Here is a 1000000-nt window from a genome sequence, read left to right on the forward strand (position 1 = left end):
ATTCAGAAGTTATGCGCAAAAATAGCCTTTTTTACTATCTCATGACCCATAGGTGGCGCTGTCACCAAATTTGGCATGGACCCCCAGGTCATGGTCGACATGAAGCGTACCAAATTTCATCTCGATTGATCAAAGAATGACCGAGATACAGCTTCAGAACCAATTTTGCGTCAATCTCGTTAAGTTCGCGCATTAATAACTTTTGAATAAAAAAAAATATCAAAATTCTGTTCAGTCATTTCTATGCGGCTCACTCCAAAGATCACATTTGCCAAATCTCATAAGAATTGAACCAAATTTGAAGGAGGAGTAGCGAAAAAACGAAATACTGTACATTTCAAAATGGCCGCTACTGTAATGGGTGGAGTCTTACTGTAAGGTATTAAAAACAATAAGCATGAGGAGAGCAATCACGTGTACTAAGTAGAATTTTCATAGAGCAAATGGATCATGAGTTATAACCATTTGAACATTGAATTTTTGAGATGATGGTGGCGCTATAGAGTTACTGCTAGAGACCCCATTTTTGGCCAAATGACTATTTATGACCACCACTACAACTGTGCCAAATTTCATCATTTTCCTATATACGGTTCATAGGGCTGCCATAGACTCCCATTGGGGAAGATTAAGAAGAATAATAATACTAACAGAAACAATAGGTGCCACAGCACCATAGGTGCTTGGCCCCTAAATATAGCTGCAAGCAGCGATTCGGGGCCAAGCAGATTTAGCGAAATGAGCACCCAAAGCACAGCAAACAACATAGAAGGTATCAATCACCCAATGCGCATTGAGCACCCAATCAAAAACACAAGGCGCAGCAAGTACCCAAAACGTAGCAATCACAGATCAGAACCACTGCAGTGCAGAGCAGCAACAGAAAACATGACAAAAATAGAACATATGTGAACTACAGACAGGTCAGGAAGAATAGGTGGGAAAGAACAAAACTTTAATAGAAGAAATTAACACCTGCCTCAGGCTGGATTCGAACCCATGAACTCAGGATCTCTATGCATACGACTTAACAGATGCGCCACTCAGTAGACACAGCTCAAGGGTCAGCAGAAAAGAGCTTACATGCCAAAGAATTCAGAAGTTATAAGCAATTCGATAAGAACTGTTATAGTTTATAACCCCTAGGTGGCGCTGTACTCTGATTTCCTCAGGACATCATGCCGAAGCTCCCTACCGATGTTTGCGCCGATATATCCGATACTTCAAAAGTTATAGCAAATTATCACAAATTTCAAAATGGCGGACAGACGGTTCGGTCAATCCCGGCATAATACACATCGACAGATGCGGCATGAGCCAAGGAATCCGTAGACACCAAGATCATAATTTTCTGACAAACGATTCAGAAGTTATGCGCAAAAATAGCCTTTTTTCCTATCTCATGACCCATAGGTGGCGCTGTCACCAAATTTGGCATGGACCCCCATTTCATGGTCGACATGAAGCGTACCAAATTTCATCTCGATTGATCAAAGAATGACCGAGATACAGCTTCAGAACCAATTTTGCGTCGATCTCGTTAAGTTCACGCATTAATTACTTTTAAATAAAGAAAAATATCAAAATTCTGTTCAGTCATTTCTATGCGGCTCACTCCAAAGATCACATGTGCCAAATCTCATGAGAATTGAACCAAATTTGAAGGAGGAGTAGCGAAAAAACAAAATACTGTACATTTCAAAATGGCCGCTACTGTAATGGGTGGAGTCTTACTGTAAGGTATTAAAAACAACAAGCATGAGGAGAGCAATCACGTGTACTAAGTAGAATTTTCATAGAGCAAATGGATCATGAGTTATAACCATTTGAACATTGAATTTTTGAGATGATGGTGGCGCTATAGAGTTACTGCTAGAGACCCCATTTTTGGCCAAATGACTATTTATGACCACCACTACAACTGTGCCAAATTTCATCATTTTCCTATATACGGTTCATAGGGCTGCCATAGACTCCCATTGGGGAAGATTAAGAAGAATAATAATACTAACAGAAACAATAGGTGCCACAGCACCATAGGTGCTTGGCCCCTAATAATACTAACAATTACAATAGGTGTCTCAGCACCTTCGGTGCTTGACCCCTAATAATACTAACAATTGCAATAGGTGTCTCAGCACCTTCGGTGCTTGACCCCTAAATATAGCTGCAAGCAGCGATTCGGGGCCAAGCATCTTTAGCGCAATGAGCACCCAAAGCACAGCAAGCAACATAGAAGGTATCAATAACCCAATGCTCACTGACCACCCAAGAGGCATCAAGAACACAAAGCGCAGCAAGTACCCAAAGCGTTGCAATGACAGAGCAGAACCACCGCAGTGCAGAGCAGCAACAGAAAACATGGCAAAAATAGAACATATGTGAACTACAGACAGGTCAAGAAGAATAGGTGGGAAAGAACAAAACTTTAATAGAAGAAATTAACACCTGCCTCAGGTGGGATTCAAACCCATAAACTCAGGATCTCTATGCATACGACTTAGGGGATGCGCCACTCAGCAGACACAGCTCGAGTGGCAGCAGGAAAGAGATTACAGAAATGCAAGCATTGACATATGCCAATCACCAAAGATGTAGAAATGACACCGCAGAGCAGAAATCACAGAAATACAATGTATATGAGAATCAAAAAGCTCAAGTGAGATTGAAGACAAGAAGAACATTCCGTAGAGTAACGCTATAAAATGTAATATAAAGTAATTAACTATGACAAATAGACAACATCACAGGGACGATCAACTTTACAGAGGTTTTTCTCAAAAAAATTCCTAGGTGCAAGAAAAATCTGTTCAGTCATTTCTGTGCGGATTGCTCCAAACATTATACGAGCAGAACCTGGCATAAAATAAACAAAATTTGTAAAAGGAGTAGCGAAAAAATCATTTACCATATGCCTTACAATAACACATGAACAGAATGATGGAAAATGACAAACGAGGTATCGTTGCAATCGGCATAAACCAGTGAATACAATTTCACAAAGAAAATTAATATCCGACAAAGTATTCAGAAGTTATGAGCAGTTCTATAAGAACTGTTATAGTTTATAACCCCTAGGTGGCGCTGTATTCTGACTTCCCAGATACAATCAGGACATCATGCCGAAGCTTCCTACCGATTTTTGCGCCAATATATCCAATACTTCAAAAGTTATAACAATTTATGACAAATTTCAAAATGGCGGACAGGCGGTTCGGTCAAACCCGGCATAATACACATCGACAGATGCGGCATGAGGTAAGGAATCCGTAGACACCAAGATCATAATTTTCTGACAAACGATTCAGAAGTTATGCGCAAAAATAGCCTTTTTTCCTATCTCATGACCCATAGGTGGCGCTGTCAACAAATTTGGCATGGACCCCCATTTCATGGTCGACATGAAGCGTACCAAATTTCATCTCAATTGATCAAAGAATGACCGAGATACAGCTTCAGAACCAATTTTGCGTCAATCTCGTTAAGTTCACGCATTAATTACTTTTAAATAAAGAAAAATATCAAAATTCTGTTCAGTCATTTCTATGCGGCTCACTCCAAAGATCACATGTGCCAAATCTCATAAGAATTGAACCAAATTTGAAGGAGGAGTAGCGAAAAAACGAAATACTGTACATTTCAAAATGGCCGCTACTGTAATGGGTGGAGTCTTACTGTAAGGTATCAAAAACAATAAGCATGAGGAGAGCAATCACGTGTACTAAGTAGAATTTTCATAGAGCAAATGGATCATGAGTTATAACCATTTGAACATTGAATTTTTGAGATGATGGTGGCGCTATAGAGTTACTGCTAGAGACCCCATTTTTGGCCACATGACTATTTATGACCACCACTACAACTGTGCCAAATTTCATCATTTTCCTACATACGGTTCATAGGGCTGCCATAGACACCAATGGCTAAGAAGAAGAAAAAAGTACAATTCCAATAGGTGTCTCAGCACCTTCGGTGCTTGACCCCTAATAATACTAACAATTACAATAGGTGTCTCAGCACCTTCGGTGCTTGACCCCTAAATATAGCTGCAAGCAGCAACACGGGGTCAAGCACCTTCGGCGCAATGCACACACAGCACAGCAAGCACACAAAGCACAGCAAGCTCACAATGCACAGCAAGCACACAAAGCACAGCAAGCTCACAATGCACAGCAAGCACACAAAGCACAGCAATTACACAAATCACAGCAGGCACACAAAGAACCGCAAGCTCACAAAGCACAGCAGACACACAAAGCACAGCAAGCTCACAAAGCACAGCAAGCTCACAAAGCACAGCAAGCACACAAAGCACAGCAAGCACACAAAGCACAGCAAGCTCACAAAGCATAGCAAGCTCACAAAGCACAGCAAGCACACAAAGCACAGCAAGCACACAAAGCACAGCAAGCACACAAAGCACAGCAAGCACACAAAGCACAGCAAGCACACAAAGCACAGCAAACACACAAAGCACAGCAAGCTCACAATGCACAGCAAGCACACAAAGCACAGCAGGCACACAAAGCACAGCAAGCACACAAAGCACATCAATTACACAAATCACAGCAGGCACACAAAGCACAGCAAGCTCACAAAGCACAGCAAGCACACAAAGCACAGCAGGCACACAAAGCATAGGAAGCACACAAAGCACAGCAATTACACAAATCACAGCAGGCACACAAAGCACAGCAAGCTCACAAAGCACAGCAAGCACAAAAAGCACAGCAAGCTCACAAAGCATAGCAAGCTCACAAAGCACAGCAAGCACACAAAGCACAGCAAGCACACAAAGCACAGCAAGCACACAAAGCACAGCAAGCACACAAAGCAAAGCAAGCTCACAATGCACAGCAAGCACACAAAGCACAGCAGGCACACAAAGCACAGAAATCACACAAAGTACATCAATTACACAAATCACAGCAGGCACACAAAGCACAGCAAGCACACAAAGTACAGCAATTACACAAATCACAGCAAGCACACAAAGCACAGCAAGCACACAAAGCACAGCAAGCTCACAATGCACACCAAGCACACAAAGCACAGCAATTACACAAACACAGCAGGCACACAAAGCACAGCAAGTTCACAAAGCACAGCAAGCACACAAAGCACAGCAAGCTCACAAAGCACAACAAGCACACAAAGCACAGCAAGCACACAAAGCACAGCAAGCACACAAAGCACAGCAAGTACATAAAGCATAGCAAGCTCACAAAGCACAGCAAGCACACAAAGCACAGCAAGCTCACAAAGCACAGCAAGCTCACAAAGCACAGCAAGCACACAAAGCACAGCAAGCTCACAAAGCACAGCAATCACACAAAGCACAGTAAGCTCACAAAGCACAGCAAGCTCACAAAGCACAGCAAGCACACAAAGCACAGCAAGCTCACAAAGCACAGCAAGCACCATAAATTGCATAAAAAACGCAAGGCTCAGGAATCATAGAGCAGAACCACCACAATGCAGAGCAACAACAGCAAACATGGAAAAATAGAACACATGTGAACTACAGACAGGTTGAGAAGAATTGATGAGGAAGAACAAAATACCTGACTCAGGTGGGATTCGAACCCAGGATCTCAGAATCTCAATGCATACGATTAACTAGATGCGCCACTCAGTTGACACGGTTCATTGGGCAGCAGAAAGGAGATAACAGTATAATATCAATAAGAATTGTAATAGTTTATAACCCCTAGGTGGCGCTGTACTCTGACTTCCCAGGTACCTTCAGGACATCATGTCAAAGCTCCTTACCATTTTTTGCGCGGATATGTCCAATAGTTCAAAAAATATAACAATTTATGTGAAATTTCAAAATGGCGGACAGGCGGTTCGGTCAAACCCGTCATAATTCACATCAACAGATGCGGCATGAGGTAAGCAATCCATAGACATCAAGATCATAATTTTCTGACAAACAGTTCAGAAGTTATGGGCAAATATAGCTTATTTTATTATCTCATGACCCATAGGTGGCGCTGTCACCAAATTTGGCATGGACCCCAAGTTCATGGTCCACATGAAGTGTACCAAATTTCATTTCAATTGATCAAAGAATGACTGAGCTACCGCTTCAGAACCATTTTTTCGTCAACCTCGTTAAGTTTGCGCATTTTTTACTTTTGAACAAAGATAAATATCAAAATTCTGTTCGGTCATTTCTATGCGGCTCACTCCAAAGATCATCTGTGCCAAATCTCATAAGAATTGAACCACGTTTGAAGAAGGAGTAGCGAAAAAACGAAATACTGTACATTTCAAAATGGCCGCTACTGTAATGGGTGGAGTCTTACTGTAAAGTATCAAATTCAATAAGCGGGATGAGAGCAATCACGTGTACTAAGTAGAATTTTCATAGATCAAATGGTTCACCAGTTATAACAGTTTGAACATTGAATTTTTGGACTACTGGTGGCGCTATAGAGTTACTGCTAAAGACCCCATTTTTGGTCACATGACTATTTATGACCACCTCTACAACTGTGCCAAATTTCATCATTTTCCTATGTACGGTTCATAGGGCTGCCATAGACTCCCATTGGGGAAAAATAATAATAATAATAATAATAATAATACTAACAATTACAATAGGTGTCTCAGCACCTTCGGTGCTTGACCACTAATAATAATACTAACAATTACAATAGGTGTCTCAGCACCTTCGGTGCTTGACCCCTAATAATAATACTAACAATTACAATAGGTGTCTCAGCACCTTCGGTGCTTGACCCCTAATAATAATAATAATAATAATACTAACAATTACAATAGGTGTCTCAGCACCTTCGGTGCTTGACCCCTAAATATAGCTGCAAGCAGCAACACGGGGTCAAGCACCTTCGGCGCAATGCACACACAGCACAGCAAGCACACAAAGCACAGCAAGTTCACAATGCACAGCAAGCACACAAAGCACAGCAATTACACAAATCACAGCAGGCACACAAAGCACAGCAAGCTCACAAAGCACAGCAAGCACAAAAAGCACAGCAAGCACACAAAGCACAGCAAGCACACAAAGCACAGCAAGCTCACAATGCACAGCAAGCACACAAAGCACAGCAAGCTCACAATGCACAGCAAGCACACAAAGCACAGCAATTACACAAAGCACAGCAAGCTCACAAAGCACAGCAAGCACACAAAGCACAGCAAGCACGCAAAGCACAGCAAGCAAACAAAGCACAGTAATCTCACAAAGCACAGCAAACTCACAAAGCACAGCAAGCACACAAAGCACAGCAAGCTCACAAAGCACAGCAAGCTCACAAAGCACAGCAAACTCACAAAGTGCAGCAAGCACACAAAGCACAGCAAGCTCACAAAGCACAGCAAGCTCACAAAGCACAGCAAACTCACAAAGCACAGCAAGCTCACAAAGCACAGCAAGCACACAAAGCACAGTAAGCACACAAAGCACAGCAAGCACACAAAGCATAGCAACAAAAAAAGCACTGCAAGCACACAAAGCACAGCAAGCACAGCAAGCTCACAAAGCACAGCAAGCTCACAAAGCACAACCAGCACACAAAGCACAGCAAACTCCCAAAGCACAGCAAGCACACAAAGCACAGAAAGCACAGAAAGCACAGCAAGAACCACCACAATGCAGAGCAACAACAGCAAACATGGAAAAATAGAACACATTTGAACTACAGACAGGTTGAGAAGAACTGATGAGGAAGAACAAAATACCTGACTCAGGTGGGATTCAAACCCAGGAACTCAGAATCTCAATACATATGATTAACTTGATGCGCCACTCAGATGACACAGCTCATGAGGCAGCAGAAAAGAGATTAGAAAGCTACAAGGATTAACATATGTCAAATTAGTTTATAAACCCTAGGTGGCGCTGTACTCTGACTTCTCAGGTACCTTCAGGATATCATGTCAAAGCTCCTTATCAATTTTTGCACAGATATGTCCAATAGTTCAAAAAATATAACAATTTATGTCAAATTTCAAAATGGCGGACAGGCGGTTCAGTCAAACCTGGCATAATTCACATCGACAGATGCGGCATGAGGTAAGCAATCCATAGACATCAAGATCATAATTTTCTGACAAACAGTTCAGAAGTTATGGGCAAAAATAGCCTATTTTATTATCTCATAACCCATAGGTGGCGCTGTCACCAAATTTGGCATGGACCCCAAGTTCATGGTCGACATGAAGTATACCAAATTTCATTTCAATTGATCAAAGAATGACCGAGCTACAGCTTCAGAACCATTTTTGCGTCAACCTTGTTAAGTTTGCGCATTTATTACTTTTGAACAAAGATAAATATCAAAATTCTGTTCGGTCATTTCTATGCGGCTCACTCCAAAGATCATCTGTGCCAAATCTCATAAGAATTGAACCGCATTTGAAGGAGGAGTAGCGAAAAAACGAAATACTGTACATTTCAAAATGGCTGCTACTGTAATGGGTGGAGTCTTACTGTAAAGTATCAAATTCAATAAGCGGGATGAGAGCAATCACGTGTACTAAGTAGAATTTTCATAGATCAAATGGTTCACCAGTTATAACAGTTTGAACATTGAATTTTTGGACTACTGGTGGCGCTATAGAGTTACTGCTAAAGACCCCATTTTTGGTCACATGACTATTTATGACCACCTCTACAACTGTGCCAAATTTCATCATTTTCCTATGTACGGTTCATAGGGCTGCCATAGATGCCTATGGCTAAGAAACGGCAGAATAATAATAATAATAAATATAGCTGCAAGCAGCGATTCGGGGCCAAGCACCTTTAGCGCAATGATCACACAAAGCACAGCAAGCGACATAGAAGGTATCAATCACCCAATGCTCACTGACCACCCAAGGTGCATCAAGAACACAAAGCGCAGCAAGTACCCAAAGCGTTGCAATGACAGAGCAGAACCACCGCAGTGCAGAGCAGCAACAGAAAACATGGCAAAAATAGAACATATGTGAACTACAGACAGGTCAAGAAGAATAGGTGGGAAAGAACAAAACTTTAATAGAAGAAATTAACACCTGCCTCAGGTGGGATTCGAACCCATGAACTCAGGATCTCTATGCATACGACTTAGTGGATGCGCCACTCAGCAGACACAGCTCAAGGGGCAGCAGGAAAGAGATTACAGAAATGCAAGCATTGAAATATGCCAATCACCAAAGATGTAGAAATGACACCGCAGAGCAGAAATCACAGAAATACAATGTATATGAGAATCAAAAAGCTCAAGTGAGATTGAAGACAAGAAGAACATTCCGTAGAGTAACGCTATAAAATGTAATATAAAGTAATTAACTATGACAAATAGACAACATCACAGGGACGATCAACTTTACAGAGGTTTTTCTCAAAAAAATTCCTAGGTGCAAGAAAAATCTGTTCAGTCATTTCTGTGCGGATTGCTCCAAACATTATACGAGCAGAACCTGGCATAAAATAAACAAAATTTGTAAAAGGAGTAGCGAAAAAATCATTTACCATATGCCTTACAATAACACATGAACAGAATGATGGAAAATGACAAACGAGGTATCGTTGCAATCGGCATAAACCAGTGAATACAATTTCACAAAGAAAATTAATATCCGACAAAGTATTCAGAAGTTATGAGCAGTTCTATAAGAACTGTTATAGTTTATAACCCCTAGGTGGCGCTGTATTCTGACTTCCCAGATACAATCAGGACATCATGCCAAAGCTTCCTACCGATTTTTGCGCCAATATATCCAATACTTCAAAAGTTATAACAATTTATGACAAATTTCAAAATGGCGGACAGGCGGTTCGGTCAAACCCGGCATAATACACATCGACAGATGCGGCATGAGGTAAGGAATCCGTAGACACCAATATCATAATTTTCTGACAAACGATTCAGAAGTTATGCGCAAAAATAGCCTTTTTTACTATCTCATGACCCATAGGTGGCGCTGTCACCAAATTTGGCATGGACCCCCAGTTCATGGTCGACATGAAGCGTACCAAATTTCATCTTGATTGATCAAAGAATGACCGAGATACAGCTTCAGAACCAATTTTGCGTCAATCTCGTTAAGTTCACGCATTAATTACTTTTAAATAAAGAAAAAAATCAAAATTCTGTTCAGTCATTTCTATGCGGCTCACTCCAAAGATCACATGTGCCAAATCTCATAAGAATTGAACCAAATTTGAAGGAGGAGTAGCGAAAAAACGAAATACTGTACATTTCAAAATGGCCGCTACTGTAATGGGTGGAGTCTTACTGTAAGGTATTAAAAACAATAAGCATGAGGAGAGCAATCACGTGTACTAAGTAGAATTTTCATAGAGCAAATGGATCATGAGTTATAACCATTTGAACATTGAATTTTTGAGATGATGGTGGCGCTATAGAGTTACTGCTAGAGACCCCATTTTTGGCCACATGACTATTTATGACCACCACTACAACTGTGCCAAATTTCATCATTTTCCTACATACGGTTCATAGGGCTGCCATAGACACCAATGGCTAAGAAGAAGAAAAAAGTACAATTCCAATAGGTGTCTCAGCACCTTCGGTGCTTGACCCCTAAATATAGCTGCAAGCAGCGATACGGGGCCAAGCACAATCAGCGCAATGAGCTCCCAAAGCACAGCAAGAAAGATACAACTTATCAATCACTCAGGGCGCATTGAGCACCCAAGGTGCATCAAGAACACAAGGCTCAGCAAAGAACCCAAAGCGTAGCAATCACAGATCAGAACCACCGCAGTGCAGAGCAGCAACAGAAAACATGGCAAAAATAGAACATATGTGAACTACAGACAGGTCAAAAAGAATAGGTGAGAAAGAACAAAACTATAATAGAAGAAATTAACACCTGGCTCAGATGGGATTCGAACCCATGAACTCAGGATCTCTATGCAAACGACTTAACAAATGCGCCACTCAGTAGACACAGCTCAAGGGTCAGCAGAAAAGAGCTTACATGCCAAAGAATTCAGAAGTTATAAGCAATTCAATAAGAACTGTTATAGTTTATAACCCCTAGGTGGCGCTGTACTCTGATTTCCTCAGGACATCATGCCGAAGCTCCCTACCGATGTTTGCGCCGATATATCCGATAATTCAAAAGATATAGCAATTTATCACAGATTTCAAAATGGCGGACAGGCGGTTCGGTCAATCCCGGCATAATACATATCGGCAGATGCGGCATGAGGTAAGGAATCCGTAGACACCAAGATCATTATTTTCTGACAAACGATTCAGAAGTTATGCGCAAAAATAGCCTTTTTTACTATCTCATGACCCATAGGTGGCGTTGTCACCAAATTTGGCATGGACCCCCATTTCATGGTCGACATGAAGCGTACCAAATTTCATCTCGATTGATCAAAGAATGACCGAGATACAGCTTCAGAACCAATTTTGCGTCAATCTCGTTAAGTTTACGCATTAATTACTTTTAAATAAAGAAAAATATCAAAATTCTGTTCAGTCATTTCTATGCGGCTCACTCCAAAGATCACATGTGCCAAATCTCATAAGAATTGAACCAAATTTGAAGGAGGAGTAGCGAAAAAACGAAATACTGTACATTTCAAAATGGCCGCTACTGTAATGGGTGGAGTCTTACTGTAAGGTATTAAAAACAATAAGCATGAGGAGAGCAATCACGTGTACTAAGTAGAATTTTCATAGAGCAAATGGATCACGAGTTATAACCATTTGAACATTGAATTTTTGAGATGATGGTGGCGCTATAGAGTTACTGCTAGAGACCCCATTTTTGGCCAAATGACTATTTATGACCACCACTACAACTGTGCCAAATTTCATCATTTTCCTACATACGGTTCATAGGGCTGCCATAGACTCCCATTGGGGAAGCGGAAAAATAATAATAATAATACTAACAGAAACAATAGGTGCCACAGCACCATAGGTGCTTGGCCCCTAATAATAAATATAGCTGCAAGCAGCGATACGGGGCCAAGCACAATCAGCGCAATGAGCTCCCAAAGCACAGCAAGAAAGATACAACTTATCAATCACTCAGGGCGCATTGAGCACCCAAGGTGCATCAAGAACACAAGGCTCAGCAAAGAACCCAAAGCGTAGCAATGACAGAGCAGAACCACCGCAGTGCAGAGCAGCAACAGATAACATGGCAAAAATAGAACATATGTGAACTACAGACAGGTCAAAAAGAATAGGTGAGAAAGAACAAAACTATAATAGAAGAAATTAACACCTGGCTCAGGTGGGATTCGAACCCACGAACTCAGGATCTCAATGCATACGACTTAACAGATGCGCCACTCAGTAGACACAGCTCAAGGGTCAGCAGAAAAGAGCTTACATGCCAAAGAATTCAGAAGTTATAAGCAATTCGATAAGAACTGTTATAGTTTATAACCCCTAGGTGGCGCTGTACTCTGATTTCCTCAGGACATCATGCCGAAGCTCCCTACCGATGTTTGCGCCGATATATCCGATACTTCAAAAGTTATAGCAAATTATCACAAATTTCAAAATGGCGGACAGACGGTTCGGTCAAACCCGGCATAATACACATCGACAGATGCGGCATGAGGTAAGGAATCCGTAGACACCAAGATCATAATTTTCTGACAAACGATTCAGAAGTTATGCGCAAAAATAGCCTTTTTTCCTATCTCATGACCCATAGGTGGCGCTGTCACCAAATTTGGCATGGACCCCCATTTCATGGTCGACATGAAGCGTACCAAATTTCATCTCGATTGATCAAAGAATGACCGAGATACAGCTTCAGAACCAATTTTGCGTCAATCTCGTTAAGTTCACGCATTAATTACTTTTAAATAAAGAAAAATATCAAAATTCTGTTCAGTCATTTCTATGCGGCTCACTCCAAAGATCACATGTGCCAAATCTCATAAGAATTGAACCAAATTTGAAGGAGGAGTAGCGAAAAAACGAAATACTGTACATTTCAAAATGGCCGCTACTGTAATGGGTGGAGTCTTACTGTAAGGTATTAAAAACAATAAGCATGAGGAGAGCAATCACGTGTACTAAGTAGAATTTTCATAGAGCAAATGGATCATGAGTTATAACCATTTGAACATTGAATTTTTGAGATGATGGTGGCGCTATAGAGTTACTGCTAGAGACCCCATTTTTGGCCACATGACTATTTATGACCACCACTACAACTATGCCAAATTTCATCATTTTCCTACATACGGTTCATAGGGCTGCCATAGACTCCCATTGGGGAAGATTAAGATTAAGATTAAGAAGAAATATAGCTGCAAGCAGCGATTCGGGGCCAAGCACCTTTAGCGCAATGAGCACCCAAAGCACAGCAAGCAACATAGAAGGTATCAATAACCCAATGCTCACTGACCACCCAAGGTGCATCAAGAACACAAAGCGCAGCAAGTACCCAAAGCGTTGCAATGACAGAGCAGAACCACCGCAGTGCCGAGCAGCAACAGAAAACATGGCAAAAATAGAACATATGTGAACTACAGACAGGTCAAGAAGAACAGGTGGGAAAGAACAAAACTTTAATAGAAGAAACTAACACCTGCCTCAGGCTGGATTCAAACCCATGAACTCAGGATCTCTATGCATACGACTTAGACAGATGTGCCACTCAGTAGACACAGCTCAAGGAACAGCAGAAAAGAGCTTACATGCCATACAAAGAATTCAGAAGTTATAAGCAGTTCTATAAGAACTGTTATAGTTTATAACCCCTAGGTGGCGCTATTCTCTGATTTCCTCAGGACATCATGTCGAAGCTCCCTACCGATTTTTGCGCCGATATATCCGATACTTCAAAAGTTATATAATACACATCGACAGATGCGGCATGAGCCAAGGAATCCGTAGACACCAATATCATAATTTTCTGACAAACGATTCAGAAGTTATGCGCAAAAAGAGCCTTTTTTCCTATCTCATTACCCATAGGTGGCGCTGTCACCAAATTTGGCATGGACCCCCATTTCATGGTCGACATGAAGCGTACCAAATTTCATCTCGATTGATCAAAGAATGACCGAGATACAGCTTCAGAACCAATTTTGCGTCAATCTCGTTAAGTTCACGCATTAATTACTCTTGAATAAAGACAAATATCAAAATTCTGTTCAGTCATTTCTATGCGGCTCACTCCAAAGATCACATGTGCCAAATCTCATAAGAATTGAACCAAATTTGAAGGAGGAGTAGCGAAAAAACGAAATACTGTACATTTCAAAATGGCCGATACTGTAATGGGAGGAGTCTTACTGTAAAGTATCAAATTCAATAAGCGGGATGAGAGCAATCACATGCACTAAGTAGAATTCTCATAGATCTAATGGATCATGAGTTATAACCATTTGAATATTGAATTTTTGAGATAATGGTGGCGCTATAGAGTTACTGCTAGAGACCCCATTTTTGGCCACATGACTATTTATGACCACCACTACAACTATGCCAAATTTCATCATTTTCCTACATACGCTTCATAGGGCTGCCATAGACTCCCATTGGGGAAGAAGAAAAATTTACTAACAGAAACAATGACCAATATAGCTGCAAGCAGCAATTGCGGGGTCAAGCACCTTCAGCGCAATGAGCACCCAAAGCACAGCAAAAACCACACGACGCAGCAAATGCGCAAAGCGCAGAAAGCGCGCAATACAGAGCCCGAACCCGAAGCAAAGCAAATGCAGAGCAGAACCACTGCAGTGCGGAGCAACAACAGTAAAGATGGCAAAAATATAACACGTGTGGAAAACCAGACAGGTCGAGAAGAACGTGTTAAAGGGAACACAAAAGGAAATCTCAATAAGTGAAAGTAAGAGCTGGGATTCGAACCCATGACCTCAGGTTCCCAAAGCAACGCACTGACCGCATGCGCCACTAAGTAAACGATTAAACCACCGAGTTGGTGTGCCCAAGCTATAGAATAGAGATTTAGAGCTGTAAACATTGATATCCAGCAATTACCAAACGTGCAGAAATGACAACAGAGAGCACAAATAACTGAAATACAATGTATTGTATGAAAATCACAAAACTTAAGTGAGAAAAAAAGTTAAGACAAAAACCACTGCACATGGGATTCGAACCCATGAACTCGGGTTCCCAAAGCACAGCATTTACCGCATGCGCCACTGAGTAAACGATTAAACCACTGAGTTGGTGTGTCCAAGCTATAGAATAGAGATTTAGAGCTGTAAACATTGATATCCAGCAATTACCAAACGTGCAGAAATGACAACAGAGAGCACAAATAACTGAAATACAATGTATAGTATGATAATCACAAAACTTAAGTGAGAAAAAAGTTACGACAAAATATCACAGCCCATGGGATTCAAACCCATGACCTCAGAATCTCATTGCGTGCGGTTAACCAGATGCGCAACTCAGTTAACACAGCTCAAAAGGCAGCAAAAAACAGCTTAGGTGCTGCAAGGATTGACATATGCCAATCAACACAGATGCAGAACTGACAGTGCAGAGCAGAACTAACAGAAATACAATGTATATGAGGATCAAAAAGCTCAAGTGAGATTGAAGACAAGAAGATCATTCTGTATAGTAATGCTATACAATGTAATATACAGTCACATTAATTTACTATGACAAATAGACAACGTCACAGGCACGGTCAACTTTGGAGTGGTATTTCTAAGAAAAAGAAAACAGAATATCAAAAATCTGTTCAGTCATTTCTGTGCGGATTGCTCCAAACATTATACGAGCAGTACCTGGCATAAAATAAACAAAATTTTTAAAAAGAGTAGCGAAAAAATCATCTACCATATGCTTTACAATAACACATGAACAGAATGTTGGAAAATGACAAACGAGGTATCGTTGCAATCGGCATAAACCAGTGAATACAATTTCACAAAGAAATTAATATCAGACAAAGTATTCAGAAGTTATAAGCAGTTCCATAAGAACTGTTATAGTTTATAACCCCTAGGTGGCGCTATACTCTGACTTCCAAGGTACCTTCAAGACATCATGCTGAATCTCCCTACTGATTTTTGCACGTATATGTCCAATAGTTCAAAAGATATAACAATTTATGACAAATTTCAAAATGTCGGACAGATGTGTGTGGTCAAACCCGAACCTGGATGTTTCTGACAAACAGTTCAGAAGTTATGGGCAAAAATAGCCTATTTTATTATCTCATGACCCATAGGTGGCGCTGTCACCAAATTTGGCATGGACCCCAAGTTCATGGTCCACATGAAGTGTACCAAATTTCATTTCAATTGATCAAAGAATGACTGAGCTACAGCTTCAGAACCATTTTTGCGTCAACCTCGTTAAGTTTGCGCATTTATTACTTTTGAACAAAGATAAATATCAAAATTCTGTTCAGTCACTTCTATGCGGCTTACTCCAAAGATCATCTGTGCCAAATCTCATAAGAATTGAACAACATTTGAAGGAGGAGTAGCGAAAAAATGGAATACTGTACATTTCAAAATGGCCGCTACTGTAATGGGTGGAGTTTTACTGTAAGGTATTAAAAGCAACAAGCATGAGGAGTGCAATCACGTGTACTAAGTAGAATTTTCATAGATCAAGCGGATCAGAAGTTATAACCCTTTGAACATTGAATTTTTGCACTGCTGGTGGCGCTATAGAGTTAGTACTAGAGACCCCATTTTTGGTCACATGACTTTTTAAGACCACCACTACAACGGTGCCAAATTTCATCATTTTCCTATGTACGGTTCATAGGGCTGCCATAGACACCTATGGCTAAGAAGAAGAAGAAGCAGAATAATAATAATAATAATAATACTAACAATTACAATAGGTGTCTCAGCACCTTCGGTGCTTGACCCCTAAATATAGCTGCAAGCAGCGATTCGGGGCCAAGCACCTTTAGCGCAATGAGCACCCAAAGCACAGCAAGCAACATAGAAGGTATCAATCACCCAATGCTCACTGACCACCCAAGGTGCATCAAGAACACAAAGCGCAGCAAGTACCCCAAAGCGTTGCAATGACAGAGCAGAACCACCGCAGTGCAGAGCAGCAACAGAAAACATGGCAAAAATAGAACATATGTGAACTACAGACAGGTCAAGAAGAATAGGTGGGAAAGAACAAAACTTTAATAGATGAAATTAACACCTGCCTCAGGTGGGATTCGAACCCATGAACTCAGGATCTCTATGCATACGACTTAGTGGATGCGCCACTCAGCAGACACAGCTCAAGGGGCAGCAGGAAAGAGATTACAGAAATGCAAGCATTGACATATGCCAATCACCAAAGATGTAGAAATGACACCGCAGAGTAGAAATCACAGAAATACAATGTATATGAGAATCAAAAAGCTCAAGTGAGATTGAAGACAAGAAGAACATTCCGTAGAGTAACGCTATAAAATGTAATATAAAGTAATTAACTATGACAAATAGACAACATCACAGGGACGATCAACTTTACAGAGGTTTTTCTCAAAAAAATTCCTAGGTGCAAGAAAAATCTGTTCAGTCATTTCTGTGCGGATTGCTCCAAACATTATACGAGCAGAACCTGGCATAAAATAAACAAAATTTGTAAAAGGAGTAGCGAAAAAATCATTTACCATATGCCTTACAATAACACATGAACAGAATGATGGAAAATGACAAACGAGGTATCGTTGCAATCGGCATAAACCAGTGAATACAATTTCACAAAGAAAATTAATATCCGACAAAGTATTCAGAAGTTATGAGCAGTTCTATAAGAACTGTTATAGTTTATAACCCCTAGGTGGCGCTGTATTCTGACTTCCCAGATACAATCAGGACATCATGCCAAAGCTTCCTACCGATTTTTGCGCCAATATATCCAATACTTCAAAAGTTATAACAATTTATGACAAATTTCAAAATGGCGGACAGGCAGTTCGGTCAAACCCGGCATAATACACATCGACAGATGCGGCATGAGGTAAGAAATCCGTAGACACCAATATCATAATTTTCCGACAAACGATTCAGAAGTTATGCGCAAAAATTGCCTTTTTTACTATCTCATGACCCATAGGTGGCGCTGTCACCAAATTTGGCATGGACCCCCAGTTCATGGTCGACATGAAGCGTACCAAATTTCATCTCGATTGATCAAAGAATGACCGAGATACAGCTTCAGAACCAATTTTGCGTCAATCTCGTTAAGTTCACGCATTAATTACTTTTAAATAAAGAAAAATATCAAAATTCTGTTCAGTCATTTCTATGCGGCTCACTCCAAAGATCACATGTGCCAAATCTCATAAGAATTGAACCAAATTTGAAGGAGGAGTAGCGAAAAAACGAAATACTGTACATTTCAAAATGGCCGCTACTGTAATGGGTGGAGTCTTACTGTAAGGTATTAAAAACAATAAGCATGAGGAGAGCAATCACGTGTACTAAGTAGAATTTTCATAGAGCAAATGGATCATGAGTTATAACCATTTGAACATTGAATTTTTGAGATGATGGTGGCGCTATAGAGTTACTGCTAGAGACCCCATTTTTGGCCACATGACTATTTATGACCACCACTACAACTGTGCCAAATTTCATCATTTTCCTACATACGGTTCATAGGGCTGCCATAGACACCAATGGCTAAGAAGAAGAAAAAAGTACAATTCCAATAGGTGTCTCAGCACCTTCGGTGCTTGACCCCTAAATATAGCTGCAAGCAGCAACACGGGGTCAAGCACCTTCGGCGCAATGCACACAAAGCACAGCAAGCACACAAAGCACAGCAAGCTTACAAAGCACAGCAAGCACACAAAGCACAGTAAGCTCACAAATCACAGCAGGCACACAAGGCACAGAAAGCTCACAAAGCACAGCAAGCACACAAAGCTCACAAAGCACAGCAAGATCACAAAGCACACCAAGCTCACAAAGCACAGCAAGCACACAAATGCACAGTAAGCTCACAAAGCACAGCAAGCTCACAAAGCACAGCAAGCACAGTAAGCTCACAAAGCACAGCAAGCTCACAAAGCACAGCAAGCACACAAAGCACAGTAAGCTCACAAAGCACAGCAAGCACACAAAGCATAGCAAGGACAGAAAGCACAGCAAGCTCACAAAGCACAGCAAGCTCACAAAGCACAGCAAGCTCACAAAGCACAGCAAGCACACAAAGCACAGTAAGCTCACAAAGCACAGCAAGCTCACAAAGCACAGCAAGCACACAAAGCACAGCAAGCTCACAAAGCACAGCAAGCACCATAAAGCGCATCAAACACGCAAGGCTCAGGAATCATAGAGCAGAACCACCACAATGCAGAGCAACAACAGCAAACATGGAAAAATAGAACACATGAGAACTACAGACAGGTTGAGAAGAATTGATGAGGAAGAACAAAATACCTGACTCAGGTGGGATTCGGACCCAGGATCTCTAATCTCAATGCATATGATTAACTAGATGCGCCACTCAGATGACACAGTTCATTGGGCAGCAGAGAAGAGATAACAGTATAATATCAATAAGAATTGTAATAGTTTATAACCCCTAGGTGGCGCTGTACTCTGACTTCCCAGGTAACTTCAGGACATCATGTCAAAGCTCCTTACCAATTTTTGCGCGGATATGTCAAATAGTTCAAAAAATATAACAATTTATGTGAAATTTCAAATTGGCAGACAGGTGGTTCGGTCAAACCCGGCATAATACACGAGGTAAGCAATCCATAGACATCAAGATCATAATTTTCTGACAAGCAGTTCAGAAGTTATGGGCAAGAATAGCCTATTTTATTATCTGATGACCCATAGGTGGCGCTCTCACCAAATTTGGCATGGACCCCAAGTTCATGGTCCACATGAAGTGTACCAAATTTCATTTCAATTGATAAAAGAATGACTGAGCTACAGCTTCAGAACCATTTTTGCATCAACCTTGTTAAGTTTGTGCATTTATTACTTTTGAACAAAGATAAATATCAAAATTCTGTTCAGTCATTTCTATGCGGCTCACTCCAAAGATCATCTGTGCCAAATCTCATAAGAATTGAACCACATTTGAAGGAGGAGTAGCGAAAAAACGAAATACTGTAAATTTCAAAATGGCCGCTACTGTAATGGGTGGAGTCTCACTGTAAAGTATCAAATTCAATAAGCGGGATGAGAGCAATCACGTGTACTAAGTAGAATTTTCATAGATCTAATGGATCACGAGTTATAACCATTTGAACATTGAATTTTTGAGCTGATGGTGGCGCTATAGAGTTACGGCTAGAGACCCCATTTTTGGCCAGATGACTATTTATGACCACCACTACAACTGTGCCAAATTTCATCATTTTCCTACATACGGTTCATAGGGCTGCCATAGACTCCCATTGGGGAAGAAGAAAAATTTACTAACAGAAACAATGACCAATATAGCTGCAAGCAGCAACACGGGGTCAAGCACCTTCGGCGCAATGCACACACAGCACAGCAAGCACACAAAGCACGGCAAGCTCACAAAGCAAAGCAAGGACACAAAGCACAGCAAGCACACAAAGCACAGCAAGCTCACAATGCACAGCAGGCACACAAAGCACAGCAATTACACAAATCACAGCAGGCACACAAAGCACAGCAAGCTCACAAAGCACAGCAAGCACACAAAGCACAGCAAGCACACAAAGCACAGCAAGCCCACAAAGCATAGCAAGCTCACAAAGCACAGCAAGCACACAAAGCACAGCAAGCTCACAAAGCACAGCAAGCTCACAAAGCACATCAAGCACACAAAGCACAGCAAGCACACAAACCACAGCAAGCAAACAAAGCATAGCAAGCTCACAAAGCACAGCAAGCACACAAAGCACATCAATTACACAAATCACAGCAGGCACACAAAGCACAGCATGCTCACAAAGCACAGCAAGCACACAAAGCACAGCAGGCACACAAAGCACAGCAAGCACACAAAGCACAGCAATTACACAAATCACAGCAGGCACACAATGCACAGCAAGCCCACAAAGCACAGCAAGCAAACAAAGCACAGCAAGCACACAAAGTACAGCAAGCTCACAATGCACACCAAGCACACAAAGCACAGCAATTACACAAAGCACAGCAGGCACACAAAGCACAGCAAGCTCACAAAGCACAGCAAGCACATAAAGCACAGCAAGCTCACAAAGCACAGCAAGCACACAAAGCATAGCAAGCACACAAAGCACAGCAAGCACACAAAGCACATCAATTACACAAATCACAGCAGGCACACAAAGCACAGCAAGCTCACAAAGCACAGCAAGCACACAAAGCACAGCAGGCACATAAAGCACAGCAAGCACACAAAGCACAGCAATTACACAAATCACAGCGGGCACACAATGCACAGCAAGCTCACAAAGCACAGCAAGCAAACAAAGCACAGCAAGCACACAAAGTACAGCAAGCTCACAATGCACACCAAGCACACAAAGCACAGCAATTACACAAAGCACAGCAGGCACACAAAGCACAGCAAGCTCACAAAGCACAGCCAGCACATAAAGCACAGCAAGCTCACAAAGCACAGCAAGCACACAAAGCACATTAATTACACAAATCACAGCAGGCACACAAAGCACAGCAAGCTCACAAAGCACAGCAAGCACACAAAGCACAGCAAGCACACAAAGCACAGCAAGTACACAAAGCATAGCAAGCTCACAAAGCACAGCAAGCACACAAAGCACAGCAAGCTCACAAAGCACAGCAAGCTCACAAAGCACAGCAAGCACACAAAGCACAGCAAGCTCACAAAGCACAGCAAGCACACAAAGCACAGTAAGCTCACAAAGCACAGCAAGCTCACAAAGCACAGCAAGCACACAAAGCACAGCAAGCTCACAAAGCACAGCAAGCACCATAAATTGCATCAAAAACGCAAGGCTCAGGAATCATAGAGCAGAACCACCACAATGCAGAGCAACAACAGCAAACATGGAAAAATAGAACACATGTGAACTACAGACAGGTTTAGAAGAATTGATGAGGAAGAACAAAATACCTAACTCAGGTGGGATTCGAACCCAGGATCTCAGAATCTCAATGCATACGATTAACTAGAAGCGCCACTCAGTTGACACGGTTCATTGGGCAGCAGAAAGAGATAACAGTATAATATCAATAAGAATTGTAATAGTTTATAACCCCTAGGCGGCGCTGTACTCTGATTTCCCAGGTAACTTCAGGACATCATGTCAAAGCTCCTTACCAATTTTTGTGCGGATATGTCAAATAGTTCAAAAAATATAACAATTTATGTTAAATTTCAAAATGGCAGACAGGTGGTTCGGTCAAACCCGGCATAATACACATCGACAGATGCGGCATGAGGTAAGCAATCCATAGACATCAAGATCATAATTTTCTGACAAGCAGTTCAGAAGTTATGGGCAAAAATTGCCTATTTTATTATCTCATGACCCATAGGTGGCGCTGTCACCAAATTTGGCATGGACCCCAAGATCATGGTCCACATGAAGTGTACCAAATTTCATTTCAATTGATCAAAGAATGACTGAGCTACAGCTTCAGAACCATTTTTGCGTCAACCTCGTTAAGTTTGCGCATTTATTACTTTTGAACAAAGATAAATTTCAAAATTCTGTTCAGTCATTTCTATGCGGCTCACTCCAAAGATCATCTGTGCCAAATTTCATAAGAATTGAACCACATTTGAAGGAAGAGTAGCGAAAAAACGAAATACTGTACATTTCAAAATGGCCGCTACTGTAATGGGTGGAGTCTTACTGTAAAGTATCAAATTAAATAAGCGGGATGAGAGCAATCACGTGTACTAAGTAGAATTTTCATAGATCAAATGGTTCACCAATTATAACAGTTTGAACATTGAATTTTTGGACTACTGGTGGCGCTATAGAGTTACTGCTAAAGACCCCATTTTTGGTCACATGACTATTTATGACAACCTCTACAACTGTGCCAAATTTCATCATTTTCCTATGTACGGTTCATAGGGCTGCCATAGACTCCCATTGGGGAAAAATAATAATAAATATAGCTGCAAGCAGCAACACGGGGTCAAGCACCTTCGGCGCAATGCACACACAGCACAGCAAGCACACAAAGCACAGCAAGTTCACAATGCACAGCAAGCACACAAAGCACAGCAATTACACAAATCACAGCAGGCACACAAAGCACAGCAAGCTCACAAAGCACAGCAAGCACAAAAAGCACAGCAAGCACACAAAGCACAGCAAGCACACAAAGCACAGCAAGCTCACAATGCACAGCAAGCACACAAAGCACAGCAAGCTCACAATGCACAGCAAGCACACAAAGCACAGCAATTACACAAAGCACAGCTAGCTCACAAAGCACAGCAAGCACACAAAGCACAGCAAGCACGCAAAGCACAGCAAGCACACAAAGCACAGTAATCTCACAAAGCAGAGCAAACTCACAAAGCACAGCAAGCACACAAAGCACAGCAAGCTCACAAAGCACAGCAAGCTCACAAAGCACAACCAGCACACAAAGCACAGCAAACTCCCAAAGTACAGCATGCACACAAAGCACACAAAGCACAGAAAGCACAGCAAGAACCACCACAATGCAGAGCAACAACAGCAAACATGGAAAAATAAAACACATTTGAACTACAGACAGGTTGAGAAGAACTGATGAGGAAGAACAAAATACCTGACTCAGGTGGGATTCAAACCCAGGAACTCAGAATCTCAATACATATGATTAACTTGATGCGCCACTCAGATGACACAGCTCATGAGGCAGCAGAAAAGAGATTAGAAAGCTACAAGGATTAACATATGTCAAATTAGTTTATAAACCCTAGGTGGCGCTGTACTCTGACTTCTCAGGTACCTTCAGGATATCATGTCAAAGCTCCTTATCAATTTTTGCACAGATATGTCCAATAGTTCAAAAAATATAACAATTTATGTCAAATTTCAAAATGGCGGACAGGCGGTTCAGTCAAACCTGGCATAATTCACATCGACAGATGCGGCATAAGGTAAGCAATCCATAGACATCAAGATCATAATTTTCTGACAAACAGTTCAGAAGTTATGGGCAAAAATAGCCTATTTTATTATCTCATAACCCATAGGTGGCGCTGTCACCAAATTTGGCATGGACCCCAAGATCATGGTCCACATGAAGTGTACCAAATTTCATTTCAATTGATCAAAGAATGACTGAGCTACAGCTTCAGAACCATTTTTGCGTCAACCTCGTTAAGTTTGCGCATTTATTACTTTTGAACAAAGATAAATATCAAAATTCTGTTCGGTCATTTCTATGCGGCTCACTCCAAAGATCATCTGTGCCAAATTTCATAAGAATTGAACCACATTTGAAGGAGGAGTAGCGAAAAAACGAAATACTGTACATTTCAAAATGGCCGCTACTGTAATGGGTGGAGTCTTACTGTAAAGTATCAAATTCAATAAGCGGGATGAGAGCAATCACGTGTACTAAGCAGAATTTTCATAGATCAAATGGTTCACCAATTATAACAGTTTGAACATTGAATTTTTGGACTACTGGTGGCGCTATAGAGTTACTGCTAAAGACCCCATTTTTGGTCACATGACTATTTATGACCACCTCTACATCTGTGCCAAATTTCATCATTTTCCTATGTACGGTTCATAGGGCTGCCATAGACTCCCATTGGGGAAAAATAATAATAATAATAATAAATATAGCTGCAAGCAGCAACGCGGGGTCAAGCAGCTTCAGCGCAATGAGCACCCAAAGCACAGCAAAAACCACACGACGCAGAAAATGCGCAAAGCGCAGAAAGCGCGCAATACAGAGCCCGAACCCGAAGCAAAGCAAATGCAGAGCAGAACCACTGCAGTGCGGAGCAACAACAGTAAAGATGGCAAAAATATAACACGTGTGGAAAACCAGACAGGTCGAGAAGAACGTGTTAAAGGGAACACAAAAGGAAATCTCAATAAGTGAAAGTAAGAGCTGGGATTCGAACCCATGACCTCAGGTTCCCAAAGCAACGCACTAACCGCATGCGCCACTGAGTAAACGATTAAACCACTGAGTTGGTGTGTCCAAGCTATAGAATAGAGATTTAGAGCTGTAAACATTGATATCCAGCAATTACCAAACGTGCAGAAATAACAACAGAGAGCACAAATAACTGAAATACAATGTATTGTATGAAAATCAATAAACTTAAGTGAGAAAAAAGTTAAGACAAAATATTACTGTACATGGGGTTTGAACCCATGACCTCAGGATCTCATGGCATCTGGTTAACCAGATGCGCAACTCAGTTAACACAGCCCAAAGGGCAGCAAAAAACAGCTTAGGTGCTGCAAGGATTGACATATGCCAATCAACACAGATGCAGAACTGACAGTGCAGAGGAGAACTAACAGAAATACAATGTATATGAGAATCAAAAAGATCAAGTGAGATTGAAGACAAGAAGATCATTCTGTATAGTAATGCTATACAATGTAATATACAGTCACATTAATTTACTATGACAAATAGACAACGGCACAGGCACAGTCAACTTTGGAGTGGTATTTCTAAGAAAGAGAACAGAATATCAAAAATCTGTTCGGTCATTTCTGTGCGGATTGCTCCAAACATTATACGAGCAGCACCTGGCATAAGATAAACAAAATTTGTAAAAGGAGTAGCGAAAAAATCATGTTCCAAATGCTTTACAATAACACATGAACAGAATGTTGGAAAATGACAAACGAGGTATCGTTGCAATCGGCATAAACCAGTGAATACAATTTCACAAAGAAATTAATATCAGACAAAGTATTCAGAAGTTATAAGCAGTTCCATAAAAACTGTTATAGTTTATAACCCCTAGGTGGCGCTGTACTCTGACTTCCCAGGTACCTTCAGGACATCATGTCGAAGCTCCTTACTAATTTTTGCGCGGATATGTCCAATAGTTAAAAAAATATAACAAATTATGTGAAATTTCAAAATGGCGGACAGGCGGTTCGGTCAAACCCGGCATAATACACATCGACAGATGCGGCATGAGGTAAGCAATCCATAGACATCAAGATCATAATTTTCTGACAAACAGTTCAGAAGTTATGGGCAAAAATAGCCTATTTTATTATCTCATGACCCATAGGTGGCGCTGTCACCAAATTTGGCATGGACCCCAAGTTCATGGTCCACATGAAGTGTACCAAATTTCATTTCAATTGATCAAAGAATGACTGAGCTACAGCTTCAGAACCATTTTTGCGTCAACCTTGTTAAGTTTGCGCATTTATTACTTTTGAACAAAGATAAATATCAAAATTCTGTTCAGTCATTTCTATGCGGCTTACTCCAAAGATCATCTGTGCCAAATCTCATAAGAATTGAACAACATTTGAAGGAGGAGTAGCGAAAAAATGGAATACTGTACATTTCAAAATGGCCGCTACTGTAATGGGTGGAGTTTTACTGTAAGGTATTAAAATCAACAAGCATGAGGAGAGCAATCACGTGTACTAAGTAGAATTTTCATAGATCAAGCGGATCAGAAGTTATAACCCTTTGAACATTGAATTTTTGAACTGCTGGTGGCGCTATAGAGTTAGTACTAGAGACCCCATTTTTGGTCACATGACTTTTTAAGACCACCACTACAACTGTGCCAAATTTCATCATTTTCCTATGTACGGTTCATAGGGCTGCCATAGACGCCTATGGCTAAGAAGAAGAAGAAGAAGCAGAATAATAATAATAATAATACTAACAATTACAATAGGTGTCTCAGCACCTTCGGTGCTTGACCCCTAAATATAGCTGCAAGCAGCGATTCGGGGCCAAGCACCTTTAGCGCAATGAGCACCCAAAGCACAGCAAGCAAAATAGAAGGTATCAATAACCCAATGCTCACTGACCACCCAAGGTGCATCAAGAACACAAAGCGCAGCAAGTACCCAAAGCGTTGCAATGACAGAGCAGAACCACCGCAGTGCAGAGCAGCAACAGAAAACATGGCAAAAATAGAACATATGTGAACTACAGACAGGTCAAGAAGAATAGGTGGGAAAGAACAAAACTTTAATAGAAGAAATTAACACCTGCCTCAGGTGGGATTCAAACCCATGAACTCAGGATCTCTATGCATACGACTTAGTGGATGCGCCACTCAGCAGACACAGCTCAAGGGGCAGCAGGAAAGAGATTACAGAAATGCAAGCATTGACATATGCCAATCACCAAAGATGTAGAAATGACACCGCAGAGCAGAAATCACAGAAATACAATGTATATGAGAATCAAAAAGCTCAAGTGAGATTGAAGACAAGAAGAACATTCCGTAGAGTAACGCTATAAAATGTAATATAAAGTAATTAACTATGACAAATAGACAACATCACAGGGACGATCAACTTTACAGAGGTTTTTCTCAAAAAAATTCCTAGGTGCAAGAAAAATCTGTTCAGTCATTTCTGTGCGGATTGCTCCAAACATTATACGAGCAGCACCTGGCATAAAATAAACAAAATTTGTAAAAAGAGTAGCGAAAAAATCATCTACCATATGCTTTACAATAACACATGAACAGAATGTTGGAAAATGACAAACGAGGTATCGTTGCAATCGGCATAAACCAGTGAATACAATTTCACAAAGAAATTAATATCAGACAAAGTATTCAGAAGTTATAAGCAGTTCCATAAGAACTGTTATAGTTTATAACCCCAAGGTGGCGCTGTACTCTGACTTCCCAGGTACCTTCAGGACATCATGTCGAAGCTCCTTACTAACTTTTGCGCGGATATGTCCAATAGTTCAAAAATATAACAAATTATGTGAAATTTCAAAATGGCGGACAGGCGGTTCGGTCAAACCCGGCATAATACACATCGACAGATGCGGCATGAGGTAAGCAATCCATAGACATCAAGATCATAATTTTCTGACAAACAGTTCAGAAGTTATGGGCAAAAATAGCCTATTTTATTATCTCATGACCCATAGGTGGCGCTGTCACCAAATTTGGCATGGACCCCAAGTTCATGGTCCACATGAAGTGTACCAAATTTCATTTCAATTGATCAAAGAATGACTGAGCTACAGCTTCAGAACCATTTTTGCGTCAACCTCGTTAAGTTTGCGCATTTAGTACTTTTGAACAAAGATAAATATCAAAATTCTGTTCAGTCATTTCTATGCGGCTTACTCCAAAGATCATCTGTGCCAAATCTCATAAAAATTGAGCAACATTTGAAGGAGGAGTAGCGAAAAAATGGAATACTGTACATTTCAAAATGGCCGCTACTGTAATGGGTGGAGTTTTACTGTAAGGTATTAAAAGCAACAAGCATGAGGAGAGCAATCACGTGTACTAAGTAGAATTTTCATAGATCAAGCGGATCAGAAGTTATAACCCTTTGAACATTGAATTTTTGCACTGCTGGTGGCGCTATAGAGTTAGTACTAGAGACCCCATTTTTGGTCACATGACTTTTTAAGACCACCACTACAACTGTGCCAAATTTCATCATTTTCCTATGTACGGTTCATAGGGCTGCCATAGACGCCTATGGCTAAGAAGAAGAAGAAGAAGCAGAATAATAATAATAAATATAGCTGCAAGCAGCAACACGGGGTCAAGCACCTTCGGCGCAATGCACACACAGCACAGCAAGCACACAAAGCACGGCAAGCTCACAAAGCAGAGCAATTACACAAATCACAGCAGGCACACAAAGCACAGCAAGCTCACAAAGCACAGCAAGCTCACAAAGCACAGCAAGCACACAAAGCACAGCAAGCACACAAAGCACAGCAAGCTCACAATGCACAGCAAGCACACAAGCACAGCAATTACACAAATCACAGCAGGCACACAAAGCACAGCAAGCTCACAAAGCACAGCAAGCACACAAAGCACAGCAAGCACACAAAGCACAGCAAGCCCACAAAGCACAGCAAGCTCACAAAGCACAGCAAGCACACAAAGCACAGCAAGCTCACAAAGCACAGCAAGCTCACAAAGCACATCAAGCACACAAAGCACAGCAAGCACACAAAGCACAGCAAGCAAACAAAGCATAGCAAGCTCACAAAGCACAGCAAGCACACAAAGCACATCAATTACACAAATCACAACAGGCATACAAAGCACAGCAAGCTCACAAAGCACAGCAAGCACACAAAGCACAGCAGGCACACAAAGCACAGCAAGCACACAAAGCACAGCAATTACACAAATCACAGCAGGCACACAATGCACAGCAAGCTCACAAAGCACAGCAAGCACACAAAGCACAGCAAGCACACAAAGCACAGCAAGCTCACAATGCACACCAAGCACACAAAGCACAGCAATTACACAAATCACAGCAGGCACACAAAGCACAGTAAGCTCACAAAGCACAGCAAGCACACAAAGCACAGCAAGCTCACAAAGCACAGCAAGCACACAAAGCACAGCAAGCACACAAAGCACAGCAAGCACACAAAGCATAGCAAGCTCACAAAGCACAGCAAGCACACAAAGCACATTAATTACACAAATCACAGCAGGCACTCAAAGCACAGCAAGCTCACAAAGCACAGCAAGCACACAAAGCACAGCAAGCACACAAAGCACAGCAAGCACACAAAGCACAGCAAGTACACAAAGCATAGCAAGCTCACAAAGCACAGCAAGCACACAAAGCACAGCAAGCTCACAAAGCACAGCAAGCTCACAAAGCACAGGAAGCACACAAAGCACAGCAAGCTCACAAAGCACAGCAAGCACACAAAGCACAGTAAGCTCACAAAGCACAGCAAGCTCACAAAGCACAGCAAGCACACAAAGCACAGCAAGCACACAAAGCACAGCAAGCACCATAAATTGCATCAAAAACGCAAGGCTCAGGAATCATAGAGCAGAACCACCACAATGCAGAGCAACAACAGCAAACATGGAAAAATAGAACACATGTGAACTACAGACAGGTTTAGAAGAATTGATGAGGAAGAACAAAATACCTGACTCAGGTGGGATTCGAACCCAGGATCTCAGAATCTCAATGCATACGATTAACTAGGTGCGCCACTCAGTTGACACGGTTCATTGGGCAGCAGAAAGAGATAACAGTATAATATCAATAAGAATTGTAATAGTTTATAACCCCTAGGTGGCGCTGTACTCTGACTTCCCAGGTAACTTCAGGACATCATTTCAAAGCTCCTTACCATTTTTTGTGCGGATATGTCAAATAGTTCAAAAAATATAACAATTTATGTTAAATTTCAAAATGGCAGACAGGTGGTTAGGTCAAACCCGGCATAATACACATTGACAGATGCGGCATGAGGTAAGCAATCCATAGACATCAAGATCATAATTTTCTGACAAGCAGTTCAGAAGTTATGGGCAAAAATAGCCTATTTTATTATCTCATGACCCATAGGTGGCGCTGTCACCAAATTTGGCATGGACCCCAAGATCATGGTCCACATGAAGTGTACCAAATTTCATTTCAATTGATCAAAGAATGACTGAGCTACAGCTTCAGAACCATTTTTGCGTCAACCTCGTTAAGTTTGCGCATTTATTACTTTTGAACAAAGATAAATATCAAAATTCTGTTCGGTCATTTCTATGCGGCTCACTCCAAAGATCATCTGTGCCAAATTTCATAAGAATTGAACCACATTTGAAGGAGGAGTAGCGAAAAAACGAAATACTGTACATTTCAAAATGGCCGCTACTGTAATGGGTGGAGTCTTACTGTAAAGTATCAAATTCAATAAGCGGGATGAGAGCAATCACGTGTACTAAGCAGAATTTTCATAGATCAAATGGTTCACCAATTATAACAGTTTGAACATTGAATTTTTGGACTACTGGTGGCGCTATAGAGTTACTGCTAAAGACCCCATTTTTGGTCACATGACTATTTATGACCACCTCTACATCTGTGCCAAATTTCATCATTTTCCTATGTACGGTTCATAGGGCTGCCATAGACTCCCATTGGGGAAAAATAATAATAATAATAATAATAATAATAATAATACTAACAATTACAATAGGTGTCTCAGCACCTTCGGTGCTTGACCCCTAATAAATATAGCTGCAAGCAGCAACACGGGGTCAAGCACCTTCGGCGCAATGCACACACAGCACAGCAAGCACACAAAGCACAGCAAGTTCACAATGCACAGCAAGCACACAAAGCACAGCAATTACACAAATCACAGCAGGCACACAAAGCACAGCAAGCTCACAAAGCACAGCAAGCACAAAAAGCACAGCAAGCACACAAAGCACAGCAAGCACACAAAGCACAGCAAGCTCACAATGCACAGCAAGCACACAAAGCACAGCAAGCTCACAATGCACAGCAAGCACACAAAGCACAGCAATTACACAAAGCACAGCAAGCTCACAAAGCACAGCAAGCACACAAAGCACAGCAAGCACGCAAAGCACAGCAAGCACACAAAGCACAGTAATCTCACAAAGCACAGCAAACTCACAAAGCACAGCAAGCACACAAAGCACAGCAAGCTCACAAAGCACAGCAAGCTCACAAAGCACAGCAAACTCACAAAGCGCAGCAAGCACACAAAGCACAGCAAGCTCACAAAGCACAGCAAACTCACAAAGCACAGCAAGCTCACAAAGCACAGCAAGCACACAAAGCACAGCAAGCACACAAAGCATAGCAACAAAAAAAGCACTGCAAGCACACAAAGCACAGCAAGCACAGCAAGCTCACAAAGCACAGCAAGCTCACAAAGCACAACCAGCACACAAAGCACAGCAAACTCCCAAAGCACAGCAAGCACACAAAGCACACAAAGCACAGAAAGCACAGCAAGAACCACCACAATGCAGAGCAACAACAGCAAACATGGAAAAATAGAACACATTTGAACTACAGACAGGTTGAGAAGAACTGATGAGGAAGAACAAAATACCTGACTCAGGTGGGATTCAAACCCAGGAACTCAGAATCTCAAAACATATGATTAACTTGATGCGCCACTCAGATGACACAGCTCATGAGGCAGCAGAAAAGAGATTAGAAAGCTACAAGGATTAACATATGTCAAATTAGTTTATAAACCCTAGGTGGCGCTGTACTCTGACTTCTCAGGTACCTTCAGGATATCATGTCAAAGCTCCTTATCAATTTTTGCACAGATATGTCCAATAGTTCAAAAAATATAACAATTTATGTCAAATTTCAAAATGGCGGACAGGCGGTTCAGTCAAACCTGGCATAATTCACATCGACAGATGCGGCATGAGGTAAGCAATCCATAGACATCAAGATCATAATTTTCTGACAAACAGTTCAGAAGTTATGGGCAAAAATAGCCTATTTTATTATCTCATAACCCATAGGTGGCGCTGTCACCAAATTTGGCATGGACCCCAAGTTCATGGTCGACATGAAGTGTACCAAATTTCATTTCAATTGATCAAAGAATGACCGAGCTACAGCTTCAGAACCATTTTTGCGTCAACCTTGTTAAGTTTGCGCATTTATTACTTTTGAACAAAGATAAATATCAAAATTCTGTTCCGTCATTTCTATGCGGCTCACTCCAAAGATCATCTGTGCCAAATCTCATAAGAATTGAACCGCATTTGAAGGAGGAGTAGCGAAAAAACGAAATACTGTACATTTCAAAATGGCCGCTACTGTAATGGGTGGAGTCTTACTGTAAAGTATCAAATTCAATAAGCGGGATGAGAGCAATCACGTGTACTAAGTAGAATTTTCATAGATCAAATGGTTCACTATTTATAACAGTTTGAACATTGATTTTTTGCACTGCTGGTGGCGCTATAGAGTTACTGCTAGACACCCCATTTTTGGTCACATGACTATTTATGATCACCACTACAACTGTGCCAAATTTCATCATTTTCCTATGTACGGTTCATAGGGCTGCCATAGATGCCTATGGCTAAGAAACGGCAGAATAATAATAATAATAAATATAGCTGCAAGCAGCAACACGGGGTCAAGCACCTTCGGCGCAATGCACACACAGCACAGCAAGCACACAAAGCACAGCAAATTCACAATGCACAGCAAGCACACAAAGCACAGCAATTACACAAATCACAGCAGGCACACAAAGCACAGCAAGCTCACAAAGCACAGCAAGCACACAAAGCAAAGCAAGCACACAAAGCACAGCAAGCTCACAATGCACAGCAAGCACACAAAGCACAGCAAGCTCACAATGCACAGCAAGCACACAAAGCACAGCAATTACACAAAGCACAGCAAGCTCGCAAAGCACAGCAAGCACACAAAGCACAGCAAGCACGCAAAGCACAGCAAGCACACAAAGCACAGTAATCTCACAAAGCATAGCAAACTCACAAAGCACAGCAAGCACACAAAGCACAGCAAGCTCACAAAGCACAGCAAGCTCACAAAGCACAGCAAGCTCACAAAGCACAGCAAGTACACAAAGCATAGCAAGCTCACAAAGCACAGCAAGCACACAAAGCACAGCAAGCTCACAAAGCACAGCAAGCTCACAAAGCACAGCAAGCACACAAAGCACAGCAAGCTCACAAAGCACAGCAAGCACACAAAGCACAGTAAGCTTACAAAGCACAGCAAGCTCACAAAGCACAGCAAGCACACAAAGCACAGCAAGCACCATAAATTGCATCAAAAACGCAAGGCTCAGGAATCATAGAGCAGAACCACCACAATGCAGAGCAACAACAGCAAACATGGAAAAATAGAACACATGTGAACTACAGACAGGTTTAGAAGAATTGATGAGGAAGAACAAAATACCTGACTCAGGTGGGATTCGAACCCAGGATCTCAGAATCTCAATGCATACGATTAACTAGGTGCGCCACTCAGTTGACACGGTTCACTGGGCAGCAGAAAGAGATAACAGTATAATATCAATAAGAATTGTAATAGTTTATAACCCCTAGGTGGCGCTGTACTCTGACTTCCCAGGTAACTTCAGGACATCATGTCAAAGCTCCTTACCAATTTTTGTGCGGATATGTCAAATAGTTCAAAAAATATAACAATTTATGTTAAATTTCAAAATGGAAGACAGGTGGTTCGGTCAAACCCGGCATAATACACATTGACAGATGCGGCATGAGGTAAGCAATCCATAGACATCAAGATCATAATTTTCTGACAAGCAGTTCAGAAGTTATGGGCAAAAATAGCCTATTTTATTATCTCATGACCCATAGGTGGCGCTGTCACCAAATTTGGCATGGACCCCAAGATCATGGTCCACATGAAGTGTACCAAATTTCATTTCAATTGATCAAAGAATGACTGAGCTACAGCTTCAGAACCATTTTTGCGTCAACCTCGTTAAGTTTGCGCATTTATTACTTTTGAACAAAGATAAATATCAAAATTCTGTTCGGTCATTTCTATGCGGCTCACTCCAAAGATCATCTGTGCCAAATTTCATAAGAATTGAACCACATTTGAAGGAGGAGTAGCGAAAAAACGAAATACTGTACATTTCAAAATGGCCGCTACTGTAATGGGTGGAGTCTTACTGTAAAGTATCAAATTCAATAAGCGGGATGAGAGCAATCACGTGTACTAAGCAGAATTTTCATAGATCAAATGGTTCACCAATTATAACAGTTTGAACATTGAATTTTTGGACTACTGGTGGCGCTATAGAGTTAGGACTAGAGACCCCATTTTTGGTCACATGACTTTTTAAGACCACCACTACAACTGTGCCAAATTTCATCATTTTCCTATGTACGGTTCATAGGGCTGCCATAGACTCCCATTGGGGAAGAAGAAGAATAATAATACTGACAGTTCCAATAGGTGCCTCAGCACCTAATATAGCTGCAAGCAGCGATTCGGGGCCAAGCACCTTTAGCGCAATGAGCACCCAAAGCACAGCAAGCAACATAGAAGGTATCAATCACCCAATGCTCACTGACCACCCAAGGTGCATCAAGAACACAAAGCGCAGCAAGTACCCAAAGCGTTGCAATGACAGAGCAGAACCACCGCAGTGCAGAGCAGCAACAGAAAACATGGCAAAAATAGAACATATGTGATCTACAGACAGGTCAAGAAGAATAGGTGGGAAAGAACAAAACTTTAATAGAAGAAATTAACACCTGCCTCAGGTGGGATTCGAACCCATGAACTCAGGATCTCTATGCATACGACTTAGTGGATGCGCCACTCAGCAGACACAGCTCAAGGGGCAGCAGGAAAGAGATTACAGAAATGCAAGCATTGACATATGCCAATCACCAAAGATGTAGAAATGACACCGCAGAGCAGAAATCACAGAAATACAATGTATATGAGAATCAAAAAGCTCAAGTGAGATTAAAGACAAGAAGAACATTCCGTAGAGTAACGCTATAAAATGTAATATAAAGTAATTAACTATGACAAATAGACAACATCACAGGGACGATCAACTTTACAGAGGTTTTTCTCAAAAAAATTCCTAGGTGCAAGAAAAATCTGTTCAGTCATTTCTGTGCGGATTGCTCCAAACATTATACGAGCAGAACCTGGCATAAAATAAACAAAATTTGTAAAAGGAGTAGCGAAAAAATCATTTACCATATGCCATACAATAACACATGAACAGAATGATGGAAAATGACAAACGAGGTATCGTTGCAATCGGCATAAACCAGTGAATACAATTTCACAAAGAAAATGAATATCCGACAAAGTATTCAGAAGTTATGAGCAGTTCTATAAGAACTGTTATAGTTTATAACCCCTAGGTGGCGCTGTATTCTGACTTCCAGATACAATCAGGACATCATGCCAAAGCTTCCTACCGATTTTTGCGCCAATATATCCAACACTTCAAAAGTTATAACAATTTATGACAAATTTCAAAATGGCGGACAGGCGGTTCGGTCAAACCCGGCATAATACACATCGACAGATGCGGCATGAGGTAAGGAATCCGTAGACACCAATATCATAATTTTCTGACAAACGATTCAGAAGTTATGCGCAAAAATAGCCTTTTTTACTATCTCATGACCCATAGGTGGCGCTGTCACCAAATTTGGCATGGACCCCCAGTTCATGGTCGACATGAAGCGTACCAAATTTCATCTCGATTGATCAAAGAATGACCGAGATACAGCTTCAGAACCAATTTTGCGTCAATCTCGTTAAGTTCACGCATTAATTACTTTTAAATAAAGAAAAATATCAAAATTCTGTTCAGTCATTTGTATGCGGCTCACTCCAAAGATCACATGTGCCAAATCTCATAAGAATTGAACCAAATTTGAAGGAGGAGTAGCGAAAAAACGAAATACTGTACATTTCAAAATGGCCACTACTGTAATGGGTGGAGTCTTACTGTAAGGTATTAAAAACAATAAGCATGAGGAGAGCAATCACGTGTACTAAGTAGAATTTTCATAGAGCAAATGGATCATGAGTTATAACCATTTGAACATTGAATTTTTGAGATGATGGTGGCGCTATAGAGTTACTGCTAGAGACCCCATTTTTGGCCACATGACTTTTTATGACCACCACTACAACTGTGCCAAATTTCATCATTTTCCTACATACGGTTCATAGGGCTGCCATAGACACCAATGGCTAAGAAGAAGAAAAAAGTACAATTCCAATAGGTGTCTCAGCACCTTCGGTGCTTGACCCCTAATAATAATAAATATAGCTGCAAGCAGCGATTCGGGGCCAAGCACCTTTAGCGCAATGAGCACCCAAAGCACAGCAAGCAACATAGAAGGTATCAATCACCCAATGCTCACTGACCACCCAAGGTGCATCAAGAACACAAAGCGCAGCAAGTACCCAAAGCGTTGCAATGACAGAGCAGAACCACCGCAGTGCAGAGCAGCAACAGAAAACATGGCAAAAATAGAACATATGTGAACTACAGACAGGTCAAGAAGAATAGGTGGGAAAGAACAAAACTTTAATAGAAGAAATTAACACCTGCCTCAGGTGGGATTCGAACCCATGAATTCAGGATCTCTATGCATACGACTTAGTGGATGCGCCACTCAGCAGACACAGCTCAAGGGGCAGCAGGAAAGAGATTACAGAAATGCAAGCATTGACATATGCCAATCACCAAAGATGTAGAAATGACACCGCAGAGCAGAAATCACAGAAATACAATGTATATGAGAATCAAAAAGCTCAAGTGAGATTGAAGACAAGAAGAACATTCCGTAGAGTAACGCTATAAAATGTAATATAAAGTAATTAACTATGACAAATAGACAACATCACAGGGACGATCAACTTTACAGAGGTTTTTCTCAAAAAAATTCCTAGGTGCAAGAAAAATCTGTTCAGTCATTTCTGTGCGGATTGCTCCAAACATTATACGAGCAGAACCTGGCATAAAATAAACAAAATTTGTAAAAGGAGTAGCGAAAAAATCATTTACCATATGCCTTACAATAACACATGAACAGAATGATGGAAAATGACAAACGAGGTATCGTTGCAATCGGCATAAACCAGTGAATACAATTTCACAAAGAAAATTAATATCCGACAAAGTATTCAGAAGTTATGAGCAGTTCTATAAGAACTGTTATAGTTTATAACCCCTAGGTGGCGCTGTATTCTGACTTCCCAGATACAATCAGGACATCATGCCGAAGCTTCCTAACGATTTTTGCGCCAATATATCCAATACTTCAAAAGTTATAACAATTTATGACAAATTTCAAAATGGCGGACAGGCGGTTCGGTCAAACCCGGCATAATACACATCGACAGATGCGGCATGAGGTAAGGAATCCGTAGACACCAATATCATAATTTTCTGACAAACGATTCAGAAGTTATGCGCAAAAATAGCCTTTTTTACTATCTCATGACCCATAGGTGGCGCTGTCACCAAATTTGGCATGGACCCCCAGTTCATGGTCGACATGAAGCGTACCAAATTTCATCTCGATTGATCAAAGAATGACCGAGATACAGCTTCAGAACCAATTTTGCGTCAATCTCGTTAAGTTCACGCATTAATTACTTTTAAATAAAGAAAAATATCAAAATTCTGTTCAGTCATTTCTATGCGGCTCACTCCAAAGATCACATGTGCCAAATCTCATAAGAATTGAACCAAATTTGAAGGAGGAGTAGCGAAAAAACGAAATACTGTACATTTCAAAATGGCCGCTACTGTAATGGGTGGAGTCTTACTGTAAGGTATTAAAAACAATAAGCATGAGGAGAGCAATCACGTGTACTAAGTAGAATTTTCATAGAGCAAATGGATCATGAGTTATAACCATTTGAACATTGAATTTTTGAGATGATGGTGGCGCTATAGAGTTACTGCTAGAGACCCCATTTTTGGCCACATGACTATTTATGACCACCACTACAACTGTGCCAAATTTCATCATTTTCCTACATACGGTTCATAGGGCTGCCATAGACACCAATGGCTAAGAAGAAGAAAAAAGTACAATTCCAATAGGTGTCTCAGCACCTTCGGTGCTTGACCCCTAAATATAGCTGCAAGCAGCAACACGGGGTCAAGCACCTTCGGCGCAATGCACACACAGCACAGCAAGCACACAAAGCACAGCAAGCTCACAATGCACAGCAAGCACACAAAGCACAGCAATTACACAAATCACAGCAGGCACACAAAGCACAGCAAGCTCACAAAGCACAGCAAGCACACAAAGCACAGCAAGCACACAAAGCACAGCAAGCTCACAATGCACAGCAAGCACACAAAGCACAGCAATTACACAAATCACAGCAGGCACACAAAGCACAGCAAGCTCACAAAGCACAGCAAGCACACAAAGCACAGCAAGCTCACAAAGCACAGCAATAACCACCATAATGCAGAGCAACAACAGCAGACATGGAAAAATAGAACACATGTGAACTACAGACAGGTTGAGAAAAATTAATGAGGAAGAACAAAACGTCATGACTCAGGTGGGATTCGAACCCAGGAACTCAGAATCTCGATGCATGTGGTTTAACTAGATGCGCCACTCAGTTGACACAGTTCATGAGGCAGCAGACAAGAGATTAGAGAGCTGAAAGGATTAACATATGTCAATCACCAAAGATGCAGGAAACACACAGCAGAAGCATCATAATGCAGAGCAACAACAGCAAACATGGAAAAATAGAACACATGTGAACTACAGACAGGTTGAGAAGAATTGATGAGGAAGAACAAAACATCATGATTCAGACAAATAGACAACGTCACAGGCACGGTAAACTTTAGAGTGGTATTTCTAAGAAAGAGAACAGAATATCAAAAATCTGTTCGGTCACATCTGTGCGGATTGCTCCAAACATTATACGAGCAGAACCTGACATAAAATACACAAAATTTGTAAAAGGAGTAGCGAAAAAATCATTTACCATATGCCTTACAATAACACATGAACATAATGTTAGAAAATGACAAACAAGGTACCGTTGCGATCGGCATAAAACAGTGAATACAATTTCACAAAGAATATGTATATCAGACAAAGTATTCAGAAGTTATAAGCAGTTCAATAAGAACTGTTATAGTTTATAACCCCTAGGTGGCGCTGTACTCTGACTTCCCAGGTACCTTCAGGACATCATGTCGAAGCTCCTTACCATTTTTTGCGCGGATATGTCCAATAGTTCAAAAAATATAACAATTTATGTGAAATTTCAAAATGGCGGACAGGCGGTTTGGTCAAACCCGGCATAATTTACATCGACAGATGCGGCATGAGGTAAGCAATCCATAGACATCAAGATCATAATTTTCTGACAAACAGTTCAGAAGTTATGGGCAATAATAGCCTATTTTTCTATCTCATGACCCATAGGTGGCGCTGTCACCAAATTTGGCATGGACCCCAAGTTCATGGTCCACATGAAGTGTACCAAATTTCATTTCAATTGATCAAAGAATGACTGAGCTACAGCTTCAGAACCATTTTTGCGTCAACCTCGTTAAGTTTGCGCATTTATTACTTTTGAACAAAGATAAATATCAAAATTCTGTTCAGTCATTTCTATGCGGCTTACTCCAAAGATCATCTGTGCCAAATCTCATAAGAATTGAACAACATTTGAAAGAGGAGTAGCGAAAAAATGGAATACTGTACATTTCAAAATGGCCGCTACTGTAATGGGTGGAGTTTTACTGTAAGGTATTAAAAGCAACAAGCATGAGGAGAGCAATCACGTGTACTAAGTAGAATTTTCATAGATCAAGCGGATCAGAAGTTATAACCCTTTGAACATTGAATTTTTGCACTGCTGGTGGCGCTATAGAGTTAGTACTAGAGACCCCATTTTTGGTCACATGACTTTTTAAGACCACCACTACAACTGTGCCAAATTTCATCATTTTCCTATGTACGGTTCATAGGGCTGCCATAGACACCAATGGCTAAGAAGAAGAAGAAGCAGAATAATAATAATAAATATAGCTGCAAGCAGCAACACGGGGTCAAGCACCTTCGGCGCAATGCACACACAGCACAGCAAGCACACAAAGCACAGCAAGCTCACAATGCACAGCAAGCACACAAAGCACAGCAATTACACAAATCACAGCAGGCACACAAAGCACAGCAAGCTCACAAAGCACAGCAAGCTCACAAAGCACAGCAAGAACCACCACAATGCAGAGCAACAACAGCAAACATGGAAAAATAGAACACATGTGAACTACAGACAGGTTGAGAAGAATTGATGAGGAAGAACAAAACGTCATGACTCAGGTGGGATTCGAACCCAGGAACTCAGAATCTCAATGCATACGATTAACTAGATGCGCCACTCAGTTGACACAGTTCATGAGGCAGCAGACAAGAGATTAGAGAGCTGAAAGGATTAACATATGTCAATCACCAAAGATGCAGGAAAGACACAGCTGAAGCAGAAATAACAGAAATAAAATGTAGATGAGCTCAAGTGAGATTGAAGACAAGCAGATCATTCTGTATAGTGATGCTATACAATGTAATATACAGTCACATTAATTTACTATGACAAATAGACAACGTCACAGGCACGGTCAACTTTGGAGTGGTATTTCTAAGAAAAAAACAGAATATCAAAAATCTGTTCAGTCATTTCTGTGCGGATTGCTCCAAACATTATACGAGCAGTACCTGGCATAAAATAAACAAAATTTGTAAAAGGAGTAGCGAAAAAATCATCTACCATATGCTTTACAATAACACATGAACAAAATGTTGGAAAATGACAAACGAGGTATCGTTGCAATCGGCATAAACCAGTGAATACAATTTCACAAAGAAAAAATTAATATCAGACAAAGTATTCAGAAGTTATAAGCAGTTCCATAAGAACTGTTATAGTTTATAACCCCTAGGTGGCGCTGTACTCTGACTTCCCAGGTACCTTCAGGACATCATGTCGAAGCTCCTTACTAATTTTTGCGCGGATATGTCCAATAGTTCAAAAAATATAACAAATTATGTGAAATTTCAAAATGGCGGACAGGCGGTTCAGTCAAACCCGGCATAATACACATCGACAGATGCGGCATGAGGTAAGCAATCCATAGACATCAAGATCATAATTTTCTGACAAACAGTTCAGAAGTTATGGGCAAAAATAGCCTATTTTCATATCTCATGACCCATAGGTGGCGCTGTCACCAAATTTGGCATGGACCCCCAGTTCATGGTCGACATGAAGTGTACCAAATTTCATTTCAATTGATCAAAGAATGACTGAGCTACAGCTTCAGAACCATTTTTGCGTCAACCTCGTTAAGTTTGCGCATTTATTACTTTTGAACAAAGATAAATATCAAAATTCTGTTCAGTCATTTCTATGCGGCTTACTCCAAAGATCATCTGTGCCAAATCTCATAAGAATTGAACAACATTTGAAGGAGGAGTAGCGAAAAAATGGAATACTGTACATTTCAAAATGGCCGCTACTGTAATGGGTGGAGTTTTACTGTAAGGTATTAAAAACAACAAGCATGAGGAGAGCAATCACGTGTACTAAGTAGAATTTTCATAGATCAAGCGGATCAGAAGTTATAACCCTTTGAACATTGAATTTTTGCACTGCTGGTGGCGCTATAGAGTTAGTACTAGAGACCCCATTTTTGGTCACATGACTTTTTAAGACCACCACTACAACTGTGCCAAATTTCATCATTTTCCTATGTACGGTTCATAGGGCTGCCATAGACGCCTATGGCTAAGAAGAAGAAGAAGAAGCAGAATAATAATAATACTAACAATTCCAATAGGTGTCACAGCACCTTCGGTGCTTGACCCCTAAATATAGCTGCAAGCAGCAACACGGGGTCAAGCACCTACGGCGCAATGCACACACAGCACAGCAAGCACACAAAGCACAGCAAGTTCACAATGCACAGCAAGCACACAAAGCACAGCAAGCACACAAATCACAGTAGGCACACAAAGCACAGCAAGCTCACAATGCACAGCAAGCACACAAAGCACAGCAAGCTCACAATGCACAGCAAGCACACAAAGCACAGCAAGCACACAAATCACAGCAGGCACACAAAGCACAGCAAGCTCACAATGCACAGCAAGCACACAAAGCACAGCAAGCTCACAATGCACAGCAAGCACACAAAGCACAGCAATTACACAAAGCACAGCAAGCTCACAAAGCACAGCAAGCACACAAAGCACAGCAAGCAAGCACGCAAAGCACAGCAAGCAAGCACACAAAGCACAGTAATCTCACAAAGCACAGCAAACTCACAAAGCACAGCAAGCACACAAAGCACAGCAAGCTCACAAAGCACAGCAAGCTCACAAAGCACAGCAAGCTCACAAAGCACAGCAAACTCACAAAGCAAAGCAAACACACAAAACACAGCAAGCTCACAAAGCACAGCAAGCACCCAAGGCACAGTAAGCACACAAAGAACAGCAAACTCACAAAGCACAGCAAGCACACAAAGCACAGCAAGCTCACAAAGCACAGCAATCTCACAAAGCACAGCAAGCTCACAAAGCACAGCAAGCTCACAAAGCACAGCAAGCACACAAAGCACAGTAAGCACACAAAGCACAGCAAGCACACAAAGCATAGCAACAAAAAAAGCACTGCAAGCACACAAAGCACAGCAAGCACAGCAAACTCACAAAGCACAGCAAGCTCACAAAGCACAACCAGCACACAAAGCACAGCAAACTCCCAAAGCACAGCAAGCACACAAAGCACACAAAGCACAGAAAGCACAGCAAGAACCACCACAATGCAGAGCAACAACAGCAAACATGGAAAAATAGAACACATTTGAACTACAGACAGGTTGAGAAGAACTAATGAGGAAGAACAAAATACCTGACGCAGGTGGGATTCAAACCCAGGAACTCAGAATCTCAATACATATGATTAACTTGATGCGCCACTCAGATAACACAGCTCATGCGGCAGCAGAAAAGAGATTAGAAAGCTACAAGGATTAACATATGTGAAATTAGTTTATAAACCCTAGGTGGCGCTGTACTCTGACTTCTAAGGGTACCTTCAGGATATCATGTCAAAGCTCCTTATCAATTTTTGCGCAGATATGTCCAATAGTTCAAAAAATATAACAATTTATGTCAAATTTCAAAATGGCGGACAGGCGGTTCAGTCAAACCTGGCATAATACACATTGACAGATGCGGCATGAGGCAAGGTATCCATAGACAGCAAGTTAATAATTTCCTGACAAACAGTTCAGTAGTTATGGGCAAAAATATCATTTTTTTAAATCTCATGACCCATAGGTGGCGCTGTCACCAAATTTGGCATGGACCCCAGATTCATGGTCAACATTAAGTGTACCAAATTTTATTTCAATTGATCAAAGAATGACCGAGCTACAGCTTCAGAACCATTTTTGCGTCAACCTTGTTAAGTTTGCGCATTTATTACTTTTGAACAAAAATAATTATAAAAATTCTGTTCGGTCATTTCTGTGCGGATCACTCCAAAGATCATCTGTGCCAAATCTCATAAGAATTGAACCACGTTTGAAGAAGGAGTAGCGAAAAAACGAAATACTGTACATTTCAAAATGGCCGCTACTGTAATGGGTGGAGTTTTACTGTAAAGTATCAAATTCAATAAGCGGGATGAGAGCAATCACGTGTACTAAGTAGAATTTCATAGATCAAATGGTTCACCAGTTATAACAGTTTGAACATTGAATTTTTGGACTACTGGTGGCGCTATAGAGTTACTGCTAAAGACCCCATTTTTGGTCACATGACTATTTATGACCACCTCTATAACTGTGCCAAATTTCATCATTTTCCTATGTACGGTTCATAGGGCTGCCATAGACTCCCATTGGGGAAAAATAATAATAATAAATATAGCTGCAAGCAGCAACACGGGGTCAAGCACCTTCGGCGCAATGCACACACAGCACAGCAAGCACACAAAGCACAGCAAGCTCACAATGCACAGCAAGCACACAAAGCACAGCAATTACACAAATCACAGCAGGCACACAAAGCACAGCAAGCTCACAAAGCACAGCAAGCACACAAAGCACAGCAAGCACACAAAGCACAGCAAGCTCACAATGCACAGCAAGCACACAAAGCACAGCAATTACACAAATCACAGCAGGCACACAAAGCACAGCAAGCTCACAAAGCACAGCAAGCACACAAAGCACAGCAAGCTCACAAAGCACAGCAATAACCACCATAATGCAGAGCAACAACAGCAGACATGGAAAAATAGAACACATGTGAACTACAGACAGGTTGAGAAAAATTAATGAGGAAGAACAAAACGTCATGACTCAGGTGGGATTCGAACCCAGGAACTCAGAATCTCAATGCATGTGGTTTAACTAGATGCGCCACTCAGTTGACACAGTTCATGAGGCAGCAGACAAGAGATTAGAGAGCTGAAAGGATTAACATATGTCAATCACCAAAGATGCAGGAAAGACACAGCAGAAGCATCATAATGCAGAGCAACAACAGCAAACATGGAAAAATAGAACACATGTGAACTACAGACAGGTTGAGAAGAATTGATGAGGAAGAACAAAACATCATGATTCAGACAAATAGACAACGTCACAGGCACGGTAAACTTTAGAGTGGTATTTCTAAGAAAGAGAACAGAATATCAAAAATCTGTTCGGTCACATCTGTGCGGATTGCTCCAAACATTATACGAGCAGAACCTGACATAAAATACACAAAATTTGTAAAAGGAGTAGCGAAAAAATCATTTACCATATGCCTTACAATAACACATGAACAGAATGATGGAAAATGACAAACGAGGTATCGTTGCAATCGGCATAAACCAGTGAATACAATTTCACAAAGAAAATTAATATCCGACAAAGTATTCAGAAGTTATGAGCAGTTCTATAAGAACTGTTATAGTTTATAACCCCTAGGTGGCGCTGTATTCTGACTTCCCAGATACAATCAGGACATCATGCCAAAGCTTCCTACCGATTTTTGCGCCAATATATCCAATACTTCAAAAGTTATAACAATTTATGACAAATTTCAAAATGGCGGACAGGCGGTTCGGTCAAACCCGGCATAATACACATCGACAGATGCGGCATGAGGTAAGGAATCCGTAGACACCAAGATCATAATTTTCTGACAAACGATTCAGAAGTTATGCGCAAAAGTAGCCTTTTTTACTATCTCATGACCCATAGGTGGCGCTGTCACCGAATTTGGCATGGACCCCCATTTCATGGTCGACATGAAGCGTACCAAATTTCATCTCGATTGATCAAAGAATGACCGAGATACAGCTTCAGAACCAATTTTGCGTCAATCTCGTTAAGTTCACGCATGAATTACTTTTAAATAAAGAAAAATATCAAAATTCTGTTCAGTCATTTCTATGCGGCTCACTCCAAAGATCACATGTGCCAAATCTCATAAGAATTGAACCAAATTTGAAGGAGGAGTAGCGAAAAAACGAAATACTGTACATTTCAAAATGGCCGCTACTGTAATGGGTGGAGTCTTACTGTAAAGTATCAAATTCAATAAGCGGGATGAGAGCAATCACGTGTACTAAGTAGAATTTTCATAGATCAAATGGTTCACCAATTATAACAGTTTGAACATTGAATTTTTGCACTGCTGGTGGCGCTATAGAGTTACTGCTAGAGACCCCATTTTTGGTCACATGACTTTTTAGGACCACCACTACAACTGTGCCAAATTTCATCACTCTACTACTTACGGTTCATAGGGCTGCCATAGACTCCCATTGGACAAGAGTAAGAATAAATATAGCTGCAAGCAGCAATTGCGGGGTCAAGCACCTTCAGCGCAATGAGCACGCAAAGCACAGCAAAAACCACACGACGCAGCAAATGCGCAAAGCGCAGAAAGCGCGCAATACAGAGCCCGAACCCGAAGCAAAGCAAATGCAGAGCAGAACCACTGCAGTGCGGAGCAACAACAGTAAAGATGGCAAAAATATAACACGTGTGGAAAACCAGACAGGTCGAGAAGAACGTGTTAAAGGGAACACAAAAGGAAATCTCAATAAGTGAAAGTAAGAGCTTGGATTCGAACCCATGACCTCAGGTTCCCAAAGCAACGCACTAACCGCATGCGCCACTGAGTAAACGATTAAACCACTGAGTTGGTGTGTCCAAGCTATAGAATAGAGATTTAGAGCTGTAAACATTGATATCCAGCAATTACCAAACGTGCAGAAATAACAACAGAGAGCACAAATAACTGAAATACAATGTATTGTATGAAAATCACAAAACTTAAGTGAGAAAAAAGTTAAGACAAAATATCACTGCACATGGGGTTTGAACCCATGACCTCAGAATCTCATGGCATGTGGTTAACCAGATGCGCAACTCAGCTAACACAGCTCAAAGGGCAGCAAAAAACAGCTTAGGTGCTTCAAGGATTGACGTGTGCCAATCAACACAGATGCAGAACTGACAGTGCAGAGCAGAACTATCAGAAATACAATGTATATGGGAATCAAAAAGCTCAAATGAGATTGAAGACAAGAACATCATTCTGTATAGTAATGCTATACAATGTAATATACAGTCACATTAATTTACTATGACAAATAGACAACGTCACAGGCACGGTCAACTTTGGAGTGGTATTTCTAAGAAAGAGAACAGAATATCAAAAATCTGTTCGGTCATTTCTGTGCGGATTGCTCCAAACATTATACGAGCAGTACCTGGCATAAAATAAACAACATTTGTAAAAGGAGTAGCGAAAAAATAATCTACCATATGCTTTACAATAACACATGAACAGAATGTTGGAAAATGACAAACGAGGCATCGTTGCAATCGGCATAAACCAGTGAATACAATTTCACAAAGAAATTAATATCAGACAAAGTATTCAGAAGTTATAAGCAGTTCCATGAGAACTGTTATAGTTTATAACCCCTAGGTGGCGCTGTACTCTGACTTCCCAGGTACCTTCAGGACATCATGTCGAAGCTCCTTACTAATTTTTGCGCGGATATGTCCAATAGTTCAAAAAATATAACAAATTATGTGAAATTTCAAAATGGCGGACAGGCGGTTCGGTCAAACCCGGCATAATACACATCGACAGATGCGGCATGAGGTAAGCAATCCATAGACATCAAGATCATAATTTTCTGACAAACAGTTCAGAAGTTATGGGCAAAAATAGCCTATTTTATTATCTCATGACCCATAGGTGGCGCTGTCACCAAATTTGGCATGGACCCCAAGTTCATGGTCCACATGAAGTGTACCAAATTTCATTTCAATTGATCAAAGAATGACTGAGCTACAGCTTCAGAACCATTTTTGCGTCAACCTCGTTAAGTTTGCGCATTTATTACTTTTGAACAAAGATAAATATCAAAATTCTGTTCAGTCATTTCTATGCGGCTTACTCCAAAGATCATCTGTGCCAAATCTCAAAAGAATTGAACAACATTTGAAGGAGGAGTAGCGAAAAAATGGAATACTGTACATTTCAAAATGGCCGCTACTGTAATGGGTGGAGTTTTACTGTAAGGTATTAAAATCAACAAGCATGAGGAGAGCAATCACGTGTACTAAGTAGAATTTTCATAGATCAAGCGGATCAGAAGTTATAACCCTTTGAACATTGAATTTTTGAACTGCTGGTGGCGCTATAGAGTTAGTACTAGAGACCCCATTTTTGGTCACATGACTTTTTAAGACCACCACTACAACTGTGCCAAATTTCATCATTTTCCTATGTACGGTTCATAGGGCTGCCATAGACGCCTATGGCTAAGAAGAAGAAGAAGCAGAATAATAATAATAATAAATATAGCTGCAAGCAGCAACACGGGGTCAAGCACCTTCGGCGCAATGCACACAAAGCACAGCAAGCACACAAAGCACAGCAAGCTCACAATGCACAGCAAGCACACAAAGCACAGCAAGCACACAAAGCACAGCAAGCACACAAATCACAGCAGGCACACAAAGCACAGCAAGCTCACAAAGCACAGCAAGCACACAAAGCACAGCAAGCACACAAAGCATAGCAAGCTCACAAAGCACACAAAGCACAGCAAGCTCACAAAGCACAACCAGCACACGAAGCACAGCAAGCTCACAAAGCACAGCAAGCACACAAAGCACAGCAAGAAACAGCACAATGCAGAGCAACAACAGCAAACATGGAAAAATAGAAAACATGTGAACTACAGACAGGTTGAGAAGAATTGATGAGGAAGAACAAAACGTCATGATTCAGGTGGGATTCGAACCCAGGAACTCAGAATCTCAATGCATGTGGTTTAACTAGATGCACCACTCAGTTGACACAGTTCATGAGGCAGCAGACAAGAGATTAGAGAGCTGAAAGGATTAACATATGTCAATCACCAAAGATGCAGGAAAGACACAGCAGAAGCACCACAATGCAGAGCAACAACAGCAAACATGGAAAAATAGAACACATGTGAACTACAGACAGGTTGAGAAGAATTGATGAGGAAGAACAAAACATCATGACTCAGGTGGGATTCGAACCCAGGAACTCAGAATCTCAATGCATGTGGTTTAACTAGATGCGCCACTCAGTTGACACAGTTTATGAGGCAGCAGACAAGAGATTAGAGAGCTGAAAGGATTAACATATGTCAATCACCAAAGATGCAGGAAAGACACAGCAGAAGCACCACAATGCAGAGCAACAACAGCAAACATGGAAAAATAGAACACATGTGAACTACAGACAGGTTGAGAAGAATTGATGAGGAAGAACAAAACGTCATGACTCAGGTGGGATTCAAACCCAGGAACTCAGAATCTCAATGCATGTGGTTTAACTAGATGCGCCACTCAGTTGACACAGTTCATGAGGCAGCAGACAAGAGATTAGAGAGCTGAAAGGATTAACATGTCAATCACCAAAGATGCAGAATTGACACAGCAGAAGTAGAAATAACAGAAATACAATGTACATGAGTTCAAGTGAAATTGAAGACAAGCAGACCATTATGTATAGTGATGCTATACAATGTAATATACAGTCACATTAATTTATTACTATGACAAATAGACAACGTCACAGGCACGGTAAACTTTAGAGTGGTATTTCTAAGAAAGAGAACAGAATATCAAAAATCTGTTCGGTCACATCTGTGCGGATTGCTCCAAACATTATACGAGCAGAACCTGACATAAAATACACAAAATTTGTAAAAGGAGTAGCGAAAAAATCATTTACCATATGCCTTACAATAACACCTGAACATAATGTTGGAAAATGACAAACAAGGTATCGTTGCGATCAGCATAAAACAGTGAATACAATTTCACAAAGAAAATGTATATCAGACAATGTATTCAGAAGTTATAAGCAGTTCAATAAGAACTGTTATAGTTTATAACCCCTAGGTGGCGCTGTACTCTGACTTCCCAGGTACCTTCAGGATATCATGTCGAAGGTCCTTACCATTTTTTGCGCGGATATGTCCAATAGTTCAAAAAATATAACAATTTATTTGAAATTTCAAAATGGCGGACAGGCGGTTTGGTCAAACACGGCATAATTCACATCGACAGATGTGGCATGAAGTGAGCAATCCATAGACATCAAGATCATAATTTTCTGACAAACAGTTCAGAAGTTATGGGCAAAAATAGCCTATTTTATTATCTCATGACCCATAGGTGGCGCTGTCACCAAATTTGGCATGGACCCCAAGTTCATGGTCCACATGAAGTGTTCCAAATTTCATTGCAATTGATCAAAGAATGACTGAGCTACAGCTTCAGAACCATTTTTGCGTCAACCTCGTTAAGTTTGCGCATTTATTACTTTTGAACAAAGATAAAAATCAAAATTCTGTTCGGTCATTTCTATGCGGCTCACTCCAAAGATCATCTGTGCCAAATCTCATAAGAATTGAACCACATTTGAAGGAGGAGTAGCGAAAAAACGAAATACTGTACATTTCAAAATGGCCGCTACTGTAATGGGTGGAGTCTTACTGTAAAGTATCAAATTCAATAAGCGGGATGAGAGCAATCACGTGTACTAAGTAGAATTTTCATAGATCAAATAGTTCACCAATTATAACAGTTTGAACATTGAATTTTTGGACTACTGGTGGCGCTATAGAGTTACTGCTAAAGACCCCATTTTTGGTCACATGACTATTTATGACCATCTCTACAACTGTGCCAAATTTCATCATTTTCCTATGTACGGTTCATAGGGCTGCCATAGACTCCCATTGGGGAAAAATAATAATAAATATAGCTGCAAGCAGCGATTCGGGGCCAAGCACCTTTAGCGCAATGAGCACCCAAAGCACAGCAAAAACCACACGACGCAGCAAATGCGCAAAGCGCAGAAAGCGCACAATACAGAGCCCGAAGCAAAGCAAATGCTGAGCAGAACCACTGCAGTGCGGAGCAACAACAGAAAAGATTTCAAAAATATAACACGTGTGGAAAACCAGACAGGTCGAGAAGAACGTGTTAAAGGGAACACAAAAGGAAATCTCAATAAGTGAAAGTAAGAGCTGGGATTCGAACCCATGACCTCAGGTTCCCAAAGCAACGCACTAACCGCATGCGCCACTGAGTAAACGATTAAACCACTGAGTTGGTGTGTCCAAGCTATAGAATAGAGATTTAGAGCTGTAAACATTGATATCCAGCAATTACCAAACGTGCAGAAATGACAACAGAGAGCACAAATAACTGAAATACAATGTATTGTATGAAAATCACAAAACTTAAGTGAGAAAAAAGTTAAGACAAAAACCACTGCACATGGGATTTAAACCCATGAACTCAGGTTCCCAAAGCACAACAGTTACCGCATGCGCCACTGAGTAAACGATTAAACCACTGAGTTGGTGTGTCCAAGCTATAGAATAGAGATTTAGAGCTGTAAACATTGATATCCAGCAATTACCAAACGTGCAGAAATGACAACAGAGAGCACAAATAACTGAAATACAATGTATTGTATGAAAATCACAAAACTTAAGTGAGAAAAAAGTTAAGACAAATTATCACTGCACATGGGATTTGAACCCATGACCTCAGAATCTCATGGCATGTGGTTAACCAGATGCGCAACTCAGCTAACACAGCTCAAAGGGCAGCAAAAAACAGCTTAGGTGCTTCAAGGATTGACATGTGCCAATCAACACAGATGCAGAACTGACAGTGCAGAGCAGAACTATCAGAAATACAATGTATATGGGAATCAAAAAGCTCAAATGAGATTGAAGACAAGAACATCATTCTGTATAGTAATGCTATACAATGTAATATACAGTCACATTAATTTACTATGACAAATAGACAACGTCACAGGCACGGTCAACTTTGGAGTGGTATTTCTAAGAAAGAGAACAGAATATCAAAAATCTGTTCGGTCATTTCTGTGCGGATTGCTCCAAACATTATACGAGCAGTACCTGGCATAAAATAAACAACATTTGTAAAAGGAGTAGCGAAAAAATAATCTACCATATGCTTTACAATAACACATGAACAGAATGTTGGAAAATGACAAACGAGGCATCGTTGCAATCGGCATAAACCAGTGAATACAATTTCACAAAGAAATTAATATCAGACAAAGTATTCAGAAGTTATAAGCAGTTCCATGAGAACTGTTATAGTTTATAACCCCTAGGTGGCGCTGTACTCTGACTTCCCAGGTACCTTCAGGACATCATGTCGAAGCTCCTTACTAATTTTTGCGCGGATATGTCCAATAGTTCAAAAAAAATAACAAATTATGTGAAATTTCAAAATGGCGGACAGGCGGTTCGGTCAAACCCGGCATAATACACATCGACAGATGCGGCATGAGGTAAGCAATCCATAGACATCAAGATCATAATTTTCTGACAAACAGTTCAGAAGTTATGGGCAAAAATAGCCTATTTTATTATCTCATGACCCATAGGTGGCGCTGTCACCAAATTTGGCATGGACCCCAAGTTCATGGTCCACATGAAGTGTACCAAATTTCATTTCAATTGATCAAAGAATGACTGAGCTACAGCTTCAGAACCATTTTTGCGTCAACCTCGTTAAGTTTGCGCATTTATTACTTTTGAACAAAGATAAATATCAAAATTCTGTTCAGTCATTTCTATGCGGCTTACTCCAAAGATCATCTGTGCCAAATCTCATAAGAATTGAACAACATTTGAAGGAGGAGTAGCGAAAAAATGGAATACTGTACATTTCAAAATGGCCGCTACTGTAATGGGTGGAGTTTTACTGTAAGGTATTAAAATCAACAAGCATGAGGAGAGCAATCACGTGTACTAAGTAGAATTTTCATAGATCAAGCGGATCAGAAGTTATAACCCTTTGAACATTGAATTTTTGAACTGCTGGTGGCGCTATAGAGTTAGTACTAGAGACCCCATTTTTGGTCACATGACTTTTTAAGACCACCACTACAACTGTGCCAAATTTCATCATTTTCCTATGTACGGTTCATAGGGCTGCCATAGACGCCTATGGCTAAGAAGAAGAAGAAGCAGAATAATAATAATAATAAATATAGCTGCAAGCAGCAATTGCGGGGTCAAGCACCTTCAGCGCAATGAGCACCCAAAGCACAGCAAAAACCACACGACGCAGCAAATGCGCAAAGCGCAGAAAGCGCGCAATACAGAGCCCGAACCCGAAGCAAAGCAAATGCAGAGCAGAACCACTGCAGTGCGGAGCAACAACAGTAAAGATGGCAAAAATATAACACGTGTGGAAAACCAGACAGGTCGAGAAGAACGTGTTAAAGGGAACACAAAAGGAAATCTCAATAAGTGAAAGTAAGAGCTGGGATTCGAACCCATGACCTCAGGTTCCCAAAGCAACGCACTAACCGCATGCGCCACTGAGTAAACGATTAAACCACTGAGTTGGTGTGTCCAAGCTATAGAATAGAGATTTAGAGCTGTAAACATTGATATCCAGCAATTACCAAACGTGCAGAAATAACAACAGAGAGCACCAATAACTGAAATACAATGTATTGTATGAAAATCACAAAACTTAAGTGAGAAAAAAGTTAAGACAAAATATCACTGCACATGGGGTTTGAACCCATGACCTCAGAATCTCATGGCATGTGGTTAACCAGATGCGCAACTCAGCTAACACAGCTCAAAGGGCAGCAAAAAACAGCTTAGGTGCTTCAAGGATTGACGTGTGCCAATCAACACAGATGCAGAACTGACAGTGCAGAGCAGAACTATCAGAAATACAATGTATATGGGAATCAAAAAGCTCAAATGAGATTGAAGACAAGAACATCATTCTGTATAGTAATGCTATACAATGTAATATACAGTCACATTAATTTACTATGACAAATAGACAACGTCACAGGCACGGTCAACTTTGGAGTGGTATTTCTAAGAAAGAGAACAGAATATCAAAAATCTGTTCGGTCATTTCTGTGCGGATTGCTCCAAACATTATACGAGCAGTACCTGGCATAAAATAAACAACATTTGCAAAAGGAGTAGCGAAAAAATAATCTACCATATGCTTTACAATAACACATGAACAGAATGTTGGAAAATGACAAACGAGGCATCGTTGCAATCGGCATAAACCAGTGAATACAATTTCACAAAGAAATTAATATCAGACAAAGTATTCAGAAGTTATAAGCAGTTCCATGAGAACTGTTATAGTTTATAACCCCTAGGTGGCGCTGTACTCTGACTTCCCAGGTACCTTCAGGACATCATGTCGAAGCTCCTTACTAATTTTTGCGCGGATATGTCCAATAGTTCAAAAAATATAACAAATTATGTGAAATTTCAAAATGGCGGACAGGCGGTTTGGTCAAACCCGGCATAATACACATCGACAGATGCGGCATGAGGTAAGCAATCCATAGACATCAAGATCATAATTTTCTGACAAACAGTTCAGAAGTTATGGGCAAAAATAGCCTATTTTATTATCTCATGACCCATAGGTGGCGCTGTCACCAAATTTGGCATGGACCCCAAGTTCATGGTCCACATTTAGTGTACCAAATTTCATTTCAATTGATCAAAGAATGACTGAGCTACAGCTTCAGAACCATTTTTGCGTCAACCTTGTTAAGTTTGCGCATTTATTACTTTTGAACAAAGATAAATATCAAAATTCTGTTCAGTCATTTCTATGCGGCTTACTCCAAAGATCATCTGTGCCAAATCTCATAAGAATTGAACAACATTTGAAGGAGGAGTAGCGAAAAAATGGAATACTGTACATTTCAAAATGGCCGCTACTGTAATGGGTGGAGTTTTACTGTAAGGTATTAAAAGCAACAAGCATGAGGAGAGCAATCACGTGTACTAAGTAGAATTTTCATAGATCAAGCGGATCAGAAGTTATAACCCTTTGAACATTGAATTTTTGAACTGCTGGTGGCGCTATAGAGTTAGTACTAGAGACCCCATTTTTGGTCACATGACTTTTTAAGACCACCACTACAACTGTGCCAAATTTCATCATTTTCCTATGTACGGTTCATAGGGCTGCCATAGACGCCTATGGCTAAGAAGAAGAAGAAGAAGCAGAATAATAATAATAATAATACTAACAATTACAATAGGTGTCTCAGCACCTTCGGTGCTTGACCCCTAATAATACTAACAATTACAATAGGTGTCTCAGCACCTTCGGTGCTTGACCCCTAATAATACTAACAAATATAGCTGCAAGCAGCGATTCGGGGCCAAGCACCTTCAGCGCAATGAGCACCCAAAGCACAGCAAGCAACATAGAAGGTATCAATGACCCAATGCGCATTGAACACCCAAGGTGAATCAAGAACACAAGTACCCAAAGCGTAGCAATCACCGATCAGAACCACCGCAGTGCAGAGCAGCAACAGAAAACATGACGAAAATAGAACATATGTGAACTACAGACAGGTCGAGAAGAATAGGTGAGAAAGAACAAAACTTTAATAGAACAAATTAAAACTTGCCCCAGGCGGGATTTGAACCCAGAACTCAGAATCTCTTTGCATGTGACTAACACGATACGCCATTTAGTTGACACAGTTCATGAGGCAGCAGAATAGAGTGTACAGAGATGAAAGCATTGACAAATGCCAATCACCACAGAAGCAGAAATGACACAGCAGAGCAGATATAACAGAAATATAATGTATATAAGAATCAACAAGCTCAAGTGAGGTTGATGACAAGAAGAACATTCTGTACAGAAACGCTATGAAATGTAATATACGTAATTAACTATGACAAATAGACAACATCACAGGCACGGTCAACTTTGGAGCAATATTTCTAAGAAAGAGAACAGAATATAAAAAATCTGTTCGGTCATTTCTGTGCGGATTGCTCCAAACATTATACGAGCAGAACCTGGCATAAAATAAACAAAATTTGTAAAAGGAGTAGCGAAAAGATCATTTACCATATGCCTTACAATAACACATGAAAAGAATGTTGGAAAATGACAAACGAGGTATCGTTGCGATCGGCATAAACCAGTGAAACTAATTCCACAAAGAATATATATATCAGACAAACAGTGCAGAAGTTATGGGCAAAAATAGCCTACTTTCATATCTCATGACCCATAGGTGGCGCTGTCATCACATTTTGCATGGACCACCAGTTCATGGTCCATATGAAGCGTACCAAATTTCATTTCAATTGATCAAAGATTGACCGAGCTACAGCTTCAGAACCATTTTTGTGTCAACCTCGTTAAGTTTGTGCCTTTATTACTTTTGAACAAAGATAAATATCAAAATTCTGTTCGGTCATTTCTGTGCGGCTAACTCCAAAGATCACCTGTGTCAAATTTCATAACAATTGAACCAAATTTGAAGGAGGAGTAGCGAAAAAACGAAATACTGTACATTTCAAAATGGCCACTACTGTAATGGGTGGAGTTTTACTGTAAGGCATTAAAAACAACAAGCATGAGGAGAGCAATCACGTGTACTAAGTAGAATTTTCATAGATCAAGCGGATCAGCAGTTATAACCATTTGAACATTGAATTTTTGCACTGCTGGTGGCGCTATAGAGTTAGTGCTAGAGACCCCATTTTTGGGCACATGACTATTTATGACCACCACTACAACTGTGCCAAATTTCATCATTTTCCTATGTACGGTTCATAGGGCTGCCATAGACTCCCATTGGGGAAGAAGAAAAATTTACTAACAGAAACAATGACCAATATAGCTGCAAGCAGCGATTCGGGGCCAAGCACCTTTAGCGCAATGAGCACCCAAAGCACAGCAAGCAACATAGAAGGTATCAATCACCCAATGCTCACTGACCACCCAAGGTGCATCAAGAACACAAAGCGCAGCAAGTACCCAAAGCGTTGCAATGACAGAGCAGAACCACCGCAGTGCAGAGCAGCAACAGAAAACATGGCAAAAATAGAACATATGTGAACTACAGACAGGTCAAGAAGAATAGGTGGGAAAGAACAAAACTTTAATAGAAGAAATTAACACCTGCCTCAGGTGGGATTCGAACCCATGAACTCAGGATCTCTATGCATACGACTTAGTGGATGCGCCACTCAACAGACACAGCTCAAGGGGCAGCAGGAAAGAGATTACAGAAATGCAAGCATTGACATATGCCAATCACCAAAGATGTAGAAATGACACCGCAGAGCAGAAATCACAGAAATACAATGTATATGAGAATCAAAAAGCTCAAGTGAGATTGAAGACAAGAAGAACATTCCGTAGAGTAACGCTATAAAATGTAATATAAAGTAATTAACTATGACAAATAGACAACATCACAGGGACGATCAACTTTACAGAGGTTTTTCTCAAAAAATTCCTAGGTGCAAGAAAAATCTGTTCAGTCATTTCTGTGCGGATTGCTCCAAACATTATACGAGCAGAACCTGGCATAAAATAAACAAAATTTGTAAAAGGAGTAGCGAAAAAATCATTTACCATATGCCTTACAATAACACATGAACAGAATGATGGAAAATGACAAACGAGGTATCGTTGCAATCGGCATAAACCAGTGAATACAATTTCACAAAGAAAATTAATATCCGACAAAGTATTCAGAAGTTATGAGCAGTTCTATAAGAACTGTTATAGTTTATAACCCCTAGGTGGCGCTGTATTCTGACTTCCCAGATACAATCAGGACATCATGCCAAAGCTTCCTACCGATTTTTGCGCCAATATATCCAATACTTCAAAATTTATAACAATTTATGACAATTTTCAAAATGGCGGACAGGCGGTTCGGTCAAACCCGGCATAATACACATCGACAGATGCGGCATGAGGTAAGGAATCCGTAGACACCAAGATCATAATTTTCTGACAAACGATTCAGAAGTTATGCGCAAAAATAGCCTTTTTTACTATCTCATGACCCATAGGTGGCGCTGCCACCAAATTTGGCATGGACCCCCATTTCATGGTCGACATGAAGTGTACCAAATTTCATTTCAATTGATCAAAGATTGACCGAGCTACAGCTTCAGAACCATTTTTGCGTCAACCTCGTTAAGTTTGCGCATTTATTACTATTGAACAAAGATAAATATCAAAATTCTGTTCAGTCATTTCTATGCGGCTCACTCCAAAGATCACATGTGCCAAATCTCATAAGAATTGAACCAAATTTGAAGGAGGAGTAGCGAAAAAAAGAAATACTGTACATTTCAAAATGGCCGCTACTGTAATGGGTGGAGTCTTACTGTAAAGTATCAAATTCAATAAGTGGGATGAGAGCAATCACGTGTACTAAGTAGAATTTTCATAGATCAAATGGTTCACCAATTATAACAGTTTGAACATTGAATTTTTGCACTGCTGGTGGCGCTATAGAGTTACTGCTAGAGACCCCATTTTTGGTCACATGACTTTTTAGGACCACCACTACAACTGTGCCAAATTTCATCACTCTACTACTTACGGTTCATAGGGCTGCCATAGACTCCCATTGGACAAGAGTAAGAATAATAATAATAATACTAACAATTGCAATAGGTGTCTCAGCACCTTCGGTGCTTGACCCCTAATAATAATACTAACAATTACAATAGGTGTCTCAGCACCTTCGGTGCTTGACCCCTAAATATAGCTGCAAGCAGCAACACGGGGTCAAGCACCTTCGGCGCAATGCACACACAGCACAGCAAGCACACAAAGCACGGCAAGCTCACAAAGCAGAGCAATTACACAAATCACAGCAGGCACACAAAGCACAGCAAGCTCACAAAGCACAGCAAGCTCACAAAGCACAGCAAGCACACAAAGCACAGCAAGCACACAAAGCACAGCAAGCTCACAATGCACAGCAAGCACACAAGCACAGCAATTACACAAATCACAGCAGGCACACAAAGCACAGCAAGCTCACAAAGCACAGCAAGCACACAAAGCACAGCAGGCACACAAAGCACAGCAAGCACACAAAGCACAGCAATTACACAAATCACAGCAGGCACACAAAGCACAGTAAGCTCACAAAGCACAGCAAGCACACAAAGCACAGCAAGCTCACAAAGCACAGCAAGCACACAAAGCACAGCAAGCACACAAAGCACAGCAAGCACACAAAGCATAGCAAGCTCACAAAGCACAGCAAGCACACAAAGCACATTAATTACACAAATCACAGCAGGCACTCAAAGCACAGCAAGCTCACAAAGCACAGCAAGCACACAAAGCACAGCAAGCACACAAAGCACAGCAATCACACAAAGCACAGCAAGTACACAAAGCATAGCAAGCTCACAAAGCACAGCAAGCACACAAAGCACAGCAAGCTCACAAAGCACAGCAAGCTCACAAAGCACAGCAAGCACACAAAGCACAGCAAGCTCACAAAGCACAGCAAGCACACAAAGCACAGTAAGCTCACAAAGCACAGCAAGCTCACAAAGCACAGCAAGCACACAAAGCACAGCAAGCACCATAAATTGCATCAAAAACGCAAGGCTCAGGAATCATAGAGCAGAACCACCACAATGCAGAGCAACAACAGCAAACATGGAAAAATAGAACACATGTGAACTACAGACAGGTTTAGAAGAATTGATGAGGAAGAACAAAATACCTGACTCAGGTGCGATTCGAACCCAGGATCTCAGAATCTCAATGCATACGATTAACTAGGTGCGCCACTCAGTTGACACGGTTCATTGGGCAGCAGAAAGAGATAACAGTATAGTATCAATAAGAATTGTAATAGTTTAAAACCCCTAGGTGGCGCTGTACTCTGACTTCCCAGGTAACTTCAGGACATCATGTCAAAGCTCCTTACCAATTTTTGCACAGATATGTCCAATAGTTCAAAAAATATAACAATTTATGTTAAATTTCAAAATGGCAGACAGGTGGTTCGGTCAAACCCGGCATAATACACATCGACAGATGCGGCATGAGGTAAGCAATCCATAGACATCAAGACCATAATTTTCTGACAAGCAGTTCAGAAGTTATGGGCAAAAATAGCCTATTTTATTATCTCATGACCCATAGATGGCGCTGTCACCAAATTTGGCATGGACCCCAAGATCATGGTCCACATGAAGTGTACCAAATTTCATTTCAATTGATCAAAGAATGACTGAGCTACAGCTTCAGAACCATTTTTGCGTCAACCTCGTTAAGTTTGCGCATTTATTACTTTTGAACAAAGATAAATATCAAAATTCTGTTCGGTCATTTCTATGCGGCTCACTCCAAAGATCATCTGTGCCAAATTTCATAAGAATTGAACCACATTTGAAGGAGGAGTAGCGAAAAAACGAAATACTGTACATTTCAAAATGGCCGCTACTGTAATGGGTGGAGTCTTACTGTAAAGTATCAAATTCAATAAGCGGGATGAGAGCAATCACGTGTACTAAGCAGAATTTTCATAGATCAAATGGTTCACCAATTATAACAGTTTGAACATTGAATTTTTGGACTACTGGTGGCGCTATAGAGTTACTGCTAAAGACCCCATTTTTGGTCACATGACTATTTATGACCACTTCTACATCTGTGCCAAATTTCATCATTTTCCTATGTACGGTTCATAGGGCTGCCATAGACTCCCATTGGGGAAAAATAATAATAATAATAATAAATATAGCTGCAAGCAGCAACACGGGGTCAAGCACCTTCGGCGCAATGCACAGCAAGCACACAAAGCACAGCAAGCTCACAATGCACAGCAAGCACACAAAGCACAGCAAGCACACAAAGCACAGCAAGCTCACAATGCACAGCAAGCACACAAAGCACAGCAAGCTCACAAAGCACAGCAAGGACACAAAGCACAGCAAGCACACAAAGCACAGCAAGCACACAAAGCACAGCAAGCTCACAATGCACAGCAAGCACACAAAGCACAGCAAGCACACAAAGCACAGCAAGCTCACATTGCACAGCAAGACACAAAGCACAGCAAGCACACAAAGCACAGCAATTACACAAATCACAGCAGGCACACAAAGCACAGCAAGCTCACAAAGCACAGCAAACACACAAAGCACAGCAAGCACACAAAGCACAGCAAGCTCAGAAAGCATAGCAAGCTCACAAAGCACAGCAAGCTCACAAAGCACAGCAATTACACAAAGCACAGCAAGCACACAAAGCACAGCAAGCTCACAATGCACACAAAGCATAGCAAGCTCACAAAGCACAGCAAGCACACAAAGCACAGCAAGCACACAAAGCACAGCAATTACACAAATCACAGCAGGCACACAAAGCACAGCAAGCTCACAAAGCACAGCAAGCTCACAAAGCACAGCAAGCACACAAAGCACAGCAAGCTGACAAAGCACAGCAAGCTGAAAATGCACAGCAAGCTCACCAAGCACACAAATCACAGCAAGACACAAAGCACAGCAAGCTCACAATGCACAGCAAGCTCACAAAGCACAGCATACACACAAAGCACAGCAAGCTCACAAAGCACAGCAAGCACACTAAGCATAGCAAGAACACAAAGAACAGCAAGCACACAAAGCACAACAAGCACACAAAGCACAGCAAGCACACAAACACAGCAAGCAACACAAAGCACAGCAAGCTCACAAAACACAGCAAGCACACAAAGCACAGCAAGCTCACAAAGCACAGCAAGCACCATAAAGCGCATCAAACACGCAAGGCTCAGGAATCATAGAGCAGAACCACCACAATGCAGAGCAACAACAGCAAACATGGAAAAATATAACATATGTGAACTACAGACAGGTTGAGAAGAATTGATGAGGAAGAACAAAACATTAATAGAAAAACCTAATACATGACTCGGGTGGGATTCGAACCCAAGAACTCAGAACCTCAATGCATGTGATTTCCTGGATGCGCCACTCAGTTGACACAGTTCATGGGGCAGCAGAAAAAGATTAGATATCTGCAAGGATTGACATATGTCAATCACCAAAGATGCAGAATTGACACAGCAGAAGTAGAAATAACAGAAATACAATGTACATGAGTTCAAGTGAAATTGAAGACAAGCAGATCATTATGTATAGTAATGCTATACAACGTAATATACAGTCATATTAATTTACTATGACAAATAGACAACGTCACAGGCACGGTCAACTTTGGAGTGGTATTTCTAAGAAAAATAACATAATATAAAAAATCTGTTCAGTCATTTCTGTGCGGATTGCTCCAAACATTATACGAGCAGAACCTGGCAAAAAATAAATAAAAAATTTGTAAAAGGAGTAGCGGAAAAATCATCTACCAAATGCTTTAAAATAATACATGAACAGAATGTTGGAAAATGACAAATGAGGTATTGTTGCAACCGGAATAAACCAGTGAATACAATTTCAGAAAGAAATTGATATCAGACAAAGTATTCCGAAGTTATAAGCAGTTCCCTAAGAACTGTTATAGTTTATTACCCCAAGGTGGCGCTGTACTCTGACTTCCCAGGTACCTTCAGTACATCATGTCAAAGCTCCTTACCACTTTCTGCACGGATATGTCCAACAGTTCAAAAAATATAACAATTTATGTGAAATTTCAAAATGGCGGACAAGCGGTTAGGTCAAACCCGGCATAATACACATCGACAGATGCGGCATGATGTAAGCAATCCATAGACATCAAGATAATAATTTTCTGACAAACAGTTCAGAAGTTATGGGCAAAAATAGCCTATTTTCATATCTCATGACCCATAGGTGGCGCTGTCACCAAATTTGATATGGACCCCCAGTTCATGGTCAACATGAAGTGTACCAAATTTCATTTCAATTGATCAAAGAATGACCAGGGTACAGCTTCAGAACCATTATTGCATCAACCTCGTTAAGTTCACGCATTTATTACTTTTGCATAAAGATAAATATCAAAAATCTGTTCGGTCATTTCTATGCAGCTCACTACAAAGATCATCTGTGACAAACTTCATAACAATTGAACCAATTTTGAATGAGGAGTAGCGAAAAAACAAGCAACTGTACATTTCAAAATGGCCACTACTGTAATGGGAGGAGTCTTACTGTAAGGTATTAAAATCAATTAATGTGAGAAGGGCAATCACGTGTACTAAGTAGAATTTTCATAGTTCAAATGTATCATTAGTTATAACAGTTCGAACATTGAATTTTTGATCTGCTGGTGGCGCTATAGAGTTACTGCTAGAGACCCAATTATTGGTCACATGACTATTTAGGACCACCACTACAATTGTGCCAAATTTCATCATTCTACTACTTATGGTTCATAGGGCTGCCATAGACTCCCATTGGACAAGAGTAAGAATAATAATAATAATACTAACAATTGCAATAGGTGTCTCAGCACCTTCGGTGCTTGACCCCTAAATATAGCTGCAAGCAGCGATTCGGGGCCAAGCACCTTTAGCGCAATGAGCACCCAAAGCACAGCAAGCAACATAGAAGGTATCAATAAGCCAATGCTCACTGACCACCCAAGGTGCATCAAGAACACAAAGCGCAGCAAGTACCCAAAGCGTTGCAATGACAGAGCAGAACCACCGCAGTGCAGAGCAGCAACAGAAAACATGGCAAAAATAGAACATATGTGAACTACAGACAGGTCAAGAAGAATAGGTGGGAAAGAACAAAACTTTAATAGAAGAAACTAACACCTGCCTCAGGCTGGATTCAAACCCATGAACTCAGGATCTCTATGCATACGACTTAGACAGATGTGCCACTCAGCAGACACAGCTCAATGAGCAGCAGAAAAGAGCTTACATGCCATACAAAGAATTCAGAAGTTATAAGCAGTTCTATAAGAACTGTTTTGTTTATAACCCCTAGGTGGCGCTATTCTCTGATTTCCTCAGGACATCATGCCGAAGCTCCCTACCGATTTTTGCCCCGATATATCCGATACTTCAAAAGTTATAGCAAATTATCACAAATTTCAAAATGGCGGACAGGCGATTCGGTCAAAGCCGGCATAATACATATCGACAGATGCGGCATGAGCCAAGGAATCCGTAGACACCACGATCATAATTTTCTGACAAACGATTCAGTAGATATGGGCAAAAATAGCCTTTTTTCATATCTCATGACCCATAGGTGGCGCTGTCACCAAATTTGGCATGGACCCACAGTTCATGGTCGACATGAAGTGTACCAAATTTCATCTCGATTGATCAAAGAATGACCGAGCTACAGCTTCAGAACCATTTTTCCGTCAATCTCGTTAAGTTCACGCATAAATAACTTTTGAATAAAAAAAAATATCAAAATTCTGTTCAGTCATTTCTATGCGGCTGACTCCAAAGATCACCTGTGCCAAATCTCATAAGAATTGAACCACATTTGAAGGAGGAGTAGCGAAAAAACGAAATACTGTACATTTCAAAATGGCCGCTACTGTAATGGGTGGAGTCTTAATGTAAAGTATCAAATTCAATAAGCGGGATGAGAGCAATCACATGCACTAAGTAGAATTTTCATAGATCTAATGGATCATGAGTTATAACCATTTGAATATTGAATTTTTGAGATAATGGTGGCGCTATAGAGTTACTGCTAGAGACCCCATTTTTGGCCACATGACTATTTATGACCACCACTACAACTATGCCAAATTTCATCATTTTCCTACATACGCTTCATAGGGCTGCCATAGACTCCCATTGGGGAAGAAGAAAAATTTACTAACAGAAACAATGACCAATATAGCTGCAAGCAGCAACACGGGGTCAAGCACCTTCGGCGCAATGCACACACAGCACAGCAAGCACACAAAGCACAGCAAGTTCACAATGCACAGCAAGCACACAAAGCACAGCAATTACACAAATCACAGCAGGCACACAAAGCACAGCAAGCTCACAAAGCACAGCAAGCACACAAAGCACAGCAAGCACACAAAGCACAGCAAGCACACAAAGCACAGCAAGCTCACAAAGCACAGCAAACTCACAAAGCACAGCAAGCTCACAAAGCACAGCAAGCACACAAAGCACAGTAAGCACACAAAGCACAGCAAGCACACAAAGCATAGCAACAAAAAAAGCACTGCAAGCACACAAAGCACAGCAAGCACAGCAAGCTCACAAAGCACAGCAAGCTCACAAAGCACAACCAGCACACAAAGCACAGCAAACTCCCAAAGCACAGCAAGCACACAAAGCACACAAAGCACAGAAAGCACAGCAAGAACCACCACAATGCAGAGCAACAACAGCAAACATGGAAAAATAGAACACATTTGAACTACAGACAGGTTGAGAAGAACTGATGAGGAAGAACAAAATACCTGACTCAGGTGGGATTCAAACCCAGGAACTCAGAATCTCAATACATATGATTAACTTGATGCGCCACTCAGATGACACAGCTCATGAGGCAGCAGAAAAGAGATTAGAAAGCTACAAGGATTAACATATGTCAAATTAGTTTATAAACCCTAGGTGGCGCTGTACTCTGACTTCTCAGGTACCTTCAGGATATCATGTCAAAGCTCCTTATCAATTTTTGCACAGATATGTCCAATAGTTCAAAAAATATAACAATTTATGTCAAATTTCAAAATGGCGGACAGGCGGTTCAGTCAAACCTGGCATAATTCACATCGACAGATGCGGCATGAGGTAAGCAATCCATAGACATCAAGATCATAATTTTCTGACAAACAGTTCAGAAGTTATGGGCAAAAATAGCCTATTTTATTATCTCATAACCCATAGGTGGCGCTGTCACCAAATTTGGCATGGACCCCAAGTTCATGGTCCACATGAAGTGTACCAAATTTCATTTCAATTGATCAAAGAATGACCGAGCTACAGCTTCAGAACCATTTTTGCGTCAACCTTGTTAAGTTTGCGCATTTATTACTTTTGAACAAAGATAAATATCAAAATTCTGTTCGGTCATTTCTATGCGGCTCACTCCAAAGATCATCTGTGCCAAATCTCATAAGAATTGAACCGCATTTGAAGGAGGAGTAGCGAAAAAACGAAATACTGTACATTTCAAAATGGTTGTTACTGTAATGGGTGGAGTCTTACTGTAAAGTATCAAATTCAATAAGCGGGATGAGAGCAATCACGTGTACTAAGTAGAATTTTCATAGATCAAATGGTTCACCAGTTATAACAGTTTGAACATTGAATTTTTGGACTACTGGTGGCGCTATAGAGTTACTGCTAAAGACCCCATTTTTGGTCACATGACTATTTATGACCACCTCTACATCTGTGCCAAATTTCATCATTTTCCTATGTACGGTTCATAGGGCTGCCATAGACTCCCATTGGGGAAAAATAATAATAATAATAATAATAATAATAATACTAACAATTACAATAGGTGTCTCAGCACCTTCGGTGCTTGACCCCTAATAATAATAATAATAATACTAACAATTACAATAGGTGTCTCAGCACCTTCGGTGCTTGACCCCTAAATATAGCTGCAAGCAGCGATTCGGGGCCAAGCACCTTTAGCGCAATGAGCACCCAAAGCACAGCAAGCAACATAGAAGGTATCAATCACCCAATGCTCACTGACCACCCAAGGTGCATCAAGAACACAAAGCGCAGCAAGTACCCAAAGCATTGCAATGACAGAGCAGAACCACCGCAGTGCAGAGCAGCAACAGAAAACATGGCAAAAATAGAACATATGTGAACTACAGACAGGTCAAGAAGAATAGGTGGGAAAGAACAAAACTTTAATAGAAGAAATTAACACCTGCCTCAGGTGGGATTCGAACCCATGAACTCAGGATCTCTATGCATACGACTTAGTGGATGCACCACTCAGCAGACACAGTTCAAGGGGCAGCAGGAAAGAGATTACAGAAATGCAAGCATTGACATATGCCAATCACCAAAGATGTAGAAATGACACCGCAGAGCAGAAATCACAGAAATACAATGTATATGAGAATCAAAAAGCTCAAGTGAGATTGAAGACAAGAAGAACATTCCGTAGAGTAACGCTATAAAATGTTATATAAAGTAATTAACTATGACAAATAGACAACATCACAGGGACGATCAACTTTACAGAGGTTTTTCTCAAAAAAATTCCTAGGTGCAAGAAAAATCTGTTCAGTCATTTCTGTGCGGATTGCTCCAAACATTATACGAGCAGAACCTGGCATAAAATAAACAAAATTTGTAAAAGGAGTAGCGAAAAAATCATTTACCATATGCCTTACAATAACCCATGAACAGAATGATGGAAAATGACAAACGAGGTATCGTTGCAATCGGCATAAACCAGTGAATACAATTTCACAAAGAAAATTAATATCCGACAAAGTATTCAGAAGTTATGAGCAGTTCTATAAGAACTGTTATAGTTTATAACCCCTAGGTGGCGCTGTATTCTGACTTCCCAGATACATTCAGGACATCATGCCAAAGCTTCCTACCGATTTTTGCGCCAATATATCCAATACTTCAAAAGTTATAACAATTTATGACAAATTTCAAAATGGCGGACAGGCGGTTCGGTCAAACCCGGCATAATACACATCGACAGATGCGGCATGAGGTAAGGAATCCGTAGACACCAATATCATAATTTTCTGACAAACGATTCAGAAGTTATGCGCAAAAATAGCCTTTTTTACTATCTCATGACCCATAGGTGGCGCTGTCACCAAATTTGGCATGGACCCCCAGTTCATGGTCGACATGAAGCGTACCAAATTTCATCTCGATTGATCAAAGAATGACCGAGATACAGCTTCAGAACCAATTTTGCGTCAATCTCGTTAAGTTCACGCATTAATTACTTTTAAATAAAGAAAAATATCAAAATTCTGTTCAGTCATTTCTATGCGGCTCACTCCAAAGATCACATGTGCCAAATCTCATAAGAATTGAACCAAATTTGAAGGAGGAGTAGCGAAAAAACGAAATACTGTACATTTCAAAATGGCCGCTACTGTAATGGGTGGAGTCTTACTGTAAGGTATTAAAAACAATAAGCATGAGGAGAGCAATCACGTGTACTAAGTAGAATTTTCATAGAGCAAATGGATCATGAGTTATAACCATTTGAACATTGAATTTTTGAGATGATGGTGGCGCTATAGAGTTACTGCTAGAGACCCCATTTTTGGCCACATGACTATTTATGACCACCACTACAACTGTGCCAAATTTCATCATTTTCCTACATACGGTTCATAGGGCTGCCATAGACACCAATGGCTAAGAAGAAGAAAAAAGTACAATTCCAATAGGTGTCTCAGCACCTTCGGTGCTTGACCCCTAATAATACTAACAATTACAATAGGTGTCTCAGCACCTTCGGTGCTTGACCCCTAAATATAGCTGCAAGCAGCGATTCGGGGCCAAGCACCTTTAGCGCAATGAGCACCCAAAGCACAGCAAGCAACATAGAAGGTATCAATCACCCAATGCTCACTGACCACCCAAGGTGCATCAAGAACACAAAGCGCAGCAAGTACCCAAAGCGTTGCAATGACAGAGCAGAACCACCGCAGTGCAGAGCAGCAACAGAAAACATGGCAAAAATAGAACATATGTGAACTACAGACAGGTCAAGAAGAATAGGTGGGAAAGAACAAAACTTTAATAGAAGAAATTAACACCTGCCTCAGGTGGGATTCGAACCCATGAACTCAGGATCTCTATGCATACGACTTAGTGGATGCGCCACTCAGCAGACACAGCTCAAGGGGCAGCAGGAAAGAGATTACAGAAATGCAAGCATTGACATATGCCAATCACCAAAGATGTAGAAATGACACCGCAGAGCAGAAATCACAGAAATACAATGTATATGAGAATCAAAAAGCTCAAGTGAGATTGAAGACAAGAAAAACATTCCGTAGAGTAACGCTATAAAATGTAATATAAAGTAATTAACTATGACAAATAGACAACATCACAGGGACGATCAACTTTACAGAGGTTTTTCTCAAAAAAATTCCTAGGTGCAAGAAAAATCTGTTCAGTCATTTCTGTGCGGATTGCTCCAAACATTAAACGAGCAGAACCTGGCATAAAATAAACAAAATTTGTAAAAGGAGTAGCGAAAAAATCATTTACCATATGCCTTACAATAACACATGAACAAAATGATGGAAAATGACAAACGAGGTATCGTTGCAATCGGCATAAACCAGTGAATACAATTTCACAAAGAAAATTAATATACGACAAAGTATTCAGAAGTTATGAGCAGTTCTATAAGAACTGTTATAGTTTATAACCCCTAGGTGGCGCTGTATTCTGACTTCCCAGATACAATCAGGACATCATGCCAAAGCTTCCTACCGATTTTTGCGCCAATATATCCAATACTTCAAAAGTTATAACAATTTATGACAAATTTCAAAATGGCGGACAGGCGGTTCGGTCAAACCCGGCATAATACACATCGACAGATGCGGCATGAGGTAAGGAATCCGTAGACACCAAGATCATAATTTTCTGACAAACGATTCAGAAGTTATGCGCAAAAATAGCCTTTTTTAATATCTCATGACCCATAGGTGGCGCTGTCACCAAATTTGGCATGGACCCCCAGATCATGGTCGACATGAAGCGTACCAAATTTCATCTCGATTGATCAAAGAATGACCGAGATACAGCTTCAGAACCAATTTTGCGTCAATCTCGTTAAGTTCACGCATTAATTACTTTTAAATAAAGAAAAATATCAAAATTCTGTTCAGTCATTTCTATGCGGCTCACTCCAAAGATCACATGTGCCAAATCTCATAAGAATTGAACCAAATTTGAAGGAGGAGTAGCGAAAAAACGAAATACTGTACATTTCAAAATGGCCGCTACTGTAATGGGTGGAGTCTTACTGTAAGGTATTAAAAACAATAAGCATGAGGAGAGCAATCACGTGTACTAAGTAGAATTTTCATAGAGCAAATGGATCATGAGTTATAACCATTTGAACATTGAATTTTTGAGATGATGGTGGCGCTATAGAGTTACTGCTAGAGACCCCATTTTTGTCCAAATGACTATTTATGACCACCACTACAACTGTGCCAAATTTCATCATTTTCCTACATACGGTTCATAGGGCTGCCATAGACACCAATGGCTAAGAAGAAGAAAAAAGTACAATTCCAATAGGTGTCTCAGCACCTTCGGTGCTTGACCCCTAATAAATATAGCTGCAAGCAGCAATTGCGGGGTCAAGCACCTTCAGCGCAATGAGCACCCAAAGCACAGCAAAAACCACAAGACGCAGCAAATGCGCAAAGCGCAGAAAGCGCGCAATACAGAGCCCGAACCCGAAGCAAAGCAAATGCAGAGCAGAACCACTGCAGTGCGGAGCAACAACAGTAAAGATGGCAAAAATATAACACGTGTGGAAAACCAGACAGGTCGAGAAGAACGTGTTAAAGGGAACACAAAAGGAAATCTCAATAAGTGAAAGTAAGAGCTGGGATTCGAACCCATGACCTCAGGTTCCCAAAGCAACGCACTAACCGCATGCGCCACTGAGTAAACGATTAAACCACTGAGTTGGTGTGTCCAAGCTATAGAATAGAGATTTAGAGCTGTAAACATTGATATCCAGCAATTACCAAACGTGCAGAAATAACAACAGAGAGCACAAATAACTGAAATACAATGTATTGTATGAAAATCACAAAACTTAAGTGAGAAAAAAGTTAAGACAAAATATCACTGCACATGGGGTTTGAACCCATGACCTCAGAATCTCATGGCATGTGGTTAACCAGATGCGCAACTCAGCTAACACAGCTCAAAGGGCAGCAAAAAACAGCTTAGGTGCTTCAAGGATTGACGTGTGCCAATCAACACAGATGCAGAACTGACAGTGCAGAGCAGAACTATCAGAAATACAATGTATATGGGAATCAAAAAGCTCAAATGAGATTGAAGACAAGAACATCATTCTGTATAGTAATGCTATACAATGTAATATACAGTCACATTAATTTACTATGACAAATAGACAACGTCACAGGCACGGTCAACTTTGGAGTGGTATTTCTAAGAAAGAGAACAGAATATCAAAAATCTGTTCGGTCATTTCTGTGCGGATTGCTCCAAACATTATACGAGCAGTACCTGGCATAAAATAAACAACATTTGTAAAAGGAGTAGCGAAAAAATAATCTACCATATGCTTTACAATAACACATGAACAGAATGTTGGAAAATGACAAACGAGGCATCGTTGCAATCGGCATAAACCAGTGAATACAATTTCACAAAGAAATTAATATCAGACAAAGTATTCAGAAGTTATAAGCAGTTCCATGAGAACTGTTATAGTTTATAACCCCTAGGTGGCGCTGTACTCTGACTTCCCAGGTACCTTCAGGACATCATGTCGAAGCTCCTTACTAGTTTTTGCGCGGATATGTCCAATAGTTCCAAAAATATAACAAATTATGTGAAATTTCAAAATGGCGGACAGGCGGTTCGGTCAAACCCGGCATAATACACATCGACAGATGCGGCATGAGGTAAGCAATCCATAGACATCAAGATCATAATTTTCTGACAAACAGTTCAGAAGTTATGGGCAAAAATAGCCTATTTTATTATCTCATGACCCATAGGTGGCGCTGTCACCAAATTTGGCATGGACCCCAAGTTCATGGTCCACATGAAGTGTACCAAATTTCATTTCAATTGATCAAAGAATGACTGAGCTACAGCTTCAGAACCATTTTTGCGTCAACCTCGTTAAGTTTGCGCATTTATTACTTTTGAACAAAGATAAATATCAAAATTCTGTTCAGTCATTTCTATGCGGCTTACTCCAAAGATCATCTGTGCCAAATCTCATAAGAATTGAACAACATTTGAAGGAGGAGTAGCGAAAAAATGGAATACTGTACATTTCAAAATGGCCGCTACTGTAATGGGTGGAGTTTTACTGTAAGGTATTAAAATCAACAAGCATGAGGAGAGCAATCACGTGTACTAAGTAGAATTTTCATAGATCAAGCGGATCAGAAGTTATAACCCTTTGAACATTGAATTTTTGAACTGCTGGTGGCGCTATAGAGTTAGTACTAGAGACCCCATTTTTGGTCACATGACTTTTTAAGACCACCACTACAACTGTGCCAAATTTCATCATTTTCCTATGTACGGTTCATAGGGCTGCCATAGACGCCTATGGCTAAGAAGAAGAAGAAGAAGCAGAATAATAATAATAATAATAATAATACTAACAATTACAATAGGTGTCTCAGCACCTTCGGTGCTTGACCCCTAAATATAGCTGCAAGCAGCGATTCGGGGCCAAGCACCTTTAGCGCAATGAGCACCCAAAGCACAGCAAGCAACATAGAAGGTATCAATAACCCAATGCTCACTGACCACCCAAGGTGCATCAAGAACACAAAGCGCAGCAAGTACCCAAAGCGTTGCAATGACAGAGCAGAACCACCGCAGTGCAGAGCAGCAACAGAAAACATGGCAAAAATAGAACATATGTGAACTACAGACAGGTCAAGAAGAATAGGTGGGAAAGAACAAAACTTTAATAGAAGAAACTAACACCTGCCTCAGGCTGGATTCAAACCCATGAACTCAGGATCTCTATGCATACAACTTAGACAGATGTGCCACTCAGTAGACACAGCTCAAGGAGCAGCAGAAAAGAGCTTACATGCCATACAAAGAATTCAGAAGTCATAAGCAGTTCTATAAGAACTGTTATAGTTTATAACCCCTAGGTGGCGCTATTCTCTGATTTCCTCAGGACATCATGCCGAAGCTCCCTACCGATTTTTGCCCCGATATATCCGATACTTCAAAAGTTATAGCAAATTATCACAAATTTCAAAATGGCGGACAGGCGATTCGGTCAAAGCCGGCATAATACATATCGACAGATGCGGCATGACCCAAGGAATCCGTAGACACCACGATCATAATTTTCTGACAAACGATTCAGTAGATATGGGCAAAAATAGCTTTTTTTTCATATCTCATGACCCATAGGTGGCGCTGTGACCAAATTTGGCATGGACCCACAGTTCATGGTCGACATGAAGTGTACCAAATTTCATCTTGATTGATCAAAGAATTACCGAACTACAGCTTCAGAACCATTTTTGCGTCAATCTCGTTAAGTTCACGCATTAATAACTTTTGAATTAAAAAAAAAATCAAAATTCTGTTCAGTCATTTCTATGCGGCTGACTCCAAAGATCACCTGTGCCAAATCTCATAAGAATTGAACCACATTTGAAGGAGGAGTAGCGAAAAAACAAAATACTGTACATTTCAAAATGGCCGCTACTGTAATGGGTGGAGTCTTAATGTAAAGTATCAAATTCAATAAGCGGGATGAGAGCAATAACATGCACTAAGTAGAATTTTCATAGATCTAATGGATCATGAGTTATAATTATTTTAATATTTAATTTTTGAGATAATGGTGGCGCTATAGAGTTACTGCTAGAGACCCCATTTTTGGCCACATGACTATTTATGACCACCACTACAACTATGCCAAATTTTATCATTTTCCTACATACGCTTCATAGGGCTGCCATAGACTCCCATTGGGGAAGAAGAAAAATTTACTAACAGAAACAATGACCAATATAGCTGCAAGCAGCGATTCGGGGCCAAGCACCTTTAGCGCAATGAGCACCCAAAGCACAGCAAGCAACATAGAAGGTATCAATAACCCAATGCTCACTGACCACCCAAGGTGCATCAAGAACACAAAGCGCAGCAAGTACCCAAAGCGTTGCAATGACAGAGCAGAACCACCGCAGTGCAGAGCAGCAACAGAAACATGGCAAAAATAGAACATATGTGAACTACAGACAGGTCAAGAAGAAAAGGTGGGAAAGAACAAAACTTTCAGAAGCATTTTTGCGTCAACCTCGTTAAGTTTGCGCATTTATTACTTTTGAACAAAGATAAATATCAAAATTCTGTTCAGTCATTTCTATGCGGCTTACTCCAAAGATCATCTGTGCCAAATCTCATAAGAATTGAACAACATTTGAAGGAGGAGTAGCGAAAAAATGGAATACTGTACATTTCAAAATGGCCGCTACTGTAATGGGTGGAGTTTTACTGTAAGGTATTAAAAGCAACAAGCATGAGGAGAGCAATCACGTGTACTAAGTAGAATTTTCATAGATCAAGCGGATCAGAAGTTATAACCCTTTGAACATTGAATTTTTGCACTGCTGGTGGCGCTATAGAGTTAGTACTAGAGACCCCATTTTTGGTCACATGACTTTTTAAGACCACCCCTACAACTGTGCCAAATTTCATCATTTTCCTATGTACGGTTCATAGGGCTGCCATAGACGCCTATGGCTAAGAAGAAGAAGAAGCAGAATAATAATAATAATACTAACAATTACAATAGGTGTCTCAGCACCTTCGGTGCTTGACCCCTAAATATAGCTGCAAGCAGCAATTGCGGGGTCAAGCACCTTCAGCGCAATGAGCACCCAAAGCAAAGCAAAAACCACACGACGCAGCAAATGTGCAAAGCGCAGAAAGCGCGCAATACAGAGCCCGAACCCGAAGCAAAGCAAATGCAGAGCAGAACCACTGCAGTGCGGAGCAACAACAGTAAAGATGGCAAAAATATAACACGTGTGGAAAACCAGACAGGTCGAGAAGAACGTGTTAAAGGGAACAAAAAAGGAAATCTCAATAAGTGAAAGTAAGAGCTGGGATTCGAACCCATGACCTCAGGTTCCCAAAGCAACGCACTAACCGCATGCGCCACTGAGTAAACGATTAAACCACTGAGTTGGTGTGTCCAAGCTATAGAATAGAGATTTAGAACTGTAAACATTGATATCCAGCAATTACTAAAAGTGCAGAAATGACAACAGAGGGCACAAATAACTGAAATACAATGTATAGTATGAAAATCACAAAACTTAAGTGAGAAAAAAGTTAAGACAAAAACCACTGCACATGGGATTCAAACCCATGAACTCAGGTTCCCAAAGCACAACAGTTACCGCATGCGCCACTGAGTAAACGATTAAACCACTGAGTTGGTATGTCCAAGCTATAGAATAGAGATTTAGAGCTGTAAACATTGATATCCAGCAATTACCAAACGTGCAGAAATGACAACAGAGAGCACAAATAACTGAAATACAATGTATTGTATGAAAATCACAAAACTTAAGTGAGAAAAAAAGTTAAGACAAAAACCACTGCACATGGGATTCAAACCCATGACCTCAGAATCTCATGGCATGTGGTTAACCAGATGCGCAACTCAGTCAACACAGCTCAAAGGGCAGCAATAAACAGCTTAGGTGCTGCAAGGATTGACATATGCCAATCACCAAAGATGCAGAACTGACAGTGCAGAGCAGAACTAACAGAAATACAATGTATATGAGAATCAAAAAGCTCAAGTGAGATTGAAGACAAGAAGATCATTCTGTATAGTAATGCTATACAATGTAATATACAGTCACATTAATTTACTATGACAAATAGAGAACGTCACAGGCACGGTCAACTTTGGAGTGGTATTTCTAAGAAAAAGAAAACAGAATATCAAAAATCTGTTAAGTCATTTCTGTGCGGATTGCTCCAAACATTATACGAGCAGTACCTGGCATAAAATAAACAAAATTTGTAAAAAGAGTAGCGAAAAAATCATCTACCATATGCTTTACAATAACACATGAACAGAATGTTGGAAAATGACAAACGAGGTATCGTTGCAATCGGCATAAACCAGTGAATACAATTTCACAAAGAAATTAATATCAGACAAAGTATTCAGAAGTTATAAGCAGTTCCATAAGAACTGTTATAGTTTATAACCCATAGGTGGCGCTATACTCTGACTTCCAAGGTACCTTCAAGACATCATGCTGAATCTCCCTACTGATTTTTGCACGGATATGTCCAATAGTTCAAAAGATATAACAATTTATGACAAATTTCAAAATGTCGGACAGATGTGTGTGGTCAAACCCGGCATAATACACATCGACAGATGCGGCATGAGGTAAGCAATCCATAGACATCAAGATCATAATTTTCTGACAAACAGTTCAGAAGTTATGGGCAAAAATAGCCTATTTTATTATCTCATGACCCATAGGTGGCGCTGTCACCAAATTTGGCATGGACCCCAAGTTCATGGTCCACATGAAGTGTACCAAATTTCATTTCAATTGATCAAAGAATGACTGAGCTACAGCTTCAGAACCATTTTTGCGTCAACCTCGTTAAGTTTGCGCATTTATTACTTTTGAACAAAGATAAATATCAAAATTCTGTTCAGTCATTTCTATGCGGCTTACTCCAAAGATCATCTGTGCCAAATCTCATAAGAATTGAACAACATTTGAAGGAGGAGTAGCGAAAAAATGGAATACTGTACATTTCAAAATGGCCGCTACTGTAATGGGTGGAGTTTTACTGTAAGGTATTAAAAGCAACAAGCATGAGGAGAGCAATCACGTGTACTAAGTAGAATTTTCATAGATCAAGCGGATCAGAAGTTATAACCCTTTGAACATTGAATTTTTGCACTGCTGGTGGCGCTATAGAGTTAGTACTAGAGACCCCATTTTTGGTCACATGACTTTTTAAGACCACCACTACAACTGTGCCAAATTTCATCATTTTCCTATGTACGGTTCATAGGGCTGCCATAGACACCTATGGCTAAGAAGAAGAAGAAGCAGAATAATAATAATAATACTAACAATTCCAATAGGTGTCACAGCACCTTCGGTGCTTGACCCCTAATAATAATAATACTAACAAAAACAATAGGTGTCTCAGCACCTTCGGTGCTTGACCCCTAAATATAGCTGCAAGCAGCGACACGGGGTCAAGCACCTTCGGCGCAATGCACACACAGCACAGCAAGCACACAAAGCACGGCAAGCTCACAAAGCAGAGCAATTACACAAATCACAGCAGGCACACAAAGCACAGCAAGCTCACAAAGCACAGCAAGCACACAAAGCACAGCAAGCACACAAAGCACAGCAAGCTCACAATGCACAGCAAGCACACAAGCACAGCAAGCACACAAAGCACAGCAAGCTCACAATGCACAGCAAGCACACAAGCACAGCAATTACACAAATCACAGCAGGCACACAAAGCACAGCAAGCTCACAAAGCACAGCAAGCACACAAACCACAGCAAGCACACAAAGCACAGCAAGCCCACAAAGCACAGCAAGCTCACAAAGCACAGCAAGCACACAAAGCACAGCAAGCTCACAAAGCACAGCAAGCTCACAAAGCACATCAAGCACACAAAGCACAGCAAGCACACAAAGCACAGCAAGCAAACAAAGCATAGCAAGCTCACAAAGCACAGCAAGCACACAAAGCACATCAATTACACAAATCACAACAGGCATACAAAGCACAGCAAGCTCACAAAGCACAGCAAGCACACAAAGCACAGCAGGCACACAAAGCACAGCAAGCACACAAAGCACAGCAATTACACAAATCACAGCAGGCACACAATGCACAGCAAGCTCACAAAGCACAGCAAGCACACAAAGCACAGCAAGCACACAAAGCACAGCAAGCTCACAATGCACACCAAGCACACAAAACACAGCAATTACACAAATCACAGCAGGCACACAAAGCACAGTAAGCTCACAAAGCACAGCAAGCACACAAAGCACAGCAAGCTCACAAAGCACAGCAAGCACACAAAGCACAGCAAGCACACAAAGCACAGCAAGCACACAAAGCATAGCAAGCTCACAAAGCACAGCAAGCACACAAAGCACATTAATTACACAAATCAAAGCAGGCACTCAAAGCACAGCAAGCTCACAAAGCACAGCAAGCACACAAAGCACAGCAAGCACAGAAAGCACAGCAAGCACACAAAGCACAGCAAGTACACAAAGCACAGCAATCACACAAAGCACAGCAAGCACACAAAGCACAGCAAGCTCACAATGCACAGCAAGCACACAAGCACAGCAATTACACAAATCACAGCAGGCACACAAAGCACAGCAAGCTCACAAAGCACAGCAAGCACACAAACCACAGCAAGCACACAAAGCACAGCAAGCACACAAAGCACAGCAAGCTCACAAAGCACAGCAAGCACACAAAGCACAGCAAGCACACAAAGCACAGCAAGCACACAATGCACAGCAATTACACAAATCACAGCAGGCACAGCAAGCTCACAAAGCACAGCAAGCACACAAAGCACAGCAAGCACAGCAAGCACACAAAGCACAGCAAGCTCACAATGCACACCAAGCACACAAAGCACAGCAATTACACAAATCACAGCAGGCACACAAAGCACAGTAAGCTCACAAAGCACAGCAAGCACACAAAGCACAGCAAGCTCACAAAGCACAGCAAGCACACAAAGCACAGCAAGCACACAAAGCACAGCAAGCACACAAAGCATAGCAAGCTCACAAAGCACAGCAAGCACACAAAGCACATTAATTACACAAATCACAGCAGGCACTCAAAGCACAGCAAGCTCACAAAGCACAGCAAGCACACAAAGCACAGCAAGCACACAAAGCACAGCAAGCACACAAAGCACAGCAAGTACACAAAGCATAGCAAGCTCACAAAGCACAGCAAGCACACAAAGCACAGCAAGCTCACAAAGCACAGCAAGCTCACAAAGCACAGCAAGCACACAAAGCACAGCAAGCTCACAAAGCACAGCAAGCACACAAGCACAGCAATTACACAAATCACAGCAGGCACACAAAGCACAGCAAGCTCACAAAGCACAGCAAGCACACAAACCACAGCAAGCACACAAAGCACAGCAAGCACACAAAGCACAGCAAGCTCACAAAGCACAGCAAGCACACAAAGCACAGCAAGCACACAAAGCACAGCAAGCACACAAAGCACAGCAATTACACAAATCACAGCAGGCACAGCAAGCTCACAAAGCACAGCAAGCACACAAAGCACAGCAAGCACAGCAAGCACACAAAGCACAGCAAGCTCACAATGCACACCAAGCACACAAAGCACAGCAATTACACAAATCACAGCAGGCACACAAAGCACAGTAAGCTCACAAAGCACAGCAAGCACACAAAGCACAGCAAGCTCACAAAGCACAGCAAGCACACAAAGCACAGCAAGCACACAAAGCACAGCAAGCACACAAAGCATAGCAAGCTCACAAAGCACAGCAAGCACACAAAGCACATTAATTACACAAATCACAGCAGGCACTCAAAGCACAGCAAGCTCACAAAGCACAGCAAGCACACAAAGCACAGCAAGCACACAAAGCACAGCAAGCACACAAAGCACAGCAAGTACACAAAGCATAGCAAGCTCACAAAGCACAGCAAGCACACAAAGCACAGCAAGCTCACAAAGCACAGCAAGCTCACAAAGCACAGCAAGCACACAAAGCACAGCAAGCTCACAAAGCACAGCAAGCACACAAAGCACAGTAAGCTCACAAAGCACAGCAAGCTCACAAAGCACAGCAAGCACACAAAGCACAGCAAGCACACAAAGCACAGCAAGCACCATAAATTTCATCAAAAACGCAAGGCTCAGGAATCATAGAGCAGAACCACCACAATGCAGAGCAACAACAGCAAACATGGAAAAATAGAACACATGTGAACTACAGACAGGTTTAGAAGAATTGATGAGGAAGAACAAAATACCTGACTCAGGTGGGATTCGAACCCAGGATCTCAGAATCTCAATGCATACGATTAACTAGGTGCGCCACTCAGTTGACACGGTTCATTGGGCAGCAGAAAAGAGATAACAGTATAATATCAATAAGAATTGTTATAGTTTATAACCCATAGGTGGCGCTGTACTCTGACTTCCCAGGTAACTTCAGGACATCATGTCAAAGTTTCTTACCAATTTTTGCGCGGATATCTCGAATAGTTCAAATAATATAACAATTTATGTGAAATTTCAAAATGGCGGACAGGCGGTTCGGTCAAACCCGGCATAATACACATCGACAGATGCGGCATGAGGTAAGGAATCCGTAGACACCAAGATCATAATTTTCTGACAAACGATTCAGAAGTTATGCGCAAAAATAGCCTTTTTTACTATCTCATGACCCATAGGTGGCGCTGCCACCAAATTTGGCATGGACCCCCATTTCATGGTCGACATGAAGTGTACCAAATTTCATTTCAATTGATCAAAGATTGACCGAGCTACAGCTTCAGAACCATTTTTGCGTCAACCTCGTTAAGTTTGCGCATTTATTACTATTGAACAAAGATAAATATCAAAATTCTGTTCAGTCATTTCTATGCGGCTCACTCCAAAGATCACATGTGCCAAATCTCATAAGAATTGAACCAAATTTGAAGGAGGAGTAGCGAAAAAAAGAAATACTGTACATTTCAAAATGGCCGCTACTGTAATGGGTGGAGTCTTACTGTAAAGTATCAAATTCAATAAGTGGGATGAGAGCAATCACGTGTACTAAGTAGAATTTTCATAGATCAAATGGTTCACCAATTATAACAGTTTGAACATTGAATTTTTGCACTGCTGGTGGCGCTATAGAGTTACTGCTAGAGACCCCATTTTTGGTCACATGACTTTTTAGGACCACCACTACAACTGTGCCAAATTTCATCACTCTACTACTTACGGTTCATAGGGCTGCCATAGACTCCCATTGGACAAGAGTAAGAATAAATATAGCTGCAAGCAGCAATTGCGGGGTCAAGCACCTTCAGCGCAATGAGCACCCAAAGCACAGCAAAAACCACACGACGCAGCAAATGCGCAAAGCGCAGAAAGCGCGCAATACAGAGCCCGAACCCGAAGCAAAGCAAATGCAGAGCAGAACCACTGCAGTGCGGAGCAACAACAGTAAAGATGGCAAAAATATAACACGTGTGGAAAACCAGACAGGTTGAGAAGAACGTGTTAAAGGGAACACAAAAGGAAATCTCAATAAGTGAAAGTAAGAGCTGGGATTCGAACCCATGACCTCAGGTTCCCAAAGCAACGCACTAACCGCATGCGCCACTGAGTAAACGATTAAACCACTGAGTTGGTGTGTCCAAGCTATAGAATAGAGATTTAGAGCTGTAAACATTGATATCCAGCAATTACCAAACGTGCAGAAATGACAACAGAGAGCACAAATAACTGAAATACAATGTATTGTATGAAAATCACAAAACTTAAGTGAGAAAAAAAGTTAAGACAAAAACCACTGCACATGGGATTCGAACCCATGAACTCGGGTTCCCAAAGCACAGCAGTTACCGCATGCGCCACTGAGTAAACGATTAAACCCCTGAGTTGGTGTGTCCAAGCTATAGAATAGAGATTTAGAGCTGTAAACATTGATATCCAGCAATTACCAAACGTGCAGAAATGACAACAGAGAGCACAAATAACTGAAATACAATGTATAGTATGAAAATCACAAAACTTAAGTGAGAAAAAAGTTAAGACAAAATATCACAGCCCATGGGATTCAAACCCATGACCTCAGAATCTCATTGCGTGTGGTTAACCAGATGCGCAACTCAGTTAACACAGCTCAAAGGGCAGCAAAAAACAGCTTAGGTGCTGCAAGGATTGACATATGCCAATCAACACAGATGCAGAACTGACAGTGCAGAGCAGAACTAACAGAAATACAATGTATATGAGAATCAAAAAGCTCAAGTGAGATTGAAGACAAGAAGATCATTCTGTATAGTAATGCTATACAATGTAATATACAGTCACATTAATTTACTATGACAAATAGACAACGTCACAGGCACGGTCAACTTTGGAGTGGTATTTCTAAGAAAAAGAAAACAGAATATCAAAAATCTGTTCAGTCATTTCTGTGCGGATTGCTCCAAACATTATACGAGCAGTACCTGGCATAAAATAAACAAAATTTGTAAAAAGAGTAGCGAAAAAATCATCTACCATATGCTTTACAATAACACATGAACAGAATGTTGGAAAATGACAAACGAGGTATCGTTGCAATCGGCATAAACCAGTGAATACAATTTCACAAAGAAATTAATATCAGACAAAGTATTCAGAAGTTATAAGCAGTTCCATAAGAACTGTTATAGTTTATAACCCCTAGGTGGCGCTATACTCTGACTTCCAAGGTACCTTCAAGACATCATGCTGAATCTCCCAACTGATTGTTGCACGGATATGTCCAATAGTTCAAAAGATATAACAATTTATGACAAATTTCAAAATGTCGGACAGATGTGTGTGGTCAAACCCGGCATAATACACATCGACAGATGCGGCATAAGGTAAGCAATCAATAGACATCAAGATCATAATTTTCTGACAAACAGTTCAGAAGTTATGGGCAAAAATAGCCTATTTTATTATCTCATGACCCATAGGTGGCGCTGTCACCAAATTTGGCATGGACCCCAAGTTCATGGTCCACATGAAGTGTACCAAATTTCATTTCAATTGATCAAAGAATGACTGAGCTACAGCTTCAGAACCATTTTTGCGTCAACCTCGTTAAGTTTGCGCATTTATTACTTTTGAACAAAGATAAATATCAAAATTCTGTTCAGTCATTTCTATGCGGCTTACTCCAAAGATCATCTGTGCCAAATCTCATAAGAATTGAACAACATTTGAAGGAGGAGTAGCGAAAAAATGGAATACTGTACATTTCAAAATGGCCGCTACTGTAATGGGTGGAGTTTTACTGTAAGGTATTAAAAGCAACAAGCATGAGAAGTGCAATCACGTGTACTAAGTAGAATTTTCATAGATCAAGCGGATCAGAAGTTATAACCCTTTGAACATTGAATTTTTGCACTGCTGGTGGCGCTATAGAGTTAGTACTAGAGACCCCATTTTTGGTCACATGACTTTATAAGACCACCACTACAACGGTGCCAAATTTCATCATTTTCCTTTGTACGGTTCATAGGGCTGCCATAGACACCTATGGCTAAGAAGAAGAAGAAGAAGCAGAATAATAATAATAATAATAATAATAATACTAACAATTACAATAGGTGTCTCAGCACCTTCGGTGCTTGACCCCTAATAATAATACTAACAATTACAATAGGTGTCTCAGCACCTTCGGTGCTTGACCCCTAATAAATATAGCTGCAAGCAGCGATTTGGGGCCAAGCACCTTTAGCGCAATGAGCACCCAAAGCACAGCAAGCAACATAGAAGGTATCAATCACCCAATGCTCACTGACCACCCAAGGTGCATCAAGAACACAAAGCGCAGCAAGTACCCAAAGCGTTGCAATGACAGAGCAGAACCACCGCAGTGCAGAGCAGCAACAGAAAACATGGCAAAAATAGAACATATGTGAACTACAGACAGGTCAAGAAGAATAGGTGGGAAAGAACAAAACTTTAATAGAAGAAATTAACACCTGCCTCAGGTGGGATTCGAACCCATGAATTCAGGATCTCTATGCATACGACTTAGTGGATGCGCCACTCAGCAGACACAGCTCAAGGGGCAGCAGGAAAGAGATTACAGAAATGCAAGCATTGACATATGCCAATCACCAAAGATGTAGAAATGACACCGCAGATCAGAAATCACAGAAATACAATGTATATGAGAATCAAAAAGCTCAAGTGAGATTGAAGACAAGAAGAACATTCCGTAGAGTAACGCTATAAAATGTAATATAAAGTAATTAACTATGACAAATAGACAACATCACAGGGACGATCAACTTTACAGAGGTTTTTCTCAAAAAAATTCCTAGGTGCAAGAAAAATCTGTTCAGTCATTTCTGTGCGGATTGCTCCAAACATTATACGAGCAGAACCTGGCATAAAATAAACAAAATTTGTAAAAGGAGTAGCGAAAAAATCATTTACCATATGCCTTACAATAACACATGAACAGAATGATGGAAAATGACAAACGAGGTATCGTTGCAATCGGCATAAACCAGTGAATACAATTTCACAAAGAAAATTAATATCCGACAAAGTATTCAGAAGTTATGAGCAGTTCTATAAGAACTGTTATAGTTTATAACCCCTAGGTGGCGCTGTATTCTGACTTCCCAGATACAATCAGGACATCATGCCAAAGCTTCCTACCGATTTTTGCGCCAATATATCCAATACTTCAAAAGTTATAACAATTTATGACAAATTTCAAAATGGCGGACAGGCGGTTCGGTCAAACCCGGCATAATACACATCGACAGATGCGGCATGAGGTAAGGAATCCGTAGACACCAATATCATAATTTTCTGACAAACGATTCAGAAGTTATGCGCAAAAATAGCCTTTTTTACTATCTCATGACCCATAGGTGGCGCTGTCACCAAATTTGGCATGGACCCCCAGTTCATGGTCGACATGAAGCGTACCAAATTTCATCTCGATTGATCAAAGAATGACCGAGATACAGCTTCAGAACCAATTTTGCGTCAATCTCGTTAAGTTCACGCATTAATTACTTTTAAATAAAGAAAAATATCAAAATTCTGTTCAGTCATTTCTATGCGGCTCACTCCAAAGATCACATGTGCCAAATCTCATAAGAATTGAACCAAATTTGAAGGAGGAGTAGCGAAAAAACGAAATACTGTACATTTCAAAATGGCCGCTACTGTAATGGGTGGAGTCTTACTGTAAGGTATTAAAAACAATAAGCATGAGGAGAGCAATCACGTGTACTAAGTAGAATTTTCATAGAGCAAATGGATCATGAGTTATAACCATTTGAACATTGAATTTTTGAGATGATGGTGGCGCTATAGCGTTACTGCTAGAGACCCCATTTTTGGCCACATGACTATTTATGACCACCACTACAACTGTGCCAAATTTCATCATTTTCCTACATACGGTTCATAGGGCTGCCATAGACACCAATGGCTAAGAAGAAGAAAAAAGTACAATTCCAATAGGTGTCTCAGCACCTTCGGTGCTTGACCCCTAATAATAATAATAATACTAACAATTGCAATAGGTGTCTCAGCACCTTCGGTGCTTGACCCCTAAATATAGCTGCAAGCAGCGATTCGGGGCCAAGCACCTTTAGCGCAATGAGCACCCAAAGCACAGCAAGCAACATAGAAGGTATCAATAACCCAATGCTCACTGACCACCCAAGGTGCATCAAGAACACAAAGCGCAGCAAGTACCCAAAGCGTTGCAATGACAGAGCAGAACCACCGCAGTGCAGAGCAGCAACAGAAAACATGGCAAAAATAGAACATATGTGAACTTCAGACATGTCAAGAAGAATAGGTGGGAAAGAACAAAACATTAATAGAAGAAACTAACACCTGCCTCAGGCTGGATTCAAACCCATGAACTCAGGATCTCTATGCATACGACTTAGACAGATGTGCCACTCAGTAGACACAGCTCAAGGAGCAGCAGAAAAGAGCTTACATGCCATACAAAGAATTCAGAAGTTATAAGCAGTTCTATAAGAACTGTTATAGATTATAACCCCTAGGTGGCGCTATTCTCTGATTTCCTCAGGACATCATGCCGAAGCTCCCTACCGATTTTTGCCCCGATATATCCGATACTTCAAAAGTTATAGCAAATTATCACAAATTTCAAAATGGCGGACAGGCGATTCGGTCAAAGCCGGCATAATACACATCGACAGATGCGGCATGAGCCAAGGAATCCGTAGACACCACGATCATAATTTTCTGACAAACGATTCAGTAGATATGGGCAAAAATAGCCTTTTTTCATATCTCATGACCCATAGGTGGCGCTGTCACCAAATTTGGCATGGACCCACAGTTCATGGTCGACATGAAGTCTACCAAATTTCATCTCGACTGATCAAAGAATGACCGAGCTACAGCTTCAGAACCATTTTTGCGTCAATCTCGTTAAGTTCACGCATTAATAACTTTTGAATAAAAAAAAATATCAAAATTCTGTTCGGTCATTTCTATGCGGCTCACTCCAAAGATCACCTGTGCCAAATCTCATAAGAATTGAACAAAATTTGAAGGAGGAGTAGCGAATAAACAAAATACTGTACATTTCAAAATGGTCGCTACTGTAATGGGTGGAGTCTTACTGTAAGGTATTAAAAACAATAAGCGTGATTAGAGCAATCACGTGTACTAAGTAGAATTTTCATAGATCAAACTGTTCTGCAGTTATAACAATTTGAACATTGAATTTTTGCACTGCTGGTGGCGCTGTAGAGTTACTGCTAGAGACCCCATTTTTGGCCACATGACTATTTATGACCACCACTACAACTGTGCCAAAATTCATCATTTTCCTACATACGGTTCATAGGGCTGCCATAGACACCAATGGCTAAGAAGAAGAAAAAAGTACAATTCCAATAGGTGTCTCAGCACCTTCGGTGCTTGACCCCTAAATATAGCTGCAAGCAGCAACACGGGGTCAAGCACCTTCGGCGCAATGCACACACAGCACAGCAAGCTCACAAAGCACAGCAATCACACAAAGCACAGCAAGCACACAAAGCATAGCAAGCTCACAAAGCACAGCAAGCACACAAAGCACAGCAAGCTCACAAAGCACAGCAAGCTCACAAAGCACAGCAAGCTCACAAAGCACAGCAAGCACACAAAGCACAGCAAGCACACAAAGCACAGCAAGCTCACAAAGCATAGCAAGCTCACAAAGCACAGCAAGCACACAAAGCACAGCAAGCACACAAAGCACAGCAAGCACACAAAGCACAGCAAGCACACAAAGCACAGCAAGCACACAAAGCACATCAATTACACAAATCACAGCAGGCACACAAAGCACAGCAAGCTCACAAAGCACAGCAAGCACACAAAGCACAGCAGGCACACAAAGCACAGGAAGCACACAAAGCACAGCAATTACACAAATCACAGCAGGCACACAAAGCACAGCAAGCTCACAAAGCACAGCAAGCACACAAAGCACAGCAAGCTCACAAAGCATAGCAAGCTCACAAAGCACAGCAAGCACACAAAGCACAGCAAGCACACAAAGCACAGCAAGCACACAAAGCAAAGCAAGCTCACAATGCACAGCAAGCACACAAAGCACCGTAAGCTCACAAAGCACAGCAAGCTCACAAAGCACAGCAATCACACAAAGCACAGCATGCTCACAAAGCACAGCAAGCACCATAAATTGCATCAAAAACGCAAGGCTCAGGAATCATAGAGCAGAACCACCACAATGCAGAGCAACAACAGCAAACATGGAAAAATAGAACACATGTGAACTACAGACAGGTTGAGAAGAATTGATGAGGAAGAACAAAATACCTGACTCAGGTGGGATTCGAACCCAGGATCTCAGAATCTCAATGCATACGATTAACTAGATGCGCCACTCAGTTGACACGGTTCATTGGGCAGCAGAAAGGAGATAACAGTATAATATCAATAAGAATTGTAATAGTTTATAACCCCTAGGTGGCGCTGTACTCTAAATTCCCAGGTAACTTCAGCACATCATGTCAAAGCTCCTTACCAATTTTTGCACGGATATGTCAAATAGTTCAAAAAATATAACAATTTATGTTAAATTTCAAAATGGCAGACAGATGGTTCGGTCAAACCCGGCATAATACACATCGACAGATGCGGCATGAGGTAAGCAATCCATAGACATCAAGATCATAATTTTCTGACAAGCAGTTCAGAAGTTATGGGCAAAATAGCCTATTTTATTATCTCATGACCCATAGGTGGCGCTGTCACCAAATTTGGCATGGACCCCAAGATCATGGTCCACATGAAGTGTACCAAATTTCATTTCAATTGATCAAAGAATGACTGAGCTACAGCTTCAGAACCATTTTTGCGTCAACCTCGTTAAGTTTGCGCATTTATTACTTTTGAACAAAGATAAATATCAAAATTCTGTTCGGTCATTTCTATGCGGCTCACTCCAAAGATCATCTGTGCCAAATCTCATAAGAATTGAACCGCATTTGAAGGAGGAGTAGCGAAAAAACGAAATACTGTACATTTCAAAATGGCCGCTACTGTAATGGGTGGAGTCTTACTGTAAAGTATCAAATTCAATAAGCGGATGAGAGCAATCACGTGAACTAAGTAGAATTTTCATAGATCAAATGGTTCACCAATTATAACAGTTTGAACATTGAATTTTTGGACTACTGGTGGCGCTATAGAGTTACTGCTAAAGACCCCATTTTTGGTCACATGACTATTTATGACAACCTCTACAACTGTGCCAAATTTCATCATTTTCCTATGTACAGTTCATAGGGCTGCCATAGACTCCCATTGGGGAAAAATAATAATAATAATAAATATAGCTGCAAGCAGCGATTCGGGGCCAAGCACCATCAGCGCAATGAGCACCCGAAGCACAGCAAGAACCATACAACCTATCAATCAACCAGGGCGAATTGACCACCCAAGGTGCATCAAGAACACAAAGCGCAGCAAGTACCCAAAGCGTTGCAATGACAGAGCAGAACCACCGCAGTGCAGAGCAGCAACAGAAAACATGGCAAGAATAGAACATATGTGAACTACAGACAGGTCAAGAAGAATAGGTGGGAAAGAACAAAACTTTAATAGAAGAAATTAACACCTGCCTCAGGTGGGATTCGAACCCAAGAACTCAAGATCTCTATGCATACGACTTAACGGATGCGCCACTCAGTAGACACAGCTCAAGGGGCAGCAGAAAAGAGCTTACATGCCAAAGAATTCAGAAGTTATAAGCAATTCGATAAGAACTGTTATAGTTTATAACCCCTTGGTGGCGCTGTACTCTGGTTTCCCAGGTACCCTCAGTACATCACCCCGAAGCTCCCTACCGATTTTTGCGCCGATATATCCGATACTTCAAAAGTTATAGCAATTTATCACAAATTTCAAATTGGCAGACAGACGGTTAGGTCAATCACGGCATAATACACATCGACAGATGCGGCATGAGGCGAGGAATCCGTAGACACCAAGATCATAATTTTCTGACAAACGATTCAGAAGTTATGCGCAAAAATAGCCTTTTTTCCTATCTCATGACCCATAGGTGGCGCTGTCACCAAATTTGGCATGGACCCCCAGTTCATGGTCGACATGAAGCGTACCAAATTTCATCTCGATTGATCAAAGAATGACCGAGATACAGCTTCAGAACCAATTTTGCGTCAATCTCGTTAAGTTCACGCATTAATTACTTTTAAATAAAGAAAAATATCAAAATTCTGTTCAGTCATTTCTATGCGGCTCACTCCAAAGATCACATGTGCCAAATCTCATAAGAATTGAACCAAATTTGAAGGAGGAGTAGCGAAAAAAAGAAATACTGTACATTTCAAAATGGCCGCTACTGTAATGGGTGGAGTCTTACTGTAAGGTATTAAAAACAATAAGCATGAGGAGAGCAATCACGTGTACTAAGTAGAATTTTCATAGAGCAAATGGATCATGAGTTATAACCATTTGAACATTGAATTTTTGAGATGATGGTGGCGCTATAGAGTTACTGCTAGAGACCCCATTTTTGGCCAAATGACTATTTATGACCACCACTACAACTGTGCCAAATTTCATCATTTTCCTATATACGGTTCATAGGGCTGCCATAGACTCCCATTGGGGAAGATTAAGATTAAGATTAAGATTAAGAAGAATAATAATACTAACAGAAACAATAGGTGCCACAGCACCATAGGTGCTTGGCCCCTAATAATAATAATAATACTAACAATTACAATAGGTGTCTCAGCACCTTCGGTGCTTGACCCCTAAATATAGCTGCAAGCAGCGATACGGGGCCAAGCACCATCAGCGCAATGAGCACCCGAAGCACAGCAAGAAACATACAACGTATCAATCACCCAGGGCGCATTGAGCACCCAAGGTGCATCAAGAACACAAGGTGCCGCAAAGAACCCAAAGCGTAGCAATGACAGAGCAGATCCACCGCAGTGCAGAGCAGCAACAGAAAACATGGCATAAATAGAACATATGTGAACTACAGACAGGTCAAGAAGAATAGGTGGAAAAGAACAAAACTTTTAAAGAAGAAATTAACACCTGCCTCAGGCAGGATTCGAACCCATGAACTCAGGATCACTATACAATCGACTTAGCAGATGCGCCACTCAGTAGACACAGCTCAAAGGGCAGCAAAAAACAGCTTAGGTGCTGCAAGGATTGACATATGCCAATCAACACAGATGCAGAACTGACAATGCAGAGCAGAACTAACAGAAATACAATGTATATGAGAATCAAAAAGCTCAAGTGAGATTGAAGACAAGAAGATCATTCTGTATAGTAATGCTATACAATGTAATATAAAGTCACATTAATTTACTATGACAAATAGACAACGTCACAGGCACGGTCAACTTTGGAGTGGTATTTCTAAGAAAGAGAACAGAATATCAAAAATCTGTTCAGTCATTTCTGTGCGGATTGCTCCAAACATTATACGAGCAGTACCTGGCATAAAATAAACAAAATTTGTAAAAAGAGTAGCGAAAAAATCATCTACCATATGCTTTACAATAACACATGAACAGAATGTTGGAAAATGACAAACGAGGTATCGTTGCAATCGGCATAAACCAGTGAATACAATTTCACAAAGAAATTAATATCAGACAAAGTATTCAGAAGTTATGGGCAAAAATAGCCTATTTTCATATCTCAAGACCCATACGTGGCGCTGTCACCAAATTTGGCATGAACCCCAAGTTCATGGTCCACATGAAGTGTACCAAATTTCATTTCAATTGATCAAAGAATGACGAGCTACAGCTTCAGAACCGTTTTTGCGTCAACCTCGTTAAGTTTGCGCATTTATTACTTTTGAACAAAGATAAATATCAAAATTCTGTTCAGTCATTTCTATGCGGCTGACTCCAAATATCACCTGTGCCAAATTTCATAAAAATTGATCCAAATTTGAAGGAGGAGTAGCGAATAAACGGAATACTGTACAATTCAAAATGGCCACTACTGTAATGGGTGGAGTTTTACTGTAAGGCATTAAAAACAACAAGCATGAGGAGAGCAATCACGTGTACTAAGTAGAATTTTCATAGATCAAGCGGATCACCAGTTATAACCATTTGAACATTGAATTTTTGCACTGCTGGTGGCGCTATAGAGTTACTGCTAGAGACCCCTTCTTTGGCCACATGACTATTTATGACCACCACTACAACTGTGCCAAATTTCATCATTTTCCTACATACGGTTCATAGGGCTGCCATAGACTCCCATTGGGGAAGAAGAAAAATTTACTAACAGAAACAATGACCAATATAGCTGCAAGCAGCAATTGCGGGGTCAAGCACCTTCAGCGCAATGAGCACCCAAAGCACAGCAAAAACCACACGACGCAGCAAATGCGCAAAGCGCAGAAAGCGCGCAATACAGAGCCCGAACCCGAAGCAAAGCAAATGCAGAGCAGAACCACTGCAGTGCGGAGCAACAACAGTAAAGATGGCAAAAATATAACACGTGTGGAAAACCAGACAGGTCGAGAAGAACGTGTTAAAGGGAACACAAAAGGAAATCTCAATAAGTGAAAGTAAGAGCTGGGATTCGAACCCATGACCTCAGGTTCCCAAAGCAACGCACTAACCGCATGCGCCACTGAGTAAACGATTAAACCACTGAGTTGGTGTGTCCAAGCTATAGAATAGAGATTTAGAGCTGTAAACATTGATATCCAGCAATTACCAAACGTGCAGAAATAACAACAGAGAGCACAAATAACTGAAATACAATGTATTGTATGAAAATCACAAAACTTAAGTGAGAAAAAAGTTAAGACAAAATATCACTGCACATGGGGTTTGAACCCATGACCTCAGAATCTCATGGCATGTGGTTAACCAGATGCGCAACTCAGCTAACACAGCTCAAAGGGCAGCAAAAAACAGCTTAGGTGCTTCAAGGATTGACGTGTGCCAATCAACACAGATGCAGAACTGACAGTGCAGAGCAGAACTATCAGAAATACAATGTATATGGGAATCAAAAAGCTCAAATGAGATTGAAGACAAGAACATCATTCTGTATAGTAATGCTATACAATGTAATATACAGTCACATTAATTTACTATGACAAATAGACAACGTCACAGGCACGGTCAACTTTGGAGTGGTATTTCTAAGAAAGAGAACAGAATATCAAAAATCTGTTCGGTCATTTCTGTGCGGATTGCTCCAAACATTATACGAGCAGTACCTGGCATAAAATAAACAACATTTGTAAAAGGAGTAGCGAAAAAATAATCTACCATATGCTTTACAATAACACATGAACAGAATGTTGGAAAATGACAAACGAGGCATCGTTGCAATCGGCATAAACCAGTGAATACAATTTCACAAAGAAATTAATATCAGACAAAGTATTCAGAAGTTATAAGCAGTTCCATGAGAACTGTTATAGTTTATAACCCCTAGGTGGCGCTGTACTCTGACTTCCCAGGTACCTTCAGGACATCATGTCGAAGCTCCTTACTATTTTTTGCGCGGATATGTCCAATAGTTCAAAAAATATAACAAATTATGTGAAATTTCAAAATGGCGGACAGGCGGTTCGGTCAAACCCGGCATAATACACATCGACAGATGCGGCATGAGGTAAGCAATCCATAGACATCAAGATCATAATTTTCTGACAAACAGTTCAGAAGTTATGGGCAAAAAGAGCCTATTTTATTATCTCATGACCCATAGGTGGCGCTGTCACCAAATTTGGCATGGACCCCAAGTTCATGGTCCACATGAAGTGTACCAAATTTCATTTCAATTGATCAAAGAATGACTGAGCTACAGCTTCAGAACCATTTTTGCGTCAACCTCGTTAAGTTTGCGCATTTATTACTTTTGAACAAAGATAAATATCAAAATTCTGTTCAGTCATTTCTATGCAGCTTACTCCAAAGATCATCTGTGCCAAATCTCATAAGAATTGAACAACATTTGAAGGAGGAGTAGCGAAAAAATGGAATACTGTACATTTCAAAATGGCCGCTACTGTAATGGGTGGAGTTTTACTGTAAGGTATTAAAATCAACAAGCATGAGGAGAGCAATCACGTGTACTAAGTAGAATTTTCATAGATCAAGCGGATCAGAAGTTATAACCCTTTGAACATTGAATTTTTGAACTGCTGGTGGCGCTATAGAGTTAGTACTAGAGACCCCATTTTTGGTCACATGACTTTTTAAGACCACCACTACAACTGTGCCAAATTTCATCATTTTCCTATGTACGGTTCATAGGGCTGCCATAGACGCCTATGGCTAAGAAGAAGAAGAAGAAGCAGAATAATAATAATAATAATACTAACAATTACAATAGGTGTCTCAGCACCTTCGGTGCTTGACCCCTAAATATAGCTGCAAGCAGCGATACGGGGTCAAGCACCTTCAGCGCAATGAGCACCCAAAGCACAGCAAAAACGGCACGACGCAGCAAATGCGCAAAGCGCAGAAAGCGCGCAATACAGAGCCCGAACCCGAAGCAAAGCAAATGCAGAGCAGAACCACTGCAGTGCGGAGCAACAACAGTAAAGATGGCAAAAATATAATATCAGACAAAGTAATCAGAAGTTATAAGCAGTTCCATAAGAACTGTTATAGTTTATAACCCCTAGGTGGCGCTGTACTCTGACTTCCCAGGTACCTTCAGGACATCATGTCGAAGCTCCTTATTAATTTTTGCGCGGATATGTCCAATATTTCCAAAAATATAACAAATTATGTGAAATTTCAAAATGGCGGACAGGCGGTTCGGTCAAACCCGGCATAATACACATCGACAGATGCGGCATGAGGTAAGCAATCCATAGACATCAAGATCATAATTTTCTGACAAACAGTTCAGAAGTTATGGGCAAAAATAGCCTATTTTATATCTCATGACCCATAGGTGGCGCTGTCACCAAATTTGGCATGGACCCCAAGTTCATGGTCCACATGAAGTCTACCAAATTTCATTTCAATTGATCAAAGAATGACTGAGCTACAGCTTCAGAACCATTTTTGCGTCAACCTCGTTAAGTTTGCGCATTTATTACTTTTGAACAAAGATAAATATCAAAATTCTGTTCAGTCATTTCTATGCGGCTTACTCCAAAGATCATCTGTGCCAAATCTCATAAGAATTGAACAACATTTGAAGGAGGAGTAGCGAAAAAATGGAATACTGTACATTTCAAAATGGCCGCTACTGTAATGGGTGGAGTTTTACTGTAAGGTATTAAAATCAACAAGCATGAGGAGAGCAATCACGTGTACTAAGTAGAATTTTCATAGATCAAGCGGATCAGAAGTTATAACCCTTTGAACATTGAATTTTTGAACTGCTGGTGGCGCTATAGAGTTAGTACTAGAGACCCCATTTTTGGTCACATGACTTTTTAAGACCACCACTACAACTGTGCCAAATTTCATCATTTTCCTATGTACGGTTCATAGGGCTGCCATAGACGCCTATGGCTAAGAAGAAGAAGAAGAAGCAGAATAATAATAATAATTATAATACTAACAATTACAATAGGTGTCTCAGCACCTTCGGTGCTTGACCCCTAAATATAGCTGCAAGCAGCAACACGGGGTCAAGCACCTTCGGCGCAATGCACACACAGCACAGCAAGCACACAAAGCACAGCAAGCTCACAATGCACAGCAAGCACACAAAGCACAGCAAGCTCACAATGCACAGCAAGCACACAAAGCACAGCAATTACACAAATCACAGCAGGCACACAAAGCACAGCAAGCTCACAAAGCACAGCAATCACACAAAGCACAGCAAGCACACAAAGCATAGCAAACTCACAAAGCACAGCAAGCACACAAAGTACAGCAAGCTCACAAAGCACAGCAAGCTCACAAAGCACAGCAAGCACACAAAGCACAGCAAGCACACAAAGCACAGCAAGCTCACAAAGCATAGCAAGCACACAAAGCACAGCAAGCACACAAAGCACAGCAAGCACACAAAGCACAGCAAGCACACAAAGCACAGCAAGCACACAAAGCACAGCAAACACACAAAGCACAGCAAGCTCACAATGCACAGCAAGCACACAAAGCACAGCAGGCACACAAAGCACAGCAAGCACACAAAGCACATCAATTACACAAATCACAGCAGGCACACAAAGCACAGCAAACTCACAAAGCACAGCAAGCACACAAAGCACAGCAGGCACACAAAGCACAGCAAGCACACAAAGTACATCAATTACACAAATCACAGCAGGCACACAAAGCACAGCAAGCACACAAAGTACAGCAATTACACAAATCACAGCAAGCTCACAAAGCACAGCAAGCACACAAAGCACAGCAAGCACACAAAGCACAGCAAGCTCACAATGCACACCAAGCACACAAAGCACAGCAATTACACAAACACAGCAGGCACACAAAGCACAGCAAGTTCACAAAGCACAGCAAGCACACAAAGCACAGCAAGCTCACAAAGCACAGCAAGCACACAAAGCACAGCAAGCACACAAAGCACAGCAAGCACACAAAGCACAGCAAGTACATAAAGCATAGCAAGCTCACAAAGCACAGCAAGCACACAAAGCACAGCAAGCTCACAAAGCACAGCAAGCTCACAAAGCACAGCAAGCACACAAAGCACAGCAAGCTCACAAAGCACAGCAATCACACAAAGCACAGTAAGCTCACAAAGCACAGCAAGCTCACAAAGCACAGCAAGCACACAAAGCACAGCAAGCTCACAAAGCACAGCAAGCACCATAAATTGCATCAAAAACGCAAGGCTCAGGAATCATAGAGCAGAACCACCACAATGCAGAGCAACAACAGCAAACATGGAAAAATAGAACACATGTGAACTACAGACAGGTTGAGAAGAATTGATGAGGAAGAACAAAATACCTGACTCAGGTGGGATTCGAACCCAGGATCTCAGAATCTCAATGCATACGATTAACTAGATGCGCCACTCAGTTTACACGGTTCATTGGGCAGCAGAAAGGAGATAACAGTATAATATCAATAAGAATTGTAATAGTTTATAACCCCTAGGTGGCGCTGTACTCTGACTTCCCAGGTACCTTCAGGACATCATGTCAAAGCTCCTTACCATTTTTTGCGCGGATATGTCCAATAGTTCAAAAAATATAACAATTTATGTGGAATTTCAAAATGGCGGATAGGCGGTTCGGTCAAACCCGGCATAATTCACATCAACAGATGCGGCATGAGGTAAGCAATCCATAGACATCAAGATCATAATTTTCTGACAAACAGTTCAGAAGTTATGGGCAAAAATAGCCTATTTTATTATCTCATGACCCATAGGTGGCGCTGTCACCAAATTTGGCATGGACCCCAAGTTCATGGTCAACATGAAGTGTACCAAATTTCATTTCAATTGATCAAAGAATGACTGAGCTACCGCTTCAGAACCATTTTTTCGTCAACCTCGTTAAGTTTGCGCATTTTTTACTTTTGAAGAAAGATAAATATCAAAATTCTGTTCGGTCATTTCTATGCGGCTCACTCCAAAGATCATCTGTGCCAAATCTCATAAGAATTGAACCACGTTTGAAGAAGGAGTAGCGAAAAAACGAAATACTGTACATTTCAAAATGGCCGCTACTGTAATGGGTGGAGTCTTACTGTAAAGTATCAAATTCAATAAGCGGGATGAGAGCAATCACGTGTACTAAGTAGAATTTTCATAGATCAAATGGTTCACCAGTTATAACAGTTTGAACATTGAATTTTTGGACTACTGGTGGCGCTATAGAGTTACTGCTAAAGACCCCATTTTTGGTCACATGACTATTTATGACCACCTCTAAAACTGTGCCAAATTTCATCATTTTCCTATGTACGGTTCATAGGGCTGCCATAGACTCCCATTGGGGAAAAATAATAATAATAATAATACTAACAAAAAAAAATATAGCTGTAGACAGCGATACGGGGCCAAGCAACAATGGTCCTGCAACACGCAACGAAGCTGAAAGGACATGCAATTGAAGAATGCAATGTAGCAGATATGTATGGGAACTATCAGCACACAGGACTCAGAGATGAGAATGAACATAATGAAAAAATAAAAATTTTGAAGTATAATATTTATGTGCATGTGGAAAGAAGGACCGATTAGTCCAATGCTGACCTAGAAAACAATTGAACCACTAAAGCATCATACATGTTACACATGAGACTTAAACCAAAAGAGCACAAACGAAATAATACCTGTTAAAATAATAAAGTAAAATACAAATAATGAATTGAAGCTTTTGACTCTAAAGTAAGAGACTTCAATTGCTGCCCTAGCCAGGATTTGAACCCATGATCTCCAGGTGTCATGCCTGTCACTCATCTGGTTGAGCTACAGGGGAGACATACATACAGACAGCTGCTTAAGTTAGATTGCTGAAGTGACAATGTGTATGTTCAGGTGTGGAGAGATTTTTCTCAAGAAGAGAATATTTTTTAAAACCCCTGTAGGTAGTCAAACCTGTTCGAACATTTGACTCTACATGACACAAATTTGTCAACCATTTTGATTGCCGCCGTATGGTGGATTTGAACCCGCAACCTCTGGATTTCATGCCCATCACGCATTTGGTTGAGCTACTGGGAAGGCAAAGATTACCCCATCAAATATTCTCCATAGAAGTTTAGTTGATTAAATGGTTTAAAAGTTATTCCTGTTGACAAATGTATTACTTTTGAACAAAGATAAATATCAAAATTATGTTTGGTCATTTCTATGTGGCTCGGTCCAAAGATAATCTGAGCCAAATTGTGTAACAATTCAACAAACACTGCAAAAGTAGTAGCAAAAAAACTGAATACTGTACTTTTCAAAATGGCCGCTACTGCATATTTGAACTGGTGATGATGCTTGGCCACCAAATTACTGCAAGCCGTGCAGAACATGGAAAACAGACTGGTTGAGAATAATAGGTGAGAATAAACTCAAAACAAATATTAATAGAAAAACATAACACATGCATCAGACGGGATTCGAACCCTCAACCTCTGAGTTTTGATGCATGCGTTTAGTAGACTGCGCTACACAGGCAGTGTAGCTAGCCAAGGTTTTCAGAGCTGCAAACATTCAAATGGCCCAATCAAGGACGGTGCAGACATGACATTGGAGAGCAGAAATAACAAAATTACAATTTATATGAGAATCAGATAGTTTAAGTGAGAACAGTTAAAGTTTAAGTCAAGAAAAACATGTTGTATAGGAATGCACAACATGTTATAATACAGTCATAATAATTTTAATGAGACAATGTCACAGGGACAGTCAACTTTGGACAGGTATTTCTCGGGAATGGCAGAGAATATCAAAAATGTGTTTGGTCATTTCTGTGCGGATTGCTCCAAAGTTTATGTGAGCAGAGCCTGGCATAAAATAGACTTAATTTGCAAAAGTAGTAGCGAAAAAACTACTTCACATATGCTATGAAATAAGACATGAACAGAATGTTGAAAACTGACAAATGAGATATCGTTGCAATCGACATAAACCAGTGAATAAAAATTCACAAAGAAAATGAATATCAGACAAAGTTTTCAGAAGTTATGGGCTGTTTTATATAGTTTATGAACCCTAGGTGGCGCTGTCTTCAGATTTCCCAGGTACCTTCAGGACATCATACCAATGCTTCCTACCGATTTTTGTGCCGATACATTATATAGAATAATAGTTATCCCAATTTAAAACAAAATTCAAAATAGTGTACAGGCGGTTTGGTAATTTCTGGCATAATATATATCGACAGATTTGTCATGAGCCAAGGAATCCATAGACACCAAGATCATAATTTTCTATCAAAGATTTCAATAGTTATGGGCAAAAATAGCCATTTTTCATATCTCATGACCCATAGGTGGCGCTGTCCTCAAATTTGGCATGGTACCCCAGTTCATGGTCCTTATGAAGGGTACCAAGTTTCATTTCAATTGATCAAAGAATGACCGAGATAATGACTCAGAACGAATTTTGGGTCGACATCGTTAAATGTACGCATTTATAACTTTTGAACAAAGATAAAAATCAAAATTCTGTTCGGTCATTTCTCTGCGGCTCCGTCCACAGAAAATTTGAGCCAAATTGTGTAACAATTCAAGAAACACTGCAAAAGTAGTAGCAAAAAAACTGAATACTGTACTTTTCAAAATGGCTGCTACTGCATTTTTGAAATGGTGGTGGCGATTGGCAACCAAATTATGACAAGCAGTGCAGAACATGGAAAACAGACTGGTTAAGAATAATAGGTGAGAATTAACTCCAAACAAAATCTTATTAGTAAAACATAACACATGCATCAGGTGGGATTCGAACCCTCAACCTCTGAGTTTTGATGCATGCGTTTAGTAGACTGCGCTACACAGGCAGTGTAGCTAGCCAAGGTTTTCAGAGCTGCAAACATTCAAATGGCACAATCAAGGAAGATGCAAACATGACATTGCAGAGCAGAAATAACAAAATTACAATTTATATGAGAATCAGATAGTTTAAGTGAGAACAGTTAAAGTTTAAGTCAAGAAAAACATGTTGTATAGGAATGTACAACATGTTATAATACGGTCATAATAATTTAATATGACAAAGAGACAATGTCACAGGGACAGTCAACTTTGGAGAGGTATTTCTCGGGAATGGCAGAGAATATAAAAAATGTGTTTGGTCATTTCTATGCGGATTGCTCTAAAGTTTATGTGAGCAGAGCCCGGCATAAAATAGACTTAATTTGCAAAAGTAGTAGCGAAAAAACTACTTCACATATGCTATGTAATAAAATATTAACAGAATGTTGGAAACTGACAAATGAGATATCGTTGCAATCGACAGAAACCAGTGAATAAAAATTCACAAAGAAAATGAATATCGGACAAAGTTTTTAGAAGTTATAGGCTGTTTTATATAGTTTATAAACCCTAGGTGGCGCTGTTTTCAGATTTCCCAGGTACCTTCAGGACATCATACCAATGCTCCCTACCGATTTTTGTGCCGATACATTATATCGAATAATAGTTATCACAATATATGACAAAATTCAAAATGGTGGACAGGCGGTTTGGTAATTTCTGGCATAATATATATCGACAGATTTGTCATGAGCCAAGGAATCCATAGACACCAAGAGCATAATTTTCTATCAAACATTTCAAAAGTTATGGGCAAAAATAGCCATTTTTCATATCTCATGACCCATAGGTGGCGCTGTCCTCAAATTTGACATGGTACCCCAGTTCATGGTCCTTATGAAGGGTACCAAGTTTTATTTCAATTGATCAAAGAATGACCGAGATAATGACTCAGAACGAATTTTGGGTCGACATCGATAAATGTACGCATTTATAACTTTTGAACAAAGATAAAAATCAAAATTCTGTTCGGTCATTTCTATGCACCTCGGTCCAAAGATTATCTGTGCCAAATTGCGTAACAATGCAATGAACGCTGCAAAAGTAGTAGCGAAAAAACAAAATACTGTACTTTTCAAAATGGCCGCTACTGTAATGGGTGGAGTCTTAATGTAAGGTGTTCATTGTAATGAGCGTGAGGAGAGCAATCAGATGTACTAAGTAGAATTTTTGTTGATCAAATTATTCTAGAGTTATAACCATTTGAATATTGAATTTTTGAAGTGTTGGTGGCGCTATAGAGTTAATGCTAGAGACCCCATATTTGGTCACATAACTATTTAGGACCACCACTACAAGTGTGGCAAATTTTTTTCATTTTCCTATGTACGGTTCATAGGGCTGCCATAGACTCCCATTGGGGAAGAAGAAATATAATAATAAATATAGCTGTAGACAGCGATACGGGGCCAAGCAACAATGGTCCTGCAACACGCAACGAAGCTGAAAGGACATGCAATTGAAGAATGCAATGTAGCAGATATGTATGGGAACTATCAGCACACAGGACTCAGAGATGAGAATGAACATAATGAAAAAATAAAAATTTTGAAGTATAATATTTATGTGCATGTTGAAAGAAGGACCGATTAGTCCAATGCTGACCTAGAAAACAATTGAACCACTAAAGCATCATACATGTTACACATGAGACTTAAACCAAAAGAGCACAAACGAAATAATACCTGTTAAAATAATAAAGTAAAATACAAATAATGAATTGAAGCTTTTGACTCTAAAGTGAGAGACTTCAATTGCTGCCCTAGCCAGGATTTGAACCCATGATCTCCAGGTGTCATGCCTGTCACTCATCTGGTTGAGCTACAGGGGAGACATACATACAGACAGCTGCTTAAGTTAGATTGCTGAAGTGACAATGTGTATGTTCAAGTTTGGAGAGATTTTTCTCAAGAAGAGAATATTTTTTAAAACCCCTGTAGGTAGTCAAACCTGTTCGAACATTTGACTCTACATGACACAAATTTGTCAACCATTTTGATTGCCGCCGTATGGTGGATTTGAACCCGCAACCTCTGGATTTCATGCCCATCACGCATTTGGTTGAGCTACTGGGAAGGCATAGATTACCCCATCAAATATTCTCAATAGAAGTTTAGTTGATTAAATGGTTTAAAAGTTATTCCTGTTGACAAATGTATTACTTTTGAACAAAGATAAATATCAAAATGATGTTTGGTCATTTCTATGTGGCTCAGTCCAAAGATAATCTGAGCCAAATTGTGTAACAATTCAACAAACACTGCAAAAGTAGTAGCAAAAAAACTGAATACTGTACTTTTCAAAATGGCCGCTACTGCATATTTGAACTGGTGATAATGCTTGGCCACCAAATTACTGCAAGCCGTGCAGAACATGGAAAACAGACTGGTTGAGAATAATAGGTGAGAATAAACTCAAAACAAATATTAATAGAAAAAAATAACACATGCATCAGACGGGATTCGAACCCTCAACCTCTGAATTTTGATGCATGCATTTAGTAGACTGCGCTACACAGGTAGTGTAGCTATCCAGGGTTTTCAGAGCTGCAAACATTCAAATGGCCCAATCAAGGAAGGTGCAGACATGACATTGCAGAGCAGAAATAACAAAATTACAATTTATATGAGAATCAGATAGTTTAAGTGAGAACAGTTAAAGTTTAAGTCAAGAAAAACATGTTGTATAGGAATGCACAACATGTTATAATACAGTCATAATAATTTTAATGAGACAATGTCACAGGGACAGTCAACTTTGGACAGGTATTTCTCGGGAATGGCAGAGAATATCAAAAATGTGTTTGGTCATTTCTGTGCGGATTGCTCCAAAGTTTATGTGAGCAGAGCCTGGCATAAAAAAGACTTAATTTGCAAAAGTAGTAGTGAAAAAACTACTTCACATATGCTATGAAATAAGACATGAACAGAATGTTGAAAACTGACAAATGAGATATCGTTGCAATCGACATAAACCAGTGAATAAAAATTCACAAAGAAAATGAATATCAGACAAAGTTTTCAGAAGTTATGGGCTGTTTTATATAGTTTATGAACCCTAGGTGGCGCTGTCTTCAGATTTCCCAGGTACCTTTAGGACATCATACCAATGCTTCCTACCGATTTTTGTGCCGATACATTATATAGAATAATAGTTATCCCAATTTAAAACAAAATTCAAAATAGTGTACAGGGGGTTTGGTAATTTCTGGCATAATATATATCGACAGATTTGTCATGAGCCAAGGAATCCATAGACACCAAGATCATAATTTTCTATCAAACATTTCAATAGTTATGGGCAAAAATAGCCATTTTTCATATCTCATGACCCATAGGTGGCGCTGTCCTCAAATTTGGCATGGTACCCCAGTTCATGGTCCTTATGAAGGGTACCAAGTTTCATTTCAATTGATCAAAGAATGACCGAGATAATGACTCAGAACGAATTTTGGGTCGACATCGATAAATGTACGCATTTATAACTTTTGAACAAAGATAAAAATCAAAATTCTGTTCGGTCATTTCTCTGCGGCTCCGTCCAAAGAAAATTTGAGCCAAATTGTGTAACAATTCAAGAAACACTGCAAAAGAAGTAGCAAAAAAACTGAATACTGTACTTTTCAAAATGGCTGCTACTGCATTTTTGAAATGGTGGTGGCGATTGGCAACCAAATTATGACAAGCAGTGCAGAACATGGAAAACAGACTGGTTAAGAATAATAGGTGAGAATTAACTCAAAACAAAATCTTATTAGTAAAACATAACACATGCATCAGGTGGGATTCGAACCCTCAACCTCTGAGTTTTGATGCATGCGTTTAGTAGACTGCGCTACACAGGCAGTGTAGTTAGCCAAGGTCTTCAGAGCTGCAAACATTCAAATGGCACAATCAAGGAAGATGCAGACATGACATTGCAGAGCAGAGATAACAAAATTACAATTTATATGAGAATCAGATAGTTTAAGTGAGAACAGTTAAAGTTTAAGTCAAGAAAAACATGTTGTATAGGAATGTACAACATGTTATAATACAGTCATAATAATTTAATATGACAAAGAGACAATGTCACAGGGACAGTCAACTTTGGAGAGGTATTTCTCGGGAATGGCAGAGAATATAAAAAATGTGTTTGGTCATTTCTATGCGGATTGCTCTAAAGTTTATGTGAGCAGAGCCCGGCATAAAATAGACTTAATTTGCAAAAGTAGTAGCGAAAAAACTACTTCACATATGCTATGTAATAAAATATTAACAGAATGTTGGAAACTGACAAATGAGATATCGTTGCAATCGACAGAAACCAGTGAATAAAAATTCACAAAGAAAATGAATATCGGACAAAGTTTTTAGAAGTTATAGGCTGTTTTATATAGTTTATAAACCCTAGGTGGCGCTGTTTTCAGATTTCCCAGGTACCTTCAGGACATCATACCGATGCTCCCTACCGATTTTTGTGCCGATACATTATATCGAATAATAGTTATCACAATATATGACAAAATTCAAAATGGTGGACAGGCGGTTTGGTAATTTCTGGCATAATATATATCGACAGATTTGTCATGAGCCAAGGAATCCATAGACACCAAGAGCATAATTTTCTATCAAACATTTCAAAAGTTATGGGCAAAAATAGCCATTTTTCATATCTCATGACCCATAGGTGGCGCTGTCCTCAAATTTGACATGGTACCCCAGTTCATGGTCCTTATGAAGGGTACCAAGTTTTATTTCAATTGATCAAAGAATGACCGAGATAATGACTCAGAACGAATTTTGGGTCGACATCGATAAATGTACGCATTTATAACTTTTGAACAAAGATAAAAATCAAAATTCTGTTCGGTCATTTCTATGCACCTCGGTCCAAAGATTATCTGTGCCAAATTGCTTAACAATGCAATGAACGCTGCAAAAGTAGTAGCGAAAAAACAAAATACTGTACTTTTCAAAATGGCCGCTACTGTAATGGGTGGAGTCTTAATGTAAGGTGTTTATTGTAATGAGCGTGAGGAGAGCAATCAGATGTACTAAGTAGAATTTTTGTTGATCAAATTATTCTAGAGTTATAACCATTTGAATATTGAATTTTTGAAGTGTTGGTGGCGCTATAGAGTTAATGCTAGAGACCCCATATTTGGTCACATAACTATTTAGGACCACCACTACAAGTGTGGCAAATTTTTTTCATTTTCCTATGTACGGTTCATAGGGCTGCCATTGACTCCCATTGGGGAAGAAGAAATATAATAATAAATATAGCTGCAAGCAGCAACACGGGGTCAAGCACCTTCGGCGCAATGCACACACAGCACAGCAAGCACACAAAGCACAGCAAGTTCACAATGCACAGCAAGCACACAAAGCACAGCAATTACACAAATCACAGCAGGCACACAAAGCACAGCAAGCTCACAAAGCACAGCAAGCACACAAAGCACAGCAAGCACACAAAGCACAGCAAGCACACAAAGCACAGCAAGCTCACAATGCACAGCAAGCACACAAAGCACAGCAAGCTCACAATGCACAGCAAGCACACAAAGCACAGCAACTACACAAAGCACAGCAAGCTCACAAAGCACAGCAAGCACACAAAGCACAGCAAGCACGCAAAGCACAGCAAGCACACAAAGCACAGTAATCTCACAAAGCACAGCAAACTCACAAAGCACAGCAAGCACACAAAGCACAGCAAGCTCACAAAGCACAGCAAGCTCACAAAGCGCAGCAAACTCACAAAGCGCAGCAAGCACACAAAGCACAGCAAGCTCACAAAGCACAGCAAGCTCACAAAGCACAGCAAACTCACAAAGCACAGCAAGCTCACAAAGCACAGCAAGCTCACAAAGCACAGCAAGCACACAAAGCACAGTAAGCACACAAAGCACAGCAAGCACACAAAGCATAGCAACAAAAAAAGCACTGCAAGCACACAAAGCACAGCAAGCACAGCAAGCTCACAAAGCACAGCAAGCTCACAAAGCACAACCAGCACACAAAGCACAGCAAACTCCCAAAGCACAGCAAGCACACAAAGCACACAAAGCACAGAAAGCACAGCAAGAACCACCACAATGCAGAGCAACAACAGCAAACATGGAAAAATAGAACACATTTGAACTACAGACAGGTTGAGAAGAACTGATGAGGAAGAACAAAATACCTGACTCAGGTGGGATTCAAACCCAGGAACTCAGAATCTCAATACATATGATTAACTTGATGCGCCACTCAGATGACACAGCTCATGAGGCAGCAGAAAAGAGATTAGAAAGCTACAAGGATTAACATATGTCAAATTAGTTTATAAACCCTAGGTGGCGCTGTATTCTGACTTCTCAGGTACCTTCAGGATATCATGTCAAAGCTCCTTATCAATTTTTGCGCAGATATGTCCAATAGTTCAAAAAATATAACAATTTATGTCAAATTTCAAAATGGCGGACAGGCGGTTCAGTCAAACCTGGCATAATACACATTGACAGATGCGGCATGAGGCAAGGTATCCATAGACAGCAAGTTCATAATTTTCTGACAAACAGTTCAGTAGTTATGGGCAAAAATATCATTTTTTTAAATCTCATGACCCATAGGTGGCGCTGTCACCAAATTTGGCATGGACCCCAGGTTCATGGTCAACATTAAGTGTACCAAATTTTATTTCAATTGATCAAAGAATGACCGAGCTACAGCTTCAGAACCATTTTTGCGTCAACCTTGTTAAGTTTGCGCATTTATTACTTTTGAACAAAAATAATTATAAAAATTCTGTTCGGTCATTTCTGTGCGGATCACTCCAAAGATCATCTGTGCCAAATCTCATAAGAATTGAACCACGTTTGAAGAAGGAGTAGCGAAAAAACGAAATACTGTACATTTCAAAATGGCCGCTACTGTAATGGGTGGAGTCTTACTGTAAAGTATCAAATTCAATAAGCGGGATGAGAGCAATCACGTGTACTAAGTAGAATTTTCATAGATCAAATGGTTCACCAGTTATAACAGTTTGAACATTGAATTTTTGGACTACTGGTGGCGCTATAGAGTTACTGCTAAAGACCCCATTTTTGGTCACATGACTATTTATGACCACCTCTACAACTGTGCCAAATTTCATCATTTTCCTATGTACGGTTCATATGGCTGCCATAGACTCCCATTGGGGAAAAATAATAATAATAATAATAATACTAATAACAATAACAATAGGTGTCTCAGCACCTTCGGTGCTTGACCCCTAAATATAGCTGCAAGCAGCGATACGGGGTCAAGCACCTTCAGCGCAATGAGCACCCAAAGCACAGCAAAAACGGCACGACGCAGCAAATGCGCAAAGCGCAGAAAGCGCGCAATACAGAGCCCGAACCCGAAGCAAAGCAAATGCAGAGCAGAACCACTGCAGTGCGGAGCAACAACAGTAAAGATGGCAAAAATATAATATCAGACAAAGTATTCAGAAGTTATAAGCAGTTCCATAAGAACTGTTATAGTTTATAACCCCTAGGTGGCGCTGTACTCTGACTTCCCAGGTACCTTCAGGACATCATGTCGAAGCTCCTTACTAATTTTTGCGCGGATATGTCCAATATTTCCAAAAATATAACAAGTTATGTGAAATTTCAAAATGGCGGACAGGCGGTTTGGTCAAACCCGGCATAATACACATCGACAGATGCGGCATGAGGTAAGCAATCCATAGACATCAAGATCATAATTTTCTGACAAACAGTTCAGAAGTTATGGGCAAAAATAGCCTATTTTATTATCTCATGACCCATAGGTGGCGCTGTCACCAAATTTGGCATGGACCCCAAGTTCATGGTCCACATGAAGTGTACCAAATTTCATTTCAATTGATCAAAGAATGACTGAGCTACAGCTTCAGAACCATTTTTGCGTCAACCTCGTTAAGTTTGCGCATTTATTACTTTTGAACAAAGATAAATATCAAAATTCTGTTCAGTCATTTCTATGCAGCTTACTCCAAAGATCATCTGTGCCAAATCTCATAAGAATTGAACAACATTTGAAGGAGGAGTAGCGAAAAAATGGAATACTGTACATTTCAAAATGGCCGCTACTGTAATGGGTGGAGTTTTACTGTAAGGTATTAAAAGCAACAAGCATGAGGAGAGCAATCACGTGTACTAAGTAGAATTTTCATAGATCAAGCGGATCAGAAGTTATAACCCTTTGAACATTGAATTTTTGCACTGCTGGTGGCGCTATAGAGTTAGTACTAGAGACCCCATTTTTGGTCACATGACTATTTATGACCACCACTACAAACAGTGCCAAATTTCATCATTTTCCTATATACGGTTCATAGGGCTGCCATAGACTCCCATTGGGGAAGAAGAAAAATTTGCTAACAGAAACAATGACCAATATAGCTGCAAGCAGCAATTGCGGGGTCAAGCACCTTCAGCGCAATGAGCACCCAAAGCACAGCAAAAACCACACGACGCAGCAAATGCGCAAAGCGCAGAAAGCGCGCAATACAGAGCCCGAACCCGAAGCAAAGCAAATGCAGAGCAGAACCACTGCAGTGCGGAGCAACAACAGTAAAGATGGCAAAAATATAACACGTGTGGAAAACCAGACAGGTCGAGAAGAACGTGTTAAAGGGAACACAAAAGGAAATCTCAATAAGTGAAAGTAAGAGCTGGGATTCGAACCCATGACCTCAGGTTCCCAAAGCAACGCACTAACCGCATGCGCCACTGAGTAAACGATTAAACCACTGAGTTGGTGTGTCCAAGCTATAGAATAGAGATTTAGAGCTGTAAACATTGATATCCAGCAATTACCAAACGTGCAGAAATAACAACAGAGAGCACAAATAACTGAAATACAATGTATTGTATGAAAATCACAAAACTTAAGTGAGAAAAAAGTTAAGACAAAATATCACTGCACATGGGGTTTGAACCCATGACCTCAGAATCTCATGGCATGTGGTTAACCAGATGCGCAACTCAGCTAACACAGCTCAAAGGGCAGCAAAAAACAGCTTAGGTGCTTCAAGGATTGACGTGTGCCAATCAACACAGATGCAGAACTGACAGTGCAGAGCAGAACTATCAGAAATACAATGTATATGGGAATCAAAAAGCTCAAATGAGATTGAAGACAAGAACATCATTCTGTATAGTAATGCTATACAATGTAATATACAGTCACATTAATTTACTATGACAAATAGACAACGTCACAGGCACGGTCAACTTTGGAGTGGTATTTCTAAGAAAGAGAACAGAATATCAAAAATCTGTTCGGTCATTTCTGTGCGGATTGCTCCAAACATTATACGAGCAGTACCTGGCATAAAATAAACAACATTTGTAAAAGGAGTAGCGAAAAAATAATCTACCATATGCTTTACAATAACACATGAACAGAATGTTGGAAAATGACAAACGAGGCATCGTTGCAATCGGCATAAACCAGTGAATACAATTTCACAAAGAAATTAATATCAGACAAAGTATTCAGAAGTTATAAGCAGTTTCATGAGAACTGTTATAGTTTATAACCCCTAGGTGGCGCTGTACTCTGACTTCCCAGGTACCTTCAGGACATCATGTCGAAGCTCCTTACTAATTTTTGCGCGGATATGTCCAATAGTTCAAAAAATATAACAAATTATGTGAAATTTCAAAATGGCGGACAGGCGGTTCGGTCAAACCCGGCATAATACACATCGACAGATGCGGCATGAGGTAAGCAATCCATAGACATCAAGATCATAATTTTCTGACAAACAGTTCAGAAGTTATGGGCAAAAATAGCCTATTTTATTATCTCATGACCCATAGGTGGCGCTGTCACCAAATTTGGCATGGACCCCAAGTTCATGGTCCACATGAAGTGTACCAAATTTCATTTCAATTGATCAAAGAATGACTGAGCTACAGCTTCAGAACCATTTTTGCGTCAACCTCGTTAAGTTTGCGCATTTATTACTTTTGAACAAAGATAAATATCAAAATTCTGTTCAGTCATTTCTATGCGGCTTACTCCAAAGATCATCTGTGCCAAATCTCATAAGAATTGAACAACATTTGAAGGAGGAGTAGCGAAAAAATGGAATACTGTACATTTCAAAATGGCCGCTACTGTAATGGGTGGAGTTTTACTGTAAGGTATTAAAATCAACAAGCATGAGGAGAGCAATCACGTGTACTAAGTAGAATTTTCATAGATCAAGCGGATCAGAAGTTATAACCCTTTGAACATTGAATTTTTGAACTGCTGGTGGCGCTATAGAGTTAGTACTTGAGACCCCATTTTTGGTCACATGACTTTTTAAGACCACCACTACAACTGTGCCAAATTTCATCATTTTCCTATGTACGGTTCATAGGGCTGCCATAGACGCCTATGGCTAAGAAGAAGAAGAAGAAGCAGAAATATAGCTGCAAGCAGCGATTCGGGGCCAAGCAGCTTTAGCGAAATGAGCACCCAAAGCACAGCAAACAACATAGAAGGTATCAATCACCCAATGCGCATTGAGCACCCAATCAAAAACACAAGGCGCAGCAAGTACCCAAAACGTAGCAATCACAGATCAGAACCACTGCAGTGCAGAGCAGCAACAGAAAACTTGACGAAAATAGAAAATATGTGAACTACAGACAGGTCAGGAAGAATAGGTGGGAAAGAACAAAACTTTAATAGAAGAAATTAACACCTGCCTCAGGCTGGATTCGAACCCATGAACTCAGGATCTCTATGCATACAACTTAACAGATGCGCAATTCAGTAGACACAGCTCAAGGGTCAGCAGAAAAGAGCTTACATGCCAAAGAATTCAGAAGTTATAAGCAATTCGATAAGAACTGTTATAGTTTATAACCCCTAGGTGGCGCTGTATTCTGACTTCCCAGATACAATCAGGACATCATGCCGAAGCTCCCTACCGATTTTTGCGCCAATATATCCAATACTTCAAAAGTTATAACAATTTATGACTAATTTCAAAATGGCGGACAGGCGGTTCGGTCAAACCCGGCATAATACACATCGACAGATGCGGCATGAGGTAAGGAATCCGTAGACACCAAGATCATAATTTTCTGACAAACGATTCAGAAGTTATGCGCAAAAATAGCCTTTTTTACTATCTCATGACCCATAGGTGGCGCTGTCACCAAATTTGGCATGGACCCCCAGGTCATGGTCGACATGAAGCGTACCAAATTTCATCTCGATTGATCAAAGAATGACCGAGATACAGCTTCAGAACCAATTTTGCGTCAATCTCGTTAAGTTCGCGCATTAATAACTTTTGAATAAAAAAAAATATCAAAATTCTGTTCAGTCATTTCTATGCGGCTCACTCCAAAGATCACATTTGCCAAATCTCATAAGAATTGAACCAAATTTGAAGGAGGAGTAGCGAAAAAACGAAATACTGTACATTTCAAAATGGCCGCTACTGTAATGGGTGGAGTCTTACTGTAAGGTATTAAAAACAATAAGCATGAGGAGAGCAATCACGTGTACTAAGTAGAATTTTCATAGAGCAAATGGATCATGAGTTATAACCATTTGAACATTGAATTTTTGAGATGATGGTGGCGCTATAGAGTTACTGCTAGAGACCCCATTTTTGGCCAAATGACTATTTATGACCACCACTACAACTGTGCCAAATTTCATCATTTTCCTATATACGGTTCATAGGGCTGCCATAGACTCCCATTGGGGAAGATTAAGAAGAATAATAATACTAACAGAAACAATAGGTGCCACAGCACCATAGGTGCTTGGCCCCTAAATATAGCTGCAAGCAGCAATTGCGGGGTCAAGCACCTTCAGCGCAATGAGCACCCAAAGCACAGCAAAAACCACACGACGCAGCAAATGCGCAAAGCGCAGAAAGCGCGCAATACAGAGCCCGAACCCGAAGCAAAGCAAATGCAGAGCAGAACCACTGCAGTGCGGAGCAACAACAGTAAAGATGGCAAAAATATAACACGTGTGGAAAACCAGACAGGTCGAGAAGAACGTGTTAAAGGGAACACAAAAGGAAATCTCAATAAGTGAAAGTAAGAGCTGGGTTTGAACCCATGACCTCAGGTTCCCAAAGCAACGCACTAACCGCATGCGCCACTGAGTAAACGATTAAACCACTGAGTTGGTGTGTCCAAGCTATAGAATAGAGATTTAGAGCTGTAAACATTGATATCCAGCAATTACCAAACGTGCAGAAATAACAACAGAGAGCACAAATAACTGAAATACAATGTATTGTATGAAAATCACAAAACTTAAGTGAGAAAAAAGTTAAGACAAAATATCACTGCACATGGGGTTTGAACCCATGACCTCAGAATCTCATGGCATGTGGTTAACCAGATGCGCAACTCAGCTAACACAGCTCAAAGGGCAGCAAAAAACAGCTTAGGTGCTTCAAGGATTGACGTGTGCCAATCAACACAGATGCAGAACTGACAGTGCAGAGCAGAACTATCAGAAATACAATGTATATGGGAATCAAAAAGCTCAAATGAGATTGAAGACAAGAACATCATTCTGTATAGTAATGCTATACAATGTAATATACAGTCACATTAATTTACTATGACAAATAGACAACGTCACAGGCACGGTCAACTTTGGAGTGGTATTTCTAAGAAAGAGAACAGAATATCAAAAATCTGTTCGGTCATTTCTGTGCGGATTGCTCCAAACATTATACGAGCAGTACCTGGCATAAAATAAACAACATTTGTAAAAGGAGTAGCGAAAAAATAATCTACCATATGCTTTACAATAACACATGAACAGAATGTTGGAAAATGACAAACGAGGCATCGTTGCAATCGGCATAAACCATTGAATACAATTTCACAAAGAAATTAATATCAGACAAAGTATTCAGAAGTTATAAGCAGTTCCATGAGAACTGTTATAGTTTATAACCCCTAGGTGGCGCTGTACTCTGACTTCCCAGGTACCTTCAGGACATCATGTCGAAGCTCCTTACTAATTTTTGCGCGGATATGTCCAATAGTTCAAAAAATATAACAAATTATGTGAAATTTCAAAATGGCGGACAGGCGGTTCGGTCAAACCCGGCATAATACACATCGACAGATGCGGCATGAGGTAAGCAATCCATAGACATCAAGATCATAATTTTCTGACAAACAGTTCAGAAGTTATGGGCAAAAATAGCCTATTTTATTATCTCATGACCCATAGGTGGCGCTGTCACCAAATTTGGCATGGACCCCAAGATCATGGTCCACATGAAGTGTACCAAATTTCATTTCAATTGATCAAAGAATGACTGAGCTACAGCTTCAGAACCATTTTTGCGTCAACCTCGTTAAGTTTGCGCATTTATTACTTTTGAACAAAGATAAATCTCAAAATTCTGTTCAGTCATTTCTATGCGGCTTACTCCAAAGATCATCTGTGCCAAATCTCATAAGAATTGAACAACATTTGAAGGAGGAGTAGCGAAAAAATGGAATACTGTACATTTCAAAATGGCCGCTACTGTAATGGGTGGAGTTTTACTGTAAGGTATTAAAATCAACAAGCATGAGGAGAGCAATCACGTGTACTAAGTAGAATTTTCATAGATCAAGCGGATCAGAAGTTATAACCCTTTGAACATTGAATTGTTGAACTGCTGGTGGCGCTATAGAGTTAGTACTAGAGACCCCATTTTTGGTCACATGACTTTTTAAGACCACCACTACAACTGTGCCAAATTTCATCATTTTCCTATGTACGGTTCATAGGGCTGCCATAGACGTTTATGGCTAAGAAGAAGAAGAAGAAGCAGAATAATAATAATAATAATAATAATACTAACAATTACAATAGGTGTCTCAGCACCTTCGGTGCTTGACCCCTAATAATAATAATAATAATAATAATACTAACAATTACAATAGGTGTCTCAGCACCTTCGGTGCTTGACCCCTAAATATAGCTGCAAGCAGCGATTCGGGGCCAAGCACCTTTAGCGCAATGAGCACCCAAAGCACAGCAAGCAACATAGAAGGTATCAATCACCCAATGCTCACTGACCACCCAAGGTGCATCAAGAACACAAAGCGCAGCAAGTACCCAAAGCGTTGCAATGACAGAGCAGAACCACCGCAGTGCAGAGCAGCAACAGAAAACATGGCAAAAATAGAACATATGTGAACTACAGACAGGTCAAGAAGAATAGGTGGGAAAGAACAAAACTTTAATAGAAGAAATTAACACCTGCCTCAGGTGGGATTCGAACCCATGAACTCAGGATCTCTATGCATACAACTTAGTGGATGCGCCACTCAGCAGACACAGCTCAAGGGGCAGCAGGAAAGAGATTACAAAAATGCAAGCATTGACATATGCCAATCACCAAAGATGTAGAAATGACACCGCAGAGCAGAAATCACAGAAATACAATGTATATGAGAATCAAAAAGCTCAAGTGAGATTGAAGACAAGAAGAACATTCCGTAGAGTAACGCTATAAAATGTAATATAAAGTAATTAACTATGACAAATAGACAACATCACAGGGACGATCAACTTTACAGAGGTTTTTCTCAAAAAAATTCCTAGGTGCAAGAAAAATCTGTTCAGTCATTTCTGTGCGGATTGCTCCAAACATTATACGAGCAGAACCTGGCATAAAATAAACAAAATTTGTAAAAGGAGTAGCGAAAAAATCATTTACCATATGCCTTACAATAACACATGAACAGAATGATGGAAAATGACAAACGAGGTATCGTTGCAATCGGCATAAACCAGTGAATACAATTTCACAAAGAAAATTAATATCCGACAAAGTATTCAGAAGTTATGAGCAGTTCTATAAGAACTGTTATAGTTTATAACCCCTAGGTGGCGCTGTATTCTGACTTCCCAGATACAATCAGGACATCATGCCAAAGCTTCCTACCGATTTTTGCGCCAATATATCCAATACTTCAAAAGTTATAACAATTTATGACAAATTTCAAAATGGCGGACAGGCGGTTCGGTCAAACCCGGCATAATACACATCGACAGATGCGGCATGAGGTAAGGAATCCGTAGACACCAATATCATAATTTTCTGACAAACGATTCAGAAGTTATGCGCAAAAATAGCCTTTTTTACTATCTCATGACCCATAGGTGGCGCTGTCACCAAATTTGGCATGGACCCCCAGTTCATGGTCGACATGAAGCGTACCAAATTTCATCTCGATTGATCAAAGAATGACCGAGATACAGCTTCAGAACCAATTTTGCGTCAATCTCGTTAAGTTCACGCATTAATTACTTTTAAATAAAGAAAAATATCAAAATTCTGTTCAGTCATTTCTATGCGGCTCACTCCAAAGATCACATGTGCCAAATCTCATAAGAATTGAACCAAATTTGAAGGAGGAGTAGCGAAAAAACGAAATACTGTACATTTCAAAATGGCCGCTACTGTAATGGGTGGAGTCTTACTGTAAGGTATTAAAAACAATAAGCATGAGGAGAGCAATCACGTGTACTAAGTAGAATTTTCATAGAGCAAATGGATCATGAGTTATAACCATTTGAACATTGAATTTTTGAGATGATGGTGGCGCTATAGAGTTACTGCTAGAGACCCCATTTTTGGCCACATGACTATTTATGACCACCACTACAACTGTGCCAAATTTCATCATTTTCCTACATACGGTTCATAGGGCTGCCATAGACACCAATGGCTAAGAAGAAGAAAAAAGTACAATTCCAATAGGTGTCTCAGCACCTTCGGTGCTTGACCCCTAAATATAGCTGCAAGCAGCAATTGCGGGGTCAAGCACCTTCAGCGCAATGAGCACCCAAAGCACAGCAAAAACCACACGACGCAGCAAATGCGCAAAGCGCAGAAAGCGCGCAATACAGAGCCCGAACCCGAAGCAAAGCAAATGCAGAGCAGAACCACTGCAGTGCGGAGCAACAACAGTAAAGATGGCAAAAATATAACACGTGTGGAAAACCAGACAGGTTGAGAAGAACGTGTTAAAGGGAACACAAAAGGAAATCTCAATAAGTGAAAGTAAGAGCTGGGATTCGAACCCATGACCTCAGGTTCCCAAAGCAACGCACTAACCGCATGCGCCACTGAGTAAACGATTAAACCACTGAGTTGGTGTGTCCAAGCTATAGAATAGAGATTTAGAGCTGTAAACATTGATATCCAGCAATTACCAAACGTGCAGAAATGACAACAGAGAGCACAAATAACTGAAATACAATGTATTGTATGAAAATCACAAAACTTAAGTGAGAAAAAAAGTTAAGACAAAAACCACTGCACATGGGATTCAAACCCATGAACTCGGGTTCCCAAAGCACAGCAGTTACCGCATGCGCCACTGAGTAAACGATTAAACCACTGAGTTGGTGTGTCCAAGCTATAGAATAGAGATTTAGAGCTGTAAACATTGATATCCAGCAATTACCAAACGTGCAGAAATGACAACAGAGAGCACAAATAACTGAAATACAATGTATAGTATGAAAATCACAAAACTTAAGTGAGAAAAAAGTTAAGACAAAATATCACAGCCCATGGGAATCAAACCCATGACCTTAGAATCTCATTGCGTGTGGTTAACCAGATGCGCAACTCAGTTAACACAGCTCAAAGGGCAGCAAAAAACAGCTTAGGTGCTGCAAGGATTGACATATGCCAATCAACACAGATGCAGAACTGACAGTGCAGAGCAGAACTAACAGAAATACAATGTATATGAGAATCAAAAAGCTCAAGTGAGATTGAAGACAAGAAGATCATTCTGTATAGTAATGCTATACAATGTAATATACAGTCACATTAATTTACTATGACAAATAGACAACGTCACAGGCACGGTCAACTTTGGAGTGGTATTTCTAAGAAAAAGAAAACAGAATATCAAAACTCTGTTCAGTCATTTCTGTGCGGATTGCTCCAAACATTATACGAGCAGTACCTGGCATAAAATAAACAAAATTTGTAAAAAGAGTAGCGAAAAAATCATCTACCATATGCTTTACAATAACACATGAACAGAATGTTGGAAAATGACAAACGAGGTATCGTTGCAATCGGCATAAACCAGTGAATACAATTTCACAAAGAAATTAATATCAGACAAAGTATTCAGAAGTTATAAGCAGTTCCATAAGAACTGTTATAGTTTATAACCCCTAGGTGGCGCTATACTCTGACTTCCAAGGTACCTTCAAGACATCATGCTGAATCTCCCTACTGATTGTTGCACGGATATGTCCGATAGTTCAAAAGATAAAACAATTTATGACAAATTTCAAAATGTCGGACAGATGTGTGTGGTCAAACCCGGCATAATACACATCGACAGATGCGGCATAAGGTAAGCAATCAATAGACATCAAGATCATAATTTTCTGACAAACAGTTCAGAAGTTATGGGCAAAAATAGCCTATTTTATTATCTCATGACCCATAGGTGGCGCTGTCACCAAATTTGGCATGGACCCCAAGTTCATGGTCCACATGAAGTGTACCAAATTTCATTTCAATTGATCAAAGAATGACCGAGCTACAGCTTCAGAACCATTTTTGCGTCAACCTCGTTAAGTTTGCGCATTTATTACTTTTGAACAAAGATAAATATCAAAATTCTGTTCAGTCATTTCTATGCGGCTTACTCCAAAGATCACCTGTGCCAAATCTCATAAGAATTGAACAACATTTGAAGGAGGAGTAGCGAAAAAACGGAATACTGTACATTTCAAAATGGCCGCTACTGTAATGGGTGGAGTTTTACTGTAAGGTATTAAAAGCAACAAGCATGAGGAGTGCAATCACGTGTACTAAGTAGAATTTTCATAGATCAAGCGGATCAGAAGTTATAACCCTTTGAACATTGAATTTTTGCACTGCTGGTGGCGCTATAGAGTTAGTACTAGAGACCCCATTTTTGGTCACATGACTTTATAAGACCACCACTACAACGGTGCCAAATTTCATCATTTTCCTTTGTACGGTTCATAGGGCTGCCATAGACACCTATGGCTAAGAAGAAGAAGAAGAAGCAGAATAATAATAATAATAATAATAATAATACTAACAAATATAGCTGCAAGCAGCAATTGCGGGGTCAAGCACCTTCAGCGCAATGAGCACCCAAAGCACAGCAAAAACCACACGTCGCAGCAAATGCGCAAAGCGCAGAAAGCGCGCAATATAGAGCCCGAACCTGAAGCAAAGCAAATGCAGGGCAGAACCACTTAAGTGCGGAGCAACAACAGTAAAGATGGCAAAAATATAACACGTGTGGAAAACCAGACAGGTCGAGAAGAGCGTGTTAAAAGGAACACAAAAGGAAATCTCAATAAGTGAAAGTAAGAGCTGGAATTCGAACCCATGACCTCAGGTTCCCAAAGCAAGGCACTAACCGCATGCACCACTGAGTAAACGGTTAAACCACTGAGTTGGTGTGTCCAAGCTATAGAATAGAGATTTAGAACTGTAAACATTGATATCCAGCAATTACTAAAAGTGCAGAAATGACAACAGAGAGCACAAATAACTGAAATACAATGTATAGTATGAAAATCACAAAACTTAAGTGAGAAAAAAGTTAAGACAAAAACCACTGCACATGGGATTCAAACCCATGAACTCAGGTTCCCAAAGCACAGCAGTTACCGCATGCGCCACTGAGTAAACGATTAAACCACTGAGTTGGTGTGTCCAAGCTATAGAATAGAGATTTAGAGCTTTAAACATTGATATCCAGCAATTACCAAACGTGCAGAAATGACAACAGAGAGCACAAATAACTGAAATACAATGTATAGTATGAAAATCACAAAACTTAAGTGAGAAAAAAGTTAAGACAAAATATCACAGCCCATGGGATTCAAACCCATGACCTCAGAATCTCATGGCATGTGGTCAACCAGATGCGCAACTCAGTTAACACAGCTCAAAGGGCAGCAAAAAACAGCTTAGGTGCTGCAAGGATTGACATATGCCAATCAACACAGATGCAGAACTGACAGTGCAGAGCAGAACTAACAGAAATACAATGTATATGAGAATCAAAAAGCTCAAGTGAGATTGAAGACAAGAAGATCATTCTGTATAGTAATGCTATACAATGTAATATACAGTCACATTAATTTACTATGACAAATAGACAACATCACAGGCACGATCAACTTTGGAGTGGTATTTCTAAGAAAGAGAACAGAATATCAAAAATCTGTTCAGTCATTTCTGTGCGGATTGCTTCAAACATTATACGAGCAGTACCTGGCATAAAATAAACAAAATTTGTAAAAAGAGTAGCGAAAAAATCATCTACCATATGCTTTACAATAACACATGAACAGAATGTTGGAAAATGACAAACGAGATATCGTTGCAATCGGCATAAACCAGTGAATACAATTTCACAAAGAAATTAATATCAGATAAAGTATTCAGAAGTTATAAGCAGTTCCATAAGAACTGTTATAGTTTATAACCCCTAGGTGGCGCTATACTCTGACTTCCAAGGTACCATCAAGACATCATGCTGAATCTCCCTACTGATTTTTGCACGGATATGTCCAATAGTTAAAAAAAGATATAACAATTTATGACAAATTTCAAAATGTCGGACAGATGTGTGTGGTCAAACCCGGCATAATACACATCGACAGATGCAGCATGAGGTAAGCAATCCATAGACATCAAGATCATAATTTTCTGACAAACAGTTCAGAAGTTATGGGCAAAAATAGCCTATTTTCATATCTCATGACCCATAGGTGGCGCTATCACCAAATTTGGCATGGACCCCAAGTTCATGGTCCACATGAAGTGTACCAAATTTCATTTCAATTGATCAAAGAATGACCGAGCTACAGCTTCAGAACCAATTTTGCGTCAATCTCGTTAAGTTCACACATTTATTACTTTTGAACAAAGAAAAATATAAAAATTCTGTTCAGTCATTTCTATGCGGCTCACTCCAAAGATCACCTGTGCCAAATCTCATAAGATTTGAACCAAATTTGAAGGAGGAGTAGCGAAAAATCGAAATACTGTACATTTCAAAATGGACGCTACTGTAATGGGTGGAGTCTTACTGTAAAATATCAAATTTAATAAGCGAGATGAGAGCAATCACATGTACTAAATAGAATTTTCATAGATCTAATGGATCACGAGTTATAACCATTTGAATATTGAATTTTTGAGATGATGGTGGCGCTATAGAGTTACTGCTAGAGACCCCATTTTTGGCCAAATGACTATTTATGATCACCACTACAACTGTGCCAAATTTTATCATTTTCCTACATACGGTTCATAGGGCTGCCATAGACTCCCATTGGGGAAGAAGAAAAATTTAATAACAGAAACAATGACCAATATAGCTGCAAGCAGCGATTCGGGGCCAAGCACCATCAGCGCAATGAGCACCCGAAGCACAGCAAGAAACATACAACCTATCAATCAACCAGGGCGAATTGACCACCCAAGGTGCATCAAGAACACAAAGCGCAGCAAGTACCCAAAGCGTTGCAATTACAGAGCAGAACCACCGCAGTGCAGAGCAGCAACAGAAAACATGGCAAGAATAGAACATATGTGAACTACAGACAGGTCAAGAAGAATAGGTGGGAAAGAACAAAACTTTAATAGAAGAAATTAACACCTGCCTCAGGTGGGATTTGAACCCAAGAACTCAAGATCTCTATGCATACGACTCAACAGAAGCGCCACTCAGTAGACACAGCTCAAGGGGCAGCAGAAAAGAGCTTACATGCCAAAGAATTCAGAAGTTATAAGCAATTCGATAAGAACTGTTATAGTTTATAACCCGTGGTGGCGCTGTACTCTAGTTTCCCAGGTACCCTCAGTACATCACCCCGAAGCTCCCTACCGATTTTTGCGCCGATATATCCGATACTTCAAAAGTTATAGCAATTTATCACAAATTTCAAATTGGCAGACAGACGGTTAGGTCAATCACGGCATAATACACATCGACAGATGCGGCATGAGGCGAGGAATCCGTAGACACCAAGATCATAATTTTCTGACAAACGATTCAGAAGTTATGCGCAAAAATAGCCTTTTTTACTATCTCATGACCCATAGGTGGCGCTGTCACCAAATTTGGCATGGACCCCCAGTTCATGGTCGACATGAAGCGTACCAAATTTCATCTCGATTGATCAAAGAATGACCGAGATACAGCCTCAGAACCAATTTTGCGTCAATCTCGTTAAGTTCACGCATTAATTACTTTTGAATAAAGAAAAATATCAAAATTCTGTTCAGTCATTTCTATGCGGCTCACTCCAAAGATCACATGTGCCAAATCTCATAAGAATTGAACCAAATTTGAAGGAGGAGTAGCGAAAAAACGAAATACTGTACATTTCAAAATGGCCGATACTGTAATGGGTGGAGTCTTACTGTAAGGTATTAAAAACAATAAGCATGAGGAGAGCAATCACGTGTACTAAGTAGAATTTTCATAGAGCAAATGGATCATGAGTTATAACCATTTGAACATTGAATTTTTGAGATGATGGTGGCGCTATAGAGTTACTGCTAGAGACCCCATTTTTGGCCAAATGACTATTTATGACCACCACTACAACTGTGCCAAATTTCATCATTTTCCTATGTACGGTTCATAGGGCTGCCATAGACTCCCATTGGGGAAGATTAAGAAGAATAATAATACTAACAGAAACAATAGGTGCCACAGCACCATAGGTGCTTGGCCCCTAAATATAGCTGCAAGCAGCAATTGCGGGGTCAAGCACCTTCAGCGCAATGAGCACCCAAAGCACAGCAAAAACCAGACGACGCAGCAAATGCGCAAAGCACAGAAAGCGTGCAATACAGAGCTCGAACCCGAAGCAAAGCAAATGCAGAGCAGAACCACTGCAGTGCGGAGCAACAACAGAAAAGATTTCAAAAATATAACACGTGTGGAAAACCAGACAGGTCGAGAAGAACGTGTTAAAGGGAACACAAAAGGAAATCTCAGTAAGTGAAAGCAAGAGCTGGGATTCGAACCCATGACCTCATGTTCCCAAAGCACAGCACTAACCGCATGCGCCACTGAGTAAACGATTAAACCACTGAGTTGGTGTGTCCAAGCTATAGAATACAGCTTTACAGCTATAAACATTGATATCCAGCAATTACCAAAAGTGTAGAAATGATAACAGAGAGCACAAATAACTGAAATACAATGTATAGTATGAAAATCACAAAACTTAAGTGAGAAAAAAAGTTAAGACAAAAAACCACTGCACATGGGATTTGAACCCATGAACTCAGGTTCTCAAAGCACAGCACTAACTGCATGCGCCACTGAGGAATCATGGGTTGTAAGGCTGTGGAAAAGAGGCTTCAAAACTGCAAACATTGACATGCCAATCACTGAAAGGGCAGAAATAACACAACAAAGCAAAAATAAACAGAAATACAAAGTGTAGGGCAATCAGATAACTTAAATGGCACTGAATTCGTGAAGAACATTTTGTACAATAATGAACAACATGGGCAAATTTTGTCAGATTCTTTTTAATATGACAAAGGGACAGCATGACAGGCACGGTCCGCTTTACAGAGGTATTTCTCAAAAATTTGACACTCAGCAGAAAAATCTGTTCAGTCACGTCTGTGCGGATTGCTCCAAACATTATACAAGCAGAACCTGGCATAAAATAAACAAAATTTGTAAAAGGAGTAGCGAAAAAATCATTTACCATATGCCTTACAATAACACATGAACAGAATGATGGAGAAAGACAAACAAGGTATTGTTGCGATCGGAAAAAAACAGTAAATAAAATTTCACAAAGAAAATGTATATCAGACAAAGTATTCTGAAGATATAAGCAGTTCTATAAGAACTGTTATAGTTTATAACCCCTAGGTGGCGCTGTACTCTGACTTCCCAGGTACCTTCAGGACATCATGCCGAAACTCCCTGACTATTTTTGCACGAATATGTCCAATAGTTCAAAAGATATAACAATTTATGATCAATTTCAAAATGGCAGACAGGTGGTGTGGTCAAACCCGACATAATACATATCGACAGATTCGGCATGAGCCAAGGAATCCGTAAACACCAACATCATAATTTTCTGACAAACAATTCAGTAGTTATGGGCAAAAAAAGCCATTTTTCATATCTCATGACCCATAGGTGGCGCTGTCACCAAATTTTGCATGAACCCCAAGTTCATGGTCCACATGAAGTGTACCAAATTTCATTTCAATTGATAAAAGAATGACCGAGATACAGCTTCAGAACCATTTTTGCGTCAACCTCGTTAAGTTTGCTTATTTATTACTTTTGAACAAAGATAAATATCAAAATTCTGTTCGGTCATTTCTGTGCGGCTCACTCCAAAGTTCACCTGTGCCAAATTTCATAACAATTTAACCAAATTTGAAGGAGGAGTAGCGAATAAACGGAATACTGTACATTTCAAAATGGCCGCTACTGTAATGGGTGGAGTTTTCATGTAAGGTATTAAAAACAATAAGCATGAGGAGAGCAATCACGTGTACTAAGTAGAATTTTCATGGATCAAGCGGATCAGCAGTTATAACCATTTGAACATTGAATTTTTGCACTGCTGGTGGCGCTATAGAGTAAGTACTAGAGACCCCATTTTTGGTCACGTGACTTTTTAAGACCACCACTACAACTGTGCCAAATTTCATCATTTTCCTATGTACGGTTCATAGGGCTGCCATAGACGCCTATGGCTAAGAAGAAGAAGAAACAGCAGAATAATAATAATACTGACAATTCCAATAGGTGTCTCAGCACCTTCGGTGCTTGACCCCTAATTACAATAGGTGTCTCAGCACCTTCGGTGCTTGACCCCTAATAATAATAATAATAATAATAATAAGAAGAAAACCATCAATTGCAATAGTGGCCTACCGCCCTGCGGGCTTGGCCCCTAATTACAATAGGTGTCTCAGCACCTTCGGTGCTTGACCCCTAATAATAATAATAATAATACTAACAATTACAATAGGTGTCTCAGCACCTTCGGTGCTTGACCCCTAAATATAGCTGCAAGCAGCAACTCGGGGCCAAGCACCTTCAGCGCAATAATGAGCACCCAAAGCAAGCACAGCAAGCACACAAAACACAGCAAGCTCACAAATCACAGCAAGCTCACAAAGCACAGCAAGCACACAAAGCACAGCCGGCACACAAAGCACAGCAGGCACACAAAGCACAGCAAGCTCACAAAGCACAGCAAGCTCACAAAGCACAGTAAGCATACAAAGCACAGCAAGCACACAAAGCACAGCAAGCTCACAAAGCACAGCAAGCTCACAAAGCATAGCAAGCACACAAAGCACAGTAAGCTCACAAAACACAGCAAGCACACAAAGCACATCAAACACACAAAGCACAGAAAGCTCAACAAGCACAGCAAGCACACCAAGCATAGCAAGCACACCAAGCACAGCAAGCTGACAAAGCACAGCAAGCTCAAAATGCACAGCAAGCTCAGAAAGCACAGCAAGCACACAAAGCACAGCAAGCTCAGAAAGCACAGCAAGCTCACAAAGCACAGCAAGCACACAAAGCACATTAAGCTCACAAAGCACTGCATGCTCACAAAGCACAGCAAGCTCACAAAGCACAGCAAGCTCACAAAGCACAGCAAGCACACAAAGACAGCAAACTCACAAAGTACAGCAAGCACACAAATACAGCAAACTCACAAAGCACAACAAGCACACAAAGCACAGCAAGCTCACAAAACACAGCAAGCACCATAAAGCGCATCAAACACGCAAGGCTCAGGAATCATAGAGCAGAACCACCACAATGCAGAGCAACAACAGCAAACATGGAAAAATATAACATATGTGAACTACAGACAGGTTGAGAAGAATTGATGAGAAAGAACAAAACATTAATAGAAAAACCTAATATACGGCTCAGGTGGGATTCGAACCCAAGAACTCAGAATCTCAATGCATGTGCTTTCCTGGATGCACCACTCAGTTGACACAGTTCATGGGGCAGCAGAAAAAGATTAGATATCTGCAAGGATTGATATATGTCAATCACCAAAGATGCAGAATTGACACAGCAGAAGTAGAAATAACATAAAAACAATGTACATGAGTTCAAGTGAAATTGAAGACAAGCAGATCATTATGTATAGTAATGCTATACAATGTAATATACAGTCATATTAATTTACTATGGCAAATAGACAACGTCACAGGCACGGTCAACTTTGGAGTGGTATTTCTAAGAAAGAGAACAGAATATCAAAAATCTGTTCAGTCATTTCTGTGCGGATTGCTCCAAACATTATACGAGCAGAACCTGGCAAAAAATAAACAAAATTTGTAAAAGGAGTAGCGGAAAAATAATCTACCACATGCTTTACAATAATACATGAACAGAATGTTGGAAAATGACAAATGAGGTATCGTTGCAACCGGCATAAACCAGTGAATACAATTTCAGAAAGAAATTGATATCAGACAAAGTATTCCAAAGTTATAAAGGGTTCCATAAGAACTGTTATAGTTTATTACCCCTAGGTGGCGCTGTACTCTGACTTCCCAGGTACCTTCAGGACATCATGTCAAAGCTCCTTACCACTTTTTGCGCGGATATGTCCAATAGTTCAAAAAATATAACAATTTATCTGAAATTTCAAAATGGCGGACAGGCGGTTTGGTCAAACCCGGCATAATACACATCGACAGATGCGGCATGATGTAAGCAATCCATAGACATCAAGATCATATTTTTCTGACAAACAGTTCAGAAGTTATGGGCAAAAATAGCCTATTTTCATATCTCATGACCCATAGGTGGCGCTGTCACCAAAATTGATATGGACCCCCAATTCATGGTCAACATGAAGTGTACCAAATTTCATTTCAATTGATCAAAGAATGATCGAGGTACAGCTTCAGAACCATTATTGCATCAACCTCGTTAAGTTCACGCATTTATTACTTTTGCATAAAGATAAATATCAAAATTCTGTTCGGTCATTTCTATGCAGCTCACTACAAAGATCATCTGTGACAAACTTCATAACAATTGAACCAAATTTGAATGAGGAGTAGCGAAAAAACAAACAACTGTACATTTCAAAATGACCACTACTGTAATGGGAGGAGTCTTACTGTAAGGTATTAAAATCAATTAATGTGAGAAGGGCAATCACGTGTACTAAGTAGAATTTTCATAGTTCAAATGTATCATTAGTTATAACAGTTCGAACATTGAATTTTTGATCTGCTGGTGGCGCTATAGAGTTACTGCTAGAGACCCCATTATTGGTCACATGACTATTTAGGACCACCACTACAATTGTGCCAAATTTCATCATTCTACTACTTATGGTTCATAGGGCTGCCATAGACTCCCATTGGACAAGAGTAAGAATAATAATAATAATAAATATAGCTGCAAGCAGCAACACGGGGTCAAGCACCTTCGGCGCAATGCACACACAGCACAGCAAGCACACAAAGCACAGCAAGTTCACAATGCACAGCAAGCACACAAAGCACAGCAAACTCCCAAATCACAGCAGGCACACAAAGCACAGCAAGCTCACAAAGCACAGCAAGAACCACCACAATGCAGAGCAACAACAGCAAACATGGAAAAATAGAACACATTTGAACTACAGACAGGTTGAGAAGAACTGATGAGGAAGAACAAAATACCTGACTCAGGTGGGATTCAAACCCAGGAACTCAGAATCTCAATACATATGATTAACTTGATGCGCCACTCAGATGACACAGCTCATGAGGCAGCAGAAAAGAGATTAGAAAGCTACAAGGATTAACATATGTCAAATTAGTTTATAAACCCTAGGTGGCGCTGTATTCTGACTTCTCAGGTACCTTCAGGATATCATGTCAAAGCTCCTTATCAATTTTTGCGCAGATATGTCCAATAGTTCAAAAAATATAACAATTTATGTCAAATTTCAAAATGGCGGACAGGCGGTTTGGTCAAACCCGGCATAATACACATCGACAGATGCGGCATGAGGTAAGCAATCCATAGACATCAAGATCATAATTTTCTGACAAACAGTTCAGAAGTTATGGGCAAAAATAGCCTATTTTCCTATCTCATTACCCATAGGTGGCGCTGTCACCAAATTTGGCATGGACCCCAAGTTCATGGTCGACATGAAGTGTACCAAATTTCATTTCAATTGATCAAAGAATGACCGAGCTACAGCTTCAGAACCATTTTTGCGTCAACCTCGTTAAGTTTGCGCATTTATTACTTTTGAACAAAGATAAATATCAAAATTCTGTTCAGTCATTTTTATGCGGCTCACTCCAAAGATCACCTGTGCCAAATCTCATCAGAATTGAACCACATTTGAAGGAGGAGTAGCGAAAAAACTAAATACTGTACATTTCAAAATGGCCGTTACTGTAATGGGTGGAGTCTTACTGTAAAGTATCAAATTCAATAAGCGGGATGAGAGCAATCACGTGTACTAAGTAGAATTTTCATAGATCAAATGGTTCACTATTTATGACAGTTTGAACATTGATTTTTTGCACTGCTGGTGGCGCTATAGAGTTACTGCTAGACACCCCATTTTTGGTCACATGACTATTTATGATCACCTCTACAACTGTGCCAAATTTCATCATTTTCCTATGTACGGTTCATAGGGCTGCCATAGACGCCTATGACTAAGAAACGGCAGAATAATAATAATAATACTAACAATTCCAATAGGTGTCTCAGCACCTTCGGTGCTTGACCCCTAATAATACTAACAATTGCAATAGGTGTCTCAGCACCTTCGGTGCTTGACCCCTAAATATAGCTGCAAGCAGCAACACGGGGTCAAGCACCTTCGGCGCAATGCACACACAGCACAGCAAGCACACAAAGCACAGCAAGCTCACAATGCACAGCAAGCACACAAAGCACAGCAATTACACAAATCACAGCAGGCACACAAAGCACAGCAAGCTCACAAAGCATAGCAAGCTCACAAAGCACAGCAAGAACCACCACAATGCAGAGCAACAACAGCAAAAATGGGAAAATAGAACAAATGTGAACTACAGACAGGTTGAGAAGAATTGATGAGGAAGAACAAAACGTCATGACTCAGGTGGGATTCAAACCCAGGAACTCAGAATCTCAATGCATACGATTAACTAGATGCGCCACTCAGTTGACACAGTTCATGAGGCAGCAGACAAGAGATTAGAGAGCTGAAAGGATTAACATATGTCAATCACCAAAGATGCAGGAAAGACACAGCTGAAGCAGAAATAACAGAAATAAAATGTACATGAGCTCAAGTGAGATTGAAGACAAGCAGATTATTCTGTATAGTGATGCTATACAATGTAAAATACAGTCACATTAATTTATTACTATGACAAATAGACAACGTCACAGGCAAGGTAAACTTTAGAGTGGTATTTCTAAGAAAGAGAACAGAATATCAAAAATCTGTTCGGTCACATCTGTGCGGATTGCTCCAAACATTATACGAGCAGAACCTGACATAAAATACACAAAATTTGTAAAAGGAGTAGCGAAAAAATCATTTACCATATGCCTTACAATAACACATGAACATAATGTTGGAAAATGACAAACGAGGTATCGTTGCGATCGGCATGAAACAGTGAATCCAATTTCACAAAGAAAATGTATATCAGACAAAGTATTCAGAAGTAATAAGCAGTTCAATAAGAACTGTTATAGTTTATAACCCCTAGGTGGCGCTGTACTCTGACTTCCCAGGTACCTTCAGGACATCATGTCAAAGCTCCTTACCATTTTTTGCGCAGATATGTCCAATAGTTCAAAAAATATAACAATTTATGTGAAATTTCAAAATGGCGGACAGGCGGTTCGGTCAAACCCGGCATAATTCACATCAACAGATGCGGCATGAGGTAAGCAATCCATAGACATCAAGATCATAATTTTCTGACAAACAGTTCAGATGTTATGGGCAAAAATAGCCTATTTTATTATCTCATGACCCATAGGTGGCGCTGTCACCAAATTTGGCATGGACCCCAAGTTCATGGTCCACATGAAGTGTACCAAATTTCATTTCAATTGATCAAAGAATGACTGAGCTACCGCTTCAGAACCATTTTTGCCTAAACCTCCTTAAGTTTGCGCATTTATTACTTTTCAACAAAGATAAATATCAAAATTCTGTTCGGTCATTTCTATGCGGCTCACTCCAAAGATTATCTGTGCCAAATCTCATAAGAATTGAACCACGTTTGAAGAAGGAGTAGCGAAAAAACGAAATACTGTACATTTCAAAATGGCCGCTACTGTAATGGGTGGAGTCTTACTGTAAAGTATCAAATTCAATAAGCGGGATGAGAGCAATCATGTGTACTAAGTAGAATTTTCATAGATCAAATGGTTCACCCGTTATAACAGTTTGAACATTGAATTTTTGGACTACTGGTGGCGCTATAGAGTTACTGCTAAAGACCCCATTTTTGGTCACATGACTATTTATGACCACCTCTACAACTGTGCCAAATTTCATCATTTTCCTATGTACGGTTCATAGGGCTGCCATAGACTCCCATTGGGGAAAAATAATAATAAATATAGCTGCAAGCAGCGATTCGGGGCCAAGCACCTTTAGCGCAACGAGCACCCAAAGCACAGCAAGCAACATAGAAGGTATCAATCACCCAATGCTCACTGACCACCCAAGGTGCATCAAGAACACAAAGCGCAGCAAGTACCCAAAGCGTTGCAATGACAGAGCAGAACCACCGCAGTGCAGAGCAGCAACAGAAAACATGGCAAAAATAGAACATATGTGAACTACAGACAGGTCAAGAAGAATAGGTGGGAAAGAACAAAACTTTAATAGAAAAATTAACACCTGCCTCAGGTGGGATTCGAACCCATGAACTCAGGATCTCTATGCATACGACTTAGTGGATGCGCCACTCAGCAGACACAGCTCAAAGGGCAGCAGGAAAGAGATTACAGAAATGCAAGCATTGACATATTCCAATCACCAAAGATGTAGAAATGACACCGCAGAGCAGAAATCACAGAAATACAATGTATATGAGAATCAAAAAGCTCAAGTGAGATTGAAGACAAGAAGAACATTCCGTAGAGTAACGCTATAAAATGTAATATAAAGTAATTAACTATGACAAATAGACAACATCACAGGGACGATCAACTTTACAGAGGTTTTTCTCAAAAAAATTCCTAGGTGCAAGAAAAATCTGTTCAGTCATTTCTGTGCGGATTGCTCCAAACATTATACGAGCAGAACCTGGCATAAAATAAACAAAATTTGTAAAAGGAGTAGCGAAAAAATCATTTACCATATGCATTACAATAACACATGAACAGAATGATGGAAAATGACAAACGAGGTATCGTTGCAATCGGCATAAACCAGTGAATACAATTTCACAAAGAAAATTAATATCCGACAAAGTATTCAGAAGTTATGAGCAGTTCTATAAGAACTGTTATAGTTTATAACCCCTAGGTGGCGCTGTATTCTGACTTCCCAGATACAATCAGGACATCATGCCAAAGCTTCCTACCGATTTTTGCGCCAATATATCCAATACTTCAAAAGTTATAACAATTTATGACAAATTTCAAAATGGCGGACAGGCGGTTCGGTCAAACCCGGCATAATACACATCGACAGATGCGGCATGAGGTAAGGAATCCGTAGACACCAATATCATAATTTTCTGACAAACGATTCAGAAGTTATGCGCAAAAATAGCCTTTTTTACTATCTCATGACCCATAGGTGGCGCTGTCACCAAATTTGGCATGGACCCCCAGTTCATGGTCGACATGAAGCGTACCAAATTTCATCTCGATTGATCAAAGAATGACCGAGATACAGCTTCAGAACCAATTTTGCGTCAATCTCGTTAAGTTCACGCATTAATTACTTTTAAATAAAGAAAAATATCAAAATTCTGTTCAGTCATTTCTATGCGGCTCACTCTAAAGATCACATGTGCCAAATCTCATAAGAATTGAACCAAATTTGAAGGAGGAGTAGCGAAAAAACGAAATACTGTACATTTCAAAATGGCCGCTACTGTAATGGGTGGAGTCTTACTGTAAGGTATTAAAAACAATAAGCATGAGGAGAGCAATCACGTGTGCTAAGTAGAATTTTCATAGAGCAAATGGATCATGAGTTATAACCATTTGAACATTGAATTTTTGAGATGATGGTGGCGCTATAGAGTTACTGCTAGAGACCCCATTTTTGGCCACATGACTATTTATGACCACCACTACAACTGTGCCAAATTTCATCATTTTCCTACATACGGTTCATAGGGCTGCCATAGACACCAATGGCTAAGAAGAAGAAAAAAGTACAATTCCAATAGGTGTCTCAGCACCTTCGGTGCTTGACCCCTAATAATACTAACAAATATAGCTGCAAGCAGCAACACGGGGTCAAGCACCTTCGGCGCAATGCACACACAGCACAGCAAGCACACAAAGCACAGCAAGTTCACAATGCACAGCAAGCACACAAAGCACAGCAATTACACAAATCACAGCAGGCACACAAAGCACAGCAAGCTCACAAAGCACAGCAAGCACAAAAAGCACAGCAAGCACACAAAGCACAGCAAGCACACAAAGCACAGCAAGCTCACAATGCACAGCAAGCACACAAAGCACAGCAAGCTCACAATGCACAGCAAGCACACAAAGCACAGCAATTACACAAAGCACAGCAAGCTCACAAAGCACAGCAAGCACACAAAGCACAGCAAGCACGCAAAGCACAGCAAGCACACAAAGCACAGTAATCTCACAAAGCACAGCAAACTCACAAAGCACAGCAAGCACACAAAGCACAGCAAGCACACAAAGCACAGCAAGCTCACAAAGCACAGCAAACTCACAAAGCGCAGCAAGCACACAAAGCACAGCAAGCTCACAAAGCACAGCAAGCTCACAAAGCACAGCAAACTCACAAAGCACAGCAAGCTCACAAAGCACAGCAAGCACACAAAGCACAGTAAGCACACAAAGCACAGCAAGCACACAAAGCATAACAACAAAAAAAGCACTGCAAGCACACAAAGCACAGCAAGCACAGCAAACTCACAAAGCACAGCAAGCTCACAAAGCACAACCAGCACACAAAGCACAGCAAACTCCCAAAGCACAGCAAGCACACAAAGCACACAAAGCACAGAAAGCACAGCAAGAACCCCCACAATGCAGAGCAACAACAGCAAACATGGAAAAATAGAACACATTTGAACTACAGACAGGTTGAGAAGAACTGATGAGGAAGAACAAAATACCTGACTCAGGTGGGTTTCGAACCCAGGAACTCAGAATCTCAATACATATGATTAACTTGATGCGCCACTCAGATGACACAGCTCATGAGGCAGCAGAAAAGAGATTAGAAAGCTACAAGGATTAACATATGTCAAATTAGTTTATAAACCCTAGGTGGCGCTGTACTCTGACTTCTCAGGTACCTTCAGGATATCATGTCAAAGCTCCTTATCAATTTTTGCGCAGATATGTCCAATAGTTCAAAAAATATAACAATTTATGTGAAATTTCAAAATGGCGGACAGGCGGTTCAGTCAAACCCGGCATAATTCACATCGGCAGATGCGGCATGAGGTAAGCAATCCATAGACATCAAGATCATAATTTTCTGACAAACAGTTCAGAAGTTATGGGCAAAAATAGCCTATTTTCATATCTCATGACCCATAGGTGGCGCTGTCACCAAATTTGGCATGGACCCCAAGTTCATGGTCCACATGAAGTGTACCAAATTTCATTTCAATTGATCAAAGTATGACTGAGCTACAGCTTCAGAACCAATTTTGCGTCAACCTCGTTAAGTTCACGCATTTATTACTTTTGAACAAAGATAAATATCAAAATTCTGTTCAGTCATTTCTATGCGGCTCACTCCAAAGATCACCTGTGCCAAATCTCATAAGAATTGAACCACATTTGAAGGAGGAGTAGCGAAAAAACGAAATACTGTACATTTCAAAATGACCACTACTGTAATGGGTGGAGTCTTACTGTAAAGTATCAAATTCAATAAGCGGGATGAGAGCAATCACGTGTACTAAGTAGAATTTTCATAGATCAAATGGTTCACTATTTATAACAGTTTGAACATTGATTTTTTGCACTGCTGGTGGCGCTATAGAGTTACTGCTAAAGACCCCATTTTTGGTCACATGACTATTTATGATCACCACTACAACTGTGCCAAATTTCATCATTTTCCTATGTACGGTTCATAGGGCTGCCATAGATGCCTATGGCTAAGAAACGGCAGAATAATAATAATAATAATAATACTAACAAATATAGCTGCAAGCAGCAACACGGGGTCAAGCACCTTCGGCGCAATGCACACACAGCACAGCAAGCACACAAAGCACGGCAAGCTCACAAAGCAGAGCAATTACACAAATCACAGCAGGCACACAAAGCACAGCAAGCTCACAAAGCACAGCAAGCTCACAAAGCACAGCAAGCACACAAAGCACAGCAAGCACACAAAGCACAGCAAGCTCACAATGCACAGCAAGCACACAAGCACAGCAATTACACAAATCACAGCAGGCACACAAAGCACAGCAAGCTCACAAAGCACAGCAAGCACACAAAGCACAGCAAGCACACAAAGCACAGCAAGCCCACAAAGCACAGCAAGCTCACAAAGCACAGCAAGCACACAAAGCACAGCAAGCTCACAAAGCACAGCAAGCTCACAAAGCACATCAAGCACACAAAGCACAGCAAGCACACAAAGCACAGCAAGCAAACAAAGCATAGCAAGCTCACAAAGCACAGCAAGCACACAAAGCACATCAATTACACAAATCACAACAGGCATACAAAGCACAGCAAGCTCACAAAGCACAGCAAGCACACAAAGCACAGCAGGCACACAAAGCACAGCAAGCACACAAAGCACAGCAATTACACAAATCACAGCAGGCACACAATGCACAGCAAGCTCACAAAGCACAGCAAGCACACAAAGCACAGCAAGCACACAAAGCACAGCAAGCTCACAATGCACACCAAGCACACAAAGCACAGCAATTACACAAATCACAGCAGGCACACAAAGCACAGTAAGCTCACAAAGCACAGCAAGCACACAAAGCACAGCAAGCTCACAAAGCACAGCAAGCACACAAAGCACAGCAAGCACACAAAGCACAGCAAGCACACAATGCATAGCAAGCTCACAAAGCACAGCAAGCACACAAAGCACATTAATTACACAAATCACAACAGGCACTCAAAGCACAGCAAGCTCACAAAGCACAGCAAGCACACAAAGCACAGCAAGCACACAAAGCACAGCAAGCACACAAAGCACAGCAAGTACACAAAGCATAGCAAGCACACAAAGCACAGCAAGCACACAAAGCACAGCAAGCACCATAAATTGCATCAAAAACGCAAGGCTCAGGAATCATAGAGCAGAACCACCACAATGCAGAGCAACAACAGCAAACATGGAAAAATAGAACACATGTGAACTACAGACAGGTTTAGAAGAATTGATGAGGAAGAACAAAATACCTGACTCAGGTGGGATTCGAACCCAGGATCTCAGAATCTCAATGCATACGATTAACTAGGTGCGCCACTCAGTTGACACGGTTCATTGGGCAGCAGAAAGAGATAACAGTATAATATCAATAAGAATTGTAATAGTTTATAACCCCTAGGTGGCGCTGTACTCTGACTTCCCAGGTAACTTCAGGACATCATGTCAAAGCTCCTTACCAATTTTTGTGCGGATATGTCAAATAGTTCAAAAAATATAACAATTTATGTTAAATTTCAAAATGGCAGACAGGTGGTTCGGTCAAACCCGGCATAATACACATTGACAGATGCGGCATGAGGTAAGCAATCCATAGACATCAAGATCATAATTTTCTGACAAGCAGTTCAGAAGTTATGGGCAAAAATAGCCTATTTTATTATCTCATGACCCATAGGTGGCGCTGTCACCAAATTTGGCATGGACCCCAAGATCATGGTCCACATGAAGTGTACCAAATTTCATTTAAATTGATCAAAGAATGACCGAGCTACAGCTTCAGAACCATTTTTGCGTCAACCTCGTTAAGTTTGCGCATTTATTACTTTTGAACAAAGATAAATATCAAAATTCTGTTCGGTCATTTCTATGCGGCTCACTCCAAAGATCATCTGTGCCAAATTTCATAAGAATTGAACCACATTTGAAGGAGGAGTAGCGAAAAAACGAAATACTGTACATTTCAAAATGGCCGCTACTGTAATGGGTGGAGTCTTACTGTAAAGTATCAAATTCAATAAGCGGGATGAGAGCAATCACGTGTACTAAGCAGAATTTTCATAGATCAAATGGTTCACCAATTATAACAGTTTGAACATTGAATTTTTGGACTACTGGTGGCGCTATAGAGTTACTGCTAAAGACCCCATTTTTGGTCACATGACTATTTATGACCACCTCTACATCTGTGCCAAATTTCATCATTTTCCTATGTACGGTTCATAGGGCTGCCATAGACTCCCATTGGGGAAAAATAATAATAATAATAATAAATATAGCTGCAAGCAGCAATTGCGGGGCCAAGCACCTTCAGCGCAATGAGCACCCAAAGCACAGCAAAAACCACACGACGCAGCAAATGCGCAAAGCGCAGAAAGCGCGCAATACAGAGGCCGAACCCGAAGCAAAGCAAATGCAGAGCAGAACCACTGCAGTGCGGAGCAACAACAGTAAAGATGGCAAAAATATAACACGTGTGGAAAACCAGACAGGTCGAGAAGAACGTGTTAAAGTGAACACAAAAGGAAATCTCAATAAGTGAAAGTAAGAGCTGGGATTCAAACCCATGACCTCAGGTTCCCAAAGCACAGCAGTTACCGCATGCGCCACTGAGTGAACGATTAAACCGCTGAGTTGGTGTGTCCAAGCTATAGAATAGAGATTTAGAGCTGTAAACATTGATATCCAGCAATTACCAAAAGTGCAGAAATTACAACAGAGAGCACAAATAACTGAAATACAATGTATAGTATGAGATTCACAAAACTTAAGTGAGAAAAAAGTTAAGACAAAATATCACTGCACATGGGATTCGAACCCATGACCTCAGAATCTCATGGCATGTGGTTAACCAGATGCACAACTTAGTTAACACAGCTCAAAGGGCAGCAAAAAAACAGCTTAGGTGCTGCAAGGATTGATATGTGCCAATCAACACAGATGCAGAACTGACAGTGCAGAGCAGAACTAACAGAAATACAATGTATATGAGAATCAAAAAGCTCAAGTGAGATTGAAGACAAGAAGATCATTCTGTATAGTAATGCTATACAATGTAATATACAGTCACATTAATTTACTATGACAAATAGACAATGTCACAGGCACGGTCAACTTTGGAGTGGTATTTCTAAGAAAGAGAGCAGAATATCAAAAATCTGTTCGGTCATTTCTGTGTGGATTGCTCCAAACATTATACGAGCAGTACCTGGCATAAAATAAACAAAATTTGTAAAAGGAGTAGCGAAAAAATCATCTACCATATGCTTTACAATAACACATGAACAGAATGTTGGAAAATGACAAACGAGGTATCGTTGCAATCGGCATAAACCAGTGAATACAATTTCACAAAGAAATTAATATCAGACAAAGTATTCAGAAGTTATAAGCAGTTCCATAAGAACTGTTATAGTTTATAACCCCTAGGTGGCGCTGTACTCTGACTTCCCAGGTACCTTCAGGACATCATGTCGAAGCTCCTTACTAATTTTTGCGCGGATATGTCCAATAGTTCAAAAAATATAACAAATTATGTGAAATTTCAAAATGGCGGACAGGCGGTTCGGTCAAACCCGGCATAATACACATCGACAGATGCGGCATGAGGTAAGCAATCCATAGACATCAAGATCATAATTTTCTGACAAACAGTTCAGAAGTTATGGGCAAAAATAGCCTATTTTCATATCTCATGACCCATAGGTGGCGCTGTCACCAAATTTGGCATGAACTCCAAGTTCATGGTCCACATGAAGTGTACCAAATTTCATTTCAATTGATCAAAGAATGGCCGAGCTACAGCTTCAGAACCATTTTTGCGTCAACCTCGTTAAGTTTGCGCATTTATTACTTTTGAAAAAAGATAAATATCAAAATTCTGTTCGGTCATTTCTGTGCGGCTCACTCCAAAGTTCACCTGTGCCAAATTTCATAACAATTGAACCAAATTTGAAGGAGGAGTAGCGAATAAACGGAATACTGTACATTTCAAAATGGCCGCTACTGTAATGGGTGGAGTTTTACTTTAAGGTATTAAAAACAACAAGCATGAGGAGAGCAATCACGTGTACTAAGTAGAATTTTCATAGATCAAGCGGATCAGCAGTTATAACCATTTGAACATTGAATTTTTGCACTGCTGGTGGCGCTATAGAGTTAGGACTAGAGACCCCATTTTTGGTCACATGACTTTTTAAGACCACCACTACAACTGTGCCAAATTTCATCATTTTCCTACGTACGGTTCATAGGGCTGCCATAGACTCCCATTGGGGAAGATGAAGAATAATAATACTGACAGTTCCAATAGGTGCCTCAGCACCTTCGGTGCTTGGCCCCTAATAATAATAATAATAATACTAACAATTACAATAGGTGTCTCAGCACCTTCGGTGCTTGACCCCTAAATATAGCTGCAAGCAGCAACACGGGGTCAAGCACCTTCGGCGCAATGCACACAAAGCACAGCAAGCACACAAAGCACAGTAATCTCACAAAGCACAGCAAGCTCACATAGCACAGCAAGCACACAAAGCACAGTAAGCTCACAAAGCACAGCAAACACACAAAGCATAGCAAGCACACAAAGCACAGCAAGCTCACAAAGCACAGCAAGCTCACAAAGCACAGCAAGCACACAAAGCACAGCAAGCTCACAAAGCATAGCAAGCACACAAAGCACAGCAAGCTCACAAAGCACAGCAAGCACACAAAGCACTCAAGCTCACAAAGCAAAGCAAGCACACAAAGCACAGCAAGCACACAAAGCACAGCAAGCTCACAATGCACAGCAAGCACACAAAGCAGAGCAATTACACAAAGCACAGCAGGCACACAAAGCACAGCAAGCTCACAAAGCACAGCAAGCACACAAAGCACAGCAAGCTCACAATGCACACCAAGCACACAAAGCACAGCAATTACACAAATCACAGCAGGCACACAAAGCACAGCAAGCTCACAAAGCACAGCAAGCACACAAAGCACAGCAAGCTCACAAAGCACAGCAAGCACACAAAGCACAGCAAGCACACAAAGCACAGCAAGCACACAAAGCATAGCAAGCTCACAAAGCACAGCAAGCACACAAAGCACATTAATTACACAAATCACAGCAGGCACTCAAAGCACAGCAAGCTCACAAAGCACAGCAAGCACACAAAGCACAGCAAGCACACAAAGCACAGCAAGCACACAAAGCACAGCAAGTACACAAAGCATAGCAAGCTCACAAAGCACAGCAAGCACACAAAGCACAGCAAGCTCACAAAGCAAAGCAAGCTCACAAAGCACAGCAAGCACACAAAGCACAGCAAGCTCAAAAAGCACAGCAAGCACACAAAGCACAGTAAGCTCACAATGCACAGCAAGCTCACAAGGCACAGCAAGCACACAAAGCACAGCAAGCTCACAAAGCACAGCAAGCACCATTAATTGCATTAAAAACGCAAGGCTCAGGAATCATAGAGCAGAACCACCACAATGCAGAGCAACAACAGCAAACATGGAAAAATAGAACACATGTGAACTACAGACAGGTTTAGAAGAATTGATGAGGAAGAACAAAATACCTGACTCAGGTGGGATTCGAACCCAGGATCTCAGAATCTAAATGCATACGATTAACTAGATCCGCCACTCAGTTGACACGGTTCATTGGGCAGCAGAAAGAGATAACAGTATAATATCAATAAGAATTGTAATAGTTTATAACCCCTAGGTGGCGCTGTACTCTGACTTCCCAGGTAACTTCAGGACATCATGTCAAAGCTCCTTACCAATTTTTGTGCGGATATGTCAAATAGTTCAAAAAATATAACAATTTATGTTAAATTTCAAAATGGCAGACAGGTGGTTCGGTCAAACCCGGCATAATACACATCGACAGATGCGGCATGAGGTAAGCAATCCATAGACATCAAGATAATAATTTTCTGACAAGCAGTTCAGAAGTTATGGGCAAAAATAGCCTATTTTATTATCTCATGACCCATAGGTGGCGCTGTCACCAAATTTGGCAAGGACCCCAAGATCATGGTCCACATGAAGTGTACCAAATTTCATTTCAATTGATCAAAGAATGACTGAGCTACAGCTTCAGAACCATTTTTGCGTCAACCTCGTTAAGTTTGCGCATTTATTACTTTTGAACAAAGATAAATATCAAAATTCTGTTCAGTCATTTCTATGCGGCTCACTCCAAAGATCATCTGTGCCAAATCTCATAAGAATTGAACCACATTTGAAGGAGGAGTAGCGAAAAAACAAAATACTGTACATTTCAAAATGGCCGCTACTGTAATGGGTGGAGTCTTACTGTAAAGTATCAAATTCAATAAGCGGGATGAGAGCAATCACGTGTACTAAGTAGAATTTTCATAGATCAAATGGTTCACTATTTATAACAGTTTGAACATTGATTTTTTGCACTGCTGGTGGCGCTATAGAGTTACTGCTAAAGACCCCATTTTTGGTCACATGACTATTTATGACCACCTCTACAACTGTGCCAAATTTCATCATTTTCCTATGTACCGTTCATAGGGCTGCCATAGATGCCTATGGCTAAGAAACGGCAGAATAATAATAATAATAATAAATATAGCTGCAAGCAGCAATTGCGGGGCCAAGCACCTTCAGCGCAAAGCACAGCAAGCAACATAGAAGGTATCAATCACCCAATGCTCACTGACCACCCAAGGTGCATCAAGAACACAAAGCGCAGCAAGTACCCAAAGCGTTGCAATGACAGAGCAGAACCACCGCAGTGCAGAGCAGCAACAGAAAACATGGCAAAAATAGAACATATGTGAACTACAGACAGGTCAAGAAGAATAGGTGGGAAAGAACAAAACTTTAATAGAAGAAATTAACACCTGCCTCAGGTGGGATTCGAACCCATGAACTCAGGATCTCTATGCATACGACTTAGTGGATGCGCCACTCAGCAGACACAGCTCAAGGGGCAGCAGGAAAGAGATTACAGAAATGCAAGCATTGACATATGCCAATCACCAAAGATGTAGAAATGACACCGCAGAGCAGAAATCACAGAAATACAATGTATATGAGAATCAAAAAGCTCAAGTGAGATTGAAGACAAGAAGAACATTCCGTAGAGTAACGCTATAAAATGTTATATAAAGTAATTAACTATGACAAATAGACAACATCACAGGGACGATCAACTTTACAGAGGTTTTTCTCAAAAAAATTCCTAGGTGCAAGAAAAATCTGTTCAGTCATTTCTGTGCGGATTGCTCCAAACATTATACGAGCAGAACCTGGCATAAAATAAACAAAATTTGTAAAAGGAGTAGCGAAAAAATCATTTACCATATGCCTTACAATAACCCATGAACAGAATGATGGAAAATGACAAACGAGGTATCGTTGCAATCGGCATAAACCAGTGAATACAATTTCACAAAGAAAATTAATATCCGACAAAGTATTCAGAAGTTATGAGCAGTTCTATAAGAACTGTTATAGTTTATAACCCCTAGGTGGCGCTGTATTCTGACTTCCCAGATACATTCAGGACATCATGCCAAAGCTTCCTACCGATTTTTGCGCCAATATATCCAATACTTCAAAAGTTATAACAATTTATGACAAATTTCAAAATGGCGGACAGGCGGTTCGGTCAAACCCGGCATAATACACATCGACAGATGCGGCATGAGGTAAGGAATCCGTAGACACCAATATCATAATTTTCTGACAAACGATTCAGAAGTTATGCGCAAAAATAGCCTTTTTTACTATCTCATGACCCATAGGTGGCGCTGTCACCAAATTTGGCATGGACCCCCAGTTCATGGTCGACATGAAGCGTACCAAATTTCATCTCGATTGATCAAAGAATGACCGAGATACAGCTTCAGAACCAATTTTGCGTCAATCTCGTTAAGTTCACGCATTAATTACTTTTAAATAAAGAAAAATATCAAAATTCTGTTCAGTCATTTCTATGCGGCTCACTCCAAAGATCACATGTGCCAAATCTCATAAGAATTGAACCAAATTTGAAGGAGGAGTAGCGAAAAAACGAAATACTGTACATTTCAAAATGGCCGCTACTGTAATGGGTGGAGTCTTACTGTAAGGTATTAAAAACAACAAGCATGAGGAGAGTAATCACGTGTACTAAGTAGAATTTTCATAGATCAAGCGGATCAGCAGTTATAACCATTTGAACATTGAATTTTTGCACTGGTGGTGGCGCTATAGAGTTAGGACTAGAGACCCCATTTTTGGTCACATGACTTTTTAAGACCACCACTACAACTGTGCCAAATTTCATCATTTTCCTACGTACGGTTCATAGGGCTGCCATAGACTCCCATTGGGGAAGATGAAGAATAATAATACTGACAGTTCCAATAGGTGCCTCAGCACCTTCGGTGCTTGGCCCCTAATAATAATAATACTAACAATTACAATAGGTGTCTCAGCACCTTCGGTGCTTGACCCCTAAATATAGCTGCAAGCAGCAACACGGGGTCAAGCACCTTCGGCACAATGCACACAAAGTACAGCAAGCACACAAAGCACAGCAAGCACACAAAGCACAGCAAGCACACAAAGCACAGCAAGCACACAAAGCACAGCAAGCTCACAATGCACAGCAAGCTCACAAAGCACATCAAGCACACAAAGCACAGCAAGCAAACAAATCACAGCAGACACACAAAGCACAGCAAGCTGACAAAGCACAGCAAGCACACAAAGCACATCAATTACACAAATCACAACAGGCATACAAAGCACAGCAAGCTCACAAAGCACAGCAAGCACACAAAGCACAGCAAGCTCACAAAGCACAGCAAGCACACAAAGCACAGCAATTACACAAATCACAGCAGGCACACAATGCACAGCAAGCTCACAAAGCACAGCAAGCTCACAAAGCACAACCAGCACACAAAGCACAGCAAGCTCACAATGCACACCAAGCACACAAAGCACAGCAATTACACAAATCACAGCAGGCACACAAAGCACAGTAAGCTCACAAAGCACAGCAAGCACACAAAGCACAGCAAGCTCACAAAGCACAGCAAGCACACAAAGCACAGCAAGCACACAAAGCACAGCAAGCACACAAAGCATAGCAAGCTCACAAAGCACAGCAAGCACACAAAGCACATTAATTACACAAATCACAGCAGGCACTCAAAGCACAGCAAGCTCACAAAGCACAGCAAGCACACAAAGCACAGCAAGCACACAAAGCACAGCAAGCACACAAAGCACAGCAAGTACACAAAGCATAGCAAGCTCACAAAGCACAGCAAGCACACAAAGCACAGCAAGCTCACAAAGCACAGCAAGCTCACAAAGCACAGCAAGCACACAAAGCACAGCAAGCTCACAAAGCACAGCAAGCACACAAAGCACAGTAAGCTCACAAAGCACAGCAAGCTCACAAAGCACAGCAAGCACACAAAGCACAGCAAGCACACAAAGCACAGCAAGCACCATAAATTGCATCAAAAACGCAAGGCTCAGGAATCATAGAGCAGAACCACCACAATGCAGAGCAACAACAGCAAACATGGAAAAATAGAACACATGTGAACTACAGACAGGTTTAGAAGAATTGATGAGGAAGAACAAAATACCTGACTCAGGTGGGATTCGAACCCAGGATCTCAGAATCTCAATGCATACGATTAACTAGGTGCGCCACTCAGTTGACACGGTTCATTGGGCAGCAGAAAGAGATAACAGTATAATATCAATAAGAATTGTAATAGTTTATAACCCCTAGGTGGCGCTGTACTCTGACTTCCCAGGTAACTTCAGGACATCATGTCAAAGCTCCTTACCAATTTTTGTGCGGATATGTCAAATAGTTCAAAAAATATAACAATTTATGTTAAATTTCAAAATGGCAGACAGGTGGTTCGGTCAAACCCGGCATAATACACATTGACAGATGCGGCATGAGGTAAGCAATCCATAGACATCAAGATCATAATTTTCTGACAAGCAGTTCAGAAGTTATGGGCAAAAATAGCCTATTTTATTATCTCATGACCCATAGGTGGCGCTGTCACCAAATTTGGCATGGACCCCAAGATCATGGTCCACATGAAGTGTACCAAATTTCATTTCAATTGATCAAAGAATGACTGAGCTACAGCTTCAGAACCATTTTTGCGTCAACCTCGTTAAGTTTGCGCATTTATTATTGGGTGGAGTCTTACTGTAAAGTATCAAATTCAATAAGCGGGATGAGAGCAATCACGTGTACTAAGCAGAATTTTCATAGATCAAATGGTTCACCAATTATAACAGTTTGAACATTGAATTTTTGGACTACTGGTGGCGCTATAGAGTTACTGCTAAAGACCCCATTTTTGGTCACATGACTATTTATGACCACCTCTACATCTGTGCCAAATTTCATCATTTTCCTATGTACGGTTCATAGGGCTGCCATAGACTCCCATTGGGGAAAAATAATAATAATAATAATAATAATAATAATACTAACAATTACAATAGGTGTCTCAGCACCTTCGGTGCTTGACCCCTAATAATACTAACAATAACAATAGGTGTCTCAGCACCTTCGGTGCTTGACCCCTAATTACAATAGGTGTCTCAGCACCTTCGGTGCTTGACCCCTAATAATAATAATACTAACAATTACAATAGGTGTCTCAGCACCTTCGGTGCTTGACCCCTAATAATAATAATACTAACAATTACAATAGGTGTCTCAGCACCTTCGGTGCTTGACCCCTAATTACAATAGGTGTCTCAGCACCTTCAGTGCTTGACCCCTAATTACAATAGGTGTCTCAGCACCTTCGGTGCTTGACCCCTAATAATAATACTAACAGAAGCAATAGGTGCCACAGCACCATAGGTGCTTGGCCCGTAATTCCAATAGGTGTCTCAGCACCTTCGGTGCTTGACCCCTAAATATAGCTGCAAGCAGCAATTGCGGGGTCAAGCACCTTCAGCGCAATGAGCACCCAAAGCACAGCAAAAACTACACGATGCAGCAAATGCGCAAAGCCCAGAAAGCGCACAATACAGAGCCCGAAGCAAAGCAAATGCAGAGCAGAACCACTGCAGTGCGGAGCGACAACAGTAAAGATGGCAAAAATATAACACGTGTGGAAAACCAGACAGGTCTAGAAGAACGTGTTAAAGGGAACACAAAAGGAAATCTCAATAAGTGAAAGTAAGATCTGGGATTCAAACCCATGACCTCAGGTTCCCTAAGCATGGAGCTTACCGTATGCGCCACTGAGTAAACAATTAAACCACTGAGTTGGATTTGTCCAAGCTATAGAAACGAGCTTTAGAGCTATAAACATTGATATCCAGCAATTACCAAAAGTGCAGAAATGACAAGAGAGAGCACAAATAACTGAAATACAATGTATAGTATGAACATCACAAAACTTAAGTGAGAAAAAAAGTTAAGACAAAAAATCACTGAACATTGGATTCGAACTATGAACTCAGGTTCCCAAAGCACGGCACTAATCGCATGCACCACTGAGTAAATGATTAAACCACTGAGTTGGTGTGTCAAAGCTATAGAATTGAGATTTAGAGCTGTAAACATTGATATCCAGCAATTACCAAAGTGCAGAAATGACAACAGAGAGCACAAATAACTGAAATACAATGTATAGTATGAAAATCACAAAACTTAAGTGAGAAAAAAAGTTAAGACAAAAAATCACTGCACATGGGATTCGAACCCATGAACTCAGGTCCCCGAAGCACGGCACTAACCGCATGCACCACTGAATGCGGCCACAGAAATACAATGTATATGAGAATCAAAAAGCTCAAGTGAGATTGAAGACAAGAAGATCATTCTGTATAGTAATGCTATACAATGTAATATACAGTCACATTAAATTACTATGACAAATAGACAACGTCACAGGCACGGTCAACTTTGGAGTGGTATTTCTAAGTAAGGGAATAGTCCCGTTACCCTGGACATTCAGGGCGAGTAAGTTACCACATAGGTATGAGATGACTTACGGTCCCGGGGGAGTAGTGAGAATAATAGATAAGAACCAACAATGGAAGTTATTCCACGGACCAGTGCGTATCGGGGATAACAGTAGATTGAGGTATAATTTCACTTATGGGGGAGAAGCAGGAATAGTGCCTAACTTAGATGCGTTCGCTATCGACGATTTAAGTGACACCATAGAAAGGAAAAACTGGAAGGTAAATTGGTGTATGGGAAAAGATGAAACTTACTATTTGGGCCTAGGATGGATGAGAAATATAACCTTTAATACAAGTATTGAACTAAAAGGAGATAATGAAGGGGGGCCCAGATGGTATAATGAACCTGTGAAGTTCCTCGAGCATGGGGTAAAGCATGTCAAAAAAGCTGCCATAGCGGTTTGAAATTTCATTACTAAAGACATATGGCATGGATTAGTAAATTTTTTCATTAATGTAGGATGGTACGTTCTATATGGGGCCCTAACGGTACTAGGACTAGTACTATTGTTTATCACAATCAAATGTCTGTGCAGAGAGGCAGGAAGGCGGATTTGTTCAAAGAGAGAAGAACCAGCAGACGAATTGAGCCTGATAGAAAAGATAATAGATGTGCAAGAAAAGGGGCATAAACGCTATAGAAACAGGAAGGGACAGAACGCCAATGAGAGACCATTGTTAAAAAATTTACGATAAAAAGGTGTCCGAGTAGGTGGAGCTATGGAAGGCAGGAGTGCCTAAACCAAAAAGATATGAGATAAAGAAGGCCGTTTCAGACTGAAAAGCACACAAAGAATTAATGGGGAGAATTAACAAGCAAGAAAATTGATTGGAAAAAAAAGACAACAACAGTAACCAATTGTTCCGGATAAGACCAACAGAGGTCCAAAAGAAATAGTGATAAGGAATAGAATGTCATCCATCGTGGAAACCAATGATACAGATGCTAATACGACCACGGCTGATGCCGGAGGTTCTGGGATTGAAATAATCAATTCCGAACAGGTCAGTGAAATTGGGGTTTTTATTATTTGGATGATGATTCAGTTTTTTACAAAAAACCTCTGTTGGCACCTGTTTTTTGGATTTGTTCAAATTGTAAGAGTATTGATTATTGGAAAAATAAGCAAAACGATATTAGTATGTAGTATAATGATCGTGTCTGATGGATGGAGCAATATACTGGGAACTGGAGGCAAAATGGTTTTTGGTTTGTGTAAATTTGCTATAGATGTAACATGGAAAATATTCAAGGTTGAGGATATAATGTACTGGTGTGAAGTGGCATTAATGATAATTGAGACACTAAGTCTCACAGGGGTGATGATATCAAGATACAAAGAATATGCAAGCCTCTGGATCGTTATAGGAATTATGACTATGGGAATTTTCGTGTTAGGATTTTTTATGAACAACGGAAACATTGTTCTATTAGCAATTTTGATATTAATGAGCAGATGGGATCGATTTAAGAAGAAAACTAAAGAATGTAAACCAGGCTGTTATAATTAATCAAGAAGTGAACAAATTTTTGTTTTTTTCATTTTGTTTATTTGTATGTATTTTGGGACAATCAGTCATAAGAACATGAATGTTTAAATCGATGAAGGCATATGTATGTATGATTTTGGAAAAATTAAATATGACTAAAACAGACCAATATAAGAGGTTGGGGAAAAGTGAATAATACCCAATTAAGCTGCTAGTGTTAAGCCAAAGCGAATAACAAAATGTACTACTGAAAATACGTTTGTTTTCCAAAGAATGATGAAATTGTGTAGGAACAAGAATATAATTTGGAACAATGAGTATAAGAAAAGAAAAAACGGCTAAAGGTACAAGATATTATGAGAATGGCAACCATTGAGAGTTCGGGTATGTGTGACAAATGGTCACGGGAATCGGAAGGCGCTGACAACCCAGTCGGAAAAACACTCAGACGGTTTCTCGGTTGGCCTAAACTCCACCTAGAAGAGATCGAAAAAGTGTTAGCTTTTCTGAGACTGATAAAGATCTTTGTAGCCATGGATCGAACCAGAGTTTGCCATAACCCATGAATATCATAGAAATGAAAGCTCAATGGGGCCAATTAAAGCAAGGAAGTACCAGGAACCATACTGGTAAAGAACAAGTGAAACGTATTTGATGTGTGCATTGATGAAAATATAAAAGAGTATGAAAGAATAAATTGAAATAGAACTGAAGGGGTTGATAGTATGATTGCAAGAGAGGGTGTTGTGTCAGATGTGCCATATGACCCAAAGGGATTAGGTGCAATCTACTAGTCAACCGAAATTTCACAGGTTTTGCAAAAGATAGCATTTGCAAGAGATAGCGTGAGACCACATGTTGGGAAAAGAGGAAGTGGAAGTACAAGCTTGGGTCAAAAAGGTTGTGTCAGAGGGGCCATATGACCAGAGAGATGAAATGCAATATACACGCCTCAGTGAATTAAAGTTAATCCCAATGATTTAATTAATCAAGGTTTACAGAAAGAAAAAGGCAAAGAGAAGAAGGAGGAGCAAAAGAGAAGACGGAAGTAACGCTCGCATAAGCAAAGAAGAGTTCATCAGAACTACCACAGTAATGATTGAAATGATTAAGGATCAAGAACGGACGAATAAGATGTTAATAAAATTAATACGGGAAATGGAAAGGGCCGCAACCGAATCCGATAAAAGGACAAATTTAAGAAATATGATGGACGAGGTTGAATCTTTAATAATTTAAGGATTCAGCGCCGTCCAACTATATGTGTGATTTTTTATGTGTTTAGTAACCTGTGTCACGCAGGACTCGCGTGCATGCAGAAAGAGGTACCAGGTGGTTTTGCAACACCGTGCCTGAGCAACTTGTGATTTTTCTTTCTTTGTTAATATATAGAGAAATGAAGGCCACCAATTCTATAGGGTGGCCATAGATATAAGTATATGTTTTCCTTGTTAAAGAGAAAAGGTAACAAATCTGTTCTAAAAGGAATGAAGTTGATTTTTCTTTTTATGTGATAGTATGTTTTTGGGTTGCTTCATGTCACGAACGTTTTACTTGCTTAAGAAAGGAAGTCTGTGCATGATTAAAAGAAGAAGTGAACGGATTTGTGTCCAGATAAGGAAAGAGGCTGAAAGTCCCCTGGTGTCATCATGGGGGGTTTGAGCACTATAAATGTGGGAGGCACAGTTAGATCTGCGCCGTTCCTCGTGGTGAAGACTACTCGTATTTTATTTCTGTAGCTGATATTGTTTGTTATGAAAAACTTTGTTCATTAAACCGAAGCCATCTGTCTATGGCGATTCGTAAACTTTCTTTTAAATAAGTCTCTGAGTGAGTTTATTTGTTGAAACGAGATAGTTTGCTTTTGGACAAATCATAGACCAGCGCCCTAGAGCCGGATCCAGCTGAGCCCGGCCCGGACACCGCCCAAGGTTACTAAATACCTAACAACGCACTCAATTGAGAGGTGAGATAAAGTCAATCATTTTGCAGTGTTGGTTTGGTTTATCTGAATGTACATTTGTAGAGTGATGCGGATGATGAATTGCTGAATTCTATTGAGGTGGGGTATTTTAGGGAATACAGGCGGGATATCAAATACAACAGTAGATCTGCAGGCGTTGTCTGCATTAGATCAGCTGAAGGTGAGAGACTTGTTGAGTAAATATGCTTCTGTCTTTTCAGCACATGAGAGTGACCTGGGATGTACAGATCCTATAATGCATGAAATTCCCTTAGTCGATGATGTGCCTGTTCGGCAGAGGTACAGACGTATACCTCCATCTGATTATGATACTGTTAAGGCCCATATAAACCAGCTTTTAGAGGCCCAGGTGATTCGGGAGAGCTGCAGTCCTTATGCATCCCCTATAGTTCTTGTTAAAAAGAAAGACAGAAGCCTGCGGATGTGTGTGGACTATAGACAGCTAAACAGTAAGACTCGTCGAGATGCCTTTCCATTACCACGCATTGAAGAATCCCTGGATGCACTTTCTGGAGCTAAATGGTTCTCTACCTTAGATTTGGCCAGTGGATACAACCAGGTGCCCGTGGCTGAGAAGGATAAGAGGAAGACTGCATTCTGCACGCCATTTAGACTTTTTGAATTCAATCGTATGCCCTTTGGCCTCTGCAATGCACCTAGCACATTCCTGAGACGCATGGAAAGGCACAACATTTTCAGTCTTTACTGTTGTACCTGGATGACGTTATTGTGTTTTCGTCTACCGTAGATCAGTACCTTGCCTGGTTGGAGTCTGTGCTGTCTAGACTACAGAAGGAGGGACTAAAAGTTAAGCTGGAAAAATGCTGCTTCTTTCAGACAGAAGTGAAGTATCTTGGCCATGTGATCACTGAAGAGGGTGTTTCCACCGACCCTGAAAAGGTAGCGACTGTGTCAACTTGGGGTCATCCCACCACAGTGTCTGAGCTGAGATCATTCCTTGGATTCGCCAGTTATTATAGACGTTTTGTGTAGGGTTTCTCCAAATTAGCATCACCATTGCATCATCTGGTTGCTACGCTTACTGGCAAACACCATAGGACGGGTGCAAGGCACCCAATAGGAACTGCATGGACTAAGAAGTGTGAAGAGAGTTTTAATAACTTAAAAGTCTCCCTGACCACTGCCCCGGTGTTGGCTTATGCAGACTTTTCTCTTCCTTTTATTTTAGAGATTGATGCCAGTCATAGTGGCTTGGGAGCTGTGCTGTCTCAAGATCAGGATGGGCGAATAAGGCCAGTTGCCTATGCCAGCAGAGCTTTATCCCCCTCTGAAAGAAATATGTCCAATTACAGCTCTATGAAGCTTGAGTTTTTGGCCTTGAAGTGGGCAATGACAGAAAAGTTTCGTGAGTATCTTTTGGGACATAAGTGTGTTGTGTGGACTGACAACAATCCACTCAGTTATTTGAATACATCAAAATTGGGAGCGACTGAACAGAGGTGGGCAGCCCAGTTATCTGACTTTGATTTTACAATCCGTTACCGCTCAGGAAGAACAAATTTTAATGCAGACTCTCTTTCAAGGCAACCCCATTCTGTTGACATATCATCAGGGTTAGAACCTCTTCTTCCAGGGACTTCCCTTCCAGAAAGTTTGCAGTTACATCCTGACTTAATACCTACTTTGGTAACACAACTGGCAATTTCTGTGCTCCCAAGTCATGACATTAATCACTTGATCACTCTTCAGCAACAGGATCCAGTTATAGGCCCTTTTCTTAATTTTTGGCATCAGAAAAGAAGCCCTGATCTGTTGGAACGGAAAAGACTTTCTAGGTCTGTTCAAGAACTGGTACGGCAGTGGGTTCGTTTGTTTGATCAAGAGGGGCTCCTGTATCATAGATTCCACCGGCCCGATGGTGGTGAAAAACAATACCAGTTGATCCTACCTGAAGCCTTGAGGGAAGAAGTATTGCAGCAGTTGCATCAGGGTCACGGGCACCAGGGCATCGAGAGGACAATGGAGTTGGTGCGGCAGAGATGCTATTGTCCAGGGATGTATGAACATATAAAACAGTGGTGCCAGCGCTGTCAACGATGTGCTATGGCAAAACCCCTTCCATCCATAACTCGTACTCCAATGGGGCATCTGTTGGCCTCTAGACCAAATCAGATCTTGGCCATAGATTTCACCCTTCTCGATTGCTCAAGGGAAGAGAGCATGTCTTAATTATGACTGATGTCTTCTCTAAGTTTACCCAGGCAGTTTCTACGAGAGATCAACGGGCCCCTACAGTGGCAAGAGTACTTGTTCAAGAGTGGTTCTATAAGTTTGGGGTGCCTGCTCGTATCCACTCCGACCAAGGTCGAAATTTTGAAAGTGCTCTAATTCAGCAGTTGTGTGAACTCTATGGAATCCAGAAGACCCGCACTTCTCCTTATCATCCCCAAGGAAATGGACAGTGCGAACGATTTAATAGGACGTTGCATGGCCTTCTGAGAACTCTTCAGCCAGATCAGAAGCATGATTGGCCCCTTTATCTCCCCCAGATAATTTTTTCATATAACACCACTATTCATCAATTTACAGGGGAGTCCCCTTATTTTTTAATGTTTGGTCAAGAACCTCATTTGCCTGTTGACTTTCTTTTGGGTAGAGTTAAGGAGCCCGTAACAGGATCTGTGAGTGAGTGGGTGCAAGAGCAGCGCCAACGTCTGCAAATAGCTTTTGATACAGCTAAGGAACGGCTGAAAGCTGCAGCAGTCCTTCGGAAGGAGCGTCATGACCAGCAGGTGACTTCTGTGGGTTTCAGGGAAGGTGAGCTGGTCTATCTTCGAGCTAATGATATTCGAGGAAGAGCAAAAATCCAAGATGTTTGGGGGCCTACAGCTTATAGAATAATTAAAGCCCCCAAGGACGGTGGGGCTGTCTATTCCATCTTGCCCCTTCATGGAAGTGGTAATGTCAAACATGTGCATTGTGTCCATCTTCGAGCTGCACCTGTTAACTTGCCACCTGCATCCCCGGTTCCATCAACAGATAATGGTTCATCAGATGATTATGAAGAGCTGGAGGGAGATTGGTGGATTGCTCCTCAGTCTGTAGAAGAGGCCCCAATTTTGGATCTTGTTGAACGTACCTTGAGTTAAGAAGTGGGTGTCCCAGTCGTTGATGATGTAAATCACACGGACGAAAGTTGGGATTCTGTTCCTAGTACTAGTGGATTTCAGCCCAGACGGAGTACCAGAGAGACTGCAGGAAGACATTCCAATCCTCATCATTTGCCAGTAGCTATAAGTAGAGTTGATAGGGCTGCAGCCTCTCAAGTCCCTGGGTCTAGTAATATGACATTGGCTGTTTTTAGGCCATGGGTTTAGTTTTTCTCTTATCGTCGGGGCGCCGATAACAAAAGGGGGGTAGATTGTAGTGAGGTCCTTTTATGGGGCCTTTTATCTTAAAATGTACCTTTTTCTAAAAGCATAAACGTAGCCCCTTTAAGGGGTAGGCCCCAGTGAGTGCATTGCCCCTTTAAGAGGAAGTGTCCCGATTAGCGTGAGCAAATGAACAAACGCTTCGGATTCCGTACTCTTATAAAGTGTCTGAGCAGCTGTAAGGAATGGTTGCTGCTTGATTGTCTGTTTGCTTCATCGTTAGATTTCTTCTCTAATAAGGTGAGCAATCGATGTTGTTTTCTTTTGTGTTCAGTTAGAAAGAAGTATTGTTTTATGGGGTTTTTCTCTTCCATAGGCTGTGTTTATCCTTCATGTGCAAGTGTTGTGCATTTAATAAGAGGTAAGGGAGGATAATTTTCCCGTGTGGTGTTTGATTGTTATCCTGCTTTTTAATCTGTAATAGTTTGGTTTTAGGGTGATCAGATTTGCTCTTTGGCAGCGTACTGTGGATGTGCTGTTTGTTTGCCATTTGAGTATGGTATTGTGCAGGCCTGGTTAAACGTAGGGGTTCGTAGGGTTTTTTTAAATAAATAATGCTAAACATGTGTTTTTTTTAGTTATATGATGTGATTATGCAGTTCTAATGTTTTATTTTGTTTTTTTAGGAACTGCATTTTGTCACTGCTGTCCTTCTTTACCCTTTATTTTTGGGTTTTGTGATTTAATGTTTGTTTGTTTTTCTTTATTTAAGGCACCCATCACGTTGTATGGATGCTGTGTTTAGTTGATTGTTAAAAAGACTATGGGGATTGTTTGCAGATATTTTACTGTATGATAACCAACTGATTTTGTGTATCTGTTCCTTTCCAGTGGATCATCTGGGAGCACTGGTTGGATTGTGGGTGTTGGTCCTTTGATGGTGGAATCTGTGCTACGGTCTACACTGCATGCTGTGTGCATTTTGTGAATTTACGGTGTGTGGCACTTTGCGTGTGTGTGTGTGTGTGTGTGTGTGTGTGTGTGTGTGTGTGTGTGTGTCTGTGTGTGCACGCGTGTGTGTGTGTTGATGTGTTTTCCTTTACAGGCACCATTTTGGGTGAACCTTTTGGGGTTAAAGTGGGCCTGCACCCAGGGGCGTCATGCACCATTTTTTTTAAGGGGGCACAGTGTCAACAGCTCACAGAAATTTGTGCATACACAGACATCAAACGAAATATTAGAGCTTTCAGTCTTTTCCATGGCACATACATTTCTAACAATCTGAAAACCCCTGCTTTCATGCAAAAACCTCCAAAATAAGAGTGATGACTAACTTTAATATCAAATACTATTCAATCGGAATAATGACACATTTGCGTCATATTTACATCTGAAACGGCATGTTTTATTTAAGTCTTAATGGCTTGTTTAATTGTGTCATTAATGCATTTTGCACAACAACTACATTATCATATAAAATTAATGTAATTTTAAACCCATAAAGTATATAAACAACGAAAATGACATAAGCTATAGCTTATATAGCTTATAGCTTATATAGCTTATATAGCTTATGATTGATTTTAATGTTCAATAATGATTTTAAAAAATATGTTTAGATAAAATTATTAGAGGAACGGAATACATTTTTGCATTAATTTTTACCTCATGTAAGCATGTGAGATTCCGCGCCCGCGTGAACTCTGGCGAACTTTGGCGTTGTGCCAAGAAGATGAATCTCTACTAATATAACGTTGAAACTGTCACATTTAAAACCATACATTTCCTACACAGAGGAGGTTAACCGCACATTACCGTACTGGGGTTTGGAAATGTTGTGAGCATTTCTAACACGTTTTAATTCCTCAGATAGCCAAATGCAGCAGCAAGCCAGCAACAGGATAGAGCTCGTGAGCGCGCCCAGACGCTGATGACGTCTGCGACTGCTCTGACTGCAGCCGCCAGAATAAAAGTAATGTAACATGATCAGAACACTATCAAAACGGCGAAAATCTCCGAAAAGTGACAAGGATGCAGCACAGAATGTATAATATTGTGCATATTAAACAGATTAAAAGTCAAATAACAGATTAATGGACGCTTATTTGATTGTGAGGTTGGATGCAAAATCCATTGGCTCAAAAAAACCAAGGGGGCAGGTGCCCCCTCGGTTTGAATGGGCATGACGCCTCTGCCTGCACCCGTGGTCTATCAGCCTTATTTTGTATCCACTGGAATGTTTGGTGTTAATTGGTAATTGTAACAGTTGGTATCCTTTTAATATGATTCATGTTACAGTTTTAAATAAAATAAGGTATCAATAATAAAGGTTTATATTTTAATCTATTTTGGATGTGTTGAGGAGGTTAATAAAATTCAACACTAAAATAAGAAATCTGTCTCTGTTTCTTTTTATTTGGTACACACTGAACCTGTTTAATGTAAATTAGTATTTCCCATGGGTAGATCCCAGGGTGGCGTAGTCGAGTAACAAGTACATATTGGGGTCTTTTGAGCCCCTCACGCTACATATGCACATTGTCTTTTGTACATACCCATGTATTTTAATATTTAAGACTACAGTGTACCTTCATGCACATTATTTTCCATTAATTATTTAATTCTACAGTATACATCTTTATCTCTTTATATTTTTTTTCTCTCATATTTTTATTGTTTACTTGCATTCCATTCCTTTTATAGCCATATTTATGTATATTGTTCAACTGTGTTGTTTACTTTAATAATTGCACTGTCCATGGAGCGGACCTGACTCACATTTCACTGCTGATTATATTACATATGCTCTATATAATTGTGTATGTGACAAATAAAAATCTTGAATCTTGAAAAACAATAGACCCATTTGTAATATCCACACTACTTATTCTGAGTTAGAGAAACATTTATTGAAAGCGGCATGATCAAAATAATAGCAGTGTGAAGTTTAATTGGAAAATGAGTTCATTCTGTGAAAAAAACATCTCCTTTTTGTCCTTTATTAGGGAAGAGTGGAAGCAAATGTTTCACCTATTGTTAAAAAATATATCTGCAGTGGAATTTCTGAGTAAAATGGACCATTCCATCATTGCTCAGAGGAACAGCGCAATTACGGGACATACAAGTAATTGTAACGACACGGTATATGTCAAAATATGATTTATTACCCCTTTTGACAGGTGGGCGGGACTATCAATCAAACGGTGTACATGCTGTCTAGTTTTGACAATCCTATTTAATGGGGGTTTTAGACATCGGCTGTCCGGACTGTGATCGTTTTACGACGTGTCAATCAACATGATGTTTTTTCCTGCGTGTGTGTTTTTTGTCAAGAGTGTGCTTTCATGTTTATTGCTGTCAAAAAAGTTTTATTGTTTTAGACTGTCCAGTTTTCTGTCAGGTGTCACGAGCGGTCTCCGTCCTGTGTGCTCGTTCACCCCTCACTTCTAGTCCCAGCGCTTCTCAAACCCGTAGCCACCAGAGTGTCTCACAGCGGGGGCCGATGTTCAACGGTCCTGTCTGTTTCTTTAGACGAAAGCCTGTGTATTTTAAACTAAATAAAATTTTAAACGGTTCACGAGCTCCGTTAATCTTTTCATAACCTGCTCTCTAGGTTCATGCGTATTAAAGATCACTCTCTGGCGGAGCCTGAGAACGCACCGGGTGTGCGGTCATATCTGTTAAAATAAACGTAATAAATGTAATTCTGTCCGCTATGGCAAAATAAGAGTTTCATTTAGATTTAGGGGATCCTTTAACCAAGTCTCTGATTAAGACATGTGTATACACGCACCGATGGTGACAGAGAACTTATATCTGACGTTAATCCCTTGTCAAAAAATCCTATTAGAATTTCATAGAATCTTGTAGGATTCTAAAGGATTCTTAAAATCCTATTGGACGTTCAGATATATTTTAGTGGATTTTAACTTTGTCTTGTAGGATTCTAAAGGATTCTCAAAATCCTATTGGACATTCAGATATATTTTAGTGGATTTTAACTTTGTCTTGTAGGATTCTAAAGGATTCTTAAAATCCTATTGGACATTCAGATATATTTTAGTGGATTTTAACTTTGTCTTGTAGGATTCTAAAGGATTCTTAAAATCCTATTGGGCATTCAGCTTTATTTTAATGGATTTTAATTTGTCCTGTATGATTCTAAAGGATTATACAATCCTATTGGAAATTCAGATTTATTTTAGTGGATTTTCAGTGTATCCTTTAGAATTGTATTTGATTTTACAAATCCTGTTTGACATTGTTATACACCCTTTAAAAATTTCATTTTCACCTAGAGGATCATATTTGACTTATTAGATTTCTATTATATAAGAAATCACACATGTAGTTAACTGCAAAGAGCACCAGTAATAAATAATAATAATAACAACAACAACAACAGCAACAATAAATTGTGTCTTTCTCAAGTAATCATAATAAAATACAAATAAAATAATTTGTATATTTATACATAAAATGACTACACTTCCCTATCACACTTTGTAGTCATTAACATTGGGCATAGGCATCCTTTGGCCTGTTCAAAAACTTCAGCAGTTTGAGGGTTCTGGCTAGATGAAGTACAGCTACGACCAAATCTCGCGAGATGTTGGGTTTAGCTGAAAACAGCGCTCGTTCGGCGAGAGCTCACGAGATTTTGGACACAGCTGAAAGCCGGCTAGTATCCCTTCTAGCCACAACTCAGTTCGTCTGAATGGAAACTCTGAGGAGCACAAACAACTGGTAAGTGGCTAAGTTTGACTATTTTTTCAATATTTTGCACAGTCTAGAAATGTAAGCGTGTGTAAAATATAATTTCTCATTATAAGCTACTGTTGTTGTTCCCGTTACCCAGCAACATTCTTAACCGTTATGAATGAAGTGAGAGAGTGAGTATCCGTGCAAAATACGCAAATCCATGTAATAAAACGACAAAACTGGATAGGCATTAAATGTTTGTTGTAACTAATGATAAGTTATCGACCTTTTTTGTTGATGTTAGTTCATAACAGTTTTGCTGCACGTCAAAGAGCTTGCGTCACTTTTCTCAAACTGAACTCGCCTTTTTAACCAGAATAGAGGTAACTACAAACAAAGTTTTACAATTGTTATATTATTATTATAAGAGAGAACCATGGTAAACTATTATGGACACCGCAGTTATGTCTAATGTTACTGTCTTTTCTCCGTGCATGGGAAAGAAAAGTCATACTTTATGTGAACACATGAATGAACAAACACCAGTCAGCGCGTGGCTCAGCACGTCAGCTTGTTGTAATGTAAATCTAGTGTATAAAGTACTTATGGTGTAAATGTGGTAACTTTAAATCTTCAGTTGATAAGAATAACAGTTAACACTTCATTTTAACAACACTGACACTTCATGCGATCTGCTCACTACATTGTAAGAGAGTTTTCTTGGTTATTTCATGCAATTCAAACAATCAGCCATTAAAGGTCTCAAATTGTGTAGAAACCAACCTACTTAAAGTATATTACTATGTATGTCCACAGATCTGTTTTTTCTAAAACAATTCTACTTTCTCAAATCTCTAAATTTAGACTATGAACAGAATTTACAACTAATGACATTATTTATTAATTTTGGTTTGTTAAAATATGTTTTCTATTTTTTTATTTTATAGGCTACCTCAAAAATGAATTCCATATGGAACTTAGTGGAAGACCATCTCCCAGAAATGTGCAGATGAATGTAAGATGTCAAAAAGGCACCACAGTCATTGTTTGTGAAAATTACTGCTTTGCATTAAAAGATATTTCACGTTAATGTAATATAGATTTTTTTTACCTTTTGAAAGTAACAAATATAATATGATTACAGTATGTAATAAAATAATTACAGTTATAAGCATTTGTCACTGTGTCTGTTATGTTTTACCTGTTATCAGTGCGTAAACAAATGGTCTCTAATACTCTATTCAAAAAAGGTAAGAAATAGTTTTGTTCAAACACAGCATAATTACAAAGTATGGTTTTGCTGGGTTTTAATTGTTTTCTTATTAACACAAAAAACAACATGACTACCCTTTCTGCTTCTAGAGCCTTAGAGCTGTTCATGTATAACTCCGTGGTAGAGCATTGCGTTTGCAATGCAAAAGGTCATCGTGGGTTTGAACCCAGGGAACACAAATACTGATACAAATAATAAGCAGCTTGTAATGCACTTTAAGTTGCTTTGGGTAAAAGCGTCTCCAAATGCATAAATATTATATATACACATGATGTAACCCCAGGTGGACCACCCAGGTGGAAACATGTATGCTTTAGGTGGACGGCTTTATCCAAAGCATATACTTTTTATTAGTATGTGTGCTCCTTGGTTATTTAGCCCATAACCTCTTATCTCAGCCTTGTTTGTTTTATTTTTGATGTATATACACTGTAAAACCTAACAGTGTAAGTCACTAAACGAAATGAGTTTTTTAAACTTATTATTTTTTAAAGTTAATTTCACTTAATAAAAACTGTGATATGAACTCAAAAACTGCAAATGATTAACCATAACTTAAACCAAATAAGTAAGCAACAGCCAGGATACAGATATGAAGAGCTAACAGGTAAGCACTGCAAACTCTTTCAACCTTTTTAAAGGACAAGTTCGGTATTTTAGACTTAAAGCCCTGTTTTCAGATTGTTTATGGTGAAATAGAATGGTTTTGACTGAAATTTCGACATTTGCGGCTGCCCTGAGAATTTTCGCGGGTTTGTGTTTCAGCTCAGACCTCTACAATGGGTTTAACCCCCAATTTCCACCGACTGCGGAACGGCTGCGGATCCGTTGCGGAACGGCGGCGGAGTCAATCGGTTTCCATTCAAGTCAATGTGTGTATTTCCACTGACTGCGCTCCGAATCCGTCACAGCTCCGGCCATCCGCAGCCCTCCGGCACAAATACGCAGAGCTTCTATTTTTGACGGATGCCGGACAGCTCCGCAGGGCGGAGCCATGACTTTATCGCGTGATCATACCTGAATTCGCGAGATCTCGTGTTTTTTTTCTTTATTAAATCTTTGCAATACAAACATTAAAAAGTCATTAATATAGAAATAACAAATAATAGACAAGAACAGAGACAGGGGGAGTTAAATGGTAAAGTATATGGAATAATAAATACATTAAAGATAGAGCATAAATAAATGGTTTTAGCAGCTTTCTTATTTTTTGAATTTTGGATGGATTTGATGTACTGCTCTTTCTACGCGAGATCTCGTGTTGTGATCTGGGCTGGTTTGTAAAAACGTCATAATTCAAGTCATAATTGGCGGAGACAGAACTAGGTATCGCGTGATCATCACGTGAATTTGCGAGACCTCATATGTCCTCGTCACTTCAGCACGCAGCCGCTCTGCAACCAATACGGAACTGGTGGGTATTGGCGGACGGCGGAGTGCGGAGCCGTTACGCAGCGGAGCAGATCTGCAGCCGCTCCGCAGTCGGTGGAAATCCGGCGTAATGGTGCACTGGAACAATCGTTCCTAAAATGCATTAAACTTTCGTTTACAAAGACGTGAAACTCACCGAGTGGTCCGGGGTGTTCACTGACATGCTCACACAAAAATCGCTGCAAAAGATGCTTTCCAACAGCTGTTTTAGCATTCGTTGTTAACTTGTGGACCTATTTTTCCAAACGCCTCACACCCGTACATTCTTCCGCTTAGAGCTTGAATAATAGACACTCCAGCCCAGGTGGTGGCGCTAATCCGCCTTTGCCAATTGCAAGAATAGAAACAAAGTTCCCGGCGCGGAGTAATATGTACCTCACAGCACATCTAATACAAGTCAATGGAGTTGGCAAAAACTACGATAAAACCTGTTGGAATGCGTCTTTTGGAGCGATTTTTGTGTGAGCATACCAGTGAACACCCCTGACCACTCGGTGAGTTTCACGTCTTTGTAAACGAAAGTTTAATGCATTTTAGGAAGGATTGTTCCAGTGCACCATTAAACCCATTGTAGAGGTCTGAGCTGAAACACAAACACGCGAAAATTCCCAGGGCAGCCGCAAATGTTGAAATTTCAGTCAAAACCATTCTATTTCACCATAAACAAGCTGAAAACAGGGCTTTAAGTCTAAAATACCAAACTTGTCCTTTAAAGCATCTTTAAACTTTAAAAACATGTTGTTTGTCGTGACTCTACATTGTAATACTCACCCGGTTACAGTAATTTGTGTAATGTTGGACATACGATGAAACAACACGACATTGATACAGCAATTTGACCTCAGACTCATTTTTATCAGCAGATTAGTGTGCTTTGAGTACACCACAGTTCTGTAAGTGAAAAATGTATTCATATTTATGTGTGTTTCTTTCTCAGTAAGGACTAACTTTAACTGACTTTCTGTCTGTCTGTCTGTTCTCAACCAAACGGTCATTCAAGACCTTTTAAAGGTAACGTTACCACATTTATTCATTTTTTTTATTATGTTTTGAGTACACCACAGTTGTGAAAAATGTATTCATATTTATGTGTTTCTTACTGTTTAGCAAAAACATTTCCCGTGCAAGTTTGAATCTCTCTCAGTAAGGACTTATTGACTGGCTGTCTGTTCTCGACCAAACGGTCATTCTTACTCATAAAAAACTTTTAAAGGTAATGTTACCCCATTTATTTGTTCTTTTAATATTGGGTAGTACACCACAGTTCTTTCAATTGAAAATTAATTCATATTTGTGTGTGTTTTCTTACTGTTTAGCACAAGTGTGTCCCGCGCAAGTTTGAATTTCTCTCAGTAAGGACTGACGGACGGTCATTCACTCATAAAACCTTTTAAAGGTAACATTACCACATTTGTTATGTTTAGTACACAACAGTTTTTTCATTGGGAAATTAATTCATACTTGTGTGTGTTTTCCTACTGTTTAGCACAAGTGTTTCCTGCGCAAATTAGAATTTCTCTCAGTAAGGACTGACGGATGGCCATTCACTCATAAAACCTTTTAAAGGTAACGTTACCACATTTATTATGTTGTGAGTATACTACAGTTCTGTATAGGGATGGGCACGAGTACTCGAACGTGGCATCGATGATCAATCACAAAAACGATGATCATGCGGCTTTATTTATTTATTTATTGTGGATATGACGGCATTGGATGTCTGGTTAGCATTACAAGCGCATGTGGTAGTAAAGGCTGGGTCTGGAGATGCGTGTTTGACGTCGTGTTGAGCTATGCAGACCGGCGTATGACATCTGTAACATTACCATGCATGATTCAAAAACAAACAGATAATTCCGCCCACCCGCCGTGCACGCGGCAACCCCTCGATCCGCGCAATGCGCGGCAACTCGCCGATCCCGTGAAGCCGGTCACACCTCACATCACTGAGGCATTATTGTTTAAAAAGATGCCCTGTTTTTCAGAAATACAGTCAGTCAGGTGAAAAAGTACAGCGCCGTCAAAGTTCAATGGGTTATCATCTCATATTTAAAAATCAATGTTAAAAGATACCAGAGAGCCATACGAGCATTAACATTACATCTTGACTGAGAACAGGTAAGGGGACGGTTATCATCTCATATTTAAACATCAATGTAAAAAGATACCAGAGAGCCATACGAGCATTAACATTAAATCTTGACTGAGAACAGGTAAGGGGATGACACGCCACAGCTAATCGCTAAATAATAGCAAAAGACTTAAAGCTGCTTAATGTTATGAAGCTTGTGCTTTGACTGGACGTGTTTAAAAGGGCGCTGTTTATGGTGCACATCCACAATGGGAGTTAAACTTTCTGTACATAACTTAGCTGAAAACTTAGTTGAAGTCTAGCATTTTATGCAAATAGATGCACAATGTACATTTATGTTGTATAAAGGCTTACTATATTTATAGTGCGTCATATAGAAAGCGGTTTGTGCTTATTAACCCTTTAGATTCACTTCATCACGCAGCTATTCCTATTAGAGGTTTCTGTTAAAACCATTTAATTCATTAATAATCTAGTATGTGTTCATTGTTCTGTCGTAGTTTCTTCAAAATTACGTTTTATTTCAGTGTTTTTAATAAAAATATTTTCATTTTCACCATGACGTGTACGCCCCTTTGATTGCCCCGCCCCAGTTAATCGAGTACTCGTTCTTCAGACCTATGGATTAATCGAAATGAAAAAATGACATAAATGCACATCCCTAGTTCTGTAAGTGGAAAAGTAATTCATATTTGTGTGTTTTCTCCCAGGTTAGCACGAATGCATCCAGCATAATTTTGGATCTTTACCATTGAGGAGACTGGCTGACTGTTCTCAACCAACCATCATTCACACGCAAAAACTTTAAAGGTACCACATTTATTTAAGTTGTTAGTATACCACAGTTCTGTTAGTGAAACATTTATTCATACTTTTGTGTTTTCTCACAGGTAAGTATGAACGTGTCTAGAGCAGTTTTGGATCTTTACCATTGAGGAGGTTGACTGACTTTCATCTACCAACTGTCATTAACACAACAAAAACTAAAGAAATGTTACTACAAGTGGACCTATTCAGTTACTTATTATGCTGTGAGTACACCACAATTTTATCAGTGAAACAATAATGTTTGTTTTTTCTCAATGCTTGGCATAGACAAATGTGACCCTGTGTAATTTGGAAATTTCATGGGAAATGTGTACGTCTTAAAAATGTTTAAATGTCGTTTGAGTTAAGGAACAGTACACTGATTTATTAAAAGTGTGCAATACACTGAGTCTATTAAAGTCATAAAGGAATACTTGATATATTTCATAAAGGAATGTGTAAATCTAATATTAGTTTTAATGTGAATTTGGACAGAAAAGCAAAAAAATGTTTGTAAAATAAACAATTGTTTAATAAACTGTAATAATTTTACCCTTTTCTGTCATCATTTTTTATACTAATGTTTGGTTTAAGGCCATCGGTTTCCTCAAACGGTTTAAGTTGAGTTAACTTTTCGGGTTTTACAGTGTAACAACAATGTACAAAATCAAAAAGAGGAAAGCATATTTTAAGAAACAAAAAATTTAATTGGATCCCATTAAAATCCTCTACAAATTATCCTAAAGGATATTTTTGTCGTGTCTTAAAATCCTTTAGAAATATCCTCTAATAGAATCCTATAGGATTTTTTCTAATGGAATCCCATAGATGTTTTGTAATGTAATCCTTTAGGATTTTTCTAATGGAATCCTATAAGATTTTTCTAATGGAATCCTATAAGATTTTTCTAATGGAATCCTGTAGAATTTTCTAATGGAATCCCATAAGATTTTTCTAATGGAATCCTATAAGATTTTTCTAGTGGAATCCTATAAGATTTTTCTAATGGAATCCTATAGGATTTTTCTAATGGAACGGTTCCAAAATATGATAGAAATTCTAATTGGATTCCTGTACAGGATTCTTATTAAAAATCCTATAGGATTTTTTGACAAGGGATAAACTTTTAAATGTTTTTAAGACGTCTTCATCCCATCTTAGGGGTTTATTTTTAATTAAATGCTTCTTAAAACCAGGTGTGAATATGTGTATATTATACAACAAGTCTTATATTATCTGCTCTGACAAAAATAAAGTATTATTTTAGATCGTAGGTGAAGTAGCAGCGTGTATGACAAATACATCTTGATATAAACGTTTGTTTTTGTCAAGAGACTTCTTTAAAGTCACGGAAGAATCAAATATTTTAGTTGTAACTGGTCAAACTTAAATCTGATATTTTCTATTGAACTAGGCTATTTTTTCTGAGCAGTCACAAGCTTGCACAAGCTGCTCTGTGTGTGTGTGTGTGTGTGTGTGTGTGTGTGTGTGTGTGTGTGTGTGTGTGTGATGATTACCTTGATTAGTTCATTACTGATAATAAACCCACATTATACTCAGATTTACAGATTCATAGTACATTTATTTCATGCATTAGTTGACTTCAACAGTAACATTTTCAGCATTTTAGCTAAGGAATGATATTCATCACCTGATAAACAGCTAATTACAGTCCTGCATTACTACAGTTAAAGTTTGATTTTAAGTTTGTTTGCCAAAGTTAATAAAGAAAACGTCAAGTTATTTTTGTTGTTGTTATTAAGTTAAGTTAATCTATTGTTCCTTAGCATTGCTGGTAAAATGACAGGAACCCTACACCCACAGGAAACCGAACCGAATCGGACCGAACCGTGGCTCCAAAACCGTAAACCGATCCGAACCGTGCAATTGGTGTATCGTTACACCCCTAGTGAATGTGATAAGAAATTCTGATACCCCACCCACAGCTCAGCTGCCTGCCTCACAAGCTGGGCAATCTACAACCTGTGGTAAGTAGTCTATGTCTTATGTGAATGTTCACACTTGTATTGACATGTAATCTGAACCATTGAGAAGTGAGCTTTTTTTCTTTTTATAATTATAGGTGACCTTTGGCACCTGCTGGACACCACAGTGGATAACAGCAGACAGAGCTCCAGTGTGACCGCAGATGCAACAATTGAAGTTGATCGTTATTTGTCAGAGACAAATCTGGCAAGGACTGAGGATCCATTGGGATATTGGAACAAACAGAAGCTCCAATATCCCAATTTAAATAAGCTGGCACTAACCTTCCTGTGTTGTCCAGCATCATCGGTGCCCTATGAAAGGGTGTTTTCTAAGGCTGGAGAGGTGCTTTCTAAAAAGAGAAACCGCCTCAATCCAAATATTGTTTGGAGTTTAAAGTTGTGTATGTGTGAGTTGTGTGTACATAGGTTAACACAAGCAGAGTAAAATACTTTATTTACTGTAATACACAGGCAATAGAAAAAGCCCACACCATGACAATTTGGTTGCTCAGGATGAATAGATTTGTGTGGGATACATTGCTTTGCACAGCAGGTGTCACTAGAGAGCACACTGTTTCATGAGGCTTCGGGTAAATGAACCTTTTGGCGAACCAATGGGCTGGAAAGCCTCAGTGGTTCAGGAAGCCTCATTTGTCCATCACTAATAATAATAATAATAATAACAATTCCAATAGGTGTCTCAGCACCTTCGGTGCTTGACCCCTAATAATACAAAAATAAAGAAATACCAATTCTCATTTATGTTTGTTTTTATATTTCTCTACAATTTTTTTGTATTATTTTATATATATACATTCTTTGTACATTTATTTTTGAATTTATTTATTAAGAATTTTTGGAAACATAACCCATTCTTGCTGCTCAAAAAGGATTTAAACATTGCTCTTTTATATGTCAATGGCATTAATTAGGCATGGTATACAATTTAGAGATATGAAATTGTTCAGCTGTGCAAAATTTCAAGATCATTTGAGATTTTATACATTTTACACCTGAAAGTGAATCGTGTGTACGTTTGTTCTATGAATCACATGTACATACACTCTAATAGAACCATGGGGTTCTATACTTGGCCAATAGAACCTTTTACCAAAAAAAGGGTTCCATATAGAACCCTTGGAGGGCAAAGAACCATTTTTATTAAAATGGTTCTATAATTCACGTTTTGTGACTGAAGTGTAAACTAAAGATTACACAATAATTACAGACATACACAACTCATTTACAAACCTACACAACTCATTCACAAATCTTTTTTTGTCAATAGGCTGTGGTCAAATAAAGAGAGAGTCAACAAATAGACTATTCAAATTTATTGTATGATTTGTTTCCTGTGGGCTTTTTTTATCCAAGTTTGTACATTAGCATGAAACTTACAGTTTGCGTTTTTGGTGAATAACCAGGTGTTTTCTTTATTTTTTACATTCTATACTGTCAATGTTTAATTTAACCTGAAGGGGCATTACAAACAAATAATCGCAATAGTGCCCTCTGGTGGCGTATATATGTGTTGCACATAAGCGAAGATGAACCTCGAGACGTGACAGTTCGGACTCCGGACCGGCATTTCTGCTTGTTGGTACCCTGAGGTAAGTAAACTTTCTACATTTTTGAAACGATATTACTGAAATATTTAGTATAATTAGTTAATATTTATTTTGTTAGAGTAGGTCTTGTGCTAAATTGTGATACTAAAAGCTACATTTATAATATTTACCTCAGTTAAAAAAACTGCTGGTAACGTTTAAGCACTGGCGAGCTTCGTCAACCGTCAGTTATAAAAGCTCTGTTAAATAAATTTTGTTCCGGGTTTTAATGAATTACGTTACAGTCCTGCTTTATTTCTTTATCATTTTAAATTAAATTGCCAATCACAATAAAACAGCTGTGTTGTAAGGAGACGAAATTCGAGACAGGTGTGTCATTTCAATGAAGCACATGGTCAAGGGAACCGGGTGGAAGACGGAAGGGAAATGATATGTAAATGTTTGTCGCAGTTTTACACATATTCCGTGAGTATTTTTCGCTTGTTCACGAGTGTTTTATCAGGGTTGGAGCTAAATTCTGAAGGAAAGTAAACTTCTGGCCACATTTAAGAACTTTCCGCCAGTCTGTATTATAAATGCACGATTGCAGTGCAGCGTTCGTATCCGCAACAAGTCTAGATATGCATGTTTTCTGTGATGCACACAATGAATTAACTCTTTCACCGCCATTGACGAGATATCTCGTCAATTAAGAGAAAACGCTTCCCCGCCAATGACGAGATTTTCCGTCTTTCCGCAATATCGCTATTATCCACCAGGTGGCGCCCATCCGCAACTTTTTAAACCCGGAAGTATTGCCCTATGGCAAGTGGCTGCATGTCCGTTTCTGTTTTTAAAGATCGCTCTGAATGGGATCTCTATGAAAAGTCCGTCACAAAAATGGAATTATCTCTGCTTTTTGCTCAAAATGTGGTGTTTTTGCAGCAACCTACCCATTTTCAAAAGCTGATTACAAAAGAACCACTGAAGGTAGGATGAAACGGTTTTTTTTTGTTTGAAAGCAGAGGGTCTGCTCTTTCAATTGGTATATTGTATATTTATATATTTAAAGAATAACATTTTCTGGAAGGCATTAAAATTTGGTGAAAATCATGAAAAACGCTGGCGCTGGCTGGCAACTTTTTTTTTAAAACCCTGGCGGTGAAAGAGTTAATGTGATGGTAGCTGTTAAGACACTTACATTTAACATTCAAATGTTTTAAAACCCAAACGTGTTCAGGTTTTTATGCGTATTTGGTTTGTGAAGTGTAATTCACAGATAACCATGGTTAATAAATGGTCAGTAGATGACACGTCACTGGCTTTAAAATATAAACCCCATTGATGCAAAAAGGTAAGGTGCTTAAAGGGACCCCGTAAACCTGACTTCTGTCACTAATGTTCATCAAAGAGCAAAATAAAAGAAATCTGTGTTTTGTAGTTTTAATGATAATTCTTATGTATTTCATTTAGAATTTAGCATTAAAGACTGTAAAGTGTTTGAGGACTTAATTTAAATTCTGTATATTTCACACCATTTTTTTATTGAACATTGTGTTTTGAAAAATACATCACTAGTCAATTGCAACCTCAAGTTAATGTAGACTTTAAGGAACTTGTTTGTCTGAAAGAGGACATATAAAGATTTTGTGTTTTAAGATGCTGCATGGAATGACAATGAGGTTTGGAACAGACTTGGTGAAGAACATGGAAACATCTCTAAATAAAATGGCCCCAAACATCATCAGGAGTGCAAAAGAAGGAAGTAAAAAACATCTCTACGCCAATCTCATTGGAACAGCAGAGGAAAGCACAGAAGATAACTACATCATATGCTTGTTCTTTGCCCCGTGTAAAGTAGCCTTATTTGCATTGTCAATGTAAAGGTTCTAGCACCTATAAATTGTATAAGTGAAAATATTAAAATAATGTTAGTATTAACTTTTTCCTTGCCATTGAAGAGTTAACTTGTTAATTAAGAGACGCTGGCTGAGAAAGAGTTAAAGTTTACCCACAAATGAAAATTGTTGTCACTTTCTTCAGCATAACACAAAAAAAGATATTTTGAAAAAGTATGGTAATCGAACAACAATGGTGCCCATTGACCTGCATTAAATCCATTAAATTGCAACCAGCGTTGTTCGGTTTGACATTCTTCAAAAAAAAAATTTTGTGTTTTGCTGAAGAAAGAAAGCAGTGAACTTTTGAAATAACGAGTGATTGAATGAGTTTTCTTTTTTTGAGTAAAATGTCCCTGTAATTGATTTCTGTACCTAATGTACAATAATTTGTATCTTTGTAGGTCTGGTGAGGAATGCTGCACTTATGTTATTGCAAGCATTATTTCAAGAAAATCCCAGCTTCCTTTACTGTGTAAATAGTGTAAGTATAGTCTTCTGTAATTTCATTAGCATTTGAGGCACTTCATTTAAAGTAACATTCAATGCAAATATAAAAATATTACTCTGTTTACCCTTAAATAGCATACAAACCCAACATCAATTATTATGAGTCTTGTTGGTTCTTGAGTGTCGCTTGCCTAGTTGTCATACTTTATTTGTGTTATTATGGGGTAATTTTAAGTCTATTTGATGGCTTCTGTTAATTGGTAAAAAGCACTTAAAAGGTGAAATGTTTGTTTTACAGGAACCCAAAGGTCCCACACCAACCATAGTGTTCAACGGCTCTCCTGATCCTCTCAAAGCTGAAAGTATCAACTTTATAATGGACAATGTGAACATAATATGTGGACGACATTGACATCTGTGGAATGACTGTTTGCGTTTTTTTTTCTCCTCAATGTTCAATACCCTTTTGCTATTAGGCACACAGTGACTTTAATTTATAAAATATATGCTTAAATTTAAATACTTGTACAAAACAAATGTACAATCAACTTGTGTAAATTGTCGTTCTATTTAATAGATTGTTCATGAATTGTCTTTAAATGCATTGTGATTTCTTTTCATCATTTCAGACACATAACAAAAGTTACTAAAAATTAGTACTGCATATACTGTGCAGTATCTTTGTTTATAAAAACAGAAAATGCGGAAAAAGGGAAATAATTTGAACAAAATTTTTGAATGTATAGTGTAATTAAGAGTTTAGCTGTTTAATACAGAGATGTATTTTAATATATATATATATATATATATATATATATATATATATATATATATATATATATATATATATATATAACCATTTCTGGTTCGATATAGAACCATTTTTTTAAAGAGTGTACTTGTCAGGACCCCAGTGTGATCAGGGGCCCGTTTCAGAAAGGTGGTTAAGTGAAAACTCTGAGTTTGTTAACCCTGAAATAAGGGAAACTCTGAGTTTTCCGTTTCAAAAAGGGAGGTAGGTTAAACCTGAGATGGTGGGGTAAGTCAAGCCTGTTTCAGAAGGAGAGGTAACTTATACTCAGAGTCTGTTTCCGGATTAACATACTCTCTGAACCTAACCTGGTCGGGAGCAGGTTTTATCCTGTAAACTCTGAGTTTCTTGTGGTCTCCTCCCCATTTTTAAAGGAGTAGCGGTGTTTAATCTTGTTAGTTGCTTTAGTACATTCATTCATTGTGCACATTTTTATCATGTACACTGTAAAATATTTTTTAGCTGTCTTTAAGTTATAATTAAATTGCCAGTGCAAACCATTTTAACTTACGACTTTATATTTTTATATATTACACTAAACTTTCAACTAAAAAAATTAAAACAGTAAATTGAAATGACTTGTAAAGCTAATATGATATACTTAGGTGCATAGATCGTCTTAGTGACTAAAATGTCATGTACTTTTATAGAGAATCCTGTAGATGATGATGTTGCATTCATTTGTAGGAAGTTAAATTTATGTCGCGAGTGGATTTTGAGACCCCGAGTGGTTTCTTATCATATCCACTGACATTTATGTGAGCAAAATTATTATTTTTTTGCAGTCATTTTAGATATCTAAATATCCTTATATGACTAATATCAGTCTTTGTGGTGCTCTTACATCTAAAAAGTTGTCCTGGCATTTCTTATGTATCCACCTGTCATTATCGCTGGTCTAGTGGGTTGTGCTGTGCGCAGTGGGCAGGGCAGTTGTACTGTCGGCGATCGGAGTTCGAATCCCGTCTCGGCGAATTTCTGTTTTATTCATGACAAACATTTGTAAAGTTCGTAGCCTTTAATGACAAAGTATTATGCTTAATTTCATTTTTAGCGGAGCTGCTGTCATATTTTTGTACATGGGATTGCATCTGCATGTAAATTAATATAATAAATTACAGTCCTCAGTTTATTTAGTTCGGATATTTTAACTGTGATGAAAAATTAAATGTACGCATTTACTAGAGTAGCAATTTCCAAAAACAACTCTTTTCTTTAAAATATATGCTCGTAGTTGCTGTACACTTGCAGTAACACTTTCAGTTTTAGTATTAAGAAGGATTAAGACCTCTTTGTCACGTGCTGTTGCCATGGTAAATCGTAATATCTGAGCTCCATTGATGATGGCTTTTCATTGTGGCTGTGCACGCACTTAACTCAGAGTCATTCTACTCAGAGTTGATTGAACTAACTCAGATCAGCTGCTTTGAAACCGAAAACTCAGTGTTTCCAATCTCAGGGTTAATCAACTCAGAGTTAAGTTTAAACTCAGAGTTGGTTGAACCTCCTTATTGAAACGGGCCCCAGTTGCTCTCTTTGTTTGTTTACCTTTTGTGTCTCATATGTGCACTCTCGGTCTCCTCCCTTCTCGTTATCCCTGATTGTTTTCCAGCTGATGTGTGTTTGTTCTCCTCTATTTTAGGTCCGGGGTTGCTGTGTCCTGTGCGCGTTCGTTGAGTTACTTCCGGGTGATCGCTGTCATGTTTTGCTAGACTCTCGTTGGTCTTTTGATCGTGTTTTTGTTCTCTTTGTGGTTTTTTGCCTCCAGGACTCGGCAGAGATTGGTGTCGCTCTGTACTCGCTCTCACCTCCGGTATGGATTACTGTTTTGAATCTTGTGGACTTTCGGTGGCCGTATTCAACTAAGCCTCATTTAGGCTGGGAGAGTTTCTTCATTTGCCCGGTACTGTACATATCTGTGAACTTTTTGTGTCCCGTTTCTCTGCTCATTGGTGTGTCTCGTTTTTAGGCTAGATCCGATTGAGCGTGGTGGTGTTTTTCACCGTCTGTACTGCCTATTTACCGGTCTCTGAGAACTGTGGATTATTTTCCCTGCCGCGTTTGAGGATTGTGCATTTCCCCGCTGATTTCTTCTGAGACTGTGGATTTACTACTACACGGAGAACTATCATGGATTGTGTTGTTGGCTGCTGATTTGCTAAGACCCTTGTGGATTATATTTTTTCCTCTCCTCTACTCTGTTTATTCTAATAAACTTTACTTGCATAAGATTCCCCGTCTCATCCTTTACAGTACTTTTGAGAAATGATTGTGAGATCAAATTTAGGCAGGTTTCTACGCAGAATTTTATTTATCCATCCATCTTACTTTGCCTTGTTGTCAAACATTTTACTGACTTTAGATATCTTTGGAACTACACTAAACTATAGCTCTATAAACTATAGTCACAAAATTAATCCGATTTCTATATATAAATATTTAATCTGACCTCATACATATGAATAGTTTGGTTCCAATACGCCATAAACGCTATTTAAAAAATTCTGTCAGAGAGATAAATATTCCCCCGTGAGAGCAGGCAACATGACATAAAGCAAATGCCACATTATACGACAGGAGGAGCAGGGTAGGTGGCGGGCAGCTGAAGCGAGCAGCAAGCATGTAGGTGCAAACTGAATGTGCTTAAATAGGATGCCTGTTTTAGCTTTGGCCATTAGGCAGTGAGGAAAATTAACCTGCTAATGCAGCTCAGCTGGAGCAGATCAGCTGATGAGACAGTGTTGTTAGCAAAATAGTGTTGGCAGCGTCTTGACTACCTGGCCTGCCAGAACTGACGCTGACGCTCAATTTCTGTCAGGTCCATTAAGTCAAGAACTTACAGACAAAAAAATCTTTATTCAATAGATGCAAGCAGATGAAATTTGGCGTTATGGCTCTGTTCAGGGATCCTCTGACTTTTCATGAGCACCATGAAATAGCAGAGAGTCAGAAGACAGCAGCAGCAGCATCAGGGAACGCTCACGCAGTTTAGGACTGTGAGAGATTAATACCCCCCCCCAAACAATACCACCTGGCAATCTTCTGTGATAATAGAGGATGAATTTGACAACTTATATGCTTGAAAATCTACAATGAAGCGATTTATTGCAATATGTTATAATCAGATGACTCCCCTGACCATTCATGAGCACTAAGAATTTGCAGTAAGAGGGGATCCAGCAGCAGCATAGGGGCGCTCACGTGATTTCAAGTAGGTTAGCTATTCCCCCCCAAACAGAACATTGAGGGGTGGTTTCCCGGACAGGGATTAGCTTAAGCCAGGACTAGACCTTAGTTTAATTAGGAAATATAACTAGTTTTAACAAACATGCCTTACTAAAAACATTACTTGTGTGCATTTTGTGGCAAAACAAAGGGCACTGATGTATTTTAAGATATGTCAGGTCAAACTGTTTTCAGTTTGGACAGCTCTTACATTTATTTTAGTCTAGGACTAGTCTAATCCCTGTCCGGGAAACTGCCCCCTGAGTGTCCTGAAACGGTGTTGTCTAAGCCGCTGTAATTTAGGGATTATATTGTATGGTGAATATCACTAACTTGGCTGTAATTACTTATTCAACCACAATAGCTAAAACACACTGTTCCTTAGAATTATCCGTCTCTGAACTGCTTAAACAATCTGCAATGTAGTGCTATGAAAAGATGCCTGCCACCTTCTGAGAAACGAGCTAGATTAAGGAATTAAACATCTAGTATCACATTCAGAAGCTTTATACTAGAACAGAAGCACTAGCAATTGAATTAGCTGATGTGTTTATTAGCAAAACAAATCAGAAACTTGAGCTCATAGCTTTCTGAGCGTCAAGAATAGCCCGAACAGCGGGGTGGAGGAATTGTTCGTAAGCAGCAGAAGACCATCTTCTCATAGCTTTAAGGGTTAAAACCGGAGCGGATGCTGCCACTGTTGTTGCTGTGCCGATGCACAGAGAATGAGCTGTATAATGGTCCGAGGGCAGTCCACAGAATTGGCAAAAGAAGGCTTGGTGAGAAAAAAAAACAGGCTCTGGACATTGTTTTTCCCGCCTGCATGACGAACAACGACTCCTGCGGATCAGCACTGGCGTGGCACCTCAGATAGGACAGCATAGAAATCAGAGGACAGAAAACAGTGTTAGATTCAGAGATGTACCAGTTACGCCTTGACAATTTTATTAGTTTTGGAGTGTTTTAAAAATAATGTAAAATATTGATCATAAGTTAGATTGAATGTTAGATTGAGTTTTGGGCCAAATGAACAAGTGTGTGAAGAAATTTCACCACCCCTTAGAATACCAAAAAAAGTTGTGAGAATGACAAAAGGGAAAAGGAAGGATTTTCCAAAATACTGGAGGCAGATGGGTTCAGGCACTGCCTTCATAAGGAATTGAATGCCTGTGACCATACTTTTGATGGAAGAAGGCTGCAGTTTTCAATCCTCGAAGCAGTGGACTATAAAAGCACTAATATATGATAAATTGACAGGCAGAGGAGCTACAGATAAGGAAGCACAAAAACTTATGAAATAAGATCATGCAGAGTCATACGATTTATTACAGAGCTAGCCAAACCCCTGCGTGTTCTGCGCAGTGGAATGTACATAAGATTGAAGAGTGTTATTCAATCTAGAATGGTTTGGCTGACTGAAAGGCAGGCATTCTAAGCTTGATAAGGCTGCAGCTGGACACAGGAGATGAAATTTAAGAAAATTAAAACGAGACAGAGAATCGGCCACTTGATTATTTAAACCGGGAATATGTTCTGCATGAAATAGTTCCTAAACGGAATAGTTCCCCAAAACTGACAGTCATGTAAGATGTCTCATGAACCTGTTGATAAATGGACTCTTATTAATTTTATCAACCACATCTTTGTTGTTGCAGAAAAACAAACTTTGTTTCCTAGCCCAGTGTTTACCCCACAGAATGCATGCTACGACGATCGAATACAATTCTAATAGGGCTGTTGAGGAATCACCGGCAGCTAAGAAACGCAATTCTTCTGGCCAGGCAGACGCAAACCATTTGTTTTCAAAAATTCTCCCAAACCCTATTGAAGGTGCTGCATCAGTATATAGATTAAGAGCTAAAGAAGATTCCATTAAATTGTTGAGAAAAAAGAAAATGCCATTCCACTTATCTAGAAGCAGAGATCAAAATTTAAGCTCAGATCTACATCCTGAGTCTAAGGTAACTATATCACTGAGAGCTTTTGCAGATTTAGAAAGGTCAAGAAGCCTGGAAATAAATGACCTGCCTTAAGGAATATCTCTTATCGCGAAATTAAGGTGCCCCAAAAGAGAGAGCAAGTCCCTTTTTGAAAAAGACCTTGAATTTTTTGACTTTGTCTTATTTGGGATAATTTTTCAAGGGGGAGTGAAGCTTGCATGTGATTTGAATCCAGAGAAATGCCTAAAAATTCAATTACTTTGACTGAACCCACAATTTTTTCCTCCAAGAGAGGAAGCCCAATTCAGAAAAAGTGTGTTTGAGAGCTAATATAGAAAACTCTGATTTTGTGGAAGGAAAATCTACCAGGAGAAAATCATCTAAAAGACGAAGGACGAATGATAACTTTTCGTTATTAAGAAGAATCCATCTCAAAGCCTCAGACAAGGTATCGAATATTTTTGGACTGCTACGACAGCCAAAAGCGAGTCTAACCACGAAATAATTTTTTAATTTTTAAATAACTTTTAAAACATCTTAAAATATATGCACTGTTAAAAAATTCCGTAGAAATTACAATGTTATTGCAGCTGAGTTGCCGGTAATTTACCGTAGATTTAAAGTTATGCTATTTACTGGCAAGAGTTTGTTCAAAGTTAAATACATTTTTAATATTAACAAGTCTTTATCTTTACAGAATAAAACTATACAATAACAGGCTTATGCAAAGCATTCTGGGAACCTGGAATCATCATCAACCTTTTTCTGTTTTTTGCTTCAGATTTTGTTTCCCAGAATGTTTTGCTTGATGCTGTTTTTTAGTTTTACTCTGTAAAGACAAAGACTTGTAAATGTTTAATGTTCATTTATCTTTGAACAAAATGTTGCCAGTAAACAACATAAATTTAAATCTACGGTAATTTACCGGCAACCCAGCTGCAATTTCTACGGAATTTTTTTACAGTGTGCCTTTGCAAGCCAAGCTCCACATCCAGCCTTTTTAATGAAGTTAATGGCATTATCGACAGTGTTGTAAAACAGAGAAAATGGGACTAAAGAAATAAGGCTATTAATGCTGTCAGCCAAACTATTGTGGGGAGCAGAAAGGTCGCTAATTAAACGTTACCCAAGTATTTCCAAGTGGTGGACAATAGGTTATTGCAACGAAATGATACAGCAGGAAAATTCAGCAGGCCAGCAAAGAAACCATGAATGAGACCAGTCAATAAATAATCCACAAAACAGCAATCAGGATGCTTTCTCAATGCCCCTCCCAGTTGATGGTTTTATTTATTTCACTCTATTTTCATGAAGCAGTTTCTCCTCAGGCACACAGACTTTGGGTGGGTGTTCCCACAGTAGCTACAAACATGAAGATATTTACAATTATGCATCCTACAAATATTTTTATTGAAATTAAAGCAAATTGTATGGGGGTAATTTGATGCCAATATTATTGAAAATGGACAGAGTAAAAGTCACAAATAGATATTACAACTTGTAAACACAAAACGCAATCTACAAATAGATTAAAAATCCACAAACACAGTCCTCGTGATCCGCAAATGTAAAACAAGATCTACGAATCGTCTTTGTGATCCACAAATATAAAGCATGATTTACAAAAAGAAATCAGTGACTTGTACTTGAAAACCAGAATTTGAATGAATGTAAAGTGACTTCTTTGCAGATGAATATCATTTTCTATTTGTAGATTGTGTCACATTTGTTTTCAGAATTCCGACACTATTGTTTCGCTTTGGTGACAAAACAATGCCATAATCGTTGAAAATGAAGAGACTACAATTTGTAAACACAAAACAAATCTGCAAATAGGTTCTAAATCTGCAAACAAACTCCTCATGATCCGCAAATGTAAAACGAGATCTACAAATATATAAAAATCCACGAACAGACTCTTCATGACATACAAATATAAAATGCGATTTACAAATAGATTTAAAATCCGCAAACCAACTCTTTATGATTCACAAATAGAAATCATCGACTTGTACTTGACAAACAGAATTTAAATGAATGCAAAGTGATTTGTCTGCGCATGAGGGTCATTATTTGTTTGTAGATTGTGTTGCATTTGTTTTCAGAATTTTGGCACAACTGTTTCGCTGTTTTCCATTAAAAAAATCTACAAATGCCCTCCTCACAATTTGCAAACAAACACAGTCTAACTTATATTTTCCAACCATTGTAAAAAGACATTCTTACACATTCTGTGCAAAGTTCAGCATGCAAGTGTTGAATCTGTGTTTGCAAATCACAGGGCATTCACGAATCCTTCTGCACAAGTCTACAGATCTTTTTGGCACTATCTTTCCGCAGAGTTTGTCACTACGATCCACGCGTGTAGTCAATTATTGCCCCCTCAATAAGCTCTTTTCAAAATAAAAGCTGGGCTCACTGCCATTTACCGTTGCCGGTGTTACAGCGCTGAAAGGCGGCCAGACCGCGTTATCGATATTATATTAATGATATTAAAGCATTTATGTATAGCATGGCAAATATGTAACATTAACGTGAACTAGAACAACCCCTCGTTTAAGTTATTATCAGTGCCTGACAATTCAGCCGAGGTCATTAAATCGTTAAAAACACTGCATGAAGCGGTTTTATCCTTAAAACATCAGTGTCTCTTCAACGAACATTTGCCGAGCGTCAGCGAGCCAGCTGGATGGAGTGGAGCTGCTAATGTGACGCAGCTAAAATAAAGCAAGCGGGTGCAACGATAATATTGGATGTAACTTGCCGTAATTAACAAAAACATGAGCCTTATTTGACAGCAGCACTAATTGAACTATTTGACCATATGCATTTGATATACACACCGTGACCGGAATGCACTTACAAATCGCGCTTAGAAACATTTAACTGTTTCCAGACTGAGCATGGAGACAAACAAGTACAAGCCGTTTATAGAAGCAGCTGCCTGTCAGCGTGTACGGAATGAAGTCAAAACGGTCTCGGTTTTTAGACCGGAAGCCTGCCTGTGCCATTCCACCCTAATCCGGACTGCAAATTACATGTTAATATTATATCCACCATTTACAATCCTTCCTTTAAGGTCTGTTCTGCTTTTAACAGCTCAAAGCTATTACTCTCTGTAGCTTTCGAGTCCGTTGTAGGCTACAGGTAAATTTTGCAGTTGTTTTAGTTAACTTTGCAGAGCATTTTATTGTCGGAAATGGTCCTGGGCTGGGTTTTCCTATAACGATTGAACTTAGCACTCAAGAGCGCTTTCTACAAGGTAAAACGATCGCTCGCAGCTGGGTTTTAAGTGCTACTAACGAGTCGCTATCCCTTTGTCAAGTGCTGAAATGTCACTTACTGAATGACTCGTAATTGTAGCAGAAGCTTGTTTAGGCTAATGATCTTCAGCCGATGTGCACTAATATTTTTAAAAATATTATCAATTATTTTTTTATGACTTATTAAATGTTTTAACAATTTGTGCATCATGAAATATTCTTTTTTCATATTTAGTTAGGACTCGTCCCACTGCGCAATGCCTTCTGCATTTTATAATATAGTTTAGATTTTTCTTTTTATTTGTTGTTTATTATCTATGTTTATTTATTATTAAGGATTATTGCATTACCCAGTTGCGAGCGATCGTTATACGTGCATCTTTGGGAAACGCACGTAAATGAACAACGAATGTTCGTTAAGTAGCTCGTAGAAAGCGCTCATAAGTGCTAAGTTTAATCGTTATCGGGAAACCCAGCCCTGTTCGTTTGGAATGTGACTGGCACACAGCTCTAGACTGATTAGGCTATCCATTTATCAAGTATTGATTAATAATTTTTACTTAATCCCTTTTGCATTTTACAAAAAGTAGAATAGGCAGGCATATTCTGAATTTAATCAAAATTATGACTGTGGCGTTGAAGGAACCTTCCTTTAGTGATAAATAATAAGTTATTTTGCTATTATTATCTAGCAAATATGACAGTTTTAAACAAACTAAGTAGCCTATTTATTTATTTATTTATTGGCAAATGCAGAACAACAAGGAACATGTAGAACATAGGCGACACGCCTCTACCTTGTGATGATAAGATTAATCATGGGGAACATAAGCTAAATGTAATTTTAAAATGTATTTAATTTAAAAACAAATTTAAACCGAAAGCGGACTGTTTATGCTTGTCAAATTTATGCTGGCTCGGTCACAAAATTTCGTCAGGCAGTATTTGATATATGTATTTGTGTTCATGGAAAACAATATAGGCTATAGAAATTCGTGCTGAGTGACAGGAAAAAGACAATCGTGCTAATTGGCACAAGAAAAAAAGGGTCAATGAATACGAACAAATAAATCGAAAAAAAAATTAAGATATTGTTGATTCTGCATTTATCCAGCCAGCATAAATTTGACAAGCATGTGCTTTCGTTTTAAAAATGACATTTAAGCCTTTAATCATATAAGGGAGAAAGGCGTGTAGCCTACCTTTGCTTTCTCCTCATTGTTCTGCATTTGCCAATGAATAAGTCAGTAATATTTGTTATAAAAAAATCAATGTATGCTACATAATAATAGAACTTGTTAATTTTTTACCAAAATAAGAAAAAGAAAGTCCGTAACAATGTGCACCCAGCTAGACACTCAAAATGAGGGCCGGAGTGGGACTCGCTGACTATTAAAATAATATAATTAAATCCTCAGTAGCCATATCTGCTATACTGTTCTCTGCAGCCTTGAAAATTCATTGTATTTTTCTAATATATCATTTCCAATTCAGTGCAAATACAGTAGCCTAAACAATTATGATTTTGCCATAATTGTGCAGCCCTATATTTTAATATTATTTAAGTAAACTTGTTAAAAAACTACTAAAAGGGAACAAATGTGTTATCCCCTATATTTCTATAAAAAAATGTAGGTCTTGTAAATACGTATGGGGTTGCAATAGTTTGGAACCTACTGATATACAAAACTGGCTAATATGTCCTGACTGGAGCTGTGCGCGTCTACGAAAAAAAAAAAAAAAACGAAATAGGCGTCAGCTCATTTAATGTAATTGTGCTTTCAGTTAACCTGTTTAGAACTAGAAGTGTGCGCCCTGCCCTCGACTTTAGGCGGTGCGTTCAAGTTCATATACAGCTTGCAGACAGCGTGCCCGAGCGCGAGGGGGAAAAGTCCGCGGGAGAAACTCAACAGCTTTAATGTACAAAAACCTTACGACAAACGAGAAACGTTCTAACGGAAGCCTTCAGTCAAGCAGGATTAAAAAGAGGATGAGAAACGTGCAAAATATACAATGTACAGTATATACAGTTATGTCATTAATAACTACTGCTTTTAAAAGGACTTTTAAGTTATTGTTTTTGTTTCATTTTTAAAGTTTGATACATTGTGCATAATGACATACTAGGAAAAAGGGATAATTCAACAATAATTTATAATTGTATATCTTTTATTAATTTTATGAAATACATTCAACTATATTTTAATGCATATTTAGGCCCTGAACAAAAAACAACTCGCGAGGGGAGGACTAGGGATTAACCCTTAATTAACTTTAAGGAATTAACTTTAGTGTTTAGAATTCAGTTAAAAACCAAAAAAAGAATTCTGTGTGCTTTTTGTTTTAAGTGCTTGTTTTTATTTAATGTATTTATTTATTCACTGGTGGTAGGGTTGGGGGACAATGAAGGGGAGGGGGGGGGGGTTCGGCACATATGCTTGAACCACTACTGATTTGATGTAACTGGTGGAATAATTTTAACATGTCACCTGCAGTCCGGGTTAGGGTGGATTGCAGACTGCGGGTCTAAAAGCCAAGACTGTTTTGACTCGATTTGAGTGCCTAGCTCGATTTGAGTGTCTAGCTGGGTATGCGGTTTTACCTACTTCGTTTTTCTTATTTTACAATGTAAAAAATGTTTTGTGGCTTAGTAAATTTAACTAAATAAAATTAGTCAATTATATAAAAAAATAGGTTAAAACAAAAACTATTTTTGAGTACAAATAATGCAAAAATGTGAGTAATTCTAGATTAACACATTATTTAGTTAATTCCTAAATTTTATCATGTAAAATTTGTGAGAAGGAAATTAAATAATTATAAAAAAAATAATAGGCTGTATTAACTTTAAAAAGTGGATGCAAAAATGATGCACTATATTTTTAAGTAAATTTTACATGGAATTTTTAGTAGGCCTAATTGCTTCTCCATGTAAAACTTACTTAAACATTGCAATTGCTTAAATTGCAAAGGCTTAAATTCAATGTAAAACTTACTTTAAAAAAGTGTATGTAAAAATGATGCACTGTATTTTTTTTTTTTTAGTAAATCCAGCGTATAATTTTTTTATATTATTTTTATCAGTGTACTTAGTTTGTTTAAAACGGTCATATGTGTTATTAAAAATCATCAATATATGCTACGTAATAGTAGCAAAATAACTTATTTATTTTTCACTAAAATAGGAAAGTTTCTTCATGCCACAGTCATAATTTTGGCTAAATGCAGAATATGCGTGCCTATTCTACTTTTTGTAAAAAGCAAAAAGGATTAAGTGAAAATAATGAATCGATACTTGATAAATGGGTGACTTGTTCATTATTGTAATATAAAGAAATGCATTATATTTTTTAAAAACAAAGCCCGCCTTTTAATCTTTCTGACTAGAGCTGTGCGCCAGGCAAATTCCAAACGAGCAGGGCCGGGTTTCCCAAAAGCATCGCTAAGTAGATCGTAAAAACAATCTTAAAATTCATCTTAGAATTATGGGCCGTTTCCCAAAAGCTTTGTAGCTTAAGTAGCACTCGAAAATCATCGTAGATCTACGAGTGCTCTGGAGTAATCGTTAATTTATAAGTGCATCGTAAGACAGCAGTGTTACAAGGTCACCTGCAGGACAACCAGCAAATTGCACTCCTGCAATAACGATAATGTAATGTTTTAAATGTAGGCTATATTTATTTATTGGGGGTTTTTTTTATTTGTTTATTTGTTTAAATTACTTTAATATAATATATTTAAAATTCAAACGAGAAATGAAATTTAAATGACTAAACATAAATTAATTAAGAAGGAAAACGTATTTGGTACAATTTTGGTAAAAGTTGGTACTAGCAAATTGATAAATGGTTCCTACCAATTGCTGCTATAATTCATCTAGGCTACAGTAAAAAAATATTTTTTTGAAGGGTATGGCATCTGATTAAAGAAACCAAATAAATATTTACGGTACAATGCAATAATCCTTAATAATAAATAAACATAGATAATAAACAACAAATAAAAAGAAAAATCTAAACTATATTATAAAATGCAGAAGGCATTGCGCAGTGGGACGAGTCCTAACTAAATATGAAAAAAGAATATTTCAAGATGCACAAATTATTAAAACATTTAATAAGTCATTGAAAAATAATTAATAATATTTTAAAAAATATTAGTGCACATCGGCTGAAGATCATTAGCCTAAACAAGCTTCTGCTACAATTACGAGTCATTCAGTAAGTGACATTTCAGCACTTGACAAAGGGATAGCGACTCGTTAGTAGCACTTAAAACCCAGCTGCGAGCGATCGTTTTACCTTGTAGAAAGCGCTCTTGAGTGCTAAGTTCAATCGTTATAGGAAAACCCAGCCCAGGACCATTTCCGACAATAAAATGCTCTGCAAAGTTAACTAAAACAACTGCAAAATTTACCTGTAGCCTACAACGGACTTGAAAGCTACAGAGAGTAATAGCTTTGAGCTGTTAAAAGCAGAACAGACCTTAAAGGAAGGATTGTAAATGGTGGATATAATATTAACATGTAATTTGCAGTCCGGATTAGGGTGGAATGACACAGGCAGACTGCCGGTCTAAAAACCGAGACCGTTTTGACTTCATTCCGTACACGCTGACAGGCAGCTGCTTCTATAAACGGCTTGTACTTGTTTGTCTCCATGCTCAGTCTGGAAACAGTTAAATGTTTCTAATAACAGCGCGATTTGTAAGTGCATTCCGGTCACGGTGTGTATATCAAATGCATATGGTCAAATAGTTCAATTAGTGCTGCTGTCAAATAAGACTCATGTTTTTGTTAATTACGGCAAGTTACATCCAATATTATCGTTGCACCCGCTTGCTTTATTTTAGCTGCGTCACATTAGCAGCTCCACTCCATCCAGCTGGCTCGCTGACGCTCGGCAAATGTTCGTTGAAGAGACACTGATGTTTTAAGGATAAAACCGCTTCATGCAGTGTTTTAACGATTTAATGACCTCGGCTGAATTGTCAGGCACTGATAATAACTTAAACGAGGGGTTGTTCTAGTTCACGTTAATGCTACATATTTGCCATGCTATACATAAATGCTTTAATATCATTAATATAATATCGATAACGCGGTCTGGCCGCCTTTCAGCGCTGTAACACCGGCAACGGTAAATGGCAGTGAGCCCAGCTTTTATTTTGAAAAGAGCTTATTGAGGGGGCGTGGCATTACTTTGAAGCAATACCCCTGATTGGCTGACTACACGCGTGGATCGTAGTGACAAACTCTGCGGAAAAATAGTGCCAAAAAGATCTGTAGACTTGGGCAGAAGGCTTCGTGAATGCCCTGTGATTTGCAAACACAGATTCAACACTTGCATGCTGAACTTTGCACAGAATGTGTAAGAATGTCTTTTTACAATGGTTGGAAAATACAAGTTAGACTGTGTTTGTTTGCAAATTGTGAGGAGGGCATTTGTAGATTTTTAATGGAAAACAGCGAAACAGTTGTGCCAAAATTCTGAAAACAAATGCAACACAATCTACAAACAAATAATGACCCTCATGCGCAGACAAATCACTTTGCATTCATTTAAATTCTGTTTGTCAAGTACAAGTCGATGATTTCTATTTGTGAATCATAAAGAGTTGGTTTGCGGATTTTAAATCTATTTGTAAATCGCATTTTATATTTGTATGTCATGAAGAGTCTGTTCGTGGATTTTTATATATTTGTAGATCTCGTTTTACATTTGCGGATCATGAGGAGTTTGTTTGCAGATTTGGAACCTATTTGCAGATTTGTTTTGTGTTTACAAATTGTAGTCTCTTCATTTTCAACGATTATGGCATTGTTTTGTCACCAAAGCGAAACAATAGTGTCAGAATTCTGAAAAAAAATGTGACACAATCTACAAATAGAAAATGATATTCATCTGCAAAGAAGTCACTTTACATTCATTCAAATTCTGGTTTTCAAGTACAAGTCACTGATTTCTTTTTGTAAATCATGCTTTACAAAAGACGATTCGTAGATCTTGTTTTACATTTGCGGATCACGAGGACTGTGTTTGTGGATTTTTAATCTATTTGTAGATTGCGTTTTGCGTTTACAAGTTTTAATATCTATTTGTGACTTTTACTCTGTCCATTTTCAATAATATTGGTATCAAATTACCCCCATAAAATTGGAGTACTAAAGTTATTCACATGGCGGCCAGATTTATGGCTCGGGCCAGGATTAGACATGGAGAATAAAAGGCTTATTTAGAGAATAAATTAGTAGAATGCGAGAGAGAGAGAGAGAGAGAGAGAGAGAGAGAGATGCAAATGGAGCAGGACAGGATTTGATGTCCTGTGAAATGTCTACATATGAGTGCGAGATCTACCACGGACCAGTCTAGTCTCTGATGAATGCGTTGAATGAGCATAGCTGATTTTGCCGAAAAAGACTTCTGATACTCGTAGAACAAAACCCCGCTGTAAGGAAGAGCTAGGTCAGAAATAATGGCCATATAGTTATCTAGTTCGGCTCTGCGCGCTGGTTGGACAAAATCTGACTCCTCAGCTGATGATGAGTGGTGGTGATGCAAGTCGGAGACAGCAGTGGTGGTCAAAACCGAGGTGGATGTGATTGAGCAGAGACGGGGTCGAGAAAGGTAAGGAAAAGGAGCCTTCTTCCAGTATTGATATCCTAGCGGATATGTCAAGAAGAGAAGACTGGATATCAGAAAGCGCCATAAGCACTGGATTAACTGCAGAAAAAGTGCTTGGTTCCGGACGAACATAGCCGCTTGTCCGTTTTTGTGCTTCGACTTTGCCGGCTGTATTTAAGTTTTTGCGCTTCGAGGTGTGCTTTTTTCTAGAGGACTGGGGAGGAGGCCCCAGTGGAGATTCAACAGCTGGGATAATCAAAAATTCGCAGAGGAAGCCAAATAGGTCCAATAGGCCAATTGCCGATGCAGGGTTGGAATGAGGATTTACTTGCTAACCACTCAGAGCTCCTACGGACGGTAAAGTTTTCTTCTGACAGGCATCTTGCCCCTGGACCGATTGTAATGGTGATGGTCGGGTTTCCTCAGAGGGGTCTATTTTCCATTCTTCCTCGACAGCGATGGAAGTCATGGCCGGCAACAAAGAGAGTAGAATCAGTACTTTTGTGCTTAACAACAACATGAGTGTTTTACCAGTGTACAGAACAGCTGAAGCGAGCAGCAAGCATGTAGTAGCAACTAAATGTGCTTAAATGTGCACCTGTTTGAGCTTTGGCCATTAGGCAGCGAAGGAAGTTAACCTGCTAATGCAGATCAGCTGGAGCAGATCAGCTGAAGAGACAGTGTTGTTAGCAAAATAGCGTTAGCAACGTCTTGACTACCTGGCCTGCCAGAACTGACGCTGATTCTCAATTTCTTAATTTTACGCAAAAACAATATCCACCGTGTTATTTTGTCACTTTTTCTCCTTTTTTTCCCAAATGCCAGTCATGCAATAAATCCGCTTAACCAATCACAGTTCACCATTTCACGCATTGTAACAAAAATGGGGGTGCTTTGAATACACACAGAATCCTAGTTTTCCTAGTAATCTACTTTTTACTACGTGATCAACAAACAAACAAAATAATAATTTTGATGGTATTGATAAACATGTGGTGGTTTTATATTTTAAAGCTGATCGCTGTCAGAAAAGTTCAGCAATGACGTCCCAAGGATGAGAGCAGCAATGACAGGATGAGAGCAGCAATGTTCCTAATATGACAAAGTAGTGTTTTGATTAATGCCATTACTGTTTTTTTAATCAGTGTATACCACTAGTCAACTAACATGGCAAAGATAAATGCACATTTATATATTGATTTAATAGCATTTTGAAAAAAAATTACTTGTCATGGATTTATTGCATTTTGCAGGAAAAAAGAATCAGTTTTTATAATAAATATTTGAAAATCGAATTATGGATTTGAATTTTTAATGTTATTATAATCTAAAGATGCTATGTGAAAGTTTGTAACAGAAAATAGTGGTTTTTGTCTTGTCACTTTCTTGGTATAGAAAACACATTTTTACCCAAATTAGTCAAAATGGATTTATTGCTTTTTGGAACCAAACTCTTCATATATTCATAGATATATTCAGTACTCAAGTGTAGTATTCAAGTACTGTAGCTCTGACAGAGATGGTTTTATGCCCTTCTACAAGTTCCCCAAAAGCTAATGAATGAATTGCAAAAACAAATGTCACAAAACTACTTATTCAATGTACAATAAACAGATAAGAATGTTACTGAATTGTAAACAAAAATGTAATTCAAATTTTTTCTTGACTGTGATGCGCATCATATCGTGGCTTTGTATCACGATACGCATCTTATCAGTGGAGAAATTGTTGGCGATACACATCCCTAATACTAATACTCTGTTGAGAGTTAGTTGACATGTACTTGCACTTAGAATGTCTAAAGTAGGAAATCGAAATAAAGTAACCTAATATTTTAACACTTTTACTTATTTATATACTACTTATTATAATACTTTAAATTGCAGCTATTGAAGAAATTCTCTAATTTAACAGTGCCTGCAAATGATTTTGGGGTAGATTTTCAAAGTAGAGAAAATATGAAAAAAAAGACAAATACTGAGCAGTAAACTTTAATTCAACCACATCAAGTGAATATATTACATTTTACAGTTAATATAGTTCATTTTATTTATAGCTTTTAGTTACAAAATGTCTTTTTTTTATTTCTAGTATAACACTGCAAAATCAGTAATAATTTCCATTACTCAATACCATATTGTTTGTCAGAGTTGTATATCAAGCCATAATAAGAATCAGCGATTGTAGAACTGAGAAGAGACCCAGGCCAGACCCCATTTAAGGTTAGTAAGCATGAACTTGAGGGCTTTGGTCCACTGTTCCTCCGAGTTAAACTGAGTCTTTATAGAGTAAGATCCTCCACTGCCACCTGTGTCCTCAATCTTGCCTTTGTCCACATCCATTCTGAACACAAAAGAAAAACACAATAGTAGTTATAGCGGGCCACCATTCGTCAAACTAATGATTTATGACCCCCTTGACAGGTCATGTTCTGGGGCGGGACTATCAATCAAAAATTGATATCAATCAAAAAGTCTAGTTTTGACAGCGAGTGTCCGGACTGTGATCGTTTTACGACGTAATTTAGCGGGTTGTTTTTCCTGTGTGTGTTTTATGTCAAGCGTATGCTGTCATGTTTATTGCTGTCAAAAAAAGTTTTGTTTTAGACTGTTCAGGTTCTGGACTGACAGTTGTCACAAGCGATCCATCCTCCCCCTTCCTTCTCACAAGCCCTGCATTCTTTCACTGCGGGGTGTCCATTGTAAACGAGTAAAGATTTCTAAAACTCAATGTTGGTAAAATAATTCACCATTACGGTGACAAAAAGTAAATGTTTATTTTAGATTTAGACAAATCATGAACAAGGCTCTGATTAAAACTTTTGGTTGTAACATCACAAGTTATTTAATTAAATATTCCGTATACGTGTATAGTTTAAGCAATGACCTAAGCCATAACCTTCGGCGCCGTCAATACTACAATCTTTAGACGAAAGTTTAAACTAAAAAAATTTTTAATTGTTCATGAGTTCCGTGAATCTTTTCATGACCTGCTCTATAGTTTCACGCGTATTAAAGATCACTCTCCGGCGGTGCCTGACAAAGCGCCGGGTGAGCGTACATATCTGCCGTTTTAAAATAAACTTAATAAATGTAATTCTGTCCACTATGGCAAAATAGGGGTTTATTTTAGATTTAGGGGATTCTTTAACCAAGTCTCGGATTAAGACATGCACCGATGGTGACAGAGAACTTATATCTGACGTTAATAAACTTTTAAATGTTTTTAAGACGTCTTCATCCCATTTTAGGAGTTTATTTTTAATTAAAGGCTTCTTAAAACACGTGTGAATATGTGTATATTATACAAAGAGTCTTATATTGTCTGCTCTGACAAAAATAAAGTATTATTTTAGATTTTAGGTGAATTGACTGCGTGTATCTTATAAATACAACTTGATAATACGGTTGTTTTGTCAAGAGACTTCTTTAAAGTCACGCAAGAATAAAATATTTTAGTTGTAACTGGTTAAACTTAAATCTGCTATTATCTATTTAACTATAAGCTATATTTTTCTGATCAGCCTCAAACAGAAGCTGCTCTGTGAGCGTCTGGGTGTTTGAGATAATTCACAGCAGGGGGATGATTGTAAACTAGTGTCTTTTAAAACCGCTGTGGTAATGTGTAATATGGTCACTCTGTCAAAATAATGCATTTGCTTGTAACAAATTATTTAATGAAATATTCAGTATGGCTATAGCAATGAACTGTGGCAAAACCACCGGGGGCCGCCAATAACACATTCTTTAGACTAAAGTCTATTTATTTTAAATTATTTGAATCTTTTCAGGCATAGTATTCTGATCACGTCATTAGATCGCGCTCCTGCGTTTACAATAGAGAACATACGCGGATGCATGTTCATATCTACCGTTAAGAAACTTTTAAACGATTAAAAACATTTTCATATCATCTTCTGGGGTTTTGTTTTAAATTAATGACATCTTAAAACCAACTGTGAATATGTGTTTATTACACAATAAATGTAATTCTGACCGCTCTGACAATATAAGGGTTAATTTTAGATTAGGGATTTCTTTAATCAAGTCTCTGATTAAAACATGTGAATGCACGAACCACCGTTGCCAGAGAACGTACGATGATGCGCTCTTATGGCGTTAAGAACCTTTTTAATTCATTAATGTCATCTAATATCCAAGTGTGTACATGTGTATTTACGATAAATGTAACACGGTACGCATTGTCAAAATAAAATGTTTCTTGAACATGGTATTCCATTGTGTGTTTCTTGTCTTGCGAGTGTTCGTCATATTTATTGATGTGAAAAAAAGTTTGTTGTTTTGTGCGGTCGGTTTCTGGACGGACAGTTTTTATGAGTCTCTCCTCAACATATACGTTATCACGTTATGCTTACTTATGTATTTTCTTAAACAAACATTTTGCAATTCAAACTAAGGCAGTCTTCATACGTTTGTCTTTTCATACGTTGTTCATAGTTTTTATTCGTTAGTGTCAACTTATGTCTGAGATTTTGTAAATCCGTCAGACGTTCTCAGGTGTCTTTTCATAATTGTTCACAGTTTCTTCGCTAGTGACAACTTATGTCTGAGATTTTTTTGTAAATTCATCAGATGTGCTTACTTGTGTATTTTCTTAAACAAACATTTTGCTTTTCAAACTTAGGCAGTCTTCACACGTTTGTCTCTTCATACACTTGTTCAAAGTTTTTTCATCGCTAGCGTCAACTAATGTCTGAGATTTTGTAAATTCATCAGATGGTCTTACGTGTGTATTTTCTTAAACAAACATTTTGCTTTTCAAAATTAGGCAGTCTTCATACGTTTGTCTTTTCATAAGTTGTTCATAGTTTTTATTTGTTAGTGTCAACTTATGTCTGAGATTTTGTAAATTCATAAGATGTTTCTTACTTGTGTATTTTTTTAAACAAACATTTTGCTTTTCAAACTTAGTTAGTCTTCACACTTTTGTCTCTTCATACACTTGTTCAAAGTTTTTCCTTCGCTAGTGTCAACTAATGTCTGAGATTTTGTAAATTCATCAGATGTTTCTTACATGTGTATTTTCTTAAACAAACATTTGCTTTTCAAACTTAGGTAGTCTTCACACTTTTGTCTCTTCATACACTTGTTCAAAATTTTTCTTCGCTAGTGTCAACTAATGACTGAGATTTTGTAAACTCATCAGATGTTCTTAGTTGTATCTGCTCAGACAATATTATTCTTATATCATTCGTCTTGTTTTCTTTTGTAAGTGACAACATATATCTGTGATTGTTTTTATGAACACAGTTGGTTTCATTTCTGTAGTTTATGTAACACTTTGTCAAACTCTTAAAGGTAGTACTAGCTGTTTAAAACAACAATGCAAAGTGTGTTTTAGATTTACTTGCTAAATCTTTTACATCAAAACAAACTAGGATAGCAATATGTTTGAATCTGTAACTGGTAATACCACCAATAGCTCGTTGTACATAACAAAGTCTGCAAAATAATAAAGATTGATTAGGTTTTTATTTAGTAAACCTTTTAACATAAAGTGAAGAGTCTGTTGTATGTAACAACAAAGATGCGATGAAACAACGCAAAACAAGAGAGGCTACGTTTGTTAAACCACATATAAATTAAGATGCAAACATCTACAAATGGGCAATGTTTGAAATAGTTTGGGCGTATAGCCTTTAAATTCGGGACCAATAGATTAAAAACATCGCCCATTTGTAGTTTAATCATGTGTTTTGTCCTTTACGAGCCAACTTCAAATAACATATAAATCCACTTCTATACAGGGTCGCGCTCCCTCTCTTTCTTTGTCTCTCTCTCTCTACCAGCGCATCGGCGATCACATTGCTGTCAATAGAGTTCAAGCATACAGTACTTCTAAAACACAATCGATCAAAGAATTGCAAAGGTATGACTTTATGAATAAATGAAGACGTTCATTTGATATCGCAAATGAAACTAATTGCAGGCTTCTGAAAAACTTAAAAATTACCCTTAAACTCTACTTAAACTCTTTTACTGCAGTAATAATATTTTAACAGATACACTTTTAATGTAGGTTTGAAAGGAACCTAAACAGTCATGTGTCAAACATCAAAAAGCATAAATGCGAGTCCCGTGCCTCCGTTCCCAACCGCAATTCTTCTGGCATCTCTCCTCCTCATCTCCTCCTTCACTGCACATTGTTTTCCTTCTGTTCTGTTACTTGAACTTGGGGCTCGAGCCAGATCAAGATTTGAGCTGCCTTCGAGAACAGCAAGCCAAGTTCGTTTACCGTTATTTATTAAGACTAAATGGGCAGGCAAACTCGTGAAAAAATGAAAGTAAAGAACAGTGGTGGATGCAAAACGTGACATATGGGTGGGCATGGATTAAGTCCGGGTGGGGCTGAATCTATGGGTGTCACTTTTGTATAAGAAACTATAACAAGTCTATTAAATTCGTCAAAACTTCAGGAATCACAAGCGTATTGGTGAGAACACTAATTTAAACAGCATACACACACACCCGAACTGCACGTCACATTTTTGACATTATTGATATACTTTAAGTTGTAATGCAACATGACATTAATTAAGCCTTTTTGGTAAAAAAAAAATATTGGGCTGTCATAGCCTACAAAAAAGAACCTGCACACAGTGACAAGAAATATAAATGAACAAAAAAAAACTAATACTTTTTAAAATAGCATATTAAAACTGTTTAAATAAATTAAGCTACTAAATGCTTAAAATGAAGCTTCTAACATCATATTCTCTTCATGCAAATCACTAAAAATATATTTTCGTTCTCACATATTTAAGTTAACTTACTAAATAAAGAAAGAAAAAGGGAATTGCTAGAATAATGTTAGACTCTGAAGTTAAACGAAATGACAAATAAATAAACATTTAATATACTTTTTGATGAGCATAAGAGCAAGCGGGTAGCCTACTCATGAAGAGCGACCCGAGGAGCGCGCATATCAGACGTGAACACGAAAGGAGTAATGGGTTGATTATGCTTTCACTTCATTTCCTGACAGTTTCACTTGTTAGTGGGGATAGTAATGACTAACAAGATGACACTGAATTACATACAATATAATTACCTAACTAAATCGGAGAGAATGCAAACACATTACAATATTTTTTCCTCCGCCCGACGGGCAGGGTGCAGATACATTTTTGTAGCCCGACAGGAATTCGCCATAGCCCCGGGACTTCGGGGTAGCGATTTTGCGAGCCCTGCATAGGTTTGTTTTGTAGAAATACTTTCTTTAAAGTGAATTTCGTTTTGTAGAAATTGTATCTTAATATTAATCAATGTTTAATCAAACAATTGCCTCGATTTAATAAATAAGAAGCAAACCAAGAACGTCTTTGGTGTGGATTGAAGTGAACCCACTATATTTCCGCAGCCTACGTCTTTCTGCTTTTAATACATTTCTTAAATTAATATCTCAATTACACAGTAGGCTTATAGGTTGTTATGAGGCTATTTGTTGCTTAAAAGCAATAGGCTATATTGTATAAAGTGTAGCAATAAACGTGGCGTGACATATAGTGCTGATTTAGAGAGCTGGTAGGCTATATCAAACAACATCACTGTGATCAGATGCTTTCTTTCTATTTTTTACCCCGCTGTCATATTTGTTGTGTGTTCATGTTATTGAGAAGAAAGCGCGCAGCACATATTTATAACGTGTTGTTATTCAAAATACATTTTCCACTTGCTTGCAAAAAAAGTTCTCGGGAATATTTTTCTCATTATAGAACCATAATGTAACGCAACATTCATCTTCTTTATAATAGTTTTTAAATAGTTATCAGGCTTATAATTTTACTGTTTTTAACATAAATGCAATAGATAAAATACACCATATGAAGTAGTATCCATGTCTAACTATACAGAGTAGTATTTTTTACATTTCTGATTGGACGGGCCAGCTGTCAATGTAAATAACTTTCCAGTTAGGAAAGTACAAGCTTAACACGGTATTAACTTCATTAATTCCTGAAAGCATGAATAAAAGCATGGAAGCAATTTCTAAAATGAGGGTGGGGCTACAAATCCGTTAGTGCAGGGGTCCCCAACCTTAAAAAAAATTCGCAACCCGGGGGGGTGGGGGTGTTGTTTGGTGGGTCGCTAAGTTGCTGTTAGAAGTTCTGAAAACCCTCCTTTGCGAAATGTGTAACAAAGTAAAGAACAAACAACCATGCTTTTGGGAACATTAATAATTGGTTTATTTATAGTATATTTTCTATAGATGTGTAAAACCATATTTTGGCGGATTGTGTTTCTTTACTTTCATTTTTTTACGAGTTTGCCTGCCCATTTAGTCTTAATAAATAACGGTAAACGAACTTGGCTTGCTGTTTTCGAAGGCAGCTCGAATCTTGGTCTGGCTCGAGCCCCAAGTTCAAGTAACAGAACAGAAGGAAAACAATGTGCAGTGAAGGAGGAGAGATGCCAGAAGAATTGCGGTTGGGCGCGGAGGCACGGGACTCGGGTTTATGCATTTTGATGTTTGACACACAGTGGCGGTTTTACACGGAGGCCAAGGGTGGCCCGTGCCTCTGTAGACATGTCCCTGGCCACCCCTGTGGCCACCCCGTGCTGACCAAATAAAAAAGTATACATTTATTTTGATTTTACACGAGAGCGCCAAAAGCGAACTAATGCAACGCAACGTTCTACACGGGCAAATTAGAGCGGCGCACCCAACCACTGAAGCTGGCTGCAGGTGTCATGACACAGGTGCTGCTCAGCGAGTCTCAATTCGTTCCAGAGCCGGCGCCAGACCATAACTAACAGGGGGGCATTTGGCTTCCAACAGGGGGGGCACGCAATAGCAACAATAACTTGCAAAAACAAGACATTAAACAACAAATACAGTGCAAGCACACACTCATACAACTGGTACAGACTGTCAGCTAATTTCCTGTATAAAGTGCAAAGACCACAAACTATTGAACTTCGACCGCGGGGTGAGCGCAAGCTGAGCTCTACTGCGCTCGCGCTTTGCTCTACGCAACAAAAAACCGCCCTCGCGCGGCGCAAGCCATTGAAATGAATGGGTTTTATAGCGCAACGCATAGCGCAGCGCACACCGCGTCCTGGCTTGAAAAAAGCCGCTTTACCATAATCACGTCGTAATGCTGTTAACAGTCTATAGCCACACTTCACATTTAAGCTTACGTAATTTAAAACAACGCTAACTTTACTTTTAAAATAGCTGAAAACGGCGTGTACGAACATAAACTTCCTTAAAACAGTGTCCTGTAGATTTGTAAATTCCACCTCGACCTCTAATCTCTGAGTTTGAGCAAGTCTGTGTTTGCATGAAGTCATGAAGCAGGGCAGGCGGTGCTGATTCGTTATAAATGTTCTAATATCCATATTTTACACGATCCATAAAATGCCGCGAAAAAACACGTTGCTAGTATCAAGTCACAAATATGCTAAAGACGTAAGACGGGTGAGACGCGGCAATACATCCAATTAGAGAAACTGGTCTATTTTAATTAAAGAAAACATATATCAACTATATTTTCCTCATTTGATTACATTACAAGTCACGAAACATTCAATGTTTAATTTATTTTAATTATTCTTGATATATATTAAATTAACCCTCGTGTGGTGTTCATATTTCTGTTACTTAGAAAATGTTTGTGGGTCTAGTGGACCCGCTGTATTATTCGTATCTTTAAACCAATGCAGTCATACAAATTTATGTAATATTGTTTACAGATGATTACTTTAGCCTTATTGCAAGTAATATAGACAGAATTTTTGGTTAATGTTTGTCATTTACCACTGGTAGAGGACTATTTATAGATTAAAGTGCTATTCGTTTTTGGGATAATATGAAATAAGAGAAGAAAATTCTATTCTCCTCCAGATGTTTTTCTAAAATAAGTATTTTCAGCACTTTTTCATCTCAAATAAGTTTTTCATCACTTTTATGTTTAATTCTTTGAACTTAGTTTGAAATTGTACACATTTGTGTCCGTCTACACAGCACAGGCCCCATCTGAAAAGATGCGGTATCATAACACATCATCCACACTGAACACATAATCTGTTCATGACAGCCTGCACAACACATAAGAAGCAGATTTTTACTGTGTAGCTGTGTTGCATGTGCATTTCTTGTGTTTTATAGACGTATACTGTGTCTTCCTGTCCATGTTATGTCCACACACACACTGCAGTACAATGTGTTGCTATTGGCTACAACCTAAAATTATGAAAATGCTTGGATATGAAATTTTACTTTCTCTATTTCTCACTCTCTCTCTCTCACACACACACACACACACACACACACACACACACACACACACACACACACACACACACACACACACACACACACACACACACACACACACACACACACACACACACACACACACACAAATGGTAATCAATACACCAATTTACCATGATTACTACACTTTTACTATAATACAACCATGGTTATTTTTTGTAAGGGATATAATGGTAAAATGTAGAATGGTTCCTGTTACAAAAGGTAAAGTTTTTGGGACAGTGGGGGCAGACAAGTGTTCATGCTTGATATATAACATGTTGTATCCTTGCGCTGTTACAGCAAGTGCAGAAGGACAAAACTCTGACATGCATCCATCACATATGTACAGATATATATACAAACACACTCATGCACTCACAGGAGTCCCAGATAAGAGAAAAACAGAGTAAAGTTACATAGCACATTCAATTTTTACAGTCTTATTACCCCCGGGTCCAGTGGACCCGAACACCACATATGTAATATAAATGTGTAGGGGGTTGTACGGTGTTCAGTCATTATAAAGTTGATTATTTTTATGTTCTTTATAGAAGATGAGCCAAGGCCAATGAATCTGAGGTTGAAACAACAATTAATTGCATAATTTTTCTTTTGGTAAACATTAAAAACGGGTCCCACAGACCCGAACACCACACAAGGGTTAATAAAAAACTTTTTAGGGGGGCACAACAACCTGTTTGGGGGGGGCACTGCCCGCGAATGCCCCCCCTTGACGCCGGCCCTGATTCGTTCTCAATGGCTCGATGTTGAGAATGTGTATGCAGGTTTGGGCACTGGTAAGGACTCTAGCTCACTTCACATTGGGACACTGTTAACTTGTTCTCCTGTGACGTGGCTGCTTAAGCGCGGTGATCATTCACAGCTGTTACTCATCAACAACCGGCAAAATCAACATCTCGCTAACCTTTTTAAAGTTTACACATTGTAAAAAGCGCTGTAATTATGCTCTTACATATACGTGCATACAATTGGAGGAATATAATTAAATGTATAATTAAATTTAAAATAAATATTCGAATGATTTTCGGATGGGGGGCTTTAGAAAAGAGCCCAGCTCCCCTTTTGCACCTGCACTCACTCTTTTATTAAATAAATATGTATATGATTGTAAAGTAAAATAAAGTTTACGGGGCAGTTTAGTCCTAGACTAAAATAAATGTAAGAGCTGTCCAAACGGAAAACAACCCTGCAATGCCATATCTATAAACCCTGCTGAAAAAAAACAGCATCAAACCAGCATGGACCAGCATGGGAATTATGCTGGTCTTTGCTGGTTTGATGCTGGTTTAGCTGGTGTTCATTAGCAAACCAGCACCAAAACACAACATAGGGCTGGTCTTACTGTTTTTTTCAGCAGGGAATACACCAGTGCCCTTGGTTTTGCTTCAAAATGCACACAAGTAATGTATTTAGTAAGGCATGTTTGTTAAAACTAGTTATATTTCCTAATTAAACTAAGGCCTAGTCCTGTCTTAAACTATTTCCTGTAACCACCCCTATAATCTTTAAATATAATTTCTTGCCATTTTTGATGTGCCCCTCTGGTAAAACACTGGCCCCTCCTTGGCCCCCCTAGTGAAATTTAGCTAGAACCGCCACTGTTGACACATGACCAGACCGAATATATTCCTCTCAAACCTACATTAAAAGTGTATCCGTTAAAATATTATTACTGCAGTAAAAGAGTTTAAGTAGAGTTTAAGGGTAATTTTTAAGTTTTTCAGAAGCCTGCAATTAGTTTCATTTGCGATATCAAATGAACGTCTTCATTTATTCATAAAGTCATACCTTTGCAATTCTTTGATCGATTGTGTTTTAGAAGTACTGTATGCTTGAACTCTAATGACAGCAATGTGATCGCCGATGCGCTGGTAGAGAGAGAGAGAGAGAGACAAAGAAAGAGAGGGAGCGCGACCCTGTATAGAAGTGGATTGATATGTTATTTGAAGTTGGCTCGTAAAGGACAAAACACCTGATTAAACTATAACGTAGCTATTATACACATTTTTTCAGGATGTTCTTGCGACCGGTGGCAACTTGTCCACGACCCGGTGGTTGGGGACCTCTACGTTAGTGGACTCAGTTTGCAAAACCATTGCGAAAGCGTGTGCACGGTTTATTTTGTTTATGAATTTGTGGATACGGATTGCAAATCTGAGAGCACTGGTTGTGTAATTGTGCGTATGGTTTATTAATCCGCACGCACGATTTGTAAATTGAACAGTTTAATAATCTGAGTATGGTTTATAAACTGAGGTGAGGAATTACAAAACTGTGTTCGTTTCTCGTAGGCATAAGAAGAAGGTAGATTGCCACCAATAAAATCTACAATCAACTTAGCTTTTGAGAAACGAAGCCAATAGCAGGCCCTATTTTATTTATATGGCATTTAAAAACCGTTTAGTATCCTGTCAATAACATAACCAAACAATACACTCTCTGTATGAGTGTATTACAGTTGTTTTACTAAAACTGAACATAAAAGCCAACATTCATCACTGCTGCAGTGGATAAATCATCTTACATGTACAAAGTCTTGGCGAACACGTGCACCACCTGCTGGTCAGATCGATTAACAGCAGATGAGATTATACTCGGTACTCTACTGCTTTTCCTGCAGTTCCCGGATGTTAAATGTTGAAATCTGTACGACTGAATTTTTGGACTTGAATTTTTGGACGCAAATTTAAATGGACTGAAAATTGCCCGCTGAATATTTTACGTTGTATTTTTAAACAGACCGAATATTTTAAAGTGAAATCTAAAAGGTGAATGTGGACTATTTAATTTTTAATACAGAAAATATACACGCATGTTGAATTTCAGCCCTTAAAAATGCAAAACCTAAAAATACAATGCATTAAAATTCAAGCACGGTTAATACAATGCATTTTTTTCAGGTAGTACAATTCAACAGGCTGTTTTAATTCAAAAACTAAAAATACAATGCATTAAAATTCAAGTATGGTTAATACAATGCATTTTTTTTCAGATAGTACAATTCAACAGGCTATTTTAATTCAAAAACTTTTGTCATTATTTTTCTTCCATATTGTAACCTCTGTGCAGGCTGGTGGTGGTGTAATGGTGTGGGGGATGTTTTCTTGGCACACTTTAGGCCCCTTAGGCATTGTTTAAATGCCACGGCCTACCTGAGCATTGTTTCTGACCATGTCCATCCCTTTATGACCACCATGTACCCATCCTCTGATGGCTACTTCCAGAAGGATAATGCACCATGTCACAAAGCTCAAATAATTTCAAATTGGTTTCTTGAACATGACAATGAGTTCACTGTACTAAAATAACTAAAAATGTGGTGGAACGGGAGCTTTGTGCCCTGGATGTGCATCCCACAAATCTCCATCAACTGCAAGATGCTATTCTATCAATATGGGCCAACATTTTTAAAGAATGCTTTCAGCACCTTGTAAATCAATGCCACGTAGAATTAAGGCAGTTCTGAAGGCGAAAGGGGGGTCAAACACAGTATTAGTATGGTGTTCCTAATAATCCTTTAGGTGATTGTGTGTGTGTGTGTGTGTGTGTGTGTACCTGGTAATTATCACGTTGTGGGGAGCAATTGTCCCCATAAAGATAGGAATACCAGTGTTTTTGTGACCTTGTGGGGACATTTTGATGTCCCCATGAGGAAACATGCTTATAAATCAAACAGAATGATGTTTATTGAGAATGTGAAGTATCAGAAAGTTTTGTGTGATGGTTGGGGTTAGGGAATGGGGTTGGTAAGGGGAATAGAATACACAGTTTGTGTGGTATAAAATACATTACGTCTATGGAATGTCCCCACAAAACATGGAAACCAGAATGTGTGTGTGTGTGTGTGTGTGTGTGTGTGTGTGTGTGTGTGTGTGTGTGTGTGTGTGTGTGTGTGTGTGTGTGTGTGTATATGTATATGTATATGTATATGTGTGTATATATATATATATATATATATATATATATATATATATATATATATATATATATATATATATATACACATATATAGGCTGTCAATAGATTAAAATATTTAATCTAGATTAATCGCATGATTATCATTAGTTAAAGCTCACATAACACACGCCGTTTCTGCATTTCTGATGTTAATCTAAAGTATCTATAGAGTAGTATTATATATATCTCAGAAGAGTCTTAAGTTTAATTAGATTTATAAAAGAAAGATTAGCTTTACCAAATCTTTCCGATAACGTACGAAAAATTGAAGAAGGGAGTTACCACGAGGGAGGAGCGAGAACGAGTCATACAACACTATACAAAACTGTTTAAATTATGATTCACCACATGTTCGTGTCATTTATATAATATCCACGCGCCCATTTCCAACATAAGACAGAAGTCTTACTTACTGCATGCAACTCATGACCCGGTTGGGACTTTTCAATTACATCCAGCACATCAAACACACACGCAAAACACAACTGCTATCTCAGATAATAAACTATATCCATTGTTTCCATAAGGCTGGGTTTCTTCTCCTTACATACAACACACTTCTTCTTTCGTGCCATTGTTGAGTTTTGAAATGAAACAAAGCTGTGTCTTATGATGTGATGTTTGTAAGTTCCATTGAACCACCCCTTTAAGTCGCGATTAATCGCAAATTAACCACACATTTTTATCTGTTCTAAATTTACTTTAACACTTTTCAAGTTTTTAAAACTACAACTAACATGGGTGTGGACTTTACACAAATGTATGTTTACACCAGCCTGTTTACATTTGCGACAGAAGCATCAGCCATTGTTTTGTATATGAATTGTCCTTTCAGAAGACCCTTTTCTTTCCACCTTTTTCTGTTTGCTGCTGCATCATTTGAGACCCGTGCAGAAGTGTCTAAAATACACCTAATAAGGAGTTGTTTTGATCGAATAGCATGGGGGGTGGTACAAACAAATGTCAGTATATAATGAAAGAAGGATTTGAGATTCTTCACTTCTTCGCATATCGTTTAACTGTCGGTATGCGTTGAGTCCTTGTACAAGTAAATAAATCATCTCTGATGGACAGATCCTGGTATTAGTATTATTTTTCCACGACAATTTGGCGACGAGGATGGCGATCCCAATAACCCGAGGACAAGGTCAACAGTTTGATCAACTCACCATAGATAGGAGAGGTGACCTAAACCCCCAGCTTAAGGGACGTGGGCGTTGACTCTGATCCGAAGGTGACGGGATCCAGACGAACCAGTGGAGATAATACGGTAAATAAATAATAAGAATAACAATAAAATAAAAAATATGTTATCTAGAAAGGGGTCTGAGTGATATTGTAATCACTGGAAAGCTGGACTTTCCTGAACTTACTGGAGGAATTGTACCCGCCTGTAGATAACGAAAAAAAAAAGAATTATTTAGAAAGGGGTCTGGGTGATATGGTAATCACTGGAAAGTTGTGTTTTCCTAAACTTACTGGGAGGAATTGTACCCGCCTGTAGGGGATACGAACCTCTAGAAAGGGGTCTGGGTGATAGTAGTCACTGGAAAACACTTTCTTAAACTTACTGGGAGGAATTGTACCCGCCTGTAGATAATGGAAAACAAGGGAAGTAGCGCTCCCCGTCCGAAATGGGACACGGAAAGTGGATTGTCTGTCAGAGATGAAACCGGTTTAATAAGAACTTACGGGAGAGGATGGATAAAAACCATACCTCTGATACAAAAATATGGGGAAATAAGTTTTGGTGTATCTAAAAATAGAGAGCTCAGAGACAAAATAATACAGAAAGATCATTCTAAGTATAAAGGTAGATTGTTAACAGTAATGGATATGTTCATTAGAGATTCTGAAGTAAGATTGAATAAGCAGTATTTTAAAGTAATGCCTTATAGTGACTCTTCTTCTTCTTCCTCCTGTGATGTATGTGACCTGAGTGGACCTGGCAATGTGGGTCGCACTTCCAGTCTCCTGTACACCCAAACCCTCCCCGAAAAGGATCAATTACCTCCGAAGCCGGCACCCCCCCATACGATGAACAACAAAATGGAGCAGTCGGAGGAGCCCCGTGCTGCCAACTACACCAATACCCCCTGCCGATCTCTATGACGATGCTGTGGCTGCACTGGACTTCTACGTGCAAACAACAAGACGGAGAGACAGTGAGTAATTTCCTGGCAAGATTAGAAAAAGACTTTGAGAGACACTCCGGCATAACTGCAAAAATGTCCAATGATGAACCCCACCCAGCGTACAGTATGCACTTACCAATGTACTTCATGAGAAATCTAGATACTGAACTATCTGAACCTATCAAAGCTACATTTAACGGCTGGAGAATGGCCACATTGGAGGAAGTGGTGAGACATGCAGAACACCACGAGAAGAGACTTAAACAAGAACGCCTCAAAAAGAACAGGGAGGCACAAGATATGAATCTCACCATGATGCAATGCACCCTTAACTATCGACAACAACAGGATCGTAACTCCGGTTTTCCAACACTTAACCCGCAGGGGAGAGGCGGCCACAGAGGAAGGGGCAGGGGTAGAGGCAGAGGACGGGGACGAGGGCACGGCCGGTGGAATCAACGCGGATGTTTCAACTGTGATTCAATGGACCACTGGAAAGACCAATGCCTCAAACCAAGAGTTCAAAAACCTCATACAGACTGAAATGTATTAAATAGCGGGGAGGGGGCCGGTGGAGAGGAGACTGAAGTAGGTTCTTTTATGCTCTGTCGCAATGAAGAATGCTTGGCCGATGTAAGAAGTATTTTTCATACTTTATTCTGAGATACTGAATAATCTTTTGCAAGAAAACCATTTGAAAGGTTACAATATGTTTTATTGTCTATCTCAAGCAAAAAGATTCTTTTTATTGTAGATTCAGGGGCCCCCAATTCAATATTACATGCTGATTATATGCCCAAATCTGTACAGATGATAAAAAAAAAACTTTCCTTAAGTGCCACAGGGCATTTTGTTAAAGAAACTTTTTCTCAACCGGTTGATGGTATATATGTGAACATCCTAAAACTTCATTTTTTTACCTCTTTTCTAATTAGCAGAACTTGCCCATATAACTTGCTGGGTAGAGATATCATGTGTAAACTGCACATGACGGTATGGTGTGATGAAGTGACTGGGTTGAATGTGACTCTGTGTAAGGAAGTGTGCCTCAGTGTGTATGTGGGGGAGAGGCCTGAGAGTGATGCTGGTTTGAAAACACACTAATGTACACGCCCATCCTTAGATTTTATGTCACCAGAAGATTTGCACTGCACAGCTCATGTCGCCTGGGAAATCGAAGCAGATTACCAAGCGGCATGGTCACAGCAGTCTGGTGATCAGTTGACCACGAATTGGTTGTACTGGAATGGGGCCTGGGCTGCATTGAGTGTGATGCTTTCTGAATGTGCTTCTATGTTGTATGATGTTGCAAAGGCTGGTCCTTACATGTCACTGGCCAAAGCTACTGATATGGAAGGAAATACTTGGGCCCTATAGTAAGTGCATGCACAAATGCCACAGATTGGCATATGTAAAATTATGACATGTCTTATTCTCCATCCTTAGGTGTGTGGAGAACCGCACACCAGAGCTATTCTCAGCGGAAGCGCTGGGAATAGCAGCGCAGCGACAGTTGGCAGCACACATGGGGTGGACCTGTCCACGGTGCCACTCCATCTGTGGGCCACAGATAAGTATAATGTGGGTCTCATTAATTCATGTGCGCCCGTACGGATCACAACAAAGAGTGATTTTCGACTGCGAAAACCACAATATCCTCTCAAAAAAAAGAAAAAAAAAGTAGAGGACGGTATTAAACCAGTTTTTGATTTGTTGTTCGCAAAAGGAATTATTATTCCTTGCCCGTCGTCACCGGTAAATACCTCAATATTTCCGGTAAAGAAAATTAGAGAAAAAGGTGACCCCAATGAGTGGAGATTTGTACAGGATCTACAGGCAGTAAATGCGGCTGTAGAATAGCATGGGCTCCGAACGTGCCCAACCCATACACCATCCTGTCACAAATACCACAGAATACGGCTTTCTATACGACCGTGGACATTTCCAATGCGTTTTATTCAGTGCTAGTACATCCGGACAGCCAGTTTTGGTTTGCGTTTATGTTCGCCAGCCACAGATTCATGTTCACTCACCTTTGCCGGGGCTATCGTGAGTCCTCTGATTTACAAAAAGCCTGTCCACCCTAATCCTCCCAGATGGGTTGGCTTTGCTACAATATGTTGGTAAAAGTAAAGCTCAGAACACACTCTGTAAAATCAAATAGTATACCTTACTATAAAAATGCTAGTATGTTTACTTATTTTTAATTAAAATGTTGAGTTTACTTAAAATTGCTAATTGTTGTTTAAAGGTTAAAATGTAAACTTCACACAACTGAACCAATTTAAGTAAAATGACACAAAATATCCAAAACGTTCTATTGAGCATGTGCATTCGAGTGCAATTCCCCTCCTCCACACCTGTTTCTAATTTTTGATTTCAATTAGTTTTTTTTCTGGAGGGCGTGGTACTGTTGTAATATGTAGATGATCCTTTCACTTCCATGTTAAAAAAGTGGTTTGGTAAATGGAGTGGGTTGATTTCATCTATGTTGTAGTCAATAGGTGTGATGATCGCTATTTTGGGATTTGTGTGGAAGTTGTTGCATACCATGTATAAGGGGTCTCATCGAGAAAATAATTGATAAAGGTATGACTAAATGGTAGGATGTACCAACGGGTCAAACAGGAGAAAATTGAGAATAAAATTGAGGAGCCAAATGAGGATGATTGGTATGTGTGAGCGGGCCCTACAAATGAGGAGGTGCTAGTGGAACCTCGCCCCTCACAAGACCCTCTACGGCTAAAGGGGGCTGCCTGGGTTGAAGAGGATCTGCATGTTTACACAACTTTACACATACACATATAGGAATATAATTAACTATGTTTAGCTCACTAGTGATTTGCATAACATATTCACAGTGAGATTACACAAATGCTGATTCATGATACAGAAATGTTTTTACTGGCCAGCCTGTAAGCTTGATGTTTTAATTTTTTATTTTATCTTTATGGATGTGTTTTTTTTTAATCTATGTTTTTTATGTGTGGTTTTTCACTTTTAATAGATAAGAGTAATGCAAGAATGCAGGGGCCTGTGTCCTATTTATTGGAGACACAGGAGTTAGTTGCTTGCAAACATGATTGTATTATTGCATTAATAATGTGTTGAAAACCTAAGGCAAGCTGTATAAATTGGTGAATCAAAAATGTTGTTTTAAAGTGTATTAACAATATAATAACAACCAAGGTGATCCTTTTCATGGTAATTATGACCATGAATTAGAGAAAGAGGATCAAATGGGAAACTGATGATTTTGAACTGGCTGAACAAATTGGTTTCTAAAAGTAAGGTGTGATATAAGGTTTTGAATGTAATTAATGAAGGGCTGTCTGGAAGCAGCGTAAAAGCCAGCAGGGCAGTTTGGATAAAAATGTCATTTGGACATTGGGGTGGAAGTGTAATGGAAATTTATATCTTTACATCTTCAATGAAATATATGTTATGGATTGTAATAGAAATGTATTCTTTATGCATTTATTGTTTTTGTATTTGTATTCTTTATGCTTAAAGTAGTGACCTTATGATTTCTCTGTTATGTCTGGCATGATATTTTTATTTGCTAAAACAGGAAACAGGATGTCTGTGGGCCAGCTAGAGCTAGATCTGTTTTTATTATAGGTGTGATGATGTACTTAGCAAACTAATGTTTGATCTGCTTAGATACAGCAGACAAGTAAAATAATTTGTAAACACCCAGAAGTGTCTAAACTACACCTAATAAGGAGTTGTTTTGATCGAATAGCATGGGGGGGTGGTACAAACAAATGTCCGTATATAATGAAGGAAGGATTTGAGATTCTTCACTTCTTCGCATATCGTTTCACTGTCGGTATGCGTTGAGTCCTTGTACAAGTAAATAAATCATCTCTGATGGACAGATCCTGGTATTAGTATTATTTTTCCACGACAATATATATACACACACGGTGAGTGTATGTATGTATATATATATATATATATATATATATATATATATATATATATATATACACACACACACTCACCGGCCCACTTTATTAGGTACACCTTACTAGTACCGCGTTGGACCCCCTTTTGCCTTCAGAACTGCCTCAATCCTTCGTGGCACAGATTCAACAACATATTGACATGATAACATCACGCAGTTGCTGCAGATTTGTCGGTTGCACATCCATGATGCAAATCTCCCATTCCACCACATCCCAAAGATGCTCTATTGGATTGAGATCTGGTGACTGTGGAGGCCATTTGAGTACAGTAAACAACGAACATTGTCATATTCAAGAAACCAGTCTGAGATAATTTGCGCTTTATGACATGGCGCGTTATCCTGCTGGAAGTAGCCATCAGAGGATGGGTACACTGTGGTCATAAATGGATGAACATGGTCAGAAACAATACACGATGCTCAATTGGTACTAATGGGCCCAAAGTGTGCCAAGAAAATATCCCCCACATCATTACACCACCACCACCAACCTGAACCGTTGATACAAGGCAGGATGGATCCATGCTTTCATGTTGTTGACGCCAAATTCCGACTCTACCATCTGAATGTCGCAGCAAAAAAATCAAGACTCATCAGACCAGGCAACGTTTTTTTCAATCTTCTATTGTCCAATTTTGGTGAGCCTGTGTGAATTGTAGCCTTAGATTCCTGTTCTAATAAATATATAAAAGACATGTGTGTGTGACCCTGGACCAAAAAAACTGTTGTAAGCCACATGTAGGCAAAGACTACACTGCATGGGTCAAAATTACATTTTTCTTTTTAGCCAACAATTTATATTTTACAAAAAGATTATGTAAAAGCTTACAATTTCCCCCATTCAGTCCACAAGGTCATTACGGTGGTAAACCAGTAGAGAGCACTAAAACAAACCTTTTCATTAGTAATATGCATTGCTGTATACAGACTTAATTTGGACTCTGATCTTTAAATGTGTTTTTCTCAATATTTCTTACATTCCAGATTTTCAAATTGTTGCATCTCGGCCAAATATTGTCCTGTCATATCCTAACAATACAAACATACATTAACAGAAAGCTTATTTATTTAGCTTTTGGGTGATGTATAATTTTCAATTTTAGAATATTGACCCTTACGACTGGTTTTGTGGTCCAGGGTCACACATACACACACACATACACACACGTATGTTGGCATATGTGGTTTATGAGACCAATTTTCAGGTTTACACACCAGCATTACAAGACCAGTCGGTTTGTGAGACCATTTTTTGCGGTCTCGTAATTCTGGAAATTTGACTAATAATAATTCTAAAAACTATTAATGCCTGTATGTTTACTACATTAATACTTTTATTAAGTATTGTCACTTTTTTACTGTTATGACACTACCTACCTTTTTTATAACGTTTATAAACATGGTCCTCTTAAACCTTTAAGTGTCTGTGTGAACTCGAAACAGTGCCCCTGTAGGTGGGAATTGGTACTGCGTGGTATACACATTCGCACCATATTACACACATATTCGCACCAGATTACACACATATTCGCGCCAGATTACACACATATTCGCGCCAGATTACACACATATTCGCGCCAAGTGCCATTGACGGAACTGTCAAGAAGATTTGCAGCAGAACAAACGCAGCAGCTGGATCTGTGGGGGAAGTAAGTAATATTTTTTTTTTTACAAATAGTTGAAAATCGTCAAATGTTCATTTCAGGTTATTTAATAACTTAAAACTCTAGTAATGGCGTGTAAGAGGAGCACTGTAATGTAGAAACAGCTCTGAGATGCAAAGATGATGTAGATCTCAACGAATGTGGTACACATTACACACACAAACACAAATTGTTTTTAATTGTTTTTACCTGTATGGCAGACAGAACCCTGTGTCCCCTTTTTCCACCTCCTCTTTGAACTGCTGCACACAGTCGAGGAAGGCCACCATAGCGTGGTCAAATTTATTATCCCAGAAAAAGCGCAAACCACCTGAACAATACAAGGGTAACTCCTGCAAAAATACATGCTTAAATTAGGTAATTATAACTGAGAATATTATTTTTCAATAGCAGGGTATGTTTTTCTGACCGTTTATTTTCTCTATGCATTGTCACATAGTCTTGTGAAAAGAGAATTTGACAATAACTGAAAACATTATCATTTGTATGTTGCTGCATCCACAACTACGCTGCCCTCCAACGGTAAAGTGCAGTAACTTCACAAACAATGAAACTGAGAAAAATGCCCTAAAGTTTTTACACAAGCAAGTTAAAAATGACCCCTTTAACTCAATTTGGACCAAATGTGTAGTTACTGTGCTTTGCCTTGGTGGGTAGTCTAGTGTAAGGCCACTTTCAGGTTTACCAGAAAGAAAAGTAAAAATGAACTCCAAAATAATCATACATTAGTAATATAAGCTTGTTCACAGCAATCTACATTTCAGCATTAATCAAAGTATAAATGTTGCACCTACCTTGGACTTATCCGTGAGAGATTCCAGATAAGAATGATTTCCATAAGGAACAAGTCGATATCTACAAAAAAAAAAAACAGCTGGAAAGGGTTTATTCATAACTCACAGTGATTAAAGGGCACCTATTTCAATGCTAAAAAACAACGTGTTCTGCTCCAAGTTTACTTGTCACTTTTATTGTATGTATAGTTATGTAGTTTTGGTGCCCCCTAGTGGCAGTTCTCCAGATAAAATAAGTGATCACATTTCTCATGCAGTCAGCTCCTCAATCTTCAGATGCCATCCTTTATTTTGCGTTTGTAAAAGCATCATCTGTAAGTTAATTCTTCTTTACATAATACTTAATGATACATATTTTCATATATTTGTGATAAGTTTATTCAGAGCTTTGATTTAATGTCATATTTGTAATTACAGCCTTTAGCTATTAGCCTAGCCTTTGTTTGACAGCATTCAATGCGTTAATCTCAATCTATTTTGATAAAATAACTTCTGTATGAGTCAATATTTGTATTTGTTGTCAATTTCTTGGTCATCTGATAATCCCATTTAAGTAAATTGATGACATTGATTTAATTTGGGCTATTTTTAGACATAATTATGCGGGAGTGTTAAGGCAAGCCTCCAACACATTTTTACAGGATGCAGAATGGCACTGACTCAGGGACGCTTCAGGTGGCGCCATGACCAGGTCCTGATGAAACTGGCTGAGATCCTGGAGAGCCGTAGGGTAGCAGTAAATCGCTTACCTGCAACAAGAGAGCATGCCCTGGCAGGGTTTGTAAAGCCTGGCAGTATACACTGTGGGATTTGATTTTGTTTTACTAATCGTGCTGTTTATAATCTTAATTCATGTGTATTGCTACAACAATGATTTCTGTGCTGAGTACAAGAAAGTTCTCATCTGGGGGAGGAGAATTCTGAAGAAAGAACGGCGATAAATACTCATGTTTTTTGTTCTGAGCTGGGAGTTCATCGAATCCTGCTGTAGGACTTGAGATGACCCAGCATGCTGTAACTTTTTCAAATCTGATCAATAAATATTCAATTTAGATATTTGTGCCTTTCTCCATTGATGAACATGCTTTGGACGCCTTAAAGTCCAACAATTGGTGATCCCCGACGTTGTTGGAGGGAAAGGAGATTGAGAGAAGTTTCGAATTGCCTAAGATCGAGTAAGGGAGGACTCCTGTTCAACACAAAAGACCGGTCTTTTAAAAAAAAGGTAAGCAGAAACCTGTTTTATCAAATTCTGCTATTGGACATATACCAAATTAATTGTGTTGATAAGGAGATCCAAACTGAAAGTAATAAATAACTGAATACAAGATCAGATTGAAAAACTTGAGATAGAATGAGAGTAATAACTTTGGGTTAGAGGCCCTCGGGTTAAAGTCCCGTAAATGTAAGATTGGGTTAGAGGCCCTTTAATGTACTAGACATTATAAAGTAATAAGTTTGGGTTTGAGGCCCTCGGGTTAAAGTCCCGTAAATGTAATGTATGGTTGGAGTCCATTAATGTATTAGACATTATAAAGTACCAAGTGGGTTAAAATCCCTAGGATGGAAGTTCCGTAAATAGTGAATTGGTGTGTCCGGATATTTTTTAATCGCTTTCAAATTTCGCTAAAAGACGGGTCAGTAGTCGCGCGGGTGAAATCCTCGAAAACTACTGGTGTATAATAGACTATTGTGTGCTTTCAAATTTCGCTAAAAAGACGGGTCAGTAGTCGTGCGGGTGAAACCCCTGAAAACTACTGGTGTATATATCCTTTTGCTAGATAAGAGTGACGTTTTGTGCTTTTTTGAAATTCTGAATGCTTGTATATTGTGTGAAAATGGCTAAATTTCAGAAAGAATGTGATGAGTATGTGTGTCCACCAGTGTATGTGTAATAGCAAAAGATTGTGAGGCTTAGGATGGTCCGAACAGATCCAAATGCTTTTGTATATAAAGAAAAGACAAAAAGAGGTTGAGATAGGCTGGCAAAAATTGAGAGATGAGATTTGCTGGGAGGTTGAAGAAAAGAAAAAGATTCCTTTAGCCCCGATCATTTTGGCTATGGAACAGAAAGTCGTGCACAAAGTAAAAAGAGTTAGTGAAGAGGGAAAAGGCGAGTGGTTTGGAAAGGGACCTAATGTAAAAGACTTAGAAAAAGATTTGAGAATGTGGACGAGAATCGCTTTGGCAGCTGAAGTGGAGACGATTAGAAAGAAAAAGGGGAAGTTGACAGTTGTGCTGTGAGCAAGCAAAAGGAAGTAGAACAAGGAAGCACTGAGCCATTACCCTCAGCCCCACCCATGGCTCCTCCTCAAGTGAAGTCACTATACCCCTCACTGCACACACCTCCTCCTTATGAGGAAAAGTCTGTCTTGATTTCAAAGCAACAGCCGGTGTTAACAGTAAACAGTGGTGAACTAGATGTTGAATTTGATGAAATAGAGGCCCTGAGAAGAAAAATGGAAAGATTAGAACAAACAATTGTGACACAGGGAGAGATAATCACAACCCTATTAAGATTACAGAGAAATGTACATGACAACCACATGGGAAAGAGATCTCGTGTATTACACAGACAGGGCCATAGACAAATCAGACAAAAAGAGCTTGTAGAGGTAGATAAGATTAAGAATGAGCTTTTGAAACTGCAGCTAGAACAGACCAAACAGGCCAACACAGAAAAGAAACAAATGCCCCAGCAGGCCCAACCAACACCAGTAGCAATGACAACTAATGTCCCAGATAACGCCCAATAACCCAATCATCCCATAGATCCATACATAAGCCCAACCTATAGAGGGAACCCATGGGAGGGATATAACCAACAGAATAGGGGAGGCCCAAGAGGCAGAGGGGGATATGGAGGCATTGGAGGTAATACATGTTTTCTGTGTGGACAGGAAGGTCATTGGGCGTGAACATGCCCTAGTAGCGGCCCACAGCCTCATTATTCCGGTGTAAGACATCCATTTAACGGACCAAATGCAAGGGGATGGGGTCCCAACAGAGGAGGTGGCGGACGTGGAAATGGTGGTTTTGGCAGGGGACCATCAGCGTCACACAACCCATCACTGCCTGATTGGATGGCGCCTGTGCACCCAACATGGGGCCAGGGTAGTGGTGCGGAGGAATGACGGGGCACACAGGAACCCACCATGAAAGGAATAGCTGGGCCTCTCATGGAGATAGTGGTGAACCACACCACTAAGAGCCCTAGTGGATACTGGGCCTAAATAGTCCACCGTAAAAAAAAAAAAAAAAAAAAAAAAAAAACTTTTTTACAACGGTGGGGATAATGGGTTCCTGGTAAAATTGAAAAGTGACTATCAACAAATCACTACCCTATAAGGTAGCAAACCAGTCTAGTTCGCACGCATTTCTGTATTCCTCCAACGCACCAGTTAATATTAGATAGGGACCTAGAAATTGTAGTGACCTGTCAATATTGTAATGTGCTCCCGGACGGGCAAAAATGAATGGCTAATTAAACTATGCAGAGACAGAGCATTATGTATGACCAATGACCAGAGACTGTGAAAGACATGTTGTAATTTTTGGGCCTTATAAACTTCAGCAAACAATAGATAGCAAGGTACTTACCAATATATAAAAACGGTGTCCTAGAGAAAGCTTACCAAAAAATCCTGGCCAGCCAAACCTGAAATTGTATCCATGAGGGTGTAAACATGACTGACCTGATCACTGAGGGGATGCCACATGATAGTAAAAAAAAAAAAAAAACCCAAAAAAGGGCCCAACAAAATCAGACATAAGTTGTTTACAACACCACTGCCAACTACCCGCTACTCATTACGATATTTACAGATGGCTTTGTTTTAGAGCATCAGATGGTACGCTAAAGGCAGGCTTTGCTGTGGTTGAGCAAGTTGAGGGTGATTTTGTAACAAGACTGAGTGGTAGGTTGAAAGGTAAACAGTCAGCACAGAGAGCTGAAATGATAGCTGTTGTCAAAGCCTTGCACTACGCTGGTGAAGAGAGGGTGATTGTTTATAGTGACTCTGCATATGTGATTGGTGCAGTATATATGGAACTGCCATATGGCAGAGATGTGGATTTGTTACAACAACAGGCCGGCCTATAACACATGCTAGCGAAGCCTGACACATACTACAGGCTGTGAAGGTACCTAATGAAGTGGCTGTTGTCAACTACCTAATACACCACTTATATCCCCAACCATGGTTTCCCAAGACAAAGTTAGATCTGACAAAATTGACAAACACGCACTGGAATTGACATATAGTTTCGGGGCTGCTTGTCACCCCAATGCCAGAGCAAAGCTGAAATACTGAACCTGATTTTGACATTAAAACTTGACAAAAATATCATGCCTTGACGCATTACCAATTGCATTGATGTCTATTCGCTCTTCTGTTAACAGGATTTCTGGTTTTACACCATTTGAATTGCTTACAGGTCGACAGTTTCCAGGCCTACGGAACGCCTTGGTGCAGGATCCAATCCTGCCACTTACTCATGCTGTCTATTTTGACAAACTAACTGCTGTGATCAAACATTTTTCCTGCCAGGCTACCACACAATGACATTGTTACAACGACCCAGCTGTTAAAAATGCTGATTGGGTCTCTAACAGACACAGGTGTCGACCTGAGGACTCAGGTCCAAGAGAGGGAGGGTGGTGAACAGACAGAACCAGATACACCAACACCGACACTGCATCATCAACAGAACCAACAACCAGGTTGTAAGATTGTACATAAAAAGGTGACATTTTTTTTCCCAGCCCAGCAACAGAACCTTTAGCACACTGCATAAGTGCAGACTGTGCCTACGGAGCAGGTGTAGTGGAAGATTTTTTTATTTTCATTTTAATTATAGTTTATGAACTTATAATTGTTAAATGCAAAATCCTGTTTCTTCTGTTCTAGTGAAAGATTTCTGTTCTTTCCATCTGTTCAGTAGTAAAATGTCCAAAGACTAGAACATTATGCAAAGTCCTACCAGATAAGATAAAGGGGGGCTAGTGAATGACATAAGTAACAAATGATGTTTGTGGAAAAACTCAGTAAACGGTAGAGTTTCACTGAGAACAAAATAATTTCTTCTATTTGACCAGATGTGCTTCAACTGATATGTTTCTTAGTCATTGATAAATTGAAGGTTTATTTTCTAAGTGACGTTGGAACTAAGATGAAATCTTTGGATCATGGGCGGAGATGGGATGACTGTGTTTTTCAGTATCTTACTATAAATATGTGCTCAACCTTGTAAACGGGGCTCTTAGGTTTTTAAACTTCTAGCACCACGGGGGTGAGAGCCTATTCTGCAGAATATATTAAATTCAGACAAAGAAAATTCTGTCGACAGTGTGTCTGTGTGATCCTTGACTTTCACTCTTAGTGAGTATTATTTGATGCGGCTAAAATTCCATGACAATAATGGCGACGAGGATGCGGATTCCACAGCTGAAGACTCCAGAAGGTTTGGGAGAGACTGACTGATCACCCCTGAGACAAGAGGTCTCGGGCTCCGTACCCCAGGCCTAAGGGAAGGGAGAGTCTCAACCATTTCTGGAGTCAAAGCTGACGGAATCCTGAAAAGAACCGTTGTGGTGGCATCTGAATAGATAATACGGTAAGCGTTATTTCGTTCATGACCATGGGTCAGGGTAATTCGAAAGGGAGTACAAAGTCAATGGATCTGGAAAATGGCGTGTATGCTCGAGTGATCAAATCAAAGGGCACGGGGGCGTTGGAAAGCGTAAAATCTGGGAGAAAAGGTATGATTTTCCTCCTAAAGGAACACTGAGTGTAAAAGCACTCACTTTATTAAGGGAAAAAATCATTGCGGATGGCAGAGAAATGAGAGCACAGAGTAAGATAAAGACCAAGGACGAACTGACTCAGACTAAGTCAGAGCTAAACATTAAGCATAATGTTTTCCTACATCAGATTCATTACATGATGAACCTAACTTTCTGTTTTTTTCCTCCTCCATATGCACCTGCACGTACCCCACCTGGGGTACATTTCTCTTATACAAAGGTACCTCTTCTAGACGATGATCTCCAACCCCCTCCAAGAAGACTCCCACAACCACCCGCACAAGAAGCATTACCAAAAATACCAACTGCACCCCCGCCACCGCCAGCACAAGAACTATCACCTGGGCTACACCCACCAATCCTCCTCGACAGCATCTTGGAAGAGGAAGAGGAGGAAGTCCAGATAAAAACATCAACACAGGAGAGGTAACATCCTGGGAATCCTACCTAAAGCAAATGTTCCTCGGGGGACTTCAACCTAAAATTCCAACGAAGGTGAAGCAAACCTGCATCGGACGGGAATCAGGAAAGCTGAGTGAGGTCATTACACATTCTCTACATGCTGAATGCCTGCATGACGAAGAAAAACGAAAGAAGCAGAGAAAGGCCGATCAACAACTATCTTCAGCTTTTGTCAAGATAGGCGAATGGGGCCAGCAACGGCGTTATCAGCACAGTTTCCTTTCACAAGGACAACGTTTTCCAGGAGAACTGGCAGCAGAAAGAACGAGAGAAGAGGATTGCAAAGCAGTGGCAAAAAAATCCAAAATAAAAAGTTTGCTGGTGTTGCGGACAGAAAGAACACTTGAAAAACCAATGTTTTCATTTCCTGAATTCTCAAGAGCAACCAGAATCCCAGGCGGATGTGGGAAACTTTGCGGGGTGTAAAGAAAAAGGGGACTGAAGCCAGGAGGGGGAAAGAGAGAATCGGACGGAAGGGGGTAAGTCCAATCTTGTTTTTTCTGCGGTTCAAATGCCATATTATCTGCTTGCTAATTCTGTTTTTTCTGATGTGTGTGAAAGGGAAAGAAATGCTCTATGCAATGAAGAACTTGCTTTGCTTGATGTTGAACGAGAGGCAACATCTCTAAACTGCCTCTCGAAGAAATAATGGTTGAGGGACAGGCATTGTTGTTTATGGTAGACTCTGGTGCAACCAACTCTGTCATACGCAAAGATGAAATCGCATTTGTCACCTTGAGTGGGCAGTTTAACTCATCTATGAGTGCTTCGGGGCATATAGTGAGGGAAGAATTTACTGCTCCACTCTGTTGTATGCATGACGGTAATGAGTTTATGCATATGTTCCTTGTATCTGACGCGTGTCCGGTAAACCTCATGGGGATGGATTTGATGTGTAAAATGAATGCTAGCATCTTATGTTACAACCAAGGCCTGAATATTTCTTGTTGGGATCCCAGAATGCTGTCTATGTGTGTGTCTCTGTTATATGTGTATGAATGGGCCTTTCTGAATGAAGAGTTGCATGCTGAAGGGAAGATAAGATTGCCACAAGCCAGCGAGGTCATTCCAGCTGAAAGCATGGATTGCACGCTCATGTTGTTGAAATAACAGAGAGAGAGTGGCAAGAGAGATGGTTTTCTGTAAAGACAGAGGGTTTTGACTTTAACCCATATATGCTGGAATGACTCGTGGTGTGTGGCACTCGTTCAGTTGACAGGAAAGCAGGAACAAATTTTTGATTTTGACAATTCAGTACCCCACAACTCCATTGCAAAAAATACTAGTCAGCCGTTAGAAAAAGCAGGTGAATTTGCAAAGGCCTGCAGCGAGGCTGTTGATTGGGAACCATTGGCAGATAGCATACAGTTCTCAGAGCAGTTATCAGCACACAGAAGAGATTATGCTGCTTTTTCATGGCTGAGAGAGAGAGAGAGTTGTAATACAGAAAGCTGTTTCTGCAGATTTCAACTCACAAAGCAGTTTGTCAGTACACATGACGTGTGCTAGTATTGATTTACCCCAAAAAGTTCTTGACAATGTACCTGATTACCTGTGGGCTAAAGACAAGTATGATGTGGGTTTGATTAAAGGGTGTGAACCAGTAACTATCACCCCAAAGAGTGATTATAGACCATGTAAACCCCAATATCCTCTAAAGGGAGGCGCTTGAGGGAATAAGGCCAGTATTTCAGGCCTTATTGGAAAAAGGGATAATTATTCCCTGCCCACACTCACCTGTGAGAACACCCATTTTTCCTGTACAAAAGGTCAGGGATGCAGGTCAGCCCACAGAGTGGAGGTTTGTTCAAGATCTCCAAGCAGGAAATGCTGCAGTACAAGCAAGGGCACCTCACGTGCCAAACCCTTACACAATTCTCTCACAGATACCAGCTGACGGCCAGTGGTTTTCTGTAGTGGATATTTCAAGTGCATTCTTCAGAGTTCCTGTCCATTCTGATAGCCAGTTCTGGTTTGATTTTACATTTAAGGGGTACAGCGAGAGCCACACTATTTACAAACTCTGCATTGCATTGTTCATTACAGAAACTTGTGTTGGCTGATGATGTTGCTTTATTGCAGTACGTGGATGACCTCTCGGTGCCAGCACCGACTCAGCAATCGTGCACAGACAACACCATACGGCTGCTTACTCATCTAGCTAAGGAAGGTCATAAGGTAAACCCTAATAAAGTCCAGTGCTCAGTTCAGAAAGTAACCTTTCTAGGATATGAAATTACACCAATGGGTAAGCTTCTCTCTCCAAAGAGAATAGAGGCAATAGCTAATATACCAAGGCCCATTACAAAGAAACAAGTCATTTTTGGGTATGACATCATATTGCAGGACTTTTATTGCTAACTATTCTGAGATGCAACAACCATTGCATGATATGCTTTATGAGAAACCTTTGGCACCATCAGAGAAGGTAGAATGGACAGAGAAGGCTGAAAGGGCATTTGTGGAACTGAAACAGACATTACAGCAGGCACCCACTTTAGGTTTGCCAGACCCGAAAAAGCCTTTTATTCAAACTGTGGATAAAAGAAATGGCTGTATGACCTCTGTTTTGTTACAAGAACATGGTGACAAGTTGAGACCAGTTGCATATTTTTCAAGACGCCTTGATGCGGTGGCCAGGGGCCTACCAGGATGTCTCAGGGCAGTGGCAGCTGCAGAGAAAGCTGTGCAAGCGAGCAGTGAGTTTGTGGGGTATGCACAGCTACGTCTGCTGGTCCCTCAATCTGTGTCTCACATACTGCTCGAACAGCGCACATCTCACTTGTCTGCAGCAAGGTGGCTGCGTTATTCCTGTGCATTGTTACAAATGTCTAATGTCACAGTTGAAAGATGTACAGTGCTAAACCCGGCGACATTGTTACCTACACCTGATGAAGGTACACCACATTGCTGTTTGTCTGCCCTACGGGAAGTATGTACACCAAGGCCAGACCTTACTGACACACCCATACCTAATTGCACCCTGACATATTATGTGGATGGGTCCTCTTCCAGAGACGACAGAGGTATAAACAGGGTGGGGTGGGCAGTTGTGTCTGACTTTGAAGTAGTGAAATCCGGATGCTTACCACCTCACAAATCTGCAAAGGTGGCTGAATTGCATGCACTAACACAAGCTTGTCAACTTTCTACTAATCAATCTATAACCATTTACATTGACTGCTAATTTTACTGACAGTTTCTCTCCTATAACAAATTTTACTCCTTTCTCAAATAGCTGTGTGGAAATGCAAAGCACACACCAAGGAACAGGACGTGATCTCCAGAGGAAATGCACACGCGGATGCGGAAGCATCTCTCATTTCTACTAACAAAAACTTTTCTCTTACGCAGATTTCCCAGGAAAATGAAGCTGAAACAGCACATGAGTCATTAATAAGCATGCAAACATTTTCTCTTCCAACAGAAATAGCTCTATGGAAATCGTGTGGAGCAACCAAAACTCCTGAAGGGATTTGGATGGGTCCAAATCAAAAACCTTGCTTACCTAAACATTTTTATTCCCATTTTCCTAGGTTGACACATGGGGACCACGGTGACAGGCGATACTCTTCAAAATGAAAATGACATGTTGCAGTATTGTATTTCTATGTCCTCTGTATTTCAAAATATCTCCAAAGCAGGTTAAAGCAGCCCTACCCCGTCCAGTAGAAGAACCATTACACAACATCAAACCAGGGGATTACGTGGTGGTAAAGAACCTAAGGAGGAAATCCTGGAAAGCCTGATGGTGGGATGGGCCCTATCAGGTTCTGCTGACAACTCATACTGCCGTAAAGATCGCAGAGCGAGCCACATGGGTGCACGCTGCCCATTGCTGAAGGGTTGGTGCTGGAATCCAAGGGGTGATCCAAAGGGAGGATGACTAACCGACTGCGTGGTGTGGTGCTACCATACCCGAATCTACAGAGGGAATTAATCATCAAGGGCACACGACCCCAACTATAACTGTGCTCAACCTCTTCACCACAAATCCAAAGGAATCATCAAGGGCACACGACCCCAACTCTAACTGTGCTCAACATCTTCACTACAATTAAAAAAGACCCTATGTAACGATGAGAATCATGAAGTTATGAATAAATCATAAAAAGGGAGGAGTGTAGTGGAAGATTTTTTTATTTTCATTTTAATTATAGTTTATGAACTTATAATTGTTAAATGCAAAATCCTGTTTCTTCTGTTCTAGTGAAAGATTTCTGTTCTTTCCATCTGTTCAGTAGTAATATGTCCAAAGACTAGAACATTATGCAAAGTCCTACCAGATAAGATAAAGGGGGGCTAGTGAATGACATAAGTAACAAATGATGTTTGTGGAAAAACTCAGTAAACGGTAGAGTTTCACTGAGAACAAAATAATTTCTTCTATTTGACCAGATGTGCTTCAACTGATATGTTTCTTAGTCATTGATAAATTGAAGGTTTATTTTCTAAGTGACGCTGGAACTAAGATGAAATCTTTGGATCATGGGCAGAGATGGGATGACTGTGTTTTTCAGTATCTTACTATAAATATGTGCTCAACCTTGTAAACGGGGCTCTTAGGTTTTTAAACTTCTAGCACCACGAGGGTGAGAGCCTATTCTGCAGAATATATTAAATTCAGACAAAGAAAATTCTGTCGACAGTGTGTCTGTGTGATCCTTGACTTTCACTCTTAGTGAGTATTATTTGATGCGGCTAAAATTCCACAACACAGGTATAGCCGTACAATTCAAGGCCAAGTACGGAATACAAAAGGTTGTAAGTCAAAACAAACACACAGGTGAATGTGCAGTTACTCATGAGGACGACGGCAGACTGATTTTTCATTTAATAACCAAACAAAACTGTACTGATTTACCAACATATGGGAATTTTACCAACAGCCTCAGATGCATGAAAGATTGGTGTGAGAAAAAAGGAATAACAGGTGTATCCACTCCCCGGCTAAGGTGTGGTCTAGATAAATTGGATTTCCATAGGGTGGTGGAAATCCTGATAGAAGTGTTCAGGGACCTGAACATCACAATTACAGTTTATTCAGTGTAAACGTCATATAAGTTTATTTTTTCTTTTCCATCGTTTTAGTTCTTTTGCTATACTCTTACCTGTTATTAAGTTTCAATTTAAGAGTGTTTTTTGAATTTAGCCAATAGGCATAAGTGTATTTTTCCACAGAGATGAAGCTGTGTGGGAATTGGAAGCTTCTGTGGGCCCTAGGGGTTATAACTGCAATTGTAATTACCATAATATTTAGCATAAACAATGGAGGTAATCTGAAAATTGACAAAAGGTCCAAGACAACACCAAGATCAGTGCTTAAAGAGATATGGGGGAATTGAATTGAATTACACAAAAAATTCAACGACATCATACACCTTTGATTTATGCAGTGTGATAGACTGTGGAGGGCAATAGTAACCTCTATAGTAGTGTCCATTGGTGTATTTGTGGCTATCCTGGTGACCTGTGGATGTTGTTTCATTCCCTGTCTTAGATCCCTATGCAACAGACTGATAGTGTCTGCAATAGAGACAAAAGAGAACAATCCACCCCCATATAGCATGCCCCTATTAGGCTTACAGAACCTGGATGAGGATGAAGAAGAAAATGTGTGACCTCTTTCAGAGGTCAAGAGAGGGAATTGTGGGATTTGATTTTGTTTTACTAATCGTGCTGTTTATAATCTTAATTCATGTGTATTGTTACAACAATGATTTCTGTGCTGAGTACAAGAAAGTTGTGTGTGTGTGTGTGTGTGTGTGTGTGTGTGTGTGTGTGTGTGTGTGTGTGTGTGTGTGTGTGTGTGTGTGTGTGTGTGTGTGTGTGTGTGTGTGTGTGTGTGTGTGTGTGTGTGTGTGTGTGTGTGTGTGTGTGTAAAAGCTGAGAGGCTGTTTCAGTTGTGGGTAGAAACAAAGCCCTGAAGAGAAAACGGTAACACTTTATTTTACGACCCGCAAAGTACCGCGTAATTAAACCGAATTTACAGCCTACCTATTTGTAACAACAGGGTAGGTAACCTGTAGGTATAAGGGAATAATATTTTAAGTTTGGGGTAATAAGGGGGTAAGAATATGAAGAATTATAAATTATTTATACTCTAAGTATTTTATAACAACAGGGTACCTATTGTAATATTACGTGGTATGTATGACTCAGTCAAGTCTATGGGGAAATGTTTTATTTATTTTTTATTGTGAATTTTTCATATTGACTACTGAATGTTGTATAATCAATGTCTACGAGCCACATCGGCAAATAAATATAACAGCATATCACTTTTATTTTAGTAGCCTATATTACTTGCTTTTAATAACAAAAGTCCAGCTAATTTAATGTGGTTATCTTTTTTTAAGGTAAGTACAATAAAAATAGCAACTTATTCCCTATTTACCAGGAAACTCCTACATTTGCGCACATATTTGAAGTGGTGCTTTGCTATTTATTTACTGTAAACACAAGTATTTTAGCCAAATATAATTTATGCAATGGCAAACCAGAATGAAACAACAGCAGATATCAGCTCCTGCTAAAGCAAAAGACGACTACATGCGTAGGTAGGCTACTGCGCAGGTGTAGAACGCGCGGCCGTCTGCAGGAGGTTTGCTGGAACGCGATCCTGAGGTGAAATTTCTTTAAAAGGTTTTAAAAACGTTCTACACTGTGGAGTACGGCTGCGAGTGATGTTAGCAGGATCCGCATGCTGGATAAGGTGACTGGTTTTGTTAATACATGACTCACGCATTTCAAACAATGTTTTTCAAGAAAGTTGCTAGCTAACGGTAGCAGGTTAGCTAGCACATAAGTAAGCCTAAAGTTATTAACGTAACTGGCTCAGAAAACTCTGTTTCTGTCAAGGCACAGTGAAGAAACATTTACTGAAGGCTTTCATTTATGTTTTTTATATGTAATGCAGAACAGCATTTGTGAGACGACATCAACTCATCATCCGAGTGGACAAGAACACCAACAGAGGAAGCCAAGCCGCAAAAACAATGAAAAATTGTCATGACTTTTTATTTTAAATAAAAGTTATGTGATAATAAACATTAAGTGTTGGCTTAATTATAGTGTTTTAAAGATGTTTTGAAATAAGTTGTTTTAAAATAAAAATAACAATATTCTGTATGTTTATGGTATTTACCCTATAACATTTATAACAAGAGGTGAACAAAGCACAACTTTAGTTTACAACCCGCAAATAAGAGAGTTACCTGGTACATACACAGAACAATCGGGGAATAAGCCCCACTTTAGTTTACAGCCCGCAGATATGTGAGTTACCTGGTACATAGACAGAACAATCGGGGAATAAGCCCCACTTCAATTTACAGCCCGCAAATATAAGAGTTACCTGGTAACTCCTGTATACATATACAGATCAAAGAGGTACAAGTTGCTATTAATTTTATTGTGTGTTATATTTTCTTTGCCGAAGTGGCTTGTAGACATCAACTGTAGGCTATACAAAACACTTCATCAGGTAAGTAGCAAATATGAAAAAAAAAAACATATTACACATAGACGTAAGTCATACATACCACGTAATATTACAATAGGTACCCTGTAGTTATGAAATACTTAAAGAATAATTTTCCATATATTTACCCCCTTATTACCCCAAACTTAAAATATTGTTCCCTTATAACTACAAGTACGACCTGTAGAGGTACTCTGTTGTTACAAATAGGTACGCTGTAAATTCGGTTTAATTACGCAGTACTTTGCGGGTCGTAAAATAAAGTGTTACCGAGAAAACACACAGAACAGATGGTTTCAACAAACAAGTTGTTTGCTTTATAACTATGTTACATTTAGAGAAAGTGAAAATTAGTATGTTTAACTAATGAATGCATTTAACCAATTTATGAACAATGGAGTATTGTAGTGTTGTTGAATAATTATGTTTTACATATTTACTGCCTACATTTCATGATGATTGCCAAAAGTGTTAAAGTTACAAAGATGTCCAAATAAGGACATAATGCCTTAGGGAACAGAATGGTCTGTGTATGTCTCTCTGTCTGTGTGTGTGTGATATGCAACCCCCACAGGTATGTGGTGATGGAATCAGATAAGGAAAACAGCCATCTGGGGGAGGAGAATTCTGAAGAAAGAACGGCGATAAATACTCATGTTTTTTGTTCTGAGCTGGGAGTTCATCGAATCCTGCTGTAGGACTTGAGATGACCCAGCATGCTGTAACTTTTTCAAATCTGATCAATAAATATTCAATTTAGATATTTGTGTCTTTCTCCATTGATGAACATGCTTTGGACGCCTTAAAGTCCAACAACACCAACCTTCTGCCCAGAAGAAAAACAGCATGATTGCTCCTGGAAAAGAGTGGCAGATGTTGGCAGACCTCTGGAAGCAGCTAGTCTTTCCAAGAGAAATTATGACCACCACTCTCCGGCCAGATATAGTCATGTGGTCCGCAATGGCAAAACAAGTTCTCCTCATCGAGCTTACCATCCCCTGGGAGCAGAACATGACTGTAGCCCACGAAAGGAAGCAGCTGAAGTACACCGAGCTGGCATCGGAGTGCCAAGATGCTGGCTGGAAAGCAACTGTTCATCCTGCGGAGGTCGGCTGCTGGGGCTTTGTGGGCAAAGCAGCAGTCCAACTACTACACCGAATGGGCGTATCAGGATCAAGCATGAAGGGAGCCACAAAGGAGCTGGGAGAGGAAGCGGAGAGAGGGAGCTATTGGCTTTGGTTAAGAAGGAAAGATATTGGGTGGGAAATAACACCTCAGTTAAGGCAACAGTCTGATAAGATAAGTTCTGTATGAGTCAATATTTGTATTTGTTGTCAATTTCTTGGTCATCTGATAATCCTACTTAAGTAAATTGATAACACTGATTTAATTTGGGCTATTTTCAGACATACTTACATGAATGTTCTTTAGTCATTGGTACATTTTTCTGATTGTTGTTTATTTGCTGTTTTTTGCAGTTTTACTCTTAATTCATAATGTACCTGGCATCTTATTAAACCTCAAAGACTATGATGAATCTTGACTCGTCTGTACTTTATGGATGGAGTTTGGCTGGCTGTTAAATGCATTGGTAGTTGCAATGAGAACAATATACTAAAATGACGTTAATCCTACAAGGAAATCAAGTTACATGGCAGAAGATTGCAGTCACCTTTGTACCATGAACCACGACAAGAAGCCTACAGCCTCTGCAGAGGAAAACACAGAGGAAACCATGAGCACAGTAGACCGGCTTCTGAGGCGGGCTCAAAACGCTCCCATTCATTACGATCATCACGATCATCACAATTCTCACGATCATCATGGTCATCAAGAATGTCAGCTAGCATGGCAGCAGCCACTGCACGGGCTCAAGCAGTAGCGGCACGAACTCGTGTATCATTTGAAAAGAAAGAAAATGCAATCAAACTGGACAAGATTAAATTAGAAATGTCCCACAACCTGGACAAAGCCAAAATGGAGGCAGATTTGGAGGTGCTCCAACATGAAAAAATACAAGCTGCTGCTCTGGCCCAGGCAGAAGTGTTAGAAGCAGCTGTAGCAGCAATTGAGGATAGTATTTCAAGTGCTAGCTTCTCTGTGTCTTCACATAGCAAAGACTATGTTAAAATGCAAAGTGGGGTGGAACTAAATAAGCAAAAAGAAACAGACATTCCGAATTCAAATTACAGCAACAAACTGTATCCTGAGACCTCAGACCCCAACTGTTCTGATCATAATCTAATTAAAATGAATTGTGAACAGGATGCCTTCACTGAACTGTAATAAGTGTTAACAAAGGAGATACCAATACGGGGAGCCCTAACATTTGTATGTACTCGAGTGACTGTATGATAGCACGAGAGAGTAAGAGTTTATGTGACGTTGTTAATAAACACAGCTAGATGAAACTAGCACAAGTTTAATTCATGATGTTTTATTCAGATATATAAATAAGAACATTACATGGTACCAGGAGTCGGGTCAAGAACAAAAAGCTACACAACATGATGGATGCAATGAAACCACCAAGTCCGCTGAAGCTGACTGGAAACGTAGATGCAAGTTGGAGGTCTTTCAAACAGCAGTTTCTGTTGTATATTGCGGCTGTCGGAGTGGATCGACGGGCAGATGAAAGAAAAATTGCTATGCTGCTAACCATCGCCGGCACAGAAGCAATAGAGGTCTTCAACACATTTGTGTATGCTCAACCAGAGGACAAAGACAAATTTGATGAAGTCTTGACAAAATTTGATGAACACTGTCTAACAAAACAAAATGAAACGTACGAGAGATACGTCTTTCGCTCACGCCTACAGCACCAGGGTGAGTCTTTTGATACTTTTCTGACCGACCTAAAGATTAAAGCTCAGACATGTAATTTTGGTGCTCTCAGAGACTCCTTGATCAGAGACCAAATAGTGTTTGGAACTAATGAAAAGAAGCTCCGGGAGAAATTATTTAGAGAAACAGAGCTCACGTTGGACAGTGCTATAAAAATATGTCAAGCCAATGAGCTAGCACGACAACATGTACTAAATTTCAGAGAGTCTGCACATGGAGCAGCGCGTGAAGATGACGTAGCAGTAAACGTGGTTGCAACGAAAGGAAAACCACGGAGCAAATTTAAAGACAAGGACAACAGAGTTAAAAACAGTGAAAAAGAAATGTTCACTTGCAAAAGATGTGGTGAAAAACACAGACCAAGACAATGTCCTGCATATGGAAAAACATGTGCAAAATGCAAAGGACAAAATCATTATGCAAGAATCTGTCTCTCTAAGAAGAAAAGACAGGGTGTACACACAGTGCAGGAAGACACAGATGACAGTGATAACATGAGTGACAGATTTTTCATTAAAATGGTATCACAGGATAAAGACATCACTTGTCAGTCTGCAGAAAAAAACAATACAGGTCAAACTGTAAGTACAGTCACAGAAGATAAATGGATTGCTTCGTTATTAGTCAATGGGACAATTATTATATTTAAAATTGACACAGGGGCCAAAGCTAACTTGATTAGTGAGAAAGATTTCAAAAAATTGACGGAAGAGCCTAAAAGATACACAGAAAAAGTCACACCTCTGAAGGCTTATAATAATCAGCCAATACAAACAAAAGGTGTATGCAGACTTAAAGTGACGTCATAAGGCAAACGGCATAACATGTTGCTCGTCATTGTTCCTGATGGCCATGAGTCACTCTTAGGAGACAAAGCATCTGAGGACCTGGGACTAGTAAAAAGGATCTATCAGATAAACACTAACAACATGACAATGGTCACACAAGGCAAACAAAAGGAACAGCATCAGTGTGAGGGAAGTTCAGACATTGTCAATAAATTCCCTTCGATTTTCACAGGACATGGGACATTACCTTACACGTACAAAATACAGCTCAAGGGCCTGCACCACTCAGGACTGCTTTAAAAAAAGAGCTTGAAAGAGTGACTCAAATGGGGTCATAGAGTGTGTGGAAGAACCCACCGACTGGGTAAACTCCATTACATGTGTCAAGAAAAAGAACACAGGTGCTCTAAGAGTCTGCCTTGATCCTAAGGATCTAAATGAAAATATCAAAAGAGCACATTACCAGATTCCCAAAAGAGAAGAGTTTTGAGTGAAATGGCTGGTGCTAAGTTTTTTTTTAGCAAACTGGATGCTTCACATGGGTTTTGGCAGCTGAGGCTGGACCCAGAAAGCAGCAAATACACCACCTTCAACACACCCTTTGGTCGTTACTGTTTCTTACGGCTCCCGTTCGGCATTAAATCAGCACCAGAGATCTTTCACAGAGCTATGGAGTCCATAATAGAAGGTCTGAAAGGCACCAGAGTGTATATAGATGACCTGGTGGTCTGGGGAAAGACAAAACAACAACACGATGAAAGACTGGAGAAACTCTTACGGAGAGTCAAAAAGAATGGACTAAAACTTAATAGAGACAAGTGCCTTGTTGGTGTAACAAAAATGACATTCTTGGGAGACAAAATCACAAGTGAAGGGGTGGAACCTGATCAGTCAAAAGTGCAAGCCATATTGGACATGCCTGCCCCCTCGGACAAAAAAGGTGTCTTGAGAGCCATGGGAATGATTAATTTCCTGGGAAAATTCATTCCTAACCTTTCCTCCAAAACAGCATGTCTCAGAGAATTGCTACAACACAACACAACACAGTGTTTAAGTGACTGCTCGACATGAGAAAGAATGGAGACAATTAAAGGACACTGTAACTAGTGAACCAGTCCTCATATTCTTTGACCCATCAAAACCAACAAAAATCTCCAAAGATGCCTCAAAAGATGGCTTAGGAGCCGTACTGCTCCAACTGAATGGAGACAAATGGCAACCTGTAGCATATGCGTCTAGATCGATGACGGAGACCAAGCAACGCTATGCTCAGATAGAAAAAGAGACTTTGGGTCTTGTGTTTGGCTGTGGAAAGTTTCACAGTTGTGTGTATGGATTACCAACCTTCACGACAGAGACAGATCACAAACCGCTCATTTCAATCAGAAAAAAGAATCTTAACGACATGTCACCCAGGATCCAGCGAATGATGATGGCGTTACAACGATATGACTTTGAACTGATTCACACGCCAGGAAAATACATCGTGCTGGCAGATGCTTTATCACGAGCACCAGCACCAAGCAGTGACATGTTGGTCAGCCCTACAACTGAGGATGCTGAAAAACACATAAATATGGTGACTGCTTCACTCCCAACATCAGATGTCATGTTGCAAAGAATCGTACAAGAGACAGCGAAAGACCCTTTGCTGCAGAAAGTTTCCCACCACATCCAAAATGACTGGCCAAGATAAGTCTGTCCAAGGTACTACTCGATGCGTGCAGATTTACGTATGGCTAATGGGCTGCTGCTAAGACAAAACCGAATTGTCATCCCCCAATCTTTGCACCAAGATATGCTTCACCGTATCCACGAGGGACATCTAGGTGTGGAAAAATGCAAGAGGAGAGCAAGAGAGACAGTTTACTGGCCTGGCATAATATTGAGGAGATGATACAGAAATGTGAAACATGTCTCAAACATCACTACAAACAAACAAAGGAGCCGATGCTGATAACAGACCTACCCACTGCACAATTGCAAAAGGTAGGCACGGATTTATTTCATTTGCATGGCAAAGACTACCTTCTAGTGATTGACTACTATTCTAACTATCCGGAGGTTGCACAGCTGTCCAGCACATCAGCTCAATCTGTCATCACACACATGAAAGGTTTTTTCGCCAGACATGGGATTCCACAATGTGTCATCAGTGATAATGGTCCACAGTATGATTGTGGTGAATTTAGAGACTCTGCAATGCAATATGGATTTCAACATATCCCCTTTAGTCCCTTGTATCCACAAGCCAATGGACAGGCTGAAAAGGGGTGCAAATCATAAAGAGACTGTTGAAAAAAGCTAGAGACAGTAAGGCTGATCCTTATCTGGCCTTACTAAGCTACAGAGCTGCAACTTTAGAGTGCGGAGCATCTCCTGCTGAGCTACTAATGCGTCGCAAGCTGCGTACTACACTTCCACACATTCCACAAAACAATGATAACAAACACAACTACAAGCTGAATGACAAAAGGATGAGACTCAAACACAGACAGAAAATGAACTATGACAAAACAACAAGGTGTCTGGAACCTCTTCAGGAAAGGGATGTTGTGAAAATTGAGGGTCCTGACAGCCAGAGGTGTAAAAAGTACTCAAAAATGTTACTCAAGTGAAAGTACAAGTACTGAGTGTAAATTTTACTCAATTAAAAGTAAAAGTATCTGGCCAGAATCATACTTGAGTAAAAGTAAAAAAGTACCACATTAAAATTGTACTTGAGTATTAAAAAAGTAAAAGTATCAGGAAGAATGAAAACTAGATATTCTTGTTAGCTTTTAATCTCTAAAAAAATGAAGTGAATGAAACACATACAAGGTTTTATCCTGCTTTACAACAGTTTGTATTTAATTATATTTATTTATACCACAGTCTGTTGAATGCTTGATTCTGATTGGCTGATAAATGTTCCATGGGTGTTGATTATTTTTTGATAACCGCACACCTAACATTTAAAATGTCTTAAAAATAGGCACCAAAGCAATGTTTGTGATAACCGTGGTGTAAGCGGAATAAATGACTCCAGTCCTTTGAATTATTCGAAAATAATGCACACCCACGGGGTAACGGCACTCCGCTTTGCGTTGTTTACCACCTAGGGTGTGCATTATTATCTTATAATTCAGCTGGCCGTCTTCAATTATTCCTTACTTATCAAACTACAGTATAAGACTACCTAATTTCAGTATGCAACATGCTACTCAAAGTTGTAAAACCTCGAATTTAACCTAAGCAGAAGCTAATTTTCAAAATTCAAGCTCTATCAAGACTCTCACAGGCAGCTAATGCAGTGTATTAGACCTTGTTCACACTGTCACTCCAAATCCGATTTCGGTGCATATCTGATAGGATCACATTTAGAATGTGTGAACGGCCAAAAACCACACAAAATCCGTTTTTTATAATCCGTTTCAGGCTACATCCAGTGGTAGTTTGAAATGGTTTTTCCAAATCGCATTTCCAGAAATCCATTTCAGTCTGACCGCCCTGATCACATTTGTGTAGCTTTTCAGTTATGTCATGCTGTTGTGTCATGTAAACACGTCAGAAGTCGAGGCAGATTGCCGTGCCAGAGCAAAGTCATTGCCATAGAAACAGTGCAGATAATTCGGAAAATGGCAGAACGCTACAGGACGCACAGATCAGATCTGAACAGTTGTGATACACAATATGGATAGTGAATCTGTCAAATTGGATATGCAGCAAAATCAGATTTGGACTGACAGTGTGAACAAGGTCTTAGTCTTGATAGAGAAGCTGCAAATGGCAGGGAACGTGTCACACAGGAACACACTTCATGTGTTATGGGTTTCAAAGAAGCGAAAAAATCTTCATTATCAGATGAACTGTTGGCCAATTCCTTAGAATGGTCCAAAGGATCCAGAATGAAATACATTGAAGTTAAACTGGCCATCAGCACAATTCAGTTGTTTTTGTAAGAGCAAGGGAAAATAGAATTAATTGATCTCTAAAAAATAAGTACTTTTTGACTGTAAACAAAATTGTAAGGAGTAAAAAGTACTTTATTTTCTTAAAAAATTTTATTAAGTAAAAGTACAAGTAATGGTTTTTAACTGTACTCAAGTAAAGTAAAAATCCCCAAAAATAATACTTAAGTACAGTAATCAAGTAAAATTACTCAAGTACTTTACACCTCAGCTGACAGCTGGGACAGGAAAGCAACAGTTCTCAGTGAAGTAGGTCCCAGGTCATTTGTTGTTCAGACAGTGAATGGACAATTGTTCAGGAGAAACAGAAGGAGTCTGTTAAAGGCTCAAGGCATTGAACATCAAGCTGAGGTGACTGGATCGGAACAACAAGAAAGTGTTACACAAGAGTTATAATGTGTTTTCGACTGTTTGACAAAGTAAAAAAAAAGCTAAATGCCAAGGAATGTAGTTTGATGCTCTAATTTTGACATATTGAATGTTACTTAGACTGACAGTCATTTAAGAGTTATATTTAAAATCATACCTGTTTGGAAGGGGGATGTAATGATAAGTGTTAACAAAGGAGATACCAATAGGGGGAGCCCTAACATTTGTATGTACTCTAGTGACTGTATGATAGCACGAGAGAGTAAGAGTTCATGTGACGTTGTTAATAAACACAGCTAGATGAAACTAGCACAAGTTGAATTCATGATGTTTTATTCAGATATATAAATAAGAACATTACATGAACTGCCATCTCAGCCGCTTGATCAGTCATTTAGAGATGAAGTTAAACAGGAAACATATAATCCTCATGCATCATATTTCTCTCAGAGGACACCTTTCCCAGCATGGTCACATTCAGTTCCATTTCACCAGCCAGAATCCTCAGGTATGCTAGACTTAGCAAAATATTTAGCACGTTGTGAGCTTGTAAATACAAGTCTCGTCAAGTTTGATGACAGACCTGAGAGTTTTAGAGCATGGAAATCAGCCTTTGTTGGAGCCACAGAGGGTTTGGGCCTGACAGCCAGTGAAGAGCTGGACATGCTTAGTAGATAGCTCGGCAAAGAATCATCTGACCATGTGAAATGGTTACGGTCAGTTTATGTCAGTGATCCCAAGGTAGGGCTACACGATGCCTGGGAAAGATTAACAGAATGCTACGGTGCACCTGAGATAATTTAAAATACACTTCTGCAAAGGCTGGGAAATTTTCAAAGAGTTCTTAATAAAGACTTTATCAAGTTGAGAGAGTTAGGCGATCTCCTGACTGAACTATAGGCGGCCAAGCAAGATGGCTATCTGCCTGGCCTTACCTATCTGTATACTGCTAGAGGAATAAATCCCATAGTGGAAAAGCTATCATACTTCCTTCAAGAGAAATGGCTCTCTCACAGCATGAAATATAAAGAACGGTATAATGCCACCTTTCCTCCTCTCTGGTATTTTGTTAACTTCGTCTGTTACGAGGCAAAGGCCAGAAATGATCCAAGCTTCATGACTGCTGGTCTTCCTAAAAGTAAGAAATTCTTGAGCAAACAAGCACAGAGGATGCCTATTTCTGTTCATAAAATTGACGTCTCATAAAAGCAAGGCTTTGAACCGGTTCACGGAATGAAAACGAAAACCAGAAACTTTTGATGTTTTGCAAGGAACAAAAATGAAACCAGAAACTTTGGAAAAATAAATGTGGTTAATAACGTTATTTTTTTCGTTCTTTGACAAGATTTCTGTGTAATACTCGATGAAGTTCACTTCCAGCTGTCGTTGACTCATCGGAGAAATGAGAAGCTTGCCACCAGCAAGTAGCCTACTCAAATCCAAGTCTCTAATGCTCAATCAAAAGAGGTAAATATTGTAGGCTACTCACTATCTCAAGATGTTTGTTTTTTACTAATTAGTGGTGTAGCGGATCGCAGTTGATCTGTGATCTGTACAGATCACGACCCACGGTTCGGCTCGCATGCGATTTGCGGATCATTGCGCTATTTTAAATAGGGTGAAAGTTGATAATTTGCACATGTTTTAAAGGCTTGTAAATATTAACACGTAAGGATTTTAAACCATTGAACCGCTTAAAAAAGCTAAAGTGAGCAATTTTCTGAACGCACATGCGGTTGAATGTGTCCGGTCCAACTCCGCCCTTCAAAGATCAGAACTTTTGATGTATAAACTTGAGAGAGAGTTGCGCTACTGTGTCTCATACTGTTGTCCATTAAAATACATTTGGTGAATAAAGCACTAAAAAACAACGTAATTTTCACTTTATGTGCGACTGTTTATGCTGCATCTTCTTCCTAAAGCGCCATTTGGAATTCGTCCTCCATCTGTGTGTGTGCCCATGTTTAAGTGCACTCAACAAATGTAGGCATGTCAGAATTACAGTTATGCCCCCTACATTATGTAGCCTTTTTAATGATTGATGACAAGATAGAGACTTAAGGAAAATTATGTAGACTAATAATTTAAGTTTAATGTCCTAATGATCAGCCTACTTATTTATAAGTCCCACAGCTGACATGGAACATTATTAACTGGTTCGGGAACTTTATTTTTTGTTCTAACCGGTTCAGAACATCAATTTTAGGGTTAAACCGAAAACCGTAAACGTTTCTGTTCGTAACGAACCAATTGGGAAAAAATTCTGGTTCAAAGCCCTGCTCAAAAGGCCTACCCCAGTAAGGACTCGAGCACCAGTGATGAAAACCCCATGATCTGCCCAATACATAATAAACCACATCCACTGAAAAAGTGTTGTGGTTTTCGAATGAAGCCAATGGAGGAACGAAAGGCCTATTTGCATCTTCTTCCCACATCGCTCGCATTGTAAAGTTGTAGTGAAGTGTATGGAATGTGACAGCAGTGTTGTTTTCGTCAACGTTGACGACAACGAAATTATTTCGTTGACGCCCCCTTTTTTATGACGATAACGCAACGATGACTATCTAAAAATGTCTCTAAGGTGACGAAAACTTGACGAGACGCTTTCGAGTTTTCGTTGACGAGACGGAACAAAAATGATAGAAGTCTGACATTCAACTTCACAATGCATGTCATTTCTGCCTAATTTGTGTGAAATCAGCAATGCTGCCGCCCGCTTCCTATCCTCTTTTTAGGTACGCCCACCACCCGGCTGCCGCCTTGCTGCGGACGTGCACCAGATACCACAGAACAACAAAACACCTGCGGCTGCGTGACTGCATTTGTGCGCGCTCGCGAGGACGTTTTCCCGCGCGTATATTGTTCTGCACGCTCGCTCGCGCGTGGTTTTTGTGCACGCGACTTTTGTGTCTGATTAAACGCCATAGCACACCACCAACCATAAGCGGCACCTGAAGGCTCATCAGGTTGATATTTTTTCAATGATAACTAAAAAGTCACGCTGTTAACATATCATAAACATTCAATTTTACTCGAAAGTCAGCTTGTGACACATTTTATGCCTTTTTTGAGTAAAACAGTGATTCTGCTGTTACCACTTTACCTGTGTGTAATGTTGTAGTAGCTTAAAAGTTGTTTGCTGTTTAAACTTTAAACCATTCCTTTATTACTGTGATTACTGGTGAAAAAAAACAATGTGATGAAATTTTAGAAAAGCATCAATTCATGGAAAAAAATATAACTTGCCAATGCGACAATGAAGTGCAGCTCGGAAGCACTACATCTCCATCAATGAGAAAGTCTTTTTTATTATGGAAAGACTGTTATTTTATGAATTGGAACACTTGCTACAACCTATCAAACCTAAGCTCATTTCCAATACTTTTTAACCTAAATTAATTTGTTAAAAACTTTTTTTTACTAAAATTATCTTAAACTTAACCAAAATCTTTTTGCATTTTTGTCGACTATAACTAGACTAAAACCTTTTTGTGTTTTCGTCGACTAAAACTTGACTAAAACTATCAATTTTATAAGTGACTAAAATGTGACTAAAATTAAAAAGCATTTTCGTCCAAAAGACTAAGACTAAAACTAAAAGGGCTGCCAAAAACAACACTGTGTGACAGTGAAGACCACAACACTGCTCTCCACCCAGGACCCGCACCATGGGTCTCCAAAAGCTCAGTCATCTCTTCAGATCATGGTCTGTACTAAAGTCTGTGGGGAAGGATTGCCAGCTAAATCTTGTTCTAAGATATGCTTAGTTAGAGTGTATCCTAAAGGCAGTTCAGAAACCGCTGTCATAATGTATGCAATGCTCGATGACCAGAGCAACAGGTCACTAGTAAGATCAGAGTTTTTCTATTGAAGCTACTGGACGGAGAGCCGATGGATTTCAGATAGAGCCTGTTAGTGGTAATATTAGCCTGACACTACCTACTCTAATCACGTGCAACAATATTCCAGATAACAGAGCAGAAATTCCTACTCCAGAGGTTGCTCAAAAATCATCCTCATCTTAAAAGAATAGCTTCTGAGCAGTGTTGTATAAAGTACTAGAAAGCAATACTTGAGTAAAAGTACAAGCATTGTACTAGAAAAAGACTTTGGTAGAAGTGAAAGTTGTCTTTTAAAATATTACTCAAGTAAAAGTCTTAAAGTATCTGATATACAGTATACTGTACTTAAGTATCAAAAGTAATTTTCTGATATTTAATGTACTTAAGTATTTGAAGTAAAAGTAAAAAGTATTTTTTTTAAGCAAGCGGTTAACTTTGATTGTGAACTTTATTGTTGCTTTCTTATAGTAAAGCATATTAAGGGTTCCCATTATCTTCTTAATCTCAATCATCAAGTAAAAATCTGTCTTTTCCAGGACTTTTCAGGCACAATTCTCTTAAGTTCAAAGAGCAAACAGCATATTTTTAGAGCTGACATCAAATAAAAAAGCAGAAATGTCGCTTTTGTATGAACTTCAGGTAAAAATGAAAAATAAATAATAACTTCTTTCTTTCAAAACATGAGCATATTTTTAAAAAAGTGGAGTATCCCTTTAAGTTAGCTGCTCTACTAAGAAAAAATGCCAACTCGTTGTGTGGCAATGAAAGCACTGTGATTTGATCAACAATGCAAGTGTACATTCACAATATATAACATTAGCACAACATTATCCTATAACCACTGAGTTTTGAGTTAATTAACATAAAAGGAAATCTCAAGTTTGACAAAACGTATGATGCTTTTAAAGACGTGAATACAGTCACTTTCTTTCTAACCTGCCACTGATTAACATAGCAGTTTTTAAAAAATATTTCTCAATCTAACATTAGCCTACCAGAGGTAATATTCGGCCGGCAGTTATGCTATAATGTTACCATAAACAGTTAAGCGTGTTTCAGTTGATAGTTCTCTGTGAATTAAATAAATCCATGGGAAAATCAGTGGTGTAACGTTAACGTTGACGTTTATTAAACATGTGCGCCTGGCCATCACATTAGACAGATAATTATCTAATACGGCTTATGATAACTAATGTTGAATCACACTGACATTGTGGCTTTACTTAATAACTATTATTTTAACGTACCTTGATGTAATTCTTCAGGTTGGACGGGGAGTTTTTAAATTACAAAATGTAAGTGATTTTCAAGAGGCAAAAGAGGCACTTTATTCGGTATTCGGGAATCTTTAATTCCAATGTAGAAAAACATTTCTTACAAATACGGCCACGGGTGTATAACGTTAGCTTTCCCACCCTGTTCATCATCGGGGTGGTCGATTACGATAACGGGAGGTCCTCCAGTAGGTGCTTTCATTGCAGTTACAGTTGTGCCTTCTCATCCTTTGGCAACACTACGCTAAAATAGAGTGTGATTGAAATAGTGTGTGGAGCGTGCGTAATGCAATCTAGAAGCACTGATTCACCAAAACCTCACTTATTGAGGTCGCACACATTTCTTCTGATTTTATTTTGTAGTAACGAGTAACGAATATGCTCAGTGGAAATATATCGGAGCAGTGGCGTGCACAGGGGAGGGGCCGCAGGGGCTCAAGCCCCTGCCCCTTTTGTTTCAAAATGTAATGTGCCCCTCTACAGTAATAGTAAATAATAATGATTATTATTATAAATATTATTATGAATAACAATACGCGTCTATATACAACTGCCACTAACATTAATAATACAAAAAATAATATAATGTTTTATCCTTTGGCGGAGGTGGGGCGGTAGGCGGAGTTTCCTTTGCAGCACACACTACGTAGCAGTAGCCGCGAGTCTTCAAAAATAGCAACACGAGCGTCACGAGCAGCAGGGCAGCAGGTCAGCAGATAAGCTAATAGGGAAAATAGACATATCCTACATGCTGCTACTGTAAGGTTTGCGACAGCATGTGAGTTATGCTTAACTAATTCGTAAAACTAGATTTCAGCTGCTTTCTGAAAATGTTCTCATACTTTCTGTAATGTTTTCATCGAAGGCCAATGTTACGTTACATTCTCGTGTTATTAGTTTGGAGAAATTCATCTAGTGCAATGAAATCTAAGACCCTGTCCATCTCTAAATTGTAAGGATGGAACTTATCATGCTTTTTTTTCATGCTTTACACGAGGTTCATGTTAACATGTAGTTAAAAGCTCTTACTGATCAAATATCATCGCGAGCGCAGCCTGATTCTTGTTGTTTACTTATTTAATGTAAAAGATTGTACTTAACACAACAAACAATACATCATTAGAAAGGTCTAAGGCTCAAGCGTTTGTATTTGACCTTTATATTATTAAAAAAAAATTAGAGACAGTAATGTCTTAATTTGTGTCACAAGTTATGAAAATGAAAATCAGACTCCATACCTGTAAAATGAAATATGACCCGCGGTCGTCATGAAAGCACTTCACAAAACAACATTTCTCGGGGCTTCTGGTTCAAAGGCATGCATGTTTGGAAACATATTGATTTATTTTATATGTTTACTTCTAATTTCTAAAGAAAAGAGTAATATTTATTCCATTTTTATTCCAAACGTGGTGATATGGGCCACTGTTGAACTGACCTTTACACGAGTATGTTCATTCATACGTGACGCCTGAGGGCGCCCTCGTGCACCATCGCGCAGAGACACTTTAGAATTGACACATGAAGAACGCTGCGGTCCGATTCAGAAGCCGTTTCTCAATGTCAAGGATTCTTCCTTGGCAGGACTAGTCCTTACAAGTCACTTCCTTCAGAGGCTAGGTGAGGCTCCTTTTAAGCATTCGGAGAACACGTTAAATGGAACAGGCTAACAAGTGCACGTCATTACGTCATTGCGTGCTTGAAAGCTGTGCTTTCGGTGCTGCGCGGATAGGATTGTGGGTGATTTCAGTGCGTGAAGAGCGCGAAGGATACAAATATGCATCCTTTCCTGTATATGCGATATTTCTCGAATGAAGGACTCAGTCCTTGGCTGAAATTTCGAGGATCCTCGACATTGGAACAGTCCTTCGACAGACGTCGATGACGTAGCATCCTCGAAATTCTAGCTTCCGAGGATCATTCCTTGACATTGAGAAACGGCTAGTATTTACACTTTTAAGGGCATTTATCTACCCTGCTGCCAATAACATGCAACTAAAGATGTTCTGATGGATAAAACAAGAAGACAATAAACTTAATTAGGATTATATATGGTATATCTGTGTTGTTCCGGTCATGTTGGGTATTTTCATAATGCAGTATATTTATTTATTATAATGCAACACTTTAGCACTGTGCAGAATACCAAAAAGAAAGAGTGTATTATCTGTTTCATTTTGCGATCTGAAGCCACATCAGCTCAAAACACTTGACCTGCTATAAAGTTAGTTTGGAGCAAAAATATTAATCCCACTATTTGTCGTGTTTTTATGTTGTGCTAAACTAACAAAGTGGTGTGTTTTAGCTATGAAAAATAGGTTTTAGGAATAATTTCAAATGGTTAAGCTTATTGTTTCTTTTTTTGTAAGTGAGACATTTAATCAAAGAAATAAGCAATTAAAACACTGTGATAGACCGGTTAACTTGCTGATTTAATGATAGCTAACACTTTTATACATATACACATATAAAATTTACAACATGAAAATGAAGTCCTCAAAACTTCATTCTCGCTGTTTTGTTTGCGAAAGTAAATAATATTTTCCTAACTCCCTATTTTAGTTTGATGTGTTATTCATTTGTTACAACATTATTTAAATAATGCCAAGGAAAGAAAGAATAAAAACACCAAAGTAATGAATACATTTGATTGTTATTTAACGTAAAAAAAAATAATGCCCTTTTAAGTCCTTCAGCCCCTGCCCCTGAGGAGGTCTATGCACACCACTGTATCGGAGTAAAAGTATACATTTTATCTAGAAAATGTAGTGGAGTAAAAGTGAAAGTTGACATAAATTTAAATAGCGAAGTAAAGTACAGATACGTGAAATTTCTACTTAAGTACAGTCACAAAGTATTTTTACTTTGTTACATTACAACACTGCTTCTGAGATTCCAGAAATGGATGATAGTGCCTAGATCCTCATGCTGTTGGGTTGTGACGGTCTGAGAGTCCACAAGGTGAGACGCCAGATAAATGGGCCTCACAATGCTTCCTTTAAAACGGATTTAGGCTGGCTTATAATTGGAGATGTATGCTTAGGTAATTCTCACAAGCCAAGTGTGTTAAGTTGCAAGACACATATGCTGGACAATGGTAGAACCTTGTACTTTCCCCTATGTCAAAGTCACATCAATTTGAAGGACAGCTTATGTCTCACAGTTGAAGCACAAGGTATCCCTCATATCTACAAGGGTGTATGTGCAAGCAGAGAAAATCTCCTTGGCTGTTTGGTGTTCAAACGCACAAGGGATGACGACAAACCTGCTCTGTCTGTTGAGGATCATATCTTCCTGGAGATCATGGACAATGAGTTTTTTAGAGACAGTGACAATAGCTGGGTGGGTCCTCTTCCCTTCAGACACCCTAGACCTCTTCTTCCCAATAACAGAGAGCATGCTCTTATTTATCTCTACTCTCTTCGTCGGACTTTGCTGAAAAGACCAGAGATGAATCAGCAGTTCATGCAAAGGTTGTTCGAAAACAATCATGCAGAGTATGCTGCTCCCCTTAGCATTGACCAGGAACACTGGTATTTATTGTTAAGTCAAGGATCTTGTTGCTGTGACTGCCGATATACAGCAAATGTTCCACTGTTTCACAGTGAGAGAAGATCACAGAGATTATTTGAGGTTCCCATGGTTCCGTGATCATGATCTCGAAAAGGATGTGATTGAATGTAGGATGAAAGTCCATGTGTTCGGAAATAGCCCCTCCCCAGCAGTGGCGATTTACGGACTTCATCGGGCTGCTAAAGAAGGAGGGAAATCTAAACTGACACCTCCAGATGAACCTACAATTCCTAGATTAGAACTTTGCACAGCTGTATTAGCTGTTGAGATATCAGCTAATAAGATTGATAACAAGATTAATTTCGAACCAGACTCTGTAAAGTTCTTCTGTGACAACAAAGTCGAATTGGGTTACATACAGAATGAAAGTAGGAGGTTCTATGTGTATGTGCACAATCGTGTTCAAAGAATCAGGCAATAATCAAAGGCTGAGCAATGGCATTATATGCCTACCGAGCACAATCTAGCCGACTGTGCGTCCAGGTCTGTTCCAGCTTCTCTTCTTCCAGACTCCATGTGGTTGACAGGACCAGACTTTCTTTATAGACCTTTGGAAAGTGAGCTAACCTTGCAAGAGACCTTTAAGCTGGTGAATCCAGAGACCGATTCAGAGGTTCGTCCTTTACCTCAAGCGAGCAGTGCCGCCACTAGTGTAACTGAGAAATCACTTAACCCAGAACGCTTTGAACGCTTTGAACTCCTTTCACTTCGAGTCTAAAGGACAGACATGTACACATATATGAGTTAGCCCAAGCTAAAAAGGTCATTCTTCTATCTGTCCAAAAGTCTTTTTTTCCTGAAAGGTACAGTGCTCTTAAGCAGGGCTTTGAACCAGAATTTTTTCCCAATTGGTTCGTTCCCAACAGAAACAGTATTTTAACGTTTCTGGTTTTTAGTTCAACCCTAAAATTTATGTTCCTGAACCGGTTAGAACAAAAAAATAAAGTTCCAGAACCGGTTAATAATGTTCCATGTCAGCTGTGGGACTTACAAATAAGTAGGCTGATCATTAGGACATTAAACTTAAATTATTAGTCTACATAATTTTCCTTAAGTCTCTATCTTGTCATCAATCATTAAAAAGACTACATAATTTAAGGGGCATAACTGTAATTCTGACATGCTTACATTTGTTGAGTGCACTTAAACATGCGCACACACACAGATGGAGGACGAATTCCAAATGGCGCTTTGGGAAGAAGATGCAGCATAAACAGTCGCACATAAAGTGAAAATTACGTTGTTTTTCAGTGCTTTATTCACCAAATGTATTTTAATGGACAACAGTATGAGACACAGTAGCACAACTCTCTCTCAAGTTTATACATCAAGAGTTCTGATCTTTGAAGGGCGGAGTTGGACCAGACACATTCAACCGCATGTGCGTACAGAAAATTGCTCACTTTAGCTTCTTTTAGCTGCTCAATGGTTTAAAATCACTTAAGTGTTAACATTTGCAAGCCTTTAAAACACTTGCAAATTATCAACTTTCACCCTATTTAAATTTGCGCAATAATCCGAGCCGAACCTTGGGTCGTGATCTGTACGGATCACGGATCAACTGTGATTCGTTACACCACGAATTAGTAAAAAACAAACATCTTGAGATACTGAGTAGCCTATAACGCTATTAACCGGTTACCATTATTTTAAATAAACGCGTCTGTTCCGGAACATTTATTTTTTGAAAGTTCCTGGTTTAGTTTCTGTTCCTTGCAAAACATCAAAAGTTTCTGGTTTTCGTTTCATTCCGTGAACCGGTTCAAAGCCTTGCTCTTAAGAGACATGATGAAATCTCTCAGAACAGTCCTCTGATCAAGTTGAATCCTGATTTGGGCGAAGATGGACTAATCAGAGTTTGGGGTCGTCTAACACATGCACCTGTGGTCAGTGATGAGGGAAACCCCATTGTATTATCTGGACATCATCATATCTCCACCTTACTAATTTGTCACTTCCACGATCAAGTGAAGCATCAGGGACGCCTTTTCACCGAAGGAGCTTTGCGCACTGGTAGATACTGGCTGACTAATGGAAAGAGATCTATTAGTAGTGTCATACATAAGTGTGTTGTATGCAGAAAGTTACATGGGAGTACAGAAATTCAAAAAATGGATGACCTTCCAGAGGAGAGTCTCAGTACATCCCCACCTTTCACTTATGTTGGCTTGGATGTGTTTGGTCCTTTTTTCAGTCTCAGCTCGTCTTACAAGAGGAGGTCATGCAGAGAGCAAGTGCTGGGCCATTCTCTTCACTTCTATGTCCGCACCTGCTGTTCACATAGAGATAATTGAATCCCTTGATACCTCCAGGTGTATAAACACACTACGGAGAGGGCCTGTGAAACAATTTCGGTCCGATTGTGGAACTAGTTTGTAGCTGCAAGCAAAGAACTGGGATTCTCCAAAATGATGAAGGACCCAAAGATCCAAGAATACCTCACAACCTGTTCTTGCTCATGGGAATTCAATACGCCCCATGCTTCACACAGCGTTTGGGAGCGTTTGATAGGTGTAGTAAAGAGGATTCTGGACTCAATATTGCTGCAGTACAAATCTCGTCCCCTTTCACATGAAGTCCAATGTACTTTCATGGTTGAAATGTCTGCAGTAATTAATGCAAGGCTCTGAGTTCCAATCTCCTCAGACCCTGACTCTCCTCTCATACTACAACCCCAGATCAGAAAAAGTTGGGACACTGTATGAATTGTGAGTAAAATGGAATAATTTACTAATCTCATAAACTTACATTTTATTTACAATAGAATATAAATAACATATCAAATGTTTGAAAGTGAGATATTTTGAAATGTCATGCCAAATATTGGCTCATTTTGGATTTCATGAGAGCTACACATTCCAAAAAAGTTGGGACAGGTAGCAATAAGAGGCCAGAAAATTTAAATGTACACATAAGGAAAAGCTTAAGGACTAATTTGCAACTTACAAGGTCAATTGGCAACATGATTGGGTGTAAAAAAGCCTGTCAGAGTAGCAGTGTAAGAGAGAATCACCAATTCCCCCAATGCTGCGGCGAAAAATAGTTTTATGAGTTTCTCAGAGAAAAATTGCAAAGAGTTTGAACTTATCATCATCTACAGTGCATAATATCATCCAAAGATTCAAAGAATCTGGAACAATCTCTGTGCGTAAGGGTCAAGGCCGGAAAACCATACTGTATGCACGTGATCTTCGGGCTCTTAGACGACACTGCATCACATACAGGAATGCTACTGTAATGGAAATCACAACATGGGCTCAGGAATACTTCCAGAAAACATTGTCGGTGAACACAATCCACCGTGTCATTCGCTGTTGCCAGCTAAAACTCTATAGGTCAAACAAGAAGCATTATCTAAACATGACCCAGAAGTGCAGGCGTTTTCTCTGGGCCAAGGCTCATTTAAAATGTACTTTGGCAAAGTGGATAACTGTTCAGTGGTCAGACAAATAAAAATTTGAAGGTCTTTTTGGAAAACTGGGAAGCCATTTCATCCAGACTAAAGAGGACAATGACAACCCAAGTTGTTATTAGCGCTCATTTCAGAAACCTGCGTCTCTCATGGTTTGGGGTTGCATGAGTGCGTGTGGCATGGGCAGCTTACACATCTGGAAAGGCACCATCAATGTTAAAAGGTTTATCCAAATTAAGTTTTAGAGCAACATATGCCCTCATTCAGACGTTCTCTCTTTCAGGGAAGACCTTGCATTTTCCAACATGACAATGCCAGACACCATACTGCATCAATTACAACATCTAGAAGAAGGATCTGAGTACTGAAATGGCCAGCCTACAGTCCAGATCTGTCACCCACAGAAAATATTTGGCACATCATAAAGAGGAAGATGCGACAAAGAAGACCTAAGACAGTTGAGCAACTAGAAGCCTGTTTTAGACAAGAATGGGACAACATTCCCATTCCTAAACATTGGTCCTCCTCCAGCTATTCCTTCATATGTACATTTAAATTTTCCGGCCTCTTATTGCTACCTGTCCCAACTTTTTTTGGAATGTGTAGCTCTCATGAAATCCAAAATGAGCCAATATTTGGCATGACATTTCAAAATGTCTCACTTTCTACATTTGATATATGTCAGTGATGGAGTACTCGAGTCCGACTCGAGTCACTATTCTTTGGACTCGAGTCCGACTCGAGAATCCATTCTCTGGACTTGTGACTCTACTTGGACTTGCGGATTGATAACTCGTACTTGGACTCGGACTCGAGGATATATACAATCGGACTTGAGCATTCATCACTTTGTTTTTGACTAAATATGTTACAAAAAAATTATATAAGGTGTTACACTTTTCCTGTTTCGTGCCCAAGACTGGTCGCGATCTCCCTTCACAGACACTGCTACCTCTCACTCTCTTTGCTTGACAACACACTCACTGACGTCACTCACTTTTACACTCGTGCAATGCATGATGCATGATTCGCGGGCTAAATGTTCACATTGTAAAATGCAGTAAGACGTGCCCCGGATCGTAAAGTTCGCCTACACGAATGCTGGAAAGAGCAGCACTAAATGTTGTGTGTGTAATCACACAATTGAGGAAAAGACTGGGACAACCTCAAACTTTAACAGACCCCTGTCACGGATGCACCCAGAAAAGTAAGTAAAATGCTTTCCATTGCCTAACGTTAGCTTTTTAAAAAATATATATATATATTGACTAATGCATATATAACAAACAGAAGAAGCTAGGGTTAATGTATGTCTGGTTCAGATTACAGCATTTTTTTGTCTGTTGATAACTTAAAAAGAGTAACTAAACCCTAATCCAAGTTTTTTTAGTTACTGATCTGTAAGAATGATGCTTTATTAGTGCTGTTCATTGATTTTGATGTACGTTTTTTGACATTTGGATAATGGATATAAAGTGTTTCAATACTACAATATATGGTGTAAAAACATCTGAGTGCTGCCCTCTTCAGGTTGAACGGTGGCTACTGCAGTTGAATTTTCCTATTGGATGTTGGGTCCAAAAAAATGACTCGTGATGTAAGCAGGTTCAAGCTTACCACGCCCTTGTTACGATCTCACCACACACTTGGTACGAGCTTAGGTCGTCCCCTCTATCTCCGTTGGGATCTGCCCACTTTTCTTGCATTTTTCAAATATTGCCAGTGGGTGGAGTCAGGCTCTGACCAGGGGTTTAGTTATGCTTTAAGTTATCAACAGACGTTACTAGTCACTGTGCCAAGGTCACCCACACAATCTCTCTCTCTCTCTCTCTCTCTCTCTCTCTCTCTCTCTCTCTGCATATTGTATTGATTTTTACGTTTTAAGTATTAAAAACAGTGTCCTGTAAAATGCAGAAAAATGGAAAATAAATTGTTTTTTTAAAGAAAATCATTTCAGGATGTTTTCTTAATATACTTCAATGCCAACTCAATTGTTTGTTCTTGTTTCCTCAAAAAACAAAATGCAGCATGATTAAACATGCAATTTGTACATTTTCTACGCTAGTTCTCAATCACAAGTTGGAAGTAAATAAACTCCCTTTGCAATCGTGACAGTGGTGTCATTTTTGTTTAATGTAGAACCTCTTTAATACATTTTATAATTTTTTTGAAGGTCCCAGAGTGGAGATATGTAGGCACTCTCAGACTCGAATACGGGACTCGAGACTCGACTCGGACTCGAACTCTGATAATGGTGACTCGACTTGGACTCGACTCGGACTCTTCTTTGGTGACTCGGACTTGGACTCGGACTCGAACACTGGGACTCGAGACTCGACTCGGACTCGACAGTTGGTGACTCGACTACAACACTGATATATGTTATCTATATTCTATTGTGAATAAAATATAAGTTTATGAAATTTGTAAATTATTCCATTCCTTTTTTACTCACAATTTCTACACTCAAAAAAATTATTCATTGGATTAAATCAACAAAATTGTGGGCAGGATTTCCATCCAATATGAATGTGTACCCCTAACTCATAAAAAATTGCTTTACACATAAAAAATATATTGAGTTAGTCCAACTCAATTTAAAGTAAATGGCAATACTCAATTAGTTGCCTCATCTCAATTTAGTGTAGTCTGAATAACTCAATTTAGCGTAGTTTGAATAACTCAATGTAGTGTAGTCTGAAGAACTCAATTCTGTTATTTTATATAAAAAATTGGCATCCCATAATGATTACACTCTGAGTCACTAGTCAAACAGTCCAACCCCCGTGTCTCTACGATGTTCTGGTGCGGAGATATAAGGCTTTGTTTACTCTGTTGCTAGGGTACTGTATTTGGTTGCTAGGGAAAAAATTGGCATCCCATAATGATTACACTCCGAGTCACGAGTCAAACAGTCCAACCCCCGTGTCTCTACAATGTTCTGATGCGGAGATATAAGGCTTTGTTTACTCTGTTGCTAGGGTACTGTATTTGGTTGCTAGGGAAAAAATTGGCATCCCATAATGATTACACTCTGAGTCACTAGTCAAACAGTCCAACCCCCTTGTCTCTACGATGTTCTGGTGCGGAGATATAAGGCTTTGTTTACTCTGTTGCTAGGGTACTGTATTTGGTTGCTAGGGAAAAAATTGGCATCCCATAATGATTACACTCCGAGTCACGAGTCAAACGGTCCAACCCCCGTGTCTCTATGATGTTCTGATGCAGAGATATAACTGTTTGAATCTTAAGTTGCTAGGGTGCTCAAAAGTGGTTGCTAGGGGCGTGGCTTAAAAGCTTTGGGAATATCCTGATAGACTGATTGGATGTCTGAGTAAAATGAGCCCACCCCCTTGTCTTTACGACATTGTAAAGCAAAGATATCCCATCTGGAACTTTTTTATTCCCTTATATGGGCATGTTTCCTGCCCCATTATAAGTCAATGGGAAAATTCGGGTGCCTTCTACACCCTCAGGGGTACAACTTACACCCCATTGTGATCCATGTTCTTACAGAGTCTAGCACCCTCTTCAAATTTAGTAACCCACATGTTTTTACAAAATCCTCGCTTGTACCTATGACCCGTCAAAGTTTTTGCAATGTTAAGTCTATGGGATTTTCCCCCATTGACTTTTCATTGGGGCACTTTTGGGCGCCTCTTACACCCCAGGGGTACAACTTACACCCCAATTTGATGTATGTTCTTACAGAGTCTACCACCCTCTTCAAATGTTGTAACCCACATGTTTCTACAAAATCCTCGAGCGGAGCTATGACTCGTCAAAGTTGGGCGCAATGTTAAGTCAATGGGATTTTTCGGGTGGTTTTTCGCCCCCCTTTCGGAAATCCTGCACCCGATCGCTTATAAAAGTCATAGCACACCTCTCCTCAATAAGCCGGTCGATTTGAGCCCTCTTTCATGGGTCTACGACAAACCGTGCGGGACGAGTTAGGTGCCGAAAAAACGTGCAGATGTAAGAATAAAATATAACTAGATAGGTACATTTCCTGAAGAAAATGTGAAGTGGTGCTTGTCGTGGCAAATTTCGGGGGACAATATATGATTATACTCCAAGCCAAAAGTAAAACAATTCAACCCACATGTCTCTACGATATTCTGATGCGAAGATATAAGCCTTTGTGTATTCGGTTGCTAGGGTACTGTATTTGGTTGCTAGGGAGAAAATTGGCATCCACTAGTGATTACACTCCGAGTCACGAGTCAAACGGTCCAACCCCCGTGTCTCTACGATGTTCTGATGCGGAGATATAAGGCTTTGTTTACTCTGTTGCTAGGGTACTGTATTTGGTTGCTAGGGAAAAAATTGGCATCCACTAGTGATTACACTCCGAGATACGAGTCAAACGGTCCAAACCCCGTGTCTCTACGATGTTCTGATGCGGAGACATAAGGCTTTGTTTACTCTGTTGCTAGGGTACTGTATTTGGTTGCTAAGGAAAAAAATGGCATCCACTAGTGATTACCCTCCGAGTCACGAGTCAAACGATCCAACCCCCGTGTCTCTACGATGTTCTGATGCGGAGATATAAGGCTTTGTTTACTCTGTTGCTAGGGTACTGTATTTGGTTGCTAGGGAAAAAATGGCATCCACTAGTGATTACCCTCCGAGTCACGAGTCAAACGGTCCAAACCCTGTGTCTCTACGATGTTCTGATGCGGAGATATAAGGCTTTGTTTACTCTGTTGCTAGGGTACTGTATTTGTTTGCTAGGGAAAAAAATTGCATCCACTAGTGATTACCCTCCGAGTCATGAGTCAAACGGTCCAACCCCCATGTCTCTACGATGTTCTGATGCGGAGATATAAGGCTTTGTTTACTCTGTTGCTAGGGTACTGTATTTGGTTGCTAGGGAAAAAAATGGCATCCACTAGTGATTACCCTCCGAGTCACAAGTCAAACGGTCCAAACCCCATGTCTCTTCGATGTTCTGATGCGGAGATATAAGGTTTTGTGTACTCTGTTGCTAGGGTACTGTATTTGGTTGCTAGGGAAAAAAATGGCATCCACTAGTGATTACCCTCCGAGTCATGAGTCAAACGGTCCAACCCCCATGTCTCTACGATGTTCTGATGTGGAGATATAAGGCTTTGTTTACTCTGTTGCTAGGGTACTGTATTTGGTTGCTAGGGGCGTGGCTTGGGAGTGGCCAATGATATGCCCAGTGATTACACTCCGAGTCACAAGTAAAACGGTCCAACCCCCGTGTCTCTACGATGTTCTGATGCGGAGATATAAGGCTTTGTTTACTCTGTTGCTAGGGTACTGTATTTGGTTGCTAGGGGCGTGGCTTGGGAGTGGCCAATTATGTGCCAAGTGATTACACTCCGAGTCACAAGTAAAACGGTCCAATCCCCGTGTCTCTACGATGTTCTGATGCGGAGATATAAGGCTTTGTTTACTCTGTTGCTAGGGTACTGTATTTGGTTGCTAGGGGCGTGGCTTGGGAGTGGCCAATGATGTGCCCAGTGATTACACTCCGAGTCACAAGTAAAACAGTCCAAACCCCGTGTCTCTACAATGTTCTGATGCGGAGATATAAGGCTTTGTTTATTCGGTTGCTAGGGTGCTCAAATTTGGTTGCTAGGGGCGTGGCTTGGGAGTGGCCAATGATGTGCCCAATTGTTACACCCCTAGTCACAAGTAAAACGGTCCAACCCCCGTGTCTCTACGATGTTCTGATGCCGAGATATAACTGTTTGTATTTTATGTTGCTAGGGTGCTCAAAAGTGGTTGCTAGGGGCGTGGCTTAGTAAGTCTGTAAGGATCCTGAGAGACTGATTGGATGCCTGAGTAAAATGAGCCCACCCCCATGTCTCTATGACACTGTGGTGCAAAGATATCCATTCGGGCATTTTATAATGGCAGTCTATTGTATAGGTTGCTAGGGTGCCCAAAATGGTTGCTATGGTAACCTTACACCCCATTGTGGGGGACGTCCTGACAGAGTCTAGCACCCTCTTCAAATTTAGTAACCCACATGTTTCTATGAAATCCTGGCTCGGACCTATGACCCGTCAAAATTTTTGCAATGGTAAGTCTATGGGATTTTGCCCCATTGACTTTTCATTGGGGCACTTTTGGGCACCTCTTACACCCCAGGGGTACAACTTACACCCCATTGTGATCCATGTTCTTACAGAGCCTACCACCCTCTTCAAATGTTGTAACCCACATGTTTCAACAAAATCCTCGAGAGGAGCTATGACTCGTCAAAGTTGGGCGCAATGTTAAGTCAATGGGATTTTTCGGGTGGTTTTTCGCCCCCCTTTCGGAAATCCTGCACCCGATCGATTATAAAAGTCATAGCACACCTCTCCTCAATAAACCGGTCGATTTGAGCCCTAATTTATGGGTCTACGACAAAGCGTGCGGGACGAGTTACGCGCCGAAAAAGTGTCCAGAAAAAGAAGAAGAATAACTAGATAGGTACATTTCCTGAAGAAAATGTGAGTGGTGCTTGCCGTGGCAAAATTCTGGGGACCATATATGATTATACTCCAAGCCAAAAGTTAAACGATCCAACTCCCGTGTCTGTACGATGTTCTGATGTGGAGATATAAGGCTGTGTTTATCCGGTTGCTAGGGTACTGTATTTGGTTGCTAGGGAAAAATTTGGCATCCCATAATGATTACACTCTGAGTCACGAGTCATACGGTCCAACCCCCGTGTCTCAACGATGTTCTGGTGCAGAGATATAAGGCTTTGTTTGTTCGGTTGCTAGGGTACTGTATTTGGTTGCTAGGGAAAATTTTGACACCCCATAATGATTACACTCTGAGTCACGAGTCAAACGGTCCAACCCCCATGTCTCTACGATGTTCTTATGCGGAGATATAAGGCTTTGTTTACTCTGTTGCTAGGCTACTGTATTTGGTTGCTAGGGAAAAAATTGGCATCTCATAGTGATTACCCGCCGAGTCACGAGTCAAACGGTCCAACCCCCATGTCTCTACGATGTTCTGATGCGGAGATATAAGGCTTTGTTTACTCTGTTGCTAGGGTACTGTATTTGGTTGCTAGGGAAAAAATTGGCATCCCATAATGATTACACTCTGAGTCACGAGTCAAACGGTCCAAACCCCATGTCTCTACGATGTTCTGATGCTAAGATATATGGCTTTGTTTACTCTGTTGCTAGGGTACTATATTTGGTTGCTAGGGAAAAAATTGGCATCCCATAATGATTACAATCTGAGTCACGAGTCAAACGGTCCAACCCCCATGTCTCTACGATGTTCTGATGCTGAGATATAAGGCTTTGTTTACTCTGTTGCTAGGGTACTATATTTGGTTGCTAGGGAAAAAATTGGCATCCCATAATGATTACACTCTGAGTCACGAGTCAAACGGTCCAACCCCCATATCTCTACGATGTTCTGATGCGGAGATATAAGGCTTTGTTTACTCTGTTGCTAGGGTACTGTATTTGGTTGCTAGGGAAAAAATTGGCATCTCATAGTGATTACCCGCCGAGTCACGAGTCAAACGGTCCAACCCCCGTGTCTCTACGATGTTCTGATGCGGAGATATAAGGCTTTGTTTACTCTGTTGCTAGGGTACTGTATTTGGTTGCTAGGGAAAAATTGGCATCCCATAATGATTACACTCTGAGTCACGAGTCAAACGGTCCAACCCCCATGTCTCTACGATGTTCTGATGCGGAGATATAAGGCTTTGTTTACTCTGTTGCTAGGGTACTGTATTTGGTTGCTAGGGGCGTGGCTTGGGAGTGGCCAATGATGTGCCCAGTGATTACACTCCGAGTCACAAGTAAAACGGTCCAACCCCCGTGTCTCTACGATGTTCTGATGCGGAGATATAAGGCTTTGTTTACTCTGTTGCTAGGGTACTGTATTTGGTTGCTAGGGGCGTGGCTTGGGAGTGGCCAATTATGTGCCCAGTGATTACACTCCGAGTCACAAGTAAAACGGTCCAACCCCCGTGTCTCTACGATGTTCTGATGCGGAGATATAAGGCTTTGTTTACTCTGTTGCTAGGGTACTGTGTTTGGTTGCTAGGGGCGTGGCTTGGGAGTGGCCAATGATGTGCCCAGTGATTACACCCCGAGTCACAAGTAAAACGGTCCAAACCCCGTGTCTCTACGATGTTCTGATGCGGAGATATAAGGCTTTGTTTATTCGGTTGCTAGGGTGCTCAAATTTGGTTGCTAGGGGCGTGGCTTGGGAGTGGCCAATGATGTGCCCAATTGTTACACCACTAGTCACAAGTAAAACGGTCCAACCCCCGTGTCTCTACGATGTTCTGATGCCGAGATATAACTGTTTGTATTTTATGTTGCTAGGGTGCTCAAAAGTGGTTGCTAGGGGCGTGGCTTAGTAAGTCTGTAAGGATCCTGAGAGACTGATTGGATGCCTGAGTAAAATGAGCCCACCCCCATGTCTCTATGACACTGTGGTGCAAAGATATCCATCCGGGCATTTTATAATGGCAGTCTATGGTATAGGTTGCTAGGGTGCCCAAAATGGTTGCTATGGTAACCTTACACCCCATTGTGGGGGACGTCCTGACAGAGTCTAGCACCCTCTTCAAATTTAGTAACCCACATGTTTCTATGAAATCCTGGCTCGTACCTATGACCCGTCAAAATTTTTGCAATGGTAAGTCTATGGGATTTTGCCCCATTGACTTTTCATTGGGGCACTTTTGGGCACCTCTTACACCCCAGGGGTACAACTTACACCCCATTGTGATCCATGTTCTTACAGAGCCTACCACCCTCTTCAAGTGTTGTAACCCACATGTTTCTACAAAATCCTCGAGCGGAGCTATGACTCGTCAAAGTTGGGCGCAATGTTAAGTCAATGTGATTTTTTGGGTGGTTTTTCGCCCCCCTTTCGGAAATCCTGCACCCGATCGCTTATAAAAGTCATAGCACACCTCTCCTCAATAAGCCGGTCGATTTGAGCCCTAATTTATGGGTCTACGACAAAGCGTGCGGGACGAGTTACGCGCCGAAAAAGTGTCCAGAAAAAGAATAATAATAATAACTAGATAGGTACATTTCCTGAAGAAAATGTGAGTGGTGCTTGCCGTGGCAAATTTCAGGGGACAATTTATGATTATACTCCAAGCCAAAAGTAAAATGGTCCAACCCCCGTGTCTCTACGATGTTCTGAAGCAGAGATATAAGGCTTTGTTTACTCTGTTGCTAGGGTACTGTATTTGGTTGCTAGGGGAAAAAATGGCATCCACTAGTGATTACCCTCCGAGTCACGAGTCAAACGGTCCAACCCCCATGTCTCTACGATGTTCTGATGTGGAGATATAAGGCTTTGTTTACTCTGTTGCTAGGGTACTGTATTTGGTTGCTAGGGGCGTGGCTTGGGAGTGGCCAATGATGTGCCCAGTGATTACACTCCGAGTCACAAGTAAAACGGTCCAACCCCCGTGTCTCTACGATGTTCTGATGCGGAGATATAAGGCTTTGTTTACTCTGTTGCTAGGGTACTGTATTTGGTTGCTAGGGGCGTGGCTTGGGAGTGGCCAATGATGTGCCCAGTGATTACACTCCGAGTCACAAGTAAAACGGTCCAAACCCCGTGTCTCTACGATGTTCTGATGCGGAGATATAAGGCTTTGTTTATTCGGTTGCTAGGGTGCTCAAATTTGGTTGCTAGGGGCGTGGCTTGGGAGTGGCCAATGATGTGCCCAATTGTTACACCCCTAGTCACAAGTAAAACGGTCCAACCCCCGTGTCTCTACGATGTTCTGATGCCGAGATATAACTGTTTGTATTTTATGTTGCTAGGGTGCTCAAAAGTGGTTGCTAGGGGCGTGGCTTAGTAAGTCTGTAAGGATCCTGAGAGACTGATTGGATGCCTGAGTAAAATGAGCCCACCCCCATGTCTCTATGACACTGTGGTGCAAAGATATCCATCCGGGCATTTTATAATGGCAGTCTATGGTATAGGTTGCTAGGGTGCCCAAAATGGTTGCTATGGTAACCTTACACCCCATTGTGGGGGACGTCCTGACAGAGTCTAGCACCCTCTTCAAATTTAGTAACCCACATGTTTCTATGAAATCCTGGCTCGGACCTATGACCCGTCAAAATTTTTGCAATGGTAAGTCTATGGGATTTTGCCCCATTGACTTTTCATTGGGGCACTTTTGGGCACCTCTTACACCCCAGGGGTACAACTTACACCCCATTGTGATCCATGTTCTTACAGAGCCTACCACCCTCTTCAAATGTTGTAACCCACAAGTTTCTACAAAATCCTCGAGCGGAGCTATGACTCGTCAAAGTTGGGCGCAATGTTAAGTCAATGGGATTTTTTGGGTGGTTTTTCGCCCCCCTTTCGGAAATCCTGCACCCGATCGCTTATAAAAGTCATAGCACACCTCTCCTCAATAAGCCGGTCGATTTGAGCCCTAATTTATGGGTCTACGACAAAGCGTGCGGGACGAGTTACGCGCCGAAAAAGTGTCCAGAAAAAGAATAATAATAACTAGATAGGTACATTTCCTGAAGAAAATGTGAGTGGTGCTTGCCGTGGCAAGTTTCGGGGGACAATTTATGATTATACTCCAAGCCAAAAGTAAAATGGTCCAACCCCCGTGTCTCTACGATGTTCTGATGCAGAGATATAAGGCTTTGTTTATTTGGTTGCTAGGGTACTGTATTTGGTTGCTAGGGAAAAAATTGGCATCCCATAGTGATTACACTCTGAGTCATGAGTCAAACGGTCCAACCCCCGTGTCTCTACGATGTTCTGATGCTGAGATATAAGGCTTTGTTTACTCTGTTGCTAGGGTACTGTATTTGGTTGCTAGGGGCGGGGCTTGGGAGTGGCCAATGATGTGACCAGTTGCTACACTCCGAGTCACAAGTAAAACGGTCCAACCCCCGTGTTTCTACGATGTTCTGATGCGAAGATATAAGGCTTTGTTTACTCTGTTGCTAGGGTACTGTATTTGGTTGCTAGGGGTGGGGCTTGGGAGTGGCCAATGATGTGACCAGTTGCTACACTCCGAGTCACAAGTAAAACGGTCCAACCCCCGTTTTTCTACGATGTTCTGATGCGAAGATATAAGGCTTTGTTTACTCTGTTGCTAGGGTGCTCACATTTGGTTGCTAGGGGCGTGGCTTGGGAGTGGCCAATGATGTGGCCAGTGATTACCCTCCGAGTCACGAGTAAAACGATCCAACCCCCGTTATTCTACGATGTTCTGATGCCTAGATAAAACTGTTTGAATTTTATGTTGCTAGGGTGCTTAAAAGTGGTTGCTAGGGGCGTGGCTTAATAGCTCTGGGACTATCCTGATAAATTGATTGGATGTCTGAGTAAAATGAGCCCACCCCCATGTCTCTACGACATTGTAAAGCGAAGATATTCCATCTGGAACTTTTTTATTCCCTTATATGGGCATGTTTCCTGCCCCATTATAAGTCAATGGGAAATTTCGGGTGCCTCTTACACCCCAGGGGTAAAACTAACACCCCAATGTGATGTATGTTCTTACAGAGCCTACCACCCTCTTCAAATGTTATAACCCACATGTTTCTACCAAATCCTCGAGCGGAGCTATGACCCGTCAAAGTTCGGCCCAATGTTAAGTCAATGGGATTTTTCGGGTGGTTTTTCGCCCCCCTTTCGGAAATCCTGCACCCGATCTCTTATAAAAGTCATAGCACACCTCTCCTCAATAATCCGGTCAATTTGAGCCCTCTTTCGTGTGTCTACGACAAACCGTGTGGGACGAGTTACGCGCCGAAAAAGTGTGCAGACATAAGAATAATAAGATATAATAATAATAATAAGTATGAGCAATAATAATAGTGATGCCTTGCATAAATGCAAGCACCACTAATAATAATAATAATAATAAGTATGCAAGATAGTAATAGTGATGCTTTGCATAAATGCAAGCACCACTAATAATAAGTATGCAAGATAGTAATAGTGATGCTTTGCATAAATGCAAGCACCACTAATAATAATAATAATAATAATAACTAGATAGGTACATTTCCTGAAGAAAATGTGAGTGGTGCTTGCCGTGGCAAAATTCTGGGGACCATATATGATTATACTCCAAGCCAAAAGTTAAACGATCCAACTCCCGTGTCTGTACGATGTTCTGATGTGGAGATATAAGGCTGTGTTTATCCGGTTGCTAGGGTACTGTATTTGGTTGCTAGGGAAAAATTTGGCATCCCATAATGATTACACTCCGAGTCACGAGTCAAACGGTCCAACCCCCGTGTCTCTACGATGTTCTGATGCGGAGATATAAGGCTTTGTTTACTCTGTTGCTAGGGTACTGTATTTGGTTGCTAGGGAAAAAATTGGCATCCCATAATGATTAAACTCTGAGTCACGAGTCAAACGGTCCAACCCCCGTGTCTCTACGATGTTCTGATGCGGAGATATAAGGCTTTGTTTACTCTGTTGCTAGGGTACTGTATTTGGTTGCTAGGGAAAAAATTGGCATCCCATAATGATTAAACTCTGAGTCACGAGTCAAACGGTCCAACCCCCGTGTCTCTACGATGTTCTGGTGCGGAGATATAAGGCTTTGTTTACTCTGTTGCTAGGGTACTGTATTTGGTTGCTAGGGAAAAAATGGCATCCCATAATGATTACACTCCGAGTCACGAGTCAAACGGTCCAACCCCCATGTCTCTACGATGTTCTGATGCGGAGATATAAGGCTTTGTTTACTCTGTTGCTAGGGTACTGTATTTGGTTGCTAGGGAAAAAATTGGCATCCCATAGTGATTACACTCTGAGTCACGAGTCAAACGGTCCAACCCCCGTGTCTCTACGATGTTCTGATGCTGAAATATAAGGCTTTGTTTACTCTGTTGCTAGGGTACTGTATTTGGATGCTAGGGAAAAAATTGGCATCCCATAATGATTACACTCTGAGTCACGAGTCAAACGGTCCAACCCCCGTGTCTCTACGATGTTCTGATGCTGAGATATAAGGCTTTGTTTACTCTGTTGCTAGGGTACTGTATTTGGTTGCTAGGGAAAAAAATGGCATCCCATAATGATTACACTCTGAGTCACGAGTCAAACGGTCCAACCCCCGTGTCTCTACGATGTTCTGATGCGGAGATATAAGGCTTTGTTTACTCTGTTGCTAGGGTACTGTATTTGGTTGCTAGGGAAAAAATTGGCATCCCATAATGATTACACTCTGAGTCACGAGTCAAACGGTCCAACCCCCGTGTCTCTACGATGTTCTGATGCGGAGATATAAGGCTTTGTTTACTCTGTTGCTAGGGTACTGTATTTGGTTGCTAGGGAAAAAAATGGCATCCACTAGTGATTACCCTCCGAGTCACGAGTCAAACGGTCCAAACCCCATGTCTCTACGATGTTCTGATGCGAAGATATAAGGCTTTGTTTACTCTGTTGCTAGGGTACTGTATTTGGTTGCTAGGGAAAAAAATGGCATCCACTAGTGATTACCCTCCGAGTCATGAGTCAAACGGTCCAACCCCCATGTCTCTACGATGTTCTGATGTGGAGATATAAGGCTTTGTTTACTCTGTTGCTAGGGTACTGTATTTGGTTGCTAGGGGCGTGGCTTGGGAGTGGCCAATGATGGGCCCATTGATTACACTCCGAGTCACAAGTAAAACGGTCCAACCCCCGTGTCTCTACGATGTTCTGATGCGGAGATATAAGGCTTTGTTTACTCTGTTGCTAGGGTACTGTATTTGGTTGCTAGGGGCGTGGCTTGGGAGTGGCCAATTATGTGCCCAGTGATTACACTCCGAGTCACAAGTAAAACGGTCCAACCCCCGTGTCTCTACGATGTTCTGATGCGGAGATATAAGGCTTTGTTTACTCTGTTGCTAGGGTACTGTGTTTGGTTGCTAGGGGCGTGGCTTGGGAGTGGCCAATGATGTGCCCAGTGATTACACCCCGAGTCACAAGTAAAACGGTCCAAACCCCGTGTCTCTACGATGTTCTGATGCGGAGATATAAGGCTTTGTTTATTCGGTTGCTAGGGTGCTCAAATTTGGTTGCTAGGGGCGTGGCTTGGGAGTGGCCAATGATGTGCCCAATTGTTACACCACTAGTCACAAGTAAAACGGTCCAACCCCCGTGTCTCTACGATGTTCTGATGCCGAGATATAACTGTTTGTATTTTATGTTGCTAGGGTGCTCAAAACTGGTTGCTAGGGGCGTGGCTTAGTAAGTCTGTAAGGATCCTGAGATACTGATTGGATGCCTGAGTAAAATGAGCCCACCCCCATGTCTCTATGACACTGTGGTGCAAAGATATCCATCCGGGCATTTTATAATGGCAGTCTATGGTATAGGTTGCTAGGGTGCCCAAAATGGTTGCTATGGTAACCTTACACCCCATTGTGGGGGACGTCCTGACAGAGTCTAGCACCCTCTTGAAATTTAGTAACCCACATGTTTCTATGAAATCCTGGCTCGGACCTATGACCCGTCAACATTTTTGCAATGGTAAGTCTATGGGATTTTGCCCCATTGACTTTTCATTGGGGCACTTTTGGGCACCTCTTACACCCCAGGGGTACAACTTACACCCCATTGTGATCCATGTTCTTACAGAGCCTACTACCCTCTTTAAATGTTGTAACCCACATGTTTCTACAAAATCCTCGAGCGGAGCTATGACTCGTCAAAGTTGGGCGCAATGTTAAGTCAATGGGATTTTTTGGGTGGTTTTTCGCCCCCCTTTCGGAAATCCTGCACCCGATCGCTTATAAAAGTCATAGCACACCTCTCCTCAATAAGCCGGTCGATTTGAGCCCTAATTTATGGGTCTACGACAAAGCGTGCGGGACGAGTTACGCGCCGAAAAAGTGTCCAGAAAAAGAAGAATAATAATAATAACTAGATAGGTACATTTCCTGAAGAAAATGTGAAGTGGTGCTTGCCGTGGCAAATTTCGGGGGACAATATAAGATTATACTCCAAGCCAAAAGTAAAACAATTCAACCCACATGTCTCTACGATATTCTGATGCGAAGATATAAGGCTTTGTTTATTCGGTTGCTAGGGTACTGTATTTGGTTGCTAGGGAGAAAATTGGCATCCACTAGTGATTACACTCCGAGTCACGAGTCAAACGGTCAAACCCCCGTGTCTCTACGATGTTCTGATGCGGAGATATAAGTCTTTGTTTACTCTGTTGCTAGGGTACTGTATTTGGTTGCTAGGGAAAAAATTGGCATCCACTAGTGATTACACTCCGAGATACGAGTCAAACGGTCCAACCCCCGTGTCTCTGCGATGTTCTGATGTGGAGATAAAAGGCTTTGTTTACTCTGTTGCTAGGGTAATGTATTTGGTTGCTAGGGAGAAAATTGGCATCCACTAGTGATTACACTCCGAGTCACGAGTCAAACGGTCCAAACCCCGTGTCTCTACGATGTTCTGATGCGGAGATATAAGGGTTTGTTTACTCTGTTGCTAGGGTACTGTATTTGGTTGCTAGGGAAAAAAATGGCATCCACTAGTGATTACCCTCCGAGTCACGAGTCAAACGTTCCAAACCCCATGTCTCTACGATGTTCTGATGCGGAGATATAAGGCTTTGTTTACTCTGTTGCTAGGGTACTGTATTTGGTTGCTAGGGAAAAAAATGGCATGCACTAGTGATTACCCTCCGAGTCATGAGTCAAACGGTCCAACCCCCATGTCTCTACGATGTTCTGATGTGGAGATATAAGGCTTTGTTTACTCTGTTGCTAGGGTACTGTATTTGGTTGCTAGGGGCGTGGCTTGGGAGTGGCCAATGATGTGCCCAGTGATTACACTCCGAGTCACAAGTAAAACGGTCCAACCCCCGTGTCTCTACGATGTTCTGATGCGGAGATATAAGGCTTTGTTTACTCTGTTGCTAGGGTACTGTATTTGGTTGCTAGGGGCGTGGCTTGGGAGTGGCCAATTATGTGCCCAGTGATTACACTCCGAGTCACAAGTAAAACGGTCCAACCCCCGTGTCTCTACGATGTTCTGATGCGGAGATATAAGGCTTTGTTTACTCTGTTGCTAGGGTACTGTATTTGGTTGTTAGGGGCGTGGCTTGGGAGTGGCCAATGATGTGCCCAGTGATTACACTCCGAGTCACAAGTAAAACGGTCCAACCCCCGTGTTTCTACGATGTTCTGATGCGGAGAAATAAGGATTTGTTTATTCGGTTGCTAGGGTGCTCCAATTTGGTTGCTAGGGGCGTGGCTTGGGAGTGGCCAATGATGCGGCCAGTGATTACCCTCCGAGTCACGAGTAAAACGGTCCAACCCCCGTGATTCTATGATGTTCTGATGCAGAGATATAAGGCTTTGTTTATTCGGTTGCTAGGGTGCTCATATTTGGTTGCTAGGGGCGTGGCTTGGGAGTGGCCAATGATGTCGCAAGTTATTACGCTCTGAGTCACAAGTAAAATGGTCCAACCCCACTGTCTCTACGATGTTCTGATGCGGAGAAATAAGGATTTGTTTATTCGGTTGCTAGGGTGCTCCAATTTGGTTGCTAGGGGCGTGGCTTGGGAGTGGCCATTGATGCGGCCAGTGATTACCCTCCGAGTCATGAGTAAAACGGTCCAACCCCCATGATTCCACGATGTTCTGATGTCGAGATATAACTTTTTGAATTTTATGTTGCTAGGGTGCTTAAAAGTGGTTGCTAGGGGCGTGGCTTAATAGCTCTGGGACTATCCTGATAAATTGATTGGATGGCTGAGTAAAATGAGCCCACCCCCATGTCTCTACGACATTGTAAAGCGAAGATATCCCATCTGGAACTTTTTTATTCCCTTATATGGGCATGTTTCCTGCCCCATTATAAGTCAATGGGAATTTTCGGGTGCCTCTTACACCCCAGGGGTGCAGCTTACACCCCAATGTGATGTATGTTCTTACAGAGTCTATCACCCTCTTCAAATGTTGTAACCTACATGTTTCTACAAAATCCTCAAACGGAGCTATGACACGTCAAAGTTCGGCCCAATGTTAAGTCAATGGGATTTTTCGGTTGGTTTATCGCCCCCCTTTCGAAAATCCTGCACCCGATCGCTTATAAAAGTCATAGCACACCTCTCCTTAATATTCCGGTCGATTTGAGCCCTCTTTCATGGGACTGTGGCAAACCGTGCGGGACGAGTTACGCGCCGAAAAAGTGTGCAGACATAAGAATAAGATATAATAATAATAACTAGATAGGTACATTTCCTGAAGAAAATGTGAGTGGTGCTTGCCGTGGCATGTTTCAAGGGACAATTTATGATTATACTCCAAGCCAAAAGTCAAACGATCCAACCCCCGTGTCTCTACGATGTTCTGATGCGGAGATATAAGGCTTTGTTTACTCTGTTGCTAGGGTACTGTATATGGTTGCTAGGGAAAAAATTGGCATCCACTAGTGATTACACTTCCAGTCACGAGTCAAACGGTCCAACCCCCATGTCTCTACGATGTTCTGATGCAGAGATATAAGGCTTTGTTTACTCTGTTGCTAGGGTACTGTATTTGGTTGCTAGGGAAAAAAATGGCATCCACTAGTGATTACCCTTTGAGTCACGAGTCAAACGGTCCAAACCCCGTGTCTCTACGATGTTCTGATGCGGAGATATAAGGCTTTGTTTACTCTGTTGCTAGGGTACTGTATTTGGTTGCTAGGGGAAACAATGGCATCCACTAGTGATTACCCTCCGAGTCACGAGTCAAACGGTCCAAACCCCGTGTCTCTACGATGTTCTGATGCGGAGATATAAGGCTTTGTTTACTCTGTTGCTAGGGTACTGTTTTTGGTTGCTAGGGAAAAAAATGGCATCCACTAGTGATTACCCTCCGAGTCACGAGTCAAACGGTCCAAACCCCGTGTCTCTACGATGTTCTGATGCGGAGATATAAGGCTTTGTTTACTCTGTTGCTAGGGTACTGTATTTGGTTGCTAGGGAAAAAAATGGCATCCACTAGTGATTACCCTCCGAGTCACGAGTCAAACGGTCCAACCCCCGTGTCTCTACGATGTTCTGATGCGGAGATATAAGGCTTTGTTTACTCTGTTGCTAGGGTACTGTATTTGGTTGCTAGGGAAAAAAATTGCATCCACTAGTGATTACCCTCCGAGTCATGAGTCAAACGGTCCAACCCCCGTGTCTCTACGATGTTCTGATGTGGAGATATAAGGCTTTGTTTACTCTGTTGCTAAGGTACTGTATTTGGTTGCTAGGGGCGTGGCTTGGGAGTGGCCAATGATGTGCCCAGTGATTACACTCCGAGTCACAAGTAAAACGGTCCAACCCCCGTGTCTCTACGATGTTCTGATGCGGAGATATAAGGCTTTGTTTACTCTGTTGCTAGGGTACTGTATTTGGTTGCTAGGGGCGTGGCTTGGGAGTGGCCAATTATGTGCCCAGTGATTACACTCCGAGTCACAAGTAAAACGGTCCAAACCCCGTGTCTCTACGATGTTCTGATGCGGAGATATAAGGCTTTGTTTATTCGGTTGCTAGGGTGCTCAAATTTGGTTGCTAGGGGCGTGGCTTGGGAGTGGCCAATGATGTGCCCAATTGTTACACCCCTAGTCACAAGTAAAACGGTCCAACCCCCGTGTCTCTACGATGTTCTGATGCCGAGATATAACTGTTTGTATTTTATGTTGCTAGGGTGCTCAAAAGTGGTTGCTAGGGGCGTGGCTTAGTAAGTCTGTAAGGATCCTGAGAGACTGATTGGATGCCTGAGTAAAATGAGCCCACCCCCATGTCTCTATGACACTGTGGTGCAAAGATATCCATCCGGGCATTTTATAATGGCAGTCTATGGTATAGGTTGCTAGGGTGCCCAAAATGGTTGCTATGGTAACCTTACACCCCATTGTGGGGGACGTCCTGACAGAGTCTAGCACCCTCTTCAAATTTAGTAACCCACATGTTTCTATGAAATCCTGGCTCGGACCTATGACCCGTCAAAATTTTTGCAATGTAAGTCTATGGGATTTTGCCCCATTGACTTTTCATTGGGGCACTTTTGGGCACCTCTTACACCCCAGGGGTACAACTTACACCCCATTGTGATCCATGTTCTTACAGAGCCTACCACCCTCTTCAAATGTTGTAACCCACATGTTTCTACAAAATCCTCGAGCGGAGCTATGACTCGTCAAAGTTGGGCGCAATGTTAAGTCAATGGGATTTTTTGGGTGGTTTTTCGCCCCCCTTTCGGAAATCCTGCACCCGATCGCTTATAAAAGTCATAGCACACCTCTCCTCAATAAGCCGGTCGATTTGAGCCCTAATTTATGGGTCTACGACAAAGCGTGCGGGACGAGTTACGCGCCGAAAAAGTGTCCAGAAAAAGAAGAATAATAATAATATCTTTGAGCAATAATAATAGTGATGCTTTGCATAAATGCAAGCACCACTAATAAGTATGAGCAATAATAATAGTGATGCCTTGCATAAATGCAAGCACCACTAATAATAATAATAAGTATGAGCAATAATAATAGTGATGCCTTGCATAAATGCAAGCACCACTAATAATATCCCTGAGCAATAGTAATAGTGATGCTTTGCATAAATGCAAGCACCACTAACTAGATAGGTACATTTCCTGAAGAAAATGTGAGTGGTGCTTGCCGTGGCAAGTTTCGTGGGACAATTTATGATTATACTCCAAGCCAAAAGTCAAACGATCCAACCCCCGTGTCTCTACGATGTTCTGATGCGGAGATATAAGGCTTTGTTTACTCTGTTGCTAGGGTACTGTATTTGGTTGCTAGGGAAAAAAATGGCATCCACTAGTGATTACCCTCCGAGTCACGAGTCAAACGGTCCAACCCCTGTGTCTCTACGTTGTTCTGATGCGGAGATATAAGGCTTTGTTTACTCTGTTGCTAGGGTACTGTATTTGGTTGCTAGGGAAAAAAATTGCATCCACTAGTGATTACCCTCCGAGTCATGAGTCAAACGGTCCAACCCCCGTGTCTCTACGATGTTCTGATGCGGAGATATAAGGCTTTGTTTACTCTGTTGCTAGGGTACTGTATTTGGTTGCTAGGGAAAAAAATGGGATCCACTAGTGATTACCCTCCGAGTCACGAGTCAAACGGTCCAAACCCCATGTCTCTAAGATGTTCTGATGCGGAGATATAAGGCTTTGTTTACTCTGTTGCTAGGGTACTGTATTTGGTTGCTAGGGGCGTGGCTTGGGAGTGGCCAATGATGAGCCCAGTGATTACACTCCGAGTCACAAGTAAAACGGTCCAACCCCCGTGTCTCTACGATGTTCTGATGCGGAGATATAAGGCTTTGTTTACTCTGTTGCTAGGGTACTGTATTTGGTTGCTAGGGGGGTGGCTTGGGAGTGGCCAATGATGTGCCCAGTGATTACACTCCGAGTCACAAGTAAAACGGTCCAAACCCCGTGTCTCTACGATGTTCTGATGCGGAGATATAAGGCTTTGTTTATTCGGTTGCTAGGGTGCTCAAATTTGGTTGCTAGGGGCGTGGCTTAGAAGTGGCCAATGATGTGCCCAATTGTTACACCCCTAGTCACAAGTAAAACGGTCCAACCCCCGTGTCTCTAAGATGTTCTGATGCCGAGATATAACTGTTTGTATTTTATGTTGCTAGGGTGCTCAAAAGTGGTTGCTAGGGGCGTGGCTTAGTAAGTCTGTAAGGATCCTGAGAGACTGATTGGATGCCTGAGTAAAATGAGCCCACCCCCATGTCTCCATGACACTGTGGTGCGAAGATATCCATCTAGGCATTTTATAATGGCAGTCAATGGTATAGGTTGCTAGGGTGCCCAAAATGGTTGCTATGGTAACCTTACACCCCATTGTGGGGTACGTCCTGACAGAGTCTAGCACCCTTTTCAAATTTAGTAACCCACATGTTTCTATGAAATCCTGGCTCGGACCTATGACCCGTCAAAATTTTTGCAATGGTAAGTCTATGGGATTTTGCCCCATTGACTTTTCATTGGGACACTTTTGGGCACCTCTTACACCCCAGGGGTACAACTTACACCCCATTGTGATCTATGTTTTTACAGAGCCTACCACCCTCTTCAAATGTTGTAACCCACATGTTTCTACAAAATCCTCGAGCGGAGCTATGACCCATCAAAGTTGGGCCCAATGTTAAGTCAATGGGATTTTGGGGGTGGTTTTACGCCCCCCTTTCGGAAATCCTGCACCCGATCCCTTATAAAAGTCATAGCACACCTCTCCTCAATAATCCGGTCGATTTGAGCCCTCTTTCATGGGTCTACAACAAAGCGTGCGGGACGAGTTAATCGCCGAAAAAAGTGTCCGGATGTAAGAATAAAATATAATAATAACTAGATAGGTACATTTCCTGAAGAAAATGTGAGTGGTGCTTGCCGTGGCAAAATTCTGGGGACCATATATGATTATACTCCAAGCCAAAAGTAAAACGATCCAACTCCCGTGTCTCTACGATGTTCTGATGCCGAGATATAAGGCTTTGTTTACTCTGTTGCTAGGGTACTGTATTTGGTTGCTAGGGAAAAAAATTGCATCCCATAGTGATTACACTCTGAGTCACGAGTCAAATGGTCCAACCCCCGTGTCTCTACGATGTTCTGATGCGGAGATATAAGGCTTTGTTTACTCTGTTGCTAGGGTACTGTATTTGGTTGCTAGGTAAAAATTGGCATCCCATAGTGATTACACGCCGAGTCATAAGTCAAACGGTCCAACCCCCGTGTCTCTACGATGTTCTGATGCCGAGATATAAGGCTTTGTTTACTCTTTTGCTAGGGTACTGTATTTGGTTGCTAGGGAAAAAATTGGCATCCCATAGTGATTACACTCTGAGTCACAAGTCAAATGGTCCAACCCCCGTGTCTCTACGATGTTCTGATGCGGAGATATAAGGCTTTGTTTACTCTGTTGCTAGGGTACTGTATTTGGTTGCTAGGGAAAAAATTGGCATCCCATAGTGATTACACTCTGAGTCACGAGTCAAACGGTCCAACCCCCGTGTCTCTACGATGTTCTGATGCGGAGATATAAGGCTTTGTTTACTCTGTTGCTAGGGTACTGTATTTGGTTGCTAGGGAAAAAATTGTCATCCCATAATGATTACACTCCGAGTCACGAGTCAAACGGTCCAACCCCCGTGTGTCTACGATGTTCTGATGCGGAGATATAAGGCTTTGTTTACTCTGTTGCTAGGGTACTGTATTTGGTTGCTAGGGAAAAAATTGGCAACCCATAATGATTACACTCCGAGTCACAAGTCAAACGGTCCAACCCCCGTGTCTCTACGATGTTCTGATGCGGAGATATAAGGCTTTGTTTACTCTGTTGCTAGGGTACTGTATTTGGTTGCTAGGGAAAAAAATTGGCATCCCATAATGATTACACTCCGAGTCACGAGTCAAACGGTCCAACCCCTGTGTCTCTACGATGTTCTGATGCGGAGATATAAGGCTTTGTTTACTCTGTTGCTAGGGTACTGTATTTGGTTGCTAGGGAAAAAATTGGCATCCCATAATGATTACACTCTGAGTCATGAGTCAAACGGTCCAACCCCCGTGTCTCTACGATGTTCAGATGCCGAGATATAACTGTTTGAATTTTGTGTTGCTAGGGTGCTCAAAAGTGGTTGCTAGGGGCGTGGCTTATACCTATGTAAGTATCCTGAGAGACTGATTGGATGCCTGAGTAAAATGAGCCCACCCCCATGTCTCTATGACACTGTGGTGCAAAGATATCCATCTGGGCATTTTATAATGGCAGTCTATGGGAGATGTTGCTAGGGTGCCCAAAATTGTTGCTAGGGGCGTGGCTTAATAGCTCTGGGATGATCCTGAGAGACTGATTGGATGCCCGAGTAAAATGAGCCCACCCACTTATCTCTACGACACTGTAAAGCAAAGATATCCCATCTGGAACTGTTTTATTCCCTTATATGGACATGTTTCCTGCCTCATTATAAGTCAATGGGAATTTTCGGGTGCCTCTTACACCCCATTGTGATGTATGTTCTTACAGAGTCTACCCCCCTCTTCAAATGTTATAACCCACATGTTTCTACAAAATCCTCCAGCGGAGCTATGACCCGTCAAAGTTGGGCGCAATGTTAAGTCAATGGGATTTTTCGGGTGGTTTTTCGCCCCCCTTTCGGAAATCCTGCACCCGATCGCTTATAAAAGTCATAGCAGACGTGTCCTCAACAAGCCGGTCGTTTTGAGCCCTGTTTCATTGGTCTACGACAAACCGTGCGGGACGAGTTACGCGCCGAAAAAGTGTCCAGATATAAGAATAAATAAATAAATAATAATAAGTATGAGCAATAGAGATGCGCGGTTGGCGGTTACAGCCGCGGACTCCGCGGATAAACCGCGGATCGGGCGGATGACGTGACGAAAAATAATATTTTAATTAGATTCGGGCGGGTGGCGGATCGACTGCTTGTTAGCTGTGTCCTTCTAAGCATGCAACCTTAAAAGGTGAGCACTCTGTCTTTCAGGGTGGCAGCCTCAGAAGTTCTCAAAGAGAACTGAAATGAGACGGTCTAGCCTTCTGAGGACTAGAGATGCGCGGTTGGCGGTTACAGCCGCGGACTCCGCGGATAAACCGCGGATCGGGCGGATGACGTGACGAAAAATAATATTTTAATTAGATTCGGGCGGGTGGCGGATCGACTGCTTGTTAGCTGTGTCCTTCTAAGCATGCAACCTTAAAAGGTGAGCACTCTGTCTTTCAGGGTGGCAGCCTCAGAAGTTCTCAAAGAGAACTGAAATGAGACGGTCTAGCCTTCTGAGGACCCATAATTTGCGTCACCTGTTGCACGCGCCCCCAGTAGCCCCCACCGCGCCTGTCAGCAGAAAACAGCGGAGACATTTCTGACTTATTAAAATAAATATGTAATCAAAAATATTAATTTATTTTAGAAAATATGACACATTGATGTAGATTAAACTATTCAACAGTATATCAAATAATCAACCTTATGTTGCAAATGTACGCAACATAAACAGAATAATATTAACACAAAACATAACTTATAATACTAAAACAGTGACAAGAAAAAGTTTTCTAATACACTTTTATTTAATAAAGGTTTTAATTGTTTGGGATAGCCTCGGCATGTTAAGAATCCATTCGTTCTATCATTAACAGCGCAGAGAAATGAGGACGCATTTTGACTAGCTCTTATCAACGCCTCAAAAAATGAGAATTAAAAACAAAGGAAATAGAAGGTCAGAAAAGGTTTGCCTGGAATAAGTTTTACAAAGTGGTAAATCAGGATGACACCAGTGCAGACTATGTAATTTGTGCGTTTAATTTAGGCATTACTTATTTATTTATTTTTGTCCCGTGTGCGCCGATCGGAGACTGAGTTCACTGCTGATATTCTAGAGCTTTCTAGTCTTGCATCGCCCAGTCAGCGGATGGCGGGCGGGTGCGGTTTTGAAAACTGGTCAGAAACGTTGGTGCGGATGGATGGCGGACGGATGATGAGTTTTGTGATGCGGTTGCGGATGAAATAATAGCCCATCCGCGCATCTCTACTGAGGACCCATAATTTGCGTCACCTGTTGCACGCGCCCCCAGTAGCCCCCACCGCGCCTGTCAGCAGAAAACAGCGGAGACATTTCTGACTTATTAAAATAAATATGTAATCAAAAATATTAATTTATTTTAGAAAATATGACACATTGATGTAGATTAAACTATTCAACAGTATATCAAATAATCAACCTTATGTTGCAAATGTACGCAACATAAACAGAATAATATTAACACAAAACATAACTTATAATACTAAAACAGTGACAAGAAAAAGTTTTCTAATACACTTTTATTTAATAAAGGTTTTAATTGTTTGGGATAGCCTCGGCATGTTAAGAATCCATTCGTTCTATCATTAACAGCGCAGAGAAATGAGGACGCATTTTGACTAGCTCTTATCAACGCCTCAAAAAATGAGAATTAAAAACAAAGGAAATAGAAGGTCAGAAAAGGTTTGCCTGGAATAAGTTTTACAAAGTGGTAAATCAGGATGACACCAGTGCAGACTATGTAATTTGTGCGTTTAATTTAGGCATTACTTATTTATTTATTTTTGTCCCGTGTGCGCCGATCGGAGACTGAGTTCACTGCTGATATTCTAGAGCTTTCTAGTCTTGCATCGCCCAGTCAGCGGATGGCGGGCGGGTGCGGTTTTGAAAACTGGTCAGAAACGTTGGTGCGGATGGATGGCGGACGGATGATGAGTTTTGTGATGCGGTTGCGGATGAAATAATAGCCCATCCGCGCATCTCTAATGAGCAATAATAATAGTGATGCCTTGCATAAATGCAAGCACCACTAATAATAATAATAAGTATGCAAGATAGTAATAGTGATGCTTTGCATAAATGCAAGCACCACTAACTAGATAGGTACATTTCCTGAAGAAAATGTGAAGTGGTGCTTGCCGTGGCAAATTTCGGGGGACAATATATGATTATACTCCAAGCCAAAAGTAAAACAATTCAACCCACATGTCTCTACGATATTCTGATGCGAAGATATAAGGCTTTGTTTATTCGGTTGCTAGGGTACTGTATTTGGTTGCTAGGGAGAAAATTGGCATCCACTAGTGATTACACTCCGAGTCACGAGTCAAACGGTCCAACCCCCATGTCTCTACGATGTTCTGATGCTGAGATATAAGGCTTTGTTTACTCTGTTGCTAGGGTTCTATTTTTGGTTGCTAGGGAAAAAATTGGCATCCCATAATGATTACAATCTGAGTCACGAGTCAAACGGTCCAACCCCCGTGTCTCTACGATGTTCTGATGCGGAGATATAAGGCTTTGTTTACTCTGTTGCTAGGGTACTGTATTTGGTTGCTAGGGAAAAAATTGGCATCTCATAATGATTACCCGCCGAGTCACGAGTCAAACGGTCCAACCCCCGTGTCTCTACGATGTTCTGATGCGGAGATATAAGGCTTTGTTTACTCTGTTGCTAGGGTACTGTATTTGGTTGCTAGGGAAAAATTGGCATCCCATAATGATTACACTCTGAGTCACGAGTCAAACGGTCCAACCCCCATGTCTCTACGATGTTCTGATGCGGAGATATAAGGCTTTGTTTACTCTGTTGCTAGGGTACTGTATTTGGTTGCTAGGGGCGTGGCTTGGGAGTGGCCAATGATGTGCCCAGTGATTACACTCCGAGTCACAAGTAAAACGGTCCAACCCCCGTGTCTCTACGATGTTCTGATGCGGAGATATAAGGCTTTGTTTACTCTGTTGCTAGGGTACTGTATTTGGTTGCTAGGGGCGTGGCTTGGGAGTGGCCAATGATGTGCCCAGTGATTACACTCCGAGTCACAAGTAAAACGGTCCAAACCCCGTGTCTCTACGATGTTCGGATGCGGAGATATAAGGCTTTGTTTATTCGGTTGCTAGGGTGCTCTAATTTGGTTGCTAGGGGCGTGGCTTGGGAGTGGCCAATGATGTGCCCAGTGATTACACTCCGAGTCACAAGTAAAACGGTCCAACCCCCGTGTCTCTACGATGTTCTGATGCCGAGATATAACTGTTTGTATTTTATGTTGCTAGGGTGCTCAAAAGTGGTTGCTAGGGGCGTGGCTTAGTAAGTCTGTAAGGATCCTGAGAGACTGATTGGATGCCTGAGTAAAATGAGCCCACCCCCATGTCTCTATGACACTGTGGTGCAAAGATATCCATCCGGGCATTTTATAATGGCAGTCTATGGTATAGGTTGCTAGGGTGCCCAAAATGGTTGCTATGGTAACCTTACACCCCATTGTGGGGGACGTCCTGACAGAGTCTAGCACCCTCTTCAAATTTAGTAACCCACATGTTTCTATGAAATCCTGGCTCGGACCTATGACCCGTCAAAATTTTTGCAATGGTAAGTCTATGGGATTTTGCCCCATTGACTTTTCATTGGGGCACTTTTGGGCACCTCTTACACCCCAGGGGTACAACTTACACCCCATTGTGATCCATGTTCTTACAGAGCCTACCACCCTCTTCAAATGTTGTAACCCACATGTTTCTACAAAATCCTCGAGCGGAGCTATGACTCGTCAAAGTTGGGCGCAATGTTAAGTCAATGGGATTTTTTGGGTGGTTTTTCGCCCCCCTTTCGGAAATCCTGCACCCGATCGCTTATAAAAGTCATAGCACACCTCTCCTCAATAAGCCGGTCGATTTGAGCCCTAATTTATGGGTCTACGACAAAGCGTGCGGGACGAGTTACGCGCCGAAAAAGTGTCCAGAAAAAGAATAATAATAATAATAATAACTAGATAGGTACATTTCCTGAAGAAAATGTGAGTGGTGCTTGCCGTGGCAAATTTCGGGGGACAATATATGATTATACTCCAAGCCAAAAGTAAAACAGTTCAACCCACATGTCTCTACGATATTCTGATGCGAAGATATAAGGCTTTGTTTATTCGGTTGCTAGGGTACTGTATTTGGTTGCTAGGGAGAAAATTGGCATCCACTAGTGATTACACTCCGAGTCACGATTCAAACGGTCAAACCCCCGTGTCTCTACGATGTTCTGATGCGGAGATATAAGGCTTTGTTTACTCTGTTGCTAGGGTACTGTATTTGGTTGCTAGGGAAAAAATTGGCATCCACTAGTGATTACACTCCGAGATACGAGTCAAACTGTCCAACCCCGGTGTCTCTGCGATGTTCTGATGTGGAGATAAAAGGCTTTGTTTACTCTGTTGCTAGGGTAATGTATTTGGTTGCTAGGGAGAAAATTGGCATCCACTAGTGATTACACTCCGAGTCACGAGTCAAACGGTCCAAACCCAGTGTCTCTACGATGTTCTGATGCGGAGATATAAGGGTTTGTTTACTCTGTTGCTAGGGTACTGTATTTGGTTGATAGGGAAAAAATGGCATCCACTAGTGATTACCCTCCGAGTCATGAGTCAAACGGTCCAACCCCCGTGTCTCTACGATGTTCTGATGCGGAGATATAAGGCTTTGTTTACTCTGTTGCTAGGGTACTGTATTTGGTTGCTAAGGAAAAAATGGCATCCACTAGTGATTACCCTCCGAGTCACGAGTCAAACGATCCAACCCCCGTGTCTCTACGATGTTCTGATGCGGAGATATAAGGCTTTGTTTACTCTGTTGCTAGGGTACTGTATTTGGTTGCTAGGGAAAAAAATGGCATCCACTAGTGATTACCCTCCGAGTCACGAGTCAAACGGTCCAACCCCCGTGTCTCTACGATGATCTGATGCGGAGATATAAGGCTTTGTTTACTCTGTTGCTAGGGTACTGTATTTGGTTGCTAGGGAAAAAAATTGCATCCACTAGTGATTACCCTCCGAGTCATGAGTCAAACGGTCCAACCCCTGTGTCTCTACGATGTTCTGATGCGGAGATATAAGGCTTTGTTTACTCTGTTGCTAGGGTACTGTATTTGGTTGCTAGGGAAAAAAATGGCATCCACTAGTGATTACCCTCCGAGTCATGAGTCAAACGGTCCAACCCCCATGTCTCTACGATGTTCTGATGTGGAGATATAAGGCTTTGTTTACTCTGTTGCTAGGGTACTGTATTTGGTTTCTAGGGGCGTGGCTTGGGAGTGGCCAATGATGTGCCCAGTGATTACACTCCGAGTCACAAGTAAAACGGTCCAACCCCCGTGTCTCTACGATGTTCTGATGCGGAGATATAAGGCTTTGTTTACTCTGTTGCTAGGGTACTGTATTTGGTTGCTAGGGGCGTGGCTTGGGAGTGGCCAATGATGTGCCCAGTGATTACACTCCGAGTCACAAGTAAAACGGTCCAACCCCCGTGTCTCTACGATGTTCTGATGCGGAGATATAAGGCTTTGTTTACTCTGTTGCTAGGGTACTGTATTTGGTTGCTAGGGGCGTGGCTTGGGAGTGGCCAATGATGTGCCCAGTGATTACACTCCGAGTCACAAGTAAAACGGTCCAAACCCCGTGTCTCTACGATGTTCTGATGCGGAGATATAAGGCTTTGTTTATTCGGTTGCTAGGGTGCTCAAATTTGGTTGCTAGGGGCGTGGCTTGGGAGTGGCCAATGATGTGCCCAATTGTTACACCCCTAGGCACAAGTAAAACGGTCCAACCCCCGTGTCTCTACGATGTTCTGATGCCGAGATATAACTGTTTGTATTTTATGTTGCTAGGGTGCTCAAAAGTGGTTGCTAGGGGCGTGGCTTAGTAAGTCTGTAAGGATCCTGAGAGACTGATTGGATGCCTGAGTAAAATGAGCCCACCCCCATGTCTCTATGACACTGTGGTGCAAAGATATCCATCCGGGCATTTTATAATGGCAGTCTATGGTATAGGTTGCTAGGGTGCCCAAAATGGTTGCTATGGTAACCTTACACCCCATTGTGGGGGACGTCCTGACAGAGTCTAGCACCCTCTTCAAATTTAGTAACCCACATGTTTCTATGAAATCCTGGCTCGGACCTATGACCCGTCAAAATTTTTGCAATGGTAAGTCTATGGGATTTTGCCCCATTGACTTTTCATTGGGGCACTTTTGGGCACCTCTTACACCCCAGGGGTACAACTTACACCCCATTATGATCCATGTTCTTACAGAGCCTACCACCCTCTTCAAATGTTGTAACCCACATGTTTCTACAAAATCCTCGAGCGGAGCTATGACTCGTCAAAGTTGGGCGCAATGTTAAGTCAATGGGATTTTTCGGGTGGTTTTTCGCCCCCCTTTCGGAAATCCTGCACCCGATCGCTTATAAAAGTCATAGCACACCTCTCCTCAATAAGCCGGTCGATTTGAGCCCTCTTTCATGGGTCTACGACAAACCGTGCGGGACGAGTTAGGTGCCGAAAAAACGTGCAGATGTAAGAATAAAATATAATAATATCCCTGAGGAATAGTAATAGTGATGCTTTGCATAAATGCAAGCACCACTAATAATAAGTATGCAAGATAGTAATAGTGATGCTTTGCATAAATGCAAGCACCACTAATAATAATAATAATAATAATAATAATAAGTATGCAAGATAGTAATAGTGATGCTTTGCATAAATGCAAGCACCACTAATAATAATAACTAGATAGGTACATTTCCTGAAGAAAATGTGAGTGGTGCTTGCCGTGGCAAAATTCTGGGGAACATATATGATTATACTCCAAGCCAAAAGTAAAACGATCCAACTCCTGTGTCTCTACGATGTTCTGATGCGAAGATATTAGGCTTTGTTTACTCTGTTGCTAGGGTACTGTATTTGGTTGCTAGGGAAAAAATTGGCATCCCATAGTGATTACACTCTGAGTCACGAGTCAAACGGTCCAACCCCCGTGTCTCTACGATGTTCTGATGCTGAAATATAAGGCTTTGTTTACTCTGTTGCTAGGGTACTGTATTTGGATGCTAGGGAAAAAATTGGCATCCCATAATGATTACACTCTGAGTCACGAGTCAAACGGTCCAACCCCCGTGTCTCTACGATGTTCTGATGCTGAGATATAAGGCTTTGTTTACTCTGTTGCTAGGGTACTGTATTTGGTTGCTAGGGAAAAAAATGGCATCCCATAATGATTACACTCTGAGTCACGAGTCAAACGGTCCAACCCCCGTGTCTCTACGATGTTCTGATGCGGAGATATAAGGCTTTGTTTACTCTGTTGCTAGGGTACTGTATTTGGTTGCTAGGGAAAAAATTGGCATCCCATAATGATTACACTCTGAGTCACGAGTCAAACGGTCCAACCCCCGTGTCTCTACGATGTTCTGATGCGGAGATATAAGGCTTTGTTTACTCTGTTGCTAGGGTACTGTATTTGGTTGCTAGGGAAAAAATTGGCATCCCATAATGATTACACTCTGAGTCATGAGTCAAACGGTCCAACCCCCGTGTCTCTACGATGTTCTGTTGCCGAGATATAAGGCTTTGTTTACTCTGTTGCTAGGGTACTGTATTTGGTTGCTAGGGAAAAAATTGGCATCCCATAATGATTACACTCTGAGTCACGAGTCAAACGGTCCAACCCCCGTGTCTCTACGATGTTCTGATGCCGAGATATAACTGTTTGAATTTTAAGTTGCTAGGGTGCTCAAAAGTGGTTGCTAGGGGCGTGGCTTAATACCTATGTAAGGATCCTGAGAGACTGATTGGGTGCCTGAGTAAAATGAGCCCACCCCCATGTCTCTGTGACAGTGTGATGCAAAGATATCCATCTGGGCATTTTATAATGGCAGTCTATGGGAGATGTTGCTAGGGTGCCCAAAATTGTTACTAGGGGCGTGGCTTAATAGCTCTGGGATGATCCTGAGAGACTGAATGGATGCCCGAGTGAAATGAGCCCACCCACTTATCTCTATGACACTGTAAAGCAAAGATATCCCATCTGGAACTGTTTTATTCCCTTATATGGGCATGTTTCCTGCCCCATTATAAGTCAATGGGAATTTTTGGGTGCCTCTTACACCCCAGGGGTACAACTTACACCCCATTGTGATCCATGTTCTTACAGAGCCTACCACCCTCTTCAAATGTTGTAACCCACATGTTTCTATAAAATCCTCTAGCGGAGCTATGACCTGTCAAAGTTGGGCGCAATGTTAAGTCAATGGGATTTTTCGGGTGGTTTTTTGCCCCCCTTTCAGAAATCCTGCACCCGATCCCTTATAAAAGTCATAGCACACCTCTCCTCAATAATCCGGTTGATTTGAGCCCTCGTTCGTGGGACTACGTTAAACCGTGCGGGACGAGTTACGCGCCGAAAAAGTGTCCAGAAAAAGAAGAATAATAATTATAAATAATAAGTATGAGCAATAGTAATAGTGATGCCTTGCATAAATGCAAGCACCACTAATAATAACTAGATAGGTACATTTCCTGAAGAAAATGTGAGTGGTGCTTGCCGTGGCAAAATTCTGGAGATCATATATGATTATACTCCAAGCCAAAAGTAAAACGATCCAACTCCCGTGTCTCTACGATGTTCTGATGCGGAGATATAAGGCTTTGTTTACTCTGTTGCTAGGGTACTGTATTTGGTTGCTAGGGAAAAAAATGGCATCCACTAGTGATTACCCTCCGAGTCACGAGTCAAACGGTCCAAACCCCGTGTCTCTACGATGTTCTGATGCGGAGATATAAGGCTTTGTTTACTCTGTTGCTAGGGTACTGTATTTGGTTGCTAGGGAAAAAATGGCATCCACTAGTGATTACCCTCCGAGTCACGAGTCAAACGGTCCAAACCCCGTGTCTCTACGATGTTCTGATGCGGAGATATAAGGCTTTGTTTACTCTGTTGCTAGGGCACTGTATTTGGTTGCTAGGGAAAAAAATGGCATCCACTAGTGATTACCCTCCGAGTCACAAGTCAAACGGTCCAACCCCCGTGTCTCTACGATGTTCTGATGCGGAGATATAAGGCTTTGTTTACTCTGTTGCTAGGGTACTGTATTTGGTTGCTAGGGAAAAAAATTGCATCCACTAGTGATTACCCTCCGAGTCACGAGTCAAACGGTCCAACCCCCGTGTCTCTACGATGTTCTGATGCGGAGATATAAGGCTTTGTTTACTCTGTTGCTAGGGTACTGTATTTGGTTGCTAGGGAAAAAAATGGCATCCACTAGTGATTACCCTCCGAGTCACGAGTCAAACGGTCCAAACCCCATGTCTCTACGATGTTCTGATGCGAAGATATAAGGCTTTGTTTACTCTGTTGCTAGGGTACTGTATTTGGTTGCTAGGGAAAAAAATGGCATCCACTAGTGATTACCCTCCGAGTCATGAGTCAAACGGTCCAACCCCCATGTCTCTACGATGTTCTGATGTGGAGATATAAGGCTTTGTTTACTCTGTTGCTAGGGTACTGTATTTGGTTGCTAGGGGCGTGGCTTGGGAGTGGCCAATGATGGGCCCATTGATTACACTCCGAGTCACAAGTAAAACGGTCCAACCCCCGTGTCTCTACGATGTTCTGATGCGGAGATATAAGGCTTTGTTTACTCTGTTGCTAGGGTACTGTATTTGGTTGCTAGGGGCGTGGCTTGGGAGTGGCCAATTATGTGCCCAGTGATTACACTCCGAGTCACAAGTAAAACGGTCCAACCCCCGTGTCTCTACGATGTTCTGATGCGGAGATATAAGGCTTTGTTTACTCTGTTGCTAGGGTACTGTGTTTGGTTGCTAGGGGCGTGGCTTGGGAGTGGCCAATGATGTGCCCAGTGATTACACCCCGAGTCACAAGTAAAACGGTCCAAACCCCGTGTCTCTACGATGTTCTGATGCGGAGATATAAGGCTTTGTTTATTCGGTTGCTAGGGTGCTCAAATTTGGTTGCTAGGGGCGTGGCTTGGGAGTGGCCAATGATGTGCCCAATTGTTACACCACTAGTCACAAGTAAAACGGTCCAACCCCCGTGTCTCTACGATGTTCTGATGCCGAGATATAACTGTTTGTATTTTATGTTGCTAGGGTGCTCAAAACTGGTTGCTAGGGGCGTGGCTTAGTAAGTCTGTAAGGATCCTGAGATACTGATTGGATGCCTGAGTAAAATGAGCCCACCCCCATGTCTCTATGACACTGTGGTGCAAAGATATCCATCCGGGCATTTTATAATGGCAGTCTATGGTATAGGTTGCTAGGGTGCCCAAAATGGTTGCTATGGTAACCTTACACCCCATTGTGGGGGACGTCCTGACAGAGTCTAGCACCCTCTTGAAATTTAGTAACCCACATGTTTCTATGAAATCCTGGCTCGGACCTATGACCCGTCAACATTTTTGCAATGGTAAGTCTATGGGATTTTGCCCCATTGACTTTTCATTGGGGCACTTTTGGGCACCTCTTACACCCCAGGGGTACAACTTACACCCCATTGTGATCCATGTTCTTACAGAGCCTACTACCCTCTTTAAATGTTGTAACCCACATGTTTCTACAAAATCCTCGAGCGGAGCTATGACTCGTCAAAGTTGGGCGCAATGTTAAGTCAATGGGATTTTTTGGGTGGTTTTTCGCCCCCCTTTCGGAAATCCTGCACCCGATCGCTTATAAAAGTCATAGCACACCTCTCCTCAATAAGCCGGTCGATTTGAGCCCTAATTTATGGGTCTACGACAAAGCGTGCGGGACGAGTTACGCGCCGAAAAAGTGTCCAGAAAAAGAAGAATAATAATAATAACTAGATAGGTACATTTCCTGAAGAAAATGTGAAGTGGTGCTTGCCGTGGCAAATTTCGGGGGACAATATATGATTATACTCCAAGCCAAAAGTAAAACAATTCAACCCACATGTCTCTACGATATTCTGATGCGAAGATATAAGGCTTTGTTTATTCGGTTGCTAGGGTACTGTATTTGGTTGCTAGGGAGAAAATTGGCATCCACTAGTGATTACACTCCGAGTCACGAGTCAGACGGTCGAACCCCCGTGTCTCTACGATGTTCTGATGCGGAGATATAAGGCTTTGTTTACTCTGTTGCTAGGGTACTATATTTGGTTGCTAAGGAAAAAAAATGGCATCCACTAGTGATTACCCTCCGAGTCACGAGTCAAACGATCCAACCCCCGTGTCTCTACGATGTTCTGATGCGGAGATATAAGGCTTTGTTTACTCTGTTGCTAGGGTACTGTATTTGGTTGCTAGGGAAAAAAATGGCATCCACTAGTGATTACCCTCCGAGTCACGAGTCAAACGGTCCAAACCCCGTGTCTCTACGATGTTCTGATGCGGAGATATAAGGCTTTGTTTACTCTGTTGCTAGGGTACTGTATTTGGTTGCTAGGGAAAAAAATTGCATCCACTAGTGATTACCCTCCGAGTCACGAGTCAAACGGTCCAACCCCCGTGTCTCTACGATGTTCTGATGCGGAGATATAAGGCTTTGTTTACTCTGTTGCTAGGGTACTGTATTTGGTTGCTAGGGAAAAAAATGGCATCCACTAGTGATTACCCTCCGAGTCACGAGTCAAACGGTCCAAACCCCATGTCTCTACGATGTTCTGATGTGGAGATATAAGGCTTTGTTTACTCTGTTGCTAGGGTACTGTATTTGGTTGCTAGGGGCGTGGCTTGGGAGTGGCCAATGATGTGCCCAGTGATAACACTCCGAGTCACAAGTAAAACGGTCCAACCCCCGTGTCTCTACGATGTTCTGATGCGGAGATATAAGGCTTTGTTTACTCTGTTGCTAGGGTACTGTGTTTGGTTGCTAGGGGCGTGGCTTGGGAGTGGCCAATGATGTGCCCAGTGATTACACTCCAAGTCACAAGTAAAACGGTCCAACCCCCGTGTCTCTACGATGTTCTGATGCGGAGATATAAGGCTTTGTTTACTCTGTTGCTAGGGTACTGTATTTGGTTGCTAGGGGCGTGGCTTGGGAGTGGCCAATTATGTGCCCAGTGATTACACTCCGAGTCACAAGTAAAACGGTCCAACCCCCGTGTCTCTACGATGTTCTGATGCGGAGATATAAGGCTTTGTTTACTCTGTTGCTAGGGTACTGTATTTGGTTGCTAGGGGCGTGGCTTGGGAGTGGCCAATGATGTGCCCAGTGATTACACTCCGAGTCACAAGTAAAACGGTCCAAACCCCATGTCTCTACTATGTTCTGATGCGGAGATATAAGGCTTTGTTTATTCGGTTGCTAGGGTGCTCAAATTTGGTTGCTAGGGGCGTGGCTTGGGAGTGGCCAATGATGTGCCCAATTGTTACACCCCTAGTCACAAGTAAAACGGTCCAACCCCCGTGTCTCTACGATGTTCTGATGCCGAGATATAACTGTTTGTATTTTATGTTGCTAGGGTGCTCAAAAGTGGTTGCTAGGGGCGTGGCTTAGTAAGTCTGTAAGGATCCTGAGAGACTGATTGGATGCCTGAGTAAAATGAGCCCACCCCCATGTCTCTATGACACTGTGGTGCAAAGATATCCATCCGGGCATTTTATAATGGCAGTCTATGGTATAGGTTGCTAGGGTGCCCAAAATGGTTGCTATGGTAACCTTACACCCCATTGTGGGGGACTTCCTGACAGAGTCTAGCACCCTCTTCAAATTTAGTAACCCACATGTTTCTATGAAATCCTGGCTCGGACCTATGACCCGTCAAAATTTTTGCAATGGTAAGTCTATGGGATTTTGCCCCATTGACTTTTCATTGGGGCACTTTTGGGCACCTCTTACACCCCAGGGGTACAACTTACACCCCATTGTGATCCATGTTCTTACAGAGCCTACCACCCTCTTCAAATGTTGTAACCCACATGTTTCTACAAAATCCTCGAGCGGAGCTATGACTCGTCAAAGTTGGGCGCAATGTTAAGTCAATGGGATTTTTTGGGTGGTTTTTCGCCCCCCTTTTGGAAATCCTGCACCCGATCGCTTATAAAAGTCATAGCACACCTCTCCTCAATAAGCCGGTCGATTTGAGCCCTAATTTATGGGTCTACGACAAAGCGTGCGGGACGAGTTACGCGCCGAAAAAGTGTCCAGAAAAAGAAGAATAATAATAATAATAACTAGATAGGTACATTTCCTGAAGAAAATGTGAAGTGGTGCTTGCCGTGTCAAAAATCCCGGGACAATATATGATTATACTCCAACCCAAAAGTAAAATGGTCCAACCCCCGTGTCTCTACGATGTTCTGATGCGGAGATATAAGGCTTTGTTTACTCTGTTGCTAGGGTACTGTATTTGGTTGCTAGGGAAAAAAATGGCATCCACTAGTGATTACCCTCCGAGTCATGAGTCAAACGGTCCAACCCCCTTGTCTCTACGATGTTCTGATGCGGAGATATAAGGCTTTGTTTACTCTGTTGCTAGGGTACTGTATTTGGTTGCTAGGGGCGTGGCTTGGGAGTGGCCAATTATGTGCCCAGTGATTACACTCCGAGTCACAAGTAAAACGGTCCAACCCCCGTGTCTCTACGATGTTCTGATGCGGAGATATAAGGCTTTGTTTATTCGGTTGCTAGGGTGCTCAAATTTGGTTGCTAGGGGCGTGGCTTGGGAGTGGCCAATGATGTGCCCAATTGTTACACCCCTAGTCACAAGTAAAACGGTCCAAACCCCGTGTCTCTACGATGTTCTGATGCGGAGATATAAGGCTTTGTTTATTCAGTTGCTAGGGTGCTCAAATTTGGTTGCTAGGGGCGTGGCTTGGGAGTGGCCAATGATGTGCCCAATTGTTACACCCCTAGTCACAAGTAAAACGGTCCAACCCCCGTGTCTCTACGATGTTCTGATGCCGAGATATAACTGTTTGTATTTTATGTTGCTAGGGTGCTCAAAAGTGGTTGCTAGGGGCGTGGCTTAGTAAGTCTTTAAGGATCCTGAGAAACTGATTGGATGCCTGAGTAAAATGAGCCCACCCCCATGTCTCTATGACACTCTGGTGCAAAGATATCCATCTGGGCATTTTATAATGGCAGTCTATGGGAGATGTTGCTAGGGTGCCCAAAATTGTTGCTAGGGGCGTGGCTTAATAGCTCTGAGATGATCCTGAGAGACTGATTGGATGCCCGAGTGAAATGAGCCCACCCACCTAAATTGGCATCCCTTAATGATTACACTCTGAGTCACGAGTCAAACGGTCCAACCCCCGTGTCTCTACGATGTTCTGATGCGGAGATATAAGGCTTTGTTTACTCTGTTGCTAGGGTACTGTATTTGGTTGCTAGGGAAAAAATTGGCATCCCATAATGATTACACTCCGAGTCACGAGTCACACGGTCCAACCCCCGTGTCTCTACGATGTTCTGATGCCGAGAAATAAGGCTTTGTTTACTCTGTTGCTAGGGTACTGTATTTGGTTGCTAGGGAAAAAATTGGCATCCCATAATGATTACACTCTGAGTCATGAGTCAAACGGTCCAACCCCCGTGTCTCTACGATGTTCTGTTGCCGAGATATAAGGCTTTGTTTACTCTGTTGCTAGGGTACTGTATTTGGTTGCTAGGTAAAAAATTGGCATCCCATAATGATTACACTCTGAGTCACGAGTCAAACGGTCCAACCCCCGTGTCTCTACGATGTTCTGATGCCGAGATATAACTGTTTGAATTTTAAGTTGCTAGGGTGCTCAAAAGTGGTTGCTAGGGGCGTGGCTTAATACCTATGTAAGGATCCTGAGAGACTGATTGGGTGCCTGAGTAAAATGAGCCCACCCCCATGTCTCTGTGACAGTGTGATGCAAAGATATCCATCTGGGCATTTTATAATGGCAGTCTATGGGAGATGTTGCTAGGGTGCCCAAAATTGTTGCTAGGGGCGTGGCTTAATAGCTCTGGGATGATCCTGAGAGACTGATTGGATGCCCGAGTGAAATGAGCCCACCCACTTATCTCTATGACACTGTAAAGCAAAGATATCCCATCTGGAACTGTTTTATTCCCTTATATGGGCATGTTTCCTGCCCCATTATAAGTCAATGGGAATTTTTGGGTGCCTCTTACACCCCAGGGGTACAACTTACACCCCATTGTGATCCATGTTCTTACAGAGCCTACCACCCTCTTCAAATGTTGTAACCCACATGTTTCTATAAAATCCTCTAGCGGAGCTATGACCTGTCAAAGTTGGGCGCAAAGTTAAGTCAATGGGATTTTTCGGGTGGTTTTTTGCCCCCCTTTCAGAAATCCTGCACCCAATCCCTTATAAAAGTCATAGCACACCTCTCCTCAATAATCCGGTCGATTTGAGCCCTCTTTCGTGGGACTACGTTAAACCGTGCGGGACGAGTTACGCGCCGAAAAAGTGTCCAGAAAAAGAAGAATAATAATTATAAATAATAAGTATGAGCAATAGTAATAGTGATGCCTTGCATAAATGCAAGCACCACTAATAATAATAATAATAAGTATGCAAGATAGTAATAGTGATGCTTTGCATAAATGCAAGCACCACTAACTAGATAGGTACATTTCCTGAAGAAAATGTGAAGTGGTGCTTGCCGTGGCAAATTTCGGGGGACAATATAAGATTATACTCCAAGCCAAAAGTAAAACAATTCAACCCACATGTCTCTACGATATTCTGATGCGAAGATATAAGGCTTTGTTTATTCGGTTGCTAGGGTACTGTATTTGGTTGCTAGGGAGAAAATTGGCATCCACTAGTGATTACACTCCGAGTCACGAGTCAAACGGTCAAACCCCCGTGTCTCTACGATGTTCTGATGCGGAGATATAAGTCTTTGTTTACTCTGTTGCTAGGGTACTGTATTTGGTTGCTAGGGAAAAAATTGGCATCCACTAGTGATTACACTCCGAGATACGAGTCAAACGGTCCAACCCCCGTGTCTCTGCGATGTTCTGATGTGGAGATAAAAGGCTTTGTTTACTCTGTTGCTAGGGTAATGTATTTGGTTGCTAGGGAGAAAATTGGCATCCACTAGTGATTACACTCCGAGTCACGAGTCAAACGGTCCAAACCCCGTGTCTCTACGATGTTCTGATGCGGAGATATAAGGGTTTGTTTACTCTGTTGCTAGGGTACTGTATTTGGTTGCTAGGGAAAAAAATGGCATCCACTAGTGATTACCCTCCGAGTCACGAGTCAAACGGTCCAAACCCCATGTCTCTACGATGTTCTGATGCGGAGATATAAGGCTTTGTTTACTCTGTTGCTAGGGTACTGTATTTGGTTGCTAGGGAAAAAAATGGCATGCACTAGTGATTACCCTCCGAGTCATGAGTCAAACGGTCCAACCCCCATGTCTCTACGATGTTCTGATGTGGAGATATAAGGCTTTGTTTACTCTGTTGCTAGGGTACTGTATTTGGTTGCTAGGGGCGTGGCTTGGGAGTGGCCAATGATGTGCCCAGTGATTACACTCCGAGTCACAAGTAAAACGGTCCAACCCCCGTGTCTCTACGATGTTCTGATGCGGAGATATAAGGCTTTGTTTACTCTGTTGCTAGGGTACTGTATTTGGTTGCTAGGGGCGTGGCTTGGGAGTGGCCAATTATGTGCCCAGTGATTACACTCCGAGTCACAAGTAAAACGGTCCAACCCCCGTGTCTCTACGATGTTCTGATGCGGAGATATAAGGCTTTGTTTACTCTGTTGCTAGGGTACTGTATTTGGTTGTTAGGGGCGTGGCTTGGGAGTGGCCAATGATGTGCCCAGTGATTACACTCCGAGTCACAAGTAAAACGGTCCAACCCCCGTGTTTCTACGATGTTCTGATGCGGAGAAATAAGGATTTGTTTATTCGGTTGCTAGGGTGCTCCAATTTGGTTGCTAGGGGCGTGGCTTGGGAGTGGCCAATGATGCGGCCAGTGATTACCCTCCGAGTCACGAGTAAAACGGTCCAACCCCCGTGATTCTATGATGTTCTGATGCAGAGATATAAGGCTTTGTTTATTCGGTTGCTAGGGTGCTCATATTTGGTTGCTAGGGGCGTGGCTTGGGAGTGGCCAATGATGTCGCAAGTTATTACGCTCTGAGTCACAAGTAAAATGGTCCAACCCCACTGTCTCTACGATGTTCTGATGCGGAGAAATAAGGATTTGTTTATTCGGTTGCTAGGGTGCTCCAATTTGGTTGCTAGGGGCGTGGCTTGGGAGTGGCCATTGATGCGGCCAGTGATTACCCTCCGAGTCATGAGTAAAACGGTCCAACCCCCATGATTCCACGATGTTCTGATGTCGAGATATAACTTTTTGAATTTTATGTTGCTAGGGTGCTTAAAAGTGGTTGCTAGGGGCGTGGCTTAATAGCTCTGGGACTATCCTGATAAATTGATTGGATGGCTGAGTAAAATGAGCCCACCCCCATGTCTCTACGACATTGTAAAGCGAAGATATCCCATCTGGAACTTTTTTATTCCCTTATATGGGCATGTTTCCTGCCCCATTATAAGTCAATGGGAATTTTCGGGTGCCTCTTACACCCCAGGGGTGCAGCTTACACCCCAATGTGATGTATGTTCTTACAGAGTCTATCACCCTCTTCAAATGTTGTAACCTACATGTTTCTACAAAATCCTCAAACGGAGCTATGACCCGTCAAAGTTCGGCCCAATGTTAAGTCAATGGGATTTTTCGGTTGGTTTTTCGCCCCCCTTTCGAAAATCCTGCACCCGATCGCTTATAAAAGTCATAGCACACCTCTCCTTAATAATCCGGTCGATTTGAGCCCTCTTTCATGGGACTGTGGCAAACCGTGCGGGACGAGTTACGCGCCGAAAAAGTGTGCAGACATAAGAATAAGATATAATAATAATAATAAGTATGAGCAATAATAATAGTGATGCCTTGCATAAATGCAAGCACCACTAATAATAATAATAAGTATGAGCAATAATAATAGTGATGCCTTGCATAAATGCAAGCACCACTAATAATATCCCTGAGCAATAGTAATAGTGATGCTTTGCATAAATGCAAGCACCACTAACTAGATAGGTACATTTCCTGAAGAAAATGTGAGTGGTGCTTGCCGTGGCAAGTTTCGTGGGACAATTTATGATTATACTCCAAGCCAAAAGTCAAACGATCCAACCCCCGTGTCTCTACGATGTTCTGATGCGGAGATATAAGGCTTTGTTTACTCTGTTGCTAGGGTACTGTATTTGGTTGCTAGGGAAAAAAATGGCATCCACTAGTGATTACCCTCCGAGTCACGAGTCAAACGGTCCAACCCCTGTGTCTCTACGTTGTTCTGATGCGGAGATATAAGGCTTTGTTTACTCTGTTGCTAGGGTACTGTATTTGGTTGCTAGGGAAAAAAATTGCATCCACTAGTGATTACCCTCCGAGTCATGAGTCAAACGGTCCAACCCCCGTGTCTCTACGATGTTCTGATGCGGAGATATAAGGCTTTGTTTACTCTGTTGCTAGGGTACTGTATTTGGTTGCTAGGGAAAAAAATGGGATCCACTAGTGATTACCCTCCGAGTCACGAGTCAAACGGTCCAAACCCCATGTCTCTAAGATGTTCTGATGCGGAGATATAAGGCTTTGTTTACTCTGTTGCTAGGGTACTGTATTTGGTTGCTAGGGGCGTGGCTTGGGAGTGGCCAATGATGAGCCCAGTGATTACACTCCGAGTCACAAGTAAAACGGTCCAACCCCCGTGTCTCTACGATGTTCTGATGCGGAGATATAAGGCTTTGTTTACTCTGTTGCTAGGGTACTGTATTTGGTTGCTAGGGGGGTGGCTTGGGAGTGGCCAATGATGTGCCCAGTGATTACACTCCGAGTCACAAGTAAAACGGTCCAAACCCCGTGTCTCTACGATGTTCTGATGCGGAGATATAAGGCTTTGTTTATTCGGTTGCTAGGGTGCTCAAATTTGGTTGCTAGGGGCGTGGCTTAGAAGTGGCCAATGATGTGCCCAATTGTTACACCCCTAGTCACAAGTAAAACGGTCCAACCCCCGTGTCTCTAAGATGTTCTGATGCCGAGATATAACTGTTTGTATTTTATGTTGCTAGGGTGCTCAAAAGTGGTTGCTAGGGGCGTGGCTTAGTAAGTCTGTAAGGATCCTGAGAGACTGATTGGATGCCTGAGTAAAATGAGCCCACCCCCATGTCTCCATGACACTGTGGTGCGAAGATATCCATCTAGGCATTTTATAATGGCAGTCAATGGTATAGGTTGCTAGGGTGCCCAAAATGGTTGCTATGGTAACCTTACACCCCATTGTGGGGTACGTCCTGACAGAGTCTAGCACCCTTTTCAAATTTAGTAACCCACATGTTTCTATGAAATCCTGGCTCGGACCTATGACCCGTCAAAATTTTTGCAATGGTAAGTCTATGGGATTTTGCCCCATTGACTTTTCATTGGGACACTTTTGGGCACCTCTTACACCCCAGGGGTACAACTTACACCCCATTGTGATCTATGTTTTTACAGAGCCTACCACCCTCTTCAAATGTTGTAACCCACATGTTTCTACAAAATCCTCGAGCGGAGCTATGACCCATCAAAGTTGGGCCCAATGTTAAGTCAATGGGATTTTGGGGGTGGTTTTACGCCCCCCTTTCGGAAATCCTGCACCCGATCCCTTATAAAAGTCATAGCACACCTCTCCTCAATAATCCGGTCGATTTGAGCCCTCTTTCATGGGTCTACAACAAAGCGTGCGGGACGAGTTAATCGCCGAAAAAAGTGTCCGGATGTAAGAATAAAATATAATAATAACTAGATAGGTACATTTCCTGAAGAAAATGTGAGTGGTGCTTGCCGTGGCAAAATTCTGGGGACCATATATGATTATACTCCAAGCCAAAAGTAAAACGATCCAACTCCCGTGTCTCTACGATGTTCTGATGCCGAGATATAAGGCTTTGTTTACTCTGTTGCTAGGGTACTGTATTTGGTTGCTAGGGAAAAAAATTGCATCCCATAGTGATTACACTCTGAGTCACGAGTCAAATGGTCCAACCCCCGTGTCTCTACGATGTTCTGATGCGGAGATATAAGGCTTTGTTTACTCTGTTGCTAGGGTACTGTATTTGGTTGCTAGGTAAAAATTGGCATCCCATAGTGATTACACGCCGAGTCATAAGTCAAACGGTCCAACCCCCGTGTCTCTACGATGTTCTGATGCCGAGATATAAGGCTTTGTTTACTCTGTTGCTAGGGTACTGTATTTGGTTGCTAGGGAAAAAATTGGCATCCCATAGTGATTACACTCTGAGTCACAAGTCAAATGGTCCAACCCCCGTGTCTCTACGATGTTCTGATGCGGAGATATAAGGCTTTGTTTACTCTGTTGCTAGGGTACTGTATTTGGTTGCTAGGGAAAAAAATGGCATCCCATAGTGATTACACTCTGAGTCACGAGTCAAACGGTCCAACCCCCGTGTCTCTACGATGTTCTGATGCGGAGATATAAGGCTTTGTTTACTCTGTTGCTAGGGTACTGTATTTGGTTGCTAGGGAAAAAATTGTCATCCCATAATGATTACACTCCGAGTCACGAGTCAAACGGTCCAACCCCCGTGTGTCTACGATGTTCTGATGCGGAGATATAAGGCTTTGTTTACTCTGTTGCTAGGGTACTGTATTTGGTTGCTAGGGAAAAAATTGGCAACCCATAATGATTACACTCCGAGTCACAAGTCAAACGGTCCAACCCCCGTGTCTCTACGATGTTCTGATGCGGAGATATAAGGCTTTGTTTACTCTGTTGCTAGGGTACTGTATTTGGTTGCTAGGGAAAAAAATTGGCATCCCATAATGATTACACTCCGAGTCACGAGTCAAACGGTCCAACCCCTGTGTCTCTACGATGTTCTGATGCGGAGATATAAGGCTTTGTTTACTTTGTTGCTAGGGTACTGTATTTGGTTGCTAGGGAAAAAATTGGCATCCCATAATGATTACACTCTGAGTCATGAGTCAAACGGTCCAACCCCCGTGTCTCTACGATGTTCAGATGCCGAGATATAACTGTTTGAATTTTGTGTTGCTAGGGTGCTCAAAAGTGGTTGCTAGGGGCGTGGCTTATACCTATGTAAGTATCCTGAGAGACTGATTGGATGCCTGAGTAAAATGAGCCCACCCCCATGTCTCTATGACACTGTGGTGCAAAGATATCCATCTGGGCATTTTATAATGGCAGTCTATGGGAGATGTTGCTAGGGTGCCCAAAATTGTTGCTAGGGGCGTGGCTTAATAGCTCTGGGATGATCCTGAGAGACTGATTGGATGCCCGAGTAAAATGAGCCCACCCACTTATCTCTACGACACTGTAAAGCAAAGATATCCCATCTGGAACTGTTTTATTCCCTTATATGGACATGTTTCCTGCCTCATTATAAGTCAATGGGAATTTTCGGGTGCCTCTTACACCCCAGGGGTACAACTTACACCCCATTGTGATGTATGTTCTTACAGAGTCTACCCCCCTCTTCAAATGTTATAACCCACATGTTTCTACAAAATCCTCCAGCGGAGCTATGACCCGTCAAAGTTGGGCGCAATGTTAAGTCAATGGGATTTTTCGGGTGGTTTTTCGCCCCCCTTTCGGAAATCCTGCACCCGATCGCTTATAAAAGTCATAGCAGACGTGTCCTCAACAAGCCGGTCGTTTTGAGCCCTGTTTCATTGGTCTACGACAAACCGTGCGGGACGAGTTACGCGCCGAAAAAGTGTCCAGATATAAGAATAAATAAATAAATAATAATAAGTATGAGCAATAATAATAGTGATGCCTTGCATAAATGCAAGCACCACTAATAATAATAATAAGTATGCAAGATAGTAATAGTGATGCTTTGCATAAATGCAAGCACCACTAACTAGATAGGTACATTTCCTGAAGAAAATGTGAAGTGGTGCTTGCCGTGGCAAATTTCGGGGGACAATATATGATTATACTCCAAGCCAAAAGTAAAACAATTCAACCCACATGTCTCTACGATATTCTGATGCGAAGATATAAGGCTTTGTTTATTCGGTTGCTAGGGTACTGTATTTGGTTGCTAGGGAGAAAATTGGCATCCACTAGTGATTACACTCCGAGTCACGAGTCAAACGGTCAAACCCCCGTGTCTCTACGATGTTCTGATGCGGAGATATAAGGCTTTGTTTACTCTGTTGCTAGGGTACTGTATTTGGTTGCTAGGGGAAAAAATGGCATCCACTAGTGATTACACTCCGAGTCACGAGTCAAACGGTCCAACCCCCGTGTCTCTACGATGTTCTGATGCGGAGATATAAGGCTTTGTTTACTCTGTTGCTAGGGTACTGTATTTGGTTGCTAGGAGCGTGGCTTGGGAGTGGCCAATGATGTGCCCAGTGATTACACTCCGAGTCACAAGTAAAACGGTCCAGCCCCCGTGACTCTACGATGTTCTGATGCGGAGATATAAGGCTTTGTTTACTCTGTTGCTAGGGTACTGTATTTGGTTGCTAGGGGCGTGGCTTGGGAGTGGCCAATTATGTGCCCAGTGATTACACTCCGAGTCACAAGTAAAACGGTCCAACCCCCGTGTCTCTGCGATGTTCTGATGCGGAGATATAAGGCTTTGTTTACTCTGTTGCTAGGGTACTGTATTTGGTTGCTAGGGGCGTGGCTTGGGAGTGGCCAATTATGTGCCCAGTGATTACACTCCGAGTCACAAGTAAAACGGTCCAACCCCCGTGTCTCTACGATGTTCTGATGCGGAGATATAAGGCTTTGTTTACTCTGTTGCTAGGGTACTGTATTTGGTTGCTAGGGGCGTGGCTTGGGAGTGGCCAATGATGTGACCAATTGTTACACCCCTAGTCACAAGTAAAACGGTCCAACCCCCGTGTCTCTACGATGTTCTGATGCCGAGATATAACTGTTTGTATTTTATGTTGCTAGGGTGCTCAAAAGTGGTTGCTAGGGGCGTGGCTTAGTAAGTCTGTAAGGATCCTGAGAGACTGATTGGATGCCTGAGTAAAATGAGCCCACCCCCATGTCTCTATGACACTGTGGTGCAAAGATATCCATCCGGGCATTTTATAATGGCAGTCTATGGTATAGGTTGCTAGGGTGCCCAAAATGGTTGCTATGGTAACCTTACACCCCATTGTGGGGGACGTCCTGACAGAGTCTAGCACCCTCTTCAAATGTAGTAACCCACATGTTTCTATGAAATCCTGGCTCGGACCTATGACCCGTCAAAATTTTTGCAATGGTAAGTCTATGGGATTTTGCCCCATTGACTTTTCATTGGGGCACTTTTGGGCACCTCTTACACCCCAGGGGTACAACTTACACCCCATTGTGATTCATGTTCTTACAGAGCCTACCACCCTCTTCAAATGTTGTAACCCACATGTTTCTACAAAATCCACAAGCGGAGCTATGACTCGTCAAAGTTGAGCGCAATGTTAGGTCAAAGGGATTTTTTGGGTGGTTTTTCGCCCCCCTTTCGGAAATCCTGCACCCGATCGCTTATAAAAGTCATAGCACACCTCTCCTCAATAAGCCGGTCGATTTAAGCCCTAATTTATGGGTCTACGACAAAGCGTGCGGGACGAGTTACGCGCCGAAAAAGTGTCCAGAAAAAGAAGAATAATAACTAGATAGGTACATTTCCTGAAGAAAATGTGAGTGGTGCTTGCCGTGGCAAAATTCAAGGGACAATTTATGATTATACTCCATGCCAAAAGTAAAACGGTCCAACCCCCGTGTCTCTACGATGTTCTGATGCAGAGATATAAGGCTTTGTTTACTCTGTTGCTAGGGTACTGTATTTGGTTGCTAGAGAAAAAAAATGGCATCCACTAGTGATTACCCTCCGAGTCACGAGTCAAACGGTCCAAACCCCGTGTCTCTACAATGTTCTGATGCGGAGATATAAGGCTTTGTTTAATCTGTTGCTAGGGTCCTGCATTTGGTTGCTAGGGAAAAAAATGGCATCCACTAGTGATTACCCTCCGAGTCACGAGTCAAACGGTCCAGCCCCCGTGTCTCTACGATGTTCTGATGCGGAGATATAAGGCTTTGTTTACTCTGTTGCTAGGGTACTATATTTGGTTGCTAGGGAAAAAAATGGCATCCACTAGTGATTACCCTCCGAGTCACGAGTCAAACGGTCCAAACCCCATGTCTCTACGATGTTCTGATGCGGAGATATAAGGCTTTGTTTACTCTGTTGCTATGGTACTGTATTTGGTTGCTAGGGAAAAAAATGGCATCCACTAGTGATTACCCTCCGAGTCATGAGTCAAACGGTCCAACCCCCATGTCTCTACGATGTTCTGATGTGGAGATATAAGGCTTTGTTTACTCTGTTGCTAGGGTACTGCATTTGGTTGCTAGGGGCGTGGCTTGGGAGTGGCCAATGATGTGCCCAGTGATTACACTCCGAGTCACAAGTAAAACGGTCCAACCCCCGTGTCTCTACGATGTTCTGATGCGGAGATATAAGGCTTTGTTTACTCTGTTGCTAGGGTACTGTATTTGGTTGCTAGGGGCGTGGCTTGGGAGTGGCCAATTATGTGCCCAGTGATTACACTCCGAGTCACAAGTAAAACGGTCCAACCCCCGTGTCTCTACGATGTTCTGATGCGGAGATATAAGGCTTTGTTTACTCTGTTGCTAGGGTACTGTATTTGGTTGCTAGGGAAAAAATGGCATCCACTAGTGATTACCCTCCGAGTCATGAGTCAAACGGTCCAACCCCCATGTCTCTACGATGTTCTGATGCGGAGATATAAGGCTTTGTTTACTCTGTTGCTAGGGTACTGTATTTGGTTGCTAGGGAAAAAAATGGCATCCACTAGTGATTACCCTCCGAGTCATGAGTCAAACGGTCCAACCCCCATGTCTCTACGATGTTCTGATGTGGAGATATAAGGCTTTGTTTACTCTGTTGCTAGGGTACTGTATTTGGTTGCTAGGGGCGTGGCTTGGGAGTGGCCAATGATGTGCCCAGTGATTACACTCCGAGTCACAAGTAAAACGGTCCAACCCCCGTGTCTCTACGATGTTCTGATGCGGAGATATAAGGCTTTGTTTACTCTGTTGCTAGGGTACTGTATTTGGTTGCTAGGGGCGTGGCTTGGGAGTGGCCAATTATGTGCCCAGTGATTACACTCCGAGTCACAAATAAAACGGTCCAACCCCCGTGTCTCTACGATGTTCTGATGCGGAGATATAAGGCTTTGTTTATTCGGTTGCTAGGGTGCTCAAATTTGGTTGCTAGGGGCGTGGCTTGGGAGTGGCCAATGATGTGCCCAATTGTTACACCCCTAGTCACAAGTAAAACGGTCCAACCCCCGTGTCTCTACGATGTTCTGATGCCGAGATATAACTGTTTGTATTTTATGTTGCTAGGGTGCTCAAAAGTGGTTGCTAGGGGCGTGGCTTAGTAAGTCTGTAAGGATCCTGAGAGACTGATTGGATGCCTGAGTAAAATGAGCCCACCCCCATGTCTCTATGACACTGTGGTGCGAAGATATCCATCTAGGCATTTTATAATGGCAGTCAATGGTATAGGTTGCTAGGGTGCCCAAAATGGTTGCTATGGTAACCTTACACCCCATTGTGGGGTACGTCCTGAAAGAGTCTAGCACCCTTTTCAAATTTAGTAACCCACATGTTTCTATGAAATCCTGGCTCGGACCTATGACCCGTCAAAATTTTTGCAATGGTAAGTCTATGGGATTTTGCCCCATTGACTTTTCATTGGGACACTTTTGGGCACCTCTTACACCCCAGGGGTACAACTTACACCCCATTGTGATCTATGTTTTTACAGAGCCTACCACCCTCTTCAAATGTTGTAACCCACATGTTTCTACAAAATCCATGAGCGGAGCTATGACCCATCAAAGTTGGGCCCAATGTTAAGTCAATGGAATTTTTGGGGTGGTTATACGCCCCCCTTTCGGAAATCCTGCACCCGATCCCTTATAAAAGTCATAGCACACCTCTCCTCAATAATCCGGTCGATTTGAGCCCTCTTTCATGGGTCTACAACAAAGCGTGCGGGACGAGTTAATCGCCGAAAAAAGTGTCCGGATGTAAGAATAAAATATAATAATAATAACTAGATAGGTACATTTCCTGAAGAAAATGTGAGTGGTGCTTGCCGTGGCAAGTTTCGTGGGACAATTTATGATTATACTCCAAGCCAAAAGTCAAACGATCCATCCCCCGTGTCTCTACGATGTTCTGATGCGGAGATATAAGGCTTTGTTTACTCTGTTGCTAGGGTACTGTATTTGGTTGCTAGGGAAAAAATGGCATCCACTAGTGATTACCCTCCGAGTCCGAGTCAAACGGTCCAACCCCCGTGTCTCTACGATGTTCTGATGCGGAGATATAAGGCTTTGTTTACTCTGTTGCTAGGGTACTGTATTTGGTTGCTAGGGAAAAAATTGCATCCACTAGTGATTACCCTCCGAGTCATGAGTCAAACGGTCCAACCCCCGTGTCTCTACGATGTTCTGATGCGGAGATATAAGGCTTTGTTTACTCTGTTGCTAGGGTACTGTATTTGGTTGCTAGGGAAAAAAATGGGATCCACTAGTGATTACCCTCCGAGTCACGAGTCAAACGGTCCAAACCCCATGTCTCTACGATGTTCTGATGTGGAGATATAAAGCTTTGTTTACTCTGTTGCTAGGGTACTGTATTTGGTTGCTAGGGGCGTGGCTTGGGAGTGGCCAATGATGAGCCCAGTGATTACACTCCGAGTCACAAGTAAAACGGTCCAACCTCCGTGTCTGTACGATGTTCTGATGCGGAGATATAAGGCATTGTTTACTCTGTTGCTAGGGTACTGTATTTGGTTGCTAGGGGCGTGGCTTGGGAGTGGCCAATGATGTGCCCAGTGATTACACTCCGAGTCACAAGTAAAACGGTCCAACCCCCGTGTCTCTACGATGTTCTGATGTGGAGATATAAGGCTTTGTTTACTCTGTTGCTAGGGTACTGTATTTGGTTGCTAGGGGCGTGGCCAATGATGTGCCCAGTGATTACACTCCGAGTCACAAGTAAAACGGTCCAAACCCCGTGTCTCTACGATGTTCTGATGCGGAGATATAAGGCTTTGTTTATTCGGTTGCTAGGGTGCTCAAATTTGGTTGCTAGGGGCGTGGCTTGGGAGTGGCCAATGATGTGCCCAATTGTTACACCCCTAGTCACAAGTAAAACGGTCCAACCCCCGTGTCTCTAAGATGTTCTGATGCCGAGATATAACTGTTTGTATTTTATGTTGCTAGGGTGCTCAAAAGTGGTTGCTAGGGGCGTGGCTTAGTAAGTCTGTAAGGATCCTGAGAGACTGATTGGATGCCTGAGTAAAATGAGCCCACCCCCATGTCTCTATGACACTGTGTTGCGAAGATATCCATCTAGGCATTTTATAATGGCAGTCAATGGTATAGGTTGCTAGGATGCCCAAAATGGTTGCTATGGTAACCTTACACCCCATTGTGGGGTACGTCCTGACAGAGTCTAGCACCCTTTTCAAATTTAGTAACCCACATGTTTCTATGAAATCCTGGCTCGGACCTATGACCCGTCAAAATTTTTGCAATGGTAAGTCTATGGGATTTTGCCCCATTGACTTTTCATTGGGACACTTTTGGGCACCTCTTACACCCCAGGGGTACAACTTACACCCCATTGTGATCTATGTTTTTACAGAGCCTACCACCCTCTTCAAATGTTGTAACCCACATGTTTCTACAAAATCCACGAGCGGAGCTATGACCCATCAAAGTTGGGCCCAATGTTAAGTCAATGGGATTTTTGGGGTGGTTTTACGCCCCCCTTTCGGAAATCCTGCACCCGATCCCTTATAAAAGTCATAGCACACCTCTCCTCAATAATCCGGTCGATTTGAGCCCTCTTTCATGGGTCTACAACAAAGCGTGCGGGACGAGTTAATCGCCGGAAAAAGTGTCCGGATGTAAGAATAAAATATAATAATAACTAGATAGGTACATTTCCTGAAGAAAATGTGAAGTGGTGCTTGCCGTGGCAAATTTCGGGGGACAATATATGATTATACTCCAAGCCAAAAGTAAAACAATTCAACCCACATGTCTCTACGATATTCTGATGCGAAGATATAAGGCTTTGTTTATTCGGTTGCTAGGGTACTGTATTTGGTTGCTAGGGAAAAAATTGGCATCCACTAGTGATTACACTCCGAGTCACGAGTCAAACGGTCAAACCCCCGTGTCTCTACGATGTTCTGATGCGGAGATATAAGGCTTTGTTTACTCTGTTGCTAGGGTACTGTATTTGGTTGCTAGGGAAAAAATTGGCATCCACTAGTGATTACACTCCAAGATACGAGTCAAACGGTCCAACCCCCGTGTCTCTGCGATGTTCTGATGTGGAGATAAAAGGCTTTGTTTACTCTGTTGCTAGGGTACTGTATTTGGTTGCTAGGGGAAAAAATGGCATCCACTAGTGATTACCCTCCGAGTTACGAGTCAAATGGTCCAACCCCCGTGTCTCTACGATGTTCTGATGCGGAGATATAAGGCTTTGTTTACTCTGTTGCTAGGGTACTGTATTTGGTTGCTAGGGAAAAAAATGGCATCCACTAGTGATTACCCTCCGAGTCATGAGTCAAACGGTCCAACCCCCGTGTCTCTACGATGTTCTGATGCGGAGATATAAGGCTTTGTTTACTCTGTTGCTAGGGTACTGTATTTGGTTGCTAGGGAAAAAAATGGCATCCACTAGTGATTACCCTCCGAGTCACGAGTCAAACGGTCCAAACCCCATGTCTCTACGATGTTCTGATGCGGAGATATAAGGCTTTGTTTACTCTGTTGCTAGGGTACTGTATTTGGTTGCTAGGGAAAAAAATGGCATCCACTAGTGATTACCCTCCGAGTCACGAGTCAAACGGTCCAACCCCCGTGTCTCTACGATGTTCTGATGCGGAGATATAAGGCTTTGTTTACTCTGTTGCTAGGGTACTGTATTTGGTTGCTAGGGGCATGGCTTGGGAGTGGCCAATGATGTGCCCAGTGATTACACTCCGAGTCACAAGTAAAACGGTCCAACCCCCGTGTCTCTACGATGTTCTGATGCGGAGATATAAGGCTTTGTTTACTCTGTTGCTAGGGTACTGTATTTGGTTGCTAGGGGCGTGGCTTGGGAGTGGCCAATTATGTGCCCAGTGATTACACTCCGAGTCACAAGTAAAACGGTCCAACCCCCGTGTCTCTACGATGTTCTGATGCGGATATATAAGGCTTTGTTTACTCTGTTGCTAGGGTACTGTATTTGGTTGCTAGGGGCGTGGCTTGGGAGTGGCCAATGATGTGCCCAGTGATTAAACTCCGAGTCACAAGTAAAACGGTCCAAACCCAGTGTCTCTACGATGTTCTGATGCGGAGATATAAGGCTTTGTTTATTCGGTTGCTAGGGTGCTCAAATTTGGTTGCTAGGGGCGTGGCTTGGGAGTGGCCAATGATGTGCCCAATTGTTACACCCCTAGTCACAAGTAAAACGGTCCAACCCCCGTGTCTCTACGATGTTCTGATGCCGAGATATAACTGTTTGTATTTTATGTTGCTAGGGTGCTCAAAAGTGGTTGCTAGGGGCGTGGCTTAGTAAGTCTGTAAGGATCCTGAGAGACTGATTGGATGCCTGAGTAAAATGAGCCCACCCCCATGTCTCTATGACACTGTGGTGCAAAGATATCCATCCGGGCATTTTATAATGGCAGTCTATGGTATAGGTTGCTAGGGTGCCCAAAATGGTTGCTATGGTAACCTTACACCCCATTGTGGGGGACGTCCTGACAGAGTCTAGCACCCTCTTCAAATTTAGTAACCCACATGTTTCTATGAAATCCTCGCTCGTACCTATGACCCGTCAAAGTTTTTGCAATGTTAAGTCTATGGGATTTTGCCCCATTGACTTTTCATTGGGGCACTTTTGGGCACCTCTTACACCCCAGGGGTACAACTTACACCCCATTGTGATCCATGTTCTTACAGAGCCTACCACCCTCTTCAAATGTTGTAACCCACATGTTTCTACAAAATCCTCGAGCGGAGCTATGACTCGTCAAAGTTGGGCGCAATGTTAAGTCAATGGGATTTTTTGGGTGGTTTTTCGCCCCCCTTTCGGAAATCCTGCACCCGATCGCTTATAAAAGTCATAGCACACCTCTCCTCAATAAGCCGGTCGATTTGAGCCCTAATTTATGGGTCTACGACAAACCGTGTGGGACGAGTTACGCGCCGAAAAAGTGTGCAGACATAAGAATAATAAGATATAATAATAATAATAATAATAAGTATGAGCAATAATAATAGTGATGCCTTGCATAAATGCAAGCACCACTAATAATAATATCCCTGAGCAATAGTAATAGTGATGCTTTGCATAAATGCAAGCACCACTAATAATATCCCTGAGCAATAGTAATAGTGATGCTTTGCATAAATGCAAGCACCACTAACTAGATAGGTACATTTCCTGAAGAAAATGTGAGTGGTGCTTGCCATGGCAAAATTCTGGGGAACATATATGATTATACTCCAAGCCAAAAGTAAAACGATCCAACTCCTGTGTCTCTACGATGTTCTGATGCTGAGATATAAGGCTTTGTTTACTCTGTTGCTAGGTTACTGTATTTGGTTGCTAGGGAAAAAATTGGCATCCCATAATGATTACACTCTGAGTCACGAGTCAAACGGTCCAACCCCCGTGTCTCTACGATGTTCTGATGCTGAGATATAAGGCTTTGTTTACTCTGTTGCTAGAGTACTGTATTTGGTTGCTAGGGAAAAAATTGGCATCCCATAATGATTACACTCTGAGTCACGAGTCAAACGGTCCAACCCCCGTGTCTCTACGATGTTCTGATGCTGAGATATAAGGCTTTGTTTACTCTGTTGCTAGGGTACTGTATTTGGTTGCTAGGGAAAAAATTGGCATCCCATAGTGATTACACTCTGAGTCACGAGTCAAACGGTCCAACCCCCGTGTCTCTACGATGTTCTGATGCGGAGATATAAGGCTTTGTTTAATCTGTTGCTAGGGTACTGTATTTGGTTGCTAGGGAAAATATTGGCATCCCATAATGATTACACTCCGAGTCACGAGTCAAACGGTCCAACCCCCGTGTCTCTACGATGTTCTGATGAGGAGATATAAGGCTTTGTTTACTCTGTTGCTAGGGTACTGTATTTGGTTGCTAGGGAAAAAATTGGCATCCCATAGTGATTACACTCCGAGTCACGAATCAAACGGTCCAACCCCCGTGTCTCTACAATGTTCGGATGCCGAGATATAACTGTTTGAATTTTATGTTGCTAGGGTGCTCAAAAGTGGTTGCTAGGGGCGTGGCTTAATACCTATGTAAGGATCCTGAGAGACTGATTGGATGCCTGAGTAAAATGAGCCCACCCCCATGTCTCTATGTCACTGTGGCGCAAAGATATCCATCTGGGCATTTTATAATGGCAGTCTATAGGAGATGTTGCTAGGGTGCCCAAAATTGTTGCTAGGGGCGTGGCCTAATAGCTCTGGGATGATCCTGAGAGACTGATTGGATGCCCGAGTAAAATGAGCCCACCCACTTATCTCTACGACACTGTAAAGCAAAGATATTCCATATGGAACTGTTTTATTCCCTTATATGGGCATGTTTCCTGCCCCATTATAAGTCAATGGGAATTTTCGGGCGCCTCTTACACCCCACGGGTACAACTTACACCCTAATGTGATGTATGTTCTTACAGAGCTTACCACCCTCTTCAAATGTTGTAACCCACACGTTTCTACAAAATCCTTGAGCGGAGCTATGACCCATCAAATTTGGCCGCAATGTTAAGTCAATGGGATTTTTTGGGTGGTTTTTCGCCCCCCTTTCGAAAATCTTGCACCCGATCGCTTATAAAAGTCATAGCAGACGTGTCCTCAATAAGCCGGTCGTTTTGAGCCCTGTTTCATTGGTCTACGACAAACCGTGCGGGACGAGTTACGCGCCGAAAAAGTGTCCAGATATAAGAATAAATAAATAATAATAAGTATGGGGAATAATAATAGTGATGCCTTGCATAAATGCAAGCACCACTAATAATAATTTTTGGAATAGTAATAGTGATGCCTTGCATAAATGCAAGCACCACTAATAATAAGTATGCAAGATAATAATAGTGATGCCTTGCATAAATGCAAGCACCACTAATAATAATAATAATAAAAAGTATGAGCAATAATAATAGTGATGCCTTGCATAAATGCAAGCACCACTAATAAGTATGCAAGATAGTAATAGTGATGCCTTGCATAAATGCAAGCACCACTAATAAGTATGGGGAATAATAATAGTGATGCCTTGCATAAATGCAAGCACCACTAATAATAAGTATGAGCAATAATAATAGTGATGCCTTGCATAAATGCAAGCACCACTAATAATAAGCTTAGATCGAAGAACAGTATGTTGGCTTTGTCAAGCCAACATAAAAATATCCCTGAGCAATAATAAAAGTGATGCTTTGCATAAATGCAAGCACCACTAATAAGTATGCAAGATAGTAATAGTGATGCCTTGCATAAATGCAAGCACCACTAATAATAATAAGCTTAGATCGAAGAACAGTATGTTGGCTTTGTCAAGCCAACATAATAAGTTTAAGTGCAACAACAGTATGTTGGCTTTCTCAAGCCAACATAATTATGTTATCAATAATTATGCGTCATTTCATGTTTTAATGATAATAACTGTTTTCGTTCACGTCCATTTCTAATCTTGAACTTACAAGACGAGCACACAAGTTAAAATGTGTTTATTTATTTGTTAAGAAGAAAACAGATGAACAGAGACAATGCAATTTCAAAACTCTTCACACAGTCAGCGAAACAGAAGTCAGTGCAGACCAAACTGTGAACCATTTTTCATTGCTTTCAGACAAAATGCATTCCGTGACCACACTTCTCAAAATTCAGGAACTCTTTTGCACTATATATTTCACTTTTTGGTAAGGTGTTAAAGTAGCTTTCTTCTCTGGCCAACTTTGAGGGGCAGCGCTGCCGCCACTGCACTGGACTGAAATCATAACAATAGGCTACATGCAGACATGATTATAAAAGGCTAAACTGAAGTGGTCTATTCATTTTTTCAGCGGACAGCTATTGTAGATGCCGCCTTCTTTTTAATGTGGCACAACGCGGATGTGCTGTTTGCGACCCTATTCACATGTTACTGCATCTGAATGAACATAAGTTCTATCTGAAGTGACGTGATTACGATGTTCATACACGAATGGGCTTTTAGATCATGCATCTTGAATGAGCGTTTTTAATTCATATAAATTCCTTAGAAAAATCTGATGCAAATATAACAAGATTTATAAAAATCATTTGTCCGTAGTCCACCACTGCCTACGCGGCCCACCAGATGGCGCTAGAGGGATCACTGGTTGAGAATCACTGTACTAATACACACTTACACACCAAATGAAATGTAAAAACGTGAATTGGACCACAGGTGCCCTTTAACAATTCTAAGGTGAGTATTTTTATTATCTCGGTACCTCTGAAAGTGCAGCCCCATCTTGCTTGCGAGAGCATGCAGCAGAAGTACAGTCTGACCCCAAGCAGCATTAATTTCATTCCACTCCACAGGGACACTGGGTAATCGCCCTAGTCGAAAGTGATTTATTGTTCCAAACTGCCCACTGTGCCTGGAAAAAAACTAATTTGTAAAAAATTGTAAAAAAATTTTTAGTTAATTCAATATGTGTGCAGGTCTGTTTCTATTTTGATGGTGTCAGACCAGAAAAAAATCTGATAATCTAATAATGATTTTTTCTTGCTATGCCAGTTTACTTTTTTACACAACCTTTTTCAATAACGCTAGTAAATTATTAATTATAAATGCATATATACATATTAGCACTCATATACAACATATACAATTGCAGGTTTTTGTGATTTATAAAATGAAACCAAGATGAATCATGTCAGAACCTATTCCACCTTTATTGTGATATTGCAACTTAAGTGAATAACAATAGGAATTATTAAGGGGAAAAATGAAAAACTAAACATTTGCACACCATTTACAATTATATTCAGACTTAAGTTAAATATGAATTAGTACATACCCATTGTAAGGTATGGCAGTGCCATAATAGCATATATGAAAAAAACACCTAACCCTAAAAAATTCTGACAAAAGTTTTCTCAGCTGTTTTTTGTAGTAAGGTGTCTCTGATAACATACTAAAAGTTTACCAAAGTTTGACCACTAGAAAGGTGTAATTTTCAAGATGGCGTCCAAGACAGGCAGGAAGCCCTTAAAATATCCTAACTCCTTCATTATTTGACCTAGCCAAGTAATCTTGGTGTCAGACCCCATGATTTATGGGTCTATGAATCCATTGGACTTGTCTAAATTGCACTGACATGATTACATACTTATGGAATACATAATTGTGTGAGATTACTGTAAGGTTTTATCTTTGTTTGGGGTAAACCAGAGATATAAACGATGTAGCCTATGCCATGTAACTCCTACTCAATAAGTGTATTTAGACACATACCCTTTTCTAGCTAAAACACAGACTTGACATTCAATGTAAATGTATTTCACCAAAAAAAAAAAAACTTAAATTGGAGTTGTGTAACTTTGATCATAAACAACTCTGAATTAGCCTAAACAGAGGTCTGTGTGTGAGCCCTCTAAAATGGTTATTCATTTCAATTTAAATAAGGTACAATTGTTAGCAATTAAGACCACCTTCAAATTCTGAGCTGATGTTAAAACGTAATGTGAAAGCACTGTAGATAACTGATTGGTCTGAGAGAATTGTCATTATCAGCGTCATCACTAAATGCAAGATTAGTTTTACAGTAGGAGCCGATGATGTAGTGGGCAGCGCTCCAAAGTTCGATTCCCGGCTTGTGGTCATTTGCCGATACGATACCCTCTCTCCTCCCTGTGTTTTCGTGTCCTCTCCTCTATCACTGTTTAAATAAAGGCAAAAAGGCCAAAAAATATATAACTTTAAAAAGTTATATTTTTAAATATAACTTGAACCTTTAAACTCCCCCAACCTTCATCTGACTTAATGGCTGAAGATTTTTCTTCTTTCTTTGTGAAGAAAACTAACACTATCAGCAGTCCGTTCTCTGCACTGCCACCTCTTGTACATGACCAAACTCCTGATGCATGCTCGCTCCCTTATTTCTCTCTTCTAGGGAACCAGATGTTTCCACAATCTTTGTTTCTAACCACCTGACTACCTGCCCACTAGATCCCATACCCACTCATATCCTTCAGGCCATTACTGCATTGGTTATCCCTGCTCTCACCAACAAGACCAATTCATCTCTTTCCACTTGTACATTCCCCACAGCTTTTTAAGAGCCCCGGATAACACCAATGCTGAAGAAACCACAATTAATCCTGCAATGTTAGAAAACTACAGACTGGTATCTCTCCTTGCCTTCATTGCCAAGACTCTTGAGCGTGTGGTTTTAGACCAGCTCTCCTCCTTCACACAAAATAACCTCCTAGACAGCAACCAGTCTGGTTTCAAGAGTGGTCACTACACTGAAACTGCGCTGCTCTCAGTCATGGAAGCTCTAAGGCAGACAATGGCAAATAATCTGTACTGCTCCTACTGGATCTATCTACCACTGTTGACATTGTCAATCCCCACATCCTCCTGTCAACCCACAAGGCTATGGTTGTCTCTGGTACCTCTCAGGTAGGTCATTTAGAGTATCCTAGAGAAGTTACGTCTCTGAACCCCAACATCTCAATACCGGGGTACCTCAAGGTTCAGTGCTTGGACCACTGTTATTTTCTATGACATTGACATGACATTTCTGGGTTCTATCATTCGGAAACATGGCTTTTCCTACCTCTGCTAGGCCAGTCAGGATGAAGGATTATCATCTCCAGCTGAATTTGACAAAGACAAAACTGCTTGTCATATCATCTGGCCCTAAGATTAATCACAATCTTTTCATTCCACTTGGTTCTTTGACCATTATGCCTTTCAGGACAGCCAGAAACCTGAGTTTGGTCATTGATGGTCAGCTTAGTTTCAGAGAGCATGTTGCCAGCACCGCCCACCCTTGTAGATTCATCCTTTACAATATTAGTAAAATTAGACCTTTTCTATCTGAGCATGCTACACAAGTTCTAGTCCCAGGCTCTTGTCCTGTCCAGACTAGACTACTGCCATGTGCTACTGGCTAATGGTAGTGGTTAACGATACTGAGCCTTCACATGGCAGCCATCTTTTGACTAATTTTACAGTACCACACAGATCTTATGAATTTATTTTTTATTGGAATCAAAGGAATGGTTATGAATTACAGAAACCACCAACACTAGGCAAAACAATATGAGAAAGGAGAAATATGCAATTACTTGTATTGTTATTTCCATAAATATGCCTGTAACCAATTTCTTTAATATATAATTGTACTTGTAATCACTCAAATATGCTTATTAGAATATTACATGGTTAAAATATGTATCCGGCACCAGAATTCCTGGTTTAGGGGGAATACATGAGAGTAATAGTCATTGACCTGACAGACGCCATTTTGAAAATGAGGCGTTTCTTGGAGTCAAACTTTGGTAAACTTTTAGTATGTTTTTAAATACATCTGATACTACTGTAAACCACAGAGAAACCTTTTGTTAGAATTTTTTGGGGTCAAACCATATTTGCAGCCATATTTCTGGATTTCAACATCAAAGAGGCTAGAGCCGGGCCCTAACAATCTCAGTTGGACATTTACGACCTTTGTTAAAGTTTCAAAGGAAGCTGATAAGTTGTGAAACGTTACAGCTGGCCCTAACAGAGACTTGAGATATTTGGTTTACTCAAAGAAACGCCATTGATGAAACCACAGCAAAAACTATCCTTTTCTATAAATACATGTATAGAATGTTTGCTGTATGTTGGCTCCCTTGCCTTTTTAAAATAACGCTCAACGTTTCTTAGAATTAATGTACAATTATGGGTATACTCGCTGGATGAATTAATCAAGTAATTGTTATTATTAATTCTGCATAATCAAGATTAAACCTACAAAAATATATAGTTACTGACGATTAATTGTATAGACCCTTTTACAGCCCACGTGATCAAATAGCCTGCGCGCGAATTTTGGCAACGGAAGTGGTGTTGTTCCCCAATGGTTCCAACATGTAAAAACTCAAAAAGTTTATTAAAACGGTTTCCCAGCAAAAAAATGTCTGGTTGTTGCGTTTGGTTAAACTAATATAATATACTTATATACGTATATATCAAGTTTATATAATTGTAATTGTAACAACAAAACTACAAAAGTACAACAAAATTAAAGTACACGGATCTGGTAGCTGTGCTGAAAAAGTTGATAAGTCAACTTTTTTAAATAACTTTGAATAGTGTTGCTTCACTGCTGATTCTTGCCATACTTCCGTTGGCAAACTGCGCGCACATACGTTGCCACGTCATCATTGTGTAAAGGGTCTATTTATTTGCCTTTATGCTATACACTATTGCTGTGTTCGAGATCGCTTGATATGTCCTGATTATAACATCTGTATCTAAACACGTATGTTTGACTATGTTATGTTTTTATTTACTAAAAACATTAAAGTCGCCATGAAACGGAAGTAGCGATTGCCTTATTTTCCCCGTGGTGACGTATATCCGAATGAAACGGCTTTTGAGATTAAATAAGGCAGGGCTGGATTTGAATTTGTCCATCGAGATCTGATTGGATCGTTTGAAGTTGGGTCGTGTTGCTAATTGCTAATAGCTGCGATCTTCTCCCTGACCCCGCCCACCTGCCATACTTTTGACCGGAAGTGAGAAGAGATCGTTTTGAGGAGGGGAGGAGATTTGCATTTTTGATTAAAGATTATGAGGACACACACATTTTTTAAAAATAATGAAGCTTACAAATAAGTCATTTGTTAATAATACCACAATATTAAAAATATATACATAGTTTTTCATTTCAATTTCATTGCGACTTTAAACAATTAATAAAGGTTCAACACTCAACAATACAACTGTAATATAACGATAGATATATACAAAGTTAGTTATAAGGACTTACCAGCCGCGGTTTAGATTACTGTGCTTACTGTGATGTATACGGTAATTTAGGCAAGTTGCATTTGAAAGGTTGCGATACTTTGTTTCATGCACAGCTTGTGCGTTTTTCAACGGCATTTTGTCAGTAGGAAGTCCTTATCAATCTAAATTCATTATGAGTCAGAGTTTAAAACGTGCATTTAAAAAAGCAACACTCGTTAAATAAAAATCATTCAAAATATTCTTTATTATCATGAAAATACCTGAAACAATTTGAAGAACAGCGTATAAATAATCCATGTAGACATTTCCTGGAATAGCGTTTTGTAATGCTACTACTTCTGTGGCACAAAAGGAGTTTCTGCATGAGAGCGCCTCCTGGCATTCAGATGTGCCGGGATTTCACCGTAATTCATTAAAATTCATTCATTTAGAAAACGTGCATTTCCACGGTTAATATGACCCCTACCCGTCATATTGGCCTTTAATCCATTACAACAACCTATACATGAAGTTTAAAATTACAGCCTATCTGTCATAACAAGCTAATTAAATTAATACAAAACATAAACATAAACAACATTACAACAATATTCAATTACAACAATACTCAAAACATAAATATAAAACAGACATGTTCTTAATTAGGATACATTTTAAAAACTATTTTATATAGCGTTTATAGTACAGGGTAGTAGGATATTTTTACTATAGTGTATTGCAGTGCTTTTCAATCCTGGTCCTCGAGCAACCCTCCCAAAAAAGTTTTAGATGTTTCCTTATTTAAAACACCTGATTCAACTTATCAGCCTCCTTCCAGAATGGTAAACACATCTCCCTAACAAGCTGATGAGTTAAATCAGGTGTGTTAAATAAGGAGACTAAAACTTTCTGGGAGTGGGTGCTCGAGGACCAGGATTGAGAAGCACTGCTATATTGGGTAAAAACTAAGTTTCAAACCTCCATTTAACTAAATAAAATCACTTTCACTTTGAAAATGATGCGCTGTCACATTAGAACCAGCTGTTCGTTTACATAAGACTCGTCTACGTTCATCTACACTGAAGCGCAACCGTAAACGCAGCAAAAGAAATGTGTTTTAAAATGTAAACACATTAACGTAAGCAGGCCTTAGAACGGAAGGCAAAATATAATTGTATAATATTGCGAAGTGAAGATGTGTGAAACTGATTGACACTTACTCATTTAAATTGCATGCTGTGATAAAATCTAAAGGTGCTTTAAGTAGGTTTTAGTTTAGGGATGTGCACTCTTATGCAACCTTGTTATCATACAATTTTTATTTGGCATTTTTTAAACCCAATATGATTCTTATTGTTATTCACTTGTATAGGTTGGAATTTCAGAAAAAGTTGGAACAGGTTCCAACATGGTTCCTCTTTGTTTTCATTTTTTTACATTACAAAACCCTGCAATTTTAACAGTATTTTACCATCACAACCGAGTTACTATTGAGTAAGTCTTGACTATATAATATGAAATATAATATATGAAAATATACTAACCAAATATGAAATGTGGCATTAAAAACATTGGTCTTCTTGTGTCTATCCAGCTGAATCTGGCAGTAACGCATCTGATTATCCACACTTTTAATATCATCATCCAACTCTAGTTGTTGCCGCTTAAACTCACAGTATTCCTTTTGATACCTATGACAAAGAAATATAAGAAAATATCATCATGGTGTTATATTATGAAATTTCTTTGAGTTGATATAGTTCTAGTTCTTTATTTATAAAGATTATCTTCAAACAGTCACAAGACAAAAGTACTATACAAAGCATGGTAAAAACAGTTAACATCTAAACACATTGAAAATACATACAAACAACAATAACAGAAAATTAGAAGTATGCAAAAGAGCACAGTTCAGATATTGTTAATTAAAATGGTTTTATACACATTTCTGCTGTGTTTAAATTGACAAGCATTTTATTCGCCACTGTCAACACGTTTTGTGATTGATTTACTGATTTATTACAGAAACTTGTCAGAAGCAAAGATATTGTACTAAGCATCTTTATATATATATATATATATATATATATATATATATATATATATATATATATATATATATATATATATAAAACGGCATTTAAACCCACGTGGAGCGAACAAGAAAACATATGCTTACATATTGTACAGTCGGCGTTTGATATATTTTTTATTTAGTTTTACATATTTATTCATTTAAATGATATATTATTATATGAATAGATATTTTTATGTAAAATGTATACTATTAAGGCATATACATCTAATCGAAAAGAGAAACTGCACCTTTTGCGGACAAAAACACCTCAGAAGTGTTGAGTTTATGAATATTTACACTTACAATATGTACTTTGTGAAATGTGTGTGTAAAATAATCAATTTCATAACATGTGACTGTTTAGACAAACACGCTGCATCGCCTTTCATGTACCTTCTCACATGTTCGCATTCAATACTTTTCAAAACTTATTTATATAAAATCTGATTTATAAATAAAAAAAAGTTTTAAGTTAAGACAATAATGAATGAATGGGATAAGTATGTGAGTTTGTTTTAGTCTTTAAGCAGTTTTTTTATAAATAAGACTTTACATTAAATTGTGTTAACAATAAAAAAATACTAGTAACTAATAATAATGTAATTTAGGCTTGGGGATCGAGTATTGATTGGAACCGGGACTAGCTTTGCAATTTTCCCGGAATCATTCAAAAGTTTACATTTCGATTCTAGTTTCGATTCACAGTCCGCCGACTGAAAAAACAAACAGCTGAACACCAACGAAGAAGTGTCTACCAGAAATGTATAACCTAGCAAGTCAAACATGGATAGCGTGCGTCGGCGGTCCAAAGTGCGATTTCACAAAATGCAGCATTTGTGGCAAAATTGTTTCGTGCATAGGAGGGTGCACGTTGAACATGATGACGCCCTGCGCTGACCGTCCTCCGCTGCCTCTTGCTCCGACCCCAAGCCTGGCACTGGAGTGACTGCACTGCAGTCCAAATCCGGCAAGTAAAACAATACATATACAATAAATAAATAATATGTCTTGCGCCAACATTGAGGCAGCTAACAAATTGGCCAACATATTTTTTCATAGACAATTTATGAACTGAGATTGCGAACGTTAGCTAGGCTGGTGACTCCACAACTCCGCAATGTGCTGAGCTAGCGTGTTATCTCCACAGCAGGAGATACTATCTGTCTAAAATGCTCAGGCATACTGCCTGAGAAGGCAGATATGATACTTTTTCTAAACAATAACTGTGTCTGATTTTATACTGTACCTGCTCCTAATCTGGACCGGGTTTGTTTTTTATTGTTTCTATTCTGCATCAGGTTAGCCCATCAGTGGAAGCACGGTAACATACCTGCAGCATCATACACTCCTGTGTAAATGTGTTTTCATGAGGTTTTTAAAAATAAAGCTTTCTTGCGGAAAGTGTACCCCTGTGAAAATATATTCATAATTTATAATATTTATATGCAAGTTCATAAATTTGATATTTATATTGTAGTTGAAAACAGCCCTGTGAGAAATTCATATTAAAGTTCACAAAATGTAAAAAGTTCATATTTAAATTGATGGAGAAAGTCAGACTATTTCCTTCAGAAAGACCATTGGTTAGCTAGCTCATTTAAAATATCAAACTTTTTTGACCCTGCCTCTTAAAAGAATCGGAATCGAGAATCGTTAGGAACCGGAATCGAAACAAGGAGTCGAAATCGGAACCAGAATCGTTCAAATTCAAACGATACCCAACCCTAGCAATGATGTGCTTGCTTTCGTTCCTAAAACGATGATGTATATTGCAATGCATCTTGGAAACAGTAGTCATTTAACATTAACAGCTTTCAATACACCTTGTAAAATGGACTGCCTTTCCCATAATGCCACCATTTGTGTACAAAACAACAAATCAGCATTTGTGAGAAACGATAACAGATAGCAAAGTGACTATTTTCTACTATTTTATCTTAGTAAAACAATGTTTTTCATATCCTTGGAAGGCATGTATTCAAGTTTTAGCTTAATATAGATGGTTTTACTTTGATGGATCTCTTCAGTCCTGGCCAGTGCTTGGTAGTTTTCAAGATTGTGTTGTTAAAAGACCAGAATTGTTTGCTTTTTTATTGTGTAACAAAACCAACCTTGTTTAAGAATACTCACATGCTTTTTTTAAAGGAATTTAACACCCAAGAGTAATACATTTTGCATTTAGTGTTTGTTTTAATCTTTTATTTTACCTTTATAGAGTTTAATTGTATTTTTGTTTTGTTTGCAGAAGCCATGTACCAAACTTTTTTAACAATGAATGTTGTTCCTGCAATCTGGGTAAAGAACGATGTTTAATACACTTCAATTAAAAACATAACCATTTCAATAGTAAACAAATGTGTATTTGATCGTATGTTTGACTTCTTTATTTAACAGATATTACTGCCTCTTGAAGAACAGCCAATTGACCATTCTCCAGACAAAGACATGAGAACATCCATTGCTTTTGTTAAAGAATTTCGTACCTCAGAGTCATACATTGTGTCTTCATTGTTTGTCTTAAATTTTTATTTTACCCATGTTTGCAGAAATCATGTACTACACAAGCAAAATCACCAGTGTTAAATGTACACTGCTGGTGTTTATAAGAGTACCACCAGACCACCGGATGCTTTGGACTTTTCCCAAAACCTGCGTGCAATATATCTGGGCCATAGACATCTGATTACTCCCTATTATGTATTATTGTTATTATTAGTATTATTATTAATAGTATTATGTTTTTGTATGCATGTGCACTTTAAATGAGAGACCTAATTACATTCTGTACAGTGACAATAACGACATTCTATTTTTTGGTTTATGATTCTATCAAAACTCTCAATTCTTGATTATCCCATTTAGGGAGTTAAACCAGCATTAAAGGGAAAATGATAGCAATGACTCTATAGATAAGTTTTATTTGTCTGGAGAAAAGGACAATTTGTTATTCAAAATAGTGTCCGAATATTTACTGTTCAACACAATACTTACTCTATCATTATACTCAAATAAGTACATGCACTGCTCCCAAAACAAACGTGATGTTTTTGGTGTTTGTTGTAATATGGAACTTCCGCACTTCGCACGTCACTGGATCGCACTTCAATCCAGGTTTTAATCATAATTTTTTAAAGAGGTTAAACATGTAGGCATTATAATCCATGCAAATCGTGCCATAAGCTATATTTCAGGTGTTGTGATCTGACTGTATACTGTGGGTTTGGCATGAAACAAACCTTAAATTTTGTATAAGCAAAAATCTTTCAGAGTTAATTTAACCAACCGTGGCTTACCTGAGCATTTGCCAGGTTCTGAAACACTCTTTTTTCAACTGTAAACCTGAGAAAATCGCTTTTAAAGTTTTTTTCCCATTTTTGTAGATATCCTTCAAAATCCATGCATTTTTAAAGGGATAAACTACAGATGTGGCTTTAAAAATGCATTCGGTTAGCCTGGTCCAACCAGACTCTCGTACATTCATTTCATTTGTACAGAGAGTCTGGCCACCCTCCTATTCAGCGTTACTTCCGTTAAGGAGGGTCCTCTGTTGAAGTTTAAAACTATTGGATCTGCGCAGAGTCACTCAGGTTCTGCCATACGCAGTCGCTAACGTGAGGTCGTGACGTATATCATGCGCTGAAACCGTCCGGAAACAGTACGAATAATCAGACCAACAAAACTTAGCAAACCTGGTTCTTGCTCCGGCTTTAACTTCTGTATACTCTGCAGCTTTGCAACAACGGACCGAATAGCTTTTCTCACTTCTTTCTCCGCTGCCATTACTGAACTACAACTCAATCTGATGCACAACCTCATCGTCATCATTTTTAGCCACCCCCCTCTGTTCGCTGATTGGACCTGCAGATTTTTGCAGGAGAAAACGAAACTCTAAATTAAGCGGAAGCACGTAGGAGGGCGGAGCCGGGCTGGGGGACGCAGGAAATACAAAAACCTGTAGAGGGCAGTCGTGATTCATGTAGGCCATACCAACGACAATTTGTGTGCTCGACTTCATGCTGAGCGTATACTGTATGATATTGAAGTAACATGACACGGATTATCGGTGTTTAGGTGATAGACATTGATGTCATACAAATGTACGCTTTTTGGCAAACATTTCGTTGGCTAAGTTTTCTTTAGCCAGTTACATAAACAGTCACATGTTTTTCATAAAATCCGACTTAAACGCAGATCATTTGTCTTATTTTTTTCCGTGTACTTACAGTAGAAGAGACGTGAGGTATGATAACGGAGTCTTATAACAAAATAATTTGCGAAGACCTTTGAAGAGACCAAGAGCATTTACGCAATATCATTAACTAGTTTATCTAATTTTACATTTAGTTCATTTTTGCATCTGAACATTTTAATAGCTTTAACATCGTTGTGATGCGCTTTTCTGCATTACTGTACAGTCGGCTACTTTTTATATTATCATATTTCCCTTTACATGGTATGAAACATGATAAAAAGTATGCAATGGTGTTGAATAAATTTCACTGAGAATTTGTATAATGTGTTATACTTTTGTAGTAAGGAAATAAAATCATATTGTGAGCGTAAATATTCATAAATTCGAGGATTTTCTGAGGTGTTTGTCAAAGGCAAAAGGCGCAGTTTCTTTGTTGCTGATTAAAAACCGTTGGCTATGGGATTTTTTTAATTAACATTTGTTCCACTTATTTTTAATTTATTTTGTGTCTACATATACTCAAAAAATATCAACGTCAAAATATAAGTAAATCATACTTCAAGTTAGGCGTAAAACGTACACATTTTTTGAGTTGATGTTAAATAGAAATAATATTAATTTGAAATATGCAATTACTACGGTTTTAAAAACTTAAATATATAACTCTGACCTTAAAAAATATATTGATTAAAATAATCGGTATATTTAATACTTATATTATTAAGGCGTATACGTCATATAAAATATGTACATTTTACAAAAAATATCTGTTCTATTTTAAGTAATTTATTTTGGTTTGTCTAACAAAAAAAATCACTGACATTAAGAGATTTTATTAAGTTACTTTAATCATTTATTTTAGAGATATTTACAAAGCCACTGAATCATTTTTTACAGTGTGTACATTATGATCTTATGGTAGCCTATTATTAAATGCATATAAATAAAAATATGTTAAACTAAAAAAAGAAGATATCATACATAGACTGTAAGCATACGTTTTCTTGTTCGGTCTAAAGAAGAATTTTTTTAATTTATTGGTGGTAGTTGAGAAGAATTCCTCTTTCCATATCTAAATCATTTTTTGCAATATAAATGTATCATATTGTTATTCGTATCATATAAGAATACGTATTTTTAAAACATTTTTATCATATAGAAAATATAAGTTAAGCGTGTTGTGTGTATTTTCTAATTATAAGCTTTTGATGAAATTGCACCAAAACTAAACGTGCAAAAAAAACATAAAAAAGTCATTTAAATAATCGAAAAATCTTTTTTATGAGCTCAAAAATTGTAATATAATGTGCTATTGCTGAAAATTGCCCATCTCTAAAGGAGAATATTCATCTTTAAAGTTGATGAAACAAAAAAGTAATGTGCTGATAAGCATGTCAAAAAAAGTACAGTTACATATTCTGCAAGCACTCATTTCTCCATAATGATGTAATTTATTTTTCAATAACATATTGTAGATGTCGGGCAAAGATAACCTCTTATAAGATAACCTATTATCTTGTTATTTTAATTACTTTCAGAAGTCAACTGTTAACTCTTTCACCGCCAGCGTTTTTTAAAAAAAGTTGCCAGCCAGCGCCAGCGTTTTTCATGATTTTCACAAAAGTTTAATGTCTTCCAGAAAATGTTCTTCTTCAAAAATATAAACATACAATATACCAAATGAAAGAACAGACCCTCTGCTTTAAAAAAAAAAAAAAAAAAAAAACGTTTCATCCTACCTTCAGTAGTTCTTTTGTAATCAGCTTTTGAATATGGGTAGGTTTCTGCAAAAACACCACATTTTGAGCAAAACGCAGAGATAATTCCATTTTTGTGACGGACTTTTCATAGAGTTCCCATTCAGAGCGTTCTTTAAAACAGACACGGACATGCAGCAGCTTGCCATAGGGTAATACTTCCGGGTCTAAAAAGTTGCGGGATAATAGCAGTATTGCAGAAAGACGGAAAAACTCATCATTGGCTGGGAAGCGTTTTCTCTTGATTGACGAGATCAATGGCGGGGAAAGAGTTAATCACCCTTCATATTAATTTTGTGAACATTAACAAATTGTCAAACTGGGATATTCGGGAACTAACGTGAAAAAATATGTATGCTTAATTCATTAAGACAGTTCAATTAACTCTTTCCCCGCCATTGACGAGATATCTCGTCAATTAAGAGAAAACGCTTCCCCGCCAATGACGAGATTTTCCGTCTTTCCGCAATACCGCTATTATCCACCAGGTGGCGCCCTTCCGCCACTTTTTAAACCTGGAAGTATTGCCCTATGGCAAGCTGCTGCATGTCAGTGTCTGTTTTAAAGATCGCTCTGAATGGGATCTCTATGAAAAGTCCGTCACAAAAATGAAATTATCTCTGCTTTTTGCTCAAAAAATTGTGTTTTTGCAAAAACCTACCCATATTCAAAAGCTGATCGCATAAGAACCACTAAAGGTAGGATGAAACGTTTTTTTTTGTTTAAAGGAGGGTCTGTTCTTTCATTTGGTATATTGTATGTTTATATATTTAAAGAAGAACATTTTCTGGAAGGCATTAAACTTTGGTGAAAATCATGAAAAACGCTGGCGCTGGCTGGCAACTTTTTTTAAAAACGCTGGCGGTGAAAGAGTTAATATATACAATTATTAGTAAATTGTGTAAGGGGAAACAGGTGCGCCCAGAATATAAACGCAACGAGTTTAATCTATAGATTAAATTACACATAAAATGATTTTAATCGGGCAAGCGCATTTAAAGGTAGGGTAACAGATTTGATCCTGAAACATTTTTAGTTATGCTGGTTAAAAGTCTCCTCACATTCTGATAGCAATCACTGTGTTAAGTTGTTTAAATGTATTTGTAAAAATTTATGTCATCTGTGAAAGGCGTAGGACCAAAAAATGTTCAGCAAATCATAGATTTCAGTCCGAACGGATGTTTCCTTTTATGTCCCTCATCCGTAAGCGTAATTTGAATTCCCACCGCGCAGTGAGTCCACGCAGACACCATACGTCATCGGCACGTTCACGTGCCCGCTGTCTGTAAACAGCGAGAACAGCAAACTTTTCTGCTGAATTGACAACCTACACAGGAGCAACAAAACTAAAGACATCTTCTATAACAACAACAGCAAAAACTGCCTGGATCAGCAAGAGCAAAAACCCAAATGAACATCGGTAACTTTACTGCTTTACCATGAGATGCAAACAGCTACAGGAGGCAAAGGGTCTGAAAGGGTCGTTGCACTGTTTATTTTGGTAAGGTAGGTACGTGATATGTTTGTATTGAGATGGATTCAGATATTCTACTTTGATGAAACGTTGTGTTGCTTATGAAATTTGTGTTCGTTTTCCGGATTAGCATAACGATATAGTTACTACGTCTACACAATCGAACGTGTGCTTAAACTAATTCTGATGTAAACCAGTTGTTTTTGTTGGTTATTTTGGAAGTGTTATTCACTTTGTACTGCAAAGTTTTCTCACTGGTGAATGAGACATGAAATGTGACCGTCTGATCTGTGCATGTTCATGTGTTTTGAAAGAGGCGTGACTTTGGATGGCGATTTGACTTAAGGGTGGGATCGGGATTTCATTACTAGGCGGCTACCGTTAGCATTTTTGGTTCATGTTCGTAAGGGAAGGGGTGACCAGGCGGGCTCCGTAGCTCTGCCCTTCGGTGTCTGATTGTCAAAAAATATTCCCTTTGGATATATCTAACTGGCATTTTTTGTCTCATCAATTTATTTATCTTTATTATGAAGTTTGTTATTTGTTATTTGCACACTTATTGTTCTTCTTAAGTTTTCTTATTCTTATTATGTGTGCTTGCAAAAGCACACTTATTGTTCTTCTTAAGTTTTATTCTTATTTTTCCCGGGTAGATTTTTTGTGATGTAAACTCTGGCCTACATTAAAGGTGCAGTGTGTAATTTTTAGAAGGATCTCTTGACAGAAATGCAAAATAATATACAAAACTATATTATCAGGGGTGTATAAAGACCTTTCATAATGAACCGTTATGTTTTTATTACTTTAGAATGAGACGCTTTTATCTACATACACCGAGGGTCCCCCTCCATGGAAGTCGCCATTTTGTGCCACCATGTTTCTACAGTCTTAACGGACAAACTTTTTTATTACGTTGTCTCCAATCATGACATGTTTGTCTGGTGGTGGCTACCGTAGCTTCTCTATGCATTTCAAAAGCAAAGGGTGAGCTGTGAACTGAGCACAACATGGATTCAGCCAGTTGAGCGACTCGACCGTATGTATTTTAAATAGCAGATTCTACACTTGCAAGAATACTTTGATTAGTGGGTGGAAGTAATTACAAATAAATGAGCACATACTTTTGAAAGAAAACATGGGTTTTTGCTAAGAATTAACTCAAAAAAGTACAAAGTGGAGCTTTAAGTACTAAAGAAGAATTTTTGGTATATTATTTACAAAACTAGTGTGTGAAAATAGAGCACTTTAAAGGGATTGTTCACCCAAAATTAAAATTATTTAAATTACAATTCTAATTTATTTTTATAAGAAAACACTGAACATGTGCAGCACAGCCATTATAATTGGTTCTAGGCTAGCTAGAGCAGGTGATGTAGGCTAGTGATCCCTGTATTTACATAAAATGGTCTGGGCTAAGCCCCGGATGTCCTTCAATGCTGGAAACACCCCTGGTTACAAGCCTGTGTACATTTGTGTGTGTGTGTGTGTGTGTGTGTGTGTGTGTGTGTGTGTGTGTGTGTGTGTGTGTGTGTGTGTGTGTGTGTGTGTGTGTGTGTGTGTGTGTGTCTCAGCAATGCTTTCACAATGCAAGGATTTGATTTCCAATACAAGGATGCACAAGATAAAAAAATATTCTAAAATTTTACATTTCACAAATCACGTTAGTGACCGCACCAGAGCAAGCACACTTTTGCAGTTCGTCCCGAAATGCATTTTCTAGTTAAGTGTGCTTGCAAAAGCACACTTATTGTTCTTCTTAAGTTTTATTATTATTAAGTGTGCTTGCAAAAGCACACTTATTGTTCTTCTTAAGTTTTATTATTATTATTATTATTATTATTATTATTAAGTGTGCTTGCAAAAGCACACTTATTGTTCTTCTTAAGTTTTATTATTATTATTATTATTATTATTCCCGGGTAGATTTTGTGTCAGCTCTAGCGACTAGACCGTTTGACACAGAGACACCGTTCAAACTTTAAAATGTTCGGGCAGTACCGGTGTAAGTTGCTTGAGAAGATGAAGTCACAGATCCATGTCGTTCGTCCGCCATATTGGATAGAACAGAAAACCTTAAAAAAGTTTCACAGGTCGCAAGCACACTTATTGTTCTTCTTAAGTTTTATTAAGTGTGCTTGCAAAAGCACACTTATTGTTCTTCTTAAGTTTTATTATCTTTTTTATTATTTTTCCCGGGTAGATTTTTTTGGCCAGCTCAAGCGACTAGACCGTTTGACACAGAGACACCGTTCAAACGTTAAAATGTTCGGGCAGTACCGGTGTAAGTTGCTTGAGAAGATGAAGTCACAGATCGGTGTCGTTCTTCCGCCATATTGGATAGAACACAAAACCTTAAAAAAGTTACTAGAAGGATTTTTGATTTTCGGAAGCGTTTGCGCGTCACAGCCCAAACTAAATGTGCGTCGACGTCGCCAAAACAGGAAGTAGTTTATATCTCAGGAACGCTTTCACGTATTGGAACCAAACTTTGAACATGAATTTAATTCTCCAATGTGAGGATGCACAACATCAAAAGAAAAAATTTTAGAAAAAAAAAATTACGCCGCCAAACAGGAAGTAGTTTATATCTCAGGAACGCTTTCATGAATTTGGGTCTCCAATGTGAGTATGCACAAAATCAAAAGAACATTTTTTTCACTAAAATTTTATGCCGCCAAACAGGAAGTAGTTTATATCTCAGGAACGCTTTAACGTATTGAAACCAAACTTTGTACATGAAATTGGCTCTCCAATGTGAGGATGCACAACATCAAAAGAACACATTTTTTTCTAGAATTTTACGCCGCCAAACAGGAAGTAGTTTATACCTCACGAACGCTTTAACGTATTGAGACCAAACTTTGTACATGAACTTGGGTCTCCAATGTGAGGATGCACAACATCAAAAGAAATTTTTTTTTCCAAAATTTTACGTCGCCAAACAGGAAGTAGTTTATATCTCAGGAACGCTTTTACGTATTGAAACCAAACTTTGTACATGAACTTGGGACTCCAATGTGAGGATGCACAAACTAAATCGGAGGCACCAGAGCAAGCACACTTTTGCAGTTCGTCCCGAAATGCATTTTCTAGTTATTATTATTATTATTCCCGGGTAGATTTTGTGTCAGCTCTAGCAACTAGACCGTTTGACACAGAGACACCGTTCAAACTTTAAAATGTTCGGGCAGTACCGGTGTAAGTTGCTTGAGAAGATGAAGTCACAGATCCATGTCGTTCGTCCGCCATATTGGATAGAACAGAAAACCTTAAAAAAGTTTCACAGGTCACAAATTTTGTCCAAACTTCACGAAACTCGACGTACACGATCCTTGGACCAAGCCTCACAAAAGTTACTAGAAGGATTTTTGATTTTCGGAAGCATTTGTCCGTCACAGCCCAAACTAAATGTGCGTTGACGCAGCCAAAACAGGAAGTAGTTTATATCTCAATATGTCTGTAACATTTCTTAACCAAATTTTTTATATGAACTGTGGACTCCAATGTGAAGATGCCCAAGATAAAAAAAAACATTGCAGTAACATGTCTATATTATGTTATTTCCACTTTAAAATGTCCAATTGAACCCTCTGTAAAAATAAAATTTCAATTAAATTTCAATGAGACTTTACCACTAGAGGGCAGCCTTTACGTTCAAAAGTGGTTTCACACAGAATGTAAAGATAGTGTGTCAGCCATCTTTAGAAGCTAAGCTAATAGGCTATTGCTCCGTGGAAAAGTTTGAATAACAATGGCGGAATGTAGTTTTAAGGTTAAAATGGATTTCGAAGAGCTGTTGAGAGAATCGGGTGTTCCTTTAAGAGCCACAATACAGCGAAGAGCTGAGGAAGAGAAAGCAGAGAAGCCCGGAGAAGAGGCGGCAGCCTTAGACTCTGCTGCGAGCCCATGGAGGACGCAGTAACCTCGGCTGCCACCCAAACTTCGTATCGTATATGGACAGCGGAGTCCTGGATACATATTTTTAGAATCGTAAACTTCATCTTATTCACTATACAGTATGCGGTTTCGGCCGCAGCCTGCCTGTGTGAACACGGTATTGAAAAAATATATATATTGAGCATTATTTCATACTAAATCCGATGGAATATTAATATTTCTCATATACGTTTGTGCACAAAACTGCAAATGGATTTTATATTCTGAATGCTTGAATCAACGCGAGCTCTCTGGAGAATGTGCATTTTCACATACAGGTAGGAATTATATGATTCAGACATATTTTAATCCCTTTCTTTTATTTCAGTGATATATGGCATGACAAGTTTAATTCCCTTTTTCATCAATGTAATACATTGTAAACGTATTAGTTTGTAAAGACGCGTACGATCCGCGCGCGTCAGTATGATCGCGTCCTCGCTCGCGTAGCAGTGATCGTTTGGCGTCGGCTCTAATACAGCTGCATGGTTAAAATGATTGTGAATTGACGCGAAAAAGTGTCACTTTTACCTTAAATCATGCATGTGATGCCAAGTGTATTTAAACAGTCATGAATTTGAGAAATATGACACATTTAAAAACACAGCTTTCCAGAAGACTGTGTATACCGTATGTCATTTACATAATCTTCGTGTAAGAAGATACATATATCTAAACCGTATGCTTAACTACTGTTGAAGGGGAACACGATTGATTGCATTATGCTGTCAATCACTGAGTTAAATATTTTCTTTTATCGTTAATTTCACAGTCTGGGTCGACAGAGGCGCCGCAAACTCTTTATTTTTCAATCACTCTGCAAAGAGACTTAGATAAATCTGCTGATTTTGGACTTACAGATATGATTTATACATCATTTAAAACCTTAAGGTGTCTAGTGTTTTTTCTGTCCACTCCCATGAAAAACAGAATGTTGTGCTTTTCGCAAAATTAAGAAAATAAACATGATGCGCGTTTGTTCTCTCACTTAGTGACGTCCTTTCAGAAACTTAACGAATACTTGTGATAGAAACAAAAGATAAATGTCTACATAATGCTTGGAATGTCTGCTTTTAAATGATTTAAGTGAAATCGAAAACAAATATTGTAATTCGTTGTTAACTGTAATAGAAGAGGAAGATGTACCGTCTCTCCTGTTACTGCATTATTTATAACGAGCCACGCCCGCTCCATTGAAGAGAAGAGCAGAGATCATCCATATTCATTAGTCAACGCCACAGTCAATAGACCTTTTGCGTGTTTGCAAACAGAGATGACATTTTTTGTGGGCGGAGCCCAACTGGTGGCAGAAAGTGAATCAATAGCTGTGTGAAGTGTTTTAGCGTTAAACTGTGATTTTTAAGCATCCGGTGTTCTATAGAAGTCTGTTTCCCCTATATTCTCTTAAGTGTAATGTTTCTTATAACGTTTTCACCAAGTTATGTTTATTTTTTAAATAAATTAAAAGTTTAAATAGCTTGGCTACTAATTGTGTGCATGTATGTAATGTATATGTGCTGTTCTTTATTGGTAAATCAATTATTTTTACAGTACGAATCGCTGAAGTACTTATAAGAGCAATACTATCATGTATTCTGTATAATATCATTTCTTAAATATTTCATCATTTCCTGTTTTCAATTTCTTCCTTATTTTAGCCTATGTGTTTGATCTAAAACTATAATGTTTACATACAAATTAATTTGTATAGGCCTGTTTATATATTATTAACACTTTACATCGTGTGTGTGTGTGTGTGTGTGTGTGCTATGTTTATATATTTATTAGTAAACATCATAATTTAGAACAAACAGGAAGGAGACATAGGCTAAGATATAAGGTAAAAAGAAGTAATAGAATACGAAAACTTTAATAAATGGTATTGATATTGGTCGCACATGCAACCTAATTTCTCAATGGTGTGACTTAAAAAAATATCAGGTCGCACTGGTGCGACCAGGCGTTCGAGGGAAAAAATATGGTCCAGATCTACGTGTGTGTACGTTTAAAAATGTGTGTGCACTCCAGTCAGAGAGAGAGAGAGAGAGAGAGAGAGAGAGAGGTGAGTAGCCTTGGTCCGTCAGATAAACAGAGTGGATGTAGCCGCGGATGATAAGAGAAGAGGAAAAGAACGATTGACAACTTTTTCGTTAAGAATGTTAAGTTAATGCCTCATCCATCCGAATATCATAACCAATGCTCTCTGACATCAACCTCCCGTCACATCAGCCCTGGTCCGAACCTGAAGACGGAATTAGGTAATGAGCCTCTTACAATCAAGTCAGAGCCAGAGCATAATTCTTTTGAAAAAAATTATTTGAACGTCACCCCGAACAGCAATGTCGCGTGCGCCCAATTTATAGAAAAAAGCCAGGAGTCAGGACCGCTGTTTTCTTCATAATCTTACTTCCAAATCTAATAAACTTTTCGGTGTTTGCTGTATCGCTATCACCGCCCTGCCAGACTGTCTTAAATGGAGAAATAAGTTAATTCCTTGATTTGCGTTGTTGATTCATTTATAAATAATTCCCCCCAAGGCTTTAGTTTATGCGCAAGTGTTCAAACACTGCTGACCGCTTAGCTGTCAATCTGCCGACCCTCACAAAGTTTCACATTAAATGTTAATATATTTGTCCAGTCATGGTGCTGTGCTTATTTATGTCAATGTTCTGCATGAAGATCTTTAAAGGTTTCTACTTACTTCACGATTTGCGGTGCGGCCGGTCGCAGTCTTTATGTCAAACGAGCGGGTATGAAATAAATCGATGCTGATGTCGGATAACGGGTCAAGTGTTATTTTAATCACGCGGATGCGGGTTATCAAACAGGACTGTGCATGACTCGTATAAGGAAAATGGAATGACAACATGAAAATTATAAAATAGCCTACATGTTTATATTCTGTATTAAACCACTATGGGCACTAAACTAGCGGTGTTAAAGGGACAGTTCACCCAAAAATGAAAATTCTGTCATCATTAACTCTCCCTCATTTTGTTACAAACCTGTATACATTTCTTTGTTCTGATAAACACAAAGCAAGATATTTTGAGGAATGTTAATAACCAAACCAAGCATGAGCCCCATTCACTTCTATAGTAGGAGAAATAATTCTATTGAAGTGAATGGGGCTCATGAATCGTTTGGTTACAAACATTCCTCAAAATATTTTCATTCATGTTCACCAGAACAAAGGCATTTATACAGGTTTGTAAGAACATGAGAGTGAGTAAATTATGACAGAATTTTCTTTTTTGGGTGAACTATAAATCTGATGCAGTCAAAAATTAGGGTGCACCTAACTTTTGTGCTGGTGCACCTATGAAAAAATCTTAGGGGCACCAGTGCAACCAGTGCAAAAAGTTAGTCTAGAGCCCTGTATTATGAACTAATTCAAATCTTTAATCTTTCTAAATAAATTATAAACGTAACGTGATGAAAACGCTATAAGAAATACATAGAGGGATCAGACTTCAAAAGAACACCGGATATCTTCTCTAATTATTTTCTATTCAAATTATGAAAAGATTTTCAGATGATTTCATCACTCCAGTCTGTCTGGTTGAGGGCTTTTATTGCAACCATAAACACCTAAGTTTATCTTCAAATGGTGTCTTCGACAACGGTATACTATAAAAATGAAGGTCATCTATTTTGGCATTCCTATTCTGACACTCAACAGCTCAACAAAACATTTTCTAGTGAGTTATATTGTTCGTTTCACTCTTGTCTCATTCATTTCCACAGTTTTTCTGCCACCACATAAGCGTGTTACGTAACTGTGATGTCGACACGCAAAAGGTCTATGAAGACTCCGTCTCTGCAGGCAATCAGTGTTGAGTTTTAATCTACTTGTTTACTCGGGACTGTAACTAAAGTTATCTCCAGACGCGAGTGTGTGTGCTTCATCAAACAGTGTGACACGATCAACGTCCAAACGCACACACAAACACACGATGCCTCAAATTTGACGCGCTTTGTGGTATCATTATAAAAGATGCGATTGCAAACATCACATACTTGTTTACTCTCACCTGTAAAATGGAGCAAAAACAATAGGGTCCTCACACCCCGGTGTGCTCGGGCCCTAATTAAAGCTGCAAGCAGCGATGGAAGGACCCTCGCACGCATGTGCACCGCCACCCTATGGCCTTAGTAAAGCATTGAACCAGGGGGATTTAAATTTAAGTGGGTAAATATAGGCGGATATTTAAAGGAACTTTGATGTACCACACCTCTTGTGTGCAGCAGGTGGCGCTGTGACTGTAACTAATTGTTGTTATATTGATGTGTTCAGGCCAGGACCCTTATCAAAAGTGTAAAGTATAGGGCAGATCGGACAATGTATGCCTGAATTGCAACAGATTCCTGTTTCATAGTGAAACATCACTCTTTGCGAGGCCGCCACGGACACGCCCTTCAACTAAAAGTCAAGATCTTCGCAATTTATCATCGCAAAGGGCTTAAGATCAGTCTCACCTGATATGATAATGATTTGATTAAATCTCTGAGAACAGTAAATCACAGCGTAAAACAAGGCATGTCCTGCTACCTCTAGGTGGCGCTAGGACTGAAGCTGAATATTGGCATTGAAACGTGTTCAGGCCAAGACTCTTATCAAACATGTGATGTGTGGGGCAGATTGGACATTGTATGCCTTAGTTATAACAACTTCCTGTTTCATGGCGAAAACACTGAATTTTGTCAGGCCGCCACGGACACACCCTCTAAAGAAAAGTCAAAAGCTCCGCAATTTAACATCGCAAAGGCCTTTAGATGAGATTGACCAAATATGATGACAATTTGACAAAATCTCTAGGAGGAGTTCGGCAAAGTACGAAGCCTGGAAATGACAAAATTTGCATAGAAATCAAAGCTAAAATTCAAAATGGCCGACATCCTGTGGGGATTAGAGCTTGGTTCAAAGAGACTTTTTTGTATGTCTTGGGGTGATACATGATCCTACCACATTTCGTATCCGTACGTTTAACGTAGCGGGGGGGCTGCTCTCTTGAATTTTTGTAGGTGGCGCTATAGAGCCATTTTTACACCCCCAGTTCTGAACCCTATACCACATGAATATTTTCACCACCTTTGACATGTGTGCAACGTTTCATGACTTTTTGAGCTCGTTTAGGCTGTCAAAAATACGATTCATTTAACAATATTTTGCGAGGCCGCCACGGACACGCCCTTTAACGAAAAGTCAAAGTCTTTGCTATTTATCATCATACAAGGTCTTGAGATTAGACTGATGAAATATGATGTTGATATGGTTAAATCTCTAAGAGCAGTAAGTCACACTGTAAAACGTGGTATTTCCTTCTGCCTCTAGGTGGCGCAATGACTGTTACTGAATTATGCCATGTTGATGTGTTCAGGCCGGGACCTTTATCAAACGTGTGAAGTGGGGGGCAGATCGGACCTTGTATGTCTAAATTACAACAGCTTCCTGTTTCATGGTGAAACATCACACTTTGGCATGCCGCCAAGGACACGCCCTTCAACGAAAAATCAAGATCTTTGCAATTTATTGCCGCAAAGGGCTTAACATCAGTCAGACCAAATATGATGATGATTTGATTAAATCTCTAAGAGCAGTAAATCACAGCGTAAAACATGGTATTTCCTCTTACCTCTAGGTGGCGCTATGAATGAAGTTGAATATTGGCATTGAAATGTGTTTCAGGCCAAGACCCTTATCAAACGTATGAAGCGTGTGGCAGATTGGACATTGTATGCCTGAGTTAGAGCCACTTCCTGCTTCATGGCGAAAATGCCGAAATTTGTCAGGCCGCCACGGACACACCCTCCAACGAAAAGTCAAGATCTCCGCAATTTAACATCGCAAAGGCCTTAAGATAAGACTGACCAAATATGATGATGATCGTCTTAAATCTGTAGGAGGAGTTCGTTGAAGTATGAAGCCTGGAAATTACCAAATTTGCACTAAAATCAAGGCAAAAATCCAAAATGGCCGACTTCCTGTGGGGTTTAGAGCTTCGCTCCAAGATAATTTTTTGTAAGTTTTGGGGTGATAGATGATCCTACCAAATTTCGTATCTGTACGTTTTTCGTAGTGGGGGGGCTGTTCTCTTGAAATTTTGCAGGTGGCGCTATAGAGCCATTTCTACACGCCCACTTCTGGCGCCTATGCCACATGTAAATTTTCGCCACTTCTGACATGTGTGCAAAATTTCATGAGTTTTCGAGCATGTTTCGCCCCTCAAAAATATGATTCACTTTGGAGAAGAAGAAGAATAAATAATAATTAAAACTGCAAGCAGTGATGGAAGGGCCCTCGCACGCATGTGCACCGCCACTCTATGGCCTTAGTAAAGCAATGAACCAGGGGGATTGAAATTTCAGTGGGTAAATATAGGCAGGTATTCAAAGGAACTTTGATGTGCCACACCTCCTTTGTGCAGCAGGTGGCGCTATATTGTAATTGATTGTTGTAACATTGATGTGTTGAGGCCAGGACCCTTGTCAAACGTATGATGTCTGTGACAGGTCGGACATTGCATGCCTGAGTTACAACAGCTTTCTCATGGCGAAACATCACTCTTTGCGAGGCCGCCACGGACACGCCCTTCAACGAAAAGTCAAGATCTTCGCAATTTATCATCGCAAAGGGCTTAAGATCAGTCTCACTTGATATGATAATGATTTGATTAAATCTCTGAGAACAGTGAATCACAGCGTAAAACAAGGCATTTCCTGCTACCTCTAGGTGGCGCTAGGACTGAAGCTGAATATTGGCATTGAAATGTGTTTAGGCCAAGACTCTTATCAAACATGTGAAGTGTGGGGCAGATTGGACATTGTATGCCTTAGTTATAACAACTTCCTGTTTCATGGCGAAAACGCTGAACTTTGTCAGGCCGCCACGGACACACCTTCCAACGAAAAGTCAAAAGCTCCGCAATTTAACATCGCAAAGGCCTTTAGATGAGATTGACCAAATATGATGACGATCTAACAAAATCTCTAGGAGGAGTTTGTTAAAGTACAAAGCCTGGAAATGACAAAATTTGCACAGAAATCACAGCAAAAATTCAAAATGGCTGACTTCCTGTGAGGTTTAGAGCTTCGCTCCAAGAGACTTTTTTGTAGGTCTTGGGGTGACATATGACCCTACCAAATTTCGTATCTGTAGGATTTTCGTAGCGGCGGGGCTGTTCTCTTGAAATTTTGCAGGTGGCGCTATCGAGCCATTTCTGCACGCCCACTTCTGGCGCCTATGCCACATGTAAATTTTTGCCACTTCTGACGTGTGTGCAACGTTTTATGACTTTTTGAGCTTGTTTAGCCTGTCAAAATGCGATTCATTTAGCGATACTTTGCCAGGCCGCCACGGACACGCCCTTTAATGAAAAGTCAAGGTCGTTGCTTTTTATCATCACACAAGGTCTTGAGATTACACTGGTGAAATATGATGTTGATATGGTTAAATACCTAAGAGCAGTAAGTCACAGCATCAAACATGGTATTTCCTGCTGCCTCTAGGTGGCGCTATGAGTGTTACTGAATTATGCCATGTTGATGTGTTCAGGCCTGGACCCTTATCAAACGTGTGAAGTCAGGGGCGGATCGGACAATGTATGCCTGAATTACATCAGCTTCCTGTTTCATGGCGAAACATTACACTTTGCCAGGCCGCCACGGACACGCCCTCCAATGAAAAGTCAAAAGCTCCGCAATTTAGCATCGCAAAGGCCTTTAGATGATACTGACCAAATATGATGATGATCGGATTAAATCTCTAGGAGGAGTTCGTTAAAGTACGACGCTTGGAAATGTCAAAAAATGACAGAGAAAATTCAAAATGGCTGACTTCCTGTGGGGTTTAGAGCTTAGCTCCGAGAGACTTTTTTGTAGGTCTTGGAGTAATAGATGACCCTACCAAATTTCGTGTCTGTACGTTTTTCGTAGTGGGGGGGCTGTTCTCTTGAAATTTTGCAGGTGGCGCTATTGAGCCATTTCTACACGCCCACTTCTGACGCCTATACTACATGTAAATTTTCGCCACTTCGGACGCGTGTGCAAATTTTCATGAGTTTTCGGGTATGTTTAGGCCCTCAAAAATGCGATCCATTTCGGAGAAGAAGAAGAAGAAGAAGAAGAAGAAGAAGAAGAAGAAGAATAATAAACGGAGCAAAAACAATAGGGTCCTCACACCCTGGTGTGCTCGGGCCCTAAATATAGCTGCAAGCAGCAATGGCGGGCCCTCGCACGTTTTTTTACCGCTACACGATGCGTCCGAGAAAATGATGCCCGGTGGGCAAGGGCATCAAGTGGGTAAACATCAGTGGGCTATTTTTAATGTTTTTACTGAGCCATTTGGGGACTGTAGGTAAAACAAAAACCCCACATTTTAGACAAACAGGGGCGCTAGTGAGCCACTTAAGAGACACGCCTATATTTGACCTTTTTGTGCACACTTAACAGCTGACAACTCTGATGTGTGTGCCAACTTTAAGGTTAATCTAATCACGCCAAGAGCCTTAAATATGCCTGAAATAAAAGTAGTTTGCGGCGTTGCCATGGGAACAGCGTTCGAGATATCAAAAATCCCTTCGCAATTTATCATCTACAATGTCTCGGCATCATGTTGACCACTTCTGGTGTTAATCGCATGAATATCCTAGAAGGAGTATTTAAAGGAACATCGGCGTCAACTGAAAGGCTTAAATATGCCTTTAAAATTAAAGTAAACTTTGACGCGTTGCCATGGGAACAGCGTTTGAGATATCAAAAATCCCTTCGCAATTTATCATCTACAATATCTCGGCTTCATGTTGAACACTTTTGGTGTCAATTGCATGATTATTCTAGAAGGAGTATTTAAAAGTTAACTGCATACAACTGTAAGGCTTAAATATGCCTTTAAAATGAAAGTAAAGTTTGACACGTTGCCATGGGAACAGCGTTTGAGATATCAAAAATCCCTTCGCAATTTATCATCTACAATGTCTCGGCATCATGTTGACCACTTCTGGCGTCAATCGCATGAATATTCTAGAAGGAGTATTTAAAAGAACATTGGCGTCAACTGAAAGGCTTAAATATGCCTTTAAAATGAAAGTAAAATCTGACGCGTTGCCATGGGAACAGCGTTCGAGATATCAAAAATCCCTTCGCAATTTATCATCTACAATGTCTCAGCATTATGTTGACCACTTCTGGAGTCAATCACATTATTTCTCCAGGAGGAGTATTTAAAAGTTTACCGCATGCAGCTGTAAGGTTTAAATATTCCTTAAAAATGAAAGTAAAGTTTGACAGGTTGCCATGGGAACAGCGTTCGAGATATCAAAAATCCCTTCGCAATTTATCATCTACAATGTCTTGGCATCATGTTGACCACTTTTGGTGTCAATCGCATAAACATTGTAGGAGGAGTATTTAAAAGAACATCGCATGGAACTGTAAAAAAAAATCCACCTTTGTGACTGACACACTTCCTGGCGCCTGGTGGTGGCGCTATACCCGGGAGTCACAATAGGCACATCGATGCGATCGGAATCTTCAGACGAACAAACACCCCGCGTGTCATCACAATAAGACATTTTTTGCCTTTGATATTAGACACTTCCTGTTTCTCTGATGTCGCCATAAATTTGTCGCCTCGCCATGGCAACACCGTTCGAGATATCAAAAATCCCTTCGCAATTTAGCAAGTCCAATGTCTCGACATCATGTTCACCACGTTTGGTGTCAATCGCATGCATCCTCTAGGAGGAGTATTTAAAAGTTCAACGCATGCATTTTTTAAACAATCCAAAATAGCCGACTTCCTGTTGGGCGGAGCTTAAATGTTAGAGGGCGAAAGTTGTTCGGGTCGATGAGATCTATATGCGTACCAACTCTCGTACATGTGCGTACATGTTTGCCCGAACTGCGCAACAATGTTTGTTTTTGCATTACAGGGGGCGCTACAGAGCCCCCGTGCCACGCCCGTGTTCCAGCCTTTGCCCGGTCGCAATGACGGACGACTTTGACGTGTGTGCCAAATTGCAAGAGTTTTCGAGTATGTTTAGGCACCCAAAATGGCCAAAAGTGTTAAAAAAAATAAAAAAAAAAAAAAAAAAAAAAAAAAAAAAAATAATAATCCGAGCAAAAACAATAGGGCTTCGCACCATTCGGTGCAGGCCATTCTGGCCTGCTCCTCGGTGCTCGGGCCCTAATTAAAACTGCAAGCAGTGATGGAAGGGCCCTCGCACGCATGTGCACCGCCACTCTATGGCCTTAGTAAAGCAATGAACCAGGGGGATTGAAATTTCAGTGGGTAAATATAGGCGGACATTCAAAGGAACTTTGAAGTGCCACACCTCCTTTGTGCAGCAGGTGGCGCTATGATTGTATTTGATTGTTGTAACATTGATGTGTTGAGGCCAGGACCCTTGTCAAACGTATGATGTCTGTGACAGGTCGGACATTGCATGCCTGAGTCACAACAGCTTTCTCATGGAGAAACATCACTCTTTGCGAGGCCGCCACGGACACGCCCTTCAACGAAAAGTCAAGATCTTCGCAATTTATCATCGCAAAGGGCTTAAGATCAGTCTCACCTGATATGATAATGACTTGATTAAATCTCTGAGAACAGTGAATCACAGCGTAAAACAAGGCATTTCCTGCTACCTCTAGGTGGCGCTAGGACTGAAGCTGAATATTGGCATTGAAATGTGTTCAGGCCAAGACTCTTATCAAACATGTGAAGTGTGGGGTAGATTGGACATTGTATGCCTTAGTTATAACAACTTCCGGTTTCATGGCGAAAACGCAGAACTTTGTCAGGCCGCCACGGACACACCTTCCAACGAAAAGTCAAAAGCTCCGCAATTTAACATCGCAAAGGCCTTTAGATGAGATTGACCAAATATGATGACGATCTGACAAAATCTCTAGGAGGAGTTCGTTAAAGTACGAAGCCTGGAAATGACAAAATTTGCACAGAAATCACAGCAAAAATTAAAAATGGCTGACTTCCTGTGAGGTTTAGAGCTTCGCTCCAAGAGACTTTTTTGTAGGTCTTGGGGTGATATATGACCCTACCAAATTTCGTTTCTGTAGGATTTTCGTAGCGGCGGGGCTGTTCTCTTGAAATTTTGCAGGTGGCGCTATCGAGCCATTTCTGCACGCCCACTTCTGGCGCCTATGCCACATGTAAATTTTTGCCACTTCTGACGTGTGTGCAACGTTTTATGACTTTTTGAGCTTGTTTAGCCTGTCAAAATGCGATTCATTTAGCGATACTTTGCCAGGCCGCCACGGACACGCCCTTTAATGAAAAGTCAAGGTCGTTGCTTTTTATCATCACACAAGGTCTTGAGATTACACTGGTGAAATATGATGTTGATATGGTTAAATACCTAGGAGCAGTAAGTCACAGCGTCAAACATGGTATTTCCTGCTGCCTCTAGGTGGCGCTATGACTGTTACTGAATTATGCCATGTTGATGTGTTCAGGCCTGGACCCTTATCAAACTTGTGAAGTCAGGGGCAGATTGGACAATGTATGCCTGAATTACATCAGCTTCCTGTTTCATGGCGAAACATTACACTTTGCCAGGCCGCCACGGACACGCCCTCCAATGAAAAGTCAAAAGCTCCGCAATTTAGCATCGCAAAGGCCTTTAGATGATACTGACCAAATATGATGATGATCGGATTAAATCTCTAGGAGGAGTTCGTTAAAGTACGACGCTTGGAAATGTCAAAAAATGACAGAGAAAATTCAAAATGGCTGACTTCCTGTGGGGTTTAGAGCTTAGCTCCAAGATACTTTTTTGTAGGTCTTGGAGTAATAGATGATCCTACCAAATTTCGTATCTGTAAGTTTTTCGTAGTGGGGGGGCTGTTCTCTTGAAATTTTGCAGGTGGCGCTATCGAGCCATTTTTACACGCCCACTTCTGACGCCTATACTACATGTAAATTTTCGCCACTTCTGACGCGTGTGCAAATTTTCATGAGTTTTCGGGTATGTTTAGGCCCTCAAAAATGCGATCCATTTCGGAGAAGAAGAAGAAGAAGAAGAAGAATAAACGGAGCAAAAACAATAGGGTCCTCACACCCTGGTGTGCTCGGGCCCTAATAAATTCGAGCAAAAACAATAGGGCTTCGCACCTTTCGGTGCAGGCCATTCTGGCCTGCTCCTCGGTGCTCGGGCCCTAATAATAAAAATAATAATCCGAGCAAAAACAATAGGGCTTTGCACCTACGGTGCAGGCCATTCTGGCCTGCTCCTCGGTGCTCGGGCCCTAATAATAATAATCCGAGCAAAAACAATAGGGCTTCGCACCATTCGGTGCAGGCCATTCTGGCCTGCTCCTCGGTGCTCGGGCCCTAATAATAAATATAGCTGCAAGCAGCAATGGCGGGCCCTCGCACGTTTTTTTACCGCTACACTATGCGTCCGAGAAAACGATGCACGGTGGGCAAGGGCATCAAGTGAGTAAATATCAGTGGGCTATTTAATGTTGTTACTAAGCCATTTGGGGACTGTAGGTAAAAGAAACCCCACATTTTAGACAAACAGGGGCACCAGTGAGCCACTTAAGAGACACGCCTATGTCTGACATTTTTGTGCAAACTTAACAGCCGACAACTCTGATGTGTGTGCCAACTTTAAGGTTAATCTAAGCACGTCAAGAGCCTTAAATATGCCTGAAATAAAAGTAAAGTTTGTGGCGTTTCCATGGGAACAGCGTTCGAGATAACAAAAATCCCTTCGCAATTTATCATCTACAATGTCTCGGCATCATGTTCACCACTTCTGGAGTCAATCGCATGAATATTCTAGAAGGAGTATTTAAAAGTTAACTGCATGCAACTGTAAGGCTTAAATATGCCTTTAAAATAAAAGTAAAGTTTGACGCATTGCCATGGAAACAACATTTGAGATATCAAAAATCCCTTCACAATTTATCATCCACAATGTCTCGGCATCATGTTTACCACTTCTGGAGTCAATCGCATGAATATGCTAGAAGGAGTATTTAAAGGAACATCGGCGTCAACTGAAAGGCTTAAATATGCCTTTAAAATGAAAGTAAAGTTTGACGCGTTGCCATGGGAACAGCGTTTAAGATATCAAAAATCCCTTCGCAATTTATCATCTACAATATCTCGGCTTCATGTTGACCACTTTTGGTGTTAATCGCATGAATATCCTAGAAGGAGTATTTAAAGGAACATCGGCGTCAACTGAAAGGCTTAAATATGCCTTTAAAATGAAAGTAAAGTTTGACGCGTTGCCATGGGAACAGCGTTTGAGATATCAAAAATCCCTTCGCAATTTATCATCTACAATGTCTCACCATCATGTTGACCACTTCTGGTGTTAATCGCATGAATATCCTAGAAGGAGTATTTAAAGGAACATCGGCGTCAACTGAAAGGCTTAAATATGCCTTTAAAATGAAAGTAAAGTTTGACGCGTTCCCATGGGAACATCGTTTGAGATATCAAAAATCCCTTCGCAATTTATCATCTACAATGTCTCGCCATCATGTTGACCACTTCTGGTGTTAATCGCATGAATATCCTAGAAGGAGTATTTAAAGGAACATCAGCGTCAACTGAAAGGCTTAAATATGCCTTTAAAATGAAAGTTAAGTTTGACGCATTGCCATGGGAACATCGTTTGAGATATCAAAAATCCCTTCACAAGTTATCATCTATAATGTCTCGGCTTCATGTTGACCACTTTTGGTGTTAATTGCATGAATATCCTAGAAGGAGTATTTAAAGGAACATCGGCGTCAACTGAAAGGCTTAAATATGCCTTTAAAATGAAAGTAAAGTTTGACGCATTGCCATGGGAACATCGTTTGAGATATCAAAAATCCCTTCACAATTTATCATCTATAATGTCTCGGCTTCATGTTGACCACTTTTGGTGTTAATCGCATGAATATCCTAGAAGGAGAATTTAAAGGAACATCGGCGTCAACTGAAAGGCTTAAATATGCCTTTAAAATGAAAGTAAAGTTTGACGCATTGCCATGGGAACATCGTTTGAGATATCAAAAATCCCTTCACAATTTATCATCTATATTGTCTCGGCATCATGTTGACCACTTTTGGTGTCAATCGCATAAACATTCTAGGAGGAGTATTTAAAAGAACATTGCATGGAACTGTCAAAAAAAATCCACATTTGTGACTGACACACTTCCTGGCGCCTGGTGGTGGCGCTATATCCGGGAGTCACAATAGGTACATCGATGCGATCGGAATCTTCGGACGAACAAACACCCCGCATGGCATCACCATAAGTTATTTTTTGCCTTAGATATTAGACACTTCCTGTTTCTCTGAATTCTTTTTCATATCATATTATTCAGTACACATAAACGAATAATCCAGGGTCTGTTCTGTTCACACAACAGCTTACAGTCACAGCTCTAATACAGTAACGTTATGTATGAATATAAACCCTGAACGAGCAACTCAAAAAAAACTTGTGTACAATTCGCACAGGATGCCTGTAATCATAGTGACAGTTGTACATTGATTGATTGTACCCTTTATCAACAAATTATTATTTTACAATAGAGGCAGAGCTGAGGTGCTATTTTATGTGCAATGTTATGCACTTAAAACAATGCATTGTGCGCAACGTGCGTATATTACACAAGAACAAAATTCAAGCTCACGGATAAACAGTCAGTGATGAAATAAGGATAATAAACAATAATGTATATATCTTAGTAAATTGATTTAGTCAAGAGCAGTGAGAGATTAAATGTTTGATAAACATTAGTGACAGATAAGCAAAAAAGGTAACTTTTTTCTGCTGTTTACTTTCTCCTAAGCCCTAAATGGTCGTGTTTGAGGATACTTCGTGTTTGAGGATACTTGCAAAGACGTGATTTTTTACGCATAACCTTATGTGTATTTAAGGACAATAAAGCGGCAAAAATACTCACAAGCTCAAAGAGAAGCGAATGCGCGACTTGCTTATTCCCCTCATACAGAAACAGCGCATTTAACACTGTTGTTATTGTTTCAATTTAAAATCACTTGTTTTTAAATGCGGATACATGTACAAACGTCAACATTTCTTGACCATGCGCACATGCAACTGCAAGAACTGGCAGGTGGATGACATCAAAGTACTGTGAGAGCATTTCGGAAGCAGTCTCGTCTAATGAGTTCTCGGTTCGCTCTCACGGGATTTTGATGTCATCTGACTGCCTCTTGATTCTTGTGGCGCCAAGTGAAGTTTACCCATGAGTTTAACAAACTCGTTGTATCAGCCACAGGTTAGATCAGCGTAGCAGTCAAAAACGATCACGTACGAGACAAATCAATTACCCCCAAAATACAGGACCCTAGGCTTACTGTGCAAAGACACGTAAATTACCTGGCTGTTTGATTTTCTTAGCCCACAAACTGAAAGGCTTGCCAATCTTCCTCATTTCGCTAAGTCAAGTTAATCTCCATTGGTCTTATACACCTTTATCGATGTCCAAAACATCGGATCCTTCCTGCATTCTCCTATGTCCATGCTAGCAGAAATAAAGTTTTACCTCAGTTTAACGTGAGATACAGCCAGAAAACCCGGAGTGGATCTGGTGCGTATGATTACAGAACGCTTACAGTGGAGAGAGGAACGTGATTTCGATCCACTCCAGGCTTTGATCACATTCCACTAAACAAGGCGATTACACGGCGTCTTTATGAAAAGTTAATTTAATAATTTTGCAACTGACGGAAATCCGTCGTAGACACGCTGCAATCGACGGAAATCTGTCGCTACGATGGAGAACTTTAATCCATTATATTGGCACTGAAATGTGTTCAGGCCAAGACCCTTATCAAACATGTGAAGTGTGGGGCAGATTGGACATTGTATGCCTTAGTTATAACAACTTCCTGTTTCATGGCGAAAACGCTGCATTTTGTCAGGCCGCCACGGACACACCTTCCAACGAAAAGTCAAAAGCTCCGCAATTTAACATCGCAAAGGCCTTTAGATGAGATTGACCAAATATGAAGACGATCTGACAAAATCTCTAGGAGGAGTTTGTTAAAGTACGAAGCCTGGAAATGACAAAGTTTGCACAGAAATCACAGCAAAAATTAAAAATGGCCGACTTCCTGTGGGGTTTAGAGCTTCGCTCCAAGAGACTTTTTTGTAGGTCTTGGGGTGATAGATGACCCTACCAAATTTCGTATCTGTAGGTTTTTCGTAGCGGCGGGGCTGTTCTCTTGAAATTTTGCAGGTGGCGCTATTGAGCCATTTCTACACGCCCACTTCTGGCGCCTATGCCACGTGTAAATTTTCGCCACTTCTGACGTGTGTGCAACGTTTTATGACTTTTTGAGCTTGTTTAGCCTGTCAAAAATGCGATTCATTTAGCGAAACTTTGCAAGGCCGCCACGGACACGCCCTTTAATGAAAAGTCAAGGTCGTTGCTCTTTATCATCACACAAGGTCTTGAGATTACACTGGTGAAATATGATGTTGATATGGTTAAATATCTAAGAGCAGTAAGACACAGCGTAAAACATGGTATTTCCTGCTGCCTCTAGGTGGCGCTATGAGTGTTACTGAATTATGCCATGTTGATGTGTTCAGGCCTGGACCCTTATCAAACGTGTGAAGTCAGAGGCAGATCGAACAATGTATGCCTGAATTACAACAGCTTCCTGTTTCATGGCGAAACATCACACTTTCCCAGGCCGCCAAGGACACGCCCTCCAACGAAAAGTCAAAAGCTCTGCAATTTAGCATCGCAAAGGCCTTTAGATGATACTGACCAAATATGATGATGATCAGATTAAATCTCTAGGAGGAGTTCGTTAAAGTACGACGCTTGGAAATGTCCAAAAATTACAGAGAAAATTAAAAATGGCCGACTTCCTGTAGGGTTTAGACGTTCGCTCCAAGAGACTTTTTTGTAGGTCTTGGAGTGATAGATGATTATACCAAATTTTGTGTCTGTACGTTTTTCGTAGTGGGGGGGGCTGTTCTCTTGAAATTTTGCAGGTGGCGCTATCGAGCCATTTTTACACGCCCACTTCTGACGCCTATACTACATGTAAATTTTCGCCACTTCTGACACGTGTGCAAATTTTCATGAGTTTTCGGGTATGTTTAGGCCCTCAAAAATGCAATCCATTTCAGAGAAGAAGAAGAAGAAGAAGAAGAAACGGAGCAAAAACAATAGGGTCCTCACACTCCGGTGTGCTCGGGCCCTAATTAAAACTGCAAGCAGTGATGGAAGGGCCCTCGCACGCATGTGCACTGCCACTCTATGGCCTTAGTAAAGCAATGAACCAGGGGGATTGAAATTTAAGTGGGTAAATATAGGTGGCTATTCAAAGGAACTTTGAAGTGCCACACCTCATTTGTCCAGCAGGTGGCGCTATGGTTGTAATTGATTGTTGTAACATTGATGTGTTGAGGCCAGGACCCTTGTCAAACGTATGATGTCTGTGACAGGTCGGACATTGCATGCCTGAGTTACAACAGCTTTCTCATGGCGAAACATCAAACTTTGCAAGGCCACCACGGACACGCCCCTTTAACGAAATGTCAAGATCTTCACAATTTATCATTGTGAAGTCCTTAAGTTCAGACTGACAAAATATGAAGATGATTTGAAAAAATTTCTATGAGCAGTAAATCTCAGCGTAAAACCTGACATTTCCTACTGCCAGCAGGTGGCGCTATAACTTTTACTGAATATTGCCATGTTGATGTGTTCAAGTCAGGACCCTAATCAAACTTGTGAAGCTTGGTTCAGATTGGACATTTTAAGCCTGAGTAAGAACAACTTCCTGTTTTATTGCGAAACAGAAATTTGCCAGGCCGCCACAGACACACCCTCCATTGAAATGTCAAGATCTCCGCAATTTAGCATTGCAAAGCCCTTTAGATGACACAGATCAAATATGATGATTATCTGATTAAATTTCTAGGAGGAGTTCGTTAAAATACAAAGGCCAGAAATGGCAAAATTTGCACTCAAATTACAGAGAAAAATCTAAATGGCTGACTTCCTATGGGGTTTAGAGCTTTGCTCCAAGAGACTTTTTTGTAGGTCTTGGGGTGATACATGATCCTACCACATTTCGTATCTGTACGATTAACGTAGCGGGGGGACTGCTCTATTGAATTTTTGTAGGTGGCGCTATAGAGCCATTTTAACACCCCAAGTTCTGAAGCCTATATCACATGAAAATTTTCGCCACCTTTGACACGTGTGCAACGTTTCATGACTTTTTGAGCTCGTTAAGGCTCTCAAAAATGCGATTCGTTTAGCTATACTTTGCGAGGCCGCTACAGACACGCCCTTTAACGAAAAGTCAAGGTCGTCGCTATTTATCATCACACAAGGTCTTGAGATTAGACTGATGAACTATGATGTTGATATGGTTAAATCTCTAAGAGCAGTAAGTCACAGTGTTAAACATGGCATTTCCTGCTGCCTCTAGGTGGCGCTATGACTGTTACTGAATAATGCCATGTTGATCTGTTCAGGCCGGGACCCTTATCAAATGTGTGAAGTCAGAGGCAGATCGAACAATGTATGCCTGAATTACAACAGCTTCCTGTTTCATGGCGAAACATCACACTTTGCCAGGCCACCACGGACACGCCCTTCAACGAAAAGTCAAGATCTTCACAATTTATCATCGCAATTTTTTTTTTTTTTATGAATTAGACCACTTCCTGTTTCATGGCGAAAACGCCAAAATTTGTCAGGATGCCACGGACACACCCTAATAAAAATAATAATCCGAGCAAAAACAATAGGGCTTTGCACCCACGGTGAAGGCCATTCTGGCCTGCTCCTCGGTGCTCGGGCCCTAATAATAATCCAAGCAAAAACAATAGGGCTTCGCACCTTTCGGTGCAGGCCGTTCTGGCCTGCTCCTCGGGTCCTAAATATGAAATATAAATGGGTGATTCTCACGAAACCATTGAAACACCATGGCACTAATGATTTTAGCTATAAAATGTGTAATATTGTAATATTAAAAAGCATCAGAATTAACACAATACTTTGTTCTACCTTGCACAATGTGTGATTTCAACATAAGAATTTATAATTTTCAATTTTATCTCATTTTCTGCTGAAATTCTCATTACTGCAATGCGTCCGGCTGTGTTTAACATGCGTTATGTTGTAATTTAAACAAATTAACACAAAAATATTTAGAAAAAAATAAATGGATGTTTTGCTAGACTACTTTAGATGATAGAAAAATAATTTCCTTTTTTATTATTATTCATGTAAAATAATAACACTGAAGAAAAATTAGGAAAATGATGTGTCCATACCTGATGTTCTCTTCCTCAGCAACACTTTTTGAGAACAGTTTAAGCACACATACATAATTTTAATAAAGTTTGATTTTGAGTGACCAAGCACATGGACCAGTTACTTCAAGATGGCTACCAGGTAAGATCAACTCTTTATATCTTTCCAGTTAAATTTAAAATATTCTCTTGTCAGAATGCTTACACGACATTTTGATTATCATTACCGAAACAGGTAGTTTTCTACATTTCGAAAAGTTTTTGATTTACAATTTTTTTATGAAAAGGTTCTTTATTAAAGTCTAATTATATGCACTGAATAAAAAATGAGCAAAGCCTTCAAGGCTTCTCTATTTTTAGCAAAACATACTGGGGTACCTCATCCTCCGCAACACCATTCTCATATACCGCAATTATTTAATAGCAGTTGTGGCAAAGATAACTTCTGTTTCGGAAATGTGAATTTAAGCATATTGTTTATTACTTTTAAATATCTCTAATGAATTTAATACAAATTTTAAATGTAATAACTGTTGATATTTTGCTTTATGATGCTTCATTGTAGACAGTCAGCAAGTGAGAAAAAAGCTTAAGCAAAGGCCAGGTTGACAAAGTTCAGGGAGAAACTTTACAGCAACCCAGAATTGCTCGAGGAGTACAGAAGGAAGGAGAGAGAGAGGTTAGGTTTGGAGATGTTACTAGCAGGTGTATTTAGCAAAAAACATACTACAGTGTTAGGAAATGTACATGACACACATACAGAACGCAACGCAACAAGTGTTTAATATATTATGATGTGTACATTAATTTTTTTCTTCCAATGTTGTGAGACATGCTAATTTAATGTTATGCTTTCTTTCCACTTTCAGGTATCAAAAACAACCTAGCGATGGCACGCCACGCGTCTAGGCGCTGCAACAGCAGTTGGATCACAAGATCCACAAAGTTGGATCCTATGTGTGCCAGCATCTCAGCTACCTGCGACCACACAACGCGCACTGTTTGCAGAGTCAGATTGCTGCCTGGGGGTGAGGGACAAAGGGAGACTACCTCCTTTCTGCGCAGTGCTTGAGTCACTTCCTACCTCACACAGGGTGGTGAGGTAGAAAGTGGCTCATAGCCTTAGAGCTCTTCACCGCTTCCGAGAAATACTCTGTGATTGTGCCCACCGTGTCCCCAAACAGGCCAGATAGAGAAACAGGCGTGACTGTGCATGACCACCATGAGAGGTCTTCGTGGCCCTTAGCGTGAAATCCGTAGCCATCCTCAGATCCCTGAAGGTATTTAGATCCGTGCTGCTCTCATCCAGAGCCTTAAGCACCTGCACCTAAATTATCTGTAGGACCGCCATAGTGTGCAATGCAGACAGAGCCTCTTCCTGCGCGGGTATGCTTTTTCGGACAGGTGTGCTGTCATGAGGCTTCATTACCCTCAAAGCTGTGCCACACCATCCAAGGAAGTGGACAAGGAACAGAGGTGAGCAGCCAAAGCGTCCTTGATGGGGGGAATACACAGGTAGCCTACCTAAGAAAAAAAATGTGGGGAGGGGTAGCCCACGCTTTGGTGACTTTCCTCCGAGCGGCAGCGGGGTGGCCCGAGTGAAGAAAACAAAAGTCAAGCCTGCTTCTCTGGGGTTCTTGTGGGGTGCTCCACTCAATCTCCAAGTCCTGCATGGCTTTGAAGAGATTGTGCACCAGTTCCTTGTAAAAGGAGGGCTGTGTTTCTGATGCACCACGTGGACCCTGGTCCCAGTCTCCATCTAACGCTGTCAGAGATATCTCATCTTCCTCCGCCGGAAACAGACCTGGCGGTTCCCGGTTCAGGACACAGGCTCTCGGCGACAAACTGAACTGGTGAGCGAGGGGAGGACAACCACCAGCGGGTCTTTCCCGGCAGTGGGACACTGCAGTAAGAAACATCCAAGGGCGATGTTGAGCCGGGTCCTGAGCACCTTCATCAGGAGATCCTCACAATAAGGGACACCCTGAGCCAGCAATTGCCGCCTTTGGGTGGAGTAGCCCCAAGCAGAGCACACAGAGCTCGTGGGGATTGGGTGGGTCCATCAGACCTCCGGACCACAAGCAGATTTGCGACATCCCGGAACAAAAAGAGGGCTGCTTACATTTCAACCTGAACTAAATTTTGCTGCCTATGAAGTCTGTCCTAAAACATTTCTCGGAGCTGCCATTATGCAGCCAAAGTCATTGTCTCATAAGGCAGCAAGGCAACAAGTCAGCTGTCTAAGCTTTCGGACACAGCCTCTCTCTCTCACGCATTAATCAAAACTGATACAGAATGGTTAAAGGTCAGAAGACCAAATCATATCCAGCAAGGAAATATTTTTCATCTTATTTACACAAATGTTTTGTGATATCCAGCTGATATTAGCTGGCCATTTCTCAATCCGATGGCTGCAGCCTTCAGAGCTCGCATTTGTAGGCAGCATATGTCATCAAGACCATCTTATTTCAGTATGTTAAATGCATAAATGGGCACTTAAATATATGACACAAAGAGATATTAATACAAGCCTTCCTGTTCTCATGTTTTTTCTTTTAAAAAAAATTCAAAGACTACACAATTAAACAGTTTTGAACTTGAACGCATGGTGCTGTAAATATTATCAGTTTTTTCTACTTTATAGTTTGTTTTTAACAAAATCTCAGGCTAGTATACGTATTCTCATTACCGAAATAATTAACCTCATTTCCGAAACCTATGTATCATTACCGCAACAGATACTTATTAAATGTTAATTTCATTAATAGAAGCATAATACTTTGATTTTAAATGCATGTGCAGAATCTCCAAATTATGTTCTTTCAGGTTTGTCATGTCATTTTGAAAATGTGTCAGGTTTCTTCAAAATATAAAAAAAATAGTTGCAAATTGTGGAAGGTGTTGCGGTATATGAGCTAAATAAAACCAAATAAAAAAAACGTTAAATTTAAAATAAATATGATTTCAGAATTTCAATTTACTGTGCATGACTATTAGTAATCCATTTTTAAAAATGTGAAAATATATTAGCTTTTCTAACAGTGTTGATGTTTTCTGACTGTTGCGGTAATGAGATTTTTTAAGGACTTATTTTTGAAATGATGTTACAAAAAGTGTTGAATGATAAGTAAAAGTTTTTAAATTAATGTTCCCATATACTCCAGACTTTGTTTTTAATGTTTGGTGGAAAAAAAGTAAATTTAAGCAATTTTTACATTTTCATGCTTGACATTTTTAAAACCAAGTTTTTGTGAGAATCACCCTAAAATGAAATTGGAATGTAAGGAAAAAAATATTCTAAATATACAGGAAATTTGTGGTGAGAAATGGAAATGCAGCAAGCCCTAATAGAGCATATGGGCAGAATTTGAATTTGCCCCTCTAGCTCATATGTTACATGAACATAGTTCTGGACAATGCAACATCCTTCCATGTAAGCAAAGTGAATATCAGTCTACGTGAGCGTGACAGCGTTAGTACAGTTGATACTTCAGGTTATGAGCATTGCAAGTGGTACAAATTAACCCGATTGTAATAGTGTAGAGTTTTATTACAGAATTTGTTTGAAAAATTGTCAGTTGATTAGAAAATGGACATTAAACTACTTTGCCCTGACAGCCAGATTTCAAAATTGTGCAACAGCCAAATGACCCTTTGGTAATTTGTTCAATAGGGCAAGTCATGGAATGACACTTTGAGTGACATTTTATGTTTTAAAGGTGGTATATAAATAAAGTTTTATCATCACCTTATAGTTAGTCACAAAGTTTGAAGAACCTGTTTGAAATTCTAACAGATATAGGAGAATAGTGCCACTTTCCCTATAACCATGCCACTTGACAGTGACCCAGCTGCCTCGCTGCATGGGCTCTATTGATGTAACCAGGCTTGTGCTCAATTCAGAATTGAATTAAGAATGACACCTAAATTCCAATTCAATTCTTGAATTTGAATTGAATTTGAATTAATGTCAAAAACAGTATCTAGAATTACAATTCGAATTTTAATTAAAGGAAGCAGAATTGCAATTCAATAGAAATCCAAAGAAATTCATATACATATTATACAGTAAGTGAAGTGTTAAAATGAAGCTTTCAGTATATGTCAGATATGATTGCATTACATATTATATAAATTATACTAGTTTGAACTACTTTAACCCTTAAGAGTTAGGGACATTTTGTGCCATTTTGATTTTTAAACCATCTTGACTGTGATGATTGAATATTGCCCAAACTTGCCAAAGGTTAATCATTTTTGATACATTTTAGAATTTTGGTTTCAGTTTTTTAAATTAGCTTAAAATGGCTAAGCTACGCAAAAACCGACTAATGTGTTCCTAAGGACAAAAACTGCCCCATTGAAAACCATTATAACTACCTTTTTTGACCCCCCATTTATCTTAACATAAACTAATACATACCTTTATGTCAATATATCATTTTAAACTACTGGCCTTGAAGTTTTAATTTTTATACTTGTCCACCAGGTGGCGCTACTTTTTACCATTTCATGTACTCATCAAAATGTCACAATTTTTGCTGTTTTCTGCGGACCGCATAGCTGCTGAAAAGATAAACCTTTAATGTTGAAAATTGGTGTGTGTGTAAAAAAAGTGTGTCTGAGGGGTAAGGGGGTGGTGGTGATGTCAGGGTGGAGTCGGTGTTGAGTGGGGCAGGGGGGCATATTCAACATATCCAAATTCTTCTCTCTTTAAAGGGCACATTCTGCGTTATAAACTAATTCGGTAATAAAAACGATGAGAGGCCAGAACCGAAACAAAATCAATGTTCATTTTGTTTCTCGCTCATGTTGTTTATACAAGTACACTGCTATAAGTATGAACAGTTTAGCAGAAGTAGTGAAAATGGCAAGGCATTACAGCACACATAAGTCTCCTGAAATAATCATGCACTTCAAGAGCGAGGATGGCTCCTCATCTTCCTCCGAGGATTCTGAGGTCGACACGGAGGCCTCAGAGGTGGAAGTAGACCAGTTGGAGTCTAATTCATTAGAGGGATCTTCAGAAGACTTGTCAGAAGGTGAGAGCGGAGAGGAGATGGATGAAGAGGCGGCAGGATGGATGTCAAATATTGAAAAATCTTCTGGTCTCCCACAAACATGGAGACGCTCCGCTACTTCCCAGCAGCCAGAGATTTGATCCCAGGGCTCACACATGCCACTGCCCGAATCAGAGCCCTGACTTGAAGCTTTTCATTGATGCTGATGCATGAAATCCTGCAGCATATTGGGGCCATGACAAACCTACATGATAGACAGTCATAGACTGGAGAGATCTTGAGACAGAGAAACTGCAGGCTTATGTGGGCCTGCTCATTCTGCCCGGTGTTTACAGATAAAAATGAATCAGCCCTCAGTCTCTGGAGTGACAAATCAGGACAGGACACTATCTGGGCTACGATGTCCCACAAAAGGTTTCACGACATCAGCGAACACTGTGGTTCGATTAATGTTAACTTATTGGCATTTAAAGGGTTAACCCTTTATATGCCTGTTTGTTTTCATTAGCCCATGTTTTTTTACAGAAAAAAAAAACTAAATATTTTCCAAAAAACACATTTGAACCACCATGTGATTATTATTATTATTATACCCTGAGATGGGTCAAAGATTGGTAGCAACATTGATTTTCATGCGTTGTTATTTTTTGAACAAGGTCAGATTTTATAAAAAAACTTCTTTAAGTGTTCCTAAGGCCACAAAATGACACCTTCCCAAAAATTGCTCTAAAAATATCATACGTCAATATTGTTGTTCATTTTAAACGATGCAGTCTTTTAGAACTACTTCTGCCTGAAACATAGATATCAAATATTAATTAAATTTGTGGAAATTTTAACCCTTTATATGCCTGTTTGCTAACATTAGCCCATGTTTTTTTTACAGAAAAAAAACAAAAAAACAAAATATTTTCCAAAAAACACATTTGAACCACCATGTGATTATTATTATTATTATTATACCCTAGGATGGGTCAAAGATTGGTAGAAACATTGATTTTCATGCGTTGTTATTTTTTGAACAAGGTCAGATTTTATAAAAAACTTCCTTAAGTGTTCCTAAGGCCACAAAATGACACCTTCCTAAAAATTGCTCTAAAAATATCATGTCAATATTTTTTTCCACTTTAAACGATTCAGTCTTTTAGAACTACTTCTGCCTGAAACATACATATGAAATATTAATTAAATTTGTGGAAATTTTTACCCTTTACATGCCAGTTTGTTTACATTAACCCATGTTTTTTAACAGAAAAAACAAATAAACTAAATATTCCCCCCCAAAAAACATTTGAACTACCATTTGATTATAATTATTATTAGACCCTAGGATGGGTCAAAGATTGGTAGCAACATTGATTTTGATGCATTGTTATTTTTTGAACAGGGTAAGATTTAAAAAAAAAAAACTCACACTTCCTAAGGCCAAAATGATCCTAAGGCCAAAATGACACCTTCCCCAAAACTGCTCTAAAAATATCATACATCAATAATTTTTTCCACTTTAAACTATTAAATGTTTTAACACTACTTCTTCCTGAAACATATATGTCAAATATTAATTAAATTTGTGGAAATTTTAAAATTTCCACAAATGTAATCAATATTTGATATCTATGTTTCAGGCAGAAGTAGTTCTAAAAGACTGCATCGTTTAAAATGAAAAAAAATATTGACGTATGATATTTTTAGAGCAGTTTTATGAAGGTGTCATTTTGTGGCCTTAGGAACACTTAAGGAAGTTTTTTAAAGGAACTCTTGAGGGTTAAATACAGATTAAATTAACAGGAAATATTTTCCCCAAGCAATTAATGTTAAAAACTCTAGTCACATAACAAATAATTAAGTTGGATTTTTTGTAATTGTAATTTTGTGGAACACGATGGAACATGACTTCATTTCCCAGAATGCTTTATTTTAACCAAGTATTTAAAGTGGTTGCCAAACAATTTTCCAAAGTAACTTTCCTAACACTGAATGTCTGTGAGATTCTTTCTGTTGTGTAACTGTGGAATTTCTTTGAATTGCCATGAATTTAATTCCACTTCCTGTCATTCCAATTCAAATTCAACTTCCTGTAGGGTGGAGTCAATTCAAATTCCAATTTATGAATTGAATGTAGGCAAATTCTGAAATTCTGATTTGTGCACAAGCCTGGATGTAACCAAACTGTGTATGGTTTTTAAGAGCTTATGTAACTAGGCACATCTGAAACAATAACTAATGTTTTGATATCCTCAATTTCAGTGACTAGCATTCAGAACTTAAAGACAAAGAAGTCAAGAATATACTAGATATAAGTTAAAATATAAATAACTACAAATAGCGTCGCTATTGTCAATTCATACGCACTGAAGTTCTTCAGTGTCCAGGTGTTGGCAGTGGATGCGCCCTTCAGCCAACTCTTTGGCCACAGCTTCACGCTGCACCTCGATGCTCTCTAGCTCCTGAACCATTGATTCTTCCTTCTGTTTTAGCTGCTGCAGCTCAGCCAGTAAACTGGCCTCCTCCTCTTCTTGCAGCTGAGATAGCAGGTCTAAACAATTCCTGACAATTCACAAAAAAACAACAGTGTCAAAAACCAACTGCAGTGAACTGCAGCTGCTATTTGTATGCTTGTATTTATTGCTTGATTGAAAGCAAGACAACAAACACAAGAATTGCAGGATAATAATTACTATTTTGCTGAAATTTTTAATCGTTATAAATAATCATTTAAGTAGTAGCACACTTTAAAGATGGGGCCCATTGACTTACCATAGTAGTTTTTTTCCTACTATAAAAAAGTCAATGAACCCCATTTTTAAAGTAGACTACTCCTTTAAATCTTAGAATATTTTAGATGAACAGATTCGCCACCCAAGTCACCAGAACTACTTATTTGTGGATAAAAAAACTTAGAATAAAAACATTGTCTGAGATTTTAACTGCATATGTATTGTTGTGAATTTTTTTTAAAAACATCCAAATAAAATATGAATAATATTTGTAATAGTCAGAGACATTTAATATGATAATATGGACTTAAAAATCTATTTACATGTGACTGCATCAGTGTAAAGTAGCGTGGACCATGAAGAAGATTGTATTAACTCTTTCCCCATCATTGACAAGGTTTTTCCATCAATCAGTATTTCCGCTATTATCCACCAGATGGCCCTCTTACCCAACCTATTCAACCTGTAAGCAACCCCTCACGTCAAACAGTTCAAACTCAGTGTATGCTTTGATCATTGCTCTAAATCGAATACAGAAGTTTTTCACAAAAACACAATGGGCTCTATCTTGCATCCGGCGCAATGCAGCGCAATGCGCGACGCAAATGTCTTTCGCTAGTTTCCACCCTAATTTTCACGTTTAGCGCCGCGTTGTTTAAATAGCAAATGCATTTGCGCCCCCTTTTGCGCCCATGGGCGTTCTGGTCTGAAAATGAGGTGTGTTCAGGCGCATTGTTGGCGCGTTGCTATTTTGAGGCAACTAAAATAGACTACGCCATTGACCAACAAAAACCTGGTCTAAAGTCTAAAGTCAATGGCGCAATGTGTTTTATGTTATTTAAAGAGCGCATTAGTATGCGCCTATAAACGGGAGGACAACGCGGGTTTGCTTATCACAAAGTACATGAATGCGCAGCAGCACAAAAATGCTTTTAAATATGAAAGATTAAAGGATTGAATGTAAAAGATTATTATTGAATCTCTTGGACATAAATGAGGACTAATTATGAGACGTTAGAAGGCGCAAAGAGTTGCTTCACCTGCAGCCTGGTAAGTAAATAAATGCAGTGCTTTAAACAAATGCATTTGTTTTTAAATGTTTTTTTAAATGCTACCTCACGGATTTATTATATGATGACTCTGTACCTGCGGATATGGTGAGATGAGAAACATTTTTAAGTCATGCTTAAAAAAAACTCTTTGCTAAAAAAACCGCTGTCCAAAGTGCTGAAACGCGCATAGAGCCGTTTGTAAATTCTTTATCTCCTGTATCCAATATTTTTTGATGATATTGGATAGCCATACATTTAAAGCAATTACAAGCCTGCATTTTTACTTACATGACTAAAAGAAAATGGGTTTTAAAGGTTTTAATAAAAAAATAACAATTTCAATCCAAGTGAAAAACAACACAATTATTTAACATTAATCTTAAACTGGGGATCTTCTTCCTCCGCTTAGTTTTTCAGTTTACAAAGTCCGTCATCTAAATAGGGATAAGACATAGCGCCAGCGCAACTTGCTTTTAAAGGGAATGAAAGCTGAGACTCTCATTGGTTTACTGCACGTTACGCCCAAAATACTCCCATTACAATAGGACCAACCCTTTTCGACCATGCGCTCGGCGCACAAACCGTTTTTCCCGTCGTTAAATTAGCAAAAGTGGATTCGGACACGCCCATTTACACGTTGCACTGTGCACTTTAGACAATGCGCTTAGATCGTTAAAATAGGGCCCAATATCTCAACCTACTTCAAAAACCTAATTCAAAGGACCAGAGACAATTATTCCGGTTTAGGGATGGGACGATTACCGGTTTCACGATTAACCATGATAAAAATGTCCTGACGGTTAGTATTATCATTTTAAAATGAATCATCATTACAACCGTGTTTGATTACCGTGATTTTGAAAACTCGCGGTAAATCCTGTCCAGCCAGAATCAGTTTGACGCAGATGCGCACATGCAACATAGTTTTTTGCACAAGGCGGGATAACATTTAAGGGATAATGCATTGTATTCATTCACTGTAAACTTATTAGACAGATTTATTTATTTTTTTTACCACAGAAATAACTTCAGGGACATTAAATATTAAATTGTGATTTTAAAAAATAAAACTTTTTTATGTTTTCAGTGTAGCTCTGGTAGTTATTTTAAGACATTTGATAAGTTAGGTGTACGGTTTACAGAAAAATAATCAACACCCATGGAACATTTTTCAACCAATCAAAATAAAGCATTCAACAGCCCCGTGGTATGAGTAAATATAACCATTTGTATGTACAAGTTATTTTTCCCATTATATTACTGTGGAGAGAGATACGACATCATACATCTGGTTTGGATATCTCAAAAGCCCCACTAAAAGAATGCCTAATATTAGGGATGTAACGGTATCAAATTTTCATGTTACAATAGAATTTCAGTATGATACTCTTGGTAGGGTTTTCACTGGACTGTTAACACGAAGGATAAAACAAATAAAAGACTTGGAAAAACTGCCATTAGTGTTTATTAAACAATAAATAAACATTACAATAATGTACAAATTAACCATGTCATATCCTGTCCTCGTTTCTTGATTCTTTAATCATAACTGTAGACATATGAGATGGGTCAAATTATGAAATATGAAAATTGCACCAGCTGGACCTTGACAAAGGTCACATTTCTTATTTTTCTAAAATTCTCTATGCTATTACTGTACCTACCTCATAGACAGGGCCAGATTAACCATACGGGCAACTGGGCAATTGCCCAGGGGCCCAAGACATCTACAGGGCCCAGGGCAGCAAGGGCATGAGCAAAATACTGTATCTGGTAATCTCCCGCTGGCTGCTTTATATTAAAAAAACTGTCAACACAGGCTTTTGCACTACCCAGAGAGATGCTGCACTGCCTATGACTTTGAACGTGAGTTGAGAGCGGTTTAGAGTCAGTCTCATGCGGACTGACCAATGAATTTAGGGCCTCAAGCTAAAAGCCTCTCCTCATTGGTCAGTCTGCATGTGGTGGATCTAACGTTACGCCAAGCGGGTTACTTGACGCAAGGTGTTGCTACAACAGAAGAAAGTGAGACATGGGTCCCGTACACACTGAATATTCATTCGGATGTCACTTCACCTTTTAATTCTTAATCCTGTTCTTAACACACACAGTTCAGTAATTTTACGGGACTGACAACCGCGTTCTAGAACCGAATTAACTCCCGCAAAATGCAGGTAGTGACAACCGCATTTACAGAAACTCTGCTTAGTGTGTACTTAACCGAACTGAACAACTAGTAGTTAATCAAGTGTTTAAACGTGCATCATAAACAGGACAGGTCTCTCTTCTGAAAAAATAAATGCTTAGAAGGGGAAAAGCTTTATATGCGCGGTTCAGAAAATGACAGAGGCACGAGCGTTTGCTGACTAGTGTTGCCAGATTTTGTACTGAAAAAGCAGCGAACAAGAAAAATCCAATAATAAACCGAAATAAATCTAAATGCTTTACCTCAAGGATCAAAATATTGGGACCGGCACCTTCACACTTGATCGTGTGGGTAGTCTGGGATTCAATTACGATGCGGGAACATTTGGCTCCCGTACGAATCGCGACCATTCAGCATACCATTCAGAGTCAGGCTAGGCCAGGATCTCACTGTAAAACAATATCAAAGGATATTAGGGCTCATGGCATCAGCATTGACTGTGATTCCTTTGGGGCTGTTGCATATGAGGCCGTTTCAGTTGTGACCCAGAGCCAGAGGGTTTCATCCAAGGGGCAATCCTCAAAGGCTAATAAAAGTGACGCGCCACAGGCAAGGTTTCTTGCCTTGGGTCCCACGCTATGGGCAACTTGTCATCGCAGACTGCTAATGACAGACGCCTCCCTGACGGGCTGGGGTGCGATCTTAGATGGTCGTCCAGCTCAAGGGGAGTGGGAGGGTCATCAGCTTGGTTGGCACATCAATTGCCTAGAGCTGACACCTGTATTTTTGGCCCTGAAATACTTTCTCCCCCGACTGAGAAGCTGTCATGTCCTAGTGCGGGTGGACAACACAGCGACAGTCTCATACATAAGTCTCCAGGGAGATCTGCGCTCTCGCAATTTGAACAGGATAGCGAGGCAGATTTTTATCTGGGCTCAGGACAAGTCCCTGTCACTCAGAGCAGTGTACACCCCTGCAGGTTCTAGCCAGAGTTCGCCAGCAAGGCTCTTGCCTCTTACTGATAGCACCGCGTTGGCTGAACAGATTATGGTTCTCAGAGATAATATCTCTCCTCAACGGCTCGCCATGGGCGAGTCCGGAGAGGAGGGACCTTCTGTCTCAGGCGGGGATTATGATAATTCATCCCAGGCCCGACCTGTGGAATCTCCATGTTTGGCCCCAGAAGGGTACCAACTGAGGGACACAGGGTTGTTGCCTGATGTTATTGAAACTATTTTGAGTGCTAGGGCATATGAATGCTTTAACGCTTTTGCGCTTTTGAATGCTTTTTTTTACACTTTTGCACATACATTCATAATATTTTATAGCTTGGATGCTAATTTCACTCCAGGATCTCATGTCCTTGAGTCAACATTGCTGGCGAACTCTGGCTAGAACCTGCAGGAGCAGTGGAACTGGAGGAAATGCATAGAAGCGCTTGTCCGGCCATGTGTGCGCCATTGCGTCCAGAGCCAGGGGGGCTGGGGGACTCAGAGAGAAGTAAAGGGGACATTGCATTATCTGAAAAGAGGCCAAGAGGTCCACTTCCGCTCTGTAAAATCTGGTCCATATCTGAGACACTATGTCTGGGTGGGGTTTCATTCCCCAGTCAATAATGTCTGCCTGGACAGTAAATCCGCTCCTACATACAGGTTCCCCGGGATGTACACTGCTCTGAGTGACATGGACTTGTCCTGAGCCCAGAGAAAAATCTGCCTCGCTATCCTGTTCAAATTGCGAGAGCGCAGATCTCCCTGGAGACTTATGTATGAGACTGTCGCTATGTTGTCCACCCGCACTAGGACATGACAGCTTCTCAGTTGGGGGAGAAATTATTTCAGGGCCAGAAATACAGCCGTCAGCTCTAGGCAATTGATGTGCCAACCAAGCTGATGACCCTCCCACTCCCCTTGAGCTGGACGACCATCTAAGATCGCACCCCAGCCCGTCAGGGAGGCGTCTGTCATTAGCAGTCTGAGATGACAAGTTGCCCATAGCGTGGGACCCAAGGCAAGAAACCACTTTTATTAGCCTTTGAGGATTGCCCCTTGGATGAAACCCTCTGGCTCTGGGTCACAACTGAAACGGCCTCATATGCAACAGCCCCAAAAGAATCACAGTCGATGCTGATGCCATGAGCCCTAATATCCTCTGATATTGTTTCACAGTGAGATCCTGGCCTAGCCTGACTCTGAATGGTATGCTGAATGGTCGCGATTTGTGCGGGAGACAAATGTGCCCGCATCGTAATCGAATCCCAGACTACCCACACGATCAAGTGTGAAGGTGCCGGTCCCAATATTTTGATCCTTGAGGTAAAGCATTTAGATTTATTTCGGTTTATTATTGGATTTTTCTTGTTCGCTGCTTTTTTAGTGCAAGATCTGGCAACACTAGTCAGCAAACGCTCGTGCCTCTGTCATTTTCTGAACCGCGCATACAGAAGCTTTTTTCCCCTTCTAAGCATTTATTTTTTCAGAAGAGAGACCTGTCCTGTTTATGATGCACGTTTAAACACTTGATTAACTACTAGTTGTTCAGTTCGGTTAAGTATACACTAAGCCTAATGTCCCTTTGTGACATTTAAAAGGTGAGGTGAGAGGACGCTGGCGTGTCTGCCGCTTCTCATGCTCACTTATGCTCACTTATGTCCAAAAAACTACTCTGTGATTCTACTTATGCTGCTTTACCAACTTGGCTTGGTTTAATTTTACACTATCAGCTGGATTAATGCTACAGGATCTGCTAAACTAGTGTTATGCTTCCAAACTGCTATGCTAACAACATTGGATTTATTTGGATGAATCCCAAATTGCCAACATTTGCCAACTGCTTTTAATTACCTCTGACAATGGCTCGATTCCCCACAGTGTACTCTGTTCAAGTTGGGACGAGATTCTCTGGTGATGTTCGGAGGCTCGTAAGCTAACGCTAGCGGCAAGCTAGCAGTCTCCTCTGACATCATGGCTGTCCTTAGATACTGCCCTTTGGAACTCAAAAATTTCAACTCGCACATCGTACCATGTAAAGCTGGGCTTGAGGCGATTAAATCTCTCCATCTCTTACGACGCCCCCGGTATGTGCACAGGGCTGCTCGACATAAGTTTGTTTACATGGCGACGTCTCAAACTACTTCTGTTCCGTCCAGAGCCGGCCCTAGACCTTTGGGGGCCCTAAGCAAAATTTAGTCGGGGGCCCTTTGACCGTTTTAAGTAAGGCCTAAACAAAAGCAATGACTACCTTATGACTATACTGCACATATGATATCTAATATGTTATTTTTTTAAATGTGTCTATTAAATTCTGTTTTAATTATTCTATGTATACTGTATGTTAATGATCTTTTTTGCTGGTCCTGAGTATGTATTTTGTTCTTATGTGGCAACATGAAGCCTACAGAATGACAATAAAAGACCTTGGGGTGGTCCCGGACAGGGAATATCTTTAGACAGGACTCAGCCTTAGTTTAATTAGAAAACATAACTAATTTTAACAAAAATGCCTTACTAAAAACATTATTTGTGTGGATTTTGAGGCAAAACAAAGGGCACTGGTGTATTTTAAGATATGTCAGTGCAAGCTTTTTTCAGTTTGGACAGCTCTTAGCCTACTTTTATTTTAGTCTAGGACTAGTTTAATTCCTTTCAGGGAAACTGCCCCCTTGAGTTCTTGATTTGAGTTCCATGTTTGATGTCTAACAGAAAAATATGATACCACTGACTCAACTGAATGGCAGTGCAGTGCAACAAACACACACTGATGAACTTGCTGAATAAAAAGACTGATAAAGTGATTTTCACTGACCATCAAAGAAACATTTTTAATTGACACCAGAGATTAAGAGGCACAAACAACAGCCTATATATAATTAAAATGAAATAGAGTAAATAGAATAGCATTTAATTAAAATATTATATAAAATAACAAATATAACACTTAAATGTTTAAATTTTTCAAATAAACAAAATTAACAATAATATCTAAAACCCAACAAACAAGGTTAATAGTACCTAACATTCTTGTTTGAGATGAGCTAAATCTGACACAAACATAGGTTTGTGGATAATAACAATTCACTTGCAAATAATATTAATAATTGAAGATTAACAATTAACATTGCATTCATAACATTAATCTAACAAAGCTGGCTACTGTATGTCATATGCATTGCTATAGTTTAAATATTAAACACCGAACAGTGACATTATACACTTTTGCAAAGGCTAGCAGGTGGTTTAACAACGGTGCGCTGTCTGGACATGTACCACGCATATGCGCATGAGTTTGTTTACTCTTACAAATAAAACACTCTAAATTCAGACGTTTAACAATACAATTACACTAATGACATAAATATGTAGAAATTACAATGGCATACGTGAAATATAAGCGTAACAGAATTAATTTACCACGTTAAACCGTTTAAATATGAATTATTAAGCTTAATAAACCAATTCACGTTATGATGGCAAGTATAAGAAAGAGAAGTCAAACAGAACACAGGTTTGGTCATTACCGAAGTCAAATAAGATCCACTTACTTCGCATTTACACGCATAACATTAAAGAAATTGTCCTTAAAGCAACAGCAAAAGTTTGCGTCTGTATCAGCGATCCGGCTCAACTCAACTTTGCGTTCTGTGGGCGGGATGCTCGCCTGCACATAGTCTCAGGCACTGATTGCCTGCTGCGCTGGATGCTGTGTGTCAATCAATCTTGGCAAGAAAGAGATCTTATTAGCGAACTTTCATAATAACTATAATAACAAGTAACAGCCTTTTTAACATTGCCATAATAATAAATAATGAATATTTATATTTATTTTATGTTACTTTTGATGAATGATTTTTTTCAACCACTAGCTAAGTGACTTTAGGGGGCTCTCTGCTGGCCACGAGGCCCTTTGCAGTTGCAAGTGTCGTTTAGTGGCTGGGCCGGCTCTGGTTCCGTCTATCGCTACCCAGCGAAGACGTCATCAGAACAAGCCGTGCCTACAACTATTTAACTTACGCCCCATAGAACGGGCTGTTGATGTCATTTCTCATGCAAATACTCCTGTTTTAAAGTCTGTCTCATTTATGCTGCTGAACACTCGCTCATTAAACAATAAAGCACCACTAATTCATGACATTTTAATTGACAGGAAAATTGATTTTCTATGTTTGACTGAAATTTGGCAGAACAAAATTTATTTTTTTTACTTAACCAAGCTACCCCCTAAAGGCTATAGTTACATTCAAAAGGCCCGTAGCTCTGGATGTGGTGGGGGACTAGCTGTCATACATCATGATGATTTCCAGATAAAAGAATTTCCAGTACATCCCACTTCATTTGAGTGTATACATTTTTCTCTGTTTGGACCTCTGAAGCTACAGGTGGTCCTTGATTAGCGCCCACCTAAGGCATCTGCTAGCTTTCTGCTTGAGCTCTCGGACCTACTTGCTCTGATCTGCCCTACCTCTCCAGCTACTATCTTACTTGGAGATTTTAACATCCATGTTGTCTCCAGTAATGTTTTTGCTGCTAAATTTTTGTCACTACTTGATTGCTTTAATTTTACACAAGATGTTAATGGCCCTACGCATGTTAAAGGGCACACTCTGGACTTGTTATGCTCTTCTGGCATTACCCCAAATCATCTACAAACTATTGACCTGGCTGTTTCGGATCACTTTGCCATCATGTTCTCTGTTTCTCTACACACACACAGGAAGTGTGAGAAGAGGATCATTGCATATCGAAACGTCAAACAAGTGTCCATACAAAAATGATCAAACACTCTAACGGACCATCTTATTAGCTATCCCCAAAACTGTCCAGTGGATGACCTGGTTAATCACTATAACCTGGCCTTGTCATGTAGTCTGGACTCTGTTGCCCCCCTCATTACGCAATATGTTTCCTTCTCGTGTCCTGCTCCCTGGTTCACTGCTGAACTTCGCCTCATGAAGGCCACAGGGCGGAGGCTGGAGAGGTACTATAAAAAAACCGGCCTCACTGTCCATCAGGTAGCCTACATTGACCATGTTAAGAGCTACAAAGATGCTCTGTTTAAGGTGAAAAACAGCTACTATTCAAAACTTATTGTTAACCAACAACATCAACCGTAACAGCTTTTTCCACTATCAACCGCCTACTCTGCCCACTTGACACTTCTCAACCTCCTGACGTTGTTGGCTTATGCTCCAGATTCCAGGATTTCTTCCAGAGAAAGGTAGAAACCATCCACCAACAACTTCAGCTGTCTAGCTCCTGTCACCCAACCACACTACCGCTGCTGGATACAAAGTCTCCAACTGCCTTCATGCCGGAGGACTGCCTCTCCTCTTTCTCCTTGCTCAAAACAGCTCAAGTTTTTGAGCTAGTATCAAAGGCAAAGTCTACGACCAGCAAACAGGATTCTTGGTTAAGGGATGTCTTCCAACTCTGGGTCCCACCCTGGTCAACATCATCAACACCTCCCTGTCTTCTGGGGTGGTCCCCATCAGCTTCAAAACTGCTGCAGTTATCCCTACACTTGAAAAACCTGGCATGCCTAAGGGCACCAAAAGTCAAAGGCGTACGCTAGCCAGTTACGGATATTGAGCGTGGACGCGACTTCGTGTACGCTGCGCGCCGCCCACCCAAAATTTTTGGCAACCCAACGGGCGATGCGGCACGTGACCCCGCCCCACCCCGAGTCGGTGAGCGGTCGATTTGCCCCCCTGGCCCCCCCCACGAGCCAAGCAAAGGGGGGGTCAAAGTTATTGGCTTTTTGGTGTGATACGCTACTTGGACTCAAGGGGGAACTGCACCCCCGTCCATGGACCCTCTATTTGTCCAATTGCCAATTATGCTCGTCATCGGTCCGGCCACACCCCCTGACCCCCCCCCCCAAAGTACACGGACCTGACACTTGCATGTAAATAGTCTGCCAATGGACAAATAATGGGTTTGTGTCATTGATTTCCTTTAGAGCCTCACTGATTTCGACCGCATTATTTATTTATTTATTTATTTATTTATTTTTTTTTTTTTTTTTTTTGCGCGACAAGGACAATGCCCGGATCGCGTCAAGGTTACTTTCGTGCACGTACGACATGTACACGAACCCACTATTTTTTTTTTTATGGAATCGATGACACGTGTCAGTGCCGTAGCTCCGCTCCGCAACAAGTCACCGCCCCGAGACCCGCGTTTCCGCGCACGGCCCGACCCCCTCTTCACGCGTAAGCAGGTGTGAACAAATCCGGGAACGTTTAAAATTTTGTTTAAAAAAATGACGTAAGGGGTACCCCTGTCATTCCCTGTCGCCGCACCCTTCAAAACGCACCCACTACCAAGTCTCTAGGACCTCCCCTTCCGGAGATATAAAACATGAGTTAATATATTCAAATGCCCCTAGCTCCGCCCTTGGACTCGTTGGAAAGGTCTAGTCCAGGGCTTTCCAACGATCCCACAAGCAAGTGTCTCCGACCTTGCTCGGCTGAGCAAAAGAGCACTAAACTTTAGCCTATTTCGCATGTTTTCAAACACAAAAAACACAGTCCAAATTTTTTTTACACATATTCAAATGAGCCGAGCTTCGCCCCTGAATGGGCTAGTTCGGGCCTTTCCAACGAACCCTCACACGAGTCTCCACGACCTTGCTAGGCAGAGTAAACGAGCTCTGAAAACAAGCCTTTTTCATAAATTTTCAAAAGTGGAAAATTATATCTCGGCGAGGGAACGTCGTAGAGACTCGAGGCTGGTGTCGTTCGAAAGGTCCCAAGGTCCCAAGGCCCTTCAAAACGCCCCCACCCCCAAGTCTCTAGGACCTTCCCTGCCGGAGATATAAAAAATGAGCTTTTACAATCAAAAGCCCGTTGCTCCGCCCCCTAGAAGGCCACACCCTCGAACCCCCGGGCTCCTTCGAAAGGTCTCATCGGGGGCTTTCCAACGAATCCTAAATGGAGTGTCTACGACCTTCTCGGGCCGAGAAACAGAGCCCTGAAAATCTGCATTTTTTACACATTTTCACATAGAAAAGAAATTGAGGCAAATCTTCAAGAAAGCATTTCACCCCCCCCCCAAAAAAATCTATCTCGGCTAAGGAATGTCGTAGAGACTTGGGGGTGGTGTCGTTTGAAAGGTCTCGACGCCCGGTCAGACACGCCCCCACCCCAAGTCTACGGCCCCGCCCCTTTCTGATATACCATTGTTTTCAAAACGTATTTTCAAAAGCACATAGCTCCGCCCCCGAGAGAGCCACGCGGACTCTTTCCTACTGCGGACCTTTCCAACGAACCCTCACTTGAATCTCTACGGCCTTGCCGGGCCGAGAAATAGAGCCCTAAACTTGAGCTTTTTCACACTTTTCTGATATTTAAATGCCCCTAGCTCTGCCCCTGAATGGGCTACACCCTCGAACTTGGAAATCCTTCTCACAAAAATTTTACCAGGTGAATCAGCATCGTCTGAAAGCCTAGAAAACTTGTTCCCTGGTGACAAATTTTCTCCTCCCATACAAAAAACGTGAAAAAATGAGGATTTTTGCAGTGTCACCGAAAGGCCCCGGAAGGGCATAGGTGCCCCAAATTCGGGGCCCTGGCTCACCGAGTGCCCCTCTACGACATATCCAAAGACGGGTGTCGTGGCCTGAAAGAAAACATGTGGCCTGCCGTCCAAAACATCAAATTCCCTCATTATAATTCGCATAGGCCTCAGGCCTTGCGTTTGCGTTGCTTTTTTATCTATTCTTTCAGGAATGCCGCAGCGGCCCGCACTTCGGGGGTCCGTCTCGAGAGAACTCCGACATCCGGCGTGCCGAATTTCGACCCGATCCGACTCCGGCACGAACCGACGGCTAATAGCGGGGAAATAGCGCAAGGTCGCGGAAATTGGCGCGCGGGCTGGCGGAGGGCTCACGCGCAACATATCCGAAAATGACCTCTGGGGAGCCCCCGATCGACATATCCGAATCTGGAGAACGTAGCTCAAAAATAAGACATAGTTGTCCAAAAGGTCTGAAAATCACTCATCAAGATCCTCTTGATGGCCCAGACCACTAGACCATGTTGTTTGCCATTTGAGCTCCGTTACGCCAACTTTTTTTCTGAAGGTCCCAAGGGTCTGTGCTTCAGGGGCCCAGCTGGAGCGACCCCCAAGTGCGCGTGTGCCGAATTTTGACCCGATCCGACCCCGTCCGCGAACCCGCAGATTTAGCAGGAAACTGTCAGGGCCCCCGCGAAGCCGGGAAAAGTAGTAGGCGCCCGAAATTCGGCGGCCGGCCCGGTGGGGGGCCCGCGCACAATGTCTCCGAAACCCACGCGCATTCGCTGTACGGCGTGCCCACAGCGCCCTCACTGGGCCTCCCAGTGCGATCGCAAAATGCCTAGGGTTAGGGTTGGCAAGAAGGGTTTATGAAAGGTTCTCGGCGGGCAGAGTGCCGGATTCCTTAGCGGGGCCATCTGCACTGCGATACCACGTACGTGTCGGGGCCCAGCGCCTTCGCGGGGCCGCGTGACAGCACTGACACACCTCCATTAAACCAATGTTATTTTTCGTACCTGATTCGTGTCACTTTCGTCCCCACGACCCCGAGATGTGCCGGATCTCGAAACAGACGAATGGCAAGCTTACATCCGGTGGAGGAGGAGGGGGTAGGGGTGGTTTGGTAAAGCTTATGTCCAAATTGAGCAAAAACGGACAGGGATGGCATTTTTGCTTCGAACTCTGCGCTACAGGGCACGTGACTGGACAAAAGCAGGGCCTGTGACGTCCGTTGGGGGTTTGGACGATTTCCCCAAAAAGTAGTCTGCAAATGTACAAATAGTGGGTCCGTGTCATTGGGGGGTCGAGGGGGGGCCAGGTGGGTCATCCCGCACAAATAATGGGCAAATGGACAAATAGTGGGTCCGTGTCATTGGGGGGGGTCGGGGGGGCCAGGTTGGGTCAGGGGGGTCATCCCGCACAAATAATGGGCAAATGGACAAATACCGGGTCCGTGTCATGGGGGGTGGTCAGGTGGGGTCAGGGGGTCATCCCACACAAATAATGGGCAAATGGTCAAATAGTGGGTCCGTGTCATGGGGGGGTCGGGGGGTGGTCAGGTGGGGTCGGGGGGTCATCCCGCACAAATAATGGGCAAATGGACAAATAACGGGTCCGTGGACTGGGGGGGCGTGTCTGGGGGCGTGCTGGAGCGTCGAAAGGGGTGGTACATGACATCCGGACAAAAAGTGGGCAAATGGACAAATAGTGGTCCCGTGGACGGGGGGGTCTCGGGGGGGTCGTGTGGGGGCACACCCGTGACTCAAGGGCACCCCTGCAGGTGTCCATATGGGCACGTCCCCCCTGACACCCATTACTGCCGGAAAAACAGGATCTTCCATTTGCCTGTTACCTAAAGGAGCTGGGGCGTCCAAAAAAGGCGTACGGACCCTCGCCCCCGTTATGTGTACAATGGCAAATTATTTGAATGGACTTTTTTTCCACAAACCCATTAAAAGTCCTTACCTAAACCAAGTTGATCCAAACCACTACCGCCCAATCTCCAACCTACCTTTCCTATCTAAGTTACTGGAAAGGGCTGTGGCTTCCCAACTTGACCATCATATGCTACAGCACAACCTCTATGAGCCATTTCAATCTGGTTTTTAGGATACAGCATAGCACTGAAACCGCTCTAATCAAAATCACAAATGACCTTCTCATGGCAGCTGACTCTGGGCTTGTCAGCATTTTAATACTTCTGGACCTATCTGCTGCATTTGATACAGTCTCTCATTCCATTCTTCTTACTCGCCTCTCTGAACTCATTGGCCTTACTGGTACTGCATATTGCTGGTTTGAATCCTATCTCACCAACAGGCAACAATACACCACCCTAAAAGGCATTTGCTCTGATCTGGTGCCAGTCTTACATGGCGTGCCACAGGGATCGGTGCTTGGCCCATTATTATTCAATATCTACATGTTACCTCTAGGGATGATCATCCGGAAACATGGATTACATTTTCACTGTTAAGCTGATGATACCCAGCTCTACATCAGTATTAAGCCTTCCACTTCTCTCCCACCATTGCCACTTATCAATTGCTTGAAGGACATAAAGCACTGGCTTGTCAATAACCATCTCAAACTCAATAATGACAAAACAGAACTCATGGTGTTTGCTCCCTCGTCACTCCTTAAAAAAGTTGATGACTTCACACTGGATGTGGATGGCTGCTCAATCTCAGCATCTTCGCAAGTACGTAACCTGGGCGTCATTATGGACTCTACTCTCTCTTATCAGCAACACATCAAAAAAATTACCAAAATTGCCTTTTACCATCTAAGGAACATCTCTAGACTCTGACAGTATATCTCCAACTCTGTCGCTGAGACCCTCATTCATTCTTTCATCACCTAACGACTTGATTATTGTAATGGCATCCTTTTAGGTCCACCTAGTAAGGCTACTGACAGACTCTGTACAGACATCTGCAGCTAGGATGCTTACACACACAAAACTTGGACTTCATATTACTCCAATGTTGAAGAAGCTTCACTGGTTGCCAGTTAAGTCCCGGATCATTTACAAAATCCTTCTTCTGACGTACAAATCTCTCCATGGACTTGCACCTCAGTACCTCATTGATCTACTACAACCATACAACCAAGCACGATCCCTGCGGTCCTCTGACAAGGACCTGCTCGCTGTCCCTAAGTCCAGGCTTAAGACGTTTGGTGATAGAGCTTTCTGTGTGGGTGCTCCATTACTCTAGAACAAGCTTCCTCATGCCATTCGCTCTGCCTCCTCTCTAACAACCTTCAAAAAGCATCTAAAAACATCTCTTCACTGAGGCCATTGGCCTTTAGCGCCCCCCCCTTCCCCTCTCCTTGTTTTGTTAAGTGTCCTTGGGTTTTTGAAAGGCGCTATACAAATTAAAGGTATTATTATTATTATTAAGCAGAGTTTCTGTAAATGCGGTTGTCACTACCTGCTTTTTGCGGGAGTTAATTCGGTTCTAGAATGCGGTTGTCAGTCCCGTAAATTATTGAACTGTGTGTGTAAAGAACAGGATTAAGCATTAAAAGGTGAAGTGACATCCGAATGAATATTCAGTGTGTACGGGACCCATGTTCTTCTGTTGTAGCAACGCCTTGCGTCACGTAACCTGCTCGGCGTAACCTTAGACCCACCACATGTGGACTGACCAATGAGGAGAGGGTCTTAACTTGAGGCCCTCTCTTCATTGGTCAGTCCGCATGAGACTGACTCTCAACCGCTCTCAACTAACGTTCAAAGTCATAGGCAATGCAGCATCTCTCTAGGCAGCGCAAAAGCCCGTGTTGACAGTTTGTTTAATATAAAGCAGCCAACGGGGGATTATCAGATTAGTATTAGTAAGAGGTGCCTGCTTATAGGTGTTTGTGAGGTGGCAGGAGCATCCTTTCCGCACACATCCACTATTTTTTGCTTAGATATTTATGTCTGAGATTTCCTTGCGGTCTTGTGCTCACACTTACACATCCATAAGGGGTCCAGACATCTCCAAGCACGGCAGCGTGGGTATTGTCGTTCCCCATAGTGCTTAGCAGCGCAGCATCGATAGAAGCTTTTGATAGGGAACAGAGGGGTTACTTGAGTGTAACCTTGTTCCCTGAAAAAGCGGAACGAGATGCTGCGCTGTCTTTCCTGTACAGTAGATGTCCCAGGACTGGTCTTCAAACAAAAGATCTGATGACACAGCTGGTGCTCATCTATTTTATTTTACCTCCAGGTCAATTCCATTGACGTGTTTACACACTATAATCAGCGGGTCAACAAATAAAGACGTTTTCCCCATAGGCCTTAGCAGTGCAGCATCTTGTTCCGGTTTTTCAGGGAACAAGGTTACACTCAAGTAAACCCTCTGTTACACTCCTTTAAGATAATTTAAATTATAGTGGGAAATAATCAGTTTTTACATTCTTCGCGCTATCTATCGTCGTTCGCCAGACATTCTACAACATTCTTTATCCATGTATGTCTGCTCTGCTATTAGCAGTGACTGATCACCTTGCACATTTTGACAATGTTGTTTTGCACTTGTATAGTTGTAGTTTGTATACTTTTTGTTAAAAATGGATTGCTATTAAGGCAAATTTTTTATGTTGTTTTGCACTTTCTTATTTATTATTATATATCATTAAAATTTTATATTTAGTGTAAAATAAATAATTTTTAAATTTAGTACAGAGTCTGTGGTCTATCTCACAAAGAAACTCCAACCCGCCCATCCCCCGTTTCTCAATCCAAATCAAGCCTGGTTTATTTAAGTTAACTGACCATTGACGTTACATTCGCAAGTCATAAGCATATTACAACAATTTACTATTAACTAAGAATAACAATCAACTTTAGAATTGTTAATATTCTGAAACAAGACATATGCAGCCTAGAAATCCGAGTTGCTGCAGTCTTAGCATTGAGACACAGACACTCAAGTAGAGTGTGCGGGGCAGTGGTCGTTCTCTCTCCTGCAATAATCAACATTATCACTATAATTACATTACATTATCAAAAAAGACTTTGGCAGGACAAAATTTTGTTTTGGTGGCTGCTAAAAAAAATTATGTAGTAATGTAGAAATAACCTGCAAAAAAGAAAACTTACAATAAAAAATAAAATAATTTGTAAGCTCTCGCAGGCCACATAATTAACATCATTTGTATGCTCTCGGACAGATAAAATGAGGGGGCAGGCCGGAGTTGGCCCGCGGCCCTTGAGTTTGACACCCCTGATTTAGGCGCATCAATACTGCACCCAGTATGTGCATAAAAGATCTGGTCAAGCACATAATTCCCAAAATACAGTGGATATAAAAACTCTACACACCCCTGTTTAAATTGCAGGTTTTAGTGATTTATAAAATTAAACCGAGATAAATCATGTCAGAATCTGTTCCATCTTTATTGTGAAATTGCAACCTAGTTATTAAAGTGAATAACAATAGGAATAATTTACATGATAAAATGAAATAAAAGAATGTACAATAACCTGATTGCATAAGTGTGCACAACCTTTTACAGTAGTGATTGTGGCAGTGTTCAGAAGCAACCAATCACATTTAGACTTAAGTTAAATATGAAGTAGTAATTACCTGTCATCAATTAAAATTACTTTTTAACTATTAATGAAGTGTGCCTGGTCCTAAAAGATTTTTTCTGAGTATCATCCAGCTGAAAAAAGCCATTGGCTGTATAGAGCTTACTCAGCAGGTACATGATCCCATTGTTTAAAAATATCAATCAACAGAGCGTAACAAGACATTTCCAAGACACTGAATATACCATGGAGTACTGTAAAAACAATAATCAACAAGTGGAGAAAATATGGCACAACACTGATATTACTAAGACCAGGGCATCCACCTAAAATTGATATGAAAACCAGGGGGAAAAAATGGTAACAGCAACATTAAAAGAATTGTAACAATATCTGGCAAGTACTGGTTGCTGCCTACATGTGACAAAAATCTCATGAATTCTTCATGTTTGGGCTATTATCATTTTTTTTTACCAAAAATATCATCAAGTCCATCTAAAGTTTCTAAAAACAAATATTTCTATATCCCAAATCCATGTGGAATAATGTATTATAGCCCATTGAGACCAAAGTATATATATTTGGTGCACTGGAGACACCCAAACAATTTGACAGCGTTAGAATGCTTTGCAAGGAAAAATGGCAAAATATTCCAAATTCAAGATGTGTGAAATTGATTAACACATAACCATTAAGACTGAATGTTGTGATAAAATCTAATGGTGCTTAAACTAAGTTTAGGTTTAAGGGTGTGCACACTCATGCAACCTGGTTATTGTACAACTGTACTTGCCATTTTTTCACCACAAAATTATTCTTATTGTTATTCACTTTAATATATAGGTTGGAAGTACGGAATTAAGTTGGAACATGTTCCGAAATGATTCATCTTGGTTTCATTTTTTTAAACACAAAAACCTGCAATTTTAACAGGGGTGTGTAGACTTTTTATATCCATTGTATTTAGTATACTTATTTGATCAAACATACCTATGTATATGTTCTCCAAACAACTGTCATGATTTATAATTAGGGGTCAAGGCCCGAAGGGGCGAAGACCCCTATTGTATTTGTTAGTTTTCCTATTATTATTATTATTAGGGGTCAAGCCCCGAAGGGGCGAAGACCCCTATTGTATCCGTTAGTTTTCTTTTTATAATAATAATTATTAGGGGTCAAGCCCAGAATGAGCGAAGACCCCTATTGTATCTGTTAGTTTTCTTATTATTAGGGGTCAAGCCCAGAATGGGCGAAGACGCCTATTGTATCCGTTAGTTTTCTTATTATTATTCTTCCCTTTTCTTTTTCTTTTTCTTCCACCATTGCGTCTATGGCAGCCCATAGCAGCTTACATAGGAAAGTTATGAAATTTTGCACACTGATAGAGGACTGTCCAAAAAGTCTCCACAACAAATTTGGAGTCTTAATCTCTGACCCGCTAGCGCCACCAACAGTCCAAAGTTGCACTTATGTTTTTGCTTATAACTTCTGATCCATAAGTCCTATAAACAAAATTCGATTTGAAAAAACGATTCGATTGGACCCTATGACGTCATTTTCCGTCATGAAAAATTTTCCGCCATTTTGATTTATTCATAAAACCTACTTTTGCGAACTTGTCCTAGAGCTTTTGCCCAATTTCCACGGAAAACGGTATGTAGCATCTGGAGACACTCGGGGCAAAAAGTTATTAAAAGAATTTTGATAAACCATCCCGTTTTCGTATAGCGCGTCAACAAATTTTACGTAGAGAGCAAAAAAACAGGTTTTAGTGTGTATCTTCGCCAATCTTATGTCTATTGATGCCACACTTGGTAGTTGTGATGCCAGTGAGGATCTGAGGGGGCATGCAGAGTTTCGTCACAGCGCCACCTAGTGGTCAGACTTATGCTTTACACACCAATAACTTTGGCTCCGATTGACGTATTTTCAGAGGACTTATTTCTTTAGAGTTCTGAATAGTTGCCGTGTACAACGATACCAAACATGCCAGAATTCGCCTTACGGTTAACCCTGCGCGGCAAAATAGCACTTAAAAAACATGTGCGAATATCTCCGCGAGCGTTATTCCGATCGACTTCGAAAATGCCATAGGAAGAACATTGCATTACCTTCTGAACAAAAAACTCTATTGGCGTTATTTTAAAATTTTCATCAGAAATGGCCGAAAATTGCAAAAAACGAAAAATTACCTTTACATTTTGTGTTTTTTACACATAAATGGTTATAACTTCGCCACGAAAAGAGATTTTTTTCACCAGATTTGATACGCTGATGTATGAGCAGAGTCTGAGGCCACACAAAAAAAATTGGTATGCCTGAACCACTAGGTGGCCCTATAATTGAACATAATCTTTCATATCAAGCAAGCCCTATGGTCATACAACTATTTCTTTACTGAACTAATGTGTATAGTCATGAAACTAGCTAGATGTAACCCAGTCATGACCTGAGGTTGCATGCACGATCCTGTCATAGTGCCACCTAGTGGTTTGGAGATAGAAAATAGCTATATTTGCCTAAAACTACTGCAACAACACATCTAAAACCATGAGTCATCATGGATTCTTCATTTCATATGGCTTGGACTATAATCACTGGTGGATGTGAATTTACTCTCTAGCAACCAATGAGAATACCTTATCAACCATTTTTGAAAGAGCTTTGTCTTGGCATCAGAACATGGTAGAGACATGGGGGTGGTCTCTTTTGACTGATTTAACTTGTTGTAACATGTTGTGACATGTTGTGTTTTATGCCACTGCAAACATCACTCACATGTCCTTCAGTGCTCTAATGTTCCATGATTGTCAATAACAGAAGGACGATTGCAGTAGACAAGAACATAGATTTTTTTTGTTGATTACTTTTGCGTTTTTTTTTTTTCATTTGACATCATGAGGTTTACATAGGTTCTTTAATATTCTTATCCAAACTCAACTTTACACCCTTCTGTGCCCTTTTCGGCTTGACCCCGGTATTGCTGCTTGCAGCTATATTTAGGGGTCAAGCCCCGAAGGGGCGAAGACCCCTATTGTATTTGTTAGTTTTCTTATTAGGGGTCAAGCCCAGAATGGGCAAAGACCCCTATTGTATCTGTTAGTTTTCTTTTTCTTTTTATTAGGGGTCAAGCCCCGAAGGGGCGAAGACCCCTATTGTATTTGTTAGTTTTCTTATTATTATAATTAGGGGTCAAGCCCCGAAGGGGCGTAGAACCCTATTGTTATTGTTAGTTTTCTTATTATTATTAGGGTTTCGAGCACGAAGTGCTGAAAACCTATTGTATTTGTCTGTTTTATTATTATTATTAGGGGTTCAAGCCCGAAGGGCTGAAACCCTATTGTATTTGTATGGATTTTTATTAGGGGTTCAAGCCCGTAGGGCTGAAACCCTATTGTATTTGTATGGATTTTTATTATTAGGGGTTCAAGCCCGTAGGGCTGAAACCCTATTGTATTTGTATGGATTTTTAGGGGTTCAAGCACGAAGTGCTGAAACCCTATTGTAATTGCCAAGGATTTTATTATTAGGGGTTCAAGCCCGTAGGGCTGAAACCCTATTGTAATTGCTCAGATTTTTAGGGGTTCAAGCCCGTAGGGCTGAAACCCTATTGTATTTGTATGGATTTTTATTATTATTAGGGGTTCAAGCCCGAAGGGCTGAAACCCTATTGTATTTGTACTGATTTTTATTATTAGGGGTTCAAGCCCGAAGGGCTGAAACCCTATTGTATTTGTATGGATTTTTATTATTATTATTAGGGGTTCAAGCCCGAAGGGCTGAAACCCTATTGTATTTGTATGGATTTTTATTATTAGGGGTTCAAGCCCGTAGGGCTGAAACCCTATTGTATTTGTATGGATTTTTATTATTATTAGGGGTTCAAGCCCGAAGGGCTGAAACCCTATTGTATTTGTACTGATTTTTATTATTATTATTATTATTATTATTATTATTTTTATTATTTTTCTTCTGCCGTAAAACGGATCGTGCAGACCAAACCGTAAGGCCTAGAGACTTGAGACTTGGCCAAATGGTAGGTCTCATTCGTGCGCGAAGATGACAGAGTGTCATCCCAATCGGCCTATGGGGGGCGCTACAGCGATGGCAAACGCGTTGATGCTCATAACTTCGACAATTCTTGTCCAAATGTCAAGTGTCTTATATTCCTGGATTCCTTGCGTCAAGACGAACAAAATGTATATCTCCGATTTCATTTCCGTCATAAAAAATTTTCCGCTATTTTTGATTTTGTCGAAAAAAATAAAAACGAACTAGTCCTAGGTTTTTCGCTCGATCGGAATCGTTTCGGTGCTAAAATGTTCCTTGGAGTTCGAATATCGATAATTATTGAAAAAAAGTTGAACTTTCGACTCACGGTCGACATGCCACGCCCAAACGTCTGAAGTGTGCGCAGCCACTAGGGATTTATTGGATATAACTGCGGACAGGAATGAAGTATTAACACGACACTTGGTACTTGTGATGACAGTCATGGCCTGAGGTGGCATGCGTCGTTTCGTCACAGCGCCACCTAGTGGTCAGACGAATCATTTAAACGCTTATAACTTAGGCTGAGTTTAACATATTTTCATGCAACTTTTTTCTTTGGAGTCCTGAATTGTTGCCGAGTCCAACGATACCAAGCATGCCAGGTTTTGCTTTACGGTTGGTTCTGCACAGGAAAATAGCGCTTAAAAAACACGCGCGAATAACTCCGCGAGGGTTATTCCGATCGACTCGAAACGACCATAGGAAGAACATTGTATTACCTTCTGAACAAAAAGTTCTATTGGCGTTATGTTAAAATTTTCATCAGAAATGGCCGAAAATTGCAAAAAACGAAAAATTACCTCAAAATTTTGTGTTTTTACACATAAATGGTTATAACTCCGCAACGAAATGATATTTTTTCACCAGATTTGATACGCTGATGTCTGAGCACAGTCTGAGGCAATACAAAAAAAAATGGTATGCCTGCACCACTAGTTGGCCTCATAATTTAACAAAACCTATGACATTGAGCAAACCCTATGGTCAAACAACTGTTTTTTCAATAAACTAAAGTGTACAGCCATGATACTAGCTAGATGTAACACAGTCATGACCTGAGATTCCATGCACGAGTTTGTCATAGCGCCACCTAGTGGTAATTTTTTATTTTCACTTAAAAATACTGTAACCTTACATTTAAAATCATGAGTCATCATGGATTATTCCTTTCATGGCTTTGAGTATAATCATTGATGGATTGCAAGTCACTCCCTAGCAACCAATGAGAATACCCTAGCAACCATTTAGCAAGAGCTGTATCTCTGTATCAGAACATCGTATCGACATGGGGTTAGGCTCTTTTGACTCATTAACCCTGTTTTAACATTTTGTGACCCGAGTTTTGCCAATGCAAGAACCACAAACATGTCCTTCAGTGTTCCATTTGTCAATGTTCTGTGAGAAGAGAGGGAGACATTTCACTGAACGATAGCACTTTTTTGCTGATAACTTTGAACACGTGTGTCTGGTATCTTATTTTTCATCATTTATTTTGTACAATGCAGCAAATCTACACAGCCATGCCCTTAAAGGTCTTAATGTCCCAAATCGCTTGAACCCCGGTAATCGCTGCTTGCAGCTATATTTCTATTTATTATTTTTCTTCTGCCGTAAAACGGAACGTGCAGACCAAACCGTAAGGCCTAGAGACTTGAGACTTGGCCAAATGGTAGGTCTCATTCGTGCGCGAAGTTGACAGAGTGTCACCACAATCGGCCTATGGGGGGCGCTATAGCGATGGCAAACGCGTTGATGCTCATAACTTCCACAATTCTTGTCCTAAAGTCAAGTGTCTTATATCCCTGGATTCCTTGCGTCAAGACGAACAAAATGTATATCTCCGATTTCATTTCCGTCATTAAAATTTTTCCGCTATTTTCGATTTTGTCGAAAAAAATAAAAATGAACTAGTCCTAGGTTTTTTGTCCGATCGGAACCGTTCCAGTGCTGTAATATTCCTTGGAGTGTGAATATAAAAAGTTATCAAAAAAAAGTTGAACTTTATACTCGTCGTCGTCAAGCCACGCCCAAACGCCCCCAATGGGCGGAGCTTCTTGGACTTAAATGACTATAACTTGGGACTGGAAAGAGGTATCGAAACCAAATTTGGTACACATATACAGCGGACTATTCTGGGGTCACGTGAAAAAAATTGCATCGCTTGACCACTAGTTGGCGCTATAACACCACCTCAACTTTGAAGGGCTGTAACCAGAGAAATATGGAACCGATCAACTTAAGATTTGGCACCGGTGCTCCTGGTCTAGGGTGCTATCTATGTCTCAAAGGAATTTCGCGTAGGTCAAAAAACATGGCCGCCATCGGCCAATCAAGAAAAAGCAGCTATTAGGCAGGGTTAACGGAGGCCGATCGAAACGAAACGCGGTGGGCCTGTTTGTCTCTTGGCCATGAAGGTCTGTGCAGAGTAAGAAAAAATTCGGCCTCCGGGGGGCGCTATGACGTTTTTTCAGTGTTTAAGTGATTGTGTATTATGCAGTGTTTCAGATATCAACAAGATCCTCATATCATTTAATAGAGGTACTTAAAATGAACAACATTGCCTCAAGAAGCACTTGTCTCAGTCGAATCGTTTGTGAGATATTCATAATTTTCTTTTAAACCTACTTTTGCGAACTAGTCCTAGGTTTTTTGACCGATCTGAACCAATCCAGTGCTGGAATATTCCTTAGACACTGAATATCAATAATTATCAAAAAAAAGTTGAACTTTGCACTCGTCGTCTCAACACCATGGTCAAAAGTACGAAGAGGCGGGGGCACAAATACTTAAATGGCTATCATTTATGATAGGAATGAGATATCAACACAAAACTTGGTACACATATGTATAGACCTAGGCCGAGGTCACATGCAAAAAATTGCAGAGATTGTCCACTAGGTGGCGCTATAAACTAAGAACAAAGAACGATGACTATAGCATATGTATACGACACATAAATATTTGTCTGACCTACTTGTTATTTTGCACATAACATATGCTTTCAGATTCTTATAATGGTCTATTAGGATAATTACATATCTTAGAAAACATGCCAACCAACAGCCAACCAGCATTTACCATGTACGAGTCAAGCGAAATGGTGTGAGATTACAACTAAACTGATGGGCCTGTTTGTTTTATGTTCTCAAGTCTCTGTGAGGATTTTTAGTTCATCTTTCTGAAAATCTTTGCGTCTAACACAATGTGTGCAAAGTAAACAGATCAGTGGTTCTCAACACACCTGCTTCAAATAATCAGCACAATAGTAGAGATTTCTATGAACTAAACTGATTGTGTCAGATGAGAGAAACATACAAAATGTGCAGAGCAGTGGTCCTCCAGAAACAGAGTAGAGAACCATTGCTCTAGATGTTCATGTTTATATGAAAAAAAAATATTTTGTGAACTAATACTTGGTTTTTCACTCAACAACAGTAAAGCCAATGCAGTACAATTTCCTGTAGTCTGTGAGCCAATATAAATGCCAAATTTTGATCACCAATTGTAAGTCTTATTCCTTTAGTTGTTTAAGTTTGAATTACAAAAACAATTTTTCAAAACTCATCCTAGGTTTTTCAGTCAACAAAAATAAAATCAGTGTAGTAAATTTTTTCTGTCCTCTGTGTGTATAGATTTATCAAGTACAAAATGTAATGAATTTGAATATCTGCTGTTGTATGCATAGATTTCATGTGATGTCACACAGTGGTGTAGGTGCCATTTGTACGATTGAATTGCAGCATGCATGTTTAAAGGAAATCATAAAGATATGGATTAAAGTTTTCCATTATCCCCAAAACTCTGAGCATAATCAGAAATGAATTGCTGCTATCAAGATGATATACAGTCTTGTTCAAAATAATAGCAGTACAATGTGACTAACCAGAATAATCAAGGTTTTTAGTATATTTTTTATTGTTACGTGGCAAACAAGTTACCAGTAGGTTCAGTAGATTCTCAGAAAACAAACAAGACCCAGCATTCATGATATGCACGCTCTTAAGGCTGTGCAATTGGGCAATTAGTTGAAAGGGGTGTGTTCAAAAAAATAGCAGTGTCTACCTTTGACTGTACAAACTCAAAACTATTTTGTACAAACATTTTTTTTTCTGGGATTTAGCAATCCTGTGAATCACTAAACTAATATTTAGTTGTATGACCACAGTTTTTTAAAACTGCTTGACATCTGTGTGGCATGGAGTCAACCAACTTGTGGCACCTCTCAGCTGTTATTCCACTCCATGATTCTTTAACAACATTCCACAATTCATTCACATTTCTTGGTTTTGCTTCAGAAACAGCATTTTTGATATCACCCCACAAGTTCTCAATTGGATTAAGGTCTGGAGATTGGGCTGGCCACTCCATAACATAAATTTTGTTGGTTTGGAACCAAGACTTTGCCCATTTACTAGTGTGTTTTGGGTCATTGTCTTGTTGAAACAACCATTTCAAGGGCATGTCCTCTTTAGCATAGGGCAACATGACCTCTTCAAGTATTTTAACATATGCAAACTGATCCATGATCCCTGGTATGCGATAAATAGGCCCAACACCATAGTAGGAGAAACATGCCCATATCATGATGCTTGCACCTCCATGCTTCACTGTCTTCACTGTGTACTGTGGCTTGAATTCAGAGTTTGGGGGTCGTCTCACAAACTGCCTGTGGCCCTTGGACCCAAAAAGAACAATTTTACTCTCATCAGTCCACAAAATGTTCCTCCATTTCTCTTTAGGCCAGTTGATGTGTTCCTTGGCAAATTGTAACCTCTTCTGCACATGCCTTTTTTTAACAGAGGGACTTTGCGGGGGATCCTTGAAAATAGATTAGCTTCACACAGACGTCTTCTAACTGTCACAGTACTTACAGGTAACTCCAGACTGTCTTTGATCATCCTGGAGGTGATCATTGGCTGAGCCTTTGTCATTCTGGTTATTCTTCTATCCATTTTGATGGTTGTCTTCCGTTTTCTTCCACGTCTCTCTGGTTTTTCTCTCCATTTTAAGGCATTGGAGATAATTTTAGCTGAACAGCCTATCATTTTTTGCACCTCTTTATAGGTTTTCCCCTCTCCAATCAACTTTTTAATCAAAGTACGCTGTTCTTCTGAACAATGTCTTGAACGACCCATTTTCCTCAGCTTTCAAATGCATGTTCAACAAGTGTTGGCTTCATCCTTAAATAGGGGCCACCTGATTCACACCTGTTTCTTCACAAAATTGATGACCTCAGTGATTGAATACCACACTGCTATTTTTTTGAACACACCCCTTTCAACTAATTCAACTAATTGCCCAATTGCACAGCCTTAAGAGCGTGCATATCATGAATGCTGGGTCTCATTTGTTTTCTGAGAATCTACTGAACCTACTGGTAACTTGTTTGCCACGTAGCAATAAAAAATAAACTAAAAACCTTGATTATTCTGGTTAGTCACATTGTACTGCTATTATTTTGAACAAGACTGTATGTCTGGCTGTATTTACATCAGTAGCATTAGGATTCTAGTCTACCTTCCATGACATAAACGTGTCATGACATGATGTATAATACAAAGTAGTTACATTTTTATACGTTCTTTTTAAAATATTGCAGCCCAAAACTTCACGTAATAATGCATTTGGATATTATTCACACAAATGACCTGCCAGAACCCAACTAAATGGCTGCACTTTATGAAAGTGACCACAGACAAATGCTCACCAGCAAATATGCTGCAAGTCTACTAAATGACATGACATTTGTTATTGACAGAATTTGATATTGAAAACATAGTTGGATCAGTTATGTATTGGCCCAGCCTATAATCACATAACAATGATTGCAGAGCTATACCACTATTTGACAATTTAACATGACAGAGCCTGAAAATGTTTTTATTAAAATATGTAACATTGCTTTATTGTTTCCAAATCCAAAATGTGTTCACAGGTTTCATCAATGGATACATGATTTATGAAGTCCCTATTATTATGTTAAAATAACATTTCATCAATCATTCTGTTGGTATCCGTTTTAACAGTCATGTGACAATCGGACAAGGGTTAAACATTTAAATAGGTTGATGGAATCTTCAAGGACACCAAGCATATGGAGATTGGTCATTTATTTCAAAGTATTATTTCCTAACCCTGCCATTTCTGCTTCTGTGTGTGTGTTAGCTTATTCTTCACCATTGCTGTGTTATAGGTTAGCCCTGTGAGACGTATATCTCTATATCAGAACATCGTAGAGAACTTGTGGTGGGCTGTTTTGTCTCTTGTTAACAATTTTTGAAACCTTTTGTGTGGCAAATCTTGCCCTTGCATGCACCACATCATATTCTCTACAGAAAATTGGTAACATGTTAGTATTCCAGATTCTAAGTAGCAGCAAATCTACACAGGCATGCCCTTAAAGGGGTCATATTATGAGATTTTATTAAGATGTAAAATAAATTGTTTGTGTCCCCAGAGTGTGTATGTGAAGTGTTACCTCAAAATACTCCACAGACCATTTATGATTGCATGTTAAAATTGACACTTTGTAGGGCGGAGCAAAAGTGTGCCGTTTTTGGCTGTTTCCTTTAAAATGCAAATGAGTGGATGAAATGCAAACACTAATCACAATGATGGTGGTTTGTTGTAATTGAATCTCAATTGTGAGGTCAATTATTTTTTTCCCTTCTTTCTCTCTGCACTAAATGGCAGTGCTGTGGTTGGATAGTGCAGATAAAGGGGGCAGTATTATTGTAATTCGCTTTGCTACCTACCTCACAAAACAGGTCAAATTTGAACTACGTAAATTTTCACATGCTTACAGAGAATGGTTTTCCCAAAGAAAGTTACTGGGTTGATCTGTTTTACGTTGTCTAGGTTGATAGAAGAACTGGGGACCCAATTATAGCACTTACACATGGAAAAGTGAGATTTTCACGCTATGACCCCTTTAAGGTCCCAGATCGCTTGAACCCCGCTAATCGCTGCTTGCAGCTATATTTAGGGGTTCAAGCCCGAAGGGCTGAAACCCTATTGTATTTGTACTGATTTTTATTATTATTTATTATTAGGGGTTCAAGCCCGAAGGGCTGAAACCCTATTGTATTTGTACTGATTTTTATTATTATTAGGGGTTCAAGCCCGTAGGGCTGAAACCCTATTGTATTTGTATGGATTTTTATTATTAGGGTTTCGAGCACGAAGTGCTGAAAACCTATTGTATTTGTCTGTTTTATTATTATTAGGGTTTCGAGCACGAAGTGCTGAAAACCTATTGTATTTGTCTGTTTTATTATTATTATTATTATTATTTTTCCGCCATAAAACGCGTCGCCCAGCACAAACCGTAAGTCGTAGAAACTTGCCACTTGGTCAACTGGTTGTATATTAGCAGGCTACTCAGATACAGTGAACCAGCCAAATCGGCCCATAGGTGGCGCTATAGCAATGCCCGACGCGTTTGGGCTCATAACTCCTAAACCGGCCATCATACACTCAAGTGTTTGATATCATTGTAATCCCTGGCTCCAAACTTAAAAAATGTATATCTCCGTTTTCATTTCCGTCATGAAAAATTTTCCGCTATTTTCGATTTTGTCGAAAAAAATAAAAACGAACTAGTCCTAGGTTTTTCGCCCGATCGGAATCATTCCAGTGCTAAAATGTTCCTTGGAGTTTGAATATCAATAATTATCAAAAAAAAGTTGAACTTTCGACTCACGGTCAACATGCCACGCCCACACGTCTGAATTGTGGGCAGGCACTAGAACATTATTGGCTATAACTGGGGACAGGAATGAAGTATCAACACGACACTTGGTACTTGTGATGAGAGTCATGGCCTGAGGTTTCATGCATCGTTTCGTCACAGCGCCACCTAGTGGTCATACGAATCGAATAATGCTTATAACTTCGGCTGAGTTTAACGTATTTTCATGCGACGTTTTTCCTTGGAGTCCTGAATTGTTGCCGAGTCCAATGATACCAAGCATGCCAGGTTTTGCTTTACGGTTGGTTCTGCACAGGAAAATAGCGCTTAAAAAACATGCGCGAATAACTCCGCGAGGGTTCCTCCGATCGACTCGAAACGACCATAGGAAGAATATTGTATTACCTTCTGAACAAAAAGTTCTATTGGCATTATGTTAAAATTTCCATCAGAAATGGCCGAAAATTGCAAAAAACGAAAAATTTACTCCAAATTTTGTGTTTTTTACACATAAATGGTTATAACTCCGCAACGAAATGATATTTTTTTACCAGATTTGATACGCTGATGTCTGAGCAGAGTCTGAGGCAATACAAAAAAAATGGTATGCCTGCACCACTAGTTGGCCTCATAATTGAACAAAACCTTTGACGTTGAGCTAGCACAATGGTCATACAACAGTTTTTTTCACTAAACTTAAGTGTATAGCCATGATACTAGCTAGATGTAACACATTCATGACGTTGCATGCACAAGTTTTTCATAGCGCCACCTAGTGGTTATTTGTTATTTTGACTTAAAAATACTGCAACCTTATATCTAAAATCATGAGTCATCGTGGATTATGCCTTTCATGACTTTGAGTATAATCATTGGTGGATTGCAATTCACTCCCTAGCAACCAATCAGAATACCCTAGCAACCATTTAGCAAGAGCTGTATCTTTGTATCAGAACATCGTAGAGATATGGGGGTTCGGCTCGTTTGACTTTTTTACACTATTTTAACATTTTGTGACCCAAGTTTTGCCACTGTAAGCACCACAAACATTTCCTTCAGTGTTCTATTTGTCAATGCTTCGTGAGAAGAGAGGGAGACATTTCACTGAATGATAGCACCTTTTTTGCTGATGACTTTGAACAGGTGTGTGAGGTAGCTTATTTTTTATAATTTATTTTGTACAATTCAGCAAAACTACACAGGCATGCCCTGAAAGGTCTTAAGGTCCCAAATCGCTTGAACCCGACTCAATGGCCTTGTAATTCAACTAAACACGGCCATTTCTGAATTGTATTTTACGGTATAAATCTGAAAAACTAATTCTCGTTAACAAATTATCAGAATGACTTAACATTAAGGATGTGACATGTTTGTCCTATAGGTGCACCTGTGTGTAAGCTACATAGTCTGTCTGAATCGTTTCTGACCATCTCTTACGTTTTTCTGGATGCGATGTGGTGTATCAGCCTGGTCGACGACATCTGACATGTTGTATGTGCTTTAATGCTCGAAACCCGGTAAACGCTGCTTGCAGCTTTAATTATTATTATTATTATTATTTTTCCGCCATAAAACGCGTCGCCCAGCACAAACCGTAAGTCGTAGAAACTTGCCACTTGGTCAACTGGTTGTATATTAGCAGGCTACTCAGATACAGTGAATCAGCCAAATCGGCCCATAGGTGGCGCTATAGCAATGCCCGACGCGTTGGGGCTCATAACTCCTAAACCGGACATCCTACACTCAAGTGTTTGGTATCATTGTAATCCCTGGCTCCAAACTTAAAAAATGTATATCTCCGATTTCATGTCCGTCATGAAAAATTTTCCGCTATTTTCGATTTTGTCGAAAAAAATAAAAACGAACTAGTCCTAGGTTTTTCGCCCGATCGGAATCATTCCAGTGCTAAAATGTTCCTTGGAGTTTGAATATCAATAATTATCAAAAAAAAGTTGAACTTTCGACTCACGGTCAACATGCCACGCCCACACGTCTGAATTGTGGGCAGGCACTAGAACATTATTGGCTATAACTGGGGACAGGAATGAAGTATCAACACGACACTTGGTACTTGTGATGAGAGTCATGGCCTGAGGTTTCATGCATCGTTTCGTCACAGCGCCACCTAGTGGTCATACGAATCGAATAATGCTTATAACTTAGGCTGAGTTTAACGTATTTTCATGCGACGTTTTTCCTTGGACTCCTGAATTGTTGCCGAGTCCAACGATACCAAGCATGCCAGGTTTTGCTTTACGGTTGGTTCTGCACAGGAAAATAGCACTTAAAAAACATGCGCGAATAACTCCGCGAGGGTTCATCCGATCGACTCGAAACAACCATAGGAAGAATATTGTATTACCTTCTGAACAAAAAGTTTTATTGGCATTATGTTAAAATTTCCATCAGAAATGGCCGAAAATTGCAAAAAACGAAAAATTTACTCCAAATTTTGTGTTTTTTACACATAAATGGTTATAACTCCGCAACGAAATGATATTTTTTTTACCAGATTTGATACGCTGATGTCTGAGCAGAGTCTGAGGCAATACAAAAAAAATGGTATGCCTGCACCACTAGTTGGCCTCATAATTGAACAAAACCTTTGACGTTGAGCTAGCACAATGGTCATACAACAGTTTTTTTCACTAAACTTAAGTGTATAGCCATGATACTAGCTAGATGTAACACATTCATGACGTTGCATGCACACGTTTTTCATAGCGCCACCTAGTGGTTATTTGTTATTTTGACTTAAAAATACTGCAACCTTATATCTAAAATCATGAGTCATCGTGGATTATGCCTTTCATGGCTTTGAGTATAATCATTGGTGGATTGCAATTCACTCCCAACCAATCAGAATACCCTAGCAACCATTTAGCAAGAGCTGTATCTTTGTATCAGAACATCGTAGAGATATGGGGTTCGGCTCGTTTGACTTTTTTACACTATTTTAACATTTTGTGACCCAAGTTTTGCCACTGTAAGCACCACAAACATTTCCTTCAGTGTTCTATTTGTCAATGCTTCGTGAGAAGAGAGGGAGACATTTCACTGAATGATAGCACCTTTTTTGCTGATGACTTTGAACAGGTGTGTGAGGTAGCTTATTTTTTATAATTCATTTTGTACAATTCAGCAAAACTACACAGGCATGCCCTTAAAGGTCTTAAGGTCCCAAATCGCTTGAACCCGACTCAATGGCCTTGTAATTCAACTAAACACGGCCATTTCTGAATTGTATTTTACGGTATAAATCTGAAAAACTAATTCTCGTTAACAAATTATCAGAATGACTTAACATTAAGGATGTGACATGTTTGTCCTATAGGTGCACCTGTGTGTAAGCTACATAGTCTGTCTGAACCGTTTCTGACCATCTCTTACGTTTTTCTGGATGCGATGTGGTGTATCAGCCTGGTCGACGACATCTGACATGTTGTATGTGCTTTAATGCTCGAAACCCGGTAAACGCTGCTTGCAGCTTTAATTCTAGTTATTATTTTTCTTCTGCCGTAGAACGGATCGTGCAGACCAAACCGTAAGGCCTAGAGACTTGAGACTTGGCCAAATGGTAGGACCCAATTTGGGGAGAGGTTGATAGAGTATCAACCCGATTGGCCTATAGGTGGCGCTATAGCGATAACAAACGCGTTGATGCTCATAACTCCCAGAATTCTTGTCCAAATGTCAAGTGTCTTATATCCCTGGATTCCTTGCGTCAAGACGAACAAAACGTATATCTCCGATTTCATTTCCGTCATGAAATTTTTTTCGCTATTTTCGATTTTGTCGAAAAAAATAAAAACGAACTAGTCCTAGGTTTTTTGTCCGATCGGAACCGTTCCAGTGCTGTAATATTCCTTGGAGTGTGAATATGAAAAGTTATCAAAAAAAAGTTGAACTTTATACTCGTCGTCGTCAAGCCACGCCCAAACGCCCCCAATGGGCGGAGCCTCTTGGACTTCAATGGCTGTAACTTGGGATTGGAAAGAGGTATCGAAACCAAATTTGGTACACATATACAGCGGACTATTCTGGGGTCACGTGCAAAAAATTGCATCGCTTGACCACTAGTTGGCGCTATAACACTACTTCAACTTTGAAGAGCTGTAACTAGAGAAATATGGGACCGATCAACTTGAGATTTGGCACGGGTGCTCTTGGTCTAGGGTACTATCTGTGTGGGAAAGGAATTTCGCGTAGCTCAAAAAACATGGCCGCCATCGGCCAATCAAGAAAAAGCAGCTATTGGGCAGGGTTAACGGAGGCCGATCGAAACGAAACGTGGTGGACCTGTTTGTCTCTTGGCCATGAAGGTCTGTGCAGAGTAAGAAAAAATTCGGCCTCCGGGAGGCGCTATCACGTTTTTTCAATGTTTAAGTGATTGTGTATTATGCAGTGTTTCAGATATCAACAAGATCTTTATATCATTTAATAGAGCTACATTTAATGAACAACTTTTCCTCAAAAAGCACTTGTCTCAGTCGAATCGTTTGTTAGATATTCATAATTTTCTCTTAAACCTACTTTTGCGAACTAGTCCTAGGTTTTTTGACCGATCTGAACCAATCCAGTGCTGGAATATTCCTTAGACACTGAATATCAATAATTATCAAAAAAAAGTTGAACTTTGCACTCGTCGTCGCAACACTACGGTCAAAAGTACGAAGAGGCGGGGCCACAAATACTTAAATTGCTATCATTTATGATAGGAATGAGATATCAACATGAAACTTGGTACACATATGTATAGACCCAAGCTGAGGTCACATGCAAAAAATTGCAGATATTGTCCATTAGGTGGCGCTATAACTTAAGAACAAATAACCATAACTATAGCATATGTATATGACACATAAATATTTGTCTGACCTACTTGTTATTTTGCACATTACATCTACTTTCAGGTTCTTATAATGGTCTATGAGGATAATTATTTATCTTTGAAAACATGCCACTCAACAGCCAACCAGTATTAACCATGTACGAGTCAAGCCTAATGGTGTGTGATTACAACTAAACTCATGGGACTGTTGGTCTTATGTTTCCAAGTGTCTGTGAGGATTTTTAGTTCATCTTTCTGAAAATCTTTGCATCTAACACAATGTGTGCAAAGTAAACAGTTCTCTAGATCAGTGGTTCTCAACACACCTGCTTCACATAATCAGCACAATAGTAGAGATCTCTATTAACTAAACTGATTGTGTCAGATGAGAGAAACATACAAAATGTGCAGAGCAGTGGTTCTCCAGAAACGGAGTAGAGAACCACTGCTCTATATGTTTATGTTTATATGAAAAAACTATTTTGTGAACTAATACTTGGTTTTTCACTCAACACCACTAAAGCCAATGCAATACAATTTCCTGTAGTCTGTGAGCAAATATGAATGCCAAATTGTTATCACCAATTGTACGTCTTATTCCTTTAGTTGTTTAGCTTTGAATTACAAAAACAACTTTTCAAAACTACTAGAATTTTTTCAGTCAACAACAATAAAATCAGCGCAGTACATTTTTCTGTCCTCTGTGTGTAAAGGTATATCAAATACAAAATGTAATGAATTTGAATACCTGCTTTTGTAAGCATAGATTTCATGTGATGTCACACATTGGTGTAGGTGCCATTTGTACGACTGAATTGCAGCATGTGTGTTTAAAGGAACTCATAAAGATATGGATTAAAGTTTTTCATTATCTCCATTTATTTACATCAGTAGCATTAGGATTCTATTCTACCTTCCATGACATAAACGTGTCCTGACATGATGTATAATACAAAGTTGTTACATTTTTATATGTTATTTTTCAAATATTGCACCAAAAACTTCATGTGATAATGCAATTGGTTATTATTCACATAAATGACCTGCTAGAACCCAACTAAAAAGCAGCACTTTATGAAAGTAACACAGACAAATGCTCACCAGCAAATCTGCTGCAAATCTACTAAATAACATGACATTTGTTATTGACATAATTTGATATTGAAAACATATCTGGATCAGTTATTTATTGGCCCAGCCTAAAATCACATGAAAATAATTGTAGAGCTATACCACTATTTGACAATTTAACATGACAGAGCCTAAAAATGTTTCTATTAAAATATGTAACTTTGCTTTATTGTTTCCAAATCCATAAATTAGTATTCTCTTACAATAACACAATAAAAGGATTATATGAAAAATATATACTCTCTGTGTGAAACACAGACCCTCATTAATATACTTAAGAGCATGCTTATCAGGATTTGAGTTAAAAATGTGTCTACCTTTATTTACTTTTAAATATTCAATACTAATTTTATGTTAAATTAATTGTAAAAGGAAAACAATAATTTTAGCCAACAGATGGCAGAAGGTCATCTTCTGCCATCTGCTGGCTAAAATTATTATTTAGTATTTAAAATGTATACTCAATGAAATTGTGTTCACAGGTTTCATCAATGGATGCATGATTTAACTTTATGAAGTCAGTATTATTATGTTAAAATAACATTTCGTCAATCATTCTGACGGTATCCGTTTTAACAGTCATGTGACATTCGAACATAGGATAAACATTTAAATAGGTTGATGAACTCTTAAAGGACACCAAGCATATGGAGATTGGTCATTTATTTCAAAGTCTTATTTCCTAACCCTGCCATTTCTGCTTCTGTGTGTAAATGCATGTATGTGTTTTAGCTTATTCTTCATCATTGCTGTGTTATAGATTAGCCATATGAGATCTATATCTCTATATCAGAACATCGTAGAGAAATTGTGGTGGGCTGTTTTGTCTCATGTTAACAATTTTTGAAACATTTTGTGTGACAAATCTTGCAACAGCATGCACCACATAATTTTCTCTTCAGAAAATTTACCTAATTGGTAACATGTTAGTATTTCATATTCTAAGTATATTTGATAACAATGCAGCAAATCTAAACAGGCATGCCCTTAAAGGTCTTAAAGGTTCATATAATGAGATTTTTTAAAGATGTTAAATAAATTGTTTGTGTACCCAGAGTGTGTATGTGAAGTGTTATCTCAAAATACTCCACAGATCATTTATTATAGCATGTTAAAATTGACACTTTGTAGGCCTGAGCAAAATTGTGCAGTTTTTGGGTGTTTCCTTTAAAATGCAAATGAGTGGATGAAATGCAAACACTGATCACAATGATGGTGGTTTGTTGTAATTGAAATTCAATTGTGCTCTCGATTATTTTATTTTTTATCTTTTTCATGTTTTCTAGGTTGATATAAGCACTGGGGACCCAATTATAGCACTTACACTTGGAAAAAGTCAGATTTTCACGCTATGACCCCTTTAAGGTCCCAGATCGCTTGAACCCCGCTAATCGCTGCTTGCAGCTATATTTATTATTAGGGGTTCAAGCCCGTAGGGCTGAAACCCTATTGTATTTGTATGGATTTTTATTATTCTAGTTATTATTTTTCTTCTGCCGTAGAACGGATCGTGCAGACCAAACCGTAAGGCCTAGAGACTTGAGACTTGGCCAAATGGTAGGACCCAATTTGGGGAGAGGTTGATAGAGTATCAACCCGATTGGCCTATAGGTGGCGCTATAGCGATAACAAACGCGTTGATGCTCATAACTCCCAGAATTCTTGTCCAAATGTCAAGTGTCTTATATCCCTGGATTCCTTGCGTCAAGACGAACAAAACGTATATCTCCGATTTCATTTCCGTCATGAAATTTTTTTCGCTATTTTCGATTTTGTCGAAAAAAATAAAAACGAACTAGTCCTAGGTTTTTTGTCCGATCGGAACCGTTCCAGTGCTGTAATATTCCTTGGAGTGTGAATATGAAAAGTTATTAAAAAAAAGTTGAACTTTATACTCGTCGTCGTCAAGCCACGCCCAAACGCCCCCAATGGGCGGAGCCTCTTGGACTTCAATGGCTGTAACTTGGGATTGGAAAGAGGTATCGAAACCAAATTTGGTACACATATACAGCGGACTATTCTGGGGTCACGTGCAAAAAATTGCATCGCTTGACCACTAGTTGGCGCTATAACACTACTTCAACTTTGAAGAGCTGTAACTAGAGAAATATGGGACCGATCAACTTGAGATTTGGCACGGGTGCTCTTGGTCTAGGGTACTATCTGTGTGGGAAAGGAATTTCGCGTAGCTCAAAAAACATGGCCGCCATCGGCCAATCAAGAAAAAGCAGCTATTGGGCAGGGTTAACGGAGGCCGATCGAAACGAAACGTGGTGGACCTGTTTGTCTCTTGGCCATGAAGGTCTGTGCAGAGTAAGAAAAAATTCGGCCTCCGGGAGGCGCTATCACGTTTTTTCAATGTTTAAGTGATTGTGTATTATGCAGTGTTTCAGATATCAACAAGATCTTTATATCATTTAATAGAGCTACATTTAATGAACAACTTTTCCTCAAGAAGCACTTGTCTCAGTCGAATCGTTTGTTAGATATTCATAATTTTCTCTTAAACCTACTTTTGCGAACTAGTCCTAGGTTTTTTGACCGATCTGAACCAATCCAGTGCTGGAATATTCCTTAGACACTGAATATCAATAATTATCAAAAAAAAGTTGAACTTTGCACTCGTCGTCGCAACACTACGGTCAAAAGTACGAAGAGGTGGGGCCACAAATACTTAAATTGCTATCATTTATGATAGGAATGAGATATCAACATGAAACTTGGTACACATATGTATAGACCCAAGCTGAGGTCACATGCAAAAAATTGCAGAGATTGTCCATTAGGTGGCGCTATAATTTAAGAACAAATAACCATAACTATAGCATATGTATATGACACATAAATATTTGTCTGACCTACTTGTTATTTTGCACATTACATCTACTTTCAGGTTCTTATAATGGTCTATGAGGATAATTATTTATCTTTGAAAACATGCCACTCAACAGCCAACCAGTATTAACCATGTACGAGTCAAGCCTAATGGTGTGTGATTACAACTAAACTCATGGGACTGTTGGTCTTATGTTTCCAAGTGTCTGTGAGGATTTTTAGTTCATCTTTCTGAAAATCTTTGCATCTAACACAATGTGTGCAAAGTAAACAGTTCTCTAGATCAGTGGTTCTCAACACACCTGCTTCACATAATCAGCACAATAGTAGAGATCTCTATTAACTAAACTGATTGTGTCAGATGAGAGAAACATACAAAATGTGCAGAGCAGTGGTTCTCCAGAAACAGAGTAGAGAACCACTGCTCTATATGTTTATGATTATATGAAAAAACTATTTTGTGAACTAATACTTGGTTTTTCACTCAACACCACTAAAGCCAATGCAATACAATTTCCTGTAGTCTGTGAGCAAATATGAATGCCAAATTGTTATCACCAATTGTACGTCTTATTCCTTTAGTTGTTTAGCTTTGAATTACAAAAACAACTTTTCAAAACTACTAGAATTTTTTCAGTCAACAACAATAAAATCAGCGCAGTACATTTTTCTGTCCTCTGTGTGTAAAGGTATATCAAATACAAAATGTAATGAATTTGAATACCTGCTTTTGTAAGCATAGATTTCATGTGATGTCACACATTGGTGTAGGTGCCATTTGTACGACTGAATTGCAGCATGTGTGTTTAAAGGAACTCATAAAGATATGGATTAAAGTTTTTCATTATCTCCATTTATTTACATCAGTAGCATTAGGATTCTATTCTACCTTCCATGACATAAACGTGTCCTGACATGATGTATAATACAAAGTTGTTACATTTTTATATGTTATTTTTCAAATATTGAACCAAAAACTTCATGTGATAATGCAATTGGTTATTATTCACATAAATGACCTGCTAGAACCCGACTAAAAAGCAGCACTTTATGAAAGTAACACAGACAAATGCTCACCAGCAAATCTGCTGCAAATCTACTAAATAACATGACATTTGTTATTGACATAATTTGATATTGAAAACATATCTGGATCAGTTATTTATTGGCCCAGCCTAAAATCACATGAAAATAATTGCAGAGCTATACCACTATTTGACAATTTAACATGACAGAGCCTAAAAATGTTTCTATTAAAATATGTAACTTTGCTTTATTGTTTCCAAATCCATAAATTAGTATTCTCTTACAATAACACAATAAAAGGATTATATGAAAAATATATACTCTCTGTGTGAAACACAGACCCTCATTAATATACTTAAGAGCATGCTTATCAGGATTTGAGTTAAAAATGTGTCTACCTTTATTTACTTTTAAATATTCAATACTAATTTTATGTTAAATTAATTGTAAAAGGAAAACAATAATTTTAGCCAACAGATGGCAGAAGGTCATCTTCTGCCATCTGCTGGCTAAAATTATTATTTATTATTTAAAATGTATACTCAATGAAATTGTGTTCACAGGTTTCATCAATGGATGCATGATTTAACTTTATGAAGTCAGTATTATTATGTTAAAATAACATTTCGTCAATCATTCTGACGGTATCCGTTTTAACAGTCATGTGACATTCGAACATAGGATAAACATTTAAATAGGTTGATGAACTCTTAAAGGACACCAAGCATATGGAGATTGGTCATTTATTTCAAAGTCTTATTTCCTAACCCTGCCATTTCTGCTTCTGTGTGTAAATGCATGTATGTGTTTTAGCTTATTCTTCATCATTGCTGTGTTATAGATTAGCCATATGAGACCTATATCTCTATATCAGAACATCGTAGAGAAATTGTGGTGGGCTGTTTTGTCTCATGTTAACAATTTTTGAAACATTTTGTGTGACAAATCTTGCAACAGCATGCACCACATAATTTTCTCTTCAGAAAATTTACCTAATTGGTAACATGTTAGTATTTCATATTCTAAGTATATTTGATAACAATGCAGCAAATCTAAACAGGCATGCCCTTAAAGGTCTTAAAGGGTCATATAATGAGATTTTTTAAAGATGTAAAATAAATTGTTTGTGTACCCAGAGTGTGTATGTGAAGTGTTATCTCAAAATACTCCACAGATCATTTATTATAGCATGTTAAAATTGACACTTTGTAGGCCTGAGCAAAATTGTGCAGTTTTTGGGTGTTTCCTTTAAAATGCAAATGAGTGGATGAAATGCAAACACTGATCACAATGATGGTGGTTTGTTGTAATTGAAATTCAATTGTGCTCTCGATTATTTTATTTTTTATCTTTTTCATGTTTTCTAGGTTGATATAAGCACTGGGGACCCAATTATAGCACTTACACTTGGAAAAAGTCAGATTTTCACGCTATGACCCCTTTAAGGTCCCAGATCGCTTGAACCCCGCTGATCGCTGCTTGCAGCTATATTTATTATTATTTTTATTATTTTTCTTCTGCCGTAAAACGGATCGTGCAGACCAAACCGTAAGGCCTAGAGACTTGAGACTTGGCCAAATGGTAGGTCTCATTCGTGCGCGAAGATGACAGAGTGTCATCCCAATCGGCCTATGGGGGGCGCTACAGCGATGGCAAACGCGTTGATGCTCATAACTTCGACAATTCTTGTCCAAATGTCAAGTGTCTTATATTCCTGGATTCCTTGCGTCAAGACGAACAAAATGTATATCTCCGATTTCATTTCCGTCATTAAAAATTTTCCGCTATTTTTGATTTTGTCGAAAAAAATAAAAACGAACTAGTCCTAGGTTTTTCGCTCGATCGGAATCGTTTCGGTGCTAAAATGTTCCTTGGAGTTCGAATATCAATAATTATTGAAAAAAAGTTGAACTTTCGACTCACGGTCGACATGCCACGCCCAAACGTCTGAAGTGTGCGCAGCCACTAGGGATTTATTGGATATAACTGCGGACAGGAATGAAGTATTAACACGACACTTGGTACTTGTGATGACAGTCATGGCCTGAGGTGGCATGCGTCGTTTCGTCACAGCGCCACCTAGTGGTCAGACGAATCATTTAAACGCTTATAACTTAGGCTGAGTTTAACATATTTTCATGCAACTTTTTTCTTTGGAGTCCTGAATTGTTGCCGAGTCCAACGATACCAAGCATGCCAGGTTTTGCTTTACGGTTGGTTCTGCACAGGAAAATAGCGCTTAAAAAACACGCGCGAATAACTCCGCGAGGGTTATTCCGATCGACTCGAAACGACCATAGGAAGAACATTGTATTACCTTCTGAACAAAAAGTTCTATTGGCGTTATGTTAAAATTTTCATCAGAAATGGCCGAAAATTGCAAAAAACGAAAAATTACCTCAAAATTTTGTGTTTTTACACATAAATGGTTATAACTCCGCAACGAAATGATATTTTTTCACCAGATTTGATACGCTGATGTCTGAGCACAGTCTGAGGCAATACAAAAAAAATGGTATGCCTGCACCACTAGTTGGCCTCATAATTTAACAAAACCTATGACATTGAGCAAACCCTATGGTCAAACAACTGTTTTTTCAATAAACTAAAGTGTACAGCCATGATACTAGCTAGATGTAACACAGTCATGACCTGAGACTCCATGCACGAGTTTGTCATAGCGCCACCTAGTGGTAATTTGTTATTTTCACTTAAAAATACTGTAACCTTACATTTAAAATCATGAGTCATCATGGATTATTCCTTTCATGGCTTTGAGTATAATCATTGATGGATTGCAAGTCACTCCCTAGCAACCAATGAGAATACCCTAGCAACCATTTAGCAAGCTGTATCTCTGTATCAGAACATCGTAGAGACGTGGGGTTCGGCTCTTTTGACTCATTAACCCTATTTTAACATTTTGTGACCCGAGTTTTGCCATTGCAAGCACCACAAACATTTCCTTCAGTGTTCTATTTGTCAATGTTCCGTGAGAAGAGAGGGAGACATTTCACTGAACGATAGCAATTTTTGCTAATAACTTTGAACACGTGTGTCTGGTATCTTATTTTTCATCATTTATTTTGTACAATGCAGCAAATCTACACAGCCATGCCCTTAATGGTCTTAATGTCCCAAATCGCTTGAACCCCGGTAATCGCTGCTTGCAGCTATATTTCTTTTTATTATTTTTCTTCTGCCGTAAAACGGATCGTGCAGACCAAACCGTAAGGCCTAGAGACTTGAGACTTGGCCAAGTGGTAGGTCTCATTCGTGCGCGAAGTTGACAGAGTGTCATCCCAATCGGCCTATGGGGGGCGCTACAGCGATGGCAAACGCGTTGATGCCCATAACTTCGACAATTCTTGTCCAAATGTCAAGTGTCTTATATTCCTGGATTCCTTGCGTCAAGACGAACAAAATGTATATCTCCGATTTTATTTCCGTCATTAAAAATGTTCCGCTATTTTCGATTTTGTTGAAAAAAATAAAAACGAACTAGTCCTAGGTTTTTCGCTCGATCGGAATCGTTTCGGTGTTAAAATGTTCCTTGGAGTTCGAATATCAATAATTATTGAAAAAAAGTTGAACTTTCGACTCACAGTCGACATGCCACGCCCAAACGTCTGAAGTGTGCACAGCCACTAGGGATTTATTGGCTATAACTGCGGACAGGAATGAAGTATCAACACGACACTTGGTACTTGTGATGACAGTCATGGCCTGAGGTGGCATGCGTCGTTTCGTCACAGCGCCACCTAGTGGTCAGATGAATCATTTAAACACTTATAACTTAGGCTGAGTTTAACGTATTTTCATGCAACTTTTTTCCTTGGAGTCCTGAATTGTTGCCGAGTCCAACGATACCAAGCATGCCAGGTTTTGCTTTACGGTTGGTTCTGCACAGGAAAATAGCGCTTAAAAAACACGCGCAAATAACTCCGCGAGGGTTATTCCGATCGACTCGAAACGACCATAGGAAGAACATTGTATTACCTTCTGAACAAAAAGTTATATTAGCGTTATTTAAAAATTTCCATCAGAAATGGCCGAAAATTACAAAAAACGAAAAATTACCTCAAAATTTTGTGTTTTTACACATAAATGGTTATAACTCCGCAACGAAATGATATTTTTTCACCAGATTTGATACGCTGATGTCTGAGCACAAGCTGAGGCAATACAAAAAAAATGGTATGCCTGCACCACTAGTTGGCCTCATAATTTAACAAAACCTATGACATTGAGCAAACCCAATGGTCATACAACTGTTTTTTCAATAAACTAAAGTGTACAGCCATGATACTAGCTAGATTTAACACAGTCATGACCTGAGATTCTATGCACGAGTTTGTCATAGCGCCACCTAGTGGTAATTTGTTATTTTCACTTAAAAATACTGTAACCTTACATTTAAAATCATGAGTCATCATGGATTATTCCTTTCATGGCTTTGAGTATAATCATTGATGGATTGCAAGTCACTCCCTAGCAACCAATGAGAATACCCTAGCAACCATTTAGCAAGAGCTGTATCTCTGTATCAGAACATCGTAGAGACATGGGGTTCGGCTCTTTTGACTCATTAACCCTATTTTAACATTTTGTGACCCGAGTTTTGCCAATGCAAGCACCACAAACATTTCCTTCAGTGTTCTATTTGTCAATGTTCCGTGAGAAGAGAGGGAGACATTTCACTGAAGGATTGCACTTTTTTGCTGATAACTTTGAACACGTCTGTCTGGTTTCTTATTTTTCATCATTTATTTGTTACATTGCAGCAAATCTAACACAGCCATGCCCTTAAAGGTCTCAATGTCCCAAATCGCTTGAACCCCGGTAATCGCTGCTTGCAGCTATATTTAGGGGTTCAAGCCCGTAGGGCTGAAACCCTATTGTAATAGTTAAGATTTTTATTTATTATTATTATTTTGCCGTAAAACGGAACGTGCAGACCAAACCGTAAGGCCTAGAGACTTGAAACTTGGTCAAATGGTAGGACCCAATTTGGGGAGAGGTTGATAGATTATCAACCCGATTGGCCTTTAGGTGGCGCTATAGCGATAACAAACGCGTTGATGATCATAACTCCCACAAATCTTGTCCAAATGTCAAGTGTCTTATATCACTGGAATCCTTGCGTCAAGACAAACAAAACGTATATCTCCGATTTCATTTCCGTCATGAAATTTTTTTCGCTATTTTCGATTTTGTCGAAAAAAATAAAAACGAACTAGTCCTAGGTTTTTTGTCCGATCGGAACCGTTCCAGTGCTGTAATATTCCTTGGAGTGTGAATATCAAAAGTTATCAAAACAAATTTGAACTTTCGACTCACCGTCGTAAAGCCACGCCCAAACGCCCCAATGGGCGGAGCCTCTTGGACTTAAATAGCTATAACTTGGGATTGGAAAGAGGTATCGACACCAAATTTGGTACACATATACAGGGGACTATTCTGGGGTCACCTGCAAAAAATTGCGCCGCTTGACCACTAGTTGGCGCTATAACACCACCTCAACTTTGAAGGTCTGTAACTATAGAAATATGCGACCGATCAACTTGACTTTTGGCACCGGTGCTCCTGGTCTAGGGTACTATCTATGTCTAAAAGGAATTTCGCGTAGCTCAAAAAACATGGCCGCCATCGGCCAATCAAGAAAAAGCAGGTATTAGACAGGGTTAACGGAGGCCGATCAAAACGAAACGCGTTGGGCCTGTTTGTCTCTTGGCCATGAAGGTCTGTGCAGAGTAAGAAAAAATTCGGCCTCCGGGAGGCGCTATCACGTTTTTTCAGTGTTTAAGTGATTGTGTATTATGCAGTGTTTCAGATATCAACAAGATCTTCATATCATTTAATAGAGGTACTTATAATGAACAACTTTCCCTCAAGAAGCACTTGTCTCAGTCGAATCGTTTGTTAGATATTCATAATTTTCTTATAAACCTACTTTTGCGAACTAGTCCTAGGTTTTTTGACCGATCTGAACCAATCAAGTGCTAGAATATTCCTTAGACACTGAATATCAATAATTATCAAAAAAAGTTGAACTTTGCACTCGTGGTCGCAACACCATGGTCAAAAGTACGAAGAGGCGGTGCCACAAATACTTAAATGGCTATCATTTATGATAGGAATGAGATATCAACACGAAATTTGGTACACATATGTATAGTCCTAGGCCGAGGTAACATGCAAAAAATTTCAGAGGTTGTCCACCAGGTGGCGCTATAACCAAAGAACAAAGAACGATGACTATAGCATATGTATACAACACATAAATATTTGTCTGACCTACTTGTTATTTTGCACATAACATCTGCTTTCAGATTCTTATAAGGGTCTATTAGGATAATTACATATCTTAGAAAACATGCCGACCAACAGCCAGCCAGCATTAAGCATGTACGAGTCCAGCGTAATGGTCTGCGATTACAACTAAACTGATGGGCCTGTTTGTATTATGTTCTCAATTGTCTGTGAGGATTTTTGGCTCATCATTCCGGAAATATTTGCATCTAGAACAACGGGTGTTACGTTAACTGTCCCCTAGATCAGTGGTTCTCAAAACTATTCCTGGATGCCCACTGCTCTGCACATATACAAAAGTCTTCTATTTTAAACAAATCCACTTTAATCATCAGTAGAGATTTGTATGAACTGAACTGATTGTGTCAGATGAGAGAATCATACAAAATGTGCCGAGCATTGGTCTCGAGAAACCACTGTGGTTCACTGAGTTGAAAGTACTGCTCTAGATGTTTATGTTTATATGAAAACCAATTTTGTGAATTTGCTGTACTATCTGGGCAAATATCAATATGAAACATAAAAAAAACTTTTGTATTCAAAGATTTGATGTGATGTCACATAGTGATGTGGGCACCATTTGTAACCTGTATTCGTTATTTAATTTTTAGATGCTGTTATGTTCCTTTTGTCCATGGGTTGCATCTGCATGAAAATTATTATAAGATTCAATGATTTGCAGTCATTTGCCTCATTAAAACTAAAAGACTTGAGGTAATCAATTCAAGCATTTTGAAATGTGGCATTTTCAAAATGGGCCAGACTAAGTATTTCTAACTAATGAACTAGTAATCTGGGCATAGCCAGTGGTTAAATATAAAAATATGCAGAGCTTTAGTGCTATTTTTAGGCCTACTATAATATGACAGAGGCTGTCATCTAAAATACTTGTACGTTTGCACATAATATCTATGTCAAAGAATATATATATGTTCTATAAAAACAATTACTTTTGTTAAAAAATAGTCTAATACATTTAAACAAGCAAACATTTAGTAAGACCTACAGAATAGATCTCTATGAACTAAAATGACTGTTTCAGATGAGAGAAACATACAAAATGTGCAGAGCATGTTTGTGTATATGTTCCTTTTGTCCATAAAAATATATACGGTTTAATAACTTGCATACCTCACTTTATTTACCTAATTAAAACAGAAAGCCTTCATGGTACTCGATTAAAGGACATGAACATGAATCTGCTAAATGAAATGATATTTGTTATTGACACGATTTAATAACACCATCCACCATTCAGATAACGTATCTGGTTGTTTTATTAAATGTTTCAGTTCTTACACTCAACAACATTAAAGCCAGTGCAGTACAATTTTCTCTACACTGTATAAATTAATTTATATATATTTATATATATCAAATACAAAAACAACTTTGAAAAAGTATAGCTATCACACAGTCATTTTGAAAATGGCCCTGACGAACGGCCCCTAAAGTTTATGACAAAGCATACAATGTATTATTGAGATCAGGCAATATACTCAATTTGTCCTTATTGTGGTTTTTAGGTGCAATTTTCCATTATGTCCACTAGATGGCAGAAGAGGATCAATCACTGGCTGACATTTGAACTCACAGAAAACACAGAAGATGATTACTCTTTAACTAATTCTACTATTAATAGAAATCTGTTCACATTTAAAGGTGCAGTGTGTAATTTTTAGAAGGATCTCTTGACAGAAATGCAAAATGATATACAAAACTATATTATCAGGGGTGTATAAAGACCTTTCATAATGAACCGGTATGTGTTTATTAGCTTAGAACGAGACCTTTTTATCTACATACACCAAGGTCCACTTACATGGAAGTCAACATTTTCTGGCGCCATTTTTCTACAGAAGCCCCTAACGGACAAAATTTTTACTAAGTTGTCTCCGACGATGACATGTTTGTCTGGTTGCGGCTACCGTAGCTTCTCTATGTGTTTCAAAAGCGAGGGGTGAGTAGTGGACTAAGCCATTGGTTGCAATTTGTGACCTCACCACTAGATGCCACTAAAATGTACACACTGCACCTTTAACTTCATGATTTTACTGTTATAATATTAAAATCAAATTTAGTGAAAGACTACCACTTCAATTGTTCTGAGTTGTCAGTTTTATCACTCATGTCACTTTATGATAGCTGTGAAACGTGAACATAATTTTGGAGGCACTTACACGACATTTGCAGTAAGAATTATATTTTTATGTTTTTTATTTAAAAAAAAACTACATACAAAATGAGTGTGTAACCATGTCAATATTAAGTCTTGTTCTTTAACAGTCTTGTTTCTCCTTTCTCAGGTAAACGTGTATGTGTATAATATACAATGCAGAATATCTATTTGGCCATGTCCTTAAACGTCTTGTGATCCCAAATAGCTTGAACCCCGCTAATCGCTGCTTGCAGCTATATTTAGGGTTTCGAGCACGAAGTGCTGAAAACCTATTGTATTTGTCTGTTTTATTATTATTATTATTATTATTTTTCCGCCATAAAACGCGTCGCCCAGCACAAACCGTAAGTCGTAGAAACTTGCCACTTGGTCAACTGGTTGTATATTAGCAGGCTACTCAGATACAGTGAACCAGCCAAATCGGCCCATAGGTGGCGCTATAGCAATGCCCGACGCGTTGGGGCTCATAACTCCTAAACCGGCCATCATACACTCAAGTGTTTGATATCATTGTAATCCCTGGCTCCAAACTTAAAAAATGTATATTTCCGTTTTCATTTCCGTCATGAAAAATTTTCCGCTATTTTCGATTTTGTCGAAAAAAATAAAAACGAACTAGTCCTAGGTTTTTCACCCGATCGGAATCATTCCAGTGCTAAAATGTTCCTTGGAGTTTGAATATCAATAATTATCAAAAAAAAGTTGAACTTTCGACTCACGGTCAACATGCCACGCCCACACGTCTGAATTGTGGGCAGGCACTAGAACATTATTGGCTATAACTGGGGACAGGAATGAAGTATCAACACGACACTTGGTACTTGTGATGAGAGTCATGGCCTGAGGTTTCATGCATCGTTTCGTCACAGCGCCACCTAGTGGTCATACGAATCGAATAATGCTTATAACTTCGGCTGAGTTTAACGTATTTTCATGCGACGTTTTTCCTTGGAGTCCTGAATTGTTGCCGAGTCCAATGATACCAAGCATGCCAGGTTTTGCTTTACGGTTGGTTCTGCACAGGAAAATAGCGCTTAAAAAACATGCGCGAATAACTCCGCGAGGGTTCCTCCGATCGACTCGAAACGACCATAGGAAGAATATTGTATTACCTTCTGAACAAAAAGTTCTATTGGCATTATGTTAAAATTTCCATCAGAAATGGCCGAAAATTGCAAAAAACGAAAAATTTACTCCAAATTTTGTGTTTTTTACACATAAATGGTTATAACTCCGCAACGAAATGATATTTTTTTTACCAGATTTGATACGCTGATGTCTGAGCAGAGTCTGAGGCAATACAAAAAAAATGGTATGCCTGCACCACTAGTTGGCCTCATAATTGAACAAAACCTTTGACGTTGAGCTAGCACAATGGTCATACAACAGTTTTTTTCACTAAACTTAAGTGTATAGCCATGATACTAGCTAGATGTAACACATTCATGACGTTGCATGCACAAGTTTTTCATAGCGCCACCTAGTGGTTATTTGTTATTTTGACTTAAAAATACTGCAACCTTATATCTAAAATCATGAGTCATCGTGGATTATGCCTTTCATGGCTTTGAGTATAATCATTGGTGGATTGCAATTCACTCCCTAGCAACCAATCAGAATACCCTAGCAACCATTTAGCAAGAGCTGTATCTTTGTATCAGAACATCGTAGAGATATGGGGTTCGGCTCGTTTGACTTTTTTACACTATTTTAACATTTTGTGACCCAAGTTTTGCCACTGTAAGCACCACAAACATTTCCTTCAGTGTTCTATTTGTCAATGCTTCGTGAGAAGAGAGGGAGACATTTCACTGAATGATAGCACCTTTTTTGCTGATGACTTTGAACAGGTGTGTGAGGTAGCTTATTTTTTATAATTTATTTTGTACAATTCAGCAAAACTACACAGGCATGCCCTGAAAGGTCTTAAGGTCCCAAATCGCTTGAACCCGACTCAATGGCCTTGTAATTCAACTAAACACGGCCATTTCTGAATTGTATTTTACGGTATAAATCTGAAAAACTAATTCTCGTTAACAAATTATCAGAATGACTTAACATTAAGGATGTGACATGTTTGTCCTATAGGTGCACCTGTGTGTAAGCTACATAGTCTGTCTGAACCGTTTCTGACCATCTCTTACGTTTTTCTGGATGCGATGTGGTGTATCAGCCTGGTCGACGACATCTGACATGTTGTATGTGCTTTAATGCTCGAAACCCGGTAAACGCTGCTTGCAGCTTTAATTATTATTATTATTATTATTTTTCCGCCATAAAACGCGTCGCCCAGCACAAACCGTAAGTCGTAGAAACTTGCCACTTGGTCAACTGGTTGTATATTAGCAGGCTACTCAGATACAGTGAATCAGCCAAATCGGCCCATAGGTGGCGCTATAGCAATGCCCGACGCGTTGGGGCTCATAACTCCTAAACCGGACATCCTACACTCAAGTGTTTGGTATCATTGTAATCCCTGGCTCCAAACTTAAAAAATGTATATCTCCGATTTCATTTCCGGTATGCAAATTTTTTCGCTAATTTGCATAATATGCATTTCAAGCCAAACTGAACTAGTCCTAGGTTTTTCGCCCGATCGGAATCGTTCCAATGCAGGAGAAATCTGTGGAGTGAGTAGGTAAATAATTATCGAACAGAATGTGTAATTTCGCTTCAGTGTCACTAAGGGGCGCCAAAATTCAATACCGGAAGTAGACTATCTCCAGGTAAATGGCTATAACTCGTGAACGGTTAGAGATATCTTAACGCGGTTTGGTACATATGTGTATCAGCTCACTCCGGGGTCACAGGAAATAATACGCGGATTTTGGCCAGTAGGTGGCGCTATAATAAGCTTGAGGGTCGAAAATGGCTATCACTACACAACCGTAAGCCCGATACACGTCATATTTGGTATGGTGTGTCTTTGTGCAATGTACCATGAGGGTCTAGAAGGACATTGGCGTATCTGCAAAAACATGGCCGTCATCGGCCAATGAAGTGTGAGGGCTGATTTGACAGGGTTAACGAAGGTCGATCGGAACGACACTCACTGTGCTTGTTCGTGTACTGCTCCATAAGGTCTGTAAGAATTATGGTGTCATTTGGCCACTAGGGGGCGTAATACCGTATTTCGGTGCCTGTATCACGTGACGTTTGACATACATACACAAACATGACATCATATGATAGATCGGTTCATGACGAAAAACTTTGCCTCTTGAAGCGTTGCTGTCAATCAAACGGTTCGTTAGTTATTGGCGATAACGTTCAAACCTACTTTTGCGAACTAGTCCTAGGTTTTTCATCCGATTTGAACCTAACGAAAGCTGATTGATTCTGTGGAGTGGGAATATGAATAATTATCGAAAAAAAGTTGAAATTTGTATTCAAACACGCAAGAAGTGGCCAAAAACCGAACTGGGCGGAGCTTAAAACATTTAAACCGCCATAACTCGAGAGGCGTTTGAGATATCATCATGGGGCTTGAATCATATGTGTAGGCCATCGGTCTAAGGTCGTGATATAAAAAGCTTGCTGATCGGACAATAGGTGGCGCTATACCGGGAAAGATGGCATTAAATACTGTGATTATCCAACGGTTACACTTTATAAGCCTATAACTCTATCTGTGATCAACGAATTTCCATGGGAGTTGCTTTTGTATGATCCTGAACTGTTTTCGAATCCTACGATACCAAGCATGCCAGGTTTCGAATTACGGTTCGATCAGAACTACGTTTTCCCACATAAAAAACAATCACTAATAGCTTTGTAACCGTAACTCCTATCGATTCGAAAACACCATAGGAAGAACAATGCAATAGCTTCTGAACAAAAAAGTATATTGGCGTTATATTAAAATTTCCATCAGAAATGGCCGAAAATTGTGAAAAACCAAAATAGTCCTATAGGTGCACGTGTGTTTAAGCATACATAGTCTGTATGAACCGTTTCTGACCATCTCTTTCGTTTTTGTGTGATGCTGGATCAGCCTTATCGACGACGTGTGACGTCTTTGACGTGCCTTAATGCTCGAAACCCGGTAAATGCTGCTTGCAGCTTTAATTAGGGTTTCGAGCACGAAGTGCTGAAAACCTATTGTATTTGTCTGTTTTATTATTATTATTATTATTATTTTTCCGCCATAAAACGCGTCGCCCAGCACAAACCGTAAGTCGTAGAAACTTGCCACTTGGTCAACTGGTTGTATATTAGCAGGCTACTCAGATACAGTGAACCAGCCAAATCGGCCCATAGGTGGCGCTATAGCAATGCCCGACGCGTTGGGGCTCATAACTCCTAAACCGGACATCCTACACTCAAGTGTTCGGTATCATTGTAATCCCTGGCTCCAAACTTAAAAAATGTATATCTCCGATTTCATTTCCGTCATGAAAAATTTTCCGGTATTTTCGATTTTGTCGAAAAAAATAAAAACGAACTAGTCCTAGGTTTTTCGCCCGATCGGAATCATTCCAGTGCTAAAATGTTCCTTGGAGTTTGAATATCAATAATTATCAAAAAAAAATTGAACTTTCGACTCACGGTCAACATGCCACGCCCACACGTCTGAATTGTGGGCAGGCACTAGAACATTATTGGCTATAACTGGGGACAGGAATGAAGTATCAACACGACACTTGGTACTTGTTATGAGAGTCATGGCCTGAGGTTTCATGCATCGTTTTGTCACAGCGCCACCTAGTGGTCATACGAATCGAATAATGCTTATAACTTAGGCTGAGTTTAACGTATTTTCATGCGACGTTTTTCCTTGGACTCCTGAATTGTTGCCGAGTCCAATGATACCAAGCATGCCAGGTTTTGCTTTACGGTTGGTTCTGCACAGGAAAATAGCACTTAAAAAACATGCGCGAATAACTCCGCGAGGGTTCATCCGATCGACTCGAAACAACCATAGGAAGAATATTGTATTACCTTCTGAACAAAAAGTTCTATTGGCATTATGTTAAAATTTCCATCAGAAATGGCCGAAAATTGCAAAAAACGAAAAATTTACTCCAAATTTTGTGTTTTTTACACATAAATGGTTATAACTCCGCAACGAAATGATATTTTTTTTACCAGATTTGATACGCTGATGTCTGAGCAGAGTCTGAGGCAATACAAAAAAAATGGTATGCCTGCACCACTAGTTGGCCTCATAATTGAACAAAACCTTTGACGTTGAGCTAGCACAATGGTCATACAACAGTTTTTTTCACTAAACTTAAGTGTATAGCCATGATACTAGCTAGATGTAACACATTCATGACGTTGCATGCACAAGTTTTTCATAGCGCCACCTAGTGGTTATTTGTTATTTTGACTTAAAAATACTGCAACCTTATATCTAAAATCATGAGTCATCGTGGATTATGCCTTTCATGGCTTTGAGTATAATCATTGGTGGATTGCAATTCACTCCCTAGCAACCAATCAGAATACTCTAGCAACCATTTAGCAAGAGCTGTATCTTTGTATCAGAACATCGTAGAGATATGGGGTTCAGCTCGTTTGACTTTTTTACACTATTTTAACATTTTGTGACCCAAGTTTTGCCACTGTAAGCACCACAAACATTTCCTTCAGTGTTCTATTTGTCAATGCTTCGTGAGAAGAGAGGGAGACATTTTACTGAATGATAGCACCTTTTTTGCTGATGACTTTGAACAGGTGTGTGAGGTAGCTTATTTTTTATAATTTATTTTGTACAATTCAGCAAAACTACACAGGCATGCCCTTAAAGGTCTTAAGGTCCCAAATCGCTTGAACCCGACTCAATGGCCTTGTAAACTCAACTAAACACGGCCATTTCTGAATTGTATTTTACGGTATAAATCTGAAAAACTAATTCTCGTTAACAAATTATCAGAATGACTTAACATTAAGGATGTGACATGTTTGTCCTATAGGTGCACCTGTGTGTAAGCTACATAGTCTGTCTGAACCGTTTCTGACCATCTCTTATGTTTTTCTGGATGCGATGTGGTGTATCAGCCTGGTCGACGACATCTGACATGTTGTATGTGCTTTAATGCTCGAAACCCGGTAAACGCTGCTTGCAGCTTTAATACCGTTTGTTTTTGTTAGGATATTTATTATTTTTCTGCCATAAAACGGATCGTGCAGACCAAACCATAAGGCCTAGAGACTTGAGACTTGACCAAATGATAGGTCTCATTCGTGCGCAAACTTGACAGAGTATGAACCCAATCGGCCTATGGGGGGCGCTACAGCGATGGCAAACGCGTTCAGGCTCATAACTCCCACAATTCTTGTCCAAATGTCAAGTGTCTCATATCCCTGGATTCCTTGCATCAAGACGAACAAAATGTATATCTCCGATTTTATTTCCGTCATGAATAATTTTCCGCTATTTTCGATTTTGTCGAAAAAAATAAAAACGAACTAGTCCTAGGTTTTTTGCTCGATCGGAATCGTTTCGGTGCTAAAATGTTCCTTGGAGTTCGAATATCAATAATTATTGAAAAAAAGTTGAACTTTCGACTCACGGTCGACATGCCACGCCCAAACGTCTGAAGTGTGCGCAGCCACTAGGGATTTATTGGCTATAGCTGCGGACAGGAATGAAGTATCAACACGACACTTGGCACTTGTGATGACAGTCATGGCCTGAGGTGGCATGCCTCGTTTCGTCACAGCGCCACCTAGTGGTCAGACGAATCATTTAAACGCTTATAGCTTAGGCTGAGTTTAACGTATTTTCATGCAACCTTTTTCTTTGGAGTCCTGAATTGTTGCCGAGTCCAACGATACCGAGCATGCCAGGTTTTGCTTTACGGTTGGTTCTGCACAGGAAAATAGCGCTTAAAAAACACGCGCGAATAACTCCGCAAGGGTTATTCCGATCGACTCGAAACGACCATAGGAAGAACATTGTATTACCTTCTGAACAAAAAGTTCTATTGGCGTTATGTTAAAATTTCCATCAGAAATGGCCGAAAATTGCAAAAAACGAAAAATTACCTCAAAATTTTGTGTTTTTACACATAAATGGTTATAACTCCGCGACGAAATGATATTTTTTCACCAGATTTGATACGCTGATGTCTGAGCACAGTCTGAGGCAATACAAAAAAATGGTATGCCTGCACCACTAGTTGGCCTCATAATTTAACAAAACCTATGACATTGAGCAAACCCTATGGTCATACAACTGTTTCTTCACTAAACTAAAGTGTATAGTCATAAAACTAGCTAGATGTAACACAGTTATGACCTGAAGTTGCATGCACGAATTTTGTCATTGCGCCACCTATTGGTTTTGAGATAGAATATGGCATTTTTTTGGCCTAATACTACTGCAACAACACATCTAAAACCATCATGGATTATTCCTTTCATGGCTTTGACTGTAATCACTAGTGGATGTCCATTTACTCTCTAGCAACCAATGAGAACACCTTATCAACTGTTTTTGCAAGAGCTTTTTCTCTGCATCAGAACATCGCAGAGACATGGGGATGGTCTCTTTTGACTCTTTTAACTTGTTGTAACATGTTGTGACCCATGTTTGCCCACTGTAAGCATCACATACATGTCCTTCAGTGCTCTTACGTTCCATGATTGTCAATAACCGAAGGACAGTTGCAGTAGACAAGAACATAGATTATTTTTGTTGATTACTTTGCATTTTTTCATCTGAAATCATTAGGTTTACCTAAGTTCTTCAGTCTGCTTATCCAAACGCAACTTTACATCTTTCTGTGCCCTTTTCGGCTTGACCCCGGTATTGCTGCTTGCAGCTATATTTAGGGGTCAAGCCCAGAATGGGCGAAGACCCCTATTGTATCCGTTAGTTTTCTTATTATTATTCTTCCCTTTTCTTTTTAGGGGTCAAGCCCCGAAGGGCGAAGACCCCTATTGTATCCGTTAGTTTTTAGGGGTCAAGCCCAGAATGGGCGAAGACCCCTATTGTATCTGTTAGTTTTTAGGGGTCAAGCCCCGAAGGGGCGAAGACCCCTATTGTATCCGTTAGTTTTCTTTTTAGGGGTCAAGCCCCGAAGGGGCGTAGAACCCTATTGTTATTGTTAGTTTTCTTATTATTATTATTATTATTATTATTATTATTATTATTATTTTTCTTCCTCGTTCTTCCGCCGAAAGTCAATGGCAGCCCATAGAATCGTACATAGGAAAGTTATGAATTTTGGCACACATGTAGAGGACAGTCTCAGAAGTTACTATAGCAACATTGGTGTGTCTGACTCAAACCCTCTAGCGCCACCAACAGTCCAAAAATCCACTTATGTTCATGCTCATAACTTCTGACCCATGAGGCCTAGAAACTAAATTCTTGTTTCTTCTGAATCCTTGGCTCATGATGATTCAAATGCACACTATGATGTCATTTGTGTCATGCACATCTTTCCGCCATTTTGAATTTTTCGTAAAACCTACTTTTTCGAACTCCTCCTAGACCGTTTGTCCGATTTGCATGTCCTTTGGTATGTAGCATCTAGAGACACCCAAGACAAAAAGTTATCAAAAGCTTTTTGATAGACCAATGCGGTCTCATATAAATTGACAACATATATGGCGGCGAGCACGCCAAAACGGACGTGAGGCCTTATCTTCGCAAAACTTTATTGTATCGACACGAAACTTGGTATATGTCATTACAGTCATTACATGAGGGTGCCTGCAACGTTTCGTCACAGCGCCACCTAGTGGTCACGAGATTCGAAAAATGCCTATTTTCGCTTATAACTACTTCAAACTTGAGTCTAAAATCATGAAATGGTCTTGTTAGATTCCTTGAGGCATGCCGAGTCAAACGATACCAAACGGTTTTCGGTCGGCCATTTTGGGTGTCGGCCATTTTGAATTTTCTCATTAAGTTCAGTATTTCACAAACAGAATGGCGTATCGCTACGAAATTTGGCATGGTTCATCAGTGACATGTTCTGAGCGCACCTATAAATCTTTAGGACGGCGCCACCTAGTGGTCAGGATATGTACATTTTTTTTTAAAATCTTTATGTCATTTGATTAAATTGCCACTATGACATAAGACTTCACTCTATTGATTCCTTGGCTCATGCTGAGTCCGACTGTACCAAATATGTCTGAGTCAAACCTACTTCCTGTCGGCCATTTTGAATTATATTAAACACCTACTTTTTTGAACTCCTCCTAGAGCGCTCGTGTGATTGGCTTGATTTTTGGTATGCATCATCTAGAGACACTCTAGACAAAAAGTTATCAAAAGATTTTCGTTAGACCTATCCGTTCTCGTAAAACGCATCAAAGAATGCGAGGGCGAGCACGCCAAAATGTGTTTGAGCCTGTATCTTCGCAAAACTTTTGCGTATTAATATGAGACTTGGTATATGTCATAACAGTGATGACCTGAGGGTGCATGCACCATTTCGTCACACTGCCCCCTACTGGTCACGAGATATAAAAAATGTCTATTTTTGCTTATAACTACTGCAAATTTGAATGTAAAATAATGAGACTGGTCTTGTTAGATTTCGTGAGGAATGGCGAGTCAAACGATACCAAATGTTTTTTGGTCGGCCATTTTGTGTGTCGGCCATTTTGAATTTTTCTTTAAGTTCAAGTATTTCAGAAACGCAATTGCATATTTTTATGAAACTTGGTATGGTTCATCAGCAACATGTTCTGGAAGGACTTGTAAACTTTCCGGTGCCCCCTAGTGGTCAAGAGATTTGAAGCTATATCTCTGCATCTCTTTATCGTATTTAAACCAAATTTGGTGGGTGTCATCACAATCAAGACCTGAGTCACAATTTATTTTTTGGTCAGTGCCCCCTAGTGGTCAAGTCATTTAAGGCTATATCTCTGCATCTCTTTATTGTATTTACACCAAATTTGGTGGGTGTCATCACAATCAAGACCTGAGTCACAATTTATTTTTTGGTCAGTGCCCCCTAGTGGTCAAGTCATTTAAGGCTATATCTCTGCATCTCTTTATTGTATTTACACCAAATTTGGTGGGTGTCATTACAATCAAGACCTGAGTCACAATTTATTTTTTGGTCAGTGCCCCCTAGTGGTCAAGTCATTTAAGGCTATATCTCCGTATCGCTTTATTGTTTTTACACTAAATTTGGTATGTGTCATCACAGTCATGACCTGAGGCACCATCTATTCTTTCGGCACAGTGCCACCTAGTGGTCTCAAGATACGAAACAATTGCTTTTTTTCATAAAACTAATGCAAACTTAGATCTTAAATCATGACAGTCATCACGTATGAATCATTTTTTGCCATGTTTGGCTTGACCCCGGTATCGCTGCTTGCAGCTATATTTATTAGGGGTCAAGCCCCGAAGGGGCGTAGAACCCTATTGTTATTGTTAGTTTTCTTATTATTATTATTATTATTTTTCTTCCTCGTTCTTCCGCCGAAAGTCAATGGCAGCCCATAGAACCGTACGTAGGAAAGTTATAAAATTTGGCACACTGATAGAGGACAGTCCAATGTGTCCCCACAGCAAATTTGGAGTCTCTATGTCTAACCCACTAGCGCCACCAACAGTCCAAAGTTGCACTTATGTTTTTGCTTATAACTTCTGATCCGTAAGCCCTAGAAACAAAATTCTTACTTCGTCTGATTCCTTGGCTCAAGACGATTCGATTGGCCCCTATGTCGTTGTTTTCCGTCATAAAAATTGTTCCGCCATTTTGAATTATTCGTAAAACCTACTTTTGCGAACTCGTCCTAGAGTTTTTACCCGATTGCCACGAAAATTGGTATGTATCATCTAGAGACCCTCACGGCAAAAAGTTATCAAAAGAATTTCGATAAACCAATCCGTTGTCGTATAGCGCGTCAACAAATTCTACGTAGAGCGCAAAAAAACAGATTTTAGGCTGTATCTTCGTCAAACTTAGGCCTATTCACACGACACTTGGTACTTGTGATGCCAGTCAGGAACTGAGTGTGCATGCACAGTTTCGTCGCAGCGCCACCTAGTGGCCAGACAGATGTTTTTTACACCTATAACTTTGGCTGTGATCAACGTATTTTGACGGGACTTGATTTTTAGGAGTCCTGAATAGTCGCCGAGTCCAACGATACCAAACATGCCAGATTTCGCCTTACGGTTAGCCCTGCGCAGCAAAACAGCACTTAAAAAACATGCGCGAATATCTCCGCGAGCGTAATTCTGATCGACTCGAAAACATCATAGGAAGAATATTGCATTACCTTCTGAACAAAAAGTTCTATTGGCGTTATATTAAAATTTTCATCAGAAATGGCCGAAAATTGCAAAAAACGAAAATTTAACTTTATAATTTGTGGTTTTTACACATAAATGGTTATAACTTCGCAACGAAAAGAGATTTTTTCACCAGATTTGATACGCTGATGTATGAGCAGAGTCTGAGGCCACACAAAAAAAATGGTATGCCTGAACCACTAGGTGGCCCTATAATTGAACAAAATATTTCATATCAAGCAAGCCCTATGGTCATACAACTATTTCTTTGCCGAACTAAAGTGTATAGTCATGAAACTAGCTAGATGTAACGCAGTCATGACCTGAGGTTGCATGCACGATTCTGTCATAGCGCCCCCTAGTGGTTTGGAGATAGAAAATAGCTATTTTTGCCTAAATCTACTGCAACAGCACATTTAAAACCATGAGTCATCATGGATTATTCCTTTCATGGCTTTGACTATAATCACTGGTGGTTGCCAATTCACTCCCTAGCAACCAATGAGAATACATTATCAACCGTTTTGCAAGAGGTATAACTCTGCATCAGAACATCGTAGAGACACGGGGGTTGGCTCTTTTGACTCATTAACAACACTGTAACATTTTGAGAGGTGAGTATTGCCACTGCAAGCACCACTCATTTTTACGTCAGTGTTCTAGTTATCAATGCTCGTCGAAAGAGAGGGAGAGATTTCACTAAATGAGAACACAGCTTTTTTGCTGATAACTGTTATATTGTTTTGTCTGAAATCAAGAGATTTTCTTAGGTACTTTAAACTGCTCATCCGAAGTCAACTTTACTTTCTGCTGTGCCCTTTTTGGCTTGACCCCGGTGATTGCTGCTTGCAGCTATATTGGCAATTGTTTCTGTTAGTAAATTTTTCTTCTTCCGCCATTGCGGTCTATGGCAGCCCATAGAACCGTATGTAGGAAAGTTATGAAATTTGGCACACTGATAAAGGACAGTCCAATGTGTCCCCACAGCAAATTTGGAGTCTCTATGTCTAACCCGCTAGCGCCACCAACAGTCCAAAGTTGCACTTATGTTTTTGCTTATAACTTCTGATCCGTAAGTCCTAGAAACAAAATTCTTGTTTCCTCTGATTCCTTGGCTCAAGACGATTCGACTGGACCCTATGACGTCATTTTCCGTCATGAAAGTTTTCCCGCCAATTTGAATTATTCGAAAAACCTACTTTTTCGAACTCGTCCTAGAGCTTTTGTCCGATTGCCACGAAAATTGGTATGTATCATCCAGAGACACTCATGGCAAAAAGTTATCAAAAGAATTTTGATACACCAATCAGTTGTCGTATACCGCCTTGACAAATGTTACGTAGAGCGCAAAAAAACAGATTTTAGGCTGTATCTTCGTCAAACTTAGGCCTATTGAAACGACACTTGGTTCTTGTGATGCCAGTCAGGAACTGAGGGTGCATGCACAGTTTCGTTGCAGCGCCACCTAGTGGCCAGACAAATGATTTATACACCTATAACTTTGGCTGCGATAAACGTATTTTGACGGGACTTGATTTTTAGGAGTCCTGAGTAGTCGCCGAGTCCAACGATACCAAACATGCCAGATTTTGCCTTACGGTTAGCCCTGAGCAGCAAAACAGCACTTAAAAAACATGTGTGAATATCTTCGCGAGCGTTATTCTGATCGACTTGAAAACACCATAGGAAGAACATTGCATTACCTTCTGAACAAAAAGTTCTATTAGCGTTATATTAAAATTTTCATCAGAAATGGCCGAAAATTACAAAAAACGAAAAATTACCTTTAGATTTTGTGGTTTTTACACATAAATGGTTATAACTTCGCAACGAAAAGAGATTTTTTCACCAGATTTGATACGCTGATATATGAGCAGAGTCTGAGGCCACACAAAAAAATTGGTATGCCTAATACACTAGGTGGCCCTATAATTGAACAAAATATTTCATATCAAGCAAGCCCTATGGTCATACAAATATTTCTTTGCCGATCTAAAGTGTATAGTCATGAAACTAGCTAGATGTAACGCAGTCATGACCTGAGGTTGCATGCACGATTCTGTCATAGCGCTCCCTAGTGGTTTGGAGATAGAAAATAGCTATTTTTGCCTAAAACTACTGCAACAACACATCTAAAACCATGAGTCATCATGGAATCTTCATTTCATGGCTTGGACTATAATCACTGGTGGATGTGAATTTACTCTCTAGCAACCAATGAGAATACCTTATCAACCGTTTTTGCAAGAGCTATATCACTGCGTCAGAACATCGTAGACACACGGGGGTGGGCTCTTTTGACTCATTAACACCACTGTAACATTTTGAGAGCTGAGTATTGCCACTGCAAGCACCACTCATTTTTACGTCAGTGTTCTAGTTATCAATGCTCGTCGAAAGAGAGGGAGAGATTTCACTAAATGAGAACACAGCTTTTTTGCTGATAACTGTTATAATGTTTTGTCTGAAATCAAGAGATTTTCTTAGGTACTTTAAACTGCTCATCCGAAGTCAACTTTACTTTCTGCTGTGCCCTTTTTGGCTTGACCCCGGTGATTGCTGCTTGCAGCTATATTTATTATTATTATTAGTTATTCTTCTTCCGCCATTGCGGTCTATGGCAGCCCATAGAACCGTACGTAGGAAAGTTATGAAATTTGGCACACTGATAAAGGACAGTCCAATGTGTCCCCACAGCAAATTTGGAGTCTCTATGTCTAACCCGCTAGCGCCACCAACAGTCCAAAGTTGCACTTATGTTTTTGCTTATAACTTCTGATCCGTAAGTCCCACAAACAAAATTCTTGCTTCCTCTGATTCCTTGGCTCAAGCCGATTCGATTGGACCCTATGACGTCATTTTCCGTCATGAAATTTTTTCCGCCATTTTGAATTATTCGTAAAACCTACTTTTGCGAACTCGTCCTAGAGTTTTTACCCGATTGCCGCGAAAATTGGTATGTAGCATCTAGAGACCCTCACGGCAAAAAGTTATCAAAAGAATTTCGATAAACCAATCCGTTGTCGTATAGCGCGTCAACAAAATTTTCGTAGAGTGCAAAAAAACAGATTTTAGGCTGTATCTTCGTCAAACTTAGGCCTATTGACACGACACTTGGTACTTGTGATGCCAGTCAGGAACTGAGTGTGCATGCACAGTTTCGTCGCAGCGCCACCTAGTGGCCAGACAGATGTTTTTTACACCTATAACTTTGGCTGTGATCAACGTATTTTGACGGGACTTGATTTTTAGGAGTCCTGAATAGTCGCCGAGTCCAACGATACCAAACATGCCAGATTTCGCCTTACGATTAGCCCTGAGCAGCAAAACAGCACTTAAAAAACACGCGCGAATATCTCCGCGAGCGTAATTCTGATCGACTCGAAAACATCATAGGAAGAATATTGCATTACCTTCTGAACAAAAAGTTCTATTGGCACTATATTAAAATTTTCATCAGAAATGGCCGAAAATGGCAAAAAACGAAAAATTACCTTTAAATTTTGTGTTTTTACACATAAATGGTTATAACTTCGTAACGCAAAGAGATTTTTTCACCATATTTGATACGCTGATGTACGACTACAGTCTGAGGCTACACAAAAAAAATTGTATGGTTGCACCACTAGTTGGCCTTAAAATTGAACAAAACCTTTGAAATCAAGCCACCCTATGGTCATACAACTATTTCTTCACTAAACTAAAGTGTATAGTCATAAAACTAGCTAGATGTAACACAGTTATGAACTGAGGTTGCATGCACAACTTTGTCATTGCGCCACCTACTGGTTTTGAGATAGAAATATGGTATTTTTGCCTAAAACTACTCCAACAGTACATCTAAAATCTTGGGTCATCATGTATTATTCTTTCATGGCTTGGAGATCATTGGTGCATGCCAATTAACTCCCTAGCAACCAATTAGGATACCTTATCAACCCTTTTTACAAGAGCTATATCTCTGCATCAGAACATCGTAGAGACATGGGGGTGGTCTCTTTTGACTCATTAACACCACTGTAACATTTTGTGAGCTGAGAATTGCCACTGCAAGCACCACTCACATTTTCTTCAGTGTTCTAGTTGTCAATGCTCCTCGAGAAGAGAGGGAGAGATGACACTGAATGAAAACACAGCTTTTTTGCTGATAACTGTTATATTATTTAGTCTGAAATCAAGAGATTTTCCCAGGTTCTTTAAACTGCTCATCCGAATTCAACTTTACTTTCTTATGTGCCCTTTTTGGCTTGACCCCGGCATTGCTGCTTGCAGCTATATTGTGGCAATTGTTTCTGTTAGTAAATTTTTCTTCTTCCGCCATTGCAGTCTATGGCAGCCCATAGAACCGTACGTAGGAAAGTTATGAAATTTGGCACACTGATAGAGGACAGTCCAAATAATATCCACAGCAAATTTGGAGTCTCTATCTCAAGCCCACTAGCGCCACCAACAGTCCAAAGTTGCACTTACGTTTTGTCTTATAACTTCTGAACCGTAAGTCCCAGAAATGAAATTCTTGTTTCCTCTGATTCCTTGGCTCAAGACGATTCGATAGGACCCTATGACGTCTTTTTCCGTCATGAAAATTTTTCCGCCATTTTGAATTATTCATTAACCCTACTTTTGCGAACTCGTCCTAGAGTTTTTGCCCGTTTGCCTCAAAAATCGGTATGCAGCATCTAGAGACACTCAAGGCAAAAAGTTATTAAAAGAATTTCGATAAACCAATCCGTTGTCGTATAGCGCGTCAACGAATTTTAGGTAGAGCGTACAATAACAGATTTTAGGCTGTATCTTCGCCAAACTTAGGCCTATTGACACGACACTTGGTACTTGAGATGCCAGTCAGGAACTGAGGGTGCATGCACAGTTTCGTTGCAGCGCCACCTAGTGGCCAGACGAATGTTCTATACGCCTATAACTTTGGCTGCGATAAAAGTATTTTCACGGGACTTGAATTTTTGGAGTCCTGAGTAGTGGTCGAGTCCAACGATACCAAACATGCCAGAATTCGCCTTACGGTTAACCCTGCGCGGCAAAATAGCACTTAAAAAACACGTGCGAATATCTCTGCGAGCGTTATTCCGATCGACTCGAAAACACCATAGGAAGAACATTGCATTACCTTCTGAACAAAAAGTTCTATTGGCGTTATATTAAAATTTTCATCAGAAATGGCCGAAAAATGCAAAAAACGAAAAATTACCTTTAAATTTTGCATTTTTTACACATAAATGGTTATAACTTCGCCACGAAAAGAGATTTTTACACCAGATTTGATACGCTGATGTATGAGCAGAGTCTGAGGCCACACAAAAAAATTGGTATGCTTGAACCACTAGGTGGCCCTATAATTGAACATAATTTTTCATATCAAACAAGCCCTATGGTCATACAACTATTTCTTTACTGAACTTAAGTGTATAGTCATGAAACTAGCTAGATGTAACGCAGTCATGACCTGAGATTGCATGCACAATTCTGTCATAGTGCCACCTAGTGGTTTGGAGATAGAAAATAGCTATATTTGCCTAAAACTACTGCAACAACACATCTAAAACCATGAGTCATCATGGATTCTTCATTTCATATGGCTTGGACTATAATCACTGGTGGATGTGAATTTACTCTCTAGCAACCAATGAGAATACCTTATCAACCATTTTTGAAAGAGCTTTGTCTTGGCATCAGAACATCGTAGAGACATGGGGATGGTCTCTTTTCCCTGATTTAACTTGTTGTAACATGTTGTGACATGTTGTGTATTATGCCACTGCAAACATCACTCACATGTCCTTCAGTGCTCTAATGTTCCATGATTGTCAATAACAGAAGGACGATTGCAGTAGACAAGAACATAGATTATTTTTGTTGATTACTTTTGCGTTTTTTTTTTTTCATTTGACATCATGAGGTTTACATAGGTTCTTTAATATTCTTATCCAAACTCAACTTTACACCCTTCTGTGCCCTTTACAGCTTGACCCCGGTATTGCTGCTTGCAGCTATATTTAGGGGTCAAGCCCCGAAGGGGCGTAGAACCCTATTGTTATTGTTAGTTTTCTTATTAGGGGTCAAGCCCCGAAGGGGCGAAGACCCCTATTGTATCCGTTAGTTTTCTTATAATTATTATTATTAGGGGTCAAGCCCAGAATGGGCGAAGACCCCTATTGTATCTGTTAGTTTTCTTTTTATTATTAGTTATTCTTCTTCCGCCATTGCGGTCTATGGCAGCCCATAGAACCGTACGTAGGAAATTTATGAAAATTGGCACACTGATAAAGGACAGTCCAATGTGTCCCCACAGCAAATTTTGGAGTCTCTATCTCTAACCCGCTAGCGCCACCAACAGTCCAAAGTTGAACTTATGTTTTTGCTTATAACTTCTGATCCGTACGTCCTAGAAATGAAATTCTTGTTTCCTCTGATTCCTTGGCCCAAGACGATTCGATTGGACCCTATGACGTCATTTTCCGTCATGAAATTTTTTCCGCCATTTTGAATTATTCGTAAAACCTACTTTTGCGAACTCGTCCTAGAGTTTTTACCCGATTGCCGCGAAAATTGGTATGTAGTATCTAGAGACCCTCACGGCAAAAAGTTATCAAAAGAATTTCGATAAACCAATCCGTTGTCGTATAGCGCGTCAACAAAATTTTCATAGAGCGCAAAAAAACAGATTTTAGGCTGTATCTTCGTCAAACTTAGGCCTATTGACACGACACTTGGTACTTGTGATGCCAGTCAGGAACTGAGTGTGCATGCACAGTTTCGTCGCAGCGCCACCTAGTGGCCAGACAGATGTTTTTTACACCTATAACTTTGGCTGTGATCAACGTATTTTGACGGGACTTGATTTTTAGGAGTCCTGAATAGTCGCCGAGTCCAACGATACCAAACATGCCAGATTTCGCCTTACGGTTAGCCCTGCGCAGCAAAACAGCACTTAAAAAACATGAGCGAATATCTCCGCGAGCGTTATTCCGATCGACTCGAAAACACCATAGGAAGAACATTGCATTACCTTCTGAACAAAAAGTTCTATTGGCGTTATATTAAAATTTTCATCAGAAATGGCCGAAAATTGCAAAAAACGAAAAATTACCTTTTACAATTTGTGTTTTTATACATAAATGGTTAAAACTTCGCAACGAAAAGAAATTATTTCACCAGATTTGATACGCTGATGTATGAGCAGAGTCTGAGACCACACAAAAAAATTGGTATGCCTGAACCACTAGGTGGCCCTATAATTGAACAAAATCTTTCATATCAAGCAAGCCCTATGGTCATACAACTATTTCTTCACTAAACTAAAGTGTATAGTTATAAAACTAGCTAGATGTAACACAGTTATGAACTGAGGTTGCATGCACAACTTTGTCATTGCGCCACCTAGTGGTTTTGAGATAGAAATATGGTATTTTTGCCTAAAAATACTCCAACAGTACATCTAAAATCTTGAGTCATCATGTATTATTCCATTCATGGCTTGGAGATCATTGGTGCATGCCAATTAATTCCTTAGCAACCAATTAGGATACCTTATCAATCCTTTTTACAAGAGCTATATCTCTGCATCAGAACATCGTAGAGACATGGGGGTGGTCTCTTTTGACTCATTAAAACCACTGTAACATTTTGTGAGCTGAGTATTGCCACTGCAAGCACCACTCACATTTTCTTCAGTGTTCTAGTTGTCAATGCTCCTCGAGAAGAGAGGGAGAGATTACACTGAATGAAAACAGAGTTTTTTTGCTGATAACTGTTATATTATTTAGTCTGAAATCAAGAGATTTTCCCAGGTTCTTTAAACTGATCATCCGAATTCAACTTTACTTTCTTCTGTGCCCTTTTTGGCTTGACCCCGGCATTGCTGCTTGCAGCTATATTTAGGGGTCAAGCCCCGAAGGGGCGTAGAACCCTATTGTTATTGTTAGTTTTCTTATTATTATTATTATTATTATTATTATTATTATTATTTTTCTTCCTCGTTCTTCCGCCGAAAGTCAATGGCAGCCCATAGAACCGTACATAGGAAAGTTATGAATTTTGGCACACATGTAGAGGACAGTCTCAGAAGTTACTATAGCAACATTGGTGTGTCTGACTCAAACCCTGTAGCGCCACCAACAGTCCAAAAATCCACTTATGTTCATGCTCATAACTTCTGACCCATGAGTCCTAGAAACAAAATTCTTGTTTCCTCTGAATCCTTGACTCATGGTGATTCAAATGCACACATTGATGTCATTTGTGTCATGCACATCTTTCCGCCATTTTGAATTTTTTGAAAAACCTACTTTTTCGAACTCCTCCTAGACCGTTTGTCCGATTTGCATGTCCTTTGGTATGTAGCATCTAGAGACACCCAAGACAAAAAGTTATCAAAAGCTTTTTGATAGACCAATGCGTTCTCATATAAATTGACAAAATATATGGCGGCGAGCACGCCAAAACGGACGTGAGGCCTTATCTTCGCAAAACTTTATTGTATCGACACGAAAATTGGTATATGTCATAACAGTCATGACCTGAGGGTGCCTGCAACGTTTCGTCACAGCGCCACCTAGTGGTTACGAGATTCGAAAAATGCTTATTTTCGCTTATAACTACTTCAAACTTGAGTCTAAAATCATGAAGGTGGTCTTGTTAGATTCCTTGAGGCATGCCGAGTCAAACGATACCAAACGGTTTTCGCTCGGCCATTTTGGGTGTCGGCCATTTTGAATTTTCTCATTAAGCTCAGTATTTCACAAACAGAATGGCGTATCGCTACGAAATTTGGCATGGTTCATCAGTGACATGTTCTGAGCGCACCTATAAATCTTTAGGACGGCGCCACCTAGTGGTCAGGATATGTAAAACAATTTTTTAAAATCTTTATATCATTTGATTAAATTGCCACTATGACATAAGACTTCACTCTATTGATTCCTTGGCTCATGCTGAGTCCGACTGTACCAAATATGTCTGAGTCAAACCTACTTCCTGTCGGCCATTTTGAATTATATTGAACAGCTACTTTTTCGAACTCCTTCTAGAGCGCTCGTGTGATTGGCTTGATTTTTGGTATGCATCGTCTATAGACACTCTATACAAAAAGTTATCAAAAGATTTTCGGTAGACCTATCCGTTGTCGTATAATGCATCAAAGAATGCGAGAGCGAGCACGTCAAAATGTGTTTGAGCCTGTATCTTCGCAAAACTTATGCGTATTAATATGAGACTTGGTAAATGTCATAACAGTGATGCCCTGAGGGTGCATGCACCATTTCGCCACACTGCCCCCTACTGGTCACGATATATAAAAAAATGTCTATTTTTGCTTATAACTACTGCAAATTTGAATGTAAAATTATGAGACTGGTCTTGTTAGATTTCATGAGGCATGCCGAGTCAAACGATACCAAATGGTTTTTGGTCGGCCATTTTGTGTGTCGGCCATTTTGAATTTTTCTTTAAGTTTAAGTATTTCAGAAACGCAATTGCGTATTGTTATGAAACTTGGTATGGTTCATCAGCAACATGTTCTGGGAGGACTTGTAAACTTTTCGGTGCCCCCTAGTGGTCAAGAGATTTGAAGCTATATCTCTGCATCTCTTTATCGTATTTACACCAAATTTGGTGGGTGTCATCACAAACAAGACCTGAGTCACAATTTATTTTTTGGTCAGTGCCCCCTAGTGGTCAAGTCATTTAAGGCTATATCTCTGCATCTCTTTATTGTATTCACACCAAATTTGGTGGGTGTCATCACAATCAAGACCTGAGTCACAATTTATTTTTGGGCAGTGCCCCCTAGTGGTCAAGTCATTTAAGGCTATATCTCCGTATCGCTTTATTGTATTTACACTAAATTTGGTTTGTGTCATCACAGTCATGACCTGAGGCACCATCTATTCTTTCAGCACAGTGCCACCTAGTGGTCTCAAGATACGAATAAATTGTTTTTTTCATAAAACTAATGCAAACTTAGATGTTAAATCATGGCAGTCATCACGTATGAATCATTTTTTGCCATGTTTGGCTTGACCCCGGTATCGCTGCTTGCAGCTATATTATATTATTCTTCTTCTTGTTCTTCCGCCATTGAAGTCAATGGCAGCCCATAGAACCGTACATAGGAAAGTTATGAAATTTGGCACACTGATAAAGGACAGTCCAATGTGTCCCCACAGCAAATTTGGAGTCTCTATCTCTAACCCGCTAGCGCCACCAACAGTCCAAAGTTGAACTTATGTTTTTGCTTATAACTTCTGATCCGTAAGTCCTAGAAACGAAATTCTTGTTTCCTCTGATTCCTTGGCTCAAGACGATTCGATTGGACCATATGACGTCATTTTCCGTCATGAAAATTTTTCCGCCATTTTGAATTATTCGTAAAACCTACTTTTGCGAACTCGTCCTAGAGTTTTTACCCGATTGCCGCGAAAATTGGTATGTAGCATCTAGAGACCCTCACGGCAAAAAGTTATCAAAAGAATTTCGATAAACCAATCCGTTGTCGTATAGCGCGTCAACAAAATTTTCGTAGAGCGCAAAAAAACAGATTTTAGGCTGTATCTTCGTCAAACTTAGGCCTATTGACACGACACTTGGTACTTGTGATGCCAGTCAGGAACTGAGTGTGCATGCACAGTTTCGTCGCAGCGCCACCTAGTGGCCAGACAGATGTTTTTTACACCTATAACTTTGGCTGTGATCAACGTATTTTGACGGGACTTGATTTTTAGGAGTCCTGAATAGTCGCCGAGTCCAACAATACCAAACATGCCAGATTTCGCCTTACGGTTAGCCCTGCGCAGCAAAACAGCACTTAAAAAACACGCGCGAATATCTCCGCGAGCGTAATTCTGATCGACTCGAAAACATCATAGGAAGAATATTGCATTACCTTCTGAACAAAAAGTTCTATTGGCACTATATTAAAATTTTCATCAGAAATGGCCGAAAATTGCAAAAAACGAAAAATTACCTTTAAATTTTGTGTTTTTACACATAAATGGTTATAACTTCGTAACGCAAAGAGATTTTTTCACCATATTTGATACGCTGATGTACGACCACAGTCTGAGGCTACACGAAAAAAATTGTATGGTTGCACCAGTAGTTGGCCTTATAATTGAACAAAACCTTTGAAATCAAGCCACCCTATGGTCATACAACTGTTTCTTCACTAAACTAAAGTGAAGTGTATAGTCATAAAACTAGCTAGATGTAACACATTTATGACCTGAGGTTGCATGCACGAATTTTGTCATTGCGCCACCTACTGGTTTTGAGATAGAATATGGCATTTTTTGCCTAAAACTACTGCAACAACACATCTAAAACCATGAGTCATCATGGATTATTCCTTTCATGGCTTTGACTATAATCACTAGAGGATGTCCATTTACTCTCTAGCAACCAATGAGAATACGTTATCAACTGTTTTTGCAAGAGCTTTTTCTCTGTATCAGAACATCACAGAGACATGGGGATGGTCTCTTTTGACTCTTTTAACTTGTTGTAACATGTTGTGACCCATGTTTGCCCACTGTAAGCATCACATACATGTCCTTCAGTGCTCTAATGTTCCATGATTGTCAATAACCGAAGGACAGTTGCAGTAGACAAGAATATAGATTATTTTTGTTGATTACCTTTGGATTTTTTCATCTGAAATCATTAGGTTTACCTAGGTTCTTCAGTCTGCTTATCCAAATGCAACTTTACATCCTTCTGTGCCCTTTTCGGCTTGACCCCGGTATTGCTGCTTGCAGCTATATTTATTATTATTATTCTTCTTCCGCCATTGCGGTCTATGGCAGCCCATAGAACCGTACGTAGGAAAGTTATGAAATTTGGCACACTGATAAAGGACAGTTCAATGTGTCCCCACAGCAAATTTGGAGTCTCTATCTCTAACCCGCTAGCGCCACCAACAGTCCAAAGTTGAACTTATGTTTTTGCTTATAACTTCTGATCCGTAAGTCCTAGAAACGAAATTCTTGTTTCCTCTGATTCCTTGGCTCAAGACGATTCGATTTGACCCTATGACGTCATTTTCCGTCATGGAAATTTTTCCGCCATTTTGAATTATTTGTAAAACCTACTTTTGCGAACTCGTCCTAGAGCTTTTGCCCAATTTTAACGAAAATCGGTATGTAGCATCTACAGACCCTCACGGCAAAAAGTTATCAAAAGAATTTCGATAAACCAATCCGTTGTCGTATAGCGCATCAACAAATTTTACGTAGAGCGCAAAAAAACAGATTTTAGGCTGTATCTTCGTCAAACTTTGGCCTATTGACACGACACTTGGTACTTGTGATGCCAGTCAGGAACTGAGTGTGCATGCACAGTTTCGTCGCAGCGCCACCTAGTGGCCAGACAGATGTTTTTTACACCTATAACTTTGGCTGTGATCAACGTATTTTGACGGGACTTGATTTTTAGGAGTCCTGATTAGTCGCCGAGTCCAACGATACCAAACATGCCAGATTTCGCCTTACGGTTAGCCCTGCGCAGCAAAACAGCACTTAAAAAACATGCGCGAATATCTCCGCGAGCGTTATTCCGATCGACTCGAAAACACCATAGGAAGAACATTGCATTACCTTCTGAACAAAAAGTTCTATTGGCGTTATATTAAAATTTTCATCAGAAATGGCCGAAAATTGCAAAAAACGAAAAATTACCTTTAGATTTTGTGTTTTTTACACATAAATGGTTATAACTTCGCAACGAAAAGAGATTTTTTCACCAGATTTGATACGCTGATGTATGAGCAGAGTCTGAGGCCACACAAAAAAATTGGTATGCCTGAACCACTAGGTGGCCCTATAATTGAACAAAATCTTTCATATCAAGCAAGCCCTATGGTCATACAACTATTTCTTCACTAAACTAAAGTGTATAGTCATAAAACTAGCTAGATGTAACACATTTATGACCTGAGGTTGCATGCACGAATTTTGTCATTGCGCCACCTACTGGTTTTGAGATAGAATATGGCATTTTTTGCCTAAAACTACTGCAACAACACATCTAAAACCATGAGTCATCATGGATTATTCCTTTCATGGCTTTGACTATAATCACTAGAGGATGTCCATTTACTCTCTAGCAACCAATGAGAATACGTTATCAACTGTTTTTGCAAGAGCTTTTTCTCTGTATCAGAACATCACAGAGACATGGGGATGGTCTCTTTTGACTCTTTTAACTTGTTGTAACATGTTGTGACCCATGTGCCCACTGTAAGCATCACATACATGTCCTTCAGTGCTCTAATGTTCCATGATTGTCAATAACCGAAGGACAGTTGCAGTAGACAAGAATATAGATTATTTTTGTTGATTACCTTTGCATTTTTTCATCTGAAATCATTAGGTTTACCTAGGTTCTTCAGTCTGCTTATCCAAACGCAACTTTACATCCTTCTGTGCCCTTTTCGGCTTGACCCCGGTATTGCTGCTTGCAGCTATATTTAGGGGTCAAGCCCCGAAGGGGCGAAGACCCCTATTGTATCCGTTAGTTTTCTTTTTAGGGGTCAAGCCCCGAAGGGGCGAAGACCCCTATTGTATCCGTTAGTTTTCTTTTTATTAGGGGTCAAGCCCCGAAGGGGCGAAGACCCCTATTGTATCCGTTAGTTTTCTTATAATTATTATTAGGGGTCAAGCCCAGAATGGGCGAAGACCCCTATTGTATCCGTTAGTTTTCTTTTTATTATTATTATTATAATAATTATTATTATTCCTCCGCCATTGCGGTCTATGGCAGCCCCTAGAACCGTACATAGGAAAGTTATGAAATTTGGCACACTGACAGAGGACAGTCCAAATAATATCCACAGCAAATTTGGAGTTTCTATCTCAAGCCCGCTAGCGCCACCAACAGTCCAAAGTTGCACTTACGTTTTTGCTTATAACTTCTGATCCGTAAGTCCTAGAAACGAAATTCTTGTCTCCTCTGATTCCTTGGCTCAAGCCGATTCGATTAGACCCTATGACGTCATTTTCCGTCATGAAAATTTTTCCGCCATTTTGAATTATTCGTAAAACCTACTTTTGCGAACTCGTCCTAGAGTTTTTGCCCGATTGCCACGAAAATCGGTATGCAGCATCTAGAGACACTCAAGGCAAAAAGTTATTAAAAGAATTTAGATAAACCAATCCGTTGTCGTATAGCGCGTCAACGAATTTTACGTAGAGCGCAAAATAACAGATTTTAGGCTGTATCTTCGTCAAACTTAGGCCTATTGACACGACACTTGGTACTTGAGATGACAGTGAGGAACTGAGTGTGCATGCACAATTTCGTGGCAGCGCCACCTAGTGGCCAGACTTATGTTTTAAACGCCTATAACTTTGGCTCAGATTGACGTATTTTCACGGGACTTGTTTCTTTGGAGTTCTGAATAGTTTCCGAGTCCAACGATACCAAACATGCCAGAATTCGCCTTACGGTTAACCCTGCGCAGCAAAATAGCGCTTAAAAAACACGCGTGAATATCTCCGCGAGCGTTTTTCCGATCGACTTGAAAACACCATAGGAAGAACATTGCGTTACCTTCTGAACAAAAAGTTCTATTGGCGTTACATTAAAATTTTTATCAGAAATTGCCGAAAAATGCAAAAAACGAAAAATTACCTTAAATTTTGCATTTTTTACACATAAATGGCTATAACTTCGCAACGAAAAGAGATTTTTTCACCAGATTTGATACGCTGATGTACGACCACAGTCTGAGGCTACACAAAAATAATTTTATGCTTGCACCACTAGTTGGCCTTATAATTGAACAAAACCTTTGAAATCAAGCCACCCTATGGTCATACAACTGTTTCTTCACTAAACTAAAGTGTATATTCATAAAACTAGCTAGATGTAACACAGTTATGACCTGAGGTTGCATGCACAATTTTGTCATTGCGCCACCTACTGGTTTTGAGATAGAAATATGGCATTTTTTGCCTAAAACTACTGCAACAACACATCTAAAACCATGAGTCATCATGGATTATTCCTTTCATGGCTTTGACTATAATCACTGGTGGTTGCCAATTCACTCCCTAGCAACCAATGAGAATACCTTATCAACTGTTTTTGCCAGAGCTTTTTCTCTGCATCAGAACATCGCAGAGACATGGGGGTGGGCTCTTTTGACTCGATAACACCACTGTAACATTTTGTGAGCTGAGTATTGCCACTAGAAGCACCACTCATTTTTACGTCAGTGTTCTAGTTATCAATGCTCGTCGAAAGAGAGGGAGAGATTTCACTAAATGAGAACAGCTTTTTTGCTGATAATTGTTATATTGTTTTGTCTGAAATCAAGAGATTTTCCTAGGTACTTTAAACTGCTCATCCGAAGTCAACTTTACTTTCTGCTGTGCCCTTTTTGGCTTGACCCCGGTGATTGCTGCTTGCAGCTATATTTATTATTATTATTAGGGGTCAAGCCACGAAGTGGCGTAGACACCTATTGTTATTGTTAGTTTTCTTATTATTAGGGGTCAAGCCCAGAATGGGCGAAGACCCCTATTGTATCTGTTAGTTTTCTTTTTATTATTATTATTAGTTATTCTTCTTCCGCCATTGCGGTCTATGGCAGCCCATAGAACCGTACGTAGGAAAGTTATGAAATTTGGCACACTGATAAAGGACAGTCTAATGTGTCCCCACAGCAAATTTGGAGTCTCTATCTCTAACCCGCTAGCGCCACCAACAGTCCAAAGATGAACTTATGTTTTTGCTTATAACTTCTGATCCGTACGTCCTAGAAACAAAATTCTTGTTTCCACTGATTCCTTGGCTCAAGACGATTCGATTTGACCCTATGACGTCATTTTCCGTAATGGAAATTTTTCCGCCATTTTGAATTATTCGTAAAACCTACTTTTGCGAACTCGTCCTAGAGCTTTCGCCCAATTTCCAAGAAAATCGGTATGTAGCATCTACAGACCTTCCCGGCAAAAAGTTATCAAAAGAATTTTGATAAACCAATCCGTTGTCGTATAGCGCGTCAACAAATTTTACGTAGAGCGCAAAAAAACAGATTTTAGGCTGTATCTTCGTCAAACTTTGGCCTATTGACACGACACTTGGTACTTGTGATGCCAGTCAGGAACTGAGTGTGCATGCACAGTTTCGTCGCAGCGCCACCTAGTGGCCAGACAGATGTTTTTTACACCTATAACTTTGGCTGTGATCAACGTATTTTGACGGGACTTGATTTTTAGGAGTCCTGAATAGTCGCCGAGTCCAACGATACCAAACATGCCAGATTTCGCCTTACGGTTAGCCCTGCGCAGCAAAACAGCACTTAAAAAACATGCGCGAATATCTCCGCGAGCGTTATTCCAATCGAGTCGAAAACACCATAGGAAGAACATTGCATTACCTTCTGAACAAAAAGTTCTATTGGCGTTATATTAAAATTTTCATCAGAAATGGCCGAAAATTGCAAAAAACGAAAAATTACCTTTTACAATTTGTGTTTTTATACATAAATGGTTATAACTTCACAACGAAAAGACATTTTTTCACCAGATTTGATACGCTGATGTATGAGCAGAGTCTGAGGCCACACAAAAAAATTGGTATGCCTGAACCCCTAGGTGGCCCTATAATTGAACAAAATCTTTCATATCAAGCAAGCCCTATGGTCATACAACTATTTCTTCACTAAACTAAAGTGTATAGTCATAAAACTAGCTAGATGTAACACAGTTATGAATTGAGGTTGCATGCACAACTTTGTCATTGCGCCACCTAGTGGTTTTGAGATAGAAATATGGTATTTTTGCCTAAAACTACTCCAACAGTACATCTAAAATCTTGGGTCATCATGTATTATTCTTTCATGGCTTGGAGATCATTGGTGCATGCAAATTAACTCCTTAGCAACCAATTAGGATACTCTATCAACCCTTTTTACAAGAGCTATATCTCTGCGTCAGAACATCGTAGAGACATGGGGGTGGTCTCTTATGACTCATTAACACGACTGTAACATTTTGTGAGCTGAGAATTGCCACTGCAAGCACCACTCACATTTTCTTCAGTGTTCTAGTTGTCAATGCTCCTCGAGACGAGAGGGAGAGATGACACTGAATGAAAACACAGCTTTTTTGCTGATAACTGTTATATTATTTAGTCTGATATCAAGAGATTTTCCCAGGTTCTTTAAACTGCTCATCCGAATTCAACTTTACTTTCTTCTGTGCCATTTTTGGCTTGACCCCGGCATTGCTGCTTGCAGCTATATTTATTATTATTATTATTATATATTATTCTTCTTCTTGTTCTTCCGCCATTGAAGTCAATGGCAGCCCATAGAACCGTACATAGGAAAGTTATGAAATTTGGCACACTGATAAAGGACAGTCCAATGTGTCCCCACAGCAAATTTGGAGTCTCTATCTCTAACCCGCTAGCGCCACCAACAGTCCAAAGTTGAACTTATGTTTTTGCTTATAACTTCTGATCCGTAAGTCCTAGAAACGAAATTCTTGTTTCCTCTGATTCCTTGGCTCAAGACGATTCGATTGGACCCTATGACGTCATTTTCCGTCATGAAAATTTTTCCGCCATTTTGAATTATTCGTAAAACCTACTTTTGCGAACTCGTCCTAGAGTTTTTACCCGATTGTCGCGAAATTTGGTATGTGGCATCTAGAGACCCTCACGGCAAAAAGTTATCAAAAGAATTTCGATAAACCAATCCGTTGTCGTATAGCGCGTCAACAAAATTTTCGTAGAGCGCAAAAAAACAGATTTTAGGCTGTATCTTCGTCAAACTTAGGCCTATTGACACGACACTTGGTACTTGTGATGCCAGTCAGGAACTGAGTGTGCATGCACAGTTTCGTCGCAGCGCCACCTAGTGGCCAGACAGATGTTTTTTACACCTATAACTTTGGCTGCGATCAACGTATTTTGACGGGACTTGATTTTTAGGAGTCCTGAATAGTCGCCGAGTCCAACGATACCAAACATGCCAGATTTCGCCTTACGGTTAGCCCTGCGCAGCAAAACAGCACTTAAAAAACACGCGCGAATATCTCCGCGAGCGTAATTCTGATCGACTCGAAAACATTATAGGAAGAATATTGCATTACCTTCTGAACAAAAAGTTCTATTGGCACTATATTAAAATTTTTATCAGAAATGGCCGAAAATTGCAAAAAACTAAAAATTACCTTTAAATTTTGTGTTTTTACACATAAATGGTTATAACTTCGTAACGCAAAGAGATTTATTCACCATATTTGATACGCTGATGTACGACCACAGTCTGAGGCTACACAAAAAAAATTGTATGGTTGCACCACTAGTTGGCCTTATAATTGAACAAAACCTTTGAAATCAAGCCACCCTATGGTCATACAACTGTTTCTTCACTAAACTAAAGTGTATAGTCATAAAACTAGCTAGATGTAACACATTTATGACCTGAGGTTGCATGCACGAATTTTGTCATTGCGCCACCTACTGGTTTTGAGATAGAATATGGCCTTTTTTGCCTAAAACTACTGCAACAACACATCTAAAACCATGAGTCATCATGGATTATTCCTTTCATGGCTTTGACTATAATCACTAGAGGATGTCCAATTACTCTCTAGCAACCAATGAGAATACGTTATCAACTGTTTTTGCAAGAGCTTTTTCTCTGTATCAGAACATCACAGAGACATGGGGATGGTCTCTTTTGACTCTTTTAACTTGTTGTAACATGTTGTGACCCATGTTTGCCCACTGTAAGCATCACATACATGTCCTTCAGTGCTCTAATGTTCCATGATTGTCAATAACCGAAGGACAGTTGCAGTAGACAAGAATATAGATTATTTTTGTTGATTACCTTTGCGTTTTTTCATCTGAAATCATTAGGTTTACCTAGGTTCTTCGGTCTGCTTATCCAAACGCAACTTTACATCCTTCTGTGCCCTTTTCGGCTTGACCCCGGTATTGCTGCTTGCAGCTATATTTAGGGGTCAAGCCCCGAAGGGGCGAAGACCCCTATTGTATCCGTTAGTTTTCTTTTTATTATTATTATTAGTTATTCTTCTTCCGCCATTGCGGTCTATGGCAGCCCATAGAACCGTACATAGGAAAGTTATGAAATTTGGCACACTGATAGAGGACAGTCCAATGTGTTCATACACCAAATTTGGAGTGTCAATCTCAAACCCGCTAGCGCCACCAACAGTCCAAAGTTGCACTTACGTTATTGCTTATAACTTCCGACCCGTAAGTCCGAGAAACGAAATTCTTGTTTCCTCTGATTCCTTGGCTCAAGACGATTCGACTGGACCCTATGACGTCATTTTCCGTCATGAAAATTTTTCCGCCATTTTGAATTATTCGTAAAACCTACTTTTGCGAACTCGTCCTAGAGATTTTGTCCGATTGCCACGAAAATTGGAATGTATCATCTAGAGACACTCATGGCAAAAAGTTATCAAAAGAATTTCGATACACCAATCCGTTGTCGTATACCGCCTTGACAAATGTTACGTAGAGCCCAAAAAAACAGATTTGAGGCTGTATCTTCGTCAAACTTAGGCCTATTGACACGACACTTGGTACTTGTGATGCCAGTCAGGAACTGAGTGTGCATGCACAGTTTCTTCGCAGCGCCACCTAGTGGCCAGACAGATGTTTTATACACCTATAACTTTGCCTGCGATCAACGTATTTTTACGGGACTTGATTTTTAGGAGTCCTGAGTAGTTGCGGAGTCCAACGATACCAAACATGCCAGATTTCGCCTTACGGTTAGCCCTGCGCAGCAAAACAGCACTTAAAAAACATGCGCGAATATCTCCGCGAGCGTTATTCCGATCGACTCGAAAACACCATAGGAAGAACATTGCATTACCTTCTGAACAAAAAGTTCTATTGGCGTTATATTAAAATTTTCATCAGAAATGGCCGAAAATTGCAAAAAACGAAAAATTACCTTTAAATTTTCAGTTTTGACACATAAATGGTTATAGCTTCGTAACGCAAAGAGATTTTTTCACCATATTTGATACGCTGATGTACGACCACAGTCTGAGGCTACACAAAAAAAATTGTATGCTTGCACCACTAGTTGGCCTTATAATTGAACAAAACCTTTGAAATCAAGCCACCCTATGGTCATACAACTGTTTCTTCACTAAACTAAAGTGTATAGTCATAAAACTAGCTAGATGTAACACAGTTATGACCTGAGGTTGCATGCACAACTTTGTCATTGCGCCACCTAGTGGTTTTGAGATAGAAATATTGTATTTTTGCCTAAAACTACTCCAACAGTACATCTAAAATCTTGGGTCATCATGTATTATTCCTTTCATGGCTTGGAGATCATTGGTGCATGCCAATTAACTCCTTAGCAACCAATTAGGATACCTTATCAACCGTTTTTGCAAGAGCTATATCTCTGCGTCAGAACATCGCAGACACATGGGGGTGGGCTCTTTTGACTCATTAACACCACTGTAACATTTTGTGAGCTGAGTATTGCCACTGCAAGCACCACTCACATTTTCTTCAGTGTTCTAGATGTCAATGCTCCTCTAGAAGAGAGGGAGAGATTACACTGAATGAAAACAGTTTTTTTTGCTGATAACTGTTATATTATTTAGTCTGAAATCAATATATTTTCCTAGGTTCTTTAAACTGCTCATCTGAATTCAACTTTACTTTCTTCTGTGCCCTTTTTGGCTTGACCCCGGCATTGCTGCTTGCAGCTATATTTATTAGTTATTCTTCTTCTTCTTCCGCCATTGCGGCCTATGGCAGCCCATAGAACCGTACGTAGGAAAGTTATGAAATTTGGCACACTGATAAAGGACAGTCCAATGTGTCCCCACAGCAAATTTGGAGTCTCTATCTCTAACCCGCTAGCGCCACCAACAGTCCAAAGTTGCACTTATGTTTTTGCTTATAACTTCTAATCCGTAAGTCCTAGAAACGAAATTCTTAATTCCTCTGATTCCTTGGCTCAAGACGATTCGATTGGACCCTATGACGTCATTTTCCGTCATGAAAATTTTTCCGCCATTTTGAATTATTCGTAAAACCTACTTTTGCGAACTCGTCCTAGAGTTTTTACCCGATTGCTGCGAAAATTGGTATGTAGCATCTAGAGACCCTCACGGCAAAAAGTTATCAAAAGAATTTCGATAAACCAATCCGTTGTCGTATAGCGCGTCAACAAATTTTACGTGGAGCGCAAAAAAACAGATTTTAGGCTGTATCTTCGTCAAACTTAGGCCTATTGACACGACACTTGGTACTTGTGATGCCAGTCAGGAACTGAGTGTGCATGCACAGTTTCGTCACAGCGCCACCTAGTGGCCAGACAGATGTTTTTTACACCTATAACTTTGGCTGCGATCAACGTATTTTGACGGGACTTGATTTTTAGGAGTCCTGAATAGTCGCCGAGTCCAACGATACCAAACATGCCAGATTTCGCCTTACGGTTAGCCCTGCGCAGCAAAACAGCACTTAAAAAACATGCGCGAATATCTCCGCGAGCGTAATTCTGATCGACTCGAAAACATCATAGGAAGAATATTGCATTACCTTCTGAACAAAAAGTTCTATTGGCACTATATTAAAATTTTCATCAGAAATGGCCGAAAATTGCAAAAAACGAAAAATTACCTTTAAATTTTGTGTTTTTACACATAAATGGTTATAACTTTGTAACGCAAAGAGATTTTTTCACCATATTTGATACGCTGATGTACGATCACAGTCTGAGGCTACACAAAAAAAATTGTATGCTTGCACCACTAGTTGGCCTTATAATTGAATAAAAACTTTGAAATCAAGCCACCCTATGGTCATACAACTGTTTCTTCACTAAACTAAAGTGTATAGTCATAAAACTAGCTAGATGTAACACAATAATGACCTGATGTTGCATGCACAATGTTGTCATTGCGCCACCTACTGGTTTTGAGATAGAATATGGTATTTTTGCCTAAAACTACTACAACAACACATCTAAAACCATGAGTCATCATGGATTATTCATTTCATGGCTTTGACTATAATCACTAGAGGATGTCCATTTACTCTCTAGCAACCAATGAGAATACGTTATCAACTGTTTTTGCAAGAGCTTTTTCTCTGTATCAGAACATCACAGAGACATGGGGATGGTCTCTTTTGACTCTTTTAACTTGTTGTAACATGTTGTGACCCATGTTTGCCCACTGTAAGCATCACATACATGTCCTTCAGTGCTCTAATGTTCCATGATTGTCAATAACCGAAGGACAGTTGCAGTAGACATGAATATAGATTATTTTTGTTGATTACCTTTGCATTTTTTCATCTGAAATCATTAGGTTTACCTAGGTTCTTCAGTCTGCTTATCCAAACGCAACTTTACACCCTTCTGTGCCCTTTTCGGCTTGACCCCGGTATTGCTGCTTGCAGCTATATTTAGGGGTCAAGCCCAGAATGGGCGAAGACCCCTATTGTATCCGTTAGTTTTCTTTTTATTATTATTATTATAATAATTATTATTATTCCTCCGCCATTGCGGTCTATGGCAGCCCCTAGAACCGTACATAGGAAAGTTATGAAATTTGGCACACTGACAGAGGACAGTCCAAATAATATCCACAGCAAATTTGGAGTTTCTATCTCAAGCCTGCTAGCGCCACCAACAGTCCAAAGTTGCACTTACGTTTTTGCTTATAACTTCTGATCCGTAAGTCCTAGAAACGAAATTCTTGTCTCCTCTGATTCCTTGGCTCAAGCCGATTCGATTAGACCCTATGACGTCATTTTCCGTCATGAAAATTTTTCCGCCATTTTGAATTATTCGTAAAACCTACTTTTGCGAACTCGTCCTAGAGTTTTTGCCCGATTGCCACGAAAATCGGTATGCAGCATCTAGAGACACTCAAGGCAAAAAGTTATTAAAAGAATTTAGATAAACCAATCCGTTGTCGTATAGCGCGTCAACGAATTTTACGTAGAGCGCAAAATAACAGATTTTAGGCTGTATCTTCGTCAAACTTAGGCCTATTGACACGACACTTGGTACTTGAGATGACAGTGAGGAACTGAGTGTGCATGCACAATTTCGTGGCAGCGCCACCTAGTGGCCAGACTTATGTTTTAAACGCCTATAACTTTGGCTCAGATTGACGTATTTTCACGGGACTTGTTTCTTTGGAGTTCTGAATAGTTGCCGAGTCCAACGATACCAAACATGCCAGAATTCGCCTTACGGCTAACCCTGCGCAGCAAAATAGCGCTTAAAAAACACGCGTGAATATCTCCGCGAGCGTTTTTCCGATCGACTTGAAAACACCATAGGAAGAACATTGCATTACCTTCTGAACAAAAAGTTCTATTGGCGTTACATTAAAATTTTTATCAGAAATTGCCGAAAAATGCAAAAAACGAAAAATTACCTTAAATTTTGCATTTTTTACACATAAATGGCTATAACTTCGCAACGAAAAGAGATTTTTTCACCAGATTTGATACGCTGATGTACGACCACAGTCTGAGGCTACACAAAAATAATTTTATGCTTGCACCACTAGTTGGCCTTATAATTGAACAAAACCTTTGAAATCAAGCCACCCTATGGTCATACAACTGTTTCTTCACTAAACTAAAGTGTATATTCATAAAACTAGCTAGATGTAACACAGTTATGACCTGAGGTTGCATGCACAATTTTGTCATTGCGCCACCTACTGGTTTTGAGATAGAAATATGGCATTTTTTGCCTAAAACTACTGCAACAACACATCTAAAACCATGAGTCATCATGGATTATTCCTTTCATGGCTTTGACTATAATCACTGGTGGTTGCCAATTCACTCCCTAGCAACCAATGAGAATACCTTATCAACCGTTTTTGCAAGAGCTATATCTCTGCGTCAGAACATCGTAGAGACACGGGGGTGGGCTCTTTTGACTCATTAACACCACTGTAACATTTTGTGAGCTGAGTATTGCCACTGCAAGCACCACTCATTTTTACGTCAGTGTTCTAGTTATCAATGCTCGTCGAAAGAGAGGGAGAGATTTCACTAAATGAGAACAGCTTTTTTGCTGATAACTGTTATATTGTTTTGTCTGAAATCAAGAGATTTTCCTAGGTACTTTAAACTGCTCATCCGAAGTCAACTTTACTTTCTGCTGTGCCCTTTTTGGCTTGACCCCGGTGATTGCTGCTTGCAGCTATATTTATTATTATTCTTCTTCCGCCATTGCGGTCTAGGGCAGCCCATAGAACCGTACGTAGGAAAGTTATGAAATTTGGCACACTGATAAAGGACAGTCCAATGTGTCCCCACAGCAAATTTGGAGTCTCTATCTCTAACCCGCTAGCGCCACCAACAGTCCAAAGTTGAACTTATGTTTTTGCTTATAATTTCTGAACCTTAGGTCCTAGAAACGAAATTCTTGTTTCCACTGATTCCCTGGCTCAAGACGATTCGATTGGACCCTATGACGTCATTTTCCGTCATGAAAATGTTTCCGCCATTTTGAATTATTCGTAAAACCTACTTTTGCGAACTCGTCCTAGAGTTTTTACCCGATTGCCGCGAAAATTGGTATGTAGCATCTAGAGACCCTCACGGCAAAAAGTTATCAAAAGAATTTCGATAAACCAATCCGTTGTTGTATAGCGCGTCAACAAATTTTACGTAGAGCGCGAAAAAACAGATTTTAGGCTGTATCTTCGTCAAACTTAGGCCTATTGACACGACACTTGATACTTGTGATGCCAGTCAGGAACTGAGTGTGCATGCACAGTTTCGTCGCAGCGCCACCTAGTGGCCAGACAGATGTTTCTTACACCTATAACTTTGGCTGTGATCAACGTATTTTGACGGGACTTGATTTTTAGGAGTTCTGAATAGTCGCCGAGTCCAACGATACCAAACATGCCAGATTTCGCCTTACGGTTAGCCCTGCGCAGCAAAACAGCACTTAAAAAACATGCGCGAATATCTCCGCGAGCGTTATTCCGATCGACTCGAAAACACCATAGGAAGAACATTGCATTACCTTCTGAACAAAAAGTTCTATTGGCGTTATATTAAAATTTTCATCAGAAATGGCCGAAAATTGCAAAAAACGAAAAATTACCTTTTACAATTTGTGTTTTTATACATAAATTGTTATAACTTCGCAACGAAAAGAAATTTTTTCACCAGATTTGATACACTGATGTATGAGCAGAGTCTGAAACCACACAAAAAAATTGGTATGCCTGAACCACTAGGTGGCCCTATAATTGAACAAAATCTTTCATATCAAGCAAGCCCTATGGTCATACAACTATTTCTTCACTAAACTAAAGTGTATAGTCATAAAACTAGCTAGATGTAACACAGTTATGAACTGAGGTTGCATGCACAACTTTGTCATTGCGCCACCTAGTGGTTTTGAGATAGAAATATGGTATTTTTGCCTAAAACTACTCCAACAGTACATCTAAAATCTTGGGTCATCATGTATTATTCCTTTCATGGCTTGGAGATCATTGGTGCATGCCAATTAACTCCTTAGCAACCAATTAGGATACCTTATCAATCCTTTTTACAAGAGCCATATCTCTGCATCAGAACATCGTAGAGACATGGGGGTGGTCTCTTTTGAATCATTAACACCACTGTAACATTTTTTGAGCTGAGAATTGCCACTGCAAGCACCACTCACATTTTCTTCAGTGTTCTAGTTGTCAATGCTCCTCGAGAAGAGAGGGAGAGATGAAACTGAATGAAAAAACAGCTTTTTTAGCTGATAACTGTTATATTATTTAGTCTGAAATCAAGAGATTTTCCCAGGTTCTTTAAACTGCTCATCCGAATTCAACTTTACTTTCTTATGTGCCCTTTTTGGCTTGACCCCGGCATTGCTGCTTGCAGCTATATTTATTAGGGGTCAAGCCACGAAGTGGCGTAGACACCTATTGTTATTGTTAGTTTTCTTATTATTATTCATCCTAGTTCTTCCGCCATTGAAGTCAATGGCAGCCCATAGAACCGTACGTAGGAAAGTTATGTAATTTGGCACACATGTAGAGGACAGTCTTAGAAGTTACTATAGCAACATTGGTGTGTCTAACTCAAACCCTCTAGCGCCACCAACAGTCCAAAAATCCACTTATGTTCATGCTCATAACTTCTGACCCGTGAGTCCTAGACAATAAATTCTTGTTTCCTCTGAATCCTTGGCTCATGATGATTCAATTGCACACATTGATGTCATTTGTGTCATGCACATCTTTCCGCCATTTTGAATTTTCCGTAAAACCTACTTTTTCGAACTCCTCCTAGAGCGTTTGTCCGATTTGCATGTCATTTGGTATGTAGCATCTAGAGACACCCCAGACAAAAAGTTATCAAAAGCTTTTTGATAGACCAATGCGTTCTCGTATACAGTGACAACATATAAGGCGGCGAGCACGCCAAAACGGACGTGAGGCCGTATCTTCGCAAAACTTTTGTGTATCGACACGAAACTTGGTATATGTCATTACAGTCATGACCTGAGGGTGCCTGCAACGTTTCGTCTCAGCGCCACCTAGTGGTCACGAGATTCGAAAAATGCTTATTTTTGCTTATAACTACTTCAAACTTGAGTCTAAAATCATGAAGGTGGTTTTGTTAGATTCCTTGAGGCATGCCGAGTCAAACGATAACAAACGGTTTTCGGTCGGCCATTTTAGGTGTCGGCCATTTTGAATTTTCTCATTAAGTTCAGTATTTCACAAACAAAATGGCGTATCGCTACGAAATTTGGCATGGTTCATCAGTGACATGTTCTGAGCGCACCTATAAATCTATAGGACGGCGCCACCTAGTGGTCAGGATATGTAAAACATTTTTTTGAAATCTTTATATCATTTGATTAAATTGCCACTATGACATAAGACTTCAATCTATTGATTTCTTGGCTCATGCTGAGTCCGACTGTACCAAATATGTCTGAGTCAAACCTACTTCCTGTCGGCCATTTTGAATTATATTGAACACCTACTTTTTCGAACTCCTCCTAGAGCGCTCGTGTGATTGGCTTGATTTTTGGTATGGATAAACTAGAGACACTCTAGACAAAAAGTTATCAAAAGATTTTCGGTAGACCTATCCGTTGTCGTATAACGCATCAAAGAATGCGAGGGCGAGCACGCCAAAATGTGTTTGAGCCTGTATCTTCGCAAAACTTTTGTGTATTAATATGATACTTGGTATATGTCATAACAGTGATGACCTGAGGGTGCATGCACCATTTCGTCACACTGCCCCCTACTGGTCACGAGATATAAAAAATGTCTATTTTCGCTTATAACTACTGCAAATTTGAATGTAAAATTATGAGACTGGTCTTGTTAGATTTCATGAGGCATGCCGAGTCAAACGATACCAAATGGTTTTTGGTCGGCCATTTTGTGTGTCGGCCATTTTGATTTTTCTTTAAGTTCAAGTATTTCAGAAACGCAATTGCGTATTGTTATGAAACTTGGTGTGGTTCTTCAGCAACATGTTCTGGGAGAACTTGTAAACTTTTAGGTGCCCCCTAGTGGTCAAGAGATTTGAAGCTATATCTCTGCATCTCTTTATCGTATTTACACCAAATTTGGTGGGTGTCATCACAATCAAGACCTGAGTCACAATTTATTTTTTGGTCAGTGCCCCCTAGTGGTCAAGTCATTTAAGGCTATATCTCTGCATCTCTTTATTGTATTCACACCAAATTTGGTGGGTGTCATCACAATCAAGACCTGAGTCACAATTTATTTTTTGGTCAGTGCCCCCTAGTGGGCAAGTCATTTAAGGCTATATCTCCGTATCGCTTTATTGTATTTACACTAAATTTGGTATGTGTCATCACAGTCATGACCTGAGGCACCATCTATTCTTTCGGCACAGTGCCACCTAGTGGTCTCAAGATACGAATAAATTGCTTTTTTTCATAAAACTAATGCAAACTTAGATGTTAAATCATGGCAGTCATCACGTATGAATCATTTTTTGCCATGTTTGGCTTGACCCCGGTATCGCTGCTTGCAGCTATATTTATTATTCTTCTTCTTCCGCCATTGCGGTCTATGGCAGCCCATAGAACCGTACGTAGGAAAGTTATGAAATTTGGCACACTGATAAAGGACAGTCCAATGTGTCCCCACAGCAAATTTGGAGTCTCTATCTCTAACCCGCTAGCGCCACCAACAGTCCAAAGTTGAACTTATGTTTTTGCTTATAATTTCTGAACCTTAGGTCCTAGAAACGAAATTCTTGTTTCCACTGATTCCCTGGCTCAAGACGATTCGATTGGACCCTATGACGTCATTTTCCGTCATGAAAATGTTTCCGCCATTTTGAATTATTCGTAAAACCTACTTTTGCGAACTCGTCCTAGAGTTTTTACCCGATTGCCGCGAAAATTGGTATGTAGCATCTAGAGACCCTCACGGCAAAAAGTTATAAAAATAATTTCGATAAACCAATCCGTTGTTGTATAGCGCGTCAACAAATTTTACGTAGAGCGCGAAAAAACAGATTTTAGGCTGTATCTTCGTCAAACTTAGGCCTATTGACACGACACTTGATACTTGTGATGCCAGTCAGGAACTGAGTGTGCATGCACAGTTTCGTCGCAGCGCCACCTAGTGGCCAGACAGATGTTTCTTACACCTATAACTTTGGCTGTGATCAACGTATTTTGACGGGACTTGATTTTTAGGAGTTCTGAATAGTCGCCGAGTCCAACGATACCAAACATGCCAGATTTCGCCTTACGGTTAGCCCTGCGCAGCAAAACAGCACTTAAAAAACATGCGCGAATATCTCCGCGAGCGTTATTCCGATCGACTCGAAAACACCATAGGAAGAACATTGCATTACCTTCTGAACAAAAAGTTCTATTGGCGTTATATTAAAATTTTCATCAGAAATGGCCGAAAATTGCAAAAAACGAAAAATTACCTTTTACAATTTGTGTTTTTATACATAAATTGTTATAACTTCGCAACGAAAAGAAATTTTTTCACCAGATTTGATACACTGATGTATGAGCAGAGTCTGAAACCACACAAAAAATTGGTATGCCTGAACCACTAGGTGGCCCTATAATTGAACAAAATCTTTCATATCAAGCAAGCCCTATGGTCATACAACTATTTCTTCACTAAACTAAAGTGTATAGTCATAAAACTAGCTAGATGTAACACAGTTATGAACTGAGGTTGCATGCACAACTTTGTCATTGCGCCACCTAGTGGTTTTGAGATAGAAATATGGTATTTTTGCCTAAAACTACTCCAACAGTACATCTAAAATCTTGGGTCATCATGTATTATTCCTTTCATGGCTTGGAGATCATTGGTGCATGCCAATTAACTCCTTAGCAACCAATTAGGATACCTTATCAATCCTTTTTACAAGAGCCATATCTCTGCATCAGAACATCGTAGAGACATGGGGGTGGTCTCTTTTGACTCATTAAACTTGCTGTAACATGATGTGACCTTTTTTTTTTACCACTGCAAACACCACTCACATGTCCTTCAGTGCTCTAATGTTCCATGATTGTCAATAACAGAAGGACGATCACAGTAGACAAGAACATAGATTTTTTTGTTGGTTACATTGTAGGTTTTTTATCTGTTATCATTAGGTTTACCTAGGTTCTTTAATCTGCTTATCCAAACTCAATTTTACATCCTTCTGTGCCCTTTTCGGCTTGACCCCGGCATTGCTGCTTGCCGCTATATTTACTAATGTTTTTGTAACTTGTAAATCAGTTTAAATTATTTTATTTTTTTAAGATTATACTAGAGGTAGCAGAAAACACTATACACATTAAAAATTTTGTGTGTGTGTGTGTGCGCAAATTTAAATTGTTCAAGAAAATTACAGTAGTATCGGATCGGCAGGTAAAGGCGATACTCAGAATGCGGGTATCGGAATCGGATCGGAAATGAAAAAAGGAGTATAGTGCATCCCTACTATGGAAGTGAATGGGGCTCATCAATGGTTTGGTTACAAACATTCCTCAAAATATCTTCAGTTGTGTTCATCAGAACAAAAAAAAATTATACAGGTTTGTAACACATGAGAGTGAGAGAATGATGATAGAATTTTAATTTTTGGGTGAACTTTAAATATGATGCAGTCAAAAATTTGGGTGCACCTATCTTTTGTGCTGGTGCACCTAAGAAAAAAGCGCACCAGTGTAACCAGTGCCAAAAGTAAGTCTAGAGCCCTGACATTGGTTAAAAACTGTAACATATACAACAGCTCACATACAAATTGAACTTGTTGATGTCAAGATAAAGGTCAGGGATAGCATGCAAGCGAGTCTTAAAAAGCCGGAGGAAAGGGAGAGACCTCTGTTGGTTCATAAAGGGATAGTTCACATTTAAATAAAAATTCTGTCATTATTTAATCATCTTCATGTTGTTCTAAACCTTTATGATTTTTTTGTGATGAATACAAAAGAAGTTATTTTGAGAAATTATGGTAAACACAGCAGATACTGACCATTGATATTATATTTTGGAAGTATTGTGATAAATAATGAAGAAAATATTTTGATAAATGATGGTAAGCACAAAGTTGACGGTACCCATTAAATTCCATCATATTTTTTATTCATACTATGGAAGTCAATGGTCACCATCTTCTGTGTGTTTACCATCATTTCTCAAAATATCTTCTTTTATGTTTATCAGAAAAAAGAAATTCATACAGGTTTAGAACAACATGAGGATGAGTAAATGATGACAGAATTTTCATTTTTAGGTGAACTATCCCTTGAAATGGTTTTGCAGAACTAGCTCGGCTTGTTGTCTGACAATGCAGTCTATCTTTTAAAAATGGAACTGCTTCAGCATTATTCTTAACCCTCTGGGGTCCCTGGGTCCCAGAGAAAAGCACCAACTCTTCGATACAGATTACCAACAGGAATAGTATTAGTAAAATAATAACAAATATAGCTGCAAGCAGAAAATACTGTATGTGGTCAAGCCCAACAAGGGAACAAATGAACAAAAATGTAAGTTTGGGACAAGGATATTATCATTAACTGAAGGTATATTTCCAAAATAAACTAAAACACTAAAATTTTACACAAAAAACTAGCTAAACTAAAACTAACAAGTAATCATGTAATATTATGTTTAATTTAATGAGATTTCGGGGAGGTGGTTTTATAAGACCTTAGGGTCTTCTCACTCTCTCCTGCACAGTATTTTTTTTGCTTTTTTTTCTGTTATTTCCTTTTATGGATTTATTAAAGTTGTATTTTAAATGTGCAAATAAACAAATCAAATCAAAATCAAATATCCAGAGGTGGGTAGTAACGAATTACATAATTTTTTTGGGTAACTAGTACTTTTAGAGTAAATTTAAGGATGCATACTTTTTACTCTTACTCAAGTACATTTTTAGTGAAAAAACTGTACTTTTACTTCGCTACATTCGACGGCGTTACTGTGCCTACGGTCAAATGGTAATAATAAATGATTATTTTTTTAAGTTTATAGGGTATGTTCGAAAGTTTCGCGAGACAGGCTGCGTCACCCTTTAGCGCGCAACCACGCGTATATGATAGGAGAAGCAGATGAGGGGGCGTGTGCGTTGAGTGGACAAACTTGTCTGCTTCTGCTGAAGTTTGGAAAGTGTAGGATCTCTCCACGTGTGTCAGTAAGGGTCGTGCTGGAAAGATGATTCTGTGCTTATGGATCCCCTTATCTCGCAGTTTCCTTCGCACGTTGTCGTATTCGCGTTGCATCTTATGAACACCAGCAGAGAGGTCTGGGTGAAAGCGGACTTTTTCATTATTGTAGAGAATATTCCCTTTGATTCTGGCCGCCTTTAATACTCGCTCCTTGTCTTTGAAATTCAAACAATTCTGTGAGCCCGCTCAATTACCAGGGTCTCCCGCGAGTCCATTCCTAGAGCATCTGGTATCCAGTTCTCCAGAAATTAAACTGTGTCCTGGCCCTCTGTTCTCTCCGGTAGACCCACCACTCTCACGTTGTTCCGCCGGCTTCTACATTCCAAGTCTTCAACTTTGTTTGAAAGAGTTTTAACGGTACTTTCCAACGTGCTCACTTTGGATATTAGTCCATTGACATTATCTTCTGCTCCAGAGATGCGTTGTTCCGCGTGTGCTATGCGCCCTGTGCATTCTTGTATCTCCTTTCGTATCTCCGTAATTGTTGTTTGCACACCATCAATTTTCTTATAAAGTCCACTTTTCAGGGACATTATAGCTTTCATGATGTCTTGGTTGTTATTTTCGCCCGAGATCGCCGCTTCTCCGTCACGCTCGTCAGGGCCCTCTTCCACAGCTGTCATAGCATTGCTGATTTCTTCGCCCTCAGAGCATTCATCATCATTTCATACTTTTTTCTTTTCTTTTTTGCCCCCTTTACATGACATTTTGATTTCCTGTAGCTTTATAATTGCATTATTACAATGTTTTCGTAATTACCTATACACACGTGTTATTTGGCTCACTTTACTGACATGGTTTTATATCTATACTTTTTGATACTTTGGGAACCTTTAGCCTCAGTCATGTCACACTGCTTCGTTTTTTTGACGCCTTTGTACGGTTTAAAATGTTCTGTTATTATGTGTTCATACTAGCATATCATATTTGGTAGATGATCCTCAGAATATAAAAAAAATCATCAAGTGGCAAAAAGTTGAGAACCCCTGATTTACAGGACATTTGCAAAATTCAAGATAGAGCAAGAAAAGTAGCGGATCCACCATCACAAACAAAGTGTAGAACAAACAACAAAAATGAACAACAGTTCATCTCTGTGTTCAGAATTAAACTAATCTTTTATTAATAGACCCTTTTACAGCGCACATGATCAAATAGCCTGTGCGAGCATTTTGGCAACAGAAGTGGTGTTATTCCCCAGTGGTTCTAACGTGTTAGCAACTCAAAAAGTTTATCAAAACGGTTTCTCAGCATCAAAATGTCTGGTTGTTTCGTTTGGTTGCACTAATATAATAAAGAATCTACGTATACTGTATATGTATCTGGCCACTTTATATTTTGGCATCTGCCAACGTCTTCTATCCACTCCACTATAGTACACGGATCTGGTAGCTGTGTTGAAAAAGTTGATAAAGTCATCTTTTTAAAATAACTTTCTCTGTCTATGTTGCTTCACTGCTATGTTGATTCTTGCCATACTTCTGTTGCCAAAATGCGCGCGCATACGCTGCCACTTCATCATTGTGTACAAACAGTAAAAGGGTCTATAGAATGCCAAAAATGTAAAATACTGCATGGGATGAATCCACAGTTATTATTAGAGGTAAGGAACAGGGCCACCCAGGGCTGGACTTGGACAAAAAAATCAGCCCTGGCATTCTGGCCCAGACCGGCCCCCTATATAGGATCACAAATACCACCAATCTTTGTGCAATCTTTACTACCAACTCCATATAATGATAAAGTAGAAAAGTATAAGAGCTGACACCTGACATTACAATAAATGCAAGCACTGTTTTAAAAATCTGCCAATTTTCTTAGCCAGTGTGCAATGTAAACTAATAAATACTTTTAAATCCAAAAACATCATTCTTGTAACTTAACAATACCTCTGATGTGACTTTGATACCGCTTTTAGATACTAACCAATACCGATCAGAAGTGAGTGATGAAGTGAGTGCGTGTAGCTCGATGTTGCTCACTTTTGTAGCTTATGTGACTGGGGGGTCAAGCCGGTGCAGTGTCGGATCTGCCATTTCATATTTGCTGGACTTTGTACCGGTAAAAAATTAATTATTTAGTATGATTCTCTTGAATGAGTCTCGACACTGGTGACAATGCCACAAGAGGCCAGCAACCACACCTGATGAAACCTGACCAGCCAAAAGTAGTTATTTCTGTGCAATGACGATAATGTAATGTTATTAAATGTATACTTATTTATTGGATGGTTCTTTGTTTATTGGTTTAATATAAAAAATAAACCATGTGCAAGGTTTTCAATCCGTGATAATGTTCACATGTGTCAAACTGCACTTCATCTATTCTATTAAATTTAGAAAGCAATACTTGAAGACAAAAAAAAGAGACATTGTATTTTTTAAGCTTAATTCATTCTCTGAGTGTGAGAATAATAATGACTAAAGGTTGTGCTTAATGTAATGTGTACAAAAACATTTTGTACATAGAAAGGCAAAACTAATAATAATAATAATAATAATATTAAAACTGCAAGCAGTGATGGAAGGGCCCTCGCACGCATGTGCACCGCCACTCTATGGCCTTAGTAAAGCAATGAACCAGGGGGATTGAAATTTCAGTGGGTAGATATAGGCGGATATTCAAAGGAACTTTGAAGTGCCACACCTCCTTTGTGCAGCAGATGGCGCTATGATTGTGATTGATTGTTGTAACATTGATGTGTTGAGGCCAGGACCCTTGTCAAACGTATGATGTCTGTGACAGGTCGGACATTGCATGCCTGAGTTACAACAGCTTTCTAATGGCGAAACATCACTTTTTGCGAGGCCGCCACGGACACGCCCTTCAACGAAAAGTCAAGATCTTCACAATTTATCATCGCAAAGGGCTTAAGATCAGTCTCACCTGATATTATAATGATTTGATAAAATCTCTGAGAACAGTGAATCACAGCGTAAAACAAGGCATTTCCTGCTACCTCTAGGTGGCGCTAGGACTGAAGCTGAATATTGGCATTAAAATGTGTTCAGGCCAAGACTCTTATCAAACGTGTTAAGTGTGGGGCAGATTGGACATTGTATGCCTTAGTTATAACAACTTCCTGTTTCATGGCGAAAACGCTGAACTTTGTCAGGCCGCCACGGACACACCTTCCAACGAAAAGTCAAAAGCTCCGCAATTTAACATCGCAAAGGCATTTAGATGAGATTGACCAAATATGATGACGATCTGACAAAATCTCTAGGAGGAGTTCGTTAAAGTACGAAGCCTGGAAATGACAAAATTTGCACAGAAATTACAGCAAAAATTAAAAATGGCTGACTTCCTGTGAGGTTTAGAGCTTCGCTCCAAGAGACTTTTTGTAGGTCTTGGGGTGATATATGACCCTACCAAATTTCCTTTCTGTAGGATTTTCGTAGCGGCGGGGCTGTTCTCTTGAAATTTTGCAGGTGGCGCTATCGAGCCATTTCTGCACGCCCACTTCTGGCGCCTATGCCACATGTAAATTTTTGCCACTTCTGACGTGTGTGCAACGTTTTATGACTTTTTGAGCTTGTTTAGCCTGTCAAAATGCGATTCATTTAGCGATACTTTGCCAGGCCGCCACGGACACGCCCTTTAATGAAAAGTCAAGGTCGTTGCTTTTTATCATCACACAAGGTCTTGAGATTACACTGGTGAAATATGATGTTGATATGGTTAAATACCTAAGAGCAGTAAGTCACAGCATCAAACATGGTATTTCCTGCTGCTTCTAGGTGGCGCTATGAGTGTTACTGAATTATGCCATGTTGATGTGTTCAGGCCTGGACCCTTATCAAACGTGTGAAGTCAGGGGCAGATCGGACAATGTATGCCTGAATTACATCAGCTTCCTGTTTCATGGCGAAACATTACACTTTGCCAGGCCGCCACGGACACGCCCTCCAATGAAAAGTCAAAAGCTCCGCAATTTAGCATCGCAAAGGCCTTTAGATGATACTGACCAAATATGATGATGATCGGATTAAATCTCTAGGAGGAGTTCGTTAAAGTACGACGCTTGGAAATGTCAAAAAATGACAGAGAAAATTCAAAATGGCTGACTTCCTGTGGGGTTTACAGCTTAGCTCCAAGAGACTTTTTTGTAGGTCTTGGAGTAATAGATGATCCTACCAAATTTCGTATCTGTAAGTTTTTCGTAGTGGGGGGGCTGTTCTCTTGAAATTTTGCAGGTGGCGCTATCGAGCCATTTTTACACGCCCACTTCTGACGCCTATACTACATGTAAATTTTCGCCACTTCTGACGCGTGTGCAAATTTTCATGAGTTTTCGGGTATGTTTAGGCCCTCAAAAATGCGATCCATTTCGGAGAAGAAGAAGAAGAAGAAGAAGAAGAAGAAGAATAATAATTAAAACTGCAAGCAGTGATGGAAGGGCCCTCGCACGCATGTGCACCGCCACTCTATGGCCTTAGTAAAGCAATGAACCAGGGGGATTGAAATTTCAGTGGGTAAATATAGGCGGATATTCAAAGGAACTTTGAAGTGCCACACCTCCTTTGTGCAGCAGGTGGCGCTATGATTGTATTTGATTGTTGTAACATTGATGTGTTGAGGCCAGGACCCTTGTCAAACGTATGATGTCTGTGACAGATCGGACATTGCATGCCTGAGTTACAACAGCTTTCTCATGGCGAAACATCACTCTTTGCGAGGCCGCCACGGACACGCCCTTCAACGAAAAGTCAAGATCTTCGCAATTTATCATCGCAAAGGGCTTAAGATCAGTCTCACCTGATATGATAATGATTTGATTAAATCTCTGAGAACAGTGAATCACAGCGTAAAACAAGGCATTTACTGCTACCTCTAGGTGGCGCTAGGACTGAAGCTGAATATTGGCATTGAAATGTGTTCAGGCCAAGACTCTTATCAAACATGTGAAGTGTGGGGTGGATTGGACATTGTATGCCTTAGTTATAACAACTTCCGGTTTCATGGCGAAAACGCTGAACTTTGTCAGGCCGCCACGGACACACCTTCCAACGAAAAGTCAAAAGCTCCGCAATTTAACATCGCAAAGGCCTTTAGATGAGATTGACCAAATATGATGACGATCTGACAAAATCTCTAGGAGGAGTTCGTTAAAGTACGAAGCCTGGAAATGACAAAATTTGCACAGAAATCACAGCAAAAATTAAAAATGGCTGACTTCCTGTGAGGTTTAGAGCTTCGCTCCAAGAGACTTTTTTGTAGGTCTTGGGGTGATATATGACCCTACCAAATTTCGTTTCTGTAGGATTTTCGTAGCGGCGGGGCTGTTCTCTTGAAATTTTGCAGGTGGCGCTATCGAGCCATTTCTGCACGCCCACTTCTGGCGCCTATGCCACATGTAAATTTTTGCCACTTCTGACGTGTGTGCAACGTTTTATGACTTTTTGAGCTTGTTTAGCCTGTCAAAATGCGATTCAATTAGCAATACTTTGCCAGACCGCCACGGACACGCCCTTTAATGAAAAGTCAAGGTCGTTGCTTTTTATCATCACACAAGGTCTTGAGATTACACTGGTGAAATATGATGTTGATATGGTTAAATACCTAAGAGCAGTAAGTCACAGTGTCAAACATGGTATTTCCTGCTGCCTCTAGGTGGCGCTATGATTGTTACTGAATTATGCCATGTTGATGTGTTCAGGCCTGGACCCTTATCAAACGTGTGAAGTCAGGGGCAGATCGGACAATGTATGCCTGAATTACATCAGCTTCCTGTTTCATGGCGAAACATTACACTTTGCCAGGCCGCCACGGACACGCCCTCCAATGAAAAGTCAAAAGCTCCGCAATTTAGCATCGAAAAGGCCTTTAGATGATACTGACCAAATATGATGATGATCGGATTAAATCTCTAGGAGGAGTTCGTTAAAGTACGACGCTTGGAAATGTCAAAAAATGACAGAGAAAATTCAAAATGGCTGACTTCCTGTGGGGTTTAGAGCTTAGCTCCAAGAGACTTTTTTGTAGGTCTTGGAGTAATAGATGATCCTACCAAATTTCGTATCTGTAAGTTTTTCGTAGTGGGGGGGCTGTTCTCTTGAAATTTTGCAGGTGGCGCTATCGAGCCATTTTTACACGCCCACTTCTGACGCCTATACTACATGTAAATTTTCGCCACTTCTGACGCGTGTGCAAATTTTCATGAGTTTTCGGGTATGTTTAGGCCCTCAAAAATGCGATCCATTTCGGAGAAGAAGAAGAAGAAGAAGAAGAAGAAGAAGAAGAATAATAATAATAAACGGAGCAAAAACAATAGGGTCCTCACACCCTGGTGTGCTCGGGCCCTAATAAACGGAGCAAAAACAATAGGGTCCTCACACCCTGGTGTGCTCGGGCCCTAATAAACTAATAATATAAACTGCAATGGGGTGAAAAAAAAATTCAAATGGCACAAATTAATAAAACTATTTATTTAGTCCTTGAACCATATAAAAAATATTTTTGTGCGCACAGTGGGTGAAGATCATTCTATAGGTGACATTTCACAATGTCTTGACAAACGGATAGCGACTCGTAAGTAGCACTTAAAGGCAGGAAAGGCAGGAATTGTCTAAAAAACTTTTTTCCAAATTTGTTCAAACTGTCTTTATATACCAATACACAAGTAAAATCTAAGTACTTTGAAAAAGAGTGTATGAAACTTAAGTGTCTGTAGACCTTTCACAATACAGGCAGGCAGGCACATACAGGTATTATTAAAGATGAGCTTGTTGGACCTTTTTGGGTTGAAAATGGAAATAAAAAACAACTCTCAGACCTACTGCCAATTTTTAGAAGACACTTTCTTCAAGCAGTGGTACAGGAAAAAGTTTTCATCTTTCAAGAAGACTTTTTTATGCAAGACAACGCTTCAGCACATGCATCAAAGTACTCCACTGAGTGGCTGGCCAGTAAAGGCCTTAAAGGTAAAAAACTAATGACATGGCCCCTTCTTCACCTGACCTAAACCTTATTGAGACCTTTTGATCTCTTCTTAACCAGGACATTTATAGTGAAGGTAAACAGTACACCTCTCTGAACAGTGTCTGGGAGGCAGTGGTTGCGTCTGCACAAAATGTTTGTTCAGACCAGATCAAGAAACTGACTGAATCCGTGAAAAGAAGGCTTGTGACTGTTATCGAAAAGAAGGGTGGCTATATTGGTCACTGAGTCTATATATTTTTAATTTTTTATTGTTTTATTATTTTCTTTTTGTAAATGTAGAGTTTGTTTATTATTTTCACTTTAACAGGTGAAAAAAACAAGTGAGATGGTAAAATCTTTGTTTTTCATTTAGTTGCCTAATAATTCTGCACACTAATAGTTGCCTAATAATGATGTACATATAAATATTCTCTTAAGAAAGCCAAAATTTCACTTTTACTACTTAAATGTTCAGGTTTGGGGGTTTGTCAACATTTTGAATTGACCAAGAGCACTGTAGTTGTACAATAACAAAAGTAATCCTCAAAAATACAACTTGCCTAATAATTCTGCACTTCCTATATAAAGACAGTTTAAACAAATTTGGAAAAAAGTGTTTTAGACTTTTTTTTAACTTAAACCTGTCTACTCTGCCTTTAAAGCAAGCTGCGTGCAATCGCATTTAATTGCATTTTCAGAAAACGCATTTGAAAGAATAACAAACTTTCGTTAAGTACCTCATGAAAGTGAAAGAATAATAAACACAATAGAGCCCGGCTTGCCATATCGATTGATTTTTATTTTATGTTATTCTCCATACATCAAAGTCATATTAAATTATGTTTATGTAAAATACACATTATTGAATGTATTGATTTGATGTGGGTGCATCATTTCTTCATTAATACGGGGAAATCCTTTAATGTAAGGGACGGTAGGGCTGGGCAGTATGAGCAAAAAGTATTATCCCAGTATATATATATATATATTTTTTTTTTTTAAGAATGGCAGCAGGGGCGATTCTAGGATTTTCATTTTAGGGGGGCTCAGCCCCCAGTAAGGGTATGATTAAAAAATATATATATTAACTATTAGGGTAGGGTTGTATACTACTAACCTTATTGCAATCGATTATTCCATTGTATTCCCTGTGTTTCATATATGGGGACTAGAACATTTTCGTTTGGGAATGGAGATTTTTTTTACAATGAAGACTTCCTGATTCATTTTTCACTGTGCAAATACACGACACACATTTCCTGTACAAACACATAATTTTACTGTTTTTACTGTTTTATTGTCATTTTATCTTATAGGTTAATATTATTAGTTGATATAGCCGTGTTAATCTGGGAACAAATTTATACAGATCTAAAATATAGAAAAGGAGACTGACCAACAAGTGATCTACCTTAATACTGAGTTGCAAGATGCAGTATGATGTGGTTTTCATGACAGGGTTTAGATTAAGCCAGAACTAGGCCTTAGTTATATTAGGATGTTTATGTAGTTTTTACAAGCATATTACAGGTGTGCATCTTGAAACAAAACAATGTGACTGATGTATTTTAAGATATGTTAGTGCAAGCTACTTTTAGTTAAGAACTAACACTCAAACGGGCATTTTAGTCTTGAACTAGACTTGAGCCCTATCTGGGAAACAGCCCCTATGTCTTTACTGTAGGTCAGGGGTTTCTCCAACCTTTTTATAAGCAAGGGCTACCACAATGTATAAAACAATCTGGAGGGCTACTTTTTGATATAGTTTAATCAAAACTTTTTTCTTTTACTTGTTTTTTAATTTAATTTTACTTGTTGATACGTTTTAGTATTGTTTAAAATGTTAAGATATGTAAACCAAGCCAAGCTATATTAAAAATATGTAATAAATAAATATTACAATTGAGACTATTAATAGAATGTGCTTTGGCCGCGGGCACCACGTTGAACCCTCAAAAACTTACACAATGTATACTACCATACCACAGACAAAAACACAGGTGGCTTACACTTTTTAAAAGGAAGGAGTTCAAATGTTGAAATATTAATATTTTAAATGAAATGAAACAATTAATAAGCTATACTTTACTAATATTATTAGATTAAAAAAAGTTATTTTACAGCAAATATAAGGTGAAATGGCCATAAAAAGCTTGATTTGCACATTTGATCCAGTTTTTAAAAAAAAAACAAGTTTTATAAAAAATAAACTTCACAATCACCCGGTGTTTTGCTGCATGAAATTATCTGCCTGATGCGTTCAGAGCAACAACTGTACATAAAGCAATGCATCACGGCAGCACCTGACTTTAAAACCTGTAATGTTAATTTCAATATATAGATGCATGCTTTTACTGACTGACCTGCTCCCTTCTTGGCGAATATTTCTGTGATTTTGCAGCATCTAGCTGCGTCTGTCTCTCTCTGTTTCTCCTTTGCGCTGCATATTTCTTAGATAAAGCCAAAAAGGCAGTGGGTTGCCGCCGTTAGGTCATGTGATGGCATTTTCGTCATTCATTCATATCATATTATTTCACATGTGATCCTGAACTGACTTCACGGCAGGTTAGAACAGCAGCCATGCAAAGGTGGCCAGTCCGCCTTGCACACACCTTGTACTACTGATGTTCGCTCTGCTCGGCCCCCCTGCAGATTCAGGGGAGGAGCCGAAACTTGACGCAGCATGTCGCCTTTTCTAAAGAGTTTTTAAAGGGGACTGAAATGATCACAAATTAATGAATAAAATTATTTTTTAGGGGGGCTGGGCAGAATTTTAGGGGGGCTTAAAAAGAGCCTAGTGACGCCCCTGAATGGCAGTATCCGATATATATCCGGTATTTTTTACAAAAAGGATAAAAATGTTACTTTGAAGTCAAAGCCTTTATTTAACCTTTATTTAAATAGTTTGCATAATCTTTGTGGTTGAAGTTATACCATAAATATACTATCTATTCCACTTCAAATAAAAATTGAAGTGCTATACCATGCAGTACCATAAAGAGCCTTTATCTTACCTGGAATGACTGTATACTCAAGCCATGATGGGTTTGGGTGGTAAATGTATGTCATACCAAAGTTGTTTATCTGGGTTTGGTTTACTTTATTGCAAACCATTGAAGATCTTAATAATTTCTTTTTTTAACCTTGCTTTGTGCACAAGTGCATTATTATGTAATATGATCTTTAATCTATAATATAATTATAGAAAAGTGTCCTGCCCATACTATTAAAATTATGTAATCCATAAAATTAGAAACACACAATTCTCATTAATATACTGAACTGACTGTAGCATTAAGATTTGTGTTCACAGAAATTACTAAAGTAGTCAAACCTCTTCATTAGAAGGGGGTGTCACAGTCCTTTTGTCCTTACAGGGTATTCCAGTCACAAAAATGGACAAACTTCAAAAACATATGATTCAAAATAATAAAGTTTATATATCAGTTGTGGTTCTCGAATTTGATTGGCTGAGTGCTACGTGCAAACTGAAACTATAACGCGCACACATTCAGCACGTTCAAACAGTTTCATTCACACACATCCTCCCTTATTATTTCTCAATAATAATCTCATTCACACTAATAGCTTCACTGAAGCAGCACAGTCTTTCTTTACTACTTCTAAAGTGACGTTTTAAAATTAAATAACGGAGACTTGTTTGTGACTGTTATACTGGGCTTTGAATCTGAGGAAAAAATTCCCCACAAAAGAGGATTTTAAAAACTCTAATCTGGGTTTTTGTTTCACCTACGCACTTGTACCGTCGAACTGATGTATAAACGCAATATCACTAACCTGATATTGCTGTAATAGTGATGAGAAATAACTGCAATAGCATATTAGATAAATAGATGTTGTCGTTGGGACGGATCAAAGCACACAGACGCAGCAATTATTACAATCCTCCAAGTGCAGCCGCAGTTTTTGAATGTCTACATTAATGTGGCGCATCCAAGCGTCACAAAGGGCCCTATTTTAACGATCTGAAACGCAAGTGCAAAGCGCAAAGCACAAGTGCCTTTGTGGGCAGATCTTGGGCCCTGTTGTTATTTTCCCGGTGGGAGAAATAACTCTTGCGCCAGGCGCAAATCAATAAGGGGTTGGTTCTGAAGTAGGTTCATTATTCATAGGTGTGGTTTGGGCGTAACGTCAAATAAACCAATCAGAACGCTATCCAACATTCCCTTTAAACGCAAGGGCGCAAGTTCCATGGCGGGTTGCTATTATTATGACGGATTTACCAGGCGCATGCCAGGAGCGGTTCACAGCCGAGGGGACCCACGTTCTTGTAAGAGCAGTCAAAGACAGAGAAGTTGTTTTGTATGGGGATGGGAGAAACCCGCCCAAATCAGCGTAGATTAAACAGGCGTGAGAGGAAATAGCCACAATTGTCTCATCAGCTGGCATTCCCATCGTTGCGCCAAGCGCTACAATGATGTCAGGAGACGGGGGAATTCCAAGCTTGCCAGCATAAATCGGGCATGCCGTGTAACGGGAGGTGGATCTGCCTCTACCCAGGACCTGACGCCAGCAGAGGACATCGCTGCGTCCACCCTCACCGCTGAAAGGGTTTGGGGGCTTTAAAATCGGACCCAAGAAACGCAAGCAAGGTCCAACCCCAAAGTACACTTACAAATCAAGTTCATATACATTAAGGTTACTTATGAAAACATTTTAATTATTATTTACATAAAATAAACGTAATACAGCCAACTTATGAAAATATTTTAATCGTTATTTGCATGAGAATTTTCGCAAGTTCATTCCCTAGTTTGCCGACATGCGTCTGTGGAGGGAAAAACCCGCTGTGCGCCGGTGCAAAATACAAATGATACATGCGTCACTGACAAAGTCAATTGCGCTGGGTGCAAGATAGGGCCCAAAGAGTTTCTGCCATGTCGCATACTTGCTGGGGCGGGCGGGCTCACGCAGAGTGCGTGTTTGCGCATGTGAGTCGCATCAAACCATATCGATATGAATGGTATTGGCTAATACCGCATTGCGTTAGGAACACATATCGATACAGTTAGGTCAATAAATATTGGTACAGAGGCACATTTTGTGTTATTTTAGCTGTTCACCAAAATGTATTCCAGTTAAAGTCATATAATGAATATTGGCTTAGAATGAACACTCTCAGCTTTATTTAGAGGGTATTCACGTTCAAATTGGCTGAAGGATTTAGGAATTACAGCTGTTTAATATGTAGCTTCTGTAGCGAATAAGCGGGAGGAAGAGAACGGCATTATTTACAACACCATAAACCTCCGACCGAAACACTACGGGAATTTAAGGGAATTTGGGGAAATTCCCATATTTAGCTCAAATGGAATAATAAGTACAATAAACTGTAATTACCTATACAAGTTTATCAGGTTTTACCTGGCGTAGCAGAACTAATAATAACAATTAATTAATATGTTCGTCCACCGAAGACATATATCCATAATCGTATATTAACGTCTAAGAAATGTTAATTTCATGGCCATTAAAATTAACCTTCTCACTGATATACAGTGCTACTCGCAGCTTGTAAAAGAAGGGCAATATCACTATAGACTTTACTTCTGCACAAATCATCAGAACTCTAAGAATCACCTTAATTAAAAGGGGCAATAACTTTTACAGCGAATGAACAAGCGATATTTGCGTTTGGCTTTTGTGAGGCACGTGTGTATGTCCATACGCATGCGAGGAAGAGAGTTCCTGAGTTTGTGGTCACGTGACGGAGTCCTGAGGTGTCCGCAGGAGTTTTTCCTTTTTGGGTTAATCCGTCGGTCTGGTTAATCTGTGGCAATAAATTTGTCCAGTTTGTTGAAGTTTGTCCAAGTGTCAGGGTGCCCGTGAAAACTATCCAAGAGAGGGACGCCGCGGCCTCGCTGTTGAGCAGCCGTGTGGCGTGCTGTGCGTGAGCTGTGTGCTGTGAGCCTCGATGAATTGGGGTGCAGGCCTCTTAACCTGAGCTTAGACCAACCCCTTGAAGTTCAGATGACCAATCCAAAAGGGTGTTGATAGAGTAGGAAAACTTTGTCTTTGTTTTATCAGACTCATTTGCATAGATGGGCTATGCTAAAGATTTTGTTAAATAATAATTTGGATTAATATTTAACAAGTTTGATATCAGTTATGGTAAGATGATGCACATCATTGATCAGGAAAGGAAAGGGGGATTATTAAGAGTGTAAACAAGGTTTGAAACACACATCAAATAGTAGTCTCATGAATGTGAATTATGAGACATGCTAAGATGAACAAAGCATCCCTATAGTGTTACAAGAAAGTGGTTCATTACAATAAACAATTTAAACCAATTTATTTTGGTCTTAGTGGACACATATCCTCTTTTCATTGGCAAAGACTTGTTAGATAGTTTTGAGCCTTTAACAGGCTTTAAAAAGTAAAAATTTGGGCTCAGGTGAGAGAACTTCTACCTTTTCTCTCAGAAAATCATCTGAAGTACATTGCCAAGTCACAAAGTTATGGATTACCCAGCAGCCAGTCGCGAGAACATAGTCTCAGACCAAAAGTTCAAGTTCACTGTTGTGGACATTACAAACAACCCACCCACTACCACAGTGCCCATCACACAGCCATTTACAATGGCTCCACATAGCTTAACAATGACATAGCTGCATCACATGACTCCGACACCACCATGCAAGCTATGTCAACAACCTCTCAGACCCCTCCACCTGCCCTTTCATGAACTCTGACCCCATTGCTACACCAGCCCTTAAATGTCTTAACGACATGGAACACCTGCTGCATATACAACACAACATCCTCTTATACGTCCCTGAGGACCGCACTACACCTAAGCTTGTGGTTCTTCATTGACATAGGGGGGTCCTACAGATGTATGCGCATGACACAGCATGTGCCAGACACCAAGTCGCAAGAGCCACGTACAAACCACTGAAACAGGTGGCATACTGGCCCTGGATGCAGCAGGACTTAGCAGAATGCATCAAAGGATGCCTGGGTTGCTGCCAACTACAATCAGCTAACCCAAACCACAGAGCACCACTACAAAGAACAGGTGCCAACTTTTGGTCAGACTTTAAGATAGACTGGGTAAACTGCTACCCAGGTCAACAAGGGTCAACAGGTGTTTCCTTATGGTCATCAGCCCATTCACACAGTGGGTCGAGCCTCCCAGCACCCAACGACACTCCTCAAAACACAGCACCTCTACACATGATCCACATCTTCGCCAGGTTTGAACTGCCACTGAGAGTCAACTCAGATAGAGGTACCCATTTCACCGCTGAAATTATTAAAGATGTGTGGAAACCCTCCTCATCGGACCAAGTGAAAGAACCAAGCAGACTGTGGCTAGCATGTTAAAGAAATGTGTCTCAGCAAATCAGATGGACTGGGATCGGACACTCCCCTTTAGTGTTTATGGCTATCAGATCAACCCCAAATTAATTTACTGGTGTGTCTCCCTTCAAACCATTGACGGGACGGCAGACGACACTGCCAGTACACCTGTTGTACCAACCTTGAGATTCCAATATCATCACGGCCAACACCACTCACCAGAATCCCAATGAACTTCACAGGCATCTGGAACCCTTCTATTCCGTGCGGGAACAGCTACAGAAGATGGCTGAGGGCTAGAAGGAATACTACGACTGTAAGTCATCATGAGAGGAACTGGACGTGGATGACGATGTTTGGTACAACAGCTTTGCACAGCCACTTCACACAACTCACCAGTGACTGTTGAATGAAGTTCTGCCACGCTGGACAGGACCCCATCAGATTGTGGACAAAATCTCTGCTGTTGCATACCAGACCAGGATGGACAGGGAGCAGAAAGAAACAATCTTCAGATGGGTCCATCATAACACAACCAACACACTAAACATTGAGGCATAACAGGAAAGTGGGGACTAGTTCCAACTAGACCAAACCGCCTCCTTACTGCCTCACCACCAAGCAAACAGCTGCATCTTGCATCAAACCCGCGCAGGTGCAGCCGCACTAAAGACATTCACTATCTCTGCCCAAGCATTCCTTTTAAAGGACAACACTGATGACATCTGTGGGCTGCAGCCCATGAATATCAACTCCCAGTGTTCTGCTCCGGTTAAACCACTGGCCAATGCCACTAACACTGGTAGGTGACTGATGGCTGTTCAACACCCCAGCCTACACAAACGCGTTAACCTACACCACCACCCACATCAGTCTGCACAACCAGACAAAGTGGATTCAAACTCCAAAGGATGGGATTCTCCACATCAATGACCTGGCACTTGATCACCTTCCCAGTGAGTAGTACCACATCAAACTGGAAATCTCAACTTTCTTCAGGGACCACCACTTCATCGTAAACCCTGAACTGGAAATGAGGATTGCGTAAGGGGGGACCCAAACTAATTGATGTCCCCTACGGGATATAATCCACATTCGAATCCAAAATGGCGGCTTGCATGTAGTGTGTGTAGTAGTCTCTCATTTTTTCTCTTGTTGTTTTGTTTTGTCCAGCATTTTATTTTTAATTCTATAACCTTAAGTCTGTTTTATGATTGCATAAGACTATTGTTAAAAATGAAGACGTACTCCTTACTCGCTTCCTTGCTCAACTGTTTGCTATTGTGGATTTTAATGGACTGCATGATTTCAAGCACCGAAGGGAGAGCTGGATATGAGCCATGTTTTTGGACTATTCCGAACACTGTGACTTCCTCGGAGTTGGTTGATGGACATTTTGACATGAGAACCTGGTTTCTCAAGTTTTCCCCTATTCACCGGGGGCTTCTCATTTTGAGAGGTAGGTCAAAAGGACTGCGATGTCTATGGGCCTATGGAAATGGGAAGCTATCTCCTTATGCGAAGTCCATCTGTAGTGATAGTTCGACCATCGGCACTGTGAAAAAAAACTGGTTTGTTATTCTTCTGCTTTTAATTTCGGGTAACATCCATCCAAATCCAGGCCCAGAACGGGTGCAGCTTCTAACTCCTGATGAGTTTAAATCTAGTGATGGTTTGCGTTTCTTCCATCTTAACGTTCGTAGTCTGGTAAACAAAATGGACTTCATAAGAATATGGGCTGAATCAACAAACTCTGACATTATGGTTCTCTCTGAGACATGGTTAAATAAATCCATTACAAATTCCATGATACACATCGAGGGATATAATGTCTTCAGATCAGATCGTACAAAAAAAGGTGGTGGAATTGCAATTTATGTTAAGTCAAAGTGGAATTGCACCTGTTTGTACTCTGTAAGTAAGCCCAATTTCTTTGAATTGGTGGCAATCAAACTACATTTTTTAAATGGTCCAGACATCACCGTCATTGGATGTTATCGTCCACCATCAGCATCAAGTGAAGCTATCACTTCACTTACCGATCTCCTTCATAACTGGACTAAATCCGAATTGATTATACTGGGGGACTTAAACTGGGACTGGTCTTCAAAATTGTCCGATCCATTCAAGGATATCTGTGACTCTCTTTGTCTGGAGCAATTGATAAACTTTCCAACACGGTTAAATCAAAAAGACCCAAACAAATCTTCATTAATTGATGTTATTTTAACAAATGCTCCTCATAGATTTTCTGCTTCTGGAGTTTTCTGTAATGATGTAAGTGACCACTGTGTTATAGTATGTGTGAGAAACTGCAGGATTCCAAAAAGTAAACCACGTTTTATTTCAAGACGTCATTTTAAACGTTTTAACGAACAAGCTTTTTTACAAGATATTTATGATAGTGATTTTCATGTGGTTTCCTTGATTCCTGATGTTGATTTAGCATGGGAGTATTTTAAATGTACTTTTTTAAGTGTATGTGATAAACATGCTCCTTTAAAAAAATTTAGAGTGAGAGGGAGAGATAACCCCTGGTTTACGGAATTAATTTCTTCGCGCATCAAGGATCGTGATGCTGCATGGGTTAAAGCAAAGAAAACAAATAACCATCTGGATTGGGTACATTACAGGACACTAAGAAATAATTGCACAAATTTGGTAAAAAAAGCTAAATGTGATTATTACTTAAATGCGATAAATGAAAATTTGAATGATCCCTCTAAATTTTGGAAGCTGTTTAAATCAGCTTCTGGTTCAAAACCTTCTATGAGTTTACCTGATTATTTAAAAGTAAAGGAAAAAATTATAAAAGGGAAAGAAAATATTGTTGAGTTTTTTAATAATTATTTCATTGCTGCGGGCTCAGCCCCGGATCCTCATGTAACGAACGGTATAAGAAAAGAGAATGTTGAAGCTGAAACATGCCATTCTATTCAGCCTTTTACATTTAATCCTATTTTAGTCCCACAAGTTCATAAAGCCTTACAAAATTTAGATTGTAAAAAGGCATCAGGGCCTGATAATATAGAACCTTATTTTTTAAAAATTGCGGCAGATCTTATAGCAGAACCTATCACTTCTATTTTTAACTTAAGCTTAAATTCAAATGTAATACCGTATGCATGGAAATCAGCCATGGTCCTTCCTTTGTTAAAAGGGGGGGACCCCTATGATTTAGATAACTATCGTCCTATTTCGAGGTTATCAGTTATGGCAAAAGTTTTTGAGTCCCTTGTAAATGATCAGATTAAGCATTTTCTAACAGAAAATAATATTTTAAATGAGTTTCAATCAGGTTTTAGGTCAGCCCATAGTACTGTAACAGCGGCAACACTCGTCACAAATGATATTATTACATCATTGGACAATAAAAATCAATGTGCTGCTTTATTTGTTGATCTCTCTAAAGCTTTCGATTCTGTAGATCACAATATTTTGTTGAACAGACTCAGCTGCTTAGGTTTTAGTAAAATGAGTATAAATTGGTTTTACAATTATTTATCTGAAAGAACGCAGTGTGTCTCAGTTGAAAATTTTACCTCAAAAAAACTTGAAATTAAGAAAGGTGTCCCTCAGGGATCAATTTTAGCACCAATTTTATTTTCAATTTATATAAATGATTTAGGTAATGAGATAACTACAGCTAAACTGCATTTATATGCTGATGACACAATTATTTATGCGGCAGCAAAGTCCATGGAAAAAGCCGTAGAGCTATTACAAGATTCCTTCCAGATATTGCAATCTTCATTGTTAAATTTAAAACTGGTTTTAAATATTAAGAAAACTAAATACATGCTCTTTACTCGCTCTCGTAACAAATTTTTGATTCCACCAATTTCAACTTTGGAAGGGTATTGTATAGAAAGAGTACATACCTATAAATATCTGGGCATATGGCTTGATGAAAGGTTAGGTTTTAATATTCATATCGAAAATCTTTCAAAAAAGCTCAGACCCAAATTGGGGTTTCTCTTTCGTTTAAAGAAATGTCTTCCATTTGAGGCAAAAAAGAGAATTATTCAAAGTTGTTTTCTTTCTGTGTTGGACTATGGTGATGTGATTTATATGCATGCTAATTTATCTTCACTAAAAAAATTAGATAGTATATACCATGCTGCAATACGATTTGTGACAAATGCTCCTACACGTACCCATCATTGTACTTTGTTTGACTTGGTTGGTTGGTTCTCCTTGTATCAGAGGAGAAAAATGCATATGTTGCAGTTTATTGTAAAAGCTTTAAAAGGTCATTTGCCTTTTTATATCTGTAGTCTCTTATCTTATTGTTCTGGTAATTATAACACTAGATCATCTTTTAAATTACTCTTAACTGTACCTAGATCTTACTAAGAGTTCGGCAAAACTGCCTTTTCTTCTTATGCACCTAGATTATGGAATGAAATGCAGAGTATTTTGATGCTGGATGTGCTCCCATCTTTAAATATTTTTAAAAACCTTTTGAACTCTTACCTGAAAGAATCATGTTCGTGTTTTACTTAACTTTTATATATTTTATTTTTAAGAATTGAAGCTCTGAGCGCTGGACTTTTCTTTCTTTTTTTGTTTGTATTGTCTGTCTGAAATACTTTTATGTAAAACTTTGTGTGCTGCCATTTTGGCCAGGACTCCCTGGCAGAAGAGATTTTTTATCTCAATGGGATTTTTCCTGGAAAAATAAAGGATAAATAAATAAAAAAATCTGTGGGCTGCAGCCCATGAATATCAACTCCCAGTGTTCTGCTCCGGTTAAACCACTGGCCAATGCCACTAACACTGGTAGGTGACTGATGGCTGTTCAACACCCCAGCCTACACAAACGCGTTAACCTACACCACCACCCACATCAGTCTGCACAACCAGACAAAGTGGATTCAAACTCCAAAGGATGGGATTCTCCACATTAATGACCTGGCACTTGATCACCTTCCCAGTGAGTAGTACCACATCAAACTGGAAATCTCAACTTTCTTCAGGGACCACCACTTCATCGTAAACCCTGAACTGGAAATGAGGATTGCGTAAGGGGGGACCCAAACTAATTGATGTCACAGACTTCGACACTGTCCTCCAGAGACTCGCTTAGATGCCCACTACGGACAGCCTTTGTGTTGTCTGATCTTGGACCGCCACTGACATGGTACTGTGCCCTTCCGCAGGAATAGGATACGTACTTACTCTCAGCCTAGCCTTCATCCCATAACGAAGAGTTAACGGGATGCAAGAGTTCAGTGAACAGGTGCACACCTGCCCTCCTGTCAGAAATTCAAATGGAACCGTGGAAGGCAGGACACCCAAGCAGAGCCAGAGCCCAATCTCATTCAAATCACCCTTTGCCTGTTTGACCGAATACTTCTGACAATTAAGAAACACCTGCCATCCAGACTTCATGACCTGCCTAATCATCGCCTGCCAAAGTCTTCCTGGACTTTAACGGTCGTGAAGGGGGGAATATGTAACATCTGGCTGGACGTCAACTGGAGGTCTCTTCAGTCTGGGTCGTTAACGGTTTCATGCTGTGACCCTAGATTGAGTTTTGTCACCAGGTCTGCTTGGACGCTTTCATCAGAAGATCCTAATCTCCTGATAACACACATTTCCAGACCTATCGACTCTCTCTGGCTGTGTTATTGTGCCAATCTAAGCAAATTAACACCTCAAAGCAAACTTCAAACCGTGGCCAGAGACGAAGCAGCCATGACACAAAAATGTGTCTGTCTAAGATCACAGCTGGTGAGATTTACACAGGGTGTAGAAGTCTCATAGGACTGATGGTCAGGTGGATGGAAAGCACCTGTTGCAGTTTGGCTCTGAGACTGCATATTCAGCATACACCTTTGTGGGTTGAGGGTCAGATCCTGTGCTTCATCTTTGTTCTGGAGTCTTGTGAAAAGCTGGAATGACATCAGCATTAGATCAGCTCCAGTGTTGGCGAGGGATTCCAATCTGACCTTGTGTTTCTCTCATTCAGGTTTCCCAGGGCCTTAGTACCAGGTTTTGTGTGGTAACTGGAAGGCAGTTAAGGCTGGTCTTCAGTGATTCTGTAGGGAAACAGATGTCTAACACAGCACTTTTCTGGTACGTGCTGAATCTGACTGGTTGATGTTTGAAATACAGTTTGTGTGCCAAAGTCTCGGGTTTTTGCGATAACTGGATCGATGGTAAGGTGATGAGTGGGAGAGATTTAAGTGTTGCTTGCAGGAGGGTTTTCTGGAAAGTTCTTGCTGTATTCCAGTGCTGCTGCTAGTGATAAATAGTTTGGTTCATCCTCGCGGTCCTCTTTGTGAGGCCTCCTTTGGATTTGACTCCTTCACTATTTTCAAAATCTCTGCTGACTCAGATGTGTATGCGTCGCTTTGCTTTTGTGACAGTTCAAACTTAGCTTTGTTCACTGTGTGTCGAGCCGGGTCCATCTGTTGACTGTTTGGACTTCTCATTCTGACAGGTGCAGGATGGTTTCCATGGATGCTGTCCTCTTGGCTGTCTGATGATCTTGGCTGTGAAGTCCTTCGACCCTCTTGGCTCTCTGCTGAAATGTCCTTCACTGTGGCGCTGTTGTTCGCCCTCCAGTGGCCGTTTTGGGGTAATTTTCAGAGAAAGAAAGGATGACAGTCTTTTCAGAGGTGGCTTTTGTTTACCGTAGGCTTTATGGACAAAGTCCTGCAGCTGTCAGGTGAGGGTAGGCCATAAATCCTAAATGTTGCATTACGGTAAAATAAAACTTTGCAGGGGGAGGATCTTAATGTTTCCTCCATTCTGTAGACTGAAAGTCAGTTGTAGTAGTAGGCCTGTGGAGTTTCATTTCTGCTTTGTTTTAAGTCCATTGCAGCGATTAGTCCTCATCGTGATTCTGGATCTGAAAACTCTACTATCAAGGCCATTTGCAGCTGCTTATAATCCAACATGATACTTTCTGACTGCCGGTCCAGGAAGCTCCTCACCTAACGGTTGGAAGTAATCCATAGCAGATACAGTTGGTCTCTCGTGGTTACATTCGGCAGCGTGTGCACATAAAAGTCAATGTTCTGCAGGTAAGCGTGGATGTCATGGCCACCTGCAGTGTTTGGACTAAATGTTGGACTGTTTTAGCCAGCTTGTCAAGGTCTTTGGTCCACGCCGTGTGTCTGTAGACATCTTTGGGAAAGGTGTTGGCCCCACCCCCCTTGTGTTCTTGTGAGAGGGTTGTGGACGCTGGCTGGCAAAGTTCTTAACAGTGGGCTCTCACCCCCCTCTTTTTCAGCAGGAAACTTTGATGGGGGAGTGCAGAGACACTGATTGGATGAGGGAGAATGATGCTTTCTCTCTCAATGGTTCAGCTTGCATTCTGAAACCATATAAAAGTTATTTTTGGACGGAATCACGTTCGTCCTTAGGTTGGTGATGTTGCTGAACAAGAACTTGAATTTCAGCTTGAGCAGCTTGCAGGTGGTTTTCGTAGGCCTTGGACTTGGCATCACATTCTTTCTGTTCTGCCTTGGCTCTTACCAGAAGACTTTTGGCCTGCAGGAGCTTTCCCAGCTCCTCTTTGGCGGTCTTTTCCTGCTGCTCTCTGTGCTCGGTGTCTGTGTGGAGTTGTGAGATGGCCTTGTGAAGTTGTCTTTATCCTCTTGTGTTCCTCCTCAATCAGCTGCTGCTGATCCTTGGATTCCTGTGTCAGCCGATCTAGACGAGTCTGCGCATCCTTCTGATTCCTCCAGGCTTCCTTTGCTTGGAGCTTTAGCGTTGCTGCATCCTGTTCCAGGTGGGCGACGTTCCTTTCGTCCTGCTTAAGCTGGATGATGAGGTTGTGAGCGATGGCACCTGTGATCCTTGCCATCTCCTTGTGGCTGTAGCTCTGTGTTGAATCACGGGCTATGATCTTGTCCAGGTCTCGGCGCTGCAGATCGTTGGCGACATTGGGCAGGAGGTCAGGTGTCGGATCATTGAGCCATGCATCCAGCTGGGCACAGTGGTTGGCAGGGCTGGGTGATCTGGACACGTTGGCGCACTGGTGGGTGACAAAACACAAAGAGCCAATACAAGTCTGCAGAATTTTAACGAGCTAAAATTAATAAAACAATATGGGCTATGTGGGTCTAACTGACGTGATCAGCTAGTGGCACAAATAAAACTATTATCGGGGCCTTGCTTCAGCGGCGCAGATAATTAGTGTGGGTAAAAAGAGAAAAAGTTTAGTGAATGGACGATGTGTTTTAACCTATTGGTCGCTTCATACATTTGGTTAATCGGTCGCATTACTAATACATTTTCTCATGGATTGTGCAGATATGGTCTTTCAGCCCAAAAATAAAAATAAGATCAAAATAATTAGAGTTAATTAATTATAATGATAAAAGAAAAAGAAAAGAAAAAGAAAATAAAGGATGAGAAAGATTAATTGCTGAAAATAAAACAAATAAAATAAAATGGATACAAATAAGAGAGATTCAAATAAAAATAAAACTGAAAATAAAATAAAATAAGACAGCCAAACAGACAAAGTCAGAAGGCTGAAAAATGAAAAGGATAAAAGATGAGAAGGGGTTCCCTGTTTCAACTTAGCAGGTTCACTACCCTAGATTTAATGACAGGGCCTTACAGGGGGGGGCCCTATGGAGTCATGTGAGCTAGGGGAGTGGCTTAGCTAGAGTGGCTGGGCTAGGCCCAACTTGAGAGGGATCTGGTGCCTCTAGTGGCTAAAGAGGGGAGAACTGCACCAGTTAAAAACATAAATGAATTCACTGAGGATGGGACTTATGGGGCTGGATTCTATTCACAGTAGAGAATTGATTCAATTAAAATTTAAAAATAAATCAAACTGCATTGAATTTAATTTTAAACATAATTAATATACAATCTCTACAGTAGAAAAAAGAATAAGAGGTAGTAAAAGAGAGAGAGAACAGCAAAAATGAGAAAAAAGAAATAAAAAAGAAATAAATAAATCAAAATTAAATAAAAATTAAATAAAGAAATAATAAATTAATAAAGCCATAGCAATATTAATTATTATTTATAATTTAAGACCATAACATTCAATATGTAGGAAACAGAACTACAAAGTAGTAAAATAACCTAGATATCGAAGTAAGGTCAGAAATCCAAGTTTGACTCCTGTCATACACTTCCCAAAAGAGTTTATGAGAGGACCAAACTAACTTTCCCCACCAGATGGCGATATTTCGCCCAACAAACAAAGAAAGCGGAAGTAAGGCGTAAAGTAAAGGATAAGGAGAAGTGTTAGACACTCAAGACTGACATCTAGTGTTAGAACTAGGTAGTACGCTTTAAACTGACCAAAGATTCGCTTCTATACAGTAATTACATCGGCGGCCACTGCGTTGCTAGACGACAGATGTAATTCGAGCTGTGTTCGTCCGGTGTCAGTTTTGGCTTACGTTACCGGGACACACAATAAATAAAAGTCTAACGGGCTTTCTTCTCCGTTGACATAAGTTACTTGATCAAGGTTTATCTCCTTTAAAATTGAAAAGTCTTACCCTCGGTGCTTACAATTTTAAAAATCCACGTACGTGAATAAAATGGAAAAATACAAAAGACAGCTTCTCTAATTGTAAATTATTTCCTGGAGATTTAACAAAAAGGCCTTATCAGATGGGAGTACTCACTCGACCACCGCTTCGCAATTCTAAATAAAGGAATTATCATCTTTATTAGGCGGAATCAGGCGGTAATACGCTGTATTAAAAGGGTTTTTTAATACGATTACCTTAAAGTGCCCATATTATGAAAAACTCACTTTTTCTGGGTTTTGGGGTGTTCCTTTGTGTCTCTGATGCTCCCACACGCATACAAACTTGGAAAAAAATCCATCCATGCTGTTTTGAGTGAGATCTGGTTTCTGAATGTCCTCTGCCTTGAGTCTCAGATTGCGCTAGTTAAAACTCAGCTCCGTTGTGACGTAACAAACCGTTTCGTCACATTCAGTTTGAATTTTCCCGCCCACCACCCCACTCGCAGGTCTCCACCCACCAGGTAGCTAGAGAGCACAGAGCAGTCACACCCTCTATGCTGTTATCATGTCTCACGGATATTATCAGAGCCATGGATTTGGCTCTGGATATTATGGATTATACTCCCGCCTACTTTTAAAAGCAAAGTTTTAACGCGTGGTTTTTGGAACCCGGAGTAATCTTATATACAGTGTGTTACCGAAATGTGATGTAAACAACAGACTATCACAGACGGTCACTATGTATCTATATTTCACGGATTATACACATTTGTGGACAAAAATGGTCATTGAATGTATTTTATTGGACTTTCATGGATCATTCACACATCTGAAACAGACTGGATTCGATTCGCGATCGTTGTATATCAACAAAAAAAGGTAAGAAGTCACGTTATATTTTGCATGTTGTCATCTTCGGTCACAAAATACAACATTAGAGCATCTATATCTCAAAACAGAGATCATACATTGATGCTAATCCTGTAAATTATACCTTTTAAATGTATAGTGATGTTAAAATTGTTTAAGTTAGGCTATATAGATATTTTTGCAGGCTAGATAGTTTGCAGCGTGGTTTCGAAAGTTAAAAAAAATATTTAATGGCTTTATTTTACAATTCTACAAGAACTAAGTAATTAGTTTTGCTTTGCCAAACTAAAAGTGTTTTGCCAAACTAACCGAGACCGGGCCTTACCGCCCCGGCTTTTCTGACGAGGCTAACCCCCGAGCATCTAATAACTGTTACGGTCCGGACCTCCCGCTAGCTTCTAGCAATTAGCACGCGGTCCGCACGCGGTCCACAAGCAGTATACATCCCCCGCCGGGTCTTAATTTCTGTAATTTGTGATAATAATGCGTTTGAAAATGTTTTATAACGGGAATATGTTAGCATTGTCCTGGGAAAACGAGTATATTCTTGAAACTGCTACATCACAATTTACGCTGGAATCTTTGTGTGTCATGATGAGTTTGACACACCGAGACCGGGCCTTACCCCCCCGGCTTTTCTGACGAGGCTAACCCCCGAGCCTCTTATAACTTTACGGTCCGGACCTCCCGCTAGCTTATAGCAATTAGCACACGGTCCAAAAGCAGTATACATCCCCCGCCGGGTCTTAATTTCTGTAATTTGCGAAAATAATGCGTTTGAAAATGTTTTATAATGGGAATATGTTAGCATTGTCCAGGGAAAACGAGTTTATTGTTGTGACTGCTAACGTAACATCACAATTTAATCTGGAATCATTGTGTGTCATGAGTTTCTTCTCCTGTAGTGTACTTATTAGTGATACTTTTCTGCATGATTTGTCTGTTGGCAACATAACCCTTAATAATAATAATATATAAAATAATAACACAGTATGGTCTGTACTGCTCACGATACCACTGAGCACGCGCACGGGCACATGACGTTAGTAGTGGGGCGTGATCAAAGGAGCAGCAGCTCATAAATATGTAAGACTAGCTCAAAACGGCACAATCTGAACTGCCCTGAAACACAAGCTATTTCGAGCAAACAACTTTTGAAACATGCTTTATGGAACTCATACACCTATTTAACTTGTGGAAAAGCTATTATAATATGGGCACTTTAAAGACTGCAGTTAACTATACATAACAGGGGCGCGAGTCTGTTACGTCCTGAAAATAATACAGAAAATTACATTTTCATTCATACAAATAAAGAACCAAATCAGTTATAGCTGATAGTTCTTTTTCATTCACACAATGCAAAACACATTTGACCTGTAACTGGTTTGCTCAGAAAATAATGTTTAAATCTGCCCTCGCGTTCTCCACCATTAATATGTAGCACATCAGCGGGGGGAGGAGAATAAGTTATTTAAAACACCATAAACCTCCGACCGAAACAATACGGGAATTTAAGGGAATTTGGGGAAATTCCCATATTTAGCTCAAATGGAATAATAAGTACAATTAAAACTGCAAGCAGTGATGGAAGGGCCCTCGCACACATGACACCACCACGCCGTGGCATAAGAATTAAAGGGAACAGTAGTAAATAGGCATTTAAGCATGTAAACATAGGTGAACTATTTAAAAGTGTAGTATAATGTGCCACATTTCATGTTGCTAATTACAAATTACAGTGAGGTAGCATCGTGTAAGATAGCATGAGAGAGGGAGAGAAAGAGAGAGAGACAGAGAGAGAGAGAGAGTGAGCGAGTGTGTGTGTGTGTGAGTATGAGTGACTACATGTAAATGTTGGCACATAGATGTGTTCAGTCCAGGACTCTTATTGATCATGTAAAATTTAGGGCAGATCTGACTTTGAATAATCAGTGTAAAACATGTTACTTCTTGTTGCCAGCAGGTGGCGCTATGGCCATAAGTGACTATTGGCATGTAGATGTGTTCAGTCCTGGACTCTTGTCAATTATGTAAAGTTTGGGACAGATCAGACATTGCATAATCATTGTAAACATGTCACTTCCTGTTGCCAGCTGGTGGCGCTATAACTATAAGTGACTATTGGCGTGTAGATGTGTTCAGTCCAGGACTCTTATCAATCATGTGGAGTTTGTGACTGATCAGACATTGCATAATTAGTGTAAACATGTCACTTCCTGTTGCCAGCTGGTGGCGCTATGACCATAAGTGACTATTGAGATGAAGATGTGTTCAGTTCAGGACTCTTATCACTCATGTGAAGTTTGGAACAAATCCGACATTGCATAATCATTGTAAACATGTCACTTCCTGTTGCCAGCTGGTGGCGCTTTAACTATAAGTGACTATTGACATGAAGATGTGTTCAGTTCAGGACTCTTAGCAATCATGTGAAGTTTGGGACAAATCCGACATTGCATTATCATTGTAAACATGTTACTTCCTGTTACCAGCTGGTGGCGCTATGACCATAACTGACTGTTGACATGTAGATGTGTTCAGTCCAGGACTCTTATTAATCATGTGAAGTTAGGGAAAGATCGGACATTGCATAATCAGTGTAAACATGTCACTTCCTGTTGCCAGCTGGTGGCACTATGACCATAAGTGACTATTGACATGTAGATGTGTTCACTCCAGGACTCTTATTAATCATGTGAAGTTTGGGACAGATCAGACATTGGATAATCATTGTAAACATGTCACTTCCTGTTGCCAGCTGGTGGCGCTATAACCATAAGTGACTAATGACATGTAGATGTGTTCAGTCCAGGGCTCTTATTAATCATGTGAAGTTTGGGACAGATCAGACATTGCATAATCAGTGTAAACATGTCACTTCCTGTTGCCAGCTGGTGGCGCTATAACCATAAGTGACTATTGACATGTAGATGTGTTATGTCCAGGACTCTTATTAATCATGTGAAGTTTGGGACAGATCAGACATTGGATAATCATTGTAAACATGTCACTTCCTGTTGCCAGCTGGTGGCGCTATAACCATAAGTGACTATTGACATGTAGATGTGTTCAGGTCATGACTCTTAGCAATCATGTGAAGTTTGGGACAGATCGGACACTGTATGCCTGAGTTCCAGCAACCTGTTTCATAGCGAAACATCAAAATTTGGCTGGCCGAAATAGAAACAAATTTTAATATAGAATCAAATCCTTCGCAATTTAGCATCACAAAGGCCTTAAGATGACACTCGCCAAATATGATGATGATTCGACGAAAACTGTAGGAGGAGTTAGTTAAAGTATGACTGCTGGAAATGAGAAAAACTGAGCCAAAATCTGAGAAATAATTCAAAATAGCTGACTTCCTGTTTGGTTTAGGGCGTTGCTCCAAGAGACTTTTTTGTAGGGCTTGTAATAATACATGAGCATACCGAAATTCGTACATGTAAGTTAAACACAGTCCAAGGGCTGCTTCATTCAATATTTGAAAGTGGCGCTAAAACATGTTCCTTCAGGTTGCCAGCTGGTGGCGCTATGGCTATAAATGAAAATTGTTATGTAGATGTGTTCAGGTCAGGACTCTTAGCAATCATGTGAAATTTGGGACAGATCGGACACTGTATGCATGAGTTCCAGCAACTTCCTGTTTCATTGGAAAACATCAAACTTTGTCGGGCCAGAACCGACACAAATTTTTACGTAGAGTCAAATCCTTCGCAATTTAGCATCACAAAGGCCTTAAGATGACACTCACCAAATATGAAGATGATCCGACGAAAACTGTAGGAGGAGTTAGTTAAAGTATGACGCCTGGAAATGACAAAAACTGCGCCCAAATCACAAAAATAACTCAGAATAGCTGACTTCCTGTTTGGTTTACGGCTTCGCTCCAAGAGACTTTTTTGTAGGTCTTGTCATGCTACAGACGCGTACCGAATTTCGGAATTGTACGTCAAACACAGTCCGAGGGCTGCTTCGTTGAAAATTTGTAGGTGGCGCTATAGAGCCATTTTCTCACGCCTAATTCTAAAGCATACACCACATGTAAATTTTCATCACTCTTGACATCTGTGCAAAATTTCATGAGTTTTTGAGTATGTTTAGGCCCTCTAAAGTCCCGCTGAAGTCGGAGAAAAAGAAAAAAAATAATAATTAAAACTGCAAGCAGTGATGGAAGGGCCCTCGCACGCATGTGCACCACCACTCTATGGCCTTAGTAAAGCAATGAACCAGGGGGATTAAAATTTCAGTGGGTAAATATAGGCGGATATTTAAAGGAACTTTGAAGTACCACACCTCCTTTGTGCAGCATGTGGCGCTATGATTGTAATTGATTGTTGTAACATTGATGTGTTGAGGCCAGGACCCTTGTCAAACGTATGATGTCTGTGACAGGTCGGACATTGCATGCCTAAGTTACAACAGCTTTCTCATGGCGAAACATCACTCTTTGCGAGGCCGCCACGGACACGCCCTTCAACGAAAAGTCAAGATCTTCGCAATTTATCATCGCAAAGGGCTTAAGATCAGTCTCACCTGATATGATAATGATCTGATTAAATCTATGAGAACAGTGAATCACAGCGTAAAACAAGGCATTTCCTGCTACCTCTAGGTGGCGCTAGGACTGAATCTGAATATTGGCATTGAAATGTGTTCAGGCCAAGACTCTTATCAAACATGTGAAGTGTGGGGCAGATTGGACATTGTATGCCTTAGTTATAACAACTTCCTGTTTCATGGCGAAAACGCTGAACTTTGTCAGGCCGCCACGGACACACCTTCCAACGAAAAGTCAAAAGCTCCGCAATTTAACATCGCAAAGGCCTTTAGATGAGATTGACCAAATATGACGACGATCTGACAAAATCTCTAGGAGGAGTTCGTTAAAGTACGAAGCCTGGAAATGACAAAATTTGCACAGAAATCACAGCAAAAATTCAAAATGGCTGACTTCCTGTGAGGTTTAGAGCTTCGCTCCAAGAGACTTTTTTGTAGGTCTTGGGGTGACATATGACCCTACCAAATTTCGTATCTGTAGGATTTTCGTAGCGGCGGGGCTGTTCTCTTGAAATTTTGCAGGTGGCGCTATCGAGCCATTTCTGCACGCCCACTTCTGGCGCCTATGCCACATGTACATTTTTGCCACTTCTGACGTGTGTGCAACGTTTTATGACTTTTTGAGCTTGTTTAGCCTGTCAAAATGCGATTCATTTAGCGATACTTTGCCAGATCGCCACGGACACGCCCTTTAATGAAAAGTCAAGGTCGTTGCTTTTTATCATCACACAAGGTCTTGAGATTACACTGGTGAAATATGATGTTGATATGGTTAAATACCTAAGAGCAGTAAGTCACAGCATCAAACATGGTATTTCCTGCTGCCTCTAGGTGGCGCTATGAGTGTTACTGAATTATGCCATGTTGATGTGTTCAGGCCTGGACCCTTATCAAACGTGTGAAGTCAGGGGCGGATCGGACAATGTATGCCTGAATTACATCAGCTTCCTGTTTCATGGCAAAACATTACACTTTGCCAGGCCGCCACGGACACGCCCTCCAATGAAAAGTCAAAAGCTCTGCAATTTAGCATCGCAAAGGCCTTTAGATGATACTGACCAAATATGATGATGATTGGATTAAATCTCTAGGAGGAGTTCGTTAAAGTACGACGCTTGGAAATGTCAAAAAATGACAGAGAAAATTCAAAATGGCTGACTTCCTGTGGGGTTTAGAGCTTAGCTCCGAGATACTTTTTTGTAGGTCTTGGAGTAATAGATGACCCTACCAAATTTCGTGTCTGTACGTTTTTCGTAGTAGGGGGGCTGTTCTCTTGAAATTTTGCAGGTGGCGCTATTGAGCCATTTCTACACGCCCACTTCTGACGCCTATACTACATGTAAATTTTCGCCACTTCGGACGCGTGTGCAAATTTTCATGAGTTTTCGGGTATGTTTAGGCCCTCAAAAATGCGATCCATTTCGGAGAAGAAGAAGAAGAAGAAGAAGAAGAAGAAGAAGAAGAAGAATAATTAAAACTGCAAGCAGTGATGGAAGGGCCCTCGCACGCATGTGCACCGCCACTCTATGGCCTTAGTAAAGCAATGAACCAGGGGGATTGAAATTTCAGTGGGTAAATATAGGCGGATATTCAAAGGAACTTTGAAGTGCCACACCTCCTTTGTGCAGCAGGTGGCGCTATGATTGTATTTGATTGTTGTAACATTGATGTGTTGAGGCCAGGACCCTTGTCAAACGTATGATGTCTGTGACAGGTCGGACATTGCATGCCTGAGTTACAACAGCTTTCTCATGGCGAAACATCACTCTGCGAGGCCGCCACGGACACGCCCTTCAACGAAAAGTCAAGATCTTCGCAATTTATCATCGCAAAGGGCTTAAGATCAGTCTCACCTGATATGATAATGATTTGATTAAATCTCTGAGAACAGTGAATCACAGCGTAAAACAAGGCATTTACTGCTACCTCTAGGTGGCGCTAGGACTGAAGCTGAATATTGGCATTGAAATGTGTTCAGGCCAAGACTCTTATCAAACATGTGAAGTGTGGGGCAGATTGGACATTGTATGCCTTAGTTATAACAACTTCCTGTTTCATGGCGAAAACGCTGAACTTTGTCAGGCCGCCACGGACACACCTTCCAACGAAAAGTCAAAAGCTCCGCAATTTAACATCGCAAAGGCCTTTAGATGAGATTGACCAAATATGATGACGATCTGACAAAATCTCTAGGAGGAGTTCGTTAAAGTACGAAGCCTGGAAATTACAAAATTTGCACAGAAATCACAGCAAAAATTCAAAATGGCCGACTTCCTGTGGGGTTTAGAGCTTCGCTCCAAGAGACTTTTTTATAGGTCTTGGGGTGATATATGACCCTACCAAATTTCGTATCTGTAGGATTTTCATAGCGGCGGGGCTGTTCTCTTGAAATTTTGCAGGTGGCGCTATCGAGCCATTTCTGCACGCCCACTTCTGGCGCCTATGCCACATGTAAATTTTTGCCACTTCTGACGTGTGTGCAACGTTTTATGACTTTTTGAGCTTGTTTAGCCTGTCAAAATGCGATTCAGATAGCGATACTTTGCCAGGCCGCCACGGACACGCCCTTTAATGAAAAGTCAAGGTCGTTGCTTTTTATCATCACACAAGGTCTTGAGATTACACTGGTGAAATATGATGTTGATATGGTTAAATACCTAAGAGCAGTAAGTCACAGCGTCAAACATGGTATTTCCTGCTGCCTCTAGGTGGCGCTATGAGTGTTACTGAATTATGCCATGTTGATGTGTTCAGGCCTGGACCCTTATCAAACGTGTGAAGTCAGGGGCAGATCGGACAATGTATGCCTCAATTACATCAGCTTCCTGTTTCATGGCGAAACATTACACTTTGCCAGGCCGCCACGGACACGCCCTCCAATGAAAAGTCAAAAGCTCCGCAATTTAGCATCGCAAAGGCCTTTAGATGATACTGACCAAATATGATGATGATCGGATTAAATCTCTAGGAGGAGTTCGTTAAAGTACGACGCTTGGAAATGTCAAAAAATGACAGAGAAAATTCAAAATGGCTGACTTCCTGTGGGGTTTAGAGCTTAGCTCCAAGAGACTTTTTTGTAGGTCTTGGAGTAATAGATGATCCTACCAAATTTCGTATCTGTAAGTTTTTCGTAGTGGGGGGGCTGTTCTCTTGAAATTTTGCAGGTGGCGCTATCGAGCCATTTTTACACGCCCACTTCTGACGCCTATACTACATGTAAATTTTCGCCACTTCTGACGCGTGTGCAAATTTTCATGAGTTTTCGGGTATGTTTAGGCATTCAAAAATGTGATCCATTTCGGAGAAGAAGAAGAAGAAGAAGAAGAAGAAGAAGAAAAAGAAGAATAATAATAATAAACGGAGCAAAAACAATAGGGTCCTCACACCCTGGTGTGCTCGGGCCCTAATTAAAACTGCAAGCAGTGATGGAAGGGCCCTCGCACGCATGTGCAACGCCACTCTATGGCCTTAGTAAAGCAATGAACCAGGGGGATTGAAATTTCAGTGGGTAGATATAGGCGGATATTCAAAGGAACTTTGAAGTGCCACACCTCCTTTGTGCAGCAGATGGCGCTATGATTGTGATTGATTGTTGTAACATTGATGTGTTGAGGCCAGGACCCTTGTCAAACGTATGATGTCTGTGACAGGTCGGACATTGCATGCCTGAGTAACAACAGATTTCTAATGGCGAAACATCACTTTTTGCGAGTCCGCCACGGACACGCCCTTCAACGAAAAGTCAAGATCTTCGCAATTTATCATCGCAAAGGGCTTAAGATCAGTCTCACCTGATATGATAATGATTTGATTAAATCTCTGAGAACAGTGAATCACAGCGTAAAACAAGGCATTTCCTGCTACCTCTAGGTGGCGCTAGGACTGAAGCTGAATATTGGCATTAAAATGTGTTCAGGCCAAGACTCTTATCAAACGTGTTAAGTGTGGGGCAGATTGGACATTGTATGCCTTAGTTATAACAACTTCCTGTTTCATGGCGAAAACGCTGAACTTTGTCAGGCCGCCACGGACACACCTTCCAACGAAAAGTCAAAAGCTCCGCAATTTAACATCGCAAAGGCCTTTAGATGAGATTGACCAAATATGATGACGATCTGACAAAATCTCTAGGAGGAGTTCGTTAAAGTACGAAGCCTGGAAATGACAAAATTTGCACAGAAATCACAGCAAAAATTAAAAATGGCTGACTTCCTGTGAGGTTTAGAGCTTCGCTCCAAGAGACTTTTTTGTAGGTCTTGGGGTGATATATGACCCTACCAAATTTCGTATCTGTATGTTTTTCGTAGTGGGGGGGCTGTTCTCTTGAAATTTTGCAGGTGGCGCTATCGAGCCATTTGTAGACGCCCACTTCTGACGCCTATACTACATGTAAATTTTCGCCACTTCGGACGCGTGTGCAAATTTTCATGAGTTTTCGAGTATGTTTAGCCCCTCAAAAATGCGATCCATTTCGGAGAAGAAGAATAAGAATAATAATTAAAACTGCAAGCAGTGATGGAAGGGCCCTCGCACGCATGTGCACCGCCACTCTATGGCCTTAGTAAAGCAATGAACCAGGGGGATTGAAATTTCAGTGGGTAAATATAGGCGGATATTCAAAGGAACTTTGAAGTGCCACACCTCCTTTGTGCAGCAGATGGCGCTATGATTGTGATTGATTGTTGTAACATTGATGTGTTGAGGCCAGGACCCTTGTCAAACGTATGATGTCTGTGACAGGTCGGACATTGCATGCCTGAGTTACAACAGCTTTCTAATGGCGAAACATCACTCTTTGCGAGGCCGCCACGGACACGCCCTTCAACGAAAAGTCAAGATCTTCGCAATTTATCATCTCAAAGGGCTTAAGATCAGTCTCACCTGATATGATTATGATTTGATTAAATCTCTGAGAACAGTGAATCACAGCGTAAAACAAGGCATTTCCTGCTACCTCTAGGTGGCGCTAGGACTGAAGCTGAATATTGGCATTAAAATGTGTTCAGGCCAAGACTCTTATCAAACATGTCAAGTGTGGGGCAGATTGGACATTGTATGCCTTAGTTATAACAACTTCCTGTTTCATGGCGAAAACGCTGAAATTTGTCAGGCCGCCACGGACACACCTTCCAACGAAAAGTCAAAAGCTCCGCAATTTAACATCTCAAAGGCCTTTAGATGAGATTGACCAAATATAATGACAATCTAACAAAATCTCTAGGAGGAGTTCGTTAAAGTACGAAGCCTGGAAATGACAAAATTTGCACAGAAATCACAGCAAAAATTCAAAATGGCTGACTTCCTGTGAGGTTTAGAGCTTCGCTCCAAGAGACTTTTTTGTAGGTCTTGGGGTGACATATGACCCTACCAAATTTCGTATCTGTAGGATTTTCGTAGCGGCGGGGCTGTTCTCTTGAAATTTTGCAGGTGGCGCTATCGAGCCATTTCTGCACGCCCACTTCTGGCGCCTATGCCACATGTAAATTTTTGCCACTTCTGACGTGTGTGCAACGTTTTATGACTTTTTGAGCTTGTTTAGCCTGTCAAAATGCGATTCATTTAGCGATACTTTGCCAGGCCGCCACGGACACGCCCTTTAATGAAAAGTCAAGGTCGTTGCTTTTTATCATCACACAAGGTCTTGAGATTACACTGGTGAAATATGATGTTGATATGGTTAAATACCTAAGAGCAGTAATTCACAGCGTCAAACATGGTATTTCCTGCTGCCTCTAGGTGGCGCTATGAGTGTAACTGAATTATGCCATGTTGATGTGTTCAGGCCTGGACCCTTATCAAACGTGTGAAGTCAGGGGCAGATCGGACAATGTATGCCTGAATTACATCAGCTTCCTGTTTCATGGCGAAACATTACACTTTGCCAGGCCGCCACGGACACGCCCTCCAATGAAAAGTCAAAAGCTCCGCAATTTAGCATCGCAAAGGCCTTAAGATGATACTGACCAAATATGATGATGATCGGATTAAATCTCTAGGAGGAGTTCGTTAAAGTACGACGCTTGGAAATGTCAAAAAATGACAGAGAAAATTCAAAATGGCTGACTTCCTGTGGGGTTTAGAGCTTAGCTCCAAGAGACTTTTTTGTAGGTCTTGGAGTAATAGATGATCCTACCAAATTTAGTATCTGTAAGTTTTTCGTAGTGGGGGGGCTGTTCTCTTGAAATTTTGCAGGTGGCGCTATCGAGCCATTTTTACACGCCCACTTCTGACGTCTATACTACATGTAAATTTTCGCCACTTCTGACGCGTGTGCAAATTTTCATGAGTTTTCGGGTATGTTTAGGCATTCAAAAATGTGATCCATTTCGGAGAAGAAGAAGAAGAAGAAGAAGAAGAAGAAGAAGAAAAAGAAGAATAATAATAATTAAAACTGCAAGCAGTGATGGAAGGGCCCTCGCACGCATGTGCACCGCCACTCTATGGCCTTAGTAAAGCAATGAACCAGGGGAATTGAAATTTCAGTGGGTAAATATAAGCGGATATTCAAAGGAACTTTGAAGTGCCACACCTCCTTTGTGCAGCAGGTGGCGCTATGATTGTATTTGATTGTTGTAACATTGATGTGTTGAGGCCAGGACCCTTGTCAAACGTATGATGTCTGTGACAGGTCGGACATTGCATGCCTGAGTTACAACAGCTTTCTCATGGAGAAACATCACTCTTTGCAAGGCCGCCACGGACACGCCCTTCAACGAAAAGTCAAGATCTTCGCAATTTATCATCGCAAAGGGCTTAAGTTCAGTCTCACCTGATATGATAATGATTTGATTAAATCTCTGAGAACAGTGAATCACAGCGTAAAACAAGGCATTTACTGCTACCTCTAGGTGGCGCTAGGACTGAAGCTGAATATTGGCATTGAAATGTGTTCAGGCCAAGACTCTTATCAAACATGTGAAGTGTGGGGGGAGATTGGACATTGTATGCCTTAGTTATAACAACTTCCGGTTTCATGGCGAAAATGCTGAACTTTGTCAGGCCGCCACGGACACACCTTCCAACGAAAAGTCAAAAGCTCCGCAATTTAACATCGCAAAGGCCTTTAGATGAGATTGACCAAATATGATGACGATCTGACAAAATTTCTAGGAGGAGTTTGTTAAAGTACGAAGCCTGGAAATGACAAAATTTGCACAGAAATCACAGCAAAAATTAAAAATGGCTGACTTCCTGTGAGGTTTAGAGCTTCGCTCCAAGAGACTTTTTTGTAGGTCTTGGGGTGATATATGACCCTACCAAATTTCGTTTCTGTAGGATTTTCGTAGCGGCGGGGCTGTTCTCTTGAAATTTTGCAGGTGGCGCTATCGAGCCATTTCTGCACGCCCACTTCTGGCGCCTATGCCACATGTAAATTTTTGCCACTTCTGACGTGTGTGCAACGTTTTATGACTTTTTGAGCTTGTTTAGCCTGTCAAAATGCGATTCAATTAGCGATACTTTGCCAGGCCGCCACGGACACGCCCTTTAATGAAAAGTCAAGGTCGTTGCTTTTTATCATCACACAAGGTCTTGAGATTACACTGGTGAAATATGATGTTGATATGGTTAAATACCTAAGAGCAGTAAGTCACAGCGTCAAACATGGTATTTCCTGCTGCCTCTAGGTGGCGCTATGAGTGTTACTGAATTATGCCATGTTGATGTGTTCAGGCCTGGACCCTTATCAAACGTGTGAAGTCAGGGGCGGATCGGACAATGTATGCCTGAATTACATCAGCTTCCTGTTTCATGGCGAAACATTACACTTTGCCAGGCCGCCACGGACACGCCCTCCAATGAAAAGTCAAAAGCTCCGCAATTTAGCATCGCAAAGGCCTTTAGATGATACTGACCAAATATGATGATGATCGGATTAAATCTCTAGGAGGAGTTCGTTAAAGTACGACGCTTGGAAATGTCAAAAAATGACAGAGAAAATTCAAAATGGCTGACTTCCTGTGGGGTTTACAGCTTAGCTCCAAGAGACTTTTTTGTAGGTCTTGGAGTAATAGATGATCCTACCAAATTTCGTATCTGTAAGTTTTTCGTAGTGGGGGGGCTGTTCTCTTGAAATTTTGCAGGTGGCGCTATCGAGCCATTTTTACACGCCCACTTCTGACGCCTATACTACATGTAAATTTTCGCCACTTCTGACGCGTGTGCAAATTTTCATGAGTTTTCGGGTATGTTTAGGCCCTCAAAAATGCGATCCATTTCGGAGAAGAAGAAGAAGAAGAAGAAGAAGAAGAAGAATAATAATAATAAACGGAGCAAAAACAATAGGGTCCTCACACCCTGGTGTGCTCGGGCCCTAATAAACGGAGCAAAAACAATAGGGTCCTCACACCCTGGTGTGCTCGGGCCCTAATTAAAACTGCAAGCAGTGATGGAAGGGCCCTCGCACGCATGTGCACCGCCACTCTATGGCCTTAGTAAAGCAATGAACCAGGGGGATTGAAATTTCAGTGGGTAAATATAGGCGGATATTCAAAGGAACTTTGAAGTGCCACACCTCCTTTGTGCAGCAGGTGGCGCTATGATTGTATTTGATTGTTGTAACATTGATGTGTTGAGGCCAGGACCCTTGTCAAACGTATGATGTCTGTGACAGGTCGGACATTGCATGCCTGAGTTACAACAGCTTTCTCATGGAGAAACATCACTCTTTGCGAGGCCGGCACGGACACGCCCTTCAACGAAAAGTCAAGATCTTCGCAATTTATCATCGCAAAGGGCTTAAGATCAGTCTCACCTGATATGATAATGATTTGATTAAATCTCTGAGAACAGTGAATCACAGCGTAAAACAAGGCATTTCCTGCTACCTCTAGGTGGCGCTAGGACTGAAGCTGAATATTGGCATTGAAATGTGTTCAGGCCAAGACTCTTATCAAACATGTGAAGTGTGGGGCAGATTGGACATTGTATGCCTTAGTTATAACAACTTCCTGTTTCATGGCGAAAACCCTGAAATTTCTCAGGCCGCCACGGACACACCTTCCAACGAAAAGTCAAAAGCTCCGCAATTTAACATCGCAAAGGCCTTTAGATGAGATTGACCAAATATGATGACGATCTGACAAAATCTCTATGAGGAGTTCGTTAAAGTACGAAGCCTGGAAATGACAAAATTTGCACAGAAATCACAGCAAAAATTCAAAATGGCTGACTTCCTGTGAGGTTTAGAGCTTCACTCCAAAAGACTTTTTTGTAGGTCTTGGGGTGATATATGACCCTACCAAATTTCGTTTCTGTAGGATTTTCGTAGCGGCGGGGCTGTTCTCTTGAAATTTTGCAGGTGGCGCTATCGAGCCATTTCTGCACGCCCACTTCTGGCGCCTATGCCACATGTAAACTTTGCCACTTCTGACGTGTGTGCAACGTTTTATGACTTTTTGAGGTTGTTTAGCCTGTCAAAATGTGATTCAATTAGCGATACTTTGCCAGGCCGCCACGGACACGCCCTTTAATGGAAAGTCAAGGTCGTTGCTTTTTATCATCACACAAGGTCTTGAGATTACACTGGTGAAATATGATGTTGATATGGTTAAATACCTAGGAGCAGTAAGTCACAGCGTCAAACATGGTATTTCCTGCTGCCTCTAGGTGGCGCTATGAGTGTTACTGAATTATGCCATGTTGATGTGTTCAGGCCTGGACCCTTATCAAACGTGTGAAGTCAGAGGCAGATCGGACAATGTATGCCTGAATTATATCAGCTTCCTGTTTCATGGCGAAACATTACACTTTGCCAGGCCGCCACGGACACGCCCTCCAATGAAAAGTCAAAAGCTCCGCAATTTAGCATCGCAAAGGCCTTTAGATGATACTGACCAAATATGATGATGATCGGATTAAATCTCTAGGAGGAGTTCGTTAAAGTACGACGCTTGGAAATGTCAAAAAATGACAGAGAAAATTCAAAATGGCTGACTTCCTGTGGGGTTTAGAGCTTAGCTCCGAGAGACTTTTTTGTAGGTCTTGGAGTAATAGATGATCCTACCAAATTTTGTATCTGTAAGTTTTTCGTAGTGGGGGGGCTGTTCTCTTGAAAAAGTGCAGGTGGCGCTATCGAGCCATTTTTACACGCCCACTTCTGACGCCTATACTACATGTAAATTTTCGCCACTTTTGACGCGTGTGCAAATTTTCATGAGTTTTCGGGTATGTTTAGGCCCTCAAAAATGCGATCCATTTCGGAGAAGAAGAAGAAGAAGAAGAAGAAGAAGAATAATAAACGGAGCAAAAACAATAGGGTCCTCACACCCTGGTGTGCTCGGGCCCTAATTAAAACTGCAAGCAGTGATGGAAGGGCCCTCGCACGCATGTGCACCGCCACTCTATGGCCTTAGTAAAGCAATGAACCAGGGGGATTGAAATTTCAGTGGGTAAATATAAGCGGATATTCAAAGGAACTTTGAAGTGCCACACCTCCTTTGTGCAGCAGGTGGCGCTATGATTGTATTTGATTGTTGTAACATTGATGTGTTGAGGCCAGGACCCTTGTCAAACGTATGATGTCTGTGACAGGTCGGACATTGCATGCCTGAGTTACAACAGCTTTCTCATGGAGAAACATCACTCTTTGCAAAGCCGCCACGGACACGCCCTTCAACGAAAAGTCAAGATCTTCGCAATTTATCATCGCAAAGGGCTTAAGATCAGTCTCACCTGATATGATAATGATTTGATTAAATCTCTGAGAACAGTGAATCACAGCGTAAAACAAGGCATTTACTGCTACCTCTAGGTGGCGCTAGGACTGAAGCTGAATATTGGCATTGAAATGTGTTCAGGCCAAGACTCTTATCAAACATGTGAAGTGTGGGGCAGATTGGACATTGTATGCCTTAGTTATAACAACTTCCGGTTTCATGGCGAAAACGCTGAACTTTGTCAGGCCGCCACGGACACACCTTCCAACGAAAAGTCAAAAGCTCCACAATTTAACATCGCAAAGGCCTTTAGATGAGATTGACCAAATATGATGACGATCTGACAAAATCTCTAGGAGGAGTTCGTTAAAGTACGAAGCCTGGAAATGACAAAATTTGCACAGAAATCACAGCAAAAATTAAAAATGGCTGACTTCCTGTGAGGTTTAGAGCTTCGCTCCAAGAGACTTTTTTGTAGGTCTTGGGGTGATATATGACACTGGTGAAATATGATGTTGATATGGTTAAATACCTAAGAGCAGTAAGTCACAGCGTCAAACATGGTATTTCCTGCTGCCTCTAGGTGGCGCTATGAGTGTTACTGAATCACGCCCACTTCTGACGCCTATACTACATGTAAATTTTCGCCACTTCTGACGCGTGTGCAAATTTTCATGAGTTTTCGGGTATGTTTAGGCCCTCAAAAATGCGATCCATTTCGGAGAAGAAGAAGAAGAAGAAGAAGAAGAAGAAGAAGAAGAAGAAGAATAAACGGAGCAAAAACAATAGGGTCCTCACACCCTGGTGTGCTCGGGCCCTAATAAACGGAGCAAAAACAATAGGGTCCTCACACCCTGGTGTGCTCGGGCCCTAATAAACGGAGCAAAAACAATAGGGTCCTCACACCCTGGTGTGCTCGGGCCTTAATAATAACTCCTTGAAGAACAATAGGGTCCTCACACCCCGGTGTGCTCGGGCCCTAATTAATATGTTCGTCCACCGAAGACATATATCCATAATCGTATATTAACGTCTAAGAAATGTTAATTTCATGGCCTTTAAAATTAACCTTCTCACTGATATACAGTGCTACTCGCAGCTTGTAGCTGGATCAAAAGGCAGAAATAGTGACTTTAATTTCATGAGCATTGAACACAGAAACAATTCAATTGTGAAATGCAAAACCGGTTTATTAAACTACGTTACACTACAAAAACACACTAGACTAACTATACATACAAACAACAAACAAGCAACATATATGAAAGAGAAAGAATGGAAAATTAAGAGAGAGAGAGAGAGAGAGAAAGAGAGTAAAAGAAGGGCAATATCACTATAGACTTAACTTCTGCACAAATCATCAGAACTCTAAGAATCACCTTAATTAAAAGGGGCAATAACTTTTACAGCGAATGAACAAGCGATACTTGCGTTTGGCTTTTGTGAGGCACGTGTATGTCCAGCTGTATGGGCGCGTATGCGAGGCAGAGAGTTCCTGAGTTTGTGGTCACGTGACGGAGTCCTGAGGTGTCCGTAGGAGTTTTTCCTTTTTGGGTTAATCCGTCGGTCTGGTTAATCTGTGGCGATTAATTTGTCCAGTTTGAAGAAGTTTGTCCAAGTGTCAGGGTGCCCGTGAAAACCATCCGAGAGAGGGACAGGTCTGTTGAGCCAAGTGGCGTGCGGTGCGTGAGCTGTGTGCTGTGAGCCTCGATGAATTTGGGTGCAGGCCTCTTAACCTGAGCTTAGACCAACCCCTTGAAGTTCAGATGACCAATCCAAAAGGGTGTTGATAGAGTAGGAAAACTTTGTCTTTGTTTTATCAGACTCATTTGCATAGATGGACTATGCTAAAGATTTTGTTAAATAATAATTTGGATTAATATTTAACAAGTTTGATATCAGTTATGGTAAGATGATGCACATCATTGATCAGGAAAGGAAAAGGGGATTATTAAGAGTGTAAACAAGGTTTGAAACACACATCAAATAGTAGTCTCATGAATGTGAATTATGAGACATGCTAAGATGAACAAAGCATCCTTATAGTGTTACAAGAAAGTGGTTCATTACAGTTACAAACATGCAATACAAGGATATATAATATAAACAATTTAAACCAATTTATTTTGGTCTTAGCTGTGATCTTAGACAGACACATTTTGTGTCATGGCTGCTTCGTCTCTGGCCACGGTTTGAAGTTTGCTTTCAGGTGTTAATTTGCTTAGATTGGCACAATAAAACAGCCAGAGAGAGTCGATAGGTCTGGAAATGTGTGTTATCAGGAGATTAGGATTTTCTGATGAAAGCATCCAAGCAGACCTGGTGACAAAACTCAATCTAGGGTCACAGCATGAAACTGTTAACGACCCAGACTGAAGAGACCTCCAGTTGACGTCCAGCCAGATGTTACACTTCAATATGACATTTATTTAATATGACATTTATTGTCCATTTTTATAATGATTTCCTCAAAAATGAAGCATGTTAAAGTTCTGGAGTTGATTGAAGTGTGGCATTTGCATTTGGAAGCTGTGGTTTTGAACCCACATCATGCGGTTCAGGGAGATCTCCATATACAAGTAATACAGACCTTATTTAGGTTTCAAAAACACCACAAATCCTTAAGAGATAGCAGGAACATTAAGAGTGGTCAAATCAACAGTTTGGTACATTCTGACTAAAGAAGAACACACTGGTGAGCTCAGCAACAAACAAATCTTGGACGTCGATACCAGATAACAGTGGTGGATGATCGCATTATCCTCTCCATGATAAAGAAAAAACTCCTTCACAATATCATGAGAAACAAAAAATGAATCTGGATGTTTCTGCCTTCTGTTACATCACCAAAAAACACCAGCGACACAGTGCCTTAGGAAACCATGCATGGAAATGCAATCCCACTGCCTGAACAATATATTACTGAAGATGTTGTCTGCTGAAATCATGAGATGTTCTTGGCCTTCTCCATCATTTTTATTTTCATTAGTCTTATACAGGTTGATATTAGTTTAATCTCTCCAAATAAAACTTTTTGAGAGCTTGTCTGACTTTTTTTGGAGTGTAAGCTCCCCTTCCTATTCTTGTGGCTTTTGTATCTTGTGGTGAACCCTCTGTATTTCTCATTGTAATATCTTCTCTTTATTGTTTTGATTGACAATGACATCTTTACCTCCTGTAGAGTGTTCTTCATTTGTCTGGAAATTGTAAAGGGGGTTTTCTTTATCATGGAGAGGATAATGCAATCATCCACCAATGTTATCCGTACAGTAGGTTATACATACAGGATTTTTATGTTGCTGAGCGTGATGGTTTTTTTAGTCAAGGTGTACCAAATTGTTGATCTGGCAACTCTTAATGTTCCTGCTATCTCTCTGATGGATTTGTTGTGTTTTTGAAACCTAAATATGGTCTGTATCACTGAACCAAATGATTTGGGTTCACAGCCACAGCTTTTAAATGCAATTACCACACTTAAAATCAACTTATAACCAGACCTTTAACATCTCCAGAAATTATTTAACAAATAGACAATACCTGTCCATAAAACAGCTTTTAAGTCAACTGTCCCATTACTTTTGATCCCTTTAAAAAGGGGGAGCTACATATTAAACGGCTGTAATTCCTAAATCCTTCACCCAATTTGGATGTTAATACCCTAAAAATAAAGCTGAGAGTGTGCACTGTAACCCAATATTCATAATATGACTGTAACTGGAATACATTTTGATAAAATAAAACATAAAACAATACATTTGCTATAATAAAACAAAATATGCCTCTGTCCCAATATTTATGGACCTCACTGTATATCCCGCCAAATCCTATATACCGCCCAGCCCTAAGGGATGGGTGTCAACCCTACAATTACATGCCAGTATTGAAGTTAATGTTAAAATCATATGTAACCCTGCACCTGGCAAGTAACACATCCCACTCACAAAATGTAAAAAAAACACAAAACTGTAGAACGTTTTGATCACTTACTTGTAATTTTGACACTCATTCTCTGTAAGGTTGAGTTGTGTGTCTAAATGGTCCAGGAGTGTGTCTGTACACTCTTCACACAGAGGGTGATCAACATCCGCTTGACCAGACATGATGTCAAACAGGTCGCTTGTCACCTACAGGACAAACACACAAATCCTTTAATTAGATTAAGGTTACCTAAACAAAAACATAAGTAATAAAGCAACTGACAAATATAATGCTACAGATGTGGTCAGATGTGGTATAATTATAAAAATATTCCATTTCAAAAGTGGACATGATAAAATACAGCTGTTTGAGTAAGAGAAACAACACTTTTTAGACAAAGCAGCAGTCTATAACTCATATTTATGAGCCTGAACAAACAATATACTGTAGCTGTAGATAAAAAAATAAAATAATCTTAAATGATTGTCTTTCTGTAAAAACAGCTAAAACAGAAAACAGCACTTTCATTTTTAGTAAAATTTAACATTTTGGATCAATAGGCTATTGCTGTGCACAATCGCATGATACATTTTTAGTTTATTATGACAAACTTCATCAAACACCATGTTCACATACACCCTCATAATGTGATTATGATGAGATTTTGGCAATACTGGGATCATACTTTACATCATGTAAACACAATACTTCAACCAAATAGTGTCATTAAACTCATAATCACAGCAAGCAGTGAAACATGGCATATGCTGATTTTACTCACAATAAAAAGGCATGTAATCACTTTTTTCGTAGCACTGCTTAGAGTTACAAATGACCTCCTTTTAACATCCGATCGTAGTGAATTTTCAATATTACTAGACCTTAGTGCACCCTACGACACAATAGATCACACAATCTTACTCAATTGACTAGAAAACTATGTTGGCATCAGTGGTCAGGCGTTAGCCTGGTTTAGATCGTATATAACCAACTGCTATCACTTTGTTTATGTAAACGAGGAAAAGTCATATCACTCTTCAGTTGAATACGGCGTACCACATGGATCAGTTATAGGCCCTATCCTGTTCTAGTAATATATGTTACCTCTAGGAGATATTATCAGGAAACACAAGTTTTAACTGCTATGCAGATGATACCCAGCTTTACATCTCCTCACATCGTAGGGAAACCCACCAGCTAACAGAATGCATTAGCAATATTAGTGACTGGATCTCAAATAACTTCCTTATGCTAAACTCCAATAAGATCCAGAGATACTTATTATTGAACCGAATCGCTTCAAACAAAATGTGTCAGATTAGAGTTCTCAACAGGCCTGAAAATTACAACCCGACCCGACCCGTAGCTTTGAAAGGGGACAGAGAATGAAAAACCATTTTTACCTTGTCTTTGTTGAATAATGGTAGTCTACCCACATTCACAAACATACTAAAAGTGCTAAACATGCTAAACATCTCAGTCTCATAGAAATTCCTCTTTTAGAAATGTCAGCCAGAAAACGGCCCAATCTGAAAAACTGATGCTTATGACATCACAGGCATCTAACTGCCCCTCCACTTTAAAATAATTGGCTACATTTTTTGAGTGGCAGCAAAGTCAGCCAATCAGTAATGAGATTGCAAGTTAAGCCAGTAAGGGGAGCCAAATAGGTGCAAATCCACTTGTTTAAAATCCACCCTAATAGAGCTATCTGAGAGGGGTTTTTAGGAAGCTTCTAAGGCATTACTGACCCAAACAAAAAAATTTTGTCTACATGTCACATCACAGAAAAAGGATAAATACTCCATTCAATCATTCAATGTCACCTTTAAAGCCCGGACCGGATGTAACCTGACACATAAACGTGAATTATCTGTCCGAACCCGACCCGTTGCCCGACGCCGCCGACCCCCCTTGCCTTTTTTTCCTCATACACATAGGCTATTATCATGACCAGCAGACGGGAATTCAAATCAAGCTTTAATGTTCACGCCTTTAACAATACAAACAACTGAAACAATAAACTTTAAATATAGGCTATATAAATATGCCTTAAATAAAAATCACACAATAATAAATAAAAAGAACTCAAACATGTACCCAGCCAGCAGCTTCTCTATGGTATCACTTTTGTGTCAATATAATTCAATCAAACATACAGTATTTGAGAGCAAAACTATAAAATTGTTGTAAAAAAAAAATTATTCGCATTTAAAAAATGTTATCTTAAAATTATTTTAGTTACACAATACAGTAATTGTTAACCCAATTTTTTTGTAATATGAATTTTTCTTTGAGTAGTTTCATTGCGTGTCCCTACATTTTGCTCTCTGCTACGCTGTTTTTGTTTGCGGATCAAAAATCTTTGCTTTTGAGTCAAAAAGTTTTGGATGCAAGTAACAAGCATCTCAGTGGGCAGGATCAACCTAGGTAAATGAAAGACACGTTTCTTTTGGCCACTACTGTCACCATTTCGCCACGCCCACCATGGAAGTCTGCCTGTAGAACGAGGAGAGCGGCATATTGTTTGTAAGGTACGAAAGATCATTTAATGTCATAAACTCTGTGGAATGTGTATAAAAATGAATAGCTTGTGTGTAACCATCCATATGTTTTAATCTCTCTTATCGAAATATTCAACGTTAGTTATAAGCATTAGCTTCCGGAGGCTATTGCGTCCAGAGGTTGCTTTATGAATCAACAAGCAAAATAGTTTAAGATAAAATGAATGAATATGAAAAAATGTGTAAATGTAAATAAATATATCGGTAACTAAACAAAATTAATTAATAAAATCCAGTATTTAAGAAATTTTGATACGAAGATCTTTTAAAAGTAGCAAGTAGACCAGACTTTAATGACAAACTGTGATTTGTGACATAAAAGTAATTTGTGCTTCTTGTGTTGCAGGAATGATTAGGAGGATTGTAATCAGAGAGGCCAAGAAAGATGTCAATATCACTTTGTAATGCAAGATCTGTTGTGGAGAGGATGAATTGTGTGGCATCCTCATCTCTGCTGTTGACTTCAAACAATTCAATTTTGTTCACATTTATTTGTATAGCGCTTTGAACAGTTTTGAAGTCCTCGTGATGGCCGATGTCATCTTTCCTTATGTGTAGGGTCATCTGGTAGAGACAGGATTCAGACTGGAGTTGGTGTAATCTGAAGTTTAAAAAAAAGCAAATAGAGAAAATTACCATAGCTGCTGTTTAGAGCTTTTTAGGTTAAGGATAATTTAAAAAAAGTTATTTATAAACTTATTGCAAAGTTACAGGATGAAATTATGTTTATGCACACTGAAGAGGTATATTTAGGCTAGATTTAAACTGGGAGGCAGTGTCTGAACAGTGTCAGTAAGGCTGTTCCACAGTTTCCATAGGTGGAAAAAAAACTTGCCCTGCTTTGGTAGATTTTGCTATCCTAGGAACTACTAAAAGTCTGGAGTTTTGAGAGATTAAGGAGCATGATTGTTTGTAGCATACTAGAAGTTCTGTCTGTAGGAGCTAAACCATTTGGGAGTTTATAAGTGAGTAGCAATATTTTGTAATCGATACAGAATTTAACTGGTAACTATTGTAGAGATGCTAAATTTGGGGTTATATGAACTTGCGTGACCTTGTAAAAACTCTAGCAGCTGGGATTTTGCACTAATTGTAGCCTATTAATTAAGGATGCAGGACAACCACCCAGTAATCTAATCTAGACGTCATAAATGCATGAACATCGGAGATGGTTGATGTGTTCTGCTGGAAGAAGGCTGCTTTTGTGATGTGAGATATGGGTTTCAAAAGAAAGATTTCTGTCTAATTAAAGTCATTTACTGTATTTACTGAGGTGACCAACATCCTTCTATTTGAAAATTGTACTCCAAAATTATTCTGCTTAAAGCTCTTTGGTCCCATGAGTAGTACAAGTATCTTCATGTAACTTTTTTTATCAGATCTTGGAATCCCCAGCCATCCTTCCTGTCATTGCCTGACTTCACTGTAACCTCTAGTGAAGAATCATCTGAGAAATAAATACAAATTACTGAGATACAAAATGATAAACAAGTGTTGTATATTTAGTGTCTTACTAAACATTACATGGGCCTTTGGACAAAACATTTTGGGGCGGTTTCCCGGACAGGGATTAGACTAGTCCTAGACTAAAATAAATGTAAGAGCTGTCAAAACTGAAAACAGCTTGCGCTGACATATCTAAAAATACATCAGTGCCCTTTGTTTTGCCTCAAAATGCACACAAGTAATGTTTTTAGTAAGGCATGTTTGGTAAACCTTGTTATATTTCCTAATTAAACTAAGGCCTAATCCTGGTTTAAGATAATCCCTGTCCAGGAAACCGCCCTTAAATGCTTTTTTCATTTGTAAATGGATTTGAATAAAGGCATCTGCTATGTGAATAAACATACATTCAAATTTCTTCAACTGGATATTGTTTGAATACATAAACATTTACATAAGTGCCATTACAGGATTAATTCTTCACGTATTGAGTAATATTTAAGCAATATCAACACTAAGAACTTCCAATGTAAAAATAACGTGGGGAAAATATAGTCGTGCAATTACATAATATGTAATATTAATATTTGTTTTTATGTCCGTATGCAGTAAGTGATTAACTTACTAATAAAAGCGTGGTATTAATATCTGTGTAAGACTTAACGTTAGCTGGATAAAGCAAACTCTGGACGCAATAGCCTCCGGAAGCTAATGCTAATAACTAACGTTGCATATTTAGATAAGAGAGATTAAAACATATGTATGGTTGCACACAAGCTATTCATTTTTATACACTTTCCACAGAGTTTATGACATTAAATGATCTTTCGTACCTTACAAACAATATGCCGCTCTCCTCGTTCTACAGGCAGACTTCCGTGGTGGGCGTGGCCAAATGGTGACAGTAGTGGCCAATAGAAACGTGTCTTTCATTCACCTAGGTTGATCCCGCCCACTGAGACGCTTGTAACTTGCATCCAAAACTTTTTGACTCAAAAGCAAAGATTTTTGATCCGCAAACAAAAACAGCGTAGCAGAGAGCAAAATGTAGGGACACGCAATGAAACTACTCAAAGAAAAATTCATATTGCAAAAAAATTGGTTAACAATTACTGTATTTTGTAACTAAAATAATTTTAAGATAACATTTTTTAAATGCGAATTAAATTTTTTTACAACAATTTAATAGTTTTGCTCTCAAATTCAGCCCATACTTCTCCTCCTGTAGTAGCAAGCAACGGTGAATTCACCTGCGGCAAGTTTACTTTTCTCCATCTCTTCTTCTCCAGGCAACAGGCATGCACACAGTGAAAGCATTAAGCTCTGGGGCGGATCCAAAACAGATCCGCTCTGATGCCGGCAGCTCCATTCTGGATCCGTTGCTGATCCGCTCTGAAGCTTATTGCTATCCCCCGCCCCTCTCTGTGATGCATGTTGCACGCAGCAGCCAGATCAGACTTTCTTTACGGTGAAGAGCAGTGATGATTAATAATTTTTTTCACGGAGCTTAAAAGATTAAGCCCGAGGTCCGAACCCGACTCATTTGCTTATATTTTTGACCCAAACCCGGCCCGACTTGTTGAGAACTCTATGTCAGATTTGTCAGATACAAGTTGCTCATAGATGGCTGCACTGTGGTGCCATCTTCCACAGTCAAGAACCTAGGTGTAATTCAATTCAATTCAATTTTAATTATATAGCGCTTTTCACAATTGTTAATTGTTTCAAAGCAGCTTTACATGAATAGATGTAGGGGAAAACACAGAATAATCGATAGATAATATAAGATGAAGAATACTGCGGCTAAGAATAAACCGTACAAGCGAGCGTAGTAATAATGTAATGTATACAGTAAAGGGCTAAGTTAAGCCAATGTTCGATAGCGATCTCTTTTTCAATATTTATATCTACACTGTAAAAACTATTACTATGATCTACTCAAAATTTTTGGTGAAGCATTTTTACACTTAAAAAAATTTAGTAAATTTGAAAGCTGTGAAATCGAATAGATTTCAATAATTACATTAATTTCTTATCACACATTAAATTGAGTAGATGGAATCAAAAATATTAAAGCAAATCAATAAAAAAATCCTAGTGAAGTCTACTAAAAAATTTAGTTGATATCATTAAAAATGTTACTTAGATGTAGATGAACATTTTGTGAATATTATTTCACTAAAATAAATTAGTTTTATTTACTTGATGTTATACATTTATTTCATACTCAACCATCAATTATTAATGATAAACAAAGCAATTTGTACAGTTATTTTATTGAAAATGGCAAACGTTGACATGTTACAAAAACAATCAGCTGAATAAACTCTGAGAGGTCTCTCAAATTCACAGCATGCAGAATCACTTCATGAACCCAGACAGGTGGACCACCAGCACTTGTACCTGCAACAAAGATAACTTTATTTAAATGGCTGTCCGCTGTGACTCTGGACGCTGCCACAGAGCGCCACTTAGTTTAACATTAAATAACACATTTGTCTCAAATCACGAATAACATAGGCTGCGAATGCATTTTTTACATCTGGAGGTAAACTTTGTCTGACTAACCTTGCGCTATTTAATGCGAACGTCGGGTGCGGTGTCAGAAACTGTTAGTTGTCTACACGAGACGAGGCGCTTCTCAACCGGTGTGCCACACCCTTAACACAAAAAAGGAAAATAAAGCATAGACATATGGAGTCCAGAGATAATTAATATAAACGTATATAAGCGTGTGAGCTCTGTAAAGCTCTGTTGTGTTCCGCTTCCATGTGAAAGGTCTAATAAGTCCGGGTGCGGGTGGAGCAAAACTGAGGACCAGATTTCGGATCGCCTGACCATCACCCATACAGATTTACACGTGTTTGTCTACACAACCACATTATGCAGTAATAAAACGATCAGAAATGATTATTTTACACACATTTCAAGTAGCACAGCTGTATTAACACTTTGGTCACCTGAATAAATACGTAAAATAAAAATATTCATGATTAATCTATCAGTATGTGCACAGAAAGCTGTTATTGTACCCAGTTTAGAGTATGGCTCCGAAAGTAATCAGATAAATACACCTTACGTTGTTTACGCAAGGACACATCAAATATTTCATAAAAACAAGTGTAAATATTAATAAACTCAACACTTACCAGGATTTTTGAGGAGTTTTGAGGTTGTTTGTCTTCCTGCAAGAGGCGCTGTTTCTTCTACTGCTGATTAAAAAACCGTTGGCTATGTGATTTTTAGGGCGTTTTCACATTAGCACTTTTGGTGCGCACCCGGGTTCGATTGACATCAGAGTTTGGTACATTTGGATGATGTGAACGTTTTCTTCCGAACTCGGGTGCGCACCCGCGAAACGTGAAAAGGGTGGTCTGGGGTCTGGTTCATGTGAACTCCAGATCGGTTTGCTGCTAATGTGAGCACAATCGCACCAAATCGCGGAAGTGAACCACTGTTAATTACGTATTATATGGAATGTCCCACCAAAACAGACGTGTGTGTTTGTGTGCGTACCCTTACCTTGACAACAAAATGCATAGAATGCTTGCTTGACTTTTAATCTTATTTTTTTAAACCTTTGGTTTTGTTTTCAAAGAAATAATACAGAAACGCACTTGCGTCTATCTGGCCCAAACATACTAAAGTCGTTTCGATGACAACGGTCTGTCCGCCGACGTCAATTTTTGCGGAAGCATTCAGGAATCATCTCTCTGCTTGGAGTTCGTCAATCACGCTTGTCGTACTCTCGTTTACAGTGGTTGCCAAGCAACATGAGGCTGCAGCTTGATGATGCAAGCGTACCGCGGTTCGGATGCAAAAATAATATGTGAACACAGTCCATGGGGGGCATGGGGAGGGGGAAGCAATCGAACTCGGGTTCGGACCAGGCAATCGCACCAAATGTGAAACCGTCCTTAAATTTACATCTGATTTAATACATTTTTTTGCCTACATTTACTCAAATAATACAATGTAATAAATGTTTCACCAAAAATATTGAGTAAATCATAGTTAAAGTTATGCATGAAACTTACAATTTTTTTTGTTGATGTTAAATACCTATGTTAACTTGAAATGAGCAATTATTACAGTTTTAAAAACTAAAATATATAAGTGTGACATTCTGAAATATATTGATTCAAATTTACAACAAATATTAAGGATATCTTTTAGAAATAATCTGTTAGTTAAATACTTATTTTATTTGATGTATACAACTAAATAATATCTTTACATTTTACACAAAAATATCTGTTTATTTTTTAGTCATTTATTTTGGTTTGTCCAACTCAAAAAAATCAACTTAGTGACATAAAGATATTTTATTAAGTTATTTTAATCATTTATTTTAGTGATATTTACAAAGCCACTGAATTATTTTTTACAGTGTACAACGTCTGCCACATATCATTCTTACATCTTAGAAATATCTCAAAAATATGCCATATGCATTAGATGCAGAAAAGCTTATCCACGCTTTTATGACCTCAAGAAAAGACTTTACATCACTGATTCTTGAAATTTGGCAAAAACATGTCCCACTAAGAAAAGTGCTAATTCTGTTGGAAAATAATAAAATTTTCATGAAGAAAAAGAATCAATGTTATAATCAGGGGGTCCTTTGCACATATGTAAGGTTCTTTTATAGGTTTATTTTTATTTTTATTAACTTAATGATTATATGCTGGCCCATTGCCTACAAAATCAGCTGTCCTTGGTTAAGAGATAATCATTTCAACTTCATTAAAAAAGCCAAAAGTAATAATTGAATTGAATAATATATTTACCACATGAAAGAGTACATTGTAATATGTATTAAAAACTACCAACAGTGAGTTTTGAACAATATTTACTATTATTTTGTGATGGCTCAAAATGTGTCCCACATATTCATTACCACCGTCAGATATTTATAAAAAGCAATAAAACTACAGGGTCAACTGCATTCCTGAGGACCCCATTTTCAAACCTTCAGCTCTACTGCATGCATCAAGATCACTCAAGCTCCTGTATGTTTGCTATTTTCTCTTAAACTTGTTCATATTTTCGGACACTGCTACTGTGACAACCATAACATGTCAACCCCATCATCTTTGTAAAAAAAATATTAGATTAGATTATGAAATAAATGCATCATTTTTAAGAAGAGGTCTGAAGTAGCTAGCAACAGAGAAAACAAGAAGGGAAACAAGATGGCTAATGTGAAAAACTCATCTATTTTTTTATCTATATTAGGTTTTTGTCAACACCGTCAGGTATCACCACCGTCAGGTTTTCTGTCTTTTCTGTCAGGTTTTCTGTATTTTAGGAAGTTATGATTTGATATTTGTTCATCACAGTGCTCAGGATTGTTATTTTTTGGACCAAATATTTACATAAATTTTAAGCAAGAAGCCATTGACTTGAGTGGTATACATTTTGGAATAATGAGGCCAATGTCACTACCGTCAGATTAGTGTCACCACCGTCAGTTTTATTTGTTTTAAATGAATATGCTTACAATATGTTTCTTCGGTGCTGTTGAGTTATTAAATTAATATTCACCTTTAATACAAAAATATGTTTATTAAATAATAAATCATTACTTTTTCTATTTAGGCTTAAAGAAAACTTTGTATGAGTAAAAACTGGAAAAACGCCTATTTTATGAAAAAAATACAAACAGGGGAGGTTGCACCGGTAAATTGCTGAACAGCCAAGACCTTGGTCTATAATAATAAACCTTCAGATTTTGTAATTTAACTAACTTTTTTTTTTATTTAAACCTGTTTTATCAAAATTACCAAGAATCACTGACTTGTTAATCGGGGGTGTCACGCAAATTAGGTAAACAAGCTTCACCAGGTTCAAAATACCGCTGCAAGAATGCTTACTCGATCTAAGAAGTATGACCACATTCACATACCAACGGTGGTCTCACCCATGCAAGGCGCCATCCAGCTCTTCGGGAGCAGCTGGGGTTAGGTGTCTTGCTTAAGGACACCTCGACAGTTGGTCAGGTGAAACCGGGGATTGAACCACCAACCTTACGATTTGTAGACAACCTACATGAACCACTGAACCACTGCCGCCCCAACTGAACCACTGCCGCTTTATTGGCCTTAAATACATATATCCATCAAAATTCCCATCTTTGCAAGTATCCTCATAAACACGACCATTAAGGGTTTAAGAGAAAATGAACAGCTAAAAGTGAAAACGCATGTGTAACATAGGGTCCGGACTTTGGTCTTAAAGGGAAAATTACCATTCATTTTTATGAAACAGCATTAGGAAAAAAATCTCTCACTGCTCTTGACTAAATCACTTTTCTACCTTAAATAAAATATATATATACATACATACATAATTATTTATATTCATTCCTTTATCAATGACTGTTCATCTTCTTCAGAGAGCTTAAGTTTTGTTAGTTTTTATTTTCTTTCTAAGCTTGTATAAGGTTTTTGTGAGAATTATGAATATTTCTATGGTATTAAAGATTTAATAACAGAAAAAACCTTATTAAAACATAAAAACTCTACTGTGATACACATCGCTATCATGATATAAAATGAATCCTATTGTGATAGAAGATTTTGGTCATATCGCCCACCCCTATTACCAGTTAAATATTGCATACAGTTATACTTCTAAACACCTAATGTATAAAGCCTTAAATGGCCTAGCGCCTTCGTATTTTCGAGAACTACTATCAGAATACAATCCAACACATACACTGCAGTCGCAAAATTCTGGTCACTTAATTATCCCTAGAATATTAAAAACATCTAAAGGTGGTAGATCATTTTACTACTTAGTCCCTAAGCTCTGAAATGATTTACCAAAAAATTTTTCAAGAATCAGACACAGTCGATCACTTTAAGTCTAAACTAAAGGCATTTCTCTTTAACAAAGCATTCACATAACTCATCTGTGTGATATACTTATGCCGCAATAGTTAGCCTGTCTGGAACGAGCTAATATTAAACCACAATACTGTATGACACTTGCAATACATGTGAATGGCCCCTAGGCTAATAGGACTCTGTTTCTCTTTCCCTGTCTCATCCTCGATCCCGAGGACAATGAGACTAACAGACCCAGGTCATCACACCACTGATCTACTGGCATTCCTGCGACGTGATGCCCAGCCAATGTCTGTATTGTACTTATTCGTGTGTATATATTTGCGTGCCGCTTTAATACATCTGGATTAATTCCATGTTAATACATAGTCATCCGGAGAAGGTACCCGTTTGCAAGGCGATCTTCATCAAAGTGTTTGGTAAGCACAACTTTTGTTTCAGAATTGGCTAGTTTAATAAAGTTTTGTTTCTCCTTCGCGATTAAGGTTTTTACTTTGAAGAAGCCTGCTAACGTAACATGAAAAGTACTGAATAGTTCAATAGCCTACTGATAGATAGACTGGTCTTTGATACATTGACCATGATAAGGTGCTATGGTAGATTGTGTGTAGTGCAAAAGTACAAAATGTGGCTAGTGAACAGTGCAGGGATAACTGCAAAGCTGTGCTTTTTGGATTGGACTAGTGCTGGGTGATAATTCGATAACAATAATTTTACCGATATAAACTTTTTCTATAAAACAATGAGGACAATGTTGCGCAAGCACTTCCGGATGCTGCACGAGCTCTTGGTTTACAATCAGAGTGTCAGATAGACTTGAAGGAGTGGAAGATGAGGTAAGTTTTTCATTTATTAGTAGAGCCCTATTTCGGGATGCGGATAACGCGGATGGAATCACGGAATCCAAATGCGTGGAAACATTTTCTTGTGTGTAATGTTGGACGCGTAAACAGGGTTCGTCAAACACAGCAGACAAAATAGGTACAGTATACTGTACATACTTTCAGCGTCCGCCTTGTGCACACACACATCCGCACAGCTTTAAAGTATATTTACAGGACATTAACAAATTCAGGAAACTGAGCAAAAACAGCAGATCCACCACTGCAGTGAATATACTGTATGAGTGTGTGCTCCCTCAGCAACGTGACGCTCTTAACATCCATTTATCAGGGTGTATAGCTCGTATATGTATAACACACGCGTGATCACTGAACTAAGTTTTCTTTTTTGTTTAAGTGAACATAAACAGCTGGATGTTACTCAGTATATTGAAACTTGTCTGTCTTGGGTCTTAAAGTGACAGTAGCCTGCTGCTTTCTGTGTCAGAAATGTGTTGATTTCATAACAAATATATTTACATTTTATACAGATGCCTGAACATAAAAACAAGATTTTAGTATTTGTATTTGTCATGTTCTGAATAAAAAGTAGTTTTATACCATTATTAACTGTCTGGTTTTTACAATTTTCATTCAGGAGCAAAAATCTGCTTTTAAATTTACAGGAATAAAGATTTGTTATTTATCATAATAATTATCGATATCAACTGATATGAAAAAAAATTCTCGATATTTTTTTGGGGTCATTTCGCCCAGCCCTAGATTGGACATTATGTGTGTGTTGTTACATTGTATGTCATTGCTATACTGCCCTACAAAGCCAAAGCGCAGTAACTACGCATTTGGTCAAAATTGAGTCAAGGGTTGAAATGGGCTTTGTGAGATCTGTTGTGTCTTGTGATAAAGTCTCCTGGTTCAATTTTGTCGGATTTCAGAGAAACGTGTGTGCCAAAATTGCAGTAACATGTTTGACTGGCTGGTGTAAAAAACTTTAAGGGCATTTTTCTCGGTTTCAGTGTTTGCGTAGTTACTGCACTTAGCCTTTGTAGGGCAGTATAGAGCAGGGCGATGGCAGAGAGAGAGAGAGAGAGAGAGAGAGAGAGAGAGAGAGAGAGAGAGAGAGAGAGAGAGAGAGAGAGAGAGAGAGAGAGAGAGAGAGAGAGAGAGAGAGAGAGAGAGAGAGAGAGAGAGAGAGAGAGAGAGAGAGAGAGAGAGAGAGAGAGGCTTGACAAAACTTTATTTACAAACAAAAAATGTTGGAAATTTAAAAACAGCTGTCCTTCATCAACAACACATAAAACATCATCAACACACCACAACTCACAACTAAAACCCATTTAATTTTTAACAAGGCTGTAATATGTAAATTCAATCTTCAGTCTACTAATTACCAATCTCTTAAACATCATTTCAGCATCAGTGGTGGACAAACATTAACCTTGATTTTTCCTGGTCTTCCAAATAGCCAGTTCCCAACAAATTATTCGAAAATTGGTACTTGACCCCTCCTGTAAAAAAAATTCGGAGCAATTTTCATTATACCTTCCAATCACTTACATCTAAGAAACAAGTGTTCTAAATCCTCATCTCTCCCACAAAACCAACATCCCCATTTAACTGCTGGATTTAGGTGTGCCACGTTTGTTTGTGGCTATTGCCTCGTGAATGATCCTCCATTGTAGATCTGCTGTTCGCTTCTCTACTGAAGGCTTACACTGGGTCCCCCACCTGTTCCTCACGAGAAAGTCTGATTCCAACATACCTGGCCACCTTGAAGCTTTTTGTTTTTTTTAAGAGTCTTTATGCATCACTTTAATCGTTACATTGTAGAATGCTTTCTTCAATGTTGTATCATATAAGTCCAATTCAAGAGTACCAAATTACAAAATTGATCCTTCCAAATCCTCTTCTAGTTCTTCACAAATCGATGCAGATACAGTGATGCTTGGGAAATCTGGTTCATTGTCCAACTGAAAACCTTTATTAATGTTCTTCTTATAGCTACTTTGTAATGCCACAAGGATCTTTTCCATCAATTTTTCTGTTAATCGTAGAGACTTTGAACCGGTTACTTCATTGAAGGTCTCCACAGGTATCCACCGGTCCCTTATTCAGGAGCTGACCCAGTTTCTTGATTCCAATTTTCTTCAAGCAAGTCTATATACTTAAAGATGACAACAACCTTGTCTGCAACAATGGATTACAGAACAATGGTTCTTCTTGCAGCCAGCTCCCAGGTTTATCAAAGACTCTTTCTACTTTGAAAACAGTTCTCCAAGCATGAATCATTGATCGATAAAATGATGTAAGTCCAGATAAGTTCATATTTTTCAAGTCCATTCAGAACAAATGTCTGTCATACCCAAGAACATCAACTTGCTGTAAAATCAGTTTTGCAGTTTGAACCCATGCCGCATCTTTATGATACAGAAGTCTCTGTATTGCTTGTAGTCTAAAACAGCAGATCCTGCTCTGAATGTCAACCAAACCCTGACCTCCCTCGCTCACAGGAAGGTACAGTACAGCAGCTCAAATCCAATGCTCTCCGCTCCAAAAAAAGTCCCCAAATGTCCTTTGTATTCTGGAGATTAATTCCTCTGGCGGTTCCATTACAGCAAACATGTGCCATAAAGTAGAGGCGGCCAGGTTGTTTATAACCAGAACTCTTCCTCTGTATGACATTAGTGGTAACAGCGATTTACATTTAAACAATCGGGCAGACCCCTTATCCAGCATCCCTTCCCAATTTTTCATTTGGAAATGTTTATTTCCTAAAAAGACTCCCAACATTTTTAACCCTTCTTTACCCCACAACAATCCACCTGGTAGTTTTGGGGGCCCTAATCCATCCCTCCAATTACCAATAATAAGCCCTTCGGTTTTACCCCAATTGACTCTTGCTGATGATGCTTTCTCATTTTTCAACACTTCTCTTTAAAACCTCTACATCCTCATTCCCCGTAATAAAAACAGTAACATCATCTGCATATGCTGACACAGATATTTTTCTAATTTCACTAGAAAATAAAATTCCATGGAGGTCTCTACATAACCTGCATAATAACGGTTCAATGGCAAGACTATATAATTGGCCAGACAATGGACAGCCTTGTCTTATCCCTTTCAAGACCGTTATTGGTGTACTTAACCCTCCACCAGCTTTAACAATTACAAACACTTTTGAATACAACCGTTGAATATATTATAATATAAAAATATAGCTGCAAAGCAGCGATGCCGGGGTCAAGCCAAAAAGGGCACAGAATGAAGTATCAATAATGACTGTCTTGATTTTAAATCTAAGTTTTCAGTAGATTAAGGCAAAAATTGCAATTTTTCAAATCTTCTTTATGTTGGTGGTGCTGCACTGAAACAATAGATGGTGCCGCGGGTCATGATTGTGATGACACCCACCAAATTTTATATACATATGATTAAGCAATGTTGAGATATAGCCTCAAATGACTTGACCACTGGGGGCACTGCACCAAAACAATAGATGGTGCCTCAGGTCATAATTGTGATGACACCCACCAAATATGGTGTACACACAATAAAGCGATCTGGAGATAAAGCCTCAAAACTCTTAACCACTAGGGGGCACTGAAAAGTTTACAAGGGCTTTCAAAAAAATGCTGATGAAATAGGTGGCTCTGTGACAAATTATTCCATGCACCCTCAGTTCATGACATTTACAAGTTGTGAAACATTCACCTATTCATACACTGTCAGCCATGCGAGAGCCATCCAGCTCATCAGGAGCAGTTGGGGTTCTCAATGATACCTCAACACTTGGTCAGGTGGAGCTGGGGTTTGAACCACCAACCTTCCGATTTGTAGACAACCTACACTAACCACTGAACCACTGGAAATACGCACATTAATATGCAAAACTTTTGCAAAGATATAGCCTCAAATCCATTCCGGCGTGCTCGCCATAATATTTGTTGATGCGCTATAAAATAACTGATTGGTCTATCAAAATCTTTTTATGACTTTTTGTCTAGAGTCTAGATTGTGTGTACCAAATCCAAGCCAATCAAATGAACGCTGTAGGAGGAGTTTGAAAAAGTTGGTATGCTTTGTAATTGAAAATGGCCATCCGAAAACATTTTGGTATCGTTTGACTCGGCATGCCTCAAGGAATCTAACAATAGCAATTTCATGATTCTAGACTCAATTTTGCAGCATAAAAACAAAAACAGTCACTTTTCAAATCTCGTGACCACTAGGTGGCCTTGTGACAAACCGCTCCATGCACCCTCTGTTCATGACTTTGATGACATATAACAGTTGGGGTTAGATGTCTCACTCATGGACACCTCAACACTTGGTCAGGTGGAGCTGGGCTTTGAACCACCAACCTTCCAATTTGTAGACAACCTTCACTAACCACTGAACCACTGGCAATGCACACATTAATGTGCAAAACTTTTGCGAAGATATAGCCACAAATCCATAATTTTAATATCAAGCTAGCATTAGATACAAGCAAAAATAGCAATTTTTCAAATCTCGTGAACACTATGTGGCACTGTGACGAAACTGTGCACGCACCCTCATGTCATGACTGCCATCAAAACTACTTTGGCAAAGATACAGCCTCAAATCCGTTTGTTCGCGCTCTACGTAAAATGTTATGACGCGGTATACGGAAACGGATCGGCGAATAGACACGAATTCCATAACTTTTTGCCATGAGTGTCTCTAGATGCTAAACACCCATTCTTTACCCAAATTGGACAAAAGCTCTAGGACGAGTTCGAAAAAGTAGGTTTTACAAACAATTCAAAATATCAAAATAATTAGCATAACGGAAATGACGTCATATGGTGCAATCGAATTGGCATGAGCCAAGGAATCAGATGAAACAAGAATTGCGTTTCTATGACGTATGGGTCAGCAGTTATAACCAAAAATGCAAGTGAAAATTTGGACTGTTGGTGGCGCTATAGGGTTTGACAAAGACACTCCAAATTTGGTGTGGGGACTATTTGGAATGACCTCTTTGAGTGTGCCAAATTTCATAACTTTCCGACAAAAAAAGTTAAAAATCAAAATGGCCGACCCCCAAAATGGCCGACTGAAAACCATTTGGTATCGTTTGACTCGGCATGCCTCAAGGAATCTAACAATAGCACTTGTATAATTTTAGACTCAAGTTTGCAGTAGTTATAAGCAAAAATAGCCATTTTTCAAATCTCGTGAACACTAGGTTTCGCTGTGATGAAACTGGGCACGAACCCTCAGGTCATGACTGCCATCAAAACTACCAAGTTTCGTGTGAATACGTTTAACTTTGGCGAAGATACAGCCTCAAATCCGTTTTTACGCACTCTACGTAAAATTCGTTGACGCGGTATACGGAAACGGATTGGCGAATCGACACGAATTCCATAACTTTTTGCCATGAGTGTCTCTAGATGCTACACACCCATTTTTTACGCAAATTGGACAAAAGCTCTAGGACGAGTTCGAAAAAGTAGGTTTTACAAACAATTCAAAATATCAAAATAAATAGCATAACCGAAATGACATCATATGGTGCAATCGAATCGGCATGAGCCAAGGAATCAGAAGAAACAAGAATTGCGTTTCTATGACGTACGGGTCAGCAGTTATAACCAAAAATGTAAGTGAAAATTTGGACTGTTGGTGGCGCTATTGGGTTTGACATAGACACTCCAAATTTGGTGTGTTGACTATTTGGAATGTCCTCTTTGAGTGTGCCAAATTTCATAACTTTCCTACGTACGGTTCTATGGGCTGCCATAGACGCAATGGCGGAAGAAGAAGAATAATAGATAATAATAATAATAATAATAAATATAGCTGCAAGCAGCAATACCGGGGTCAAGCCGAAAAGAGCACAGAAGGGTGTAAAGTTGAGTTTGGATGAGAATACTAAAGAACCTATGTAAACCTCATGATTTCAGATGAAAAAAAATGTAAAAGTAATCAACAAAAATAATCTATGTTATTGACAATCATGGAACATTAGAGCACAGAAGGACATGTGAGTGATGTTTGCAGTGGCATAACATGGGTCACAACATGTTACAACACATTGAATCAGTCAAAAGAGACCATCTCCATGTATCTACGATGTTCTGATGCAGAGAAAAAGCTCTTTTAAAAATGTTCATAAGGTTTTCTCATTGGTTGTTAGAGAGTAAATTCACATCCACCAGTGATTATAGTCCAAGCCATGAAATGAAGATTCCATGATGACTCATGGTTTTAGATGTGTTTTTGCAGTAGTTTTAGGCAAAAATAGCTATTTTCTATCTCCAAACCACTAGGTGGCTCTATGACAGAATCGTGCATGCAACCTCGGGTCATATCTGCCTTACATCTAGCTAGTTTCATGACTATACACTTTAGTTCAGCAAAGAAATAGTTGTATGACCATAGGGCTTGCTTGATATGAAAGATTTTGTTCAATTATAGGGCCACCTAGTGGTTCAGGCATACCAATTTTTTTGTGTGGCCTCAGACTCTGCTCATACATCAGCGTATCAAATCTGGTGAAAAAATCTCTTTTCGTTGCGAAGTTATAACCATTTATGTGTAAAAAACACAAAATTTAAAGGTAATTTTTCGTTTTTTGCAATTTTCGGCCATTTCTGATGAAAATTTTAATATAACGCCAATAGAACTTTTTGTTCAGAAGGTAATGCAATGTTCTTGCTATGGTGTTTTCGAGTCGATCGGAATAACGCTCGCGGAGATATTCGCGCGTGTTTTTTAAGTGCTGTTTTGCTGCGCAGGGCTAACCGTAAGGCGAAATCTGGCATGTTTGGTATCGTTGGACTCGGCGTCTGCTCAGGACTCCTAAAAATCAAGTCCCGTCAAAATACGTTGATCGCAGCCAAAGTTATAGGTGTATAAAACATCTGTCTGGCCACTAGGTGGCGCTGCGACGAAACTGTGCATGCACACTCAGTTCCTGACTGGCATCACAAGTACCAAGTGTCGTGTCAATAGGCCTAAGTTTGACGAAGATACAGCCTAAAATCTGTTTTTTTGCGCTCTATGTAAAATTTGTTGACGCACTATACGACAACGGATTGGTTTATCAAAAATCTTTTAATAACTTTTTGCCGTGAGGGTCTCTAGATGCTACATACCAATTTTCGCGGCAATCGGGTAAAAACTCTAGGACGAGTTCGCAAAAGTAGGTTTTACGAATATTTCAAATTGCCGGAAAATTTTTCATGACGGAAAATGACGTCATAGGGTCCAATCGAATCGTCTTGAGCCAAGGAATCAGAGGAAACAAGAATTTCGTTTCTAGGACTTACGGATCAATAGTTATAAGCAAAAACATAAGTGCAACTTTGGACTGTTGGTGGCGCTAGCGGGTTTGAGATAGAGACTCCAAATTCGCTGTGGATAATATTTGGACTGTCCTTTATCAGTGTGCCAAATTTCATAACTTTTCTACGTACGGTTCTATGGGCTGCCATAGACCGCAATGGCGGAAGAAGAAGAAGAAGAAATATAGCTGCAAGCAGCAATGCCGGGGTCAAGCCGAAAAGGGCACAGAAGGGTGTAAAGTTGAGTTTGGATAAGAATACTACAGAACCTAGGTAAACCTCATGATTTCAAATGAAAAAAACGCAAAAGTAATCAACAAAAATAATCTATGTTCTTGTCTAATGCAATCGTCCTTCTGTTATTGACAATCATGGAACATTAGAGCACGGAAGGACATGTGAGTGATGTATGCAGTGGCATAACATGGGTCACAACATGTTACAACAAGTTAAATCAGTCAAAAGAGACCATCCCCATGTCTCTACGATGTTCTGATGCAGAGAAAAAGCTCTTTCAAAAACAGTTGATTAGGTAATCTCATTGGTTGCTAGAGAGTAGATTCACATCCACCAGCGATAATAGTCCAAGCCATGAAATGAAGAATCCATGATGACTTATGATTTTAGATGTGTTGTTGCAGTAGTTTTAGGCAAAAATTGCTATTTTCTATCTCCAAGCCACTAGGTGGCGCTATGACAAAATTGTGCATGCAACCTCAGGGCATGACTGCGTTACATTTAGCTAGTTTTCTGACTATACACTTTAGTTCAGCAAAGAAATAGTTGTATGAACATAGGGCTTGCTTGATATGAAAGGTTTTGTCCAATTATAAGGCCAACTAGTGGTGAAGGCATACCAATGTTTTTGTGTGACCTCAGACTCTGCTCGTACATCAGCGTATCAAATCTGGTGAAAAAATCTCTTTTCGTTGCGAAGTTATAACCATTTATGTGTAAAAAACACAAAATTCAAAGGTAATTTCTCGTTTTTTGCAATTTTCGGCCATTTCTGATGAAAATTTTAATATAACACCAATAGAACTTTTTGTTCAGAAGGTAATGCAATATTCTTCCTATGGTGTTTTCGAGTCGATCAGAATAACGCTCGCGAAGATATTCGCGCTTGTTTTTTAAGTGCTGTTTTGCTGCGCAGGGCTAACCGTAAGGCGAAATCTGGCATGTTTGGTATCGTTGGACTCGGCGACTACCCAGGACTCCTAAAAATCAAGTCCCGTCAAAATACGTTTATCAGAGCCAAAGTTATAGGTGTATAAAACATTCGTCTGGCCAGTAGGTGGCGCTGCGACGAAACTGTGCATGCACCCTCAGTTCCTGACTGGCATCTTAAGTACCAAGTGTCGTGTCAATAGGCCTAAGTTTGACGAAGATACAGCCTAAAATCTGTTTTTTTGCGCTCTACGTAAAATTCGTTAAGGTGGTATTTGACAACGGATTGCTGTATCGAAATTCTTTTGATAACTTTTTGCCATGAGTGTCTCAAGATGATACATACCAATTTTCGTGGCAATCGGACAAAAGCTCTAGGACGAGTTCGAAAAAGTAGGTTTTTTGAATAATTCAAAATGGCGGGAAAATTTTCATGACGGAAAATGACGTCATAGAGTGTAATCGAATCGTCTTGAGCCAAGGAATCAGAGGAAGCAAGAATTTTGTTTCTAGGACTTACGGATCAGAAGTTATAAGCAAAAACATAAGTGCAATTTTGGACTGTTGGTGGCGCTAGCGGGTTTGACATAGAGACTCCAAATTTGCTGTGGGGACACATTGGAGTGTCCTTTATCAGTGTGCCAAATTTCATAACTTTCCTACGTACGGTTCTATGGGCTGCCATAGACCGCAATGGCGGAAGAAGAATAACTAATAATAATAATAATTATTATAATAAAAAGAAAACTAACGGATACAATAGGGGTCTTCGCCCCTTCGGGGCTTGACCCCTAATAATAATAATAATAATAAGAACACTAACAAATACAATAGGGGTCTTCGCCCCTTCGGGGCTTGACCCCTAAATATAGCTGCAAGCAGCGATACCGGGGTCAAGCCAAACATGGCGAAAAATGATTCATACGTGATGACTGCCATGATTTAACATCTAAGTTTGCATTAGTTTTATGAAATAAAGCAATTTTTTCGTATCTTGAGACCACTAGGTGGCACTGTGCCGAAAGAATAGATGGTGCCTCAGGTCATGACTGTGATGACACATACCAAATTTAGTGTAAATACAATAAAGCGATACGGAGATATAGCCTTAAATGACTTGACCACTAGGGGGCACTGACCAAAAAATAAATTGTGACTCAGGTCTTGATTGTGATGACACCCACCAAATTTGGTGTAAATACGATAAAGAGATGCAGAGATATAGCTTCAAATCTCTTGACCACTAGGGGGCACCGAAAAGTTTACAAGTCCTCCCAGAACATGTTGCTGATGAACCATGCCAAGTTTCATAACAATACGCAATTGCGTTTCTGAAATACTTGAACTTAAAGAAAAATTCAAAATGGCCGACACACAAAATGGCTGACCAAAAACCATTTGGTATCGTTTGACTCGGCATGCCTCACGAATTCTAACAAGACCACCTTCATAATTTTACATTCAAATTTGCAGTAGTTATAAGCAAAAATAGAAATTTTTTATATCTCGTGACCAGTAGGGGGCAGTGTGACGAAATGGTGCATGCACCCTCAAGTAATCACTGTTATGACATAAACCAAGTCTCATATTAATACGCAAAAGTTTTGCGAAGATACAGGCTCAAACACATTTTGGCGTGCTCGCCCTCGCATTCTTTGATGCGTTATACGACAATGGATAGGTCTACCGAAAATCTTTTGATAACTTTTTGTCTAGAGTGTCTCTAGATGATGCATACCAAAAATCAAGCCAATCACACGAGCGCTCTAGGAGGAGTTCGAAAAAGTAGCTGTTCAATATAATTCAAAATGGCCGACAGGAAGTAGGTTTGACTCAGACATATTTGGTACAGTCGGACTCAGCATGAGCCAAGGAATCAATAGAGTGAAGTCTTATGTCATAGTGGCAACTTAATCAAATGATATAAAGATTTTAAAAATTTATTTTACATATCCTGACCACTAGGTGGCGCCATCCTAAAGATTTATAGGTGCGCTCAGAACATGTCACTGATGAACCATGCCAAATTTCGTAGCGATACGCCAATCTGTTTGTGAAATACTGAACTTAATGAGAAAATTCAAAATGGCCGACACCCAAAATGGCCGACCGAAAACCGTTTTGTATCGTTTGACTCGGCATGCCTCAAGGAATCTAACAAGACCACCTTCATGATTTTAGACTCAAGTTTGAAGAAGTTATAGGCAAAAATAGGCATTTTTCGAATCTTGTGACCACTAGGTGGCGCTGTGACGAAACGTTGCAGGCACCCTCAGGTCATGACTGTTATGACATATACCAAGTTTCGTGTCGATACAATAAAGTTTTGCGAAGATACGGCCTCACGTCCGTTTTGGCGTGCTCGCCGCCATATATGTTGTCAATTTATACGAGAACGCCTTGGTCTATCAAAAAGCTTTTGATAACTTTTTGTCTGGGGTGTCTCTAGATGCTACATACCAAAGGACATGCAAATCGGACGAACGCTCTAGGAGGAGTTCGAAAAAGTAGGTTTTACGGAAAATTCAAAATGGCGGAAAGATTTGCATGACACAAATGACATCAATGTGTGCAATTGAATCATCATGAGCAAAGGATTCAGAGGAACCAAGAATTTAGTTTCTAGGACTCACGGGTCAGAAGTTATGAGCATGAACATAAGTGGACTTTTGGACTGTTGGTGGCGCTAGAGGGTTTGAGTTAGACACACCTATGTTGCTATAGTAACTTCTGAGACTGTCCTCTACATGTGTGCCAAATTACATAACTTTCCTACGTACGGTTCTATGGGCTGCCATTGACTTCAATGGCGGAAGAGGAAACATAATAATAATAATAATAATAATAAATATAGCTGCAAGCAGCAATCACCGGGGTCAAGCCAAAAAGGGCACAGCAGAAAGTAAAGTTGACAAAACAATATAATAGTTATCAGCAAAAAAGCTGTGTTCTCATTTAGTGAAATCTCTCCCTCTCTTTCGACGACCATTGATAACTAGAACACTGAAGTAAAAATGAGTGGTGCTTGCAGTGGCAATACTCAGCTCACAAAAAGTTACAGTGGTGTTAATGAGTCAAAAGAGCCCACCCGCGTGTCTCTACGATGTTCGGACGCAGAGATATAGCTCTTGCAAAAACGGTTGATAAGGTATTCTCATTGGTTGCTAGGGAGTGAATTGGCAACCACCAGTGATTATAGTCAAAGCCATGAAAGGAATAATCCATGATGACTCATGGTTTTAGATGTGTTGTTGCAGTAGTTTTAGGCAAAAAATGCCATATTTCTATCTCAAAACCAGTAGGTGGCGCGATGACAAAATTGTGCATGCAACCTCAGGTCATAACTGTGTTACATCTAGCTAGTTTTATGACTATACACTTTAGTTTAGTGAAGAAACAGTTGTATGACCATAGGGTGGCTTGATTTCAAAGGATTTGTTCAATTATAAGGCCAACTAGTGGTGCAACCATACAATTTTTTTTTGTGTAGCCTCAGACTGTGGTCGTACATCAGCGTATCAAATATGGTGAAAAAATCTCTTTGCGTTACGAAGTTATAACCATTTATGTGTAAAAACACAAAATTTAAAGGTAATTTTTCGTTTTTTGCAATTTTCGGCCATTTCTGATGAAAATTTTAATATAGTGCCAATAGAACTTTTTGTTCATAAGGTAATGCAATATTCTTCCTATGATGTTTTCGAGTCGATCAGAATTACGCTCGCGGAGATATTCGCGCGTGTTTTTTAAGTGCTGTTTTGCTGCGCAGGGCTAACCGTAAGGCCAAATCTGGCATGTTTGGTATCGTTGGACTCGGCGACTATTCAGGACTCCTAAAAATCAAGTCCCGTCAAAATACGTTGATCACAGCCAAAGTTATAGGTGTAAAAAACATCTGTCTGGCCACTAGGTGGCGCTGCAACGAAACTGTGCATGCACACTCAGTTCCTGACTGGCATCACAAGTACCAAGTGTCGTGTCAATAGGCCTAAGTTTGACGAAGATACAGCCTAAAATCTGTTTTTTTGCGCTCTACGAAAATTTTGTTGACGCGCTATGCGACAACGGATTGGTTTATCGAAATTCTTTTGATAACTTTTTGCCGTGAGGGTCTCTAGATGCTACATACCAATTTTCGCGGCAATCGGGTAAAAACTCTAGGACGAGTTCGCAAAAGTAGGTTTTACGAATAATTCAAAATGGCGGAAAAAATTTCATGACGGAAAATGACGTCATAGGGTCAAATCGAATCTTCTTGAGCCAAGGAATCAGAGGAAACAAGAATTTCATTTCTAGGACGTACGGATCAGAAGTTATAAGCAAAAACATAAGTTCAACTTTGGACTGTTGGTGGCGCTAGCGGGTTAGAGATAGAGACTCCAAATTTGCTGTGGGGACACATTGGACTGTCCTTTATCAGTGTGCCAAATTTCATAACTTTCCTACGTACGGTTCTATGGGCTGCCATAGACCGCAATGGCGGAAGAAGAATAACTAATAATAAATAGCTGCAAGCAGCAAAACCGGGGTCAAGCCGAAAAGGGCACAGAAGGGTGTAAAGTTGAGTTTGGATAAGAATACTACAGAACCTAGGTAAACCTCATGATTTCAAATGAAAAAAACGCAAAAGTAATCAACAAAAATAATCTATGTTCTTGTCTAATGCAATCGTCCTTCTGTTATTGACAATCATGGAACATTAGAGCACGGAAGGACATGTGAGTGATGTATGCAGTGGCATAACATGGGTCACAACATGTTACAACAAGTTAAATCAGTCAAAAGAGACCATCCCCATGTCTCTACGATGTTCTGATGCAGAGAAAAAGCTCTTTCAAAAACAGTTGATTAGGTAATCTCATTGGTTGCTAGAGAGTAGATTCACATCCACCAGCGATAATAGTCCAAGCCATGAAATGAAGAATCCATGATGACTTATGATATTAGATGTGTTGTTGCAGTAGTTTAAGGCAAAAATTGCTATTTTCTATCTCCAAGCCACTAGGTGGCGCTATGACAAAATTGTGCATGCAACCTCAGGGCATGACTGTGTTACATTTAGCTAGTTTTCTGACTATACACTTTATTTCAGCAAAGAAATAGTTGTATGACCATAGGGCTTGCTTGATATGAAAGGTTTTGTCCAATTTTAAGGCCAACTAGTGGTGAAGGCATACCAATGTTTTTGTGTGACCTCAGACTCTGCTCGTACATCAGCGTATCAAATCTGGTGAAAAAATCTCTTTTCGTTGCGAAGTTATAACCATTTATGTGTAAAAAATGCAAAATTTAAAGGTAATTTTTCGTTTTTTGCATTTTTCGGCCATTTCTGATAAAAAATTTAATATAACGCCAATAGAACTTTTTGTTCAGAAGGTAACGCAATGTTCTTCCTATGGTGTTTTCGAGTCGATCGGAATAACGCTCGCCGAGATATTCGCGCATGTTTTTTAAGTGCTGTTTTGCTGCGCAGGGCTAACCGTAAGGCGAAATCTGGCATGTTTGGTATCGTTGGACTCGGCGACTATTCAGGACTCCTAAAAATCAAGTCCCGTCAAAATACATTGATCACAGCAAAAGTTATAGGTGTAAAAAACATCTGTCTGGCCACTAGGTGGCGCTGCGACGAAACTGTGCATGCACACTCAGTTCCTGACTGGCATCACAAGTACCAAGTGTCGTGTCAATAGGCCTAAGTTTGACGAAGATACAGCCTAAAATCTGTTTTTTTGCGCTCTATGTAAAATTTGTGGACGCGCTATACGACAACGGATTGGTTTATCGAAATTCTTTTGATAACTTTTTGCCGTGAGGGTCTCTAGATCCTACATACCAATTTTCGTGGCAATCGGGTAAAAGCTCTAGGACGAGTTCGCAAAAGTAGGTTTTACGAATAATTCAAAATGGCGGAAAAAATTTTATGACGGAAAATGACGTCATAGGCTCTATTCGAATCGTCTTGAGCCAAGGAATCAGACGAAACAAGAATTTCGTTTCTAGGACCTACGGATCAGAAGTTATAAACAAAAACATAAGTGCAACTTTGGACTGTTGGTGGCGCTAGAGGGTTAGAGATAGAGACTCCAAATTTGCTGTGGGGACACATTGCAGAGTCCTTTATCAGTGTGCCAAATTTCATAACTTTCCTACGTACGGTTCTATGGGCTGCCATTGACTTTCGGCGGAAGAACGAGGAAGAAAAATAATAATAATAATAATAATAAGAAAACTAAAAATAACAATAGGGTTCTACGCCCCTTCGGGGCTTGACCCCTAATAATAAGAAAACTAACAATAACAATAGGTGTCTACGCCACTTCGTGGCTTGACCCCTAAATATAGCTGCAAGCAGCAATCACCGGGGTCAAGCCAAAAAGGGCACAGCAGAAAGTAAAGTTGACTTCGGATGAGCAGTTTAAAGTACCTAAGAAAATCTCTTGATTTCAGACAAAACAATATAACAGTTATCAGCAAAAAAGCTGTGTTCTTATTTAGTGAAATCTCTCCCTCTCTTTCGTCGAGCATTGATAACTAGAACACTGACGTGAAAATGAGTGGTGCTTGCAGTGGCAATACTCAGCTCTCAAAATGTTACAGTGTTGTTAATGAGTCAAAAGAGCCCACCCCCGTGTCTCTACGATGTTCTGATGCAGAGTTATAGCTCTTGCAAAACGGTTGATAAGGTATTCTCATTGATTGCTAGGGAGTGAATTGGCAACCACCAGTGATTATAGTCAAAGCCATGAAAAGAATAATCCATGATGACTCATGGTTTTAGATGTGCTGTTGCAGTAGATTTAGGCAAAAATAGCTATTTTCTATCTCCAAACCTCTAGGGGGCGCTATGACAGAATCGTGCATGCAACCTCAGGTCATGACTGCGTTACATCTAGCTAGTTTCATGACTATACACTTTAGTTTAGTGAAGAAATAGTTGTATGACCATAGGGCTTGCTTGATATGAAATATTTTGTTCAATTATAGGGCCACCTAGTGGTTCAGACATACCAATTTTTTTGTGTGGCCTCAGACTCTGCTCATACATCAGCGTATCAAATCTGGTGAAAAAATCTCTTTTCGTTGCGAAGTTATAACCATTTATGTGTAAAAACCACAAAATCTAAAGTAAATTTTTCGTTTTTTGCAATTTTTGGCCATTTCTGATGAAAATTTTAATATAACGCCAATAGAACTTTTTGTTCAGAAGGTAATGCAATGTTCTTCCTATGGTGTTTTCGAGTCGATCGGAATAACGCTCGCGGAGATATTCGCGCGTGTTTTTTAAGTGCTGTTTTGCTGCGCAGGGCTAACGGTAAAGCGAAATCTGGCATGTTTGGTATCGTTGGACTCGGCGACTACTCAGGACTCCTAAAAATCAAGTCCCGTCAAAATACGTTGATCGCAGCCAAAGTTATAGGTGTATAAATCATCTGTCTGGCCACTAGGTGGTGCTGCGACGAAACTGTGCATGCACACTCAGTTCATGACTGGCATCACAAGTACCAAGTGTCGTGTCAATAGGCCTAAGTTTGACGAAGATACAGCCTAAAATCAGTTTTTTTGCGCTCTACGTAAAATTTGTTGACGTGCTATACAACAACGGATTGATTTATCAAAATTCTTTTAATAACTTTTTGCCGTGAGTGTCTCTAGATGCTACATACCAATTTTTGCGGCAATCGGGTAAAAACTCTAGGACGAGTTCGCAAAAGTAGGTTTTACGAATAATTCAAAATGGCGGAAAAATTTTCATGACGGAAAATGACGTCATAGGGTCCAATCGAATCGTCTTGAGCCAAGGAATCAGAGGAAACAAGAATTTCGTTTCTAGGACTTACGGATCAAAAGTTATAAGCAAAAACATAAGTGCAAATTTGGACTGTTGGTGGCGCTAGCGGGTTTGAGATAGAGACTCCAAATTTGCTGTGGATAATATTTGGACTGTCCTTTATCAGTGTGCCAAATTTCATAACTTTCCTACGTACGGTTCTATGGGCTGCCATAGACCGCAATGGCGGAAGAAGAAGAAGCAGAATAATAATAATAAGAACACTAACAAATACAATAGGGGTCTTCGCCCCTTCGGGGCTTGACCCCTAAATATAGCTGCAAGCAGCAATCACCGGGGTCAAGCCAAAAAGGGCACAGCAGAAAGTAAAGTTGAATTCGGATGAGCAGTTTAAAGAACCTGGGAAAATCTCTTGATTTCAGACTAAATAATATAACAGTTATCAGCTAAAAAGCTGTGTTTTCATTCAGTGTCATCTCTCCCTCTCTTTCGTCGAGCATTGATAACTAGAACACTGACGTAAAAATGAGTGGTGCTTCTAGTGGCAATACTCAGCTCACAAAATGTTACAGTGGTGTTAATGAGTCAAAAGAGCCCACCCCCATGTCTCTGCGATGTTCTGATGCAGAGAAAAAGCTCTTGCAAAAACAGTTGATAACGTATTCTCATTGGTTGCTAGAGAGTAAATGGACATCCACTAGTGATTATAGTCAAAGCCATGAAAGGAATAATCCATGATGACTCATGGTTTTAGATGTGTTGTTGCAGTAGTTTTAGGCAAAAAAATTCGTTATTCTATCTCAAAACCAGTAGGTGGCGCAATGACAAAATTGTGCATGCAACCTCAGGTCATAACTGTGTTACATCTAGCTAGTTTTATGACTATACACTTTAGTTTAGTGAAGAAACAGTTGTATGACCATAGGGTGGCTTGATTTCAAAGGTTTTGTTAAATTATAAGGCCAACTAGTGGTGCAACCATACAATTTTTTTTGTGTAGCCTCAGACTGTGGTCGTACATCAGCGTATCAAATATGGTGAAAAAATCTCTTTGCGTTACGAAGTTATAGCCATTTATGTGTAAAAACACAAAATTTAAAGGTAATTTTTCGTTTTTTGCAATTTTCGGCCATTTCTGATGAAAATTTTAATACAATGCCAATAGAACTTTTTGTTCAGAAGGTATTGCAATATTCTTCCTATGATGTTTTCGAGTCGATCAGAATTACGCTCGCGGAGATATTCGCGCGTGTTTTTTAAGTGCTATTTTGCCGCGCAGGGTTAACCGTAAGGCCAATTCTGGCATGTTTGGTATCGTTGGACTCGGCAACTATTCAGGACTCCAAGGAAACAAGTCCCATGAAAATACGTCGATCACAGCCAAAGTTATAGGTGTGTAAAACATTCGTCTTACCACTAGGTGGCGCTGCGACGAAACTGGGCATGCGCTCTCAGTTCCTGACTGGCATCACAAGTACCAAGTGTCGTTTCAATAGGCTTAAGTTTGGCGAAGATACAGCCTCAAATCTGTTTTTTTGCACTCTACGTAAAATTTGTTGACGCGGTTTACGCAAACAGATTGGCGAATCGACATGAATTCCATAACTTTTTGCCGTGAGGGTCTGTAGATGCTACATACCGATTTTCGTGGAAATCGGGCAAAAGCTCTAGGACGAGTTCGCAAAAGTAGGTTTTACGAATAATTCAAAATGGCGGAAAAATTTTCATGACGGAAAATGACGTCATAGGGTCCAGTCGAATCGTCTTGAGCCAAGGAATCAGAGGAAACAAGAATTTCGTTTCTAGGACGTACGGGTCAGAAGTTATAAACAAAAACGTAAGTGCAACTTTAGACTGTTGGTGGCGCTAGAGGGTTGGAGTTAGAGACTCCAAATTTGCTGTGGGGACACATTGGACTGTCATTTATCAGTGTGCCAAATTTCATAACTTTCCTACGTACGGTTCTATGGGCTGCTATCATATAAACTCTTTTTTATTGCCATCAACTCTGCAGTGGTTTAAATCATATCTCAAACAGAGAGATCAGTGTGTGGTGGTTAATAATGAAATGTCTACATTTTTAAAAGTAAATACAGGAGTACCGCAAGGGTCCATTCTTGGGCCATTGCTTTTTACATTGTATATTAATGATTTGCCGGACTCTTGTCCTACAGCAGGACTTCAAATGTATGCAAATGATGCAGTGGTTTATGTGCGAGGGAAAAATGTGCAGGCAGTTTCTGAAGAACTTGCAAAACATCTGCAAAATGTGGTGGTGTGGTTTCAAAACGCAGGTCTGATATTGAATGTTAAAAAGACCATATCTATTTGCTTTGCTTCAAGAATTAAGTCCATACCAGAAAAAATAGATTTATGGATAAAGGGGTATAAGATCCAGCAGGTCTTAGAAGTTAAATACCTGGGCCTTGTACTTTACTCTTGACTTACATTTGAAAGTCATATTAAAAAAAATATGTCCACTTGCCAAAGCGAATCTCTATACATTCAGACAGATTAGAGAATGCCTGCCGTTTCATGCTGCTCTCACTTTCATGCACGCCATGATATTCTCGCACATAGGTTACTGCATTTGCACATGGTCACAGGCCACTGCTACTATAGTTAACCCTCTGGGGTCTAAGGGGTTTTTAGGGCCCTGGGGAAGTTTTGACATGCACTGACATTTGTGCTTTTTTCAGTTGCTTGAAAACATATTAATGGCAAAAGTCTCATAACTGTGTTTATCACAAACTGGGCTTCAATATCATATAATCAACATGTATGTACATGTTTGTATTTTTGAGAGAAAAATGTTTATGCGTGGTTTTTGAAAAAGCAAAATTTTTAAGTCACTGATATAACTTCACAAAACTCATTCTAAACATGTTTTCCCAAGACTTTTCAAAAAAACATCTAGTAGTCTAGAGTTTTTTCTTCAAAATGATGTGAAAATCATATGGCCTACTTATTCACATAAAGCAAGATATTGATTTACAATTTCTAAGACACTTTTGCTTGGGAAAGGCTGTATGCGTGGAGGCGGGAAAGCTCCTGAATAATCAGTGATTGACAGCTGAGAAACAAAGGAGTTGAATAATGATGAGCCACATAATGAGCCTTGTGGGGATGTTCAACAGGAATGCAACTTTCTCTGTAGTAAAACCATGATAAGGTTTACTTTTCAATATAATGTAAACACACACACACACACACACACACACACACACACATTATATATATATATATATATATATATATATATATATATATATATATATATATATATAGAAATATTTTCTATTAATATCACAAGTATAAGTTACCCTTTAAAAACAATAGTAGCCTGATCATGGTAAAGGTACTGTTTGGCCATCGTAAAGTGAACACAGGGTTTGTGTTTGGTTGGCCAGCGAGAGGTTTACTTTTGTGCAGTAAAAAGCTCAAAAGAACAACTGCCTATCGTTGTCTGGACTCCTATTTGTGTTTTTGTAATCATTATAGTAGAAACACAACCAGGGACACGCGTGATAAACTTATCAATGTTTGTTTACAGCCGCCGCCATTACCTCACGTGTTGATCATGAATGCAGTAAACGTGTGCACATGCGAGTGATCCTGTGTTTAATAAACTTGCTGTGCGGAGATATTAGATGCAACTAAATAAGGATTGTACTGTTTGCAATCGCGTATTTTATAAGAATACCAAAAAGCGCGTTGAGTTTCCTGACTCGCGTGTTTGTGTATGTGTGTTCCCGTCGCGTCAACTGTTTCACGGAAGACAAAGAAAACACTCGCGTCTGGAGAAACTGACACACATCCGCAAGTAAATAAGGATTTAGGTGTCGGACATCGATCCCTTTACACTGACGAAGCACACACACTCGCGTCTGTCTGGAGATTTAGGCGCGAGTAAACAGTTATGTGATGTGTGCAATCGCATCTTTTATAATGATACCACAAAGCGCTTCAAATATGAGGCATTGTGTGTTTGTGTGTGCGTTTGGACGTCGATCGAGTCACACTCGCGTCTGGGGATAACTTTAGTTACAGTCACGAGTAAACCATTATATGTCATGTTTCCAGCACTCGGATTAAAACTCAACACAGCAGTGAATGGCTGCAGAGACGGAATGTCCATTGACTGTGGGGTTGACTAATGAATATGGATGATCTCTGCTCTTCTCTTCAATTGAGCGGGGCGTGGCTCATTATAGATAATAAAGCAACAGAAGAAAGACGGTACATCTCTCTCTTCTAATACAGTTAACAGCGAATTACAATATTTGTTTTCGATTTCACTTACATCTTCCAAAAGCAGACATTCCAAGCATTATGTAGACATTTATCTTTTGTTTCTATGACAAATATTCGTTAAGTTAGAGTTAATTTTTCTGACGTGTTTCTGAAAGGACTTCACTGAGGGAGAGAGAACAAAACGCGCATCATGTTTATTTTCTTAATTTTGCGAAAAGCACAACATGCTGTTTTTATTGGGAGTGGACAGAAAAAAACTAGACAATTTAACGTTTTAAATGATGTATAAATCATATCTGTATGTCCAAAATCAGCAGAGTTATCTAAGTCTCTTTGGGGAGTGATTGAAAAATAAAGAGTTTGCGGCGCCCGCGCCGCAGCCGACCCCAGAGTGTTAAGCCAGTCCAAATGTTTTATAACAGAGCTGTTGAAATCCTAGATAGGAAACCTATTAGGTCACATCATTGTGTTAGTTTAAAGAAGTTAAATATTTTATCTTTTGTAAATTTTATTACATTTTCTTTAATGAAGCAGATGTATAAATGTTTAAATCAGCAAGCCCCACAGGTCTTGAGTGAATGTATAGTTGCTCTCAGAGCTGTGGGTTCAAGGACTAGGGGAGCTCTGAACGGGAATTGCCAGATCCCGAATCATAATAGTTTATTTGGACAATCAGTTTTCTCTGTACAAGGCACAAAAGCCTGGAATAGTTTACCCACTGAACTGAAAGTGTCAGGGAAAACTCTGAGTCGAGTCTCATGTGAATGAAAGGAAGTTTATTCAGAAAAGAAGAGACAGTAGAAAATAGAAAACACAATAATCCTCAGTCCACTGGAGATGACGGAGACAACACGCGGCGACCAGCGATATAATCCTCACTGAAGGTAGGAATTCCGACGGAGAGGTAATCCACACAATCAGCACGAAACTCCTCAGAAAACCGGAAAGGCTGGTGTACTGCCTAAAGGCGAGGCAACCCAGCTGCACCGGAGAAGGACAAAGTTCAGATGAGGACATCAACACAGTCACACACCGGCTGAGGATTCCGAGCTGATGCTAGCATCCAAATGTCGGCGACAGGATCTGAGACAAGAGCAGAGAAGAGCGACAAAAACTACCAAACAACTGTCTGGACGCGTGACTATGATCAACCATGACAATGAGCGCGTGACAAGAAACAGAACAGAGGAACATAGAGATAGGAAACGAGACAGAGCTGGCAAATGATTACAGAAACGAGCGGGAGGGGCAAGTGCACACGTGAGGAACCATCACCAACCGGTAAAAAACAAACGCACACATACACACCACAGATCACCCAGGAGTCGTGACAGTACCCCCCCCTCCATGACGGCACATGACGGACCAGAGGGGGGCTCACCTTGTCGCAGACGAAAGTCCTCAATCAGACCGGGGTCCAGTATATCCCGAGCCGGAACCCAACACCTCTCCTCCGATCCATAGCCTTCCCAGTCCACTAAATACTGGAAACCTCTGCCCCTGCGGCGAACATCTAGTAACCTCCTAACCGTATAGACAGGGGCACCATCCACTAGACGAGGGGCGGGGGGGTTGGGGGCAGAGACAGGAGAATTATTGCGGGCAAAGATCACAGGTTTAACCTTGGATACATGGAAAACAGGGTGAACCCGACCAAGAGTAAGTGGTAACTTAAGCTTAACCGCTACCGGACTAATGACCTTAATAATGGTGTATGGCCCAATGAAACGAGGAGCCAGCTTACGAGAAGGCTCACGGAGAGACAAATCTTTGGTGGAAAGCCATACCTTCTGTCCACACACATAACGGGGTGGAGGTTGCCGGTGACGGTCAGCCGCAGCTTTGGTTCGTCTGGAGGTCTGTACTAACAAGTCTTTGGCTCTCTTCCAGGTGCGTCTGCACCTGCGAACGAAAGCTAAGGCAGACCGAACCGCTGCATCGGGTTCCTGTGATGGAAAAAGGGGAGGCTGAAAACTGAGGACCACTATCTGAAACCACATCAGACGGAAGACCATGCAACCGAAAAACGTGGTTAATCAGAACCTGAGCCATCTCTTTGGCAGAAGGGAGCTTAGGTAAGGGAATGAAATGAACCGCTTTAGAGAAACGATCCACCACAGTCAAAACGACAGTGTTACCATCAGACGCCGGTAGCCCGGTGACAAAATCAAGGGCTATGTGTGACCAGGGGCGGGAGGGGATGGGCAAAGATTTAAGCAGACCAGCGGGGGGTTGATTGGATGCTTTACTACGAGCACAGACTGAACAGGCTAATACAAACTGTCTGACATCCATGGCCATAGAAGACCACCAAAAACGTTGACAAATGGTAGCCAACGTCCTCCGAATTCCCGGATGGCCGACAAACCTGGATTCATGACCCCACCGGATGACATCGGAACGCAAACACTCAGGAACCCATAGACGACCCGCTGGACACTCCTCCGGCACTTCCCCTCTCGGCCGGCCTCCCTCACCCGCTGCTCGATTCCCCAGACGAGGGCACCGACCACCCTGCCTTCCGGGAGGATGGTTTCGGTCCGCTCGCACTCAGAGTGATCAAACAGACGAGAGAGGGCCTCAGGTTTAGTATTCTTAGAGCCAGGCCGGTACGAGAGGGAAAAGTTAAAACGGTCAAAGAAAAGTGCCCAGCGAGCCTGTCTAGCTGTTAATCTTCTGGCCGAACGGATATATTCAAGATTCTTATGATCCGTCCAGACCAGAAAGGGTTCCGAGGTTCCCTCCAACCAGTGACGCCACTCACCCAGAGCGAGTCTAACCGCCAGCAGCTCCCTATTACCTATGTCGTAATTACGTTCTGCTGGGTTTAACCGGTGAGAGAAAAAAGCACACGGGTGCACCTTCCCATCAATGGACGACCGCTGAGATAAAACGGCGCCTACTCCGACATCAGAAGCATCTACTTCCACAATAAATTGATTAGCCGGATCAGGAATAGAGAGAACCGGAGCAGAGATAAAACAGGACTTTAACTTATCAAAGGCTTCCTGAGCCTCTCCATCCCATCGGAAATGCAGCTTAGTGGAAGTGAGAGCAGTAAGGGGTTTAGCGATCTGACCAAAGTTCCTGATGAAACGCCGGTAAAAATTGGCGAAACCTAAAAATCGCTGAAGCTCCTTACAAGAGTCGGGTACTGGTCAATCGGCGACCGCTTTAACTTTCGCGGAATCGGGACGAATCTCTCCCTCGGCAATAACAAAACCCAGGAACGAAACCGACTGTTTGTGGAACTCGCACTTCTCCGCCTTAACAAAGAGCTGGTTCTCTAAAAGCCGTTGTAAAAATAGGCAAACATGCTGGGTGTGTATCTTCATGGAGGGAGAAAAGATGAGAATGTCATCAAGATACACAAACACAAACTTATTAATCATGTCTCCCAGCACCTCATTTACCATAGTTTGGAAGACAGCCGGTGCGTTACAAAGCCCAAATGGTAAAACGCAGTATTCCCAGTGTCCTGATGGTGTATTAAAGGCTGTCTTCCCCTCATCGCCCTCTTTGATGCGTACCAAATGATAAGCATTGCGCAGATCCAATTTGGTAAACACGCGTGCTCCCTGTAATAACTCGAAAGCCGAAGACATTAACGGTAAGGGGTACTTATTCTTAACAGTAATGTCATTAAGCCCTCTATAGTCAATGCACGGACGAAGAGACCCGTCTTTCTTCTTAACAAAGAAAAAACCAGCACCCGCTGGAGACGAGGAGCGACGAATGAGACCAGCATTAAGTGCTTCATTTATGTATTTATCCATAGCCTCTCTCTCTGGTTTAGCAAGGGAAAAAATTCGACCCTTAGGCGGAAAAGTACCTGGGGGGAGATCGATGGAACAATCATATGACCGGTGAGGAGGTAGGGATGTGGCCCGAGCCTTACTGAACACTCGATGCAGATCAGAGTAATCCGCCGGGACCCCCGAGAGATCGGCAGCAGGAATCTAAAAAGTAGAACACAAAGAAGCAGAAGGAGCCGGACCAAGACATGAAACATGACACGAAGACTTCCAAGACAAGACAACACTGTTCTGCCAATCAACATGAGGATTATGTTTGGACAACCAGTCATGCCCTAAAATGACTGGTGATTGGGATGAATCCAACAAATAAAATTCAATTTCCTCACGATGATTGCCAGAAACAAACAAACTCACAGGGGGTGTGCGATGGGTGATCATAGCCATGTGCTGTCCCTTTAACATCCAGGCAGGGAGAGGGGATGACAAAGGGATAGCAGGAATATCCCAAGATCCAGCCAACCCGGCATCTAGAAAACTCGCCTCCGCCCCGGAATCCAACGAGGCCTGCGACTGGAAGTTAGACTGATTAAAAATCACAATGACAGGAAGAACAGTGCGGCTTACGAGAGGTTTGAAAGATGACACGCCCACCGAAACTCCCGAGCTCATCGGCGGGCGGTACCTTTTACCGGACATGAAGCGGCGATGTGCCCCGCCTTACCGCAGTATAGACACAATCCACTCGACAGGCGCTTACCCAGTTGCATAGGTTCCTCTGCATCAAGCGATGGTGATGAAGCCAACTCCTCTGATGAAAAAGCGATTTGGCGAAACGACCGGCGGAGCTCTCGCTGATGGTGTCGTGTTTCGATTCTTAGCGCCAGGTCGATCGCCGCCTCTAGAGATGTAGGAGGGTCCCGTGCAGCGACTTCGTCCTGGATGGAGGGGTTGAGACCCTCGAGGAACTGAGCCCGAAGCGCCGTATCATTCCACCCGCTGGTGATGGCTAACGTCTTAAATGAGATGGCGTAATCTGTAACGGACGATCTTCGTTGTTGTAGCCTCACCAGCTCGGCTGCCGCCATGTCGCCTCGGAGTGATCGATCAAAAAGGCTCAGCATTTCTCCCTTGAGAGCCTCAAACGAAGCCGTGCACGGGGCCTTGGCCCCCCAAGCAGCCATTCCCCATTCCCTCGCCCTCCCGGTGAGTAAAGTCAAAACAAATGCTACCTTGGATGTAGCGCTGGCAAATCTCCGGGGTTGGAGGGCAAAAATTAGGGAACACTGCTTCAGGAAGGCCCGGCAGGTATTGGGGTCGCCGTGGAAGGTGGGAGGAGTCCACGGGTGTGGCTCACGATCAACGTTGGGCGGAGCTCCGCCAGACGTAGGAAGAGATGGCCCTCGGATCGGCTGGATGATTTGGTCCAATCGGATACTTAACTCCGAAAACCGCTCTGACAAAGTACGGAAGTCTCTGGCAGCCGCAGTGAGCAGCGATGAGTGCTGAGCGATAACGCCCCTTGTTGATTAAGAGCAGACTGCACCGGATCTGAATCCTCTGAATTCGCAGACTCCATCTCTGACGCGCTCATTCTGTCAGGGAAAACTCCGAGTCGAGTCTCATGCGAATGAAAGGAAGTTTATTCAGAAAAGAAGAGACAGTAGAAAATAGAAAACACAATAATCCTCAGTCCACTGGAGATGACGGAGACCACACGCGGCGACCAGCGATATAATCCTCACTGAAGGTAGGAATTCCGACGGAGAGGAAATCCACACAATCAGCACGAAACTCCTCAGAAAACCGGAAAGGCTGGTGTACTGCCTAAAGGCGAGGCAACCCAGCTGCACCGGAGAAGGACAAAGTTCAGATGAGGACATCAACACAGTCACACACTGGCTGAGGATTCCGAGCTGATGCTAGCATCCAAATGTCGGCGACAGGATCTGAGACAAGAGCAGAGAAGAGCGACAAAAACTACCAAACAACTGTCTGGACTGGACGCGTGACTATGATCAACCATGGCAATGAGCGCGTGACAAGAAACAGAACAGAGGAACATAAATAGAGATAGGAAACGAGACAGAGCTGGCAAATGATTACAGAAACGAGCGGGAGGGGCAAGTGCACACGTGAGGAACCGTCACCAACCGGTAAAAAACAAACGCACACATACACACCACAGATCACCCAGGAGTCGTGACAGAAAGGAGAATCAAACTGGGTCCTTTTTAAGTATAAACTCAAAGACTTTTTAATTAGAGGACAAAAATGTGAACATTGACTGTCGGTTTGGATGATATTGTGTAATACTGTATTATAATGTTAATTTTAATTATGTATTGTTAAATGTTGTAAAGGCCCACTAGGGACTGACATTGAGAATTAGCTTTGGCTTAAATGTTGTAGTATGTAACATGAGCTTATGTAACATACTTGTCCCTATTCAAATAAACTTAAAACAAGGCCAATCGGGGAAGACATCCCCACCCTAACGGTCATCCTGGTCAGAGGATCTGAATGTCCACCGCGATCTTAAACTTAGGCTACCGTGCAGGTATGTGAGGACCTATATTTTACATCATATTAACCTAGTAACATAGAAATTATAGCTTCCCACTAACTACTGCAACTCTCCTTCCTTTCATGTGTCCCTGCTGAAACCGGTCCATCTGACGTCTGGCTCTGGAACCACGGAACCTGAACCTAGCAAGTAAGTAATTTTAATTTATAAAGCACATTTTCACACAGCACAAAACTGCCCAAAGCGCTGTACTATGAATAACTAAAAAAATCAATAAAAATAAAACGCATAGAATCAATAATCATAATTAAATAAAAATGAATAAAAGTAAAACCTTCAATTTCAAAGCACTCTAGGCAGGAATACAGAAAACAAACAGAAATACCAGGTTAGGGAACAAGAAAGGCCAAGGAATAAAAATTTATTTTTAAGCTGGATTTGAATGCAGCAATGTAGGGGGCAGATCTAATATCCTGGGGGAGCTGGTTCCACAAATGTGGGGCAGCAACTGCAAAGGCTCCATCACCCCTCTGTTAACCTCTGCCTCCATTGGAGATTGATGGGGCGCCAGCATATATAGTCAAAGAGATCATGGACTCTAGAGGACGAAGGGCCCAGATGCAGTACCTGGTGGACTGGGAATGCTACTGACCGGAGGATAGATTGTGGGTAGATGCCAAGGACATACTAGATCCAACCTTTATTTATGAATTTCACCAAGCTAACCCTGACCAACCAGCACCACGACCTTGAGGATGACCAAGGTGACATCCAAATTGAGGAACATCAGGAGGTGTTTGTTTAAGGGGGGGTTTGTAACAGCTGAGGCCATCTCTAATTCATCCGACGACCAGAGGGAACCATCTCCTGAAAACTGATCATGGACTTCTTTATTGGTTACTTTCTGTTATAAGTCACATGTATAACTTGCCATGTTCACTCATTTTAACTTTGCGAAGTACTGCCAGCTTCCACTGCCTTACCAAGCGTTTTTCTAACCTTACCTCCCTTTTGACTGCTTCAACTCTGATTTGTATTTGGTTGCTGTGTTTAATTAACACTCTGGGGTCGACTGCGGCGTGGGCGCCGCAAACTCTTTATTTTTCAATCACTCCGCAAAGAGACTTAGTTTACTCTGCTGATTTTGGACATACAGATATGATGTACACATCATTTAAAACGTTAAAGTGTCTCGTTTTTTTTCTGTCCACTCCCAATAAAAACAGAATGTTATGCTTTTCGCAAAATTGAGAAAATAAACATGATGCGCGTTTTGTTCTCTCTCCCTCAGTGAAGTCCTTTCAGAAACGGGTCAGAAAAATTAACTGTAGCGTAACGAATACTTGTCATATAAACAAAAGATAAATGTCTACATAATGCTTGGAATGTCTGCTTTTAAATGTAAGTGAAATCGAAAATAGATATTAAAATTATTAACAGTGACACTCATAAACAGGGCTGTCTGGATTACTTTTTTACTTAATGTTTGAAACAGCAGGTTATCAACTTATGAATAACAAACTTATATATATAAAAAATGATTCAGAACAGTAACAAACAATAATGATACAACTTAAATAGCAGCAGGAGTAAATAGGCAGACCCAAACGGAATTCGCTCCCGCAGATTTGATTTAATGCCTGTCATTGACAAGCCCACATATCCCGTGCTTGAGCGTGTTAGTGAGAAGTAATCTCATTGACAAGCAGCACACATACATAGCCTATCCCGCGCATTTGTGAGCCGTCATTGACAAGTACATTAACCCTGCGCGTGCTGTTTGCTTGCCCGTTTTATGATAGAGAGCACAAACCCTATGATACCTGAGATGAAATTAAACTTACCGCTGAGTTCGACAGATCTCACTTGACTCTGTCGTCTATGTGTCGCGCAAAAGTCAGCACATGATCATTTAAAATCCGTTTACAAGACAAATGATGTTGTTGTTTAATGTTTTACATTGCATTGTAAAAATGATGAAATTATCTTCATACATGCTAATTTCATAATGCCAACGTATTAACACAAGCTTTTTATTCTGCTATAATATTTAACACTATAAACAATATGTCATTTTATATACAAACTATACTTCTATATTGACATGCACATGAGGTTCATTTTGGTCCCATTTGATTCCCTCTCTTGTGCACAGTTGCTGTTGTTGGTCTCACTCTCAGCCTCCTTCCTATTACGAGGTGTTACTGTAAAAAATGCGCTACACGTGGCATTTAAAAAAACGGATGGTTTATTTATAGTTCGAATACAGATATTTCACGTCATGTTCAAATGCATATTCGAATATCGAATAAAAAGTGACAGCCCTAGCGACGACTGTAAACAAACATTGATAAGTTTATCACTCTTGTGCCTTGTTGTGTTTTTACTAATGTGTTTCTTCTAATGATTACAAAAACACAAATAAGAGTCCAGACAACGATAGGCAGTTCTTCTTTTGAGCTTTTTACTGCACAAAAGTAAACCTCTCGCTGGCCAACCAAACACTAACCCTGTGTTCATTTTTACGATGGCCAAACAGTACCTTTACCATGAAAATATTTCAATAGAAATATGTGTGTGTGTGTATTTACATTCTATTGAAAATTTTTGTTATAAATTTCAAAGTAAACCTTATCATGGTTTTACTACAGAGAAAGTTACATTCCTGTTGAACATTCCTACAAGGCTCATTATGTGGCTCATTATACAACTCCTTTGTCTCTCAGCTGTCAATCACTTATTATTAAGGAGCTTTCCCGCCTCCACGCATACGGCCTTTCCCAAGCAAAAGTGTCTTAGAAATTGAAAATCAATATATTATCTTGTGAATGAGCAGGCCGAATGATTTTTTTTACATAATTTTAAAGAAAAATCTCTAGACTACTAGATCTTGTTTTGGAAACTCTTGGGAAAACATGTTTAGAATGAGCTTTGTGGACTTATATCAGTGACTTAAAAATTTAGCTTTTTCAAAAACCATGCATTAACATTTTTCTCTCGAAAATACAAACATGTACATACATGTTGATCATATAATATTGTAGCCCAATTTGTGCTGAACACAGTGTTATGAGACTTTTATCATTAATATGTTTTTACGCAACTAAAAAAAGCACAAATGTCAGTGCATGTCAAAACTTCCCCAGGGCCCTAAAACCCCTTAGACCCAAGAGGGTTAAACTTCCTGCAAATGGATTCTAATGACGCCTCTTTCCCTAGTTCCTTACAATGATTCTGGTTAGAATTTATAATAAGGTTGCAATTGTTAGCATTAGTAAATGCATTAGGTAACATGAACTACAATGAGCAACATAGTTTTTCAGGATTTATTAATCATCTTTGTCATTTAATTTCAGTATAGTATATTAATGTTAGCTCATTGTGCATTAACTAATGTTGACAGATACTGCATGTAAAAGTTTTTTTTCAAATGTACTTGTGATTCCTGAATTTAACAAACTAAGATTTAAAATACAGTAAACGCATTGTTCATTGTCAGTAACCAAAAGCATAAACTATTGTTAAAAAATACAACCAATATATGTATATACATATATAAGAATTTCAATATTCAAATTTTTTACATTTTCTAATTGATTTTCCTCATTGTTATTCTGAAAAAAAAAATGCATTTTACTAGTGATCTTAGTACTTGCTTTTAGTAAGATAGTAAGATAGTCAAACTCGAATCAAAACAGAACACATTTTGTTAATATCACCTAGAACAATGTGTCATTATTGTGTTGTTCTGTATTACTGTGAGGTTATACTTTCAGTCTGCGGCTCAAGTTCTCCATAGTTCCTCCATCTGAAGCTTCTCCAATAAGAGTGAAGCTGTTTGTGCTTTCAGTCGACATTAACCTACAGCACACAAAACGGCTTATTAATACATCACCATAAACAGGAATATTTACCACCAGTTTAGTGTCATGATGGTTACAGCATTCATTTCTTATTAATATAGATTTAACTTGCAATCAAATATGTGACTCTGGACAACAAAACCAGTCATACGTAGCATGGGTATATTTGTAGCAATAGCGAACAAAACATTGTATGGGTCAAAATTATTGTTTTTATTCCAAAAATCATTAGGATAACAAGTTAAAATCATGTTTCATAAATATATTTTGTCCCTTTCCTACCGTCAATATAAAAAATATTTATCTTCAGTAATATGTGTTGCTTAGAAGGACTTCATTTGAAAAACTATTTTCTCAATATTTAGATTTTTTGCACCTTCAGATTCCAGATTTTTAAATAGTTGTATCTAGAGCTGCACGATTAATCGTAAAAAGATCACGATCCTGATTCAAGCACACAAACAATCTCATTCCTAACATACACAGTAAAACTGGCAGTGTTAAATACGCAGTGTTAGTCCATATTTACTTTTTAAGAGTTATCTAAACAACAAATAGTGAAAGATACCCCTAGTGTTGGTGAAAATGTGAGTGTTATGTTCTGCATCATTATCTTTACACTGTTAAGCTCCGCCCCCACACTCTCAAATCTTGACTCTAAAAAGTCTTGTGGGCGCCATTTTCTTTTCACTCGCATCAAAAGGTAATACCTATTATTACATTAATTTTCTATTTTATGTGGAAAAATGTGAATAGGTGTCTTATTAACCCTGTAAAACCCTCGGTTGTAATATTACAACATCAGTTTAAGGTCTAATAAAATATACCTGTACATGTTTTTTTTCTCTCTTTAAAACCACGTTTACACAACTACAAAGTCATATTGTTTAACCCTGCAATGATTTTAAATCGTAGACTTTGTAAATAGGTTTGTTTTAATGGCCGTGAACTTACAAAACCTGCAAACCTACCTTGAAGAACATGACTATTTTTACTGGACTAAATAAATCAACAATCACGTCAGTAAAATGCCTAAAATATTTTAACTCTTTCCCCGCCATTGACGAGATATCTCGTCAATTAAAAGAAAACGCTTCCCCGCCAATGACGAGATTTTCCGTCTTTCCGCAATACCGCTATTATCCGCAACTTTTTAAAACCGGAAGTATTGCCCTATGGCAAGCTGCTGCATGTCCGTGTCTGTTTTAAAGATCGCTCTGAAAGGGATCTCTATGAAAAGTCCGTCACAAAAATGGAATTATCTCTGCTTTTTGCTCAAAATATGGTGTTTTTGCAAAAACCTACCCATATTCAAAAGCTGATTGCAAAAGAACCACTAAAGGTAGGATAAAACGGTTTTTTTTGTTTGAAAGCAGAGGGTCTGTTCTTTCATTTGGTATATTGTATGTTTATATATTTAAAGAAGAACATTTTCTGGAAGGCATTAATCTTTGGTGAAAATCATGAAAAACGCTGGCGCTGGCTGGCAACTTTTTTTAAAAACGCTGGCGGTGAAAGAGTTAAGATGCAGCTGATTGTTTTGATTATATAAGACTTTGAGCTTGTTATGTCAATGTTGTAATTTTACAACGTTGGGTCTGAAGGGTAGCAAAATGTACCTTAGGTGAAATACCAGCAATGCTATGCTGAAGGTAAAGAAAAACTGTGTTAAAATTTCAAATGAAACCGCATACAGCAATATTTGAATTTATTTTTAGTTTCTCTTTAACTTGCAAAACTTTTTGCAGCCTTTTATACAAAGCGACTTACAGTGCATTACAAGCTATAATTTTTTTTAAATCAGCCCTTGTGTTCCCTGGGTTCAAACCCATGACCTTTTGCACTGCAAATGCAATGCTCTACCACTGAGCTATACAGGAACATCATGATGACGTGTTTAAGGATGTAATTATGGATCCCTCAGTTGGAGTTCATATATAAATAAGGCTTGTGACTTTATTATTCTCACTTTAACAGGTGAAAAAAGTGAGATGGGAAAATCTTTGTTTTTCATTTAGTTGCCTAATCATTCTGCACACTAATAGTTGCCTTATAATGTACACAGAAATATTCTCTTAAGAAAGCCAAAATTTCACTTTTACTACTTAAATGTTCATGTTTGAGGGGTTGTTAACATTTTGAATTGACTAAGAGCACTGTAGGTGTACAAAAACAAAAGTAATCCTCAAAAATACAACTTGCCTAATAATTGTGCACACAGTTTATATTTATATTATGTATTGTTTTTATGGTCTAGTCATTTTCTGACTTTTATATTCATCTCTTAGGTCTGTGCAGTATGTGGGTGTGATGTTTTTGGTGACCAGTGACTTCTCTTCTGATGGGCGCAAATTCAAAATATGTGTGGCATGTGTGTTGCTCTTCATTTGATAATATGTGTTCAGAATGTCATGTAAACGTATGTGCATCACCGGGCCGCCACTGACCCAGACCATCAAGATGTTTGGGCTTCAGAGCATCATGTCATCACCTTCTTCCACCACCATGTACAGTCTTGTTCAAAATAATAGCAGTACAATGTGACTAACCAGAATAATCAAGGTTTTTAGTATATTTTTTATTGCTACGTGGCAAACAAGTTACCAGTAGGTTCAGTAGATTCTCAGAAAACAAATGAGACCCAGCATTCATGATATGCACGCTCTTAAGGCTGTGCAATTGGGCAATTAGTTGAAAGGGGTGTGTTAAAAAAATAGCAGTGTCTACCTTTGACTGTACAAACTCAAAACTATTTTGTACAAAAAAAAAATTCGGGGATTTAGCAATCCTGTGAATCACTAAACTAATATTTAGTTGTATGACCACAGTTTTTTAAAACTGCTTGACATCTGTGTGGCATGGAGTCAACCAACTTGTGGCACCTCTCAGCTGTTATTCCACTCCATGATTCTTTAACAATTCATTCACATTTCTTGGTTTTGCTTCAGAAACAGCATTTTTGATATCACCCCACAAGTTCTCAATTGGATTAAGGTCTGGAGATTGGGCTGGCCACTCCATAACATTCATTTTGTTGGTTTGGAACCAAGACTTTGCCCGTTTACTAGTGTGTTTTGGGTCATTGTCTTGTTGAAACAACCATTTCAAGGGCATGTCCTCTTCAGCATAGGGCAACATGACCTCTTCAAGTATTTTAACACATGCAAACTGATCCATGATCCCTGGTATGCGATAAATAGGCCCAACACCATAGTAGGAGAAACATGCCCATATCATGATGCTTGCACCTCCATGCTTCACTGTCTTCACTGTGTACTGTGGCTTGAATTCAGAGTTTGGGGGTCGTCTCACAAACTGCCTGTGGCCCTTGGACCCAAAAAGAACAATTTTACTCTCACCAGTCCACAAAATGTTCCTCCATTTCTCTTTAGGCCAGTTGATGTGTTCTTTGGCAAATTGTAACCTCTTCTGCACATGCCTTTTTTTTAACAGAGGGGATTCTTGAAAATAGATTAGCTTCACACAGACATCTACTAACTGTCACAGTACTTACAGGTAACTCCAGACTGTCTTTGATCATCCTGGAGGTGATCATTGGCTGAGCCTTTGCCATTCTGGTTATTCTTCTATCCATTTAGATGGTTGTCTTCCGTTTTCTTCCACGTCTCTCTGGTTTTGCTCTCAATTTTAAGGCATTGGAGATCATTTTAGCTGAACAGCCTATCATTTTTTGCACCTCTTTATAGGTTTTCCACTCTCCAATCAACTTTTTAATCAAAGTACGCTGTTCTTCTGAACAATGTCTTGAACGACCCATTTTCCTCAGCTTTCAAATGCATGTTCAACAAGTGTTGGCTTCATCCTTAAATAGGGGCCACCTGATTCACACCTGTTTCTTCACAAAATTGATGACCTCAGTTTTTTTGAACACACCCCTTTCAACTAATACCCCAATTGCACAGCCTTAAGAGCGTGCATATCATGAATGCTGGGTCTTGTTTGTTTTCTGAGAATCTACTGAACCTACTGGTAACTTGTTTGCCACGTAGCAATAAAAAATATACTTAAAACTTTGATTATTCTGGTTAGTCACATTGTACTGCTATTATTTTGAACAATAACTTTTTTGGCTGAAGTACCCCTTTTTATGATTTTTTTCAAGCTGAGTACCCCTTAACTAGACAACAACATTTAGCTTTAAAATACAGCGAAATGGGAGTGAGACAGTTATTACAGATGTGGCCTTTAAAAACGCGCGTTTTCTCCCGCGGCATTCGCCAAATCGTCTCGCGGAGTCACGCAGAATTCTGCAAGTGTTTTCGGGGGGGCTACTTTCCCTTTTCCCTTAATGTGTTTCGCTTCACAGAAAATCCACCAGGTGGCGCATAAAAAACTAAATTTTTATATGCGTTGTCATTGCGGTTGTTTCCAGAAGTTAATAAGGGCATTGCTGAATATTTAACATTTCTATTAAAACAGCAAAGTGACGTCAACCCCTTCTTGCCAGCATAACAGCGCATACATATATTAAGATGACTGTACGTGCAATGGGCATTTATACTAAGTGCAACAAAGAATTTAGTGTGAGCCTAATACTTTTAACTATATTTACAATGAATATCTTAATTATTTGTGTTGTCGAATTTTGACACCGTTTCATTGTTTGTTCATAATATTAATAATTATGTCAGTTTTTCTAAAAGTATTAATATTTTAAAGAGATTCATGTGGTATAAAAATACATGGTTTTAAAGTTATAAATGTTGTAAAAATATATAAGTATTATTGTTCTTAATATATTAAGAACAATAATATGACACATGTATATTGCGCTAAATTGCTTTACATATGGAAAGAGGAATTCTTCTCAACCACCACCAATAAAGTTTAAAAAATATTCTTTAGAAAAACGGCGTTTAAACCCACGCAGAGCGAACAAGAAAACATGGGCCTATGCTTACATACTGTACAGTGAGCATATGATATCTTTATTTAGTTTTACATATTTAAAACTTTAATAAAACCTTTCTTGCGCATATAGGCAGTCAGTGTTATGATTTTTTTTAATCCTTTCAGCCGTTATTCATAACAGTAAAAATATTCAGTGGCTTTGTAAATATACTACTAAAATAATGGATTAAAGTCACTTTATAAAATCTCTTAATGTCACTTATGTATTTTTTAGGTGGTCAAAACAAAATAAATGGCTAGAAATAGAACAGACATTTTAATTTCAAATGTACATATATTATAGGCGTATATTATAGGTCCTTCCAGATATCTTATCTCAGACGTTCGCAGTCAACACTTTTAAAACTTATTTATATAAAATCTAATTTATAAATTAAGAAACAAAGTTTTAAGTTAAGACAATAATAAATATGTTTATTTTTATTGAAAGAAAAACGTAGAAAATGTTATTATGGGTATAGTTGATGCAAATAAAGTGTGCAGTATACAAAAAATGCAAACAAATTATTTCTAAAAGTGGCAAGATTTAAAAAAAAATAAAGGTGGTATAAAGAAAGACATGAGAAAAGTAGAGGTATGCAAAAGAGCACAGTTTAGTTATTGTTAATTAAAGCGGTTTTATACACCTTTGTTTGAATTGACAAGCATTTTATTCGCCACTTTCAACACATTTTGTGATTGATTTACTGATTTATTACAGAAAATTGTTGTCAGAAGCAAAGCTATTGTACAAAGCATCTTTATATGTATGTTTTAAAGTTAAAAATGTTGTAAAAATATATTAGTATTCTTTTATATTAAGAATATAAAATTATTCTGCAATATAAATTATTTTCAACCACCACCAATCAAGTTTAAACATTATTCTTTAGAAAAAAAAACCGTGTTTAAACCCGTATTGCGTGGAGCGAACAAAAAAACATATGCTTACATGCTCATTCGGCATATGATATCTTTTTTATTTAGTTTTACAGTTTTAAAAGTGGCAAAAAAGTTCTTAAAATCTAATGAATACTGGTTTTGTAAAATGTATATAACTGCAGATGCGTGCGTGGGATCCGGGCAGGTATCCTTTTCCTCCAGACCTTGACGCATGGTCGCGGGAAGGCGAGAAATATATTTTTTTTAAGTAAAAATATTTTGCACAATTGATATATTACTTATGAATATTTTAGGAAATTATTTTTGACACACGTAGGTTATTACGTGTATTTTGGATTTTAATTTGTATTACTGTCTGTGCCTATCCGTGGCCTCATCCGAGCGCACTTTCTTTGCCTTGCGTCTTTTGAAGACATTGGTACGCAGCACCACGACCCAGAAAAGACTCACACACCTTTCCCTGATGCATGCCCACACAGAAATTCTGAACTCCCTGGACATTCGTCCCCTATCTCATGAGAGACTTTGGAATCTCTGTTATACAACCGGCGCAATGCGCGACGCGAGTTTTTTCTGCTCGAGTAAAGAGCGCGTTGATAATATGCGTATTAACGGAATGACAACGCGGGTTTGTTTATTACATACATGGATGCGCAGCAGCACAAAAACGCTTTTTAATATGAAAAAAGGATTAAAATGTAACAGATTATTATTGAGTCTCTTGGACATAAATGATGACCAATTATGAGACGTTAGAAGGCTTAAAGAGCTGCTTCATCTGTAGCTAAGTAAATAAATGCTTTGCTTTAAACAAATGCATCTACTTTTAAATGTTTTTTTTTTTTTAAATGCTACCCAACGGATTTATTGTATATAATGACTCTGCACCTGTAGATATGGTGAGATGAGAAAACATTTTAAGTAATGCTTTTAAAAAACACATTTTGCTGTCCAAGTGCTGAAATGGCTCTCCACACGTTTGTAAATTCTTTATCTTGTGTTTGTAACAAATAAAGTATTTTTACAGTACAAACCTTATATAAAGCCGATTCTAAAAATGTAATTATACACCATGTATTTCTTTATAAAAGTATACAATATCAGAACTAAACCCATCATTATTTTTGTTCAAATTATGAATTATTAATAAGTTTAAAAAAGACAGTAATAGTACTATTTAGTAAAAAAAACATCTATATAAGTATGTTAATGTGAGAATATTTTACATCTGTTAATCGACGTGTGATCCTAACTTAAAAACGAAAGTAAAATATGTTCGTCCGCATGGACATTGAAAATTGTGAAGTTTAATTAATATTATATGTTGTTATAATATTATATGTTGTATGTAAATTGTAACGAAAGTAATTCCCCCTGGTATAAGTATTTTTGCTTCTGATTAATAGCGCATATTCATCTGAGAACTGATGATGTCTGTGTGTTTCAGACCCTGGCTGTGTGCCCTGAAGTGTATATGACAATAAAGTAGTAAATCTCAATGTATTTATTTTTATTATTGTATTTTAAATAGGCCTATAGGCTCATAGGTTTTTTGGTTAAAAAAATTCACAGCACCCCCTGTTCAAAATGACTTCCAGCGGCCCTGCCTTGACGCTTTGTGTGTTCGACTTTAAATGGTGCGGCGCTGACTGGTCGGCGTATGACATCAGAGTACCGCGAGAGCAAAGGTAAAGTCGGACCATTTGCAACATTTCGACTTGCTCTCGAGGTACTTTGATGTCTTCGTAGCCGAACTGTCTGCGCAGCGCCACATAGAAACGCCCTTTGACTCTTTAAGGCAAAGTACCAGCAACATGAGAAGTGGTGGCACGCAAAAGAAAGTGAAGGTACACAGTACGCTAAAATATAAAGTGTCTGTACTGCGAGCACTGGTTTAGTTATTTACATCGTGAGTTGCTCTTTCACCATTGTGCACCCGCGCACTCGCTCTGTAGTTTGTAGCTCGCGCTCCGGCTTCTGTAAACAATGGCCGTTTCTCAATACCAAGTAGGGGAGAGTGGGGCAAAGTGAGCCAGTGGGTAAGTTGACCCACCCCCTTTATCTAGGCAACCATACAGATTTATAGCCGTGTGACCACAAATACAGGTAGCAACCATAATTTATATTTGGCTATGTTAAAGAGAAGGACAAATAAAAAGAGTTATGATTAAAGTATGATTTAAAAAAAAAAAACAGTTTGTAAAATTTATACATACCAGGTATAAAGGCTGTTATGTTAAAGTAGATTTATCCAGGTCTAAATATTCATACCATAAATATTGGTGATAGGCTAATGTATAAAACCATGTGAATGATTTAGCTAAAGATTAGCCTGAATTACTAAGCTAGGCAGTTTCCCAGAACGGTGGCTGTGGGGCAGAGTGAACCAGATGGGGTAAACTGAACCAGGGGTTCAACCCCACCATGAGGCACTGTAACCATTGAATATGTTTCATAAAAACAAAATTCTGTGTAGTTTCGCACAACTGATTTGTTCATTTTTAAACATTTTAGAAAACATATCATGCTAAGACATTACAATATTAATTAATTTTTATGTCATCTGCTTGTCGGTTCTTGTGGCGCTGCGTAAAGTTGACCACACCTAAAAAATGTACTGCTAAACTCGACAGAAATGCTCTGTATACCAGCACCTCCTTTATTAATTGTATAGCAGGAAAAGTTCTATTTTACTTCTCAGCGTGATAAATAGCTTACAAGGTTTGGTGTGTGAGCGTGTGAACTGACAGAAATGCGTGTGTCTCATGGTGGGACTTGAGAGCCTAGGTTATATCAACATATGTCAAATTAAGTTACCTGATATCCACTTAATTTTATAAGTTATAAACATTCATTTAAAATAATATACAGCGTATGTATTAGGCCTATTTGCTTAAATTGCATTTTAACAAAGAAACTGCAAGGGTTGGAATTAAAACCCAACACGCTGGTGAAAACTGGATTAACCGGTTTTCTTTTGATTCACTGATGATGAGGTGATCGATTAGCATTGGGGGTTGGCAAAGAATTGGCAGACCTAGGGGTGGGTGGTTTTTAATTTCTTGACTCTGTGTCACTGGTAGCTGCTAAAACAAGCAGCTAAACCATGTACAATTAATTACATTTTGGAATTAACTTCCTTCATGTCTTTTTATTTATACACTGTAAAAAATATTTTCAGAATTTTTAAGTAAAGTTAGCATTAAATATGTTTTACAAACAATTGGTTTACAAACTCTGGGATGTTTGTGATTATCATCATTCAGAAAAGTGGTGCTTATGTTTAGACTTGTGTTTTACGTGATTAAATCAGGAAGATTACATTAGTTTCTTTTCGGTGTAGAACAGTTTGTAATCAAAATGCAGAAATATAGTATATTTATAAACATCGCTGAAACAAAGAGTGAATTAAAATTGAAAAAGTAATAAAGTTAAAGCTGCTGATAATTTTGTTTATATTTACTAGCATTTTCTGAGTGAAAAATGTTTAGATTTTGTTAAGTAGCCTAAATCCTACTCCAATTTATTTCAGTGTAGGTTTCTCATTTTTATCAGCTTTCTTTTGCTTTTCAAAGGGCCGTCTACCTTTGCTACCGCCAGTGCTTTAATGTGGGCCGGTAGGCGCCAGTACTCAGTACCGCCACTTCCAAATATAGCTCTTGAGCGTACCACCATCTCTCCCTGCGCCCAGAACGTACTGTTAGCGTACCAGTCCAGAACGCTCATTTGCACATCTGTTTAAATCAGAGGCTTAATTTAATCCTTTGGCTGCGCTGCCGCTTTTCAAAGCGCCCTTCACAATGCAAGCTACCTAATTCGTCCCACCGAGAGCAGAGACTACATTACCCATACACCTTTGAGTTTTACAAGTTAAAAGCGCATGCGTAGCTTTTGCTGCTGTCAATAGGCTAGTTCGACTTCATGCGGCGCCCCGACAGCCACAAGACGTCACAATATCGCGAGAGCGAGGCGAAATAGGATTTCTTGAATCATTCTCGCGGTACTCTGACGTCATCCGGCTGTCGGTTCTTGCGGCGCCGCATGAAGTCGAACAAGCATAGTGTTAACAACGTGGTTCGGAGAGGTGTGTGAAACGCGCAACCATAGCTGCTCTGTTAAAATGAAAATACAATGAATACTTAATATGCCCTCCTGGTTTTAGACTCTGAGGAGTAAAAGAACAAGGTCAGAATCAGAGGACTCTCGCTGGCTGACATCCCACCAAGCCAGAATGATAGCTGCAGGTCAGATGCAAGCTTTTTCCAATACCCTTTGTAGGTACGTGACAATCTCTGCTGTCGCGGCTGTCAGCTTGGTTCCCCTCGACGCAACTTCGGATTTCCTCAGACGATGTGCAGTGTAAAAACATTATTGAAAATGTATTATACATACTTGCTAAACTACAAGTGAACGAAATTTCAATGAATTTGAACGACGCGCACAGGAGTTTTATCACCCGCAAAATGGAAAACAATGGGACAAAATAAAGTGATGACTTTCGAGTTTCAAATGGCCAATATTTTGTTATTCTTGAACCCATAGACATGGTCTTGGTGTCCAGAGAGTATCTTTGCCCGACAGCGACAATATGTTATTAAAAAATAAATTACATCATTATGGATAAATGAGTGCTTGCAGAATATATATATATATATATATTTGAGAATGCTTATCAGTACTTTTTTGTTTCTTAAACTTTAAAGATGAATATTCTCCTTTAGAGATGGGCAATTTTCAGCAATAGCACATTATATTCAAAATTTTGAGCTCATAAAAAAGATTTTTCGCTTATTTAAATGACTTTTTTATGTTTTTATGCACGTTTAGTTTTGGTGCAATTTCATCAAAAGCTTGTAATTAAGAAATACACACAACATGCTTAACGTATATTTTCTATATGTTAAAAATGTTGTAAAAATTGCGTATTCTTATATAATAAGAATAACAATATGATATATTTATATTGCGCTCAAAATTATTTAAAAATGGAAAAAGGAATTCTTCTCAACTACCACCAATAAAGTTTTAAAATTCTTCTTTAGAAAAACGGCGTTTAAACCCACGTGCACCGAACAAGAAAACGTATGCTTACATACAGTCCGTGTATGATATCTTTTTTATTTAGTTTTACATATTTTTATTTATATGCATTTAATAATAGTCTACCGTAAGGTCATAATGTACACACTGTTAAAAATTATTCAGTGGCTTTGTAAATATCTCTAAAATAAATGATTAAAGTAACTTAATAAAATCTCTTAATGCAGTTATGCGATTTTTTTAGTTGGAAAATAAATTACTAAAAATAGAACAGATATTTTGTGTAAAATGTACATATATTATTTGATGTATATAAGTATTACATTTACAGATTATTTTAGTCAATATATTTAAAAAGGTCAGAGTAATATATTTAAGTTTTTAAAACTGTAATAATTGCATATTTCAAATTATTATTATTTCTATTTGACATCAAAAATGTGTAAGTTTTACGCCTAAGTATGATTTACTTATATTTTCACATTGATATTATTTGAGTAAATGTAGGCAAAAAATAAATTAATAATAAGTAGACAAAATGTCAATTTTAAACAATCACATAGCCAACGGTTTTTAATTAGCAACAAAGAAACTGCGCATTTTGCTGATGACAAACACCTCAGAAACTCCTCGAATTTATGAATATTTACACTCACAATATGATTTTAATTCCTTAGTACAAAAGTATAACATATTATACAAATTCTCAGTGAAATGTATTAAACACCATTGCATACTTTTTATCGTGTTTCATACCATGTAAAGGGAAACATGATAATATAAAAAGTAGCCTACTGTTCAGTAATGCAGAAAAGCGCAACATGTTAAAGCTATTAAAACGTTCAGATGCAAAAATGAACTAAATGTAAAATTAGATAAACTAGTTAATGATATTGCGTAAATGCGCTCGGTCTCTTAAAAGGTCTTCGCGAATTATTTTGTTATAAGACTCGATTATCATACATCACGTCTCTTCTACTGTAAGTACACGGAAAAAATAAGACAAATGATGCGCGTTTGAGTTGGATTTTTATGAAGAATATGTGACTGTTTATGTAACTGGCAAAAGAAAACTTCGCCAACAAAATGTTTGCCAAAAAGCATGCATTTGTAAGACATCAAAGTCTATCGCCTATACATCGATAATCCGTGTCATGTTACTTCAATATCATACAGTATACGCTCAGCATGAAGTCGAGCACACACATTGTCGTCAGTATGGCCTACATGAAACACGCCTGCCCTCTACAGGTTTTTATATTTCCTGCGTCCCCCACCGACCCCCCTTCTGCGGGATCTCGCAGAATTTCGGAAGTCTCCGCGGCATTCTGCTCTCAGAGACGCGCATTTTTAAAGGCCACATCTGTATACCTGATGCCCCAGAGCAGGTTTATTGCTTATTAGTATTCATCACGAAACTGGTGGTATTTTTGAGGCTCTGGTTTGTTTTTTCTTTTTAGCATCCTCTTTTAAGAAGCCACCTCTCCTAACTTACATTATTTCGCACAGACCCTGCTCCTGATTCTGGATAGGTCTCAATAAATACTGGTAATGATCTTAGTACTGAACATATATTAACAAAAGGTTTTAACTTACAGCAGTAAGCAGTAACAATATAGCAAAGTATAAACTACAAGCTACAAGTTGAATATGGCAGTATTAAAGATTAGTCTGCTGGCCGCTGCAACTGCAGCTGGTTAGCGGTGTCAGGTTACAAATGAGTGTGGGTCAGTCGAAGCACCGCTATGCGCTATTATCAGATTTGCACACATGCAATTAAACTTACATTTGAACAAATATGGCATAAATATATATTTAAATAGATTGACATTCATATTAAATTGAAAATAAACCTTTGAATTATCAATTTTGTGTGGATTACAGCTGCTTTCCCAAGGTTATTATGGAAGCTTTAATGAGGTACATTTTACCAAATAAAACTCAAACATACATATTTACAACACTGACAGATGTCACTTACTTGAAAATATATATATAATATACGCACAGCAACACCACAAAATAAAGTTAACTTTAAGTAAGAAATGATAACAGGAGCAGACTCCGTGTATCTCCGTTGCTGAAGCTGCTGAACTAAAAACTTTAGCGCATGTGCCAGACAAGATCAACAGGTTGAACTTGCACATGCATTTTGTACAATGTGCTTTAAAATTATGATTTTTTTAATGCATCTTTGTGTAGTCCTTGTGTCATATAAAAATACTATCATCATGATTTACTGATTTTATTGATTTATTCCTAAATGTCAGTTTCCACTTGCTCTCACGTACCCCCTGCAGTACCCCTAGGGGTACGTGTACCCCCATTTGAGAACACTGATGTACACAATTCCTACCATTGTGAAGGCGTGGCAGAATGAGCGATTGTTAATTGTTGAAAGATTGTAAAAAAAATGTTTAATGTTTGAACCATAGCATCGCATACCATTCTCAAAAATGAATATAAAGTTGAATCATCACCACTTGAAAGAGCTTAAACAAAATCATTAAAACCACCTTGACCATTTTTTTTATCAGAACTGTATTATTTTGGTGTACAGTATTAACAGGGACAAATGTAATCTCTCTGTTCTGGAATATTCCAGGTCACCACAGGCTCTACGAGAATGCAGCACTGTCCTGTCTTCCAGTACTTTGAGTCTCCAGATCCCTCAAGAGGATCAACAAGGATAAGGCTATTAATCACAACATTCATGATTTAACACAGTTTAACACATTATTATGATACCAGCACAGATGCTGGGAAAGATACTGAAAAATTGTTACATTTTTCAAATGGGTCAGATTGTATATCTTTCTTTCGGTGCTACATAAATAAAACTGAATTAAATGAACTACACATGCAGATCTGATTGGTATATATCTGTATGAGGGTAAAATAACGTCAAAAAGATTTGCATGCGCAGGATCATATTTGTGAGAGTGTACGTGACATTGCAAGCATAAAATAAATTTGCGTGCGCAAAACCAATTTTGTGAAGGTGTAAATCAAGTTGCAAGTAAGAAAACAAGTTTTGCATCATTGTACTGTTAATCGTAAGTGTAATTCATGTCTTGTAAAACTGAAACTTCATATTAGAATTAAATAAGTATGAACTGTATGCACTGCGGGGCGGCAGTGGCCTAGTGGTTCATGTAGGTTGTCTACAAACCGGAAGGTTGGTGGTTCAATCCCCGGCTCCACTGGACCAAGTGTCGAGGTGTCCTTGAGCAAGACACCTAACCCCAGCTGCTCCCGACGAACTGGCTGGCGCCTTGCATGGCTGACACTGCCGTCGGTGTATGAATGTGTGAGTGAATGGGTGAATGTAAAGCGCTTTGGATGGCCATAGGTCTGTTAAAAAGCGCTATATAAATGCAGTCCATTTACCATCTGACCTCAGTTTTCACGCGCTTACACTTTTGGCACGGTTTTTGCTGAAATACTGCCAAAAGCATTGCAAGTCTGCAAACAGTGGTGTGCAATGAAAAACACACGTTCATGAACGGCAAATATGAATTAATCGCGCAGAATATGTCTCTTTTTTTCTTCTCCGACTTCAGCAGGACTTTAGAGAGCCTAAACATACTCAAAAACTCATGAAATTTTGCACAGATGTCAAGAGTGGTGAAAATTTAAGTGTGGTGTGGGCTTTGGAATTAGGCGTGGGAAAATGGCTCTATAGCGCCACCTACAAATTTTCAACGAAACAGCCCTCGGACTGTGTTTAACGTACAATTACGAAATTTGGTACGCTTCTGTAGCATGGCAAGACCTACAAAAAAGTCTCTTGGAGCAAAGCCGTAAACCAAACAGGAAGTCAGCTATTCAGAGTTATTTTTGTGATTTGGGCGCAGTTTTTGTAATTTCCAGGCGTCATACTTTAACTAATTCCTCCTACAGTTTTCGTAGGATCATCTTCATATTTGGTAAGTGTCATCTTAAGGCCTTTGTGATGCTAAATTGCGAAGGATTTGACTCTACGTAAAAATTTGTGTCGGTTCTGGCCTGACAAAGTTTGATGTTTTCCCATGAAACAGGAAGTTGCTGGAACTCATCCATACAATGTCCGATCTGTCCCAAATTCACATGATTGCTAAGAGTCCTGACCTGAACACATCTACATAACAATTTTCATTTATAGCCATAGCGCCACCAGCTGGCAACCTGAAGGAACATGTTTTAGCGCCACTTTCAAATATTCACTGAAGCAGCCCTTGGACTGTGTTTAATGTACATGTACGAATTTCGGTATGCTCATGTATTATTACAAGCCCTACAAAAAAGTCTCTTGAAGCAACGCCCTACACCAAACAGGAAGTCAGCTATTTTGAATTATTTCTCAGATTTTGGCTTAATTGTCCGATAAGAGTCCTGGACTGAACACATCTACGTGCCAATATTTACATGTACTCACTCACTCACTCACTCACTCACTCACTCACTCACTCACTCACTCACTCACTCACTCACTCACTCACTCTCTCGCTCTCTCGCTCTCTCTCTCTCTCATGCTATCTTACACGATGCTACCTCGCTGTAATTTGTAATTAGCAACAGGAAATGTGGCACATTATACTACACTTTTAAATAGTTCACCTATGTTTACATGCTTAAATGCCTATTTACTACTGTTCCCTTTAATTCTTATGCCACGGCGTGGCGGTGTCATGTGTGCGAGGGCCCTTCATCACTGCTTGCAGTTTTAATTAGGGCCCGAGCACCGAGGAGCAGGCCAGAATGGCCTGCACCATGGGTGCAAAGCCCTATTGTTTTTGCTTCGTTTATTAGGGCCCGAGCACACCGGGGTGTGAGGGCCCTATTGTTTTTGCTCCGTTTATTCTTCTTCTTCTTCTTCTCCGAAATGGATCGCATTTTTGAGGGCCTAAACATACCCGAAAACTCATGAAAATTTGCACACGTGTCAGAAGTGGCGAAAATGTACATGTAGTATAGGCGTCAGAAGTGGGCGTGTAAAAATGGCTCGATAGCGCCACCTGCATAATTCAGGCATACATTGTCCGATCTGCCCCTGACTTCACACATTTGATAAGGGTCCAGGCCTGAACACATCAACATGGCATAATTCAGTAACACTCATAGCGCCACCTAGAGGCAGCAGGAAATACCATGTTTTACGCGGTGTCTTACTGCTCTTAGATATTTAACCATATCAACATCATATTTCACCAGTGTAATCTCAAGACCTTGTGTGATGATAAAGAGCAACGACCTTGACTTTTCACTAGAGGGCGTGTCCGTGGCGGCCTCGCAAAATATTGTTAAATGAATCACATTTTTGACAGGCTAAACAAGCTCAAAAAGTCATAAAAGTTGCTCACACGTCAGAAGTGGCGAACATTTACACGTGGCATAGGCGCCAGAAGTGGGCGTGTAGAAATGGCTCAATAGCAGACCTGCCAACCTTGGAAATTTTTTTTGTGTACAGTAGCATCGGCCGAAAGGACAGAACACGGGTTTTTAACATATAATTTAACACATGCATGCGCACATGCACGCACACACACCTCTTGGTAACTTTCAAGGTAACATGCTGCACATTGCACTTTTTTCCCCATCCTGCCATAATCTGCTTTAAAAATAATTATAAATGTGAATAAAATCATGTTTAACTAAATTTGCCTTACATGGTGATTAATAACATTATTAATGTTAAATACTGTATTCTCCAAAGTTTAGCATGTCTGCACAAACACTGTTAAAAGTGATATTACTGTTAAATAGTGGGAGATGGTTAACCCACAAATGACATTCTGTTATCATTTACTCAACCTCATATTGTGTCTAACCTTCATGATTTCTTTCTTGAGTGAAACACACACAAAACAAATTTAGAATTTTTTTTTTTGTTTTTCCCTGACTAGCAAAAAATACAATGAAGTGGGGACCAGACACTGTGGTTATCAACACTCTTTAAAATAACTTGGGTATCACACAATAAAGAAACTCATAAATGTTTGGATGGTCTGTTCTGTTATGTAAACTATGACTGAATTACATGTTTTAAGTTAACTATACCTTTAAGACAGTATTTTAGAGTTAACACTGCTTTAATTTCAACCATAACTGTGACAGTAGTGCTGTTAACTGTATGTCTGTCTGTAATTTATTGTAGCTTTGTTTACAGTGCAGTACAGTACGGCATAGACACCTATCACGTGGGCGCTCGAGACACGAGATATTCTCCATTTATAAAACTTTATTTGATGTGGTTTGTATATGACGTTTTATTTTATTGACAATTATCAAGAGCGCGTTATTTCAGAAATGCGTACAGGTTGGCAGGTCTGCAATAGCGCCACCTGCTAAATTTCAGAAGAACAGCCCTGCCGCTACGAAAAACCTACAGATACGAAATTTGGTAGGGTCATCTATCACCCCAAGACCTACAAAAAAGTCTATTGGAGCGAAGCTCTAAACCCCACAGGAAGTCGGCCATTTTGAATTTTTGCTGTGATTTATGTGCAAATTTTGTCATTTCCAGGCTTCGTACTTTAACGAACTCCTCCTAGAGATTTTATCAGATCGTCATCATATTTGGTCAATCTCATCTAAAGGCCTTTGCGATGTTAAATTGCGGAGCTTTTGACTTTTCATTGGAGGGTGTGTCTGTGGCGGCCTGCCAAATATCAGCGTTTTCGCCATGAAACAGGACGTTTTTATAACTAAGGCATACAATGTCCAATCTGCCCCACACTTCACATGTTTGATAAGAGTCTTGGCCTGAACACATTTCAATTCCAATATTCAGCTTCAGTCCTAGCGCCACCTAGAGGTAGCAGGAAATGCCTTGTTTTACGCTGTGATTTACTGCTCTTAGAGATTTAATGAAATCATCATCATATCTGGTCAGACTGATCTTAAGCCCTTTGCGATGATAATTAGCGAAGATCTTGACTTTTCGTGTAAGGGCGTGTCCGTGGCAGCCTGGCAAAGTGTGATGTTTCGCCATGAAACAGGAAGCTGTTGTAATTCAGGCATACATTGTTCGATCTGCCCCAGACTTCACATGTTTGTTAGGGGTCCCGGCCGGAACATGTCAATATAACAATAATCATGTACAGTCATAGCGCCACCTACATAACACAGACTTTGTGGCACATAAATTTTCCTTTGAATATCCACCTATATTTACCCACTTTAATTCTTATCCCTCTGGTTCACTGCTTTACTAATGCCATAGGGTAGCGGTGCACATGCGTGCGAGGGCCCTTCCATCGCTGCTTGCAGCTTTAATTATTAGGGCCCGAGCACACCAGGGTGTGAGGACCCTATTGTTTTTGCTCCGTTTATTAGGGCCCGAGCACACCGGGGTGTGAGGACCCTATTGTTTTTGCTCCATTTATTATTAGGGCCCGAGCACACCGGGGTGTGAGGACCCTATTGTTTTTGCTCCGTTTATTATTAGGGCCCGAGCACCGAGGAGCAGGCCAGAATGGCCTGCACCGTGGGTGCAAAGCCCTATTGTTTTTGCTTCGTTTATTATTATTAGGGCCCGAGCACACTGGGGTGTGAGGACCCTATTGTTTTTGCTCCGTTTATTATTATTTTTCTTCTTCTTCTTCTTCTTCTTCTTCTTCTCCGAAATGGATCGCATTTTTGAGGGCCTAAATATACCCGAAAACTCATGAAAATTTGCACACGCGTCAGAAGTGGCGAAAATTTACATGTAGTATAGGCGTCAGAAGTGGGTGTGTAAAAATGGCTCTATAGCGCCACCTGCAAAATTTCAAGAGAACAGCCCCCCCACTACGAAAAACTTACAGATACGAAATTTGGTAGGATCATCTATCACTCCAAGACCTACAAAAAAGTCTCTTGGAGCTAAGCTCTAAACCCCACAGGAAGTCGGACATTTTTAATTTTCTCTGTCATTTTTTGACATTTCCAAGCGTCGTACTTTAACGAACTCCTCCTAGAGATTTAATCCGATCATCATCATATTTGGTCAGTATCATCTTAAGGCCTTTGCGATGCTAAATTGCGGAGCTTTTGACTTTTCGTTGGAGGGCGTGTCTGTGGCGGCCTTGCAAAATGTAATGTTTCGCCATGAAACAGGAAGCTGATGTGATTCAGGCATGCATTGTCCGATCTGCCCCTGACTTCACAGGTTTGATAAGGGTCCAGGCCTGAACACATCAACATGGCATAATTCAGTAACACTCATAGCGCCACCTAGAGGCAGCAGGAAATACCATGTTTTACGCTGTGACTTACTACTCTTAGGTATTTAACCATATCAACATCATATTTCACCAGTGTAATCTCAAGACCTTGTGTGATGATAAAAAGCAACGACCTTGACTTTTCATTAAAGGGCGTGTCCGGGGCGGCCTCGCAAAGTATCGCTGAATGAATCGCATTTTGACAAGCTAAACAAGCTCAAAAAGTCATAAAACGTGGCACACACGTCAGAAGTGGCAAAAATTTACATGTGGCGTAGGCGACAGAAGTGGGCGTGTAGAAATGGCTCGATAGCGCCACCTGCAAAATTTCAAGAGAACAGCCCCGCCGCTACAAAAAACCTACAGATACGAAATTTAGTAGGGCCATCTATCACCCCAAGACCTACAAAAAAGTCTCTAGGAGTGAAGCTCTAAACCCCACAGGAAGTCGGCCGTTTTGAATTTTTGCTGTGATTTCTGTGCAAATTTTGTCATTTCCAGGCTTCGTACTTTAACGAACTCCTCCTAGAGATTTTGTTAGATCGTCATCATATTTGGTCAATCTCATCTAAAGGCCTTTGCAATGTTAAATTGCGGAGCTTTTGACTTTTCGTTGGAAGGTGTGTCCGTGGCGGCCTGACAAATTTCAGCGTTTTCGCCATGAAACAGGAAGTTGTTATAACTAAGGCATACAATGTCAAATCTGCCCCACACTTCACATGTTTGATAAGAGTCTTGGCCTGAACACATTTCAATGCCAATATTCAGCTTCAGTCCTAGCGCCACCTAGAGGAAGCAGGAAATGCCTTGTTTTACGCTGTGATTCACTGTTCTCAGAGATTTAATCAAATCATTATCATATCAGGTGAGACTGATCTTAAGCCCTTTGCGATGATAAATTGCGAAGATCTTGACTTTTCGTTGAAGGGCGTGTCCGTGGCGGCCTCGCAAAGAGTGATGTTTCGCCATGAGAAAGCTGTTGTAACTCAGGCATGCAATGTCCGACCTGTCACAGACATCATACGTTTGACAAGGGTCCTGGCCTCAACACATCAATGTTACAACAATCAATTACAATCATAGCGCCACCTGCTGCACAAAGGAGGTGTGGCACTTCAAAGTTCCTTTGAATATCCGCCTATATTTACCCACTGAAATTTCAATCCCCCTGGTTCATTGCTTTACTAAGGCCATAGAGTGGCGGTGCACATGCGTGCGAGGGCCCTTCCATCACTGCTTGCAGTTTTAATTATTATTATTTTACAAAATGAATCGCATTTTTGAAGGCCTAAACATGCTCAAAAACTCATGAAATTTTGCACACGCGTCAGAAGTGGTGAAAATGTACATGTGGTATAGGCGTCAGAAGTGGGCGTGTAAAATTGGCTCGATAGCGCCACCTGCAAAATTTCAAAAGAACAGCCCCCCCACTACGAAAAACGTACAGATACGAAATTTGGTAGGGTCATCTATGACCCCAAGACCTTCAAAAAAGTCTCTTGGAGCGAAGCTCTAAACTCCACAGGAAGTCAGCCATTTTGAATTTTCTCTGTAATTTTTTGACATTTCCAAGCGTCGTACTTTAACGAACTCCTCCTACAGATTTAATCCGATCATCATCATATTTGGTCAGTCTAATCGAAAGGCCTTTGCGATGTTAAATTGCGAAGCTTTTGACTTTTCGTTGGAGGGTGTGTCCGTGGCGGCCTGCCAAATTTTGGTGTTTTCGCCATGAAACAGGAAGTGGCTCTAACTCAGGCATACAATGTCCAATCTGCCCCACGCTTCACACGTTTGATAAGGGTCTTGGCCTGAACACATTTCAATGCCAATATTCAGCTCCAGCCATAGCACCACCTATAGGTAGCAGAAAATACCATGTTTTACGCTGTGATTTACTGCTCTTAGAGATTTAATGAAATCATTATCATATTGGGTCACAATGATGGTAAGCCCTTTGCGGTGATAAATTGAGAAGATCTTGACTTTTTGTTAAAGGGCGTGTCCGTGGCGCCTGGCAAAGAGTGATGTTTCGCCATGAAACAGGAAGCTGTTGTAATTCAGTCATAAATTGTCCGATCTGCCCCTGACTTCACACGTTTGATAAGGGTCCCGGCCTGAACACATCAACATGGTATAATTCAGTGACAGTTATAGCGCCACCTAGAGGCAACAGGAAATACTATGTTTTATGCTGAAACTTACTGCTCTTAGAGATTTAACCATATCAATATCATATTTCATCAGTCTAATCTCAAGACTTTTCGTAACGATAAAAAGCGACAACATTGACTTTTCGTTGAAGGGCGTGTCCATTGCGGCTTGGCAAATTATGGCTAAATGAATCACATTTTTGACAGCCTAAACAAGCTCAAGAAGTCATTATACATTGCACACGTGTCAAATGTGGTTACATTTTTCATTTGATATAGGGTTCAGACCTGGGGCTGTAAAAATGGCTCAGTAGCGCCACCTACAAAAATTCAAAAGCGCAGCCCCCCCACTAGGTTAAACGTACAGATACGAAATGTGGTAGGATCATGTATCACCCCAAGACCTACAAAAAAAGTATATTGGAGCAAAGCTCTAAACACGACAGGAAGTCAGCCATTTTGAATTTTATTTGAAATTTGAGTGCAAATTTTGTCATTTCTGGGCTTCGTACTTTAACAAACTCCTCTTACAGATTTCATTAGATTAAAACCATATTTGGTCTGTGTCATCTAAAGACCTTTGCGATACTAAATTGCGGAGATCTTGCCATTTCGTTGGAGGGTGTGTCCATGGCAGCCTGCCAAATTTCGTCTTTTCGCCATAAAACAGGAAGTTATTATAACTTAGCCTTACAATGTCTAATCTGACCCACGTTTCACATGTTTGATAAGTGCCCTGGCCTGAACACATCAACATGGAATTATTCACATACAGTAATAGCGCCACCTGCTGCACAAAGGAGGTGTGGCACTTCAAAGTTCCTTTGAATATCCACCTATATTTGCCCACTGAAATTTAAATCCCCCTGGTTCATTGCTTTACTAAGGCCATAGAGTGGCAGTGCACATGCGTGCGAGGGCCCTTCCATCACTGCTTGCAGTTTTAATTAGGGCCCGAGCACACAAGTGTGAGGACCCTATTGTTTTTGCTCCGTTTATTATTAGGGCCCGAGCACACCAGGGTGTGAGGACCCTATTGTTTTTACTCCGTTTATTCTTCTTCTTCTTCTTCTCCGAAATGGATCGCATTTTTGAGGGCCTAAACATACCCGAAAACTCATGAAAATTTGCACACGCGTAAGAAGTGGCGAAAATTTACATGTAGTATAGGCGTCAGAAGTGGGCGTGTAAAAATGGCTCGATAGCGCCACCTGCAAAATTTCAAGAGAACAGCCCCCCCACTACGAAAAACTTACAGATACGAAATTTGGTAGGATCATCTATTACTCCAAGACCTACAAAAAAGTCTCTTGGAGCTAAGCTCTAAACCTCACAGGAAGTCAGCCATTTTTAATTTTTGCTGTGATTTCTGTGCAAATTTTGTCATTTCCAGGCTTCGTACTTTAACGAACTCCTCCTAGAGATTTTGTCAGATCGTCATCATATTTGGTCAATCTCATCTAAAGGCCTTTGCGATGTTAAATTGCGGAGCTTTTGACTTTTCGTTGGAAGGTGTGTCCGTGGCGGCCTGACAAAGTTCAGCGTTTTCGCCATGAAACCGGAAGTTGTTATAATTAAGGCATACAATATCCAATCTACCCCACACTTCACATGTTTGATAAGAGTCTTGGCCTGAACACATTTCAATGCCAATATTCAGCTTCAGTCCTAGCGCCACCTAGAGGTAGCAGTAAATGCCTTGTATTACGCTGTGATTCACTGTTCTCAGAGATTTAATCAAATCATTATCATATCAGGTGAGACTGATCTTAAGCCCTTTGCGATGATAAATTGCGAAGATCTTGACTTTTCGTTGAAGGGCGTGTCCGTGGCGGCCTCGCAAAGAGTGATGTTTCTCCATGAGAAAGCTGTTGTAACTCAGGCATGCAATGTCCGACCTGTCACAGACATCATACGTTTGACAAGGGTCCTGGCCTCAACACATCAATGTTACAACAATCAAATACAATCATAGCGCCACCTGCTGCACAAAGGAGGTGTGGCACTTCAAAGTTCCTTTGAATATCCGCTTATATTTACCCACTGAAATTTCAATCCCCCTGGTTCATTGCTTTACTAAGGCCATAGAGTGGCGGTGCACATGCGTGCGAGGGCCCTTCCATCACTGCTTGCAGTTTTAATTAGGGCCCGAGCACACCAGGGTGTGAGGACCCTATTGTTTTTGCTCCGTTTATTCTTCTTCTTCTTCTTCTTCTTCTTCTTCTTCTTCTTCTTCTTCTTCTTCTTCTTCTTCTTCTTCTTCTTCTCCGAAATGGATCGCATTTTTGAGGGCCTAAACATACCCGAAAACTCATGAAAATTTGCACACGCGTCAGAAGTGGCGAAAATTTACATGTAGTATAGGCGTCAGAAGTGGGCGTGTAAAAATGGCTCGATAGCGCCACCTGCACATTTTCAAGAGAACAGCCCCCCCACTACGAAAAACTTACAGATACAAAATTTGGTAGGATCATCTATTACTCCAAGACCTACAAAAAAGTATCTCGGAGCTAAGCTCTAAACCCCACAGGAAGTCAGCCATTTTGAATTTTCTCTGTCATTTTTTGACATTTCCAAGCGTCGTACTTTAACGAACTCCTCCTAGAGATTTAATCCGATCATCATTATATTTGGTCAGTATCATCTAAAGGCCTTTGCGATGCTAAATTGCGGAGCTTTTGACTTTTCATTGGAGGGCGTGTCCGTGGCAGCCTGGCAAAGTGTAATGTTTCGCCATGAAACAGGAAGCTGATATAATTCAGGCATACATTGTCCGATCTGCCTCTGACTTCACACGTTTGATAAGGGTCCAGGCCTGAACACATCAACATGGCATAATTCAGTAACACTCATAGCGCCACCTAGAGGCAGCAGGAAATACCATGTTTGACGCTGTGACTTACTGCTCCTAGGTATTTAACCATATCAACATCATATTTCACCAGTGTAATCTCAAGACCTTGTGTGATGATAAAAAGCAACGACCTTGACTTTCCATTAAAGGGCGTGTCCGTGGCGGCCTGGCAAAGTATCGCTAATTGAATCACATTTTGACAGGCTAAACAACCTCAAAAAGTCATAAAACGTTGCACACACGTCAGAAGTGGCAAAGTTTACATGTGGCATAGGCGCCAGAAGTGGGCGTGCAGAAATGGCTCGATAGCGCCACCTGCAAAATTTCAAGAGAACAGCCCCGCCGCTACGAAAATCCTACAGAAACGAAATTTGGTAGGGTCATATATCACCCCAAGACCTACAAAAAAGTCTCTTGGAGTGAAGCTCTAAACCTCACAGGAAGTCAGCCATTTTGAATTTTTGCTGTGATTTCTGTGCAAATTTTGTCATTTCCAGGCTTCGTACTTTAACGAACTCCTCATAGAGATTTTGTCAGATCGTCATCATATTTGGTCAATCTCATCTAAAGGCCTTTGCGATGTTAAATTGCGGAGCTTTTGACTTTTCGTTGGAAGGTGTGTCCGTGGCGGCTTGAGAAATTTCAGGGTTTTCGCCATGAAACAGGAAGTTGTTATAACTAAGGCATACAATGTCCAATCTGCCCCACACTTCACATGTTTGATAAGAGTCTTGGCCTGAACACATTTCAATGCCAATATTCAGCTTCAGTCCTAGCGCCACCTAGAGGTAGCAGGAAATGCCTTGTTTTACGCTGTGATTCACTGTTCTCAGAGATTTAATCAAATCATTATCATATCAGGTGAGACTGATCTTAAGCCCTTTGCGATGATAAATTGCGAAGATCTTGACTTTTCGTTGAAGGGCGTGTCCGTGGCGGCCTCGCAAAGAGTGATGTTTCTCCATGAGAAAGCTGTTGTAACTCAGGCATGCAATGTCCGACCTGTCACAGACATCATACGTTTGACAAGGGTCCTGGCCTCAACACATCAATGTTACAACAATCAATTACAATCATAGCGCCACCTGCTGCACAAAGGAGGTGTGGCACTTCAAAGTTCCTTTGAATATCCGCCTATATTTACCCACTGAAATTTCAATCCCCCTGGTTCATTGCTTTACTAAGGCCATAGAGTGGCGGTGCACATGCGTGCGAGGGCCCTTCCATCACTGCTTGCAGTTTTAATTAGGGCCCGAGCACACCGGGGTGCGAGGACCCTATTGTTTTTGCTCGGTTTATTATTATTATTAGGGCCCGAGCACACCGGGGTGTGAGGACCCTATTGTTCTTCAAGGAGTTATTATTATTATTATTATTTTTCTTTTTCTTCTCCGACTTCAGCGGGACTTTAGAGGGCCTAAACATACTCAAAAACTCATGAAATTTTGCACAAATGTCAAGAGTGATGAAAATTTACATGTGATGTAGGCTTTAGAATTAGGCGTGGGAAAATGGCTCTATAGCGCCACCTACAAATTTTCAACGAAGCAGCCCTCGGACTGTGTTTGACGTACAATTACGAAATTCGGTACGCTTCTGTAGCATGACAAGACCTACAAAAAAGTCTCTTGGAGCGAAGCCGTAAACCAAACAGGAAGTCAGCTATTCGGAGTTATTTTTGTGATTTGGGCGCAGTTTTTGTCATTTCCAGGCGTCATACTTTAACTAACTCCTCCTACAGTTTTCGTCGGATAATCTTCATATTTGGTGAGTGTCATCTTAAGGCCTTTGTGATGCTAAATTGCGAAGGATTTGACTCTACGTAAAAATTTGTGTCGGTTCTGGCCCGACAAAGTTTGATGTTTTCCAATGAAACAGGCAGTTGCTGGAACTCATGCATACAGTGTCCGATCTGTCCCAAATTTCACATGATTGCTAAGAGTCCTGACCTGAACACATCTACATAACAATTTTCATTTATAGCCATAGCGCCACCAGCTGGCAACCTGAAGGAACATGTTTTAGCGCCACTTTCAAATATTGAATGAAGCAGCCCTTGGACTGTGTTTAACTTACATGTACGAATTTCGGTATGCTCATGTATTATTACAAGCCCTACAAAAAAGTCTCTTGGAGCAACGCCCTAAACCAAACAGGAAGTCAGCTATTTTGAATTATTTCTCAGATTTTGGCTCAGTTTTTCTCATTTCCAGCAGTCATACTTTAACTAACTCCTCCTACAGTTTTCGTCGGATCATCATCATATTTGGCGAGTGTCATCTTAAGGCCTTTGTGATGCTAAATTGCGAAGGATTTGATTCTATATTAAAATTTGTGTCTGTTTCGGCCAGCCAAAGTTTGATGTTTCGCTATGAAACAGGTTGCTGGAACTCAGGCATACAGTGTCCGATCTGTCCCAAACTTCACATGATTGCTAAGAGTCATGACCTGAACACATCTACATGTCAATAGTCACTTATGGTTATAGCGCCACCAGCTGGCAACAGGAAGTGACATGTTTACAATGATTATCCAATGTCTGATCTGTCCCAAACTTCACATGATTAATAAGAGTCCTGGAGTGAACACATCTACATGTCATTAGTCACTTATGGTTATAGCGCCACCAGCTGGCAACAGGAAGTGACATGTTTACAATGATTATCCAATGTCTGATCTGTCCCAAACTTCACATGATTAATAAGAGTCCTGGAGTGAACACATCTACATGTCAATAGTCACTTATGGTTATAGCGCCACCAGCTGGCAACAGGAAGTGACATGTTTACACTGATTATGCAATGTCCGATCTTTCCCTAACTTCACATGATTAATAAGAGTCCTGGACTGAACACATCTACATGTCAATAGTCACTTATGGTTATAGCGCCACCAGCTGACAACAGGAAGTGACATGTTTACACTGATTATGCAATGTCTGATCTGTCCCAAACTTCACATGATTAATAAGAGTCCTGGACTGAACACATCTACATGTCAATAGTCACTTATGGTTATAGCGCCACCAGCTGACAACAGGAAGTGACATGTTTACACTGATTATGCAATGTCCGATCTTTCCCTAACTTCACATGATTAATAAGAGTCCTGGACTGAACACATCTACATGTCAATAGTCACCAGTGTTGGGCAAGTTACTAAAAAATTAGTAATTAGTTGCAGTTACTAATTACTTCTTTTAAAAGTAACTGAATTACTCTACCGGTTACTGTATATCAAAAGTAATTAGTTACTTAGAAAAGTAACTTTTAAGTTACTTTTATGTCTGCTTTTTAAATGTAAATATGAACAGTACTGAACAGTCAAACAGTAAAATGATATGGATGGGCTATTTTACACATAAGACTCTAATATATCACATACTGTAGGAGCCTATTTTGCTTTAGATTCAACCTTTGAATATTTTTGTTAGAAATTATCTTAATATTTAAACTTAGTTTATTTATGTATATCATTTAGACCATTTAGATAAATATTCTGCATGTTTACAAAAATATAAAATGTGTTAAAATTGTGTAGTGTCTCTTTAAAAATTTGGAGACAATTGTGTCAACATGTCAAATTTTCTAAAATAAATTATAATTTTTCTGATTTCATATTTATTTTAATAAGTTAGAAACGTCTCCGCTGTGTCCTGCTGACAGGCACGATGCGTGTGCAGCAGATGAGGCAAATTATGGGTCCTCCGAAGGTTAGACCGTCTCATTTCAGTTCTCTTCGCGAACTTCTGAGCGCCTTGAATGGGCAAGTGCTCACCTTTTATTGCATGCTTAGTAGGGTGCAGCACTTGAATTGGAACACAGCTTGTGAAGCTTGCCACAGGGACTGCGCTCTTTGGTCATATATTGTTTGTTTTCTGTTGGATTTAAATGATACACAGGATTAAAGGAAGATATTTATTCAGAAAACGGAGTAGGCTACGTGGATTGTTTTGTCGGACGGACACAGAGCGAGTGGATTGTTTTGTCAGATGGACACAGAGCGAGTGGATTTTTTGTTCGGATATGGAGAGACTGAAACTAAAACTAAAAGCGAGCTCACACATACTATGGAGTTTTAACACGGGTGTACACCGCAGTGTGAATATTTTAGTGGAAACAACAATCGCGGATCGTTCTCTTCCATGAAGCCGATGTAAACATCTAAGAATATATGATCATTTCTTAGATTTATTACCTTTGTGGACTACAAATGCAAGTTGATGTCATACTGCGATTGCTTGGTGAAGATAATTTACAAACATGAGACCGGATGGATTATGACTTGCGCACAATTTTTAAACAAAGGTTTGTTGTCCCGTTTAGATTTTTCATGTTCATTCTATATGCACTGTCAGCTATGATGAAGTGTAATGAATTATTGCGCCGCCAACTACAGTCCTGCGACGTCAGATATGTCTTGTCTATTTTTTACAAAATAGAGTAACGCGCGTAACGAACTCATTTAAATTTCAGTAATTGTAATTGCGTTACTTGATTTAAAAAAATAGTGGAGTTACAGTAACGCGTTACTCCCATCACTGATAGTCACTTATGATGCCAATAGTCAGTTACGGTCATAGCGCCACCAGCTGGTAACAGGAAGTAACATGTTTACAATGATAATGCAATGTCAGATTTGTCCCAAACTTCACATGATTGATAAGAGTCCTGGACAGAACACATCTACGTGCCAATATTTACATGTAGTCACTCATACACACACACACACTCGCTCACTCACTCTCTCTCTCTCTCTCTCTCATGCTATCTTACACGATGCTACCTCGCTGTCATTTGTAATTAGCAACAGGAAATGTGGCACATTATACTACACTTTTAAATGGTTCACCTATGTTTACATGCTTAAATGCCTATTTACTACTGTTCCCTTTAATTCTTCTCATGCCACGGCGTGGCGGTGTCAGGTGTGCGAGGGCCCTTCCATCACAACGCAAAACATGGCATTTTCGCCAAGAAACAGGAAGTTTTTATAACTAAGGCATACAATGTCCACTCTGCCCCACACTTCACATGTTTGATAAGAGTCTTGGCCTGAATACATTTCAATGCCAATATTCAGCTTCAGTCCTAGCGCCACCTAGAGGTAGCAGGAATACCTTGTTTTACGCGGTGATTTACTGCTCTTAGAGATTTAATAAAATCATCATCTTTTCTGGTCAGACTGATCTTAAGCCCTTTGTGATGATAATTAGCGAAGATCTTGACTTTTCGTTGAAGGGCGTGTCCGTGGCAGCCTGGCAAAGTGTGATGTTTCGCCATGAAACAGGAAGCTGTTGTAATTCAGGCATACATTGTTTGATCTGCCCCAGACTTCACACGTTTGTTACGGGTCCCGGCCGGAACATGTCAATATAACAATAATCAGGTACAGTCATAGCGCCACCTACTGCACACAGGCGTTGTGGCACATCAATTTTCCTTTGAATATCCACCTATATTTACCCACTTTAATTCTTATCCCCCTGGTTCACTGCTTTACTAATGCCATAGGGTAGCGGTGCACATGCGTGCGAGGGCCCTTCCATCGCTGCTTGCAGCTTTAATTAGGGCCCGAGCACACCAGGGTGTGAGGACCCTATTGTTTTTGCTCCGTTTATTAGGGCCCGAGCACACCAGGGTGTGAGGACCCTATTGTTTTTGCTCCGTTTATTATTATTATTCTTCTTTTTCTTCTTCTTCTTCTTCTTCTCCGAAATGGATCACATTTTTGAATGCCTAAACATACCCGAAAACTCATGAAAATTTGCACACAAGCGTCAGAAGTGGCGAAAATTTACATGTAGTATAGGCGTCAGAAGTGGGCGTGTAAAAATGGCTCGATAGCGCCACCTGCAAAATTTCAAGAGAACAGCCCCCCCCCACTACGAAAAACTTACAGATACGAAATTTGGTAGGATCATCTATTACTCCAAGACCTACAAAAAAGTATCTTGGAGCTAAGCTCTAAACCCCACAGGAAGTCAACCATTTTGAATTTTCTCTGTCATTTTTTGACATTTCCAAGCGTCGTACTTTAACGAACTCCTCCTAGAGATTTAATCCGATCATCATCATATTTGGTCAGTATCATCTAAAGGCCTTTGCGATGCTAAATTGCGGAGCTTTTGACTTTTCATTGGAGGGCGTGTCCGTGGCGGCCTGGCAAAGTGTAATGTTTCGCCATGAAACAGGAAGCTGATGTAATTCAGGCATACATTGTCCGATCTGCCCCTGACTTCACACGTTTGATAAGGGTCCAGGCCTGAACACATCAACATGACATAATTCAGTAACACTCATAGCGCCACCTAGAGGCAGCAGGAAATACCATGTTTGACGCTGTGACTTACTGCTCTTAGGTATTTAACCATATCAACATCATATTTCACCAGTGTAATCTCAAGACCTTGTGTGATGATAAAAAGCAACGACCTTGACTTTTCATTAAAGGGCATGTCCGTGGCGGCCTGGCAAAGTATCGCTAATTGAATCGCATTTTGACAGGCTAAACAAGCTCAAAAAGTCATAAAACGTTGCACACACGTCAGAAGTGGCAAAAATTTACATGTTGCATAGGCGCCAGAAGTGGGCGTGCAGAAATGGCTCGATAGCGCCACCTGCAAAATTTCAAGAGAACAGCCCCGCCGCTACGAAAATCCTACAGAAACGAACTTTGGTAGGGTCATATGTCACCCCAAGACCTACAAAAAAGTCTCTTGGAGTGAAGCTCTAAACCTCACAGGAAGTCAGCCATTTTGAATTTTTGCTGTGATTTCTGTGCAAATTTTGTCATTTCCAGGCTTCGTACTTTAACGAACTCCTCCTAGAGATTTTGTCAGATCGTCATCATATTTGGTCAATCTCATCTAACGGCCTTTGCGATGTTAAATTGCGGAGCTTTTGACTTTTCGTTGGAAAGTGTGTTCGTGGCGGCCTGACAAAGTTCAGCGTTTTCGCCATGAAACCGGAAGTTGTTATAACTAAGGCATACAAATCTACCCCACACTTCACATGTTTGATAAGAGTCTTGGCCTGAACACATTTCAATGCCAATATTCAGCTTCAGTCCTAGCGCCACCTAGAGGTAGCAGGAAATGCCTTGTTTTACGCTGTGATTCACTGTTCTCAGAGATTTAATCAAATCATTATCATATCAGGTGAGACTGATCTTAAGCCCTTTGCGATGATAAATTGCGAAGATCTTGACTTTTCGTTGAAGGGCGTGTCCGTGGCGGCCTCGCAAAGAGTGATGTTTCGCCATGAGAAAGCTGTTGTAACTCAGGCATGCATGTCCGACCTGTCACAGACATCATACGTTTGACAAGGGTCCTGGCCTCAACACATCAATGTTACAACAATCAAATACAATCATAGCGCCACCTGCTGCACAAAGGAGGTGTGGCACTTCAAAGTTCCTTTGAATATCCGCCTATATTTACCCACTGAAATTTCAATCCCCCTGGTTCATTGCTTTACTAAGGCCATAGAGTGGCGGTGCACATGCGTGCGAGGGCCCTTCCATCACTGCTTGCAGTTTTAATTCTTCTTCTTCTTCTTCTTCTTCTTCTTCTCCGAAATGGATCGCATTTTTGAGGGCCTAAACATACCCGAAAACTCATGAAAATTTGCACACGCGTCTGAAGTGGCGAAAATTTACATGTAGTAGAGGCGTCAAAAGTGGGCGTGTAGAAATGGCTCAATAGCGCCACCTGCAAAATTTCAAGAGAACAGCCCCCCTACTACGAAAAACGTACAGACACGAAAATTTGGTAGGGTCATCTATTACTCCAAGACCTACAAATAAGTATCTCGGAGCTAAGCTCTAAACCCCACAGGAAGTCAGCCATTTTGAATTTTCTCTGTCATTTTTTGACATTTCCAAGCGTCGTACTTTAACGAACTCCTCCTAGAGATTTAATCCGATCATCATCATATTTGGTCAGTATCATCTAAAGGCCTTTGCGATGCTAAATTGCGGAGCTTTTGACTTTTCATTGGAGGGCGTGTCCGTGGCGGCCTGGCAAAGTGTAATGTTTCGCCATGAAACAGGAAGCTGATGTAATTCAGGCATACATTGTCCGATCTGCCCCTGACTTCACACGTTTGATAAGGGTCCAGGCCTGAACACATCAACATGGCATAATTCAGTAACACTCATAGCGCCACCTAGAGGCAGCAGGAAATACCATGTTTGACGCTGTGACTTACCGTTCTTAGGTATTTAACCATATCAACATCATATTTCACCAGTGTAATCTCAAGACCTTGTGTGATGATAAAAAGCAACGACCTTGACTTTTCATTAAAGGGCGTGTCCGTGGCGGCCTGGCAAAGTATCGCTAATTGAATCGCATTTTGACAGGCTAAACAAGCTCAAAAAGTCATAAAACATTGCACACACGTCAGAAGTGGCAAAAATTTACATGTTGCATAGGCGCCAGAAGTGGGCGTGCAGAAATGGCTCGATAGCGCCACCTGCAAAATTTCAAGAGAACAGCCCCGCCGCTACGAAAATCCTACAGAAACGAAATTTGGTAGGGTCATATATCACCCCAAGACCTACAAAAAAGTCTCTTGGAGTGAAGCTCTAAACCTCACAGGAAGTCAGCCATTTTGAATTTTTGAGGTGATTTCTGTGCAAATTTTGTCATTTCCAGGCTTCGTACTTTAACGAACTCCTCCTAGAGATTTTGTCAGATCGTCATCATATTTGGTCAATCTCATCTAAAGGCCTTTGCGATGTTAAATTACGGAGCTTTTGACTTTTCGTTGGAGGGTGTGTCCGTGGCGGCCTGACAAATTTCAGCGTTTTCGCCATGAAACCGGAAGTTGTTATAACTAAGGCATACAATGTCCAATCTGCCCCACACTTCACACGTTTGATAAGAGTCTTGGCCTGAACACATTTCAATGCCAATATTCAGCTTCAGTCCTAGCGCCACCTAGAGGTAGCAGGAAATGCCTTGTTTTACGCTGTGATTCACTATTCTCAGAGATTTAATCAAATCATTATCATATCAGGTGAGACTGATCTTAAGCCCTTTGCGATGATAAATTGCGAAGATCTTGACTTTTCGTTGAAGGGCGTGTCCGTGGCGGCCTCGCAAAGAGTGATGTTTCGCCATGAGAAAGCTGTTGTAACTCAGGCATGCAATGTCCGACCTGTCACAGACATCATACGTTTGACAAGGGTCCTGGCCTCAACACATCAATGTTACAACAATCAATTACAATCATAGCGCCACCTGCTGCACAAAGGAGGTGTGGCACTTCAAAGTTCCTTTGAATATCCGCCTATATTTACCCACTGAAATTTCAATCCCCCTGGTTCATTGCTTTACTAAGGCCATAGAGTGGCGGTGCACATGCGTGCGAGGGCCCTTCCATCACTGCTTGCAGTTTTAATTATTATTCTCATTCTTCTTCTCCGAAATGGATCGCATTTTTGAGGGGCTAAACATACTCGAAAACTCATGAAAATTTGCACACGCGTCAGAAGTGGCGAAAATGTACATGTAGTATAGGCATCAGAAGTGGGCGTCTAAAAATGTCTCGATAGCGCCACCTGCAAAATTTCAAGAGAACAGCCCCCCCACTATGAAAATCCTACAGATACGAAATTTGGGAGGATCATCTATCACCCCAAAACGTACAAAAAAGTCTCTTGAAGCTAAACTCTAAACCCCACAGGAAGTCGGCCATTTTGAATTTTTGCTGTGATTTCTGTGCAAATTTTGTCATTTTCAGGCTTCGTACTTTAACAAACTCCTCCTACAGATTTTATCAGATCGTCATCATATTTGGTCAATCTCATCTAAAGGCCTTTGCATTGTTAAATTGCGGAGCTTTTGACTTTTCGTTGGAGGGTGTGTCCGTGGCGGCCTGACAAAGTTCAGCATTTTCGCCAAGAAACAGGAAGTTTTTATAACTAAGGCATACAATGTCCAATCTGCCCCACACTTCACATGTTTGATAAGAGTCTTGGCCTGAACACAATTTCAATGCCAATATTCAGCTTCAGTCCTAGCGCCACCTAGAGGTAGCAGGAAATGCCTTGTTTTACGCTGTGATTTACTGCTCTTAGAGATTTAATAAAATCATCATCATATCTGGTCAGACTGATCTTAAGCCCTTTGCGATGATAATTAGCGAAGATCTTGACTTTCCACCACCAGGCGCCAGGAAGTGCGTCAGTCACAAAGCTGGATTTTTTTTGACAGTTCCATGCGATGTTCTTTTAAATACTCCTCCTAGAATGTTTAAGCGATTGACACCAAAAGTGGTCAACATGATGCCAAGACATTGTAGATGATAAATTGCGAAGGGATTTTTGATATCTCGAACGCTGTTCCCATGGCAACCTGTCAAACTTTACTTTCATTTTTAAGGCATATTTAAACCTTACAGCTGCATGCGGTAAACTTTTAAATACTCCTCCTGAGGAAATAATGTGATAGACCAGAAGTGGTCAACATAATGGTGAGACATTGTAGATGATAAATTGCGAAGGGATTTTTGATATCTCAAACGCTGTTCCCATGGCAACGCGTCAGATTTTACTTTCATTTTGAAGGCATATTTAAGCCTTTCAGTTGACGCCAATGTTCTTTTAAATACTCCTTCTAGAATATTCATGAGATTGACACCAGAAGTGGTCAACATGATGTTGAGACATTGTAGATGATAAATTGCGAAGGGATTTTTTATATCTCGACCACTGTTCCCATGGCAACGCGTCAAACTTTACTTTCATTTTAAAGGCTTATTTAATGGCCCGCCATTGCTGCTTGCAGCTATATTTATTATTATTATTATTATTTTTTTTAACACTTTTGGCCATTTTGGGTGCCTAAACATACTCGAAAACTCTTGCAATTTGGCACACACGTCAACGTCGTCCGTCATTGTGACCGGGCAAAGGCTGGAACACGGGCGTGGCACGGGGGCTCTGTAGCGCCCCCTGTAATGCAAAAAAAAACATTGTTGCACAGATCGTGCAAACATGTACGCACGTGTACGAGACTTGGTACGCATATAGAGCTCATCGACCCGAACAACTTTCGCACTCTAACATTTAAGCTCCGCCCAACAGGAAGTCGGCCATTTTGGATTGTTTAAAAAATGCATGCGTTGAACTTTTAAATACTCCTCCTAGAGGATGCATGCGATTGACACCAAAAGTGGTGAACATGATGTCGAGACATTGGACTTGCTAAATTGCGAAGGGATTTTTGATATCTCGAACGGTTCTGCCATGGCGAGCCGACAAAATTGTGGCGAAATCAGAGAAACAGGAAGTGTCTAATATCTAAGGCAAAAAATGTCTTATTGTGATGCCATGCGGGGTGTTTGTTCGTCTGAAGATTCCGATCGCATCGATGTGCCTATTGTGAGTCTCAGGTATAGCGCCACCACCAGGCGCCAGGAAGTGTGTCAGTCATGAACTTTTAAATACTTCTCCTAGGGAATTCATACGATTGACACCAAACGTGGTGAACATGATGCTGAGACATTGGACTTGCTAAATTGCGAAGGGATTTTTGATATCTCGATCGGTGTTGCCATGGCGAGGTGACAAATTGATGGCGAAATCAGAGAAACAGGAAGTGTCTAATATCTAAAGCAAAAAATGTCTTATAGGGATGAAACGCAGTGTGTATGTTCGGCCAAGGATTCTGATCGCATCGATGTGCCTATTGTGAGTCTTGGGTATAGCGCCACCAACAGGCACCAGGAAGTGTGGCAGTCACAAAAGGTGAATTTTTGACAGTTGCATGTGGTGAACTTTTAAATCCTCCTCCTAGGATTTTTAAGCGATTGACACCAAAAGTGGTCAACATGATGCTGAGGCATAGTAGATGATAAATTGCGAAGGGATTTTTGATATCTCGAACGCTGTTCCCATGGCAATGTGTCAAACTTTACTTTCATTTTAAAGGCATATTTAAGCCTTACAGTTGCATGCAGTGAACTTTTATATACTCCTTCTAGAATAATCATGCAATTGACACCAAAAGTGGTCAACATGAAGCCGAGATATTGTAGATGATAAATTGTGAAGGGATTTTTGATATCTCAAACGCTGTTCCCATGGCAACACGTCAAAGTTTACTTTCATTTTAAAGGCATATTTAAGCCTTTCAGTTGACGCCGATGTTTCTTTAAATACTCCTTCTAGGATATTCATGCGATTAACACCAGAAGTGGACAACATGATGCTGAGGCATAGTAGATGATAAATTGTGAAGGAATTTTTGATATCTCGAACGCTGTTCCCATGGCAACCCCGCAAACTTTACTTTTATTTCAGGCATATTCAAGGCTCTTGGCGTGATTAGATTAACCTTAAAGTTGGCACACACATCAGAGTTGTCGGCTGTTAAGTGTGCACAAAAAGGTCAGGCATAGGCGTGTCTCTTAAGTGGCTCACTAGTGCCCCTGTTTGTCTAAAATGTGGGGTTTCTTTTAGCTACAGTCCCCAAATGGCTCAGTAACAACATTAAATAGCCCACTGATATTTACCCACTTGATGCCCTTGCCCACCGTGCATCGTTTTCTCGGACGCACCGTGTAGCGGTAAAAAAACGTGCGAGAGCCCGCCATTGATCGGATTTATTAGGGCCCGAGCACCGAGGAGCAGGCCAGAATGGCCTGCACCGAAAGGTGCGAAGCCCTATTGTTTTTGCTCGGATTTATTATTTTTATTTTTTATTTTTTTTTTACGTTTCGGGCCAATTTGGGGGCCTTAACATACTCAAAAACTCTTGAAAATTGGCAGAGATATCAGAGTCGTCGGCCATTAGGACCCGGCAAAGGCTGGAACTCGGGCGTGGCAAGGGGGCTCTGTAGCGCCCCCTGTAATGCAAAAACAAACATTGGGGCACAGATCGGGCAAAAATGTACACACATGTACGAGAGTTGGTACGCATATAGATCTCATCGACCCAAACAACTTTCGCCCTCTAACATTTAAGCTCCGCCCAACAGGAAGTCGGCTATTTTGGATTGTTTAAAAAATGCATGCGTTGAACTTTTAAATATTCCTCCTAGAGGATTCATGGGATTGACACCAAACGTGGTGAACATGATGTCGAGACATTGGACTTGCTAAATTGCGAAGGGATTTTTGATATCTCGAACGGTTCTGCCATGGCGAGGCGACAAATTTATGGCGAAATCAAAGAAACAGGAAGTGTCTAATATCTAAAGCAAAAAATGTCTTATTGTGATGACACGCGGGGTGTTTGTTCGTCTGAAGATTCCGATCGCATTGATGTGCCTATTGTGACTCCCGGGTATAGCGCCACCACCAGGCGCCAGGAAGTGTGTCAGTCACAAAGGTGGATTTTTTTGACAGTTCCATTTGATGTTCTTTTAAATACTCCTCCTAGGATTTTCATGCAATTGACATGAGAAGTGGTCAACATGATGCCAAGACATTGTAGATGATAAATTGCGAAGGGATTTTTGATATCTCAAACGCTGTTCCCATGGCAACCTGTCAAACTTTACTTTCATTTTTAAGGCATATTTAAGCCTTTCAGTTGACGCCGATGTTCTTTTAAATACTCCTTCTAGAATATTCATGCGATTGACTCCAGAAGTGGTGTACATGACGCCGAGACATTGTAGATGATAAATTGCGAAGGGATTTTTGATATCTCGAACGCTGTTCCCATGGCAACGCGTCAAACTTACTTTCATATTAAAGGCATATTTAAGCTTTTCAGTTCCATGCAATGTTCTTTTAAATACTCCTTCTAGGATTTTCATGCGATTGACATGAGAAGTGGTCAACATGATGCCGAGACATTGTAGATGATAAATTGCAAAGGGATTTTTGATCTCAAACGCTGTTCCCATGGCAACGTGTCAAACTTTTTACTTTCATTTTGAAGGCATTTTTAAGCCTTTCAGTTGATGCCGATGTTCCTTTAAATACTCCTTCTAGGATATTCATGCGATTAACACCAAAAGTGGTCAACATGATGCTGAGGCATAGTAGGTGATAAATTGTGAAGGGATTTTTTATATCTCAAACGCTGTTCCCATGGCAACGTGTCAAACTTTACTTTCATTTTAAAGGCATATTTAAGCCTTACAGTTGCATGCAGTGAACTTTTATATACTCCTTCTAGAATAATCATGCAATTGACACCAAAAGTGGTCAACATGAAGCCGAGATATTGTAGATGATAAATTGCGAAGGGATTTTTGATATCTCAAACGCTGTTCCCATGGCAACGCGTCAAAGTTTACTTTCATTTTAAAGGCATATTTAAGCCTTTCAGTTGACGCCGATGTTCTTTTAAATACTCCTTCTAGAATATTCATGAGATTGACACCAGAAGTGGTCAACATGATGCCGAGACATTGTAGATGATAAATTGCAAAGGGATTTTTGATATCTCGAACGCTGTTCCCATGGCAACGCCGCAAACTTTACTTTTATTTCAGGCATATTTAAGGCTCTTGGCGTGCTTAGATTAACCTTAAAGTTGGCACACACATCAGAGTTGTCGGCTGTTAAGTGTGCACAAAAAGGTCAGACATAGGCGTGTCTCTTAAGTGGCTCACTAGTGCCCCTGTTTGTCTAAAATGTGGGGTTTCTTTTACCTACAGTCCCCAAATGGCTCAGTAACAACATTAAATAGCCCACTGATATTTACCCACTTGATGCCCTTGCCCACCGTGCATTGTTTTCTTGGACGCACCGTGTAGCGGTAAAAAAACGTGCGAGGACCCGCCATTGCTGCTTGCAGCTATATTTATTATTATTATTATTATTATTTATTTTTTTTACGTTTCGGGTCAATTTGGGGGCCTTAACATACTCAAAAACTCTTGAAAATTGGCAGAGATGTCAGAGTCGTCGGCCATTAGGACCCGGCAAAGGCTGGAACTTGGGCGTGGCAAGGGGGCTCTGTAGCGCCCCCTGTAATGCAAAATCAAACATTGGGGCACAGATCGGGCAAAAATTTACACACATGTACGAGAGTTGGTACGCATATAGATCTCATCGACCCAAACAACTTTCGCCCTCTAACATTTAAGCTCCGCCCAACAGGAAGTCGGCTATTTTGGATTGTTTAAAAAATGCATGCGTTGAACTTTTAAATACTCCTCCTAGAGGATTCATGGGATTGACACCAAACGTGGTGAACATGATGTCGAGACATTGGACTTGCTAAATTGCGAAGGGATTTTTGATATCTCGAACGGTTCTGCCATGGCGAGGCGACAAATTTATGGCGAATTCAGAGAAACAGGAAGTGTCTAATATCTAAGGCAAAAAATGTCTTATTGTGATGACACGCGGGGTTTTTGTTCGTCTGAAGATTCCGATCGTATCGATGTGCCTATTGTAATTCCCGGATATAGCGCCACCACCAGGCGCCAGGAAGTGTGTCAGTCACAAAGGTGGATTTTTTTGACAGTTCCATGCGATGTTCTTTTAAATACTCCTCCTAGGATTTTCATGCAATTGACATGAGAAGTGGTCAACATGATGCCAAGACATTGTAGAAGATAAATTGTGAAGGGATTTTTGATATCTCAAACGCTGTTCCCATGGCAACCTGTCAAAGTTTACTTTTATTTCAGGCTTATTTAAGGCTCTTGGCGTGCTTAGAGGAACTTGACATTGGCACACACATCAGAGTTGTCGGCTGTTCAGTGTTGACAAAAAGGTCAGATAAAGGCGTGTCTATTTAGTGGCTCACTAGCCCCCCCCCGTTTGTCTAAAATGTGGGGTTTCTTTTACCTACAGTCGCCAAATGGGTCAGTAACAACATTAAATAGCCCCACTGATATTTACCCACTTGATGCCCTTGCCCACCGTGCATCGTTTTCTCGGACACACCGTGTAGCGGTAAAAAAAACGTGCGAGGGCCCGCCATTGCTGCTTGCAGCTATATTTTTACTTTTGCTTTGTTTAAGAAAAATGAAAGGAAAATAAAAATTACTATACCAAAAAGAGATACTGTTACTGTTTTTTTTCTAATACTTCCATTTAAAAAATGTGTAGGTATTAACATTATCTTAACAAGATTTAACTTGTCTAGGTGAATCCTTTATTAAAAATGTTTGGGAAACCCTGATTTATAGGTTTCAAACTGCTCTTTTCAACCACATAGTATCATTATTTCTTTCAGCATTTTCTTTTCATAAAATGTAAATAATCACAGATGTACTGGGATCATATATTATAGTTTACATATAAATATGTTTTATTACAGAATGAAAGAAGGATTTTTATTAGGCAGTGATTTAGATCAGATTTAAAAAAAATAACTTTAAAAATATAAAAATAAACTTTTTATTAAAGAGATTGCAGCAATTCAAATATTGTCTCTTATATGTTATTTTGTTTAGTTGCATTCAGAATCTTGGGAGAATCATGATCTTAAATTTCAGAACACTGACCCTTATGACCTTATGGTTTTGTGGTCCAGGGGCACATATGTTAAACATAGTCATGAGTTTGTGTATGCAGGCAGATCCTACCGTGCAGATGCAATGTATTTTCGGGCAACACCATCTTGTTTGCTCTCCAAAAAGGTTTCCTAAAAAAACACACACATTTTATCAAGTTCTGTAGCTAACAAATCTTAAAGCTAGATGTGTTTGGATGTGCAACTGATTTTAGATTTTTCTAGAATGAATGAATGAATGAAAGCCATGGCTTATGACGCCAACCCTGCGAACCAAACAACATCTACAGGTAAGCCGTTTTTTTTATTTCGGTGATGAAACGGAAACTAGTATCTGCACCGAACCTATTTCTGCCTGACACGAATGTCTTTCTTGTGATTTAATATTAATGTTGGTCGGTGTTCACTTTCAAATGATAGCAAAGAGATTCCTGAAATAAATAATATCATCAGGTCTTTCTGTATCTAAAGTTAATACAGAGATGATTAAAGTCAAAGCAAGCAAGCAGGTATTTCTGTGCTAAATAATAACGCGTAGTGTCTATAAAATCATTAATTTTAGTGTTTTTCTTGTTATAAATTAACGTTTAATGAATTGTATATAAAGCTTAGTTTTTATCATTTACAGTCACAATCACAAATTATTTGTCATTTCTCATTTGTCGGGTTTTTTTTGTCATGACTGCTTTGACGCACTATCTCCAAATTAAATAAAAACACTTAATTGTAGCCGGAGTTTCCAAGGCAGGATCACCTTTGTTATTTTTGTAGGTTTAGTTATCAAAATGTATTTTTGTGTGATGTTCTGTAGATCGTGGCTTCAAAATGTTATGAGGAATAATTAAACAAATGTTGCCTTACATTTTACCTTAAAAATATATATATAAATGCATCGTCAGTTTTGTCTTCGTTTATTACTTGAAAGACAGTTTTGGTCACTTTATCAGAAAGTTGTTTATGTGTGCTGCTTGTGAAAGAAAATAAAAGTTACCAATTTGTACCTGGTCTGGCCCCCTCCCAACCCATGCACACAAACATAGATGATTCGACTATCGGTCGACTATGGAAAGATTCGACAATTCTTATTCGAATATGTAAATCCTTAGTCGAGGACACCCCTATATATATATACAGTCTTGTTCAAAATAATAGCAGTACAATGTGACTAACCAGAATAATCAAGGTTTTTAGTATATTTTTTATTGCTACGTGGCAAACAAGTTACCAGAAGGTTCAGTAGATTCTCAGAAAACAAATGAGACCCAGCATTCACGATATGCACGCTCTTAAGGCTGTGCAATTGGGCAATTAGTTGAATTAGTTGAAAGGGGTGTGTTCAAAAAAATAGCAGTGTGGCATTCAATAACTGAGGTCATCAATTTTGTGAAGAAACAGGTGTGAATCAGGTGGCCCCTATTTAAGGATGAAGCCAACACTTGTTGAACATGCATTTGAAAGCTGAGGAAAATGGGTCGTTCAAGACATTGTTCAGAAGAAAAGCGTACTTTGATTAAAAAGTTGATTGGAGAGGGGAAAACCTATAAAGAGGTGCAAAAAATGATAGGCTGTTCAGCTAAAATGATCTCCAATGCCTTAAAATGAAGAGCAAAACCAGAGAGACGTGGAAGAAAACGGAAGACAACCATCAAAATGGATAGAAGAATAACCAGAATGGCAAAGGCTCAGCCAATGATCCCCTTCAGGATGATCAAAGACAGTCTGGAGTTACCTGTAAGTACTGTGACAGTTAGAAGACGTCTGTGTGAAGCTAATCTATTTTCAAGAATCCCCCGCAAAGTCCCTCTGTTACAAAAAAAGGCATGTGCAGAAGAGGTTACAATTTGCCAAAGAACACATCAACTGGCCTAAAGAGAAATGGAGGAACATTTTGTGGACTGATGAGAGTAAAATTGTTCTTTTTGGGTCCAAGGGCCACAGGCAGTTTGTGAGACGACCCCCAAACTCTGAATTCAAGCCACAGTACACAGTGAAGCATGGAGGTGCAAGCATCATGATATGGGCATGTTTCTCCTACTATGGTGTTGGGCCTATTTATCGCATACCAGGGATCATGGATCAGTTTGCATATGTTAAAATACTTGAAGAGGTCATGTTTCCCTATGCTGAAGAGGACATGCCCTTGAAATGGTTGTTTCAACAAGACAATGACCCAAAACACACTAGTAAACAGGCAAAGTCTTGGTTCCAAACCAACACAATTAATGTTATGGAGTGGCCAGCCCAATCTCCAGACCTTAATCCAGTTGAGAACTTGTGGGGTGATATCAAAAATGCTGTTTCTGAAGCAAAACCAAGAAATGTGAATAGTAGTTGTATGGGGACGGCATTCGTCAAAATTTTATGACCCCCTCCCCCACCCCCTGACAGGTCGTGTTCTGACAGCTCGTGTTTGACAGGGGGCGGGACAATCAATCAAACGGTGTACAAGCTGTCTACTTTAGACAGCGAGTGTGTGATCGTTTATGACATGTCATTTAGTGGGTTGTTTTTCCTGCGTGTGTTTTATGTTAAGCCTATGCTGTCATGTTTATTGACAGGTTGTGTTTTTGACATTTGCCGCCAGTGTCTCTCTCACCCATCCCCCCTCCTTTCTCGTCCGTGCGCGTTTCAACACTGCCTGTCTCACAGTGGTGCGTGTTGTAAACGAGTAAAGATTTCTAAAACTCAATGTTGGTAAAATAATTCACCATTACGTTGACAAAAAAGTAAATGTTTATTTTAGATTTAGACAAATCATGAACAAGGCTATGATTAAAACTTTTGTTTGTAACATCACAAGTTATTTAATTAAATATTCCGTATACGGGTATAGTTTAAGCAATGCCCTAAGCCATTACTACAATCTTTAGACAGTAGTCTAAACTAAATAAAATTTTAAAACGGTTCAGGAGTTCCGTGAATCTTTTCATGACCTGCTCTATAGTTTCACGCGTATTAAAGATCCGGCGGTGCCTGACAAAGCGCCGGGTGAATGTACATATATGCCATTTTAAAATAAAACTTAATAAATGTAATTCTGTCCACTATGGCAAAATAGGCGTTTATTTTAGATTTAGGGAATTCTTTAACCAAGTCTCTGATTAAGACATATGTGACCCGTCACGGAAACCAGGGACTCAAGTCGGCAGCACAAGTTTCGAGAAAATGAGTAACAAAGTTTTTTTTTTCGAAATTTGTGATTTTCGTTTTATTGCAGAATCTGTTAGTTGAGATCACGAAGAAGCCTCTCCATGTTTTAGATAGCAGTTTTTGTATATTTAAAAGCGTACATTTTGCGGTTAAAATAGGCTTGTTTTTCCGGAGATTCTAGCGTGCAGCGGGGGCATCATTGTCTGTGTGTATATTTACATACTGTATAAGCTTGTGTTTTCGCCTCCGCCGCCAAAGGGAACAGCGTGACTACTAAATAAGGATAGTTCGCCCAAAAATGAAAATAATGTAATAAATGACTAACCCTTATGTCGTTCTAAACTCGGAAGACCTCCGTTCATCTTCGGAACACAGTTTAAGATGTTTTATCGTTAGATTTAGTCCGAGAGCTTTCCCCTTCATTGAAAATCTATGTATGGTTTCCATGTCCAGAAAGTTAATAAAAACATCATCAAAGTAGTCCATGTGACATCAGTGGGTCAGTAAGATTGTGTTGATGCATCGAAAATACAGTTTGGTCCAAAAATAGCAGAATTACGACTTTATTCAGCATTGTCTTCTCTTCCGGCTCGAGCGTGAAGTCATGTGACTGTAGTGACGCGCTGCCCTGTTCCTCAGACATGTTTGCGAAGTTTTTTTTTTTTTTCAAACTTAAAGCCTGCGTCTCCCCAGACTGTAAAGCTCGGGCGCACAAAACAAAAGAAAAATAAAAGAAGCTGGGGCGGAACAAATAACAGTCAGCCGCATCGTACGTCAGCCGCGTCACTGACTTTATGCGGCGCCGCAGTCGGATGACGTCAAAGTACCGCGAGAGCTCTTCAAGAAATCTTACGGAGTAGTTTAATTTCGACTCGCTCTCGCGGTACTTTGACGTCATCTGTGTGTCAGTTCTTGCAGCGCAGCATGAGTCCAAACACACAGAAGTTACACAGATATCGTTGTATTCTTCATATAATTGGCTACATGTTTTGTCTATCAATATTTTCCATGAAGTCATTGGCTGATGGAGGAACGAGCGAGCCATTGGTAACCTCTCTTAAGGATGTCACGTTTTCGACGGCGCTGTTTGGATGATCTATTATACTACTTCCCTATTTTAAATACAAACTTTGAAGGCGGGTTCATGTGTTTAACGGAGTGTAAACTCATATACCCTTACATGTTACGATTTAAATAGTCTTCAGATTATATATTATATTGTATTACCAGACATTCATGCGAAATCTGATGTAAACAATCTATATTTCACGGATTATACGCATTTGTGGACAAATATGGTCATTGGATAATCTGAAACAGACTGGATTCGACTTGTGATCCCCACAAAGGTAAAAGAGTCATGTTTATTTTTGCGGGTTGTCATTTGGTCATAAAATACTACATATGATGCTAGAACATCTCAAAAAGGGTTTTACAGGGGGCATGGCTTAGCTAAATGAGATCTTAAATGAGCCCTATTGTCTCCCCCAGCTGAAAAGAAGAGTCCCTTTCGTCTCGATTTTCTCGGTTTGAGTATTTCTGAGTTCCTATATTCAAATGGCCACAACTTCTCCAAATCTTATCAGATTTCCATGTGTTACACATCGTTGGAAAGCTTAGAAACTGCACTTTCAGAATCTGTGAATAACTCAAAATGCCCAGATCCGACTTGTGTCCCTACTTTCCGTGACTGGTCACATATGTATACGTGCACCGATGGTGACAGAGAACTTATATCTGACGTTAATAAACTTTTAAATGTTTTTAAGACGTCTTCACCCCATTTTAGGGGTTTATTTTTAATTAAAGGCTTCTTAAAACATGTGTGAATAGGTGTATATTATACAAAGAGTCTTATATTGTCTGCTCTGACAAAAATAAAGTATTATTTTAGATTTTAGGTGAATTGACTGCGTGTATCTTATAAATACAACTTGATAATACGTTTGTTTTGTCAAGAGACTTCTTTAAAGTCACGCAAGAATAAAATATTTTAGTTGTAACTGGTTAACCTTAAATGTGCTATTAACTATTTAACTATAAGCTATATTTTTCTGATCAGCCTCAAAGTTTCTGATGCTGATCTTATGACCGTGTGTGATAGATAATTCACAGCAGGGGCGGTTTGTAATCTAGGTAGAGTCTTTTAAAACTGTAGTGGTAAAATGTAATATGGTAACTCTGTCAAAAAGTAAAAGGTTTATTTTAGATCACAATCTATTTTATGGCAAACAATGCAGTATCTAAAAGTTTGTAACAACACAATTTTATTTAATGAAATACTCAGTACGTGTATAGCAATGAACTGTGTCAAAATCACCGGGGCCCCATCAATACTATATTCTTTAGACTAAAGGGTATTTATTTTAATCTAAATAAAATCTTAATCTTTTCATGCACAATATTCTGTTCACGCCATTAGATTGCGTTCCAGGGTTTACAATAGAGAACATACGCGGATGCGTGTTCATATCCACGTTAAGAAACTTTTTTAAACGATTAAAGACATTTTCAATTCATCTTCTGGGGTTTGTTTTAAAATAATGACACCTTAAAATCAACTGTGAATATGTGGTTATTACACAATAACATGTAATTCTGTCCGCTCCGGTATAATAAGGGTTTTATTTTAGATTTGGGACTTTCTTTAACCAAGTCTCTGATTAAAACATGTGAATGCGTGTACCAACGTTGTCAGAAAACGTACGCTGATGCGCTCATATATCTGGCGTTAAGAACCTTTTAAACGTTTTAAGACATTTCACACCCTCTTCTGAGTTGAATTCATTAATGTCATCTAATATCCACGTGTGTACATGTGTATTTACAATAAATGTAACACGGTACGCAATGTCAAAATAAAAGGTTTCTTGAACATGTTATTCCAGTGTGTGTTTCTTGTCTTGCGAGTGTTCGACATATTTATTGATGTGGAAAAAAGTTTGTTGTTTGGACGATCAGTTTCAGTCTCTCTCTCTCTCTCTCTAACACCGTTATCACCCAGCCCCCTAGTGTGTCTGAACAGCGGTGGTGTTCAGCGGTCCGTACTGTTTCTAAAACTCTGTGTTGGTAAAATAAAGGGTAATTCAGCCCCCCATTGACAATAACTAAAAGGCTTATTTTAGATTTTAGGTAGAGCACCAGAACCTAATTTAGGGGAGACACTGCAGGATCTAAAAGTTTGTAACATTACAAAATTATTTAATGAAATATTCAGTACGTTTATATTTAAGCAATAAATTGTACCAAATCCTCCGTAGGTCTACTATTCTTTAGACATAAAGTCTATTTATTTTAAACTAAATAAAAGCTGATTCGCTTCACGAGATCTGTGAAGCTTTTCAAGCAGAGGGTTCTGTTCAAGCCATTAAAGATTGGGGCTCCGGCGTTCACAATAGAACATACGCGGATGCGTGCACATATAGGCCATTAAGAAACTTTTTAAATGATTAAAGACATTTTCATCTCATATTCTGGGTCTGTTTTAATCTTATGACACCTTAAAACCAATTGTGAATATGTGTTTATTACACAATAAATGTAATACTGAGAGCTCTGGCTATATAAAAGTTATTTTAGGCATATCATTATCCCATATTCATAAGATAATGATTAAAGCATGTTATTGCATAGAGCAATAAACACATGCACTCACATATCTATGGTTTTAAAAACAAAACTTTTTAATGTTTAAGACATTTTGACCCCATTTTCTGGTTTTCTGTCCACTGTTGATCCCAAGTGTTTATTATACAACAAATGCAATTCTGTCAGCATTTCTAGTTTTAGAACGCCTCTGATTTAAACATGTTTTTTTTTAAATGAAACGGACCTTGTGACTTTTATGACAAAAGCTATTCGATCTTATTTTTTATTTTTTTTTTACATCAAAACGTTCTTATACACAATCCATAATTAAACATCTAGGTGTGTATGAGTAAATTTATATCTAAAGTCACATAAGCAGCAACGAGTCGCGCATGTGTGTGTGTGTGTGTGTGTGTGTGTGTGTGTGTGTGTGTGTGTGTGTGTGTGTGTGTGTGTGTTGTGTGTGTGTGTGTGTTTGCATGGGGGTCTATGATGTCTCTGTTTGTTACTAAAGCTTTGATATTAATTCAATTCAATTCAATTTTATTTATATAGCGCTTTTCACAAAAGACAATTGTTTCAAAGCAGCTTTACATAAATAGAAGCAGTAAAAAGCACAGAAAACGACAGATAGCACAACAAAATACATGATAGCATGAGCAGTTAAATTTGCTGCGGCTATGACTCAATATTATAATTGCACGTATTACTAAAGCAACGTATAGAAGAGGAAGCTAGGTAAAGCCCAAAAATTAAGTCTGTGCCCCTCATTTACAAGAAGTAAAGGGGTTTTTAGATTTAGTCTTCATTACACAGATACTGATTAAATCATGTTATCCATTATTTGTGATTTAAAGAAACTTAAAAGGTTTTAAGACATTTTATATCACATTTTGGTGTTTATTTTTAATTAATGTAGCCTTAAACCCAGCTGTTATCCATTTGGGGAATAATAAAATGTATGCATATATTATTTATCAAAGTTGACGATGTTATAAGCCAGGTAGTCACTAACGTGACAACAAACAATTCTTTAAAGACAAAAAAAATTGCCATGGCTTACAGAGACACACTAGACTTTTTTTGTGTGTGTGTGTGTGTGGTTTTGTTAAACGTGGTGTGTGCTTCCATTAAACTATCTATATCAACAACACCAGATAGGATGTACCTCTACATAACGGTAAAATCATGTACACATATTAAATAGGTAAACCTTAACACTTATTTAAAAAATAAAAATATACTATTCAAACATACTAACCTGATATAGGCTAGATTAGGTTTTAAGGTCAATCAGCGTCTTTAGCTTTACGACTTACAGCACAAAACCCCCTCAATGACAGGAGCAATGACAGGATCTTTATGAAGTTGAGCAGACCACTGGTTTGCCTGAGGGGTAGGTTCAACTTAGGTTAACATCTATCATTGCATAATAAGCAAACATGAAATTATATTTTACCTATGGTTTGTTACTGATGTTCCTAGTTTCGCGTATTTTTCTGAAACAAACTTTTCTTTTCAAACTTAGGCAGCATTCATATATTAGCCTTTTTCATACATTGTAAATAGATTTCTTCACTAGTGTCAACTTATGTGTGAGCCTATGTAAATTCATCAGATGGTCTTATGTGTGTACTTTCTTAAACAAACATTTTGCTTTTCAAACTTAGGCAGTCTTCATACGATCGTCTTTCGATAAGTTGTTCATAGTTTTTATTTGTTAGTGTCAACTTATGTCTGAGATTTTGTAAATTCATCAGGTGTTTCTTACTTGTGTTTTCTCTTAAACAAACATTTTGTTTTTCAAACTTAGGCAGTCTTCATACGTTTGTCTTTCGATAAGTTGTTCATAGTTTTTATTTGTTAGTGTCAACTTATGTCTGAGATTTTGTAAATTCATCAGGTGTTTCTTACTTGTGTTTTTTTCTTAAACAAACATTTTGTTTTTCAAACTTAGGCAGTCTTCATACGTTTGTCTTTCGATAAGTTGTTCATAGTTTTTATTTGTTAGTGTCAAATTATGTCTGAGATTTTGTAAATTCATCAGGTGTTTCTTACTTGTGTTTCTTCTTAAACAAACATTTTGTTTTTCAAACTTAGGCAGTCTTTATACGTTTGTCTCTCGATAAGTTGTTCATAGTTTTTATTTGTTAGTGTCAACTTATGTGTGAGCTTATGTAAATTCATCAGATGGTCTTATATGTGTACTTTCTTAAACAAACATTTTGCTTTTCAAACTTAGGCAGTCGTCATACGTTCGTCTTTCGATAAGTTGTTCATAGTTTTTATTTGTTAGTGGCAACTTATGTCTGAGATTTTGTAAATTCATCAGATGTTTCTTACTTGTGTACTTTCTTAAACAAACATTTTGCTTTTCAAACTTAGGCAGTCTTCATACGTTTGTCTTTCGATAAGTTGTTCATAGTTTTTTATTTGTTAGTGTCAACTTATGTCTGAGCTTTTGTAAATTCACCAGATGTTTCTTACTTGTGTATTTTCTTAAACAAACATTTTGTTTTTCTAACTTAGGCAGTCTTCATACGTTTGTCTTTCGATAAGTTTTTCATAGTTTTTATTTGTTAGTGTCATCTTATGTCTGAGATTTTGTAAATTTCATCAGATGTACTTACCCATGTATTTTTTGAAACAAACTTTTGCTTTTCAAACTTAGTTAGTCTTCACACTTATTCAAAATTTTTTAGATAGTATAAACTAATGACTGAGATTTTGTAAAACTCATCAGATGTTCTTAGTTGTATCTGCACAGACAATATTATACTTATATCATTCGTCTTGTTTTCTTTTGTAAGTGACAACATATATCTGTGATTGTTTTTATGAACACAGTTGGGTTCATTTCTGTAGTTTATGTAACATTTTGTCAAACTCTTAAAGGTAGTACTACCTGTTTAAAACAACAAAGCAAAGTGTTTTAGATTTACTTGATAAATCTTTTACATCAAAACAAACTAGGATAGCAATATGTTTGAATCTGTAACAGGTAATACCACCAATAGCTCGTTGTACATAACAAAGTCTGCAAAATAATAAAGATTGATTAGGTTTTTATTTAGTAAACCTTTTTACATAAAGTGGAGAGTCTGTTGTATGTAACAACAAAGATGTGATGAAAGAACGTAAAACAAGAGAGGCTACGTTTGTTAAACCACATATAAATTAAGATGCAAACATCTACAAATGGGCAATGTTTGAAATAGTTTGGCCGTATAGCCTTTCAATTCGGGACCAATAGATTAAAAACATTGCACATTTGTAGATGTTTGCATCTTAATTTATATGTGGTTTAACAAACGTAGCCTCTCTTGTTTTACGTTGTGTCATCGCATCTTTCTTGTTACATACAACAGACTCTCCACTTTATGTTAAAAGGTTTACTTAATAAAAACCTAATCAATCTTTATTATTTTGCAGACTTTGTTATGTTCAACGAGCTATTGGTGGTATTACAGATATGTGAGTGCATGTGTTTATTGCTCTATGCAATAACATGCTTTAATCATTATCTTATGAATATGGGATAATGATATGCCTAAAATAACTTTTATATAGCCAGAGCTCTCAGTATTACATTTATTGTGTAATAAACACATATTCACAATTGGTTTTAAGGTGTCATAAGATTAAAACAGACCCAGAATATGAGATGAAAATGTCTTTAATCGTTTAAAAAGTTTCTTAATGGCCTATATGTGCACGCATCCGCGTATGTTCTATTGTGAACGCCGGAGCCCCAATCTTTAATGGCTTGAACAGAACCCTCTGCTTGAAAAGCTTCACAGATCTCGTGAAGCGAATCAGCTTTTATTTAGTTTAAAATAAATAGACTTTATGTCTAAAGAATAGTAGACCTACGGAGGTTTTGGTACAATTTATTGCTTAAATATAAACGTACTGAATATTTCATTAAATAATTTTGTAATGTTACAAACTTTTAGATCCTGCAGTGTCTCCCCTAAATAAGGCTCTGGTGCTCTACCTAAAATCTAAAATAAGCCTTTTAGTTATTGTCAATGGGGGGCTGAATTACCCTTTATTTTACCAACACAGAGTTTTAGAAACAGTACGGACCGCTGAACACCACCGCTGTTCAGACACACTAGGGCCGCTGGGTGATAACGGTGTTAGAGAGAGAGAGAGACTGAAACTGATCGTCCAAACAACAAACTTTTTTTCCACATCAATAAATATGTCGAACACTCGCAAGACAAGAAACACACACTGGAATAACATGTTCAAGAAACCTTTTATTTTGGCATTGCGTACCGTGTTACATTTATCGTAAATACACATGTACACTCGTGGATATTAGATGACATTAATGAATTCAACTCAGAAGAGGGTGTGAAATGTCTTAAAACGTTTAAAAGGTTCTTAACGCCAGATATATGAGCGCATCAGCGTACGTTTTCTGACAACGTTGGTACACGCATTCACATGTTTTAATCAGAGACTTGGTTAAAGAAAGTCCCAAATCTAAAATAAAACCCTTATTATACCGGAGCGGACAGAATTACATGTTATTGTGTAATAACCACATATTCACAGTTGATTTTAAGGTGTCATTATTTTAAAACAAACCCCAGAAGATGAATTGAAAATGTCTTTAATCGTTTAAAAAAGTTTCTTAACGTGGATATGAACACGCATCTGCGTATGTTCTCTATTGTAAACCCTGGAACGCAATCTAATGGCGTGAACAGAATATTGTGCATGAAAAGATTAAGATTTTATTTAGATTAAAATAAATACCCTTTAGTCTAAAGAATATAGTATTGATGGGGCCCCGGTGATTTTGACACAGTTCATTGCTATACACGTACTGAGTATTTCATTAAATAAAATTGTGTTGTTACAAACTTTTAGATACTGCATTGTTTGCCATAAAATAGATTGTGATCTAAAATAAACCTTTTACTTTTTGACAGAGTTACCATATTACATTTTACCACTACAGTTTTAAAAGACTCTACCTAGATTACAAACCGCCCCTGCTGTGAATTATCTATCACACACGGTCATAAGATCAGCATCAGAAACTTTGAGGCTGATCAGAAAAATATAGCTTATAGTTAAATAGTTAATAGCACATTTAAGGTTAACCAGTTACAACTAAAATATTTTATTCTTGCGTGACTTTAAAGAAGTCTCTTGACAAAACAAACGTATTATCAAGTTGTATTTATAAGATACACGCAGTCAATTCACCTAAAATCTAAAATAATACTTTATTTTTGTCAGAGCAGACAATATAAGACTCTTTGTATAATATACACCTATTCACACATGTTTTAAGAAGCCTTTAATTAAAAATAAACCCCTAAAATGGGGTGAAGACGTCTTAAAAACATTTAAAAGTTTATTAACGTCAGATATAAGTTCTCTGTCACCATCGGTGCACGTATACATATGTCTTAATCAGAGACTTGGTTAAAGAATCCCCTAAATCTAAAATAAACCCCTATTTTGCCATAGTGGACAGAATTACATTTATTAAGTTTTATTTTAAAATGGCATATATGTACATTCACCCGGCGCTTTGTCAGGCACCGCCGGATCTTTAATACGCGTGAAACTATAGAGCAGGTCATGAAAAGATTCACGGAACTCCTGAACCGTTTTAAAATTTTATTTAGTTTAGACTATCGTCTAAAGATTGTAGTAATGGCTTAGGGCATTGCTTAAACTATACCCGTATACGGAATATTTAATTAAATAACTTGTGATGTTACAAACAAAAGTTTTAATCATAGCCTTGTTCATGATTTGTCTAAATCTAAAATAAACATTTTTTGTCAACGTAATGGTGAATTATTTTACCAACATTGAGTTTTAGAAATCTTTACTCGTTTACAACACGCACCCCTGTGAGACAGGCAGTGTTGAAACGCGCACGGACGAGAAAGGAGGGGGGATGGGTGAGAGAAACACTGGCGGCAAATGTCAAAAACACAACCTGTCAATAAACATGACAGCATAGTAGGGGTGTAACGGTACGTGTATTCGAACCGGACCGTTTCGGTTCAGGGCTTTCGGCACGGTGCGCACGTGCACCGAAAGGCCGAATGCATTTTGTGTGCGCCTGTGCGGAACATAATAAGTGCGTTTCCGCACGAACATATTAAGTGGCGGAAGTCTCCGCGTTCAGCGCAAGTCTTCTGTCAAACATATAACATAATTCGGCCCGCAGAAAGATTTTTATTTACTTAGTTGTATATCCGTTTGATTATTGATGTAAACGTTTACGTGTCGTATCTAAAAGCGCATGTTAAACGCGTGTCAACGCGCTGCTTTGTTCTTTCAAAAGTGCGTGAGAGGATGCACGTCTTTCGTTGCTACGCATTCATGAGACGCACTTTCTGTGACAGCAAGAATAAGGAATGCGTGATCAGATTTTTCATCTGCATATCACGTCAATCATATCATTGTCACAATGCGATCAGCTGGTCGGGACAGAGAAGAGCTGTAACCCGGGCTTACTCAGCTGTTACTCAGCTGCGGAGGGGTTCGTAAGTAAAGTCACAGCTTACATTGACAACACAAGCAAAGATTAGGAGAAACGTGCAAAAGATCAAAGATGGCTATGTATGCAGCTCACTAATCTCAAAATGAGTGTATCATCATGTTGCTTGCTATGCAGTTACACATAGAGCAGTAATATTATTTTTATACAGAGATGGTACATAGCCAATTCAATTCTGTGAGTTAAACAATCCAAAATAAATCAAAACAGAAAATTTTTAGTGGCAAAAATGTAGGCTAATAGTTCATAAATGTATTCAGGAATTGAATTTGTTAGTTCAAGGTTTTAGTAGAAAAAGTTTAAGAGAAGGTTACCTTCTGTTATAAAATAATGTAAAAAATAACTTTGCAGTAGTATTTTATTTATAATTTTTTCATTTTATATATATTTTATCTGTTATATTTTAATAAAGTGTTTAAAAAAGTGTAAACAAATTGTAAAAAAAAGTTTAAAGTAATAAACAACCTGCAGTTTAATGTTTGCATTTCTCCCTTACTGTACCGAAAATGAACCGAACCGTGGCTTCAAAACCGGGGTTCGCACCGAACCGTGATTTTTGCGTACCGTTACACCCCTACAGCATAGGCTTAACATAAAACACACGCAGGAAAAACAACCCACTAAATGACATGTCATAAACGATCACACACTCGCTGTCTAAAGTAGACAGCTTGTACACCGTTTGATTGATTGTCCCGCCCCCTGTCAAACACGAGCTGTCAGAACACAACCTGTCAGAGGGTGGGGGAGGGGGTCATAAAAGTTTGACGAATGCCGTCCCCATACAACTACTGTGAATGAATTGTGGAATGTTGTTAAAGAATCATGGAGTGGAATAACAGAGGTTTCACAAGTTGGTTGACTCCATGCCACACAGATGTCAAGCAGTTTTAAAAAACTGTGGTCATACAACTAAATATTAGTTTAGTGATTCACAGGATTACTAAATCCCAGAAAAATTTTTTTTGTACAAAATAGTTTTGAGTTTGTACAGTCAAAGGTAGACACTGCTATTTTTTTGAACACACCCCTTTCAACTAATACCCCAATTGCACAGCCTTAAGAGCGTGCATATCATGAATGCTGGGTCTTGTTTGTTTTCTGAGAATCTACTGAACCTACTGGTAACTTGTTTGCCACGTAGCAATAAAAAATATACTAAAAACCTTGATTATTCTGGTTAGTCACATTGTACTGCTATTATTTTGAACAAGACTGTACATTTAACTTTTCCGGCCTCTTTTTGCTACCTGTCCCAACTTTTTTTGGAATGTATAGCTCTCATGAAATCCAAAATGAGCCAATATTTGGCATGACATTTCAAAATGTCTCACTTTCTACATTTGATATTGTATTGTGAATAAAATATAAGTTTATGAGATTTGTAAATTATTCCATTCCTTTTTTACTCACAATTTCTACAGTGTCCCAATTTTTTCAGATTTGGGGTTGTAAAAAAGTGGAGTGTCCCTTTAACATTACAACTTCACACACGGTTCTCAAACAAGTCTTTTGGTGTACAGGAATGTGTAAAAATGTAGCCTTGGATTTCAGTGTAAGTTAAACCTCAAAATGACCCCCAAGACACTTTTCTTTAGTTAAAAAAAAATTTTTTACATTCACCTCAGTGGAATCCCAGATAGCAAGGTGACATTGATTAAATGTTGAAATTCCATCAGAATCATCATTATGGTCAAGTTTGAAATTTCAATGCTAAATAATATTGAATCAATGTTGCTAATGTATTGCTTTCTCAATGTTGGAAATCCAAACCTTGAATCAATGTTTATAATAAATTTATTTTTCAATGTTGAAAAGCCAAACATTGACTCAATGTTGATTTTTGGTCAGCTTAATCTGCACACTTTAACACAAATCAAATTGGGTGAATTTTTGTGTAATTTAGTGAACATATTTATGATCCTATAAAGTCCTGTTCATTTTGTGACCTAAAGACCTTTCCCCCCCAGGACCACCATCAGACAAGTTTTTTGCTTTTATACAGCAAAGTAAAAATTATCTGGTCAGATCATCTCTAAATATGTGAGTGTTCAAGAATATTTCAAATGTATGATCATTTTGGGGAATCAACAGCTATTTTAAATATGTTTAACAAAAATGACTTAAATGCCTTAGACAGAAATGCCTTAGTTTACCATCGTCAGAAAACTGCCAACTAAGTTTATATTAACAAACAACAATCATAAGTCAAAACTGATATTATTAATTCATTTAAGCCCACCGGCAACTATAGTTGCCACAGTGCATAGTTGTCATTTTCCTTTTTTTAAGAATTTCTTTGATGTTATCCATGTTTTATTTCTCAATGACATGCAAGCTAACAACCAAATAAAGGATTTAAAAAGAAAAGAAAACTTATTTATCTCCTTCTTGAGTCACATGAGGCTGTCAACTTCTTACCTCTTCTTCCAAGAAACATGGCGAAGGCAAATCCTCCCAAAGAAAGGTAATTTTCATTTTACTAACAAACATTATTGGTTGACATTTATGTATCTACATAATCATAAAGGTCTCTAGAGTCATCCAAACAAAACAAATCTTACAAGAGATCTATAGTTTTTTATATACTTAGTCAAAAGTCCAAGCGGCAACTATAGTTGCCGGTGGGCAAATGCCTTGTAAGTACATATATCATGGGGAAATGGTGTATACTGTGTCAATAGGTTAATAATCAAGGTTATTGGTCTTTTTTAGTGCTTTTTTCTTTCATAATATCATATCTAACCCTTTAACTAACATCTCTACTGTCCATTAGACCTTAATTTGATAGGGAATAAAATCCATTCATACAGGTCATTTAAAGAGGGAGACAGAGATCTCCTCTCCTTCCAAAAACTGGTTGCCCATTTTATTGATTGATTTTCATATTATTTTGATTAAAGGACAACTCCGGTGAAAAATGAACCTCGGGGGTAATTAACACATGGTTACAGAGTAGATCGTTCTCTGGGATGCGTTTCATGATAATCGAATGTAAAGAGTTTTTTATCAATAAAAACAGATTAGCGTATAGCGCTATATATGGGGCAAAGAGTAAGTACAAGTAAATCGCTAGTTAATACCAATAACAAGGCTCAAAATAGCCTCACACTACCACAGTAGCATAATGAGGGTCCTTACATGCAAACCGTAGCATTGAGAACTTTGTAATTGTACAAACAGTTTAATAAGAAGCTACTTTATAAAGACAGCACATTACGCGTATTCAGACAGCAGACATCTTGAAAAACAGACTCGACAAGTCGAGCCACGAACGATGTGCTAAGTGATATAAACTAAGTGATATGAACTGATTTGGAGCTGACATATGGTCCGTTGTTTCTGGAAGAAAGCACTGAATGCAACAGAGAAAATAAATAAATAAAAATAATAATAAAAAACCTGAACAAGTCACAGTTTATATCACTTAGCACGCGTTCGTAAATCTAAACTTAAGACATTCTTCTTTAGCAAAGCATTCACATAAAATGTCCAGTAATTGTACTTGTCCCGCAATACTGCATGACACTTGCGTTACATGCGACCGGCCCCTACGCTAATAGATTTCTGTTTCTCTCTCCCTGTCTCGTCCTCGACCCCGAGGACAATGGGTCAAACAGACCCATTTCCTGTTGCTGTGAAGGTCACCGGCTGAACCAGTTTAATCCACTTACCTGCTTCCTATACCTACCCTGTTCATATATATAAATATATATATATATATTAATTTCTCCCAAGGGTTTTTGTCCTTCTAGGAGTTTTTCCCACAGGGTTTTCTCCTAGGGGGGTTTTCGTCCCCGGGAGAGTCAGCCAACTTTGGCTTAACTTAGCACTTTACTGTATACTTTACATTATTAATACGCTCGCTTGTACGGTTTATCCTTAGCTGCTATATTCTACTTCTTATATTATCTATTGATTTTCTGTGTTTTCCCCTACATCTACTCATGTAAAGCTGCTTTGCAACAATTAACAATTGTGAAAAGCGTTATATAAATAAAATTCAATTGAACAAGAGATTATAAGCTAGATGCATTTTTTGGGGGGGGTTCAATGTTCTTTGACTGTTATACATAATAAATGTGTTTATGAATAAAGGTTGATCTGTTGAAAGCCGTTATTTTGAGTAAGATGCCAAATGAATTAAAATTTGACATTAAAGGGGTGCATACAACCTTTTTGCCCACCGGCAACTATAGTTGCCGCACATTCAAATATGATTTTCAAAAAAATAAAAATAAAAATGGGGAAAATAAATGCAGAACATGTTTACAGAGGACACTTTTAACACAATTATATGCATGAAACCATTCAGAAAAATTTGGGCACATATGGGTTAATAATCACAAATCAATGAAATTATAATTTTTATTTTATTTTTTATTTTATTATTTTAATTTTATTTTTGCAGGAATTGGTAAAGTTATGAAAAAATAACCTAACATTATTTTTGTTGCTTTTATATCTCTTATAGTGTTTGTCTAGCAAATTTGCATATAATTATGTAAAGTGTTATAGAAAAAAATCGTGTGAAATTTAAATTAACTTTAATTTTCATTTATTGCTCAATTAATAATTAATAGCCCAAAGAACACAATATATAATAATAAAAAAAAAAAAAATTTTTATAAATCCATTATACTGCCCGATTAAAACAAAAACATTGCAAATAACACCAGAATTAACAAATAATTAACGTACACATATCCTAAAAATTAAACTTGTGTAACTGATACGCTGTAAAGGGGGCAAATTTTGATCATGATTTTGAATGGAAGTCAATGAAGCTCTCTGCCGGTTGGGTATACCAAGATGGCGGCTCGAACTCTGCGCTGGCTTCACCTCACGCAGTTACGTCAAGCGTTCTATGGGCAATCGAGTCATTTATATAGATCAGTGGCTACACCCAGTCCAGTAGGTGGCGGTAATGACCCTTCAGTTGCCAACCGCCACTCAGTTTAGAAGCGCAGAGTAGAGTAACGTTAAGTTTGGGCGCGAAAGGACAATGACAGCGCCAGTGGGGTTTTAGAGGTAAGTTTAAAATATTTATTCAGTTTTGCATAAGTTTATTGCTGTCTTGTTTGTTACAGCTTAGTTCGTAATTACTGTTAGGGGAGGTTTGCAAGTTTATGTCGTAGTAATGGTGTGGTAGCACATAGCTGCCAACTCTCACGCATTCACCTTGAGACCCACCCAATTGACCCCACTCTCACGCTCTCACGCCACACATCCATTTTCTCACGCAGGCTCATGCCCACCATTGAGATTCCCATTGAGTTTAATAAAAGACATTAAATAATTGAATAAAAATACCTAACTGTAAATACTGTAAAACGCCTATCTCTATCTGGCGTGCCTCAAACAGCATAAAGCACTTGTCAAAGTCAAAATGATGTGAAGGCCAATCAAATCAAAGAAGGTGAAGTTATTGTTTACAGATGCCGAAGCGCCAGCTACAAACTACAGAGAGCAGGGGCGCGGCTGCGCGATGTTGAAAGAGCAACACACGATGTAAGACGCTAAACCAGTGCTCGCAGTACTGACACTTTTATATTTTAGCGTACCTTCACTGTCTTTTGCGTGCCACCACTTCTCATGTTGCTGGTACTTTGCTGCAAACAGTCAAAGAGCATTTCACTTTATGTGGCGCTGCGCAGGAAGTTCGGCAGCGAGGACATCAGAGTACCGCGAGAGCAAGTCGAAATGTTACAAAAGGGTCCGCCTTTACCTTTGCTCTCGCGTTACTCTGATGTCATACGCCGATCAGTCAGCTCCGCACCAGTCGAACACACAAAGCGTCAAGGTCTGGATGAAAAGCAGAGACCTGCCTGGTTTCCACGCACGCAGATACCCTCAGAAAACAGCAATTTTAAATCAACCATCACTCGCGTGTGCATGTTTGCAAGCAGTACAAGCCTGCGTGATGTTTGCGGTGACAGGTTTTAATAAAAGAGAAAAAAGTCAATTGATATTGGACATCTATAAAAAATAATATATACGAAATATAATTATATGGTCTTGACATACACATTATCTGTTGCTTTAGTTTAATATAAACTACTCATTTGGTTTATTTGATTGTGACAGTCCCTCTATCACCAATCACAAATCATCACTTTACGCTTCTCTTTCTCAGTGGATAAACTGAATCAAAGCTGCTTTTATCTGCAGTTATACATTTTACAGAGACTCTAATCTCAGGCATTTAAACTCAGTAAAAGCTTTTATTTCAATTTAATTTCTAATAGGGATGGGACGGTATGAAAATTTCATATCATGATTATAGTGACAAAAGTTATCACGGTTATCAATATTATCATGGTTTTGTTAAAATCAGATGGAAATGTTCAAAAAGAACTGATACACGTTTTTTTCTTTTAAATCACAATTTAATATTTCATGTCCCTGAAATTATTTCTGTGGTAAAAAAATATAACTGTCTAATAAGTTTACCGTGAATGAATACAATAAATTATCCCTTCAATGCCTTTTTGTGCAATAAACTATGTTGCATGTGCACGCCTGCGTCAAACTGATTCTGGCTGGACAGGATTTACCGCAAGTTTTCAAAATCACGGTAATAAAACACGGTTGTAATGATAATTCAATTTTAAACAATAATACTAACCGTCAGGACTTTTTATCGTGGTTAACCATGAAACCGGTAATCGTCCCATCCCTAATTTCTAAAATATGATTTGATTTGTATTGTGAACCATTTTAACGCAGTCTTTTCCAACTATTTAACACAGAAATAGCTAAAATCCACACTATTATCAATTGACAAATGGTTAGGACTTATATAAAAAATTATTACCACAAACCCCCACCCCCCAAAAAAAATCTCACTCCAAGCTGAACTCAGAAGTTGGCAGCTCTGCATTACATTGCGGTTTACAATGTTTTGTTAATGCTTAATTTTCCGTGGGTGTTTTTGTAAATATGTCTTAATTTAATGTTAGTGCACAGAACTGTTCAGTTTATTTATATTATTATGGCTAACCTTATGAAGCCTGTTGTTGTTTTAGGAACAGTAATAATAAGAATTGTTTATTTAGCCTACTTAAAAAATAATTGTAGAATAAGAACATGTACAGACATTTTCACAGACATAACTGTTACATCTGCATGTAATTTGTATAGAAAAAGCAGCTTTCTGGCAACAGAAAGTAATACCTATATATATATTTATTAGAGATGCTCCGATCAGCATTTTTGGGGCCGATCACCGATTACCAAGATCATGATCTGCCGATCGCCGATCAGTGCCGATCACAGAATGGCAGTGGAATGGGAATCTTTTATCTATAATCTAGCAGATTTTACACCATTTGTAGAAATGAAACTAACTATAAATTAGGTATATTATTGTTTTGATAGAGAATCAAATAAATAAACACAACAAATATTTCTTCTTGCAAAGAGAAATGTAATATGCCTTTAAAAAGGTTTATGTCTGTTAAAAGTAATTAAAATAAAACACTTCACAGTCTTTACTGTATGAATTAAATATACACGCATTCGTATGAAGTAACAGTTTTTCACTGATGAGCAGAGAGTAATTTTATTGAGAAATGAATTAGGATACTGTAGCTTTAAGACGTGGGAGAGATCGTTCTCTTCACGTGCACTGATGACCGGCTGCTGTGTATGCGTGCGGCGGGTGTCCGCAAACAAGAGCAGCTGTGAGGAAAATGGAAGTTTAAACCTTCAAAACTTTAAAACGAATGCAAGTAATAAACTTTCGGCATGAGGATGCAATTGTCCGCGATAGATATTAGGGATGGGCACGGTATTCGAATATTCGATCGGCAATAGTAATTCGAATTTAAAAAAATGCTATTCGAATGTTTTTTTTTATGTGCCACCAAAGGGTTACGACTTATTTAATGCTTTTTCACTTCATCTATACTGTCTTTTACAGACTTAAATGTAAAATATGAACATTAATTTGTATGTATTTCTGATTGTTTGGCAATGCAGATTGCAGACGAATTTAAGTTTTTCCTTTATCTCCGGGTTTGTCCGCGGTGCGCCGTGTTTGGCCACTGGCTTAGTGAGGGCTCACGTGTTATTAAACGTGCTTCTCCGCCGCCCGTATCAACACATCATGGGAGATTTGTAAGCTTTCTGTTATAAAGTCTACTTTATTTTGTTAATAACGAGACAGACACGGAGGACGAAATGAAACGGAGAACATTTATTATATGCGGTGCTCTTTCGAAAATGAACCGGATAACTGCACATGGCAGTTTAAAAGCAAAGCTCCATCTTTGTGAAATGTTGTTAAATTAAGCTAACGTTAGTAACTTTGCACAGTTAACAATAAGGTATCGAGCCGCTTACCTTATTTGTAAAATAATATTAAATACAGATATTCAATCTTGTTCAATCCATCTGTTGTTTTTATTGGATAACCATCAACAAGAGGAAGAGTTTTCTCCGCAGCACCGTCATTATTGTATCTAGTCAGAAGAACGGGCTTTCACCGAAGCAGGTAGGATAAATATGGTTTTCTTTATTCACAAATACATGTCAAACTAATCTGAGAAGATATTTATATGGCGGTATGTAGATGTGTTTTTTTCGTTTGCTCCGGGCTCTGTGGTGTTTTGAGTCTGTTAAAATGATGATAGCCTACTTTGTCAAGTCCTCAAACTTTAAACTTCGCAAGTCCTCAAACTTCGCTTAGATTTGGGGTTAGTATATAATATTTGGTATAATATAATGTATGTAAGATCAAACAGTAATGAATTCATACTGACCGACTTGAAACTAAGAATTTGACTCAGACTTCGCTCCGCGTGGGGTTTTAACGCCTTTTTTCTGTAGGATATTTTTTAAGAAGAATTTAAGAAAATATATATTTGTTACATTGTTTTCAACTTAAAAATACATACATACATATATATATACATACAGAATATAAGTTTAGCTTGTTGTGGATATTTCCTAATTATAAGCCTTCTGTATAATTATGACAAAATGAAAAATACAAAACACACATGTCTTAATTAACATAATTTAAATAAACGAATATTCAAATATTCGTTCTTTATGAGTTTAAATATTCGAATAGTAAATTACTGGAAAATGCCCATCCCTAGTAGAAAACAGGTCTATGCCACTGATCTATATAAATAACTGGATTGAGCATAGAACGCTTAACGTAACAGCGGTAAAGCTATGGCAGAGTTCGAACCAGAGGGCGTCATTGACTTACACAGAGCAGTGTTTCCCACAGGATTTTGAGATACTGTGGCGGCGATGACGTCACACGCTGATTAGCATATATGTGACGTCATTGCGTCGTGTTTTACTCTTTGATCCGTCATATTATATAACATTTTAACACAACTAAGATGCAATTTTTACATAGTTTCTGTTCTGTTGTCTATAAAATAGTGACTGAACAAAACCCAGTAACGACTCAGTAACTCTTTGTTTAATCCAATCAGCTCTTTCTGAAACTGCTGCTAAAAACGCGACCTTATCTGAAAAAATCATCATACGTTTACATTGAGGCTGTACTGATGTTTCTCTTCTCATCAGTGTTGTTGTGTTATGAGCTCTTTTTTATTAGAAATACGAGTGGTATTTTATTGTATAGCGCAGACAATTTGTTGCAAATTCAGAAATATGAGAGATTACACAGTTGCTGTTACTACAGAACACGTGCATGGGCATGCGGCATAATAGGTAGGGAGAGAGCTCGGACACAGACTCACATCAGAACGGGTATATGTGGGACACACTCAGAGCCGGCGCCAGACCATAACTAACAGGGGGGCACTCGGCTTCCAACGGGGGGCACGCAATAGCAACAATAACTTGCAAAAACAAGACATTAAAACAACAAATACAGTGCAAGCACACACTCAAATAACTGGTACAGACTGTCAGCTCATTTCCCGTATAAAGTGCAAAAGACCACAAACTATGCGCAAAACTATTGAACTTCGACCGCGGCGTGAGCGCAAATTGAGCTCCGCTGCGCTCGCGCTCGACGCAACAACAAACCGCCCTCGCGCGGCGCAAGACATTGAAATGAGCACGCATCCAAGCCGCTTTACCATAATCACGTCGTAATGCTGTTAACGGTCTACACTTCACATTTAAGCTTACATAATTTAAAACAACGCTAACTTGCCTTTGAAATAGCTGAAGACGGCGTGTAAGAACATTAAACTTCCTTAAAACAGTGTCCTGTAGATTTGTAAATTCCACCTCAACCTCTAATCTCTGAGTTTGAGCCAGTCTGTGTTTGCATGAAGATGAAGCAGGCGGTGCTGGTTCGTTCTAAATGTTCTAATATCCATATTTTACACGATCCATAAAATGCCGCGAAAAAACACGTTGCTTAGCCTAGAAATCTAGACGCACCCTAGCGGCCGCAAAATATATTTGCTGCCAGGGTTTAGTCTAGGCACTCACAATACACTTAACAGCTCCAAAAACCAAAATTTGGTCAGGCCAATCACATTGTGTGTATCGTGTGTGGGGCGGGCTTAACATGATGACGACAGAGCTGCAACGGTTCCTACTTGAAAACAAAGAATGGCTGCTGCTGCTGGCGAACAGCTTTCTTTTGAAGCGGCTTTGGCCGCGACTCTGGAGGACTTAGACTTATGTTTTTCTTTGAGAGAAGAGCAAATAACCCTACTGAAGTCCTTTTTAAGCAAGAAAGATGTGTTTGGAGTTTTGCCGACTGGTTACGGTAACTGCGTCACCTTCTTCGTTGCTCTGATTGGTCATAGTGCTATCCTATTGCGTGCAGAGGCATTTTGAGGGACAACCTTATATCCCGCCCCTTGCATTGAGCCGTTTGTGTGAAGAGTTGCCAGACCTTACATCTTGATGTAGGTCTGGCTAACCAGGCTACACGTTGCTAGTATCAAGTCACAAATATGCTAAAGACGTAAGACGGGTCAGACGCGGCAATACATCCAATCAGAGAAACTGGTCTATTTTAATTAAAGAAAACATATATCAACTATATTTTCCTCATTTGATTACATAGTAAGTTATGAAACATTCAATGTTTAATTTATTTTAATTATTCTTGATATATATTAAAGTAATAAAAAACTTTGTAGGGGGGCACAACAACCTGTTCGGGGGGGCACTGCCCGCGAATGCCCCCCCTTGACGCCGGCCCTGGACACACTATGCTAACCTTTTGTTAAGTTACTCTCATGATGAACTTCATCAGCCGTCTTCTCTGTCAGTAACATCCGTGACTGTTGACGTTTACGCGAAAAAGAGAAAGTACACGGAGGAACACGGAGTTAAATACTTTTCACTGTTATGTGAGAGAGGCGTGCAGGCTCAGCAAAGAGAGGGGAGGGGGCCGGGGGCGCGCGCTGTTGCGCTGCACACAACAAGAGAGGGAGGATGGAGGCGCGCTGAGTGCTCGCTGCAATGAATTAAGCCGTTTTAAATAGTAAAATTTAAATGTAAATGGGAATCATGAAAAATCTATTTGTGGCGGCCAGTGTTGATTCTGTGGCGGCCCGCCACAGATAAATGAATATATGGGAAACACTGCAGAGGGCCTCATTGACTTGCATTCAAAATCATGATCAGGGCTTAAAGTGAAAAAAATCCCAGGATTGAACTTTCTGTGGCTCAACCAGGACTTTTGCCAAGCCCGTTTTTCTATTAACCAATTCTATGAGCAACAACAGAGTCATATTTTCAACGCATTAACAACTTATTGTGCCAAAAAACTATGCAAAAACAAGCTCCATGCTCCGGAACTTTACTCCACCAAATGCCTAAAGCAGGGGTCTCAAACTGGTTTCGGGCCATTTCTGAGATGGACATCTTTTCTAAACCTTATCTTAAATTAAAGGCTCTCTAAGCCTATCTGTGTGACGTCACTTCTTGTTGACGTTCGAAGTGTTGACAAACAAAACTGAATGTAGCTAACTACTCCCCTCCCCCTTCCTTCCGTGCTTTCTGAACGAGTCATGAATGCGCCCAACCCCCACTTCCAAATCCTTCTTGTCGTTTATTGGCTGGAACATGTTTGTTATGTTTTGTGGTGGTAGGTTTGACCACTTTGTTTTTGTTTCAGTTTGTGAAGCCTGCACTGTCTACAATTGCACAAAACCCTATCTAGCAATTAGCTAGGACAACCTAATATCATGCTCCCATTAGCTGTGACAGCTGTGCACGCCGACTTGTGAATCACAGGGTACCCCCAGGATTGTCAATCCTAAATTCAAGGCTTTTTAAGACCTTTTTAATACCACTTCAAATGAAATTTAATACCTACATCGCACCCATTCGGGTAGAATAAATCATTTTAAATAACGTAATATAGCTCAAGTAATTACTATTTACAAGTGTTTGAACATTCATGACAACATGCCTCTGATAGGCTGAGTCCAAGGCCCAAACGGCCTAACCCTTATCTTTACCCAACAATCAAAACCAACAATCAAATAGATTTAATAGATTTAAATGTACATTTATTGTCAATTTGAAAATCCCTAAATCAGGGATGGGCAACTGGAGGGCCAGGGGCTACATGCGGCCCTCCTCTTTATCTTGTGCAGCCCGCCACGTTTTAATATGACCATTATGTCGGATAAGGTAATTTATGTTAAAACAATAGCCTTGTTTGATCCATGAAATAAGCTGCAAACTAAACAATAACACCAATTTTAAGATATTATTTTTTTTACTGTTTAATATAGTTAAATATGTAACAACATCTAATAACACTCATCAGTAATGCTCTGAACCAGAACAATACTGACAAACAAAATTAACCATATTATGGCAAATGAAAGAAAAACCCCTCAAACACAACAACAAATTAAAATGTAATGCTATTTTGACCCTAAAAAGACAAGAGATCTGTTCACTGCACCAAACAAAAAAACTGGACACAAGCTCATGGATATATTTCTGTTAATCTTTATACAGGACCATACTAAAGTTTTCTAATGCTAACTTAGTGTGACAATGTAAATATGTAACCTATAGTATGTATTGCAAGTTGATATTATCTAATTAAACAGTAAACAAAATATATAATAGCTTTCAAATTTGCGTTATTTTTGCAGCTTATTATTACATGGATCACACAAGACTATTGTTTAACATATAAATGACCTTCTCCGACATAATGATCATATTAAAACATGTCTTTTCTACCTAGATTTACTAGAGACGGATTGTGGAACAGAAGATTGTGTGTGTCATTGATTAAATCAAACAACCGATCACAGGTGCGAGGACACCCGTCATTGTCCCGCCCCACAGTCCCTAAGTCATCTTGATCGAGCAAGTGCGTGTTGTGCAGCTGCGAGCGCATAGTTAAAGTCGAACGAGCGCTCATCCCAGCCTTTACTTTATCATCCCAGCCTTTTTACTTAACTTTTTACTTTGCTCGCGTGACTGCATTTGTGCGCTTTGAACAGAGGCGCGCTCTCGGGAGGACGTTTTTCTGCGCGCGAATAGTGTTCTGTGAACACGCAAGAATGCTTTCCCGCGCGTGGATAGTGTTCTGCGCGCTCGCTAAGATGCTTTTCCAAACATGGATAGTGTTCTGCGCTCGTATCTGTCGCTCGCGCGTGGTTTTTGTGCATACCCGTTTTGTGTCTGAATTAACAGCATATAAATCTATTGATCATTTGAAAAATTAAGACCTCCGTGAAAAATTCAAGACTTTGAGGTGAAATTCAATACCTTTTAAGGCCTTAATATGGGAAAATGAAATTCAATACTTTTTCAAGACTTTTAAGACTCCGCGGGTACCCTGGAATCAAGGTGATAGGTTGAAGGGGACCGGTTATTATTACTAGTTATTTAAAATGTAGCCGCGCGGTATGCACGCTCATAATAGAAGTGACTTGCTCTTTTTTTATAAGCGCGTCCGCGCTGAAAGTGACTCCAACTCTAATTTCCAGCCTGATAAATTTATTTTGCCTGCGCCAGAGTGCGGACCTGCCATCAAGCCCCCTGGCCGGAATACTTTAAGCCCTGAGAATGTTTGGCCATACCAATATGGCGGCGCGGTGGCTTCACAATTGTGACGTCATGCGCAATCCAGTCATTTATATAGATCAGTGGTCTATGGTTATCTTAAAGAGACAGTAACCTCAATTAGCCTACTTAAACCTGTGTTATTAATGTTAATCAAACAACCCAGGGCTCGCAAAATCGCTAGCCCGACGTCCCGGGGCTATTGTGAATTCCTGTCGGGCTACCAAAATGTATCTTTGCCCTGCCCGTCGGCTATCTTGGGTAGGAAATAATATTTTAATGTTTTTGCTTTGTCTCAGATTTAGTTAGGTAATTGTATTGTACGTATTTCGGTGTCCTCTTGTCAGTCATTATCCTCACGTAACAAGTGAAACGGTCAGGAAATGAAGTGAAAGCATAAATAAACCCATCCTTTAAAGCAACACTATGTAGTTTTTTTACCTTTAAATAATGTCTCTAAAATTATTTCAGTGATAGAACAACTTTTAACTGGACAAATTGTACTGTTGCTGCAACCTGAGCAGCCTCCTAGCTGCTACAAGCACACTCTGAAAGTGGCGGTGGAGGGTAGAGCACACAGCCCCACCCCTCCCCCTGCCTGCAGAAGAGTGTCTGATACCAGGCACTGTTGCGCTTTTCAACCACATGGGGGAGCTGTAAGTCATTTTTACATGGAAACTACATAGTGTTGCTTTAATGTGCACTTCTGAAATGCGCGCGACCCTCTGCACGCGACCCTCTGGACGTGCTTCTGCCGGCTTCGCTCTTCACAAGCACCTGCCTGCTCTTGTGCTCAGCGTGAACTCAAGTCATTAAAAAAAATTACTTCATAGACTAACATTGTTTTAGTGTTTCTTTTTTCTTTCTTCAGGTAGTAACTTAAATATATGAGAAGGAAAATAGATTTGAGTGATTTCCGATCGATTTGACACGTCTACGCTATTAAAGGAATAGTCTACTCATTTTCAATATTAAAATATGTTATTACCTTAACTAAGAAGAGTTGATACATCCCTCTATCATCTTAATGCGTGCACGTAAGCGCTGGAGCGCGCTGCTACACTTCGATAGCATTTAGCTTAGCCCCATTCATTCAATGGTACCACTCAGAAATAAAGTTAGAAGTGACCAAACACATCAACGTTTTTCCTATTTAAGACGAGTAGTTATACGAGTTTGGTGGTACAAAATAAAACGTAGCGCTTTTCTAAGCGGATTTAAAAGAGGAACTATATTGTATGGCGGAACAGCACTTTTGGGAGTACTTCGACTCGGCGCAGTAACACTCTCCCTCTCCCATTATGAGAGGGAGAAGGGGAGCGGATTTTTCAGGCGAGTTGAAGTACTCCCAAAAGTGCTGTTCCGCTATACAATATAGTTCCTCTTTTAAATCCGCTTAGAAAAGCGCTACGTTTTATTTTGTACCACCAAACTTGCTCGTATAACTACTCGTCTTAAATAGGAAAAACGTTGATGTGTTTGGTCACTTCTAACTTTATTTCTGAGTGGTACCATTAAATGAATGGGGCTAAGCTAAATGCTATCGAAGTGTAGCAGCGCACTCCAGCGCTTACGTGCACGCACTAAGATGATAGAGGGATGCGTCAACTCTTCTTATTTAAAGTAATAACATATTTTAATATTGAAAATGAGAAGACTATTCCTTTAAGAGAATATGATGTTAGAAGCTTTTGATAGGTGACTAAACAGCAGTGGTAAGATATTACGTTTACCTAAAGCAAATAGAATGTGTTTGTCATTTCGTTTTACCTCAGAGTCTAACATTATTCTAGCGAAAATAAACTGCTATGGTAAGACCTGTTAACCTAAAGGGAATTAAATGTTTATTCCTTTTTAATAAATATCTGTTTTAAGTCTTCTATATTGTGTTAAAGTCACTGGTTGTTTATATATTTGATAAAATACCATGTTATCTAAATATGTGTTGAGGTATTTTATTATATTAAATTAAATTAAAAATAACCTGTGTTATAATACATTCATATAATATAACATTCAGTAATATAACATTCAATTATTCTAACGTTAGGGGAACGTTAAAATAACCTAAAAATAACATTAGGGGAATGTTTATTTTCTTTAAGAAAACATTCCTTGCTATTAAACAAAATCCTTGGAAAATAACATTCTAGAAACCAAAAACTAATGTACCAAATTGTTAGCTGGGGATGGGCAGAAATAAGTTGGCTTACATGGAAATCCAGGATTTATCAATATTCTACATTAAACAGTGTATTTTTTATTCGGGCGACTTGAATTCATTTTGGGCTACCAAAAATGAAAGAGTGCGTGCCCGAAGGGCTATCAGGGATTAAAAAAATTTGCGAGCCCTGCAACCCAAGACAAGAGAAAATCACTTCTGTAGCTCTAAAAAAAAAATTATAATTATATTGAATGTATACAATAAAGGCAGTTTTATTATTCATTTGATTTGATTTGATTTCTGTACCTAATGGTAATTTTAGATTTACTTAATGTGCAACTTTGTTGTTTTTTATAAATGTATAAATGTTGTAAATGTTTGTAATTTCTTTATTTGTTCTTATTAGATTTTTCCCACCCCTTTTTTGCTGATCCAAAAAATTATCTGATCTGTGCCTCAAAAACCGTAACGTGATCCAAATCATGAGTTTTGTGATCCGTCACACCCAAGATTGTATTATTTTTATTTTGTAGTTTGTGACATGTGAACCAATGCGGGTCACACTTTACCACCGAGGTGGTCCGGTGGTCATAACAACCGCCACAACTTTTACACATGAATTCCATGATTTGGGGTATTATATAGTTATATGCAAATAAAATTATTGTTTAGCCCTTTTATCTGATTTATCAAAAACAAAAATAACTGCATAATTAATAAATGATTAAAATAATATCTAGGTTGCAGCACTACATTCACGCTAATTCACACTTTTATGTTGTATGTTTGTTTCCTTGAAATTAAACCCAGTGAGCTACACGTCAACCATGTAAATGTTGGTATTGATTGGAAAATCTCCATGTGGACTCAATAGTCAAATTAATGAGCATTACAGATGATCACAGCTTAAAGGGGTGGTTCAATGGTATTTTATGCATTCTGACTTATTAACACTGTGTAAGAGTTGTTTCCTCATGCTAAACGTAGGCAAAGTGTCAAAAAAGCAGTTGGGCGTGTTACAGAGTATATCTGTGCCAAATGCCATTCGCCAGGGTTCGTACAAGTTTCGGAAAGTTTTTTCGATTACAGGTCCAGTTTACGTTTCACGGGTTTCTATTGTATCACTTATTTTTATGGGCACTTCCCCTGGAAAACCCCACAATCCAGTCAATCAAAGGGAGACGCTAGAACTTAATTTCAAAACTCAACAATGGCATGAATGAAGAAGTGTGTTTTTGGATGTAAGGAGAAGAAAGCCAGCCTTATGGAAACAATGGATATAGTTTGTTTATCCGGGGTAACAGCAGAGTTTTGCGTGTGTGTTTGATGCGCTGGATTTCATTGAAAAGTCCCAACCAGGTCATGAGTTGCATGTGGAAAGTAAGACTTCTGTGTTATTTTGTAAATAGGCGAGTGCATATTATATAAATGACACGAACATAAGTTAAACAGTGTTGTATAGTGTTGCATATAGTGTTGTACTTGATCCTCCCGCGGTAGTAACTCCTTCATTTTTTTTGGACGTTATCGGAAAGAATTTGTAAAGCTAATATTTCTTTTATAAATCTGATTAAACTAAAGACTCTTCGGAGACATAAAGGATGTAATACTACTCTATAGGTAATCCAGATTAACATCAGAAATGCAGAAACAGTGTGTATTATGTGAGCTTTAAAGGCAGGGTCCATGATCTCTAAAAGCTAATGTTGACATTTAAAATCACTTAAAGGGACACTTCACCGATTTGCAGTAAGCTTTGTATCGTTAGAAACCCAGTCATGTTTTTAAATTGTCGTGCATTATACCGTCAGTTTCCCCTGAGACAGGAGAAAAACAGATTTGAGTGTTGCACTTCCTTCTTTTAATGATGTTAAAAATCAGCAAAATGCGTCATTGAAAGAAGGAAGTGCTATATCTTTGTTGAGGGTGTAAGACTACAAACAGTCATTCCTTATTTTCCAAGGGTGGGGACTATGGGTGGGACCCACTCATGCTATAGACCTATTACAGATCAGTGGGTGGGACTTACAAAAATACATGAAACAAAACGATCAGCCGCCATCTTTATGCTAAGATAAGCTACACTGTGGAGCGAGCCAGACTTCATGTTACAATAAAAGCGGAAGGTAATCAATATGGAAGAGGGTGATTTCGCAAGCATGATGCTCTAATCCGCTGTTCATGGCTACCTTTATGAGGCACAATACAGTGAAAAGCTGAGGCGGATGGAGGAACAGAAGGCAGAGAAGCACGGGGAGGAGGCCGCAGCCTCGGCCTCTGCTGCGTAGAAGAGCCTGGCGAGGACGCCCCAGCCTCTACTGCGTAAAGGAGTCTGGACTGGCTCGAGCTTGGACGGACTAGTAGTGCCTTCTTCTGTGTGCCTTCTATATGAAATTTCTGCATCAGATCAGGATATGGACGTTTGTGTGGTGAATGGTCCCGGGGAAGAGACGTACTTTGGGCTTGTTTGTTTCACAGGCGCGTTTCGGCTCACGAGCACAGAAGCGTCTGTGGAGTACTTATTGTGCGGTGGACACGTTTGTGTGCAGGGTGCAGCACTTTCTTTGGGATTATTTACACGTTTGGCAAAGCACTCTCAAAAATAAACTAGAAAATGCACTTCCGGAGGAACCGCAAAAGTGTGCTTGCTCTGGTACGGTCACTAACGTGATTTGTGAAATGTAAAATTTTAGAATGTTTTTTTTTTATCTTGTGCATTCTCGCATTGGAGTCCCAAGTTCATGTACAAAATTTGGTTTCAATACGTGAAAGCATTCATGTGACACACACACAGAAATTTATAAAGACTTGTAACAACTGTTTCTCTAAAATTTACGATAAAAGAAAATATTTCACTCAGTGATTGACAGCATATTGCAATCGAGCGTGTTCCCATTCAACAGTAGCTAAGCATCAGGGACGTGCACAGGAATTTTGAGGGGAAGTTGCTAAGGGGTAGTTGACCTAAAAAAAAGGCACCCCCCCAAAAAAAAATCCAAGTCATAGGTTTCTCCAAATTTAATAACTGAAAATGTGTTCGTCTGAAAAATGATGGACATATGCATCTCGGACGGCTTAGGGGTGAGTAAATAATGAGTTTAATATTATAAACATGGCAAACTCAGCCTGGATTCATGAAAATTTTAACAGAGGTGGAAAGATTATTCAAAAACTAGTAAAAGTACAGGTAACTAAATAAATAATTACTAGTAAAAGATTTACTTGCGTGAAAGTAAAAAAGTATGCAATGAAAAAATTCTCAAGTAGCGAGTTACTTGTTACTCTTGAAAAACACACACACACACACACACACACACACACACACACACACACACACACACACACACACTAGGGCTGTCAATGAATATTCTAAATTCGAATATATATTCGAATAGTTAAAAAAAACGAATTTCGAATATGAAAATTAATATTCGAATAAATTCTATTTTTTTTTTTAAGCCCGCGGTAGTAGAGGCGTGGCTGTCTGCTGGTTCAGGGACAGGTCACAGTAATCACACTGTCTGTCACTGTTAAAAGTTGACGCGTCTTGCATGGAAGATGGCAGAAAGTCGACCGCAGCAGAGAAAGCGATTTAAACCCCCAAAATCTAAAAAGCTATGTCTGGAAGTACTTTGGATTTTGGTCGGGAGGTAAAATTGTTGAGCCGCGAGATAAAGTTGTTAGCATACCATTCGACCACTAGCAACATGATGCACATCTCGAAAATGTGCACCCAAATGAGCATGGCATCTTGTACACACTGCATATTAATTCGTTTGTCACTTCAACTTTTAATGCTTAATCCTGTTCTGTACACACACACTTCAGTCATTTCTGGCATGACAATCGCATTCTACAACCGCATTAACTCCCGCAAACTGCAGTGACAACCGCGTTTACAGAAACTTTGCATAGTGTGTAGCCTACATAACCGAAATGAACAACTAGTTAATAAAGTGTTTAAACGTGCATCATGGACATGACAGGTCTCTCTTCTGAAGAAATAAATTATTACAAGGGGGAAAAGTCTTCTGTATGCGCGGTACAGAGAATGACAGAGGCACAAGCGTTTGCTGACTAGTGTTGCCAGATCTTGCACTAAAAAAAAACAGCGAACAAGAAAAATCCAATAATAAACCAAAATAAATGCAAACGCTTTACCTCAAAGATCAAAATATTGGGACTGGCACCTTCACATTTTAACAACACCAAAAACTTGATCGCTTCATGAGCCAAAAGCCATAAACGGTTAAGCGCTAAAATGGTATGTGAGTACAAAAAAGACGAGGACCTGGCAACACTGCAAGAGCGCGCGCAGTCTCACAAATGCGTACAATACACAACGACACGACGGAGGTTTATTGCAAAACATAATGCTGTTAAATTATTTTCATCAAAGCTGTGAGTGATAGGCAAGTGAGACGGCAGACCGTTGCAAGGTTATCTCCGTGTCAATCATCATATTTTCACATTAAAATGCGGTTGTCACTCCTGAAAGTTTGCAGTGTGTACGAGACCACAATGTGTGGAACTCCAGCTAAACAGTAACGTCTTAACACTTACTTTGCATCGCCGCCACAAGCTATTTGTCTGCAACACAACAAGAGGTCATAACGGAGAAATTAATTTTGTTCATTTGTAAGGACATGAGACCGATCAGTGTCGTGGATGGAGCAGGCTTCAGGGAGTTTTGTCAAGCAATGTAACCGAGGTACCATATCATTTTGATGTCTCTTGATTTACTTGTTTTGTGTATGTAATATAAGTTGTCAAATATGTTTAAACTTAAATAGACTACCTATATAAGTAGTTATGTCTCTTATATTAATTTGTACTGTTATTGACGTAATGCGTCGTTAAACGTCGTTAAGGTCGTTGAAAAAATGGGCAACCAGATATTCGAATAGTTCGAATATTCGTGGGTTTTTTAGGGAGAATATTCGAACGTCATTTTTGAGCAATTTTGACAGCCCTAACACACACACACACATTCTGGTTTCCATGTTTTGTGGGACATTCCATAGACGCAATGCATTTGATACTGTACAAACTGTATATTCTATTCCCCTTACCTACCCCATTCCCAAACCATCACAGAAAACTTTCTCCTACTTCACATTTTTAAGAAACATCATTCTGTCTGATTTATAAGCTTGTTTCCTCATGGGGACCTCAAAATGTCCCCACAAGGTCACAAAAATACTGGTATTCCTATCTTTGTGGGGACAATTGGTCCCCACAACGTGATAATTACCAGGTACACACACACACACACACACACACACACACACACACAGTATATACAGTGTCCTCCATAAGTATCAGAACAGTAAAGACAAGATTTTTCTGTTTGCTGTGGAGACCAGAAAATGATAAGATGAATATCAGTATGTCAGAAGTACAGAATGTCACATTTTATTAACATTTGTTTATGTTTCAACACATACATGCTTTACCAACAAACAACAACAGCATTTAATGCTGATTTATGTGTGTTGTACCCAAATGCACATAAGTGAATCAAACTGATCCTACACATTTAATGCTTTTCATGTGTGAACAATTAATGCATCAGGACACAGCTCATCACTTCAACACTTCTGAGTCAATGGTCTCAATATGCTCACATTAGATAGGAGTATTAAAATACAAATGTGTTGTTCAATTGAGTTGGAATATTGTCTATGTTAAAAAACAAGTAAAAAGTTTATGTGACAAATTCTGTACTGTATCTTGTTCACCTTTTAATGTTTAGAAATTTTTTAACTCCATAGCAAAAAGAGAAATGTTGCCTGTATTTTCCCAATACTTTTGAGTACATAGGCTAACAGCATGAGACAATCTAGTTTTTGCAGCGATCTGAACAATTAATTCAAACTGATTCGCGAACCAAATCAAAACGTTTGGCCCATTTGCTTTGTAAAGAATCGTCTCAAAAGACTCATTTATTTGCAATACTTTGTAAGGAATCGACTCAAACGAGTCATTAATACTCGAATGCCCCAGAAACACAAGACGGCACTTTAAAAATAAAATACACATTAAGTAATTAATTAAAATACAGTAACGAAGGAACGCCGCACAGTGTAACAAAGTAAAAGTACAATTTATTTGTTTCCACCTCGGAAGGGCAACTTGAGTCAAGAAGCATGGGCAGTTGCCTGGGCAACCTGAGCAACCCCCCTCTCCCTGTGCACGTCCCAGGTCATAAGCATGATTTTATGGTAATGCTGACTTTTTCGCGTCAATCCACAATCATTTAAACCATAAACAATGTGGCTGTCATAGAGCCGACACAGAACCGATCGCGGCATTTCAGCACTGCCCCTGTTGGGCGAGGACGCGCCACTCACGCGTACGGGTTTTTACAAACTAATACGTTTACAGTATTACATTGATGAAAAAGGGAATTAAACTTGTCATGCCATATATCATTAAAAAAAGAAAGGGTTGAAAGGGTTTAACGTTAGATGTCTGAATCATTCCTACCTGAAACTGCGCATCCTCCAGACGAGGTTGTTGCTCCAAGCGTTCAGAATATAACATCCATTTGCAGTTTTGTGCACAAACGTATATGAGAAATATTAATATTCCATCGGATTTAGTATCAAATAATACTCAGTATAGTTTTTCAATACCGTTTTCACGCAGTCAGGTCAGGTTAGTTTCTGTCTAGTCACGTGTGAAGACAATTAAACATGCTTGGGCTGCCCTCTAGTGGTAAAATCGTATTAAATTTTTTATTTTTACCTAGGGTTCAATTGGATATTTTTAAAGTGAAAATAACATAATATAGACATGTTACTGCAATGTTTTTTTATCTTGGGCATGTTCACATTGGAGTCCCGAGTTCATATAAAAAATTTGGTTTAGAAATGGAAATTGCAAAAAATTGGAATAATAATACAACAGAATATTTGGAATTGGGGCAAGCAGAACATGAATTCACAAATCAGAATCAATAGACTTTGATGTTTTTTACATGCAAAAAGCAGCGCGCGGCAGATTCACAGCCTAAAAGAAGTCTGAATGTGAAACCTTCAAAGTTACACCTCATTGTACTCGTTCTGGATTTACCAATAAATAAATACTTAATTTGTGTTAAAACAGCCATGTTTGTTATTTAAAAAGCAAAAATATATGGTGGATAATAAAAGCAATAGATTTGATTTACTTATTAGCCTACCTAGTTAAAAGTATATGATACAAATTCGCAGTGAAACACCAGTGCGAAGTGAAACATGATAATATAAAAAGCACAGCAATGAAGAAAGGCACATTACAACCATGTAAAAGTTATTAAAAAACGTTCAGATGCAAAAAGGAACTAAATGTAAAATTAGATAAATTAGTTAATGATATTACGCAAATGCTCTCGGTCTCTTCAAGGTCTACGCGAATTAGAGGTTTGTTATAAGACTCAGTTATATATCACGTCTCTTCTAATTGCACAGACAAAATTAATCAAATGATGCGCATTTAAAAAAGTCGGATTTTTATGGAGAATAGGCTATGTGACCGCTTAACCCCACGTGGACCGAACAAGAAAACGTATGCTTTCATGGAGTCCGTGTATGACTCCTTTATTTAGTTTTACATATTTTTATTTATATGCATTTAATAATACCGTAAGATCACAACTGTAAAAAATTATTCAGTGCCTTTGTAAATGTAGGCTATCTAAAATAAATGATTAATGTAACTTAATAAAATCTTTTAATGTCAGTTATGTGATTTTTTTTTAGTTGGACAAACCAAAAAATTAAAATTTTAAATTTACATATTTTATTTGATGTATACGCCTTAATAATATAAGTATTTCATTTACAGATTATTTTAATCAATATATTTGATAAGGTCCGAGTTATATATTTAAGTTTTAAAACTGTAATAATTGCTTTCTTCAAATTAATATTATTTTTATTTAACATCAACTTAAAAAAATGTACGTTTTACGCCTAACTTGAACTATGATTTACTTACCATTTTTACATTGATATTATTTGAGTAAATGTAGGCAAAAAATAAAAAAATAAAAATAATAATAATAAGTAGAACAAATGTTAATTTAAAAAAAATTCTATATAGCCAACCGGTTTTAGCAACAGAGAAACTGCTCCTTTTGCCGATGACAAACACCTCAGAAACTCCTCGAATTTATGAATATTTACACTCACAATATGATTTTATTTACTTACTACAAAAGTATAACACATTATACAAATTTATTCAACACCATTGCACACTTTATATCGAGTTTCATACCATGTAAGGGAAAACATGATAATATAAAAATTACAGTAATGCAGAAAAGCGCATTACAACCATGTTCAAGCTATTAAAAACTTTCAGACGCAAAAATGAACTAAATGTACAATTAGATAAACTAGTTAATTATATTGCGCAAACGCTCTCGGTCTCTTCAAAGGTCTTCGCAAATTATTTTGTTATAAGACTCAGTTATCACATCACGTCTCTTCTACTGTAAGTACACAAAAAAATAAGACAAATGATCCGCGTTTAAGTCAGATTTTTATGAAGAATATTTGACTGTTTATGTAACTGGCAAAAGAAAACTTCGCCAACCAAATGTTTGCCAAAAAGCGTGCATGTGACATCAAAGTACTGCCAAAGCACCGAGAATCTCTGTCATGTTACTTCAATATCATAGTATGCTTAAAGCATAAAGTCGAGCACACATATTGTCATCAGTATGGCCGACTGCCATCTACAGGTCTTTGTATTTCCTGCATCCCCCACCGAATCCCCCTTCTGCGGGATCTCGCAGAATTTCGGAAGTGCTCGCGGCATTCTGGTCTCAGAGACGCGCATTTTTAAAGGCCACATCTGTTATCTCAGTTCAAGCAATACAATAATAAAACCTTGAGTAATACTTTCTTAATAGTAGTATGGGAGCAAATGTGAGACTTCTTGAACCAACACAGGTCAAGACATCTGATCACTTGGTTGAGCACACAGTTGGGTACTATAAGGCCCTGTTTATATTAGACCATTTGCGTTTTAAAACGGCATTTTAAAATGAAAACGATCCTCGTTTATACTGCCATTTTAAAAAGAATCTTCATCCACACTATACACGACCATAAACGCATGAAACATGACCAATCACGTAACTGGGCATGCGCATAAAAGTGTAAAATAACTTATTACTCTAATAATAGCTTACCTTTGCGCGTTTATGCAGCCTAGGGGTGTGCGATATTGACAAAAAATCATACCTGGTTCCTTTGCTGGCAACTATAACAGACACTATTTTTGAACCTATAATAATGTATTTGAGAAAGTCTTATATTGTTCTAGCTTCCCCCTACAACATATTAATATGATTAATAGGTTAATTTTGATTTTATAACTAAACAGAAAGGTCTTTATTATTTAAAAAGTAAGCATTCAAGTGAACAGTACTAAACGAAGCAAAAATAAATTTCAGCAAATGCAAACTTCAATCAAACATAGTAAGAGGTGAAGTATTGCTTTAGCCTACAGAAATGCTTAGTGCATTATTTTTTTAAAGTTTGCGAGGTCCGTGCACGTCCTCCGCTAGCAACACAGAAATAGCTAAAAGCGCAAGCGGCTAAACGAGCATTAAATATTAATGACGTTGAGTTTATTGTTTTTATTAATTTATATTCACAAAACTTATCAACAAAACATTGATTAAAATTAAGAGACAAATTATCTGAAACGAAATTCATTTTAAAGTAGAAAACAAAACTTAAATTAAACTCGAAAATAATGTCTGATGCATTACAATTCTCCCTTCATATTGGCCTTTACAACGCCCTATATGGCGTTTAAAATTACAGTCTATCTTTCGTAATAAGCTAACTAAATTTAAACAAAGCAAACACATTACAACAATATTCAAACCCAACAATACTCAAACATAAATATAAAACAGACATTATCTATAAGGATACATGTAAAAAACAATCCGATATAGCGTTTATAATAGCTGGTTGGTAGATGTTTACTATTTTTGGCAAAACCTCAGTTGCAAACCTCCATTTACCTGAATAAAATAATTTTTACTTTGAAAATGATGCGCTGTCACGTTAACATCAGCTTTTCATTTACATAAGACTCCGTCTACGTTCATTTACACTCAGCGCAATGTCTGAGTTCTCAAACTAAAACAGGGTCTGCAGCGTTTGCGAACAAATCCGTTTATGAGGGTCGAAAACAGTGATGTAGTGTAGATGAAAGGCGTAAACGTAGCATGTATGTAAACATAGCCTTAGTCTGATCATATAAATACAATGAGCCATTTGGGCACAGTGGGAGATATAGAGGTCAATTGTAGTATTAGTCTTAATTTACATTTAAAGGGATACTTCATTAGTTTGAAACTATAAAGTGTTAAGACTGACTTTGCTCAGGGTTCACTCCAAATCCGATGAACCCTGAGTGCTAAACTACTTTTTGATTGAGACCTTCAATGCCCTCCTCATTTTTTCTTACAGGCTGTTACCTTAATAAATAAGACTATTATAACAAAAATACTATTTTAATTATTGCTCAAGTAAACAGCGATAAACCTTTGTGACAATGTGGCTCTGAAGACAATTTTATTTATTTCCCCACCAATGTCAAAATCAAACTTACACCCTTGGCTGGATGTCCCATTTCATTTTTAAAGAAACTCGTGGTTTAAAGCGTAACTAAACCCCTGGTCTGAGCCTGACTCCACCCACTGCAATATTTGAAAAATGCAAGAAAAGTGGGCAGATCCCAACGGAGATATAGGGGACGAACAAATAAAGCATCATTCTTACAGATCATTAACTAAAAAAAGTTGGTTTAGGGTTCAGTTACTCTTTAAAGTGTTACGTCCTGGGACTTAAAGTTGAGAGATGTGATTTGTTTGTAAAAATTGCCTTGTTCTAGATGTATTTCTCTCCCCTCCCTTGTTTTCTTATTATCTCTGGCAGTGTCGCGTGATTGGAAGCACCTGGCTGCAACTAATGAGTGAGAATGGGATAAAGCACGAGAGAAGACTGTGTGCGGGAGCTTAGGTAGAGTCTGTTGCGGAGCTCACGTTCGGTCGTTCTACACTCCAGATCCGGTCTCATCTTTAAGGGTCTATTGTGACTCATGTGAGGACTAATAATTGTAGGTTATTAGATTTAAGAGTTGGTTCTCTTTATAGAGTCTTTAAGATCGGCACCTGTTGTAAAATCAGCGTTTTGTAAAGACTTTTCTATTAGTTTCTAATTCTTATTAATTGTTTGTAGGTGTCATTTCATTCAGTTATTGTTTCCTTTGTTAAATTAATTACTTTACGAGCTGTAGGTCTGGGATGGCCATTTAATGCTGATTTATGTGTGTTGTACCCAAATGCACATAAGTGAATCAAACTGATCCTACACATTTAATGCTTTTCATGTGTGAACAATTAATGCATCAGGACACAGCTCATCACTTCAACACTTCTGAGTCAATGGTCTCAATATGCTCACATTAGATAGGAGTATTAAAATACAAATGTGTTGTTCAATTGAGTTGGAATATTGTCTATGTTAAAAAACAAGTAAAAAGTTTATGTGACAAATTCTGTACTGTATCTTGTTCACCTTTTAATGTTTAGAAATTTTTTAACTCCATAGCAAAAAGAGAAATGTTGCCTGTATTTTCCCAATACTTTTGAGTACATAGGCTAACAGCATGAGACAATCTAGTTTTTGCAGCGATCTGAACAATTAATTCAAACTGATTCGCGAACCAAATCAAAACGTTTGGCCCATTTGCTTTGTAAAGAATCGTCTCAAAAGACTCATTTATTTGCAATACTTTGTAAGGAATCGACTCAAACGAGTCATTAATACTCGAATGCCCCAGAAACACAAGACGGCACTTTAAAAATAAAATACACATTAAGTAATTAATTAAAATACAGTAACGAAGGAACGCCGCACAGTGTAACAAAGTAAAAGTACAATTTATTTGTTTCCACCTCGGAAGGGCAACTTGAGTCAAGAAGCATGGGCAGTTGCCTGGGCAACCTGAGCAACCCCCCTCTCCCTGTGCACGTCCCAGGTCATAAGCATGATTTTATGGTAATGCTGACTTTTTCGCGTCAATCCACAATCATTTAAACCATAAACAATGTGGCTGTCATAGAGCCGACACAGAACCGATCGCGGCATTTCAGCACTGCCCCTGTTGGGCGAGGACGCGCCACTCACGCGTACGGGTTTTTACAAACTAATACGTTTACAGTATTACATTGATGAAAAAGGGAATTAAACTTGTCATGCCATATATCATTAAAAAAAGAAAGGGTTGAAAGGGTTTAACGTTAGATGTCTGAATCATTCCTACCTGAAACTGCGCATCCTCCAGACGAGGTTGTTGCTCCAAGCGTTCAGAATATAACATCCATTTGCAGTTTTGTGCACAAACGTATATGAGAAATATTAATATTCCATCGGATTTAGTATCAAATAATACTCAGTATAGTTTTTCAATACCGTTTTCACGCAGTCAGGTCAGGTTAGTTTCTGTCTAGTCACGTGTGAAGACAATTAAACATGCTTGGGCTGCCCTCTAGTGGTAAAATCGTATTAAATTTTTTATTTTTACCTAGGGTTCAATTGGATATTTTTAAAGTGAAAATAACATAATATAGACATGTTACTGCAATGTTTTTTTATCTTGGGCATGTTCACATTGGAGTCCCGAGTTCATATAAAAAATTTGGTTTAGAAATGGAAATTGCAAAAAATTGGAATAATAATACAACAGAATATTTGGAATTGGGGCAAGCAGAACATGAATTCACAAATCAGAATCAATAGACTTTGATGTTTTTTACATGCAAAAAGCAGCGCGCGGCAGATTCACAGCCTAAAAGAAGTCTGAATGTGAAACCTTCAAAGTTACACCTCATTGTACTCGTTCTGGATTTACCAATAAATAAATACTTAATTTGTGTTAAAACAGCCATGTTTGTTATTTAAAAAGCAAAAATATATGGTGGATAATAAAAGCAATAGATTTGATTTACTTATTAGCCTACCTAGTTAAAAGTATATGATACAAATTCGCAGTGAAACACCAGTGCGAAGTGAAACATGATAATATAAAAAGCACAGCAATGAAGAAAGGCACATTACAACCATGTAAAAGTTATTAAAAAACGTTCAGATGCAAAAAGGAACTAAATGTAAAATTAGATAAATTAGTTAATGATATTACGCAAATGCTCTCGGTCTCTTCAAGGTCTACGCGAATTAGAGGTTTGTTATAAGACTCAGTTATATATCACGTCTCTTCTAATTGCACAGACAAAATTAATCAAATGATGCGCATTTAAAAAAGTCGGATTTTTATGGAGAATAGGCTATGTGACCGCTTAACCCCACGTGGACCGAACAAGAAAACGTATGCTTTCATGGAGTCCGTGTATGACTCCTTTATTTAGTTTTACATATTTTTATTTATATGCATTTAATAATACCGTAAGATCACAACTGTAAAAAATTATTCAGTGCCTTTGTAAATGTAGGCTATCTAAAATAAATGATTAATGTAACTTAATAAAATCTTTTAATGTCAGTTATGTGATTTTTTTTTAGTTGGACAAACCAAAAAATTAAAATTTTAAATTTACATATTTTATTTGATGTATACGCCTTAATAATATAAGTATTTCATTTACAGATTATTTTAATCAATATATTTGATAAGGTCCGAGTTATATATTTAAGTTTTAAAACTGTAATAATTGCTTTCTTCAAATTAATATTATTTTTATTTAACATCAACTTAAAAAAATGTACGTTTTACGCCTAACTTGAACTATGATTTACTTACCATTTTTACATTGATATTATTTGAGTAAATGTAGGCAAAAAATAAAAAAATAAAAATAATAATAATAAGTAGAACAAATGTTAATTTAAAAAAAATTCTATATAGCCAACCGGTTTTAGCAACAGAGAAACTGCTCCTTTTGCCGATGACAAACACCTCAGAAACTCCTCGAATTTATGAATATTTACACTCACAATATGATTTTATTTACTTACTACAAAAGTATAACACATTATACAAATTTATTCAACACCATTGCACACTTTATATCGAGTTTCATACCATGTAAGGGAAAACATGATAATATAAAAATTACAGTAATGCAGAAAAGCGCATTACAACCATGTTCAAGCTATTAAAAACTTTCAGACGCAAAAATGAACTAAATGTACAATTAGATAAACTAGTTAATTATATTGCGCAAACGCTCTCGGTCTCTTCAAAGGTCTTCGCAAATTATTTTGTTATAAGACTCAGTTATCACATCACGTCTCTTCTACTGTAAGTACACAAAAAAATAAGACAAATGATCCGCGTTTAAGTCAGATTTTTATGAAGAATATTTGACTGTTTATGTAACTGGCAAAAGAAAACTTCGCCAACCAAATGTTTGCCAAAAAGCGTGCATGTGACATCAAAGTACTGCCAAAGCACCGAGAATCTCTGTCATGTTACTTCAATATCATAGTATGCTTAAAGCATAAAGTCGAGCACACATATTGTCATCAGTATGGCCGACTGCCATCTACAGGTCTTTGTATTTCCTGCATCCCCCACCGAATCCCCCTTCTGCGGGATCTCGCAGAATTTCGGAAGTGCTCGCGGCATTCTGGTCTCAGAGACGCGCATTTTTAAAGGCCACATCTGTTATCTCAGTTCAAGCAATACAATAATAAAACCTTGAGTAATACTTTCTTAATAGTAGTATGGGAGCAAATGTGAGACTTCTTGAACCAACACAGGTCAAGACATCTGATCACTTGGTTGAGCACACAGTTGGGTACTATAAGGCCCTGTTTATATTAGACCATTTGCGTTTTAAAACGGCATTTTAAAATGAAAACGATCCTCGTTTATACTGCCATTTTAAAAAGAATCTTCATCCACACTATACACGACCATAAACGCATGAAACATGACCAATCACGTAACTGGGCATGCGCATAAAAGTGTAAAATAACTTATTACTCTAATAATAGCTTACCTTTGCGCGTTTATGCAGCCTAGGGGTGTGCGATATTGACAAAAAATCATACCTGGTTCCTTTGCTGGCAACTATAACAGACACTATTTTTGAACCTATAATAATGTATTTGAGAAAGTCTTATATTGTTCTAGCTTCCCCCTACAACATATTAATATGATTAATAGGTTAATTTTGATTTTATAACTAAACAGAAAGGTCTTTATTATTTAAAAAGTAAGCATTCAAGTGAACAGTACTAAACGAAGCAAAAATAAATTTCAGCAAATGCAAACTTCAATCAAACATAGTAAGAGGTGAAGTATTGCTTTAGCCTACAGAAATGCTTAGTGCATTATTTTTTTAAAGTTTGCGAGGTCCGTGCACGTCCTCCGCTAGCAACACAGAAATAGCTAAAAGCGCAAGCGGCTAAACGAGCATTAAATATTAATGACGTTGAGTTTATTGTTTTTATTAATTTATATTCACAAAACTTATCAACAAAACATTGATTAAAATTAAGAGACAAATTATCTGAAACGAAATTCATTTTAAAGTAGAAAACAAAACTTAAATTAAACTCGAAAATAATGTCTGATGCATTACAATTCTCCCTTCATATTGGCCTTTACAACGCCCTATATGGCGTTTAAAATTACAGTCTATCTTTCGTAATAAGCTAACTAAATTTAAACAAAGCAAACACATTACAACAATATTCAAACCCAACAATACTCAAACATAAATATAAAACAGACATTATCTATAAGGATACATGTAAAAAACAATCCGATATAGCGTTTATAATAGCTGGTTGGTAGATGTTTACTATTTTTGGCAAAACCTCAGTTGCAAACCTCCATTTACCTGAATAAAATAATTTTTACTTTGAAAATGATGCGCTGTCACGTTAACATCAGCTTTTCATTTACATAAGACTCCGTCTACGTTCATTTACACTCAGCGCAATGTCTGAGTTCTCAAACTAAAACAGGGTCTGCAGCGTTTGCGAACAAATCCGTTTATGAGGGTCGAAAACAGTGATGTAGTGTAGATGAAAGGCGTAAACGTAGCATGTATGTAAACATAGCCTTAGTCTGATCATATAAATACAATGAGCCATTTGGGCACAGTGGGAGATATAGAGGTCAATTGTAGTATTAGTCTTAATTTACATTTAAAGGGATACTTCATTAGTTTGAAACTATAAAGTGTTAAGACTGACTTTGCTCAGGGTTCACTCCAAATCCGATGAACCCTGAGTGCTAAACTACTTTTTGATTGAGACCTTCAATGCCCTCCTCATTTTTTCTTACAGGCTGTTACCTTAATAAATAAGACTATTATAACAAAAATACTATTTTAATTATTGCTCAAGTAAACAGCGATAAACCTTTGTGACAATGTGGCTCTGAAGACAATTTTATTTATTTCCCCACCAATGTCAAAATCAAACTTACACCCTTGGCTGGATGTCCCATTTCATTTTTAAAGAAACTCGTGGTTTAAAGAGTAACTAAACCCCTGGTCTGAGCCTGACTCCACCCACTGCAATATTTGAAAAATGCAAGAAAAGTGGGCAGATCCCAACGGAGATATAGGGGACGAACAAAGTGTGTGGTGAGATCGTAACAACGGCGTGGTGAGCTTGAACCTGCTTACGTCACAAGTTTTTTCTTGGACCCAACATCCAATAGGAAAATTCAACTGCAGTAGCCACCGTTCAACCTGAAGAGGGCAGCACACGTTTTTACACCATATATTGTAGTATTGAAACACTTTATATCAAAATGTCAAAAAACTTACTAAAATCAATGAACACCACTAATAAAGCATCATTCTTACAGATCATTAACTAAAAAAAGTTGGTTTAGGGTTCAGTTACTCTTTAAAGTGTTACGTCCTGGGACTTAAAGTTGAGAGATGTGATTTGTTTGTAAAAATTGCCTTGTTCTAGATGTATTTCTCTCCCCTCCCTTGTTTTCTTATTATCTCTGGCAGTGTCGCGTGATTGGAAGCACCTGGCTGCAACTAATGAGTGAGAATGGGATAAAGCACGAGAGAAGACTGTGTGCGGGAGCTTAGGTAGAGTCTGTTGCGGAGCTCACGTTCGGTCGTTCTACACTCCAGATCCGGTCTCATCTTTAAGGGTCTATTGTGACTCATGTGAGGACTAATAATTGTAGGTTATTAGATTTAAGAGTTGGTTCTCTTTATAGAGTCTTTAAGATCGGCACCTGTTGTAAAATCAGCGTTTTGTAAAGACTTTTCTATTAGTTTCTAATTCTTATTAATTGTTTGTAGGTGTCATTTCATTCAGTTATTGTTTCCTTTGTTAAATTAATTACTTTACGAGCTGTAGGTCTGGGATGGCCGTTTTAGTTTGTATAACTTCTTCTCTCCTGGTTATGTTTAGTTAGGGAGTGAGGGAAGGAGAGTGTTATTCTTTTGTATTTTTATTTATTTTCGTAGGTAAGTTAATAATCTAAAATTAAGTTAGATTCCTGTTATGTTTGTTATTTTGGCCTTTATCCCTTTCCAAAGAGATGCTTCACACAGAATAAATAAAACTCTTGAAAGTATTCATGTGTTTGTGGTGAAATGGGACAGGAGCGGGAGGGGGAAAACTGAAATTTAGCTTCTTAATATTTTGTCATCGGACCTTTCCCACATGATGGGTTTGTGACAATTGGGGGCTTCGTCCGTTTTGAGATAATTTTTGCTTGGCTGTTTTGAATTTTGGCAAGGGAGGAAATATACAGGGTTTAAAGGTGCTCTAAGCGAATTGACGCGTTTTAGACCATAAAACATTTTTTGTTACATACAGCAAACATATCCTCACTATCTGCTTGCTGCCTGTCCACTGATCAAACTGTAAAAAACACGATCTCTGTAGACAGCCCAGGCTTCACAAACGGCAATAACAACACAGTGGCCAAACCTACAAACAGAAACCATAACAAAGTGTTCCAGCCAATAAACGACAAGAAGGATTTGGGGGTGGAGGTTGGGCGCGTTCATGAAAGCACGAAAGGGAGAGGGAGGAGTTAGCTACGCTCCGGCTGTTTGAAAACAATTCAAACGTCAACAAAAACTAACGTCTCGCAGATTCGCTTAGAACGCCTTTAATATGGAATTTGACTTGGTAAAGTTTAGTCTTTCGCCAACAGTGAAAGAATTCGATCGTTGCCGAAAAAAGAATTTGATTGTGATAGCAGAGTTTTTTAATGTAGCTATTTCCAAAGAGCAAAAGAAGCAAGTTATTAGAGACAAGCTATATAGTAAGTTGGTATAAATTAGCATTTTCCTGAGTGGGCTGCAACGGAAGATTTTGAGGCAGGGGCTGAAGAAGACATGGCTGATGATGTGGAGTCAGTAAGTGAGACGAAGCCCATTCCGTTAGTAGATCTGTTGGTTACTGTTCGTTTAAAGGAATTATATCTAGAGATGAAAAAACAGGAGCATGAAACACAGTTACTCCGATTAAAAGAGCTGGAGATAACCGTGGAACGGGATATTAAGTTACAGCAACTAGAGCTGGAAGCTCAGCGGCTGCGTTACAGTCCAGCTCCAGAGTTGCCTGCCGGGTTTCCTTCTGGTGGTTCCGATCCTCCTGTTTTTGATGTAAGTACGTACGCTAGACTTGTACCTCCCTTTCATGAAACAGAGGTGGATTCGTACTTTGTGGCCTTTGAACGGGTGACAGCTAAGTTAAAAAGGCCCAAGGATATGTGGGCATTATTGTTACAGTGTAATCTCGTTGGCAAAGCCCAAGAGGTTTGTGTGGCTTTGCCAATTAAGGATTCATTAGACTATGACACTGTAAAATTGGCCGTTTTGCGAGCATATGAAATAGTACTGGAGGCATATCGACAAAAGTTCAGGGCTTGTTCAAAAACAGCAAAGCAAACATTTGTGTGGTTTGTGCGAGAAAAAAGAGCTTTGTTTGAGAAATGGTGTCTTTCAACTAAAATTACTACTCTTGAGGAGTTACAAGAATTAATCTTACTTGAACATTTTAAGACATGTGTGCCTGAGAGTATTGTAGTACATTTAAACGAGCAAAAAGCTTCTAAATTATTTGATGCTGCAATTTTAGCCGACGAATTTGAGTGGTGAGCACCTTGGACATAACTTGCCTCCTTTAAAAGCAACTAGAGAACAGTTAATTGAGGCTCAAAATTCTGACGAAACATTGAGTAAATGTGTTAGTGCTGCTAGTGATAATGCACAAGTTACAGATACGCCAGTAGGATATTTTTGGGATGGCGGCGTTTTGATACATTGGTGGAAGTCATCTGGTGCTGTGTGTTCGTCAGATCGTTCTTCCCTCCGGTTACCGTACTCAAATCATGAAGCTGGCCCATGAAGACGTTTGTTCTGGACATCTTGGTGTTACAAAAACACATGATCGGATTGTTAAACATTTTTTCTGGCCGAACATTAAGTCTTCTGTGTCTGTTTTTGTTCGTACATGCCCTGTTTGCTAACTTGCTGGTAATCAGGTGATTCCTCCAACGCCACTTCAACCAATTCCGGTGATGGGAGAGCCTTTTGAAAGACTCATCCTTGACTGTGTAGGTCCTTTACCTAAATCTAAATCTGGCCATCAATATCTTCTCACGATAATGTGTGCGTCCACTCGTTATCCAGAGGCTGTTCCTCTGCGTTCAATTACTACGAAAACTATTGTTAAAGAGTTGGTTAAGTTTTGTTCAATGTTCGGGTTACCTAAAGTAATTCAAACAGATCTTGGAACAAACTTTACATCACATTTGTTTGAGCAGTTAGCGAAAGAGTTGCAAGTTGAACATCAAATGTCAAGTGCGTACCACCTCGAGTCACAGGGGGCGCTCGAGCGTTTCCACCAGACTTTAAAGCAACATTATGTAGTTTCCATGTAAAAATGACTTACAGCTCCCCCATGTGGTTGAAAAGTGCAACATTGCCTGGTATCAGACACTCTGCTGCAGGCAGGGGAGGGGCGGGGCTGTGTTTCCTACCCTCCACCGCCACTTTCAGAGTGTGCTTGTAGCAGCTAGGAGGCTGCTCAGGTTTAGGGCTGTCACTTTTCGTTCGAAAATCGATTGCACAATCGATCGGACCAACCAAAAAAAGTTTCGAAAACGAAAATAGGCAATCGATTTTAACCAAATATGTACACTATTAATTTTAAAAGAATTAAACAGTTAAAAATATAGATGTAACAAAACTCACAAACAAGCAGAAAAAGAAAATAAAGAATTCCGAAAGTGCAGTAGGTGTGCGAAAGCTAGACAGAAAATACCAAGCAATTTTACGCACCTATAGTTTCACGCTTTCAATCGCTGCATCTAGTGTTTTGCAAAGAAAATGGAGGACAACGTCAATAAACCTGTGCAACACGAGATAGCGTCGAAATTGTGACCTTACAGGAGATGATGAGTTATGATGGAGCCACTCTTGCGAGCTGACAGCGACCTGCTTTTGTGATGGAAGATTGGCAGTACGAAATACGCAGCTGGCAACGAAGTACCCGAGTTTCCCTGGGACATCAGTGCGGTCGGAGTGCGTCTTCTCAACAGATGGACATATAGTGAATGAAAAGGGCTCTGCTCTTGACCACTAAAATGTTGATCGACTTGTTTTCCTGACCAATAATTTGTAATGGCCCTAGCCTTTTTGCGCATTTCATTATGCCTGCCTAGTGCCGCCTAAGTGTCGGTTACGTTTAATAAAAACATACACCGCATGTTCTCAACTTCAAGTAAGTCTATTTAAAGTTTCATTTTTGAACAGTTGTTTGAAATGGATCGAATCATTATTTAATATAATTTTTGAATTGCCTAAATCATAAAAGCAGCCGGTTGAAGCCTGCAGTAATGTTTTTCATTTATGGCAGCAGTCCACTGTGCATATTTTTTTAAAGAATGTTGCACTACTGTTGCTGTTTTTTATTCTGCACGAAACTTAATGAATAAGAAATATTGCTGACGTTTCAGGTGCTCTCTTTACATTTGTCTGTTATTTGGCGTTGAAAATGGAAACGTCTTTTACATGGAAAATCGATTTTACAATCGATTCAATGAACACTTATATATTAAAAATCGAAAATGATTTTTTTCACAAAAGTGACAGCCCTACTCAGGTTGCAGCAACAGTACAATTTGTCCAGTTTAAAGTTGTTCTATCACTGAAATAATTTTAGAGACATTATTTAATCTCTTAAGCGTCACCGTCCCGTATACGGGACACCTAACTTAAGGTAAAAAAACTACATAGTGTTCCTTTAAAATCAATGTTACGAACATACTGTGTGGAAACTGGTAGAGAGTGGTTGGATGGCTTTCCTTTGTTAATGTTGGCTGTGTGGAGTACAATGCAGGAGTCATTAGGTTTCAGTCCTGCCGAACTAGTGTTAGGGCACGCAGTTCGGGGTCCGCTTAAGTTACTCAGTGAACAATTCCTTTCTAAAAATATTCACCGTACACCAGTTCTGGAGTACGTAAGTAAGTTTCATGAGCATCTTCATAAAGCATGGGAAATTGTTATACAGCATCTTAGCAACACTCAATGAAGGTCTAAAATGTCTAAAATGAAGGCGCGTTATGACAAAAAGAGTGTTGCTCGCAGTTTCCAACATGGGGATTCAGTGCTTGTTTTGCTGTCTGTACCTAATTCACCCATGCATGCTCGATTTTCTGGTCCTTACCAGATAGAACGGAAACTGAGTGATACGAATTACATGGTCCTGACTCCTGATCGATGTAATAAAAGCAGAGTTTGTCATATTAACATGCTCAAAGCGTATGTTGCTCAGGGAGAGCCTGGGGTAAACTCTGCAGTTAAATGTGTGTCGGTCGTGCAAAATGTTGGTCTGTCTGCCAGTGATGTGACTGAAGAGGATAGTATGTTTGACAAGGATGATCCAGGTGTCTTAGGACGACTGTCAAACTCGACTATTTTAGGTACATTACCATCTTATCTTTCCCTGTTTGTCGGAACAACAGCAACATGATATCATTGAGTTGATTAATAATTTTTTTAACTTTTTAATGATGTTCCTTCACAAACCAACATGCATGATATTGATGTGGGTCCAAATTGACCTATTAAACAACATGCTTATAGGGTTAACCCCCATAAACGTCAAGCCTTGCAAGATGAAGTTGAGTATTTGGTGCGTAATGGTTTTGCTGTGGCAAGCCAGAGCCCATGGAGTTCTCCCTGCATACTTGTTCCCAAATCTGATGGTTCCTTTTGGTTTTGTACCGATTTTCGAAGTGAATAGTGTGACGCAAGCTGACTCTTTCCCCCTTCCCAGAATAGACGATAGCATTGATCGGGTTGGTTCTTCCCGTTATGTTACCAAACTTGACCTCTTAAAAAGTTATTGGCAGGTGCCTTTGACACAGGGAGGTACATTGCGACCAAAATGGTCACATATGCGACCTTTTGAACTGCCGTTGCGACCCTAATTTTTAATGGGTCCCAAATGTGCTACCTAATGTTTTGGACAATATTCTATGATTTACTTTGAGCATTTATTAAAACAGAAATGTGGATTTTAAGAATACGTTTTATAACATGCTCTGAGCCATCGACACGTTGGCTTCATTTTGCGTGAAAGCACGTCGTGTCTCTCCCTATCAGTGTGCGTTTGCGTGCTCAGCTGTTTCTCAATGAATTAGGTGTGACGCGACGCAAGCGCAGTGTCTTCCATGTTTCTGAACTTGAGCAGAGGTCTTTCTTCACTGAGGACGCGGGACCCGTATGGTTCCGGGTTTATATTTTAAATGGTCTGTCGGGTCCGGTTAGGTCCTAGTTTAATCACTTTGGGTCCCAAGTCTGATTAATGTTGTGTTTATAACCCGAGTCGATCGGAAAACGGCCATGAGCGCTACCGCGCTAAAGCTCGAGTGCAGATTCAGCGTGCCTTCGGTTTCTATGGCGATGGTTCTTGTTACGACCACGCGCTGCATTTGCTTTCTCACATTTTTTTAATGATCTTATTAATAATAAACCATATCTTTTCTAAAACCATATCCATATTAAGTTTGGACAGAGATTGTAGCAAAAAGCAATGCTAATGTCAAGCCAATTGCACTGAACGAGCAAAGCAATGTAAAGTTTGTCACCGGGACAGCAAGTAGACTTTTAAATCTGAAAAAATGAGTGGATTAAGCTTTTTAAATCGGCAAGAGAGAAATAGAAAGATAGAGCAAAAGCAGTAGCAGTAAAAATCTAATAGAAATTATTACCATTATAACATCAGTCATAACATCAGTCACAATTATAATCTATAGACCTGCACTGTCTATTAATATACTATACATAGTATTGTATTATATTGAGTTTGATAAAAGGGGTCTAATTGCTTCATATATCAGTGCAAAAACAGTAAGTATTTTCGTGGTGCTTTGACAAAAAGTGTCAGCTTTGTTAATGGCAAAGAAAGTTTGGGGTGGTTAGATTGATGAAATATAATGTGAAATTTATATTAATTTTCAATGAATCAAAGTATTGTGTTGTGTCACACATTATTAGTTCTACGTCACATGTATAGTAGACCATTATTTGTCAGGGGGTAATAATTGCCATTTTCACCGGCTACCACCACCAAGTACATTTCAGATCTGTGGGAAACACTGCAACGTTTAAGAAAACAAGGCGGCATGTGGTTTAAAAGATGGCAAGTAAAATAAAAAGCATATCTGTATGCAATACAGTTTCATTATTGTTCATAATTATCCAGAGCGCCTTAATATAACTTGAAAAAAATATGTGCGACCAAATCATATTTTGCGCCAGTAACTGAAAAAGTTGGTAGCGCAAGTGCCACCAGTGGAAAAGGTTAGTGTAGTTCCCTGCTTTGACACCATGCGCTTCCGAGGTTTCCGCCTTTGTTACACATGATGCATTTATGCAATATTCTGTGATGGCTTTTGGAATGCGCAATGCACCTGCCACATTCCAAAGATTAATGCAGACTGTGTTGTCCGGTGTACAAAATTGCGAAGTGTTACTCGATGATGTCGTGTTTTTTCCATGACGTGGGAAGATCATTTACAGACACTTGAGGTAGTTTTTAAACGTTTGGCTGCTGCCTCTTTGACATTAAAGTGGACATTCCATGAAAATCAGACTTTTTCCATATACAACAAAGAAATCGCCGGTGCTGCACAGATGTCTGTTTAAAATTATTTTAATAAAGATGCACAACAGTGACTAACGTTTCGATGTACAATTACATCTTCATCAGAGTCCTGGGAAAAGACGAGCAATAGTGCCCTTATTAGTAATCATTAACAGGTGCATAAAGGGGGCGTGAACCCTCCACAATCACTTATCTAAACCCAGGTGTCACATTTACAAATAAATCATTAGCGAGCAAATGTCCGGACAAATAAACATATACACAATATATTCACACCACAAAAAAAAAAAAATATATATATATATCTAAATATATCTTACATGCTCTATTTAAATAGTTAAAGAAAGCATGTAAGACTCAATTCTTCATTTAAACCAAAAGGTTCCAAAGTGTTCAATGTGTGTATCCAAAATGCTTCCCTACAAAGGAGTTTTTTAAGAATATCTCCACCTCTGGATGGGGGTGTAATTTTTTCTATTCCCCAAAACTTTTTATGGTTTACCTAAAATTCACAAACGTCTTGATGATCCTCCTCTACGCCCTATTGTATCCAGCATAGGAAGTCTTACTGAGCCCCTTTCTCAATTTGTAGATTTTTTTCTAAGACCATTTGTTTATAGTCTACCATCATACCTTGGGGATACAACTGATGTTTTAAATTTGATTAGTAACTTGAAATGTGAAAGCAATGATTTTCTTGTGTCATTGGATGTGCAAAGTCTGTATACATGTATACCGCACCACATAGGTCTACAAGTCATATCGTACTATCTCACCAAACGCCCTAATGACGTCTTGCCCCCTTCGAAGTTTCTTGTAAATCTCGTCGAGATCATTCTATCTAAGAATTTTTTCAAATATTACGACAAATTTTATCTACAACTTCAGGGGACTGCGATGGGGTCTTCGTTTGCACCCTCATATGCTTGTCTGGTGATGGGTTTCTGGGAAGAAAAATTTATACAAAACACCGAAAATAACCCGTTCTATTCTAAAATATCACTCTGGCGCGGATACATAGACGATGTCCTATTAATATGGAAAGGTACACTTATTGAGTTAAATCAGTTTTTGACTTATATTAATTCCACCACAGAATATTTGTCTTTTACCATGGAATTTAACAAGCAATCCATTGATTTTTTAGACCTGACTATTTCTAAGGATGTAAATAATAATTTACAATCCACTATCTATCGTAAACCTCTCAGCAGGAATACCCTGTTAAGAGCTGACAGTAATCACTCGCCTCACCTAATCTGTAATATACCAGTCGGTCAGTTTTTGCGAGTCAGAAGAAACTGTAGCACTATAAATGAATTTATGTCAAAAGCAGCTGATCTAGCATGTCGGTTTGAACAACGCGGTTATGAGAAATCTGACATTACTAAAGCGTGGGATAGGGCTCTGAATGCAGATCGCCCCTCATTGTTAACGAAAAAACCTAAGGCAAACACGACATCTGTCTGCCAGTGATGTGACTGAAGAGGATAGTATGTTTGACAAGGATGATCCAGGTGTCTTAGGACGACTGTCAAACTCGACTATTTTAGCTACATTACCATCTACCTTCTGAGTTTCTTGTAAATCTCGTCGAGATCATTCTATCTAAGAATTTTTTCAAATATTACGACAAATTTTATCTACAACTTCAGGGGACTGCGATGGGGTCTTCGTTTGCACCCTCATATGCTTGTCTGGTGATGGGTTTCTGGGAAGAAAAATTTATACAAAACACCGAAAATAACCCGTTCTATTCTAAAATATCACTCTGGCGCCGATACATAGACGATGTCCTATTAATATGGAAAGGTACACTTATTGAGTTAAATCAGTTTTTGACTTTTATTAATTCAACCACAGAATATTTGTCTTTTACCATGGAATTTAACAAGCAATCCATTGATTTTTTTAGACCTGACTATTTCTAAGGATGTAAATAATAATTTACAATCCACTATCTATCGTAAACCTCTCAGCAGGAATACCCTGTTAAGAGCTGACAGTAATCACTCGCCTCACCTGATCCGTAATATACCAGTCGGTCAGTTTTTGCGAGTCAGAAGAAACTGTAGCACTATAAATGAATTTATGTCAAAAGCAGCTGATCTAGCATGTCGGTTTGAACAACGCGGTTATGAGAAATCTGACATTACTAAAGCGTGGGATAGGGCTCTGAATGCAGATCGCCCCTCATTGTTAACGAAAAAACCTAAGGCAAACACGCATCTAAATTATTTTTTTCTACTAGCTACACTCCAGCAGCAGGTAGAATAAAAAATATTATCCGTAAACATTGGCATGTTCTCAATAGTGACCCGACTCTCAAAGATATTTGCGCTGAACCGCCCAGATTTATTTTTAGACGCACACGCAATATTCGTGATCGTTTTGTAACACTTTCCCTTCTAAAGTTATGCTGGGGTGCCAGGCAGATATAATTACTCTGCCAAATATTTTAAGGATTGTTAGTCCAGTAGAAGGGGAGTGATCAAAGGACACATGTATCTAAATTAATAATTAGTAATCATCTCATGTACCCGTAATCTTTAAGAGTAAACCAAAATATGAAGAAACCCAACTTTACACAATAATGCAGCTATTCAGTGTATTCAATATAACAGTGCAACACTTTCAATCACATTTCACCAATATGCATATATTCAGTGTAGTCCATATAACAGTTTCATCACCACACTCAATACAATTAGTTAGCAACACATTCATTCATAACCCTCACCATAGTTTAAATAGTTCTGAAATTTAAATGATTGTTCATGTAAGAATATAGGGGAAAGTCAAGGCACTAATTCATCAAAGTAACTCAATTCATTGTTCCTTGGTATTAAGGAGGAGTAACAGACTCAGTCAAAGCCAGTTTAATTGGACATTCAGGATTTTCAGTTACTCACGATCATTCCCATAATCAACGAATAGCGTCCGTGTTTATTTTCATTTGCTCCATGATGCAAACACTTCGATGAAAACAGCAACAACGGCATACTTCAAACTCCAGTGATTTAATTAGATACAGTAAATCTCTGTTCGCCGACGTAACACACTTTCCGTCGCGACAACAAAATAAACACGGTGTTGATAGAGGCAAGACTCCCGGTGAACTGATCTCCTGTCGTATCTCCGCCATTGCTCTTTTCAGCGTCTCTAGCGCCTACGTCATTGTGCATCCGGCTTTCCAGAACGGACCAGCATGGACGCCATCTTTGTTGTGGCAGCGTTTGTCAAAAATATCCATCGTTTAACTGAGCCATTTAACTTCAAAAGATAATGCAATTTAATTTGTACTGATGAAAGTGCACTGTTACACTCCCTTCCCCTTCAGAAAAGCCACCATGGGAGGCGTAATTGTTGCTTCCTAAATTCACAAACATTCTTCTTCTTTTTCTTTCTTTTCTTTCTCTAAGGTTGTATCTTCAAATCCAAAAAACTCCTCAGTATCACTCTCTTCATTGAAGAGTTCAAGTATTTTCCGGTGCTGTTGTTGTTCAAGTTCCTCCTTCGAGGGATAACAAGGTTTAAGTCTGGACACATGAGCCACTCTCAGATCTTCTCCCGTTTTCTCCATTACGATTTTATAATTGAGAGGTCCTACTTGTTGTACTACACGATATGGCCCTTGCCACCTAGGAGCCAATTTTGCTGAGAATGCCTTCGCTGCTTTGGAGTAAGGATTGGAATGCAACCAGACTCTATCTTTGTTCCCATATTGTACATCTCTTCGATGTTTATCATAATTTCTTTTTTGTCTTTGACGTGCGGTCTTGAGCTTTTGTTCTACATATGCCTTCATTTGCTTTAATTCAGCTGTTTTGTCATAACAAAGATCATCCGGAGAAATATCTCTAGGATTCAACAGCACTTCCATCAGCCCTCTTAGTGGCCGACCAAGATTTACTTCTGCAGGAGTTGTCCCAGTAGACTCATGCACAGCCGAATTTAGAGCAAATCGGAACTCTGTCAGATGGTTGTCCCACTGTTTGTGTTGCTCCTCAACATACGAAGCCATCAAGGTCTTGAGCGTCCTGTTAATCCTCTCAGTTAAATTTGTCTGGGGGTGATATGCTGTTGTCAATCTCTGAATAACACCCCATTCCTGACATACTTCTTGTAACACTGAAGAGACAAACTGTGGACCACGATCTGAAAGAAGATAATTGGGAACACCCCATCTGGTGAACACTTCATTGATCATTACCTTGGAGATGGTTTCAGCGGTGGCTTTTCTCAATCCAAATAATTCAACCCAACGCGAATAGTAGTCAACAAAGACTAACAGATATACATTTCCAGAGGAGCTTCGTGGAAAAGGACCCATTAGATCCACTCCTAACATCTCCCATGGTTGTTGAACTACTGTTTACTGCAGTTTTCCAGATGGTCGCCGATTCTCAGGCTTATAACGCTGACACGTCTGACAATGCTGTATGAACTCTTTTACATCATAGCTGAGATTAGGCCAATAAGCCAAAGCTTGTACTCTCTTGGTGGTTTTAAACCGTCCAAAGTGCCCAGCCAAAGGATCTTCATGGAAAGCTTGAAGGAATGGCTGTCGAAGATTCTTTGGTACATACACTTGATAGAGAGTTTTATGAGCAGTCTGCACAACTCTGAATACTTTGTCCTCCAGAATGGTAAATTTTGTCATTGGATTAATGATAATTTCCCCTGTCTCTACTATCTTCTGATAGTAAGTCTTGATCTCTGAATCCTCTTGCTGAGATTTCCACATAAAATGATCAGTGAAAGGCAACTCATTTTGTGTTTCTCGAATTTCAGATACCAGAGTGGAACAAGTGAAGACAGGATTATAGGAATCATCCACAGGTGCTCTAGATAGTGCATCAGGAACAGTGTTGTACTTTCCTTTCCTGTACTCCACAGTGAAAGTAAATTCTTGAAGCCGTAAGGCCCATCGAATGAGTCGGGTATTAGGTTTTGTTGTCTTAAAAACCCAAACCAAGGAGGAATGGTCTGTAACCACAGTAAAGAATCTACCCTCCAAATAATACCTCCACTTTTCCAAGGCCCACACGACTGCTAAGCATTCCTGCTCAGTAGTAGAGTAATTTCTCTCTGCTGGATTTAGAGTGCGGCTAGCGAAAGACAAAACTTCTTCCGTTCCCAATCCTGTTTGTTGTACCAGGACAGCTCCCAATCCCACCTCGCTTGCATCTGTATATACCACAAAAGGCAGGTTGAAATTGGGGTGTCCGAGTACAGGGGACGTTGTTAGAAGTCGTTTCAACTCTTCAAATGAAGACTGACACTGTGAAGTCCATTTGAATTTGGCACCTTTTCTTTTCAAGGCATTCAGAGGCTCAGCCAACTGGGAGAAATGGGGCACAAATCGGTGGTACCACCCAGCCATCCCTAAAAATCTCTGAACTTCCTTAATACTTCTTGGTTCGGGGAAGTCCTGAACAGCTCGGGTTTTTTCGGGATCCACTTCAATTCCTTCTGCTGACACCACATGGCCAAGAAACTTCAAGGAAGTACTGAAGAAATGAGTTTTCTTCATATTTACAGTGAGATTGGCTTCTCGCAATTTATTCAGAACTGCTTGAATATCCTGGAAATGCTGTTGCCAAGATGAAGAATAAATGATAATATCATCCAAGTAAACAAAGCAACTTTTCCCATTCAATTCTCCCAAGACTCTCTCCATGAGTCGTTGGAACGTGGATGGTGCATTTTTAAGGCCAAAAGCCATGACCTTAAAATGGAAAAGCCCTTGTTTACAAATGAAAGCAGTCTTCTCTTGGCTTTCTTTGTCCATCTGGACCTGCCAATACCCACTATTTAAATCCAAAGTGGAAAACACTGTGGCACCACTTAAAGATTCCAGAATCTCCTGAACTGTAGGTATAGGATATGCATCAGAGTGGGTTACAGCATTAAGCTTGCGGTAGTCCACGCAAAAACGAAAACCACCTGTTTTCTTAGGAATTAATACCACTGGCGAAGCCCAGGGAGAAGAAGAAGGTTCTATAATGTCCGCAGCCAGCATTTCCTCAATGAGTTTCTTTTGTACTTGCAATTTAGCAGGAGAAACTCTGTAAGGTTTTTGTTTAATGGGCAATTCTTGTGTTAGATAAATCTTATGCGTTAGAACATTAGTTTGTCCCAAATCAGTAGTACAGACATCAGCATTCTGTGTAAGTTGTCTCAAAAGAGATCTCCTACCTTCCTCATCTAAACAGACGTTTTGACAAGCAGCCTGCAGAAAATCAGGTTCATCATCCATAGCACATGGGGCCAGAGCAGAAAATAGGACCACAGCTAATGGAGCACTCCCCTGAGGCAAATGAACACTTTCCTTCTGGAAATAATATTTTTCATCAGCGTGGAACCAATAGGCCTTATTCCGAACATCCAATTGAAGACCACTGAAAAACAGATAATCCAACCCTAATACAGCAGGGAAAGCCAGCATTTCTGGTGCCAATACTGTTACAGGTAAAGTGATAGTGGAAGTATGCAAGGTTATGTTTATTTCACTCCACCCAAGCGGCTTACGAGCGCCTCCATCTGCCAAATAAATAGGGCCGGCAGTCCATGGCTTTAATTCCTGATTGTGATTACACAGACTTAACCACAAATTTTCATTAATCAAGGTGTACGAAGAGCCTGTATCTACTAATGCATTACATTCCAACAGCCAATAGTAACTGGTACACTTAATTGTTGAAGAAGTGTTGTAAGAAAGGGTTTGGCAGAAAAACAGGTAGACTCAGTATGAGTAACAGTACTAACAGTAGGTCCTTTTGGAGTAGAATTTAAAGTGGAATGTTGTAATGAAGATGAAGGGGGAGTATACTTCTTGTTCTTATGTTTTCCACTACCTTCATGAGGACACTGAGAAGGCGGATGAGAACCCTTACAACGCCAACAGAAGTAAGATGGAACTTTAGGTTGATTTTGAGTTATTTGCAATGAACCAGCATTTTTTACAGGAAGGGGAGCACTCATTGTTTCCCCTCTGAAGCCTTGGTATAGTTGGTTTCTTTGTTCATACATTTGTTGATTTTCTCTGTCCTTTTCCAACTGTTGTCCCAAACGTACTAAGCCATCAACAGTCGTCACTCCATTGCTCCGAAGCTGGCTAGCCAACTGGGGGTTAATGTTCTTTAAAATCATTTTAATCACCTCATTTTCTTCAATTTCAGGCTTCCAACGTTTACAGAGGGCACGATACATATAAGTGAAATCACGAATACTTTCACCTTCTTTCTGAACACGTGTACGTACCCTTTCTGCAAGCTCGTCATCATAATCCTCCGATAAGAAGGCATCTAAAAATTTGTGCTCAAAATCCCCCCAAGTGAAAGTCTCGTAACGAGCCACATCCCACCAATCTCTAGCCGTACCATGCCGTACATTTCTCAAAGTAGCTAGCAACTCATCTTCAGAAAGTGGATATACCGCCAAAAAATCTTGACATTTCTCAAGGAAGAAAACAGGATCTGGATTATCTTCTCTACGTCCAAAACAGGGAAACTGAATTTTAATTGGATTTGAACCCAGATATTTACTTCTTACTTCACCCGAGCTCACAGAGTCATTGGGAGTCTGAAAATCTTGTTGAACTACAGAATGAATACGTTGCAACCGGGAAGTCACAACTGGACTTGGAACTGGAGTTTCTGTTCCATAAGGAGGAGATGTATTAGTCTGAACTGAGATGCTGGCCACAGCGGTGCTCGATAAAGTCTTAACTTTCTCAATGTCCAGAGCCAGCTGATCTACACGCTGAGTGCACTGATGAAGTTCAGTCTGTAATGGACCTTTAGAGCCCGTTTCCTGAATTAAGGTTGCAACCTGCTGTAAGCACTGTTGTACATTTGTTTGAATAAGATCCATTGATGCCCCCATAGGAGTCAACACACTATTAAAATCCTTCAGAACCTCTGTGTGATGATGTTTTAGTCGCCAGTTCAAAAGCTGATGAAATTCATTGCGAATGTAATCGCACTGTTGCTCTGTGAATTGTTTGAATTCTGTTCCTTGTTGAGTGCAAACGTGATCCACATGTTGAGTTAAAGCCTGTTTCAATTCTTCTGTTTGACTCTTAATCAATTCCATCAGACCTTGTTGCTGTGCTCCAAGCTTAGCCACTGATTGATGCAAAGTTAAATTTTCCATAGCTCCAGAGACATTGTCAAATAACATTGTTGAAGAAGGTGGCAGTGGAGGTATTAAATTTGCATCTTCTGTCAACTCCATATCCAATAAAGAATAATGTGTGGTTGCCATAGAACTTGTAATCACTGGATTTGCAACAGGAGGACTTTTAACCTCATTAATAGCCATAACAAGTTCTGTTGAAGGGACTTCCATTTTATTGGTTATTTGTTCCTCCACAGTAACTACTTTGTTTCCTTTTACTTGATCATTCATATCAAACCAATCATTAACTGAGTCATTATGAAAAGCTTCCATGTTCCAACATTGGTTGAATTAACTTTTCCAGTAAGTGGTATTTCTCCAAAACACAGTTTACTCTTCATTTGGTCCCATCTGGGGTGCCATTTTTATGTAACACTTTCCCTTCTAAAGTTATGCTGGGGTGCCAGGCAGATATAATTACTCTGCCAAATATTTTAAGGATTGTTAGTCCAGTAGAAGGGGAGTGATCAAAGGACACATGTATCTAAATTAATAATTAGTAATCATCTCATGTACCCGTAATCTTTAAGAGTAAACCAAAATATGAAGAAACCCAACTTTACACAATAATGCAGCTATTCAGTGTATTCAATATAACAGTGCAACACTTTCAATCACATTTCACCAATATGCATATATTCAGTGTAGTCCATATAACAGTTTCATCACCACACTCAATACAATTAGTTAGCAACACACACCAGTATAAACAATATCATTTGACAGAAAGAAAAGTATTCATTTCATAACCCTCACTATAGTTTAAATAGTTCTGAAATTTAAATGATTGTTCATGTAAGAATATAGGGGAAAGTCAAGGCACTAATTCATCAAAGTAACTCAATTCATTGTTCCTTGGTATTAAGGAGGAGTAACAGACTCAGTCAAAGCCAGTTTAATTGGACATTCAGGATTTTCAGTTACTCACGATCATTCCCATAATCAACGAATAGCGTCCGTGTTTATTTTCATTTGCTCCATGATGCAAACACTTCGATGAAAACAGCAACAACGGCATACTTCATCCTCCAGTGATTTAATTAGATACAGTAAATCTCTGTTCGCCGACGTAACACACTTTCCGTTGCGACAACAAAATAAACACGGTGTTGATAGAGGCAAGACTCCCGGTGAACTGATCTCCTGTCGTATCTCCGCCATTGCTCTTTTCAGCGTCTCTAGCGCCTACGTCATTGTGCATCCGGCTTTCCAGAACGGACCAGCATGGACGCCATCTTTGTTGTGGCAGCGTTTGTCAAAAATATCCATCGTTTAACTGAGCCATTTAACTTCAAAAGATAATGCAATTTAATTTGTACTGATGAAAGTGCACTGTTACAGTTTGGTTCACTCTGATATGACTACTCCAAAAATGACAACCTGGCTCCCTACACCACCTCTGGGTTTCTACAAATGTGGTAACTGTGCGCAATGTTCCAATTCGACCAATGCGAAAGATTTTCTACATCCTCGCATGGGTAAGAAGTATCCAATTTCTTCATTTATTAATTGCAATAGTACACATGTAGTATACCTTCTTAAATGCCCCTGTGGACTAGTTTATATAGGTCAAACAAAATGTCAACTTAAACTTAGGATAGCTGAACATAAAACAGCAATTCGTACCAAGAACTTAACATATGCCATGGCGAGACATTATATGCAGGCAAATCATGGTTCACCTGCATCACTGAAGTTTTGGGGAATAGAAAAAAAAATTACACCCCCATCCAGAGGTGGAGATATTCTTAAAAAACTCCTTTGTAGGGAAGCATTTTGGATACACACATTGAACACTTTGGAACCTTTTGGTTTAAATGAAAAATTGAGTCTTACATGCTTTCTTTAACTATTTAAATAGAGCATGTAAGATATATTTAGATATATATTTTTTTTGTGGTGTGAATATATTGTGTATATGTTTATTTGTCCGGACATTTGCTCGCTAATGATTTATTTGTAAATGTGACACCTGGGTTTAGATAAGTGATTGTGGAGGGTTCACGCCCCCTTTATGCACCTGTTAATGATTACTAATAAGGGCACTATTGCCCGTCTTTTCCCAGGACTCTGATGAAGATGTAATTGTACATCGAAACGTTAGTCACTGTTGTGCATCTTTATTAAAATAATTTTAAACAGACATCTGTGCTGCACCGGCGATCTCTTTGTTGTATATTGTTCCGTCCTTCTCTGGTCGCACCGGATTTTCTTGGATCACAGAAGCGCAGTTTACTCCTTTTTTCAGACTTTTTCCATGTTTAAGTGCTATAATCGGGTCCCCAGTGCTTCTACAACCCAGAAAACATGAAAAATAGAAACCCTGTAACTTTGTTTTGGTAAGGCTCTCTCTGCAAGCATGTGCAAATATAGGTCATTCGGATTTTGCTCCCCCCATGACGTAGGTAGGGGATCTTATTATAATGATACCGCCCCTTCAACTGCGATATTCAACCATGAACGGCCTCACGAGTGCGATAGACAGAGAGAAAGAATGACTGACAGCACGACGCGTTTGTATTCCCTCAAACACAAACAGGAGCCTACAATCTTATAACTAAGTTTTAATAATCTTACTAAAGATTAAATTAATGTTCTAAAGGATTAACTTAACCTCGGTGCAAGAGAGAGAGCGAGTGAGTGAGAGAGAGCGAGTGAGCGAACGAACGAGAGAGAGAGAGAGAGAGCAACAAGAAGGTTCGCTTTCAAGTATGTTGTTTAATGTTTCTCTAAAGTTTATATGAATGAACACGAGGATTAATGCACTGCACAAGACAGAGTGAGAGAACAACGCGTATTCACTATCATACACAATAAGAATAAATAGTTACAAGAAACGCAAATGTGTTCAATATATGTACACAATAAACTTAAACATGTCATTTGATCTGTTTCTCTAAAGTTTAAGCATTAAACGTGTTGTTTTATTATAGATCATTTAATTGTGCTCGTGTGGTTTGGTCAAAAAGTAAACTTTTGAGTGCTTGTGGAAGTGGATTTTATTGTAACATGCTGAAAATCATTGTGCCTGTTTAAAACACTGGCAGAATGAGACCTTAAAGTCTTTATTTTTATTCCACAATGTTCCCCATCTGCTGATAAACATGTATTTAGTATGCATAAAACAGATGATTCACTTTTTAAACTTGTTCAAATATATAATGCTGAATATCTCTTACTAACTTCTTTCGTGAGAGAAAGCAATACCTTGTCTACAGAGTGCAGTGCTTGAGACTCCGCCCACCTGAGCAGCTCATTTGGATTTAAAGGGATACACACAAAAACTGTGAATTTTTGCTCAGACCCATAAAGTGCCTATTTTAACATGCCACAATAAATTACCTATATGGTATTTTGAGCTAAAACTTCACATATGTACTCTGGGGACATCAAAGATTTATTTAATATCTTAAAAATGTCTTGTGGAATGTCCCCTTTAAATCTCAGTAAATGTGAGTTTGCTGAAGCAATGGTGACATATCTTGGGAAACTGGTCCGGCAGGGCCAGGTGAAGTCTGTAAGCACTAAGGTTGAAGCCATTGCTGAATTTCCTACCCCTGATAATAAACGTGAATTACGACGTTTTCTGGGAATGACAGGATATTACAGAGGGTTTTGTAAAATTTTTGTGGGACGATGAGTGTGAATCCGCATTTTGCTCTGCTAAGGACCTGTTATGTAATGCTCCAGTCTTGTCTGCTCCAAATTTTGATGTGCCTTTTAGTTTGCAAGTGCTCGTGGTGCTGATGCAAGCTGATGCTGCTGGCATTGTCAGTTACTTCTCTAAAAGGTTTTCAAAATGTCAGCAAAATTATAGTACCATTGAAAAAGAAGCTTTAGCATTGCTGTTGGGCATTAAACATTTTGAAGTATACCTAAATTCTGGGGAACCAATTGTAGTGTATACTGCCAATAACACACTGATATTTTTGTCGCGGATGTCAAACTCTTTTCAGCGTCTGATGAGATGGGCACTTTTTTTGCAAGAGTTTAATTTGGACATACGGCATAAGAAAGGGGTAGATAACTGTCCAGAGTGCATACTGCGGATTAAATTCCGAATGGCAACTTAAAGGTTATATGTAGGGATGCTCCGATCAGGGTTTTTGCAGGCCGATACCGATCACCGATTTGTTGTCTTCGTGATCGGCCGATACCAATGCCGATACCGATTTTTCAAGCTGATGTGCAAGCTTTTTGATGACTGTTACTGGTAACATTTTTTCTAGATAAAGTAATAACACAGATGTTGCCTTTGTTATATTACTTGCAGTTATTAGGTTTATTATTGTTTTAATAGAGAATCAAAAAATTAGCACAACAAATATTTCTTCTGCAAAGAGAAATTGAATATGCCTTTAAAAAGTCTTATGTCAGTTAAAAGTGATAAAAATAAAACACTTCAAAGTCTAAACTGTATGAATTAAACATACACGCATTCGTATGAAGTATAACAGTTCTTTAGTGAAGAGCAGAAAGTGATTTTATTGAGAGATGAATTAGGATACTGTAGCTTTAAGACGTGAGAGAGATCACTCTGTTCACGTGCACTGATGACTGAGGCTTCTGTGTGTGCATGCGCCGGATGTACATGGACAAGAGCAGCTGTGAGGAAAATGAAAGTTTAAACGCTCAAACTTTAAAACGCATGCAAATAATAAACTTTTGGCATGAGGATGCAATTATCCGCGATAGATGTGTGTTGTATACGCTGTTTGATGGGAATGTGAAGACGCGTCGCGCTGTTGATCAGATCGCGTCCTCATAGAAAATACACTTATCTCTGCAAGCGCAAAGAGAGAAATGCAAATCTTCATGTCACACACGAGCGATGGGTTATAAAAATGCTCACATTGCGTAAAAATGGTCTCTAACTGCAGCCGCATTCAGGAGCCCTATGTTGACAAAGGTAAACAGAAAGATCGGTTTATGAGATCGGCAAATTTAGCGAGGACCGATCGAGTCATTTAATGACGTTATCAGCCGATACCGATCGGCGGCCGATCGATCGGAGCATCCCTAGTTATATGTGGTGTAACAAAACTTAATTTATTAGAATTAGGTTTTGTAAGTAACGGTGGGGGTGTTACATCCTGGGACTTAAAGTTGAGATATGTGATTTGTTTGTAAAAATTGCCTTGTTCTAGATGTGTTTCTCTCCCCTCCCTTGTTTTCTTATTATCTCTGTCAGCGTCGCGTGATTGGAAGCACCTGCAACTAATGAGTGAGAACGGGATAAAGCACGAGAGAAGACCGTGTGCGGGAGCTTCGGTAGAGCGTGTTGCGGAGCTTACGTTCGGTCGTTCTACCCTCCAGCTCCTGTCTCAGGGGCGGATCTAGAAAATTATTTATGGGGTGGCATGAGAACTACGAGGGGTGGCAATGTGGGGTGGATGTTCTATTGGACAAGCTTACTTTATATATTCACGACTATAGCCAATGGTTGATTGCCAGTAATGATCATGGGTGTATCCTTTTTCACATACGGAGTGATTGGTGTAGGAACCTATAAGAGGCATTAGTATGGAGCGAGATATGCGTCTTTATTAAATGCGATAAATTAAATGATCTGAGAGAAATAAAACTATTTGAAAGAAAAAGTTATCACACTGATAGCAAAGAAGCATTTCATGAGAAAAAAAGAATATTTGAGAGAAAAAGTTTTCATACCAATAGCAAAAAATAATAATATTTGAGACAAAAAAAAAGTTTTGAGAGAAAGTATTTTATCATGATAGAACATAAAAAATACAAATTTGAAATTTTTAAAATTATTTCTGAGAAAAAAATCTCTCAAGAATATGTTTTTTGCTATTAGTGTGAAAACATTTTCTCTAAAAAAAAAAGTGTTTCTATCAAAACGCTTTTCTTTGCTCTCGATGCAATTTCTTGCTCTCGTGTCAGGATTTTGCTTTCTCTGTGAAAATTGTGTCATGGGCGGGGCCACGTTCCTATTGGCCAGTCGGGTAAGCATCGTCTTATCTTGGGAATCGAACTGAATCATTACACCGTTGTTCGGTTCACCTAGATAGATGCCGTCTCTGCTTTTAGTTGAGCACGGACACTCTAATGTTTGAGTAAGATGATGACACACAACTCGATGGATAGCTGGCTGAGCAAGTTCACAGCACTGAAGATTAAACATTAAAAAATGAAATGGTACTCTTATTCATGAATGAATGTGTATTATTTTATTAGCTTGCTAATCGCTAATTAGCCATCATGCTATAGGTAAACTTGCAAATTCCAAATGAATGTTTTGATTCACTCCTTATTTAGTGAGTAGTGATCTAGTTTCTACCTTTGCACTTGCTAGCCTCAAAGCACCTGAAGAGTAACTGCTTGTTCATCATATACAACCTCCTGTATAACTTTCAACCAACTGTATGCAATGCAGGTGGCAGTGCCACCCGTCCCGTGAAACACGGAATCGTCCCGTATTAACAGGCAAAATGACGCGTATCAAATCAATACGGGACGCGATTTGTCCCGTATTTTACATACACTCTTAAAACGAATGTGTTAAATTGAGACATTTTTCTTACTGTAGGTTCACACCAGCCGCGGAAGAGGCGGCAAAAACGCGTGAACCGCGTCCAGTTTGCCACTTGAACATTTTGAGTTTACTCGCTTAATCCTCGCGTGAACGCCGCACGTGAAATTCTAGTCATTCGAGAAATTCACGCGGAAATCCGCGTCATGGGAGGGGCTTCTGCGACTCCGCGGAGACTACACCACTCCGCTCGCTTCCTGTAATCACGTCACTACTACAGCAAGCTCCTGATTGGTTAATGCGGCGCGGAATTCCGCCAAAGTTCAGATTTTTGAACTCGCGCGTTTCCCGCGGCAACGCTCAATTCGCGCGGAACGCCCCGCGCCTTCCGCGCGTACCGCGACATCCGCGCCGCGGCTACCGCGTGTACCGCGCCACAGGATGCCTAATCACGTGTTTGCATTGACTTAACATGTAAATCATCCGCGCTTGCCGCCTCTTCCGCGGCTGGTGTGAATCCACAGTTATAAGGACAACACATCTAGTGTTTTATTTACATGAACTCAAAATCAATACGAAATAACACATAATGTGTTGAATAGTTTAATACAAAACAATGTGTTAAAATTAACACACCCAGTGTTGTTACAAACATAACACATTATTGATGTGTTAAATTGTGACAAGTGACAAGAATTACACTTATAAAAAAAGTATGTCTGACATGCTCCAATAGTCATCTCTAGTCCTTTCATTCATTTCAGAAAGCCTCTATAGTCTATTTTCCTTATAGTTTCAGATAAGCTTAAGCTTCTTATTGCAAAGCAGTTGGGGAGTTTTTGAATAAATCAAGTCCAAGTGAATGACATCAGAGGAGCGCAAGAAAAATTCGAGACAGCTATGAACTTGACAGAGAACCTTCCTGCGCTGCGCTTCGTCCATTAATTGTATATAGCAGGAAAAGTTAAGTCTTCTCAGCGTGAGAAATACAAGGTGTGGTGTGTGACCATGTGAACTGACTGAAATGCGTGTGTGACTCGAGTATTTTTTCCCCAATACTATTTTGAGTATCAAAGCATTTGTTTAATCTATAATTACTAAGTTATGGATCTGTTAATTTAATAAGTTAATAAAAATATGGTTCACATCTCACAAGTTCCTCCAAAGCTTATTTTTTGTGGTGGTGGTTGAGGAGATTCTCCCTTTTATATGTAAAGCGCTTTGAGTGTTGCAGAAAAGCGCTAAATAAGTGTAACAAATTATTATTATTATTACTTTGTTGCCCTATTTATTGTCATAGCTGTGTATTCAATATGACCATAGTTGTGATATTGAGAGACTGAGTGCATCTGTTCACACTGATTTCAATAGCAGGCAGCTATCTTATTATAATGGTATCAATGTTAATATTTTTATGAAAACAAAAAAACACATTTAAGTTATGATATACCACCACTGCCACGTACGACATCGGGACTGTGGTCACCGTAGCCCCGACGTGTGTGGCCCCCCGCGCTGCGGCAGCTAGGCGTGTACTTCCTCCATGCACACTAACGTTGGTTGAAAGCTATACAGGAGGTTGTATATGATGAACAAGCAGTTACTCTTCAGGTGCTTTGAGGCTAGCAAGTGCAAAGGTAGAAACTAGATCACTACTCACTAAATAAGGAGTGAATCAAAACATTCATTTGGAATTTGCAAGTTTACCTATAGCATGATGGCTAATTAGCGATTAGCAAGCTAATAATATAATACACATTCATTCATGAATAAGAGTACCATTTCATTTTTTAATGTTTAATCTTCAGTGCTGTGAACTTGCTCAGCCAGCTATCCATCGAGTTGTGTGTCATCATCTTACTCAAACATTAGAGTGTCCGTGCTCAACTAAAAGCAGAGAAGGCATCTATCTAGGTGAACCAAACAACGGTGTAATGATTCAGTTCGATTCCCAAGATAAGACGATGCTTACCCGACTGGCCAATAGGAACGTGGCCCGCGCATGACACAATTTTCACAGAGAAAGCAAAATCCTGACACGAGAGCAAGAAATTGCATCGAGAGCAAAGAAAAGCGTTTTGATAGAAACACTTTTTTTTTTTTAGAGAAAATGTTTTCACACTAATAGCAAAAAAACATATTCTTGAGAGATTTTTTTCTCAGAAATAATTTTAAAAATTTCAAATTTATATTTTTTATGTTCTATCATGATAAAATACTTTCTCTCAAAACTTTTTTTTGTCTCAAATATTCTTTTTTTTCTCATGAAATGCTTCTTTGCTATCAGTGTGATAACTTTTTCTTTCAAATAGTTTTATTTCTCTCAGATCATTTAATTTATCGCATTTAATAAAGACGCATATCTCGCTCCATACATTAGCGCCTTATGACGTGTTTCGAAGTTGTGACACTGATGATGGGCTAAGCCCGAAACGTTTGTCCTTGTGTTTGTTATGGCCTGTGAACACGATTCGGTATTTTAATACAGTTTTTGTATTTGATTCAGTCCCTGAGTGCGGTCTCTTTTCTACCATTATTGTCGTGGATACAAGAAATTATATACTGTATATACTATATTCGCTGTATACACTGGACCTCAAATTTTTATAACATAAAAAAATGCAACAACAAATGTTCCTATTAAGTACCCAAGCAGCTACCTTTAGCATTTCTACTGTAGCACCCTTTGTCTTAATACTACAGTAAGTTAATACATACATCTTACCAATACCTAAAAACACTGACTGTAACCATGATGAGCAAGGTTGAACATAATGGTATAAAGACTGTTATATAAATAAAATAGGTTTGCCTAGTTTATATTAATGTAAAACATATTTGAAAGGCGCCCATCTCTTTCTCTCATGAGCCTCTTCTTTAATCCTTTCACTCACTTCATGATGGATTGTTTCTGTTTTTTCACTTCTTTTAGCTCTTCACCATCCATTTCTATGTTTCTGACTTCATCTACTCCTCTCCCTTCCACAACATATTTTCTGTTTTATTTGTACCTTCCACTCCCATACTATTTGATTTTCTATTCTTTTTGGTTAAAAAAATGGATATCAGCCTTTCTTTTCATAGTATCATGGAAAATGCAGCATTAAGTTCTTTCAAGCTTTCTAAACATACACAACACTGAATAGTTTTGTCTCTTTAATGGAGACAAACAAAAACATTAGACTATATCATAACTAGGGCTGGGCCGGTTTGGATTTTTTTTACCGCGGTCGGTAATCAACGAATTCCCGCGGTTTTGCGGTTTATTGGCAAGACAATGAGTTAAATAACATGCATGATTTATTTATCTTTAATACAAAAGATGTGCAAATTACTCAACATTCAACAACTTGAACAATTAATATTATCAGTTAAAAAAAAATGTTAATGCATTGTGCGTGTCCACAGCTGCCTACAGACATTTCGCCACTTTTCTATCCTTAATTTGTGAATAGCCTGTAAATGAAGCAAATTATTGCTGCCCTGATGGTCTGGTCTGTGTCCTGCTTTAGAAATGGCCACTGTTGTAGGCTAGATGAAAAAAGAGAAATAACCTTTTTGGATATTAATCCTCGGACTGATCGCGTGCTCTTTATGTTGCGTGAAAATTTGATAACGTATGAAACCTGATTCTGTTGTTGATCTGTTGCGGTTGTTTGCACGTTCAAATTAGATAAAATGTTTGTATTACTTTAAACGAGTGACAGACAATGTCACCTGTATTTCTACTCAATGACAATTTAATATTAAAATCATATCAGTTAATGTTCAGTTAACAAGTTGCGGTTGTTAACAAGCTGCGTGTATAACATCCGCACATATACACACAAGTGCAGGCCAATGTTTCAAGTTTTTTTTTTTGCGGTTATGAAGGTGAGGAGCTCAGACCCGCGGCATGGGTCACGTGACCGCGGTATGGCGGTAATCCGGTTACCGCCCCAGGCCTAATCATAACGAGTGGTTTCATATGCACGTATGGAATATTTTGATTGCTGCACTAACAAGACATGACGGGCTAACTCTAGAAAGAACTGCTTATAAGATATTTACTGCTTACACAAACCTGCAGTTCAGTTGTTTTAACTACCAAGCAACTACCTCAGGCAATATTAAACAAGTAACGGTTTAATTTTTGTATTTTATCCTGAAGCAACATTTATCTTTAAAATATGACCGTATTCAGTACTCTGATTTAATGATGTGATGCTCAATTTAATCACTTTAAGACACTAAAGAGAAACCACTAATGTTTTGGCAGCATGTGATGATGTGAGGTGCTTTATTATATCAGAATTGCTTGCTACAGACGTGAAGAGACTCTTTCTTCATGGGCATAAGTTGCACGTTCATAATCATTATTGCCTTTCACCGCAACGATGGAAAAGCAACGTTTGTGCTTTTTATACTTTGTGTTTTCGTCCGCTACCTTTGTTTTCAGATCGTTGTACTTGCCATCGCTCTGTTGTTGCGGGTTTGTGCAACTGCAGCGCGAGAACCGGGCTGCATGTCAGTGCCTTGGATGGGGCGATGCATGCTTTCACGGCAGTTTCCAAAAGTCTCCAACCACGCCAGAAAAGATCGCTAGATTTGTCCGTGTCCCGGTAGATCCGCCCTTGTCCTGTATCATCTTTAAGGGTCTATTGTGACTCATGTGAGGACTAATTGTAGGTTATTAGATTTAAGAGTTGGTTCTCTTTATAGAGTCTTTAAGCTACTGTTGTAAAATCAGCGTTTTATAAAGACTTTTCTATTTGTTTCTAATTCGTATTATTGTTTGTATGTGTCATTTCATTCAGTTATTGTTTCCTTTGTTAAATTAATTACTTTACAAGCTGTAGGTCTGGGATGGCCGTTTTAGTTCATATTACTTCTTTTCTCCTGGTTATGTTTAGTTAGGGAGTGAGGGAAGGAGAGTATTATTCTTTGTATTTTAATATATTTTTTGTAGGTAAGTTGATAATCTAAAATTAAGTTAGATTCCTGTTGTGTTTGTTATTTTGGCCTTTATCTCTTTCCAAAGAGATGCTTCACACAAAGTAAATAAAACTCTTGAAAGTATTCCTGTGTTTGTGGTGAAATGGGACAGGAGCGGGAGGGGGAAAACTGAAATTTAGCTTCTTAATATTTTGTCATCGGACCTTTCCCACCCTAACCATGAAGTGTTTGTGACAAAAGAAACACTTGTTTTATTTGTGAGGTGAAATTTTAGATCTAGCAGTGTTGTTGCAGTAAATTTCGTGAAAATCAATATTTTTTTGCAATGTTGCAGTTGTTGTTTATATTTACTTAAAATTAAGTAAATGTGTTTTAAATTCATAAAGAGTGATTTTGTTTTATTCAGTTTTGACACTAATAGCAAAGTAAATCATTGTGAAGTATAAACTGTCCATACATTGCACTTAAAAAAATACGTTTTTAAGGCTCTTGTTGGTGAAATAGAATTAAATATATTTTTCCCCTCTTTATAGATTTGAAATCAAATAAGATTTGTCAAAAGTAATCTAAATGTAATCCAAAAGTAGTCAGATTACGTTACCAACGATGTGTAATTAAGAGATTATATTACTGACTACAAATTTTGTAATGTAATTCGTAATCAGTAACGGATTACAATTCATAAGTAATCATTGGGTAGTGATGGCACAGTGGATAAGACACACACCTTTGGTGTGAGAGACCCGGGTTCGAATCCACTATGACACACCATTGTGTCCCTGAGCAAGACACTTAACCCCTAGTTGCTCCAGAGGCGTGCGACCTCTGACGTATATAGCAATTGTAAGTCGTTTTGGATAAAAGTGTCAGCTAAATGAATAAGTAAGTAAGTAATCTATCCAGCTATGGTGGTGAACTAACCCCCAGTGTTTCCACTATATGCATTCTACTGTGGCGGCCAGCAATGCCTAAAACGTTCCCGCCATGCCTGTGGTTTTGGATAGAAGGAATAAAGCGAACGAAATCTCGTCGCTGTTTTATGCTAATTCTTCACCCAAACTTAACTCTAAACACAACATTTCACAGGATTTAGGATGTATTTGTATTAGGGCTGTCAAAAGATTAATCGTGATTAATCACATCTAAAATAAAAGTTTGTGTTTACATAACATATGTGTGTGTAATGTGTATAATTATTATGTATATATAAATACACACACATTTATGTGTATATTTAAGAAATATTTGCATTTATATACTGTATAAACATTTATATAATTTATATTATATAGAAATATAAATATTTTATATATAAATATAACCAATTTTTCTTAAATATATACATGACTGTGTGTGTTTTTATATATAAATATTAATTATACACACTACACACACATATGTTATGTAAACACAAACTTTTATTTTAGATGTGATTAATCACGATTAATCTTTTGACAGCCCTAATTTGTATCTCATTTAGCTAGCTAGGGTGTTTTTATCCTAATCCTACCTCCAAATCTAATCCTAAACTTTTCAGCATTTGCTGTATTCCTTCTAGACAAAACCCACGGCGGCAGCTCGCAAAATCAAGCTACCGAAATGTCAGCCCTGCCAGACTGGCTGTCTTAAAGAAATAAATTCATTTCTGGATTCGCGTTGATCACTCATTTATAAATAAATCTTCTAAAATATCATAATTTTCCCCTTGGGTTTAGTTTCATGCGCAAATAGATTTAAATCAACAGAACATGATGATTACGTCTCTGTTTGGAGAAATAAAAATAAAATAAATAAGCCTACACAAAATATGTTACACTTAAATAATTAGCAGATTGACAAAATTAATAAAAAAGTATTTGAGTTTCTGTTCTTTTTTGTGACAGGCTCTAAAAACAGCAGCAGAAAGTACGTCCTGTTTTTAATGTTTTTTATAATGTTTTCTCCTTATTGCGAGTGTACACAAATAAAAATTGCCTACACCATTTAAAATTTAGAATGTTGTTTTACGTTTATCTGTATGACCATAAATTTAGGGTAATTTAAGGCAGGGTTTCCCACAGCATATTTCAGTTAAGGCGGCCCGCCTAAGCTTGGAAACATTACCGCCTTAACTAGATCAAAAAAAAAAAAAAAATGCTGCACAAAAAGCCCGTACACGCCATCTCGGAGAATAGCGTGTACGCGCATCAAACCGCGAGCGGGGATGCGCGCCACACGGCCGAAATGAGAAAGACGTGGTCCGGACCATCACTGTCTGGAGGATAACCAGTTGATAAAACATCTCATAGAGTAGCGCAGACGCGCTACACACCGCGAGCGTGCACGCGTACCACACGGCCGAAATGAGATAAGACGTGCTCCGTCATGTCTGGAGGATAGCCAGTTGATAAAACACGTGTTCTTGAGAACTGTAAGTGGAATTATGTTTTGGGTTTATTTAAGCCTGTTATTGTATAAGTCTATAGTTCTTGCAATTTTAAAGTAAGTAAGCTGGTGATGTTGTTGTTTGAGCAACCTGCTAGCTAGGTTTCACGTGCCTGTTGATTAGATATAATTGTTGACCGCTCTTGCTCACTTTATTCATGTGCATTATTTACATGCTACAGTAGTTAAACTCCTTTAAGATAATGTAATTATTAGTGGGAAATAATCAGTTTTTAAAATTTTTGCGCTATCTATCATCGTTCGCCAGACGTTCTACAACATCTGCTTCAGTTTGTGTAACTTAACCCTTTAGTTTCACTTCATCACCCAGCTATTCCTGTTTAGAGGTAAAAACATTTAATTCATTAATAATCTAGTGTGTTCATTTTTTTGTCATAGTTTCTTCAAATGAAGTTTTATTTGAGTGTTTTAAAAAGAAATATTTTATTTATTTATTTTATAAAAATATTTTTATTTTCATCATGACGCATGAAAATTGAGGGGGTGGCCCATTTGATTGCCACCCCCTCAACCCTACCACCTTAACTAACAAATTTTCTGCGGGAAACCCTGTAAGGTGCAAAGTCATCACGCGTAGGCTATGCTGTTCACGGCGCATATACATACACGCACGCAGCGCAGGGCTGCGAGAAAAGACTTTAAACTTTTAATTTAACATATAATGAGTTTTTTGGACATTCATTTGGAATCACTATGTTTACATGCTGTAAATGTTCGGGTAATGGTCAGGTTTCAGGTTTCTGAAATATTCGGAATAGCCCGTTTAAATGCGTGAGCAGAGAGAGTTTCTCCTGTATACATGGAATTTGTAATCAATTGGCAATATCCCGATGTAAACGGTGATTAAAGGGTAAATGCTGTGATTTTGCATGGCTCACTATACCGCGCTATGCGGTTTTACCGCCTTCATTTACTAAAATAAATTATTATTACATCCAGAACAACGAAGTGCACCGATGTAGAAGCAGGGTAGGCTATGTTACATGTCTTTCCCCTTGTAAGAAAAAGATTAACAAGCTTTAGCCTACAGCTAAATACATATTTTGGGGGGAAAAAATAAGAAAAATTTCTCAACAAAGTGAAATTTACAGATCATCGGTATATACAGAACACAACAGTGTCTTAAAGAAGTTTAGACAGTATACCTGTAAATATACAAAACGAATGCAATACAGAAGGCAATTAATATTTATTAATGGCATTTTCAATAATATATTACTAGATTAATTAACGTGTATCTATAAAGTATGAAAAAGAATAAATAATTATTTTGGCTAAATTAGGCTGGACACATCATTTTTAGTCAGACTGATTTATCATCCTTTCAGAACAAGCTTATATGCGATCTATAACAACTAACATCATATCCCGAGTGTTACTTGCAGGGATGTTAACCGATGACCGTATCAACGTTAACCGGTCAAAGTTGTCGGTTGTCGGTTAAAAAAAGATCTGTAAATTAGGCTATTATAGACAGTGGACTAAACCCTACTACAGTTAGTCATCTCTTTCTTTCCAAGATCTTTTTGTGTGAAGTGAACAAATCCCTCACACTCAGTTTTTCATAACTGGTCTGTTTGTACCTTATAAACCAATAAAAAAACATTTGGCGCGAGGTCACTGCGTTTGGTTTCGCATGCTCACAATGTTTGCGAAAAGTAAATGCTACAGGCTATTTTTTGATAAATTCCTTTATTCGAATAGTAAATAAAATACAGCAATAAAATAATTAAAATTAAAGTCTCTCCTGGTTGTGTTCCAAATTATTAGGGGTCAAGCCCAGAATGGGGTTGTTAGTTTTCTTATTAGGGGTCAAGCCCAGAATGGGCGAAGACCCCTATTGTATCTGTTAGTTTTCTTTTTCTTTTTTTAGGGGTCAAGCCCCGAAGGGGCGAAGACCCCTATTGTATCCGTTAGTTTTCTTATAATTATTATTAGGGGTCAAGCCCCGAAGGGGCGAAGACCCCTATTGTATTTGTTAGTTTTCTTCTTCTTATTATTATTATTATTAGGGGTCAAGCCCAGAATGGGCGAAGACCCCTATTGTTTCTGTTAGTTTTCTTTTTAGGGGTCAAGCCCCGAAGGGGCGTAGAACCCTATTGTTATTGTTAGTTTTCTTATTATTATTATTATTATTTTTCTTCCTCGTTCTTCCGCCGAAAGTCAATGGCAGCCCATAGAACCGTACGTAGGAAAGTTATGAAATTTGGCACACTGATAAAGGACAGTCCAATGTGTCCCCACAGCAAATTTGGAGTCTCTATCTCTAACCCTCTAGCGCCACCAACAGTCCAAAGTTGCACTTATGTTTTTGTTTATAACTTCTGATCCGTAGGTCCTAGAAACGAAATTCTTGTTTCGTCTGATTCCTTGGCTCAAGACGATTCGAATAGAGCCTATGACGTCATTTTACGTCATGAAAATTTTTCCGCCATTTTGAATTATTCGTAAAACCTACTTTTGCGAACTCGTCCTAGAGCTTTTACCCGATTGCCACGAAAATTGGTATGTAGGATCTAGAGACCCTCACGGCAAAAAGTTATCAAAAGAATTTCGATAAACCAATCCGTTGTCGTATAGCGCGTCCACAAATTTTACGTAGAGCGCAAAAAAACTGATTTTAGGCTGTATCTTCGTCAAACTTAGGCCTATTGACACGACACTTGGTACTTGTGATGCCAGTCAGGAACTGAGTGTGCATGCACAGTTTCGTCGCAGCGCCACCTAGTGGCCAGACAGATGTTTTTTACACCTATAACTTTTGCTGTGATCAACGTATTTTGACGGGACTTGATTTTTAGGAGTCCTGAATAGTCGCCGAGTCCAACGATACCAAACATGCCAGATTTCGCCTTACGGTTAGCCCTGCGCAGCAAAACAGCACTTAAAAAACATGCGCGAATATCTCGGCGAGCGTTATTCCGATCGACTCGAAAACACCATAGGAAGAACATTGCGTTACCTTCTGAACAAAAAGTTCTATTGGCGTTATATTAAAATTTTTATCAGAAATGGCCGAAAAATGCAAAAAACGAAAAATTACCTTTAAATTTTGCATTTTTTACACATAAATGGTTATAACTTTGCAACGAAAAGAGATTTTTTCACCAGATTTGATACGCTGATGTACGACCACAGTCTGAGGCTACACAAAAAAAAATTTATGCTTGCACCACTAGTTGGCCTTATAATTGAACAAAACCTTTGAAATCAAGCCACCCTATGGTCATACAACTGTTTCTTCACCAAACTAAAGTGTATAGTCATAAAACTAGCTAGATGTAACACAGTTATGACCTGAGGTTGCATGCACAATTTTGTCATTGCGCCACCTACTGGTTTTGAGATAGAAATATGGCATTTTTTGCCTAAAACTACTGCAACAACACATCTAAAACCATGAGTCATCATGGATTATTCCTTTCATGGCTTTGACTATAATCACTAGAGGATGTCCATTTACTCTCTAGCAACCAATGAGAATACGTTATCAACTGTTTTTGCAAGAGCTTTTTCTCTGTATCAGAACATCACAGAGACATGGGGATGGTCTCTTTTGACTCTTTTAACTTGTTGTAACATGTTGTGACCCATGTTTGCCCACTGTAAGCATCACATACATGTCCTTCAGTGCTCTAATGTTCCATGATTGTCAATAACCGAAGGACAGTTGCAGTAGACAAGAATATAGATTATTTTTGTTGATTACCTTTGGATTTTTTCATCTGAAATCATTAGGTTTACCTAGGTTCTTCAGTCTGCTTATCCAAATGCAACTTTACATCCTTCTGTGCCCTTTTCGGCTTGACCCCGGTATTGCTGCTTGCAGCTATATTTCTTTTTATTGTTAGTTTTCTTATTATTATTATGTTTCCTCTTCCGCCATTGAAGTCAATGGCAGCCCATAGAACCGTACGTAGGAAAGTTATGAAATTTGGCCCACATGTAGAGGGCAGTCTCAGAAGTTACTATAGCAATATTGGTGTGTCTGACTCAAACCCTCTAGCGCCACCAACAGTCCAAATATCCACTTATGTTCATGCTCATAACTTCTGACCCGTGAGTCATAGAAACTAAATTCTTGTTTCCTCTGAATCCTTTGCTCATGATGATTCAAATGCACACATTGATGCCATTTGTCTCATGCAAATCTTTCCGCCATTTTGAATTTTCCGTAAAACCTACTTTTTCGAACTCCTCCTAGAGCGCTCGTCCGATTTGCATGTCCTTTGGTATGTAGCATCTAGAGACACCCCAGACAAAAAGTTATCAAAAGCTTTTTGATAGACCAATGCGTTCTCGTATACAGTGACAACATACAAGGCGGCGAGCACGCAAAAACGGACGTGAGGCCGTATCTTCGCAAAACTTTATTGTATCGACACGAAACTTGGTATATGTCATTACAGTCATGATCTGAGGGTGCCTGAAACGTTTCGTCACAGCGCCACCTAGTGGTCACGAGATTCGAAAAATGCCTATTTTTGCTTAAAACTACTTCAAACTAGAGTCTAAAATCATGAAGGTGGTCTTGTTAGATACCTTGAGGCATGCAGAGTCAAACGATACCAAACGGTTTTCGGTCGGCCATTTTGGGTGTCGGCCATTTTGAATTTTCTCATTAAGTTCAGTATTTCACAAACAGAATGGCGTATCGCTACGAAATTTGGCATGGTTTATCAGTGATGTTCTGAGCGCACCTATAAATCTTTAGGACAGCGCCACCTAGTGATCAAGATATGTAAATAAATTGTTAAAAAACTTTATATCATTTGATTTCATTGCCACTATGACATAAGACTTCACTCTATTGATTCCTTGGCTCATGCTGAGTCCGACTGTACCAAATATGTCTGAGTCAAACCTACTTCCTGTCAGCCATTTTGAATTATATTGAACACCTACTTTTTCGAACTCCTCCTAGAGCGCTCGTGTGATTGGCTTGATTTTTGGTATGCATCATCTAGAGACACTCCAGACAAAAAGTTATCAAAAGCTTTTCGGTAGACCTATCCGTTGTCGTATAACGCATCAAAGAATGCGAGGGCGAGCACGCCAAAATGTGTTTGAGCCTGTATCTTCGCAAAACTTTTGCGTATTAATATGAGACTTGGTATATGTCATAACAGTGATGACCTGAGGGTGCATGCAACATTTCGTCACACTGCCCCCTACTGGTCACGAGATATAAAAAATGTCTATTTTTGCTTATAACTACTGCAAACTTGAATGTAAAATTATGAGACTGGTCTTGTTAGATTTCTTGAGGCATACCGAGTCAAACGATACCAAATGGTTTTTGGTCGGCCATTTTGTGTGTCGGCCATTTTGAATTTTTTCTTTAAGTTCAAGTATTTCAGAAACGCTATTGCGTATTGTTATGAAACTTGGTATGGTTCATCAGCAACATGTTCTGGGAGGACTTGTAAACTTTTTGGCGCCCCCTATTCCGATCGACTCGAAAACACCATAGGAAGAACATTGCATTACCTTCTGAACAAAAAGTTCTATTGGCGTTATATTAAAATTTTCATCAGAAATGGCCGAAAATTGCAAAAAACGAAAAATTACTTTTAAAATTTGTGGTTTTTACACATAATTGGTTATAACTTCGCAACGAAAAGAGATTTTTTCACCAGATTTGATACGCTGATGTATGAGCAGAGTCTGAGGCCACACAAAAAAATTGGTATGCCTGAACCACTAGGTGGCCCTATAATTGAACAAAATATTTCATACCAAGCAAGCCCTATGGTCATACAACTATTTCTTTGCCGAACTAAAGTGTATAGTCATGAAACTAGCCAGATGTAACGCAGTCATGACCTGAGGTTGCATGCACGATTCTGTCATACCGCCCCCTAGTGGTTTGGAGATAGAAAATAGCTATTTTTGCCTAAATCTACTGCAACAGCACATCTAAAACCATGAGTCATCATGGATTATTCCTTTCATGGCTTTGACTATAATCACTGGTTGTTGCCAATTCACTCCCTAGCAACCAATGAGAATACCTTATCAACCGTTTTGCAAGAGCTATAACTCTGCGTCAGAACATCGTAGAGACACGGGGGTGGGCTCTTTTGACTCATTAACAACACTGTAACATTTTGAGAGCTGAGTATTGCCACTGCAAGCACCACTCATTTTTACGTCAGTGGGCGAGTTATCAATGCTCGTCGACAGAGAGGGAGAGATTTCACTAAATGAGAACACAGCTTTTTTGCTGATAACTGTTATATTGTTTTGTCTGAAATCAAGAGATTTTCTTAGGTACTTTAAACTGCTCATCCGAAGTCAACTTTACTTTCTGCTGTGCCCTTTTTGGCTTGACCCCGGTGATTGCTGCTTGCAGCTATATTTAGGGGTCAAGCCCCGAAGGGGCGAAGACCCCTATTGTATCCGTTAGTTTTCTTATAATTATTATTATTAGGGGTCAAGCCCCGAAGGGGCGAAGACCCCTATTGTATCCGTTAGTTTTCTTTTTATTATTATTATTCTTCTTCCGCCATTGCGGTCTATGGCAGCCCATAGAACCATACGTAGGAAAGTTATGAAATTTGGCACACTGATAAAGGACAGTCCAATGTGTCCCCACAGCAAATTTGGAGTCTCTATCTCTAACCCGCTAGCGCCACCAACAGTCCAAAGTTGAACTTATGTTTTTGCTTATAATTTCTGAACCTTAGGTCCTAGAAACGAAATTCTTGTTTCCACTGATTCCCTGGCTCAAGACGATTCGATTGGACCCTATGACGTCATTTTCCGTCATGAAAATGTTTCCGCCATTTTGAATTATTCGTAAAACCTACTTTTGCGAACTCGTCCTAGAGTTTTTACCCGATTGCCGCGAAAATTGGTATGTAGCATCTAGAGACCCTCACGGCAAAAAGTTATCAAAATAATTTCGATAAACCAATCCGTTGTTGTATAGCGCGTCAACAAATTTTACGTAGAGCGCGAAAAAACAGATTTTAGGCTGTATCTTCGTCAAACTTAGGCCTATTGACACGACACTTGATACTTGTGATGCCAGTCAGGAACTGAGTGTGCATGCACAGTTTCGTCGCAGCGCCACCTAGTGGCCAGACAGATGTTTCTTACACCTATAACTTTGGCTGTGATCAACGTATTTTGACGGGACTTGATTTTTAGGAGTTCTGAATAGTCGCCGAGTCCAACGATACCAAACATGCCAGATTTCGCCTTACGGTTAGCCCTGCGCAGCAAAACAGCACTTAAAAAACATGCGCGAATATCTCCGCGAGCGTTATTCCGATCGACTCGAAAACACCATAGGAAGAACATTGCATTACCTTCTGAACAAAAAGTTCTATTGGCGTTATATTAAAATTTTCATCAGAAATGGCCGAAAATTGCAAAAAACGAAAAATTACCTTTTACAATTTGTGTTTTTATACATAAATTGTTATAACTTCGCAACGAAAAGAAATTTTTTCACCAGATTTGATACACTGATGTATGAGCAGAGTCTGAAACCACACAAAAAAATTGGTATGCCTGAACCACTAGGTGGCCCTATAATTGAACAAAATCTTTCATATCAAGCAAGCCCTATGGTCATACAACTATTTCTTCACTAAACTAAAGTGTATAGTCATAAAACTAGCTAGATGTAACACAGTTATGAACTGAGGTTGCATGCACAACTTTGTCATTGCGCCACCTAGTGGTTTTGAGATAGAAATATGGTATTTTTGCCTAAAACTACTCCAACAGTACATCTAAAATCTTGGGTCATCATGTATTATTCCTTTCATGGCTTGGAGATCATTGGTGCATGCCAATTAACTCCTTAGCAACCAATTAGGATACCTTATCAATCCTTTTTACAAGAGCCATATCTCTGCATCAGAACATCGTAGAGACATGGGGGTGGTCTCTTTTGAATCATTAACACCACTGTAACATTTTGTGAGCTGAGAATTGCCACTGCAAGCACCACTCACATTTTCTTCAGTGTTCTAGTTGTCAATGCTCCTCGAGAAGAGAGGGAGAGATGAAACTGAATGAAAAAACAGCTTTTTTAGCTGATAACTGTTATATTATTTAGTCTGAAATCAAGAGATTTTCCCAGGTTCTTTAAACTGCTCATCCGAATTCAACTTTACTTTCTTATGTGCCCTTTTTGGCTTGACCCCGGCATTGCTGCTTGCAGCTATATTTAGGGGTCAAGCCCCGAAGGGGCGAAGACCCCTATTGTATTTGTTAGTTTTCTTATTATAATAAGTATTATTCTGGTTCTTCTTCCGCCATTGCGGTCTATGGCAGCCCATAGAACCGTACGTAGGAAAGTTATGAAATTTGGCACACTGATAAAGGACAGTCCAATGTGTCCCCACAGCAAATTTGGAGTCTCTAACTCCAACCCTCTAGCGCCACCAACAGTCCAAAGTTGCACTTACGTTTTTGCTTATAACTTTTGATCCGTAAGTCTTAGAAACGAAATTCTTGTATCCTCTGATTCCTTGGCTCAAGCCGATTCGATTGGACCCTATGACGTCATTTTCCGTCATGAAAATTTTTCCGCCATTTTGAGTTATTCGTAAAACCTACTTTTGCGAACTCGTCCTAGAGCTTTTGCCCGATTTCCACGAAAATCGGTATGTAGCATCTACAGACCCTCACGGCAAAAAGTTATGGAATTCATGTCAATTCGTCCATCCGTTTCCGTAAACCGCGTCAACGAATTTTAAGTAGAGCACAAAAAAACGGATTTGAGGCTGTATCTTCGCCAAACTTAAGCCTATTGACACGATACTTGGTACTTGTGATGCCAGTCAGGAACTAAGGGTGCATGCAGAGTTTCGTCACAGCGCCACCTAGTGGTCAGACTTATGCTTTAAACGCCTATAACTTTGGCTCCGATTGACGTATTTTCACGGGACTTGTTTCTTTGGAGTTCTGAATAGTTGCCGAGTCCAACGATACCAAACATGCCAGATTTCGCCTTACGGTTAACCCTGCGCAGCAAAAGAGCACTTAAAAAACACGCGCGAATATCTCGGCGAGCGTTATTCCGATCGACTCGAAAACACCATAGGAAGAATATTGCGTTACCTTCTGAACAAAAAGTTCTATTGGCGTTATATTAAAATTTTTATCAGAAATGGCCGAAAAATGCAAAAAACGAAAAATTACCTTGAAATTTTGTATTTTTACACATAAATGGTTATAACTTCGCAACGAAAAGAGATTTTTTCACCAGATTTGATACACTGATGTATGAGCAGAGTCCGAGGCCACACAAAAAAAATGGTATACCTGCACCAGTAGGTGGCCCTATAATTCAACAAAACCTTTGAAATCAAGCCACCCTATGGTCATACAACTGTTTCTTCACTAAACTAAAGTGTATAGTCATAAAACTAGCTAGATGTAACACAGTTATGACCTGAGATTACATGCACAACTTTGTCATTGCGCCACCTAGTGGTTTTGAGAGAGAAATATGGTATTTTTGCCTAAAACTACTCCAACAGTACATCTAAAATCTTGGGTCATCATGTATTATTCCTTTCATGGCTTGGAGATCATTGGTGCATGCCAATTAATTCCTTAGCAACCAATAAGGATACCTTATCAATCCTTTTTACAAGAGCTATATCTCTGCATCAGAACATCGTAGAGACATGGGGGTGGTCTCTTTTGACTCATTAACACCACTGTAACATTTTGTGAGCTGAGAATTGCCACTGCAAGCACCACTCACATTTTCTTCAGTGTTCTAGTTGTCAATGCTCCTCGAGAGGAGAGGAAGAGATTACACTGAATGAAAACACAGCTTTTTTGCTGATAACTGTTATATTATTTAGTCTGAAATCAAGAGATTTTCCTAGGTTCTTTAAACTGCTCATTTGAATTCAACTTTACTTTCTTCTGTGCCCTTTTTGGCTTGACCCCGGCATTGCTGCTTGCAGCTATATTTAGGGGTCAAGCCCCGAAGGGGCGAAGACCCCTATTGTATTTGTTAGTTTTCTTATTATTAGTTATTCTTCTTTTTCTTCTTCCGCCATTGCGGTCTATGGCAGCCCATAGAACCGTACGTAGGAAAGTTATGAAATTTGGCACACTGATAAAGGACAGTCCAATGTGTCCCCACAGCAAATTTGGAGTCTCTATCTCTAACCCTCTAGCGCCACCAACAGTCCAAAGTTGCACTTATGTTTTTGCTTATAACTTCTGATCCGTAGGTCCTAGAAACGAAATTCTTGTTTCCTCTGATTCCTTGGCTCAAGACGATTCGACTGGACCATATGACGTCATTTTCCGTCATGAAAATTTTTCCGCCATTTTGAATTATTCGTAAAACCTACTTTTGCGAACTCGTCCTAGAGCTTTTGCCCGATTTCCACGAAAATTGGTATGTAGCATCTACAGACCCTCACGGCAAAAAGTTATGGAATTCAAGTCAATTCGTCCATCCGTTTCCGTAAACCACGTCAACAAATTTTACGTAGAGCGCAAAAAAACAGATTTTAGGCTGTATCTTCGTCAAACTTTGGCCTATTGACACGACACTTGGTGCTTGTGATGCCAGTCAGGAACTGAGTGTGCATGCACAGTTTCGTCGCAGCGCCACCTAGTGGCCAGACAGATGTTTTTTACACCTATAACTTTGGCTGTGATCTACGTATTTTGACGGGACTTGATTTTTAGGAGTCCTGAATAGTCGCCGAGTCCAACGATACCAAACATGCCAGATTTCGCCTTACGGTTAGCCCTGCGCAGCAAAACAGCACTTAAAAAAACATGCGCGAATATCTCCGCGAGCGTTATTCCGATCGACTCGAAAACACCATAGGAAGAACATTGCATTACCTTCTGAACAAAAAGTTCTATTGGCGTTATATTAAGATTTTAATCAGAAATGGCCGAAAAATGCAAAAAACGAAAAATTACCTTTTACAATTTGTGTTTTTATACATAAATGGTTATAACTTCGCAACGAAAAGACATTTTTTCACCAGATTTGATACGCTGATGTATGAGCAGAGTCTGAGGCCACACAAAAAAATTGGTATGCCTGAACCACTAGGTGGCCCTATAATTGAACAAAATCTTTCATATCAAGCAAGCCCTATGGTCATACAACTATTTCTTCACTAAACTAAAGTGTATAGTCATAAAACTAGCTAGATGTAACACACTTATGAACTGAGGTTGCAGAGAATTTCGATAAACCAATCCGTTGTCGTATAGCGCGTTAACAAATTTTACGTAGAGCGCAAAAAACAGATTTTAGGCTGTATCTTCGTCAAACTTAGGCCTATTGACACAACACTTGGTACTTGTGATGCCAGTCAGGAACTGAGTGTGCATGCACAGTTTCGTCGCAGCGCCACCTAGTGGCCAGACAGATGTTTTTTACACATATAACTTTGGCTGTGATCAACGTATTTTGACGGGACTTGATTTTTAGGAGTCCTGAATAGTCGCCGAGTCCAACAATACCAAACATGCCAGATTTCGCCTTACGGTTAGCCCTCCGCCTCATCAGAAATGGCCGAAAATTGCAAAAAACGATAAATTTCCTTTAAATTTTGTGTTTTTACACATAAATGGTTATAACTTCATAACGCAAAGAGATTTTTTCACCATATTTGATACGCTGATGTACGACCACAGTCTGAGGCTACACAAAAAAAATTGTATGGTTGCACCAGTAGTTGGCCTTATAATTGAACAAAACCTTTGAAATCAAGCCACCCTATGGTCATACAACTGTTTCTTCACTAAACTAAAGTGAAGTGTATAGTCATAAAACTAGCTAGATGTAACACATTTATGACCTGAGGTTGCATGCACGAATTTTGTCATTGCGCCACCTACTGGTTTTGAGATAGAATATGGCATTTTTTGCCAAAAACTACTGCAACAACACATCTAAAACCATGAGTCATCATGGATTATTCCTTTCATGGCTTTGACTATAATCACTAGAGGATGTCCATTTACTCTCTAGCAACCAATGAGAATACGTTATCAACTGTTTTTGCAAGAGCTTTTTCTCTGTATCAGAACATCACAGAGACATGGGGATGGTCTCTTTTGACTCTTTTAACTTGTTGTAACATGTTGTGACCCATGTTGGCCCACTGTAAGCATCACATACATGTCCTTCAGTGCTCTAATGTTCCATGATTGTCAATAACCGAAGGACAGTTGCAGTAGACAAGAATATAGATTATTTTTGTTGATTACCTCTGGATTTTTTCATCTGAAATCATTAGGTTTACCTAGGTTCTTCAGTATGCTTATCCAAATGCAACTTTACATCCTTCTGTGCCCTTTTCGGCTTGACCCCGGTATTGCTGCTTGCAGCTATATTTAGGGGTCAAGCCCCGAAGGGGCGTAGAACCCTATTGTTATTGTTAGTTTTCTTATTATTATTATTATTATTATTATTATTATTATTATTTTTCTTCCTCGTTCTTCCGCCGAAAGTCAATGGCAGCCCATAGAACCGTACATAGGAAAGTTATGAATTTTGGCACACATGTAGAGGACAGTCTCAGAAGTTACTATAGCAACATTGGTGTGTCTGACTCAAACCCTCTAGCGCCACCAACAGTCCAAAAATCCACTTATGTTCATGCTCATAACTTCTGACCCATGAGTCCTAGAAACAAAATTCTTGTTTCCTCTGAATCCTTGACTCATGGTGATTCAAATGCACACATTGATGTCATTTGTGTCATGCACATCTTTCCGCCATTTTGAATTTTTTGAAAAACCTACTTTTTCGAACTCCTCCTAGACCGTTTGTCCGATTTGCATGTCCTTTGGTATGTAGCATCTAGAGACACCCAAGACAAAAAGTTATCAAAAGCTTTTTGATAGACCAATGCGTTCTCATATAAATTGACAAAATATATGGCGGCGAGCACGCCAAAACGGACGTGAGGCCTTATCTTCGCAAAACTTTATTGTATCGACACGAAAATTGGTATATGTCATAACAGTCATGACCTGAGGGTGCCTGCAACGTTTCGTCACAGCGCCACCTAGTGGTTACGAGATTCGAAAAATGCTTATTTTCGCTTATAACTACTTCAAACTTGAGTCTAAAATCATGAAGGTGGTCTTGTTAGATTCCTTGAGGCATGCCGAGTCAAACGATACCAAACGGTTTTCGCTCGGCCATTTTGGGTGTCGGCCATTTTGAATTTTCTCATTAAGCTCAGTATTTCACAAACAGAATGGCGTATCGCTACGAAATTTGGCATGGTTCATCAGTGACATGTTCTGAGCGCACCTATAAATCTTTAGGACGGCGCCACCTAGTGGTCAGGATATGTAAAACAATTTTTTTAAATCTTTATATCATTTGATTAAATTGCCACTATGACATAAGACTTCACTCTATTGATTCCTTGGCTCATGCTGAGTCCGACTGTACCAAATATGTCTGAGTCAAACCTACTTCCTGTCGGCCATTTTGAATTATATTGAACAGCTACTTTTTCGAACTCCTTCTAGAGCGCTCGTGTGATTGGCTTGATTTTTGGTATGCATCGTCTATAGACACTCTATACAAAAAGTTATCAAAAGATTTTCGGTAGACCTATCCGTTGTCGTATAACGCATCAAAGAATGCGAGAGCGAGCACGTCAAAATGTGTTTGAGCCTGTATCTTCGCAAAACTTATGCGTATTAATATGAGACTTGGTAAATGTCATAACAGTGATGCCCTGAGGGTGCATGCACCATTTCGCCACACTGCCCCCTACTGGTCACGATATATAAAAAAATGTCTATTTTTGCTTATAACTACTGCAAATTTGAATGTAAAATTATGAGACTGGTCTTGTTAGATTTCATGAGGCATGCCGAGTCAAACGATACCAAATGGTTTTTGGTCGGCCATTTTGTGTGTCGGCCATTTTGAATTTTTCTTTAAGTTTAAGTATTTCAGAAACGCAATTGCGTATTGTTATGAAACTTGGTATGGTTCATCAGCAACATGTTCTGGGAGGACTTGTAAACTTTTCGGTGCCCCCTAGTGGTCAAGAGATTTGAAGCTATATCTCTGCATCTCTTTATAGTATTTACACCAAATTTGGTGGGTGTCATCACAAACAAGACCTGAGTCACAATTTATTTTTTGGTCAGTGCCCCCTAGTGGTCAAGTCATTTAAGGCTATATCTCTGCATCTCTTTATTGTATTCACACCAAATTTGGTGGGTGTCATCACAATCAAGACCTGAGTCACAATTTATTTTTGGGCAGTGCCCCCTAGTGGTCAAGTCATTTAAGGCTATATCTCCGTATCGCTTTATTGTATTTACACTAAATTTGGTTTGTGTCATCACAGTCATGACCTGAGGCACCATCTATTCTTTCAGCACAGTGCCACCTAGTGGTCTCAAGATACGAATAAATTGTTTTTTTCATAAAACTAATGCAAACTTAGATGTTAAATCATGGCAGTCATCACGTATGAATCATTTTTTGCCATGTTTGGCTTGACCCCGGTATCGCTGCTTGTTATATATTATTCTTCTTCTTGTTCTTCCGCCATTGAAGTCAATGGCAGCCCATAGAACCGTACATAGGAAAGTTATGAAATTTGGCACACTGATAAAGGACAGTCCAATGTGTCCCCACAGCAAATTTGGAGTCTCTATGTCTAACCCGCTAGCGCCACCAACAGTCCAAAGTTGCACTTATGTTTTTGCGTATAACTTCTGATCCGTAAGTCCTAGAAACGAAATTCTTGTTTCCTCTGATTCCTTGGCTCAAGACGATTCGATTGGACCCTATGACGTAATTTTCCGTCATGAACATGTTTCCGCCATTTTGAATTATTCGTAAAACCTACTTTTGCGAACTCGTCCTAGAGTTTTTACCCGATTGTCGCGAAATTTGGTATGTGGCATCTAGAGACCCTCATGGCAAAAAGTTATCAAAAGAATTTCGATAAACCAATCCGTTGTCGTATAGCGCGTTAACAAATTTTACGTAGAGCGCAAAAAAACAGATTTTAGGCTGTATCTTCGTCAAACTTAGGCCTATTGACACGACACTTGGTACTTGTGATGCCAGTCAGGAACTGAGTGTGCATGCACAGTTTCGTCGCAGCGCCACCTAGTGGCCAGACAGATGTTTTTTACACCTATAACTTTGGCTGTGATCAACGTATTTTGACGGGACTTGATTTTTAGGAGTCCTGAATAGTCGCCGAGTCCAACGATACCAAACATGCCAGATTTCGCCTTACGGTTAGCCCTGCGCAGCAAAACAGCACTTAAAAAACACGCGTGAATATCTCCGCGAGCGTAATTCTGATCGACTCGAAAACATTATAGGAAGAATATTGCATTACCTTCTGAACAAAAAGTTCTATTGGCACTATATTAAAATTTTTATCAGAAATGGCCGAAAATTGCAAAAAACTAAAAATTACCTTTAAATTTTGTGTTTTTACACATAAATGGTTATAACTTCGTAACGCAAAGAGATTTATTCACCATATTTGATACGCTGATGTACGACCACAGTCTGAGGCTACACAAAAAAAATTGTATGGTTGCACCACTAGTTGGCCTTATAATTGAACAAAACCTTTGAAATCAAGCCACCCTATGGTCATACAACTGTTTCTTCACTAAACTAAAGTGTATAGTCATAAAACTAGCTAGATGTAACACATTTATGACCTGAGGTTGCTTGCACGAATTTTGTCATTGCGCCACCTACTGGTTTTGAGATAGAATATGGCATTTTTTGCCTAAAACTACTGCAACAACACATCTAAAACCATGAGTCATCATGGATTATTCCTTTCATGGCTTTGACTATAATCACTAGAGGATGTCCATTTACTCTCTAGCAACCAATGAGAATACTTTATCAACTGTTTTTGCAAGAGCTTTTTCTCTGTATCAGAACATCACAGAGACATGGGGATGGTCTCTTTTGACTCTTTTAACTTGTTGTAACATGTTGTGACCCATGTTTGCCCACTGTAAGCATCACATACATGTCCTTCAGTGCTCTAATGTTCCATGATTGTCAATAACCGAAGGACAGTTGCAGTAGACAAGAATATAGATTATTTTTGTTGATTACCTTTGCATTTTTTCATCTGAAATCATTAGGTTTACCTAGGTTCTTCAGTCTGCTTATCCAAACGCAACTTTACATCCTTCTGTGCCCTTTTCGGCTTGACCCCGGTATTGCTGCTTGCAGCTATATTTATTCTTCTTCTTCTTCTTCTTCTTCTTCTTCCGCCATTGCGGTCTATGGCAGCCCATAGAACCGTACGTAGGAAAGTTATGAAATTTGGCACACTGATAAAGGACAGTCCAATGTGTCCCCACAGCAAATTTGGAGTCTCTATCTCTAACCCGCTAGCGCCACCAACAGTCCAAAGTTGAACTTACGTTTTTGCTTATAACTTCTGACCCGTACGTCCTAGAAATGAAATTCTTGTTTCCTCTGATTCCTTGGCTCAAGACGATTCGACTGGACCCTATGACGTTATTTTCCGTCATGAAAATTTTTCCGCCATTTTGAATTATTCGTAAAACTTACTTTTGCGAACTCGTCCTAGAGCTTTTACCCGATTGCCACGAAAATTGGTATGTAGCATCTAAAGACCCTCACGGCAAAAAGTTATGGAATTCATGTCAATTCGTCCATCCGTTTCTGTAAACCGCGTCAACGAATTTTACGTAGAGCGCAAAAAAACGGATTTGAGGCTGTATCTTTGCCAAACTTAAGCTTATTGACACGATACTTGGTACTTGTGATGCGAGTCAGGAACTTAGGGTGCATGCAGAGTTTCGTCACAGCGCCACCTAGTGGTCAGACTTATGCTTTAAACGCCTATAACTTTGGCTCCGATTGACATATTTTCACGGGACTTGTTTCTTTGGAGTTCTGAATAGTTGCCGAGTCCAACGATACCAAACATGCCAGAATTCGCCTTACGGTTAACCCTGCGCGGCAAAATAGCACTTAAAAAACACGCTCGAATATCTCCGCGAGCGTTATTCCGATCGACTCGAAAATGCCATAGGAAGAACATTGCATTACCTTCTGAACAAAAAACTCTATTGGCGTTATATTAAAATTTTCATCAGAAATGGCCGAAAATTGCAAAAAACGAAAAATTACCTGTACATTTTGTGTTTTTTACACATAAATGGTTATAACTTCGAACGAAAATAGATTTTTTCACCATATTTGATACCCTGATGTATGAGCATATTCTGAGGCCACACAAAAAAAATTGTATGCTTGCACCACTAGATGGCCTTATAATTGAACAAAACCTTTGAAATCAAGCCACCCTATGGTCATACAACTGTTTCTTCACTAAACTAAAGTGTATAGTCATAAAACTAGCTAGATGTAACACATTCATGACCTGAGGTTGCATGCACAACTTTGTCATTGCGCCACCTAGTGGTTTTGGGATAGAAATATGGTATTTTTGCCTAAAACTACTCCAACAGTACATCTAAAACCTTGGGTCATCATGTATTATTCCTTTCATGGCTTGGAGATCATTGGTGCATGCCAATTAACTCCTTAGCAACCAATTAGGATACCTTATCAACCCTTTTTACAATAGCTATAATTCTGCATCAGAACATCGTAGAGACATTGGGGTGGTCTCTTTTGACTCATTAACACCAATGTAACATTTTGTGAGCTGAGAATTGTCACTGCAAGCACCACACACGTTTTTTTCAGTGTTCTGGTTGTCAATGCTCCTCGAGAAGAGAGGGAGAGATTACACTGAATGAAAACACAGCTTTTTTGCTGATAACTGTTATATTATTTAGTCTGAAATCAAGAGATTTTCCTAGGTTCTTTAAACTGCTCATCCGAATTCAACTTTACTTTCTTCTGTGCCTTTTTGGCTTGACCCCGGCATTGCTGCTTGCAGCTATATTTATTAGGGGTCAAGCCCAGAATGGGCGAAGACCCCTATTGTATCCGTTAGTTTTCTTTTTCTTTTTCTTTTTCTTAACTATTATTCTTCTTCCTGTTCCATTGCGGTCTATGGCAGCCCATAGAACCGTATATAGGAAAGTTATGAAATTTGGCACACTGACAGAGGACAGTCTAAATAATATCCATAGCAATTTTGGAGTCTCTATCTCAAACCCGCTAGCGCCACCAACAGTCCAAAGTTGCACTTACGTTTTTGCTTATAACTTCTGATCCGTAAGTCCTAGAAACGAAATTCTTGTTTCCTCTGATTCCTTGGCTCAAGACGATTCGACTAGACCCTATGACGTTATTTTCCGTCATGAAAATTTTTCCGCCATTTTGAATTATTCGTAAAACCTACTTTTGCGAACTTGTCCTAGAGTTTTTACCCGATTGCCACGAAAATCGGTATGCAGCATCTAGGGACACTCAAGGCAAAAAGTTATTAAAAGAATTTCGATAAACCAATCCGTTCTCGTATAGCGCGTCAACGAATTTTACATAGAGCGCAAAAACACAGAGTTTAGGCTGTATCTTCGCCAAACTTAGGCCTATTGACACGACACTTGGTACTTGAGATGCCAGTCAGGAATTGAGGGTGCATGCACAGTTTCGTTGCAGCGCCACCTTGTGGCCAGACGAATGTTCTATACGCCTATAACTTTGACTGCGATAAAAGTATTTTCACGGGAATTGATTTTTTGGAGTCCTGAGTAGTCGCCGAGTCCAACGATACCAAACATGCCAGGATTCGTCATACGGTTAACCCTGCGCAGCAAAATAGCACTTAAAAAACACGCGCGAATATCTCGGCGAGCGTTATTCCGATCGACTCGAAAACACCATAGGAAGAACATTGCGTTACCTTCTGAACAAAAAGTTCTATTGGCGTTATATTAAAAATGTTATCAGAAATGGCCGAAAAATGCAAAAAACGAAAAATTACCTTTAAATTTTGCATTTTTTACACATAAATGGTTATAACTTCGCAACAAAAAGAGATTTTTTCACAAGATTTGATACGCTGATGTACGACCACAGTTTGAGGCTACACAAAAAAAAGTTTATGCTTGCACCACTAGTTGGCCTTATAATTGAACAAAACCTTTGAAATCAAGCCACCCTATGGTCATACAACTGTTTCTTCACTAAACTAAAGTGTATAGTCATATAACTAGCTAGATGTAACACAGTTATGACCTGAGGTTGCATGCACAATTTTGTCATTGCGCCACCTACTGGTTTTGAGATAGAAATATGGCATTTTTTGCCTAAAACTACTACAACAACACATCTAAAACCATGAGTCATCATAGATTATTCCTTTCATGGCTTTGACTATAATCACTGGTGGTTGCCAATTCACTCCCTAGCAACCAATGAGAATACCTTATCAACCATTTTGCAAGAGCTATAACTCTGCGTCAGAACATCGTAGAGACACGGGGGTGGGCTCTTTTGACTCATTAACAACACTGTAACATTTTGAGAGCTGAGTATTGCCACTGCAAGCACCACTCATTTTTACGTCAGTGTTCTAGTTATCAATGCTCGTCGAAAGAGAGGGAGAGATTTCAATAAATGAGAACACAGCTTTTTTGCTGATAACTGTTATATTGTTTTGTCTGAAATCAAGAGATTTTCCTAGGTACTTTAAACTGCTCATCCGAAGTCAACTTTACTTTCTGCTGTGCCCTTTTTGGCTTGACCCCGGTGATTGCTGCTTGCAGCTATATTTATTAGGGGTCAAGCCCAGAATGGGCGAAGACCCCTATTGTATCTGTCAGTTTTCTTTTTATTAGGGGTCAAGCCCCGAAGGGGCGAAGACAGGGGCGTCGCTAGACCCCTTTTACTGGGGCACATGCCCCAGTGTAAATCTTTTGTGCCCCTGTGTAAATCTCAAGTTTACATTTTAGCAGTTAACTAGTTTATTCAAAGACAATCGCGGCAAAACGGATCTATATGCAATGTAGTTACCCAATTCACGTTTGAAAAAGCGACGCAACAGTCGCACTGACGCGTGCACGCCTCAATTCATGTCCGCGTCCGCGCACGGACATGAATGGGTGCGCGGACGCGGACATGAATTGAGGCGTGCACGCGACTGTTTTGCCATGCGCAGCCGCATACAAAGTACACGCGATTGAGTTGGTTTATGAAAACATGGCGAGACTAAAGTAAGTTTCTAAATAATAATGAAAATCTCATTGACGCATGTGATGGACATCAGAAATGTTTTGTGCAAAGCAGGAAAAGGGAAGGAAAAATGAGAGATGATGAATTTAAGGGCGTAAAGACACATAACATCCTACCCTGTCAGGGCTTAAACATTAGAGGGAAAATTTCAGGAAAACCTCTGTCAATAGTCTATAAAATTGCATTGTTCACATACAAAAACTGTGTTATACTGTTCTGTATTTTCAGATATGAAATTAATATTTAGTTCAGCTCTAGGTCATTACATAATCAGTTAGCAGTAACTAAGATAGATTTTTTAGTAGTCATAAAATGAAAATATTCTTAAAAATAAAAAAAGAAGTTATTAATCATTGTTATGTAAAATGCAAATGTGCATAACATTTTTTTTCTCTCCAGTCATTATTTCCAAACATTTTATGCCTTAAGACATGTTAATTATGTTGTATATATGTATATATGAAGATGATACTTAAATATTTTTAAATAGATGTTTGTCTTTCCCAGTACTTGTTGCAATGTTGGAATAGTGGGTTAAGCAAAGGAAATTGTATCTTGCACACCGCAGGCTTTCAAGAAAAAGTAAAAAAAAAAAATGGGGGGCCTGTGCCCCAGTAGAGCTTTATGTCTAGCAACGCCCCTGGGCGAAGACCCCTATTGTATCCGTTAGTTTTCTTTTTATTATTATAATTAGGGGTCAAGCCCCGAAGGGGCGAAGACCCCTATTGTATTTGTTAGTTTTCTTATTATTATTATTATTAGGGGTCAAGCCCAGAATGGGCGAAGACCCCTATTGTATCCGTTAGTTTTCTTATTATTATTCTTCCCTTTTCTTTTTCTTTTTCTTTTTCTTCCGCCATTGCGTCTATGGCAGCCCATAGCAGCTTACATAGGAAAGTTATGAAATTTTGCACACTGATAGAGGACTGTCCAAAAAGTCTCCACAACAAATTTGGAGTCTTAATCTCTAACCCGCTAGCGCCACCAACAGTCCAAAGTTGCACTTATGTTTTTGCTTATAACTTCTGATCCATAAGTCCTATAAACAAAATTCTTGCTTCCTCTGATTCCTTGGGTCAAGACGATTCGATTGGACCCTATGACGTCATTTTCCGTCATGAAAAATTTTCCGCCATTTTGATTTATTCATTAAACCTACTTTTGCGAACTTGTCCTAGAGCTTTTGCCCAATTTCCACGAAAAACGGTATGTAGCATCTGGAGACACTCAGGGCAAAAAGTTATTAAAAGAATTTTGATAAACCATTCCGTTTTCGTATAGCGCGTCAACAATTTTTAAGTAGAGAGCAAAAAAACAGGTTTTAGTGTGTATCTTCGCCAATCTTATGTCTATTGATGCCACACTTGGTAGATGTGATGCCAGTGAGGATCTGAGGGGGCATGCAGAGTTTCGTCACAGCGCCACCTAGTGGTCATACGAATGTTGTACATGCTTATAACTTTGGCTCTGATCTGTGTTTTTTCACGGGACTTGTTTCGCTGAAGTCCAGAATAGTTGCCGAGTCCAACGTTACCAAACATGCCAGATTTCGCCTTACGGTTAGCCCTGCGCAGCAAAACAGCACTTAAAAAACACGCGCGAATATCTCCACGAGCGTAATTCTGATCGACTCGAAAACACAATTGGAAGAACATTGCATTACCTTCTGAACAAAAAGTTCTATTGGCGTTATATTAAAATTTTCATCAGAAATGGCCGAAAATTGCAAAAAACGAAAAATTACCTTTAAATGTTGTGTTTTTACACATAAATGGTTATAACTTCGTAACGCAAAGAGATTTTTTCACCAGATTTGATACGCTGATGTATGAGCAGAGTCTGAGGCCACACAAAAAAATTGGTATGCCTGAACCACTAGGTGGCCCTATAATTGAACAAAATCTTACATATCAAGCAAGCCCTATGGTCATACAACTATTTCTTTACTGAACTAAAGTGTATAGTCATAAAACTAGCTAGATGTAACACAGTTATGAACTGAGGTTGCATGCACAACTTTGTCATTGCGCCACCTAGTGGTTTTGAGATAGAAATATGGTATTTTTGCCTAAAACTACTCCAACAGTACATCTAAAATCTTGGGTCATCATGTATTATTCCTTTCATGGCTTGGAGATCATTGGTGCATGCCAATTAACTTCTTAGCAACCAATTAGGATACCTTATCAATCCTTTTTACAAGAGCTATATCTCTGCATCAGAACATCGTAGAGACATGGGGGTGGTCTCTTTTGACTCATTAACACCACTGTAACATTTTGTGAGCTGAGAATTGCCACTGCAAGCACCACTCACATTTTCTTCAGTGTTCTAGTTGTCAATGCTCCTCGAGAAGAGAGGGAGAGATGACACTGAATGAAAACACAGCTTTTTTGCTGATAACTGTTATATTATTTAGTCTGAAATCAAGAGATTTTCCCAGGTTCTTTAAACTGCTCATCCGAATTCAACTTTACTTTCTTATGTGCCCTTTTTGGCTTGACCCCGGCATTGCTGCTTGCAGCTATATTTATTAGGGGTCAAGCCCAGAATGGGCGAAGACCCCTTTTGTATTTGTTAGTTTTCCTATTATTAGGGGTCAAGCCCCGAAGGGGCGTAGAACCCTATTGTTATTGTTAGTTTTCTTCTTATTATTATTATTCATCTTCTTGTTCTTCCGCCATTGAAGTCAATGACAGCCCATAGAACCGTACGTAGGAAAGTTATGAAATTTGGCACACATGTAGAGGACAGTCTCAGAAGTTACTATAGCAACATTGGTGTGTCTGACTCAAACCCTCTAGCGCCACCAACAGTCCAAAAATCCACTTATGTTCATGCTCATAACTTCTGACCCATGAGTCCTAGAAACTAAATTCTTGTTTCCTCTGAATCCTTTGCTCATGATAATTCAATTGCACACTTTGATGTCATTTGTGTCATGCAAATCTTTCCGCCATTTTGAATTTTCTGTAAAACCTACTTTTTCGAACTCCTCCTAGAGCGTTCGTCCGATTTGCATGTCCTTTGGTATGTAGTAGGGATGCCACAATTCTCAATACATTATTGAACCGTTCGGTTCGACCCCCACGGTCCAATACGCGCAGGTGAATTGCGGTTTTTCGGTTTATCCATCCAAATCTGTCAGTTTTATATTCCCTGCACTTTTGTTAATGTGCGCATGCGCGTGATCTGCACGCTTATAAACGCCACAGCGAGTTGATATCCAGTCACTGTGCGCTAGCTGCGTTAAACTCTGCTTGAACTCTGCTTGCAATGCTGGTGTCAGATTTCATTCTGAGGTGTGGATTAATTATTTGCGCGTGTAGATTACATACAACATCAATGTAAAGATGCAAATTCGCGTCGGGCAATGCAAATGACGCAAATTGGGCTTGTTATTGATGCAAACGCGCGTTATTTGCCTCAAACACGTCTTCTGCGCAAGTTGAAAAAGTTTAACTCAAGAAGAGAATGCGCCTGATGCTAAAATAAATCCCACCAGTAATCTTGATTGAGGAACGCATTTTTGGTTTCTACACAGACAGCATGATGTTGGATTTAACAGTAGTGCAGTAAGGTATAGCCTTCATTTACAATGTAAAGTTTAATTTACTAAGTACAGGTATATAAAATGGCCAATTTATGTAATGTAATGAATTCACATGTTCCCCAGTTTGAATAGGATATTATTTTTACATGTCTTTATTTAATTATATCTTATATTATTGTATCAGTACACTAGAAATATGTAAGATGATTTTTGCATTTACATAAAATAAAGAGAACTGCAATTAAAACCAGTATTTTTTTCTTCTTAACATCTCAATGTTCCTGTTACCTAAGCATAGAATAATTAAAAACACTTTAATAGGCCAAGGCATCAGAACCGAGACCGAACCGTAAACCGTGAACAAGAACCGAAATATGTATTGAACCGTGAACTAAGTGTATTGTTGCATCACTAGTATGTAGCATCTAGAGACACCCCAGACAAAAAGTTATCAAAAGCTTTTTGATAGACCAATGTGTTCTTGTATAAATTGACAACATATATGGCGGCGAGCACGCCAAAACGGACGTGAGGCTGTATCTTCGCAAAACTTTATTGTATCGACATGAAACTTGGTTTATGTCATTACAGTCATGACCTGAGGGTGCCTGCAACGTTTCGTCACAGCGCCACCTAGTGGTCACGAGATTCGAAAAATGCCTATTTTCTTTTATAACTACTTCAAATTTGAGTCTAAAATCATGAAGGTGGTTTTGTTAGATTCCTTGAGGCATGCCGAGTCAAACGATAACAAACGGTTTTCGGTCGGCCATTTTGGGTGTCGGCCATTTTGAATTTTCTCATTAAGTTCAGTATTTCACAAACAAAATGGCGTATCGCTACGAAATTTGGCATGGTTCATCAGTGACATGTTCTGAGCGCACCTATAAATCTTTAGGACAGCGCCACCTAGTGGTCAGGATATGTAAAGAAATTGTTTAAAATCTTTATAGCATTTGATTCATTTGCCACACTGACATGAGACTTCACTCTATTGATTCCTTGGCTCGTGCTAAGTCCGACGGTACCAAATATGTCTGAGTCAAACCTACTTCCTGTCGGCCATTTTGAATTATATTAAACACCTACTTTTTCGAACTCCTCCTAGAGCGCTTGTTTGATTGGCTTGATTTTTGGTACGCATCATCTAGAGACACTCTAGACAAAAAGTTATCAAAAGCTTTTCGGTAGACCTATCCGTTGTCATATAACACATCAAAGAATGCGAGGGCGAGCACGCCAAAATGTGTTTGAGCCTGTATCTTTGCAAAACTTTTGCGTATTGATATGAGACCTGGTATATGTCATAACAGTGATGACGTAAGGTATAAGCAAAAATAATCGATTTTCATATCTCGTGACCACTAGGGGGTGCTGTGACGAAACGGTGCATGCACCCTATTGCAAGCATGTGTGTAAAATTATGAGAGTGGTTTTGTTAGATTTCCTGAAGCATGTCGAGTCAAACGATACCAAATGGTTTTCGGTCGGCCATTTTGGGTGTCGCCGATTTTTTATTTTTTATTTAAAGGGGTCATAGCGTGAAAATTAGACTTTTTTCATTATTAAGTGTTGTAATTGGGTCACCAGTGCTTCTATCAACCTAGAAAATGTGATAAAGATCAACCCAGTAACTTAATTTGAGTAAGCCATTTTCTGCAAGCCTGTGAAAAATTAGGTCGTTCAGATTTTGCCTGTTTTGTGAGGTAGGTAGCAAGGCGAATTACAATAATACCGCCCCCTTTATCTGCACTATCCAACCACAGCACTGCCATTTAGTTCAGAGAGTAAGAGGGAAAAAGAAGGACTTGACAGCTGATAAAGGACAGTCCAATGTGTCCCCACAGCAAATTTGGAGTCTCTATCTCTAACCCGCTAGCGCCACCAACAGTCCAAAGTTGAACTTATGTTTTTGCTTATAACTTCTGATCCGTAAGTCCTAGAAACGAAATTCTTGTTTCCTCTGATTCCTTGGCTCAGGAAGACGATTCGATTTGACCCTATGACGTCATTTTCCGTCATGGAAATTTTTCCGCCATTTTGATTTATTCATAAAACCTACTTTTGCGAACTCGTCCTAGAGCTTTTGCCCGATTTCCACGAAAATCGGTATGTAGCATCTACAGACCCTCACGGCAAAAAGTTATGGAATTCATGTCAATTCGTCAATTTGTTTTCGTAAACCGCGTCAACAAATTTTACGTATAGCGCAAAAAAACGGATTTGAGGCTGTATCTTCGGCAAACTTAAGCCTATTGACACGATACTTGGTACTTGTGATGCCAGTCAGGAACTACGAGTGCATGCAGAGTTTCGTCACAGTGCCACCTAGTGGTCAGACTTATGCTTTACACGCCTATAACTTTGGCTCCGATTGACGTATTTTCACGGGACTTGTTTCTTTGGAGTTCTGAATAGTTGCCGAGTCCAACGATACCAAACATGCCAGAATTGCCCTTACGGTTAACCCTGCGCGGCAAAATAGCACTTAAAAAACATGCGCGAATATCTCCGCGAGCGTTATTCCGATCGACTCGAAAATGCCATAGGAAGAACATTGCATTACCTTCTGAACAAAAAACTCTATTGGCGTTATATTAAAATTTTCATCAGAAATGGCCGAAAATTGCAAAAAACGAAAAATTACCTTTACATTTTGTGTTTTTTACACATAAATGGTTATAACTTCGTAACGAAAAGAGATTTTTTCACCAGATTTGATACGCTGATGTATGAGCAGAGTCTGAGGCCACACAAAAAAATTGGTATGCCTGAACCACTAGGTGGCCCTATAATTGAACAAAATCTTTCATATCAAGCAAGCCCTATGGTTATACAACTATTTCTTTGCTGAACTAAAGTGTATAGTCATGAAACTAGCTAGATGTAAGGCAGATATGACCCGAGGTTGCATGCACGATTCTGTCATAGCGCGACCTAGTGGTTTGGAGATAGAAAATAGCTATATTTGCCTAAAACTACTGCAACAACACATCTAAAACCATGAGTCATCATGGATTCTTCATTTCATATGGCTTGGTCTATAATTACTGGTGGATGTGAATTTACTCTCTAGCAACCAATGAGAATACCTTATCAACCGTTTTTGAAAGAGCTTTTTCTCTGCATCAGAACATCGTAGAGACATGGGGATGGTCTCTTTTGACTGATTTAACTTGTTGTAACATGTTGTGACCCATGTTATGCCACTGCAAACATCACTCACATATCCTTCTGTGCTCTAATGTTCCATGACTGTCAATAACAGAAGGACAATTGCAGTGGATTAGAACATAGATTATTTTTGTTGATTACTTTTGCGTTTTTTCATCTGAAATCATTAGGTTTACCTAGGTTCTTTGGTCTGCTTATCCAAACTCAACTTTACACCCTTCTGTGCCCTTTTCGGCTTGACCCCGGTATCGCTGCTTGCAGCTATATTTATCTATTATTCTTCTTCTTCCGCCATTGCGTCTATGGCAGCCCATAGAACCGTACGTAGGAAAGTTATGAAATTTGACACACTCAAAGAGGACATTCCAAATAGTCAACACACCAAATTTGGAGTGTCTATGTCAAACCCAATAGCGCCACCAACAGTCCAAATTTTCACTTACATTTTTGGTTATAACTGCTGACCCGTACGTCATAGAAACGCAATTCTTCTGATTCCTTGGCTCATGCAGATTCGATTGCACCATATGACGCAGCAAAATAGCACTTAAAAAACACGCGCGAATATCTCGGCGAGCGTTATTCCGATCGACTCGAAAACACCATAGGAAGAACATTGCGTTACCTTCTGAACAAAAAGTTCTATTGGCGTTATATTAAAAATGTTATCAGAAATGGCCGAAAAATGCAAAAAACGAAAAATTACCTTTAAATTTTGCATTTTTTACACATAAATGGTTATAACTTCGCAACAAAAAGAGATTTTTTCACAAGATTTGATACGCTGATGTACGACCACAGTTTGAGGCTACACAAAAAAAAGTTTATGCTTGCACCACTAGTTGGCCTTATAATTGAACAAAACCTTTGAAATCAAGCCACCCTATGGTCATACAACTGTTTCTTCACTAAACTAAAGTGTATAGTCATATAACTAGCTAGATGTAACACAGTTATGACCTGAGGTTGCATGCACAATTTTGTCATTGCGCCACCTACTGGTTTTGAGATAGAAATATGGCATTTTTTGCCTAAAACTACTACAACAACACATCTAAAACCATGAGTCATCATAGATTATTCCTTTCATGGCTTTGACTATAATCACTGGTGGTTGCCAATTCACTCCCTAGCAACCAATGAGAATACCTTATCAACCATTTTGCAAGAGCTATAACTCTGCGTCAGAACATCGTAGAGACACGGGGGTGGGCTCTTTTGACTCATTAACAACACTGTAACATTTTGAGAGCTGAGTATTGCCACTGCAAGCACCACTCATTTTTACGTCAGTGTTCTAGTTATCAATGCTCGTCGAAAGAGAGGGAGAGATTTCAATAAATGAGAACACAGCTTTTTTGCTGATAACTGTTATATTGTTTTGTCTGAAATCAAGAGATTTTCCTAGGTACTTTAAACTGCTCATCCGAAGTCAACTTTACTTTCTGCTGTGCCCTTTTTGGCTTGACCCCGGTGATTGCTGCTTGCAGCTATATTTATTAGGGGTCAAGCCCAGAATGGGCGAAGACCCCTATTGTATCTGTCAGTTTTCTTTTTATTAGGGGTCAAGCCCCGAAGGGGCGAAGACAGGGGCGTCGCTAGACCCCTTTTACTGGGGCACATGCCCCAGTGTAAATCTTTTGTGCCCCTGTGTAAATCTCAAGTTTACATTTTAGCAGTTAACTAGTTTATTCAAAGACAATCGCGGCAAAACGGATCTATATGCAATGTAGTTACCCAATTCACGTTTGAAAAAGCGACGCAACAGTCGCACTGACGCGTGCACGCCTCAATTCATGTCCGCGTCCGCGCACGGACATGAATGGGTGCGCGGACGCGGACATGAATTGAGGCGTGCACGCGACTGTTTTGCCATGCGCAGCCGCATACAAAGTACACGCGATTGAGTTGGTTTATGAAAACATGGCGAGACTAAAGTAAGTTTCTAAATAATAATGAAAATCTCATTGACGCATGTGATGGACATCAGAAATGTTTTGTGCAAAGCAGGAAAAGGGAAGGAAAAATGAGAGATGATGAATTTAAGGGCGTAAAGACACATAACATCCTACCCTGTCAGGGCTTAAACATTAGAGGGAAAATTTCAGGAAAACCTCTGTCAATAGTCTATAAAATTGCATTGTTCACATACAAAAACTGTGTTATACTGTTCTGTATTTTCAGATATGAAATTAATATTTAGTTCAGCTCTAGGTCATTACATAATCAGTTAGCAGTAACTAAGATAGATTTTTTAGTAGTCATAAAATGAAAATATTCTTAAAAATAAAAAAAGAAGTTATTAATCATTGTTATGTAAAATGCAAATGTGCATAACATTTTTTTTCTCTCCAGTCATTATTTCCAAACATTTTATGCCTTAAGACATGTTAATTATGTTGTATATATGTATATATGAAGATGATACTTAAATATTTTTAAATAGATGTTTGTCTTTCCCAGTACTTGTTGCAATGTTGGAATAGTGGGTTAAGCAAAGGAAATTGTATCTTGCACACCGCAGGCTTTCAAGAAAAAGTAAAAAAAAAAAATGGGGGGCCTGTGCCCCAGTAGAGCTTTATGTCTAGCAACGCCCCTGGGCGAAGACCCCTATTGTATCCGTTAGTTTTCTTTTTATTATTATAATTAGGGGTCAAGCCCCGAAGGGGCGAAGACCCCTATTGTATTTGTTAGTTTTCTTATTATTATTATTATTAGGGGTCAAGCCCAGAATGGGCGAAGACCCCTATTGTATCCGTTAGTTTTCTTATTATTATTCTTCCCTTTTCTTTTTCTTTTTCTTTTTCTTCCGCCATTGCGTCTATGGCAGCCCATAGCAGCTTACATAGGAAAGTTATGAAATTTTGCACACTGATAGAGGACTGTCCAAAAAGTCTCCACAACAAATTTGGAGTCTTAATCTCTAACCCGCTAGCGCCACCAACAGTCCAAAGTTGCACTTATGTTTTTGCTTATAACTTCTGATCCATAAGTCCTATAAACAAAATTCTTGCTTCCTCTGATTCCTTGGGTCAAGACGATTCGATTGGACCCTATGACGTCATTTTCCGTCATGAAAAATTTTCCGCCATTTTGATTTATTCATTAAACCTACTTTTGCGAACTTGTCCTAGAGCTTTTGCCCAATTTCCACGAAAAACGGTATGTAGCATCTGGAGACACTCAGGGCAAAAAGTTATTAAAAGAATTTTGATAAACCATTCCGTTTTCGTATAGCGCGTCAACAATTTTTAAGTAGAGAGCAAAAAAACAGGTTTTAGTGTGTATCTTCGCCAATCTTATGTCTATTGATGCCACACTTGGTAGATGTGATGCCAGTGAGGATCTGAGGGGGCATGCAGAGTTTCGTCACAGCGCCACCTAGTGGTCATACGAATGTTGTACATGCTTATAACTTTGGCTCTGATCTGTGTTTTTTCACGGGACTTGTTTCGCTGAAGTCCAGAATAGTTGCCGAGTCCAACGTTACCAAACATGCCAGATTTCGCCTTACGGTTAGCCCTGCGCAGCAAAACAGCACTTAAAAAACACGCGCGAATATCTCCACGAGCGTAATTCTGATCGACTCGAAAACACAATTGGAAGAACATTGCATTACCTTCTGAACAAAAAGTTCTATTGGCGTTATATTAAAATTTTCATCAGAAATGGCCGAAAATTGCAAAAAACGAAAAATTACCTTTAAATGTTGTGTTTTTACACATAAATGGTTATAACTTCGTAACGCAAAGAGATTTTTTCACCAGATTTGATACGCTGATGTATGAGCAGAGTCTGAGGCCACACAAAAAAATTGGTATGCCTGAACCACTAGGTGGCCCTATAATTGAACAAAATCTTACATATCAAGCAAGCCCTATGGTCATACAACTATTTCTTTACTGAACTAAAGTGTATAGTCATAAAACTAGCTAGATGTAACACAGTTATGAACTGAGGTTGCATGCACAACTTTGTCATTGCGCCACCTAGTGGTTTTGAGATAGAAATATGGTATTTTTGCCTAAAACTACTCCAACAGTACATCTAAAATCTTGGGTCATCATGTATTATTCCTTTCATGGCTTGGAGATCATTGGTGCATGCCAATTAACTTCTTAGCAACCAATTAGGATACCTTATCAATCCTTTTTACAAGAGCTATATCTCTGCATCAGAACATCGTAGAGACATGGGGGTGGTCTCTTTTGACTCATTAACACCACTGTAACATTTTGTGAGCTGAGAATTGCCACTGCAAGCACCACTCACATTTTCTTCAGTGTTCTAGTTGTCAATGCTCCTCGAGAAGAGAGGGAGAGATGACACTGAATGAAAACACAGCTTTTTTGCTGATAACTGTTATATTATTTAGTCTGAAATCAAGAGATTTTCCCAGGTTCTTTAAACTGCTCATCCGAATTCAACTTTACTTTCTTATGTGCCCTTTTTGGCTTGACCCCGGCATTGCTGCTTGCAGCTATATTTATTAGGGGTCAAGCCCAGAATGGGCGAAGACCCCTTTTGTATTTGTTAGTTTTCCTATTATTAGGGGTCAAGCCCCGAAGGGGCGTAGAACCCTATTGTTATTGTTAGTTTTCTTCTTATTATTATTATTCATCTTCTTGTTCTTCCGCCATTGAAGTCAATGACAGCCCATAGAACCGTACGTAGGAAAGTTATGAAATTTGGCACACATGTAGAGGACAGTCTCAGAAGTTACTATAGCAACATTGGTGTGTCTGACTCAAACCCTCTAGCGCCACCAACAGTCCAAAAATCCACTTATGTTCATGCTCATAACTTCTGACCCATGAGTCCTAGAAACTAAATTCTTGTTTCCTCTGAATCCTTTGCTCATGATAATTCAATTGCACACTTTGATGTCATTTGTGTCATGCAAATCTTTCCGCCATTTTGAATTTTCTGTAAAACCTACTTTTTCGAACTCCTCCTAGAGCGTTCGTCCGATTTGCATGTCCTTTGGTATGTAGTAGGGATGCCACAATTCTCAATACATTATTGAACCGTTCGGTTCGACCCCCACGGTCCAATACGCGCAGGTGAATTGCGGTTTTTCGGTTTATCCATCCAAATCTGTCAGTTTTATATTCCCTGCACTTTTGTTAATGTGCGCATGCGCGTGATCTGCACGCTTATAAACGCCACAGCGAGTTGATATCCAGTCACTGTGCGCTAGCTGCGTTAAACTCTGCTTGAACTCTGCTTGCAATGCTGGTGTCAGATTTCATTCTGAGGTGTGGATTAATTATTTGCGCGTGTAGATTACATACAACATCAATGTAAAGATGCAAATTCGCGTCGGGCAATGCAAATGACGCAAATTGGGCTTGTTATTGATGCAAACGCGCGTTATTTGCCTCAAACACGTCTTCTGCGCAAGTTGAAAAAGTTTAACTCAAGAAGAGAATGCGCCTGATGCTAAAATAAATCCCACCAGTAATCTTGATTGAGGAACGCATTTTTGGTTTCTACACAGACAGCATGATGTTGGATTTAACAGTAGTGCAGTAAGGTATAGCCTTCATTTACAATGTAAAGTTTAATTTACTAAGTACAGGTATATAAAATGGCCAATTTATGTAATGTAATGAATTCACATGTTCCCCAGTTTGAATAGGATATTATTTTTACATGTCTTTATTTAATTATATCTTATATTATTGTATCAGTACACTAGAAATATGTAAGATGATTTTTGCATTTACATAAAATAAAGAGAACTGCAATTAAAACCAGTATTTTTTTCTTCTTAACATCTCAATGTTCCTGTTACCTAAGCATAGAATAATTAAAAACACTTTAATAGGCCAAGGCATCAGAACCGAGACCGAACCGTAAACCGTGAACAAGAACCGAAATATGTATTGAACCGTGAACTAAGTGTATTGTTGCATCACTAGTATGTAGCATCTAGAGACACCCCAGACAAAAAGTTATCAAAAGCTTTTTGATAGACCAATGTGTTCTTGTATAAATTGACAACATATATGGCGGCGAGCACGCCAAAACGGACGTGAGGCTGTATCTTCGCAAAACTTTATTGTATCGACATGAAACTTGGTTTATGTCATTACAGTCATGACCTGAGGGTGCCTGCAACGTTTCGTCACAGCGCCACCTAGTGGTCACGAGATTCGAAAAATGCCTATTTTCTTTTATAACTACTTCAAATTTGAGTCTAAAATCATGAAGGTGGTTTTGTTAGATTCCTTGAGGCATGCCGAGTCAAACGATAACAAACGGTTTTCGGTCGGCCATTTTGGGTGTCGGCCATTTTGAATTTTCTCATTAAGTTCAGTATTTCACAAACAAAATGGCGTATCGCTACGAAATTTGGCATGGTTCATCAGTGACATGTTCTGAGCGCACCTATAAATCTTTAGGACAGCGCCACCTAGTGGTCAGGATATGTAAAGAAATTGTTTAAAATCTTTATAGCATTTGATTCATTTGCCACACTGACATGAGACTTCACTCTATTGATTCCTTGGCTCGTGCTAAGTCCGACGGTACCAAATATGTCTGAGTCAAACCTACTTCCTGTCGGCCATTTTGAATTATATTGAACACCTACTTTTTCGAACTCCTCCTAGAGCGCTTGTTTGATTGGCTTGATTTTTGGTACGCATCATCTAGAGACACTCTAGACAAAAAGTTATCAAAAGCTTTTCGGTAGACCTATCCGTTGTCATATAACACATCAAAGAATGCGAGGGCGAGCACGCCAAAATGTGTTTGAGCCTGTATCTTTGCAAAACTTTTGCGTATTGATATGAGACCTGGTATATGTCATAACAGTGATGACGTAAGGTATAAGCAAAAATAATCGATTTTCATATCTCGTGACCACTAGGGGGTGCTGTGACGAAACGGTGCATGCACCCTATTGCAAGCATGTGTGTAAAATTATGAGAGTGGTTTTGTTAGATTTCCTGAAGCATGTCGAGTCAAACGATACCAAATGGTTTTCGGTCGGCCATTTTGGGTGTCGCCGATTTTTTATTTTTTATTTAAAGGGGTCATAGCGTGAAAATTAGACTTTTTTCATTATTAAGTGTTGTAATTGGGTCACCAGTGCTTCTATCAACCTAGAAAATGTGATAAAGATCAACCCAGTAACTTAATTTGAGTAAGCCATTTTCTGCAAGCCTGTGAAAAATTAGGTCGTTCAGATTTTGCCTGTTTTGTGAGGTAGGTAGCAAGGCGAATTACAATAATACCGCCCCCTTTATCTGCACTATCCAACCACAGCACTGCCATTTAGTTCAGAGAGTAAGAGGGAAAAAGAAGGACTTGACAGCTGATAAAGGACAGTCCAATGTGTCCCCACAGCAAATTTGGAGTCTCTATCTCTAACCCGCTAGCGCCACCAACAGTCCAAAGTTGAACTTATGTTTTTGCTTATAACTTCTGATCCGTAAGTCCTAGAAACGAAATTCTTGTTTCCTCTGATTCCTTGGCTCAGGAAGACGATTCGATTTGACCCTATGACGTCATTTTCCGTCATGGAAATTTTTCCGCCATTTTGATTTATTCATAAAACCTACTTTTGCGAACTCGTCCTAGAGCTTTTGCCCGATTTCCACGAAAATCGGTATGTAGCATCTACAGACCCTCACGGCAAAAAGTTATGGAATTCATGTCAATTCGTCAATTTGTTTTCGTAAACCGCGTCAACAAATTTTACGTATAGCGCAAAAAAACGGATTTGAGGCTGTATCTTCGGCAAACTTAAGCCTATTGACACGATACTTGGTACTTGTGATGCCAGTCAGGAACTACGAGTGCATGCAGAGTTTCGTCACAGTGCCACCTAGTGGTCAGACTTATGCTTTACACGCCTATAACTTTGGCTCCGATTGACGTATTTTCACGGGACTTGTTTCTTTGGAGTTCTGAATAGTTGCCGAGTCCAACGATACCAAACATGCCAGAATTGCCCTTACGGTTAACCCTGCGCGGCAAAATAGCACTTAAAAAACATGCGCGAATATCTCCGCGAGCGTTATTCCGATCGACTCGAAAATGCCATAGGAAGAACATTGCATTACCTTCTGAACAAAAAACTCTATTGGCGTTATATTAAAATTTTCATCAGAAATGGCCGAAAATTGCAAAAAACGAAAAATTACCTTTACATTTTGTGTTTTTTACACATAAATGGTTATAACTTCGTAACGAAAAGAGATTTTTTCACCAGATTTGATACGCTGATGTATGAGCAGAGTCTGAGGCCACACAAAAAAATTGGTATGCCTGAACCACTAGGTGGCCCTATAATTGAACAAAATCTTTCATATCAAGCAAGCCCTATGGTTATACAACTATTTCTTTGCTGAACTAAAGTGTATAGTCATGAAACTAGCTAGATGTAAGGCAGATATGACCCGAGGTTGCATGCACGATTCTGTCATAGCGCGACCTAGTGGTTTGGAGATAGAAAATAGCTATATTTGCCTAAAACTACTGCAACAACACATCTAAAACCATGAGTCATCATGGATTCTTCATTTCATATGGCTTGGTCTATAATTACTGGTGGATGTGAATTTACTCTCTAGCAACCAATGAGAATACCTTATCAACCGTTTTTGAAAGAGCTTTTTCTCTGCATCAGAACATCGTAGAGACATGGGGATGGTCTCTTTTGACTGATTTAACTTGTTGTAACATGTTGTGACCCATGTTATGCCACTGCAAACATCACTCACATATCCTTCTGTGCTCTAATGTTCCATGACTGTCAATAACAGAAGGACAATTGCAGTGGATTAGAACATAGATTATTTTTGTTGATTACTTTTGCGTTTTTTCATCTGAAATCATTAGGTTTACCTAGGTTCTTTGGTCTGCTTATCCAAACTCAACTTTACACCCTTCTGTGCCCTTTTCGGCTTGACCCCGGTATCGCTGCTTGCAGCTATATTTATCTATTATTCTTCTTCTTCCGCCATTGCGTCTATGGCAGCCCATAGAACCGTACGTAGGAAAGTTATGAAATTTGACACACTCAAAGAGGACATTCCAAATAGTCAACACACCAAATTTGGAGTGTCTATGTCAAACCCAATAGCGCCACCAACAGTCCAAATTTTCACTTACATTTTTGGTTATAACTGCTGACCCGTACGTCATAGAAACGCAATTCTTCTGATTCCTTGGCTCATGCAGATTCGATTGCACCATATGACGTCATTTCGGTTATGCTATTTATTTTGATATTTTGAATTGTTTGTAAAACCTACTTTTTCGAACTCATCCTAGAACTTTTGTCCAATTTGCGTAAAGAATGGGTGTGTAGCATCTAGAGACAGTCATGGCAAAAAGTTATGGAATTCGTGTCGATTCGCCAATCCGTTTCCGTATACCGCGTCAACGAATTTTACGTAGAGTGCGTAAAAACGGATTTGAGGCTGTATCTTCGCCAAAGTTAAATGTATTCACACGACACTTGGTAGTTTTGATGGCAGTCATGACCTGAGGGTTCGTGCCCAGTTTCGTCACAGCGCCACCTAGTGTTCACGAGATTTGAAAAATGGCTATTTTGCTTATAACTACTGCAAACTTGAGTCTAAAATTATACAAGTGCTATTGTTAGATTCCTTGAGGCATGCCGAGTCAAACGATACCAAATGGTTTTCAGTCGGCCATTTTGGGGGTCGGCCATTTTGATTTTTAACTTTTTTTGTCGGAAAGTTATGAATTTTGGCACACTCAAAGAGGACATTCCAAATAGTCCCAACACCAAATTTGGAGTCTTTGTCAAACCCTATAGCGCCACCAACAGTCCAAATTTTCACTTGCATTTTTGGTTATAACTGCTGACCCATACGTCATAGAAACGCAATTCTGTTTCATCTGATTCCTTGGCTCATGCCAATTCGATTGCACCATATGACGTCATTTCTGTTATGCTAATTATTTTGATATTTTAAATTGTTTGTAAAACCTACTTTTTCGAACTCGTCCTAGAGCTTTTGTCCAATTTGCGTAAAGAATGGGTGTTTAGCATCTAGAGACACTCATGGCAAAAAGTTATGGAATTCGTGTCTATTCGCCGATCCGTTTCCGTATATATGTAATGCTAGCTTGATATTAAAATTATGGATTTGTGGCTATATCTTTGCAAAAGTTTTGCACATTAATGTGCATTGCCAGTGGTTAGTGTAGGTTGTCTACAAATCGGAAGGTTGCTGGTTCAAACCCCAGCTCCACCTGACCAAGTGTTCAGGTGTCACATGAGTGAGACATCTAACCCCAATGTCATCAAAGTCATGAACAGAGGGTGCATGGAACGGTTTGTCACAAGGCCACCTAGTGATCACGAGATTTGAAAGTGACTGTTTTTGTTTTTATACTGCAAAATTGAGTCTAAAATCATGAAATTGCTATTGTTAGATTCCTTGAGGCATGCCGAGTCAAACGATACCAAAATGTTTTCGGATGGCCATTTTCAATTACAAAGCATACCAACTTTTTCAAACTCCTCCTACAGCGTTCATTTGATTGGCTTGGAATTGGTACACACAATCTAGACTCTAGACAAAAAGTCATAAAAAGATTTTGATAGACCAATCAGTTATTGTATAGCGCATCAACAAATATTATGGCGAGCACGCCGGAATGGATTTGAGGCTATATCTTTGCAAAAGTTTTGCATATTAATGTGCGTCTTTCCAGTGGTTCAGTGGTTAGTGTAGGTTGTCTACAAATCGGAAGGTTGGTGGTTCAAACCCCAGCTCCACCTGATCAAGTGTTGAGGTATCATTGAGAACCCCAACTGCTCCTGATGAGCTGGATGGCTCTCGCATGGCTGACAGTGTATGAATAGGTGAATGTTTCACAACTTGTAAATGTCATGAACTGAGGGTGCATGGAATGTTTTGTCACAGAGCCACCTATTTCATCAGCATTTTTTGAAAGCCCTTGTAAACTTTTCAGTGCCCCCTAGTGGTTAAGAGTTTTGAGGCTTTATCTCCAGATCGCTTTTTTGTGTGTAGACCATATTTGGTGGGTGTCATCACAATTATGATCTGAGGCACCATCTATTGTTTTGGTGCAGTGCCCCCAGTGGTCAAGTCATTTGAGGCTATATCTCAACATTGCTTAATCATATGTATATAAAATTTGGTGGGTGTCATCACAATCATGACCCACGGCACCATCTATTGTTTCGGTGCAGCGCCACCAAGATAAAGAAGATTTGAAAAATTGCAATTTTTGCCTTAATCAACTGAAAACTTAGATTTAAAATCAAGACAGTCATTATTGATACTTCATTCTGTGCCCTTTTTGGCTTGACCACGGCATCGCTGCTTTGCAGCTATATTTAACATTTATGTATTTTAGGCTAACAGTAAAGTGCAGAGTAAGTTTTGTTTCTGTAAATCCTCAGACATGATTTTTACCACTTTATTAAGTTTTGCTTTGTAGAAAGCATTTCTTTAAAGTAAATTTCGTTTTGTATAAATTGTATCTTAATTTTAATAAATGTTTCATCAACCAAATGCATGTATTTAATAAATAAAAATCAAATATAGCAGAGTATATAATTACCGGTCCGTGCATGAAGGCGCCGGCACGGCGAGTTCACTTGCATTGCATTGTTAATTAGAACACACCTCATCATAAATAAATAAAACTCAGCGTAGGCCTATATGCCTCATACAAGCATTAAATATCTTTGCTGCATTTGTTCTAGAACAAAAACAGTGCGAGACCTGCTTTGGCCGGTGCGTCTTTTACACATTCTGAAGGTGCCCGTTTAATCCATTGGTTTTATCGTGTTGCAGTCTATTAGGCAACATTCCGCATAAGATGGGTTTAGATTTGGAAATACATTACATCTATATATCAGTGGTAACAGAAAAGGTGATGATGATCATCCTATGTCTTTATTATTAATACCCCAAACTGAAGCACAGTCTCTTCGGAGCTGTCATTTTCTTAAATGAGCCGCGGCAATTTTCAAATGAGCTTCACAAACGCCTTTATTTTCAAGTTCAACGTGATCACCTAGTGCCTAAACTATTTCGAAACTAAGCACGGCGCCGCGTTTGCAGGACTTATGTTTCACGCTGTAGGGGATTTAAAAAGTGTTGTTAGGTCTGTGTGTGTGTGAGCCGGAGGCAGAGCGCAGAGAGATGCGAGTTGCGAAATTGCAGGCGCGGCTCGAAATGGCTGTTATTTTAAATAGCATAGCATATTTTAAACTAATAGGCCTATCGGTTAACCGGTTTCAACCGGCTAATTTGGCTCGGTGGCCGGTCAAGAAAATGTTTAGTTTTCGCCATCCCTAGTTACTTGGTCGAAAATATGCAGAAATATAGCCTATGCGAGTAAAAAAATTACAGAACAAAAATGTTTAGCTCACGCAGACCGAAAAAAAGCCGTTAATTTAGCAGACTATCCGTAAAATAGAGGACGTGCTGAAACAGTCGAGTCGGCAGATGATCATCAATGTTTATAATGTTTCACGCAGATACTGTTGATGAAAAATATTTCATATCTAAATGTCCAGGTAAGAGTCAAGTGTTCAGTCAGTTAATAATAAAGCCACCGGCGTTGTTGGCTACAGCTTCCTTATCAACGAGACGGAAACATATACAAAGAAAAAGAAAGTGGTTTTCATGCTGGTAAGCAATCATTTATATTATGGCGCTTTGTATTTGTGTTGATCAGTTAGATTAAAGTAATTTTAATCTTTAAATCTTTATAACTGTAGACGACGCTACGGTTATCCTGTCATCTTTCACTTTTTTCACACATTCACTGTGTGATTTAACGAAATATGAATAGCATAGTATTACATTTTGAATTGAAATTTACAAAAAACAAGTTACTCTCTTAACACTTGAAATTCTATTTGGCCTTTATTATACACAGGGGCGTCATGCACCATTTTTTTTAAGGGGGCAGAGTGTGTACAGTTCACAGAAATTTGTGCATACACATACATCATAACGAATTATATTATAGAGCTTTCAGTCTTTTCCATGGCACTTACATTTCTAATATGAGCGCCCCTGCCTTGCAAAAAACTCCAAAGTAAAAGTGTTGACTCACTTTCATATCAAATACTATTCAATTGGAATAATGACATGATATTGGTATCATATTTAAAACAGAAACGACATGTTTTATTTATTTAAGTTTTGTTTAATGAATTGTTTAATTGTGTCATTAATGCATTTTGCACAACAAATGCATTATGAAATTAATGTCATTTTAAATCCATAAAGTATATAAACAATGAAAATGACATAAGCTATAGCAACGTGATTTATTTTAACCTCTTAAGCGTCGTCCTATCCTTTAGAGTGGGGGGGGGGTGAAAAATTGAAGTGCATGTTCAAATGAATATAACTCTGGCATTTTTTGGTCTAGAAGCCTAATCTTTATCTTGTTTTAAAGAAGACAATTCAAGGTTTTTGACTGAATTGTAAGCAGGTGAAAATATTCAACAGAAAAATTGTTACAGCAGTTTAAATTTATTTTAATAAATAAAAATAATCCAATAAAATATTAATTTTATTCAAAAAATTATAAAAAGGTAAATTTTAAAAAAAAGTAATAATGTAAACATGAAGCAATATGTCTCAAGCAGTTGTGATCCAAATTTCAAGTTAAAATCACAAAAAATGAGGTTTGTATCACAGTTTTAGTGGTTTTACCAACAACGGCCAGTAGGTGTCAACGGTTTGCTGCATACTCTTGTCATAAATGAATCAATTGCTGTCACTGCATTATTATTACTGCTAAAACATTTTGAAATATGAAAATTACATTCTAAGAGCTTTCCAATGATATATAGTTTGTCAACATTTTTGTAGATTTATACTAGTATATAGTGTTATGAATATAGAAAATTAATATGCATTCCTATGGGGGGGGGGGTGGCATGTAACAAAAAACTGTCACTAAATTATTTCTATCATCAAATGACTTTGACATATGAAAACTACATTCTGAGAGCTTTCCAGTGATATATAGTTTATCAAGATTTTTGGGGTTTAGGGTGGGGGGTTTAGTGTTAGAAAAATGTAAAAACATATTGGGCCTACATGTGGGCCCGTGACCTTTTTGAAACTGACTCTCACTACATCATTTTTTTCTCAAAATGGCGAAGATATATGATAACTACACTCTTAGAGCTTTCCAATGATATATAGTTTGTCAAAATTGTTTAGGTTTGGAATAGGGTATTATTGCTATACATATGTATAAACAAACTGGGTTCACCTGTGGCCCGATGACATTTTAGAAACTAACTCTCACTCTCTCATATTTTCTCCAAAATGGTGATAAAATATGAAAACTACACTCTCAGAGCTTTCCAATGATATATAGTTTGTCAAGAAATTTTAGGTTTAGATAGGGTATTCGTGTTACCAATATATAATAACAACATGGGCCCACCTGTGGACCTGTGGCATTTTAGAAAATGGCTCTCACTATGTCATTTCTTTATCAAAATTCTGATGATAAATCGAAACTACACCCTTAGAGATTTCAAATGATATATAGTTTGTCAGGATTGGATAAGAAATCACATGGAAAACACTGAAGTAAACGTAGGCGCCCCACTGGCGAAACAGTGACATTTAGCAGGATAAAAATGTTTTGAGGCGCACTCTCTTCATAAATGAATCAATTACTCTCCCTACATAATTTATTTTATAAAACACTGTTAAAATGTCTATTCTAGAGGCTTAGACCTTTCCAACAATATATAATTTGTAGTGATAGATAAACATTTACCTGAACAATATTGACGTAAAGTTAGGTGTCCCGTATACGGGACGGTGACGCTTAACAGATTTTAATGTTCAATAATGATTTTAAAAAATATTTTTAGATAAAATGATTGGAGGAACGAATTTTTGCATTAAATTTTATCTCATATGTGAGCATGTGTGATCCCGCGCCCACGTGAACTCTGGTGAACTTTGGCAACTGTGCCAAGAAGATGAATCTAGAAATTTCTACAAATATAACGTCGAGACTGTCACATTTTAAACCATACATTTTCTACACAGAGGAGGTTAACTGCACATTACCGTACTGGGGTTTGAATGGGCATGACGCCTCTGATTATACATATATGGGGCCCTATCTTGCACCCAGTGACGCATGTATCATTCATATTTTGCACCGGCGCACAGCGGGTTTTTCCCTCCACAAACGCACGTCTGCAAACTAGGGAATGAACTTGCGCTCCCTGGGCGGTTCAGCGCAAAAAAACAGGCGTGTTCCGGCGCAAACCATCCCTGATGCTATTTTGCAGTTTCAAAAAACAATTGCGCCACTGACCAGAAAAAAAAGTTTAAAGTCAGTGGCGCGTTGCGGGTTGTTCATTATGCTATTTTAAGGGCGCATGCTTGACCATAATGTATAGCGTGCACAACGCGCACACAATTTGCTTATCTAATCTACACAGATGGAACAGTTATTTTTGCAAATCATAAATTGTTACACTTAAAAATATTAATACACGAGATAAGGGGAAATCATAGTGGTGAGCATTGTGGTGATAGTTTTTATTTATTGTGTGGCTGCGTTAAAAAATTCTCATGCAAATAACGATTAAAATATTTTCATAAGTTTGTTGTGTGGCTGTATTACGTTTATTTTATGTAAATAATAATTAAAATGTTTTCATAAGAAACCTTAATGTATATGAACTTGATTTGTAAGTGTACTTTGGGGTTGGACCTTGCTTGCGTTTTTTGGGTCCGATTTCAGAGCCCCCAAACCCTTTCAGCGGTGAGGGTGGACGCAGCGATGTCCTCTGCTGGCGTCAGGTCCTGTGTAGAGGCAGATCCACCTCCCGTTACACGGCGTGCCCGATTTATGCTGGCAAGCTTGGGATTCCCCCGTCTCCTGACATCATTGTATCGCTTGGCACAACGATGGGAATGCCAGCTGATGAGACTGTGGCTATTTCCTATCACGCCTGTTTAACCAACGCTGATTTGGGCGGGTTTCTCCTATCCCCATACAAAACAACTTCTCTGTCTTTGACTGCTCTTACAAGAAGGTCGGTCTCCTCGGCTGTAAACCGCTCCTGGCGTACGCCTGGTAAATCCGTCATAATAATAGCAACCCGCCATGGAACTTGCGCCCTTGCATTTAAAGGGAATGTTGGATAGCGTTCTGATTGGTTTATTTGACGTTACGCCCAAACCACACCTATGAATAATGAACCTACTTCAGACCAACCCCTTATTGATTTGCGACCGGCGCAAGAGTTATTTCTCACGCCGGCAAAATAGCAACAGCGCCCAAGATCCGCCCACAAACTCACTTGCGTGTTGCGCTTCGCACTTGCGTTTCAGATCATTAAAATAGGGCCCAATATGTGAAAAACAAGAAGTGCATATGAATTTAACGTGAAAAGCTCTGTTATTGCGATATGTTTCCTCATCGCTCTAAAAGTGTGGTGCTGTACTCAAAAGACCAAGATTCCTTGCGAATAGAACATGCGCAGTACACAAATCAATGTTCCTTTTGATGGGGATATGCCGATACCCGTTTACATGACCAAAATGTCGGGTTAGAAAAGGGGTAACCCAGGGCTAATATTCGGGATTTTAAAAACAGGAATATGAGCGTATTCGTGTTTTTGGCGGTGTTTACATGGTCGTGCGTGACCGGGTTATTGCTAATATTCCGGATTTGAACGGGTTATTGGCTGCATGTAAATGTAGTCTCATATTATCAACTTATCAGGCTATTAGTTATTCAGAATTAAGGCTATAAACGCAGCGCACTGCTGCCTGCTCATCTTCTGTGCCTCAGATCGACACTCACAAAGTTTCACATTAAATGACAAGATATTTGTCCAAAAACAAAAGGTAGGCTAAATACTGAATAAGCTTACTACTTAAATGGGACTGCAAGACATGAATAGCAGTGATTCTTGGGAATTTGGATAAAACAGGTTTAAATAAAAAAAGTTAGTTAAATTACAAAATCTAAAGGTATATCATTATAGACCAGGGGTGTCCAGACTTTTTGGCATGATGATCTACTTTTAAAAAGATAAACCAGAGATCTACCAGCTAAAAACACAGCTTTATTTTTTAAAATTACATTTAAATGCTTGTTAGGGCTGTACCGTGTATATTGCATATGTAATTTAACGATTCAAAACAATAACAGTGCTGATATTATTCGTTTTAACACTTAACTCAAAACAAATACAGCAAAATACAATAGCTAGGCCATTTATCTTATTCTGTTGACTTGCACTGAATTGACAGTTTTGCATAATCTGGACATTATCCACTTATAGCTAGTCTCAAACAGGCTTCCAAATTGTTATCATTCATGGTTGACCAGTGTTTTGACTTAATAATCTTCATGTGAGAAAAGGCTGACTCGCATAAATAAGTGGCACATTTTCTGATATTTGGATATTTCTCTTCTGCAAGAAGGTTCCAAAACTGTCCAGTGGATCTTGCCTTCACTTCAATGTCAGACTGCAGTGCTAAAATCTCATCCTCCAATGGTGATGGGTTCATCTGAAACAGCTTTCCCATGTCTGTGGCCAGAGTCTCAAACTCATGTTCATCTCCAAATGGAAAGCACATAAATGTAGCAACTGGCTCAAGTAAAGCAAAGTCTTGAAAACGTTTGTCAAAGTCTGACCTGACCTTTTCAATTTGCTCGATGTAGCGCTCACTGTCAAGTTGTGCTGGCTCCTTATCTTGATTTTGCAGTTCAGATGCAATGTTTTGGAAGTTGCCTAATTCATGGCGCTGCAGCTTAGGTGTGAGAAACTGCAGTTTTCTTTTGAAAGCATTAACTGAGCTGATCATGTTGACCACCATCTTCTCTTTACCCTGCAGCTCTAAATTAAGCTCATTCAGAATGTTAGACAGGTCAGTCAAAAAGGCCAAATCTAAAAGCCACTGTTCATCCTCAAGTTGTTTGTATTCTGTATTTTGTGAAGACAACATTGTGAAGAAACTCCTTTATCTCAGGCAGCAGCTCTCGAAATCTTTCCAAGAATTTCCCCCTGCTTAACCACCTCACATCTGTATGCAGCAGGAGATCAGTGTTATTGCAGTCAGCTTCCTCCAAAAAAGTGCTGAAGAGCCATCTCTGACGTGAGCGTGCACGAATAGAACAAACGATTTTCATGGATACATCCATAATCTCTTTCATGTTCAGCATTTTCGCACATAGAGCTTGCTGGTGTATAATGCAATGATAATTAAGGAAGTCGGGAAAAGCATCCTCCTCCTTGCATTTGGCATTGAATCCGTTAGAACGGCCGATCATCGCAGGAGCGCCGTCAGTGGTGATTGATGCTAATTTAGACATCGGAAGCTGCGTTTTGTCGGCATAGTCCTTAAATGAGCGAAAAACATCCTCACCCTGAGTGTGCTCTTTCGCGATCGACGTATTTGGACACCCCTGTTTTAGACCAAGGTCTTGGCTGCTCAGCAATTTACCGGTGCAACCTCCCCTGTTTGTATTTTTTTTTCATAAAATAGGCGTTTTAACAGTTATTACTCATACAACGTTTACTTTAAGCCTAAATAGAAAAAGTAATGATTTTTTTAATAAACATATTTTTGTATTAAATGAGACTATTACTTTAACTCTTTCCCCGCCATTGACGAGATATCTCGTCAATTAAGAGAAAACGCTTCCCCGCCAATGACGAGATTTTCCGTCTTTCCGCAATACCGCTATTATCCACCTTCCGCAACTGTATGGTGTTTTTGCAAAAACCTACCCATATTCAAAAGCTGATTGCAAAAGAACCACTAAAGGTAGAATGAAATGTTTTTTTTTGTTTGAAAGCAGAGGGTCTGTTCTTTCATTTGGTATATTGTATGTTTATATATTTAAAGAAGAACATTTTCTGGAAGGCATTAAACTTTGGTGAAAATCATGAAAAACGCTGGCGCTGGCTGGCAACTTTTTATAAAAATGCTGGCGGTGAAAGAGTTAATAACTCAACAGCACTCGAGAAACATATTGTAAGCATATTCATTTAAAACAAATAAAACTCCGTCTGACGGTGGTGACACTAGTCTGTTACACTAGTCTGACAGTGGCCTCATTACAACATTCAATTTCAAAATGTATACCACTCAAGTCAATGGCTTCTTGCTTAAACGTTATGTAAATATTTGGTCCAAAAAATAACAATCCTGAGCACTGTGATTAACAAATATCAAATCATAACTTCCTAAAATACAGAAAACCTGACAGAAAAGACAGAAAACCTGACGGTGGTGACAAAAACCTACTCTTTCACATGAAATAGATGAGTTGTTCACATTAGCCATCTTGTTTCCCCTCTGTTGCTAGCTACTTCAGACCTCTTCTTAAAAATTTTACATTTATTTCATAATCTAATCTAATATTTTTTATACAAAGATGACGGTGTTGACATGTTATGGTTGTCATACTAGCAGTGTCCAAAAATATGAACAAGTTTAAGAGAAAATAGCAAACATACAGGAGCTTGAGTGATCTTGAAGCATGCAGTAGAGCTGAAGGTTTGAAAATGGGGTCCTCGGGAATGCAGTTGACCCTGTAGTTGTTTGATTTGATTGATTTTTATAAATATCGGACGGTGGTGACGAATATGTGGGACACATTTTGAGCAATCAAAAAATTATTGTAAATATTGTTCACAACCTACTGTTTGTAGTTTTTAATACATATTACAATGTACTCTTTCATGTGGTAAATATTTTATTCAATTCAATTATTACTTTTGGCTTTTTTAATCAAGTTGAAATGATTATCTCTTAACCGAGGACAGCTGATTTTGTATGCAATGGGCCAGCATATAATCATTAAATTGATAAAAAATAAAAATAAACTGGTAGCACTTTATTTTACAGTACGTGTACTTTACCTTGTACGTTTATGGTAAATAAGTTGTACTTACCAACAAATGTGTGGTACTTACTTTTAGGTATCTACATGTCTACAATTTTTATCATTACTGTACTTAATGGTGGTACATACTTGGTAGTTATTATGCAACTCTAGATAAGTACTGGGTAATAACAGATACATACTTATAGTGTAGGTATACTGTAACAAACCAGAAACACTACTGTACTTCCAAATTGTATATACATGATAAGTGTGTGGTACCTGTAGACCAGTCTAAGTTAATGACCGGCACATATGGTCTATGTATACTGTAACTAACAAGAAACACTACTGTACTTACAAATTGTATAGACACAATAAGTGTGTGGTACCTGAAGGCCAGTTTAAGTTAATGACCGGCACATATGGTGTATGTATACTGTAACTAACGAGAAACACTACTGTACTTACAAATAAGTGTGTGTGGTAAGTTATACTTATACCATACTTATACCATACGTATATGATAACTAAGAACAAACATTACTGATATGCCATTTTGGTACTCAGTATCTTTGTACTTTAAACAAAGCATTACATAACTGTATGCATTAACTACTGGGTACATTCACTAGTATGCCCATGGTTACTGCATGGAAACAGGACTGTAAAAAAAAGTGTTGCTTTTTAGACAGTTATTACATAGGACCTACCACCTAAGATATAGCATCATATGCATGTCACTTTGAGGCAAACCCAACCATTGACTATCATGCGCATTAACTACTGGGTATATTCACTAGTATGTCCATGGTTACTGCATGGAAACAGGACTGTAAAATAAAGTGTTGTTTTTTACACAGTTATTACATAGGACCTACCACCTAAGATATAGCATCATATGCATGTCACTGTGAGGCAAACCCAACCATTGACTATCATGCGCATTAACTACTGGGTATATTCACTAGTACACACTGATTGTGTATATACAATTTGTAAGTACAGTAGTGTTTGATATTAGTTATCATATATGTACACTATAAATACCTGTCATTTACCCTTACTTGCCTGTAAATACTAAATACTTATATTGTACATTTATTTGTAAGTACAGTAGTGTTTCTGGTTAGACACAGTATACATACACTATAAGTATGTATCTGTTATTACCCAGTACTTATCTAGAGTTACATAATAACTACCAAGTATGTACCACTAGTAAGTACAGTCATGAATCATGATACCAATTAATTACCATGTAGATACCTAAAAGTAAGTTCCACACATAGTACAACTTATCTACCATATATGTACAAGGTAAGTACACATACTAAAAAATAAAGTTCTACCAATAAGGGTATAAAAGAACCTTACATATGAGCAAAGGACCCCCTGATTATAACATTGATTATTTTTCTTCATGAAAATGTTATTAATTTCCAACAGAATTAGCACTTTTCTTAGTGGGACATGTTTTTGCCAAAGTTTCAAGAATCATTGATAGTTGAATCTGTTTAGAAGGAAACTTACATTATTCCTGGGAAGAGAAGGACATTGGTAATAAAAACTTGAGGCAGACTTTGTTTAGTCTGTTTTCAGACAGGGTCGGGGTACCCGCGGGTGAACCGCATAATATTTTATGTAACGGGTGTAATAATAATAAGTAAACACCCGGCCCGTTTATGTCAAACGGGCCGGGTGTGGAATAAAATTGCTTCTGATGTCAGATAACTTGTCGGGTTTTGTCAATCACTGTGTATGCGGATTATCAAACAGGACTTTGCAACAGGGAACTGTAACGATAAATACAAGCACGAACTTGCACACAACTTCTAAACTACAATAAAAGATGCATACGAAGCTATGTAGTAAAAAGTCTTTTTTAGAAAATACATTTTAGAACAAACATAATAAAGCAATAGGCTATAAATATAAGGAAAAGTAAATTATAAAAAATACATGTTAGTTTACAGTAGCCTAGCCTATAGGCTATTCTAAACTAAAAAAATATGTACATTTAATCAACATAGGCGCCCCCTGATAAACCCCCCCCCCCCCCCCCCCCCGCACCCCCCCGGTAAAGCATCGGGGAACAGTATTCTTATTTATTATTAAAAACATGAAATAATATGTATTTCCATAGCTTTTTATATACATGTTTTGAACGTAATAGGAATTATATAATTTTTTGTCTTTGCTTATAACCCATTTTGTGCAATACATATCATAAAATAGCAACCAGAAAAAAAACTAGACAGAACATGTCGAGCTTAACGTTGTTTCTTGTAAGCTAAACCTTGATTCCAATTTCTTTAGACATTTTTAGAGTGTTTTTCGGGTAACACTCCGTGCATATAACGCATTCCTCCAAACGCAACTGGTTGAACGTTAAATAATTTATTGCACAATAAAATGGGTTACAACCAATGACAAAAACTGTTCCATAATTCATATTAAACTCAAAAGATATCGAAAGTAAATACTATTTCATGTTGCTATAGTTAATATGTTTCATTAGAATTTTTCAAAGCAGGTACGAAACGAAATAGCCTATTGCATCATCCCGTAAATAACTGCGCAAAACTTATAGATACTCCAATTAATGCTTTAAATTTCTGCTGCCCATTTACATAATCAAGAACGTAATAAGAGTTTTTTGATCCCGAGCTGGAGAAATTAGTTTAAACCATTAGCGAGTCACGCTGTCAGTATGTTAGCGCTCACCTGCCCGACTGCTGTGCTGTCCCTTTGGTACTTCGCTCATCTCGCAAAAGTCTTGGAGATTTCCAACTGTCGTTGCTGGGCTGAAGTTTTATGCTTTACTAAAGGTATGTTTGGTGCTCCCAAGTCCGACAAACGCCACATGATAGTTAATCATCAAAAGATGTGATTTTAGATAGTGGCATTTCCTCGCTACGATAGTCAGACATATAGGTCTACAGCCGATCGTGCTAGCCTTCATAACTATAGTTGGCATGTTTGCCCATTATAGTTTTAAATAATTATGCTATTCTTATCATCACCAATGCGCATTTCATTCTGCCCGGACACCTTCTTGCACCTGAATAATGTAATGCGCATGGCTGTGAGATGCACTTGAGATTTAGTTATTCGCGCAGTGAGTGAGTTGGTACGGTTCCATGGCATGCAATTAATATCAGAGCACCTGGGCATGACGCCCTTAAATTAATGGCTTCATGTTTAAGAAGATTGCACCCGTGACAGTAGGCTATTTGTGTGTATTTAATTGAACATTTTCTGTAGACACCAAGTACTGAAACTAAGTGATTAAATAACAATAATCAGACACGCGCACATAATAAACCCCTATATATGTTTAATCCCTCCCCCTTGCGCGGAAAGCTGTTTTTTTCTCTAGAAGCCCTGAACACAGGATGGAAGACAGTAAATTATGATTAACAATGACTTCTGTGTATAGTTCATATCATACAGAATATGACTTCTGTAACTTTCACCAGCAAAATAAATAAATAAATAATGAAAATATAAAAAAGTGCGGTGATGACGAAGATGACTTCAGCACCGCGGTAGTCATCTCAATACTGCGGTGATGCGGTGACGCGGTTATCGTCACAGCCCTAATATGGACAGTGCCGTTCTCGATACTTATTTTAGAATCCTAAACTGCAAACGAAAGCCAAAGCCTCCAGGGATAAACGGACGTCTGACTATAAAGTAAGTGTTTCTACAACCCCAAATCAGAAAAAGTTGGGACACTGTAGAAATTGTGAGTAAAAAAAGGAATGGAATGATTTACAAATCTCATAAACTTATATTTTATTCACAATAGAATATAGATAACATATCAAAAGTAGAAGGTGAGACATTTTGAAATGTCATGCCAAATATTGGCTCATTTTGGATTTCATCAGAGCTACACATTCCAAAAAACGTTGGGACAGGTAGCAATAAGAGGCCAGAAAATTTAAATGTACATATAAGGAACAGCTGGAGGAGGACCAATGTTTAGAAATGGGAATGTTGTCCCATTCTTGTCTAAAACAGGCTTTTAGTTGCTTAACTGTCTTAGGTTTTTCTTTGTCGCATCTTTCTCTTTATGATGCGCCAAATATTTTCTGTGGGTGACAGATCTGGACTGCAGGCTGGCCATTTCAGTACTCAGATCCTTCTTCTACGCAGTCTTGACGTTGTAATTGATGCAGTATGTGGTCTGGCATTGTCATGTTGGAAAATGGAAGGTCTTCTCCGAAAGAGACGACGTCTGAATGGGATCATATGTATCTAAAACTTGGATAAACCTTTCAGCATTGATGGTGCCTTTCCAGATGTGTAAGCTGCCCATGCCACACACACTCATGCAACCCCAAACCATCAGAGATGCAGGTTTCTGAAATGAGCGCTAATAACAACTTGGATTGTCATTGTCCTCTTTAGTCCAAAAAGATCTTCAAATTTTCATTCGTCTGACCACAGATCAGTTTTCCACTTTGCCAAAGTCCATTTTAAATGAGCCTTAGCCCAGAGAAAATGCCTGTGCTTCTGGATCATGTTTATATATGGCTTCTTTTTTGACCTATAGAGTTTTAGCTGGCAACGGCTAATGACACGGTGGATTGTGTTCACGACAATGTTTTCAGGAAGTATTCCAGAGCCCATGTTAGGATTTCCATTACAGTAGCATTCCTGTATGCGATGCTGTGCCGTCTAAGGGCCCGAAGATCACGGGGATCAAGTATCGTTTTCCAGCCTTGACCCTTACGCACAGAGATTGTTCCACATTCTCTACATCTTTGGATGATATTATGCACTGTAGATGATGATAACTTCAAACTCTTTGCAATTTTTCTCTGAGAAACTCAGAAAACTATTTTTCACCGCAGCTTTGGGGGAATTGGTGATTCTCTGCCCATCTTGAATTCTGAGAGACACTGCCACTCTGACAGGCTTTTTTATACCCAATCATATTGCCAATTGACCTTATAAGTTGCAAATTAGTCCTTAAGCTTTTCCTTATGTGTACATTTAAATTTTCTGGCCTCTTATTGCTACCTGTCCCAACTTTTTTTGGAATGTGTAGCTCTCATGAAATCCAAAATGAGCCAATATTTGGCATGACATTTCAAAATATCTCACTTTCAGCATTTGATATGTTATTAATATTCTATTGTAAATAAAATATAAGTTTATGAGATTAGTAAATTATTCCATTCCTTTTTTATTCACAATTTCTACAGTGTCCCAACTTTTTCTGATTTGGGGTTGTATTTTCTTTCTTATACTAACGTGCCATTTATGTACACAATAGCATACAGCGGAGCAGTGTTCTGGATTAGTGGGGGTGGCTTGCAGAGCTTTGCATGTGGTGCATTGTGGGAGTTGTAGATTTCCATACAAATGCGCCTTAAAGTCACGTTCTGTCTTTTCTCAGTCAAATAGGCACCAAATTCTAAATGTATGTTACATTTCGACTACAAATATGACCCACTTTCAATAAAGATTAACGTTTCTACCAGTGAAATGTCCCTTTAAACAAACACACCCCTACCCCAATAAATTCTGGACCTTCTTTTGATAGACCTGCTCCACGCATAGGCAACCCAGGCAACGATGTTGTTTAGTAGACATGCCCCTTACTGCTGATTGGCACAAGTGTATTATGGTAGTCGGCCCAACTCCCTTTTCCAAAGCATTTTTCAGAAATCGTGCAATCCGCCTTTAATAGTATCTTGGTATACTCACCTCAGGAACACTGCTGCCCTCACAGCTGTCTGGCTGTTTACTGGTTGTTACAGTTACTAACGGAGCTGCACATAAAAAAGTCAAGTCAAAACTACTTGCTATTGAATAATTTACTTAAGCTCTCTTTAACTTGTGAGACAAGAATGTGTGACATATGTGCTGATAAACATACCAGTGAGTTCATGGATGGTCACTCTGTCTAACACGTTGAAGGATGTGTCCAGCTTTAAAGGCTGACTGCAGCGCTGACAGACAAAACTCACCTGCATGGTGCTGCTAGAGGACTTCAAACCCTCCATACTGCTGCAGGGAATATAATACAAACATAAATAAATAAATAACGCATTTATGGGTATTGTTCCATGGTAAAAGCATGCTTAAAAAATTGTACAATGGTAATACATATTCTTTGTTCTTGAAAGTAATTTACCATGTTAAAACTAGTGATGGTCGCTTTCGAAGCACTGCTTCTGAAGCTTCTAAACTTTTATGAATCTTTTGTTTCGAATCATTTGGTTCAGAGCTTGTTTCAAACTGGCCAAGTCGCATGATTTTAGCAAAAGAGGCTTCGACTGAATCCGAAACCGCATACTGCCATACCATATAGTAGGCAAAAAGCAGTAGGCGAACGAATAGCATGTCCAAAATATAGCTGCAAGCAGCAATCACCGGGGTCAAGCCAAAACCAGTAGATGGCGCAATGACAAAATTGTGCATGCAACATCAGGTCATGATTGTGTTACATCTAGCTAGTTTAATGACTATACACTTTAGTTTAGTGAAGAAACAGTTGTATGACCATAGGGCTGGCTTGATATCAAAGGTTTTGTTCAATTATAAGGCCAACTAGTGGTGCAAGCATATAATTTTTTTGTGTAGCCTCAGACTGTGGTCCTACATCAGCGTATCAAATTTGGTGAAAAAATCTCTTTTCGTTACGAAGTTATAACCATTTATGTGTATTTCACGAGTTCGCATTAACATGTAATCGATAGGGAATGAGATAAAGCATATTTGGCGTGCTGTCCGAGGAGAGGGCTCCGAGCTCGGAATTTTAGCCCGAACCCAGAGTACTCCCCTCTCTTTAACTGTGATGAATGAATCTAGATGAGAGTGAGGTGATGGGGTGGAGGAGGGATGCTGCAAAAAATCTGTCACGGGACAGAGGTGAGGGACTGCCATTTATAGGCACCTCTTTGCACTGATTGGTTGGATCACATGACCATGCTCCTCCCGAACTTAGTTAAATAAACTTCATTTCACGAGTTCGCATTAACATGTAATCGATAGGGAATGAGATAAAGCATATTTGGCGTGCTGTCCGAGGAGAGGGCTCCGAGCTCGGAATTTTAGCCCGAACCCAGAGTACTCCCCAAAAATGCCACATAAATGACAGACAGCAGCCAGAAAAAACATCCCCAAAAAGTGTAAGCGTAAAGACCTATAGAAAGCGGTGGGAAAACTAGTGGTTTGACTGGGAGGGCTCTCGCAGCATCCGACGGGGGCATTGTCTGAGATGCTCGCAGCATCGGACGGGAAAGTCCCGCCAGCAGTCAAACGGGGAGCGCATTAGCGAACTAGAACAAGGTGCGGAATTAAACGAGTTAAGGCCAATTCACTGGAAGGCCGCTGCAGTGTCCAACGAGAGCTTTGGTTGAGATGCTAGCAGCATCGAACGAGACGTCTCCACATGCAGAGGGGAAATGCTGGTGAGGACGGTGAGAAATTTAATAAGCGAGACAAGCAAAATTCGAATTAGGCGTTTGACCGGGAAGACCCTTGCAGCATCTGACGGGGGCTTTGGCTGAGGTGCTCACAGCATCAGACGGGAAGTTATTGCCAGCAGTCAAAGGGGAATGCTTTACGATACATTTTTTAAATAAGCAAAATTAAGCGTCCAACCGGGAGGACCCTCGCTGCATCCGAAGGGAGCTTGAGCGAAGATGCTCGCTGCATCGGATGGGTAGGTCCCACCTGTATTAAAAAGGAAATGCTTGATATAAGGTTTAAAAAGCAAAAATTTTGGTGTTCGACCGGGAGAACCCTCGCAGCATCCGAAGGGAGCTTTAACGGAGATACTCACAGCATCGAACGGGTAGGTCCCGCCTGCAGTCAAACAGGAAGGCTCTAGAATAGGGTTAAAAAGGCAAAAATTTGGTGTCCGACCAGGAGGACCCTCGCAGCATCCAAAGGGAGCTTTTGGCGGAGATGCTCACAGCATTGGATGGGTAGGTCCTGTTGCAAATTCAACATGAAAATATAAAGGTAAGAAAATTATGAGTGATGAGGCTCGACCAGCGATTTGAAGGGGCAAAACTTAAATTGGTGGAAGAAAATCCCGCACTGCCAACAAACGGGGAGCCCATACAACGACGTGCACGGTAGAGTGCAACTGTGTGTGAAAAAAAATGCAGGGAAAAAATATATACGAATACTGTACATACAGTGTATTCTCACAAGTATAAACGCATGCAGATAAATATACATATAATTATTTATTCATTTTAATGAATGTGCAGGTGAAGCAAACAAAACAAACTAGGCGTACACAAGATTTTCTGATATGCAAGTGGTTGAATCTAATGTAGAATTTGAATGATTCTGACATCCGGGAACTGAGGGCCTAAGTTTGTTGATTAGAGAGGCCGTTTGGAGCGGGAGTGGTTGGGGCACTGATGCTGAATGAATTAGCGGAATGAAAATTTAATTGCTTGAATATCAGACTGGATTAAAACAAATTTTACCAAAATTTCGTAGCCAATTAAAGGCGGAGTCCACGATGTTTGAAAAACGGTTTGGAAAAGGAGACGGGCCGACTACCAAAACACACTTATAGCCAATCAAATCAAATCAAATGCCGGGTTGCGTATGTGTGGGGCGGGTCTATCAACAGAAGGTCCAGATTCTATTGGGGTAGGGGCGTGTTTGTTTAGGCGATTTCAAATATCAACACTGGCTTTCAAACATCATGGACTCCGCCTTTAAATTCGGTTGTCGATGAAAAGAGGATCAAAACAGGTTTCGACCAGGATCGTCTGTACTGCAGGTAATTTAGTAGCGAATTATATAATTGGATGGGGTTCGGTAAACTGAAAATAGAAAGTGCCCCTTCTTAAATTTGAAAGTCTTACTTTGTTTGAAGAAAAACGAGATTGTATCAAGGTTTTGGAACTTTTTAATCAGAAGTTGTAGGGTAGATGACTGGACTGAAATTTTAGATGACTGCAAATCCTGAACGGTGAAAAAAGCAAAAAACACAAAATGAACACTGCGTCCAGCGTGCGGGCAGTATAGATGGAGTGGTAGAGGGAGTGGTGACTGAGCCGAAAGGCGGAAAGGCACCTAGACATTAAGTCAATTGTAATGGGTGGCATGGAGTTTGGGCGAATGGGCTTATTTCTAAATATAGTTTTGATGACGGGTGAGAGTTTTAGAGTTGTTTATAGCTGATGAAGGTTTGCCAAAGATTAGTTTATAAAAATTAATGCCACTTAATTACCCTGAATGACTTAACTGTTGAATAAATGAGATGCCCAGCAAAGAAAAATCCGGAAACGGACCTGAAATGCCCATGGCATCGGAGAGGTAGACCCCATATGCAGTCGAAACAAGAGTGCATATATTAAAAGGCGTGAATTTTTTGGAGCAAAACTGGGCATCGTGTTTGACAGGAAGGACCCTCGCAGCGTCTGCGGGAGCTTTAGCTGGAATGCTCACAGCACCAGACGGGTAGGTCCCACCTGCGGTCGAATGGGGCTCACCCAGCACTTTGAAGGGGCAAGACGACTAAACAGAAGAAAAAAAAACCTTTGCATAGTTTCTGATTGGGGGAAATGTGCAGTAATGCAAATAGCAGAGCTTAAAAAGAAAACTATAGTTATTTAATGACAATATAATGAGGTTTAGACAAGCAGCAAATGCTGATAGAAATTTACGTGAAATAAGAGCTGATATGCAAGCGCTGAGCAATTAGAAAAAACACGATTGAATTGGCATGTGAACATGCGAATGTGATTGGTAACAGCGGGAATGCTCAGGTGTTGGAAACGAGCAAATGAATTAGTTCCAGGTGTGGTTTCCTTACACTGTAAAAATCCAATTAATGAAATGTTGGACGGGCAAAAAATATATATATATATTATATATATATTATATATATATAAGTTAAACCAATTTTCTTAGTTACTAAAAAATAATTAATTGGGCCAACAATTAGATTTTTTACAGTGTAGAGAAAAAAAGAGTTCATGGTTAAATGATTTACCGTTGAATAATACCTTTGGAGGATGTCTCCGAATATAAATCGAGGTATCAAGATTTTACCTGGTGACTTTGTAAAAACGGTTTTGTATGATGACTGGATGGACTTGCATCCAGTTCTGATGCCGGCAGGCTAACTACCGGTGATGGGAAAAAAAATGTATACGATTTTGCTCCCTGGCACATGCGTGGCAGTTAAATTTGATTCCGAAGACCATCGTAAAAGCATAGCGAGGGGGCGCAGTGTTTCGTTGACAAATTCAGACAATTTGAGCGTTTTCAATTTTATTTAGAATGCTACCAGAGCAGCATGTAGGACAGAACAAAATTTTAGATGAGAGGAGTTTACATTTAAAACAAAACTGGCTAAGGAGATTAAATACGACAACGCTATATGACCGAAATATAGCTTAAAACCCAGAAACCCGAAGGAGGTGGATGGGTCCCATGATTTGCACTCAGCGATGCCAAAATGCCAGGATCTTTAAAACTTTTTGAACTGTGAGGGAGATCTGCTGGAAAAGCATCGGGTGGTTAGATTGAGATTTTTCAGCGAATATGGGAATTGCATAGTTACATTAAATAAAACCGAAACCCAACTTTTTTGCTTTCCCCACAAGTTAAATAAACCGTGATGCGGAATTGAATGCGGTAGCCTATATTACGCCAGCGGGCGTTAAATGAATGCTGCGAATCAGGGTATTAGACTAACGTCAACTTTCCCATGGTCTATACTTGCAGGTTTTTTTATTTTACGGGCTGGTTAAAAATAGGAAAAAACGCTTAAAGGAAGATTAAGAGATTACCTTGTGCGGCATATGATTTAAACAGCTCGGGATCTGCAGAGGCAGATTGGAATGAAATATTTCGAGTATGCAGGGATCCTGGGACAGAATTAAGCAATGATTAATGTCAGACATCATTTAAATGGTAAAATCAGCGTCATAGCTCCACCATCGACTACAAAAGAACGAATCGACTGGCAGGTGACGAATATAGAGTTAGATTTTGAAATAAATAATCCCTTAACGTGAGGGAAAAATGCGGAGCGCGCTGCTGCGGGTGCTGAAAAACCTTGGTAAGCTGACGCGAACAAGGAACAGCTTTTAACGTCGGCGGCAAGGATGGAGCTAGTTAGTGCACTTCTTAGGGAACAAAACACCGTCCTGTAGAAGGACATACGAGCCGACACTTTAACGCCGGGCACGATAGAGGCACGGTGTCGGCAGTAAATGATCGTCTTAATAGCAGGAAAAACCATTAAAGTAAGTTCGTATTGGGGGTCTGTGACGAGAAAACGCAATATATTCTAAAATAGTGTGTAATAAGCGAGTTAGGTCCGCCTGGTAGCGTATCACCAGCAGCTGGAGACGCTGCTTCTAGATAACTTACATAATGGCAAATGTGAGATCGCACGACTCGAAAAACTACAGAACTGACGGACAGATTTGATTTAAAAGTATGATTCGGGCCGGTGGTGATAGCGCAAAAGTCTGCCGTTGTGATGAAAGCGAGCGGTTAGGTTTGCAACAAGAGGGAAAAGCAGAGCAAATTATTTCTGTGCAGTAGCTAAATCAATACAAAACGAAGGATGTAAGTACAATACTTTAAGAGTAACGTGGAAAGAAAAATCAACACGGTCTACATTGAGATCGAGAAGTCCGAGTTGCGGAGGAAAATATCGAGAAAAAGAGGAAGCATATATTCAGGCATGTGATTGGCTAAGGACAAAAAAGCAGGAAAATATATTAAGACCCCCCCCACACACACCCGCCAATCAAACTGGTGGCGGATCTATACGGATAGTAAAGTAGGACCCATAACAACTTATTTGAACAAAAAAAAAAACATTTTAATTCATTTTACAGCTAGATGTGCAACATGCTACTTTTTTGTACAGTATGACACATAACAACTTATTTGGTGGATGTGTAACAGTGGGAATCAAAAGAAAGTGTCTTGTCCACTGCTCCATCACCACCTCTCTCTATATCAACAACCATGATAAAAAATATGTTTTAACTTATTTTTGTTTTGCATTTTTACCCAACTTTAACAGCTAAATGTGCAACATGCAAATGTTCATGTCAAAAGAAGGCCTATTTTGCCGACATCCAAATAAAATGTAGGCAATGGCTTATAAAGAACTAAAGGCATGGCTACTTTTAATTTGATACTTTAAATAAATTTCCAAGCCTGTACTTTGATACTTTTACTTGAGTAAAGAAGTTAAATCAGTACTTCTATTTTTACCAGAGTATTATTTTAATACAAATATCTGTAAAATGTGCTACACAGGACCTTTAGTTATAATAAAGTGTCTTAAAGGTCTCTTTTTCTAATTTTAGACCCCTGTAGATGAGTAACTTTGTTAGCTGTTAAACATGAACAATAGAAGGTTGACACTAATAAATAGAAGTAATTGTACAAAAAAGTGCAGGTGCTATTTATTTTAATCAAACTGGTCAACCTTAAAACTTTAAAAACACGAAACCTTTGAAACAAACGATGATACAGAGGCCGTTTCTCAATCCTAAGTCTGCAGCCTTCCAGAGGTCGCATTTCTAAGCTGCATACGTCATCAAGACTCATCAAGAGTCACAATATTAACAATAATGAAGTTTACTATTATTCTTAGTTAATCGTAAATTGTTGTAATATGTTTATCAGGGCTTGACATTAACTTTTTGAGGAACTTGTCCTTCGGACAAGTAAATTTGTGTTTCACTTGTCCATGCACAAAAGTCACTTGTCCGGGTAAAGATTTATAATATAATGTATTTTTTGTGTTTTGCTAATCAGTAGTGGAGCAAGGGATTTTTCATAGGGGTGGCCAGGCAGGGGCCAGCAGTTACTCTGGGGTGGCATATAAAATCTCTATCATTAAACCTTAAAATACTTTTAAGTATTATAGTGTGTTAATCAGAATAATATATAACATACAATTGCTACAATAATTTAATTTTTATTAAAATGAATTGAGATTAACATACAATTTATAGTCATAATTCAACCTCCATGTTTTTTAAACTATTTAATCAAATAAAAAACTTTTGAAATTTACTTTAAAACCAGAATTTATATCTCCCATTGCTGAAAAAACTAGAGACCAGAAAATCATGTGAATTTTGAAGGCTACTTTAATGTATTTTACTAAGATTCATTTGGCTGCTTCTTGCTACTCTTTCTGAAGAAGGATGCTATATCTGCTGCCTTTCTCTTCATTTTTCCCTCATTTCAATGATTGTCTGGCATTAAAACACTAAAGCAAAACATTAAAACATTACCATGTTTTTAAAAACTTATTAGGGTAAATGTATTCAGATTATCTGTTATATATAAAATCAATCTTAATCCTAGCATTTACGCTGTAATGTCTGTGTGGGATTTTTTAATGTACAGTGACGAACTCTGTCAGATTCAAATCGGCTGTCACGCTGCGCAAACACACGTAGGCGCGCTGAAAGAGAGATTCTCATTATAAAACAGATTCTTAAACAAGATTTTAAGCCATTTATGTGTTTTTACCGAACTTTAGAAGATAAATTTATATTCACGCCGGAGCCTTAAGAAACATCACTCTAGACTCCACTCCGTCCCGCCCATCCGTGTTCGTCGATCAGGTTTCATGCACAAATGTAATGCTCAGTTAGGTTAAACCAGGCTCGATGAGGTAACTTATTTCCTTGCCTTTTTTCGGAACCAATATTGTTGCATCGTCCCTCTCTCAGTCGCCACCAGGATTTTCTGCAATGGTGCTCGTTTTTCCTCTCATTTCTGTGAAAATTGCTGCTCCAAATCCACCAAGTAAACCGACGTGTATATGTTTGCCGCTCTGTTTCGCGTCACGCGAGTGACAGCCAAACGTCGCAAATGAGGAGAAGAGAGGAGAGAAACGATCGGGTCTGATTGGTGAATCCGCCATTTGCGAACGGTCAGAAACACGTCCTTGTTGATACTTGGAAAGGAAGGAAAATGCATCTCTTTGTCATCTGCCACCGGTGTGGCCCTGTTGCGCGGGGACGGCGATTGTGGTTCCGTCCCGGGTTACCATGGCGACGGCTGTGAGATACCCCCCTCCCCCCTTATTTTTTTTTTTTACATATCTGCATGATTCACGTAGGTCACATTTTCATGTCGGAAAATCCGGAATTCCGGATTAATCCGGAAAAATCACATCCCTGTATATTATATCGATTAAAAACCAATGACTATTTTGTGTCCCTGTGTTAATAATCCGTGCGTTTCAAAACGATTGCATGGGGAGGTACTGAATAAATAAGGATCGGTGGTCTGCGGAGGCAATCTCCCGTTATATTTGGTGATATTTAGAACAGGTTGAACTAAAAACAGAGGAATGAGAGATAATAGCGTCAGGGCTTGAGCCGCTAGCGGAGGCAGCCTCAAGCTAGGAAGCACCTGAAGTTAACATCCTATGGACAAAAATACAGATGAGGAAAACGGATTGCGACGCTGGCGGATATAACAGAAATATTTGGTGAAATGGAAGCGGGAGCCACTGTTATGCGGGCGAGGGAACTGATTGAAACCGGCGCTCTAGGACGCGGCCCGGACCTGCCGAGCGCCTGCCACCGGTGGTGAGAGGCATTAGGAAAAAACCCGGTACTCGGCGGAGTAGGGTGGAAGGTGGAGGGCGCGAAATTTGGGCCCGGTGGCCTTGCTTGCTAGATGAGTACGAGAGGCTCAATGGGAAATAGTTAGTAGTCTGAAAGGAGACATTTAGTCATAGCGTTAAACCTGCGCGAAAGATTTAGTTCAATAGTGATCGTTTCGAGGCTTTTATCAGTCCCTGTTTAATGATTCGGCTCGATTGGGCCGGATAGGAACCGAGGCGAAAAAATGGCGGAGGTCTCGCTGGCAGGGGCGAGAGTAGGATTCGGCGTCCTGGTGTGAAGTGGAAAGTGTCGGTTAATATCCCCAAATTTTCAGGTAGAAAGAAATGAATCCTTGCTGGGTAAGTAGTGGCGGGCCGAGAAAGCATGTCGTCGCAAAACAACGCTCGAAACCAGATGTGACGACACATGGGCGGGGCCAAATGCTGCAAAAAATCTGTCACGGGACAGAGGTGAGGGACTGCCATTTATAGGCACCTCTTTGCACTGATTGGTTGGATCACATGACCATGCTCCTCCCGAACTTAGTTACATAAACTTCATTAAACACAAAATTTAAAGGTAATTTTTAAATTTTTGCAATTTTCAGCCATTTATGATGAAAATTTTAATATAACGCCAATAGAGTTTTTTGTTCAGAAGGCAATGTAATGTTCTTCCTATGGTGTTTTCGAGTCGATCAGAATAACGCTTGCGGAGATATCCGCGCGTGTTTGTTAACTACTTTTTTTGCTGCGCAGGGTTAACCATAAGGCGAATTCTGGCATGTATGGTATCGTTGGACTTGGTAACCATTCAGGACTCCAAAAAAATCAAGTCCTGTGAAAATACGTTGATCACAGCCAAAGTTATAAGCATGTACAACATTCGTATGACCACTAGGTGGCGCTGTGACGAAACTCTGCATGCCCCCTCAGATCCTCACTGGCATCACAACTACCAAGTGTGGCGTCAATAGACATAAGATTGGCGAAGATACACACTAAAACCTGTTTTTTTGCGCCTTATGTAAAATTTGTTGACGCGCCATACGAAAACGGAATGGTTTATCAAAATTCTTTTAATAATTTTTTGCCCTCAGTGTCTCTAGATGCTACATACTGTTTTTCGTGGCAATTGGGCAAAAGCTCTAGGACAAAAGTAGGTTTTATGAATAAATTAATTTTTCATGACGGAAAATGTTAGTGTTTAGGACTTACGGGTCAGAAGTTATAAGCAAATACATAAGTGCAAATTTGGACTGTTGGTGGCGCTAGCGGGTTAGAGATACAGACTTCAAATTTGCTGTGGAGACTTTTTGGACAGTCCTCTATCAGGCTCTGTTTACACGTACGTGGTTATTTTTAAAAACTGAGAGATTTACCTTCGTTTGTGCCCCTCGTTTACACGCAAACGGAGAACTCGCCTCTGAAACCGATTGTTTCTAAAAACTCCGGCCAGAGTGGAGATCTTGAAAATCTTCGGTTGCACGGTTGCATGTAAACTGAGACAAACGGATGTTTAAGCAGGCAACGTCACAGAGTATGCGCCAGAGCTCGCACCTACATCAAAAGTGCGACCTATGTTTACATGTGACTGCTACTCTGAACGCTTCCAAGATCACATTTCTGTTCGTGCAAACTCGTTTCGTGTGTTTGTATTTGCAAATACAGCTGCTCCATTATGTCGAGGAGCAGAGACGAGTGCTCGGAGGTCAGCAATCTTGCGCGTGTTTGACTTCATGCGGCGCTGCAAGAACCGACAGACGGATGATGTCAAAGTACCGCGAGAGCGATTCGAAATTAGACCTCTACGTATGATTCCTCAACTCGCTCTCGTGGTACTTTGACGTCATCGATTACCTACTGCAACAACTCCTCCCTCCAACATGAAGAACCAGTTCGCGTCACCACCAGCGCTGCCGGTGATTGGCTTACGTGGGCTTGAGCTTCTCTTGACGGCATATATGCACGTGTACGTGTAAATAAACACTTTTCTGAAAACTGACATGTTTATGAAAATAACCGCCCACGTGTAAACATAGCCTCAGTGTGCCAAATTTCATAACTTTCCTACGTACGGTTCTATAGGCTGCCATAGACCGCAATGGCGGAGGAAGAAAAAGAAAAAGAAAACTAACAGATACAATAGGGGTCTTCGCCCATTCTGGGCTTGACCCCTAACTAACAAATACAATAGTTAAAACCTCAATATACATAAAAGGTAAGGCGAGAATTACCGGGATTTTGGACTATTTCTCGCAAGACTCAGAGGCATGTGTCCTTAAGTATCGTCCGAAACCGCCTACTTACTGAAAATGTAGTAGGGGAAACAGTACGTGAACAAAGTAGTATGTCCGAATCCTCTGTATTCATAAAATCAGTAGGCGAGAAATCCCCAGATGCCCTACTGAGTCCGCCCAGATTCTGAAGCAAGCATCGGATGGACACTTCTATACAGCTTTCCCATGATGCCACGGGAAAGCAAAGCAATCGACCGGAGAATAGCCAATCGGGTGATATCCATTAGGGCTGTAGCAGGGACGTGCACAGGAATTTTTAGGGGCAGTTGCTCTGACCTAAATAAAGGGCACCCCCCATAAATTATTTTTTTAAACTCACGGCCTATATGAAGGACTGAGAATAACAGGGTCTTTATTAATATAAGCAAACATGTTTGCCTAATGCCTACCAAAAAAATTGTAGCCTAGGCTGCTTGTCTGCAAGCTGTAGCTAGCTGCTATCTGTATGATTATTTGGGCTTAAACGTGGCAAACTCAGCCTAGATTCATGAAGATTTTAACAGAGGTGGAAAGAGTAGCCAAAAACTTTACTCAAGAAAAAGTACAAGTAACTAAATAAATAATTACTCAAGTAGAAGTAAAAAGTATGCAATGAAAATAATACTCAAGTAGCGAGTTACTAGTTACTCATGAAAAAATAAATCTAGATATACACGCGCAAACACACACACACACACACACACACACACACACACACACAATACAGTGCCCTCCATAAGTATCAGAACTGTAAAGACAAGATTTTTCTGTTTGCTGTGGAGACCAAAAATTGGTAAGATAAATATCAGTATGTCAGAAGTTTAGAATGTCACATTTTATTAACCTTTGTTTATGTTTCAACACATACATGCTTTAACAACAAAGAACAACAGCATTAAATGCTGACTTATGTGTGTTGTACACAAATGCACATAAGTGAATCAAACTGATCCTACACATTTTATGCTTTTCATGTGTAAACAATCAGGACACAGCTCAGTGACCATTAAAAAAAATAATGTGACAGATTCTGTACTTTTGTCTCATGTTCATCTTTTAATGTTTAGACATTTCTTGACTCCACAACAAACAGAAGAATACTTTAGGGCACTTCTACAGTATGTGTAAAACTGCAACGTACACAAACAGTACAGAAAAAAGAATACAAACACAGAATAGACAAGCATTTCAAATTAACAAATTAACTCTAGTCTCAATGTTGATGTAGCTTATAGCTGAAATATCAGACAAGTAAGTTAAACTGACAACAGTTTTGCATATGTATAAAGTTAGAAATCTCCTAAGATGGTCTGAGGACATTAACAGTTTACACTTACATAAAAATGATTTTAGACAAAACTCATGTTTTCTTACGTTGTGATGTCACCTGTGTTTTGTGAGAATCACTTACATCATACAGTAGAGTATACAGCTAATCAGATGTCAATCATCGATGGATTTTCTTCAATCTGTGCTACAATGCTTCTGGAGGTTGCACGCGTTTAACTGTGTCTGACGACGAACAGGTCGCGTGTATGTAATGGCGGGTACATGTGTGAAGTTTTGCTTTTAGTTAAAAGATTGGTAAATTCATTTCCACGTCACCCAACACTGGTTATATTCTGCGTGTTTCTACATAGGTTAAGAGTAAAACAGCTTCGGACGATTCCGTTTTTGCAGCGATCTGAACAATTCATTCAAACTGATTCGCGAACCAATTTAAAACGTTTGGCCCATTCGCTTTGTAAAGAATCGACTCAAAAGACTCGTTTATTTGCAACACTTTGTAAGGAATCGACTCAAACGAGTCATTATTTCGCGAATGCGCCAGAAACACAAGATAGCAATTTAAAAATAAAATACAAATTTCGTAAATAATTAAAATACAGTAACGAAGGAACGCTGCATGGTGTAAACGAAGTAAAAGTACAATTAATTTTTTTCCACCTCAGAAGGGCAACTTGAGTCGAGAAGGGCATATGGGCAGTTGCCCGGGCAACCTGAGCAACCCCCCTGTGCACATCCCTGGGCTGTAGTCAACCAAAGAAATGCGTAGTCGACCAAAGTCCTGTCCTGCGCATCGATTAGTCGACTAAAAATGACGCAATGTTTTGCATTTTGATTGAACATTTATTAAACAATTGTCATAGAGAATTTATAAAACAACAACGAAAAAACATCAATAATAATACATAAAACTATAATAATAACACAATTCTTTGAAAATTAAGTGATTTTTTTATATGTGCAAAGTGAGGAGCTCTGTACTAGGTCTATAGTGACAGTCACAATCGCGCACCTGACCACACCCGCACGCTACAAAAAATATAACTGCTAAAACTGCCAAATAATGAAAACTCCTAAAAGCTCTCGTTTATACAGGCTGTATATTCTTATTTAATTTGAAGCTATGGGTTAACTTTTGTCCAGCCGATCTAGGCGTTTTAAAACAAACACACACACACAAACACACACAAAAATAGCCTAAAAGAATCCTAATAATAATAGACTGTATAGTAGGATGGCCTATAGGTTTATTTTCGTTTTGTTACATTATTTAGACTATTTTCAAACGCTTCAACTGTACAAATAAAAACAAAAACATAAGTCCAGCAAACGCAGAATCGGAGGACAAATGGCTCCTTAGTTTCGAAATGGTTTGGGTACGAGGTGATCGTGTTGAAAATAAAGGCGTTTGTCTAGCGTTAGAAGCTCATTTGAAACATTGCCGCAGCTCATTTAAGAAAATGACAGCTGCGAAGAGACTCCGCTATAGTTTGAGGTAGTGCTACAATAAAGAAAGAAGATGGTCACCGTATCTGTTACCACTGAAATGTAGATGTAATATATTTCCAAATCTAAGCCCGTTGTATGCGGAATGTTGCCGAATAGACTGCAACACGATAAAACTAATGGATACAATAGGCACCTCAGAATGCGTAAAAAGACGCACCGGCCAAGGCGGGTCTAACTCACTGTGTGTGAGAAAGCCCTTGTCATCTTCTACGAATGCAGCAAAGATATTTAATGCTAATGTATGAGGCATATATGCATACGCTGAGTTTTATTAATTTGTAATGAGGTGCGTTCTAGTTAACAATGCAATGCAAGTGAACGTGCCGTGCCGGCGCCTCCATGCGCGGTTATTATATTTTCTGCTATATTTGCTTTTTATTTATTAAATACATGCAGATGGTTGATGAAACATTTATTAAAATAAATAAACAATTTATACAAAACGAAATTCACTTTAAAGAAATGCTTTCTATAAAGCAAAACTTAATTAAGTGGTAAAAATAATGTCTGAGGATTTACAAAAACAAAACTTAATCTGCAATTAGGGGTGTGCCGGTTTCAGAATTGGTGATGACGGTTATGACGAAAATCAAATGTGACGGTTCGTCACATAACCGTCAGTGGGGGGCGTTTTGCTCGTTTAAATGCTCGTGGATTGAAGGGAAAGTGTCATTATACCATAAAATCATGAATGTGATGCCAAGTGTGTTTTAAACAGTAATAACTTTGAACAATTTAACAGAAAGCAATGAAATATTTCAAAAAAACACACGGTTGCCAGAAGACTGCGCTAGCATAAATTAATCCTCTATCTATCATCTATTTTAATAATCTTCGGAGAAACATATTTGTGCATTGGGCTTTTTATGTCTGTAATTGTGTCTATATCCGTCATTACACGGACCAGAACAGCATGAAAACAATGTGGATTAAAAGCGTATTGAAGAGGTTTTGCTCATAAATGCGCAGGTAAAAGAAAGTAATATGAACTTGAGATTGTTATTAAACGCAGCCGGTGTAAAAGCACAATGGCCACGCGCAGCAAACTCTCTCCGCAGACGCGCTGCACAGTGCTCACCCGGTGTTTGAATAAACTAGACACTGATTAGCTACTTGCTCTACGTTTCTTTAAAATTAACAGCAAGACAACTAGCAGTGAATGTGCGTTGAAGAGAGTTAGTAGATTAGCATGGGAGGATTTGAACTTGAAAAGCGGAGTATACTGACGCCTTTCCGCGGTTAAAACAACATTCCTTCTCATGGTCATTCATGTTTATTAACTAAATTAACTAGAAGGAAGAGATGATTTGAAAGGTGAGACTTTTTTTAATATGTTAAATCTCAAAAGTAACCGAAAAGTAAACCTGGTCTGTCCTGTATGTTCGCGCGTTGTCAGTGTCTGCTCCGCTCTGTATTTTTCACTGCGTGAGAACGTGAGGGGGCGTATAACACAGACTGTTAACAATTGTTTTTAATTAGTATTTAAAAATTCTTTATGATAAAATTTTTTAAAAAAAAATATTTTAATAACACGGTTTTGGCGGTTATAGAGTTCTAATGACGGTGTTAAACTATAACCGTCGGTCTCACGGTTATATAATGACCGTCACACCCCTATCTGCAATTTACTTATAGCCTAAAATACGTAAATGTTAATAATTTGGAACACAATCAGGAGAGACTTTCATTTGAATTATTTTATTGCTGTATTTTATTTACTATTCGAATGAAAGAATTTACAAAAAAAATAGACTGTACCATTTACTTTGCAAACCTTGTGAGCAGGCGAACTCAAACTCCGTGACCTTTTTTTGTAAAATGCAGCCAGACAAAAGATTTAGATTTCTTGGACATTTTGCTGACTAAAGCCAAAACAGGTAGTGTTTGAACTGAATGAATACAGCAGAACTACCTATATTCCTTTCTGAGCGAAGTAGCAGTGCAGCCAGCCACAGGTGCGGTTCCAGAGTGTTCTACGTGGTGCGCTAAACTGTGGCGCTGTTACAAAATAGCCTAAATTAAAGCATTTAAAGTTGGGGATAAAACATGGGCTAATTATATTTAGAATACAGTAATATTTAATTGCTTATAAAGGAATAAATATCAAGGAGTAAATCAATGAAAATTTCTTTATTGGGGAAAATAAATTAATTATGCAACTGGTCGACCAATGAAAATGTCAGTCGACCAAGACGGCATCGACCGATTAGTCGACTAAACGACTAAAGTTGACAGCCCTAATTTCCATTAGTGTTGCACGATGCATCGATACTTCAAAAGTACCGCGATTCTCGGACATAAATAACGTCACGGTTCCTAAATGTATTAGTATCGATACTTTTAAGAATGAACGTGTCCCAGATTTGTAAGTGACACATTTCATGTTGGTGCGTGCAACGCACGTTTCCATTGCCTCCCTGTGGACGTCTGTGTTTTTTCTCCTCACACACGCAGCCAAAACTGCAGCTGTCATGTGACAAACACAACAGCGAGATGGCTGCATGTGCGAGCACTAAGTGATACTGCCCGCTGCAGCTCAGTCTGACTCCTAAAATAAATTCAACAGGATGTATTCTTTTGCCTTCAAGCTTTATTTTCACGCTTTGGTCCGCAGCGCGAGCTTCCAGTGATCGAGAATTCAACATCTCTAAAAACGCAACTTTCATAAATAACAATAATTTGCAAGCTGCTAAAATAAAGCATACAAAACATCAGCTAAAATGATCTACAGTATAGGCTATATGATTATAATCAGAGCATGTGCATGTTTGTCAGCGATTTATTTATATTAGGTTATTATATTAAAGCATTTAAAGAGCACAGTCCACACAAAGGAGGTGTATTTCATTTGTGAAAAGCATTGTAAGAAATTATGGTCTCAAATATAAAGTTAACCACAGATAAATCAGCCATTATGGTACAGGAAACATTAGCCTATATTAATCCATATATCACAGCTTAAATAACATATGGTTATTATTAAGGCTCATTATTTCCTATTAATTATCGTAATGTTATGGTTAAGTGAATGTTAGCAGTTATCACTATAACCATCGCATAGAGATGTTTTTTCATATTTTGTTCAAATGTTTAATATATCTGCTGTTCATATGTTCATTTATTAGTGTGTTATATCATTAGAATCAGGGACGTGCACTATTTGTTGCCCGGGCAACTGCCCATTTGCCCTTCTCGACTCAAGTTCCCAGCTAACAATTTTTGGTTCCCAAAAAGTTTTCCTAACGTTAGTTTTTGGTTCTAAAAACGTTCCCCTAACGTTAGTTTTTGGTTATATTTTGGTAATTTTTTTGGGAACCAAATAATAACGTTCTGGGAACGTTCTTTTTAGGTTTTATTTTTGCAACCATAAAATAACGTTCCCATAACGTTGCAGGGTGGTTATTTTTAAATAACCTAAAATAACTTATACAGAACGTTATTTTTTGGTTATTTTTTGGGAACCATAAAATAACGTTCCCATAACGTTGCAGGGTGGTTATTTTTAAAATAACCTAAAAATAACTTATACAGAACGTTATTTTTTGGTTACCATAAAATAACGTTCCCATAACGTTGCAGGTTGGTTATGTTTAAAATAACCTAAAAATAACTTATACAGAACGTTATTTTTTGGTTATTTTTTGGGAACCATAAAATAACGTTCCCATAACGTTGCAGGGTGGTTATTTTTAAAATAACCTAAAAAGAACTTATACAGAACGTTATTTTTTGGTTATTTTTGGGAACCATAAAATAACGTTCCCATAACGTTGCTGGGTGGTTATTTTTAAAATAACCTAAAAATAACTTATACCTAACGTTCTCTAATGGTTATTTTTTGGTTATGTTTTTTTTTTAGGAAATTAAGTAAAAGCATAATTAAACCCATTATTTCTGAAGTGAGCACGTCTGTTATGCGTGTGCTCCTCTGCACGCGCTTACCTCGCGCTCTTCACGAGCACCCGCTTTCTCTTGTACGCGAATTCGCATAATTTAAAAAATAACGGTCGTTAACGGTTTTCTTTCCTCAGAGACATACATTATATTAGCGTTTCTTTTTTCTCTTTCTTAAGTAACTTAAATATGTGAGAAAAAAATGTATATATGAGTGATTTCCGATCGATTTGAAGAGAATATGAGGAGAATATGATGTTAGAAACGTTTTATTGTCGAATAAACAAATAGCCGCCTAACTGTGGTAAGATCTTTTTACCTAAAGTGAATGAAATGTTTATTTATTTGGCATTTGGTTTTTACTTCAGAGTCTAACATTATTTAAGTGATTTATTTTCTTTCTTCATTAGTAACTTTAATATGTGAAAACAAAAATATATATTTTAATGATTTCCATGAAGGAGAATGTGATGTTAGAAGCTTTTGATTGTTGTAAAAACTGAGAGCTATTCGGCTAACGTTAAACTGATCTGTTAACCTGAAGTGAATGAAATGCTTATGTATTTGTTGTCAATAGGTTTTACCTCAGTCTAACATTTATTCTAGCGGTTTATTTTCTTTCTTCATTTAGTAACTTATATGTGAGAACTAATATATATTTTAGTGATTCCCGTCTATATGAAGAGAGGATGTTTTTGATTATTGTAATAATGGAGAGGCGGCTAACTGCTGTGGTAAGATTTTTTGATCCAAAGTAAATTAAATGTTTATTCATTTTCAATAAATATCTGTTATAAGTCTTCTTTATTGTGTTAAAGTCATTTATATATTTGATAAAATACAATGCTATCTAAATTCAATGTGTGGTGGGTTGAGGTTTTTTTTTATTTAAAATAACCTGTGTTATTCATCTAATGTTTCAATAGACATTTTTTCAGTAATAAAATAATGTAATTGTTATAAATGTTGTTATTAATATTGGTTTATTCTTTTTTATATGGAAATGTGTTTAACTTATTTTGGATAGATATGATAGAAAAAAACACAACATGGAATGTACCAATAGACGTGCCATACTTCACTGCAGCTAGAATCTTGAGCTCTGCGCGCTCTTTCAGTGCGTGCACAGAGCCGCGGCAACGCGCACTGTCCAGTAGATCATTAAACTGTTTTTGTTCCATGTCAACTGTGCATACTCCCAGCAAAAATGTTTGGTTCCCAAAACGTTCTCCTAACGTTAGAATAACGTTCCCATAACGTTAGTTTTTGGTTGCCATAACGTTATTTTTTTAATGTTTGTTTTTGGTTAGCCAGAAAAGTTTTCTTTACGAAAATAGAACGTTATTTTTAGGTTAGTTTAACGTTCCCCTAACGTTATTCTAACGTTATAAAAACGTTAGGAGAACGTTAGTTTTAGGTTAGTTTAAAGTTTTTCTAACGTTCTCCTAACGTTATTCTAACCTAAAACTAACGTTCTCCTAACGTTATTATAACGTTATCATAACGTTAAACTAACCTAAAAATAACATTCTATTTCCGTAAAGAAAACTTTCCTGGATAACCAAAAACAAAGCTAAAAAAAACGTTATGGGAACCAAAAACTAACGTTAGGGGAACGTTTTTAGAACCAAAAACTAACGTTAGGAAAACGTTTTGGGAACCAAAAATTGTTAGCTGGGAGACAAGCAGCCTAGGCTACAATTTTTTTGGTAGGCATTAGGCAAACATGTTTGCTGATTTTAATAAAGACCCTGTTATTCTCAGTCCTTCATATAGGCCGTGAGTTAAAAAAAAATAAAATTGGGGGGGGGGGGTGCCCTTTATTTAGGTCAGAGCAACTGCCCCTAAAAATTCCTGTGCACATCCCTGATTAGAATGTTGTCCTGGTTTTAAAATAAAGCACAGCAATGAGATTTGAGAGTGTTTCTCCCTTTTCATGAAAAGTATCGGAACCGCGATTCTTGATTCTTGGCACCGAAACAATAAAGTTGCGAGACGTACGTGCCTAAGCTCTCTGTAATTCTTATTTTCATCCGGTAAGTTGTATGTTTTATTACAATACGAAGACTAATCTAAGACTTGTGCGACCTAAAAGCGACTCAATTACAACAAAGAAAGTGTTTAATCTAAAACCAGCGTTTAAAAATACATGTAGTGTCTGCCATTAATTTGTTTTTGGATGTTTTATTTTTTTCCAAATGGAGTGTGTCGTAATGTTTTTTTTTTTTTTTAATAGACTGGCCAGGTCGAAATTATCTGTGGATGCCCACAACCAGACATATGATTTAAACACAGATTCTAGTTAACACAGCCTGCAGAAATCCCTAAACCCCGTAACTATAATCACATTTAATAAAAGCATACCTTTTAGCAGTGAACCCGATAGCAACAGCGAAACTCCTGTTTTCTGTTCTTCTTCCTCGTGTAGTGTTTATTGGCGGTTGACAAGCTAACTTATGGTGCATTACCGCCACCAACTGGACTGGAGTGTGGAGCATAATCACAGTATTTTACTATTATTATATTCTATAAGTCTTCTCTTTATTATATTCCATACATTGCATTATTACATGCTCAACATTCTCAGCTTCATTACAAAATTCAAATAACCCTGTTTGATGTTTCCCTATTATATATAATTGGTTTAAACCACAATGTCCTAGTCTGAGTTAAGTGATTGTGTCATCTTTCTAAAATCTATTCTTCCTTTACCAAGTGTGTCTTTGAATATTGTAAAAGTGTCTGCCCTTTGTTTCTGCATCCCACATCTTGCCACTTCATGTTCATGAGTTCCCTAATTCTTCCTTTTACTTCTGTTTTACTTTGTTAATCTGTTACTTGGCATTTTTATCTGTTTATCATGCATTATCAGTTCTATGCAACAACCTTGTCACTTTTCAGAGATTTTCGCCATTTTGGTAAGGTTTTTGATCGTGTTACTGTATTTATGAGGCAGATGCAACAGCACAATCTCCTTGCGACTACATTTTGCAATCTGTAGATTTAAAACGTTGTCAGAAATGCTCACATCTCCAAACCACAGTATGTGCAGTATACCTCCGCTGTGTAGAGCAGTGGTTCTCAAACTTTTCGGGGTCCGGCCTCCCTGTGTACAGTCAATCAATCAATCAAGCACCTTATTGTCACATGGTCACATGTACCAGCGAAATTATCCATCTTCCTGTTCATACATACAATACATAAAACTGACAAGGGGGTAGACAGAACAGGTCGACAGGGCATTGAGGAAGAAGTACAGCATTACATGATGGAGGGGAGGAGAAAAAAAACCCAGACTATGCTGCCCTACAAAGCAAAAGCGCAATAACTATGCATTTCGTCAAAATTGAGTTAAAGGTGGAAATGAGCTTTGTGAGATCTGTTGTGTCTTGTGACAAAGTCTCCTGGTTCAATTTTGTCCCATTTCAGAGAAACGTGTGTGCCAAAATTGAAGTTACATGTTTAACTGGCTGGTGCAAAAAACTTTAAGGGCATTTTTCTCAGTTTCAGTGTTTGCGTTACTGCACTTAGCCTTTGTAGGGCAGTATGCTCCAAAGCGAGTACAGTGTGGGAACAGGGAAAAAACACCTCAGCGACATAAGCACATAGTCAGTACACCTTACAACATGAACAACACATGACTTGCAACACGTTAGGGGGGAATGGGGGGTGGAGATAGTCCAGCGCAGGCAAGCAGCCATCCGGTCCTGCAGCCATATTCGGCACTGGTCACAGACCCGCCTGTGAGGCTGGGGGGTACAAAGCGAAAGGCCGCTGTGTATGGTGCATCCCTTCATGGCCCCCCAAAGAAAATTTATGACATAAAACATTCCAAAACTTACAATATGAATAAAAAAAACATATAAAATTATACAATGTAGTGGTGTTGGTTAGTAGCCTTATTTTTCTGATGTTTAATTACACAGAATTTATAATAAATTCATGTTTTTTCATGAATGTCATTAAACTGGGGTCCTCTGGCCCCAACTCAGGAGCCCCCAGTTTGAGAACCACTGGTGTAGAGAATGGTTCAAAATGTTACAGTCTACATCATAGATTACTAGCTTCATCTTGGTACAACGCCAGAGTTCACAGAGTTAGCGGGGTACATTAAGTGCAAAAATGTGTTCCTCTAATAATTTTATATACATATTGTTAAAGTTTTTAAAATTTGCAATTAAAAGTTGAAAATAAACAAAAGGTGTTACAGGATTATTGTCATTTTCATTGTTTCTATATTTTATGGTTACATTTATTTTCATGGTTTTCACATGAATACAGGGGGCGTCAAATTAATAGAAATGTGTGTGAGTGCCACACTATAATATAACGCTATAATATTTATTTTTAATGTCTATTTAATGTCTGACCAGCTAAGTCTAGGTTAAAAAGTGGCCAAAACATAGCTAGACCCGCTTAAAAAGTGACCAAAACACCGCTAGACCAGCTTTCTACACCAGCAAAAACCAAGCTGGGAGACAAGCTCACCAGCTTATGCTGGTCTTAGCTGGAATTTTCAGTAGGGTAGTAAAAGAGCAATTAGTTCTGTAGTGAAAAGTGATGCAAAATCAGATGTCCTTTATTGAATATTTATTTGGAAAATTTTAACAAATACGGCTGCTGTACATCCTGATATTGGGTCCTTAGAGTATATCATTGAGAAGTAAATTTCATTTAAATACTGTTGTACAAAAGGTATTTAGATGTGTTCTATATAAATGATGGCCACTAGAGGGCACTGTAATGCCACCAGTACAGTTAAGTTACTGACTGTCATAGATCTATCCCTGGTTGATTCAGAAAACTTGACATCGGAGGCATGAAGGCAGCTCCGAAAAATGCTTTCGGACACACTTTAAAAAGCCAGCGTGTTAGAAATATAAACAGAGAGCGCCTTTGTGATAACTAATCACATATTTGAAAACTACAATACAATTTTTTAATTAAAAGGTGTAAAAAGTGAAAATATACATTTAATTACCCTAAATTTGTGCTTCAGCTGCTTTCCCAGCAAACATGTCCCTTTGAGCCCCAGGTGGGGCCACTGCATGCAAAAAATTGCCCCAGTGGGACAGCGTAAAGTGTGGGCTGGGCGTAGGCAGAAAATTGGGGCCCCATAGTGTGGGGCCTACACGTGCCCCGCATTTCACTCCAGTAACAGGCCCACAATGGGACAGCCTGGGTGTGGGCTTACTGTGAACACATTGGGCAAACTGTGGGCTAACTGTGGGTACACTGGGCAAAGTGTGGGCACATTGGGAAAAGAGTGGGCTAGCTGTGGGCTTACTCTGGACACATTGAGCTAACTGTGGGTACACTGGGCAAAGTGTGGGCTTATTGTGGGCACATTGGGAAAAGCGTGGGCTAGCTGTGGACACACTGGGCAAGCTGTGGGCTTACTGTGGGCACATTGAGCTAACTGTGGGTACACTGGGCAAAGTGTGGGCTTACTGTGGGCACATTGGGAAAAGTGTGGGCTAGCTTTGGGCTTACTGTGGACACATTGGGCAAACTGTGGGCAAAGTGTGGGCTTACTGTGGGCAGATCGGGCAAAGTGTGGGCTAACTGTGGGTACACTGGGCAACATGTGGGCAACATGTGGGCACATTTGGCAATAAATAAGCACCCGGGCTATAAATACATGGAAGTAAAATATAGAAAATGATGTGCAAAACGTGAATTGAATACTGAATTTCTTTTATTTAACAAAACCACATAAAACCGCTTATTACTAAACAAAAGAAACAAAACAATATTAATCTCCTCAGGGGCACCAGTTGATATTATCTTCTGGACCTTCTGATTCTTCCCCCATCCTGCAGATGTGGTGTCCTGGTTGCTTTTTTATCACAGCATCTAAGTGAAAACATAAAAAGCAATAAAAAAAATCATAATTAAAAGAATTGTTTTAACAAAAAGTCAATCATGATTAATCCAATTAGGTAACTAATTTTAACATAGTTTTTTTAGCCCCAATTATTAGAATACTTCAAATACTTGATTTGAGACCTAGTTTTTATTAGCTTAAAGTCTAAGCTATATATAAGATATATTTCAGTGCAAGTAGCGTATACAAGTAAATGTATACTTGTAAATGTACGTAGAAGGACTTTGAAATAATGTTTGTGCGTGTTGCTTGCTTATGACTCGCTCCGCCCAGATTTATTCCTAAAGAATCGATACAGCTAATTAGTGATTACATATCGGGCCGGTATTTGCGCGTTTTTTGTGTATCGGCATTGGCCGATACGTGATTTTTTCCGGCATTATTACAGACAGAGTGCTGGAAGCCGCAAGCGATTGCAGGTCATGTGACTAAAAACACCAACCTTTCCATGACAACATCGAAAGCTCAGCCTAACAGCTGATCATACTGTAGCTGGACAAAGCGGGTTCTTGATTAGACTAGTCCTAGACTAAAATAAATGTAAGAACTGTCCAAACTAATGACATCTCTTTTTAACATATCTTAAAATACATAAGTGCCCTGTGTTTTGCCTCGAAATGGACACAAGTAATGTTTTTAGTAAGGCATGTTTGTTAAAACTAGTTATATTTCCTAATTAAACTAAGCTCTAGTCCTAGTTTAAGATAATTCCTGTCCGGGAATCCACCCCTATATATATTTCTAGTAGTAAAGTGCTAGAAATCAATATCCTTTGCTGATAGTTCTTCGTCATTGTGGAGAGTGCAGTTCATGGTTCCATAGCACCCTCACCTGTTTTTACTATTTGTTAAATATAGTTTTTTTAAGCTCGATAAATGCTACTTTTTGAAAATTGAGACTTGTAACATTTGGCATCATCATTGTGTCATTTTTATGATGTAAATTGAGTGAGTGCAAGCAGTATCGGCTCCAAATATCGGCTCAAAAAAAAAAAAAAAAAAATCGACAGCCTGTATCGGTCATCGGCTAAGGCTGATGAAACAAAAATCAGTATCTGCATCGGCACTGAAAAATCCATATTGGTCGATCCCTACAGCTAATCTGGCTTTTATAAGTCTGATAAAACTAAAAGGTCTTTATATATTTTAAATATATTTGAGGGATGGAATACTACTCTGTAGGTATTTAAGATTAAAGGAGTAGTCTACCCTTAAAATGGGGCCCATTGACTTTTCATAGTAGGAAAAATTACTATAAGATCAGCAGAAACGGTGTCTGGTGTTTTATGTGAGCTTTAAGGTGGCAATAATAAGATAAGTGCTAAAATACTATAAATTATACAGTGTATACTGCCCTATTTTTCTAACCAAGTATTTTAAAGCAACACTATGTAGTTTTTTTACCTTTAAATAATGTATCTAAAATTATATCAGTGATAGAACAACTTTTAACTGGACAAATTATACTGTTGCTGCAACCTGAGCAGCCTCCTAGCTGCTACAAGCACACTCTGAAAGTGGCGGTGGAGGGTAGGAAACACAGCCCCGCCCCTCCCCCTGCCTGCAGAAGAGTGTCTGATACCAGGCACTGTTGCGCTTTTCAACCACATGGGGGAGCTGCAAGTCATTTTTACATGGAAACTACATAGTGTTGCTTTAAGTAGCAATGTTTAATTGCTTAAAATAAATGTTTTACTGGCTCCAAAAGGATTATCTTAAAAATGTCTTTGTTTAACAGTACATCTGTAGGATTTTATTGCAGAAAGGTGACGGATATTAGCCGGTGTGTCACTATAAATTTGTGTGAATGAGCTGTGTTCTGACCTTGACCACAATAAAATCCAAAATGACGACAGGAAAACTATACACATCATATAATACTGTACATTATATGACACTGAGGTGTACATCAAGTCAAAGTGACTATTTAGTTGTAGTGAATACTTTTATTTATCCATTGTATTGTAGAAGAAAGCTTTAAAATGTGTTGGTTTACTTGTGCACTTTTTGAGCACTTATGTTTTGGGTGCAAATATAAACACATAGTAATAATTACTCTTCAGCCAGAGAAAAACATCAAAACACAACAAGAAAATGACCTTTAAGAAAAGTGAATAAAAATATACAATAGTTATTAATCCAGAATTGATGGTTTCTGTTTAAATTCTTCTACTATAAAGTGTGTGCCCGACGGTACTTCAAGTTATATAACTTTAGATTTGCACGTCAAATCCTACATTGTTTAGTTAAAGGTGACATAGAATGATTGAACAGGGTATTTATCCTTGTTCTGTGATGTTACATGTAGACAAAAAAAAATTTGTTTGGGTCTGTAATGCCTTAGAAGCTTCCTAGAAACCTCTCTCAGATAGCTCTATTAGGGTGGGGGATTTTAAACAAGTGGTTTTGCACCTCTTTAGCTCCCCCTACTGGCTTAACTTCCAATCTCATTACTGATTGGCTGACTTTGCTGCCACTCAAAAAATGTAGCCAATTATTTTAAAGTGGAGGGGCAGTTAGATGGATGTGATGTCATAAGCTCTTATATTTGCGGGCTGTAAATTAAAGTGGGGCTTATTCCCCGATTCTTTCTTCTTCTTCTTCTTTCCTTTATTTATATAGCACCAGTAAATACAACGGACGTTGACCACTGTGCTTCACAAAGCATGAGGCAAAAAGATAAATACAATACAATGCATAAAACATTCAGAGTGTTAAAAAAGACGTAGATAAAATGAAATTTAAGTAAATGCTCGCTCCAAAAGATACAGCCTCAATTTATGTTTAAACTGACATACAGAGGATAGAGATCTCAAGGAGAGAGGGAGGCTATTCCAAAGCCTAGGACCAACAACTGCAAAGGCACGGTCCCCTTTTGACTTTAGGCGTAAGCTAGGCTGGACCAGATTAAAATTACTCGTAGACCTTAGACCTTCCAGGTTGATAGATGTTTATAAGTTCGGATAGATATGTAGGTGCCAGACCGTTTAAAGATTTAAAAACAAACAGCAATATTTTCATCTCGATTCTGAACGACACTGGCAGCCAGTTAAGGGACTTTAGAATTGGTGTGATATGTTCATGCATGCGCGTCCCAGTCAGGAATCTGGCAGCTGCATTTTGGACTATTTGTAGCCTTTTAATAGAAAACTGGGGGAGAGCTACATATAAGGAATTACAGTAATCAAGACGGGATAAAACGAAAGCATGTAAAACTTTTTCGAGCTCGATCGATGAAAGGAAGTGCTTTACTCTAGTTAATAGCTTCAGGTGAAAGAAACATGATTTCACCACTATAATTATGTGTTTCTCTAGTTTTAAGGAGAAATCCAGAACCACTCCAAGACTCCTAACCATAGGTTTAAAATCACAGTACATGTCTGCCACATTGATGGTATTTTTCCCATCAACAGAGGAGGGGCCAAACACAATAGCCTCAGTTTTACTTGAGTTAAGATGTAAAAAATTTAAGGACATCCAGGATTTTATATCATTTAGGCATGCGTAAAGGGTTTTAAGACCCTTTTTGTCATTGCGCTTAAAAGGCAGAAAAATTTGAGTATCATCTGCATATAGATGGAACGAAACCCCATGTTTCCTAAAAATTTATCCCAATGGCAGCATATACAATGCAAACAAGGTAGGAGCCAGGATTGATCCTTGAGGAACGCCATAAGTAAGAGAAGCTACAGACGAAACAGAATCTCCAATACCAACTGAGAAAGTTCTATTCGTGAGATAAGACTTAAACCAACTAAGAGCATTTCCCCGGATGCCCACAGACTTTTCAAGGCGGGACAGTAAAATTCTATGGTCGACCGTGTCGAATGTTGCACTCAGATCCAACAGAATTAAAATAACAGTGTCCCCGGAGTCAAGAGACAGCAAAATATCATTTAGAACTCTCAATTGTTCTGTGTATGTACCAGGTAACTCTCATGTGTAACTCTCTGTGTATGTACCAGGTAACTCTCCTATTTGAGGGCTGTAAACTAAAGTGGTGCTTTGTTCACCTCTTGTTAATAAATGTTATAGGGTAAATACCATAAACATACAGAATATTGTTATTTTTATTTTAAAAAACTAATTTCAAAACATCTTTAAAGGCACACAAGGCAAGTCTGAGTATTATTTCTCTACTAGCTCCCCCTAGTGTCTGGGAGTAAATGTGTTCTATATCTAAGACTATACGAGACTGAAGGACACCGGGTCGGATACAGCGAACTTGCAAGTGGGGTATTCTTCCTACAGACCGTAGGGGCGGGCGAGAGAGTCTTCATTCGTCATGTAATGAGTCATTTAACCATATACCGACTTACGAAGATGATTTATTAACATAAAAATGCTGCCTTGTGTCCCTTTAAAACACTATAATTAAGCCAACACTTAATGTTTATTATCACATAACTTTTATTTAAAATAAAAAGTCATGACAATTTTTCATTTGTTTTTGCGGCTTGGCTTCCTCTGTTGGTGTTCTTGTCCACTCGGATGATGAGTTGATGTCGTCCCACAAATGCTGTTCTGCATTACATATAAAAAACATAAATGAAAGCCTTCAGTAAATGTTTCTTCACTGTGCCTTGACAGAAACAGAGTTTTCTGAGACAGTTACGTTAATAACTTTAGGCTAACTTATGTGCTAGCTAACCTGCTACCGTTAGCTGGCAACTTTCTTGAAAAAACATTGTTTGAAATGCGTGAGTCATGCATTAACAAAACCAGTCACCTTATCCAGCATGCGGATCCTGCTGACATCACTCACAGCCATACTCCACAGTGTAGAATGTTTTTAAAACCTCTTAAAGAAATTTTACCTCAGGATCGCGTTCCAGCAAACCTCCTGCAGACGGCCGCGCGTTCTACACCTGCGCAGTTGCCTAAGTGTAGTTGTCTTTTGCTTTAGCGGGAGCTGCTGTTGTTTCATTCTGGTTTGCCATTGCATAAATTATATTTGGCTAAAATACTTGTGTTTACAGTAAATAAATTGCAAAGCACCACTACAAATATGTTCGCAAATGTAGGAGTTTCCTGGTAAATAGGGAATAAGTTGCTATTTTTATTGTACTTACCTTAAAAAAAAAGATAACCACATTAAATCAGCTGGACTTTTGTTATTAAAAGCAAGTATAGGCTACTAAAATAAAAGTGATGTGCTGTTATATTTATTTGCCGATGTGGCTCGTAGACATTGACTGTATACAACATTCAGTAGTCAATATGAAAAATTCACAATAAAAAATAAAATAAAAAATAATTTCCCCATAGACTTGACTAAGTCATACATACCACGTAATATTACAATAGGTACCCTGTTGTTATAAAATACCTAGAGTATAAATAATTTATAATTCTTCATATTCTTACCCCCTTATTACCCTAAACTTAAAATATTATTACCTTATACCTACAAGTACGTACTGGTGAGGTACCCTGTTGTTACAAATAGGAACGTTGAAAATTCGGTTTAATTACGCGGTACTTTGCGGGTCGTAAAATAAAGTGTTACCATATATATATATATATATATATATATATATATATATATATATATATATATATATATATATATATATATATATATATATGTATATATATATATATATATATATATATATGTATATATATATATATATACATATATCCCAAGGGTTTTTCCCTACTAGGACTTTTTTACTTTCCCGGCTAAAAGCCTGGTTTTTTTTTCTCCTATAGGGGGTTTTTCAACCCGGGGTGGCAGCCTTCTTGGGCTTATCTTAGCACCCTCTTCTTTACGTTACCTTAGTAATACGCACGCTTATAATGTTGATTCATAGCCGCAGCAAATTTAGCTGCTTGTGCTATCGTGTATTATGTTGTGCTATCTGTCGATTTTGTGTGCTTTCCACTGCTTCTATTAATGTAAAGCTTCTTTGAACCAATTGTGAAAAGCGCTATATAAATAAAATTGAATTGAATTATCTAGAAGTACCGTTTATGAGACAAGGCAATGGTCTGAAACTGCATCGCTCCGAGGTGAATTTTCGATGTCATTAATATTGAGCCCAATTGACAGAATTAACTCTTTCGCCGCCAGCGTTTTAAAAAAAAGTTGCCAGTCAGCGCCAGAGTTTTTCATGATTTTCACAAAAGTTTAATGCCTTCCAGAAAATGTTCTTCTTTAAATATATAAACATACTGTATACCAAATGATAGAACAGACCATCTGCTTTAAAAAAAACCTTTCATCCTACCTTCAGTAGTTCTTTTGTAATCAGCTCTTGAATATGGGTAGGTTTCTGCAAAAACACCACATTTTGAGCAAAAAGCAGATATAATTCCATTTTTGTGACGGACTTTTCATAGAGATCCCATTCAGAGCGATCTTTAAAACAGATACGGACATGCAGCCGCTTGCCATAAGACAATACTTCCGGGTTTAAAATGTTGCGGAAGGGTAAATTTGGGGGTAATTTGATATCAATATTATTGAAAATGGACAGACTCAAAGTCACAAATAGATATTACAACTTGTAAACACAAAAAGCAATCTACAAATAGATTAAAAATCCACAAACACAGTCCTCGTGATCTGCAAATGTAAAACAAGATCTACGAATTGTCTTTGTGATCCACAAATATAAAGCATGATTTACAAAAAGAAATCAGTGACTTGTACTTGAAAACCAGAATTTGAATGAATGTAAAGTGACTTCTTTGCAGATGAATATCATTTTCTATTTGTAGATTGTGTCACATTTGTTTTCAGATTTCTGACACTATTGTTTCGCTTTTATGACAAAATAATGCCATAATCGTTGAAAATTAAGAGACTAGGAGTCAAAAATGCATATTACAATCTGTAAACACGAAACAAATCTGCAAATAGGTTCCAAATCTGCAAACAAAAACCTCATGATCCGCAAATGTAAAACGAGATCTACAAATATATAAAATCCACGAACAGACTCTTAATGACATACAAATAGAAAAGGCAATTTACAAATAGATTTAAAATCCACAAACCAACTCTTTATGATTCACAAATAGAAATCATCGACTTGTACTTGACAAACAGAATTTAAACGAATGCAAAGTGATTTGTCTGCGCATGAGGGTCATTATTTGTTTGTAGATTGTGTTGCATTTGTTTTCAGACTTTTGGCACAACTGTTTCACTGTTTTCATTAAAAAAATCTACAAATGTCCTCCTCACAATTTGCAATCAAACGCAGTCTAACTTGTATTTTCCAACCATTGTAAAAAGACATTCTAACACATTCTGTGCAAAGTTCAGCATGCAAGTGTTGAATCTGTGTTTGCAGATCACAGGGCATTCACGAATCCTTCTGCACAAGTCTACAGATCTTTTTGGCACTATCTTTCCACAGAGTTTGTCACTACGATCCACGCGTGTAGTCAGCCAATCAGGGGTATTGCTTCAAAGTGATGCCACGCCCTCTCAATAAGCTCTTTTCAAAATAAAAGCTGGGCTCACTGCCATTTACCGTTGCCGGTGTTACAGCGCTGAAAGGCGGCCAGACCGGGTTATCAATATTATATTAATGATATTAAAGCATTTATGTTTAGCATGGCAAATAGCATTAACGTGAACTAGAACAACCCCTCGTTTAAGTTATTATCAGTGCCTGACAATTCAGCCGGTTCACTGTATGCAAGTCTATTATTTTCCATGAAATTGCTTTTGTGAACAACAAATCCGTGTTGGAAATAACATAGTTAGCAAGCGGCATGCAGCTAATGTAGTGTGTGTTTACAACTAAGCATTACCTCCGGTTGGTGCTCAGTGTTTTTAGTTCAGGAGGTTTCCACCGGGAGGCGAATTAACACCGAGGTCATTACATAGTTAAAAACACAGCATGAAGCGGTTTTATCCTTAAAACATCAGTGTCTCTTCAACGAACATTTGCCGAGTGTCAGCGAGCCAGCTGGATGGAGTGGAGCTGCTAAGGTGACGCAGCTAAAATAATGCAAGCGGGTGCAACGATAAAATTGGATGTAACTTGCCGTAATTAACAAAAACATGAGCCTTATTTGACAGCAGCATTAATTGAACTATTTGACCATATGCATTTGATATACCGTGACCGGAATGCACTTACAAATAGCGCTGTTATTAGAAACATTTAACTGTTTCCAGACTGAGCATGGAGACAAACAAGCACAAGCCGTTTATAAAAGCAGCTGCCTGTCAGCGTGTACGGAATGAAGTCAACCCAGATAGCATGCACTACCGGGCCTCATCTGGGCCAACTATGTCACATAAGGCTCAGTTCCGGTGGCGTCAAAGGCCATATGGGCCATATCTGGCCCACACACATCAAGCCGTTTTTAGTGTGAGTTGTGGTTTGTTGTATGTGGGCCAGATACGGCCCATGTGCGACAAGCCGGTTTTAATTTAAGTTGCGGCTTGTTATGTCTGGGCCAGATACGGCCCATGTGCAACAAGCCGGTTTTAATTTGAGTTGCGGCTTGTTATGTGTGGGCCAGATACGGCCCGTGTGCGACAAGCCAAGTATAGTTTGAGTTGTGGCTTGTTATGTGTGGGCCAGATATGGCTGAGTGGGACAAGCCGGTTTTAGCGTGAGTTGTGGCTTGTTGTGTTTGGGCCAGTCCTGGCCCTTGTGTGACAAATCGGTTCAGGATGAGTGATGGCTTTTTGTTGTATGTGGGCCAGATATTACTTATTTATGGTTATGTTGACATCAGAGTTTCGGCTTATTTCTGGGCCAGATATGTCTAATAAGCTGCATGGTTAGGCTTATTGGTTTTAAAATGATCCCACTTATTCCATGGTCATTTGCCAAGTTATAGACAAGTTAAAACTAGTTTTGCTCTTTGTAGCCTAAAATTTGATAAAATGGGTAAAAATGACAGTTATTTTCATAATTTACGGCACATTAGATTTGCCTACTTTAAATCAATAACAGACAGACATAAGTTAGGATGATTACATTTAAATTATTTTAATTATTGAGAGAAGAGAGCGACGCCATAGTGTGTTTTTGTTAATAAGGAAAATTTAAGCTTCCCAAAAACCCAGCATTATGGAAACAGTTTGTTTTTCCAGGGTAGCAGTAGAGTTATGCAAGTGTGTTTGTTTTAAGGGACATTAAATAGGATTTTCCCCCATCTAGCAGTGAAATTGTATTTTGCATTCAAAATATTGCTCTCTAGCGCCTCGCTTTTTCAAAAGCGTGTTGCAACTATGGTAGCCGTTATGTACTCACTGATCTCCTTGTCCGTTTCAGTTGTGAAAACGCGTTGGTAGGCTAGTGCTTTTTGTCCCTCTCTGCTATTATAGTTTTTCAATAAGGCGGAACGACATTAAGCTTTTTAGGACTTACCCGTTCAAAAATAAAAAGTAAATAAAGAGAAAAAATTCTAAGCTTACAAAGAAAAGTCAGATCATTGGCAGAGGTTATTTGACATCAATGAGGACATATTTATGAATAAAGAGATTGATTTTGATAAATAAAATGCATAAAAAACTACACACTGTCCATTTAAATAGGGTGGTCCAAGTGATAAAACAACCGGTCATGAGATAGTGACACCTGCGCACTCAGGCATTCATGATGATGATGGTTCGGTTTTATATCCTAATATTTTTATAAAGCACAAATGCACTTCATATAAAGTTTAACTTTTTCAAAGGGTGTTGGATGTAAAGGTTCTCTATGGAACCATGCAACCAAAAAGGTTAATATATAGCATTGTGAAGCACCTTTATTTTAAGAGTGTAAAAATTGTTTAATAAATTGTGGTAAGCGAGTGCTTATAGTTATACGGGGGTCCTTGGAAAATTTCCTCCCTTCCTCCCAGGGGTCCCTGGCCCCAAAACTTTGAGAAGCCCTGATGTACACAAAAATGTAGTGAATCATAAGTTATCCAGAGATAGTGGGGTAATGTTTTGTGTGTGTTGCTTGCACGTGACTCGCTCTGCCAAAGGCCAGGCCTCCAGGAGCTCCTCTTTTTTGTAAACAACTGATATGTCTTTTATAAATCTGATACAAAAGACTCTTCTGAGATTTGAAGGATGCACACACTACTATTCGATAGGTAGGCTACTCAAGTTTAACCAAACTGTTCGTGGACCCCATTTACTTCCATAGTATTACTTTTCCAATTCCTGCTATAGAAGTGAATGGGATCCAAAGACATTTATGCGGGTTTGTAACAACATGAGTGTGAGTAAATGATGACAGAATTTTCATTTTTGGGCGAACTATTTAACCTTTTACAGCTTAGCAGAAAAAAATGTTATGTGACCTTTAAGAATAGGATAAAAAGTACATCTTTAACAAAAGCAAAGATTAAAAAAATTGTAGAATAAATAGAAAGTGCTACACAAGTGTAAAACAATACAAAATCGTCCCACTATCACATGCAGATGTGTCACTTTACAATGATGAATAGTACACAGAACAACCAAATAAGTTTTTACGATTTAAAAACAATTTAAAGATATTTTAAATTGTTATGTGCTGTTCTAATTCCAGAGATGTTTATTTATGTAAATGGTGTGAGACTTTACCATGTCTATAATAGGCCAATGGCTATGCTGTGCATGCGAAACATGTCCTGCCCCTTTAAATCACGAAGGGAGTTACCATGGAAACGGAAGGAGCACGAGGACAGCTAGCTCCGTCTCCCGCGGGTTTCTTCGCTGTTTTCAAGTAAGTTTAGTTCATCAAATCACACAAATAATACTAAAACCTGTTGTTGACACGCTTTTTTTATATATTTACCTCATAGAAATGGCTTGTGTCTTTGAGAAAAGTTCGTTAGCATCTCAACCCGTTTCCGCACATGCGGTCGGAACTTTACTTCCTGTTTTCTGTTTGCTTACTTGCTAAACTGAACTCTTGAAAAAATTACTTGTCGAAAATATTTTTTTTGGTTTCCAATGTAATATACGTGTTGTTAATTTGCTTGTTATAAGCTAGGACTTTGTTGTTATTTTTGCTTAGTTTAACGGAAGTTGCGTGTTTTCCACAAAAGCCTCTTTACTGTATGTATATATGTATGTTACTGCTGAAACCGTCTATACGCGTTAGCTTTTGCTCTAGTTTATGAACGTTTGGGCTTTTGAAAACATAGATGAGAGGTTTCAACGTCTTTGTTAACGTCGTCAGTACATGACTAGAAGTAGGCAAATTTATTTAGCCTAAATATGCGATGTACTGTAACGTCTAACCCGTGTTAAATTACATGGAGCGCTGAAACTACTAACGTTAGTACGTACGTTTTATTGTATACAAATACAGACATGTTGTTCTCTGATTTAAAGGCGTTCTAAGCGAATTGAAGCGTTTTAGACCATAAAACATCTCCTCACTATCTGCTTGCGCCTGTCTGCTGATCAAACTGTAAAAAAACGCGATCTCTGTAGACAGCTTCACAAACGGCAATATCAACATAGTGGCCAAACCTAGCAGCACAAAACAAAACAAAGTATTCCACCCAATAAACGACAAAAAGGATTTGGGGGTGGGGGTTGGGCGCGTTCATGAAAGCACGGAAGGGAGGGGGAGGAGTTAGCTACGCTCCGTCTGTTTGAAAACAGTTCAAACGACAACAATAACTAAAGTTTTGCAGATTCGCTTAGAGAGCCTTTAAGGAGTGACAAAAACCCTCTATAATAGAAGAGAAGCTCAAGATTTCAACATTTTCTGAAGGGGAGTTGCAGACACATGTAGAAAACTGCTTTTCAAATCTTCCACATTTATCACAGTTATTTTAAGATGTTGACATCCAAACGTGAGTAGCATTGTGTGAGCAATATTAAATAAGTAAATCTTGCACTGCATATTTATATATATATATATTAGTTGTCTCTGTGACAGATTGAATGTTATGTTTGTAGATTTGTCCATGCTAATGGCCGAGCAGTAGGGTAGAATTTTTGGATGAATAGAAAATTAACCCTGGAGAACCCAAGAACCCTTCTCTTAGCATTGATTAACATTGGCCAAATTTGACCCGTGGATTCTCCAGGGTTAAAATAATAGTCTATTATAATAGAATAATAGTTCACAGAATAATAAAAATTGCCTCATGAATTACTCCATGTTAATACATATGATCATCTTCTTTCAGACGGGCACAAAGTTATATTAGGGCGCACTTACTTATCATACTTAAAAAGACCGAACCGTACCAGAGTACGATTGTCCCCACTCCCCCACCAATCTGCACTCACACTTTACTTAATGATCTGTACCCAAGTAGGCCCACGTAATTAATGATACAATTGTTTTTAAGAAAACTGGAAGATATCTGTGATGGAGTTCATTGTAACTATGAGTTTATGGCTTATTAGGTGTGTTTGAAATCATGCGCATATCGTTTAGCGTATGACATTAAATAACCACAACAGAGATTTAAAAGCATATAAGGAGCAGTCTGCTCTCCAGTCCATCTCGTGCTGCTTTAATGTAATAAATCGATCGGTCCGCACAGCATGCATGATGTCAAACACATCTCTGTTATCACCTTTAGGATGTGGTGAGACGCGGCATGTATTTATACCAGAGTGTTTTCCAGTGAAAGCTAAAGTTTTACATTTCATACAGGGTTCATATAATGTAGCTACACCCTTAGAAAATGTGTAAAAAAATCTAGGCCATTTATATTTCAGTAAATAATATAGGGGTGGTGGTTTCCTGAACAAGGATTAGCTTAAGCCAGGACTAGGCCTACGTTTAATTAGGAAATATAACTAGTTTTAACAAACATGCCTTACTAAAAACATTACTGGAGTGCATTTTGAGGCAAAACAAAGGGCACTGATGTATTAAGATATGTCAGTGCAAGTTGTTTTCAGTTTGGACAGCTCTTACATTTATTTTAGTCTAGGACTAGTTTAATCCCTGTCCGGGAAACCGCCCCATAGTGAATGTGTGAATAGCCCTGAGCACGGAAAAGTGAAACTGAGATGACAGAATTAGCGCTGTCTGCCTTTAAATGCAGTTACTTTCCCACTCTGAAATTGAAGTATACCTAAACTTTGAGAGCAATTGACTAGTCTGACGGGCCGGTTCGACTCTCACTGCAAACGGGTTCAAGCTGCAAACTTTAGTAATTTTACATTAAAAGTTAGCTAGTATTATAATCACAAATACTTTTATAATATATTACTGAATTAAGCCAGTTACACTTAATTATCATTATATGAGTATGAAATTCCTCATCATTACTAAATAAATCTTGGAAGTAAACCATCAAAATTGCTGAAAAAAGTATACATTTCTGAATACACAATACATGTCACATTTGAAACAATCAACTTAACTTATAAAACATCTTACATTTTGAGATGTAAAACAACTGTGAGGTTATCTTACTTTTAAGATGTAATTAATATGTGTATATATATATATATATATATATATATATATGTATATGTATATGTATATATGTACAGTCTTGTTCAAAATAATAGCAGTACAATGTGACTAACCAGAATAATCAAGGTTTTTAGTATATTTTTTATTGCTACGTGGCAAACAAGTTACCAGTAGGTTCAGTAGATTCTCAGAAAACAAATGAGACCCAGCATTCACGATATGCACGCTCTTAAGGCTGTGCAATTGGGCAATTAGTTGAAAGGGGTGTGTTCAAAAAATAGCAGTGTCTACCTTTGACTGTACAAACTCAAAACTATTTTGTACAAACATTTTTTTTTCTGGGATTAAGCAATCCTGTGAATCACTAAACTAATATTTAGTTGTATGACCACAGTTTTTTAAAACTGCTTGACATCTGTGTGCATGGGCGTCGTAAGCAAATTAAAAGTGGGTGGGTCCCCACGTCAACACCCCCCCCCCCCCGAAAATACATTTACTGCAATAGATGCAATTTCCATGTTTCCTTTTAATTAACCTGAACATTTGCGTTTATTAAATAAAAGACAGTATTGCGGTCAGAATTCTGGTAATAGCCCCAAATTTTGCAAATAATGACAGCTGTCATATTTCATTTATTTTTCTGTGTGACATTTTTTTTCTCTCTACTCTGCTGACAGTAGGCTACAATGTTTCTTTTTTATTTTGAGGAAATAAAAGGTAAGAAAAACGAATGAAGGTTACTGTTACAATTTTTGTATACCCTTTTTATTTGTTATACCCAGTCTCTCTTTCTCTCTCTTAGAGAAATATAAATGTGAGTTCTGGAAATGAGATCAATATATTTAATGGTATCCGTCGGGAACATGCTGTCATAAGAGTTTGAGCATATATGTACTTCTAAAACACAATCGATTAAACAATTGCAGAGGTATGACTTTATGAATCATTTGCAAATATACCTCGCAAATAATGTTAATACGTGAAGACGTTATAATAGCATGAAAAGTAATTGCAGGCTTCTGTAAAAAAAAAAAAACTTTATGGTTCCACGATCGCTGGATAATTTTAATCAAAATAAACTATTTTACTGCAGTAATAATATTTTAATGAGTAGCCTATACTTTTAACGGTTTGAAAGGGACCACATTTAGTGCTGTGTCAATTATTATCAATAAAAGCATATGCTAAACCTTAACGTCTCCGTGCCTCCGCAATTCATATCTGTCCTCCTCATCTCCTCCGTTTTTTTTCTTCTGTTTCTTGAACTTGGGGCTTGAGTCGACCTAATGTTCGAGCTGCCTTTAAAAACAGCAAGAGTTCGTTTACCGTTAATTATTAAGACTAAATGGGCAGGCAAACTCGTGAAACAGTGAAAGTAAAATAATTCGCCATAATATGGTTTTACACGTCTATAGAAAATATACTATAAATAAAGCAGTTATTAATTTTCCTAATGCATGGATGTTTGACCTTTACCTCTGTTTTTAACGTTATTCATTTCGCAAAGGAGGTTTTTCAGCACTTTGTTTGAACAGCAACTCAGCAGCACCTCACTCCGCGACTTTTTTTAAAAAGCTGAAACGGTCCGCGGTGTAAAAAGCAAAGGTTGGGGATTCCTGCTTTAGTGGAATGGATTTTGACTAACAGCGCATTGATAAGGGAACAGACAAATGCGCTTAAGTAGAGAAAAAGTGGGTGGGTCCATTTTCATTGGTCTTAAAAAATGGGTGGGTCCTGTCCCACCCACGTATAATGGTTCCGACGCCCATGTCTGTGTGGCATGGAGTCAACCAACTTGTGGCACCTCTCAGCTGTTATTCCACTCCATGATTCTTTAACAACATTCCACAATTCATTCACATTTCTTGGTTTTGCTTCAGAAACAGCATTTTTGATATCACCCCACAAGTTCTCAATTGGATTAAGGTCTGGAGATTGGGCTGGCCACTCCATAACATTAATTTTGTTGGTTTGGAACCAAGACTTTGCCCGTTTACTAGTGTGTTTTGGGTCATTGTCTTGTTGAAACAACCATTTCAAGGGCATGTCCTATTCAGCATAGGGCAACATGACCTCTTCAAGTATTTTAACATATGCAAACTGATCCATGATCCCTGGTATGCGATAAATAGGCCCAACACCATAGTAGGAGAAACATGCCCATATCATGCTCCATGCTTCACTGTCTTCACTGTGTACTGTGGCTTGAATTCAGAGTTTGGGGGTCGTCTCACAAACTGCCTGTGGCCCTTGGACCCAAAAAGAACAATTTTACTCTCATCAGTCCACAAAATGTTCCTCCATTTCTCTTTAGGCCAGTTGATGTGTTCTTTGGCAAATTGTAACCTCTTCTGCACATGCCTTTTTTTTAACAGAGGGACTTTGCGGGGGATTCTTGAAAATAGATTAGCTTCACACAGACATCTTCTAACTGTCACAGTACTTACAGGTAACTCCAGACTGTCTTTGATCATCCTGGAGGTGATCATTGGCTGAGCCTTTGCCATTCTGGTTATTCTTCTATCCATTTTGATGGTTGTCTTCCGTTTTCTTCCACGTCTATCTGGTTTTGCTCTCCATTTTAAGGCATTGGAGATCATTTTAGCTGAACAGCCTATCATTTTTTGCACCTCTTTATAGGTTTTCCCCTATATTCAACTTTTTAATCAAAGTACGCTGTTCTTTTGAACAATGTCTTGAATGACCCATTTTCCTCAGCTTTCAAATGCATGTTCAACAAGTGTTGGCTTCATCCTTAAATAGGGGCCACCTGATTCACACCCCTTTCAACTAATTCAACTAATTGCCCAATTGCACAGCCTTAAGAGCATGCATATCATGAATGCTGGGTCTCATTTGTTTTCTGAGAATCTACTGAACCTACTGGTAACTTGTTTGCCACGCAGCAATAAAAAAATATACTAAAAACCTTGATTATTCTGGTTAGTCACATTGTACTGCTATTATTTTGAACAAGACTGTATATGTATATGTATATGTATGTTTTGAATTATTGAGGTAAAACAAAAAGCATTAGGCTTTGCCCTGAGCTCCCCTTTAATTTTAAAACAGAACTGTGTCACAAAAGCTCTGTGCAAGTAAGTAGTCCAAGTATTTCAAAGGAAATCTATCAGTTTTACCCCCACAGTTTGTCTATATTCCTCTAAAAAAAATGAGATTTGACTTGTTTCTTCATTTTTCATTAAATTTTACAGATATCAAAACAATTTATTCTTGAGAGGAGGCACCACAGTTAAAGACAGTGTTTTGAAGAATTATGAACTTTCTGCTCACAAACTACATACTTCTCCAGTTAGTCTGACAGGCTATCAATGAGAAGGCAGTAATACAGGACACCACTGAAAACTATACCACTAAAAACTGATTATTGGTAAGTCTTTATGACAATAACTAATGTTATTTATTCATGTTTGGTGTCAGCTAATATGTATATACCTTATAAATGTAAGATTTTTATACTTATGTCACGGCCCAGGGGCTGGCGCTTACTTTACTAAGCCACGCCCCTTCTCAACTTCCACCTCGAGGAGGTCCCCAAAGCCAACCCAATGACCAGACAACACGAGAACAGGTAAGTATTAAAACAATCTTTATTTAAATATTTAAAAGGTAGTAGGGGGATGGGGAAGGGAAATTAAAACTAATGTCTATCTCTGCCCTCCAGGTGGGCCACGGACAGGGAACAAGGGGTAACGGGATGTCCAGGACACTGAAGACCAGGGGGGACGTAGGACTCAGGCTCCAACCTGGTCTAGACTACCCGTGGCGCGCTCCTTTGTCCTCCTGGAGGCAGAATCAAAAATGGATGAGTGTTGTAGATTTTTATTTTAGGCTGCGTACCTGGGTCTCCCTGGGGTGGGCTCTTCCTCGCGCTTTCACAATGTTTCGTCGAGTCACTCAGTATTTCCTCTTTCTGCTCCACAGGTAACAACTTAGGCACAAAGCACAGTGAATTGGCTTGGAATGGTGCTCACCTCTCAGCTGGACTCAGCGTACCGTAAGTACAAGTCTCGCTCCGTTGCTCCTCAGAGTAATCACTCTCTCTCCTCTTCTTCCCTCAGGTATCGACTTGGACACAAAGCACAGTCAGTTTGCTTTACAATGGCTCTCACCTCTTGGCTGGGCTCAGCGTACCGTAAGTACAGGTCTCACTCTGTTACTCCTCAGAATAATCACTCTCTCTCCTCTTCTCTCCACAGGTATCGACTTGGACACAAAGCACAATTAGTTTGCTTTACGATGGCTCTCACCTCTCAGCTGGACTCAGCGTACCGTAAGTACAGGTCTCACTCTGTTGCTCCTCAGAGTAATCACTCTCTCTCCTCTTCTTCCCTCAGGTATCGACTTGGACACAAAGCACAGTCAGTTTGCTTTACAATGGCTCTCACCTCTTGGCTGGGCTCAGCGTACCGTAAGTACAGGTCTCACTCTGTTACTCCTCAGAATAATCACTCTCTCTCCTCTTCTCTCCACAGGTATCGACTTGGACACAAAGCACAATTAGTTTGCTTTACGATGGCTCTCACCTCTCAGCTGGACTCAGCGTACCGTAAGTACAGGTCTCACTCTGTTGCTCCTCAGAATAACCACTCTCTCTCCTCTTCTCTCCACAGGTATCGACTTGGACACAAAGCACAGTTAGTTTGCTTTACGATGGCTCTCTCACCTCTCAACTGGACTCAGCATACCATAAGTACAGGTCTCACTCTGTTGCTCCTCAGAATAATCACTCTCTTTCTCCTTCTCTCCACAGGCATCGACTTGGACACAAAGCACAGTTAGTTTGCTTTACGATGGCTCTCACCTCTCAACTGGACTCGACGTACCGTAAGTACAGGACTCACTCTGGTTATTCACTTTCTCTGTTCTTTCCTCCACAGGTATCAACTTAGACACAGAAACACAGTTATTTGACTTTGGATGGTGCTCACCTCTCAGCTGGACACAGCACACCGTAAGTACAGGCTCCTTCGATCTCTCCTCAGGTTATTCCCTTTCTCTGTCCTTCCCTCCACAGGTATCAGCCTAGCGAAACCCTGATGGAGTAAGCCGTCCCTACGTGGCGTCGGGGGCGAACCCTCTCAACGGCTGTGCGGTGGCAGGGGGGTGGGAAATACTCAACGTCTCACCGGGCCGAGCGCTTCCCTTTCCTCGCTGCCGTCGGCGTTCGAACCCTGGACAGGGGCGCCCCTTTGTAGAGGCCACGGGACGATGAAAATCCCTTCACCTCGCTCTCTGCAATAATAAAACTCGCACAGTTTACAGTGTTGAGTAGTGATAGTCACAAATCGTACTCACGATGCTGCTGCTTCTCCAGCTCTTCCTTGGCGCTCACACCACCCACCAAATGTCTAGGCGGGACAGGATCGTCTCGGGGCACCGTGCTAATTTTCTAAGCTCTGAAACATGCTCACAACATATGCAGGGTTAAGTCAAGCTAGGGCCAGCAGCCTCTTGGTCTTCCTTTAGCGAAGTACGTGAAGCGGGGGTCTATCAGACAAGACACACAGCAATCCACAGCAACCCACAGCAATATACAACACCACGTCAAACTTAAAGGTTTTCACAGCACAAAGGACTCACCCACCACGCTCAGTGCACAAAAAGGACTCCCATCTTCCTTTACTTCACTTTAGTCGGAGCGGCGATGGATAATGTGGCCCAGCTAATGATGTCGTCGTTGTGACTGCTTCAGTGAAAACCTCCACTCGGCTCACCCACCTCGCTATAATAGGGGTAGGGCCGTTCTCTTTCTCCTGAAGAGAGTTTAGCATATACCAGGTCAATATAACAATCACTTGCACTTGCTCTGGTACTCACAGCGTTTGTTGGTTTAAATATCCCTTTTCACTTCGTCTCAATCCGTCATGCGTTCGTTCTTCTCATCACCTTTAAGGTTTACAATGTCCTCAACATTTACTGTTCCAGCCTGTGAGAGAGAGAGAGAGTTTAACAGCCACAAAACACAGCGTACCAGCGGGCACAACACAGTGCTTACACACACCCAAAAGGAACTCCTGACTGTGAATAAACTCAGCCTTAAGTACTGCTGTGTTCAGCGTGTCTTCCAATCATCGCCCGCTGTTCCTAACTAGGCACAGGTGCATTGAATTTCCCAATCTTCTCCCTTACGGCGCTACCGGAAGTCCGGTGTTCGGTTCTTCCGGTCTGGGCGGAAACACTTCTGGGCGGAACCAAACTTTCCCAACTTTGGTTCCGCCCCCTAAAAGATCGTCACCTTGTGACACTTATTCTCTACCTCACTGTTTACATTTGTCATTGTAGCTGCAGTCAAAAATTGTAAAGCTTAATTTTACACAGTAACATTAAAGCGGAAGTCCACCCTAAAACAACATTATGCTCCAACACTATATTTCATGCCATATATGTAGTTGATTGTGCTGCCATCAAATGTACTAACTCCATATAAAAAATTAAAGCTTTTAACTGCTACAGTAATGGTGATTTGACGCGTCATCAAATCACTGGAAGAAAAATGCACGACTACATTAATTCTGAATGTTCTAAATGGGGGCGGGTCTTGAGGCGAGATGATTGACAGTAGATGATAACATTTTTGATTGACAGCTGCACAGGAGCTAACGTTAGCTTGCTTTGCTCGTGTTTATAATAACAACAACATGATAATAACTTTCTACGTAGTATGTTTACCGTAGTTACACAAAACAAGCAACAACTAAGCCAAATGATGTTTTAGATATTTTAACAATTTTACATTACCTGAGTCCGCGGAAAAACTGGGCTGAAAACAGTACTCAAAACCTTCCTGACGAAAGTGCTGGCTGCATATTCAAAGTAGTGTAGTGGTGGGTCAGCTGAGGGTCGCGTTGATGTCAACAATAAAAACTTCCGGTGGCCTGAATTTGTTGTCCTTACATCCACATACTGCACAGGTTCTAGTAATCTTTTATCGAGGGCTTTGGTGATTTCCCCCTCAGAGACGGTTAAAGCGGAGTTACTCTTTGGATGGGTTCGTCTGCCGGCTAACTTCAAGTTGACTTGAGTTGATTTGAGAGCTAGTTGAGCGGTAAAAGAAGTTATTAGGCTTGTTCAACTTCATGTGGCGTTGCAAGAATCGACAGCGGGATGACGTCAAAGTACCGCGAGAGCGATTCGCGAAATCATACGGAGGAGTTTGCTTTTAAATCCCTTTCGCGGAACCTTGACGTCATCCAGCTGTCGGTTCCTGCGGCGCCGCATGAAGTCAAACAAACCTGACGACTGCATCGAACAGTGGTTAGTGGGTGGAGCTAATGACTCAGTTTCGCGCAGTGCATTCTGGTTAATTGTGTCCATTAAAGACCGTTACGAAAATTCCGCTTCAACACACTATCAATCTAATAATCGAAATCGTGCAAATTTATTTATTTTTCTTCATGTATAATGCAAAGTGGACATAAATTACCCGTGATAAACAGGCTAAAATGTCTAGATTGGACTTCCCCTTTAAATCAATGTAATGGTTGAAATGCTTTAGCTACGATTTGATCTAAGGCTATTTACTGGTTATTACAGTGCATTGAAAATGCGCTGTACTGTTCTTACTGGGCTTTTTATTATTATTATGTTGGCTTGAAAAAGCCAACATACTGTTCTTCATCTTAATTAGTGGTGCTTGCATTTATGCAAGGCATCACTATTACTATTGCTCATACTTACTATTCTTATTAGTGGTGCTTGCATTTATGCAAAGCATCACTATTACTATTCCTCAAAGATATTATTATTAGTGGTGCTTGCATTTATGCAAGGCATCACTATTATTATTGCTCAGGGATATTATTATTAGTGGTGCTTGCATTTATGCAAGGCATCACTATTACTATTCTGCGAATTATTATTAGTGGTGCTTGCATTTATGCAAGGCATCACTATTATTATTGCTCAGGGATATTATTATTAGTGGTGCTTGCATTTATGCAAGGCATCACTATTACTATTCTGCGAATTATTATTAGTGGTGCTTGCATTTATGCAAGGCATCACTATTATTATTGCTCATACTTATTATTAGTGGTGCTTGCATTTATGCACGGCATCACTATTACTATTCCAAAAATTATTATTAGTGGTGCTTGCATTTATGCAAAGCATCACTATTATTATTGCTCAGGGATATTATTATTAGTGGTGCTTGCATTTATGCAAGGCATCACTATTACTATTCTGCGAATTATTATTAGTGGTGCTTGCATTTATGCAAGGCATCACTATTATTATTGCTCATACTTATTATTAGTGGTGCTTGCATTTATGCACGGCATCACTATTACTATTCCAAAAATTATTATTAGTGGTGCTTGCATTTATGCAAAGCATCACTATTACTATCTTGCATACTTATTATTATTATTAGTGGTGCTTGCATTTATGCAAAGCATCACTATTACTATCTTGCATACTTATTATTATTATTATTAGTGGTGCTTGCATTTATGCAAAGCATCACTATTATTATTGCTTTCGGTTATTATTATGTTGGCTTGACAAAGCCAACATACTGATATTGTATTTAAACTTATTAGTGGTGCTTGCATTTATGCAAAGCATCACTATTACTATCTTGCATACTTATTATTATTATTAGTGGTGCTTGCATTTATGCAAAGCATCACTATTACTATCTTGCATACTTATTATTATTATTAGTGGTGCTTGCATTTATGCAAGGCATCACTATTACTATTGCTCATACTTATTATTAGTGGTGCTTGCATTTATGCAAAGCATCACTATTACTATCTTGCATACTTATTATTAGTGGTGCTTGCATTTATGCAAGGCATCACTATTACTATTCCTCAGGGATATTATTAGTGGTGCTTGCATTTATGCAAGGCATCACTATTACTATTGCTCATACTTATTATTATTATTATTATTTTTATATCTGGACAAAATTTCGGCGCGTAACTCGTCCCGCACGGTTTGTCGTAGACACATGAATGAGGGCTCAAATTGACCGGTTTATTGAGGAGAGGTGTGCTATGACTTTTATAAGGGATCGGGTGCAGGATTTCTGAAAGGGGGGCGAAAAACCACCCGAAAAATCCCATTGACTTAACATTGCGCCCAACTTTGACAGGTCATAGCTCCGCTCGAGGATTTTATAGAAACATGTGGGTTACAACATTTGAAGAGGGTGGTAGGCTCTGTAAGAACATGGATCACAATGGGGTGTAAGTTGTACCCCTGGGGTGTAAGAGGCACCCAAAAATTCCCATTGACTTATAATGGGGCAGGAAACATGCCCATATAAGGGAATAAAACATTTCCAGATGGGATATCTTTGCTTTACAGTGTTGTAGAGATAAGTGGGTGGGCTCATTTCACTCGGGCATCCAATCAGTCTCTCAGGATCATCCCAGAGCTATTAAGCCACGCCCCTAGCAACAATTTTGGGCACCCTAGCAACATCTCCCATAGACTGCCATTATAAAATGCCCAGATGGATATCTTTGCATCACACTGTCACAGAGACATGGGGGTGGGCTCATTTTACTCAGGCACCCAATCAGTCTCTCAGGATCCTTACATAGGTATTAAGCCACGCCCCTAGCAACCACTTTTGAGCACCCTAGCAACTTAAATGGGATGCCAATTTTTTCCCTAGCAACCAAATACAGTACCCTAGCAACAGAGTAAACAAAGCCTTATATCTCCACATCAGAACATCGTAGAGACACGGGGGTTGGACCGTTTGACTCGTGACTCGGAGTGTAATTATTATGGGATGCCAATTTTTTCCCTAGCAACCAAATACAGTACCCTAGCAACAGAGTAAACAAAGCCTTATATCTCCGCATCAGAACATCGTAGAGACACGGGGGTTGGACCGTTTGACTCGTGACTCGGAGTGTAATTATTATGGGATGCCAATTTTTTCCCTAGCAACCAAATACAGTACCCTAGCAACAGAGTAAACAAAGCCTTATATCTCCGCATCAGAACATCGTAGAGACACGGGGGTTGGACCGTTTGACTCGTGACTCGGAGTGTAATTATTATGGGATGCCAATTTTTTCCCTAGCAACCAAATACAGTACCCTAGCAACAGAGTAAACAAAGCCTTATATCTCCGCATCAGAACATCGTAGAGACACGGGGGTTGGACCGTTTGACTCGTGACTCGGCGTGTAATCACTATGGGATGCCATTTTTTTCCCTAGCAACCAAATACAGTACCCTAGCAACAGAGTAAACAAAGCCTTATATCTCCGCATCAGAAGATCGTAGAGACACGGGGGTTGGACCGTTTGACTCGTGACTCAGAGTGTAATCATTATGGGGTGCCATTTTTTTCCCTAGCAACCAAATACCGTACCCTAGCAACAGAGTAAACAAAGCCTTATATCTCCGCATCAGAACATCGTAGAGACACGGGGGTTGGACCGTTTGACTCGTGACTCGGAGTGAAATCATTATGGGATGCCATTTTTTTCCCTAGCAACCAAATACAGTACCCTAGCAACAGAGTAAACACAGCCTTATATCTCCACATCAGAACATCGTAGAGACACGGGGGTTGGACCGTTTGACTAGTGACTCGGAGTGTAATCATTATGGGATGCCAATTTTTTCCCTAGCAACCAAATTCAGTACCCTAGCAACAGAGTTAACAAAGCCTTATATCTCCGCATCAGAACATCGTAGAGACACGGGGTTGGATCGTTTGACTTGTGACTCAGAGTGTAATCACTATGGGATGCCAATTTCCCCCCTAGCAACCAAATACAGTACCCTAGCAACAGTGTAAACAAAGCCTTACATCTCCGCAGCAGAACATCGTAGAGACACAGGGGTTGGACCATTTTACTTGTGACTCGTCATGTAATCACTAGTGGATGGAAATTTTTTCCCTAGCAACCAAATACAGTATCCTAGCAACCGGATAAACACAGCCTTATATCTCCGCATCAGAAGGCACCCGAATTTTCCCATTGACTTATAATGGGGCAGGAAACATGCCCATATAAGGGAATAAAAAAGTTCCAGATGGGATATCTTTGCTTTACAATGTCGTAAAGACAAGGGGGTGGGCTCATTTTACTCAGACATCCAATCAGTCTATCAGGATATTCCCAAAGTTTTAAGCCACGCCCCTAGCAACCACTTTTGAGCACCCTAGCAACATAAAATTCAAACAGTTATATCTCTGCATCAGAACATCATAGAGACACGGGGGTTGGACCGTTTGACTCGTGACTCGGCGTGTAATCATTATGGGATGCCAATTTTTTCCCTAGCAACCAAATACAGTACCCTAGCAACAGAGTAAACAAAGCCTTATATCTCCGCATCAGAACATCGTAGAGACACGGGGGTTGGACCGTTTGACTCGTGACTCGGAGTGTAATCATTATGGGATGCCAATTTTTTCCCTAGCAACCAAATACAGTACCCTAGCAACAGAGTAAACAAAGCCTTATATCTCCGCATCAGAACATCGTAGAGACACGGGGGTTGGACCGTTTGACTCGTGACTCGGAGTGTAATCATTATGGGATGCCAATTTTTTACCTAGCAACCAAATACAGTACCCTAGCAACAGAGTAAACAAAGCCTTATATCTCCGCATCAGAACATCATAGAGACACGGGGGTTGGACCGTTTGACTGGTGACTCGGCGGGTAATCACTATGGGATGTCAAATATTTCCCTAGCAACCAAATACAGTACCCTAGCAACAGCGTAAACAAAGCCTTATATCTCCGCATCAGAACATCGTAGAGACACGGGGGTTGGACCGTTTGACTCGTGACTCGGAGGGTAATCACTATGGGATGTCAAAATTTTCCCTAGCAACCAAATACAGTACCCTAGCAACCGGATAAACACAGCCTTATATCTCCACATCAGAACATCGTACAGACACGGGAGTTGGACCGTTTGACTCGTGACTCAGAGTGTAATCATTATGGGATGTCAAAATTTTCCCTAGCAACCAAATACAGTACCCTAGCAACCGAATAAACAAAGCCTTATATCTCCGCATCAGAACATCGTAGAGACACGGGGGTTGGACCGTATGACTCGTGACTCAGAGTGTAATCATTATGGGATGCCAAATTTTTCCCTAGCAACCAAATACAGTACCCTAGCAACCGGATAAACACAGCCTTATATCTCCACATCAGAACATCGTACAGACACGGGAGTTGGACCGTTTGACTCGTGACTCAGAGTGTAATCATTATGGGATGTCAAAATTTTCCCTAGCAACCAAATACAGTACCCTAGCAACCGAATAAACAAAGCCTTATATCTCCGCATCAGAACATCGTAGAGACACGGGGGTTGGACCGTATGACTCGTGACTCAGAGTGTAATCATTATGGGATGCCATTTTTTTCCCTAGCAACCAAATACAGTACCCTAGCAACCGGATAAACACAGCCTTATATCTCCACATCAGAACATCGTACAGACACGGGAGTTGGACCGTTTGACTCGTGACTCAGAGTGTAATCATTATGGGATGTCAAAATTTTCCCTAGCAACCAAATACAGTACCCTAGCAACCGAATAAACAAAGCCTTATATCTCCGCATCAGAACATCGTAGAGACACGGGGGTTGGACCGTATGACTCGTGACTCAGAGTGTAATCATTATGGGATGCCATTTTTTTCCCTAGCAACCAAATACAGTACCCTAGCAACAGAGTAAACAAAGCCTTATATCTCCGCATCAGAACATCGTAGAGACACGGGGGTTGGACCGTTTGACTCGTGACTCAGAGTGTAATCACTATGGGATGCCAATTTTTTCCCTAGCAACCAAATACAGTACCCTAGCAACAGAGTAAACAAAGCCTTATATCTCCACATCAGAACATCGTACAGACACGGGAGTTGGACCGTTTGACTCGTGACTCAGAGTGTAATCATTATGGGATGCCATTTTTTCCCCTAGCAACCAAATACAGTACCCTAGCAACAGAGTAAACAAATCCTTATATCTCCGCATCAGAACATCGTAGAGACACGGGGGTTGGACCGTTTGACTCGTGACTCAGAGTGTAATCACTATGGGATGCCACTTTTTCCCCTAGCAACCAAATACAGTACCCTAGCAACAGAGTAAACAAAGCCTTATATCTCCGTATCAGATAATCGTAGAGACACGGAGGTTGGACCGTTTGACTCGTGACTCAGAGTGTAATCACTATGGGATGCCAATTTTTCCCCTATCAACCAAATACAGTACCCTAGCAACAGAGTAAACAAAGCCTTATATCTCCGCATCAGAACATCGTAGAGACACGGGAGTTGGATCGTTTTACTTTTGGCTTGGAGTATAATCATGTATGGTCCCCAGAATTTTGCCACGGCAAGCACCACTCACATTTTCTTCAGGAAATGTACCTATCTAGTTATTATTATTATTATTATTCTTCTTTTTCTGGACACTTTTTCGGCGCGTAACTCGTCCCGCACGCTTTGTCGTAGACCCATAAATTAGGGCTCAAATCGACCGGCTTATTGAGGAGAGGTGTGCTATGACTTTTATAAGCGATCGGGTGCAGGATTTCCGAAAGGGGGGCGAAAAACCACCCAAAAAATCCCATTGACTTAACATTGCGCCCAACTTTGACGAGTCATAGCTCCGCTGGAGGATTTTGTAGAAACATGTGGGTTACAACATTTGAAGAGGGTGGTAGGCTCTGTAAGAACATGAATCACAATGGGGTGTAAGTTGTACCCCTGGGGTGTAAGAGGTGCCCAAAAGTGCCCCAATGAAAAGTCAATGGGGCAAAATCCCATAGACTTACCATTGCAAAAATTTTGACGGGTCATAGGTCCGAGCCAGGATTTCATAGAAACATGTGGGTTACTAAATTTGAAGAGGGTGCTAGACTCTGTCAGGACGTCCCCCACAATGGGGTGTAAGGTTACCATAGCAACCATTTTGGGCACCCTAGCAACCTATACCATAGACTGCCATTATAAAATGCCCGGATGGATATCTTTGCACCACAGTGTCATAGAGACATGGGGGTGAGCTCATTTTACTCAGGCATCCAATCAGTCTCTCAGGATCCTTACAGACTTACTAAGCCACGCCCCTAGCAACCACTTTTGAGCACCCTAGCAACCGAATAAACAAAGCCTTATATCTCCGCATCAGAACATCGTAGAGACACGGGGTTTGGACCGTTTTACTTGTGACTCGGAGTGTAATCACTGGGCACATCATTGGCCACTCCCAAGCCACGCCCCTAGCAACCAAATACAGTACCCTAGCAACAGAGTAAACAAAGCCTTATATCTCCACATCAGAACATCGTAGAGACACGGGGGTTGGACCGTTTTACTTGTGACTCGTAGTGTAATCACTGGGCACATCATTGGCCACTCCCAAGCCACGCCCCTAGCAACCAAATACAGTACCCTAGCAACAGAGTAAACAAAGCCTTATATCTCCGCATCAGAACATCGTAGAGACACGGGGGTTGGACCGTTTTACTTGTGACTCGGAGTGTAATCACTGGGCTCATCATTGGCCACTCCCAAGCCACGCCCCTAGCAACCAAATACAGTACCCTAGCAACAGAGTAAACAAAGCCTTATATCTCCGCATCAGAACATCGTAGAGACACGGGGGTTGGACCGTTTGACTCATGACTCGGAGGGTAATCACTAGTGGATGCAATTTTTTTCCCTAGTAACCAAATACAGTACCCTAGCAACAGAGTAAACAAAGCCTTATATCTCCGCATCAGAACATCGTAGAGACACGGGGGTTGGACCGTTTGACTCGTGACTCGGAGGGTAATCACTAGTGGATGCCATTTTTTTCCCTAGCAACCAAATACAGTACCCTAGCAACAGAGTAAACAAAGCCTTATATCTCCGCATCAGAACATCGTAGAGACACGGGGGTTGGATCGTTTGACTTTGGCTTGGAGTATAATCATAAATTGTCCCACGAAACTTGCCACGGCAAGCACCACTCACATTTTCTTCAGGAAATGTACCTATCTAGTTTATAATTATTATTCTTCTTTTTCTGGACACTTTTTCGGCGCGTAACTCGTCCCGCACGGTTTAACGTAGTCCCACGAAAGAGGGCTCAAATCGACCGGATTATTGAGGAGAGGTGTGCTATGACTTTTATAAGGGATCGGGTGCAGGATTTCTGAAAGGGGGGCGAAAAACCACCCGAAAAATCCCATTGACTTAACATTGCGCCCAACTTTGACAGGTCATAGCTCCGCTCGAGGATTTTATAGAAACATGTGGGTTACAACATTTGAAGAGGGTGGTAGGCTCTGTAAGAACATGGATCACAATGGGGTGTAAGTTGTACCCCTGGGGTGTAAGAGGCACCCAAAAATTCCCATTGACTTATAATGGGGCAGGAAACATGCCCATATAAGGGAATAAAACAGTTCCAGATGGGATATCTTTGCTTTACAGTGTTGTAGAGATAAGTGGGTGGGCTCATTTCACTCGGGCATCCAATCAGTCTCTCAGGATCATCCCAGAGCTATTAAGCCACGCCCCTAGCAACAATTTTGGGCACCCTAGCAACATCTCCCATAGACTGCCATTATAAAATACCCAGATGGATATCTTTGCATCACACTGTCACAGAGACATGGGGGTGGGCTCATTTTACTCAGGCACCCAATCAGTCTCTCAGGATCCTTACATAGGTATTAAGCCACGCCCCTAGCAACCACTTTTGAGCACCCTAGCAACTTAAAATTCAAACAGTTATATCTCGGCATCAGAACATCGTAGAGACACGGGGGTTGGACCGTTTGACTCGTGACTCAGAGTGTAATCATTATGGGATGCCAATTTTTTCCCTAGCAACCAAATACAGTACCCTAGCAACAGAGTAAACAAAGCCTTATATCTCCGTATCAGAACATCGTAGAGACAAGGGGGTTGGACCGTTTGACTTGTGACTCGGAGTGTAATCATTATGGGATGCCAATTTTTTCCCTAGCAACCAAATACAGTACCCTAGCAACAGAGTAAATAAAGCCTTATATCTCCGCATCAGAACATCGTAGAGACACGGGGGTTGGACCGTTTGACTCGTGACTCGGAGTGTAATCATTATGGGATGCCAATATTTTCCCTAGCAACCAAATACAGTACCCTAGCAACAGAGTAAACAAAGCCTTATATCTCCGCATCAGAACAACGTAGAGACACGGGGGTTGGCCCGTTTTACTTGTGGCTTGGAGTATGATCATTATGGGATGCCAATTTTCTCCCTAGCAACCAAATACACTACCCTAGCAACCGAATACACAAAGCCTTATATCTCCACATCAGAACATCATAGAGACACAGGGATTGGACCGTTTGACTCGTGACTCGGAGGGTAATCACTAGTGGATGCCATTTTTTCCCTAGCAACCAAATACAGTACCCTAGCAACAGAGTAAACAAAGCCTTATATCTCTGCTTCAGAACATCGTAGAAACACAGGGGTTGGACCATTTTACTTGTGACTCGGCATGTAATCACTAGTGGATGCCATTTTTCCCCTAGCAACCAAATACAGTACCCTAGCAACAGAGTAAACAAAGCCTTATATCTCCGCATCAGAACATCGTAGAGACACGGGGTTTGGACCGTTTTACTTGTGACTCGGAGTGTAATCACTGGGCACATCATTGGCCACTCCCAAGCCACGCCCCTAGCAACAAAATACAGTACCCTAGCAACAGAGTAAACAAAGCCTTATATCTCCACATCAGAACATCGTAGAGACACGGGGGTTGGACCGTTTTACTTGTGACTCGGAGTGTAATCACTGGGCACATCATTGGCCACTCCCAAGCCACGCCCCTAGCAACCAAATACAGTACCCTAGCAACAGAGTAAACAAAGCCTTATATCTCCGCATCAGAACATCGTAGAGACACGGGGGTTGGACCGTTTTACTTGTGACTCGGAGTGTAATCACTGGGCTCATCATTGGCCACTCCCAAGCCACGCCCCTAGCAACCAAATACAGTACCCTAGCAACAGAGTAAACAAAGCCTTATATCTCCGCATCAGAACATCGTAGAGACACGGGGTTTGGACCGTTTGACTCGTGACTCGGAGGGTAATCACTAGTGGATGCCATTTTTTTCCCTAGCAACCAAATACAGTACCCTAGCAACAGAGTAAACAAAGCCTTATATCTCCGCATCAGAACATCGTAGAGACACGGGGGTTGGACCGTTTGACTCATGACTCTGAGGGTAATCACTAGTGGATGCAATTTTTTCCCTAGCAACCAAATACAGTATATCTCCGCATCAGAACATCGTAGAGACACGGGAGTTGGATCGTTTTACTTTTGGCTTGGAGTATAATCATATATGGTCCCCAGAATTTTGCCACGGCAAGCACCACTCACATTTTCTTCAGGAAATGTATCTATCTAGTTATTATTATTATTCTTCTTTTTCTGGACACTTTTTCGGCGCGTAACTCGTCCCGCACGCTTTGTCGTAGACCCATAAATTAGGGCTCAAATCGACCGGCTTATTGAGGAGAGGTGTGCTATGACTTTTATAAGCGATCGGGTGCAGGATTTCCGAAAGGGGGGCGAAAAACCACCCAAAAAATCCCATTGACTTAACATTGCGCCCAACTTTGACGAGTCATAGCTCCGCTCGAGGATTTTGTAGAAACATGTGGGTTACAACATTTGAAGAGGGTGGTAGGCTCTGTAAGAACATGGATCACAATGGGGTGTAAGTTGTACCCCTGGGGTGTAAGAGGTGCCCAAAAGTGCCCCAATGAAAAGTCAATGGGGCAAAATCCCATAGATTTACCATTGCAAAAATTTTGACGGGTCATAGGTCCGAGCCAGGATTTCATAGAAACATGTGGGTTACTAAATTTGAAGAGGGTGCTAGACTCTGTCAGGACGTCCCCCACAATGGGGTGTAAGGTTACCATAGCAACCATTTTGGGCACCCTAGCAACCTATACCATAGACTGCCATTATAAAATGCCCGGATGGATATCTTTGCACCACAGTGTCATAGAGACATGGGGGTGGGCTCATTTTACTCAGGCATCCAATCAGTATCTCAGGATCCTTACAGACTTACTAAGCCACGCCCCTAGCAACCACTTTTGAGCACCCTAGCAACATAAAATACAAACAGTTATATCTCGGCATCAGAACATCGTAGAGACACGGGGGTTGGACCGTTTTACTTGTGACTAGGGGTGTAACAATTGGGCACATCATTGGCCACTCCCAAGCCACGCCCCTAGCAACCAAATTTGAGCACCCTAGCAACCGAATAAACAAAGCCTTATATCTCCGCATCAGAACATCGTAGAGACACGGGGTTTGGACCGTTTTACTTGTGACTCGGAGTGTAATCACTGGGCACATCATTGGCCACTCCCAAGCCACGCCCCTAGCAACCAAATACAGTACCCTAGCAACAGAGTAAACAAAGCCTTATATCTCCGCATCAGAACATCGTAGAGACACGGGGGTTGGACCGTTTTACTTGTGACTCGGAGTGTAATCACTGGGCACATAATTGGCCACTCCCAAGCCACGCCCCTAGCAACCAAATACAGTACCCTAGCAACAGAGTAAACAAAGCCTTATATCTCCGCATCAGAACATCGTAGAGACACGGGGTTTGGACCGTTTTACTTGTGACTCGGAGTGTAATCACTGGGCACATCATTGGCCACTCCCAAGCCACGCCCCTAGCAACCAAATACAGTACCCTAGCAACAGAGTAAACAACGCCTTATATCTCCGCATCAGAACATCGTAGAGACACGGGGGTTGGACCGTTTGACTCGTGACTCGGAGGGTAATCACTAGTGGATGCCATTTTTTTCCCTAGCAACCAAATACAGTACCCTAGCAACAGAGTAAACAAAGCCTTATATCTCCGCATCAGAACATCGTAGAGACACGAGGTTTGGACCGTTTGACTCGTGACTCGGAGGGTAATCACTAGTGGATGCCATTTTTTTCCCTAGCAACCAAATACAGTATCCTAGCAACAGAGTAAACAAAGCCTTATATCTCCGCATCAGAACATCGTAGAGACACGGGAGTTGGATCGTTTTACTTTTGGCTTGGAGTATAATCATATATGATCTCCAGAATTTTGCCACGGCAAGCACCACTCACATTTTCTTCAGGAAATGTACCTATCTAGTTATTAGTGGTGCTTGCATTTATGCAAAGCATCACTATTACTATCTTGCATACTTATTATTATTATTATTATTATTATTATTCTTTTTCTGGACACTTTTTCGGCGCGTAACTCGTCCCGCACGCTTTGTCGTAGACCCATAAATTAGGGCTCAAATCGACCGGCTTATTGAGGAGAGGTGTGCTATGACTTTTATAAGCGATCGGGTGCAGGATTTCCGAAAGGGGGGCGAAAAACCACCCAAAAAATCCCATTGACTTAACATTGCGCCCAACTTTGACGAGTCATAGCTCCGCTCGAGGATTTTGTAGAAACATGTGGGTTACAACATTTGAAGAGGGTGGTAGGCTCTGTAAGAACATGGATCACAATGGGGTGTAAGTTGTACCCCTGGGGTGTAAGAGGTGCCCAAAAGTGCCCCAATGAAAAGTCAATGGGGCAAAATCCCATAGACTTACCATTGCAAAAATTTTGACGGGTCATAGGTCCGAGCCAGGATTTCATAGAAACATGTGGGTTACTAATTTTGAAGAGGGTGCTAGACTCTGTCAGGACGTCCCCCACAATGGGGTGTAAGGTTACCATAGCAACCATTTTGGGCACCCTAGCAACCTATACCATAGACTGCCATTATAAAATGCCCGGATGGATATCTTTGCACCACAGTGTCATAGAGACATGGGGGTGGGCTCATTTTACTCAGGCATCCAATCAGTCTCTCAGGATCCTTACAGACTTACTAAGCCACGCCCCTAGCAACCACTTTTGAGCACCCTAGCAACATAAAATACAAACAGTTATATCTCGGCATCAGAACATCGTAGAGACACGGGGGTTGGACCGTTTTACTTGTGACTAGGGGTGTAACAATTGGGCACATCATTGGCCACTCCCAAGCCACGCCCCTAGCAACCAAATTTGAGCACCCTAGCAACCGAATAAACAAAGCCTTATATCTCCGCATCAGAACATCGTAGAGACACGGGGTTTGGACCGTTTTACTTGTGACTCGGAGTGTAATCACTGGGCACATCATTGGCCACTCCCAAGCCACGCCCCTAGCAACCAAATACAGTACCCTAGCAACAGAGTAAACAAAGCCTTATATCTCCGCATCAGAACATCGTAGAGACACGGGGGTTGGACCGTTTTACTTGTGACTCGGAGTGTAATCACTGGGCACATAATTGGCCACTCCCAAGCCACGCCCCTAGCAACCAAATACAGTACCCTAGCAACAGAGTAAACAAAGCCTTATATCTCCACATCAGAACATCGTAGAGACACGGGGGTTGGACCGTTTTACTTGTGACTCGGAGTGTAATCACTGGGCACATAATTGGCCACTCCCAAGCCACGCCCCTAGCAACCAAATACAGTACCCTAGCAACAGAGTAAACAAAGCCTTATATCTCCGCATCAGAACATCGTAGAGACACGGGGGTTGGACCGTTTTACTTGTGACTCGGAGTGTAATCACTGGGCACATAATTGGCCACTCCCAAGCCACGCCCCTAGCAACCAAATACAGTACCCTAGCAACAGAGTAAACAAAGCCTTATATCTCGGCATCAGAACATCGTAGAGACACGGGGGTTGGACCGTTTTACTTGTGACTCGGAGTGTAATCACTGGGCACATCATTGGCCACTCCCAAGCCACGCCCCTAGCAACCAAATACAGTACCCTAGCAACAGAGTAAACAAAGCCTTATATCTCCACATCAGAACATCGTAGAGACACGGGGGTTGGACCGTTTGACTCATGACTCGGAGGGTAATCACTAGTGGATGCCATTTTTTTCCCTAGCAACCAAATACAGTACCCTAGCAACAGAGTAAACAAAGCCTTATATCTCCACATTAGAACATCGTAGAGACATGGGGTTTGGACCGTTTGACTCGTGACTCGAAGGGTAATCACTAGTGGATGCCATTTTTTACCCTAGCAACCAAATACAGTACCCTAGCAACAGAGTAAACAAAGCCTTATATCTCCGCATCAGAACATCGTAGAGACACAGGAGTTGGATCGTTTTACTTTTGGCTTGGAGTATAATCATATATGTTCAGAATTTTGCCACGGCAAGCACCACTCACATTTTCTTCAGGAAATGTACCTATCTAGTTATTATTATTATTATTCTTTTTCTGGACACTTTTTCGGCGCGTAACTCGTCCCGCACGCTTTGTCGTAGACCCATAAATTAGGGCTCAAATCGACCGGCTTATTGAGGAGAGGTGTGCTATGACTTTTATAAGCGATCGGGTGCAGGATTTCCGAAAGGGGGGCGAAAAACCACCCAAAAAATCCCATTGACTTAACATTGCGCCCAACTTTGACGAGTCATAGCTCCGCTCGAGGATTTTGTAGAAACATGTGGGTTACAACATTTGAAGAGGGTGGTAGGCTCTGTAAGAACATGGATCACAATGGGGTGTAAGTTGTACCCCTGGGGTGTAAGAGGTGCCCAAAAGTGCCCCAATGAAAAGTCAATGGGGCAAAATCCCATAGACTTACCATTGCAAAAATTTTGACGGGTCATAGGTCCGAGTCAGGATTTCATAGAAACATGTGGGTTACTAAATTTGAAGAGGGTGCTAGACTCTGTCAGGACGTCCCCCACAATGGGGTGTAAGGTTACCATAGCAACCATTTTGGGCACCCTAGCAACCTATACCATAGACTGCCAGTATAAAATGCCCGGATGGATATCTTTGCACCACAGTGTCATAGAGACATGGGGGTGGGCTCATTTTACTCAGGCATCCAATCAGTCTCTCAGGATCCTTACAGACTTACTAAGCCACGCCCCTAGCAACCACTTTTGAGCACCCTAGCAACATAAAATACAAACAGTTATATCTCGGCCTCAGAACATCGTAGAGACACGGGGGTTGGACCGTTTTACTTGTGACTAGGGGTGTAACAATTGGGCACATCATTGGCCACTCCCAAGCCACGCCCCTAGCAACCAAATTTGAGCACCCTAGCAACCGAATAAACAAAGCCTTATATCTCCGCATCAGTACATCGTAGAGACACGGGGTTTGGACCGTTTTACTTGTGACTCGGAGTGTAATCACTGGGCACATCATTGGCCACTCCCAAGCCACGCCCCTAGCAACCAAATACAGTACCCTAGCAACAGAGTAAACAAAGCCTTATATCTCCGCATCAGAACATCGTAGAGACATGGGGGTTGGACCGTTTTACTTGTGACTCGGAGTGTAATCACTGGGCACATAATTGGCCACTCCCAAGCCACGCCCCTAGCAACCAAATACAGTACCCTAGCAACAGAGTAAACAAAGCCTTATATCTCCGCATCAGAACATCGTAGAGACACGGGGGTTGGACCGTTTTACTTGTGACTCGGAGTGTAATCACTGGGCACATCATTGGCCACTCCCAAGCCACGCCCCTAGCAACCAAATACAGTACCCTAGCAACAGAGTAAACAAAGCCTTATATCTCCACATCAGAACATCGTAGAGACATGGGGGTTGGACCGTTTGACTCATGACTCGGAGGGTAATCACTAGTGGATGCCATTTTTTCCCTAGCAACCAAATACAGTACCCTAGCAACAGAGTAAACAAAGCCTTATATCTCCACATCAGAATATCGTAGGGACACGGGGGTTGGATCGTTTGACTCGTGACTCGGAGGGTAATCACTAGTGGATGCCAATTTTCTCCCTAGCAACCAAATACATTACCCTAGCAACAGAGTAAACAAAGCCTTTTATCTCCACATCAGAACATCGCAGAGACACGGGGGTTGGACCGTTTGACTCATGACTCAAAGGGTAATCACTAGTGGATGCAATTTTTTTTCCCTAGCAACCAAATACAGTACCCTAGCAACAGAGTAAACAAAGCCTTATATCTCCGCATCAGAACATCGTAGAGACACGGGGGTTGGATCGTTTGACTTTTGGCTTGGAGTATAATCATAAATTGTCCCACGAAACTTGCCACGGCAAGCACCACTCACATTTTCTTCAGGAAATGTACCTATCTAGTTAGTGGTGCTTGCATTTATGCAAAGCATCACTATTACTATCTTGCATACTTATTATTATTATTATTATTATTAGTGGTGCTTGCATTTATGCAAAGCATCACTATTACTATTCCTCAGGGATATTATCAGTGGTGCTTGCATTTATGCAAAGCATCACTATTACTATTCCTCAAAGATATTATTATTATTATTATTCGTTTTCTGGACACTTTTTCGGCGCGTAACTCGTCTCGCACGGTTTGGCGTAGTGCCATGAAAGAGGGCTCAAATCGACCGGATTATTGAGGAGAGGTGTGCTATGACTTTTATAAGCGATCGGGTGCAGGATTTCCGAAAGGGCCGCGAAAAACCTCCCGAAAACGTCCCATTGACTTTACATTGCGTCGAACTTTGGCAGGTCATAGCTCCACTCTAGGATTTTGTAGAAACATGTGGGTTACAGCATTTGAAGAGGGTGGTAGGCTCTGTAAGAACATGGATCACATTGGGGTGTAAGTTGTACCCCTGGGGTGTAAGAGGTGCCCAAAAGTGCCCTAATGGAAAGTCAATGGGGCGAAAATCCCATAGACTAACATTGCCAAAAAAATTTGACAGGTCACAGGTCCAAGTGAGGATTTCATAGAAACATGTGGGTTACTAAAATTGAAGAGGGTGCTAGACTCTGTCAGGACGTACCCCACAATGGGGTGTAAGGTTACCATAGCAACCATTTTGGGCACCCTAGCAACCTATACCATTGACTGCCATTATAAAATGCCTAGATGGATATCTTCGCACCACAGTGTCATAGAGACATGGGGGTGGGCTCATTTTACTCAGGCATCCAATCAGTCTCTCAGGATCCTTACAGACTTACTAAGCCACGCCCCTAGCAACCACTTTTGAGCACCCTAGCAACATAAAATACAAACAGTTATATCTCCGCATCAGAACATCTTAGAGACACGGGGGTTGGACCGTTTTACTTGTGACTAGGGGTGTAACAATTGGGCACATCATTGGCCACTCCCAAGCCACGCCCCTAGCAACCAAATTTGAGCACCCTAGCAACCGAATAAACAAAGCCTTATATCTCCGCATCAGAACATCGTAGAGACACAGGGTTTGGACCGTTTTACTTGTGACTCGGAGTGTAATCACTGGGCACATCATTGGCCACTCCCAAGCCACGCCCCTAGCAACCAAATACAGTACCCTAGCAACAGAGTAAACAAAGCCTTATATCTCCGCATCAGAACATCGTAGAGACACGGGGGTTGGACCGTTTTACTTGTGACTCGGAGTGTAATCACTGGGCTCATCATTGGCCACTCCCAAGCCACGCCCCTAGCAACCAAATACAGTACCCTAGCAACAGAGTAAACAAAGCCTTATATCTCCACATCAGAACATCATAGAGACACAGGGTTTGGACCGTTTTACTTGTGACTCGGAGTGTAATCACTGGGCTCATCATTGGCCACTCCCAAGCCACGCCCCTAGCAACCAAATACAGTACCCTAGCAACAGAGTAAACAAAGCCTTATATCTCCACATCAGAACATCATAGAGACACGGGGGTTGGACCGTTTTACTTGTGACTCGGAGTGTAATCACTGGGCACATCATTGGCCACTCCCAAGCCACGCCCCTAGCAACCAAATACAGTACCCTAGCAACAGAGTAAACAAAGCCTTATATCTCCGCATCAGAACATCGTAGAGACACGGGGATTGGACCGTTTTACTTGTGACTCAGAGTGTAATCACTGGGCTCATCATTGGCCACTCCCAAGCCACGCCCCTAGCAACCAAATACAGTACCCTAGCAACAGAGTAAACAAAGCCTTATATCTCCGCATCAGAACATCGTAGAGACATGGGGGTCGGACCGTTTGACTCATAACTCGGAGGGTAATCACTAGTGGATGCCATTTTTTTCCCTAGCAACCAAATACAGTACCCTAGCAACAGAGTAAACAAAGCCTTATATCTCTGCATCAGAACATCGTAGAGACATGGGGTTTGGACCGTTTGACTCGTGACTCGGAGGGTAATCACTAGTGGATCCCATTTTTTTCCCTAGCAACCAAATACAGTACCCTAGCAACAGAGTAAACAAAGCCTTATATCTCCGCATCAGAACATCGTAGAGACACGGGGGTTGGACCGTTTGACTCATGACTCGGCGTGTAATCATTATGGGATGCAAATTTTTTCCCTAGCAACCAAATACAGTACCCTAGCAACAGAGTAAACAAAGCCTTATATCTCAGCATCAGAACATCGTGGAGACACGGGGGTTGGACCGTTTGACTCGTGACTCGGAGTGTAATTATTATGGGATGCCAATTTTTTCCCTAGCAACCAAATACAGTTCCCTAGCAACAGAGTAAACAAAGCCTTATATCTCCGCATCAGAACATCGTAGAGACACGGGGGTTGGACCGTTTGACTCGTGACTCGGAGTGTAATTATTATGGGATGCCAATTTTTTCCCTAGCAACCAAATACAGTACCCTAGCAACAGAGTAAACAAAGCCTTATATCTCCGCATCAGAACATCGTAGAGACACGGGGGTTGGACCGTTTGACTCGTGACTCGGCGTGTAATCACTATGGGATGCCATTTTTTTCCCTAGCAACCAAATACAGTACCCTAGCAACAGAGTAAACAAAGCCTTATATCTCCGCATCAGAAGATTGTAGAGACACGGGGGTTGGACCGTTTGACTCGTGACTCAGAGTGTAATCATTATGGGATGCCATTTTTTTCCCTAGCAACCAAATACAGTACCCTAGCAACAGAGTAAACAAAGCCTTATATCTCCGCATCAGAACATCGTAGAGACACGGGGGTTGGACCGTTTGACTCGTGACTCGGAGTGAAATCATTATGGGATGCCAATTTTTTCCCTAGCAACCAAATACAGTACCCTAGCAACAGAGTAAACAAAGCCTTATATCTCCGCATCAGAACATCGTAGAGACACGGGGTTGGATCGATTGACTTGTGACTCAGTGTATAATCACTATGGGATGCCAATTTCCCCCCTAGCAACCAAATACAGTACCCTAGCAACAGTGTAAACAAAGCCTTACATCTCCGCAGCAGAACATCGTAGAGACACAGGGGTTGGACCATTTTACTTGTGACTCGGCATGTAATCACTAGTGGATGGAAATTTTTTCCCTAGCAACCAAATACAGTACCCTAGCAACCGGATAAACACAGCCTTATATCTCCGCATCAGAACATCGTAGAGACACGGGAGTTGGATTGTTTTACTTTTGGCTTGGAGTATAATCATATACGTTCCCCAGAATTTTGCCACGGCAAGCACCACTCACATTTTCTTCAGGAAATGTACCTATCTAGTTATATTTTATTCTTACATCTGCACGTTTTTTCGGCACCTAACTCGTCCCGCACGGTTTGTCGTAGACCCATGAAAGAGGGCTCAAATCGACCGGCTTATTGAGGAGAGGTGTGCTATGACTTTTATAAGCGATCGGATGCAGGATTTCCGAAAGGAGGGCGAAAAACCACCCGAAAAATCCCATTGACTTAACATTGCGCCCAACTTTGACGAGTCATAGCTCCGCTCGAGGATTTTGTAGAAACATGTGGGTTACAACATTTGAAGAGGGTGGTAGGCTCTGTAAGAACATGGATCACAATGGGGTGTAAGTTGTACCCCTGGGGTGTAAGAGGTGCCCAAAAGTGCCCCAATGAAAAGTCAATGGGGCAAAATCCCATAGACTTACCATTGCAAACATTTTGACGGGTCATAGGTCCGAGCCAGGATTTCATAGAAACATGTGGGTTACTAAATTTGAAGAGGGTGCTAGACTCTGTCAGGACGTCCCCCACAATGGGGTGTAAGGTTACCATAGCAACCATTTTGGGCACCCTAGCAACCTATACCATAGACTGCCATTATAAAATGCCCGGATGGATATCTTTGCACCACAGTGTCATAGAGACATGGGGGTGGGCTCATTTTACTCAGGCATCCAATCAGTCTCTCAGGATCCTTACAGACTTACTAAGCCACGCCCCTAGCAACCACTTTTGAGCACCCTAGCAACATAAAATACAAACAGTTATATCTCGGCATCAGAACATCGTAGAGACACGGGGGTTGGACCGTTTTACTTGTGACTAGGGGTGTAACAATTGGGCACATCATTGGCCACTCCCAAGCCACGCCCCTAGCAACCAAATTTGAGCACCCTAGCAACTGAATAAACAAAGCCTTATATCTCCGCATCAGAACATCGTAGAGACACGGGGTTTGGACCGTTTTACTTGTGACTCGGAGTGTAATCACTGGGCACATCATTGGCCACTCCCAAGCCACGCCCCTAGCAACCAAATACAGTACCCTAGCAACAGAGTAAACAAAGCCTTATATCTCGGCATCAGAACATCGTAGAGACACGGGGGTTGGACCGTTTTACTTGTGACTAGGGGTGTAACAATTGGGCACATCATTGGCCACTCCCAAGCCACGCCCCTAGCAACCAAATTTGAGCACCCTAGCAACCGAATAAACAAAGCCTTATATCTCCGCATCAGAACATCGTAGAGACACGGGGTTTGGACCGTTTTACTTGTGACTCGGAGTGTAATCACTGGGCACATCATTGGCCACTCCCAAGCCACGCCCCTAGCAACCAAATACAGTACCCTAGCAACAGAGTAAACAAAGCCTTATATCTCCGCATCAGAACATTGTAGAGACACGGGGGTTGGACCGTTTTACTTGTGACTCGGAGTGTAATCACTGGGCTCATCATTGGCCACTCCCAAGCCACGCCCCTAGCAACCAAATACAGTACCCTAGCAACAGAGTAAACAAAGCCTTATATCTCCGCATCAGAACATCGTAGAGACATGGGGGTTGGACCGTTTGACTCATAACTCGGAGGGTAATCACTAGTGGATGACATTTTTTTCCCTAGCAACCAAATACAGTACCCTAGCAACAGAGTAAACAAAGCCTTATATCTCCGCATCAGAACATCGTAGAGACATGGGGTTTGGACCGTTTGACTCGTGACTCGGAGGGTAATCACTAGTGGATCCCATTTTTTTCCCTAGCAACCAAATACAGTACCCTAGCAACAGAGTAAACAAAGCCTTATATCTCCGCATCAGAACATCGTAGAGACACGGGGGTTGGACCGTTTGACTCATGACTCGGAGGGTAATCACTAGTGGATGCTATTTTTTTCCCTAGCAACCAAATACAGTACCCTAGCAACAGAGTAAACAAAGCCTTATATCTCCGCATCAGAACATCGTAGAGACACGGGGGTTGGACCGTTTGACTCGTGACTCGGAGGGTAATCACTAGTGGATGCCATTTTTTCCCTAGCAACCAAATACAGTACCCTAGCAACAGACTAAACAAAGCCTTATATCTCCGCATCAGAACATCGTAGAGACACGGGGGTTGGATCGTTTGACTTTTGGCTTGGAGTATAATCATAAATTGTCCCACGAAACTTGCCACGGCAAGCACCACTCACATTTTCTTCAGGAAATGTACCTATCTAGTTATTCTTCTTCTTCTTCTTCTTCTTCTTCTTCTGAGACTAAAATTTCTGCGGCTAACTCGTCCGACAGCTTTCAAGCTACATCCACGAAATTTTCCACGGACATTCTGACTGGTCTAAAGAAGTGTGCTATATCTTTTTGATGGGATCCGACTTACAGAATTCCTAAAACGGGACATAAAACTTCGGAAAAGTCCCATTTACTTAACATTGCGACAAACTTTGACGGGTCATAGCTGCAAGCGAGAAATTTGTAGAAACTTGTGGGTTACCACTTTTCAAGAGGCTGGCAGGCACTGTGAGAACATACCTCACATTGGGGTGTAAGCTGTACCCCTTGGGTGTAAGAGGCCCCCAAAATTCCCCATTGACTTATAACGGGGCAGGAAACATGCCCATATAAGGGAATAAAAGCGTCCCAGATGGAATATCTTCGCTTTACAGTGTCATAGAGACATGGGGGTGGACTCATTTTACTCAGGCATCCAATCAGTCTCTCAGGATCGCCCCATAGCTATTAAGCCACGCCCCTAGCAACCATTTTTGGGCACCCTAGCAACATATCCCATAGACTGCCATTATAAAATGCCGAGATGGATATCTTTGCAGCACAGTGTCACAGAGACATGGGGGTGGGCTCATTTTACTCAGGCATCCAATCAGTCTCGGTGGATTCTTATTGAGGTATTAAGCCACGCCCCTAGCAACCAAATATGAGCACCCTAGCAACATAATAAACAAAGCCTTATATCTCTGGATCCGAAAATCATAGAGACATGGGGGTTGGGTCTTTTGGTCATGTTAGCCTTATGCTAGCTCCATGCTAAGTCATACTAGCTTCATGCTAGTTTCGTGCTAGCTTTATGCTAATTTCATAATAAATCATGCTAGCTTCATGCTAATTCATGTTAGCTTCATGCTAGCTTCATGCTAATTCATGTTAGCATCGTGCTAGCTTCATGCTAATTCTTGTTAGCATCGTGCTAGCTTCATGCTAATTCATGTTAGCATCGTGCTAGCTTCATGCTAATTCATGTTAGCATCGTGCTAGCTTCATGCTAATTCATGTTAGCATCGTGCTAGCTTCATGCTAATTCATGTTAGCATCGTGCTAGCTTCATGCTAATTCATGTTAGCGTCGTGCTAGCTTCATGCTAATTCATGTTAGCGTCGTGCTAGCTTCATGCTAATTCATGTTAGCGTCGTGCTAGCTTCATGCTAATTCATGTTTGCGTCGTGCTAGCTTCATGCTAATTCATGTTAGCATCGTGCTAGCTTCATGCTAATTCATGTTAGCGTCGTGCTAGCTTCATGCTAATTCATGTTAGCGTCGTGCTTGCTTCATGCTAATTCAAGTTAGCGTCGTGCTAGCTTCATGCTAATTCATGTTAGCGTCGTGCTAGCTTCATGCTAATTCATGTTAACGTCGTGCTAGCTTCATGCTAATTCATGTTAACGTCGTGCTAGCTTCATGCTAACTCATGTTAACGTTGTGCTAACTTCATGCTAATTCATGTTAGCGTCGTGCTAGCTTCATGCTAATTCATGTTAGCTTCATGCTAGCTTCATGCTAATCATGCTAGCATCATGCTAGCTTCATGCTAATTCATGTTAGCACAATGCTAATTCATGTTAGCATCGTGCTAGCTTCATGCTAATTCATGTTAGCATCGTGCTAGCTTCATGCTAATTCATGTTAGCATCGTGCTAGCTTCATGCTAATTCATGTTAGCATCGTGCTAGCTTCATGCTAATTCATGTTAGCACAATGCTAATTCATGTTAGCATCATGCTAGCTTCATGCTAATTCATGTTAGCATCATGCTAGCTTCATGCTAATTCATGTTAGCATCATGCTAGCTTCATGCTAATTCATGTTAGCATCATGCTAGCTTAATGCTAATTCATGTTAGCATCATGCTAGCTTCATGCTAATTTATGTTAGCATCATGTTAGCTTCATGCTAATTCATGTAAGCATCATGCTAGCTTCATGCTAATTCATGTTAGCATCATGTTAGCTTCATGCTAATTCATGTTAGCATCATGCTAGCTTCATGCTAATTCATGTTTGCATCATGCTAGCTTCATGCTAATTCATGTTAGAATCATGCTAACTTAGTGCTAAACATGCTAACATGGTAACTTTTGGTATCATGTTTACGGAAAGTTATAATCCTAAACTAAACTTGTTTTAAATTTCTCTCAATCTGTTTTAAACGTTCAGGCTAGGCTTTGTCAAGCCAACATAAAGTTTGTCTTCAAACTTTTCTATCTAGTTAGTGGTGCTTGCATTTATGCAAGGCATCACTATTATTATTGCTCATACTTATTATTTATTTATTTATTATTCTTATATCTGGACACTTTTTCGGCGCGTAACTCGTCCCGCACGGTTTGTCGTAGACCAATGAAACAGTGCTCAAAACGACCGGCTAATTGAGGACACGTCTGCTATGACTTTTATAAGCGATCGGGTGCAAGGTTTTCGAAAGGGGGGCGAAAAACCACCCAAAAAATCCCATTGACTTAACATTACGCCCAACTTTGATGGGTCATAGCTCCGCTCAAGGATTTTGTAGAAACATGTGGGTTACAACATTTGAAGAGGGTGGTAGACTCTGTAAGAACATGGATCACAATGGGGTGTAAGTTGTACCCCTGGGGTGTAAGCGACACCCGAAAATTCCCATTGACTTATAATGGGGCAGGAAACATGCCCATATAAGGGAATAAAACAGTTCCAGATGAGATATCTTTGCTTTACAGTGTCGTAGAGATAAGTGGGTGGGCTCATTTTACTCGGGCATCCAATCAGTCTCTTAGGATCATCCCAGAGCTATTAAGCCACGCCCCTAGCAACAATTTTGGGCACCCTAGCAACATCTCCCATAGACTGCCATTATAAAATGCCCAGATGGATATCTTTGCGCCACAGTGTCATAGAGACATGGGGGTGGGCTCATTTTACTCAGACATCCAATCAGTCTCTCAGGATCCTTACATAGGTATTAAGCCACGCCCCTAGCAACCACTTTTGAGCACCCTAGCAACATAAAATTCAAACAGTTATATCTCGGCATCAGAACATCGTAGAGACACGGGGGTTGGACCGTTTTACTTGTGACTAGGGGTGTAACAATTGGCACATCATTGGCCACTCCCAAGCCACGCCCCTAGCAACCAAATTTGAGCACCCTAGCAACCGAATAAACAAAGCCTTATATCTCCGCATCAGAACATCGTAGAGACACGGGGTTTGGACCGTTTTACTTGTGACTAGGGGTGTAACAATTGGGCACATCATTGGCCACTCCCAAGCCACGACCCTAGCAACCAAATTTGAGCACCCTAGCAACCGAATAAACAAAGCCTTATATCTCCGCATCAGAACATCGTAGAGACACGGGGTTTGGACCGTTTTACTTGTGACTCGGAGTGTAATCACTGGGCACATCATTGGCCACTCCCAAGCCACGCCCCTAGCAACCAAATACAGTACCCTAGCAACAGAGTAAACAAAGCCTTATATCTCCACATCAGAACATCGTAGAGACACGGGGGTTGGACCGTTTTACTTGTGACTCGGAGTGTAATCACTGGGCACATCATTGGCCACTCCCAAGCCACGCCCCTAGCAACCAAATACAGTACCCTAGCAACAGAGTAAACAAAGCCTTATATCTCCGCATCAGAACATCGTAGAGACACGGGGTTTGGACCGTTTGACTCGTGACTCAGAGTGTAATCACTGGGCTCATCATTGGCCACTCCCAAGCCACGCCCCTAGCAACCAAATACAGTACCCTAGCAACAGAGTAAACAAAGCCTTATATCTCCGCATCAGAACATCGTAGAGACATGGGGGTTGGACCGTTTGACTCATGACTCGGAGGGTAATCACTAGTGGATGCCATTTTTTTCCCTAGCAACCAAATACAGTACCCTAGCAACAGAGTAAACAAAGCCTTATATCTCCGCATCAGAACATCGTAGAGACATGGGGTTTGGACCGTTTGACTCGTGACTCGGAGGGTAATCACTAGTGGATCCCATTTTTTTCCCTAGCAACCAAATACAGTACCATAGCAACAGAGTAAACAAAGCCTTATATCTCCGCATCAGAACATCGTAGAGACACGGGGGTTGGACCGTTTGACTCATGACTCGGAGGGTAATCACTAGTGGATGCCATTTTTTTCCCTAGCAACCAAATACAGTACCCTAGCAACAGAGTAAACAAAGCCTTATATCTCCGCATCAGAACATCGTAGAGACACGGGGGTTGGACCGTTTGACTCGTGACTCGGAGGGTAATCACTAGTGGATGCCATTTTTTTCCCTAGCAACCAAATACAGTACCCTAGCAACAGAGTAAACAAAGCCTTATATCTCCGCATCAGAACATCGTAAAGACACGGGGTTTGGACCATTTGACTCGTGACTCGGAGGGTAATCACTAGTGGATGCCATTTTTTCCCCTAGCAACCAAATACAGTACCCTAGCAACAGAGTAAACAAAGCCTTATATCTCCGCATCAGAACATCGTAGAGACACGGGGGTTGGATCGTTTGACTCGTGACTCGGAGGGTAATCACTAGTGGATGCCATTTTTTTCCTTAGCAACCAAATACAGTACCCTAGCAACAGAGTAAACAAAGCCTTATATCTCCGCATCAGAACATCGTAGAGACACGGGGGTTGGACCGTTTGACTCATGACTCGGAGGGTAATCACTAGTGGATGCCATTTTTTTCCCTAACAACCAAATACAGTACCCTAGCAACAGAGTAAACAAAGCCTTATATCTCCGCATCAGAACATCGTAGAGACATGGGGTTCGGACCGTTTGACTCGTGACTCGGAGAGTAATCACTAGTGGATGCCATTTTTTCCCCTAGCAACCAAATACAGTACCCTAGCAACAGAGTAAACAAAGCCTTATATCTCCGCATCAGAACATCGTAGAGACACGGGGGTTGGATCGTTTGACTCGTGACTCGGAGGGTAATCACCAGTGGATGTCATTTTTTCCCTTAGCAACCAAATACAGTACCCTAGCAACAGAGTAAACAAAGCCTTATATCTCCGCATCAGAACATCGTAGAGACACGGGGGTTGGACCGTTTGACTCATGACTCGGAGGGTAATCACTAGTGGATGCCATTTTTTTCCCTAGCAACGAAATACAGTACCCTAGCAACAGAGTAAACAAAGCCTTATATCTCCGCATCAGAACATCGTAGAGACATGGGGTTTGGACCGTTTGACTCGTGACTCGGAGGGTAATCACTAGTGGATCCCATTTTTTTCCCTAGCAACCAAATACAGTACCCTAGCAACAGAGTAAACAAAGCCTTATATCTCCGCATCAGAACATCGTAGAGACACGGGGGTTGGACCGTTTGACTCATGACTCGGAGGGTAATCACTAGTGGATGCCATTTTTTTCCCTAGCAACCAAATACAGTACCCTAGCAACAGAGTAAACAAAGCCTTATATCTCCGCATCAGAACATCGTAGAGACACGGGGGTTGGACCGTTTGACTCATGACTCGGAGGGTAATCACTAGTGGATGCCATTTTTTTCCCTAGCAACCAAATACAGTACCCTAGCAACAGAGTAAACAAAGCCTTATATCTCCGCATCAGAACATCGTAGAGACATGGGGTTTGGACAGTTTGACTCGTGACTCGGAGTGTAATCACTAGTGGATGCCAATTTTTTCCCTAGCAACCAAATACAGTACCCTAGCAACAGAGTAAACAAAGCCTTATATCTCTGCATCAGAACATCGTAGAGACACAGGGGTTGGACCGTTTTACTTTTGGCTTGGAGTATAATCTTAAATTATCCCCCGAAATTTGCCACGGCAAGCACCACTCACATTTTCTTCAGGAAATGTACCTATCTAGTTATTCTTCTTCTTATATCTGGACACTTTTTCGGCACCTAACTTGTCCCGCACGGTTTGCCGTAGTCCCATGAAAGAGGGCTCAAATTGACCGGTTTATTGAGGAGAGGTGTGCTATGACTTTTATAAGGGATCGGGTGCAGGATTTTCGAAAGGGGGGCGAAAAACCACCCGAAAAATCCCATTGACTTAACATTGCGCCCAACTTTGACGGGTCATAGCTCCGTTCGAGGATTTTGTAAAAACATGTAGGTTACAACATTTGAAGAGGGTGGTAGACTCTGTAAGAACATACATCACATTGGGGTGTAAGTTGTACCCCTGGGGTGTAAGAGGCACCCGAAATTCCCCATTGACTTATAATGGGGCAGGGAACACGCCCATATAAGGGAATAAAATCGTTCCTGATGGGATATCTTTGCTTTACAGTGTCGTAGAGATAAGTGGGTGGGCTCATTTTACTCGGGCATCCAATCAGTCTCTCAGGATCATCCCATAGCTATTAAGCCACGCCCCTAGCAACAATTTTGGGCACCCTAGCAACATCTCCCATAGACTGCCATTATAAAATGCCCAGATGGATATCTTTGCACCACAGTGTCATAGAGACATGGGGGTGGGCTCATTTTACTCAGGCATCCAATCAGTCTCTCAGGATACTTACATAGATATAAGCCACGCCCCTAGCAACCACTTTTGAGCACCCTAGCAACATAAAATTCAAACAGTTATATCTCGGCATCCGAACATCGTAGAGACACGGGGGTTGGACCGTTTGACTCATGACTCAGAGTGTAATCATTATGGGATGCCATTTTTTTCCCTAGCAACCAAATACAGTACCCTAGCAACAGAGTAAACAAAGCCTTATATCTCCGCATCAGAACATCGTAGAGACACGGGGGTTGGACCGTTTGACTCGTGACTCAGAGTGTAATCACTATGGGATGCCAATTTTTTCCCTAGCAACCAAATACAGTACCCTAGCAACAGAGTAAACAAAGCCTTATATCTCAGCATCAGAACATCGTAGAGACACGGGGGTTGGACCGTTTGACTCGTGACTCGGCGTGTAATCACTATGGGATGCAAATTTTTTCCCTAGCAACCAAATACAGTACCCTAGCAACAGAGTAAACAAAGCCTTATATCTCCGCATCAGAACATCGTAGAGACACGGGGGTTGGACCGTTTGACTCGTGACTCGGCGTGTAATCACTATGGGATGCCAATTTTTTCCCTAGCAACCAAATACAGTACCGTAGCAACAGAGTAAACAAAGCCTTATATCTCCTCATCAGAACATCGTAGAGACACGGGGGTTGGACCGTTTGACTCGTGACTCAGAGTGTAATCACTATGGGATGCCAATTTTTCCCCTAGCAACCAAATACAGTACCCTAGCAACAGAGTAAACAAAGCCTTATATCTCCGCATCAGAACATCGTAGAGACACGGGGGTTGGACCGTTTGACTCGTGACTCAGTGTGTAATCACTATGGGATGCCAAATTTTTCCCTAGCAACCAAATACAGTACCGTAGCAACAGAGTAAACAAAGCCTTATATCTCCGCATCAGAACATCGTAGAGACACGGGGGTTGGACCGTTTGACTCGTGACTCAGAGTGTAATCACTATGGGATGCCAATTTTTTCCCTAGCAACCAAATACAGTACCCAAGCAACAGAGTAAACAAAGCCTTATCTCTCAGCATCAGAACATCGTAGAGACACGGGGGTTGGACCGTTTGACTCGTGACTCGGCGTGTAATCACTATGGGATGCCAATTTTTTCCCTAGCAACCAAATACAGTACCCTAGCAACAGAGTAAACAAAGCCTTATATCTCCGCATCAGAACATCGTAGAGACACGGGGGTTGGACCGTTTGACTCGTGACTCGGCGTGTAATCACTATGGGATGCCAATTTTTTCCCTAGCAACCAAATACAGTACCGTAGCAACAGAGTAAACAAAGCCTTATATCTCCTCATCAGAACATCGTAGAGACACGGGGGTTGGACCGTTTGACTCGTGACTCAGAGTGTAATCACTATGGGATGCCAATTTTTCCCCTAGCAACCAAATACAGTACCCTAGCAACAGAGTAAACAAAGCCTTATATCTCCGCATCAGAACATCGTAGAGACACGGGGGTTGGACCGTTTGACTCGTGACTCAGTGTGTAATCACTATGGGATGCCAAATTTTTCCCTAGCAACCAAATACAGTACCGTAGCAACAGAGTAAACAAAGCCTTATATCTCCTCATCAGAACATCGTAGAGACACGGGGGTTGGACCGTTTGACTCGTGACTCAGAGTGTAATCACTATGGGATGCCAATTTTTTCCCTAGCAACCAAATACAGTACCCAAGCAACAGAGTAAACAAAGCCTTATATCTCCGCATCAGAACATCGTAGAGACACGGGGGTTGGACCGTTTCACTCGTGACTCGGCGTGTAATCACTATGGGATGCCATTTTTTTCCCTAGCAACCAAATACAGTACCCTAGCAACAGAGTAAACAAAGCCTTATATCTCCGCATCAGAACATCGTAGAGACACGGGGGTTGGACCGTTTGACTCGTGACTCAGTGTGTAATCACTATGGGATGCCAAATTTTTCCCTAGCAACCAAATACAGTACCGTAGCAACAGAGTAAACAAAGCCTTATATCTCTGCATCAGAACATTGTAGAGACACAGGGGTTTAATCATTTTACTTTTGACTGCGTGTAAAATCACTCTTAGAATATTTTGTCCCCCGAAATTTGCCACGGCAAGCACCACTTCACATTTTCTTCAGGAAATGTACCTATCTAGTTATTATTATTATGTTGGCTTTGAAAAAGCCAATATATTGTTATTGCTATTAAACTTATTATTATTATGTTGGCTTGACAAAGCCAACATACTGTTCTTCGATCTAAGCTTATTATTATTAGTGGTGCTTGCATTTATGCAAGGCATCACTATTACTATTGCTCATACTTATTATTATTATTATTATTTTTATATCTGGACAAAATTTCGGCGCGTAACTCGTCCCGCACGGTTTGTCGTAGACACATGAATGAGGGCTCAAATTGACCGGTTTATTGAGGAGAGGTGTGCTATGACTTTTATAAGGGATCGGGTGCAGGATTTCTGAAAGGGGGGCGAAAAACCACCCGAAAAATCCCATTGACTTAACATTGCGCCCAACTTTGACAGGTCATAGCTCCGCTCGAGGATTTTATAGAAACATGTGGGTTACAACATTTGAAGAGGGTGGTAGGCTCTGTAAGAACATGGATCACAATGGGGTGTAAGTTGTACCCCTGGGGTGTAAGAGGCACCCAAAAATTCCCATTGACTTATAATGGGGCAGGAAACATGCCCATATAAGGGAATAAAACATTTCCAGATGGGATATCTTTGCTTTACAGTGTTGTAGAGATAAGTGGGTGGGCTCATTTCACTCGGGCATCCAATCAGTCTCTCAGGATCATCCCAGAGCTATTAAGCCACGCCCCTAGCAACAATTTTGGGCACCCTAGCAACATCTCCCATAGACTGCCATTATAAAATGCCCAGATGGATATCTTTGCATCACACTGTCACAGAGACATGGGGGTGGGCTCATTTTACTCAGGCACCCAATCAGTCTCTCAGGATCCTTACATAGGTATTAAGCCACGCCCCTAGCAACCACTTTTGAGCACCCTAGCAACTTAAATGGGATGCCAATTTTTTCCCTAGCAACCAAATACAGTACCCTAGCAACAGAGTAAACAAAGCCTTATATCTCCACATCAGAACATCGTAGAGACACGGGGGTTGGACCGTTTGACTCGTGACTCGGAGTGTAATTATTATGGGATGCCAATTTTTTCCCTAGCAACCAAATACAGTACCCTAGCAACAGAGTAAACAAAGCCTTATATCTCCGCATCAGAACATCGTAGAGACACGGGGGTTGGACCGTTTGACTCGTGACTCGGAGTGTAATTATTATGGGATGCCAATTTTTTCCCTAGCAACCAAATACAGTACCCTAGCAACAGAGTAAACAAAGCCTTATATCTCCGCATCAGAACATCGTAGAGACACGGGGGTTGGACCGTTTGACTCGTGACTCGGAGTGTAATTATTATGGGATGCCAATTTTTTCCCTAGCAACCAAATACAGTACCCTAGCAACAGAGTAAACAAAGCCTTATATCTCCGCATCAGAACATCGTAGAGACACGGGGGTTGGACCGTTTGACTCGTGACTCGGCGTGTAATCACTATGGGATGCCATTTTTTTCCCTAGCAACCAAATACAGTACCCTAGCAACAGAGTAAACAAAGCCTTATATCTCCGCATCAGAAGATCGTAGAGACACGGGGGTTGGACCGTTTGACTCGTGACTCAGAGTGTAATCATTATGGGGTGCCATTTTTTTCCCTAGCAACCAAATACCGTACCCTAGCAACAGAGTAAACAAAGCCTTATATCTCCGCATCAGAACATCGTAGAGACACGGGGGTTGGACCGTTTGACTCGTGACTCGGAGTGAAATCATTATGGGATGCCATTTTTTTCCCTAGCAACCAAATACAGTACCCTAGCAACAGAGTAAACACAGCCTTATATCTCCACATCAGAACATCGTAGAGACACGGGGGTTGGACCGTTTGACTAGTGACTCGGAGTGTAATCATTATGGGATGCCAATTTTTTCCCTAGCAACCAAATTCAGTACCCTAGCAACAGAGTTAACAAAGCCTTATATCTCCGCATCAGAACATCGTAGAGACACAGGGTTGGATCGTTTGACTTGTGACTCAGAGTGTAATCACTATGGGATGCCAATTTCCCCCCTAGCAACCAAATACAGTACCCTAGCAACAGTGTAAACAAAGCCTTACATCTCCGCAGCAGAACATCGTAGAGACACAGGGGTTGGACCATTTTACTTGTGACTCGTCATGTAATCACTAGTGGATGGAAATTTTTTCCCTAGCAACCAAATACAGTATCCTAGCAACCGGATAAACACAGCCTTATATCTCCGCATCAGAAGGCACCCGAATTTTCCCATTGACTTATAATGGGGCAGGAAACATGCCCATATAAGGGAATAAAAAAGTTCCAGATGGGATATCTTTGCTTTACAATGTCGTAAAGACAAGGGGGTGGGCTCATTTTACTCAGACATCCAATCAGTCTATCAGGATATTCCCAAAGTTTTAAGCCACGCCCCTAGCAACCACTTTTGAGCACCCTAGCAACATAAAATTCAAACAGTTATATCTCTGCATCAGAACATCATAGAGACACGGGGGTTGGACCGTTTGACTCGTGACTCGGCGTGTAATCATTATGGGATGCCAATTTTTTCCCTAGCAACCAAATACAGTACCCTAGCAACAGAGTAAACAAAGCCTTATATCTCCGCATCAGAACATCGTAGAGACACGGGGGTTGGACCGTTTGACTCGTGACTCGGAGTGTAATCATTATGGGATGCCAATTTTTTCCCTAGCAACCAAATACAGTACCCTAGCAACAGAGTAAACAAAGCCTTATATCTCCGCATCAGAACATCGTAGAGACACGGGGGTTGGACCGTTTGACTCGTGACTCGGAGTGTAATCATTATGGGATGCCAATTTTTTACCTAGCAACCAAATACAGTACCCTAGCAACAGAGTAAACAAAGCCTTATATCTCCGCATCAGAACATCATAGAGACACGGGGGTTGGACCGTTTGACTGGTGACTCGGCGGGTAATCACTATGGGATGTCAAATATTTCCCTAGCAACCAAATACAGTACCCTAGCAACAGCGTAAACAAAGCCTTATATCTCCGCATCAGAACATCGTAGAGACACGGGGGTTGGACCGTTTGACTCGTGACTCGGAGGGTAATCACTATGGGATGTCAAAATTTTCCCTAGCAACCAAATACAGTACCCTAGCAACCGGATAAACACAGCCTTATATCTCCACATCAGAACATCGTACAGACACGGGAGTTGGACCGTTTGACTCGTGACTCAGAGTGTAATCATTATGGGATGTCAAAATTTTCCCTAGCAACCAAATACAGTACCCTAGCAACCGAATAAACAAAGCCTTATATCTCCGCATCAGAACATCGTAGAGACACGGGGGTTGGACCGTATGACTCGTGACTCAGAGTGTAATCATTATGGGATGCCAAATTTTTCCCTAGCAACCAAATACAGTACCCTAGCAACCGGATAAACACAGCCTTATATCTCCACATCAGAACATCGTACAGACACGGGAGTTGGACCGTTTGACTCGTGACTCAGAGTGTAATCATTATGGGATGTCAAAATTTTCCCTAGCAACCAAATACAGTACCCTAGCAACCGAATAAACAAAGCCTTATATCTCCGCATCAGAACATCGTAGAGACACGGGGGTTGGACCGTATGACTCGTGACTCAGAGTGTAATCATTATGGGATGCCATTTTTTTCCCTAGCAACCAAATACAGTACCCTAGCAACCGGATAAACACAGCCTTATATCTCCACATCAGAACATCGTACAGACACGGGAGTTGGACCGTTTGACTCGTGACTCAGAGTGTAATCATTATGGGATGTCAAAATTTTCCCTAGCAACCAAATACAGTACCCTAGCAACCGAATAAACAAAGCCTTATATCTCCGCATCAGAACATCGTAGAGACACGGGGGTTGGACCGTATGACTCGTGACTCAGAGTGTAATCATTATGGGATGCCATTTTTTTCCCTAGCAACCAAATACAGTACCCTAGCAACAGAGTAAACAAAGCCTTATATCTCCGCATCAGAACATCGTAGAGACACGGGGGTTGGACCGTTTGACTCGTGACTCAGAGTGTAATCACTATGGGATGCCAATTTTTTCCCTAGCAACCAAATACAGTACCCTAGCAACAGAGTAAACAAAGCCTTATATCTCCACATCAGAACATCGTACAGACACGGGAGTTGGACCGTTTGACTCGTGACTCAGAGTGTAATCATTATGGGATGCCATTTTTTCCCCTAGCAACCAAATACAGTACCCTAGCAACAGAGTAAACAAATCCTTATATCTCCGCATCAGAACATCGTAGAGACACGGGGGTTGGACCGTTTGACTCGTGACTCAGAGTGTAATCACTATGGGATGCCACTTTTTCCCCTAGCAACCAAATACAGTACCCTAGCAACAGAGTAAACAAAGCCTTATATCTCCGTATCAGATAATCGTAGAGACACGGAGGTTGGACCGTTTGACTCGTGACTCAGAGTGTAATCACTATGGGATGCCAATTTTTCCCCTATCAACCAAATACAGTACCCTAGCAACAGAGTAAACAAAGCCTTATATCTCCGCATCAGAACATCGTAGAGACACGGGAGTTGGATCGTTTTACTTTTGGCTTGGAGTATAATCATGTATGGTCCCCAGAATTTTGCCACGGCAAGCACCACTCACATTTTCTTCAGGAAATGTACCTATCTAGTTATTATTATTATTATTATTCTTCTTTTTCTGGACACTTTTTCGGCGCGTAACTCGTCCCGCACGCTTTGTCGTAGACCCATAAATTAGGGCTCAAATCGACCGGCTTATTGAGGAGAGGTGTGCTATGACTTTTATAAGCGATCGGGTGCAGGATTTCCGAAAGGGGGGCGAAAAACCACCCAAAAAATCCCATTGACTTAACATTGCGCCCAACTTTGACGAGTCATAGCTCCGCTGGAGGATTTTGTAGAAACATGTGGGTTACAACATTTGAAGAGGGTGGTAGGCTCTGTAAGAACATGAATCACAATGGGGTGTAAGTTGTACCCCTGGGGTGTAAGAGGTGCCCAAAAGTGCCCCAATGAAAAGTCAATGGGGCAAAATCCCATAGACTTACCATTGCAAAAATTTTGACGGGTCATAGGTCCGAGCCAGGATTTCATAGAAACATGTGGGTTACTAAATTTGAAGAGGGTGCTAGACTCTGTCAGGACGTCCCCCACAATGGGGTGTAAGGTTACCATAGCAACCATTTTGGGCACCCTAGCAACCTATACCATAGACTGCCATTATAAAATGCCCGGATGGATATCTTTGCACCACAGTGTCATAGAGACATGGGGGTGAGCTCATTTTACTCAGGCATCCAATCAGTCTCTCAGGATCCTTACAGACTTACTAAGCCACGCCCCTAGCAACCACTTTTGAGCACCCTAGCAACCGAATAAACAAAGCCTTATATCTCCGCATCAGAACATCGTAGAGACACGGGGTTTGGACCGTTTTACTTGTGACTCGGAGTGTAATCACTGGGCACATCATTGGCCACTCCCAAGCCACGCCCCTAGCAACCAAATACAGTACCCTAGCAACAGAGTAAACAAAGCCTTATATCTCCACATCAGAACATCGTAGAGACACGGGGGTTGGACCGTTTTACTTGTGACTCGTAGTGTAATCACTGGGCACATCATTGGCCACTCCCAAGCCACGCCCCTAGCAACCAAATACAGTACCCTAGCAACAGAGTAAACAAAGCCTTATATCTCCGCATCAGAACATCGTAGAGACACGGGGGTTGGACCGTTTTACTTGTGACTCGGAGTGTAATCACTGGGCTCATCATTGGCCACTCCCAAGCCACGCCCCTAGCAACCAAATACAGTACCCTAGCAACAGAGTAAACAAAGCCTTATATCTCCGCATCAGAACATCGTAGAGACACGGGGGTTGGACCGTTTGACTCATGACTCGGAGGGTAATCACTAGTGGATGCAATTTTTTTCCCTAGTAACCAAATACAGTACCCTAGCAACAGAGTAAACAAAGCCTTATATCTCCGCATCAGAACATCGTAGAGACACGGGGGTTGGACCGTTTGACTCGTGACTCGGAGGGTAATCACTAGTGGATGCCATTTTTTTCCCTAGCAACCAAATACAGTACCCTAGCAACAGAGTAAACAAAGCCTTATATCTCCGCATCAGAACATCGTAGAGACACGGGGGTTGGATCGTTTGACTTTGGCTTGGAGTATAATCATAAATTGTCCCACGAAACTTGCCACGGCAAGCACCACTCACATTTTCTTCAGGAAATGTACCTATCTAGTTATTATTATTATTATTATTCTTCTGATCCCCAAAATTTTTGACTGTAACTCCTCCTAGAGCTTTCAAGCTACATTCACCAAACTTTCCAAAAGTCTTCAGACTGGTCTGACTTAGCGTGCTATGACTTTTCTAACTGATGGGACCTACCGAATTCCTAAACGGGGCGCTCAAACACCCCAAATTTTCCATTGACTTAACATTGCGACAAACTTTGACGGGTCATAGCTGCGAGCGAGAAATTTGTAGAAACTTCTGGGTTACCACATTTGAAGAGGCTGGCAGGCTCTGTAAGAACATGCCTCACATTGGGGTGTAGGTTTCACCCCTGGGGTGTAAGGGGCACCCAAATTTCCCCATTGACTTATAATGGGGCAGGGAACATGTCCATATAAGGGAATAAAAGCGTCCCAGATGGAATATCTTCACTTTAGAGTGTCGTAGAGACATGGGGGTGGGCTCAATTTAGTCAGGCATCCAATCAGTCTCTCAGGATCGCCCCATAGCTATTAAGCCACGCCCCTAGCAACCATTTTTGGGCACCCTAGCAACATATCCCATAGACTGCCATTATAAAATGCCCAGATGGATATCTTTGCAGCACAGTGTCACAGAGACATAGGGGTGGGCTCATTTTACTCAGGCATCCAATCAGTCTCGGAGGATTCTTATTGAGGTATTAAGCCACGCCCCTAGCAACCAAATATGAGCACCCTAGCAACATAATAAACAAAGCCTTATATCTCTGGATCCGAACATCATAGAGACATGGGGGTTGGGTCTTTTGGTCATGTTAGCCTTATGCTAGCTCCATGCTAAGTCATACTAGCTTCATGCTAGTTTCGTGCTAGCTTTATGCTAATTTCATAATAAATCTTGCTAACTTCATGCTAATCATGTTAGCATCATGCTAGCTTCATACTAATTCATGTTAGCATCATGCTAACTTCATGCTAATTCATGTTAGCTTCATGCTAATTTATGTTAGCATAGTGCTAGCTTCATGCTAATTCATGTTAGCTTCATGCTAGCTTCATGCTAATTCATGTTAGCATCGTGCTAGCTTCATGCTAATTCATGTTAGCATCATGCTAGCTTCATACTAATTCATGTTAGCATCATGCTAACTTCATGCTAATTCATGTTAGCTTCATGCTAGCTTCATGCTAATTTATGTTAGCATAGTGCTAGCTTCATGCTAATTCATGTTAGCTTCATGCTAGCTTCATGCTAATTCATGTTAGCATCGTGCTAGCTTCATGCTAATTCATGTTAGCATCGTGCTAGCTTCATGCTAATTCATGTTAGCATCGTGCTAGCTTCATGCTAATTCATGTTAGCATCGTGCTAGCTTCATGCTAATTCATGTTAGCATCGTGCTAGCTTCATGCTAATTCATGTTAGCATCGTGCTAGCTTCATGCTAATTCATGTTAGCATCGTGCTAGCTTCATGCTAATTCATGTTAGCATCGTGCTAGCTTCATGCTAATTCTTGTTAGCATCATGCTAGCTTCATGCTAATTCATGTTAGCATTGTGCTAGCTTCATGCTAATTTATGTTAGCTTCGTGCTAGCTTCATGCTAATTCATGTTAGCATCGTGCTAGCTTCATGCTAATTCATGTTAGCATCGTGCTAGCTTCATGCTAATTCATGTTAGCATCGTGCTAACTTCATGCTAATTCATGTTAGCTTCATGCTAATCATGCTAACATCATGCTAGCTTCCTGCTAATCATGCTAGCATCATGCTAGCTTCATGCTAATCATGCTAGCATCATGCTAGCTTCATGCTAATTCATGTTAGCATCATGCTAGCTTCATGTTAATTCATGTTAGCATCATGCTAGCTTCATGCTAATTCATGTTAGCATCATGCTAGCTTCATGCTAATTCATGTTAGCATCATGCTAGCTTCATGCTAACATCATGCTAGCTTCATGCTAACATCATGCTAGCTTCATGCTAATTCATGTTAGCATCATGCTAGCTTCATGCTAATTCATGTTAGCATCATGCTAGCTTCATGTTAATTCATGTTAGCATCATGCTAGCTTCATGTTAATTCATGTTAGCATCATGTTAGCTTCATGCTAATTCATGTTAGCTTCATGCTAATTCAAGTTAGCATCATGCTAGCTTCATGCTAATTCATGTTAGCATCATGCTAGCTTCATGTTAATTCATGTTAGCATCATGCTAGCTTCATGCTAATTCATGTTAGCATCATGTTAGCTTCATGCTAATTCATGTTAGCTTCATGCTAATTCATGTTAGCATCATGCTAGCTTCATGCTAATTCATGTTAGCATCATGCTAGCTTCATGCTAATTCATGTTAGCTTCATGCTAATTCATGTTAGCATCATGTTAGCTTCATGCTAATTCATGTTAGCGTCATGCTAATTTATGTTAGCATCATGCTAACTTCATGCTAATTCATGTTAACATCATGCTAGCTTCATGCTAATTCATGTTAACATCATGCTAACTTAGTGCTAAACATGCTAACATGGTAACTTTTGGTATCATGTTTACGGAAAGTTATAATACTAAACTAAACTTGTTTTAAATTTCTCTCAATCTGTTTTAAACGTTCAGGCTAGGCTTTGTCAAGCCAACATAAAGTTTGTCTTCAAACTTTTCTATCTAGTTATTATTCTTTTTCTCCCCCCAAAATTATAAACACTAACTCGTCCTAGGGCTTTCAAGCTACATGCACCAAATTTTCCACAGACCTTCAGACTGGTCTGACTTAGTGTGCTATATCTTTTCTAACTGATGGGACCTTCCGAATTCCTAAACGGGGGTCTCGAACACCCCAAAATTTCCATTGACTTAACATTGAGACAAACTTTGACAGGTCATAGCTGTGAGTGAGAAACTTGTAGAAACTTGTGGCTTACCACATTTAAGGTGGCTGACAGGCTCTGTAAGAACATACATCACAATGGGGTGTAAGCTATACCCCTGGGGTGTAAGAGGCCCCCAAAATTTCCCATTGACTTATAATGGGGCAGGAAACATGCCCATATAAGGGAATAAAAGCATCCCAGATGGAATATCTTTACTTTAGAGTGTCCTAGAGACATGGGGGTTGGACCGTTTTACTTGTGGCTTGAAGGTTGATCATTATGGGATGCCATTTTTCTCCCTAGCAACCAAACTTAGTACCCTAGCAACGGAATAAACAAAGCCTTATATCTCCGCTTCAGAACATCATAGAGACACGGGGGTTGGACCGTTTTACTTCTGGCTTGAAGGTTGATCATTATGGGATGCCAATTTTCTCCCTAGCAACCAAACTTAGTACCCTAGCAACGGAATAAACAAAGCCTTATATCTCCGCTTCAGAACATCATAGAGACACGGGAGTTGGACCGTTTTACTTGTGGCTTGAAGGTTGATCATTATGGGATGCCAATTTTCTCCCTAGCAACCAAACTTAGTACCCTAGCAACGGAATAAACAAAGCCTTATATCTCCGCTTCAGAACATCATAGAGACACGGGGGTTGGACCGTTTTACTTGTGGCTTGAAGGTTGATCATTATGGGATGCCAATTTTCTCCCTAGCAACCAAACTTAGTACCCTAGCAACGGAATAAACAAAGCCTTATATCTCCGCTTCAGAACATCATAGAGACACGGGGGTTGGACCGTTTTACTTGTGGCTTGAAGGTTGATCATTATGGGATGCCAATTTTCTCCCTAGCAACCAAACTTAGTACCCTAGCAACGGAATAAACAAAGCCTTATATCTCCGCTTCAGAACATCATAGAGACACGGGGGTTGGACCGTTTTACTTGTGGCTTGAAGGTTGATCATTATGGGATGCCAATTTTCTCCCTAGCAACCAAACTTAGTACCCTAGCAACGGAATAAACAAAGCCTTATATCTCCGCTTCAGAACATCATAGAGACACGGGGGTTGGACCGTTTTACTTGTGGCTTGAAGGTTGATCATTATGGGATGCCAATTTTCTCCCTAGCAACCAAACTTAGTACCCTAGCAACGGAATAAACAACGCCTTATATCTCCGCTTCAGAACATCATTGAGACACGGGGGTTGGACCGTTTTACTTGTGGCTTGAAGGTTGATCATTATGGGATGCCAATTTTCTCCCTAGCAACCAAACTTAGTACCCTAGCAACGGAATAAACAAAGCCTTATATCTCCGCTTCAGAACATCATAGAGACACGGGGGTTGGACCGTTTTACTTGTGGCTTGAAGGTTGATCATTATAGGATGCCAATTTTCTCCCTAGCAACCAAACTTAGTACCCTAGCAACGGAATAAACAAAGCCTTATATCTCCGCTTCAGAACATCATAGAGACACGGGGGTTGGACCGTTTTACTTGTGGCTTGAAGGTTGATCATTATGGGATGCCAATTTTCTCCCTAGCAACCAAACTTAGTACCCTAGCAACGGAATAAACAAAGCCTTATATCTCCGCTTCAGAACATCATAGAGACACGGGGGTTGGACCGTTTTACTTGTGGCTTGAAGGTTGATCATTATGGGATGCCAATTTTCTCCCTAGCAACCAAACTTAGTACCCTAGCAACGGAATAAACAAAGCCTTATATCTCCGCTTCAGAACATCATAGAGACACGGGGGTTGGACCGTTTTACTTGTGGCTTGAAGGTTGATCATTATGGGATGCCAATTTTCTCCCTAGCAACCAAACTTAGTACCCTAGCAACGGAATAAACAAAGCCTTATATCTCCGCTTCAGAACATCATAGAGACACGGGGGTTGGACCGTTTTACTTGTGGCTTGAAGGTTGATCATTATGGGATGCCAATTTTCTCCCTAGCAACCAAACTTAGTACCCTAGCAACGGAATAAACAAAGCCTTATATCTCCGCTTCAGAACATCATAGAGACATGGGGGTTGGACCGTTTTACTTGTGGCTTGAAGGTTGATCATTATGGGATGCCAATTTTCTCCCTAGCAACCAAACTTAGTACCCTAGCAACGGAATAAACAAAGCCTTTTATCTCCGCTTCAGAACATCTTAGAGACACGGGGGTTTGACCGTTTTACTTGTGGCTTGAAGGTTGATCATTATGGGATGCCAATTTTCTGCCTAGCAACCAAACTTAGTACCCTAGCAACGGAATAAACAAAGCCTTATATCTCCGCTTCAGAACATCATAGAGACACGGGGGTTGGACCGTTTTACTTGTGGCTTGAAGGTTGATCATTATGGGATGCCATTTTTCTCCCTAGCAACCAAACTTAGTACCCTAGCAACGGAATAAACAAAGCCTTATTTCTCCGCTTCAGAACATCTTAGAGACACGGGGGTTGGACCGTTTTACTTGTGGCTTGAAGGTTGATTATTATGGGATGCCAATTTCTTCCCTAGCAACCAAACTTAGTACCCTAGCAACGGAATAAACAAAGCCTTATATCTCAGCATCAGAACATTGTAGAGACACGGGGGTTGGACCGTTTTACTTGTGGCTTGAAGGTTGATCATTATGGGATGCCAATTTTCTCCCTAGCAACCAAACTTAGTACCCTAGCAACGGAATAAACAAAGCCTTATATCTCCGCTTCAGAACATCGTAGAGACATGGGGGTTGGACTGTTTTACTTGTGGCTTGAAGGTTGATCATTATGGGATGCCAATTTTCTCCCTAGCAACCAAACTTAGTACCCTAGCAACGGAATAAACAAAGCTTTTTATCTCCGCTTCAGAACATCTTAGAGACACGGGGGTTTGACCGTTTTACTTGTGGCTTGAAGGTTGATCATTATGGGATGCCAATTTTCTCCCTAGCAACCAAACTTAGTACCCTAGCAACGGAATAAACAAAGCCTTATATCTCCGCTTCAGAACATCATAGAGACACAGGGGTTGGACCGTTTTACTTGTGGCTTGAAGGTTGATCATTATGGGATGCCAATTGTCTCCCTAGCAACCAAACTTAGTACCCTAGCAACGGAATAAACAAAGCCTTATATCTCCGCTTCAGAACATCATAGAGACATGGGGGTTGGACCGTTTTACTTGTGGCTTGAAGGTTGATCATTATGGGATGCCAATTTTCTCCCTAGCAACCAAACTTAGTACCCTAGCAACGGAATAAACAAAGCCTTATATCTCCGCTTCAGAACATCATAGAGACATGGGGGATGGACCGTTTTACTTGTGGCTTGAAGGTTGATCATTATGGGATGCCAATTTTCTCCCTAGCAACCAAACTTAGTACCCTAGCAACGGAATAAATGTTATCTTCATTCTAGCTTCATGCTAATCATGTTAGCTTCATGTTAGCTTCATGCTAATCATGCTAGCATCATGCTAGCTTCATGCTAATCATGTTAGCTTCATGTTAGCTTCATGCTAATCATGTTAGCTTCATGCTAGCTTCATACTGATCATGCTAACATCATGCTAGCTTCATGCTAATCATGCTAGCTTCATGCTAATCATGCTAACTTCATGCTAATCATGCTAACAGCCAGATAGCCTACTAAAATAAACTTCTGTCAAACCATTTTAAATGTTCAGGCTACGCTTTTTCAAGCCAACATAAAGTTTGTCCTCAAACTTTAATATCTAGTTATTATTATTCTTTTTCTGGACACTTTTTCGGCGCGTATCTCGTCCCGCACGCTTTGTCGTAGACCCATAAATTAGGGCTCAAATCGACTGGCTTATTGAGGAGAGGTGTGCTATGACTTTTATAAGCGATCGGGTGCAGGATTTCTGAAAGGGGGGCGAAAAACCACCCGAAAAATCCCATTGACTTAACATTGCGCCCAACTTTGACGAGTCATAGCTCCGCTCGAGGATTTTGTAGAAACATGTGGGTTACAACATTTGAAAAGGGGGGTAGGCTCTGTAAGAACATGGATCACAATGGGGTGTAAGTTGTACCCCTGGGGTGTAAGAGGTGCCCAAAAGTGCCCCAATGAAAAGTCAATGGGGCAAAATCCCATAGACTTACCATTGCAAAAATTTTGACGGGTCATAGGTCCGAGCCAGGATTTCATAGAAACATGTGGGTTACTAAATTTGAAGAGGGTGCTAGACTCTGTCAGGACGTCCCCCACAATGGGGTGTAAGGTTACCATAGCAACCATTTTGGGCACCCTAGCAACCTATACCATAGACTGCCATTATAACATGCCCGGATGGATATCTTTGCACCACAGTGTCATAGAGACATGGGGGTGGGCTCATTTTACTCAGGCATCCAATCAGTCTCTCAGGATCCTTACAGACTTACTAAGCCACGCCCCTAGCAACCACTTTTGAGAACCCTAGCAACATAAAATACAAACAGTTATATCTCGGCATCAGAACATCGTAGAGACACGGGGGTTGGACCGTTTTACTTGTGACTAGGGGTGTAACAATTGGGCACATCATTGGCCACTCCCAAGCCACGCCCCTAGCAACCAAATTTGAGCACCCTAGCAACCGAATAAACAAAGCCTTATATCTCCGCATCAGAACATCGTAGAGACATGGGGTTTGGACCGTTTGACTCGTGACTCGGAGTGTAATCACTAGTGGATGCCAATTTTCTCCCTAGCAATCAAATACATTACCCTAGCAACAGAGTAAACAAAGCCTTTTATCTCCACATCAGAACATCGCAGAGACACGGGGGTTGGACCGTTTGACTCGTATCTCGGAGTGTAATCACTAGTGGATGCCAATTTTTTCCCTAGCAACCAAATACAGTACCCTAGCAACAGAGTAAACAAAGCCTTATATCTCCGCATCAGAACATCATAGAGACACGGGGGTTTGACCGTTTGACACGTGACTCTGCGTGTAATCACTAGTGGATGCCAATTTTCTCCCTAGCAACCAAATACAGTACCCTAGCAACCGAATAAACAAAGCCTTATATCTTCGCATCAGAATATCGTAGAGACATGTGGGTTGAATTGTTTTACTTTTGGCTTGGAGTATAATCATATATTGTCCCCCGAAATTTGCCACGGCAAGCACCACTTCACATTTTCTTCAGGAAATGTACCTATCTAGTTATATTTTATTCTTACATCTGCACGTTTTTTCGGCGCGTAACTCGTCCCGCACGGTTTGTCGTAGACCCATGAAAGAGGGCTCAAATCGACCGGCTTATTGAGGAGAGGTGTGCTATGACTTTTATTAGCGATCGGGTGCAGGATTTCCGAAAGGGGGGCGAAAAAAAACCCGAAAAATCCCACTGACTTAACATTGCGCCCAACTTTGACGAGTCATAGCTCCGCTCGAGGATTTTGTAGAAACGTGGGTTACAACATTTGAAGAGTGTGGTAGACTCTGTAAGAACATACATAACATTGGGGTGTAACTTGTACCCCTGGGGTGTAAGAGGCGCCCAAAAGTGCCCCAATGAAAAGTCAATGGGGGAAAATCCCATAGACTTAACATTGCAAAAACTTTGACGGGTCATAGGTACGAGCGAGGATTTTGTAAAAACATGTGGGTTACATTATTTGAAGAGGGTGGTAGACTCTGTAAGAACATGGATCACAATGGGGTGTAAGTTGTACCCCTGGGGTTTAAGAGGCACCCGAATGTTCCCATTGACTTATAATGGGGCAGGAAACATGCCCATATAAGGGAATATAAAAGTTCCAGATGGGATATCTTTGCTTTACAATGTCGTAAAGACAAGGGGGTGGGCTCATTTTACTCAGACATCCAATCAGTCTATCAGGATATTCCCAAAGCTTTTAAGCCACGCCCCTAACAACCACTTTTGAGCACCCTAGCAACATAAAATACAAACAGTTATATCTCGGCATCAGAACATCGTAGAGACACGGGGGTTGGACTGTTTTACTTGTGACTAGGGGTGTAACAATTGGGCACATCATTGGCCACTCCCAAGCCACGCCCCTAGCAACCAAATTTGAGCACCCTAGCAACCGAATAAACAAAGCCTTATATCTCCGCATCAGAACATCGTAGAGACACAGGGTTTGGACCGTTTTACTTGTGACTCGGAGTGTAATCACTGGGCACATCATTGGCCACTCCCAAGCCACGCCCCTAGCAACCAAATACAGTACCCTAGCAACAGAGTAAACAAAGCCTTATATCTCCGCATCAGAACATCGTAGAGACACGGGGGTTGGACCGTTTTACTTGTGACTCGGAGTGTAATCACTGGGCACATAATTGGCCACTCCCAAGCCACGCCCCTAGCAACCAAATACAGTACCCTAGCAACAGAGTAAACAAAGCCTTATATCTCCACATCAGAACATCGTAGAGACACGGGGGTTGGACCGTTTTACTTGTGACTCGGAGGGTAATCACTGGGCACATCATTGGCCACTCCCAAGCCACGCCCCTAGCAACCAAATACAGTACCCTAGCAACAGAGTAAACAAAGCCTTATATCTCCTCATCAGAACATCGTAGAGACACGGGGGTTGGACCGTTTGACTCGTGACTCAGAGTGTAATCATTATGGGATGCCAATTATTCCCTAGCAACCAAATAGAGTACCCTAGCAACAGAGTAAACAAAGCCTTATATCTCCGCATCAGAACATCGTAGGGACACGGGGGTTGGACCGTTTGACTCGTGACTCAGAGTGTAATCATTATGGGATGCCAATTTTTTCCCTAGCAACCAAATACAGTACCCTAGCAACAGAGTAAACAAAGCCTTATATCTCCGCATCAGAACATCGTAGAGACACGGGGGTTGGTCCGTTTGACTCGTGACTCAGAGTGTAATCATTATGGGATGCCATTTTTTTCCCTAGCAACCAAATACAGTACCCTAGCAACAGAGTAAACAAAGCCTTATATCTCCGCATCAGAACATCGTAGAGACACGGGGGTTGGACCGTTTGACTCGTGGCTCAGAGTGTAATCATTATGGGGTGCCATTTTTTCCCTAGCAACCAAATACAGTACCCTAGCAACAGAGTAAACAAAGCCTTATATCTCCGCATCAGAACATCGTACAGACACGGGGGTTGGACCGTTTGACTCGTGACTCGGAGTGTAATCATTATGGGATGCCAATTTTTTCCCTAGCAACCAAATACAGTACCCTAGCAACAGAGTAAACAAAGCCTTATATCTCCGCATCAGAACATCTTAGAGACACGGGGGTTGGACCGTTTGACTCGTGACTCAGAGTGTAATCATTATGGGATGCCAATTATTCCCTAGCAACCAAATAGAGTACCCTAGCAACAGAGTAAACAAAGCCTTATATCTCCGCATCAGAACATCGTAGGGACACGGGGGTTGGACCGTTTGACTCGTGACTCGAGTGTAATCATTATGGGATGCCAATTTTTTCCCTAGCAACCAAATACAGTACCCTAGCAACAGAGTAAACAAAGCCTTATATCTCCGCATCAGAAAATCGTAGAGACACGGGGGTTGGTCCGTTTGACTCGTGACTCAGAGTGTAATCATTATGGGATGCCATTTTTTTCCCTAGCAACCAAATACAGTACCCTAGCAACAGAGTAAACAAAGCCTTATATCTCCGCATCAGAACATCGTAGAGACACGGGGGTTGGACCGTTTGACTCGTGGCTCAGAGTGTAATCATTATGGGGTGCCATTTTTTCCCTAGCAACCAAATACAGTACCCTAGCAACAGAGTAAACAAAGCCTTATATCTCCGCATCAGAACATCGTACAGACACGGGGGTTGGACCGTTTGACTCGTGACTCGGAGTGTAATCATTATGGGATGCCAATTTTTTCCCTAGCAACCAAATACAGTACCCTAGCAACAGAGTAAACAAAGCCTTATATCTCCGCATCAGAACATCGTAAAAACACGGGGGTTGGACCGTTTGACTCGTGACTCAGAGTGTAATCATTATGGGATCTCAATTTTTTCCCTAGCAACCAAATACAGTACCCTAGCAACAGAGTAAACAAAGCCTTATATCTCCGCATCAGAACATCGTACAGACACGGGGGTTGGACCGTTTGACTCGTGACTCGGGGTGTAATCATTATGGGATGCCAATTTTTTCCCTAGCAACCAAATACAGTACCCTAGCAACAGAGTAAACAAAGCCTTATATCTCCGCATCAGAACATCGTAGAGACACGGGGGTTGGACCGTTTTACTTTTGGGTTGGAGTATAATCATATATTGTCCCGAGAATTTTGCCACGGCAAGCACCACTCACATTTTCTTCAGGAAATGTACCTATCTAGTTATAATTATTATTATTCTTCTTTTTCTGGACACTTTTTTCGGCGCGTAACTCGTCCCGCACGGTTTGACGTAGACCCATGAAATAGGGCTCAAATCGACCGGCTTATTGAGGAGAGGTGTGCTATGACTTTTATAAGCGATTGGGTGCAGGATTTCCGAAAGGGGGGCGAAAAACCACCCGAAAAATCCCATTGACTTAACATTGCGCCCAACTTTGACGAGTCATAGCTCCGCTCGAGAATTTTGTAGAAACATGTGGGTTACAACATTTGAAGAAGGTGGTAGGCTCTGTAAGAACATGGATCACAATGGGGTGTAAGTTGTACCCCTGGGGTGTAAAAGGTGCCCAAAAGTGCCCCAATGAAAAGTCAATGGGGGAAAATCCCATAGACTTAACATTGCAAAAACTTTGACGGGTCATAGGTACGAGCGAGGATTTTGTAGAAACATGTGGGTTACATTATTTGAAGAGGGTGCTAGACTCTGTAAGAACATGGATCACAATGGGGTGTAAGAGGCACCCGAATTTTCCCATTGACTTATAATGGGGCAGGAAACATTCCCATATAAGGGAATAAAAAAGTTCCAGATGGGATATCTTTGCTTTACAATGTCGTAAAGACAAGGGGGTGGGCTCATTTTACTCAGACATCCAATCAGTCTATCAGGATATTCCCAAAGCTTTTAAGCCACGCCCCTAGCAACCACTTTTGAGCACCCTAGAAACATAAAATTCAAACAGTTATATCTCTGTATCAGAACATCATAGAGACACGGGGGTTGGACCGTTTGACTAGTGACTCAGAGTGTAATCATTATGGGATGCCAATTTTTTCCCTAGCAACCAAATACAGTACCCTAGCAACAGAGTAAACAAAGCCTTATATCTCCGCATCAGAACATCGGAGAGACATGGGGGTTGGACCGTTTGACTCGTGACTCGGAGTGTAATCATTATGGGATGCCAATTTTTTCCCTAGCAACCAAATACAGTACCCTAGCAACAGAGTAAACAAAGCCTTATATCTCCGCATCAGAACATCGTAGAGACACGGGGGTTGGACCGTTTGACTCGTGACTCAGAGTGTAATCATTATGGGATGCCAATTTTTTCCCTAGCAACCAAATACAGTACCCTAGCAACAGAGTAAACAAAGCCTTATATCTCCGCATCAGAACATCATAAATACACGGGGGTTGGACAGTTTGACTAGTGACTCAGAGTGTAATCATTATGGGATGCCAATTTTTTCCCTAGCAACCAAATACAGTACCCTAGCAACAGAGTAAACAAACCCTTATATCTCCGCATCAGAACATCGTAGAGACACAGGGGTTGGACCGTTTGACTCGTGAATCAGAGTGTAATCATTATGGGATGCCAATTTTTCCCTAGCAACCAAATACAGTACCCTAGCAACAGAGTAAATAAACCCTTATATCTCCGCATCAGAACATCGTAGAGACACAGGGGTTGGACCGTTTGACTCGTGAATCAGAGTGTAATCATTATGGGATGCCAATTTTTTCCCTAGCATTCAAATACAGTACCCTAGCAACAGAGTAAACAAAGCCTTATATCTCCGCATCAGAACATCGTAGAGACACGGGGATTGGACCGTTTGACTCGTGAACCAGAGTGTAATCATTATGGGATGCCAATTTTTTCCCTAGCAACCAAATACAGTACCCTAGCAACAGAGTAAACAAACCCTTATATCTCCGCATCAGAACATCGTAGAGACACAGGGGTTGGACCGTTTGACTCGTGAATCAGAGTGTAATCATTATGGGATGCCAATTTTTTCCCTAGCAACCAAATACAGTACCCTAGCAACAGAGTAAACAAACCCTTATATCTCCACATCAGAACATCGTAGAGACACAGGGGTTGGACCGTTTGACTCGTGAATCAGAGTGTAATCATTATGGGATGCCAATTTTTTCCCTAGCAACCAAATACAGTACCCTAGCAACAGAGTAAACAAAGCCTTATATCTCTGCATCAAAACATCGTAGAGACACGGGGATTGGACCGTTTGACTCGTGAATCAGAGTGTAATCATTATGGGATGCCATTTTTTTCCTTAGCAACCAAATACAGTACCCTAGCAACAGAGTAAACAAAGCCTTATATCTCCGCATCAGAACATCGTAGAGACACGGGGGTTGGACCGTTTGACTCATGACTCGGAGGGTAATCACTAGTGGATGCCATTTTTTCCCTAGCAACCAAATACAGTACCCTAGCAACAGAGTAAACAAACCCTTATATCTCCGCATCAGAACATCGTAGAGACACGGGGTTTGGACCGTTTGACTCGTGACTCGGAGTGTAATCACTAGTGGATGCCAATTTTCTCCCTAGCAACCAAATACATTACCCTAGCAACAGAGTAAACAAAGCCTTTTATCTCCACATCAGAACATCGCAGAGACAAGGGGGTTGGACCGTTTGACTCGTAACTCGGAGTGTAATCACTAGTGGATGCCAATTTTTTCCCTAGCAACCAAATACAGTACCCTAGCAACAGAGTAAACAAAGCCTTATATCTCCGTATCAGAACATCGTAGAGACAAGGGGGTTTGACCGTTTGACTCGTGACTCGGAGTGTAATCACTAGTGGATGCCAATTTTCTCCCTAGCAACCAAATACAGTACCCTACCAACCGAATAAACCAAGCCTTATATCTTCGCATCAGAATATCGTAGAGACATGTGGGTTGAATTGTTTTACTTTTGGCTTGGAGTATAATCATATATTGTCCCCCGAAATTTGCCACGGCAAGCACCACTTCACATTTTCTTCAGGAAATGTACCTATCTAGTTATTATATCTTATTCTTATCTCTGCACACTTTTTCGGCGCGTAACTCGTCCCGCGCGGTTTGTCGTAGACACATGAAAGAGGGCTCAAATTGACCGGTTTATTGAGGAGAGGTGTGCTATGACTTTTATAAGCGATCGGGTGCAGGATTTCCGAAAGGGGGGCGAAAAACCACCCGAAAAATCCCATTGACTTAACATTGCGCCAAACTTTGACGGGTCATAGCTCCGCTCAGGGATTTTGTAGAAACATGTGGGTTACAGCATTTGAAGAGGGTGGTAACCTCTGTAAGAACATACATCACATTGGGGTGTAAGCTGTACCCCTGGGGTGTAAGATGCACCCAAAAGTGCCCCATTGACTTATAATGGGGCAGGAAACATGCCCATATAAGGAAATAAAAAAGTTCCAGCTGGGATATCTTCGCTTTACAATGTCCTACAGACAAGTGGGTGGGCTCATTTCACTCGGGCATCCAATCAGTCTCTCAGGATCATCTCAGAGCTATTAAGCCACGCCCCTAGCAACAATTTTGGGCACCCTAGCAACATCTCCCATAGACTGCCATTATAAAATGCCCAGATGGATATCTTTGCACCAGAGTGTCATAGAGACATGGGGGTGGGCTCATTTACTCAGGCATCCAATCAGTTTCTCAGAATCCTTAAAGACTTACTAAGCCACGCCCCTAGCAACCACTTTTCAGCACCCTAGCAACATAAAATTCAAACAGTTATATCTCAGCATCCGAACATCGTAGAGACATGGGGGTTGGACCGTTTGACTCGTGACTCAGATTGTAATCATTATGGGATGCCAATTTTTTCCCTAGCAACCAAATACAGTACCCTAGCAACAGAGTAAACAAAGCCTTATATCTCCGCATCAGAACATCGTAGAGACATGGGGGTTGGACCGTTTGACTCGTGACTCAGAGTGTAATCATTATGGGATGCCAATTTATTCCCTAGCAACCAAATATAGTACCCTAGCAACAGAGTAAACAAAGCCTTATATCTCAGCATCAGAACATAGTAGAGACATGGGGGTTGGACCGTTTGACTCGTGACTCAGAGTGTAATCATTATGGGATGCCAATTTTTTCTCTAGCAACCAAATACAGTACCCTAGCAACAGAGTAAACAAAGCCTTATATCTCCGCATCAGAACATCGTAGAGACACGGGGGTTGGACCGTTTCACTCGTGACTCGGCGGGTAATCACTATGGGATGCCAATTTTTTCCCTAGCAACCAAATACAGTACCCTAGCAACAGAGTAAACAAAGCCTTATATCTCCGCATCAGAACATCGTAGAGACATGGGGGTTGGACCGTTTGACTCGTGACTCAGAGTGTAATCATTATGGGTTGCCAATTTTTTCCCTAGCAACCAAATACAGTACCCTAGCAACAGAGTAAACAAAGCCTTATATCTCCGCATCAGAACATCGTAGAGACATGGGGGTTGGACCGTTTGACTCGTGACTCGGAGTGAAATCATTATGGGATGCCAATTTTTTCCCTAGCAACCAAATACAGTACCCTAGCAACAGAGTAAACAAAGCCTTATATCTCCGCATCAGAACATCGTAGAGACACGGGGTTGGACCATTTTACTTTTGGGTTGGAGTATAATCATATATTGTCCCGGGAATTTTGCCACGGCAAGTACCACTTCACATTTTCTTTAGGAAATGTACCTATCTAGTTATTAGTGGTGCTTGCATTTATGCAAAGCATCACTATTACTATCTTGCATACTTATTATTATTAGTGGTGCTTGCATTTATGCAAGGCATCACTATTACTATTGCTCATACTTATTATATCTTTATTTATTTATTCTTATATCTGGACACTTTTTCGGCGCGTAACTCGTCCCACACGGTTTGTCGTAGACCAATGAAACAGGGCTCAAAACGACCGGCTTATTGAGGACACGTCTGCTATGACTTTTATAAGGGATCGGGTGCAGGATTTCCGAAAGGGGGGCGAAAAACCACCCGAAAAATCCCATTGACTTAACATTGGGCCCAACTTTGACAACTCATAGCTCCGCTCGAGGATTTTGTAGAAACATGTGGGTTATAACATTTGAAGAGGGTGGTAGACTCTGTAAGAACATACATGACATTGGGGTGTAAGTTGTACCCCTGGGGTGTAAGAGGCACCCGAAAATTCCCATTGACTTAAAATGGGGCAGGAAACATGCCCATATAAGGGAATAAAGCAGTTCCAGATGGAATATCTTTGCTTTACAGTGTCGTAGAGATAAGTGGGTGGGCTCATTTTACTCGGGCATCCAATCAGTCTCTCAGGATCATCCCAGAGCTATTAAGCCACGCCCCTAGCAACAATTTTGGGCACCCTAGCAACATCTCCCATAGACTGCCATTATAAAATGCCCAGATGGATATCTTTGCACCACAGTGTCATAGAGACATGGGGGTGGGCTCATTTTACTCAAGCGTCCAATCAGTCTCTCAGGATCCTTACATAGGTATTAAGCCACGCCCCTAGCAACGAAATATGAGCACCCTAGCAACATAATAAACAAAGCCTTATATCTCTGGATCCGAACATCATAGAGACATGGGGGTTGGGTGTTTGGGTCATGTTAGCTTCATGCTAGCTGCATGCTAGGTCATACTAGCTTCATGCTAGTTTCATGCTAGCTTTATGCTAATTTCATAATATATCTTGCTAACTTCATGCTAAATAATGTTAGCATCATGCTAGCTTGATGCTTATTTATGTTAGCATCATGCTAGCTTCATGCTAATTTATGTTAGCATCATGCTAGCTTCATGCTAATTCATGTTAACATTATGCTAGCTTCATGCTTCTTCATTTTAGCATTGTGCTAGCTTCATGCTAATTCATGTTAGCATCGTGCTAGCTTCATGCTAATTCATGTTAGCATCGTGCTAGCTTCATGCTAATTCATGTTAGCATCGTGCTAGCTTCATGCTAATTCATGTAAGCATTGTGCTAGCTTTATGCTAATTCATGTTAGCTTCATGCTAGCTTTATGTTAATTCATGTTAGCATCATGCTAACTTCATGCTAATTCATGTTAGCTTCATGCTAATTCATGTTAGCATCATGGTAGCTTCATGCTAATTCATGCTAGCTTCATGCTAATTCATGTTAGCATCATGCTAATTCATGTAAACATCATGCTAGCTTCATGCTAATCATGTTAGCTTCATGCTAATCATGCTAGCTTCATGTTAGCATCATGCTAATCATGCTAGCTTCATGCTAATCATGCTAACATCATGCTAGCTTCATGCTAATCATGTTAGCTTCATGCTAATCATGCTAGCTTCATGCTAGCTTCATGCTAATCATGCTAACATCATGCTAGCTTCATGCTAATCATGCTAGCATCATGCTAGCTTCATGCTAATCATGCTAACATCATGCTAGCTTCATGCTAATCATGCTAACATCATGCTAGCTTCATGCTAATCATGCTAGCTTCATGCTAGCTTCATGCTAGTCATGGTAGCATCATGCTAGCTTCATGCTAATCATGCTAACATCATGCTAGCTTCATGCTAATCATGTTAACATCATGCTAGCTTCATGCTAATCATGCTAGCTTCATGCTAGCTTCATGCTAATCATGGTAGCATCATGCTAGCTTCATGCTAATCATGCTAGCATCATGCTAGCTTCATGCAAATCATGCTAGCTTCATGTTAGCTTCATGCTAATCATGCTACCATCATGCTAGCTTCATGCTAATCATGTTAGCTTCATGCTAATCATGCTAACATCATGCTAACTTCATGATAATCATGTTAGCTTCATGCTAATCATGCTAGCTTCATGTTAGCATCATGCTAATCATGCTAGCTTCATGCTAATCATGCTAACATCATGCTAACTTCATGCTAATCATGCTAGCATCATGCTAGCTTCATGCTAATCATGTTAATTTCATGCTAATCATGCTAACTTCATGCTAGCTTCATGCTAATCATGCTAACATAATGCTAGCTTCATGCTAATCATGCTAGCATCATGCTAGCTTCATGCTAATCATGCACGCTTCATGCTAGCTTCATGCTAATCATGGTAGCATCATGCTAGCTTCATGCTAATCATGCTAGCATCATGCTAGCTTCATGCTAATCATGCTAACTTCATGTTAGCATCATGCTAACATCATGCTAGCTTCATGCTAATCATGCTAGCTTCATGCTAATCATGCTAGCATCATGCTAGCTTCATGCTAATCATGGTAGCATCATGCTAGCTTCATGCTAATCATGCTAATCATGTTATCATCATGCTAGCTTCATGCTAGCTTCATGCTAATCATGCTAGCTTCATGTTAACTTCATGGTAATCATGCTAGCTTCATGTTAACTTCATGCTAACTTCATGCTAATCATGCTAGCTTCATGCTAATCATGCTCGCTTCATGCTAATCATGCTAGCTTCATTATCTCCGCATCAGAACATCGTAGAGACACGGGGGTTGGACCGTTTGACTCGTGACTCGGAGTGTAATCATTATGGGATGCCAATTTTTTCCCTAGCAACCAAATACAGTACCCTAGCAACAGAGTAAACCAAGCCTTATATCTCCGCATCAGAACATCATAGAGACACGAGGGTTGGACCGTTTGACTTTTGCCTTGGAGTATAATCATAAATTGTCCCCCGAAATTTGCCACGGCAAGCACCACTCACATTTTCTTCAGGAAATGTACCTATCTAGTTATGTTGGCTTGAGAAAGCCAACATACTGTTGTTGCACTTAAACTTATTATTATTATTCTTTTTCTTCTGAGACTAAAATTTCTAACTCTAACTCGTCCTAGAGCTTTCAAGCTACAGCCATCAAACTTTGGACAGACTTTCGGTCTGATCTGACGAGGTGTGCTATATCTTTTCTAACTGATGGGACCTTCCGAATTCCTAAACGGGGCGCTGAAACACCCCAACATTTCCATTGACTTAACATTGAGACAAACTTTGACGGGTCAAAGCTGCGAGTGAGAAACTTGTAGAAACTTGTGGCTTACCACATTTAAGGAGGCTGACAGGCTGTGTAAGAACATACCTCACAATGGGGTGCAAGCTGTACCCCTGGGGTGTAAGAGGCCCCCAAAATTTCCCATTGACTTATAATGGGGCAGGAAACATGCCCATAAAAGGGAATAAAAGCGTCCCAGATGGAATATCTTCACTTTAGAGTGTCTTAGAGACATGGGGGTGGGCTCATTTTACTCAAGCATCCAATCAGTCTCTTAGGATCACCCCAGAGCTATTAAGCCACGCCCCTAGCAACAATTTTGGGTACCCTAGCAACATCTCCCATAGACTACCATTATAAAAAGCCCAGATGGATATCTTTGCACCAGAGTGTCATAGAGACATAGGGGTGGGCTCATTTTACTCAGGCATCCAATCAGTCTCTTCGGATTCTTATTGAGGTATTAAGCCACGCCCCTAGCAACAAAATATGAAGACCCTAGCAACATAATAAACAAAGCCTTATATCTCTGGATCTGAACATCGTAGAGACACAGGGGTGGACCGTTTTTCTTGTGGCTTGAAGTGTAATCATTATGGGATGCCAATTTTCTCCCTAGCAACCAAACTTAGTACCCTAGCAACGGAATAAACAAAGCCTTATATCTCCGCTTCAGAACATCATAGAGACACGGGGGTTGGACCGTTTTACTTGTGGCTTGAAGTGTGATCATTATGGGATGCCAATTTTCTCCCTAACAACCAAACTTAGTACCCTAGCAACGGAATAAACAAAGCCTTATATCTCCGCATCAGAACATTGTAGAGACACGGGGGTTGGACCGTTTTACTTGTGGCTTGAAGGGTGATCATTATGGGATGCCAATTTTCTCCCTAGCAACCAAACTTAGTACCCTAGCAACGCAATAAATGTTAGCTTCATGCTAGCTTCCTGCTAATCATGCTAGCTTCATGCTAGCTTCATGCTAATCATGCTAGCTTCATGCTAGCTTCATGCTAATCATGCTAACATCATGCTAGCTTCATGCTAATCATGCTAACTTCATGCTAGCTTCATGCTAATCATGCTAACTTCATGCTAGCTTCATGCTAATCATGCTAACATCATGCTAGCTTCATGCTAATCATGCTAGCATCATGCTAGCTTCATGCTAATCATGCTAACATCATGCTAGCTTCATGCTAATCATGCTAGCTTTATGTTAGCTTCATGCTAATCATGCTAGCATCATGCTAGCTTCATGCTAATCATGCTAACATCATGCTAGCTTCATGCTAATCATGCTAGCTTCATGCTAATCATGCTAGCATCATGCTAGCTTCATGCTAATCTTGCTAGCATCATACTAGCTTCATGTTAATCATGCTAGCTTCATGCTAATCATGCTAGCATCATGCTAGCTTCATGCTAATCATGCTAGCATCATGCTAGCTTCATGCTAATCATGCTAGCTTCATGCTAATCATGCTAGCATCAAGCTAGCTTCATGCTAATCATGCTAGCATCATGCTAGCTTCATGCTAATCATGCTAACATCATGTTAGCTTCATGGTAAATCATGCTACCTTCATACTTAAACATACTAACAGCCAGATAGCCTACTAAACTAAACTTATGTCAAACCGTTTTAAACGTTCAGGCTACGCTTTCTCAAGCCAACATAAAGTTTGTCTTCAAACTTTACTATCTTTATTATTATGTTGGCTTGAGAAAGCCAACATACTGTTGTTGCACTTAAACTTATTATTATTATTATTATTATGTTGGCTTGAGAAAGCCAACATACTGTTGTTGCACTTAAACTTATTATGTTGGCTTTGAAAAAGCCAATATATTGTTATTGCTATTAAACTTATTATTATTAGTGGTGCTTGCATTTATGCAAGGCATCACTATTACTATTGCTCATACTTATTATGTTGGCTTGACAAAGCCAACATACTGTTCTTCGATCTAAGCTTATTATTATTATTATTATTATTCTTCTGATCCCCAAAATTTTTGACTGTAACTCCTCCTAGAGCTTTCAAGCTACATTCACCAAACTTTCCAAAAGTCTTCAGACTGGTCTGACTTAGCGTGCTATGACTTTTCTAACTGATGGGACCTACCGAATTCCTAAACGGGGCGCTCAAACACCCCAAATTTTCCATTGACTTAACATTGCGACAAACTTTGACGGGTCATAGCTGCGAGCGAGAAATTTGTAGAAACTTCTGGGTTACCACATTTGAAGAGGCTGGCAGGCTCTGTAAGAACATGCCTCACATTGGGGTGTAAGTTTCACCCCTGGGGTGTAAGGGGCACCCAAATTTCCCCATTGACTTATAATGGGGCAGGGAACATGTCCATATAAGGGAATAAAAGCGTCCCAGATGGAATATCTTCACTTTAGAGTGTCGTAGAGACATGGGGGTGGGCTCAATTTAGTCAGGCATCCAATCAGTCTCTCAGGATCGCCCCATAGCTATTAAGCCACGCCCCTAGCAACCATTTTTGGGCACCCTAGCAACATATCCCATAGACTGCCATTATAAAATGCCCAGATGGATATCTTTGCAGCACAGTGTCACAGAGACATAGGGGTGGGCTCATTTTACTCAGGCATCCAATCAGTCTCGGAGGATTCTTATTGAGGTATTAAGCCACGCCCCCAGCAACCAAATATGAGCACCCTAGCAACATAATAAACAAAGCCTTATATCTCTGGATCCGAACATCATAGAGACATGGGGGTTGGGTCTTTTGGTCATGTTAGCCTTATGCTAGCTCCATGCTAAGTCATACTAGCTTCATGCTAGTTTCGTGCTAGCTTTATGCTAATTTCATAATAAATCTTGCTAACTTCATGCTAATCATGTTAGCATCATGCTAGCTTCATACTTATTCATGTTAGCATCATGCTAATTCATGTTAGCTTCATGCTAGCTTCATGCTAATTTATGTTAGCATAGTGGTAGCTTCATGCTAATTCATGTTAGCTTCATGCTAGCTTCATGCTAATTCATGTTAGCATCGTGCTAGCTTCATGCTAATTCATGTTAGCATCGTGCTAGCTTCATGCTAATTCATGTTAGCATCGTGCTAGCTTCATGCTAATTCATGTTAGCATCGTGCTAGCTTCATGCTAATTCATGTTAGCATCGTGCTAGCTTCATGCTAATTCATGTTAGCATCGTGCTAGCTTCATGCTAATTCATGTTAGCATCGTGCTAGCTTCATGCTAATTCTTGTTAGCATCGTGCTAGCTTCATGCTAATTCATGTTAGCATCTTTCTAGCTTCATGCTAATTTATGTTAGCTTCGTGCTAGCTTCATGCTAATTCATGTTAGCATCGTGCTAGCTTCATGCTAATTCATGTTAGCATCGTGCTAGCTTCATGCTAACTCATGTTAGCTTCATGCTAATCATGCTAACATCATGCTAGCTTCCTGCTAATCATGCTAGCATCATGCTAGCTTCATGCTAATCATGCTAACATCATGCTAGCTTCATGCTAATTCATGTTAGCATCATGCTAACTTCATGCTAATTCATGTTAGCATCATGCTAGCTTCATGCTAATGATGCTAACATCATGCTAGCTTCCTGCTAATCATGCTAGCATCATGCTAGCTTCATGCTAATCATGCTAGCATCATGTTAGCTTCATGCTAATTCAAGTTAGCATCATGCTAGCTTCATGCTAATTCATGTTAGCATCATGCTAGCTTCATGTTAATTCATGTTAGCATCATGCTAGCTTCATGCTAATTCATGTTAGCATCATGTTAGCTTCATGCTAAGTCATGTTAGCATCATGCTAGCTTCATGCTAATTCATGTTAGCATCGTGCTAGCTTCATGCTAATTCATGTTAGCATCGTGCTAACTTCATGCTAATTCATGTTAGCTTCATGCTAATCATGCTAACATCATGCTAGCTTCCTGCTAATCATGCTAGCATCATGCTAGCTTCATGCTAATCATGCTAGCATCATGCTAGCTTCATGCTAATTCATGTTAGCATCATGCTAGCTTCATGCTAATTCATGTTAGCATCGTGCTAGCTTCATGCTAATTCATGTTAGCATCGTGCTAGCTTCATGCTAATTCATGTTAGCATCGTGCTAGCTTCATGCTAATTCATGTTAGCATCGTGCTAGCTTCATGCTAATTCATGTTAGCTTCATGCTAATCATGCTAACATCATGCTAGCTTCCTGCTAATCATGCTAGCATCATGCTAGCTTCATGCTAATCATGCTAGCATCATGCTAGCTTCATGCTAATTCATGTTAGCATCATGCTAGCTTCATGCTAATTCATGTTAGCATCATGCTAGCTTCATGCTAATTCATGTTAGCATCATGCTAGCTTCATGCTAACATCATGCTAGCTTCATGCTAACATCATGCTAGCTTCATGCTAATTCATGTAAGCATCATGCTAGCTTCATGCTAATTCATGTTAGCATCATGCTAGCTTCATGTTAATTCATGTTAGCATCATGCTAGCTTCATGTTAATTCATGTTAGCATCATGTTAGCTTCATGCTAATTCATGTTAGCTTCATGTTAATTCAAGTTAGCATCATGCTAGCTTCATGCTAATTCATGTTAGCATCATGCTAGCTTCATGTTAATTCATGTTAGCATCATGCTAGCTTCATGCTAATTCATGTTAGCATCATGTTAGCTTCATGCTAATTCATGTTAGCTTCATGCTAAGTCATGTTAGCATCATGCTAGCTTCATGGTAATTCATGTTAGCATCATGCTAATTTATGTTAGCTTCGTGCTAGCTTCATGCTAATTCATGTTAGCATCGTGCTAGCTTCATGCTAATTCATGTTAGCATCGTGCTAGCTTCATGCTAATTCATGTTAGCTTCATGCTAATCATGCTAACATCATGCTAGCTTCCTGCTAATCATGCTAGCATCATGCTAGCTTCATGCTAATCATGCTAGCATCATGCTAGCTTCATGCTAATTCATGTTAGCATCATGCTAGCTTCATGCTAATTCATGTTAGCATCATGCTAGCTTCATGCTAATCATGCTAACATCATGCTAGCTTCCTGCTAATCATGCTAGCATCATGCTAGCTTCATGCTAATCATGCTAGCATCATGTTAGCTTCATGCTAATTCAAGTTAGCATCATGCTAGCTTCATGCTAATTCATGTTAGCATCATGCTAGCTTCATGTTAATTCATGTTAGCATCATGCTAGCTTCATGCTAATTCATGTTAGCATCATGTTAGCTTCATGCTAATTCATGTTAGCATCATGTTAGCTTCATGCTAATTCATGTTAGCTTCATGCTAAGTCATGTTAGCATCATGCTAGCTTCATGCTAATTCATGTTAGCATCGTGCTAGCTTCATGCTAATTCATGTTAGCATCGTGCTAACTTCATGCTAATTCATGTTAGCTTCATGCTAATCATGCTAACATCATGCTAGCTTCCTGCTAATCATGCTAGCATCATGCTAGCTTCATGCTAATCATGCTAGCATCATGCTAGCTTCATGCTAATTCATGTTAACATCATGCTAGCTTCATGCTAATTCATGTTAGCATCGTGCTAGCTTCATGCTAATTCATGTTAGCATCGTGCTAGCTTCATGCTAATTCATGTTAGCATCGTGCTAGCTTCATGCTAATTCATGTTAGCATCGTGCTAGCTTCATGCTAATTCATGTTAGCTTCATGCTAATCATGCTAACATCATGCTAGCTTCCTGCTAATCATGCTAGCATCATGCTAGCTTCATGCTAATCATGCTAGCATCATGCTAGCTTCATGCTAATTCATGTTAACATCATGCTAGCTTCATGCTAATTCATGTTAGTATCATGCTAGCTTCATGTTAATTCATGTTAGCATCATGCTAGCTTCATGCTAACATCATGCTAGCTTCATGCTAATTCATGTAAGCATCATGCTAGCTTCATGCTAATTCATGTTAGCATCATGCTAGCTTCATGTTAATTCATGTTAGCATCATGCTAGCTTCATGTTAATTCATGTTAGCATCATGTTAGCTTCATGCTAATTCATGTTAGCTTTATGTTAATTCAAGTTAGCATCATGCTAGCTTCATGCTAATTCATGTTAGCATCATGCTAGCTTCATGTTAATTCATGTTAGCATCATGCTAGCTTCATGCTAATTCATGTTAGCATCATGTTAGCTTCATGCTAATTCATGTTAGCTTCATGCTAAGTCATGTTAGCATCATGCTAGCTTCATGCTAATTCATGTTAGCATCATGCTAGCTTCATGCTAATTCATGTTAGCTTCATGCTAATTCATGTTAGCGTCATGCTAATTTATGTTAGCATCATGCTAGCTTCATGCTAATTCATGTTAACATCATGCTAGCTTCATGCTAATTCATGTTAACATCATGCTAACTTAGTGCTAAACATGCTAACATGGTAACTTTTGGTATCATGTTTACGGAAAGTTATAATACTAAACTAAACTTGTTTTAAATTTCTCTCAATCTGTTTTAAACGTTCAGGCTAGGCTTTGTCAAGCCAACATAAAGTTTGTCTTCAAACTTTTCTATCTAGTTATTATTCTTCTTTTTCTGGACACTTTTTCGGCGCGTAACTCGTCCCGCACGGTTTCACGTAGTCCCATGAAAGAGGGCTCAAATCGACCGGATTATTGAGGAGAGGTGTGCTATGACTTTTATAAGCGATCGGGTGCACGATTTCTGAAAGGGGGGCGAAAAACCACCCGAAAAATCCCATTGACTTAACATTGGGCCCAACTTTGACGAGTCATACCTCCGCTCGAGGATTTTGTAGAAACATGTGGGTTACAACATTTGAAGAGGGTGGTAGACTCTGTAAGAACATACATCACAATGGGGTGTAAGTTGTACCCCTGGGGTGTAAGAGGTGCCCAAAAATGCCCAATGAAAAGTCAATGGGGCAAAATCCCATAGACTAACATTGCGGAAAACTTTGTCAGGTCATAGGTCCGAGCGAGGATTTCGTAGAAACATGTGGGTTACTAAATTTTAAGAGGGTGGTAGGCTATGTAAGAACATACATGACATTGGGGTGTAAGTTGTACCCCTGGGGTGTAAGAGGCACCCGAAAATTCCCACTGACTTATAATGGGGCAGGAAACATGCCCATATAAGGGAATAAAACAGTTCCAGATGGGATATCTTTGTATTACAGTGTCGTAGAGAAAAGTGGGTGGGCTCATTTTACTCGGGCATCCAATCAGTCTCTCAGGATCATCCCAGAGCTATTAAGCCACGCCCCTAGCAACAATTTTGGGCACCCTACCAACATCTCCCATAGACTGCCATTATAAAATGCCCAGATGGATATCTTTGCACCACAGTGTCATAGAGATATGGGGGTGGGCTCATTTTACTCAGGCATCCAACCAGTCTCTCTGGATCCTTACATAGGTATTAAGCCACGCCCCTAGCAACCACTTTTGAGCACCATAGCAACATAAAATTCAAACAGTTATATCTCGGCATCAGAACATCGTAGAGACACGGGGGTTGGACCGTTTGACTCGTGACTCAGAGTGTAATCATTATGGGATGCCAATTTTTCCCCTAGCAACCAAATACAGTACCCTAGCAACAGAGTAAACAAAGCCTTATATCTCCGCATCAGAACATCGTAGAGACACGGGGGTTGGACCGTTTGACTCGTGACTTAGAGTGTAATCATTATGGGATGCCAATTTTTCCCCTAGCAACCAAATACAGTACCCTAGCAACCGAGTAAACAAAGCCTTATATCTCCGCATCAGAACATCGTAGAGACACGGGGTTTGGACCGTTTGACTCGTGACTCGAAGGGTAATCACTAGTGGATGCCATTTTTTTCCCTAGCAACCAAATACAGTACCCTAGCAACAGAGTAAACAAAGCCTTATAACTCCGCATCAAAACATCGTAAAGACATGGGGGTTGGACCGTTTGACTCGTGACTCGGAGGGTAATCACTAGTGGATGCCATTTTTCCCCTAGCAACCAAATACAGTACCCTAGCAACAGAGTAAACAAATCCTTATATCTCTGCTTCAGAACATCGTAGAGACACAAAGGTTGGACCATTTTACTTTTGGCTTGGAGTATAATCATAAATTGTCCCCTGAAATTTGCCACGGCAAGCACCACTCACATTTTCTTCAGGAAATGTACCTATCTAGTTATTATTATTATTATTCTTTTTCTCCCCCCAAAATTATAAACACTAACTCGTCCTAGGGCTTTCAAGCTACATGCACCAAATTTTCCACAGACCTTCAGACTGGTCTGACTTAGTGTGCTATATCTTTTCTAACTGATGGGACCTTCCGAATTCCTAAACGGGGGTCTCGAACACCCCAAAATTTCCATTGACTTAACATTGAGACAAACTTTGACGGGTCATAGCTGAGAGTGAGAAACTTGTAGAAACTTGTGGCTTACCACATTTAAGGTGGCTGACAGGCTCTGTAAGAACATACATCACAATGGGGTGTAAGCTATACCCCAGGGGTGTAAGAGGCCCCCAAAATTTCCCATTGACTTATAATGGGGCAGGAAACATGCCCATATAAGGGAATAAAAGCGTCCCAGATGGAATATCTTTACTTTAGAGTGTCGTAGAGACATTGGGGTTGGACCGTTTTACTTGTGGCTTGAAGGTTGATCATTATGGGATGCCATTTTTCTCCCTAGCAACCAAACTTAGTACCCTAGCAACGGAATAAACAAAGCCTTATTTCTCCGCTTCAGAACATCTTAGAGACACGGGGGTTGGACCGTTTTACTTGTGGCTTGAAGGTTGATTATTATGGGATGCCAATTTCCTCCCTAGCAACCAAACTTAGTACCCTAGCAACGGAATAAACAAAGCCTTATATCTCCGCTTCAGAACATCATAGAGACACGGGGTTGGACCGTTTTACTTGTGGCTTGAAGGTTGATCATTATGGGATGCCATTTTTCTCCCTAGCAACCAAACTTAGTACCCTAGCAACGGAATAAACAAAGCCTTATTTCTCCGCTTCAGAACATCTTAGAGACACGGGGGTTGGACCGTTTTACTTGTGGCTTGAAGGTTGATTATTATGGGATGCCAATTTCCTCCCTAGCAACCAAACTTAGTACCCTAGCAACGGAATAAACAAAGCCTTATATCTCCGCTTCAGAACATCATAGAGACACGGGGGTTGGACCGTTTTACTTGTGGCTTGAAGGTTGATCATTATGGGATGCCATTTTTCTCCCTAGCAACCAAACTTAGTACCCTAGCAACGGAATAAACAAAGCCTTATTTCTCCGCTTCAGAACATCTTAGAGACACGGGGGTTGGACCGTTTTACTTGTGGCTTGAAGGTTGATTATTATGGGATGCCAATTTCCTCCCTAGCAACCAAACTTAGTACCCTAGCAACGGAATAAACAAAGCCTTATATCTCCGCTTCAGAACATCATAGAGACACGGGGGTTGGACCGTTTTACTTGTGGCTTGAAGGTTGATCATTATGGGATGCCATTTTTCTCCCTAGCAACCAAACTTAGTACCCTAGCAACGGAATAAACAAAGACTTATTTCTCCGCTTCAGAACATCTTAGAGACACGGGGGTTGGACCGTTTTACTTGTGGCTTGAAGGTTGATTATTATGGGATGCCAATTTCCTCCCTAGCAACCAAACTTAGTACCCTAGCAACGGAATAAACAAAGCCTTATATCTCAGCATCAGAACATTGTAGAGACACGGGGGTTGGACCGTCTTACTTGTGGCTTTAAGTGTGATCATTATGGGATGCCATTTTTCTCCCTAGCAACCAAACTTAGTACCCTAGCAACGGAATAAACAAAGCCTTATATCTCCGCTTCAGAACATCATAGAGACACGGGGGTTAGACCGTTTTACTTGTGGCTTGAAGGTTGATCATTATGGGATGCCAATTTTCTCCCTAGCAACCAAACTTAGTACCCTAGCAACGGAATAAACAAAGCCTTATATCTCCGCTTCAGAACATCATAGAGACATGGGGGTTGGACCGTTTTACTTGTGGCTTGAAGGTTGATCATTATGGGATGCCAATGTTCTCCCTAGCAACCAAACTTAGTACCCTAGCAACGGAATAAACAAAGCCTTATTTCTCCGCTTCAGAACATCTTAGAGACACGGGGGTTGGACCGTTTTACTTGTGGCTTGAAGGTTGATTATTATGGGATGCCAATTTCCTCCCTAGCAACCAAACTTAGTACCCTAGCAACGGAATAAACAAAGCCTTATATCTCCGCTTCAGAACATCATAGAGACACGGGGGTTGGACCGTTTTACTTGTGGCTTGAAGGTTGATCATTATGGGATGCCATTTTTCTCCCTAGCAACCAAACTTAGTACCCTAGCAACGGAATAAACAAAGCCTTATTTCTCCGCTTCAGAACATCTTAGAGACACGGGGGTTGGACCGTTTTACTTGTGGCTTGAAGGTTGATTATTATGGGATGCCAATTTCCTCCCTAGCAACCAAACTTAGTACCCTAGCAACGGAATAAACAAAGCCTTATATCTCAGCATCAGAACATTGTAGAGACACGGGGGTTGGACCGTTTTACTTGTGGCTTTAAGTGTGATCATTATGGGATGCCATTTTTCTCCCTAGCAACCAAACTTAGTACCCTAGCAACGGAATAAACAAAGCCTTATATCTCCGCTTCAGAACATCATAGAGACACGGGAGTTGGACCGTTTTACTTGTGGCTTGAAGGTTGATCATTATGGGATGCCAATTTTCTCCCTAGCAACCAAACTTAGTACCCTAGCAACGGAATAAACAAAGCCTTATATCTCCGCTTCAGAACATCATAGAGACATGGGGGTTGGACCGTTTTACTTGTGTCTTGAAGGTTGATCATTATGGGATGCCAATTTTCTCCCTAGCAACCAAACTTAGTACCCTAGCAACGGAATAAACAAAGCCTTTTATCTCCGCTTCAGAACATCTTAGAGACACGGGGGTTTGACCGTTTTACTTGTGGCTTGAAGGTTGATCATTATGGGATGCCAATTTTCTCCCTAGCAACCAAACTTAGTACCCTAGCAACGGAATAAACAAAGCCTTATATCTCCGCTTCAGAACATCATAGAGACACGGGGGTTGGACCGTTTTACTTGTGGCTTGAAGGTTGATCATTATGGGATGCCAATTTTCTCCCTAGCAACCAAACTTAGTACCCTAGCAACAGAATAAACAAAGCCTTATATCTCCGCTTCAGAACATCATAGAGACATGGGGGTTGGACCGTTTTACTTGTGGCTTGAAGGTTGATCATTATGGGATGCCAATTTTCTCCCTAGCAACCAAACTTAGTACCCTAGCAACGGAATAAACAAAGCCTTATATCTCAGCATCAGAACATTGTAGAGACACGGGGGTTGGACCGTTTTACTTGTGGCTTTAAGTGTGATCATTATGGGATGCCATTTTTCTCCCTAGCAACCAAACTTAGTACCCTAGCAACGGAATAAACAAAGCCTTATATCTCCGCTTCAGAACATCATAGAGACACGGGAGTTGGACCGTTTTACTTGTGGCTTGAAGGTTGATCATTATGGGATGCCAATTTTCTCCCTAGCAACCAAACTTAGTACCCTAGCAACGGAATAAACAAAGCCTTATATCTCCGCTTCAGAACATCATAGAGACATGGGGGTTGGACCGTTTTACTTGTGTCTTGAAGGTTGATCATTATGGGATGCCAATTTTCTCCCTAGCAACCAAACTTAGTACCCTAGCAACGGAATAAACAAAGCCTTTTATCTCCGCTTCAGAACATCTTAGAGACACGGGGGTTTGACCGTTTTACTTGTGGCTTGAAGGTTGATCATTATGGGATGCCAATTTTCTCCCTAGCAACCAAACTTAGTACCCTAGCAACGGAATAAACAAAGCCTTATATCTCCGCTTCAGAACATCATAGAGACACGGGGGTTGGACCGTTTTACTTGTGGCTTGAAGGTTGATCATTATGGGATGCCAATTTTCTCCCTAGCAACCAAACTTAGTACCCTAGCAACAGAATAAACAAAGCCTTATATCTCCGCTTCAGAACATCATAGAGACATGGGGGTTGGACCGTTTTACTTGTGGCTTGAAGGTTGATCATTATGGGATGCCAATTTTCTCCCTAGCAACCAAACTTAGTACCCTAGCAACGGAATAAACAAAGCCTTATATCTCCGCTTCAGAACATCATAGAGACACGGGGGTTGGACCGTTTTACTTGTGGCTTGAAGGTTGATCATTATGGGATGCCAATTTTCTCCCTAGCAACCAAACTTAGTACCCTAGCAACGGAATAAATGTTAGCTTCATTCTAGCTTCATGCTAATCATGCTAGCTTCATGCTAGCTTCATGCTAATCATGTTAGCATCATGCTAGCTTCATGCTAATCATGTTAGCTTCATGTTAGCTTCATGCTAATCATGTTAGCTTCATGCTAGCTTCATACTGATCATGCTAACATCATGCTAGCTTCATGCTAATCATGCTAGCTTCATGCTAATCATGCTAACTTCATGCTTATCATGCTAACAGCCAGATAGCCTACTAAAATAAACTTCTGTCAAACCATTTTAAATGTTCAGGCTACGCTTTTTCAAGCCAACATAAAGTTTGTCCTCAAACTTTAATATCTAGTTATTATTATTCTTTTTCTTCTGAGACTAAAATTTCTAACTCTAACTCGTCCTAGAGCTTTCAAGCTACAGCCATCAAACTTTGGACAGACTTTCGGTCTGATCTGACGAGGTGTGCTATATCTTTTCTAACTGATGGGACCTTCCGAATTCCTAAACGGGGCGCTGAAACACCCCAAAATTTCCATTGACTTAACATTGAGACAAACTTTGACGGGTCATAGCTGCGAGTGAGAAACTTGTAGAAACTTGTGGCTTACCACATTTAAGGAGGCTGACAGGCTGTGTAAGAACATACCTCACAATGGGGTGTAAGCTGTACCCCTGGGGTGTAAGAGGCCCCCAAAATTTCCCATTGACTTATAATGGGGCAGGAAACATGCCCATAAAAGGGAATAAAAGCGTCCCAGATGGAATATCTTCACTTTAGAGTGTCTTAGAGACATGGGGGTGGGCTCATTTTACTCAAGCATCCAATCAGTCTCTTAGGATCACCCCAGAGCTATTAAGCCACGCCCCTAGCAACAATTTTGGGTACCCTAGCAACATCTCCCATAGACTACCATTATAAAAAGCCCAGATGGATATCTTTGCACCAGAGTGTCATAGAGACATAAGGGTGGGCTCATTTTACTCAGGCATCCAATCAGTCTCTTAGGATTCTTATTGAGGTATTAAGCCACGCCCCTAGCAACAAAATATGAAGACCCTAGCAACATAATAAACAAAGCCTTATATCTCTGGATCTGAACATCGTAGAGACACAGGGGTTGGACCGTTTTACTTGTGGCTTGAAGTGTAATCATTATGGGATGCCAATTTTCTCCCTAGCAACCATACTTAGTACCCTAGCAACGGAATAAACAAAGCCTTATATCTCCGCATCAGAACATTGTAGAGACACGGGGGTTGGACCGTTTTACTTGTGGCTTGAAGGGTGATCATTATGGGATGCCAATTTTCTCCCTAGCAACCAAACTTAGTACCCTAGCAACGCAATAAATGTTAGCTTCATGCTAGCTTTCTGCTAATCATGCTACCTTCATGCTAGCTTCATGCTAATCATGCTAACATCATGCTAGCTTCATGCTAACTTCCTGCTAGCTTCATGCTAATCATGCTAACATCATGCTAGCTTCATGCTAATCATGCTAGCATCATGCTAGCATCATGCTAATCATACTAGCATCATGCTAGCTTCATGCTAATCATGCTAGCTTCATGCTAGCTTCATGCTAATCATGCTAGCTTCATGCTAGCTTCATGCTAATCATACTAGCATCATGCTAGCTTCATGCTAATCATGCTAGCATCATGCTAGCTTCATGCTAATCATGCTAGCATCATGCTAGCTTCATGCTAATCATGCTAGCATCATGCTAGCTTCATGTTAATCATGCTAGCTTCATGCTAGCTTCATGCTAATCATGCTAGCATCATGCTAATCATGCTAACATCATGCTAGCTTCATGCTAATCATGCTAGCATCATGCTAGCTTCATGCTAATCATGCTAGCATCATGCTAGCTTCATGCTAATCATGTTAGCTTCATGCTAATCATGCTAGCATCATGCTAGCTTCATGCTAATCATGCTAGCATCATGCTAGCTTCATGCTAATCATGCTAGCATCATGCTAGCTTCATGCTTATCATGCTAGCATCATGCTAGCTTCATGCTAATCATGCTAGCATCATGCTAATCATGCTAACATCATGCTAATCATGCTAGCATCATGCTAGCTTCATGCTAATCATGCTAGGTTCATGCTAATCATGCTAGCATCAAGCTAGCTTCATGCTAATCATGCTAGCATCATGCTAGCTTCATGCTAATCATGCTAGCATCATGCTAGCTTCATGGTAAATCATGCTACCTTCATACTTAAACATACTAACAGCCAGATAGCCTACTAAACTAAACTTATGTCGAACCGTTTTAAACGTTTAGGCTACGCTTTCTCAAGCCAACATAAAGTTTGTCTTCAAACTTTACTATCTAGTTAGTGGTGCTTGCATTTATGCAAGGCATCACTATTATAATTGCTCATACTTATTATGTTGGCTTGACAAAGCCAACATACTGTTCTTCGATCTAAGCTTATTATTATTATTATGTTGGCTTGAAAAAGCCAACATACTGTTGTTGTATCTAAACTTATTATTATTCTTCTTCTGATCCCCACTTTTACCAATTGTAACTCCTCCCAGAGCTTTCAAGCTACACCCACAAAACTTTACAAAACTTTTAAAACTGGTCCGTAGATTTATGCTATGACTTTTCTAACTGATGGGACCTTCCGAATTCCTAAACGGGGCGCTCAAACACCCCAAAATTTCCATTGACTTAACATTACGACCAACTTTGACGGGTCATAGCTGTGAATGAGAAATTTGTAGAAACTTGTGGGTTATCACAGTTGAGGAGGCTGACAGGCTGTGTAAGAACATACATCACAATGGGGTGTAAGCTGTACCCCTGGGGTGTAAGAGGCCCCCAAAATTTCCCATTGACTTATAATGGGGGAGGAAGCACGCCCATATAAGGGAATAAAAGCGTCCCAGATGGAATATCTTCACTTTAGAGTGTCGTAGAGACATGGGGGTTGGACCGTTTTACTTGTGGCTTGAAGGTTGATCATTATGGGATGCCAATTTTCTCCCTAGCAACCAAACTTAGTACCCTAGCAACGGAATAAACAAAGCCTTATATCTCAGCATCAGAACATCATAGAGACACGGGGGTTGGACCGTTTTACTTGTGGCTTGAAGGTTGATCATTATGGGATGCCAATTTTTTTTCCCTAGCAACCAAACTTAGTACCCTAGCAACGGAATAAACAAAGCCTTATATCTCAGCATCAGAACATCATAGAGACACGGGGGTTGGACCGTTTTACTTGTGGCTTTAAGTGTGATCATTATGGGATGCCATTTTTCTCCCTAGCAACCAAACTTAGTACCCTAGCAACGGAATAAACAAAGCCTTATATCTCCGCTTCAGAACATCATAGAGACACGGGGGTTGGACCGTTTTACTTGTGGCTTAGAGTTGATCATTATGGGATGCCAATTTCCTCCCTAGCAACCAAACTTAGTACCCTAGCAACGGAATAAACAAAGCCTTATATCTCCGCTTCAGAACATCATAGAGACACGGGGGTTGGACCGTTTTACTTGTGGCTTGAAGGTTGATCATTATGGGATGCCAATTTTCTCCCTAGCAACCAAACTTAGTACCCTAGCAACGGAATAAACAAAGCCTTATATCTCCGCTGCAGAACATCATAGAGACACGGGGGTTGGACCGTTTTACTTGTGGCTTGAAGGTTGATCATTATGGGATGCCAATTTTCTCCCTAGCAACCAAACTTAGTACCCTAGCAACGGAATAAACAAAGCCTTATATCTCCGCTTCAGAACATCATAGAGCAGGGTTTCTCAAAGTCCGGACTCCGGTCCGGATCCGGACCCGACGGGAACTTGATCCGGACCCGCGTCCACTTCATATTACAAGTGCATTAATTTCTATGTGACTGATAAATGTGTGCATTTGCTACTTTAAAAATGCATATTAAACTTGTAAACAATTCGTTTAGTTTTTATTTTTAGATTTAAGAGTATTCCTGGTCCGAAAATAAAACGAGTTATTTAAAAATTTCCTGTGTGACGCTGTAGCCATCACACCCAGATATTATGCACAGCTACTTCATGTACTACGGCTTTTGATCAGTAAGTCCTTATCAATCTGAAATCACTAGGGTTTGAGTTGTTTAAAACATGCATTTGAAAAAGCAACACTCGTCAAACATAATCTTTATACATATTCTTTATTATCTTGAAAATACCTGAAAAGGTTTGAAGAACAGCAATATAAATATATCCTTAAGACATTTCCTGGAGCTGCGTGTGTTCTTCGCTGGTTCTTCGCATGTTTAGTTTCCGCCCGAGAGCGCCCCCTGGCTTTTGGATGTAGCGGCATTTCACCGTAATTCATTGAGAAGCATAGCAAGCAAGCATCATCAGCCAATTTATAGGTGCACCCCTAATTTTGGTCAGTGTCTCTGCCTACCAACCACACTTTTTTTTGCCATGGTTTATGCATCTGATAGAGAACAAACTGTACCATTCTCTAATTAGGTTGCTCTGTATTTTGCACCTGGTTAATTTTGGCATATTTCTTGTGTTTATGTTTAAAAAAAATTTTTTACTTTAAATGCAAAATACACTTATTTTTTCCCCAAACTATTTATGTTGATTTGTTATATAAACAAATGATTTACATAAAGTTTTTCCGGACCTAGGAAAATGATGAGAATTCAGATTTGGACCTTTGAATATAAACTTTGAGAACCCCTGTCATAGAGACACGGGGGTTGGACCGTTTTACTTGTGGCTTGAAGGTTGATCATTATGGGATGCCAATTTTCTCCCTAGCAACCAAACTTAGTACCCTAGCAACGGAATAAACAAAGCCTTATATCTCCGCTTCAGAACATCATAGAGACACGGGGGTTGGACCGTTTTACTTGGGGCTTGAAGGTTGATCATTATGGGATGCCAATTTTCTCCCTAGCAACCAAACTTAGTACCCTAGCAACGGAATAAATGTTAGCTTCATTCTAGCTTCATGCTAATCATGTTAGCTTCATGCTAGCTTCATGCTAATCATGTTAGCTTCATGTTAGCTTCATGCTAATCATGTTAGCTTCATGCTAGCTTCATACTGATCATGCTAACATCATGCTAGCTTCATGCTAATCATGCTAGCTTCATGCTAATCATGCTAACTTCATGCTAATCATGCTAACAGCCAGATAGCCTACTAAAATAAACTTCTGTCAAACCATTTTAAATGTTCAGGCTACGCTTTTTCAAGCCAACATAAAGTTTGTCCTCAAACTTTAATATCTAGTTATTATGTTGGCTTGACAAAGCCAACATACTGTTCTTCGATCTAAGCTTATTATTATTATTATTATTATTCTTCTGGTCCACACTTTTTCTCACAGTAACTCCTCCTAGAGCTTTCAAGCTACACCCACAAAACTTTACAAAACTTTTAAGACTGGTACGTAGATTGGTGCTATGACTTTTCTAACTGATGGGACCTACCGAATTCCTAAACGGGGCGCTCAAACACCCCAAATTTTCCATTGACTTAACATTGCGACAAACTTTGACGGGTCATAGCTGCAAGCGAGAAATTTTTAGAAACTTGTGGGTTACCACATTTGAAGAGGCTGGCAGGCTCTGTAAGAACATACATCACATTGGGGTGTAAGTTTCACCCTTGGGGTGTAAGGGGCACCCAAATTTCCCCATTGACTTATAATGGGGCAGGGAACATGCCCATATAAGGGAATAAAAGCGTTCCAGATGGAATATCTTCACTTTAGAGTGTCGTAGAGACATGGGGGTGGGCTCAATTTAGTCAGGCATCCAATCAGTCTCTCAGGATCGCCCCATAACTATTAAGCCACGCCCCTAGCAACCATTTTTGGGCACCCTAGCAACATATCCCATAGACTGCCATTATAAAATGCCCAGATGGATATCTTTGCAGCACAGTGTCACAGAGACATGGGGGTGGGCTCATTTTGCTCAGGCATCCAATCAGTCTCGGAGGATTCTTATTGAGGTATTAAGCCACGCCCCTAGCAACCAAATATGAGCACCCTAGCAACATAATAAACAAAGCCTTATATCTCTGGATCCGAACATCATAGAGACATGGGGGTTGGGTCTTTTGGTCATGTTAGCCTTATGCTAGCTCCATGCTAAGTCATACTAGCTTCATGCTAGTTTCGTGCTAGCTTTATGCTAATTTCATAATAAATCTTGCTAACTTCATGCTAATCATGTTAGCATCATGCTAGCTTCATACTAATTCATGTTAGCATCATGCTAACTTCATGCTAATTCATGTTAGCATCGTGCTAGCTTCATGCTAATTCATGTTAGCATCGTGCTAGCTTCATGCTAATTCATGTTAGCATCGTGCTAGCTTCATGCTAATTCATGTTAGCATCGTGCTAGCTTCATGCTAATTCATGTTAGCATCGTGCTAGCTTCATGCTAATTCATGTTAGCATCGTGCTAGCTTCATGCTAATTCATGTTAGCATCGTGCTAGCTTCATGCTAATTCATGTTAACTTCGTGCTAGCTTCATGCTAATTCATGTTAGCATCGTGCTAGCTTCATGCTAATTCATGTTAGCTTAATGCTAATCATGCTAGCATCATGCTAGCTTCCTGCTAATCATGCTAGCATCATGCTAGCTTCATGCCAATTCATGTTAGCATCATGCTAGCTTCATGCTAATTCATGTTAGCATCATGCTAGCTTCATGTTAATTCATGTTAGCATCATGCTAACTTCATGCTAATTCATGTTAGCATCATGCTAGCTTCATGCTTATTCATGTTAGCATCATGCTAGCTTCATGCTAATTCATGTTAACATCATACTAGCTTCATGCTAATTCATGTTAGCATCATGCTAGCTTCATGATAATTCATGTTAGCATCATGCTAGCTTCATGTTAATTCATGTTAGCATCATGCTAGCTTCATGCTAATTCATGTTAGCATCATGTTAGCTTCATGCTAATTCATGTTAGCATCATGCTAGCTTCATGCTAATTCATGTTAGCATCATGCTAGCTTCATGCTAATTCATGTTAGCATCATGCTAGCTTCATGCTAATTCATGTTAGCTTCATGCTAATTCAAGTTAGCATCATGCTAGCTTCATGCTAATTAATGTTAGCATCATGCTAGCTTCATGTTAATTCATGTTAGCATCATGCTAGCTTCATGCTAATTCATGTTAGCATCATGTTAGCTTCATGCTAATTCATGTTAGCTTCATGCTAATTCATGTTAGCATCATGCTAGCTTCATGCTAATTCATGTTAGCTTCATGCTAATTCATGTTAGCATCATGTTAGCTTCATGCTAATTCATGTTAGCATCATACTAGCTTCATGCTAATTCATGTTAACATCATGCTAGCTTCATGCAAATTTATGTTAACATCATGCTAACTTAGTGCTAAACATGCTAACATGGTAACTTTTGGTATCATGTTTACGGAAAGTTATATTACTAAACTAAACTTGTTTTAAATTTCTCTCAATCTGTTTTAAACGTTCAGGCTAGGCTTTGTCAAGCCAACATAAAGTTTGTCTTCAAACTTTTCTATCTAGTTATTATTATTATTATTCTTCTTTTTCTGGACACTTTTTTGGCGCGTAACTCGTCCCGCACGCTTTGTCGTAGACCCATAAATTAGGGCTCAAATCGACCGGCTTATTGAGGAGAGGACTGCTATGACTTTTATAAGCGATCGGGTGCAGGATTTCCGAAAGGGGGGCGAAAAACCACCCAAAAAATCCCATTGACTTAACATTGCGCCCAACTTTGACGAGTCATAGCTCCGCTCGAGGATTTTGTAGAAACATGTGGGTTATAACATTTGAAGAGGGTGGTAGGCTCTTTAAGAACATGGATCACAATGGGGTGTAAGTTGTACCCCTGGGGTGTAAGAGGTGCCCAAAAGTGCCCCAATGAAAAGTCAATGGGGCAAAATCCCATAGACTTACCATTGCAAAAATTTTGACGGGTCATAGGTCCGAGCCAGGATTTCATAGAAACATGTGGGTTACTAAATTTGAAGAGGGTGCTAGACTCTGTCAGGACGTCCCCCACAATGGGGTGTAAGGTTACCATAGCAACCATTTTGGGCACCCTAGCAACCTATACCATAGACTGCCATTATAAAATGCCTGGATGGATATCTTTGCACCACAGTGTCATAGAGACATGGGGGTGGGCTCATTTTACTCAGGCATCCAATCAGTCTCTCAGGATCCTTACAGACTTACTAAGCCACGCCCCTAGCAACCACTTTTGAGCACCCTAGCAACATAAAATACAAACAGTTATATCTCGGCATCAGAACATCGTAGAGACACGGGGGTTGGACCGTTTTACTTGTGACTAGGGGTGTAACAATTGGGCACATCATTGGCCACTCCCAAGCCACGCCCCTAGCAACCAAATTTGAGCACCCTAGCAACCGAATAAACAAAGCCTTATATCTCCGCATCAGAACATCGTAGAGACACGGGGTTTGGACCGTTTTACTTGTGACTCGGAGTGTAATCACTGGGCACATCATTGGCCACTCCCAAGCCACGCCCCTAGCAACCAAATACAGTACCCTAGCAACAGAGTAAACAAAGCCTTATATCTCCGCATCAGAACATCGTAGAGACACGGGGGTTGGACCGTTTTACTTGTGACTCGGAGTGTAATCACTGGGCACATAATTGGCCACTCCCAAGCCACGCCCCTAGCAACCAAATACAGTACCCTAGCAACAGAGTAAACAAAGCCTTATATCTCCACATCAGAACATCGTAGAGACACGGGGGTTGGACCGTTTTACTTGTGACTCGGAGTGTAATCACTGGGCACATCATTGGCCACTCCCAAGCCACGCCCCTAGCAACCAAATACAGTACCCTAGCAACAGAGTAAACAAAGCCTTATATCTCCGCATCAGAACATCGTAGAGACACGGGGGTTGGACCGTTTGACTCGTGACTCGGAGGGTAATCACAAGTGGATGCCATTTTTTTCCCTAGCAACCAAATACAGTACCCTAGCAACAGAGTAAACAAAGCCTTATATCTCAGCATCAGAACATTGTAGAGACACGGGGTTTGGACCGTTTGACTCGTGACTCGGAGGGTAATCACTAGTGGATGCCATTTTTTTCCCTAGCAACCAAATACAGTACCCTAGCAACAGAGTAAACAAAGCCTTATATCTCCGCATCAGAACATCGTAGAGACACGGGGGTTGGACCGTTTGACTCGTATCTCGGAGTGTAATCACTAGTGGATGCCAATTTATTCCCTAGCAACCAAATACAGTACCCTAGCAACAGAGTAAACAAAGCCTTATATCTCCGCATCAGAACATCGTAGAGACACGGGGGTTGGACCGTTTGACTCGTGACTCGGAGGGTAATCACTAGTGGATGCCAATTTTCTCCCTAGCAACCAAATACAGTACCCTAGCAACCGAATAAACAAAGCCTTATATCTCCGCATCAGAATATCGTAGAGACATGTGGGTTGAATTGTTTTACTTTTGGCTTGGAGTATAATCATATATTGTCCCCCGAAATTTGCCACGGCAAGCACCACTTCACATTTTCTTCAGGAAATGTACCTATCTAGTTATTATATCTTATTATTCTTATGTCTGCACACTTTTTCGGCGCGTAACTCGTCCCACACGGTTTGTCGTAGACACACGAAAGAGGGCTCAAATTGACCGGATTATTGAGGAGAGGTGTGCTATGACTTTTATAAGAGATCGGGTGCAGGATTTCCGAAAGGGGGGCGAAAAACCACCCGAAAAATCCCATTGACTTAACATTGGGCCGAACTTTGACGGGTCATAGCTCCGCTCGAGGATTTGGTAGAAACATGTGGGTTATAACATTTGAAGAGGGTGGTAGGCTCTGTAAGAACATACATCACATTGGGGTGTTAGTTGTACCCCTGGGGTGTAAGAGGCACCCGAAATTTCCCATTGACTTATAATGGGGCAGGAAACATGCCCATATAAGGGAATAAAAAAGTTCCAGATGGAATATCTTCGCTTTACAATGTCGTAGAGACATGGGGGTGGGCTCATTTTACTCAGACATCCAATCAATTTATCAGGATAGTCCCAGAGCTATTAAGCCACGCCCCTAGCAACCACTTTTAAGCACCCTAGCAACATAAAATTCAAACAGTTTTATCTAGGCATCAGAACATCGTAGAATAACGGGGGTTGGATCGTTTTACTCGTGACTCGGAGGGTAATCACTGGCCACATCATTGGCCACTCCCAAGCCACGCCCCTAGCAACCAAATGTGAGCACCCTAGCAACAGAGTAAACAAAGCCTTATATCTTCGCATCAGAACATCGTAGAAAAACGGGGGTTGGACCGTTTTACTTGTGACTCGGAGTGTAGCAACTGGTCACATCATTGGCCACTCCCAAGCCCCACCCCTAGCAACCAAATACAGTACCCTAGCAACAGAGTAAACAAAGCCTTATATCTTCGCATCAGAACATCGTAGAAACACGGGGGTTGGACCGTTTTACTTGTGACTCGGAGTGTAGCAACTGGTCACATCATTGGCCACTCCCAAGCCCCGCCCCTAGCAACCAAATACAGTACCCTAGCAACAGAGTAAACAAAGCCTTATATCTCAGCATCAGAACATCGTAGAGACACGGGGGTTGGACCGTTTGACTCATGACTCAGAGTGTAATCCCTATGGGATGCCAATTTTTTCCCTAGCAACCAAATACAGTACCCTAGCAACCAAATAAACAAAGCCTTATATCTCTGCATCAGAACATCGTAGAGACACGGGGGTTGGACCATTTTACTTTTGGCTTGGAGTATAATCATAAATTGTCCCCCGAAACTTGCCACGGCAAGCACCACTCACATTTTCTTCAGGAAATGTACCTATCTAGTTATTATTATTCTTCTTCTGAGCGAAATTTCTGCGGCTAACTCGTCCGACAGCTTTCAAGCTAGATTCACCAAATTTTCCACGGACATTCTAACTGGTCTGAAGAAGTGTGCTATATCTTTTTGAAGGAATCCGACTTACAGAATTCCTAAAACGGGACATTAAAATTCCGAAAGTCCCATTGACTTAACATTGGACAAACTTTGATGGGTTCTAGCTGCGAGCGAGAATTTTGTAGAAACTTCTGGGTTACCACATTTGAAGAGGCTGGCAGGCTCTGTAAGAACATACATCACATTGGGGTGTAAGCTGTACCCCTTGGGTGTAAGAGACCCCCAAAATTCCCCATTGACTTATAACGGGGCAGGAAACATGCCCATATAAGGGAATAAAAGCGTCCCAGATGGAATATCTTCGCTTTACAGTGTCATAGAGACATGGGGGTAGACTCATTTTACTCAGGCATCCAATCAGTCTCTCAGGATCGCCCCATAGCTATTAAGCCACGCCCCTAGCAACCATTTTTGGGCACCCTAGCAACATATCCCATAGACTGCCATTATAAAATGCCCAGATGGATATCTTCGCAGCACAGTGTCACAGAGACATGGGGGTGGGCTCATTTTACTCAGGCATCCAATCAGTCTCGGAGGATTCTTATTGAGGTATTAAGCCACGCCCCTAGCAACCAAATATGAGCACCCTAGCAACATAATAAACAAAGCCTTATATCTCTGGATCCGAACATCATAGAGACATGGGGGTTGGGTCTTTTGGTCATGTTAGCCTTATGCTAGCTCCATGGTAAGTCATACTAGCTTCATGCTAGTTTCGTGCTAGCTTTATGCTAATTTCATAATAAATCTTGCTAACTTCATGCTCATCATGCTAGCTTCATACTAATTCATGTTAGCATCATGCTAGCTTCATGCTAATTCATGTTAGCTTCATGCTAGCTTCATGCTAATTCATGTTAGCTTCATGCTAGCTTCATGCTAATTCATGTTAGCACCGTGCTAGCTTCATGCTAATTCATGTTAGCACCGTGCTAGCTTCATGCTAATTCATGTTAGCATCGTGCTAGCTTCATGCTAATTCATGTTAGCATCGTGCTAGCTTCATGCTAATTCATGTTAGCATCGTGCTAGCTTCATGCTAATTCATGTTAGCATCGTGCTAGCTTCATGCTAATTCATGTTAGCATCGTGCTAGCTTCATGCTTATTCATGTTAACATCGTGCTAGCTTCCTGCTAATCATGCTAGCATCGTGCTAGCTTCCTGCTAATCATGCTAGCATCGTGCTAGCTTCATGCTAATCATGCTAGCATCGTGCTAGCTTCATGCTAATTCATGTTAGCATCGTGCTAGCTTCATGCTAATTCATGTTAGCATCGTGCTAGCTTCATGCTAATTCATGTTAGCATCGTGCTAGCTTCATGCTAATTCATGTTAGCATCGTGCTAGCTTCATGCTAATTCATGTTAGCATCGTGCTAGCTTCAATGCTAATTCATGTTAGCATCGTGCTAGCTTCAATGCTAATTCATGTTAGCATCGTGCTACCTTCATGCTAATTCATGTTAGCATCGTGCTAGCTTCATGCTAATTCATGTTAGCGTCGTGCTAGCTTCATGCTAATTCATGTTACCGTCGTGCTAGCTTCATGCTAATTCATGTTAGCATCATGCTAATTCATGTTAGCACAATGCTAGCTTCATGCTAATTCATGTTAGCACAATGCTAATTCATGTTAGCATCATGCTAGCTTCATGCTAATTCATGTTAGCATCATGCTAGCTTCATGCTAATTCATGTTAGCATCATGCTAGCTTCATGCTAATTCATGTTAGCATCATGCTAGCTTCATGCTAATTCATGTTAGCATCATGCTAGCTTCATGCTAATTCATGTTAGCATCATGCTAGCTTCATGCTAATTCATGTTAGCATCATGCTAGCTTCATGCTAATTCATGTTAGCATCATGCTAGCTTCATGCTAATTCATGTTAGCATCATGCTAGCTTCATGCTAATTCATGTTAACATCATGCTAGCTTCATGCTAATTCATGTTAGCATCATGCTAGCTTCATGCTAATTTATGTTAGCATCATGCTAGCTTCATGCTAATTCATGTTAGCATCATGTTAGCTTCATGCTAATTCATGTTAGCATCATGCTAGCTTCATGCTAATTCATGTTTGCATCATGCTAGCTTCATGCTAATTCATGTTAGCATCATGCTAACTTAGTGCTAAACATGCTATCATGGTAACTTTTGGTATCATGTTTACGGAAAGTTATAATCCTAAACTAAACTTGTTTTAAATTTCTCTCAATCTGTTTTAAACGTTCAGGCTAGGCTTTGTCAAGCCAACATAAAGTTTGTCTTCAAACTTTTCTATCTAGTTATTATGTTGGCTTGACAAAGCCAACATACTGTTCTTCGATCTAAGCTTATTATTATTATTATTATTATTCTTCTGATCCCCAAAATTTTTGACTGTAACTCCTCCTAGAGCTTTCAAGCTACATTCACCAAACTTTCCAAAAGTCTTCAGACTGGTCTGACTTAGCGTGCTATGACTTTTCTAACTGATGGGACCTACCGAATTCCTAAACGGGGCGCTCAAACACCCCAAATTTTCCATTGACTTAACATTGCGACAAACTTTGACAGGTCATAGCTGCGAGCGAGAAATTTGTAGAAACTTCTGGGTTACCACATTTGAAGAGGCTGGCAGGCTCTGTAAGAACATGCCTCACATTGGGGTGTAAGTTTCACCCCTGGGGCGTAAGGGCCACCCAAATTTCCCCATTGACTTATAATGGGGCAGGGAACATGCCCATATAAGGGAATAAAAGCGTCCCAGATGGAATATCTTCACTTTAGAGTGTCGTAGAGACATGGGGGTGGGCTCATTTTACTCAGTCATCCAATCAGTCTCTTAGGATCACCCCAGAGCTATTAAGCCACGCCCCTAGCAACCATTTTGGGCACCCTAGCAACATCTCCCATAGACTGCCATTATAAAATGCCCAGATGGATATCTTTGCATCACAGTGTCACAGAGACATGGGGGTGGGCTTATTTTACTCAGACATCCAATCAGTCTCTTTGGATTCTTATTGAGGTATTAAGCCACGCCCCTAGCAACCAAATATGAGCACCCTAGCAACATAATAAACAAAGCCTTATATCTCTGGATCCGAACATCATAGAGACATGGGGGTTGGGTCTTTTGGTCATGTTAGCCTTATGCTAGCTTCATGCTAAGTCATACTAGCTTCATGCTAGTTTCGTGCTAGCTTTATGCTAATTTCATAATTAATCTGGCTAACTTCATGCTAAATCATGCTAGCTTCATGTTAAATCTTGTTAGCTTCACGTTAAATCATGCTAGCTTCATGCTAGTCATGCTAGCATCATGTTAGCTTCATGCTAATCATGTTAGCATAATGCTAATGTCATGCTAATCATGTTAACATCATGTTAATCATGTTAGCTTCATGCTAGCTTCATGCTAATCATGCTAGCATCATGCTAGCTTCATGCTAATCATGCTAGCATCATGCTAGCTTCATGCTAATCATGCTAGCATCATGCTAGCTTCATGCTAATCATGATAACATCATGCTAGCTTCATGCTAATCATGCTAGCATCATGCTAGCATCATGCTAGCTTCATGCTAATCATGCTAACATCATGCTAACTTCATGCTAATCATGCTAGCATCATCCTAGCTTCATGCTAATCATGCTAACAACATGCTAGCTTCATGCTAATCATGCTAGCATCATGCTAGCTTCATGCTAATCATGCTAGCATCATGCTAACTTCATGTTAATCATGCTAGCAACATGCTAGCTTCATGTTAACATCATGCTAGCTTCATGCTAATCATGCTAGCATCATGCTAGCTTTATGCTAATCATGCTAACATCATGCTAGCTTCATGCTAATCATGCTAGCATCATGCTAGCTTCATGCTAACATCATGCTAGCTTCATGCTAATCATGCTAGCATCATGTTAGCTTCATGCTAATCATGCTAGCATCATGCTAGCTTCATGCTAATCATGCTAGCATCATGCTAGCTTCATGTTAATCATGCTATCATCATGTTAGCTTCATGCTAATCATGCTAGCTTCATGCTAATCATGCTAGCATCATGCTAGCTTCATGCTAATCATGCTAGCATCATGCTAGCTTCATGCTAATCATGCTAGCATCATGCTAGCTTCATGCTAATCATGCTAGCATAATGCTAGCTTTATGCTAATCATGCTAGCATCATGCTAGCTTCATGTTAATCATGCTAGCATCATGCTAGCTTCATGCTAATCATGCTAGCATTATGCTATCTTCATGCTAATCATGCTATCTTCATGCTAATCAAACTAAACTTCTGTCAAACCGTTTTAAATGTTCAGGCTACGCTTTGTCAAGCCAACATAAAGTTTGTCTTCAAACTTTTCTATCTAGTTATTATTATTCTTCTGATCCCCAAAATTTTTGACTGTAACTCCTCCTAGAGCTTTCAAGCTACATTCACCAAACTTTCCAAAAGTCTTCAGACTGGTCTGACTTAGCGTGCTATGACTTTTCTAACTGATGGGACCTACCGAATTCCTAAACGGGGCGCTCAAACACCCCAAATTTTCCATTGACTTAACATTGCGACAAACTTTGACGGGTCATAGCTGCGAGCGAGAAATTTGTAGAAACTTCTGGGTTACCACATTTGAAGAGGCTGGCAGGCTCTGTAAGAACATGCCTCACATTGGGGTGTAAGTTTCACCCCTGGGGTGTAAGGGGCACCCAAATTTCCCCATTGACTTATAATGGGGCAGGGAACATGTCCATATAAGGGAATAAAAGCGTCCCAGATGGAATATCTTCACTTTAGAGTGTCGTAGAGACATGGGGGTGGGCTCAATTTAGTCAGGCATCCAATCAGTCTCTCAGGATCGCCCCATAGCTATTAAGCCACGCCCCTAGCAACCATTTTTGGGCACCCTAGCAACATATCCCATAGACTGCCATTATAAAATGCCCAGATGGATATCTTTGCAGCACAGTGTCACAGAGACATAGGGGTGGGCTCATTTTACTCAGGCATCCAATCAGTCTCGGAGGATTCTTATTGAGGTATTAAGCCACGCCCCTAGCAACCAAATATGAGCACCCTAGCAACATAATAAACAAAGCCTTATATCTTTGGATCCGAACATCATAGAGACATGGGGGTTGGGTCTTTTGGTCATGTTAGCCTTATGCTAGCTCCATGCTAAGTCATACTAGCTTCATGCTAGTTTCGTGCTAGCTTTATGCTAATTTCATAATAAATCTTGCTAACTTCATGCTAATCATGTTAGCATCATGCTAGCTTCATACTAATTCATGTTAGCATCATGCTAACTTCATGCTAATTCATGTTAGCTTCATGCTAGCTTCATGCTAATTTATGTTAGCATAGTGCTAGCTTCATGCTAATTCATGTTAGCTTCATGCTAGCTTCATGCTAATTCATGTTAGCATCGTGCTAGCTTCATGCTAATTCATGTTAGCATCGTGCTAGCTTCATGCTAATTCATGTTAGCATCGTGCTAGCTTCATGCTAATTCATGTTAGCATCGTGCTAGCTTCATGCTAATTCATGTTAGCATCGTGCTAGCTTCATGCTAATTCATGTTAGCATCGTGCTAGCTTCATGCTAATTCATGTTAGCATCGTGCTAGCTTCATGCTAATTCATGTTAGCATCGTGCTAGCTTCATGCTAATTCTTGTTAGCATCGTGCTAGCTTCATGCTAATTCATGTTAGCATTGTGCTAGCTTCATGCTAATTTATGTTAGCTTCGTGGTAGCTTCATGCTAATTCATGTTAGCATCGTGCTAGCTTCATGCTAATTCATGTTAGCATCGTGCTAGCTTCATGCTAATTCATGTTAGCATCGTGCTAGCTTCATGCTAATTCATGTTAGCTTCATGCTAATCATGCTAACATCATGCTAGCTTCCTGCTAATCATGCTAGCATCATGCTAGCTTCATGCTAATCATGCTAGCATCATACTAGCTTCATGCTAATTCATGTTAGCATCATGCTAGCTTCATGCTAATTCATGTTAGCATCATGCTAGCTTCATGCTAATTCATGTTAGCATCATGCTAGCTTCATGCTAATTCATGTTAGCATCATGCTAGCTTCATGTTAATTCATGTTAGCATCATGCTAGCTTCATGTTAATTCATGTTAGCATCATGTTAGCTTCATGCTAATTCATGTTAGCTTCATGCTAATTCAAGTTAGCATCATGCTAGCTTCATGCTAATTCATGTTAGCATCATGCTAGCTTCATATTAATTCATGTTAGCATCATGCTAGCTTCATGCTAATTCATGTTAGCATCATGTTAGCTTCATGCTAATTCATGTTAGCTTTATGCTAATTCATGTTAGCATCATGCTAGCTTCATGCTAATTCATGTTAGCATCATGCTAGCTTCATGCTAATTCATGTTAGCATCATGTTAGCTTCATGCTAATTCATGTTAGCGTCATGCTAATTTATGTTAGCATCATGCTAGCTTCATGCTAATTCATGTTAACATCATGCTAGCTTCATGCTAATTCATGTTAACATCATGCTAACTTAATGCTAAACATGCTAACATGGTAACTTTTGGTATCATGTTTACGGAAAGTTATAATACTAAACTAAACTTGTTTTAAATTTCTCTCAATCTGTTTTAAACGTTCAGGCTAGGCTTTGTCAAGCCAACATAAAGTTTGTCTTCAAACTTTTCTATCTAGTTATTATTATATCTTATTCTTATGTCTGCACATTTTTCGGCGCGTAACTCGTCCCGCACGGTTTGCCACAGTCCCATGAAAGAGGGCTCAAATCGACCGGATTATTAAGGAGAGGTGTGCTATGACTTTTATAAGCGATCGGGTGCAGGATTTTCGAAAGGGGGGCGAAAAACCACCCGAAAAATCCCATTGACTTAACATTGGGCCGAACTTTGACGGGTCATAGCTCCGCTTGAGGATTTTGTAGAAACATGTAGGTTACAACATTTGAAGAGGGTGATAGACTCTGTAAGAACATACATCACATAGGGGTGTAAGCTGTACCCCTGGGGTGTAAGAGGCACCCGAAAATGCCCATTGACTTATAATGGGGCAGGAAACATGCCCATATAAGGGAATAAAAAAGTTCCAGATGGGATATCTTCGCTTTACAATGTCGTAGAGACACGGGGGTTGGACCGTTTTACTCATGACTCAGAGTGTAATCATTATGGGATGCCAATTTTTTCCCTAGCAACCAAATACAGTACCCTAGCAACAGAGTAAACAAAGCCTTATATCTCCGCACCAGAACATCGTAGAGACACGGGGGTTGGACCTTTTGACTTGTGACTGGAGTGTAATCATTATGGGATGCCATTTTTTTCCCTAGCAACCAAATACAGTACCCTAGCAACAGAGTAAACAAAGCCTTATATCTCCGCACCAGAACATCGTAGAGACCCGGGGGTTGGACCGTTTGACTAGTGACTCAGAGTGTAATCATTATGGGATGCCAATTTTTTCCCTAGCAACCAAATACAGTACCCTAGCAACAGAGTAAACAAAACCTTATATCTCCGCATCAGAACATCGTAGAGACACGGAGGTTGGACCGTTTGACTCGTGACTCAGAGTGTAATCATTATGGGATGCCAATTTTTTCCCTAGCAACCAAATACAGTACCCTAGCAACAGAGTAAACAAAGCCTTATATCTCCGCATCAGAACATCGTAGAGACACGGGGGTTGGACCGTTTGACTCGTGACTCAGAGTGTAATCATTATGGGATGCCATTTTTTTCCCTAGCAACCAAATACAGTACCCTAGCAACAGAGTAAACAAAGCCTTATATCTCCGCACCAGAACATCGTAGAGACACGGGGGTTGGACCTTTTGACTTGTGACTCGGAGTGTAATCATTATGGGATGCCATTTTTTTCCCTAGCAACCAAATACAGTACCCTAGCAACAGAGTAAACAAAGCCTTATATCTCCGCACCAGAACATCGTAGAGACACGGGGGTTGGACCGTTTGACTAGTGACTCAGAGTGTAATCATTATGGGATGCCAATTTTTTCCCTAGCAACCAAATACAGTACCCTAGCAACAGAGTAAACAAAGCCTTATATCTCCGCATCAGAACATCGTAGAGACACGGGGGTTGGACCGTTTGACTCGTGACTCGGAGTGTAATCATTATGGGATGCCAGATTTTTCCCTAGCAACCAAATACAGTACCCTAGCAACAGAGTAAACAAAACCTTATATCTCCGCATCAGAACATCGTAGAGACACTGGGGTTGGACCGTTTGACTCGTGACTCAGAGTGTAATCATTATGGGATGCCAATTTTTTCCCTAGCAACCAAATACAGTACCCTAGCAACAGAGTAAACAAAGCCTTATATCTCCGCATCAGAACATCGTAGAGACACGGGGGTTGGACCGTTTGACTCGTGACTCAGAGTGTAATCATTATGGGATGCCATTTTTTTCCCTAGCAACCAAATACAGTACCCTAGCAACAGAGTAAACAAAGCCTTATATCTCCGCATCAGAACATCGTAGAGACACGGGGGTTGGACCGTTTGACTCGTGAATCAGAGTGTAATCACTAGTGGATGCCAATTTTTTCCCTAGCAACCAAATACAGTACCCTAGCAACAGTGTAAACAAAGCCTTATATCTCCGCATCAGAACATCGTAGAGACACGGGGGTTGGACCGTTTTACCCGTGACTCGGCATGTAATCACTAGTGGATGCCAATTTTTTCCCTAGCAACCAAATACAGTACCCTAGCAACAGTGTAAACAAAGCCTTATATCTCCGCATCAGAACATCGTAGAGACACGGGGGTTGGACCGTTTGACTTGTGACTTAGAGTGTAATCACCAGTGGATGCCAATTTTTTCCCTAGCAACCAAATACAGTACCCTAGCAACAGTGTTAACAAAGCCTTATAACTCAGCATCAGAACATCGTAGAGACACAGGGGTTGGACCGTTTTACTCGTGACTCGGCATGTAATCACTAGTGGATGCCAATTTTTTCCCTAGCAACCAAATACAGTACCCTAGCAACAGTGTAAACAAACCCTTATATCTCCGCATCAGAACATCGTAGAGACACGGGGGTTGGACCGTTTGACTTGTGACTTAGAGTGTAATCACCAGTGGATGCCAATTTTTTCCCTAGCAACCAAATACAGTACCCTAGCAACACTGTAAACAAAGCCTTATATCTCCGCATCAGAACATCGTAGAGACACGGGGGTTGGACCGTTTAACTCGTGACTCTGAGTGTAATCACTAGTGGATAGTGGGTTGGAACGTTTTACTTTTGGGTTGGAGTATAATCATATATTGTCCCGAGAATTTTGCCACGGCAAGCACCACTTCACATTTTCTTCAGGAAATGTACCTATCTAGTTATGTTGGCTTGACAAAGCCAACATACTGATATTGTATTTAAACTTATTATTATGTTGGCTTGACAAAGCCAACATACTGATATTGTATTTAAACTTATTATTCTTCTTCTTCTTCTTCTTCTTCTTCTTCTTCTGAGACTAAAATTTCTGCGGCTAACTCGTCCGACAGCTTTCAAGCTACATCCACGAAATTTTCCACGGACATTCTGACTGGTCTAAAGAAGTGTGCTATATCTTTTTGACGGGATCCGACTTACAGAATTCCTAAAACGGGACATTAAACTTCGGAAAAGTCCCATTTACTTAACATTGCGACAAACTTTGACGGGTCATAGCTGCAAGGGAGAAATTTGTAGAAACTTGTGGGTTACCACTTTTCAAGAGGCTGGCCGGCACTGTGAGAACATACCTCACATTGGGGTGTAAGCTGTACCCCTTGGGTGTAAGAGGCCCCCAAAATTCCCCATTGACTTATAACGGGGCAGGAAACATGCCCATATAAGGGAATAAAAGCGTCCTAGATGGAAAATCTTCGCTTTACAGTGTCATAGAGACATGGGGGTGGACTCATTTTACTCAGGCATCCAATCAGTCTCTCAGGATCGCCCCATAGCTATTAAGCCACGCCCCTAGCAACCATTTTTGGGCACCCTAGCAACATATCCCATAGACTGCCATTATAAAATGCCCAGATGGATATCTTTGCAGCACAGTGTCACAAAGACATGGGGGTGGGCTCATTTTACTCAGGCATCCAATCAGTCTCGGAGGATTCTTATTGAGGTATTAAGCCACGCCCCTAGCAACCAAATATGAGCACCCTAGCAACATAATAAACAAAGCCTTATATCTCTGGATCCGAAAATCATAGAGACATGGGGATTGGGTCTTTTGGTCATGTTAGCCTTATGCTAGCTCCATGCTAAGTCATACTAGCTTCATGCTAGTTTAGTGCTAGCTTTATGCTAATTTCATAATAAATCATGCTAGCTTCATGCTAATTCATGTTAGCTTCATGCTAGCTTCATGCTAATTCATGTTAGCATCGTGCTAGCTTCATGCTAATTCATGTTAGCATCGTGCTAGCTTCATGCTAATTCATGTTAGCATCGTGCTAGCTTCATGCTAATTCATGTTAGCATCGTGCTAGCTTCGTGCTAATTCATGTTAGCATCGTGCTAGCTTCATGCTAATTCATGTTAGCATCGTGCTAGCTTCATGCTAATTCATGTTAGCGTCGTGCTAGCTTCATGCTAATTCATGTTAGCATCGTGCTAGCTTCATGCTAATTCATGTTAGCGTCGTGCTAGCTTCATGCTAATTCATGTTAGCTTCATGCTAGCTTCATGCTAATTCATGTTAGCATCGTGCTAGCTTCATGCTAATTCATGTTAGCATCGTGCTAGCTTCGTGCTAATTCATGTTAGCATCGTGCTAGCTTCGTGCTAATTCATGTTAGCATCGTGCTAGCTTCGTGCTAATTCATGTTAGCATCGTGCTAGCTTCGTGCTAATTCATGTTAGCATCGTGCTAGCTTCATGCTAATTCATGTTAGCGTCGTGCTAGCTTCGTGCTAATTCATGTTAGCATCGTGCTAGCTTCGTGCTAATTCATGTTAGCATCGTGCTAGCTTCGTGCTAATTCATGTTAGCATCGTGCTAGCTTCATGCTAATTCATGTTAGCATCGTGCTAGCTTCATGCTAATTCATGTTAGCGTCGTGCTAGCTTCATGCTAATTCATGTTAGCATCGTGCTAGCTTCATGCTAATTCATGTTATCATCGTGCTAGCTTCATGCTAATTCATGTTAGCGTCGTGCTAGCTTCATGCTAATTCATGTTAGCATCGTGCTAGCTTCATGCTAATTCATGTTAGCGTCGTGCTAGCTTCATGCTAATTCATGTTAGCGTCGTGCTTGCTTCATGCTAATTCATGTTAGCGTCGTGCTAGCTTCATGCTAATTCATGTTAGCGTCGTGCTAGCTTCATGCTAATTCATGTTAGCGTCGTGCTAATCATGCTAGCATCATGCTAGCTTCCTGCTAATCATGCTAGCTTCATGCTAATCATGCTAGCATCATGCTAGCTTCATGCTAGCTTCATGCTAATCATGTTAGCATCATGCTAGCTTCATGCTAATTCATGTTAGCATCATGCTAGCTTCATGTTAATTCATATTAGCATCATGCTAGCTTCATGCTAATTCATGTTAACATCATGCTAGCTTCATGCTAATTCATGTTAGCATCATGCTAGCTTCATGCTAATTCATGTTAGCATAATGCTAGCTTTATGCTAATTCATGTTAACATCATGCTAGCTTCATGCTAATTCATGTTACCATCATGCTAGCTTCATGCTAATTCATGTTAGCATCATGCTAATTCATGTTAGCATCATGCTAGCTTCATGCTAATTCATGTTAGCACAATGCTAATTCATGTTAGCATCGTGCTAGCTTCATGCTAATTCATGTTAGCATCGTGCTAACTTCATGCTAATTCATGTTAGCATCATGCTAGCTTTATGCTAATTCATGTTAGCATCGTGCTAGCTTCATGCTAATTCATGTTAGCATCGTGCTAGCTTCATGCTAATTCATGTTAGTATCGTGCTAGCTTCATGCTAATTCATGTTAGCACAATGCTAATTCAGGTTAGCATGATGCTAGCTTCATGCTAATTCATGTTAGCATCATGCTAGCTTCATGCTAATTCATGTTAGCATCATGGTAGCTTCATGCTAATTCATGTTAGCATCATGCTAGCTTCATGCTAATTCATGTTAGCATCATGCTAGCTTCATGTTAATTTATGTTAGCATCATGCTAGCTTCATGCTAATTTATGTTAGCATCATGCTAGCTTCATGCTAATTCATGTTAGCATCATGCTAGCTTCATGCTAATTCATGTTAACATCATGTTAGCTTCATGCTAATTCAGGTTAGCATCATGCTAGCTTCATGCTAATTCATGTTTGCATCATGCTAGCTTCATGCTAATTCATGTTTGCATCATGCTAGCTTCATGCTAATTCATGTTAGCATCATGCTAACTTAGTGTTAAACATGCTAACATGGTAACTCTTGGTATCATGTTTACGGAAAGTTATAATCCTAAACTAAACTTGTTTTAAATTTCTCTCAATCTGTTTTAAACGTTCAGGCTAGGCTTTGTCAAGCCAACATAAAGTTTGTCTTCAAACTTTTCTATCTAGTTATTATGTTGGCTTGACAAAGCCAACATACTGTTCTTCGATCTAAGCTTATTATTATTATTATTCTTCTGTTCACACTTTTTTCTAACAGTAACTCCTCCTAGAGCTTTCAAGCTACACCCACAAAACTTTACAAAACTTTTAAGACTGGTACGTAGATTTATGCTATATCTTTTCTAACTGATGGGACCTTCCGAATTCCTAAACGGGGCGCTCAAACACCCCAAATTTTCCATTGACTTAACATTACGACAAACTTTGACGGGTCATAGCTGCAAGCGAGAAATTTGTAGAAACTTGTGGGTTACCACATTTGAAGAGGCTGTCAGACTGTGTAAGAACATACATCACGTTGGGGGGTAAGTTTCACCCCTGGGGCGTAAGGACCACCCAATTTTCCCCATTGACTTATAATGGGGCAGGGAACATGCCCATATAAGGGAATAAAAGCGTCCCAGATGGAATATCTTCACTTTAGAGTGTCGTAGAGACATGGGGGTGGGCTCATTTTACTCAGGCATCCAATCAGTCTCTCAGGATCGCCCCATAGCTATTAAGCCACGCCCCTAGCAACCATTTTTGGGCACCCTAGCAACATATCCCATAGACTGCCATTATAAAATGCCCAGATGGATATCTTTGCAGCACAGTGTCACAGAGACATGGGGGTGGGCTCATTTTACTCAGGCATCCAATCAGTCTCGGAGGATTCTTATTGAGGTATTAAGCCACGCCCCTAGCAACCAAATATGAGCACCCTAGCAACATAATGAACAAAGCCTTATATCTCTGGATCCGAACATCATAGAGACATGGGGGTTGGGTCTTTTGGTCATGTTCGCCTTATGCTAGCTCCATGCTAAGTCATACTAGCTTCATGCTAGTTTTGTGCTAGCTTTATGCTAATTTCATAATAAATCTTGCTAACTTCATGCTAATCATGTTAGCATCATGCTAGCTTCATGCTAATTCATGTTAGCTTCATGCTAATTCATGTTAGCATCGTGCTAGCTTCATGCTAATTCATGTTTGCATCATGCTAGCTTCATGCTAATTCATGTTAGCATCGTGCTAGCGTCATGCTAATTCATGTTAGCATCGTGCTAGCTTCATGCTAATTCATGTTAGCATCGTGCTAGCTTCATGCTAATTCATGTTAGCATCGTGTTAGCTTCATGCTAATTCATGTTAGCATCGTGTTAACTTCATGCTATTTCATGTTAGCATCGTGCTAGCTTCATGCTAATTCATGTTAGCATCGTGCCAGCTTCATGCTAATTCATGTTAGCATCGTGCTAGCTTCATGCTAATTCATGTTAGCATCGTGCTAGCTTCATGCTAATTCATATTAGCATCGTGCTAGCTTCATGCTAATTCATGTTAACGTCGTGCTAGCTTCATGCTAATTCATGTTAGCGTCGTGCTAGCTTCATGCTAATTCATGTTAGCTTCATGCTAGCTTCCTGCTAATCATGCTAGCATCATGTTAGCTTCATGCTAATTCATGTTAGCATTATGCTAGCTTCATGCTAATTCATGTTAGCATTATGCTAGCTTCATGCTAATTCATGTTAGCATTATGCTAGCTTCATGCTAATTCATATTAGCATCATGCTAGCTTCATGCTAATTCATGTTAGCATCATCCTAGCTTCATGCTTATTCATGTTAGCATCATGCTAGCTTCATGCTAATTCATGTTAACATCATGCTAGCTTCATGCTAATTCATGTTAGCACAATGCTAATTCATGTTAGCATCATGCTAGCTTCATGCTAATTCATGTTAGCATCATGCTAGCTTCATGCTAATTCATGTTAGCATCATGCTAGCTTCATGCTAATTCATGTTAGCATCATGCTAGCTTCATGCTAATTCATGTTAGCACAATGCTAATTCATGTTAGCATCATGCTAGCTTAATGCTAATTCATGTTAGCATCATGCTAGCTTCATGCTAATTTATGTTAGCATCATGCTAGCTTCATGCTAATTCATGTTAGCATCATGCTAGCTTCATGCTAATTCATGTTAGCATCATGTTAGCTTCATGCTAATTCATGTTAGCATCATGCTAGCTTCATGCTAATTCATGTTAGCATCATGTTAGCTTCATGCTAATTCATGTTAGCATCATGCTAACTTACTGCTAAACATGCTAACATGGTAACTTTTGGTATCATGTTTACGGAAAGTTATAATACTAAACTAAACTTGTTTTAAATTTCTCTCAATCTGTTTTAAACGTTCAGGCTAGGCTTTGTCAAGCCAACATAAAGTTTGTCTTCAAACTTTTCTATCTAGTTATTATTCTTCTTCTGAGCGAAATTTCTGCGGCTAACTCGTCCGACAGCTTTCAAGCTACATTCACCAAATTTTCCACGGACATTCTAACTGGTCTGAAGAAGTGTGCTATATCTTTTTGAAGGGATCCGACTTACAGAATTCCTAAAACGGGACATTAAAATTCCGAAAGTCCCATTGACTTAACATTGGACAAACTTTGATGGGTTCTAGCTGCGAGCGAGAATTTTGTAGAAACTTCTGGGTTACCACATTTGAAGAGACTGGCAGGCTCTGTAAGAACATACATCACATTGGGGTGTAAGCTGTACCCCTTGGGTGTAAGAGGCCCCCAAAATTCCCCATTGACTTATAACGGGGCAGGAAACATGCCCATATAAGGGAATAAAAGCGTCCCAGATGGAATATCTTCGCTTTACAGTGTCATAGAGACATGGGGGTAGACTCATTTTACTCAGGCATCCAAGTCTCTCAGGATCATCCCAGAGCTATTAAGCCACGCCCCTAGCAACCATTTTTGGGCACCCTAGCAACATATCCCATAGACTGCCATTATAAAATGCCCAGATGGATATCTTTGCAGCACAGTGTCACAGAGACATGGGGGTGGGCTCATTTTACTCAGGCATCCAATCAGTCTCGGAGGATTCTTATTGAGGTATTAAGCCACGCCCCTAGCAACCAAATATGAGCACCCTAGCAACATAATAAACAAAGCCTTATATCTCTGGATCCGAACATCATAGAGACATGGGGGTTGGGTCTTTTGGTCATGTTAGCCTTATGCTAGCTCCATGGTAAGTCATACTAGCTTCATGCTAGTTTCGTGCTAGCTTTATGCTAATTTCATAATAAATCTTGCTAACTTCATGCTCATCATGCTAGCTTCATACTAATTCATGTTAGCATCATGCTAACTTCATGTTAATTCATGTTAGCATCATGCTAGCTTCATGCTAATTCATGTTAGCTTCATGCTAGCTTCATGCTAATTCATGTTAGCTTCATGCTAGCTTCATGCTAATTCATGTTAGCACCGTGCTAGCTTCATGCTAATTCATGTTAGCATCGTGCTAGCTTCATGCTAATTCATGTTAGCATCGTGCTAGCTTCATGCTAATTCATGTTAGCATCGTGCTAGCTTCATGCTAATTCATGTTAGCATCGTGCTAGCTTCATGCTAATTCATGTTAGCATCGTGCTAGCTTTATGCTAATTCATGTTAGCATCGTGCTAGCTTCATGCTAATTCATGTTAACATCGTGCTAGCTTCCTGCTAATCATGCTAACATCGTGCTAGCTTCATGCTAATCATGCTAGCATCGTGCTAGCTTCATGCTAATCATGCTAGCATCGTGCTAGCTTCATGCTAATTCATGTTAGCATCGTGCTAGCTTCATGCTAATTCATGTTAGCATCGTGCTAGCTTCATGCTAATTCATGTTAGCATCGTGCTAGCTTCATGCTAATTCATGTTAGCATCGTGCTAGTTTCATGTTAATTCATGTTAGCATCGTGCTAGCTTCATGCTAATTCATGTAAGCGTCGTGCTAGCTTCATGCTAATTCATGTTAACGTCGTGCTAGCTTCATGCTAATTCATGTTAACGTCGTGCTAGCTTCATGCTAATTCATGTTAGCGTCGTGCTAGCTTCATGCTAATTCATGTTAGCGTCGTGCTAGCTTCATGCTAATTCATGTTACCGTCGTGCTAGCTTCATGCTAATTCATGTTAGCATCATGCTAATTCATGTTAGCACAATGCTAGCTTCATGTTAATTCATGTTAGCACAATGCTAATTCATGTTAGCATCATGCTAGCTTCATGCTAATTCATGTTAGCATCATGCTAGCTTCATGCTAATTCATGTTAGCATCATGCTAGCTTCATGCTAATTCATGTTAGCATCATGCTAGCTTCATGCTAATTCATGTTAGCATCATGCTAGCTTCATGCTAATTCATGTTAGCATCATGCTAGCTTCATGCTAATTCATGTTAGCATCATGCTAGCTTCATGCTAATTCATGTTAGCATCATGCTAGCTTCATGCTAATTCATGTTAGCATCATGCTAGCTTCATGCTAATTCATGTTAGCATCATGCTAGCTTCATGCTAATTCATGTTAACATCATGCTAGCTTCATGCTAATTCATGTTAGCATCATGCTAGCTTCATGCTAATTTATGTTAGCATCATGCTAGCTTCATGTTAAATCATGTTAGCATCATGTTAGCTTCATGCTAATTCATGTTAGCATCATGCTAGCTTCATGCTAATTCATGTTTGCATCATGCTAGCTTCATGCTAATTCATGTTAGCATCATGCTAACTTAGTGCTAAACATGCTAACATGGTAACTTTTGGTATCATGTTTACGGAAAGTTATAATCCTAAACTAAACTTGTTTTAAATTTCTCTCAATCTGTTTTAAACGTTCAGGCTAGGCTTTGTCAAGCCAACATAAAGTTTGTCTTCAAACTTTTCTATCTAGTTAGTGGTGCTTGCATTTATGCAAGGCATCACTATTATTATTGCTCATACTTATTAGTGGTGCTTGCATTTATGCAAGGCATCACTATTATTATTGCTCATACTTATTATTTATTTATTTATTATTCTTATATCTGGACACTTTTTCGGCGCGTAACTCGTCCCGCACGGTTTGTCGTAGACCAATGAAACAGTGCTCAAAACGACCGGCTAATTGAGGACACGTCTGCTATGACTTTTATAAGCGATCGGGTGCAAGGTTTTCAAAAGGGGGGCGAAAAACCACCCAAAAAATCCCATTGACTTAACATTACGCCCAACTTTGATGGGTCATAGCTCCGCTCAAGGATTTTGTAGAAACATGTGGGTTACAACATTTGAAGAGGGTGGTAGACTCTGTAAGAACATGGATCACAATGGGGTGTAAGTTGTACCCCTGGGGTGTAAGCGACACCCGAAAATTCCCATTGACTTATAATGGGGCAGGAAACATGCCCATATAAGGGAATAAAAAAGTTCCAGATGGGATATCTTCGCTTTACAATGTCGTAGAGACACGGGGGTTGGACCGTTTTACTCATGACTCAGAGTGTAATCATTATGGGATGCCAATTTTTTCCCTAGCAACCAAATACAGTACCCTAGCAACAGAGTAAACAAAGCCTTATATCTCCGCACCAGAACATCGTAGAGACACGGGGGTTGGACCTTTTGACTTGTGACTCGGAGTGTAATCATTATGGGATGCCATTTTTTTCCCTAGCAACCAAATACAGTACCCTAGCAACAGAGTAAACAAAGCCTTATATCTCCGCACCAGAACATCGTAGAGACACGGGGGTTGGACCGTTTGACTAGTGACTCAGAGTGTAATCATTATGGGATGCCAATTTTTTCCCTAGCAACCAAATACAGTACCCTAGCAACAGAGTAAACAAAGCCTTATATCTCCGCATCAGAACATCGTAGAGACACGGGGGTTGGACCGTTTGACTCGTGACTCAGAGTGTAATCAGTATGGGATGCCAATTTTTTTCCCTAGCAACCAAATACAGTACCCTAGCAACAGAGTAAACAAAGCCTTATATCTCCGCATCAGAACATCGTAGAGACACGGGGGTTGGACCGTTTGACTAGTGACTCAGAGTGTAATCATTATGGGATGCCAATTTTTTCCCTAGCAACCAAATACAGTACCCTAGCAACAGAGTAAACAAAGCCTTATATCTCCGCATCAGAACATCGTAGAGACACGGGGGTTGGACCGTTTGACTCGTGACTCAGAGTGTAATCATTATGGGATGCCATTTTTTTCCCTAGCAACCAAATACAGTACCCTAGCAACAGAGTAAACAAAGCCTTATATCTCCGCATCAGAACATCGTAGAGACATGGGGTTTGGACCGTTTGACTCGTGACTCGGAGGGTAATCACTAGTGGATGCCATTTTTTCCCCTAGCAACCAAATACAGTACCCTAGCAACAGAGTAAACAAAGCCTTATATCTCCGCATCAGAACATCGTAGAGACACGGGGGTTGGACCGTTTGACTCGTGACTCGGAGGGTAATCACTAGTGGATGCAATTTTTTTCCCTAGCAACCAAATACAGTACCCTAGCAACAGAGTAAACAAAGCCTTATATCTCCGCATCAGAACATCGTAGAGACACGGGGGTTGGACCGTTTGACTCGTGACTCGGAGGGTAATCACTAGTGGATGCCATTTTTTTCCCTAGCAACCAAATACAGTACCCTAGCAACAGAGTAAACAAAGCCTTATATCTCCGCATCAGAACATCGTAGAGACACGGGGGTTGGACCGTTTGACTCGTGACTCGGAGGGTAATCACTAGTGGATGCCATTTTTTCCCCTAGCAACCAAATACAGCACCCTAGCAACAGAGTAAACAAAGCCTTATATCTCCGCATCAGAACATCGTAGAGACACGGGGTTTGGACCGTTTGACTCGTGACTCGGAGGGTAATCACTAGTGGATGCAATTTTTTTCCCTAGCAACCAAATACAGTACCCTAGCAACAGAGTAAACAAAGCCTTATATCTCCGCATCAGAACATCGTAGAGACACGGGGGTTGGACCGTTTGACTCGTGACTCGGAGGGTAATCACTAGTGGATGCCATTTTTTTCCCTAGCAACCAAATACAGTACCCTAGCAACAGAGTAAACAAAGCCTTATAACTCCGCATCAGAACATCGTAGAGACACGGGGGTTGGACCGTTTGACTCGTGACTCGGAGGGTAATCACTAGTGGATGCCATTTTTTCCCCTAGCAACCAAATACAGTACCCTAGCAACAGAGTAAACAAAGCCTTATATCTCCGCATCAGAACATCGTAGAGACACGGGGTTTGGACCGTTTGACTCGTGACTCGGAGAGTAATCACTAGTGGATGCCATTTTTTCCCTAGCAACCAAATACAGTACCCTAGCAACAGAGTAAACAAAGCCTTATATCTCCGCATCAGAACATCGTAGAGACACGGGGGTTGGATCGTTTGAGTCGTGACTCGGAGGGTAATCACTAGTGGATGCCATTTTTTTCCTTAGCAACCAAATACAGTACCCTAGCAACAGAGTAAACAAAGCCTTATATCTCCGCATCAGAACATCGTAGAGACACGGGGGTTGGACCGTTTGACTCATGACTCGGAGGTTAATCACTAGTGGATGCCATTTTTTCCCTAGCAACCAAATACAGTACCCTAGCAACAGAGTAAACAAGCCCTTATATCTCCGCATCAGAACATCGTAGAGACACGGGGTTTGGACCGTTTGACTCGTGAATCGGAGTGTAATCACTAGTGGATGCCAATTTTCTCCCTAGCAACCAAATACATTACCCTAGCAACAGAGTAAACAAAGCCTTTTATCTCCACATCAGAACATCGCAGAGACACGGGGGTTGGACCGTTTGACTCGTATCTCGGAGTGTAATCACTAGTGGATGCCAATTTTTTCCCTAGCAACCAAATACAGTACCCTAGCAACAGAGTAAACAAAGCCTTATATCTCCGCATCAGAACATCGTAGAGACACGGGGGTTTGACCGTTTGACTCGTGACTCGGAGTGTAATCACTAGTGGATGCCAATTTTCTCCCTAGCAACCAAATACAGTACCCTAGCAACCGAATAAACAAAGCCTTATATCTCCGCATCAGAATATCGTAGAGACATGTGGGTTGAATTGTTTTACTTTTGGCTTGGAGTATAATCATATATTGTCCCCCGAAATTTGCCACGGCAAGCACCACTTCACATTTTCTTCAGGAAATGTACCTATCTAGTTAGTGGTGCTTGCATTTATGCAAGGCATCACTATTATTATTGCTCATACTTATTATTATTATTATATCTTATTCTTATGTCTGCACACTTTTTCGGCGCGTAACTCGTCCCGCACGGTTTGTCACAGTCCCATGAAAGAGGGCTCAAATCGACCGGATTATTAAGGAGAGGTGTGCTATGACTTTTATAAGCGATCGGGTGCAGGATTTTCGAAAGGGGGGCGAAAAACCAACCGAAAAATCCCATTGACTTAACATTGGGCCGAACTTTGACGGGTCATAGCTCCGTTTGAGGATTTTGTAGAAACATGTAGGTTACAACATTTGAAGAGGGTGATAGACTCTGTAAGAACATACATCACATTGGGGTGTAAGCTGCACCCCTGGGGTGTAAGAGGCACCCGAAAATTCCCATTGACTTATAATGGGGCAGGAAACATGCCCATATAAGGGAATAAAAAAGTTCCAGATGGGATATCTTCGCTTTACAATGTCGTAGAGACATGGGGGTGGGCTCATTTTACTCAGACATCCAATCAATTTATCAGGATAGTCCCAGAGCTATTAAGCCACGCCCCTAGCAACCACTTTTAAGCACCCTAGCAACATAAAATTCAAACAGTTATATCTCGACATCAGAACATCGTGGAATCATGGGGGTTGGACCGTTTTACTCATGACTCGGAGGGTAATCACTGGCCGCATCAATGGCCACTCCCAAGCCACGCCCCTAGCAACCAAATTGGAGCACCCTAGCAACCGAATAAACAAATCCTTATTTCTCCGCATCAGAACATCGTAGAGACAGTGGGGTTGGACCGTTTTACTTGTGACTCAGAGCGTAATAACTTGCGACATCATTGGCCACTCCCAAGCCACGCCCCTAGCAACCAAATATGAGCACCCTAGCAACCGAATAAACAAAGCCTTATATCTCTGCATCAGAACATCATAGAATCACGGGGGTTGGACCGTTTTACTCGTGACTCGGGAGGGTAATCACTGGCCGCATCATTGGCCACTCCCAAGCCACGCCCCTAGCAACCAAATTGGAGCACCCTAGCAACCGAATAAACAAATCCTTATTTCTCCGCATCAGAACATCGTAGAGACACGGGGGTTGGACCGTTTTACTTGTGACTCGGAGTGTAATCACTGGGCACATCATTGGCCACTCCCAAGCCATGCCCCTAGCAACCAAATACAGTACCCTAGCAACAGAGTAAACAAAGCCTTATATCTCCGCATCAGAACATCGTAGAGACACGGGGGTTGGACCGTTTTACTTGTGACTCGGAGTGTAATCACTGGGCACATAATTGGCCACTCCCAAGCCACGCCCCTAGCAACCAAATACAGTACCCTAGCAACAGAGTAAACAAAGCCTTATATCTCCGCATCAGAACATCGTAGAGACACGGGGGTTGGACCGTTTTACTTGTGACTCGGAGTGTAATCACTGGGCACATCATTGGCCACTCCCAAGCCACGCCCCTAGCAACCAAATACAGTACCCTAGCAACAGAGTAAACAAAGCCTTATATCTCCACATCAGAACATCGTAAAGACATGGGGGTTGGACCGTTTGACTCATGACTCGGAGGGTAATCACTAGTGGGTGCCATTTTTCCCCTAGCAACCAAATGCAGGACCCTAGCAACAGAGTAAACAAAGCCTTATATCTCCTCATCAGAACATCGTAGAGACACGGGGGTTGGACCGTTTGACTCGTGACTCGGAGGGTAATCACTAGTGGATGCCATTTTTTCCCCTAGCAACCAAATGCAGGACCCTAGCAACAGAGTAAACAAAGCCTTATTTCTCCTCATCAGAACATCGTAGAGACACGGGGGTTGGACCGTTTGACTCATGACTCGGAGGGTAATCACTAGTGGATGCCATTTTTTTCCCTAGCAACCAAATACAGTACCCTAGCAACAGAGTAAACAAAGCCTTATATCTCCGCATCAGAACATCGTAGAGACACGGGGTTTGGACCGTTTGACTTGTGACTCGGAGGGTAATCACTAGTGGATGCCATTTTTTTCCCTAGCAACCAAATGCAGGACCCTAGCAACAGAGTAAACAAAGCCTTATATCTCCGCATCAGAACATCGTAGAGACACGGGGGTTGGACCGTTTGACTCGTGACTCAGAGGGTAATCACTAGTGGATGCCATTTTTTTCCCTTGCAACCAAATACAGTACCTTAGCAACAGAGTAAACAAAGCCTTATATCTCTGCATCAGAACATCGTAGAGACACGGGGGTTGGACCGTTTAACTTTTGGCTTGGAGTATAATCATGAATTGTCCCCTGAAATTTGCCACGGCAAGCACCACTCACATTTTCTTCAGGAAATGTACCTATCTAGTTATTATTATTATTCTTCTTTTTCTGGACACTTTTTCGGCGCGTAACTCGTCCCGCACGCTTTGTCGTAGACCCATAAATTAGGGCTCAAATCGACCGGCTTATTGAGGAGAGGTGTGCTATGACTTTTATAAGCGATCGGGTGCGGGATTTCCGAAAGGGGGGCGAAAAACCACCCAAAAAATCCCATTGACTTAACATTGCGCCCAACTTTGACGAGTCATAGCTCCGCTCGAGGATTTTGTAGAAACATGTGGGTTACAACATTTGAAGAGGGTGGTAGGCTCTGTAAGAACATGGATCACAATGGGGTGTAAGTTGTACCCCTGGGGTGTAAGAGGTGCCCAAAAGTGCCCCAATGAAAAGTCAATGGGGCAAAATCCCATAGACTTACCATTGCAAAAATTTTGACGGGTCATAGGTCCGAGCCAGGATTTCATAGAAACATGTGGGTTACTAAATTTGAAGAGGGTGCTAGACTCTGTCAGGACGTCCCCCACAATGGGGTGTAAGGTTACCATAGCAACCATTTTGGGCACCCTAGCAACCTATACCATAGACTGCCATTATAAAATGCCCGGATGGATATCTTTGCACCACAGTGTCATAGAGACATGGGGGTGGGCTCATTTTACTCAGGCATCCAATCAGTCTCTCAGGATCCTTACAGACTTACTAAGCCACGCCCCTAGCAACCACTTTTGAGCACCCTAGCAACATAAAATACAAACAGTTATATCTCGGCATCAGAACATCGTAGAGACACGGGGGTTGGACCGTTTTACTTGTGACTAGGGGTGTAACAATTGGGCACATCATTGGCCACTCCCAAGCCACGCCCCTAGCAACCAAATTTGAGCACCCTAGCAACCGAATAAACAAAGCCTTATATCTCCGCATCAGAACATCGTAGAGACACGGGGTTTGGACCGTTTTACTTGTGACTCGGAGTGTAATCACTGGGCACATCATTGGCCACTCCCAAGCCACGCCCCTAGCAACCAAATACAGTAACCTAGCAACAGAGTAAACAAAGCCTTATATCTCCGCATCAGAACATCGTAGAGACACGGGGGTTGGACCGTTTTACTTGTGACTCGGAGTGTAATCACTGGGCACATAATTGGCCACTCCCAAGCCACGCCCCTAGCAACCAAATACAGTACCCTAGCAACAGAGTAAACAAAGCCTTATATCTCCGCATCAGAACATCGTAGAGACACGGGGGTTGGACCGTTTTACTTGTGACTCGGAGTGTAATCACTGGGCACATCATTGGCCACTCCCAAGCCACGCCCCTAGCAACCAAATACAGTACCCTAGCAACAGAGTAAACAAAGCCTTATATCTCCACATCAGAACATCGTAGAGACATGGGGGTTGGACCGTTTGACTCATGACTCAGAGGGTAATCACTAGTGGATGCCATTTTTTTCCCTAGCAACCAAATACAGTACCCTAGCAACAGAGTAAACAAAGCCTTATATCTCCGCATCAGAACATCGTAGAGACATGGGGTTTGGACCGTTTGACTCGTGACTCGGAGTGTAATCACTGGGCACATCATTGGCCACTCCCAAGCCACGCCCCTAGCAACCAAATACAGTACCCTAGCAACAGAGTAAACAAAGCCTTATATCTCCACATCAGAACATCGTAGAGACATGGGGGTTGGACCGTTTGACTCATGACTCAGAGGGTAATCACTGGGCACATCATTGGCCACTCCCAAGCCACGCCCCTAGCAACCAAATACAGTACCCTAGCAACAGAGTAAACAAAGCCTTATATCTCCACATCAGAACATCGTAGAGACATGGGGGTTGGACCGTTTGACTCATGACTCAGAGGGTAATCACTAGTGGATGCCATTTTTTTCCCTAGCAACCAAATACAGTACCCTAGCAACAGAGTAAACAAAGCCTTATATCTCCGCATCAGAACATCGTAGAGACATGGGGTTTGGACCGTTTGACTCGTGACTCGGAGGGTAATCACTAGTGGATGCCATTTTTTTCCCTAGCAACCAAATACAGTGCCCTAGCAACAGAGTAAACAAAGCCTTATATCTCCGCATCAGAACATCGTAGAGACACGGGGGTTGGACCGTTTGACTCGTGACTCGGAGGGTAATCACTAGTGGATGCCATTTTTTTCCCTAGCAACCAAATACAGTACCCTAGCAACAGAGTAAACAAAGCCTTATATCTCCGCATCAGAACATCGTAGAGACACGGGGGTTGGATCGTTTGACTCGTGACTCGGAGGGTAATCACTAGTGGATGCCAATTTTTTCCCTAGCAACCAAATACAGTACCCTAGCAACCAAATAAACAAAGCCTTATATCTCTGCATCAGAACATCGTAGAGACACGGGGGTTGGACCATTTTACTTTTGGCTTGGAGTATAATCATAAATTGTCCCCCGAAACTTGCCACGGCAAGCACCACTCACATTTTCTTCAGGAAATGTACCTATCTAGTTATTATTATTATTATTCTTCTTTTTCTGGACACTTTTTCGGCGCGTAACTCGTCCCGCACGCTTTGTCGTAGACCCATAAATTAGGGCTCAAATCGACCGGCTTATTGAGGAGAGGTGTGCTATGACTTTTATAAGCGATCGGGTGCAGGATTTCCGAAAGGGGGGCGAAAAACCACCCAAAAAATCCCATTGACTTAACATTGCGCCCAACTTTGACGAGTCATAGCTCCGCTCGAGGATTTTGTAGAAACATGTGGGTTACAACATTTGAAGAGGGTGGTAGGCTCTGTAAGAACATGGATCACAATGGGGTGTAAGTTGTACCCCTGGGGTGTAAGAGGTGCCCAAAAGTGCCCCAATGAAAAGTCAATGGGGCAAAATCCCATAGACTTACCATTGCAAAAATTTTGACGGGTCATAGGTCCGAGCCAGGATTTCATAGAAACATGTGGGTTACTAATTTTGAAGAGGGTGCTAGACTCTGTCAGGACGTCCCCCACAATGGGGTGTAAGGTTACCATAGCAACCATTTTGGGCACCCTAGCAACCTATACCATAGACTGCCATTATAAAATGCCCGGATGGATATCTTTGCACCACAGTGTCATAGAGACATGGGGGTGGGCTCATTTTACTCAGGCATCCAATCAGTCTCTCAGGATCCTTACAGACTTACTAAGCCACGCCCCTAGCAACCACTTTTGAGCACCCTAGCAACACAAAATACAAACAGTTATATCTCGGCATCAGAACATCGTAGAGACACGGGGGTTGGACCGTTTTACTTGTGACTAGGGGTGTCACAATTGGGCACATCATTGGCCACTCCCAAGCCACGCCCCTAGCAACCAAATTTGAGCACCCTAGCAACCGAATAAACAAAGCCTTATATCTCCGCATCAGAACATCGTAGAGACACGGGGTTTGGACCGTTTTACTTGTGACTCGGAGTGTAATCACTGGGCACATAATTGGCCACTCCCAAGCCACGCCCCTAGCAACCAAATACAGTACCCTAGCAACAGAGTAAACAAAGCCTTATATCTCCGCATCAGAACATCGTAGAGACACGGGGGTTGGACCGTTTTACTTGTGACTCGGAGTGTAATCACTGGGCACATCATTGGCCACTCCCAAGCCACGCCCCTAGCAACCAAATACAGTACCCTAGCAACAGAGTAAACAAAGCCTTATATCTCCACATCAGAACATCGTAGAGACATGGGGGTTGGACCGTTTGACTCATGACTCGGAGGGTAATCACTAGTGGATGCCATTTTTTTCCCTAGCAACCAAATACAGTACCCTAGCAACAGAGTAAACAAAGCCTTATATCTCCGCATCAGAACATCGTAGAGACATGGGGTTTGGACAGTTTGACTCGTGACTCGGAGGGTAATCACTAGTGGATGCCATTTTTTTCCCTAGCAACCAAATACAGTACCCTAGCAACAGTGTAAACAAAGCCTTATATCTGCGCATCAGAACATCGTAGAGACACGGGGGTTGGACCGTTTGACTCATGACTCAGAGGGTAATCACTAGTGGATGCAATTTTTTTCCCTAGCAACCAAATACAGTACCCTAGCAACAGAGTAAACAAAGCCTTATATCTCCGCATCAGAACATCGTAGAGACACGGGGGTTGGACCGTTTGACTCGTGACTCGGAGGGTAATCACTAGTGGATACCATTTTTTCCCTAGCAACCAAATACAGTACCCTAGCAACAGAGTAAACAAACCCTTATATCTCCGCATCAGAACATCGTAGAGACACGGGGTTTGGACCGTTTGACTCGTGACTCGGAGTGTAATCACTAGTGGATGCCAATTTTCTCCCTAGCAACCAAATACATTACCCTAGCAACAGAGTAAACAAAGCCTTTTATCTCCACATCAGAACATCGTAGAGACACGGGGGTTGGACCGTTTGACTTGTGATTCGAAGTGTAATCTCTAGTGGATGCCATTTTTTTCCCTAGCAACCAAATACAGTACCCTAGCAACCGAATAAACAAAGCCTAATATCTCCTCATCAGAACATCGTAGAGACATGGGGGTTGGACCGTTTGACACATGACTCGGACTGTAATGACTGGTGGATGCCATTTTTTTCCCTAGCAACCAAATACAGTACCCTAGCAACAGAATAAACAAAGCCTTATATCTCCACATCAGAACATCGTAGAGACACGGGGGTTGGACCGTTTGACTCGTGACTCGAAGTGTAATCACTAGTGGATGCCAATTTTTCCCCTAGCAACCATTTACAGTACCCTAGCAACAGAGTAAACAAAGCCTTATATCTCCGCATTAGAACATCGTAGAGACACGGGGGTTGGACCGTTTTACTTTTGGCTTGGAGTATAATCATAAATTGTCCCCCGAAACTTGCCACGGCAAGCACCACTCACATTTTCTTCAGGAAATGTACCTATCTAGTTATTATTATTATTATTATTCTTTTTCTGGACACTTTTTCGGCGCGTAACTCGTCCCGCACGGTTTAACATAGTCCCATGAAAGAGGGCTCAAATCGACCGGATTATTGAGGAGAGGTGTGCTATGACTTTTATAGGCGATCGGGTGCAGGATTTCTGAAAGGGGGGCGAAAAACCACCCGAAAAATCCCATTGACTTAACATTGCGCCGAACTTTGACGGGTCATAGCTCCGCTCGAGGATTTTGTAGAAACATGTGGGTTGCAACATTTGAAGAGGGTGGTAGACTCTGTAAGAACATACATAACATTGGGGTGTAAGTTGTACCCCTGGGGTGTAAGAGGCACCCGAAAATTCCCATTGACTTAAAATGGGGCAGGAAACATGCCCATTTAAGGGAATAAAACAGTTCCACATGGAATATCTTTGCTTTACAGTGTCGTAGAGATAAGTGGGTGGGCTCATTTTACTCGGGCATCCAATCAGTCTCTCAGGATCATCCCAGAGCTATTAAGCCACGCCCCTAGCAACCACTTTTTAGCACCCTAGCAACATCTCCCATAGACTGCCATTATAAAATGCCCAGATGGATATCTTTGCACCACAGTGTCATAGAGACATGGGGGTGGGCTCATTTTACTCAGGCATCCAATCAGTCTCTCAGGATCCTTCTTGAGATATGAAACAACACCCCTAGCAACCACTTTTTAGCACCCTAGCAACATAAAATTCAAACAGTTATATCTCGGAATCAGAACATCGTAGAGACACGGGGGTTGGACCGTATTACTTGTGACTCGGAGTGTAATCATTGGCCAAATCATTGGCCACTCCCAAGCCACGCCCCTAGCAACCAAATTTGAGCACCCTAGCAACGGAATAAACAAAGCCTTATATCTCTGCATCAGAACATCGTAGAGACACAGGGTTTGGACCGTTTTACTCGTGACTCGAAGGGTAATCACTAGTGGATGCCAAGAGGTGTTAAGCCACGCCCCTAGCAACCAAATATGAACACCCTAGCAACGGAATAAACAAAGCCTTATATCTTCGCATCAGAACATCGTAGAGACACGAGGGTTGGACCGTTTTACTCGTGACTCGAAGGGTAATCACTAGTGGAAGCCAAGAGGTGTTAAGCCACGCCCCTAGCAACCAAATATGAACACCTAGCAACGGAATAAACAAAGTCTTATATCTCCACATCAGAACATCGTAGAGACACGGGGGTTGGACCGTTTGACTCGTGACTCGAAGTGTAATCACTAGTGGATGCCAAGAGGTGTTAAGCCACGCCCCTAGCAACCAAATATGAACACCCTAGCAACGGAATAAACAAAGCCTTATATCTCTGCATCAGAACATCGTAGAGACACGGGGGTTGGACCTTTTGACTTGTGACTCGAAGTGTAATCACTAGTGGATGCCAATTTTTTCCCTAGCAACCAAATACAGTACCCTAGCAACCAAATAAACAAAGCCTTATATCTCTGCATCAGAACATCGTAGAGACACGGGGGTTGGACCATTTTACTTTTGGCTTGGAGTATAATCAGAAATTGTCCCCGAAACTTGCCACGGCAAGCACCACTCACATTTTCTTCAGGAAATGTACCTATCTAGTTATTATTATTCTTTTTCTGGACACTTTTTCGGCGCGTAACTCGTCCCGCACGCTTTGTCGTAGACCCATAAATTAGGGCTCAAATCGACCGGCTTATTGAGGAGAGGTGTGCTATGACTTTTATAAGCGATCGGGTGCAGGATTTCCGAAAGGGGGGCGAAAAACCACCCAAAAAATCCCATTGACTTAACATTGCGCCCAACTTTGACGAGTCATAGCTCCGCTCGAGGATTTTGTAGAAACATGTGGGTTACTACATTTGAAGAGGGTGGTAGGCTCTGTAAGAACATGGATCACAATGGGGTGTAAGTTGTACCCCTGGGGTGTAAGAGGTGCCCAAAAGTGCCCCAATGAAAAGTCAATGGGGCAAAATCCCATAGACTTACCATTGCAAAAATTTTGACGGGTCATAGGTCCGAGCCAGGATTTCATAGAAACATGTGGGTTACTAAATTTGAAGAGGGTGCTAGACTCTGTCAGGACGTCCCCCACAATGGTGTGTAAGGTTACCATAGCAACCATTTTGGGCACCCTAGCAACCTATACCATAGACTGCCATTATAAAATGCCCGGATGGTTATCTTTGCACCAGAGTGTCATAGAGACATGGGGGTGGGCTCATTTTACTCAGGCATCCAATCAGTCTCTCAGGATCCTTACAGACTTACTAAGCCACGCCCCTAGCAACCACTTTTGAGCACCCTAGCAACATAAAATACAAACAGTTATATCTCGGCATCAGAACATCGTAGAGACACGGGGGTTGGACCGTTTTACTTGTGACTAGGGGTGTAACAATTGGGCACATCATTGGCCACTCCCAAGCCACGCCCCTAGCAACCAAATTTGAGCACCCTAGCAACCGAATAAACAAAGCCTTATATCTCCGCATCAGAACATCGTAGAGACACGGGGTTTGGACCGTTTTACTTATGACTCGGAGTGTAATCACTGGGCACATCATTGGCCACTCCCAAGCCACGCCCCTAGCAACCAAATACAGTACCCTAGCAACAGAGTAAACAAAGCCTTATATCTCCGCATCAGAACATCGTAGAGACACGGGGGTTGGACCGTTTTACTTGTGACTCGGAGTGTAATCACTGGGCACATAATTGGCCACTCCCAAGCCACGCCCCTAGCAACCAAATACAGTACCCTAGCAACAGAGTAAACAAAGCCTTATATCTCCGCATCAGAACATCGTAGAGACACGGGGGTTGGACCGTTTTACTTGTGACTCGGAGTGTAATCACTGGGCACATCATTGGCCACTCCCAAGCCACGCCCCTAGCAACCAAATACAGTACCCGAGCAACAGAGTAAACAAAGCCTTATATCTCCACATCAGAACATCGTAGAGACATGGGGGTTGGACCGTTTGACTCGTGACTCGGAGGGTAATCACTAGTGGATGCCATTTTTTCCCTAGCAACCAAATACAGTACCCTAGCAACAGAGTAAACAAAGCCTTATATCTCCGCATCAGAACATCGTAGAGACACGGGGGTTGGATCGTTTGACTCGTGACTCGGGGGGTAATCACTAGTGGATGCCATTTTTTTCCTTAGCAACCAAATACAGTACCCTAGCAACAGAGTAAACAAAGCCTTATATCTCCGCATCAGAACATGGTAGAGACACGGGGGTTGGACCGTTTTACTTGTGACTCGGAGTGTAATCACTGGCCTCATCATTGGCCACTCCCAAGCCACGCCCCTAGCAACCAAATACAGTACCCTAGCAACAGAGTAAACAAAGCCTTATATCTCCGCATCAGAACATCGTAGAGACATGGGGGTTGGACCGTTTGACTCATAACTCGGAGGGTAATCACTAGTGGATGCCATTTTTTTCCCTAGCAACCAAATACAGTACCCTAGTAACAGAGTAAACAAAGCCTTATATCTCCGCATCAGAACATCGTAGGGACACGGGGGTTGGATCGTTTGACTTTTGGCTTGGAGTATAATCATAAATTGTCCCACAAAACTTGCCACGGCAAGCACCACTCACATTTTCTTCAGGAAATGTACCTATCTAGTTAGTGGTGCTTGCATTTATGCAAAGCATCACTATTACTATTCCTCAAAGATATTATTAGTGGTGCTTGCATTTATGCAAAGCATCACTATTACTATCTTGCATACTTATTATTATTATTATTAGTGGTGCTTGCATTTATGCAAAGCATCACTATTACTATTCCTCAAAGATATTATTATTATTCTTCTTTTTCTGGACACTTTTTCGGCGCGTAACTCGTCCCGCACGCTTTGTCGTAGACCCATAAATTAGGGCTCAAATCGACCGGATTATTGAGGAGAGGTGTGCTATGACTTTTATAAGCGATCGGGTGCATGATTTCCGAAAGGGGCGCGAAAAACCTCCCGAAAACGTCCCATTGACTTTACATTGCGCCCAACTTTGACGAGTCATAGCTCCGCTCGAGGATTTTGTAGAAACATGTGGGTTACAACATTTGAAGAGGGTGGTAGGCTCTGTAAGAACATGGATCACAATGGGGTGTAAGTTGTACCCCTGGGGTGTAAGAGGTGCCCAAAAGTGCCCCAATGAAAAGTCAATGGGGCAAAATCCCATAGACTTACCATTGCAAAAATTTTGACGGGTCATAGGTCCGAGCCAAGATTTCATAGAAACATGTGGGTTACTAAATTTGAAGAGGGTGCTAGACTCTGTCAGGACGTTCCCCACAATGGGGTGTAAGGTTACCATAGCAACCATTTTGGGCACCCTAGCAACCTATACCATAGACTGCCATTATAAAATGCCCGGATGGATATCTTTGCACCACAGTGTCATAGAGACATGGGGGTGGGCTCATTTTACTCAGGCATCCAATCAGTCTCTCAGGATCCTTACAGACTTACTAAGCCACGCCCCTAGCAACCAAATTTGAGCACCCTAGCAACCGAATAAACAAAGCCTTATATCTCCGCATCAGAACATCGTAGAGACACGGGGTTTGGACCGTTTTACTTGTGACTCGGAGTGTAATCACTGGGCACATCATTGGCCACTCCCAAGCCACGCCCCTAGCAACCAAATACAGTACCCTAGCAACAGAGTAAACAAAGCCTTATATCTCCGCATCAGAACATCGTAGAGACACGGGGGTTGGACCGTTTTACTTGTGACTAGGAGTGTAATCACTGGGCACATAATTGGCCACTCCCAAGCCACGCCCCTAGCAACCAAATACAGTACCCTAGCAACAGAGTAAACAAAGCCTTATATCTCCGCATCAGAACATCGTAGAGACACGGGGGTTGGACCATTTTACTTGTGACTCAGAGGGTAATCACTGGGCACATCATTGGCCACTCCCAAGCCACGCCCCTAGCAACCAAATACAGTACCCTAGCAACAGAGTAAACAAAGCCTTATATCTCCACATCAGAACATCGTAGAGACATGGGGGTTGGACCGTTTGACTCATGACTCGGAGGGTAATCACTAGTGGATGCCATTTTTTTCCCTAGCAACCAAATACAGTACCCTAGCAACAGAGTAAACAAAGCCTTATATCTCCGCATCAGAACATCGTAGAGACATGTGGTTTGAATTGTTTTACTTTTGGCTTGGAGTATAATCATATATTGTCCCCCGAAATTTGCCACGGCAAGCACCACTTCACATTTTCTTCAGGAAATGTACCTATCTAGTTAGTGGTGCTTGCATTTATGCAAGGCATCACTATTACTATCTTGCATACTTATTATTATTATTATTATTAGTGGTGCTTGCATTTATGCAAAGCATCACTATTATTATTGCTCAGGGATATTATTATTATTATTATTATTATTCTTATGTCTGCACACTTTTTCGGCGCGTAACTCGTCCCGCACGGTTTGCCGTAGTCCCATGAAAGAGGGCTCAAATCGACCGGTTTTTTGAGGAGATGGTGGCTATGACTTTTATAAGCGGTCGGGTGCAGAATTTCCGAAAGGGGGGCAAAAAACCACCCGAAAAATCCCATTGACTTAACATTACGCCAAACTTTGACAAGTCATAGCTCCGCTCGAGGATTTTGTAGAAACATGTGGGTTACAACATTTGAAGAGGGTGGTAGACTCTGTAAGAACATGGATCACAATGGGGTGTAAGTTGTACCCCTGGGGTGTAAGAGGTGCCCAAAAATGCCCAATGAAAAGTCAATGGGGGAAAATCCCATAGACTTAACATTGCAAAAACTTTGACGGGTCACAGGTCCGAGCGAGGATTTCGTAGAAGCATGTGGGTTACTAAATTTGAAGAGGGTGCTAGACTCTGTCAGGACGTCCCCCACAATAGGGTGTAAGGTTACCCTAGCAACCATTTTGGGCACCCTAGCAACCTATCCCATAGACTGCCATTACAAAATGCCCAGAGGGATATCTTTGCACCACAGTGTCACAGAGACATGGGGGTGGGCTCATTTTACTCAGACATCCAATCAGCCTCTCAGGACCCTTGCAGAGTTACTAAGCCACGCCCCTAGCAACCACTTTTGAGCACCCTAGCAACATAAAATTCAAACAGTTATATCTCGGCATCAGAACATCGTAGAGACACGGGGGTTGGACCGTTTGACTTGTGACTAGGGGTGTAACAATTGGGCACATCATTGGCCACTCCCAAGCCACGCCCCTAGCAACCAAATACAGTACCCTAGCAACAGAGTAAACAAAGCCTTATATCTCCGCATCAGAACATCGTAGAGACACGGGGGTTGGACCGTTTTACTTGTGACTCGGAGTGTAATCACTGGGCACATAATTGGCCACTCCCAAGCCACGCCCCTAGCAACCAAATACAGTACCCTAGCAACAGAGTAAACAAAGCCTTATATCTCCGCATCAGAACATCGTAGAGACACGGGGGTTGGACCGTTTTACTTGTGACTCGGAGTGTAATCACTGGGCACATCATTGGCCACTCCCAAGCCACGCCCCTAGCAACCAAATTTGAGCACCCTAGCAACCGAATAAACAAAGCCTTATATCTCCGCATCAGAACATCGTAGAGACACGGGGTTTGGACCGTTTTACTTGTGACTCGGAGTGTAATCACTGGGCACATCATTGGCCACTCCCAAGCCACGCCCCTAGCAACCAAATACAGTACCCTAGCAACAGAGTAAACAAAGCCTTATATCTCCGCATCAGAACATCGTAGAGACACGGGGGTTGGACCGTTTTACTTGTGACTCGGAGTGTAATCACTGGGCACATAATTGGCCACTCCCAAGCCACGCCCCTAGCAACCAAATACAGTACCCTAGCAACAGAGTAAACAAAGCCTTATATCTCCGCATCAGAACATCGTAGAGACACGGGGGTTGGACCGTTTTACTTGTGACTCGGAGTGTAATCACTGGGCACATCATTGGCCACTCCCAAGCCACGCCCCTAGCAACCAAATACAGTACCCTAGCAACAGAGTAAACAAAGCCTTATATCTCCACATCAGAACATCGTAGAGACATGGGGTTTGGACCGTTTGACTCATGACTCGGAGGGTAATCACTAGTGAATGCCATTTTTTTCCCTAGCAACCAAATACAGTACCCTAGCAACAGAGTAAACAAAGCCTTATATCTCCGCATCAGAACATCGTAGAGACACGGGGGTTGGACCGTTTTACTTGTGACTCGGAGTGTAATCACTGGGCACATCATTGGCCACTCCCAAGCCACGCCCCTAGCAACCAAATACAGTACCTTAGCAACAGAGTAAACAAAGCCTTATATCTCCGCATCAGAACATCGTAGAGACACGGGGTTTGGACCGTTTGACTCATGACTCGGAGGGTAATCACTAGTGGATGCCATTTTTTCCCTAGCAACCAAATACAGTACCCTAGCAACAGAGTAAACAAAGCCTTATATCTCCGCATCAGAACATCGTAGAGACACGGGGTTTGGACCGTTTGACTCGTGACTCGGAGGGTAATCACTAGTGAATGCCATTTTTTTCCCTAGCAACCAAATACAGTACCCTAGCAACAGAGTAAACAAAGCCTTATATCTCCGCATCAGAACATCGTAGAGACACGGGGGTTGGATCGTTTGACTCGTGACTCGGAGGGTAATCACTAGTGGATGCCATTTTTTTCCTTAGCAACCAAATACAGTACCCTAGCAACAGAGTAAACAAAGCCTTATATCTCCGCATCAGCACATCGTAGAGACATGGGGGTTGGACCGTTTGATTCATGACTCGGAGGGTAATCACTAGTGGATGCCATTTTTTCCCTAGCAACCAAATACAGTACCCTAGCAACCGAATAAACAAAGCCTTATATCTTCGCATCAGAATATCGTAAAGACATGTGGGTTGAATTGTTTTACTTTTGGCTTGTAGTATAATCATGTATAATCATAAATTTGCCACGGCAAGCACCACTTCACATTTTCTTCAGGAAATGTACCTATCTAGTTATTATTATTATTCTTTTTCTGGACACTTTTTCGGCGCGTAACTCGTCCCGCACGCTTTGTCGTAGACCCATAAATTAGGGCTCAAATCGACCGGCTTATTGAGGAGAGGTGTGCTATGACTTTTATAAGCGATCGGGTGCAGGATTTCCGAAAGGGGGGCGAAAAACCACCCAAAAAATCCCATTGACTTAACATTGCGCCCAACTTTGACGAGTCATAGCTCCGCTCGAGGATTTTGTAGAAACATGTGGGTTACAACACTTGAAGAGGGTGGTAGGCTCTGTAAGAACATGGATCACAATGGGGTGTAAGTTGTACCCCTGGGGTGTAAGAGGTGCCCAAAAGTGCCCCAATGAAAAGTCAATGGGGCAAAATCCCATAGACTTACCATTGCAAAAATTTTGACGGGTCATAGGTCCGAGCCAGGATTTCATAGAAACATGTGGGTTACTAAATTTGAAGAGGGTGCTAGACTCTGTCAGCACGTCCCCCACAATGGGGTGTAAGGTTACCATAGCAACCATTTTGGGCACCCTAGCAACCTATACCATAGACTGCCATTATAAAATGCCCGGATGGATATCTTTGCACCACAGTGTCATAGAGACATGGGGGTGGGCTCATTTTACTCAGGCATCCAATCAGTCTCTCAGGATCCTTACAGACTTACTAAGCCACGCCCCTAGCAACCACTTTTGAGCACCCTAGCAACATAAAATACAAACAGTTATATCTCGGCATCAGAACATCGTAGAGACACAGGGGTTGGACCGTTTTACTTGTGACTAGGGGTGTAACAATTGGGCACATCATTGGCCACTCCCAAGCCACGCCCCTAGCAACCAAATTTGAGCACCCTAGCAACCGAATAAACAAAGCCTTATATCTCCGCATCAGAACATCGTAGAGACACGGGGTTTGGACCGTTTTACTTGTGACTCGGAGTGTAATCACTGGGCACATCATTGGCCACTCCCAAGCCACGCCCCTAGCAACCAAATACAGTACCCTAGCAACAGAGTAAACAAAGCCTTATATCTCCGCATCAGAACATCGTAGAGACACGGGGGTTGGACCGTTTTACTTGTGACTCGGAGTGTAATCACTGGGCACATAATTGGCCACACCCAAGCCACGCCCCTAGCAACCAAATACAGTACCCTAGCAACAGAGTAAACAAAGCCTTATATCTCCGCATCAGAACATCGTAGAGACACGGGGGTTGGACCGTTTTACTTGTGACTCGGAGTGTAATCACTGGGCACATCATTGGCCACTCCCAAGCCACGCCCCTAGCAACCAAATACAGTACCCTAGCAACAGAGTAAACAAAGCCTTATATCTCCACATCAGAACATCGTAGAGACATGGGGGTTGGACCGTTTGACTCATGACTCGGAGGGTAATCACTAGTGGATGCCAATTTTTTCCCTAGCAACCAAATACAGTACCCTAGCAACCGGATAAACACAGCCTTATATCTCCACATCAGAACATCGTACAGACATGGGAGTTGGATCGTTTAACTTTTGGCTTGGAGTATAATCATATATGTTCCCCAGAATTTTGCCACGGCAAGCACCACTCACATTTTCTTCAGGAAATGTACCTATCTAGTTATTATTATTATTCTTCTTTTTCTGGACACTTTTTCGGCGCGTAACTCGTCCCGCACGCTTTGTCGTAGACCCATAAATTAGGGCTCAAATCGACCGGCTTATTGAGGAGAGGTGTGCTATGACTTTTATAAGCGATCGGGGGCAGGATTTCCGAAAGGGGGGCGAAAAACCACCCGAAAAATCCCATTGACTTAACATTGCGCCCAACTTTGACGAGTCATAGCTCCGCTCGAGGATTTCGTAGAAACATGTGGGTTACAACATTTGAAGAGGGTGGTAGGCTCTGTAAGAACATGGATCACAATGGGGTGTAAGTTGTACCCCTGGGGTGTAAGAGGTGCCCAAAAGTGCCCCAATGAAAAGTCAATAGGCCAAAATCCCATAGACTTACCATTGCAAAAATTTTGACGGGTCATAGGTCCGAGCCAGGATTTCATAGAAACATGTGGGTTACTAAATTTGAAGAGGGTGCTAGACTCTGTCAGGACGTCCCCCACAATGGGGTGTAAGGTTACCATAGCAACCATTTTGGGCACCCTAGCAACCTATACCATAGACTGCCATTATAAAATGCCCGGATGGATATCTTTGCACCACAGTGTCATAGAGACATGGGGGTGGGCTCATTTTACTCAGGCATCCAATCAGTCTCTCAGGATCCTTACAGACTTACTAAGCCACGCCCCTAGCAACCACTTTTGAGCACCCTAGCAACATAAAATACAAACAGTTATATCTCGGCATCAGAACATCGTAGAGACACGGGGGTTGGACCGTTTTACTTGTGACTAGGGGTGTAACAATTGGGCACATCATTGGCCACTCCCAAGCCACGCCCCTAGCAACCAAATTTGAGCACCCTAGCAACCGAATAAACAAAGCCTTATATCTCCGCATCAGAACATCGTAGAGACACGGGGTTTGGACCGTTTTACTTGTGACTCGGAGTGTAATCACTGGGCACATCATTGGCCACTCCCAAGCCACGCCCCTAGCAACCAAATACAGTACCCTAGCAACAGAGTAAACAAAGCCTTATATCTCCGCATCAGAACATCGTAGAGACACGGGGGTTGGACCGTTTTACTTGTGACTCGGAGTGTAATCACTGGGCACATAATTGGCCACTCCCAAGCCACGCCCCTAGCAACCAAATACAGTACCCTAGCAACAGAGTAAACAAAGCCTTATATCTCCGCATCAGAACATCGTAGAGACACGGGGGTTGGACCGTTTTACTTGTGACTCGGAGTGTAATCACTGGGCACATCATTGGCCACTCCCAAGCCACGCCCCTAGCAACCAAATACACTACCCTAGCAACAGAGTAAACAAAGCCTTATATCTCCACATCAGAACATCGTAGAGACATGGGGGTTGGACCGTTTGACTCATGACTCGGAGGGTAATCACTAGTGGATGCCATTTTTTTCCCTAGCAACCAAATACAGTACCCTAGCAACAGAGTAAACAAAGCCTTATATCTCCACATCAGAACATCGTAGAGACATGGGGGTTGGACCGTTTGACTTGTGACTCGGAGGGTAATCACTAGTGGATGCAATTTTTTCCCTAGCAACCAAATACAGTACCCTAGCAACAGAGTAAACAAAGCCTTATATCTCCGCATCAGAACATCGTAGAGACATGGGGTTTGGACCGTTTGACTCGTGACTCGGAGGGTAATCACTAGTGGATGCAATTTTTTTCCCTAGCAACCAAATACAGTACCCTAGCAACAGAGTAAACAAAGCCTTATATCTCCGCATCAGAACATCGCAGAGACACGGGGTTTGGACCGTTTGACTCGTATCTCGGAGTGTAATCACTAGTGGATGCCAATTTTTTCCCTAGCAACCAAATACAGTACCCTAGCAACAGAGTAAACAAAGCCTTATATCTCCGCATCAGAACATCGTAGAGACACGGGGGTTTGACCGTTTGACTCGTGACTCGGAGTGTAATCACTAGTGGATGCCAATTTTCTCCCTAGCAACCAAATACAGTACCCTAGCAACCGAATAAACAAAGCCTTATATCTTCGCATCAGAATATCGTAGAGATATGTGGGTTGAATTGTTTTACTTTTGGCTTGGAGTATAATCATATATTGTCCCCCGAAATTTGCCACGGCAAGCACCACTTCACATTTTCTTCAGGAAATGTACCTATCTAGTTATTATTATTATATTTTATTCTTACATCTGCACGTTTTTTCGGCACCTAACTCGTCCCGCACGGTTTGTCGTAGACCCATGAAAGAGGGCTCAAATCGAGCGGCTTATTGAGGAGAGGTGTGCTATGACTTTTATAAGCGATCGGGTGCAGGATTTCGGAAAGGGGTGCGAAAAACCACCCGAAAAATCCCATTGACTTAACATTGCGCCCGACTTTGACGAGTCATAGCTCCGCTCGAGGATTTTGTAGAAACATGTGGGTTATAACATTTGAAGACGGTGGTAGGCTCTATAAGAACATACATCACAATGGGGTGTCAGTTGTACCCCTGGGGTGTAAGAGGCTCCCAAAAGTGCCCTAATGAAAAGTCAATGGGACAGGGAACACGCCCATATAAGGGAATAAAAATGTTCCTGATGGGATATCTTCGCATTGCAGCTTCGTAGGGACAAGGGGGTGGGCTTATTTTTGTCAGGCACCCAATCAGTCTCTCAGGAACTTCCCAGAGCTATTAAGCCACGCCCCTAGCAACCATTTTGGGCACCCTAGCAACATCTCCCATAGACTGCCATTATAAAATGCCCAAATGGATATCTTTGCATCACAGTGTCATACAAACATGGGGGTGGGCTCATTTTACTCAGGCATCCAATCGGTCTCTCAGGATCTTTACAGAGTTATTAAGCCACGCCCCTAGCAACCAAATATGAGCACCCTAGCAACAAAACAAACAAAGCCTTATATCTTCGCATCAGAACATCGTAGAAACACGGGGGTTGGACCGTTTTACTTTGTGACTCGGAGTGTAACAACTGGTCACATCATTGGCCACTCCCAAGCCCCGCCCCTAGCAACCAAATACAGTACCCTAGCAACAGAGTAAACAAAGCCTTATATCTCCGCATCAGAACATCATAGAGACACGGGGGTTGGACCGTTTGACTTGTGACTCGAAGGGTAATCACTAGTGGATGCCATTTTTTCCCTAGCAACCAAATACAGTACCCTAGCAACAGACTAAACAAAGCCTTATATCTCCGCATCAGAACATCGTAGAGACACGGGGGTTGGACCGTTTTACTTGTGACTCGGAGTGTAATCACTGGGCACATAATTGGCCACTCCCAAGCCACGCCCCTAGCAACCAAATACAGTACCCTAGCAACAGAGTAAACAAAGCCTTATATCTCCGCATCAGAACATCGTAGAGACACGGGGGTTGGACCGTTTTACTTGTGACTCGGAGTGTAATCACTGGGCACATCATTGGCCACTCCCAAGCCACGCCCCTAGCAACCAAATACACTACCCTAGCAACAGAGTAAACAAAGCCTTATATCTCCACATCAGAACATCGTAGAGACATGGGGGTTGGACCGTTTGACTCATGACTCGGAGGGTAATCACTAGTGGATGCCATTTTTTTCCCTAGCAACCAAATACAGTACCCTAGCAACAGAGTAAACAAAGCCTTATATCTCCACATCAGAACATCGTAGAGACATGGGGGTTGGACCGTTTGACTTGTGACTCGGAGGGTAATCACTAGTGGATGCAATTTTTTCCCTAGCAACCAAATACAGTACCCTAGCAACAGAGTAAACAAAGCCTTATATCTCCGCATCAGAACATCGTAGAGACATGGGGTTTGGACCGTTTGACTCGTGACTCGGAGGGTAATCACTAGTGGATGCAATTTTTTTCCCTAGCAACCAAATACAGTACCCTAGCAACAGAGTAAACAAAGCCTTATATCTCCGCATCAGAACATCGCAGAGACACGGGGTTTGGACCGTTTGACTCGTATCTCGGAGTGTAATCACTAGTGGATGCCAATTTTTTCCCTAGCAACCAAATACAGTACCCTAGCAACAGAGTAAACAAAGCCTTATATCTCCGCATCAGAACATCGTAGAGACACGGGGGTTTGACCGTTTGACTCGTGACTCGGAGTGTAATCACTAGTGGATGCCAATTTTCTCCCTAGCAACCAAATACAGTACCCTAGCAACCGAATAAACAAAGCCTTATATCTTCGCATCAGAATATCGTAGAGATATGTGGGTTGAATTGTTTTACTTTTGGCTTGGAGTATAATCATATATTGTCCCCCGAAATTTGCCACGGCAAGCACCACTTCACATTTTCTTCAGGAAATGTACCTATCTAGTTATTAGTGGTGCTTGCATTTATGCAAAGCATCACTATTACTATCTTGCATACTTATTATTATTAGTGGTGCTTGCATTTATGCAAAGCATCACTATTACTATCTTGCATACTTATTATTATTATTATTATTATTCTTCTTTTTCTGGACACTTTTTCGGCGCGTAACTCGTCCCGCACGCTTTGTCGTAGACCCATAAATTAGGGCTCAAATCGACCGGCTTATTGAGGAGAGGTGTGCTATGACTTTTATAAGCGATCGGGTGCAGGATTTCCGAAAGGGGGGCGAAAAACCACCCGAAAAATCCCATTGACTTAACATTGCGCCAAACTTTGACGAGTCATAGCTCCGCTCGAGGATTTTGTAGAAACATGTGGGTTACAACATTTGAAGAGGGTGGTAGGCTCTGTAAAAACATGGATCACAATGGGGTGTAAGTTGTACCCCTGGGGTGTAAGAGGTGCCCAAAAGTGCCCCAATGAAAAGTCAATGGGGCAAAATCCCATAGACTTACCATTGCAAAAATTTTGACGGGTCATAGGTCCGAGCCAGGATTTCTTAGAAACATGTGGGTTACTAAATTTGAAGAGGGTGCTAGACTCTGTCAGGACGTCCCCCACAATGGGGTGTAAGGTTACCATAGCAACCATTTTGGGCACCCTAGCAACCTATACCATAGACTGCCATTATAAAATGCCCGGATGGATATCTTTGCACCACAGTGTCATAGAGACATGGGGGTGGGCTCATTTTACTCAGGCATCCAATCAGTCTCTCAGGATCCTTACAGACTTACTAAGCCACGCCCCTAGCAACCACTTTTGAGCACCCTAGCAACATAAAATACAAACAGTTATATCTCGGCATCAGAACATCGTAGAGACACGGGGGTTGGACCGTTTTACTTGTGACTAGGGGTGTAACAATTGGGCACATCATTGGCCACTCCCAAGCCACGCCCCTAGCAACCAAATTTGAGCACCCTAGCAACCGAATAATCAAAGCCTTATATCTCCGCATCAGAACATCGTAGAGACACGGGGTTTGGACCGTTTTACTTGTGACTCGGAGTGTAATCACTGGGCACATCGTTGGCCACTCCCAAGCCACGCCCCTAGCAACCAAATACAGTACCCTAGCAACAGAGTAAACAAAGCCTTATATCTCCGCATCAGAACATCGTAGAGACACGGGGGTTGGACCGTTTTACTTGTGACTCGGAGTGTAATCACTGGGCACATAATTGGCCACTCCCAAGCCACGCCCCTAGCAACCAAATACAGTACCCTAGCAACAGAGTAAACAAAGCCTTATATCTCCGCATCAAAACATCGTAGAGACACGGGGGTTGGACCGTTTTACTTGTGACTCGGAGTGTAATCACTGGGCACATCATTGGCCACTCCCAAGCCACGCCCCTAGCAACCAAATACAGTACCCTAGCAACAGAGTAAACAAAGTCTTATATCTCCACATCAGAACATCGTAGAGACATGGGGGTTGGACCGTTTGACTCATGACTCGGAGGGTAATCACTAGTGGATGCCATTTTTTTCCCTAGCAACCAAATACAGTACCCTAGCAACAGAGTAAACAAAGCCTTATATCTCCGCATCAGAACATCGTAGAGACATGGGGTTTGGACCGTTTGACTCGTGACTCGGAGGGTAATCACTAGTGGATCCCATTTTTTTCCCTAGCAACCAAATACAGTACCCTAGCAACAGAGTAAACAAAGCCTTATATCTCCGCATCAGAACATCGTAGAGACACGGGGGTTGGACCGTTTGACTCATGACTCGGAGGGTAATCACTAGTGGATGCCATTTTTTTCCCTAGCAACCAAATACAGTACCCTAGCAACAGAGTAAACAAAGCCTTATATCTCCGCATCAGAACATCGTAGAGACACGGGGGTTGGACCGTTTGACTCATGACTCGGAGGGTAATCACTAGTGGATGCCATTTTTTTCCCTAGCAACCAAATACAGTACCCTAGCAACAGAGTAAACAAAGCCTTATATCTCCGCATCAGAACATCGTAGAGACATGGGGTTTGGACAGTTTGACTCGTGACTCGGAGTGTAATCACTAGTGGATGCCAATTTTTTCCCTAGCAACCAAATACAGTACCCTAGCAACAGAGTAAACAAAGCCTTATATCTCTGCATCAGAACATCGTAGAGACACAGGGGTTGGACCGTTTTACTTTTGGCTTGGAGTATAATCATAAATTATCCCCCGAAATTTGCCACGGCAAGCACCACTCACATTTTCTTCAGGAAATGTACCTATCTAGTTATTATTATTATTCTTCTTTTTCTGGACACTTTTTCGGCGCGTAACTCGTCCCGCACGCTTTGTCGTAGACCCATAAATTAGGGCTCAAATCGACCGGCTTATTGAGGAGAGGTGTGCTATGACTTTTATAAGCGATCGGGTGCAGGATTTCCGAAAGGGGGGCGAAAAACCACCCAAAAAATCCCATTGACTTAACATTGCGCCCAACTTTGACGAGTCATAGCTCCGCTCGAGGATTTTGTAGAAACATGTGGGTTACAACATTTGAAGAGGGTGGTAGGCTCTGTAAGAACATGGATTACAATGGGGTGTAAGTTGTACCCCTGGGGTGTAAGAGGTGCCCAAAAGTGCCCCAATGAAAAGTCAATGGGGCAAAATCCCATAGACTTACCATTGCAAAAATTTTGACGGGTCATAGGTCCGAGCCAGGATTTCATAGAAACATGTGGGTTACTAAATTTGAAGAGGGTGCTAGACTCTGTCAGGACGTCCCCCACAATGGGGTGTAAGGTTACCATAGCAACCATTTTGGGCACCCTAGCAACCTATACCATAGACTGCCATTATAAAATGCCCGGATGGATATCTTTGCACCACAGTGTCATAGAGACATGGGGGTGGGCTCATTTTACTCAGGCATCCAATCAGTCTCTCAGGATCCTTACAGACTTACTAAGCCACGCCCCTAGCAACCACTTTTGAGCACCCTAGCAACATAAAATACAAACAGTTATATCTCGGCATCAGAACATCGTAGAGACACGGGGGTTGGACCGTTTTACTTGTGACTAGGGGTGTAACAATTGGGCACATCATTGGCCACTCCCAAGCCACGCCCCTAGCAACCAAATTTGAACACCCTAGCAACCGAATAAACAAAGCCTTATATCTCCGCATCAGAACATCGTAGAGACACGGGGTTTGGACCGTTTTACTTGTGACTCGGAGTGTAATCACTGGGCACATCATTGGCCACTCCCAAGCCACGCCCCTAGCAACCAAATACAGTACCCTAGCAACAGAGTAAACAAAGCCTTATATCTCCGCATCAGAACATCGTAAAGACACGGGGGTTGGACCGTTTTACTTGTGACTCGGAGTGTAATCACTGGGCACATAATTGGCCACTCCCAAGCCACGCCCCTAGCAACCAAATACAGTACCCTAGCAACAGAGTAAACAAAGCCTTATATCTCCGCATCAGAACATCGTAGAGACACGGGGGTTGGACCGTTTTACTTGTGACTCGGAGTGTAATCACTGGGCACATCATTGGCCACTCCCAAGCCACGCCCCTAGCAACCAAATACAGTACCCTAGCAACAGAGTAAACAAAGCCTTATATCTCCACATCAGAACATCGTAGAGACATGGGGGTTGGACCGTTTGACTCGTGACTCGGAGGGTAATCACTAGTGGATGCCATTTTTCCCCTAGCAACCAAATACAGTACCCTAGTAACAGAGTAAACAAAGCCTTATATCTCTGCTTCAGAACATCGTAGAGACACAGGGGTTGGACCATTTTACTTTTGGCTTGGAGTATAATCATAAATTGTCGCCTGAAATTTGCCACGGCAAGCACCACTCACATTTTCTTCAGGAAATGTACCTATCTAGTTATTATTATATTTTATTCTTACATCTGCACGTTTTTTCGGCACCTAACTCGTCCCGCACGGTTTGTCGTAGACCCATGAAAGAGGGCTCAAATCGAGCGGCTTATTGAGGAGAGGTGTGCTATGACTTTTATAAGCGATCGGGTGCAGGATTTCGGAAAGGGGTGCGAAAAACCACCCGAAAAATCCCATTGACTTAACATTGCGCCCGACTTTGACGAGTCATAGCTCCGCTCGAGGATTTTGTAGAAACATGTGGGTTATAACATTTGAAGACGGTGGTAGGCTCTGTAAGAACATACATCACAATGGGGTGTCAGTTGTACCCCTGGGGTGTAAGAGGCTCCCAAAAGTGCCCTAATGAAAAGTCAATGGGACAGGGAACACGCCCATATAAGGGAATAAAAATGTTCCTGATGGGATATCTTCGCATTGCAGCTTCGTAGGGACAAGGGGGTGGGCTTATTTTTGTCAGGCACCCAATCAGTCTCTCAGGAACTTCCCAGAGCTATTAAACCACGCCCCTAGCAACCATTTTGGGCACCCTAGCAACATCTCCCATAGACTGCCATTATAAAATGCCCAAATGGATATCTTTGCATCACAGTGTCATACAAACATGGGGGTGGGCTCATTTTACTCAGGCATCCAATCGGTCTCTCAGGATCTTTACAGAGTTATTAAGCCACGCCCCTAGCAACCAAATATGAGCACCCTAGCAACAAAACAAACAAAGCCTTATATCTTCGCATCAGAACATCGTAGAAACACGGGGGTTGGACCGTTTTACTTTGTGACTCGGAGTGTAACAACTGGTCACATCATTGGCCACTCCCAAGCCCCGCCCCTAGCAACCAAATACAGTACCCTAGCAACAGAGTAAACAAAGCCTTATATCTCCGCATCAGAACATCATAGAGACACGGGGGTTGGACCGTTTGACTTGTGACTCGAAGGGTAATCACTAGTGGATGCCATTTTTTCCCTAGCAACCAAATACAGTACCCTAGCAACAGACTAAACAAAGCCTTATATCTCCGCATCAGAACATCTTAGAGACACGGGGGTTGGACCGTTTGACTCGTGACTCAGAGTGTAATCATTATGGGATGCCAATTTTTTCCCTAGCAACCAAATACAGTACCCTAGCAACAGAGTAAACAAAGCCTTATATCTCCGCATCAGAACATCGTAGAGACACGGGGGTTGGACCGTTTGACTCGTGACTCTGAGTGTAATCATTATGGGATGCCAATTTTTTCCCTAGCAATCAAATACAGTACCCTAGCAACAGAGTAAACAAAGCCTTATATCTTAGCATCAGAACATTGTAGAGACACGGGGGTTGGACCGTTTGACTCGTGACTCAGAGTGTAATCATTATGGGATGCCAATTTTTTCCCTAGCAACCAAATACAGTACCCTAGCAACAGAGTAAACAAAGCCTTATATCTCCGCATCAGAACATCGTAGAGACATGGGGGTTGGACCGATTGACTCGTGACTCAGAGTGTAATCATTATGGGATGCCAATTTTTTCCCTAGCAACCAAATACAGTACCCTAGCAACAGAGTAAAGAAAGCCTTATATCTCCGCATCAGAACATCGTAGAGACACGGGGGTTGGACCGTTTGACTCGTGACTCGGCGGGTAATCACTATGGGATGCCAATTTTTTCCCTAGCAACCAAATACAGTACCCTAGCAACAGAGTAAACAAAGCCTTATATCTCCGCATCAGAACATCGTAGAGACAAGGGGGTTGGACCGTTTGACTCGTGACTCGGAGGGTAATCACTATGGGATGTCAAAATTTTCCCTAGCAACCAAATACAGTACCCTAGCACCCGAATAAACAAAGCCTTATATCTCTGCATCAGAACATCGTTGAGACACGGGGGTTGGACCGTATGACTCGTGACTCAGAGTGTAATCATTATGGGATGCCAAATTTTTCCCTAGCAACCAAAGACAGTACCCTAGCAACCGGATAAACCCAGCCTTATATCTCCACATCAGAACATCGTACAGACACGGGAGTTGGATCGTTTAACTTTTGGCTTGGAGTATAATCATATATGGTCCCCAGAATTTTGCCACGGCAAGCACCACTCACATTTTCTTCAGGAAATGTACCTATCTAGTTATTATTATTCTTCTTTTTCTGGACACTTTTTCGGCGCGTAACTCATCTCGCACGGTTTGGCGTAGTGCCATGTAAGAGGGCTCAAATCGACCGGATTATTGAGGAGAGGTGTGCTATGACTTTTATAAGCGATCGGGTGCAGGATTTCCGAAAGGGGCGCGAAAAACCTCCCGAAAACGTCCCATTGACTTTACATTGCGTCGAACTTTGGCAGGTCATAGCTCCACTCTAGGATTTTGTAGAAACATGTGGGTTACAGCATTTGAAGAGGGTGGTAGGCTCTGTAAGAACATGGATCACATTGGGGTGTAAGTTGTACCCCTGGGGTGTAAGAGGTGCCCAAAAGTGCCCTAATGGAAAGTCAATGGGGCGAAAATCCCATAGACTAACATTGCCAAAAAAATTTGACAGGTCACAGGTCCAAGTGAGGATTTCATAGAAACATGTGGGTTACTAAAATTGAAGAGGGTGCTAGACTCTGTCAGGACGTACCCCACAATGGGGTGTAAGGTTACCATAGCAACCATTTTGGGCACCCTAGCAACCTATACCATTGACTGCCATTATAAAATGCCTAGATGGATATCTTCGCACCACAGTGTCATAGAGACATGGGGGTGGGCTCATTTTACTCAGGCATCCAATCAGTCTCTCAGGATCCTTACAGACTTACTAAGCCACGCCCCTAGCAACCACTTTTGAGCACCCTAGCAACATAAAATACAAACAGTTATATCTCCGCATCAGAACATCTTAGAGACACGGGGGTTGGACCGTTTTACTTGTGACTAGGGGTGTAACAATTGGGCACATCATTGGCCACTCCCAAGCCACGCCCCTAGCAACCAAATTTGAGCACCCTAGCAACCGAATAAACAAAGCCTTATATCTCCGCATCAGAACATCGTAGAGACACAGGGTTTGGACCGTTTTACTTGTGACTCGGAGTGTAATCACTGGGCACATCATTGGCCACTCCCAAGCCACGCCCCTAGCAACCAAATACAGTACCCTAGCAACAGAGTAAACAAAGCCTTATATCTCCGCATCAGAACATCGTAGAGACACGGGGGTTGGACCGTTTGACTCATGACTCGGAGGGTAATCACTAGTGGATGCAATTTTTTTCCCTAGCAACCAAATACAGTACCCTAGCAACAGAGTAAACAAAGCCTTATATCTCCGCATCAGAACATCGTAGAGACACGGGGGTTGGACCGTTTGACTCGTGACTCGGAGGGTAATCACTAGTGGATGCCATTTTTTCCCTAGCAACCAAATACAGTACCCTAGCAACAGAGTAAACAAAGCCTTATATCTCCGCATCAGAACATCGTAGAGACACGGGGGTTGGATCGTTTGACTTTTGGCTTGGAGTATAATCATAAATTGTCCCACGAAACTTGCCACGGCAAGCACCACTCACATTTTCTTCAGGAAATGTACCTATCTAGTTATGTTGGCTTGACAAAGCCAACATACTGTTCTTCGATCTAAGCTTATTATTATTATTATTATTAGTGGTGCTTGCATTTATGCAAAGCATCACTATTACTATTCCTCAAAGATATTATTATTATTATTCTTCTTTTTCTGGACACTTTTTCGGCGCGTAACTCGTCTCGCACGGTTTGGCGTAGTGCCATGAAAGAGGGCTCAAATCGACCGGATTATTGAGGAGAGGTGTGCTATGACTTTTATAAGCGATCGGGTGCAGGATTTCCGAAAGGGGCGCGAAAAACCTCCCGAAAACGTCCCATTGACTTTACATTGCGTCGAACTTTGGCAGGTCATAGCTCCACTCTAGGATTTTGTAGAAACATGTGGGTTACAGCATTTGAAGAGGGTGGTAGGCTCTGTAAGAACATGGATCACATTGGGGTGTAAGTTGTACCCCTGGGGTGTAAGAGGTGCCCAAAAGTGCCCTAATGGAAAGTCAATGGGGCGAAAATCCCATAGACTAACATTGCCAAAAAAATTTGACAGGTCACAGGTCCAAGTGAGGATTTCATAGAAACATGTGGGTTACTAAAATTGAAGAGGGTGCTAGACTCTGTCAGGACGTACCCCACAATGGGGTGTAAGGTTACCATAGCAACCATTTTGGGCACCCTAGCAACCTATACCATTGACTGCCATTATAAAATGCCTAGATGGATATCTTCGCACCACAGTGTCATAGAGACATGGGGGTGGGCTCATTTTACTCAGGCATCCAATCAGTCTCTCAGGATCCTTACAGACTTACTAAGCCACGCCCCTAGCAACCACTTTTGAGCACCCTAGCAACATAAAATACAAACAGTTATATCTCCGCATCAGAACATCTTAGAGACACGGGGGTTGGACCGTTTTACTTGTGACTAGGGGTGTAACAATTGGGCACATCATTGGCCACTCCCAAGCCACGCCCCTAGCAACCAAATTTGAGCACCCTAGCAACCGAATAAACAAAGCCTTATATCTCCGCATCAGAACATCGTAGAGACACAGGGTTTGGACCGTTTTACTTGTGACTCGGAGTGTAATCACTGGGCACATCATTGGCCACTCCCAAGCCACGCCCCTAGCAACCAAATACAGTACCCTAGCAACAGAGTAAACAAAGCCTTATATCTCCGCATCAGAACATCGTAGAGACACGGGGGTTGGACCGTTTTACTTGTGACTAGGGGTGTAACAATTGGGCACATCATTGGCCACTCCCAAGCCACGCCCCTAGCAACCAAATTTGAGCACCCTAGCAACCGAATAAACAAAGCCTTATATCTCCGCATCAGAACATCGTAGAGACACAGGGTTTGGACCGTTTTACTTGTGACTCGGAGTGTAATCACTGGGCACATCATTGGCCACTCCCAAGCCACGCCCCTAGCAACCAAATACAGTACCCTAGCAACAGAGTAAACAAAGCCTTATATCTCCGCATCAGAACATCGTAGAGACACGGGGGTTGGACCGTTTTACTTGTGACTCGGAGTGTAATCACTGGGCTCATCATTGGCCACTCCCAAGCCACGCCCCTAGCAACCAAATACAGTACCCTAGCAACAGAGTAAACAAAGCCTTATATCTCCACATCAGAACATCATAGAGACACAGGGTTTGGACCGTTTTACTTGTGACTCGGAGTGTAATCACTGGGCTCATCATTGGCCACTCCCAAGCCACGCCCCTAGCAACCAAATACAGTACCCTAGCAACAGAGTAAACAAAGCCTTATATCTCCACATCAGAACATCATAGAGACACGGGGGTTGGACCGTTTTACTTGTGACTCGGAGTGTAATCACTGGGCACATCATTGGCCACTCCAAAGCCACGCCCCTAGCAACCAAATACAGTACCCTAGCAACAGAGTAAACAAAGCCTTATATCTCCGCATCAGAACATCGTAGAGACACGGGGGTTGGACCGTTTTACTTGTGACTCAGAGTGTAATCACTGGGCTCATCATTGGCCACTCCCAAGCCACGCCCCTAGCAACCAAATACAGTACCCTAGCAACAGAGTAAACAAAGCCTTATATCTCTGCATCAGAACATCGTAGAGACATGGGGTTTGGACCGTTTGACTCGTGACTCGGAGGGTAATCACTAGTGGATCCCATTTTTTTCCCTAGCAACCAAATACAGTACCCTAGCAACAGAGTAAACAAAGCCTTATATCTCCGCATCAGAACATCGTAGAGACACGGGGGTTGGACCGTTTGACTCATGACTCGGAGGGTAATCACTAGTGGATGCAATTTTTTTCCCTAGCAACCAAATACAGTACCCTAGCAACAGAGTAAACAAAGCCTTATATCTCCGCATCAGAACATCGTAGAGACACGGGGGTTGGACCGTTTGACTCGTGACTCGGAGGGTAATCACTAGTGGATGCCATTTTTTCCCTAGCAACCAAATACAGTACCCTAGCAACAGAGTAAACAAAGCCTTATATCTCCGCATCAGAACATCGTAGAGACACGGGGGTTGGATCGTTTGACTTTTGGCTTGGAGTATAATCATAAATTGTCCCACGAAACTTGCCACGGCAAGCACCACTCACATTTTCTTCAGGAAATGTACCTATCTAGTTATTATTATTCTTCTGGTACAAACTTTTTCTCACAGTAACTCCTCCTAGAGCTTTCAAGCTACACCCACAAAACTTTACAAAACTTTTAAGACTGGTACGTAGATTGTTGCTATGACTTTTCTAACTGATGGGACCTACCGAATTCCTAAACGGGGCGCTCAAACACCCCAAATTTTCCATTGACTTAACATTGCGACAAACTTTGACGGGTCATAGCTGCAAGCGAGAAATTTGTAGAAACTTGTGGGTTACCACATTTGAAGAGGCTGGCAGGCTCTGTAAGAACATACATCACATTGGGGTGTAAGTTTCACCCCTGGGGTGTAAGGGGCACCCAAATTTCCCCATTGACTTATAATGGGGCAGGGAACATGCCCATATAAGGGAATAAAAGCGTCCCAGATGGAATATCTTCACTTTAGAGTGTCGTAGAGATATGGGGGTGGGCTCATTTTACTCAGGCATCCAATCAGTCTCTGAGGATTCTTATTGAGGTATTCAGCCACGCCCCTAGCAACCAAATATGAGCACCCTAGCAACATAATAAACAAAGCCTTATATCTCTGGATCCGAAAATCATAGAGACATGGGGGTTGGGTCTTTTGGTCATGTTAGCCTTATGCTAGCTCCATGCTAAGTCATACTAGCTTCATGCTAGTTTCGTGCTAGCTTTATGCTAATTTCATAATAAATCATGCTAGCTTCATGCTAATTCATGTTAGCATCATGCTAGCTTCATGCTAATTCATGTTAGAACAATGTTAATTCATGTTAGCATCATGCTAGCTTCATGCTAATTCATGTTAGCATCATGTTAGCTTCATGCTAATTCATGTTAGCATCATGCTAGCTTCATGCTAATTTATGTTAGCATCGTGCTAGCTTCATGCTAATTCATGTTAGCATCATGCTAGCTTCATGCTATTTCATGTTAACGTCGTGCTAGCTTCATGCTAATTCATGTTAACGTCGTGCTAGCTTCATGCTAATTCATGTTAGCGTCGTGCTAGCTTCATGCTAATTTATTTTAGCTTCATGCTAATCATGCTAGCATCATGCTAGCTTCATGCTAATCATGCTAGCATCATGCTAGCTTCATGCTAATTCATGTTAGCATCATGCTAGCTTCATGCTAATTCATGTTAGCATCATGCTAGCTTCATGCTAATTCATGTTAGCATCATGCTAGCTTCATGCTAATTCATGTTAGCATCATGCTAGCTTCATGCTAATTCATGTTAGCATCATGCTAGCTTCATGCTTATTCATGTTAGCATCATGCTAGCTTCATGCTAATTCATGTTAACATCATGCTAGCTTCATGCTAATTCATGTTAGCATCATGCTAGCTTCATGCTAATTCATGTTAGCATCATGCTAATTCATGTTAGCATCATGCTAGCTTCATGCTAATTCATGTTAGAACAATGTTAATTCATGTTAGCATAATGCTAGCATCATGCTAATTCATGTTAGCATCATGCTAACTTAGTGCTAAACATGCTAACATGGTTACTTTTGGTATCATGTTTACGGGAAGTTATAATACTAAACTAAACTTGTTTTAAATTTCTCTCAATCTGTTTTAAACGTTCAGGCTAGGCTTTGTCAAGCCAACATAAAGTTTGTCTTCAAACTTTTCTATCTAGTTATAATTATTATTATTCTTATGTCTGCACACTTTTTCGGCGCGTAACTCGTCCCGCACGGTTTGCCGTAGTCCCATGAAAGAGGGCTCAAATCGACCGTTTTTTTGAGGAGATGGTGGCTATGACTTTTATAAGCGATCGGGTGCAGGATTTCCGAAAGGGGGGCGAAAAACCACCCGAAAAATCCCATTGACTTAACATTGCGCCCAACTTTGACGAGTCATAGCTCCGCTCGAGGATTTTGTAGAAACATGTGGGTTACAACAATTGAAGAGGGTGGTAGGCTCTGTAAGAACATGGATCACAATGGGGTGTAAGTTGTACCCCTGGGGTGTAAGAGGTGCCCAAAAGTGCCCCAATGAAAAGTCAATGGGGCAAAATCCCATAGACTTACCATTGCAAAAATTTTGACGGGTCATAGGTCCGAGCCAGGATTTCATAGAAACATGTGGGTTACTAAATTTGAAGAGGGTGCTAGACTCTGTCGGGACGTCCCCCACAATGGGGTGTAAGGTTACCATAGCAACCATTTTGGGCACCCTAGCAACCTATACCATAGACTGCCATTATAAAATGCCCGGATGGATATCTTTGCACCACAGTGTCATAGAGACATGGGGGTGGGCTCATTTTACTCAGGCATCCAATCAGTCTCTCAGGATCCTTACAGAATTACTAAGCCACGCCCCTAGCAACCACTTTTGAGCACCCTAGCAACATAAAATACAAACAGTTATATCTCGGCATCAGAACATCGTAGAGACACGGGGGTTGGACCGTTTTACTTGTGACTAGGGGTGTAACAATTGGGCACATCATTGGCCACTCCCAAGCCACGCCCCTAGCAACCAAATTTGAGCACCCTAGCAACCGAATAAACAAAGCCTTATATCTCCGCATCAGAACATCGTAGAGACACGGGGGTTGGACCGTTTTACTTGTGACTCGGAGTGTAATCACTGGGCACATCATTGGCCACTCCCAAGCCACGCCCCTAGCAACCAAATACAGTACCCTAGCAACAGAGTAAACAAAGCCTTATATCTCTGCATCAGAACATCGTAGAGACACGGGGGATGGACCGTTTTACTTGTGACTCGGAGTGTAATCACTGGGCACATAATTGGCCACTCCCAAGCCACGCCCCTAGCAACCAAATACAGTACCCTAGCAACAGAGTAAACAAAGCCTTATATCTCCGCATCAGAACATCGTAGAGACACGGGGGTTGGACCGTTTTACTTGTGAATCGGAGTGTAATCACTGGGCACATCATTGGCCACTCCCAAGCCACGCCCCTAGCAACCAAATACAGTACCCTAGCAACAGAGTAAACAAAGCCTTATATCTCCACATCAGAACATCGTAGAGACATGGGGGTTGGACCGTTTGACTCCTGACTCGGAGGGTAATCACTAGTGGATGCCATTTTTTTCCCTAGCAACCAAATACAGTACCCTAGCAACAGAGTAAACAAAGCCTTATATCTCCGCATCAGAACATCATAGAGACACGGGGGTTGGACCGTTTGACTCATGACTCGGAGGGTAATCACTAGTGGATGCCATTTTTTTCCCTAGCAACCAAATACAGTACCCTAGCAACAGAGTAAATAAAGCCTTATATCTCCGCATCAGAACATCGTAGAGACACGGGGGTTGGACCGTTTGACTCGTGACTCGGAGGGTAATCACTAGTGGATGCCATTTTTTTCCCTAGCAACCAAATACAGTACCCTAGCAACAGAGTAAACAAAGCCTTATATCTCCGCATCAGAACATCGTAGAGACACGGGGTTTGGACCGTTTGACTCGTGACTCGGAGGGTAATCACTAGTGGATGCCATTTTTTTCCCTAGCAACCAAATACAGTACCCTAGCTAGCAACAGAGTAAACAAAGCCTTATATCTCCGCATCAGAACATCGTAGAGACACGGGGGTTGGATCGTTTGACTCGTGACTCGGAGGGTAATCACTAGTGGATGCCATTTTTTTCCTTAGCAACCAAATACAGTACCCTAGAAACAGAGTAAACAAAGCCTTATATCTCCGCATCAGAACATCGTAGAGACACGGGGGTTGGACCGTTTGACTCATGACTCGGAGGGTAATCACTAGTGGATGCCATTTTTTCCCTAGCAACCAAATACAGTACCCTAGCAACCGAATAAACAAAGCCTTATATCTTCGCATCAGAATATCGTAGAGACATGTGGGTTGAATTGTTTTACTTTTGGCTTGGTGTATAATCATATATTGTCCCCCGAAATTTGCCACGGCAAGCACCACTTCACATTTTCTTCAGGAAATGTACCTATCTAGTTAGTGGTGCTTGCATTTATGCAAAGCATCACTATTATTATTCCTCAAAGATATTATTATTATTATTCTTCTTTTTCTGGACACTTTTTCGGCGCGTAACTAGTCCCGCACGGTTTGCCGTAGTCCCATGAAAGAGGGCTCAAATCGACCGGATTATTGAGGAGAGGTGTGCTATGACTTTTATAAGCGATCGGGTGCAGGATTTCCGAAAGGGGGGCAAAAAACCTCCCGAAAACGTCCCATTGACTTTACATTGCGCCGAACTTTGGCAGGTCATAGCTCCGCTCGAGGATTTGGTAGAAACATGTGGGTTACAACATTTGAAGAGGGTGGTACGCTCTGTAAGAACATACATCACATTGGGGTGTAAGCTGTACCCCTGATGTGTAAGAGGCTCCCAAAAGTGCCCTAATGAAAAGTCAATGGGGCGAAAATCCCATAGACTAACATTGCGAAAAAACTTTCATGGGTCATAGGTCCGAGCGAGGATTTTGTAGAAACATGTGGGTTACTAAAATTGAAGAGGGTGCTAGACTCTGTCAGGACGTACCCCACAATGGGGTGTAAGGTTACCCTAGCAACCGTTTTGGGCACCCTAGCAACATCTCCCATAGACTGCCATTATAAAATGCCCAGGTGGATATCTTTGCACCACAGTGTCATAGAGACATGGGGGTGGGCTCATTTTACTCAGGCATCCAATCAGTCTCTCAGCATCCTTACAGAGTTCGTATGCCACGCCCCTAGCAACCACTTTTGAGCACCCTAGCAACATAAAATTCAAACAGTTATATCTCGGGATCAGAACATCGTAGAGACACGGGGGTTGGACCGTTTTACTTGTGACTAGGGGTGTAACAATTGGACACATCAATGGCCACTCCCAAGCCACGCCCCTAGCAACCAAATTTGAGCACCCTAGCAACCGAATAAACAAAGCCTTATATCTCCGCAGCAGAACATCGTAGAGACACGGGGTTTGGACCGTTTTACTTGTGACTCGGAGTGTAATCACTGGGCACATCATTGGCCACTCCCAAGCCACGCCCCTAGCAACCAAATACAGTACCCTAGCAACAGAGTAAACAAAGCCTTATATCTCCGCATCAGAAGCTCGTAAAGACACGGGGGTTGGACCGTTTTACTTGTGACTCGAAGTGTAATCACTGGGCACATCATTGGCCACTCCCAAGCCACGCCCCTAGCAACCAAATACAGTACCCTAGCAACAGAGTAAACAAAGCCTTATATCTCCGCATCAGAACATCGTAGAGACACGGGGGTTGGACCGTTTTACTTGTGACTCGGAGTGTAATCACTGGGCACATCATTGGCCACTCTCAAGCCACGCCCCTAGCAACCAAATACAGTACCCTAGCAACAGAGTAAACAAAGCCTTATATCTCCGCATCAGAACATCGTAGAGACATGGGGGTTGGACCGTTTAACTCATGACTCGGAGGGTAATCACTAGTGGATGCCATTTTTTTCCCTAGCAACCAAATACAGTACCCTAGCAACAGAGTAAACAAAGCCTTATATCTCCGCATCAGAACATCGTAGAGACATGGGGTTTGGACCGTTTGACTCGTGACTCGGAGGGTAATCACTAGTGGATGCCATTTTTTTCCCTAGCAACCAAATACAGTACCCTAGCAACAGAGTAAACAAAGCCTTATATCTCCGCATCAGAACATCGTAGAGACACGGGGGTTGGACCGTTTGACTCATGACTCGGAGGGTAATCACTAGTGGATGCAATTTTTTTCCCTAGCAACCAAATACAGTACCCTAGCAACAGAGTAAACAAAGCCTTATATCTCCGCATCAGAACATCGTAGAGACACGGGGGTTGGACCGTTTGACTCGTGACTCGGAGGGTAATCACTAGTGGATGCCATTTTTTCCCCTAGCAACCAAATACAGTACCCTAGCAACAGAGTAAACAAAGCCTTATATCTCCGCATCAGAACATCGTAGAGACACGGGGGTTGGACCGTTTGACTCATGACTCGGAGGGTAATCACTAGTGGATGCAATTTTTTTCCCTAGCAACCAAATACAGTACCCTAGCAACAGAGTAAACAAAGCCTTATATCTCCGCATCAGAACATCGTAGAGACACGGGGGTTGGACCGTTTGACTCGTGACTCGGAGGGTAATCACTAGTGGATGCCATTTTTTTCCCTAGCAACCAAATACAGTACCCTAGCAACAGAGTAAACAAAGCCTTATATCTCCGCATCAGAACATCGTAGAGACACGGGGTTTGGACCGTTTGACTCGTGACTCGGAGGGTAATCACTAGTGGATGCCATTTTTTTCCCTAGCAACCAAATACAGTACCCTAGCAACAGAGTAAACAAAGCCTTATATCTCCGCATCAGAACATCGTAGAGACACGGGGTTTGGACCGTTTGACTCGTGACTCGGAGTGTAATCACTAGTGGATGCCAATTTTCTCCCTAGCAACCAAATACATTACCCTAGCAACAGAGTAAACAAAGCCTTTTATCTCCACATCAGAACATCGCAGAGACACGGGGGTTGGACCGTTTGACTCGTATCTCGGAGTGTAATCACTAGTGGATGCCAATTTTTTCCCTAGCAACCAAATACAGTACCCTAGCAACAGAGTAAACAAAGCCTTATATCTCCGCATCAGAACATCGTAGAGACACGGGGGTTTGACCGTTTGACTCGTGACTCGGAGTGTAATCACTAGTGGATGCCAATTTTCTCCCTAGCAACCAAATACAGTACCCTAGCAACCGAATAAACAAAGCCTTATATCTTCGCATCAGAACATCGTAGAGACACGGGGTTTGGACCGTTTGACTCGTGACTCGGAGGGTAATCACTAGTGGATGCCATTTTTTTCCTTAGCAACCAAATACAGTACCCTAGCAACAGAGTAAACAAAGCCTTATATCTCCGCATCAGAACATCGTAGAGACACGGGGTTTGGACCGTTTGACTCGTGACTCGGAGTGTAATCACTAGTGGATGCCAATTTTCTCCCTAGCAACCAAATACATTACCCTAGCAACAGAGTAAACAAAGCCTTTTATCTCCACATCAGAACATCGCAGAGACACGGGGGTTGGACCGTTTGACTCGTATCTCGGAGTGTAATCACTAGTGGATGCCAATTTTTTCCCTAGCAACCAAATACAGTACCCTAGCAACAGAGTAAACAAAGCCTTATATCTCCGCATCAGAACATCGTAGAGACACGGGGGTTTGACCGTTTGACTCGTGACTCGGAGTGTAATCACTAGTGGATGCCAATTTTATCCCTAGCAACCAAATACAGTACCCTAGCAACCGAATAAACAAAGCCTTATATCTCAGCGTCAGAACATCGTAGAGACACGGGGGCTGGACCGTTTGACTCGTGACTCAGAGTGTAATCACCATTGGATGCCAATTTTTCCCTAGCAACCAAATACAGTACCCTAGCAACAGAGTAAACAAAGCCTTATATCTCCGCATCAGAACATCATAGAGACACGGGGGTTGGAACGTTTTACTTTTGGGTTGGAGTATAATCATATATTGTCCCGAGAATTTTGCCACGGCAAGCACCACTTCACATTTTCTTCAGGAAATGTACCTATCTAGTTATTATTATTATTCTTCTTTTTCTGGACACTTTTTCGGCGCGTAACTCGTCCCGCACGCTTTGTCGTAGACCCATAAATTAAGGCTCAAATCGACCGGCTTATTGAGGAGAGGTGTGCTATGACTTTTATAAGCGATCGGGTGCAGGATTTCCGAAAGGGGGGCGAAAAACCACCCAAAAAATCCCATTGACTTAACATTGCGCCCAACTTTGACGAGTCATAGCTCCGCTCGAGGATTTTGTAGAAACATGTGGGTTACAACATTTGAAGAGGGTGGTAGGCTCTGTAAGAACATGGATCACAATGGGGTGTAAGTTGTACCCCTGGGGTGTAAGAGGTGCCCAAAAGTGCCCCAATGAAAAGTCAATGGGGCAAAATCCCATAGACTTACCATTGCAAAAATTTTGACGGGTCATAGGTCCGAGCCAGGATTTCATAGAAACATGTGGGTTACTAAATTTGAAGAGGGTGCTAGACTCTGTCAGGACGTCCCCCACAATGGGGTGTAAGGTTACCATAGCAACCATTTTGGGCACCCTAGCAACCTATACCATAGACTGCCATTATAAAATGCCCGGATGGATATCTTTGCACCACAGTGTCATAGAGACATGGGGGTGGGCTCATTTTACTCAGGCATCCAATCAGTCTCTCAGGATCCTTACAGACTTACTAAGCCACGCCCCTAGCAACCACTTTTGAGCACCCTAGCAACATAAAATACAAACAGTTATATCTCGGCATCAGAACATCGTAGAGACACGGGGGTTGGACCGTTTTACTTGTGACTAGGGGTGTAACAATTGGGCACATCATTGGCCACTCCCAAGCCACGCCCCTAGCAACCAAATTTGAGCACCCTAGCAACCGAATAAACAAAGCCTTATATCTCCGCATCAGAACATCGTAGAGACACGGGGTTTGGACCGTTTTACTTGTGACTCGGAGTGTAATCACTGGGCACATCATTGGCCACTCCCAAGCCACGCCCCTAGCAACCAAAAACAGTACCTAAGCAACAGAGTAAACAAAGCCTTATATCTCCACATCAGAACATCGTAGAGACACGGGGTTTGGACCGTTTGACTCGTGACTCGGAGGGTAATCACTAGTGGATGCCATTTTTTTCCCTAGCAACCAAATACATTACTCTAGCAACAGAGTAAACAAAGCCTTTTATCTCCACATCAGAACATCGCAAAGACACGGGGGTTGGACCGTTTGACTCGTATCTCGGAGTGTAATCACTAGTGGATGCCAATTTTTTCCCTAGCAACCAAATACAGTACCCTAGCAACAGAGTAAACAAAGCCTTATATCTCCGCATCAGAACATCGTAGAGACACCTGGGTTTGACCGTTTGACTCGTGACTCGGAGTGTAATCACTAGTGGATGCCAATTTTCTCCCTAGCAACCAAATACAGTACCCTAGCAACCGAATAAACAAAGCCTTATATCTTCGCATCAGAATATCGTAGAGACATGTGGGTTGAATTGTTTTACTTTTGGCTTGGAGTATAATCATATATTGTCCCCCGAAATTTGCCACTGCAAGCACCACTTCACATTTTCTTCAGGAAATGTACCTATCTAGTTAGTGGTGCTTGCATTTATGCAAAGCATCACTATTACTATCTTGCATACTTATTATTATTATTATTATTCTTTTTCTGGACACTTTTTTGGCGCGTAACTCGTCCCGCACGCTTTGTCGTAGACCCATAAATTAGGGCTCAAATCGACCGGCTTATTGAGGAGAGGACTGCTATGACTTTTATAAGCGATCTGGTGCAGGATTTCCGAAAGGGGGGCGAAAAACCACCCAAAAAATCCCATTGACTTAACATTGCGCCCAACTTTGACGAGTCATAGCTCCGCTCGAGGATTTTGTAGAAACATGTGGGTTATAACATTTGAAGAGGGTGGTAGGCTCTTTAAGAACATGGATCACAATGGGGTGTAAGTTGTACCCCTGGGGTGTAAGAGGTGCCCAAAAGTGCCCCAATGAAAAGTCAATGGGGCAAAATCCCATAGACTTACCATTGCAAAAATTTTGACGGGTCATAGGTCCGAGCCAGGATTTCATAGAAACATGTGGATTTCTACATTTGAAGAGGGTGCTAGACTCTGTCAGGACGTCCCCCACAATGGGGTGTAAGGTTACCATAGCAACCATTTTGGGCACCCTAGCAACCTATACCATAGACTGCCATTATAAAATGCCTGGATGGATATCTTTGCACCACAGTGTCATAGAGACATGGGGGTGGGCTCATTTTACTCAGGCATCCAATCAGTCTCTCAGGATCCTTACAGACTTACTAAGCCACGCCCCTAGCAACCACTTTTGAGCACCCTAGCAACATAAAATACAAACAGTTATATCTCGGCATCAGAACATCGTAGAGACACGGGGGTTGGACCGTTTTACTTGTGACTAGGGGTGTAACAATTGGGCACATCATTGGCCACTCCCAAGCCACGCCCCTAGCAACCAAATTTGAGCACCCTAGCAACCGAATAAACAAAGCCTTATATCTCCGCATCAGAACATCGTAGAGACACGGGGTTTGGACCGTTTTACTTGTGACTCGGAGTGTAATCACTGGGCACATCATTGGCCACTCCCAAGCCACGCCCCTAGCAACCAAATACAGTACCCTAGCAACAGAGTAAACAAAGCCTTATATCTCCGCATCAGAACATCGTAGAGACACGGGGGTTGGACCGTTTTACTTGTGACTCGGAGTGTAATCACTGGGCACATAATTGGCCACTCCCAAGCCACGCCCCTAGCAACCAAATACAGTACCCTAGCAACAGAGTAAACAAAGCCTTATATCTCCGCATCAGAACATCGTAGAGACACGGGGGTTGGACCGTTTTACTTGTGACTCGGAGTGTAATCACTGGGCACATCATTGGCCACTCTCAAGCCACGCCCCTAGCAACCAAATACAGTACCCTAGCAACAGAGTAAACAAAGCCTTATATCTCCACATCAGAACATCGTAGAGACATGGGGGTTGGACCGTTTGACTCATGACTCGGAGGGTAATCACTAGTGGATGCCATTTTTTTCCCTAGCAACCAAATACAGTACCCTAGCAACAGAGTAAACAAAGCCTTATATCTCCGCATCAGAACATCGTAGAGACATGGGGTTTGGACCGTTTGACTCGTGACTCGGAGGGTAATCACTAGTGGATGCCATTTTTTTCCCTAGCAACCAAATACAGTACCCTAGCAACAGAGTAAACAAAGCCTTATATCTCCGCATCAGAACATCGTAGAGACACGGGGGTTGGACCGTTTGACTCATGACTCGGAGGGTAATCACTAGTGGATCAATTTTTTTTCCCTAGCAACCAAATACAGTACCCTAGCAACAGAGTAAACAAAGCCTTATATCTCCGCATCAGAACATCGTAGAGACACGGGGTTTGGACCGTTTGACTCGTGACTCGGAGGGTAATCACTAGTGGATGCCATTTTTTTCCCTAGCAACCAAATACAGTACCCTAGCAACAGAGTAAACAAAGCCTTATATCTCCGCATCAGAACATCGTAGAGACACGGGGGTTGGACCGTTTGACTCGTGACTCGGAGTGTAATCACTAGTGGATGCCAATTTTCTCCCTAGCAACCAAATACATTACCCTAGCAACAGAGTAAACAAAGCCTTTTATCTCCACATCAGAACATTGCAGAGACACGGGGGTTGGACCGTTTGAGTCGTATCTCGGAGTGTAATCACTAGTGGATGCCAATTTTTTCCCTAGCAACCAAATACAGTACCCTAGCAACAGAGTAAACAAAGCCTTATATCTCCGCATCAGAACATCGTAGAGACACGGGGGTTGGACCGTTTGAGTCGTATCTCGGAGTGTAATCAGTAGTGGATGCCAATTTTCTCCCTAGCAACCAAATACAGTACCCTAGCAACCGAATAAACAAAGCCTTATATCTTCGCATCAGAATATCGTAGAGACATGTGGGTTGAATTGTTTTACTTTTGGCTTGAAGTATAATCATATATTGTCCCCCGAAATTTGCCACGGCAAGCACCACTCACATTTTCTTCAGGAAATGTACCTATCTAGTTATTATTCTTCTTCTGTTCATACTTTTTACCAATTGTAACTCCTCCTAGAGATTTCAAGCTACCCCCACAAAACTTTACAAAACTTTTAAGACTGGTCCGTAGATGGGTGCTATGACTTTTCTAACTGATGGGCCCTACCGAATTCCTAAACGGGGCGCTCAAACACCCCAAATTTTCCATTGACTTAACATTGCGACAAACTTTGACGGGTCATAGCTGCAAGCGAGAAATTTGTAAAAACTTGTGGGTTACCACATTTGAAGAGGCTGGCAGACTGTGTAAGAACATACTCCACATTGGGGTGTAAGTTTCACCCCTGGGGCGTAAGGACCACCCAAATTTCCCCATTGACTTATAATGGGGGAGGGAACATGCCCATATAAGGGAATAAAAGCGTCCCAGATGGAATATCTTCACTTTAGAGTGTCGTAGAGACATGGGGGTGGGCTCAATTTAGTCAGGCATCCAATCAGTCTCTCAGGATCGCCCCATAGCTATTAAGCCACGCCCCTAGCAACCATTTTTGGGCACCCTAGCAACATATCCCATAGACTGCCATTATAAAATGCCCAGATGGATATCTTTGCAGCACAGTGTCACAGAGACATGGGGGTGGGCTCATTTTACTCAGGCATCCAATCAGTCTCGGAGGATTCTTATTGAGGTATTAAGCCACGCCCCTAGCAACCAAATATGAGCACCCTAGCAACATAATAAACAAAGCCTTATATCTCTGGATCCGAACATCATAGAGACATGGGGGTTGGGTCTTTTGGTCATGTTAGCCTTATGCTAGCTCCATGCTAAGTCATACTAGCTTCATGCTAGTTTCGTGCTAGCTTTATGCTAATTTCATAATAAATCTTGCTAACCTCATGTTAATCATGTTAGCATCATGCTAGCTTCATACTAATTCATGTTAGCATCATGCTAACTTCATGTTAATTCATGTTAGCATCATGCTAGCTTCATGCTAATTCATGTTAGCTTCGTGCTAGCTTCATGCTAATTCATGTTAGCTTCGTGCTAGCTTCATGCTATTTCATGTTAGCTTCGTGCTAGCTTAATGCTAATTCATGTTAGCATCGTGCTAGCTTCATGCTAATTCATGTTAGCATCGTGCTAGCTTCATGCTAATTCATGTTAGCATCGTGCTAGCTTCATGCTAATTCATGTTAGCATCGTGCTAGCTTCATGCTAATTCATGTTAGCATCGTGCTAGCTTTATGCTAATTCATGTTAGCATCGTGCTAGCTTCATGCTAATTCATGTTAGCATCGTGCTAGCTTCATGCTAATTCATGTTAGCATCGTGCTAGCTTCATGCTAATTCATGTTAGCGTCGTGCTAGCTTCATGCTAATTCATGTTAACGTCGTGCTAGCTTCATGCTAATTCATGTTAACGTCGTGCTAGCTTCATGCTAATTCATGTTAGCGTCGTGCTAGCTTCATGCTAATTCATGTTAGCATCGTGCTAGCTTCCTGCTAATCATGCTAGCCTCATGTTAGCTTCATGCTAATCATGCTAGCATCATGCTAGCTTCATGCTAATTCATGTTAGCATCATGCTAGCTTCATGTTAATTCATGTTAGCATCATGCTAGCTTCATGCTAATTCATGTTAGCATCATGCTAGCTTCATGCTAATTCATGTTAGCATCGTGCTAGCTTCATGCTAATTCATGTAAGCATCGTGCTAGCTTCATGCTAATTCATGTTAGCATCATGCTAGCTTCATGCTAATTCATGTTAACATCATGCTAGCTTCATGCTAATTCATGCTAGCTTCATGCTAATTCATATTAGCACAATGCTAATTCATGTTAGCATCATGCTAATTCATGCTAGCATCATGCTAGCTTCATGCTAATTCATGTTAGCATCATGCTAGCTTCATGCTAATTTATGTTAGCATCATGCTAACTTCATGCTAATTCATGTTAGCATCATGCTAGCTTCATGCTAATTCATGTTAGCATCATGTTAGCTTCATGCTAATTCATGTTAGCATCATGCTAGCTTCATGCTAATTCATGTTAGCATCATGCTAGCTTCATGCTAATTCATGTTAGCATCATGCTAGCTTCATGCTAATTCATGTTAGCATCATGCTAGCTTCATGCTATTTCATGTTAGCATCATGCTAGCTTCATGCTAATTCATGTTAGCATCATGCTAACTTAGTGCTAAACATGCTAACATGGTAACTTTTGGTATCATGTTTACGGAAAGTTATAATACTAAACTAAACTTGTTTTAAATTTCTCTCAATCTGTTTTAAACGTTCAGGCTAGGCTTTGTCAAGCCAACATAAAGTTTGTCTTCAAACTTTTCTATCTAGTTATTATTATTATTATTATTATTCTGGTACAAACTTTTTCTCACAGTAACTCCTCCTAGAGCTTTCAAGCTACACCCACAAAACTTTACAAAACTTTTAAGACTGGTACGTAGATTGTTGCTATGACTTTTCTAACTTAAGGGACCTACCGAATTCCTAAACGGGGCGCTCAAACACCTCAAATTTTCCATTGACTTAACATTGCGACAAACTTTGACGGGTCATAGCTGCAAGCGAGAAATTTGTAGAAACTTGTGGGTTACCACATTTGAAGAGGCTGGCAGGCTCTGTAAGAACATACATCACATTGGGGTGTAAGTTTCACCCTTGGGGTGTAAGGGGCACCCAAATTTCCCCATTGACTTATAATGGGGCAGGGAACATGCCCATATAAGGGAATAAAAGCGTCCCAGATGGAATATCTTCACTTTAGAGTGTCGTAGAGACATGGGGGTGGGCTCAATTTAGTCAGGCATCCAATCAGTCTCTCAGGATCGCCCCATAGCTATTAAGCCACGCCCCTAGCAACCATTTTTGGGCACCCTAGCAACATATCCCATAGACTGCCATTATAAAATGCCCAGATGGATATCTTTGCAGCACAGTGTCACAGAGACATGGGGGTGGGCTCATTTTACTCAGGCATCCAATCAGTCTCGGAGGATTCTTATTGAGGTATTAAGCCACGCCCCTAGCAACCAAATATGAGCACCCTAGCAACATAATAAACAAAGCCTTATATCTCTGGATCCGAACATCATAGAGACATGGGGTTTGGGTCTTTTGGTCATGTTAGCCTTATGCTAGCTCCATGCTAAGTCATACTAGCTTCATGCCAGTTTCGTGCTAGCTTTATGCTAATTTCATAATAAATCTTGCTAACTTCATGTTAATCATGTTAGCATCATGCTAGCTTCATACTAATTCATGTTAGCATCATGTTAACTTCATGCTAATTCATGTTAGCTTCATGCTAGCTTCATGCTAATTTATGTTAGCATCGTGCTAGCTTCATGCTAATTCATGTTAGCATCGTGCTAACTTCATGCTAATTCATGTTAGCATCGTGCTAGCTTCATGCTAATTCATGTTAGCATCGTGCTAACTTCATGCTAATTCATGTTAGCATCGTGCTAGCTTCATGCTAATTCATGTTAGCATCGTGCTACCTTCATGCTAATTCATGTTAGCATCGTGCTAGCTTCATGTTAATTCATGTTAGCATTGTGCTAGCTTCATGCTAATTCATGTTAGCTTCGTGCTAGCTTCATGCTAATTCATGTTAGCATCGTGCTAGCTTCATGCTAATTCATGTTAGCATCGTGCTAGCTTCATGCTAATTCATGTTAGCATCGTGCTAGCTTCTTGCTAATTCATGTTAGCATCGTGCTAGCTTCATGCTAATTCATGTTAGCATCGTGCTAACTTCATGCTAATTCATGTTACCGTCGTGCTAGCTTGATGCTAATTCATGTTAACGTCGTGCTAGCTTCATGCTAATTCATGTTAGCTTCATGCTAATAATGCTAGCATCATGCTAGCTTCCTGCTAATCATGCTAACATCATGCTAGCTTCATGCTAATTCATGTTAGCATCATGCTAGCTTCATGCTAATTCATGTTAGCATCATGCTAGCTTCATGCTAATTCATGTTAGCATCATGCTAGCTTCATCCTAATTCATGTTAGCATCATGCTAGCTTCATGCTAATTCATGTTAGCATCATGCTAGCTTCATGCTTATTCATGTTACCATCATGCTAGCTTCATGCTTATTCATGTTACCATCATGCTAGCTTCATGCTAATTCATGTTAACATCATGCTAGCTTCATGCTAATTCATGTAAGCATCATGCTAGCTTCATGCTAATTCATGTTAGCATCATGCTAGCTTCATGCTAATTCATGTTAGCATCATGTTAGCTTCATGCTAATTCATGTTAGCATCATGCTAGCTTCATGCTAATTCATGTTAGCATCATGCTAGCTTCATGCTAATTCATGTTAGCATCATGCTAGCTTCATGCTAATTCATGTTAGCATCATGCTAGCTTCATGCTAATTCATGTTAACATCATGCTAGCTTCATGTTTATTCATGTTAGCTTCATGCTAATTCAAGTTAGCATCATGCTAGCTTCATGCTAATTCATGTTAGCATCATGCTAGCTTCATGTTAATTCATGTTAGCATCATGCTAGCTTCATGCTAATTCATGTTAGCATCATGTTAGCTTCATGCTAATTCATGTTAGCTTAATGCTAATTCATGTTAGCATCATGCTAGCTTCATGCTAATTCATGTTAGCATCATGCTAGCTTTATGCTAATTCATGTTAGCTTCATGCTAATTCATGTTAGCATCATGTTAGCTTCATGCTAATTCATGTTAGCTTCATGCTAATTCATGTTAGCATCATGCTAGCTTCATGCTAATTCATGTTAACATCATGCTAGCTTCATGCAAATTCATGTTAGCATCATGCTAACTTAGTGCTAAACATGCTAACATGGTAACTTTTGGTATCATGTTTACGGAAAGTTATAATACTAAACTAAACTTGTTTTAAATTTCTCTCAATCTGTTTTAAACGTTCAGGCTAGGCTTTGTCAAGCCAACATAAAGTTTGTCTTCAAACTTTTCTATCTAGTTATTATTATATTTTATTCTTACATCTGCACGTTTTTTCGGCACCTAACTCGTCCCGCACGGTTTGTCGTAGACCCATGAAAGAGGGCTCAAATCGACGGGCTTATTAAGGACACGACTGCTATGACTTTTATAAGCGATCAGGTGCAGGATTTTCGAAAGGGGGGCGAAAAACCACCCGAAAAATCCCATTGACTTAACATTGAGCCCAACTTTGACGAGTCATAGCTCCGCTCGAGGATTTTGTAGAAACATGTAGGTTACAACATTTGGAGAGGGTGGTAGACTCTGTAAGAACATATATCACAATGGGGTGTAAGTTGTACCCCTGGGGTGTAAGAGGCGCCCAAAAGTGCCCCAATGAAAAGTCAATGGGGCAAAAATCCCATAGACTTAACATTGCAAATACTTTGACGGGTCATAGGTACGAGCGAGAATTTCGTAGAAACATGTGGGTTGCTAAAATTAAAGAGGGTGCTAGACTCTGTCAGGACGTCCCCCACAATGGGGTGTAAGGTTACCCTAGCAACCATTTTGGCCACCATAGCAACCTATCCCATAGACTGCCATTTATAAAATGCCCAGATGGATATCTTTGCACCACAGTGTCACAGAGACATGGGGGTGGGCTCATTTTACTCAGGCATCCAATCAGTCTCTCAGGACCCTTGCAGAGTTACTAAGCCACGCCCCTAGCAACCACTTTTGAGCACCCTAGCAACATAAAATTCAAACAGTTATATCTCGGCATCAGAACATCGTAGCGACACGGGGGTTGGACCGTTTTACTTGTGACTCGGAGTGTAATCACTTGCCACATCATTGGCCACTCCCAAGCCACGCCCCTAGCAACCAAATATGAGCACCCTAGCAACGGAATAAACAAATCGTTATATCTCCGCATCAGAAAATCGTAGAGACACCGGGGTTGCACCGTTTTACTCGTGACTCAGAGGGTAATCATTAGTGGATGCCAAGAGGTATTAAGCCACGCCCCTAGCAACCAAATATGAGCACCCTAGCAACCGAATAAACAAAGCCTTATATCTCCGCATCAGAAAATCGTAGAGACACGGGGGTTGGACCATTTTACTCGTGACTTGGAGTGTAATCACTCGTGGATGCCAATTTTCTCCCTAGCAACCAAATACAGTACCCTAGCAACAGAGTAAACAAAGCCTTATATCTCCGCATCAGAACATCATAGAGACACGGGGGTTGGACCGTTTGACTTGTGACTTGGAGTGTAATCACTAGTGGATGCCATTTTTTCCCTAGCAACCAAATACAGTACCCTAGCAACAGAGTAAACAAAGCCTTATATCTCCGCATCAGAACATTGTAGAGACACGGGGGTTGGACCGTTTGACTCGTGACTCGGAGGGTAATCACTAGTGGATGCCATTTTTTCCCCTAGCAACCAAATACAGTACCCTAGCAACAGAGTAAACAAAGCCTTATATCTCCGCATCAGAACATCGTAAAGACACGGGGGTTGGACCGTTTGACTCGTGACTCGGAGGGTAATCACTAGTGGATGCCATTTTCTCCCTAGCAACCACATACAATACTCTAGCAACAGAGTAAACAAAGCCTTATATCTCCGCATCAGAACATCGTAGAGACACGGGGGTTAGACCATTTTACTTGTGACTCGGCATGTAATCACTAGTGGATGCCAATTTTTTCCCTAGCAACCAAATACAGTACCCTAGCAACCGCATAAACAAAGCCTTATATCGCCGCATCAGAACATCGTAGAGACACGAGAGTTGGATCGTTTTACTTTTGGCTTGGAGTATAATCATATATGGTCCCCAGAATTTTGCCACGGCAAGCACCACTTCACATTTTCTTCAGGAAATGTACCTATCTAGTTAGTGGTGCTTGCATTTATGCAAAGCATCACTATTACTATCTTGCATACTTATTATTATTAGTGGTGCTTGCATTTATGCAAGGCATCACTATTACTATTGCTCATACTTATTATTAGTGGTGCTTGCATTTATGCAAAGCATCACTATTACTATCTTGCATACTTATTATTATTAGTGGTGCTTGCATTTATGCAAAGCATCACTATTACTATTCCTCAAAGATATTATTATTATTATTCTTCTTTTTCTGGACACTTTTTCGGCGCGTAACTCGTCTCGCACGGTTTGGCGTAGTGCCATGAAAGAGGGCTCAAATCGACCGGATTATTGAGGAGAGGTGTGCTATGACTTTTATAAGCGATCGGGTGCAGGATTTCCGAAAGGGGCGCGAAAAACCTCCCGAAAACGTCCCATTGACTTTACATTGCGTCGAACTTTGGCAGGTCATTGCTCCACTCTAGGATTTTGTAGAAACATGTGGGTTACAGCATTTGAAGAGGGTGGTAGGCTCTGTAAGAACATGGATCACATTGGGGTGTAAGTTGTACCCCTGGGGTGTAAGAGGTGCCCAAAAGTGCCCTAATGGAAAGTCAATGGGGCGAAAATCCCATAGACTAACATTGCCAAAAAAATTTGACAGGTCACAGGTCCAAGTGAGGATTTCATAGAAACATGTGGGTTACTAAAATTGAAGAGGGTGCTAGACTCTGTCAGGACGTACCCCACAATGGGGTGTAAGGTTACCATAGCAACCATTTTGGGCACCCTAGCAACCTATACCATTGACTGCCATTATAAAATGCCTAGATGGATATCTTCGCACCACAGTGTCATAGAGACATGGGGGTGGGCTCATTTTACTCAGGCATCCAATCAGTCTCTCAGGATCCTTACAGACTTACTAAGCCACGCCCCTAGCAACCACTTTTGAGCACCCTAGCAACATAAAATACAAACAGTTATATCTCCGCATCAGAACATCTTAGAGACACGGGGGTTGGACCGTTTTACTTGTGACTAGGGGTGTAACAATTGGGCACATCATTGGCCACTCCCAAGCCACGCCCCTAGCAACCAAATTTGAGCACCCTAGCAACCGAATAAACAAAGCCTTATATCTCCGCATCAGAACATCGTAGAGACACAGGGTTTGGACCGTTTTACTTGTGACTCGGAGTGTAATCACTGGGCACATCATTGGCCACTCCCAAGCCACGCCCCTAGCAACCAAATACAGTACCCTAGCAACAGAGTAAACAAAGCCTTATATCTCCGCATCAGAACATCGTAGAGACACGGGGGTTGGACCGTTTTACTTGTGACTCGGAGTGTAATCACTGGGCTCATCATTGGCCACTCCCAAGCCACGCCCCTAGCAACCAAATACAGTACCCTAGCAACAGAGTAAACAAAGCCTTATATCTCCACATCAGAACATCATAGAGACACAGGGTTTGGACCGTTTTACTTGTGACTCGGAGTGTAATCACTGGGCTCATCATTGGCCACTCCCAAGCCACGCCCCTAGCAACCAAATACAGTACCCTAGCAACAGAGTAAACAAAGCCTTATATCTCCACATCAGAACATCATAGAGACACGGGGGTTGGACCGTTTTACTTGTGACTCGGAGTGTAATCACTGGGCACATCATTGGCCACTCCCAAGCCACGCCCCTAGCAACCAAATACAGTACCCTAGCAACAGAGTAAACAAAGCCTTATATCTCCGCATCAGAACATCGTAGAGACACGGGGGTTGGACCGTTTTACTTGTGACTCAGAGTGTAATCACTGGGCTCATCATTGGCCACTCCCAAGCCACGCCCCTAGACACCAAATACAGTACCCTAGCAACAGAGTAAACAAAGCCTTATATCTCCGCATCAGAACATCGTAGAGACATGGGGGTCGGACCGTTTGACTCATAACTCGGAGGGTAATCACTAGTGGATGCCATTTTTTTCCCTAGCAACCAAATACAGTACCCTAGCAACAGAGTAAACAAAGCCTTATATCTCTGCATCAGAACATCGTAGAGACATGGGGTTTGGACCGTTTGACTCGTGACTCGGAGGGTAATCACTAGTGGATCCCATTTTTTTCCCTAGCAACCAAATACAGTACCCTAGCAACAGAGTAAACAAAGCCTTATATCTCCGCATCAGAACATCGTAGAGACACGGGGGTTGGACCGTTTGACTCATGACTCGGAGGGTAATCACTAGTGGATGCAATTTTTTTCCCTAGCAACCAAATACAGTACCCTAGCAACAGAGTAAACAAAGCCTTATATCTCCGCATCAGAACATCGTAGAGACACGGGGGTTGGACCGTTTGACTCGTGACTCGGAGGGTAATCACTAGTGGATGCCATTTTTTCCCTAGCAACCAAATACAGTACCCTAGCAACAGAGTAAACAAAGCCTTATATCTCCGCATCAGAACATCGTAGAGACACGGGGGTTGGATCGTTTGACTTTTGGCTTGGAGTATAATCATAAATTGTCCCACGAAACTTGCCACGGCAAGCACCACTCACATTTTCTTCAGGAAATGTACCTATCTAGTTATTATTATTATTATTATTATTCTTTTTCTGGACACTTTTTCGGCGCGTAACTCGTCCCGCACGCTTTGTCGTAGACCCATAAATTAGGGCTCAAATCGACCGGCTTATTGAGGAGAGGTGTGCTATGACTTTTATAAGCGATCGGGTGCAGGATTTCCGAAAGGGGGGCGAAAAACCACCCAAAAAATCCCATTGACTTAACATTGCGCCCAACTTTGACGAGTCATAGCTCCGCTCGAGGATTTTGTAGAAACATGTGGGTTACAACATTTGAAGAGGGTGGTAGGCTCTGTAAGAACATGGATCACAATGGGGTGTAAGTTGTACCCCTGGGGTGTAAGAGGTGCCCAAAAGTGCCCCAATGAAAAGTCAATGGGGCAAAATCCCATAGACTTACCATTGCAAAAATTTTGACGGGTCATAGGTCCGAGCCAGGATTTCATAGAAACATGTGGGTTACTAAATTTGAAGAGGGTGCTAGACTCTGTCAGGACGTCCCCCACAATGGGGTGTAAGGTTACCATAGCAACCATTTTGGGCACCCTAGCAACCTATACCATAGACTGCCATTATAAAATGCCCGGATGGATATCTTTGCACCACAGTGTCATAGAGACATGGGGGTGGGCTCATTTTACTCAGGCATCCAATCAGTCTCTCAGGATCCTTACAGACTTACTAAGCCACGCCCCTAGCAACCACTTTTGAGCACCCTAGCAACATAAAATACAAACAGTTATATCTCGGCATCAGAACATCGTAGAGACACGGGGGTTGGACCGTTTTACTTGTGACTAGGGGTGTAACAATTGGGCACATCATTGGCCACTCCCAAGCCACGCCCCTAGCAACCAAATTTGAGCACCCTTGCAACCGAATAAACAAAGCCTTATATCTCCGCATCAGAACATCGTAGAGACACGGGGTTTGGACCGTTTTACTTGTGACTCGGAGTGTAATCACTGGGCACATCATTGGCCACTCCCAAGCCACGCCCCTAGCAACCAAATACAGTACCCTAGCAACAGAGTAAACAAAACCTTATATCTCCGCATCAGAACATCGTAGAGACACGGGGGTTGGACCGTTTTACTTGTGACTCGGAGTGTAATCACTGGGCACATAATTGGCCACTCCGAAGCCACGCCCCTAGCAACCAAATACAGTACCCTAGCAACAGAGTAAACAAAGCCTTATATCTCCGCATCAGAACATCGTAGAGACACGAGGGTTGGACCGTTTTACTTGTGACTCGGAGTGTAATCACTGGGCACATCATTGGCCACTCCCAAGCCACGCCCCTAGCAACCAAATACAGTACCCTAGCAACAGAGTAAACAAAGCCTTATATCTCCACATCAGAACATCGTAGAGACACGGGGGTTGGACCGTTTGACTCATGACTCGGAGGGTAATCACTAGTGGATGCCATTTTTTTCCCTAGCAACCAAATACAGTACCCTAGCAACAGAGTAAACAAAGCCTTATATCTCCGCATCAGAACATCGTAAAGACATGGGGTTTGGACCGTTTGACTCGTGACTCGGAGGGTAATCACTAGTGGATGCAATTTTTTTCCCTAGCAACCAAATACAGTACCCTAGCAACAGAGTAAACAAAGCCTTATATCTCCGCATCAGAACATCGTAGAGACACAGGAGTTGGATCGTTTTACTTTTGGCTTGGAGTATAATCATATATGTTCCCCAGAATTTTGCCACGGCAAGCACCACTCACATTTTCTTCAGGAAATGTACCTATCTAGTTTATAATTATTATTCTTCTTTTTCTGGACACTTTTTCGGCGCGTAACTCGTCCCGCACGGTTTAACGTAGTCCCACGAAAGAGGGCTCAAATCGACCGGATTATTGAGGAGAGGTGTGCTATGACTTTTATAAGGGATCGGGTGCAGGATTTCTGAAAGGGGGGCAAAAAACCACCCGAAAAATCCCATTGACTTAACATTGCGCCCAACTTTGACAGGTCATAGCTCCGCTAGAGGATTTTATAGAAACATGTGAGTTACAACATTTGAAGAGGGTGGTAGGCTCTGTAAGAACATGGATCACAATGGGGTGTAAGTTGTACCCCTGGGGTGTAAGAGGCACCCAAAAATTCCCATTGACTTATAATGGGGCAGGAAAGATGCCCATATAAGGAAATAAAAAAGTTCCAGCTGGGATATCTTCGCTTAACAATGTCCTACAGACAAGTGGGTGGGCTCATTTTACTCCGGCATCCAATCAGTCTCTCAGGATCATCTCAGAGCTATTAAGCCACGCCCCTAGCAACAATTTTAGCCACCCTAGCAACATCTCCCATAGACTGCCATTATAAAATGCCCAGATGGATATCTTTGCACCTGAGTGTCATAGAGACATGGGGGTGGGCTCATTTTACTCAGGCATCCAATCAGTTTCTCAGGATCCTTAAAGACTTACTAAGCCACGCCCCTAGCAACCACTTTTCAGCACCCTAGCAACATAAAATTCAAACAGTTATATCTCAGCATCCGAACCATAGATATGTATATAAAGGCTAGATGGCTCGTCCGCGCTGATGGCCAATTGAGTGGAACGTCCGCATTTTGGCGGCCATCTTAGGACAGGGCGCTCGCTCACTCGTAGCATTGAGTTTTAATGATGCAGGTACTTTTAAATGACCATAACTTGCTTAATTTTTTACCGATTTTCAAACGGATTGGTTTGTTATACACGTCAAAGATGTACCTATGACACTGAATACGTATACTAAAAATAAATAAAAAATTCATGAAACATGTTAAAGCATCCAGAATTATAGCCACGTTAATAACGTTTGTAAAAAACCAAACCGTTTGTACATCCGTCAAGAATTCAGCAAGTTACGAGCATTTTAGTTGGCGTATGTCACTCACCTTCCGTCCACAGCAGCAGGGAGCAGCACTATGGCAGCACTGACCTAAGATGGCCGCCAAGTGACGACACAGCTGACTCCGCCTTGAGCCATCTAGCCTTTATATACATATCTATGATCCGAACATCGTAGAGACACGGGGGTTGGACCGCTTGACTCGTGACTCAGAGTGTAATCATTATGGGATGCCAATTTTTTCCCTAGCAACCAAATACAGTACCCTAGCAACAGCGTAAACAAAGCCTTATATCTCCGCATCAGAACATCGTAGAGACATAGGGGTTGGACCGTTTGACTCGTGACTCAGAGTGTAATCATTATGGGATGCCAATTTTTTCCCTAGGAACCAAATATAGTACCCTAGCAACAGAGTAAACAAAGCCTTATATCTCCGCATCAGAACATCGTAGAGACACGGGGGTTGGACCGTTTGTTTCGTGACTCTGAGTGTAATCATTATGGGATGCCAATTTTTTCCCTAGCAACCAAATACAGTACCCTAGCAACAGAGTAAACAAAGCCTTATATCTCCGCATCAGAACATCGTAGAGACATGGGGGTTGGACCGTTTGACTCGTGACTCAGAGTGTAATCATTATGGGATGCCAATTTTTTCCCTAGCAACCAAATACAGTACCCTAGCAACAGAGTAAACAAAGCCTTATATCTCCGCATCAGAACATCGTAGAGACATGGGGGTTGGACCGTTTGACTCGTGACTCAGAGTGTAATCATTATGGGATGCCAATTTTTTCCCTAGCAACCAAATACAGTACCCTAGCAACAGAGTAAACAAAGCCTTATATCTCCGCATCAGAACATCGTAGAGACATGGGGGTTGGACCGTTTAACTCGTGACTCTGAGTGTAATCATTATGGGATGCCAATTTTTTCCCTAGCAACCAAATACAGTACCCTAGCAACAGAGTAAACAAAGCCTTATATCTCCGCATCAGAACATCGTAGAGACACGGGGGTTGGACCGTTTGACTCGTGACTCGGCGGGTAATCACTATAGGATGCCAATTTTTTCCCTAGCAACCAAATACAGTACCCTAGCAACAGAGTAAACAAAGCCTTATATCTCCGCATCAGAACATCGTAGAGACACGGGGGTTGGACCGTTTGACTCATGACTCGGAGGGTAATCACTATGGGATGTCAAAATTTTCCCTAGCAACCAAATACAGTACCCTAGCAACCGAATAAACAAAGCCTTATATCTCTGCATCAGAACATCGTTGAGACACGGGGGTTGGACCGTATGACTCGGGACTCAGAGTGTAATCATTATGGGATGCCAATTTTTTCCCTAGCAACCAAATACAGTACCCTAGCAACCGGATAAACACAGCCTTATATCTCCACATCAGAACATCGTACAGACACGGGAGTTGGATCGTTTAACTTTTGGCTTGGAGTATAATCATATATGGTCCCCAGAATTTTGCCACGGCAAGCACCACTCACATTTTCTTCAGGAAATGTACCTATCTAGTTATTATTAGTGGTGCTTGCATTTATGCAAAGCATCACTATTATTATTGTCCCTGGATATTATTCTTCTTCTTCTTCTTATATCTGGACAAAACTTCGGCGCGTAACTCGTCCCACACGGTTTGCCGTAGTCCCATGAAAGACGGCTCAAATCGACCGGATTATTGAGGAATGGTGTGCTATGACTTTTATAAGCGATCGGGTGCAGGATTTTCGAAAGGGGGGCGAAAAACCACCCGAAAATTCCCATTGACTTAACATTGGGCCCAACTTTGATGGGTCATAGCTCCGCTCGAGGATTTTGTAGAAACATGTGGGTTACAACATTTGAAGAGGGTGGTAGACTCTGTAAGAACATGCATCACAATGGGGTGTAAGTTGTACCCCTGGGGTGTAAGAGGCACCCGAAATTTCCCATTGACTTATAATGGGGCAGGGAACACGCCCATATAAGGGAATAACATCGTTCCAGATGGGATATCTTTGCTTTACAGTGCCGTAGAGATAAGTGGGTGGGCTCATTTTACTCAGGCATCCAATCAGTCTCTCAGGATCATCTCAGAGCTATTAAGCCACGCCCCTAGCAACCACTTTTGAGCACCCTAGCAACATCTCCCATAGACTGCCATTATAAAATGCCCAGATGGATATCTTTGCAGCACAGTGTCATAGAGACATGGGGGTGGGCTCATTTTACTCAGGCATCCAATCAGTCTCTCAGGATCCTTACATAGGTATTAAGCCACGCCCCTAGCAACCACTTTTGAGCACCCTAGCAACATAAAATTCAAACAGTTATATCTCGGCATCAGAACATCGTAGAGAAACGGGGATTGGACCATTTTACTTGTGACTGGGAGTGTAATAACTAGCCACATCATTGGCCACTCCCAGGCCACGCCCCTAGCAACCAAATATGAGCACCCTAGCAACGGAATAAACAAATCGATATATCTCCGCATCAGGAAATCGTAGAGACAAGGGGGTTGGACCGGTTTACTCGTGACTTGGAGGGTAATCACTAGTGGTTGCCAAGTGGTATTAAGGCACGCCCCTAGCAACCAAATATGAGCACCCTAGCAACGGAATAAACAAATCGCTATATCTCCGCATCAGAACATCGTAGAGACATGGGGTTTGGACCGTTTGACTCGTTACTCGGAGGGTAATCACTAGTGGATGCCATTTTTTTCCCTAGCAACCAAATACAGTACCCTAGCAACAGAGTAAACAAAGCCTTATATCTCCGCATCAGAACATCGTAGAGACACGGGGGTTGGACCGTTTGACTCATGACTCGGAGGGTAATCACTAGTGGATGCAATTTTTTTCCCTAGCAACCAAATACAGTACCCTAGCAACAGAGTAAACAAAGCCTTATATCTCCACATCAGAACATCGTAGAGACACGGGGGTTGGACCGTTTGACTCGTGACTCGGAGGGTAATCACTAGTGGATGCCATTTTTTTCCCTAGCAACCAAATACAGTACCCTAGCAACAGAGTAAACAAAGCCTTATATCTCCGCATCAGAACATCGTAGAGACACGGGGGTTGGACCGTTTGACTCATGACTCGGAGGGTAATCACTATGGGATGTCAGAATTTTCCCTAGCAACCAAATACAGTACCCTAGCAACCGAATAAACAAAGCCTTATATCTCTGCATCAGAACATCGTTGAGACACGGGGGTTGGACCGTATGACTCGTGACTCAGAGTGTAATCATTATGGGATGCCAAATTTTTCCCTAGCAACCAAATACAGTACCCTAGCAACCGGATAAACACAGCCTTATATCTCCACATCAGAACATCGTATAGACACGGGAGTTGGATCGTTTAACTGTTGGCTTGGAGTATAATCATATATGGTCCCCAGAATTTTGCCACGGCAAGCACCACTCACATTTTCTTCAGGAAATGTACCTATCTAGTTATTAGTGGTGCTTGCATTTATGCAAGGCATCACTATTATTATTGCTCATACTTATTATTATTATATCTTATTATTCTTATGTCTGCACACTTTTTCGGCGCGTAACTCGTCCCACACGGTTTGTCGTAGACACACGAAAGAGGGCTCAAATTGACCGGATTATTGAGGAGAGGTGTGCTATGACTTTTATAAGAGATCGGGTGCAGGATTTCCGAAAGGGGGGCGAAAAACCACCCGAAAAATCCCATTGACTTAACATTGGGCCGAACTTTGACGGGTCATAGCTCCGCTCGAGGATTTGGTAGAAACATGTGGGTTATAACATTTGAAGAGGGTGGTAGGCTCTGTAAGAACATACATGACATTGGGGTGTTAGTTGTACCCCTGGGGTGTAAGAGGCACCCGAAATTTCCCATTGACTTATAATGGGGCAGGGAACACGCCCATATAAGGGAATAAAATCGTTCCAGATGGGATATCTTTGCTTTACAGTGTCGTAGAGATAAGTGGGTGGGCTCATTTTACTCGGGCATCCAATCAGTCTCTCAGGATCCTTACATAGGTATTAAGCCACGCCCCTAGCAACCACTTTTGAGCACCCTAGCAACATAAAATTCAAACAGTTATATCTCGGCATCAGAACATCGTAGAGACACTGGGGTTGGACCGTTTTACTTGTGACTCGGAGTATAATAACTAGCCACATCATTGGCCACTTCCAAGCCACGCCCCTAGCAACTAAATTTGAGCACCCTAGCAACAGAGTAAACAAAGCCTTATAACTCCGCATCAGAACTTTGTAGAGACACGGGGGTTGGACTGTTTGACTGGTGACTCGGAGGGTAAACACCAGTGGATGCCATTTTTATCCCTAGCAACCAAATACAGTACCCTAGCAACAGAGTAAACAAAGCCTTATATCTCCTCATCAGAACATCGTAGAGACACGGGGGTTGGACCGTTTGACTCGTGACTCGGAGGGTAATCACTAGTGGATGCCATTTTTTCCCCTAGCAACCAAATACAGTACCCTAGCTACAGAGTAAACAAAGCCTTATATCTCCGCATCAGAACATCATAGAGACACGGGGGTTGGATCATTTTACTTTTAGCTTGGAGTATAATCATATATGGTCAGAATTTGCCACGGCAAGCACCACTTCACATTTTCTTCAGGAAATGTACCTATCTAGTTAGTGGTGCTTGCATTTATGCAAAGCATCACTATTACTATCTTGCATACTTATTAGTGGTGCTTGCATTTATGCAAGGCATCACTATTACTATTCCTCAGGGATATTATTATTATATTTTATTCTTATGTCTGCACGTTTTTTCGGCGCGTAACTCGTCCCGCACGGTTTGCCGTAGTCCCATGAAAGCGGGCTCAAATCGACCGGTTTATTGAGGAGAGGTGTGCTATGACTTTTATAAGGGATCGGGTGCAGGATTTCCGAAAGGGGGGCAAAAAATCACCCAAAAAATCCCATTGACTTAACATTGCGCCGAACTTTGACGGGTCATAGCTCCGCTCGAGGATTTTGTAGAAACATGTGGGTTATAACATTTGAAGAGGGTGGTAGACTCTGTAAGAACATACATGACATTGGGGTGTAAGTTGTACCCCTGGGGTGTAAGAGGAGCCCGAAAATTCCCATTGACTTATAATGGGGCAGGAAACATGCCCATATAAGGGAATAAAACAGTTCCAGATGGGATATCTTTGCTTTAGAGTGTCATAGAGATAAGTGGGTGGGCTCATTTTACTCGAGCATCCAATCAGTCTCTCAGGATCATCGCAGAGCTATTAAGCCACGCCTCTAGCAACAATTTTGGGCACCCTAGCAACATCTCCCATAGACCGCCATTATAAAATGCCCAGATGGATTTCTTTGCACCACAGTGTCATAGAGACATCGGGGTGTGCTCATTTTACTCAGGCATCCAATCAGTCTCTCAGGATCCTTACATAGGTATTAAGCCACGCCCCTAGCAACCACTTTTCAGCACCCTAGCAACATAAAATTCAAACAGTTATATCTCAGCATCCGAACATCGTAGAGACATGGGGGTTGGACCGTTTGACTCGTGACTCAGAGTGTAATCATTATGGGATGCCAATTTTTTCCCTAGCAACCAAATACAGTACCCTAGCAACAGAGTAAACAAAGCCTTATATCTCCGCATCAGAACATCGTAGAGACACGGGGGTTGGACCGTTTGACTTGTGACTGAGAGTGTAATCACTATGGGATGCCAATTTTTTCCCTAGCAACCAAATACAGTACCCTAGCAACAGAGTAAACAAAGCCTTATATCTCCGCATCAGAACATCGTAGAGACACGGGGGTTGGACCGTTTGACTCGTGACTCTGAGTGTAATCATTATGGGATGCCAATTTTTTCCCTAGCAACCAAATACAGTACCCTAGCAACTGAGTAAACAAAGCCTTATATCTCCGCATCAGAACATCGTAGAGACACGGGGGTTGGACCGTTTGACTCGTGACTCAGAGTGTAATCATTATGGGATGCCAATTTTTTCCCTAGCAACCAAATACAGTACCCTAGCAACAGAGTAAACAAAGCCTTATATCTCCGCATCAGAACATCGTAGAGACACGGGGGTTGGACCGTTTGACTCGTGACTCTGAGTGTAATCATTATGGGATGCCAATTTTTTCCCTAGCAACCAAATACAGTACCCTAGCAACAGAGTAAACAAAGCCTTATATCTCCGCATCAGAACATCGTAGAGACATGGGGGTTGGACCCTTTGACTCGTGACTCAGAGTGTAATCATTATGGGATGCCAATTTTTCCCTAGCAACCAAATACAGTACCATAGCAACAGAGTAAACAAAGCCTTATATCTCCGCATCAGAACATCATAGAGACACGGGGGTTGGACTGTTTGACTAGTGACTCGGAGTGTAATCACTAGTGGATGCCACTTTTCTCCCTAGCAACCAAATACAGTACCCTAGCAACAGAGTAAACAAAGCCTAGTATTTCTGCATCAGAACATCGTAGAGACACGGGGGTTGGTCCGTTTGATTCGTGACTCAGAGTGTAATCGATAGTGGATGCCTATTTTCTCCCTAGCAACCAAATACAGTACCCTAGCAACCGAATAAACAAAGCCTTATATCTCCACTTCAGAACATCATAGAGACATGCCGGTTGGATTGTTTTACTCTCGTCTTGGAGTATAATCATATACTGTCTCCAGAAATTTGCCACGGCAAGCACCACTTCACATTTTCTTCAGGAAATGTACCTATCTAGTTAGTGGTGCTTGCATTTATGCAAGGCATCACTATTATTATTCCCCATACTTATTAGTGGTGCTTGCATTTATGCAAGGCATCACTATTATTATTGCTCATACTTATTATTTATTTATTTATTATTCTTATATCTGGACACTTTTTCGGCGCGTAACTCGTCCCGCACGGTTTGTCGTAGACCAATGAAACAGTGCTCAAAACGACCGGCTAATTGAGGACACGTCTGCTATGACTTTTATAAGCGATCGGGTGCAAGGTTTTCGAAAGGGGGGCGAAAAACCACCCAAAAAATCCCATTGACTTAACATTACGCCCAACTTTGATGGGTCATAGCTCCGCTCAAGGATTTTGTAGAAACATGTGGGTTACAACATTTGAAGAGGGTGGTAGACTCTGTAAGAACATGGATCACAATGGGGTGTAAGTTGTACCCCTGGGGTGTAAGCGACACCCGAAAATTCCCATTGACTTATAATGGGGCAGGAAACATGCCCATATAAGGGAATAAAACAGTTCCAGATGAGATATCTTTGCTTTACAGTGTCGTAGAGATAAGTGGGTGGGCTCATTTTACTCGGGCATCCAAGCAGTCTCTTAGGATCATCCCAGAGCTATTAAGCCACGCCCCTAGCAACAATTTTGGGCACCCTAGCAACATCTCCCATAGACTGCCATTATAAAATGCCCAGATGGATATCTTTGCGCCACAGTGTCATAGAGACATGGGGGTGGGCTCATTTTACTCAGACATCCAATCAGTCTCTCAGGATCCTTACATAGGTATTAAGCCACGCCCCTAGCAACCACTTTTGAGCACCCTAGCAACATAAAATTCAAACAGTTATATCTCGGCATCAGAACATCGTAGAGACACGGGGGTTGGACCGTTTTACTTGTGACTAGGGGTGTAACAATTGGGCACATCATTGGCCACTCCCAAGCCACGCCCCTAGCAACCAAATTTGAGCACCCTAGCAACCGAATAAACAAAGCCTTATATCTCCGCATCAGAACATCGTAGAGACACGGGGTTTGGACCGTTTTACTTGTGACTAGGGGTGTAACAATTGGGCACATCATTGGCCACTCCCAAGCCACGACCCTAGCAACCAAATTTGAGCACCCTAGCAACCGAATAAACAAAGCCTTATATCTCCGCATCAGAACATCGTAGAGACACGGGGTTTGGACCGTTTTACTTGTGACTCGGAGTGTAATCACTGGGCACATCATTGGCCACTCCCAAGCCACGCCCCTAGCAACCAAATACAGTACCCTAGCAACAGAGTAAACAAAGCCTTATATCTCCGCATCAGAACATCGTAGAGACACGGGGGTTGGACCGTTTTACTTGTGACTCGGAGTGTAATCACTGGGCACATCATTGGCCACTCCCAAGCCACGCCCCTAGCAACCAAATACAGTGCCCTAGCAACAGAGTAAACAAAGCCTTATATCTCCGCATCAGAACATCGTAGAGACACGGGGGTTGGACCGTTTGACTCATGACTCGGAGGGTAATCACTAGTGGATGCCATTTTTTTCCCTAGCAACCAAATACAGTACCCTAGCAACAGAGTAAACAAAGCCTTATATCTCCGCATCAGAACATCGTAGAGACATGGGGTTTGGACCGTTTGACTCGTGACTCGGAGGGTAATCACTAGTGGATCCCATTTTTTTCCCTAGCAACCAAATACAGTACCCTAGCAACAGAGTAAACAAAGCCTTATATCTCCGCATCAGAACATCGTAGAGACACGGGGGTTGGACCGTTTGACTCATGACTCGGAGGGTAATCACTAGTGGATGCCATTTTTTTCCCTAGCAACCAAATACAGTACCCTAGCAACAGAGTAAACAAAGCCTTATATCTCCGCATCAGAACATCGTAGAGACACGGGGGTTGGACTGTTTGACTCGTGACTCGGAGGGTAATCACTAGTGGATGCCATTTTTTTCCCTAGCAACCAAATACAGTACCCTAGCAACAGAGTAAACAAAGCCTTATATCTCCGCATCAGAACATCGTAAAGACACGGGGTTTGGACCATTTGACTCTTGACTCGGAGGGTAATCACTAGTGCATGCCATTTTTTCCCCTAGCAACCAAATACAGTACCCTAGCAACAGAGTAAACAAAGCCTTATATCTCCGCATCAGAACATCGTAGAGACACGGGGGTTGGATCGTTTGACTCGTGACTCGGAGGGTAATCACTAGTGGATGCCATTTTTTTCCTTAGCAACCAAATACAGTACCCTAGCAACAGAGTAAACAAAGCCTTATATCTCCGCATCAGAACATCGTAGAGACACGGGGGTTGGACCGTTTGACTCGTGACTCGGAGTGTAATCATTATGGGATGCCAATTTTTTCCTTAGCAACCAAATACAGTACCCTAGCAACAGAGTAAACAAAGCCTTATATCTCCGCATCAGAACATCGTAGAGACACGGGGGTTGGACCGTTTGACTCGTGACTCGGAGTGTAATCATTATGGGATGCCAATTTTTTCCCTAGCAACCAAATACAGTACCCTAGCAACAGAGTAAACAAAGCCTTATATCTCCGCATCAGAACATCGTAGAGACACGGGGGTTGGACCGTTTGACTCGTGACTCGGAGTGTAATCATTATGGGATGCCAATTTTTCCCTAGCAACCAAATACAGTACCCTAGCAACAGAGTAAACAAAACCTAATATCTCCGCATCAGAACATCGTAGAGACACGGGGGTTGGACCGTTTGACTCGTGACTCAGAGTGTAATCATTATGGGATGCCAATTTTTTCCCTAGCAACCAAATACAGTACCCTAGCAACAGTGTAAACAAAGCCTTATATCTCCGCATCAGAACATCGTAGAGACACGGGGGTTGGACCGTTTGACTCGTGAATCAGAGTGTAATCACTAGTGGATGCCAATTTTTTCCCTAGCAACCAAATACAGTACCCTAGCAACAATGTAAACAAAGCCTTATATCTCCGCATCAGAACATCGTAGAGACACGGGGGTTGGACCGTTTGACTTGTGACTTAGAGTGTAATCACCATTGGATGCCAATTTTTCCCCTAGCAACCAAATACAGCACCCTAGCAACAGTGTAAACAAAGCCTTATATCTCCGCATCAGAACATCGTAGAGACATGGGGGTTGGACCGTTTGACTCATGACTCGGAGGGTAATCACTAGTGGGTGACATTTTTTCCCCTAGCAACCAAATGCAGGACCCTAGCAACAGAGTAAACAAAGCCTTATATCTCCTCATCAGAACATCGTAGAGACACGGGGGTTGGACCGTTTGACTCGTGACTCGGAGGGTAATCACTAGTGGGTGACATTTTTTCGCCTAGCAACCAAATGCAGGACCCTAGCAACAGAGTAAACAAAGCCTTGTTTCTCCTCATCAGAACATCGTAGAGACACGGGGGTTGGACCGTTTGACTCATGACTCGGAGGGTAATCACTAGTGGATGCCATTTTTTTTCCCTAGCAACCAAATACAGTACCCTAGCAACAGAGTAAACAAAGCCTTATATCTCCGCATCAGAACATCGTAGAGACACGGGGTTTGGACCGTTTGACTTGTGACTCGGAGGGTAATCACTAGTGGATGCCATTTTTTTCCCTAGCAACCAAATGCAGGACCCTAGCAACCGGATAAACACAGCCGTATATCTCCGCATCAGAACATCGTACAGACACGGGAGTTGGATCGTTTAACTTTTGGCTTGGAGTATAATCATATATGGTCCCCAGAATTTTGCCACGGCAAGCACCACTCACATTTTCTTCAGGAAATGTACCTATCTAGTTATTATTATTCTTCTTTTTCTGGACACTTTTTCGGCGCGTAACTCGTCCCGCACGGTTTAACGTAGTCCCATGAAAGAGGGCTCAAATCGACCGGATTATTGAGGAGAGGTGTGCTATGACTTTTATAAGCGATCGGGTGCAGGATTTCTGAAAGGGGGGCGAAAAACCACCCGAAAAATCCCATTGACTTAACATTGCGCCCAACTTTGACGAGTCATTGCTCCGCTCGAGGATTTTATAGAAACATGTGGGTTACAACATTTGAAGAGGGTGGTAGGCTCTCTAAGAACATACATCATAATGGGGTGTAAGTTGTACCCCTGGGGTGTAAGAGTTGCCCAAAAATGCCTAATGAAAAGTCAATGGGGCAATATCCCATAGACTTAACATTGCAAAAATTTTGACGGGTCATAGGTACGAGTGAGGATTCCTTAGAAACATATGGGTTACTAAATTTGAAGAGGGTGGTAGGCTCTGTAAGAACATACATCACATTGGGGTGTAAGTTGTACCCCTGGGGTATAAGAGGCACCCGAAAATTCCCATTGACTTATAATGGGGCAGGAAACATGCCCATATAAGGGAATAAAACAGTTCCAGATGGGATATCTTTGGTTTACAGTGTCGTAGAGATAAGTGGGTGGGCTCATTTTACTCGGGCATCCAATCAGTCTCTCAGGATCATCCCAGAGCTATTAAGCCACGCCCCTAGCAACAATTTTGGGCACCCTAGCAACATCTCCCATAGACTGCCATTATAAAATGCCCAGATGGATATCTTTGCACCACAGTGTCAAAGAGACATAGGGGTGGGCTCATTTTACTCAGGCATCCAATCAGTCTCTCAGGATCCTTACATAGGTATTAAGCCACGCCCCTAGCAACCACTTTTGAGCACCCTAGCAACATAAAATTCAAACAGTTATATTCCAGCATCAGAACATCGTAGAGACACGGGGGTTGGACCGTTTGACTCGTGACTCAGAGTGTAATCATTATGGGATGCCATTTTTTTCCCTAGCAACCAAATACAGTACCCTAGCAACAGAGTAAACAAAGCCTTATATCTCCGCATCAGAACATCGTAGAGACACGGGGGCTGGACCGTTTGACTCGTGACTCAGAGTGTAATCATTATGGGATGCCATTTTTTTCCCTAGCAACCAAATACAGTACCCTAGCAACAGAGTAAACAAAGCCTTATATCTCCGCATCAGAACATCGTAGAGACACGGGGGCTGGACCGTTTGACTCGTGACTCAGAGTGTAATCATTATGGGATGCCATTTTTTCCCCTAGCAACCAAATACAGTACCCTAGCAACAGAGTAAACAAAGCCTTATATCTCCGCATCAGAACATCGTAGAGACACGGGGGTTGGACCGTTTGACTCGTGACTCAGAGTGTAATCATTATGGGATCCCAATTTTTTCCCTAGCAACCAAATACAGTACCCTAGCAACAGAGTAAACAAAGCCTTATATCTCCGCATCAGAACATCGTAGAGACACGAGGGTTGGACCGTTTGACTCGTGACTCAGAGTGTAATCATTATGGGATGCCATTTTTTTCCCTAGCAACCAAATAGAGTACCCTAGCAACAGAGTAAACAAAGCCTTATATCTCCGCATCAGAACATCGTAGAGACACGGGGGTTGGACCGTTTGACTCGTGACTCGGAGTGTAATCACTATGGGATGCCAATTTTTTCCCTAGCAACCAAATACAGTACCCTAGCAACAGAGTAAACAAAGCCTTATATCTCCGCATCAGAACATCGTAGAGACACGGGGGTTGGACCGTTTGACTCGTGGCTCAGAGTGTAATCATTATGGGGTGCCATTTTTTCCCTAGCAACCAAATACAGTACCCTAGCAACAGAGTAAACAAAGCCTTATATCTCCGCATCAGAACATCGTACAGACACGGGGGTTGGACCGTTTGACTCGTGACTCGGAGTGTAATCATTATGGGATGCCAATTTTTTCCCTAGCAACCAAATACAGTACCCTAGCAACAGAGTAAACAAAGCCTTATATCTCCGCATCAGAACATCGTACAGACACGGGGGTTGGACCGTTTGACTCGTGACTCGGGGTGTAATCATTATGGGATGCCAATTTTTTCCCTAGCAACCAAATACAGTACCCTAGCAACAGAGTAAACAAAGCCTTATATCTCCGCATCAGAACATCGTAGAGACACGGGGGTTAGACCGTTTTACTTTTGGGTTGGAGTATAATCATATATTGTCCCGAGAATTTTGCCACGGCAAGCACCACTCACATTTTCTTCAGGAAATGTACCTATCTAGTTATTATTATTATTCTTCTTTTTCTGGACACTTTTTTGGCGCGTAACTCGTCCCGCACGCTTTGTCGTAGACCCATAAATTAGGGCTCAAATCGACCGGCTTATTGAGGAGAGGACTGCTATGACTTTTATAAGCGATCGGGTGCAGGATTTCCGAAAGGGGGGCGAAAAACCACCCAAAAAATCCCATTGACTTAACATTGCGCCAAACTTTGACGAGTCATAGCTCCGCTCGAGGATTTTGTAGAAACATGTGGGTTACAACATTTGAAGAGGGTGGTAGGCTCTGTAAAAACATGGATCACAATGGGGTGTAAGTTGTACCCCTGGGGTGTAAGAGGTGCCCAAAAGTGCCCCAATGAAAAGTCAATGGGGCAAAATCCCATAGACTTACCATTGCAAAAATTTTGACGGGTCATAGGTCCGAGCCAGGATTTCATAGAAACATGTGGGTTACAAAATTTGAAGAGGGTGCTAGACTCTGTCAGGACGTCCCCCACAATGGGGTGTAAGGTTACCATAGCAACCATTTTGGGCACCCTAGCAACCTATACCATAGACTGCCATTATAAAATGCCCGGATGGATATCTTTGCACCACAGTGTCATAGAGACATGGGGGTGGGCTCATTTTACTCAGGCATCCAATCAGTCTCTCAGGATCCTTACAGACTTACTAAGCCACGCCCCTAGCAACCACTTTTGAGCACCCTAGCAACATAAAATACAAACAGTTATATCTCGGCATCAGAACATCGTAGAGACTCGGGGGTTGGACCGTTTTACTTGTGACTAGGGGTGTAACAAAGGGGCACATCATTGGCCACTCCCAAGCCACGCCCCTAGCAACCAAATTTGAGCACCCTAGCAACCGAATAAACAAAGCCTTATATCTCCGCATCAGAACATTGTAGAGACACGGGGTTTGGACCGTTTTACTTGTGACTCGGAGTGTAATCACTGGGCACATAATTGGCCACTCCCAAGCCACGCCCCTAGCAACCAAATACAGTACCCTAGCAACAGAGTAAACAAAGCCTTATATCTCTGCATCAGAACATCGTAGAGACATGGGGGTTGGACCGTTTGACTCATGACTCGGAGGGTAATCACTAGTGGATGCCATTTTTTTCCCTAGCAACCAAATACAGTACCCTAGCAACAGAGTAAACAAAGCCTTATATCTCTGCATCAGAACATCGTAGAGACATGGGGTTTGGACCGTTTGACTCGTGACTCGGAGGGTAATCACTAGTGGATGCAATTTTTTTCCCTAGCAACCAAATACAGTACCCTAGCAACAGAGTAAACAAAGCCTTATATCTCCGCATGAGAACATCGTAGAGACATGGGGTTTGGACCGTTTGACTCGTGACTCGGAGGGTAATCATTAGTGGATGCCATTTTTTTCCCTAGCAACCAAATACAGTACCCTAGCAACAGAGTAAACAAAGCCTTATATCTCCGCATCAGAACATCGTAGAGACACGGGGTTTGGACCGTTTGACTCGTGACTCGGAGTGTAATCACTAGTGGATGCCAATTTTCTCCCTAGCAACCAAATACATTACCCTAGCAACAGAGTAAACAAAGCCTTTTATCTCCACTTCAGAACATCGCAGAGACACGGGGGTTGGACCGTTTGACTCATATCTCGGAGTGTAATCACTAGTGGATGCCAATTTTTTCCCTAGCAACCAAATACAGTACCCTAGCAACAGAGTAAACAAAGCCTTATATCTCTGCATCAGAACATCGTAGAGACACGGGGTTTGGACCGTTTGACTCGTGACTCGGAGTGTAATCACTGGTGGATGCCAATTTTCTCCCTAGCAACCAAATACATTACCCTAGCAACAGAGTAAACAAAGCCTTTTATCTCCACATCAGAACATCGCAGAGACACGGGGGTTGGACCGTTTGACTCGTGACTCGGAGTGTAATCACTAGTGGATGCCAATTTTCTCCCTAGCAACCAAATACATTACCCTAGCAACAGAGTAAACAAAGCCTTTTATCTCCACATCAGAACATCGCAGAGACACGGGGGTTGGACCGTTTGACTCGTATCTCGGAGTGTAATCACTAGTGGATGCCAATTTTTTCCCTAGCAAACAAATACAGTACCCTAGCAACAGAGTAAACAAAGCCTTATATCTCTGCATCAGAACATCGTAGAGACACGGGGGTTGGACCGTTTTACTTTTGGCTTGGATTATAATCATAAATTGTCCCCTGAAATTTGCCACGGCAAGCACCACTCACATTTTCTTCAGGAAATGTACCTATCTAGTTAGTGGTGCTTGCATTTATGCAAGGCATCACTATTTTTATTGCTCATACTTATTATTATTTATTTATTTATTCTTATATCTGGACACTTTTTCGGCGCGTAACTCGTCCCGCACGGTTTGTCGTAGACCAATGAAACAGGGCTCAAAACGACCGGCTTGTTGAGGACACGTCTGCTATGACTTTTATAAGCGATCGGGTGCAGGATTTCCGAAAGGGGGGCGAAAAACCACCCGAAAAATCCCATTGACTTAACATTGCGCCCAACTTTGACGGGTCATAGCTCCGCTGGAGGATTTTGTAGAAACATGTGGGTTATAACATTTGAAGAGGGGGGTAGACTCTGTAAGAACATACATCACAATGGGGTGTAAGTTGTACCCCTGGGGTGTAAGAGGCACCCGAAAATTCCCATTGACTTATAATGGGGCAGGAAACATGTCCATATAAGGGAATAAAACAGTTCCAGATGGGATATCTTTGCTTTACAGTGTCGTAGAGATAAGTGGGTGGGCTCATTTTACTCGGGCATCCAATCAGTCTCTCAGGATCATCCCAGAGCTATTAAGCCACGCCCCTAGCAACAATTTTGGGCACCCTAGCAACATCTCCCATAGACTGCCATTATAAAATGCCCAGATGGATATCTTTGCACCACAGTGTCATAGAGACATGGGGGTGGGCTCATTTTACTCAGGCATCCAATCAGTCTCTCAGGATACTTACATAGGTATAAGCCACGCCCCTAGCAACCACTTTTGAGCACCCTAGCAACACAAAATTCAAACAGTTATATCTCGGCATCTGAACATCGTAGAGACACGGGGGTTGGACCGTTTGACTCATGACTCAGAGTGTAATCATTATGGGATGCCAATTTTTTCCCTAGCAACCAAATACAGTACCCTAGCAACAGAGTAAACAAAGCCTTATATCTCCGCATCAGAACATCGTAGAGACACAGGGGTTGGACCGTTTGACTCGTGACTCGGAGTGTAATCATTATGGGATGCCAATTTTTTTCCCTAGCAACCAAATACAGTACCCTAGCAACAGAGTAAACAAAGCCTTATATCTCCGCATCAGAACATCGTAGAGACACGGGGGTTGGACCGTTTGACTTGTGACTCGGAGTGTAATCATTATGGGTTGCCAATTTTTTCCCTAGCAACCAAATACAGTACCCTAGCAACAGAGTAAACAAAGCCTTATATCTCCGCATCAGAACATCGTAGAGACACGGGGGTTGGACCGTTTGACTCGTGACTCGGAGTGTAATCATTATGGGATGACAATTTTTTCCCTAGCAACCAAATACAGTACCCTAGCAACAGAGTAAACAAAGCCTTATATCTCCGCATCAGAACATCGTAGAGACACGGGGGTTGGACCGTTTGACTCGTGACTCAGAGTGTAATCACTATGGGATGCCAATTTTTTCCCTAGCAACCAAATACAGTACCCTAGCAACAGAGTAAACAAAGCCTTATATCTCCGCATCAGAACATCGTAGAGACACGGGGGTTGGACCATTTGACTTGTGACTCAGAGTGTAATCACTATGGGATGCCAATTTTTTCCCTAGCAACCAAATACAGTACCCTAGCAACAGAGTAAACAAAGCCTTTTATCTCGGCATCAGAACATCGTAGAGACACGGGGGTTGGACCGTTTGACTTATGACTCGGCGTGTAATCACTATGGGATGCCAATTTTTTCCCTAGCAACCAAATACAGTACCCTAGCAACAGAGTAAACAAAGCCTTATATCTCCGCATCAGAACATCGTAGAGACACGGGGGTTGGACCATTTGACTCGTGACTCAGAGTGTAATCACTATGGGATGCAAATTTTTTCCCTAGCAACCGAATACAGTACCCTAGCAACAGAGTAAACAAAGCCTTATATCTCCGCATCAGAACATCGTAGAGACACGGGGGTTGGACCATTTGACTTGTGACTCAGAGTGTAATCACTATGGGATGCAATTTTTTTCCCTAGCAACCAAATACAGTACCCTAGCAACAGAGTAAACAAAGCCTTATATCTCCGCATCAGCACATCGTAGAAACACAGGTGTTGGACCATTTGACTCGTGACTCAGAGTGTAATCACTATGGGATGCCAATTTTTACCTAGCAACCAAATACAGTACCCTAGCAACAGAGTAAACAAAGCCTTATATCTCGGCATCAGAACATCGTAGAGACACGGGCGTTGGACCGTTTGACTCATGACTCGGCGTGTAATCACTATGGGATGCCAATTTTTTCCCTAGCAACCAAATACAGTACCCTAGCAACAGAGTAAACAAAGCCTTATATCTCCGCATCAGAACATCGTAGAGACACGGGGGTTGGACCATTTGACTCGTGACTCAGAGTGTAATCACTATGGGATGCAATTTTTTTCCCTAGCAACCAAATACAGTACCCTAGCAACAGAGTAAACAAAGCCTTATATCTCGGCATCAGAACATCGTAGAGACACGGGAGTTGGATCGTTTTACTTTTGGCTTGGAGTATAATCATATATGGTCCCCAGAATTTTGCCACGGCAAGCACCACTCACATTTTCTTCAGGAAATGTACCTATCTAGTTATTATTATTATTATTCTTTTTCTGGACACTTTTCGGCGCGTAACTCGTCCCGCACGCTTTGTCGTAGACCCATAAATTAGGGCTCAAATCGACCGGCTTATTGAGGAGAGGTCTGCTATGACTTTTATAAGCAATCGGGTGCAGGATTTCCGAAAGGGGGGCGAAAAACCACCCAAAAAATCCCATTGACTTAACATTGCGCCCAACTTTGACGAGTCATAGCTCCGCTCGAGGATTTTGTAGAAACATGTGGGTTATAACATTTGAAGAGGGTGGTAGGCTCTGTAAGAACATGGATCACAATGGGGTGTAAGTTGTACCCCTGGGGTGTAAGAGGTGCCCAAAAGTGCCCCAATGAAAAGTCAATGGGGCAAAATCCCATAGACTTACCATTGCAAAAATTTTGACGGGTCATAGGTCCGAGCCAGGATTTCATAGAAACATGTGGGTTACTACATTTGAAGAGGGTGCTAGACTCTGTCAGGACGTCCCCCACAATGGGGTGTAAGGTTACCATAGCAACCATTTTGGGCACCCTAGCAACCTATACCATAGACTGCCATTATAAAATGCCCGGATGGATATCTTTGCACAACAGTGTCATAGAGACATGGGGGTGGGCTCATTTTACTCAGGCATCCAATCAGTCTCTCAGGATCCTTACAGACTTACTAAGCCACGCCCCTAGCAACCACTTTTGAGCACCCTAGCAAAATAAAATACAAACAGTTATATCTCGGCATCAGAACATCGTAGAGACACGGGGGTTTGACCGTTTTACTTGTGACTAGGGGTGTAACAATTGGGCACATCATTGGCCACTCCCAAGCCACGCCCCTAGCAACCAAATTTGAGCACCCTAGCAACCGAATAAACAAAGCCTTATATCTCCGCATCAGAACATCGTAGAGACACGGGGTTTGGACCGTTTTACTTGTGACTCGGAGTGTAATCACTGGGCACATCATTGGCCACTCCCAAGCCACGCCCCTAGCAACCAAATACAGTACCCTAGCAACAGAGTAAACAAAGCCTTATATCTCCACATCAGAACATCGTAGAGACACGGGGGTTGGACCGTTTTACTTGTGACTTGGAGTGTAATCACTGGGCACATAATTGGCCACTCCCAAGCCACGCTCCTAGCAACCAAATACAGTACCCTAGCAACAGAGTAAACAAAGCCTTATATCTCCGCATCAGAACATCGTAGAGACACGGGGGTTGGACCGTTTTAATTGTGACTCGGAGTGTAATCACTGGGCACATCATTGGCCACTCCCAAGCCACGCCCCTAGCAACCAAATACAGTACCCTAGCAACAGAGTAAACAAAGCCTTATATCTCCGCATCAGAACATCGTAGAGACATGGGGTTTGGACCGTTTGACGCGTGACTCGGAAGGTAATCACTAGTGGATGCCATTTTTTTCCCTAGCAACCAAATACAGTACCCTAGCAACAGAGTAAACAAAGCCTTATATCTCCGCATCAGAACATCGTAGAGACACGGGGTTTGGACCGTTTGACTCGTGACTCGGAGGGTTATCACTAGTGGATGCCATTTTTTCCCCTAGCAACCAAATACAGTACCCTAGCAACAGAGTAAACAAAGCCTTATATCTCCGCATCAGAACATCGTAGAGACACGGGGGTTGGATCGTTTGACTCGTGACTCGGAGGGTAATCACTAGTGGATGCCATTTTTTTCCTTAGCAACCAAATACAGTACCCTAGCAACAGAGTAAACAAAGCCTTATATCTCCGCATCAGAACATCGTAGAGACACGGGGGTTGGACTGTTGACTCATGACTCGGAGGGTAATCACTAGTGGATGCCATTTTTTCCCTAGCAACCAAATACAGTACCCTAGCAACCGAATAAACAAAGCCTTATATCTTCGCATCAGAATATCGTAGAGACATGTGGGTTGAATTGTTTTACTTTTGGCTTGGAGTATAATCATATATTGTCCCCCGAAATTTGCCACGGCAAGCACCACTTCACATTTTCTTCAGGAAATGTACCTATCTAGTTATTAGTGGTGCTTGCATTTATGCAAGGCATCACTATTACTATTGCTCATACTTATTATATCTTTATTTATTTATTCTTATATCTGGACACTTTTTCGGCGCGTAACTCGTCCCACACGGTTTGTTGTAGACCAATGAAACAGGGCTCAAAACGACCGGCTTATTGAGGACACGTCTGCTATGACTTTTATAAGGGATCGGGTGCAGGATTTCCGAAAGGGGGGCGAAAAACCACCCGAAAAATCCCATTGACTTAACATTGGGCCCAACTTTGACAACTCATAGCTCCGCTCGAGGATTTTGTAGAAACATGTGGGTTATAACATTTGAAGAGGGTGGTAGACTCTGTAAGAACATACATGACATTGGGGTGTAAGTTGTACCCCTGGGGTGTAAGAGGCCCCCGAAATTTCCCATTGACTTATAATGGGGCAGGGAACACGCCCATATAAGGGAAAAAAACTGTTCCAGATGGGATATCTTTGCTTTACAGTGTCGTAGAGATAAGTGGGTGGGCTCATTTTACTCGGGCATCCAATCAGTCTCTCAGGATCATCCCAGAGCTATTAAGCCACGCCCCTAGCAACAATTTTGGGCACCCTAGCAACATCTCCCATAGACTGCCATTATAAAATGCCCAGATGGATATCTTTGCACCACAGTGTCATAGAGACATCGGGGTGGGCTCATTTTACTCAGGCATCCAATCAGTCTCTCAGGATCCTTACATAGGTATTAAGCCACGCCCCTAGCAACCACTTTTGAGCACCCTAGCAACACAAAATTCAAACAGTTATATCTCGGCATCAGAACATCGTAGAGACACGGGGGTTGGACCGTTTGACTCGTGACTCAGAGTGTAATCACTATGGGATGTAATTTTTTTCTCTAGCAACCAAATACAGTACCCTAGCAACAGAGTAAACAAAGCCTTTTATCTCCACATCAGAACATCGCAGAGACACGGGGGTTGGACCGTTTGACTCGTATCTCGGAGTGTAATCACTAGTGGATGCCAATTTTTTCCCTAGCAACCAAATACAATACCCTAGCAACAGAGTAAACAAAGCCTTATATCTCCGCAATAGAACATCATAGAGACACGGGGGTTGGACCGTTTGACTCATGACTTAGAGTGTAATCACTATGGGATGCCAATTTTTTCCCTAGCAACCGAATACAGTACCCTAGCAACAGAGTAAACAAAGGTTTATATCTCCGCATCAGAACATCGTAGAGACACGGGGGTTGGATCGTTTGACTCGTGACTCGGAGGGTAATCACTAGTGGATGCCATTTTTTCCCTTAGCAACCAAATACAGTACCCTAGCAACAGAGTAAACAAAGCCTTATATCTCCGCATCAGAACATCGTAGAGACACGGGGTTTGGACCGTTTGACTCGTGACTCGGAGTGTAATCACTAGTGGATGCCAATTTTCTCCCTAGCAACCAAATACATTACCCTAGCAACAGAGTAAACAAAGCCTTTTATCTCCACATCAGAACATCGCAGAGACACGGGGGTTGGACCGTTTGACTCGTATCTCGGAGTGTAATCACTAGTGGATGCCAATTTTTTCCCTAGCAACCAAATACAATACCCTAGCAACAGAGTAAACAAAGCCTTATATCTCCGCATCAGAACATCGTAGAGACACGGGGGTTTGACCGTTTGACTCGTGACTCGGAGTGTAATCACTAGTGGATGCCAATTTTCTCCCTAGCAACCAAATACAGTACCCTAGCAACCGAATAAACAAAGCCTTATATCTTCGCATCAGAATATCGTAGAGACATGTGGGTTGAATTGTTTTACTTTTGGCTTGGAGTATAATCATATATTGTCCCCCGAAATTTGCCACGGCAAGCACCACTTCACATTTTCTTCAGGAAATGTACCTATCTAGTTAGTGGTGCTTGCATTTATGCAAGGCATCACTATTATTATTGCTCATACTTATTATTATTTATTTATTTATTCTTATATCTGGACACTTTTTCGGCGCGTAACTCGTCCCGCACGGTTTGTCGTAGACCAATGAAACAGGGCTCAAAACGACCGGCTTGTTGAGGACACGTCTGCTATGACTTTTATAAGTGATCGGGTGCAGGATTTCCGAAAGGGGGGCGAAAAACCACCCGAAAAATCCCATTGACTTAACATTGCGCCCAACTTTGACGGGTCATAGCTCTGCTGGAGGATTTTGTAGAAACATGTGGGTTATAACATTTGAAGAGGGGGGTAGACTCTGTAAGAACATACATCACAATGGGGTGTAAGTTGTACCCCTGGGGTGTAAGAGGCACCCGAAAATTCCCATTGACTTATAATGGGGCAGGAAACATGTCCATATAAGGGAATAAAACAGTTCCAGATGGGATATCTTTGCTTTACAGTGTCGTAGAGATAAGTGGGTGGGCTCATTTTACTCGGGCATCCAATCAGTCTCTCAGGATCATCCCAGAGCTATTAAGCCACGCCCCTAGCAACAATTTTGGGCACCCTAGCAACATCTTCCATAGACTGCCATTATAAAATGCCCAGATGGATATCTTTGCACCACAGTGTCATAGAGACATGGGGGTGGGCTCATTTTACTCAGGCATCCAATCAGTCTCTCAGGATACTTACAAAGGTATAAGCCACGCCCCTAGCAACCACTTTTGAGCACCCTAGCAACACAAAATTCAAACAGTTATATCTCGGCATCTGAACATCGTAGAGACACGGGGGTTGGACCGTTTGACTCATGACTCAGAGTGTAATCATTATGGGATGCCAATTTTTTCCCTAGCAACCAAATACAGTACCCTAGCAACAGAGTAAACAAAGCCTTATATCTCCGCATCAGAACATCGTAGAGACACAGGGGTTGGACCGTTTGACTCGTGACTCGGAGTGTAATCATTATGGGATGCCAATTTTTTTCCCTAGCAACCAAATACAGTACCCTAGCAACAGAGTAAACAAAGCCTTATATCTCCGCATCAGAACATCGTAGAGACACGGGGGTTGGACCGTTTGACTTGTGACTCGGAGTGTAATCATTATGGGTTGCCAATTTTTTCCCTAGCAACCAAATACAGTACCCTAGCAACAGAGTAAACAAAGCCTTATATCTCCGCATCAGAACATCGTAGAGACACGGGGGTTGGACCGTTTGACTCGTGACTCGGAGTGTAATCATTATGGGATGACAATTTTTTCCCTAGCAACCAAATACAGTACCCTAGCAACAGAGTAAACAAAGCCTTATATCTCCGCATCAGAACATCGTAGAGACACGGGGGTTGGACCGTTTGACTCGTGACTCAGAGTGTAATCACTATGGGATGCCAATTTTTTCCCTAGCAACCAAATACAGTACCCTAGCAACAGAGTAAACAAAGCCTTATATCTCCGCATCAGAACATCGTAGAGACACGGGGGTTGGACCATTTGACTTGTGACTCAGAGTGTAATCACTATGGGATGCCAATTTTTTCCCTAGCAACCAAATACAGTACCCTAGCAACAGAGTAAACAAAGCCTTATATCTCGGCATCAGAACATCGTAGAGACACGGGGGTTGGACCGTTTGACTTATGACTCGGCGTGTAATCACTATGGGATGCCAATTTTTTCCCTAGCAACCAAATACAGTACCCTAGCAACAGAGTAAACAAAGCCTTATATCTCCGCATCAGAACATCGTAGAGACACGGGGGTTGGACCATTTGACTCGTGACTCAGAGTGTAATCACTATGGGATGCCAATTTTTTCCCTAGCAACCAAATACAGTACCCTAGCAACAGAGTAAACAAAGCCTTATATCTCGGCATCAGAACATCGTAGAGACACGGGGGTTGGACCATTTGACTCGTGACTCAGAGTGTAATCACTATGGGATGCAATTTTTTTCCCTAGCAACCAAATACAGTACCCTAGCAACAGAGTAAACAAAGCCTTATATCTCCGCATCAGAACATCGTAGAGACACGGGGGTTGGACCATTTGACTCGTGACTCAGAGTGTAATCACTATGGGATGCCAATTTTTTCCCTAGCAACCAAATACAGTACCCTAGCAACAGAGTAAACAAAGCCTTATATCTCCGCATCAGAACATCGTAGAGACACGGGGGTTGGACCATTTGACTTGTGACTCAGAGTGTAATCACTATGGGATGCCAATTTTTTCCCTAGCAACCAAATACAGTACCCTAGCAACAGAGTAAACAAAGCCTTATATCTCGGCATCAGAACATCGTAGAGACACGGGGGTTGGACCGTTTGACTTATGACTCGGCGTGTAATCACTATGGGATGCCAATTTTTTCCCTAGCAACCAAATACAGTACCCTAGCAACAGAGTAAACAAAGCCTTATATCTCCGCATCAGAACATCGTAGAGACACGGGGGTTGGACCATTTGACTCGTGACTCAGAGTGTAATCACTATGGGATGCAATTTTTTTCCCTAGCAACCAAATACAGTACCCTAGCAACAGAGTAAACAAAGCCTTATATCTCGGCATCAGAACATCGTAGAGACACGGGAGTTGGATCGTTTTACTTTTGGCTTGGAGTATAATCATATATGGTCCCCAGAATTTTGCCACGGCAAGCACCACTCACATTTTCTTCAGGAAATGTACCTATCTAGTTAGTGGTGCTTGCATTTATGCAAAGCATCACTATTACTATTCCTCAGGGATATTATTATTATATTTTATTCTTATGTCCGCACGTTTTTTCGGCGCGTAACTTGTCCCGCACGGTTTGCCGTAGTCCCATGAAAGCGGGCTCAAATTGACCGGTTTATTGAGGAGAGGTGTGCTATGACTTTTATAAGGGATCGGGTGCAGGATTTCCGAAAGGGGGGCAAAAAATCACCCAAAAAATCCCATTGACTTAACATTGCGCCGAACTTTGACGGGTCATAGCTCCGCTCGAGGATTTTGTAGAAACATGTGGGTTATAACATTTGAAGAGGGTGGTAGACTCTGTAAGAACATACATGACATTGGGGTGTAAGTTGTACCCCTGGGGTGTAAGAGGAGCCCGAAAATTCCCATTGACTTATAATGGGGCAGGAAACATGCCCATATAAGGGAATAAAACAGTTCCAGATGGGATATCTTTGCTTTACAGTGTCATAGAGATAAGTGGGTGGGCTCATTTCACTCGGGCATCCAATCAGTCTCTCAGGATCATCCCAGAGCTATTAAGCCACGCCCCTAGCAACAATTTTGGGCAACCTAGCAACATCTCCCATAGACTGCCATTATAAAATGCCCAGATGGATATCTTTGCACCACAGTGTCATAGAGATATGGGGGTGGGCTCATTTTACTCAGGCATCAAATCAGTCTGTCAGGATCCTTACAAAGGTATTAAGCCACGCCCCTAGCAACCACTTTTGAGCACCCTAGCAACATAAAATTCAAACAGTTATATCTCGGCATCCGAACATCGTAGAGACACAGGGGTTGGACCGTTTGACTCGTGACTCAGAGTGTAATCATTATGGGATGTCAATTTTTTCCCTAGCAACCAAATACAGTAACCTAGCAACAGAGTAAACAAAGCCTTATATCTCAGCATCAGAACATCGTAGAGAGACAGGGGTTGGACCGTTTGACTCGTGACTCAGAGTGTAATCACTATGGGATGTCAATTTTTTCCCTAGCAACCAAATACAATACCCTAGCAACAGAGTAAACAAAGCCTTATATCTCCGCATCAGAACATCGTAGAGACACGGGGGTTGGACCGTTTGACTCGTGACTCAGAGTGTAATCATTTTGGGATGTCAATTTTTTCCCTAGCAACCAAATACAGTACCCTAGCAACAGAGTAAACAAAGCCTTATATCTCCGCATCAGAACATCGTAGAGACACGGGGCTTGGACCGTTTGACTCGTGACTCAGAGTGTAATCATTATGGGATGCCAATTTTTTCCATAGCAACCAAATACAGTACCCTAGCAACAGAGTAAACAAAACCTTATATCTCCGCATCAGAAAATCGTAGAGACACGGGTGTTGGACCGTTTGACTCGTGACTCGGAGTGTAATCATTATGGGATGCCAATTTTTTCCCTAGCAACCAAATACAGTACCCTAGCAACAGAGTAAACAAAGCCTTATATCTCCGCATCAGAACATCGTAGAGACACGGGGGTTGGACCGTTTGACTCGTGACTCGGAGGGTAATCACTATGGGAGGTCAAATTTTTCCCTAGCAACCAAATACAGTACCCTAGCAACCGAATAAACAAAGCCTTATATCTCCGCATCAGAACAACGTAGAGACACGGGGGTTGGACCATTTTACTTGTGGCTTGGAGTATGATCATTATGGGATGCCAATTTTCTCCCTAGCAACGAAATACAGTACCCTAGCAACCAAATAAACAAAGCCTTATATCTCCACATCAGAACAACGTAGAGACACGGGGGTTGGACCGTTTGACTCGTGACTCGGAGGGTAATCACTAGTGGATGCCGTTTTTTTCCCTAGCAACCAAATACAGTACCCTAGCAACCGAATAAACAAAGCCTAATATCTCCTCATCAGAACATCGTAGAGACATGGGGGTTGGACCGTTTGACACATGACTCTGAGTGTAATGACTGGTGGATGCCATTTTTTCCCCTAGCAACCAAATACAGTACCCTAGCAACGGAATAAACAAAGCCTTATATCTCCACATCAGAACATCGTAGAGACACGGGGGTTGGACCGTTTGACTCGTGACTCGAAGTGTAATCACTAGTGGATGCCAATTTTTTCCCTAGCAACCATATACAGTACCCTAGCAACGGAATAAACAAAGCCTTATATCTCCGCTTCAGAACATCATAGAGACATGGGGATTGGACCGTTTTACTTGTGGCTTGAAGGTTGATCATTATGGGATGCCAATTTCCTCCCTAGCAACCAAACTTAGTACCCTAGCAACGGAATAAACAAAGCCTTATTTCTCCGCTTCAGAACATCATAGAGACATGGGGGTTGGACCGTTTTACTTGTGGCTTGAAGGTTGATTATTATGGGATGCCAATTTCCTCCCTAGCAACCAAACTTAGTACCCTAGCAACGGAATAAACAAAGCCTTATATCTCAGAATCAGAACATTGTAGAGACACGGGGGTTGGACCGTTTTACTTGTGGCTTTAAGTGTGATCATTATGGGATGCCAATTTTCTCCCTAGCAACCAAACTTAGTACCCTAGCAACGGAATAAACAAAGCCTTATATCTCCGCTTCAGAACATCATAGAGACATGGGGGTTGGACCGTTTTACTTGTGGCTTGAAGGTTGATCATTATGGGATGCCAATTTTCTCCCTAGCAACCAAACTTAGTACCCTAGCAACGGAATAAACAAAGCCTTTTATCTCCGCTTCAGAACATCTTAGAGACACAGGGGTTTGACCGTTTTACTTGTGGCTTGAAGGTTGATCATTATGGGATGCCAATTTTCTCCCTAGCAACCAAACTTAGTACCCTAGCAACGGAATAAACAAAGCCTTATTTCTCCGCTTCAGAACATCATAGAGACATGGGGGTTGGACCGTTTTACTTGTGGCTTGAAGGTTGATTATTATGGGATGCCAATTTCCTCCCTAGCAACCAAACTTAGTACCCTAGCAACGGAATAAACAAAGCCTTATATCTCAGAATCAGAACATTATAGAGACACGGGGGTTGGACCGTTTTACTTGTGGCTTTAAGTGTGATCATTATGGGATGCCAATTTTCTCCCTAGCAACCAAACTTAGTACCCTAGCAACGGAATAAACAAAGCCTTATATCTCCGCTTCAGAACATCATAGAGACATGGCGGTTGGACTGTTTTACTTGTGGCTTGAAGGTTGATCATTATGGGATGCCAATTTTCTCCCTAGAAACCAAACTTAGTACCCTAGCAACGGAATAAACAAAGCCTTATATCTCCGCTTCAGAACATCATAAAGACATGGGGGTTTAACCGTTTTACTTGTGGCTTGAAGGTTGATCATTATGGGATGCCAATTTTCTCCCTAGCAACCAAACTTAGTACCCTAGCAACGGAATAAACAAAGCCTTATATCTCCGCTTCAGAACATCATAGAGACACGGGGGTTGGACCGTTTTACTTGTGGCTTGAAGATTGATCATTATGGGATGCCAATTTTCTCCCTAGCAACCAAACTTAGTACCCTAGCAACGGAATAAACAAAGCCTTATATCTCCGCTTCAGAACATCATAGAGACATGGGGGTTGGACCGTTTTACTTGTGGCTTGAAGGTTGATCATTATGGGATGCCAATTTTCTCCCTAGCAACCAAACTTAGTACCCTAGCAACGGAATAAACAAAGCCTTATATCTCCGCTTCAGAACATCATAGAGACACGGGGGTTGGACCGTTTTACTTGTGGCTTGAAGATTGATCATTATGGGATGCCAATTTTCTCCCTAGCAACCAAACTTAGTACCCTAGCAACGGAATAAACAAAGCCTTATATCTCCGCTTCAGAACATCATAGAGACATGGGGGTTGGACCGTTTTACTTGTGGCTTGAAGGTTGATCATTATGGGATGCCAATTTTCTCCCTAGCAACCAAACTTAGTACCCTAGCAACGGAATAAACAAAGCCTTATTTCTCCGCTTCAGAACATCTTAGAGACACGGGGGTTGGACCGTTTTACTTGTGGCTTGAAGGTTGATTATTATGGGATGCCAATTTCCTCCCTAGCAACCAAACTTAGTACCCTAGCAACGGAATAAACAAAGCCTTATATCTCAGAATCAGAACATTGTAGAGACACGGGGTTTGGACCGTTTTACTTGTGGCTTTAAGTGTGATCATTATGGGATGCCAATTTTCTCCCTAGCAACCAAACTTAGTACCCTAGCAACGGAATAAACAAAGCCTTATATCTCCGCTTCAGAACATCATAGAGACATAGGGGTTGGACCGTTTTACTTGTGGCTTGAAGGTTGATCATTATGGGATGCCAATTTTCTCCCTAGCAACCAAACTTAGTACCCTAGCAACGGAATAAACAAAGCCTTTTATCTCCGCTTCAGAACATCTTAGAGACACGGGGGTTTGACCGTTTTACTTGTGGCTTGAAGGTTGATCATTATGGGATGCCAATTTTCTCCCTAGCAACCAAACTTAGTACCCTAGCAACGGAATAAACAAAGCCTTATATCTCCGCTTCAGAACATCATAGAGACACGGGGGTGGGACCGTTTTACTTGTGGCTTGAAGGTAGATCATTATGGGATGCCAATTTTCTCCCTAGCAACCAAACTTAGTACCCTAGCAACGGAATAAACAAAGCCTTATATCTCCGCTTCAGAACATCATAGAGACATGGGGGTTGGACCCTTTTACTTGTGGCTTGAAGGTTGATCATTATGGGATGCCAATTTTCTCCCTAGCAACCAAACTTAGTACCCTAGCAACGGAATAAACAAAGCCTTATATCTCCGCTTCAGAACATCATAGAGACACGGGGGTTGGACCGTTTTACTTGTGGCTTGAAGGTTGATCATTATGGGATGCCAATTTTCTCCCTAGCAACCAAACTTAGTACCCTAGCAACGGAATAAACAAAGCCTTATATCTCCGCTTCAGAACATCATAGAGACATGGGGGTTGGACCGTTTTACTTGTGGCTTGAAGGTTGATCATTATGGGATGCCAATTTTCTCCCTAGCAACCAAACTTAGTACCCTAGCAACGGAATAAACAAAGCCATATATCTCCGCTTCAGAACATCATAGAGACACGGGGGTTGGACCGTTTTACTTGTGGCTTGAAGGTTGATCATTATGGGATGCCAATTTTCTCCCTAGCAACCAAACTTAGTACCCTAGCAACGGAATAAATGTTAGCTTCATTCTAGCTTCATGCTAATCATGTTAGCTTCATGCTAGCTTCATGCTAATCATGTTAGCTTCATGCTAATCATGTTAGCTTCATGCTAGCTTCATACTGATCATGCTAACATCATGCTAGCTTCATGCTAATCATGCTAACTTCATGCTAATCATGCTAACAGCCAGATAGCCTACTAAAATAAACTTCTGTCAAACCATTTTAAATGTTCAGGCTACGCTTTTTCAAGCCAACATAAAGTTTGTCCTCAAACTTTAATATCTAGTTATATTTTATTCTTACATCCGGACACTTTTTTCGGCGATTAACTCGTCCCGCACGCTTTGTTGTAGACCCATGAAAGAGGGCTCAAATCGACCGGATTATTGAGGAGAGGTGTGCTATGACTTTTATAAGGGATCGGGTGCAGGATTTCCGAAAGGGGGGCGTAAAACCACCCCAAAAATCCCATTGACTTAACATTGGGCCCAACTTTGATGGGTCATAGCTCCGCTCGTGGATTTTGTAGAAACATGTGGGTTACAACATTTGAAGAGGGTGGTAGGCTCTGTAAAAACATAGATCACAATGGGGTGTAAGTTGTACCCCTGGGGTGTAAGAGGTGCCCAAAAGTGTCCCAATGAAAAGTCAATGGGGCAAAATCCCATAGACTTACCATTGCAAAAATTTTGACGGGTCATAGGTCCTAGCCAGGATTTCATAGAAACATGTGGGTTACTAAATTTGAAAAGGGTGCTAGACTCTGTCAGGACGTACCCCACAATGGGGTGTAAGGTTACCATAGCAACCATTTTGGGCACCCTAGCAACCTATACCATTGACTGCCATTATAAAATGCCTAGATGGATATCTTCGCACCACAGTGTCATAGAGACATGGGGGTGGGCTCATTTTACTCAGGCATCCAATCAGTCTCTCAGGATCCTTACAGACTTACTAAGCCACGCCCCTAGCAACCACTTTTGAGCACCCTAGCAACATAAAATACAAACAGTTATATCTCTGCATCAGAACATCTTAGAGACACGGGGGTTGGACCGTTTTACTTGTGACTAGGGGTGTAACAATTGGGCACATCATTGGCCACTCCCAAGCCACGCCCCTAGCAACCAAATTTGAGCACCCTAGCAACCGAATAAACAAAGCCTTATATCTCCGCATCAGAACATCGTAGAGACACGGGGTTTGGACCGTTTTACTTGTGACTCGGAGTGTAATCACTGGGCACATCATTGGCCACTCCCAAGCCACGCCCCTAGCAACCAAATACAGTACCCTAGCAACAGAGTAAACAAAGCCTTATATCTCCACATCAGAACATCGTAGAGACACGGGGGTTGGACCGTTTTACTTGTGACTCGGAGTGTAATCACTGGGCACATCATTGGCCACTCAAAGGCAAGCCCCTAGCAACCAAATACAGTACCCTAGCAACAGAGTAAACAAAGCCTTATATCTCCGCATCAGAACATCGTAGAGACACGGGGGTTGGACCGTTTTACTTGTGACTCGGAGTGTAATCACTGGGCTCATCATTGGCCACTCCCAAGCCACGCCCCTAGCAACCAAATACAGTACCCTAGCAACAGAGTAAACAAAGCCTTATATCTCCGCATCAGAACATCGTAGAGACACGGGGGTTGGATCGTTTGACTCGTGACTCGGAGGGTAATCACTAGTGGATGCCATTTTTTTCCTTAGCAACCAAATACAGTACCCTAGCAACAGAGTAAACAAACCCTTATATCTCCGCATCAGAACATCGTAGAGACACGGGGTTTGGACCGTTTGACTCGTGACTCGGAGTGTAATCACTAGTGGATGCCAATTTTCTCCCTAGCAACCAAATACATTACCCTAGCAACAGGGTAAACAAAGCCTTTTATCTCCACATCAGAACATCGCAGAGACACGGGGGTTGGACCGTTTGACTCGTGACTCGGAGTTTAATCACTAGTGGATGCCAATTCTCTCCCTAGCAACCAAATACAGTACCATAGCAACCGAATAAACAAAGCCTTATATCTTCGCATCAGAATATCGTAGAGACATGTGGGTTGAATTGTTTTACTTTTGGCTTGGAGTATAATCATATACTGTCCCCCGAAATTTGCCACGGCAAGCACCACTTCACATTTTCTTCAGGAAATGTACCTATCTAGTTATTATTAGTGGTGCTTGCATTTATGCAAGGCATCACTATTACTATTCCTCAGGGATATTATTATGTTGGCTTGACAAAGCCAACATACTGTTCTTCGATCTAAGCTTATTATTATTATTATTCTTCTGTTCATACTTTTTACCAATTGTAACTCCTCCTAGAGCTTTCAAGCTACACCCACAAAACTTTACAAAACTTTTAAGACTGGTCCGTAGATGGGTGCTATGACTTTTCTAACTGATGGGACCTACCGAATTCCTATACGGGGCGCTCAAACACCCCAAATTTTCCATTGACTTAACATTGCGACAAACTTTGACGGGTCATAGCTGCAAGCGAGAAATTTGTAGAAACTTGTGGGTTACCACATTTGAAGAGGCTGGCAGACTGTGTAAGAACATACATCACATTGGGGTGTAAGTTTCACCCCTGGGGTGTAGGGACCACCCAAATTTCCCCATTGACTTATAATGGGGGAGGGAACATGCCCATATAAGGGAATAAAAGCGTCCCAGATGGAATATCTTCACTTAAGAGTGTCTTAGAGACATGGGGGTGGGCTCAATTTAGTCAGGCATCCAATCAGTCTCTCAGGATCGCCCCATAGCTATTAAGCCACGCCCCTAGCAACCATTTTTGGGCACCCTAGCAACATATCCCATAGACTGCCATTATAAAATGCCCAGATGGATATCTTTGCAGCACAGTGTCACAGAGACATGGGGGTGGGCTCATTTTACTCAGGCATCCAATCAGTCTCGGAGGATTCTTATTGAGGTATTAAGCCACGCCCCTAGCAACCAAATATGAGCACCCTAGCAACATAATAAACAAAGCCTTATATCTCTGGATCCGAACATCATAGAAACATGGGGGTTGGGTCTTTTGGTCATGTTAGCCTTATGCTAGCTCCATGCTAAGTCATACTAGCTTCATGCTAGTTTCGTGCTAGCTTTATGCTAATTTCATAATAAATCTTGCTAACTTCATGTTAATTCATGTTAGCATCATGCTAGCTTCATGTTAATTCATGTTAGCTTCATGCTAGCTTCATGCTAATTCATGTTAGCTTCATGCTAGCTTCATGCTAATTCGTGTTAACATCGTGCTAGCTTCATGCTAATTCATGTTAGCACCGTGCTAGCTTCATGCTAATTCATGTTAGCACCGTGTTAGCTTCATACTAATTCATGTTAGCACCGTGCTAGCTTCATGCTAATTCATGTTAGCACCGTGCTAGCTTCATGCTAATTCATGTTAGCATCGTGCTAGCTTCATGCTAATTCATGTTACCATCGTGCTAGCTTCATGCTAATTCATGTTAGCATCGTGCTAGCTTCATGCTAATTCATGTTAGCGTCGTGCTAGCTTCATGCTAATTCATGTTAGCGTCGTGCTAGCTTCATGCTAATTCATGTTAGCGTCGTGCTAGCTTCATGCTAATTCATGTTAGCGTCGTGCTAGCTTCATGCTAATTCATGTTAGCGTCGTGCTAGCTTCATGCTAATTCATGTTAGCGTCGTGCTAGCTTCATGCTAATTCATGTTAGCGTCGTGCTAGCTTCATGCTAATTCATGTTAGCGTCGTGCTAGCTTCATGCTAATTTAAGTTAGCGTCGTGCTAGCTTCATGCTAATTCATGTTAATGTCGTGCTAGCTTCATGCTAATTCATGTTAGCGTCGTGCTAGCTTCATGCTAATTCATGTTAGAGTCGTGCTAGCTTCATGCTAATTCAAGTTAGCGTCGTGTTAGCTTCATGCTAATTCATGTTAGCGTCGTGCTAGCTTCATGCTAATTCTTGTAGCGTTGTGCTAGCTTCATGCTAATGCATGTTAGCTTCATGCTAATCATGCTAACATCATGCTAGCTTCCTGCTAATCATGCTAGCATCATGTTAGCTTCATGCTAATCATGCTAGCATCATGCTAGCTTCATGCTAATTCATGTTAGCATCATGCTAGCTTCATGCTAATTCATGTTAGCACAATGCTTATTCATGCTAGCTTCATGCTAATTCATGTTAGCATCATGCTAGCTTCATGCTAATTCATGTTAGCATCATGCTAGCTTCATGCTAATTCATGTTAGCACAATGCTAATTCATGTTAACATCATGCTAGCTTCATGCTAATTCATGTTAGCATCATGCTAGCTTCATGCTAATTCATGTTAGCATCATGCTAGCTTCATGCTAATTCATGTTAGCACAATGCTAATTCATGTTAACATCATGCTAGCTTCATGCTAATTCATGTTAGCATCATGCTAGCTTCATGCTAATTCATGTTAGCATCATGCTAGCTTCATGTTAATTCATGTTAGCATCATGCTAACTTCATGCTAATTCATGTTAGCATCATGCTAGCTTCATGCTAATTCATGTTAGCATCATGCTAGCTTCATGCTAATTCATGTTAGCATCATGCTAGCTTCATGCTAATTCATGTTAGCATCATGTTAGCTTCATGCTAATTCATGTTAGCTTCATGCTAATTCATGTTAGCATCATGCTAGCTTCATGCTAATTCATTTTAGCATCATGCTAACTTCATGCTAATTCATGTTAGCATCATGCTAACTTAGTGCTAAACATGCTAACATGGTAACTTTTGGTATCATGTTTACGGAAAGTTATAATACTAAACTAAACTTGTTTTAAATTTCTCTTAATCTGTTTTAAACGTTTAGGCTAGGCTTTGTCAAGCCAACATAAAGTTTGTCTTCAAACTTTTCTATCTAGTTATATTTTATTCTTACATCTGCACGTTTTTTCGGCACCTAACTCGTCCCGCACGGTTTGTCGTAGACCCGTGAAAGAGGGCTCAAATCGACCGGCTTATTGAGGAGAGGTGTGCTATGACTTTTATAAGCGATCGGGTGCAGGATTTCCGAAAGGGGGGCGAAAAACCACCCGAAAAATCCCATTGACTTAACATTGCGCCCAAATTTGACGAGCCATAGCTCCGCTCGAGGATTTTGTAGAAACATGTGGGTTACAACATTTGAAGAGGGTGGTAGACTCTGTAAGAACATACATCACATTGGGGTGTAAGTTGTACCCCTGGGGTGTAAGAGGCGCCCAAAAGTGCCCCAATGAAAAGTCAATGGGGGAAAATCCCATAGACTTAACATTGCAAAAATTTTGACGGGTCATAGGTCCGAGCCAGGATTTCATAGAAACATGTGGGTTACTAAATTTGAAGAGGGTGCTAGACTCTGTCAGGACGTCCCCCACAATGGGGTGTAAGGTTACCATAGCAACCATTTTGGGCACCCTAGCAACCTATACCATAGACTGCCATTATAAAATGCCCGGATGGATATCTTTGCACCACAGTGTCATAGAGACATGGGGGTGGGCTCATTTTACTCAGGCATCCAATCAGTCTCTCAGGATCCTTACAGACTTACTAAGCCACGCCCTTAGCAACCACTTTTGAGCACCCTAGCAACATAAAATACAAACAGTTATATCTCGGCATCAGAACATCGTAGAGACACGGGGGTTGGACCGTTTTACTTGTGACTAGGGGTGTAACAATTGGGCACATCATTGGCCACTCCCAAGCCACGCCCCTAGCAACCAAATTTGAGCACCCTAGCAACCGAATAAACAAAGCCTTATATCTCCGCATCAGAGCATCGTAGAGACACGGGGTTTGGACCGTTTTACTTGTGACTCGGAGTGTAATCACTGGGCACATCATTGGCCACTCCCAAGCCACGCCCCTAGCAACCAAATACAGTACCCTAGCAACAGAGTAAACAAAGCCTTATATCTCCGCATCAGAACATCGTAGAGACACGGGGGTTGGACCGTTTTACTTGTGACTCGGAGTGTAATCACTGGGCACATAATTGGCCACTCCCAAGCCACGCCCCTAGCAACCAAATACAGTACCCTAGCAACAGAGTAAACAAAGCCTTATATCTCCGCATCAGAACATCGTAGAGACACGGGGGTTGGACCGTTTTACTTGTGACTCGGAGTGTAATCACTGGGCACATCATTGGCCACTCCCAAGCCACGCCCCTAGCAACCAAATACAGTACCCTAGCAACAGAGTAAACAAAGCCTTATATCTCCACATCAGAACATCGTAGAGACATGGGGGTTGGACCGTTTGACTCATGACTCGGAGGGTAATCACAAGTGGATGCCATTTTTTTCCCTAGCAACCAAATACAGTACCCTAGCAACAGAGTAAACAAAGCCTTATATCTCCGCATCAGAACATCGTAGAGACATGGGGTTTGGACTGTTTGACTCGTGACTCGGAGGGTAATCACTAGTGGATGCCATTTTTTTCCCTAGCAACCAAATACAGTACCCCAGCAACAGAGTAAACAAAGCCTTATATCTCCGCATCAGAACATCGTAGAGACACGGGGGTTGGACCGTTTGACTCATGACTCGGAGGGTAATCACTAGTGGATGCAATTTTTTTCCCTAGCAACCAAATACAGTACCCTAGCAACAGAGTAAACAAAGCCTTATATCTCCGCATCAGAACATCGTAGAGACACGGGGGTTGGACCATTTTACTTGTGACTCGGGGTGTAATCACTGGGCACATAATTGGCCACTCCCAAGCCACGCCCCTAGCAACCAAATACAGTACCCTAGCAACAGAGTAAACAAAGCCTTATATCTCCGCATCAGAACATCGTAGAGACACGGGGGTTGGACCGTTTTACTTGTGACTCGGAGTATAATCACTGGGCACATCATTGGCCACTCCCAAGCCACGCCCCTAGCAACCAAATACAGTACCCTAGCAACAGAGTAAACAGAGCCTTATATCTCCACATCAGAACATCGTAGAGACATGGGGGTTGGACCGTTTGACTCATGACTCGGAGGGTAATTACTAGTGGATGCCATTTTTTCCCTAGCAACCAAATACAGTACCCTAGCAACAGAGTAAACAAAGCCTTATATCTCCGCATCAGAACATCGTAGAGACAGGGGGGTTGGATCGTTTGACTCATGACTCGGAGGGTAATCACTAGTGGATGCCATTTTTTTCCCTAGCAACCAAATACAGTACCCTAGCAACAGAGTAAACAAAGCCTTATATCTCCGCATCAGAACATCGTAGAGACCCGGGGGTTGGACCGTTTGACTCGTGACTCGGAGGGTAATCACTAGTGGATGCCATTTTTTTCCCTAGCAACCAAATACAGTACCCTAGCAACAGAGTAAACAAAGCCTTATATCTCCGCATCAGAACATCGTAGAGACACGGGGGTTGGACCGTTTGACTCATGACTCGGAGGGTAATCACTAGTGGATGCAATTTTTTTCCCTAGCAACCAAATACAGTACCCTAGCAACAGAGTAAACAAAGCCTTATATCTCCGCATCAGAACATCGTAGAGACACGGGGTTTGGACCGTTTGACTCGTGACTCGGAGTGTAATCACTAGTGGATGCCAATTTTCTCCCTAGCAACCAAATACATTACCCTAGCAACAGAGTAAACAAAGCCTTATATCTCCGCATCAGAACATCGTAGAGACACGGGGTTTGGACCGTTTGACTCGTGACTCGGAGTGTAATCACTAGTGGATGCCAATTTTCTCCCTAGCAACCAAATACATTACCCTAGCAACAGAGTAAACAAAGCCTTTTATCTCCACATCAGAACATCGCAGAGACACGGGGGTTGGACCGTTTGACTCGTATCTCGGAGTGTAATCACTAGTGGATGCCAATTTTTTCCCTAGCAACCAAATACAGTACCCTAGCAACAGAGTAAACAAAGCCTTATATCTCTGCATCAGAACATCGTAGAGACACGGGGGTTGGACCGTTTTACTTTTGGCTTGGAGTATAATCATAAATTGTCCCCTGAAATTTGCCACGGCAAGCACCACTCACATTTTCTTCAGGAAATGTACCTATCTAGTTAGTGGTGCTTGCATTTATGCAAAGCATCACTATTACTATCTTGCATACTTATTATTATTATTATTATTATTATTATTATTCTTTTTCTGGACACTTTTTCGGCGCGTAACTCGTCCCGCACGCTTTGTCGTAGACCCATAAATTAGGGCTCAAATCGACCGGCTTATTGAGGAGAGGTGTGCTATGACTTTTATAAGCGATCGGGTGCAGGATTTCCGAAAGGGGGGCGAAAAACCACCCGAAAAATCCCATTGACTTAACATTGCGCCCAACTTTGACGAGTCATAGCTCCGCTCGAGGATTTTGTAGAAACATGTGGGTTACAACATTTGAAGAGGGTGGTAGGCTCTGTAAGAACATGGATCACAATGGGGTGTAAGTTGTACCCCTGGGGTGTAAGAGGTGCCCAAAAGTGCCCCAATGAAAAGTCAATGGGCCAAAATCCCATAGACTTACCATTGCAAAAATTTTGACGGGTCATAGGTCCGAGCCAGGATTTCATAGAAACATGTGGGTTACTAAATTTGAAGAGGGTGCTAGACTCTGTCAGGACGTCCCCCACAATGGGGTGTAAGGTTACCATAGCAACCATTTTGGGCACCCTAGCAACCTATACCATAGACTGCCATTATAAAATGCCCGGATGGATATCTTTGCACCACAGTGTCATAGAGACATGGGGGTGGGCTCATTTTACTCAGGCATCCAATCAGTCTCTCAGGATCCTTACAGACTTACTAAGCCACGCCCCTAGCAACCAAATTTGAGCACCCTAGCAACCGAATAAACAAAGCCTTATATCTCCGCATCAGAACATCGTAGAGACACGGGGGTTGGACCGTTTTACTTGTGACTCGGAGTGTAATCACTGGGCACATCATTGGCCACTCCCAAGCCACGCCCCTAGCAACCAAATACAGTACCCTAGCAACAGAGTAAACAAAGCCTTATATCTCCGCATCAGAACATCGTAGAGACACGGGGGTTGGACCGTTTTACTTGTGACTCGGAGTGTAATCACTGGGCACATAATTGGCCACTCCCAAGCCACGCCCCTAGCAACCAAATACAGTACCCTAGCAACAGAGTAAACAAAGCCTTATATCTCCGCATCAGAACATCGTAGAGACACGGGGGTTGGACCGTTTTACTTGTGACTCGGAGTGTAATCACTGGGCACATCATTGGCCACTCCCAAGCCACGCCCCTAGCAACCAAATACAGTACCCTAGCAACAGAGTAAACAAAGCCTTATATCTCCACATCAGAACATCGTAGAGACACGGGGGTTGGACCGTTTTACTTGTGACTCGGAGTGTAATCACTGGGCACATCATTGGCCACTCCCAAGCCACGCCCCTAGCAACCAAATACAGTACCCTAGCAACAGAGTAAACAAAGCCTTATATCTCCGCATCAGAACATCGTAGAGACACGGGGGTTGGACCGTTTTACTTGTGACTCGGAGTGTAATCACTGGGCACATCATTGGCCACTCCCAAGCCACGCCCCTAGCAACCAATACAGTACCCTAGCAACAGAGTAAACAAAGCCTTATATCTCCACATCAGAACATCGTAGAGACATGGGGGTTGGACCGTTTGACTCATGACTCGGAGGGTAATCACTAGTGGATGACATTTTTTTCCCTAGCAACCAAATACAGTACCCTAGCAACAGAGTAAACAAAGCCTTATATCTCCGCATCAGAACATCGTAGAGACATGGGGTTTGGACCGTTTGACTCGTGACTCGGAGGGTAATCACTAGTGGATGCCATTTTTTTCCCTAGCAACCTAATACAGTACCCTAGCAACAGAGTAAACAAAGCCTTATATCTCCGCATCAGAACATCGTAGAGACACGGGGGTTGGACCGTTTGACTCATGACTCGGAGGCTAATCACTAGTGGATGCAATTTTTTTCCCTAGCAACCAAATACAGTACCCTAGCAACAGAGTAAACAAAGCCATATATCTCCGCATCAGAACATCGTAGAGACACGGGGGTTGGACCGTTTGACTCGTGACTCGGAGGGTAATCACTAGTGGATGCCATTATTTCCCTAGCAACCAAATACAGTACCCTAGCAACCGAATAAACAAAGCCTAATATCTCCACATCAGAACATCGTAGAGACATGGGGGCTGGACCGTTTTACTCGTGACTCGAAGGGTAATCACTAGTTAATGCCAAGAGGTGTTAAGCCACGCCCCTAGCAACCAAATATGAACACCCTAGCAACGGAATAAAGAAAGCCTTATATCTTCGCATCAGAACATCGTAGAGACAAGGGGGTTGGACCGTTTTACTCGTGACTCGAAGGGTAATCACTAGTGGATGCCAAGAGGTGTTAAGCCACGCCCCTAGCAACCAAATATGAACACCTAGCAACGGAATAAACAAAGCCTTAAATCTCTGCATCAGAACATCGTAGAGACACGGGGGTTGGACCGTTTTACTCGTGACTCGAAGGGTAATCACTAGTGGATGCCAAGAGGTGTTAAGCCACGCCCATAGCAACAAATATGAACACCTAGCAACGGAATAAACAAAGCCTTATATCTCCGCATCAGAACATCGTAGAGACATGGGGGTTGGACCGTTTGACTCGTGACTCGAAGTGTAATCACTAGTGGATGCCATTTTTTTCCCTAGCAACCAAATACAGTACCCTAGCAACCGAATAAACAAAGCCTAATATCTCCACATCAGAACATCGTAGAGATACGGGGGTTGGACCGTTTGACTCGTGACTCGGAGTGTAATCACTAGTGGATGCCAATTTTTTCCCTAGCAACCAAATACAGTACCCTAGCAACAGAGTAAACAAAGCCTTATATCTCTGCATCAGAACATCGTAGAGACACGGGGGTTGGACCGTTTTACTTTTGGCTTGGAGTATAATCATAAATTGTCCCCCGAAATTTGCCACGGCAAGCACCACTCACATTTTCTTCAGGAAATGTACCTATCTAGTTATTATTAGTGGTGCTTGCATTTATGCAAAGCATCACTATTACTATTCCTCAGGGATATTATTATATTTTATTCTTACATCTGCACGTTTTTTCGGCACCTAACTCGTCCCGCACGGTTTGTCGTAGACCCATGAAAGAGGGCTCAAATCGACCGGCTTATTGAGGAGAGGTGTGCTATGACTTTTATAAGCGATCGGGTGCAGGATTTCCGAAAGGGGGGCGAAAAACCACCCGAAAAATCCCATTGACTTAACATTGCGCCCAACTTTGACGAGTCATAGCTCCGCTCGAGGATTTTGTAGAAACATGTGGGTTACAACATTTGAAGAGGGTGGTAGGCTCTGTAAGAACATGGATCATAATGGGGTGTAAGTTGTACCCCTGGGGTGTAAGAGGTGCCCAAAAGTGCCCCAATGAAAAGTCAATGGGGCAAAATCCCATAGACTTACCATTGCAAAAATTTTGACGGGTCATAGGTCCGAGCCAGGATTTCATAGAAACATGTGGGTTACTAAATTTGAAGAGGGTGCTAGACTCTGTCAGGACGTCCCCCACAATGGGGTGTAAGGTTACCATAGCAACCATTTTGGGCACCCTAGCAACCTATACCATAGACTGCCATTATAAAATGCCCGGATGGATATCTTTGCACCACAGTGTCATAGAGACATGGGGGTGGGCTCATTTTACTCAGGCATCCAATCAGTCTCTCAGGATCCTTACAGACTTACTAAGCCACGCCCCTAGCAACCACTTTTGAGCACCCTAGCAACATAAAATACAAACAGTTATATCTCGGCATCAGAACATCGTAGAGACACGGGGGTTGGACCGTTTTACTTGTGCCTAGGGGTGTAACAATTGGGCACATCATTGGCCACTCCCAAGCCACACCCTAGCAACCAAATTTGAGCACCCTAGCAACCGAATAAACAAAGCCTTATATCTCTGCATCAGAACATCGTAGAGACACGGGGGTTGGACCGTTTTACTTGTGACTCGGAGGGTAATCACTGGGCACATCATTGGCCACTCCCAAGCCACGCCCCTAGCAACCAAATACAGTACCCTAGCAACAGAGTAAACAAAGCCTTATATCTCCGCATCAGAACATCGTAGAGACACGGGGGTTGGACCGTTTTACTTGTGACTCGGAGTGTAATCACTGGGCACATCATTGGCCACTCCCAAGCCACGCCCCTAGCAACCAAATACAGTACCCTAGCAACAGAGTAAACAAAGCCTTATATCTCCGCATCAGAACATCGTAGAGACACGGGGGTTTGACCGTTTGACTCGTGACTCGGAGTGTAATCACTAGTGGATGCCAATTTTCTCCCTAGCAACCAAATACAGTACCCTAGCAACCGAATAAACAAAGCCTTATATCTTCGCATCAGAATATCGTAGAGACATGTGGGTTGAACTGTTTTACTTTTGGCTTGGAGTATAATCATATATTGTCCCCCGAAATTTGCCACGGCAAGCACCACTCACATTTTCTTCAGGAAATGTACATATCTAGTTATTATTCTTCTTTTTCTGGACACTTTTTCGGCGCGTAACTCGTCCCGCACGCTTTGTCGTAGACCCATAAATTAGGGCTCAAATCGACCGGCTTATTGAGGAGAAGTCTGCTATGACTTTTATAAGCGATGGGGTGCAGGATTTCCGAAAGGGGGGCGAAAAACCACCCAAAAAATCCCATTGACTTAACATTGCGCCCAACTTTGACGAGTCATAGCTCTGCTCGAGGATTTTGTAGAAACATGTGGGTTATAACATTTGAAGAGGGTCGTAGGCTCTGTAAGAACATGGATCACAATGGGGTGTAAGTTGTACCCCTGGGGTGTAAGAGGTGCCCAAAAGTGCCCCAATGAAAAGTCAATGGGGCAAAATCCCATAGACTTACCATTGCAAACATTTTGACGGGTCATAGGTCCGAGCCAGGATTTCATAGAAACATGTGGGTTACTAAATTTGAAGAGGGTGCTAGACTCTGTCAGGACGTCCCCCACAATGGGGTGTAAGGTTACCATAGCAACCAAATTTGAGCACCCTTGCAACCGAATAAACAAAGCCTTATATCTCCGCATCAGAACATCGTAGAGACACGGGGTTTGGACCGTTTTACTTGTGACTCGGAGTGTAATCACTGGACACATCATTGGCCACTCCCAAGCCACGCCCCTAGCAACCAAATACAGTACCCTAGCAACAGAGTAAACAAAGCCTTATATCTCCGCATCAGAACATCGTAGAGACACGGGGGTTGGACCGTTTTACTTGCGACTCGGGGTGTAATCACTGGGCACATAATTGGCCACTCCCAAGCCACGCCCCTAGCAACCAAATACAGTACCCTAGCAACAGAGTAAACAAAGCCTTATATCTCCGCATCAGAACATCGTAGAGACACGGGGGTTGGACCGTTTTACTTGTGACTCGGAGTGTAATCACTGGGCACATCATTGGCCACTCCCAAGCCACGCCCCTAGCAACCAAATACAGTACCCTAGCAACAGAGTAAACAGAGCCTTATATCTCCACATCAGAACATCGTAGAGACATGGGGGTTGGACCGTTTGACTCATGACTCGGAGGGTAATTACTAGTGGATGCCATTTTTTCCCTAGCAACCAAATACAGTACCCTAGCAACAGAGTAAACAAAGCCTTATATCTCCGCATCAGAACATCGTAGAGACACGGGGGTTGGATCGTTTGACTCATGACTCGGAGGGTAATCACTAGTGGATGCCATTTTTTTCCCTAGCAACCAAATACAGTACCCTAGCAACAGAGTAAACAAAGCCTTATATCTCCGCATCAGAACATCGTAGAGACACGGGGTTTGGACCGTTTGACTCGTGACTCGGAGTGTAATCACTAGTGGATGCCAAGTTTCTCCCTAGCAACCAAATACATTACCCTAGCAACAGAGTAAACAAAGCCTTTTATCTCCACATCAGAACATCGCAGAGACACGGGGGTTGGACCGTTTGACTCGTATCTCGGAGTGTAATCACTAGTGGATGCCAATTTTTTCCCTAGCAACCAAATACAGTACCCTAGCAACAGAGTAAACAAAGCCTTATATCTCCGCATCAGAACATCGTAGAGACACGGGGGTTTGACCATTTGACTCGTGACTCGGAGTGTAATCACTAGTGGATGCGAATTTTCTCCCTAGCAACCAAATACAGTACCCTAGCAACCGAATAAACAAAGCCTTATATCTTCGCATCAGAATATCGTAGAGACATGTGGGTTGAATTGTTTTACTTTTGGCTTGGAGTATAATCATATATTGTCCCCCGAAATTTGCCACGGCAAGCACCACTTCACATTTTCTTCAGGAAATGTACCTATCTAGTTATTATTATTATTATTATTCTTTTTCTGGACACTTTTTCGGCGCGTAACTCGTCCCGCACGCTTTGTCGTAGACCCATATATTATGGCTCAAATCGACCGGCTTATTGAGGAGAGGTGTGCTATGACTTTTATAAGCGATCGGGTGCAGGATTTCCGAAAGGGGGGCGAAAAACCACCCAAAAAATCCCATTGACTTAACATTGCGCCCAACATTGACGAGTCATAGCTCCGCTCGAGGATATTGTAGGAACATGTGGGTTACAACATTTGAAGAGGGTCGTAGGCTCTGTAAGAACATGGATCACAATGGGGTGCAAGTTGTACCCCTGGGGTGTAAGAGGTGCCCAAAAGTGCCCCAATGAAAAGTCAATGGGGCAAAATCCCATAGACTTAACATTGCAAAAATTTTGACGGGTCATAGGTCCGAGCCAGGATTTCATAGAAACATGTGGGTTACTAAATTTGAAGAGGGTGCTAGACTCTGTCAGGACGTCCCCCACGATGGGGTGTAAGGTTACCATAGCAACCATTTTGGGCACCCTAGCAACCTATACCATAGACTGCCATTATAAAATGCCCGGATGGATATCTTTGCACCACAGTGTCATAGAGACATGGGGGTGGGCTCATTTTACTCAGGCATCCAATCAGTCTCTCAGGATCCCTACAGACTTACTAAGGCACGCCCCTAGCAACCACTTTTGAGCACCCTAGCAACATAAAATACAAACAGTTATATCTCGGCATCAGAACATCGTAGAGACACGGGGGTCGGACCGTTTTACTTGTGACTAGGGGTGTAACAATTGGGCACATCATTGGCCACTCCCAAGCCACGCCCCTAGCAACCAAATTTGAGCACCCTAGCAACCGAATAAACAAAGCCTTATATCTCCGCATCAGAACATCGTAGAGACACGAGGTTTGGACCGTTTTACTTGTGACTCGGAGTGTAATCACTGGGCACATCATTGGCCACTCCCAAGCCACGCCCCTAGCAACCAAATACAGTACCCTAGCAACAGAGTAAACAAAGCCTTATATCTCCGCATCAGAACATCGTAGAGACACGGGGGTTGGACCGTTTGACTCATGACTCGGAGGGTAATCACTAGTGGATGCAATTTTTTTCCCTAGCAACCAAATACAGTACCCTAGCAACAGAGTAAACAAAGCCTTATATCTCCGCATCAGAACATCGTAGAGACACGGGGTTTGGACCGTTTGACTCGTGACTCGGAGTGTAATCACTAGTGGATGCCAATTTTCTCCCTAGCAACCAAATACATTACCCTAGCAACAGAGTAAACAAAGCCTTATATCTCCGCATCAGAACATCGTAGAGACACGGGGTTTGGACCGTTTGACTCGTGACTCGGAGTGTAATCACTAGTGGATGCCAATTTTCTCCCTAGCAACCAAATACATTACCCTAGCAACAGAGTAAACAAAGCCTTTTATCTCCACATCAGAACATCGCAGAGACACGGGGGTTGGACCGTTTGACTCGTATCTCGGAGTGTAATCACTAGTGGATGCCAATTTTTTCCCTAGCAACCAAATACAGTACCCTAGCAACAGAGTAAACAAAGCCTTATATCTCTGCATCAGAACATCGTAGAGACACGGGGGTTGGACCGTTTTACTTTTGGCTTGGAGTATAATCATAAATTGTCCCCTGAAATTTGCCACGGCAAGCACCACTCACATTTTCTTCAGGAAATGTACCTATCTAGTTATTATTAGTGGTGCTTGCATTTATGCAAAGCATCACTATTACTATCTTGCATACTTATTATTATTATTATTATTATTATTATTCTTTTTCTGGACACTTTTTCGGCGCGTAACTCGTCCCGCACGCTTTGTCGTAGACCCATAAATTAGGGCTCAAATCGACCGGCTTATTGAGGAGAGGTGTGCTATGACTTTTATAAGCGATCGGGTGCAGGATTTCCGAAAGGGGGGCGAAAAACCACCCAAAAAATCCCATTGACTTAACATTGCGCCCAACTTTGACGAGTCATAGCTCCGCTGGAGGATTTTGTAGAAACATGTGGGTTACAACATTTGAAGAGGGTGGTAGGCTCTGTAAGAACATGAATCACAATGGGGTGTAAGTTGTACCCCTGGGGTGTAAGAGGTGCCCAAAAGTGCCCCAATGAAAAGTCAATGGGGCAAAATCCCATAGACTTACCATTGCAAAAATTTTGACGGGTCATAGGTCCGAGCCAGGATTTCATAGAAACATGTGGGTTACTAAATTTGAAGAGGGTGCTAGACTCTGTCAGGACGTCCCCCACAATGGGGTGTAAGGTTACCATAGCAACCATTTTGGGCACCCTAGCAACCTATACCATAGACTGCCATTATAAAATGCCCGGATGGATATCTTTGCACCACAGTGTCATAGAGACATGGGGGTGAGCTCATTTTACTCAGGCATCCAATCAGTCTCTCAGGATCCTTACAGACTTACTAAGCCACGCCCCTAGCAACCACTTTTGAGCACCCTAGCAACCGAATAAACAAAGCCTTATATCTCTGCATCAGAACATCGTAGAGACACGGGGTTTGGACCGTTTTACTTGTGACTCGGAGTGTAATCACTGGGCACATCATTGGCCACTCCCAAGCCACGCCCCTAGCAACCAAATACAGTACCCTAGCAACAGAGTAAACAAAGCCTTATATCTCCACATCAGAACATCGTAGAGACACGGGGGTTGGACCGTTTTACTTGTGACTCGTAGTGTAATCACTGGGCACATCATTGGCCACTCCCAAGCCACGCCCCTAGCAACCAAATACAGTACCCTAGCAACAGAGTAAACAAAGCCTTATATCTCCGCATCAGAACATCGTAGAGACACGGGGGTTGGACCGTTTTACTTGTGACTCGGAGTGTAATCACTGGGCTCATCATTGGCCACTCCCAAGCCACGCCCCTAGCAACCAAATACAGTACCCTAGCAACAGAGTAAACAAAGCCTTATATCTCCGCATCAGAACATCGTAGAGACACGGGGGTTGGACCGTTTGACTCATGACTCGGAGGGTAATCACTAGTGGATGCAATTTTTTTCCCTAGTAACCAAATACAGTACCCTAGCAACAGAGTAAACAAAGCCTTATATCTCCGCATCAGAACATCGTAGAGACACGGGGGTTGGACCGTTTGACTCGTGACTCGGAGGGTAATCACTAGTGGATGCCATTTTTTTCCCTAGCAACCAAATACAGTGCCCTAGCAACAGAGTAAACAAAGCCTTATATCTCCGCATCAGAACATCGTAGAGACACGGGGGTTGGATCGTTTGACTTTGGCTTGGAGTATAATCATAAATTGTCCCACGAAACTTGCCACGGCAAGCACCACTCACATTTTCTTCAGGAAATGTACCTATCTAGTTATTATTATTCTTTTTCTGGACACTTTTTCGGCGCGTAACTCGTCCCGCACGCTTTGTCGTAGACCCATAAATTAGGGCTCAAATCGACCGGCTTATTGAGGAGAAGTCTGCTATGACTTTTATAAGCGATGGGGTGCAGGATTTCCGAAAGGGGGCGAAAAACCACCCAAAAAATCCCATTGACTTAACATGGCGCCCAACTTTGACGAGTCATAGCTCTGCTCGAGGATTTTGTAGAAACATGTGGGTTATAACATTTGAAGAGGGTGGTAGGCTCTGTAAGAACATGGATCACAATGGGGTGTAAGTTGTACCCCTGGGGTGTAAGAGGTGCCCAAAAGTGCCCCAATGAAAAGTCAATGGGGCAAAATCCCATAGACTTACCATTGCAAACATTTTGACGGGTCATAGGTCCGAGCCAGGATTTCATAGAAACATGTGGGTTACTAAATTTGAAGAGGGTGCTAGACTCTGTCAGGACGTCCCCCACAATGGGGTGTAAGGTTACCATAGCAACCAAATTTGAGCACCCTTGCAACCGAATAAACAAAGCCTTATATCTCCGCATCAGAACATCGTAGAGACACGGGGTTTGGACCGTTTTACTTGTGACTCGGAGTGTAATCACTGGACACATCATTGGCCACTCCCAAGCCACGCCCCTAGCAACCAAATACAGTACCCTAGCAACAGAGTAAACAAAGCCTTATATCTCCGCATCAGAACATCGTAGAGACACGGGGGTTGGACCGTTTTACTTGTGACTCGGGGTGTAATCACTGGGCACATAATTGGCCACTCCCAAGCCACGCCCCTAGCAACCAAATACAGTAACCTAGCAACAGAGTAAACAAAGCCTTATATCTCCGCATCAGAACATCGTAGAGACACGGGGGTTGGACCGTTTTACTTGTGACTCTGAGTGTAATCACTGGGCACATCATTGGCCACTCCCAAGCCACGCCCCTAGCAACCAAATACAGTACCCTAGCAACAGAGTAAACAGAGCCTTATATCTCCACATCAGAACATCGTAGAGACATGGGGGTTGGACCGTTTGACTCATGACTCGGAGGGTAATTACTAGTGGATGCCATTTTTTCCCTAGCAACCAAATACAGTACCCTAGCAACAGAGTAAACAAAGCCTTATATCTCCGCATCAGAACATCGTAGAGACACGGGGGTTGGATCGTTTGACTCATGACTCGGAGGGTAATCACTAGTGGATGCCATTTTTTTCCCTAGCAACCAAATACAGTACCCTAGCAACAGAGTAAACAAAGCCTTATATCTCCGCATCAGAACATCGTAGAGACACGGGGTTTGGAGCGTTTGACTCGTGACTCGGAGTGTAATCACTAGTGGATGCCAAGTTTCTCCCTAGCAACCAAATACATTACCCTAGCAACAGAGTAAACAAAGCCTTTTATCTCCACATCAGAACATCGCAGAGACACGGGGGTTGGACCGTTTGACTCGTATCTCGGAGTGTAATCACTAGTGGATGCCAATTTTTTCCCTAGCAACCAAATACAGTACCCTAGCAACAGAGTAAACAAAGCCTTATATCTCCGCATCAGAACATCGTAGAGACACGGGGGTTTGACCATTTGACTCGTGACTCGGAGTGTAATCACTAGTGGATGCGAATTTTCTCCCTAGCAACCAAATACAGTACCCTAGCAACCGAATAAACAAAGCCTTATATCTTCGCATCAGAATATCGTAGAGACATGTGGGTTGAATTGTTTTACTTTTGGCTTGGAGTATAATCATATATTGTCCCCCGAAATTTGCCACGGCAAGCACCACTTCACATTTTCTTCAGGAAATGTACCTATCTTGTTATTATTATTATTATTATTCTTTTTCTGGACACTTTTTCGGCGCGTAACTCGTCCCGCACGCTTTGTCGTAGACCCATATATTATGGCTCAAATCGACCGGCTTATTGAGGAGAGGTGTGCTATGACTTTTATAAGCGATCGGGTGCAGGATTTCCGAAAGGGGGGCGAAAAACCACCCAAAAAATCCCATTGACTTAACATTGCGCCCAACATTGACGAGTCATAGCTCCGCTCGAGGATTTTGTAGGAACATGTGGGTTACAACATTTGAAGAGGGTCGTAGGCTCTGTAAGAACATGGATCACAATGGGGTGCAAGTTGTACCCCTGGGGTGTAAGAGGTGCCCAAAAGTGCCCCAATGAAAAGTCAATGGGGCAAAATCCCATAGACTTACCATTGCAAAAATTTTGACGGGTCATAGGTCCGAGCCAGGATTTCATAGAAACATGTGGGTTACTAAATTTGAAGAGGGTGCTAGACTCTGTCAGGACGTCCCCCACGATGGGGTGTAAGGTTACCATAGCAACCATTTTGGGCACCCTAGCAACCTATACCATAGACTGCCATTATAAAATGCCCGGATGGATATCTTTGCACCACAGTGTCCTAGAGACATGGGGGTGGGCTCATTTTACTCAGGCATCCAATCAGTCTCTCAGGATCCCTACAGACTTACTAAGGCACGCCCCTAGCAACCACTTTTGAGCACCCTAGCAACATAAAATACAAACAGTTATATCTCGGCATCAGAACATCGTAGAGACACAGGGGTTGGACCGTTTTACTTGTGACTAGGGGTGTAACAATTGGGCACATCATTGGCCACTCCCAAGCCACGCCCCTAGCAACCAAATTTGAGCACCCTAGCAACCGAATAAACAAAGCCTTATATCTCCGCATCAGAACATCGTAGAGACACGGGGTTTGGACCGTTTTAATTGTGACTCGGAGTGTAATCACTGGGCACATCATTGGCCACTCCCAACCCACGCCCCTAGCAACCAAATACAGTACCCTAGCAACAGAGTAAACAAAGCCTTATATCTCCGCATCAGAACATCGTAGAGACACGGGGGTTGGACCGTTTTACTTGTGACTCGGAGTGTAATCACTGGGCACATAATTGGCAACTCCCAAGCCACGCCCCTAGCAACCAAATACAGTACCCTAGCAACAGAGTAAACAAAGCCTTATATCTCCGCATCAGAACATCGTAGAGACACGGGGGTTGGACCGTTTTACTTGTGACTCGGAGTGTAATCACTGGGCACATCATTGGCCACTCCCAAGCCACGCCCCTAGCAACCAAATACAGTACCCTAGCAACAGAGTAAACAAAGCCTTATATCTCCACATCAGAACATCGTAGAGACATGGGGGTTGGACCGTTTGACTCATGACTCGGAGGGTAATCACTAGTGGATGCCATTTTTTTCCCTAGCAACCAAATACAGTACCATAGCAACAGAGTAAACAAAGCCTTATATCTCCGCATCAGAACATCGTAGAGACATGAGGATTGGACCGTTTGACTTGTGACTCGGAGGGTAATCACTAGTGGATGCAATTTTTTTCCCTAGCAACCAAATACAGTACCCTAGCAACAGAGTAAACAAAGCCTTATATCTCCGCATCAGAACATCGTAGAGACACGGGGGTTGGACCGTTTGACTCATGACTCGGAGGGTAATCACTAGTGGATGCAATTTTTTTCCCTAGCAACCAAATACAGTACCCTAGCAACAGAGTAAACAAAGCCTTATATCTCCGCATCAGAACATCGTAGAGACACGGGGGTTGGACCGTTTGACTCGTGACTCGGAGGGTAATCACTAGTGGATGCCATTTTTTTCCCTAGCAACCAAATACAGTACCCTAGCAACAAAGTAAACAAAGCCTTATATCTCCGCATCAGAACATCGTAGAGACACGGGGTTTGGACCGTTTGACTCGTGACTCGGAGGGTAATCACTAGTGGATGCCATTTTTTTCCCTAGCAACCAAATACAGTACCCTAGCAACAGAGTAAACAAAGCCTTATATCTCCGCATCAGAACATCGTAGAGACACGGGGGTTGGATCGTTTGACTCGTGACTCGGAGGGTAATCACTAGTGGATGCCATTTTTTTCCTTAGCAACCAAATACAGTACCCTAGCAACAGAGTAAACAAAGCCTTATATCTCCGCATCAGAACATCGTAGAGACACGGGGTTTGGACCGTTTGACTCATGACTCGGAGGGTAATCACTAGTGGATGCCATTTTTTCCCTAGCAACCAAATACAGTACCCTAGCAACAGAGTAAACAAAGCCTTATATCTCTGCTTCAGAACATCGTAGAGACACGGGGGTTGAACCATTTTACTTGTGACTCGGTATGTAATCACTAGTGGGTGCCAATTTTTTCCCTAGCAACCAAATACAGTACCCTAGCAACAGAGTAAACAAAGCCTTATATCTCTGCATCAGAACATCGTAGAGACACGGGGGTTGGACCGTTTTACTTTTGGCTTGGAGTATAATCATAAATTGTCCCCTGAAATTTGCCACGGCAAGCACCACTCACATTTTCTTCAGGAAATGTACCTATCTAGTTAGTGGTGCTTGCATTTATGCAAGGCATCACTATTATTATCTTGCATACTTATTATTATTATGTTGGCTTGACAAAGCCAACATACTGTTCTTCGATCTAAGCTTATTATTATTATTATTATTATTCTTCTGATCCCCAAAATTTTTGACTGTAACTCCTCCTAGAGCTTTCAAGCTACATTCACCAAACTTTCCAAAAGTCTTCAGACTGGTCTGACTTAGCGTGCTATGACTTTTCTAACTGATGGGACCTACCGAATTCCTAAACGGGGCGCTCAAACACCCCAAATTTTCCATTGACTTAACATTGCGACAAACTTTGACGGGTCATAGCTGCGAGCGAGAAATTTGTAGAAACTTCTGGGTTACCACATTTGAAGAGGCTGGCAGGCTCTGTAAGAACATGCCTCACATTGGGGTGTAAGTTTCACCCCTGGGGTGTAACGGGCACCCAAATTTCCCCATTGACTTATAATGGGGCAGGGAACATGTCCATATAAGGGAATAAAAGCGTCCCAGATGGAATATCTTCACTTTAGAGTGTCGTAGAGACATGGAGGTGGGCTCAATTTAGTCAGGCATCCAATCAGTCTCTCAGGATCGCCCCATAGCTATTAAGCCACGCCCCTAGCAACCATTTTTGGGCACCCTAGCAACATATCCCATAGACTGCCATTATAAAATGCCCAGATGGATATCTTTGCAGCACAGTGTCACAGAGACATAGGGGTGGGCTCATTTTACTCAGGCATCCAATCAGTCTCGGAGGATTCTTATTGAGGTATTAAGCCACGCCCCTAGCAACCAAATATGAGCACCCTAGCAACATAATAAACAAAGCCTTATATCTCTGGATCCGAACATCATAGAGACATGGGGGTTGGGTCTTTTGGTCATGTTAGCCTTATGCTAGCTCCATGCTAAGTCATACTAGCTTCATGCTAGTTTCGTGCTAGCTTTATGCTAATTTCATAATAAATCTTGCTAACTTCATGCTAATCATGTTAGCATCATGCTAGCTTCATACTAATTCATGTTAGCATCATGCTAACTTCATGTTAATTCATGTTAGCTTCATGCTAGCTTCATGCTAATTTATGTTAGCATAGTGCTAGCTTCATGCTAATTCATGTTAGCTTCATGCTAGCTTCATGCTAATTCATGTTAGCATCGTGCTAGCTTCATGCTAATTCATGTTAGCATCGTGCTAGCTTCATGCTAATTCATGTTAGCATCGTGCTAGCTTCATGCTAATTCATGTTAGCATCGTGCTAGCTTCATGCTAATTCATGTTAGCATCGTGCTAGCTTCATGCTAATTCATGTTAACATCGTGCTAGCTTCATGCTAATTCATGTTAGCATCGTGCTAGCTTCATGCTAATTCTTGTTAGCATCGTGCTAGCTTCATGCTAATTCATGTTAGCATTGTGCTAGCTTCATGCTAATTTATGTTAGCTTCGTGCTAGCTTCATGCTAATTCATGTTAGCATCGTGCTAGCTTCATGCAAATTCATGTTAGCATCGTGCTAGCTTCATGCTAATTCATGTTAGCATCGTGCTAGCTTCATGCTAATTCATGTTAGCTTCATGCTAATCATGCTAACATCATGCTAGCTTCCTGCTAATCATGCTAGCATCATGCTAGCTTCATGCTAATCATGCTAGCATCATGCTAGCTTCATGCTAATTCATGTTAGCATCATGCTAGCTTCATGCTAATTCATGTTAGCATCATGCTAGCTTCATGCTAATTCATGTTAGCATCATGCTAGCTTCATGCTAACATCATGCTAGCTTCATGCTAACATCATGCTAGCTTCATGCTAATTCATGTAAGCATCATGCTAGCTTCATGCTAATTCATGTTAGCATCATGCTAGCTTCATGCTAATTCATGTTAGCATCATGCTAGCTTCATGTTAATTCATGTTAGCATCATGCTAGCTTCATGTTAATTCATGTTAGCATCATGTTAGCTTCATGCTAATTCATGTTAGCTTCATGCTAATTCAAGTTAGCATCATGCTAGCTTCATGCTAATTCATGTTAGCATCATGCTAGCTTCATGTTAATTCATGTTAGCATCATGCTAGCTTCATGCTAATTCATGTTAGCATCATGTTAGCTTCATGCTAATTCATGTTAGCTTCATGCTAATTCATGTTAGCATCATGCTAGCTTCATGCTAATTCATGTTAGCATCATGCTAGCTTCATGCTAATTCATGTTAGCTTCATGCTAATTCATGTTAGCATCATGTTAGCTTCATGCTAATTCATGTTAACATCATGCTAGCTTCATGCTAATTCATGTTAACATCATGCTAACTTAGTGCTAAACATGCTAACATGGTAACTTTTGGTATCATGTTTACGGAAAGTTATAATACTAAACTAAACTTGTTTTAAATTTCTCTCAATCTGTTTTAAACGTTCAGGCTAGGCTTTGTCAAGCCAACATAAAGTTTGTCTTCAAACTTTTCTATCTAGTTATTATGTTGGCTTGACAAAGCCAACATACTGTTATTGTAGTTAAACTTATTATTATTATTATTATTTTTCTTCTGAGACTAAATTTCTGCAGCTAACTCGTCCTACAGCTTTCAAGCTACATCCACCAAATTTTCCACGGACATTCTGACTGGTCTGAAGAAGTGTGCTATGACTTTTTGAAGGGATCCGACTTACAGAATTCCTATAATGGGAAATTAAAATTCCGAAAGTCCCATTGACTTAACATTGGACAAACTTTGACGGGTTCTAGCTGCGAGCGAGAATTTTGTAGAAACTTGTGGGTTACCACATTTGAAGAGGCTGGCAGGCTGTGTAAGAACATACATCACATTGGGGTGTAAGTTTCACCCCTGGGGTGTAAGAGGCCCCCAAAATTTCCCATTGACTTATAATGGGACAGGAATCATGCCCATACAAGGGAATAAAAACGTTCCAGATGGAATATATTCGCTTTACAGTGTCATAGAGACATGGGGGTGGGCTCATTTTACTCAGGCATCCAATCAGTCTCTCAGGATTGTCCCATAGCTATTAAGCCACGCCCATAGCAACCATTTTTGGGCACCCTAGCAACATCTTCCATAGACTGCCATTATAAAATGCCCAGATGGATATCTTTGCAGCAGAGTGTCACAGAGACATGGGGGTGGGCTCATTTTACTCAGGCATCCAATCAGTCTCTGAGGATTCTTATTGAGGTATTAAGCCACGCCCCTAGCAACCAAATATGAGCACCCTAGCAACATAATAAACAAAGCCTTATATCTCTGGATCCGAACATCATAGAGACATGGGGGTTGGGTCTTTTGGTCATGTTAGCCTTATGCTAGCTTCATGCTAAGTCATTCTAGCTTTATGCTAGTTTCATGCTAGCTTTATGCTAATTTCATAATAAATCTTGCTAACTTCATGTTAAATCATGTTAGCATCATGCTAGCTTCATGTTAATTCATATTAACATCATGCTAGCTTTATGCTAATTCATATTAGCATCATGCTAGCTTCATGCTAATTCATGTTAGCATCATGCTAGCTTCATGCTATTTCATGTTAGCATCATGCAAGCTTCATGCTAATTCATGTTAGCACTATCCTAGCTTCATGCTAATTCATGTTAGCTTCATGCTAATTCATGTTAGCATCATGTTGGCTTCATGCTAATTCATGTTAACATCATGCTAGCTTCATGCTAATTCATGTTAGCTTCATGCTAATTCATGTTAGCTTCATGTTAGCTTCATGCTAATTCATGTTAGCGTCATGCTAGATTCATGCTAATTCATGTTAGCTTCGTGCTAACTTCATGCTAATTCATGTTAACATCGTGTTAGCTTCATGGTAATTCATGTTAGCATCATGCTAACTTCATGTTAGCTTCGTGCTAGCTTCATGCTAATTCATGTTAGCATCGTGCTAGCTTCATCCTAATTCATGTTAGCTTCGTGCTAGCTTCATGCTAATTCATGTTAACATCGTGCTAGCTTCATGCTAATTCATGTTAGCTTTGTGCTAGCTTCATGCTAATTCATGTTAGCTTCATGCTAGCTTCATGCTAATTCATGTAAGCATCATGCTAGCTTTATGCTAATTCATGTTAGCTTCATGCTAGCTTCATGCTAATTCATGTTAGCATCATGCTAGCTTCATGCTAATTCATGTTAGCTTCATGCTAATTCATGTTAGCTTCGTGCTAGCTTCATGCTAATTCATGTTAGCATCGTGCTAGCTTCATGTTAGCTTCGTGCTAGCTTCATGCTAATTCATGTTCGCATCATGCTAGCTTCATGCTAATTCATGTTAGCATCGTGCTAGCTTCATCCTAATTCATATTAGCTTCGTGCTAGCTTCATGCTAATTCATGTTAGCATCGTGCTAGCTTCATGCTAATTCATGTTAGCTTCGTGCTAGCTTCATGCTAATTCATGTTAGCTTCATTCTAATTCATGTTAGCTTCATGCTAGCTTCATGCTAATTCATGTTAGTATCGTGCTAGCTTCATCCTAATTCATGTTAGCTTCGTGCTAGCTTCATGCTAATTCATGTTAGCATCGTGCTAGCTTCATGCTAATTCATGTTAGCTTCGTGCTAGCTTCATGCTAATTCATGTTAGCATCATGCTAGCTTCATGCTAATTCATGTTAGCTTCATGCTAATTCATGTTAGCTTCGTGCTAGCTTCATGCTAATTCATGTAAGCATCGTGCTAGCTTCATGTTAGCTTCGTGCTAGCTTCATGCTAATTCATGTTAGCATCATGCTAGCTTCATCCTAATTCATGTTAGCTTCGTGCTAGCTTCATGCTAATTCATGTTAGCATCGTGCTAGCTTCATGCTAATTCATGTTAGCTTCGTGCTAGCTTCATGCTAATTCATGTTAGCTTCATGCTAGCTTCATGCTAATTCATGTTAGCTTCATGCTAGCTTCATGCTAATTCATGGTAACATCATGCTAGCTTCATGCTAGCTTCATGCTAATGCATGTTAGCATCATGCTAGCTTCATGCTAATTCATGTTAGCTTCATGCTAATTCTTGTTAGCATCATGCTAGCTTCATGTTAATTCATGTTAGCATCATGCTAACTCATGCTAATTCATGTTAACATCATGCTAACTTAGTGCTAAATCATGTTAACGTCATGCTAACTTAGTGCTAAATCATGTTAACATGCTAACTTTTTGTTAAATCATGTTTACGGAAAGTTAGACTACTAAACTAAACTTGTTTTAAGTTTCTTTCAAACTGTTTTAAACATTTAGGCCAGGCTTTGTCAAGCCAACATAAAGTTTGTCTTCAAACTTTTCTATCTAGTTATTATTATTCTTTTTCTTCTGAGACTAAAATTTCTAACTCTAACTCGTCCTAGAGCTTTCAAGCTACAGCCATCAAACTTTGGACAGACTTTCGGTCTGATCTGACGAGGTGTGCTATATCTTTTCTAACTGATGGGACCTTCCGAATTCCTAAACGGGGCGCTGAAACACCCCAAAATTTCCATTGACTTAACATTGAGACAAACTTTGACGGGTCAAAGCTGCGAGTGAGAAACTTGTAGAAACTTGTGGCTTACCACATTTAAGGAGGCTGACAGGCTGTGTAAGAACATACCTCACAATGGGGTGTAAGCTGTACCCCTGGGGTGTAAGAGGCCCCCAAATTTTCCCATTGACTTATAATGGGGCAGGAAACATGCCCATAAAAGGGAAAAAAAGCGTCCCAGATGGAATATCTTCACTTTAGAGTGTCTTAGAGACATGGGGGTGGGCTCATTTTACTCAAGCATCCAATCAGTCTCTTAGGATCACCCCAGAGATATTAAGCCACGCCCCTAGCAACAATTTTAGGTACCCTAGCAACATCTCCCATAGACTACCATTATAAAAAGCCCAGATGGATATCTTTGCACCAGAGTGTCATAGAGACATAGGGGTGGGCTCATTTTACTCAGGCATCCAATCAGTCTCTTAGGATTCTTATTGAGGTATTAAGCCACGCCCCTAGCAACAAAATATGAAGACCCTAGCAACATAATAAACAAAGCCTTATATCTCTGGATCTGAACATCGTAGAGACACAGGGGTTGGACCGTTTTTCTTGTGGCTTGAAGTGTAATCATTATGGGATGCCAATTTTTTCCCTAGCAACCAAACTTAGTACCCTAGCAACGGAATAAACAAAGCCTTATATCTCCGCTTCAGAACATCATAGAGACACGGGGGTTGGACCGTTTTACTTGTGGCTTGAAGTGTGATCATTATGGGATGCCAATTTTCTCCCTAGCAACCAAACTTAGTACCCTAGCAACGGAATAAACAAAGCCTTATATCTCCGCATCAGAACATTGTAGAGACACGGGGGTTGGACCGTTTAACTTGTGGCTTGAAGGGTGATCATTATGGGATGCCAATTTTCTCCCTAGCAACCAAACTTAGTACCCTAGCAACGCAATAAATGTTAGCTTCATGCTAGCTTCTTGCTAATCATGCTAGCTTCATGCTAGCTTCATGCTAATCATGCTAACATCATGCTAGCTTCATGCTAATCATGCTAACTTCATGCTAGCTTCATGCTAATCATGCTAACTTCATGCTAGCTTCATGCTAATCATGCTAACATCATGCTAGCTTCATGCTAATCATGCTAGCATCATGCTAGCTTCATGCTAATCATACTAGCATCATGCTAGCTTCATGCTAGCTTCATGCTAATCATGCTAGCATCATGCTAGCTTCATGCTAATCATGCTAGCATCATGCTAGCTTCATGCTAATCATGCTAGCATCATGCTAGCTTCATGCTAATCATGCTAGCATCATGCTAGCTTCATGCTAATCATGCTAGCATCATGCTAGCTTCATGCTAATCATGCTAGCATCATGCTAGCTTCATGCAAATCATGCTAGCATCATGCTAGCTTCATGCTAATCATGCTAGCATCATGCTAGCTTCATGCTAATCATGCTAGCATCATGCTAGCTTCATGCTAATCATGCTAGCATCATGCTAGCTTCATGCTAATCATGCTAGCATCATGCTAGCTTCATGCTAATCATGCTAACATCATGCTAGCTTCATGCTAATCATGCTAGCATCATGCTAGCTTCATGCTAATCATGCTAACATCATGTTAACATCATACTAGCTTCATGCTAATCATGCTAGCTTCATGCTAATCATGCTAACATCATGCTAGCTTCATGCTAATCATGCTAGCATCATGCTAGCTTCATGCTTATCATGCTAGCTTCATGCTAATCATGCTAGCATCAAGCTAGCTTCATTCTAATCATGCTAGCATCATGCTAGCTTCATGCTAATCATGCTAACATCATGCTAGCTTCATGGTAAATCATGCTACCTTCATACTTAAACATACTAACAGCCAGATAGCCTACTAAACTAAACTTATGTCAAACCGTTTTAAACGTTCAGGCTACGCTTTCTCAAGCCAACATAAAGTTTGTCTTCAAACTTTACTATCTAGTTATAATTATTATTATTCTTATGTCTGCACAAAATTTCGGCGCGTAACTCGTCCCGCACGGTTTGCCGTAGTCCTATGAAAGAGGGCTCAAATCGACCGGTTTATTGAAGAGATGGTGGCTATGACTTTTATAAGCGATCGGGTGCAGAATTTCCGAAAGGGGGGCGAAAAACCACCCGAAAAATCCCATTGACTTAACATTGCGCCCAACTTTGACAAGTCATAGCTCCGCTTGAGGATTTTGTAGAAACATGTGGGTTACAACATTTGAAGACGGTGGTAGGCTCTGTAAGAACATGGATCACAATGGGGTGTAAGTTGTACCCCTGGGGTGTAAGAGGTGCCCAAAAATGCCCAATGAAAAGTCAATGGGGCAAAATCACATAGACTTACCATTGCAAAAATTTTGACGGGTCATAGGTCCGAGCCAGGATTTCATAGAAACATGTGGGTTACTAAATTTGAAGAGGGTGCTAGACTCTGTCAGGACGCCCCCCACAATGGGGTGTAAGGTTACCCTAGCAACCATTTTGGGCAACCTAGCAACCTATCCCATAGACTGCCATTATAAAATGCCCAGATGGATATCTTTGCACCACAGTGTCATAGAGACATAGGGGTGGGCTCATTTTACTCAGGCATCCAATCAGTCTCTCAGGATCCTTACAGACTTACTAAGCCACGCCCCTAGCAACCACTTTTGAGCACCCTAGCAACATAAAATACAAACAGTTATATCTCGGCATCAGAACATCGTAGAGACACGGGGGTTGGACCGTTTTACTTGTGACTATGGGTGTAACAATTGGGCACATCATTGGCCACTCCCAAGCCACGCCCCTAGCAACCAAATTTGAGCACCCTAGCAACCGAATAAACAAAGCCTAATATCTCCGTATCAGAACATTGTAGAGACACGGGGTTTGGACCGTTTTACTTGTGACTCGGAGTGTAATCACTGGGCACATCATTGGCCACTCCCAAGCCACGCCCCTAGCAACCAAATACAGTACCCTAGCAACAGAGTAAACAAAGCCTTATATCTCAGCATCAGAACATCGTAGAGACACGGGGGTTGGACCGTTTTACTTGTGACTCGGAGTGTAATCACTGGGCACATCATTGGCCACTCCCAAGCCACGCCCCTAGCAACCAAATACAATACCCTAGCAACAGAGTAAACAAAGCCTTATATCTCCGCATCAGAACATCGTAGAGACACGGGGGTTTGGACCGTTTGACTCGTGACTCGGAGGGTAATCACTAGTGGATGCTATTTTTTTCCCTAGCAACCAAATACAGTACCCTAGCAACAGAGTAAACAAAGCCTTATATCTCCGCATCAGAACATCGTAGAGACATGGGGTTTGGACCGTTTGACTCGTGACTCGGAGGGTAATCACTAGTGGATGCTATTTTTTTCCCTAGCAACCAAATACAGTACCCTAGCAACAGAGTAAACAAAGCCTTATATCTCCGCATCAGAACATCGTAGAGACACGGGGGTTGGACCGTTTGACTCGTGACTCGGAGGGTAATCACTAGTGGATGCCATTTTTTTCCCTAGCAACCAAATACAGTACCCTAGCAACAGAGTAAACAAAGCTTTATATCTCCGCATCAGAACATCGTAGAGACACGGGGGTTGGACCGTTTGACTCGTGACTCGGAGGGTAATCACTAGTGGATGCCATTTTTTTCCCTAGCAACCAAATACAGTACCCTAGCAACAGAGTAAACAAAGCCTTATATCTCCGCATCAGAACATCGTAGAGACACGGGGTTTGGACCGTTTGACTCGTGACTCGGAGGGTAATCACTAGTGGATGCCATTTTTTCCTTAGCAACCAAATACAGTACCCTAGCAACAGAGTAAACAAAGCCTTATATCTCCGCATCAGAACATCGTAGAGACACGGGGGTTGGACCGTTTGACTCATGACTCGGAGGGTAATCACTAGTTAATGCCAAGAGGTGTTAAGCCACGCCCCTAGCAACCAAATGCAGGACCCTAGCAACAGAGTAAACAAAGCCTTATATCTCCACATCAGAACATCATAGAGACACGGGGGGTGGACCGTTTGACTCATTACTCGGAGGGTAATCACTAGGGGGTGCCATTTTTTTCCCTAGCAACCAAATGCAGGACCCTAGCAACAGAGTAAACAAAGCCTTATATCTCCGCATCAGAACATCGTAGAGACACGGGGTTTGGACCGTTTGACTCGTGACTCGGAGGGTAATCACTAGTGGATGCCATTTTTTCCCTAGCAACCAAATACAGTACCCTAGCAACAGTGTAAACAAAGCCTTATATCTCTGCATCAGAACATCGTAGAGACACTGGGGTTGGACCGTTTTACTTTTGGCATGGAGTATAATCATAAATTGTCCCTTGAATTTTGCCACGGCAAGCACCACTCACATTTTCTTCAGGAAATGTACCTATCTAGTTAGTGGTGCTTGCATTTATGCAAGGCATCACTATTACTATTGCTCATACTTATTATTATTATTATTATTTTTATATCTGGACAAAATTTCGGCGCGTAACTCGTCCCGCACGGTTTGTCGTAGACACATGAATGAGGGCTCAAATTGACCGGTTTATTGAGGAGAGGTGTGCTATGACTTTTATAAGGGATCGGGTGCAGGATTTCTGAAAGGGGGGCGAAAAACCACCCGAAAAATCCCATTGACTTAACATTGCGCCCAACTTTGACAGGTCATAGCTCCGCTCGAGGATTTTATAGAAACATGTGGGTTACAACATTTGAAGAGGGTGGTAGGCTCTGTAAGAACATGGATCACAATGGGGTGTAAGTTGTACCCCTGGGGTGTAAGAGGCACCCAAAAATTCCCATTGACTTATAATGGGGCAGGAAACATGCCCATATAAGGGAATAAAACATTTCCAGATGGGATATCTTTGCTTTACAGTGTTGTAGAGATAAGTGGGTGGGCTCATTTCACTCGGGCATCCAATCAGTCTCTCAGGATCATCCCAGAGCTATTAAGCCACGCCCCTAGCAACAATTTTGGGCACCCTAGCAACATCTCCCATAGACTGCCATTATAAAATGCCCAGATGGATATCTTTGCATCACACTGTCACAGAGACATGGGGGTGGGCTCATTTTACTCAGGCACCCAATCAGTCTCTCAGGATCCTTACATAGGTATTAAGCCACGCCCCTAGCAACCACTTTTGAGCACCCTAGCAACTTAAATGGGATGCCAATTTTTTCCCTAGCAACCAAATACAGTACCCTAGCAACAGAGTAAACAAAGCCTTATATCTCCACATCAGAACATCGTAGAGACACGGGGGTTGGACCGTTTGACTCGTGACTCGGAGTGTAATTATTATGGGATGCCAATTTTTTCCCTAGCAACCAAATACAGTACCCTAGCAACAGAGTAAACAAAGCCTTATATCTCCGCATCAGAACATCGTAGAGACACGGGGGTTGGACCGTTTGACTCGTGACTCGGAGTGTAATTATTATGGGATGCCAATTTTTTCCCTAGCAACCAAATACAGTACCCTAGCAACAGAGTAAACAAAGCCTTATATCTCCGCATCAGAACATCGTAGAGACACGGGGGTTGGACCGTTTGACTCGTGACTCGGAGTGTAATTATTATGGGATGCCAATTTTTTCCCTAGCAACCAAATACAGTACCCTAGCAACAGAGTAAACAAAGCCTTATATCTCCGCATCAGAACATCGTAGAGACACGGGGGTTGGACCGTTTGACTCGTGACTCGGCGTGTAATCACTATGGGATGCCATTTTTTTCCCTAGCAACCAAATACAGTACCCTAGCAACAGAGTAAACAAAGCCTTATATCTCCGCATCAGAAGATCGTAGAGACACGGGGGTTGGACCGTTTGACTCGTGACTCAGAGTGTAATCATTATGGGGTGCCATTTTTTTCCCTAGCAACCAAATACCGTACCCTAGCAACAGAGTAAACAAAGCCTTATATCTCCGCATCAGAACATCGTAGAGACACGGGGGTTGGACCGTTTGACTCGTGACTCGGAGTGAAATCATTATGGGATGCCATTTTTTTCCCTAGCAACCAAATACAGTACCCTAGCAACAGAGTAAACACAGCCTTATATCTCCACATCAGAACATCGTAGAGACACGGGGGTTGGACCGTTTGACTAGTGACTCGGAGTGTAATCATTATGGGATGCCAATTTTTTCCCTAGCAACCAAATTCAGTACCCTAGCAACAGAGTTAACAAAGCCTTATATCTCCGCATCAGAACATCGTAGAGACACGGGGTTGGATCGTTTGACTTGTGACTCAGAGTGTAATCACTATGGGATGCCAATTTCCCCCCTAGCAACCAAATACAGTACCCTAGCAACAGTGTAAACAAAGCCTTACATCTCCGCAGCAGAACATCGTAGAGACACAGGGGTTGGACCATTTTACTTGTGACTCGTCATGTAATCACTAGTGGATGGAAATTTTTTCCCTAGCAACCAAATACAGTATCCTAGCAACCGGATAAACACAGCCTTATATCTCCGCATCAGAACATCGTAGAGACACGGGAGTTGGATTGTTTTACTTTTGGCTTGGAGTATAATCATATACGTTCCCCAGAATTTTGCCACGGCAAGCACCACTCACATTTTCTTCAGAAAATGTACCTATCTAGTTATTATTATTCTTCTGTTCACACTTTTTTCTAACTGTAACTCCTCCTAGAGCTTTCAAGCTACACCCACAAAACTTTACAAAACTTTTAAGACTGGTACGTAGATTTATGCTATGACTTTTCTAACTGATGGGACCTTCCGAATTCCTAAACGGGGCGCTCAAACACCCCAAATTTTCCATTGACTTAACATTGCGACAAACTTTGACGGGTCATAGCTGCAAGCGAGAAATTTGTAGAAACTTGTGGGTTACCACATTTGAAGAGGCTGGCAGACTGTGTAAGAACATACATCACATTGGGGTGTAAGTTTCACCCCTGGGGCGTAAGGACCACCCAAATTTCCCCATTGATTTATAATGGGGCAGGGAACATGCCCATATAAGGGAATAAAAGCGTCCCAGATGGAATATCTTCACTTTAGAGTGTCGTAGAGACATGGGGGTGGGCTCATTTTACTCAGGCATCCAATCAGTCTCTCAGGATCGCCCCATAGCTATTAAGCCACGCCCCTAGCAACCATTTTTGGGCACCCTAGCAACATATCCCATAGACTGCCATTATAAAATGCCCAGATGGATATCTTTGCAGCACAGTGTCACAGAGACATGGGGGTGGGCTCATTTTACTCAGGCATCCAATCAGTCTCGGAGGATTCTTATTGAGGTATTAAGCCACGCCCCTAGCAACCAAATATGAGCACCCTAGCAACATAATAAACAAAGCCTTATATCTCTGGATCCGAACATCATAGAGACATGGGGGTTGGGTCTTTTGGTCATGTTAGCCTTATGCTAGCTCCATGCTAAGTCATACTAGCTTTATGATAGCTTTATGCTAATTTCATAATAAATCTTGCTAACTTCATGCTAATCATGTTAACATCATGCTAGCTTCATACTAATTCATGTTGGCATCATGCTAGCTTCATGCTAATTCATTTTAGCTTCATGCTAGCTTCATGCTAATTCATGTTAGCTTCATGCTAGCTTCATGCTAATTCATGTTGGCATCATGCTAGCTTTATGCTAATTCATTTTAGCTTCATGCTAGCTTCATGCTAATTCATGTTAGCTTCATGCTAGCTTCATGCTAATTCATGTTGGCATCATGCTAGCTTCATGCTAATTCATGTTAGCATCATGCTGGCTTCATGCTAGCTTCATGCTAATTCATGTTAGCATCATGCTAACTTCATGTTAATTCATGTTAGCTTCATGCTAGCTTCATGCTAATTCATGTTAGCTTCATGCTAGCTTCATACTAATTCATGTTGGCATCATGCTAGCTTCATGATAATTCATTTTAGCTTCATGCTAGCTTCATGCTAATTCATGTTAGCTTCATGCTAGCTTCATACTAATTCATGTTGGCATCATGCTAGCTTCATGCTAATTCATTTTAGCTTCATGCTAGCTTCATGCTAATTCATGTTAGCTTCATGCTAGCTTCATGCTAATTCATGTTGGCATCATGCTAGCTTCATGCTAATTCATGTTAGCATCATGCTGGCTTCATGTTAGCTTCATGCTAATTCATGTTAGCATCATGCTAACTTCATGCTAATTCATGTTAGCTTCATGCTAGCTTCATGCTAATTCATGTTAGCTTCATGCTAATTCATTTTAGCATCATGCTAGCTTCATGCTAATTCATGTTAGCATCATGCTAGCTTCATGCTAATTCATGTTAGCATCATGCTAGCTTCATGCTAATTCATTTTAGCTTCATGCTAGCTTCATGCTAATTCATGTTAGCTTCATGTTAGCTTCATGCTAATTCATGTTAGCTTCATGCTAGCTTCATGCTAATTCATGTTGGCATCATGCTAGCTTCATGCTAATTCATGTTAGCATCATGCTGGCTTCATGCTAGCTTCATGCTAATTCATGTTAGCATCATGCTAACTTCATGTTAATTCATGTTAGCTTCATGCTAGCTTCATGCTAATTCATGTTAGCTTCATACTAATTCATGTTGGCATCATGCTAGCTTCATGATAATTCATTTTAGCTTCATGCTAGCTTCATGCTAATGCATGTTAGCTTCATGCTAGCTTCATACTAATTCATGTTGGCATCATGCTAGCTTCATGCTAATTCATTTTAGCTTCATGCTAGCTTCATGCTAATTCATGTTAGCTTCATGCTAGCTTCATGCTAATTCATGTTGGCATCATGCTAGCTTCATGCTAATTCATTTTAGCTTCATGCTAATTCATGTTAGCTTCATGCTAGCTTCATGCTAATTCATGTTGGCATCATGCTAGCTTCATGCTAATTCATGTTAGCATCATGCTGGCTTCATGCTAGCTTCATGCTAATTCATGTTAGCATCATGCTAACTTCATGTTAATTCATGTTAGCTTCATGCTAGCTTCATGCTAATTCATGTTAGCATCATGCTAACTTCATGTTAATTCATGTTAGCTTCATGCTAGCTTCATGCTAATTCATGTTAGCTTCATACTAATTCATGTTGGCATCATGCTAGCTTCATGATAATTCATTTTAGCTTCATGCTAGCTTCATGCTAATGCATGTTAGCTTCATGCTAACTTCATACTAATTCATGTTGGCATCATGCTAACTTCATGCTAATTCATTTTAGCTTCATGCTAGCTTCATGCTAATTCATGTTAGCTTCATGCTAGCTTCATGCTAATTCATGTTGGCATCATGCTAGCTTCATGCTAATTCATGTTAGCTTCATGCTAATTCATGTTAGCATCATGCTAACTTCATGCTAATTCATGTTAGCTTCATGCTAGCTTCATGCTAATTCATGTTAGCTTCATGCTAATTCATTTTAGCATCATGCTAGCTTCATGCTAATTCATTTTAGCATCATGCTAGCTTCATGCTAATTCATGTTAGCATCATGCTAGCTTCATGCTAATTCATGTTAGCATCATGCTAGCTTCATGCTAATTCATTTTAGCTTCATGCTAGCTTCATGCTAATTCATGTTAGCTTCATGCTAGCTTCATGCTAATTCATGTTGGCATCATGCTAGCTTCATGCTAATTCATTTTAGCTTCATGCTAGCTTCATGCTAATTCATTTTAGCTTCATGCTAGCTTCATGCTAATTCATGTTAGCTTCATGCTAGCTTCATGCTAATTCATGTTAACATCATGCTGGCTTCATGCTAGCTTCATGCTAATTCATGTTAGCATCATGCTAACTTCATGTTAATTCATGTTGGCATCATGCTAGCTTCATGCTAATTCATTTTAGCTTCATGCTAGCTTCATGCTAATTCATGTTAGCTTCATGCTAACTTCATGCTAATTCATGTTGGCATCATGCTAGCTTCATGCTAATTCATGTTAGCATCATGCTGGCTTCATGTTAACTTCATGCTAATTCATGTTAGCATCATGCTAACTTCATGCTAATTCATGTTATCTTCATGCTAGCTTCATGCTAATTCATGTTAGCTTCATGCTAATTCATTTTAGCATCATGTTAGCTTCATGCTAATTCATGTTAGCATCATGCTAGCTTCATGCTAATTCATGTTAGCATCATGCTAGCTTCATGCTAATTCATTTTAGCTTCATGCTAGCTTCATGCTAATTCATGTTAGCTTCATGCTGGCTTCATGCTAATTCATGTTAGCTTCATGTTAGCTTCATGCTAATTCATGTTAGCATCATGCTAGCTTCATGCTAATTCATGTTAGCATCATGTTAGCTTCATGCTAATTCATGTTAGCTTCATGCTAGCTTCATGCTAATTCATGTTAGTTTCATGTTAACATCATGCTAGCTTCATGCTAATTCATGTTAGCTTCATGTTAGCTTCATGCTAATTCATGTTAGCTTCATGCTAGCTTCATGCTAATTCATGTTAGCTTCATGCTAATTCATGTTAGCATCATGATAGCTTCATGCTAATTCATGTTAGCATCATGCTAGCTTCATGCTAATTCATGTTAGCATCATGATAGCTTCATGCTAATTCATGTTAGCATCATGCTAGCTTCATGCTAATTCATGTTAACATCATGCTAACTTCATGCTAATTCATGTTAACATCATGCCAGCTTCATGCTAATTAATGTTAACATCAAGCTAGCTTCATGCTAATTCATGTTAACATCATGCTAATTCATGTTAACATCATGCTAGCTTCATGCTAATTCATGCTAGCATCATGCTAGCTTCATGCTTATCATGCTAGCATCATGTTAGCTTCATGCTAATTCATGTTAACATCATGCTAATTCATGTTAGCTTCATGCTAATTCATGTTAACATCATGCTAGCTTCATGCTAATTCATGTTAGCATCATGCTAGCTTCATGTTAATTCATGTTAGCATCATGCTAACTTCATGCTAATTCATGTTAGCATCATGCTAGCTTCATGCTAATTCATGCTAATCATGCTAGCTTCATGCTAGCATCATGATAGCTTCATGCTTATCATGCTAAGTTCATGCTAATTCATGTTAACATCATGCTAACTTCATGCTAAACCATGTTAGCTTCATGCTAATTTATGTTAACATCATGTTAGCTTCATGCTAATTCATGTTAGTATCATTCTTGCTTCATGATAATTCATGTTAGCTTCATGCTAATTCATGTTAGTATCATTCTTGCTTCATGATAATTCATGTTAGCATCATGCTAATTAATGTTAACATCATACTAATTCATGTTAGCATCATGCTAGCTTCATGCTAATTCATGTTAGCATCATGCTAACTTCATGCTAATTCATGTTAGCATCATGTTAGCTTCATGCTAATTCATGTTAGCTTCATGCTAGCTTCATGCTAATTCATGTTAACATCATGCTGGCTTCATGCTAGCTTCATGCTAATTCATGTTAGCATCATGCTAACTTCATGTTAATTCATGTTAGCTTCATGCTAGCTTCATGCTAATTCATGTTAGCTTCATGCTAGCTTCATACTAATTCATGTTGGCATCATGCTAGCTTCATGATAATTCATTTTAGCTTTATGCTAGCTTCATGCTAATTCATGTTAGCTTCATGCTAGCTTCATACTAATTCATGTTGGCATCATGCTAGCTTCATGCTAATTCATTTTAGCTTCATGCTAGCTTCATGCTAATTCATGTTAGCTTCATGCTAACTTCATGCTAATTCATGTTGGCATCATGCTAGCTTCATGCTAATTCATGTTAGCATCATGCTGGCTTCATGTTAACTTCATGCTAATTCATGTTAGCATCATGCTAACTTCATGCTAATTCATGTTATCTTCATGCTAGCTTCATGCTAATTCATGTTAGCTTCATGCTAATTCATTTTAGCATCATGTTAGCTTCATGCTAATTCATGTTAGCATCATGCTAGCTTCATGCTAATTCATGTTAGCATCATGCTAGCTTCATGCTAATTCATTTTAGCTTCATGCTAGCTTCATGCTAATTCATGTTAGCTTCATGCTGGCTTCATGCTAATTCATGTTAGCTTCATGTTAGCTTCATGCTAATTCATGTTAGCATCATGCTAGCTTCATGCTAATTCATGTTAGCATCATGTTAGCTTCATGCTAATTCATGTTAGCTTCATGCTAGCTTCATGCTAATTCATGTTAGTTTCATGTTAACATCATGCTAGCTTCATGCTAATTCATGTTAGCTTCATGTTAGCTTCATGCTAATTCATGTTAGCTTCATGCTAGCTTCATGCTAATTCATGTTAGCTTCATGCTAATTCATGTTAGCATCATGATAGCTTCATGCTAATTCATGTTAGCATCATGCTAGCTTCATGCTAATTCATGTTAGCATCATGATAGCTTCATGCTAATTCATGTTAGCATCATGCTAGCTTCATGCTAATTCATGTTAACATCATGCTAACTTCATGCTAATTCATGTTAACATCATGCCAGCTTCATGCTAATTAATGTTAACATCAAGCTAGCTTCATGCTAATTCATGTTAACATCATGCTAATTCATGTTAACATCATGCTAGCTTCATGCTAATTCATGCTAGCATCATGCTAGCTTCATGCTTATCATGCTAGCATCATGTTAGCTTCATGCTAATTCATGTTAACATCATGCTAATTCATGTTAGCTTCATGCTAATTCATGTTAACATCATGCTAGCTTCATGCTAATTCATGTTAGCATCATGCTAGCTTCATGTTAATTCATGTTAGCATCATGCTAACTTCATGCTAATTCATGTTAGCATCATGCTAGCTTCATGCTAATTCATGTTAGCATCATGCTAACTTCATGCTAATCATGCTAGCTTCATGCTAGCATCATGATAGCTTCATGCTTATCATGCTAAGTTCATGCTAATTCATGTTAACATCATGCTAACTTCATGCTAAACCATGTTAGCTTCATGCTAATTTATGTTAACATCATGTTAGCTTCATGCTAATTCATGTTAGTATCATTCTTGCTTCATGATAATTCATGTTAGCTTCATGCTAATTCATGTTAGTATCATTCTTGCTTCATGATAATTCATGTTAGCATCATGCTAATTAATGTTAACATCATACTAATTCATGTTAGCATCATGCTAGCTTCATGCTAATTCATGTTAGCATCATGCTAACTTCATGCTAATTCATGTTAGCATCATGCTAGCTTCATGCTAATTCATGTTAATATCATGCTAACTTCATGTTAATGATGCTAGCCTCATGCTAGCATCATGATAGCTTCATGCTTATCATGCTAGCATCATGCTAGCTTCATGCTAATTCATGTTAACATCATGCTAGCTTCATGTTAATTCATGTTAACATCATGCTAACTTCATGCTAATTCATGTTAGCTTCATGCTAATTTATGTTAACATCATGCTAGCTTCATGCTAATTCATGTTAGTATCATTCTTGCTTCATGATAATTCATGTTAGCTTCATGCTAATTCATGTAAGCATCATGTTAGCTTCATGCTAATTCATGTTAGCATCATGCTAGCTTCATGCTAATTCATGTTAACATCATGCTAGCTTCATGCTAATTTATGTTAACATCATGCTAGCTTCATGCTAATTCATGTTAGTATCATTCTTGCTTCATGATAATTCATGTTACCTTCATGATAATTCATGTTAACATCATGTTAATTCATGTTAACATCATGTTAATTCATGTTAGCATCATGTTAGCTTCATGCTAATTCATGTTAGCATCATGCTAATTCATGTTAGCATCATGCTAATTCATGTGAGCATCATGATAACCTCATGCTAATTCATGTTAGCATCATGCTAACTTCATGCTAATTCATGTTACCATCATGCTATCTTCATGTTAATTCATGTTAACATCATGCTAGCTTTATGTTAAATCATGTTACCATCATGCTAGCTTCATGCTAATTCATGTTTACATCATGATAGCTTCATTTTAATTCATGTTAACATCATGCTAGCTTCATGCTAAATCACGTTAGCATCATGTTAGCTTCATGATAAATCATGTTAACACCATGGTACCTTCATGCTAAATCATGTTAGCTTCATGCTAAATCATGTTAACATAATTTTAGTTTCACGCTAAATCATGTTAGCATCATGCTAGCTTAATGCTAAATCATTTTGGCTTTATGTTAACTTCATGTTAAATCATGCTAGCTTCATGCTAGGTTCATTTTAAATCATGTTAGCTTCATGCTAACTTTATGTTAAATCATGCTAATTTTACGCTGAATCATGCTAACTTCATGTTATAATACCTCTAATTCATGTTAAATCATGTTAGCATCATGCTAATTTTATGTTAAATCATGTTAGCATGTTGTTAGATTTATTGTTAATCATGTTAACTTCATGCTAAATTATATTAGGTTCATGCTTAATTATGTTAACTCCATGTTAAATCATGCTAACAACAAGTTAACTCTATGATAATTCCATTTTTGAATAAACGTAATGAATAAACAAAGCGTTAAATCATGTAAGCTTCATGTTAAATCATGCAAACATCATGCTAGCTTCATGCTAAATCATATTAGCTTCATGTTAAATCGTGCTACAGTCATTGACATTGACAGTCATTATATTATTTATTTACTTAAAAAATTGTACATTAAAGGTAGTTTTAATGTAGCTATCTACATTTTCAGAGTAACTGGCAGGGTAGCTAACTTTACAAAATGTGAAATTCCTAGTTATTTCTCATTATACAACAGCTTGCAACCATTAGTTGTGATTCATTTTAAAGCTCCTGTTCTTTCTGTATTTTCAAAGCTTTGATTGTGTTTACAGTGCGCAAGATAACATGTGTTCATGTTTCACATGTAAAAAAGCTGTATTTTTCACACAATTTACTTATCTGTATATCGCTGTTTTCACTGTCCTCAAAACGGGATGATGTCTTCCTTGTTCTATGAAGTCCCTCCTTCAAAAATACGTGACGAGTCCTGATTGTGTAGTTTGTTTAGTGTGATGTGATTCGATAGCAGCTTAGCTTAGCAGAGCCGTTTGAGCCAAAGCTGGTGACTGACGTATTCCTGTGGGCAGAGTTTAATAAAAAAAAAACGTTAAACTGACGTAATTAAAGCAGGAAATAGGGGGCTGTAGTCAAAACCGGCCATTCAATGTAGGCTTTGAAAGAGGAATTCTATTAAAGAAAATATATCGCCTGGCGGTAAACTTTGAGCTTTATCATTTTTTAGGTATTATTTATGCTATTATAGCAATATTACACACTAACTACGGTTTAAAAAATGGGATCAGGAAGAACATGACCTTTAAGTAATGCATGTATAAATGGATCGCATTTAGTCTGGAACCTCACCTATCAGCAAGCCAATTGAAGTTAAAATCAACTTCCAACCAACTTGCTCTTAGGATCATTGGAACACTGAAGCCTTTCCACCACGTCAAGGTAGCGATCCCTGGAAAGGACCCCCCCCCCCACACACACACATTGGATAGTATTGCTCACTATACTTTAAATGTAGTTTTGTTGATTTTGATATTAAGTTTATTCTTTAGTTTTTTTTTTTTATAATTAATTGATGTTGCTCAAAGTGTGAACACTTAATTGTTTTGGAAACAAGAAATTGCCTGTCAGGATGATGCGGTCAATAGGATTCTGGTCGAGTGGATTTTAAATTAAGGCAGCCTATAATTTCTTACAGCCCCTCATTTGATGCTTTTGGCCCAGAAAGCATCACATCCACTTCACACATCACATCCATTTCACACCTCCCCTACTTGGGCAGGTGCCCAGGGCGGTGATGTCCTGCCTTAGGTTGCCCCCCGCTGGCCAAAAGGAAGTCTTACCCGTCATTGGATCATCACCTCATGCCACTGGTTACCGCTTTATCCCATTAAGCAAAAATTATTATATGGTCTTGCTGTAGTTCTGAAATATGATTTAGGTGCTTTCTTGGGGTTTGTAGAAGGGCAATTGAGATCCACACCAAGTAAATATGTTATAGAAAACAGAAGCATTGATTAATAGATAATATTTAATGATTGTTTTGTGTGTGTTTACCCTGCTGAAAAAAACATAATGTACTGGTTGTTGTGCTTTTAAATGTTTAAATGGTGAACAGCACATGAGTGCAGGTGTGCCATTTTAAGGTTAAATTCTTAAATACTTAATACTATATTAAATACTAAAACTTTGCCAAAAAATTTATTGGTGGTCCACAAGCTAGACTATCATTAAAATAGCAATAATTAGCATAATTTTGGTTAAGGTGTGCTGCTTTAGCAGGGTGTGTGTGTGTGTGTGTGTGTGTGTGTGTGTGTGTGTGTGTGTGTGTGTGGGGAGCGTTGTGGGGGAGGGTCCCCCACAAAAGGGGGGGGGGGTTGTGGGAGAGGAAGGATGGCCAAAAACAGACGTAATAATATAAACACAAAACCCTTATATTCATATATAAACAGCTACATAACATTCTACAAAGGATGGAAACATGAATTTGCATCATATGACTTTTAGGTGTATTATTCTCTTATGTTTTATCATTTCTTACAGTAACTAGTCCAAAACACAGTAAACAGGATCATTGTAACTGTAATATGTCTGGAGTACTCCTGTTCTGGCATGTGAGCTGCTAATGAACATAGGATCTAGAAGGGTGTTGTTTTCTGTGGTCCCAGTATGAATCAGTTGTGTGTATCCTTTGTCGTTAAACAGCTTCAGAATAGGTTTGTTTCCATATGGCAATTGATCTTCATTGAAGTCTCCTTAGACTTTAACAGGGTTGATGTCTATGATCTCCAGGGATGTCAAAAGTGCATTTAGACTTGTCAAAAATTATTTCAGGTTGTAACAATGTGGTCTGTAGATTATTGTAACAAGTGCTTGTTTGGTGTCTTCTACCTTTAAAACCAATTATTCCATGTCTGTCACATTCTGGATGAACATCAGAGGATGTGCTTGTAAGCAGTTTTTCACATACATGGCCACACCGCCACCGATTCTGCTAACCAAATGTACACTGCTTGTGTAGGATGCACGTCTGTTGCGTTTGTGGGGAAGGAGGGATAGGGTAGGGGCCGAAAACAGATGTAACTACATAAACACAAACCATTATATACATGTATAAACCGCTACATAACATACTACAAAGGAAGGAAACATGAATTTGTGTCATATGATCCCTTTTTGGTTTATTAATGTCTCACGGTTTATCATTTCTTACAGGAACTAGTCCAAAACACAGTAAACAGGATCATGGTAACTGTAATATGTCTGGAGTACTCCTGCTCTGGCATGTGAGTGTGAGCTGCTAATGAACATAGGATCCAGAAGGGTGTTGTTTTCCGTGGTCCCAGTATGAATCAGTTGTGTATATCCATTGTCGTTAAACAGCTTCAGAATGGGTTTGTTTCCATGTGACAATTGGTCTTCATTGAAGTCTCCACATACTATAACAGGGTTGATGTTTATGATCTCCAGAGATGTCAAAAGTGCATTTAGACTTGTCAAAAATTTTTTAAGGTTGTAACAAGGTGGTCTGTAGATTACTGTAACAAGTGCTTGTTTGGGGTCTTCTACCTTTAAAACCAAATATTCCATGTTTGTCACATTCTGTATGTACATCAGAGGATGTGCTTGTAAGCAGTTTTTTACATACATGGCCACACCGCCACCGTTTCTGCTAGCCAACTGTACACAGTTTGTGTATGATGCATGTCTGTTGCGCATGTAGATTCTGTATCCATCCAGCTGAAGTGATTCAGGAACAGCTGAACCAGAAAGGTGTGTTTCAGTGAGACACAAAATGTCAGCCAACAGAAGCTCATGGTGACTTTTTAAATCATCTAGATGACACTGCAGTCCTTCTGTGTTATGATGAATGATTTTAAGAGCTGAATCGCAGTTTGAATCCTGAACAATGTGTAGAAGGGGTTGGACTCTATGAAAGTCAGCTTTTGGCATGCTACCCAATGAGGAACTTATTTCTGGATCACAGAAAATTTTCTTTTCTTCAAAGTCAATGATGTGCAAACCAGTAAGTGATGTGGTTCTGCTAAGTGCAACATATGCCATGCCTGGTTCAAAAATATGCTTCAGAGATACAACAGCAGAATCGGTTGTCATTCCTTGCACTTTATGGATGGTGCATGCAAATGCAAGTTTCATAGGATATTGCCTTCGAACTGTTCCTTTTCTTTTTAATGGTTCCTCTGACCTCTCAATATACACAATGTTGTCATCTCCACCAGGTGCTTTGTAACGATGTTTCTGTCCAGCATTTACATTATCCAAATAAAGACCAATTAACAGCACAGATAAAACGCCATCTCGTTCCTGAGTTGTTATTTTTGCCACTTTACCAAAAGTGCCATTAACCAGTCCATCTTCCACATCAATATTTCTGGTAAGCATTACTCGTGCACCAATAGCAATCTGTAGTCTGTCACTAAGATCACATTTGTCTCCTTTAAATGGTGAAGCCTGCCTTTTCATTTCACCTGTTTGAGAATCTTTTTTATAATCATGTGCATCAATGGTAATAATATTTGAAAAGCCAGAAGATATGGCTGCAGTGTTATGATTGTCTACCTCTTTGTTGGTTGCATAAATGTGTAATACATCAGTGGGACACTCTTCAGAAGATGATTTTATAACAGCTTGTAACATACACCTGTCTGCCTCAGTGAGTTTCTCATGCTTCTGTTTCACTCTCAGTCGGTTGAGCAGCTCAGCATAAGCAAGATCATCTCTCTGTCTCATAATCTGTGTCAGTGTTATTATCTGAAATTGATCTTTCCAGAAGTCCAGCACATGGTCCTCATATACACAAAGTGGTTTTGCTCTTCCAAGAGGAGGTAACTGTTGGAAGTCTCCTACAGCAAGAACTGACAATCCACCAAAAGGTTTCTGGTTTCCTTTAATCTGCTGGAGTCTCCAGTTCACGTAGGAAAACAACTGTTTTGACACCATAGATATTTCATCAATAATTAAGATGTGTACATTTGAAAAGTCTGCCCTAATTTCATCCAAGCTGTTTCCCAGGCCTTGGTATGGAGGTTTTAAGCTTCTGGGGAGTTTCAAAAGACAGTGCAGTGTTTTACCAGAGATGTTAAAGGCAGCAGTACCTGTAAACGCTGATAAAAGTACAGATGGTTTGGAAATATCAGTGTGCTCTCTTACACATGGAAGTTTGCGCAATATTTTAGTTGCTTCTGCATGTATAGATTTAATAACATGTGATTTACCAACTCCAGCTCCTCCATTCAAGAAATACAAAAACTGTTGTGGTTTTTCACCAGAAACACATTTTTTGCACCAGTCTCGCACAGCATAAAATACAGAAGCTTGTGTTTGGTTCAAGCTTTGATACATTTTGCGAATCTGTAGAGGATTTTGCTGGGCAGCTTCCATGACTGGCATTGCTGTGTTATTAACAGAAGAATTTGTTGTATATTCGGGAATATCATCTTGTTCATCATTAGCATCAGTTGGTTCCCGTTCCATAATGCTCTCTAATCGGATAAGTTCATTTGCTGGTGCCAATGTTGTCCATGCATCTTCTGTTGGACCATTTTTTTCAAAATCCTCTATTGCCTGCTCTACAGCTTCATTATGCTTCTCATATTTCTCACGATTTATATTAACAATCCGGTACACATGCTGCAGTTCATCAGTGCCTGGTAATTTTACTGAAGCAAATGTATAAAATGATTCATATGTTACAAATCTTGAAGACTTAAGCTGTTCATCTGTGCGATGTGGTAGGTAAAGTTTTAATAGTGTTCCAAAGTATTTTTCTGGGTTTTTTTGTTGTGAGAAGCGGGCAAATCTGATAACAGCAGGTTTTCCCCTTGTTCTTTTCTGTATGTGTCCCATTCCTTTTTGAAGTGGCAAAATATTTTTACTATTTTTTTGTCCTCCGTAAACAATGCGATATTCACTTGCAAATTCAGCCATGCACATGTTTTCAAATTCAGGTCTGTTTGGTCTAGCCTTGTATTTTTCTGGCAATCCAGTCATCCACACATTTTCCAAGTCAGCATCCATGGTCTGTAAATACTTCATTGGTAAACTCATCTTTACTGCATTATCGTCAGTAGGTATGAATATGACAGCTCGTGATGATGATTTCAGTTTCAGACTGCACGTGCGAGCAACTGCTTCCTGCGCGGAAACTTCCCTATTCTTTGCATACGAATTCATGACCTGCTTCATGGTCTCACGGTCAGACAGGTTATCATGACTTGAGTCTTTTATTACTTTTTTTAGATAGTCACTCATCTCATGTTCAGCTTTTGAAATGTATGAGAGAATGTACATGATACAGCTGTAGGGGTTCAAAATATACTGTATGCCCATGTTTGCGTTCCAAGCTCTTAACAGCATTGGATTATAGCCATTAACCCAGCAATCCTGTGGTCGTCTCTCCATGACAATTACATTTGATGTAGACAAAGATTCAACATAATTCTCATACTCATCATAAGTCATGTTTAATTTATCAAGCAACTGTGTGGTTGTTTCAAAACTCTGAGTTGAGTCATTCAGTAGATCCCACACTTTCTGAAGCTGTGCTTTTGCTTGTGATGTACTAGCCATTTCTCTCTCATCTGTTGCTTCATTTTCTTCATCAGACTCATCTGTAGGAGGAGGCCTGGGATGAGTTATCATGGTCCTGTTTATGGGTGGTTTAGGAAATCCAAATCTACAGTGCTTGTTGTTTTTTCTACAGGATTTGGAGTGGTTACGACTGTGCATCTGTACTTCACTTACAATTCTATGCAGTTCTTGGTCTTTGCTTGGGTCTGGTAGTTTGCATGTGATATATTTGTTAATAAAATTACACACATCTTGGTCTTGATCATTTTCAAACTCTGGAGCATCTTTTACCCAAAATAAGCAGTGAATATGTGGAGAGCCTCGCTGCTGGAACTCTACTCTGTAAAAAAAATCTATAACCTCACCGATAGGTTGAGCAGGTGACATGATTAGATCTCTCATCAAGCTTTCAACTCGTTTTTCAAACATTCGCATAGCTGTGACAGGGTTGCTTTTAAGAATTTCACATTTTTGTGACCAGTCTAATTCTGAGAAGTTTATAGTTTCACCTTGTTGTGCTTTAATAGCTGTTGTGACTTCTGGCCATCTCATTTCAGCAGCACTAAATGTACAGAAAAATGTGGGTGTTCCCAACTGCCTTAGCATGGCAAACAAATCACGTAGAGTTTTCTCCCAGTATGCTGGTGTTCCTCGTAGAGGTTGCATGAAACGTGTTGCCTCTTTGTGATGCACAAGTTTTTCTAACTCGTGTTTATCCTGTAGCAGTGAACAGTTTATTCTGCGACCATCACGTGTCATGGGTTTCGCTTTTCTCAGCTGGATGGACATACTAGATGTTGCCATGTGCATTTCTGTGACAAACTGTGCAAAGAATATGTAGTTTGTGTCCATTGCACAACGATTATCTACAGAGAATAGTCTTGTGTTGAAGTATCTGCTAGGTGAAAGACCTTTCAATCTGTCAGGCTCATCAAAGGTGTTTTTACCGTCAGGAAACTGCACTGGAAATGCCATAGACTCAAGCTTAGGAATTTTAAAAATGCTAACAGGACTGTTTCTTTCTGCTGGGGCAATGTAAAATATCCCATCATCATAAGACAACAATTGCTGGCCAAGATCTGGGGGTTGAAGGCATGTGTCCAAGACAAGACCTGAGGGTTGTTCTGCAGTTGATTCAGAGTCATCATTACATTCATTCTCGTTGTTCTGTTGTTCAGTGTTTTCACTTTGGTTGTTCTTGTCAATGTCCATTGGCTCATCATGTGCACTGCTGTTGTTTGTAGACTGTTCAAACTCATTCAGCATTTCACCTGCTGAGAGTGATGTGTTTATTTCTATGTTTTTATATTCTGTATGCATTTCTCTTAATTTTCCTAAAGCAGATAAAACCTTGTGCATATTCACAGTCTGATACTGATAATGACCTTGGTAACATAAACGTCTTTTTAGTTTCACTGTAAGAAGTTGTGATTCACTTCTTGGCCTGGGTAAACAATTTACTGTTGTTTCCACTTCAGATGCAACAGAAATGACACCACCTTTTATAGCTTTCTGTTGGCCTTTAGGAAGTGTTAAAATTTTAGCAAAGGGAATGTACTTTGCAATAACATGTCTTTCTAAGATATTCAAATTACACAGTTCTGGGGGGATTGGAGTAAAATTAAGCTTGTTGGCTACAGCAATATTTGGCATTACACCTTTCAAAAGTGTTGTATGGCAGCTGTGACAGATCCATTCTGTGTTTCTCTCCATAAAGACACACTGATCAGGGCAATCAAAGCAAATGTGAACATAGTTACCTGTCAAACATTGTGAAACAACGGCTTGATTTTTTTGATAGCTTTCACGATCACAACTACGCACTTGATTGGAAAAGAGTGCTCTTGCACAGCATGTGCAAACATATGTTGGACCTTGTTTAATTACCTCTCTAAAAGTATGCAATGCTGTCAAAACAACTGGGTTTAGTATTTCAACAGGCTGGCTGTTACTGAATGCTTCTGTCACTTGCCGCACGTGATCAATTATTCTGTATTTGTATTGTATGTGTTGTGCACACTGTATCTTGTGAAGTACTTTTAGTGCAGACAACTTGCTTTGAGATTTGAATATAGAGTATTGTTTATGACGAGCCTTGAAATGTCGATCAAAGTGATAAAGTTGTTTAAATGTTTTCTTCCGTTGATCATAAAAGTTTACATCATTTTTACACCTGTTAGTAAAATACTTTTTTTGTTTTAGCCTGAAAATAGGATCCCTTAAATATCTATCAACAATATACTGCATATGTTGCTTCTTATATTTAATATTATTTTTGTAATTAGTAGTAACATATTTTTTTTGTCTCTGTCTGAATTGTTCATCATTCCTGTAATTGGTAGTTATGTATTTTTTTTGTCTCTGTCTGAATTGTTCATCATTCCTGTAATTGGTAGTTATGTATTTTTTTTGTCTCTCTCTGAATTGTTCATTATTCCTGTAATTGGTAGTTATGTATTTTTTTTGTCTCTCTCTGGATTGTTGATCATTCCTGTAATTGGTAGTTATGTATTTTTTTTGTTTCTCTCTGAATTGTTCATCATTCCTGTAATTGGTAGTTATATATTTTTTTTGTCTCTCTCTGAATTGTTCATCATTTCTGTAATTGGTAGTTATATATTTTTTTTGTCTCTCTCTGAATTGTTCATCATTCCTGTAATTGGTAGTTATGTAATTTTTTTGTCTCTCTCTGAATTTTTCATCATTCCTGTAGTTAGTGATCAAATTACTCTTTTTTTCTCCTTGTATTCTAAATTATGTGTATAACTGTTTTTCCTTACTTGTTTGAGTCGTCCTCTATAATTGACATCCATCAAATACTTGGTTCTCATTGCCTGCTTATTGTTTTCCTTGTATTCAGCACTTTTTCTGTATTTATAGTGTTTCATTAATTTCCTTTTATTCTGTTTATTTTCTTCATTACTATTCTGAGATAGAGTCTGTTTTTTGCCACACGTATCTTTATTTGGAACCATTTCTTCCTGCCATTTTTTAATATAAACTTTTCGTCTTTGAGTCATGCTAAGTTTTTTAGATTGCTGCTTTACATCTATTGGCTGTAATTGTAGGGAATTATGAGCTGACAATGTCAGTTGCTGAAAAGAAACATCTGATGTCATTTGAAGTATGTCAGGACCAAGTTCACTTAATTGTATACTTTTATCTTGGGCTATATTTTCAGTAGTGGTAGTAACAACATGCATTTGATCTTGTTCATCAGCAACTGTCCTTGTAAATGATACTGGCAGCAGATCAAATTGTTCCTGATCACTCAACTGTAAACACCCTTGAAACAACAGCAACAGTCTCTCTATAAGGTCTTCTAAATGGGCAAATGTCAACATTACAGCAGTACCTGTGCTTTCGTCAGCAAGCCATCTGGCGTTCTGCAGTGCGAATCAAAATATCCAAACCTCCCTGAGGAATCTCTGAACACGGCGATGCAATGGGCTCCACAGAGTAGTAGGGCATATTTTATATCAAGTCTCAGACGTTGCAGAGTATTTTCAAGGTTTTCTGACCCCGTTAGTGCAGGTGTATCTCTTAGTAATCCAAACCTCAGGGGATGTTTGACAATGTCATAGCAATGTGAGTTTGTCTCAATTGTGTTTGGAAGCTCGTCAAAATGTAAAAAACTATGAAGAAACTGTCCATTGCGCTCTAGTGATTGTTTCACGCTAGTGTACACAGCATCACCTTTTTGCAATATGCAATCTAAATCCAAACTTTGCAACTCATTATGTTCACTATGCATTGCGAGAAACATTAATGCATTGCAAGTACACTGGCTGCCTCTAGAATAAATGTTGTACCTTGGATCACTTTGACAGTGGGACGCCACAACAGACAGCACGTATGGGTTCAGGTAATCTGTACCTGTCGCAGAACTGGCAATACTGCTGGTGTCTAATGGAGCCTTTACCTTCCAACGTTGCTTCTGGGCTTCACTTCTTTTTCCTTTTCTTGGCATGTTTACAGTGTTTTAAACTAAATTTGTTTATTTACAAGTAATGTATATTTTATTTATTTAAGCAAATAATAAAACCAAGAACAAATTTTTGTATCTCAAAAGTATAAGCTTATGAGATATACAAGGCAACTTAGGTTGAGCAGATGTAAAGCTTAAACACAGATCAATTTTGAAATATATGAACTTACAGCCACAGGTAATGTCTATTATGCAATCAATTACTCAAGGAACTTAAATATATGACACACAAGTATGTGAAAAGATTACTTATGTAACTGTAAACTCGAATGCTATAAATCTAATACTAGCACAGATTTAATAACTGAGACTAATGTAATATTTAACACAGATTTAATAACACAGATTAATGTAAAACAGATGTTATTACTCAGACTAATGTAATACTTAACACTGAATTATTAACTCAAGACTAATGTAATACTTAAAACGGGTGTAACAACTTAGACTAATGTAACACAGATGTTATAACTCAGACTAATGTAATATGATTAAATAACTGAGACTAATGTAATATTTAACATAGATGTAGTAACTCAAACTTATGTAATACTTAACACAGATTTAATTACTCAAGACTAATGTAATACTAAAAACAGGTGTAACAACTAAGACTAATGTTACACAGATGTTATAACTCAGACTAATGTAATACTAACACAGATTAAATAACTCAAGACTAATGAAAAACTTAACACAGGTGTATTAACTCAAACTTATGTAATACTTCACACAGATTTAATAATTCAGACTAATGTAATAAGTAACACGAATGTAATGTTTATAATAAATAAAATGTCACCCAAATGTACTTTAACGTATACTGTACAGAATTTTTTTTAACAAGACTAACAGAAAGACTATTTAATTGTATATAGCTTATAAAATCTATTTAAATAAAATATACCTGTATGATAAACTCTACCACAAAAAATGTAACTAATGTAACGTTAAACAGTAGGCTTCAAAAGCTGAGCTTGAATCAGTGGTCCTTCTTGAAGACAACAGGCAGCAAGGTGTACTGGAAGAGATGTTTTGGAGCTCCTTTTCTCTTGTAGTAGTTGTAGTTCAGTGGTGTCAATGTTCACTTGGGTTTGGCAGTAAGGCTCACAGGAAGAAGATTTTCAGATTCACAGGAAGAAGATTTTCAGGTTCACGGGAAGGGGGTTTTCAGGTTCACAGGAAGGGGGTTTTCAGGTTCACAGGAAGGGGGTTTTCAGGTTCACAGGAAGGGGGTTTTCAGAATCACAGGAAGGGGGTTTTCAGAATCACAAGAAGCATTTTTTAGAATCACAAGAAGCGTTTTTCAGAATCACAAGAAGCGTTTTTGTACGTTTTCAGCGTTTTTGTACGTTTTCAGCGTTTTTGTACGTTTTCAGCGTTTTTGTACGTCTGGCCATTTTTTTAAAGATGCGTAGGCAAGCAGCAAGATGCATTTGTCAGGTTTGCATTGGTAGATTGCATTGGGGTGCGTTGGGGGTGCAGGCAAGCAAGCAGCAAGCAGATCAGCAGCATTTTGGGGGGGGCATGGCCAGTTATTTTATTAGTTGATGAAGTGAAAGTAAAGAATGGAACAGCGGTGAAGATTTAAGCAAAGTAAAGGTTTGAAATTTAGTTTAAAAGGTATTGAAAAGACAAGACAAGAACATACAACAAACAACAAACAGAGAAAAAAAACAAGTTAGTTACACTGTAAAGACATAATATAACATAACATTACAACATACACAGTAAATGTAAATGAGAACATGAATTATTGAAAATGGAACAGGACATTACATGCATTACTATATTATCTGTTTTTCTATTTCTATTTTTACTAAATATGTTATGAATAATAAAAATCACTACTTGTATATTATCATGTAAAATATAAACTTCATGACAGCTCTAGTTACACTATCTCACAAAATTGAGTACTCCCCTCACATTTGCAACTGTTTTAGTTTATCTTCCCAAGGGACAAAACTAGGGATGGGACAAAAAAATAAATTATTCGATGCATCGCTATGTGGACGTGGCAGATTCTGAATCGATTCACTAAGGTCAAGAATCGATTCTTAAATGTTCTCTTACAAAATAATAACATGACGTTATCAGAACCAAAAAAAAGTGTGACTCAACGGGGGGAGCGGTGCTGCACACGGACAACTTGAAAGAGTGCCCACTCCACGAGCACCTACAGTGGAGCTTACACAAGCAGTAGAGAAAGAAATAAACAAATACATCTAGGACAGCCCTATTTCTAAACTGCAAGAAAACAAGATACACTTTGTGATGATCTTCCTCTGCCTTTTCTCTGTTCTGTGAGTTGCAGGGAGAAACAGCACATTCAATTTACTGACTTATCTGACTGTGCTAATAGCGTTTCCTTAAACCATTCGCTGACTGTTTAGATATTAGAACATGAATATACTTCTGTAAAAATAACCACATAGCTTGTTATCTAAGACGCTGGTTGCGCTGCATTAGATAAATACATTAATATTGCCAAAATAATGATGATATGCTTAACATTAGTCAGTTTGTGAAGGTTAATGCCAGTTAATATATAGAATTAATATATGTCATGTTTAATTACTTTTTTACTGGCTTTAATGTCTTACAACAGAAACAGAACATATATGTATAAGAATTACATTATTGATCACTTAGTTGCATTAAAGTACAGTATATGACAGTTCAGAGACTAGTAGCAAAAGTGCAACACTATTCTGGTTTTGAGATGGCATCACAAATATGCTAATTACTACATCAAGAATCGATTCTGAATTAAACCGGGACCTAAGAATTGATTCTGAATCAATTCATGAGGGTCCAAACAATTCCCACCCCTAGAAAACACTACACAAATAAAATTTGGATAAATTTTAGAATCAATGTGCTACTTGTATAGCAGAATAGATTTACTATCCTCTGAAAATAACTAAACCTACAGCCATTATTGTCAAAATAGCTGACATCAAAAGTGAGTACACACTATATGATAATAGATGTTGTAGTCCTCATGCTGTACGTCAGTTGCAGAAGCTGGCTTAAAAAAAACATAAGTGCTGCCAACACTGCATTCAGGGCTTGACATTAACTTTTTGAGCAACTTGTCCTTCGGACAAGTAAATTTGTGTTTCACTTGTCCATAAACAAAAGTCACTTGTCCGGGTAAAGATTTATAATATAATGTATTTTTTGTGTTTTTGCTAATCAGTGGCGGAGCAAGGGATTTTTCATAGGGGTGGCCAGGCAGGGGCCAGCAGTTACTCTGGTGCACATAAAATCTCTATCATCCAACCTTAAAATACTTTTAAGTATTATAGGTGTGTTAATAAGAATAATGTATACAATTGCTACAATACTTTAATTTGAATTAAAATTAATTGAGATTAACATACAATTTATAGTCATAATTCAACCTCATGTTTTTTTAAACTATTTAATCAAATAATCATAATCAAATAATTTAATCAAATCATTTGGCTGCTTCTTGCTACTCTTTCTGAAGAATGATGCTATATCTGCTGCCTTTCTCTTTATTTTTCCCACATTTCAATGATTGTAGAAAAGTGTCAACTTTAATAAATGGACTAATCCGGTCACCCCTGTTATTACGTGCGAAATGGACTGTTCCAAAACTTTCCGCTAGAGAGTCTGCGCAGTTTCGGAGAATAGAGCAGGTGAATGATAACGGGAAAGGAGATCGGCTGAATAGTGTAAATAGTTATAGTTTAAATAAGCAGGATTGATTCAAATCAAAGGAGGTTTTATACTAACCACACATCTACGCACATTTAATAAAGTCAATGTTATATGTTAGGTGTTATAACTAAGAATGACCAGTAGAGGTCAGTGGTGGTGTATGTATGAGTATGTCATGCACTAGGAAAGAAGTATACAGTGTGTATGTAAAAAACTGCACGAGCTGTGCGGGTCTGTGTTGTGTTGCTCTTACTTATATAAAGATAAGTTATAAACGAAATGACGTCTCTGTTCTTGAATGTAAGATACAACATATGGCGACGAGGATGAAGTTGGGACTGACATTCGTTCCTGTGTGAGAATTGGCAGGATTTTGGAGTGGAACCCCATATTTGCTGTTAGCTGTCGGCTACCACGTGAGAGGACTGGACGATAAAATGGCTGGCATGGTGGGAGCCGTGGCCCCGTTTGATAGTAAGTCGCAGTCGTGGGAGGAATATTGTGAGATTTTGAATCATTTCTTCGTGGCAAATGATGTGGAAGAGCCAGGAAAAAAACGTGCCATATTGCTGAGTTGTGTTGGAGCACAGACATACACGATCATGAGGAATCTGCTGAGTCCTGAGAAACCAGGATCAAAGACTTATGACGAACTGGTGAGTTTGTTGACTAAGCACTTTAATCCGAGACCTAGTGAAATAGTCCAGAGATGGAAATTTAATTCACGGAACAGGCGCTTGGATGAAAGTATAGCGGATTATGTGGCTGAGCTTAGGAAGCTAGCACAAGACTGTAACTTTGGCGACACGCTCACTGTCATGCTGAGAGACCGGTTAGTGTGCGGAGTCAATGATGATAGCATACAGCGGAGATTGTTAGCGGAGGATGGTCTGACGTTTGAGACGGCTTTGCGAAAAGCACAGGCTATTGAAGCGGCTAATAAGGATATGGCGGATTTGAACAGAGAGAGAGGACACGTGCACAGTACCACTGTTTTCAAGATGGATGCAAGAGAAAAGTGCACGTCAGGTGGTACAGGAACATGCTACCGTTGTGGTGGAAATAACCACGGACCAAAGGAATGTAAGTTTGCAGGGGAAAAATGTTACAATTGTGGCAAGATCGGACATTTGAAAAGAGTGTGTAGGATGAAAATTCGTGACTCTAAAGTTGATAAGGGTAAGAAAAATTCAAAATGGGGGAGAGGAAAATTGCAAAAAAGAGCAAATTATCTCCAAGACCAAGAAGAAGAGGAGCCTGGAGAGGAAGTATTCACCATGTACAGTATGGAGTCAGATATACCCCATGTATCCCCTATAACACAAATGTTGTCCGTAAATGAATGCTTAGTGAAATTTGAGATTGACACAGGTTGCAGTGTGACAGTTTTATCACAAGCAGAACATGCCAAATTGAATGCTAAAAAGAAACTACCTCTGATTATAAGCAAGGTCAACCTCAAAACTTACACAGGACAGCCAGTGAACATTCTGGGTACCACAAAAGTCAAAGTAAAATACAAAGGTATTACCAAAGAACTAACGGCAATCGTGGTGGCTGGAGCAGGACCGAATCTGCTGGGACGCGCATGGCTCACAGAGTTAAAACTCAGCTGGGAGAACATCAACCAAATAGAAAATAGTTCTGAGAGGTTACAAGACATTCTGAAGGCACATGAAACAGTTTTCAAAGAGGAACTGGGAACACTAAAAGGAACCAAGGCAAAGATTCATGTTTCCAGTGAGGCAAAACCCCGTTTTTTCAAGCCAAGGTTGTTGCCGTTTGCAATGAAAGAAAAGGTTGAAGTCGAGTTGGATCGCCTAATAAAGGAAAACATAATAGTGCCTGTGAAATTTTCAGACTGGGCAGCTCCAGTAGTGCCAGTATTAAAACCAGATGGTTCAGTGAGATTGTGTGGAGATTATAAAGTGACCATAAACAGAGAGTCTTCACTGGAACAGTATCCCATTCCAAGAGTGGAGGATATGTTTGCAGTTTTGTCGGGAGGAGACAAATTTAGCAAATTAGATATGAGTCATGCATATCAGCAAATTGTTTTGGATGAAGAGTCAAAACAGTATGTGACAGTAAATACTCACAAAGGTCTGTTTACCTACACCAGATTACCTTTTGGTGTCAGCTCAAGCCCAGCAATCTTCCAGAGGACCATGGAAGCCGTACTAAAAGACATTCCTAAAGTTGTGGTATACCTGGACGATATTTTGCTTACTGGTAAGGACGATTTGGAGCATTTGAGGACGCTAGACCAAGTGTTGTATCGGCTGGAGGAGGCCGGTCTGAGGTTAAAACGGGGAAAGTGCAACTTTATGGAAAAGGAAGTCACATTTCTTGGACATAGAGTGGATGCCACAGGGATTCATCCTGTCCCTGAAAAAGTTCAGGCAGTTAAAGAGGCACCAACACCAACTTCAGTAACAGAGCTTAAAGCTTACCTGGGACTGTTGAATTATTATAACCGTTTTCTGCCAAATCTCTCAACACTTTTAGCACCTCTGCACCAACTGTTAAAGAAAGATGTCCCCTGGTGTTGGAAAGCGGAACAAGAGACAGCTTTTCAGCAATCTAAAGAGTTACTGCAGTCAAATCAAGTTCTGGTACACTTTGATGCACAAAAAGAACTGATACTTGCCTGTGACGCTTCACCGTTTGGAATAGGAGCGGTGTTGGCACACCGGATGCCAGATGGAACAGAACGACCCATAGGGTTTGTTTCACGAACACTTTCAAAGGCTGAAAAAAACTACTCGCAGCTCGATAAAGAGGGACTTGCTGTAGTGTTTGGAGTAAAAAGGTTCCATAAGTACTTGTATGGACACAAATTTGTAATTTGTACAGATCATAAGCCTCTAATCAGTCTCTTAAATGAGCTCAGATCGGTGCCACAAATGGCCTCGCAACACATAATGAGATGGGCCGTGCTGTTAGGTGCTTATGAATATGTGATTACATACAGAGCTGGAAAAGACAACGGAAATGCGGATGCTCTCAGCCGATTTCCCCTTCCAGAAAACCATGAGAAACTGAGTAAGCAGGAGCAAGTTTTCATGCTGGAAAAAGAGGTGAGCTCAATCACGACATCAGAAAATATCAAGTATTGGACTGCCAGAGATCCTGTACTGTCTAGAGTTCGTGAGTATGTTTTGAAAGGGTGGCCTGATCACAGTGATTTACCTGATTTTGCACCTTATAAGAAAAGACAGCAGGAGCTTAGTGTGCAAGATGGTTGTGTACTGTGGGGAGCACGCCTTATCATTCCTGAGAAAGGACGTGCAGTGATGTTAGACCAACTACATCAGTGTCATCCAGGGATGTCGAGGATGAAGGGCCTGGCGAGGAGCTACCTGTGGTGGCCTAACCTGGATGCGGACATAGAATCTAAAGTCCGAAGCTGCAAAATATGCCAGGAACAGAGAAAAGCTCCTGTATGTGCACCACTTCATCCGTGGGAGTGGCCTAGGAAACCCTGGAGACGGGTGCATATGGATTATGCTGGCCCCTTTATGGGTAAAATGTTTCTCATCTTAATAGATGCACATTCTAAGTGGATAGATGCATACCCCCTGAATTCAGCAACGACAGCTGTCACTCTCGAGTGTCTGAGGAATAGTTTCAGTGTGCACGGCATTCCTGAAGTCATGGTGTCAGACAATGCTCAGTGTTTCATGAGTGAGGCATGTAAAGAATTCATGTCCAGGAACGGAATAACACATGTGACTGCTGCTCCGTATCATCCGTCATCAAATGGCTTGGCTGAGCGAGCTGTACAGACTCTGAAGGACCTTTTAAAAAAATGCTCAGGGGAAACCATTGAGACCAAGTTACATCGGGCCTTGTTCAGTTATCGAATAACACCTCAGTCTACAACAGGTTTATCACCTGCAGAATTGATGATGGGCAGAAAGTTGAGATGCACACTCGACAGAATACATCCTGATCTCAACAACAAAATTGAAACAAAACAACAGAGTCAGAAAGAGCATCATGATAAACATGCTAAGTCCAGATGTTTTGAAGTGGGAGACGCCGTGTATACCAGGAATTTTGGTTATGGACCAAAATGGGTGCAGGGAGAAATTACAGAGATCACAGGACCTGTATCATACAGAGTGAGTTTGGAAAATTCTCAAGTGGTACGTCGTCATGTCGACCAGTTGTTCAGTCGGCAACAGGAAGAGGTTTCAAGTTCTGAAATTGTTTCCCAAGCTGATATTCTGGATCAACCGCTAGAGCTGGTAGAAACTGTACATTCTGATGCCATAGACCCAGAACCAATAGTTACGAAACCAGAGTTGGTTGATACTGGACAGACAAAGCAGCCTGTGAGTTCACAAACGGGATGTGTACGACGTTCAGTAAGAGAAAGAAAAGCACCGGAATATCTCAAAGACTTTGTGAAATCATAACACTAAAAAAGATGAACACATGAAAACATTTCAACATAAGGTGTTGAGCTGTGTCATAAAGTTATGTTAATGTTGTTTATTATACATTTCTATATTTTATATGTTGGAAATTATTTCAGTGGTTGTTTTCATGTTAAGGGGGGAAGGATGTTATATGTTAGGTGTTATAACTAAGAATGACCAGTAGAGGTCAGTGGTGGTGTATGTATGAGTATGTCATGCACTAGGAAAGAAGTATACAGTGTGTATGTAAAAAACTGCACGAGCTGTGCGGGTCTGTGTTGTGTTGCTCTTACTTATATAAAGATAAGTTATAAACGAAATGACGTCTCTGTTGTATCTTACATTCAAGAACAGTCAACGATTTGAATACTTTGAGTGAGACATACTTGTTCTAACCGGACAAACTGTAGCCTTCAACCAAACCCGGACTAGCAATTAAAGCAAAATAATAGATGATTTTTCAATGATTGTCTGACATTAAAACACTAAAGCAAAGCATTACCATGTTTTAAAAAACTTATTAGAATAAATGTATCTAGATTATCTGTTATATATATATATATATATATATATATAGATATATATAAAATCAATCTTAAACCTAGCATTTACGCTGTAATGTTCGTGTGGGATTTTTAATGTACAGTGACAAACTCTGTCAGATTCAAATCAGCTGTCGCGCAGCGCGCTGAAAGAGAGATTCTCGTTATAATTCTTAAACAAGATTTTAAGCCTATTATGTGTTTTACCGAACGTTAGAAGAGTAAAAATACGGACTTAAATCGTCTTTTTTTGACACACAGTGAAGTCATTTATATTCACGCCGGAGCCTGAAGAAACATAACTCTCCGCGACTCCCGCCCCTCCGTGTTCGGCGATCAGGTTTAATGCACACACAGCTTGTTTAGTAACAATAACAGTAACATGTAAACATGTGTGTCGGCGTGCTGCGCTCTCTGTTCAATATTCCGCTCTGTGTTTGCGCTGCGTGTTCTGCTCTGTCGTTAACGGCACATAACGTGAAAAACATTGATTGAAATTTAACTTGTCCAGTCGGACAACTAATTTTCTCTTACACTTGTCCTGCAAAAAATCCACTTGTCCCGGACAAGCGGACAAGCCTTAATGTCGAGCCCTGCTGCATTACAAGTTGCAGAAGGTCAGATTGTCAGTGCTCAGACCAAATGCCACACACTGCAACAATTCGGTTTGCATGGCCCAACACCACACATGTAACAGGATATGGTTCCTGTAATTCATGGTTAGGTTATCTTCAGCAAAATGTTTGTGGGGTTTCTTGCCAGCTTCAAAAGAGGCTTCCTTGTGGAATGACAGCCATGCACTGACTTACTGTAGTGTGTGACATATAATTTGAGCACTGATAATCTGACCTTCCAGTTCCTTCTGTAAAGCAATGTTAGCAGCACTTATGTGTTGTTTTTAAACTGCTCTAATACAAGATAACCAAATTTGTAGAGTGCGGTCTAGCAAATAAAAACATGAACATAATGAATAGGCTTTGTATTGTTAAATGATATACATTTATAATCACTTAGGGTATACTCGCTTTTGTTGCCTATACTGACAATAATGGCTGTATGTTTAGAGAACAGTAAATCTGTACTACTATACAAGTTGCACTTGACTACCCAAATTTTTATAGTACTGTTCCTTGAGAAGATATACTAAAATGGTTGATGAAATGTGAGGGGTGTAAAATACTTTTGTAAGATACTGTAAATATGTTATATCTGACAGTGTTACTTACAATAATGAATAAGACGTCGAATAGAAAATGTCCTAAAAGAAGAACAAAAAGACAAATTTTGGTTTAAAGTTCAGACAAGGTATGATTAAAGTTATACAAAAAAATACAGTGTCATCAACCTTTTGTGTTTCTGCTATCCCCCAAGTCATACACAGCATTCACTAGTCATTTCCATTAGGGCTGTTTATCGCAAACAATTTCTGAACTCTCTTCAAATAAACACACACTTTACACCTGCAGCTCTTTGTCGTCTTTCTTCCTGAATGCGTTACTGTATTATAAGATAGTGAATAAAAGGCCATGCAATAGGTTTATTATGAATTGCTTATGTGCAATTCTACCTAAACTGCTGAATGGTGATGATGTTAAAGTTAAAATATCTGCGTATAAAGAAAGATAATGCGCGCATCACCAGGAGCTCATGAGCTTAGCAGCACCAGGGGTTTAACGGTACGTGTATTTGTACATGACCGTTTTGGTACAGGGCTGGCCGAATGCAATCTTTTAAGTGCGGAACATAGGTAAATTTTCGTGTTTCCACACGAACATATTAAGTGGCGGAAGTCTCTGCATTCAGCGCAAGTCTTCTGTAAAACATATAACATAAAAAAAAATTATTTTCTTAGCTGTATATTCATTTGATTATTGATGTAAACGTTTACGGGGCCGTTTACGTGTCGTGTCTAAAAGCGTGTGTTAAACGCATGTCAACGCACTGTTTTGTTCTTTCAAAAGTGCTTGAGAGGTTGTGCGTCTTTCATTGCTACACAATCATGACCCGCGCTTTCTGTGACAGTGAGAATAACTGAATGTGTGATCACATTTTTCATCTGCACCTCCCGTCAATCATATCATCGTCACAATGTGATCAGTTAATCTTGTCGGGACAGAGAAAAGCTGTGGGTGGGTTCGTTAGTTTTGTCACAGCTTACATTGGCGACACAAGCAAAGGTTAGAAGAAACATGCAAAAGATAAAAGATGGCTATGTATGCAACTCACTCATCTCAATATGAGTGTATAATAAGTATATCATCATGTTGCTTGCTATGCAGTTACACGTAGAGCAGTAATATAATTTTTTATACAGAGGTGGTACATAACTACGGAGCCCTTTAGGGGACATGGTGGTGGACAATATTTAGGATGAGAGGGGAAAAAAATTAATAGCCTTTGCGTTCTCCCGAGAAGCTTTTTGCGTTCTCTCGCAAAACTTTTGCGTTCCCTCGAGAAACTTTGCGTTCTCTCGCAAAACTTTTGCGTCCCCCTGAGAAACTTTTTGCGTTCGCTTGCAAAAAGAGCCTACGTTTTTTGCGAGAAACCACGACGCTTCACCTGAGGCAGTTCATTGATGCCAGCTGTTTGTAGATATGATATATAACTACTGTTATTAAAGAATTATACGGTATTTCTTTGTATTTAGGTCCAAGTTCAAAATAAACAGTGGCATGTAAGACTAGTCTTGCATAGCCTTAGTTCACTCCAAAATGGACTAGTATTGTCACTTAACTTATGCTGCTTGACTTCTCAGCATTAAGATCATTATAAAAAATTATATTTAATATTTCACATTTAGAGGTGGATAGGCTACCCCATGCCATCTAATAAGGGTACTCTGTATGCCGTATAGCTGTGTGTACCCAGCACTACACCATATGGCGTATTGGCTATACTGTTATTAAATAATTATATTATATTTCTTTGTATTTAAATCCAAGTTCAAAATAACACTCTGTAAACCGCTCCATTGTGAAACAGGTCATGTTTTTAGTTCAGATAAACACTTTATCTCCCGTCAGCAATGGTTCAGACAGCTCAATGCATTCACAATGGAGCGGTTTATACGGACTACCGGCACATCCGGGAACTTGACTGTAAATTTCGTCACCGTCCCTTTTTGGGGGAAAACAGACCAGACTTCCCATTGACTTCCATACAAAATAGCGGAACAAAGCAACGTTTTTACACAGCCGGCAGGCGTAAATAACTTAAGAAATCACTCAGATTAAACATGTTGAGTAATTATCTGTCCACCCTGCCTGCCATAGAGCACGAAAGAAACATTAACACATTTAATTTGGTCAATATAAAAACATGTCCCTTTCATTCTCCCAGCGTCAAATTTGTGTAACAACGCTATCCAGTGATTGCTGGAAATATCGCTAAGCCAGTTAGTTGTATGGCTGGACGGAAAAGTGCACTCAGTACTCTAAATAAAAAGACATAATATATAAATACGAAGTAACTTTCAAACATGAAGTAAAATCTTTCACTGTCTTCCTTGTTGACTCGATGAGGTACGAGTAAATGTCCGGGTAAGACACCTCTGGCCAATGGGAAGCATTGTTACACAAATTTGACGCTGTTAGAATAAAGAGACATGTTTTTATATTGACCAAATTAAATGTTTTAATGTATTTTTCGCGCTCTATGGCAGGCAGGGTGGACAGATAAATACTCAACACGTTTAATCTGAGTGATTTCTTAAGTTATTTACGCCTGCCGGGTGTGTACGAACATTGCTTTATTGCGCTATTTTGTATGGAAGTCAATGGGAGGTCTAGTTTGTTTTCCCCCAAAAGTGGGCGTGAACCTGTTCAGAGACATTCTATGACGTTGCGCCGGTTGTGCGTATAGAGTGTTATGTTGAACTTGGACTTAAATACAAAGAAATACGGTATAGTTATTCATTAATAACAGTAGTTATATATCATATCTACAAACAGCTGACATCAATGATGCCATTGCCTAATGAACTGACTCAGGTGACGCTGTGAAGCGCTGTGGGTCCTCGCGGAAACTTAGGCTTTTTTGCGAGCGAACGCAAAAAGTTTCTCGGGGGAACGCAAAAAGTTTCTCAGGGGGACGCAAAAGGTTTCTCGGGGGAACGCAAAAGTTTTGCGAGAGAACGCAAAAGCTATAAAAAAATGTCCCTCTCATCCCAAATATTATCCACCACCATGTCCCCTAAAGGGCTCCGTACATAACCAATTCAATACCGTGACTTAAAAAAAAATCCAAGATAAATCTTGCGTACCATTACACCCCTACTTAGCACTAATAAACAATACAATCCTTGGGTAAAATGTCCCTGTTATTGGAATATATTTGTAAAGCAGTCAGTTATTTACTAAATTAATTGTAAATGGACAGGTGTTACAAAAACTACTAAGGAATTACTTGATTCAAAATGACACAAATTGACTTACCTGTGCAATGTGGATGGCTCTTAAAAGAGCCTTTGGGTTCGCTTGAATATATCCACTAAAAAGTGGGGTTTGTTCTGCAGCACCACAAACTGGATGTTGGCTGATGTTTAGGGAACATAAAATGTAAAACAAGAAATAAGCACTTAATATCTACATCAAATATTACAAGTCTGTATACAGATAATTTATCATAAAAAAATACTCACAGCTGAAGCAATGACCTGTCTGTAGAACAGCAAAAAGAAAGAGAGACGTTACTAACTAAAAATGAAATGCAAAGACAAAAAATGACTTGCCACACATGTGTCTGGACAGAACAAACTATCTGAAGGCAAAGTAGTGACGAGGAAAGGCAAGGAAACACAACTTAGCACATTATTAGAATTGCTATAGCAGCATGTAACTTTAAGTTAATGGTATCCAGTATCAGAAGTACATTGTAAACACACGTATATTTTGTTTATAAGACCCAGGGTTCCCTAACACCCTTAAGCAAAACTTTAAGTGTCTCACAAACAGACACAGCTGATCCATCTCGTCACCCCTGCATGTTGGCACCAGTGGATGCTGGCTGGAGCCCTCAATACGACGGTGTAAACAAATGCTAACCCTCATGGCAATAAACGCTAAACTTTATATGAACGTTAAAACAAGTAAATATATACTCTAACTTGTGGTACATCTCTAATTGTGACAAAAAAACAGCTCACATTTAAATCACGCGTGCAAAGGACCTGTATTTCGTGTGGAATTAACGTTACTTGAAGTATATAGTTTATCGTTTAAACTATAGCAAAACAATACAGATATCTAAATTAACAATCGCATTTTGTCTAAAATAATCATGTGAATTTATTTCACCGTTGTTTTTACAACTTTTATGAATTTATGTCGAAAAATACCTCAAAAAATAACGGAGCGAAAGTCCTGAGGCACTTACCTGGCTCAACCGAAAAACCGGATGAATCAAGTTCGGACTGGCGCATTACGGATGCGGCCAAATCTCGCGAGATGTTGAGTTTAGCGTTAGATTTAGTTAGGATTAAGTTGAAAAACAGCGATTCTGCTAGACAGCATACAGTCACGACTTAAATCCCGTGAAATATTGTTGATAGGTTTGGGTATATGAAAAAAAAACATAAATACTCGCCGTTTCTCAATCCGAAGGCTGCAGCCTCCGGAGGTCGCATATGCAGGCTGCATACTTCATCAAGCTTGGTTTATTTCAGTTAACTGAGCATTACATTCGCAAGTCATAAGCATATTACAACAACACACGATTTACTAAAAATAATAGTCAATTTTATAATTGTTAATATTCTGAAATAAGACAGGCTTGATGACGTAGGCAGCCTGCAAATCCGACCTTTGGAGGCTGCAGCCGTCGGATTGAGAAACGACCTCCGCCAACGACCTCCGCCTTTATTATGAATGGAGAAGACAGCGCTCAACCGCCGAGACTTCAAGAGATTTTGGCTGTATCCATAGCCACAACCATTGAATCTAGAGCTCATTAGCAAAAGGTTTAGGGATCTTTTGTCTTATTGGTTTTAAGGAAAAAATATTAATCAAAATAATGATCACTAGGCAACAGTACTACAAATATTACCGGTAATAATAATAATAATAATAATTAATAAACGTTTTATTAGCATAAATGTATTTACAAAGAAAGGCACAGTGAACAATATATGTTTATATAATACAGTTTAATATAAGTGTGTGTGTGTGTGTGTGTGTGTGCGTGTGTGCGTGTGTGCGTGCGTGCGCGCGTGCGTGCGTGCGCGTATGCGTGTGTGCGTCAAGTTGAATTGATTTTCTTTTAAAATTTTTTTTTTTAATAGAAGTGTCACTTTCACTACTTCCTATCCATGCCCTAGCAACCATTGTTGAGCACCCTAGCAACCAGAATCCAAACAGTTATATTTTCAAATACGAATGTCATAGAGACATGGGGGCTGATTTATGTCACTCAAACTGGCAAGCAGCCTATGGAGTATCATTATTGGGCACTGCCAAGCTACTCCCTAGCAACCAAAGAAAGTACCCTAGCAATGATCCCATAGACTGCCATTTAAAAATGGCTAGATGGATATCTTTACAGCACAGTGTCATAAGCTGTGTCCCAATTCAAGGGCTGCAACCTTATAAGCATGCGACCTTAAAAGGTGAGTAAAGGTGGCAGCCTCAGAAGTTCGCGAAGAGAACTGAAATGAGACGGTCTAACCTTCAGAGAACCCATAATTGGCGTCACCTGCTGCACATGCCTAACGCACCTGTCAGCAGGACACAGCAGAGACGTTTCTTAAATATGCAATAAGAAAAGACACAGGGGTTGGACCGTTTTACTTGTGACTCGACGTGTAATCACTACTGAATGCCAATTTTCTCCCTAGCAACCAAATACAGTACCCTAGCAACGTAATAAATAAAGCCTTATATCTCTGCATCAGAACATCATAGAGACATGGGGGTTGGGTCTTTAATCATGTTAGCTTCAGGCTAGCATCATGCTAACTTAATGCTAAATCATGCTGGCTTCATGTTAAATCATGCTAGCTTCAAGTTAAATCATGCTAGCTTCATGCTAAATCAGGATAATTTCATGTAAATCATGCTGGCGTCATGTTTAATCATGTTAACTTTGTTAAATCATGATTGCTTCAGACTAAAACATGTTAACAGCCAGGTAGACTACTAAACTAAACTTCTATCAATTTTCTCTCAATCTGTTTTAAACGTTCAGGCCAGGCTTTGTCAAGCCAACATAAAGTTTGTCTCCAAACTTTTCTATCTAGTTATTATTATTATTATTATTATTCCAACCAAATTTCCGCAATTAATACAGCTCGAACCGTTTAACTTAGAAACTTCATTTAAACTCTCAAACGTGCGGACTATCCGGGAATAGTGTGCTATGACTTTCATAAGCGATCGGGGGTACGGTCTTCGCCCCAGGGGCGAAAAAGCAGCCGAAAAATCCCATAGACTTAACATTGCGACAAACTTTGACAAGTCGTAGCTCAGACCTAGGATTTCACAGAAACTTGTGACTTGCCACATTTGAAGAGGCTGGCAGGCTCTGTAAGAACATACCTCACAATGGGGTGTAAGTTGTACCCCTGGGGTGTAAGAGGCCCCCAAATATCCCCATAGACTTATAATGGGGCAGGAATCATGCCCATTAAAGGAAACAAAAACGTCCCAGATGGGATATCTTTGCAATGCAGTGTCCTAGAGACATGGGGGTGGGCTCATTTTACTCAGGCATCCAATCAGTCCCTTAGGATCCTTATTCAGCTATTAAGCAACGCCACTAGCAACCATTTTGGGCACCCTAGCAACATTTCCCATAGACTGCCATTATAAAATGCTCAGATAGATATCTTTGCAGCACAGTGTCATAGAGACATGGGGGTGGGCTCATTTTACTCAGGCATCCAATCAGTCTCTCACCATCCTTATTGAGGTATTAAGCCACGCCCCTAGCAACCAAATATGAGCAGCCTAGCAACATAATAAACAAAGCCTTACATCTCTGGATCCGAACATCATAGAGACATGGGGGTTGGGTCTTTGGGTAATGTTAGCTTCATGCTAGCTTCATGCTAAGTCATACTAGCTTAGTGCTAGTTTTATGCTAGCTTTATGCTAATTCATAATAAATCTTGCTAACTTAATGCTAAATCATGCTAACTTCATGTTAAATCTTGTTAGCTTCACGTTAAATCCTGTTAGCTTCATGCTAATCATGCTAACATCATGTTAATCATGTTAACATCATGCTAATAATGCTAGGATCATGCTAATTTCATGCTAACTTCATGGCAATTATGCTAACATCATGCTAGCATCATGCTAATCATACTAGCATCATGCTAGCTTCATGCTAATCATGCTAACATCATGCTAGCTTCATGCTAATCATGTTAGCATCATGCTAATCATGCTAGCTTCATGCTAGCTTCATTCTTATCATGCTAATCATGCTAGAATCATGCTAATCATGCTAGCATCATGCTAGCTTCATGCTAATCATGCTAGCATTATGCTAGCTTCATGCTATTCATGCTAACATCATGTTAGCTTCATGCTAATCATGCTAACATCATGCTAGCTTCATGTTAATCATGCTAGCATCATGCTAATCATGCTAGCTTCATGTTAATCATGCTAGCATCATGCTAGCTTCATGCTACTCATGTTAGCATCATGCTATCTTCATGCTAATCATGCTAACATCATGCTAGCTTCATGCTAATCATGTTAGCTTCATGTTAGCTTCATGCTACTCATGCTAGCATCATGCTAATGTCATGCTGAATCATGCTAATCATGCTAGCATCACATTTCATCATGATAACTTTCTTAAATCATGCTAGCTTCACACTAAAACATGTCAACAGCCAGGTAAACTACTAGACTAAATTTCTTTTACATTTCTGTCAATCAACTTTTTGCATTTTCATGCACTGGTAATTCCTTGGGAATTGCATATCTAGTTTATTTTGTTTGTTATCAGAAAAAAACTGCTCCAGAGAGACTCGGTTGTTATTGAATCTATGTGGAGGTCTACCCGAAGTTAAGAAACAGATTAACAGCAACTATCTGCTACAGACCAAGAGATTGAGCACTGGGTTAAGACATGGTTGCAGCTTGCCACAGACAGAGATGGAGGTCGTTGGGCAAAAGAGAAGATTTAAAGGCATAGCTCACCCAAAAATGGAAACTCATTTACTTACCATCAAGATGTTTCAAACTTTATCAAATGTATTTGTTCAGTTACTGACTGTTATAAATTATACAGGTTTGGAACAATCTTTGGGTGAGCAAATGATTACAGTTTTAATTTTTCAGTGAACTATCCCTATTGTGATTTTTATAAGTTTATTAAGAAATGTTGAGTATAACGTCAGAGTTTTGTATGTAAGGAGATGGTAGTTGTACGTTTGTGTGTTAATATAGATGGTTTCAGTGGCAACAACATAAACAAATCACTTTTATGGCCCAAACTTAACTTCGGGTAGACCTCCACATAGATTCAATAACAATCGAGTCCCTCTGGAGCCGTTTTTTTTCTGATAACAAACAAAATAAATAACCAGTAAATAGCCTTAGATCAAATCGTAGCTAAAGCATTTCAACCATTACATTGATTTAATGTTACTGTGTAAAATTAAGCTTTACAATTTTAGCTACAGATCTTTGAAAATGTTTGTACGGTATACTGTCCATTTCCAGAAAGGTAATAAAAACAGCGTGCACAGTGACGCTGCTGATGTACAACGCTGCTGATGTGTTACGCTGCGTTACAGGCAACCTGTAACCCGTAACTCACAACTTCAAAACCACGACTCACGATTCTGAACTGGGAGTACATCGATATAGTACGAGTTCACGGGTGGGAAGTCACGGGTTTGACTGTCGTTCCAGTGCACTTTCACCGGTAGAAGGATGTAAAAACACGAGTTACAGGCTGCCTGGAACGCATAATGTCGTGAGTCGTGGTTTTGAAGTTGTAACTCACGGGTTTAAAAACCTGCCTGGAACGCAGCATTATCCTCAGACAGTTTCCCGATAACAATTGAACTTAGCACTCAAGAGCGCTTTCTACGAGCTAAAACGATCGCTCGCTGCTGGGTTTTAATTGATACTAACCAGTCGCTATATGTTTGTCAAGTGCTGAAATGACACTTAGTAAATGAGTCGTAATTGTAGCAGAAGCTTGTTTAGGCTAATGATCTTCAGCCGATGTGCACTAATATTTTTTTAAATATTATTAATTATTTTTCAATGACTTTATAAATGTTTTAATAATTTGTGCATCATGAAATATTCTTTTTTTCATATTTAGTTAGGACTCGTCCCACTGCGCAATGCCTTCTGCATTTTATAATATAGTTTAGATTATTCTTTTTATTTGTTGTTTATTATCTATGTTTATTTATTATTAAGGATTATTGCATTGTACCGTAAATATTTATTTGGTTTCTTTAATCAGATGACATACCCTTCAAAAAAAAATTTTTTTACTGTAGCCTAGATTTATTTTATTTATTTAAATTAAGATCCCCATTAGCTACTCCATAAAGAAGCAGCTTTTCTTCCTGGGGTCGTACAATATTACCAACATATTAACACACACACACACACACACACACCATAACCATATAACAATATTACAATATAAGCTCTACTATGTTCAAAATATCATAACTTGTTGTGTAAATATATAATAATAACATCACAATTGCCTTAGCTCATTAAACAATCACTATTAATTACATAATTACAATTACTCCAAGGTAAATAAATACAATCTCAATCTTTTAGAAAAACTAGCATTGTGACTCTCAGAAACCAAAAATAACGGGAGTGAGTTCCATGTCACCATTGCTCTATAACACAAAGTTCTTTGAAGTTGCTTTGTTTGACATACAGGTAACAAAAAACGCCCTTCACTTGATTGACGAGTAGAATAAGTATGAACATCACTGAAAAGAATTAACCTGTTATAAATAATTTGTGGTGCTTTTGTAATAATTATATTTTTTAAGAATTTAATAAGAGAATACTTAATTCTGCTTCTTACATGAAGCCATGCTAACAACTTATGCATATCCCTGATACTTGTTCTAAAAGAACAATTTAGAACAAGCCAAGATGCTTTATTTTGTGCAATCTGTAATCTGTTTAAATAATTTTCTGTAGTTGTAGCCCAAATGATGGAACAATAATCCAGATGACACAAAACAATTGATTCAACCAAAGTTTTCCGTATACACATTGGTATAGATTTTCTGCAATGTCGAACTACAGCCATACTCCTTCCCATTTTATTCAATATTGATTTAATCTGAACGTTCCAGGTCAACCTGCTATCCACAATCACACCTAGCAATTTGGCCTCAGCCACTTGTTCAATAATCAAACCACCTACTGACAAGTACAGAGCAGGAGAATTTTTTAAAAGATGTCTTGATCCCAGCATCATACATTTACTCTTCTCAACATTAATAATTAACTTAGATGAATTATAGCAGCAATTGGTAGGAACCATTTATCAATTTGCTAGTACCAACTTTTACCAAAATTGTACCAAATACGTTTTCCTTCTTAATTAATTTTATGTTTAGTCATTTAAATTTCATTTCTCGTTTGAATTTTAAATATATTATATTAAAGTAATTTAAACAAGTAAACAAAGAAAACCCCAATAAATAAATATAGCCTACATTAAAAACATTACATTATCGTTATTGCAGGAGTGCAATTTGCTGGTTGTCCTGCAGGTGACCTTGTAACACTCCTGTCTTACGATGCACTTATAAATTAACGATTACTCCAGAGCACTCGTAGATCTACGATGATTTTCGAGTGCTACTTAAGCTACAAAGCTTTTGGGAAACGGCCCATAATTCTAAGATGAATTGTACGATTGTTTTTACGATCTACTTAGCCTTACGATGCTTTTGGGAAACCCGGCCCTGTTCGTTTTGGAATTTGCCTGGCGCACAGCTCTAGTCAGAAAGATTAAAAGGCAGGCTTTGTTTAAAAAAAAAGTAATGCATTTCTTTAAATTACAATAATGAACAAGTCACCCATTTATCGTATTGATTCTTTATTTTCACTTAATCCTTTTTGCTTTTTACAAAAAGTAGAATAGGCACGCATATTCTGCATTTAACCAAAACTATGACTGTGGCATTGAAATAACTTTCATATTTTAGTGAAAAATAAATAAGTTCTTTTGCTATTATTACGTAGCATATATTGATGATTTTTAATAACAAATATGACAGTTTTAAACAAACTAAGTTCACTGATAAAAATAATATGAAAAAAATTATACGCTGGATCAGGGGCGGCGTTTGCGTATGGCAGGGTATGGCAGTTGCCATACCCTAGCATTCAGACAAAACACCAGAAATCAACAGGCTATAATGAAGCTCATTAAAAATAATGTTAAATATTTTCAGTAGAACATATCTGAACATTGGCACATCACTAATATGGATAATTTACGCGTGTGCTCGACTTCATGCTATAATACAGGAACCGACATTTGAATGACATCAACATGCCGCGAGAGCGGTTTGAAAGCAAACTCTTCCGATGATTTCTCGCCTCACCCTCGCGGTACTTTGATGTCATCAACCTGCCGTTCTTGCAGCGCAGCTTGAATTGTGCAGGAGGTTTCATGACGACCGCTGTTGTTATAATCTTTATTTTCGCAAGTAAACTCCTTTTTTTGTTTTAACATTCAAACAGACTCACGGTTCTCACCCACACTCGCGCAATACATATTGCTTACATTATTCCAGAAGTAATATGATTTGTTCTCTGTGGATAAATACACATGTTCTCTTACACTGGGAAATTGTAGCGCAGTATAAGTGAATTGTATTAATTATTTGCGCGCGTTTTTGAATATGGCGACTTGTGGAATAAAAAATGCACGACGACAAAAGGTAACGACTTGTTTTTGCATTTAGCCCTGTTTTACTAAGAGTTTTATTTTGTGTTTTAGTCTTAGTTTGTTGGCTGGCTGGGTTAACTACGTGTGCTCTATCACATGAAGTCTTTATTGCGTTTTTATAAGTGTTTATTGGCGGCTGTCATGACAAGATTTGTGAAGGGTTACAGTATGTTTTGATATTATCTTGTTTTAGTTTATCTGTTGCTGGAGTTGCACTTAGTTAAGGATGACAACATTTGAAAAGCATTTTAAACAACCATGATTTCTATTTTTGTTTTTCATTTGTGTTGCTTCCGTATTGTTGTCAGAAAGTGTACATCCGTGCAATCATAGTATGATTTTATACAGGTTGGTGGAGTATATACACATATGGATATAATGTGGTTTCATAGATTCGTTATTTGAATGGCCTTCTTGTACGAAGAATTTTTGCCATACCCTAGGTTTTCGTGAAACGCCGCCACTGCGCTGGATTTACAAAAAAAATACAGTTCATCATTTTTACATACACTTTTTTAAAGTAAGTTTTACATGGAATTTAAGCCTTTGCAATTTAAGCAATTGCAATGTTTAAGTAAGTTTTACATGGAGAAGCAATTAGGCCTACTAAAAATTCCATGTAAAATTTACTTTGTGATGCACTATTTATTTAAGTTAATACAGCCTATTATTTTTTTATATTTATTTAATTTCCTTCTTACAAATTTTACATGATAAAATTTAGGAATTAACTAAATAATGTGTTAATCTAGAACTACTCACATTTTTGCGTTATTTGTACTCAAAAATAATTTTTTGTTTTTAACCTATTTTTTTTAAATATAATTTACTAATTTTATTTAGTTAAATTTACTAAGCCACAAATTTTTTTTACAGTGTAAAATAAGAAAAACGAAGTAGGTAAAACCGCATACCCAGCTAGACACTCAAATCGAGCTAGGCACTCAAATCGAGTCAAAACAGTCTTGGCTTTTAGACCCGCAGTCTGCAATCCACCCTAACCCGGACTGCAGGTGACATGTTAAAATTATTCCACCCGTTACATAAACTCAGTAGTGGTTCAAGCCTATGTGCCGACCCCCCCCCCCCCCCCTTCATTGTCCCCCAACCCTACCACCAGTATATAAATAAATACATTAAATAAAAACAAACACAAACAAAAAGCACACAGAATTCTTTTTTTGGTTTTTAACTGAATTCTAAACACTAAAATTAATTCCTTAAAGTTAATTAAGGGTTAATTCCTAGTCCTCCCCTCGCGAGTTGTTTTTTGTTCAGGGCCTAAATGTGCATTGAAATATAGTTAAATGTCATAAAATTCATAAAATTAATAAAAGATATACAATTATGAATTATTGTTGAATTATCCCTTTTTCCAAGTATGTCATTATGCACAATGTATCAAACTTTGAAAATGAAACAAAAACAATAACTTAAAAGTCCTTTTAAAAGCAGTAGTTATTAATGACATAACTGCATATAATTTACATTGTATATTTTGCACGTTTCTCATCCTCTTTTTAATCCTGCTTAACTGAAGGCTTCCGTTAGACCGTTTCTCGTTTGTCTTAAGATTTTTGTACATTAAAGCTGTACAGTTTCTCCCGCGGACTTTTCCCCTCGCGCTCGGGCACGCTGTCTGCACGCTGTACTTGAACCCACCGCCTAAAGTCGAGGTGGCAGGGCGCACACTTCTAGTTCTAAACAGGTTAACTGAAAGCAATGACATTAAATGAGCTGACGCATATTTCGTTTTTTTTTTTTTTTCGCAGTCGCGCACAGCTCCAGTCAGGACATATTAGACAGTTTTGTATATGGTTCCAAACTATTGCAACCCAATACGTATTTACAAGACCTACAATTTTTTATAAAAATATAGGGGGAAACACATTTTTTCCCTTTTAGTAGTTTTTTAACAAGTTCACTTAAATAATATTAAAATATAGGGCTGCACAATTATGGCAAAATCATAATTGTTTAGGCTACTGTATTTGCACTGAATTGGAAATGATATATTAGAAAAATACAATGAATTTTCAAGGCTGCAGCGAACAGTATAGCAGATATGGCTACTGAGGATTTCATTATATTATTTTCATAGTCAGCGAGTCCCACTCCGGCCCTGATTTTGAGTGTCTAGCTGGGTGCACATTTTACCGACTTTCTTTTTCTTATTTTGGTAAAAAATTAACAAGTTCTATTATTATTTAGCATACATTGATTTTTTTTTATAACAAATATGACTGATTTATTCATTGGCAAATGCAGAACAATGAGGAGAAAGTAAAGGTAGGCTACAGGCCTTTCTCCCTTATATGATTAAAGGCTTAAATGTCATTTTTAAAACGAAAGCACATGCTTGTCAAATTTATGCTGGCTGGATAAATGCAGAATCAACAATATCTTAAGGCATTTTGTCATGAAATATTTGATTTACTTGTTCGTATTCATTGACCTTTTTTTGTGCCAATTAGCACGATTGTCTTTTTCCTGTCACTCAGCACGAAATTCTATAGCCTATATTGTTTTCCATGAACACAAATACATATATCAAATACTGCCTGACGAAATTTTGTGACCGAACCAGCATAAATTTGACAAGCATAAACAGTCCGCTTTCGGTTTAAATTTGTTTTTAAATTAAAGAAATTTTAAAATTACATTTAGCTTATGTTCCCCATGATTAATCTTCTATGATTAATATTCCTTAATAATAAATAAACATAGATAATAAACAACAAATGAAAATAATAATCTAAACTATATTATAAAATGCAGAAGGCATTGCGCAGTGGGACGAGTCCTAACTAAATATGAAAAAAAGAATATTTCATGATGCACAAATTATTTAAACATTTAATAAGTCATTGAAAAATAATTAATAATATTTTAAAAAATATTAGTGCACATCGGCTGAAGATCATTAGCCTAAACAAGCTTCTGCTACAATTACGAGTCATTTAGTAAGTGACATTTCAGCACTTGACAAATGGATAGCGACTCGTTAGTAGCACTTAAAACCCAGCTGCGAGCAATCGTTTTAGCTTGTAGAAAGCGCTCTTGAGTGCTAAGTTCAATCGGGAAACCCAGCCCAGGACCATTTCCGACAATAAAATGCGCTGCAAAGTTAACTAAAACAACTGCAAAATTTACCTGTAGCCTACAACGAACTCGAAAGCTACAGAGAGTAATAGCTTTGAGCTGTTAAAAGCAGAACAGACCTTAAAGGAAATGATGGATATAATATTAACATGTAATTTGCAGTCCGGATTAGGGTGGAATGGCACAGGCAGACCGCCGGTCTAAAAACCGAGACCGTTTTGACTTCATTCCGTACACGCTGACAGGCAGCTGCTTTTATAAATGGCTAGTGCTTGTTTGTCTCCATGCTCAGTCTGGAAACAGTTACCCAGATAGCACACGTACGTCTCAGATACGTCTTGTAAAGATCTTTACATCTGCTGACGATCGTCTTTGAATAATACGTCTTCCATATCTCTACAAGACGTATTTAAGATCTTAAAAAATTCTAAATCCTACCTGCCTTAAATGCATCTCCGTTTGGTCTTGAATCCGATCAAACGCAGACGAATCAGCAAAGACCTCCAACTCATAACATTTTTTAAATAAATGTCTTGTTTAATTGTTTTAAAAATATAGTCAACATGTTTTTAAGGGTTGGCATTAATTTTGAAGCAAAAATATAATTAAATATAATTAATAAAAGCCCATATCACGTATAATAAAAAACAATGTAGACATTTTGCGTTTAATCCAAAACGTTAAAAAGGCACTTACCGTAGATAAAGCACCATGCACAAGAAAGGTGATCTCATACTCTTTCTGACTACAAAATATTAACAAATACAAAACACACAAGAACATCATTGCCAAAAGCCACTGCCCCTCTGACTGTTTTATCAGTCTGAAATGAAAACAGTTATACATTTAATTAAATAAAACAATTGCCAACAAGCTGATTATCTTAAGGTGACCCTGCTTACTGCAATTCCTGCTTATTATAATTACTGGGTGTGACTCACATTAAGTGTGTTTGTCAACAGTTATATATCTAAGGTTGAAACTTTTGATAGTTTTTGACCCCACGCCATCCATTGAAATTGTGTAACACACCTTGCATTTTCACAACATTTAGTTTTAAAAATCATCTGAACAAACTCTGAGCAAACCAAAGGTGATATTGAGAATGTTTATATAGATGAAGAAACCTCATAAAAAATTGAAAACACAATACACAATCATTTGACCAGGTTTAATCCAGCATCACAGCATGAATTATATTGACTTGTTTACCAAATTTGAATAAAATGTTTAACCTATGTGTTAATATGATTACAGCCACAGTGTAACAAAATACTGCAAAGCTATTGATCACGTTCTCATTACATTACTTCACAAGACCCAAAGCTGATCAGGACACTTTAAGAGTACTGTAATGTAACTGCTGAAAGAACCATGTAATACTGTGAATATAATGACAAACTGTTCCATAACACTTAGATGTGACTTTAATTACAATACAGCATACTCTCTCATACTCAGGGTTTTTAAACTGTGGGTGAAGACCCACTTGTGGGTCGCACCCTAAGATAGTGAGTGTTGCATTGTAGTGATGGTTTGTCCAATTAATTATTAGCAATGGTTTTGATAAACTATAAGATTACACCTGTCTAAAGCCCATAATACACGGCACGATTTTTGGCTGTCCCAGATGAAAGATTACCAATCGTGAAACAATCGTGGAGATTTCTGTGATCGTGGCTCTTAATTGGTGGTCCTATCTCATACAGTGTGAGAGGTTTAAAGACGTCTGTTTTCCCAGTCCTTGGACCAAAGACACCTACGATAGTTTTATGACAGTGTAAGAAGTTCAGCATGATCAACGCACATCAACAACGTGTTTGCTTCTACGACCTGCATACCTGTATTTGTTTACCACTAGCGCATGCTGATGACGGATGTCGCAGCCTCAGACGCAATAGGTGTCTTCATCGACAGTCTACTGCTGAAGTTTAAACAATCCTTGTCACACAGTGTGATAAGGTCTTATTGGATTGCAAAAATCCTGCTGTGTATCCTGGGCTTAATATGTTGTGGAATGAAAAGTTTGGAAACCCCTGCTTAACACAAAGTCTCATTTAAAGTTTATAAGAACTTTTGCAATAGACCGACACTAAACGAAACTGATGGCAGATGAGGTGTTGGGATGACAATGGGCCAGAGTTGAATCTGTGCATCTTAGCAGATCACAGGCAGGTTTATCCTGAAGTGCTGCATTAAGAAAAGAAAGGAAAAGATGTTAGAACATTTTTAAGGAAATTTAAATAATTCTCACAATCAATATTGGACTATAAACAATAAATTATTACCAATGCAATAACATGCAAACAGACCTGTCAACCACCTTAATAATAGATACTACGCGGTAGGCATGGGCTGGTTACCAGTTTTAAGGTACACCGTGGTTTTAAACAGTCAAGGTTACAAAACCACTAAAATGGTCTGTGAAACCGTCTCCAAGGTATGAACTGTATTTATACAAAATTCATTAAGTCATGTGATTGATTTGATGTTTACATGTAATATACATTTCGAAAATATTATATATAATATAATTTAAAGGCTTTATTTTTACCTGCCATTTAAAAATAAAAAAATTTAGTGTAGCAATGGGAATACCGCAACACTGTGAAACCGTGGTATTTTTGCTAAAGGTAATCATACCGCCAGAATCTTAAACTGGCCCATGCCTACTAAGCGGTTGTACCATGTGTTAGAAACATCAAGATTCTCACATTTTTAGGGCTAGCGCAATACCACAGTTTTGGCTATTCTTCATGTTCTCTAGGGCAGTTATTTTGCCCCAGTGACAGAAACAGCGACAGTAATCAAATAATTCATTACCTTATCTACATTTGGGAAGAGGCCCACAGGTGAAGGAAGATTTTTGGCCTGCACTTTCACAGCTGGTAAACATGGATTGTGGTGGGCTAGTGACAGAATGAAGAAGATCAGTTTAAAATTTGCTTTACAACCAGAGGTTGCATTATTTTGACAGACAAGGGCTGTTAGAAAATTGTCAAAATCAATAATAATATGAGGCAACAGCCAAACAATAACAACTAAACTCAATCAACTATCTTAATCTGCCTAAACTCAAATCTGTGGTCTATAAAGTGGGAGTTTATCTGTGTGTAATTCAACCATCATGTTAGACTGAAGGAATTGCAGTTATCATTAGATTTCCCGAGAGCACTGGACAAATGACTTCTCACACTCAGTGTGACTTGAGACAAAGGATAAACAAAGACATTGAGTATGTTTACATGCACATAATAAGAGGACAATTATCTTATTATGATATTATAAAAATCAGCTTATTACATTAACATGTTTCAAGCGTTTTAATTTACTTTTATTTGTGAAGTTTATCTATTACAGGTGGAGACATACGCACATACGAAACGGCAAAAAAGATGTTAAAATCTGGTTTAAGAGCAAAAAAACTACCTGTGCCAATCAGTTTTTGCCATTTATGGGCTTTACCCTATAAAAGAAAACCATTTTATGCATTTAAATGACCTTACACGTTATCAGTTTATTAAGCGTTAAGACTATGTAGACACACTCACTGTGCACTAAAATTAAAAAAATTTGTTAACACGACCACTCGTGGTGGCTTCACTCAGAGGTTGGAGAAGACAACCGGTGGACTAAACATCAAGCCTCTGCACGATTCAGGTAAGTGGAATAAAATACATTGTAAATAAACATTATTAAAACAGATTGTGAAGTCATTCTTTCAAAACTTGCTAAGACCTAAGCCTAAATGACTTAATTTCTTTTTAGAATTAAGACAACCTTAGCAGGAGAGCCCCAGCAGTAACTTTCTCTCAAGCAGATGAGCAATAAGTTGCTTTGTATGAACACCACCCTAACAATCAAGGTAAAAGAGCATTAAACATTAAAGGTATTGCGGAGAATTTAGGTTTTCCGGGTGGATCATCAAGACTATTGGTCCTCCTAGTTGTCAATCTGGAGTGTTGCGCAATTGCATTTTTTAAAAAAAGCGGAGACGGCGTTTCTTTTCTAAAATTCGAGAAAATCCTCCGCTACACCTTTAAGTGGAACATTGATATAGCATGCTGCTTATAGCTAGTGAGAAAGATAATCTAATTGATCTACCATGCATATCTCCTTCAAATAACTTAACAGAACAACTGAACATGTATAATATAATTTAATATGTACATTATTAATAATAATTGTTAATAATATTTAATATTTGTGAAATTATATACTTGTGAATTCATTATATTTGCAATGTTTATACATTACCTGTTTTTAGGTAAACAGATTATCCATCAGTGGGTGCCTCATCGGCTCTGTAAATACTGTAATCTGCATGTTTTCGAGCACACGTTTACCAGGACACACTAATATTAAACAGAAAAACAACATAAATCAGTGTTAAACACAAACAAATTTTAGGTAAATTAAATAAGGTTTTCATTTTCAATCAATATAAAAGAAATAAACGCAATAAAAACAATGTCAGTGACGTAATAAATATGTGTAAATTTACACGCATCATTTATTAAGCATTATAAAAAATCCAGCAATATTATTAAACTTTGGTTATTTGTTATTATCCCTGCATTCAAATTGCAGGTGGAGCAGCTGGTCGCGAGCATAGACAGTGGTCGCGAGGCCATTCGTACGTCACGTGAGCGCCATTTTCATCATCTGACCGTTTTTCCTCAGGCACACTTCAACATTTTCTTCGCATTTAACATCATTATTAACATGTAAATAATATAATTCGTAAACATAACGTTTATGGTAATTTATGATATATATTTTTTTTAATTGTTGGCTTTAAGTTAATTTGTCTGTCAGACTCAGTTTGTTCGTGTTGGTAAGTAATTTAACGTACGTTATTAACGTTACGCTAGCCTTTTGTCATGTATGTGTTGTTAGAAACTGATAAAAATACGAATTAATTCAAAGATATAAATAACTTTATAGCTAATACAACTGATAAAATATATTAACTTAATTATCGAACCACTTCGCTATAAAACTTTAAGGCTTCTTGTGAATACCGGTCGTTTACATAACGTTAACTTACTCCAAGCAAGTCGGGCGGGAAGATTGATACATTTTATAACTCAAGTAACTTTAAGTTAAACAGGGGCTGGTCTAGGCTAACTTAGCAAATGTTTAACGTTACCCCACCACCGCTGAGAAAACGGTTAACTTACATGTTCAACGTGCCTTGCCTTCAGGATTTGCAGCTCGATTTTGGCTTGCATTGATAAACGTTACAAACAAACAAACCAAAAAAAGAATGATCATATACAACAATCAATCTTTAGATCCACTACATGCATAACATAATGTTGGTTACTTACCTCTACTGATGAAACTCCTTCGTCAGCGTTGTAACTTCACATGTTGGTTTTGGTAAATCACAAGAGGCCAAAGATCGAGGTGAAAAAGAGAAATAAATCGTTCTGCGATCGTTTAACGCGATGAGACACGAAGCCTTAAAAACCACAGGCTACTCCAGCCCAAAGATTAGTGTAGCCCTTGTGTCCGGCTTCACGTGGCTTAGCGTTAACCAGTATGACATCACAGTACCGCGTGATTACACTGTTTCGTGGGCTTTTGAATCACTCTCGCGGTACTTCAATGTCTGCGCATGTCTGCATGAAGTCAACCACTCGTGCTTGTAACAGGGGTAGCGTTTGTGCGCTCAGTGATTTAGGGTGTTACAAAACAAGATTATTACATTAAAGGCGGAGTCCACGATGTTTGAAAAACGGTTTGGAAAAGGAGACGGGCCGACTACCAAAACACACTTATAGCCAATCAAATCAAATCAAATGCCGGGTTGCGAATGTGTGGGGCGGGTCTATCATCAGAAGGTCCAGATTCTATTGGGGTAGGGGCGTGTTTGTTTAGGTGATTTCAAATATAAACATTGGCTTTCAAACATCATGGACTCCGCCTTTAATATTATCAATTAGTATTGTAATAAAGCTTTTTAAATGTTTGTTAATGATTAAGTGTCATTAACAAACTCTGATTTAAAACATCAATATATATGCTACGTACATTTTCCTTAAATCATCAAAACATCCAAATTCAATGAAACAAAAACAACAACAATGTATTTAAGATGAGACACATTCAGCATTTATAATTTTTTCTCTCTTTTTTGTTTGACTTTGTTTTCTACAGTAGCCTGTTAACAGTAGACCAAAGGTATGATGATCAATTATAAATGCAATATGGTTGAAAGGTCAGTAAACAAACAACAAAAAGGTAATTTCTTAATAGAATGTCTATACATTTTTTGCTTTTGTTACATATTTCATACATCAAAATCATTAAACGTTAATAATTATGTATTCCAACTTGTTGCAGCTTGACAAAAATTTAGCTTGAAGGAGAAGGGACAGCTGAGTAACAAAGTCCTGGTACGCAGACGACGATACTATTACACTGACAAGAGTGTAATGATGATGGAGACCAAGCCAGAGAAAGGGGGGACCAAACACCAGGCCAGAATTCTGCATGAGTCAGGTAAGCATAATGAGTTACAGCAGTGGTTCTCAACTCTGTTCATGGAGTCCCACTGCTCTGTGCATTCTGTATGTCTCTTTGATTTGACAGACTGAGGCTGCGTCCAAATATCACTTTGTGCATCCTATCGTGCATCATGTTCTGGATGTAAAGCATGAGACTTTTAA

At 40.4% G+C, this 1000000-nt stretch overlaps 1 protein-coding gene and 5 long non-coding RNA genes across 10 annotated transcripts in view; 3 read left to right on the top strand and 3 right to left on the bottom strand.

Annotated features, from left to right (window-relative positions):
• The first annotated feature begins 159566 nt into the window (after positions 1–159566).
• LOC135734482 (uncharacterized) lies at positions 159567–163165 on the top strand. The gene is made up of 6 exons (XR_010527358.2): positions 159567–159892; positions 159989–160094; positions 160198–160277; positions 160368–160447; positions 161684–161783; positions 161864–163165. It is a non-coding gene; the product is annotated as an uncharacterized lncRNA (long non-coding RNA).
• Positions 163166–165334: 2169 nt separating this feature from the next.
• On the top strand, positions 165335–168165 carry LOC135734481 (uncharacterized). The gene is made up of 4 exons (XR_010527357.2): positions 165335–166669; positions 166975–167167; positions 167618–167697; positions 167962–168165. It is a non-coding gene; the product is annotated as an uncharacterized lncRNA (long non-coding RNA).
• Positions 168166–185500: 17335 nt separating this feature from the next.
• Positions 185501–707309, bottom strand: becn1 (beclin 1, autophagy related). The gene is made up of 12 exons (XM_065253401.1): positions 707210–707309; positions 687174–687304; positions 687002–687066; positions 558932–558990; positions 518284–518374; positions 476072–476208; positions 341695–341889; positions 303144–303290; positions 297098–297247; positions 206348–206408; positions 205743–205885; positions 185501–185868 (listed from the first exon to the last, which is right to left on the bottom strand). The coding sequence occupies exons 2-12, from the start codon at positions 687298–687300 to the stop codon at positions 185700–185702; spliced, it is 1344 nt and encodes a 447-aa protein (XP_065109473.1). The 5' UTR covers positions 687301–687304; positions 707210–707309; the 3' UTR covers positions 185501–185699.
• Positions 707310–969901: 262592 nt separating this feature from the next.
• On the bottom strand, positions 969902–982266 carry LOC135734565 (uncharacterized). The gene is made up of 4 exons (XR_010527428.2): positions 981949–982266; positions 981743–981842; positions 978536–978567; positions 969902–970039 (listed from the first exon to the last, which is right to left on the bottom strand). It is a non-coding gene; the product is annotated as an uncharacterized lncRNA (long non-coding RNA).
• Positions 982267–994479: 12213 nt separating this feature from the next.
• The window catches only part of LOC135734563 (uncharacterized), a 9857-nt gene continuing 4336 nt past the window's right edge, over positions 994480–1000000 (bottom strand). For 3 of the 4 annotated variants that reach the window (XR_012337615.1, XR_012337612.1, XR_012337611.1), the window contains 5 exons: positions 998657–999820; positions 998507–998550; positions 997581–997678; positions 996147–996232; positions 994480–995513 (listed from right to left, as the gene is read on the bottom strand). This is a non-coding gene — a long non-coding RNA (uncharacterized lncRNA). The remainder of the gene's footprint in view (positions 995514–996146; positions 996233–997580; positions 997679–998506; positions 998551–998656; positions 999821–1000000) is intronic. The other variant, XR_010527426.2, reaches the window with a different exon arrangement.
• The window catches only part of LOC135734564 (uncharacterized), an 8270-nt gene continuing 4551 nt past the window's right edge, over positions 996282–1000000 (top strand). The window contains exons 1-3 of one of the 2 annotated variants that reach the window (XR_012337616.1): positions 996282–996983; positions 997092–997188; positions 999489–999833. This is a non-coding gene — a long non-coding RNA (uncharacterized lncRNA). Of the gene's footprint in view, positions 996984–997091; positions 997189–999488; positions 999834–1000000 lie in introns of those variants that run through there. The other variant, XR_010527427.2, reaches the window with a different exon arrangement.

The sequence above is a fragment of the Paramisgurnus dabryanus genome, chromosome 1 (genome assembly GCF_030506205.2).
Source record: "Paramisgurnus dabryanus chromosome 1, PD_genome_1.1, whole genome shotgun sequence".
Lineage (NCBI taxonomy): Eukaryota > Metazoa > Chordata > Actinopteri > Cypriniformes > Cobitidae > Paramisgurnus > Paramisgurnus dabryanus.

Excerpts from the sequence above, each read along its gene's own strand:
- becn1 (XM_065253401.1), bottom strand. The coding sequence starts at position 687,300 with ATGGAGGGTTTGAAGTCCTCTAGCAGCACCATGCAGGTGAGTTTTGTC. Across the intron at positions 341,890-476,071 it reads AATGAGTGTCAAAATTACAA|GAATTGTTTAGACCTGCTAT; the intron begins GTAAGTGATCAA and ends GTGAATTGTCAG. Across the intron at positions 303,291-341,694 it reads CTGGACACTGAAGAACTTCA|GTATCAAAAGGAATACTGTG; the intron begins GTGCGTATGAAT and ends TCTTTGTCATAG.